At 49.6% G+C, this 1,153,433-nt stretch overlaps 1 protein-coding gene and 1 pseudogene across 6 annotated transcripts; one reads left to right on the forward strand and one right to left on the reverse strand.

Annotated features, from left to right (window-relative positions):
- Positions 1 to 281,465: 281,465 nt before the first annotated feature.
- Positions 281,466 to 927,211, forward strand: gulp1b (GULP PTB domain containing engulfment adaptor 1b). 6 transcript variants are annotated; one of them, XM_072477928.1, is made up of 13 exons: positions 281,466 to 281,595; positions 468,191 to 468,331; positions 645,520 to 645,595; positions 721,364 to 721,425; positions 757,275 to 757,346; positions 806,756 to 806,854; positions 815,875 to 816,012; positions 824,402 to 824,518; positions 857,921 to 858,013; positions 889,394 to 889,618; positions 901,098 to 901,233; positions 901,727 to 901,821; positions 918,121 to 927,211. In XM_072477928.1, exons 3-13 carry the CDS (start codon positions 645,568 to 645,570, stop codon positions 918,190 to 918,192), a joined length of 1,137 nt encoding a protein of 378 aa, XP_072334029.1. In that variant the 5' UTR covers positions 281,466 to 281,595; positions 468,191 to 468,331; positions 645,520 to 645,567; the 3' UTR covers positions 918,193 to 927,211. The 6 variants fall into 6 exon arrangements, with proteins under 6 accessions (XP_072334029.1, XP_072334081.1, XP_072334071.1 ...); XM_072477939.1 differs by lacking the exon at positions 281,466 to 281,595 and adding an exon at positions 281,611 to 282,352; XM_072477980.1 differs by lacking the exon at positions 889,394 to 889,618.
- LOC140407807 (small ribosomal subunit protein eS17-like) lies at positions 558,825 to 559,226 on the reverse strand (annotated as a pseudogene).
- Positions 927,212 to 1,153,433: the final 226,222 nt, after the last annotated feature.

Below are 1,153,433 nucleotides of genomic sequence, written 5' to 3' on the forward strand. Positions count from 1 at the left end.
GGACCCCCCCACAACCCCCAACCTCCACCCCAGCACGGACCACCCCCAACCTCCACCCCGGCACGGCACGGACACCCCCCCAACCTCCACCCCAGCACGGACCCCCCCCAACCCCCAACCTCCACCCCGGCACGGACCCCCCCCAACCTCCACCCCGGCACGGACCCCCCCCCCAACCTCCACCCCGGCAAGGACCCCCCCCAACCCCCAACCTCCACCCCGGCACGGCACGGACCCCCCCAACCTCCACCCCAGCACGGACCCCCCACCAACCTCCACCCCAGCACGGACCCCCCCCAACCCCCAACCTCCACCCCGGCACGGCACGGACCCCCCCAACCTCCACCCCAGCACGGACCCCCCCCCAACCTCCACCCCGGCACGGACCCCCCCCAACCCCCAACCTCCACCCCGGCACAGCACGGACCCCTCCCCCATCTCCACCCCAGCACGGACCCCCGCCAACCTCCACCCCAGCACGGACCCCCCCCAACCTCCACCCCGGCACGGACCCCCCCCCCAACCTCCACCCCGGCACGGACCCCCCCCCAACCTCCACCCCAGCAAGGACCCCCCCACCCTCCAACCCGGCACGGACCCCCCCAACCCCCAACCGCCACCCCGGCACGGCACGGAACCCCCCAACCTCCACCCCAGCACGGACCCCCCCCCCCAACCTCCACCCCAGCACGGACCCCTCCCAACCCCCAACCTCCACCCCGGCACAGACCACCCCCCCACAACCTCCACCCCGGCACGGACCCCCCCCCCCCAACCTCCACCCCGGCACGGCACGGCCCCCCCCCAACCTCCACCCCAGCACGGACCCCCCCACCCCAAACCTCCACCCAGGCATGGACCCCCCCCCCAACCACCACCCCGGCACGGACCCCCCCCCCCCAACCTCCACCCCGGCACGGGCCCCCCCCCACAACCTCCACCCCAGCACGGACCCCCCCCCCAACCACCACCCCGGCACGGACCCCCCCCCCCCAACCTCCACCCCGGCACGGGCCCCCCCCACAACCTCCACCCCAGCACGGACCCCCCCCAACCTCGACCCCGGCACGGAACCCCACCCAACCCCCAACCTCCACCCCGGCACAGCATGGACCCCCCCCTACCTCCACCCCAGCACGGACCCCCACCCCAACCTCCACCCCAGCACGGACCCCCCCAACCCCCAACCTCCACCCTGGCACGGACCCCCCCCCAACCTCCACCCCGGCACGGACCCCCCCCCCAACCTCCACCCCGGCACGGACCCCCCCCCAACCACCACCCCAGCACGGACCCCCCCCCCAACCTCCAACCCGGCACGGACCCCCCCCAACCCCCAACCTCCACCCCGGCACGGCACGGAACCCCCCAACCTCCACCCCAGCACGGACCCCCCCCAAACTCCACCCCGGCACGGACCCCCCCAACCCCCAACCTCCACCCCGGCACGGCACGGACCCCCCCCAACCTCCACCCCAGCACGGACCCCCCCCCAACCTCCACACCAGCACGGACCCCCGCCAACACCCAACCCCCACCCCGGCACGGACCCCCCCCCCCAACCTCCACCCAGTACGGACCCCCCCCCAACCTCCACCCCGGCACGGACCCCCCCACAACCCCCAACCTCCACCCCAGCACGGACCACCCCCAACCCCCAACCTCCACCCCGGCACGGCACGGACACCCCCCCAACCTCCACCCCAGCACGGATCCCCCCCAACCCCCAACCTCCACCCCGGCACGGACCCCCCCCAAACTCCACCCCGGCACGGACCCCCCCCCCAACCTCCACGCCGGCAAGGACCCCCCCAACCTCCTCCCCAGCACGGACCCCCCCCAACCTCCACCCCGGCACGGACCCCCCCAACCTCCACCCCAGCACGGACCCCCCCCAACCCCCAACCTCCACCCCGGCACGGACCCCCCCCCCAACCTCCACCCTGGCACGGACCCCCCCCCCAACCTCCACCCCAGCACGGACCCCCCCCCAACCTCCACTCCGGCATGGACACCCCCAACCTGCACCCCAGCACGGACCCCCCACCAACCTCCACCCCAGCACGGACCCCCCCAACCCCCACCCTCCACCCCGGCACGGCACGGACCCCCCCCAACCTCCACCCCAGCACGGACCCCCCCCCAACCTCCACCCCGGCACGGACCCCCCCCAACCCCCAACCTCCACCCCGGCACAGCACGGACCCCTCCCCCAACCTCCACCCCAGCACGGACCCCCCCCCAACCTCCACCCCAGCACGGACCCCCCCCAATCTCCACCCCGGCACGGACCCCCCCCCCCAACCTCCACCCCGGCACGGACCCCCCCCCAACCTCCACCCCAGCAAGGACCCCCCCCACCCTCCAACCCGGCACGGACCCCCCCAACCCCCAACCGCCACCCCGGCACGGCACGGAACCCCCCAACCTCCACCCCAGCACGGACCCCCCCCCCAACCTCCACCCCGGCACGGACCCCCCCCCCAACCCCCAACCTCCACCCCGGCACGGACCCCCCCCAACCTCCACCCCAGCACGGACCCCTCCCAACCCCCAACCTCCACCCCGGCACGGACCACCCCCCCACAACCTCCACCCCGGCACGGACCCCCCCCCCAACCTCCACCCCGGCACGGACCCCCCCCCAACCCCCAACCTCTACCCCGGCACGGCACGGCCCCCCCCCCAACCTCCACCCCAGCACGGACCCCCGCCACCCCAAACCTCCACCCAGGCATGGACCCCCCCCCAACCTCCACCCCGGCACGGACCCCCCCCCCCCAACCTCCACCCCGGCACAGGCCCCCCCCCCAACCTCCACCCCAGCACGGACCCCCCCCAACCTCGACCCCGGCACGGAACCCCCCCCAACCCCCAACCTCCACCCCGGCACAGCACGGACCCCCCCCTACCTCCACCCCAGCACGGACCCCCACCCCAACCTCCACCCCAGCACGGACCCCCCCCAACCCCCAACCTCCACCCTGGCACGGACCCCCCCCCAAACCTCCACCCCGGCACGGACCCACCCCCAACCTCCACCCCGGCACGGGCCCCCCCCCAACCTCCACCCCAGCACGGACCCCCCCAAACCTCCACCCCGGCACGGACCCCCCACCAACCCCCAACCTCCACCCCGGCACGGCGCGGACCCCCCCCCCAACCTCCACCCCGGCACAGACCCCCCCCCAACCTCCACCCCGGCACGGAACCCCCCCCAACCCCCAACCTCCACCCCGGCATGGACCCCCCCTCAACCCCCAACCTCCACCCCGGCACGGCACGGACCCCCCCCCAACCTCCACCCCGGCACGGACCCCCCATCCCCCCCAACCTCCACCGCGGCACGCACCCCTCCCAACCCCCAACCTCCACCCCAGCACGGACCCCCCCCCCAACCCCCAACCTCCACCCTGGCACGGCACGGACCCCCCCCAACCTCCACCCCAGCACGGACCCCCCCCCAAACTCCACCCCAGCACGGACCCCCCCCCCAACCCCCAACCTCCACCCCGGCACGGCACGGACCCCCCCCAACCTCCACCCCAGCACGGACCCCCCCCAACCTCCACCCCAGCACGGACTCCCCCCCCCCAACCTCCACCCAGTACGGACCCCCCCCAACCTCCACCCCAGCACGGACCCCCCCCCAACCCCCAACCTCCACCCCGGCACGGCACGGACCCCCCCAACCTCCACCCCAGCACGGACCCCCCCCAACCTCCACCCCAGCACGGACCCCCCCCCCAACCCCCAACCCCCAACCTCCACCCCGGCACGGCACGGACCCCCCCCAACCTCCACCCCAGCACGGCCCCCCCCCCCCAACCTCCACCCCAGCACGGACCCCCCCCCAACCCCCAATCTCCACCCCGGCACGGACCCCCCCCTCCCCCCCAACCTCCACCCCGGCACGGACCCCCTCCCGGCACTCCCCCGGAGCCCAGCCTACTCTAACCACCCCCCCCCCCCCGCCGCACACACACACACACAACCCAAGACACACCTCTCCTCACGCAATCAGACTGCGGCCACGCCATTGCCTGCCCAGAGCCAACCCCCCAGGCCGTCACTCACCTCCACGCTGGTCGGCGTGAGCCTGGAGCACCGGGTCACGCCGATGAAAAGGAGGTTTGATTCACGTCGACGTGAACAGTCATCACGTCAACGGGACTTCGGCCCATCCGGAAGGGAGAATATCGGCAGGCCGAAAATCGGCTGCCTTGCGCAGACCCGTGACATTCTCCGCGGCAGCGGCGCCATTAACGCCCCGCCGACTTTTCTCCCTTCGGAGACTTCGGCAACCGGCGGGGGCGGGATTCACGGCGGCCAACGGCCATTCTCCGACCCTCTGGGGGGTCGGAGAATGACGCCCCCTGTGTGCCCTGTCCTTTTATATGGGTTGCCCCCTTGTGGTAGAGTCACCTGTGGGTGTCTTGACTGCCAATTGGCCGTGTCCTATTCTATGTGTTCATTAGCTGTATGTCTGCATGTCATGATGTCTCTGGTGCTCCCGCTGGTGTTTACTCAGTCCTAGTGTATCTACATTAACCCCTTGTGTATTTACAGTGATGCATATCACCACAAGTACATTCAATATAATTTTATGGAGTAGACTGTTGTGAGTTCCTTACTACCGTATTGGCAAATTAAAATAAAATATAATGGCTAGGCACAAGCTACACTCCATTATCTAAAGAAAGACACTTACTGATGTCAGTGTACATACTGATAAATAACAAGATTGATAAGACTTAGAGCTAAATTCTATCCTTCATGCTAAAGGAGGTTGACGGAAGTAATGAGGTAAATAGGAAAATTAAGAAATGGATACATTAAAGTTGTTTCCATTTAAAAGTCAGAAATAAGGGCTGGGATTTTCCCCGCCCAATCGGGGTGGGTGTGCTCAGCGGTGCGATTGGAAAATATCATGAGACAGGCCTTGACAAGTTTCCCGGCAGTGTAAAAGCAGGATGCGATCGTCCCCTCCCCCCATCAGTGGCCCAACACATTTGCTGCTGTCAATTGTCAAGAACATAATTATAATGAATTCATATTTCATTATAGTGGCCAAGTGCCAGAATCATTACCCCACATCAAATTTAAATCTCATGGTGACATGATTGCAGAGCTGCAGATTTACACCTGGATTTCAAAGGTGTGCACACTGCGACCTGAACTTGCAGGTGAGTGCACTCAACCTATCACAGCGTTCTTGAGGATCCCAACGGCAGCCACAGGCAGTGGCTGGAAAAAGTTTGGCCTTTAGCAGACAAATGATGAATGCCGTGTCTCTCTCTTTGATACTGCAGTGGGAAGACTGTCAGGAAGGTGGAGCCTGGTGATCCTCTCGTCCATCTCATTGCTTACAGGCAGTAGAGTAATACAACGCCAGCTCTTGACTCGCCAAAGGCAGGAGCAGACCGCTCAAGCACACGGAACAACAAGACCTCCTCCGCACACAGAGGGAGAAACCCTGAGAGCTGTCGGCCATTGGCGCATCAGTAGACCCAGGGTCTACAAAGAGTGCTTGTCATTCCTGCAGATGACTGAGAACTAGTATCACTGAAGACTGTGCATGTCCAGGGAACTGGTTGGTCACATATGCCACTTACTGCAGGATTTTGCGCCGCAGGGCCTTGGAGGACTTCTACTGTCATTGCCCCTGAAAGCAACTGTGATGCTCAATTTGTATGCCAGTGGCTCCATATTGGTTTCCATAGGTGTCCTCGATGGGATTTTGCAGTTTTCCGCACACAAGTCCATTCAAGTGGTCACAGATGCCATATTTGTGAAGGCACACAACTTTGTGCATTTCAACCGGGATCAGGCAAGCCAGGAAGCAAAAGCACTGGGATTTACCCAGATCTCTGGGTTTCCATAGATGCAAGGTGCCATCGATTGCATTTGTGTGGCATTTAGATCTCCTTGGTGGCAATCAGTGAACAAGCTTGACTGCAAGAGCTTCCAGTCGGTCAGCTGGTATATCACCACACCAAATACCTCCTCCAGGTGTGTGCACGACTCCCAGGGAGTGCCCATGACTCCTAATTTCTCAGATCCTCTCAGAACCCTGTTTTGCAGGGTCCAAAGAGGCTGCACAGTTGATTCCTCATGGACAAGGCTGCCTTCTGAGGGCATGGTTGATGATGCCCATGCAGAGGCCTCAGAGTGCAGCAGAAAAGGTCCAACGAGGTTCATGCTGCAACTCGCATGTTGGTGGAGCAAACCATTGGGATGCTGAAGATGAGGTTCCGGTGCCTGGATCGGTCTGGTGGAGCCCTGTAATGCAGTACATGGACGGTGCCATGCATCGTCATCACCTACAACACTAAGTGCAACCTGGTGCTGCCACGGGCACAAGAAGTGCATGAGAAGGAGGTGGAGGAGCTGCACGTCTCCTCGACATCGACGAGGATCAGGGTGAGCAGGCCATCTAAGCAAAGGATGGTGCCCATGAGGCCATTGCGATGTCCAGATAAGGCAAATGTTCTCTGGACATCCTCATAGCTGCTAGATTTATTGAGGATGAAAACATGCAATGAGGACACTCCATATATCCACACATGGCATCTGTGAACTTTTGACCCACACCTGGCTGGTGGTAGCGCACATACCTTCTGTGATAAGGCTCCTGTCATGGAGATGCAGCTGATGCCCACTGTCCCTGCATTCCAGGAGGATGATTGGACAGCCCATAGATTCTCATAGAGCTTATGTGAATGGCGGATCTTGTCTGATTGATGGCAGCTCGCTTGCGCTCAATGTAGAGTGTCACATCATGGCAGCGTGGAAATTGATGCTTCTCCTTATCCATTGGCGTCCCTCATGAACTGAAGCCTTCAGAACCACAGTGTCATTGAACAAAGATGCTGATGGGATGAGGAGGAGGCAGCCGCATCTCAAAGGTGCAGAGAGCACAGAGGCAGAATGACAGAACCCTGTAACATCAACTCAGCACATTCTGGTAACAATGATAAGTCCCATCGAGATACAGGAAAGACTGATGTATCCAGTGACCATGAAGGCGAACCATCAGTGTGCTGGGGCGGTTGAATACAGAACAGGGGAGGAGGCCCTGGACAGAGAAACCTGTCTTTATCTTGTGCAGGAATCAAACTTTTACTTCGAACTGGCAGGAACATTGCCCATCACAACAAAGAGCCATAGATAGGGTGGCATGCCGGAATTTTATCAACACTAGTTAACATTATGTACAAGTGATTAACACCCATGCCAATGCTGTGCAACTACATCTTGACCTTTTCTAATCCTTCCACTATGTCTTGGTGCATTCCCATTGTCCACAGCGGAGGTGGAGGCACCCTGTTGTCTGTGATGACCAGAGTAGGCGTCCCCTGTAGGGCTGAGACCGTGGAGGCCCCGGCCTTCTTTCAGGGTCCTGCAGTGTGACAATGCCACTCTCTTTGGCTTGTGGATCTGGGGCTAAAGGGGTCACAGATAGGGGATTCAGATAGGCTGGGCTCTCTTGGATTCACCTGGGTGGATGGCCCTGGTGTGTGCACCTGCTGATCTTCCTCCCTTTCCGTGCCTGGGGGCCCCTGACAGCCTCTTTGAGTGGGAGGGACAGCTGGAGTGAGCTTGTGATGCCCCACCACCGCGTTGACATTGACAGTGATTGATGTAAGCAAGTGCCTCAGTCATTGAGTGCCGCTCCCGCAACACTAGGACAGATGTCCTGGACCAACATCTCCACAGCAGCCGCCAACCTACCAGTGTTGACCTCAATGTATTGGCATGCCGACGCTATCACCTCGGCCTGAAGGCCGACGGACTCCTCCATTATGCCTTGCAATCTGAGGAGTGCAGCAGACATCCCTTCCTGATTTTCCTGAGCTTGTCTTTGCAGCTGCAGCAACTGAGGTATGGCCGAGTCCAGAGGCTCCTCACCTGACTCAGACTCAGCAGATTCCTGGCCTCCAGCAATCCTCTGAGTGCCGGCAACCTGGGATGACCCTGCCTCCCCCTGCTGTGGCTCAGACAGTGCAATGTAGTCACCAGAATGTGACCCTAAAGCCGCTCGAGAACTAGGTCCCATCAAGATGTGTGTCTTTAGGCTGGTGGAGGGTGTGGTGGACACTGTGATTGCTCTTCTTGGGCCTGGAGGCCAGGACATAGCTCATGGACCCCCTCAGCTGCTTTCCAGATGTGCCTGTTAAAGAAAGGAGAGTTCATTAGTGCGTGGCAGGAGCCTGAGAAATAGGAGACATCATTCACACTGAATGAAGACAAAGAGAGAGAGAAGGTAAACAGGATGCCTGCCACGCCAGATGGTAAGGATGCCTGACATGTAAGGATAGTGAGTGGGGCAATGGACGGAGTGAGGACATAACCCGCATAGGCAATGAACATCAGTGTGGGAGGGTGAGTGGTGGCACCCATTGAGCATTGAGTGAGATCCCTATGGATGTGTGATGGGTCTGTGAGTGTGTGAGGTGAGAGTGATGAGAAGAGTGACTTACCCTAGTGGAACGGAGGAGATTATTCATCGTCGCTCGAGCAGGAATAGGGGACATCATGGTGTAACTATAACAGCACACTGCTAACTTGGGTACATGCATTACCAGCTAATCTGTGGACCCTGTCCAATTACTATCTGGGTGAGGCACTCAGCACATGGTGAATGTCTGAGTGTCAGGCTCTGAGCTCGGTGCTCTGAGCTGGCTGCTGCTGGAATCCGCGGGAACTGTGGTGTTCCCTGTTTTATAGTGCGTGTGCTCTCACTGGTGATTGGCTGTGATGTTGTGTATGTGTTGGTTGGTCCTACTGCATATCCATCAGTGTGTGTTTGATTGCACCATGATATGCTTATCTAAATATCATGACATGAAGGTCTGAGGTCACAGCATGGCGGGCAAATCAGAGGCCAGTAATTCAATGTAAAATCCATGCCTGTTCATTTTTTAAAAACTAAATGTCGCACAATAGATTGTCGTCAGACCTGAAATTGGACATTGCCAATTTCTAGGATGATTCCGCCCATGGGATCAGACTAACCTCCAGCAATACTCGTAGAAAAATAAACGGTTTGTTATTTATTTTCAATCAATTTGAGGAAGATTGCAATTTCAGATCTCTTTACACCTGGGGAATTATTAAATTCAAGAGCAGGAAGCAAATATTTTTGCTAACTCCAATTCCTTCACCTAAAAATCATTTAGCAGAAGAGCTTTGAGAATTTTCAATAAGGCTTTCATTCGCTTCAAGCTATTCAAAGACATTTTTTCCCCCTAAAGCAGGGACTCAGAAATTCACAAGCATCACAATCATTTTTCTCACTCGGTATAAATAAAATTGTGCTGACAAATTAGTCCTAAGATGTAATTCAATATCCTTGGAAATATTATTACGATACCAGACAAGACTCCAACAGTGGCTAGGATACTCGACCAAAACCCCAATATTTTAGTTTATTTTAAGGCTGTGCGGAAAGAATGATTCGCTCCAGGAATGATTGCATGAAAAAATAGGGATTTCGTATTTTGTGACCATTTTTAATGTTTCCCAGCCAACTCACCAGCCCTAGTTAATCCCTCACTAAAGTTTGACACATAGTCCAACAACATAGTCTCCGAACACTGACTCACCAATTTCCCTTTGATCAATTTAAGTAGTCCTCTCACCTCATGACCACAAATCAATTTGAATGGACTGAATTTAGTTGATTAATTAGGTGCATCCCTGATTGCAAATAGAACAAATGGAATTCCTTTATCCCAATCTTTTGGATAATCCTGACAATAGGCCCTCAACATGGTCTTTAGAGTTTGATGCCATCTTTCTGGATTGGATTGGATTTATTTATTGGTACGTGTACTGAGGTACAGTGAAAAGTATTGTTCTGCGTATGGTTCAGACAGGTCATTCCATACATGAAAAGAAAATACATAGGGCAAACATAGGGGCGGCACGGTAGCACAGTGCTTAGCACTGTTGCTTCACAGCTCCAGGATCCCAGGTTCGATTCCTGGCTTGGGTCACTGTCTGTGCTGAGTCTGCACATTCTCCCTGTGTGCACATGGATGTCCTCCGGGTGCTCCAGTTTCCTCCCACAGTCCAAAGATGTGCAGGTTAGGGGGATTGGTCATGCTAAATTGCCTTCAGTATTCAAAAAGGTTAGGTGGGGTTGCTGGGTTGCAGGGATAGGGTGGAGGCATGGGCTAAGGTAGGGTGCTCTTTCAAGGGCCAGTGCAGACTCAATGGGCCGAATGGCATCATTCTGCCCTGTAAGTTCTATGTTTCTATGACAAAATACACAATGTAAATACATAAACACAGACATCTGTCCCTTGTGATTCTGGATGATACACAGTTGAGTTAAATCACTTTATTCCCAAGCTATCCATAGCTTCCTCAAATACCTTCGACATAAAATTGGAACCTTGATCTAATTGAATTTAGATGTATTGTTTCTTAATGCCTCTGGAAATCTACTGGGCTCATCCATTATGGTCAACAGATACTGATTCCCACTATTTGTTTTCGACTGAGGTTCCAGGCAATCAATTAGGACCCTAGTAAAAGGTTCCTCAGATGCTGGAATGGGTATTAAAGGCTCTGGTGTGATTACTGCCTGAGGTTCCCTATTACCTGACATTTGTGGCATGTACGGCATAATTCAACTACATCCTTATGCAGTTCAGGCCAATAAAAATGTTTTTGTATTTTTTCTTGAGTTTTCCTTACTCCTAAATGACTCCCTACTGGAACCTCTTGCGCTATCAGCAAAACCTCCTTTCTAAAACCCTATAATATCACTTGATGAACTTCTGCCCTTTTCTCATCTGTTTGAATATGTAAAGGCCTCCAAGTCTCAGTAATATAATATTTCTAATGTAATAATACTCTGGTTATACTCAGATTCTATTTCCATATATTTTTTTGACACAACTGCCTTATCTCTGAATCTTTCTGCTGTAATTCAACCAACTTGCTTAAACTAAAGATATCCACTTCATCCACCACCTGCTCTTGTTCTTTACCAACCATCTGATCAAACATGGGGCGGGATTCTCCAATCCCATGGCACAGTGTCTGTCATAATATACACCAGTATATCATGGTGCAGACGCACACTGATGGATACACAGTGGGACCAATCAACACACACAACACCACAGCCAATCACCAGTGAGAGCACACGCACTATAAAGACAGGAGGCATCAGAGTTCCCGCTCATTCGAGTTGCAGCTAGCTAGGAGGACAGAGCTCACAGCCGGCAACACAGACATTCACCATGTGCTGAGTGCATCGACTGGTTAGGATAAGGCAAAGGTCTTTAGTTAAAGCTAGTATCGTATTAAACAGTTAATGATTCATTAAAATAATGTTGCACTATTTCAAGTGTTGGTGACCTGTATGTGATCCAGAACACCCAACACATCAGTGTCAACGCCGTCATAAACAGCACACGTTTTACGACGGCGTGAATGGGCCACTCCCAGGCCTAATTCCGGCCCCTACAGGGGGCCAGTACGGCGCTGGAGCAGTTCGCGCTGCTCACAGGTGCGAACTGTGCGCCGCGAGATCCACGCATGCGCAGTTGCACCGGCGCCAACGAGTACATGCGCAGTGGAGCCGGAGACAATGCGCACATGCGCAGTGGCCTTCTTCAACGAGCCGGCCCCGACGCAACATGGCGCAGGACTACAGGGGCCGGCGGGTAGGAAAGGAGGCCCCCAGCCACAGAGGCCGGCCCGCCGATCGGTGGGCCCCGACCGCTGGCCGGGCCACATTGGAGCCCCCCCCCCCCCTAGTTTGGACCCCCACTGGCCGCCACCCGACCCTTCAGCGCTGACATCCCGCCGGCCCAGAGCAGGTTAGAACGGCGCCGACGGGACTCGGTTCTTCTCTTACGGCCGCTCGGCAAACCTGGGCCGGAGAATCGGCGGGGCGGCCGCGTAGAGTGGCCCGCGACCGGCACTGCGCCAACCATGCCGGCGCCAATGGCTCCGATTCTCCGCTCTGCGGAGAATCGTGTGCCGGCGTCGGGGTGGCGTGGCTCGTTCGTGGGGATTTTCTGGTCCGGCCCAGGGCTGGGTGAATCCCGCCCATGATTTCTGACAACTGAACCTCAGTCTTTCTATCGGCACTCCTCAAGTTCTCTTCCTCCTGTCTCAACCTGCGGTTTTGTGATCTTGTCACCACACAATCAGGAGACACCCAAGGATATGCTTCTTGCAACATCTCAGTTGTTTCATTTTCCACTGGCTTTTAAACCACAGAAGACTGCACTCCTACCTGTGATACAGCCACTTATGTGGCGCTGTGTTGGAGAACTAGGACGGACATCAAGGAAATGCGCTGTCATCTGTCATGATATGCACCCATGCACATCATGAGGTAAAAACAGGCAGTGACAGACACCCAGGTTAGCCAATCATCATACAGGACAGAACACAACCAATCACCAGACAGAACACCAGAGTGGGACTTCTAACTATAAAACACACGAGGCATCAGCACTCCGCCTCTTTCCACTGGTGACAACTGTAGTGACAGTCCGGGTGTATATATCAGTCAGCACCTTCTACACGTGCATCAGAGCTAGCCTTGTCTAGTAAGTTAGAGTTAGTACACTTAGAGTAGTAGAGTGTCAACCCACAGCCAGCTGTGTGCATTGTTACAGAAGTTCAATAAATCGTATTGAACCAACGCCTACATTTGGTGTAAGCTTTACAATTCATCTGCATCCTGTTGCAGTCCATGTTACCCCAGGGTGACTAACACAACATGATACCAGGAGTCTACTTCATCTAAGTAATTTACCTTTAATAATTCAGTGACAACCAGCAAGTGCCTTCCAGCGGCATGGAGAAGATCCAGGCCCCTCCACAGCTCCGGATCTCCGGAAATCTTGGCGCCAACTGGCGGGTCTTCAAGCAGAAATTCAGTCTATACACTGGGGCCTCGGGCCTCGAGGATGCGTCCGATGCCAGAAAAATCGCGCTGCTCTTATCGACTGTGGGGGAACCAGGCCATTCAAATCTTCAATTCGCTTACTTTTACCGACGGCGAGGACAAGACCAAGTTCCAGACCGTGTTAGCCAAATTTGACAGTCACTGTCGAAACGAACAAGAGCTTTGAGCACTATGTCTTCCAGCAACACCTTCAGGGTAAGGATGAGCCTTTCCAATCCTTTCTAACTCATCTCCACATATTAGCGCAATCCTGCAACTACGGTGACACCGCTGATTCCCTCATCAGGGATCAGGGGCGAAATTCTCCTACCCGCCCCGCCACATTTCTGCCCCGACCGGCCGGCGGGAGTCTCCGTAACACCGGCCGGTCAATGGGGTTTCCCATTGTGGGGCAGCCCCATGCCGTCGGGAAACCCCCGGGCGCCGGCAAAACGGAGACTCCCGCCGGCGGAGAATGACGCCACAGATCGTGTTTGGGGTCCACTCCGACGCCCTGTGGGAGCAGCTCCTAAAAATAAAAAACATGACCCTGCCAGTAGCCACCGAGAGGTGTAAAGTGCATGAACAGGCGAAAAGTCGCTACTCCCACCTTAAATCGTCAAAACAGGACCAACTTGCCTCCCACAAGGCAGAGAGTGTACAGGCCATCGCCCAAATGCGGCGCCTTAGCATCGATGAAGGCGGCCATTTCGCGCGCTTTTCCCCGGGTCCCACACATGCGCACCACAGATGGGAGAACAAAGCGGCCGAAGCCTGGCCATTAAATTGTGGGAAGCCTGGCCATTATGCAGCTTTTTACAGGTCTGCACCTCCGATCGTGGGCCAGCGATCCCGGATCCAACGCAAACGCATTCGAAGTGTGCAGCAAGGGCTGCTGGATTCGGAACCTGGTAACACCACGAATCCAGAGGATGACTGCCTGGAGTTCCCATATCATGTGGGCATCATTACCACGTATGACAAGGCCTCCTCAAATTCAGCAACACGCCTACCCATCCTCAACGTGGATTCTGCGGACGAATGGCGTGCTGTCGTACAAGTCAACCAATGCAGCATCCGGTTCAAGCTGGACACTGGTGCTTCAGCCAATCTCATATCTCAAGCAGATCTTGCTCGCATCCAAAGGCAGCCAAAAATTCTTCCGCCGGCCTGCCAGCTACTTGATTATAATGGCAATGCCATTACTGCGTTAGGGTCTTGTCACCTGTATGTCTCCAACAAGGCCATCAAAGCCACACTGCGATTCAAAATCGTCAAGCCTGACAAGGCTTCCCTGCTTGGTGCCCATGCATGCCATCTACTCAATCTCATCCAGCGTGTACATGCCATGTCCTCTGTCAATATGAATCTTCAGGCTGACATTGACAAAATCCTGTCACAATATAAATGTATGGAAAGGCTCAGTAAACCAAGGTCCACCACACTAAGAAAACAAAAAGGGACGGTCAATAGAAAATTAAAGGTGCTATATTTAAATGCGCGCAGTGTACGGAACAAGGTAGATGAGCTTGTGGCCCAGATTGTGACTGGCAGGTATGATGTGGTAGGCATCACAGAGACATGGTTGCAGGGGGTTCAGGACTGGCATTTAAACATCCAGGGATTCACAACCTATCGAAAAGACAGCGAGGTGGGCAGAGGGGGCGGGGTTGCCTTGTTAATTCGGAATGAAATTAAATCAATAGCACTAAACGACATAGGGTCAGATGATGTGGAGTCTGTGTGGGTAGAGTTGAGGAACCACAAAGGCAAAAAATATATAATGGGAGTTATGTACAGGCCTCCTAACAGTGGTCAGGACCAGGGGCACAAAATGCACCACGAAATAGAAAATGCATGTCAGAAAGGCAAGGTCACAGTGATCATGGGGGACTTCAATATGCAGGTGGACTGGGTAAATAATGTTGCCAGTGGACCCAAAGAAAGGGAATTCATTGAATGTTTACAGGAGGGCTTTTTGGACCAGCTTGTGATGGAGCCCACGAGGTAACAGGCCATTCTGGACTTAGTGTTATGTAATGAGCCAGACTTGATAAAAGATCTTAAAGTAAGGGAACACTTAGGAGGCAGTGATCATAATATGGTAGAATTCAGTCTGCAATTTGAAAGAAAGAAGGTAGAATCAGATGTAAAGGTGTTACAGTTAAATAAAGGTAACTACAGGGGCATGAGGGAGGAACTGACGAAAATCGACTGGGAGCAGAGCCACGTGGGAAAGACAGTAGATCAGCAATGGCAGGAGTTTCTGGGAGTAATTGAGGACACAGTACAGAGGTTCATCCCAAAGAAAAGAAAGGTTACCAGAGGGGGGATTAGGCAGCCATGGCTGACAAAGGAAGTCAGGGAATGCATCAAAACAAAAGAGAAAGCCTATAATGTGGCAAAGAGTAGTGGGAAGTCAGAAGATTGGGAAGGCTACAAAAACAAACAGAGGATAACAAAGAGAGAAATAAGGAAAGAGAGGATCAAATATGAAGGTAGGCTAGCCAGTAACATTAGGAATGATAGTAAAAGCTTCTTTAAATACATTAAAAACAATCGGGAGGCAAAAGTAGACATTGGGCCGCTCCAAAATGACGCTGGTAATCTAGTGATGGGAGACAAGGAAATAGCTGAGGAACTAAATAAGTACTTTGCATCAGTCTTCACAGTAGAAGACATGAGTTATATCCCAACAATTCAGGAGAGTCAGGGGGCAGAGTTGAATATGGTAGCCATCACAAAGGAGAAAGTGCTAGAGAAACTAAGAGGTCTAAAAATTGATAAATCTCCGGGCCCAGATGGGCTACATCATAGAGTTCTAAAGGAGATAGCTGAAGAAATAGTGGAGGCGTTAATTATGATCTTTCAAAAGTCACTGGAGTCAGGGAAAGTCCCAGAGGATTGGAAAATCGCTGTTGTAACCCCCCTGTTCAAGAAGGGAACAAGGAAAAAGATGGAAAATTATAGGCCAATTAACCTAACCTCGGTTGTTGGCAAGATTCTAGAATCCATTGTTAAGGATGAGATTTCTAAATTCTTGGAAGTGCAGGGTCGGATTAGGACAAGTCAGCATGGATTTAGTAAAGGGAGGTCGTGCCTGACAATCCTGTTAGAGTTCTTTGAAGAGATAACAAATAGGTTAGACCAAGGAGAGCCAATGGATGTTATCTATCTTGACTTCCAAAAGGCCTTTAATAAGGTGCCTTACGGGAGACTGCTGAGTAAAATAAGGGCCCATGGTATTCAAGGCAAGGTACTAACATGGATTGACGATTGGCTGTCAGGCAGAAGGCAGAGAGTTGGGATAAAAGGTTCTTTTTCGGAATGGCAACCGGTGACGAGTGGTGTCCCGCAGGGTTCAGTGTTGGGGCCACAGCTGTTCTCTTTATATATTAACGATCTAGATGACAGGACTGGGGGTGTTCTGGCTAAGTTTGCCAATGATAGGTGGAGGGGTAGGTAGTATGACGGAGGTGGGGAGGCTGCAGAAAGATTTAGACAGTTTAGGAGAGTGGTCCAAGAAATGGCTGATGAAATTCAACGTGGGTAAGTGAGAGGTCTTGCACTTTGGAAAAAAGAATAGAGGAATGGACTATTTTCTAAACGGTGACAAAATGTATAATGCTGAAGTGCAAAGGGACTTGGGAGTCCTAGTCCAGGATTCTCTAAAGGTAAACTTGCAGGTTGAGTCCGTAATTAAGAAAGCAAATGCAATGTTGTCATTTATCTCAAGAGCCTTGGACTATAAAAGCAAGGATGTACTTCTGAAGCTTTATAAAGCATTAGTTAGGCCCCATTTAGAATACTGTGAGCAATTTTGGGCCCCACACCTCAGGAAGGACATACTGGCACTGGAGCGGGTCCAGCGGAGATTCACACGGATGATCCCAGGAATGGTAGGCCTAACATACGATGAACGTCTGAGGATCCTGGGATTATATTCATAGGAGTTTAGGAGGTTGAGGGGAGATCTAATAGAAACTTACAAGATAATGAATGGCTTAGATAGGGTGGACGTAGGGAAGTTGTTTCCATTAGTAGGGGAGACTAGGACCCGGGGGCACAGCCTTAGAATAAAAGGGAGTCACTTTAGAACAGAGATGAGGAGAAATTTCTTCAGCCAGAGAGTGGTGGGTCTATGGAATTCATTGCCACAGAGGACGGTGGAGGCCGGGACATTGAGTGTCTTCAAGACAGAAGATGATAAATTCTTGATTTCTCGAGGAATTAAGGGCTATGGAGAGAGAGCAGGTAAATGGAGTGGAAATCAGCCATGATTGAATGGTGGAGTGGACTCGATGGGCCGAATGGCCTTACTTCCGCTCCTATGTCTTATGGTCTTATGGTCTAATACCCGGATGTGTTCAGTGGCATGGGCACGCTGCCATACCGCTACAAAATCTTACTCAGGCCTGATGCCACGCCTGTGATCCATGCACCAAGCCGGGTGCCGGCTCCTCTGAAGGACCGTTTAAAGGCGCAGCTGCAGGAGATCCAAGGCCAGGGTATAATCTCCAAAGTGACGGAACCGACTGACTGGGTCAGCTCGATGGTCTGTGTGAAGACGCCCTCTGGAGAACTGCGCATATGTATAGATCCCAAGGATCTTAACCGAAACATAATGCGGGAACACTACCCGATCCCGAAGAGGGAGGAGTTAACCAGTGAGATGGCACATGCCAAATTCTTCACGAAGCTAGATGCATCGTGTGTCTTCTGGCAGATACAACTGGACGAGTCAAGCAGGGAGCTCTGCACGTTTAATACACTTTTCGGAGGGTACTGTTATAACCGCATGAAGTTTGGTATTGTTTCAGCCTCTGAAATCTTTCACAGGATCATGGGACAGATGCTGGAGGGCATTGAGGATGTGCGGGTTTATGTTGATGACGTCATTAAATGGTCCACGACCCCAGAGGAACACATATCTTGTCTCCCACAAGACTTTAGACGCATACATGCCAACGGCCTCAAGTTGAACAAGGCCAAATGCTCCTTTGGCATGTCATCAATCAAGTTTTTGGGTGATCAAATATCCCAGCAGGGCGTGCAACCGGTCTCGGACAAAGTCAAGGCCATCAACACCATGAAGACCCCGGAAGACAAAAGGGCGGTACTCCGCTTCCTGGGTATAGTTAGCTTCTTGGGAAAGTTAATTCCCAACCTCACATCACGCACCACGGCTCTCAGGCATCTGGTGAAGAAGTCCACTGCCTTTCAGTGGCTACCCACACATCAAGCAGAGTGGCTCGAGCTAAAGGCAAAGCTCTCCACTGCTCCGGTACTAGCGTTTTGTGACCCAGAGCGGGAGACAAAAATCTCCACGGACGCCAGCCAGGACGGCATTGGTGCGGTGCTCCTCCAGAAGGATGACTCCTCGTCCTGGGCTCTAGTGGCCTATTTGTCCAGGGCCATGACTCCCACTGAGCAGAGGTATACTCAGATAGAGAAAGAGTGCCTGGGCCTCCGCACCGGTATTGTTGAGTTCCATGATTATGTCTACGGTCTACCAACCTTCACAGTAGAGACTGATCACAGACCCCTAGTCCATATCATTCACAAGGACTTGAATAACATGACGCCCAGGCTTCAGCGCATTCTCCTTCGAATCCGCAGGTATGATTTCGAATTGGTTTACACACTGGGCAAAGAGCTAATCATTGCGGACACCCTGTCTCGAGCCATCACCTCGCCCTGTGAACAGGTCGACTTCATCCGCCAAATTGAGGCACAGGTGCAACTGTGTGCCAGCAACCTCCCGGCCTCAGATGAACGAGTCGTCAACATTCGAGAAGAGACTGCCAAGGACGCTCTTCTGCAGCGGTTCATACATCACCTTGCAAATGGTTGGCAGAAAGGGCAATGCCCTCAGTTCTTTAATGTCAAGGACGACCTAACAGTTGTCGAGGGGATCCTCCTCCAGCTGGATCGCACCGTTATTCCTCGCAGCCTCCAGAGCTTAGTGCTCAATCAGATCCACGAGGGACACCTCGGTATCGAGAAATGTAGGCGCAGGGCCCGGCAGGCTGTCTATTGGCCTGGCATCAACCAGGACATATCCAACATGGTCCTCAATTGTGTGACTTGCCAGCGTATCCAGCCTGTTCAGCCCAAAGAAATACTCCAGCAACACGAGATCGTGACCTCTCCGTGGTCTAAGGTGGGAATCGACCTTTTTCACGCCAATGGGCGTGACTACGTGCTTATAATTGACTACTTCTCGAGTTACCCCGAAGTGGTGAGACTGTCCGACCTCACATCAAGGACTGTCATCAAGGCCTGCAAGGAAATATTTGCCAGGCATGGTATTCCGCTCACGGTCATGAGCGACAACGGTCCCTGCTTCTACAGCCAAGAGTGGTCCAACTTCGCAAAGCTATACCAGTTCAAGCACATTACCTCGAGCCCGCATTACCCGCAATCTAACGGGAAGGTCGAAAAAGGGGTCTATATCATGAAGCAACTGCTCTGCAAGGCTGCGGACTCAGCTTCTGACTTTAACCTTGCGCTCCTGGCTTACAGGGCAACCCCTCTGTCCACCGGTATGTCTCCGGCACAACTCCTTATGAATCGTGATGACTGTTCCGGCCATTCATTTACCAGACCTGGATCACCTCCCAGTAGGCTGCAAAAGGTGCAGCAACTCAGAAACCGGCAAAAGCTGACATACGCTGCTCATGCTACTGATTTGCCTGTGCTATCTCCGGAAGATGCTGTTCGCATCAAGTTGCCTGGTGGAGGCTGGTCAGCTCCAGCTGTTGTTGTTCGACAGGCTGCTCCCAGGTCGTTTATGGTTCGCATGGCTGATGGATCCATTGTCAGGCGCAACAGAAGACACTACGCAAACTTGCCTGCCCACCACCGGATCTCACGTTCCCAGCTGTCGTTATGCCTTTTCCGGACACCTCGCTCTACGAGGCCACTAATCTGGCTGCAATCCCGCCTGTCAACGCGCCTTCATCCCCACCTCCACCTCTCAGGCGGCCGACAAGGATCCGATGCCAGCCCCAAAGATTGGACTTACAAATGTTTCCTTTGTACATATTGTGCTGTATCTGCGCGCTAGACACCTTACATGTACATATGCATTCACTCGCCATTTGCTGTAAATAATTATATCTGTAAGTATGTTGTATATTCTCTAAGCAACCGACAATTCTTTTTTTTAAAGGGCGATGTCATAATCTGCACCCATGCACATCATGAGGCAAAAACAGGCAGTGACAGATACTCAGGTTAGCCAATCAACATACAGGACAGAACACAACCAATCACCAGACAGAACACCAGAGGGGGGCTTCCAACTATAAAACACACGAGGCATCAGCACTCCGCCTCTTTCCACTGGTGACAACTGTGGTGACAGTCAGGGTGTACATATCAGTCAGCACCTTCTACACGTGGATCAGAGCTAGCCTGGTCTAGTAAGTTAGAGTTAGTACACTTAGAGTAGTAGAGTGTCAACCCACAGCCAGCTGTGTGTATTGTTACAGAAGGTCAATAAATCGTATTGAACCAACGCCTACATTTGGTGTATGCTTTACAGTTCATCTGCATCCTGTTGCAGTCCGTGTTACCCCAGGGTGAATAACACGACATGCGCAAGTTTGAATCACTCATTCTTGCTTATATAATTAGATATGATGTTTGACAGACACATGATGGCAAGGTTTTTGTTGGTGTTTTTGTAAGATTGTGACTAAGAGGACAGTGTGATGATATGTCACAGAACACCAGAGAGGTGAGGTATGGTGGAGCAATAGTCACAAAGAAAGTTTGTTTTGCCTAACAATGGCCTCTATATCATAGAATTTACAGTGCAGAAGGAGGCCATTCTGCCCATCGAGTCTGCACCAGCCCCTAGAGCACCCTACTTAAGCCCACATCTGCACCCTATCCCTGTAACCCAGTAACTCCACCTAACCTTTTTTTATGGACGATAAGGGCAATTTATCATGGCCAATCCACCTAACCTGCACATCTTTGGACTCTGGGAGGAAAGCGGAGAACCCGGAGGAAACCCACGCGGAGAACGTGCAGGCTCCGCACAGACAGTGACCCAAGCCGGGAATCGAACCTGGGACCCTGGAGCTGTGAAGCAACAGTGCTACCCACTGCTACCGTGCTGCCCAAGAGATGCCATCTTAAGGGAATCAGAGACTGAGAGGCTTTCGGGGAGGCAGTGGTATAGTGTATTATCACTGGACGAGTAATCCAGAGACCCAGGATAATGCTCTGGGGACCCACCATGGCAGATGGGGAATTTGAATTCAATAAAAAAAACTGGAACAAAAAGTCTGATGGTGAATAGGAAACCATTGTTGTTACCTGTTCTGGCTGACATGTGATTTTTAACTGCTCTCTGAAATGGCAGTAGAGTAATTACAGATGAGCAATAAATGCTGGGGTGGTCTTGAGGCACAGTGGGTAGTGACCCTGAGCCATAAGCTCTGGGTTCGAGTCGCTAATGCACCATTAGCTGTGGGAAGAGAAGAAGAATAAATGCGGCCTAGCCAGCAATGCCTATATCCTATAGATGAATAAAAAGATTCGAGTACATGCGAAGTGACAGGCCATCAGGAGAGAAACCAGTAAGCGTGGCTTTTCCTGCTCTCTTTTTCTCCCTCCATGCTTAACTCCTCTACACCACATCTCCCTGTGCCAGTCCGCTCCCCCCATACCTGTTCAGCCTTTGTTCACAGAACACTGAAAACTCTACCCCTGAAAATATCAGTCAAAATCACCTTTAATTGGATGCCTGGTTATTTAAACAGTGCTAGTTGAGGTTTCATCTTGCAGCTGAACGCATAATCTTTTGTGTGTGAACAGGGCATTGTGTGCAGTGGACTTACACAGGCCAAGTTTCAATGTACTGTCTGAAATCAGATAGAATGGCTTTTTGACATCTCGGCCTTGGAAAGTTTCCACTGTGTGAACTTCACACAGTCACTCGCAGGCTTCCCAGTTTCCATGACACCGTCCCCATTCGCACCTATGTGGCCAAACTTCTAGCCTGAGGAATTTTAGTTGGAGAAAATTTGATATTTGGAAAGAAAATCAGAACATTTCTTGAGGTATTGTGCGAAGCCGATGGTCAGAATGTACTGTCATGATATACATCAGCATATCTTGGTGCAATCACACACACACTGATGGACATACAGTAGGACCAACCAGCATACACAACATCGCAGCCAATCACCAGTGAGAGCACACGCACTATAAAGACAGGGGACACCAGAGTTCCTGCTGATTCTAGCAGCAGCCAGCCCAGAGCACAGAGCTCACAGCCTGCCTCTCAGACATTCACCATGTGCTGAGTGCCTCACCTTGATAGTGACAGGACAGGGTCCACAGATAAGCTGGTAATGCACATACCCAAGCTTACAGTCTGTTATTATAGTTGAGTTGTTAATAAAATAGAGTTACACCATCTCCAGCCATGTTGACTTGTTTGTATACCAGAACACCCAACACGACATGCACAATCACAAGGCAGCAAGATGGTGCAGTGGGTAGCACTGCGGCCTCACGTCGCCAAAGTCCCAGGTTCGATCCTGGCTCTGGGTCACTGTCCATGTGGAGTTTGTACATTCTCCCCGTGTTTACGTGGGTTTTGTCATAATATCCACTCATGTATATAATGAAGTGCAGACAGGCAGTGATTGACACACAGGACGACCAGTGAGCACACGGCACGGTGCAGCCAATCACCAGACAGGACACCACCACTATAAAGCCAGAGGGCACTAGCTTTCCCGCTCTCTCTGGACCCAGCCACTGAGACAGTCAGAGTCCACGAGCTAGCACAGTGCAAACACCATGCGGTAGCTAGTAAGTCTGGTCAGGCTAGTACTAGGTCTCCAGCCAGTTCAGTAGAGTGTCGACCCACAGTTAAAGATGTATGTTAGTTCTATCGTTCAATAAAACTCTGTTGGATCTTCTACAGTGTTAGAGGTCTGTTTCTCGCATCACTGCATCAAGTGCAGTCCACACCGAACAGACCTGCCTAACACATCAGGTTTCACCCCCACAACCCAAAGATGTGCAGGCTAGGTGGATTGGCCATGCTAAATTGCCCCTTAATTGGAAAAATGAATTGGGTATTCTACATTTTTTTTTTTAATTTTTAAAGAATGTACAATCACAAGTTGAGATGCTCCCACTGCCTGATCAGACCTATTATTTGTCGCACAAAATGCACTTTTAACATTGAAAAGGTCAATACAGTGTCACCTACAGGAGTAATGGGCACTGCCAGCACTTTTAATGAGTTTTCAATTAAATGTATGGCCATATATTGAACCTAAAATATTTGAAAGATAGATGATTTTTATGGTTAGCATAAATTACACTTTACACCTCATGCACTCTCCTTTTTTTCATGCTGTTGCTGATCAAGAAATGTTCTATGTTTTTTCCCTCTTTTCAAATGAATACGGTGGCACAAGATGTATGAATTCTTAATGAACCATCACTCAAAGTAAGCCATACTTCTCATTTCCAACTAGAGCTCCAAGTGAACCCATCATTCATTTCAAGAATGGTGAGCAATTACAATTTGTTGCCTCAAAGGGCTTTTCAGTTACATTCTGTTTTTCATAATATAATTTTCATATCCTTATGAAGTAGCTTATCCTCTGGTGTACCAAGAACAGTAGCAAAAGAAAGCACCTTTCCAAAAGTTTCAAACCTATTTTTTAACAATGCCGTGATGTGAAGTTGTTAAAAATCATGGCTATTCTATTAATAAAGGAGACAAAATTATGCAAGGCAGATAACATTGTGAATGAATTAAAACTAGTATTTAAAAATATTCTGGGTATGACTTATTTATGATACACATGTACAAATGTTGTGCAATACTGTAAGAAAATGTACTTGAAAAACCGTATTTTTGGTCAAGTAATGTTTCTATCCTATTTATTGCATGATGTTTTGAGTTAGCCTGTCACGACTGCTGCCATGAAACAGAGTCAACTATCATTACAGTGCTTCGGCTGTTATCATCTACAATTTGATTACCAAAGCTTATGTTGTGAGTACAGAGGAAATGTCCAGTCTCACTGGTTATTAAGGAAAGGCCTGGTGGACACGCATGTTTCAAATTTATTTTGGCAGTATTTGTGTCTTAGCTTCTAGTTTAGTCTTGGGCTCTAAATTCAATGCTTGTTTTTCATTTTTGATCAAATTCTTTGATTATAAATCAGTGTACATTGTTGGGCTTTCCCCTGATCCAAAGACACAGTTGACTTGTTAAACATGTGTGCGTTTAACACAGATGTTTGAATTGTTCCCATCTTACACAGGAGCTCTTGTAAATTAAGATTTTTATTTTGAGATGTATACCCCATCAATTTATTTGAATTCATGTGGAAAGAGTGATTTGATTTGTTGCACTCCTATACTATAATTACAAAATTCCATTTGATATTGATTGACGCTGACTAGAACGGAAATCATCTGAGATTTCCCAGAAGTGATCGGTTCCACACCAACAGAGATAGAAGGAGGAAATCTAGGACAGCAGAAACATTCTGTGCTCTGAAGAGATTATAAACTACTTTTTGATAGGAAGTTAGTTTTGGAATGGAGTCTGGCAGATTTCATGGAGCAATATCAGCTACTTGGACAACATCCTGGCTGGAGTGCTGAAGAATTGTACTCCAGAACTGGGCAATTGTACTCTATCAAAGCTGTTCAGGCAAAGCTACAACAGTGGCATCTATCAGAGAACGTGGAAATGATACGTATATATTCTGTCCACAAAAAGCAAAACAAATGCAATCTGTCCAGTTACTGTCCCACGAATAGATTGTTACAGCCGGGTGAGAAGGGGTGGCCTGCTTCCCCTGCATTCAACCGCCTTGGTCGATCACAACAAAGATTTAAATGTCTTTTTCAAAAGAATATACCTTTTCTTTTTTTTTTAATTTTAGAATACCCAATTCATTTTTTCCAATTACAGGGCGATTTAGAGTGGCCAATCCACCTAACCTGCACATCTTTGGGTTGTGGGGGCAAAACCCACGCAAACACGGGGAGAATGTGCAAACTCCACACGGACAGTGACCTAGAGCCGGGATCGAACCTGGGACCCGGCAGCACTGAGGCAGCAGTGCTAACCACTGCGTCACCGTGTTGCCTCAATATGCCTTTTCTAAATCAGAATGTACTAAACTATTTAAACTGTGAGCAATAAAGGGCCAATCAAACCAAGTCTGATGAGTCAAAGAAACAAATTTATTAACCACTAATCCCGAGAACATTAATAAAAATGTAACATCACACTTTGGCACTCATGCAGTCATTTGAGCACATGCATGCATGCATGCTCGCAACACACACAGCACACACCCACGTTTCAGAAATAAGGGGAGTTAGAGTCCAATACAAAGGGTAAAAGAACATACAATTAAGTGGTCTTTGATTGTCCTTGAGGCATAGATTTAAACACTGCAGCTGATTTAGGTTCAATGGTTTCTTGCATGTGGGCAGATGTAAATTTTGCACTTATTATGAGATCTCCATTCACAGGTAGGTTTCTGGTTGTGCTGGCTTCCTGAACGAGGCAACACATTTATTTCAAAAGAGGGCAGCTTTCAGCTTATTTGCTCTGCTGAAGACTTTTTTAAAAATTGTGGTTACTGGAGGCCCATCATCTTATTGCACACCATTGCAGGAAGTCCTCGGAGTAAATTTGTAGGCCCAACCATCTTCAACTGCTTTGGCAATGACTTTTCCTACATCATAAGCTCAAAGGTGGGGATGTTTGCTGATGACTGCACAATGTTTAGCTTCATTTGCCACTCCTTAAAATCATGAGGAAGTCTGTGGAGAATGACCGAGAAATCATTTAGGCTTAGGCTGTTAAGTTGCAAGTAACATTTGTGCCATGCAAGTGTCAGGTAATGGATATCTCCGACAAGAGTGAGCATAACCACCTCCAACTGGCATTCAATGGCATTACCATTGCTGAATTCTCCATCATCATCAACATATTTAATCATCATTGAATAGAAGCTTAACTAACAATTACATAAATACTTTAGCTGCAGGATAGATCCGCAGCTGGGAATTCTGCAGCAAATATTTCATCTCCTGACTCCCAAAGTCTGCCCATCATCTGCAAATTGGGAGTTTTCATTCTTTCATAGGATAAAGTAAGTAAAGTTGCAATAGTCCCAGATGACCGTAGGCTGCTTTCCCCTTCGAGGGGAAGAGCTGACTGGTGATGATTTAACCTGAGGATCACCACACTGCAGTCTATGGGCAAGGTTGAGAAGGTAGGGCCTTCATGAATAACCACAGCTGGCATGGGAATTGAAGCAACTCAGCATCACGACAAGCTGTCTAGCCAACTGAGCTAAATCAACTTTGTGTTTATGTGTGTTTGTGGGTAGCCTTAATGCCTGTGTATGTTTGGGGAGAGGGGTGTCGCCCAATGCCTTTGTGTGTGTGTGAGTGTGTGGAGGGTGGGGTCACCCCAATGCCTGCATGTTTGTGGGGGATATGGGGGTGCTGACAAGGCCTGCATTTGTCACCCCAATGCTTATATGTCTGTGTGTGTGAGGTAGGGTAGGGTGCCCTGTGCATTTATGCGTGGGTGGGGGGGGGGGGGGGTCACCCTGATACCTGTGTGGGGGGGGTTACCCCAATGTCTATGTGAATGGCGGGAGGTTGGGGGGGAGTCGAGGCGAGGAGTTATGGGGGTGCTGACAAGGCCGGCATTTGTTGCCCTTGCCTATTTTCCCTTGAACTGAGTGACTTATGAGGTCATTATGACACAAACCAGCCTCCCATCCATTGACTCTATCTATAATTCCCGCTGCCTCGGAAAGGCAGCCAGCATAATTAAAAACCCCACGCACCCCGGACATACTCTCTTCCACCTTCTTCCGTCAGGAAAAAGATACCAAAGTTAGAGGTCACGTACCAACCGACTCAAGAACAGCTTCTTCCCTACTGCCAATAGACTTTTGAATGGACCTACCTCGTATTAAGTTGATCTTTTCTCTACACCTTGCTATAACTGTAACATTATATTCTGCAGTCTCTCCTTCCTTCCCTATGTACGGTATGCATTGTTTGTACAGCATGCAAGAAACAATACTTTTCACTGTATACTATTATTGTCACATATACTAATACATGTGACAATAATAAATCAAATCAAATCAAAATTTCAGAGGTAAGTTAAGAGTCAATGGCATTGCTGTGGTTCTGGAGTCACATGTAGGATAGACCAGATAAGGATGACACATAATCTTCCCTAATGGTGAACTTGATAAGCTTTAATAATAATTAACGATTGTTTCATGATCAATATCACTGGGACTAGCTTTTATTACCGTTATTGATTGAATGGTGGGGTTTGACCCATGTCGTCCGAGTTTTAGCATGGGCCTCTGGATTACTAATCCAGTAACCTTGGGCGAGCTTCTCCACCCCCCCTGCCGGATTGGAGAATCACCGGGGGAGGCGGAGTGAATCCCGCCCCCGCCGGCTGCCGAATTCTCCGGCGCCGGGGATTTGGCGGGGCGGGAATCGTGCCGCGCCGGTCAGCGGCCGCTGGCAGCGCCCCCCCCCCGGTGATTCTCCGGCCCGCGATGGGCCGAGTGGCCGCCCGTTTGCGGCTGGACCCACCGGCGTAAATTAGAGTAGGTACTTACTGGCAGGACCTGGTGGCCTCCGGCGTCCTCGGTGGGGTGCAGGGGGATCTGGCCCTGGGAGGTGCCCCCACGGTGGCCTGGCGGGTGGACCTGTGCCGGGGGGGCGCTCTATTCCTCCACGTCGGTTGCTGTGGTCCTCCGCGATGGCCGACGCGGAGATGATTCCCCCCCCCTGCGCATGCGCTGGGATGACGCCAGCACACGCTGGCACTCCTGCGCATGAGCCAACTCGCGTCGTCCGGCAAGGCTCTTCGACGCTGATTGGCGTGGTGCCAAGCCCCTTCCACGCCGGCCGGCGGGGCACAAACCAATCTGTCACCGGCCTAGCCCCTGAAGGTGCGGAGGATTCCGCACCTTCGGGGCGGCCCGACGCCGGAGTGGTTCACGCCACTCCTTCGCGCCGGAGCTGCCCAACCCGCCGGTTCGCGGAGAATCCCGCCCACAGTCTCTATGCCACGATCTCTCCCAGGAGTGTGATGGAATACCCTCCACTTGCTTGGATGAGCACAGGTCCAAGAACACTGAAGAAGCTCAACAATATCCAGGTCAAAACAGATTGCTTGATCGGCATCCCAGCCAACAATTTAAACATTCACTCCCTCCACAACCTGTGCAGAGTGGCTACAGTATGTGAAATCTGTAACAGTTATTCCTAACCAGAGATCAAGATGGCAGCTCACTAACCCCTTCTCAAAAGCAATTGAGGATGGATAATCAATGTTGTTTCTAACAGCAATACGTATAAACCAGAAATAAAATAGAAAAAGTCTTTGTAGGCTGAACTGAACTGAGGATCAAAAATAAGAGTAGGGGTAGATCATATGATCCTGCAAGCTGCTCAGTCATTCGATAAGATCATATCAAATCTTCAGCCACAATTCCATTTTTCCACCCATTTACCATATCCCTTCATCCCCTGAGCGACTGAATATCTGTCCATTTCAACATTCGATACACTCAATCAGGGACTATGCACAATCCTCTGGGGGAGGGAATTCAAATGATTCACAGTCCTATCTGTAATGGAAGATATGGGGTGGGAATGCTTGTCTTTCCCATGCTCCTTGCGGAATATGAGATCCCCTGCTAGGGCCAAGGTATCTCAGTTAACCACTGTATATAAGGTCGGCCAGTAAGGCACAAACCAGAGAGGAACCTGGTAATGATCTACCGAGTCGTGTATATATTGTTCTTGTAGCCAACCCTTTATTGTTTACCCTATCAAGCACTTTCAGAAACTTGCATGCTTCAAGGAGATCACGTCTTATTCTTCAAAGCTTCAGATTATAGGTCCATTCTACTCAATCGTTTGTTTAGGACAACTCTCTCATCCGGGAACCAAGCTTCTGAACATTGATTGTACGGCCTCCAATGCAAGTATATTCTTCCTTATCAATCAGACCAAAATTGCAAACGGTCACTCACGCTGTGCACTCAACAATCTTATAAAACTGGAATAAAATTCCTGTGCTCCAGTCCCCTTAAAATATCATTTTGCACAAATGCACCCAAGTCTCCCTGAGCAATAACATCTGAAAGATTCACAATTTAAAATAAAAATTCTGCCTTACTGTTCTTACCAAAGTGAATAACTTCGCTCTTTGCCTATTATACTCGCTGTGAAGAAAGCTCTGGTGCTTCTCAGGTTCTGCTAAAGTCTAACTCCTGTCTTTCCGCTGACAGTGCACTCACACCCATGGGATCTGCATCGGGGGCTTTAGACTGTGAATTCTCAGTATGCTTTTTTTAAACATCGTACGGCTTCAATTTCCGCCTCTCCCGAATCCGACAGAATTACTCCCTCCCCCTCCAGATTCTTTTATTCCCCCCTGCAAGCTGCCTGAAGCTTCCCTCTACTCACTGCCTCCCCAGATTCCCATATTCCCTCATTCTCACTGCCTCTCCAAATTCCCTCTCTCCCACTCGCCGCCTCTCCATATTCCATTCTCACTGTCTCTCCAGATACCTTTGTCATGATACGCAAACATGCTCACAAGTCTACAACCAAAAGGCACCATCTCCAAGGTCACTGAACCAACCGACTGGGTCAGCTCGATGGTGTGTGTAAAGAAGCCTTCGGGGGGACCTACGCATCTGCATTGACCCCAAAGATCTAAACAAAAACATTATGTGGGAACATTACCTATCCTGAAGAGGGAAGAAATCACGAGTGAGATGGCAGATTCATGAGGGACACCTGGGTGTAGAAAAGTGCAGACGCAGGGCAAGGCAAACTGTCTACTGGCCCGGCATCAACCAGGACACCACGGACATGGTCCTGAACTGCGAAACCTGTCAGAGGTTCCAGCCAGCGCAGAGCAAGGAGACGCTCCAACCACATGACCTAGAGACCTCTCCGTGGTCCAAGGTTGGCATTAACCTATTCCATGCAAATGGTCGCGACTATATCTTAATCATCAATTACGTTTCGAACTATCCTGAGGTGCTGAAGCTGCCAGACCTCACCTCACGGACCGTCATCAAAGCGTGTAAAGAGACATTCTCACGGCATGGCATCCCGAACACGAGCGACAATGGACTGTGCTTCCATAGTCGAGAATGGTCCACGTTTGCCAAGAGCTATAATTTCAGGCATGTCACCTCCAGTCCGCACTATCCGCAGTCCAATGGCAAAGTCGAAAAAGGGGTGCACATCGTTAAGCAGCTCATCCGCAAGGCCTCGGACTCCGCTTCCGACATACACCTTGTACTACTTGCGTACCGGGCGACTCCTTTGTCCACTCGCATGTCGCCAGCTCAACTGCTGATGAACAGGGACCTGCGGACGATGCTTCCAGCCCTACACCTGCCCAACCTTGATCACCTCCTGGTGCTGCGGAAGATCAGCAGCTTTGCGACAGCCAGAAGCAGAGTTATGACGCACATGCCATCGATCTGGACGTGCTATCCCCGGCAGTCACGGTCAGGATCAAGATACCGGATGGTGGGTGGTCTGCTCCGGCTGTCGTTGTTCGACAGGCCGCGCCCAGATCCTATGTCATACGTATGGCTGATGGCTCCATTGTGCGAAGGAATCGAAGTGCACTGCGAAAAGTTGCTTGCCCACAACCACTTTCCCCTCCATTTCCACATGTCGAATTGCCACCTCCAGACACATCGAACCACGAGGCCACCAGTCGTGCCTCTCACTCGCCTGTCAAGACACCGTCATCCCCTCCACCACCTCTCCGGCGGTCGACGAGGATCAGACGCAAGCCTCAGAGATTGGACTTTTGAGCATTTGTTTTGTTTGTTCTGTTCTGTATTCCTCAGTCAGTCACATTAGACAGACACATTCACATGTATATACATCTACAAAAAAAAGGGGAGATGTCATGATATGCAAAGATGCAACCAATGAACACAGAATAGGACACAATCTATGGGCAGTCAGGAACTCAGAGATGGCATCACCACAAGGGGGCATGACATAAACACTATAAAAGGGATGAGGCACTCACACCCTGCCTCTTTCCACAGACAGACATCTAGAGAGTTAGACAGGGTTGATCAGCAGCATCACACCCCAGCACGTGGCTTAGAGCAAGCTGGTACAGTTAGACTGAGTTACTACAGTTAGATTAGCAGAGAGTCAAACTCATTTGAGAATCAATAAACACGTTGAACTCATTTCAGAGTCTGGAGCATCCTTTAGTTAGGACTGCATCAAGTAGCAGCCTGTGTTATCCGAAGCAGCATAACACAGTCATTGCTTTTTGAGTCTTCAGTCATTGCTGCTCACTGCCACGTACTCCGGCGCCTGTTCGGGTACACAGAGGGAGAATTCAGAATGTCCAATTCACCTAACAGCACGTCTTTCGGGACTTGTGGGAGGAAACTGGAGCGCCCGGAGGAACCCCACACAGACACAGGGGGAGAACGTGCAGACTCCGCACAGACAGTGACCCAAGCTAGGAATCGAACCTGGGACCCTGGAGCAGAGAAGCAACTGTGCTAACCACTGTGCTACCATAATGCCCTTTCCGACCTACTCGCTGTCTCACCAGATTCCCTCACTCTCTCCCGCTTACTGCCTCTAAAGATTCCATAATTCCCTCCTTCTCACTGCACTCTAGATACCCTCATTCACTCCTGCTCATTGCTTCTCCAGATTCCCTTGTCCCTTCCACTCTCTGCCCCTCCAGATTTCCTCCCTCCCTCCCGCTCACTGCCTCTCCAGATTCCCTTCCACTGGTGGCCTCCCCTGATTCCCTCATTCCCTTCTGCTCTCTGCCTCTCCAGATTTCCTCCCTCCCTCCCACCACTGCCCCTTCAGATTCCTTCACCACCTCCCGCTCACTGCCACTCCAGATTCCCTCACTCCCTCCTGCTCGCGGCCTCCCCAGATTCCCTCACTCCCTCCGGCTCGCGGCCTCCCCAGATTCCCACACTCCCTCCTGCTCGGGGCCTCCCCAGATTCCCTCACTCCCTCCAGCTCGCGGCCTCCCCAGATTCCCTCACTCCCTCCTGCTCGCGGCCTCCCCAGATTCCCACACTCCCTCCGGCTCGCCGCCTCCCCAGATTCCCTCACTCCCTCTGGCTCGCGGCCTCCCCAGATTCCCACACTCCTTTGCGCTCACTGCGTCTTCAGATTCCCTCACTGCATCCAGCTCATAGATTTGCAAGATTCCCTCATTCTTTCCTACTCACTGCCTCTCCAGATTCCCTCACTCCCTCCCAGCTCACTGCTTCTTCACATTCCCTCACTTCGTAATGAAGTGCTTCGAGAGGTTGATCATGAAGCGCATCACCTCTATACTCCCAGAATGCCTTGATCCACTGCAATTCGCATACCGCTGCAACCGTTCCACATCAGACGCCATTTCCCTGGCTCTACACTCATCGCTAGAGCATCTCGAAAACAAGGACTCCTACATCAGACTCCTATTTATTGACTACAGCTCCGCCTTTAACACCATAATCCCAGCCAAGCTCATATCAAAGCTCCAAAACCTAGGACTTGGCTCCTCACTCTGCAACTGGATCCTCGATTATCTGGCCAACAGACCACAATCAGTAAGAATGAACAACACCTCCTCCACAATGGTCCTCAACACCGCGGCCCCGCAAGGCTGCTTACTTAGCCCCCTACTCTACTCCCTGTACACACACGACTGCGTGACAAAACTTGGTCCCAACTCCATCTACAAGTTTGCTGACGATACGACCATAGTGGGCCGGATCTCGAATAACGACGAGTCAGAATACAGGCGGGAGATAGAGAACCTAGTGGAGTGGTGTAGCGACAACAATCTCTCCCTCAATGCCAGCAAAACTAAAGAGCTGGTCATTGACTTCAGGAAGCAAAGTACTGTACACACCCCTGTCAACATCAACAGGGTCGAGGTGGAGATGGTTAGCAGCTTCAAATTCCTAGGGGTGCACATCTCCAAAAATCTGTCCTGGTCCACCCACGTCGACGCTACCACCAAAAAAAGCACAACAGCGCCTATACTTCCTCAGGAAACTAAGGAAATTCGGCATGTCCACATTAACCCTTACCAACTTTTACAGATGCACCATAGAAAGCATCCTATCGGGCTGCATCACAGCCTGGTATGGCAACTGCTTGGCCCAGGACCGCATGAAACTTCAGAGAGTCGTGAACACTGCCCAGTCCATCACACAAACCTGCTTCCCATCCATTGACTCCATCTACACCTCCCGCTGCCTGGGGAAAGCAGGCAGCATTATCAAAGATCCCTCCCACCCGGCTTACTCACTCTTCCAACTTCTTCCATCGGGCAGGAGATACAGCAGTCTGAGAAAACACACCAACAGACTCAAAAACAGCTTCTTGCCCACTGTCACCAGATTGAATTTAAGAGCCGTGAGGTGATGATGCAGCTGTACAAAACTTTGGTAAGGCCACATTTGGAGTACTGTGTACAGTTCTGGTCACCTCATTTTAGGAAGGATGTGGAAGCTTTGGAAAAGGTGCAAAGAAGATTTACCAGGATGTTACCTGGAATGGAGAGTAGGTCTTACGAGGAAAGGTTGAGGGTGCTAGGCCTTTTCTCATTAGAACGGAGAAGGATGAGGGGCGACTTGATCAAGGTTTATAAGATGATCAGGGGAATAGATAGAGTAGACAGTCAGAGACTTTTTCCCCGGGTGGAACAAACCATTACAAGGGGACATAAATTTAAGGTGAAAGGTGGAAGATATAGGAGGGATGTCAGAGGTAGGTTCTTTACCCAGAGAGTAGTGGGGACATGGAATGCACTGCCTGTGGAAGTAGTTGAGTCGGAAACATTAGGGACCTTCAAGCAGCTATTGGATAGGTACATGGATTACGGTAAAATGATATATTGTAGATTTATTTGTTCTTAAGGGCAGCACGGTAGCATTGTGGATAGTACAATTGCTTCACAGCTCCAGGGTCCCAGGTTCGATTCCGGCTTGGGTCACTGTCTGTGCGGAGTCTGCACGTCCTCCCCGTGTCTGCGTGGGTTTCCTCCGGGTGCTCCGGTTTCCTCCCACAGTCCAAAGATGTGCAGGGTAGGTGGATTGGCCATGATAAATTGCCCTTAGTGTCCAAAATTGCCCTTGTTGTTGGGTGGAGGTGTTGAGTTTGGGTAGGGTGCTCTTTCCAAGAGCCGGTGCAGACTCAGGGGGCCGAATGGCCTCCTTCTGCACTGTAAATTCAATGATAATCTATGATTAATCTAGGACAAAGGTTCGGCACAACATCATGGGCCGAAGGGCCTGTTCTGTGCTGTATTTACTATGTTCTATGTACTCCTAAATGACCCTCTTATGGACTGGCCTCATTAACACTCTACCCTGTATGCTTCATCCAATGTCAGTACTAATGTAGTTACATTGTATATGTTGTGTTGCCCTATTATATATTTCCTTTTATTCCCATTTCTTCCCATGTACTTAATGATCTGTTGAGCTGCTCGCAGAAAAATACTTTTCACTGTACCTCGGTACAGGTGACAATAAACAAATCCAATGCAATCCCTCCCAGCTCAATGCTTCTCAAGATTCCCTCACTCCCTCCCAGCTCACTGCTTCTTCACAATCCCTCACTCCCTCCCAGCTCACTACTCCTTAACATTCCCTCACTCCCTCCCAGCTCACTGCTTCTTCACATTCCCTCACTCCCTCCCAGCTCACTGCTCCTTGACATTCCCTCACTCCCCCCCAGCTCACTGCTTCTTCACATTCCCTCACTCCCTCCCAGCTCACTGCTCCTTCACATTCCCTCACTCCCTCCCAGCTCACTGCTCCTTCACATTCCCTCACTCCCTCCCAGCTCACTGTTTCTTCACATTCCCTCACTCCCTCCCAGCTCACTGTTTCTTCACATTCCCTCACTCCCTCCCGGCTCACTGCTTCTTCACATTCCCTCCCTCCCTCCCAGCTCACTGCTTCTTCACATTCCCTCACTCCCTCCCAGCTTACAGCTCCTTCACATTCCCTGACTCCCTACAAGCTCACTGCTTCTTCACATTCCCTGACTCCCTCCCAGCTCACTGCTTCTCCACACTCCCTGACTCCCTCCCAGCTCACTGCTCCTTCACATTCCCTCACTCCCTCCCAGCTCACTGCTCCTTCACATTCCCTCCATCCCTCCCAGCTCACTGCTCCTTCACATTCCCTCACTCCCTCCCAGCTCACTGCTCCTTCACATTCCCTGACTCCTTCCCAGCTCACTGCTCCTTCACATTCCCTCCATCCCTCCCAGCTCACTGCTCCTTCACATTCCCTCACTCCTCCCAGCTCACTGCTTCTACACATTCCCTCACTCCCTCCCAGCTCACTGCTTCTTCAAATTCCCTGACTCCCTACCAGCCCACTGCTCCTTCACATTCCCTCACTCCCTCCCAGCTCACTGCTTCTTCACATTCCCTGACTCCCTCCCAGCTCACATCTCCTTCACATTCCCTCACTCCCTCCCAGCTGACTGCTTCTTCACATTCCCTCACTCCCTCCCAGCTCACTGCTCCTTCACATTCCCTCACTCCCTCCCAGCTCACTGCTTCTTCACATTCCCTCCCTCCCAGCTCACTGCATCTTCACATTCCCTCACTCCCTCCCAGCTTACAGCTCCTTCACATTCCCTGACTCCCTACCCGCTCACTGCTTCTTCACATTCCCTGACTCCCTCCCAGCTCACTGCTTCTCCACACTCCCTCACTCCCTCCCAGCTCACTGCTCCTTCACATTCCCTCACTCCCTCCCAGCTCACTGCTTCTTCACATTCCCTCCATCCCTCCCAGCTCACTGCTCCTTCACATTCCCTGACTCCCTCCCAGCTCACTGCTTCTTCACATTCCCTCCATCCCTCCCAGCTCACTGCTCCTTCACATTCCCAGGCTCCCTCCCAGCTCACTGCTCCTTCACATTCCCTCACTCCCTCCCAGCTCACTGCTTCTTCACATTCCCTGACTCCCTCCCAGCTCACATCTCCTTCACATTCCCTCACCCTCTCCCAGCTCACTGCTTCTTCACATTCCCTCCATCCCTCCCAGCTCACTGCTCCTTCACATTCCCAGGCTCCCTCCCAGCTCACTGCTCCTTCACATTCCCTCACTCCCTCCCAGCTCACTGCTTCTTCACATTCCCTGACTCCCTCCCAGCTCACATCTCCTTCACATTCCCTCACTCCCTCCCAGCTGACTGCTTCTTCACATTCCCTCCCTCCCTCCCAGCTCACTGCTTCTTCACATTCCCTCACTCCCTCCCAGCTCACTGCTTCTTCACATTCCCTCACTCCCTCCCAGCTCACTGCTCCTTCACATTCCCTCACTCCCTCCCAGCTCACTGCTTCTTCACATTCCCTCACTCCCTCCCAGCTCACTGCTCCTTCACATTCCCTCACTCCCTCCCAGCTCACTGCTTCTTCACATGCCCTCCCTCCCAGCTCACTGCATCTTCACATTCCCTCACTCCCTCCCAGCTCACTGCTTCTTCACATTCCCTCACTCCCTCCCAGCTCACTGCTCCTTCACATTCCCTCCCTCCCAGCTCACTGCTTCTTCACATTCCCTCACTCCCTCCCAGCTCACTGCTTCTTCACATTCCCTCACTCCCTCCCAGCTCACTGTTCCTTCACATTCCCTCACTCCCTCCCAGCTCACTGCTTCTTCACATTCCCTCACTCCCTCCCAGCTCACTGCTCCTTCACATTCCCTCACTCCCTCCCAGCTCACTGCTCCTTCACATTCCCTCCATCCCTCCCAGCTCACTGCTCCTTCACATTCCCTCACTCCCTCCCAGCTCACTGCTCCTTCACATTCCCTCCATCCCTCCCAGCTCACTGCTCCTTCACATTCCCTCACTCCCTCCCAGCTCACTGCTTCTTCACATTCCCTGACTCCCTCCCAGCTCACTGCTCCTTCACATTCCCTCCATCCCTCCCAGCTCACTGCTCCTTCACATTCCCTCACTCCCTCCCAGCTCACTGCTTCTTCACATTCCCTCCCTCCCTCCCAGCTAACTGCTCCTTCACACTCCCTGACTCCCTCCCAGCTCACTGCTCCTTCACATTCCCTGACTCCCTCCCAGCTCACTGCTTCTCCACACTCCCTCCATCCCTCCCAGCTCACTGCTCCTTCACATTCCCTCACTCCCTCCCAGCTCACTGCTCCTTCACATTCCCTCCATCCCTCCCAGCTCACTGCTCCTTCACATTCCCTCACTCCCTCCCAGCTCACTGCTTCTTCACATTCCCTGACTCCCTCCCAGCTCACTGCTCCTTCACATTCCCTCCATCCCTCCCAGCTCACTGCTCCTTCACATTCCCTCACTCCCTCCCAGCTCACTGCTTCTTCACATTCCCTCCCTCCCTCCCAGCTAACTGCTCCTTCACACTCCCTGACTCCCTCCCAGCTCACTGCTCCTTCACATTCCCTGACTCCCTCCCAGCTCACTGCTCCTTCACATTCCCTCACTCCCTCCCAGCTCACTGCTTCTTCACATTCCCTGACTCCCTCCCAGCTCACTGCTTCTTCACATTCCCTGTCTCCTTCCCAGCTCACTGCTTCTTCACATTCCCTCACTCCCTCCCAGCTCACTGCTTCTCCACATTCCCTCACTCCTTCCCAGCTCACTGCTTCTCCACATTCCCTCACTACTTACCAGCTCACTGCTTCTTCACATTCCCTCACTCCCTCCCAGCTCACTGCTTCTTCACATTCCCTCACTCCCAGCTCACTGCTTCTTCACATTCCCTCACTCCCTCCCAGCTCACTGCTTCTTCACATTCCCTGAAACCCTCCCAGCTCACTGCTCCTTCCCATTCCCTCACTCCCTCCCAGCTCACTGCTTCTTCACATTCCCTCACGCCGTAATGAAGTGCTTCGAAAGGTTGATCATGAAGCGCATCACCTCTATACTCCCAGAACGCCTTGATCCACTGCAATTCGCATACCGCTGCAACCGTTCCACATCAGACGCCATTTCCCTGGCTCTACACTCATCGCTAGAGCATCTCGAAAACAAGGACTCCTACATCAGACTCCTATTTATTGACTACAGCTCCACCTTTAACACCATAATCCCAGCCAAGCTCATATCAAAGCTCCAAAACCTAGGACTTGGCTCCTCACTCTGCAACTGGATCCTCGATTATCTGGCCAACAGACCACAATCAGTAAGAATGAACAACAACACCTCCTCCACAATGGTCCTCAACACCGCGGCCCCGCAAGGCTGCTTACTTAGCCCCCTACTCTACTCCCTGTACACACACGACTGCGTGACAAAACTTGGTCCCAACTCCATCTACAAGTTTGCTGACGATACGACCATAGTGGGCCGGATCTCGAATAACGACGAGTCAGAATACAGGCGGGAGATAGAGAACCTAGTGGAGTGGTGTAGCGACAACAATCTCTCCCTCAATGCCAGCAAAACTAAAGAGCTGGTCATTGACTTCAGGAAGCAAAGTACTGTACACACCCCTGTCAACATCAACAGGGTCGAGGTGGAGATGGTTAGCAGCTTCAAATTCCTAGGGGTGCACATCTCCAAAAATCTGTCCTGGTCCACCCACGTCGACGCTACCACCAAAAAAAGCACAACAGCGCCTATACTTCCTCAGGAAACTAAGGAAATTCGGCATGTCCACATTAACCCTTACCAACTTTTACAGATGCACCATAGAAAGCATCCTATTGGGCTGCATCACAGCCTGGTATGGCAACTGCTCGGCCCAGGACCGCAAGAAACTTCAGAGAGTCGTGAACACCGCCCAGTCCATCACACAAACCTGCCTTCCATCCACTGATTCCATCTACACCTCCCGCTGCCTGGGGAAAGCAGGCAGCATAATCAAAGATCCCTCCCACCCGGCTTACTCACTCTTCCAACTTCTTCCATCGGGCAGGAGATACAGCAGTCTGAGAAAACACACCAACAGACTCAAAAACAGCTTCTTGCCCACTGTCACCAGATTGAATTTAAGAGCCGTGAGGTGATGATGCAGCTGTACAAAACTTTGGTAAGGCCACATTTGGAGTACTGTGTACAGTTCTGGTCACCTCATTTTAGGAAGGATGTGGAAGCTTTGGAAAAGGTGCAAAGAAGATTTACCAGGATGTTACCTGGAATGGAGAGTAGGTCTTACGAGGAAAGGTTGAGGGTGCTAGGCCTTTTCTCATTAGAACGGAGAAGGATGAGGGGCGACTTGATCAAGGTTTAAAAGATGATCAGGGGAATAGATAGAGTAGACAGTCAGAGACTTTTTCCCCGGGTGGAACAAACCATTACAAGGGGACATAAATTTAAGGTGAAAGGTGGAAGATATAGGAGGGATGTCAGAGGTAGGTTCTTTACCCAGAGAGTAGTGGGGGCATGGAATGCACTGCCTGTGGAAGTAGTTGAGTCGGAAACATTAGGGACCTTCAAGCAGCTATTGGATAGGTACATGGATTACGGTAAAATGATATATTGTAGATTTATTTGTTCTTAAGGGCAGCACGGTAGCATTGTGGATAGTACAATTGCTTCACAGCTCCAGGGTCCCAGGTTCGATTCCGGCTTGGGTCACTGTCTGTGCGGAGTCTGCACGTCCTCCCCGTGTCTGCGTGGGTTTCCTCCGGGTGCTCCGGTTTCCTCCCACAGTCCAAAGATGTGCAGGGTAGGTGGATTGGCCATGATAAATTGCCCTTAGTGTCCAAAATTGCCCTTGTTGTTGGGTGGAGGTGTTGAGTTTGGGTAGGGTGCTCTTTCCAAGAGCCGGTGCAGACTCAGGGGGCCGAATGGCCTCCTTCTGCACTGTAAATTCAATGATAATCTATGATTAATCTAGGACAAAGGTTCGGCACAACATCATGGGCCGAAGGGCCTGTTCTGTGCTGTATTTTCTATGTTCTATGTACTCCTAAATGACCCTCTTATGGACTGGCCTCATTAACACTCTACCCTGTATGCTTCATCCAATGTCAGTGCTAATGTAGTTACATTGTATATGTTGTGTTGCCCTATTATATATTTCCTTTCATTTCCATTTCTTCCCATGTACTTAATGATCTGTTGAGCTGCTCGCAGAAAAATACTTTTCACTGTACCTCGGTACAGGTGACAATAAACAAATCCAATGCAATCCCTCCCAGCTCAATGCTTCTCAAGATTCCCTCACTCCCTCCCAGCTCACTGCTTCTTCACATTCCCTCCATCCCTCCCAGCTCACTGTTTCTTCACATTCCCTCACTCCCTCCCAGCTCACTGTTTCTTCACATTCCCTCACTCCCTCCCAGCTCACTGCTTCTTCACATTCCCTCACTCCCTCCCAGCTCACTGCTCCTTAACATTCCCTCACTCCCTCCCAGCTCACTGCTCCTTCACATTCCCTCACTCCCTCCCAGCTCACTGCTCCTTCACATTCCCTCACTCCCTCCCAGCTCACTGCTTCTTCACATTCCCTCACTCCCTCCCAGCTCACTGCTTCTTCACATTCCCTCACTCCCTCCCAGCTCACTGCTCCTTCACATTCCCTCACTCCCTCCCAGCTCACTGCTCCTTCACATTCCCTCACTCCCTCCCAGCTCACTGCTTCTTCACATTCCCTCACTCCCTCCCAGCTCACTGCTCCTTCACATTCCCTCACTCCCTCCCAGCTCACTGTTTCTTCACATTCCCTCACTCCCTCCCAGCTCACTGTTTCTTCACATTCCCTCACTCCCTCCCAGCTCACTGCTCCTTCACATTCCCTCACTCCCTCCCAGCTCACTGTTTCTTCACATTCCCTCACTCCCTCCCAGCTCACTGTTTCTTCACATTCCCTCACTCCCTCCCAGCTCACTGCTCCTTCACATTCCCTCACTCCCTCCCAGCTCACTGCTCCTTCACATTCCCTCACTCCCTCCCAGCTTACAGCTCCTTCACATTCCCTGACTCCCTACAAGCTCACAGCTCCTTCACATTCCCTGACTCCCTACAAGCTCACTGTTTCTTCACATTCCCTCACTCTCTCCCAGCTCACTGCTCCTTCACATTCCCTGACTCCCTCCCAGCTCACTGCTCCTTCACATTCCCTCCATCCCTCCCAGCTCACTGCTCCTTCACATTCCCTCACTCCTCCCAGCTCACTGCTTCTACACATTCCATCACTCCCTCCCAGCTCACTGCTTCTTCACATTCCCTGACTCCCTACCAGCCCACTGCTCCTTCACATTCCCTCACTCCCTCCCAGCTCACTGCTTCTTCACATTCCCTGACTCCCTCCCAGCTCACATCTCCTTCACATTCCCTCACTCCCTCCCAGCTGACTGCTTCTTCACATTCCCTCCCTCCCAGCTCACTGCTTCTTCACATTCCCTCACTCCCTCCCAGCTCACTGCTTCTTCACATTCCCTCCCTCCCAGCTCACTGCATCTTCACATTCCCTCACTCCCTCCCAGCTTACAGCTCCTTCACATTCCCTGACTCCCTACCCGCTCACTGCTTCTTCACATTCCCTGACTCCCTCCCAGCTCACTGCTTCTCCACACTCCCTCACTCCCTCCCAGCTCACTGCTCCTTCACATTCCCTCACTCCCTCCCAGCTCACTGCTTCTTCACATTCCCTCCATCCCTCCCAGCTCACTGCTCCTTCACATTCCCTGACTCCCTCCCAGCTCACTGTTTCTTCACATTCCCAGGTTCCCTCCCAGCTCACTGCTCCTTCACATTCCCTCACTCCCTCCCAGCTCACTGCTTCTTCACATTCCCTGACTCCCTCCCAGCTCACATCTCCTTCACATTCCCTCACTCCCTCCCAGCTGACTGCTTCTTCACATTCCCTCACTCCCTCCCAGCTCACTGCTCCTTCACATTCCCTCACTCCCTCCCAGCTCACTGCTTCTTCACATGCCCTCCCTCCCAGCTCACTGCATCTTCACATTCCCTCACTCCCTCCCAGCTCACTGCTTCTTCACATTCCCTCACTCCCTCCCAGCTCACTGCTCCTTCACATTCCCTCCCTCCCAGCTCACTGCTTCTTCACATTCCCTCACTCCCTCCCAGCTCACTGCTCCTTCACATTCCCTCACTCCCTCCCAGCTCACTGCTTCTTCACATTCCCTGACTCCCTCCCAGCTCACTGCTTCTTCACATTCCCTCACTCCCTCCCAGCTCACTGCTCCTTCACATTCCCTCCATCCCTCCCAGCTCACTGCTCCTTCACATTCCCTCACTCCCTCCCAGCTCACTGCTCCTTCACATTCCCTCCATCCCTCCCAGCTCACTGCTCCTTCACATTCCCTCACTCCCTCCCAGCTCACTGCTTCTTCACATTCCCTCCCTCCCTCCCAGCTCACTGCTCCTTCACACTCCCTGACTCCCTCCCAGCTCACTGCTCCTTCACATTCCCTGACTCCCTCCCAGCTCACTGCTTCTCCACACTCCCTGACTCCCTCCCAGCTCACTGCTCCTTCACATTCCCTCACTCCCTCCCAGCTCACTGCTTCTTCACATTCCCTGACTCCCTCCCAGCTCACTGCTTCTTCACATTCCCTGTCTCCTTCCCAGCTCACTGCTTCTTCACATTCCCTCACTCCCTCCCAGCTCACTGCTTCTCCACATTCCCTCACTCCTTCCCAGCTCACTGCTTCTTCACATTCCCTCACTCCCTCCCAGCTCATTGCTTCTTCACATTCCCTCACTCCCAGCTCACTGCTTCTTCACATTCCCTCACTCCCTCCCAGCTCACTGCTTCTTCACATTCCCTGAAACCCTCCCAGCTCACTGCTCCTTCCCATTCCCTCACTCCCTCCCAGCTCACTGCTTCTTCACATTCCCTCACGCCGTAATGAAGTGCTTCGAAAGGTTGATCATGAAGCGCATCACCTCTATACTCCCAGAACGCCTTGATCCACTGCAATTCGCATACCGCTGCAACCGTTCCACATCAGACGCCATTTCCCTGGCTCTACACTCATCGCTAGAGCATCTCGAAAACAAGGACTCCTACATCAGACTCCTATTTATTGACTACAGCTCCACCTTTAACACCATAATCCCAGCCAAGCTCATATCAAAGCTCCAAAACCTAGGACTTGGCTCCTCACTCTGCAACTGGATCCTCGATTATCTGGCCAACAGACCACAATCAGTAAGAATGAACAACAACACCTCCTCCACTATGGTCCTCAACACCGCGGCCCCGCAAGGCTGCTTACTTAGCCCCCTACTCTACTCCCTGTACACACACGACTGCGTGACAAAACTTGGTCCCAACTCCATCTACAAGTTTGCTGACGATACGACCATAGTGGGCCGGATCTCGAATAACGACGAGTCCGAATACAGGCGGGAGATAGAGAACCTAGTGGAGTGGTGCAGCGACAACAATCTATCCCCCAATGCCAGCAAAACTAAAGAGCTGGTCATTGACTTCAGGAAGCAAAGTACTGTACACACCCCTGTCAACATCAACAGGGCCGAGGTGGAGATGGTTAGCAGTTTCAAATTCCTAGGGGTACACATCTCCAAAAATCTGTCCTGGTCCACCCACGTCGACGCTACCACCAAGAAAGCACAACAGCACCTATACTTCCTCAGGAAACTAAGGAAATTCGGCATGTCCACATTAACCCTTACCAACTTTTACAGATGCACCATAGAAAGCATCCTATCGGGCTGCATCACAGCCTGGTATGGCAACTGCTTGGCCCAGGACCGCAAGAAACTTCAGAGAGTCGTGAACACTGCCCAGTCCATCACACAAACCTGCTTCCCATCCATTGACTCCATCTACACCTCCCGCTGCCTGGGGAAAGCAGGCAGCTTAATCAAAGATCCCTCCCACCTGGTTTACTCACTCTTCCAACTTCTTCCATTGGGCAGGAGATACAGCAGTCTGAGAAAACACACCAACAGACTCAAAAACAGCTTCTTGCCCACTGTCACCAGTTTGAATTTAAGAGCCGTGAGGTGATGATGCAGCTGTACAAAACTTTGGTAAGGCCACATTTGGAGTACTGTGTACAGTTCTGGTCACCTCATTTTAGGAAGGATGTGGAAGCTTTGGAAAAGGTGCAAAGAAGATTTACCAGGATGTTACCTGGAATGGAGAGTAGGTCTTACGAGGAAAGGTTGAGGGTGCTAGGCCTTTTCTCATTAGAACGGAGAAGGATGAGGGGCGACTTGATCAAGGTTTATAAGATGATCAGGGGAATAGATAGAGTAGACAGTCAGAGACTTTTTCCCCGGGTGGAACAAACCATTACAAGGGGACATAAATTTAAGGTGAAAGGTGGAAAATATAGGAGGGATATCAGAGGTAGGTTCTTTACCCAGACAGTAGTGGGGGCATGGAATGCACTGCCTGTGGAAGTAGTTGAGTCGGAAACATTAGGGACCTTCAAGCAGCTATTGGATAGGTACATGGATTACGGTAAAATGATATAGTGTAGATTTATTTGTTCTTAAGGGCAGCACGGTAGCATTGTGGATAGAACAATTGCTTCACAGCTCCAGGGTCCCAGGTTCGATTCCGGCTTGGGTCACTGTCTGTGCGGAGTCTGCACGTCCTCCCCGTGTCTGCGTGGGTTTCCTCCGGGTGCTCCGGTTTCCTCCCACAGTCCAAAGATGTGCAGGGTAGGTGGATTGGCCATGATAAATTGCCCTTAGTGTCCAAAATTGCCCTTGTTGTTGGGTGGAGGTGTTGAGTTTGGGTAGGGTGCTCTTTCCAAGAGCCGGTGCAGACTCAGGGGGCCGAATGGCCTCCTTCTGCACTGTAAATTCAATGATAATCTATGATTAATCTAGGACAAAGGTTCGGCACAACATCATGGGCCGAAGGGCCTGTTCTGTGCTGTATTTTCTATGTTCTATGTACTCCTAAATGACCCTCTTATGGACTGGCCTCATTAACACTCTACCCTGTATGCTTCATCCAATGTCAGTGCTAATGTAGTTACATTGTATATGTTGTGTTGCCCTATTATATATTTTCTTTTATTCCCATTTCATCCCATGTACTTAATGATCTGTTGAGCTGCTCGCAGAAAAATACTTTTCACTGCACCTCGGTACAGGTGACAATAAACAAATCCAATGCAATCCCTCCCAGCTCAATGCTTCTCAAGATTCCCTCACTCCCTCCCAGCTCACTGCTTCTTCACAATCCCTCACTCCCTCCCAGCTCACTACTCCTTAACATTCCCTCACTCCCTCCCAGCTCACTGCTTCTTCACATTCCCTCACTCCCTCCCAGCTCACTGCTTCTTCACATTCCCTGACTCCCCCCCAGCTCACTGCTTCTTCACATTCCCTCACTCCCTCCCAGCTCACTGCTTCTTCACATTCCCTCACTCCCTCCCAGCTCACTGCTCTTTCACATTCCCTCACTCCCTCCCAGCTCACTGCTTCTTCACATTCCCTCACTCCCTCCCAGCTCACTGCTCCTTCACATTCGCTCACTCCTCCCAGCTCACTGCTTCTTCACATTCCCTCCCTCCCTCCCAGCTCACTGCTTCTTCACATTCCCTCACTCCCTCACAGCTCACTGCTCCTTCACATTCCCTCACTCCCTCCCAGCTCACTGCTTCTTCATATTCCCTCCCTCCCTCCCAGCTCACTGCATCTTCACATTCCCTGACTCCCTCCCAGCTCACTTCTCCTTCACATTCCCTCACTCCCTCCCAGCTCACTGCTTCTTCACATTCCCTCACTCCCTCCCAGCTCACTGCTCCTTCACATTCCCTCACTCCCTCCCAGCTCACTGCTTCTTCATATTCCCTCCCTCCCTCCCAGCTCACTGCATCTTCACATTCCCTCACTCCCTCCCAGCTCACTGCACCTTCACATTCCCTCCATCCCTCCCAGCTCACTGCTCCTTCACATTCCCTGACTCCCTCCCAGCTCACTGCTTCTTCACATTCCCTGACTCCCTCCCAGCTCACTGCTCCTTCACATTCCCTCCATCCCTCCCAGCTGACTGCTCCTTCACATTCCCTCACTCCCTCCCAGCTCACTGCTCCTTCACATTCCCTCACTCCCTCCCAGCTCACTGCTCCTTCACATTCCCTCACTCCTTCCCAGCTCACTGCTCCTTCACATTCCCTCCATCCCACCCAGCTCACTGCTTCTCCACATTCCCTCACTCCCTCCCAGTTCACCGTTTCTTCACATTCCCTCACTCCCTCCCAGCTCACTGCTTCTTCACATTCCCTCACTCCCTCTCAGCTCACTGCTTCTTCACATTCCCTCACTCCCTCCCAGCTCACTGCTCCTTCACATTCCCTCCATCCCTCCCAGCTCACTGCTCCTTCACATTCCCTCACTCCCTCCCAGCTCACTGCTCCTTCACATTCCCTCACTCCCTCACAGCTCACTGCTCCTTCACATTCCCTCACTCCCTCCCAGCTCACTGCTCCTTCACATTCCCTCCATCCCTCCCAGCTCACTGCTCCTTCACATTCCCTCACTCCCTCCCAGCTCACTGCTTCTTCACATTCCCTCACTCCCTCCCAGCTCACTGCTCCTTCACATTCCCTCATTCCCTCCCAGCTCACTGCTTCTTCACATTCCCTGACTCCCTCCCAGCTCACTGTTTCTTCACATTCCCTCACTCCCTCCCAGCTCACTGCTTCTCCACATTCCCTCACTCCCTCCCAGCTCACTGCTTCTTCACATTACCTCCATCCCTCCCAGCTCACTGCTCCTTCACATTCCCTCATTCCCTCCCAGCTCACTGCTTCTTCACATTCCCTGACTCCCTCCCAGCTCACTGTTTCTTCACATTCCCTCACTCCCTCCCAGCTCACTGCTTCTCCACATTCCCTCACTCCCTCCCAGCTCACTGCTTCTCCACATTCCCGCACTACTTACCAGCTCACTGCTTCTTCACATTCCCGCACTCCCTCCCAGCTCACTGCTTCTTCACATTCCCTCACTCCCAGCTCACTGCTCCTTCACATTCCCTCCCTCCCAGCTCACTGCTCCTTCACATTCCCTCACTCCCTCCCAGCTCACTGCTCCTTCACATTCCCTGACTCCCTCCCAGCTCACTGCTCCTTCACATTCCCTCACTCCCTCCCAGCTCACTGCTCCTTCACATTCCCTCACTCCCTCCCAGCTCACTGCTTCTCCACATTCCCTCACTCCCTCCCAGTTCACTGTTTCTACACATTCCCTCACTCCCTCCCAGCTTACTGCTTCTTCACATTCCCTCACTCCCTCCCAGCTCACTGCTCCTTCACATTCCCTCACTCCCTCCCAGCTCACTGCTTCTTCACATTCCCTCACTCCCTCCCAGCTCACTGTTTCTTCACATTCCCTCACTCCCTCCCAGCTCACTGCTTCTTCACATTCCCTCACTCCCTCCCAGCTCACTGCTCCTTCACATTCCCTCACTCCCTCCCAGCTCACTGCTCCTTCACATTCCCTCACTCCCTCCCAGCTCACTGCTCCTTCACATTCCCTCACTCCCTCCCAGCTCACTGCTCCTTCACATTCCCTCCATCCCTCCCAGCTCACTGCTCCTTCACATTCCCTCACTCCCTCCCAGCTCACTGCTCCTTCACATTCCCTCACTCCCTCCCAGCTCACTGCTCCTTCACATTCCCTGACTCCCTCCCAGCTCACTGCTCCTTCACATTCCCTCACTCCCTCCCAGCTCACTGCTTCTTCACATTCCCTGTCTCCTTCCCAGCTCACTGCTTCTTCACATTCCCTGAAACCCTCCCAGCTCACTGCTCCTTCACATTCCCTCCATCCCTCCCAGCTCACTGCTTCTTCACATTCCCTCACTCCCTCCCAGCTCACTGCTTCTTCACATTCCCTGTCTCCTTCCCAGCTCACTGCTTCTTCACATTCCCTGAAACCCTCCCAGCTCACTGTTCCTTCACATTCCCTCACTCCCTCCCAGCTCACTGATCCTTCACATTCCCTCACTCCCTCCCAGCTCACTGCTTCTTCACATTCCCTCACTCCCTCCCAGCTCACTGCTCCTTCACATTCCCTCACTCCCTCCCAGCTCACTGCTCCTTCACATTCCCTCACTCCCTCCCAGCTCACTGCTCCTTCACATTCCCTCACTCCTTCCCAGCTCACTGCTTCTTCACATTCCCTCCCTCCCTCCCAGCTCACTGTTTCTTCACATTCCCTCACTCCCTCCCAGCTCACTGCTTCTTCACATTCCCTCCCTCCCTCCCAGCTCACTGCTTCTTCACATTCCCTCACTCCCTCCCAGCTTACAGCTCCTTCCCATTGCATGACTCCATCCCAGCTCACTGCTTCTTCACATTCCCTGACTCCCTCCCAACTCACTGCTTCTTCACATTCCCTGATTCCCTCCCAGCTCACTGCTCCTTCACATTCCCTCACTCCCTCCCAGCTCACTGCTTCTTCACATTCCCTCACTCCCTCCCAGCTCACTGCTCCTTCACATTCCCTCACTCCCTCCCAGCTCACTGCTTCTTCACATTCCCTCCCTCCCTCCCAGCTCACTGCTTCTTCACATTCCCTCACTCCCTCCCAGCTTACAGCTCCTTCCCATTGCATGACTCCATCCCAGCTCACTGCTTCTTCACATTCACTGACTCCCTCCCAGCTCACTGTTTCTTCACATTCCATCACTCCCTCCCAGCTCACTGCTTCTCCACATTCCCTCACTCCCTCCCAGCTCACTGCTCCTTCACATTCCCTCACTCCCTCCCAGCTCACTGCTCCTTCACATTCCCTCACTCCCTCCCAGCTCACTGCTTCTCCACATTCCCGCACTACTTACCAGCTCACTGCTTCTTCACATTCCCGCACTCACTCCCAGCTCACTGCTTCTTCACATTCCCTCACTCCCAGCTCACTGCTCCTTCACATTCCCTCACTCCCTCCCAGCTCACTGCTTCTTCACATTCCCTCACTCCCAGCTCACTGCTTCTTCACATTCCCTCACTCCCAGCTCACTGCTTCTTCACATTCCCTCACTCCCTCCCAGCTCACTGCTTCTTCACATTCCCTCACTCCCTCCCAGCTCACTGCTTCTTCACATTCCCTCACTCCCTCCCAGCTCACTGCTCCTTCACATTCCCTCACTCCCTCCCAGCTTACAGCTCCTTCACATTCCCTTACTCCCTCCCAGCTCACTGCTTCTTCACATTCCCTCACTCCCTCCCAGCTCACTGCTCCTTCACATTCCCTCCCTCCCTCCAAGCTCACTGCTCCTTCAAATTCCCTCACTCCCTCCCAGCTCACTGCTCCTTCACATTCCCTCACTCCCTCCCAGCTCACTGCTCCTTCACATTCCCTCACTCCCTCCCAGTTCACTGTTTCTACACATTCCCTCACTCCCTCCCAGCTCACTGCTTCTTCACATTCCCTCACTCCCTCCCAGCTCACTGCTCCTTCACATTCCCTCCATCCCTCCCAGCTCACTGCTCCTTCACATTCCCTCACTCCCTCCCAGTTCACTGCTCCTTCACATTCCCTCACTCCCTCCCAGCTCACTGCTCCTTCACATTCCCTCCATCCCTCCCAGCTCACTGCTCCTTCACATTCCCTCACTCCCTCCCAGCTCACTGCTCCTTCACATTCCCTGACTCCCTCCCAGCTCACTGCTCCTTCACATTCCCTCACTCCCTCCCAGCTCATTGCTTCTTCACATTCCCTCACTCCCTCCCAGCTCACTGCTCCTTCACACTCCCTGTCTCCTTCCCAGCTCACTGCTTCTTCACATTCCCTGAAACCCTCCCAGCTCACTGTTTCTTCACATTCCCTCACTCCCTCCCAGCTCACTGCTTCTTCACATTCCCTCACTCCCTCCCAGCTCACTGCTCCTTCACATTCCCTGACTCCCTCCCAGCTCACTGCTCCTTCACATTCCCTCACTCCCTCCCAGCTCACTGCTCCTTCACATTCCCTGACTCCCTCCCAGCTCACTGCTCCTTCACATTCCCTCACTCCCTCCCAGCTCACTGCTTCTTCACATTCCCTGTCTCCTTCCCAGCTCACTGCTTCTTCACATTCCCTGAAACCCTCCCAGCTCACTGCTCCTTCACATTCCCTCCATCCCTCCCAGCTCACTGCTTCTTCACATTCCCTCCCTCCCTCCCAGCTCACTGTTTCTTCACATTCCCTCACTCCCTCCCAGCTCACTGCTTCTTCACATTCCCTCCCTCCCTCCCAGCTCACTGCTTCTTCACATTCCCTCACTCCCTCCCAGCTTACAGCTCCTTCCCATTGCATGACTCCATCCCAGCTCACTGCTTCTTCACATTCCCTGACTCCCTCCCAACTCACTGCTCCTTCCCATTGCATGACTCCATCCCAGCTCACTGCTTCTTCACATTCCCTGACTCCCTCCCAGCTCACTGTTTCTTCACATTCCCTCACTCCCTCCCAGCTCACTGCTTCTCCACATTCCCTCACTCCCTCCCAGCTCACTGCTCCTTCACATTCCCTCACTCCCTCCCAGCTCACTGCTCCTTCACATTCCCTCACTCCCTCCCAGCTCACTGCTTCTCCACATTCCCGCACTACTTACCAGCTCACTGCTTCTTCACATTCCCGCACTCCCTCCCAGCTCACTGCTTCTTCACATTCCCTCACTCCCAGCTCACTGCTCCTTCACATTCCCTCACTCCCTCCCAGCTCACTGCTTCTTCACATTCCCTCACTCCCAGCTCACTGCTTCTTCACATTCCCTCACTCCCAGCTCACTGCTTCTTCACATTCCCTCACTCCCTCCCAGCTCACTGCTTCTTCACATTCCCTCACTCCCTCCCAGCTCACTGCTTCTTCACATTCCCTCACTCCCTCCCAGCTCACTGCTCCTTCACATTCCCTCACTCCCTCCCAGCTTACAGCTCCTTCACATTCCCTTACTCCCTCCCAGCTCACTGCTTCTTCACATTCCCTCACTCCCTCCCAGCTCACTGCTCCTTCACATTCCCTCCCTCCCTCCCAGCTCACTGCTCCTTCACATTCCCTCACTCCCTCCCAGCTCACTGCTCCTTCACATTCCCTCACTCCCTCCCAGCTCACTGCTCCTTCACATTCCCTCACTCCCTCCCAGTTCACTGTTTCTACACATTCCCTCACTCCCTCCCAGCTCACTGCTTCTTCACATTCCCTCACTCCCTCCCAGCTCACTGCTCCTTCACATTCCCTCCATCCCTCCCAGCTCACTGCTCCTTCACATTCCCTCACTCCCTCCCAGTTCACTGCTCCTTCACATTCCCTCACTCCCTCCCAGCTCACTGCTCCTTCACATTCCCTCCATCCCTCCCAGCTCACTGCTCCTTCACATTCCCTCACTCCCTCCCAGCTCACTGCTCCTTCACATTCCCTGACTCCCTCCCAGCTCACTGCTCCTTCACATTCCCTCACTCCCTCCCAGCTCATTGCTTCTTCACATTCCCTCACTCCCTCCCAGCTCACTGCTCCTTCACACTCCCTGTCTCCTTCCCAGCTCACTGCTTCTTCACATTCCCTGAAACCCTCCCAGCTCACTGTTTCTTCACATTCCCTCACTCCCTCCCAGCTCACTGCTTCTTCACATTCCCTCACTCCCTCCCAGCTCACTGCTTCTTCACATTCCCTCACTCCCTCCCAGCTCACTGCTCCTTCACATTCCCTCACTCCCTCCCAGCTTACAGCTCCTTCACATTCCCTTACTCCCTCCCAGCTCACTGCTTCTTCACATTCCCTCACTCCCTCCCAGCTCACTGCTCCTTCACATTCCCTCCCTCCCTCCCAGCTCACTGCTCCTTCACATTCCCTCACTCCCTCCCAGCTCACTGCTCCTTCACATTCCCTCACTCCCTCCCAGCTCACTGCTCCTTCACATTCCCTCACTCCCTCCCAGTTCACTGTTTCTACACATTCCCTCACTCCCTCCCAGCTCACTGCTTCTTCACATTCCCTCACTCCCTCCCAGCTCACTGCTCCTTCACATTCCCTCCATCCCTCCCAGCTCACTGCTCCTTCACATTCCCTCACTCCCTCCCAGTTCACTGCTCCTTCACATTCCCTCACTCCCTCCCAGCTCACTGCTCCTTCACATTCCCTCCATCCCTCCCAGCTCACTGCTCCTTCACATTCCCTCACTCCCTCCCAGCTCACTGCTCCTTCACATTCCCTGACTCCCTCCCAGCTCACTGCTCCTTCACATTCCCTCACTCCCTCCCAGCTCATTGCTTCTTCACATTCCCTCACTCCCTCCCAGATCACTGCTCCTTCACACTCCCTGTCTCCTTCCCAGCTCACTGCTTCTTCACATTCCCTGAAACCCTCCCAGCTCACTGTTTCTTCACATTCCCTCACTCCCTCCCAGCTCACTGCTTCTTCACATTCCCTCACTCCCTCCCAGCTCACTGCTCCTTCACATTCCCTGACTCCCTCCCAGCTCACTGCTCCTTCACATTCCCTCACTCCCTCCCAGCTCACTGCTCCTTCACATTCCCTGACTCCCTCCCAGCTCACTGCTCCTTCACATTCCCTCACTCCCTCCCAGCTCACTGCTTCTTCACATTCCCTGTCTCCTTCCCAGCTCACTGCTTCTTCACATTCCCTGAAACCCTCCCAGCTCACTGCTCCTTCACATTCCCTCCATCCCTCCCAGCTCACTGCTTCTTCACATTCCCTCCCTCCCTCCCAGCTCACTGTTTCTTCACATTCCCTCACTCCCTCCCAGCTCACTGCTTCTTCACATTCCCTCCCTCCCTCCCAGCTCACTGCTTCTTCACATTCCCTCACTCCCTCCCAGCTTACAGCTCCTTCCCATTGCATGACTCCATCCCAGCTCACTGCTTCTTCACATTCCCTGACTCCCTCCCAACTCACTGCTTCTTCACATTCCCTGATTCCCTCCCAGCTCACTGCTCCTTCACATTCCCTCACTCCCTCCCAGCTCACTGCTTCTTCACATTCCCTCACTCCCTCCCAGCTCACTGCTCCTTCACATTCCCTCACTCCCTCCCAGCTCACTGCTTCTTCACATTCCCTCCCTCCCTCCCAGCTCACTGCTTCTTCACATTCCCTCACTCCCTCCCAGCTTACAGCTCCTTCCCATTGCATGACTCCATCCCAGCTCACTGCTTCTTCACATTCCCTGACTCCCTCCCAGCTCACTGTTTCTTCACATTCCCTCACTCCCTCCCAGCTCACTGCTCCTTCACATTCCCTCACTCCCTCCCAGCTCACTGCTTCTCCACATTCCCTCACTCCCTCCCAGCTCACTGCTCCTTCACATTCCCTCACTCCCTCCCAGCTCACTGCTCCTTCACATTCCCTCACTCCCTCCCAGCTCACTGCTTCTCCACATTCCCGCACTACTTACCAGCTCACTGCTTCTTCACATTCCCGCACTCCCTCCCAGCTCACTGCTTCTTCACATTCCCTCACTCCCAGCTCACTGCTTCTTCACATTCCCTCACTCCCAGCTCACTGCTTCTTCACATTCCCTCACTCCCAGCTCACTGCTTCTTCACATTCCCTCACTCCCTCCCAGCTCACTGCTTCTTCACATTCCCTCACTCCCTCCCAGCTCACTGCTCCTTCACATTCCCTCACTCCCTCCCAGCTTACAGCTCCTTCACATTCCCTTACTCCCTCCCAGCTCACTGCTTCTTCACATTCCCTCACTCCCTCCCAGCTCACTGCTCCTTCACATTCCCTCCCTCCCTCCCAGCTCACTGCTCCTTCACATTCCCTCACTCCCTCCCAGCTCACTGCTCCTTCACATTCCCTCACTCCCTCCCAGCTCACTGCTCCTTCACATTCCCTCACTCCCTCCCAGTTCACTGTTTCTACACATTCCCTCACTCCCTCCCAGCTCACTGCTTCTTCACATTCCCTCACTCCCTCCCAGCTCACTGCTCCTTCACATTCCCTCCATCCCTCCCAGCTCACTGCTCCTTCACATTCCCTCACTCCCTCCCAGTTCACTGCTCCTTCACATTCCCTCACTCCCTCCCAGCTCACTGCTCCTTCACATTCCCTCCATCCCTCCCAGCTCACTGCTCCTTCACATTCCCTCACTCCCTCCCAGCTCACTGCTCCTTCACATTCCCTGACTCCCTCCCAGCTCACTGCTCCTTCACATTCCCTCACTCCCTCCCAGCTCATTGCTTCTTCACATTCCCTCACTCCCTCCCAGCTCACTGCTCCTTCACACTCCCTGTCTCCTTCCCAGCTCACTGCTTCTTCACATTCCCTGAAACCCTCCCAGCTCACTGTTTCTTCACATTCCCTCACTCCCTCCCAGCTCACTGCTTCTTCACATTCCCTCACTCCCTCCCAGCTCACTGCTCCTTCACATTCCCTGACTCCCTCCCAGCTCACTGCTCCTTCACATTCCCTCACTCCCTCCCAGCTCACTGCTCCTTCACATTCCCTGACTCCCTCCCAGCTCACTGCTCCTTCACATTCCCTCACTCCCTCCCAGCTCACTGCTTCTTCACATTCCCTGAAACCCTCCCAGCTCACTGCTCCTTCACATTCCCTCCATCCCTCCCAGCTCACTGCTTCTTCACATTCCCTCACTCCCTCCCAGCTCACTGCTCCTTCACATTCCCTCACTCCCTCCCAGCTCACTGCTTCTTCACATTCCCTCCCTCCCTCCCAGCTCACTGTTTCTTCACATTCCCTCACTCCCTCCCAGCTCACTGCTCCTTCACATTCCCTCACTCCCTCCCAGCTCACTGCTTCTTCACATTCCCTCCCTCCCTCCCAGCTCACTGTTTCTTCACATTCCCTCACTCCCTCCCAGCTCACTGCTCCTTCACATTCCCTCCATCCCTCCCAGCTCACTGCTTCTTCACATTCCCTCACTCCCTCCCAGCTCACTGCTTCTTCACATTCCCTCACTCCCTCCCAGCTTACAGCTCCTTCCCATTGCATGACTCCATCCCAGCTCACTGCTTCTTCACATTCCCTGACTCCCTCCCAACTCACTGCTTCTTCACATTCCCTGATTCCCTCCCAGCTCACTGCTCCTTCACATTCCCTCACTCCCTCCCAGCTCACTGCTTCTTCACATTCCCTCACTCCCTCCCAGCTCACTGCTCCTTCACATTCCCTCACTCCCTCCCAGTTCACTGCTTCTTCACATTCCCTCACTCCCTCCCAGCTCACTGCTCCTTTACATTCCCTCACTCACTCCCAGCACACTGCTCCTTCACATTCCCTCCATCCCTCCCAGCTCACTGCTCCTTCACATTCCCTCACTGCCTCCCAGCTCACTGCTTCTTCACATTCCCTCACTCCCTCCCAGCTCACTGCTCCTTCACATTCCCTCACTCCCTCCCAGTTCACTGCTTCTTCACATTCCCTCACTCCCTCCCAGCTCACTGCTCCTTTACATTCCCTCACTCCCTCCCAGCACACTGCTCCTTTACATTCCCTCCGTCCCTCCCAGCTCACTGCTCCTTCACATTCCCTCACTCCCTCCCAGCTCACTGCTCCTTCACATTCCCTCACTCCCTCCCAGCACACTGCTCCTTCACATTCCCTCCATCCCTCCCAGCTCACTGCTCCTTCACATTCCCTCACTGCCTCCCAGCTCACTGCTTCTTCACATTCCCTCACTCCCTCCCAGCTCACTGCTCCTTCACATTCCCTCACTCCCTCCCAGCTCACTGCTCCTTCACATTCCCTCACTCCCTCCCAGCTCACTGCTCCTTCACAATCCCTCCCTCCCTCCCAGCTCACTGCTTCTTCACATTCCCTGACTCCCTCCCAGCTCACTGCTCCTTCACATTCCCTCACTCCCTCCCAGCTCACTGCTTCTTCACATTCCCTGACTGCCTCCCAGCTCACTGCTCCTTCACATTCCCTCACTCCCTCCCAGCTCACTGCTTCTTCACATTCCCTGACTCCCTCCCAGCTCACTGCTCCTTCACATTCCCTCACTCCCTCCCAGCTCACTGCTTCTTCACATTCCCTCACTCCTTCCCAATTCGCTGTTTCTTCGCAATCCCTGACTCCCTCCCAGTTTGCTAGTTCCCTGATCAATGTCTCTTTTTGCTTTCCACTCGCTGCTCCCCTCCCAACTTTCTGATCCCTCCCATTCGCCACCACCCTGCTGCTTCCCTCTCCCTCCCAGTCACCTCCCTATCTCTGAATCCCATTTTCAACTCCCTCATTGCTTCCCACAGACCTCTTTATATGCCAGCCCTTGACCCAGGAGAGTGGTGGTAAGCAGGAGTAGGTTGGCTCAGGAGAGGCAGGAATCAGCGAGTAGGAGGCAAGTAAAAAGAGTAGCAAGTTAGTAAGAGTAACTAAGAGGATCCTTGAGCCAGCTAGATTCAAGGCAGCCAATAGATTTTAAATATAAAAATTACAAGTCAGGAACACAGCCCATTCTTATGAGATGCTCCTTTATGGGCAAGTGATTTTCATTCATCATGATGGTTTTTGTTGAAAGATATTAGGATTGCTAAATTAGTGTTAGCTCATTGTGGATAGCACAATTGCTTCACAGCTCCAGGGTCCCAGGTTCGATTCTGGCTTGGGTCACTGTCTGTGCGGAGTCTGCACATCCTCCCCGTGTGTGCGTGGGTTTCCTCCGGGTGCTCCGGTTTCCTCCCACAGTCCAAAGATGTGCAGGTTAGGTGGATTGGCCATGATAAATTGCCCTTAGTGTCCAAAATTGCCCTTAGTGTTGGGTGGGGTTACTGGGTTATGGGGATAGGGTGGAGGTGTGGGCCTTGGGTCGGGTGCTCTTTCCAAGAGCCGGTGCAAACTCGATGGGCTGAATGGCCTCCTTCTGCACTGTAAATTCTATGATCTATATTCACAATGGCTCAGAATTTGCTGGCATCTCAAGGCATATCATAGCATGCCCCATTTGTAAGATCTTTTTCCTCACCCTTTAACTTGGGAAACCTAAGTGCCACAAATTGCAGGGATCATATTTGATAATGATGCAGTAAAGTCAACAATGTATCTGAGAGCTTGGTGAATGAAGGAGCCAACTGCGAAACTCCTTAACGAATCTGCTCCATGCCGACTTTGTCTCCAGGTTTGGTGGGGGATGCAAGGGGCTGCTGGTGGGGTTGGCAAATCGTACACAACTCCATAATATTCAGCCTCAAGATTTCAGTTGTTCCCTATTAAGGTCAGAGAGATTGTGGTATTATCAGGTATTGCAGTACCCGAGAGGCTGAAGACCATTGGTTAAACCTAGGAGTTTACCATTGGCTGTTTTGTATGTAGCTCCGCCCTGACAGGCGGGGTATAAGAACCGGTGTCATCCCAGCAGCCCTCATTCTGTACCGGAGCTGCTGGGGAACAGTTCTAGTCTATTAAAGCCTTCAGTTATGTTACTACCTCGTTTTAATAGTAATTGATCGTGCATCAATTTAATAGACTACTACTTAAGCTGAAAGGATGGATCTCCAAATCAAGCCGGAGTGTCTGCAACTCAGCCCCCACGCGGAGAACTCGGCGGCGATCTTCAAGCACTGGCTGGTGTGCTTTAAAGGCTACCTTGAGACAGCCGGAGGCACACCCTCGGGGGAGCAGAAACTGCATCTCCTGCACTCAAGGGTAAGCCCTGGGATCTAAACCCTCTTCGAGGAGGCGGAGGAATTTGATGCAGCGATCGAACTGTTAAAATGACATTATATCCGCCCTGTAAATCAGGTCTACGCACGTCACCTGCTTGCAACAAGACGGCAAAGCCCCGGGGAATCGTTGGAGGAGTTCTACAGCGCGCTACTGGTGCTGGGCAGAAACTGTGGCTGCCCACAAGTTTCGGGGAGCGAGCACACGGAACTCCTAATCAGGGATGCCTTCGTAGCAGGTATGAGCTCCTCAGAGATCTGCCAGCGGCTCTCAGAAAAAGACACCCTGGGACTTCGAGAAGCACGGGCCCTGGCAGGGACCATGGACATTGCCTCCAGAAACGCGCAATCCTATGTTCCCGACCGTGCGGCGGCCCCCTGAGCAGTGTGGCATCCCGCATCGGCAGCCCCACAGACTTTCCCCGTGTCCCCGCAGGCCTGCGCTGTAAGACGGCCTGCTAACTCCGTCGGGCCCCTCTGTTTCTTCTGCGGGCAGACAAAGCACCCCCACCAGCGCTGCCCGGCTGCACCTCCACCTGCAAAGGGTACGGCAAGAAGGGCCATTTTGTGTGGGTCTGCCAGGCACGAGCGGTGGCTGCGGTCTCCAGCGGCGACTCCGGACCGCCGCAGCAATCTTCTCTTCGGGCCCCAGGTGGCCAGCATTCACCGCCACCCCCCTATCCTAGGGCCACGTGCAGCCCACGGATGCGGCCATCTTGTTTCTCGGACACCACGCTGGACGGATGGGCGCCGCCATTTTGTCCATCCCCGACCACCATGTGCGACCCATGGGAGATGCCATCTTGGATGGGGCCCCAGGACCCCACTACATGCTGCCCGATCAAAACCCGCAACTACTTCATCTGGCCTCACTTGTTACCCACCCTGTAAACCAAAGAATCTCCCTGGCCTCCGGTTCACACTCAGTGGAGATAAAGGGGTTCTGCCTAGCAAACCTCACGGTCCAAGGCAGGAAATTCAACAATTTCCGCCTTTATGTCCTGCCGCACCTCTGCACGGCCACACTCCTGGGGTTGGATTTCCAATGTAACTTGCAAAGCCTGACCTTCAAATTCGGCAGCCCTCTACCCCCCCTTACTGTCTGCGGCCTAGCGACACTTAAGGTCGACCCGCCTTCCCTGTTTGCGAACCTCACCCCGGATTGCAAACCCGTCGCCACCAGGAGCAGACGGTACAGTGCCCAGGACCGGACCTTCATTAGGTCAGAGGTCCAAAGGCTACTGAGGGAAGGGGTCATTGAAGCTAGCAACAGTCCCTGGAGAGCTCAAGTAGTGGTGGTAAAGACCGGGGAGAAACATAGGATGGTCATTGACTACAGTCAGACCATCAACAGGTTTACGCAGCTGGACGCGTACCCTCTCCCCCGCATATCCGACCTGGGAAACAGGATCGCGCAATATAAGGTCTTCTCCACGATGGATCTCAAGTCAGCCTACCATCAACTACCCCTCCGTACTAGTGACCGCAAATACACTGCCTTCGAAGCAGATGGGCTGCTCTATCATTTTTTAAGGTTTCCTTTGGTGTCACTAACGGGGTCTCGGTCTTCCAACGCGAGATGGACCGAATGGTTGACCGGTACGGCTTGCGCGCAACATTTCCGTATCTTGATAACGTCACCATCTGTGGCCACGACCAGCAGGACCACGACACTAACCTCCGAAAATTTCTCCAGACCGCTAAAATCCTTAACTTAACGTATAATAAGGATAAATGTGTAATTGGCACCGACCGCTTTGCCATTCTCGGCTACGTTGTGCGAAATGGAGTTATAGGCCTCGACCCTGAACGCATGACCCACTCATGGAGTTCCCCCTCCCTCACTGCCCCCAAGGCCCTGAAGCGCTGCCTCGGGTTTTTCAGTTATTACGCCCAGTGGGTCCCTAACTACGCAGACAAAGCCCGTCCCCTAATCCAGTCCACAACCTTCCCCCTGTCGATGGAGGCCCGCCAGGCCTTCAGCCGCATCAAAGCAGACATTGCAAAGGCCACGATGTGCGCCATCGATGAGTCCCTTCCCTTCCAGTTCGAGAGCGACGCGTCCGACGTAGCTCTGGCCGCCACCCTCAACCAAGCGGGAAGACCCATGGCCTTCTTCTCCCGTCCCCTCCATGCTTCCGAAATTCTCCATTCCTCGGTCGAAAAAGAGGCACAAGCCATAGTAGAAGCTGTGAGACATTGGAGGCATTACCTGGCCGGCAGGAGATTCACTCTCCTCACTGACCAACGGTCGGTGGCGTTCATGTTTGATAATGCACAGCGGGGCAAGATAAAAAACAACAAGATATTGCGATGGAGGATAAAACTCTCCACCTACAACTACGAGATCTTGTATCGTCCCGGGAAGCTAAACTAGCCTCCTGATGCCCTGTCCCGCGGCACATGTGCCACCACACAAGTGGACCGCCTCCGAGCCCTCCATGAGGACCTCTGCCACCCGGGGGTCACTCGCTTTTTCCACTTTATTAAGACCCGCAACCTGCCCTACTCCATCAAGGAGGTCAGGACAGCCACCAGGGACTGCCAAATCTGCGTGGAGTGCAAACCGCACTTCTACCGGCCAGAGAGGGTGCACCTGATAAAGGCTTCCCGTCCCTTTGAAAGCCTCAGCATGGACTTCAAAGGCCCCTCCCTTCCACCGACCGCAACACGTACTTCCTGAATGTGATTGACGAGTATTCCCGGTTCCCATTCGCCATCCCCTGCCCAGATATGACCGCAACCACCACCATCAAGGCCCTCCAGGGTATCTTTACACTGTTCGGTTTCCCCGCGTACATGCACAGTGACAGGGGGTCCTCCTTTATAGGCGACGAACTGCGTCAATTCCTGCTCAACGGGGGCATCGCCTCAAGCAGGACGACCAGTTACAGCCCCCGGGGAAATGGGTAGGTGGAGTGGGAGAACGGAACAGTCTGGAAGACTGTCCTACTGGCCCTATGGTCCAGGGCCCTCCCAGTCTCCCGCTAGCAAGAAGTCCTCCTGGAGGCCCTCCACGCCATCCGGTCACTGCTCTGTACAACCACCAACCAGACACCTCACGAACATCTCCTTGTTTTCCTCAGGAAATCCTCCTCCGGGACGTCGCTCCCGACTTGGCTAGCAACACCCGGACCCATCCTGCTCCGAAAACATGTGCGGGCACACAAGTCGGACCCATTGGTCGAGAGGGTACACCTGATGCACTCTAACCCCCAGTACATGGCGTTCCCTGACGGCCGGCAAGATACGGTCTCCCTGCGGGACCTGGCGCCCGCCGGAATCCCACACGCACCCGAACCACCTCCCCCATCCCCCCACCCCACTCCACAGCACCTCACAAGAGGGTCAGTCCTCCCGCCGCCCCTACCCAGGCCCTCCCACCCACCAATGCCCCCTCCAGGTGCACTCCTCTCGTCAACCGTTTGCCCCACCAGCGCCGTCTAGGGGTGACGAAGCTGCCATGGAGGCGAACCCACGCTCCCGGAGTCGCAGATGCCCGGACTCCCACTGTAATCACCACCGAGGCTCAGACGATCCAGGAGGACAACCAGGCCACCCGACCGACTGATTGCTTCAATATAACCGATCTGTAACTGTAAATGAACACTGAATGTATAAATCTTCCACGATTGTAAATATTCTCGACAACCCTGTAAGGAGGTATCACGATACCTCCGTATCTGATCATACCATGTTAAATGCAATTGTAACCACTGGCCACCACCCCCGCCGGACTCTTTTTTAACAGGGGTTGAATGTGGTATTATCAGTTATTGCAGTACCTGAGAGGCTGAAGACCATTGGTTAAACATAGGAGTTTACCATTGGCTGTTTTGTATGTAGCTCCGCCCTGACAGGTGGGGTATAAGAACCAGTGCCATCCCAGCAGCCCTCATTCTGTACCGAAGCTGCTGGGGAACAGTTCTAGTCTATTAAAGCCTTCAGTTATGTTACTACCTCGTTTTAATAGTAATTGATTGTGCATCAGAGATCGAGTAGCATTTCAGGAAGAGAAATCTCATCATAAAAATGGTCCTAAGGGGAGGCACAGTGGTGCAGTGGTTAGCACTGCAGCCTCACGGTGCCAAGGACCCGGGTTCGATCCCAGCCCCGGGTCACTGCCCGTGTGGAGTTTGCACATTCTCCCCTTGTCTGCGTGGGTCTCACGTAGTGCAGGTTAGTGCACGCTAAAATTGTCCTTCAATTGGAATTTTTTTTTTAATGGTCCTTGTGTTACTAAGTACCAATCTCAACCAACACCAATGGTGAGTTTAGTGAAAATGCAGCAATTTTCGGCATTCATGATGAACCGGCAATTTTGTTGGGGCTTGTGTCCCAAACCGCTGCAAATTGTGCAGTAATCTGTGGTGATTCACAACTCTTGCCATTTCTCTTCCTCACTACAAATTATACATAAAGAACAGCAAGCCTATTCAACCAGAGAGAGTTAAGAAAATTCTTGGTCAATGTTGTGGAACATTCATAACAAGTTGTCATGATGCAACTGACATTTAACTGATGCAGTGAAGAAAGAAATAGCTGTTTTACATTTTAATATCTCAGTGGCGTTCAAGAAAGGACTTCTTGTTGGACAGTTATCCACATGTGTGGAATAAACTCAACATTAACGAGTTAGGGCTTGGTCCCAAGAGCCGAAAGGTAGTATCCCTTCACCATTATTCGCAAACTTAAATAATATATTGGCTGGACATAATTTCAAATGTTAATTATGATATTATTACATATTATACCAAAAGCCTGATGATAACAGTTTTAAACAGTATAACCAAAATGTAAAAAAGCAACTTGAAGAATCTTGAACAAGTTTACAACTGTAAATGAAACAGTATCAAACCTCTTATCTCGTTCTTACTTTCACAGGGGGAACAGTCTCTGCTGACAATCAGTTCATTTAACTTTAAAACGGATTTCTTCCAGATTTACCATTTTTCCATTTTACCCTCCAAATCCTTGCTGTTGTTAATGTTGCAAACAAGGAGCCAAAATAAACATATAAAGTTAAACACTATTATTATCTTTTTTTCCCATGTTTTTCTTGCCCAATATTCCCGCCCTTCAGTTTTGCTTGTGTTTAGTTTTAAGTTTCCTGCCTGATACAAAGTCACATGCGAGCTTGTTAATATTCTGAATGTTGTCTTCTTACAGTTTCGACTTCTCACCAACATTTTACTTGCCAGGAAATACATTTGTCTGTGTATCTGTATACAGGCATGTTTGTGTACACTTATCCCTCGCCACTATTTACTCTTAGAAGCATGAAATTCTTGTCAGGGAATTGTGAAAATGAAGATCTTCAATTTGTGGAATTTCTGAGATGACTATTCTGTGAGCAGTTGTTTAATCGGGAGTGGGGGTAGGAATGCAGCACTTTTGGGGAGGTTTTTCGTTAAATAAAGTGCTCCTGTTTGTGGTAACTCTCTTCATTCAATAACTATAAATATTTGATGTGTAAAATTCACTTCTATTGGCTGCAAATGAGAGGTTTAAATGACAGCAGAAAACGCAGAGCTCTGCTTCCAATATAATGCTTCACTGGACATGAGTCACAGATCGGATGATAGTGTTACATTGCAGTCTGTGGCAAGGTAGAATGTGTTCTGTGTCTGGGCGTTGCACCCCTATCTAATTAGACACTGCAACAAAACTAAAACCTTATAGTTACGATTACTATAGAACTGCAGAAAAACATGATGCATGGTAAGATCAAAGGAAAGAAATGCACCGAGATGCAAAATAATAGAGAAACCAAAAATATTAATTAAACAAGTGGAATAATTTCTTTGTCTGGGTAGCCTTATAACATTCGAGGTGAAAAGGGATCAAAACATTAGGAAGAACGTAACACATACAAAACAAACCTTCACAAACATGTCAAAGCTTCTTAGAAATAAGGACATCTCTATGGAAAGCAGAATGAGGTTACGAAAACTATACGTGGTAAACGTTACTCTATGAATTCAAAAGTGGGAATATGACCAACAAGCAAGACAATGGAAGATAAATTAACAGCAACAGAGATGTGTTCTGAGATGGATGATGAGGTATCAGCAAGAATATGTTTTCAGGCTTCTGGAGCAGCTCCTGAACATACATCTATCTGACTCTGAAGGGAGATTGCACCCTTTAAACCAAGGAGAACACCTAATAGAGCGATATAGGGAATTATGCATAATGCAGGGGACGAATTAAATATTGAGTCAGATGAATATTTGACGTACCAAGCTTTTTGTGTACATCTACAGTCACATTATTGGCCTGGAATTGGAGGTTGAAAAGGCAACTACTGGGATCCACACATGTTCAAATGAACAAGAAAATCCAGAAATAAACATGTATGTAGTTTGGGATAGGTCATTGTGTGTGGATTGGGACAGGTCACTTAGTGTGGATTGGGACAGGTCACTGTGTGTGGATTGGGACAGGTCACTGTGTGTGGATTGGGACAGGTGACTGTGTGGATTGGGACAGGTCACTGTGTGTGGATTAGGACAGGTCACTGTGTGTGGATTGGAACAGGTCACTGTGTGTGGATTGGAACAGGTCACTTAGTGTGGATTGGAACAGGACACTGTGTGTGGATTGGAACAGGTCACTTAGTGTGGATTGGGACAGGTCACGGTGTGTGGATTAGGACAGGTCACTTAGTGTGGATTGGGACAGGTCACTTTGTGTGGATTGGGACAGGTCACTGTGTGTGGATTGGGACAGGTCACTGTGTGGATTAGGACAGGTCACTGTGTGTGGATGAGGACAGGTCACTGTGTGTGGATTTGATGAATGTGATATAACATAGTTACTTTAGAGATATTAGTTAATGTAATCTAGAAATAAGCCACTTTGATTCTGGCAGATGGAGACAAAGGGATTTGAGACCGCATGGAAAAAGCAGGAATAGGTGTGTCTATGAGAGTGATGCTGCATTGATAGGGGCCGGAGAAAGGGATTGGAAGTGAGCCAATCAGAATAGATCAAAAAAGTCAGGTGGGACATAGGATGACCTATGGGCGTCGAGTATGTGAAACTTGATGCCATTTGAATGTATGAGTACTGATCACTTTGTCTGGGACCTTCACTTAGTTCCCGGGATTGCAGACAGCAACATGTTGTCTGTATCACTGTGGACTAGGTAGCTTGCAAGCTGAATAAAATAACTTCTTTTTACGTGCAAATCCATCTCGACTTTTATTGAGGCCAGACAGACGGAGAAAGAAATTTGGGAATCAACAGATTGGGACAGGACACTGTGTGTGGATTGGGATAGGCCACTGTGTGTGGATTGGGACAGGCCACTGTGTGTGGATTGGGACAGGTCACTGTGTGTGGATTGGGACAGGTCACTGTGTGTGGATTGGGACAGGTCACTGTGTGTGGATTGGGACAGGCCACTGTGTGTGGATTGGGACAGGCCACTGTGTGTGGATTGGGACAGGTCACTGTGTGTGGATTGGGACAGGTCACTGTGTGTGGATTGGGACAGGTCACTGTGTGTGGATTGGGACAGGTCACTGTGTGTGGATTAGGACAGGTTACTGTGTGTGGATTAGGACAGGTCACTGTGTGTGGACAAGGACAGGTCACTGTGTGTGGATTGGGCCAGGTCACTGTGTGTGGATTGGGACAGGTCACTGTGTGTGGATTAGGACAGGTCACTGTGTGTGTATTAGGACAGGTCACTGTGTGTGGATTGGGACAGGTCACTGTGTGTGCATTAGGACAGGTCATTGTGTGTGGATTAGGACAGGTCACTGTGTGTGGATTGGACAGGTCACTTTGTGTGGATTGGGACAGGTCGCTGTGTGTGGATTGGGCCAGGTCACTGTGTGTGGATTAGGACAGGTCACTGTGTGTGGATAGGGACAGGTCACTTTGTGTGGATTGGGACAGGTCACTGTGTGTGGATTGGGACAGGCCACTGTGTGTGGATTAGGACAGGTCACTGTGTGTGGATTAGGACAGGTCACTGTGTGTGGATTAGGACAGGTCACTGTGTGTAGATTAGGACAGGTCCCTGTGTGTGGATTAGGACAGGTCACTGTGTGTGGATTGGGACAGGCCACTGTGTGTGGATTAGGACAGGTCACTGTGTGTGGATTAGGACAGGTCACTGTGTGTGGATTAGGACAGGTCACTGTGTGTGGATTGGGACAGGTCACAGTGTGTGGATTGGGTCAGGTCACTGTGTGTGGATTAGGAAAGGTCACTGTGTGTGGATTAGGACAGGCCACTTTGTGTGGATTAGGACAGGTCACTGTGTGTGGATTGGGACAGGTCAATGTGTGTGGATTAGGACAGGTCACTGTGTGGATTGGGACAGGTCACTGTGTGTGGATTGGGACAGGTCACTGTGTGTGGATTAGGACAGGTCACTGTGTGTGGATTGGGACAGGTAACTGTGTGTGGATTAGGACAGGTCACTGTGTGTGGATTAGGACAGGTCGCTGTGTGTGGATTGCGACAGGTCACTATGTGTGGATTGGGGCAGGTCACTGTGTGTGGATTGGGACAGGTCGCTGTGTGTGGAGTGGGACAGGTCCCTGTGTGTGGATTGGGACAGGTCACTGTGTGTGGATTGGGACAGGTCTGTGTGTGTGGATTGGGACAGGTCACAGTGTGTGGATTGGGACACGTCACTGTGTGTGGATTAGGACAGATCACTGTGTGTGGATTGGGACAGGTCACTGTGTGTGGATTAGGACAGGTCACTGTGTGTGGATTAGGACTGCTCACAGTGTGTGGATTGGGACAGGTCACTGTGTGTGGATTGGGACAGGTCTCTGTGTGTGGATTGGGACAGGTCACAGTGTGTGGATTGGGACAGGTCACTGTGTGTGGATTGGGACAGGTCACTGTGTGTGGATTGGGACAGGTCACTGTGTGTGCATTAGGACAGGTCATTGTGTGTGGATTAGGACAGGTCACTGTGTGTGGATTGGGACAGGTCACTTTGTGTGGATTGGGACAGGTCGCTGTGTGTGGATTGGGCCAGGTCACTGTGTGTGGATTAGGACAGGTCACTGTGTGTGGATAGGGACAGGTCACTTTGTGTGGATTGGGACAGGTCACTGTGTGTGGATTGGGACAGGCCACTGTGTGTGGATTAGGACAGGTCACTGTGTGTGGATTAGGACAGGTCACTGTGTGTGGATTAGGACAGGTCACTGTGTGTAGATTAGGACAGGTCCCTGTGTGTGGATTAGGACAGGTCACTGTGTGTGGATTGGGACAGGCCACTGTGTGTGGATTAGGACAGGTCACTGTGTGTGGATTAGGACAGGTCACTGTGTGTGGATTAGGACAGGTCACTGTGTGTGGATTGGGACAGGTCACAGTGTGTGGATTGGGTCAGGTCACTGTGTGTGGATTAGGAAAGGTCACTGTGTGTGGATTAGGACAGGCCACTTTGTGTGGATTAGGACAGGTCACTGTGTGTGGATTGGGACAGGTCAATGTGTGTGGATTAGGACAGGTCACTGTGTGGATTGGGACAGGTCACTGTGTGTGGATTGGGACAGGTCACTGTGTGTGGATTAGGACAGGTCACTGTGTGTGGATTGGGACAGGTAACTGTGTGTGGATTAGGACAGGTCACTGTGTGTGGATTAGGACAGGTCGCTGTGTGTGGATTGCGACAGGTCACTATGTGTGGATTGGGGCAGGTCACTGTGTGTGGATTGGGACAGGTCGCTGTGTGTGGAGTGGGACAGGTCCCTGTGTGTGGATTGGGACAGGTCACTGTGTGTGGATTGGGACAGGTCTGTGTGTGTGGATTGGGACAGGTCACAGTGTGTGGATTGGGAGACGTCACTGTGTGTGGATTAGGACAGATCACTGTGTGTGGATTGGGACAGGTCACTGTGTGTGGATTAGGACAGGTCACTGTGTGTGGATTAGGACTGCTCACAGTGTGTGGATTGGGACAGGTCACTGTGTGTGGATTGGGACAGGTCTCTGTGTGTGGATTGGGACAGGTCACAGTGTGTGGATTGGGACAGGTCACTGTGTGTGGATTGGGACAGGTCACTGTGTGTGGATTGGGACAGGTCACTGTGTGTGGATTAGGACAGGTCACTTTGTGTGGGTTAGGACAGGTCACTGTGTGTGGATTGGGACAGGTCACTGTGTGTGGATTGGGACAGGTCACTGTGTGTTGATTGGGACAGGCCACTGTGTGTGGATTAGGACAGGTCACTGTGTGTGGATTAGGACAGGTCACTGTGTGTGGATTGGGACAGGTCACAGTGTGTGGATTGGGACAGGTCACTGTGTGTGGATTGGGACAGGTTACTGTGTGTGGATTGGGACAGGTCACTGTGTGTGGATTGGGACAGGTCACTGTGTGTGGATTAGGACAGGTCACTGTGTGTGATTTAGGACAGGTCACTGTGTGAGGATTGGGACGGGTCACTGTGTGTGGATTAGGACAGGTCATTGTGCGTGGATTAGGACAGGTCACTGTGTGTGGATTGGGACAGGTCACTGTATGTGGATTGGGACAGGTCACTGTGTGTGGATTGGGACAGTTCACTGTGTGTGGATAAGGACAGGTCACTGTGTGTGGATTGGGACAGGTCACGGTGTATGGATTGGGACAGGTCACTGTGTGTGGATTGGGACAGGTCACTGTGTGTGGATTGGGACAGGTCACTGTGTGTGGATTCGGACCGGTCACTGTGTGTGGATTGGGACAGGTCACTGTGTGTGGATTAGGACAGGTCACTGTGTGTGGATTGGGACAGGTCACTGTGTGTGGATTGGGACAGGTCCCTGTGTGTGGATTAGGACAGGTCACTGTGTGTGGATTAGGACAGGTCACTGTGTGTGGATTTGACGAATGTGATATAACATAGTTACTTTAGAGATATTAGTTAATGTAATCTAGAAATAAGCCACTTTGATTCTGGCAGATGGAGACAAAGGGATTTGAGACCGCATGGAAAAAGCAGGAATAGGTGTGTCTATGAGAGTGATGCTGCATTGATAGGGGCCGGAGAAAGGGATTGGAAGTGAGCCAATCAGAATAGATCAAAAAAGTCAGGTGGGACATAGGATGACCTATGGGCGTCGAGTATGTGAAACTTGATGCCATTTGAATGTATGAGTACTGATCACTTTGTCTGGGACCTTCACTTAGTTCCCGGGATTGCAGACAGCAACATGTTGTCTGTATCACTGTGGACTAGGTAGCTTGCAAGCTGAATAAAATAACTTCTTTTTACGTGCAAATCCATCTCGACTTTTATTGAGGCCAGACAGACGGAGAAAGAAATTTGGGAATCAACAGATTGGGACAGGACACTGTGTGTGGATTGGGATAGGCCACTGTGTGTGGATTGGGACAGGCCACTGTGTGTGGATTGGGACAGGTCACTGTGTGTGGATTAGGACAGGTCACTGTGTGTGGATTGGTACAGGTCACTGTGTGTGGATTGGGACAGGTCACTGTGTGTGGATTGGGACAGGCCACTGTGTGTGGATTGGGACAGGCCACTGTGTGTGGATTGGGACAGGTCACTGTGTGTGGATTGGGACAGGTCACTGTGTGTGGATTGGGACAGGTCACTGTGTGTGGATTGGGACAGGTCACTGTGTGTGGATTAGGACAGGTCACTGTGTGTGGATTAGGACAGGTCACTGTGTGTGGACAAGGACAGGTCACTGTGTGTGGATTGGGCCAGGTCACTGTGTGTGGATTGGGACAGGTCACTGTGTGTGGATTAGGACAGGTCACTGTGTGTGTATTAGGACAGGTCACTGTGTGTGGATTGGGACAGGTCGCTGTGTGTGGATTGGGCCAGGTCACTGTGTGTGGATTGGGACAGGTCACTGTGTGTGGATTGGGACAGGTCACTTTGTGTGGATTGGGACAGGTCACTGTGTGTGGATTGGGACAGGCCACTGTGTGTGGATTAGGACAGGTCACTGTGTGTGGATTAGGACAGGTCACTGTGTGTGGATTAGGACAGGTCACTGTGTGTAGATTAGGACAGGTCCCTGTGTGTGGATTAGGACAGGTCACTGTGTGTGGATTGGGCCAGGTCAGTGTGTCTAGATTGGGACAGGTCACTGTGTGTGGATTAGGACAGGTCACTGTGTGTGGATTAGGACAGGTCACTGTGTGTGGATTGGGCCAGGTCAGTGTGTCTAGATTGGGACAGGTCACTGTGTGTGGATTAGGACAGGTCACTGTGTGTGGATTAGGACAGGTCACTGTGTGTGGATTGGGACAGGTCACTGTGTGTGGATTAGGACAGGTCACTGTGTGTGGATTAGGACAGGTCACTGTGTGTGGATTGGGACAGGTCACTGTGTGTGGATTAGGACAGGTCACTGTGTGTGGACTAGGACAGGTCACTGTGTGTGGATTGGGCCAGGTCAGTGTGTCTAGATTGGGACAGGTCACTGTGTCTAGATTGGGACAGGTCACTGTGTGTGGATTAGGACAGGTCACTGTGTGTGGATTGGGACAGGTCACTGTGTGTGGATTGGGACAGGCCACTGTGTGTGGATTGGGACAGGCCACTGTGTGTGGATTGGGACAGGTCACTGTGTGTGGATTGGGACAGGTCACTGTGTGTGGATTGGGACAGGCCACTGTGTGTGGATTGGGACAGGTCACTGTGTGTGGATTGGGACAGGCCACTGTGTGTGGATTAGGACAGGCCACTGTGTGTGGATTGGGACAGGTCACTGTGTGTGGATTGGAACAGGTCACTGTGTGTGGATTAGGACAGGTCACTGTGTGTGGATTGGGACAGGTCACTGTGTGTGGATTGGGACAGATCACTGTGTGTGGATTAGGACAGGTCACTGTGTGTGGACTAGGACAGGTCACTGTGTGTGGATTGGGCCAGGTCAGTGTGTCTAGATTGGGACAGGTCACTGTGTGTGGATTAGGACAGGTCACTGTGTGTGGATTAGGACAGGTCACTGTGTGTGGATTGGAACAGGTCACTGTGTGTGGACTAGGACAGGTCACTGTGTGTGGATTGGGCCAGGTCAGTGTGTCTGGATTGGGACAGGTCACTGTGTGTGGATTAGGACAGGTCACTGTGTGTGGATTAGGACAGGTCACTGTGTGTGGATTAGGACAGGTCACTGTGTGTGGATTGGGACAGGTCACTGTGTGTGGATTAGGACAGGTCACTGTGTGTGGACTAGGACAGGTCACTGTGTGTGGATTGGGCCAGGTCAGTGTGTCTAGATTGGGACAGGTCACTGTGTCTAGATTGGGACAGGTCACTGTGTGTGGATTAGGACAGGTCACTGTGTGTGGATTGGGACAGGTCACTGTGTGTGGATTGGGACAGGCCACTGTGTGTGGATTGGGACAGGCCACTGTGTATGGATTGGGACAGGTCACTGTGTGGATTGGGACAGGTCACTGTGTGTGGATTGGGACAGGTCACTGTGTGTGGATTGGGACAGGCCACTGTGTGTGGATTGGGACAGGCCACTGTGTGTGGATTGGGACAGGTCACTGTGTGTGGATTGGGACAGGTCACGGTGTGTGGATTAGGACAGGTCACTGTGTGTGGATTGGGACAGGTCACTGTGTGTGGATTGGGACAGGTCACTGTGTGTGGATTAGGACAGGTCACTGTGTGTGGACTAGGACAGGTCACTGTGTGTGGATTGGGCCAGGTCAGTGTGTTTAGATTGGGACAGGTCACTGTGTGTGGATTAGGACAGGTCACTGTGAGTGGATTAGGACAGGTCACTGTGTGTGGATTGGAACAGGTCACTGTGTGTGGACTAGGACAGGTCACTGTGTGTGGATTGGGCCAGGTCAGTGTGTCTGGATTGGGACAGGTCACTGTGTGTGGATTAGGACAGGTCACTGTGTGTGGATTAGGACAGGTCACTGTGTGTGGATTAGGACAGGTCACTGTGTGTGGATTGGGACAGGTCACTGTGTGTGGATTGGGACAGGTCACTGTGTGTGGATTGGGACAGGTCACTGTGTGTGGATTAGGACAGGTCACTGTGTGTGGATTGGGACAGGTCACAGTGTGTGGATTGGGACAGGTCGCTGTGTGTGGATTAGGACAGGTCACTGTGTGTGGATTAGGACAGGTCACTGTGTGTGGATTGGGACAGGTCACTGTGTGTGGATTAGGACAGGTCACTGTGTGTGGATTAGGACAGGTCACTGTGTGTGGATTAGGACAGGTCACTATGTGTGGATTGGGACAGGTCACTGTGTGTGGATTAGGACAGGTCACTGTGTGTGGATTAGGACAGGTCACTGTGTGTGGATTGGGACAGGTCACAGTGTGTGGATTGGGAAAGGTCACTGTGTGTGGATTAGGACAGGTCACTGTGTGTGGATTAGGACAGGTCACTGTGTGTGGATTGGGACAGGTCACTGTGTGTGGATTAGGACAGGTCACTGTGTGTGGATTGGGACAGGTCACTGTGTGTGGATTAGGACAGGTCACTGTGTGTGGATTGGGACAGGTCACAGTGTGTGGATTGGGACAGGTCACTGTGTGTGGATTAGGACAGGTCACTGTGTGTGGATTGGGCCAGGTCACTGTGTGTGGATTAGGACAGGTCACTGTGTGTGGATTAGGACAGGTCACTGTGTGTGGATTGGGACAGGTCACTGTGTGGATTGGGACAGGCCACTGTGTGTGGATTGGGACAGGTCACTGTGTCTGGATTGCGACAGGTCACTGTGTGTGGATTAGGACAGGACACTGTGTGTGGATTGGGACAGGTCACTGTGTGTGGATTAGGACTGGTCACTGTGTGTGGATTGGGACAGGTCACTGTGTGTGGATTAGGATAGGACACTGTGTGTGGATTGGGACAGGTCACTGTGTGTGGATTGGGACAGGTCACTGTGTGTGGATTAGGACAGGTCACTGTGTGTGGATTAGGACAGGTCACTGTGTGTGGATTAGGACAGGTCACTGTGTGTAGATTAGGACAGGTCCCTGTGTGTGGATTAGGACAGGTCACTGTGTGTGGATTGGGCCAGGTCAGTGTGTCTAGATTGGGACAGGTCACTGTGTGTGGATTAGGACAGGTCACTGTGTGTGGATTAGGACAGGTCACTGTGTGTGGATTGGGCAAGGTCAGTGTGTCTAGATTGGGACAGGTCACTGTGTGTGGATTAGGACAGGTCACTGTGTGTGGATTAGGACAGGTCACTGTGTGTGGATTGGGACAGGTCACTGTGTGTGGATTAGGACAGGTCACTGTGTGTGGATTAGGACAGGTCACTGTGTGTGGATTGGGACAGGTCACTGTGTGTGGATTAGGACAGGTCACTGTGTGTGGACTAGGACAGGTCACTGTGTGTGGATTGGGCCAGGTCAGTGTGTCTAGATTGGGACAGGTCACTGTGTCTAGATTGGGACATGTCACTGTGTGTGGATTAGGACAGGTCACTGTGTGTGGATTGGGACAGGTCACTGTGTGTGGATTGGGACAGGCCACTGTGTGTGGATTGGGACAGGTCACTGTGTGTGGATTGGAACAGGTCACTGTGTGTGGACTAGGACAGGTCACTGTGTGTGGATTGGGCCAGGTCAGTGTGTCTGGATTGGGACAGGTCACTGTGTGTGGATTAGGACAGGTCACTGTGTGTGGATTGGAACAGGTCACTGTGTGTGGACTAGGACAGGTCACTGTGTGTGGATTGGGCCAGGTCAGTGTGTCTGGATTGGGACAGGTCACTGTGTGTGGATTAGGACAGGTCACTGTGTGTGGATTAGGACAGGTCACTGTGTGTGGATTAGGACAGGTCACTGTGTGTGGATTGGGACAGGTCACTGTGTGTGGATTAGGACAGGTCACTGTGTGTGGACTAGGACAGGTCACTGTGTGTGGATTGGGCCAGGTCAGTGTGTCTAGATTGGGACAGGTCACTGTGTCTAGATTGGGACAGGTCACTGTGTGTGGATTAGGACAGGTCACTGTGTGTGGATTGGGACAGGTCACTGTGTGTGGATTGGGACAGGCCACTGTGTGTGGATTGGGACAGGCCACTGTGTATGGATTGGGACAGGTCACTGTGTGGATTGGGACAGGTCACTGTGTGTGGATTGGGACAGGTCACTGTGTGTGGATTGGGACAGGCCACTGTGTGTGGATTGGGACAGGCCACTGTGTGTGGATTGGGACAGGTCACTGTGTGTGGATTGGGACAGGTCACGGTGTGTGGATTAGGACAGGTCACTGTGTGTGGATTGGGACAGGTCACTGTGTGTGGATTGGGACAGGTCACTGTGTGTGGATTAGGACAGGTCACTGTGTGTGGACTAGGAGAGGTCACTGTGTGTGGATTGGGCCAGGTCAGTGTGTCTAGATTGGGACAGGTCACTGTGTGTGGATTAGGACAGGTCACTGTGAGTGGATTAGGACAGGTCACTGTGTGTGGATTGGAACAGGTCACTGTGTGTGGACTAGGACAGGTCACTGTGTGTGGATTGGGCCAGGTCAGTGTGTCTGGATTGGGACAGGTCACTGTGTGTGGATTAGGACAGGTCACTGTGTGTGGATTAGGACAGGTCACTGTGTGTGGATTAGGACAGGTCACTGTGTGTGGATTGGGACAGGTCACTGTGTGTGGATTGGGACAGGTCACTGTGTGTGGATTGGGACAGGTCACTGTGTGTGGATTAGGACAGGTCACTGTGTGTGGATTGGGACAGGTCACAGTGTGTGGATTGGGACAGGTCACTGTGTGTGGATTAGGACAGGTCACTGTGTGTGGATTAGGACAGGTCACTGTGTGTGGATTGGGACAGGTCACTGTGTGTGGATTGGGACAGGTCACTGTGTGTGGATTAGGACAGGTCACTGTGTGTGGATTAGGACAGGTCACTATGTGTGGATTGGGACAGGTCACTGTGTGTGGATTAGGACAGGTCACTGTGTGTGGATTAGGACAGGTCACTGTGTGTGGATTGGGACAGGTCACAGTGTGTGGATTGGGAAAGGTCACTGTGTGTGGATTAGGACAGGTCACTGTGTGTGGATTAGGACAGGTCACTGTGTGTGGATTGGGACAGGTCACTGTGTGTGGATTAGGACAGGTCACTGTGTGTGGATTGGGACAGGTCACTGTGTGTGGATTAGGACAGGTCACTGTGTGTGGATTGGGACAGGTCACAGTGTGTGGATTGGGACAGGTCACTGTGTGTGGATTAGGACAGGTCACTGTGTGTGGATTGGGCCAGGTCACTGTGTGTGGATTAGGACAGGTCACTGTGTGTGGATTAGGACAGGTCACTGTGTGTGGATTAGGACAGGTCACTGTGTGTGGATTGGGACAGGTCACTGTGTGGATTGGGACAGGCCACTGTGTGTGGATTGGGACAGGTCACTGTGTCTGGATTGCGACAGGTCACTGTGTGTGGATTAGGACAGGACACTGTGTGTGGATTGGGACAGGTCACTGTGTGTGGATTAGGACTGGTCACTGTGTGTGGATTGGGACAGGTCACTGTGTGTGGATTAGGATAGGACACTGTGTGTGGATTGGGACAGGTCACTGTGTGTGGATTGGGACAGGTCACTGTGTGTGGATTAGGACAGGTCACTGTGTGTGGATTGGGACAGGTCACTGTGTGTGGATTAGGACAGGTCACTGTGTGTGGATTGGGACAGGTCACTGTGTGTGGATTGGGACAGGTCACTGTGTGTGGATTGGGACAGGTCACTGTGTGTGGATTGGGCCAGGTCACTGTGTGTGGATTAGGACAGGTCACTGTGTGTGGATTGGGACAGGTCACTGTGTGTGGATTGGGACAGGTCACTGTGTGTGGATTGGGCCAGGTCACTGTGTGTGGATTAGGATAGGACACTGTGTGTGGATTGGGACAGGTCACTGTGTGTGGATTAGGACAGGTCACTGTGTGTGGATTAGGATAGGACACTGTGTGTGGATTAGGAGAGGACACTGTGTGTGGATTGGGACAGGTCACTGTGTGTGGATTGGGACAGGTCACTGTGTGTGGATTGGGACAGGTCACTGTGTGTGGATTGGGCCAGGTCACTGTGTGTGGATCAGGACAGGTCACTGTGTGTGGATTGGGACAGGTCACTGTGTGTGGATTGGGACAGGTCACTGTGTGTGGATTGGGACAGGTCACTGTGTGTGGATTGGGACAGGTCACTGTGTGTGGATTGGGCCAGGTCACTGTGTGTGGATCAGGACAGGTCACTGTGTGTGGATTGGGCCAGGTCACTGTGTGTGGATCAGGACAGGTCACTGTGTGTGGATTGGGACAGGTCACTGTGTGTGGATTGGGACAGGTCACTGTGTGGATTGGGACAGGTCATTGTGTGTGGATTGGGACAGGCCACTGTGTGTGGATTGGGACAGGTCACTGTGTGTGGATTAGGACAGGTGACTGTGTGTGGATTATGACAGGTCATTGTGTGTGGATTGGGACAGGTCACTGTGTGTGGACAAGGACAGGTCACTGTGTGTGGATTGGGCCAGGTCACTGTGTGTGGATTGGGACAGGTCACTGTGTGTGGACAAGGACAGGTCACTGTGTGTGGATTGGGCCAGGTCACTGTGTGTGGATTGGGACAGGTCACTGTGTGTGGATTGGGACAGGTCACTGTGTGTGGATTGGGACAGGGCACTGTGTGTGGATTAGGACAGGTCACTGTGTGTGGATTGGACAGGTCACTGTGTGTGGATTGGGACAGGTCACTGTGTGTGGATTAGGACAGGTCATTGTGTGTGGATTAGGACAGGTCACTGTGTGTGGATTGGGACAGGTCACTGTGTGTGGATTAGGACAGGTCACTGTGTGTGGATTAGGACAGGTCACTGTGTGTGGATTGGGACAGGTCACTGTGTGTGGATTGGGACAGGTCACTGTGTGTGGATTGGGACAGGTCACTGTGTGTGGATTAGGACAGGTCACTGTGTGTGGATTAGGACAGGTCACTGTGTGTGGATTAGGACAGGTCACTGTGTGTGGATTGGGACAGGTCACTGTGTGTGGATTGGGACAGGTCACTGTGTGTGGATTGGGACAGGTCACTGTGTGTGGATTGGGACAGGTCACTGTGTGTGGATTGGGACAGGTCACTGTGTGTGGATTGGGACAGGTCACTGTGTGAAGATTGGGACAGGTCACTGTGTGTGGATTAGGACAGGTCACTGTGTGTGGATTGGGACAAGTCACTGTGTGTGGATTAGGACAGGTCACTGTGTGTGGATTGGGACAGGTCACTGTGTGTGGATTGGGACAGGTCACTGTGTGTGGATTGGGACAGGTCACTGTGTGTGGATTGGGACAGGTCACTGTGTGTGGATTAGGACAGGTCACTTTGTGTGGATTGGGACAGGTCGCTGTGTGTGGATTGGGCCAGGTCACTGTGTGTGGATTAGGACAGGTCACTGTGTGTGGATTAGGACAGGTCACTGTGTGTGGATTAGGACAGGTCACTGTGTGTGGATTAGGACAGGTCACTGTGTGTGGATTGGGACAGGCCACTGTGTGTGGATTGGGACAGGTCACTGTGTGTGGATTGGGACAGGTCACTGTGTGTGGATTAGGACAGGTCACTGTGTGTGGATTGGGACAGATCACTGTGTGTGGATTAGGATAGGACACTGTGTGTGGATTGGGACAGGTCACTGTGTGTGGATTGGGACAGGTCACTGTGTGTGGATTGGGACAGGTCACTGTGTGTGGATTGGGACAGGTCACTGTGTGTGGATTGGGCCAGGTCACTGTGTGTGGATTAGGACAGGTCACTGTGTGTGGATTAGGACAGGTCACTGTGTGTGGATTGGGACAGGTCACTGTGTGGATTGGGACAGGCCACTGTGTGTGGATTGGGACAGGTCACTGTGTCTGGATTGCGACATGTCACTGTGTGTGGATTAGGACAGGACACTGTGTGTGGATTGGGACAGGTCACTTTGTGTGGATTAGGACTGGTCACTGTGTGTGGATTGGGACAGGTCACTGTGTGTGGATTAGGATAGGACACTGTGTGTGGATTGGGACAGGTCACTGTGTGTGGATTGGGACAGGTCACTGTGTGTGGATTAGGACAGGTCACTGTGTGTGGATTGGGACAGGTCACTGTGTGTGGATTAGGACAGGTCACTGTGTGTGGATTGGGACAGGTCACTGTGTGTGGATTGGGACAGGTCACTGTGTGTGGATTGGGACAGGTCACTGTGTGTGGATTGGGCCAGGTCACTGTGTGTGGATTAGGACAGGTCACTGTGTGTGGATTGGGACAGGTCACTGTGTGTGGATTGGGACAGGTCACTGTGTGTGGATTGGGCCAGGTCACTGTGTGTGGATTAGGATAGGACACTGTGTGTGGATTGAGACAGGTCACTGTGTGTGGATTAGGACAGGTCACTGTGTGTGGATTGGGACAGGTCACTGTGTGTGGATTGGGACAGGTCACTGTGTGTGGATTGGGACAGGTCACTGTGTCTGGATTAGGACAGGTCACTGTGTGTGGATTGGGCCAGGTCACTGTGTGTGGATCAGGACAGGTCACTGTGTGTGGATTTGGACAGGTCACTGTGTGTGGATCAGGACAGGTCACTGTGTGTGGATTGGGACAGGTCACTGTGTGTGGATCAGGACAGGTCACTGTGTGTGGATTGGAACAGGTCACTGTGTGTGGATTGGGACAGGTCACTGTGTGTGGATCAGGACAGGTCACTGTGTGTGGATTGGGACAGGTCACTGTGTGTGGATTGGGCCAGGTCACTGTGTGTGGATCAGGACAGGTCACTGTGTGTGGATTGGGACAGGTCACTGTGTGTGGATCAGGACAGGTCACTGATTGTGGATTGGGACAGGTCACTGTGTGTGGATCAGGACAGGTCACTGTGTGTGGATTGGGACAGGTCACTGTGTGTGGATTGGGACAGGTCACTGTGTGTGGATTGGGACAGGTCACTGTGTGTGGATTGGGACAGGTCACTGTGTGTGGATTGGGACAGGTCACTGTGTGTGGATTGGGACAGGTCACTGTGTGTGGATTGCGACAAGTCACTGTGTGTGGATTGGGACAGGTCACTGGGTGTGGATAGGGACAGGTCACTGTGTGTGGATTAGGACAGGTCACTGTGTGTGGATTGGGCCAGGTAACTGTGTGTGGATTAGGACAGGTCACTGTTTGTGGATTAGGACAGGTCACTGTGTGTGGATTGGGACAGGTCACTGTGTGTGGATTGGGACAGGTCACTGTGTGTGGATTAGGACAGGTCACTGTGTGGATTGGGACAGGTCATTGTGTGTGGATTGGGACAGGCCACTGTGTGTGGATTGGGACAGGTCACTGTGTGTGGATTAGGACAGGTGACTGTGTGTGGATTGCGACAGGTCACTGTGTGTGGACAAGGACAGGTCACTGTGTGTGGATTGGGCCAGATCACTGTGTGTGGATTAGGACAGGTCACTGTGTGTGGATTAGGACAGGTCACTGTGTGTGGATTGGGAAAGGTCACTGTGTGTGGATTATGACAGGTCATTGTGTGTGGATTGGGACAGGTCACTGTGTGTGGACAAGGACAGGTCACTGTGTGTGGATTGGGCCAGGTCACTGTGTGTGGATTGGGACAGGTCACTGTGTGTGGACAACGACAGGTCACTGTGTGTGGATTGGGCCAGGTCACTGTGTGTGGATTGGGACAGGTCACTGTGTGTGGATTGGGACAGGTCACTGTGTGTGGATTGGGACAGGTCACTGTGTGTGGATTAGGACAGGTCACTGTGTGTGGATTGGACAGGTCACTGTGTGTGGATTGGGACAGGTCACTGTGTGTGGATTAGGACAGGTCATTGTGTGTGGATTAGGACAGGTCACTGTGTGTGGATTGGGACAGGTCACTGTGTGTGGATTAGGACAGGTCACTGTGTGTGGATTAGGACAGGTCACTGTGTGTGGATTGGGACAGGTCACTGTGTGTGGATTCGGACAGGTCACTGTGTGTGGATTGGGACAGGTCACTGTGTGTGGATTAGGACAGGTCACTGTGTGTGGATTAGGACAGGTCACTGTGTGTGGATTAGGACAGGTCACTGTGTGTGGATTGGGACAAGTCACTGTGTGTGGATTAGGACAGGTCACTGTGTGTGGATTGGGACAGGTCACTGTGTGTGGATTGGGACAGGTCACTGTGTGTGGATTGGGACAGGTCACTGTGTGTGGATTGGGACAGGTCACTGTGTGTGGATTAGGACAGGTCACTGTGTGTGGATTGGGACAGGTCACTGTGTGTGGATTAGGATAGGACACTGTGTGTGGATTGGGACAGGTCACTGTGTGTGGATTGGGACAGGTCACTGTGTGTGGATTGGGACAGGTCACTGTGTGTGGATTGGGACAGGTCACTGTGTGTGGATTGGGCCAGGTCACTGTGTGTGGATTAGGACAGGTCACTGTGTGTGGATTAGGACAGGTCACTGTGTGTGGATTGGGACAGGTCACTGTGTGGATTGGGACAGGCCACTGTGTGTGGATTGGGACAGGTCACTGTGTCTGGATTGCGACAGGTCACTGTGTGTGGATTAGGACCGGACACTGTGTGTGGATTGGGACAGGTCACTGTGTGTGGATTAGGACTGGTCACTGTGTGTGGATTGGGACAGGTCACTGTGTGTGGATTAGGATAGGACACTGTGTGTGGATTGGGACAGGTCACTGTGTGTGGATTGGGACAGGTCACTGTGTGTGGATTAGGACAGGTCACTGTGTGTGGATTGGGACAGGTCACTGTGTGTGGATTAGGACAGGTCACTGTGTGTGGATTGGGACAGGTCACTGTGTGTGGATTGGGACAGGTCACTGTGTGTGGATTGGGACAGGTCACTGTGTGTGGATTGGGCCAGGTCACTGTGTGTGGATTAGGACAGGTCACTGTGTGTGGATTGGGACAGGTCACTGTGTGTGGATTGGGACAGGTCACTGTGTGTGGATTGGGCCAGGTCACTGTGTGTGGATTAGGATAGGACACTGTGTGTGGATTGGGACAGGTCACTGTGTGTGGATTAGGACAGGTCACTGTGTGTGGATTGGGACAGGTCACTGTGTGTGGATTAGGATAGGACACTGTGTGTGGATTGGGACAGGTCACTGTGTGTGGATTGAGACAGGTCACTGTGTGTGGATTGGGACAGGTCACTGTGTGTGGATTGGGACAGGTCACTGTGTGTGGATTGGGACAGGTCACTGTGTGTGGATTGGGCCAGGTCACTGTGTGTGGATCAGGACAGGTCACTGTGTGTGGATTGGGACAGGTCACTGTGTGTGGATTGGGACAGGTCACTGTGTGTGGATTGGGACAGGTCACTGTGTGTGGATTAGGACAGGTCACTGTGTGTGGATTGGGCCAGGTCAGTGTGTGTGGATCAGGACAGGTCACTGTGTGTGGATTGGGACAGGTCACTGTGTGTGGATCAGGACAGGTCACTGTGTGTGGATTGGGACAGGTCACTGTGTGTGGATCAGGACAGGTCACTGTGTGTGGATTGGAACAGGTCACTGTGTGTTGATTGGGACAGGTCACTGTGTGTGGATCAGGACAGGTCACTGTGTGTGGATTGGGACAGGTCACTGTGTGTGGATTGGGCCAGGTCACTGTGTGTGGATCAGGACAGGTCACTGTGTGTGGATTGGGACAGGTCACTGTGTGTGGATCAGGACAGGTCACTGTGTGTGGATTGGGACAGGTCACTGTGTGTGGATCAGGACAGGTCACTGTGTGTGGATTGGGACAGGTCACTGTGTGTGGATTGGGACAGGTCACTGTGTGTGGATTGGGACAGGTCACTGTGTGTGGATTGGGACAGGTCACTGTGTGTGGATTGGGACAGGTCACTGTGTGTGGATTGGGACAGGCCACTGTGTGTGGATTGGGACAGGTCACTGTGTGTGGATTGCGACAAGTCACTGTGTGTGGATTGGGACAGGTCACTGGGTGTGGATAGGGACAGGTCACTGTGTGTGGATTAGGACAGGTCACTGTGTGTGGATTGGGCCAGGTAACTGTGTGTGGATTAGGACAGGTCACTGTTTGTGGATTAGGACAGGTCACTGTGTGTGGATTGGGACAGGTCACTGTGTGTGGATTGGGACAGGTCACTGTGTGTGGATTAGGACAGGTCACTGTGTGGATTGGGACAGGTCATTGTGTGTGGATTGGGACAGGCCACTGTGTGTGGCCTGGGACAGGTCACTGTGTGTGGATTAGGACAGGTGACTGTGTGTGGATTGCGACAGGTCACTGTGTGTGGACAAGGACAGGTCACTGTGTGTGGATTGGGCCAGATCACTGTGTGTGGATTAGGACAGGTCACTGTGTGTGGATTAGGACAGGTCACTGTGTGTGGATTGGGAAAGGTCACTGTGTGTGGATTATGACAGGTCATTGTGTGTGGATTGGGACAGGTCACTGTGTGTGGACAAGGACAGGTCACTGTGTGTGGATTGGGCCAGGTCACTGTGTGTGGATTGGGACAGGTCACTGTGTGTGGACAAGGACAGGTCACTGTGTGTGGATTGGGCCAGGTCACTGTGTGTGGATTGGGACAGGTCACTGTGTGTGGATTGGGACAGGTCACTGTGTGTGGATTGGGACAGGTCACTGTGTGTGGATTAGGACAGGTCACTGTGTGTGGATTGGACAGGTCACTGTGTGTGGATTGGGACAGGTCACTGTGTGTGGATTAGGACAGGTCATTGTGTGTGGATTAGGACAGGTCACTGTGTGTGGATTGGGACAGGTCGCTGTGTGTGGATTAGGACAGGTCACTGTGTGTGGATTAGGACAGGTCACTGTGTGTGGATTGGGACAGGTCACTGTGTGTGGATTGGGACAGGTCACTGTGTGTGGATTGGGACTGGTCACTGTGTGTGGATTAGGACAGGTCACTGTGTGTGGATTAGGACAGGTCACTGTGTGTGGATTAGGACAGGTCACTGTGTGTGGATTAGGACAGGTCACTGTGTGTGGATTGGGACAGGTCACTGTGTGTGGATTGGGACAGGTCACTGTGTGTGGATTGGGACAGGTCACTGTGTGTGGATTGGGACAGGTCACTGTGTGTGGATTGGGACAGGTCACTGTGTGTGGATTGGGACAGGTCACTGTGTGAAGATTGGGACAGGTCACTGTGTGTGGATTAGGACAGGTCACTGTGTGTGGATTGGGACAAGTCACTGTGTGTGGATTAGGACAGGTCACTGTGTGTGGATTAGGACAGGTCACAGTGTGTGGATTAGGACAGGTCACTGTGTCTGGATTCGGACAGGTCACTGTGTGTTGATTAGGACAGGTCACTGTGTCTGGATTCGGACATGTCACTGTGTGTGGATTGGGACAGGTCACTGTGTGGGAATTGGGACAGGTCACTGTGCTTGGATTAGGATAGTTCACTGTGTGTGGATTAGGACAGGTCACTGTGTGTGGATTGGGACAGGTCACTGTGTGTGGATTGGGACAGGTCACTGTGTGTGGATTGGGACAGGTCACTGTGTGTGGATTATGACAGGTCACTGGATGCGGATTGGGACAGGTCACTGTGTGTGGATTGGGACAGGTCACTGTGTGTGGATTGGGACAGGTCACTGTGTGTGGATTAGGACAGGTCACTGTGTGTTGATTGGGACAGGTCACTGTGTGTGGATTGGGACAGGTCACTGTGTGTGGGTTAGGACAGGTCACTGTGTGTGGATTGGGACAGGTCACTGTGTGTGGATTCGGACAGGTCACTGTGTGTGGATTAGGACTGTTCACTGTGTATGGATTGGGACAGGTCACTGTGTGTGGATTGGGACAGGTCTCTGTGTGTGGACTGGGACAGGTCACTGTGTGTGGATTAGGACAGGTCACTGTATCTGGATTCAGACAGGTCACTGTGTGTGGATTGGGACAGGTCACTGTGTGGGAATTGGGACAGGTCACTTTGTGTGGATTAGGACAGTTCACTGTGTGTGGATTAGGACAGGTCACTGTGTGTGGATTGGGACAGGTCACTGTGTGGGGATTGGGACAGGTCACTGTGTGTGGATTAGGGCAGGTCACTGTGTGTGGATTGCGACAGGTCACTGTGTGTGGACAAGGACAGGTCACTGTGTGTGGATTGAGCCAGGTCACTGTGTGTGGATTAGGACAGGTCACAGTGTGTGGATTAGGACAGGTCACTGTGTGTGGATTGGGACAGGTCACTGTGTGTGTATTATGACAGGTCATTGTGTGTGGATTAGGACAGGTCACTGTGTGTGGATTGGGACAGGTCACTGTGTGTGGATTGGGACAGGTCACTGTGTGTGGATTGGGACAGGTCACTGTGTGTGGATTAGGAGAGGTCCCTGTGTGTGGATAGGTACAGGCCACTGTGTGTGGATTAGGACAGGTCACTGTGTGTGGATTGGGCCAGGTCACTGTGTGTGGATTAGGACAGGTCACTGTGTGTGGATTAGGACAGGTCACTGTGTGTGGATTGGGACAGGTCACTGTGTGTGGATTAGGACAGGTCATTGTGTGTGGATTAGGACAGGTCACTGTGTGTGGATTGGGACAGGTCACTGTGTGTGGATTGGGCCAGGTCACTGTGTGTGGATTGGGACAGGTCACTTTGTGTGGATTAGGACTCGTCACTGTGAGTGGATTAGGACAGGTCACTGTGTGTGGATTGGGACAGGTCACTGTGTGTGGATTAGGACAGGTCATTGTGTGTGGATTAGGACAGGTCACTGTGTGTGGATTGGGACAGGTCACTGTGTGTGGATTGGGACAGGTCACTGTGTGTGGATTGGGACAGGTCACTGTGTGTGGATTGGGACAGGTCACTGTGTGTGGATTAGGACAGGTCACAGTGTGTGGATTAGGACAGGTCACTGTGTGTGGATTGGGACAGGTCACTGTGTGTGGATTGGGCCAGGTCACTGTGTGTGGATTAGGACAGGTCACTGTGTGTGGAATAGGACAGGTCACTGTGTGTGGATTGGGACAGGTCACTGTGTGTGGATTAGGACAGGTCATTGTGTGTGGATTAGGACAGGTCACTGTGTGTGGATTGGGACAGGTCACTGTGTGTGGATTGGGACAGGTCACTGTGTGTGGATTGGGCCAGGTCACTGTGTGTGGATTGGGACAGGTCACTGTGTGTGGATTGGGCCAGGTCACTGTGTGAGGATTAGGACAGTTCACTGTGTCTGGATTGGGACAGGTCACTGTGTGTGGATTGGGCCAGGTCACTGTGTGTGCATTAGGACAAGTCACTGTGTGTGGAATAGGACAGGTCACTGTGTGTGGATTGGGACAGGTCACTGTGTGTGGATTAGGACAGGTCATTGTGTGTGGATTAGGACAGGTCACTGTGTGTGGATTGGGACAGGTCACTGTGTGTGGATTGGGACAGGTCACTGTGTGTGGATTGGGCCAGGTCACTGTGTGTGGATTGGGACAGGTCACTGTGTGTGGATTGGGCCAGGTCACTGTGTGTGGATTGGGACAGGTCACTGTGTGTGGATTAGGACAGGTCACTGTGTGTGGATTAGGACAGGTCACTGTGTGTGGATTGGGACAGGTCACTGTGTGTGGATTAGGACAGGTCATTGTGTGTGGATTAGGACATGTCACTGTGTGTGGATTGGGACAGGTCACTGTGTGTGGATTAGGACAGGTCACTGTGTGTGGATTGGGACAGGTCACTGTGTGTGGATTGGGACAGGTCATTGTGTGTGGATTGGGACAGGTCACTGTGTGTGGATTGGGACAGGTCACTGTGTGTGGATTGGGACAGGTCACTGTGTGTGGATTAGGACACGTCACTGTGTCTGGATTGGGACTGGTCACTGTGTGTGGATTGGGCCAGGTCACTGTGTGTGGATTGCGACAGGTCACTGTGTGTGGATTAGGACAGTTCACTGTGTGTCGATTAGGACAGGTCACTGTGTGTGGATTGGGACAGGTCACTGTTTTGGATTGGGACAGGTCACTGTGTGTGGATTAGGACAGGTCACTGTGTGTGGATTGGGACAGGTCACTGTGTGTGGATTGGGACAGGTCACTGTGTGTGGATTAGGATAGGTCACTGTGTGTGGATTGGGACAGGTCACTGTGTGTGGATTGGGACAGGTCATTGTGTGTGGATTAGGACATGTCACTGTGTGTGGATTGGGACAGGTCACTGTGTGTGGATTAGGACAGGTCACTGTGTGTGGATTGGGACAGGTCACTGTGTGTGGATTGGGACAGGTCATTGTGTGTGGATTGGGACAGGTCACTGTGTGTGGATTGGGACAGGTCACTGTGTGTGGATTGGGACAGGTGACTGTGTGTGGATGGGGACAGGTCACTGTGTGTGGATTAGGACAGGTCACTGGATGCGGATTGGGACAGGTCACTGTGTGTGGATTGGGACAGGTCACTGTGTGTGGTTTGGGACAGGACACTGTGTGTGGATTGGGACAGGTCACTGTGTGTGGATTGGGCCAGGTCACTGTGTGTGGATTGGGACAGGTCACTGTGTGTGGATTAGGACAGGTCACTGTGTGTGGATTGGGACAGGTCACTGTGTGTGGATTCGGACAGGTCACTGTGTGTGGATTAGGACTGTTCACTGTGTGTGGATTGGGACAGGTCACTGTGTGTGGATTGGGACAGGTCACAGTGTGTGGACTGGGACAGGTCACTGTGTGTGGATTGGGACAGGTCACTGTGTGTGGATTGGGACAGGTCACTGTGTGTGGATTAGGACAGGTCACTGTGTGTGGATTAGGACAGGTCACTGTGTGTGGATTGGGACAGGTCACTGTGTGTGGATTGGGACAGGTCACTGTGTGTGGATTAGGAGAGGTCACTGTGTCTGGATTCAGACAGGTCACTGTGTGTGGATTGGGACAGGTCACTGCGTCGAATTGGGACAGGTCACTGTGCGTGGATTAGGACAGTTCACTGTGTGTGGATTAGGACAGGTCACTGTGTGTGGATTGGGACAGGTCACTGTGTGTGGATTGGGACAGGTCACTGTGTGTGGATTGGGACAGGTCACTGTGTGTGGATTGGGCCAGGTCACTGTGTGTGGATTGGGACAGGTCACTGTGTGTGGATTGGGACAGGTCACTGTGTGTAGATTGGGAAAGGTCACTGTGTGTGGATTGGGCCAGGTCACTGTGTGTGGATTAGGACAGGTCACTGTGTGTGGATTGGGACAGGTCACTGTGTGTGGATTAGGACAGGTCATGTGTGTGGATTGGGACAGGTCACTGTGTGTGGATTGGGACAAGTCACTGTGTGAGGATTAGGACAGGTCACTGTGTGTGGATTAGGACAGGTCAGTGTGTGGATTAGGAAAGGTCACTGTGTCTGGATTCGGACAGGTCACTGTGTGTGGATTGGGACAGGTCACTGTGTCTGGATTCAGACAGGTCACTGTGTGTGGATTGGGACAAGTCACTGCGTGGGAATTGGGACAGGTCACTGTGCGTGGATTAGGACAGGTCACTGTGTGTGGATTGGGACAGGTCACTGTGTGTGGATTAGGACTGTTCACTGTGTGTGGATTGGGACAGGTCGCTGTGTGTGGATTGGGACAGGTCACTGTGTGTGGATTGGGACAGGTCACTGTGTGTGGATTGGGACAGGTCACTGTGTGTGGATTAGGACAGGTCACTGTGTGTGGATTGGGACAGGTCACTGTGTGTGGATTAGGACAGGTCACTGTGTGTGGATTGGGACAGGTCACTGTGTGTGGAGTGGGACAGGTCACTGTGTGTGGATTGGGACAGGTCACAGTATGTGGATTGCGACAGGTCACAGTGTGTGGATTAGGACAGGTCACTGTGTCTGGATTCGGACAGGTCACTGTGTGTGGATTAGGTCAGGTCACTGTGTCTGGATTCGGACAGGTCACTGTGTGTGGATTGGGACAGGTCACTCAATGCGGATTGGGACAGGTCACTGTGTGTGGATTGGGACAGGTCACTGTGTGTCGATTAGGACAAGTCACTGTGTGTGGATTGGGACAAGTCACTGTTTTGGATTGGGACAGGTCACTTTGTGTGGATTGGGACAGGTCGCTGTGTGTGGATTGGGCCAGGTCACTGTGTGTGGGTTAGGACAGGTCACTGTGTGTGGATTGGGACAGGTCACTGTGTGTGGATTCGGACAGGTCACTGTGTGTGGATTAGGACAGTTCACTGTGTATGGATTGGGACAGGTCACTGTGTGTGGATTGGGACAGGTCACTGTGTGTGGACTGGGACAGGTCACTGTGTGTGGATTAGGACAGGTCACTGTATCTGGATTCAGACAGGTCACTGTGTGTGGGTTGGGACAGGTCACTGTGTGGGAATTGGGACAGGTCACTTTGTGTGGATTAGGACAGTTCACTGTGTGTGGATTAGGACAGGTCACTGTGTGTGGATTGGGACAGGTCACTGTGTGGGGATTGGGACAGGTCACTGTGTGTGGATTAGGACAGGTCACTGTGTGTGGATTGCGACAGGTCACTGTGTGTGGACAAGGACAGGTCACTGTGTGTGGATTGAGCCAGGTCACTGTGTGTGGATTAGGACAGGTCACAGTGTGTGGATTAGGACAGGTCACTGTGTGTGGATTGGGACAGGTCACTGTGTGTGGATTATGACAGGTCATTGTGTGTGGATTAGGACAGGTCACTGTGTGTGGATTGGGACAGGTCACTGTGTGTGGATTGGGACAGGTCACTGTGTGTGGATTGGGATAGGTCACTGTGTGTGGATTGGGACAGGTCACTGTGTGTGGATTAGGAGAGGTCACTGTGTGTGGATTGGTACAGGCCACTGTGTGTGGATTAGGACAGGTCACTGTGTGTGGATTGGACCAGGTCACTGTGTGTGGATTAGGACAGGTCACTGTGTGTGGATTAGGACAGGTCACTGTGTGTGGATTGGGACAGGTCACTGTGTGTGGATTAGGACAGGTCATTGTGTGTGGATTAGGACAGGTCACTGTGTGTGGATTGGGACAGGTCACTGTGTGTGGATTGGGCCAGGTCACTGTGTGTGGATTGGGACAGGTCACTTTGTGTGGATTAGGACACGTCACTGTGTGTGGATTAGGACAGGTCACTGTGTGTGGATTGGGACAGGTCACTGTGTGTGGATTAGGACAGGTCATTGTGTGTGGATTAGGACAGGTCACTGTGTGTGGATTGGGACAGGTCACTGTGTGTGGATTAGGACAGGTCACTGTGTGTGGATTGGGACAGGTCACTGTGTGTGGATTGGGACAGGTCACTGTGTGTGGATTGGGACAGGTCACTGTGTGTGGATTGGGACAGGTCACTGTGTGTGGATTAGGACAGGTCACTGTGTGTGGATTAGGACAGGTCACTGTGTGTGGATTGGGACAGGTCACTGTGTGTGGATTGGGACAGGTCACTGTGTGTGGATTAGGACAGGTCATTGTGTGTGGATTTGGACATGTCACTGTGTGTGGATTGGGACAGGTCACTGTGTGTGGATTAGGACAGGTCACTGTGTGTGGATTGGGACAGGTCACAGTGTGTGGATTGGGACAGGTCACTGTGTGTGGATTGGGACAGGTCACTGTGTGTGGATTGGGACAGGTCACTGTGTGTGGATTGGGACAGGTCACTGTGTGTGGATTAGGACACGTCACTGTGTCTGGATTGGGACAGGTCACTGTGTGTGGATTGGGCCAGGTCACTGTGTGTGGATTGGGACAGGTCACTGTGTGTGGATTAGGACAGTTCACTGTGTGTGGATTGGGACAGGTCACTGTGTGTGGATTAGGACAGGTCACTGTGTGTGGATTGGGACAGGTCACTGTGTGTGGATTGGGACAGGTCACTGTGTGTGGATTGGGACAGGTCACTGTGTGTAGATTGGGAAAGGTCACTGTGTGTGGATTGGGCCAGGTCACTGTGTGTGGATTAGGACAGGTCACTGTGTGTGGATTGGGACAGGTCACTGTGTGTGGATTAGGACAGGTCATGTGTGTGGATTGGGACAGGTCACTGTGTGTGGATTGGGACAAGTCACTGTGTGAGGATTAGGACAGGTCACTGTGTGTGGATTAGGACAGGTCAGTGTGTGGATTAGGACAGGTCACTGTGTCTGGATTCGGACAGGTCACTGTGTGTGGATTGGGACAGGTCACTGTGTCTGGATTCAGACAGGTCACTGTGTGTGGATTGGGACAAGTCACTGCGTGGGAATTGGGACAGGTCACTGTGCGTGGATTAGGACAGGTCACTGTGTGTGGATTGGGACAGGTCACTGTGTGTGGATTAGGACTGTTCACTGTGTGTGGATTGGGACAGGTCGCTGTGTGTGGATTGGGACAGGTCACTGTGTGTGGATTGGGACAGGTCATTGTGTGTGGATTGGGACAGGTCACTGTGTGTGGATTAGGACAGGTCACTGTGTGTGGATTGGGACAGGTCACTGTGTGTGGATTAGGACAGGTCACTGTGTGTGGATTGGGACAGGTCACTGTGTGTGGAGTGGGACAGGTCACTGTGTGTGGATTGGGACAGGTCACTGTGTGTGGATTGGGACAGGTCACAGTATGTGGATTGCGACAGGTCAAAGTGTGTGGATTAGGACAGGTCACTGTGTCTGGATTCGGACAGGTCACTGTGTGTGGATTAGGTCAGGTCACTGTGTCTGGATTCGGACAGGTCACTGTGTGTGGATTGGGATAGGGCACTGTGTGGGAATTGGGACAGGTCACTGTGCGTGGATTAGGACAGTTCACTGTGTGTCGATTAGGACAAGTCACTGTGTGTGGATTGGGACAAGTCACTGTTTTGGATTGGGACAGGTCACTGTGTGTGGATTGGGACAGGTCACTGTGTGTGGATTGGGACAGGTCACTGTGTGTGGATTAGGACAGGTCACTCAATGCGGATTGGGACAGGTCACTGTGTGTGGATTGGGACAGGTCACTGTGTGTGGATTGGGACAGGTCACTGTGTGTGGATTAGGACAGGACACTGTGTGTGGATTGGGACAGCTCACTGTGTGTGGATTGGGACAGGCCACTGTGTGTGGATTAGGACAGGTCACTGTGTGTGGATTGGGACAGGTCACTGTGTGTGGATTGGGACAGGTCACTGTGTCTGGATTAGGACGGTTCACTGTGTGTGGATTGGGACAGGTCACTGTGTGTGGATTGGGACAGGTCACAGTGTGTGGACTGGGACAGGTCACTGTGTGTGGATTGGGACAGGTCACTGTGTGTGGATTGGGACAGGTCACTGTGTGTGGATTAGGACAGGTCACTGTGTGTGGATTGGGGCAGGTCACTGTGTGTGGATTAGGACAGGTCACTGTGTGTGGATTGGGACAGGTCACTGTGTGTGGATTAGGACAGGTCACTGTGTGTGGATTAGGACAGGTCACTGTGTGTGGATTAGGACAGGTCACTGTGTGTGGATTGGGACAGGTCAATGTGTGTGGATTAGGATAGGTCACTGTGTGTGGATTGGGACAGGTCACTATGTGTGGATTGGGACAGGTCACTGTGTGTGGATTGGGACAGATCTCTGTGTGTGGATTAGGACAGGTCACTCTGTGTGGATTGGGACAGGTCACTGTGTGTGGATTGGGACAGGTCACTGTGTGTGGATTAGGAAAGGTCACTGTGTCTGGATTCAGACAGGTCACTGTGTGTGGATTGGGACAGGTCACTGTGCGTGGATGAGGACAGTTCACTGTGTGTGGATTAGGACAGGTCACTGTGTGTGGATTGGGACAGGTCACTGTGTGTGGATTGGGACAGGTCACTGTGTGTGGATTGGGACAGGTCACTGTGTGTGGATTAGGACATGTCACTGTGTGTGGATTGGGACAGGTCACTGTGTGTGGATTGGGACAGGTCACTGTGTGTGGATTGGGACAGGTCACTGTGTGTGGATTGGGACAGGTCACTGTGTGTGGATTGGGACAGGTCACTGTGTGTGGATTAGGACAGGTCACTGGATGCGGATTGGGACAGGTCACTGTGTGTGGATTGGGACAGGTCACTGTGTGTGGATTGGGACAGGTCACTGTGTGTGGATTAGGACAGGTCACTGTGTGTGGATTGGGACAGGTCACTGTGTGTGGATTGGGACAGGTCACTGTGTGTGGGTTAGGACAGGTCACTGTGTGTGGATTGGGACAGGTCACTGTGTGTGGATTCGGACAGGTCACTGTGTGTGGATTAGGACTGTTCACTGTGTATGGATTGGGACAGGTCACTGTGTGTGGATTGGGACAGGTCACTGTGTGTGGACTGGGACAGGTCACTGTGTGTGGATTAGGACAGGTCACTGTATCTGGATTCAGACAGGTCACTGTGTGTGGATTGGGACAGGTCACTGTGTGGGAATTGGGACAGGTCACTGTGTGTGGATTAGGACAGTTCACTGTGTGTGGATTAGGACAGGTCACTGTGTGTGGATTGGGACAGGTCACTGTGTGGGGATTGGGACAGGTCACTGTGTGTGGATTAGGACAGGTCACTGTGTGTGGATTGCGACAGGTCACTGTGTGTGGACAAGGACAGGTCACTGTGTGTGGATTGAGCCAGGTCACTGTGTGTGGATTAGGACAGGTCACAGTGTGTGGATTAGGACAGGTCACTGTGTGTGGATTGGGACAGGTCACTGTGTGTGGATTATGACAGGTCATTGTGTGTGGATTAGGACAGGTCACTGTGTGTGGATTGGGACAGGTCACTGTGTGTGGATTGGGACAGGTCACTGTGTGTGGATTGGGACAGGTCACTGTGTGTGGATTAGGAGAGGTCACTGTGTGTGGATTGGTACAGGCCACTGTGTGTGGATTAGGACAGGTCACTGTGTGTGGATTGGGCCAGGTCACTGTGTGTGGATTAGGACAGGTCACTGTGTGTGGATTAGGACAGGTCACTGTGTGTGGATTGGGACAGGTCACTGTGTGTGGATTAGGACAGGTCATTGTGTGTGGATTAGGACAGGTCACTGTGTGTGGATTGGGACAGGTCACTGTGTGTGGATTGGGCCAGGTCACTGTGTGTGGATTGGGACAGGTCACTTTGTGTGGATTAGGACACGTCACTGTGTGTGGATTAGGACAGGTCGCTGTGTGTGGATTGGGACAGGTCACTGTGTGTGGATTAGGACAGGTCATTGTGTGTGGATTAGGACAGGTCACTGTGTGTGGATTGGGACAGGTCACTGTGTGTGGATTAGGACAGGTCACTGTGTGTGGATTGGGACAGGTCACTGTGTGTGGATTGGGACAGGTCACTGTGTGTGGATTGGGACAGGTCACTGTGTGTGGATTGGGACAGGTCACTGTGTGTGGATTAGGACAGGTCACTGTGTGTGGATTAGGACAGGTCACTGTGTGTGGATTGGGACAGGTCACTGTGTGTGGATTGGGCCAGGTCACTGTGTGTGGATTAGGACAGGTCACTGTGTGTGCAATAGGACAGGTCACTGTGTGTGGATTGGGACAGGTCGCTGTGTGTGGATTGGGACAGGTCACTGTGTGTGGATTGGGACAGGTCACTGTGTGTGGATTGGGACAGGTCACTGTGTGTGGATTAGGACAGGTCACTGTGTGTGGATTGGGACAGGTCACTGTGTGTGGATTAGGACAGGTCACTGTGTGTGGATTGGGACAGGTCACTGTGTGTGGAGTGGGACAGGTCACTGTGTGTGGATTGGGACAGGTCACTGTGTGTGGATTGGGACAGGTCACAGTATGTGGATTGCGACAGGTCACAGTGTGTGGATTAGGACAGGTCACTGTGTCTGGATTCGGACAGGTCACTGTGTGTGGATTAGGTCAGGTCACTGTGTCTGGATTCGGACAGGTCACTGTGTGTGGATTGGGACAGGTCACTCAATGCGGATTGGGACAGGTCACTGTGTGTGGATTGGGACAGGTCACTGTGTGTCGATTAGGACAAGTCACTGTGTGTGGATTGGGACAAGTCACTGTTTTGGATTGGGACAGGTCACTTTGTGTGGATTGGGACAGGTCGCTGTGTGTGGATTGGGCCAGGTCACTGTGTGTGGGTTAGGACAGGTCACTGTGTGTGGATTGGGACAGGTCACTGTGTGTGGATTCGGACAGGTCACTGTGTGTGGATTAGGACTGTTCACTGTGTATGGAATGGGACAGGTCACTGTGTGTGGATTGGGACAGGTCACTGTGTGTGGACTGGGACAGGTCACTGTGTGTGGATTGGGACAGGTCACTGTGTGGGAATTGGGACAGGTCACTTTGTGTGGATTAGGACAGTTCACTGTGTGTGGATTAGGACAGGTCACTGTGTGTGGATTGGGACAGGTCACTGTGTGGGGATTGGGACAGGTCACTGTGTGTGGATTAGGACAGGTCACTGTGTGTGGATTGCGACAGGTCACTGTGTGTGGACAAGGACAGGTCACTGTGTGTGGATTGAGCCAGGTCACTGTGTGTGGATTAGGACAGGTCACAGTGTGTGGATTAGGACAGGTCACTGTGTGTGGATTGGGACAGGTCACTGTGTGTGGATTATGACAGGTCATTGTGTGTGGATTAGGACAGGTCACTGTGTGTGGATTGGGACAGGTCACTGTGTGTGGATTGGGACAGGTCACTGTGTGTGGATTGGGATAGGTCACTGTGTGTGGATTGGGACAGGTCACTGTGTGTGGATTAGGAGAGGTCACTGTGTGTGGATTGGGACAGGTCACAGTATGTGGATTGCGACAGGTCACAGTGTGTGGATTAGGACAGGTCACTGTGTCTGGATTCGGACAGGTCACTGTGTGTGGATTAGGTCAGGTCACTGTGTCTGGATTCGGACAGGTCACTGTGTGTGGATTGGGACAGGTCACTCAATGCGGATTGGGACAGGTCACTGTGTGTGGATTGGGACAGGTCACTGTGTGTCGATTAGGACAAGTCACTGTGTGTGGATTGGGACAAGTCACTGTTTTGGATTGGGACAGGTCACTTTGTGTGGATTGGGACAGGTAGCTGTGTGTGGATTGGGCCAGGTCACTGTGTGTGGGTTAGGACAGGTCACTGTGTGTGGATTGGGACAGGTCACTGTGTGTGGATTCGGACAGGTCACTGTGTGTGGATTAGGACTGTTCACTGTGTATGGATTGGGACAGGTCACTGTGTGTGGATTGGGACAGGTCACTGTGTGTGGACTGGGACAGGTCACTGTGTGTGGATTAGGACAGGTCACTGTATCTGGATTCAGACAGGTCACTGTGTGTGGATTGGGACAGGTCACTGTGTGGGAATTGGGACAGGTCACTTTGTGTGGATTAGGACAGTTCACTGTGTGTGGATTAGGACAGGTCACTGTGTGTGGATTGGGACAGGTCACTGTGTGGGAATTGGGACAGGTCACTGTGTGTGGATTAGGACAGGTCACTGTGTGTGGATTGCGACAGGTCACTGTGTGTGGACAAGGACAGGTCACTGTGTGTGGATTGAGCCAGGTCACTGTGTGTGGATTAGGACAGGTCACAGTGTGTGGATTAGGACAGGTCACTGTGTGTGGATTGGGACAGGTCACTGTGTGTGGATTATGACAGGTCATTGTGTGTGGATTAGGACAGGTCACTGTGTGTGGATTGGGACAGGTCACTGTGTGTGGATTGGGACAGGTCACTGTGTGTGGATTGGGATAGGTCACTGTGTGTGGATTGGGACAGGTCACTGTGTGTGGATTAGGAGAGGTCACTGTGTGTGGATTGGTACAGGCCACTGTGTGTGGATTAGGACAGGTCACTGTGTGTGGATTGGGCCAGGTCACTGTGTGTGGATTAGGACAGGTCACTGTGTGTGGATTAGGACAGGTCACTGTGTGTGGATTGGGACAGGTCACTGTGTGTGGATTAGGACAGGTCATTGTGTGTGGATTAGGACAGGTCACTGTGTGTGGATTGGGACAGGTCACTGTGTGTGGATTGGGCCAGGTCACTGTGTGTGGATTGGGACAGGTCACTTTGTGTGGATTAGGACACGTCACTGTGTGTGGATTAGGACAGGTCACTGTGTGTGGATTGGGACAGGTCACTGTGTGTGGATTAGGACAGGTCATTGTGTGTGGATTAGGACAGGTCACTGTGTGTGGATTGGGACAGGTCACTGTGTGTGGATTAGGACAGGTCACTGTGTGTGGATTGGGACAGGTCACTGTGTGTGGATTGGGACAGGTCACTGTGTGTGGATTGGGACAGGTCACTGTGTGTGGATTGGGACAGGTCACTGTGTGTGGATTAGGACAGGTCACTGTGTGTGGATTAGGACAGGTCACTGTGTGTGGATTGGGACAGGTCACTGTGTGTGGATTGGGACAGGTCACTGTGTGTGGATTAGGACAGGTCATTGTGTGTGGATTAGGACATGTCACTGTGTGTGGATTGGGACAGGTCACTGTGTGTGGATTAGGACAGGTCACTGTGTGTGGATTGGGACAGGTCACAGTGTGTGGATTGGGACTGGTCACTGTGTGTGGATTGGGACAGGTCACTGTGTGTGGATTGGGACAGGTCACTGTGTGTGGATTGGGACAGGTCACTGTGTGTGGATTAGGACACGTCACTGTGTCTGGATTGGGACAGGTCACTGTGTGTGGATTGGGCCAGGTCACTGTGTGTGGATTGGGACAGGTCACTGTGTGTGGATTAGGACAGTTCACTGTGTGTGGATTGGGACAGGTCACTGTGTGTGGATTAGGACAGGTCACTGTGTGTGGATTGGGACAGGTCACTGTGTGTGGATTGGGCCAGGTCACTGTGTGTGGATTGGGACAGGTCACTGTGTGTGGATTGGGACAGGTCACTGTGTGTAGATTGGGAAAGGTCACTGTGTGTGGATTGGGCCAGGTCACTGTGTGTGGATTAGGACAGGTCACTGTGTGTGGATTGGGACAGGTCACTGTGTGTGGATTAGGACAGGTCATGTGTGTGGATTGGGACAGGTCACTGTGTGTGGATTGGGACAAGTCACTGTGTGAGGATTAGGACAGGTCACTGTGTGTGGATTAGGACAGGTCAGTGTGTGGATTAGGACAGGTCACTGTGTCTGGATTCGGACAGGTCACTGTGTGTGGATTGGGACAGGTCACTGTGTCTGGATTCAGACAGGTCACTGTGTGTGGATTGGGACAAGTCACTGCGTGGGAATTGGGACAGGTCACTGTGCGTGGATTAGGACAGGTCACTGTGTGTGGATTGGGACAGGTCACTGTGTGTGGATTGGGACAGGTCACTGTGTGTGGAGTGGGACAGGTCACTGTGTGTGGATTGGGACAGGTCACTGTGTGTGGATTGGGACAGGTCACAGTATGTGGAATGCGACAGGTCACAGTGTGTGGATTAGGACAGGTCACTGCGTCTGGATTCGGACAGGTCACTGTGTGTGGATTAGGTCAGGTCACTGTGTCTGGATTCGGACAGGTCACTGTGTGTGGATTGGGACAGGGCACTGTGTGGGAATTGGGACAGGTCACTGTGCGTGGATTAGGACAGTTCACTGTGTGTCGATTAGGACAAGTCACTGTGTGTGGATTGGGACAAGTCACTGTTTTGGATTGGGACAGGTCACTGTGTGTGGATTGGGACAGGTCACTGTGTGTGGATTGGGACAGGTCACTGTGTGTGGATTAGGACAGGTCACTCAATGCGGATTGGGACAGGTCACTGTGTGTGGATTGGGACAGGTCACTGTGTGTGGATTGTGACAGGTCACTGTGTGTGGATTAGGACAGGACACTGTGTGTGGATTGGGACAGCTCACTGTGTGTGGATTGGGACAGGCCACTGTGTGTGGATTAGGACAGGTCACTGTGTGTGGATTGGGACAGGTCACTGTGTGTGGATTCGGACAGGTCACTGTGTCTGGATTAGGACGGTTCACTGTGTGTGGATTGGGACAGGTCACTGTGTGTGGATTGGGACAGGTCACAGTGTGTGGACTGGGACAGGTCACTGTGTGTGGATTGGAACAGGTCACTGTGTGTGGATTGGGACAGGTCACTGTGTGTGGATTAGGACAGGTCACTGTGTGTGGATTGGGGCAGGTCACTGTGTGTGGATTAGGACAGGTCACTGTGTGTGGATTGGGACAGGTCACTGTGTGTGGATTAGGACAGGTCACTGTGTGTGGATTAGGACAGGTCACTGTGTGTGGATTAGGACAGGTCACTGTGTGTGGATTGGGACAGGTCAATGTGTGTGGATTAGGATAGGTCACTGTGTGTGGATTGGGACAGGTCACTATGTGTGGATTGGGACAGGTCACTGTGTGTGGATTGGGACAGATCTCTGTGTGTGGATTAGGACAGGTCACTGTGTGTGGATTGGGACAGGTCACTGTGTGTGGATTGGGACAGGTCACTGTGTGTGGATTAGGAAAGGTCACTGTGTCTGGATTCAGACAGGTCACTGTGTGTGGATTGGGACAGGTCACTGTGCGTGGATTAGGACAGTTCACTGTGTGTGGATTAGGACAGGTCACTGTGTGTGGATTGGGACAGGTCACTGTGTGTGGATTGGGACAGGTCACTGTGTGTGGATTGGGACAGGTCACTGTGTGTGGATTAGGACAGGTCACTGTGTGTGGATTGGGACAGGTCACTGTGTGTGGATTGGGACAGGTCACTGTGTGTGGATTGGGACAGGTCACTGTGTGTGGATTGGGACAGGTCACTGTGTGTGGATTGGGACAGGTCACTGTGTGTGGATTAGGACAGGTCACTGGATGCGGATTGGGACAGGTCACTGTGTGTGGATTGGGACAGGTCACTGTGTGTGGATTGGGACAGGTCACTGTGTGTGGATTAGGACAGGTCACTGTGTGTGGATTGGGACAGGTCACTGTGTGTGGATTGGGACAGGTCACTGTGTGTGGGTTAGGACAGGTCACTGTGTGTGGATTGGGACAGGTCACTGTGTGTGGATTCGGACAGTTCACTGTGTGTGGATTAGGACTGTTCACTGTGTATGGATTGGGACAGGTCACTGTGTGTGGATTGGGACAGGTCACTGTGTGTGGACTGGGACAGGTCACTGTGTGTGGATTAGGACAGGTCACTGTATCTGGATTCAGACAGGTCACTGTGTGTGGATTGGGACAGGTCACTGTGTGGGAATTGGGACAGGTCACTGTGTGTGGATTAGGACAGTTCACTGTGTGTGGATTAGGACAGGTCACTGTGTGTGGATTGGGACAGGTCACTGTGTGGGGATTGGGACAGGTCACTGTGTGTGGATTAGGACAGGTCACTGTGTGTGGATTGCGACAGGTCACTGTGTGTGGACAAGGACAGGTCACTGTGTGTGGATTGAGCCAGGTCACTGTGTGTGGATTAGGACAGGTCACAGTGTGTGGATTAGGACAGGTCACTGTGTGTGGATTGGGACAGGTCACTGTGTGTGGATTATGACAGGTCATTGTGTGTGGATTAGGACAGGTCACTGTGTGTGGATTGGGACAGGTCACTGTGTGTGGATTGGGACAGGTCACTGTGTGTGGATTGGGACAGCTCACTGTGTGTGGATTGGGACAGGCCACTGTGTGTGGATTAGGACAGGTCACTGTGTGTGGATTGGGACAGGTCACTGTGTGTGGATTCGGACAGGTCACTGTGTCTGGATTAGGACGGTTCACTGTGTGTGGATTGGGACAGGTCACTGTGTGTGGATTGGGACAGGTCACAGTGTGTGGACTGGGACAGGTCACTGTGTGTGGATTGGAACAGGTCACTGTGTGTGGATTGGGACAGGTCACTGTGTGTGGATTAGGACAGGTCACTGTGTGTGGATTGGGGCAGGTCACTGTGTGTGGATTAGGACAGGTCACTGTGTGTGGATTGGGACAGGTCACTGTGTGTGGATTAGGACAGGTCACTGTGTGTGGATTAGGACAGGTCACTGTGTGTGGATTAGGACAGGTCACTGTGTGTGGATTGGGACAGGTCAATGTGTGTGGATTAGGATAGGTCACTGTGTGTGGATTGGGACAGGTCACTATGTGTGGATTGGGACAGGTCACTGTGTGTGGATTGGGACAGATCTCTGTGTGTGGATTAGGACAGGTCACTGTGTGTGGATTGGGACAGGTCACTGTGTGTGGATTGGGACAGGTCACTGTGTGTGGATTAGGAAAGGTCACTGTGTCTGGATTCAGACAGGTCACTGTGTGTGGATTGGGACAGGTCACTGTGCGTGGATTAGGACAGTTCACTGTGTGTGGATTAGGACAGGTCACTGTGTGTGGATTGGGACAGGTCACTGTGTGTGGATTGGGACAGGTCACTGTGTGTGGATTGGGACAGGTCACTGTGTGTGGATTAGGACAGGTCACTGTGTGTGGATTGGGACAGGTCACTGTGTGTGGATTGGGACAGGTCACTGTGTGTGGATTGGGACAGGTCACTGTGTGTGGATTGGGACAGGTCACTGTGTGTGGATTGGGACAGGTCACTGTGTGTGGATTAGGACAGGTCACTGGATGCGGATTGGGACAGGTCACTGTGTGTGGATTGGGACAGGTCACTGTGTGTGGATTGGGACAGGTCACTGTGTGTGGATTAGGACAGGTCACTGTGTGTGGATTGGGACAGGTCACTGTGTGTGGATTGGGACAGGTCACTGTGTGTGGGTTAGGACAGGTCACTGTGTGTGGATTGGGACAGGTCACTGTGTGTGGATTCGGACAGTTCACTGTGTGTGGATTAGGACTGTTCACTGTGTATGGATTGGGACAGGTCACTGTGTGTGGATTGGGACAGGTCACTGTGTGTGGACTGGGACAGGTCACTGTGTGTGGATTAGGACAGGTCACTGTATCTGGATTCAGACAGGTCACTGTGTGTGGATTGGGACAGGTCACTGTGTGGGAATTGGGACAGGTCACTGTGTGTGGATTAGGACAGTTCACTGTGTGTGGATTAGGACAGGTCACTGTGTGTGGATTGGGACAGGTCACTGTGTGGGGATTGGGACAGGTCACTGTGTGTGGATTAGGACAGGTCACTGTGTGTGGATTGCGACAGGTCACTGTGTGTGGACAAGGACAGGTCACTGTGTGTGGATTGAGCCAGGTCACTGTGTGTGGATTAGGACAGGTCACAGTGTGTGGATTAGGACAGGTCACTGTGTGAGGATTGGGACAGGTCACTGTGTGTGGATTATGACAGGTCATTGTGTGTGGATTAGGACAGGTCACTGTGTGTGGATTGGGACAGGTCACTGTGTGTGGATTGGGACAGGTCACTGTGTGTGGATTGGGACAGGTCACTGTGTGTGGATTAGGAGAGGTCACTGTGTGTGGATTGGTACAGGCCACTGTGTGTGGATTAGGACAGGTCACTGTGTGTGGATTGGGCCAGGTCACTGTGTGTGGATTAGGACAGGTCACTGTGTGTGGATTAGGACAGGTCACTGTGTGTGGATTGGGACAGGTCACTGTGTGTGGATTAGGACAGGTCATTGTGTGTGGATTAGGACAGGTCACTGTGTGTGGATTGGGACAGGTCACTGTGTGTGGATTGGGCCAGGTCACTGTGTGTGGATTGGGACAGGTCACTTTGTGTGGATTAGGACACGTCACTGTGTGTGGATTAGGACAGGTCGCTGTGTGTGGATTGGGACAGGTCACTGTGTGTGGATTAGGACAGGTCATTGTGTGTGGATTAGGACAGGTCACTGTGTGTGGATTGGGACAGGTCACTGTGTGTGGATTAGGACAGGTCACTGTGTGTGGATTGGGACAGGTCACTGTGTGTGGATTGGGACAGGTCACTGTGTGTGGATTGGGACAGGTCACTGTGTGTGGATTGGGACAGGTCACTGTGTGTGGATTAGGACAGGTCACTGTGTGTGGATTAGGACAGGTCACTGTGTGTGGATTGGGACAGGTCACTGTGTGTGGATTGGGCCAGGTCACTGTGTGTGGATTAGGACAGGTCACTGTGTGTGCAATAGGACAGGTCACTGTGTGTGGATTGGGACAGGTCACTGTGTGTGGATTAGGACAGGTCATTGTGTGTGGATTAGGACAGGTCACTGTGTGTGGATTGGGACAGGTCACTGTGTGTGGATTGGGACAGGTCACTGTGTGTGGATTGGGCCAGGTCACTGTGTGTGGATTGGGACAGGTCACTGTGTGTGGATTGGGCCAGGTCACTGTGTCAGGATTAGGACAGTTCACTGTGTGTGGATTGGGACAGGTCACTGTGTGTGGATTGGGCCAGGTCACTGTGTGTGGATTAGGACAAGTCACTGTGTGTGGAATAGGACAGGTCACTGTGTGTGGATTGGGACAGGTCACTGTGTGTGGATTAGGACAGGTCATTGTGTGTGGATTAGGACAGGTCACTGTGTGTGGATTGGGACAGGTCACTGTGTGTGGATTGGGACAGGTCACTGTGTGTGGATTGGGCCAGGTCACTGTGTGTGGATTGGGACAGGTCACTGTGTGTGGATTGGGCCAGGTCACTGTGTGTGGATTGGGACAGGTCACTGTGTGTGGATTAGGACAGGTCACTGTGTGTGGATTAGGACAGGTCACTGTGTGTGGATTGGGACAGGTCACTGTGTGTGAATTAGGACAGGTCATTGTGTGTGGATTAGGACATGTCACTGTGTGTGGATTGGGACAGGTCACTGTGTGTGGATTAGGACAGGTCACTGTGTGTGGATTGGGACAGGTCACTGTGTGTGGATTGGGACAGGTCACTGTGTGTGGATTGGGACAGGTCACTGTGTGTGGATTGGGACAGGTCACTGTGTGTGGATTAGGACACGTCACTGTGTCTGGATTGGGACAGGTCACTGTGTGTGGATTGGGCCAGGTCACTGTGTGTGGATTGGGACAGGTCACTGTGTGTGGATTAGGACAGTTCACTGTGTGTCGATTAGGACAGGTCACTGTGTGTGGATTGGGACAGGTCACTGTTTTGGATTGGGACAGGTCACTGTGTGTGGATTGGGACAGGTCACTGTGTGTGGATTGGGACAGGTCACTGTGTGTGGATTAGGACAGGTCACTGGATGCGGATTGGGACAGGTCACTGTGTGTGGATTGGGACAGGTCACTGTGTGTGGATTGGGACAGGTCACTGTGTGTGGATTAGGACAGGACACTGTGTGTGGATTGGGACAGGTCACTGTGTGTGGATTGGGCCAGGTCACTGTGTGTGGATTGGGACAGGTCACTGTGTGTGGATTAGGACAGGTCACTGTGTGTGGATTGGGACAGGTCACTGTGTGTGGATTCGGACAGGTCACTGTGTGTGGATTAGGACTGTTCACTGTGTGTGGATTGGGACAGGTCACTGTGTGTGGATTGGGACAGGTCACAGTGTGTGGACTGGGACAGGTCACTGTGTGTGGATTGGGACACGTCACTGTGTGTGGATTGGGACAGGTCACTGTGTGTGGATTAGGACAGGTCACTGTGTGTGGATTAGGACAGGTCACTGTGTGTGGATTGGGACAGGTCACTGTGTGTGGATTGGGACAGGTCACTGTGTGTGGATTAGGAGAGGTCACTGTGTCTGGATTCAGACAGGTCACTGTGTGTGGATTGGGACAGGTCACTGCGTGGGAATTGGGACAGGTCACTGTGCGTGGATTAGGACAGTTCACTGTGTGTGGATTAGGACAGGTCACTGTGTGTGGATTAGGACAGGTCACTGTGTGTGGATTGGGACAGGTCACTGTGTGTGGATTGGGCCAGGTCACTGTGTGTGGATTGGGACAGGTCACTGTGTGTGGATTGGGACAGGTCACTGTGTGTAGATTGGGAAAGGTCACTGTGTGTGGATTGGGCCAGGTCACTGTGTGTGGATTAGGACAGGTCACTGTGTGTGGATTGGGACAGGTCACTGTGTGTGGATTAGGACAGGTCATGTGTGTGGATTGGGACAGGTCACTGTGTGTGGATTGGGACAAGTCACTGTGTGAGGATTAGGACAGGTCACTGTGTGTGGATTAGGACAGGTCACAGTGTGTGGATTAGGACAGGTCACTGTGTCTGGATTCGGACAGGTCACTGTGTGTGGATTGGGACAGGTCACTGTGTCTGGATTCAGACAGGTCACTGTGTGTGGATTGGGACAAGTCACTGCGTGGGAATTGGGACAGGTCACTGTGCGTGGATTAGGACAGGTCACTGTGTGTGGATTGGGACAGGTCACTGTGTGTGGATTAGGACTGTTCACTGTGTGTGGATTGGGACAGGTCGCTGTGTGTGGATTGGGACAGGTCACTGTGTGTGGATTGGGACAGGTCACTGTGTGTGGATTGGGACAGGTCACTGTGTGTGGATTAGGACAGGTCTGTGTGTGTGGATTGGGACAGGTCACTGTGTGTGGATTAGGACAGGTCACTGTGTGTGGATTGGGACAGATCACTGTGTGTGGAGTGGGACAGGTCACTGTGTGTGGATTGGGACAGGTCACTGTGTGTGGATTGGGACAGGTCACAGTATGTGGATTGCGACAGGTCACAGTGTGTGGATTAGGACAGGTCACTGTGTCTGGATTCGGACAGGTCACTGTGTGTGGATTAGGTCAGGTCACTGTGTCTGGATTCGGACAGGTCACTGTGTGTGGATTGGGACAGGTCACTGTGTGGGAATTGGGACAGGTCACTGTGCGTGGATTAGGACAGTTCACTGTGTGTCGATTAGGACAAGTCACTGTGTGTGGATTGGGACAAGTCACTGTTTTGGATTGGGACTGGTCACTGTGTGTGGATTGGGACAGGTCACTGTGTGTGGATTGGGACAGGTCACTGTGTGTGGATTAGGACAGGTCACTCAATGCGGATTGGGACAGGTCACTGTGTGTGGATTGGGACAGGTCACTGTGTGTGGATTGGGACAGGTCACTGTGTGTGGATTAGGACAGGACACTGTGTGTGGATTGGGACAGCTCACTGTGTGTGGATTGGGACAGGCCACTGTGTGTGGATTAGGACAGGTCACTGTGTGTGGATTGGGACAGGTCACTGTGTGTGGATTCGGACAGGTCACTGTGTGTGGATTCGGACAGGTCACTGTGTGTGGATTGGGACAGGTCACTGTGTGTGGATTGGGACAGGTCACAGTGTGTGGACTGGGACAGGTCACTGTGTGTGGATTGGGACAGGTCACTGTGTGTGGATTGGGACAGGTCACTGTGTGTGGATTAGGACAGGTCACTGTGTGTGGATTGGGGCAGGTCACTGTGTGTGGATTAGGACAGGTCACTTTGTGTGGATTGGGACAGGTCACTGTGTGTGGATTAGGACAGGTCACTGTGTGTGGATTAGGACAGGTCACTGTGTGTGGATTAGGACAGGTCACTGTGTGTGGATTGGGACAGGTCACTGTGTGTGGATTAGGATAGGTCACTGTGTGTGGATTGGGACAGGTCACTGTGTGTGGATTGGGACAGGTCACTGTGTGTGGATTGGGACAGGTCACTGTGTGTGGATTAGGACAGGTCACTGTGTGTGGATTAGGACAGGTCACTGTGTGTGGATTGGGACAGGTCACTGTGTGTGGATTGGGACAGGTCACTGTGTGTGGATTAGGAGAGGTCACTGTGTCTGGATTCAGACAGGTCACTGTGTGTGGATTGGGACAGGTCACTGCGTGGGAATTGGGACAGGTCACTGTGCGTGGATTAGGACAGTTCACTGTGTGTGGATTAGGACAGGTCACTGTGTGTGGATTGGGACAGGTCACTGTGTGTGGATTAGGACAGGTCACTGTGTGTGGATTGGGACAGGGCACTGTGTGTGGATTGGGCCAGGTCACTGTGTGTGGATTGGGACAGGTCACTGTGTGTGGGTTAGGACAGGTCACTGTGTGTGGATTGGGACAGGTCACTGTGTGTGGATTCGGACAGGTCACTGTGTGTGGATTAGGACTGTTCACTGTGTATGGATTGGGACAGGTCACTGTGTGTGGATTGGGACAGGTCACTGTGTGTGGACTGGGACAGGTCACTGTGTGTGGATTAGGACAGGTCACTGTATCTGGATTCAGACAGGTCACTGTGTGTGGATTGGGACAGGTCACTGTGTGGGAATTGGGACAGGTCACTGTGTGTGGATTAGGACAGTTCACTGTGTGTGGATTAGGACAGGTCACTGTGTGGGGATTGGGACAGGTCACTGTGTGTGGATTAGGACAGGTCACTGTGTGTGGATTGCGACAGGTCACTGTGTGTGGACAAGGACAGGTCACTGTGTGTGGATTGAGCCAGGTCACTGTGTGTGGATTAGGACAGGTCACAGTGTGTGGATTAGGACAGGTCACTGTGTGTGGTTTGGGACAGGTCACTGTGTGTGGATTATGACAGGTCATTGTGTGTGGATTAGGACAGGTCACTGTGTGTGGATTGGGACAGGTCACTGTGTGTGGATTGGGACAGGTCACTGTGTGTGGATTGGGACAGGTCACTGTGTGTGGATTAGGAGAGGTCACTGTGTGTGGATTGGTACAGGCCACTGTGTGTGGATTAGGACAGGTCACTGTGTGTGGATTGGGCCAGGTCACTGTGTGTGGATTAGGACAGGTCACTGTGTGTGGATTAGGACAGGTCACTGTGTGTGGATTGGGACAGGTCACTGTGTGTGGATTAGGACAGGTCATTGTGTGTGGATTAGGACAGGTCACTGTGTGTGGATTGGGACAGGTCACTGTGTGTGGATTGGGCCAGGTCACTGTGTGTGGATTGGGACAGGTCACTTTGTGTGGATTAGGACACGTCACTGTGTGTGGATTAGGACAGGTCGCTGTGTGTGGATTGGGACAGGTCACTGTGTGTGGATTAGGACAGGTCATTGTGTGTGGATTAGGACAGGTCACTGTGTGTGGATTGGGACAGGTCACTGTGTGTGGATTAGGACAGGTCACTGTGTGTGGATTGGGACAGGTCACTGTGTGTGGATTGGGACAGGTCACTGTGTGTGGATTGGGACAGGTCACTGTGTGTGGATTAGGACAGGTCACTGTGTGTGGATTAGGACAGGTCACTGTGTGTGGATTGGGACAGGTCACTGTGTGTGGATTGGGCCAGGTCACTGTGTGTGGATTAGGACAGGTCACTGTGTGTGCAATAGGACAGGTCACTGTGTGTGGATTGGGACAGGTCACTGTGTGTGGATTAGGACAGGTCATTGTGTGTGGATTAGGACAGGTCACTGTGTGTGGATTGGGACAGGTCACTGTGTGTGGATTGGGACAGGTCACTGTGTGTGGATTGGGCCAGGTCACTGTGTGTGGATTGGGACAGGTCACTGTGTGTGGATTGGGCCAGGTCACTGTGTCAGGATTAGGACAGTTCACTGTGTATGGATTGGGACAGGTCACTGTGTGTGGATTGGGCCAGGTCACTGTGTGTGGATTAGGACAAGTCACTGTGTGTGGAATAGGACAGGTCACTGTGTGTGGATTGGGACAGGTCACTGTGTGTGGATTAGGACAGGTCATTGTGTGTGGATTAGGACAGGTCACTGTGTGTGGATTGGGACAGGTCACTGTGTGTGGATTGGGACAGGCCACTGTGTGTGGTTTGGGCCAGGTCACTGTGTGTGGATTGGGACAGGTCACTGTGTGTGGATTGGGCCAGGTCACTGTGTGTGGATTGGGACAGGTCACTGTGTGTGGATTAGGACAGGTCACTGTGTGTGGATTAGGACAGGTCACTGTGTGTGGATTGGGACAGGTCACTGTGTGTGAATTAGGACAGGTCATTGTGTGTGGATTAGGACATGTCACTGTGTGTGGATTGGGACAGGTCACTGTGTGTGGATTAGGACAGGTCACTGTGTGTGGATTGGGACAGGTCACTGTGTGTGGATTGGGACAGGTCACTGTGTGTGGATTGGGACAGGTCACTGTGTGTGGATTGGGACAGGTCACTGTGTGTGGATTAGGACACGGTACTGTGTCTGGATTGGGACAGGTCACTGTGTGTGGATTGGGCCAGGTCACTGTGTGTGGATTGGGACAGGTCACTGTGTGTGGATTAGGACAGTTCACTGTGTGTCGATTAGGACAGGTCACTGTGTGTGGATTGGGACAGGTCACTGTTTTGGATTGGGACAGGTCACTGTGTGTGGATTGGGACAGGTCACTGTGTGTGGATTGGGACAGGTCACTGTGTGTGGATTAGGACAGGTCACTGGATGCGGATTGGGACAGGTCACTGTGTGTGGATTGGGACAGGTCACTGTGTGTGGATTGGGACAGGTCACTGTGTGTGGATTAGGACAGGACACTGTGTGTGGATTGGGACAGGTCACTGTGTGTGGATTGGGCCAGGTCACTGTGTGTGGATTGGGACAGGTCACTGTGTGTGGATTAGGACAGGTCACTGTGTGTGGATTGGGACAGGTCACTGTGTGTGGATTCGGACAGGTCACTGTGTGTGGATTACGACTGTTCACTGTGTGTGGATTGGGACAGGTCACTGTGTGTGGATTGGGACAGGTCACAGTGTGTGGACTGGGACAGGTCACTGTGTGTGGATTGGGACACGTCACTGTGTGTGGATTGGGACAGGTCACTGTGTGTGGATTAGGACAGGTCACTGTGTGTGGATTAGGACAGGTCACTGTGTGTGGATTGGGACAGGTCACTGTGTGTGGATTGGGACAGGTCACTGTGTGTGGATTAGGAGAGGTCACTGTGTCTGGATTCAGACAGGTCACTGTGTGTGGATTGGGACAGGTCACTGTGTGTGGATTAGGAGAGGTCACTGTGTCTGGATTCAGACAGGTCACTGTGTGTGGATTGGGACAGGTCACTGTGTGTGGATTGGGACAGGTCACTGTGTGTAGATTGGGAAAGGTCACTGTGTGTGGATTGGGCCAGGTCACTGTGTGTGGATTAGGACAGGTCACTGTGTGTGGATTGGGACAGGTCACTGTGTGTGGATTAGGACAGGTCATGTGTGTGGATTGGGACAGGTCACTGTGTGTGGATTGGGACAAGTCACTGTGTGAGGATTAGGACAGGTCACTGTGTGTGGATTAGGACAGGTCACAGTGTGTGGATTAGGACAGGTCACTGTGTCTGGATTCGGACAGGTCACTGTGTGTGGATTGGGACAGGTCACTGTGTCTGGATTCAGACAGGTCACTGTGTGTGGATTGGGACAAGTCACTGCATGGGAATTGGGACAGGTCACTGTGCGTGGATTAGGACAGGTCACTGTGTGTGGATTGGGACAGGTCACTGTGTGTGGATTAGGACTGTTCACTGTGTGTGGATTGGGACAGGTCGCTGTGTGTGGATTGGGACAGGTCACTGTGTGTGGATTGGGACAGGTCACTGTGTGTGGATTGGGACAGGTCACTGTGTGTGAATTAGGACAGGTCTGTGTGTGTGGATTGGGACAGGTCACTGTGTGTGGATTAGGACAGTTCACTGTGTGTGGATTGGGACAGGTCACTGTGTGTGGATTAGGACAGGTCACTGTGTCTGGATTCGGACACGTCACTGTGTGTGGATTAGGTCAGGTCACTGTGTCTGGATTCGGACAGGTCACTGTGTGTGGATTGGGACAGGTCACTGTGTGGGAATTGGGACAGGTCACTGTGCGTGGATTAGGACAGTTCACTGTGTGTCGATTAGGACAAGTCACTGTGTGTGGATTGGGACAAGTCACTGTTTTGGATTGGGACTGGTCACTGTGTGTGGATTGGGACAGGTCACTGTGTGTGGATTGGGACAGGTCACTGTGTGTGGATTAGGACAGGTCACTCAATGCGGATTGGGACAGGTCACTGTGTGTGTATTGGGACAGGTCACTGTGTGTGGATTGGGACAGGTCACTGTGTGTGGATTAGGACAGGACACTGTGTGTGGATTGGGACAGCTCACTGTGTGTGGATTGGGACAGGCCACTGTGTGTGGATTAGGACAGGTCACTGTGTGTGGATTGGGACAGGTCACTGTGTGGATTCGGACAGGTCACTGTGTGTGGATTCGGACAGGTCACTGTGTGTGGATTGGGACAGGTCACTGTGTGTGGATTGGGACAGGTCACAGTGTGTGGACTGGGACAGGTCACTGTGTGTGGATTGGGACAGGTCACTGTGTGTGGATTGGGACAGGTCACTGTGTGTGAATTAGGACAGGTCACTGTGTGTGGATTGGGACAGGTCACTGTGTGTGGATTGGGACAGGTCACTGTGTGTGGATTGGGCCAGGTCACTGTGTGTGGATTGGGACAGGTCACTGTGTGTGGATTGGGCCAGGTCACTTTGTCAGGATTAGGACAGTTCACTGTGTGTGGATTGGGACAGGTCACTGTGTGTGGATTGGGCCAGGTCACTGTGTGTGGATTAGGACAAGTCACTGTGTGTGGAATAGGACAGGTCACTGTGTGTGGATTGGGACAGGTCACTGTGTGTGGATTAGGACAGGTCATTGTGTGTGGATTAGGACAGGTCACTGTGTGTGGATTGGGACAGGTCACTGTGTGTGGATTGGGCCAGGTCACTGTGTGTGGATTGGGACAGGTCACTGTGTGTGGATTGGGACAGGTCACTGTGTGTGGATTGGGACAGGTCACTGTGTGTGGATTAGGACAGGTCACTGTGTGTGGATTAGGACAGGTCACTGTGTGTGGATTGTGACAGGTCACTGTGTGTGGATTAGGACAGGTCACTGTGTGTGGATTGGGACAGGTCACTGTGTGTGGATTGGGACAGGTCACTGTGTGTGGATTGGGACAGGTCACTGTGTGTGGATTGGGACAGGTCACTGTGTGTGGATTAGGACAGGTCACTGTGTGTGGATTGGGACAGGTCACTGTGTGTGAATTAGGACAGGTCATTGTGTGTGGATTAGGACATGTCACTGTGTGTGGATTGGGACAGGTCACTGTGTGTGGATTAGGACAGGTCACTGTGTGTGGATTGGGACAGGTCACTGTGTGTGGATTGGGACAGGTCACTGTGTGTGGATTGGGACAGGTCACTGTGTGTGGATTGGGACAGGTCACTGTGTGTGGATTAGGACACGGTACTGTGTCTGGATTGGGACAGGTCACTGTGTGTGGATTGGGACAGGTCACTGTGTGTGGATTGGGACAGGTCACTGTGTGTGGATTAGGAGAGGTCACTGTGTCTGGATTCAGACAGGTCACTGTGTGTGGATTGGGACAGGTCACTGCGTGGGAATTGGGACAGGTCACTGTGCGTGGATTAGGACAGATCACTGTGTGTGGATTAGGACAGGTCACTGTGTGTGGATTGGGACAGGTCACTGTGTGTGGATTAGGACAGGTCACTGTGTGTGGATTGGGACAGGTCACTGTGTGTGGATTGGGCCAGGTCACTGTGTATGGATTGGGACAGGTCACTGTGTGTGGATTGGGACAGGTCACTGTGTGTAGATTGGGAAAGGTCACTGTGTGTGGATTGGGCCAGGTCACTGTGTGTGGATTAGGACAGGTCACTGTGTGTGGATTGGGACAGGTCACTGTGTGTGGATTAGGACAGGTCATGTGTGTGGATTGGGACAGGTCAATGTGTGTGGATTGGAACAAGTCACTGTGTGAGGATTAGGACAGGTCACTGTGTGTGGATTAGGACAGGTCACAGTGTGTGGATTAGGACAGGTCACTGTGTCTGGATTCGGACAGGTCACTGTGTGTGGATTGGGACAGGTCACTGTGTCTGGATTCAGACAGGTCACTGTGTGTGGATTGGGACAAGTCACTGCGTGGGAATTGGGACAGGTCACTGTGCGTGGATTAGGACAGGTCACTGTGTGTGGATTGGGACAGGTCACTGTGTGTGGATTAGGACTGTTCACTGTGCGTGGATTGGGACAGGTCGCTGTGTGTGGATTGGGACAGGTCACTGTGTGTGGATTAGGACAGGTCACTGTGTGTGGATTAGGACAGGTCACTGTGTGTGGATTGGGACAGGTCACTGTGTGTGGATTGAGACAGGTCTCTGTGTGTGGATTAGGACAGGTCACTGTGTGTGGATTGGGACAGGTCACTGTGTGTGGATTGGGCCAGGTCACTGTGTGTGGATTGGGACAGGTCACTTTGTGTGGATTAGGACACGTCACTGTGTGTGGATTAGGACAGGTCGCTGTGTGTGGATTGGGACAGGTCACTGTGTGTGGATTAGGACAGGTCATTGTGTGTGGATTAGGACAGGTCACTGTGTGTGGATTGGGACAGGTCACTGTGTGTGGATTAGGACAGGTCACTGTGTGTGGATTGGGACAGGTCACTGTGTGTGGATTGGGACAGGTCACTGTGTGTGGATTGGGACAGGTCACTGTGTGTGGATTAGGACAGGTCACTGTGTGTGGATTAGGACAGGTCACTGTGTGTGGATTGGGACAGGTCACTGTGTGTGGATTGGGCCAGGTCACTGTGTGTGGATTAGGACAGGTCACTGTGTGTGCAATAGGACAGGTCACTGTGTGTGGATTGGGACAGGTCACTGTGTGTGGATTAGGACAGGTCATTGTGTGTGGATTAGGACAGGTCACTGTGTGTGGATTGGGACAGGTCACTGTGTGTGGATTGGGACAGGTCACTGTGTGTGGATTGGGCCAGGTCACTGTGTGTGGATTGGGACAGGTCACTGTGTGTGGATTGGGCCAGGTCACTGTGTCAGGATTAGGACAGTTCACTGTGTATGGATTGGGACAGGTCACTGTGTGTGGATTGGGCCAGGTCACTGTGTGTGGATTAGGACAAGTCACTGTGTGTGGAATAGGACAGGTCACTGTGTGTGGATTGGGACAGGTCACTGTGTGTGGATTAGGACAGGTCATTGTGTGTGGATTAGGACAGGTCACTGTGTGTGGATTGGGACAGGTCACTGTGTGTGGATTGGGACAGGCCACTGTGTGTGGTTTGGGCCAGGTCACTGTGTGTGGATTGGGACAGGTCACTGTGTGTGGATTGGGCCAGGTCACTGTGTGTGGATTGGGACAGGTCACTGTGTGTGGATTAGGACAGGTCACTGTGTGTGGATTAGGACAGGTCACTGTGTGTGGATTGGGACAGGTCACTGTGTGTGAATTAGGACAGGTCATTGTGTGTGGATTAGGACATGTCACTGTGTGTGGATTGGGACAGGTCACTGTGTGTGGATTAGGACAGGTCACTGTGTGTGGATTGGGACAGGTCACTGTGTGTGGATTGGGACAGGTCACTGTGTGTGGATTGGGACAGGTCACTGTGTGTGGATTGGGACAGGTCACTGTGTGTGGATTAGGACACGGTACTGTGTCTGGATTGGGACAGGTCACTGTGTGTGGATTGGGCCAGGTCACTGTGTGTGGATTGGGACAGGTCACTGTGTGTGGATTAGGACAGTTCACTGTGTGTCGATTAGGACAGGTCACTGTGTGTGGATTGGGACAGGTCACTGTTTTGGATTGGGACAGGTCACTGTGTGTGGATTGGGACAGGTCACTGTGTGTGGATTGGGACAGGTCACTGTGTGTGGATTAGGACAGGTCACTGGATGCGGATTGGGACAGGTCACTGTGTGTGGATTGGGACAGGTCACTGTGTGTGGATTGGGACAGGTCACTGTGTGTGGATTAGGACAGGACACTGTGTGTGGATTGGGACAGGTCACTGTGTGTGGATTGGGCCAGGTCACTGTGTGTGGATTGGGACAGGTCACTGTGTGTGGATTAGGACAGGTCACTGTGTGTGGATTGGGACAGGTCACTGTGTGTGGATTCGGACAGGTCACTGTGTGTGGATTACGACTGTTCACTGTGTGTGGATTGGGACAGGTCACTGTGTGTGGATTGGGACAGGTCACAGTGTGTGGACTGGGACAGGTCACTGTGTGTGGATTGGGACACGTCACTGTGTGTGGATTGGGACAGGTCACTGTGTGTGGATTAGGACAGGTCACTGTGTGTGGATTAGGACAGGTCACTGTGTGTGGATTGGGACAGGTCACTGTGTGTGGATTGGGACAGGTCACTGTGTGTGGATTAGGAGAGGTCACTGTGTCTGGATTCAGACAGGTCACTGTGTGTGGATTGGGACAGGTCACTGTGTGTGGATTAGGAGAGGTCACTGTGTCTGGATTCAGACAGGTCACTGTGTGTGGATTGGGACAGGTCACTGTGTGTGGATTGGGACAGGTCACTGTGTGTAGATTGGGAAAGGTCACTGTGTGTGGATTGGGCCAGGTCACTGTGTGTGGATTAGGACAGGTCACTGTGTGTGGATTGGGACAGGTCACTGTGTGTGGATTAGGACAGGTCATGTGTGTGGATTGGGACAGGTCACTGTGTGTGGATTGGGACAAGTCACTGTGTGAGGATTAGGACAGGTCACTGTGTGTGGATTAGGACAGGTCACAGTGTGTGGATTAGGACAGGTCACTGTGTCTGGATTCGGACAGGTCACTGTGTGTGGATTGGGACAGGTCACTGTGTCTGGATTCAGACAGGTCACTGTGTGTGGATTGGGACAAGTCACTGCATGGGAATTGGGACAGGTCACTGTGCGTGGATTAGGACAGGTCACTGTGTGTGGATTGGGACAGGTCACTGTGTGTGGATTAGGACTGTTCACTGTGTGTGGATTGGGACAGGTCGCTGTGTGTGGATTGGGACAGGTCACTGTGTGTGGATTGGGACAGGTCACTGTGTGTGGATTGGGACAGGTCACTGTGTGTGAATTAGGACAGGTCTGTGTGTGTGGATTGGGACAGGTCACTGTGTGTGGATTAGGACAGTTCACTGTGTGTGGATTGGGACAGGTCACTGTGTGTGGATTAGGACAGGTCACTGTGTCTGGATTCGGACACGTCACTGTGTGTGGATTAGGTCAGGTCACTGTGTCTGGATTCGGACAGGTCACTGTGTGTGGATTGGGACAGGTCACTGTGTGGGAATTGGGACAGGTCACTGTGCGTGGATTAGGACAGTTCACTGTGTGTCGATTAGGACAAGTCACTGTGTGTGGATTGGGACAAGTCACTGTTTTGGATTGGGACTGGTCACTGTGTGTGGATTGGGACAGGTCACTGTGTGTGGATTGGGACAGGTCACTGTGTGTGGATTAGGACAGGTCACTCAATGCGGATTGGGACAGGTCACTGTGTGTGTATTGGGACAGGTCACTGTGTGTGGATTGGGACAGGTCACTGTGTGTGGATTAGGACAGGACACTGTGTGTGGATTGGGACAGCTCACTGTGTGTGGATTGGGACAGGCCACTGTGTGTGGATTAGGACAGGTCACTGTGTGTGGATTGGGACAGGTCACTGTGTGGATTCGGACAGGTCACTGTGTGTGGATTCGGACAGGTCACTGTGTGTGGATTGGGACAGGTCACTGTGTGTGGATTGGGACAGGTCACAGTGTGTGGACTGGGACAGGTCACTGTGTGTGGATTGGGACAGGTCACTGTGTGTGGATTGGGACAGGTCACTGTGTGTGAATTAGGACAGGTCACTGTGTGTGGATTGGGACAGGTCACTGTGTGTGGATTGGGACAGGTCACTGTGTGTGGATTGGGCCAGGTCACTGTGTGTGGATTGGGACAGGTCACTGTGTGTGGATTGGGCCAGGTCACTTTGTCAGGATTAGGACAGTTCACTGTGTGTGGATTGGGACAGGTCACTGTGTGTGGATTGGGCCAGGTCACTGTGTGTGGATTAGGACAAGTCACTGTGTGTGGAATAGGACAGGTCACTGTGTGTGGATTGGGACAGGTCACTGTGTGTGGATTAGGACAGGTCATTGTGTGTGGATTAGGACAGGTCACTGTGTGTGGATTGGGACAGGTCACTGTGTGTGGATTGGGCCAGGTCACTGTGTGTGGATTGGGACAGGTCACTGTGTGTGGATTGGGACAGGTCACTGTGTGTGGATTGGGACAGGTCACTGTGTGTGGATTAGGACAGGTCACTGTGTGTGGATTAGGACAGGTCACTGTGTGTGGATTGTGACAGGTCACTGTGTGTGGATTAGGACAGGTCACTGTGTGTGGATTGGGACAGGTCACTGTGTGTGGATTGGGACAGGTCACTGTGTGTGGATTGGGACAGGTCACTGTGTGTGGATTGGGACAGGTCACTGTGTGTGGATTAGGACAGGTCACTGTGTGTGGATTGGGACAGGTCACTGTGTGTGAATTAGGACAGGTCATTGTGTGTGGATTAGGACATGTCACTGTGTGTGGATTGGGACAGGTCACTGTGTGTGGATTAGGACAGGTCACTGTGTGTGGATTGGGACAGGTCACTGTGTGTGGATTGGGACAGGTCACTGTGTGTGGATTGGGACAGGTCACTGTGTGTGGATTGGGACAGGTCACTGTGTGTGGATTAGGACACGGTACTGTGTCTGGATTGGGACAGGTCACTGTGTGTGGATTGGGACAGGTCACTGTGTGTGGATTGGGACAGGTCACTGTGTGTGGATTAGGAGAGGTCACTGTGTCTGGATTCAGACAGGTCACTGTGTGTGGATTGGGACAGGTCACTGCGTGGGAATTGGGACAGGTCACTGTGCGTGGATTAGGACAGATCACTGTGTGTGGATTAGGACAGGTCACTGTGTGTGGATTGGGACAGGTCACTGTGTGTGGATTAGGACAGGTCACTGTGTGTGGATTGGGACAGGTCACTGTGTGTGGATTGGGCCAGGTCACTGTGTATGGATTGGGACAGGTCACTGTGTGTGGATTGGGACAGGTCACTGTGTGTAGATTGGGAAAGGTCACTGTGTGTGGATTGGGCCAGGTCACTGTGTGTGGATTAGGACAGGTCACTGTGTGTGGATTGGGACAGGTCACTGTGTGTGGATTAGGACAGGTCATGTGTGTGGATTGGGACAGGTCAATGTGTGTGGATTGGAACAAGTCACTGTGTGAGGATTAGGACAGGTCACTGTGTGTGGATTAGGACAGGTCACAGTGTGTGGATTAGGACAGGTCACTGTGTCTGGATTCGGACAGGTCACTGTGTGTGGATTGGGACAGGTCACTGTGTCTGGATTCAGACAGGTCACTGTGTGTGGATTGGGACAAGTCACTGCGTGGGAATTGGGACAGGTCACTGTGCGTGGATTAGGACAGGTCACTGTGTGTGGATTGGGACAGGTCACTGTGTGTGGATTAGGACTGTTCACTGTGCGTGGATTGGGACAGGTCGCTGTGTGTGGATTGGGACAGGTCACTGTGTGTGGATTGGGACAGGTCACTGTGTGTGGATTGGGACAGGTCACTGTGTGTGGATTAGGACAGGTCTGTGTGTGTGGATTGAGACAGGTCTCTGTGTGTGGATTAGGACAGGTCACTGTGTGTGGATTGGGACAGGTCACTGTGTGTGGATTAGGACAGGTCACTGTGTGTGGATTCGGACACGTCACTGTGTGTGGATTAGGTCAGGTCACTGTGTCTGGATTCGGACAGGTCACTGTGTGTGGATTGGGACAGGTCACTGTGTGGGAATTGGGACAGGTCACTGTGCGTGGATTAGGACAGTTCACTGTGTGTCGATTAGGACAAGTCACTGTGTGTGGATTGGGACAAGTCACTGTTTTGGATTGGGACTGGTCACTGTGTGTGGATTGGGACAGGTCACTGTGTGTGGATTGGGACAGGTCACTGTGTGTGGATTAGGACAGGTCACTCAATGCGGATTGGGACAGGTCACTGTGTGTGGATTGGGACAGGTCACTGTGTGTGGATTGGGACAGGTCACTGTGTGTGGATTAGGACAGGACACTGTGTGTGGATTGGGACAGCTCACTGTGTGTGGATTGGGACAGGCCACTGTGTGTGGATTAGGACAGGTCACTGTGTGTGGATTGGGACAGGTCACTGTGTGTGGATTCGGACAGGTCACTGTGTGTGGATTCGGACAGGTCACTGTGTGTGGATTGGGACAGGTCACTGTGTGTGGATTGGGACAGGTCACAGTGTGTGGACTGGGACAGGTCACTGTGTGTGGATTGGGACAGGTCACTGTGTGTGGATTGGGGCAGGTCACTGTGTGTGGATTAGGACAGGTCACTTTGTGTGGATTGGGACAGGTCACTGTGTGTGGATTAGGACAGGTCACTGTGTGTGGATTAGGACAGGTCACTGTGTGTGGATTAGGACAGGTCACTGTGTGTGGATTTGGAAAGGTCACTGTGTGTGGATTAGGATAGGTCACTGTGTGTGGATTGGGACAGGTCACTGTGTGTGGATTGGGACAGGTCACTGTGTGTGGATTGGGACAGGTCACTGTGTGTGGATTAGGACAGGTCACTGTGTGTGGATTAGGACAGGTCACTGTGTGTGGATTGGGACAGGTCACTGTGTGTGGATTGGGACAGGTCACTGTGTGTGGATTAGGAGAGGTCACTGTGTCTGGATTCAGACAGGTCACTGTGTGTGGATTGGGACAGGTCACTGCGTGGGAATTGGGACAGGTCACTGTGCGTGGATTAGGACAGTTCACTGTGTGTGGATTAGGACAGGTCACTGTGTGTGGATTGGGACAGGTCACTGTGTGTGGATTAGGACAGGTCACTGTGTGTGGATTGGGACAGGTCACTGTGTGTGGATTGGGCCAGGTCACTGTGTGTGGATTGGGACAGGTCACTGTGTGTGGATTGGGACAGGTCACTGTGTGTAGATTGGGAAAGGTCACTGTGTGTGGATTGGGCCAGGTCACTGTGTGTGGATTAGGACAGGTCACTGTGTGTGGATTGGGACAGGTCACTGTGTGTGGATTAGGACAGGTCATGTGTGTGGATTGGGACAGGTCACTGTGTGTGGATTGGGACAAGTCACTGTGTGAGGATTAGGACAGGTCACTGTGTGTGGATTAGGACAGGTCACAGTGTGTGGATTAGGACAGGTCACTGTGTCTGGATTCGGACAGGTCACTGTGTGTGGATTGGGACAGGTCACTGTGTGTGGATTGGGACAGGTCACTGTGTGTGGATTGGGACAGGTCACTGTGTGTGGATTAGGACAGGTCACTGTGTGTGGATTGGGACAGGTCACTGTGTGTGGAGTGGGACAGGTCACTGTGTGTGGATTGGGACAGGTCACTGTGTGTGGATTGGGACAGGTCACTGTGTGTGGATTGGGACAGGTCACTGTGTCTGGATTCAGACAGGTCACTGTGTGTGGATTGGGACAAGTCACTGCGTGGGAATTGGGACAGGTCACTGTGCGTGGATTAGGACAGGTCACTGTGTGTGGATTGGGACAGGTCACTGTGTGTGGATTAGGACTGTTCACTGTGTGTGGATTGGGACAGGTCGCTGTGTGTGGATTGGGACAGGTCACTGTGTGTGGATTGGGACAGGTCACTGTGTGTGGATTGGGACAGGTCACTGTGTGTGGATTAGGACAGGTCTGTGTGTGTGGATTGGGACAGGTCACTGTGTGTGGATTAGGACAGGTCACTGTGTGTGGATTGGGACAGGTCACTGTGTGTGGAGTGGGACAGGTCACTGTGTGTGGATTAGGACAGGTCACTGTGTGTGGATTAGGACAGGTCACTGTGTGTGGATTGGGACAGGTCACTGTGTGTGGATTGGGCCAGGTCACTGTGTGTGGATTAGGACAGGTCACTGTGTGTGGAATAGGACAAGTCACTGTGTGTGGACTGGGACAGGTCACTGTGTGTGGATTAGGACAGGTCATTGTGTGTGGATTAGGACAGGTCACTGTGTGTGGATTGGGACAGGTCACTGTGTGTGGATTGGGACAGGTCACTGTGTGTGGATTAGGACAGGTCACTGTGTGTGGATTAGGACAGGTCACTGTGTGTGGATTGGAACAGGTCGCTGTGTGTGGATTAGGACAGGTCATTGTGTGTGGATTAGGACAGGTCACTGTGTGTGGATTGGGACAGGTCACTGTGTGTGGATTAGGACAGGTCACTGTGTGTGGATTGGGACAGGTCACTGTGTGTGGATTGGGACAGGTCACTGTGTGTGGATTGGGACAGGTCACTGTGTGTGGATTGGGACAGGTCACTGTGTGTGGATTAGGACACGTCACTGTGTCTGGATTGGGACAGGTCACTGTGTGTGGATTGGGCAAGGTCACTGTGTGTGGATTAGGACAGGTCACTGTGTGTGGATTAGGACAGGTCACTGTGTGTGGATTGGGACAGGTCACTGTGTGTGGATTGGGACAGGTCACTGTGTGTGGATTAGGAGAGGTCACTGTGTCTGGATTCAGACAGGTCACTGTGTGTGGATTGGGACAGGTCACTGCGTGGGAATTGGGACAGGTCACTGTGCGTGGATTAGGACAGTTCACTGTGTGAGAATTACCACAGGTCACTGTGTGTGGATTGGGACAGGTCACTGTGTGTGGATTAGGACAGGTCACTGTGTGTGGATTGGGACAGGTCACTGTGTGTGGATTGGGCCAGGTCACTGTGTGTGGATTGGGACAGGTCACTGTGTGTGGATTGGGACAGGTCACTGTGTGTAGATTGGGAAAGGTCACTGTGTGTGGATTGGGCCAGGTCACTGTGTGTGGATTAGGACAGGTCACTGTGTGTGGATTGGGACAGGTCACTGTGTGTGGATTAGGACAGGTCATGTGTGTGGATTGGGACAGGTCACTGTGTGTGGATTGGGACAAGTCACTGTGTGAGGATTAGGACAGGTCACTGTGTGTGGATTAGGACAGGTCACAGTGTGTGGATTAGGACAGGTCACTGTGTCTGGATTCGGACAGGTCACTGTGTGTGGATTGGGACAGGTCACTGTGTCTGGATTCAGACAGGTCACTGTGTGTGGATTGGGACAAGTCACTGGGTGGGAATTGGGACAGGTCACTGTGCGTGGATTAGGAGAGGTCACTGTGTGTGGATTGGGACAGGTCACTGTGTGTGGATTAGGACTGTTCACTGTGTGTGGATTGGGACAGGTCGCTGTGTGTGGATTGGGACAGGTCACTGTGTGTGGATTGGGACAGGTCACTGTGTGTGGATTGGGACAGGTCACTGTGTGTGAATTAGGACAGGTCTGTGTGTGTGGATTGGGACAGGTCACTGTGTGTGGATTAGGACAGGTCACTGTGTGTGGATTGGGACAGGTCACTGTGTGTGGATTAGGACAGGTCACTGTGTCTGGATTCGGACACGTCACTGTGTGTGGATTAGGTCAGGTCACTGTGTCTGGATTCGGACAGGTCACTGTGTGTGGATTGGGACAGGTCACTGTGTGGGAATTGGGACAGGTCACTGTGCGTGGATTAGGACAGTTCACTGTGTGTCGATTAGGACAAGTCACTGTGTGTGGATTGGGACTGGTCACTGTGTGTGGATTGGGACAGGTCACTGTGTGTGGATTGGGACAGGTCACTGTGTGTGGATTAGGACAGGTCACTCAATGCGGATTGGGACAGGTCACTGTGTGTGTATTGGGACAGGTCACTGTGTGTGGATTGGGACAGGTCACTGTGTGTGGATTAGGACAGGACACTGTGTGTGGATTGGGACAGCTCACTGTGTGTGGATTGGGACAGGCCACTGTGTGTGGATTAGGACAGGTCACTGTGTGTGGATTGGGACAGGTCACTGTGTGGATTCGGACAGGTCACTGTGTGTGGATTCGGACAGGTCACTGTGTGTGGATTGGGACAGGTCACTGTGTGTGGATTGGGACAGGTCACAGTGTGTGGACTGGGACAGGTCACTGTGTGTGGATTGGGACAGGTCACTGTGTGTGGATTGGGACAGGTCACTGTGTGTGGATTAGGACAGGTCACTGTGTGTGGATTGGGACAGGTCACTGTGTGTGGATTGGGACAGGTCACTGTGTGTGGATTGGGCCAGGTCACTGTGTGTGGATTGGGACAGGTCACTGTGTGTGGATTGGGCCAGGTCACTGTGTCAGGATTAGGACAGTTCACTGTGTGTGGATTGGGACAGGTCACTGTGTGTGGATTGGGCCAGGTCACTGTGTGTGGATTAGGACAAGTCACTGTGTGTGGAATAGGACAGGTCACTGTGTGTGGATTGGGACAGGTCACTGTGTGTGGATTAGGACAGGTCATTGTGTGTGGATTAGGACAGGTCACTGTGTGTGGATTGGGACAGGTCACTGTGTGTGGATTGGGACAGGTCACTGTGTGTGGATTGGGCCAGGTCACTGTGTGTGGATTGGGACAGGTCACTGTGTGTGGATTGGGACAGGTCACTGTGTGTGGATTGGGACAGGTCACTGTGTGTGGATTAGGACAGGTCACTGTGTGTGGATTAGGACAGGTCACTGTGTGTGGATTGGGACAGGTCACTGTGTGTGAATTAGGACAGGTCATTGTGTGTGGATTAGGACATGTCACTGTGTGTGGATTGGGACAGGTCACTGTGTGTGGATTAGGACAGGTCACTGTGTGTGGATTGGGACAGGTCACTGTGTGTGGATTGGGACAGGTCACTGTGTGTGGATTGGGACAGGTCACTGTGTGTGGATTGGGACAGGTCACTGTGTGTGGATTAGGACACGGTACTGTGTCTGGATTGGGACAGGTCACTGTGTGTGGATTGGGACAGGTCACTGTGTGTGGATTGGGACAGGTCACTGTGTGTGGATTAGGAGAGGTCACTGTGTCTGGATTCAGACAGGTCACTGTGTGTGGATTGGGACAGGTCACTGCGTGGGAATTGGGACAGGTCACTGTGCGTGGATTAGGACAGTTCACTGTGTGTGGATTAGGACAGGTCACTGTGTGTGGATTGGGACAGGTCACTGTGTGTGGATTAGGACAGGTCACTGTGTGTGGATTGGGACAGGTCACTGTGTGTGGATTGGGCCAGGTCACTGTGTGTGGATTGGGACAGGTCACTGTGTGTGGATTGGGACAGGTCACTGTGTGTAGATTGGGAAAGGTCACTGTGTGTGGATTGGGCCAGGTCACTGTGTGTGGATTAGGACAGGTCACTGTGTGTGGATTGGGACAGGTCACTGTGTGTGGATTAGGACAGGTCATGTGTGTGGATTGGGACAGGTCACTGTGTGTGGATTGGAACAAGTCACTGTGTGAGGATTAGGACAGGTCACTGTGTGTGGATTAGGACAGGTCACAGTGTGTGGATTAGGACAGGTCACTGTGTCTGGATTCGGACAGGTCACTGTGTGTGGATTGGGACAGGTCACTGTGTCTGGATTCAGACAGGTCACTGTGTGTGGATTGGGACAAGTCACTGCGTGGGAATTGGGACAGGTCACTGTGCGTGGATTAGGACAGGTCACTGTGTGTGGATTGGGACAGGTCACTGTGTGTGGATTAGGACTGTTCACTGTGTGTGGATTGGGACAGGTCGCTGTGTGTGGATTGGGACAGGTCACTGTGTGTGGATTGGGACAGGTCACTGTGTGTGGATTGGGACAGGTCACTGTGTGTGGATTAGGACAGGTCTGTGTGTGTGGATTGGGACAGGTCACTGTGTGTGGATTAGGACAGGTCACTGTGTGTGGATTGGGACAGGTCACTGTGTGTGGATTGGGACAGGTCACTGTGTCTGGATTCGGACAGGTCACTGTGTGTGGATTGGGACAGGTCACTGTGTGGGAATTGGGACAGGTCACTGGGCGTGGATTAGGACAGTTCACTGTGTGTCGATTAGGACAAGTCACTGTGTGTGGATTGGGACAAGTCACTGTTTTGGATTGGGACTGGTCACTGTGTGTGGATTGGGACAGGTCACTGTGTGTGGATTGGGACAGGTCACTGTGTGTGGATTAGGACAGGTCACTCAATGCGGATTGGGACAGGTCACTGTGTGTGGATTGGGACAGGTCACTGTGTGTGGATTGGGACAGGTCACTGTGTGTGGATTAGGACAGGACACTGTGTGTGGATTGGGACAGCTCACTGTGTGTGGATTGGGACAGGCCACTGTGTGTGGATTAGGACAGGTCATTGTGTGTGGATTGGGACAGGTCACTGTGTGTGGATTCGGACAGGTCACTGTGTGTGGATTCGGACAGGTCACTGTGTGTGGATTGGGACAGGTCACTGTGTGTGGATTGGGACAGGTCACAGTGTGTGGACTGGGACAGGTCACTGTGTGTGGATTGGGACAGGTCACTGTGTGTGGATTGGGGCAGGTCACTGTGTGTGGATTAGGACAGGTCACTTTGTGTGGATTGGGACAGGTCACTGTGTGTGGATTAGGACAGGTCACTGTGTGTGGATTAGGACAGGTCACTGTGTGTGGATTAGGACAGGTCACTGTGTGTGGATTTGGACAGGTCACTGTGTGTGGATTAGGATAGGTCACTGTGTGTGGATTGGGACAGGTCACTGTGTGTGGATTGGGACAGGTCACTGTGTGTGGATTGGGACAGGTCACTGTGTGTGGATTAGGACAGGTCACTGTGTGTGGATTAGGACAGGTCACTGTGTGTGGATTGGGACAGGTCACTGTGTGTGGATTGGGACAGGTCACTGTGTGTGGATTAGGAGAGGTCACTGTGTCTGGATTCAGACAGGTCACTGTGTGTGGATTGGGACAGGTCATGCGTGGGAATTGGGACAGGTCACTGTGCGTGGATTAGGACAGTTCACTGTGTGTGGATTAGGACAGGTCACTGTGTGTGGATTGGGACAGGTCACTGTGTGTGGATTAGGACAGGTCACTGTGTGTGGATTGGGACAGGTCACTGTGTGTGGATTGGGCCAGGTCACTGTGTGTGGATTGGGACAGGTCACTGTGTGTGGATTGGGACAGGTCACTGTGTGTAGATTGGGAAAGGTCACTGTGTGTGGATTGGGCCAGGTCACTGTGTGTGGATTAGGACAGGTCACTGTGTGTGGATTGGGACATGTCACTGTGTGTGGATTAGGACAGGTCATGTGTGTGGATTGGGACAGGTCACTGTGTGTGGATTGGGACAAGTCACTGTGTGAGGATTAGGACAGGTCACTGTGTGTGGATTAGGACAGGTCACAGTGTGTGGATTAGGACAGGTCACTGTGTCTGGATTCGGACAGGTCACTGTGTGTGGATTGGGACAGGTCACTGTGTGTGGATTGGGACAGGTCACTGTGTGTGGATTGGGACAGGTCACTGTGTGTGGATTAGGACAGGTCACTGTGTGTGGATTGGGACAGGTCACTGTGTGTGGAGTGGGACAGGTCACTGTGTGTGGATTGGGACAGGTCACTGTGTGTGGATTGGGACAGGTCACTGTGTGTGGATTGGGACAGGTCACTGTGTCTGGATTCAGACAGGTCACTGTGTGTGGATTGGGACAAGTCACTGCGTGGGAATTGGGACAGGTCACTGTGCGTGGATTAGGACAGGTCACTGTGTGTGGATTGGGACAGGTCACTGTGTGTGGATTAGGACTGTTCACTGTGTGTGGATTGGGACAGGTCGCTGTGTGTGGATTGGGACAGGTCACTGTGTGTGGATTGGGACAGGTCACTGTGTGTGGATTGGGACAGGTCACTGTGTGTGGATTAGGACAGGTCTGTGTGTGTGGATTGGGACAGGTCACTGTGTGTGGATTAGGACAGGTCACTGTGTGTGGATTGGGACAGGTCACTGTGTGTGGAGTGGGACAGGTCACTGTGTGTGGATTGGGACAGGTCACTGTGTGTGGATTGGGACAGGTCACAGTACAAAGAACAAAGAACAAAGAAATGTACAGCACAGGAACAGGCCCTTCGGCCCTCCAAGCCCGTGCCGACCATACTGCCCGACTAAACTACAATCTTCTACACTTCCTGGGTCCGTATCCTTCTATTCCCATCCTATTCATATATTTGTCAAGATGCCCCTTAAATGTCCCTATCGTCCCTGCCTCCACTACCTCCTCCGGTAGTGAGTTCCAGGCACCCACTACCCTCTGCGTAAAAAAGGGTATGTGGATTGCGACAGGTCACTGTGTGTGGTCATTGTGTGTGGATTAGGACAGGTCACTGTGTGTGGATTGGGACAGGTCACTGTGTGTGGATTAGGACAGGTCACTGTGTGTGGATTGGGACAGGTCACTGTGTGTGGATTGGGACAGGTCACTGTGTGTGGATTGGGACAGGTCACTGTGTGTGGATTGGGACAGGTCACTGTGTGTGGATTGGGACAGGTCACTGTGTGTGGATTAGGACAGGTCACTGTGTGTGGATTAGGACAGGTCACTGTGTGTGGATTGGGACAGGTCACTGTGTGTGGATTGGGCCAGGTCACTGTGTGTGGATTAGGACAGGTCACTGTGTGTGGAATAGGACAAGTCACTGTGTGTGGACTGGGACAGGTCACTGTGTGTGGATTAGGACAGGTCATTGTGTGTGGATTAGGACAGGTCACTGTGTGTGGATTGGGACAGGTCACTGTGTGTGGATTGGGACAGGTCACTGTGTGTGGATTAGGACAGGTCACTGTGTGTGGATTAGGACAGGTCACTGTGTGTGGATTGGGACAGGTCGCTGTGTGTGGATTAGGACAGGTCATTGTGTGTGGATTAGGACAGGTCACTGTGTGTGGATTGGGACAGGTCACTGTGTGTGGATTAGGACAGGTCACTGTGTGTGGATTGGGACAGGTCACTGTGTGTGGATTGGGACAGGTCACTGTGTGTGGATTGGGACAGGTCACTGTGTGTGGATTGGGACAGGTCACTGTGTGTGGATTAGGACACGTCACTGTGTCTGGATTGGGACAGGTCACTGTGTGTGGATTGGGCAAGGTCACTGTGTGTGGATTGGGACAGGTCACTGTGTGTGGATTAGGACAGTTCACTGTGTGTCGATTAGGACAGGTCACTGTGTGTGGATTGGGACAGGTCACTGTTTTGGATGGGGACAGGTCACTGTGTGTGGATTGGGACAGGTCACTGTGTGTGGATTGGGACAGGTCACTGTGTGTGGATTAGGACAGGTCACTGGATGCGGATTGGGACAGGTCACTGTGTGTGGATTGGGACAGGTCACTGTGTGTGGATTGGGACAGGTCACTGTGTGTGGATTAGGACAGGACACTGTGTGTGGATTGGGACAGGTCACTGTGTGTGGATTGGGCCAGGTCACTGTGTGTGGATTGGGACAGGTCACTGTGTGTGGATTGGGACAGGTCACTGTGTGTGGATTAGGACAGGTCACTGTGTGTGGATTAGGACAGGTCACTGTGTGTGGATTAGGACAGGTCACTGTGTGTGGATTGGGACAGGTCACTTTGTGTGGATTAGGATAGGTCACTGTGTGTGGATTGGGACAGGTCACTGTGTGTGGATTAGGATAGGTCACTGTGTGTGGATTAGGACTGTTCACTGTGTATGGATTGGGACAGGTCACTGTGTGTGGATTGGGACAGGTCACTGTGTGTGGACTGGGACAGGTCACTGTGTGTGGATTAGGACAGGTCACTGTATCTGGATTCAGACAGGTCACTGTGTGTGGATTGGGACAGGTCACTGTGTGGGAATTGGGACAGGTCACTGTGTGTGGATTAGGACAGTTCACTGTGTGTGGATTAGGACAGGTCACTGTGTGTGGATTGGGACAGGTCACTGTGTGGGGATTGGGACAGGTCACTGTGTGTGGATTAGGACAGGTCACTGTGTGTGGATTGCGACAGGTCACTGTGTGTGGACAAGGACAGGTCACTGTGTGTGGATTGAGCCAGGTCACTGTGTGTGGATTAGGACAGGTCACAGTGTGTGGATTAGGACAGGTCACTGTGTGTGGATTGGGACAGGTCACTGTGTGTGGATTATGACAGGTCATTGTGTGTGGATTAGGACAGGTCACTGTGTGTGGATTTGGACAGGTCACTGTGTGTGGATTGGGACAGGTCACTGTGTGTGGATTAGGACAGGTCACTGTGTGTGGATTGCGACAGGTCACTGTGTGTGGACAAGGACAGGTCACTGTGTGTGGATTGAGCCAGGTCACTGTGTGTGGATTAGGACAGGTCACAGTGTGTGGATTAGGACAGGTCACTGTGTGTGGATTGGGACAGGTCACTGTGTGTGGATTATGACAGGTCATTGTGTGTGGATTAGGAGAAGTCACTGTGTGTGGATTGGTACAGGCCACTGTGTGTGGATTAGGACAGGTCACTGTGTGTGGATTGGGCCAGGTCACTGTGTGTGGATTAGGACAGGTCACTGTATCTGGATTCAGACAGGTCACTGTGTGTGGATTGGGACAGGTCACTGTGTGGGAATTGGGACAGGTCACTGTGTGTGGATTAGGACAGTTCACTGTGTGTGGATTAGGACAGGTCACTGTGTGTGGATTGGGACAGGTCACTGTGTGGGGATTGGGAGAGGTCACTGTGTGTGGATTAGGACAGGTCACTGTGTGTGGATTGCGACAGGTCACTGTGTGTGGACAAGGACAGGTCACTGTGTGTGGATTGAGCCAGGTCACTGTGTGTGGATTAGGACAGGTCACAGTGTGTGGATTAGGACAGGTCACTGTGTGTGGATTGGGACAGGTCACTGTGTGTGGATTATGACAGGTCATTGTGTGTGGATTAGGACAGGTCACTGTGTGTGGATTGGGACAGGTCACTGTGTGTGGATTGGGACAGGTCACTGTGTGTGGATTAGGACAGGTCACTGTGTGTGGATTGCGACAGGTCACTGTGTGTGGACAAGGACAGGTCACTGTGTGTGGATTGAGCCAGGTCATTGTGCGTGGATTAGGACAGGTCACAGTGTGTGGATTAGGACAGGTCACTGTGTGTGGATTGGGACAGGTCACTGTGTGTGGATTATGACAGGTCATTGTGTGTGGATTAGGAGAAGTCACTGTGTGTGGATTGGTACAGGCCACTGTGTGTGGATTAGGACAGGTCACTGTGTGTGGATTAGGACAGTTCACTGTGTGTGGATTAGGACAGGTCACTGTGTGTGGATTGGGACAGGTCACTGTGTGTGGATTAGGACAGGTCACTGTGTGTGGATTGGGACAGGTCACTGTGTGTGGATTGGGCCAGGTCACTGTGTGTGGATTGGGACAGGTCACTGTGTGTGGATTGGGACAGGTCACTGTGTGTAGATTGGGAAAGGTCACTGTGTGTGGATTGGGCCAGGTCACTGTGTGTGGATTAGGACAGGTCACTGTGTGTGGATTGGGACAGGTCACTGTGTGTGGATTAGGACAGGTCATGTGTGTGGATTGGGACAGGTCACTGTGTGTGGATTGGAACAAGTCACTGTGTGAGGATTAGGACAGGTCACTGTGTGTGGATTAGGACAGGTCACAGTGTGTGGATTAGGACAGGTCACTGTGTCTGGATTCGGACAGGTCACTGTGTGTGGATTGGGACAGGTCACTGTGTCTGGATTCAGACAGGTCACTGTGTGTGGATTGGGACAAGTCACTGCGTGGGAATTGGGACAGGTCACTGTGCGTGGATTAGGACAGGTCACTGTGTGTGGATTGGGACAGGTCACTGTGTGTGGATTAGGACTGTTCACTGTGTGTGGATTGGGACAGGTCGCTGTGTGTGGATTGGGACAGGTCACTGTGTGTGGATTGGGACAGGTCACTGTGTGTGGATTGGGACAGGTCACTGTGTGTGGATTAGGACAGGTCTGTGTGTGTGGATTGGGACAGGTCACTGTGTGTGGATTAGGACAGGTCACTGTGTGTGGATTGGGACAGGTCACTGTGTGTGGATTGGGACAGGTCACTGTGTCTGGATTCGGACAGGTCACTGTGTGTGGATTGGGACAGGTCACTGTGTGGGAATTGGGACAGGTCACTGGGCGTGGATTAGGACAGTTCACTGTGTGTCGATTAGGACAAGTCACTGTGTGTGGATTGGGACAAGTCACTGTTTTGGATTGGGACTGGTCACTGTGTGTGGATTGGGACAGGTCACTGTGTGTGGATTGGGACAGGTCACTGTGTGTGGATTAGGACAGGTCACTCAATGCGGATTGGGACAGGTCACTGTGTGTGGATTGGGACAGGTCACTGTGTGTGGATTGGGACAGGTCACTGTGTGTGGATTAGGACAGGACACTGTGTGTGGATTGGGACAGCTCACTGTGTGTGGATTGGGACAGGCCACTGTGTGTGGATTAGGACAGGTCATTGTGTGTGGATTGGGACAGGTCACTGTGTGTGGATTCGGACAGGTCACTGTGTGTGGATTCGGACAGGTCACTGTGTGTGGATTGGGACAGGTCACTGTGTGTGGATTGGGACAGGTCACAGTGTGTGGACTGGGACAGGTCACTGTGTGTGGATTGGGACAGGTCACTGTGTGTGGATTGGGGCAGGTCACTGTGTGTGGATTAGGACAGGTCACTTTGTGTGGATTGGGACAGGTCACTGTGTGTGGATTAGGACAGGTCACTGTGTGTGGATTAGGACAGGTCACTGTGTGTGGATTAGGACAGGTCACTGTGTGTGGATTTGGACAGGTCACTGTGTGTGGATTAGGATAGGTCACTGTGTGTGGATTGGGACAGGTCACTGTGTGTGGATTGGGACAGGTCACTGTGTGTGGATTGGGACAGGTCACTGTGTGAGGATTAGGACAGGTCACTGTGTGTGGATTAGGACAGGTCACTGTGTGTGGATTGGGACAGGTCACTGTGTGTGGATTGGGACAGGTCACTGTGTGTGGATTAGGAGAGGTCACTGTGTCTGGATTCAGACAGGTCACTGTGTGTGGATTGGGACAGGTCATGCGTGGGAATTGGGACAGGTCACTGTGCGTGGATTAGGACAGTTCACTGTGTGTGGATTAGGACAGGTCACTGTGTGTGGATTGGGACAGGTCACTGTGTGTGGATTAGGACAGGTCACTGTGTGTGGATTGGGACAGGTCACTGTGTGTGGATTGGGCCAGGTCACTGTGTGTGGATTGGGACAGGTCACTGTGTGTGGATTGGGACAGGTCACTGTGTGTAGATTGGGAAAGGTCACTGTGTGTGGATTGGGCCAGGTCACTGTGTGTGGATTAGGACAGGTCACTGTGTGTGGATTGGGACATGTCACTGTGTGTGGATTAGGACAGGTCATGTGTGTGGATTGGGACAGGTCACTGTGTGTGGATTGGGACAAGTCACTGTGTGAGGATTAGGACAGGTCACTGTGTGTGGATTAGGACAGGTCACAGTGTGTGGATTAGGACAGGTCACTGTGTCTGGATTCGGACAGGTCACTGTGTGTGGATTGGGACAGGTCACTGTGTGTGGATTGGGACAGGTCACTGTGTGTGGATTGGGACAGGTCACTGTGTGTGGATTAGGACAGGTCACTGTGTGTGGATTGGGACAGGTCACTGTGTGTGGAGTGGGACAGGTCACTGTGTGTGGATTGGGACAGGTCACTGTGTGTGGATTGGGACAGGTCACTGTGTGTGGATTGGGACAGGTCACTGTGTCTGGATTCAGACAGGTCACTGTGTGTGGATTGGGACAAGTCACTGCGTGGGAATTGGGACAGGTCACTGTGCGTGGATTAGGACAGGTCACTGTGTGTGGATTGGGACAGGTCACTGTGTGTGGATTAGGACTGTTCACTGTGTGTGGATTGGGACAGGTCGCTGTGTGTGGATTGGGACAGGTCACTGTGTGTGGATTGGGACAGGTCACTGTGTGTGGATTGGGACAGGTCACTGTGTGTGGATTAGGACAGGTCTGTGTGTGTGGATTGGGACAGGTCACTGTGTGTGGATTAGGACAGGTCACTGTGTGTGGATTGGGACAGGTCACTGTGTGTGGAGTGGGACAGGTCACTGTGTGTGGATTGGGACAGGTCACTGTGTGTGGATTGGGACAGGTCACAGTACAAAGAACAAAGAACAAAGAAATGTACAGCACAGGAACAGGCCCTTCGGCCCTCCAAGCCCGTGCCGACCATACTGCCCGACTAAACTACAATCTTCTACACTTCCTGGGTCCGTATCCTTCTATTCCCATCCTATTCATATATTTGTCAAGATGCCCCTTAAATGTCCCTATCGTCCCTGCCTCCACTACCTCCTCCGGTAGTGAGTTCCAGGCACCCACTACCCTCTGCGTAAAAAAGGGTATGTGGATTGCGACAGGTCACTGTGTGTGGTCATTGTGTGTGGATTAGGACAGGTCACTGTGTGTGGATTGGGACAGGTCACTGTGTGTGGATTAGGACAGGTCACTGTGTGTGGATTGGGACAGGTCACTGTGTGTGGATTGGGACAGGTCACTGTGTGTGGATTGGGACAGGTCACTGTGTGTGGATTGGGACAGGTCACTGTGTGTGGATTGGGACAGGTCACTGTGTGTGGATTAGGACAGGTCACTGTGTGTGGATTAGGACAGGTCACTGTGTGTGGATTGGGACAGGTCACTGTGTGTGGATTGGGCCAGGTCACTGTGTGTGGATTAGGACAGGTCACTGTGTGTGGAATAGGACAAGTCACTGTGTGTGGACTGGGACAGGTCACTGTGTGTGGATTAGGACAGGTCATTGTGTGTGGATTAGGACAGGTCACTGTGTGTGGATTGGGACAGGTCACTGTGTGTGGATTGGGACAGGTCACTGTGTGTGGATTAGGACAGGTCACTGTGTGTGGATTAGGACAGGTCACTGTGTGTGGATTGGGACAGGTCGCTGTGTGTGGATTAGGACAGGTCATTGTGTGTGGATTAGGACAGGTCACTGTGTGTGGATTGGGACAGGTCACTGTGTGTGGATTAGGACAGGTCACTGTGTGTGGATTGGGACAGGTCACTGTGTGTGGATTGGGACAGGTCACTGTGTGTGGATTGGGACAGGTCACTGTGTGTGGATTGGGACAGGTCACTGTGTGTGGATTAGGACACGTCACTGTGTCTGGATTGGGACAGGTCACTGTGTGTGGATTGGGCAAGGTCACTGTGTGTGGATTGGGACAGGTCACTGTGTGTGGATTAGGACAGTTCACTGTGTGTCGATTAGGACAGGTCACTGTGTGTGGATTGGGACAGGTCACTGTTTTGGATGGGGACAGGTCACTGTGTGTGGATTGGGACAGGTCACTGTGTGTGGATTGGGACAGGTCACTGTGTGTGGATTAGGACAGGTCACTGGATGCGGATTGGGACAGGTCACTGTGTGTGGATTGGGACAGGTCACTGTGTGTGGATTGGGACAGGTCACTGTGTGTGGATTAGGACAGGACACTGTGTGTGGATTGGGACAGGTCACTGTGTGTGGATTGGGCCAGGTCACTGTGTGTGGATTGGGACAGGTCACTGTGTGTGGATTGGGACAGGTCACTGTGTGTGGATTAGGACAGGTCACTGTGTGTGGATTAGGACAGGTCACTGTGTGTGGATTAGGACAGGTCACTGTGTGTGGATTGGGACAGGTCACTTTGTGTGGATTAGGATAGGTCACTGTGTGTGGATTGGGACAGGTCACTGTGTGTGGATTAGGATAGGTCACTGTGTGTGGATTAGGACTGTTCACTGTGTATGGATTGGGACAGGTCACTGTGTGTGGATTGGGACAGGTCACTGTGTGTGGACTGGGACAGGTCACTGTGTGTGGATTAGGACAGGTCACTGTATCTGGATTCAGACAGGTCACTGTGTGTGGATTGGGACAGGTCACTGTGTGGGAATTGGGACAGGTCACTGTGTGTGGATTAGGACAGTTCACTGTGTGTGGATTAGGACAGGTCACTGTGTGTGGATTGGGACAGGTCACTGTGTGGGGATTGGGACAGGTCACTGTGTGTGGATTAGGACAGGTCACTGTGTGTGGATTGCGACAGGTCACTGTGTGTGGACAAGGACAGGTCACTGTGTGTGGATTGAGCCAGGTCACTGTGTGTGGATTAGGACAGGTCACAGTGTGTGGATTAGGACAGGTCACTGTGTGTGGATTGGGACAGGTCACTGTGTGTGGATTATGACAGGTCATTGTGTGTGGATTAGGACAGGTCACTGTGTGTGGATTTGGACAGGTCACTGTGTGTGGATTGGGACAGGTCACTGTGTGTGGATTAGGACAGGTCACTGTGTGTGGATTGCGACAGGTCACTGTGTGTGGACAAGGACAGGTCACTGTGTGTGGATTGAGCCAGGTCACTGTGTGTGGATTAGGACAGGTCACAGTGTGTGGATTAGGACAGGTCACTGTGTGTGGATTGGGACAGGTCACTGTGTGTGGATTATGACAGGTCATTGTGTGTGGATTAGGAGAAGTCACTGTGTGTGGATTGGTACAGGCCACTGTGTGTGGATTAGGACAGGTCACTGTGTGTGGATTGGGCCAGGTCACTGTGTGTGGATTAGGACAGGTCACTGTATCTGGATTCAGACAGGTCACTGTGTGTGGATTGGGACAGGTCACTGTGTGGGAATTGGGACAGGTCACTGTGTGTGGATTAGGACAGTTCACTGTGTGTGGATTAGGACAGGTCACTGTGTGTGGATTGGGACAGGTCACTGTGTGGGGATTGGGAGAGGTCACTGTGTGTGGATTAGGACAGGTCACTGTGTGTGGATTGCGACAGGTCACTGTGTGTGGACAAGGACAGGTCACTGTGTGTGGATTGAGCCAGGTCACTGTGTGTGGATTAGGACAGGTCACAGTGTGTGGATTAGGACAGGTCACTGTGTGTGGATTGGGACAGGTCACTGTGTGTGGATTATGACAGGTCATTGTGTGTGGATTAGGACAGGTCACTGTGTGTGGATTGGGACAGGTCACTGTGTGTGGATTGGGACAGGTCACTGTGTGTGGATTAGGACAGGTCACTGTGTGTGGATTGCGACAGGTCACTGTGTGTGGACAAGGACAGGTCACTGTGTGTGGATTGAGCCAGGTCATTGTGCGTGGATTAGGACAGGTCACAGTGTGTGGATTAGGACAGGTCACTGTGTGTGGATTGGGACAGGTCACTGTGTGTGGATTATGACAGGTCATTGTGTGTGGATTAGGAGAAGTCACTGTGTGTGGATTGGTACAGGCCACTGTGTGTGGATTAGGACAGGTCACTGTGTGTGGATTGGGCCAGGTCACTGTGTGTGGATTAGGACAGGTCACTGTGTGTGGGTTAGGACAGGTCACTGTGTGTGGATTGGGACAGGTCACTGTGTGTGGATTAGGACAGGTCATTGTGTGTGGATTAGGACAGGTCACTGTGTGTGGATTGGGACAGGTCACTGTGTGTGGATTGGGCCAGGTCACTGTGTGTGGATTGGGACAGGTCACTGTGTGTGGATTAGGACAGGTCACTGTGTGTGGATTAGGACAGGTCACTGTGTGTGGATTAGGACAGGTCACTGTGTGTGGATTGGGACAGGTCACTGTGTGTGGATTAGGACAGGTCACTGTGTGTGGATTGGGACAGGTCACTGTGTGTGGATTAGGACAGGTCACTGTGTGTGGATTAGGACAGGTCACTGTGTGTGGATTGGGACAGGTCACTGTGTGTGGATTGGGCCAGGTCACTGTGTGTGGATTAGGACAGGTCACTGTGTGTGGAATAGGACAAGTCACTGTGTGTGGACTGGGACAGGTCACTGTGTGTGGATTAGGACAGGTCATTGTGTGTGGATTAGGACAGGTCACTGTGTGTGGATTGGGACAGGTCACTGTGTGTGGATTGGGACAGGTCACTGTGTGTGGATTGGGCCAGGTCACTGTGTGTGGATTGGGACAGGTCACTGTGTGTGGATTGGGCCAGGTCACTGTGTGTGGATTAGGACAGGTCACTGTGTGTGGATTGGGACAGGTCACTGTGTGTGGATTGGCCCAGGTCACTGTGTGTGGATTAGGACAGGTCACTGTGTGTGGAATAGGACAGGTCACTGTGTGTGGATTGGGACAGGTCACTGTGTGTGGATTAGGACAGGTCATTGTGTGTGGATTAGGACAGGTCACTGTGTGTGGATTGGGACAGGTCACTGTGTGTGGATTGGGACAGGTCACTGTGTGTGGATTGGGCCAGGTCACTGTGTGTGGATTGGGACAGGTCACTGTGTGTGGATTGGGCCAGGTCACTGTGTGTGGATTGGGACAGGTCACTGTGTGTGGATTAGGACAGGTCACTGTGTGTGGATTAGGACAGGTCACTGTGTGTGGATTGGGACAGGTCGCTGTGTGTGGATTAGGACAGGTCATTGTGTGTGGATTAGGACAGGTCACTGTGTGTGGATTGGGACAGGTCACTGTGTGTGGATTAGGACAGGTCACTGTGTGTGGATTGGGACAGGTCACTGTGTGTGGATTGGGACAGGTCACTGTGTGTGGATTGGGACAGGTCACTGTGTGTGGATTGGGACAGGTCACTGTGTGTGGATTAGGACACGTCACTGTGTCTGGATTGGGACAGGTCACTGTGTGTGGATTGGGCAAGGTCACTGTGTGTGGATTGGGACAGGTCACTGTGTGTGGATTAGGACAGTTCACTGTGTGTCGATTAGGACAGGTCACTGTGTGTGGATTGGGACAGGTCACTGTTTTGGATGGGGACAGGTCACTGTGTGTGGATTGGGACAGGTCATGTGTGTGGATTGGGACAGGTCACTGTGTGTGGATTAGGACAGGTCACTGGATGCGGATTGGGACAGGTCACTGTGTGTGGATTGGGACAGGTCACTGTGTGTGGATTGGGACAGGTCACTGTGTGTGGATTAGGACAGGACACTGTGTGTGGATTGGGACAGGTCACTGTGTGTGGATTGGGCCAGGTCACTGTGTGTGGATTGGGACAGGTCACTGTGTGTGGATTGGGACAGGTCACTGTGTGTGGATTAGGACAGGTCACTGTGTGTGGATTAGGACAGGTCACTGTGTGTGGATTAGGACAGGTCACTGTGTGTGGATTGGGACAGGTCACTGTGTGTGGATTAGGATAGGTCACTGTGTGTGGATTGGGACAGGTCACTGTGTGTGGATTAGGATAGGTCACTGTGTGTGGATTGGGACAGGTCACTATGTGTTGATTGGGACAGGTCACTGTGTGTGGATTGGGACAGATCTCTGTGTGTGGATTAGGACAGGTCACAGTGTGTGGATTAGGAAAGGTCACTGTGTCTGGATTCAGACAGGTCACTGTGTGTGGATTGGGACAGGTCACTGTGCGTGGATTAGGACAGTTCACTGTGTGTGGATTAGGACAGGTCACTGTGTGTGGATTGGGACAGGTCACTGTGTGTGGATTGGGACAGGTCACTGTGTGTGGATTGGGACAGGTCACTGTGTGTGGATTAGGACAGGTCACTGTGTGTGGATTGGGACAGGTCACTGTGTGTGGATTGGGACAGGTCACTGTGTGTGGATTGGGACAGGTCACTGTGTGTGGATTGGGACAGGTCACTGTGTGTGGATTGGGACAGGTCACTGTGTGTGGATTGGGACAGGTCACTGTGTGTGGATTAGGACAGGTCACTGGATGCGGATTGGGACAGGTCACTGTGTGTGGATTGGGACAGGTCACTGTGTGTGGATTGGGACAGGTCACTGTGTGTGGATTAGGACAGGTCACTGTGTGTGGATTGGGACAGGTCACTGTGTGTGGATTGGGACAGGTCACTGTGTGTGGGTTAGGACAGGTCACTGTGTGTGGATTGGGACAGGTCACTGTGTGTGGATTCGGACAGGTCACTGTGTGTGGATTAGGACTGTTCACTGTGTATGGATTGGGACAGGTCACTGTGTGTGGATTGGGACAGGTCACTGTGTGTGGACTGGGACAGGTCACTGTGTGTGGATTAGGACAGGTCACTGTATCTGGATTCAGACAGGTCACTGTGTGTGGATTGGGACAGGTCACTGTGTGGGAATTGGGACAGGTCACTGTGTGTGGATTAGGACAGTTCACTGTGTGTGGATTAGGACAGGTCACTGTGTGTGGATTGGGACAGGTCACTGTGTGGGGATTGGGACAGGTCACTGTGTGTGGATTAGGACAGGTCACTGTGTGTGGATTGCGACAGGTCAATGTGTGTGGACAAGGACAGGTCACTGTGTGTGGATTGAGCCAGGTCACTGTGTGTGGATTAGGACAGGTCACAGTGTGTGGATTAGGACAGGTCACTGTGTGTGAATTGGGACAGGTCACTGTGTGTGGATTATGACAGGTCATTGTGTGTGGATTAGGACAGGTCACTGTGTGTGGATTGGGACAGGTCACTGTGTGTGGATTGGGACAGGTCACTGTGTGTGGATTAGGGCAGGTCACTGTGTGTGGATTGCGACAGGTCACTGTGTGTGGACAAGGACAGGTCACTGTGTGTGGATTGAGCCAGGTCACTGTGTGTGGATTAGGACAGGTCACAGTGTGTGGATTAGGACAGGTCACTGTGTGTGGATTGGGACAGGTCACTGTGTGTGGATTATGACAGGTCATTGTGTGTGGATTAGGAGAGGTCACTGTGTGTGGATTGGTACAGGCCACTGTGTGTGGATTAGGACAGGTCACTGTGTGTGGATTGGGCCAGGTCACTGTGTGTGGATTAGGACAGGTCACTGTGTGTGGATTAGGACAGGTCACTGTGTGTGGATTGGGACAGGTCACTGTGTGTGGATTAGGACAGGTCATTGTGTGTGGATTAGGACAGGTCACTGTGTGTGGATTGGGACAGGTCACTGTGTGTGGATTGGGCCAGGTCACTGTGTGTGGATTGGGACAGGTCACTGTGTGTGGATTAGGACAGGTCACTGTGTGTGGATTAGGACAGGTCACTGTGTGTGGATTGGGACAGGTCACTGTGTGTGGATTAGGACAGGTCATTGTGTGTGGATTAGGACAGGTCACTGTGTGTGGATTGGGACAGGTCACTGTGTGTGGATTAGGACAGGTCACTGTGTGTGGATTGGGACAGGTCACTGTGTGTGGATTGGGACAGGTCACTGTGTGTGGATTGGGACAGGTCACTGTGTGTGGATTGGGACAGGTCACTGTGTGTGGATTGGGTCGGGTCACTGTGTGTGGATTAGGACAGGTCACTGTGTGTGGATTAGGACAGGTCACTGTGTGTGGATTGGGACAGGTCACTGTGTGTGGATTGGGCCAGGTCACTGTGTGTGGATTAGGACAGGTCTCTGTGTGTGGAATAGGACAAGTCACTGTGTGTGGACTGGGACAGGTCACTGTGTGTGGATTAGGACAGGTCATTGTGTGTGGATTAGGACAGGTCACTGTGTGTGGATTGGGACAGGTCACTGTGTGTGGATTGGGACAGGTCACTGTGTGTGGATTGGGCCAGGTCACTGTGTGTGGATTGGGACAGGTCACTGTGTGTGGATTGGGCCAGGTCACTGTGTGTGGATTAGGACAGGTCACTGTGTGTGGATTGGGACAGGTCACTGTGTGTGGATTGGGCCAGGTCACTGTGTGTGGATTAGGACAGGTCACTGTGTGTGGAATAGGACAGGTCACTGTGTGTGGATTGGGACAGGTCACTGTGTGTGGATTAGGACAGGTCATTGTGTGTGGATTAGGACAGGTCACTGTGTGTGGATTGGGACAGGTCACTGTGTGTGGATTGGGACAGGTCACTGTGTGTGGATTGGGCCAGGTCACTGTGTGTGGATTGGGACAGGTCACTGTGTGTGGATTGGGCCAGGTCACCGTGTGTGGATTGGGACAGGTCACTGTGTGTGGATTAGGACAGGTCACTGTGTGTGGATTAGGACAGGTCACTGTGTGTGGATTAGGACAGATCACTGTGTGTGGATTGGGACAGGTCGCTGTGTGTGGATTAGGACAGGTCATTGTGTGTGGATTAGGACAGGTCACTGTGTGTGGATTGGGACAGGTCACTGTGTGTGGATTAGGACAGGTCACTGTGTGTGGATTGGGACAGGTCACTGTGTGTGGATTGGGACAGGTCACTGTGTGTGGATTGGGACAGGTCACTGTGTGTGGATTGGAACAGGTCACTGTGTGTGGATTAGGACACGTCACTGTGTCTGGATTGGGACAGGTCACTGTGTGTGGATTGGGCCAGGTCACTGTGTGTGGATTGGGACAGGTCACTGTGTGTGGATTAGGACAGTTCACTGTGTGTCGATTAGGACAGGTCACTGTGTGTGGATTGGGACAGGTCACTGTTTTGGATGGGGACAGGTCACTGTGTGTGGATTGGGACAGGTCACTGTGTGTGGATTGGGACAGGTCACTGTGTGTGGATTAGGACAGGTCACTGGATGCGGATTGGGACAGGTCACTGTGTGTGGATTGGGACAGGTCACTGTGTGTGGATTGGGACAGGTCACTGTGTGTGGATTAGGACAGGACACTGTGTGTGGATTGGGACAGGTCACTGTGTGTGGATTGGGCCAGGTCACTGTGTGTGGATTGGGACAGGTCACTGTGTGTGGATTGGGACAGGTCACTGTGTGTGGATTAGGACAGGTCACTGTGTGTGGATTAGGACAGGTCACTGTGTGTGGATTAGGACAGGTCACTGTGTGTGGATTGGGACAGGTCACTGTGTGTTGATTAGGATAGGTCACTGTGTGTGGATTGGGACAGGTCACTGTGTGTGGATTGGGACAGATCTCTGTGTGTGGATTAGGACAGGTCACTATGTGTGGATTGGGACAGGTCACTGTGTGTGGATTGGGACAGGTCACTGTGTGTGGATTAGGAGAGGTCACTGTGTCTGGATTCAGACAGGTCACTGTGTGTGGATTGGGACAGGTCACTGCGTGGGAATTGGGACAGGTCACTGTGCGTGGATTAGGACAGTTCACTATGTGTGGATTAGGACAGGTCACTGTGTGTGGATTGGGACAGGTCACTGTGTGTGGATTGGGACAGGTCACTGTGTGTGGATTGGGACAGGTCACTGTGTGTGGATTGGGACAGGTCACTGTGTGTGGATTGGGACAGGTCACTGTGTGTGGATTGGGACAGGTCACTGTGTGTGGATTGGGACAGGTCACTGTGTGTGGATTAGGACAGGTCACTGTGTGTGGATTGGGACAGGTCACTGTGTGTGGATTGGGCCAGGTCACTGTGTGTGGATTGGGACAGGTCACTGTGTGTGGATTAGGACAGGTCACTGTGTGTGGATTAGGACAGGTCACTGTGTGTGGATTGGGACAGGTCACTGTGTGTGGATTAGGACAGGTCATTGTGTGTGGATTAGGACAGGTCACTGTGTGTGGATTGGGACAGGTCACTGTGTGTGGATTAGGACAGGTCACTGTGTGTGGATTGGGACAGGTCACTGTGTGTGGATTGGGACAGGTCACTGTGTGTGGATTGGGACAGGTCACTGTGTGTGGATTGGGACAGGTCACTGTGTGTGGATTGGGTCGGGTCACTGTGTGTGGATTAGGACAGGTCACTGTGTGTGGATTAGGACAGGTCACTGTGTGTGGATTGGGACAGGTCACTGTGTGTGGATTGGGCCAGGTCACTGTGTGTGGATTAGGACAGGTCACTGTGTGTGGAATCGGACAAGTCACTGTGTGTGCACTGGGACAGGTCACTGTGTGTGGATTAGGACAGGTCATTGTGTGTGGATTGGGACAGGTCACTGTGTGTGGATTGGGACAGGTCACTGTGTGTGGATTGGGCCAGGTCACTGTGTGTGGATTGGGACAGGTCACTGTGTGTGGATTGGGCCAGGTCACTGTGTGTGGATTAGGACAGGTCACTGTGTGTGGATTGGGACAGGTCACTGTGTGTGGATTGGGCCAGGTCACTGTGTGTGGATTAGGACAGGTCACTGTGTGTGGAATAGGACAGGTCACTGTGTGTGGATTGGGACAGGTCACTGTGTGTGGATTAGGACAGGTCATTGTGTGTGGATTAGGACAGGTCACTGTGTGTGGATTGGGACAGGTCACTGTGTGTGGATTGGGACAGGTCACTGTGTGTGGATTGGGCCAGGTCACTGTGTGTGGATTGGGACAGGTCACTGTGTGTGGATTGGGCCAGGTCACCGTGTGTGGATTGGGACAGGTCACTGTGTGTGGATTAGGACAGGTCACTGTGTGTGGATTAGGACAGGTCACTGTGTGTGGATTAGGACAGATCACTGTGTGTGGATTGGGACAGGTCGCTGTGTGTGGATTAGGACAGGTCATTGTGTGTGGATTAGGACAGGTCACTGTGTGTGGATTGGGACAGGTCACTGTGTGTGGATTAGGACAGGTCACTGTGTGTGGATTGGGACAGGTCACTGTGTGTGGATTGGGACAGGTCACTGTGTGTGGATTGGGACAGGTCACTGTGTGTGGATTGGAACAGGTCACTGTGTGTGGATTAGGACACGTCACTGTGTCTGGATTGGGACAGGTCACTGTGTGTGGATTGGGCCAGGTCACTGTGTGTGGATTGGGGCAGGTCACTGTGTGTGGATTAGGACAGTTCACTGTGTGTCGATTAGGACAGGTCACTGTGTGTGGATTGGGACAGGTCACTGTTTTGGATGGGGACAGGTCACTGTGTGTGGATTGGGACAGGTCACTGTGTGTGGATTGGGACAGGTCACTGTGTGTGGATTAGGACAGGTCACTGGATGCGGATTGGGACAGGTCACTGTGTGTGGATTGGGACAGGTCACTGTGTGTGGATTGGGACAGGTCACTGTGTGTGGATTAGGACAGGACACTGTGTGTGGATTGGGACAGGTCACTGTGTGTGGATTGGGCCAGGTCACTGTGTGTGGATTGGGACAGGTCACTGTGTGTGGATTGGGACAGGTCACTGTGTGTGGATTAGGACAGGTCACTGTGTGTGGATTAGGACAGGTCACTGTGTGTGGATTAGGACAGGTCACTGTGTGTGGATTGGGACAGGTCACTGTGTGTTGATTAGGATAGGTCACTGTGTGTGGATTGGGACAGATCTCTGTGTGTGGATTAGGACAGGTCACTATGTGTGGATTGGGACAGGTCACTGTGTGTGGATTGGGACAGGTCACTGTGTGTGGATTAGGAGAGGTCACTGTGTCTGGATTCAGACAGGTCACTGTGTGTGGATTGGGACAGGTCACTGCGTGGGAATTGGGACAGGTCACTGTGCGTGGATTAGGACAGTTCACTATGTGTGGATTAGGACAGGTCACTGTGTGTGGATTGGGACAGGTCACTGTGTGTGGATTGGGACAGGTCACTGTGTGTGGATTGGGACAGGTCACTGTGTGTGGATTGGGACAGGTCACTGTGTGTGGATTGGGACAGGTCACTGTGTGTGGATTGGGACAGGTCACTGTGTGTGGATTGGGACAGGTCACTGTGTGTGGATTAGGACAGGTCACTGTGTGTGGATTGGGACAGGTCACTGTGTGTGGATTGGGCCAGGTCACTGTGTGTGGATTGGGACAGGTCACTGTGTGTGGATTGGGACAGGTCACTGTGTGTAGATTGGGAAAGGTCACTGTGTGTGGATTGGGCCAGGTCACTGTGTGTGGATTAGGACAGGTCACTGTGTGTGGATTGGGACAGGTCACTGTGTGTGGATTAGGACAGGTCACTGTGTCTGGATTCGGACAGGTCACTGTGTGTTGATTGGGACAGGTCACTGTGTGGGAATTGAGACAGGTCACTGTGCGTGGATTAGGACAGTTCACTGTGTGTCGATTAGGACAAGTCACTGTGTGTGGATTGGGACAGGTCACTGTGTGTGGATTGGGACAGGTCACTGTGTGTGGATTGGGACAGGTCACTGTGTGTGGATTGGGACAGGTCACTGTGTGTGGATTAGGACTGTTCACTGTGTGTGGATTGGGACAGGTCGCTGTGTGTGGATTGGGACAGGTCACTGTGTGTGGATTGGGACAGGTCACTGTGTGTGGATTGGGACAGGTCACTGTGTGTGGATTAGGACAGGTCACTGTGTGTGGATTGGGACAGGTCACTGTGTGTGGATTAGGACAGGTCACTGTGTGTGGATTGGGACAGGTCACTGTGTGTGGAGTGGGACAGGTCACTGTGTGTGGATTGGGACAGGTCACTGTGTGTGGATTGGGACAGGTCACAGTATGTGGATTGCGACAGGTCACAGTGTGTGGATTAGGACAGGTCACTGTGTGTGGATTGGGACAGGTCACTGTGTGTGGATTAGGACAGGTCACTGTGTGTGGATTGGGACAGGTCACTGTGTGTGGAGTGGGACAGGTCACTGTGTGTGGATTGGGACAGGTCACTGTGTGTGGATTGGGACAGGTCACTGTGTGTGGATTAGGAGAGGTCACTGTGTCTGGATTCAGACAGGTCACTGTGTGTGGATTGGGACAGGTCACTGCGTGGGAATTGGGACAGGTCACTGTGCGTGGATTAGGACAGTTCACTGTGTGTGGATTAGGACAGGTCACTGTGTGTGGATTGGGACAGGTCACTGTGTGTGGATTGGGACAGGTCACTGTGTGTGGATTGGGACAGGTCACTGTGTGTGGATTGGGACAGGTCACTGTGTGTGGATTGGGCCAGGTCACTGTGTGTGGATTGGGACAGGTCACTGTGTGTGGATTGGGACAGGTCACTGTGTGTAGATTGGGAAAGGTCACTGTGTGTGGATTGGGCCAGGTCACTGTGTGTGGATTAGGACAGGTCACTGTGTGTGGATTGGGACAGGTCACTGTGTGTGGATTAGGACAGGTCATGTGTGTGGATTGGGACAGGTCACTGTGTGTGGATTGGGACAAGTCACTGTGTGAGGATTAGGACAGGTCACTGTGTGTGGATTAGGACATGTCACAGTGTGTGGATTAGGACAGGTCACTGTGTCTGGATTCGGACAGGTCACTGTGTGCGGATTGGGACAGGTCACTGTGTGGGAATTGGGACAGGTCACTGTGCGTGGATTAGGACAGTTCACTGTGTGTCGATTAGGACAAGTCACTGTGTGTGGATTGGGACAGGTCACTGTGTGTGGATTGGGACAGGTCACTGTGTGTGGATTGGGACAGGTCACTGTGTGTGGATTGGGACAGGTCACTGTGTGTGGATTGGGACAGGTCACTGTGTGTGGATTAGGACTGTTCACTGTGTGTGGATTGGGACAGGTCGCTGTGTGTGGATTGGGACAGGTCACTGTGTGTGGATTGGGACAGGTCACTGTGTGTGGATTGGGACAGGTCACTGTGTGTGGATTAGGACAGGTCACTGTGTGTGGATTGGGACAGGTCACTGTGTGTGGATTAGGACAGGTCACTGTGTGTGGATTGGGACAGGTCACTGTGTGTGGAGTGGGACAGGTCACTGTGTGTGGATTGGGACAGGTCACTGTGTGTGGATTGGGACAGGTCACAGTATGTGGATTGCGACTGGTCACAGTGTGTGGATTAGGACAGGTCACTGTGTCTGGATTCGGACAGGTCACTGTGTGTGGATTAGGTCAGGTCACTGTGTCTGGATTCGGACAGGTCACTGTGTGTGGATTGGGACAGGTCACTGTGTGGGAATTGGGACAGGTCACTGTGCGTGGATTAGGACAGTTCACTGTGTGTCGATTAGGACAAGTCACTGTGTGTGGATTGGGACAGGTCACTGTTTTGGATTGGGACAGGTCACTGTGTGTGGATTGGGACAGGTCACTGTGTGTGGATTAGGACAGGTCACTGTGTGTGGATTAGGACAGGTCACTGGATGCGGATTGGGACAGGTCACTGTGTGTGGATTGGGACAGGTCACTGTGTGTGGATTGGGACAGGTCACTGTGTGTGGATTAGGACAGGACACTGTGTGTGGATTGGGAAAGGTCACTGTGTGTGGATTGGGACAGGTCACTGTGTGTGGATTAGGACAGGTCACTGTGAGTGGATTGGGACAGGTCACTGTGTGTGGATTCGGACAGGTCACTGTGTGTGGATTAGGACTGTTCACTGTGTGTGGATTGGGACAAGTCACAGTGTGTGGACTGGGACAGGTCACTGTGTGTGGATTGGGACAGGTCACTGTGTGTGGATTGGGACAGGTCACTGTGTGTGGATTAGGACAGGTCACTGTGTGTGGATTGGGACAGGTCACTGTGTGTGGATTAGGACAGGTCACTGTGTGTGGATCGGGACAGGTCACTGTGTGTGGATTAGGACAGGTCACTGTGTGTGGATTAGGCAGGTCACTGTGTGTGGATTAGGACAGGTCACTGTGTGTGGATTGGGACAGGTCACTGTGTGTGGATAAGGATAGGTCACTGTGTGTAGATTGGGACAGGTCACTGTGTGTGGATTGGGACAGGTCACTGTGTGTGGATTGGGACAGATCTCCGTGTGTGGATTAGGACAGGTCACTGTGTGTGGATTGGGACAGGTCACTGTGTGTGGATTGGGACAGGTCACTGTGTGTGGATTCAGACAGGTCACTGTGTGTGGATTGGGACAGGTCACTGTGCGTGGATTAGGACAGTTCACTGTGTGTGGATTAGGACAGGTCACTGTGTGTGGATTGGGACAGGTCACTGTGTGTGGATTGGGACAGGTCACTGTGTGTGGATTGGGACAGGTCACTGTGTGTGGATTGGGACAGGTCACTGTGTGTGGATTAGGACAGGTCACTGTGTGTGGATTGGGACAGGTCACTGTGTGTGGATTGGGACAGGTCACTGTGTGTGGATTAGGACTGTTCACTGTGTGTGGATTGGGACAGGTCACTGTGTGTGGATTGGGACAGGTCACAGTGTGTGGACTGGGACAGGTCACTGTGTGTGGATTGGGACAGGTCACTGTGTGTGGATTGGGACAGGTCACTGTGTGTGGACAAGGACAGGTCACTGTGTGTGGATTGGAAAGGTCACTGTGTGTGGATTAGGACAGGTCACTGTGTGTGGATTAGGACAGGTCACTGTGTGTGGATTGGGACAGGTCACTGTGTGTGGTTTAGGATAGGTCACTGTGTGTGGATTGGGACAGGTCACTGTGTGTGGATTGGGACAGATCTCTGTGTGTTGGTTAGGACAGGTCACTGTGTGTGGATTGGGACAGGTCACTGTGTGTGGATCGGGACAGGTCACTGTGTGTTGGTTAGGACAGGTCACTGTGTGTGGATTGGGACAGGTCACTGTGAGAGGATTAGGAGAGGTCACTGTGTCTGGATTCAGACAGGTCACTGTGTGTGGATTGGGACAGGTCACTGCGTGGGAATTGGGACAGGTAACTGTGCGTGGACTAGGACAGTTCACTGTGTGTGGATTAGGACAGGTCACTGTGTGTGGATTGGGACAGGTCACTGCGTGTGGATTGGGACAGGTCACTGTGTGTGGATTGGGACAGGTCACTGTGTGTGGATTGGGACAGGTCACTGTGTGTGGATTAGGACAGGTCAGTGTGTGTCGATTGGGACAGGTCACTGTGTGTGGATTGGGACAGGTCATTGTGTGTGGATTAGGACAGGTCACTGCGTGTGGATTGGGACAGGTCACTGTGTGTGGATTGGGCCAGGTCACTGTGTGTGGATTGGGACAAGTCACTGTGTGTGGATTAGGACAGGTCACTGTGTGTGGATTAGGACAGGTCACTGTGTGTGGATTGGGACAGGTCACTGTGTGTGGATTAGGACAGGTCACTGTGTGTGGATTAGGACGGGTCATTGTGTGTGGATTGGGACAGGTCACTGTGTGTGGATTAGGACAGGTCACTGTGTGTGGATTGGGACAGGTCACTGTGTGTGGATTAGGACAGGTCACTGTGTGTGGATTGGGACAGGTCACTGTGTGTGGATTGGGACAGGTCACTGTGTGTGGATTGGGACAGGTCACTGTGTGTGTATTGGGACAGGTCACTGTGTGTGGATTAGGACAGGTCACTGTGTGTGGATTAGGACAGGTCACTGTGTGTGGATTGGGACAGGTCACTGTGTGTGGATTAGGACAGGTCACTGTGTGTGGATTGGGACAGGTCACTGTGTGTGGAGTGGGACAGGTCACTGTGTGTGGATTGGGACAGGTCACTGTGTGTGGATTGGGACAGGTCACAGTATGTGGATTGCGACAGGTCACAGTGTGTGGATTAGGACAGGTCACTGTGTGTGGATTGGGACAGGTCACTGTGTGTGGATTAGGACAGGTCACTGTGTGTGGATTGGGACAGGTCACTGTGTGTGGAGTGGGACAGGTCACTGTGTGTGGATTGGGACAGGTCACTGTGTGTGGATTGGGACAGGTCACTGTGTGTGGATTAGGAGAGGTCACTGTGTCTGGATTCAGACAGGTCACTGTGTGTGGATTGGGACAGGTCACTGCGTGGGAATTGGGACAGGTCACTGTGCGTGGATTAGGACAGTTCACTGTGTGTGGATTAGGACAGGTCACTGTGTGTGGATTGGGACAGGTCACTGTGTGTGGATTGGGACAGGTCACTGTGTGTGGATTGGGACAGGTCACTGTGTGTGGATTGGGACAGGTCACTGTGTGTGGATTGGGACAGGTCACTGTGTGTGGATTGGGACAGGTCACTGTGTGTGGATTGGGACAGGTCACTGTGTGTGGATTAGGACAGGTCACTGTGTGTGGATTGGGACAGGTCACTGTGTGTGGATTGGGCCAGGTCACTGTGTGTGGATTGGGACAGGTCACTGTGTGTGGATTGGGACAGGTCACTGTGTGTAGATTGGGAAAGGTCACTGTGTGTGGATTGGGCCAGGTCACTGTGTGTGGATTAGGACAGGTCACTGTGTGTGGATTGGGACAGGTCACTGTGTGTGGATTAGGACAGGTCATGTGTGTGGATTGGGACAGGTCACTGTGTGTGGATTGGGACAAGTCACTGTGTGAGGATTAGGACAGGTCACTGTGTGTGGATTAGGACATGTCACAGTGTGTGGATTAGGACAGGTCACTGTGTCTGGATTCGGACAGGTCACTGTGTGCGGATTGGGACAGGTCACTGTGTGGGAATTGGGACAGGTCACTGTGCGTGGATTAGGACAGTTCACTGTGTGTCGATTAGGACAAGTCACTGTGTGTGGATTGGGACAGGTCACTGTGTGTGGATTGGGACAGGTCACTGTGTGTGGATTGGGACAGGTCACTGTGTGTGGATTGGGACAGGTCACTGTGTGTGGATTGGGACAGGTCACTGTGTGTGGATTAGGACTGTTCACTGTGTGTGGATTGGGACAGGTCGCTGTGTGTGGATTGGGACAGGTCACTGTGTGTGGATTGGGACAGGTCACTGTGTGTGGATTGGGACAGGTCACTGTGTGTGGATTAGGACAGGTCACTGTGTGTGGATTGGGACAGGTCACTGTGTGTGGATTAGGACAGGTCACTGTGTGTGGATTGGGACAGGTCACTGTGTGTGGAGTGGGACAGGTCACTGTGTGTGGATTGGGACAGGTCACTGTGTGTGGATTGGGACAGGTCACAGTATGTGGATTGCGACAGGTCACAGTGTGTGGATTAGGACAGGTCACTGTGTCTGGATTCGGACAGGTCACTGTGTGTGGATTAGGTCAGGTCACTGTGTCTGGATTCGGACAGGTCACTGTGTGTGGATTGGGACAGGTCACTGTGTGGGAATTGGGACAGGTCACTGTGCGTGGATTAGGACAGTTCACTGTGTGTCGATTAGGACAAGTCACTGTGTGTGGATTGGGACAGGTCACTGTTTTGGATTGGGACAGGTCACTGTGTGTGGATTGGGACAGGTCACTGTGTGTGGATTGGGACAGGTCACTGTGTGTGGATTAGGACAGGTCACTGGATGCGGATTGGGACAGGTCACTGTGTGTGGATTGGGACAGGTCACTGTGTGTGGATTGGGACAGGTCACTGTGTGTGGATTAGGACAGGACACTGTGTGTGGATTGGGAAAGGTCACTGTGTGTGGATTGGGACAGGTCACTGTGTGTGGATTAGGACAGGTCACTGTGAGTGGATTGGGACAGGTCACTGTGTGTGGATTCGGACAGGTCACTGTGTGTGGATTAGGACTGTTCACTGTGTGTGGATTGGGACAGGTCACAGTGTGTGGACTGGGACAGGTCACTGTGTGTGGATTGGGACAGGTCACTGTGTGTGGATTGGGACAGGTCACTGTGTGTGGATTAGGACAGGTCACTGTGTGTGGATTGGGACAGGTCACTGTGTGTGGATTAGGACAGGTCACTGTGTGTGGATCGGGACAGGTCACTGTGTGTGGATTAGGACAGGTCACTGTGTGTGGATTAGGCAGGTCACTGTGTGTGGATTAGGACAGGTCACTGTGTGTGGATTGGGACAGGTCACTGTGTGTGGATAAGGATAGGTCACTGTGTGTAGATTGGGACAGGTCACTGTGTGTGGATTGGGACAGGTCACTGTGTGTGGATTGGGACAGATCTCTGTGTGTGGATTAGGACAGGTCGCTGTGTGTGGATTGGGACAGGTCACTGTGTGTGGATTGGGACAGGTCACTGTGTGTGGATTCAGACAGGTCACTGTGTGTGGATTGGGACAGGTCACTGTGCGTGGATTAGGACAGTTCACTGTGTGTGGATTAGGACAGGTCACTGTGTGTGGATTGGGACAGGTCACTGTGTGTGGATTGGGACAGGTCACTGTGTGTGGATTGGGACAGGTCACTGTGTGTGGATTGGGACAGGTCACTGTGTGTGGATTAGGACAGGTCACTGTGTGTGGATTGGGACAGGTCACTGTGTGTGGATTGGGACAGGTCACTGTGTGTGGATTAGGACTGTTCACTGTGTGTGGATTGGGACAGGTCACTGTGTGTGGATTGGGACAGGTCACAGTGTGTGGACTGGGACAGGTCACTGTGTGTGGATTGGGACAGGTCACTGTGTGTGGATTGGGACAGGTCACTGTGTGTGGACAAGGACAGGTCACTGTGTGTGGATTGGAAAGGTCACTGTGTGTGGATTAGGACAGGTCACTGTGTGTGGATTAGGACAGGTCACTGTGTGTGGATTGGGACAGGTCACTGTGTGTGGTTTAGGATAGGTCACTGTGTGTGGATTGGGACAGGTCACTGTGTGTGGATTGGGACAGATCTCTGTGTGTTGGTTAGGACAGGTCACTGTGTGTGGATTGGGACAGGTCACTGTGTGTGGATCGGGACAGGTCACTGTGTGTTGGTTAGGACAGGTCACTGTGTGTGGATTGGGACAGGTCACTGTGAGAGGATTAGGAGAGGTCACTGTGTCTGGATTCAGACAGGTCACTGTGTGTGGATTGGGACAGGTCACTGCGTGGGAATTGGGACAGGTAACTGTGCGTGGACTAGGACAGTTCACTGTGTGTGGATTAGGACAGGTCACTGTGTGTGGATTGGGACAGGTCACTGCGTGTGGATTGGGACAGGTCACTGTGTGTGGATTGGGACAGGTCACTGTGTGTGGATTGGGACAGGTCACTGTGTGTGGATTAGGACAGGTCAGTGTGTGTCGATTGGGACAGGTCACTGTGTGTGGATTAGGACAGGTCACTGTGTGTGGATTAGGACGGGTCATTGTGTGTGGATTGGGACAGGTCACTGTGTGTGGATTAGGACAGGTCACTGTGTGTGGATTGGGACAGGTCACTGTGTGTGGATTAGGACAGGTCACTGTGTGTGGATTGGGACAGGTCACTGTGTGTGGATTGGGACAGGTCACTGTGTGTGGATTGGGACAGGTCACTGTGTGTGTATTGGGACAGGTCACTGTGTGTGGATTAGGACAGGTCACTGTGTGTGGATTAGGACAGGTCACTGTGTGTGGATTAGGACAGGTCACTGTGTGTGGATTGGGCCAGGTCACTGTGTGTGGATTAGGACAGGTCACTGTGTGTGGAATAGGACAGGTCACTGTGTGTGGATTGGGACAGGTCACTGTGTGTGGATTAGGATAGGTCACTGTGTGTGGATTGGGACAGGTCACTGTGTGTGAATTGGGACAGGTCACTGTGTGTGGATTGGGACAGGTCACTGTGTGTGGATTGGGCCAGGTCACTGTGTGTGGATTGGGACAGGTCACTGTGTGTGGATTGGGCCAGGTCACTGTGTGTGGATTGGGACAGGTCACTGTGTGTTGATTAGGACAGGTCACTGTGTTTGGATTAGGACAGGTCACTGTGTGTGGATTGGGACAGGTCACTGTGTGCGGATTAGGACAGTTCATTGTGTGTGGATTAGGACAGGTCACCGTGTGTGGATTGGGACAGGTCACTGTGTGTGGATTAGGACAGGTCACTGTGTGTGGATTGGGACAGGTCACTCTGTGTGGATTGGGACAGGTCACTGTGTGTGGATTGGGACAGGTCACTGTGTGTGGATTGGGACAGGTCACTGTGTGTGGATTAGGACAGGTCACTGTGTCTGGATTGGGACAGGTCACTGTGTGTGGATTGGGCCAGGTCACTGTGTGTGGATTGGGACAGGTCACTGTGTGTGGATTGGGACAGGTCACTGTGTGTGGATTGGGACAGGTCACTGTGTGTGGATTGGGACAGGTCACTGTGTGTAGATTGGGAAAGGTCACTGTGTGTGGATTAGGATAGGTCACTGTGTGTGGATTGGGACAAGTCACTGAGTGAGGATTAGCACAGGTCACTGTGTGTGGATTAGGACAGGTCACAGTGTGTGGATTAGGACAGGTCACTGTGTCTGGATTCGGACAGGTCACTGGGTGTGGATTGGGACAGGTCACTGTGTGTGGATTGGGACAGGTCACTGTGTGTGGATTGGGACAGGTCACTGTGTGTGGATTGGGACAGGTCACTGTGTGTGGATTAGGACTGTTCACTGTGTGTGGATTGGGACAGGTCGCTGTGTGTGGATTGGGACAGGTCACTGTGTGTGGATTGGGACAGGTCACTGTGTGTGGATTGGAACAGGTCACTGTGTGTGGATTAGGACAGCTCACTGTGTGTGGATTGGGACAGGTCACTGTGTGTGGATTAGGACAGGTCACTGTGTGTGGATTGGGACAGGTCACTGTGTGTGGAGTGGGACAGGTCACTGTGTGTGGATTGGGACAGGTCACTGTGTGTGGATTGGGACAGGTCACAGTATGTGGATTGCGACAGGTCACAGTGTGTGGATTAGGACAGGTCACTGTGTCTGGATTCGGACAGGTCACTGTGTGTGGATTAGGTCAGGTCACTGTGTCTGGATTCGGACAGGTCACTGTGTGTGGATTGGGACAGGTCACTGTGTGGGAATTGGGACAGGTCACTGTGCGTGGATTAGGACAGTTCACTGTGTGTCGATTAGGACAAGTCACTGTGTGTGGATTGGGACAGGTCACTGTTTTGGATTGGGACAGGTCACTGTGTGTGGATTGGGACAGGTCACTGTGTGTGGATTGGGACAGGTCACTGTGTGTGGATTAGGACAGGTCACTGGATGCGGATTGGGACAGGTCACTGTGTGTGGATTGGGACAGGTCACTGTGTGTGGATTGGGACAGGTCACTGTGTGTGGATTAGGACAGGACACTGTGTGTGGATTGGGAAAGGTCACTGTGTGTGGATTGGGACAGGTCACTGTGTGTGGATTAGGACAGGTCACTGTGAGTGGATTGGGACAGGTCACTGTGTGTGGATTCGGACAGGTCACTGTGTGTGGATTAGGACTGTTCACTGTGTGTGGATTGGGACAGGTCACAGTGTGTGGACTGGGACAGGTCACTGTGTGTGGATTGGGACAGGTCACTGTGTGTGGATTGGGACAGGTCACTGTGAGTGGATTAGGACAGGTCACTGTGTGTGGATTGGGACAGGTCACTGTGTGTGGATTAGGACAGGTCACTGTGTGTGGATCGGGACAGGTCACTGTGTGTGGATTAGGACAGGTCACTGTGTGTGGATTAGGACAGGTCACTGTGTGTGGATTAGGACAGGTCACTGTGTGTGGATTGGGACAGGTCACTGTGTGTGGATAAGGATAGGTCACTGTGTGTAGATTGGGACAGGTCACTGTGTGTGGATTGGGACAGGTCACTGTGTGTGGATTGGGACAGATCTCTGTGTGTGGATTAGGACAGGTCACTGTGTGTGGATTGGGACAGGTCACTGTGTGTGGATTGGGACAGGTCACTGTGTGTGGATTAGGAAAGGTCACTGTGTCTGGATTCAGACAGGTCACTGTGTGTGGATTGGGACAGGTCACTGTGCGTGGATTAGGACAGTTCACTGTGTGTGGATTAGGACAGGTCACTGTGTGTGGATTGGGACAGGTCACTGTGTGTGGATTGGGACAGGTCACTGTGTGTGGATTGGGACAGGTCACTGTGTGTGGATTAGGACAGGTCACTGTGTGTGGATTGGGACAGGTCACTGTGTGTGGATTGTGACAGGTCACTGTGTGTGGATTAGGACTGTTCACTGTGTGTGGATTGGGACAGGTCACTGTGTGTGGATTGGGACAGGTCACAGTGTGTGGACTGGGACAGGTCACTGTGTGTGGATTGGGACAGGTCACTGTGTGTGGATTGGGACAGGTCACTGTGTGTGGACAAGGACAGGTCACTGTGTGTGGATTGGAAAGGTCACTGTGTGTGGATTAGGACAGGTCACTGTGTGTGGATTAGGACAGGTCACTGTGTGTGGATTGGGACAGGTCACTGTGTGTGGTTTAGGATAGGTCACTGTGTGTGGATTGGGACAGGTCACTGTGTGTGGATTGGGACAGATCTCTGTGTGTTGGTTAGGACAGGTCACTGTGTGTGGATTGGGACAGGTCACTGTGTGTGGATCGGGACAGGTCACTGTGTGTTGGTTAGGACAGGTCACTGTGTGTGGATTGGGACAGGTCACTGTGAGAGGATTAGGAGAGGTCACTGTGTCTGGATTCAGACAGGTCACTGTGTGTGGATTGGGACAGGTCACTGCGTGGGAATTGGGACAGGTAACTGTGCGTGGACTAGGACAGTTCACTGTGTGTGGATTAGGACAGGTCACTGTGTGTGGATTGGGACAGGTCACTGCGTGTGGATTGGGACAGGTCAATGTGTGTGGATTGGGACAGGTCACTGTGTGTGGATTGGGACAGGTCACTGTGTGTGGATTAGGTCAGGTCACTGTGTCTGGATTCGGACAGGTCACTGTGTGTGGATTGGGACAGGTCACTGTGTGGGAATTGGGACAGGTCACTGTGCGTGGATTAGGACAGTTCACTGTGTGTCGATTAGGACAAGTCACTGTGTGTGGATTGGGACAGGTCACTGTTTTGGATTGGGACAGGTCACTGTGTGTGGATTGGGACAGGTCACTGTGTGTGGATTGGGACAGGTCACTGTGTGTGGATTAGGACAGGTCACTGGATGCGGATTGGGACAGGTCACTGTGTGTGGATTGGGACAGGTCACTGTGTGTGGATTGGGACAGGTCACTGTGTGTGGATTAGGACAGGACACTGTGTGTGGATTGGGAAAGGTCACTGTGTGTGGATTGGGACAGGTCACTGTGTGTGGATTAGGACAGGTCACTGTGAGTGGATTGGGACAGGTCACTGTGTGTGGATTCGGACAGGTCACTGTGTGTGGATTAGGACTGTTCACTGTGTGTGGATTGGGACAGGTCACAGTGTGTGGACTGGGACAGGTCACTGTGTGTGGATTGGGACAGGTCACTGTGTGTGGATTGGGACAGGTCACTGTGTGTGGATTAGGACAGGTCACTGTGTGTGGATTGGGACAGGTCACTGTGTGTGGATTAGGACAGGTCACTGTGTGTGGATCGGGACAGGTCACTGTGTGTGGATTAGGACAGGTCACTGTGTGTGGATTAGGACAGGTCACTGTGTGTGGATTAGGACAGGTCACTGTGTGTGGATTGGGACAGGTCACTGTGTGTGGATAAGGATAGGTCACTGTTTGTAGATTGGGACAGGTCACTGTGTGTGGATTGGGACAGGTCACTGTGTGTGGATTGGGACAGATCTCTGTGTGTGGATTAGGACAGGTCACTGTGTGTGGATTGGGACAGGTCACTGTGTGTGGATTGGGACAGGTCACTGTGTGTGGATTAGGAAAGGTCACTGTGTCTGGATTCAGACAGGTCACTGTGTGTGGATTGGGACAGGTCACTGTGCGTGGATTAGGACAGTTCACTGTGTGTGGATTAGGACAGGTCACTGTGTGTGGATTGGGACAGGTCACTGTGTGTGGATTGGGACAGGTCACTGTGTGTGGATTGGGACAGGTCACTGTGTGTGGATTGGGACAGGTCACTGTGTGTGGATTAGGACAGGTCACTGTGTGTGGATTGGGACAGGTCACTGTGTGTGGATTGGGACAGGTCACTGTGTGTGGATTAGGACTGTTCACTGTGTGTGGATTGGGACAGGTCACTGTGTGTGGATTGGGACAGGTCACAGTGTGTGGACTGGGACAGGTCACTGTGTGTGGATTGGGACAGGTCACTGTGTGTGGATTGGGACAGGTCACTGTGTGTGGACAAGGACAGGTCACTGTGTGTGGATTGGAAAGGTCACTGTGTGTGGATTAGGACAGGTCACTGTGTGTGGATTAGGACAGGTCACTGTGTGTGGATTGGGACAGGTCACTGTGTGTGGTTTAGGATAGGTCACTGTGTGTGGATTGGGACAGGTCACTGTGTGTGGATTGGGACAGATCTCTGTGTGTTGGTTAGGACAGGTCACTGTGTGTGGATTGGGACAGGTCACTGTGTGTGGATCGGGACAGGTCACTGTGTGTTGGTTAGGACAGGTCACTGTGTGTGGATTGGGACAGGTCACTGTGAGAGGATTAGGAGAGGTCACTGTGTCTGGATTCAGACAGGTCACTGTGTGTGGATTGGGACAGGTCACTGCGTGGGAATTGGGACAGGTAACTGTGCGTGGACTAGGACAGTTCACTGTGTGTGGATTGGGACAGGTCCCTGTGTGTGGATTGGGACAGGTCACTGTGTGTGGATTAGGACAGGTCACTGTGTGTGGATTGGGACAGGTCACTGTGTGTGGATTGGGACAGGTCACTGTGTGTGGATTAGGACAGGTCACTGTGTGTGGATTGGGACAGGTCACTGTGTGTGGATTGGGACAGGTCACTGTGTGTGGATTAGGACAGGTCACTGTGTGTGGATTGGGACAGGTCACTGCGTGTGGATTGGGACAGGTCAATGTGTGTGGATTGGGACAGGTCACTGTGTGTGGATTGGGACAGGTCACTGTGTGTGGATTAGGACAGGTCAGTGTGTGTCGATTGGGACAGGTCACTGTGTGTGGATTGGGACAGGTCATTGTGTGTGGATTAGGACAGGTCACTGTGTGTGGATTGGGACAGGTCACTGTGTGTGGATTGGGCCAGGTCACTGTGTGTGGATTGGGACAAGTCACTGTGTGTGGATTAGGACAGGTCACTGTGTGTGGATTGGGACAGGTCACTGTGTGTGGATTGGGACAGGTCACTGTGTGTGGATTAGGACAGGTCACTGTGTGTGGATTAGGACGGGTCATTGTGTGTGGATTGGGACAGGTCACTGTGTGTGGATTAGGACAGGTCACTGTGTGTGGATTGGGACAGGTCACTGTGTGTGGATTAGGACAGGTCACTGTGTGTGGATTGGGACAGGTCACTGTGTGTGGATTGGGACAGGTCACTGTGTGTGGATTGGGACAGGTCACTGTGTGTGTATTGGGACAGGTCACTGTGTGTGGATTAGGACAGGTCACTGTGTGTGGATTAGGACAGGTCACTGTGTGTGGATTGGGACAGGTCACTGTGTGTGGATTGGGCCAGGTCACTGTGTGTGGATTAGGACAGGTCACTGTGTGTGGAATAGGACAGGTCACTGTGTGTGGATTGGGACAGGTCACTGTGTGTGGATTAGGATAGGTCACTGTGTGTGGATTGGGACAGGTCACTGTGTGTGAATTGGGACAGGTCACTGTGTGTGGATTGGGACAGGTCACTGTGTGTGGATTGGGCCAGGTCACTGTGTGTGGATTGGGACAGGTCACTGTGTGTGGATTGGGCCAGGTCACTGTGTGTGGATTGGGACAGGTCACTGTGTGTGGATTAGGACAGGTCACTGTCTTTGGATTAGGACAGGTCACTGTGTGTGGATTGGGACAGGTCACTGTGTGCGGATTAGGACAGGTCACTGGATGCGGATTGGGACAGGTCACTGTGTGTGGATTGGGACAGGTCACTGTGTGTGGATTGGGACAGGTCACTGTGTGTGGATTAGGACAGGACACTGTGTGTGGATTGGGAAAGGTCACTGTGTGTGGATTGGGACAGGTCACTGTGTGTGGATTAGGACAGGTCACTGTGAGTGGATTGGGACAGGTCACTGTGTGTGGATTCGGACAGGTCACTGTGTGTGGATTAGGACTGTTCACTGTGTGTGGATTGGGACAGGTCACAGTGTGTGGACTGGGACAGGTCACTGTGTGTGGATTGGGACAGGTCACTGTGTGTGGATTGGGACAGGTCACTGTGTGTGGATTAGGACAGGTCACTGTGTGTGGATTGGGACAGGTCACTGTGTGTGGATTAGGACAGGTCACTGTGTGTGGATCGGGACAGGTCACTGTGTGTGGATTAGGACAGGTCACTGTGTGTGGATTAGGACAGGTCACTGTGTGTGGATTAGGACAGGTCACTGTGTGTGGATTGGGACAGGTCACTGTGTGTGGATAAGGATAGGTCACTGTTTGTAGATTGGGACAGGTCACTGTGTGTGGATTGGGACAGGTCACTGTGTGTGGATTGGGACAGATCTCTGTGTGTGGATTAGGACAGGTCACTGTGTGTGGATTGGGACAGGTCACTGTGTGTGGATTGGGACAGGTCACTGTGTGTGGATTAGGAAAGGTCACTGTGTCTGGATTCAGACAGGTCACTGTGTGTGGATTGGGACAGGTCACTGTGCGTGGATTAGGACAGTTCACTGTGTGTGGATTAGGACAGGTCACTGTGTGTGGATTGGGACAGGTCACTGTGTGTGGATTGGGACAGGTCACTGTGTGTGGATTGGGACAGGTCACTGTGTGTGGATTGGGACAGGTCACTGTGTGTGGATTAGGACAGGTCACTGTGTGTGGATTGGGACAGGTCACTGTGTGTGGATTGGGACAGGTCACTGTGTGTGGATTAGGACTGTTCACTGTGTGTGGATTGGGACAGGTCACTGTGTGTGGATTGGGACAGGTCACAGTGTGTGGACTGGGACAGGTCACTGTGTGTGGATTGGGACAGGTCACTGTGTGTGGATTGGGACAGGTCACTGTGTGTGGACAAGGACAGGTCACTGTGTGTGGATTGGAAAGGTCACTGTGTGTGGATTAGGACAGGTCACTGTGTGTGGATTAGGACAGGTCACTGTGTGTGGATTGGGACAGGTCACTGTGTGTGGTTTAGGATAGGTCACTGTGTGTGGATTGGGACAGGTCACTGTGTGTGGATTGGGACAGATCTCTGTGTGTTGGTTAGGACAGGTCACTGTGTGTGGATTGGGACAGGTCACTGTGTGTGGATCGGGACAGGTCACTGTGTGTTGGTTAGGACAGGTCACTGTGTGTGGATTGGGACAGGTCACTGTGAGAGGATTAGGAGAGGTCACTGTGTCTGGATTCAGACAGGTCACTGTGTGTGGATTGGGACAGGTCACTGCGTGGGAATTGGGACAGGTAACTGTGCGTGGACTAGGACAGTTCACTGTGTGTGGATTGGGACAGGTCCCTGTGTGTGGATTGGGACAGGTCACTGTGTGTGGATTAGGACAGGTCACTGTGTGTGGATTGGGACAGGTCACTGTGTGTGGATTGGGACAGGTCACTGTGTGTGGATTAGGACAGGTCACTGTGTGTGGATTGGGACAGGTCACTGTGTGTGGATTGGGACAGGTCACTGTGTGTGGATTAGGACAGGTCACTGTGTGTGGATTGGGACAGGTCACTGCGTGTGGATTGGGACAGGTCAATGTGTGTGGATTGGGACAGGTCACTGTGTGTGGATTGGGACAGGTCACTGTGTGTGGATTAGGACAGGTCAGTGTGTGTCGATTGGGACAGGTCACTGTGTGTGGATTGGGACAGGTCATTGTGTGTGGATTAGGACAGGTCACTGTGTGTGGATTGGGACAGGTCACTGTGTGTGGATTGGGCCAGGTCACTGTGTGTGGATTGGGACAAGTCACTGTGTGTGGATTAGGACAGGTCACTGTGTGTGGATTAGGACAGGTCACTGTGTGTGGATTGGGACAGGTCACTGTGTGTGGATTAGGACAGGTCACTGTGTGTGGATTAGGACGGGTCATTGTGTGTGGATTGGGACAGGTCACTGTGTGTGGATTAGGACAGGTCACTGTGTGTGGATTGGGACAGGTCACTGTGTGTGGATTAGGACAGGTCACTGTGTGTGGATTGGGACAGGTCACTGTGTGTGGATTGGGACAGGTCACTGTGTGTGGATTGGGACAGGTCACTGTGTGTGTATTGGGACAGGTCACTGTGTGTGGATTAGGACAGGTCACTGTGTGTGGATTAGGACAGGTCACTGTGTGTGGATTGGGACAGGTCACTGTGTGTGGATTGGGCCAGGTCACTGTGTGTGGATTAGGACAGGTCACTGTGTGTGGAATAGGACAGGTCACTGTGTGTGGATTGGGACAGGTCACTGTGTGTGGATTAGGATAGGTCACTGTGTGTGGATTGGGACAGGTCACTGTGTGTGAATTGGGACAGGTCACTGTGTGTGGATTGGGACAGGTCACTGTGTGTGGATTGGGCCAGGTCACTGTGTGTGGATTGGGACAGGTCACTGTGTGTGGATTGGGCCAGGTCACTGTGTGTGGATTGGGACAGGTCACTGTGTGTGGATTAGGACAGGTCACTGTCTTTGGATTAGGACAGGTCACTGTGTGTGGATTGGGACAGGTCACTGTGTGCGGATTAGGACAGTTCATTGTGTGTGGATTAGGACAGGTCACCGTGTGTGGATTGGGACAGGTCACTGTGTGTGGATTAGGACAGGTCACTGTGTGTGGATTGGGACAGGTCACTGTGTGTGGATTGGGACAGGTCACTGTGTGTGGATTGGGACAGGTCACTGTGTGTGGATTGGGACAGGTCACTGTGTGTGGATTAGGACAGGTCACTGTGTCTGGATTGGGACAGGTCACTGTGTGTGGATTGGGCCAGGTCACTGTGTGTGGATTGGGACAGGTCACTGTGTGTGGATTGGGACAGGTCACTGTGTGTGGATTGGGACAGGTCACTGTGTGTGGATTGGGACAGGTCACTGTGTGTAGATTTGGAAAGGTCACTGTGTGTGGATTAGGATAGGTCACTGTGTGTGGATTGGGACAAGTCACTGTGTGAGGATTAGGACAGGTCACTGTGTGTGGATTAGGACAGGTCACAGTGTGTGGATTAGGACAGGTCACTGTGTCTGGATTCGGACAGGTCACTGTGTGTGGATTAGGTCAGGTCACTGTGTCTGGATTCGGACAGGTCACTGTGTGTGGATTGGGACAGGTCAATGTGTGGGAATTGGGACAGGTCACTGTGCGTGGATTAGGACAGTTCACTGTGTGTCGATTAGGACAAGTCACTGTGTGTGGATTGGGACAGGTCACTGTTTTGGATTGGGACAGGTCACTGTGTGTGGATTGGGACAGGTCACTGTGTGTGGATTGGGACAGGTCACTGTGTGTGGATTAGGACAGGTCACTGTGTGTGGATTAGGACAGGTCACTGTGTGTGGATTGCGACAGGTCACTGTGTGTGGATTAGGACAGGTCACTGTGTGTGGATCGGGACAGGTCACTGTGTGTGGATTAGGACAGGTCACTGTGTGTGGATTAGGACAGGTCACTGTGTGTGGATTAGGACAGGTCACTGTGTGTGGATTGGGACAGGTCACTGTGTGTGGATAAGGACAGGTCACTGTGTGTAGATTGGGACAGGTCACTGTGTGTGGATTGGGACAGGTCACTGTGTGTGGATTGGGACAGATCTCTGTGTGGGGATTAGGACAGGTCACTGTGTGTGGATTGGGACAGGTCACTGTGTGTGGATTGGGACAGGTCACTGTGTGTGGATTAGGAAAGGTCACTGTGTCTGGATTCAGACAGGTCACTGTGTGTGGATTGGGACAGGTCACTGTGCGTGGATTAGGACAGTTCACTGTGTGTGGATTAGGACAGGTCACTGTGTGTGGATTGGGACAGGTCACTGTGTGTGGATTGGGACAGGTCACTGTGTGTGGATTGGGACAGGTCACTGTTTGTGGATTGGGACAGGTCACTGTGTGTGGATTAGGACAGGTCACTGTGTGTGGATTGGGACAGGTCACTGTGTGTGGATTGGGACAGGTCACTGTGTGTGGATTGGGACAGGTCACTGTGTGTGGATTAGGACAGGTCACTGTGTGTGGATTGGGACAGGTCACTGTGTGTGGATTGGGACAGGTCACTGTGTGTGGATTAGGACTGTTCACTGTGTGTGGATTGGGACAGGTCACTGTGTGTGGATTGGGACAGGTCACAGTGTGTGGACTGGGACAGGTCACTGTGTGTGGATTGGGACAGGTCACTGTGTGTGGATTGGGACAGGTCACTGTGTGTGGACAAGGACAGGTCACTGTGTGTGGATTGGAAAGGTCACTGTGTGTGGATTAGGACAGGTCACTGTGTGTGGATTAGGACAGGTCACTGTGTGTGGATTAGGACAGGTCACTGTGTGTGGATTGGGACAGGTCACTGTGTGTGGTTTAGGATAGGTCACTGTGTGTGGATTGGGACAGGTCACTGTGTGTGGATTGGGACAGATCTCTGTGTGTTGGTTAGGACAGGTCACTGTGTGTGGATTGGGACAGGTCACTGTGTGTGGATCGGGACAGGTCACTGTGTGTTGGTTAGGACAGGTCACTGTGTGTGGATTGGGACAGGTCACTGTGAGAGGATTAGGAGAGGTCACTGTGTCTGGATTCAGACAGGTCACTGTGTGTGGATTGGGACAGGTCACTGCGTGGGAATTGGGACAGGTAACTGTGCGTGGACTAGGACAGTTCACTGTGTGTGGATTAGGACAGGTCACTGTGTGTGGATTGGGACAGGTCACTGTGTGTGGATTGGGACAGGTCACTGTGTGTGGATTGGGACAGGTCACTGTGTGTGGATTAGGACAGGTCAGTGTGTGTGGATTGGGACAGGTCACTGTGTGTGGATTGGGACAGGTCATTGTGTGTGGATTAGGACAGGTCACTGTGTGTGGATTGGGATAGGTCACTGTGTGTGGATTGGGCCAGGTCACTGTGTGTGGATTGGGACAAGTCACTGTGTGTGGATTAGGACAGGTCACTGTGTGTGGATTAGGACAGGTCACTGTGTGTGGATTGGGACAGGTCACTGTGTGTGGATTAGGACAGGTCAATGTGTGTGGATTGGGACAGGTCACTGTGTGTGGATTAGGACAGGTCACTGTGTGTGGATTGGGACAGGTCACTGTGTGTGGATTAGGACAGGTCACTGTGTGTGGATTGGGACAGGTCACTGTGTGTGGATTGGGACAGGTCACTGTGTGTGGATTGGGACAGGTCACTGTGTGTGTATTGGGACAGGTCACTGTGTGTGGATTAGGACAGGTCACTGTGTGTGGATTAGGACAGGTCACTGTGTGTGGATTGGGACAGGTCACTGTGTGTGGATTGGGCCAGGTCACTGTGTGTGGATTAGGACAGGTCACTGTGTGTGGAATAGGACAGGTCACTGTGTGTGGATTGGGACAGGTCACTGTGTGTGGATTAGGATAGGTCACTGTGTGTGGATTGGGACAGGTCACTGTGTGTGAATTGGGACAGGTCACTGTGTGTGGATTGGGACAGGTCACTGTGTGTGGATTGGGCCAGGTCACTGTGTGTGGATTGGGACAGGTCACTGTGTGTGGATTGGGCCAGGTCACTGTGTGTGGATTGGGACAGGTCACTGTGTGTGGATTAGGACAGGTCACTGTGTTTGGATTAGGACAGGTCTCTGTGTGTGGATTGGGACAGGTCACTGTGTGCGGATTAGGACAGGTCATTGTGTGTGGATTAGGACAGGTCACCGTGTGTGGATTGGGACAGGTCACTGTGTGTGGATTAGGACAGGTCACTGTGTGTGGATTGGGACAGGTCACTGTGTGTGGATTGGGACAGGTCACTGTGTGTGGATTGGGACAGGTCACTGTGTGTGGATTGGGACAGGTCACTGTGTGTGGATTAGGACAGCTCACTGTGTCTGGATTGGGACAGGTCACTGTGTGTGGATTGGGCCAGGTCACTGTGTGTGGATTGGGACAGGTCACTGTGTGTGGATTGGGACAGGTCACTGTGTGTGGATTGGGACAGGTCACTGTGTGTAGATTGGGAAAGGTCACTGTGTGTGGATTAGGATAGGTCACTGTGTGTGGATTGGGACAAGTCACTGTGTGAGGATTAGGACAGGTCACTGTGTGTGGATTAGGACAGGTCACAGTGTGTGGATTAGGACAGGTCACTGTGTCTGGATTCGGACAGGTCACTGTGTGTGGATTAGGTCAGGTCACTGTGTCTGGATTCGGACAGGTCACTGTGTGTGGATTGGGACAGGTCACTGTGTGGGAATTGGGACAGGTCACTGTGCGTGGATTAGGACAGTTCACTGTGTGTCGATTAGGACAAGTCACTGTGTGTGGATTGGGACAGGTCACTGTTTTGGATTGGGACAGGTCACTGTGTGTGGATTGGGACAGGTCACTGTGTGTGGATTGGGACAGGTCACTGTGTGTGGATTAGGACAGGTCACTGGATGCGGATTGGGACAGGTCACTGTGTGTGGATTGGGACAGGTCACTGTGTGTGGATTGGGACAGGTCACTGTGTGTGGATTAGGACAGGTCACTGTGTGTGGATTGGGACAGGTCACTGTGTGTGGATTCGGAGAGGTCACTGTGTGTGGATTAGGACTGTTCACTGTGTGTGGTTTGGGACAGGTCACAGTGTGTGGACTGGGACAGGTCACTGTGTGTGGATTGGGACAGGACACTGTGTGTGGATTGGGACAGGTCACTGTGTGTGGATTAGGACAGTTCACTGTGTGTGGATTAGGACAGGTCACTGTGTGTGGATTAGGACAGGTCACTGTGTGTGGATTAGGACAGGTCACTGTGTGTGGATTGGGACAGGTCACTGTGTGTGGATTAGGATAGGTCACTGTGTGTGGATTGGGACAGGTCACTGTGTGTGGATTGGGACAGGTCACTGTGTGTGGATTGGGACAGATCTCTGTGTGTGGATTAGGACAGGTCACTTTGTGTGGATTGGGACAGGTCACTGTGTGTGGATTGGGACAGGTCACTGTGTGTGGATTAGGAGAGGTCACTGTGTCTGGATTCAGACAGGTCACTGTGTGTGGATTGGGACAAGTCACTGCGTGGGAATTGGGACAGGTCACTGTGTGTGGATTAGGACTGTTCACTGTGTGTGGATTGTGACAGGTCACTGTGTGTGGATTGGGACAGGTCACAGTGTGTGGACTGGGACAGGTCACTGTGTGTGGATTAGGACAGGTCACTGTGTGTGGATTAGGACAGGTCACTGTGTGTGGATTGGGACAGGTCACTGTGTGTGGATTGGGACAGATCTCTGTGTGTTGGTTAGGACAGGTCACTGTGTGTGGATTGGGACAGGTCACTGTGTGTGGATTGGGACAGGTCACTGTGTGTGGATTAGGAGAGGTCACTGTGTCTGGATTCAGACAGGTCATTGTGTGTGGATTGGGACAGGTCACTGCGTGGGAATTGGGACAGGTCACTGTGCGTGGACTAGGACAGTTCACTGTGTGTGGATTAGGACAGGTCACTGTGTGTGGATTGGGACAGGTCACTGTGTGTGGATTGGGACAGGTCACTGTGTGTGGATTGGGACAGGTCACTGTGTGTGGATTGGGACAGATCTCTGTGTGTTGGTTAGAACAGGTCACTGTGTGTGGATTGGGACAGGTCACTGTGTGTGGATTGGGACAGGTCACTGTGTGTGGATTAGGAGAGGTCACTGTGTCTTGATTCAGACAGGTCATTGTGTGTGGATTGGGACAGGTCACTGTGTGGGAATTGGGACAGGTCACTGTGCGTGGGCTAGGACAGTTCACTGTGTGTGGATTAGGACAGGTCACTGTGTGTGGATTGGGACAGGTCACTGTGTGTGGATTGGGACAGGTCACTGTGTGTGGATTGGGACAGGTCAGTGTGTGTGGATTGGGACAGATCACTGTGTGTGGATTGGGACAGGTCACTGTGTGTGGACTGGGACAGGTCACTGTGTGTGGATTAGGACAGGTCACTGTATCTGGATTCAGACAGGTCACTGTGTGTGGATTGGGACAGGTCACTGTGTGGGAATTGGGACAGGTCACTGTGCGTGGATTAGGACAGTTCACTGTGTGTCGATTAGGACAGGTCACTGTGTGTGGATTGGGACAGGTCACTGTGTGTGGATTGCGACAGGTCACTGTGTGTGGACAAGGACAGGTCACTGTGTGTGGATTGAGCCAGGCCACTGTGTGTGGATTAGGACAGGTCACAGTGTGTGGATTGGGACAGGTCACTGTGTGTGGATTATGACAGGTCATTGTGTGTGGATTAGGACAGGACACTGTGTGTGGATTGGGACAGGTCACTGTGTGTGGATTGGGACAGGTCACTGTGTGTGGATTGGGACAGGTCACTGTGTGTGGATTGGGACAGGTCACTGTGTGTGGATTAGGAGAGGTCACTGTGTGTGGATTGGTACAGGCCACTGTGTGTGGATTAGGACAGGTCACTGTGTGTGGATTGGGCCAGGTCACTGTGTGTGGATTAGGACAGGTCACTGTGTGTGGATTAGGACAGGTCACTGTGTGTGGATTGGGACAGGTCACTGTGTGTGGATTAGGACAGGTCATTGTGTGTGGATTAGGACAGGTCACTGTGTGTGAATTGGGACAGGTCACTGTGTGTGGATTGGGCCAGGTCACTGTGTGTGGATTGGGACAGGTCACTGTGTGTGGATTAGGACAGCTCACTGTGTGTGGATTGGGACAGGTCACTGTGTGTGGGTTAGGACAGGTCACTGTGTGTGGATTGGGACAGGTCACTGTGTGTGGATTCGGACACGTCACTGTGTGTGGATTAGGACTGTTCACTGTGTATGGATTGGGACAGGTCACTGTGTGTGGATTGGGACAGGTCACTGTGTGTGGACTGGGACAGGTCACTGTGTGTGGATTAGGACAGGTCACTGTATCTGGATTCAGACAGGTCACTGTGTGTGGATTGGGACAGGTCACTGTGTGGGAATTGGGACAGGTCACTGTGCGTGGATTAGGACAGTTCACTGTGTGTCGATTAGGACAGGTCACTGTGTGTGGATTGGGACAGGTCACTGTGTGTGGATTGCGACAGGTCACTGTGTGTGGACAAGGACAGGTCACTGTGTGTGGATTGAGCCAGGTCACTGTGTGTGGATTAGGACAGGTCACAGTGTGTGGATTGGGACAGGTCACTGTGTGTGGATTATGACAGGTCATTGTGTGTGGATTAGGACAGGTCACTGTGTGTGGATTGGGACAGGTCACTGTGTGTGGATTGGGACAGGTCACTGTGTGTGGATTGGGACAGGTCACTGTGTGTGGATTGGGACAGGTCACTGTGTGTGGATTAGGAGAGGTCACTGTGTGTGGATTGGTACAGGCCACTGTGTGTGGATTAGGACAGGTCACTGTGTGTGGATTGGGCCAGGTCACTGTGTGTGGATTAGGACAGGTCACTGTGTGTGGATTAGGACAGGTCACTGTGTGTGGATTGGGACAGGTCACTGTGTGTGGATTAGGACAGGTCATTGTGTGTGGATTAGGACAGGTCACTGTGTGTGAATTGGGACAGGTCACTGTGTGTGGATTGGGCCAGGTCACTGTGTGTGGATTGGGACAGGTCACTGTGTGTGGATTAGGACAGCTCACTGTGTGTGGATTAGGACAGGTCACTGTGTGTGGATTGGGACAGGTCACTGTGTGTGGATAAGGATAGGTCACTGTGTGTAGATTGGGACAGGTCACTGTGTGTGGATTGGGACAGGTCACTGTGTGTGGATTGGGACAGATCTCTGTGTGTGGATTAGGACAGGTCACTGTGTGTGGATTGGGACAGGTCACTGTGTGTGGATAGGGACAGGTCACTGTGTGTGGATTAGGAAAGGTCACTGTGTCTGGATTCAGACAGGTCACTGTGTGTGGATTGGGACAGGTCACTGTGCGTGGATTAGGACAGTTCACTGTGTGTGGATTAGGACAGGTCACTGTGTGTGGATTGGGACAGGTCACTGTGTGTGGATTGGGACAGGTCACTGTGTGTGGATTGGGACAGGTCACTGTTTGTGGATTGGGACAGGTCACTGTGTGTGGATTAGGACAGGTCACTGTGTGTGGATTGGGACAGGTCACTGTGTGTGGATTGGGACAGGTCACTGTGTGTGGATTGGGACAGGTCACTGTGTGTGGATTAGGACAGGTCACTGTGTGTGGATTGGGACAGGTCACTGTGTGTGGATTCGGACAGGTCACTGTGTGTGGATTAGGACTGTTCACTGTGTGTGGATTGGGACAGGTCACTGTGTGTGGATTGGGACAGGTCACAGTGTGTGGACTGGGACAGGTCACTGTGTGTGGATTGGGACAGGTCACTGTGTGTGGATTGGGACAGGTCACTGTGTGTGGACAAGGACAGGTCACTGTGTGTGGATTGGAAAGGTCACTGTGTGTGGATTAGGACAGGTCACTGTGTGTGGATTAGGACAGGTCACTGTGTGTGGATTAGGACAGGTCACTGTGTGTGGATTGGGACAGGTCACTGTGTGTGGTTTAGGATAGGTCACTGTGTTTGGATTGGGACAGGTCACTGTGTGTGGATTGGGACAGATCTCTGTGTGTTGGTTAGGACAGGTCACTGTGTGTGGATTGGGACAGGTCACTGTGTGTGGATCGGGACAGGTCACTGTGTGTTGGTTAGGACAGGTCACTGTGTGTGGATTGGGACAGGTCACTGTGAGAGGATTAGGAGAGGTCACTGTGTCTGGATTCAGACAGGTCACTGTGTGTGGATTGGGACAGGTCACTGCGTGGGAATTGGGACAGGTAACTGTGCGTGGACTAGGACAGTTCACTGTGTGTGGATTGGGACAGGTCACTGTGTGTGGATTGGGACAGGTCACTGTGTGTGGATTGGGACAGGTCACTGTGTGTGGATTGGGACAGGTCACTGTGTGTGGATTAGGACAGGTCACTGTGTGTGGATTAGGACAGGTCAGTGTGTGTGGATTGGGACAGGTCACTGTGTGTGGATTGGGACAGGTCATTGTGTGTGGATTAGGACAGGTCACTGTGTGTGGATTGGGACAGGTCACTGTGTGTGGATTGGGCCAGGTCACTGTGTGTGGATTGGGACAAGTCACTGTGTGTGGATTAGGACAGGTCACTGTGTGTGGATTAGGACAGGTCACTGTGTGTGGATTGGGACTGGTCACTGTGTGTGGATTAGGACAGCTCACTGTGTGTGGATTAGGACGGGTCATTGTGTGTGGATTGGGACAGGTCACTGTGTGTGGATTAGGACAGGTCACTGTGTGTGGATTGGGACAGGTCACTGTGTGTGGATTAGGACAGGTCACTGTGTGTGGATTGGGACAGGTCACTGTGTGTGGATTGGGACAGGTCACTGTGTGTGGATTGGGACAGGTCACTGTGTGTGTGTTGGGACAGGTCACTGTGTGTGGATTGGGACAGGTCACTGTGTGTGGATTAGGACAGGTCACTGTGTGTGGATTGGGACAGGTCACTGTGTGTGGATTGGGCCAGGTCACTGTGTGTGGATTAGGACAGGTCACTGTGTGTGGAATAGGACAGGTCACTGTGTGTGGATTGGGACAGGTCACTGTGTGTGGATTAGGATAGGTCACTGTGTGTGGATTGGGACAGGTCACTGTGTGTGAATTGGGACAGGTCACTGTGTGTGGATTGGGACAGGTCACTGTGTGTGGATTAGGCCAGGTCACTGTGTGTGGATTGGGACAGGTCACTGTGTGTGGATTGGGCCAGGTCACTGTGTGTGGATTGGGACAGGTCACTGTGTGTGGATTAGGACAGGTCACTGTGTTTGGATTAGGACAGGTCACTGTGTGTGGATTGGGAGAGGTCACTGTGTGCGGATTAGGACAGGTCATTGTGTGTGGATTAGGACAGGTCACCGTGTGTGGATTGGGACAGGTCACTGTGTGTGGATTAGGACAGGTCACTGTGTGTGGATGGGACAGGTCACTGTGTGTGGATTGGGACAGGTCACTGTGTGTGGATTGGGACAGGTCACTGTGTGTGGATTGGGACAGGTCACTGTGTGTGGATTAGGACAGGTCACTGTGTCTGGATTGGGACAGGTCACTGTGTGTGGATTGGGCCAGGTCACTGTGTGTGGATTGGGACAGGTCACTGTGTGTGGATTGGGACAGGTCACTGTGTGTGGATTGGGACAGGTCACTGTGTGTGGATTGGGACAGGTCACTTTGTGTAGATTGGGAAAGGTCACTGTGTGTGGATTAGGATAGGTCACTGTGTGTGGATTGGGACAAGTCACTGTGTGAGGATTAGGACAGGTCACTGTGTGTGGATTAGGACAGGTCACAGTGTGTGGATTAGGACAGGTCACTGTGTCTGGATTCGGACAGGTCACTGTGTGTGGATTAGGTCAGGTCACTGTGTCTGGATTCGGAGAGGTCACTGTGTGTGGATTGGGACAGGTTACTGTGTGGGAATTGGGACAGGTCACTGTGCGCGGATTAGGACAGTTCACTGTGTGTCGATTAGGACAAGTCACTGTGTGTGGATTGGGACAGGTCACTGTTTTGGATTGGGACAGGTCACTGTGTGTGGATTGGGACAGGTCACTGTGTGTGGATTGGGACAGGTCACTGTGTGTGGATTAGGACAGGTCACTGGATGCGGATTGGGACAGGTCACTGTGTGTGGATTGGGACAGGTCACTGTGTGTGGATTGGGACAGGTCACTGTGTGTGGATTAGGACTGTTCACTGTGTGTGGTTTGGGACAGGTCACAGTGTGTGGACTGGGACAGGTCACTGTGTGTGGATTGGGACAGGTCACTGTGTGTGGATTGGGACAGGTCACTGTGTCTGGATTCAGACAGGTCACTGTGTGTGGATTGGGACAAGTCACTGCGTGGGAATTGGGACAGGTCACTGTGTGTGGATTAGGACTGTTCACTGTGTGTGGATTGTGACAGGTCACTGTGTGTGGATTGGGACAGGTCACAGTGTGTGGACTGGGACAGGTCACTGTGTGTGGATTAGGACAGGTCACTGTGTGTGGATTAGGACAGGTCACTGTGTGTGGATTGGGACAGGTCACTGTGTGTGGACAAGGACAGGTCACTGTGTGTGGATTGAGCCAGGTCACTGTGTGTGGATTAGGACAGGTCACAGTGTGTGGATTGGGACAGGTCACTGTGTGTGGATTATGACAGGTCATTGTGTGTGGATTAGGACAGGTCACTGTGTGTGGATTGGGACAGGTCACTGTGTGTGGATTGGGACAGGTCACTGTGTGTGGATTGGGACAGGTCACTGTGTGTGGATTGGGACAGGTCACTGTGTGTGGATTAGGAGAGGTCACTGTGTGTGGATTGGTACAGGCCACTGTGTGTGGATTAGGACAGGTCACTGTGTGTGGATTGGGCCAGGTCACTGTGTGTGGATTAGGACAGGTCACTGTGTGTGGATTAGGACAGGTCACTGTGTGTGGATTGGGACAGGTCACTGTGTGTGGATTAGGACAGGTCATTGTGTGTGGATTAGGACAGGTCACTGTGTGTGAATTGGGACAGGTCACTGTGTGTGGATTGGGCCAGGTCACTGTGTGTGGATTGGGACAGGTCACTGTGTGTGGATTAGGACAGCTCACTGTGTGTGGATTAGGACAGGTCACTGTGTGTGGATTGGGACAGGTCACTGTGTGTGGATAAGGATAGGTCACTGTGTGTAGATTGGGACAGGTCACTGTGTGTGGATTGGGACAGGTCACTGTGTGTGGATTGGGACAGATCTCTGTGTGTGGATTAGGACAGGTCACTGTGTGTGGATTGGGACAGGTCACTGTGTGTGGATAGGGACAGGTCACTGTGTGTGGATTAGGAAAGGTCACTGTGTCTGGATTCAGACAGGTCACTGTGTGTGGATTGGGACAGGTCACTGTGCGTGGATTAGGACAGTTCACTGTGTGTGGATTAGGACAGGTCACTGTGTGTGGATTGGGACAGGTCACTGTGTGTGGATTGGGACAGGTCACTGTGTGTGGATTGGGACAGGTCACTGTTTGTGGATTGGGACAGGTCACTGTGTGTGGATTAGGACAGGTCACTGTGTGTGGATTGGGACAGGTCACTGTGTGTGGATTGGGACAGGTCACTGTGTGTGGATTGGGACAGGTCACTGTGTGTGGATTAGGACAGGTCACTGTGTGTGGATTGGGACAGGTCACTGTGTGTGGATTCGGACAGGTCACTGTGTGTGGATTAGGACTGTTCACTGTGTGTGGATTGGGACAGGTCACTGTGTGTGGATTGGGACAGGTCACAGTGTGTGGACTGGGACAGGTCACTGTGTGTGGATTGGGACAGGTCACTGTGTGTGGATTGGGACAGGTCACTGTGTGTGGACAAGGACAGGTCACTGTGTGTGGATTGGAAAGGTCACTGTGTGTGGATTAGGACAGGTCACTGTGTGTGGATTAGGACAGGTCACTGTGTGTGGATTAGGACAGGTCACTGTGTGTGGATTGGGACAGGTCACTGTGTGTGGTTTAGGATAGGTCACTGTGTTTGGATTGGGACAGGTCACTGTGTGTGGATTGGGACAGATCTCTGTGTGTTGGTTAGGACAGGTCACTGTGTGTGGATTGGGACAGGTCACTGTGTGTGGATCGGGACAGGTCACTGTGTGTTGGTTAGGACAGGTCACTGTGTGTGGATTGGGACAGGTCACTGTGAGAGGATTAGGAGAGGTCACTGTGTCTGGATTCAGACAGGTCACTGTGTGTGGATTGGGACAGGTCACTGCGTGGGAATTGGGACAGGTAACTGTGCGTGGACTAGGACAGTTCACTGTGTGTGGATTAGGACAGGTCACTGTGTGTGGATTGGGACAGGTCACTGTGTGTGGATTGGGACAGGTCACTGTGTGTGGATTGGGACAGGTCACTGTGTGTGGATTGGGACAGGTCACTGTGTGTGGATTAGGACAGGTCACTGTGTGTGGATTAGGACAGGTCAGTGTGTGTGGATTGGGACAGGTCACTGTGTGTGGATTGGGACAGGTCATTGTGTGTGGATTAGGACAGGTCACTGTGTGTGGATTTGGACAGGTCACTGTGTGTGGATTGGGACAGATCTCTGTGTGTGGATTAGGACAGGTCACTGTGTGTGGATTGGGACAGGTCACTGTGTGTGGATAGGGACAGGTCACTGTGTGTGGATTAGGAAAGGTCACTGTGTCTGGATTCAGACAGGTCACTGTGTGTGGATTGGGACAGGTCACTGTGCGTGGATTAGGACAGTTCACTGTGTGTGGATTAGGACAGGTCACTGTGTGTGGATTGGGACAGGTCACTGTGTGTGGATTGGGACAGGTCACTGTGTGTGGATTGGGACAGGTCACTGTTTGTGGATTGGGACAGGTCACTGTGTGTGGATTAGGACAGGTCACTGTGTGTGGATTGGGACAGGTCACTGTGTGTGGATTGGGACAGGTCACTGTGTGTGGATTGGGACAGGTCACTGTGTGTGGATTAGGACAGGTCACTGTGTGTGGATTGGGACAGGTCACTGTGTGTGGATTCGGACAGGTCACTGTGTGTGGATTAGGACTGTTCACTGTGTGTGGATTGGGACAGGTCACTGTGTGTGGATTGGGACAGGTCACAGTGTGTGGACTGGGACAGGTCACTGTGTGTGGATTGGGACAGGTCACTGTGTGTGGATTGGGACAGGTCACTGTGTGTGGACAAGGACAGGTCACTGTGTGTGGATTGGAAAGGTCACTGTGTGTGGATTAGGACAGGTCACTGTGTGTGGATTAGGACAGGTCACTGTGTGTGGATTAGGACAGGTCACTGTGTGTGGATTGGGACAGGTCACTGTGTGTGGTTTAGGATAGGTCACTGTGTTTGGATTGGGACAGGTCACTGTGTGTGGATTGGGACAGATCTCTGTGTGTTGGTTAGGACAGGTCACTGTGTGTGGATTGGGACAGGTCACTGTGTGTGGATCGGGACAGGTCACTGTGTGTTGGTTAGGACAGGTCACTGTGTGTGGATTGGGACAGGTCACTGTGAGAGGATTAGGAGAGGTCACTGTGTCTGGATTCAGACAGGTCACTGTGTGTGGATTGGGACAGGTCACTGCGTGGGAATTGGGACAGGTAACTGTGCGTGGACTAGGACAGTTCACTGTGTGTGGATTAGGACAGGTCACTGTGTGTGGATTGGGACAGGTCACTGTGTGTGGATTGGGACAGGTCACTGTGTGTGGATTGGGACAGGTCACTGTGTGTGGATTGGGACAGGTCACTGTGTGTGGATTAGGACAGGCCACTGTGTGTGGATTAGGACAGGTCAGTGTGTGTGGATTGGGACAGGTCACTGTGTGTGGATTGGGACAGGTCATTGTGTGTGGATTAGGACAGGTCACTGTGTGTGGATTGGGACAGGTCACTGTGTGTGGATTGGGCCAGGTCACTGTGTGTGGATTGGGACAAGTCACTGTGTGTGGATTAGGACAGGTCACTGTGTGTGGATTAGGACAGGTCACTGTGTGTGGATTGGGACAGGTCACTGTGTGTGGATTAGGACAGCTCACTGTGTGTGGATTAGGACGGGTCATTGTGTGTGGATTGGGACAGGTCACTGTGTGTGGATTAGGACAGGTCACTGTGTGTGGATTGGGACAGGTCACTGTGTGTGGATTAGGACAGGTCACTGTGTGTGGATTGGGACAGGTCACTGTGTGTGGATTGGGACAGGTCACTGTGTGTGGATTGGGACAGGTCACTGTGTGTGTATTGGGACAGGTCACTGTGTGTGGATTGGGACAGGTCACTGTGTGTGGATTAGGACAGGTCACTGTGTGTGGATTGGGACAGGTCACTGTGTGTGGATTGGGCCAGGTCACTGTGTGTGGATTAGGACAGGTCACTGTGTGTGGAATAGGACAGGTCACTGTGTGTGGATTGGGACAGGTCACTGTGTGTGGATTAGGATAGGTCACTGTGTGTGGATTGGGACAGGTCACTGTGTGTGAATTGGGACAGGTCACTGTGTGTGGATTGGGACAGGTCACTGTGTGTGGATTAGGCCAGGTCACTGTGTGTGGATTGGGACAGGTCACTGTGTGTGGATTGGGCCAGGTCACTGTGTGTGGATTGGGACAGGTCACTGTGTGTGGATTAGGACAGGTCACTGTGTTTGGATTAGGACAGGTCACTGTGTGTGGATTGGGAGAGGTCACTGTGTGCGGATTAGGACAGGTCATTGTGTGTGGATTAGGACAGGTCACCGTGTGTGGATTGGGACAGGTCACTGTGTGTGGATTAGGACAGGTCACTGTGTGTGGATGGGACAGGTCACTGTGTGTGGATTGGGACAGGTCACTGTGTGTGGATTGGGACAGGTCACTGTGTGTGGATTGGGACAGGTCACTGTGTGTGGATTAGGACAGGTCACTGTGTCTGGATTGGGACAGGTCACTGTGTGTGGATTGGGCCAGGTCACTGTGTGTGGATTGGGACAGGTCACTGTGTGTGGATTGGGACAGGTCACTGTGTGTGGATTGGGACAGGTCACTGTGTGTAGATTGGGAAAGGTCACTGTGTGTGGATTAGGATAGGTCACTGTGTGTGGATTGGGACAAGTCACTGTGTGAGGATTAGGACAGGTCACTGTGTGTGGATTAGGACAGGTCACAGTGTGTGGATTAGGACAGGTCACTGTGTCTGGATTCGGACAGGTCACTGTGTGTGGATTAGGTCAGGTCACTGTGTCTGGATTCGGAGAGGTCACTGTGTGTGGATTGGGACAGGTTACTGTGTGGGAATTGGGACAGGTCACTGTGCGCGGATTAGGACAGTTCACTGTGTGTCGATTAGGACAAGTCACTGTGTGTGGATTGGGACAGGTCACTGTTTTGGATTGGGACAGGTCACTGTGTGTGGATTGGGACAGGTCACTGTGTGTGGATTGGGACAGGTCACTGTGTGTGGATTAGGACAGGTCACTGGATGCGGATTGGGACAGGTCACTGTGTGTGGATTGGGACAGGTCACTGTGTGTGGATTGGGACAGGTCACTGTGTGTGGATTAGGACTGTTCACTGTGTGTGGTTTGGGACAGGTCACAGTGTGTGGACTGGGACAGGTCACTGTGTGTGGATTGGGACAGGTCACTGTGTGTGGATTGGGACAGGTCACTGTGTCTGGATTCAGACAGGTCACTGTGTGTGGATTGGGACAAGTCACTGCGTGGGAATTGGGACAGGTCACTGTGTGTGGATTAGGACTGTTCACTGTGTGTGGATTGTGACAGGTCACTGTGTGTGGATTGGGACAGGTCACAGTGTGTGGACTGGGACAGGTCACTGTGTGTGGATTAGGACAGGTCACTGTGTGTGGATTAGGACAGGTCACTGTGTGTGGATTGGGACAGGTCACTGTGTGTGGACAAGGACAGGTCACTGTGTGTGGATTGAGCCAGGTCACTGTGTGTGGATTAGGACAGGTCACAGTGTGTGGATTGGGACAGGTCACTGTGTGTGGATTATGACAGGTCATTGTGTGTGGATTAGGACAGGTCACTGTGTGTGGATTGGGACAGGTCACTGTGTGTGGATTGGGACAGGTCACTGTGTGTGGATTGGGACAGGTCACTGTGTGTGGATTGGGACAGGTCACTGTGTGTGGATTAGGAGAGGTCACTGTGTGTGGATTGGTACAGGCCACTGTGTGTGGATTAGGACAGGTCACTGTGTGTGGATTGGGCCAGGTCACTGTGTGTGGATTAGGACAGGTCACTGTGTGTGGATTAGGACAGGTCACTGTGTGTGGATTGGGACAGGTCACTGTGTGTGGATTAGGACAGGTCATTGTGTGTGGATTAGGACAGGTCACTGTGTGTGAATTGGGACAGGTCACTGTGTGTGGATTGGGCCAGGTCACTGTGTGTGGATTGGGACAGGTCACTGTGTGTGGATTAGGACAGCTCACTGTGTGTGGATTAGGACAGGTCACTGTGTGTGGATTGGGACAGGTCACTGTGTGTGGATAAGGATAGGTCACTGTGTGTAGATTGGGACAGGTCACTGTGTGTGGATTGGGACAGGTCACTGTGTGTGGATTGGGACAGATCTCTGTGTGTGGATTAGGACAGGTCACTGTGTGTGGATTGGGACAGGTCACTGTGTGTGGATAGGGACAGGTCACTGTGTGTGGATTAGGAAAGGTCACTGTGTCTGGATTCAGACAGGTCACTGTGTGTGGATTGGGACAGGTCACTGTGCGTGGATTAGGACAGTTCACTGTGTGTGGATTAGGACAGGTCACTGTGTGTGGATTGGGACAGGTCACTGTGTGTGGATTGGGACAGGTCACTGTGTGTGGATTGGGACAGGTCACTGTTTGTGGATTGGGACAGGTCACTGTGTGTGGATTAGGACAGGTCACTGTGTGTGGATTGGGACAGGTCACTGTGTGTGGATTGGGACAGGTCACTGTGTGTGGATTGGGACAGGTCACTGTGTGTGGATTAGGACAGGTCACTGTGTGTGGATTGGGACAGGTCACTGTGTGTGGATTCGGACAGGTCACTGTGTGTGGATTAGGACTGTTCACTGTGTGTGGATTGGGACAGGTCACTGTGTGTGGATTGGGACAGGTCACAGTGTGTGGACTGGGACAGGTCACTGTGTGTGGATTGGGACAGGTCACTGTGTGTGGATTGGGACAGGTCACTGTGTGTGGACAAGGACAGGTCACTGTGTGTGGATTGGAAAGGTCACTGTGTGTGGATTAGGACAGGTCACTGTGTGTGGATTAGGACAGGTCACTGTGTGTGGATTAGGACAGGTCACTGTGTGTGGATTGGGACAGGTCACTGTGTGTGGTTTAGGATAGGTCACTGTGTTTGGATTGGGACAGGTCACTGTGTGTGGATTGGGACAGATCTCTGTGTGTTGGTTAGGACAGGTCACTGTGTGTGGATTGGGACAGGTCACTGTGTGTGGATCGGGACAGGTCACTGTGTGTTGGTTAGGACAGGTCACTGTGTGTGGATTGGGACAGGTCACTGTGAGAGGATTAGGAGAGGTCACTGTGTCTGGATTCAGACAGGTCACTGTGTGTGGATTGGGACAGGTCACTGCGTGGGAATTGGGACAGGTAACTGTGTGTGGATTGGGACAGGTCACTGTGTGTGGATTGGGACAGGTCACTGTGTGTGGATTGGGACAGGTCACTGTGTGTGGATTAGGACAGGTCACTGTGTGTGGATTAGGACAGGTCAGTGTGTGTGGATTGGGACAGGTCACTGTGTGTGGATTGGGACAGGTCATTGTGTGTGGATTAGGACAGGTCACTGTGTGTGGATTGGGACAGGTCACTGTGTGTGGATTGGGCCAGGTCACTGTGTGTGGATTGGGACAAGTCACTGTGTGTGGATTAGGACAGGTCACTGTGTGTGGATTAGGACAGGTCACTGTGTGTGGATTGGGACAGGTCACTGTGTGTGGATTAGGACAGCTCACTGTGTGTGGATTAGGACGGGTCATTGTGTGTGGATTGGGACAGGTCACTGTGTGTGGATTAGGACAGGTCACTGTGTGTGGATTGGGACAGGTCACTGTGTGTGGATTAGGACAGGTCACTGTGTGTGGATTGGGACAGGTCACTGTGTGTGGATTGGGACAGGTCACTGTGTGTGGATTGGGACAGGTCACTGTGTGTGGATTGGGACAGGTCACTGTGTGTGGATTAGGACAGGTCACTGTGTGTGGATTAGGACAGGTCAGTGTGTGTGGATTGGGACAGGTCACTGTGTGTGGATTGGGACAGGTCATTGTGTGTGGATTAGGACAGGTCACTGTGTGTGGATTGGGACAGGTCACTGTGTGTGGATTGGGCCAGGTCACTGTGTGTGGATTGGGACAAGTCACTGTGTGTGGATTAGGACAGGTCACTGTGTGTGGATTAGGACAGGTCACTGTGTGTGGATTGGGACAGGTCACTGTGTGTGGATTAGGACAGCTCACTGTGTGTGGATTAGGACGGGTCATTGTGTGTGGATTGGGACAGGTCACTGTGTGTGGATTAGGACAGGTCACTGTGTGTGGATTGGGACAGGTCACTGTGTGTGGATTAGGACAGGTCACTGTGTGTGGATTGGGACAGGTCACTGTGTGTGGATTGGGACAGGTCACTGTGTGTGGATTGGGACAGGTCACTGTGTGTGTATTGGGACAGGTCACTGTGTGTGGATTGGGACAGGTCACTGTGTGTGGATTAGGACAGGTCACTGTGTGTGGATTGGGACAGGTCACTGTGTGTGGATTGGGCCAGGTCACTGTGTGTGGATTAGGACAGGTCACTGTGTGTGGAATAGGACAGGTCACTGTGTGTGGATTGGGACAGGTCACTGTGTGTGGATTAGGATAGGTCACTGTGTGTGGATTGGGACAGGTCACTGTGTGTGAATTGGGACAGGTCACTGTGTGTGGATTGGGACAGGTCACTGTGTGTGGATTGGGCCAGGTCACTGTGTGTGGATTGGGACAGGTCACTGTGTGTGGATTGGGCCAGGTCACTGTGTGTGGATTGGGACAGGTCACTGTGTGTGGATTAGGACAGGTCACTGTGTTTGGATTCGGACAGGTCACTGTGTGTGGATTGGGAGAGGTCACTGTGTGCGGATTAGGACAGGTCATTGTGTGTGGATTAGGACAGGTCACCGTGTGTGGATTGGGACAGGTCACTGTGTGTGGATTAGGACAGGTCACTGTGTGTGGATGGGACAGGTCACTGTGTGTGGATTGGGACAGGTCACTGTGTGTGGATTGGGACAGGTCACTGTGTGTGGATTGGGACAGGTCACTGTGTGTGGATTAGGACAGGTCACTGTGTCTGGATTGGGACAGGTCACTGTGTGTGGATTGGGCCAGGTCACTGTGTGTGGATTGGGACAGGTCACTGTGTGTGGATTGGGACAGGTCACTGTGTGTGGATTGGGACAGGTCACTGTGTGTGGATTGGGACAGGTCACTGTGTGTAGATTGGGAAAGGTCACTGTGTGTGGATTAGGATAGGTCACTGTGTGTGGATTGGGACAAGTCACTGTGTGAGGATTAGGACAGGTCACTGTGTGTGGATTAGGACAGGTCACAGTGTGTGGATTAGGACAGGTCACTGTGTCTGGATTCGGACAGGTCACTGTGTGTGGATTAGGTCAGGTCACTGTGTCTGGATTCGGAGAGGTCACTGTGTGTGGATTGGGACAGGTTACTGTGTGGGAATTGGGACAGGTCACTGTGCGCGGATTAGGACAGTTCACTGTGTGTCGATTAAGACAAGTCACTGTGTGTGGATTGGGACAGGTCACTGTTTTGGATTGGGACAGGTCACTGTGTGTGGATTGGGACAGGTCACTGTGTGTGGATTGGGACAGGTCACTGTGTGTGGATTAGGACAGGTCACTGGATGCGGATTGGGACAGGTCACTGTGTGTGGATTGGGACAGGTCACTGTGTGTGGATTGGGACAGGTCACTGTGTGTGGATTAGGACTGTTCACTGTGTGTGGTTTGGGACAGGTCACAGTGTGTGGACTGGGACAGGTCACTGTGTGTGGATTGGGACAGGTCACTGTGTGTGGATTGGGACAGGTCACTGTGTCTGGATTCAGACAGGTCACTGTGCGTGGATTGGGACAAGTCACTGCGTGGGAATTGGGACAGGTCACTGTGTGTGGATTAGGACTGTTCACTGTGTGTGGATTGTGACAGGTCACTGTGTGTGGATTGGGACAGGTCACAGTGTGTGGACTGGGACAGGTCACTGTGTGTGGATTAGGACAGGTCACTGTGTGTGGATTAGGACAGGTCACTGTGTGTGGATTGGGACAGGTCACTGTGTGTGGATTCGGACAGATCACTGTGTGTGGATTAGGACTGTTCACTGTGTGTGGATTGTGACAGGTCACTGTGTGTGGATTGGGACAGGTCACAGTGTGTGGACTGGGACAGGTCACTGTGTGTGGATTGGGACAGGTCACTGTGTGTGGATTGGAAAGGTCACTGTGTGTGGATTAGGACAGGTCACTGTGTGTGAATTAGGACAGGTCACTGTGTGTGGATTAGGACAGGTCACTGTGTGTGGATTGGGACAGGTCACTGTGTGTGGATTGGGACAGGTCACTGTGTGTGGTTTAGGATAGGTCACTGTGTGTGGATTGGGACAGGTCACTGTGTGTGGATTGGGACAGGTCACTGTGTGTGGATTGGGACAGATCTCTGTGTGTTGGTTAGGACAGGTCACTGTGTGTGGATTGGGACAGGTCACTGTGTGTGGATTGGGACAGGTCACTGTGTGTGGATTAGGAGAGGTCACTGTGTCTGGATTCAGACAGGTCATTGTGTGTGGATTGGGACAGGTCACTGCGTGGGAATTGGGACAGGTCACTGTGCGTGGACTAGGACAGTTCACTGTGTGTGGATTAGGACAGGTCACTGTGTGTGGATTGGGACAGGTCACTGTGTGTGGATTGGGACAGGTCACTGTGTGTGGATTGGGACAGGTCACTGTGTGTGGATTGGGACAGATCTCTGTGTGTTGGTTAGGACAGGTCACTGTGTGTGGATTGGGACAGGTCACTGTGTGTGGATTGGGACAGGTCACTGTGTGTGGATTAGGAGAGGTCACTGTGTCTGGATTCAGACAGATCATTGTGTGTGGATTGGGACAGGTCACTGCGTGGGAATTGGGACAGGTCACTGTGCGTGGACTAGGACAGTTCACTGTGTGTGGATTAGGACAGGTCACTGTGTGTGGATTGGGACAGGTCACTGTGTGTGGATTGGGACAGGTCACTGTGTGTGGATTGGGACAGGTCAGTGTGTGTGGATTGGGACAGGTCACTGTGTGTGGATTGGGACAGGTCACTGTGTGTGGATTAGGACTGTTCACTGTGTGTGGATTGGGACAGGTCGCTGTGTGTGGATTGGGACAGGTCACTGTGTGTGGATTGGGACAGGTCACTGTGTGTGGATTAAAACAGGTCACTGTGTGTGGATTGGGACAGGTCACTGTGGGTGGATTGGGACAGGTCACTGTGTGTGGATTAGGACATGTCACTGTGTGTGGATTGGGACAGGTCACTGTGTGTGGATTGGGACAGGTCACTATGTGTGGATTAGGACAGGTCACTGTGTGTGGATTCGGACAGGTCACTGTGTGTGGATTGGGACAGGTCACTGTGTGTGGATTGGGACAGGTCACTGTGTGTGGATTAGGAAAGGTCACTGTGTGTGGATTAGTACAGGTCACTGTGTGTGGATTGGGACAGTTCACTGTGTGTGGATTGGGACAGGTCACTGTGTGTGGATTGGGAAAGGTCACTGTGTGTGGATTGGGCAGGTCACTGTGTGTGGATTAGGACAGGTCACTGTGTCTGGATTGGGACAGGTCATTGTGTGTGGATTAGCACAGCTCACTGTGTGTGGATTGGGACAGGTCACTGTGTGTGGATTGGGACAGGTCACTGTGTGGGAATTGGGACAGGTCATTGTGTGTGGATTAGCACAGCTCACTGTGTGTGGATTGGGACAGGTCATTGTGTGTGGATTAGGACAGGTCATTGTGTGTGGATTAGGACAGGTCATTGTGTGTGGATTAGCACAGCTCACTGTGTGTGGATTGGGACAGGTCATTGTGTGTGGATTGGGCAGGTCACTGTGTGTGGATTAGGACAGGTCACTGTGTCTGGATTGGGACAGGTCATTGTGTGTGGATTAGCACAGCTCACTGTGTGTGGATTGGGACAGGTCATTGTGTGTGGATTAGGACAGGTCATTGTGTGTGGATTAGGACAGGTCACTGTGTGTGGATTAGGACGGTTCACTGTGTGTGGATTAGGACAGGTCACTGTGTGTGGATTGGGACAGGTCACTGTGTGTGGATTGGGACAGGTCACTGTGTGTGGATTGGGACAGGTCACTGTGTGTGGATTGGGACAGGTCACTGTGTGTGGATTGGGACAGGTCACTGTGTGTGGATTGGGACAGGTCACTGTGTGTGGATTGGGACAGGTCACTGTGTGTGGATTGGGACAGGTCACTGTGTGTGGATTAGGACAGGTCACTGTGTGTGGATTGGGACAGGTCACTGTGTGTGGATTGGGACAGGTCACTGTGTGTGGATTGGAAAGGTCACTGTGTGTGGATTAGGACAGGTCACTGTGTGTGAATTAGGACAGGTCACTGTGTGTGGATTAGGACAGGTCACTGTGTGTGGATTGGGACAGGTCACTGTGTGTGGATTGGGACAGGTCACTGTGTGTGGTTTAGGACAGGTCACTGTGTGTGGATTGGGACAGGTCACTGTGTGTGGATTGGGACAGGTCACTGTGTGTGGATTGGGACAGATCTCTGTGTGTTGGTTAGGACAGGTCACTGTGTGTGGATTGGGACAGGTCACTGTGTGTGGATTGGGACAGATCACTGTGTGTGGATTAGGAGAGGTCACTGTGTCTGGATTCAGACAGGTCATTGTGTGTGGATTGGGACAGGTCACTGCGTGGGAATTGGGACAGGTCACTGTGCGTGGACTAGGACAGTTCACTGTGTGTGGATTAGGACAGGTCACTGTGTGTGGATTGGGACAGGTCACTGTGTGTGGATTGGGACAGGTCACTGTGTGTGGATTGGGACAGGTCACTGTGTGTGGATTGGGACAGATCTCTGTGTGTTGGTTAGGACAGGTCACTGTGTGTGGATTGGGACAGGTCACTGTGTGTGGATTGGGACAGGTCACTGTGTGTGGATTAGGAGAGGTCACTGTGTCTGGATTCAGACAGGTCATTGTGTGTGGATTGGGACAGGTCACTGCGTGGGAATTGGGACAGGTCACTGTGCGTGGACTAGGACAGTTCACTGTGTGTGGATTAGGACAGGTCCCTGTGTGTGGATTGGGACAGGTCACTGTGTGTGGATTGGGACAGGTCACTGTGTGTGGATTGGGACAGGTCAGTGTGTGTGGATTGGGACAGGTCACTGTGTGTGGATTGGGACAGGTCACTGTGTGTGGATTAGGACTGTTCACTGTGTGTGGATTGGGACAGGTCGCTGTGTGTGGATTGGGACAGGTCACTGTGTGTGGATTGGGACAGGTCACTGTGTGTGGATTAAGACAGGTCACTGTGTGTGGATTGGGACAGGTCACTGTGGGTGGATTGGGACAGGTCACTGTGTGTGGATTAGGACATGTCACTCTGTGTGGATTGGGACAGGTCACTGTGTGTGGATTGGGACAGGTCACTATGTGTGGATTAGGACAGGTCACTGTGTGTGGATTGGGACAGGTCACTGTGTGTGGATTGGGACAGGTCACTGTGTGTGGATTGGGACAGGTCACTGTGTGTGGATTAGGAAAGGTCACTGTGTGTGGATTAGTACAGGTCACTGTGTGTGGATTGGGACAGTTCACTGTGTGTGGATTGGGACAGGTCACTGTGTGTGGTTTGGGAAAGGTCACTGTGTGTGGATTGGGCAGGTCACTGTGTGTGGATTAGGACAGGTCACTGTGTCTGTATTGGGACAGGTCATTGTGTGTGGATTAGCACAGCTCACTGTGTGTGGATTGGGACAGGTCACTGTGTGTGGATTGGGACAGGTCACTGTGTGGGAATTGGGACAGGTCATTGTGTGTGGATTAGCACAGCTCACTGTGTGTGGATTGGGACAGGTCATTGTGTGTGGATTAGGACAGGTCATTGTGTGTGGATTAGGACAGGTCATTGTGTGTGGATTAGCACAGCTCACTGTGTGTGGATTGGGACAGGTCATTGTGTGTGGATTGGGCAGGTCACTGTGTGTGGATTAGGACAGGTCACTGTGTCTGGATTGGGACAGGTCATTGTGTGTGGATTAGCACAGCTCACTGTGTGTGGATTGGGACAGGTCATTGTGTGTGGATTAGGACAGGTCATTGTGTGTGGATTAGGACAGGTCACTGTGTGTGGATTAGGACGGTTCACTGTGTGTGGATTAGGACAGGTCACTGTGTGTGGATTGGGACAGGTCACTGTGTGTGGATTGGGACAGGTCACTGTGTGTGGATTGGGACAGGTCACTGTGTGTGGATTGGGACAGGTCACTGTGTGTGGATTGGGACAGGTCACTGTGTGTGGATTAGGACAGGTCACTGTGTGTGGATTGGGACAGGTCACTGTGTGTGGATTGGGACAGGTCACTGTGTGTGGATTGGGACAGGTCACTGTGTGTGGATTAGGACAGGTCACTGTGTGTGGATTGGGACAGGTCACTGTGTGTGGATTAGGACAGGTCACTGTGTGTGGATTGGGACAGGTCACAGTGTGTGGATTGGGACAGGTCACTGTGTGTGGATTGGGACAGGTCACTGTGTGTGGATTGGGACAGGTCAATGTGTGTGGATTAGGACTGTTCACTGTGTGTGGATTGGGACAGGTCACTGTGTCTGGATTCGGACAGGTCACAGTGTGTGGATTGGGACAGGTCACTCTGTGTGTTTTGGGACAGGTCACTGTGTGTGGATTAGGACAGGTCACTGTGTGTGGATTGGGACAGGTCACTGTGTGTGGATTAGGACAGGTCACTGTGTGTGGATTAGGACAGGTCACTGTGTGTGGATTGGGACAGGTCACTGTGTGGGAATTGGGACAGGTCACTCTGCGTGGATTAGGACGGTTCACTGTGTGTGGATTAGGACAGGTCACTGTGTGTGGATTGGGACAGGTCACTGTGTGTGGATTGGGACAGGTCACTGTGTGTGGATTGGGGCAGGTCACTGTGTGTGGATTGGGACAGGTCACTGTGTGCGGATTAGGACAGGTCACTGGATGCGGATTGGGACAGGTCACTGTGTGTGGATTAGGACAGGTCACTGTGTGTGGATTGGGACAGGTCACTGTGTGTGGATTAGGACAGGTCACTGTGTGTGGATTGGGACAGGTCACTGTGTGTGGATTGGGACAGTTCACTGTGTGTGGATTAGGACTGTTCACTGTGTGTGGATTGGGACAGGTCACTGTGTGTGGTATGGGACAGGTCACAGTGTGTGGATTGGGACAGGTCACTGTGTGTGGATTGGGACAGGTCACTGTGTGTGGATTGGGACAGGTCACTGTGTGTGGATTGGGACTGTTCACTGTGTGTGGATTGGGACAGGTCACTGTGTGTGGATTGGGACAGGTCACAGTGTGTGGATTGGGACAGGTCACTGTGTGTGGATTGGGACAGGTGACTGTGTGTGGATTGGGACAGGTCACTGTGTGTGGATTAGGACAGGTCACTGTGTGTGGATTGGGACAGGTCACTGTGTGTGGATTGGGACAGGTCACTGTGTGTGGATTGGGACAGGTCACTGTGTGTAGATTGGGACAGGTCACTGTGTGTGGATTAGGACAGGTCACTGTGTGTGGTTTGGGACAAGTCACTGTGTGTGGATTAGGACAGGTCACTGTGTGTGGATTAGGACAGGTCACAGTGTGTGGATTAGGACAGGTCACTGTGTCTGGATTCGGACAGGTCACTGTGTGTGGATTAGGACAGGTCACTGTGTCTGGATTCGGACTTGTCACTGTGTGTGGATTGGGACAGGTCACTGTGTGGGAATTGGGACAGGTCACTGTGCTTGGATTAGGATAGTTCACTGTGTGTGGATTGGGACAGGTCACTGTGTGTGGATTGGGACAGGTCACTGTGTGTGGATTAGGACAGTTCACTGGATGCGGATTGGGACAGGTCACTGTGTGCGGATCGGGACAGGTCACTGTGAGTGGATCGGGACAGGTCACTGTGTGTGGATTAGGACAGGTCACTGTGTGTGGATTGGGACAGGTCACTGTGTGTGGATTAGGACAGGTCACTGTGTGTGGATTGGGACAGGTCACTGTGTGTGGATTGAGACAGGTCACTATGTGTGGATTAGGACAGGTCACTGTGTGTGGATTGGGACAGGTCACTGTGTGTGGATTCGGACAGGTCACTGTGTGTGGATTAGGACTGTTCACTGTGTGTGGATTGGGACAGGTCACTGTGTGTGGATTGGGACAGGTCACAGTGTGTGGATTGGGACAGGTCACTGTGTGTGGATTGGGACAGGTCACTGTGTGTGGATTGGGACAGGTCACTGTGTGTGGATTTGGACTGTTCACTGTGTGTGGATTGGGACAGGTCACTGTGTGTGGATTGGGACAGGTCACAGTGTGTGGATTGGGACAGGTCACTGTGTGTGGATTGGGACAGGTGACTGTGTGTGGATTGGGACAGGTCACTGTGTGTGGACTGGGACAGGTCACTGTGTGTGGATTAGGACAGGTCACTGTGTGTGGAATAGGACAGGCCACTGTGTGTGGATTGGGACAGGTCACTGTGTGTGGATTGGGCCAGGTCAATGTGTGTGGATTGGGCCAGGTCACTGTGTGTGGATTGGGACAGGTCACTGTGTGTGGATTAGGACAGGTCACTGTGTGTGGACTGGGACAGGTCACTGTGTGTGGATTGGGACAGGTCACTGTGTGTGGATTGGGACAGGTCACTGTGTGTCGATTGGGACAGGTCACTGTGTGTGGATTGGGACAGGTCACTGTGTGTGGATTAGGAGAGGTCACTGTGTCTGGATTCAGACAGGTCATTGTGTGTGGATTGGGACAGGTCACTGCGTGGGAATTGGGACAGGTCACTGTGCGTGGATTAGGACAGTTCACTGTGTGTGGATTAGGACAGGTCACTGTGTGTGGATTGGGACAGGTCACTGTGTGTGGATTGGGACAGTTCACTGTTTGTGGATTGGGACAGGTCACTGTGTGTGGATTGGGACAGGTCACTGTGTGTGGATTAGGACAGGTCACTGTGTGTGGATTGGGACAGGTCACTGTGTGTGGATTAGGACAGGTCACTGTGTGTGGTTTGGGACAAGTGACTGTGTGTGGATTAGGACAGGTCACTGTGTGTGGATTAGGACAGGTCACAGTGTGTGGATTAGGACAGGTCACTGTGTCTGGATTCGGACAGGTCACTGTGTGTGGATTAGGACAGGTCACTGTGTCTGGATTCGGACTTGTCACTGTGTGTGGATTGGGACAGGTCACTGTGTGGGAATTGGGACAGGTCACTGTGCTTGGATTAGGATAGTTCACTGTGTGTGGATTAGGACAGGTCACTGTGTGTGGATTGGGACAGGTCACTGTGTGTGGATTGGGACAGGTCACTGTGTGTGGATTAGGACAGTTCACTGGATGCGGATTGGGACAGGTCACTGTGTGTGGATTGGGACAGGTCACTGTGAGTGGATTGGGACAGGTCACTGTGTGTGGATTAGGACAGGTCACTGTGTGTGGATTGGGACAGGTCACTGTGTGTGGATTGGGACAGGTCACTGTGTGTGGGTTAGGACAGGTCACTGTGTGTGGATTGGGACAGGTCACTGTGTGTGGATTCGGACACGTCACTGTGTGTGGATTAGGACTGTTCACTGTGTATGGATTGGGACAGGTCACTGTGTGTGGATTGGGACAGGTCACTGTGTGTGGACTGGGACAGGTCACTGTGTGTGGATTAGGACAGGTCACTGTATCTGGATTCAGACAGTTCACTGTGTGTCGATTAGGACAGGTCACTGTGTGTGGATTGGGACAGGTCACTGTGTGTGGATTGCGACAGGTCACTGTGTGTGGACAAGGACAGGTCACTGTGTGTGGATTGAGCCAGGTCACTGTGTGTGGATTAGGACAGGTCACAGTGTGTGGATTGGGACAGGTCACTGTGTGTGGATTATGACAGGTCATTGTGTGTGGATTAGGACAGGTCACTGTGTGTGGATTGGGACAGGTCACTGTGTGTGGATTGGGACAGGTCACTGTGTGTGGATTGGGACAGGTCACTGTGTGTGGATTGGGACAGGTCACTGTGTGTGGATTAGGAGAGGTCACTGTGTGTGGATTGGTACAGGCCACTGTGTGTGGATTAGGACAGGTCACTGTGTGTGGATTGGGCCAGGTCACTGTGTGTGGATTAGGACAGGTCACTGTGTGTGGATTAGGACAGGTCACTGTGTGTGGATTAGGACAAGTCACTGTGTGTGGATTAGGACAGGTCACTGTGTGTGGATTAGGACAGGTCACTGTGTGTGGATTGGGACAGGTCACTGTGTGTGGATTAGGACAGGTCATTGTGTGTGGATTAGGACAGGTCACTGTGTGTGGATTGGGACAGGTCACTGTGTGTGGATTAGGACAGGTCACTGTGTGTGGATTGGGACAGGTCACTGTGTGTGGATTGGGACAGGTCACTGTGTGTGGATTGGGACAGGTCACTGTGTGTGGATTGGGACAGGTCACTGTGTGTGGATTGGGACAGGTCACTGTGTGTGGATTGGGACAGTTCACTGTGTGTGGATTAGGACTGTTCACTGTGTGTGGATTGGGACAGGTCACTGTGTGTGGTATGGGACAGGTCACAGTGTGTGGATTGGGACAGGTCACTGTGTGTGGATTGGGACAGGTCACTGTGTGTGGATTGGGACAGGTCACTGTGTGTGGATTGGGACTGTTCACTGTGTGTGGATTGGGACAGGTCACTGTGTGTGGATTGGGACAGGTCACAGTGTGTGGATTGGGACAGGTCACTGTGTGTGGATTGGGACAGGTGACTGTGTGTGGATTGGGACAGGTCACTGTGTGTGGATTAGGACAGGTCACTGTGTGTGGATTGGGACAGGTCACTGTGTGTGGATTGGGACAGGTCACTGTGTGTGGATTGGGACAGGTCACTGTGTGTAGATTGGGACAGGTCACTGTGTGTGGATTAGGACAGGTCACTGTGTGTGGTTTGGGACAAGTCACTGTGTGTGGATTAGGACAGGTCACTGTGTGTGGATTAGGACAGGTCACAGTGTGTGGATTAGGACAGGTCACTGTGTCTGGATTCGGACAGGTCACTGTGTGTGGATTAGGACAGGTCACTGTGTCTGGATTCGGACTTGTCACTGTGTGTGGATTGGGACAGGTCACTGTGTGGGAATTGGGACAGGTCACTGTGCTTGGATTAGGATAGTTCACTGTGTGTGGATTGGGACAGGTCACTGTGTGTGGATTGGGACAGGTCACTGTGTGTGGATTAGGACAGTTCACTGGATGCGGATTGGGACAGGTCACTGTGTGCGGATCGGGACAGGTCACTGTGAGTGGATCGGGACAGGTCACTGTGTGTGGATTAGGACAGGTCACTGTGTGTGGATTGGGACAGGTCACTGTGTGTGGATTAGGACAGGTCACTGTGTGTGGATTGGGACAGGTCACTGTGTGTGGATTGAGACAGGTCACTATGTGTGGATTAGGACAGGTCACTGTGTGTGGATTGGGACAGGTCACTGTGTGTGGATTCGGACAGGTCACTGTGTGTGGATTAGGACTGTTCACTGTGTGTGGATTGGGACAGGTCACTGTGTGTGGATTGGGACAGGTCACAGTGTGTGGATTGGGACAGGTCACTGTGTGTGGATTGGGACAGGTCACTGTGTGTGGATTGGGACAGGTCACTGTGTGTGGATTTGGACTGTTCACTGTGTGTGGATTGGGACAGGTCACTGTGTGTGGATTGGGACAGGTCACAGTGTGTGGATTGGGACAGGTCACTGTGTGTGGATTGGGACAGGTGACTGTGTGTGGATTGGGACAGGTCACTGTGTGTGGACTGGGACAGGTCACTGTGTGTGGATTAGGACAGGTCACTGTGTGTGGAATAGGACAGGCCACTGTGTGTGGATTGGGACAGGTCACTGTGTGTGGATTGGGCCAGGTCAATGTGTGTGGATTGGGCCAGGTCACTGTGTGTGGATTGGGACAGGTCACTGTGTGTGGATTAGGACAGGTCACTGTGTGTGGACTGGGACAGGTCACTGTGTGTGGATTGGGACAGGTCACTGTGTGTGGATTGGGACAGGTCACTGTGTGTCGATTGGGACAGGTCACTGTGTGTGGATTGGGACAGGTCACTGTGTGTGGATTAGGAGAGGTCACTGTGTCTGGATTCAGACAGGTCATTGTGTGTGGATTGGGACAGGTCACTGCGTGGGAATTGGGACAGGTCACTGTGCGTGGATTAGGACAGTTCACTGTGTGTGGATTAGGACAGGTCACTGTGTGTGGATTGGGACAGGTCACTGTGTGTGGATTGGGACAGTTCACTGTTTGTGGATTGGGACAGGTCACTGTGTGTGGATTGGGACAGGTCACTGTGTGTGGATTAGGACAGGTCACTGTGTGTGGATTGGGACAGGTCACTGTGTGTGGATTAGGACAGGTCACTGTGTGTGGTTTGGGACAAGTCACTGTGTGTGGATTAGGACAGGTCACTGTGTGTGGATTAGGACAGGTCACAGTGTGTGGATTAGGACAGGTCACTGTGTCTGGATTCGGACAGGTCACTGTGTGTGGATTAGGACAGGTCACTGTGTCTGGATTCGGACTTGTCACTGTGTGTGGATTGGGACAGGTCACTGTGTGGGAATTGGGACAGGTCACTGTGCTTGGATTAGGATAGTTCACTGTGTGTGGATTAGGACAGGTCACTGTGTGTGGATTGGGACAGGTCACTGTGTGTGGATTGGGACAGGTCACTGTGTGTGGATTAGGACAGTTCACTGGATGCGGATTGGGACAGGTCACTGTGTGTGGATTGGGACAGGTCACTGTGAGTGGATTGGGACAGGTCACTGTGTGTGGATTAGGACAGGTCACTGTGTGTGGATTGGGACAGGTCACTGTGTGTGGATTGGGACAGGTCACTGTGTGTGGGTTAGGACAGGTCACTGTGTGTGGATTGGGACAGGTCACTGTGTGTGGATTCGGACACGTCACTGTGTGTGGATTAGGACTGTTCACTGTGTATGGATTGGGACAGGTCACTGTGTGTGGATTGGGACAGGTCACTGTGTGTGGACTGGGACAGGTCACTGTGTGTGGATTAGGACAGGTCACTGTATCTGGATTCAGACAGGTCACTGTGTGTGGATTGGGACAGGTCACTGTGTGGGAATTGGGACAGGTCACTGTGCGTGGATTAGGACAGTTCACTGTGTGTCGATTAGGACAGGTCACTGTGTGTGGATTGGGACAGGTCACTGTGTGTGGATTGCGACAGGTCACTGTGTGTGGACAAGGACAGGTCACTGTGTGTGGATTGAGCCAGGTCACTGTGTGTGGATTAGGACAGGTCACAGTGTGTGGATTGGGACAGGTCACTGTGTGTGGATTATGACAGGTCATTGTGTGTGGATTAGGACAGGTCACTGTGTGTGGATTGGGACAGGTCACTGTGTGTGGATTGGGACAGGTCACTGTGTGTGGATTGGGACAGGTCACTGTGTGTGGATTGGGACAGGTCACTGTGTGTGGATTAGGAGAGGTCACTGTGTGTGGATTGGTACAGGCCACTGTGTGTGGATTAGGACAGGTCACTGTGTGTGGATTGGGCCAGGTCACTGTGTGTGGATTAGGACAGGTCACTGTGTGTGGATTAGGACAGGTCACTGTGTGTGGATTAGGACAAGTCACTGTGTGTGGATTAGGACAGGTCACTGTGTGTGGATTGGGACAGGTCACTGTGTGTGGATTAGGACAGGTCATTGTGTGTGGATTAGGACAGGTCACTGTGTGTGGATTGGGACAGGTCACTGTGTGTGGATTAGGACAGGTCACTGTGTGTGGATTGGGACAGGTCACTGTGTGTGGATTGGGACAGGTCACTGTGTGTGGATTGGGACAGGTCACTGTGTGTGGATTGGGACAGGTCACTGTGTGTGGATTGGGACAGGTCACTGTGTGTGGATTGGGACAGGTCACTGTGTGTGGATTAGGACAGGTCACTGTGTGTGGATTAGGACAGTTCACTGTGTGTGGATTGGGACAGGTCACTGTGTGTGGATTGGGCCAGGTCACTGTGTGTGGATTAGGACAGGTCACTGTGTGTGGAATAGGACAGGTCACTGTGTGTGGATTGGGACAGGTCACTCTGTGTGGATTAGGACAGGTCACTGTGTGTGGATTGGGACAGGTCACTGTGTGTGGATTAGGACAGGTCACTGTGTGTGGATTGGGCCAGGTCACTGTGTGTGGATTAGGACAGGTCACTGTGTGTGTATTGGGACAGGTCACTGTGTGTGGATTGGGACAGGTCACTGTGTGTGGATTGGGCCAGGTCACTGTGTGTGGATTGGGACAGGTCACTGTGTGTGCATTGGGCCAGGTCACTGTGTGTGGATTGGGACAGGTCACTGTGTGTGGATTAGGACAGGACACTGTGTGTGGATTGGGACAGGTCACTGTGTGTGGATTGGGACAGGTCACTGTGTGTGGATTGGGCCAGGTCACTGTGTGTGGATTAGGACAGGTCACTGTGTGTGGAATAGGACAGGTCACTGTGTGTGGATTGGGACAGGTCACTGTGTGTGGATTAGGACAGGTCATTGTGTGTGGATTAGGACAGGTCACTGTGTGTGGATTGGACAGGTCACTGTGTGTGGATTGGGACAGGTCATTGTGTGTGGATTGGGACAGGTCACTGTGTGTGGATTGGGACAGGTCACTGTGTGTGGATTGGGCCAGATCACTGTGTGTGGATTGGGACAGGTCACTGTGTGTGGATTAGGACAGGTCACTGTGTGTGGATTAGGACAGGTCACTGTGTGTGGATTGGGACAGGTCACTGTGTGTGGATGAGGACAGGTCATTGTGTGTGGATTAGGACAGGTCACTGTGTGTGGATTGGGACAGGTCACTGTGTGTGGATTAGGACAGGTCACTGTGTGTGGATTGGGACAGGTCACTGTGTGTGGATTGGGACAGGTCACTGTGTGTGGATTGGGACAGGTCACTGTGTGTGGATTGGGACAGGTCAGTGTGTGTGGATTGGGACAGGTCACTGAGTCTGGATTGGGACAGGTCACTGTGTGTGGATTGGGACAGGTCACTGTGTGTGGATTGGGACAGGTCACTGTGTGTGGATTGGGACAGGTCACTGTGTGTGGATTAGGACAGGTCACTGTGTGTGGATTGGGACAGGTCACTGTGTGTGGATTCGGACAGGTCACTGTGCGTGGATTAGGACAGTTCACTGTGTGTCGATTAGGACAGGTCACTGTGTGTGGATTGGGACAGGTCACTGTGTGTGGATTGCGGCAGGTCACTGTGTGTGGACGAGGACAGGTCACTGTGTGTGGATTGAGCCAGGTCACTGTGTGTGGATTAGGACAGGTCACAGTGTGTGGATTGGGACAGGTCACTGTGTGTGGATTATGACAGGTCATTGTGTGTGGATTAGGACAGGTCACTGTGTGTGGATTGGGACAGGTCACTGTGTGTGGATTGGGACAGGTCACTGTGTGTGGATTGGGACAGGTCACTGTGTGTGGATTGGGACAGGTCACTGTGTGTGGATTAGGAGAGGTCACTGTGTGTGGATTGGTACAGGCCACTGTGTGTGGATTAGGACAGGTCACTGTGTGTGGATTGGGCCAGGTCACTGTGTGTGGATTAGGACAGGTCACTGTGTGTGGATTAGGACAGGTCACTGTGTGTGGATTGGGACAGGTCACTGTGTGTGGATTAGGACAGGTCATTGTGTGTGGATTAGGACAGGTCACTGTGTGTGAATTGGGACAGGTCACTGTGTGTGGATTGGGCCAGGTCACTGTGTGTGGATTGGGACAGGTCACTGTGTGTGGATTAGGACAGGTCACTGTGTGTGGATTAGGACAGGTCACTGTGTGTGGATTGGGACAGGTCACTGTGTGTGGATTAGGACAGGTCATTGTGTGTGGATTAGGACAGGTCACTGTGTGTGGATTAGGACAGGTCACTGTGTGTGGATTGGGACAGGTCACTGTGTGTGGATTGGGACAGGTCACTGTGTGTGGATTGGGACAGGTCACTGTGTGTGGATTGGGACAGGTCACTGTGTGTGGATTGGGACAGGTCACTGTGTGTGGATTGGGACAGGTCACTGTGTGTGGATTAGGACAGGTCACTGTGTGTGGATTAGGACAGGTCACTGTGTGTGGATTGGGACAGGTCACTGTGTGTGGATTGGGCCAGGTCACTGTGTGTGGATTAGGACAGGTCACTGTGTGTGGAATAGGACAGGTCACTGTGTGTGGATTGGGACAGGTCACTCTGTGTGGATTAGGACAGGTCATTGTGTGTGGATTAGGACAGGTCACTGTGTGTGTATTGGGACAGGTCACTGTGTGTGGATTGGGACAGGTCACTGTGTGTGGATTGGGCCAGGTCACTGTGTGTGGATTGGGACAGGTCACTGTGTGTGCATTGGGCCAGGTCACTGTGTGTGCATTGGGACAGGTCACTGTGTGTGGATTAGGACAGGACACTGTGTGTGGATTGGGACAGGTCACTGTGTGTTGATTGGGACAGGTCACTGTGTGTGGATTGGGCCAGGTCACTGTGTGTGGATTAGGACAGGTCACTGTGTGTGGAATAGGACAGGTCACTGTGTGTGGATTGGGACAGGTCACTGTGTGTGGATTAGGACAGGTCATTGTGTGTGGATTAGGACAGGTCACTGTGTGTGGATTGGACAGGTCACTGTGTGTGGATTGGGACAGGTCATTGTGTGTGGATTGGGACAGGTCACTGTGTGTGGATTGGGACAGGTCACTGTGTGTGGATTGGGCCAGGTCACTGTGTGTGGATTGGGACAGGTCACTGTGTGTGGATTAGGACAGGTCACTGTGTGTGGATTAGGACAGGTCACTGTGTGTGGATTGGGACAGGTCACTGTGTGTGGATGAGGACAGGTCACTGTGTGTGGATTGGGACAGGTCACTGTGTGTGGATTGGGACAGGTCACTGTGTGTGGATTGGGACAGGTCACTGTGTGTGGATTGGGACAGGTCAGTGTGTGTGGATTGGGACAGGTCACTGAGTCTGGATTGGGACAGGTCACTGTGTGTGGATTGGGCCAGGTCACTGTGTGTGGATTGGGACAGGTCACTGTGTGTGGATTAGGACAGTTCACTGTGTGTCGATTAGGACAGGTCACTGTGTGTGGATTGGGACAGGTCACTGTTTTGGATTGGGACAGGTCACTGTGTGTGGATTGGGACAGGTCACTGTGTGTGGATTGGGACAGGTCACTGTGTATGGATTAGGACAGGTCACTGGATGCGGATTGGGACAGGTCACTGTGTGTGGATTGGGACAGGTCACTGTGTGTGGATTGGGACAGGTCACTGTGTGTGGATTAGGACAGGTCACTGTGTGTGGATTCGGACAGGTCACTGTGTGTGGATTCGGACAGGTCACTGTGTGTGGATTAGGACTGTTCACTGTGTGTGGATTTGGACAGGTCACTGTGTGTGGATTGGGACAGGTCACAGTGTGTGGATTGGGACAGGTCACTGTGTGTGGATTAGGACAGGTCACTGTGTGTGGATTAGGACAGGTCACTGTGTGTGGACTGGGACAGGTCACTGTGTGTGGATTGGGAGAGGTCACTGTGTGTGGATTGGGACAGGTCACTGTGTGTGGATTAGGACAGGTCACTGTGTGTGGATTAGGACAGGTCACTGTGTGTGGATTAGGACAGGTCACTGTGTGTGGATTGGGACAGGTCACTGTGTGTGGATTAGGATAGGTCACTGTGTGTGGATTGGGACAGGTCACTATGTGTGGATTGGGACAGGTCACTGTGTGTGGATTGGGACAGATCTCTGTGTGTGGATTAGGACAGGTCACTTTGTGTGGATTGGGACAGGTCACTGTGTGTGGATTGGGACAGGTCACTGTGTGTGGATTAGGAGAGGTCACTGTGTCTGGATTCAGACAGGTCACTGTGTGTGGATTGGGACAGGTCACTGTGTGGGAATTGGGACAGGTCACTGTGCGTGGATTAGGACAGTTCACTGTGTGTGGATTAGGACAGGTGACTGTGTGTGGATTGGGACAGGTCACTGTGTGTGGATTGGGACAGGTCACTGTGTGTGGATTAGGACAGGTCACTGTGTGTGGATTGGGACAGGTCACTGTGTGTGGATTGGGACAGGTCACTGTGTGTGGATTAGGACAGGTCACTGTCTGTGGATTGGGACAGGTCTCTGTGTGTGGATTGGGACAGGTCACAGTGTGTGGACTGGGACAGGTCACTGTGTGTGGATTGGGACAGGTCACTGTGTGTGGATTGGGACAGGTCACTGTGTGTAGATTGGGAAAGGTCACTGTGTGTGGATTGGGCCAGGTCACTGTGTGTGGATTAGGACAGGTCACTGTGTGTGGATTGGGACAGGTCACTGTGTGTGGATTAGGACAGGTCATGTGTGTGGATTGGGACAGGTCACTGTGTGTGGATTGGGACAAGTCAGTGTGTGAGGATTAGGACAGGTCACTGTGTGTGGATTAGGACAGGTCACAGTGTGTGGATTAGGACAGGTCACTGTGTCTGGATTCGGACAGGTCACTGTGTGTGGATTAGGTCAGGTCACTGTGTCTGGATTCGGACAGGTCACTGTGTGTGGATTGGGACAGGTCACTGTGTGGGAATTGGGACAGGTCACTGTGCGTGGATTAGGACAGTTCACTGTGTGTCGATTAGGACAAGTCACTGTGTGTGGATTGGGACAGGTCACTGTGTGTGGATTGGGACAGGTCACTGTGTGTGGATTGGGACAGGTCACTGTGTGTGGATTAGGACTGTTCACTGTGTGTGGATTGGGACAGGTCGCTGTGTGTGGATTGGGACAGGTCACTGTGTGTGGATTGGGACAGGTCACTGTGTGTGGATTGGGACAGGTCACTGTGTGTGGATTAGGACAGGTCACTGTGTGTGGATTGGGACAGGTCACTGTGTGTGGATTAGGACAGGTCACTGTGTGTGGAGTGGGACAGGTCACTGTGTGTGGATTGGGACAGGTCACTGTGTGTGGATTAGGACAGGTCACTGTGTGTGGATTGGGACAGGTCACTGTGTGTGGATTGGGACAGGTCACAGTATGTGGATTGCGACAGGTCACAGTGTGTGGATTAGGACAGGTCACTGTGTCTGGATTCGGACAGGTCACTGTGTGTGGATTAGGTCAGGTCACTGTGTCTGGATTCGGACAGGTCACTGGGTGTGGATTGGGACAGGTCACTGTGTGGGAATTTGGACAGGTCACTGTGCGTGGATTAGGACAGTTCACTGTGTGTCGATTAGGACAAGTCACTGTGTGTGGATTGGGACAGGTCACTGTTTTGGATTGGGACAGGTCACTGTGTGTGGATTGGGACAGGTCACTGTGTGTGGATTGGGACAGGTCACTGTGTGTGGATTAGGACAGGTCACTGGATGCAGATTGGGACAGGTCACTGTGTGTGGATTGGGACAGGTCACTGTGTGTGGATTGGGACAGGTCACTGTGTGTGGATTAGGACAGGTCACTGTGTGTGGATTGGGACAGGTCACTGTGTGTGGATTCGGACAGGTCACTGTGTGTGGATTAGGACTGTTCACTGTGTGTGGATTGGGACAGGTCAGTGTGTGTGGATTGGGACAGGTCACAGTGTGTGGACTGGGACAGGTCACTGTGTGTGGATTGGGACAGGTCACTGTGTGTGGATTGGGACAGGTCACTGTGTGTGGATTAGGATAGGACACTGTGTGTGGATTGGGACAGGTCACTGTGTGTGGATTGGGACAGGTCACTGTGTGTGGATTGGGACAGATCTCTGTGTGTGGATTAGGACAGGTCACTGTGTGTGGATTGTGACAGCTCACTGTGTGTGGATTGGGACAGGTCACTGTGTGTGGATTAGGACAGGTCACTGTGTGTGGATTGGGACAGGTCACTGTGTGTGGATTAGGATAGGACACTGTGTGTGGATTGGGACAGGTCACTGTGTGTGGATTGGGACAGGTCACTGTGTGTGGATTGGGACAGATCTCTGTGTGTGGATTAGGACAGGTCACTGTGTGTGGATTGGGACAGGTCACTGTGTGTGGATTGGGACAGGTCACTGTGTGTGGATTAGGAGAGGTCACTGTGTCTGGATTCAGACAGGTCACTGTGTGTGGATTGGGACAGGTCACTGTGTGTGGATTGGGACAGGTCACTGTGTGTGGATTAGGACAGGTCACTGTGTGTGGATTGGGACAGGTCACTGTGTGTGGATTGGGACAGGTCACTGTGTGTGGATTAGGACAGGTCACTGTGTGTGGATTGGGACAGGTCACTGTGTGTGGATTGGGACAGGTCACTGTGTGTGGATTCGGACAGGTCACTGTGTGTGGATTAGGACTGTTCACTGTGTGTGGATTGGGACAGGTCACTGTGTGTGGATTGGGACAGGTCAAAGTGTGTGGACTGGGACAGGTCACTGTGTGTGGATTGGGACAGGTCACTGTGTGTGGATTGGAAAGGTCACTGTGTGCGGATTAGGACAGGTCACTGTGTGTGGATTAGGACAGGTCACTGTGTGTGGATTAGGACAGGTCACTGTGTGTGGATTGGGACAGGTCACTGTGTGTGGATTGGGACAGGTCACTGTGTGTGGTTTAGGACAGGTCACTGTGTGTGGATTGGGACAGGTCACTGTGTGTGGATTGGGACAGGTCACTGTGTGTGGATTGGGACAGGTCACTGTGTGTGGATTGGAACAGGTCACTGTGTGTGGATTGGGACAGGTTACTGTGTGTGGATTGGGACAGGTCACTGTGTGTGGATTAGGACAGGTCAGTGTGTGTGGAGTGGGACAGGTCACTGTGTGTGGATTGGGACAGGTCATTGTGTGTGGATTAGGACAGGTCACTGTGTGTGGATTGGGACAGGTCACTGTGTGTGGATTGGGCCAGGTCACTGTGTGTGGATTGGGACAGGTCACTGTGTGTGGATTAGGACAGGTCACTGTGTGTGGATTAGGACAGGTCACTGTGTGTGGATTAGGACAGGTCACTGTGTGTGGATTGGGACAGGTCACTGTGTGTGGATTAGGACAGGTCATTGTGTGTGGATTGGGACAGGTCACTGTGTGTGGAATAGGACAGGTCACTGTGCGTGGATTGGGACAGGTCACTGTGTGTGGATTAGGACAGGTCACTGTGTGTGGATTGGGACATATCACTGTGTGTGGATTGGGACAGGTCATTGTGTGCGGATTAGGACAGGTCACTGTGTGTGGATTGGGACAGGTCACTGTGTGTGGATTGGGACAGGTCACTGTGTGGGAATTGGGACAGGTCACTGTGTGTGTATTGGGACAGGTCACTGTGTGTGGATTAGGACAGGTCACTGTGTGTGGATTAGGACAGGTCACTGTGTGTGGATTGGGACAGGTCACTGTGTGTAGATTGGGAAAGGTCACTGTGTGTGGATTGGGCCAGGTCACTGTGTGTGGATTAGGACAGGTCACTGTGTGTGGATTGGGACAGGTCACTGTGTGTGGATTAGGACAGGTCATGTGTGTGGATTGGGACAGGTCACAGTGTGTGGATTGGGACAAGTCACTGTGTGAGGATTAGGACAGGTCAATGTGTGTGGATTAGGACAGGTCACAGTGTGTGGATTAGGACAGGTCACTGTGTCTGGATTCGGACAGGTCACTGGATGTGGATTAGGTCAGGTCACTGTGCCTGGATTCGGACAGGTCACTGTGTGTGGATTGGGACAGGTCACTGTGTGGGAATTGGGACAGGTCACTGTGCGTGGATTAGGACAGTTCACTGTGTGTCGATTAGGACAGGTCACTGTGTGTGGATTGGGACAGGTCACTGTTTTGGATTGGGACAGGTCACTGTGTGTGGATTGGGACAGGTCACTGTTTTGGATTGGGACAGGTCACTGTGTGTGGATTGGGACAGGTCACTGTGTGTGGATTGGGACAGGTCACTGTGTGTGGATTAGGACAGGTCACTGGATGCGGATTGGGACAGGTCACTGTGTGTGGATTGGGACAGGTCACTGTGTGTGGATTGGGACAGGTCACTGTGTGTGGATTAGGACAGGACACTGTGTGTGGATTGGGACAGTTCACTGTGTGTGGATTGGGACAGGTCACTGTGTGTGGATTGGGACAGGTCACTGTGTGTGGACTGGGACAGGCCACTGTGTGTGGATTGGGACAGGTCACTGTGTGTGGATTGGGACAGGTCACTGTGTGTGGATTAGGACAGGTCACTGTGTGTGGATTAGGACAGGTCACTGTGTGTGTATTAGGACAGGTCACAGAGTGTGGATTAGGACAGGTCACTGTGTCTGGATTCGGACAGGTCACTGTGTGTGGATTAGGACATGTCACTGTGTCTGGATTCGGACATGTCACTGTGTGTGGATTGGGACAGGTCACTGTGTGGGAATTGGGACAGGTCACTGTGCTTGGATTAGGATAGTTCACTGTGTGTGGATTAGGACAGGTCACTGTGTGTGGATTGGGACAGGTCACTGTGTGTGGATTGGGACAGGTCACTGTGTGTGGATTGGGACAGGTCACTGTGTGTGGATTAGGACAGGTCACTGGATGCGGATTGGGACAGGTCACTGTGTGTGGATTGGGACAGGTCACTGTGTGTGGATTGGCACAGGTCACTGTGTGTGGATTAGGACAGGTCACTGTGTGTGGATTGGGACAGGTCACTGTGTGTGGATTGGGACAGGTCACTGTGTGTGGGTTAGGACAGGTCACTGTGTGTGGATTGGGACAGGTCACTGTGTGTGGATTCGGACAGGTCACTGTGTGTGGATTAGGACTGTTCACTGAGTATGGATTGGGACAGGTCACTGTGTGTGGATTGGGACAGGTCACTGTGTGTGGACTGGGACAGGTCACTGTGTGTGGATTAGGACAGGTCACTGTGTGTGGATTGGGACAGGTCACTGTATCTGGATTCAGACAGGTCACTGTGTGTGGATTGGGACAGGTCACTGTGTGGGAATTGGGACAGGTCACTGTGCGTGGATTAGGACAGTTCACTGTGTGTGGATTAGGACAGGTCACTGTGTGTGGATTGGGACAGGTCACTGTGTGTGGATTGCGACAGGTCACTGTGTGTGGACAAGGACAGGTCACTGTGTGTGGATTGAGCCAGGTCACTGTGTGTGGATTAGGACAGGTCACAGTGTGTGGATTAGGACAGGTCACTGTGTGTGGATTGGGACAGGTCACTGTGTGTGGATTATGACAGGTCATTGTGTGTGGATTAGGACAGGTCACTGTGTGTGGATTGGGACAGGTCACTGTGTGTGGATTGGGACAGGTCACTGTGTGTGGATTGGGACAGGTCACTGTGTGTGGATTAGGAGAGGTCACTGTGTGTGGATTGGTACAGGCCACTGTGTGTGGATTAGGACAGGTCACTGTGTGTGGATTGGGCCAGGTCACTGTGTGTGGATTAGGACAGGTCACTGTGTGTGGATTAGGACAGGTCACTGTGTGTGGATTGGGACAGGTCACTGTGTGTGGATTAGGACAAGTCATTGTGTGTGGATTAGGACAGGTCACTGTGTGTGGATTGGGACAGGTCACTGTGTGTGGATTAGGACAGGTCATTGTGTGTGGATTAGGACAGGTCACTGTGTGTGGATTGTGACAGGTCACTGTGTGTGGATTAGGACAGGTCACTGTGTGTGGATTAGGACAGGTCACTGTGTGTGGATTAGGACAGGTCACTGTGTGTGGATTGGGACAGGTCACTGTGTGTGGATTAGGACAGGTCATTGTGTGTGGATTAGGACAGGTCACTGTGTGTGGATTGGGACAGGTCACTGTGTGTGGATTAGGACAGGTCACTGTGTGTGGATTGGGACAGGTCACTGTGTGTGGATTGGGACAGGTCACTGTGTGTGGATTGGGACAGGTCACTGTGTGTGGATTAGGACAGGTCACTGTGTGTGGATTAGGACAGGTCACTGTGTGTGGATTGGGACAGGTCATTGTGTGTGGATTGGGCCAGGTCACTGTGTGTGGATTAGGACAGGTCACTGTGTGTGGAATAGGACAGGTCACTGTGTGTGGAATAGGACAGGTCACTGTGTGTGGATTGGGACAGGTCACTGTGTGTGGATTAGGACAGGTCATTGTGTGTGGATTAGGACAGGTCACTGTGTGTGGATTGGGGCAGGTCACTGTGTGTGGATTGGGACAGGTCACTGTGTGTGGATTGGGCCAGGTCACTGTGTGTGGATTGGGACAGGTCACTGTGTGTGGATTGGGCCAGGTCACTGTGTGTGGATTAGGACAGGTCACTGTGTGTAGATTGGGACAGGTCACTGTGTGTGGATTGGGCCAGGTCACTGTGTGTGGATTAGGACAGGTCACTGTGTGTGGAATAGGACAGGTCACGGTGTGTGGATTGGGACAGGTCACTGTGTGTGGATTAGGACAGGTCATTGTGTGTGGATTAGGACAGGTCACTGTGTGTGGATTGGGCAAGGTCACTGTGTGTGGATTGGGACAGGTCACTGTGTGTGGATTGGGCCAGGTCACTGTGTGTGGATTGGGACAGGTCACTGTGTGTGGATTGGGACAGGTCACTGTGTGTGGTTTGGGACAGGTCACTGTGTGTGGATTAGGACACGTCACTGTGTCTGGATTGGGACAGGTCACTGTATGTTGATTAGGACAGTTCACTGTGTGTGGATTGGGCCAGGTCACTGTGTGTGGATTAGGACAGGTCACTGGATGCGGATTGGGACAGGTCACTGTGTGTGGATTGGGACAGGTCACTGTGTGTGGATTGGGACAGGTGACTGTGTGTGGACTAGGACAGGTCACTGTGTGTGGATTGGGCCAGGTCACTGTGTGTGGATTGGGACAGGTCACTGTGTGTGGATTAGGACAGTTCACTGTGTGTCGATTAGGACAGGTCACTGTGTGTGGATTGGGACAGGTCACTGTTTTGGATTGGGACAGGTCACTGTGTGTGGATTGGGACAGTTCACTGTGTGTGGATTGGGACAGGTCACTGTGTGTGGATTAGGACAGGTCACTGGATGCGGATTGGGACAGGTCACTGTGTGTGGATTGGGACAGGTCACTGTGTGTGGATTGGGACAGGTCACTGTGTGTGGATTGGGACAGGTCACTGTGTGTGGATTAGGACAGGACACTGTGTGTGGATTGGGACAGGTCACTGTGTGTGGATTGGGACAGGTCACTGTGTGTGGATTAGGACAGGTCACTGTGTGTGGGTTGGGACAGGTCACTGTGTGTGGATTCGGACAGGTCACTGTGTGTGGATTAGGACTGTTCACTGTGTGTGGATTGGGACAGGTCACTGTGTGTGGATTGGGACAGGTCACAGTGTGTGGACTGGGACAGGTCACTGTGTGTGGATTGGGACAGGTCACTGTGTGTGGATTGGGACAGGTCACTGTGTGTGGATTAGGACAGGTCACTGTGTGTGGATTAGGACAGGTCACTGTGTGTGGATTGGGACAGGTCACTGTGTGTGGATTGGGACAGATCTCTGTGTGTGGATTAGGACAGGTCACTGTGTGTGGATTGGGACAGGTCACTGTGTGTGCATTGGGACAGGTCACTGTGTGTGGATTAGGAGAGGTCACTGTGTCTGGATTCAGACAGGTCACTGTGTGTGGATTGGGACAGGTCACTGCGTGGGAATTGGGACAGGTCACTGTGCGTGGATTAGGACAGTTCACTGTGTGTGCATTAGGACAGGTCACTGTGTGTGGATTGGGACAGGTCACTGTGTGTGGATTGGGACAGGTCACTGTGTGTGGATTGGGACAGGTCACTGTGTGTGGATTGGGACAGGTCACTGTGTGTGGATTGGGACAGGTCACTGTGTGTGGATTAGGACAGGTCACTGTGTGTGGATTGGGCCAGGTCACTGTGTGTGGATTGGGCCAGGTCACTGTGTGTGGATTGGGACAGGTCACTGTGTGTTGATTGGGACAGGTCACTGTGTGTAGATTGGGAAAGGTCACTGTGTGTGGATTGGGCCAGGTCACTGTGTGTGGATTAGGACAGGTCACTATGTGTGGATTGGGACAGGTCACTGTGTGTGGATTAGGACAGGTCATGTGTGTGGATTGGGACAGGTGACTGTGTGTGGATTGGGACAAGTCACTGTGTGAGGATTAGGACAGGTCACTGTGTGTGGATTAGGACAGGTCACAGTGTGTGGATTGGGACAGGTCACTGTGTGTGGATTAGGACAGGTCACTGTGTGTGGAGTGGGACAGGTCACTGTGTGTGGATTGGGACAGGTCACTGTGTGTGGATTGGGACAGGTCACAGTATGTGGATTGCGACAGGTCACAGTGTGTGGATTAGGACAGGTCACTGTGTCTGGATTCGGACAGGTCACTGTGTGTGGATTAGGTCAGGTCACTGTGTCTGGATTCGGACAGGTCACTGTGTGTGGATTGGGGCAGGTCACTGTGTGGGAATTGGGACAGGTCACTGTGCGTGGATTAGGACAGTTCACTGTGTGTCGATTAGGACAAGTCACTGTGTGTGGATTGGGACAGGTCACTGTTTTGGATTGGGACAGGTCACTGTGTGTGGATTGGGACAGGTCACTGTGTGTGGATTGGGACAGGTCACTGTGTGTGGATTAGGACAGGTCACTGGATGCGGATTGGGACAGGTCACTGTGTGTGGATTGGGACAGGTCACTGTGTGTGGATTGGGACAGGTCACTGTGTGTGGATTAGGACAGGTCACTGTGTGTGGATTGGGACAGATCACTGTGTGTGGATTCGGACAGGTCACTGTGTGTGGATTAGGACTGTTCACTGTGTATGGATTGGGACAGGTCACTGTCTGTGCATTGGGACAGGTCACAGTGTGTGGACTGGGACAGGTCACTGTGTGTGGATTGGGACAGGTCACTGTGTGTGGATTGGGACAGGTCACTGTGTGTGGATTAGGACAGGTCACTGTGTGTGGATTAGGACAGGTCACTGTGTGTGGATTAGGACAGGTCACTGTGTGTGGATTAGGATAGGTCACTGTGTGTGGATTGGGACAGGTCACTGTGTGTGGATTGGGACAGGTCACTGTGTGTGGATTGGGACAGATCTCTGTGTGTGGATTAGGACAGGTCACTGGATGCGGATTGGGACAGGTCACTGTGTGTGGATTGGGACAGGTCACTGTGTGTGGATTAGGAGAGGTCACTGTGTCTGGATTCAGACAGGTCACTGTGTGTGGATTGGGACAGGTCACTGTGCGTGGATTAGGACAGTTCACTGTGTGTGGATTAGGACAGGTCACTGTGTGTGGATTAGGACAGGTCACTGTGTGTGGATTGGGACAGGTCACTGTGTGTGGATTCGGACAGGTCACTGTGTGTGGATTAGGACTGTTCACTGTGTGTGGATTGGGACAGGTCACTGTGTGTGGATTGGGACAGGTCACAGTGTGTGGACTGTGACAGGTCACTGTGTGTGGATTGGGACAGGTCACTGTGTGTGGATTGGAAAGGTCATTGTGTGTGGATTAGGACAGGTCACTGTGTGTGGATTAGGACAGGTCACTGTGTGTGGATTAGGACAGGTCACTGTGTGTGGATTGGGACAGGTCACTGTGTGTGGATTGGGACAGGTCACTGTGTGTGGTTTAGGATAGGTCACTGTGTGTGGATTGGGACAGGTCACTGTGTGTGGATTGGGACAGGTCACTGTGTGTGGATTGGGACAGATCTCTGTGTGTTGGTTAGGACAGGTCACTGTGTGTGGATTGGGACAGGTCACTGTGTGTGGATTGAGACAGATCTCTGTGTGTTGGTTAGGACAGGTCACTGTGTGTGGATTGGGACAGGTCACTGTGTGTGGATTGGGACAGGTCACTGTGTGTGGATTAGGAGAGGTCACTGTGTCTGGATTCAGACAGGTCACTGTGTGTGGATTGGGACAGGTCACTGCGTGGGAATTGGGACAGGTCACTGTGCGTGGACTAGGACAGTTCACTGTGTGTGGATTAGGACAGGTCACTGTGTGTGGATTGGGACAGGTCACTGTGTGTGGATTGGGACAGGTCACTGTGTGTGGATTGGGACAGGTCACTGTGTGTGGATTAGGACAGGTCACTGTGTGTGGATTGGGACAGGTCACTGTGTGTGGATTGGGACAGGTCACTGTGTGTGGATTGGGACAGGTCACTGTGTGTGGATTAGGACAGGTCAGTGTGTGTTGATTGGGACAGGTCACTGTGTGTGGATTGGGCCAGGTCATTGTGTGTGGATTAGGACAGGTCACTGTGTGTGGATTAGGACAGGTCACTGTGTGTGGATTGGGACAGGTCACTGCGTGTGGATTAGGACAGGTCACTGTGTGTGGATTAGGACAGGTCACTGTGTGTGGATTGGGACAGGTCACTGTGTGTGGATTGGGCCAGGTCATTGTGTGTGGATTAGGACAGGTCACTGTGTGTGGATTAGGACAGGTCACTGTGTGTGGATTAGGACAGGTCACTGTGTGTGGATTAGGACAGGTCACTGTGTGTGGATTGGGACAGGTCACTGCGTGTGGATTGGGACAGGTCACTGTGTGTGGATTGGGACAGGTCACTGTGTGTGGATTGGGACAGGTCACTGTGTGTGGATTGGGACAGGTCACTGTGTGTGGATTAGGACAGGTCAGTGTGTGTTGATTGGGACAGGTCACTGTGTGTGGATTGGGCCAGGTCATTGTGTGTGGATTAGGACAGGTCACTGTGTGTGGATTAGGACAGGTCACTGTGTGTGGATTAGGACAGGTCATTGTGTGTGGATTGGGACAGGTCACTGTGTGTGGATTAGGACAGGTCACTGTGTGTGGATTGGGACAGGTCACTGTGTGTGGATTAGGACAGGTCACTGTGTGTGGATTGGGACAGGTCACTGTGTGTGGATTGGGACAGGTCACTGTGTGTGGATTGGGACAGGTCACTGTGTGTGTATTGGGACAGGTCACTGTGTATGGATTAGGACAGGTCACTGTGTGTGGATTAGGACAGGTCACTGTGTGTGGATTGGGACAGGTCACTGTGTGTGGATTGGGCCAGGTCACTGTGTGTGGATTAGGACAGGTCACTGTGTGTGGAATAGGACAGGTCACTGTGTGTGGATTGGGACAGGTCACTGTGTGTGGATTAGGACAGGTCACTGTGTGTGGATTGGGACAGGTCACTGTGTGTGGATTGGGACAGGTCACTGTGTGTGGATTGGGACAGGTCACTGTGTGTGGATTGGGACAGGTCACTGTGTGTGAATTGGGACAGGTCACTGTGTGTGGATTAGGACAGGTCACTGTGTGTGGATTAGGACAGGTCACTGTGTGTGGATTAGGACAGGTCACTGTGTGTGGATTGGGTCAGGTCACTGTGTGTGGATTAGGACAGGTCAGTGTGTGTGGATTAGGACAGGTCACTGTGTGTGGATTGGGACAGGTCACTGTGTGTGGATTAGGACAGGTCACTGTGTGTTGATTGGGACAGGTCACTGTGTGTTGATTGGGACAGGTCACTGTGTGTGGATTGGGACAGGTCACTGTGTGTGGATTGGGACAGGTCACTGTGTGTGGATTGGGACAGGTCACTGTGTGTGGGTTAGGACAGGTCACTGTGTCTGGATTGGGACAGGTCACTGTGTGTGGATTAGGACAGGTCAGTGTGTGTGGAGTGGGACAGGTCACTGTGTGTGGATTGGGACAGGTCATTGTGTGTGGATTAGGACAGGTCACTGTGTGTGGATTGGGACAGGTCACTGTGTGTGGATTGGGCCAGGTCACTGTGTGTGGATTGGGACAGGTCACTGTGTGTGGATTAGGACAGGTCACTGTGTGTGGATTAGGACAGGTCACTGTGTGTGGATTAGGACAGGTCACTGTGTGTGGATTGGGACAGGTCACTGTGTGTGGATTAGGACAGGTCATTGTGTGTGGATTGGGACAGGTCACTGTGTGTGGAATAGGACAGGTCACTGTGCGTGGATTGGGACAGGTCACTGTGTGTGGATTAGGACAGGTCACTGTGTGTGGATTGGGACATATCACTGTGTGTGGATTGGGACAGGTCATTGTGTGCGGATTAGGACAGGTCACTGTGTGTGGATTGGGACAGGTCACTGTGTGTGGATTGGGACAGGTCACTGTGTGGGAATTGGGACAGGTCACTGTGTGTGTATTGGGACAGGTCACTGTGTGTGGATTAGGACAGGTCACTGTGTGTGGATTAGGACAGGTCACTGTGTGTGGATTGGGACAGGTCACTGTGTGTAGATTGGGAAAGGTCACTGTGTGTGGATTGGGCCAGGTCACTGTGTGTGGATTAGGACAGGTCACTGTGTGTGGATTGGGACAGGTCACTGTGTGTGGATTAGGACAGGTCATGTGTGTGGATTGGGACAGGTCACAGTGTGTGGATTGGGACAAGTCACTGTGTGAGGATTAGGACAGGTCAATGTGTGTGGATTAGGACAGGTCACAGTGTGTGGATTAGGACAGGTCACTGTGTCTGGATTCGGACAGGTCACTGGATGTGGATTAGGTCAGGTCACTGTGCCTGGATTCGGACAGGTCACTGTGTGTGGATTGGGACAGGTCACTGTGTGGGAATTGGGACAGGTCACTGTGCGTGGATTAGGACAGTTCACTGTGTGTCGATTAGGACAGGTCACTGTGTGTGGATTGGGACAGGTCACTGTTTTGGATTGGGACAGGTCACTGTGTGTGGATTGGGACAGGTCACTGTTTTGGATTGGGACAGGTCACTGTGTGTGGATTGGGACAGGTCACTGTGTGTGGATTGGGACAGGTCACTGTGTGTGGATTAGGACAGGTCACTGGATGCGGATTGGGACAGGTCACTGTGTGTGGATTGGGACAGGTCACTGTGTGTGGATTGGGACAGGTCACTGTGTGTGGATTAGGACAGGACACTGTGTGTGGATTGGGACAGTTCACTGTGTGTGGATTGGGACAGGTCACTGTGTGTGGATTGGGACAGGTCACTGTGTGTGGACTGGGACAGGCCACTGTGTGTGGATTGGGACAGGTCACTGTGTGTGGATTGGGACAGGTCACTGTGTGTGGATTAGGACAGGTCACTGTGTGTGGATTAGGACAGGTCACTGTGTGTGTATTAGGACAGGTCACAGAGTGTGGATTAGGACAGGTCACTGTGTCTGGATTCGGACAGGTCACTGTGTGTGGATTAGGACATGTCACTGTGTCTAGATTCGGACATGTCACTGTGTGTGGATTGGGACAGGTCACTGTGTGGGAATTGGGACAGGTCTCTGTGCTTGGATTAGGATAGTTCACTGTGTGTGGATTAGGACAGGTCACTGTGTGTGGATTGGGACAGGTCACTGTGTGTGGATTGGGACAGGTCACTGTGTGTGGATTGGGACAGGTCACTGTGTGTGGATTAGGACAGGTCACTGGATGCGGATTGGGACAGGTCACTGTGTGTGGATTGGGACAGGTCACTGTGTGTGGATTGGCACAGGTCACTGTGTGTGGATTAGGACAGGTCACTGTGTGTGGATTGGGACAGGTCACTGTGTGTGGATTGGGACAGGTCACTGTGTGTGGGTTAGGACAGGTCACTGTGTGTGGATTGGGACAGGTCACTGTGTGTGGATTCGGACAGGTCACTGTGTGTGGATTAGGACTGTTCACTGAGTATGGATTGGGACAGGTCACTGTGTGTGGATTGGGACAGGTCACTGTGTGTGGACTGGGACAGGTCACTGTGTGTGGATTAGGACAGGTCACTGTGTGTGGATTGGGACAGGTCACTGTATCTGGATTCAGACAGGTCACTGTGTGTGGATTGGGACAGGTCACTGTGTGGGAATTGGGACAGGTCACTGTGCGTGGATTAGGACAGTTCACTGTGTGTGGATTAGGACAGGTCACTGTGTGTGGATTGGGACAGGTCACTGTGTGTGGATTGCGACAGGTCACTGTGTGTGGACAAGGACAGGTCACTGTGTGTGGATTGAGCCAGGTCACTGTGTGTGGATTAGGACAGGTCACAGTGTGTGGATTAGGACAGGTCACTGTGTGTGGATTGGGACAGGTCACTGTGTGTGGATTATGACAGGTCATTGTGTGTGGATTAGGACAGGTCACTGTGTGTGGATTGGGACAGGTCACTGTGTGTGGATTGGGACAGGTCACTGTGTGTGGATTGGGACAGGTCACTGTGTGTGGATTAGGAGAGGTCACTGTGTGTGGATTGGTACAGGCCACTGTGTGTGGATTAGGACAGGTCACTGTGTGTGGATTGGGCCAGGTCAATGTGTGTGGATTAGGACAGGTCACTGTGTGTGGATTAGGACAGGTCACTGTGTGTGGATTGGGACAGGTCACTTTGTGTGGATTAGGACAAGTCATTGTGTGTGGATTAGGACAGGTCACTGTGTGTGGATTGGGACAGGTCACTGTGTGTGGATTAGGACAGGTCATTGTGTGTGGATTAGGACAGGTCACTGTGTGTGGATTGGGACAGGTCACTGTGTGTGGATTAGGACAGGTCACTGTGTGTGGATTAGGACAGGTCACTGTGTGTGGATTAGGACAGGTCACTGTGTGTGGATTGGGACAGGTCACTGTGTGTGGATTAGGACAGGTCATTGTGTGTGGATTAGGACAGGTCACTGTGTGTGGATTGGGACAGGTCACTGTGTGTGGATTAGGACAGGTCACTGTGTGTGGATTGGGACAGGTCACTGTGTGTGGATTGGGACAGGTCACTGTGTGTGGATTGGGACAGGTCACTGTGTGTGGATTAGGACAGGTCACTGTGTGTGGATTAGGACAGGTCACTGTGTGTGGATTGGGACAGGTCACTGTGTGTGGATTGGGCCAGGTCACTGTGTGTGGATTAGGACAGGTCACTGTGTGTGGAATAGGACAGGTCACTGTGTGTGGAATAGGACAGGTCACTGTGTGTGGATTGGGACAGGTCACTGTGTGTGGATTAGGACAGGTCATTGTGTGTGGATTGGGGCAGGTCACTGTGTGTGGATTGGGACAGGTCACTGTGTGTGGATTGGGCCAGGTCACTGTGTGTGGATTGGGACAGGTCACTGTGTGTGGATTGGGCCAGGTCACTGTGTGTGGATTAGGACAGGTCACTGTGTGTAGATTGGGACAGGTCACTGTGTGTGGATTGGGCCAGGTCACTGTGTGTGGATTAGGACAGGTCACTGTGTGTGGAATAGGACAGGTCACGGTGTGTGGATTGGGACAGGTCACTGTGTGTGGATTAGGACAGGTCATTGTGTGTGGATTAGGACAGGTCACTGTGTGTGGATTGGGCAAGGTCACTGTTTGTGGATTGGGACAGGTCACTGTGTGTGGATTGGGCCAGGTCACTGTGTGTGGATTGGGACAGGTCACTGTGTGTGGATTGGGACAGGTCACTGTGTGTGGTTTGGGACAGGTCACTGTGTGTGGATTAGGACACGTCACTGTGTCTGGATTGGGACAGGTCACTGTATGTTGATTAGGACAGTTCACTGTGTGTGGATTGGGCCAGGTCACTGTGTGTGGATTAGGACAGGTCACTGGATGCGGATTGGGACAGGTCACTGTGTGTGGATTGGGACAGGTCACTGTGTGTGGATTGGGACAGGTGACTGTGTGTGGACTAGGACAGGTCACTGTGTGTGGATTGGGCCAGGTCACTGTGTGTGGATTGGGACAGGTCACTGTGTGTGGATTAGGACAGTTCACTGTGTGTCGATTAGGACAGGTCACTGTGTGTGGATTGGGACAGGTCACTGTTTTGGATTGGGACAGGTCACTGTGTGTGGATTGGGACAGGTCACTGTGTGTGGATTGGGACAGGTCACTGTGTGTGGATTAGGACAGGTCACTGGATGCGGATTGGGACAGGTCACTGTGTGTGGATTGGGACAGGTCACTGTGTGTGGATTGGGACAGGTCACTGTGTGTGGATTAGGACAGGACACTGTGTGTGGATTGGGACAGGTCACTGTGTGTGGATTGGGACAGGTCACTGTGTGTGGATTAGGACAGGTCACTGTGTGTGGGTTGGGACAGGTCACTGTGTGTGGATTCGGACAGGTCACTGTGTGTGGATTAGGACTGTTCACTGTGTGTGGATTGGGACAGGTCACTGTGTGTGGATTGGGACAGGTCACAGTGTGTGGACTGGGACAGGTCACTGTGTGTGGATTGGGACAGGTCACTGTGTGTGGATTGGGACAGGTCACTGTGTGTGGATTAGGACAGGTCACTGTGTGTGGATTAGGACAGGTCACTGTGTGTGGATTGGGACAGGTCACTGTGTGTGGATTGGGACAGATCTCTGTGTGTGGATTAGGACAGGTCACTGTGTGTGGATTGGGACAGGTCACTGTGTGTGCATTGGGACAGGTCACTGTGTGTGGATTAGGAGAGGTCACTGTGTCTGGATTCAGACAGGTCACTGTGTGTCGATTGGGACAGGTCACTGCGTGGGAATTGGGACAGGTCACTGTGCGTGGATTAGGACAGTTCACTGTGTGTGCATTAGGACAGGTCACTGTGTGTGGATTGGGACAGGTCACTGTGTGTGGATTGGGACAGGTCACTGTGTGTGGATTGGGACAGGTCACTGTGTGTGGATTAGGACAGGTCACTGTGTGTGGATTGGGACAGGTCACTGTGTGTGGATTGGGACAGGTCACTGTGTGTGGATTAGGACAGGTCACTGTGTGTGGATTGGGCCAGGTCACTGTGTGTGGATTGGGCCAGGTCACTGTGTGTGGATTGGGACAGGTCACTGTGTGTTGATTGGGACAGGTCACTGTGTGTAGATTGGGAAAGGTCACTGTGTGTGGATTGTGCCAGGTCACTGTGTGTGGATTAGGACAGGTCACTATGTGTGGATTGGGACAGGTCACTGTGTGTGGATTAGGACAGGTCATGTGTGTGGATTGGGACAGGTGACTGTGTGTGGATTGGGACAAGTCACTGTGTGAGGATTAGGACAGGTCACTGTGTGTGGATTAGGACAGGTCACAGTGTGTGGATTGGGACAGGTCACTGTGTGTGGATTAGGACAGGTCACTGTGTGTGGAGTGGGACAGGTCACTGTGTGTGGATTGGGACAGGTCACTGTGTGTGGATTGGGACAGGTCACAGTATGTGGATTGCGACAGGTCACAGTGTGTGGATTAGGACAGGTCACTGTGTCTGGATTCGGACAGGTCACTGTGTGTGGATTAGGTCAGGACACTGTGTCTGGATTCGGACAGGTCACTGTGTGTGGATTGGGACAGGTCACTGTGTGGGAATTGGGACAGGTCACTGTGCGTGGATTAGGACAGTTCACTGTGTGTCGATTAGGACAAGTCACTGTGTGTGGATTGGGACAGGTCACTGTTTTGGATTGGGACAGGTCACTGTGTGTGGATTGGGACAGGTCACTGTGTGTGGATTGGGACAGGTCACTGTGTGTGGATTAGGACAGGTCACTGGATGCGGATTGGGACAGGTCACTGTGTGTGGATTGGGACAGGTCACTGTGTGTGGATTGGGACAGGTCACTGTGTGTGGATTAGGACAGGTCACTGTGTGTGGATTGGGACAGATCACTGTGTGTGGATTCGGACAGGTCACTGTGTGTGGATTAGGACTGTTCACTGTGTGTGGATTGGGACAGGTCACTGTCTGTGCATTGGGACAGGTCACAGTGTGTGGACTGGGACAGGTCACTGTGTGTGGATTGGGACAGGTCACTGTGTGTGGATTGGGACAGGTCACTGTGTGTGGATTAGGACAGGTCACTGTGTGTGGATTAGGACAGGTCACTGTGTGTGGATTAGGACAGGTCAATGTGTGTGGATTAGGATAGGTCACTGTGTGTGGATTGGGACAGGTCACTGTGTGTGGATTGGGACAGGTCACTGTGTGTGGATTGGGACAGATCTCTGTGTGTGGATTAGGACAGGTCACTGGATGCGGATTGGGACAGGTCACTGTGTGTGGATTGGGACAGGTCACTGTGTGTGGATTAGGAGAGGTCACTGTGTCTGGATTCAGACAGGTCACTGTGTGTGGATTGGGACAGGTCACTGTGCGTGGATTAGGACAGTTCACTGTGTGTGGATTAGGACAGGTCACTGTGTGTGGATTAGGACAGGTCACTGTGTGTGGATTGGGACAGGTCACTGTGTGTGGATTCGGACAGGTCACTGTGTGTGGATTAGGACTGTTCACTGTGTGTGGATTGGGACAGGTCACTGTGTGTGGATTGGGACAGGTCACAGTGTGTGGACTGTGACAGGTCACTGTGTGTGGATTGGGACAGGTCACTGTGTGTGGATTGGAAAGGTCATTGTGTGTGGATTAGGACAGGTCACTGTGTGTGGATTAGGACAGGTCACTGTGTGTGGATTAGGACAGGTCACTGTGTGTGGATTGGGACAGGTCACTGTGTGTGGATTGGGACAGGTCACTGTGTGTGGTTTAGGATAGGTCACTGTGTGTGGATTGGGACAGGTCACTGTGTGTGGATTGGGACAGGTCACTGTGTGTGGATTGGGACAGATCTCTGTGTGTTGGTTAGGACAGGTCACTGTGTGTGGATTGGGACAGGTCACTGTGTGTGGATTGAGACAGATCTCTGTGTGTTGGTTAGGACAGGTCACTGTGTGTGGATTGGGACAGGTCACTGTGTGTGGATTGGGACAGGTCACTGTGTGTGGATTAGGAGAGGTCACTGTGTCTGGATTCAGACAGGTCACTGTGTGTGGATTGGGACAGGTCACTGCGTGGGAATTGGGACAGGTCACTGTGCGTGGACTAGGACAGTTCACTGTGTGTGGATTAGGACAGGTCACTGTGTGTGGATTGGGACAGGTCACTGTGTGTGGATTGGGACAGGTCACTGTGTGTGGATTGGGACAGGTCACTGTGTGTGGATTAGGACAGGTCAGTGTGTGTTGATTGGGACAGGTCACTGTGTGTGGATTGGGACAGGTCATTGTGTGTGGATTAGGACAGGTCACTGTGTGTGGATTGGGACAGGTCACTGTGTGTGGATTGGGCCAGGTCACTGTGTGTGGATTGGGACAGGTCACTGTGTGTGGATTAGGACAGGTCACTGTGTGTGGATTAGGACAGGTCATTGTGTGTGGATTGGGACAGGTCACTGTGTGTGGATTAGGACAGGTCACTGTGTGTGGATTGGGACAGGTCACTGTGTGTGGATTAGGACAGGTCACTGTGTGTGGATTGGGACAGGTCACTGTGTGTGGATTGGGACAGGTCACTGTGTGTGGATTGGGACAGGTCACTGTGTGTGTATTGGGACAGGTCACTGTGTATGGATTAGGACAGGTCACTGTGTGTGGATTAGGACAGGTCACTGTGTGTGGATTGGGCCAGGTCACTGTGTGTGGATTAGGACAGGTCACTGTGTGTGGAATAGGACAGGTCACTGTGTGTGGATTGGGACAGGTCACTGTGTGTGGATTAGGACAGGTCACTGTGTGTGGATTGGGACAGGTCACTGTGTGTGGATTGGGACAGGTCACTGTGTGTGGATTGGGACAGGTCACTGTGTGTGGATTGGGACAGGTCACTGTGTGTGAATTGGGACAGGTCACTGTGTGTGGATTAGGACAGGTCACTGTGTGTGGATTAGGACAGGTCACTGTGTGTGGATTAGGACAGGTCACTGTGTGTGGATTGGGTCAGGTCACTGTGTGTGGATTAGGACAGGTCAGTGTGTGTGGATTAGGACAGGTCACTGTGTGTGGATTGGGACAGGTCACTGTGTGTGGATTAGGACAGGTCACTGTGTGTGGATTGGGACAGGTCACTGTGTGTGGATTGGGACAGGTCACTGTGTGTGGATTGGGACAGGTCACTGTGTGTGGATTGGGACAGGTCACTGTGTGTGGGTTAGGACAGGTCACTGTGTCTGGATTGGGACAGGTCACTGTGTGTGGATTGGGACAGGTCACTGTGTGTGGATTGGGACAGGTCACTGTGTGTGGATTGGGACAGGTCACTGTGTGTAGATTGGGAAAGGTCACTGTGTGTGGATTGGGCCAGGTCACTGTGTGTGGATTAGGACAGGTCACTGTGTGTGGATTGGGACAGGTCACTGTGTGTGGATTAGGACAGGTCATGTGTGTGGATTGGGACAGGTCACTGTGTGTGGATTGGGACAAGTCACTGTGTGAGGATTAGGACAGGTCACTGTGTGTGGATTAGGACAGGTCACAGTGTGTGGATTAAGACAGGTCACTGTGTCTGTATTCGGACAGGTCACTGTGTGTGGATTAGGTCAGGTCACTGTGTCTGGATTCGGACAGGTCACTGTGTGTGGATTGGGACAGGTCACTGTGTGGGAATTGGGACAGGTCACTGTGCGTGGATTAGGACAGTTCACTGTGTGTCGATTAGGACAAGTCACTGTGTGTGGATTGGGACAGGTCACTGTTTTGGATTGGGACAGGTCACTGTGTGTGGATTGGGACGGGTCACTGTGTGTGGATTGGGACAGGTCACTGTGTGTGGATTAGGACAGGTCACTGGATGCGGATTGGGACAGGTCACTGTGTGTGGATTGGGACAGGTCACTGTGTGTGGATTGGGACAGGTCACTGTGTGTGGATTAGGACAGGTCACTGTGTGTGGATTAGGACTGTTCACTGTGTCTGGATTGGGACAGGTCACTGTGTGTGGATTGGGACAGCTCACTGTGTGTGGACTCGGACAGGTCACTGTGTGTGGATTAGGACAGGTCACAGTGTGTGGATTGGGACAGGTCACTGTGTGTGGATTGGGACAGGTCACTGTATCTGGATTCAGACAGGTCACTGTGTGTGGATTGGGACAGGTCACTGTGTGGGAATTGGGACAGGTCACTGTGCGTGGATTAGGACAGTTCACTGTGTGTGGATTAGGACAGGTCACTGTGTGTGGATTGGGACAGGTCACTGTGTGTGGATTGCGACAGGTCACTGTGTGTGGACAAGGACAGGTCACTGTGTGTGGATTGAGCCAGGTCACTGTGTGTGGATTGGGACAGATCACAGTGTGTGGATTAGGACAGGTCACTGTGTGTGGATTGGGACAGGTCACTGTGTGTGGATTATGACAGGTCATTGTGTGTGGATTAGGACAGGTCACTGTGTGTGGATTGGGACAGGTCACTCTGTGTGGATTGGGACAGGTCACTGTGTGTGGATTGGGACAGGTCACTGTGTGTGGATTAGGAGAGGTCACTGTGTGTGGATTGGTACAGGCCACTGTGTGTGGATTAGGACAGGTCACTGTGTGTGGATTGGGCCAGGTCACTGTGTGTGGATTAGGACAGGTCACTGTGTGTGGATTAGGACAGGTCACTGTGTGTGGATTGGGACAGGTCACTGTGTGTGGATTAGGACAGGTCATTGTGTGTTAATTAGGACAGGTCACTGTGTGTGGATTGGGACAGGTCACTGTGTGTGGATTAGGACAGGTCATTGTGTGTGGATTAGGACAGGTCACTGTGTGTGGATTGGGACAGGTCACTGTGTGTGGATTAGGACAGGTCACTGTGTGTTGATTAGGACAGGTCACTGTGTGTGGATTAGGACAGGTCACTGTGTGTGGATTGGGACAGGTCACTGTGTGTGGATTAGGACAGGTCATTGTGTGTGGATTAGGACAGGTCACTGTGTGTGGATTGGGACAGGTCACTGTGTGTGGATTAGGACAGGTCACTGTGTGTGGATTGGGACAGGTCACTGTGTGTGGATTGGGACAGGTCACTGTGTGTGGATTGGGACAGGTCACTGTGTGTGGATTGGGACAGGTCACTGTGTGTGGATTAGGACAGGTCACTGTGTGTGGATTAGGACAGGTCACTGTGTGTGGATTGGGACAGGTCACTGTGTGTGGATTGGGCCAGGTCACTGTGTGTGGATTAGGACAGGTCACTGTGTGTGGAATAGGACAGGTCACTGTGTGTGGATTGGGACAGGTCACTGTGTGTGGATTAGGACAGGTCACTGTGTGTGGATTAGGACAGGTCACTGTGTGTGGATTGGGACAGGTCACTGTGTGTGGATTAGGACTGGTCATTGTGTGTGGATTAGGACAGGTCACTGTGTGTGGATTGGGACAGGTCACTGTGTGTGGATTGGGACAGGTCACTGTGTGTGGATTTGGACAGGTCACTGTGTGTGGATTAGGACAGGTCACTGTGTGTGGATTGGGACAGGTCACTGTGTGTGGATTGGGACAGGTCACTGTGTGAGGATTAGGACAGGTCACTGTGTGTGGGTTGGGACAGGTCACTGTGTGTGGATTCGGACAGGTCACTGTGTGTGGATTAGGACTGTTCACTGTGTGTGGATTGGGACAGGTCACTGTGTGTGGATTGGGACAGGTCACAGTGTGTGGACTGGGACAGGTCACTGTGTGTGGATTGGGACAGGTCACTGTGTGTGGATTGGGACAGGTCACTGTGTGTGGATTAGGACAGGTCACTGTGTGTGGATTAGGACAGGTCACTGTGTGTGGATTAGGACAGGTCACTGTGTGTGGATTGGGACAGGTCACTGTGTGTGGATTAGGATAGGTCACTGTGTGTGGATTGGGACAGGTCACTGTGTGTGGATTGGGACAGGTCACTGTGTGTGGATTGGGACAGATCTCTGTGTGTGGATTAGGACAGGTCACTGTGTGTGGATTGGGACAGGTCACTGTGTGTGGATTGGGACAGGTCACTGTGTGTGGATTAGGAGAGGTCACTGTGTCTGGATTCAGACAGGTCACTGTGTGTGGATTGGGACAGGTCACTGCGTGGGAAATGGGACAGGTCACTGTGCGTGGATTAGGACAGTTCACTGTGTGTGGATTAGGACAGGTCACTGTGTGTGGATTGGGACTGGTCACTGTGTGTGGATTGGGACAGGTCACTGTGTGTGGATTGGGACAGGTCACTGTGTGTGGATTGGGACAGGTCACTGTGTGTGGATTAGGACAGGTCACTGTGTGTGGATTGGGACAGGTCACTGTGTGTGGATTGGGACAGGTCACTGTGTGTGGATTAGGACAGGTCACTGTGTGTGGATTGGGACAGGTCACTGTGTGTGGATTGGGCCAGGTCACTGTGTGTGGATTGGGACAGGTCACTGTGTGTGGATTGGGACAGGTCACTGTGTGTAGATTGGGAAAGGTCACTGTGTGTGGATTGGGCCAGGTCACTGTGTGTGGATTAGGACAGGTCACTGTGTGTGGATTGGGACAGGTCACTGTGTGTGGATTAGGACAGGTCATGTGTGTGGATTGGGACAGGTCACTGTGTGTGGATTGGGACAAGTCACTGTGTGAGGATTAGGACAGGTCACTGTGTGTGGATTAGGACAGGTCACAGTGTGTGGATTAGGACAGGTCACTGTGTCTGGATTCGGACAGGTCACTGTGTGTGGATTAGGTCAGGTCACTGTGTCTGGATTCGGACAGGTCACTGTGTGTGGATTGGGACAGGTCACTGTGTGGGAATTGGGACAGGTCACTGTGCGTGGATTAGGACAGTTCACTGTGTGTCGATTAGGACAAGTCACTGAGTGTGGATTGGGACAGGTCACTGTGTGTGGATTGGGACTGGTCACTGTGTGTGGATTGGGACAGGTCACTGTGTGTGGATTAGGACTGTTCACTGTGTGTGGATTGGGACAGGTCGCTGTGTGTGGATTGGGACAGGTCACTGTGTGTGGATTGGGACAGGTCACTGTGTGTGGATTGGGAAAGATCACTGTGTGTGGATTAGGACAGGTCACTGTGTGTGGATTGGGACAGGTCACTGTGTGTGGATTAGGACAGGTCACTGTGTGTGGAGTGGGACAGGTCACTGTGTGTGGATTGGGACAGGTCACTGTGTGTGGATTGGGACAGGTCACAGGATGTGGATTGCGACAGGTCACAGTGTCTGGATTAGGACAGGTCACTGTGTCTGGATTCGGACAGGTCACTGTGTGTGGATTAGGACAGGTCACTGTGTGTGGATTGGGACAGGTCACTGTGTGCGGATTGCGACAGGTCACTGTGTGTGGACAAGGACAGGTCACTGTGTGTGGATTGAGCCAGGTCACTGTGTGTGGATTAGGACAGGTCACAGTGTGTGGATTAGGACAGGTCACTGTGTGTGGATTGGGACAGGTCACTGTGTGTGGATTATGACAGGTCATTGTGTGTGGATTAGGACAGGTCACTGTGTGTGGATTGGGACAGGTCACTCTGTGTGGATTGGGACAGGTCACTGTGTGTGGATTGGGACAGGTCACTGTGTGTGGATTAGGAGAGGTCACTGTGTGTGGATTGGTACAGGCCACTGTGTGTGGATTAGGACAGGTCACTGTGTGTGGATTGGGCCAGGTCACTGTGTGTGGATTAGGACAGGTCACTGTGTGTGGATTAGGACAGGTCACTGTGTGTGGATTGGGACAGGTCACTGTGTGTGGATTAGGACAGGTCATTGTGTGTGGATTAGGACAGGTCACTGTGTGTGGATTGGGACAGGTCACTGTGTGTGGATTAGGACAGGTCATTGTGTGTGGATTAGGACAGGTCACTGTGTGTGGATTGGGACAGGTCACTGTGTGTGGATTAGGACAGGTCACTGTGTGTTGATTAGGACAGGTCACTGTGTGTGGATTAGGACAGGTCACTGTGTGTGGATTGGGACAGGTCACTGTGTGTGGATTAGGACAGGTCATTGTGTGTGGATTAGGACAGGTCACTGTGTGTGGATTGGGACAGGTCACTGTGTGTGGATTAGGACAGGTCACTGTGTGTGGATTGGGACAAGTCACTGTGTGTGGATTGGGACAGGTCACTGTGTGTGGATTGGGACAGGTCACTGTGTGTGGATTGGGACAGGTCACTGTGTGTGGATTAGGACAGGTCACTGTGTGTGGATTAGGACAGGTCACTGTGTGTGGATTGGGACAGGTCACTGTGTGTGGATTGGGCCAGGTCACTGTGTGTGGATTAGGACAGGTCACTGTGTGTGGAATAGGACAGGTCACTGTGTGTGGATTGGGACAGGTCACTGTGTGTGGATTAGGACAGGTCACTGTGTGTGGATTAGGACAGGTCACTGTGTGTGGATTGGGACAGGTCACTGTGTGTGGATTAGGACTGGTCATTGTGTGTGGATTAGGACAGGTCACTGTGTGTGGATTGGGACAGGTCACTGTGTGTGGATTGGGCCAGGTCACTATGTGTGGATTTGGACAGGTCACTGTGTGTGGATTAGGACAGGTCACTGTGTGTGGATTGGGACAGGTCACTGTGTGTGGATTGGGACAGGTCACTGTGTGTGGATTGGGACAGGTCACTGTGTGTGGATTGGGCCAGGTCACTGTGTGTGGATTTGGACAGGTCACTGTGTGTGGATTAGGACAGGTCACTGTGTGTGGATTAGGACAGGTCACTGTGTGTGGATTGGGACAGGTCACTGTGTGTGGATTAGGACAGGTCACTGTGTGTGGATTAGGACAGGTCACTGTGTGTGGATTGGGACAGGTCACTGTGTGTGGATTGGGACAGGTCACTGTGTGTGGATTGGGACAGGTCACTGTGTGTGGATTAGGACAGGTCACTGGATGCGGATTGGGACAGGTCACTGTGTGTGGATTGGGACAGGTCACTGTGTGTGGATTGGGACAGGTCACTGTGTGTGGATTAGGACAGGACACTGTGTGTGGATTGGGACAGGTCACTGTGTGTGGATTGGGACAGGTCACTGTGTGTGGATTAGGACAGGTCACTGTGTGTGGGTTGGGACAGGTCACTGTGTGTGGATTCGGACAGGTCACTGTGTGTGGATTAGGACTGTTCACTGTGTGTGGATTGGGACAGGTCACTGTGTGTGGATTGGGACAGGTCACAGTGTGTGGACTGGGACAGGTCACTGTGTGTGGATTGGGACAGGTCACTATGTGTGGATTGGGACAGGTCACTGTGTGTGGATTGGGACAGGTCACTGTGTGTGGATTAGGATAGGTCACTGTGTGTGGATTGGGACAGGTCACTGTGTGTGGATTGGGACAGGTCACTGTGTGTGGATTGGGACAGATCTCTGTGTGTGGATTAGGACAGGTCACTGTGTGTGGATTGGGACAGGTCACTGTGTGTGGATTGGGACAGGTCACTGTGTGTGGATTAGGAGAGGTCACTGTGTCTGGATTCAGACAGGTCACTGTGTGTGGATTGGGACAGGTCACTGCGTGGGAAATGGGACAGGTCACTGTGCGTGGATTAGGACAGTTCACTGTGTGTGGATTAGGACAGGTCACTGTGTGTGGATTGGGACTGGTCACTGTGTGTGGATTGGGACAGGTCACTGTGTGTGGATTGGGACAGGTCACTGTGTGTGGATTGGGACAGGTCACTGTGTGTGGATTAGGACAGGTCACTGTGTGTGGATTGGGACAGGTCACTGTGTGTGGATTGGGACAGGTCACTGTGTGTGGATTAGGACAGGTCACTGTGTGTGGATTGGGACAGGTCACTGTGTGTGGATTGGGCCAGGTCACTGTGTGTGGATTGGGACAGGTCACTGTGTGTGGATTGGGACAGGTCACTGTGTGTAGATTGGGAAAGGTCACTGTGTGTGGATTGGGCCAGGTCACTGTGTGTGGATTAGGACAGGTCACTGTGTGTGGATTGGGACAGGTCACTGTGTGTGGATTAGGACAGGTCATGTGTGTGGATTGGGACAGGTCACTGTGTGTGGATTGGGACAAGTCACTGTGTGAGGATTTGGACAGGTCACTGTGTGTGGATTAGGACAGGTCACAGTGTGTGGATTAGGACAGGTCACTGTGTCTGGATTCGGACAGGTCACTGTGTGTGGATTAGGTCAGGTCACTGTGTCTGGATTCGGACAGGTCACTGTGTGTGGATTGGGACAGGTCACTGTGTGGGAATTGGGACAGGTCACTGTGCGTGGATTAGGACAGTTCACTGTGTGTCGATTAGGACAAGTCACTGAGTGTGGATTGGGACAGGTCACTGTGTGTGGATTGGGACTGGTCACTGTGTGTGGATTGGGACAGGTCACTGTGTGTGGATTAGGACTGTTCACTGTGTGTGGATTGGGACAGGTCGCTGTGTGTGGATTGGGACAGGTCACTGTGTGTGGATTGGGACAGGTCACTGTGTGTGGATTGGGAAAGATCACTGTGTGTGGATTAGGACAGGTCACTGTGTGTGGATTGGGACAGGTCACTGTGTGTGGATTAGGACAGGTCACTGTGTGTGGAGTGGGACAGGTCACTGTGTGTGGATTGGGACAGGTCACTGTGTGTGGATTGGGACAGGTCACAGTATGTGGATTGCGACAGGTCACAGTGTCTGGATTAGGACAGGTCACTGTGTCTGGATTCGGACAGGTCACTGTGTGTGGATTAGGTCAGGTCACTGTGTCTGGATTCGGACAGGTCACTGTGTGTGGATTGGGACAGGTCACTGTGTGGGAATTGGGACAGGTCACTGTGCGTGGATTAGGACAGTTCACTGTGTGTCGATTAGGACAAGTCACTGTGTGTGGATTGGGACAGGTCACTGTTTTGGATTGGGACAGGTCACTGTGTGTGGATTGGGACAGGTCACTGTGTGTGGATTGGGACAGGTCACTGTGTGTTATTTAGGACAGGTCACTGGATGCGGATTGGGACAGGTCACTGTGTGTGGATTGGGACAGGTCACTGTGTGTGGATTGGGACAGGTCACTGTGTGTGGATTGGGACAGGTCACTGTGTGTGGATTAGGACAGGTCACTGTGTGTGGATTGGGACAGATCACTGTGTGTGGATTCGGACAGGTCACTGTGTGTGGATTAGGACTGTTCACTGTGTGTGGATTGGGACAGGTCACTGTGTGTGGATTGGGACAGGTCACAGTGTGTGGACTGGGACAGGTCACTGTGTGTGGATTGGGACAGGTCACTGTGTGTGGATTGGGACAGGTCACTGTGTGTGGATTAGGACAGGTCACTGTGTGTGGATTAGGACAGGTCACTGTGTGTGGATTAGGACAGGTCACTGTGTGTGGATTGGGACAGGTCACTGTGTGTGGATTAGGATAGGTCACTGTGTGTGGATTGGGACAGGTCACTGTGTGTGGATTGGGACAGGTCACTGTGTGTGGATTGGGACAGATCTCTGTGTGTGGATTAGGACAGGTCACTGGATGCGGATTGGGACAGGTCACTGTGTGTGGATTGGGACAGGTCACTGTGTGTGGATTAGGAGAGGTCACTGTGTCTGGATTCAGACAGGTCACTGTGTGTGGATTGGGACAGGTCACTGTGCGTGGATTAGGACAGTTCACTGTGTGTGGATTAGGACAGGTCACTGTGTGTGGATTAGGACAGGTCACTGTGTGTGGATTGGGACAGGTCACTGTGTGTGGATTCGGACATGTCACTGTGTGTGGATTAGGACTGTTCACTGTGTGTGGATTGGGACAGGTCACTGTGTGTGGATTGGGACAGGTCACAGTGTGTGGACTGGGACAGGTCACTGTGTGTGGATTGGGACAGGTCACTGTGCGTGGATTGGAAAGGTCACTGTGTGTGGATTAGGACAGGTCACTGTGTGTGGATTAGGACAGGTCACTGTGTGTGGATTAGGACAGGTCACTGTGTGTGGATTGGGACAGGTCACTGTGTGTGGATTGGGACAGGTCACTGTGTGTGGTTTAGGATAGGTCACTGTGTGTGGATTGGGACTGGTCACTGTGTGTGGATTGGGACAGGTCACTGTGTGTGGATTGGGACAGATCTCTGTGTGTTGGTTAGGACAGGTCACTGTGTGTGGATTGGGACAGGTCACTGTGTGTGGATTGGGACAGATCTCTGTGTGTTGGTTAGGACAGGTCACTGTGTGTGGATTGGGACAGGTCACTGTGTGTGGATTGGGACAGGTCACTATGTGTGGATTAGGAGAGGTCACTGTGTCTGGATTCAGACAGGTCACTGTGTGTGGATTGGGACAGGTCACTGCGTGGGAATTGGGACAGGTCACTGTGCGTGGACTAGGACAGTTCACTGTGTGTGGATTAGGACAGGTCACTGTGTGTGGATTGGGACAGGTCACTGTGTGTGGATTGGGACAGGTCACTGTGTGTGGATTGGGACAGGTCACTGTGTGTGGATTGGGACAGGTCACTGTGTGTGGATTAGGACAGGTCAGTGTGTGTGGATTGGGACAGGTCACTGTGTGTGGATTGGGAAAGGTCATTGTGTGTGGATTAGGACAGGTCACTGTGTGTGGATTGGGACAGGTCACTGTGTGTGGATTGGGCCAGGTCACTGTGTGTGGATTGGGACAGGTCACTGTGTGTGGATTAGGACAGGTCACTGTGTGTGGATTAGGACAGGTCACTGTGTGTGGATTGGGACAGGTCACTGTGTGTGGATTAGGACAGGTCACTGTGTGTGGATTAGGACAGGTCACTGTGTGTGGATTGGGACAGGTCACTGTGTGTGGATTAGGACAGGTCACTGTGTGTGGATTAGGACAGGTCACTGTGTGTGGATTAGGACAGGTCACTGTGTGTGGATTGGGACAGGTCACTGTGTGTGGATTAGGATAGGTCACTGTGTGTGGATTGGGACAGGTCACTGTGTGTGGATTGGGACAGGTCACTGTGTGTGGATTGGGACAGATCTCTGTGTGTGGATTAGGACAGGTCACTGGATGCGGATTGGGACAGGTCACTGTGTGTGGATTGGGACAGGTCACTGTGTGTGGATTAGGAGAGGTCAGTGTGTCTGGATTCAGACAGGTCACTGTGTGTGGATTGGGACAGGTCACTGTGTGTGGATTAGGACAGGTCACTGTGTGCGGATTAGGACAGGTCACTGTGTGTGGATTGGGACAGGTCACTGTGTGTGGATTCGGACAGGTCACTGTGTGTGGATTAGGACTGTTCACTGTGTGTGGATTGGGACAGGTCACTGTGTGTGGATTGGGACTGGTCACAGTGTGTGGACTGGGACAGGTCACTGTGTGTGGATTGGGACAGGTCACTGTGCGTGGATTGGAAAGGTCACTGTGTGTGGATTAGGACAGGTCACTGTGTGTGGATTAGGACAGGTCACTGTGTGTGGATTAGGACAGGTCACTGTGTGTGGATTGGGACAGGTCACTGTGTGTGGATTGGGACAGGTCACTGTGTGTGGTTTAGGATAGGTCACTGTGTGTGGATTGGGACTGGTCACTGTGTGTGGATTGGGACAGGTCACTGTGTGTGGATTGGGACAGATCTCTGTGTGTTGGTTAGGACAGGTCACTGTGTGTGGATTGGGACAGGTCACTGTGTGTGGATTAGGAGAGGTCACTGTGTCTGGATTCAGACAGGTCACTGTGTGTGGATTGGGACAGTTCACTGTGTGTGGATTAGGACAGGTCACTGTGTGTGGATTGGGACAGGTCACTTTGTGTGGATTGGGACAGGTCACTGTGTGTGGATTGGGACAGGTCACTGTGTGTGGATTGGGACAGGTCACTGTGTGTGGATTAGGACAGGTCAGTGTGTGTGGATTGGGACAGGTCACTGTGTGTGGATTGGGAAAGGTCATTGTGTGTGGATTAGGACAGGTCACTGTGTGTGGATTGGGACAGGTCACTGTGTGTGGATTGGGCCAGGTCACTGTGTGTGGATTGGGACAGGTCACTGTGTGTGGATTAGGACAGGTCACTGTGTGTGGATTAGGACAGGTCACTGTGTGTGGATTGGGACAGGTCACTGTGTGTGGATTAGGACAGGTCATTGTGTGTGGATTGGGACAGGTCACTGTGTGTGGATTAGGACAGGTCACTGTGTGTGGATTGGGACAGGTCACTGTGTGTGGATTAGGACAGGTCACTGTGTGTGGATTGGGACAGGTCACTGTGTGTGGATTGGGACAGGTCACTGTGTGTGTATTGGGACAGGTCACTGTGTATGGATTAGGACAGGTCACTGTGTGTGGATTAGGACAGGTCACTGTGTGTGGATTGGGACAGGGCACTGTGTGTGGATTAGGACAGGTCACTGTGTGTGGAATAGGACAGGTCACTGTGTGTGGATTGGGACAGGTCACTGTGTGTGGATTAGGACAGGTCACTGTGTGTGGATTGGGACAGGTCACTGTGTGTGGATTGGGACAGGTCACTGTGTGTGGATTGGGACAGGTCACTGTGTGTGGATTGGGACAGGTCACTCTGTGTGGTTTGGGACAGGTCACTGTGTGTGGATTGGGCCAGGTCACTGTGTGTGGATTGGGACAGGTCACTGTGTGTGGATTAGGACAGGTCACTGTGTGTGGATTAGGACAGGTCACTGTGTGTGGATTGGGTCAGGTCACTGTGTGTGGATTAGGACAGGTCATTGTGTGTGGATTAGGACAGGTCACTGTGTGTGGATTGGGACAGGTCACTGTGTGTGGATTAGGACAGGTCACTGTGTGTGGATTGGGACAGGTCACTGTTTGTGGATTGGGACAGGTCACTGTGTGTGGATTGGGAAAGGTCACTGTGTGTGGATTAGGACAGGTCACTGTGTCTGGATTGGGACAGGTCACTGTGTGTGGATTGGGCCAGGTCACTGTGTGTGGATTGGGACAGGTCACTGTGTGTGGATTGGGACAGGTCACTGTGTGTAGATTGGGAAAGGTCACTGTGTGTGGATTGGGCCAGGTCACTGTGTGTGGATTAGGACAGGTCACTGTGTGTGGATTGGGACAGGTCACTGTGTGTGGATTAGGACAGGTCATGTGTGTGGATTGGGACAGGTCACTGTGTGTGGATTGGGACAAGTCACTGTGTGAGCATTAGGACAGGTCACTGTGTGTGGATTAGGACAGGTCACAGTGTGTGGATTAGGACAGGTCACTGTGTCTGGATTCGGTCAGGTCACTGTGTGTGGATTAGGTCAGGTCACTGTGTCTGGATTCGGACAGGTCACTGTGTGTGGATTGGGACAGGTCACTGTGTGGGAATTGGGACAGGTCACTGTGCGTGGATTAGGACAGTTCACGGTGTCGATTAGGACAAGTCACTGTGTGTGGATTGGGACAGGTCACTGTTTTGGATTGGGACAGGTCACTGTGTGTGGATTGGGACAGGTCACTGTGTGTGGATTGGGACATGTCACTGTGTGTGGATTAGGACAGGTCACTGGATGCGGATTGGGACAGGTCACTGTGTGTGGATTGGGACAGGTCACTGTGTGTGGATTGGGACAGGTCACTGTGTGTGGATTAGGACAGGACACTGTGTGTGGATTGGGACAGGTCACTGTGCGTGGATTGGGACAGGTCACTGTGTGTGGATTGGAACAGGTCACTGTGTGTGGATTGGGACAGGTCACTGTGTGTGCATTAGGACAGGTCACTGTGTGTGGATTGGGACAGGTCACTGTGTGTGGATTCGGAGAGGTCACTGTGTGTGGATTAGGACTGTTCACTGTGTGTGGATCGGGACAGGTCACAGTGTGTGGACTGGGACAGGTCACTGTGTGTGGATTGGGACAGGTCACTGTGTGTGGATTGGGACAGGTCACTGTGTGTGGATTAGGACAGGTCACTGTGTGTGGATTAGGACAGGTCACTGTGTGTGGATTAGGATAGGTCACTGTGTGTGGATTGGGACAGGTCACTGTGTGTGGATTAGGATAGGTCACTGTGTGTGGATTGGGACAGGTCACTGTGTGTGGATTGGGACAGGTCACTGTGTGTGGATTGGGACAGATCTCTGTGTGTGGATTAGGACAGGTCACTGTGTGTGGATTGGGACAGGTCACTGTGTGTGGATTGGGACAGGTCACTGTGTGTGGATTAGGAGATGTCACTGTGTCTGTATTCAGACAGGTCACTGTGTGTGGATTGGGACAAGTCACTGCGTGGGAATTGGGACAGGCCACTGTGCGTGGATTAGGACAGTTCACTGTGCGTGGATTAGGACAGGTCACTGTGTGTGGATTGGGACAGGTCACTGTGTGTGGATTGGGACAGGTCACTGTGTGTGGATTGGGACAGGTCACTGTGTGTGGATTAGGACAGGTCACTGTGTGTGGATTGGGACAGGTCACTGTGTGTGGATTGGGACAGGTCACTGTGTGTGGATTAGGACAGGTCACTGTGTGTGGATTGGGACTGGTCACTGTGTGTGGATTGGGACAGGTCACTGTGTGTGGATTCGGACAGGTCACTGTGTGTGGATTAGGACTGTTCACGGTGTGTGGATTGGGACAGGTCACTGTGTGTGGATTGGGACAGGTCACTGTGTGTGGATTGGAAAGGTCAGTGTGTGTGGATTAGGACAGGTCACTGTGTGTGGATTGGGACAGGTCACTGTTTTGGATTGGGACAGGTCACTGTGTGTGGATTGGGACAGGTCACTGTGTGTGGTTTGGGACAGGTCACTGTGTGTGGATTAGGACAGGTCACTGGATGCGGATTGGGACAGGTCGCTGTGTGGGGATTGGGACAGGTCACTGTGTGTGGATTGGGACAGGTCACTGTGTGTGGATTAGGACAGGTCACTGTGTGTGGAATGGGACAGGTCACTGTGTGTGGATTAGGACATGTCACTCAGTGTGGATTGGGACAGGTCACTGTGTGTGGATTGGGACAGGTCACTATGTGTGGATTAGGACAGGTCACTGTGTGTGGATTGGGACAGGTCACTGTGTGTGGATTGGGACAGGTCACTGTGTGTGGATTGGGCCAGGTCACTGTGTGTGGATTAGGACAGATCACTGTGTGTGGATTGGGACAGGTCACTGTGTGTGGATTAGGACAGGTCACTGTGTGTGGATTTGGACAGGTCACTGTTTGTGGATTAGGATAGGTCACTGTGTGTGGATTGGGACAGGTCACTGTGTGTGGATTGGGACAGGTCACTGTGTGTGGATTGGGACAGATCACTGTGTGTGGATTAGGACAGGTCACTGTGTGTGGATTAGGACAGGTCACTGTGTGTGGATTGGGACAGGTCACTGTGTGTGGATTGGGACAGGTCACTGTGTGTGGATTAGGACAGGTCACTGTGTCTGGATTCAGACAGGTCACTGTGTGTGGATTGGACAGGTCACTGAGTGTGTTTTGGGACAGGTCACTGTGTGTGGATTAGGACAGGTCACTGTGTGTGGATTGGGACAGGTCACTGTGTGTGGATTAGGACAGGTCACTGTGTGTGGATTAGGACAGGTCACTGTGTGTGGATTAGGACAGGTCACTGTGTGTGGATTGGGACAGGTCACTGTGTGGGAATTGGGACAGGTCACTCTGCGTGGATTAGGACGGTTCACTGTGTGTGGATTAGGACAGGTCACTGTGTGTGGATTGGGACAGGTCACTGTGTGTGGATTGGGACAGGTCACTGTGTGTGGATTGGGACAGGTCACTGTGTGTGGATTGGGACAGGTCACTGTGTGTGGATTGGGACAGGTCACTGTGTGTGGATTAGGACAGGTCACTGTGTGTGGATTGGGATAGGTCACTGTGTGTGGATTGGGACAGGTCACTGTGTGTGGATTGGGACAGGTCACTGTGTGTGGATTAGGACAGGTCACTGTGTGTGGATTGGGACAGGTCACTGTGTGTGGATTGGGACAGGTCAATGTGTGTGGATTAGGACAGGTCACTGTGTGTGGATTGGGACAGGTCACAGTGTGTGGATTGGGACAGGTCACTGAGTGTGGATTGGGACAGGTCACTGTGTGTGGATTGGGACAGGTCACTGTGTGTGGATTAGGACTGTTCACTGTGTGTGGATTGGGACAGGTCACTGTGTCTGGATTCGGACAGGTCACAGTGTGTGGATTGGGACAGGTCACTGTGTGTGTTTTGGGACAGGTCACTGTGTGTGGATTAGGACAGGTCACTGTGTGTGGATTGGGACAGGTCACTGTGTGTGGATTAGGACAGGTCACTGTGTGTGGATTAGGACAGGTCACTGTGTGTGGATTGGGACAGGTCACTGTGTGGGAATTGGGACAGGTCACTCTGCGTGGATTAGGACGGTTCACTGTGTGTGGATTGGGACAGGTCACTGTGTGTGGATTGGGACAGGTCACTGTGTGTGGATTGGGACAGGTCACTGTGTGTGGATTGGGACAGGTCACTGTGTGTGGATTGGGACAGGTCACTGTGTGCGGATTAGGACAGGTCACTGGATGCGGATTGGGACAGGTCACTGTGTGTGGATTGGGACAGGTCACTGTGTGTGGATTGGGACAGGTCACTGTGTGTGGATTGGGACAGGTCACTGTGTGTGGATTAGGACAGGTCACTGTGTGTGGATTGGGAGAGGTCACTGTGTGTGGATTGGGACAGGTCACTGTGTGTGGATTAGGACAGGTCACTGTGTGTGGATTGGGACAGGTCACTGTGTGTGGATTGGGACAGGTCACTGTGTGTGGATTGGGACAGGTCGCTGTGTGTGGATTAGGACTGTTCACTGTGTGTGGATTGGGACAGGTCACTGTGTGTGGATTGAGACAGGTCACAGTGTGTGGATTAGGACAGGTCACTGTGTGTGGATTGGGACAGGTCACTGTGTGTGGATTGGGACAGGTCACTGTGTGTGGATTGGGACAGGTCACTGTGTGTGGATTAGGACTGTTCACTGTGTGTGGATTGGGACAGGTCACTGTGTGTGGATTGGGACAGGTCACAGTGTGTGGATTGGGACAGGTCACTGTGTGTGGATTGGGACAGGTCACTGTGTGTGGATTGGGACAGGTCACTGTGTGTGGATTGGGACAGGTCACTGTGTGTGGATTGGGACAGGTCACTGTGTGTGGATTGGGACAGGTCACTGTGTGTGGATTAGGAGAGGTCACTGTGTCTGGATTCAGACAGGTCACTGTGTGTGGATTGGGACAGGTCACTGCGTGGGAATTGGGACAGGTCACTGTGCGTGGATTAGGACAGTTCACTGTGTGTGGATTAGGACAGGTCACTGTGTGTGGATTGGGACAGGTCACTGTGTGTGGATTGGGACAGTTCACTGTGTGTGGATTGGGACAGGTCACTGTGTGTGGATTGGGACAGGTCACTGTGTGTGGATTAGGACAGGTCACTGTGTGTGGATTGGGACAGGTCACTGTGTGTCGATTGGGACAGGTCACTGTGTGTGGATTAGGACAGGTCACTGTGTGTGGATTGGGACAGGTCACTGTGTGTGGATTCGGACAGGTCACTGTGTGTGGATGAGGACTGTTCACTGTGTGTGGATTGGGACAGGTCACTGTGTGTGGATTGGGACAGGTCACAGTGTGTGGACTGGGACAGGTCACTGTGTGTGGATTGGGACAGGTCACTGTGTGTGGATTGGGACAGGTCACTGTGTGTGGATTAGGACAGGTCACTGTGTGTGGATTGGGACAGGTCACTGTGTGTGGATTAGGACAGGTCACTGTGTGTGGATTAGGACAGGTCACTGTGTGTGGATTGGGACAGGTCACTGTGTGGGAATTGGGACAGGTCACTCTGCGTGGATTAGGACGGTTCACTGTGTGTGGATTAGGACAGGTCACTGTGTGTGGATTGGGACAGGTCACTGTGTGTGGATTGGGACAGGTCACTGTGTGTGGATTGGGACAGGTCACTGTGTGTGGATTGGGACAGGTCACTGTGTGTGGATTGGGACAGGTCACTGTGTGCGGATTAGGACAGGTCACTGGATGCGGATTGGGACAGGTCACTGTGTGTGGATTGGGACAGGTCACTGTGTGTGGATTGGGACAGGTCACTGTGTGTGGATTAGGACAGGTCACTGTGTGTGGATTGGGAGAGGTCACTGTGTGTGGATTGGGACAGGTCACTGTGTGTGGATTAGGACAGGTCACTGTGTGTGGATTCGGACAGGTCACTGTGTGTGGATTGGGACAAGTCACTGCGTGGGAATTGGGACAGGCCACTGTGCGTGGATTAGGACAGTTCACTGTGCGTGGATTAGGACAGGTCACTGTGTGTGGATTGGGACAGGTCACTGTGTGTGGATTGGGACAGGTCACTGTGTGTGGATTGGGACAGGTCACTGTGTGTGGATTAGGACAGGTCACTGTGTGTGGATTGGGACAGGTCACTGTGTGTGGATTGGGACAGGTCACTGTGTGTGGATTAGGACAGGTCACTGTGTGTGGATTGGGACTGGTCACTGTGTGTGGATTGGGACAGGTCACTGTGTGTGGATTCGGACAGGTCACTGTGTGTGGATTAGGACTGTTCACGGTGTGTGGATTGGGACAGGTCACTGTGTGTGGATTGGGACAGGTCACTGTGTGTGGATTGGAAAGGTCAGTGTGTGTGGATTAGGACAGGTCACTGTGTGTGGATTGGGACAGGTCACTGTTTTGGATTGGGACAGGTCACTGTGTGTGGATTGGGACAGGTCACTGTGTGTGGTTTGGGACAGGTCACTGTGTGTGGATTAGGACAGGTCACTGGATGCGGATTGGGACAGGTCGCTGTGTGGGGATTGGGACAGGTCACTGTGTGTGGATTGGGACAGGTCACTGTGTGTGGATTAGGACAGGTCACTGTGTGTGGATTGGGACAGGTCACTGTGTGTGGATTAGGACATGTCACTCAGTGTGGATTGGGACAGGTCACTGTGTGTGGATTGGGACAGGTCACTATGTGTGGATTAGGACAGGTCACTGTGTGTGGATTGGGACAGGTCACTGTGTGTGGATTGGGACAGGTCACTGTGTGTGGATTGGGCCAGGTCACTGTGTGTGGATTAGGACAGATCACTGTGTGTGGATTGGGACAGGTCACTGTGTGTGGATTAGGACAGGTCACTGTGTGTGGATTTGGACAGGTCACTGTTTGTGGATTAGGATAGGTCACTGTGTGTGGATTGGGACAGGTCACTGTGTGTGGATTGGGACAGGTCACTGTGTGTGGATTGGGACAGATCACTGTGTGTGGATTAGGACAGGTCACTGTGTGTGGATTAGGACAGGTCACTGTGTGTGGATTGGGACAGGTCACTGTGTGTGGATTGGGACAGGTCACTGTGTGTGGATTAGGACAGGTCACTGTGTCTGGATTCAGACAGGTCACTGTGTGTGGATTGGACAGGTCACTGAGTGTGTTTTGGGACAGGTCACTGTGTGTGGATTAGGACAGGTCACTGTGTGTGGATTGGGACAGGTCACTGTGTGTGGATTAGGACAGGTCACTGTGTGTGGATTAGGACAGGTCACTGTGTGTGGATTAGGACAGGTCACTGTGTGTGGATTGGGACAGGTCACTGTGTGGGAATTGGGACAGGTCACTCTGCGTGGATTAGGACGGTTCACTGTGTGTGGATTAGGACAGGTCACTGTGTGTGGATTGGGACAGGTCACTGTGTGTGGATTGGGACAGGTCACTGTGTGTGGATTGGGACAGGTCACTGTGTGTGGATTGGGACAGGTCACTGTGTGTGGATTAGGACAGGTCACTGTGTGTGGATTGGGATAGGTCACTGTGTGTGGATTGGGACAGGTCACTGTGTGTGGATTGGGACAGGTCACTGTGTGTGGATTAGGACAGGTCACTGTGTGTGGATTGGGACAGGTCACTGTGTGTGGATTGGGACAGGTCAATGTGTGTGGATTAGGACAGGTCACTGTGTGTGGATTGGGACAGGTCACAGTGTGTGGATTGGGACAGGTCACTGAGTGTGGATTGGGACAGGTCACTGTGTGTGGATTGGGACAGGTCACTGTGTGTGGATTAGGACTGTTCACTGTGTGTGGATTGGGACAGGTCACTGTGTCTGGATTCGGACAGGTCACAGTGTGTGGATTGGGACAGGTCACTGTGTGTGTTTTGGGACAGGTCACTGTGTGTGGATTAGGACAGGTCACTGTGTGTGGATTGGGACAGGTCACTGTGTGTGGATTAGGACAGGTCACTGTGTGTGGATTAGGACAGGTCACTGTGTGTGGATTGGGACAGGTCACTGTGTGGGAATTGGGACAGGTCACTCTGCATGGATTAGGACGGTTCACTGTGTGTGGATTGGGACAGGTCACTGTGTGTGGATTGGGACAGGTCACTGTGTGTGGATTGGGACAGGTCACTGTGTGTGGATTGGGACAGGTCACTGTGTGTGGATTGGGACAGGTCACTGTGTGCGGATTAGGACAGGTCACTGGATGCGGATTGGGACAGGTCACTGTGTGTGGATTGGGACAGGTCACTGTGTGTGGATTGGGACAGGTCACTGTGTGTGGATTGGGACAGGTCACTGTGTGTGGATTGGGACAGGTCACTGTGTGTGGATTGGGACAGGTCACTATGTGTGGATTAGGACAGGTCACTGTGTGTGGATTGGGACAGGTCACTGTGTGTGGATTGGGACAGGTCACTGTGTGTGGATTGGGCCAGGTCACTGTGTGTGGATTAGGACAGATCACTGTGTGTGGATTGGGACAGGTCACTGTGTGTGGATTAGGACAGGTCACTGTGTGTGGATTTGGACAGGTCACTGTTTGTGGATTAGGATAGGTCACTGTGTGTGGATTGGGACAGGTCACTGTGTGTGGATTGGGACAGGTCACTGTGTGTGGATTGGGACAGATCACTGTGTGTGGATTAGGACAGGTCACTGTGTGTGGATTAGGACAGGTCACTGTGTGTGGATTGGGACAGGTCACTGTGTGTGGATTGGGACAGGTCACTGTGTGTGGATTAGGACAGGTCACTGTGTCTGGATTCAGACAGGTCACTGTGTGTGGATTGGACAGGTCACTGAGTGTGTTTTGGGACAGGTCACTGTGTGTGGATTAGGACAGGTCACTGTGTGTGGATTGGGACAGGTCACTGTGTGTGGATTAGGACAGGTCACTGTGTGTGGATTAGGACAGGTCACTGTGTGTGGATTAGGACAGGTCACTGTGTGTGGATTGGGACAGGTCACTGTGTGGGAATTGGGACAGGTCACTCTGCGTGGATTAGGACGGTTCACTGTGTGTGGATTAGGACAGGTCACTGTGTGTGGATTGGGACAGGTCACTGTGTGTGGATTGGGACAGGTCACTGTGTGTGGATTGGGACAGGTCACTGTGTGTGGATTGGGACAGGTCACTGTGTGTGGATTGGGACAGGTCACTGTGTGTGGATTAGGACAGGTCACTGTGTGTGGATTGGGATAGGTCACTGTGTGTGGATTGGGACAGGTCACTGTGTGTGGATTGGGACAGGTCACTGTGTGTGGATTAGGACAGGTCACTGTGTGTGGATTGGGACAGGTCACTGTGTGTGGATTGGGACAGGTCAATGTGTGTGGATTAGGACAGGTCACTGTGTGTGGATTGGGACAGGTCACAGTGTGTGGATTGGGACAGGTCACTGAGTGTGGATTGGGACAGGTCACTGTGTGTGGATTGGGACAGGTCACTGTGTGTGGATTAGGACTGTTCACTGTGTGTGGATTGGGACAGGTCACTGTGTCTGGATTCGGACAGGTCACAGTGTATGGATTGGGACAGGTCACTGTGTGTGTTTTGGGACAGGTCACTGTGTGTGGATTAGGACAGGTCACTGTGTGTGGATTGGGACAGGTCACTGTGTGTGGATTAGGACAGGTCACTGTGTGTGGATTAGGACAGGTCACTGTGTGTGGATTGGGACAGGTCACTGTGTGGGAATTGGGACAGGTCACTCTGCGTGGATTAGGACGGTTCACTGTGTGTGGATTGGGACAGGTCACTGTGTGTGGATTGGGACAGGTCACTGTGTGTGGATTGGGACAGGTCACTGTGTGTGGATTGGGACAGGTCACTGTGTGTGGATTGGGACAGGTCACTGTGTGCGGATTAGGACAGGTCACTGGATGCGGATTGGGACAGGTCACTGTGTGTGGATTGGGACAGGTCACTGTGTGTGGATTGGGACAGGTCACTGTGTGTGGATTGGGACAGGTCACTGTGTGTGGATTAGGACAGGTCACTGTGTGTGGATTGGGAGAGGTCACTGTGTGTGGATTGGGACAGGTCACTGTGTGTGGATTAGGACAGGTCACTGTGTGTGGATTGGGACAGGTCACTGTGTGTGGATTGGGACAGGTCACTGTGTGTGGATTGGGACAGGTCGCTGTGTGTGGATTAGGACTGTTCACTGTGTGTGGATTGGGACAGGTCACTGTGTGTGGATTGGGACAGGTCACAGTGTGTGGATTAGGACAGGTCACTGTGTGTGGATTGGGACAGGTCACTGTGTGTGGATTGGGACAGGTCACTGTGTGTGGATTGGGACAGGTCACTGTGTGTGGATTAGGACTGTTCACTGTGTGTGGATTGGGACAGGTCACTGTGTGTGGATTGGGACAGGTCACAGTGTGTGGATTGGGACAGGTCACTGTGTGTGGATTGGGACAGGTCACTGTGTGTGGATTGGGACAGGTCACTGTGTGTGGATTGGGACAGGTCACTGTGTGTGGATTGGGACAGGTCACTGTGTGTGGATTGGGACAGGTCACTGTGTGTGGATTAGGAGAGGTCACTGTGTCTGGATTCAGACAGGTCACTGTGTGTGGATTGGGACAGGTCACTGCGTGGGAATTGGGACAGGTCACTGTGCGTGGATTAGGACAGTTCACTGTGTGTGGATTAGGACAGGTCACTGTGTGTGGATTGGGACAGGTCACTGTGTGTGGATTGGGACAGTTCACTGTGTGTGGATTGGGACAGGTCACTGTGTGTGGATTGGGACAGGTCACTGTGTGTGGATTAGGACAGGTCACTGTGTGTGGATTGGGACAGGTCACTGTGTGTCGATTGGGACAGGTCACTGTGTGTGGATTAGGACAGGTCACTGTGTGTGGATTGGGACAGGTCACTGTGTGTGGATTCGGACAGGTCACTGTGTGTGGATGAGGACTGTTCACTGTGTGTGGTTTGGGACAGGTCACTGTGTGTGGATTGGGACAGGTCACAGTGTGTGGACTGGGACAGGTCACTGTGTGTGGATTGGGACAGGTCACTGTGTGTGGATTGGGACAGGTCACTGTGTGTGGATTAGGACAGGTCACTGTGTGTGGATTGGGACAGGTCACTGTGTGTGGATTAGGACAGGTCACTGTGTGTGGATTAGGACAGGTCACTGTGTGTGGATTGGGACAGGTCACTGTGTGGGAATTGGGACAGGTCACTCTGCGTGGATTAGGACGGTTCACTGTGTGTGGATTAGGACAGGTCACTGTGTGTGGATTGGGACAGGTCACTGTGTGTGGATTGGGACAGGTCACTGTGTGTGGATTGGGACAGGTCACTGTGTGTGGATTGGGACAGGTCACTGTGTGTGGATTGGGACAGGTCACTGTGTGCGGATTAGGACAGGTCACTGGATGCGGATTGGGACAGGTCACTGTGTGTGGATTGGGACAGGTCACTGTGTGTGGATTGGGACAGGACACTGTGTGTGGATTAGGACAGGTCACTGTGTGTGGATTGGGAGAGGTCACTGTGTGTGGATTGGGACAGGTCACTGTGTGTGGATTAGGACAGGTCACTGTGTGTGGATTGGGACAGGTCACTGTGTGTGGATTGGGACAGGTCACTGTGTGTGGATTAGGACTGTTCACTGTGTGTGGATTGGGACAGGTCACTGTGTGTGGATTGGGACAGGTCACAGTGTGTGGATTAGGACAGGTCACTGTGTGTGGATTGGGACAGGTCACTGTGTGTGGATTGGGACAGGTCACTGTGTGTGGATTGGGACAGGTCACTGTGTGTGGATTGGGACAGGTCACTGTGTGTGGATTGGGACAGGTCACTGTGTGTGGATTGGGACAGGTCACAGTGTGTGGATTGGGACAGGTCACTGTGTGTGGATTGGGACAGGTCACTGTGTGTGGATTCGGACAGGTCACTGTGTGTGGATTGGGACAGGTCACTGTGTGTGGATTGGGACAGGTCACTGTGTGTGGATTGGGACAGGTCACTGTGTGTGGATTAGGAGAGGTCACTGTGTCTGGATTCAGACAGGTCACTGTGTGTGGATTGGGACAGGTCACTGCGTGGGAATTGGGACAGGTCACTGTGCGTGGATTAGGACAGTTCACTGTGTGTGGATTAGGACAGGTCACTGTGTGTGGATTGGGACAGGTCACTGTGTGTGGATTGGGACAGTTCACTGTGTGTGGATTGGGACAGGTCACTGTGTGTGGATTGGGACAGGTCACTGTGTGTGGATTAGGACAGGTCACTGTGTGTGGATTGGGACAGGTCACTGTGTGTGGATTAGGACAGGTCACTGTGTGTGGATTGGGACAGGTCACTGTGTGTGGATTCGGACAGGTCACTGTGTGTGAATGAGGACTGTTCACTGTGTGTGGATTGGGACAGGTCACTGTGTGTGGATTGGGACAGGTCACAGTGTGTGGATTGGGACAGGTCACTGTGTGTGGATTAGGACAGGTCACTGTGTGTGGATTGGGACAGGTCACTGTGTGTGGATTCGGACAGGTCACTGTGTGTGAATGAGGACTGTTCACTGTGTGTGGATTGGGACAGGTCACTGTGTGTGGATTGGGACAGGTCACAGTGTGTGGACTGGGACAGGTCACTGTGTGTGGATTGGGACAGGTCACTGTGTGTGGATTGGGACAGGTCACTGTGTGTGGATTAGGACAGGTCACTGTGTGTGGATTAGGATAGGTCACTGTGTGTGGATTAGGACAGGTCACTGTGTGTGGATTGGGACAGGTCACTGTGTGTGGATTAGGATAGGTCACTGTGTGTGGATTGGGACAGGTCACTGTGTGTGGATTGGGACAGGTCACTGTGTGTGGATTGGGACAGATCTCTGTGTGTTGGTTAGGACAGGTCACTGTGTGTGGATTGGGACAGGTCACTGTGTGTGGATTGGGACAGGTCACTGCGTGGGAATTGGGACAGGTCACTGTGCGTGGACTAGGACAGTTCACTGTGTGTGGATTAGGACAGGTCACTGTGTGTGGATTGGGACAGGTCACTGTGTGTGGATTGGGACAGGTCACTGTGTGTGGATTGGGACAGGTCACTGTGCGTGGATTGGGACAGGTCACTGTGTGTGGATTAGGACAGGTCACTGTGTGTGGATTGGGACAGGTCACTGTGTGTGGATTGGGACAGGTCACTGTGTGTAGATTAGGACTGTTCACTGTGTGTGGATTGGGACAGGTCGCTGTGTGTGGATTGGGACAGGTCACTGTGTGTGGATTGGGACAGGTCACTGTGTGTGGATTAGGACAGGTCACTGTGTGTGGATTGGGACAGGTCACTGTGTGTGAATTAGGACAGGTCACTGTGTGTGGATTAGGCAGGTCACTGTGTGTGGATTGGGCAGGTCACTGTGTGTGGATTAGGACAGGTCACTGTGTCTGGATTGGGACAGGTCATTGTGTGTGGATTAGGACAGCTCACTGTGTGTGGATTGGGACAGGTCACTGTGTGTGGATTAGGACAGGTCACTGTGTGTGGATTAGGACAGGTCACTGTGTGTGGATTAGGATAGGTCACTGTGTGTGGATTGGGACAGGTCACAGTGTGTGGATTAGGACAGGTCACTGTGTGTGGATTAGGACAGGTCACTGTGTGTGGATTGGGACAGGTCACTGTGTGTGGATTAGGACAGGTCACTGTGTGTGGATTGGACAGGTCACTGTGTGTGTTTTGGGACAGGTCACTGTGTATGGATTGGGACAGGTCACTGTGTGGGAATTGGGACAGGTCACTCTGCGTGGATTAGGACGGTTCACTGTGTGTGGATTAGGACAGGTCACTGTGTGTGGATTGGGACAGGTCACTGTGTGTGGATTGGGACAGGTCACTGTGTGTGGATTGGGACAGGTCACTGTGTGTGGATTGGGACAGGTCACTGTGTGCGGATTAGGACAGGTCACTGGATGCGGATTGGGACAGGTCACTGTGTGTGGATTGGGACAGGTCACTGTGTGTGGATTGGGACCGGTCACTGTGTGCGGATTAGGACAGGTCACTGGATGCGGATTGGGACAGGTCACTGTGTGTGGATTGGGACAGGTCACTGTGTGGGGATTGGGACAGATCACTGTGTGTGGATTGGGACAGGTCACTGTGTGTGGATTAGGACAGGTCACTGTGTGTGGATTGGGACAGGTCACTGTGTGTGGATTGGGACAGGTCACTGTGTGTGGATTGGGACAGGTCACTGTGTGTGGATTGGGACAGGTCACTGTGTGTGGATTGGGACAGGTCACTGTGTGTGGATTGGGACAGGTCACAGTGTGTGGATTGGGACAGGTCACTGTGTGTGGATTGGGACAGGTCACTGTGTGTGGATTGGGACAGGTCACTGTGTGTGGATTAGGACTGTTCACTGTGTGTGGATTGGGACAGGTCACAGTGTGTGGATTGGGACAGGTCACTGTGTGTGGATTGGGACAGGTCACTGTGTGTGGATTGGGACAGGTCACTGTGTGTGGACTGGGACAGGTCACTGTGTGTGGATTGGGACAGGTCACTGTGTGTGGACTGGGACAGGTCACTGTGTGTGGATTGGGACAGGTCACTGTGTGTGGGCTGGGACAGGTCACTGTGTGTGGATTGGGACAGGTCACTGTGTGTGGATTAGGACTGTTCACTGTGTGTGGATTGGGACAGGTCACTGTGTGTGGACTGGGACAGGTCACTGTGTGTGGATTGGGACAGGTCACTGTGTGTGGACTGGGACAGGTCACTGTGTGTGGATTGGGACAGGTCACTGTGTGTGGATTGGGACAGGTCACTGTGTGTGGATTGGGACAGGTCACTGTGTGTGCATTGGGACAGGTCACTGTGTGTGGATTAGGACAGATCACTTTGTGTGGGTTAGGACAGGTCACTGTGTGTGGATTGGGACAGGTCACTGTGTGTGGATTGGGACAGGTCACTGTGTGTGGATTAGGACAGGTCACTGTGTCTGGATTCGGACAGGTCACTGTGTGTAGATTAGGATAGGATATTGTGTGTGGATTAGGACAGCTCACTGTTTGTGGATTATGATGTGTCACTGTGTGTGGATTGGGACGCTTCTGCGTGAAGATATTACAATTACTTGCTGTCCCATGTTTACGCGCCAATCTTTATTTTTCTTTTCTAGCGAAATTTTAACAGTGAAGGATTTCCTGCACATGACAATTTTTCAATGTGGTTAGCTGCTTCACTTGCTTGATGATATCTTTGTTGATGAATGCCAGTGACCCCTTATTGTTGGCGCCACAATCAAATTATCGCTGGGAAGGGTGAAATCTACACAACACAGATTGCTAAATATTTGTGGACATTGTAATTTGGGGAAGCATGGTAGCCTTGTGGATAGCACAATTGCTTCACAGCTCCAGGGTCGCAGGTTCGATTCCGGTTTGGTTCACTGTCTGTGCGGAGTCTGCACATCCTCCCCGTGTGTGCGTGGGTTTCCTCCGGGTGCTCCGGTTTCCTCCCACAGTCCAAAGATGTGCAGGTTAGGTGGATTGGCCATGATAAATTGCCCTTAGTATCCAAAATTGCCCTTAGTGTTGGGTGGGGTTACTGGGTTATGGGGATAGGGTGGCAGTGTTGATCTTGGGCAGGGTGCTCTTTCCAAGAGCCGGTGCAGACTCGATGGGCCGAATGGCCTCCTTCTGCACTGTAAAAAAAAATTCTCTGATAATTTGGGGTCAGTGGCAAGTGAATCACTTCACCGCCGATTGTAAATTCTGTGCCATTCCATGTTGCATCATAATATACCAGAGGCTAGGAAGCAAAAAGATAGATATTAGTCTTGTTTCACAGGATATTTTTTATCTTTGTTCTGACAAAAACATTTTAAAAAATTATTTGTCTGCACTTACCATAAATTATTTTTATTAATGGACATAATTATAGTTTTGAAGCAACACAATAAGACGGACATAATTTGCACATGATTTACTTCACTGATTGTCAGCTTTTTCAGATTGATAGCAACAATTCCACAATAACTCCGTACTACAAGCCTGGCCCTTAGTTTATGAACTACAACAGTTAAACTGATTGGCATGAACAGAGTACTGGATACGTACATTTTTTATTTTCCCTGACATTTTAATTTTCAACTTTCCAGCTGATCTCAATATTGCACCATGAACTCTAACTATACTACATTTATAAAGCCTTCGACTGAGAAAACATTATCTCCATTTCTATTTATTGACAGTCAATGGATGAAAATTGTTATGATAATTTTGATGAACTGTCCAGGAATTATGAATCTTACAGTATGGAGTATTTATTTTTATATCGAAAGAGATTATTATAATAGCATCTGATGAAATAATAAAACATAAATATTATTCTTTGTCATTACATAACTGGGACTTTGGATCATACCTATCACGGCTTAGCACACAATTGCTGATTGTTCAACCGAAGTTATCTTCCCTAATTAGATTTCCTTGTTCTTTCCTCAAATCCCTTTTTGTACTTCCATTTCAAATACCTATATGATTCATTTTAAATGGTATTATAATACCTGTCTCAATAGCCGCCTTTGTCCTAAAAACCCTGTACGCAAAGAGTAGTGAGGCCGTCTTTACGCAAAGAGTAGTGAGGCCGCCTTTACGCAAAGAGTAGTGAGGCCGTCTTTACGCAAAGAGTAGTGAGGCCATCCTTTACGCAAAGAGTAGTGAGGCCGTGGAATGCCCTACCTGCTACAGTAGTGAACTCGCCAACATTAAGGGCATTTAAAAGTTTATTGGATAAACATATGGATGATAATGGTATAGTGTAGGTTAGATGGCTTTTGTTTCGGTGCAACATCGTGGGCCGAAGGGCCTGTACTGCGCTGTATTGTTCTATGTTCTATGTATTGAAACAATTCCTTCTAGCACCCCTTTTCATTTCCCTTGATGATATTTGTCAGTCTGTGCTTCCTTGTTACTCACTAGTGAATTAAAAGAAACAATCTTAGATTCTTTACATTCTCAACACTTGTGATTAATTTGAAAAACTTAATTTGTTTCTTCTTTCACCTTCACTGTTCTAGTGAGATAAAATCAAGTTTTGAGAATCTTCCTTTATAATTGTAACTTCTCTTTCCGAGTATCATTCCTATAATGGGGGCACCCAAAGCATCATGCATTATTCAAACAGTCGTGTAACCAGTCATTGACATTCAGATATTTCACATGGAAAAGAACGTTCTCCTTCAAATATATTAAATCCCTTAAGTAGTCAATCTGTTACAAAATCATTTATTTCACTATCCATGCCATAGATAATAATGTAATAATCTTTCAAAAATGTGAACACAACTACTGATGAGATACATGATCCTGGAGCTTTTGAAATGCAGTTAAGCTTTCAAAATGGGCTCAGCTGTAATAATAAATCATTGCAGTTCATAAACAACAAAGCCTTTTGAAATTACAAAAAACAAAATCAAATAGCCATGTTTTTTTCCAAGCTACACCAGATGGCCAGCCAATCAAATATGCACTCCTGCAGTGGGTTCCTGTTTTTTTTAACTCTAAGTGAAAACGACTGGCAGCTTTCCTCTTATGTTTGAATATTAGGACTTAAAATCAATTCAGAAGATAGCATCTAGAGTTCCCAAGCAGTGTGTTCTTCCATTTTGAATGCATAATCTTTTATTGTGAAAAATACTCCAACGCAGTTCAACATGTACAAAATGCTGGAGAGCGTAATGGTCAAATTACCTTGGCGGACAGAGCCTGACAATCAATAATGGAAGCAGAAATATAATGACCTTACAATACATGATCTAACTATTGAAAATCGCTTATTGTCACAAGTAGGCTTAAATGAAGTTACTGTGAAAAGCCCCTAGTCGCCACATTCCGACGCCTGTTCGGGGAGGCTGTTACGGGAACTGAACTGACTTTGTTTTGCATCTTAAAGCCTGCCAATGAAAGAATTCAGGAGTAGGTGTCAATTATATTGGTTCCCCAAATGGAATCCAGTACTCCACTCATACTACTGTAGTAATAATGATCTTTATATCAATGAATTAAAGACTTTATGCAAACTCCTCATTCTCATCACTTTGATTTTTCCTATTCACCTTGGGAATAACTTTTGGGTTAATGCCCTGATCAGCCTTTATGAGGCAAACATGGTGTGAATGTGATGGTTAGTTGGTTGACTGTTGGATTGAGGATTGTTGGTGGGACCATGGGTTTCTGATGGACCTCTCAAATGGCTGCTGTTAAGATCCCAGATGAGAACCCAACAATATGCAATTTGTAAAACTGTGAGGAAAGGTGACTGCACCACAAGAGTGATAACACTAACAACTTTAATATAAACACATAATTAACCACATTAGCAACAAAGTAATAGCTTTAGACAGTTAAAACATCTATGAAATGAAAGAATTATATAATCTCTATCGTAAGAATAAAGAATTCTGCTCTCTCCTACTACAAGATATCCCATGACCTGTCATGATATGCAAACCTGCAACCAATGAACACTCAGAATACGACACAACCAATGGGAAGTCAGGACTCTCAAAGATGGCATCACCACAAGGGGGCATTACATAAACACTATAAAAGGGATGAGGCACTCACACCCTGCCTCTTTCCACAGACAGACGTCTAGAGAGTTAGACAGGGTTGATCAGCAGCATCACACCCCAGCACGTGGCTTAGAGCAAACTGGTACAGTTAGACTGAGTTACTACAGTTAGATTAGCAGAGAGTCAAACTCATTTGAGAACTGTGTAAATAGTTCAATAAACATGTTGAACTCATTTCAGAGTCTGGAGCATCCTTTATTTAATACTGCATCAAGTAGCAGCCTGTGTTATCCGAAGCAGCATAACACAACATGACCTGGTTAGTCAGGTACAAAACACAATCCCTCAGAAATTATCTACACCACATGATACTCCAAAACCAAAAACAGTACCCCTTTAGCCCATTATGTGTAAACAAGCAAATGGTTAAAATCAATGATTACCTCACTTTAAAAAAACCTTTAATCACAGTTTCAGCAGACATACAGGCTGTATGCATCTTAAACCTGTTTTAAATAACAATACTGCAACAAATGTCAAACATAAAATGCAACCATTTCTTATATTCATCTAACTGTACATACACATACATATTAAGTGAAGTGTGTCTTATTGAAGCCATTATGGACTTTTCTCACAGCCAACTATAGGCACCATGATCATGTATAGCTCCTCTCCCTCCTCCTCCTCCATGACTGCAGGCTACTCTCTACCTTCACCCTGCTGCAGTTTCACTCCTCTTGTCGCAGACATGTAAAGGTTACAGCAGGCCACAGCAATGCCGGAGAAACTTGAGGGGGCATATTGAATGAAGGCCACCATCAAATCTGTCCAGCCACCTGTCTTATATTACTGGGTCTAGTAATATGTATCGTTACTAGTTGCTGTTGATTCAGATGGTCTGATGGTGTGATCCTGAAGAAACCACGAGTCTTCAACTTAAGCAAACTAATTTATTAAAGTAACGATTGATTATATCTGAGTTCGACACTCTCCAGAACTATCTCTAGAAATCAAGTAATTAAATATGATCGTATTAACTGATTAACAACTATAAATACTAACTATACTGAGAGCTATCTATCATACACTACTGCTTACTAAACACTCCTGGGTTGAAAGAGACCAAGAACCTCTGGGAGCTGATACTTAATAATAAGAATAACTTATTGTCACAAGTAGGCTTCAATGAAGTTACTGTGAAAAGCCCCTAGTCGCCACATTCCAGCGCCTGTTCGGGGAGGCCGGTACGGGAATTGAACCCACACTGCTGGCCTTGTTCTGCATTACAAGCCAGCTGTTTAGCCCACTGTGCTAAACTAGCCCATAGGTGGATCTAGTGGTGCCCTCTAGTGGTAGTGTTGCAGCTATTACATAACATCTAACAATAAGTAGATGTTATGATTAACCCTTTAGTTATACACAAATATACATATCATTCCAACCTGAACTGCAAACTTGAGCAACACAATCATCAGCTCCATTATTGCCCTGGCAATGTTGTTTCTGTGATATCTCTCTTCTGGCTCAGTGGTAGGTTTTCCCTCAGGAGTCATCAGCCAGTACTTCAGTGGATACTCCTTTTCACCCAGCAACCAGTTGCTGAGGCTCTGTGGTAGAGAGAACACCTGTGGCAAATACGATTGGCAAAGAGTAAGGAATCATTGTAGGGTGGCACGGTGGCACAGTGGTTAGCACTGCTGCCTCACACCGTTGAGGACCCTGGTGGGATGCCGGCCCTGGGTTATTGTCCATGTGGAGTTTGCACATTCTCCCCGTGTCTGCGTGGATCTTATCCCCACAATCCAAAGATGTGCAGGGTAGGTGAATTGGCCATGCTAAGTTACCCCTTAATTGGAAAACAAATTATTGGGTACTCTAAATTTTAAAAAAGGATTCATTGTGGCTCCCTGGATACCTGATGCAGATATGCATGATCACCTTGTGGTGGTCACAAAATAGTTGGACATTAAGGGAGTGGAAGTTCTCTTGATGCATGAAGACACCTGATTAATCTGCCAGCACCTTGATTGCAACATAAGTAGAATCAATCATCTCCTGGATTGGTGCAAATTCAACTACTGTAGTGATACCTTCTACATTTGAGTGCCCAAATCCATGGATTCATTGCTATCATTGGTGGGCTTGACAAAGAAGGTATAGGTGACCTGGGTGACACATCTGTGGGCAGCTAGCTATTATGTGATGGAGATGTTTCCTGTAGATCCCTGGAGGAAACTGGAGAAAAATAAATTCAGGACCCATGAGATTCTCCTCAAAGGTGGTTTTGCTCCAGGGGATTATAAATGTCTACAACAACATTGCACGAAAGCCCATGCTTCCTGAAGCACTGTGCTCTGGCCTGTGGAGGAAGCTCACCCTCGGCCTATATAAACATATACCGATGTATTGCCTCCTTGTTATTGCTGCCCATCATGCTGCTGCTGGTGTGATTGATGTGTTGCCCCTCCTCAGCAGTCCAGGCTACTGTTGCAGAGGTTGTTCCCATGCTACATGAAGGCTGACAGCAAGGAAGTTCAGGTGCACATGAGGATACTCCAAGCCCACTTGAAAGTAACACTGAAAAGTTGCAATTGACTCTTCAAAGGAGTGATTTCAGACTGGCAGAAAACATTCTGTAAGCACAAGCCTTTCACTGTAGCAAATCACAAGTTTGCCAAGTTCAGTCTCTGACACCTTCCCACAACATCAATTTCAGTAAGCAATCACTCTGTGATGTCCTTTTGCCTGTTGCACCCTGGCAAGATGCAGAAATGATGAAACCCATGAGTCGGCTATTCAAGGCAGGATTAAAGACACACTTAATTAGCTTTTTAAATATTTTAATTAGTTTCGCAATAGCTGCTTGGGGGCTCCCCATTTGCCTCTGAATCTATAAAAGGTCAAACCCAGCTGATGCTGAATTTCCAAACCAATGCCACTTTTCAGGGATACAACTCTGCCCTTGCATCTGTGGCAATCTCCCTCTGCCTGTTAAATTTTCCCCTAACAGTTCTCTGGTACCTAAATCAAATTAATTTATAATGAGAGAAAAGAAAATGGTCAGATCCCAAATTATTGTGACTCACAAGTACAGCTTTCAATTATTCTTACTTTTCCTTCCTTCCTCCAGTCATCACTCTGTCTGGGCATTTATATTTGTTTTAATACATGCTTTCATTTCCATAATTCATTAGTTCAGCATCTTATCATAAGCCTTATGAAAACCCATTTCATAAAACATCTTTCATAAATACTTTCTGCTTCTTTGTCAAAAATTCAATGAAATAAGTCAAACTCCATTTTCTTTTGTATGGAAAAAGAGATGAAATTTCCCTTTTACAGAACAATGGGAAGATAGAATCAATTATCTCACGACATACCATTCTCAGAATTTAAGCAATATATGTATTTAAAAATTGCCTTTTGCTGTAGCTTCATGAGTGGGCTTTTAATTACATGCAAATATAGGAAACACATTTGCAATAAGGTCAAAATTTCACCCTAGAATGTCGGCAAACATTAATAAAAGATAGCATTATGAAAGAACATGGGTGAAATTTGGTGAATGTGTTCCAGTTTTCCCTGTTAGTAGGCCGGAGTATTCTGCACTATAATGAGCATCACCTCTTACTGCAATTCTAAATACAAAAGGTTGAAGGATCAGTGAGTTTCAGAAAATGCTTTCATTACTCCTTGATTCTGGTGCCTTCGGCCACTCGGCCAGCCTGACAAGTTAATGCTTTCATTACCATCCTTTAATGTCAGTGTGCAATAGGTTTCAATAAGTGATGTAAGTAAGGAATATAACAACGATTCTGCCTTAATAATGTTTCAAAGCAAAGGTCCAAAAGAAGTGTTAGAAATCCTCCTTAATAAGGAAAGAGGATAGTACAATGTGTACTGTTTTGACAATACTGAGGTCTGAATTCCAATATCTATCAGACTGATAAGAAGAACATCTCTACGGTGTAAACATAGCATAGAATTTACAGTGCAGAAGACACATCATTCAATTACTTTGGGTACTCTTAACTGAGGATCATAACAGAAAACTGCAAATATTTTTTAAAGAATTGATATCACATTAATACTCACAATCATGAGGCCACAAAGACTGCCACCATGCTGAATAAAAAAAGTCATAGCGAAGCAGCAGGTGTTACTTTTCTTTATATGGCATAATATTAACTATGGTTCTTGTTATAGAAATGTTAGCATCCACCTTTTCAAAATTAATTTGTTACTGGGACATCAGTGTCCCTAGCAAGGCCAGAATTAATTGCCCACCTTAATTGCTCTTGAGATGGTGATAATGAGCCAACTTCTTCAATCGCTGCCATCCATATCCATGTGCTGCAGATACACCTGTACAGATGTGCTATTATAAAGGAAGTTCCAGGTTATTAACTAAATGACATTGAAACAACAGCTATAAAGCCCCAAGTCAGGGTGGTGTGTAACTTAGAATCATAGAAAAGTTACAGCACAGAAGAAGGCCATTCAGCCCATCTTGTCCATGCCAGCCCAGGGACACCCAGGTGCCCTTTCTAATCCCACGTTCCTGCACCAGGCCCAGAGTCCTGTCGCTTACAGTACTTAATATGCAGATCCAGGTACCTTTTAAAAGAGCTTAGGGTCTCTCATGCCCCCTCTACAGCTTCTGCCACTTATCTTGAATCTATGTCCCCCAGTTCCAGAATTCTCCACCAAGGGAAACAATTTTATTCTGCCCCCCTATCTGTTTCCCTCATAATTTTGTACACCTCAATTAAGTCACACCTCAGCCTTCTTTGGTCCAAGGAAATTAACCCCAACCTATCCAATCTCTCCTCGTTGCTAAACTTTTCTAGCTCTGGCAACATTCTTGTAAACCTCCTCTGCATTCTCGCCAGAGCAATTACACTCTCCCTGCAATGTGGCGACCACAACTGCACACAATATTCCAGTTGTGGCCCCACCAGTGTTTTATATTATATTATAGCCTTACTTTTATATTCTATACCTCTGCCAATGAAGGAGAGCATTCCATATGCTTTCTTAACAACCTTGTCTACTTGAACTGCTGCCTTTAGTGACCTGTGTACCTGTATGCCAAGATCTTTCACTTCATCTATCCTTCTTGGTATATTCCCATTTATTGTGTACTCCCTACCACTGTTCAACCTCCCAAAATGCATGATCTCACACTTCTCTTCTGTGCTAAATTCCATCTGCCACTTTATCGCCCACTCCACCAATCCATCTATGTAATTTTGAAGGTTATACTATCCTCTACACTATACTTCACTCGGCCAATCTTTGTGCCATTTGCAAATTTCTCAATCAAGCTCCCCACATTCGCGTCCAAATCATTAATAAATAACACAAACAGTAAGGTTCCCAACACCGAGCCCTGTGGAAAACCACTTGAAACAACTTTCCAATTACAAGGGTAGCTAGCGACTATTACCCTTTGTTTCCTGTTACTAAGCCAACATTTTACCCACTTTGCCACATTGCCCTGTATTCCATGGGCTTTCACTTTCTTGACCAATCTGCCATGTGGGACTTTGCGAAATGCCGTGCTAAAATCCATGTACACCACATTCACTGCACTACCTTCATCAACCCTTCTTGTCGCTTCCTCAAATAATTCCATCAAATATGTGATTCAAGTCCTTCCTTTAACAAATCCAAGCTTGAAGAGGAACTTGCAAGTGATGGTGTTCCCAAATATTTGCCACCCTATGTGAGTCAGGTTGTGGGTTTGGATGGTTTTGATAAAGGAGTTTTGGCGAGTTGCTGCAGTGAATCATGTAGATTGCAACATCGTGCCTTGTTTTAATGGCATCTTCAACAAAGTAGCAATCCCTCAGTATTACACTGAGGTACAAATCTCCATTGTGTATTCAAGTTATCCTTTAACATCATCAATATTGTTTCATATGCATAATAAAAACTAGCTTTGCTACATTGCAGTGTTACCATTTGAAAATTAGAAGGCGGTGGGGGTGTAGTTATTGTAGGGCAATAGAAGGAAACGGGGAGCAAGGAGAACAATGTAAGTAATGCTGCTGTAGGTGAGAGGCGAAGGGAGAGTAGTTGTGTTGAAAGGTGACACTCTTATCTTGACAACTCTGGTGAAATCATTAAACTGTTTCAAGTATTGCTTGCTTTGACAGCTAAGCTGCTGGCACTGGCATCCTCAGTGACTTATTACCACACTGAAAAGAGATGTTGCCGACAGTGAATCCTACTTCCCCAGTGCAGGATAGATCTCCCTCCTTCTGTCACCGCATGAAGGAGGGCCATGAACACTGCATCAGAGATCCTGATTTCCCTCCTCTAGAACTCTTGAAACTTCTCCTCACTTATCAGTTGTTTTCTGCTGCCTGCAGTTAGACTGTGCCTCTCTCTTAAGAGGTATCGGTTGCCTTTACATGGAGACAGTGAACCTTGGTTCCTTACCTTCCGTCCAAATAATCAGGCAGTCGGTGAACACTGTGTGTAGAGATTGTTACATGCCTGACTCATGAGCAAAGAGTATTGATTTGACAGGGTCAGAAAAATACTGGAAACCCTCAATAGATTTGATAGCATCTGTAGAGCTAGAAACAGAGTTTTAGGTCTGTGATGTTTCAGCATTTTCCTGTTGTTATTTCAGCTTTCCAGCATCTGCCGTATTTGCTTTTGAATTTCTTAAGATCCCTGTGACCATGTGAACAGATATATTGGGCGAGATTCTCCGACCCCCCGCCGGGTCGGAGAATCGCCGGGGGCTGGCGTGAATCCTGCCCCCTCCGGTTGCCGATTTAGTGCCGTAGTGCGGTATGGCACACTGGAGGAGAGTATTGCAGAACTATTTTGATGAAGGGTAAGGGCGTTATCCCATAGTGTCCTGGCCAATATTGATTCCCCAATCAACAAAGCAGGCAAAATCCAATTCCAGCTGCATTTACCACCCATATACTTAAGCATTAATGCAGATAGCCTATCCTAGAGGAGACGATTCAGCTTATTGGGTGGTATATTTTCATTAACTATCCGATTCAAAATGTTGTTGTTTATGAGAAATGAAATATAAGCTGACTTTAGCACAGGGGCGCTGGAATGTGGCGATTAGGAGCTTTTCACAGTAACTTCATTTGAAGCCAACTTGTGACAATAAGCGATTTACATTTACATTTCATTGCAAAAAATAATGGGCGCAATTCTCCCATCGGGAGACTAAGTGCCGACGCCGGAGTGAAAACCGGAGTGTTTCACTCCGGCGTCGGATGCCGTTCCCAGACCACTATTCTCCTGCCCCCGGGGGCTAGGAGCAGCGCCGCATCATTTACGCGCTCCGGGCGTTGGTGCCGCATAAAAGAGGCGCCGCGTAAATGACACGGCCGGCGCCGCGTAAATGACGTCATCCACGCATGCGCAGGTTGACCGGCGCCGACCCGCGAATGCGCAGTTGCCGTCCTCCCCGTGGCCGCCCCGCAAGAATATGTCGGATGGATCTTGTGGGCAGCGGAGGAAAGGAGGTGCTCCTTCAGAGAGGCTGGCCCGCCGATCGGTGGGCACCGATCGCGGGCCAGATCCCGTTTGAGTCCCCCCCCCGGTGCAGGAACCCCCCTCCCCCCCCAACAGGCCACCCCCCCAGCATTCCCGCGTTGTTCCCACCGGCAGCGACCAGGTGTGGACGGCGCCGGTGGGAACCTGTTGTGTTGGGCAGGCCGCTCGGTCCATCCGGGCCGGAGAATCGCCGATCGCCCGTTACAAACAGCGAGCGGCGATTCTCCGAGCGGCCAGCCGTGATTCTCGCCGCGCCGGTTTGGGGGTTGGGGGGAGAATCGCGTGCGGGTGCCGGGGCGCCCCGGCGATTCTCCCACCCGGCGTGGGGGGGGGAGAATTCCGCCCAGTGTTCTGGTCATTATCGTACTGCTGTTTGAGGGGGTTTCCTGAGAGCATATTGACTGCTGTATTCCCGACATTCCAACTGTCATGTTCCAGTTTATTATGAACTTTGTATTTTTACATCACAATAAAAGGCATCAAAAGTTACCTGTCTGAAGTACACCTAACTTCTCTTTTAGATTTAATCCACTCCGCTGTCTCAAGAGGAAACAAAAGGAACCTTCCAGACTGGTCTTGTATCAATGACCTTTCCTGAAAGTAATTCAAAAAGAGTAATTTCAAATCCAATAGGTCAATGCTAACTGTCCCAAATTTTCAAGACGTCAAACGATAACACACAATGATTTGAATAAATGGAAACATCACCCCTTGTTTGAAAAAAGGAATTCAAACTTGTGGAAGACACATGATAAGAAAACCATTTTGGTTGTGTGTTTATGAACCAGAAGAAGCTGAGTCAGAGGGGAAGAATTCTATCAAAAGCCGCCAAAATAGCTGCAAGTCATCCAAGCAGCCACGCAATGATCAGCAATAGCTTGAAAGTGTGAGAAGGGTTCCCTCAACCTGTTCCAACTTCAAGTTCACCTGAGAACCAACCTCCTGAAGATTCAACGACAATGAACCTCGCAGCTTACTGAGAATTTCAGTACAACTTTAAAGTATCAACTTCATCGAAGAAACTGTAGGCCTGCCATGGAATACTGAGATAACTATATGTATTGTTTTACCTTCATCTGTATCTCATCTTTGTGTGTGAGAAAGTGCGTGTGAGGTGAGTGAGATGCCGGGCAGGATTCCCCATTTTGGAGACTATTGTTCACCCTCCAGAGATAAATCATCACTGATTTACACTCGCACTGGGAGTTCAAATCCAGAAGCAATTCACAATCCCTTGCCATGCAAATGTTATGGATGGCAGGGACTGTGAGGGACTCCCTAGTGAATGCAGCTATCGGCAGCCATTTGAGCAGGCAGCCCAAGAGCAAGGGCCAGCAACTGCTCCCCCACCCCCCTACAGCGCAATTCCACTCCCCCTCCCTACCACGGGAATTTCTGGGTCACCTCCCTCCCCACAGTACTACAATAACCCGGGCCCCTACCACCGCCCCTGTCAGACACCCATAAGAGAGACCCCCACCAGAGAACCTCCAATTACAAAGACCCCCATCAGAGATCCTCCCATAAGAGAGACCCCCACCAGCGCCCCTCAAGTTACAGAGACCTCTACCTGCAAGTCCCCCATAAGAGAGACCCTTGCCTGGAAGCTTCCCATAAGGCCCTCATAAAAGAGACCCAGGGGGGTCTATGGTGGGAACCTCTGTAATTGGTGGATCTCAGCTGGGGATCAATCTTATTGGGGGGTCTCTGGTGGGAGTCTCTCGTATTAGGAGGTTTCTGTTGAGGGTCTCTGTAATTCAGGGTTTCTGGTATGGGTGCCTCTTATGGGGGGTTTCTGGTGGGGGTTCTTGTGAGAGTGGAATGGGCTGAATTTGCATTGGGGTGAGGGTGGTCCTCTGGTGAATTTTAAGGGTAACTCCCTTGAAGAGTTACCCCAATGGTCCACTATGATGTCTGCCACATCAGGGGCACATACCTGCACCAATTCTCGCCGATGTGAATCCTGACCTAGAGGATCGGAGAATGATGCGGGCTTGGAAAATTCAGTGCACAGCCAGTTAATAGGATGCAAATTGTACAATTTCACCCTTTTGCCTCCTCTCGCCTGTGCGGGGCGTGAACCTCAAAGCCACTGGCATGGTTGGATCGGACCATTGGATCGGCGACCCATCCCATTTTATGCCTGGCGCTGGATTCCCTGTCACATCTGGAACTCTGCTATTGGCAGTGGGCAGAGGAGAATAAGCCCGTGGTGTTTTTAAATCCCAGCCATTTTGTGATAATAAATATCCTCCTTTAATTTTAAACTCATAAGAAGCTTGCTGCTGGAAATTATTTATTTGAGATTGTTGCTCTGAGGGGAAGAAAACACACCGCTCCTACACGAACATACTGACCATGGATATTGAAAGGAAATAGATCAATTTTGACCATGCCACAACAGTGAATGCACTTCAAAAGCACTTCATTTGTCTTCAAGTGTTTTTGAGATTATCTGTAAAGTGGTTTGAAAGGTGCTATGTGAGTGCAAGACTTCCTCATTTCTTCAATGAGTTTTGAAGCTTAATTATAACTATTAGCTGTTTGTTCAATAGATCTCCTTGATCATATATCCTGAGGGTAGAACAAATTTGCAATCATAGCTAAGGACAGCTGGTGGTATTGGAGATTATAGCCTCAAAATCCCAAAGGGGAACATTTGCATATTAACTGCATCAGTTCAAGATTGCTTGGCTAACTGCCTCAGGATTTTTATGTGTTGCATGCAGGCTGAGTTGGGAAGCAGATAAGCATCGTGATCTGTAATGGCTGACCCGTTGGGAATCCTCTTGAAAGGCAGGCCGCTGTTGACTTAAAAAATAACTTTTATGACATGAAAAGCTGTGTTTCAGATCTGACCTCGTAAATGCCTCGTTGGACAGTCATGGGATTGCAATCCACCTCTCCATCTATTCATAAAATAGAAATATTACATAATTACTGTTTCAAAAGAGCTGAAGACATCTTCAAAGTAGTTGGCTTCTACTTCAAAGGAAACAAGCAGTGTGTTGAAGCAGCAGCCCTAGGTTGTTTAGTTCACTCAGATTAACCTTTCATCTTCCTGTAATGGCACTGAAAGCGAAATCCTTGCGGATCGGTTAGGGTTAGTTAAAAGGCTTGGTTAAAATATGAAAAACAAAGAGGACTCCACCGACTTGAGAATGGAAGAGCATGTCAGCCACAGAGCTGCTGCAGGAGCCTAACACTCCCATGTAGATGGCCTTCACCTAATTCTTTGGAAATCCAAATGGCAACATCCCAGAGTAGTAATGGAAAATACTGCTGGAATATTACACCGTTGACTTGCAGGAAGAGTGGGGAGTGATTGAAGTAGCTTCTATTCAGAATTAAAGAAGAAAGAGCTTTAATTTATATCGCACGTTTCATTACTATGCCCAAAAGATGTTTCTTTTTGCTAATTGTGTACATGTTGTATATGTCCCCGTGGCCGCAGAAAAATACTTTTCACTGTACTTCAATACATGTAACAATAAATCAATCAATCAAACATATGTTCAAGAAGGGAACAAGGAAAAAGATGGAAAATGATAGGCCAATTAGCCTAACCTCGGTTGTTGGCAAGATTCTAGAATCCATTGTTAAGGATGAGATTGAACAAATAGGGTAGACCAAGGAGAGCCAATGGATGTTATCTATCTTGACTTCCAAAAGGCCTTTGATAAGGTGCCTCATGGGAGACTGCTGAGTAAAATAAGGGCCCATGGTATTCGAGGCAAGGTACTAACATGGATTGAGGATTGGCTGTCAGGCAGAAGGCAGAGAGTTGGGATAAAAGGTTCTTTTTCGGAATGGCAACCGGTGACGAGTGGTGTCCCGCAGGGTCCAGTGTTGGGGGCCACAGCTGTTCTCTTTATATATTAACGATCTAGATGACGGGACTGGGGGCATTCTGGCTAAGTTTGCCGATGTTACAAAGATAGGTGGAGGGGCAGGTAGTATGGAGGAGGTGGGGAGGCTGCAGAAAGATTTAGACAGTTTCGGAGAGTGTTCCAAGAAATGGCTGATGAAATTCAACATTGGCAAGTGCGAGGTCTTGCACTTTGGAAAAAAGAATAGAGGCATGGACTATTTTCTAAACGGTGACAAAATTCATAATGCTGAAGTGCAAAGGGACTTGGGAGTCCTAGTCCAGGATTCTCTAAAGGTAAACTTGCAGGTTCAGTCCGTAATTAAGAAAGCAAATGCAATGTTGTCATTCATCTCAAGAGGCTTGGAATATAAAAGCAGGGATGTACTTCTGAAGCTTTATAACGCATTAGTTAGGCCCCATTTAGAATACTGTGAGCAATTTTGGGCCCCACACCTCAGGAAGGACATACTGGCACTGGAGCGGGTCCAGCGGAGATTCACACGGATGATCCCAGGAATGGTAGGCCTAACATACGATGAACGTCTGAGGATCCTGGGATTATATTCATTGGAGTTTAGGAGGTTGAGGGGAGATCTAATAGAAACTTACAAGATAATGAATGGCTTAGATAGGGTGGATGTAGGGAAGTTGTTTCCATTAGCAGGGGAGACTAGGACCCGGGGGCACAGCCTTAGAATAAAAGGGAGTCACTTTAGAACAGAGATGAGGAGAAATTTCTTCAGCCAGAGAGTGGTGGGTCTGTGGAATTCATTGCCACAGAGGGCGGTGGAGGCCGGGACGTTGAGTGTCTTTAAGACAGAAGTTGATAAATTCTTGATTTCTCGAGGAATTAAGGGCTATGGAGAGAGAGCGGGTAAATGGAGTTGAAATCAGCCATGATTGAATGGTGGAGTGGACTCGATGGACCGAATGGCCTTACTTCCGCTCCTATGTCTTATGGGTTTATATGGATTTAAAGTCAAGGTCGCTATTGTTAGGTTGGTCTTTCAGTTGACATGAAGTTTTTAAAATTATGAGTGGTTTGGAAAGGGTAATGTTTCCATTTGTGAAATCATCCAAAAACTAGTTTTGTAAATACAAGATGGTTACAAAGATAGGCAAACAAGACAAAATGTATTTACTATGAGAGTGGTTAGGATATGGAACTCACTGCCACAAAAAGTGGTGAAGCAAATAACGTTCAAAAGGACACTGGATGAGTACATAGAATCATAGAACTTACCGTGCAGAAAGAGGCCATTGGAAAGAGCACCGGCCCTTGGAAAGAGCAGCCAACTTAAGCCCACTCCTCCACCCTATCCCCGTAACCCCACCTAACCTTTTGGACAGGAAGGGGCAATTTAGCATGGCCAATCCACCTAACCTGCAGATATTTGGACTGTGGAAGGAAACGGGAGCACCCGGAGGAAACCCACGCAGACAGGGAGAAAAAGTGCAAACTCCACACAGACAGTCACCCAAGGCCGGAATTGAACCCGGGTCCCTGAAGCTGTGAGGCAGCAGTGCTAACCACTATGTTACCGTGATGCCCCAAATGAAATAAAATGGAATAGACAAAAACATGCTGATCGACTAAGGTGAGTGATGCGACCATCAATTCACTGAGAGACACATTGAGCAGTAAACCATGGTTTTAATCAGCTTACAACTGAGCCTGTCTGTGACGGGCACAACAGTGAATGCGGCCCACAGGTCAGCTGCCTTTATACTTCCTGTAAGGGGTGGAGCCATGGGCGAGCCCGTACATGCCCCGACATATCCCTCTGTGGGTGAAGCCGTACAATGGCCCATAGGTGGAGCCCACAGCGTTGAACACATAACGTAACACGATACAGCAGTAACATGATATCACAGTGCACTGGTGAATTAACAGTAGTTCCATTCACCACATTCACCCTCTGTTTAAAAAAATGAAGTCCGACAGGGGTGATGAGTTTACATATTCAGTCGGCCTGGTGCCCGGATCATACGTTGTGACCGCCGAAGCACTGGTGTTGCAGCCGTTTCGGGTGGCTGTGGAGCTGGCCCGGAGCGGCTCTTCCGGAGCTTCATTCCTGTGGACCGGTGCGGCGGGTGGGAGGGAGCACGAGAACCATATCGGGGTAGGGGCGCTGAACATGGGAGGTTGGATAGAACATGGGAGGTTGGACGGGACCTAGTGTGGGGGATGCAGTAGTGGTCGTGGTGTCGGAGCCTGCGGGCGCCAGGTCCCGGAGGGAGACAGTATCCTGCCGTCAACCCATCGGGTTGTCTGATATACGCATAGTGTGGGTTGGAGTGCAGGAGCTGGACCCTCTCTACCACTGGTGAATTAACAGTAGTTCCATTCACCAGAGTGAGGTAGTTGGAATGGGATGGGGATAGATTAATTGGATAAAATAGCCTAATTGTATGTACTTCATTTTATGTAACTCTACATAAAATTAAAAAAGACATGGGAGCCTTTGCAATTCCTTTGGAATACAGGTTATTGCATCCAGGTACAAATACTACCATGCTCATGGGTTTAACTGCTAAGGAATCAAAAAACAGTTTGATTGTTGAGGAGTCAGATAAGCAATGTATGTTAAGGAGTTTGTGTAATTGTTTTGCAGCTCCTAATACTGGAAGCACAACATTTTAACAGTGTAATGACTAGTGGTTTTCAATGCAGCAGTTCGATAGAATCCATAACAGAGATTTCATAAATCAAAAATATAAACTTATGTAAAGAATTTGATGCTTAACCAAATAATGACAAGGAAACATAGCACGATGAAGTCATGATACATTGATTTTTAAACATCCCTTCCCTACACTATCCAAAAGGGACTCTCAAGAAAAGTCAGATGGACCCAAAATGTTAACTCTGTTTCTCTCACCACAGACACTGCCAAGCCTGCTGAGTTTACACAGTATTCTCTTTTTATTTTAGACTTCTTTTAAAGTTTATATTTTAAAATTTGGAACAAATCTTAAACTTTAGTTACAGATCAAGATTATTTGCCTTTGGCTGAACTTGCTTGTGTGTTTAGCTTTTTTTAAAAATTGTGTAGCAAGTGCAGCAAATGCAGTTGACGTAGTTTATATGGATTTCAGCAAAGACTTTGACAAGGCGAGGAGACTGATTAAGAAGGTAAAAGCAGATAAGCTCCAAGGTAACGTGGCAAGTCGGACCTAAAATTGGCTTTGTGATAGGGGACAGAGGATAGTGGTCGAGGGCTGTTTGTGTGACTGGAGGCCAGTGTCCAGTGGCGTACCACAGGGATCAATACTGTGTCACTTATTGCTTGTGATATGTATAAACGATATAGAAGAAAATGTGGAGCGGATGATAAGTAAGTTTGCAGATGACACGAAGATTGGCCATGTGATTGGCAGTGAAGAAGGACTTAAGTTGCAGGAGGATATAGATGGATTGGTCAGATGGGCAGATCAGTGGCAGATGGAATTTAACTTTGAAAAGTGTGAATTGATGCACTTTGAAGGAATACATGACAAGGGAGTACTCAATGGATGGCAGGGCACCATGAAGCTCAGTGAAACAGAGGGATCTTGGGGTGCTTGTCCACAGATCCCTGAAGGCGGCAAGACAGGTAAATAGGGTAGTTAAGAAGGCATATGAGACACATGCCTTTATTAGTCGTAGCATAGGTTATAAGAGCAGTGATCACATGTTGGAGCTGTACAGGATATTAATTAGGCCACAGCTGGAGTACTGTGTTCAGTTCTGGTCACTGCACGATAAGAGGATGCGACTACACGAGAGAGGGTGCAGGGGAGATTCACCAGGATGTTGCCAGCGATGAAGCATTTTAGCTATGAAGAGAGACTGGGTAACAAAGAACAAAGAACAAAGAAATGTACAGCACAGGAACAGGCCCTTCGGCCCTCCAAGCCCGCGCCGACCATACTGCCCGACTAAACTACAATCTTCTACACTTCCTGGGTCCGTATCCTTCTATTCCCATCCTATTCATATATTTGTCAAGATGCCCCTTAAATGTCCCTATCGTCCCTGCTTCCACTACCTCCTCCGGTAGCGAGTTCCAGGCACCCACTACCCTCTGCGTAAAAAACTTGCCTCGTACATCTACTCTAAACCTTGCCCCTCTCACCTTAAACCTATGCCCCCTAGTAATTGACCCCTCTACCCTGGGGAAAAGCCTCTGACTATCCACTCTGTCTATGCCCCTCATAATTTTGTAGACCTCTATCAGGTCGCCCCTCAACCTCCTTCGTTCCAGAGAGAACAAACCGAGTTTATTCAATCGCTCCTCATAGCTTATGCCCTCCATACCAGGCAACATTCTGGTAAATCTCTTCTGCACCCTCTCTAAAGCCTCCACATCCTTCTGGTAGTGTGGCGACCAGAATTGAACACTATACTCCAAGTGTGGCCTAACTAAGGTTCTATACAGCTGCAACATGACTTGCCAATTCTTATACTCAATGCCCCGGCCAATGAAGGCAAGCATGCCGTATGCCTTCTTGACTACCTTCTCCACCTGTGTTGCCCCTTTCAATGACCTGTGGACCTGTACTCCTAGATCTCTTTGACTTTCAATACTCTTGAGGGTTCTACCATTCACTGTATATTCCCTACCTGCATTAGCCCTTCCAAAATGCATTACCTCACATTTGTCCGGATTAAACTCCATCTGCCATCTCTCCGCCCAAGTCTCCAGACAATCTAAATCCTGCTGTATCCTCAGACAGTCCTCATCGCTATCCGCAATTCCACCAACCTTTGTGTCGTCTGCAAACTTACTAATCAGACCAGTTACATTTTCCTCCAAATCATTTATATATACTACAAACAGCAAAGGTCCCAGCACTGATCCCTGTGGAACACCACTGGTCACAGCCCTCCAATTAGAAAAGCATCCCTCCATTGCTACCCTCTGCCTTCTATGGCCTAGCCAGTTCTGAATCCACCTTGCCAGCTCACCCCTGATCCCGTGTGACTTCACCTTTTGTACTAGTCTACCATGAGGGACCTTACTGAAGTCCATGTAGACAACATCCACTGCCCTACCTGCATCAATCATCTTAGTGACCTCCTCGAAAAACTCTATCAAGTTAGTGAGACACGACCTCCCCTTCACAAAACCGTGCTGCCTCTCACTAATACGTCCATTTGCTTCCAAATGGGAGTAGATCCTGTCTCGAAGAATTCTCTCCAGTAATTTCCCTACCACTGAAGTAAGGCTCACCGGCCTGTAGTTCCCGGGATTATCCTTGCTACCCTTCTTAAACAGAGGAACAACATTGGCTATTCTCCAGTCCTCCGGGACATCCCCTGAAGACAGCGAGGATCCAAAGATTTCTGTCAAGGCCTCAGCAATTTCCTCTCCAGCCTCCTTCAGTATTCTGGGGTAGATCCCATCAGGCCCTGGGGACTTATCTACCTTAATATTTTTTAAGACACCCAACACCTCGTCTTTTTGGATCACAATGTGACCCAGGCTATCTACACCCCCTTCTCCAGACTCAACATCTACCAATTCCTTCTCTTTGGTGAATACTGATGCAAAGTATTCATTTAGTACCTCGCCCATTTCCTCTGGCTCCACACATAGATTCCCTTGCCTATCCTTCAGTGGGCCAACCCTTTCCCTGGCTACCCTCTTGCTTTTTATGTACGTGTAAAAAGCCTTGGGATTTTCCTTAACCCTATTTGCCAATGACTTTTCATGACCCCTTCTAGCCCTCCTGACTCCTTGCTTAAGTTCCTTCCTACTTTCCTTATATGCCACACAGGCTTCGTCTGTTCCCAGCCTTTTAGCCCTGACAAATGCCTCCTTTTTCTTTTTGACGAGGCCTACAATATCACTCGTCATCCAAGGTTCCCGAAGCTCAGGTTGTTTTCTTTGGGGCAGTGAAGGTTGAGAGGGGACCTGATTGTGGTGGATGAGATTTTTGTGAGGGCCACGAAGAATCCAGCACGAGTTTGTAGAACAGAAAGAAAACTTTATTTACAATAACATATATATATAAATACACACACACAACAGCAGCAGTAACTCCCTTGCTCTCACTCCTCCCTAGCTGGTTCCATACTGGCCAGCTTTATTTATGCAGGGACCTGCTAATGATTTCTCTGCCCCCCTCAGTGGGGAAGCTCATACTCACGAAGGATTGTGGGATTGCCATTAGTCCCCAGCCAGTGGTAAGCAGGCAGGTTATAACATCCCTCCCCCCAAAGTCCAAGGAATCCACCGAAGACTCTGGCGAAGGAGGGCGTCGGACTCGTTTTGCCACAGGCCGGACTCCATTTGCACGAGGCGTTGGATCAGGCGGTGTGTAACGAGACGGAGAACGCCGCTTCCATGATGAACGGCGTAATGGTTGTACATCCATGGTGCGTGGGACCGAGGACTCCGCTTCTGAGGCGTCCTGTGTCTCCATCTCGGAGGTTGCGGCAGAAGACAATATAGCTGATGTCTGGACCCCTGCTGTGACGGCCCAACCATCAACTGAAGAGCTGATGCAGGTCATTCAAGAGGGCTTCGCTAGGCAGAAATGGGACTGTCTAGATCTGATAAAGGAATCGATCGATCGGCTGGAGCGCAGGCTGGATTCCCAGGATCGGACAATTCAGAAGCTGGAGAAAGCGCTGGCGGACCAGGAGGAGCACCAAACGGTGGTGGAGCTGGAGGTGGAGATGCTGAAGGATCAGAAATAAGGCTACTGGAGAAGGTAGAGGACCTGGAGAATAGATCTCGCCGGCAGAACTTAAGAATTGTCGGTCTCCCGGAGGGGGCTGAGGGGGCTGATGCTGGCGCGTTTGTGGCAAGTATGTTTCAGAAGCTTCTGGGGGAGGGGGCTTTCCCCCGACCATTGGAGGTGGACACGGCGTAGAGCGCTGGCGAGGACACTGCGGCCGGGGGACCCCCCAAGGACGATGGTCGTCAGGTTCCACAGGTTCCTGGTCAAGGAGTGTGTTCTCCAGTGGGCCAAGCGTACGCAGAGCTGCAAATGGGACAACAGCATTTTGCGTGTTTACCAGGATCTGAGCGTGGAGGTGGCCAGAAGGAGGGCAGGCTTGAACCAAGTTAAGGCGATCCTGTTCAAGAAGCAGGTGAAATTTGGACTGTTATACCCGGCGCATCTTTGGGTTATGCATGAGGACCAGCACCATTATCTTGAGTCGCCCGAAGACGCGATGGACTTTGCCAAGAGCAAAAGGCTGGTGCTGAACTGAGAACTTTTTGAGTGATGTTTATATGTTTCTCTTGTTTTTTTCTCTTCTTTATTTGAGTTCTGTTGAAGAATGGGGAAGTAAAAGTTATTCGGTTTCTGCGGGTTTTCGGTGTTTTGGTGGGGGTGGCTGATGTGGCTTTTTACTTTGTATTACTTTGAATTACACTATTGTGGGGGTTTTCTGTGTGTTTTTCTTTTGGGTTGTCTCTTATTTTAACTGGGCGATTGTTTGGGGTCAGTTTGATGAGGGAAGTGGTTCTGATGGGCGGGGGGAGGGGAGTGAGGGAACAATAGGTGGGAGACTTCATGGCGCCGGAGGCGAGGGCCACCAGGCTAGTTGGGTGAGCTAGTCTGCGGAAGCAAAGTGGGGGTGTGCATATGATTAGTTTATGGCAGGGGTTAGGTTACAAAGTGTTTTTGCTGGGGGGGGGGGGAGGGGGGAGGGAGTTACTCTGCTGACGAGGAATGGACTTAGGTCTTGGGACAGAGAGGAGGTCAGGGGTGGGGGCTGCCAGGAGGCGGACCGATGGAGGCGCAGTGCATGGGCTGGTGGCGGGCCCAGGAAAGGGGATGGTTGATCGGCGGAGGGGGGGGGGCATGGTGCCCCCCGACTAGGCTGAACACCTGGAATGTTAGATGGTTGAATGGGCCAGTCAAGAGGGCACGTGTGTTCTGAAGGTGAACGTTGTAATGTTGCAGGAGGATGTTTCTGATTAGTAAGTTTGCAGACGACACAAAGGTTGGTGGAATTGCGGATAGCGATGAGGACTGTCGGAGGATACAGCAGGATTTAGATTGTTTGGAGACTTGGGCGGAGAGATGGCAGATGGAGTTTAATCCGGACAAATGTGAGGTAATGCATTTTGGAAGGTCTAATGCAGGTAGGGAATATACAGTGAATGGTAGAACCCTCAAGAGTATTGAAAGTCAAAGAGATCTAGGAGTACAGGTCCACAGGTCATTGAAAGGGGCAACACAGGTGGAGAAGGTAGTCAAGAAGGCATACGGCATGCTTGCCTTCATTGGCCAGGGCATTGAGTATAAGAATTGGCAAGTCATGTTGCAGCTGTATAGAACCTTAGTTAGGCCACACTTGGAGTATAGTGTTCAATTCTGGTCGCCACACTACCAGAAGGATGTGGAGGCTTTAGAGAGGGTGCAGAAGAGATTTACCAGAATGTTGCCTGGTATGGAGGGCATTAGCTATGAGGAGCGGTTGAATAAACTCGGTTTGTTCTCACTGGAACGAAGGAGGTTGAGGGGAGACCTGATAGAAGTATACAAAATTATGAGGGGCATAGACAGAGTGGATAGTCAGGGGCTTTTCCCCAGGGTGGAGGGGTCAATTACTAGGGGGCATAGGTTTAAGGTGAGAGGGGCAAGGTTTAGAGTAGATGTACGAGGCAGGTTTTTTACGCAGAGGGTAGTGGGTGACTGGAACTTGCTACCGGAGGAGGTGGTGGAAGCAGGGACGATAGTGATATTTAAGGGGCATCTCGACAAATACATGAATAGGATGGGAATAGAGGGATACGGACCCAGGAAGTGTAGAAGATTGTAGTTTAGTCGGGCAGCATGGTCGGCACGGGCTTGGAGGGCCGAAGGGCCTGTTCCTGTGCTGTACATTTCTTTGTTCTTTGTTGTTCTTTTTTGAGACACACCTGAAAGTGGCGGATCAAGTCAGGCTAAGGAAGGGCTGGGTCAGTCAGGTCTTTAATTCGGGGCTGGACACCAATTCCAGAGGGGTTGCGATTTTGATCAACAAGCGGGTGCAATTTGAGGTGGGCAGTATAGTCTCGGACGGGGGGGGTCGTCATGTCATGGTTAGCGGAAAGCTGGAGGGGAGGAAGGTAGTCTTGGTTAATGTGTACGCGCCAAATTGGGAGGACGTGGAATTTATAAAGAGGTTGCTGGGGAAGATACCTGACCTGGACTCACAAAAGTTGGTTATGGGAGGGGATTTTAATACAGTCATCGATCCCGGCCTGGACCAGTCGTGTTCGAAAACGGGTAGGGTGCCAGCAATGGCAAAGGAACTGATAGGGTTCATGGAGCAGATGGGAGTGGGGGGGTCGACCCATGGAGTTTTAGGCAGCTGACAGGGAAGGAGTTTTCTTTTCATTCGCATGTTCACAAGGTTTATTCCCGGATAGACTTTTTCATTTTGAGCAGGGATTTACTGCCAGGGGTGGTGGACATGGGGTATTCGGCCATCACTATTTTGGATCATGCCCCACACTGGGTGGAACTGCAGGTTAGTGAGGAGAGCTTCCAGCGCCCGCAATGGAGGTTAGAGATGGGGTTGTTTGCGGACGAGGCGGTGTGCGAGAGGCTGAGCAAGTGCATGCAAATGACACGGGGGAAGTCTCAGCAGCGGTGGTTTGGGAAGCGCTGAAGGCAGTAGTGCGAGGGGAGCTGATCTCGATCCGGGCTCATAGGGACAGGACGGATAGGGCAGAAACGGACCGACTGGTAAAGGAGATCTTGCAGATAGACAGGAGGTATGCAGTGACCCCGGGGTTGGATCTCTTAAGGGAACGTCGGAAGCTGCAGGCTGAGTTCGGGGTGTGTCCACAGGTAAGGCAGTGGAGCAGCTTAGAAAGGCGAGGGGTGCGTTTTACGAACATGGGGAGAAGGCCAGCAGAATGCTTGAACAGCAGCTTAGGAAGAGGGAGGCGGCCAGGGAAATAGGAAGATGGTTGATGGGGATGGGAACTTGGTAGGGGACTCGGCAGGGCTAAACAGGGTGTTCAGGGACTTTTACAGTAGGCTTTATAACTCGGAACCCCCTATGGGGCCGGAGGGGATGAGACGCTTTTTGGATGGACTGACCTTCCCAAGAGTGGGTCGGGAGCTGGTAGATTGGCTGGGGGCCCCGATTAGGGCCGAAGAAATATTTGAGGGCTTGAAGGCAATGTAGTCGGGTAAAGCCCCGGGGCCGGATGGGTACCCGGTGGAGTTCTATAAAAAGTTCTCGGGGCTATTAGGGCAGGTACTGGTCAAGATTTTCAATGAGGCAGGGGACAGGGGGGTGCTGCCCCCGACAATGTCACAGGCCACTATTTTGTTGATATTGAAGCGGGACAAGAACCCGGAACTATGCGGGTCATATAGGCCAATCTCCCTGCTTAATGTGGATGCCAAGTTGCTGGCCAAACTTTTGGCCTCCAGGGTTGAAGATTGTGTGCCGGACGTTATTATGGAGGACCAAAACGGGTTTGCCAAGGGCAGGCAGTTGGTGGCCAATGTAAGAAGGCTGCTCAATGCGATTATGATGCCCCCGGAGAGTAGGAAGGTTGAGGTAGTTGTGGCAATGGATGCGGAAAAGGCGTTCGACCGGGTGGAGTGGGACTATTTATGGGAGGTGCTGGGCCGATTTGGGTTCGGTAGGGGCTTTATCGACTGGGTCAGGCGCCAGAGGCTAGTGTAAGGACGAACAGGACGACCTCGGACTATTTTAGACTGTACCGGGGGACAAGACAGGGATGCCCCCTCTCCCCACTGTTGTTCGCGTTAGCTATAGAGCCGCTGGCAATTGCTCTGAGAGCTTCAAGGGACTGGAAGGGGCTGGTTCGGGAGGGGCGGGGGTGGAACATCGAGTCTCGCTGTATGCAGACGACCTACTCTTATACTTATTGGATCCAGGGGCAAGGATGGACAAAATTATGGCGATTTCCAGGGAATTTGGACGGTTTTCGGGGTATAAACTGAATATGGCAAATAGTGAAATGTTTGTAGTTCAGGTGAGGGGTCAGGAGGGTCGGCTGAGGGAGCTGCCTTTTATGTTAGTGGGGGACAGTTTCAGGTACTTAGGAATACAAGTGGCGCGCGACTGGGGCCGGTTACACAAGTTGAACTTGTCCCAGTTGGTTGAACTGATGAGGGGCTAGTTTCGGAGATGGGATGCGCTCCCGCTGTCGTTAGATGGGAGAGTGCAGACGGTCAAAATAACGGTCCTACCGAGAGTTTTGTTCGAATTTCAGTGTCTCCCAATTTTCATTCCACGGTCCTTTTTTAAGAGGGTCAATAAAATCATCCTGGGCTTTGTGTGGGCGGGTAAGTCCCCGCGAGTGAAGAAGGTGATGTTTGAGCGGAACCGGGGGGAGGGGGCGCTTGCGCTGCTGAATTTTAGCAATTATTACTGGGCAGCTAACATAGCATGATAAGGAAGTGGGTGGTGGGGACGGGGTCGGTTTGGGAGCGGATGGAGGCAGCTTGGTGTAGAGGCACCAGTCTGGGGGCATTGGTAATGGCACCTCTGCCATTCCCGCCGGCGCGGTACTCCACCAGCCCTGTAGTGGTGGCGGCCCTGAGAATCTGGGTTCAGTGCAGGAGGTACGCTGGAGCAGTGGGAGCAGCGGTCTGGTCCCCAGTATGTGACAATCACCGGTTTGCCCCGGGGAGCTTGGATGGGGGGTTCTGAGTATGGCGAAGGGTGGGAATTGAGAAGATGGGGGACTTGTTTTTAGAGGGGCGTTTCCCTAGCTTGAGAGCGCTGGAGGAGAAGTTTGGGTTGGCAAGGGGGAACGACATTAGATATTTACAGGTGCGGGACTTTCTGCGTAGGCAGGTATCATCCTTCCCACTCCTGCCACTAAGGTGATCCAGGATAGGGTAGTGTCTAGAGGATGGGTGGGGGAGGGGAGCGTCTCGGACATCTACAAAGAACTCATGGGGGCGGAGGAGACACAGACCGAGGAGCTCAAGCATAAGGAGGAGGAGTTTGGTGGTGAGATGGAGGATGGCTTATGGGCGGACATGTTGAGCAGAATCAACACGACCGCAACATGCGCCAGGCTCAGCCTGATCCAATTCAAGGTGGTCCACCGGGCCCACATGACAGTGGCCCGGATGAGTAGATTCTTTGGGGTAGAGGACAGGTGTGCAAAATGTGCGGGAGAACCAGCGAACCATGGTCCCATGTTCTGGGTGTGTCCAAAACTTAGGGGATATTGGCAGGGATTTGCAGACGTCATGTCCAGAGTATTGAAAACAAGGGTGGCAATGAATCCAGAGGTGGCGATTTTTGGGGTTTCGGAGGACCCGGGAGTCCAGGAGGAGAAAGAGGCAGACGTTTTGGCCTTTGCTTCCCTGGTAGCCCGGAGACGGATACTGCTAGCTTGGAGGGACTCAAAGGCCCCGAAGTTGGAGACCTGGCTAACTGACATGGTGAGCTTTCTCGGCCTAGAGAAGATTAAGTTCGTCTCGAGAGGGTCACTGGTAGGGCTCGCCCGGAGGTGGCAACCATTCATCGACTTCTTCACGGAGAATTAATCGTCAGCAGGGGGGGGTTGGGTAGCGTAGAATAGGGAGTCAATTAGGCGGGTCTTGGCAGGATGGGAGTCGGTGATTGCACTATGTTTATTGTTCTTTGTTTTATACTGTTGTTGTTTGTAATGCCAAAAATACCTCATTAAAATTGTTTATTAAAAAAAAAACATTTTCATTTTGGTCGCACCCGGATGCCCATTGTGCAAGTCCTGTAGTAACAGCTCCTGTCCTTTTTCCGGTACGACCACACACGTCCCCCAGAAGAGGATACCATCTTCCATGCTAAATTCTGACAGCTTGGAGGAAAATGCCCGCAGCGCGCCTGGGAGCTGTCTATGTTGTCCACCATACAGGACCACGTGCCGAACCCTTGACAGGACTGGCTCCGTCTGGGTCCACTCATAGATCTGTGATGCCGTGACAGGCAAGGAGTCCATAAAATTTAGGGTTGCAACCACCTCACCTGTCATGGAGGCCGACATGGGGCCGGTCGATAAAGGCAATCGGCTCAGTGCGTCGGCATTCGCTATCTGGGTTCCTGGTTTATGCTCCAGAGAATACTGGTAGGCAGCGAGCAACAAAGCCCAGCGCTGGATCTGTGCGGAAGTAATGGATGATATTGGCTTATCCTCTTGGAAAAGTCCCAGCAGAGGCTTATGATCAGTCACGATAGTGAAATGGCGGCCATACACATACTGGTGGAAGCGTTTCACCGCAAAGTCCACCGCCAGGCCCTCCTTCTCGATCTGCGCGTACTTATTTTCCGCAGCAGTCAATGTGCGGGAGGCGAAAGTTATCGGTCGCTCGGCCCCGTTCTCCATCTTTTGGGACAGGACGGCCCGAATACCATATGTGGATGCATCATACGTGATGAGCAAAGGCTTTCCAGGATCGTAGTAGGTTAGTAACCCCAACGACGACAATTGCTTTTTTACCCGCCAGAATGCGGTTTCTTGCGGCTGACCCAAACCCAAGTGTGATTCCTCTTTAGCAGAAGGTGCAACGAGGCCAGCATAGTTGCCAGATTGGGGAGGAATTTCCTGTAATAATTTACGAGGACGAGAAATGAACGAAGATGCGAAATGTCAGTCGGGGCGGGGGCCTGTTGAATTGCGCGCCCTCCTCCGCGACGGGGTGCAAACCTTCGCGGTCCACCCGATAACCCAGGCAGACCACTTTCTTCACCTGAAAGACGCACTTTGTACAACGTAAACGGACTCCAGCCTCTGAGAAGCGTCTAAGGACAGCCTCCAAATTTTCCAAATGTTTCTGCTCCGACGTCCCTGTAATCAAAACGTCGTCTGAGTAGACAGCGACACGCGGTAAACCTCTCAAGGTGCCCTCCATGAAGTGTTGAAAGATAGCGCAGGCAGAGGATACCCCAAAGGGCAACCGTGTACATTCATACAGGCTCCAGTGTGTACTAATAGTTACATATGGCCGGGAGGCAGGGCCCCACTCCAACTGTAGGTAGGTGTGACTCACGTCTAATTTTGTGAATGAGAGTCTGCCTGCAAGCTTCGCGTAGAGATCTTCTATGCGGGGCATTGGATATCGGTCGAGCCGGGAAGCCGTATTCACTGTAAGCTTATAGTCGCCGCACAAACGAACTGTGGAATCTGGCTTCATTACAGGTACAATTGGCGCTGCCCAGTCAGCGAAACGGATGGGCCTGATAATACCCAAGGACTCCAAATGAGTGAGCTACCCTTCTACCTTCTCGAGCAAGGCGTAAAGCACCGAGCACGGCCGGAAATAGTGCGGCGTGGCTCCTGGTTCGACCTGGTACTGGCTATGGCCCCTTTTATCTTCCCCAAACAGGGTTGGAATACATCTGGCTACCATCCTAGTATCTCCGTCAACCATCCAGAACCTGTTTGAAGGATGTGCTGCCACTGCAGCCGCAAATAGCACAACTAGTCCTGACCCAACAGGCTGGGCCACGATAAGTGGGAAACGCCCCTCCTGGCGTCCATAAACAACAGGGGTCATCATAGTTCCAGCGATGTCCAATGGTTCCCCTGTGTAGGTGGCCAACCTGGCCTGTGTATCGGTTAATGTAAGGGTCTGTATACCCTGCTTGATGTGGTCGAATGTCCTCTGGGCGATCATGGAGACCGTTGCACCAGTATCCAACACCATCTCAAGTGGGTGGCCATTGACCCGTACTGTCACCTTAATGGGGGCTATACGGGGAGCTGCCACACAATGCAGCTGCAAGCAGTCATCCTCCGTCTCCACGTCCTCGGGAGTAGTCCCCGCAGGTTCATCAAAATGGAAGGTACGGCCCCTGGGCTGGCCCCAGTTTCTGTCGGAACGACGGCGCCTCTGCCGCCCCCAGGACCGGCGTCCGCGACGGGGTCGGCGCCCACAAGTCCGACACTGACATGGCTCCTCATCCATCGGTTCTGGAGAAGGCTCCTTTCGGGAAGGAACGCCCAAGGTACGACAGGTGTGCGGGGAGACGCTTTTGGACGGAAGGGCTTGCGCCCCAAGGTGTGCACCTCCATTCCCTGTGGCTCCTGCACTCTGCGGAGCGTTCTGCGCTCTCCCGGGACAATACTATCCGAATGGCCTGTTGAAAAGTCAATGTTGGCTCAGCTAACATCTTTCTCTGGGTGGCCACATTGTTAATACCGCAAACCAAACGGTCACGTAACATTTCTGACAATGTCTCACCATAGTCACTGTACTCCGCAATCCTACGTAGCCTGCATAGAAACTCTGCAAGGGATTCTCCTGGGGTCCTCTCAGCGGCATTAAACTGGTAACGCTGGACTATCGTGGACGGGGTTGGGTTAAAATGTTGCCCCACTAAGGTCACAAGTTCATCGAACGTTTTGGTGTCTGGCGCAGCTGGGTACGTAAGGCTCCAAATCACTCCAAACGTATGCGGGCCGCAGGCGGTGAGCAATATGACCACCTGGCACTCGTTTTCAGTGATGTTGTTTGCCCGGAAATAGTAACGCATCCGTTGTGCGTACTGGTTCCAACACTCCAGCGCAGCATCAAAAACATCCAAACGTCCGTACAGAGGCATCGTGCAACAGAAAAAAAACTTCCAACCTGTATCCAACAAAAATCCAGGGAGGTGCCTTCAGCAGCATAGACAGCTAACCACTTTAACTCTCGTCGCCAGTTTTGTGAGGGCCATGAAGAATCCAGCATGAGTTTGTAGAACAGAAAGAAAACTTTATTTAAAATATATATATACAAAACAGCAGCAATAACTCCCTTGCTGCTCACTCCTCTCTAGCTGGTTCCATACTGGCCAGTTTACTTTATGCAGGGACCTGCTAATGATTTCTCCGTCTCCCTCATTGGGGAAGCTCATACTCCCTAAGGATTGTGGGATTGCTATTAGTCCCCAGCCAGTGGTAAACAGGCAGGTTACAACAGAGATTATGAGGGTTCTGGACAGGGTGGATAGAAAGCAGCTGCTCCCCTTAGTTGAAAGGTCAATAAAAAGGGGGCATAATTTTTAGATGAAAGACAGGGGACGGGATTCTCCGTCGGCTGACGCCAGAATCGGGAAACGCGGTTGGCGGAGAGTTGGATTTGACGGCGAAATCGTGGCGGGAGCCGATTTCAAGCCAAATCGTAATTCTCCGGTGCCTCGACAGCGATACCAATGCATTCCACACCGCAAATACAGTAAACGGCGTTAGCAAATCATTAGTGGGCCTGACTCAATAATCTTCGGGGCCTCCGTGATTCTCCATCTCCACTGGAGAGAATTCCCGACAGCGAGATTCATTTGTGCTTTTAAAAATCGAGAAACAGGCGCTGTGGCTGATGAGGGAGAGAGAGGAGGTGGGACACAGTGAGGCGCGATCATGGGCTGCCGGTCCTGATACTGGCCGGGCTGGCTGGGGGGTTGGGGGTGGGAAATGCTGTGTGTTGTGTTTAGTCCTTTGTACTTCATAAAGGAACTCACCAAACACTTCGACTTGTCCAAACCGGAATCTTTTATTGAGTCTCGTGTGGTAAGATAGCAATCTGACACAGAGCACGTTGTCATGGAATCTGCTAACTACTCCTCTGGAACTTTTACATGACCATTTACATGTACATATTATAATCCTCTCAATCTTCTTCTGAAGATGGCCGGCTGTGTCTCCCTTTATATCTGTGTCACAGGTCACATGACCTTGGGCAAGACCGCATGGTGTGTCTGTACTGCCACCTGCTGGTTGGAGGTGCACATCATCCAACTATGATATAGCACTTGGCATATCACCACAGTGTCGGCCCGGGGTGAGCCCCACGGGACTGGGGCAGTGTCCATGCACGCACCGCCATTGCCACGGCCTGCAGGGCAGCCATCTTGCTGTGCACCCCACTGACAACTCACCTTGGCACCAGATTCTGCAGTGTGCCACTGGCCGTATGGGTGCTCCCACCCAGCCCCACTCTCCATCCCACCAGCCTCGCACCCCACCATCTACCATACCAACCCCCCTAACTGTCTGCTATCCAACTAAGGGGAATGCCCGCACTAGTCCCTACAGTGGGTTGTCGGACAGGGGCCGCAAAGGGTACTGCTGGCATGGGCAGTGCCAATGGTACCCCTGGCAACAGAGATGAGTGCCAGGGCCAGAAGCCCCCACGGTGCCAGGCACCGATGGGGCCAGGGGTGCGGGGATGGTGGAGGGGGGACGTGCAGGGGCAGAGTCCACAGTGTCGACGAGGACCACTGTGTAGCCTGGTGGACTGGGTTGATCTGGATGGTGTTGCTGATGACACCTACTGCCTCTGACACCTGTGGCCAGACACAGCGAATGGTGGTGGCTGCTGTGACATTATCCCGATAACAAAGGGTTAATGTCATATCATTATTAACCACTAGATGGAGCTAGATGCAGAACTATATAAAGCAGTGACTCACATACTTCTGGGAGAGAGCTGGAGAGGAGAGCTAGAGAGCAGTGATAGAGAGTTCAGTACAGTTATAGAAAGAGTGTTGAGATTAGTGTAGTTGAGTGTAGATTATAGTTTATTAGATTATTGTTTACGAGAGGAGTAATTGGCCGAGCTTTAATAAGTGGTGTAAATAAATGTTAGCTTTGTTTATGAACTTAGCTTCTGTGGACTTTGTGAACACTACAACATCCACCCTGATAACAAAAATCACAAAGAACCCCACAGCTGCTAGCCTCTTTCTGGGCCGGGGTACAGGGCCGCCCGCTTCTCCTACAAGACTTCCAGCAGTGTCTTAAACTCAGCATCCGTGAACCTTGGTGCCACTCTCCTTGCTGCCATCTTGTTGACTGGGATGGTGTGAGTGGGGAGTGAAGTCTGCATATGCACCTGCAGCTTGTCAGCCTCCTGAGTGTCAATCGCGACTCCGGCGAATCCGCCACCATTTCTCATTGGCATCGATTATGTTCCACGTGACGCCGGTGCTAGCCCCTCAACAGTAGCTGAATCGGTCCACGTGCGGCACGAGTTTTGCTATCGTGGAAGTCCGCTAATCCTGCCCTGCTGTCAACAAATAAATTTCACCCAGAGGTTGGTGGGAATCTGGAATGAACTGCCTGGGAGGATAGCTGAGGCAGGAAACTTGGCAACCTTGAAAAAGTACTTGGATGAGCACTTGAAATGTCATAACTTCAAGGTTATGAGCCAAGTGCAGGGAAGTGGGATTAGTGTATATTAGTTTTTAGTTGTCGGTGCCAGCTTGATGGACCAAGTGTACTGTGTGTTTCTAAGTTCTGAAAAGTACAAACTAATAACATCACACTGAGGAAAACAGCAATGTTGTATCCTCTAAATATGTTGAAAGTCTTATTTTTACCTAAGAGAATGAGGAATCTTGGCCACACACATAGCAGATATGGAACATAGTACAGTGCAGAAGCAGGCCATTCGGCCCATCGAGTCTGCACCAACCCACTTAAGGCCTCACTTCCACCCTATCCCCGTAATCCAATAACCCCTCCTAACTTTTTTGGTCACTAAGGGCAATTTATCATGGCCAACCCACCTAACCTGCACATCTTTGGACTGTGGGAGGAAACCGGAGCACCCGGAGAAAACCCACGCAGACACGGGGAGAATGTGCAGACTCCGTACAGACAGTGACCCAGTGGGGAATTGAACCTGGGATCCTGGCGCTGTAAAGCCACAGTGCTATCCACTTGTGCTACCGTGATGCCCATAATTGGTGACTTTGTCTAGTATGATCTTGTTCGTGTAGGCAGTTTAGAAGTCTGTGTAGAGGAATTCAAAGTACTGAGAGGTGGGCATGGAGCTGTGTACTAATCACTTGATCAAGAAATAGAGGGATAGAAGGTTGGAGACAGGGAAATACTTGGGGAGAGGTTTTTGAGAAAAGGTTGATAACAATCATTTTTAAAGGTGCAGAGGACAGAGCCCAAGGAAACATAAGTAATGATAATTTCAGCAAGCTTGGCAAAGGACAAGAAAGGATGAGAAGTTGGAACAGCAGAGACACTAAGGAGGCAAAAGATAGGCCGAATGGAGGTGAGCAACTTGGTGACAGCTGGGGGGAGGACATCAGAGATACAGGAGGAGCTGTGATTTAATTGGAGTTTGAGGAAAAGATCTTTAGGAGCATTATTTTGTTTAGGTGGTAGAGCATGGACTGGTGATAGATAATCAGGCTGGCTCAGCACCAGGTGTATTCCAGTCCTTTATATTTAAGGATAGAGGGGTGGGAATTTTACCAAGGCAGCAATTTGGAGGAGAGACAATGAGAAACTTGGTGACAGCAACGAATTAGAAGGCTTAAGTCTGGGAACTGTTGACTGCACAGTTGTATTGAAATAGCTGGAGAGCCCCAACACAGCAAATTAAAAATAATAGTGGGAAACATACTGGCAGGCCCTATTGTGAACACTCCGACAATACATGTGGCTTTTAACATTTGAATTACATACGGTATCACGTCTCTGGTAAATAACTAATTAAATATGGACATAGATGAGGGTCCTTCATGGCTGCTGAGTGGGAAAGATGCCAACATTGAGCCGTAAGGCACGCTGGGAAAAGAGGACAATGACGAACATTAAACAATCAGCAGGGAAAATTGCAAAATGGATTTTCATGAGAACCAGGAACAATAACATCGCTGATAATGCCCCTGTTTTTGGAACATGGAGAACGGACTCAGATGACGTCAAGTATAACGTCCTGGTTTATGGAACGTGAAGGACAGGCTCGGTGACGTCTGGAGCTGGAAGGATTGTTTAACTTCAACCGTATAAAATAATGTGCTATTGAGATATGACCAATGATAACCTAGGATCAACAATTGTAAGTTCAGAACTGAATTTCAAGGCCCACCATCAGGTACTTCTCGGAGTGAACCTGGCCAAACTCTCTCAAATCGGGTAGTATATTTTGATTAAAGCTGTGAGTCTTTAATGTTATGTAACTGTTTGAATAAACACATAGCTGAATTCTTTGAGGCATAATAAAAGCTGTATTTAAAGGTAAATCAACCTGGCTGTGAATATTCAATTCTGTCTGCATTTGTAGATTGCGGCCAGCAGAAGCACAACACAGCCATTGTGGAACTCATACATCCCTTTGTTTCAGTATGGGCCAACACAAAAGACTATGGGGCTTCCAGATTGACTGTCTCTATGTTTCATACTGGACAAAGAGGAAGATTGAAACTCAATTATGGCAGTCAGAAATGAATGGCCTCCATCAACCTCCCATTGTATCACAATAGTTTGCCTCAACCAAACTAGACTGGATAACTCTCAGATGTGTTAATCCCCAAAACAGGATGTGAAATCAACATGCACATCATGCTTTACTTGGAAAGGACCCTGACACATTTCCAAAATCGCAGTGATGTAAAAAGATAAAGGGCGAGAATATAAGAGCAGTGATGTACTGTTGAAGCTGCATAAGGTTCTGGTCAGACCCCATTTGGAACATTTGAGAAATTTTAGGCCCTGTATCTAAGGAAGGATGTGATGGCCTTGGAGAGGGTTCAGAGGAGATTCACAAGAATGATCCCCGGATTGAAGGGCTTGTCACATGAGGAGCGGTTGAGGACTCTGGGTCTGTACTCGATGGACTTTAGAAGGATGAGGGGGGAACTTAGTGAAACTTACAGAATACTGAGAGGCCTAGATAGAGTGGATGTGGAGAGGATGTTTCTACTAGTAGGAGAAACTAGAATCCGAGGGCACAGCCTCAAACTGAAGGGACGATCCTTTAAAACAGAGATGAGGAGGAATTTATTCAGCCCGAGGGTGGTCAATCTGTGGAACTCTTTGCCGCAGAAGACTGTGGAGGTCAAATCACTGAGTGTCTTTAAGACAGAGATAGATAGGTTCTTGATTAATAAGGGGATCAGGAGTTATGGGGAGAAGGCAGGAGAATGGGATGAGAAACATATCAGCCATGGTTGAATGACGTATCAGAATCAATGGGCCGAGTGGCCTAATTCTGCTCCTATGTCTTATGGTCTTATGATAGCGGGATAGTGTGGGAAAAAGGCATTGAGGTGGATGATCAGACATGCTCATACTGGATGGCGGGGCAGGCTCGATGAGTTGTATGACCTACTCCTAATCCTACGTTCCTAACTTGCAAAAAGCAATATGATGAGAGAGCCCTGTTTTCTTTGTTTGTTTAAAACAGCAGTATGTTGATCAGAGCCATTAGTTCAGCCACACTTGAATTAGACTTGGAAACTAGCTACTAGACACTGAACACCGAAAACTTTCAAAGTTCCAGGTTTCAAAGTTCACCTGGGAATCAACCTCTGAAATATTTGACAAAAAACCACACAACCTGCTGTGAATCCTTCACTTTACAAAACCTTCACCTTAGCAACACTAAATCAGAAACACACTCCAAGGATAACAAGGTGGGGAGCATGTCAAGTCTGTTAACAGGGAGGGGGTCAAAGTCCAGGAAGGGGTTGTGGAAGGTCTGGGGTCCAGGATGGGATAGGGGGTCTCGGGGGTCCAGTTCCGGGATACGTTAGGTCCAGGAGAGAGGTTGGGGATCCGGGTTCAGGAGCGGGGTCAGGGTATGGTTTGGGTGGTGGGTGGGGAGGAGAGGTCCAAGAAGGCGGATGAGGGTCCAGGTTGGGAGGTTGGTCCGATTGTCTGGGTCCAGGAGGGGGGGGGGGGGGGAGGGGGGTCTGAGTCCATAGGGGGCCAAATCTGAAGGAGTGAAGGGCCTGGGTCCAGATCCGGGTGGGTGGACAAGGTTCCAGATCCAGGAGGGGAGGGGTCAGGACTCTGGTCTAGGAGGGAGCTTCGGGGTCTGGGTCTGGGTGCGGGGTCTGGGACCTGCGGGGAGGGGAGTCTGGGGCGAGGGTCCAGCTGGGGTAGGGGTCAGGTCCAATCTGCTCCCTATGGAAGGGGTGTTTAGGGGTCGGGCAATGATTTGGGTCCACACCGGGTGGCCAACCAGCGTGGAGGGTTGAATCATGGGTTGGGGGGAGACTTAAAGTTGGGCCTGCAGGTTGGTTTTGGGTGCTGTGTCCTGTACAGCTAGGGTCAGGGGTAGGGGAAACCAATGGCAAAGGGTGGGGGGGGGGGGTGGGGGGGTTAGAATGTGGCATTAGGAAATACCTTGGGGCTGATTAATTGTAGGGGGTGTGCATGGGTGGATTCAGTTCAGGTGTTAAGAGATTTTATAGCATGGAAAGAGGCCCATCATGTCCACGCCATCCATCAAGCATCTATCTACTCTAATCCCCATTTCTACACTTGACCCGTAGCCTTGCATGCAATGGCACTTCAAGTGCTCATCTAAATACATCTTAAATGTTGTGAGGCTTCCTGCCTCTATCATCCTTCCAGGCAGTGAGTTCCAAATTCCCACCACCCTCTGGGTGAAAAAGGTTTTCCACACAACTCCTCTAAACCTCCTGTCCCTTATCTTAAATCTATGCCCCCTGCTTGTTGCCCCCTCGGTTAATGGAAAAGGTTCCTTCCTATCCACCCTATCTCTCCCCCTCATAATTTTAAACACTTCAGTTAGGTCCCCCCTCAGCATACTCTGCTTCATGGAAAACAACTTCAGCCTTTCCAGTCTCTCTCCATAGCTGAAAAGCTCCAGCCAAGACAACATCCTGGTGAATCCCCTCTGCACCCTCTCCAGTGCAATCACTTCCTTCCTATAATGTGGCACATAATATTCCAGATGTGACCCAACCAGCATTTTATACAGCTCCGTCATACCTCACTGCTCTTATATTCTATGCCTTGGGTTGTCCTGTGTGGGGCTCAGCCTGTGTGTTTCAAATGGTTACGCTTAAGATTGGGAAAAAGGCATTGAGGTTGATGATCAGACATGATCATACTGGATGGCGGGGCAGGTTCGATGAGCTGTATGACCTACTCCTAATTTCTTCTAATTGTTTCAAAGTAACTATTGATCTAAAAGTTAACAATTTAAATTGCTTTGTCCCAGTTCATCACAATTGTCCAGGGGAAGTTAGCTCCACGCAATGCCTTACCCGGGAACTTGCGAAAGAGACTTCCCAGCACATTTTTTGAGGTACTCTACAAATTGGACACTGAGGAGTCAGGAAGTTATGGGCTATAGGTCTGCGACAAAGGCAAATAAATAAGTTGCCCATTGACAGCAAACAATAATGGAAAGATAATTATAAATGAATGAGTAAAAAAAACAAGTAGTAATGAGTGGAAAGGCTGAGTGTGCAGGTCATTCACATTATCCCTTTAATCCACTTCTGATGTAGGAGTGAACACAAAGCAAAATCTTGCAGCTGAATCTAAAACACAAATAGAAAACATTGAAATACTCTACATATGCTGAGAGAGCACACGCTGCCTGCCTTCACACTTGAGGCATTGCATGACTGATGGGCACTGCAGAACACGAAGGACGTGGATAACGAAGTGTATGTTTCTTTTGGTTTATTTGTTATAACTTGTTGTAGTGGTGGTCTAGGGTAGGTCCTCTGCTCATTTCTCCACGTATTATTTGGACCCCTCTGAAACAAGAAACACTTTTGTTTAAATGCTTGGTAACACTTCATTAACCTTAGTGTCTTCTTGCCGTTCAATTTACAAAAGACATCCGCCAAAAGAAAACAGACGCAAATTTCTGTCTCAAGTATGGAACATTCCCTGGATACTGAGGCCAGTGACTCGCAACGCTCAAAATGAATAATTTCAGACTATTGCTTTCACCGTATCACAGTCCTTCAGATAATGTCAAAACAATTCAAGTGCAGAACTTTCGACTGTCACTCCGACCCTGGACGAATAAGCACATTAAAAAAAAATCTAATCGATTTATGAGGTGTTGCGACTCCTTTTTCTGTTTTCCAACAACGTCCACAAATATCCCAATTGTCACAAAGTGTTGGATGGAACGCAGCTCTGCAATATTGTGCAGATTGACACGTTGTAAACATCCTTTTCCCTTGAAATAGAATGCACGCTGGTTTTTGAAGCTGGCGCCTCGCTGCTGGGGACCGTGTACAGCACAGAAGCTGCCCGGCTTTACGTCATTCAACTTTCCAGCGACTGAGATTCCGGAGGGAGGGGAAGAAACCTAGTGATGATAAACCAGACAACCACCAAAAAAAACACCCTGGTGCAACTGCGAATCATCAAAAAGAGCAAGACTGAGACAAAGTAGGCGTTACTTGAAACTTTTTAAAGAAATCATTTAGTAGTTGACTCCTATTAATTACTTGCAAGAGCGTTTTTTTTTTAGTTGGATCCAGTGAAGCTGCTTTTTATGTGTGTGTGAGAGGCAGAGAGAGGCTGCAGTGCAGTCTGCTCCCTGAAACTTGGGTGTAAACACCGACTGGGAAACAAGTGCAGCCATGTAACCAGCAGCAAGGGACTGTGCCGGAGCTCTGTCTGTCCATCTCCGGGGCTGCTCTCTAACCAGGGGTCTGAGGGAAGGCCAGTGGCTGGTGAGGCTGAGAGCGCCTGAAGATGGAAACACTCGGAGAAACTTGTGCCGGAGATGTCGGCTGTGACTCCGGCTCCAGTCCCTTCACTCACGGAGCTCCAGGCACACAGAAAGTTTACCCGGCGCTCTTCTCCTGCTGCCTGCTTTCGACTCCTGAGACTTTAACCCGTTTCAATTCTTTCTGCTTGGTGGCGACGCAAATTTTAAAAAAATAATCTGGGCGAGTACGCGGTGACGAGCGTTCCGCGTGCACGAGCGCGCGCGCGCACCTCCTCGAGCCCGGGAAGGAAGCTTGTCCCGGAGTCTCAGCAGTTCAGCTCAGTGAGTGCTGCTAGCGGTTCCCCACACTCTCTTGTGTATTGTTTAAAGGACCTACAAAAGTGGCTCTGTCATCCTTAAGGACTGGCTCTCTCTGAGGCTGTGTTATTGAGTTCAAAACCTTTTTTAATAGGATTACAGTTTTAATAAGAGGTATTGGAATGCATTTCTGTTTATATCTGGAGTATGTAACATTAAATATCCTTTCTTTTTGCTTCACTGATATGCAATAATGGTTTACATGAGTAAAGTTCTATATATTAAGGCAGCCCAGAGTGACAGCTTGGAGTAATCTGTATGTTCGGATAACAAAAAGCTCAACAGAAGGGTGAGCCCCTTCAAGATTTGTACTTCACCAATGTGTTTGTGTTTGTAATTGATGGACCTCGACTGTTTGTGGTAAGCTGGTGCTTTTGTTCCATGTAAAACATTTGCTTGTGTTGCCTGTTTGTTTCAAAACTCTTCGAAAAAATGGTGGTAACCAGCATAATCTTTTTTTTGCAGCAGGGAAGCTTTTGTTATTGCCTTGGGAATTTCTCTCCTTTGGAAGTTGACCATTTACAGCAATGATTAATCATTATCTGTCAGGGGATTGATTCTGCCTTTATTCTGATTTTTAGCATGCCAGCACCAGGATGTTATAACAGTGCTGGTGTGAGCCTAAGGAGAATAACCTCCAAGTGATAGTTTTGCTCTGCTTTTGTCAGCTTTAAATAGTGTCGAGGTGATTTTAAACTTCTTTGCCATGCAGTAAAAACAGCATTATTGTTTTCCACAGGCTACAGAGGTAAATGAGAATCTTGGTCTCATTAGCTCTATTCAGTGATCATAGCTAGTGTTGTATACAGTACTTGCTGCCTGCATTTCATACCCAATTTACATTGTATTCCTGGATGCAACTGTGCAGCATAAACAGGGCAGCACTTGTTCATTTGGAAATTGCTAATATCTCGTAAAGTAGTTTGATTCCTTGTATCTATGAGCAAATCACTTGTGATGAAAAATGCAAATGATAGCTGTTGATGCCCCTTGTCATGGCGGTTGCTGTCTGTTTTTACTACGTATAGACTAAACCTCAGTTTGATTGTACGTATCCGAAAAGTACCCCCCCTCCTCCCTCCACAAACACGGCAAAACATCTGCAGCCAGAATGTGCACATCATGCACTCAAGTAATCTTGTAGTTGCCAGGCTGTCCTGCAATATAAATGGGGTGAATTTTGAAAACAAATCACATTGTATTGGATGAACACTTCCATTGAAAGTGATTTTGCAGTATTCCTAAGAGCAGGAATTCCTGATCCCATTTATGGAACTTGTCCACCTCCACTGATATCAATGTGCAATGTAGCTTTGATTCAGTTGTATCACTGCTGAAGTACTTTACAAACTGCAATGTGGTTTGCACTGTTGCTTCACAGCGCCAGGGTCCCAGGTTTGATTCCCGGCTTGGGTCACTATCTGTGTGGAGTCTGCACCTTCTCCCTGTGTTTGCGAGGGTTTCCTCCGGGTGCTCCGGTTTCCTCTCACAAGTCCCGAAAGACATGCTGTTAGGTAATTTGAATATTCTGAATTCTCCCTCTGTGTACCCGCACAGGCACTAGGCGACTAGGGTCTGTTCATAGTAACTTCATTGCAGTGTTAATGTAAGCCTACTTGTGACAATAAAGATTATTATTAAAGTGAACAGACGATTCACTAGTAGTCAGCATTGCTTTTTTTTAAAGTTTTCACTGTTAATGGAACAAAGTAATGGTTTAAATATAAATCTTTATTTTGGTGCAGCAAATATGCAGCTGGACTGTACTGTCCCATTATCCAACCAATTTAGATAATACCTTTTAGGAGCCATATGAAAAATGTCAAAGTGAGGAATGTTCTTTCCTCTTCAATCGTAACATTTCCTATTTTTTTTGTTGTGGTGACTAGCAATGATATGTAACAATACAAACCGGAGAACAGATGATGTACTCTGCGAACAAGTTGTCAGGTCTTGGTTTCTTTATGCCTGTTGAATAGATTGCTGAAAGATTTATTTGGGGAACTAATTAAAGCAAAGAGAGTGAAATTTGGAAGGAAGTTTGGTTCAGTTGGTAGCAGGAGACAAAAGTGATTTGTGAAGTGACAAAGACTCTGAGCTGTATCGCCAACAGATGTTATCAGACACTGGGATCATAAGCATACAGGGCTGCGGATGGCTGGGCTGGGCAGCTGGTGGTGGTGGGCATTTGTCAACTCTGTTCTCAGTATTGCTGTGAACAATCGGAGCTGTTTTTCACTTCTGTTTTTTTCTGATTGTGATCCGTGATGGATTGTTACTGCATCTTGTTTGAATAGTTGAACCTAAATTGTTTGTTCAGTGCCAGTTGACATTCAGCACTGTCATTTAGGTATTCTGTGCGATGCAGTTATTGTCCTTCTGCTTTTGCAGAAACAATGCCCTCAGACATCCTTGCACCTGTAATAATTTAACCCTTTTTGCTTGTAATAATTTAACCCTTTTGCCTGAACTGGCATTATTTCAACTTCAAAAAATGTACTTAATAAATTCAATATTTTATCTATATGTTAAGCCAGGATGAAATCAGTCTTGGTAATCTTTATCAGCTACCCAGAGAGGGAAGTGCAGCTGGACCATCTTTCAGTGCCTGAACAATGACATTGTGTATATTGTGTGTTGGTACAGCTTTTGAAACAGTGCAAAGACCCTAGGAGGTCAGTCAGTTGTACTGGCCAGTCCATCAACAAACATTTTAGGCTACATCAAAAACCATTCTCATTCAGTGTTGGTAGCGAGCCATTTTAGAGCAACGGACAACAAACAATTTCACAGCTCACGGTTCTCTAGGTAAGCCTTGGTGATTGACAGTTCAATGGGCTGAGATTTGGAATCTGAGGTTTAGTTGCACACAATTTCTTCTGAGACACAAAAGTTTGTAAGAGCTGAGCTTTGATGGTGAGCGTACACGAAAGGAATTAAACTAAAAAACCAGGTCCTCAAGGGTCATAATCTCTGGATTACTACCCGAGCCACGTGTGACTTGGCGAAGAGATAAGAAAATTAGGGAAGTAAACACGTGACTAAAGGAGTGGTGCAGGGGGGAGGGAAGGGTAACACTATGGGAAGTAAAATGGTTAATGGGAAGCGAAGCAGCAGGCTAGCACGTGGGGAGGTGGGTTCAATTACATTGAAAGTTATGAAAAAAGATAAAGGGAAGAACTCCGGAGATGTTATTAATGAAGGTGTTAGGATTCAAAAAGAAGGTATTAAAATGAGCATAAAGGCACATTACCTGAATTCTTGGAGCATTCGAAACAAGATAAATGAGTTGACGGCACAAATCATTGCAACTGAGTATGATTTAGTGACCAATACAGAGACATGGTTGCAGGATGGTCACGACTGGGAGTTAAATATCCAGGGGTATCAGACTGTTTGGAAGGATAGACAGGAAGGTGAGGGAGGTGGTGTGGCACTGATATTTAAGGATGACATCAGGGTGGAAGTGAGAAATTATATAGGTTCTATGGAGAACAAAATGGTTGAATCCATTTGTGTGGAAATTAGAAATAGTAAGGAGAAAAGTTCACTGATAGGCATAGTCTATAGCAGGCATTGTCAATCTCAGGGCGCGACCCGCGGGTGGGTCGCGGGCGGGTGTCGGCAGGGTCGCGGAGCCGTCCGTCACGGCACTCCCGATCGCGCAAATCTGCACGCAACAGCCGTCTGTTAATAACGCCAGCTGCAAGCGGCCTTCAAAATGGCCGTGAACATGTAAAGAAAATGTGGCCCCACTGTGCAAGCATGCCAGATCATCGGGCACGCATGCGCAGTACGGCCGTTTTTTTTAAAAACGGTCGCAGCTTTTTGTTTTACAAGTTCGGGGGGTGGTTTATTCATTTCATTCATTTATTTTATTCATTTAATTTTTATTTTTTTCATTAATTTCATTCTTTTTTTTTTTACAAGTTCGGTGGGGGGGGGTTATTTGATAAACTTTTACAGGAAAAAAATGCAGAACTTTGGACAGATGGAGACTCCATACTTTCCGACACCGGAAGGCTTCCCTTTCATCCAACAGGTTCCTTTGGAGGAGCGTGTACGAGGGCCAAAGGGACCCAAAACCATTTCCTCCATTTTTGTCAGCACCAAACAAGATAAGAGAAAATGGCGGGTCACGCAGGTCGGCCGGCGTGGGTCGCGAAGGTCGGCCGGCGTGGGTCGCGAAGGTCGGCCGGCATGGGTCGCGAAGGTCGGCCGGCGTGGGTCTGAAAGTTGGCCGGTTGGTAATAATGGGTCCCCGGAAAAAAGTTTGAAGATCCCTGGTCTATCGGCCACCAAATAGTAACATCACAGTGGGACAAGCAATAAACAAAGAATTACTGATGCATGAAAAAATGGTTCGGCAATTATCATGGGGGATTTTAATCTACATGTTGATTGGTCAAACCAGGTTGGTCAGGGCAGCCTTGAGGAAAAGCTCATAGAATGTATCCAAGAGAGCTTCTTCAAACAGAGGGAGCAATGTATCCTAGATCTAGTCTTGTGTAATGAGAAGAAATGCTTAGTGATCTCATAGTTACGGATCCTCTTGGAAGGAGCGATCATAGTATGGTTGAATTTAAAACACAGATGGAGGGTGAGAAGGTAAAATCCAGTACCAGTGTCAGGGAAACTAGAGGATTAGGAAATCTTTAAAGGTCAACAGAAAGCCACGAAAAAAGCGATAAAGAAATGTAAGATAGATTATGAGAGTAAACTAGCTCAGAATATAAAAACAAAACAAATAGTAAAAGTTTCTACAAGTATATAAAAGGAATTATTGCTGTAACCTGTTTTGATAAATGTTTGTAATAAAACACATTTTTAAAAAAAAGTATAAGGAAAAAGAGGAGATAAGGTAAACATTCATCCTTTAGAGGATGAGAAGGGACATTTAATAATGGGGAATGAGGAAATGGTTGAGGCATTGAACAGGTATTTTCTTTCAGTCTTCACAGTGAAAGACGCAAATAACATGCCAATAATTATTGCCAAGGAGGCTATGGCAGGTGAGGACCTTAGAAACGATCATTATCACTAAGTAGGTAGTTTGGGCAAGCTAATGGGGCTAAAGGTAGACAAATCTCCTGGCCCTGATAGAATGCATCCCAGGGTACTAAAAGATGTGGCGGGGAAATAGCAAATGCGCTCGTGGTAATTTACAAAATTCGCTGGACTCTGGGGCGGTTCTGGCAGATTGGAAAACAGCCTATGTGACGCCAAGGTTTACAAAAAGGCGATACCAAAATGGAAGACCTCACATTTAGACCATAAGACATAGCAGCAGAATTAGGCGGGTGGGTAACTATAGGCCGGTTAGCTTAACTTCTGTAGTGGGGAAAATCATCATTAAGGAAGAAATAGCAAGACCCCTGGATAGAAATTGCCCCATTGGGCAGACGCAGCATGGGTTCATGAAAGGCAGGTCAAATCTGACTAATTTAGTGGAATTCTTTGAGGACATTACGACCATGGTGGACAACGGGGAACCGGTGGATGTGGTGTATCTGGATTTCCAGAACGCATTTGACAAGGTGCCACACAAAAGGTTGCTGTATAAGATAAAGGTGCATGACGTTATGGGTAATGTATTCGCATGGATGAAAGATTGGTTAACTGATAGAAAGCAAAGAGTGGGGATAAATGGGTGTTTTTCTGGTTGGCGATCAGTGGCTAGTGGTGTACCTAAGAGATCAGTTTTTGGACCGCCATTGTTTACAATTTACATAGATGATCTGGAGTTGGGGACCAAGTGTACTATGTCAAAGTTCCCAGATGTCACTAAGATGAGTGGTACAGCCAAGTGTGCAAAGGACACTGAAAGTCTGCAGAGGAATGTAGATAATTTAAGTGAGTGGGCAAGGGTCTGGCAGATGGAGTTCAATGTTGATAAATAAGAGGATCAGAGATTATCGGGAGAAAATATCAGCCATGATTGAATGATGGAGCAGACTCGATGGGCCGAGTGGCCTAATTCTGCTGCTATGTCTTATGGTCTAAATGTGAGGTCTTCCATTTTGGTAGGAATAACAGCAAAATGGATTATTATTTAAATAGTGAAAAATTGCAGCATGCTGCTGTGCAGAGGCACCTGGGTGTCCTTGTGCACGAATCACAAAAAGTAGGTTTGCAGGTGCAGCAAGTAATTAAGAACACAAATGGAATTTTGTTCTTCATTGCTAAAGGGATGGAGTTTAAAAGCAGGAAGGTTATGTTGCAGCTGTGTAGGATGCTGGTGAGGCCACACCTGGAGTACTGTGTATAGTTTTGGTCTCCTTACTTGAGAAAGGATGTACGAGCACTGGAGGGGTTGCAGAGGAGATTCACTAGAAGGTTACGGTGAGCAGGCGGGTAAGTGGAGTTGAGTCCACAAAAAGATCAGCCATGATCTTCTTGGTAAGAAATCTTACAAAACCAGGTTAAAGTCCAAAAGGTTGGACTTTAACCTGGTTTTGTAAGACTTCTTACTGTGCTCACCCCAGTCCAATGCCGGCATCTCCATATCATCATCTTCTTGAATGGTGGAGCAGGCTCGAGGGGCCAAATGGCCTACTCCTGCTCCTAGTTCTTATGAATCATCTAGGTTTGTTATAAAATGAAGATATGGCAAGCTGGTTTCCGCTGTGAAATTTAATTCTTCTGTTCGCTCATTGATTTTGGTTTAATATCATGCTTTGTTTAACATCATGCTTTCATACTTGAGTAGGTCTCAATATGTTTCAAGTATGTCTTCTGCAAAAAAAAGTCACTCAAAATATCACAGTGTAAGGTCGTAAGTGACAAAGAACTGGGGCTGGATTCTCTGCAGCCACGGGCCGTAATTGCGGCCGGCGCGGGGACGGAGAATCCACTTTCATGGCAAAATTGGGCCTGGCGCCAGTCCGGCGATTCTCTGGCCCTCGAAAATCGGCGTAACCGCGGAGTATGCCGCGCAGCCGGGGGCCATTGCCAGAAGCCCACCCTGCAATCCTCTGCTCCTGACCAGCCGAGTTCCCGACAGCGTGGAACTAACCAGCTATTGCCCGTCGGGATGCTGGCGTGGGGGCTGCGGACGCAGTCCACGGCAGCCCTGGTCGGGGGCGGGTGGATCGGAGATCATTGGGGGCCTTGTAGACGCCCGGGGATTAACTATGTGGGGGTTGAGGCTTGAGCACAGGGCCGATTGGGGGGATCTCTTTTTTCGGTGTGGCTCCGCGGTCCGAGTCCACCATGGAGCACGGCGCGGCCGCTGGAGGCCGCCGCCGTGTGCATGCGTGGACTCCGAACTGGAGGTGCGGGAGCCCGTCTCCACAGCTAAAGCTGCGAGATTCACTCCGGGTCCCTGCTATTCGTTCAACTTTTTTTTTTAGGAATTTCGGGAGTAAAACTCCACCATTTGTAGGCCGGCGTGGGGACATTGTCTCATTTTGGGAGAATCCAGCCCCCGGAATTTAAAATTCATTCTTTGGATGTGGGCATCATAGGTCGGCATTTATTGGCAGCACGGAGCACAGTGGTTGGCACTGTGGCTTCACATCGCCAGGATCCCAGGTTCAAAACCTGGCTGGGTCACTGTCTGTGTGGAGTCTGCACGTTCCCCCGTGTCTGTGTGGGTTTCCTCCGGGTGCTCTGGATTCCTCCCTCTAGTCCCGAAAGACGTGCTGTTAGGTAATTTGGACATTCTGAATTCTCCCTCTGTGTATCCGAACAGGCGCCTGAATGTGGCGACTTAGGGGCTTTTCACGGTTACTTCATTTCAGTGTTAATGTAAGCCTACTTGTGATAATAAAGATTATTATTGCCCATCCCTAATTTCCCTTGTGAAGGTGAGTGAGCTGTCTTTTTAAACCGTTGCAGTCCACGTGGAGTAGGTACACCCACGGTGCTGTTAGAGAGGGAGTTCCCAGATTTTGTTCCAAGGGATTTCCAAATCATGATGGTGAATATCTTGGAAGAGAACTTCCAGGTGCTGGTGTTCCTATGGGACTGCTGCCCTTATCCTTCCAAACAGTAGTGTTTATCGGGTTGAAAGGTAATGTCTAAAGAGCTTTAGTGAGTTCCTTTTAAGAATATTAGTACGTATAAAATAAGCGAGTTTTAAAGTTTATTGCTGGAACAAATGGTGAAATCAAGGCTTATGGTCTGTGCTACTGTTTAATGAAGTCTTGGGCAGTACTAAATGCTTTCCAGTTTGTAGCCAATGTGGGTCATCTTTGCCAGAATGACCGATGAAGTTGGATGGAAGAGAGTGTTTGTGGCAAAACCCAAAATGTTATCACAGCTTATGCTCTAGTTTTTCTTCCTCCAATAAGAATGTTTCACTTCCTTTCTCAATTCTCATTGTTTCTTGATTGAAGTTCTTTTACTGACCAGTTTTGAATATACGTTATACATTTATGAAATGTACTGAAATGTCTTCAGATAGTTTGCTAGTGTTTCATTGGAGTTGTACTGCTGAACCATAAAGATTTAAGTATGTAAATATACCATTTGGCCTATTTTGTCTGTGCCAGCTCTGTTCGTCCATAACTAATCCCACAGTTATAGTTCTTGCTGCTAACCCAGTATCTTCCAATGTTTCAAATATTTATCGATGTTTTACATAAAAGCAACAGCAGTAGTCTCTCCCTCAATTGTTCCCGGTTGTGCATTCTATGTTCCAGCAGCATTTTTGCCTGAAGACATTTATCCCATCCTTTTTAATTTGGGGTTAATCGATTTAAAACCACCAAGTACCAAGCAGATGGAATATTATTTCACTATTTGCTCCACCAGTAACCTTCAAAACTTAAAAATGTATGTGCTTACATGTGTTACTATTTCAGCTGTTTGTCACTTCTTTACATTTTGATACTTTGAGTAACCGGTCTTTTCTCTTTTACCTTACTCCTTCAATAAATAATTCCATTTGATATTTTTTGCAGATTTAAATTAAATGCATAATTTGACGAGTTTCTCAATGTCTACAAATAACTTGGGATCACCTCCAAGCCACTGGAATGCCTATTTTTTACAAAAAACACAACTTAGTGGCATTCATAAATGTGGGCATTATTTTTAGTACCTTGGAGATAATTAGCATGGAAAAATATATGCCCGGGATTAAAATTCTAGTAAATTGAACAATTGATTGCTGGGCATTTGGAGCTTTGTTTGTTTTTCTATCAAACCAAATAACAATCCAATTGATAATTGATGTTCTATTATATAAACTTGTATTTTAACATTAAATACAGTTAGTATCTATTTGGGTGCAAATGGTTTTGGCCTATTTTTCAGCCTCAAATAGGCAAAGCGCTGGGACCGCACACCAGAAACCAGAGGCTCAAGGCTTGTCCAAATTAGGCCTCATGCTCCCATCATCAGATTGTTGGTGAGCTTTGAACACTGCCCAGATTCCAAGAGACAGTTTGCCAGTTTCAGAGGGATGCAATTGGTTCAGTTGCCTCAGGTCATCAGGAGGAAGGGAGGAACCCAGTCCATGCATTCTTAATTATTCTTTCACCGACATTTCCTGATTATTCAGATTTTCCTTGCTTTTTGTTTTAGCTGTGGGCCAGTTACTTTATTTTTCCTCCATTCAGAATTGAAACTTTTTAATCTGTTCTGCCTTTATTCCTTTCCTTTGGCCTGTCTTGCTCTGCTTTCCACTGGAAATTCAAACATCAACTTGGCAGCATTTACTGTTTATTTTAGTTTACTTCATGACATGTTTATTTTAGTTTACTTCATGACGTATTACTTTCGGTAACCTGTTGAGCAGTATTTGCTTTTCAAGATCTTCGTCTCAAGTAACGAAAGGCAAATTTTGATTTGAAGTATCAACTAGTGTTTGTATAAACACGATAGTCTTGAATTTCCTCCATACTTGCCTCCAGAGGCAAACGTATTATGAGAACAAACAAACCCTGAGGTTTGAAGGATTGTGGAATTTTGGCCCTGGGTTGCACATGTATTTACAATATGCTCAACTCTCCTTGATCCTATACAGCCATCTACTTATCCCTCTGCCTTATATGCAGGTTCCTTGCGATTGCTCAAAAGTGCTGTTAAAACGGTGACCAGAGTTTCAAGCACAGCACAAAACAAACTTTCAAGAGTTTTTTCAAAAACTGTGGTGTATTTTCTGTTTCTTTCAATTACTTTTTTTTGGCATAAGTCCCATTTTAAAAATTGCATTCCTTAATGTGGAGTAGTAAATATGTGTGCCTATTTGGGTTATGAAAAAAAGTAAGCAGTTTGATTGACACATCTGGCTTTCAGTTGTCATGTGACTATGCCATGAGGCTGCCTCTGGAGGCAGACATCATAAGGCAGTTCAGTAAAGACTCCCATTGAGACAAGACATTAATGAAGCTCTGTTTCCCTATACATGAAACATAATGTACAGAAATGGTGAAAAAATGATATTTGAACTCGAAAATGAGACAGAGAAGACACTGAAAACCCAGGAAGACCGGTTGAAAAAGAACTACTGAAACTGCAAAGGAAAAAAAACTGGCTGAAAGTTAATTGCTGTGTGAATAAAATGCTGCAGTAAATCTCCGGTGACATTGAACAGTGCTATGTGGAAAAAACGGCAGTTTCCCACTATCGGTAGAAAAACTGAGATTGCAAATAACTTGATTAACAAGCCTGAACCAATAGGAGAAGCCACACTCATAGCATTGCTGTGGAGGGACTGCTGCAATGTGTATACCACTCTAAATCTAACAGATGAACAAAGAAAAAAGATGACAGAAGGTTTCAAAGCCTTGAACACAAATTTTGAACCCTGAGTGAATGTTACAGATGAACCATATGTACTCCACATGAGGCCATAGAACAGTATGTGGCAGCAATAACACAACTTACAGTGTTATCTGAAATGATCTGATTAAAGATAGATTAGTTTTGGGCTTCCTTCCATTCCCACCCTATTCATATATTTGTCTAGATGTCCCTTAAATGCCACTATCATATCTGCTCCCATCGTCTCCCCAGGCAGCGCGTTCCATATATTTACCACCCTCTGTTTAGAAAAACTTCTACTTCTACCCTCTGCCTTCTGTGCCCAAGCCAGTTCTGTATCTACCTTGCCAGCTCTCCTCTGATCCCATGTGACTTCACCTTTTGTACCAGTCTACCATGAGGTACCTTGTCAAAGGCTTTACTGAAGTCCATGTATACAACATCTACTGCCTTTCCCTCATCTATCATCTTTGTCACTTCCTCGAAAAACTCAATCAAGTTAGTGGTTCCCTTCACGAAACCATGCTGTCCATCACTAATAAGTCCATTTGTTTCCAAATGTGAGTAAATCCCATCTCCTAAGAATCTTTTCCCATAATTTTCCTACCACTGATGTAAGGCTCACCAGCCTATAAATCCCTGGGCTATCCCTGCTACCCTTCTGAAACAATGGAACAGCATTGGCTACTCTCCAGTCCTCTGACAAATAGTTTGTGACTGTTACAGTGGTGACCGTATATGAAGAATATCAAGCGACCAAGAAATGTCAAATAGATATAGGTGTATCATGCAACATAATGGACTTCACAGATCTGTGAAATGGCTCAGCATGATGATCCAAAGATGATACCCTCAAAAGTAGGATTGAGGCTCTGATGAAACAATATTCATGATGAGTGCACAAATTAGACTGACAAGCAAATGCAATGGTGTTCCAGATCAGCGGTAGGACGCAACAGCCATTTATCTCCACTGAAGCAAGTCTAAAACGTGGATTGATTACCCTAAACATGACAACAGAGAGTGGGAAACCGATGACTCCAGAGCAAGAGTGACAGAAGAACCAGAGAGAGGAAGACAATATTCAAGAAAACCAGTTGCCAACTATGTCAGTGTAATGAATTGTACAAACTGAAGGTAAATGAAGCTGTTCTACAGAAAAATGTTCACATCAGGCGGAACTGGCAAATTTGAAGTGCAAGACTCCAGCCGAGTTTAGACTTGTGAAAGTGCTTAATAAACAGAAGCCAGTCAAGGGGCGGGATTCTCCGAAATGGAGGCAGAGTGCTCGCGTCATCGTGAACGCCGTCGAGGTTCACGATGGGGCGAAACGGCCCCTATCCCGACCGATTCAGGGCCCGATAATGGGCTAGGAGCGATGCCGCGTCATTTACGCGCGCCAGGCTTTGGAGACGCGTCAAGGCGGCGCCGCATACATGACGCGGCCGGCGCCGCATAACTGGCGTCACCCGCGCATCCGTGGTTGCCGTCCTCTCCGAGTCCACCCCGCAAGAAGATGTCAGACAGATCTTGCGGGGCTGCGGAAGAAAGGAGGTCCTCCTTCAGAGAGGACGGCCCGACGATCGGTGGGCACCGATCGCGGGCCACACCCATTTGAGGACCCCCCCCAGTGCAGGATTCCCCCCCCCCCCCGGGCAGGCTGCCCCCCCCCCCCCTCCAGTGTTCCCGCGCTGTACCCGCGCTGTTCCCACCGGCAGCGACCAGGTGTGGACGGCGCCGGGGGGAACCCGCCGTTTTAGGCTGGCCGCTTGGCCCATCCGGGCCTGGGATAGCAGGGGTGCTGGAGAATCACCATTTTGGGTGTCTTGGGCGATTCTCCGGCCTGCGTCGCGCGGAACTCGACGGGGCCGTTCTCGCCGCTTGGAAGGGTGTCGGACCGGCGTCGCGGGAAAATTTGGCGACCCAGGCGATTCTCCCAACCGGCGCAGGAGCGGAGAATTGCGCCCAAGGTACTAGCGTTCATCATTCCCAGCCCGAGTCAGCCCGCATGGAAACTTGGGTCAGGCATAGAGAAATTATCTGCATAATCGTACGCAGTGGAAATGAATGAATGTACCAGTGTAATCGCAGGCAAATCGAAACAATTAGCGAAGCTGGTCCGAGAGATGGGATCTCACCAGCTGTACTGAGCACAGATCTGGGGCGAAATTCTCCGTTATCGGCGGAAAGTCCGCCGATCGGCGCAAAAAATGGCGCAAATCCGACTTGCGTCACGTCGGAAAAATGGGTCGAAAGTCTCCGGCCCGAAATGGGCTAGCAGCGACGTAATGGGATCCGCGCTTGCGCAGTGGTTCACGCCGTGCAGCGTCATACGCGCCGCACGGCGTGACGGCTCATAAGGCCGCGCTGCTCTTCCCCCCCCCCCCACCCCCCACCCCACCCGACCGGAACACCCGACTGGATGGCTGGCCGCCGCTCAGCCCCAAGGTTCGAGTCACAGGATGTGGAGGCGCTCCTGGACGCGGTGGAGCAGAGGAGGGACGCCCTGTATCCCGGACACGGCCGCAGAGTTGCCCCACGCCACAGCCGGCGTCTGTGGAGGGAAGTGGCAGAGGCCGTCACCGCTGCGGCCCGGACACCACGGACAGGCACCCACAACGACCTCGTCAGAGCAGGCAGGGTGAGCCTCCCCCATATCCCCCATATCCCCCATATCCCCCATATCCCCCATATCCCCCATATCCCCCCCTTCCCCCATATCCCCCCTCCCCCATATCCCCCCTCCCCCATATCCCCCCTCCCCCATATCCCCCCTCCCCCATATCCCCCCTCCCCCATATCCCCCCTCCCCCATATCCCCCCTCCCCCATATCCCCCCTCCCCCATATCCCCCCTCCCCCATATCCCCCCTCCCCCATATCCCCCCTCCCCCATATCCCCCCTCCCCCATATCCCCCCTCCCCCATATCCCCCCTCCCCCCCGCTCCCCTATATCCCCCCTCCCCCATATCCCCCCCTCCTCCATATCCCCCCCTCCCCCATATCCCCCCCTCCCCCATATCCCCCCTCCCCCATATCCCCCCCTCCCCCATATCCCCCCCTCCCCCATATCCCCCCCTCCCCCATATCCCCCTTCCCCCATATTCATCCCCCTTCCCCCATATTCATCCCCCTCTCCCCCATATTCCCCCCCCATATTCCCCCCCCATATCCCCTCCCTCCCCATATCCCCCCTTCCCCCATATCCCCCCTTCCCCCATATCCCCCCTTCCCCCATATCCCCCCTTCCCCCATATCCCCCCTTCCCCCATATCCCCCCTTCCCCCGCTCCCCCATATCCCCCCCTCCCCCATATCTCCCCCCTCCCCCATATATCCCCCCCTTCCCCCATATATCCCCCCTTCCCCCATATCCCCCCTTCCCCCATATCCCCCATATATCCCCCCTCCCCATATATTCCCCCCTTCCCCATATATTCCCCCCTTCCCCATATATTCCCCCCTTCCCCATATATTCCCCCCTTTCCCATATATTCCCCCCTTCCCCCATATATTCCCCCCTTCCCCCATATATCCCCCATATCCCCAAGTGAATCCAGCCCTTACCTTAACCTCTGCAATGCACGCGCAACCGATGGCGTGCATTCATATACCTGCCTAACAGTGTTGCCTTTTACCCCTGCCACCCCACCCCCCCCCCCAAAGGATAAGCGCGCACACAACAATAGGGAGCATGTGAGGACTGGAGGAGGCCCCGCTGATGAGAGGCCACTGACCGAACACGAGGAAAGGGCCCTGGAATTGGCTTGCGGACCTGACGACCAGGAGGTTGCTGATGCAGAGGTCGGGGGCGTAGTAGCAAGTGAGCCACCGACAGCCCGTCCCCATATCCCCCCTCCCCTATATCCCCCTCCCCCATATCACCTGATCACTGCCTGATGTCTAACCATGCATGCTTCATTGTGTATCGCAGGACCAAACGTCCAGGCACCCATCCCCGCAGATGCAGACCGCCCGGAGGATTCCCCTCTGAGGCCACGGGAGATGGAGAGACACGGACCCTCCAGCATGCGACACCCGCAGGATGCACCTCACACACCACGGGAGACGGAGAGACACGGACCCTCCAGCATGCGACGCCCGCAGGATGCCCCTCGCACACCACGGGAGACGGAGAGACCTGGAGCAACAGGGAGACGACACCCCCGTCACGTGCGGGAGCGACCACCAAGCGACGAGGGGGGCAGCCACAGGCCCCCGTCACATCCGAGCCAGGACACCACTACCCAGGACACCACGACCCGGGACACCACTACCCGGGAAACCACTACCCGGGACAGCACTGCCCAGGACACCCCTACCCGGGACAGCACTACCCAGGAAGACGAAATACCGGACAGTGACTCAGAGTGGGACGAAGAGCACGACACAACGCCACTGCTGTCACCAACACCCTCCACCATCGCAGAAACACTCACCTCGGTTGGGCACTTTAGTGATGAGGCGTCTGCTACACTCACTGGTGTGCACAACACAGCCGTCCCGGTACAGGAGGTAGGAGCAGCAGAGGGGCCGGGCGGTCGGAAGGCAGCCCAGCCCAAGCGAACATCTGCCGCCCAGATGGATCCCGGGTTCCTGGAGTTACCACACCCACACATAGATCCGATGCAACCACCGACCCGGAGACAAGCGAAGAGGGTGACGGCTGGCTTGCGGCGGCTGCAGTCGCAGGTGGAGGAGTCCACCCGCGTCCAGGAGCTGGGAGTGGTGCCGGTCATGCGTGCCACCCAAGCTGACACCGCACGGGTGGCGTCCGCGGTGGAGGCAATGGGTGCGACGGTGTCAGACATGGGGAACGGTTTGCGAGGCCTGGGGCTTTGCGTGCAGGCGGCGGCTGTGGCCCAGGAAATGGCTGCCCTCTCACAGGAGGCCATGAGCCAGTGCCAGCGCCAGATGGCAGAGGCGCTCAACGGCATAGCCCAGTCTCTGCAGGCCATGGCCCAGTCTCTGCAGGCCATCGCTGAGGGCATCGGCGCCAGTGGCCATGTGCGAGCCGGCGTCGCACTGTCACAGACAGGGTTTGCCAACCCCCTGGGCTCCATGGCTGCAAACCTGCAGACCCCTGTCGATACCAGCACGGGCCTCCAGGACTGGCAGCGCCAGATGTCGGGGGGGCGTCGGATGGCCAGTCCGTTCGCATCCCCCACCCATGTAGAGGCATGGGGGCCATCGGGCACCCTGTGCGAGGAGGAGGTGGTGTGGTCCGTCCTGGCTCCCCCTGTAGGGGAGGTCCCGGTACACCGCGACACCTCGGACTCCCCCCCCCCCCCCCCCCCCTTCCATCCCTGGTGCATCGGGTGGGCAACGGGCAGGACAGGCTGGCAGCTCGCCATCCCAGTCGCCCGGGCCGCAGCCTGGCCCATCTAGGCCAGGACGCCCCAGGAAATGGCCGCCAAAGGGATCCAGTGTCAGAGGGCAGGAATCACAGGAGTCCACCTCCAGTTCTGCTGTACCGTCTGGGGAACCACGTAGACGTAGTCAAAGGGCCCGTAAGGCCAAACAATTAGACACTGAGTAAGTTGGCACGGGTGCAGGGCACAGATGAGTTTTAGGGGCTAGGGCACGTGCATGAACTCGTTTGGTTATTAAAGTCAATGTTACACCTACAGAAGCTGCCTTTGTGCACTGTCCAAAGCGTGCGGGGGTGTCATGTACGTTGAGCGCAAGTGTGTGTGTGTGAGGGGTGGTCTTACCTCAGCCCCAGGTGAGTCTGCCCCCTTCCCCCTGGGCCGCCATCAACATCCCCCGGGCAGAGGACGGGACCGTGCGCTGCAGTGTCACAGCCGCATGCAGGGATGGTCCGGGTGGATGGTGGTACTGTGGCCATGGGTCAGACATAGTCCAACGATGTGGAGCCAGGAGCTCACCGCAGGGCGGGTTGTCATCATCCTCCATGGCCTGCAATAGACACGCGTCCACCCGTAACTGTGTGAGCCCGGCCCGTTGTGCCGCAGGTGGATCCGCAATGGGGGGGGGGGGGGTGGTGTGCATGCGGGTGGGGTGGGTGGGGTTGGGGAGGGGGGTGAGGGTGCTCGATGGGTGGATGGGTGGGGGGTGTTGGTGGCCGGCTGTTGCCATGGTGTGCGGTCTGTGGCCATACTACCCGATTCCCACGCCCATCTAGTCAGTGAAGCGGGCGGCTATCAGTCTGTCCTGTGCCCGCTGGGCCAGCCGGTAACGGTGGACAGCCACCCGCCTGTGTCTACCCCGTCTGCCCTGACCATTACCCCCATCCCCTCATCTGGGGAGGACTGCGCCTCTTCCTGCTGCTCCTCCACTCGGCCCTCCTCTGCCTGCGGCACATCACCCCTCTGCTGGGCTATGTTGTGCAGGACGCAGCACACCACAATGATGCGGCCGACCCTATCTGACCGATACTGGAGGGCACCCCCAGAGAGGTCCAGGCACCTGAAACGCATCTGCAGCACGCCAAAGCACCTCTCTATCTCTCCCCTTGTCGCTACATGGGCATCATTGTAGCGGTTCTCCGCCTCATTGCGTGGCCTCCGTATAGGCGTCATCAGCCACGATCGCAATGGGTAGCCCCTGTCGCCCAGCAACCAGCCCCTCAGCCGGGGATGGCGTCCCTCGTACATGCCGGGGATGGATGACCGCGACAACACGTATGAGTCGTGTACACTGCCTGGGTAACGGGCGCAGACGTGCAGGATCATCATGCGGTGGTCGCAGACCACCTGTATGTTCATCGAATAGGTCCCCTTCCTATTAGTGAACACGGCCCTGTTATCTGCAGGTGGCCGCACGGCGACGTGCATCCCATCGATCGCGCCCTGGACCATGGGGAACCCGGCCACGGCAGAGAAGCCCACGGCCCGGGAATCTTGGCTGGCCCGGTCCACAGGGAAGCGGATGTAGCGGTGCGCCATGGCATATAGGGCATCTGTCACTGCCCGGATGCACCGATGCAGCGATGTCTGCGATATGCCGGACAGGTCCCCACTCGGTGCCTGGAATTACCCCGTTGCATAAAAGTTCAGGGCCACCGTAACCTTGACGGACACGGGGTGAGGGTGTCCCCCGCCAGTGCCACGCGGTGACAGGTGTGCCAGCAGGTGGCAGATGTGTGCCACGGTTTCCCGCCTCATCCGGAGTCTCCTCCTGCATTCCCGGTCCGTGAGGTCCTGGTATGACTGCCGGGGCTGGTACACACGGGGCGCCCTCGGGTGCCTCCGTTGCCGTGGGGCCGCGACGTCCTCCTCCCCCTCCTCGTCCTGTCGGTCAGGTGTCCCTCCAGCCTGGGCGGCTGCCGCCTGTCCCTCTGCGGCAGCCTGCGCCGCCTCTCTGGCACGCTCTTCCTCCTCCTCCTCCTCCTCCTCATCCAGGGCAACATAGACATGAGCGGCTGCCGCCACGGCGGCCAACATCGCTGGATGATCGGAAAACATGACGGCCTGGTGGGGGGGAGGGGAACGACGACATGTCATCATTGCCCATATCCCCTCCTCCCCCCAGCCAGGTGGCATGGACCGCATGGGTCCAACTGTTGGAGGCTGGCACCTGGCCAGGTGGACCAACTCACTTGCCCTCGCATCCCCCTCCCCGGCACGGACCCCCCCCCCAACCTCCACCCCGGCACGGACCCCCCATCCCCCTCCCCGGCACGGACCCCCCCCCCCAACCTCCACCCCGGCACGGACCCCCCATCCCCCTCCCCGGTACGGATTACCTCCACCCCGGCACGGGCCCCCCATCTCCCTCCCCGGCACAGACCCCCCCCCCCCAAACCTCCACCCCGGCACGGACCCCCCCCCAACCTCCACCCCGGCACGGACCCTCCCCCCCATCCCCCTCCCCGGCACGGACCCCCTCCCGGCACTCCCCCGGAGCCCAGCCTACTCTTACCACCCCCCCCCCCCCCCCCTGCCGCGCGCACACACACACACACAACCTGAGACACACCTCTCCTCATGCATTCAGACTGCGGCCACGCCATCGCCTGCCCAGAGCCAACCCCCCAAGCCGTCACTCACCTCCACACTGGTCGGCGTGAACCTGGAGCACAGGGTCACGCCGATGAAAAGGAGGTTTAATTTACGTCGACGTGAACGGTCATCACGTCGACGGGACTTCGGCCCATCCGGAAGGGAGAATATCGGCAGGCCGAAAATCGGCTGCCTTGCGCAGACCCGTGACATTCTCCGACGGCAGCGGCGACATTAACGCCCCGCCGACTTTTCTCCCTTCGGAGACTTCGGCAACCGGCGGGGGCGGGATTCACGGCGGCCAACGGCCATTCTCCGACCCGCTGGGGGGTCGGAGAATTACGCCCCTGACATCAACCCCGGTGGTCCAAGAGTCCTCAACAACGGCAAAGCAACAAGAACAATCACCAAGGCAACAAGGGCATTGGGAACAAAACTCTTTCGCTAAGGAACATCACACAGACTAGCAGCCATCAACATGAACGTGTTCCATGAGGCGACCTGCATGGTTTAAAGATAGTGTGTGCAATACATGCGCAATGACTGACTCATAGAATTCTGTTAGGTAATTTGGACATTCTGAATTCTCCCTCCATGTACCCGAACAGTCGCTGGAATGTGGCGACTAGGGTCTTTTCACAGTCACTTCATTGCAGTGTTAATGTAAGCCAACTTGTGAAAAAGATTATTATTATTAAATACTAATTCATGAAAAGAGTGGGTGTATGCTGGGTAACATGCGTAGCTCATGGTCACACAGGATTGTGCGTGCAAATGTGCTTTTGCTTTCTAGGAAAAGGGGGGTGTTTGAACACGAGCTAAAACCTCTTTCTCCACCCCCCCCCCCCCCCCCCCCCTTCTTTTCTGAACAAAAGCTACAATGTGAAAAGGAGGATGTTTGGGTTTGAAGTGTTACCAGTCTTGACACATCTGGCTTTCCATAGTCATGTGACAATATCATCAGGCTGCCTGAGGAGGCTGACATCTTAATGCTCCTCCTAAAGCTCTCATTGAGACCAGGCACGAATAAAGCTCTGCTGACCTTGCACATGAAAACCTATAGTGAATAAATGATAGTTAAATTATTTGAAACTTCAGCTGGATGGGCTAGTTAACGGAAGTGAAGTTGGGGGTCGTCAGGGAAGGGGTTGGTGGGGGGGGGGGGTTGGGGTTGGTTCTTTGTGTAGGGGGGAGGCATTACTGCGATCGGTATGGTTGGCGTGGCGCAGTTGTGAAGGGCGAGATGATGGTGGAGGGAAGGCATGGAGGGGCGAGTGACGTGGACAGGGGCTGGTCCAAGAAGGGTATGGCTGATGGGCAGGGGAGTGGGACGAGCAGTCCCCTGAGCAGACCGGTCACATGGAACGTGGGAGGGTTGAATGAACCAGTTAAACGATTGTGTGTGTTCATGCATCTGAGGGGTTTGAAGGCAGACGTGGTGTTTTTACAGAAGACACACCTGAAGTTGGGGGATCAGACGAGGCTGAGGAGGGGATGGGTGGGGTAAGTGTTTCACTCGGGGCTTGCTATTAAGACGAGGGGAGTTGCGGTGTTGGTCAATAAGAGGGTGGTGTTAGAGGTGGGGAACATTGCGACCAATCCGGACGGTTGGTGGGAAGCTGGAGGGGCTGCCGGAGGCCGGACATGTGGAGGTTTGGGAGGCTGAGGGTGAAGGAGTTTTCATGCTTCTCCCATGTGTATTCCTGGATCGACTTTTTCATATTGGACAAGTCACTACTGACGGGGGTGTCCGACTCTGGGTATTTGGCAATTGTGGTTTCTGGCCATGCGCCACATTGGGTGGATTTGCGGGTGGTTCAGGGGGGAAGCTCAACGGCAGCAGTGAAGGTTAGATGTGGGGGTTGTGAGTGGGTGAGGGCTGCCACACTGGGTGGGTGAGGGCTGCCATACGGGGCAGATGAGGGTGTGTGTGAGCGGGTGAGGGCTACCATACAGGGCAGATGAGGGTGTGTGTTAGTGGGTGAAGGCTGCCATACGGGGCGAATGAGGGTGTGTGTTAGTAGGTGAGGGCTACCATACAGGGAGGATGAGGGTGTGTGTGAGCGGGTGAGAGCTGCCATACGGGGCTGATGAGGGTGAGTGTGAGCGGGTGAGAGCTGCCAAATGGGGCTATGTGGAGGTGAATGATACAGGGGAGGTCACAGCTGCCACATTGTAGGAGGCACTTGGGCTGTAGTTAGAGCGGAGTTTATTTCTTTTGGCTGCACGGGGACAACATGGGGCGAGAGGACAGGGAGGCGAAAGCAAGGCTGGTCGATGAGGTCTTGAGGGTGGATAGGAGGTACTCAATGGCGCCGTTGAAGGGGTTGTTGAAGAAGAGACAGAGGATCCAGATGGATAAGAAGCGGGAGCAGTGTGGGTCGTATCGCCCAATATCGTTGTTGAATGTTGATGTCAAGCTGATGGTGAAAGTGCGAGCATCGCAGTTTGAGGACTGTGTGCCGGCGTTGATTGGGAGGACTAGGCGGGTTTTGTGAAAGGAAGGCAGTTGTCGGCTTCAGCAGAGATTACTTAATGTGATTATGATGACGTCGGTGTGGAGGGGACAGGAGGTTGAGGTAATGGTGGCAATGGATGCGGCGAAGGCTTTTGGTTCACATGGAATGAGCGTATTTGTTCGAGGTGCTGGGGCATTTCGGGTTCTGACAGGGGTTTGTGAATTGGGTCCAGTTGTTGTATAAGGCGCTGGTGGTGTGTGCGGACGAACTTAGTGAGTGCTTTGGGCTACACCATGGGACGAGACAGGGGTGCCAGCTCTCGGATGTTATGTCCGAGGTTCTAGGTGTGGGGGTGGTCCCGAGTCCAGGGGTGGAGACTTTTGGTGTGCTGGAAGACCCGGGGGGGGGGGGGGGGGGGGGGAGGGGGGAAGAGAGGCTGATGTATTAACCTTTGCCTCCATGATTTCCGGAGACGGATTTTATGTTGTCGGAACCCGGAGCCACCGAAGGCAGGGGTGTGGGTGAGCGACCTGGAGAATTTTGAGATTGGAGAAGATCACAGATCACAGAATTTACAGTGCAGAAGGAGGCCATTCGGCCCATCAAGTCTGCACTGGCTCTTGGAAAGAGCACCCTACCTAAGCCCACACCTCCACCCTATCCCCATAACCCAGTAACCCCACCCAACACTAAGGGCAATTTTGGACACTAAGGGCAATTTAGCATGGCCAATCTACCCAACCTGCACATTTTTGGACTGTTGGAGGAAACCGGAGCACCCGGAGGAAACCCACGCACACACGGGGAGAACGTGCAGACTACACACAAACAGTGACCCAAGCCGGGAATCGAGCCTGGGACCCTGGAGCTGTGAAGCAATTGTGCTAACCACCATGCTACCGTGCTGCCCATCAAGTTTGCTCTAATGGGGGTCAGTAGAAGGGTTCACCCGGAGATGGAAACCATTTGTTCATTTCTTCAAGGCGAATTGAGGGGTCAGCAAGTGGTGGTGTGAGGGGAGTGGTAAGGGGGTTATAAAGGGGAAGGCAGGTGTGGCCGGAGGTCAGTGTCAAGCGGCTGGAGGGATGAAATGAAATGAAAAATGAAAATCACTTATTGTCACAAGTAGGCTTCAAATGAAGTTACTGAGAAAAGCCCCTAGTCGCCACATTCCGGCGCCTGTTCGGGGAGGCTGTTACGGGAATTGAACCGTGCTGCTGGCCTGCCTTGGTCTGCTTTCAAAGCCAGTGATTTAGCCCTGTGCTAAACAGCCCATGTTTATGGGCTGTTTGTTGGGTTGATGCAATGGTCTTTTGATCGTTTGTTCTTTTGACATTCTGTATATTTATATTTTTGTTGAAAAACCTTGAATAAAATTATTAAATATACAATTTTTAAAAAATTTGTTGAAACACCCATTTTCATACTTCAGAAAAGAATGCATGGTCTGAATTTGGTGCTTCCCTTGGGCCCTAATTGTTTTATAATCATTTTTATATTTAAGTATATTCTAATTTGACCACAGGAATTGTGTAACTTTGCATTCCAGAGTGGCCAAAGCAATGAAGTACATTTTCAGGTCCAACACTGGGGTAAAGTAGCTCTTGAGTGGTTGGAAAACAGAAAATCAATTAGAGCCACTTATCCTACAAGATCGACTTCTTCTTTGTGTTCAACATTACTCATTTATTGGGAAATTTATCAAACCTTGGGCTGGATTCTCCGCCGATGGGATGCTCCGTTTTGTCGGCAGCCGGAGGTTTCCCGACGGCGTGGGGCTGCCCCACAATGGGAAACCCCATTGACCAGCCGGCGAAACGGAGCGTCCCGCTGGCGTGCTGAAACAGACATATTGTGCGGCGGGGCGGAGAATCCAGCCCCTTATTTTTCTTGTATACACCTCAATTAGAATATTCTATCTTATTTAACCGAGAAAGTATATCATACTATTTTCTTTATTAAAAATGGAAGTCTATTACTGGTGGTGTTTCCAAACTGCATTCTTATTATTCCTGGGAGTAGATCGTTTACTTCTGACATAAATTTAGAATCTCAATGCTCATACCGCAGTTGCTCATAATTATTATGTCATTTGTAATGACTGTGTCTAAGATCATAATCTCCATTTTATGCTTTTTATGGAACTTGTAGCTATACCAGGTATTAGAATTTGAAAATCTCTTCTGGTAGCAATTTTGGGTTAACATTGAAATGCAGAGGAAAGAGAGGAGAAAATTAGCTTCATTTTGCCTTTTTTATTAACAATCCCGAATAAGAACCAGATTAGTAAAATAAGTAATTGATGTTTGTTATATGCTAGGTTGTGATTGTGAGGAGAGCACCTAGGATCATTGCAGAACTGTCAAAATACATTTTATACATACAGTATATATGCATGTGACTATCTGGGTGTGCATTGTGTCAGAAATTCTCTCTGTTAAAGTGGATTCAGGATACTGCTGCCATTCAAGGTAATATCCAAACCCTGTCTAGCCTTTGTCTTTGTTCTGAATTCTTGATTGGCAGGTCTTTTGCTATAGGCTGTCAGAGTCTGGGAATAAAATTGGCAAGCACCCTACGTTCTTTAGTTCCTGCCGTTCTGTCACATACACAGGTCACTGGTGAGGCAGGACTCGGAAGTCAGTAGTATGTGCTGATACTGAATAGATTGCCATGATTTTGCTTTGATATAAATAGGACCATTTAAAACAAAGTTCAAAACTGGATTATTATTTTCTGTTAAAATATTTCAAAATACATTTTATTTTTACTACACAATCATTTTGGCCTGAACTAAGTAAGCTGACAATGTGATTTTCACTGGCCTGACACAATCTGGAACACATAGTGACTTGGCTTTATTGTTTCCAAATGAACATCTCCCATTTGTATCACCCCTTTAATACAGTAAAATAGCCCAAAATGGTTAGTGTAGAAGGGTTTACCTTTGAAACAGTCATTTTTAAACTTGGGGTTGGGTTAGGAGGGTAGCGGAACAATCAGTTGCGGCTTTTCCACTCCGGGAAGAAGTGCCCATCGGCCACGACTGACTTTTAAAAATGCCAGCCGCCCTACGCCTGCGTGACCCCTCAGTTGGATGTAGCAGTACGCAGGCTTGGAGACCAGCGGGGCAGAATGTCTCCTCTGTACGTTAGCGCGCTGTTCCAGGAGCAGATATATTTTTTAAAAATTGATTAGTCTTTGATGAACCGTCAATTACCACGAGACGAGAATGGTGAAACAATCGAGGCTTTATTGCACAAGATGTTGTGCCTCCTGCAGCTGGAACCAGAATGGAATCAGCGCAGGAGAGCACACACTTTCCTACGCTGCCTGCTGGGCGGAGCCAGCAGGCAGGGATTTACCATCGTACCTGTAATATACGGGCAGTGCCGTAATACATACAATATACCACTATTGGTGTCTACCACATTCACCCCCTGTTTAAACAAAAGGTCCGGCGGGGGTGACGAAAACATTACAAATTAAGTCTGTCGGGGGCTTTGACCCTGCGCCGCGATCGCCTCAGTCCTGGTGGTGATGTGGACGCCGATGTGGTCACCTGCGACTCTGAGAGCGTGTTGTCCTCGTCTTTGTCACCCCTGAGTGAATCCAATGGGAGGACGGATCCCGCTGGGGTGGGGGCTGCGGTGAGGTTCGCTGGTGGGTGGGTGGCGCCGGGGTGAATGAGGCAACCGGGAAGGGGGGGGGTCTGGTCGTGGGTGGGGACCCAGCGGGTGCCAGATCCCGGAGGGAGACTGTGTCTTGGCGCCCGTCGGGGTGTACCACGTAGGCGTACTGCGGGTTTGCATGTAGGAGTTGGACTTTCACGACCAAGGGGTCCGATTTATGGCTCCGCACATGTTTCCGGAGAAGGACGGGTCCAGGAACTGTCAGCCATGTTGGGAGTGAGACCCCGGATCGACTTCCTGGGGAAGGCAAACACATGTTCGTGAGGGGTCTCATTAGTGGCGGTGCAGAGGAGCAACCGGATGGTGTGGAGCGCATCGGGGAGGACCTCCTGCCAGCGGGAGACCGGGAGATTTTTAGACCACAGGGCCAGCAGGACGGCCTTCCAGACCATCCCGTTCTCCCTCTCCACCTGCCCGTTTCCCCAGGGGTTGTAGCTGGTCGTCCTTCTCGAGGCGATGCCCCTGCTGAGCAGGAACTGACGCAGCTCATTGCTCATGAATGAGGATCCCCGATTGCTGTGGATGAAGGTGGGGAAACCAAACCGAGTGAAGATGCTGTGCAGGGCTTTGATTACCGTGGCAGAAGTCATGTCGGGGCACGGGATGGCGAAAGGGAACCGGGAGTACTCGTCAATTACGTTGAGGAAGTACACGCTGCAGTCGGTGGAGGGGAGGGGCCCTTTGAAGTCCCTGCTGAGGGAATTCAAAGGGGTGGGGGCCTTCACCAACTCTATCTGGCCGGTAGAAGTGCGGCTTGCACTCTGCACAGAATTGGCAGTCTCTGGTGACGGTCCTGACCTCCTCAATACAGTAGGGCAGGTTGCAGGCCTTTAGAAAATGGAAGAACCGGGTGACCCCCGGGTGGCAGAGGTCATAGTGGAGAGCCCGGAACATGTACCGTGAGATAGGGCATCAGGGGGCTCGTTGAGCTTCCCCGGGCGATACAAGATCTAATAATTATAGATGGAGAGCACGATCCTCCACCTCAAGATCTTGTCATTTTTGATCTTGCCCCGCTGTGAATTATTAAACATGAAGGCAACCGACCGTTGGTCAGTGAGGAGAGTGAATCTCCTGCCGGCCAGGTAATGGCTCCAATGCCGCACAGCTTGCACAATGGCTTGGGCCTCCTTTTCGACAGAGGAGTGCTGAATTTCGGAGGTATGGAGGGTGCGGGAAAATAGGGCCACGGGTCTGCCCGCCTGGTTGAGTGTGGCGGCCAGAGCCACGTCTGATGCATCGCTCTCCACCTGAAAGGGGAGGGACTCATCGACTGCGTGCATCGCGGCCTTGGCGATATCCGCCTTGATGTGGTTGAAGGCCTGGCGGGCCTCAGCCATCAGGGGAAGAACTGTGGACTTGATAAGTGGGCAGGCCTTGTCCGCATAATTAGGAACCCACTGGGCGTAATACGAGAAAAACTTCAGGCATCGTTTCAGGGCCTTGCGGCAGTGGGGTAGGGGGAGTTCCATGAGGGGGCGCATGCGGTTGGGGCCGGGCCCTAGGACTCCATTTTCCACTACGTAGCCAAGGATGGCTAAGCCGTTGGTGCGGAACACTCATTTCTCCTTATTGGATGTGAGTTTAAGGAGTTTGGCGGTCTGGAGGAATTTATGGAGGTTTGCGTCGTGGTCCTGCTGATCGTGGCCGCAGATGGTGACGTTATCTAGGTACAGGAAGGTGGCCCGCAGCCCGTACTGGTTAACCATTCGGTCCATCTCGCGCTGGAAGACCGAGACCCCATTGGTAATGCCGACGAGAACTCTGAGGAAGTGATAGAGGCGGCCATCTGCTTTGCACGCAGTGTATTGGCGGTCCTCCGGGTGGATGGGGAGCTGGTGGTAGACAGACTTCAAATCAACTGTAGAGAAGACTCGATACTGCGCTAACTGATTGACCATGTCAGATATGCGTGGGAGGGGGTACCGTTTGATGATCTGACTGTAGTCCATGACCATCCTGTGCTTCTCCCCAGTCTTCACCACCACTACTTGAGCTCTCCAGGGGCTGTTGCTGGCCTGAATGATCCCCTCCCGCAGAAGCCGTTGGACCTCTGACCTGATGAAGGTCCTGTCCTGGGCACTGTACCGTCTGCTCCTAGTGGCGACGGGTTTGCAGTCCAGGGTGAGGTTCGCAAACAGTGAAGGTGGATTGACCTTGAGGGTCATGAGGCCGCAGACGGTGAGGGGGGGCAGGGGCCCGCCGAATTTCAAGGTAAGGTTTTGGAGATGGCATTGAAAATCCAGGCCGGGTAACAGGGCAGCGCAGAGGTGGGGGAGGACGTAGAGCCTGCAAGTTGCTGAACTCTACGCCCTGGACGGTGAGGGTGGCGATACAGTACCCCCCGGATTTCAACGTAATGTGATCCGGAGGCCAGGGAGATTTTCTGGGTGACTGGGTGTACCAGGAGGGAGCAGCGCCTTACTGTAGTGGGGTGGATGAAACTTTCTGTGCTCCCGGAGTCAAAGAGGCAGGTCGTCTTGTGCCCGTTGATTTTCATCGTCGTCGTAGTGGTCACGAGGTTGCGGGGCCGAGACTGATCCAGGGTGATGGAGGTGAGCTGCGGAAGATGTTGGGAGGTCCCGGGCTGATCAGCGGTGGCGGAGGTAGCAGTAGGCGGCGAACGGCCAGACGAGCCGGGGTTCTGAGGCGCGGTCCAAAATGGCGCCAAAGATGGCGGCGCCCACTGGGCGCACATGGCGGGTGGCATCAAAGGTGGCGGTGCCCACAGGCTGCACGTTGCTTGCGGTGGGGAAGATGGCGGCGCCCATGGGCCATTCGTGTCTTGCGGAGGAGAAGATGGCGGCACCCCTGGGTCGCATGTGGGGGGTGTAGAAATGCTGGGCCTGGAAACAGCGGCGGCCGACTGGGCCTAGCAAACCGAAACAAAGTGTCCTTTCTTCCCACACCCGTTGCAGGTCGCGCTCCGTGCCGGGCATCGCTGCCTTGAATGTTTGCTTTGTCCACAAAAATAACACTTGGGGGACCCCCCCAGAGTTGGCTGACTGCCGTGCGGCGCAGGCTTGCGGTGAGCTGGAGTCGGCAGCTGGTGGGGCCCACGAGGGTGCCGCGTGGTCGGGGTGTAGGACTCCAGGTTGCGGGAGGCCACTTCTAGTGAATTTGCAAGCTGCCTAGTCTCCGCAAGACCGAGCTTACCCCCTTCCAGTAGTCGCTGGCGAACGTACGTAGACTGCATGCCCGTGACATAAGCGAATCTGATTAAAAGTTTGGTGTGCTGGACTGCCAAAACTAGCTGGCAGTCACAGTTCCTACCAAGGATCTGTAGGGCCCGCAAGAAATCATCCAGAGTCTCCCCGGGGAGTTATCGTCTCGTGGCCAGAAGGTGCCTGGCATACACTTGGTTCACTGGTTTAACGTAATGTCCCTTCAGGAGCGTCATCGCTTCTGAGTAGGTGGGTGCATGCCGATGAGGGAGAAAATTTCAGGGCTCACCCGCGAGTAGAGGACTTGGAGCTTCTGTGGGTCCAAGGATTCTTCAGTGGCTGCTCTAAGGTAGCCTTCGAAGCAGGCTAGCCAGTGGTCGAAGGTAGACGTAGCGTTGGCTGCGTGAGGGCTCAGCTGCAGGCGATCAGGCTTGATTAGGAGATCCATCTTTTAAAATCTTGTGCAATAAATTGATGTACCGCCAATTACCACGAGACGAGAATGGTGAAACAATCCAGGCTTTATTGCACAAAATGTTGTGTCTCCCGCAGCTGGAACCAGAATGGAAGCAGCGCAGGAGAGCATACACTTTTATACGCCGCCTGCTGGGCGGAGCCAGCAGGCAGGGATTTACCATCGTACCTGTAATATACGGGCAGTGCCGTAATACATACAATATACCACTAGTGGTGTCTACCATAGTCTTCCCGCCAGAAGTGGTGGCAGAGAGCAGGTCACGCACCCACTGAAGTAACGTACACTGGCTGCAAAATTACTGAGGAGAGCTTTCGCCGTTTTGTAGCTGCTAGTAAGCAAGCAACAGGACTGTGTGAAGAATTGAAGCTCGATTTTTTTTTTTTTTGGGGACTAACGAAGAGGGGACCATAGACACAAACAGGCCAGGATCTCACAACTGAGTCTGCTGGAGAGAGCTTCGCAGGAAAGTCCATGGCAGGAGAAAGCAGTGCTGGTGTGAGCTTCAGGATCTCTGATGCACAACCCATACAGAAATGTAACATTGAATGACAAAGCAAGTGAGATTGTGAGGACCAAACAGGCTCACCTGTCACATTAAAGGTAAGCGAATTTGATGGGTCACGTAGATCGGCTGGCATCCCGAAAGTTGGCCGGTTGGTAAAAATGGGCCCCCGGGAAAAAAGTTTGAAAAAAAGCTGCCTTAAAACAATCCTATTCCACATATTTTACACACTGTTGCAAACCTTGGGCGGGATTCTTCGCCGGCGGGATTCTTCGCTTTGCCGGTTTCCCGGCGGCGTGGGGCTGCCCCACAATGGGAAACCCCATTGACCAGCCGGCATAAGGGAGAAACCCGCCGACGGGTCGAGGCAGAAATGTGGTGCGGCGAGTGGAGAATCCAGCCCCTTGGCTTTCAATAGGATAGGTTTGATTGAGGAATTTTCCTTCACATTTGCAAAGAGCATGTGACGGAGCGTTTGCCTTTCCTCATCCAAATTTGAGTTTATTTTTAAATCAAAAATGAAAATAAAACAAATTACATTTTGAAAGCTTCTCTGACAGACTGGCTAATCAAGAACAGAGGTAACTTAGCCATAGCCAATGAGGGACCGTACACCTCTCTCTCTTTCCGAGAGACACATGTGGTTATGTAGCTGAAGAGGAACCACTCTGCATAAAAGTTCCATCCACCATGAACTATCATGGTCAGTATAGGGATTGAACCTGCACTGTTGGCATCATTCTGCACCACACTCTCTAACCATCAGTTAACTGAGCTCCCAACCCCCATAACAACAGAGACAGATCTATCCAAAGGAAAATCACAAAATATGAATATACTAGGAATTCATTTTTATTGTTTATTCCTTTACAGGATGTGGGAATATTCACAGGATTTGTACTCTCTTCCTTCTATGTGGTAGACGTTGGTGGTTTCATTGAATGTGGAGGGCAGGTGTCACATGCTCTCGCTCTTCTCTCTCGCGCTTCTCTCTCGCTCTTCTCTCTCGCAGGGCGACATGCATTGCTTGGTACGTGTGTAGCCTGTTGTTATCTGCCATGGAGCAGACCAAGTATGGATTTTGTCCAGGCCTTGCTATGATACCTGAAGAGCTGTGAATGGAATTCAATGGCTTCATTCACCTGAAGAAGGAGCTGTGCTTCGAAAGCTAGTGATTTGAAACAAACCTGTTGGACTTTAATCTGGTGTTGTAAGACATCTTAATGTGCTCACCCAAGTTCAATATTGGCATCTCTACATCATGGAATCCAAAATAAGCATTGGTTGACTAAGTCCCATTTGATAACATTGTCAGCAACACCTTCCATTACTTTTCTGGTGATTGAGAGAAGGATGATGGGGTGATAATTGGCTGGATTGGATATGGGTTGCTTTTTGTGGACAGGGCATACCCTGATACTTTTCCATTGGATACAGCAAAGACTTTGGGCACCACCCAATATTTCTTGATAGCTCATCAAGTAAATCAAATTGGCTAATGACTGGCATCTGTGATGGCAGTAACCCCAGGAAAAAATTGTGATGGATTATTTGCCCGCTGCTTTTGGCTGAAAATGGTTGCAAGCCTTTACCTTTTCTTTGCCATCATTAAGGATGGGATGTTCCTGGGGCCTCCACCTCTTGCTCATTTTTAAAATTGTTCAATTGATGGAATACAGTTCTGTTGCTGCTGATGGTCAACTGGGCCTCTTGGATGTCCAAGATCTGTTCTGAATTTATCTAATTTTAACACTGGTCATGTCATGCAGTATGATGGAGAGTCCTCTGTGTAAAGATGGGCTTTGTCTCCTCAGAACCTCATGGTGCACTGTACTGGGAATAGTATCCCACAAATGCCGTCATGTATCAATACGTTTGCAAATAGTCAATATGTGAGGACATGGTCAATTCCATTCTTCCCAATTGGTTCTCTCGCGACTTGCCAAATGGCCACTCTGGCAAATATTATTTGGGGCCCCTTCATTCTGACTGGAAGAGATTTGAATCATTCAGCTCCTAGAACCTGTTAAAGTATTCAGTTAAATTGTTCATCGTGGCTGATCCATATCTTTTCTCCTTTTTGCCACCTTGCATCTGTATCCCTTGATAACCTTGTGTGACAAAATTCTACGCCTCTCTCTTCTGAGCTGTTTAGTTGGCCTAACCTCAGCAGCTCTTTGAGGGAAAGCGATATGTATTTCCACAACCTTTTCGTGCTTAAAAGTGTTTTCTGATGTCACATTTGCAGTTATCTCTTCAAAGCTGTCTTCAAAGCTTGTCAAATTAGTGTTTTAGGTCCATGCCTTACCTCTCTCTCGCTGCAAACAAACCAGGAATTTACCAATAAAAACTGTATCCTGCCAAATGTCACATATCCTTTGCACAGGGTAACCCTTGCCCAGTATTAGCAATTCCAAAATTATTCACCAATGCTACCAAATAAGGTCAGTTCTCTGTCTCTTTTCTGCCAAAAATCAAATGTCTGTTCAACTGTATTCTCAGCTTAAAATGTTAAAGATTAAAACTTCAAAATTGGTCAAGGATTACATAAAAGAGTTTGTAAAAATTCAACGAATTTTTTGTAATAGTAACATCTAAGGTACTGTGTTATATGTATGAATCTCACGTTGGTAGTGGAATGACAGGCAGGCCATTTTGTATAAGCTGGCAGTAAATGAAGTATTCTGACTGGCTCACATCGTGAAATTATACTGCCATCTCTGATGTTATTTGGAATACAATAAAGCACAGTAATGTTTAAGATAATATTTATCTTCAATCGTGTTTATTATACATAATTTAGCCTCCATTTAGACCAGGCACTTATTCTCAGTGGCTCTTCTTCTGATTCCTTTTGAGCAGTAGGGCTTTAGATTACCGTGTTCACTCAAGTTAAGAAATGCTCTCTATAAGTCACTCGGATATTTAAAAAGCTAAAACAAATGTTAATTGAGGAGAGTCGTAAATCAACAAGTCAGAGATGGGAAGATTTAAAAAAGAACACAAAAGTGAGAAAGAAGAACCTTGCAGAAAGAAAGGGAGGAAAATTGGAGACAAATGATGAAACAGCAGGAAGAAGTCTACTTGAGGCATAAAGCAATGAGAGAGAGGAAACATGGAAGACAAACACTCTCTGAGAAGGGAAATTAAATAACTGGTGGAGGAAAACTAGTTTAATTTTTGATGTGAAGAATAAATATGCAGGCATACACAGGAGGTGGCAACATCTGTCCTGATCTTTTGCTCCAGACGGAAATTACGCACCTGTAGTCACAATAGAAAAGGAACCCAGCAAACAAAAGGGAAATTTAATAATGGAGAGTGGATCTCTGGTTCCTCATGAGGTCCCCAGCATCACTTGCCAGTCGACAGCCAATTTGATTCACTCCAAATGACATCAACAAATGGCTGATGGCACCAGATTTGGGAAAGTCTTTGGGCCCTGGCAATATTCCAACAATAGTACTACTAAAGGCTTGTGAACCAGAACTCAAATCCAATCCAGCCAATTACCACCCCATCAGTATCCCGTCAATCATCAGCAAAGATATGGAAGGGCCGTCGACAATACTATGAAGTGGCACTGACACAGCAATAACCTGATGCTCAGTTTGGTTTCGACCATTGCCACTCTGTCCCTGGCCTCATTGCAGGCTTGGTCCCAAACAAGGATAAAAGAGCTGAACTCAAGAGGTGAGTGAGTGTTAAGAAACCCACTGAGGTTAGATGCACAGGCATCCCAAAACCCAGAAGGGCAGCTTGGAACACTGGTTTTGCGATTTTGTATAATGGGAGGAAAGATATGCAAACCAGTGAGGAAAGGTCCAGTCTTGCTGTTGGCACTCAAATAAAATTATACTTATTAACTTAAAAGAAACACACAAGAAAAACACAATATGGGGGGTAGCACAGTGGTTAGCACTGTTGCTTCGCAGCTCCAGGGTCCTAGGTTCGATTCCCAGTTTGGGTCACTGTCTGAGTGGAATCTTCATGTTCTCCCCGTGTCTGCGTGGGTTTCCTCCGGGTGCTCTGGTTTCCTCCCACAGTCCAAAGATGTGCAGGTTAGGTGGATTGGCCATGCTAAATTGCCGTTGGTGTTCAAAAAAGGGTGGGTGGGCTTGTTGGGTTGCAGGGATAGGATGGAGATGTGGGCCTGGGTGGGGTGCTCTTTCTGAGGGCCGTGCAGATTTGATGGGCCAGCTGGCCTTTTTCTGCACTGTAAATTCTGTGATCTATGCATTCACACACACAGTACCTTATGAAATTAACTGCGTTCTCATCCTCCTGTGTTCCTAGAAAAGTCCATTGTCCCAAATCAACATCCCACACAGTATAACTCGATGAGCTAAATCCAGCAAATAGTTACGACCCACCAGTTTTATTTAAGTTTAGGAAGTCTTTCTTCGGTCCCACATAGTGTTTCTGTAAGGTTTTCAAACAGCGGCTTGGAGCCTAGAATTCTGTGCTCTGGGAGAGCTGTTTTCCAGCTGGACATGGCTGTGGTCTTGACTGCTTACCAGTTGTACTTCTGAACTCTGAGAAACTAACCATCTACTAATATACCATGGACGGAATTCTTCACCCCCCACACCAGGTGGGAGAATCGCCGAGGCGCCGCGCGTGTCCCGCCACGCCGCCCCGACACCCGCACGCGATTCTCCCACCCTCCCCAAACCGGCGCGCCGTTTGCAATGGGCGAGCGGCGATTCTCCGGCCCGGATGGGACAAGCGGCCTGCCCAACACGACGGGTTCCCACCAGCGCCGTCCACACCTGGTTGCTGCCGGCGGGAACGCGGGGGGGGGGGGGGGAGCCTGTGGGAGGGGGAGGGGGGTTACTGTACTGGGGGGGCCTCAAATGGGGTCTGGCCCGCGTTCGGTGCCCACCGATCGGCGGGCTGGCCTCTCTGAAGGAGGACCTCCTTTCCTCCGCTGCCCCGCAAGATCCATCCGACATCTTCTTGCGGGACGGCCTCGGGGAGGACGGCAACCGCGCATGCGCGGGTGATGTCGTTTACGCAACGCCGCTCCTAGCCCCCCCGGGGGCGGGAGAATAGGGGGCTGGGAGCGGGCTCCAACGCCGGAGTGAAACACTCCGGTATCCACTCCAGAATCGACACTTCGACTCCCGATGGGAGAATTGCGCCCCATGTTTCCCTTTTGATCTCCGAACTACAATTCACCTTGGATAATTTTGGCATGTGAGGGTAAATTGTATTCTTATGTCTCCACTTTGAACTCCCCACGATACAGTTTTAACACCTAAATTTATATATCCGATTGTTCCCCATGCCACTTAAGTAAACATTTGTTTTCCTGCTGCAAAGCTAATTTGCGTATCAAAACCCCTCCAGACAGCTGTACTCCTCTCGGTTCCCCTTTTATCCAGTTCTTTATTTTATCCAAAACATCTTTAATCTTTATTTTATTAAATTCTTGAGTCCATAAGAACATAAAACGTAGAAGCAGAATTAAGCCACTTGGCCCATTGAGTCTGCTCTGCCAGTCAATCATGGCTGATATTTTCCTCATCTCCATTCTCCTGCCTTCTCCCCATAACCCCTGATCCCCTTATTAATCAAGAGACTTCATTTTATTCAAAGATCTTGACAAGAGTGATTGCCTTTGCCATCAAAGCAACATTTGTCTGAGTTTGAAATCAAGAATCCCGAGTAAAACTTGAAGTCAATGGGAATTACCTCCACTGGTTGAAGTCATAACTAACACCAAGGAAGATGGTTATGGTTGGAGGTCAGTTGTCTCAGTCCTGGAACATCACTGCAGGAGTGTGGTAGTGTCTTCAGCTGCTTCATCAATGACTTTAATTCCATTATAAGGTCAGAAATGGGGATGTCCACTGATGATTGCTCATTACCATCCTCAGATCATAAACCAATGCATGCAAAAATGCAGCATGACCATGACACCATTCGGGCTTGGATTGATAAGGAACTAGTAACATTCATGCTACACAAGTGCCTGGCAATGGCAACATTGTGGCATAGTGGTTAGCACTGTTGCTTCACAGCGCCAGGGACTGGGTTCAATTCCAGCCTTGGGTGACTGTCAGTGTGGAGTTTGCACATTGTGCCCCTGTCTGCCTGGGTTTCCTCCGGGTGTTCCGACAGGTTTCCTCCCACAGCCCAAAGATGTACATGGTTAGGTGGATTGGCCATGCTAAATTGCACTTTAATCCCCAAAGATGTGCGGGTTAGGTGGATTGACCATGATCAATGTATGGGGATAGGGTGGTGGAGTGGGCTTAGGTAGAGTGTTCTTTGTAATAATAATAATTTTTATTGTCGCAAGTAGGCTTACACTAACATTGCAATGAAGTTACTGTGAAAAGCCCCTAATATCCACTTCCGGCGCCTGTTGGGGTGCACAGAGGGAGAATTCAGAATGTCCAATTTACCTAACAGTAAAACTTGTGGGAGGAAACCGGAGCACCTGGAGGAAACCCACGCAGACACGGGTAGAATGTGCAGACTCCGCAGAGACAGTGACCCAAGCTGGGAATCAAACCTGGGACCCTGGCGCTGTGAAACAACAGTGCTACTCGGAGGGTTGATGCAAACTAGATGGACCGAATGGCCTTCTGCACTGTAGGGATTCTATCGATCTCCAAAGAGAGAATCTAACCATCTCTCATGACATTTAATGGCATTGCCATCACTGAACCTTCCATTCTCAGTATCCTGTGGGTTACCATTGACCAGAAACTGAAATAGACCAGCCATAGAAATATTGTGGCTACAACAGCATGTCAGAGGCTTGGAATTTTGTTGTGAGTAACTTACCACCTGACTCCCACAACTGTCTGCCTTATATGAGACAAATATCAGGAATGTGTTGGAATTTGCTCGACCATACTGGTGAGTGTGAATCTAACAACACTCAAGGTTGACACCATCCAGGATAAAGAAGTCCGCTTGACTGGCATCCATTCACCAAGTTAAATTTTCACTCCTCCACTGATTCATAGAATTTACAGTGCAGAAGGAGGCCATTCGGCCCATCGAGTCTGCACCGGCTCTTGGAAAGAGCACCTTACTCAACCGCACACCTCCACCGTGTCCCCATAACCCAGTAACCCCACCCAACACTAAGGGCAGTTTTGGACACTGAGGGCAATTTAGCATGGCCAATCCACTTAATCTGCACATTTTTGGACTGTGGAAGAAAAGCGGAGCACCCGGAGGAAACCCATGCACACACAGGGAGAATGTGCAGACTCCGCACAGACAGTGACCCAAGCCGGGAATCGAACCTGGGACCCTGGAGCTGTGAAGCAATTGTGCTAATCACTATGCTACCGTGCTGCCCTGATGCACAGTGGCAGCATTGTGTACAAGATACCAAATGCACTATCTCAACTCACCAAGGCTCCTTGAACAGCACCTTCCAAACTTGTAAACTCTAACACCTAGAGGACTGTGGGAACACCACAGTTCCCCTCCAAGCCACACTTCATCCTGACTTGGAACTCGATTACCATTCCTTCGCTATTGCGGGGTCAAAATCCTAGAACTTTCTTTTGAACAACACTGCTGGTGTACCTGAACCAGATGGATTGCAACAGTTCAAGAAAGTGGCTCATCACTGCTTCATCAAGAGCAGTTAGCGATGGGCAACAGATGCTGGCCTTTCCAGCAAAACCACATCCCATGAAAGAATAAAAATAACTATCAAATCCCTTCACAATTTTAAAGTCTTTCCCCTGGAGGAGGTTAGCCAGGGGGACCAAATGGGTCCCACCTTATATTGCAAGTTGGTTCATACATGTGGAATTCCACGGAAGATCAATGTCATGATGATATCATTACTTTCTTCCCAAAATGGCTTGTTATTTTGTAATAATTATTTACGTGGCAAACTATTCAACTGGATTAGAAATGAAAATAACAGCTGGAATCGCTTTGAAAGATAGTCAATGTTGTTGAAGTTGCACTGTCCAAAGTTATTTTCTGTATTGATGTATATTGTGAATCAGTATACTTAAATTACTTAAATAAGTCAATGGAAAATATTATTTTAATTACTTGGTCAGATTCTAATGTGTTACCGACATTTCTAATGTGTGTATTTTTTTTACCCTGTTCTCTCTTTGCCTCTGAGCAAGAGAGGAAACGCACGAGCAGAACTTATTTATTTGTACTTTCCAAAAAAATAATCAATTGATGTACTTCAAATCAAGGAAATCATAGACCATGTATGTAAACTTAATTGAGTTGAGTTTATTCTGCTCATGAGGATGAATGATTCCCATTAATTGTTTCTTGACTTTGGACTAATATCAATACATTTGGCCCTTGGCATTGTGTGCAAATTGTTAATGTTCGGCCAAGTAATGGGGAAATAATTTACCTGTTCATGACAATTTGAGCTCCAAGGGATTCTGGCAACTGTAATGTTAATATAGATTGGTTTGGTGCAAGACTTAGCAACTAAAATGATGTGTTGGAATTGTTGTCTTTCTGGTAGGCATGACTGTTTAATCTGACAAATATGCACATTTGGCTCCTGTTGTTAGCTGCAACATTATTTAGAGCTTTGGATTTCTCATGCACCAGAGTATGCAGTTATCTTTGACAATAAAAGGAACTTGTACATGTCATGATATTGTTTTACTTCCAACTCTTCGATTTGACTACACACTAAGTTGAATGATGCAACCATCGTCCATCCCTTTGTTCTTTTGTGGCCAATCAAGAATAAGCATTCAGAACCTGACTCGAGTTTCACATTGTTTGAGGAGTGATTCTCAAATCGTATAATCACTTCTGCTCATTACTTTGGGTTTTCAAACATGGGGCGAGATTTAACTAAATGATAACAAAAGTCCCATAGTGAGTGAGTTTAGCTACACGTCTCCTGGTGCTCGCAGCGCTAAGAAACAACACTATAAAATGGCACCTGGGTTAGATAGGGGCTCTCAGTGGGGAACACGCGGCCGAGGCCGCGCTCAGGCCCGTTTTGTGCACTGAGGAGCTCCTCAGTGTTGAGAGATTGGGATGCAATTTTAAAATCTTTTCAGCCCCTGACCTCTGGAGTCCTCGAAGCTACGCCCTTGCACCCCTGCCCCGATCGTCACTGCCAGGGTGCCAGGCTGGCACCAGCAGTCCTGGGCACCACGCTGCCCAAATAATAATTATCTTTATTAGTGCCATAAGTAAGCATACATTAACACTGCAAATGAAGTTACTGTGAAAATCCCCAGTCACCACACTCTGGCACCTGTTTGGATACACTGAGGGAGAAGTCAGAATGTCCAATTCCCCCAACAGCTTTCAGGACTTGTGGGAGGAAACCGGACGCCTGGAGGAAACCCATGCAGACACTGGAAGAGCGTGCAGATTCTACTCGGACAGTGACCCAAGCCAGGAATCGAACCCGGGTCTCTGAAGCAATAGTGCTAACCACTATGCTACTGAGCCACCCAGTAAAGATATGCCCCTGGGAACGTCCAATCCCTGGGAGACCTCCATGAGTGGCGTTGGGTCTGGTCCCCATTTGTGGAGACCAGTACTGAACGGCGTTTGCCTGCGGTCTCTGAGATGGAGGGAATAGATCCCCTCACTTTAATATGCAAATTTTCCAAAAAGTGATACGACCTACAATGGGCAGGATTTATATCGCAGTGTCTCGTGAGATAATGTTGGGCCTCGTGAGGCATTGTGAGCTGGGTACGGTGCGCCACGGCGAACTGCTTTTCGGGCATGGCATAGCCATTCGATCGCTTCCATGATTAGTTGAGAAATTGTAAATGAATGATATTCTTGAACTTTAATACAAAAGAAAAATGCTGCAAACACTGGATATCTGAAACAGAAACAAAAGATGGAAACACTCAGCTGGTCAAGCAGCATCTGTGCAGAAAAAACAAGTTAACATTTCAGGTCAAGATGACCTTTCATATGAGCATTTTTTGTTTTCTGTGAATTCAATTGCCCTGGTTTCCTGTCACAGTCCAAAAATGTGCAGGTTAAGTGGATTGGCCATACTAAATTGCACCTTAGTGTCCAAAGATTAGGTGGGATTATGGGGATAGGGTGGGGGAGTGGGCCTAGGGCTCTTTCAGAGGGTTGATGCAGACTTGACTGGCTGAGTGGCCTCCTTCTGTACTGTAGGGATTCTTATGTCTCTATAAATATGGACAGATTTTAAGATTAACATGAACTACAAAGTATACTTTAAGCTACAATGATCTCCTCAACACAAAGTCCATCTATGCACTCAGATTGACTGTACTCAAATACACACTCTGCTATTACCCCAAGTTAGTGTCTGTGGACCTCTCCTCAGATACCCCCCACAAATTGTCACAGTGGAGTTTCCAAACTCAACTCTCAAAAGCATGTTTTAAAACCTTCTCTCACAATAATGCTTTCCCTTTGCGGTTTGCATTCAAAAATCCAGTCCGGGTTTTCCAAATGGCACCTTGAAACAAAATTTGCACTCCACTTTTAACAGTGAATCCAGTCCAGGTTTTACACCAATCCCCTTAGGATATCTTTGGCTTGAATATTGTGCAAACGGTTCACAATTGCCTTAAGTCTCAATTCCCAGACTCTAGTAAGATGGCATCAAACATTAATTTACCTCTGAATCTTGCTGTCACACTTTAAATTTAATTACTGCAGTTGTCTCTTTAACTCAAAACACTTTGGTCACTATTCCTTGAATTCTTCCAATAATAATCTTTTATTATTGTCACAGTTCGGCTTTCAACACTGCAATGAAGCTACCGTGAAAAACCCTTACCTTGGTATCTGCTCTCTGCAACTCACTTGTCTTAAACATTCTTTCTGTCTCCATTCCTTGGTTATCTGGGCTATAAATTGTTCCTTAGGAAGCCTGCATGTTTGCAACTCCCTTGTCCCGTCCAGCTTCTGGCAGAATTGAAAGATGTTCACTTCCTAGTGTCCTGTCTCCTAGAGCCAAAAAATTCACACTTCTCTCTGGAAAGTGGTCCCTGTTGCTAAGCAACGACTCATTTCTATTTACTCGTCACACCTAATCCTCTCTAAGCCCAATGGAGACACAGTTGGAACTGAACAAACACCCACCTTTTGTCCAGCATGAATCTGACAAAGTTTTACTTTTCCAGGCACAGAAACATTAAATTAAACATACACAAAACTATACCTTTATTTCTAGTTTTTTACCAGTGCACATATAAATCCCTTTGTTTTCCTAACAAAACCGAACACATCCAAAATCTATACATTTTTTGAGCCTCAGCGACTATTAGCGTGGGAAGTCTAGTTGTTTGTCTGCATTGTTTACCTTGTGATTTTTGTGGTGAATATCTCAAAAGATAACATATCACAGGTACTGAGTATTTATTATTCAGTGATATATCTTACTTTTCTAGCCATTTCATTCACCTTGGACTATAGCTAGACTAGACTGAGGCTGCTTTAATGTAAGTTTATATGAGGTATCTAAATTCCAAACCCCTCTTGGTTTCTGATAAAAGATATTTGATCTGTACTAGGAAATATTCCATTGCATCATTCACATCGAGTTGGGGTTTTGTAAAAATGCCAAGTACTATTATCAGCCACATTAATATAAGTATTGACACCCCTGGCAAGAGGTGCCCATATTCAACAGTATTGGTATGAGGTCTTTGAAGCGGAGTTGGAGAATCAGTCAGCATGAGTGGGGCTGGGGGAGGGTTTCAGGCTTCTGAATTCGAATCCTGGCATGGAAGATTGTAGTCCTTGATCTGTTATCACCTAAGGGAGGGATACTGGAATTTGAGAACATTTAATGAAGGAGTTCTTAGATTTAGGGGAGGTTCTGAGATCAGGAAGCACCCATAATGTCATTTAGGGGATTGTGAATACAGAATGTCATGAGGTATTGAAGTGAGAGGTGGAGAACAGGGTCCCGGGATATGGCAAGTGAGGAAAGAGAGATTTGAAATACTTCAGAGCCTGAATATAACAGATCTAGCATTTATTATGGTAGACTAGGACAAATTCAGAGGGATTCAATTGACTCTTGACCCATTTGCACCTATGCTTTCCCTCAGACTTCTCCCTCTACTCATCTACATCTTTTTTTTTTAACCTTGGGTGACTCTCATCACTTTGTCCATCATGTTAGTTAAAACATTTAAGAGTAAATATGTCTGCTTAATGAATAGTCAGAAACATATGTACTGGATAAATATGGCGAGTCACCTGAAGCAAAGTGTATACCAGAATGGTGCTGGAGGCTTGCTCATGTTATTTAATTGCTCAAGAAAGGAGAGTGGGATAAAGCAGGAAACTGCAAGCCTGTAGGCCTAAGATTGGTGATGGGAGAAATGTACACTTCCATTAGGAAAGACACAGGTTAATTGAGGACAACCAGAATGGATTTGTTGAAGGCAAATTGTGTCTGACAAATTTTAATCATGTTATTGATGACGTTACAGAGAAGGTTGATCAAGGCAATACAACAGATTGCACAGGGCAGCACGGTAGCATTATGGATAGCACAATTGCTTCACAGCTCCAGGGTCCCAGGTTCGATTCCGGCTTGGGTTACTGTCTGTGCGGAGTCTGCACATCCTCCCCTTGTGTGCGTGGGTTTCCTCCGGGTGCTCCGGTTTCCTCCCACAGGCCAAAGATGTGCGGGTTAGGTGGATTGGCCATGATAAATTGCCCTTAATGTCCAAAATTGGCCTTAATGTTGGGTGGGGTTACTGGGTTATGGGGATTGGGTGGAGGTGTGGACCTTGGGTAGGGTGCTCTTTCCAAGAGCCGGTGCAGACTCGATGGGCCGAATGGCCTCCTTCTGCACTGTAAATTCTATGATCAGATGTTGTACTATTATATGGACTTCCTGAGGGCACTTAACAAAGTGCCACAAGGGAGGCCTATTAACAAGATAGATTGTGCCCATAGGCACAAAAGAAGCTGAATACCAGGAAACAACGGGTGGAAAGGTCAGATTCGGAGTTCATTTGCAATTGTCTTCGCAAGGTTCAGTTCCGGGTACAATGCTCCTCAGTTTTTATAAGGGACCTAGATTTTGGTTTATGGAGCAGTATTGTAGAGTTCGGTAAGGTGCAAAGTAGGAGATAGTGATGAAGATGGCTGTAGGCTTCAGGATGGTGACAACTTGTGAATAGACAGAAGCATGGTAGATGGAACTCAATGTGGAGAACTGAAAGTGATACATTTTGGAAAGCTAATGTGGTGTCAATGTTAAACCTGTAAATGAACAAATACATTGATATCTGTTTGCATTAATCCTTAAAAGTGGCAGGGTAAGCGGATTTTAAAGGATCAAAGCTACTTGAGTTTATAAATAGAGGAATAGAATACAAAAGCAAAGCGATCAGTCCTAAATTTTGTAAATCAAAAATTAGACCCCAATTGGGGTGTTGTAAAGAATTCTTGGCACCGCATTTCAGGAAATATGTAAAGATTTTAGAAAGGGTACAGAGGAGGTTGACCAGGTTGTTACCTGCAATGAGGGACTTCAGTAACAAGGATAGGTTGGTAAAGTTACAAACAAGGTGAAGCAATGATGCAAGGTGATGGATTTAAATAATAATAATCTTTATTAGTGGCACGAGTAGGCTTACATTAACACTGCAATGAAGTTACTGTGAAAATCTCTTGTCGCCACACTCTGGCGCCTGTTCGTGTACACTGAGGGATAATTCAGAATGCCCAATTCACTTAACAAGCACGTCTTTCAGGACTTGTGGGAGGTGACCGGAACGAAACCCACGTAGACACGGGAAAATGTGCAGACTCCGCACAGACACTGACCCAACTGGGAATATAGCTGGGTCCCTGACGTTGTGAAGCAACAGTGCCAACCACTGTGTAGAGAAAGATTACTCCTGCTGGCGAGTCGGTCATTAATGACTGATCAAAATATTTAGAGAACAGATGAGGAATTCTTTTTCTGGAGAGTAGTTTTTTAATTTGAACTTATTTAGCCAGTTAAGTCAATTGAGAACTGATTCTCATTGACAATAATGACTTAGCCAAGAGGCTCATGCCACAGCAACAACAACACAATTCTTTTAAACACTTAACAATCAAATACAAAATAGCATTACGGTGAATTTGTTTAAAACGAGACAATCAAATACAAAATAGCATTAAGGTGAATTTGTTTAAAATGAGACAAAAAACAAAACAGCCATGACATACACGACAAGCAAACTAAAGCTGCTCTCTGTTAGTATGCAAAACACTCTGACGGAAAAGTGGTAGAAACTAATTCCATAAAAAATTGAACAACAGATTAAAAGAGGAGCCAGAATAACTTGTTGCTGATCACACCGTTTCAGAGCAGATGTTACCAGTGATGAGCAAATTCAGTTACAAGGATAACATGGAAAAGTTAGGACTGTTCTTGTTACAGAAAAGGAAAACAGGTGACTTAAGGTTGTTCATGGTGCTAAAAGGTTTTGACTCTTTCAGGTATGGTTTATCTCCTAGACATTTAAATAAAATTGTTAATTTTGTGATTTTCATCACTTGCATGAAATGAAAGATTTAAGTGACATTTGGAAGTGGCAAAGTGTCCTAAAGGGTCACCTTTCACCCCTCAATTTAAGGAAATTGTGCAGATGGTATATGGTCGGAATGCATAGATGTGATTTTTAATTGTTAACCTAAATATCTTGAGACAAAACCTAGACTGTTTGAGGCCAGCTGAAACTGAAGTAAAATCTTTAACAGATGTATTAAGATATATAAAAGACAATTCCTAGGATAAATTTAAACATGCTACCGTGCAATACATAATTTCATTCTTTCAAAGGGTCCAGATTTTTTGGAAAACATTTTGAGTTCTTTGTGGAAAGTAGAACACAGCACCACCTATTGATTAGTAGTTGTTACTGGTCAAGTCAGTATTCTGATTTGAGATTGGAACTCCTACTGGAAATGTGTGCCCTGTATAATTGTCAAGATTTTGCACTAATATAAGGGTAAGACTGTCAAAGCCTTTCCTATTGTTATCATGGAGTCAATCAGACGGCAACTTTTGGCATGGATGCTATTCAAAGCAAAAATCCAGAAGTTAATTTCCCAATTAACCAAGCTCCTTCACTGGGTGTGCTGGAACAGTGCCTTGCCCACATGCATGGGTGTGAAGTTATGATAATTGCCTATGAATCATTCAAGAAAAAGCTAGGGTTGGTGTGTTACAAGTAAATTCAATTTTAATGTTATTGATTAGTGATAATTACTTCCAAATAACCTCTCTGGCTCTGAAAATGTAACTTTACAAGTATAGAGACTCATTTTATGTTAAAACTTTGTGTTGGAGATTAAAATTTAAGAAAAAATATTCTCTCTCTTTCCCAATCTTTGTTTTCACCCTGTGAATTATTTATATATAATTTTTATTTCCTGCTTAAAGTTCCTGGCTTAAAGTGCATGGGCAGAATTTTAGCTGCCATAGTGGGGCGGGATGGAGTGCAGGCAAGGGATTACATTTCCAACAAATGCCAGGTACCAGTAGCTCCATGTGACCCCACTCACTGCTGAGTTTAACTGAGATGAATGGGAAGCCTGTGCGGAGCTGTCATTTGCTAAATTCATGTGACAATAAAGGTGACCTCCGATCAACCCGGAGTGGAGTGGAGAAATCTTCACAAGATATTAGGGAGGTGCCAGAGGATTGGAGAATTGCAAATGTGAAACCCCTATTCAAGGGTTTAAGGTTATTCTTAGTAACTACAGGCCACTCCATTTGGCATTTGTAGTGGGTTAAGGTTTTAGGAACAGTAACCTGGGAAAAATAATCCCAACGGATTTTTGGAGAGATTAGGGATAGCCAGCCTGGATCTGTAAAAGACAGTTCATGCTTGATTAATCTAATTGAAATTTTTGATGAAAAACAAAGAAGGTTGATGAAAGGAAAGTAATGGATGTTGTCTCAATGGATTTTAAGAAAGGCTATGACAAAAGTGTCACATTAAAGGCTGGTTTACAAAATTCAGGCTCATGGACTGAAGTTTAGAAGCAATGAATTGTGGTAAATCGTTTTGGGATCGGTGGATGGCAGATAGTTGTGTTTTCCGAGGCTCAGTAATTGGACCACTGCATTTCTTGATAAAATATATTGGGCGCGATTCTCCGCTCCCGCGACTAAGTGCCCACGCCGTCGTGAACGCCGTTGAGGTTCACGGCGGCGCGAAATGGCCCCGATCTCGACCGATTCAGGGCCCGAAAATGGGCTAGGATCGGGGCCGCGAGAAACTCGGGGGCGTGTCGCTAAAGCAGCATCGTCAGCGCGCGCCGGGCATTGGTGGCGCATAAAAGCGCCGCCGCGTCATCCGCCGCATAACTGGCGTCACCCGCGCATGTGCGGTTGCCGTCCTCCCCGAGGCCGCCCCGCAAGGAGATGTCGGATGGATCTTGCGGGGCGGCGGAGGAAAGGAGGTCCTCCTTCAGAGAGGCCAGCTCGCCGATCGGTGGGCACCGATCGTGGGCCAGACCCCTTTTGAGTGCAACCCCGGTGAAAGAACCCCCCTCGCCCCCCCACAGGCCACCCCCCTCCCCCCCCCAGCGTTCCCGCGCTGTTCCCTCCGGCAGCGACCAGGTGTGGATGGTGCCGGCGGGAAAACGTCGTTTTGGGCAGGCCGCTCGGCCCATCTGGGCTGGAGAATAGAGGGTGTAGCGGAGAATCGCCATTTTGGGTGTCCCGGGCGATTCTCCGGCCTGCGCCGCGCAGAACTCGACGGGGCCGTTCCCGCCGTTTGGGTGCATCGCGGGAGGGCGTCGGACCGGTGTCGCGGGCAAGAATGGCGTGCCAGGCGATTCTCCAAACCGGCACGGGGGCGGAGAATCACGCCCCTTATATATAAATATCTTCAATGTTGAAATACGGAATCAAATTTGAAAATGATCCCATGGTTCCAAACTTGGTCTGGCTGACAGCGAGGATGGTATCAACTGATTGCAGTAGGGCCTAGACTCGCAGAATTTCAAAATACCCCCCAAAATGTCAAGGTATTTGTCGAAACCTTGAGTTGAAAATCAGCTTTTCATGCCATTCATCTGCCAGTAACCTTTTGAGCCTTTTCACATACTTTCTGGCCTTTATCATGCACACTTACCTCATCTTTTTCTTACTACATATCAAGTTTGTTTTGTTGACTAGTTTCATCCTCACCAGCAACAAGCTACATAAGTAGCTGACAAGCTAATAAGTTTCATTATTTGTAATTTTAATTTTTTTTTTTCACAGGATGTGGGCATCACTGGCTATGTCATAATTTCTTGCCGATCCCTAATTGTTCTTGAGAAGGTGGTGAGCTGTCTTCTTAAACCACTGCAGCCTATGTCGTGTAATTGCACCTATGGCATTGTTAGGAAGGGAGTTCCAGGATTTTGATCCAGAATCTATTGTGTTTAATCGACTATCAGTTATTTATGTCTAAGGCTGTTTGTTAGACCTATTAACAAGCTGTTCATAATGGCTGGTGTTGTTCACTAAAATTTACTTTATTCTACTTCCAAACACTTAATTAAGCAAGGTTAAATGAAAAGCCTAACACAGCACTGTACTGCAGTTGTTTTGCTTTCAGTACCTAACAATTGTTCTCTCATTATTGCAAGATTGCCTTGTCTGTCCATGGGCCCTTTTTGGGCTAGCTATCATTACCCAAGACTAATTATCCCATTAGCCTGGTTTCTGTGGAAATGAAATGTTAAGCAATTTCCAGTAAAACAATGCTTGCAGTATTAACCTATATACCTTTACCTATTTCATTCTGATTTTATACTAGGTTTATATCAAAATTTTAATCGGTGGCATGAGATGACGTTTTACAATAAATATGATGTTGAGGGCAATTTTGTGCCATGTTCGCTGTGAGTGCAAAAGGTGACGTGGGTGCAAAATCCCATTTCAATCTCCCACACTTTACTCTCCATTACCTCATATTTAGAGACCTATGGAAGCAGCTTAGCTCCTGACCTGAAGGACCTGAAGAAACTGACACCATTCACAGAGGTAGGTGCGTGATGGTAGATTCACCACGGCTGGGGCAGCTATCCTACCAAACCGAGCTGACTGCTCAAATAATGGTCCTGCCACTAAACTATTCAGCCTCTCCACATTTTAAGCTGCAGCTTGTGTTATCTGTGCGATGCATTGCAAGTTACTTGCCAATCTTACTTCAAGTAGTAAGTTTCAGGAGAGTAAGACAAGGCTGAATGGCTTCTACTTTTGATGCTGGGTGTATAAAAATAAAACTGATGATTTAAATTTAAGGTCGAGGGTTGACACGTGGAAATATAATATAGTAGTCATCACGAGACATGGTTGAGGGAGGGGCAGAATTGGCAGCTTAGCATCCAGGGATACAGAATCTTCAGGGGACAGGGGATGGGGCAAGAGAGGGGGAGGCATTACACTGTTAGTTAAGGAGTCAATTACTGCAGTAAGGAGAGATGCTACCTTGGGGGTGGCGTTAAATGAAGCTTTGTGGGTAGAGTTTAGGAATAAAAAATAGACAGCCACATTGCTGGGTGTTTATTGTAGACCCTCAGATAGGCAGTGGGAAATTGAGGAGCAGATGTGTGCGCAATTTGCAGAAGTGTGTAAAAATAATAATAGCGTATTTATAGTGGGTGGTTTCAACTTTCCCAACATTAATTGGGAGTCAATGTGTCAAGGGGTTAGATGGAGCAGAGTTCATGAAATGTACACAAGAGAACTTTTTAGCTCAACATGTGGAAGGTCCAACAAGGGATGGTGCAGTGCTGGACCTAATTCTGGGCAATGAAGTCGGACAGGTGGTTGATGTGATGGTGGGGAGTATTTTAGTGATAGCGACCACAAATGGTGCATTTTAAGTTTGTTATGGACAAGGTAATAGACAAATTGCAGAAAAAGATCTTGGATTGGGGGAGAGCAGACTTTAGTAAGATAAGGCAGAGTCTGGCCAAGGTTAGATTGGAACAAGTTACTGGTGGGGAGATCTACAGAAGAGCAGTGGGGGGTGTTGAAAGAGGAAATGGGGAAGGTACAGTTCCAACATGTTCCCTCTCAGGTAATAGGAAGGAGTAACAAGCTCAGAACCATGGTTGCCCAGAGATATTCAGGATACAATGAGAAGGAAGAGAGAGGCTTTCAATAAGTACAAGGGAAGCAAATCAATAGAGGCATTAGTGGAGTTCAGAAAGTGCAGGATGAGCTTAAGAAAGCAATTAGGAGAGCAAAAAGGGGAAATGAGAAATCTCTAGCTGGTAAAAGTAGGGAAAAATCCCAAGATAGTCTATAAGTATATCAATGGGAAGAGGATAACTGGGGGAAAATGTAGGGCCCTTGAGGAAACAAAGGGGGGAATCTGTGGGTGGAACCAGAGGACATTGGTCGGGTGTTAAATAAATATTTCACATCTGTCTTCACCCAAGAGAATGAGGATGCAGATATGGAACCCGGGGAGAGCGAGACTGTGTGGTTATTGAGCAAGTTGTCATAGGGAGGGATAAGGTATTGGAGGTGTTGGCAGACTTAAAAAGTGGAGAAACCTCCAGGTCCGGACGAACTGTGACCCAGGTTGCTGTGGGAAGCGAGGGAGGAGATTGCAGAAGCCCTGATCAAAATGTTTAATTCTTCTCTGGCCATGGGAGAAATGCCAGAGGACTGGAGAACTGTGGATGTGGTCTCATTGATTAAGAAATGCTATAGGGATAAGCCAGGGAACTACAGGCCAGTGAGTCTCACATCAGTGGTGGGGAGACTAATGGAGAAAATTCTGAAGGAGAGAAATCTATGTCCCCTTGGAGAGGCAAGATTTGATCAGGAATAGTCAGCATGGCATTGTCAGAGGGAGGTCATGCCTAACAAATTTGATTGAATTTTTTGAGCACGTGACCAGATGTGTAGATGGGGGTAGTGTAGTTGATGTAGTTTACATGGATTTCAGCAAAGCATTTGACAAGGTCCCACATGGGAGATTTATAAAGAAGGCAAGAGGGCAGCAAGGTAGCACAGTGGTTAGCACAGTTGTTTCAAAGCTTCAGGGTCCCAGGTTCGATTCCCGGATTGGGTCACTGTCTGAGCGGAATCTGCACGTTCTCCCCACGTGTGCATGGGTTTTCTCTGGGTGCTCCAGTTTCCTCCCACAGTCCAAAGATGTGCAGGTTAGGTAGATTGGCCATGCTAAATTGCTCTTAGTATCCAAAAAGGTTAAGTGGGGTTACTGGGTTACGGGGAGAAAGAGGATAGGGTGGATGCGTGGGGCTTAAGTAGGGTTCTCTTTCCAAGGGCCGGTACAGACTCGATGGGCTGAATGGCCTCCTTCTGCACTGTAAATTCTATGAAATGCACATGGGATACAGGGAAACTTGATAAGTTGGATTCAAAGCTGGCTGAGCTGTTGGAAACCGAGGGTGATGGCAGACGGCTGCTTTAGTGACTGGAAGCCAGTGTCCAGTGGTGTAACACAGGGATCTGAGCTGGGTCCCCTATTATTCGTCATTTATAGAAATTACTTGGATGACCATGTGGGGCTAGGATCAGTAAGTTTGCGGATGACACAAAGATAGGTTGGGTGGTTACAGTGAGGCTGAGAGTCTTGGGTTACAGGAAGATATAGATGGGATGGTCAAATGGGCAGAAAAGTGGCAGATTGAATTTAATCCTGAAAAGTGTGAGGTGTATACTTTGGAAAGAGCAATTTGACAAGGAAATATTCAATGAATAGCACCTCTCTGGGAAGTGATGAAGAACAAAGTGGCTGTGGCATATTTGTAAATAGATTTCTGAAGGCAGAAGGGCAGGTTAATAGGGTGGAGAAAAAGGCATATGATACACTTGCCTTTATTAATCGTGGTGTACATTACAAAAGCAAGCAAGTCATGTTGGAGTTGTATAGAACATTGGTGAGGCCGCAGCTGGAGTACTATGTGCAATTCTCGTCACCACATTACAGGAAGGATGTGATTGCACTGAAGGGGATGCAGAGGTGTTTCACCAGAATGTTGCCTGGGATGGAACATTTTAGTTTTGAAGAGAGGTTGGATAGGCTTGGATTATTTTCGCTGGAGCAGAGAAGACTGAGGGGCGACCTGATCAAAGTGTACAAACTTATGAGGGACATAGACAGGATGGATGGGGAACAGCTGTTCCTCTTCGTTGAAGGGTTAGTTATGAGGGGACACAAGTTCAAGGTGAGGGGTGGGAGGTTCAGGGGGCTTAAAGGAAAAACGTTTTTACCCAGAGGGTGGTGACAGTCTAGAATGCACTGCCCAGGAGGGTGGTAGAGGCGGGTTGCCACACATCCTTCTAAAAAGTACTTGAATGAGCACTTGTCACGTCTTAACATTCAAGGCTATAGGTCAAGTGCTGGCAAGTGGGATTAGGATTGGCAGATTAGGTGCCTTTAATGCAGTGGTACAGACTCGATGGACCAAAGGGCCTTTTCTGCGCTGCCTTTTTCTGTGATTCTGAACATCACCTCACAGTCTCACAAACTCGATGATTGAGAAGAAAAAGGAAGCTTCCACATTTTCCCCCCCTAATCCAGAGATATGTTCCTTCAGTGTTACTGTGCCACTAATGTAGAATGCCACTTGCCTGTTTGATTTTTCATTTACATGGTAAATTACAAGGTTGGTTGGTGGGTTGAACAAAAAGAAAACTGATAGAAATGTAAGTTTACAACCCAGGCACTGTAAATGCGCAACAACAACTGGAAAGAAAGATGATTATTCACATCTGTCACAACCTGTCATTATAACTAGAATCTGAGAGGCAAGCAACTTCACCCTTAACAAAATGAGAAACAATTGAATGTAGAGTTAGAGGAAGGAAAGGACAAACATTATAGGGCAGAGAAAAGCCTATCAACTGGTTCTCTGAAAATCTGTCACTGTGGAGCTTTGAAATGCAGCTCTGAAGTTAGAGAATCAGAATTGGATACAAAGAGCAAAAAAAAACACCATTATGGAGGGTAATTGAGTGGAAAATGGATGTGATGAATGGAGGAGACAGCTAAGCTTTGAAGTTAGAAAAATAATTGTTTTGACAAGAGTACTACAGAAAGACCACAAGGAAGATCCGGAACTGAACTAAGGTTGACGGGGACTTAGTTGTAACGTTATTGAAAGTCAGTAATGAAAATACTGTACCAGGTAAGAGCCATCTCACATTTCTGAAGCTAGAAGATTTGAAAATAAAATTTCAGACTGTCAACTTTTGGCTCTTGTGAGAAATTCATGTACAGGATACATTTGTGGATCAGAAGTGTCTTCACTTGCTGTGTGCATGGGTTATTTAACTTGGTATCGGCAGTAGCTGTCGATCTGTTTATTGGAAAACTCAAGAGTATTTAGTGATCTTTTGTCTTTGGTGGATTTTCTGTGATGTATTACGCTGTCAAAGCTGCCAGAATTTTTTCGAGTTAGCTTATTTTGTTGATGCTTCAGTATTTTCAAATATGTTATTCAATTGTAGGCCGTGGTAGAAGCTATTAATATGGTGCAAACATCTCCAAACTTGCAACTGATTCGACCTTAATCATCCATACCTAGAAATTTCTATTTTTAAGAAGCCTTCAACTGCTATTACGACATTACTGAAAATATTGAAACTGGCTAGATACAGTTTACATGGATGTTGTCCAAATGGCGTGTACCTTGATCAAATATTGATTGTGCTACCTTTCCAAGACCCTTTTCGTTTTTAATTCTGTTATTTTGCAGCTCCAGAATGCTGAGTGGGAGTACAATTACATGTTGTTTGGCTTTGTGGAAATGTTTAACTCTGCATGTGGTATGAAAAATTGTAGTTACATTTTGGACATTCAAGGTTTTATTAGATATCCAGTAGACATGTCACATATGTATTATTGCATTCTCGTTGGTGCAGGAAGCTTATGGACGCCTTGGCATTCTTTAAAGATTTTTATTATTGTGATATTTAAGCAACAATATAGTAAATTACACCATTCTTGATATTTTTTATAAAATGTTTTATTTCATTAGTGAATTAATTATGGACAAATCGATAATTGAGTATGGAGGTCAGTTGATAGAAATATCTGTACCAAAGGAGGACCTTGTCCATAAACACTGGTTTTAAGAAACACTTTTCGAAGTTTGTCCAAGTTGGTATTTAAGAATTTAACTGCTGACATGTTATGATCTTGGTGGGAGACGAGTAACTCAAGAATTTTGAATACCTAGTTATTAACTGAAAGGGTCGCACCACAGGATTTCATGTTTTAAATCAAAACTCTTTTACTGTACTATGCAAAGCAAGTTCTACTAACTTTGCAAGATATTTTGTGAGCATTTACTCGTTAAGCCCAAAAATCTTAAGACATTCCCAGTTATACTTTTATTTTCACCTAAGACTTTTCCTATTCCTTACAGGTTCTTGATGCTTCCTTCACTTCGCCTGGGACTCAAGAATTCTGAATTCCGTTAGCATTTCTGCCATTCCCCAAGGCATGATATTTCTTGGGGTCCTTCCACCAGCATCTGGCTAGGTAAACCTCCAACTCTCTTTAGCCAGTTCACGATAGTAGATTCCCCGGTTCCAGGGCTTCACTGTCTTCTTGCTGAGTGACTTTAAATCAGAACACATCCTGGGTTTCTGATAGCCCTCTGTTGTTGGTCTACAGCTCCTGGTAGATTCTCTCTGTGCTTCTCAAAGCTGCTTTGCAATCCAAATGTCTATTTCTGTGATAAATCATACAAATAAACCCCAAATCAAAAATAAAATATATGGGGAGGCTCCTATATGCAGTCGAGGCCAAGAGGGATGTCAGGTTCCCCTGAGGGTCCTGGACAGGGCAGCCAGTGCCGCCTGGGATGAAGTGGCAGCGGCCGTTAGCTCGGGCAGCGTGACAAAGCGGCCTGGCCTCCAGTGCCGCAAGAAGGTCCATGATGTACACTGGCAGCACGGGTGAGTTGACACCACAAGCCTCCCCCCCTCAAGACCTTCCCATTCCCACACGAGCATTTCCACCACCCCAACCCTCCATGTACCCCCCAGCCCTTCCTTTGCCACATCCCAACCACTGTCAACCACACGTGTGGCTAACAGTGCCCTCTCAGTATCTCCCTCCCCCATGTCGGGAGAGGGCCCAGCCAGACAGAGGGGTGCTGGATATGCAAATCTCCATGACATTCGAGGAACGGCCCTGGAGATGACGGGGGTGACCGAGGACAGAGTGGTCACCAATGTGGAGGTTGGCGCACGCCGCAGAGGTGAGGATCCACCAGGCCCCACCCGGAGGACCTGTCACACTTGAGTTGCTAACGTCCAAAGACTGACCACATGTTCACTCTCCCGCAGGTCCTCCAGCCGATGGCACTGGCCCATCTGGGATGGGTGCCCTTCCCTGCCTCCACGTCTGAGACCATCTCGGAGAGGAGCTCCGTGGATGCCACAATCGATGCGTCACAGCTGTCATCCCCACCCTCCACCAGCACAGATACACACACCTCGATGGGCAACGTTAGTGGTCAGGCTTCTGGGGCACAATCTGGTGAGCACCACGCAGTTGATGATGCATATCAGGTGGAGAAAGAACTCCCAGGCGAGACAGCAGTCGTAGGTCTGCTGGATCCAGGACTCAGCTGGGCCCCAACCAGATCCTTCGCCTATGGACCAGGCTATCCTGGAGCGACATTATGGAGTGGCCGGGACATTCGGAGGGAGATGGCATTAACATTCCAGCAGGTCCATAGGTGATTGGAGAAGTCCCAGAGGCTTCGAGTGCATGTGATGTCACCGACAATGCATGGCACTGAGGCCAACGCTGCTACGGTAGTGATCGCAGTGGAAAGCCTGGGGCACAACGTCAGCAGCATTAGAGAGGTGTCCAAGGTTTGGTGCAGACGGTGAGGGCCTTGGCAGAATGTCCGACTTGCTGGGGGACGTGACCCAGTATAAGGCAGACCTTGATTTTTTTTAACATTTGTTTCTATTCAAAATTTTTCAATAACTTTTACAAACCACCACAAAAAGAAAAACAATGAAAAGAAAACATAGCAATAAAACAGAAAATAACTTAACCATTTAACAAAACAAGGCGGGGTATCTGCCCTTTACCAACAAAATCCATCCACCACCCAAAACACCCCCCCCCCCCCCCCAACCTCTGCCCCTCTGGTTTGCTGCTGCTGCTGACCTCCACCTAACGTTCCGCGAGAAAGTCAAGGAACGGTTGCCACCGCCTGGAGAACCCCTGCAAGGACCCTCGCAAGGCAAACTTTATCCTCTCCAACCTGAGAAACCCCGCCATGTCACTGACCCAAGCCTCTAACCTTGGGTGTTTCGCGTCCCTCCACATTAACAAGAGCCTTCTCCGGGCTACCAAGGAGGCAAAGGTCAGAACTCCGGCCTCTTTCGACTCCTGCACTCCTGGATCGTCTGATACCCCAAATAGCGCTATCCCCCAGCTCGGTTTTACCCGAGTCTCCAAGACCTTGGACATAGCCTTTGTGAAGCCTTTCCAAAATCTTGCAAGTGCCGGGCATGCCCAGAACATATGGACATGATTTTGCTGGGCTCCCTGAGCACCTCACACACCTGTCCTCCACCACAAAGAACTTACTCATTCTCGCCACTGTCATATGCGCCCTGTGCACCACCTTAAACTGAATCAGGCTAAGCCCTCACCCAGCTCCTCCTCCCACTTGCCCTTCAGCTCCTCCACCGAGGCCTCCTGCAGCTCCTGATATATTTCCGATATCTTGCCATCCCCATCCCACACGCCCAAGACCACACTGTCCTGTATCCTCCGGGAAGGCAGCAGCGGGAATTCCCCCACCTGCTTTTTCACGAATGCCCGAGCCTGCATGTACCTAAAGGTATTCCCGGGGGTAGCCCAAATTTCTCCTCCAGCGCCCTCAGACTAGCAAAAGTCCCATCAATGAACAAGTCCCCCATCCTTTTGATACCCGCCCTGTGCCAACTTAGGAACCCCCCGTCTATTCTACCCAGAACGTACCTGTGATTGTTCCGTATCGGGGCCCAGACTGAAGCCCTTGCCTCCCCCCAGTGCCGTCTCCACTGCCCCCAGATCATCAATGTCGCCGCCACCATCGGGCTCGTGGTATACCGCGTCAGCGGAAGCGGCAACGGTGCCGTCATCAGTGCCCCCAGGCTAGTATCTTTACAAGACGCTGCTTCCAACCGTTTCCACGCTGCCCCCTCTCCCTCCATTACCCATTTCTGAATCATGGATATATTCGCTGCCCAGTAATAGCTGCAAAGGTTCGGCCGCGCCAACCCACCCTGCCCCCCGTCTGCGCTGCAAGAACAGTCTCTTAACACGCGGGGTCCTGTTTGCCCACACAAATCCCATAATAATCCTATTTACCCGCTTGAAAAAGGACTTTGGGATGAGAATGGAAGGCACTGGAAGATGAACAAGAACCTGGGGAGGACCGTCATCTTCACGGACTGCACCCTGCCCACCAGGGAAAGCGGCAGCATGTCCCACCTCTTAAAGTCCTTCTCCATCTGATCCACCAGCCGTGCTAAACTGAGCTTGTGCAGGACCCCACAGCTCTTAGCCACCTGAATGCCCAAATAGCGAAAGCTCCTTTCCACCACCTTAAGCGGTAGCTCTCCCAGTTTCTTTTCCTGGCCCCTCGCATGTATCACAAAAAGCTCGCTTTTCCCAACATTCAGCTTATACCCCGAAAAGTCTCCAAAATCCCGAAGAATCTGCATGACCTCCCCCATCCCATCCACCGGATCTGCAATGTACAGGAGCAGGTCATCCGCATACAGTGAAACACGATGCTCTCTCTTCTCCCCCCCCCCGCCCCCCCCCCCCCCCCCCCCCCCCGGCAGCTCCGAGAATGTCCTGTAAAACTCTACGGGATACCCATCCGGTCCCGGGGCCTTGCCCGCCTGCTTACACCCCTAACCCCTTAACCAGTTCCTCCATCTCAATCAGGGCCGCCAATCCGTCTATTCGCCCCTCCTCCACCTGTGGAAATCTCAGTTGGTCCAAGAACTGCCTCATTTCCCCCCCCCCCCTCTCCGGGTGTTCTGACTCATACAATTTGCCATAAAAGTCCTTGAAAACCTTGTTAATCCTTGCCGAGCTCAGCACCGTGTTACCCCCCCCATCTCTAATTTCCCCCAATCTCCCTGGCCGCCTCTCTCTTCCGCAGCTGATACGCCAGCATCCTACTTGCCTTCTCCCCATAATCGTACACTGCTCCCTGTATCTTCCTCAATGGAGCCTCAGCCTTCCCCGTGGTAAGCAAGTCAAACTCTGCCTGCAGGCTCCGGCGCTCCTTCAACAACCCGTCCTCGGGGGATTCCGCATACCTTCTGTCCACCCTAAGTGTGTCCCTCACCAATCTCTCCCTCTCCATCCTATCCCTCGTCTCTCTGTGGGCCCCGACTGAAATTAGCTCCCCTCTGACAACTGCCTTCAGCACCTCCCAGACCACACTCACCGAAACCTCCCCATTGTGGTCTCCACATAGCTTTGGATACACCTCCCAACCCACCCACACACCTCCTCGTCGAATAACAGTTTACCCATGTAATGCACACTTTTTTGTTGATGCTCGATCTTTTAGGCCTCAAAATTATGTCCAATAGCATTGATTGTGTCAGTGCTATGTAAGCCCAAAAGTGCTAAAAATTGTGCCTAATTTCCTGCTGGACAATTCCAACAGTACGGAAGGGCATGAGCATGGACGTGGTGTCTGTGCCTGAAGGGAGTGGACAGATCGCAATGTCATTCACTATCTAATGCTGATGTGGTGCTCAACCTGTCGTTTTGGAACTGTCTGGTCCTGTCAATATTCTCTTTTAAGCATTGTCAGCTGAACCTGCATTCAGCTATATGAAGGACGCCACTCTAACCCTTTCTAAAGGTGTCAGCATGAGACTTTTGATCTGCTTCTGTTGCTGCAGAGTTATTGAAAATACTGTGTTGCTGCAGAAGTTTACATAAGTTGTCTGGTTTGGAAGGGATTTGTGATGGACTTTTACGCATAGGTTCAATAGAAATTGACGCCTCTGAACAGGGGAGCTTTTTCTCCATTATGGGGGCTGTAGTTGCAGTCCCTCTTGGGCTGCAGCAGAGAGGGGAAGCAGTACACGAGGGATTGGATTAGCAGGACTGCTCTCAATAAAACCTAGGCTTTTCAGAGAGCACTTCTACTAACTCCACTTCATCTAGGAGCAGTGCCTGAGGTGGCTACGATTTGTCAAGGAGATGGTTGCTGAACATTTTGTTATGCCTGTGAATTTTTGAAAAACTGGGCACTTGTATGAGCTATCCTTTAACAACTAATTAAATGCCCATTCCCTTAAAAACACCCCTACATCAATGTTGCTCCAGAATTCTCTGCCTTTCCATCCCCTATGGGCCACCTTTACCAAAATCCTGAAATACAAGGTTCCACAAAGAATTGTCCATAACAACTTTATCCAACAAAACGTATACCACAATGAACTAGTTATCCCTGTGCATTCCATTCTTGCCTGTCTTACAGGTGTCTTGCTGTACACTGCTGCTCCAGTGACTGCAGTGTTGTTGGTTGAAGAGTGATTGATTTTCACTGGATGAGACTGCAGATGGCTTTTCAGAACCACCTTGATACCTTCTGGACCTTGAGGACCTGTCTTCTGACTCCAGTGCATTGGTATGGGCAGCAGTAGCCTGGGCTCAAAGAGAAAATGCTGGAAAATCTCAGCAGGTCTGGCAGCATCTGTAGGGAGAGAAAAGAGCTAACTTTTCGAGTCCAGAACGTATCGTAGCCTGGGCTAGCTGGCCGAGTGGCATTTGCGTGTGCAATAGCAGAATGGCAGTGGTGGAAGCATGAATTTGGCTGTCAGGAAAGCCATGATGACAGCAACTTGCGCCTGCATGTCAACAAACCGTGATCTCATGACTTCAGTTTGAAAATCCACTGCAGCATAGAAGTTGGGTGACTTCCACCTGTGTTGAGATGGAAGCTGAGACATCTGCCACCAGGTACTCAAAATGATATTAATAAGGGCCTAAAGAGAGCAGTCAAAATGCTACATGTTCAAAATAATTTACATGTTTATGGGATGTGCCAGCTGAGTCACTCAAATGATGGGAAGCAATAACTGAAAAATTGCTTTTTTGATACAAGCTCCAGAGGCCTGATTGCTTTTTAAAGGAAAAACACTGTCTAAATTCCTGCAGAATGAACTGTCAATTATCCCACTCTAATATTTCTCCTCTTTATTCCCTTGCAATCTATATGCATAATTGCAGGCACATCTGCATTGAAGGACATTCTGTGTCTTGGGCCTCCTTCCCAATCTGTCCAGATCCAATCTATTTCCCCTTATAAATTGCTGGCTCTTGCAACAGTTCCAGACTGTGTACTTAATCCTAACCGTATGTAACTGTGGTGAAGCACCACAGAGTGCAACATGACCGATATATATAGTTCGAACAGAATTGTACTCTCTCCAATGAAAATATTGAAATAGATGGTTCTCGTTGCTGAATTGAAGCTTCTCGGAGTGCATCTTGACTTCTGGAGAAAATGTCAATATCATTGCATTTTTCTGTTATAACAATTTGCAATGTTTTTGGACTGTTTCTTTCAGAGATTTTATGAATAAAATATATTTTTGCAAAAATAAAAATTTGGTCTAATTGGCAAATTTAATTATTATATCACCTGTGTTTCCGTAAGTCCATTGACGAGCAAAAGGGGACACATCACTGAACCCTTGGGTATCTCATTCATTGAAAACTTATCTAATGGGCTGGATTGCACGAGAGAAATAATGGTCAGACTCAGTGTGTTAAATTGAATTGTAATTCGAACAATGTACTTCTGGCAATTGCATACACTTAGTTATCAGAAAGCTGTTCTCTGAGTTTTACTGCTCGTGTAGAAACTGTATGATACCTTCTGAGAGAGCTGGCTTTGTAATACATTAACGAGCATGAAGTTATAGTAACTCCATGACTGATATTCACTAAACCTGTCAGCAAAAAGTTAGGGTTAGTCCATCTGATTGTCTTCTCAATTACTGTCAACCAACCTCCCGTGGCATTGAATATTAACTTTTATCAATGTGGAGCTTCATTTTTTTCAGATGTTAATTATTGTTGGAGATTTTTTAAAATCATTTTCTTTACGCTTTCATTTTCTGTCTAATTTCTCTCTCTCGCGCTCTCTCTCTCTCAAACCCACCTTTCTTTCCCTACACTTTGCTTTCCTTTTTTTGATCTTGAATTAAATATTTTTACACTTCCTGCTTCAGACTGTGTTGCTCAGTAATTATTCTTCAATCTGGTTGGTCAAGAGGACACAGTTACTTGCCCTGTTCTCACAGGTCCTAGATTCCCTGTAGAAGGCACCACAGCAAAGTGGCCTTTAATTCACAGTTACAGTGCGGAATTTTACATAAAGTGCCAAGAATGACCATTACTGTTTCTTCGCTGCTGTGCCCCAAATCTGGTCCTTTGAATTGGTGACTTTATTGCCTGTGTTTTGTTTTATAGCTGCAATGTTCTTCTAGCTTCTCATTTCTGTTCTGATGTATGAATATGAAATCCGAGTCAGTTAGATGAATGTATGGCATGGACTTTGCATCTTGTAAGTGCGACACCTGAGATGAAAAAATAAACAATTTTACAATAAAATTATAAAAATATAAGAAGTAGCCACACAGCCCCTCACATTGCCATTCAGTAAGTCCATAGAGTCATAGAATTTACAGTGCAGAAGGAGGCCATTCTGTCATAGAGTCTGCACCGGCCCTTGGAAAGACGTCCTACCTAAATCCACGCCTCTACCCCATCCCCGCAACGCAGCAACCCCAACTAACCTTTTTGGACACTAAGGGCAATTTTGCACGGCCAATCCACCTAACCTTTTCATGGCCGAGACTCTTTCGCCATATTGATTGACATGCTTAGTGTCCAAAAAATTGATTGATCTTGTCTTCAATATACTCCTGGGGTAGAGAATTCGAAAAAAATCAATACCCTTGAGAATAAAGATTTGTACTTGCCTTAGTTTTAAATGTCTGATTCCTTATCTTGAGACTATGACCCCTAGATCTGGACTCTCCAGAGAGGGAAGACACCTTTTCCGCCAACATTATCAATGTCAGATCTATTAAGATAAGTAAAATACTGCGGATTGTGGAATCTGAAACAAGAACAAACGATGCCGGAAACACTCAGAAGACCTGGCAGCATCTGTAAGGAGAGAAAGCAGAGTGAACGGGTGCGATTCCCGGGGGAAGCGTCAAATGTGAGTTATTGCCTTACTGACTGACCCATCCCTCCTACTGACCACATGTCCATTCTCCTGCAGGTCCTCCAGCTGATGGCGCCAGCCCAGCCCAGGTGGCAGCCTCCCCAGCCACCCAGGTGAACCACCTCGGAGTAGAGCGCCGAGGATGCCACCATAATAGCCGCGTCGCAGCTATCATCCCACCCTCCACCTCCGGTGGGAAATGTTAGTGGTCAGGCTTCTGGGGCACAATCTGGTGGGCACCACACTGCTGATGATGTACATCAGGTGGAGGCAGGAACCCCCAGGCGTGACAGCAGTCAGAGGTCTGCTGGATCCCAGCCTAATGCTGAGCCTGTGGAAGAGGTTTACCCAGAGCTGTTGGAGATGTTGGGGAGCAGCAGGGACATTCAGAGGGAGATGTCAGCGACACTCCAGCAGATCCATTGCCGATTGGAGGAGTCGCAGAGGCTACAGGCGCAGGAGATGTCGCTGATAATGCGTGGCACCGAATCCAATACTGCTAGAGCGGCGACCGCAGGGGAGCTTGTTGCACGACGTCGGTACCATCAGTGAAGGTGTCCAAGGTGTCGCGCAGTCTATGATGGCACAACAGAATGAGGGTGAGGGTCTCAACAGAATGGCCGCCTCACTGGGGGCCCAGTACCAGGCTAACCTTGATGAGGTTCTGCGAGACATGTCCTGCTCTCAGATAGGCATGGCCGTGGTGCTGCAGCGCTTGTCCCAGCCACTGAGGAGCTTCGCCATGGCCATCGATACAATGGTGCAGACCATGGGGAACAAAGGGCTGGCAAAGCCAGATGATGTAGGGGCAGCCGTGCTTGCACCAGCTGCCCCTCCATCCCAAGATGAACCCAGGGCCCTATGGTCACCGAGCGTGAGGAGGGGCGCTGGTCGCCAATCCAGAGCAGTCCCATGGAGTGGTGATGGTGGCCACCAGCTCCCTCGAGTTTCACCCCTCTGATGAGGCTGCTTCTCGCAGCCAGCACAAGGGACAGGGCAGCACGGTTGTGTGCCATGTGAGCCTGGGCCCTCTGGCCTCAAAACCCCCAGAGGACGCTTGCCAGTTGCATTGAAGGCTACGGGACGAGGTAAGCAGCTGGTTGCCTCCACTTTAGATGTGCATCCGGGGGAGACGCCTAGACGTAGAGCTGGGAAGGCCAAGCACATCGAGGATGTTTAAGAAGGGAGGGAGGCAGAAGACGGGAAATTATAGGCCGATTAGTCTGACTTCGGTCATTGGTAAGATTTTAGAGTCCATTATTAAAGATGAAATCGCGGAGTACTTAGAAGTGCATGATAAAATAGGACTGAGTCAGCACGGCTTCGTCAAGGAGTGGTCATGTCTGACAAATCTGTTGGAGTTCTTTGAGGAAGTAACAAGGAAGTTAGACAAAGGAGAAACAGTGGACGTGATTTATTTAGATTTCCAGAAGGCCTTTGTCAAGGTGCCGCATAGGAGACTGTTAAATAAGTTAAGAGCCCATAGTGTTAAGGGTAAGATCTTGGCATGGACAGAGGATTGGCTGACTGGCAGAAGGCCGAGAGTGGTAATAAAGTGGTCTTTTTCAGGATGGCAGTCGGTGACTAGAGGTGTGCCTCAGGGGTTGGTTCTGGGGCCACAACTTTTCACAATATATGTTAATCTGGAAGAAGGAACTGAAGGCACTGTTGCTAAGTTTGCAGATGTTCCAAAGATCTATAGAGGGACAGGTAGTATTGAGGAAGCAGGCAGGCTGCAGAAGGACATGGACAGGCTAGGAGAATGGGTAAAGAAGTGGCAAATGGAATACAATGTGGAAAGTGTGAAGTTATTGCACATTGGAAGTAGAAATAGAGGCATAGACTATTTTCTAAATGGGAAAATGCTTGGAAAATCAGAAGCACAAAGGGACTTGGGAGTCCTTGTTCACAATTCTCTTAAGGTTAACATGCAGGTTCAATTGGCAGTAAGGAAGGCAAATGCAATATTAGCATTCACGTCAAGAGGGCTAGAATACAAGGCCAAGGATGTACTTCTGAGGCTATACAAGGCTCTGGTCAGACCACATTTGGAGTATTGTGAGCAATTTTGGGCCCCGTATCTAAGGAAGGATGTGCTGGCCTTGGAATGGGTCCAGAGGAGGTTCACAAGAATGATCACTGGAATGAAGAGCTTGTCGTATGAGGAACGATTGAGGACTCTGGGTATTTACACGTTGGAGTTTGGAAGGATGAGCGGGATCTTATTGAAACGGACTTGGAGAAATGTTTCCACTTGCAGGAAAAACTAGAAGCAGAGGACACAATCTCAGACTAAAGGGACGATCCTTTAAAACAGAGATCAGGAGGATTTTATTCAGTCAGAGGATGGTGAATCTGTGGAGCTCTTTGCCGCAGAAGGCTGTGGAGGCCAAATCACTTGAGTGTTTTTAAGACCGAGATAGATAGGTTTTTGATCAATAAGGGGATCAGGGGTTATGGGAAGAAGGCAGGAGAATGGGGATGAGAAAAATATCAGCCATGATTGCATGGTGGAGCAGATTCAATGGGCCAAGTGGCCTAATTTTGCTCCTATGTCGTATTGTCTTATGTATCACTGAGGGCACCGGGGAAGCGGGTACGGGCTGGGGGGGCTAGGTAGTGGGTGAGGGGGTGGTGGGGGGGCAGCACCATCGGGAGAGTGTGGAATTGAATTACACATTAAACACCCTTGTGCACAACCAGTATGATATCTCTGCCATGAGAGAACCAAGAGGGAAGAATTGAATTGACCATGTCCTCAAATATTGAGTAATTGCAAACATATCGATAGATGACAGTATTTGTAGGATACTATTCCCTGTACAGTTCTTGAGGAGACAAAGCCCCATCTTTATACAGAGGACTCTCTCTCATACTGCATGACATGACCGGTGTTAAAATTAGATAAATCCAGAACAGATTTTGGACATCTGAGAGGCCCAATTGGCCATCAGCAGCATCAACCTGTCCTGCAGCCTCATGCGAGTCATAGATTATCATAGAATTTACAGTGCAGAAGGAGGCCATTCGGCCCATCGAGTCCGCACCCGCTCCTGGAAAGAGCACCCCACCCAAGGTCAACACCTCCACCCTATCCCCATAACCCAGCAACCCCACCCAACACCAAGGGCAATTTTGGACACTAAGGGCAATTTATCATGACCAATCCACCTAACCTGCGCATCTTTGGACTGTGGGAGGAAACCGGAGCACCTGGAGGAAACCCACGCACACACGGGGAGGGTGTGCAGACTCCGCACAGACAGTGACCCAAGCCGGAATCGAACCTGGGACCCTGGAGCTGTGAAGCATTTGTGCTATCCACAATGCTACCGTGCTGCCCCTAAGGTCCCCTGGTTCCTCCCTGGCCTTGTCCTCCAAACCCTGCTGATCCAGCTCCACCTCATCGTCCTCGTCCATCTCCTCCTCCTCCTCTGAGGTGGCCACATGTTCCTCATCACGAAACTTCAGCTGATCACCATGCTGCTATGCAAGGCTTTGAAGAGCACAGCAGACCACCACAAAGCGGGTGACCCTCCAGGCGGTGTACTGGAGGGCAAAACCTGAACGGTCGAGGCATCGGAACCACATCTTCCGATGCACCGCTCAATCACAGCCCGGTATGGGCCTCGTTGTACCAGGTTTCTGCTTCGGTCACTAGCCTCCATACTGATGTCATTAGTGTGGTCCTCAGTGGGTACCCCTTATCCCCCAGAGCCAACCGCCAATCCTGGGATGGTCCTTGAATAGACCCGGGTAACCGACTGCCCCAGGATGTTGTTGATGTGGACAGTCCTCGGGATGCGCGCACACACGTGCATGATCTTCACCTGGTGGTCGCACACAAGCTGTATGTTGAGAGAGTGGAACCCCTTTCAGTTAATGTAAGGCACCGCCAGATGGCGGAGTGAGTGCACGGCGACATGCGTGACATCAATGACTCCCAGTACCTGGGGCATCCCGTCAATGGCGAACAAACCTGCAGTCTGGGCATCTTGTTGGGCTTGGCCCATGTCAACGATGATGTAGTTTTCTGGCCGGGTATACAGGGCATCCATGACCTGTTGGATACATTGTGGGCTGTGGCCTGTGAGGCCACACAGATCCCCGCTCGAGCCCTGGAATGATCCCGAAGCATAAATGTTCAGGGGTGCACTGACCTTGAAGGCCACCGGGAGTGGGTGTCCCCCTCCTCTCTGTGATGCCAAGCCCACAAGGACATGGCACAGGTGCCGTACCATCTCCGTGTTGAGGTGGAGCTTCCTGCGTCACGCGCTGTCTGTCATCTGTTCGAACGACCAATGATGCCTGCACACCTTGAGCTGTCGTGGGACTTTCCCTCTGGGTCCCTCCCTGGCCTGATGGGCGACCGAGTCCTCAGGGTGTGCGGTAGGTTTGGCACATGGTCTACTGCCTCGAACATCTGCTGACGATGCTCAGGCTGCTGCCATCTCCAGTGTATGGCCGCCCGGCCTAGCAGCAACACCACGAGGGCATGTTCTGCATCCAATATCCCTGCCATAGCGTTCAATATCTGAAGGGAATTGTGAGGGTGTTAGACTGACGAACATCGGTAGCTCCACCCCAGTCTATTAAGAACAGGGGATCTTTTGTTACAAATTTTAAGCTTCTTTATATATTTATATATTATGAGTAATATAGTTAATTGAACTTGGAAAATTATTGAATTTGTCCTTCTCCTTAAGTATTTTAGTAAGAAGTCTTACAACACCAGGTTAAAGTCCAACAGGTTTGTTTCAAATCACTAGCTTTTGGAGCACTGCTCCTTCCTCGGGTGAACCCTGAAGGAGCAGTGCTCCGAAAGCTAGTGATTTGAAACAAACCTGTTGGACTTCAACCTGGTGTTGTTAGACTTCTTACTGTGCTCACCCCAGTCCAATACCGGCATCTCCACATCTTCAGTATTTTAGTCAGTAACTCTATATTTTTCCTTTAAACCATTCTATCAAGTGATCCCTGTCCAAGCGAGCAATCTTGTATTCCATTCTCCTGTTGTTTGCATCAGATTTGTTGTGTTGTGCTAAATTTGTAACGGTACTGCATTGTTGGAGTTGTAAATACAGTACTCAGGTAACCACAGGGGGATGGTCGACTACCAGTACAGTGGAAATTAAACATGTGTTCCAGATTTTTCTGGAGAACTCTGTGATTAGAATGGTACATCTGTGATGTTGGCACCCTTAAATGGTGCTAAAGGCGTTGGTGGCTATGTGTCATTGTTTACACCGTGGCATATTTTCCTGGGGCCTTTGGATTGTTCCTGCCCTAGCCATACACTGTTTCAAAAGTAGTTCATGTACCTCTGTTCTCCATTAAACTCAATGGCAATCATGATTTTTTTCTAGTTTAACATCAGTTTTTATGCTGCTGCCACTTAGATTTATTGAGGTGGATTTTCCATTTGTTTACCCTAGTTATATAGTTATATCCCAAAAGGCTTTACAGCCAATTAAGTATTCCTGAAGTGCAGTCACTTTTGTTATGTGGGAAACAAAGCAGCCAATCTACAGCAAGGTCCCACTAACACCAATTAGATACTGACCAGATAACCTGTTTTGGTGATAGCTAAAAGGTAAATAGAAGACCTGAAACTGGAGAGAATTCTACTATAAGATTGTGCCATGTGCCTCGATCTAAAACCTGCACCTGAAAGTTAGCACCTCCAAAAATGCAACACACTCTCAGTAGTTCAGTAGGAACTGCAGGATCTGGAGAGGGACTTGAACACAATACTTTCCAATTCACTGTGTCTGAAACCTTCAGTGATGTTGATATTAGTAACCTTGTTGTTCTCTACCTCCTCAATCGTGGCGTATTATTTTTACCATTACTTCATGCAGGTATATTTTCAAACATCCATTAGAATATAATTGCATTGCCTATTGTATTGCTTCCCATTTCAGATTGGATTATTGAATATTACATCACAGCCATATGAGTGCTTTTTGAAAGTCAAACTTGGTCCCACAACCCACTTTGCCCATAACTTTACAAATGAGTCTACTTCAAAAATGTCCTATTTCCTGTTTGAAAGTGACTGTGAAATATGCTTCAATCCTTTCAGGTGGTGTGGTCTGCAACTTAACCCTGTCTGTGAAGAATATTCTCTTTGTTCACCTTCTTCTATCAATTATTTTAAATCAATGGCCTCTTGTTACCGATCCACTTAGGAGAGGAAGCAATTTCTCCCTACTTGCTGCTTTGATTAACATCCCCCCCCCCCTTTTACCTTTACGATTCTAAGGGGAACAAATGCAACTTCTCCAATCTCTCCACATTACTGATACCTTTATTTCAGGTATCATCCTGATAAAACTCTTCCATATATCCTTCTTAATTGTGGTTGCCAGAATTGTGCATGATACTTTAGCTTGATTTGCAAAGGTTTAGCATGACTTTGTTGTTTTTGTGTTCAATATCCCTGTTTACAAAGCCAAGTTCTCCACACATATTCTTAATATCCTTATCAACTTGCCCTGTCACCTCCTAAAGATTTGTGAATATGCATCTCCCCTCCCACCCTCTGTTCTTACACTCTGCTCCTATCAGAATAGTATCATTTATATTCTTTCTGTTGTTCCTCCTGAAGTTGGGCAGCACGGTAGCACAAGTGGATACTCAGAGAGGCGGGCACTGGGAGAGGGGCGGGAACTGGGAGAGAGGCGGGCGCCGGGAGAGGTGGGCGCCGGGAGAGGAGGACACCGAGAAAGACATAGAGAAGCACGCAGGGGCAGCATGGTAACACAGTCGTTAGCACAGTTGCTTCACAGCTCCAGGGTGCCAGGTTCAATTCCTGGCTTGGGTCACCGTCTGTGTGGAGTTTGCACATTCTAGCCGTGTCTGCGTGGGTTTCCTCCCGGGTGCTCCGGTTTCTTCCCACAGTCCAAAGACGTGCAGGTTAGGTGGATTGGCCATGATAAATTGCCCTTCATGACCAAAAACGTTAGGAGGAGTTATTGGGTTAGATGATAGGGTGGAAGTGAGGACTTAAGTGGGTCGGTGCAGACTCGATGGGCCGAATTGCCTCCTTCTGCACTGTATGTTCTATGTTGTTCTATGTTTATTACTTATTGTCATTAAGTTCCCCATTCTGTCTGTGCCTCCTGAAGTCTGCTGCTTTCCTGCTCACTATTTACGATGTTGCCAAATTTGTATTGTCTGCAAACGTTAAATTATACTCTGTCATTTATGCATCAGAAAAACAATGGTTTTTGGAGACCACATTGCACATCTCTCCAGTTCAGAATCAAATTAATCATTTTCCTGTTCCACTGACCCAGAAAATAATTTGTCTATTTTTTTTATTTTCCTAAAATCATTAAAAACTGTTTTATTAATTTGTGCTCTTTTGTTTTGGAAAAATAATCCATCTCTGAGCCAGAAAAAAGTTATTTCAAGCAGGTGGCCTAGGCTAAACTTCAGTAATGCAAAGGAGTACTGTGGTTAGTGGTTAGCAGTGGTGCAGTAGTTAGCACAGCTGCCTCACGGAGCCGAGCTCCCAGGTTCGATCCCGGCTCTGGGTCACTGTCCGTGTGGAGTTTGCACGCTCTCCCCGTGTTTGCGTGGGCTTCGCCCACCCAGCCCAAAGATGTGCAGGGTAGGTGGATTGGGCACACTAAATTGCCCCTTATTGGAAAAAATGAATTGGGTATTCTAATTTTTTACAAAAAAAGTGTTATTTATTAATGTTTCAGGATCTAGTTTGTTTATAAAGCAATAACTTTCCAAAAGCAGTTTCTTCCTTGTAAATACTTTGGGAGATCCTGAGGGCCGAAAAAGTGATATTTAAAAGAAAGTTTATGGAGTTGTTTGCAAAAAGGCGTGACGATTAAATATTGAATCTTGCCATTAATCACAAGAAATATTTAGATAAATTTTATTTAACTGTTTCTTTTTATTTCTGTATGTAATTTTTCAAACTTTTTTAATTAAGTGATGTGATCTTGAATGACATTGCAACCACAAGAGTCAAGGCCAAGTATAATCTGCAGGTAATGAGGGATTAAAGGTCAGGGAATAACTAAATCAGGGCACACAGTCATAATTCTGTTCTCATTTTAAAGTTCTCATTTGGTTCTTGTTCTAATGTTGCTATTTTATATGTAATGTTATTAGAAATTCTTCTGCAATTTCCATTTCAAAGGTAGACCTATGTAAATTGTGATGCTGCAGTTACATAATTCTGCCAGAGGCATTGCAGCTCCTTCATTATCTAATCAGTATTACAAGTTTACATTAAATTTTGATTATAAGTATGCACATAGAGATTCATCAAGGAAAAGGTTGACAGGAAGTAAAGGCAGATGAGATATTTAATGTGTCATGTTATTACAAATTTAAACAATCCATATCCTTGGAACCCACAACTGACTAATACACCTAAAATGAATCTGAGAGCTGTATCACACTTTAGTTTCCACTAGATTCCGAAACTTTCCAGCTACTCACTTGCCAGACCTCTGGCATCCACCTGATCACAAAGCTCCACCTCTTTTTGCCGCATCCTGTCCTACTTGTTTATCATTTGTGGCTTTGATGCCACCAGTCCAATGATATGCAGGTTAGGTGGATTGACTATGCTAAATTGTTCCTTAATGTCCAAAGGTTAAATGGGGTTAAGGGGAGAGGGTGGGAGATTGGGCCTCGGTAGGGTGCTCTTTTGGAGGGTCGGTACAGTCCTGATGGGCCGATTGACCTCCTTCTGCACTGTGGGGATTCTATGACTCTGTGATTGACTTACTGTCCTCTGACGTATTTCATTCAAAGTTCTTGTTTATGGATCTCCCCATAGCTAGTGACCCTGCACGATCCTCACCACAACACACACAAACCTCTGCAGCCTCCAGTGGCCATACAGCTGTTATATGTGCTAGTCATTTGATTTTTGTCCCTGTGCAGCTGACCCATTATTCCACCTTTGATTACAGATCCTTAATTCATCTCCTTCCCACTCTCTGGAAGCTCATCCCTTGAACCCTTTTCAGATCACCACTTCGCTCCCTTCAATAAGAAACCATTTTTTCCCCTCACCCCCTCTTTGATCAAAGACTCTTTGATTATTGGCTGGCATTAAGATGCTTTTTCGGTTCTAACAAGGATATTTGATTTTCTTGTCTGGTTTGTTCTCTGAGCAATAAAATATTGTTTTTTCCTAATTTCACTCAGATCCTATCTTAATTTCTTTGAGCTGGGTGGACAGCTTCCGTGTTTTGAGTTTTGCTTTTTTGCTCTAACACCTTAAGTCTACCCTTTAACCCACAAATTAGTTTATCAAAATTATGATTCGAACTGAGGTCAGCGACTCCACGACTTGAGTATGGCTACTCCTTGTGCTGCTTCCGTCCAGGCAGAGCTAATCAATTCAGTGCTAGCTGCCAGTAGGATCACTGAGATCACAATCCTTTCTGTGGTCCATTTTGATTTGAGAATTCAGTAGGAATCTTTTCTCCCTTTCCACTCGGTGGCCTTGGCTTCAGCCCTTCTGGCTACCAAATGGTTTTGGTCAGGCTCTTCGACTAAGTTGGACATCCCCCTTAGCGTGTCTTGACCTGTTTGGGGATTTCCCTGTTAAATGCTGTTCGCTCTGGCTGGGCCAGTTCAATCTTCATGGGTTCTATCACCCCCTGCAGGGCTTCTGTCTGCAGCTATATAGATTCCGGCTGCTGTAATAGTTTAGTTTGCTCAGCCTTTCTGCCTGCTTTTGTGTTTCGTTAGGTAACAGCTTTCAGCCTATCAGGTCAATTCCTAGGAACAGGTAGAACAAGAACAAAGAACAAAGAAACGTACAGCACAGGAACAGGCCCTTCGGCCGTCCAAGCCCGGCCGACCATACTGCCCGACTAAACTACAATCTTCTACACTTCCTGGGTCCGTATCCCTCTATTCCCATCCTATTCATGTATTTGTCAAGATGCCCCTTAAATGTCACTATCGTCCCTGCTTCCACCACCTCCTCCGGTAGCGAGTTCCAGGCACCCACTACCCTCTGTGTAAAAAAACTTGCCTCGTACATCTACTCTAAACCTTGCCCCTCTCACCTTAAACCTATGCCCCCTAGTAATTGACCCCTCTACCCTGGGGAAAAGCCTCTGACTATCCACTCTGTCTATGCCCCATATAATTTTGTAGACCTCTATCAGGTCGCCCCTCAACCTCCGTCGTTCCAGTGAGAACAAACCGAGTTTATTCAACCGCTCCTCATAGCTAATGCCCTCCATTCCAGGCAACATTCTGGTAAATCTCTTCTGCACCCTCTCTAAAGCCTCCACATCCTTCTGGTAGTGTGGCGACCAGAATTGAACACTATACTCCAAGTGTGGCCTAACTAAGGTTCTATACAGCTGCAACATGACTTGCCAATTCTTATACCTAATGCCCCGGCCAATGAAGGCAAGCATGCCGTAGACCTTCTTGACTACCTTCTCCACCTGTGTTGCCCCTTTCAGTAACCTGTGGACCTGTACACCTCGATCTCTCTGACTTTCAATACTCTTGAGGGTTCTACCATTCCCTACCTGCATTAGACCTTCCAAAATGCATTACCTCACATTTGTCTGGATTAAACTCCATCTGCCATCTCTCCGCCCAAGTCTCCAAACAATCTAAATCCTGCTGTATCCTCTGACAGTTCTCATCGCTATCCGCAATTCCACTAACCTTTGTGTCGTCTGCAAACTTACTAATCAGACCAGTTACATTTTCCTCCAAATCATTTATATATACTACAAACAGCAAAGGTCCCAGCACTGATCCCTGCGGAACACCACTGGTCACAGCCCTCCAATTAGAAAAGCATCCTTCCATTGCTACTCTCTGCCTTCTATGACCTAGCCAGTTCTGTATCCACCTTGCCAGCTCACCCCTGATCCCATGTGACTTCACCTTTTGTACTAGTCTACCATGAGGGACCTTGTCAAAGGCCTTACTGAAGTCCATATAGACAATATCCACTGCCCTACCTGCACCAATCATCTTTGTGACCTCCTCGAAAGGTAGACCCCTTGCCTGGGCAAACTTGGGATTAGACCCACCATCGCCAACCCAGATTTTCATGAATGGTACCTCAATACCTTCTCCAGTGAATCCTTTAACTCTCTTCTAGATTTTGTCCTGCTTCAGTGTGTGGATAAATCCTCAATTTTCTCCACTAGCGGTATCTGTAAATAACCTGTATTATTGAAGAATGTTAATCTCCTTTTCCAGTCCTTTGGAATCACTCGGGGTTGTTTCCCCTTTACACACGATACCCTGATCTGTTTCTGTGTCTTCTGTAGCCATCTGGGATGGCCACTTCCAGAATACAAAATGGATGTTTGCAAAGATTCAGGGAACTATGGACAATGCTGAGAAAGCAGGCAGGCACAGAGCCTGTACATGTATTGGAATCGCAGCTCCCAGACGAGACTGAAACTGTAGGTCCATTAGCATATTGATGGCCCATCTCCAGGATCAAAGGGAGATACTCAAGTAACCGATCTGGCTCCAGACCTCGCGGCGCCAGTTCCCCAAACTGAAAGCACAAACAAAGCCAGGCCAACGGCCACCTAGGACACGCCCAGCCATCAGGGCACCCACCCCTTTATTGGTCAAGATCAATACAAGTGATCAAGATACGGCCCAATTGATTGGGACCAAGTTCAAGGCCCGCCCAAAAGCGCGCCAAACCCCTTTGGGTATAAGAAGAAGGCCCCGAGAGAGAATCGCTCTCTTGGAATCAGCTCTCAAAGTGGAGAGACCCTTCCACCAACTACACCAGAAGCAAGTAAGTCCAAGGTCAACGCTCGCTACCAGACGGACGACCTTAGCTGTTCCCCTTCATCACTTCGACCCCAGCAGCCTCAGATCCGAACAATGGCCATTGTTCCTCTGACTGAGTGGGCACCCAAAGCTAAGTATAGGCTTTAGCCGTAGTGATAGTTTAGTCTGTAATATTCCGAGCATGAGTAGATATTGCTGTGTATGTAAATAAATAGTATTGACCTTGAACTAACCAACTGGTGTATCGAGCCTTTGATCAGTATTCGGGTTGGAACCTTGTGGCGGTATCGAAAGATACCTGGCGACTCTAAAGCAAACGTAATTAGAATTAAGGAAGGGGACCATATTGACCGCCATATTTAGAACCAAATAAACAGATCAACGCTTCCTTTGCATTTGCACACAGGGTTAAGATTTTAGTGATAACTGATATGGGTTGTATTGGGATACTGCCTGTGATTTTCTTTACATGCCAAGTGTTCCTTTACCCGACCCTGCCGCAATTTAAAGAGACCGGGTGTGTGGCCCTGCAGATCTGCCTTGTACGTTTCTTCTTTTCAAGATTGGGGAGTGCTTCTCCCATTTACTTCCCTGGTCTTTTCCCTCCTTAGAATCAATTTCTCTTCCTTCTTATCCCTCTTTTATCTTTTCCCTGCTAGTACAAACTTTTGACTCATCCCTACTATGATTCAGAGGTGTGTGAATCAATTGATAATCATTGGCTGCCACGGTAGTTCCCCTTGCTGAGGTAACCTTTTGTTCCTCAAGGTGCATTTTAATATTGTAAGGGAGACAATTTTTGAATTTTAACAATACTTATTCTCTCATTCCATCATAAGTATGCTACATCTTTAAAGCCCATTGGTTGAACACAATCAAATTCCAGATATATTTGCATTTGCTTTCTACAGATATTTTGGAATTGCTGACCATATGCAGCTGACACAATTTCATAAGCACTCTGTATTGCATTCCTGGTCTGTTTGTAATCAGCAATAACTTAAGAGGACAGGGTGGAGAAACTCTCTTGGCCTTTTCCTGTGAGCTGACCCTGGATCATTAATGTCCACATTTCCTGGGATACGTGTAGCTGAAATAGTACTTTTTCGAAAGCAGTAAGGAAGGATTGCTCCCATTAACACATTCTGCTATCTTGCCTTTTGGCACCAGTAGCACTCTTCATCCCTTATTTGCACTATTAGCACTCCCCTTTATCTTATGTCCATGACAAATTTTTCAATATCCCCTTTGTCCTGACCTATCCTGGTCGTCTATTCTCTCGCACCTCCTCTGCCTCCTTTCGAACGAGATTTCTACCTTTCTTCAATTCTGTTGAAGGGTCATGTAGATCTGAAACGTTAACTCTGATTCTCTCCACAGATGCTGCTAAACCTGGACTTGGTTTGAAATGTTCACAGTATTTTCAGGAATTCCTATTTTTCTTCGTCATACTGGGGATCTTAAGCCCTACCTGTTTAGCAATGGCTTTTAGTTGCTCCATGTCTAAAGATGTGAACTTTTGCCAATTCCTGGTCGATAAACTCCTGTGTATCAAAAGTTGCCATCTTAATTTAAGGTTGTTGTAACTTGGTTGTCATTGGCTGAGAAACAATTGGAGAGCTGTAGTTATGTCTGAACAGTAATTAATAATAATAATAACCTTTTATTGTCACAAGTATGAAGTTACTGTGAAACGCCTCTAGTCGCCACATTCTGACACCTGTTCGGGTAAGCTGGTACGGGAATTGAACCCGCGCTGCTGCCCTTGTTCTGCATCACAAACTAGCTGTCTAGCCACTGAGCTAAACCAGCCATGGTTTGTTGGATGAACATAACTACAGATATTCAAGACCACCGATATTACTCCGTCTAAGCCATAAATGTTATTTTCTTGACTCTTGCATCATAATTTACTATTTCTCCCATCCCACGTGTTAATCATTTCAGACTATAATACTACCTTTTTCCTCAAGCCTTGGTCCAAATATCTTTCTTTCACATTTATAATTACATATTATCTCTACTCCCCCACCCCCCCAAGTCTCTGACTTCTTATGTTTATTTGGTTTGGAGGCTTCATGATGCTACCTGATCGTGTCCTTGTGATGTTTGGAAGATCGGTAGTCTCTCTTTGGTTTAACTTGGTTGGTCTTTGGTAAGAGTTGCAATATCTGGTGCATTGTCAGTTTGACTCTCAACATCTGGTGCTCCCAAATGTATAATGGAAGGTTCTCTTCTCGAGTTTAGATTTGATCCTCTTTTTCCTCTCCTTGCTGTTACATCTCTCTCTATCCATTGTTTCTCTCTCAGGATTGGATTTTGTGGGTTTATCCATTTCTTTACATTTACTGTATTCCTTATCTTTGTTTGTTGCCTTGAATTTGATTCCTTTTGGTGGTGTTATGGGCAAGGCGTTTTCAGAACCCCAAAATGTATCATGGAGTTCAACCAACCTGTCCCTTTAATGTATTTGTTGCTTTTCCTAGCACACGGTTTTTTCCCTAGGTGTGGGATTACAATTATGGACACTTGGGTTTTTAAACACAAAACACTGGTTATTCCATGAACATGTAGCCATGTAAAATGGCTGCGTTCCGATTAATCTGGCCAAAACCCAGTTTAAAATGGCTAAACCGAAAGACTGCTGGGAAAAGCAGCCAAGAAGACACAAGCAGGCAGCTGCAGACAGGTTTGCAGCTTCAGCTCTGGGAACGTAGCCCAGATCGATACTCCGGGCTATCAACAGCCCATCAACCCAGGTATCCGCAGTTTCATTCAGGACTGTTTACACCTAATCTACTCAGACATCCACAGTTAAATCGGCTATCCCCGGGAACAATTGCAACATATTAGCAATTGAATACTGGGCCAGACCTGTCGGCGCCTGCAGTGGCCGAAACAAAGACAGGTGAGCGACCACCCCCCGATCGAGGAATCGCCTCACCATTGGACACATCGACCCCAGAGACTGGGGACAGAATCCAATCACTTGGGACTCAGGGTCAAGGGCCACCCCGGGAGGCGGGAAGCCCCTGGGCCCTATAAAAGTAAAGGTCCAAGTTCAGATCTCTCTCTTTCTCTCATCTTCACCTGCTCGAGACCTTCACAAGACCAGCCACCGGCAGCAGTAAGTTTGAATCCAACAATCGCTATCCGGTAGAGACACCTAGCCACCGACCTGTAGCAGCCTTTTGAATCCCGCGGGCCAGATTTGATTGGACAAGCCATTCGTTTCCCTGACCTGGTGGGCTCTTCCTAAGTTAAGTATTGGCCAGTAGTGATAGGTTTATTATATAAATAGTAGTATTAGGGTATTAATATTGCTTGTTGTATATAATAAATGACCGTTGTTTTAATCCTTACTAAGCGGTGTGCTGTGTTATTAATCATAACCTGAACTTGAACCACGTGGCGGTATCATAAAGATACCTGGCGACTCATGAGCAAAGGTGACCTAAACAGAGCAAATAGACTAAAGCTAGAAAGAGCAACAAACTCAACTTAACATCTTAAATAAACATTGGATCTCTTAACACCCCTTACTTCAAAGATAACTCAGAAAATATTGCAACAGTAAATAATTCCTTAAAATGTTCCTTCAAACTTCCAAGAGACTTAACACCTTTGAACAAAATCACATCAGGTTAAATGCTTTACTTTAAATCACCCAAATGATCCAGAGATAGTCTTTCATGGCAGAGATCCAGCTCACTGCAAAACACAGACACACACAAGCTGCTGTTCAAACTGCAAAACAAAACTGCAAAACTAAAAACTGCAAAATGGCTGACCTGACCTCCGCTTCACCAACTCTCTGACATCACTGTTTTCATAAAGGTACATTGCTTAAACATCCATGTCTTAAAGATACTGTCACATGACAGTGATTTCAGTCACCTTTCTTTACTTCTGGAGCGATGACTTGTTGTAGCCTCTGGTTTGTGAAGCCTTGTGGAATCCTGAACTCCTGCATCTGAAAATCAATGTGTAAGGCAAGATAGGAGGCTGAGAGGAAGGCACTTGATCAACATCTTGCTCTCCCTCAAATTTCTGTAGCCCTAGTGTAACAGTGGTCACTGTCTCCTCATGTGGAAAAAGTGGCCATTGACTGCTAAAGTACTGTCTCTGGGTCTGGACCTGTTTGACTGCCTGCATCCTGGACTACCACTTCTGGTGGATGGATAGGTGTGGATGCACTTACCAAGGAATCACCACTGTCAGATGAATGTGGAATTGTACTTGTGTATTCTATTACCTGAGTTTCATCTTTCTCCTTCTCAGTTGACACACGCAGTGATGAAGGATCATGATAGCACTCCGATACCTGTCAGTCCAATTGATTCATTAACACTTCAGTAAGAACACGTTTACTCTCTGCCCCTGGACATCTTATTGGAAAAGGACTGGATTATCAGACTCAGTGGAAAAGAATCAGCACTGAAGACTCAATCAAGGTCATCAGAGAATTTAGATGGTTTTGGGGGCTCTGATTTGGTAGCATTGGCGACTGTCCATTCATAATGAGGTTCAGACGGCTTTTTCAGCTTGAAGAGAAAATTCCTGATTACGAGTAACACAGAATGTTTCTGGTACCTGTTTGTTCCTGTTTTGCCTGTGACTTGTAAAGAGCCTCCTGGACCCTATAACTTGGTTCCAGTTGTCCCAAACCATTGTTTTGCTAGCTACAATGGAGGTGAATAGTAAGGTTTTATAAGCCCTCATCATGGGTGACGAAGCCACCCAGCCATTAGATCTTTTGGTGTGTTTTTCTTCTGTACTTTTGTTATTTTGGGACTGGGAAATCCTTGCTCGTCTCCTATAAAGGCACGGACAGATCACAGAATTTACAATACAGAAGGAGGCCATTCGGCCCATCGGTCTGCACCAGCTCTTGGAAAGAGCACCCGACCGTAGCCCACATCTCCACCCTTTCCCCACAATTCCATCCTATCCCCCTAATCCAACCTTACTTTATATTTTTTTTGGACATTAAGGACAATTTAGCATGGCCAATCCACATACCCCTGCACATCTTTGGACTGTGGGAGGAAACCGGAGCACCCGGAGGAAACCCACGCAGACACGGGGAGAACGTGCATACGCCACACAGAAAGTGATGCAAGTCAGGAATCGAACCTGGGACCCTGGAGCTGTGAAGCCATTGTGCTATCCACAATGCTACCGTGCTGCCCAGATCGTGCATTCTAGAGAAGACTGGGCTTTTTTTGTTTCTGATGCTGGCGCCTCTGGTGCTGTAGAAATGGAGGGGAAATATGTACTGGTGCACGCCCGACTTGGTTTGTTTCAAGATTGATGTGAGTATCCTTGCCCTGTCAGCCCCTATTCCGGTATGTCGTTGATCCTGGTTTGGCTCAATAGGGCAGGAATAACTAAGTTTATCTGGGTCAGATGGAAAATACATTGGGCAGGAAGTAGGTGACCTCCCCCGAGTTGTCCCCTTTTGAGGACTTCTGAACTGCTCTCCTTCTTGTGATTCGGTTTCCCTGGGGATGTAGTGTTTTGTTGGCTGTGAGGCCTGGGTGTGAGTCAGTGTGCTTTGGCTCAGCATTGTTGGAGTTTTTCTTTGGTTAGAGATTGGAATGGATTGAGGAGTAAGTCGCCCCCTTCCCAGTGGCCTTGTATAGGGACTTCAAAACTGTTGTCCTTCTGGGGCTTTGGCTCCCCTGTTTGTTATGAGGCTGTGATATTCTCTTCCTTGTGTCCTTTCTGCGAAAGTGTACATTGCCAGACCATGTTGGATGTCTGTTAGCTAATCCTGGTGTTACTCTTTGGGGTTTCCTATCCTGGTTTAGGTAGGTGAGGTGCTGATGTTGGCTCTGTTTGGGAGAGTTAAAAGGGGGTAGCAGGTTAGCTTGTCATTATCCAGTTGTGCTTATTGCATATTTTATCATCATTCTTGTTATAAATAAACAATAATTGTGTTTCTACTTACAAACCTGGTGACTATAATTACTGGGCAGCCAAGAGCCAAAGGTAGGAATTGTTATGAGAATTACTGGTTAATTCACTTGTATTGTTAGTCTGGGGCATGTGGGGCTGGAATTGGCTGCGCCATTTCCTAGGGTGATATAACAAGACATAGAAACTAGGAGCAGGAGTAGGCCCTTTGGACCTGCTCCAGGTACTCTGGTATTACTCTGACTATGTCATGAGATTTCTCTTCTTGACTCGATCGTCTATCTCTTACATCATTATGTGGGCAATACTGTTTCTCCAGTCCCACATATTCACCCTTCAGCCCTGAATATCCACAACAATCGTTAGTGCTTCTTATAAAATATATCTTGCTGCTGTAGCTCTGGTTTAGATTCCATCAACTTTCCTTCTACTTTCAATTTCTTTGAAGTTCAACATTTGTCTCTTTACACTACAGATTAAATCCCAGTTTTTAGTACAAATTTGACTTTGGCTTGTTTGAAATGATTACAATTTAGACCTGATGCCTGAATAATCATGATCACACAGTTTCCTCAAAGTTCTCCTTGAGCTAAGAATTTGTATATGGGTATGTAGCTATCTTTTTAATTTGAGTCGTTCAATTTGAAAATAACTCCGCAGACAAACTTCCATCTAATTCAAGATAAAATTTAGTTTCCAACAAAACTACAGCTGAAAGTTAGTTAAGAAAAAAGTAATAAAGTTATCAACTACAATACAAATATTAAATTGCAAATAAATGAAAAAATATTTAAAGATGAGATTTCAAATCTGACTCTGAAGTATTATTGTGGGCTCGTTGCTTGAATTCCTTCTTTCTGAAGTGAAGGGGTTGAAAAGACGTGCTGTTTAGCAGCTGCAATGGCATTGACAAGGTGTTTATTTTTGAGGTGGACTCAGTAGGTCTAGCAGCTTTTGGAGTGAGAGAGAAGATTTCTTCCTCACTAGTTCTGCAGTTAAAGCAGTTGAAGATGGCCTGGGCTCTTTTGATACAACAGCAGTTGATTTTTTACTGGTCTCCTGTTTGACTCCCGGTGACATCTGCCTCTGATGTCTCTTGTGTTCTTCTTGGGGGTTTATGTCTGTTTAAGCAGAGAGGTGTGCGCTGCTGCTGTTTCTCACATTGCTACTCAAGATGGTTTCTTACAGCCTTTATGCTATTCAAAAAACACAAAAATGACTACTATGTTAATTTTTAAGGTGTTATTATTTCACCAAACAAAAACATTACATTAAGTTGTGGTCCTTTGATGTCCCATCCTGCCTCACAAAAGCATAGGGGTTTTCACAACTTTTTAGAGGATACAGAGGACATCCTTGGAATAGTCTTTTGCATTTTTATGGCTTTGTAACCAGATCTAATGATAATAGTCGGTCTGAATTAACACAAAAAGTTACCATGTTGTCTGTCCATAATTCCATTTTGAAAAAATACTTTCAAACGCAATGTGAAGGTTGCAAACAGAAATGTACCTTTTAAAACACTTGTTCTTAAACTATGTAATATCATAATTGCACGTTTGTGACCGAAGAAACCGGAGTTAAGCTGCGTTTCTGTAAAAGAAAACTCAGTCATATGCCAGTATTACATGTACTTTTAATGGGTTTGACTTTTGTTTAAAGGACGGTGATTGAACAAGCTGCTTGACTTGGTTGTGAGTGGAATCACTGTATTGAATCATGCAATGATCATAGCATAGGAGGAGATCATTCGACATGTTGAACTCATGCCAACACCCTTTGTTTTTATTCATTCTAAGGGGGATTTGCAGGCGAGGCCAGCATTCATTGCCCATCGCCAATTGCCTTTGAGCAGGTGGTGTTAGCTGCACATAGAAATGTAGTATCCCTAGAGGGCAGAAGGAAGCTATTTGGCTCATTGTGTCTGCACTGACACTCTGAAAGAACCACCCTACCCAGGTCCACTCCCTTGCCCAAGCCCTGTAACCCCATCTAACCTAAGGGACATTAAGGAGCAATTTATCATGGCCAAGCCACATAACCTGCACATCTTTGGACTGTGGAAGGAAAACGGAGCACCCAGAGGAAACCCACGCAGACACGAGATGCGTAAACTCCTCACAGACAGTCACCCAATTCTGGAATTGAACCTGGCTCCCTGGTGCTGAGAGGCAGCAGTGTGAACCACTGTGCTACCATGCCTTGTTGAACCTCTGCAGTCCGGGTGTAGGTACACCCACAGTGCTGTTGGGGAGGGAGTTCCAGGATTGTGACTCAGCGACAGTAAAGAAACAACAATATATTTCCAACTCAGAATGGCTTGGAGCGGAACTTGCAGGTTGGTGGTGTTCCCATGTGACTGCTTCCCTTGTCCTTCCAGGTGGTAGTGGTCGTGGGTTTGGAAAGTGCTATCTAAGGAGCCTTGGCGAGTTGCTGCAGTGCATCTTGTAGATGTATGCACTGCCACCACTGTGTGTCAGTAGTGGAGGGAGTGAATAATTGCTCTCTGCAAAGGCAATTTAGCTAATCTTATTCCCCGGCCCTTTTCTCATAACCCTTCAATTACTTTCTCTTCAGGTGCTTATTTAAATCCTTTTTGAAAGGCAGAATTGAATCTGCCACCACCACACCTTCAGGCAGTGCATTCCAGATTGTAACCACTCATGGTGTAAAGTTTTCTTCTCTTGACTGTCTTTGATTCTTTCGCCAACCATTTTTAATCTGTGTTCTTGAGTTCTCAAGCCTTCCAACAATGGAAGCAGTTTCTCTCCAGACTTCTCATTATTTTGCACACCTCATCTATGAGGATTGTTGCCTGGAAAAGGGGATTTAGGTCTGAGTTACCTGAGCCAAAATCTTTTGGGAAATGTTTGTCGAAGTACTGTTAACTTTGTAAAGGTGTTCTTGTGTCTTTAGTGTTATTTATGTTTTTCATTATTTTAATCAATGTTTAAATATAATACTTAAGCTCTTCACAGATGGTCTGAAATTTACTTCTGACGTCAGATACCTCCTCATAATATACAAATTGCATATCATTGCGGTAGCTTGTTCAAGTTTCCCTTTGAGATATGGGCAGCTGATACTTACCATCTGCCATATCATAACAAAACGTCCATCATAACGTTCTTGCTTTTGTACACTCGGCTTCTATTTCTAAAACCCAGGATAGGGTATATCTTTTTAACAGCTTTCTTAACCTGTGCTGCATATGCCCAAATATCTCTATTTTTTCACGCCATGTAGAATTGTCTCTTTCCATTAAATTGTCTCTCCTTGTTCTTATAACAAAATGTTATTTATTTTTTGAATGGATTAAATTTAATCTGCCGCATATTCATTCATTCCATCAGCGTGTCCATGTCCTAGTGAAATATAACAAAATCCTCAACGCTTCTAAGTTTGGTGTCATCTGCAACTTTTTTAATTATGCCTGTTTGCCCAAGTCATAAATATAGTTCATGAAATGCAGCAGTTCTGGTACTGATCCCAAGGGAACACTATTGTCTACCTTGCTCCAGTCTGAAAAAGCAACCATTCACCACTACTTTTGAGTTTGGTCACTCAGGCAACTTTGTGTCGACAGTGCCACTGTCCCCTTTATTCCATGGGCTTCATCTTTGCCGACAACCCCGTTATGTGGCGCTTTATCAAATGCCTATTGAAAGTCCAGACTTGCCACATTAACAGCATTATTCTCATCAACACTCAGTTATTGTGTGAAATCATACAAATTTCACACAGGACATAATTTCTTCTGTTTGCCTTGTACTCCTTCCTGATCAACCACACCTTCATCTTTTAGTCAGATTTTAACTTCCGACAAGTTGGGTGATTAAATTGATGACGTAACTTTAAGACAATTTGTTTTTCTCTCCCTGATTCTTATCACCTGATTCAATTAGTACTTGTCTAACACGCTGAGAAACATCAGCTTTTGTTAAAGGCCGACAGTAATGTCCTGGCTGGATAAACTGCAGATCAATTGCTTTATCATACTCTATATCAAGTTTAGCCTGAGTACTTTTCATAGAAGGTTTGCTCCACAGCTTGGGTATCTCATTAGATTGCATCAGTACTTATAAAATAGCCTGGTCCAGTTATTTGACATGGAATTATAGCATTTATTCGTAATCTTCTTGTTTTATTGTATTCCTTGTGCTGTTTGATTCTTTAGCCAACCATTTTAAATCTGTGTTCTTGAGTTTTCGAGTCTTCCATCAATGTGAGCAGTTTCTTTCTAACTACTGTCTCGAGACCCTTTGTGATTTTGAACATGTCAATCAAATCTCTCAACCTTTTATCAGGGAATAACACCAGCTTCTACAGTCTGTTCACACAATTGAAGCTCCTCATTCTAAACCTAAAGCAAGCAGTACTTTTATAGCCCTAAACCTTTCATTGATCCTCACTACTTATTGATGCAAAATCATATTTTAACCAGTCTGTCACATACCACTAAAGTACAAGTTCTATCTCGTAATTTAAAGTTCAAGCACTCTGCGACTAACACATTCATCACATGACTAAAATACCTAATGACCAGTATAATATATTTGGATTCATTATTATCTTCATATATGCACAGTACCGTAGAGGAGGAATTCTTTGACTGTATACGGGATGGTTTTATGACCAATACGTTGAGGAACCAACGAGGGAACAGGCCACCCTAGACTGGGTACTGTGCAATGAGAATGGAATCATTGTGACACCCCTTGGTTTTGAGCGTCCACAATATGATAGAATGTTTCATCAAGGTGAGAGTGAAGTAGCTGACTCTGAGACCAGAGTCCTAAATCATAATAAAGGAAACTGCAATGACATGAGGCGTGACTTGGCTATGATCGATTGAGGAATATTGGGTAAAGGGATGACAGTGGATAGGCAATGACAAACATTCAAGGAGCGCATGGGAAAGGTGACCAATCCATGGTCATCCATGGCCCCTATTTTCTATGTTCCTATGCTTGCAGAATTTACGTTGTCATTGTTAAATTTAAGGACCCTACTTCCTCGATTTTGGCTGTTAATATACACTGATAGTTGGTGTTAGAAAAGCAAAGGTAGTTTTGAAGGATTTATATTTGTATTGGTAAACATTAGAAATAAGGTGTCAGGGCAGCACGGTGGCACAGTGGTTAGCATTGCTGCCTCACGGCACCGGGGTCCCAGGTTCAATCCCGGCTCTGGGTCACTGTGTGAGTTTGCACATTCTCCCCGTGTTTGCATGGGTTTCGCCCCCACAACCCAAAGATGTGCAGGGTAGGTGGATTGGCCACGTTAAATTGCCCCTTAATTGGAAAAAATTAATTGGGTACTCTAAATTTATATTTAAAAAAAAGAAATAAAGTGTAGTTTCTAAGTGTATTTAATTTAATGTTTCTGTGTCTGGAAGGGTAAAACCTATAGTTAGATTCATTTTGGACAAAGGTGTTTGTATGTATGGGGGTTGATTAAATTTCAACTGTGTTTCTATTGATTCTGGAGAGGGCTGCGTAGTGAAAAATAAATAGGAGCAGGGGTGTTCCTTAGCAACAGAAGGTCACCTTCTTTTGTTCTTAGTTTTAACTGGAAGCCAGAACAATTGAAGATATGCAGAGAGCGAGAAGTAAATATGTAGAGAGTGAGAAGGCAGCTCTCGCAGCTCTGCTAGAAGCATTTGATTTAGAAGGCTAGAGGGGGAACATCGTTCTCAACTTTGCTATAAGAAAAACCATACCATGGAGTAATGTGAAGCTAGTTATGGAAGTAGAGAAATTAGGAGACGTTTCCAAAAAATCTGAGGTTAAAGATACTAGAACAGAGGTCTGTTCAGTAAAGACAGGCGGATTTGAGGGGAAGGCTGTGATGCTAGAAAGCCATCTGGATGACTCTTCAGATTTTTGAGATTTTTCTACTGTCTGTGGAATGTGAATTAAAATAACTGTGGAAATCAATGGCGAGATCTCCATAGTTTGCGTAGAAGCTTGTAAGACAAATAAATCCTAAAAGGGATGGTTTAAAATCTTGGTCTGGGTTTGGTATGGGTTTGCTGTTAAAAATGGAGCAGAAATGTTTTGAAAGTCTCATTTGTAAAAACGGAACTGGATTTTGGAATGCAAATTGCCAAGCAAAAGATTTATTATGGGAGAATATTTTAAAGCATGTTTCTGAGAATGGAGTTTGGAAACTCCCATGTGACAATCATCTGGGGGGTTACTGAGGAAAAGGCCACAACTTGAGTTGAAAGCGGAGTGCATGTATTTGACATCTTGTGTGCTTAAAAATGACTGTTTGTGTTAATGAGACCATTGTAGCTTAAGGTGTACTTTGTAATGAATGTTAATTTTAAATGTGTGTATTGTGATGAATGTAAGAAATTGTCATATTTTATATTTTTTGCAGTAATACTATCAAAATCTGGGTTTAGATGAATACAAACAGTATGACAGATAGAGCTGTGATTCAGGGGTCATAAACATGAGATAGTCATTGATTTCCTGGAGCAGTATTCTGCTAATAGATCTTGAGAACAATTTACTTGTTTATAGATAGCTAACTAATGGAATATTGTTTACATTAGAAGAATGTAGAGGGCTGGTTTAGCTCAGTGGGCTAGACAGCTGGTTTGTGATGCAGGACAAGGCCAGAAGCGCAGGCTCAATTCCCGTACAAGCTGAGAATTATGAATTCTCCCTCTGTACCCGAACAGGTGCCGGAATGTGGTGACTAGGGGCTTTTCACAGTAACTTCATTGCAGTGTTATGTAAGCCTACTTGTGACAATAAAGGTTATTTATTTATTTTATTTTTTATTACCACTTGGTGTAGATAATTGATGAGGGTTATTGTGTTTCATCCTGACTAAACAAATCAAGGGGTAAGGGATATCTTGTAAGAAGAGACAAAATAATATCTTATGCTTTGAGTACAGATGGAATAGTTAATGGGTGGAAAGTCCATTGGTCCTAGATCTCTCATCTGAAAATATGTGTTTCAATTTGGTCCTGAAAGGTTCTTTCTGCAAAGATTCTGCACAGAGAAAAACAAGTAGAAATCTGGTTGTTAACTTTATTCATGAGTGGTATTTGAAATATATTGGTTTGCTTAATTGTAATACAGTGGTGGTTTTATTTTATTTTATTTTTTATAAATTTAGAGTACCCAATTATTTTTTTCCAATTAAGGGGCAATTTAGTGTGGCCAATCCACCTAACCTACACGTCTTTGGGTTGTGAGGGTGAAACCCAGGCAGACTCGTGGAGAATGTGCAAACTCCACACGGACAGTGACCCAGGGCCGGGATTCAAACCCGGGTCCTCAGCGCCGTGAGGCAGCAATGCTAACTATTGTGCCACGAGCCGCCCCAAGTGGTAGTTTTATTAAGCAAGTTGAGGTTTTCTCTTAAGAATTGGTATAATTGTTAACTGTAAAGCTATTTAATATGGTTAATTCTGTGCTAAATTTAAAAAATATATATTTAGAGTACCCAATTATTATTTCCAATTAAGGGGCAATTTAGTGTGCCCAATCCACCTAACCTGCACAACTTTGGGTTGTGGGAGTGAAACCCACACAGGCACGGGAAGAATGTGCAAACTCCACACAGACAATGACCGGGATCGGACCGGGGTCCAATTCTGTGTTTAAATTAAAGTTTGTTTTAACATAAAAAGATACCTATGATCAGTGTTATCACTCCTGTATTACAGTAAAATTTGCTCAGTTTTACAAATTTGAGATGCAAGTTCTCGTCCGGGATCCTATTCATTAAGCTAAGGAGGCGAGTAAAGGAGTTTTGTATAATAAGCTAACTGTTCATGTTGAATGAGTGTTTTTTTACTTCTTGTTCAACTGATTAGTGGTTCTGGGTTCTTTAAGTATAAGTTACGCTCTTTTGAGCCAGTGTTCCATTCTGGGAACTTCTCATCTGGTTATAAAATCAACTGGGAGTGTAACAGTTGGATATTGGGCATCACAGCTGAAGTATGTGTTAACTGTTCATTGGACATTCCTGGGATTCATTCGCCGATTATTGCTTTTCCAATTTTGTCTTCTGCTATCTACTAAAGTGCTTCCACCCTCATTCTGACTGTCTTTAATTACTTGCACCTGCAACCAGTTTCTGGGCTATTTTACAATATGACAATCATAAATTCTTCTTGTTCTTGTGTCACAGTGTCTCATAGAATTAGAATTCCCACAGTGCAGAAGGAAACCATTCAACCCATCGAATCTGCGCCGACTACCTGAAAGAGCACCCTACCTTGGCTCACTCCCCAGCCCTATCCTTGTAACCCCACCTAACCTGCACATCTTTGGACTATGGAAGGAAACCGGAGCAACCAGAGGAAACCCAGGGGACGCAGACACGGAGAATGTGCAAACTCTGCACAGACAGTGACCCAAGCCGGGAATCGAACCTCGGACCCTGGCGCTGTGAAGCAACAGTGCTTACCACTGTGCTATCGTGCCGCCCAAACTGCAGGGTGACCACCTTTAAAAAGTGGAGTGGGGCGGCACGGTGGCGCAGTGATTTGCATTGCTGCCTCACGGCGCTGAGGACTCGGGTTCGAATCCCGGCCCTGGGTCACTGTCCGTGTGGAGTTTGCACATTCTCCCCGTGTCTGCGTGGGTTTCACCCCCACAACCCAAAGATGTGCAGGTTAGGTGGATTGGCCACTCTAAATTGCCCCTTAATTGGATACTCTAAAAAAAAATGTTTTAAAGGTGGAGCTGTATGGTGGCATAGTGGTTAACCCTGCTGCCTCACAGTCAGGGGACCGGGTTCAATTATGGCCTTGGGGTGACGATGTGGAATTTGCACATTCTCTCTGTGTTTATGTGGATTTCCTCCGGGAGATCTGGTTTCCTCCCACAGTACAAAGTTGTGCAGGTTAGGTGGATTGACCATAATAAATTGCCCTTGGTGTCCAAAAAGGTTAGGTGGGGTTACTGGGTTACGGGGATAGGGTGGAGTTTTGGGCTGAAGTCGGGTGCTCTTTCCAAGAGCCGGTGCAGACTCGATGGGCAGATTGGCCTTCTTTTGCACTGTAAATTGTATGATTCTAATGTACGACAGAACATCTAGTTCAAGACTAGTTATTTAATGATGAATAAACTGTGGGTAAACTAAACTATTGCTAACCAAACTGTGGATCGTTTAACCAGGCTACTAACAGCTTCTGTAACTCTGATCAAGACTGTCTATGTCCGGTTCCAGTGTCCTGTTCCTCTTGCATGACATCTAGTGGTCGGAGGCTGCACTGTAGGCATTCTAAAAACTTATTATCCATGCCTTGTATATGCATAGTACTGGTGCCATCTGCTTATTGCCAAAGTGCAGAGCTCCAGATGTCAAATGTTCCAGCACATGTGGTTGGCCAGGAGTATAATATGTCATTAAGTTCCGATGTGGAACAGGATGTACATTCAATGGGATTAAGGTGCTCTGCCATTTATTAGACAATCAACAAAATGGACAAAAATACAGTTAAGGCTTCAAAACAAAACACTCAGGCTACTTGAGGTTTCAAACAAATTTTTAAAAGGCAGCATTTTCGGCCCCTTTGCACCAAAGCTCTGATTTTAACACTGCTGCAGCACTCAGTTCTGTCATAATTCCCTGATTCCTATTCTCAATAATACTCATTTTTATGTCTCATTTACTGAAGCCTAGAAAACATGTTTAACCTAAGGCAGAGGTTTGTCTGCCATGACGACTTAAATGTTAGTTTATTCATTGTATTGTTACTAAAGCACTTTAATTTTCTTGTATTTCTGTGAGTTGTGACACATATAGTAATTGGTAAAATTTAACTGAATTGTGCTGGCTAACTTCCTATTGTCAACAGCTGCTCAGCCTCAAATGTAATAACAGCTGAATAAGTCATGTAACAACATTATTCCCAATATATTTTCTATCCACTCTCAGATGTTTTGTGAGACTAATATTCCATTCTCATATTTGGAACAGATTTTAATCTTGATGCTGGTGTGTTACTGTAACGCTGGCTTTGGGTCAAATCAAAAGCTGTCAGTGCCAAAGCTCTGCTAGTGTTGATGATGACAACATGAAAATTAATTAATTTAATTGGTTTATGTGTCGTATTAATGTGGACGTTCCTCAAAGGTTGCAAATTCGGCAAGAGATTTGATGTTGGATTGGATTTGTTTTTTGTTTGGATATGTGAACTAAATAGAATTAGAAAATTCAGCTAAATGAAGAGTTGGGTACTGTTACAAATGTTTATGTCTGCACTAGATTTATGGGGTAGCAGCATTCCAGGTTAGGTCCAATCTTAAAAAGTGCTAACAGCTTCAAGGATCATTGTTTCCGAACTGATTATTTTTCCTGAGAGTAAATTGTTGCAGTTATGCCCTGCTGTTCTGCAGCAGGTGGCAACTTTTTTTTTCTCCCCGTAACAATTTATTTAATTAACTGAATTTAAACTCCCAGCTTCCTTGGTAGGTTTCAGTTCCTGACTCCTTATTCCACTGATATGGATGCAACCATGCCCTGCTACTGTACTCTCTCAGCATTAGCGTAGTGGTTATTACTGCACTGCTAATCCAGACGCCTGGACGAATGATCTCGAGGCAGCAGTTCAGATAGTTCTATGGCAGCTGAGAAATTTAAATTCAATTTTTAAAATTTAATTGTGGTATTGATGACTTCTATCTGTATTACTATTAAAAACCACAATGTGTGAATGTGTTCCGTGTATTTGACAAATGACCACACAAGTATTTAGTATAATCACAGTTTACTATTGAACCTAGGATTAGTTCAGTACTTAATAAATTACACACTACTACACATTAGACTATATCTAGCAGTTAAACAACCTTTATTTAACTTCCAAGTGACTTTCTCTGTGCAGGTTAAATAAGGCCTTTATCTGGTTCCCCACATGTGGCGGCTGGAGGTTGTCAGGTTCGCCTAAGCTGAGTATCGTCTTTCAGGTGGAGATCGCGGGTCCTTGGACTTGGCTGGTCCATTTGCTGCAGTTGGATGACAGAAGCCGGTCCCCAAAGAGAGGCAGAATGTTGGTCGCACAGTTCTTATCCTCCAATCTTTCGCGCTCTTTTGGGGGATCCCAGGTAGGGATCCAATGGATCGATAGGAATTCAATCACCCTAATCGATTCTGGCCAATTAGGGCCGGGTACCTTGATGGCTGGGCGGGTCCTAGTTGTTATTGTCCAAGGCATGCAGGCACTCCCAAATAAGGAAAATAGGCACCCCGAGTCTGCCATTTATGATAAGTTTCAATCTGAAGCCCATTGTCCCGGGAAGACCTATGAGTGGCCTCTCGCAGGTGCGAGTTTCTGTATAAGTCTGAGTTGTTTGCAATATACACAAGTTGTGTCCCAACCTGACCACAATTCCCATCATCCCTTGCGGGTGGCCATTTTAGATGGCCACAGTGGTTTGCAGGTACTGGCAGTATTTTTGCCACCGCATTAATTGTTCATGTTTTCAGCGTGGTCTATTTTTTGGTTTACAAATTTAATCTAAGAGAGATGTTTAAACTTTCTGGCTTTGAAATTTATTCTGCTTTGTACAATAATATTTGGTGAATCTTAACCTCTACAATTAACAAGGCAGATCAGGTAAGGTGGGCAGATTACCTTCACAAAAGGGCATTAGTGAATCTGTTGTTTTTTCCAGTAGTTCCATTACTGATCACCATTACTGATTCTAACCTTAATTTCCGAGCTGTCATGGAGGGATCGGGATTGCTGCCTTGAAATCAGTAGTCCAGGTCCCTGGATTAGCAGTACAGTAATATAACTATCATGCTAATGCTGAATGGGTACAGTATGGTCGAATCCGTATTAGTAGAATTAGGAGCCATGTGTTGAAACTTACCATGGCGGCTGGGGAAATTTCAATTCAGTTAATTGAATAGAATAATGAACGACTTGATAAGGTGAAAGAAAATTGCCATCTGCTGTAGAACTAGACATCAATAATTACAATATAATTAGGATAATTTTAAGAATAGAAAATGCGAAGAAAAACTCGCAGATATGGGTGCTAGAGTGTAAAAAAAACCAAGGTTCAGCGAGTTGCGCATGGATCTGTCCCAACTGAACGGAGCAAGAACGTTCATGGACAGTTTAATGAATTAACAGGGAAAATTCTTTGAAATTCTTCTGCTTCGAGACCTAAATACATCCCAGGTGAAAGTGGACTGAATTCAAGAATGGAATTTTGTGCAGGAAGAGAGATTAAAACTTGAAAGAATAAAATTAAGATGGACAAATGAAGAAAGTCATAAGGAATACAAAACAGCTTTAGTAAAGGATACAAAACAGACAAGGAGGTGGAATCAGTGGAAATAGTCAGGATTTTTACAAGCAAATACAAAGAACAAAGAAATGTACAGCACAGGAACAGGCCCTTCGGCCCTCCAAGCCCGTGCCGACCATGCTGCCCGACTAAACTACAATCTTCTACACTTCCTGGGTCCGTATCCCTCTATTCCCATCCTATTCATGTATTTGTCAAGATGCCCCTTAAATGTCACTATCGTCCCTGCTTTCACCACCTCCTCCGGTAGCGAGTTCCAGGCACCCACTACCCTCTGTGTAAAAAAAACTTGCCTCGTACATCTACTCTAAACCTTGCCCCTCTCACCTTAAACCTATGCCCCCTAGTAATTTATCCCTCTACCCTGGGGAAAAGTAAATGAATTATTCGAGGGCATGACTGCTCTGGAATGAAGGAAGGACTCTAATTGCTGGCCGGCCGTATGTCCTGGCAAGGAACATTATAGATATATAGATAAATGGGAGGAGTGAGGGTTGTTCCCTATGGAGCAGAGAAGGGCAGGGTGGAGTTGATCGATGGATTTAAAATCATGTAGGATTAAGTGTCAATTGCCAGAGAGAACAAATTTAGGGAAAAATACTTATTACTTGAGTTAGCATTTGCACTGCACTGACTGTTAGGGTAGTGAATACAGATTGTATAGTGACTTTCAAAAGGTAAATACAGGAAAGAAAAAAGTAGCCATTTGGAAAAACAGCAGTGGTGCAGGACTAACTGGATTGTTCTTTGAAAGAACCAGCACGAGGGGCTGAACAGCCTCCATTTGTGTTGTAAGGTTCTAATTGCAGAATATTAAAGTGTAGAGGAGATATTAAATGTGTCGTGACCTGTACATCTGTACATACATCTGCACATACACCAGGGACTGCAGACAGATGCAACAGCCACAGCATCACTAGAGGGCATCATAGACGGGTATAAAGGGTCCAGCCCAAGGTAGGATCCGCCTCTTTCAGAAGCACAAGGCTAGGGAGCAGCAGCAGACAGAGATAGCTCAGCATAGGCAGCTTACCTTCGCTTCACTGGTCATACCTCTTAGACCATAAGACATAGGAATGGAAGTAAGGCCATTCGGCCCATCGAGTCCACTCCATCATTCAATCATGGCTGATTTCAACTCCATTTACCCGTTCTCTCTCCATAGCCCTTAATTCCTCGAGAAATCAAGAATTTATCAACTTCTGACTTAAAGACACTCAACGTCCCGGCCTCCACCGCCCTCTGTGGCAATGAATTCCACAGACCCACCACTCTCTGGCTGAAGAAATTTCTCATCATCTCTGTTCTAAAGTGACTCCCTTTTATTCTAAGGCTGTGCCCCCAGGTCCTAGTCTCCCCTGCTAATGGAAACCACTTCCCTACATCCACCCTATCTCAGCCATTCATTATCTTGTAAGTTTCTATTAGATCTCTTGACTGTATTACATCTAGTTAAGCTCTAGAAACAGAACAAACCTACTGAATAAAGTATTTGTGTTAACTGGAAGTCTGCAATCTTTATTCAGACTTAGAGAATAATATAAAATGCTTTGCATTTTTTCGACAAATGCTGGTGGAAGTGAAAATGTTAACGTACTATTACGACACCCTGGGCGAGTGCACGGTCAGTTCCAGCCCCACAGACCCCGGAGTCACAACATAAGTGAATTGACCAATAATTTGTGTGTTTTCCTACGATCTTTAACCCGTATCTGGTCCACTGAGTTACAGGCACCGAATTTATAAATAAAACATTAACAAACTGTTTATTTATAACAAGAGTAAAGGATGAACATATAAAGGAAGGGGGTAGAGTAAGAATTGAAGTAATGGGAATTTAAAGGAAAGGTTTGAATTGAATCTTTGCTGCTGCAGTTGTGGTCTCTATAGGCACCGATCTTCTCCGAATGTGACCCTCTGGGGAATGGATTTGTACAAGAGATTCAGATTGGTGCAATTCTGTCCATTGACCACCAGATGGAGCCTTACATAGGAGATTCAGATCAGTGTAATTCTGTCCTTTGATCACGAGATAGAACTTCTGTCTCCCTGAGATATTACTGGAGCTTTAAACCTGAGATATCACAGACTTTTCCATTCGCTTGATCTCTGTGCAGAGACTCCAGGAGTTTAATGAAGCGAGTTCTCAGTTTGGGCTTTTCCTAGCCGTTCACAGAGGATTAAAGTTTACACACCTGGTCAGAAACTGCTTGCAACCTTGCACCCCAGGACATAGAACATATAAAACATAGAACATACAGTGCAGAAGGAGGCCATTTGGCCCATCAAGTCTGCACCAACCCACTTAAGCCCTCCCTTCCACTCTATACCCGTAACCCAATAACCCCTACTAACCTTTTTGGTCACTAAGGGCAATTTATCATGGCCAATCCACCTAACCTGCACATCTTTGGACGTGCTAGATCCTGTCACGGATCTAGCTGCTGCCTGAAGTCTTCCAAATAAGAGTGCCTTCACAATCTGGCTGGGAGCCTATTAAATTGCCTGGCAGAGAGGGCTCCTTTCAGCTGCTTCCTACCTTTTGTCTTCTCACAGAACGCAGGACAAAATGGAGGTCTTCACATGACCAGCCATTCTTCTGGATTATTCTGAATGGCTCCACCAATCACCAGCCACAACAGGAGATGGCTCAGAATTCCAGAACCACTGTTTGGCCGCTTGCCAAGTCTATCAAACTGACACAATGGCTCTGCCACAGAACCTAAAAGAGACTTCCTGGGCTAGTCTATTAGACCAAGGGTGTTTAGGTTTGTCTAAAATCTGTCATTTGAGCAAAATCCAATGCTGCAGCAGCCAGCAAGAACTGTATATTAAAGGCAATCAGCAGCACAGGAATTGAAAAGGAAACACAGAAGGGAAAGGTTTTACAACAGTATCCCCACAACAAAAGAGGAGGATGTGGAACAGTTGTTACAAATAACTGTAGAAAAGGGATTGGTTCGACATTTTGAACCAAAGATCATTAAGTAAATGACCTGAAAGGCATGAGTAGTAAACTGTTGAAAAAAAGAAAGAGAGGAGTTTGCAGTGATTCCAACCACAATATTTATATTTCCTTTGAAAACATAAATTCTATTGGACTGGGTGTGTGGGAGGGTGGGGCAGGGAGGACGCGAAGAGGGGAGACCGGGGGGAGGGGAGCCAATATGACAGTTCGTTGAAGTGAGAGAAGGGATGACCAACTAACATGAACGTCAGTTATAGGCAAATTCTTAGAATGATGAGATCAAATTGGGAAGTGATGGGTTAGCCATGGGCAGTCACCATGGATTTGTTAAAGACAGTCAGCATTGTTATTTTCCCCTTATAGTGGGATTCTTGCCAGTGTGTCCTGATAAGCTCAAGGTGAAAAGTTTTGGCATGCTTCTTTTTTCAGACATCTCGGGTTTAGTTAATATGGAATTAAACAGCCATTCTCAGTAAAGGTGAACATGAACATTTTCAAAATTAAAATCATTCAGTCATAAATAAGATGGTAAGAAGTCTTACAACACCAGGTTAAAGTCCAACAGTTTTGTTTCGAATCACTAGCTTTCAGAGCACTGCTCCTTCCTCAGGTGAGCAGTGCTCCGAAAGCCAGTGATTTGAAACAAACCTGTTGGACTTTAACCTGGTGTTGCGAGACTTCTTACTGTGCTCACCCCAGTCCAAAGCTGGAATCTTCACATCATAAATAAGATGCATTTTAATATAAACTACATTGCAATTAAACTACATTGAAACATAATATGGGATCACTTTTTGTATTAAATTCCAGTGATGGTCCGCTCTGAATCCATTAATACATCAGCCTAGTTCGTAATCAGACATTGTCCAGGCTGTATTAAACTCTCTGTCACATGTTTCAGGGCAGCAGGTAATTGGTAATTCCAGTTTGGAGCAAATGCATGCAAGGAGCAGTTGTAATGACGGTGCCTAGGGCAGACCTCCAAAGACAATGGGAAGCAGTTTTGTGATTGAGCTGATAAAAAATGCTGAGAAGCTGCTTCACGATGATGTTGCTCGTGTAAACATCCGATTCTAGATTAAGTATTAAACACGCATGTATATCGGTGATGGTAAGCCAATCTAGGATTAGAGCTACAGTGTTGTGGCAGCTGTGGAATATTCTTTCTAATTGCAAGAACGTTAACATGGCTATGGTCTGTACCATGGTCAGATCCAGGAATAAGTAATGGATTATCCTTGGATTCGCCAAGCAAATTTATTGTTTCCCATCACTGAACTGATGGACCTTTATGAATAACCATGCTGATGGCCATGACAAATCGGATTCGAATTTCTTTCAAAATTTTCATGAGCCAATTCAATGTTTGTTTGGGACTCTGTGGAATATGCTGAAACATTTTTCAGAATTGCATTGTTTAGAACCATAGCTGATGCCTCAACTTGTAGCAATGCCAATGCTTAGCTACCCGTTTTCAATTTGGCATTTACTGTGCTCCATGTGATATATTTAATCTAAGTCTAAATGACCTGATTGGTCTTCTGCCTAACATGTAAACGTGTAGGACAATGTACTTTTTCTTCACTCAAGACTATCCCAATTGACCTACCATTATCTTTTTTTTGTTTGATAAATTTAGAGTACCCAATTCATTTTTTCCAATTAAGGAGCAATTTAGGGTGGCCAATCTACCTACCCTGCATATCTTTGGGTTGTGGGGACGAAGCCCACGCAAACACTGAGAATGTGCAAACTCCACACGGACAGTCACCCAGAGCTGGGATTGAACCTAAGACCTCAGCGCCGTGAGGCAGCAATGATAACCACTGTGCCACCGTGCTGCCCCTTATCTTTTAACCTTGCAAATGATCTCTGAAAAATAATACTAAAGACTGTGAGCTTTGACTGAGTATAGATTAGCTGTGTTAACTATTGTTTTGCTCAGTGCCTTCAGGAAAGTGATAAGTACTTGGTCAAAGTAGCTATTACTTTTGGTTCTCGGGTGATATCACATGGTAGCACAGTGGTTAGCACTGTTGCCTCACAGTGCTTGGGTCACTGTCTGTGCGGAGTCTGCACGTCTCCCTGTGTCTGGGTGGGATTTCTCCAGCTGCCTCGGCTTCCTCCCAAAAGACGTGATTGTTAGGTGAATTGGACGTTCTGAATTCTCTCTCAGTAGACCCAAACAGGCACCGGAGTGTGGCGACTCGGGGATTTTCACAGTAACGTCAGTGTTAATGTAAGCCTACTTGTCACAATAATAAAGATTATTACTATGAAAAGGATTTCAACATCAGCTTATCCTATTTCTCAATGTCTGAAAGCACTTTGTATTTCCAAATAATTAATTAAATAAAATGGCTGGAGTTTTTTTGACAAACTTTGGAAACACCTTGTGCAAAGAAAGATTCCTCAAAATATAATGAAACGACTGTTGTGAAATCTGCTTTTGTGGTAGTTTTAATTGAGGGAGAAACCTTTACCAGAACATTGGGAGACGTCCTTAGTTCTTTAAATAGTTCCTTGGAATCTTGCACGTTCATCTGAGTCACAATTAAAAGCACATGGAGCATTCCCAGAAGGCTAGGCAGAAGTGCCAGCATAGATTTGACACGCACAAGTCCACAAACTCTGACTCCATAACAAAGGTGTGACCAACTGAGCAAAAGGAAGCATGTACTATTATGATAATTGTCAATTTTTGCTTTCTGTTTATTTTTCCTATTAGCAGTCTGGGCAATTGTATAAATGTAGATGTGCAAACTTAAGTTTCATTTAAATCTCGCATCAGTTTTACTTTAGACTCAGGATCTAATGGATAGAGATAGACAAGTGCATTTCCCTGTATCTGATTGGAACATGTGTTCTGAAACAATAATTCATTACAAGGGGAGGCGGTGGTGTAGTGGTGTTGTCAGTGGACTGGTAATCCATCTCTTTGATGTGGTCAATGTTTACAAACATTGGGGTTTCACCACTTAGGGCACTGAAGCATGAAACTCATTTGCTTTAATTTACATATTTACATCCCCACCCCCCCACTGGCGTGCATTGTGGATTTTGTTCACGCCACCAGTGGGGGGTCGGAGCCTGGCTGTTGGATTGGCGTCAGGTGTCGATCTTGGTTTTCCCTAAAGCCCGACTCATTGGGGAACGCATTCCGGGCATCCTGGGATGTAGAATCCCGCCTGGTATGTGTAAAGGTTCAAAATCCAGAGAATGATGTCCCAAGTGTTTTATGATGATTTAAAAAAAAATGTTTATTGAACAATAAAATAAACAATAAAATAAACTAGAAATACCCTTAATTAAGACAATGGCTATACACAGTTTCTCTGAATTTAAACAGTTCCAAACACCTTTATTTCACTACCTTCAGAGCTAATTCTTCCTGAGCATTCAACTACAGCTTATGGATTTTTAATAACTATTAAAAAAATTGAGTAACAATGACCACACCAGGAAATTATATCTCTTTGGGGTTTGCTTCAGAGGTAAAACAAACACCTGGCTTCCCTAGACAAGCTTCCTTACAGAACCAGTTTTCTGAGAGCTAACAGCGAGGCCTGAAGCAGCTACCCTTTCATGGGTTTGGTCATCTCCTGATGTACAGTACTTTCTTTTTCTTGCTGTGACTGATGTTTAGAGCAGCTACCCTTGCATAGGTTAATAATCTCCTGATGTACAGTGTTTTTCTTTTGACCTTCCCTTATCTGAACTAACCTCTTCAGAAGTCAGATTTAATTACCTTTATTTTGTAAGTCTGCCTTTCAGAGTATACATGCACACTTCGCACCGTGTCTCCGCCTTTGAACCCCTAACCCCTTAATCAAAGCTTACCAGCTTGCCCAAGGTAAACATCTGTTTGCAGTGTATCTGTGCTATCAATATATCAAAAGCACTAGTTCTATTAGCATAACCAAACTCCTTGCCTTTAAGCAGCTTACACTTTCCAATAATGTTTAAGAAAATATAACAGCAGAGAACATTCAAATTTACTGTATTTCACTGGTATGTTCCAGATATTAGTGCATGGACACTGCGTTACAAGTTTCAAGCCATTTAAAAAGATTTTGCTTTTCTATTCTTGTGATCAAAGTTATTCGTGTTGCACATTATACTCTATCTTCCAGCTTGTTTCCCACTCACCTAAGCTGTTTGTAGCCACGTGTCTTCCTCACATCTTGCATTCCCATCTATCTTTGTCTCATCAGCAAATTTAGATACATTGCTCTCCACCTCTTTGAGTAAGTTATTAATATAGATTATTAGCTGAGACCACAGCACTGATCCTTGTGACACTCCATTTGTCAGAGTCTGCCAACTTGAAAATGCTCCATTTATCCATGCTCTCTGCTTCCTGTCCATTAAACAATCCTCTGTCATGTTAATATATACCCTGAACTCCATTAACCTTGATCATATGTATTAACCTTTCATGTGGATCTTTTTTAGAATGCCTTTTGGAAATTCATCTACTTCCGATTTCTCTACCCAACTAATTGCACCCTCAAACAAACTAATACATTTGTCAAATAGGATTTCCCCCGATACAAACATGTTGACTTCTACTAATTATACTTCTTCTAATTATACTGTTGTTATAAAATCCATGTTTTATATTGAAAATGACTACTTATTGAGTGGACTGAAACCACTGGATAAGTAAAAAGATTGAAGAAAAACTTAAACAACTTCTAAGATCGCCAAATGTTAGCATCCTATTTGAGAATGAGATGAGCTTCTGAAACGATGGGTGGGAGAGGGTGTGAAAAATGGCCTTTTTCCCACGGACTGCAATGGCAAGATTTTGTCCACTTCCTGTCTCATTAATTATGTGCGCATATGAAATACATCGGGTCACTGGCAGGTGGCTTCTGATTCGTCCATCCCACCATCAGCTGACTGCATCCTCACTCTGGGTGCCATACTTAACTCGCACCCCTGCTCAATAGTAGGGTTAGGAAAGTTCAAACGGTTACGATGTCAATGGAATGGCACACATTTCACATCTCTTCTTGTGTATGCCTCCTTATTAGGATGATCAGTGTGTCATTAATCGCATGAGATTCCTTTTTTAAAAAAAATATTTTATTGAGGCATTTATATATTAACACAACAACCATAATCTCAAATCAAGCAAACAGGGCTACAAATAACCAACTCGGCAAAATACCCCACCAACCTGCCCCCCCATTTCCCAACTGCCCTACCTCCACATTTTAATCCCCCCCCCCCATTACTAACATTGTAACTTTTTTCAAAGAAGTCGATAAACGGTTGCCATCTCCGGGCAAATCCCTCCACAGAACCCCTCAAGGCGAACTTTATCTTTTCTAACCTGAGAAACTCTGCCAGGTCACTCGCCCTCATCCCTGGTTTCGGGGGCCCCGAGTCCCTCGATTCCAACAATATCCGTCTCTGGGCTACCAAGGAGGCAAAAGGCCAAGACATTGGCCTCTCTCGCCCCCTGGATTCCCGGGTCTTCTGACACACCAAAGATCATCACTTCTGGACTCAAGACCACCTTCACCTTCAGGACCTCCGACATAACATCAGCAAACCCCTGCCAGAATACCCCAAGCTTCGGACAGGCCCAAAACATGTGGATATGATTCGCGGGCCTACCCGCGCACCGCCCACATCTATCCTCCACCCCTTCAAAAAAACCTGCTCATCCTGGACAGTCTAATGTGCCCTGTGGACCACCTTAAACTGGATAAGGTTAAGCCTGGCGCACAACGATGATGCATTCACTCACCTCAGGGCATCCTCCTACAACCCAGCCTCCGACTCCCTACCCAACTTCTCCTCCCACCTGCGCTTCACTACCCCTAGGCTCCCTCCCGGTCCATCAGGTCCTTGTAAATTTTCAACACCTTCCCCTCCCCTACCCCTGTTCTTGATACCGTCTTGTGCTGTAGCCCCTGGGCCAGCAGGTGAGGAAAGGACGGTACCTGCCTCCGAACAAAGTCCCTCATCTGCAAATACCAGAACCCATTCCCCACGGACAGCTCAAATTCCTCCTTCAAATCCTCCAGGCTCGGAAAGCCGCCACCAATGAACAGATCCCCAAACCTCTCAATCCCTGCCCGATGCCACCCCCAAAACCCCCCATCCAGCAGCCTCCCCCAGAACAAACCGGTGATTCTAACATCACATGTGATTCCTTGGTTCCTACCCCCACTTAGTGCAGATGTCGCTCTCATGGACCCTTTGTCTGTGCGAACTGCTTCAATGTCACCACAATGTGTGACCCTTTTCCAGGTTATTCTGCATATTACTGATGCCTCCACCTTAATGGGAAGTGTGCTTGTGGGACAAAGCGCATTCACATGCTTGCCAGGGTTATGTCGTGCTTATTCTTGGTTGTGTAAGGTTGAGGCAGAAGTGTTCCCCTATCCGTTTGCATTTTTGAAAGGTGAATATGTATAGTGTCAAAGAGAGATGTGTTCACACATGAAGAAACTTCATATATCATGCTGTGCCATGTGCTCTCTGTCTCTCAACAGAGTTTTCATTCTGAGAGCCCATACTCAGCATTTGTGTGCATAGCTGTCATCCAACCACATTTTTCACTTCCGGAGTGTGCAACTGCTAAGCTCACTAACAAGGTGATGAAGCTCAGCCCCTCTAGGCCACGTTATCCTGCTGGTGCTCAAATATCCAACCTTGAACATCTCTCACCCTGCAGTTGTGTCTACTGCAGATACAAAGCTCTCGTCACAAACTAGAGATGCATTACTGTGCATCACATCGCCTGAGTGCCTGCCAAATTTACTGATGCTAATTCCAAATGGTGATTTCTGGTGGCCAGTGGAGCTTTTGAGCCTGCTTGGGAAGCACACTTTTGTGAGGGCCACGAAGAATCCAGCACGAGTTTCAAGGATACAAAGAAATAACATTTATTTACAATAACATATATATATATACAACAGCAGCAGCAACTTCGCTTGCTGCTTACTCCTTCCTGCTGGTTCCAAACTGGTCAGCTTTATTTATACAGGTAGTCTGCTAATGATTTCTCCGCCCCCTTGATTGGGGAAGCTCATACTCTCACAGGATTGTGGGATTGTCATTAGTCCCCAGCCAATAGTAAGCAGGCAGGTTAGAATATCCCCCCCCCCCCCCCCCCCCCCCCCAAAGTCCAAGGAATCCACCGAAGACCCTGGCGAAGGAGGGCGTCGGACTCTTTTTGCCGCAGGCCGGACACCATTTGCATGAGGCGCTGGATCGGGCGGCGTGTAACGAGACGGAGACCGTCGCTTCCGCGATGAATCGCGTAACGGTTGTACATCCACGGCCCGTGGGCCCAAGGATTCCCCCTCTGATGCGTCCTGTGTCTCCATCTTGGAGTCAGAGTCTGCTGCCTCTGTCATCTCGGCGTCTCTATCTCCACGGGGTTCTGTAACGACCTGCGCAGGCTTTGAGTGAGGCACCAGAGGAAGATTGTGAGGACTACTTTCCATTGTCTCTGGTCTCTGTGGCTGTAGAAATGATCTCCGGGGGTGGGGAATCTTTGGAAGGGATAGTCTTCTGGACCGAACGTGGTCTACATGTTTGCGCTGGAGACGACCCTGGGCTTGCACCTGGTAAGATATAGGGCCCGTTTGATGAAAGATTACGTCAGGGACCCACTGGGCACCATCAGCAAAATTGCGAACGAACACTGGATCACCGGGCGCAAACTGCTGAATCGGCCAATGCCGAGAAAAGCCCTGTCCCTGCCGTTCTTGTGTGTGGCGTACTTTTGCGCCGATATCCGGGAAAACCATACTAAGGCGGGTGCGAAGTCTCTGGCCCTTTTGGAGTTCTGCAGGGGTTACCCCAGTCACCACATGGGGGGTGGTCCTGTACGGAAACAAAAAGCGAGCCAGTCTCGTGTCCATTGACCCGGAAGACTGCTTCTTTAGGCCTCGTTTGAATGTCTGCACTGCGCGCTCTGCCAACCCATTTGAAGCCGGGTGGTAAGGGGGGCAGTGCGGATATGGCGTCTGCCGTTCACCTTCATGAACCTCGCAAACTCCTCACTGGTGAATGGAGTGCCGTTATCCGTGACCAGCACCTCGGGGAGGCCATGCGTACTAAAAGACAAACGCATCTTCTCAATTGTTGCGCAGGACTTTGTGCCTAGCATCTCATGCACCTCTACCCATTTAGACTGGGCGTCGATTAATGAAAGGAACATGGATCCTTGAAAAGGGCCGGCGAAATCCGCATGCAAGCGTGCCCAAGGCCGCCCTGGCCATTCCCAGTGATGGAGGGGCGTGGCCGGCGGAAGCTTCTGATGCTCCTGGCAAATGGAGCAGTTTTGGGCCACCTTCTCAATGTCGGCGTCGAGGCCTGGCCACCAAACATAACTCTGGGCCAACATTTTCATTTTGGTCACACCTGGATGCCCATTGTGCAAGTCTCTTAGTATCAGCTCCTGTCCTTTTTCCGGGACAATCACACGCGTCCCCCACAAGAAGATGCCGTCTTCCACGCTGAATTCTGACAGCTTGGAGGAAAATGCCTGCAACTCGCCTGGGAGCTGTCTATGCTGCCCACCATACAGGACTATATATTGAACCTATGACGGGACTGGCTCTGTCTGGGTCCACTCACGGATCTGTGATGCCGTGACAGGCAAGGTGTCCATAAAATTTAGGGTTGCAACCACCTCTCCGGTCGTGGGGGTCGACATGGGGCCGATCGATAAAGGCAATCGGCTCAGTGTGTTGGCATTTGCTATCTGCATTCCTGGTTTGTGCTCCAGAGAATACTTGTATGCAGCGAGCAACAAAGCCCAGCGCTGGATCCATGCGGAAGCAATGGGCGGTATTGGCTTATCCTCTCTGAAAAGTCCCAGCAGAAGCTTATGATCAGTCACGATACTGAAGTGGCGGCCATACACATACTGGTGGAAACGTTTCACCGCAAAGACCACTGCCAGGCCCTCCTTCTCGATCTGCACGTACATTTTTCTCTCTGCAGTCCATGTGCGGGAGGCGAAAGCTATCGGCCGCTCGACCCCGTTCTCCATCTTGTGGAACAGGACAGTCCCAATACCATACGGGGATGCATCACGTGTCCATAAAATTTAGGGTTGCAACCACCTCTCCGGTCGTGGGGGTCGACATGGGGCCGATCGATAAAGGCAATCGGCTCAGTGTGTTGGCATTTGCTATCTGCATTCCTGGTTTGTGCTCCAGAGAATACTTGTATGCAGCGAGCAACAAAGCCCAGCGCTGGATCCATGCGGAAGCAATGGGCGGTATTGGCTTATCCTCTCTGAAAAGTCCCAGCAGAAGCTTATGATCAGTCACGATACTGAAGTGGCGGCCATACACATACTGGTGGAAACGTTTCACCGCAAAGACCACTGCCAGGCCCTCCTTCTCGATCTGCACGTACATTTTTCTCTCTGCAGTCCATGTGCGGGAGGCGAAAGCTATCGGCCGCTCGACCCCGTTCTCCATCTTGTGGAACAGGACAGTCCCAATACCATACGGGGATGCATCACGTGACGAGCAAAGGCTTTGCAGGATCATAGTGGGTTAGTAACCCAGACAACTACAATTGTTGTTTTACCCGCCGGAAAGCAGTTTCTTGCAGCTGACCCCAAACCCAGGTGTGATTTTTCGTTAGCAGAAGGTGCAATGGAGCCAGCGTAGTTGCCAGATTGGGGAGGAACTTCCTGTAGCGCACAAATACTCCGTGAGACGAATAGAGTGAAGTCGATGAGGCTTTATTAAGTGTGTCTGTTCCCCCGCAGCTCGATGGTAGAATGGCCTGCGGGGAGGACTCCGGCTTCTTATACTCCGCCTTCAGGGCGGAGCTAGAGGTCAACGGCCAACCAGGACCCGGGATCTGTCAGCCAATGACATTAGGGCTTCCAGTCCCACATGACCCCTAATACATACTACCACATTCAACCCTTGTCAAAAATGAACCCGGCGGGGTGATGCTTCGTATAGTGGTAAGGGTTTACAGGGCTGGTCCTGGGAGGAAAACATTCACATGGCAATACAGTATTGTACAATTTTGTCCTGTTTCAACTATTTACAGAAGGTATCCGGAGAAAAGCAAAATGTTCTTGTGAAAAGTCCATATATTGATTTAGATCGACGCCACGAGTCGGTCGGGCGGTCTGGTCATCCGTGTCGATCGCCTCGGCCCCGGTGGTGGTGGTGGTGCTTGTACCGGTGTTGTCGTCTCTGGGAGCCTTATGGTTTCAGCTTGGGCTTTATTCTTGGTTGGGCCTGAGGGGAGGGGAACCGATCCTCCTGGGAAGGGGGCGGTTGCGGGGTGCGGCAGTGGCAGGAAGGGGGGGGGTTGGGTGAATGGTGTCGGGGGGGGTGTGTGTTGCCGGCGGGCGCCAGATCCCGCAGGGAGACCGTGTCCTGTCGGCCGTCGGGGTACTCCACGTAAGCGTACTGCGGGTTCGCGTGGAGGAGGTGAACCTTTCGACCAACGGGTCCGCCTTATGTGCCCGCACATGCTTTCGGAGCAAGATGGGTCCTGGGGCCGCCAGCCAGGTCGGCAGCGACGTTCCAGAGGAGGACCTCCTAGAGAAGACAAGGAGACGCTCATGAGGCGTTTGATTAATGCTCGTACATAATAGCGACCGGATGGAGTGGAGAGCGTCCGGGAGGATCTCCTGCCACTGTGAAACTGGGAGGTCCCTGGACCGTAGGGCCAGTAGGACGGTCTTCCAGACCGTGCCGTTCTCCCTCTCTACTTGCCCGTTCCCCCGGGGGTTGTAGCTGGTCGTCCTGCTTGAGGTTATGCCCTTGCTGAGCAGGAACTGGCGCAGCTCGTCACTCATGAAAGAGGACCCCCTGTCGCTGTGGACGTATGCGGGGCAACCGAATAGTGTGAAGATGGTGTTCAGGGCTTTAATGACTGTGGCCGCGGTCATGTCAGAGCAGGGAATGGCGAATGGGAAGCGGGAGTATTCGTCCACCACATTAAGAAAGTATGTGTTGCGGTCGGTGGAGGGGAGGGGCCCTTTGAAATCGAGACTAAGGCGTTCAAAGGGGCGGGAAGCCTTAATCAGGTGCGCACCATCCGGCCTGAAAAAGTGCGGTTTGCATTCCGCGCAGATGTGGCAGTCCCTTGTGACTGTACAGACCTCCTCTAAAGAGTATGGGAGATTGCGGGACTTGATAAAGTGGAAAAACCGAGTGACCCCCGGGTGGCAGAGGTCCTCGTGGAAGGTTTGGAGGCGGTTAATTTGTGCGTTGGCACATGTGCCGCGGGATAGGGCATGGGACGGCTCGTTCAGCTTTCCGGGACGATACAAAATCTCGTAGTTGAAGGTGGAGAGCTCGATCCTCCACCTTAAGATCTTGTCGTTTTTGATTTTGCCCCGCAGTGCATTATCGAACATGAAGGCTACCGACCGTTGGTCAGTGAGGAGAGTGAATCTCCTGCCGGCCAGGTAATGCCTCCAATGTCGCACAGCTTCCACTATGGCTTGGGCTTCCTTTTCCACTGAGGAGTGGCGGATTTCTGAGGCGTGGAGGGTCCGGGAGAAAAAGGCCACTGGTCTGCCCGCTTGGTTAAGGGTGGCCTCTAGAGCTACGTCGGAGGCGTCGCTCTCGACCTGGAAGGGGAGGGACTCGTCGATGGCGCGCATCGTGGCCTTTGCGATATCCGCTTTGATGCGGCTGAAGTCCTGGCAAGCCTCTGTCGACAGAGGGAAGGTCGTGGTCTGTATTAGGGGGCGGGCCTTGTCTGCATACTGAGGGACCCACTGGGCGTAGTATGAAAAAAACCCCAGGCAGCGTTTCAGGGCTTTTGGGCAGTGCGGGAGGGGGAATTCCATGAGGGCGCGCATACGTTCGGGGTCGGGGCCTATTATCCCATTGCGCACTACGTAGCCCAGAATGGCTAGCCGATTGGTGCTAAAAACGCACTTGCCCTCGTTGTACGTGAGGTTCAAGGCTTTGGCGGTCTGGAGGAATTTTTGGAGGTTGGCGTCGTGGTCCTGCTGGTCGTGGCCGCAGATGGTTACATTGTCGAGATACGGGAACGTGGCCCGCAACCCATGTTGATCAACCATTCGGTCCATCTCCCGTTGGAAGACCGAGACCCCGTTTGTGACGCCAAATGGGACCCTTAGGAAATGGTATAATCGCCCGTCTGCCTCGAAGGCTGTGTACTTGCGGTCACTTGGGCAGATGGGGAGCTGATGGTAGGCGGACTTGAGGTCCACGGTGGAGAAGACTTTATATTGGGCAATCCGATTGACCATGTCGGATATGCGGGGGAGAGGGTACGCGTCTCGTTGTGTGTACCTGTTGATGGTCTGGCTATAGTCTATGACCATCCTTTGTTTCTCCCCTGTCTTCACTACTATCACCTGCGCTCTCCAGGGACTATTGCTGGCCTGGATTATGCCTTCCTTTAGTAGCCGCTGGACTTCGGACCGAATGAAGGTCCGGTCCTGGGCGCTGTACCGTCTGCTCCTAGTAGCGACGGGTTTGCAATCCGGGGTGAGGTTCGCAAACAAGGACGGGGGTTGCACCTTGAGGGTTGCGAGGCCGCAGATCGTGAGTGGGGGTATTGGGCCGCCGAATTTGAACGCAAGGCTCTGTAGATTGCATTGGAAATCTAATCCCAGTAAGGTGGGGGCGCAGAGTTGGGGAAGGACGTTTAGTTTGTAGTTTTTGAACTCCCTCCCCTGCACCGTTAGGGTAACTATGCAGAATCCTTGGATCTGTACGGAGTGGGATCCTGCAGCTAGGGAAATCTTTTGTGCGCTGGGATAGGTGGTCAAGGAACAGCGTCTTACCATGTCAGGGTGGATAAAGCTCTCCGTGCTCCCGGAGTCGACTAGGCATGGTGTCTCGTGGCCGTTTATTAGCACCGTTGTCGTCGTCGTCTGGAGTGTCCGGGGCCGAGCTTGATCGAGCGTAATTGAAGCAAGACGTGGTTGTAGTAGTGGAGTGGGGTCCGTTGTTGCCGTCCAAGATGGCGTCGGGGATGAACAAAATGGCTGCCCCCATACATCGCACATGGCTGGGGGGTCACAAGATGGCGGCGGGGGTGGACAAAATGGCCGCCCCCACACGTCGTACAGGTTTGGGGTGGTCCAAGATGGCGGCGCCCTTCCTCCCCTCGTGGTGGCCGGGACCCAAAGTGTCGGCGTCTGCGGGTCGCACATGGGGCGCTGGCGGGGTTGGGAGCGTTAGGACCGCGCGGGGCTCCCTCATCTCTGGGGACAGCGGTGGTCAGGACCCAAGTTGGTAGCACCGGCGGGTCAGACGTGGGGCGCGGGGGGGGGGGGGGGGTTTGGGGGGCATCAGAGACGCGCAGAACTCCCTCTTCTCCGGGGAGAGTGGTGGTCGGGACCCAAAGTGGAAGCGCCGGCGGGTCACACGTGGGGACGTGGGGACGGGGGGGGGGGGGGGGGGGGGGGGGGGCGTTGGTGAGCGTAAGCGGCGTGCAGGGCTCCCTGTTCTCCCGGGACCGCGGTGGTCGGGACCCAGAGCGGCTGCGCCTGCGGGTTGTACATGGGGCGCTGGGGGGGTTGGGGAGCGTAAACGGCTTGCAGGGCTCCCTGTTCTCCCGGGACAGCGGCGACCTCGCGGGACCGGCACACAACCGTGAAATGGCCCTTTTTCCCGCAGCTCTTGCAGATTGCTGCACGGGCCGGGCAGCGCTGCCGGGGGTGTTTCGCCTGGCCGCAGAAATAGCAGTGGGCGCCCCCGGTGCGAATTGGCGTTTGGACCGCGCATGCCTGTGGGGTGTCCGGGGGGGGGTGGGTTTGTCGCGACGGGTACGTACGGAGCCCAATGGGCTGCCGGGCAGTCGGGACCGTAGGCGCGGGTATTACGCGCGGCCACGTCTAGGGAGGCTGCTAGGGCCCGTGCCTCAGAGTCCTCGCGACTCTCTTTCTAGAAGTCTTTGGCGGATTTGGGAGGAATTCATACCTGCCACAAAAGCATCGCGCATTAACATGTCCGTGTGTTCATTTGCGTTCACCGAAGGGCAGCTGCAGGCTCGTCCCAAAATCAGCAGCGCGGCGTAGAATTCGTCCATCGATTCTCCGGGACCTTGCCGTCTCGTTGCGAGCTGGTAGCGAGCGTAGATTTGGTTAACTGGGCGGACATAGAGACTTTTCAGTGCTGCGAACGCCGTCTGGAAATCCTCCGCGTCTTCGATGAGGGAGAAAATCTCCTTGCTCACCCTCGAGTGCAGGACCTGTAGTTTTTGGTCTTCTGTGACCCGGCCGGTGGCCGTTCTGAGGTAGGCCTCGAAACAAGTCTGCCAGTGCTTGAAGGCTGCTGCCGCGTTCACTGCGCGGGGGCTGATGCTCAGGCATTCCGGAATGATCCTGAGCTCCATAGTCCTTTTTAGGCACGCTTAATAAATTGTAGTGCACAAAGACTCCTGAGACGAATAGAGTGAAGTCGATGAGGCTTTATTAAGCGTGTCTGTTCCCTCGCAGCTCGATAGTAGAATGGCCTGCGGGGGAGGACTCCGGCTTCTTATACTCCGCCTTCAGGGCGGAGCTAGAGGTCAACGGCCAACCAGGACCCGGGATCTGTCAGCCAATGACATTAGGGCTTCCAGTCCCACATGATCCCTAATACATACTACCACACTTCCCGTAATAGTTTACGAGGCCGAGAAAAGAACGAAGAGGCGAAGTGTCAGCCGGGGCGGGGGCATGTTGAATTGCACGCACCTTCTCTGCGACGGGGTGCAAACCTTTGCGGTCCACCCGATAACCCAGGTAGACTACTTCCTTCGCCTGAAAGACGCACTTTGTGCGACGTAAACAGACTCCAGCCTCCGAAAGGCGTCTAAGGACAGCCTCCAGATTTTCCAAATGTTCCTGCTCCGATGTCCCTGTGATCAAAACGTCATCTAAGTAGACAGCGACACGCGGTAAACCTCTCAAAATGCCCTCCATAACGCGTTGAAAAATAGCGCAGGCAGAGGATACTCCAAAGGGTAAATGTGTATATTCATACAGGCCCCGGTGTGTATTAATCGTTACATATGGTCGGGAGGCAAGGTCCAGCTCCAACTGTAGGTCGGCGTGACTCATATCTAATTTTGTGAACGAGAGTCCACCTGCAAGCTTCGCTTAGAGATCCTCTAAGCGAGGCATTGGATATCGGTCGAGTAGGGAAACCGTATTCACTAAGTTTATAGTCGCCGCACAAGCGAACTGTGGCATCTGGCTTCATTACAGGTACAATTGGTGCTGCCCAGTCAGCAAAACGGACGGGCCTGATAATACCCAAACTCTCCAAACGAGTGAGCTCCCCTTCTACCTTCTCGAGCAAGGCGTAAGGCACCGGGCGCGCCCGGAAATAGCGCGACGTTGCTCCTGGTTTGACTTGGATACGGGCTACGGCCCCTTTTATTTTCCCGAAACCGGGCTGGAATACATCTGGGTATCGTCCTCGCGCCTCAGTCAACCCTCCAGAAACTGTTTGGAGGATGTGCTGCCACTGCAACCGCAAATGGCGCAACCAGTCCCGACCCAGCAGGCTGGGCCCATGGCCGCGCACCACGATAAGTGGGAAACGCCCCTCCTGGCGTCCATAAAATACAGGGGTCATCGTCGTTCCTGCAATGTCCAATGGTTCCCCCGTATAGGTGGCCTACCTGACCTGTGTGTCGGTTAATGCAAGGGGCTGTATACCCTGCTTGATGCGGTCGAATGTCCTCTGGGCGATCACGGAGACGGCTGCGCCAGAGTCCAACTCCATCTTGAGCGAGTGACCATTGACCCATACTGCCACCTTAATGGGGGCCACACGGGGAGCTGCCACACAATGCAGCTGCAGGCAGTCATCCTCCGTCTCCACGTCCTCAGGAGTCGTCGCCGCAGGTTCATCCACATGGAAGGTACGGCCCCTGTCTGGTCCCAGTTTTGGTCGGAACGACAGCGCCTCAGGCGCCCCCAGACCGGCGTCCGCGACGGGGTCGGCGTCTACAAGTCTGACACGGACATGGCTCCTCATCCATTGGTTCTGAAGAAGGCTCCCTTCAGGGAGGAATGTCCGACGGCCACTGGCGTCGATCCGGACGTTGCCTCGTCCAAGGTACCGCAGGAGTGCGGGGTGACGTTTTCGGATGGAAGAGGTTGCGCCCCAAGGCATGCACCTCCATTCCCTGTAGCTCCTACACTCCTCATTCTGCGCTCTCTCGGGACAACACTATTTGAATGGCCTGTTGAAAAGCCAATGTTGGCTCAGCTAACAGCTTTCTCTGGGTGGCCGCATTGTTAATACCGCAAACCAAACGGTCGCGTAACATTTCTGACAAGGTCTCACCATAGTCACAGTACTCCGCAATCCTGCGTAGCCTGGATAGAAAGTCGGCCAGGGATTCTCCTGGGGTCCTTTCAGCAGTATTAAACCGGTAACGTTGGACTATCGTGGACAGGGTTGGGTTAAAATGTTGCCCCATTAAATTCACAATTCGATCAATCGTTTTGGTGTCCGGCGCAGCTGGGTACATAAGGCTCCTAATCACACCAAACGTATGCGGGCCGCAGGCGGTGAGCAATATGACCACCTGGCGCTCGTTTTCGGTGATATTGTTTGCCCGGAAATAGTAATGCATCCGTTCTGTGTACTGGTTCCAGCTTTCCAGCGCAGCATCAACAACATCCAAACGTCCGTACAGAGGCATGGTGTAATAGAAAACAACTTCCAACCTGTATCCAACAAAAATCCAGGGAGGTGGCTTCAGCAGCGTAGACAGCTATTCACGTTAACCCTAGTCGCCAGTTTTGTGAGGGCCACGAAGAATCCAGCACGAGTTTCAACGATACAAAGAAATAACATTTATTTACAATAACATATATATACAACAGCAGCAGCAACTTTGCTTGCTGCTTACTCCTTCCTGCTGGTTCCAAACTGGCCAGCTTTATTTATACAGGGAGTCTGATAATGATTTCTCCAACCCCCTCATTGGGGAAGCTCATACTCCCACAGGATTGTGCGATTGTCATTAGTCCCCAGCCAATGGTAAGCAGGCAGGTTACAACACACACTTGGTTGTTTAGACAAGGTGGAGGGTCGCAATAGGATAGAAGCAAGGATGTGCTGAAGTGTGCTCGTTATTAACAATGAGAAATGCCTATGAGGGCTTCATGGCCTGTGTGTTTTGGGCTTGGCATATTTAACCCCAAGGTGAGCTTCTGGCAATATATTCATTCCATCACCTACTTTCACCAACATGGCCCGACTCCACTTCTGCCTCATTTCATCTGCTGTTGAAATCTTGAATTGTGTTTTTTTTAACCTCTGCACTTGACTATTCTAATCCTTCCCTGGTCAGCCTCCCATCTGCCACCATCCATCATTTTAAAACTCTTCTGATCATATCCTTCCATCTGTTCATTGTCCTCTGGTTACAATTCGCAAATGATTAAATGGTATGAGAAGCACCATGAAAGAGAAATATCAAGCTTGTACTGAAAATGACTTTAAAGTACCAGTTGCACCATTGCTGGGTGATGGACAATGGGATAAACTAACATTTCTTCCATGCCCAGGATACAATTTAGCACAGTTTGCGTTCTATCGCTGGTTCAACAAACCAATGTTGAGGGTGGAAAGAAAAAATGTTTGTATCGAAGAGAAGCTTGTGATCCCCAGAACAATCTAGGGGCTGGTTTAACTCACTGGGCTAAATCGCTGGCTTTTAAAAGCAGACCAAGGCAGGCCAGCAGCACGGTCAATTCCCGTACCAGCCTCCCCGAACAGGTGCCGGAATGTGGCGACTAGGGGCTTTTCACAGTAACTTCATTGAAGCCTACTCGTGACAAGCGATTTTCGTTTTCAATCACTGAAATGTCCCTCGCAAGAGATTGTATCTTGATTAGCCTTTCATTGAATCAATGAAGGGAAGGTGAGAATTTGAAAAAGGTGGGGAACAAAAGATTAAAATCCAGTTACATAAATAGCTACATTGGATTTTGTTTCCTCACTTTATCTACAAGCACATCAGCTCATTTGGAATCTTTCCTGTGATTTAGTGTTGATCACACAAAAGGTAAATGCAAAGGTTATCACTTCTTATCAGAAAAATGTTTCTGTAGTTTCACATTTAAATTTTTTTGAACTAACTTTTGTTGTTCAAATTTAAGAACAAGCCCAGAAGCAAAAGCTTATCGAGAGGCAGTAGCTAATAGTTACAGTGTCACTAATAACGAAGCTTCAATGAGAAAAGTAGGTGTATAAGTGGCACAGAGACTCTTGCTCAAGGGTGGGAAGGGAAACATTATATACAAGCATATGTATAATGGCATGTTGCATGTTCTGGACAAAGGTTAGAAGAGTTCAGTGGAAGTTTGTCAGGGGATGTTAATTGTATATCCATAACGAAGGGCTAGATTTTCATCCTCTAGGTCGGTAACTAGAGTTAGAAAATTTCTCAGATTGGCCCACCCGTCACAGGAGAAAGTGTCCACAAAGACGGGATTTTCATTGTGGGCTAGTTGGGGGAAGGGGAGGCACATAGGTATGTGCTGCAGTTGGGTCAGTTGACCTGCTAGATATTCAAAGGCAGCCATGGTGCTGCTGCGTTTAAGGTGGGATAATTAAACCTTAGTGCTATGCTACTTATGAAAAGTATAAGGCCATCTAGCCTACAGCTCTCACATCCCCTCATTCCATGCACACCATCCTATTCCCCTCACCCATCTCTCATAGCCCCCTATGGCAAGCGACGGTTTCTCATGTTCCCCATGCCAAGCTGTGTAACTTCCATGCCCATGTTTCCTGAGGCTCAGGTTGTTTAGTACTCTAGTGCATGTCTGGGTTGTGAGCCAAGAATATATAATACCAGGAATACATAATGAGACTTGGCTAAAAGTCCAGAAATCCATTTAGCCTGTTGAAAAACATGTGCCTCAGCGAAAGAAAATGCTTGACAGGTCTGGATTTCTGATTGATGTTGTCAATGCCTAGTGATTATTTATACAAGATGAAGAGGTATCAAGTGCTTGTGGTTTCTGCTATTGATACTTAAAAGATGATTGGAGTTTTATAACGAGTAGAAAGTTAGCAACAAATGACATTTTTAAAAGCTTTTCTTTTGCACACTCTCATGTTACTGTAGCATTAACTGGGACTATACAGTGGGTGAATGAGTATGGAAGTTCGATAACTTCCATAGCTTGGAAAGGGGCATGAGAGGTCATTGGGGGTAGGTGGGAAAGCACATGGCATGGAGGGAATGAGGGCCCATACGGATTGGGGGTGGACAGAGATCCTTTGGCATGAAGACATTTTTTGAATTTACTTTTCAAAAGATTCCCCCATGCAGATTATGGTTGACAACACATCTGAGATGCTGTGAAACAAGACTCTTCAAAAGCTGACAAGATTCCATGAAAATGGCAGAGGACTAGGATGTGCCTATCCCTGCAATGAAGCTGCCCTGGTTGGGAATATAGGGTGCAGACTTGTGTCCCAAACCAGCCCTTAAAAGGCCCTGGTGAAAATTGGAAACTCTGGGAATGGGCTTTGGAATACCGGAATTGGGTCCCTCTCCCCATTTTAACAGGTTTATGGAGCCTCTCCAACTCCATGAAAGTCCAGCCCTAACTTTACAGTAAAATGTATCTATGTACTAGCGATGATGCTGCTTTCTATTTTTGGAGAGATGTCGATTCTCTGAAAGCCCATCAAATATTAAAATGAAGTTGAATAATAGAATGTAATAAGGCAAATTAATCATCATTGACAAATATTTGAATCAACGGCTACAACATTAAATTCTATGCTAATCATATTTGCATTACCATGCAATTGAGACTTATTTAAATTAGTATTTCAGTAACATCAATAAATATATCGTGGCTTCATTTTGAATCCAGCTAACCATATCAGTGGAAAACAATCTACCGACAAATTAGATTGAATATCAATCCTTTAATATGATATGGACATTACCATTTATATGATTGTATTTCTTGGCAAGTCTAGGAGCTTACCGCAGCATTAACCTTGGCTCTGTAGTCACCTTGCTGGAAAGAAAGAAAGACATATTTATAGAACACCTTTTATGACCTCAGGAAGTGTAACAGCACTTCACAGCCAGTGAAGTAGTTTTGAAGTGTAGTCGATGTTGTAATGTAAGAAAAAATGGGAGACTATTTACATGCAGCAAGGTTCCACAATACAATAACTAACTAATCTGTTTTTTTTATTATCAGTGATAATTTTTGCCAGGGCATGAGGGAGAACTCCCACGCTCTTCAGATACTGATATGGGGTCATTTAATCTACCTGCCTTGCTAGTGCCACCCGCATCTTGTGAATATTATACGAAATTCTCCTTATATATTTTCAGATTACTTTCAAAACTGCGTCTTGGCGGTCGAGGGTCTCAAGGGCCTCTTTAATGGTTTTGATTTTTAGGTAAATGTTTGATAGCTAGTGCAGGACAACATAGATTCTGAAAATTATTTCAACTACTAGATCGATTGTGTGATTCCGCGTTGCACCTTTCATGCCCTCAAATTGTAGTGAAGTTCTGCATCATTCCTCATTTCATGAGTAATAACCACATTTATTAAGCACCAGGTGAAAAATGAGATACATAGCAACATCTCTATGATACTATTGGGTTCAGGGAGCCATTTCAAAGTCTGCTGTTAAGAATGAGTGCAGGAAGGGCAGCACGGTGGCGTAGTGGGTTAGCGCTGCTGGCTCACGGCACCGAGGTCTCAGGTTCGATCCCGGCTCTGGGTCACTGTCCATGTGGAGTTTGCACATTCTCCCCATGTTTGCGTGGGTTTCGCACCCACTGCCCAAAAGATGTGCAGGCCAGGTGGATTGGCCAAGCTAAAATTACCCCTTAATTGGAAAAGATTAATTGGATACTCTAAGTTTAAAAAAAAAAAGAATGAGTGCAGGTATTGATTTCTGATAACTTCTCACATTTGTTTTATTATAAAATATTTTCATTTTGATGATCTTGGATGTAATTTAGTGATTGTCAGCTTGCTGTAATAGGTTTTTCAAATTTGTTTGCAGTATTATAAATTCTTCTTTTATTATTTGACAAACATTCTCCATTTTCACGTCTGGTGTCTCTTTGTACATATATTTGAGTGTTTTGAGGCAATTTGGGAGCAGATAGAGGGATTGCTGCATTGTCTTTTCAGAACGTGGTAACCAGAATAGCTCATTCAGCTCCTCGAGATTGTTCTCTGCCATTGTATGATAGCTGATCTGTACCTCAACTCCACAACACACCTTTAATCCATATTCCTTGACAGCCTGATTTACAAAATAAACTGAGAGTGGGAGTTTCCTGTCCCGCCCACCCAGGAATTGGAAAATTCACACCGAAGGTTAATGGACCTTTGAACGTCCATTAAATTGTCTGTCCCACCCCCAACAATTCTCGTAGCAGGCGGGATTGGCAAATATACTCTGTGTGCCTCAGTTTGAATTTTTTCACGAGATTAGATTTCGATTTATTGTCACGTGTACTGAGGTACAGTGAAAATATTGTTTTGTGTACAGTCCACTCGGATTGTTCCATACATGAGAAACATAGGACATACGATAAATGCACAATGTAAATACGTAGGTATAGACATTGGGTGAAGCATACGGAGTGTAGTGCTGCTCAGTAGAGAAGATGCATAGAGAGATCAGTTCAGTCCACGAGGGTCATTCAGGAGTTTGGTAACAGTGGGGAAGAAGCTGTTTTTGAATCTGTTAGTGCGCGTTCTCAGACGTTTGTATCTCCTGCCCAATGGGAGAGGTTGGAAGAGAGAATAATCTGGGTTGGAGGGGTCTTTGATTATACTGCCCGCTTTCCCAAGACAACAGGAGTTGTAGATAGAGTCAATGGATCGGAGGCGTTTTCGTGTGATGGACTGGGCCGTGTTCACGACTCTTTGTAGTTTGTTACGGTCTTGGGCCGAGCAGTTGCCATACCAGGCTGTGATGCCTCCAGATAGGATGCTTTCTATGGTGCATCTGTAAAAATTGTAAGAGTCAATGTGGACATGCCGAATTGTCTTAGTTTTTTTCTGAGGAAGTATAGGCGCTGTTGTGCTTTCTTGGTTGTAGCGTCGACGTGGGTGGACCAGGACAGATTGTTGGTGATGTGCACACCTAGGAATTTGAAGCTGTCAACCATCTCCACCTGGGCACCATTGATGCAGACAGGGGTGTGGATGACACTTCGCTTCCTGAAGTTAATGACAGCTCCTTTTGCTGACATTGAGGGCGCGATTCTTACTGTGGAGGCCGGAGAATCGATGGAGGTCGGTGGATGCTGAATATGTTCACAGAAGCCGGTTTAAACCATCATCAACGCGCGCCGTTTGGTCCTGCTCCTTTTGGATGGGATTTGGACTCCCATGCCTCGCGGGACTTGAATGACTTGCCAAGAGGCGTGAAGACTGTTGGGAAGCCCGCGAGAGGGCTCTCCCGGCATTCACCACCCGCACCGCACTCATGGGAGTGCGCAATGTGGCCACTGGATCACGCCTAAACCGGTAAGGCTAAACCGGTAAGAAACTCGCCAGGGTCCAAAAAAGTAACTAAGGGCGCGATTATCTGGAAAACATTCCAAGTGTGGTAGCGAGCTGGAATTGCCCCGAGATTCCCTGAAATCGGACCAGCGAGGCTGGCAATGCAATTCAACGTTAATTAGAGTCATAAGTGTTTACAGCATGGAAACCGGCCCTCTGGCCCACCTTGTCCATGCCGCCCAGTTTCTGTCACTAAGCTAGTCTCACTTGCTCAGATCCCTCTATACCCACCCTACCCATGTAACTGTCTAACTGCTTTTTAAAGGGAAAAAAAATTACTTGCCTCTACCACGGTCTCTGGCAGTCCTTCCCAGATGCTCACCACCCTCTGTGTGAAGAAATTTTCCCTCTGGTCTCTTTTGTATCTCTCCCCTCTCACCTTTAACCTATGCCCTTTAGCTCTATTCTCCTCCACCTTTGGGAAAATATGTTGACCATCTACCTTATCTATGCTACTCATTAATTTATAGACCTCTATAAGTTCACACCTAAACCTCCTATGCTCCAGGGAAAGAAAGTCACAGCCTCTCCTTATAACTCTCCTTATAATTGGTCCTCTTAACGTGGACTCATTGGCTTCTCGCCGCAAATGTAGAATCGCCAACTGATTCGCCGTGCTCGCCAGTCCCCCGCAAACAAGTTCGAGCAGCACTTAAGCAGCACCTGCTCAGACAACCCCAGACAGCTCGTAACAATGGCGCCAAGAAGACCAGCCCCAAGACTCGGGAGGCTCCTCGAAACAGTGGAGGCCAGGAGGGATATCCTGTTTCCCCAAGGGTCTCGGGGAGTGAGCCATAGGGCACACAGTGCCACCAACCAGTGGGACGGGGTGCAGCAGCTGTGAGCTCTGGGAGTGTGACCAGGAGGACTCGCCTTCAGTGCCGAAAAAAGGACCATCGCCGAGGGTGTCAACACTATGGTGCAGACCATGGGGAACTGCCAGGCTGGCAGGGCCAGGTATGGAGGGGCAGACGGGGCTCGAAACAGCTGCCCCTCCGCTCCAAGGTGGACTCCAGAGTCCTATAGGCACCAACCGGGAGGAGAGGACGCTGGGTGCCAACCTGGACCCATCTCATGAAGTGGTGACACTGGTCCCTCGAGTTCCACCCCTCTGATGAGGCCGCGTCTCGAAGTCAGCACACTGGACTGGGCGGCACGTCCGTGCTTTTGCCGCTGACAAGTGAGCCAGGGCCCTCTAGTCCCGGAGCCCCAGAAGACACCGGCATCGAAGGTCACAGGACGAGGTAGGCAGCTAGCTGCCTCCATCTCTGATATGCATCGTGGGGAATGTAGTCATCTGGGATGGCCACTTACAACAAGAAACATGGGCGTTCGCAAAGCCTAAAGGGAAATATGGCCAATGTAAGATTCAGGCAAGCACAGAGCCTGAATGTATATTTGTGAGCAGAGAATCCAGACAGCATCGAAACCCCCAGCCGATTAGCATTTTAATGGCCCATCTCTGTGAGACAAAGGACTGACACTCCGGTATCTGATATGATTCCAGACATTTCGGCACCACTCCCTTTACTAAGGAAGCATGAACAGCAAGGTCAATGACCGCTTAGGACATGCCCAGCCATCAAGGCACCCGCACCTTTATTGGCTCAGATCGAAGGCAGTGATCGAGAATTGCCCAATTAATTGGGTCCCAACCTAAGGACCGCCCAAAAGAGCGCAAAACTCCCCAAGGATAAGGAGAGACACTGCCATGTGTTCCATCTCTTTTGGACCTGGCACTCCGGCAACGTCCATCTCCAACTGCAGCACCATAACCAGAAGCAAGTCCAAGTTCAACGCTCGCAACCAGACGGATGAGCTTAGCTGAACCGCAGTTACTTCTCCAGACCCAACAGATCTAGATTCTAACAAAGTCCACTGTTCCTCTGACCTAAGCCGGGTGCCTGAAGTTAAGTACAGGTTGTCATAATGTTAGGTGTAGTTTAGCTCATAGTTATTATGTTGCATGTATAAGTTAATCTTGTGTGTAAATAAAGTATTCTTGAACTTGAACTAACTAACTGGTTCTTGGGTCTTTAATCGATATCCGGTTGAACCTTGTGGTGGTATCATTTGATACCTGGCGACTCTCAAAGCAATATATCAATATCCAGACAAAAGAAGGGCAACCTTATTGACTTCCATATTTATAGCGAGCAAATATAGCAACAAGAAGCAGCTAGATGTAGTGGTAGAGCGAGGAGGGGCAAGCACATTGAGGATCACTGAGGCCTCTGGGGGAGGGGTGTGATGCAATGGGGTAGGTAGGGGGAGTGGGGGAATGGGAATTAGGGGGATGGGGATTGGGAGGGTGGGGGCTGTCACCATCGCCAGAGTGGGGAATTGTAAAACACATAAAACACCATTGTGCACAAAGTATAAGATGCCTCTGTCACTTTATTCTGTAATGCGGGCTGACCTCCGATCCCTTGGCCCATCTCTTCAGGCACCTCCCCCTCCCCGTGTCACCTACCCAACCTCTGGCCATGGTCACGTTCCTGGAATTGTGTCCCATCCCTTGGGTGTTCGGATGTTGGCTGCTGCGCGTGTGGTGTTGCTTCCCGCAGTGTTCAAACACAGTGTCCATCCATCATGGTGTGATTGGGATGCTCGGCAATGACTGCCACATGCTACAAAGCCTGCCATCCCATGGGAATCCACTTTGGCTATGTGAAGTGCTCACTTAACCATGATAACTAATTCCCGATTAACGATAGCCTTCAGCCGCACAACCAGAGGCCTCAGCAGTTGGCGGAGGTTATGGGTGGTCATTGGGGTGGACGGGTAGGGGCAAGGATTGCATCCAGAATGGAGAAATGATTTGGGTTGGCATGGTGGTGCTGCGAGTGGTTGCCCCCCCCCCCCCCCACCTTTCTATGGTGGCCCCCACCATCCTATGGCGGCCCCCACCCCCCACCGAGCACTGGGGTGGCAAGCCCTGCACCCCCGGGCTCTTTCCCTGTGAGCAAAGATGGCTACTCACCTCCTCGGATCCCAATAGAAGCTTTTCCGCCAGGTTCACGTTTTTCAAAAGGAGCACTAATCGGCGCTAGTGTGACTTGCTGGGGAGGCCACTGAATGGCGGGAGGCCGTTGGATATGGGGTGGCTCTTATTAATTGTATAGAAATGGCGCTTAAGCGGTGATAATTGGTTTCTCACCAAGCAACAGCGAGATCCAGATTTTGCCTACGGGAGTGGGCCAGTTGCATCGCACACTGCTTGGCACCTAGTGCGGTTCTCATTTTTGTCCTCTTCCACTGTTGAACAGCCTCGTTTTGCTTGAGTGAGAGTGCAATGAGGCCGGAGAATCGTGCCCTAAATGTCATAAGTTCATAAGATATAGGAGCAGAATTATGCCATTCGGCCCATCTGGTCTGTTCCGCCAGTCTATCATGGCTGATATGTTCCTCGTCTGCTACCCACAATGTTACAGACCAGGAGCTGGTTTGCAAAAGCAGCCAGAGCATTGAATAGTGGTGGGGAACTCCCTGAAAAACCCGCCACAAATGAACTTAGAAATGTTTTGGGAGAACCGCGCCCTACATCTCAGATTTCAAGGGAGAGAGTGCGGTGATATGCATGAACGCATTAGTGTATACAATTGTGTATCAGGGCGGCATAGTGGGTAGCACTGCAGTCTCACGGCGTCGAGGTCCCAGGTTTGATCCTGCCTTTGGGTCACTGTCCGTGCGGAGTTTGCACATTCTCCCCGTGTTTGCGTGGGTTTCGCTCCCGCAACCCAAAGATGTCCAGGGTCGGTGGATTGGCCACGCTAAATTGCCCCTTAATTGGAAAAAATGAATTGGACACTCTAAATTTATTGTTAAAAATATAGTTGTCTATCAGGGTTCATAGTTATCGGTACAACCTCCGACCAGCAGGTGGCGATAGAGATCCACCATGTGACTTGAGACACTGGCCAGTTGGTAGTGAGATGTACAAGAGGATAGTCACATTTTGAGTAGCTCCAGCAGAATTCACTGAATTTATTCAGTAGCTGTCATCTGTATTATAGTTTCTCAGTTATCTTTCCATGTTGATAAATAATCCTTCTAGTAAACAACTAGATGTTTTGTGTACATCATTACAATGGTCAGAGGATCGGAGGTCAGCACGCATTGCAAGTAAACACTTTCTCAAATAAAAAAATTAATGCAGGGCAATCGATTAACGTGATCAATGATACTAATTTAAATGACACAATTTGATGAAGAAAGTACCAAGTTCTGCACATTCAATACTCCTTTTGGCAGATATTGCTTTCTTCGCATGCTCTTTGGCATTATGTCTGCGTCCGAAATATTCCACAGAGCTATGGAACATATCATTGAGGGGGTCCGGGTCTATGTAGACACTATCGTATGGGGTTCCAGCTTAGAGGAACACAATGAAAGACTGATGAATGCCTTTCAAAGCATCAGGGAGAATGGGCTAAGGCTCAATAAGGCCAAGCCAGCGGATTACATTCCTGAACGACAAGCTTTCTGCTCTCGGAATACATCCAGAAGAAATGAAGATTAATGCCATACTAAACATGCTGACCCATGGATAAAAAAGGAACACGACAAATAATGGGCAAGATCAACTTCATAAAGAAGTTAATTCCTAATTTGTCAGCCAAAACAGCGTGTCTCAGGGACATCCTACAGAAAGTGAATGATTTCCCTTGGGCAGAGCAGCATGAGCAGGAGTGGCTTCAGCTAAAGAAAGTTCTTACAACCACACCCGTGCTGACGTTTTGTGATCCAACAAGGAACACCAAAATAACTACTGATGCATCAAAAGATGGTATAGGTGGAGTGTTGCTGCAATAAGAAGATGGAAACAACTGGAAACCTGTGGCTGATGCTTCACGGTCAATGATGGAGTCTGAGTGCAGATATGCACAGATTGAAAAAGAATGCCTAGGACTGGTAGTTGGATTGGAGAAATTCCATACATATATGCCCTACCCACATTTAACATTGAGACAGATCATTGACCACTGGTTGCAATCATTAAAAAGAATCACAACAAAATGTCTCCACAAGTATAGCGGGCTGGATTCTCCGATTCTGTGGCTATCTGGTCTTCCACTCCTCCGCCCGGTGAGGGGGCTAGCAGTCACGGTGCATAAAGCCCCCGGCTTTACCTGCGGATATGTCCGCAGAATGGGCAGGTCTGTGGCCGCGCATCACATGGCGCCGGCCGCGCGTGGACCAGCCTGCCAAAAATGACCCCCCTGTAAGCTTCCTTGCCACCCCCAGAGCACCCCCCCCCCCCCCACCGCCGAAGCCCCCCTCACCACCTGCCAAAGGAATTCCCTTCCCCGACTGTGGCAGCGCTGGACACTGTCCGCAGCTGCCATGCAAGGTCCCCGAAAGAACACGCGCCCCATGCCGTCGGGGACTCGGTGCATCGCGGGAGGACCTCAGGTGACATCCTCGAGTATACTGTTTTTGAGATGGCAGAGCATCGGAAAAACGGTGCCACCCCCGATTCCAGCATAAATATGAATTCTCCGGTCGATCGCCGAGTGCGATTTTGGCGTCGGAGAATCCAGCCCTACAGCATCTCATGATGAAGCTTCAAAGATCCGACTTTGAGTTGATATACACGCCTGGCAAACATATAGTGGTACAAAGAACAAAGAAATGTACAGCACAGGAACAGGCCCTTCGGCCCTCCAAGCCCGTGCCGACCATGCTGCCCGACTAAACTACAATCTTCTACACTTCCTGGGTCCGTATCCCTCTATTCCCATCCTATTCATGTATTTGTCAAGATGCCCCTTAAATGTCCCTATCGTCCCTGCTTCCACCACCTCCTCCGGTAGCGAGTTCCAGGCACCCACTACCCTCTGCATAAAAAACTTGCCTCGCACATCTACTCTAAACCTTGCCCCTCTCAACTTAAACCTATGTCCCCTAGTAATTGACCCCTCTACCCTGGGGAAAAGCCTCTGACTATCCACTCTGCCTATGCCCCTCATAATTTTGTAGACCTCTATCCGGTCTCCCCTCAACCTCCTTCGTTCCAGTGAGAACAAACCGAGTTTATTCAACCGCTCCTCATAGCTAATGCCCTCCATACCAGGCAACATTCTGGTAAATCTCTTCTGCACCCTCTCTAAAGCCTCCACATCCTTCTGGTAGTGTGGCGACCAGAATTGAACACTATACTCCAAGTGTGGCCTAACTAAGGTTCTGTACAGCTGCAACATGACTTGCCAATTCTTATACTCAATGCCCCGGCCAATGAAGGCAAGCATGCCGTATGCCTTCTTGACTACCTTCTCCACCTGTGTTGCCCCTTTCAATGACCTGTGGACCTGTACTCCTAGATCTCTTTGACTTTCAATACTCTTGAGGGTTCTACCATTCACTGTATATTCCCTACCTGCATTAGACCTTCCAAAATGCATTACCTCACATTTGTCCGGATTAAACTCCACCTGCCATCTCTCCGCCCAAGTCTCCAAACAATCTAAATCCTGCTGTATCCTCCGACAGTCCTCATCGCTATCCGCAATTCCACCAACCTTTGCGTCGTCTGCAAACTTACTAATCAGACCAGTTACATTTTCCTCCAAATCATTTATATATACTACAAAGAGCAAAGGTCCCAGCACTGATCCCTGTGGAACACCACTGGTCACAGCCCTCCAATTAGAAAAGCATCCTTCCATTGCTACTCTCTGCCTTCTATGGCCTAGCCAGTTCTGTATCCACCTTGCCAGCTCACCCCTGATCCCGTGTGACTTCACCTTTTGTACTAGTCTACCATGAGGGACCTTGTCAAAGGCCTTACTGAAGTCCATATAGACAACATCCACTGCCCTACCTGCATCAATCATCTTAGTGACCTCCTCGAAAAACTCTATCAAGTTAGTGAGACACGACCTCCCCTTCACAAAACCGTGCTGCCTCTCACTAATACGTCCATTTGCTTCCAAATGGGAGTAGATCCTGTCTCGAAGAATTCTCTCCAGTAATTTCCCTACCACTGAAGTAAGGCTCACCGGCCTGTAGTTCCCGGGATTATCCTGGCTACCCTTCTTAAACAGAGGAACATTGGCTATTCTCCAGTCCTCCGGGACATCCCCTGAAGACAGCGAGGATCCAAAGATTTCTGTCAAGGCCTCAGCAATTTCCTCTCCAGCCTCCTTCAGTATTCTGGGGTAGATCCCATCAGGCCCCGGGGATTTATCTACCTTAATATTTTTTAAGACACCCAACACCTCGTCTTTTTGGATCTCAATGTGACCCAGGCTATCTACACACCCTTCTCCAGACTCAACATCTACCAATTTCTTCTCTTTGGTGAATACTGATGCAAAGTATTCATTTAGTACCTCGCCCATTTCCTCTGGCTCCACACATAGATTCCCTTGCCTATCCTTCAGTGGGCCAACCCTTTCCCTGGCTACCCTCTTGCTTTATATGTACGTGTAAAAAGCCTTGGGATTTTCCTTAACCCTATTTGCCAATGACTTTTCGTGACCCCTTCTAGCCCTCCTGACTCCTTGCTTAAGTTCCTTCCTACTTTACTTATATTCCACACAGGAACATGCCGGTCCTGAATTCCTTTCAACTGCCACTTGAAAGCCTCCCACATGTCAGATGTTGATTTGCCCTCAAACATCCGCCCCCAATCTATGTTCTTCAGTTCCCGCCTAATATTGTTGTAATTAGCCTTCCCCCAATTTAGCACATTCATCCTAGGACCACTCTTATCCTTGTCCACCAGTACTTTAAAACATACTGAATTGTGGTCACTGTTACCGAAATGCTCCCCTACTGAAACATCTACCACCTGGCCGGGCTCATTCCCCAATACCAGGTCCAGTACCGCCCCTTCCCTAGTTGGACTGTCTACATATTGTTTTAAGAAGCCCTCCTGGATGCTCCTTACAAACTCCGCCCCGTCTAAGCCCCTGGCACTAAGTGAGTCCCAGTCAATATTGGGGAAGTTGAAGTCTCCCATCACCACAACCCTGTTGTTTTTACTCTTTTCCAAAATCTGTCTACCTATCTGCTCCTCTATCTCCCGCTGGCTGTTGGGAGGCCTGTGGTAAACCCCCAACATTGTGACTGCACCCTTCTTATTCCTGATCTCCTGATCATATAGCCTCACTGCTCTCTGAGGTGTCCTCTCGCAGTACAGCTGTGATATTCTCCCGAACCAGTAGCGCAACTCCGCCTCCCCTTTTACATCCCCCTCTATCCCGCCTGAAACATCTAAATCCTGGAATGTTTAGCTGCCAATCCTGCCCTTCCCTCAACCAGGTCTCTGTAATGGCAACAACATCATAGTTCCAAGTACTAATCCAAGCTCTAGGTTCATCTGCCTTACCCGTAATACTTCTTGCATTAAAATATATGCACTTCAGGCCACCAGACCCGCTGTGTTCAGCAACGTCTCCCTGTCTGCTCTGCCTCAGAGCCACACTGTCCCTCTTCCCTAGTTCTCCCTCAAGCTGATGCGTTATCCAGAGCTCCAACATCACATGTCAGCTCTACTGGAGAAGATGTACAGGCTCACATTGACATGATCATCGATGCGCCGCCAGTATCAGACGCAAAGTCGAACGAATTGTCGAAGAGACAGCAAAAAATGAGATGTTGCAGATGGTAATACAAAACCGTAACAATGGTTAGCCTGAAGGGTCATGCACAAAATATCATGAAATCAGGGGCGTCATTCTCCGACCCCCCGCCGGGTCGGAGAATGGGCGTTGGCCGCCGTGAATCCCGCCCCCGCCGAAGTCTCCGCTCCCGGAGATTGGGGGGGGGGCGGGAATCCAGCCGCGCCGGTTGGCGGGACCCCCTGCTGGATTCTCCGGCCCGGATGGGCCGAAGTCCCGCCCAGGAATTGCCTGTCCCGCCGACGTAAATCAAACCTGGTATTTACCGGCGGGACCAGGCGGTGTGGGCGGGCTCCGAGGTCCTGGGGGGGGCGCGGGGCGATCTGACCCCGGGGGGTGCCCCCACGGTGGCCTGGCCCGCGATCGGGGCCCACCGATCCGCGGGCGGGCCTGTGCCGTGGGGGCACTCTTTCCCTTCCGCCTCCGCTACGGCCTCCACCATGGCGGAGGAGGAAGAGACTCTCCCCACTGCGCATGCGCGGGAAACTTTCAGCGGCCGCTGACGCTCCCGCGCATGCGCGGGGAAACTGACAGCGGCCGCTGACGCTCCCGCGCATGCGCCGCATTTCCGCGCCAGCTGGCGGGGCAACAAACGCCATTTCCGCCAGCTGGCGGGGCGGAAATCCCTCCGGCGTCGGCCTTGCCCCTCAATGTTGGGGCTAGGCCGCCAAAGATGCGGAGACTTCCGCACCTTTGGGCCGGCGCGATGCCAGTCTGATTGGCGCCGGCTTTGGCGCCAGTCGGCGGGCATCCCGCCGTTGGGGGAGAATTTCGCCCCAGATCTGAGCTAAGTGTAGTAAATGGGCTACTATTAAGGCAAGAAGGAATTGTGATTCCGCAGTCTCTACACAGTGATTTGCTAAATCAAATTTATGAGGGTGACCTCTGGATTGAGAAGTGTAAACGGAGAGACAGATATCCTGCATTTGGCCTGGGATAAACAAGGATATGCAAGACATGAGTATCAGCACCGGCAAGTGAAAGAACCAATGAATATAGGTAAAATATCATCAGCTCAGTGGCAAAAGGTTGGACTGAATTTATTCTCCCTGAATGGCAAGGAATATCTGACAGATATTCTCCTTGTCTGTGTGGGTTTCCTTCAGGTGCTCTGGTTTCCTCCCACAAGTCCCGAAAGACGTGCTGTGAGGTAATTTGGACATTCTGAATTCTCCCTCTGTGTACCTGAACAGGTACTGGAATATGGCAACTAGGAGATTTTCACAGTAACTTCATTGCAGTGTTAATGTAACCGGACTTGTGACAATAAAGATTATAAAATATAAAAAATAATAAAGCAGCTACTATAAAAAGCTAAGGACAGCAAAACCAATCCGTATCTAGCTCTACTGAGTTATAGAACTTCACCTTTAAGCTGTGGTTTATCACCTGTTATTCCACACAAAGGCAAGGCAAAACGAAAACTTAAGACGTAAGCTGGAATCTCAGAAGCAAAAACAGAAGGCATACTCTGATAGAACAACCAGGAAACTTAAACCTTTGTAACCAAGCGATGTTGGAAGAATTGAGGATTCTGATGGATGGTCTAGAAAAGCTACTGTACTACAAGAGACAGGTCCAAGATCATACATGGTAATGACAGACCAAGGACAGACTTTGAGAAGAAATCATCGGGCACTATTGGAACAAACGAACCTGCTCAAGAACAGCAAGGCGATGGTGTTAGTGAAGACTTCAATCAACCTGAACCAACATAAACATTTTGAAGAGTCAGTCTTGAATATACAGAACAACGTTCAAAACAGTGGCACAACCTTTTCAGATACACCGACATATGTTCAAAGTAGTAACGCAGGTTCACCAAACATACCAAGGTTGAGAAGATCGACAAGGACGATAAAGAAACCAGAGCGGCTGAATCTGTGATTGGACAATAACATTTGTGAATTGTGTAAAGCGCATTGTTACTCATATCATGGGCTGGATTCTCCGTCCTGCCGTGCCATATTTCTGTTTCAGCGCGCCCCACAATGGGAGCCCCCAGTGCTACTGGCAAAACGGAGCATCCTGCCGGCGGAGAATCCAGCCCCGTGTGTATTGTTTACAGAAATGATGTGTAGTAGGAAAGGGATGTAATGATATGTAGTAACAGTGTATATAGCCTGCGACCACTAGATGTCCTGCAAGAGGAGCAGGACCCTGGAACCGGACAGAGCCAGTCTTGATTAGAGTTACAGAAGTTGTTGGTAGCCTGGTTAAAAGATCCACAGTTTGGTTAGCAATAGTTTAGTTTACACACACTTTATTCATCATTAAATAACTAGTCTTGAACTAGATGTTTTGTCATACATTAGAATCATAGAATTTACAGTGCAGAAGGAGGCCATTCGGCCTATCGAGTCTGCACCGGCTCTTGGAAAGAGCAACTGACTTCAGGCCACACCTCCACCCTATCCCCGTAACCCAGTACCCCCACATAACCTTTTTGGACACTGAGGGCAATTTATCATGGCCAATCCACCTAACCTGCACATCTTTGGACTGTGGGAGGAAACCAGAGCACCCGGAGGAAATCCACGCAGACACTGGGAGAACGTGCAGACTCCGCACAGACAGTGACCCAGCCGGGAATTGAACCTGGGACCCTGGAGTTGTGAAGCAACTGTGCTAACCACCGTGCTACCATGCCGCCCACTGTGTTACTGTGCCGGTCACAGATTCATTTATTATCGCAGTACACAAACTTAACACTTACATCATGGAGAGATAGTATAAGGGCTTACTCCACCCTTTGCACAATGCAGAATGTTGATTCCTTACCTGCTACTTTGGGAGCTGCTCGGCAAAGTCCCAGAACTTTCCGAAAGAGGAATTAGCATCAAAAAAAGCTGTAGGTTATATAAGTAAGTACGCAGGAAAGAGGAATACAAGAATATGCACATAGAATTAGATATGGTAGAGTGGGTGGACGCTTGTGTGAAGCATAAACACAGGAGTAAATGAGTTGAGTTAGATTTATTGTGTCAGTGTTATAAATGCTTTATAACATTTAATTCAAACATTGGCATCATTCCACTTTGATTTGTTGAAAATGTCAGCTGACGATGTAGAAAGCAGCAGTAGCTGTTCCATGGACAACACGTGAGTGAACAGGTCACAAGACGTTTTTGCAACCACAAGTACCAGTAAAAGTAGGAATTAATTTGCATTTATATAAATCTTTCACAACCTCAAGATGTCTCAAAGTTCTTCATCGCCAATGAAGTACTTTGTTGAACTACAATGTTGGAAAATATAACATTCAACAAACAACCAGCTTGGGCCCACATCAGCAGTGGGTAACTGATGTGATGAACTATTTGGGTGGTGATGGTTGAAAGATAAATATTCGAGGGAGATGAGGAAAGCTGCCTTGCTTTTGAAATTGAGCTGCACAATCTTTTTGCAGCCATCTGTGGGGGTGGATAGGCTTCAATTTAATTTTTCATCTGAAACATTACATTTTCTAAAGTGCAACACTCCTTCAATGCTGCACTGAAGTGTCAACGTAGATTATGTACTCAAATCTTGAGTGGCGCTTGAAATTATGACCCCAATACTGCCACTAAACCAAAGCTGACAGTGTTGACTGATGTTTGCTACAAAAACATTATTATTTTTTTATTGTTACTGCGACTGCATTTCTTACAAGAGCAATATTAAAAGAATGGTTTAGATTAATCTAATTTCAGTTCTCTTCACTAAATAATCAATGTTCTTGCTCACTGGATTAGTACTTGGATTTCTGGCTGAAAGGTAATGAAAGTTCCTATAGATCCTTGGGTTGGAGAATTCATGAGCAATCTTCATTATTGCTTTTGAGGATTAACAGAAAGACTTGCATTTTTTTGGTGACTTGAAAGACCGACAGACATTCCAAAAAGAGGCAATGCATCCTCAAAATTGTAATGTAAATATAAATGCAGCAGCTAATTTACATAAAATGAACTCCCACAAGAAATATGACGATGAATTCCCAATCTATTTTTGTGATATTGATTGAGGGATAAATATCAAGCGTTAACTCCTCTACTTTTCTTCAAAGTTGTGGTGTTGGGTGTTCTAACACACAGAAGAGCCAACACAGTTGCATATGGTACAACGCTTGTTTATTTAAACTCACTATTTACAACTTGGTCTTTGCACTCTGCACGTGGGGGGCTCCCTGCTTGTGGTGTTTCAACAGCTCTTTCATGCTTCCTTCTCCCCAGACCTACTGACCTCCAGGTGTCGTGCTCGTGCTTTTTATGTGGTTGGTGTTCTTGTCTGTGATTGGTTGTGGTGTTGTGTACTCTGATTTGCCTGTTAGTGTGTCCATCATGATGTGTGTGTTTGAATATCATGACATCCCCCCTTTTTACAAAGATATGTGCCTACGTGGTAATAAATATGATCGTGACGTGAGTGCATCTAAGAGTGTGTGTGTGTCGTGTGCAGCATGTGTCTATGACGGAACTATGTACATGGGGCGATGTCGAGTGCGTCACATGAATCCAGTTGTACCATAACATAACAGAAATGCGAACGAGAGAAGAAGAAAAAAAATTTTGAACAGTTGTCCAGTCAGACGACATCTGGAACGATAAACAACAACAGGTTATCATGTAAAATTGTCCAACTTATTAAACATATGAACTGTATTATAAGTCCATTCTAATGGGTTTGCGACGAATTCGGGTTGACCGCCTTAAGGGTGGATCAAGAACCACCGGCTGCTGTGCAGGCATGGCCATGGGTGGCGATGGAAAGGGCGTGATGTGCGGCAGCTCCACAAAGTCATCCTCGGAAGCCTGTTGAGGATCTGGCGTGTTGTGTGGCTGTGAACGTGGAAGTCGGCGAAGGGCGCGCCGATTGCGGCGACGCACGGAACCATCCGGCATGCGAACCAGGAACGAGCGGGGAGCCACTTGTCGGAGGACTTCGGCCGGTGCTGACCAGCCACCATACGGTTGATGGACGCGTACTTTGTCTCCGGAGGACAGGGGGGGCAGGTCCGTCGCTCGTGTGTCGTACCGACCTTTCTGGCGATCACGCTGCAGTTGCATGTCCCGAAGAACCGCCTCATGGTCTGTTGTCGGTGCCAGGACGGAAGGTACCGTCGTCCTGAGGGAGCGACCCATTAGTAGCTGCGCTGGCGAGAGGCCCGTGGATAACGGGGCCGATCGATAGGCCAGCAAGGCAAGGTTAAAGTCCGATCCGGCATCAGCCGCCTTGCACAGGAGCCGCTTTGCGATGTGGACACCCTTTTCAGCCTTCCCGTTCGATTGTGGATGCAGAGGGCTGGATGTCACATGAGTGAAACCATATGCTGCGGCAAAGGACGACCATTCACGGCTGGCAAAACAAGGTCCATTGTCTGACATGACAGTCCTTGGAATGCCATGGCGAGCAAACGTTTCCTTGCAGGCCCCAATGACTGCGGACGACGTCAGATCATGGAGAGGCATGACTTCCGGGTAGTTTGAGAAGTAGTCTATAATAACAATGTAATCTCTGCCGAGCGCGTGAAATAGGTCAACACCCACCTTCGCCCAGGGGGACGTCACCATCTCGTGTGGTAGAAGTGTTTCCGGAGGTTGCGCCGGCTGAAACCTCTGACAGGTTGTGCAGTTGAGCACCATGTTGGCTATGTCTTCATTAATACCCGGCCAATATACCGCCGCCCGGGCCCTTCGTCTGCATTTTTCGACACCCAAGTGGCCTTCGTGTAGTTGACGAAGAATCATCTGGCGCACACTGTGTGGAATGACGATCCTATGCGATTTCATAAGGACCCCGTCTATATTGGTGAGATCATCTCGCACATTATAAAACTGGGGGCACTGCCCTTTTAGCCACCCTTCCGTCATGTGGCGCATCACTCGCTGCAGCAGAGGGTCAGTCGCCGTCTCTGCGCGTATGTGGGCCAGACAAGGATCATCAGCTGGCATATTTGCTGCTGTCAGAGTCACGTGTGCCTCAATTTGACGCACGAACCCCTCCGCATCTGGTGGTGTGCTCACTGCTCGGGAAAGAGTGTCCGCCACTATGAGTTCCTTCCCCGGAGTGTAGATCAGTTCAAAATCGTACCTCCTGAGTTTGAGTAAGATGCGCTGGAGGCGAGGAGTCATGTCGTTCAGGTCTTTGTTAATGATGTTGACCAGGGGGCGGTGGTCAGTTTCGACCGTGAATCGTGGCAGGCCATACACATAGTCGTGGAACTTGTCCAGTCCAGTTAACAAGCCCAGGCATTCTTTTTCGATTTGCGCGTAGCGCTGTTCGGTAGGGGTCATGGCTCGTGAGGCATACGCAACCGGGGCCCATGATGACGTGCTGTCTTTTTGCAGGAGTACCGCTCCAATACCAGATTGGCTGGCGTCTGTTGAGATCTTTGTAGGGCGAGTCGCGTCAAAGAAGGCCAGCACTGGTGCCGTGACCAGTTTGTGCTTGAGCTCCTCCCATTCCTGCTGATGCGACTGGTGCCAGTTGAATTCCGTCGATTTTTTTACGAGATGGCGCATGTTTGTTGTATGAGAAGCCAGGTTGGGAATGAACTTCCCAAGGAAGTTGACCATGCCCAGGAATCTTAAGACAGCCTTCTTGTCAGCCGGTCGTGGCATGGCTGTGATGGCGCTAACCTTGTCTGCATCGGGACGGACCCCGGACCTTGAGATGTGGTCCCCGAGGAATTTCAGCTCCGTCTGGCCGAAAGCACACTTCGCACGGTTGAGACGCAGGCCATTTTGCCGTATGCGGGTGAAGACACGTCGAAGACGATGCATGTGTTCCTGCGGAGTGGTGGACCAAATGATGATATCGTCCACATATACACGTACCCCTTCGATGCCTTCCATCATCTGCTCCATAATGCGGTGGAATACTTCAGATGCCGAAATGATGCCGAATGGCATCCGGTTGTAGCAGAATCTGCCAAAAGGGGTGTTGAATGTGCATAGTCTTCGGCTGGCCGGGTCCAGTTGGATCTGCCAGAATCCTTTGGACGCATCCAATTTAGTGAATATGTTGGCTCGCGCCATCTCGCTGGTGAGGTCTTCTCGTTTCGGGATGGGATAGTGTTCCCGCATGATGTTGTTGTTCAGATCTTTTGGATCTATACATATACGGAGCTCGCCAGAGGGCTTCTTTACACAGACCATGGAGCTGACCCATGGCGTGGGCTCCGTGACCTTGGATAGGACCCCTTGGTCCTGAAGAATCTGCAGTTGTGCCTTGAGGCGGTCTTTGAGAGGCGCAGGAACCCTGCGAGGTGCGTGAACGACAGGGATGGCGTCCGGTCTGAGTCGAATCTTGTACGTGTGTGGCAATGTCCCCATGCCTTCAAAAACCTCCTGGTTGTGAGCGAGGAGGGAATGGAGATTCGCGTGGAACTCAGCATCCGGGAAGTCGGATATCTCATCTGGAGAGAGAGACATGATGCGCTGTACCAGGTGAAGGACCTTACACGCTTGTGCGCCCAGTAACGAGTCCTTTGATGAGCCCACAACTTCGAAGGGGAGTGTGGCCGTGTACCTCTTGTGAGTCACCTGTAGCTGGCAAGATCCTACGGACGGGATAACGTTCCCGTTATAGTCAACCATCTTAAGCCGGGATGGTGTGATGAGTGGTTTGACCTTCATGGCCTGGACTGCAGAGTAAGCAATCAGGTTGGCGGATGCGCCGGTGTCCAGACGGAAGGCGACGCGCGATCGGTTGACCGTCAGGGTGGCACACCACTCATCGTCTGGATTGATGGCATTGACCTTGTTGACATCAATGACGGCAACTCTGAAGTCATCCTGGTCATCTGCATCACTTAACTGGAAGTCTTGATGCGTGGGCTGGACGGTCCTGACTCGTGTGCGAGGTTGTCGAGGATGCGCCGGATCCATGGGTTGAGCCGCACGACAGCGGGCTGCGTAGTGGCCTATCATGGCACATCTGTTGCACTGTTGGTATTTTGCAGGACATTGCCCTTTTAAGTGTAGACCTCCACACTTGCTGCACGTCATGACGTCACGGCGTTCGTTGCGCCACTGCGCATGCGCAGTGCGATCTTGCGGTGGGCGCGCCTGCGCAGTGCGTCCCTCGTTGTGGCCGTTATTCTTGGCGCGCACCTGCGCGGGAGACCGCGAAAAGCGCGGGAAGCGGCCGCTGTCGTCCGGGCCGTGGGGCGGGAAGAAATCGACGGCCTGGATGCGTTCAACGTCGTGGGCGGCCTGGCTTGCCGATTCGACGGCTGGGGACCCCCTCCGTGCCAACTCGGACGCCTGAAATCGGGCAAAACGGCAGGTAGCATTTTCATGGAGGACACAGGCTTCCACAGCAGACGCTAAGGTGAGGCTCTTTATTTTAAGAAGCTGCTGGCGTAGGCCACTGGAGGCAACGCCAAAAACAATCTGGTCCCTGATCATGGACTCTGTGGTGGTGCCGTAACCGCAGGACTGCGCCAGAATCCGGAGGTGCGTCAAAAAGGGTTGAAAAAGCTCCTCCTTACCTTGCAGGCGTTGCTGAAAGATGTATCTTTCGAAAGTTTCGTTTACTTCAGTTTGAAAGTGCTGGTCCAGTTTGAGGATGACCGTGTCATATTTGGCCTGGTTTTCGCCTTCCTCGAACACCAGTGAATTAAAGACATCATTTGGGTGGGGGCCTGCGTAGAAGAGGAGCATTGCAATCTTCGAATCATCCGAGACATTCTGTTTTTCGGTGGCACGGATGTACAGGTCAAATCGCTGCCTGTAGAGCTTCCAGTTGGTGCCTAGGTTCCCCGTGACTTGCATCGGCTGCGGTTTGCCGGTGTGGTCCATGTCCAGAATGGCAGGTTGGTAGGCAGGTATCGATCCACTCCTGTACCATGTGGTGTTGGGTGTTCTAACACACAGAAGAGCCAACACAGTTGCATATGGTACAACGCTTGTTTATTTAAACTCACTATTTACAACTTGGTCTTTGCACTCTGCACGTGGGGGGCTCCCTGCTTGTGGTGTTTCAACAGCTCTTTCATGCTTCCTTCTCCCCAGACCTACTGACCTCCAGGTGTCGTGCTCGTGCTTTTTATGTGGTTGGTGTTCTTGTCTGTGATTGGTTGTGGTGTTGTGTACTCTGATTTGCCTGTTAGTGTGTCCATCATGATGTGTGTGTTTGAATATCATGACAAAAGTAATGTGATCTTTTCTTTATATCTACTTGAGTGGACCAACAGGGCCCTGCTTAAAGTCTCATTTAAGAGAGAGCTGGGGGTGTGGTGGATGGGGGGTTGGATTTACCACCACCCTATCGGCGGGCGAAAATGACGGCAGGTATGGAGAATCAAGAGGAGTCACAGCGTTTCTCTGACACCGGTGAGAGTTACCCGCATGATTGCCCTAACCTGCCAATGACATAATGGGGATTTCGCCATTAAAGGTTGGTAACCCCATTACCATACACTTAAATATCATAACCGGGCTTCCCCACTGAATTATCCCCCAACGTAAGGATCGTCCCTCCCACCCCAACCCAACCCCCCCCCCCCCAACCGCATGATGTTATGTTGTGGGTTTACAACAAGTCCTGACAAATGGTGACCAGGTGAATGGTTTCCACTGGGGCGCACATATAGGTGCAACCCTGGGGGTGTGGGAGAAGCTCATACCCAGACAGTATCCTGGCACTGCCATGGAGCAGTGCATTAAGGGCTTCTGCTGGGGAGGTTCAGGGTGGGGGTGGTTCCCTGTGGAGAGGTGTGGGTTCCCGCGTCTTTGGGAGGGGCTCGTGAGGTATTTGTCTTTTTTTTACTTTTACTGTTTTCAAATTGTGGCACCTTGATCTGTCAGGGGTCAAGGTTGCTGGTGGGGGTAGCTCATTCAGAGTCCACCCTGGGTGACATTGTGGGACTCGTCTCCAGGATTTTCTCTTTTACAGTGTGTCAAAAAAATATGGCTGGTGAAGTCGGCAGTGGGCCTGGCAAGTTATAAACTCTTTTCCTGTCTGACTTGACACATTGTCAAAAAATGAGAAAATTGGGGAGACAGTGGCATTGTGGTATGGTGTCCAGACCAGTGATCTAGAGACCAAGAGTCATGCTCTGGGGACCTGGGTTTGAATCCCGCCATGGCAGATGGTGATATTTGAATTCAGTAAAAATAAAATCTGGAATTAGCAGTCTAAAGATGACCATGCAACCATTGTCGATTGTCGTAAAAACCCATCTTGTTGGACTTCCGGGTGTGGCGATGACCAGCTGAGTCGCACGTTTCGGCAGCTCCCGGTGAAACGGACTTTTGGGCTCTTGATAGGAGCCCCAACGGCAATTTTGACGGCTAAAAACACTGTGCGGTAAACCAGAAGGGAATCCCCCCTGGATAATGATGAAAAAAGGAGGAGAAAGTGGCCGGATTGCAGTGTATCCTTTAGAACAGCGGCAAGGAAGGCAAGCAAAAACCAAGATGGCGTCGGAAGGTGGCAGTTTAACATGGGGCCCTGAACAACAAGAGTTCTTGAAATGCTGCGTGGAAGAGCTCAAAAAGGAAATGAAGAAAGAGCTGTTGGCCCCGATACTACAGGCGATCGAAGGGCTAAAGGAGGAACAAAAGACCCAGGAGCGGGAGCTTCGGGTCGTGAAGGCAAAGGCAGCCGAGAATGAGGATGACATACAGGGCCTGGTGGTAAAGACGGAGACGCATGAGGCATATCAGAAACGATGTGTGGAAAGGTTGGAGGCACTGGAGAACAACGCAAGGAGGAACAACCTGAGGATTCTTGGTCTTCCTGAAGGTGCGGAGGGAGCGGACGTCGGGGCATATGTGAGCACGATGCTGCACTCGTTAATGGGAGCGGAGGCCCCGGCGGGTCCGTTGGAGGTGGAGGGAGCATACCGAGTGATGGCGCGAGGACCGAGAGCAGGAGAAATTCCCAGAGCCATAGTGGTGAGATTCCTCCGTTTTAAGGATAGGGAAATGGTCCTTAGATGGGCAAAGAAAACTCGGAGCAGTAAATGGGAGAACGCGGTGATCCACGTTTATCAAGACTGGAGTGCGGAGGTGGCGAGAAGGAGGGCGAGCTTTAATCGGGCCAAGGCGGTGCTTCGTAAAAAGAAGATAAAATTTGGAATGCTGCAACCGGCAGGACTGTGGGTCACATATCGAGGGAGGCACCACTACTTTGAGACGGCGGATGAAGCGTGGACTTTTATTGTGGAAGAAAAACTGGAATGAGCGGGTTATTAAAAAGAATGTTTGAATAAAGTGGTGGGGCGAATGTGGGGGGCGAAGAGGGGGGTTAGAAAGGGGGGAAAGAGGAGTTTTATGTACTAATCCTGCGATGTGGTAACAATTCTCTCTTCCACAGGTGGTGATGGGGGGGGGGGGGAGGTGGAGGAGATGGGGCGTTGGCCATTGGGGGCGGGGTCAAGGGAGAAGCGCGGGCTTGGTTCCCGCGCTATGATAATCATGGCGGGAATAGAGAAGCAGGAAGGAGGGGGCGTCGCACGGTGCAAGCCGAGGTCACGGGGGGAAGCCGAGGTCGGCCAGAGTTTGCTGACTTCTGGGAGCAACATGGGGGGAGTAATTACGCTAGCGGGGGATCTAGCGGGGGCGGTGGGAGGGGGGAATTACTGGGTTGCTGCTGCTGGGGAGAGGGGGGAGCTGGTATGGGAGGGGATGGGCGGGGGGGCACCGCCTGGGGGAGATACAGCTGCGTGGGAACCGGGTGAGGAGCTGGAAAAAGGGGATGGCTAATCGACAAGGGGGGGGGGGGGGGGGTAGGAAGCCCCCCAACCCGGCTGATCACGTGGAACGTGAGAGGGCTGAACGGGCCGATAAAGAGGGCACGGGTACTCGCACACCTTAAGAAACTTAAGGCAGATGTGGTTATGTTACAGGAAACGCACCTGAAACTGATCGACCAGGTTAGGCTACGCAAAGGATGGGTGGGGCAGGTGTTCCATTCGGGGCTAGATGCGAAAAACAGGGGGGTGGCTATATTAGTGGGGAAGCGGGTAATGTTCGAGGCAAAGACTATAGTGGCGGATAACGGGGGCAGATACGTGATGGTGAGTGGCAAACTACAGGGGGAGACGGTGGTTTTGGTAAACGTATATGCCCCGAACTGGGATGATGCCAATTTTATGAGGCGGATGCTAGGACGCATTCTGGACCTAGAGATGGGAAAGCTGATAATGGGGGGAGATTTTAATACGGTGTTGGAACCAGGGCTGGATAGGTCGAAGTCCAGGACTGGAAGGAGGCCGGCAGCAGCCAAGGTACTTAAAGATTTTATGGAGCAGATGGGAGGTGTAGACCCGTGGAGATTTAGCAGACCTAGGAGTAAGGAGTTCTCGTTTTTCTCCTATGTCCATAAAGTCTACTCGCGAATAGACTTTTTTGTGCTGGGAAGGGCGTTGATCCCGAAGGTGAGGGGAACGGAGTATACGGCTATAGTCATTTCGGATCACGCTCCACACTGGGTGGTCTTGGAGATAGGGGAGGAAACAGGAGGGCGCCCACCCTGGAGAATGGACATGGGATTAATGGCAGATGAGGGTGTGTGTCTAAGGGTGAGGGGGTGCATTGAAAAGTACTTGGAACTCAATGATAATGGGGAGGTCCAGGTGGGAGTGGTCTGGGAGGCGCTGAAGGCGGTGGTTAGAGGGGAGCTGATATCAATAAGGGCACATAAAGGGAAGCAGGAGAGTAAGGAACGGGAGCGGTTGCTGCAAGAACTTTTGAGGGTGGACAGACAATATGCGGAAGCACCGGAGGAGGGACTGTACAGGGAAAGGCAAAGGCTACATGTAGAATTTGACTTGCTGACTACGGGCACTGCAGAGGCACAATGGAGGAAGGCACAGGGTGTACAGTACGAATATGGGGAGAAGGCGAGCAGGTTGCTGGCACACCAATTGTGGAAAAGGGGAGCAGCGAGGGAAATAGGGGGAGTGAGGGATGAGGAAGGAGAGATGGAGCGGGGAGCGGAGAGAGTGAATGGAGTGTTCAAGACATTTTATAAAAAATTATATGAAGCTCAACCCCCGGATGGGAGGGAGAGAATGATGGGCTTCTTGGATCGGCTGGAATTTCCCAAGGTGGAAGAGCAGGAAAGGGTGGGACTGGGAGCACAGATCGAGGTAGAAGAAGTGGTGAAAGGAATTAGGAGCATGCAGGTGGGAAAGGCCCCGGGACCGGATGGATTCCCAGTCGAATTCTATAGAAAATATGTGGACTTGCTCGCCCCGGTATTGACGAGGACCTTTAATGAGGCAAAGGAAAGGGGACAACTGCCCCCGACTATGTCTGAAGCAACGATATCGCTTCTCTTAAAGAAGGAAAAGGACCCGCTACAATGCAGGTCCTATAGACCTATTTCCCTCCTAAATGTAGATGCCAAGATCCTGGCCAAGGTAATGGCAATGAGAATAGAGGAATGTGTCCCGGGGGTGGTCCACGAGGACCAAACTGGGTTTGTGAAGGGGAGACAGCTGAACACGAATATATGGAGGCTGTTAGGGGTAATGATGATGGCCCCACCAGAGGGGGAAACGGAGATAGTAGTGGCGATGGATGCCGAGAAAGCATTTGATAGAGTGGAGTGGGATTATTTGTGGGAGGTGTTGAGGAGATTTGGTTTTGGAGAGGGGTATGTTAGATGGGTGCAGCTGTTGTATAGGGCCCCGATGGCGAGCGTGGTCACGAATGGACGGGGATCTGCATATTTTCGGCTCCATAGAGGGACAAGGCAGGGATGCCCTCTGTCCCCATTATTGTTTGCACTGGCGATTGAGCCCCTGGCGATAGCATTGAGGGGTTCCAAGAAGTGGAGGGGAGTACTTAGAGGAGGAGAAGAACACCGGGTATCTTTGTATGCGGACGATTTGCTCCTATACGTGGCAGACCCGGCGGAGGGGATGCCAGAAATAATGCGGATACTTGGGGAGTTTGGGGATTTTTCAGGGTATAAATTGAACATGGGGAAAAGTGAGTTGTTTGTGGTGCATCCAGGGGAGCAGAGTAGAGAAATAGAGGACCTACCGTTGAGAAAGGTAACAAGGGACTTTCGTTACCTGGGGATCCAGATAGCCAAGAATTGGGGCACATTGCATAGGTTAAATTTAACGCGGTTGGTGGAACAAATGGAGGAGGATTTCAAGAGATGGGATATGGTATTCCTGTCACTGGCAGAGAGGGTGCAGGCGGTTAAGATGGTGGTCCTCCCGAGATTCCTCTTTGTGTTTCAGTGCCTCCCGGTGGTGATCACGAAGGCTTTTTTTAAAAGGATTGAAAAGAGCATCATGGGTTTTGTGTGGGCCGGGAAGACCCCGAGAGTGAGGAAGGGATTCTTACAGCGTAGCAGGGATAGGGGGGGGGCTGGCACTACAGTGCCTAAGTGAGTATTATTGGGCCGCCAATATTTCAATGGTGAGTAAGTGGATGGGAGAGGAGGAGGGAGCGGCGTGGAAGAGATTAGAGAGGGTGTCCTGTAGGGGGACTAGCCTACAGGCTATGGTGACAGCCCCATTGCCGTTCTCACCGAGGAACTACACCATAAGCCCGGTGGTGGTGGCTACACTGAAGATTTGGGGACAGTGGAGACGGCATAGGGGAAAGACTGGAGCCTTGGGGGGGTCCCCGATAAGAAACAACCATAGGTTTGCCCCGGGGGGAATGGATGGGGGATATGGAATGTGGCAAAGAGCAGGAATAACGCAACTGAAAGATCTGTTTGTGGATGGGAAGTTCGCGAGTCTGGGAGCGCTGACCGAGAAATATGGGTTGCCCCAAAGGAATGCATTCAGGTATATGCAACTGAGGCCTTTTGCGAGGCAACAGGTGAGGGAATTCCCGCAGCTCCCGACACAAGAGGTGCAGGACAGAGTGATCTCAAAGACATGGGTGGGGGATGGTAAGGTGTCAGATATATATAGGGAAATGAGGGACGAGGGGGAGACTATGGTAGATGAACTAAAAGGGAAATGGGAAGAAGAGCTGGGGGAGGAGATCGAGGAGGGGCTGTGGGCAGATGCCCTAAGCAGGGTAAACTCGTCGTCCTCGTGTGCCAGGCTAAGCCTGATTCAGTTTAAGGTATTACACAGGGCGCATATGACTGGAGCACGGCTCAGTAAATTTTTTGGGGTGGAGGATAGGTGTGCGAGGTGCTCGAGAAGCCCAGCGAATCATACCCATATGTTTTGGTCATGCCCGGCACTACAGGGGTTTTGGATGGGGGTGACAAAGGTGCTTTCAAAAGTAGTGGGGGTCCGGGTCGAACCAAGCTGGGGGTTGGCTATATTTGGGGTTGCACAAGAGCCGGGAGTGCAGGAGGCGAGAGAGGCTGATGTTTTGGCCTTTGCGTCCCTAGTAGCCCGGCGCAGGATATTGTTAATGTGGAAAGAAGCCAAGCCCCCGGGGGTGGAGACCTGGAAAAATGACATGGCAGGGTTTATAAAGCTAGAGCGGATTAAGTTCGTTCTCAGGGGGTCGGCTCAAGGGTTCACCAGGCGGTGGCAACCGTTCGTCGAATACCTCGCAGAAAGATAGATGGAATGGAAAAAAGAGGGCAGCAGCAGCAGCCCAGGATCGGGAGGGGGGGGGGGGTGGGGAGGGGGGGGGAGGGGGGTGGGGTGGGGAGGGGGGGGTGGGGAGGGGGGGGAGAGGGGGCGGAGGGGGTGGGGGGGGAGGAACCAGAAGGACTCTCAGGGTTGTTAATACATACCGTATAATATGTATAGGTCGTTGCGACAGATAATTATATATTGGACTGTTAAATTATATTTTTGGAGAGTGTTACTTGTGATAAGGCAGTTGCCAATTAGGGTTAGTTTTCATTTTTGTTATTTATTATTTATTCATTTTTTGTTTATAAAATAGGTCATTGTTATTTGTGTTGTTATAATATTGTGTAAAGGATGCACAATGTACTGTGTTGGTTGACCAAAAATTTTCAAGAAAATATTTATTAAAAAAAAAACCATCTGGTTCACTATTGCCCTTTATGGAAGGAAATCTGCTGCCCTTACCTGGTCTGGCCTATATGTGACTCCAGATCCACAGCAAAGTGGCTGACTCTTAAATGCCCCCTCAAGGGCAATTAAGGATGGGCAATAAATGCTGGCCGAGCCAATGATACCACATCCCATTCATAACTTTAAAACAAAATCTTTGACTCCCTGAGTACTGCTCTGGAGAGCCACACTAGGTTGCTGACCTCAAGTCTTGGAATGGGACCTGAACCCACGGTCTTCTAGCAGCACCCCAATCTGTTTCATTTTTACTTAAACATTCCGATTAGATTTTTTTTACCAGTTCTCCTAGTTTTTCCCAGCTTGGCATCTGTTGGATCCTAAAATTGTAAGCTCAATACAACTGTTAAACTTAGTTAAAATTAAGTTGACAATAATTTGTGTGTGCTGGCCATCGTCAGTAAGCATGTTCCTTAGAATTGGTTTTGCATTGTAAGTTGGAATGATTGTTGTTCTGTTTTAATCTTTACTTTAAAAGATGAGTGGTGTTCCATTTCTGTTTTACTGGAAATAGACCGAGAAAAGAATTAAAGGGACATATTCGCGGGACTGGAAATCACCATCAGTTTGTCCCTGCGGGCCCACCTGTGCCATATTTCTTCAGTGCCGGTCTTGCCCGACCTTCCAATCGGGCCAGGTGAAGTGCGGGCAGCACAGTTATCTCTGAAGCCCACCGAGACATGGTGGGGAAGCTTTGGACACCAGGGCCAGTGGGGCACGCAGGGGGTGTCAGACACTGAGAGGAAGGAGTAGGGCAGAACACGACATGGACCATAGACTGCCCCCTCCAACGGCAATGACCTGAGCGGCTCTCATGACGTTGTCACATTAACAACCTCCCCAGATTATGGAGGCCTGCATTGAGATGCTTTCTCCTTTGTGATGAAACCTCAGCACCAGCGGCTGCTCATGCCAGCATGACAGAGGCGATGGATCTTCGATTAGATAATGCTCCTGTTGATGGTTACTGTTGCAAAATGATTCCCAAGATCCAAGAGCACACTTGCGAGAGGCCAGCTCCTGAATTTGGACCTGATGATGGGACATCAACTTTCTTTTGAAAAATATCAGCCCAGCATTTTGGATTAGAGACCTTTATAGAACCAGGGGCGAGATTCTCCGACCCCCCGCCGGGTCGGAGAATCGCTGGAGGCTGGCACCGGATATTCGGCGGGGGCGGGAATCGCGCCGCGCCGGTTGGCGGCCCACCCCCCCCCCCCCCCCCCCGCGATTCCCCGGCCCGGTTGGGCCGAAGTCCCGCTGCTAAAATGCCTGACCCGCCGGCGTAGATTAAACCACCTACCTTACCGGCAGGACAAGGCGGTGCGGGCGAGCTCCGGGGTCCTGGGGGGGGGGGGGGGGGGGCGCGGGGCGATCTGGCCCCGGGGGGTGCCCCCACGGTGGCCTGGCCCGCGATCGGGGCCCACCGATCCGCGGGCGGGCCTGTGCCGTGGGGGCACTCTTTCCCTTCCGCCTACGCCACGGTCTCCACCATGGCAGAGTCGGAAGAGATTCTCTCCACTGCGCATGCGCGGGAATGCCGTCAGCGGCCGCTAACGCTCCCGCGCATGCGCCGCCCGGAGATGTCATTTCCACGCCAGCTGGCGGGGCACCAAAGGCCTTTTCCGCCAGCCGGTGGGGCGGAAATTCGTCCGGCGCGGGCCTAGCCCCGTAAGGTTGGGGCTCGATGCCCGACTGATTTGCGCCGTTTTGGGCGCCAGTCGGCGGACATCGCGCCGATACCGGAGTATTTCGCCCCAGATCTTTTGTAGTATAGTTTACAGTTTTCAAGGGACAATATTTGCTCACAAGGGGGTTGGTTTAGCTCAGCTGGTTGGACAGATAGTTTGTGGTGTGGAGCGACACCAACAGCGTGGATTCAATTCCCGTACTGGCTGAAGATTTTCTTGCCCCTCGCCTGAGGTGTGGTCATCCTCGGGTTAAATCACCACCAGTCAGCTCTTCCTTCTCGGAGAGGACAACAGCCTATGGTCATCTGGGACTATGGCGACTTAGCTCATAGCATTCCCAGCAACACAAAGCTTTTAAAGCTGAAATACGAGCTGAGCGCCGGAAGAGGTCCTTATATATTTCTCCCTACAGATTCCTGCCTTCAAAATGCTTTCAAAAAATGCTGAAAGTACTCAGCAGTTCAGACAGCACTGGTAGAGAGATAGATGCTCCCTGACATGCTGAGTAGCTCCAGCATAATCTGTGTTTTATGTCCTATTTCCAGCATTGCCAATAATTTGCTTTTGTTTTATAAAATTATTTAATTGGGTTAAGATATATTTGCAAAACTATGGCCAAATATAATGGATCTTTATATCTGGGATTCTGTACAGAAATGTTTCCTGTAATTAAGGTCTGAGGAGGATAAATTACATATTGCTGGTCCATTGATCACCATACAGGCAAGATGAGCAATTGTAGCTGACAGCTATTGCCACAGCGATAGCCACCTGGATCGAATGAACATTATTTTTCAAAATAGAAATGAGTGCACGCAAATAATTTTGGGAGGAGGAAATTGCAAGATAAATCTATTGCAGAGCCTCATCCTGACGTATTTCCCATCTATTGGCGGCTCCTCTTCATTAACTTTGTTGTTTTCATTTTTGAAATCCTACAAAATCATCCCACAGAAATTAACTTGAGTCTGCAAAAAATGTTGCTACCATAGCATATAAATGGATGGATATTAATAATGTATGTCCCACACTTGCTGATTTAGAAGATTACGTGTTGTGCCACTGAAATTAAATGTTTAAAACTTTTCAGCTGAGGAAAGAGATTATAACTTTATAAATATTTTCTGTTTTTTTTAAAAAATAGTTTTTATTAAAGGTTTTCATAAAATATCAATAACAAAATGAGAAAGAAAAAAGAACCCAACAGGGGTAAGTACAAAACACAATCTAAAAAAGCAACCCCCCAAACCCCTCCCCCCCCCCCCCCCCCCGTACCTAAATAATAAATTAACATTAACACCCCGACTTAAGACAACAGGTGTATACACCCCCTCAGACCCTTCCAGTGTAAATAACATAAACAAAAATAAAGTAACCCCCCCCCGCCCGAGCTGCTGCTGCCATTGACCAATGTCTATCGTTCTGCCAGAAAGTCTAAGAACGGTTGCCACCGCCTAAAGAACCCTTGTACCGACCCTCTCAAGGCGAATTTCACCCTCTCCAATTTAATGAACCCTGCCATATCGCTGATTCAGGATTCCACACTTGGGGGCCTCCTATCTTTCCACTGAAGGAGAATCCTTCGCCGGGCTACCAGGGACGCAAAGGCCAGAATTCCAGCCTCTTTCGCCTCCTGCACTCCCGGCTCCTCTGCCACCCCAAATATTGCGAGCCCCCAGCCCGGTTTGACCCTGGATCCTACCACCCTCGACACCGTCCTCGCTACGCCCTTCCAAAATTCCTCCAGCGCTGGGCATGCCCAGAACATATGGGTATGATTTGCTGGGCTCCCTGAGCACCTAACACACCTGTGCTCACCCCCAAAGAACCTGCTCATCCTTGTCCCGGTCATGTGTGCCCTGTGCAGCACCTTAAACTGTATGAGGCTGAGCCTCGCCCATGAAGAGGAAGAGTTCACCCTCCCGAGGGCATCTGCCCACGTCCCCTCTTCGATCTCCTCTCCCAACTCCTCCTCCCACTTACCTTTCAACTCCAACACCGAGGCCTCCTCCTCCTCCTGCATCACCTGGTAAGTTTCCGAGATCTTCCCCAATCCCACCCCCCCCCCCCCCCCCCCCCCCCCGAGAGCACCCTGTCCTGTACTGTGTGTGGCAGTAGCCGTGGGAATTCCAGCACCTGCCGTCTGGCAAACGCCCTTACCTGTAAGTACCTGAAGGTGTTCCCCGGGGGGAGCCCGTACTTCTCCTCCAGCTCACCCAAGCTCGCGAACTTCCCGTCCACAAACAGGTCCCCTAACTTTCGTATGCCTGCCCTGTGCCACCCCGAAAACCCTCCACCTGTTCTTCCTGGGGCGAACCGGTGGTTCCCCCGTAATGGGGTCCACGCCGAGGCCCTAACTTCCCCCCTATGCCGCCTCCACTGCCCCCAAACATTGAGGGCCGCCACCACCACCGGGCTCGTGGTATACCTCCTTGGAGGGAGCGGCAGCGGCGCCGTTGCCAGCGCCCCCAGACTCGTACCCACACAGTACGCCGTCTCCAGCCTCTTCCATGCAGCCCCCTCCCCCTCCATCACTCACTTGCGCACCATTGTCGCATTGGCGGCCCAGTAGTATCCACAGAGGTTGGGCAGCGCCAGCCCCCCCCCATCTCTACTCCGCTCCAGGAACACCCTTCTCTCCCTCTGAGTCACTCGCGCCCACACAAACCCCATTATACTCCTGTTAACCCGTCTGAAAAAAGCCTTCGGGATAAACACGGGGAGGCACTGGAACAGGAACAAAAACCTTGGGAGCACCGTCATTTTGATTGACTGCACCCTACCCGCCAGGGACAGCGGCAACACGTCCCACCTCTTGAACTCCTCCTCCATTTGCTCCACCAGCCTTGTAAAGTTAAGCCTATGCAGGGCCCCCCAGCTCCTGGCCACCTGGACCCCCAAATATCTGAAACTCCTCTCCGCCCTTTTTAGTGGGAGCTCGCCAATCCCCCTCTCCTGGTCCCCTAGCTGAACTACGAACAGCTCGCTCTTCCCCATATTGAGCTTGTACCCCGAAAAGTCCCCGAATTCCCTAAGCATCCTCATTACCTCTGGCATTCCTCCCACCGGGTCCGCCACATACAGCAGCAGGTCGTCCGCATAAAGCGACACCCTGTGCTCCTCCCCACCCCGCGCCAACCCCCTCCAGTTCCTCGACTCTCTCAGTGCCATAGCCAGGGGTTCAATCGCCAGTGCGAAGAGCAGGGGGAACAGGGGACACCCCTGTCTCATCCCTCGGTGCAACCGAAAGTACTCGGACCTCCTCCTATTTGTGGCCACACTTGCCATCGGGACCTCGTACAACAGCCTAACCCACCTGACAAACCCCTCCCCAAACCCGAACCTCTTCAGCACCTCCCACAGGCACCCCCCTCTACCCTATCGAAGGCTTTCTCAGCGTCCATCGCCACCACTATCTCCGCCTCCCCCTCCCTCACCGGCATCATGATAACGTTCAAAAGCCTCCGCACATTCGCGTTCAACTGTCTCCCCTTCACAAACCCCGTCTGGTCTTCATGGATGATCTGCGGCACACAATCCTCAATCCTTGTGGCTAAGACCTTCGCCAGCACATTGGCATCTACATTTAGCAAGGAAATCGGTCTGTAAGACCCACATTGCAGGGGATCCTTGTCCCGCTTCAGGATCAAGGAGATCAGTGTCCGGGACATCGTCGGGGGTAAAGCCCCCCCCCTCCCTTGCCTCATTAAAGGTCCTAACTAACAGCGGGCCCAACAGGTCCATATATTTTTTATAGAACTCAACCGGGAAACCGTCCGGCCCCGGTGCCTTCCCCGCCTGCATGCTTCCTATCCCTTTGATCAGCTCCTCCAGCCCAATCGGGGCCCCCAGTCCCGCCACCAGTCCCTCTTCCACCTTTGGAAACCTCATTTGGTCCAGGAAACGGCCCATCCCTCCCTCCTCCCGTGGGGGCTCGGATCGGTACAATTCCTCGTAAAAGTCCCTGAAGACCCCATTGATGCCAACCCCACTCCGCACCACGCTCCCTCCCCTGTCCTTAACTCCCCCGATCTCCCTAGCTGCGTCCCGCTTCCGAAGCTGATGCGCCAGCAACCGGCTTGCCTTTTCCCCATACTCGTAGACCGCCCCCTGGGCCTTCCTCCACTGCACCTCCGCCTTCCTGGTGGTCACCAGGTCGAATTCGGCCTGGAGGCTGCGCCTCTTCCTCAACAATCCTTCCTCAGGTTCTTCCGCATACCTCCTGTCTACCCTCACCATCTCCCCCACCAGCCTCTCCCTCTCCCCCCGCTCCCTCCGCTCCTTGTGGGCCCTGATGGAGATCAGCTCTCCCCTCACCACCGCCTTCAGTGCCTCCCATACCATCCCCACTCGGACCTCCCCGTTGTCGTTGGTCTCCAAGTACCTCTCTATACTTCCTCGGACCCGCTCGCTCACCTCCTCGTCCGCCAACAGCCCCACCTCCAAGCGCCACAGCGGGCGCTGGTCCCTCTCCTCCCCCATCTCCAAGTCCACCCAATGAGGGGCGTGGTCCGAAATGGCTATTGCTGAATACTCGGTATCCTCTACTCTCGCTATCAGCGCCCTACTCAAAATGAAAAAGTCGATTCGAGAATAAGCCTTATGGACATGTGAGAAGAATGAAAATTCCCTAGCCCCCGGCCTTGCAAATCTCCAAGGGTCCACCCCTCCCATTTGGTCCATAAATCCCCTCAGCACTCTAGCCGCCGCGGCTTCCTACCCGTCCTAGACCTGGAGCGATCCAGTGCAGGATCCAACACCGTGTTAAAGTCTCCCCCCATTATCAGGCCCCCCACTTCCAAGTCTGGGATCCAACCCAACGTACGCCGCATAAAACCCGCATCGTCCAGTTCGGAGCATACACATTGACCAGTACCACCCTCTCTCCCTGCAACTTACCACTTACCATTATGTACCTACATAAATATTTTCTGTTGAACAACATTTGCATGTTGTCAGATTTGCATCGCAATTTAGTTGCTTTCTGAAAGATGTGCTTTTATCAATATTGCTCACGTGAAAACATCTGAAAACTTCAGCAACTTTGTACCAAAATTACTGCTCTCAATTTTTCTTTTATCTTTTACACCCCCGCCCTTCCCAATTTTTGAAAACTTTAACTCTACGTTGGCCCACATGACCATAAATATTATATGCTCTCTAGTTCATTAACTCCACCACTATCTTTGCTCAAGCTTTGCAAGCAAGTTTCTTCAGGTTATTGGATTTCTGACATCAACCCAACCTTCACTTCGTAGGTTTCTACCTCCAGAAGGTGCTGCTGGACTGCAACCAGAAGAGTGAATCCTGGCCAGTATCCCTCTTCCTGATTCCTTGTGATGAGTTATGGCACTTATGCCATGGCTCAGATTGAGGTCAGACGTCTTGCAGCAGTCTGGGAATTATATCTGTAACATTCTGGTATGTCTCGGGCAGGATTCTCCCCTACCCGGCGGGGCGGGGGGTCCCGGCAGGATGGAGTGGCGTGAACCACTCCGGCATCGGGCCGCCCCAAAGGTGCGGATTTCTTCGCATGTTTAGGGGCCAAGCCCTCACCTTGACGGGCTAGGCCCGCGCAGGAGTGGTTGCCGTCCCGCCGGCTGGCGTGGAAGGCCTTTGGCACCACGCAAGCCAGGGCCGAAGGGTCCCCGGCGGACGGCGGAAATCCGCACATGCGCGGGAGCATCAGCGGCTGCTGACGTCATCCCCGCGCATGTGCAAAGGGAGGGGTCAACTCCGCATCGGCCATTGCGGAGGCTATGGCCGACGCGGAGGGGAAAGAGTGCCCCCAGGGCACAGGCCCGCCCGCGGATCGGTGGGCCCCGATCGCGGGCCTGGTAACTGTGGGGGCACCCCCTGGGGCCAGATCACCCCGTGCCCTCCCAGGACCCCGGAGCCCGCTCGCACCGCCTGGTCCCGCCGGTAAAGGTCGCGGTTTAATTCACGCCGGCGGGACCAGCATTACAGCAGCGGGACTTCGGCCCATCGCGGGCGGAGAATCGCCGAGGAAGGCCCGCCGACCGGCGCGGCACGATTCCCGCCCCCGCCGAATCTCTGCTGCTGGAGAATTCGGCGGCACCGGGGATGGGATTCACGTTGCCCCCCCGGCGATTCTCCGACCCAGCGGGGGGTCGGAGAATCCCGCCCCTCATTCCTTTAATCACTGAAGAGACTAAAATATAATCCACCAAAGCAAAATCTACCAGAAATCTCGATTAACATTATAATTTGCCAAATTATGTCAAACATATCTGCATTCATTGGATAATAGATTGTTGAATCTTTTTTTTGCATTCAGTCTACACATAATTATTGTCGCATAGCATCTTCATTTTACTTCACATCACACAGTCTCGATCCTTGAGCAAGATGTAAGTAATGCATTCCCAAGGCTAGAATAAATTAGTGAAGTTTTTGCCAAGATCAGGAACTGAAAACACATTTTGAAGTATTTGTTCATTTGTGTCACAAGAGCTAAGCATCTGTAGTTCCTTTTGATGAAGGAAACGGCCAGTAGGGATGAATGGTGAACAAAATTCCAAACACAAAGTTTTGTGAATTGAGCCACTTGAGTTTGTTTGAACAGATTTGAACTTTGTCCAAATTTGAGTCCTGTGTAACTTTTATGTTGAAATGAATGGATTTACTGAGCAGCAAATATCACAAAAGACAATAACGGAACACAGAACATGGTGCTGAAATACATGATTGTTTTGTCATTTGTTTCCTGCTGATTTCTTTGATGGGGTTGATTTTTAATGGCTGTTGTCTGCAGCTTAAACTCAAAAGCAAAATTGTTTGGTGATGAGTATGCAGTAGCTTTAACTATCGCTGTTGACTGATCAGGATTTTTAATGTGAGATGGGGCAGGATGGGGAATGGGTGCATATTTGATAGTCTTGAGGTGGATTTGTGTCAACATTGATTGAAATATATTATGCCTAAATAAAATTATGCCCAGATCTGCTGGATTCTGCTGTCCCCTTTTCATTCCACGATTGTAGCTGTGAAAGGAAATCTCGGTTGGATCACATTTTTTATTAATTTATGGAATGTGGGCGTCGCTGGCTAGACCAGCATTTATTGCACAAATCTAATTGCCCTTGAGAAGGTGGTGGTGAGCTGCCTTCTTCAATCCTTGCATTCACTGAGGTATAAGTATATCCACAATGCTGTTCGGGAGGGAGTTCCAGGATTTTGAAGGAATGGCAATATATTTCCAAGTCAGGATGCTGAGTGATTTAGAGGGGAACCTTCAGGCAGTGGTGTTCCCAGATGAGTTACTCGCTGCAGGATTCCTAGCCTTTGACCAGCCCTGGTAGCCACAGTATTACTATGGCTGGTCCAGTTCAGTTCCTAGTCAGTTGTAATCCCCAGGATGTTGATAGTGGGGGATTTAGTGGTAGTAATGCAATTGAATGTTAAGGGGCAATGTTTAGATCCTCTGTTGTTGGAGATGATTGTTGCCTGGCACTTGTGTGACGCGAATGTTACTTGACTCTTGTCAGCCCAAGCCTGGATACTGTCCATGTCTTTCTGCATTTGAAGCAGCTATTATTTCCAGCACTCAAAATATCTTCTAAAGTATAAATTTTTTTTCTTCAAAATATAAATTGTCCTTTTATAGGTTTATATACAGTTCAACTAAGAATATAAAACCATGATATAATAATCCTCGTGTTGAAGTTACCCATTTTTAATGCAGTATGTTTCATCTTGCAAAAGAAAAGTAAACATGTTTACGTTTATCAGTAATTTACAGTGCAGAAGGAGGCCATTCAGCCCATCGAGTCTGCACCGGCTTTTGGAAAGAGCACCCTACCCAAGGTCAACACCTCCACCCTATCCACACAACCCAGCAACCCCACCCAACACGTAAGGGCAATTTTGGACACTAAGGACAATTTATCATGGCCAATCCACCTAACCTGCACATCTTTGGACTGTGGGAGGAAACCGGAGCACCCGGAGGAAACCCACGCACACACGGGGAGGATGTGCAGACTCCGCACAGACAGTGACCCAAGCCGGAATCGAACCTGGGACCCTGGAGCTGTGAAGCAATTGTGCTATCCACAATGACCGAAGAATCAGCCTCAACCTCAAGAAGACTCGAGTCCTTTACCAACCCGCCCCAGGGCAAGATCTGGTCTCTCCCTCCATCAGGAGCAATGGAGAAACACGATCAAATGTCGAACATTTCCCCTCACAATGGGAGCCATCTCTCATCTGAGCCTGACATCGATGTTGGGAACCAACATTGTATCCAATCCACGAGTACCTCCTTTGGACACCTAAGGACGAGAGTCTTTGATGACTGCAACATCCATGCTGACACCAAGATCCTCATCCAGCCAATTCTTCTATATAACTCAGAAAAGTGGACTATGTACAACTCAGAAAAGTGGACTATGTACAGACACCACCTCAAGGCCCTGGAGAGGTACCATCAATGTGGCCTGAGATGGATTCTCAGCATTAGCTTGGAGGATAGGTGTACTCGCATCAGTATCCTTGAAGGAGCTAAGAGAATCAGCGTCGAGGCCATGATCAAATGATACCAACTTAACTGGACCAGCCATGTGCTTAGGATGTCAGAGTCCTGACAACCAAAACAAATCATCTATGCCCAGCTCAAGGCAGGCTCCTAAAAAAGATGAGGACAAAGGAAACACTTCAAAGACACCTTGAAGACTTACCTCAAGAAATACAACATAGACGTCAATGCCTGGGAGACCTTACTCCAAAGAGACCTACTTGGAGAAACCTCTTGATTGAAGGGACACAATTCTTCGAGGCAAGAGGCATCCTGGAAAATGAGCCCGAGAAAGGAATACCAGTGATCTAGATTCCAAGTACCGATCCCACTTCCTGGAAAGACCTGCCAAGTGTGCAGTAAAGGATGTGGCTCTATGATTGGGCTCATCAGTCAGGCAAGGACACGTATGAAGTATCTTAGATGGACAATCATACTTGTTAGTGACTGATCGCCGAAGAAGAAGGCAACAATAATCTCTCTTCTGAGATAGCATTTTGTTACATTGGTAACTCCTGTACCTGACATTGGCAGGAATTCTCTGGCCGTTCAATAGTGGCGGGATTCTCTGGTCCTGCCGGCAGCAGATCCCCGCCTTCGGGTTTCCCGGTGGCTTGGGGTGGCTTCAGTGGCAACTTGCATTGACAGTGGCGGGAGCAGAGAAACCCGCCGCTAGCGAATGGCAAGCCTCCTCCCACCGCCGAGAAACACGCAGCAGGAAGGCCAAAGAATCCTTCCCATTGTCTCTTGTGGGGTTTAATGCTTCAGAATTTGTCCTCCAAATTGTACTTGGGTGTTTTTAATTTTGTGTTTTAGAACAGTTCACATTTCCAAATGCTCACCGTGTCCAACCCACCCACATCTCTAAAACACAGTCTTAATGATGCATAATACGATATTAAGTACATTCAACATAGTAAATATTTGATTGATTGATCGATTTATTGTCACATGTACCGAAGTACAGGGAATGTACACAGTACGTACACAGTTGGCAAAAAGAATAATCGACAAAGTACATTGACAAATAGTGATTGGTTACAGTGCAGGAGAAGGGCCATGCAAAAAAAATACATGAGCAAGAGCAGCATAGGGGGTCATGAATAGTGTTCTTACAGGGGACAGATCAGTCTGAGGGAGAGTCGTTGAGGAGTCTAGTAGCTGTAGGGAAGAAACTGTTCCAATGTCAGGATAGGGGCTGGTTTAGCACAGGGTTAAATCGCTGGCTTTTAAAGCAGACCAAGGCAGACTAGCAACATGGTTCAATTCCCGTACCAGCCTCCCCGAACAGGCGCCGGAATGTGGCGATGAGGGGCTTTTCACAGTAACTTAATTTGAAGCCTACTTGTGACAATAAGCCATTTTCACTTCATTTCATTTCATGTGCGGGTCTTCAGACTCCTGTATCTTCTGCCTGATGGAAGGGTCTGGCAGAAGGCAATGCCTGGGTGTAAGGGTCTCTGACATTGCTGGCTGCCTTCCTGAGGCAGCGGGAGGTGTATACAGAATCAATGGGAGGATGGCAAGTTTGTGTGATGCATTGGGCTGAGTTCATCACACTCTGCAGTTTCTTATAATCTTGTGCCGAGCAGATGCCATACCAAGCTGTGATGCAGCCGGATAGAATGCTCTCTGTGCACATCTGTAGAAGTTTGTGAGACTCAATGCAGACAATGCTTTCTTGACTGTTGCATTAACATGAGTGGACCAGGACAGACTGTTGGTGATGGTGAACACAAGGAACTTAAAGCTATCGACCATCTCCACTTCGGAGCCATTGATGTAGATGTGTGTGTGTGTGGGGGGGGGGGGGCTGTGTCGTGCAACGCTTCCTGAAGTCGATGATCAGTTCCTTGGTTTTGCTGACATTTGGAGAGAGGTTGTTTTCACCACGCAACCAAGTGACCTATCTCCCTTCAGTAGTGTGATTCGTCAGAGTTTGAGATACGACCCACCACAGTCGTGTCATCCGCAAAATTATTTCAAATTGGAGTTCAGTCTTGTCACACAGCCGTCTGTGCAGGGCCATGTTGTTGATGACTGTTGTGGAGGAGGTACTAATAAGAACATAAGAACTAGGAACAGGAGTAGTCCATCTGGCCCCTCAAGCCAGATGGAGCAGGAGTAGGCCATCTAGCCCCTCGAACCTGCTCCGCCATTCAATGAGATCATGGCTGATCTTTTGTGGACCCAGCTCCACTTTCCGGCCCGAACACCATAACCCTTAATCCCTTTATTCTTCAAAAAACTATCTATCTTTATCTTAAAAACATTCAATGAAGGAGCCTCAACTGCTTCACTGGGCAAGGAATTCCATAGATTCACAACCCTTTGGGTGAAGAAGTTCCTCCTAAACTCAGTCCTAAATCTACTTTCCCTTATTTTGAGGCTATGCCCCCTAGTTCTGTTTTCACCCGCCAGTGGAAACAACCTGCCCGCATCTATCCTATCTGTTCCCTTCATAATTTTATATGTTTCTATAAAATCCCCCCTCATCTTTCTAAATTCCAGTGAGTACAATCCCAGTCTACTCAACCTCTCCTCGTAATCCAACCCCTTCAGCTCTGGGATTAACCTAGTGAATGTCCTCTGCACACCCTCCAGCGCCAGTACGTCCTTTCTCGGGTAAGGAGACCAAAACTGAACACAATACTCCAGGTGTGGTCTCACTAACACCTTATACAATTGCAGTATAACCTCCCTAGTCTTAAACTCCATCCCTCTAGCAATGAAGGACAAAAATTCCATTCGCCTTCTTAATCACCTGTTGCACCTGTAAACCAACATTTTGCGACTCATGCACTAGCACATCCAGTTCTCTCTGCACAGAAGCATGTTTTAATATTTTATCATTTCAATAATCCCTTTTGCTGTTATTCCTACCAAAATGGATAATCTCACATTTGTCAACATTGTATTTCATCTGCCAGACCCTAGCCCATTCACTTAACCTATCCAAATCCCTCTGCCGACTTCCGGTATCCTGTGCACTTTTTGCTTTACCACTCATCTTAGTGTCGTCTGCAAACTTGGACACATTGCCCTTGGTCCCCAACTCCAAATCATCTATGTAAATTGTGAACAATTGTGGGCCCAACACTGATCCCTGAGGGACACCACTAGCTACTGATTGCCAACCAGAGAAACACCCATTAGTCCCCACTCTTTGCTTTCTATTAATTAACCAATCCTCTATCCATGCTACTACTTTACACTTAATGCCATGCATCTTTATCTTATGCAGCAACCTTTTGTGTGGCACCTTGTCAAAGGCTTTCTGGAAATCCTGATATACCACATCCATTGGCTCCCCGTTATCTACCGCTCTGGTAATGTCCTAAAAGAATTCCACTAAATTAGTTAGGCAAGACTTGCCCTTTATGAACCCATGCTGCGGCTGCCCAATGGGACAATTTCCATCCAGATGCCTCGCTATTTCTTCCTTGATGATAGAGTCCAGCATCTTCCCTACTACCGTAGTTAATCTAACTGGCCTATAATTACCCGCTTTCTGCCTACCTCCTTTTTTAAACAGTGCTGTCATGCTTGCTAATTTCCAATCCGCCGGGACCACCCCAGAGTCTAGTGAATTTTGGTAAATTATCACTAGTGCATTTGCAATTTCCCTAGCCATCTCTTTTAGCACTCTGGGATGCATTCCATCAGGGCCAGGAGATTTGTCTACCTTTAGCCCCATTAGCTTGCCCATCACTACCTCCTTAGTGATAACAATCATCTCAAGGTCCTCACCTGTCATAGCCTAATTTCTATCAGTCACTGGCATGTTATTTGTGTCTTCCACTGTGAAGACCGACCCAAAAAACCTGTTCAGTTCCTCAGCCATTTCCTCATCTCCCAAGATTAAATCTCCCTTCTCATCCTCTAAAGGACCAATATTTACGTTAGCCACTCTTTTTTGTTTTATATATTTGTAGAAACTTTTACGATCTGTTTTTATATTCTGAGCAAGTTTACTCTAATAATCTATCCTACTCTTCTTTATAGCTTTTTTAGTAGCTTTCTGTTGCCCCCTAAAGATTTCCCAGTCCTCTAGTCTCCCACTAATCTTTGCCACTTTGTATGCTTTTTCCTTCAATTTGATACTCTCCCTTATTTCCTTAGATAGCCACGGTCGTTTTTCCCCCTTTCTACCATCCATCCTTTTTGTTGGTATAAACCTTTGCTGAGCGCTGTGAAAAATCGCTTGGAAGGTTCTCCACTGTTCCTCAACTGTTTCACCATAAAGTCTTTGCTCCCAGTCTACCTGAGCTAGCTCTTCTCTCATCCCGTTGTAAACTCCTTTGTTTAAGCACAAAACACTAGTGTTTGATTTTACCTTCTCACCCTCCATCTGTATTTTAAATTCCACAATATTGTAATCGCTCCTTCCGAGAGGATCCCTAACTATGAGATCATGAATCAATCCTGTCTCATTACACAGGACCAGATCTAGGACCGCTTGTTCCTCATAGGTTCCATTGCATACTGTTCTAGGAAACTATCGCGGATACATTCTGTAAACTCCTCCTCAAGGCTGCCTTGACCGACCTGGTTAAACCAATCAACATGTAGATTAAAATCCCCCATGACAACTGCTATACCATTTTGAGATGCATCAGTTATTTCTTTGTTTATTGCCTGCTCCACCATAATGTTACTATTTGGTGGCCTATCGACTACTCCTATCAGTGACTTTTTCGCCTGATTTCCACCCAAATGGATTCAACCTTATCCTCCATAGCACCGATGCCATCCCTTACTATTGCCCGGCTGTCATCCTTAAATAACAGAGCTACACCACCTCCCTTACCATCCACTCTGTCCTTCCGAATAGTTTAATACCCTCGGATATTTAACTCCCAGTCTTGACAATCCTTTAACCATGTTTCAGTAATGGCCACAAAATCATAGTCATTCACGATGATTTGCGGCATCAACTCATTTACCTTATTCCAAATACTACGAGCATTCAGGTAAAGTACACTTATGTTGGCTTTTATACCTCTGTTTTGAATCTTAACACCTTGATCAGTAACCTCGCCTAAGTTATATTTCCTCTTAACCTTTCTCCTAATTTTCCTTGTCGTTGAACCCATATCTTCATGTAACAACCTGCCGCATCGCTTACCATTTATGTTTTTACTTCCCGTTTTATTTCTTTTAGTATTACTGGGCCTATTCACTGATCTCCCCTCAGTCACTGTACCTTGTACTGTCACCCTTTTTGATTTTTGACTATTGCTTCTCTGCCTTACACTTTCTCCCTTACTGCCTTTTGTTTCTGTCCCTATTTTACTACCTTCCGACTGCTTGCATTGGTTCCCATCCCCCTGCCACATTAGTTTAATGGTACTGTTACCTATCCTGACAGATTGTGGTCTGTTGGTGAGGAAGTCAAGGATCCAGCTGCACAGGGAGGGGTCAAGTCCAAGATTGCAGAGTTTGATGATTAGTTTTGTTGGGATCATGCTGTTGAAAGCAGAGCTGTAGTTTATAACAGCAGTCTGACGTAGGTGGCCTTGTTGTCGAGGTGTTGATTGTAGAGCCAGGGAGACAGCATCTGCTGTGGACCGGTTGCAGCGAGAGGTGAACTGCAATAGATCGAGACCGTCTTGGAGGCTGACGTTGATCCGTCTCATGACTGGTCACTGAATGCTATTCATGATAACAGTGTGAGGGCCACCGGTCGGTAGTCGTTGAGGCATGCTTCCTTATTCTTCTTTGGTACTGGTATTATGTTGGTCTCTTGAAGGAGGTGGGAACTTCAGAGCGGAGAATTGAGATGGTGAAGATATCTGCAATTATCTCGCCAGCTGGTCTGCGCAGGATTCTGTGCTTGCCCAGGGACTCTGTCGGGGCCCGTCGCTTTTTCCGCGGGTTCACTTTCAAGAAGCCTCTGAGGCTGTGATATTGGGTATACGTGTGTCCAGGGCTGTTGGGGCAAGTGGCACTGATGTATTAGCTATCTGTTCAAAGCAGGCATAGAACGTGTTCAGTTCATTGGGGAGAGATGCTCCAGCCCCAGATATTCTGCCTGGCCTTGCTTTGTCATCTATAATCTCGTGTGAGCCCTGCCTTAGATGTCTTGGGTTTGTGTCGTTGGCCTGAGACTCTAGTTTGATCCGGTATTGTCTTTTGGCGTCCCTGATGGCTTTCCATACGTCGTACCTGGATTTCTTACATAAGTCAGGGTCGTCAGACTTGAACGCCTCCGCCCGGGACTTTAGCAGGGGATGGACCTTTTGGTTGAGCCAGGGTTTCCAATTGGGGAACACCCGTATTGTCTTCTTTGGTATGCAGTCCTCGACACACTTAGATGAAGTCTGTGATGGTGGTTGTGTACTTGTCCAGGTTAGCTGCTGCGGCCTTGAATATGGACCAGTGCACAGACTCCGGTCACTCGCAAAGGATGTCCTCCGATGCCTCGAACCAGCACCGCATGATTTTCTTGACTGGCTCAGCAGGCTTGAGTTGCTGTTTGTAAGCCGGAAGTAGGAGTACCGACTTGTGGTTGGATTTGCCAAAGTGTGGTCGGGGAATGGAGCAGTAGGCACCTTTGATGCTCGTGTAGCAGTGGTCCAGCGTGTTTGCACCTCTGGTGAGGCAGGAGATATGTTGATGGAGTTTGGGTAGAACCTTCCTGAGTTTGGCCTGGTTGAAGTCTCCAGCCATGATTGTCAGGGCTTCGGGGTGATTTGTTTCTTGGTTGTTAATGGTGGTATGCAGTTCGTCAAGTGTTTTCTTCACTTCCGCCTGGGGTGGGATGTAGACTGCTGTGATGAGTATAGAGGTGAATTATGTGGAAGGTAGATAGGGCGACACGTCATGGTTAGGTATTCTAGGTCTGGGGAGCAGTGGCACGCTCGGGACGCCACATCCGAGCAGCAGGAGGTGTTGATGAGGAGGCAAACACCCCCGCCTTTCGACTTGCCTGAGGCCATCGTGCAGTCCATCCGGTGAATCGCGAAGCCTTCAGTCTGGTGTGGCCGGAGTCGGCCATTTCTATGGGAAGCAGAGCACGCAGCAGTTTCTCACTTCTCATTGGGCGGTAGGTCTCGCGTTGAGGTCATCCATTTTGTTCCCAATCGCTTGGATGTTCGCCAGGAGTACGCTGGGGAGAGGACTCTTGAAGCTGCGTAATTTAAGTTTCCCCTGCTTCCTGGGGCGGCGGTTGCTCTTGGATGGGAGGGCTGGCTTTGCTCAAGGAAAGTGGTTACGTTTGGAGGGGTCGTGGATGATGGCGGTGGTTTCAAGCTCACTAGAGGGCCGGTCTGGTCTTGTGGGGCGGCGAGGTCGGGCTCACCTTCCGGTGTGGTTGGGTGGGTAACCTGTCGCTCTGGGGGTGGGCAAGATAGATGCTAACTTGTGGGATGCCTGTTCATGATATAATGTATGGTATCAGACAGCAGGTGATAAATGTTTTATCCTGTTTTGCTGTCCATGAAAATGAGTCATACTGCATAGTTATACTTATTTATATGATTTTGCCAATTTGATAGCTACACAAGGTAGAGAATGATCTATAGTCTACTTTGATTTATTTTCCACAGAATATTTTCATTATAGCTGGAAAATGTGTCAGTCCCAAGAGCTGCTGCTGTTTTCAGAATACTAAAATGAATAACCATAATGTTGAATATATCAAATGCAGTTTATAATAAAATGATTCATCTTTATTGGTAATATACAATGCCTTCGGTCCCCTTGGAATTTACAATGGATAAAATGTAGTCATAGGGAAAACTGAGTTGTAAGACCGGACTGCACCGATGAGGTGAACCACTCAGTGTGATTTCAATGTAGCATATACGATCAATGAAAATCTGTCAAACTTTCAAGAAATTGTTCTCTGAAAAAATGTCAAATTAATATTGTAAAATATGTGTTGTATGAACATATCTATTTACTGTTACAGATCAAATGGGAGGAGGTGGGATGGCTGTGAATGTGGGGCTGTTTTGAGGTTGGGAACCTGGTGGTTCCCAAAATGGATGACCTCAACGCGAGACCTACCGCCCATTTCCCTTGGGTTCGACTAAATGTAATGGCACGAGCTTTTGAATATTCCCTTGCCTCCATTTCCAACCAGATTGAGACATTTGCTGGTGGGCAAGAGGAATTTGGCATCAGACCACAGCCACGGAATTGAGAAGAGGAAGGGAGTGATTTTAGGCTCTGGTTGGGGAGGGATTGTTGCAGTGGGGTGTAGCCACCTGGGTTGGCCAACTCACGACGCAAAATGGAGAACAGCAAAGGCTGCAGGGAAATTCAGCTAACAGAGGCAGAAACTAGCAGGTGCAAGTTACTGTGTATTAAACTCTGCAAAAGCCCAGACAGCATCGATACAAGCAGCCATCTGCATAGTAATGTAGCAGCCATCTACATACTAATGAGCGATCCCCGGGTACAATCAAAACATTTGGGATAAACAGAGCCAAGCCAAACTCCCCAGCGCCAGCAGGAGCCAACACAAAAGAGGTGACCGGACACCACAGGACCGCCCATCGATCAGGGAACTGCTTCAGTATTGGAGAAATCGAACCAAGCGATTGGAACGAAGTCCAATCACTTGGAACCAGGTACAGGGTCCGCCCCGAAAGGCGGGAAGCCCCTGGGGACTATAAAGTTAAGCCCCCAAGTTCAAATCGTTCTTCTTGACCGGGTCACTCAGCAACGCGAACCAACCCTTGACGGTGACCGGTGCAGCTGCCGCCGAGATCCAGGAAGTCTTAAGTCAATGCTCGCTACGAGATAGGCGCTCCTAGCTACCAGTCCGTACCAACTTCGAATCCCGCAGACTCAGAACCCGAACGAAAGGCCATTTGTTCCCCTGACCTGGTGGGCCAGTCCGAAGCTAAGTATAGGCCTGTTCGTTGTAGAAGTAGAATTTATACATGAGTAGCGATTACTGTGTATAAAATGTGCTTTGATTTGAATCTTACTAATTGGTGTATTGAGTTATTGATCATTACTTGAACCTCGTAGCGGTATCATAAAGATACCTAGCGACTCGAGAGCAAAGGTTATAAAACAGAGCCAATTGAACCAACCAAAAGTTAGCAACAGGGGGAAGCAGGGGTGGTGAGGAGAGGTTGGAACAGTCAATGATAGAGGAGATTTGAGGTTGGCAGAGAAGCGATTAGAAAGTCTGCTGATGGGAAGAGATCAAATTTGCCTCAAAGAGGAGGAGATAGAAAGGTTGATCTTGGCAAGACATTAGGAAGAAGGAATTGGAAGGGTCTGATAAGTGGGGGAAGATCTGTGAGGCTGGTGTCTGATTGCATGGGGTGTGTGATGTAGGGAAACTGGATTTACCAGGCAAGTGGAAAGGCACTTACCTCCTGGATCCAGCAGTCAGAACCTCTTTGCAGTCGACCTGTTTCCAAAGGCCTGGGAAACCTGTTAGACCAGGGTTAATTTTAAAAACCATGGAGCTTCACAAAATATTTAAATAAGAAGAGATTGCTGGACCTTTGGCTTTGATTTTTATGTCATCATTGGCTACAGGAATAGTGCCAGAGGACTGGAGGACAGCAAATGTGGTCCCTTTGTTCAAAAAGGGGAGCAGAGACAACCCCGGCAACTATAGACCGGTGAGCCTCACGTCTGTAGTGGGTAAAGTCTTGGAGGGGATTATCAGAGACAAGATTTATAATCATCTAGATAGGAATAATATGATCAGGGATAGTCAGCATGGCTTTGTGAAGGGTAGGTCATGCCTCACAAACCTTATTGAGTTCTTTGAGAAGGTGACTGAACAGGTAGATGAGGGTAGAGCAGTTGATGTGGTGTATATGGATTTCAGCAAAGCGTTTGATAAGGTTCCCCACGGTAGGCTATTGCAGAAAATACGGAGGCTGGGGATTGAGGGTGATTTAGAGATGTGGATCAGAAATTGGCTAGCTGAAAGAAGACAGAGGGTGGTGGTTGATGGGAAATGTTCAGAATGGAGTACAGTCACAAGTGGAGTACCACAAGGATCTGTTCTGGGGCCGTTGCTGTTTGTCATTTTTATCAATGACCTAGAGGAAGGCGCAGAAGGGTGGGTGAGTAAATTTGCAGACGATACTAAAGTCGGTGGTGTTGTCAATAGTGTGGAAGGATGTAGCAGGTTACAGAGGGATATAGATAAGCTGCAGAGCTGGGCTGAGAGGTGGCAAATGGAGTTTAATGTAGAGAAGTGTGAGGTGATTCACTTTGGAAGGAATAACAGGAATGCGGAATATTTGGCTAATGGTAAAGTTCTTGAAAGTGTGGATGAGCAGAGAGATCTCGGTGTCCATGTACATAGATCCCTGAAAGTTGCCACCCAGGTTGATAGGGTTGTGAAGAAGGCCTATGGCGTGTTGGCCTTTATTGGTAGAGGGATTGAGTTCCGGAGTCGGGAGGTCATGTTGCAGTTGTACAGAACTCTGGTACGGCCGCATTTGGAGTATTGCGTACAGTTCTGGTCACCGCATTATAGGAAGGACGTGGAGGCTTTGGAGCGGGTGCAGAGGAGATTTACCAGGATGTTGCCTGGTATGGAGGGAAAATCTTATGAGGAAAGGCTGATGGACTTGAGGTTGTTTTCGTTGGAGAGAAGAAGGTTAAGAGGAGACTTAATAGAGGCATACAAAATGATCAGGGGGTTGGATAGGGTGGACAGTGAGAGCCTTCTCCCGCGGATGGAAATGGCTGGCACGAGGGGACATAACTTTAAACTGAGGGGTAATAGATATAGGACAGAGGTCAGAGGTAGGTTCTTTACGCAAAGAGTAGTGAGGCCGTGGAATGCCCTACCTGCTACAGTAGTGAACTCGCCAACATTGAGGGCATTTAAAAGTTTATTGGATAAACGTATGGATGATAATGGCATAGTGTAGGTTAGATGGCTTTTGTTTCGGTGCAACATCGTGGGCCGAAGGGCCTGTACTGCGCTATATTGTTCTATGTTCTATGTTCCTCCTGCGAGTATTTGGGCAGCTAAGCATTGCATTGTGGATCTTGTGTGGTTTGCAGCTCAAAGCATGGCCCTAGCAGCTGTTTGGGATTGCTGGGGCTCAGAGAAGTCTAAACATGCTGAGAAGGTGGTGGAAGGTCATTGTTTCCATGTTGGAGACAGTTAGTGCTTAGAAGAAGCCTTGGGGACCATTTGTAATTTAGAGACTAGTGATGGAGAAACCCAGAGACTGTGCCAGCTTTGTGAATCCAGCAGTCTGCAAAAGAACTGTAGGCGTGTTGGTAATTAGAGGATGTATTGCAGCTTTGTGAATCCAATGGAACGCAAACTCAGGCAAAGAGATTGAATGATCAGGAGGTGAGCAATCATCGAGGAAGTCCGAATTGGAATGGCTTTTGAGGGAATTCAGAGGCTTGATCTTCAAACATGAAGAGTTAAAATCCCCTGTAAGGGAGACAGAGTTTTAATGTGATATTGATATGCCCAATGACCATTAATATCTGGGTGGGTTGCTGAGAAACCCATAGGATCCATCATGGTAGCATCTGTCATTTAGCGTGATATGATCCACTACAATTTGCTTGTTAATTCATATTTACCTCCTTTTAATTCTGAATGTTAAAATTGTAAGCTAGGTATTGTAAGCTAGCGTTGTATAGTAAACTTGTATGGGCAACTGGGATTTCAAAGTTTGTCTGCTTTAAGCAAAATGTGGTCCCTAACTGAATTGTATGAATCCATGATTTTTCTGAAAAGCTTTTTTGGAGTTGCTTCCATTGTTCTTTCTGGTTATGTATTCTGACTTTCCTTTCCTTCCCCTCTGCTTCTTAATCGGGCACAATGTTCCAACCGTGCTATCAGCAGTTTATATAGCTTCAGGATTGGCTGGATTTTTCAGATTTATCAGCCTATTATTCACTTTTAATCCCAAAGATGTTTATAAATATGGAAAGAGCAAAAGGATAAGGACCAATTCAAGACCAAATAGAGAACCTGTGGGATTTAATCCTTAAAACATAGAACATAGAAAATACAGCACAGAACAGGCCCTTCAGCCCACGATGTTGTGCCGAACCTTTGTCAAAGAACAAAGAACAAAGAACAAAGAAATGTACAGCACAGGAACAGGCCCTTCGGCCCTCCAAGCCCGTGCCGACCATACTGCCCGACTAAACTACAATCTTCTACACTTCCTGGGTCCGTATCCTTCTATTCCCATCCTATTCATATATTTGTCAAGATGCCCCTTAAATGTCCCTATCGTCCCTGCCTCCACTACCTCCTCCGGTAGTGAGTTCCAGGCACCCACTACCCTCTGCGTAAAAAACTTGCCTCGTACATCTACTCTAAACTTTGCCCCTCTCACCTTAAACCTATGCCCCCTAGATTAATCATAGATTATCATTGAATTTATAGTGCAGAAGGAGGCCATTCGGCCCTTTGAGTCTGCACCGGCTCCTGGAAAGAGCACCCTACCCAAACTCAACACCTCCACCCAACACCAAGGGCAATTTTGGACATTAAGGGCAATTTATCATTGGCCAATTCACCTAACCTGCACATCTTTGGACTGTGGGAGGAAACCGGAGCACCCGGAGGAAACCCACGCAGACACGGGGAGGACGTGCAGACTCCGCACAGACAGTGACCCAAGCCGGAATCGAACCTGGGACCCTGGAGCTGTGAAGCATTGTGCTATCCACAATGCTACCGTGCTGCCCTTAAGAACAAATAAATCTAATCTATATCATTTTACCGTAATCCATGTACCTATCCAATAGCTGCTTGAAGGTCCCTAATGTTTCCGACTCAACTACTTCCACAGGCAGTGCATTCCATGCCCCCACTACTCTCTGGGTAACGAACCTACCTCTGATATCCCTCCTATATCTTCCACCTTTCACCTTAAATTTATGTCCCCTTGTAATGGTTTGTTCCACCCGGGGAAAAAGTCTCTGACTGTCTACTCTATCTATTCCCCTGATCATCTTATAAACCTCTATCAAGTCGCCCCTCATCCTTCTCCGTTCTAATGAGAAAAGGCCTAGCACCCTCAACCTTTCCTCGTAAGACCTACTCTCCATTCCAGGCAACATCCTGGTAAATCTCCTTTGCACCTTTTCCAAAGCTTCCACATCCTTCCTAAAATGAGGCGACCAGAACTGTACACAGTACTCCAAATGTGGCCTTACCAAAGTTTTGTACAGCTGCATCATCACCTCACGGCTCTTAAATTCAATCCCTCTGTTAATGAACGCGAGCACACCATAGGCCTTCTTCACAGCTCTATCCACTTGAGTGGCAACTTTCAAAGATGTATGAACGTAGACCCCAAGATCTCTCTGCTCCTCCACATTGCCAAGAACTCTACCGTTAACCCTGTATTCCGCATTCATATTTGTCCTTCCAAAATGGACAACCTCACACTTTTCAGGGTTAAACTCCATCTGCCACTTCTCAGCCCAGCTCTGCATCCTATCTATGTCTCTTTGCAGCCGACAACAGCCCTCCTCACTATCCACAACTCCACCAATCTTCGGATCGTCTGCAAATTTACTGACCCACCCTTCAACTCCCTCATCCAAGTCATTAATGAAAATCACAAACAGCAGAGGACCCAGAACTGATCCCTGCGGTACGCCACTGGTAACTGGGATCCAGGCTGAATATTTACCATCCACCACCACTCTCTGACTTCTATCGGTTAGCCAGTTTGTTATCCAACTGGCCAAATTTCCCACTATCCCATGCCTCCTTACTTTCTGCATAAGCCTACCATGGGGAACCTTATCAAATGCCTTACTAAAATCCATGTACACTACATCCACTGCTTGACCTTCATCCACATGCTTGGTCACCTCCTCAAAGAATTCAATAAGACTTGTAAGGCAAGACCTACCCCTCACAAATCCGTGCTGACTATCCCTAATCAAGCAGTGTCTTTCCAGATGCTCAGAAATCCTATCCTTCAGTACCCTTTCCATTACTTTGCCTACCACCGAAGTAAGACTAACTGGCCTGTAATTCCCAGGGTTATCCCTAGTCCCTTTTTTGAACAGGGGCACAACATTCGCTACTCTCCAATCCCCTGGTACCACCCCTGTTGACAGTGAGGACGAAAAGATCATTGCCAACGGCTCTGCTATTTCATCTCTTGCTTCCCATAGAATCCTTGGATATATCCCGTCAGGCCCGGGGGACTTGTCTATCCTCAAGTTTTTCAAAATGCCCAACACATCTTCCTTCCTAACAAGTATTTCCTCGAGCTTACCAATCTGTTTCACACTGTCCTCTCCAACAATATCTCCCCTCTCATTTGTAAATACAGAAGCAAAGTACTCGTTCAAGACCTCTCCTATCTCTTCAGACTCAATACACAATCTCCCGCTACTGTCCTTGATCGGACCTACCCTCGCTCTAGTCATTCTCATATTTCTCACATGTGTAAAAGGCCTTGGGATTTTCCTTGATCCTACCCGCCAAAGATTGTTCATGCCCTCTCTTAGCTCTCCTAATCCCTTTCTTCAGTTCCCTCCTGGCTATCTTGTATCCCTCCAATGCCCTGTCTGAACCTTGTTTCCTCAGCCTTACATAAGTCTCCTTTTTCCTCTTAACAAGACATTCAACCTCTCTTGTCAACCATGGTTCCCTCACTCGACCATCTCTTCCCTGCCTGACAGGGACATACATATCAAGGACACGTAGCACCTGTTCCTTGAACAAGTTCCACATTTCACTTGTGTCCTTCCCTGACAGCCTATGTTCCCAACTTATGCACTTCAATTCTTGTCTGACAGCATCGTATTTACCCTTCCCCCAATTGTAAACCTTGCCCTGTTGCACGTACCTATCCCTCTCCATTACTAAAGGGAAAGTCACAGAATTGTGGTCACTATCTCCAAAATGCTCCCCCACTAATAAATCTATCACTTGCCCTGGTTCATTACCCAGTACTAAATCCAATATTGCCCCTCCTCTGGTCGGACAATCTACATACTGTGTTAGAAAAGCTTCCTGGACACACTGCACAAACACCACCCCATCCAAACTATTTGATCTAAAGAGTTTCCACTCAATATTTGGGAAGTTAAAGTCGCCCATGACTACTACCCTACGACTTCTGCACCTTTCCAAAACCTGTTTCCCAATCTGTTCCTCCACATCTCTGCTACTATTGGGGGGCCTATAGAAAACTCCTAACAAGGTGACTGCTCCTTTCCTATTTCTGACTTCAACCCATACTACCTCAATAGGGTGATACTCCTCGAACTGCTTTTCTGCAGCTGTTATACTATCTCTAATTAATAATGCCACCCCCCACCTCTTTTACCACCCTCCCTAATCTTATTGAAACATCTATAACCAGGGACCTCCAACAACCATTTCTGCCCCTCTTCTATCCAAGTTTCCGTGATGGCCACCACATCGTAGTCCCAAGTACCGATCCATGCCTTAAGTTCACCCACCTTATTCCTGATGCTTCTTGCGTTGAAGTATACACACTTCAACCCATCTCCGTGCCTGCAAGTACTCTCCCTTGTCAGTGTTCCCTTTCCCACTGCCTCACTACATGCTTTGGCGTCCTGAATATCGGCTACCTTAGTTGCTGGACTACAAATCCGGTTCCCATTCCCCTGCCAAATTAGTTTAAACCCTCCCGAAGAGTACTAGAAAACCTCCCTCCCAGGATATTGGTGCCCCTCTGGTTCAGATGCAACCCGTCCTGCTTGTACAGGTCCCACCTTCCCCAGAATGCGCTCCAATTATCCAAATACCTGAAGCCCTCCCTCCTACACCATTCCTGCAGCCACGTGTTCAACTGCACTCTCTCCCTATTCCTAGCCTCGCTATCACGTGGCACCGGCAACAAACCAGAGATGACAACTCTGTTTGTCCTGGCTTTTAACTTCCAGCCTAACTCCCTAAACTTGTTTATTACCTCCATACCCCTTTTCCTACCTATGTCGTTGGTACCAATGTGCACCACGACTTCTGGCTGCTCACCCTCCCCCTTAAGGATCCTGAAGACACGATCCGAGACATCCCTGGCCCTGGCACCCGGGAGGCAACATACCTTCCGGGAGTCTCGCTCGCGACCACAAAATCTCCTATCTATTCCCCTAACCATTGAATCTCCTACAACTATTGCTTTTCTATTCTCCCCCCTTCCCTTCTGAGCCCCAGAGCCAGACTCAGTGCCAGAGACCTGGCCGCTAGGGCCTTCCCCCAGTAGGTCATCCCCCCCAAACAGCATCCAAAACGGTATACTTGTTTTGAAGGGGAACGGCCACGAGGGATCCCTGCACTGTCTGCCTGTTTGTTTTTTCCCCCCTGACTGTAACCCAGCTATTCTTGTCCTGTACCTTGGGTGTGGTTACCTCCTTATAACTCTTCTCAATCACCCCCTCTGCCTCCCGGATGATCCGAAGTTCATCCAGCTTCAGCTCCAGTTCCCTAACACGGTCTTTGAGGAGCTGAAGTTGGGTGCACTTCCCGCAGGTATAGTCAGCGGGGACACCGGTGGTATCCCTCACCACCCACATCCTACAGGAGGAGCATGCAACTGGCCTAGCCTCCATCCCTTCTTACCTGACAGAATATAGCTGCCCTGTGGACGAACTAGATCTCCGCCCTCCGACTCTGCTCCCAGTCAGCTACACTTTCTGTAAACTCCTGGCTCTCTTCTCACTCTTTGCGGAAATGTCGGAAACAAAATGAAAGGAGCACCTTACTCCCTCCTCACCTAACTCCCTCGGTCACCAAACTCTTACTATAGCACTCAAAAAGCACCAAATTCAGCACTCAGTGCAAACAAAGTCTGCACTGTCGGGGATCACTTTTATACTGTGAATCTAGCCTCTGAAAACTGGCCTAATCCTTGTTCCAGCTGAGGTAGACGTAGGCAATGCCTCCCCACCCCCATAGAAAAATCAAGACATAAGCCATGGTACCATGATCCGCAAATAATCAAAGAGGCATAGAGTGAGTGGAAATGTCAATGTGTTTGAAATCGATAAATCACCAGACCCAAATGAATTTCATCCCAGAGTGCATAAAGAAGCAAGGAAAGAAATAATGGAAGTTCTGACCATTATCTGCAATCCCTTCTGGCAACAGATATGATGCTCGGGGACTGGCGGACTGCTGACATTGAACTATTGTTTAAAAAGGAAGGCAAGGATAACAAGAGTGTATACAGATATGTCATCCTAGCCTCAGCGGTGGCAAAGCTATTGGAAAACATTCTTAGTATAAATCGTCATTTAGAAACACAGATTAATCATGGAATCCCTACAGTGCAGAAGGAGGCTATTCGACCCATCGAGTCTGCACTGACACTCCAAAAGAGCACTCCACACAGCTCCACTGCTTTGTTCACCCTGCCCTATCCTAAGGGCGGCATGGTGGTGCAGTGGTTAGCACTCCTGCCTCACGGCGCTAGCGACCCGGGTTCAATTTTGGCCGTGGGTCTCTGTGAGGAGATTCCACGTTCTCCCCGTGTCTGTGTGGATTTCCTCCCACAGTCCAAAGATGTGCAGATCAGGCTGATTGGCCATGCTAAATTGCCCCTTAGTGTCCAAAGATGTTCAGGTTAAATGAGGTTCGGGGGCAGGTCAGGGGACTGGGCCTGGGTAGGGTGCTCTTTCAGAAGGCCAGTTCAGACTCGATGAGCTGAACAGCTTCCTTTTGCACTGTAGTGGTTCTATGGTTCTGTAACCCGTAACCTAACCTGCACATCCCTGGACATCAAGGGGCAATTTAGCAAGGCCAATCCATCTAACCTGCACATCTTTGGACGATGGGAGGGAGCCAGAGTACCCAAAGGAAATCCACACAGACACTGGGAGAATGTGCAAACTCCACACGGTCACCCAAGGCCGGAATTGAACGCGGGTCCCTGGCACTGTGAGCCAGCCATGCTAACCATTCTGCCACCGTGTCCCCTCAGTCACGGAACGACACACAGATTAAAATCACAGGTTAATCAAGAGAGCTAGAACAGATCAGATCTCACTGGAAGAAATCACACCCTGAAAACTTTATTCTGGTTTTAGCCTTGTAAATCCTTTTAACACAAATCCACATATTTTACTTATGTGACGAAGCTGGTTGTCTGGTTTCTCAAAATAAATTCCAAATCCCCTTCAGCTATTTAATTTCCTTTTGTTTTGCTTCTCTTTTTGGATTATCCACAGGTTTATTGGCAGCCACCAAAACTTCATAATCCAGATGAATTCTACTTCTGGTTTTGTTGCAAGATAGTTCGGTATCCGTGTCTAATCTAAACTGGGGCCCCTGCTTGCACTTTGTCCCTTCGAATTGCTACTGCACAATCTCCCTCTTGCTCTATTGGAGGATCTTTGTAATGTTGAAGTCATTTCCAGACTAAAAATCAGTCCATATATTCGCCACACTTTTACCCCATTTGCCAACCCATGGCAATCCCTCGCTTCTTGGGCGTCATCCTGAATAATTGACAATTATTTAAACATGTCAGTAGCTTTTCCCCTATGTCCCATGTTGTTGCATCCTTCCAATCGCTCAATCTGTCAACTGAGTACTCATTCTGGGTAATTGGCATTTAGACCTATTACTTTAAAATAATCTTTTTATCAGTGTCACAGGTAGGCTTACATTAACACTGCAATGAAGTTACTGTGAAAATCCCCTAGTCGCCACACTCCTGTGCCTTTTCAGGTATACTGAGGGAGAATTCAGAATGTCCAATTCACCTAACAAGCATGTCTTTCAGAACTTGTGGGAGGAAAGGGAGCATCCGGAGGTAACCCACTCAGACACTGGGAGAACGTGCAGACTTCGCACAGACAGTGACCCAAGCCGGAAATCAAATCCCGGGCCCCTGGTGCTGTGAAGAAACTGTGCTGACCATTGTGATACCATGCTGCCGTACCAGGGTCTTTCCATGCCCTGTGACCCTTTTATAATATGTTACATCTTGTGAAGCCAGTTCTGCCTCATATAGTCTTATACAATGTTCTCTAAATTTTCTCTGTGACTTTCAGCCTTGATGAAAGCGTGTCTCTCTGCAATGACAGCATTCAGATGTGCAGTAACAATGGAACTAATTGTATCTTCTGGAACAGGAAGACTAGCACAAGGAACATGATACAACTTGAGATTTCACACACAGACTAATTGTTGTGGCCTCTAACCTCCAAGCATCTACAGCGAATTATGTCCATGAAAGGGCCATACAAGGGCTGTTGCCAGCTTGCCGCCTGGTTGATCAGCTAGGATTTTCAGCACCATTTCATCGATCACCATGTGATTATTTGCACAGTAACTTGTTGCAAGGATTTCTAGCTGCAGTATTCATGACCATTATGCAGTCAGGTGAGGAGCAGTTCAATGGCTCTTCTCTCTCCCTGTATCTCTTTTGACCACAACAAATCTTTTCAATGAGCATTTAACAGTTTATGTGTTGTGACACATAAATTGGAGCAAGTGGACAGATTAAGCAATTGAAAGTCCAATCAAGTTAAAGGGATATACTGGGTGGGATTCTCTCAGGCCGGAGCCGGGCCGGAGAATCCCCATGACCGGCGCGAATCGCGCCACGCCGCCCTGATGCCGGCACGCGATTCTACGCCGAGTGGAGAATCGGCGCCAGTGGCGCCAGCGTGGTTGGCATGGCGCCAGTCGGGTTGCCGCTCCCTGCGGCCGGACCGCTGATTCTCGGCCCGGGACGGTCGTCGTGAAAACGGCGAGTCCCGCCGGCGCCGTCCACACCTGCTCTCAGCCGGTGGGAACTCGGCATTGAAGGGTCGGGGGCCTGTGGGCGGGGAGGGGGGGTCCGACCTCGGATAGGGCCTCCAAAGTGGCCTGGCCCACGATCCGGGCCCACCGATCGGCGGGCCGGCCTCTGGCTAGGGGCATCCTTTCCTACGCGCCGGCCCCTGGAGTCCTGCGCCTTGTGTCGGGGCCGGCGCATTGAAGGGAGCCACTGCGCATGTGCGTGTTGGTGCCACTGCGCATGGGCGGATCGAAAAAGAAAGGGACTCCAAATCAGACAGCGAAGTGATTTGACCACTTCTTGGGTCCTGTGGCACAGGGACATTGATGACGTTCATAACCAAGAGCGACATTTGACATTTTGATGATTGATGGTTTTTGGACTCTCACGAATGATTTGGACTTATTATTTAATCACTGTTCCCATGACTTGTATATACCTTACCTTATCTACCTGTTCTTTGTTCAATTTTCTCAAAGTGTACAGAAAATATGTAACATATAAAAAAGGGGGGGGATGTGGTGATGTGTATCAATGTAAATGCATGTAGGCTATCTGGACACTAGAGGGAGCATCAGAAACATCTCACACACACACACAACCAATAGATCAGGTAGATAGGACACGATCAATGGACATTCACGATACACACAGGTGACACGACCACAGGAGAGCATTACACCAACCCATATATAAAGGACACCACACACATGATCTACCTCTTTCCAGTGGAGACAGTCGGTGAGTAGAGACACAGTGTTGATTCAATATTACACCCACCACGTGGATTGCAGCAACTGGTTAGTCAGTCTGGGTAGCTATAGTGGGATTAGCAGTAGTGTCGAACCCGAGTAATAGAAGTGTAAATAGTTTAATAAACGTGTTGGCGTTATCTCCACGTCTGAACCTTCCTTTGTCAAGTGCACCACAAGGGAGCCGCTTATGTTACACCTACAACATAACAAATCAGGGTCGGCACGTTCATGCAGTCGTAAAATGCAACGGTGATTACGACGGCGTGGACACTCTGCCGCCCACTGATTCTGGAGATTCGTGACTTTGCTGGTTTCAGGCTGAACCTGCCGACCCTTCTTGGGTCAGTATTGAGACGGTGAATAAGTTGACAGTCGGTTTATAGCTTGTGATGGAGACTGCAGCTGCTGTGTTGAGTTATTTTTAAAATCTCTCTCTGCAGCACATGGATTATCAAGCAACAGACAGGGTTTTAGTTTGGACAGTAAGAAGTCTTACAACACCAGGTTGACGTCCAACAGGTTTGTTACAAATCACTAGCTTTCGGAGCACTGCTCCTTCCTCAGCTGAAAGAAGAGGTAGATTCCAGAAACCTATATATAGTCAAAGTCATAGATGCAGGACGATACTTTGAATGCAAGCATTTGCCGGTAATTAAGTCTTTACAGATCCAGAGAGAAGGATAATCCCAGTTTAAAGAGATGTGAATTGTCTCAAGCCAGGACAGCTGGTAGGACCTAGGCAAGCCCAGGTCAGATGGTGGGGGGGTGAGTGTAATGCAACATGAATCCAAGGTCCCGGTTGAGGCCGTACTCATGTGTGCGGAACTTGGCTATAGGTTTCTGTTTGTCGATTCTGCGTCGTCGCACGCCCTGAAGGCTGCCTTGAAGAACGCTTACCCGGAGATCAGCGGCTGAATGCCCTTGACTGCTGAAGTGTTCCACGACTGGAAGGGAACATTCCTGCCTGGTGATTGTCGCGCGATGTCTGTTCATCCGTTGTCGCAGCGCCTGCATGGTCTCGCCAATGTACCATGTTTCGGGACATCCTTTCCTGCAGCGTATGAGGTAGACAACATTGGACGAGTTGCCCACATACCTAGTGTGTGGTGTTCTCAAGTGTAATACTGGTATCCATGTCGATGATCTGGCACGTCTTGCAGAGATTGCCATGGCAGGGTTGTGTGGTGTCGTCGTCGCTCTTCTGAGGGCAGTATAGTTTGCTGCAAACAATGGTTTGTTTGAGGTTGCATGGTTGTTTGAAGGCAAGTTGTGGGGATGATCTTGGCAAGATGTTCTGTGGTGAGCCACGTATGGCTATTGTATATACTCACTGTTGTTCTATTATTACTATTGTCATCGACATCCACTATTGTATATACTTACTGTTGTTGCTGTTACTGTTGCTGTTGAATTGTTGTGTTGATGCTGCTGTTGGCTCTGCCTGTGGCTCCGCCCCTCTGAGGAGGTATACAACCAGCGGATCTGAGACAGGCTCTCAGTGCAGGAGAAGCTACAGGTTGGCACACATCTTGTTGATTAAAGCCACTGTTCTTTGGTACAAACTGTCTCGACTGAATTGATGGTCTTCATCGATGACGTGTTGAAGGCTGCGAAGAAGATGTCGTAATTTATCTGCTTCGGGGAAGTACTGGACGATGAAGGATACTCTGTTGGTTGTGTCCCGTGTCTGTCATCTGAGGAGGTCGGTGCGGTTTTTTGCTGTGGCACGTTGGAATTGTCGATCGATGAGTCGAGTGCCATATCCCGTTCGTACGAGGGCATCTTTCAGCGTCTGCAGATGTCTGTTTTGCTCCTCCTCATCTGAGCAGATCCTGTGTATACGGAGGGCTTGTCCATAGAGGATGGCTTCTTTAATGTGTTTAGGGTGGAAGCAGGAAGTCTTGTGAATGCGACTGATGAATCTGACATTGACGCGACTCCTGACGGCTTGAGATTACATGTCGAGTCTAGTGCAGGGGCCTTCCGGTAGGTTCCAATTCGACTCTTTCCTCTTCGGTTGCTGCACCTTAAATCTCTCGGTCTGTTGTTCCGGTTCACTGGTTGTCTCATTGGGTTCGCTGTCGGCCTCTTGTGGTCTGTAGAAGAACTCCCGGAGCCTCATTCGCCTGATGAATTCCTCCGTGTCTGCCGCGAGGCTGATGAGGTCAATTTTGGTGGTGGTGCAGAAATTGAGCCCTCTGCTGAGGACTTCGATTTCGCCTGGTTTAAATTTGTAGAAATAGGTGGAGAGAATGTGTCACAAAGGGATCTTGCTTCTTCAGCATCACATTTGCTTGTACTCTGCAAAGAAGTGCTTAAACATAAAGGGTTAGTTGACTTGTCATGTAACCATATCTCTCCAACTGCCAGGTGACCCAAATGTGGTCATGGCTGGTGGATTCCAGTTGCCTGGCTTAGATAATTAGATTATGTCTGGAAATTTCCTATCACAGTCAAAGGCTCATTATTCATGTGGTGATGTTTTTTCTCCAGCTGGTTGAATATCCAGGTGATTTTCTGAATGTTTCCCCAATGGAGTCGGAGATGCCCCAGATTCATACTCTTTTAAGGCAATAGTTTCTACTGGGGCTTTGTAGACAGGTTGTCTCTATTTCAATGTTTTTTTAACATAGAAAATATTAATTACGCAGAAGTCCATCTTTGACCATAATTTCATATCATTAGAAAATTACATTTTTAAAATTCTATTAATAGTTTCCAGCCTGAAGTTCAGAAAGTAATTTTTTAAATAAAGCATAGCTTCATAAAACCATGATCATACTTTTGTCACTGTTTTAAAACTCATGTTGGGCACATTCCCCTCCACTATCAATCACCATCTGTCCTGGCGTCCCATGTCTGGTCCCTATCGATTTTCTCCATGGTTTTATCTAGAATAACTCTTTTCCCTTGCTCGGTATTTCTGTGGAAAGTTTCAATTTGGTTGCTAGATCTATAAAATGTAGAATGAAATATTTTTGTCTTTGTCTTGTACCATTAGATCCATAGCAACATTCTTGTCCAAGGCATGTGCCTACAGAAGGCTTATGACACGATGTGACACCGTTCTCTGATACTTTATATAAATTTTGTACTTCTATTTTATTTCTTTATTTGTTCATGAATGTGGACTTCGCTAGCTGGACCAACATTTATGTCCATCCCTGACGGCACTTAAAGAGCCAACCACATTTCTGTGGGTCAGGAGTCGTATGTAGGCCAGACCAGGTAACCACCTACACCTGCATTTTCTTAGCAGGATTTTAAATCTTTGACAAGAAGGATGAACAAATTTTCTGTGTAAATCAAGACAAGTTTTTTTTCTCAATAATTCTTATCACATGATATCATTAATACATCAAGTTTTGTTAAGGTGATATAATAATTTCCTTAGTGGGTGAACTCCAGATTCTGACTTTCCAAAAAGTTATTATATTCCATGTCAAATTCGGGCCTTTTTCCTAGAAGGTTTACTCAACAGTATAGGCAACTGGAGACTAGATCAGATTATGAAATAGCTATAGACAGATGTACATCCTCGAGACTACATCAATACTTTATAAAATGGCTTAATGCAACAATTTTACATTGAATTAGTGTCACACGTAGGCTTACATTAACACTGCAATGGCATTACTGTGAAAATCCCCTAGTCGCCACACTCCAATGCCTGTTCGGGTACATGGAGGGAGAATTTTTTAGACGGTCCAATTTCCCTAATTGCACGTCTTTCGGGACTTAGCATTTTAGCCCAATCCAGCAATTTAAATGCCAATACTGATCTCTGGATTCCCCAAATTAATTTTTTGTCAAACATTTATACAATCTGTTAAAACCCAGGACTTAGTCTTTCATGTTTTCCAAAAGCTGGCCAAGCCTCATAAAGATTCAACAAAAATAGACATTCTTGATCATCTAAGAACTTATAATAGAAGTTCCAAACCTCTGTCACTAGCAAACTCACCAGTAACCAACTCACAAAATATTTTACTCTTAAGTAAATGATATTGCAAAACAAGGCCATACCTTGTTTTCTGTTTGGGAGGTATGTGACCCATGTCCACACTTTATTCATGCACCGCTGATCATATGATTCAGAGTCCGAGTACTTTTGAGGGTAGTCATATCCCAACAATGCGCACTCACCTTCCATTTTCCACAACAGCCACTAGAGTTTGTACTTTTCTGATTTTTTGTTCTTGGGTTCCAAGCATCACCTTTTAGGCAACTCTCCTCATCTACCATGTTATTTTCCGAGAACACCAGTGGATGAAGAATAGAACTTGCAGTCATTTTTTAATGTACTTTTATTATCATTTATTTATTTTGTTGCACATTATGAGCATATACCTCTTTAAGCATCAAACACAGTTTTGATTTACATAGGAGCACAAGCAAAATTCCAGTTAATACCCAGCACTTGAATACAATTAAATAGTACATTGAATTACACTATTACTAAATTGCTATCAATTTAACATTCAATGGGTTTTTGCAAGTTTCAGTACTGGGTTTCTTGCTGTTTGTTGTGTATAATCAAATGATTTAGAGACAAACATGGAAAATGAATAAACATTAAATGGTAAGGTTGTGATACGCGTTGTGGAACAGAGGGACCTTGGCATACATGTCCGCAGATCCCTATAAGTTACAAGTCAGGCAGGTAAGGTGGCCGAGAAGGCATGGGATACGTTCATTTATTGGCTAAGATCTGGTATTAAGAGTCGGGAGATTATATTGGAACTGTATAAAACACTAATCAGACTGCAGCTTGACTTTTGTGTACGGTTCTAGTCACCACATCATAGGAACGATGTGATCAGATAAGAGACAGTACAAAGGAGATGTTTAACAATGTTAGCAGGAATGGGAAATTTAACTATGAGGAAGAAATGGATGGGCTGGGGTTGTTTTCTTTGGAACAAAAGAGGCTGAGAGTAAATGTAATTGAGGTTTATTAAATGATGCATGTCGCATGTCGAGTGGAAAGGAAGGGCCTATCTCTGTTAGCAGGAGGGTAAATAACCTGGGTATAGATTTAAAGTAATTGATAGAATGATGAAAGGGGTGTTGAGGCGTGATTTTCTTTCACAGACTGTAATGGGAGTCCAGAACCCGCTGCCTGAAAGGGGACAATTAAAAAACACTTGGATAGGCACATGAGAGCTGTCACCTACAGAACAATAGACCAAGAGCTGGAATGTGATTCGCTAGTTCTTTTTCAGCCGGCAAGAACATGATGGGCTGAATAGCCTCCTTCTGTGGCAGAAATCATTCTATGTTCCGATGTTTGAAATGTAGAATACGAAACACATATGTCTTTCTGCTCCTTTCTCGATTTAAAGCTTTTACCATTGAATAAACATTTCTCTTTTTGATAACATATTCCGTCACAATATTTTCACTTTAAATATCACCTAATATCTATTTGCTTAACCTGCAAACCCATCGTTCTCCTCCTCGGGTTGAGCACTGTCCTCTTTGTAGCTAACTGTGCTACTTTTTGACGTGTTTTCTGCAAATGTTACTCATGTGTTACCGTGGTCATAAATAGAGAGAGTGAAAATGGTCTCCACATTGATGCCTACTGGATACTGGTGACGACAGATCAACAACAAATCTGTTGTTTATTCTTGTAACATCCATGCCAAGAGAATAAGCAGGAACAGCAAGTAGGATAAAAAATGATACTCTTTTATTACAATACACAAATCTCGTCTTCGATAGGTTGGTCATGAGACACATCAATTCCATTCTCCCAGAATGCCTTGATCCACTGGAATTTGCATACCGCCACAACCGGTCCACAGTAGGCACCATCGCCCTGGCCCTACATTTATTCCTGGAGTATCTCGACAACAAGGACTCCTATGTCAGACTCCTATTCATTGACTACAGCTCTGCCTTCATCACGATAAATCTAGCCAACCTCATATCCAAACTTGGACTTGGCTCCTCCCTCTGCAACTGGATCCTCGACTTCCTGACACATAGACTACAATCAGTAAGGTGTCATGGGAGTGTCCCTTTAAGAAATGTTTTTGTCTTATCACATGGATTCAGTGATGTCATTGTGTGGGTGGAGCTGGGCTGTGGCCCTGGGAGTTGGTTTTTACCTTCGCTTTGCGTTTGCAGCTGGTTTGTGGCTCTGAGTTTTACTTTCGTTTTGAGTTTTGGACTGGTTTTGAACTGCACAGGTTGAAAGAAGTGTTTCTCTACATTTTAAAAGCTGTTTCCAGACTACGTGATAACTTAAAAGAGATAATTGCTTTCTGGAAGAAATTCAAACCTCCTGTTGGAAAGGGGAACAAGAGTATCAATAACAAGTCTTATACCCCTAAGAGTGCCATGTGCTAGGCCACACTTTTGAAAAGGGGGTTCTGGTCTTACTTGGATTTTGTTACTGAATTGGAACAGTTAAGGGGGAACTTTATTAAGAGTTATGCATAGATTACTATAGCTGTGTGGGGTCTTTATGTTTGCAGTTGATAATAATTCTTACTGTGTGTGTTTACACAAATGTTAAATAAATTTGTAGAATAAAGCTTGTTTTTTTGATTAAAATCACCTCAGAACACTGTTGAATAACACCTGAAAGGCAGACTCTTGTACTCATTGTAACTAAAATCAATGAACAGTTGTAGGTCAGGTGACCTCCATGATATACTTCGGGGTTTTCTAAACCATGGCCCATAACAAAGGACAAACAGCAACACCTCCTCCATGATAGTCCTCAACACCGGGGCCTGCAAGACTGCGTAGTTAGCCCCCTACTATGCACACACGACTGTGTGGCATAGTTCTGCTCCAACTCCATCAACATGTTTGCTGGTGACACGACTGGCTTTCAAACAATGATGAGTTAGGGTACAGGAGGGAGAGAGAACCTAGTGGCATGGTGTAATGACAACAATTCTCCCTCAATGTCAGCAAAACTAAAGAGCTTGTCATCAACTTCAGGAAGCAAAGTGTAGTCCACACCCTTGTCTGCATCAATGGTTCTGAGATGTGCACATCACCAACAATCTGCCCTGGTCCACCCACATCGACGATACGACCAAGAAAGCACAACAGCGCCTATATACATCCTCAGAAAACGAAGGAAATTCAGCATGTTCACATTTACTCTTTTTAAAAATAAATTTAGAGTACCCAATTATTTCTTTTCCCAATTAAGGGGCAATTTAATGTGGCCAATCCACCTAACCTGCACATCTTTGGGTTGTGTGGATGAAACCCACGCAGACACGGGGAAAATGTGAAAACTCCACATGGACAGTGAGCCAGGGCCGGGTTTCGAACCCAGGTCCTCAGTGCTGCAGCCCCAGTGCAAACCACTGCACCACGTGCCGCCCCCCACATTGACTCTGAACAATTTTTACAGATGCACCATGGAAAACGTCCGATCTGGCTGCATCACAGCTTGGCATAGCAACTGCTGGGCCCAAGATCGTAAGAAACTACAGAGAGTCGTGAAGACAGCCCAGTCCATCACACAAACTCGCCTCCCATCCATTGAGGCTGGCTACACCTCTTGTTGTCTTGGGAAAGCGGGCAGCTTAATGAAAGACCCCTCCCACTTGAGTTATTCTTTTCCAACCTCTTGCATTGGGCAGAAGATACTAAAGTCTGAGAACATAGAATCTACAGTGCAGAAGGAGGCCATTCGGCCTATCGAGTCTGCACCGGCACTTGGAAAGAGTACCCTACCTAAGCCCACACCTCCACCCTAACCTCGTAACCCTGTAACCCAGTAACCCCACCTCACCTTTTTGGACACTAAGGGCAATTTATCATGGCAATCCACCTAACCTGCACATCTTTGGACTGTGAGGGGAAACCGGAGCACCCGGAGGAAACCCACGCACACACTGGGAGAACGTACAGACTCTGCACAGACAGTGACCCAAGCCAGGAATCAAACTTGGGACCCTGGAGCTGTGAAGCAGCTGTGCTAACCACTATGCTTCATGCCTTGGGGAATGGCAGAAATACTAACGGAATTCAGAATTCTTGAGTCCCAGGCGAAGTGAAGGAAACATCAAGACCCTGGAAGGAATAGGAAAACTCTCAGGTGAAAATAAAAGTATAACTGGGAATGTCTTATTGATATTTTTGGGCTTAACGAGTAAATGTTCACAAAATATCTTGCAAATTTAGTAGAACTTGCTTTGCATAGTACACTAACAGATTTAAAAACAGCTTCTTTCCCACTGTTACCAGACTCCTGAATGACCCTCTTATGGACTGAACTGATATCTCTATGCATCTTCTCTACTGTACTCCTGTACTCCGTATGCTTCAACCGATGTCTAGGTCTCTGTATTTAGATTGTGTATTTATCATATGTACTATGCTTTTCATGTATGGAACCATCTTCCTGGACTGTAGTCAGACTGTGGACGGCATGGTAGCACAGTGGTTAGCACTGTAGCTTCACAGCACCAGGAACCCAGGTTCGATTCTTGGCTTGGGTCACCGTCTGTGTGGAGTCTGCACGTTCTCCCTGCGTCTGCGTGGGTTTCCTCCGGGTCCTCCTGTTTCCTCCCACAAGTCCCAAAAGACGTGCTGCTAGGTAATTTGTATCATCTGAATTCTCCCTGTATACCTGAACAGGCACCGTAGTGTGGTGACAAGGGGATTTTCACAGTAACTTAATTGCAGCGTTAATGTAAGCCTACTTGTGATACTAATAAAGAAGAAGATGATTGCAATACTTTTCACTGTACCTCGGTACACGTGACAAATACAAATCTAAATCTCTCCTCGAAGGAACTCTCTCCCCACCTGCACCCAAGCTGGGTTTTTTATATTGTGAGGGCTCCCCTCGTTAAAGGGGAAGACTTGGCCTATTACCGCTGAAGTTTCTATTCATTGGTGGTCACGGGAAACAAATGGTACACACCCCATGGCTTCTGCGGGGGCTATATCAATTCTTTCACAAACATCCTGTATGTATCGCCACAAATCCCTTTACCAATGCCTCTGCATCATTTTTATAATATGGCGTCCAGTACTGCATGCAGGTTCAGCAGCATTTCCCTCGTTTATTTCTCGAGGGATAATATTGAAAAGCCTATTGCTTGTTTTTATTTAAAGACCTTGTTAACCCATTGCATAACCTTTACTTATTGATGTATTTGTAGTCCGAGAAGCCTGTGTTCTTCTACCTCACCTGGACTTGCACCTCCCAAGTGATAAGTGCCCTCCCTGTTCATACCAAAATGTATAAACTTACATTTATGTGTTGAACTTCATTTTCTCCCACTCTGCAAGTTTGTTAATTTCCTCCTGTAATTAGTTGCAGTCAATCCTCCTCTGTATTGACTATCCCTTGCGGTGCATGCCCCCGCCTCCAAATTTGGTTTCATCCACCAAGATTTCAAACATTTAATATAAATTGCGAAAAGCAGTGGTCCCAGCATGGTGCTTGTGGAATACCATTTTCCACTTGGGCCACTCTGAATAACTACACTTGACTCAACCCACAGTTTTCTGTCTTGAAGTCAACGAGTAATCCCTTTTACCACTTGGGAACTGCCTCCACATTCTCTAACCGTATTTATTAGTCTATAACACTATCGAAGGCACCTTATCGAAGTCCTTTTGAAAATACCTGTTAAATAATCTACAATTATTTTTTGATTCATCAATTGGACTGTCTGAAGTGGGGAAAAAAAATACATAATACTTTAGATAAAAAACAATAGATCCCTTAGAGGTGAATGTAAGAGCTTCCCTCTTTACAGCAAAGTGCTTCAAAGGCAGTGACTGACTATTGATGATCATTTGTTTCAGCAGTATTGGTTAAGGGAGAAAAGTTGGCTCAGGCACTATTAGAATGTCCCCGCTCACGATGGGATCTCTTACATCCACTTGAGAAGACAGATGGGGCCTTGTCTTAGCGTCTTCTCTGAATGCTATCACACTTGAAAGTTCAGCAATCCCTCTACTGCACTAGAGTGTTGTAGCGCACAATGACTTACGAGAGAGACGAGTAGTGATGACGTCGATGAGGCTTTATTAAGCGAGACTTGTCCCCATCAGTTCAGCAACAGAATGAAGCAGCGGGGAGAAGCTCGGGTTCTTATACTCCGCCTTCAGGGCGGAGCCAGGAGTCAACAGCCAACCAGGACCCGGGATCTATCAGCCAACAGCATCACGGCTTCACAGTCCCACATGACCCCTAATACATACCACCACAAGTGTCAATCAGGATTATGTACTCGGGTCTCCAGAATAGGACTTGAACCCACAACCATCTGAATCAGTGCTGCGACCGAGACGAGACTGAACCTTGGTTTTAGCCAATGACAGATGAACTGAAGTTGAATGCAATGGAGCGCACTTGCTGCATTTTGACCTGGATTAGATGCGATCACCGTCGATATATGATGTTGAAAACTCATCTCATCAAGATCTGTTGTCAAACTTCTTGATGAACTGAACTTTACTAACTCTAGGTTTGAGACTTCATCACTTCAGTGATGCATGCCATTGAAAAATATTAAACAAATAAAAACATTGGAGGATATAGGAATGAGGCTGGAAAACCATTGTCAGTAGAGACTAGACAGTCATCTACTAGGCAATCAACTCTGTGCAAAACGAATATTTCTATTTATATAGACCCGTAACACACCTCTGAGAAATGTTTCAAGAATTTAGGCAACTTTTAAATAAATACAACCACTGTTCTTTAGGGAAATTTTGCATCTAATTTGCACACAGTAAAGTGATGAATGACTGGTTAAAACAAAAGCTAATTACTGCAGATGTTGCAAATCAGCAATTAAAACAAAATTGTGGAATTGCTCAGCAGTCAACAGCATCTCTGGAGAGAAACAGAGATAATGATTCAGGTCAATGACCTTTCATCAGAACAGGGTGACTAGGTGATGTGTTTCCGACAATTTAATTGAGGGAAGAATGTTGGCAAAGGTACAAGGAGAGCTTGCTTCTGTTTTTGAAAAACGGCCATGAGATATTTCACTCCTGTGTTGAGTACTGGAGTGGACTCTATAATATTAACCATGTGGTATGATAAGTTTGAATTGAAGTAAATAGTTTCTTTCCTTTCGGATCTTTGTATATCGCTATTTATGTTAAATTTGGTGATGTTCCATTGTTGAATGGGAAGAAAAGCTGATCCTGGAAATTAAATTTAATTCACTTTAAAAGTTTTGAAGTACTGGGGTTGACATTTGTCCTTCCCAAATTCTTGCAAACAAAAATCATGCAAACATTTTTATTTCGCTCCGCAGATGCTTGAAATAATGACAATGTTATATTGGCTGTGGGCAATTTCCCAGTAGCTAGGGCAATTGCCTTAAACAGACATTAGGATCCTTGCCCATACTATTGATCAGTCTATAATTGTTTAATAACCCTTCAGCAACATTGTCTAGCAGTGAGTGCAACAGTGATGCCTTAAAAAATAGGTTTTTGGTATTTTATCATCCCTTTTCTCTCGTCCTTTTCCTTTTTTCTCTCTACATTCTTTCTCTCTCTGCACTTTTGTTTTCTTGCTGGGATTAAGGGATCTCACACCTGAAATGCAGTGAATTTCAACTTGTTGACTAAAGTTACAACAAAGGACAAAGAAATGTACAGCACAGGAACAGGCCCTTCGGCCCTCCAAGCCGGTGCCGACCATGCTGCCCGACTAAACTACAATCTTCTACACTTCCTGGGTCCGTATCCCTGTATTCCCATCCTATTCATGTATTTGAAGATGCCCCTTAAATGTCACTATCGTCCCTGCTTCCACCACCTCCTCCGGTAGCGAGTTCCAGGCACCCACTACCCTCTGTGTAAAAAAACTTGCCTCGTACATCTACTGTAAACATTGCCCCTCTCACCTTAAACCTATGCCCCCTAGTAATTTACCCCTCTACCCTGGGGAAAAGCCTCTGACTATCCACTCTGTCGATGCCCCTCATAATTTTGTAGACCTCTATCAGGTCGCCCCTCAACCTCCGTCGTTCCAGTGAGAACAAACCGAGTTTATTCAACCGCTCCTCATAACTAATGCCCTCCATACCAGGCAACATTCTGGTAAATCTCTTCTGCACCCTCTCTAAAGCCTCCACATCCTTCTGGTAGTGTGGCGACCAGAATTGAACACTATACTCCAAGTGTGGCCTAACTAAGGTTCTATACAGCTGCAACATGACTTGCCAATTCTTATACTTCAATGCCCCGGCCAATGAAGGCAAGCATGCCGTATGCCTTCTTGACTACCTTCTCCACCTGTGTTGCCCCTTTCAGTGACCTGTGAACCTGTACTCCTACATCTCTCTGACTTTCACTACTTCAGTATTCTGGGGTAGATCCCATCAGGCCCTGGGGACTTATCTACCATAATATTTTTTAAGACACCCAACACCTCGTCTTTTTGGATCTCAATGTGACCCAGGCTATCTACACACCCTTCTCCAGACTCAACATCTACCAATTCCTTCTCTTTGGTGAATACTGATGTAAAGTATTCATTTAGTACCTCGCCCATTTCCTCTGGCTCCACACATAGATTCCCTTGCCTATCCTTCAGTGGGCCAACCCTTTCCCTGGCTACCCTCTTGCTTTTTATGTACGTGTAAAAAGCCTTGGGATTTTCCTTAACCCTATTTGCCAATTACTTTTCGTGACCCCTTCTAGCCCTCCTGACTCCTTGCTTAAGTTCCTTCCTACTTTCCTTATATTCCACACAGGCTTCGTCTGTTGCCAGCCTTTTAGCCCTGACAAATGCCTCCTTTTTCTTTTTGACGAGGCCTACAATATCTCTCGTTATCCCAGGTTCCTGAAAATTGCCGTATTTATCCTTCTTCTTCACGGGAACATGCCGGTCCTGAATTCCTTTCAACTGCCACTTGAAAGCCTCCCACATGTCAGATGTTGATTTGCCCTCAAACATCCGCCCCCAATCTATGTTCTTCAGTTCCCGCCTAATATTGTTATAATTAGCCTTCCCCCAATTTAGCACATTCATCCTAGGACCACTCTTATCCTTGTCCACCAGCACTTTAAAACTTACTGAATTGTGGTCACTGTTCCCGAAATGCTCCCCTACTGAAACTTCTACCACCTGGCCGGGCTCATTCCCCAATACCAGGTCCAGTACCGCCCCTTCCGTAGTTGGACTGTCTACATATTGTTTTAAGAAGCCCTCCTGGATGCTCCTTACAAACTCTGCCCCGCCTAAGCCCCTGGCACTAAGTGAGTCCCAGTCAATATTGGGGAAGTTGAAGTCTCCCATCACCACAACCCTGTTTTTACTCTTTTCCAAAATCTGTCCACCTATCTGCTCCTCTATCTCCCGCTGGCTGTTTGGGGGCCTGTAGTAAACCCCCAACATTGTGACTGCACCCTTCTTATTCCTGATCTCTACCCATATAGCCTCACTGCCCTCTGAGGTGTCCTCCCGTAGTACAGCTGTGATATTCTCCCGAACCAGTAGCGCAACTCCGCCACCCCTTTTACATCCTCCTCTATCTCGCCTGAAACATCTAAATCCTGGAACGTTTAGCTGCCAATCCTGCCCCTCCCTCAACCAGGTCTCTGTAATGGCAACAACATCATAGTTCCAAGTACTAATCCAAGCTCTAAGTTCATCTGCCTTACCCGTAATACTTCTTGCATTAAAACATATGCACTTCAGGCCATCAGACCCGCTGTGTTCAGCAACTTCTCCCTGTCTGCTCTGCCTCAGAGCCACACTGTTCCTATTCCCTAGTTCTCCCTCAACGCTCTCACCTTCTGACCTATTGCTCCCGTGCCCACCCCCCTGCCATACTAGTTTAAACCCTCCCATGTGACACTAGCAAACCTCGCGGCCAGGATATTTATGCCTCTCCAGTTTAGATGCAACCCGTCCTTATATAGGTCACACCTGCCCCGGAAGAGCTCCCAGTGGTCCAGATAATGGAAACCCTCCCTCCTCCACCAGCTGTTTAGCCACGTGTTTAGCTGCTCTATCTTCCTATTTCTAGCCTCACTGGCACGTGGCACAGGGAGTAATCCCAAGATTACAACCCTCGAGGTCCTGTCTTTTAACTTTCTGCCTAGCTCCCTGACCTCCTGCTGCAGGACCTCATGCCCCTTCCTGCCTATGTCGTTAGTACCAATATGTACAACGACCTCTGCCTGTTTGCCCTCCCCCTTCAGGATGTCCTTTACCCGTTCGGAGACATCCTGGACCCTGGCACCAGGGAGGCAACATACCATCCTGGAGTCTCTTTCACGTCCACAGAAGCGCCTATCTGTGCCCCTTACAAGAAGAAGAGACTAGCACATGCTTAACAGATGTATTGTGGCCATCTTTGGGAGCTATCATTGATAGTATTTCTCGGCTTAAGGGGCCGAGTCACTAGACAAAAGGAAATAAATGGAATAAATTACAGTGATGTCCGCTATTATGTACTGAGGTACACACAAAGCTGAGCTGCACTGGGCAGTTTCATTTAATGTTTTACTGCAAAAATCTTCAGTGAAGTTTTTCTTATCATAAAATTTACAGTGCAGAAGGAGGCTATTCGCCCTATCGAGTCGGCATCGGCCCCTACAAAGAGCACCCTACTCAAGCCCACATATCTACTCTATCCTCATAATCCAGTGACCCCCACTTAACCTTTTTGGACCTAAGGGCAATTTAGCATGGCCAATCCACCTAACCTGCACAATCTTTGGATTGTGGGCGAAACCGGAGCACCCGGAGGAAATCCACGCAGACACGGGGCGAACGTGCAGACTCTGCATAGCCAGTGACCCAAGGAATCGAACCTTGGACCCTGGAGCTGTGATGCAACTGTACTAACCACTATGCTGCCGTGCTGCCCCGTATGGGCGCATGTCAGCTGCCTGTTTTGATGGCTGAATTTGTGAAATATTATTTGTGATTGCACGCTCAGTGGCCAGTGTGCAAAACTAATTCTCATCATAATTTGCAACTCAGGCCATTGGTCACTGAACTTCTTTATTGTATTTATTCTAGCTGCTGCTGATGTCCAGATAAATGATGGACAGTCGATCACTCCAAAGGCAAGGGATTGTTGTGGAATGAGAATCTCCTTTCTTCAGCTGAACAGTGGGTGGCTCAAAAAAAAAAATCAAAGGTTGCTTCTAATAAAATAAGGTGAGACTTTCTGAAACGATGGAGGCAAGATGATGTAGGAGGTATGTCTGTTCTGCTACGTGGCCGGACACACTTGAGTTCTGAAGAAAAGTGACATTTACGAAAGCTTTATCTAACTTAACTGACTGTTGGTTTCAGGATTATTTTGTTTTGACCCAAAGCTACAATGAGATTAGAATCTTTGGTATTTCAAAATTACTTTCCACTGTTCGGGGAACATTGAACGGATTGCACAATTTGTTTCATATTAACAATAAATAACCATTTACGTTCGGTACAGTGAAATAATTTTTGAGATCAAGTGTACTTTATTTTTAGATATTAACTCAATAAAATGAAGGAATAAAGGTGTATTTCCACCCAGGCAGATTGGTCTCCACTCAAGCTGGTGGGATATTTTATTTCCTGTATAGATGTGTGGAAAGCAAAAAAATTGCAAGTTGTGAGCAGAACAAAGAGAAAAATGAATATATAAGTCTTGGCAAATTTAGTTGCTTGTACCTATCGGCATTTGTTGAATTGAAGCTCTACTCTTATTTCTCTTCAGTCCTCAGTCTTTGGACTAAACCAGAATTTACCACCTTACCCTGACAGTTTCAGTGAGAAAATGAATGCAATTGCAAAAAATAATTTATTGTAGTACAGTGGTGCAAGAAGAACATAAAAACTTACACAATGTAAGATGAGTGGTAAATCCAGTGACATCCATATTGAGTTTGTACTCTTGTTGAATTGTGGTGGTAAAGCCTTGACAGTCAATCTTATTGCAGATGGCACTATGGTCTGTAAGATTACTCATGTAATTTAGCAGCTTGGCTTCAACATGTAGCATTCACCATTTGTTAATGGTTTTATTATCTGCACCTGAATTGTAGTCTTAATTAACCTAGGGAACACTGGATTGTAATAAAATGGGTGATCATGTGAAAGCATGTTCCTAGCTTCAAGTGATCTTTCTTGTGGATGAAATCAACTAAATGACTATCGGAATAACCTTAATCTTAGTACTTTCTATAGGATATTGTGAAGATGCACTTTCACAGACATAATTAATGAACACAAAAGGTATTTATTAATAAGAATTGCACAGCAGCCTCATGGCTATATCTAGCTCCCAACATGTCTTTGCCATTCTGCCTCTCTCACCATGGAGTGATTTCACACACTGATTCCCGATTGACCATGTCACCCTTACTCTGCTATGTTGCCCATAAAGGGGCAATCACCACATCTCTCACTCTTTATATACAGTGAATGGTAGAACCCTCAAGATTATTGACAGTCAGAGAGATCTAGGTGTACAGGTCCACAGGTCACTGAAAGGAGCAACACAGGTGGAAAAGGTAGTCAAGAAGGCATATGGCATGTTTGCCTTCATTGGCCGGGGCATTGAGTATAAGAATTGGCAAGTCATGTTGCAGCTGTATAGAACCTTAGTTAGGCCACACTTGGAGTATAGTGTTCAATTCTGGTCACCACACTACCAGAAGGATGTGGATGCTTTAGAGAGGGTGCAGAAGAGATTTACCAGGATGTTGCCTGGTATGGAGGGCATTAGCTATGAGGAGCGGTTGAATAAACTCGGTTTGTTCCCACTGGAACGACGGAGGTTGAGGGGCGACCTGATAGAGGTCTACAAAATTAAGAGGGGCATAGACAGAGTGGATAGTCAGAGGCTTTTTCCCAGGGCAGAGGGGTCAATTACTAGGGGGTCTTGGTTTAAGGTGCGAGGGGCAAGGTTTACAGGAGATGTACAAGGCAAGTTTTTTTTATACAGAGGGTAGTGGGTGCCTGGAACTCGCTGCCGGAGGAGGTGGTGGAAGCAGGGACAATAGTGACATTTAAGGGGCATCTTGACAAATACATGAATAGAATGGGAAAAGAGGGATAGGGACCCAGGAAGTGTAGAAGGATTTTAGTTTAGATGGGCAGCATGGTCGTCACAGGCTTGGAGGGTCGAAGGGCCTGCTCCTATGCTGTACTTTTCTTTGTTCTTTAAGTCCTTTATACAATCTTCAATGACTAATTCACTCAGCACTAAATATTAACGAAATAATAATCTTTATTGTCACAAGTAGGCATACATTAACACTGCAACAAAGTTAATGTGGAAAGGCCCTAGTCGCCATATTCTGGCGCCTTTTCGAGTACATGGAGGGAGAATTCAGAATGTCCAAATTACCGAACAGCACGTCTTTCGGGACTTGTGGGAGGAAACCGGGGCAGTATGTACATGAGTTGGATAATTAGAACTTGAGTCTTTGAGGGGGTTTTCTGTTCCTTGTAAAGTGCTACAATTCTGTTGACTGAGATACTTCCACAGGATCGCTGTTAACAGGAACTGCAATAACAGGTACATCTTCTTTAACAGGCGATTCATCTCTCTTTGCTTCCACGGGGACATCAGTTATGTTGATAACAGTTCAATCAGGTACTTTGATGCTCAAAAGTTCAAAAACATTTCTTAATGGCAACACTGAATGCTGCAGTGTCTCTCTACTCAAGTGATCCAGATGGTTATGAATGGTGTGTCCCGCCACATCCACGTCATATGAAAGTGGTCCGGTCTTAAGACCATAAGACATAGGAGCGGAAGGCCATTCGGCCCATCGAGTCCACGCCACCATTCAATCATGGCTGATTTCAACTCCATTTACCCGCTCTCTCGCCATAGCCCTTAATTCCTCGAGAAATCAAGAATTTATCAACTTCTGTCTTAAAGACACTCAGCGTCCCGGCCTCCACCGCCCTCTGTGGCAATGAATTCCACAGACCCACCACTCTCTGGCTGAAGAAATTTCTCCTTATCTCTGTTCTAAAGTGACTCCCTTTTATTCTAAGGCTGTGCCCCCGGGTCCTAGTCGCCCCTGCTAATGGAAACAACTTCCCTACGTCCACCCTATCTAAGCCATTCATTATCTTGTAAGTTTCTATTAGATCTCCCCTCAACCTCCTAAACTCCAATGAATATAATCCCAGGACCCTCAGACGTTCATCGTATGTTAGGCCTACCATTCCTAGGATCATCCGTGTGAATCTCCGCTGGACCCGCTCCAGTTCCAGTATGTCCCTCCTGAGGTGTGGGGCCCAAAATTGCTCACAGTATTCTAAATGGGGCCTAACTAATGTTTCATAAAGCTTCAGAAGTACATCCCTGCTTTTATATTCCAAGCCTCTTGAGATAAATGACAACATTGCATTTGCTTTCTTAATTACGGACTCAACCTGCAAGTTTACCTTTAGAGAATCCTGGACTAGGACTCCCAAGTCCCTTTGTACTTCAGCATTATGAATTTTGTCACCGTTTGGAAAATAGTCCATGCCTCTATTCTTTTTTCCAAAGTGCAAGACCTCGCACTTGCCCACGTTGAATTTCATCAGCCATTTCTTGGACCACTCTCCTAAACTGTCTAAATCTTTCTGCAGCCTCCCCACCTCCTCCATACTACCTGCCCCTCCACCTATCTTTATATCATCGGCAAACTTAGCCAGAATGCCCCCAGTCCCGTCATCTAGATCGTTAATATATAAAGAGAACAGCTGTGGCCCCAACACTGAACCCTGCGGGACACCACTCGTCACCGGTTGCCATTCCGAAAAAGAACCTTTTATCCCAACTCTCTGCCTTCTGCCTGACAGCCAATCGTCAATCCATGTTAGTACCTTGCCTCGAATACCATGGGCCCTTACTTTACTCAGCAGTCTCCCGTGAGGCACCTTATCAAAGGCCTTTTGGAAGTCAAGATAGATAACATCCATTGGCTCTCCTCGGTCTAACCTATTTGTTATCACTTCAAAGAACTCTAACTCTTAGAGGCAATAATTCCGGGGATCTAATTTGATCCACTACTGATGTATACGGCTTCATTTACCATAAATTATCCTGCTGTACTATGTGAATCATGGCTTGCTTTTAGATTATTTTGGCTGGCTTCCATCCTATCTGGCAAATTTGGAAACATGAGGCTTCGTCTCGTTCTGAGATGATGTTTCATTAGCAGTTCTGCTGGTGGAATTCCCGTTGTCTCATGTGGAGTGGTATAATAGCTAAGGAGGAATTGTGAGATTTTGGTCTCCATGGGTTCTCCTGACAATTTCTTTAGGTCAGACTTGGCAGGTTGGGTGGCTTTCTAGGCTAATCCGTTTGATGCTGGGTGGTAAGACACAGTTCTAATGTGTTTAATACCATTATGGGCGGTGACGTTTTGAAACTCAGCGATTGTGAATATGGTTCCATTGTCTGATACCAAGACTTCCAGGTAATCTGTGCGCTGAAAAACATTGGTGTAATCTTCAACGATCGCATGCGATGTAGGTGACTCCACATCAAAAATGCCCATCCAGTTAGAGTGACGAACAGAAACATTTTGCCCAGGAATGGACCAACATAGCTGATATGGATTCGTACCCATGGTCAACTCAACTCTGCTTAATGATGCTGTGGGGCTGTAGCAGGCATCCGTTATTGCAGTTGGTACTGCTGACGGTGCTTAACAAGCTTTTCGATATCAACATCAATACCAGGCCTTCACACCAAACTCCTGGCAAACATCTTCAGCTTAGAGCTGCCAGGATGAATGCTGAGTAATTTAGTTACAAGCAGCTTTCTGCCTGGTACAGCAACAAATGTATCAGAGTATGATGCCATACTCTGGTCTTCTACTCCTTGCGAAGGATTTCACCAAACACCTTACTTGTCCAAACCAGGAGCTTTGTTGAATCACACGTGGTAAGATAGCAATCTTTTACAGAGCAAGTTATCATGGAGTTTATTTGTACTCCTATGGAACTGCACCTAGCACGACTGTTCACCTGTGTGTCTTACTACCGAACAAAGAATAAAGAAAAGTATAGCACAGGAACAGGTCCTTTGGCCCTCCAGGCCAGCACCGACCATCTAAACTGAAATCTTCTGCACTTCCGGGGTCCATATCCCTCTATTCCCATCCTATTCATGTATTTGTCAAGATGCCCCTTAAATGTCACTATCGTCCCTGCTTCCACCACCTCCTCCGGCAGCGAGTTCCAGGCACCCACTACCCTCTGTGTAAAAAAACTTACCTCGTACATCTCCTCTAAACCTTGCCCCTCACACCTTAAACCTATGCCCCCTAGTAATTGACCCCTCTACAATGGGAAAAAGTCTCTGACTATCCACTCTGTCTGTGCCCCTCATAATTTTGTAGACCTCTATCAGGTCGCCCCTCAACCTCCTTCTTTCTAGTGAGAACAAACCACGTTTATTCAACCTCTCCTCTATTCATCTTCTGGTAATAGCCGGATGTGTCTCCACTTATATGGGAGTCCTTGGTCACATGACCATGGTCTGGCGACTGCATGGTGTGCCTGCACTGCCACCTACTATTGGAAGTGGCACACCCTCCATCTATGATATTGCTCGCAGGCATATCCCAACCCTGACAACTCGCTTTATTCCTGCAGGTCAAGCATGGTTTCATTTCCTCATAAAGTGGCACATTTACCCATCCTATAAGTATTTTGCATCTCAATTTTCTTATGATGCCAGACGAGATCCCAACAGCTAGGATACTGGACTGAAACTCCAATATTCTAGTTTATTTCTAGGACTGTGCGGAAGGAATGATTCTCCCCAGGAATGATTGCATGAAGTAATAGGTATTTTTTAAAAACAAAAAATTATTACAAATACAATCTTGAACTGTTTAACTTTACATTCAAAAGGAACAGCTTACAATTACCACATAAACACTACTGCTCAATTTCCTATTTAACAACAAGAAAATAAACATACAGCTCTCAATCTATCTTAAAATCAGTATGGCATAGAGTAATACTTGCTTTATAAAACAGATTTGGCTCTGTTTAGAACCCCTTCAGACTCTGGCTGATTATCTTCAAAAGTTGGTTCACCTGGCATGTTTCATTATCTTCCTTGCCCCAGACAAAACTGCTTTGCTTTAAATATTATTATTCTTTCATAATTATCCTGTGTGAGAATTGTGGACAGATTAGAGCTCACCTCTTCTCTCTCCCAAGCCTTCTCCACAAACCGACTCTGCATTCCTTGGCTTCACCCAGAAATGACATCATCTTCCCAAACACATTAACTCCCCAGGGATCTTCCCCAGTCAAACCAGAGTGCATTAGTCCAGAATGAAAACCATATTCCTTGGTCAATTTCACCGTGTGGCTTCTAGAAGCTCCCAAGCCTTTACAAAACAAAAGATTTTTTTAAACCATGATCACTGCAGTCAAGCACACTATAACCCTAGGCTTTTAACACTTAAATTGTCCCAATATTTAGAAGCCAATTTTCCTAAAATACTTCACTAATCAACACTTTGGACAGTTCCTGATCTGCATCACCCAGAGTGGCAAAATATCAAAAATTGTAATGCCATGATGATTTCTTGTGATACTGGAGCACATGTGATATTTCCTTGCAAGGGGAGGCATCTAGGCATTAGCGATGTGCACGCCAGGTCAACGCTTGAAAGTATATTCATAGGTGGACAGAATTAATGCCCATCATTGAATTCTTGCCCAATTGACCGTGGAGATGGCCTAGCCTTGTCCTCTTTCAAGAATCCCAAGAGCGGTTTGTGGTCAGAAACGATGGTAAAATGTCTACAATTTAAGCACTAGTAGAATATCTTGATGCCAAAGACTATTGATGGTTCTTCCTTCTCGATTTTTGAGTAGCCTTTTTTTGGACTCTGAGAGGGTTCTTGACTCACACGCTATCAACCTTTCAGAGCTGCCATCCATCTCCTGGGACAGCACCACACCAGCACCATATGGAGAGGCATTGCAGGTCAATATCAGTTGTTTAGAAGGGCTGAAGTGTACTAACAGGTCTGAGGAATGCAGCGATTGCTCTACTCTGTTGAATACTTCCTCTTGGAGAGCCTATCAAGACCAACAATGACATTTCTTTAGCAGAATATGCAAGGGGGTTAATTCTATTGCTAGGTTTGGTGAAATATGTACATAGTAGTTTATCACCCCCCCCCCCAAAAAAAAAACGATTTAAGGTCAGTTTTGTTTGTGGGGAAGACACCTCATTTATCCCTTTGACCTCGTCTTCCACAGGGTGTAATCCTTGTGCTCTTACATCATGTCCCAGGTAGGGTCACCTCAATGGCTTGAAAGGTGCACTTTTTCTTGTGGTGAACTCCAACCTCCGGAAGGATCTCTTTAACATCTCTTCTGTGTTTGCTAGTTGCTCGCTTCTGCCGATCCAGTTATAAGGATACTACAACCCACAGTAGCCCCTGTAGCAGACTCACCATTGTCCTTTAGAATATTGCGCATACTGGTTTAACACAGGGCTAAATCGCTGGCTTTGAAAGCAGACCAAGGCAGGCCAGCAGCGCGGGTTCAATTCCCGTACCAGCCTCCCCGAACAGGCGCCGGAATGTGGCGACTAGGGGCTGGTCACAGTAACTTCATTTGAAGCCTACTTGTGACAATAAACTATTTTCATTTCATTTCATTTCATGCGGAAGACATGCCAAAAGATAGGTGCATGTACTGGAATGGGCTTTTGTGTGTGCTTATCGAGATATAACCCCGGGAAGCATAATCTAATTTGAGTTAGAATTGCGGACAATTCTGGTCGCCGGGCTACCAGAAGGTTGTGGAGGCTTTGGAGAGGGTGCAGAGGAGGTTTACCGGGATGTTGCCTGGTATGGAGGGTGTTAGCTATGCGGAGGGGCTGAATAGACTTGGGCTGTTTTCTTTAGAAAGACGGAGGTTGAGGGGTGACCTGATAGAGTTCTCCAAAATAATGAGGGGCATGAATAGAGTGGGTGGGCAGGCACTCTTTCCCAGGGTGGAGGGGTCAGTCACCAGGAGGCATAGGTTTAAGGTCCGTGGGGGTCTGTGAAAGTTACTTGCAATCTCTCTGCTGAATATTAACTTCTGCAATTATCTGGGTCTGTACTGTTTTCTTCATACTACTAAATTGTTAATCCAGTGATGTGAACCAATAATGTAGAACAAATCAGAAAATTTAAACTGGTATCGATGAAAAAAAGAAATGACTGAACCTTGAGATTGATGTGAAAGCCAAACAGATTTTCTCCTGTCCTTTCATGGCAGGAAACCTGTTGGCCTTGGGTTTGGCCTATATGTGACTCCAGGTCGAAAACTGTGTGGTTGCTTCTTAGCTGCATTCTGAAGAGACCGGCAAATCATGCTATTATATCAGACTGAGGGTAAGCAGTAAATTAGAGTGACATTCCAATCCTGAGAGTGAATCAAAAGACTACAGATATTTTTTCCTATCTTTCTGTAAGTTTCTTTATTCAGATTCCAAGCTTTTTACCTTGATATTTTACTTGCCTGCACACGTTCACCAATGTTCTCCTGTATTCCACCCCAGTGACATCATCATTTGATTCCTCTGCGGCACAACTGGTGTGGAAACTGCCCCTCCCATCTTGATTCCATCCTAGCCTCCAAGGTATGTGCTGTCCCAGCATCTGTGCAGGTTCCTGTGAGTCTTTAGGTTGAGTGATGATGCATCTTCTTGCAGGCTATTTTCCTCCTCTTGTCCCTTGACTTGCTTGCAGATCCTAACTATCTGCAAGCAGAAAAGCATAAGGGGATTGTAGGGGTTAAGGAAGGCAGGTGATGAGGAAATCAGGAGGACAGCGATCATTAACTCTGCAGAGGTTAGTGGAGATGGGGCATAAGGCAGCAACTTACTGTCACCCAGGATGGCTTCTGCTGCACCAGATGCCACTGACTCTGTAGCACTCCTGTTGATTATTCCAAGGACTATGCTGAATATACATGACTTGATCCTCTGGATTCCTTGCCTTTAGTGGATGATATTTTCCCAAAAGGGAGTGGGCAGAAGTCATTGATTGTGGCAGGGTGTATTGAACTGTTTTATCTGTATAGCTGGAGGTATGTGGGAACTTTGAAAGATGCATTTGCGGCTGGCTACTTTGAAAGTATATCTGCATGAGATGTAGTGTCAGGATGTTAGGAAAGAGTCCTGTGTCTTGGGCTATGCTGCTGTGTGGGTGATGGTGGTCTGATGCATTAAGCAGCATGAGATATGGGTGTGAGATGTGATGTGTGGATACGGTCACTCACTTGACCACTCAAGTGAGATCATTTGAGCATTGCCACCAGGACCATGGTGCCACACTGGGCATTCACTACCCTCCCCACATGCTCGCACACCCTCCTTAAAATTGTTCTGGAAGACTTAGCTTGCTCCAAATGGCCATCTTCCTGGCCCAGCCTCCTGCCAGAGTGCGCCCAGAGTAACATCACTGAAGCTGGGAGGCCTATCCTTCCCTTTGGATTTCATGTTTTTTTTTGTGATCGTCCAAATACAATTAGCCAGCAAACTGCAGTGCATTTCTGCAACTGCATTTATACAGGGACTGCACCTTTAAAAAGGATGGCTGTCTGGAGTATGTGGCTTATAAAAGACACTACTCAGTCCCTTAGTGAGTGTGCAGAAGCCATGTGCACAGAAATGGTGACCACATCTTTCTACACAACCATGGAAATGAGGTAAGTAGACACATTTCCTGTCTTATCCACCTCATTTCAAATGAACACCTGCACATCACGAAACATGGACTCGTGTCCAAATGTCAGGCTTAATAGATTTAGTGTTCATAAGGTTCTGAGAGGCTGTGGTGGCGTAGAAGTGGAGAGGTTGTTTTCTCTGGCTGGAGAGTCTGGAATGGGTGGTATAGTCAAGGTAAGGAGTCAGCGTCAGGTGAGTGAGGTGAGGAGAAAGTTCTTGGATGGGATGCTCCCGCGATCGGCGGGGCAGCCCGTACTGGTGCCAAAGAGTGGCGTGAACCACTCTGGCGTCGGGGCCTGTTCCGGAACCCCATTCTGCGGCCCACAGGGGGCTAGAATGGCGCTGGAGCGGCCTCCGCCACCCCAGCTGCCAATCCTGGCCTGAAACCGGAGGTGCGGGGTCTGCGCATGTGCAGTTGGGCCGGCACTCGCCTTCCCCGTGCCGGCCCCGACGCCAAATGACGCAGGGCTACAGGAGCCAGCGCGGAGGAAAGGAGGCTGGGGGTCAGAGAGGCCCGCCCGCTGATCGGTGGGCCCCGATCGCGGGCCAGGCCACTACGGAGGCCTCCCCCGCGGCCCCCCCCCCCACAGGCCGCACCCGGACCCTTCAACGCCGAGGTCCCGCCGGCTCAGAGGATGTTAGTACGGCGCCAGCGGGACTCGGCTTTTTGTTGACGGCCGCTCAGCCCATCCAGCCCAGAGAATCGGCAGGCCAGCTCATGCCGGAGAGTTGGCGCATACCCTGACCGGCGCTGCACTGACCACGCCAGCGGCGATTCTCCGCATTGTGGAGAATTGTGTCGGGGCGGTGTGGCGCGCCAATTCTCCTGTCCTGTCTCAGAAGGTTATCAATCTTTGGAATTCTCTGCGCCAGATGTCCAGTCACTGAGCATTCAAAACCGAGATCAGTAAATATTTCCATTCAAGGGATTTGGGGTGGGATTTGATGCCGTCCATTGTGTCATGTTTGGTGGCGTGAGCATTTAATTTGTTAGGAGGGTGGTGGGTGAGGGCTCGACCACCTTTCTGCCTCTTTCTCCTTTAAGTTTGGAGCGCAAAGGCTCATGCCGAGTCTTCCTGACACTTGAGGCCATTAAATAAGCAATCTTTAGCCACTTAAGGTCCTCATCCCGCTGCCCTGCTTTTCACTCAGTGTCATGTGAGAAGCCTGAAAAACAGAACTTTTCATGGTTGCTTGTGGGTTTCAGGGGTGATGTCCCTTGTTTAAAATCACTAAGTGCCAGATCGAGGGTGCTGGCAGAGGGAAGGTGTGTCTGCTAAGAGGCACCCCACTGACCTTGCTCCCAAACGCCTGGCCCTGCAACATGCCCGCCCTGCAATCCCATTCCTGCCAACATTTCACTGTGGCTTCGATCCTCACGATCCTGGGCCTCAGAGTAACCAGCAGCTCTCGGTGCTACACTCAGGGTCGTTGTTTCTGGAGAAGGCCTGCTTCTGCCCAGTGAAGTGCCCGAGTGGCACTTAACGCAGCAGGTCTTCCCGAAAATAGGGAAGAACACAGAGCTCTCGCTGGCTCTGCAGCAGGCAGGAGATACTCCCATTTCCCATATTAAATTCTGCCCATGGGATCAGATGGGACAGTGGGGTCAAGTTTGACGATCAGCTCTGGTCCAATCGAATGGCAAAGCAGCATTTAGGAGCCATGGTGTGAAAATAGATAAGTCACCTGGGCTGGATGGGATTTATCTTAGGATTCTCTGGGAAGCTAGGGAGGAGATTGCTGAGCCTTTGGCCTTGATCTTTAAGTCATATTTGTCTGCAGGAATAGTGCCAGAAGACTGGAGGATAGCAAATGTTGTCCCCATGTTCAAGAAGGGGAGTCGAGATAACCCCGGTAACTATAGACCAGTGAGCCTTACTTCTGTTGTGGGAAAAATCTTGGAAAGGTTTATAAGAGATAGGATGTATAATCATCTGGAAAGGAATAATTTGATTAGAGATAGTCAACACAGTTTTGTGAAGGGTAGGTCGTGCTTCACAAACCTTATAGAGTTCTTTGAGAAGGTGACCAAACAGGTGGATGAGGGTAAAGCAGCTGATGTGCTGTATATGGATTTCAATAAAGCATTTGATAAGGTTCCCCATGGTAGGCTACTGCAGAAAATACGGAGGCATGGGATTCAGGGTGATTTAGCAGTTTGGATCAGAAATTGGCTAGCTGGAAGAAGACAAAGGGTGGTGGTTGATGGGGAATGTTCAGACTGGACTCCAGTTACTAGTGGTGTACCACAAGGATCTGTTTTGGGGCCACTGCTGTTTGTCATTTTTATAAATGACCTAGAGGAGGGTGCAGAAGGATGGGTGAGTAAATTTGCAGATGACACTAAAGTAGGTGGAGTTGTGGACAGTGCGGAAGGATGTTACAAGTTACAGAGGGACATAGATAAGCTGCAGCGCTGAGCTGAGAGGTGGCAAATGGAGTTTAATGCAGAAAAGTGTGAGGTGATTCATTTTGGAAGGAATAACAGGAAGACAGAGTACTGGGCTAATGGTAAGATTCTTGGCAGTGTGGATGAGCAGAGAGATCTCGGTGTCCATGTACATAGATCCCTGAAAGTTGCCACCCAGATTGAGAGGGTTGTTAAGAAGGCGTACGGTGTGTTAGCTTTTATTGGTAGAGGGATTGAGTTTAAGAGCCATGAGGTCATGTTTCAGCTCTACAACACTCTGGTGTGGCCGCATTTGGATATTGCGTGCAATTCTGTTCGCCGCATTATAGGAAGGATGTGGAAGCATTGGAAAGGGTGCAGAGGAGATTTACCAGAATGTTGCCTGGTATGGAGGGAAGATCTTCTGAGGAAAGGCTGAGGGATTTGAGGCTGTTTTCATTAGAGAGAAGAAGGTTAAGAGGTGACTTAATTGAGGCATACAAGATGATCAGAGGATTGGATAGGGTGGACAGTGAGAGCCTTTTTCCTCGGATGGTGATGTCTAGCACGAGGGGACATAGCTTTAAATTGAGGGGAGATAGATATAGGACAGATGTCAGAGGTAGGTTCTTTACTCAGAGAGTAATAAGGGCGTGGAATGCCCTGCCTGCAACAGTAGTGGACTCGCCAACACTAAGGACATTCAAATGGTCATTGGATAGACATATGGACAATAAGGGAATAGTGTAGATGGGCTTTAGAGTGGTTTCACAGGTCAGTGCAACATCGAGGGCCGAAGGGCCTGTACTGCGCTGTTATGTTCTATGGTGGGCTACTCCTGTTCCTATTTCTTATGCTTCTGATGATTCTTTTTTTTCTCTCTTTTTTTTAAATAGAAATTTAGAGTACCCAATTCATTTTTTCCAATAAGGGGCAATTTAGTGTTGCCAACCTACCTACCCTGCACAGTTTTGGGTTGTGGGGCGAAACCCACGCAAACACGGGGAGAACGTGCACACTCCACACGGACAGTGACCCAGATCCGGGATCGAACCTGGGACCTCGGCACCGTGAGGCATTAATGCTATCCACTGTGCCACCATGCTGCCCCTGATGATTCTTTTTTGTGATTGCATTTGTGCCTTTGCATTACCATCTCATCAATCAGTAAGAACAACCTGTCACTATTTCCATGTAACCTTTAAGAATTTGAAGACCTTTATCAGATTACCTGTTAACCTTCCAAGCAGTCATGAAAAATGCCCTAATTTCACCTGTCTCTTTATATTATAACTCCCCATCTGGCTTTGTTCACTTGCACATCCAGGTTTTTCTGTTCCATTCAAAATAGATTCAAATAAGGTATATTTCAATGCTTTCAAGATCTACAAACTCGTATATTATGTGAGTTGCACGTCCATTCTGGAAAGCATTTTATACATTTCTGTGAAATCATCATTATAATTTTCTAAAATTCCTAATTTTAATATCAGCAACTTTCAACTTTGGCAGTGTGGGTTGGTAGCGGCAAGGCTGGGTGGGAGGAGCTCCTTCAACAGAACATTCCATCGAGGACTTGCTGGGATTGCCTGCAGACCCAGCAGTGACTGGTGCTCCCAATGAACATCCACCTCGTGTCCATCCATTCCACCCGCCTGTTTATGTCCTCTTCAAGTCTGTTGTTATTCTCCACACAGTTCACTATATTTGTACGTTTAATGTCATCTGCACAATTTTGAAGTTGTGTGCTGTACACCCAAGTCCAAGTCATGAATGTTGATAAGAAACTTAGCGATTCTAGTGCTTATCCCTGGGGAACACACCGTACACATTATTCCAGTTTGAAAAACAATTCTTCACCATTATTCTCTTGTTTCCTGTCATTTACCAATTTTGTATTTATGCTGCAACTTAGCTTCTCCAAAGCTTGTTGTATAATAAATCCAAGAATTTCCTTTTGTAGAAAATCAGAATTTAATTCACCTTCTTCATCCCTCCTCACAATTTTTAATGTGAAAGAAAATCTGAATGATTCAGTCGATAGCAGCAGTGCATCATGGGTTTGCAGCAACTCAGCAGCTGGTATTTATTCACCATGCCCAATCGTCAGTCCACTAAAGTTCACAGAAGAAAGAACTCTTTTTTTTTTGAGTAATTTCTTCACCTGACTGTCATTGTCACTTGGTTTGAAATTAAAAATCTTAGCCACATTTTCCAAGTCAAATGGAAAATACAACAGGCTTGGTGATGACTCAGCAGTTACTTCACACTGCTGTTGCAGACAAATTTCACCCTGTTGACTTTAAGGATTTACGGAAATGGTGCATCTTTTAGCAGCAGGTCAATGGGACTACTATTTCACTGTACCGTGAAACTATTACTCCTATAGAGCCAGTATTTTGATTTCAGAACTTTCTCCTACATTTTTATTTTAGAACTGCTTCCTCTTTTTGAAGATAAGAATGTGGCGACTCGGGGCTTTTCACAGTAACTTCATTGAAGCCTACTTGTGACAATAAGCAATTATTATTATTATTATTATATTGTTCTTCTTTCACCTGTGCAGGTGAGCTTGCAGTGCATATGTAACCTACAATATTTACCCTTGTACCAGAAACATAAGCATTATGGTTCTGCACTGAGTAGGTTAGGTTTACTGATTGCTAGTTGAAGAACATCTGAAATCTCCATTCAAGCCAATGAATTGTTTTACTATTGCTGTCCTTTATAAGCCTCCCATATCAGTAGGAAAGAAACTGGATATTTCATCACACAAATGGGGAGATGGTGGTGTAGTGCTAAATGTTACTGGACTAGTAATTCAAAGGCCCAGGTGAACATTCTCTGACCATGGGTTCAAATCCCACTGTGGCATTTGGTGGAGTTCAAAATTCAATTAATAAAATCTGGAATTGAAAGCTAGCTCAGTAATGGTGAGCATGAAACCAATTGATTGTTGTAAAATCCCAACAGGTTCACTGATGTCCTTTTGGAAAGGAAATCTGCCATCCTTGCGTCACCTGGCCTACATGGTACTCCAGGCACACGGCAATGTGGTTGACTCTGAACTCTCCTCTAAAATGGCGTAACCAGCCACTCCATTCAAGGGCACTTCTCTAGGGATGGGCAACAAATGGTGGCCTTGCCAGTGTCATGATATTCAGATGAACATCACAGCACATACATACACACATAATGATGGACAGATCAACGTACCAATCAACACACAAAACACGACAGCCAATCACAGACAAGAGTGTCATGATATTCAAATGAACATCACAGCACATACACACATACATAGTGATGGACAGATCAACGGACCAATTAGCACACACAACATGACAGCCAATCACAGACAAGTGCATACACAGTACAAAACAAGGAACACAACACTTCCTGGGCACTCGAGCAGGAGAGGGCTCAGGGCACAGACCTCATTGCCAGCCACTCAGAGGTTCACCATGTGCTGAATACCAGAGTTTAATATGTTAATAGTTCATTGAAATAAAACTGCGTTGTACCATTCACAATCGTGTTGGTTCGTCTGTGTATCAGAGTACCCAACACTTCATGATACCAGGAGTGATTTGACACCTACCCACAAATCTGCCATCCTGCGCCATGGACACCGTCAACACACCACAGCCGCTGCAAATCGCTGGGAACCTCGGTGTAAATTGGAAGCTGTTCAAGCAGCGCTTCCAGCTCTTTCTGGAAGCCAACGAAAGAGAGAGCGCCTCGGACACCAGAAAGATCGCCATCCTCCTCGCCACCGCAGGGCAGCACGCCATCCATGTCTACAACTCCCTGGTGTTCGCGGCAGGCGAGGACAAATCCAAATACAAGACGGTCCTTCTCAAGCTTGACCAACACTTCAACATCAAGGTCAACGAAAGCTTCGAGAGATATGTCTTCCAGCAGCGCCTGCAAGATAAGGAGGAGCTCTTTCAGTCATTCCTTACCCATCTCCGCATCCTCGCACAGTCCTTTTTTTTAATAAATATTTTATTGAAAATTTTTGGTCAACCAACACAGTACATTGTGCATCCTTTACACAATATTATAACAACACAATAACAATGACCTATTTTATAAACAAAAAATGAATAAATAATAAATAACAAAAATGAAAATTAACCCTAATTGGCAACTGCCTTATCACAAGTAACACTCTCCAAAAATATAATTTAACAGTCCAATATATAATTATCTGTCGCAACGACCTATACATATACGGTATGTATTAACAACCCTGAGAGTCCTTCTGGTTCCTCCCCCCCTCCCCCCCCCCCCCCCCACCCCCGATCCTGGGCTGCTGCTGCTGCCTTCTTTTTTCCATTCCATCTATCTTTCTGCGAGGTATTCGACGAACGGTTGCCACCGCCTGGTGAACCCTTGAGCCGACCCCCTTAGAATGAACTTAATCCGCTCTAGCTTTATAAACCCTGCCATGTCATTTATCCAGGTCTCCACCCCCGGGGGCTTGGCTTCTTTCCACATTAACAATATCCTGCGCCGGGCTACTAGGGACGCAAAGGCCAAAAAATCGGCCTCTCTCGCCTCCTGCACTCCCGGCTCTTGTGCAACCCCAAATATAGCCAACCCCCAGCTTGGTTCGACCCGGACCCCCACTACTTTTGAAAGCACCTTTGTCACCCCCATCCAAAACCCCTGTAGTGCCGGGCATGACCAAATCATATGGGTATGATTCGCTGGGCTTCTCGAGCACCTCGCACACCTATCCTCCACCCCAAAAAATTTACTGAGCCGTGCTCCAGTCATATGCGCCCTGTGTAATACCTTAAACTGAATCAGGCTTAGCCTGGCACACGAGGACGACGAGTTTACCCTGCTTAGGGCATCTGCCCACAGCCCCTCCTCAATCTCCTCCCCCAGCTCTTCTTCCCATTTCCCTTTTAGTTCATCTACCATAGTCTCCCCTTCGTCCCTCATTTCCCTATATATATCTGACACCTTACCATCCCCCACCCATGTCTTTGAGATCACTCTGTCCTGCACCTCTTGTGTTGGGAGCTGCGGGAATTCCCTCACCTGTTGCCTCGCAAAAGCCCTCAGTTGCATATACCTGAATGCATTCCCTTGGGGCAACCCATATTTCTCGGTCAGCGCTCCCAGACTCGCGAACTTCCCATCCACAAACAGATCTTTCAGTTGCGTTATTCCTGCTCTTTGCCACATTCTATTTCCCCCATCCATTCCCCCCGGGGCAAACCTATGGTTGATTCTTATCGGGGACCCCCCCAAGGCTCCAGTCTTTCCCCTATGCCGTCTCCACTGTCCCCAAACCTTCAGTGCAGCCACCACCACCGGGCTTGTGATGTAGTTCCTCGGTGAGAACGGCAATGGGGCTGTCACCATAGCCTGTAGGCTAGTCCCCCTACAGGACGCCCTCTCTAATCTCTTCCACGCCGCTCCCTCCTCCTCTCCCATCCACTTACTCACCATTGAAATATTAGCGGCCCAATAATACTCACTTAGGCTCGGTAGTGCCAGCCCCCCCCCTATCCCTGCTATGCTGTAAGAATCCCTTCCTCACTCTCGGGGTCTTCCCGGCCCACACAAAACCCATGATGCTCTTTTCAATCCTTTTAAAAAAAGCTTTCGTGATCACCACCGGGAGGCACTGAAACACAAAGAGGAATCTCGGGAGGACCACCATCTTAACCGCCTGCACCCTCCCTGCCAGTGACAGGGATACCATATCCCATCTCTTGAAATCCTCCTCCATTTGTTCCACCAACCGCGTTAAATTTAACCTATGCAATGTGCCCCAATTCTTGGCTATCTGGATCCCCAGCTAACGAAAGTCCCTTGTTACCTTCCTCAACGGTAGGTCCTCTATTTCTCTACTCTGCTCCCCTGGATGCACCACAAACAACTCACTTTTCCCCATGTTCAATTTATACCCTGAAAAATCCCCAAACTCCCCAAGTATCCGCATTATTTCTGGCATCCCCTCCGCCGGGTCTGCCACGTATAGTAGCAAATCGTCTGCATACAAAGATACCCGGTGTTCTTCTCCTCCTCTAAGTACTCCCCTCCACTTCTTGGAACCCCTCAACGCTATCGCCAGGGGCTCAATCGCCAGTGCAAACAATAATGGGGACAGAGGGCATCCCTGCCTTGTCCCTCTATGGAGCCGAAAATATGCAGATCCCCGTCCATTCGTGACCACGCTCGCCATCGGGGCCCTATACAACAGCTGCACCCATCTAACATACCCCTCTCCAAAACCAAATCTCCTCAACACCTCCCACAAATAATCCCACTCCACTCTATCAAATGCTTTCTCGGCATCCATCGCCACTACTATCTCCGTTTCCCCCTCTGGTGGGGCCATCATCATTACCCCTCACAGCCTCCGTATATTCGTGTTCAGCTGTCTCCCCTTCACAAACCCAGTTTGGTCCTCGTGGACCACCCCCGGGACACATTCCTCTATTCTCATTGCCATTACCTTGGCCAGGATCTTGGCATCTACATTTAGGAGGGAAATAGGTCTATCGGACCCGCATTGTAGCGGGTCCTTTTCCTTCTTTAAGAGAAGCGATATCGTTGCTTCAGACATAGTCGGGGGCAGTTGTCCCCTTTCCTTTGCCTCATTAAAGGTCCTCGTCAATACCGGGGCGAGCAAGTCCACATATTTTCTATAGAACTCGACTGGGAATCCATCCGGTCCCGGGGCCTTTCCCGCCTGCATGCTCCTAATTCCTTTCACCACTTCTTCTACCTCGATCTGTGCTCCCAGTCCCACCCTTTCCTGCTCTTCCACCTTGGGAAATTCCAGCCGATCCAAGAAGCCCATCATTCTCTCCCTCCCATCCGGGGGTTGAGCTTCATAAAATTTTTTATAAAATGTCTTGAACACTCCATTCACTCTCTCCGCTCCCCGCTCCATCTCTCCTTCCTCATCCCTCACTCACCCTATTTCCCTCGCTGCTCCCCTTTTCCTCAATTGGTGTGCCAGCAACCTGCTCGCCTTCTCCCCATATTCGTACTGTACACCCTGTGCCTTCCTCCATTGTGCCTCTGCAGTGCCCGTAGTCAGCAAGTCAAATTCTACATGTAGCCTTTGCCTTTCCCTGTACAGTCCCTCCTCCGGTGCTTCCGCATATTGTCTGTCCACCCTCAAAAGTTCTTGCAGCAACCGCTCCCGTTCCTTACTCTCCTGCTTCCCTTTATGTGCCCTTATTGATATCAGCTCCCCTCTAACCACCGCCTTCAGCGCCTCCCAGACCACTCCCACCTGGACCTCCCCATTATCATTGAGTTCCAAGTACTTTTCAATGCACCCCCTCACCCTTAGACACACACCCTCATCTGCCATTAGTCCCATGTCCATTCTCCAGGGTGGGCGCCCTCCTGTTTCCTCCCCTATCTCCAAGTCTACCCAGTGTGGAGCGTGATCCGAAATGGCTATAGCCGTATACTCCGTTCCCCTCACCTTCGGGATCAACGCCCTTCCCAGCACAAAAAAGTCTATTCGCGAGTAGACTTTATGGACAGAGGAGAAAAACGAGAACTCCTTACTCCTAGGTCTGCTAAATCTCCACGGGTCTACACCTCCCATCTGCTCCATAAAATCTTTAAGTACCTTGGCTGCTGCCGGCCTCCTTCCAGTCCTGGACTTCGACCTATCCAGCCCTGGTTCCAACACCGTATTAAAATCTCCCCCCATTATCAGCTTTCCCATCTCTAGGTCCGGAATGCGTCCTAGCATCCGCCTCATAAAATTAGCACCATCCCAGTTCGGGGCATATACGTTTACCAAAACCACCTTCTCCTCCTGTAGTTTGCCACTCACCATCACGTATCTGCCCCCGTTATCCGCCACTATAGTCTTTGCCTCGAACATTACCCGCTTCCCCACTAATATAGCCACCCCCCTGTTTTTCGCATCTAGCCCCGAATGGAACACCTGCCCCACCCATCCTTTGCGTAGCCTAATCTGGTCGATCAGTTTCAGGTGCGTTTCCTGTAACATAACCACATCTGCCTTAAGTTTCTTAAGGTGTGCGAGTACCCGTGCCCTCTTTATCGGCCCGTTCAGCCCTCTCACGTTCCACGTGATCAGCCGGGTTGGGGGGCTTCCTAATCCCTCCCCTTGTCGATTAGCCATCCCCTTTTTCCAGCTCCTCACCCGGTTCCCACGCAGCTGTATCTCCCCCAGGCGGTGCCCCCCCGCCCATCCCCTCCCATACCAGCTCCCCCCTCTCCCCAGCAGCAGCAACCCAGTAATTCCCCCCTCCCACCCCCCCCCCCCCGCTCGATCCCCCGCTAGCGTAATTACTCCCCCCATGTTGCTCCCAGAAGTCAGCAAACTCTGGCCGACCTCGGCTTCCCCCCGTGACCTCGGCTCGCACCGTGCAACGCCCCCTCCTTCCTGCTTCTCTATTCCCGCCATGATTATCATAGCGCGGGAACCAAGCCCGCGCTTCTCCCTTGGCCCCGCCCCCAATGGCCAACGCCCCATCTCCTCCACCTCCCCTCCTCCCCCCATCACCACCTGTGGAAGAGAGAAAAGTTACCACATCGCCAGATTAGTACATAAAACTCCTCTTTCCCCCCTTTTTAACCCCCCTCTTTGCCCCCCACATTCGCCCCACCACTTTGTTCAAACGTTCTTTTTAATATCCCGCTCATTCCAGTTTTTCTTCCACAATAAAAGTCCACGCTTCATCCGCCGTCTCAAAGTAGTGGTGCCTCCCTCGATATGTGACCCACAGTCTTGCCGGTTGCAGCATTCCAAATTTTATCTTCTTTTTATGAAGCACCGCCTTGGCCCGATTAAAGCTCGCCCTCCTTCTCGCCACCTCCGCACTCCAGTCTTGATAAACGCGGATCACCGCGTTCTCCCATTTACTGCTCCGAGTTTTCTTTGCCCATCTAAGGACCATTTCTCTATCCTTAAAACGGAGGAATCTCACCACTATGGCTCTGGGAATTTCTCCTGCTCTCGGTCCTCGCGCCATCACTCGGTATGCTCCCTCCACCTCCAACGGACCCGCCGGGGCCTCCGCTCCCATTAACGAGTGCAGCATCGTGCTCACATATGCCCCGACGTCCGCTCCCTCCGCACCTTCAGGAAGACCAAGAATCCTCAGGTTGTTCCTCCTTGCGTTGTTCTCCAGTGCCTCCAACCTTTCCACACATCGTTTCTGATGTGCCTCATGCGTCTCCGTCTTCACCACCAGGCCCTGTATGTCGTCCTCATTCTCGGCTGCCTTTGCCTTCACGACCCGAAGCTCCCGCTCCTGGGTCTTTTGTTCCTCCTTTAGCCCTTCGATCGCCTGTAGTATCGGGGCCAACAGCTCTTTCTTCATTTCCTTTTTGAGCTCTTCCACACAGCATTTCAAGAACTCTTGTTGTTCAGGGCCCCATGTTAAACTGCCACCTTCCGACGCCATCTTGGTTTTTGCTTGCCTTCCTTGCCGCTGTTCTAAAGGATACACTGCAATCCGGCCACTTTCTCCTCCTTTTTTCATCCGTATCCAGGGGGGATTCTCTTCTGGTTTACCGCACAGTGTTTTTAGCCGTCAAAATTGCCGTTGGGGCTCCTATCAAGAGCCCAAAAGTCCATTTCACCGGGAGCTGCCGAAACGTGCGACTCAGCTGGTCATCGCCGCACCCGGAAGTCCATCCTCGCGCAGTCCTGCGGTTACGACACCACCTCAGACTCCATGATTCGGGACCAGATCGTTTTTTGGGGCCGCCTCGGGCACCCTATGCCAGCAGCTTTTAAAAATAAAAGGCCTCACCTTCGCCTCCGCAATCGAAGCCAGTGTCCTGCACGAAAACGCGACTAGCCGCTATGCACAATTTCAGGCGACCGAATCGGCGCGGCGGGGGTCCGACGCGGCCGGATCGGTGAGCCAGGTGCCCCACGAGGCCAAACGGGTCCAGGCGATCGAGTTCCTCCCGGCCCGCGGCCCGGACGACGTCAGCCATTTTGCGCGCTTTTCGGGGCCTCCCGCGCTTGTGTGTGCCAAAACCTACGGCAACACTGAGGGACGTGATGCGCTGGCGCGCCCGACGCAAGACCGAACTGCGCAAGCGCAGTGGCGCAACGAACGTCATGACTTCACGACATGCGGCAACTGTGGAGCTGCTCATTTAAAGCGGCAATGTCCCGCAAGAACCCGACAATGCCTACGCTGTGGCAAAGTGGGCCACTATGCTGCTTACTGTCGAGCAGCTCAACCTGTCAATCTTCCACAACTCCGGCAACCTCGCAGGGACGTGCGGACCAGTCAGCCTCCCCATTACGAATCTTGCCCAGACGACATACAGACCGGTGACACAGATGACCGAGATGCCTTCCGTGTTGCGGTCATTGATGGAAACCGAGTTAACACGATCAATCCGGGTGATGAATGGCGTGCCACCCTGACGGTCAACCTATCGCTGATAAATTTTCGCCTGGACACTGGCGCCTCCGCCAACCTCATAGCATGGTCAGCCTTCTACGCCATGAAGGTCAGACCACCAATTCGGCTGTCCCAGTGCAGGATGGTCGACTACAACTGGAACGTTATCCCGGCTATGGGATCCTGCCAGCTCCAGGTGACACACAACACACACACGGCCACACTCTCATTCGAGATAGTGGGCTCATCGAAGGACTCCCTGCTAGGCGCACAGGCATGCAAGGCTCTCCACCTCGTGCAACGAGTCCACTCTCTCTCTCCAGATGGAATGTCTGACTTCCCGGATGCAGAGTTTAACGCACAGCTCCAATCGCTCCTCGCCCACAACCAGGGGGCATTCGAGGGCATGGGAACACTGCCATACACCTATAGAATTCGGCTCAAACCAGACGCCACCCCGGTCATTCACGCACCTCGCAGGGTCCCTGCGCCACTCAAAGACCGCCTCAAGCAGCAGCTGCAGGATCTCCAGGACCAAGGGGTCCTATCCAGGGTCACGGAGCCCACGCCGTGGGTCAGCTCCATGGTGTGTGTCAAGAAGCCCTCCGGCGAGCTCCGGATCTGTATTGACCCAAAAGACCTCAATAACAATATTACCCCATACCCAAACAGGAAGAGATCACAAGTGAAATGGCCCAGGCGAAAATATTTACCAAACTGGATTCCTCAAGGCTTTTGGCAGATCCAACTCGATCCGCCCAGCCGAAAGCTGTGCACTTTCAACACCCCTTTCGGCAGGTTCTGCTACAACCGAATGCCATTTGCCATCATCTCGGCATCCGAGGTCTTTCATAGGATCATGGAGCAGATGATGGAAGGCATCGAAGAGGTGCGCGTCTACGTGGACGACGTCATCATCTGGTCCACCACACCACAGGAGCACATCTATCGTCTCCAGCGCGTCTTTGCACGCATACGGGAAAACGGCCTGCGCCTCAATCGAGCCAAGTGTTCTTTCGGCCAAACCACGCTGAAGTTCCTGGGGGACCACATTTCCCGGTCAGGGGGCCGTCCGGATGCAGACAAGGTGAGCGCCATCACAGCCATGTTGCAGCCGGCAGACAAGAAAGCAGTACTACGCTTCCTAGGGATGGTCAAGTTCCTGGGGAAATTCATTCCCAACCTTGCCTCCCACACGACAGCTCTGCGCCACCTCGGCAAAAAGTCCACGGAGTTCCAGTGGCAGCACACATACCAGCAGGAATGGGAGGAACTCAAACTCAAGCTCACCACTGCACCGATACTGGCGTTTTTTGACACGTCTCTTGCCACTAAAATCTCGACTGATGCCAGCCAGTCCGGCATTGGGGCTGTGCTCCTGCAGCAGGATGACACTGCGTCATGGGCCCCGGTCGCCTATGCCTCGCGGACCATGACCCCCACAGAGCAGCGCTACGCGCAGATCGAAAAGGAGTGCCTGGGCTTGCTAACCGGTTTAGACAAGTTCCATGATTATGTGTATGGTCTTCCCCAGTTCACTGTTGAAACTGACGATCGCTCCCTGGTCAGCATCATAAATAAGGACCTGAACGAGATGACCCCTCGCCTCCAGCGCATCCTACTTAAACTCAGGAGGTATGACTTCCAACTGGTCTACACCCCAGGGAAAGACTTTATCATTGCGGATGCCCTATTGAGAGCAGTGAGCACGCCGCCAGATTTGGAGGGGTTCGTATGTCAGGTCGAGGCGCAGGTGGTGGCCTTCACATCGGCACATCTGCCAGCTGACGACTCCAGTCTGGCCCGTATTCGCAGAGAGACTGCGGCCGACCCCCTTCTACAAGGTGTGATGCGTCACATGACGGGAGGGTGGCTCAAAGGGCAGTGCCCGCAGTTCTACAATGTCCGAGACGACTTGGCCGTCATTGATGGTGTCCTTCTGAAGCTGGACCAGATTGTGATTCCGCACAGCATGCACAAGCTGGTTCTCGACCAACTACACGAAGGCCACCTGGGGGTCGAGAAGTGCAGAAGGAGGGCCCGAGAGGCGGTATACTGGCCGGGCATCAGTGACGATATTGCCAATATGGTGCTCAACTGCCCAACCTGCCAAAGGTTTCAGCCGGCGCAACCTCCTGAAACGCTTCTGCCCCATGAGCTGGTGACGTCCCCCTGGGCGAAGGTGGGTGTGGACCTCTTTCATGCGCTCGGCAGGGACTATGTCATCGTTGTTGACTACTTCTCCAACTACCCGGAGGTCATACGCCTACACGATTTGACGTCGTCCGCTGTCATAAGGGCCTGCAAAGACACCTTCGCTCGCCACGGCATTCCGATGACGGTCATGTCGGACAATGGGCCCTGTTTCGCCAGCCAGGAATGGTCATCGTTTGCTGCCCCGTATAACTTCACACACGTGACGTCTAGCCATCTGCACCCCCAGTCCAACAGAAAGTCGGAGAAGGGCGTTCACATTGTCAAGCGGCTCCTCTGTAAGGCTGCTGCTGCTGGATCGGATTTCTGCCTCGCCCTGCTGGCCTATCGCTCGGCCCCACTAGCCCAGCTGTTGATGGATCGCTCCCTCAGGACTACTGTGCCTTCCATTCTGGCGCCCACAATCGCCCATGCTCCGGTACTGCACAGGATGCAACTGCAGCGCGGTCGCCAGAAGAGGGCATATGACACACGGGCAACTGATTTTCCCGCCCTGGCCCCTGGAGACGAAGTTCGCATTCATCTACCAGAAGGTGGCTGGTCTGCACCTGCCGAAGTTCTCAGACGCGTGGCTCCCCGCTCGTTCCCGGTTCGCATACCTGATGGATCCGTTCGTAGGCGCAATCGCCGGGCTCTTCGCCTGCTTCCACGCTCACTACGAGACCTTACACCGCCACCGTTCCCTCCTGTTGTTCCTGATTTCGACTTCGTGGAGCTGCCTGCTACCATGCCCCTTCCATCATCGCCCGTGGCCAGGCCCATTCCTCAGTCGATGGTTCCAGACCTACCCTTGAGGCGGTCAACCCAAATTCGGCGCCCACCTACTAGACTGGACTTATGAGACTGTTTATACATTGAACTCATGCAACAACTTTGTTAATATGTTTATGTTCTTATCGTTACAGGAATTTGTTTTATCGTTCAACATTTCCCTGTTCTTTGTTTATGGTACAACCTTGTTGTTATGTCACACCCAACATCGCACCTTGTATGTAGTTAAGCCCCATGTACATGCTGTAAATATTGCACACACACACATTTAGCTACACTCAGTACACATCTCTATTTATAAACATGTAGGCACATAATCCTGTAAAAAAGGGGGGATGTCATGATATTCAGATGAACATCACAGCACATACATACACACATAATGATGGACAGATCAACGGACCAATCAACACACAAAACACGACAGCCAATCACGGACAAGAGCATACACCGTACAAAGCAGGGAACATGACACTTCCTGGGCACTCGAGCAGGAGATGGCTCAGGGCACAGACCTCATTGCCAGCCACTCAGAGGTTCACCATGTGCTGAATATCAGAGATTAATATGTTAATAGTTCATTGAAATACAACTGCGTTGTACCATTCGCAACCATGTTGGTTCGTCTGTGTATCAGAGTACCCAACACTTCAGCCAGCAATACCTATATCCCTTGAAAGTTAAAAAAAAAAATTGAATGGATGATCCTTCCACATGCCTCCTTGTAAGGCCCCCAAATCATTTTGCATAAACTTGGCAACTGCCATAATAGAGACTCGAGAGCAAGTATTGCAAGGTTTTAGTTTTATTGCAGTGCCTTATTAGATAGGGATGCTCCAGAAACAGAACTACGTTCTGGCTTGCCAAAGACTGCAGTGTAACACTTGTCATTCTATCTTTGACTTATGTCCAGTGAAGCACGCGATTGGCAGCAGAGTTTGTGGTTTCTGCTGTCATTTAAACCTCTCATTTGTAGCTAACAGAAATGAATTTTACACATCAATTATTTACAGTTATTGAATGAGCAGAAATATCTCAAACAGGAGCACTTCATTTTGCAAAAACCTCTACAAAAGTGCCCCCCCCCCCCGATTAAACAAATGCTCGCAGAATTGTACTTTCAGAAATTACACAAATTGAAGACCTGCATTTTGACACTTCCCGAACAAGAATTGCATGCTTCTAACAGTAAATAGTGGAGAGGGAGAAGTGTTCACAAAGACCTTACACAGGTAAACATACAAACTTATTTCCTGGCAAATAAAATGTTGGTGAGAAGTTGAAACTTTTATCAGGCAGGAAACCTAAAACTAAACACTAGCAAAACTGAAGGGCGGGACAATGGGTTTTGGTTGCAGGAATGTTGGACGCGATCAAATGGCCTCGTCGGGCCCGACTCGCCTCACTGGCTGAGATCCAGATTTACATACTCAAGTGAGCCATTAGGCTCTTTTAAATATGTTCGTGCCAGAATCTCCTGATTACCGGGAACGAACGCCCGTGCCTGGAAGACCTCGGCATTGCGCTGTTTAGCACTGGTCCACACAAACGTTGACCAAGTGTTACGGCGCCTGGGCGAAAGGGCGGAGGGGGAGGGGGGGGGGGAGTCTCCCAGGCCATCACAAGCTCTCGGTTGGCCGTGCTCTGGGCAGGGTGGTAGCCTGGCACTCCTGCTGTCACCCAGGCACATTGGTACTGGCAGCCTGTCACTTTGGCACTGCATTCCAGTCACCTCTGGCACTGCCAGGCTGGCAAGGACACTTCCAGGGTGCCAAGCTGGCATTGCTAAGGTGCCTGTGTACCAGGTTGAATGTGTCCTGCCTTTAAGAGTTGAGGTGAGGGGCGGCTCAAGGACCCCCAAGAGGTAAATTGCGGAGTACGGAAGCCGCGGTGGAGAGTTCGAGGGAGATCGAGAAATCAGGGTGGCATTTAAAAATGGCATTAAATTGCACTACTTGCCTTTCCACTTGATACTTGGAATAATTTGGACACAGTGGATGAAGAAAGAGTTTTGTAACTTCTCATGCCTTGTTTTATTTTATCCCGATGGCTGGGGAAGCAGTTTGATGTCCAGGTTAACAATCTATTCAGCTTCAGCTAATGCAGTGTGAATGGTTGTGATGCCAGCAGAAATGGATCACCCAGGGCAGGAGTTCATAGTATGTGGTCTGACTTGAATGGCCGCAGTCCTAATTTGAGCTGTTCCCATGTTCCACTTGTGGAACAAGGAGTAACGCCTTCCCTGGCCCCTCCTCAAGTGGATGAGGGCTGTCCAGATTTTGCAGAAGGTTCAAACCTGGGACTTCACCACGTGGTTCCGTACCAGATTGGCGTTGGTGATGTAGTCAACCTGGAGGTGCACCATTGAGAGGTGGGGCTGTTTGTACAGTGTGGCGTGCATTTCAGTTGGGACTACAGGATTTCAGACGAGCTCATGGGCGTTATTGTGGACTTGTATCAGTGGCTGTGATTTGTTAGCTGTCAGCTAGTGGTATTCTTTGAGGAGGATTTTTTCACTGTGGGCATCAGGACATTGAATATATGCTAACAGAAGGAGCCACTCAAGTTGTGTTGGTCTTAACATTCCAGAAATAATCCCCCTGGTTCCGTTGTGGGGGATATCTACCATGTTTGTGTGGTGGCTCCTGAGTAATGCTGAGTAGCAGTGCTCTGCTGCGGTAGGGTAGGGAAGTGCCTTGTGTTTTGGGTCTGCTTCCCCAGATGATACCTGCTGGTTTCCATATGAGAATTGGTGTTCAATCACTAAAACACAAACAAAATATTGTGGATGCTGGTAATGGGAAACAAAAAGAAAATATGTTGGAAGCCCTCAGCAGGAAGGCAGCATCTATTCGATCTTACATCAGAAACAGACGAAGTTAGAAATTTTAACGTCAAAAGATTGGTGCAAGGCAAACGGGGGATGGTAATGAGAAATTAACAAAAAGAATAGATCTAGCGGAGATGGGAATGGGATTATCAGAACCATTAACACCAGCTGTTGTCTGACAAAATGGGAGCAATGATTGCAATCTTGAATTTTTGAAATTGATTTGAGCGAGGAAGGCTGTAAAGTGCTCAATTAAAAGAAGAGGTGTTCTTTCTCGAGCTGACATTGAGCAGCAAGTGGGGTGCGGAGGCCGGGGGGGGGGGGGGGGGGGGGGGGGAGCGAGGACAGAGAGGTTGGAGCTAATGGAAAATAAAGTGGCAATTGACTCGAAGGCGAGAATTATGCTTATGGACTGAAAGGCTCTGTTTAGTAAAATGACCACCTAATCTGCGTTTGAGCTGTAGAGGAGCCTGCATCATAAGCTGCAAATATATTACAGTAAATTGAAAGATGTACAAGTAGATCACTGTTTTGCCTGGAAAGAGTGTCTTCTGGCCCCTGCCAATGGGAAGGGAGGAGGTAAAAAGGCAGATGTTGCACCTTCTGCAGTTTCACCGGGAAGGGTGAGATCGATCTGAGTATTCAGTATTTTTGCATACAGGCTGAGTCAATTGGCCGAAAAAGCCTCTACCTTTCCAGTATGTGATTATAATTCATTATCTAATGCCATAATGCATTTTCTTGTGTATCAGAGAAACACAGATTTGGTAACCACATAACTGAATTTCTCAAGTTATAAGCCTAACCACCCTGTACGTTATCAGTTTAATCCCCTTCTATTATTTCTCTGACCTTTGTTTAGAGTATCGTTCACTGTTCTAACAAAGCTCAACGCATACCTCAAGAACAGTGCGTGGAATTCTCTGATAATGGGGCTATGTCCCCACGCCCGCGGGAAAACGGGTGCGAATCACTCTGGACTTTCCTCGAGAAAGCCAAGAGTGATTCTCCATTTTGAAGGGGGCTTGCAGGACCCTGGAGTAGTCCACGCGGCTCCGCCTGCCGATACGGGGTCCTGCATTTACTGCCGCGGATCCCCGCCTGTGGCGGCAACCCCGCGCAACATGGTGGACCCACACAGTGGGCCGGCCCCGACAATCTAGGCCCCCCCCCAGATCGCCCGCGCCCGCTGATCGGTGGCCCCCGATTGCAAGCCTGGCTGTCCTGGAAGCCCCCCCTCCGGTGACGGATTACCTCCGCCCCCCACCAGGGAGGCCATGGACTGTGTCCGCAGCCACCACTCCGAGTGCCCGCTGGGTGGAACCATGAGTGAACTGCGCCGACGGGAACTCGGCCAGTTTCCGGTGGCGAATCGCCGCGGGGGCCTCTTTCAATGGCCCCCGACCGGCGCCGCGTTGACCGTGCACACGATTGGCGGTGATTCTCCGGTCCCTGGAGAATCCCGGGAAGATCGTGGGTCTGACGCCCCATTCTCCGCCCCTGCGCCGAGTGCGATGGAGGCTCGGAGAATCCCGCCCACTATTTCTTGTTTCTGATTAGCACGCTGACCTGAACACTGACTTCAGCAAATTTAGCCTTTCTCACCATTTTTTAAGTTTCTAGAGAAAAAAAGTGTTGCATCTGGGGAACAAGCAGCCGCATGGTGATAAACTCATAATGTGGACCTGTTATTAAAATGGCAACTTATCTTTCAAAATTCATCTGTGATGTAGGGTACAAACCCAAAATTTCATAACCTGTCTTTCCCAGGTGCCGAATGTGATACATTCTCCAGGACTATATGTTTTTGTTTAGCAATGAAAGTGTGTTGCATCAAACTTCAGGTTATTGCAGATGGGAGGAGCAGCCAGATTGAACTGGGTAATGTTGGCATACATGTAAAAGCTGAGCACATGCTTTTGGATAATGTTGCCAAGGGCTGGCATGTAGATAATAAATCTTTGCCATTGAAATCACTTGGGCACTTAAATTAGCTTTCAGCTGAAATGTGCTTCTCAACAGTTTATTTGTGCCAAGGTGAGGCAGTCATTTATCAATTCTGATTGGCTCTGGAAAGGCAGCCAAACATGTATTCAAAAGGTTATTTTAATATCTTTCTGTTGTAATTACAGACTTAGTTTTTTCTTTCAATGCCCAAGGGCAACAGACAATTTCCAAAGAGGAGATTGCCAGAGACAAATAGGGAGATTTTGAGCTGTGTCTAATACAGTCTCAGCAAATGTGCAATGAGACCAGAGGAGCAGGAGTTAGGCCGTTTAGCTCTTAAGTGCCATTCAAGGAGATCATGGCTGATCTGTGACCTGACTCCATTTATCCTCGTATGCTCCATGTACCTTTAGTTAACTTTAAATCTGAGTGGATAGATTATTGTTAACAGTGGACCCAGCATCAGTTGTCATGTGTGGGAGAATTCCACTATCGCTGGTGTAAAGGTGTTGTTACCTAATTTCACTCCTCAGAGTCCCAATGTCACCCATCTTAATGTCATCCACAAGCGTGGGTATGTAGTCCTCTAACTCATCGTTTGTCATTCCTAAACATGATGAATAGCTGAGGTCCCAACATGGAACGCTGTGGAACATCATTCAGCACATTGAATGACTGTACATTATAAGAGTAACTGTCCATTATCCCTTTGCCATTTACCGTTTTTGCCAATTTACTAACCAGGTCAATAATTTGTTTCAAATACAAGTAGGTTTGATGATGCACAGCCTGTAATAACATTGTGACAGGAAACTATTGACATGCAGTTTTATCATAGATGTTTACAGAGGTCGCTCTCAATAAACATTTTGATAGAAATTATTACCAAAACCTGTACAATAAGTAATATTTCTATACAGTCAACATGTGTCACAGGCAAGACTCTTAAAATGTGAATGAACAAGTGCTTACTCTGATCCCACTACACAACAGTCAACCTACAGCTCCTTCGTATTTTCATCATTCGACTTGTCCTGTGCAAGTGATTAGATGCATTAGTTACAATAGACCTCTTAACTGTGGCAGGATTAATTGAATAAAAATTCTTCTATTATTGCTTAACTTGAAAGGTGTTTTTGAAGCTGCTTCAATTTTGATGTAATTGCCATGAGCGACTTCCTCTGTCTAATGTTATACACGCTGGAAACTATCTGCATGTTTTGCCCCCATCTATCAATTAATCTGTTTGTTTGTTTGTGCAAATACTCCTGTATTTTAAAAACAGCAATGAATCAACATTAAAGTGATGAGGAGCACTTGAATCAGATATGAGGAAGGCAAATAGATGAACATGTAATATGAAATTTCGAATGACATATAAAAACAGTGAATCAAACTTGCAGTCAGAAAAAGAGAAACAGATCACTTTCTGTCATTATCTTCCTTACTCCAGAGTACTTAAGGTGTGCACAAAGTTACAATTTACATCCAAATAACTAAATTTACCTATCGACTTTTCAGACTGTTCAAATGTGAGTTTTTGTTTGGTGGCCTTTGAGGACCTTGAGACATGAGTTATTCAGGTATCCAGGTAGTTAGATGAAGATTGAAGCCAGGTGGAACTGAGCTTATAAGGCTGGCAGCAAGGCTAGTCATTTGCTGGACCAACATTTGCTTTTTTTTGGTTATTAATTTTGTTCAAGAGGTCTTCTAGATTACGTCATATGTGGCAGAATTAATTGAAACAGACTGGTCAATTGATGAGTGAGATGGACTTCACTGCAGGTGCTTTTTAATATGTTTATAGTGAAATTGTGAAAGAAACTATGCTTCATATATGTGGAAAAATCTGCCATTATTGAAGTTTGGAGGGAATCTTTAATAATTATTCATTGTAGAAGGTGCACCCATGTATATAATGCTTTCATAATAAATGGCATCTATAGTCAAAGTGGTAATGATGAGGAATCAAATTGGGAAATGCACTCATCAGGTCAGGTAGTATCTGTGGAGGAAGGGAAGAAGGGTTAATGTTTCAGTTCAATGACCTTTGATGAGAATGGGGAGATGTCATAGATTAACAGTTCATAGAGAGGACCAGAATTGAGGAGGAAATAAAAAAATGTCTGTGAAGAGGTGGCAGACAGAATTACATGACTGAAGCAGTGTGATAATAGAATGGAATTAATGAAAAAACCTACATTTTCTTATATTGTATATAGTTTGTTGGCTTTAAGTTGCTTATTGGTGTGTTGAGACAAAGAAAGGCTCTATAGACATGCAGATTATTTACTGAATCAATACTGCATTGATGGAGGTGGTATGATGCTGATGGAATATTAAAAGCCTGCGCGTGATAGGGCAGCACGGTGGCGCAGTGGTTAACACTGCTGCCTCACGGCGCCGAGGTCCCAGGTTCAATCCCGGTTCTGGGTCACTGTCCGTGTGGAGTTTGCACATTCTCCCCGTGTTTTTGTGGGTTTCGCCCCCACAATCCAAAGATATGCAGGGTAGGTGGATTGGCCATGCTAAATTATCCCTTAATTGCAAAAAATGAATTGGTACTCTAAATTTATTTTAAAAAAGAAAGGGGAAAAAAAACCTGCATGTGATAATGGATGTAAAAACTACACTGCATGTTTCTGGTTTAATATTCCAATATCCAATATTTACGGCTGCACAATTACAGTTAATCATCAAAAAGAAAGCTTTCATGCAACACAAGGGAACACAACTTTCTCTGTATATGCAGCATGGAGAGGCTAGAGAAACTGGAAACATTATCCTGAGAGCAGAAAAGATCTGGAGAGATTTGATGGTGTGCTCAAAATTGTGAAGAATTTCGGAAGAGCAATTAAAGAAAAACATTTTCAGCGGCATAAGGTTCAATAATGAGAGGATAGAGATTGAAGGTAATTGATAAAAGAACTGGTGGGAACATGAGGAAACTTTCTTATTTTAAACACTGAGCTGTCGTGTTCTGGAACACTGCCTAAAACGGTGGGAGAAGCAGATTTAGTGGCAGAGCAGATTTAGTAGCAACTTTCAAAAGGGAATTGGATAGATTCTTAGAGGCAAATGCACGGTTATGGGGAAAGCATGGAAGATAGCACTTTCAGAAAGTTGCCATGGGAACTTCATGAGTCCATTCTATAATGTAGTCAAATCCCTGTCACATTTGCAAATCTATGAGATGACATGTCATTTTATAGAATCCTCGATCGACAATCTTAATAAACTCCAAAAATTAGTCGAAGTCAACATTGCTTAGTAGGCTTAATGTAGGAGACTGAACACCAAGGGAACTCCCTACTCTTCTTGAAGTAATGCAGTGAACGGCAAATTATGTTTAACTAACTTATTAGAGTTCTTTGAAGGAAACCATGTTCTGTGGAAAAAGGGGAACCTGTAGATGTACTGTGCTAGGTTATCCAGAAGGCATTTGATAAGGTGATAGCTCAAAGTTTGTTGCAGCAAATAAAAGCTCATAGTTTAGGAGGTAACATATTATCAGGGATAGAAGATTGGCCAAAAACAGACTATGCATAAATGGGTTGTTTTCTGATTAGCAGGATGCGGCTAGTGAAGTCCCTCAGGGAGCTCAAATTTTTACAATTTACATCAATGACTTAGATGAGGTGAGTGAAGGCATGGTAGTTAAATTTGCGGATGACACTGAGATAAGTAGGAAAATGGGTTGCAAAGAAGACAAAAGGAGGTTGCAGATGTTTATAGAAAGGTTGAGTGAGTGGGCATAAAATATGCCAGACAGAGTACAATGAAGTTGTTCACTTTGGCAGGGAGAATAAAAAGAGTAGAGTAATACTAAATGGAGAACAACTGCAGAATTCCGAGATGCGGAGGGATCTAGTTGTTCTAGTGCATGAGTCACAAAAAGCTTGTATGCAGTTGCAGCATATAATCAAAGAAGGCTAATTGAATGCTATCCGTTAGTATGAGAGGAATTGAACATAAAAGTATTGATGTTAGGCTGGATTCTGCATTCCTGAGACTAAGTGTTGATGCCAGTGCAGAATTTGTGAAGTTCCATGACAGCAAAACTGGTGTCGCACCTGGACCGATTCAGCAACTGTTGAGGGGCTAGCAATGGCCCCAAGCGGAGTAGAATCAATTCCAGTGAGAAACTGCGGGATTTGCCGGATTCGCAATTGACACTCAGGAAGCTGACAAGCTGCAGCCGCATATGCACACTTCACTCCCGACACACACCATCCCAGCCAACAAGATGATTTATGGACACCGATCTGGAGACCCTCCTGTATGTGGTGGAGGAGAGGCGGTTGACCTTGTATCTCGGTCTGAAAAGGAGGCTGCCAGCCGCCGCCATTTGCTGTGCCTGGGCGCAGGTGGCAGAAGCCATCAGCGCCTCCAGCAACACCATCCGGACTGCAGAGAAAACTGCACAACCTCCTCAGGATGGCCAGAGTGAGTAGGCAATACTGTGCCTCTGTCACTAACCCCCATCTTACACACCCATAACCCGATCCCCCACCCCGCACCACATGCTGGTACCCATACCACCGCCATGACCAGGTGTCCAGGAAAATGAGGCCACCAGCTACCCACTGGGCTGCATGTGTTGGGATGTCTAACACTGTCTTGTCTGTTAGAAGGCCACACATAACTGCTGGAAGTGGGAGAGAACTGGAGGGGCAGTGCCGGACCTTCATCCCCTCACCGTGGGTTTCGGGCTTCTGGAACGAACAATTCAATCGATTGGGAGATGCAGTCGCAGAGCCAGGGTCTACATGAGGGTTTGTCAGCAAGCATCCAGCAGGTGCAGGTGGAGGAGCCATTGGGGACGAGGGTTGCAACTATGGGTCAGCATATCGAAAGCCTGGGGCGTCCTGTGCGGGTGCTGGCCGAGGCCCAGGACAGGGTTGCCACCTCGCAGGCAGCCATGTGTGAGAGCCACCTGGAAATCGCAGCGGCACTTTTAGGCGTGGCCCAGTCACAGCGGGCGATGGCTGAGATCGTCAGTGGAATTGCCCAGGCGTTGGCCCACATGGCACAGCCAGAGGGACTTTGCCAAGTCTCAGAGGGAGATGGCGCAGTCATTGGCTCATGTGACACAGACCCGGAAGGTGGTGGCACAATCAATGTGTGATGTGGCGCAGTCCCAGATGGCAATGGTCCACTCCCTGTGCTCCATGGCTGCCAGCATGCGGACCCTGGTCGAGACCAGAGCGGGCCTCCAGGACTGGCAGCGCCAGGTGGCTGAGGAGCCTCGGGCGACAGTTCCTTTTGCACCCCTGTCCCATGGAGTAGCCCGGGGGCCATTGGGAAACCTGAGGGAAGAGAAGGTGTGGTGCCCATCCCGGTGACTCCGGTGGTGCCGGAACACCTAGCATTTCGGACTTTGGGGAGCAATCAAGCAGGATGTTTTGTCCTGGATAGTGTTGAGCTTCTTGAGTGTTGTGGGAGCTGCACTCATCCAGGCAAGTGGAGAGTTTCCATTACACCCCTGACTTGTGCCTTGTAGATAGTGGACAGTCTTTGGGGGGGGTCAAGAGCAGAGTTACTCGCCATAGGATTCCTAACCTTTTACCTGCCCTGGTAGTCACAGTATTAATGTGACTAGTCCAGTTAAACACCTGTTAACATTGTTACAACCTGCCTTGCTGCTCTCAGATGGGTGTGAGGGTGGGCTGTCTGGGCTGGCCACATTGGCACATTGTGCAACACGTCGTGTGGCCTCCCATGCCTGCCTGGGCTCCCATGTCCTGCCCATCCTCGCCCTCCCGCATCCTCCTCGTGGAACAATGACTGGTGTTCACCCTCCTCCTCCAGCATGTCACCCCTCTGCTGTGTGATTTTGTGGAGGATACAACAGGCCGCCACGATGTGGGTGACCCTCTCAGCGTCACACTGGAGGGCCCCTCCACATTGGTCCAGGCACCTAAACTGAATCTTCAGGAGGCCGAAGCATCGCTCGATCACGCCCCTGGTCACTGCATGGGCATCATTGTAGAGGGTCTACGCGTCGGTCTGTGGCCTCCAGATGGGTATCATGGGTATCATCAGCCACGGCTGCAGTGGATAACCCTTGCTGTCCAGGAGCCATCCTCCCAGCGGGGGGGGGGGGGGGGGGGGGGGGGGGGGGGGGGAATTTCGAACATGTTGAGTGTGCCAGGATGAAGGCGTGTGCACACTGCCCGGGTATTGGGTACAGACGTGAATGATGAGCAGCTGATGGTCACATATCAGCTGCATGTTCATCGAATGGAACCCCTTTAGGTTTGTGTAGACTGGCCTGTCATCTGCAGGTGCTCATAGGGGGTCATGCATCCCGACAATCACCCCCATGTCGGCGATGGCAGTGAACCCTGTTGCCCTGACATCCTGGTCGGCTTGGTCCACATAGAAATGAATGTATTGTGGCGACTGGGCATAAAGGGCCTCTGTGACGGTGCGGATGCACCTGTGCACTGAAGTCTGTGAGATCCCAGACAGGTCCCCACTCAGCGCTTGGAAGAACCCTATGGCGTAAAAGTTCAGGACAACCGTCATCTTGAAGGCCACCGGGAGCGGGTGTCCTCCCCCATTCTCCCACGGTGCCTGGTGTGCCATCATCTGGCAGATGTGGCGCACTCTCTCCCTGCTCAGCCGGAGTCTTTGACAGCATGCGCATCCGGCAGGTCTTCGCATGACAGGCGGTGCCGGTACACACGAGGCCTCATGCGGCGCCTCCTTGGCACCTCCTCCTCCACGGCCTGGTGGGTGACTAGCTCTCCATCATTGGCAGCTGCCCCCTATCCTTCTGGGGCAGGCTCCGCTGCTGCAGCTCCCTTCTCCTCAAGCAGCGACAGCTCATACAGCCGCAGGGCATCCCCCAGGGCTGCGGTGACTAGCAGGAAGGCCACTATTGCTAGTTGAATTCCAATATCTGTGGTCTGCAGGGGATGAAAGGCCGACATGTTCGCATGGTACGTTCCCATATGCCCAACCAGATCCATCGGGCTTCTTGGTGGCCTCGGTGGGCACTGCGGGCTCTGCCCCCGCTTGTCCCCCCCCCCCTTCCCCCTGCCCCGTCTCCGCACCCCTGGCCCGGTCGGTGCCCAGCACCGTGAAGCCTCTGGCCCTGGCTCCTTCCCTGATGCCAGGGCTACCGTCGGCTGGCGCTGCCCTTGCTCGTGGTATGCTTGGCGCCCCCATAGCGGCTACAGTGGGTTGTGCCTTGAGTGGGCCACATGATGGCGGCCGGTGTTTACTGTACGTACGTTCCGGAATGCATTGGCGCTGCTGTCATACGCTGGATAATCGTGGTTTAGTGTCATATTGACGCCCGCCATGATTTCGGCATCGGAATTGATCCTCCACCAAACCCGTTTCAAGATTTCACCATCGGCCGACGGAGAATCCCGCCCGTTATATTTCAGTTAATCAGGGAATTGGTGAGACTGCACCTTGAATACTGAGTGCTGTTTTTGCCTCCTTATTGAAGGAAAGATGTAAATACGTTTGAGATGATCCGGAGGAGGTTTACTAGATTGATACCTGCAATGAGCAAGCCGGTTATCGTATGAGGCAGGTTGGACAGGCTGGGCTTCTTTCCGCTGGAGTTTAGAAGTGTGAGGGGCCACTTGATTGAAGTATAAAAGACCCTGAATGATCCTGACAAAGTGAACATGTAAAGTATGTTCTTCTTGAATCCAGTGAATCCAGAATTACGGGGCACTGTTTTAAAATGAGGTTTAGGACAGAGATGGAGAGGAATGTTTTCTGAGGGTTTGGACTCTGAGAAGGCTGTAGAAACGGGGTCATTGAATATTTTGATGGCAGAGGGAGATAGATTCTTGTTAGGCAAAGGAATCAAAGATTCTTGTTAGGCAAAGGAATCAAAGATTCTTGTTAGGCAAAGGAATCAAAGGTTATCGGGGGCAGATGGGAATGTGGAACTCGAAACACAAACAAACTGATCAGCCGCAATCTTATTGAATAGCGGAGCAGGCTCGATGGAACAAATGGCCTGTACCTCTCCTATTTCGTACATTTGAGATTGGAGGTCCCTAGCTGCATGCGCTTTGGGCAAGGCATCCAGGTGGCATTGCTAGTTGCCATGGGCACTGCCAGGGTGCGAAACTGATTTTCCTGCGTGCGCACGATTGCGCTGGGGGTGCCCTGCGTGGGTGTTGGGCGTGCGGGGGGAGGGAGGGGGAAGAACACCTTCCATACTGCACTTGGGCTGGGGGGATAGTGGTCGGGGGTCGCTTTAGGGGCCTCCGAGATCGGGACACCATTTAAAAATGGCATCCTGATCTTTTGCTACACTGGGGAGTTTTGGAGAGTGGAGCTCCCCACTGTACAAAACGGGGCTATGTGCAGCGTCAGCCACACGGTCCCCATTGCGGCTCCCAATACAACATGAGTCGTGTTGAATAGCCTTGTGTTTCCCGCCACTTCAAGCACCGGGAAACATGCGGCTAAACGTGCTCGCTATGGGACTTTGTTCCCATTTGGTTGAATCGAACTCAGTATTTGCAGATGTAATTTGGTGTTTTTTTCCTTAATTAATTAATAATAATCTTTATTGTCACAAGTAGGCTTACATTAACACTGCAATGACGATACTGTGAAAAGCCCCTAGTCGCCACATTCAGGTGCCTGTTCGGGAACACAGAGGGAAAATTCAGAATGTCCAAATTACCAAACCTTTCGGGACTCGCGGGAAGAAACCGGAGCACCCGGAGGAAACCCACGCAGACACGGGGAGAACATGCAGTCTCCACACAGACAGTAAACCAAGCCGGGAATCGAACCTAGGACCCTGGAGCTGTGAAGCTACAGTGCTACCCACTGTGCTACTGTACTATAGGTAAATAATTAGCCACCTTCAGCATCTCCCTCCATTAGAGAGAGATATTGATAATTTAGCTTGAGGGGCACCAATCCACATCAAGTGTAGGGTAAGCAAGGAGACAAGTCTCCATGAACTATCAGAGCTGGTGCGGGGAATGAACCCATAGTGTGGCATTACTCTGCACCACACTCCATGTCATCTAGTCAAGTGATCTAACTGAACTGGTTGAAGTCCGTGAATTTATCCTCAAGTGCCGCATGCCAAATAATACATTGTTCAATACACCACACTTGCATCACGCGCCTACAAACTATCAATTACAGCTCTCATTCAGATGTTCTACCTCACACACCTAGCACTAGTGCAAGCCTCACATCCACAGCATGTGCACACTATCAGCTATTCAAATGTAACAGCGGAACGTCGCACCACATGCACTGCCACACTTTCCCCTCTCTTGCAGGAAAAGCTGGTGCAGAACCACAGGCAACAGTGGCTAACTGGAGGAATGATTCATAATAATTGATGTCAGAATCTGCGCACATTTTATGCTTTTGCTGTATACGCACTAGCCCAGCACAAATTACCTCACCAACATGGCACCATGGCACATGGAGGTGAGCATGTGTGACATGGGCACCATTTCCAATATAAAATCACATCTATATTCTTGAAAAATCAGTTGCTGCAGAGTTGAATCTGCCGGCCTTTGAGTTTGTGTATGCAGGTAATACAACCTGTCATTGGAATACAAGATTAAAAAGAAAGAGGATAATGCCCTACCATACTGTATAGTGCATCCAATTTGGAAATCATCAGTAAGTTTTTTTTGTAGATTGCAGATGTTCGACTGACTTTGTTTTTACTGATTGTGGTAGCTATTAAGATTGAGTTGATTTTCAATCAGTGTAACTAGGAATTGATGTTTGGCTGTGGTTTAGAATACTTATCCATAGTATAGCATGCACACAGCAATTTCTTAAAATAGGGGCTGGTTTAGCACAATGAGCTAAATAGCTGGCTTGCAACACAGAACAATGCCAGCAGCTCGGGTTCAATTCCCGTACCAGCCTCCCCGAACAGGCGCCAGCGTGTGGCGACTAGGGGCTTTTCACAGTAGCTTCATTGAAGCGATTATTTTTAAAAGTACCATGTTATCTAAGTGAGGTATCTTTTATTACATTTTAGTACTTATGATACATGTATGCATGATTTTTAGTTCCAATTTACTCATCTTTCTTTCTGTCTGATATTTTTTATGGAGCAGTGTAAGAGGAAGTCTTGTTACTAATCTGAATCAGCAATAAAACATGTTACAACATAAACTATTGGATTCACTATCATTCCTTGCTATAATTTCATTAAAAGTACACAAATTAGTTTGGTACATAAAAGGTATACTTCACCCAATACAATTCTTCACCTTTCTTCCCTTTTTATTATTTTTATCTCCAATTTTCTATCCAGGTACCAAAATAAAAACTGCCTTTTAATTTAATCCATAATCTTTCCAAAATGTTAAAATCAAATCAGAATTTTCATTGTTGATCACCCCAAATACTTATCCATTGGCTATAGAGCTTCAGAATATTTTCTGCCCATTTTTTCCCCACTCACACCAGCGCTGGGTGAATTTTTTTGCTCCCAATCTCCCTAACTTCTCCTCACAGTTTTGGACATGAAAACTTTTAGGCTTATTGCTTTGCTCAACAGAATTATCAGGTCAGACTGTCCGATCTTCTGAGGAGATTTGTTTGTCATTAATGCGGTGAACTGTCTGGTATGATAGTCTGCCAAGAAGCTGTTAGCTTGAAGAGTGTTTTACTGTCAATTTGACCCTGGAGATATTGTTTTTACAAAAAATGTAACCCAAAGAACCCCTAAATATTTGTTTGCTTCTCAAAAACCAAGCTAAATTTTTTCTCTAATAATCAACAATAATTGAAAAATAAATCTGATGGAATCAGAAATGACAATACTGAATGTGGTGAGCAGTAGTAATATTTAGTGCGCAAACACTTGAAAAAAGTTTAAATTTATTGAGTAAATATGACAGCACAATTTCTATTTAATCTCTCTTTCCAGAGGTCAAGCAACTTTACATCCCATAGGGATATGATTGTGATAGTATTTCAAAGTACAAAAACTGTTAACTTTGTGCAGACAGATTAATAATTGACATTGTCCATTGATAAGTTATTGCATCGATTGATATATAATTTGTAACATGTAAACAGGCTGCTTTCTTATTGCTCGAAATGAGCTTCCTATCATTCTTTTTACTTAATCTTATCCCATCAATCAGCACCAATTCAAAAATAGTCGCAGTCCCATCTATCTCAAAGTTTTCCCCTTCCAATGGGTCATTTTAGTCCTCTGCCATTCCTATCCCTCTTTCTGGAGTTAGCACTCTTCTCCTGCAAAAGGGAGGGAGAGTGGTATGATTGCCTAGTGAGAATGTATGTTTCCTCTGAATTTGAACTCGGAGAATCAGACAGTCACCACAGGATACAGGATGCCATGCTTTTTTAAAAATTCATTCATGGCATGCGGGCTTTGCTGGCTGGGCCATCATTCATTGCCCATCCCTAATTGCCTTTGAGAAGGTGATGGCGAGTTCCCTTTTTGAAACGCTGCAGTCCGCGTTGTGTAGGTGCACCCACAGTGCTGTTAAAGATGGAGTTGCAGGATTTTGACCCAGCAACAGTGAAGGAACCGTGATATATATTTCTAAGTCAGGATGATGAGTGACTTGGAGGGGAACTACCAGTTGATGGCGTTCCCAAGTATCTGCTGCCCTTGTCCTTCCGTTACAGATGATGATCACAGTGTGGTAATAGATAGTGATAACAATGTTAACGGATAGGGATTACAGTATGAATTGAGGAAGTTTGCCATGAGTAGGTGCAGATGGAGAAACTTGCGTGGGATATGGATGAGGTCATTAGAAACAAGTAACGAGGAAGCAATTGGTGCTGAAAACAAATGAAGAGTAATGTGAAAGGCATGAATGCAGAAATGGGAATGAAAATAGGTGCATTGCAGGAAGGAAAAAGGACATTTGCTGACCTTTCCAGAGTTAAGTGAACCATTCTCTGCACTGTATCCAGGAGTTTGAATGGAGATGGAACATGTCCAGGCAACTATATCCTAGTCTTTAATATTTAATAATCTTTATCGTCACAAGTAAGCTTACATTAACACGACAATGGAGTTACTGTGAAGCTAAACATCAGCAATATAAAAGATAATATAATCTATTGGAGTGAATAGAAAGAGATCTAGAATGCTAAAATATAGAAACAAATTCCTCGCATGGATTTCAAATGGGAATGTAAGCCACGAGGATGACACAAAGAGGCTGCAGAGAGATAGAGACAGGTTTGGTAAGTGGGCAACAAAGTGGCAGATGGAGTATAATGTGGGAAAATATGAGCCTATTCACTTTGGTAGTAAGACTAGAAAAGCAGAATACATTTTTAACGTGTGTAACATTTAAATGTGAGGGAGACTTGGGTGTATTCATATAAAGAACACAAAGTTAACATGCCGGTACGGCAACCAATTATCATAGTATCATAGAATTTACAGTGCAGAAGGAGGCCATTCGGCCCATCAAGTCTGTACCGGCGCTTGGAAAGAGCACCCTACCCAAGCCCACACCTCCCCCCTATCCCCATAACCCAGTAACCCCACCCAACACTAATTGTAATTAAAGAGGTGTGAATTGTACCAAGCCAGGACAGTTGGTAGGATTTCGCAGGCCAGATGGTGGGGGATGAATGTAATGCGACATGAATCCCAGGTCCCGGTTGAGGCCGCACTCATGTGTGCGGAACTTGGCTATAAGTTTCTGCTCGGCGATTCTGCGTTGTCGCGGGTCCTGAAGGCCGCCTTGGAGAACGCTTACCCGGAGATCAGAGGTTGAATGCCCTTGACTGCTGAAGTGTTCCCCGATTGGAAGGGAACATTCCTGCCTGGTGATTGTTGCGCGATGTCCGTTCATTCGTTGTAAATGATAGGTGGTGGGGATGGGGCGGTTGGACAAAAAACTAAAGAGAATGTCTGCGATCAGGTAGAAGGAACATTGAAGGTGTTAGTGGCAGAATAATGAACAGCTGTTGTCCGAGAGCAAAGACTGGAGAAAAATCAGGTGAATACTGAAATACGCGAAGAAAATAAACTGAAATGGGGGCAAAGATTCTGGTTTGAAATTGTTTGATTTAATGTTGAGTCTGGAAGTGTTGAATCCAAAGATGTGATGGTGTTTCCCGAGATTGCTTTAAGCTTCATTGAACCACTACAGTAGGCCGAGGACAAAAATGCCAGAGTGAGAGCAAGGTCGGCAATTAAAATGGTAGGCCACTGGAAACGTTATGACTGAATGCAGGTGTTTTGCAAAACAAGTCACCCAATCAACAACGTTTTGTTTCCCTATCTAAAGCAAACCTCATTGTAAGCAGAGAATACGGTGTACTAAATCAAAAGACGGAAATGTCAATTGCTGCTGTGCCTGGAAGGAGTAATAGAACATTACAGCGCGGTACAGGCCCTTCGGCCCTCGATGTTGCGCCGACCTGTGAAACCAATCTAAAGCCCATCTACACTATTCCCTTATCGTCCATATGTCTATCCAATGACTATTTAAATGCCCTTAATGTTGGCGAGTCCACTACAGTTGCAGGCAGGGCATTCCATGCCCGTATTACTCTCTGAGTAATGAACCTACCTCTGACATCTGTCCTATATATATCTCCCCTCAATTTAAAGCTATGTCCCCTCGTGCTCGCCATCACCATCCGAGGAAAAAGGCTCTCACTGTCCACCCTATCTAATCCTCTGATCATCTTGTATGCCCCTATTAAGTCACCTCTTAACCTTCTCTCTAACGAAAACAGCCTCAAGTCCCTCAGCCTGTCCTCATAAGATCTTCCCTCCATACCAGGCAACATCCTGGTAAATCTCCTCTGCACCCTTTCCAATGCTTCCACATCCTTCCTATTATGCGGCAACCAGAACAACACGCAGTACTTCAAATGCGGCCGCACCAGAGTTTTGTACAGCTGCAACATGACCTCATGGCTCCTAAACTCAATCCCTCTACCAATAGAAGCTAACACTCCATAGGCCTTCTTAACAACCCTATCAACCTGGGTGGCACTTTCAGGGATTTATGTACATGGACACCGAGATCTCTCTGCTGATCCACACTACCAAGAATCTTACCATTAGCCCAGCATTCTGTATTCCTGTTACTCCGTCCAAAATTAATCACCTCACATTTTTCTGCATTAAACGCCATTTGCCACTTCTCAGCCCAGCTCTGCAGTTTATCAGTGTCCCTCTGTAACCTGCAACATCCTTCCGCACTGTCCACAACTCCACCGACTTTACTGTCATCCGCAAATTTACTCACCCATCCTTCTACGCCTTCCTCCAGGTCATTTATAAAAATAACAAACAGCAGTGGCCCCAAAACAGATCCTTGTGGTACACCACTAGGAACTGAACTCCAGACTGAACATTTCCCATCAACCACCACCCTCTGTCTTCTTACAGCTAGCCAATTTCTGATCCAAACTGCTAAATCACCCTCAATCCCATGCCTCTGTATTTTCTGCAATAGCCTACCGTGGGGAACCTTATCAAACGCTTTACTGAAATCCATATATACCACACCAACTGCGTTACTCGTCCACCTGTTTGGTCACCTTCTCAAAGAACTCAATAAGGTTTGTGAGGCACGACCTATGCTTCACAAAACTGTATTGACTATCCATAACCAAATTATTCCTTTCTTGGTGATTATAAATCCTATCTCTTATAATCCTTTCCAAGTCTTTGCCCACAACAGAAGTAAGGCTCACTGGTCTATAGTTACTGGGGTTGTCTCTACTCCCCTTCTTGAACAAGGGGACAACATTTGCTATCCTCCAGTCTTCTGGCACTATTCCTGTAGACAATGATAACATAAAGATCAAAGCCAAAGGCTCTGCAATATCCTCCCTAGCTTCCCAGAGAATCCTAGGATAAATCCCATCCGGCCCAGGGGACTTATCTATGTTCACACTTTCCAGAATTGCTAACACCTCCACTTTATGAACCTCAATCCCATCTAGTTTAGTAGCCTGTATCTCAGTATTCTCCTCGACAACATTGTCTTTTTCCTGTGTGAATATTGATGAAAAATATTCATTTAGCACCTCTCCTATCTCCTTGGACTCCACGCACAACTTCCCACTACTGTCCTTGACTAGCCCTACTCTTACCCTAGTCATTCTTTTAATCCTGACATACCTATAGAAAGCTTAGGGTTTTCCTTGATCCTACCTGCCAAGGACTTCTCATGTCCCCTCTTGGCTCTTCTTAGCTCTCTCTTTAGGTCCTTCCTGGCTAACTTGTAACTCTCAAGCACCCTAACTGAACCTTCACATTTCATCTTTACATAAGCCTCCTTCTTCCTCTTGACAAGTGATTCAACTACTTTAGTAAACCACGGTTCCCTCGCTCGACCACTTCCTCCCTGCCTGACAGGTACATACTTGCCAAGGACATGCAGTAGCTGTTCCTTGAACAAGCTCCACATTTCAATTGTGCCCAGCCCCTGCAGTTTCCTTTCCCATCCTATGCATCCTAAGTTTTGCCTAATTGCATCGTAATTGCCTTTCCCCCAGCTATAACTCTTGCCCTGCGGTATATACCTATCCCTTTCCATCGCTAAAGTAAACGTAACCGAATTGTGGTCACTATCACCAAAGTGCTCACCTACCTCCAAATCTAACACCCAGGCCTGGTTCATTTCCCAGTACCAAATCCAATGTGACCTCGCCTCTTGTTGGCCTATCTACATACTGTGTCAGGAAACCCTCCTCCACACATTGGACAAAAATGGACCCATCTAAAGTACTCGAACTATAGCGTTTCCAGTCAATATTTTGAAAGTTAATGTCCCCCATAACAACTACCCTGTTACTTTAGCTCCTATCCAGAATCATCTTTGCAATCCAATCCTCTACATCTCTGAAACTTTTCGGAGGCCTGTGGAAAACTCCCAACTGGGTGACCTCTCCTTTCCTGTTTCTAACCTCAGCCCATACTAACTCAGTAGACGAGTCCTCATCAAACATACTTTTTGCCACCGTAATACTGTCCTTGACTAACAATGCCACACCTCCCCCTCTTTTACCACCTTCCCTGAGCTTACTGAAACATCTAAACCCCGGAACCTGCAACAACCATTCCTGTCCCTGCTCTATCCAAGTCGCCGAAATGGCCACAACATCGAAGTCCCAGGTACCAACCCATGCTGCAAGTTCACCCACCTTATTCTGGATGCTCCTGGCGTTGAAGTAGACACACCTCAGACCACCTTCCTGCCTGCTGGTACACTCTTGCGACCTTGAGACCTTACTCATGACCTCACTACTCTCAACCTCCTGTACACTGGAGCTACAATTCAGGTTCCCAGCCCCCTGCTGAATTAGTTTTGGGGCCTTAGATGGTTGAAAAGATTGGAGGTTAAAAGGCAGGTATTACACCTCTTGTTCTCACATGGGATGACATTGTGGAAAGGGGACAGGATGTTGAGGATGAGGGAAAAATGTTCTGGGGTGTTGAAGGAAAAACAGTCCTTTTGTAATGCTGGAAGGGAGGGGAAGAAGTGCTCTCTGGCAGCATTGTGTTGGAGATGGTAGAAGATGATTTGCTGGTGGGTGGAATGTAAGGATAAGGGGAGCCTTATCATAGTTCTGGAAGGTAGGGGGAGGGGCAAGAACAGACATGTGGGACATGGTTCCGACGTTGTCAAGGGTTATGTCAAGCACATTGGGTTGCATCATCAAACCAGATATGATGGGAGAAACTGAGAGAATGAAACAGAACCGTTAAAGGAAGCAGGGTGTGAGCAGTGTAGTTGAGAAAACTGAGAGTGAGTAGGCTTATACTGAATGCTTGGTGATAGTCTAACCCCAGAAATTACACTGGAGAGGGTCCAGAGGAGATTCATCAGGATGGTGCTTAGGCTGGATTATTTCAGCAATCAAGAGAGATTGGAGAGGTTGGGGTTGTTTTACATTGAAGGCTGAGTGGGGACCTGATTGAGGTGTATACATTTATGAGGGATTTAGATAGGGTGGATAGGAACGTACTTTTCCCCTTAGCGGAGGGGTCAATAACGTTGAAGAGGTAAGATGAATTTAAGGGGAACTTGTTCAATTTACATGCAGTTAACAATAACAACTTGCATTTAATAGTGTCACCAATGTAGTGAAACATCTCGAGGCCCTTCACAGAAGCATTATCAAACCAAAGCACACAAGGAGTTCGTGACCAGAATTTTGAAGCTGTAATGATGGTGAAATTGTCTGTGGTTGCCACTGTTTTTCTCTGAAACTGACAACAACATCTGGTGGCTGTACATTTGCAGTAAACTGCAGAAATCCAGATGTTGCTGTCAATATTCCTCCAGCATCATAGGTACAGTGTTGAAGACAGCAATCATCCAGAAAAATATGATCTGATGAGAACTTTCCTGTTCATTGTAATATCTTTGGCTGTAATATCATTGTTAAAAATCCACTAAACCGTTATGACTTGCAACTGCGTATTTGGCAGTAAACTAAATTATAAATACTTTGAGCAATGCCACTCTCTGACTGTGGAAAAATTAAGTGTAATACCATTTTTTCTATTGTAATTCCACAGTCTCTTAATGTAAATATTTTAAAAGTTTGTTTCTTGATATTTTCATCTCCAATGCATTTGTGTCAACCTTTATTTTGCACTTCTGAAACTTATAAAAAGCGACGGATCTTGCTTCCTGCTTTGCTGTCTCTGAGAATTCTTCAGTGTGATAGGTTGCTTACCCTTCTTGATGATCTCACTGCATGTGATGTCCCCTTGATTTGGCACCAGATTCAAATTACTGTTGGGAAAGATGATATCCATGCCACAGAGACCACTACTTCCTTTTGGGTAACTTTCTTTGAGATCGGTAGTGATTGCTGCCATTTTGCTGTTGACTGTAAAATATCGACCATCAAGTCGATGGTCAAGTCAAGGCTGACCAAAATCTATGTTTAAAAAATATAGATTTTAATGCACATATTAAAGGAGGGCAGAGGCAGAGTAGTTTGGGGGGAGAACTGTGAGTGCTTGAAGACACAGCCAAAGTTTGGAGTGATTAAAATTCAGGATGCAGAAGAGAACCGAATTGTAGGAGCACACACCTTTTGAAGGCTTGTAGGGCCAGAGGTAGATACAGAGATGGGGAGGAGGGAGGCCATGGAAGGATTTGAAAGAAAGGATAAAAAATTTAAAATTGGGGCATTGTCAGACCAGGAGCCAGTGTAGATTAGTGAACACAGGACTGGTGAGTGGACAGGACTTGATACGACTTAGGATATATACAACAGAGTTTTGGATGGAAATCAGGTTTATTGTGAGTGGAAAACTGGCCAGAAGTAACTTTGAATAGTTCAGCCAAAACATAACAAAAGGCATAGATGAAGATTTCAGCAGTAGATGAATTGAAGCAGGGATGGGGTCAGGTAATATTATACCGTTGGAGACATAGGTCGACGTTTTGACTCTATGGATCAGAGTTGGCTGGGAACATGAATAAAGTCTGTTTTGATCAACAGATTTCTAGTTGTTCATTTCTATAAATTATTTTGATATAGGCACAAGGTGAATGATGCTGGTATTTGCTGCTAAACAGCTTGTTGGCAAATGTGCTTCATTACAGCAAATTATGGAGTTATCATAGAATCTACAGTGCAGAAGGAGGCCATTCGGCCCATCGAGTCTGCACCGGCTCTCTGAAAGAGCACCCTACCCAAGCCCACACCTCCACCCTATCCCCATAACCCAGTAACCCCACCCAACACTAAGGGCAATTTTGGACACTAAGGGCAATTTAGCATGGCCAATCCACCTAACCTGCACATCTTTGGACTGTGGGAGGAAACCGGAGCACCCGGAGGAAACCCATGCACACACGGGGAGAAGGTGCAGACTCCGCACAGACAGTGACCCAAGCTGGGAATCGAACTTGGGCTCCTGGAGCTGTGAAGCAATTGTGCTAACCACCATGCTACCATGCTGTAGATTATTTGAGGAAGAATGATGCAAGCATATCTTAAAATAGTAATTAACCAATGAATAACTTAGAAATTTTGAGAGTGCTGTTACATGGGTGGTTAAAGGTAGGAGTACAGTAGAAAAAAAATTGAAAGGGGCAAATGGGATTTTCAGTATTGTACAGTGGAGCATTCATTGTAAAGGAGAAACGAGCAGATAGGAGAGGCTAATGTAAAGGAGAGTGGTGATCACAACATAATAAGGTGCACAATTAGAAATGAGAGTGGCATAAGGAAAATGAAGACTAAGGCAATAGATTGGAAAAGAGCAAATTATGAGGAAATGAGGGTGATACTCAACAAAGTAAACCGGGAACAAATCTTGAATAAAGAAAGAAACAGCAAAACTGTGAGACCTCTTTAAAAAGTAGTGAATAAATGACATGAGAAATGTATTCCACTAAAAGCCAAAAACAGGCAAGCGAATTATGGCACCTTGGATGAATGAAAAGGAAAAATTGAATCAAAAGAAAAGTGTATCTGAAGAACTACTTAGACACTAAAGGAGGACAAATGGGAATACAAATAACTTCAGAGAAGTTTAAACAAGCATCAGGAAGAAAGATCAAATCAAGTTACCAAGGAATCTAAAAGGGGATAATAGTGTTCTATAGGTGCATAAATAATTAAAGAAAAATTGATGTGAGGATAGGACCATTCAAGGATGATTAAAACAAATTCACAATTAATGACGTACAATTAATGTCGTAGAAATGGTAGAATTATTGAATAAGTACTTTACCTCTTTATGTACTAAATATAACAAAGTAGACAGTTCACCAGACTTAATGCTAAGAATATTAATATAGTTGGGATTGTCATGTGAAAGTACCTTTAAGAAATGGGTGTTTATCAAATATCTGTAGTGGATGTATGTTTAAGAAGTGGGTGTTTATCAAATAGCTGCAGTGATGTCAGAGTGGGGGTGGAGCTGGGCTGTCTGTCTGTTTTACTTTAGTTTTTGAGCCAGCAGCTAATGTGCGTGTTTAGTTTCGTTTTCAGAGTTGGAGCTGCATCCAGCCAAACAAGGTGTAATTTTGATCTCTTTGCATGTAAAGAAAGTCTTCAGATCACTTGCTAATTTAAAAGTGATAACTGCTCTCAGTAGAGAATTTAAAACCTGCTATATTTGTTAAAGAGGGTATTTGTCTTATGGATGTTGCTGGGAAAGATTAAGGGTTACTTATAGAAGACTGTATTCTTTGGGGGGGGGTGGGGGGTATTTGAGTTAATAGTTGCTAAGATGTTTACTGTGTGTTTATAAACTGTTAACTGGATTCATGGAATAAACATTGTTTTGTTTTAAAAGTACTTTAGATCTCTGTTGCATCACACCTGTAGAGTGGGCCCTTGTGCTCCCCATAACCAAAATCTATTAAAAGTTGTGGGTCAGGTGAACTCCATGATACACTTTGGTGTTCTCTAAACCCTGGCCCATCACAGGATAGCGAAGGAGAAAATAGTTAACTATTTAATGAAACTAAAAGGATAAAACCCCAGGTCTGAATGGTATGTACTCATGCATTATCCAGCTAACCATGGAGGAGATCACCGAGTTCTGTAGAAGACGGAGTAACGCCAGAGGACAGATGGACATGGCTATTGGACTGAATTTTCTCAGTTCTTCAGTATAAAAAAAAGAAACAAAAGCATCTGCAGTTACCTTTTATCAATTTGCCATACACAAAAAAAGTTAAAAAACCTAAATGCACAATGGTTTGAGTTTAAATCATTTAACATTTATGAGCACGACTCACTTTAAATAGTTCACAGAATTTAAATACCAAGTTTATTCCTGTTGCTCACATTTCACCTGTGACACAGGCACCTGATGCACAGTGCCAAACCAAACCCTTTCCAAAACCCAGCTAAGAAGGCTCTCCACAGCTTCTGTTCAGAAACATCATTTATAGTACATAATTATATCTCCGTTGACTTTTCTGTATTATACTAAACATTTAAGCAGTTATAATAGTTTAGATTAGGTCGCATGTTCTTCAGTCCCAGCTTTATAAACATCCTGAAAGTGTAATCTTTGAAATGCCGTTATTACATATTGTTCCTACACATTAAACAGCACATTTTTCTGGGGTTTCACAACTAATACAAGTTCCTAAAGTCGGGAGAAATCAAAATTGACTTGAAATTATTGGGTTAACTTCTGTATTTCTGCCACTGTCCTCCTGCCAAGCAGGAGTCCAAACCATGGAAAGAGGCTGTGAAGGTGAATTTTAAGTCCATAATGCAGAATAATTATTGACAACAATATGAGAACATTTATTTAAAGTTGTATTTCATTTAACCTATATTTTCTGTTTGTAGCTGCATCTGTTGATTTTTCAAACACTTCAGGCGGGATTCTCTGACCCCCCGCCGGGTCAGAGAATCCCCAGGGGGCAGCGCGAATTCCGCTCCGACGCCGGCTGCCATATTCTCCGGCGCCATTTTTGGGACAGGGGCGGGATTCATGCCACACCGGTCGGGGACCATTGGCAGCGGCCATCCGACAATCCTGATGGGCCGAACGGCTGTCCGTTTTTGGCCAGTCCCACCGGCGTGGGTTACGCATGGTCCCACACTAGCAGGTAAGTTGGCGGGGGCGGTCCTCGCCAGGGTGCGGGGGGATCTGACCCTTGGGGCGGGGCTCCCACGGTGGCCTGGCCCGCAATCAGGGCCCACCGATCTGCGGGCGGGCCTGTTCCGTGGGGGCACTTTTTCCTTCCGCGCCGGCTCCTGTTGGACTGCGCCATGGCCGGCGCGGAGAAGAGAACCCCCTGCGCATGCGCCAAAATACACCGGCCGGTCTGCGCATGCACGAGATCACGGCGACCCTTCGGCGCAAACTCGCGCAGTCCCTTCGGCGCCGTCTGAAGCGGCGCCAACCCCTCCGCCGTCCACCTAGCCCCCGAAAGTGCAGAGAATTCCGCACTTTCGGGGGCTGGTGACGCTGGAGTGGTTGCCGACGGTTCTCCCGCCGGCGTGGGGACTTAGTCCCCCAGAAGGGATAATCCCGCTGTTTATTGGGAACTGTGTAGAGGAAATTAATGATTTGGGCAGAGTAACAGTGACCTGAATTTTAAAAAAAGGTGTACTTCATGAAAAATATTTCACAAGTTGTTTGAAAAGGCCAGAAAAAAACCCTGAAGGTTTTTTCATAGATATGCATTGCAATGTATTTTTACAAGATTTATGTTATGAGCTTGCAAGCAGAGTTTGTAAACAGCTTTCATGAAGACCAAATTCCTTTAATGGACACTACTAATATTCCAATGCCGAAAACCCTTGGGTTAACATCTCCCTTTTCAGTTTCTTCACAACTGCCTTGTTGACCTCCAAACTACTTTTCCCAAAGAACCAAAATTTACCAAAAAGAATTAATAAGGTAAAAACATTAATTTTGTTTCTTTATAACTGTGCTTTAAGGCTCTACCAAGTCTTTTATTATGTAATTTTGCAAGGTTCTGAAAAACAAAATGGTCATTTAGTTCACAAAATAGATATAGGGCGGGATTCTCTGATCCCCCAGCCGCATGTTTCTTAACAGCGCCATTCACTGGCAGCAGGATTCTCTCTTCCCACCGCTTGTCAATGGGATTTCCCATTGAAGCCACCCCATGCTATTGGGAAACCTACTGGCAAGAATGCGCTGCCAGCAGGAAAAGAGAATCCCAACGGCCAGAAATTCTGGCCATAGATTGTCACAAAGGAGAATATCAAAACTTTGATCATTTCATCCCAATGCTTTCTTCATAAGATTCTGTTAACACGTGTTGTGCCTATGGTACAACCATAGACCTCCGATTTGTTGGACATTATTAGAAAAATGCTCCTTGTACCAAAAAGAATGAGTGCAATACATTGAATAACAAAAACTAATAAGAAACATTCGTGCTAAAATAGAAACTATCGGGCAGTAAATCATTTACTCCAATAAGTAATAGCTAAAGTCAGATCTTAAAGATTTTTCTAATTATACAGAACATAATGACTTAGCTATGTGCCTGTGTTGCACAGTTATACTCTGTACTATGTGGAACACATACAAGTTTGTTAAATAAAATTGAATTATGTTTCATTTTATGGTATGCTTTTGTTTTTCAGCTTCATAATACAGTAAACTCAGAAGTACAAGTTACAGCTTCAGTTATGTATTTAACTCCATTAATGCAGGGTAATGATTTAGATGCAGGAAAAGGACTTTGTCTTTAACCCAAACATCAATATTGCTAAGGTCTAAGCTATAATTTATGATACTGATGGAGTCGATACTTAAAGTTTATCAAAATAACAATATCCGATGCCACCTGGGTGATAAGCACTTATTGTTCAGGTATATTTTGGCATTTTTCTTAATTATGTACATTAATGGAATGAAGCTGAGCTCAAAATAAATGCTTTCTCGTTATTCATGGTTTAATGTTGCTTGTTTTGGATTGGCCAGTTGTTTAAATATTTTGATTTGGATTTTGCAGTCAGTGGCAAAGAAATGGTACTCGCTGTTGACTTCAAGGATAACTGCTTACAAAGATCTAGTGAACTCTATGTGGTAGATTTCACTTTTACTTATGTTACTTTGATTCCAGTGTTGGCTCAAAATGATCTTAGGTGTCCAGCAAAAGTGAGGTGATAAATCAGGCTAAACTGCCAATCATGTTGGTGATTTCACATAGACAAAAAACTTGAAATAAAGATACTAACTAATCATTAGGCACATTAAAACATTTTTTTCTTAGAGTACCCAATTCATTTATTCCAGTTAAAGGGCAATTTATCGTGGCCAATTGAGCTACCCTGCACATCTTTAGGTTGTGGGGCGAAACTCACGCAAACACGGGAAGAATGTGCAAACTCCACACGGCCAAGTGACCCAGAGTCGGGATCGAACCTGGGACCTCGGCAACGTGAGGCAGCTGTGCTAACCACTGTACCACCGTGCTGCCCCTATTAGGCACATTTTAATCATTTTGCAGACAGCAAAATAAAGATTTGGATATCCTCATGCGATTAAGGTAGAAGCGGAATTAGAAATAAAATAGTTATTTTAAATCTGTGGAGTTTTTAAAATCATTGTAATGACCAAAATGGGAAGAGTGTGCAGTTTATCTAACCCCAGCACGCCACAGGTCGCATCATACGTGAAAAAATTTAATTCACTCACCAAAATGGCCAACTGTTTGTCTTCACTATCGCTAGACCTACAATAAAAAAGACTTTCACCAAGCTTCTTTCAAAAAAACTCAGAATAATGGCTTTATTACACAACAAAACTATTTTTAAAAACAAGTTGTAAAACTGGTTAAACTACAATTTGTAATCCAGAAGTGTAACAATTTACTTCTTTAGAAATTCCCCCCCAAAATTGTAAAATGAAACAAAGGGCAATACAAACGCAGAGGTTGGCGTAAGGGAGTAGTTTACGAAAAGGGATAAAGTTCAAAAATGTCTTGGCACTGTCGATATGACAAAATGCTGATCAGAGTAATTATTTAGATGTCCTTTCCAAAGGATCTTCAGTGAAACACCACCTTTGTTAACTCTCGCTTGTTATACTGAGATGGGAATTTTCTGGTTGAAGGTGAATACCCATTTGGACTGTTACCAATATAGGGAGAGAGGGCAGTGCAATCTCTCTCCACAGATCGCTCCCAAGACACACAGTTCAAAAAAACCTGTTCAGACACAACTTCTCACAGGCCCAGGAGTGTTTGATCCAATCAACAGGAGCTTGGCAATAATGTTTTTTTTATTCAAGTAAACAAAGTAACTCCTATCTCCCCAAGTATCTTGCTGAGCAGTTAGCTGAAGTCATGTGATTTCTTAGAAGAAGCAACTTGCCAAAGTGGACTTGTAACCTTTGAGTGTTCGATGCCCTTCCAATTAAAAGAAAATATAGTTCTTGGAGACATGGATCCCAAACATTGTAATAGAAAAATTTGACATTTAACAAATGTAAAATTAGTTTTTCAGGGCATGAGAGGATGCTGAGCAGTAATTATGAACGAAGTATGGTATTAAATACCCAGTTAAGACTAATTCCACAAGGCTCAGCTTTTTCGAGGATTTTTACAGCGAGACCAATATTGTAAAAGTAAAAGTGCATGTTAATTCAGGTTATTTTTCAAGCTTTTAATCTGTGGGACCCTCAAAATGAACCTTGTGAAGGAGGAAGGAATCACTGACAGAAACCTCTTGATTTTCACCTTTTAACATCTGTATTAACTAACAGTGGTGTTAAATGGGAATTGGATCTTGAAGGAATGTTAGTTTCAGGATGGCATGTTATTTGGATTGTTGATGCCTCCATGACATTGCTACATTTATCTTTCTTGATGCTATATATTACTGGGCTGGCAAGTGTTGAAGTCAATTTGATAAGTTTCTGCAGTGTTTTCATGTAGATAGAACGTATGGCAGGCACAGCATGCTGCTGAGCGTGGGGGTTTATTGTGTTGAGTGTCAGGATTGTCAATCACGAAGACCGTTTGACTGATGGTTTTGTGCTTCCTTTGTGGGCAAGAGAATGGTTCAGGACCCGTTTCTTTTTCTTCTTATGCTGCTCTATAGTCAGCTGTAGTAGAAATATAACTACGTCCTGATTATAACTGTCAGCATGTGTTGAGGTTTGGCTGTTTTCTGTACCTCCCCACTGCAGCTCAAATGCCTTCTACTCCATTTAGCATGTCTGGTTACCTGAACAGACATAACTGTGCATTTTGGACACTCGGTTTGAAGTATTTCAAAGAAAAAATAGTATTTCTTTTGCTCCAGTTCTTTTTTTGGTTCACCACCTTCAAATCAGTAAATCATTTTAGAACTTAATTGCATGAGCATTGGCCAGAAAACTGAAGTTGAGTTGGATTTCTGCCACCTCATTGTCATTCTTCCCTGGTCACAAAAGACTTTGAATGGAATCCATAATTTGGGATTGATCCAGTTTACTTGAAGCTTCGGCTAATTGCTTCCCTCTGTCAGGTGTTTAGCCTAACCCAAATGAAAACAGTAAAAATTATACCACTCCCCAAAAGAAGGAAAAGCTTTCTTTCTGTCAAGTTTAACTGAGAACTTTGTATATAATACTTTATTCCTCATTAGAAATCACTGTGAGGATAAATTGTGATTCATGCAACTTGCTGACTACCCAAGTTTATGTTGTGGACCTTTTCTTCATGGTTTTTACTGTTTTCCATACAGAGAACATCTGCACTGCATGGTTGTAAGCAATTGTGTTGATGATTAAATATAGGTGTCTGAGAAATTATAGTGTATGTTAGATTGAAAGGATACTTGAATATTTAAATAATGGCAAGGTTTAGAATATGGGAGTCACATACAACAGATGGTTCTCGAAACTCTGTAAAAGACAGACTTCAGCTAAACAATTGAGTGGGGTTTAAGTGCATTTAAAAAAAATAGTTTGGTGATTCTCGTGGCCAAGGGAAACAAAGTCTGTGATGAAGAAATGAACACTGAAGACATATTGTTAAGAAAATTAACTGTGTAATGGAAATGTATTGCATCAGATGTTGATTTAAAAATTACTTCACTATTAATCCAAGCAAAATGATGAGCTGTACCTTGCATATGTATTGGCTCGTTGTATCATTTAGAGCATGGTAGCAGTGGTTAGCACTGTGGCTGTACAGAGCCAGGGTTCCAGGTTCGATTTCCCACTGGGTCACTGTCTGTGCAGAGTCTGCATGTTCTCCCCATGTTTGCGTGGGTTTCCTCTGGGTGCTCCGGTTTCCTCCCACAGTCCAAAAGATGTGCAGGTTAGGTGGATTGGGCATGCTAAATTGCCCTTAGTGTCCAAAAAGGTTAGGAGGGGTTATTGGGTTATGGGGATAGGGTGAAAATGAGGGCTTAAGTGGGTCGGTGCAGACTTGATCGGCCGAATGGCCTCCTTCTGCACTGTATGTTTTATGCCATGTTGTCATATATTAAAGTTATTGAATATTAAAAGTATGTATACTCCGCATTCCATTTCCTGGTGAGTAATGTTTTTGTTTTGATGGCATGGATGTAGACATCTTGCACGTTTGTGTCACATTTAAAAGAATATTGTAGTTTCACACTCTGCATTTTGAGCGTTATGAAATCCAGTTAAGTAGTGTGCAATTCACTGTCTCTCTCTGACTGTGGAAGGGAATATTATTGCATTCAGAGTGAAATTGAGTTTTATTGATCATTGCCCTTGGCATCAATATGAAAATAACCATATAACTCTCTCGTGAAAGAGCTTATTTGTCCAGCCATCTCAAAATCATTTTGGTAGGTAATTTGATTTCTTTTAAAAACCTTTACAAAAGTATCACCCTCTTCTTCTCTAATGTATGATTTATTTCTTAGCTGTGTTCTGTATCACATTTATCATAGAATTTAGATTATCATAGAATTTACAGTGCAGAAGGAGGCCATTCAGCCCATCGAGTCTGCACCGGCTCTTGGAAAGAGCACGCCACCCAAGGTCAACACCTCTATCCTATCCCCATAACCCAGTAACCCCACCCAACACTAAGGGCAATTTTGGACACTAAGGGCAATTTAGCATGGCCAATCCACCTAACCTGCACGTCTTTGGACTGTGGGAGGAAACCGGAGCACCCGGAGTAAACCCACGCACACACGGGGTGGATGTGCAGACTCCGCACAGACAGTGACCCAAGTCGGAATCGAACCTGGGACCCTGGAGCTGTGAAGCAATTGTGCTATCCACAATGCTACCGTGCTGCCCGGTATCATACACTGACATGGATGAAATAAAATCTGAATCTTTACTGAAGCTTAAATCATTCATTGCCTGTTTAGCTGATTCTTTTGTTTGAATATGTCTACTGTTCAGTTGGATGGCATACTTTTGGTAATAGAATGAATTGTAAAAGAATCATACAACATGTTGGCATTCGGTGACAGAGTAGAAGGTAAGTTCAAAACATACTCAACCCAGATTTCAGGTTCTGTGTATTTTAACTCCTGGATCTTATTTGACTTTGACTGCCGTGCTTCCCGCTCCACCATGTCTCATGGAGCAGGCGATCCATCCACTTTTTATATGTAATTCTCAGTGAGCCTCTAGTCGTCTATTTAAATCAGGAATGGTGGAGGCCGGGACGTTGAGTGTGTTTAAGACAGAAGTTGATAAATTCTTGATTTCTCGAGGAATTAAGGGCTATGGAGAGAGAGCGGGTAAATGGAGTTGAAATCAGCCAGGATTGAATGGTGGAGTGGACTTGATGGGCCGAATGGCATTACTTCCGCTCCTATGTCTTATGGTCTTATGAATGCACTCCCTGAACAGATATTGCATTAACTACGCTGAAAGCGGTATATTGTGTGCTGAAAAGTGCATGTTAAGTTGGCCTGAAGATTGTCTTAAGTCTCCTAGGAGGTCCTTCTTGAACAAATCAAAACAAAGTTCTGTTTCCCAGCAATGGAAGGAAGAATCCCAAATTTGACTTTCATCAGACCTGGTGACTTCAGATAGTCTTCAGGCACATTACCCCTAGTATCTAAAAACAGTGCAGGAAATGTTTCAGTGTCCCGTCAAAAGCAGGAAGAGCAGATATTGTTCTTCTTTTCTCCATTTCTCTCCCTGACTGGTAATAGTACTCTTTTCCCTTCCCAGTATCCCACAAACATTCTGAATGATATCCTCTCCTGTGTCAAATCCTGCAACACCCATCACATAGACATACTCTAACACCTTTTATTCTCAGTCCACGCTGACTCTTGTTGCTTTCAAAGCCTCTGCTAGCAGCATTCTTCTCACGATGCAGCTGTTGGAGAATACTCTCTTATTAAAAGCAAAGTATTGTATATATATTGGAAATATGAATTAAAAAAAAAAAGAAAATGCTGAAAATACTTAGCAAGTCAGACAGCATCTGAGAAGAGAAACAGCAGTTTGGCATAATTTTCCCTTTATCAGCAGAGTGGCGTAGCTGGTGGAAAAATGGCCGGCGACTTTCTCTGTCATATTGTTCAGCTGATAGTCAAAAAATTTGAAAGGAGGGTGACACAGTGGCGCAGTGGTTAGCACTGCTTCCTCACCGCACTGATAATCGGGTTCGATCCCTGTCACTATCTGTGAAGTTTGCACATTCTCCCCCCCACAACCCAAAGACCATCTGGGGCTCTTCAGATGCATGCCTGGGAGACCTATCATAAGTCACGTTGACATGCACCAATGTGAATGGATTATGTAATGGAGGGGATGGGGAATTATCCGATGTAGAAGTCTGATATTTAGATGTAAATTTATTGTAACGGGGCTCCTGACAGGGAACGTTGGAATTTCCGTTATGTCACTGATGGGACAATTGTGTCATGCCTTTCTGTTGGCATGAAATGCGATTTGAGCCTTCCACCGCACTTTCTGCTTCCGTTGCCAATCTTGACAAACAAAAACAGGAGTGGATAATCCCCCTCAATGTTTCAGGTTGTGATAACCCTTCATTAGGAGATTTCCATTGGAGGTTAAGACCTCCAATCTAATGCAGAGGACAGATAGGTGTACTTCAGGGGCCCAGCTATGACAATGAATACTTCCCTCATGAGGGTAATAACACCAAGCTGGAAGGCCTGCCAAAGAATTTCCGCATTATGGCTGAATTTAGGGATAAGTCATTTTTTTATTTGTTTGGGGTCAACTTTCACTCTGCACTTTATATTAGAGCATATAAACCAGATCGAAGTGTGCTTAAGATGTCAATGTTACCAGCCTTTGTGAAAGCACAAATGACTGACACCAAAACTAACTCCATTTAAGAGACTGATTTACTGAATAGATATAGGGCCGGATTCTCCGTTCCTGAGACTAAGTGTTGACGCCGTGGCAGGATTCATGGACTTCTACGACAGCAAAACTGGCGCTGCACCTGGACCAATTCAGCGACCTTTGAGCGGCTAGCACTGGAGAAACGGCACCTGATTCGCTGGGTCCGTGATTGGCGCTCAGGAGGCTGACGAGCTGCACACTTCACTCCCCACAAACACCATCCCAGCCAACAAGGTGACATATAGCCGTGCGGCACGGAGGTTCATCGACGCGGAACTGAAGACACTGCGAAATGCCGTGCAGGATAGTTGGGCAACCCTGTACCCAGGCTGTTTGCCGGGTCTGGATGCAGGTTGTAGAGGTTGTCAGCGGCATGGGCAGCACCATCCGGACCGGCCTGCAATGCCGGGAAAAACTGCACGACCACCTCAGGGCAGACAGGGTGAGTAGGCAACACTGTGCCCCTGTCACTAAGCATCCCCCCCTCCACCCACACGCCTGTATCCCCTTCCCCCCCCTACCCAGAGGGCAGCCGAATCCCCACCCTGCACATATGCTGGCACCCGTATTGGCCCCCATGCCTAGGTGCCCTGGTCATTGAAGCCACCAGCTAACCACCCCATGGGCTGCATGCGTTGAACTGTCTAAAACTGTGTGTTTTCTGTTCTTTCTCCCCCCCGCCCCTCCCCCCTGCCCCCCCCTCCCCCCTGCCCCCCCCCCCCACCCCCACCCCCACCCCCCACCCCCCAAAAACCCCCACAGGAGAAGGCTGTTCATAACCGCTGGGAGCTGGAGAAGACTGGAAGGGGACCGCCAAACCCGCGGCCCCTCACAGCAACAGAGCAGTGGGCACTGGACATGGTCAGCGGGCCCATCCAGCTTGTCATGAGACCACTTGGAGGAGACCTCTGAGGATGTCACCATAATAGTTGCGCCATCCCCACCGTCCACCAGCACACGCACACCTCGTTGGGAAATGTTAGGGGTCAGGCTTCTGGGTCACAATCTGCTGAGCACCACACAGCTGATGATGGACATCAGGTGGAGGCAGGAACCCCCCAGGCAAGACAGCAGTCAGAGATCTGCTGAATCCCAGGTCCCAGCCGGGACATTTCAGAGGGAGATATCAGTGACATTCCGGCGGATCCATAGCTGTTCGGGAAAGTGGGAAATCGTTACGCACAATAAACACCTTTGTGCACAACAAATATGATGTCTCTGTCACTTTCTTCCACAATGCAGGCCGACCTGTTGCTAACTTTTGCCTTAGTTTAATTGCTCTGTTTTATCACCTTTGCTCGTGAGTTGCCAGGTATCTTTCTGATACCGCCACGTGGTTCAAGTCCGAGTAATGATCAATAATCCAACACACCGCTTAGTAAGATTTAAATCAAAGCACATTTATTATACACAGCAATCACTACTCATGTATAAATTCTACGTCTAAGCTACTTCTACAACTAACAGGCCTATACTTAACTTGGAACTGGCCCACCAGGTCAGGGAAACAAATGGCCTTTCGTTCGGGTTTTGAGCCTGCGGGATCCGAAGTTGGTACAGATTGGTAGCTAGGAGCGCCTATCTCGTAGCGAGTGTTGAAGCAAGTCTTACTAGATTTCAGCGATGGCTGGACCGGTCACTTTCAAGGGTTGGTTCGCGTTGCTGAGTGACCCGGTCCAGAAGAGAAGCAGAGGGCAGAGGGCCGATTTGAACTTTGGGCTTGATTCTTATAGTCCCCAGGGGCTTCCCGCCTTTCGGGGTGGACCCTGTACCTGGTTCCAAGTGATTGGACTTTGTCCCAATCACTTGGTTCGATTTTCTCCAATGCTGGAGCGGTTCCCTGATCGATTAGTGGTCCTGAGGTGGTCGTTCACCTCCCATTCTGTAGACTTCTGCTGGCGCCAAAGAGTCTGGTTTGGCTTTATGTGTCTAAATGTTGCTCATTGTTCCCGGGGATTGCTCATTAATATGCAGATGGCTGGTGTTTTGTTATGCTGATGGTTGCCGGTATCGATCTTGTCTGGCCTTTCCAGAGGTAAATACACACTCAACCCGCAGCTGCTTGTTTGTGTCCTGTTGGCTGACTTTCCCATCAGCCTTTGCCGTTCGCCATTCTAAATCGGGAGTTAGCCATTTTAACTGGCTACAGACCTCCGAACCCTTGACACATCACTCCAGGCATCTCCCCCTCCCCATTGCACTCATGTCGCTGGAGCTGTGTTCCATCCCCTGGGTGTTCGGATATTGGCTGCTGCGTGTGTGGTGTTGCCTCCCGCAGTGTTGAGGCACAGTGTCCAGGCATCAAAGTGTGATTGGGTTGCTAGGCAATGACTCCCACATGCTACATAGCCCATCGCCCCTACGGGAATCCACTTGGATTGTGTGAAGTGCTCACCTAACCACGAATGCCAATTCCCCATTAGCCTTCAGCCGCACAGCCAGAGGCCTTGGCAGTTGGTGGTGGTTATGAGTGGTCAGTGGAGCAGATGAGCAGGGGCAAGGGTCGTCTCCGGAACGAGTACGGGTGCTATGCGCAGTCGCCCCTTGGTTGCTCCCCCCCCCCCCCCCCCCCCCGCCCCCGTGCCTCCCCCACCCCCCTCACACATACTCCCATGGCAGGCCACCCCTGCTGAGCATTGGGGTGGCAAGCCCAACACCCCAGGGCTCTTTGCCTGTGAGCAAAGCTGGCTACTTACTTCCTCGGCTCCCGAGAGAAGCCCTTCCGCCAGGTTCACGTTTTTCAAAAGGAATTGTAATTGGCGGCAGCGTGAGCACTTGCTGGGGAGGCCGCTGAATGCTGGGAGGCCGTTGTTATGGGGTGGCTCTTGTTAGTTATATGGAAATAGGGCTTAAGTGGTGATAATTGGTTTCTCGCCACGAAATGGGTAGATCCCGATTTCACCTACAGGAGCAGGCGGGTTGCATTGCAAACTGTTTGGCGCCTGGCGCGTTTTTCATTTTCTGCCTTTCTCGTTATTCACCGGCCTCGTTTCGCTCAAGTGAGAGCGCAATGAGGCTGGAGAATCATGCCCTTGGACTTTCACTCATTTTCTGCTGTTAGTTCTCCTGCCGATAATTGGGACTGATGCACATTTGCCACTTCCACAAAACGGAAGCTGAATGAGAAAGGCACATGTTTCCTTCCGTCAGGATGTTGGTTTGCTTACTCCTTTGCCACCCCTCAGCCAATAATTGCCAGGATAATTGAAGTGCAGGTATTGTTCAGCTGGGCCCTCGTGGCTTTGAGAATCCTGAACTCACAGGCTATGGGCAACTGCTGCCCTCCACTGACTCTCCTGAAATCACTGACCAAAGGAACTTGTAGTGAAAAAGAAAAAAAGTTTGATGGATTTAGAAAAAACAAAGTGCTGCAAAAACTCAGCAGGTCTGACGGTATCTGTGGAGAGAGTAAAACAGAGTTAATGTTTGAGTCCAATATGCCTCTTCACCTTGAGCTTCGATGAAGAGTCATATTCGACTTGAAATGTTAACCCGCTTTCTCTTTCCATAGATCGTGCCAAACTGGTTGGGTTTTTCTGGCGGTTTGTTTTTGGGCGCAATCTAACCAAAAAAAAATCAGAATCCGCTCTGGGCGGAACTCTCTAACAGCATCTTTTTTTTTCAGCCCTCAATGGGGAACACCCTGCAGAGGCCGCACTCGGTCACATTTCCAGACAGCGTAGGAACAGGAAGAGTTTGGGGTGACATACGGGCCTCATACAGGCAGGACCCCAAGACCCAATGCCTGGCATGGTCAGAATGCCACCTGGGTACCTTACAACTGTCAGCCTGGCACTTAAGCTGTACCCCTGCCATCATGGCAATATCATAGGGGCACGTTGGCAGCACCAGGCTGGCACCCATATGGCACTGCAAGGGTGACAGGTTGGCAGTGCCAAGATGCCTGTGTTTTATCAGTAGTGCCCCCCCCCCCCCCCACCACCCAAACTGCCGTTCTGCCTGGTCCCCTTTTGTGTGGACCAATGGTAAACAGTGTTCAGCTGGTGTCTTCTCGGCAAGGCCGATAGCTCCCGGGAGCTGTTTCCATCTGGCATTGATGGAGTTAACTGAGCTTTTAAACTCATTTAGCTCTGCAAGTCTGGGTCCCGGCCATTGTGGATGTGATCCAGATCGCAACGTCTCGGGTGATCTCATTAGATCTCGCAAGATGTAATGACCGTCGAGAATCCTGGAAGTGGCCTCTTCCAGGATCTACCACCTGTCCCGATTCCAGCAGGCCAGTAATTCGCACCCTGAATTTCAAATCTCCAGCATCTGCAGTATTTTGCTTATATATCCATGGATGCATACTTTATTGAGAGATCAATTCAAGGCAATTATTGTGTATGGTATTAAAATAATCATCTTTATTACTTTAAACTACAGTGTCTTTTCGTAGCAGCTTTTGCATTACAGTATGTTATTCGTATAAAAGTTGGTTAATTAATTTTAATGTTCTTTAATGCAAGTTCAAGGATGTCTTGAACTGGGTGAGAACAGGCTGTTGCTGCAGAGGGCTGGTCTGTAACCTTTCAGGGATCGAAAGAAGTATTGTACTATTAAGTGATCCCTGGACCCTGGCTGCACAGTGATGTGTTTGCTCTCGTCTTCATTCAATTAATCCTTGTCGGATGATGACACTGATGATGCATCATCCAGCTGCAATCCACACTGAATGCCATGTTGTGCAACATGCAGCAACAACTACAATGATTCCATAGACTTTGTGTGAGGGCATATTGCGGGAAGTCTCCAGTTCTATCCTTTGCTTTAATAGCTCCGTAATATGTCTAGTGATGCCCTGGCAGTGTCATGGCTGTGTCTATCGCTGTGCTCTTCAAACATATTAGGTTTGCAGAAGAGTTTGCATTAGACATGTTTGAAATAGGAAAGATGCCTCTTGGTGCAATGCTCCTCAGTCAATTGAAGGAACATGATTCTTGCCATGTAGACTGGGTGTAAAGCCTTTCATAGGCAGGCTCCCTCGCCTGAGTTCTCATGAGCCCATGTAGTGCATCCTGAATGCTGAGGCAACTGCTGCCATTCCACTTCCTCCAAAGGATCGTCCATCCAAAGCAATAAGTAAACTCTGAACCATGATTCACCATGATTCAACTTGAATGAATAGGGGAGAACAAGTCTGATGTGTTGGGTGCTCTGGATCCGTGGAACACATACAGGCCACCAACACTTAAAATAGTGCAACACTATTTTATTAAGTTAGAAACTGTTGAACATACTTTCACTGTGGGTTAACACGATGTTAGATTAAACTAAAGACCTATGCCTTGTCCTAACCAGTCTATGCACTCAGCACATGGTGAAGATCTGTGCTGCAAGCTGTAAGCTCTGTCCTACTCGGAGGCTGCATCGGAGGTTAGCATTAGAGATAGTTTAGTTTGTAGTACTGTTGTGCATGAGTAGATCTTACTGTGTATGTAAATAAATAGTATTGACTTTGAACTAACTAACTGGTGTATTGGCTCTTTGATCAGTATTCGAGTTTGAACCTTGTGGCGGTATCGAGAGATACCTGGCGACTCTAAAGTAAACATAATTAGGATTAAGGAAGGTGACCATATTGACCGCCATATTTATAACCAGATAAACAGAGCAACAACCTAAATACTTGAAATTGTGCACAAACTGTTCAATGTTCAAACCTGATCTCTCTCATATAAAAGAGGTGGGTTGCTTCATTCACAAAACACCCGAATACTGAAAATCATGGTATTTCTCTGTCATTCTCTTACACAGTAACATGGCATTGAAAACCCGAGTGATGTAGCCAGCCTTTAGTTTAAAAACATGTATATGTCAGTGTTGGAATTATATGTTCATATGTCAGGAATGTATTGTGAAGAAAGGGATGTTTTTAAAAAATGTTTTGGGGTTGTTTGTGTCATGCTGTGAAGCAAGCTTATGGATGTGTGTGTGTGTGTGTGACCAATGTAATTAAGCTGAGGATTGGGTGAGGTCATCAAAGGGTCTACATGTGAAAGGGGTACACTTGGAGTAAATATTGCAAGGTTGAATTTTCAACAAGTAAATATGACATGGATAGAAATTTGCATCAGGAGGTAAAGAAGGTTTGTTGTATTCAGTTGTTGAATTTGAAAGGGAATTAAAAAGGGTTTGCAACTTGGAAATGGTCAGAAATAAGGCATAGATATTACGTTTTATTTAACCCGAAAGTGGAGGCAATAAGGAGAACATAAAAGATGTTACATTCTGAGAAGGTAAATTTCAAAGAAGGGTTAAGAACAATGGACTCAAACATGAAAGAGGCAAAAATATACTTCAAGCAAGATATGGGGGCTGTGTTTGTGGGTCACCATGCAAGACCTCCCGGAATGTGTCCTGTGCTGGGACAAAACTGTGAAGAGCAAAGCGAGGCAGTTTCCGGCTAACCCAGAAAAGTGCCCTTTTTTCAGAAAGCAGGGTTTGTTTTAAAGTTTTTTTTTGAATTTCCACAACAGAGTCGGGGCAATGCACTGTGACATATCTCCCCCACAACACCAGTGGGGTTGTCTTGTGGTAATATTACTGGATTTTCTTAATAGATTAAATATCTATAATGGATTGTTGCCGAAAGGGATGTTCATTTGTGAGTCTAACCAAGGCGAAAATTATTTAGGAGGAGCATGTTAACAGTGTGAATGTAATCTTGTGTGTTTAAGTTTACTTTTCTTTTGTTAATATATGTTTTAATTTAATATTTTAAATCTCAGTAAGTGTTAATGGAATTTATGGCTTTTGACTTTTGTACACATATCCTTTTGTGGTACAATACAACAATAAAATGATAGTAATTGCTTGCCAAGGTTCCCTTTTGGAATTTGGTTTACAGGGCACTTCACCTACCCGATCATAACAATATATAGAGTAGTTGCTATTTTTTGCTGGTCTTTGTCAATAACTTTACACTGCATTTACACAATCCATATTAATGAGTCAAGTGGTACAAATTCAAAAAGAAATTGGCATCCAACTTAAGTGACAGAGCACCTTTGGTGGTAGTTATCAAAACCTTTATACCATATGCCCAACTTTAAGAACAAGGCAGCAAGCAAATCTTAAAACAGAACCATGAACAAACGTAACATTAAAAAAATTCTAGCCTCATTCTAACTGTCCCTTTATAGCTGGACAATTAGAGATTTTATAGTGATATCAGATCTTGTGATGACTGTTGCAGTACAAAACACTGTTTATGTGATGCTCATAAATTATCTTGATAAATTGAGATGCTGCCCTTGTTTATTTGAAGTAAGCTGTCAACAAATGCAGCCCTTTCATAACTCAGTTCAATTCTAGTCTTGATCATCATCCTCACTCATAAAGCTGTTGTGCAATAATGTTCAACAACTTACATTGTTAAATTTTAGTGCAGCATGAAATTTCACTTGTGCTTTTGCACGAGCGTCATTCAACCAGATTTAGCAAAGATAGCAATGTTCACACTTTATTTTATTGAATATTGGGTAAGAGAGAGATATAAAATAATGCTGACCGCCTTTCAATAAAACAATCTTAATTACTGGTTGAATTTTAATTTATCATTTTTGCAGACTTTTTTTTACATTGTAAATATAATGGGTGAGAATTTGTTCATGTAGCATTTACATTTTTTTTAATGGGATGTGGGTATCGCTGGCTGGATCAGCATCTAATTGCCCTTGAAAATGTGTTGGTGAGCTGTCTTCTTGAACTACTGCAGCACATGTGTAGATGCACCCACAGTGCTGTAACAAATGGAATTCCAGAACTTTGACCCAAAGACAGTGAAGGAACGGCGATGTATTTCCAAATCAGGACAGTGTGTGACTTGGAGGGAAAGTTACAGATGATAGCGTTCCCATCTGCTGCCCTTGTCCGTCTTGGTAATAGAGATCACAGGTTTGGAAGGTGCTGTCTAAGGAGGCTGGATGAGTTATTGCAGTGCAGTTTATAGATGGTACACACTGCTACCACTCTCCGTTGGTGGTGGAGGATGTGAATATTGAAGATGGTGGGCGGGCAGCCAATCAAGCAGGCTGCTTTGTGCTGCACGGTGTCGATGTTTTTGAGTGTTTGTAGAGCTGCACTCATCCAGGCAAGTGGAGAGTATTTCATCACACTGCTGACTTGTGCCATGTAGATGGCAGACGGGTTTTGGGGAGTCGGGTGATGAGTTACTCACCGTAGAACTGCCAGCCTGTGACTTGCTCTTGTAGCCACAGTATTTATGGGAGCAATCTAACGGCTTTGTCGCGGCTGACTCTGGACGAGGTCGGTAAATCTCGCAGGATGCCATCGTGAGATTTATGACGTTCATTATGCTTTGTGAAATCTAACGGGATTTTGCGAGGCATCGCTATCTGGATTTCGCCCTCACTTGATGTGAACCAGATTTGCATATTCAAATGAGTCGTTAGACTCACTTGAATATGTCAACATCGGAGTTATCCAAGGTGCAGGATCGAATTGCCTCATCTCTGAGACCTCGTCTGAGTGCCATTTAGCACTGATCTCCACAAACGTGGACCAGGCATAGCAGCACTTGGGTGGAAGGGGTGGGGGGGGGGGTCTCCCAGGCGATCGAGGGGGTTTCTTCCAGGCGATCGGGGACCCCAGGTGGTTGGGCTCTGGGTAGGTTGGTACCCTGGCACCCAATGCCACTTGGGAATCCTGACAGTGCCACCCAGGCCCATGTGGCACTGCCAGACTGGCTGGGGCACTGCCGAGGTGTCAGGCTGGCAGTACCAAGCTGCCTGGGTGGCATCTTGCCCATGCTGGGGATCAGGCCTGCGGGATGCCCTGCCCTTATGAGATGGAGAGCGGGGGGAGCTCGAAGACCCCCTAATTGATAAGTTGGGAGTTTACGGGGTCCGGAGGCAGGGGTGGGGGGTCGAGAGATCAGTGGCACCATGATCCCTTCCTGCACTGGTGAGCTGAGTTCATTAGTGTAGGAAATGGGTCTAAGTGCGGCCTGGCGGTTTGTTCCTCGCCGAGGCCAGATAAAGAAGAAATATCCCATTTAATAACGGGGTAGTTCTCGTCGCTGCAAGCATGGGAAAACACCCCATTAATGTGCTCAAAACTGGCCCTGTTGGGCCGGCATGTGGCGCAGTGGATAACACTGGGACTGCAGCGCTGAGGACCCGGGTTCGAATCCCGGCCCTGGGTCACTGTCCGTGTGGAGTTTGCACATTTTCCCCATGTCTGCGTGGGTTTCACCCACACAACCCAAAGATGTGCAGGTTTGGTGGATTGGCCACGTTAAATTGCCCCTTTAATTGGAAAAAAAATAATTGGGTACTCTAAATTTTTTTTTTTTAAACTGGCTCTGGCACTTTTCCATTAAATTGTGCGCTATATGGGTGATAAGTTCAGTTACTGGTCAGTGGTAAGCTCCAGAATGTTGATAGGGGGGGATTCAGCAACAATAATATCAAGAGGAGGTGATTGGATTCTCTCTTGTTGGAGATGGTCATTGCCTGGCACTTATGTGGCACGGATATTACTTGCTAGCTATCAACCCAAGCCTGGATATTGTCCAGGTCTTGCTGCATATTGGTGTGGATTGCTTCAAAACTGCGCTGCATCGACCTAAATAGATTTCCTGGGAGCAGTAAGCACCTCAAATCGCTAACTGTGCAGTCATTATATCATTGCAGAAACCTGCTCGGACTACTCAGATAGATGCCCGCAACTCTATGTGCCTCCAGGGATTTAATGTAGTTTACGTAGCACCACTTTGAACACATTTTTCCTCTATATAACATAGTATATTTTTCTCCTTCATTCATACGAGCTATATTGGAAGAGATTCATTAAATATTTATATTCTATTCATTGAAATAGTTGACATTTTGAGGTTTGGCTAGTTGTTGCTGGCTTGTTACGTTGCTCGATGTTTAATCCATTGAATATCAGTTCTAGACAGAATAAGGAGTCACTCGATAATTAAGAAAGCAATTAAAGCATATATACTAGTCTTTCGTTTATATTTTGGATAGTTTGCATACTTGGGGAAAATGTTTCTCAAACTCTGGCTTTTTGAATGTGACATTTTAAGATGATTCAAGGACATTTAATATTTGTGTAATTACCTCAGTATTCGGTATACTATTAGATTGCAGTATATTGTCATAGCCTATTGCCTCTCTCTCTCTTGCCAGACTGCTTGTCCAGCCCTCATGGACACCCCTCAATTTCCTCCAAATAAAGAATAGGACGATCAAAACCTTTGTCTTTAGACTCTGCAACTAACTCCATTCCCTCACTACTGATTTCATCCCCCTTCCTGGCCACTATCTGAGGCTTAATCGGGCTGCTTAACCGGGCTTCATACAATCTTGCCATCCTACTTGACCCTGAGCTGAACATCCAAGTCCATATCCTCCATCATGAAGGTCACTTACAGGGCAGCACGGCGGCGCAGTGGGTTAGCCCTGCAGCCTCACGGCGGTGAGGTCACAGGTTCGATCCCGGCTCTGGGTCACTGTCCGTGTGGAGTTTGCACATTCGCCCCGTGTTTGCGTGTGTTTCGCCCCCACAACCCAAAGATGTGCAGGCTAGGTGGATTGGCCACGCTAAATTGCCCCTTAATCAGAAAAAATTAATTGGGTACTCTAAATTTAAAAAGAAAAAAAAATGAACGTCACTTCAACAAAGGAATATGACTCCTCTCCACCCGCTTTAATTTAACTGCTGCTGAAACCCTCATCCTTGCTTTAATTACCTCCAAAATTGATTATCCCATTGATCTACTAGCCAGCCTCCAGTTCCCACCTTCATAACCTTGAACAGATCCAAAACCCAGTGCCACTATCCTAACATGCATCACGTCTCATGCACTCATTGCCCCTGTGTTCACTGGCCTAGACTGCTAGCTCTCTGTCCACGAATGCCTCTGTATAATACGATAACAGGAAATACTTTACTTTTTAGTATCAAATAAATAATTTTGTATTATGGCTTGTTTCCACTTGTACAAAATTATTCGCTTGGATTAGCAGTGACTGCTTCATTTAGTATACAGTGGGAGAAAAGACTAAAATCATCAACAAATATTGTATCGTTAAACTTCTTTTGAAGTTGCACAGTTTGCATTTTAAAGCTGCTGAAATACTCAAAACATAAATAATTTTCAGTAAACAAAGTAATATTTTCTGACAATTTTTTTCAATAATTCATTTTGCTTCAAGGACAATGTTTTCTTCAAGTTTGTGTTTTTATCGCTAAGCATTTATGAATGTTGTCTAAAAGTGCAAGACTACTTATAGTTTGTGAGGAATTTAGGGAAAAAAGTTTGAACATTCATGATATGGTTATAAGCCCCACAGTACGTAGCAACATCTGCCTTGCAGCTGCAAGTCATTAAGCTGAGCTAGAACTTCCTCTTCAAAATTCCAGGCTTTTCCGAGACCAGTAAGTTGTTTCAGTTTTATATCAGTATATTTCCAAGTCAACGTGAGGTGCTCAATCTTCTTACTTAAGGCACCGGTAGTAAACAATTGGGACTGAGATTAGATTTTAGATTAACAGATAGATTTGCACGCCTGCTTGAGACGGATTCAAAAATAGGTCGATGCTTGGCTTCATGTTGCTGTAAGTAGACGACAGTCAGCTCTCCTTTGTGTTGCGTGCTATGGAAAGGAAAGAACCAAACGATTCTGAGATTTATTGATGGCAATGTTAAGATGATCAGACAGAACGTCAAAGCAAAGTACAACACAAACAATTTAGTCAATAAAGCAAAGATTTAAATGATGAACTATTGCGTGTTCCTGTGCCATCTTTGTGTTCTCCTAGAGGAATGTGATGCAGCTAAATTATCCATAAGGTTTACATTAGTAAGCTGGGGAATGGTTCTTTTGAATCAGATACTTCTTGGTCATCGTTGATAACTCTGCACTGTTTACATTTTTATGAAGAATTTCTATTTCTGGTGACGCTATGAAATTTTAAAACACACATGCCATAAAAAGAGATTCTAATATTTTTAATAATTGAATACATTTAGTAATATGGTATAACTTACAGCAGTCTAAAACAGCTTAAAGTTTTCAATCTCAGGGCACTGCAGTTACAGGAGGTTGTAAAATCATAATTCGGATGGTTTGGAGGTGCGGAGGACACAGGTCTTCCCTAATTCAGTTAATTACATAGGAACCTGTGGACTTCAATTTACACTTTTTATTATATATACAACCGTAGCAACAACCCTTTCTGGCAGTTATCAATTATTATGTGTGGTGATTCAACTCCGATCATATAATAAACTTAATGAACGGTAGATTTTGTGATCTCGGTATTTCTTGGAGTCAGATGGTTTATTTTTGAAAGTTTTATAAAATGATTTATAATATTTTAGATTGTATGCAGACTGAAGATTTGATGTTGTACCGTGTTTAAAAATATGCTAAATCAGAATTTTTTTCAAGTTCACAATGAAAACCTAATATGATTACAAAATTGGTGCAAGTCTTTCTCTGCAGCTAGTGGTAACACTCTTACCTTCATGTCAGAAGGTTGCGGTTTCATGTCCAATTCCATAGACTTGAGGATAAAATTTACACTGACAATCCAGTGCCAGCCTGAGGTAGCATTGCACTATCTGAAATGCTGTTGAGGGGTGTGGTGGTTGACAAGGTAAATAGAGGAAAAACTGTATCCACTGGAGAGATGGCCAGTAATCAGGAAAAACAGAATTAAGTTAATTGGCAAAAGGGGAGTTGAAGACTTTTTTTGTTTGTTTGCAACAAGTTGTTATGATTGTTAACACTCAGCCTCAATAAGTGATGGAAATGGATTCAGTTGTGACTTTCAAAAGGAATTGGATAACTATTTGTCAGGTAAATATTAATCCAGATTTATTTTCTGAGAATAAACAAACGTAATGGGTATAGATTTTGTTTGTGTTCAAAACTTAGGTGGCGCAGTGGGTTAGCACTGCGGCCTCACGGTGCCGAGGTCCCAGGTTCGATCCCGGCTCTGGGTCACTGTCCGTGTGGAGTTTGCACATTCTCCCCGTGTTTGCATGGGTTTCGCCCCACAAGCCAAAAATGTGCAAGCTAGGTGGATTGGCGAAGATAAATTGCCCCTTAATTGGAAAAAATGAATTGGGTACTCTAAGTTTAAAAAGAAAACTTAGTTTGTGTTCATGATAAAAGTGATTTCCATACATAGGATGGAACGCTATGTTCCTCCTGGGAGTGGGCTAGCGGTGCTGTAGAATTGTGTGCCTTGATGGTGGCACAGAGTCCATCACCTACTTGTCCCCGCTGCCATTTTACCAGAGACAGGGAGCCATCAGGCAAATTGCCTGTCCTTGGGCAAATTATGACCATTAACTAGCCAGTTAATGTCCACTTAAGGCCCTTCTCCTGTCACCACTGGTATTTTATCAGTGAGGGTGGGGGGGGGGGGTGGTGCACAAGCAGCATGAAGACATCTGACTGCCTTTTTTCAAGATTAGGGAGTTGTCCTTACTGTTAAGGCACCCTTGTCCAAAGTAGGCTCTTCCTCTCCCATTACTCACACCCTCCTCCTCCTCTACCCCCCACCCTCTCCAGCATGACTTCCCCTCCCCCGCGTACCTACACAAACTGAACACTCCACCTCCTTCACTGGGGTCAGTCAGACTGACCTGACCAATCAGAAACTTTTAAACCAGGGAGCAGGGTCACTGCCTCTGTGTAAAATCCAGCATGTAGACTTCGCCACCTAGTCATTTAAAATCTATATAGGCTTTCTATTTTAATGTTATCAGTCTTCATAGTTAAATTCTAATTGCACATATTGTTCACTCAAGATCATGGACTAATTTTCCCCATGGAGGTGGGAAACCGGATAGGGACCATTTTGCGGGTCTCAAAACCACCACTGGTTGGAAATTACATAGATTACATAGAACATACAGTGCAGAAGGAGGCCATTCGGCCCATCGAGTCTGCACCGACCCACATTAATCCCTCACTTCCACCCAATAACCCCTCCCAACCCTTATGGACACTACGGGTAATTTAGCATGGCCAATCCACCTAACCTGCACGTCTTTGGACTGTGGGAGGAAACCGGAGCACCCGGAGGAAACCCACGCGGACACGGGGAGAACGTGCAAACTCCGCACAGACAGTGACCCAGCGGGGAATCGAACCTGGGACCCTGGCGCTGTGAAGCCACAGTGCTAATCACTTGTGCTACCGTGCTGCCCATTGATTGAATCCAAGAATTTCAAATGTTGAGCCCTGAATTGGCATGGAGACAGGTTCCCTGTCCAATTAAGGGCAGTGGTTAGGCTCTCCATGCTGGGCCAATTGGAAACCTTAGAGCTTCAAAGAAACACCCAGCTGCTGTACAAGGTAAGTAACAGTGGAGGATAGTTCAACAAGAGAACGCCCTTTCATCCACTTTTGAAAAAAACATTTTTAAAAATTCAAAAAATAGCCAAGTCACCACTGTCGGGGGTGGGGGCCTCTGTAAACTCTGCTTAACAAAGTTCCTAATTGGTCTGAAAACAGAAAATACTGGAAATACTTAGCAACTTGGGCAGCATCTGAGAAAGAGTTCACCGACCTGAATGTCATCTCCCTGCCTGTCTTCGCAGATGCTACCTGATCTGTGAGTATTTCTAGTGTTTTCTTTTTCGTTTCAGATTTCCAGCGTCTGTAGTATGTTGCTTCTGCCTTAAAGAACCTAATGGCTTGCCTCTCTCATGGGATGGGCAGCTCTCCCAGCCCTGAACCCATGGTGGCCAAAAAACCCGATGTTGGGAATAGCATCAGGAAGCCAACATGCCGGTTGGACTGGTAATTTTAAGGCCCTATTTGCCTCTGTTCCTCCAGAGTTCAGACTCATGTGAAATGTCCATTATGTTTAATTTCTCTTTGTCTTAATGATATGGCATGTTCCAGTGCATAAAGGATAAATGCGCTCCATCAAATTTATTTATGATGTGGAGATGCCGGCGTTGGACTGGGGTGAGCACAGTAAGAAATCTTACAACACCAGGTTAAAGTCCAACAGGTTTGTTTCGATGTCACTAGCTTTCGGACCTTCCTCAGGTGAATGAAGAGGTATGTTCCAGAAACATATATATAGACAGATTCAAAGATGCCAGACAATGCTAGGAATACGAGCATTAGCAGGTGATTAAATCTTTACAGATCCAGAGATGGGGTAACCCCTGGTTAAAGAGGTGTGAATTGTGTCAAGCCAGGACAGTTGGTAGGATTTTGCAGGTCAGGTGGTGGGGGATGAATGTAATGCGACATGAATCCCAGGTCCCGGTTGAGGCCGCACTCATGTGTGCGGAACTTGGCTATAAATTCCTGCTTGGCAATTCTGCGTTGTTGCGCATCCTGAAGGCCGCCTTGGAGAACGCTTACCCGGAGATCAGAGGGTGAATGCCCTTGACTGCTGAAGTGTTCCCCGACTGGAAGGGAACATTCCTGCCTGGTGATTGTCGCGCGATGTCCGTTCATTCGTTGTCGCAGCGTCTGCATGGTCTCGCCAATGTACCACGCTTCGGGACATCCTTTCCTGCAGCGTATGAGGTAGACAACGTTGGCCGAGTCACACGATTATGTACCGCGTACCTGGTGGGTGGTGTTCTCACGTGTAATGGTGGTATCCATGTCGATGATCTGGCACGTCTTGCAGAGATTGCCATGGCAGGGTTGTGTGGTGTCGTGGTCACTGTTCTGAAGGCTGGGTAGTTTGCTGCAAACAATGGTTTGTTTGAGGTTGCGCAGTTGTTTGAAAGCAAGTAGTGGGGGTGTGGGGATGACCTTGGCAAGATGTTCATCTTCATCGATGACGTGTTGAAGGCTGTGAAGAAGGTGTTGTAGTTTCTCTGCTCCGGGAAAGTACTGGACGACGAAGGGTATTCTGTCGGATGTGTCCCATGTTTGTCTTCTGAGGAGGTCGGTGCGGTTTTTTGCTGTGGCACGTTGGAACTGTCGATCGATGAGTCGAGCGCCATATCCCGTTCGTACGAGGGCATCTTTCAACGTCTGTAGATGTCTGTTATGCTCCTCCTCGTCTGCGCAGATCCTGTGTATACGGAGAGCTTGTCCATAGGGGATGGCAGTCCCCTAAAAATAAAAAAAATTATTTATAGTTGTAAAGATGCAGTAAGACATTGAACATGCAGCTTGCATATCAAGAGTGCAAAAATAAATTTGCGTTTTAAGATTGTTATATCATTCATGTAATCCTAGTCAATGATATGAAGTAGAATTTCTTCTGGTCTCCCACCATGATGCGAGGTATAGAAACATAAAAGGTCTGTTTGCGTTATTCTGTATTTCAAAGAGCTATGCAATTAGTCCCATCCTGTGCTCTTTCCCCAATGCCCTGCAAGTTTACCTATCTAGTACTTACTTAATTTCCTTTTGAAAATTACAACTGACTCCATCACCTATTCAGATGATGCATTACAGATCGTAACAATTGACTGCAAAAAAAAATCTCATTTCCCACCTAATTCACTCGGCAATTACTTTAGTTATATGACCCCTGGTTATACTAGCCACCTTACCAGTGGAATTATTCCTCTGTATTTACTGTATCAATAATTCCTCATTTTTGAAGATTTTTATGAAATCACTCGTTCATCTTCACTGCTCTCAGGAGAACAATTCAGAGTTGTCTAATCTATCCAGACAACTGAATCCGCTCAACCCCTGGTTCAGTTCTAATAAGTCTCTCTGCCCTTCCCCAACTCCTTAATGTCCTTCCTAAAGTGTGGTTTCATGGATTGGATATATTACTGAAGCTAAGGCCTAACTAGTGATTATATATATATATGTTATCAGTTTTTATCCTCTTGCACCAGTTTTTTAACTTATATGTCACAGGGCCAACCAGCCTCAGTTGGGCAACAGTAGAGGCTGGTGGGACCGGATTCCCACCCCCATTCCTGTCACCAGTAATTTTGATTGGTGCAGGGTATGGGGGAAGGTCATGAACCTGCATCTATCTGTTCTTCTGTTACCGGTTCCGTTGCGAGAGTGTGCATTTCAGGCATCCCAGAGTTTTCATGAGGAAAGACCAGCTTTTGAAGGCATTGTGGATCATGCCAGCCAGAGTGGCGTCGGGAACCATTATTTGAAGTTGGAAAACATATGATAGATAAGTACAAAAGATGTTTCCAAATTAATTTTTAATAATGAAGTGCTATATGATAAATTATATATATTTTTAATATAGTGCTTGATGATCAGATAAGTGACCATTAAAGGCGGCATGTGGCACAGTGTTTAGCACTGGGACTATGCCGCTGAGGACCCAGGTTCGAATCCCGGCCCTGGGTCACTCTCTGTGTGGAGTTTGCACATTCTACCCATGTCTGCATGTGTTTCACCCCCACAACCCAAAGATGTGCTGGTGAGGTGGATTGGCCACACTAAATTGCCCCTTAATTGGAATAGAAAAATAATTGGCTATTCAAAATTTATAAAAAGAAAAGATAAGTGACCATTAAATTGAACAGCATTATGAAAGTGGGAAAGTTTTCAGATGATTTAGGGTACATTATCCACTTGATAAAGTGCTATTTTGCATTGCACAATAGTGAAATTCAGACTTCACTGCCAATTGTTCCCTTTGCACTCATGTTTTCCATAAACTTTAAATCAGCTATCCATCTATTTGGCTGTTTCAGTGCTTTGGCAGATGGCTGCAATTCTTGCTGACATTAACACCTTTAATGTATTCGGCTCTGGAGGTTTTGCTGACACAGTTGTTCGATGTAATGTCCCCATGAATGCTTGGCTGAGTTCCAAACGCACTGTGGATTCAGGTGACCAGGTGGTGTTGACACAGCTGTGAGCGTGGTTATTTTGGCAAATTTCAGTTATTTTTACAGATTTGATTAGTTCAGTGAATATGTTTTTAAAGTGGATTTTAAAGTACCGTTTGTTTAACTTGACAGATTTATAAGTTTTTTCAAAGACTTGCTGATGTTGGTAGAGGGCTTGAGAGTTCCATATATAGTGGATACTGGGTGAGTGGATGTGGGCCGATGACCCAGTGAATGGAAGCAGGCCATTTAACTTGGCTGCCTGGGCACCTTCCAACTTCCGTCTCTGCCTTGAGCTTGCTACTGGAGATGGCAGCATTCACTCTGCACCATCCCTGCCACTCCATCGTGAAAAGAGGGTGGGCACTCACTGCTGATCAGGGAGTAGGATTGTGATGTGGAACATCCCCATATTCCCTATTTACACTTCTGAAGTTGAACATCCAGCCCTTTGTCCCTATTATAAAGCCAAGGATCATTTGTTTTGTTTTTTAGCAACCTTCTCAATTTCTCTTGTCACAGTCTTGTAAGAACCGTCCTGGTCTTTCCGTTCCAGCATACATTTTAAACTTGTATAATTTAGTTTATATTGTCTTTCCCGATGTCTGCAAATTAGCTTGTTAGTGGCATAGAGTCTCTGAAATTAGATTCACACTAAAAATGGTAATTTGCGGATAATTTATGATCTTTGTAAAATAGTTATTTTTCTGCTTTTCAAATTATTGTGGGTTTGTTTCATGAGTAAAGAATACTCCATGATCAGGTTGTAAAATTGAAATTTGTGTTTATAACATAACTTCCTCCCTCTTTGTGTATCATGTTGGAAGACGGTCTTAGCAACCATGGACTTAGATTGGGTTGATCCATGGTTCTGCTTGGCAAAGAACTACAGTAGTTTGACCAGGAATCTCTTCTGCTCTTACTGCCTGCCATTACGGGTATTGGAAGGATCTGCAGTTTGATAATCTACCTATTTGGCCAAATTATAAATGCACCTTCTGAAATGAGACTTGAACCCAGAGCTTCTGGCCCAGAGGCAGGGATGCGGTGCATGTGCCCATTATATGACCGTAACCGACAACTTTGGTTAGAATTGGCCCCAATGAGTATTCCACGCATTAACCATGGAATATTGTCAGCAGAAGGATTCCTCTTTGTACTGGGCGGCCAGGGTTCAGACAAAGTGACTTTAGTTCATGAGAGAAATATGACTCCTATACTAACTGCTGAAGCCCCATTCCTCCAATGAATGAGGCAAAACACAATTGTGGAATAGTGGCAATAGATGGCATTCTTTATATTCTGGGTGGTGATGATGGTGAAAAGGAGCTATTATCAATGGAGGCCTATGATATTCACACTAAGACATGGACCAAGCAACCTAATATGACTATATGGGTCGAAAGATTGGCTGCTATGCAGCGACTCATGAAAAACACCTGACCTGTCTACCTAATCCCATTTGCCAGCACTTGGCTCATAGCCTTGAATGTTATGACGTGCCAAGTGCTCATCCAGGTATTTTATAAAGGATGTGAGGCAACCCACCTCTACCACCCTCCCAGGCAGTGCATTCCAGACTGTCACCACTCTCTGGGTAAAAAGGTTTTTCCTCAAATCCCCCCTGTACCTCCCGGCCCTCACCTCGAATTTGTGTCCCCTTGTAACTGCCCCTTCAATTAAGGGAACAGCTGCTCCCTATTCACCCTGTTCATAATATCCCACACCTCAACCAGGTTGCCCCTCAAGTCTTCTCTGTTCCAGCGAAAACAATCCAAGCCTGTCCGACCTCTCTTCATAACTTAAATGTTCCATCCCAGGCAATATCCTGATGAAACGCCTCTGCACACGCTCCAGTGCAATCACATCCATCTTATAGTTTGGCGACCAGAAATGCACACAGTACTCTAGCTGTGGACTCAGCAAAGTTCTATACAGCTCCAACACGACTTCCCTGCTTTTGTAATCTATGCCTCGATTGACAAAGGCAAATGTCTTGTATGCCTTTTTCACCACCCTATTAACCTGCCCTCTGCCTTCGAGCTCGATGGGCATCACGCCAAGGTCCCTTTGTTCCTCAGAACTTCCTAGTGTCGTGCCATTCATTGATTATTTCCTTATCAAATTACTCCTTCCAAAGTGTATCACCTCACACTTTTCAGGTAAATTCTATCTGCCCCTTTTCTGCCCATTTGACCATCACGTCATTATCGTCCTGTGACCCAAGACACTCAATCTCACTGTTAATGACGACTTCCGGTTGCGGCTATGTGGAGCTAAGCCGCACGTTCGGCAGCTCCAGTTTGGAACGGACTTTTGGACTCTTTTCAGGGCCCCCAACGGATTTTTTTCGACATTTCCCGGTGTGGGAAGAAGACTGCAACATTCCCCCGACAGTGTATGGCTTGGACCAGGAGCGGGGGGACTAAAAAAAGTGGTGGTGAAGCCAAAGATAGTGCGAGGGACGAAGAGCAAGATGGCAGCGGGCGGGGACCAGGCAGCATGGATGCAGTGGGCGCAGGAGCAGCAGGAGGTTATCCAGCGCTGTTTCAGGGAGCTCAAGACGGACCTGCTGGAGCTGATGAAGGCTTCTATTGATAAGCTGCTGGAGACCCAGACGGCCCAGGGGGTGGCGATCCGCAAGGTCCGTCAAAGATCTCCAATAACGAGGACGAGATCTTGGGCCTAGCGGTAAAGGTGGAGGCGCACGAGGCGCTCCGCAAGAAATGGCAGGAACGGTTCGAGGAGATGGAGAATCGGTCGAGGTGGATGAATCTGCGGATCCTGGGCCTCCCGGAGGGGCTGGAGGGGTCGGACGTGAGGCCTATGTGGTCACCCTGTAAAACTCGCTGATGGGAGCGGGGTCATTCCAGGGCCCCTGGAGCTGGAAGGGGCCCATAGAGTGCTGGCGAGGAGGCCCAAGGCTAAAGAGCCGTCGCGGGCGGTGCTGGTGCGGTTTCATCGGTTCGCTGATCGGGTGTGTGTACTCAGGTGGGCCAAGAAAGAGAGGAGCAGCAGGTGGGAGAACGCGGTGGTTCGAATATATCAGGACTGGAGCGCGGAGGTGGCGAAGAAGAGGGCCGGGTACAACCGGGTGAAGGCAGTGCTGCACAGGAAGGGGGTGAAGTTTGGCATGTTGCAGCCGGCGCGTCTGTGGGTCACCTACAAGGACCGGCACCGTTATTTTGAGTTCCGGGAGGAGGCGTGGGCCTTTGTTCAGGCCGAGAAGCTGGACACAAACTTGAGGGTCGGGATGGGGGATCGGGTGTGGGGATGGTTGGGGATTGTTGTTGTTGTGTTACATTTTGAGGGGGGTGAAGTGTTGGGTACTCTGCTACACAGACGAACCAACCCGGTTGCGAATGGTACAACTTAGTTTTATTTCAAACATTTATTTACACTGGTAAACTGTTTACTGAGGTTCGATCATGACCCTTGAATCTGTGGACCTATTCCTAATTCTATCTTTTAGAGGCACTCAGCACATGGTGGATGTCTGAGTGGCTTGTAATGAGCTCTGTGCCCTGAGCTGTCTCCTTGCTCGAGTGCTCAGGAATTGTCGTGTTCCCTGTTTTGTGCTGTGTATGCTCTTGCCTGTGATTGGCTGTCGTGTTGTGTGTGTGTTGATTGGTCCGTTGATCTGTCCATCAGTATGTATGTGCTATGATGTTTACCTGAATATCATGACAGGTGGGTTCTTTGTTCTTGTTTATTTTTGGTTCGGTGTGGGTGGTTAGGGTGGGTTGGGCACTGTTTTGGTTGGGTCTGTCGGTTGGGCTCTTGGAGGGGGGCAAGTAAACGGAGTAGGGGGTGGATGGCCGGTAGGGGGGATGGGGCCCCGCGGGGGAGGGGGAGGCCCGAGTCGGGGGTGAGAGGACTGGGCCTGTAAAAGGAGCTGCGCCAGAGGAGACGGGGCCGGTCAGGTGGAAAGCGCGGGCTTTTTCCCGCGCTGAAGGCTGGAGGAGGCGGGGCGGGGAAGCGCAGGTTTTTTCCCGCGCTTGGGATGGAAGCAGGAGGCGGAGAGCCTGTGGATGGGTAATGGAGGGGGAGGGGAAGTCCCACAATGAGAGGAGCCGAAGGAGAGGTGGGAGCGGCCAGGGTCAGCAGGAGTCTGATGACTTGCGGGAGTGCAATGGGGGGAGCAATTCAGCTAGGAGGGGTCCTAGCTGGGGGGAAGGGGTGGGGGGAGAACCGGGTTGCTGCTGGTATGGTCAAGGGGGAGCTGGAGCGAGTAGAGGGGGTTGGGACGGGGATCTGCCGCCGTGGGTAACGGGCAGGGCGTGGGGCGCGGGCGCGTGGCTGGCCGAGGAGGGGTGATGGCTAGTCGGCGGGGGAGGGGGGGGGGCGGGTAGCCGCTGATCCGGCTGATAACCTGGATTGTAAGGTGACTGAATGGGCCGGTCAAGCGGGCCCGGGTGTTCGCGCACCTGAAGGGGCTGAAGGCGGATGTGGTCATGCTCCAGGGACACACCTGAAGGTGGCAGACCAGGTAAGATTGAGGAAGGGTGGGTAGGTCAGGTGTTTCATTTGGGGCTGGATGCCAAAAATCGGGGGGGTGGCTATCTTGGTGGGAGAGGGTGTCGTTCGAGGCGTCGAGCATTGTGACAGACAATGGCGGCAGGTACGTAATGGTAAGTGGTAAGCTGCAAGGGGACAGGGTGGTGCTGGTCAACGTGTACGCCCTGAACTGGGACGATGCGGGTTTTATGCGGCGCATGTTGGGTCGGATCCCGGACTTGGAAGTGGGGGGCCTGATAATGGGGGGGGGGGGGGACTTTAACACGGTGTTGGATCCGGCACTGGATCGCTCCAGGTCTAGGGCGGGTAGGAGGCCGGCGGCGGCTAAAGTGCTGAGTGGGTTTATGGACCAGGTGGGAGGGGTGGACCCTTGGAGATTTGCAAGGCCGGGAGCTAGGGAATTTTCATTCTTCTTGCACGTTCATAAGGCTTATTCCCGGATCGACTTTTTTGTTATGAGCAGGGCGCTGATTGCGAGAGTAGAGGATACCGAGTACTCGGCGATATCCATTTCGGATCACGCCCCGCATTGGGTAGACCTAGAGCTGGGGGAGGAGAGGGACCAGCGCCCGTTGTGGCGCTTGGCGGTGGGGCTGTTGGCGGACAAGGAGGTGAGCGAGCGGGTCCGTGGAAGCATAGAGAGATACCTGGAGGCCAACGATAACGGGGAGGTCCGAGTGGGGATGGTCTGGGAGGCGCTGAAGGCGGTGGTTAGGGGAGAGCTGATCTCCATTAGGGCCCACAAGGAGAGGAGTGAGCAGAGGGAGAGGCTGGTGGGGGAGATGGTGAGGGTAGACAGGAAGTATGCAGAGGTGCCGGAGGGGAGACTGTTGAGGGAGAGGCGTAGCCTCCAGGCTGAATTCGACCTGGTGACCACCAGGAAAGCGGAGGTGCAGTGGAGGAAGGCCCAGGGGGCGGTCTACGAGTATGGGGAAAAGGCAAGCCGGATGCTGGAGCATCAGCTTCGGAAGCGGGACGCAGCTAGGGAGATCGGGGGAGTTAAGGATAGGGGAGGGAGTGTGGTGCGGAGTGGGGTTGGCATCAATGGGGTCTTCAGGGACTTTTATGAGGAACTATCGGTCCGAGCCCCAACTGGAGGAGGGAGGGATGGGCCGCTTTCTGGACCAACTGAGGTTCCCGAAGGTGGAGGAGGGACTGGTGGCGGGATTAGGGGCCCCAATTGGGCTGGAGGAGCAGGCCAAAGGAACAGGGATCATGCAGGCGGGGAAGGCACCGGGGCTGGACGGTTTCCCGGATGAATTTTACAAGAGATCTGTGGACCTGTTGGGCCCGTTGCTGGTCAGGACCTTCAATGAGGCAAGGGAGGGGGGGGGCTTTGCCCCCAATGATGTCCCGGGCACTGATCTCCTTGATCCTGAAGCTGGACAAGGATCCCCTGCAGTGTGGGTCTTACAGGCCGATTTCGTTGTTAAATCTAGATTCCAAGGTGCTGGCGAAGGTCTTAGCCACGACAATTGAGGATTGTGTGTTGCAGGTCATCCATGATGACCAGACGGGGTTCGTGAAGGGGAGGCAGTTGAATGCGAATGTGCGGAGGCTCCTGAACGTTATTATGATGCCAGTGAGGGAGGGGGAGGTGGAGATAGTGGCGGCGATGGACGCTGAGAAGGCCTTCGATAGGGTAGAGTGGGGGTACTTGTGGGAGGTGCTGAAGAGGTTCGGGTTTGGGGAGGGGTTCGTCAGGTGGGTTAGGCTGTTGTATGAGGTCCCGATGGTGAGTGTGGCCACGAACAAGAGGAGGTCTGTGTACTTTCGGTTGCATCGAGGGACGAGGCAGGGGTATCCCCTGTCCCCCATGCTCTTCGCACTGGCGATTGAACTCCTGGCTATGGTACTGAGGGAGTCGAGGAACTGGAGGGGGCTGGTGTGGGGTGGGGAGGAGCATAGGGTGTCGCTCTATGCGGACGACTTGCTGCTATATGTGGCGGACCCGATGGGGGGATTGCCGGAGGTAATGAGGATCCTCAGGGAGTTCGGGGATTTCTCAGGGTACAAGCTCAACATGGGGAAGAGCGAGTTGTTCGTGGTTCACCCAGAGGATCAGGAGAGGGGGATTGGCGAGCTCCCACTAAAAAGGGCGGAGAGGAGCTTCAGGTATTTGGGGGTTTAGGTGGCCAGGAGCTGGGGGGCCCTGCATAGACTTAATTTCACGAGGCTGGTGGAGCAATTGGAGGAGGAGTTTAAGAGGTGGGACGCGTTGCCGCTGTCCCTGGTGGGTAGGGTGCAGTCAGTCAAGATGCTCCCAAGGTTTTTGTTCCTGTTCCAGTGCCTCCCCATTCGTATCCCGAAGGCCTTCTTTCGGCGGGTCAACAGGAGCATAACGGGATTTATGTGGGCGCGAGGGACTCCGAGGGTGAGAAGGGTGTTCCTGGAGAGGAGTAGGGATGGGTGTGGGGCTGGCACTGCCCAACCTCTGCGGGTACTACTGGGCCGCCAATGCGGCGATGGTGCGCAAGTGGGTGATGGAGGGGGAGGGGGCGGCATGGAAGAGGCTGGAGACGGCGTCTTGTGAGGGTACGAGTCTGGAGGCGCTGGCAACGGCACCGCTGCCGCTCCCTCCAATGAGGTATACCACGAGCCCTTTGGTGGCGGCTACCCTCAAAATTTGGGGGGCAATGGAGGCGGCACAGGGGGGAAGTGGGGGCCTCGGTGTGGACCCCGATACGGGGGAACCACCGGTTTGTCCCAGGGAGAATAGATGGAGGGTTTTCAGGGTGGCACAGGGCAGGGATAAGAAGGTTGGGGGACCTGTTTGTGGATGGGAAGTTCGCGAGTCTGGGCGAGCTGGAGGAGAAGTACGGGCTCCCCCAGAGAAACACCTTTAGGTATCTACAGGTAAGGGCGTTTGCCAGGCGGCAAGTGGTGGAATTCCCGCTGCTGCCGCCCCGCAAGGTACAGGACAGGGTGCTCTCGGGGGTGTGGGTTGGAGAAGGGAAGATCTTGGCAACGTACCAGGTGATGCAGGAGGAGGAGGAGGCCTCAGTGGTGGAGGTGAAGGGCAAGTGGGAGGAGGAGTTGGGGGAGATGATCGAGGAAGGGATGTGGGCAGATGCCCTAGGGAGGGTGAATTCTTCCTCATCGTGCGCGAGGCTCAGCCTCATACAGTTTAAGGTGCTGCACAGGGCACACATGACCGGGACAAGGATGAGCCGGTTCTTTGGGGGAGAGGACAGCTGTGTTAGGTGCTCAGGGAGCCCAGCAAATCACACACACATGTTCTGGGCATGCCCAGCGCTGGAGGAATTTTGGAAGGGCGTAGCGAGGACGGTGTCGAGGGTGGTAGGTTCCAGGGTCAAGCCGGGCTGGGGGCTCGCAATATTTGGGGTTGCACAGGAGCCGGGAGTGCAGGAGGCGAAAGAGGCCGGTATTCTGACCTTTGCGTCTCTGGTAGCCCGGCGAAGGATTCTTCTTCAGTGGAAAGATGCGAGGCCCCCAAGCGTGGAATCCTGGATCAGCGATATGGCAGGGTTTATTAAATTGGAGAGGGTGAAATTTGCCTTAAGGGGATACCGGTGCAAGGGTTTTTCAGGCGGTGGCAACCGTTCTTAGACTTCCTGACAGAACGTTAGACAATGGTCAGCACGGTTGGGGGGGGGGGGTTCTATTTTAATTTTGTTTGCCTATACTGGGGGATCTGAGGGGGTGTATATACTTGCGGGTGTTAATTTATTATTTATGTATGGGGGGAGGGGCCACTGGGTTGTTTTGTTTTGTTTGGTATTTAATTCTTTTGGGTTCCTTTTACATTTTGTTGTTCGTATTTTGTGAAAACTTTAATAAAACATTTGTTTTTTTTAAAAACCTCACTGTTAACCATCCGGCCAATCTTTGTGTCATCCGCAAACTTGCTGATCCTACCCCCCACATGGCCATCTATGTAATTTATATAAATGGCAAACAATAGGGGACCCAGCACAGATCCCTATGGTACGGCTTCTAGTCATTAAAAAAGCTTTTATTATTAATAATAATGATAATAATAATGTTTATTATTGTCACAAGTAGGCTTACATTAATACTGCAATGAAGTTACTGTGAAAAGCCCCTAGTTGCCACATTCCGGAGCCTGTTCAGGTACACAGAGGGAGACTTCAGAATGTCCAAATTACCTAATAGCGCGTCTTTCAGGAGTTGTGAGAGGAAACCGGAGCACCCGGAGGAAACCTACGCAGACACAGGGAGAACGTACAGACTGCACACAGACAGTGGCCCAAGTTGGGAATCGAACCTGGGACCCTGGAGCTGTGAAGAAACAGTGCTACCCACTTCCGTGCCGCCCAGTTGTCATCACCCTCTATCTACTACAGCCAAGCCAATTTTGAATCCATCTTATCAAGTTCCCCTGTATCCCATGTGCATTCGCCTTCTTTATAAGTCTCCCATGTGGTACCTTGTTGAAGACTTTGCTGAAACCCATATAAACTACATCAACTGCACTATCCTCATCTGCACACCTGGTCACATGCTCAAAAAATTAAATCTAATTTGTTCGGCATGATCTCCCTCTGACAAAGCCATGCTGACTATTCCTGATCAAACCTTGCCTCTCCAAGTGGAGATAGATTTTCTCCTTCCGAATGTTCTCAAATAGTTTCCCTACCACTGACTTGACACTCATGGTCTGTAGTTCCCTGGCTTATCTTTCTTAAATATTGGGACCACATTAACTGTTTTCCAGTTCTCTAGCACCTCCCCTGAGGCCAGAGAGGAATAAAAAATTTGGGTCAGAGTCCCTGAAATCTCCTCCCTCGCTTCCCACAGCATCCTGGGACACAATTCATCTGGACCTGGAAATTTGTCTAATTTTCAGCCTGCCAACACCCCAATCGCCTTGTCACTCCCTTTGACAATTTTCCCAAGAAACTCAATGTCTCTCTCCCCATTCTATAATCTAGCTCCTCAGTCTCTTGGGTGAAGACAGATATGAAGTATTTATCCCAACACCCTACCAATGTCCTCTGGTTCCATCCACATATTTCTCTGTTGGATCCTAATGGGTCCTGCTCTTTCCCTGGTTATCCTCTTCCCATTGAAATACTTATAGAATATCTTGGGATTTTCCCTACTTTTATCAGCCAGAACTTTCTCATATCTCCTCTTTGCTCTCCTAATTGCTTTGTTAAACTCCATCCTGCACTTTCTGTACTCCACTAATATCTCCGTTAATTTGCTCCCTTTGCACTTGCTAAAAATCTCTTTTCCTTTTCATTGTATCCTGAATGTCTCTGGTCATTCATGGTTCTCTGGGCTTGTACCCTCCCCATTTCCTTTTTGTTATCCCTCACTGCTCTTCTGTACATTTCTTCACAAGTAACTTTTTCCAGTCTACCTTGGCCAGATCCTACCCGTATTTTACTAAAATCTGCTCTTCCCCTAATCCACACCTTTTTTTTTACAACTTGTCATTTCTTTGTCCACAACAAACTTAAATTGTAGCATTTTGTGTTCGCTATCACCAAAATGCTCCCCCACCAATATATCAAACTGGCTTAATTTCCCAGAATTAGGTCCAACGCTACACTGTCCCTTGTTGGACCCAGGGGCTGGTTTAGCACAGGGCTAAATAGCTGGCTTTTAAAGCAGACCAAGGCAGGCCAGCAGCGCGGGTTCAATTCCCGTACCAGCCTCCCCGAACAGGCACCGGAATGTGGCGACTAGGGGCTTTTCACAGTAACTTCATTTGAAGTCTACTTGTGACAATAAGCGATTTTCATTTCATTTTCATTTCATTTCATTTGGACCCTCTACGTATTCAGCTAAAACATTCTCCTGTATACATTTCAAGAACTCTACTCCATCTAAGCCCTTAAAATAATGACTATCCCAATTAATGTTGGGAAAGTTGAAATCACTTAATACAATTACCCTATTACTTTTACACACCTCCGCAAATTGACCACATATTTGCTCCTCAATTTTCCACTGACCGTCTGTAGGTCTATAACAAACACCTAGCAATGTGAAGCCCACAAAGCTTCATTTAATGTCCCCTCAAAGATATCATCTCTCCTCACTGTGATAACTGACTCCTTTACTAATAATGCAATGCCTCCTCCTCTTTTACCCACTCCTCTGTCTCGCCTGTAGATTCCATATTCCAGGATGCTGAGATGCTAATGCTGTCCCTCCCTCAACCATATCTCTGTGATGACCAGTATCTCCAAAACTTTTGTTGCTATTTGGCTCTCATTCTGTTATTCTTCACTTCTTTGCTTCACACTGTTCCGATATGTGAACCCTGTGTCTTATATCACGGCTGCATTTTTACTTGTGCTCATATTTTTTTAAAAAAATATATTTTTATTAGGGTTTTTTAACAACACAATTTTTTCCCCTTACAAACAATAACCCCCCCCCCCCCCCCCCCCCCCCGTAACAAAATAACGCAAATTCTCCCTGAGCAAGATATATACAAGGCAAGATGGTATATTTACATAGCTTTATACACTGGCTCTTGGCCACGCATACCGTTTCCCCCCACCCACCATGCTATCTCCCGCTCGTCCATCCCCTCAAACAGTCTCTCGTTCCCCCCCCCCCCCCCCCCCCAGGGTTGCTGCTGCTGCTGATCGACCTCCTTCTAACTCTCCGCGAGATAATCTAGGAACGGTTGCCACCGCCTGTAGAACCCCTGTGCAGACCCTCTCAAAGCAAACTTAATTCTCTCCAATTTTATGAACCCCACCATGTCATTAATCCAGGCCTCCAGGCTAGGGGGCTTCGCCTCCTTCCGCAATAGCAAGACCCTTCGCCGGGCTACTAGGGACGCAAAGGCCAGAATTCCGGCCTCTTTCGCCTCCTGAACTCCCGGCTCATCCACTACTCCAAATATTGCTAGCCCCCAGCTTGGCTTGACCCGGACTTTCACCACCTGGGATATTACTCCCGCCACTCCTCTCCAGAACCCCTCCAATGCCGGGCATGACCAAAACATATGGACATGGTTCGCCGGGCTCCCTGAACATCTTTCACATCTACCCTCTACCCCAAAGAACCTACTCAGCCTCGCCCTCGTCAAATGCGCTCTGTGAACCACCTTAAATTGTATCAGACTGAGCCTGGCACACGAGGAAGAGGTATTAACCCTACCCAGGGCGTCGGCCCATAGCCCTTCCTCAATCTCCTCCCCCAGCTCCTCCTCCCATTTACCTTTCAGTTCTTCTACTAGCGCTTCCCCCTCTTCTTTCATCTCTTGGTATATTTCCGATACCTTGCCCTCCCCGACCCATACCCCCGAGATCACCCTATCTTGAACTTCTTGTGCCGGGAGCAACGGAAATTCCCTCACCTGTCGCCTCACAAAAGCCCTCACCTGCATGTATCTAAATGCATTTCCCGGGGGTAACTCAAATTTCTCCTCCAGTGCCCCTAGACTCGCAAATGTCCCGTCAATGAACAGGTCCCCCATTCTTCTTATCCCCGCCCGATGCCAGCCTTGGAACCCCCCGTCCATCTTCCCCGGGACAAACCGGTGGTTACCCCTGATCGGGGACCACACCGATGCTCCCATTGCACCCCTGTGTCTTCTCCACTGGCCCCAGATCTTTAATGTTGCCGCCACCACCGGGCTTGTGGTGTATTTTGTCGGCGAGAGCGGCAGCGGTGCCGTTACCAACGCCCCCAGGCTCGTTCCTTTGCAGGACGCCATCTCCATCCTCTTCCATGCCGCCCCCTCTCCCTCCATAACCCACTTACGGATCATCGCCACATTTGCTGCCCAGTAGTAACTCTCTAGGTTTGGCAAAGCCAACCCTCCTCGGTCCCTGCTGCGTTCCAAGAACCCTCTCCTAACCCTTGGGGTCTTATTTGCCCACACATACCCCATAATACTCCTACCTACTCTCTTGAAAAAGCTCTTGGTGATCACGATGGGGAGGCACTGAAACACGAACAAAAACCTCGGAAGGACCACCATTTTTACTGACTGCACCCTACCCGCCAACGAGAGCGGGAGCATGTCCCATCTTTTAAAATCCTCCTCCATTTGCTCCACCACCCTCTCTTGTGCTCATATTTACTTAAGAATATCATAGCATTACAAGGATACTAGGTACGGAGTCTGTTTAGTTCATTTATGTCTTTTGTCCCAAGATTTCCTGGGATCTCGCTTGCCTTTAAGAGCAGGTAAAATAACACTGTACAGGACCATTTCTTTTGTTGAACCACCAAAGAAATCTATTAAACAAAAATGGAACAGAATAATATCAGAAAGGTAACCTACATTTGCAGCAATGATATAGTAGAAAATAGTGAATGGCTTGCAAGTTTAAGGCTATAGTAAATGTTATGTCAGTTTTTTTTTGCTTTTGTCTTTTTTAATGATAGAGTATTGTAGTACAAATAATTTTAGATTCTTGGAGTCCTGAAGGCCATTCCTACCAAAGGCTGTGTCACCTGGAGATTGGACAAGCTGCCAAAGTCGAGAAGCTTCAGCATCTCCTTGGTATCTGGGTCCACGTCAATCAGCTCCTCATCCAGAGCGGGAACCTCTGGGACATAGTTATCCCTCCTCTCGCACCCTTCTTCCTGCAGCTTGATGGAGTTGCCTCAGACAGGCCCACACTGAATGCACTTCATTAAATGTGGCACACACCCTGCAATTTTCCTGCAAAGTTTCTTGCTGGGGATGTTGGCAATCTCCTCACAGACCTTCTTATTGGTGTAGAAGTCATTGCTAAGGCGGCTGAAATACTTTTTGATGATCATTCGGGCGGTTTTCTTGACCTTCTTAGTCCCGACGTGACCCATCTTGGATCCCAACTGAGAGAAGAGCATTACATCACTGAAAAAATTCCTTTCCACAACAACTACAGAAGATGTCTGGTTCATGTAATTTTCTTCAGAGATTTCAGATGAGGTTTAGTACTTTAAAGACAGAGATACACCTGAAAACATTATTTGGAGCAAATAATTATTTAACTGAATTCAGAAAAAGCTAGTGTGTGATAGTCAGTCTTTTCATGCTTAATAAATGTTTTATTCTTTTGTTAAAAGTTAACCAGCAGTCATGTGACTCTGTTCATCCACATCTCTAAATGAAAAATAAATGCAAATTACAATCTATCAAACTAGGGTTTCGCTCCGGGACCTGGCTGTCCAATCGTAACACCAGTTCTGACAGCTTCCCTGCTGAATTATTAGTTTAAATTTATGTCTCCATTTTGAGGCGCCGCCGTGTTCTCAGATCTGCCTTAGCAGCATCCACCTCTCTGACTGGGGCTCCCCAGACTCTAGAGCTATGGCCCTTTTAAGGGACTGGCATCATTGTGGGTCTTTCCACTGCCCTAAATAAGATTGCAAGCATGTAAGCAGCCAACGAAGGGACCATCCTTGGGAAAATTTCTCCACTGCAAATATAGCTCAGGATCTCCATTTGGTCCTGATGTCTGAGTCCCACAACATATACACCAGCATATCATGGTGCAGACACACACTGATGGACAGACAGTGGGACCAATCAACACACACAACACCGCAGCCAATCACCAGTGAGAGCACATGCACTATAAAGACAGGGGGCATCAGAGCTCCCGCTCATTCCAGTTGCAGCTAGCTAGGAGGACAGAGCTCACAGCCTGCAACACAGACATTCACCATGTGCTGAGTGCATCGACTGGTTAGGACAAGGCAAAGGTCTTTAGTTAAAGCTAGTATCGTATTAACCCACAGTCTAAGTAAGTTTAAACAGTTAATGATTCAATAAAATAGTGTTGCACTATTTCAAGTGTTGGTGACCTGTATGTGATCCAGAACACCCAACACATCAACTGCCCGTGGGAAAATCCTGCCCATTTCATCACCATAAACTTCTGGGAGCAGGTGTTTTGTCTCTGTATGTACCTGAACAAGTAAATAAACCTATATTAACTGATATCTTAGATTTTTAAAAAGCTTCACTTTTGCCAAACTGTCACTACTGGATTTAAAATGCCAACATGTAGTGGGGAGAGGTGTTTTTGACAGCATAATGATACACTGTTGTTACTTCATTAGTTCAGTGTCCAGCACAGTTTAGCAAATTTTATTTTACATTTTTAGTGGCTTTTGATAGTCAATTGTTGTAAATTAAGGGTTCGCCACTTATGCTATAATATATTGCAGCTTCAAATTATCTATTTTTTTCAAATGGTCAACTTCACAATTTTAATTTGCTTTCTAAATCAGCATTGATTTCCTTGTAATCAGGTATGTCTATATAAAATGTAACTGTGAGCTGGGACATATTTAGATAATATTAAGGTTACATCAACAAACAACCGAAATTTCAATAAAATAAACCTGACCTTAACAATAGCAAATACTTTTTTTTTCCATTATTGACTTTGGAAATAACTGAGATTAAAACTAATATTAAAGCAAATTATGTTTATCCTAATTGTTCAAGTTTACAGTAAAGTTTGACGAACATTTTATCATTTTGGATTGCATTTTAAATAATTTTCACAATCAATTTCATTTTTAACCTTCACGTGGACTGTATTCGAAGCTTCTTCGTGGAGAGGATGTTTCAACTTGTAGGAAAAACTAGAACCAGAGGAAACAACCTTAGACTAAAGGGACAATCCTTTAAAACAGAGCTGAGGAGGAATTTCTTCAGCCAGAGGGTGGTGAATCTGTGGAACTCTTTGCCGCAGAAGGCTGTGGAGGCCAAATCACTGAGTGTTTGTAATACAGAGATAGATAGGTTTTTGATTAATAAAAGAATCAGGTTATGGGGAGAAGGCAGGAGAATGGGGATGAGAAAAATATCAGGCATCGATCAGCAGGCTCGATGGGCCGAGTGGCCTAATTCTGCTCCTATGTCTTATGGTCTTATGATTCAGGACAAAAATACAAAAATATCTGTTGGAATTCACCAGTGACAAATGGAAAACCTTATGCGCGTAACTTTAAATCCAATGTACTTTTTACAAAATTCTGCAAGAAAGATTACTACTTTAAAAGAGGGAATTCAATACAATGCCTTGATAATCTGCTCAATCTGTAACTGTGTTTTACACACCAAATCCAGTCATCAGGTTTTTACATCCATCTCGGCAATATTGCTCGACTCCATTCCTGTTGTTACGAACATACCATCTACACATAAATTTGAGTACTCCAAGGCTCTCTGCCAACATTCCAGCTTCCACACACAATACTCTTGGACTTGGGTTTGTTGTACACAATGTGTGCAACCATAAGTTTGGCGAGCTCCTCTTGCTAGCTCCTTGTCCCCCAGCTATTAAATTAACAATCTCTTGGTAGTACAAAACTTGAATATTGCTGAAACGAGAGACATGCTGCTCAAACTGTTCATGCGGCATTCATCAGGATAAGTGCAAAAAATTACAAATTTTAAACATTCGCAACAATGCCTACTGCAGCATAATTTATTGTGTATTTGAAATTTGGCATTCTTGTGTTTGAGCCAATGGGGCCAGCCTTCTGCAGACTCCCCTCTTCTGATTCCAGACTTTGGATCTCCTCAGATTAGCCTGAGATGGGAGGATAATTAGCCACCTTGGTCTTCCTTCTGGGACTCATTTTCTAAACCTTTATTTGCCTCCCCACATTTTAAAAGCACGTCACAACTCATCTATGAAACCTAGTTTTTTGTCATGTTTCCCCAGCTCCCTTCTTCCTGGCTCCTATCGGCTTATTTGTGAGGTATCTGGTTGAAACATTTCTTTGAGAGTGCTACCTGAATGCGAGTTCCAATTTTTGTAGTTGTATCTTTTTAGTGTTGGACAGTCAAATCTGAAAAGTCAGCCAGCTACCTACAAATGCACAAGATAAAATCTAAGAAAGGGAATGTTTCCAGGTCGAGATGACCCTTCATCTCAAACCAGCAGGGGCTGGTTTAGCACACTGGGCTAAATCGCTGGCTTTGAAAGCAGATCAAGGCAGGGTAGCAGCACAGTTCAATTCCTGTACCAGCCTCCCCGAACAGGCGCCGGAATGTGGCAACTAGGGGCTTTTCACAGTAACTTTGTTTGAAGCTTACTTGTGACAATAAGCGATTTTCATTTCATTTCATCAGAACTGAAGATAGAAATGTATTTGGTTTTGAGCCAGTGGAAAGTAAGAAGGGATAGAAAGAACAAAATGGGAAGGTCTATGATGGGGGGGTTTGGCAGGAGAAATTAAATAACAACAGCCAATGTGAATGGTGATGGGTATTGTCAAGAAGCAAAAGATATGTCCAGCTTTAGTGTGAATAATTACAGAGCAGTCATTTGAATGTAACATGAAGGAATAAAGAAAGAAATAAGACAAGACTGTCCCAGCAAATTAAATAAAACATATAGAACACGATGAAGCAGAGGTTATTATCTAAAACAGTTGAACTTTATGTTCAGTCCAGAAGTCTGTAGAGTGCCGAGTTGAAAGATGAGGTACTGCTCCTCGAGCTTGAACTTCACTGAAACACCGCAGCAGACCAAGGACAGAAAGGTCAAAATGGTGCCAAGATAGAGGACTAAAATGACAAGTGACCGGAAGCTTGGGGTAAATTTTGGGCAGAGTGACCAATGCATAGGATTGTGGAGTTAAAACCTTAGAATGATCTTGGATGTACGACCACGGGAAAGAGGAACAGGAAAGGCCATTTGGCCCCTGGAGCTTACTATGCCATTCAATAAGATCACGGTTGCTCCGACATTCCTCATGTCCACTTTCCTGCCCTTTCCAGGTTACATTTAATTCCCTTACTGATCAAGAATCTACCTATCTCAGCCTTAAATCTATACAGGGACCCTGCTCTCACAGCTCTCTCTGGCAAAGAGTTCCATAGACTCTTAACCCTCTGATGACTTGCTCATAAAATTCTTTCTTGTGAATGTTCTGATACCAGTTGTAGAATAGGAAATGTTATAACCTGCCTGCTTACCATTGGCTGGGGACTAATGACAATCCCGCAATCCTTAGGGAGTATGAGCTTCCCCAATAAGGGGGGCGGAGAAATCATTAGCAGACTCCCTGCATAAATCGAGCTGGCCAGTTTGGAACCAGCTGGAGAGGAGTGAGCAACAAGGGATTTGCTGCTGCTGATATATAAATTATATGTATGTATGTATATATATATATATATGTATATAAAAATAATATATATATATATATATATGTTATAGTAAATGTAATTTCTTTCTATCCTTCAACTCGTGCTGGATTCTTCGTGGCCCTCACAAAAATGGCGATGAGGGTTAAAGTGGATAGCTGTCTACGTTGCTGAAGCCACCTCCCTGGATTTTTGTTGGATACAGGTTGGAAGTTTTTTTTCTGTTACACCACGCCTCTGTACGGACGTTTGGATGTTTTTGATGCTGCGGTGGAAAGTTGGAACCAGTACGCACAACGGATACGTTACTATTTCCAGGCAAACAACATGAAATGAAATGAAATGAAAATCACTTATTGTCACGAGTAGGCTTCAATGAACTTACTGTGAAAAGCCCCGAGTCGCCACATTCCGGCGCCTGTTCGGGGAGGCTGGTACGGGAATTGAACCCACGCTGCTGGCCTGCCTTGGTCTGCTTTAAAAGCCAACGATTTAGCCCAGTGAGCTAAACCAGCCCCTGACAACATCACCGAAAACGAGCGGCAGGTGGTCATTTTGCTCATCGCCTGCGGCCCGCATACGTTTGGGCTGATTAGGAGCCTTATGTACCCAGCTGCGCTGGACACCAAGGCATTTGATGAACTTGTGAACTTAGTGGGACAACATTTTAAACCAACCCCGTCCACGATAGTCCAGCGTTACTGGTTTCATACCGCTGAGAGGACCCCAGGAGAATCCCTTGCAGAGTTTCTGTCCAGGCTACGCAGGATTGTGGAGTATTGTGACTATGGTGAGACCTTGTCAGAAATGTTACACGACCATCGAGTTTGCGGTATTAACAAATGCGGCCACCCAGAGAAAGTTGTTAGCTGAGCCAACATTGACTTTTCAACAGACCATTCAAATAGTATTGTCCCGAGAGAGCGCAGAACGAGGAGTGTAGGAGCTACAAGGAATGGAGGTGCACGCCTTGGGGCACATCCCCTTCCATCCAAAAGCGTCTCCCCGCACCTCTGCAGGACCTTGGGCGGGGTGGCGTCTGGATCGGTGCCAGTGGCTGCCAGACGTTCCTCCCCGAGGGGAGCCTTCTCCAGAACCAATGGATGAGGAGCCATGTCAATGTCGGACTTGTGGGCGCTGATCCCATCGCGGACGCCGGTCCTGGGGGTGCCAGAGGCACCGTTGTTCCCACAGAAACTGGGGCCAGCCCAGGGGCCGTACCTTCCATGTGATCAACCTGTGGCGACTACTCCTGAGGACGTGGAGACGGAGGACGACTGCCTGCAGCTGCATTATATGGCAGCTCCCTGTGTGGCCCCCATTAAGGTGACGTACCGGTCAGTGGTCACCCGCTTGAGATTGAGTTGGACACTGGTGCAGCGGTCTCCGTGATCGTCCAGAGGACATTCGACCGTATCAAGCAGGGTATACAGACCCTTACATTAACCGACTCACAGGCCAGGTTGGCCAACTACACGGGGTTGGACATTGTAGGAACTACGATGACCCCTGTTGTTTATGGACATCAGGAGGGGCGTTTCCCACTTATCGTGGTGCGCAGCCATAGGCCCAGCCTGTTGGATCGGGACTGGTTGTGCCATTTGCGGCTGCAGTGGCAGCACATCCTCCAAACAGGTTCTGGAGGATTGACGGAGGCATTTGGATGGTACCCAGATGTATTCCAGCCTGGTTTGGGGAAAATAAAAGGGGCCTTAGCCCGTATCCAAGTCGAACCAGGAGCCACGCCATGCTATTTACGGGCGCGCCCGGTGCCTTACGCCTTGCTCGAGAAGTTAGAAGGAGAGCTCACTCGTTTGGAGTCCTTGGGTATTATCAGGCCCGTCTTTTTCGCTGACTGAGCAGCACGAATTGTACCTGTATTGAAGCCAGATGCAACAAGATGCTTGTGCGACGACGATAAACATACAGTGAATACGGCTTCCCGGCTCGACCGCTATCCAATGCCTCGCATAGAGGATCTCTACACGAAGCTTGCAGGCGGACTCTCGTTCACGAAATTAGATATGAGTCATGCCTACCTACAGTTGGAGCTGGACCCTGCCGCCCAGCCAAATGTAACTATTAATACACACCGCCTGTACGAATATACACGGTTGCCCTTTGGGGTATCCTCTGCCTGTGCTATTTTTTAACGTGTCATGGAGGGCATCTTGAGAAGTTTACCTCGTGTCGCTGTCTACTTAGACGACGTTTTGATTACGTCGGAGCAGGAACATTTGGAAAATTTGGAGGCTGTCCTTAGACGCTGTTCAGAGGCCGGAGTCTGTTTATGTCGTACAAAGTGCGTCTTTAAGGCGAAGGAAATAGTCTACCTGAGTTATCGGGTGGACCGCGAAGGTTTGCACCCCGTCGCAGAGAAATGCGTGCAATTCAACAGGTCCCCACCCCGACTGACACTTCGCATCTTCGTTCTTTTCTCGGCCTCGTAAACTATTACGGGAAGTTCCTCCCCAATATGGCAACTATGCTGGCCCCGTTGCACCTTCTGCAAAAGAAGAATCATACCTGGGTTTAGGGTCAGCCGCAAGAAACCGCTTTCCGGTGGGTAAAACAACAATTGTCGTCGTCTGGGTTACCAACCCACTATGATCCTGGAAAGCCTTTGCTCATAACGTGTGATGCATCCCCATATGGTATTGGGGCCGTCCTGCGCTGGGCTTTGTTGCTCGCTGCCTACGCGTATTCTCTGGAGCACAAACCAGGAACGCAGATAGGGAATGCCGACCTACTGAGCCGGTTGCCTTTATCGACCGGCCCCATGTCGACCCCCACGACCGGTGAGGTGGTTGCAACCCTAAATTTTATGGACTCCTTGCCTGTCACGGCATCACAGATCCGTGAGTGGACCCAGATGGAGCCAGTCCTATCAAAGGTTCGGCACATAGTCCTGTATGGTGGGCAGCATAGACAGCTCCCAGGCGAGTTGCGGGCATTTTCCTCCAACCTGTCAGAATTTAGCATGGGAGACGATCTCCTCTTTTGGGGGACTTGTGTGATTGTCCCGGAAAAAGGACAGGAGCTGATACTAAGGGACTTGCACAATGGGCATCCGGGTGTGACCAAAATGAAAATGATGGCCCGGAGTTATGTTTGGTGGCCAGGCCTCGACACCGACATTGAGAAGGTGGCCCAAAACTGCTCAATTTGCCAGGAGCATCAGAAGCTTCCGCTGGCCGTGCCCCTACATCACTGGGACTGGCCAGGGCGACCATGAGCGCGCTTGCATGTGGATTTCACTTGCCCTTTTCAAGGATCCATGTTCCTTCTATTAATTGATGCCCAGTCTAAATGGTTAGAGGTGCATAAGATGGTAGGCACAACGTCCTGCGCAACAATCGAGAAAATGTGATTGTCTTTCAGTACGCATGGCCTCCCCGAGGTGCTGGTCACGGACAACGGCACTCCGTTCACAAGTGAGGAGTTTGCGAGGTCCATTAAGATGAACAGCATACACCATATCTGCACCGCTCCATACCACCCGGCTTCCAATTGGTTGGCGAAGCGCGCTGTGCAGACTTTCAAACGGGCCTAAAGAAGCAGTCTTCCAGGTCTATGGACACTAGACTTTCTTGTTTTTTGTTTTCATACAGGACCACTCCACATGCGGTGACTGGGGTAGCTCCCACGGAACTGCTAATGGGCTGGCGACTTCGCACCTGCCTTAGCATGGTTTTCCCGGACATTGGCGCGAATGTACGCCACACTCAATAACGGCAGGGACATGGTTTTTCTCGGCATCGGCCGATTCGGCAGTTTGCGCCCGGTGACCCAGTGTTCGTTCAAAATTTTGCTGGTGGTGCCCAGTGTGCCCCTGGCGTTATCTTTCGCCGAACGGGCCCTATCTCTTACCAGGCGCAAGCCCAGGATCGTCTCCAGTGCAAGCATGTAGACCATGTTCAGTCCAGAAAACCATTTCTTCCAAAGATTCCCTGCCGCGGAGCTCATTTCTACAGCCACAGAGACCAGGCACAGTGGAGAGTATTCCTCACAATCTTTCTCTGGTGCCGCACTCAAAGCCTGCGGATGTCATTGCAGAACCGCGTGGAGATAGAGACGCCGGGATGACGGAGGTAGCGGACTCTGACTCCGAGATGGAAACACAGGATGCCTCAGAGGGGGAGTCCTCAGGCCCATGGGCCGTGGATGTACAACCATTACACCATTCATCACGGAATCGTCGTTCCCCGTCTCGTTACACACCGCCCGATCCAGCGCCTCGTGCAAATGGTGTCCAGCCGGCGGCAAAATGAGTCCGACGCCCTCTTTCGCCAGGGTCTTTGGTGGATTCCTTGGACTTTGAGGGGGGGGGATGTTATAACCTGCCTGCTTACCATTGGACGGGGACTAATGACGATCCCACAATCCTTAGGGAGTATTAGCTTCCCCAATAAGGGGGTTCCCCCAGTTTGGAACCAGCTGGAGAGGAGTGAGCAGCAAGGAAGTTGCTGCTGCTGCTGTTGTGTATATATATATGTTATTGTAAATAAATGTTATTTCTTTCTATCCTTCAACTTGTGCTGAATTCTTCGTGGCCCTCATAAAAGAAAAGTAGTGGAGTCGGTGACATAGTAATATTGTCATTGGACTAGTAATCCAGAGACCCAGGGTAATGCCCTAGGGACCCAGTTTTGAATTGCACCAGGAAAGATGGTGAAATTTGAATTCCATACAAAAATCAGGAATGAGAAGTCTACTGGTGGTCATCAAACCATTGTTGACTGCCATAAAAACCCATCTGGTTCACTTTACGGAAGGAAATCTGCCATCCTTACTTAGTCTGAGTCTATATGTGACTTCAAACCCACAGCAATGCCCTCTGAAATGGCCTAGAAAACCACTCCGTAAAAGAGCATTAAGGCTGGGCAACGAGTGCTGGCTGAGCCATTGATGCCCGCACCCCCTGAACAACTATTAAAGATATATAATTTAAGTACAATTGATGGCATATTTCACATTATATTGCCATTATGAAATGGAAACTAGATTTTGTGGGTAAATTCCTTTTATTCTTTTCCTGTTCTTTTCCGCTAATGTTTCCTTTAGGCTTCCTACTCACCAAGTTCAGGAAAGGACAGATGGACCTTCTGTTATTAAACCTGCATCAGTGCCATGCCAAAGTCCACCAAACTGGTCTAGCACTGCACTCACATTGATGTACCTACATCTCATCTACAGGAAAGCCCTTGGTCTTTGCTCAAAACCTTATCCAGCTTGTGACCAAAATTCTTTCCTACTCTTCACATTGCGACTCCAATAATAGAGACATTTTGAATAATTATAAATGTTACAACACCCGGACAATTCTAAGTGCAATGAATGACTAGTACTGCACATTTGCTGATGATGGCAAAACCTGGCCAATAGAATTTGGATGCATTCTCAACATCAGCATGGTTTTAAGCTTGGGCAGCATTGCACAGGTAGTAAAGACAACTCTTTTCCTTTGGTTAATATTCCAGGGTTAACAGAAGAAATAGATGCAAGTACCTGCTAGAATGGTAGAGATTCAGATACTCCCAAGATCCCTGCCCTGCCAAGCAGCATCATTGCACCTGATTGTCAATGTTCACATGGCCTCTTTCAATCCATTACAGTTCAAAAGGAATGTTTTCATTGCTTGTTGGGAATTTCACATTTTTGAAAAATATCCCTGCAAATTTGTAAAAGATTTGACATAATGTTTTCTGTCATAGACAGCAGCTACAAAGCTGACATCCATGTGTGACAAATGATAATGCACAGAATGTCCACGCAGAGGGACTTCTGTCCAGTTCTTACCAAGTACTTAAACTATACATGTGGATTTCATTATTTGAAAGACATAAAAACTTACCATAGTGAAGCATACCTTTAGTAAGTGTAATTACTGTGTCATTGTAAAAATGTAAAATCTGGCTGACAGATGTAAAATAATTTATTATACCTTTTTTCTGCTCAATCACAGATCTATTCAGATGAGAGACTCTTTGTTTGATTGTTTGGAAACCTGATCCAGTACATGAGCTGTGCAGACATAAAAGGGTGTTAATAAAAGAGCTGAAGTAGTGTGGCAATTTGAATGTCAAAGTCTAATGGCTGAGCAAATATTTGTGGATTTGTACCTCATGCAATTGATATTCAATTTAAAAAATACTTAAGTGAGCAATTAAGTTTTATTAGATCTGTAACTTGAGTTGTTGCTTCATTGTTGTATTTCGGCTCAGTGGTTAACACTGCTGCTTCACAGCGCCAGGGACCCAGGTTCAATTCCAGCCTTGAGTTACTGTCTGCGTGGGTTTCCTCCGGGTGCTCCAGTTGCCTCCCACAGTCAAAATAAGTGCAGGTTCGGTGGATTGGCCATGCTAAATTGTCCCCTGAGTATCACAAAGATGTGAAGGTTAGGTGGGTTTACGGGGATAGGGCAAAGAAATGGGCCTAACTAGGATGCTCTTTCACAGGGTCGGTGCAGATTCGATGGGAGAATGGCCTCCTTCTGCATTGTATGAATTCTATGGTTCTTTGCAGGATCCTCCAATTGCAAGGTGAATCTAGGTCATTTGCCAACCCCAGTAAATGGCGTGAAAATATAATTGTTACTTATTTATTTCATCATCACAAATGAGTAAATAAGAACATAATCCTTCAACAACAGGGGGCAAAGACTTCCCATCCATGTAGAGTTGTTGGCACCAATTGCAAAATATCATCCTCGTTAAATGTGTTTTGTGAGCTGCACTATTATTCTTTCTCGAATGTGTTTGGCTGGACTCCTGGAAATTGCTTTGTATGTATGCGCAGGGGAGGTTTTAAATGAAACTGGTATCTCATTAAGCTGACTGGGTAGAATTCATTATTGACCAAGGTTTCGCAAATCAGCAAACTTCCAAATAGGTTTGCCTTCGCCAGATGACTCAAATATTCTTTAGCAAGTGAGGTTGCCTAGCAACAGATTTTATAGTACACTTTCAGAACAAAACATTCAGTTGTAAGAACCAAAACAGCTCAGTGTTTTTTAAATTTGGGCCATGCTGTACACTGCAAAATATGTTTGACTAGCATGATAATACGCTAGTCATCTGGATTTTTAAATCTGTTTTGTAGAAAAGATGGGTTGAGAAACAAATTATTGACTGGGATGAACTGTGCCAGGTCAAGAAATCAGAACACAGCAATCAAACATGTGCAAGCGGTAAGAATTAAAGATTTCAAGTTACATGAGTTTGTGCAGGGTCCATTCTGCAGGCTTAGTTCAAGTCCTTGTAAAGTTAAAAATGTAACACAATACTATTTTCAAATTTAACGTGATCGACCCATATGGAGAAAGACCACATTAGTAGTTACCTTGCTATTCAAACACAGGCATTTGGAAAAAAATGTTTATTGCCTTATGATTAATTGTGTTGCCAATATACCTTGGGTAGTTGACATTGTAACATGCAGAAGTTTTACCACTAGACAGATAGAAAATATCTTCCATGAAATTGAGGTTGCTTTCTGTGATGGCTCGCGACAAACACTGGAGACTTCCAATTGTTAACAAAGGGAAGTAACAGGCACAGAACACTTGGCCGTAATCTTCCGGCTTCATTGCGCGCTCGCTCAAGCGAAACGAGGCCGGTAAATAGCGGGAGAAGCCAAAAATGAGAACCACGCCAGGCGGCAAACAGTTTGCATGCAACCACCCCCTCCCGTAGGCAAAATCGGGATTTCACCATCGTGAGGTGAGAAACCAATTATCACCAGTTAAGCCCAATTTCCATACAATTAACGGGAGCCACCCCATATCCAACAGCCTCCCATCATTCAGCAGCCTCCCCAGCAAGTGCTCACACTGGTGCTGATCAATACTCCTTTTGAAAAACGTGAACCTGGTGGAAGGGCTTCTGTGGGAGCCGAGGAGGTGGGTAGGTCACAGGCAAACAGCCTGGAGGCGCTAGGATTGCCACACCAGTGCTCGGTGGTGGGTGAGGGAACCTTAGCTGGGGGTGGGGGACACTCTGCAGGGGTGAGCTGTCATAGGAGAGTGGGGAGGGATGCTGGGGGGCAACTGGGCGGCAATCGCTCATGGCACCACCATGCTAACCCCTGGATGGTTTACCCATTCTGGGAGCAACCCTTGTCCCTGCCCGTCTGCCAAAACGCCCACCCACAACCCACCACTCCCCAACTGCCAAGGCCTCTGGCCGTGCGGCTGAAGGCTCTTGCTGATAGGCAATCGTGTTTAAGTGAGCACTTCACACAACCCAAGTGGATCCCCGTGGGTGGGCCATGTAGCATGTGGGAGTCATTGCCTAGAATCCCAATCAGACCTTGATGCATGGACTTTAAACTAGCAAGTTGGGGGGAAGGGAAGTGTAAAGCTATGGACAGTATAATGGATAATGGAGATCAGGGCAGCAGGTTACGTGACAGGTTATTATGTAGAGATATGGGTTCAAAGACAAGGAAAATTAGGAGAAAGCGTGAGAGGAAAAATAAATTGCGAAAAGTTACTGATCAAGGTGTTAGGATTCATAACAAAGACATGAAAAACAGCATAAGTGTACTTTACCTGAATGCTCGTAGTATACGAAATAAGGTAAATAAGTTGGTGGCGCAAATCATCGTGAATGACTATGATTTAGTGGCCATTACTGAAACATGGTTAAAAGATGGTCACGACTGGGAGTTAAATATCCAAGGTTATCAGAGTATACGAAAGGATAGAATGGACGGTAAGGGCGGTGGTGTAGCTTTGTTGTTTAAGGATGGCATCCGGGCAATAGTAAGGGATGATATTGGTGCTATGGAGGACAAGGTTGAATCAATTTGGGTGGAAATCAGGAATAGTAAGGCGAAAAGGTCACTGATAGGAGTAGTCTATAGGCCACCAAATAGTAACAGGATGGTAGGGCAAGCAATAAGCAAAGAAATAACGGATGCATGTAGAAATGGTACAGCGGTTATCATGGGAGATTTAAATCTGCATATCGATTGGTTTAACCAGGTTGGTAAAGGCAGCCTTGAGGAGGAGTTTATAGAATGTGCCCGGGATAATTTCCTGGAACAGTATGTAATGGAACCTACAAGGGAACAAGCGGTCCTAGATCTGGTCCTGTGTAATGAGGCAGGATTGATTAATGATCTCATAGTTTGGGATCCTCTTGGAAGGAGCGACCACAATATGGTGGAATTTAAAATACAGTTGGAGGATGACAAGGTAAAATCAAACACTAGTGTTTTGTGCTTAAACAAAGTCGATTACAATGGGATGAGAGAAGAACTAGCTAAGGTAGACTGGGAGCAAAGACTTCATGGTGAAGCAGTTGAGGAACAGTGGAGAACCTTCCAAGCGATCTTTCACAGTGTTCAGAAAAGGTTCATACCGACAAAAAAGAAAGACGGTAGAAAGGGGAAAAATCAACCATGGATATCTAAGGAGGTGAGGGAGAGTATCAAATTGAAGGAAAAAACATACAAAGTGGCAAAAAATTAGTGGGAGACTAGAGGACTGGGAAGTCTTTAGGGGACAACAGAAAGCTACTAAAAAAGCTATAAAGAAGAGTAAGGTTGACGATGAAAGTAAACTGGCTCAGAACATAAAAGCAGTTAGTAAAAGCTTCTACAAATATATAAGACAAAAAAGAGTGGCTAAGGTAAATATTGGTCCTTTGGAAGATGAGAAGGGAGATTTAATAATAGGAGACGGGGAAATGGCTGAGGAGCTGAACAGGTTTTTTGGGTCAGTCTTCACAGTGGAGGACACAAATAACATGCCAGTGACTGATGGAAATAAGGATATGATAGGTGAGGACCTTGAGATGATTGTAATCACTAAGGAGGCAGTATTGGGCAAGCTAATGGGGCTAAAGGTAGACAAGTCTCCTGGCCCTGATGGGATGCATCCCAGAGTGTCAAAAGAGATGGCTAGGGAAATTGTAAACGCACTAGTGATAATTTATCAAAATTCACTAGACTCTGGGGTGGTCCCAGAGGATTGGAAAGTAGCAAACGTGACACCACTGTTTAAAAAAGGAGGTCGGCAGAAAGCGGGTAATTTTCGGCCGGTAAGCTTAACTTCGGTTGTAGGGAAAATGCTGGAATCTATCATTAAGGAGGAAATAGCGGGACACCTGGAGGGAAATTGTCCCATTGGGCAGACGCAGCATGGGTTCACAAAGGGTAGGTCGTGTCTGACTAATTTGGTAGAATTTTTTGAGGCCGTTACCACTGCAGTAGATAACGGGGAGCCAATGGATGTGGTATATCTGGATTTCCAGAAAGCTTTTGACAAGGTGCCACACAAAAGGTTGCTGCATAAACTAAAGATGCATGGCATTGATGTTAAAGTGGTAGCATGGGTAGAGGATTGGTTAACTAACAGAAAGCAGAGAGTGGGCATAAATGGGTGTTTCTCTGGTTGGCAACCTGTAACTAGTGGGGTCCCTCAAGGATCAGTGTTGGGCCCGCAGTTGTTCACAATTTACATAGACGATTTGGAGTTGGGGACCAAGTGCAATGTGTCAAAGTTTGCAGACGACACTAAGATGAGTGGTAAATCAAAAAGGGCAGAGGATACCGGAAGTCTGCAGAAGGATTTGGATAGGTTAGGTGAATGGGCTAGGGTCTGGCAGATGGAATTCAATGTTGCCAAGTGTGAGGCTATCCATTTTGGGAGGAATAACAGCAGAATGGATTATTATTTAAACGGTAAGATGTTAAAACATGCTGCTGTGCAGAGGGACCTGGGTGTGCTGGTGCACGAGTCGCAAAAAGTTGGTGTGCAGGTGCAACAGGTGATTAAGAAGGCTAATCGAGTTTTGTCTTTCATTGCTAGAGGGATGGAGTTCAAGACTAGGGAGGTTATGCTGCAATTGTGTAGGGTGTTGGTGAGGCCGCATCTGGAGTATTGTGTTCAGTTTTGGTCTCCTTACCTGAGAAAGGACATATTGGCACTGGAGGGAGTGCAGAGGAGATTCACTAGGTTGATCCCAGAGTTGAGGGGATTAGATTATGACGAGAGGTTGAGTAGACTGGGACTGTACTCATTGGAGTTTAGAAGGATGCGGGGTATCTTATTGAGACATATAAAATTATGAAGGGAATAGTTAGGATAGATGCGGGCAGGTTGTTTCCACTGGTGGGTGAAAGCAGAACTAGGGGGCATAGCCACAAAATAAGGGGAAGTAGATTTAGGACTGAGTTTAGGAGGAACTTCTTCACCCAAAGGGTTGTGAATCTCTGGAATTCCTTGCCCAGTGAAGCAGTTGAGGCTCCTTCTTTAAACGTTTTTAAGAAAAAGATAGATGCCTTTCTAAAGAATAAAGGGATTCGGGGATATGGTGTACGGGCCGGAGAGTGGAGCTAAGTCCACAAAGATCAGCCATGATCTCATTAAATGGCGGAGCAGGCTCGAGGGGCCAGATGGCCTACTCCTGTTCTTAGTTCTTATGTTCTTATGTAAGCTGTGCTTGAACACTGCGGGAGGCAACATGACACACGCAGCAGCCAACATCCAAACACTGAGGGAATGGGACACAGCTCCAGAGACATGACCAAGGCCGGAGAGTGTGTGTGTGACCTGGGTGAGGGGGGAAGCCTGGAGAGATGGGCAAAGAGTTCGGAGGTCAGCCTGCATTGTGGCAGGAAGTGACAGATGCATCATAATGGTTATGCACCAAGGTGTTTAATGTGTTTTACAATCCCCCACTCTCTCTCACTTGTAAGCGGCAGATGCACAAGCATCTCGCCTTGTCCCGTGTGCTGACTTCAACACCTAATCAGATGGGTGGAAGTCGGGGGAGCGAGTGGCTACAGTCCGCACTCCATGCGATAGGTCCGGATTGGCACCGAGAGTGCCCTCCTCCCGGTCTGTGCCCATAGGGCCCTGTGGTTCCCCTTGGGATGGGGGGAGGGGGCGGGCGATGGGGACGGGGACAGCAGCTGTTTCGAGCCCTGGCAGCCCCAGCATCATCTGGCTCTGCCAGTCCTGGCAGTTCTCCATGGTCCACACAATCATGTCCATGCCCTCGGCAATGCTCCTCAATGACTGGGCCATGCTCTGCAGCACCTCGGAAATGCCCAACTGCTACTGGGACAAGCTCCACAGTGCCTTGATCATTCCCATCTGAGAGCAGGACATGTCCCTCAGAATCTCATCAAGGTCAGCCTGGTATTGGGTGACATCCCCCAGTGAGGTGGACATTCTGCCGAGGCCATCGGCCATGGCCGGGACCGGCTGCGCGATGCCTTGGGCACCTTCACTCATGATGCTGACGTTGTGGACTCGCTGCTATGCATTACTGCGGTCATCTCCTGCGCCCATAGCCTCTGGCACTCCTCCAATCGGCTATAGAACTGCAGGTGTGATACTGACATCTTTCCCTGAATGTCCTGGCTGCTCCCAATTGTCCCAATCAGCTCCCAGTACCTGTGTTCCACAGGCTTACCATCAAGCTGGAACCCAGCTGGGTCCTGGGATCCAGCAGCCCTCCGACTGCTGTCTCGCCTGGGGATCCCTGTCTCCTCCTGATGTGCATTGTCAGCACTGTTATGTTCACCAGATTGCGCCCCAGGTGCCTGTCCACTAACATGTCCCACTGAGGTGTGTGTATGTACACTGGTGGAGGGTTGGGATGACTGCTGTGCCGTGCCTATGGTTGCATCCTCGAAGCTCTCCTTCAGGTGTTGTCCTCGGAGTCAGGAGAGGGTTCCTCCCAGCATGGGCCGGTGCCATCAGTTGTCATCAGGCTAGTCATGAGACGGATCAAAGCCAGCCTCCAACAGTCTCAATCCACTGTAGTTTGCCTATCACCGCAACCGCCCACAGCAGATGCTACCTCCCTGGCTCTACAATCAACACTCGAACACCTCAACAGCAAGGACACCCACGTAAGACTGCTGTTTATAGACTACAGCTCCACCTTCAACACGATTATCCCGACAAAACTAATAACCAAACTCTGCAATCTTGGACTTGACCCCTCCCTGTGCAGCTGGATCCTCGACTTCCTCACCAACAGACCGCAATCTGTCGGGATAGGCACCAGCACCTCCTCCACATTAGTCCTCAACACTGGGCCCCCGCAAGGATGTGTGCTCAGTCCTCCACTGTACTCCCTATATACACATGACTGTGTGGCAAGATTTAACCCCAACTCGATCTATGCGGATGACACGACTGTGGTGGGCCGTATCTCAAACAGCAACGAATCAGACTACAGAAGGGAGATAAATCACTTGCTTCCATGGTGTACCGAAAACTACCTCTCCCTAAATATCGGAAAGATCAAGGAACTGATCATCGACTTCAGGAAGCGTAGCAACGCCGCACCCCCCGTCTGCATCAATGGCTCCGAAGTGGAGATGGTCAATAGCTTTAAGTTCCTGGGGGTCACCATCACCAACAGTCTGTCCTGGTCCACTGGCATTGATGCAACAGTCAAGAAAGCCCAACAACATCTCTACTTCCTACGGAAGCTGAAGAAATTTGGCATGTCTGCATCGACTCTCACAAACATCTACAGATGTGCCATAGAGAGCATCCTAACCAGCTGCTTCACAGCTTGGTATGGCAACTGCTTGGGGTCCAAGGTCACAAGAAATTGCAGAGTGTGGTGAACTCAGCTCAACGCATCACACAAGCTTGCCACACCCCCATTGATTCTGTATACACCCCTCGCTGCCTCAGGAAGGCAGACAGTATTATCAGAGATCCCTCCCACCTAGGTGTTGCCTTCTTCCAAACCCTTCCATCAGGCAGAAGGTACAGAAGTCTGAAGACCCGTACATCCAGACATAGGAACAGTTTCTTCCCCACAGCTACAAGACTCCTCAACGACTCTCCCGCGGACTGATCTGTTCCCTGTAAGAACACTATTCATGACGCCCTATGCTGCTCTTGCTCATGTACTGCTTGTTTGGCCCTTGTTCTGCACTGTAACCAATCACTGACAAATGGTACATCGACAATGTGCTCTGTTGATTATTCTTTTGTCTGCTATGTACGTACTGTGTACGTTCCCTCGGCCACAGAAAAATACTTTTCACTGTACTTTGGTACATGTGACAATAAATCAAATCAAATCAAAGTTGATGGACCTGCGGGAGAATGAACATGTGGTCAGTGGGAGGGATGGGTCAATCAGTCAGTAAAGCAATAACAACTCCCGTTTGACAGGTCCTTCGGGTGGAGCCCGGTGGTTCCTCACCTCTGTGGCGTCCGCCAGCCTCTGCGTGCCTGACTGATCTGTCCTTGGCCACCCCAGTCACTGCCAGGGCACGCTCCTCGAAGTAGGTGAAGTTCCTTAAGTCTGGAACCCCGCAGCCAGTTGGGCTCTCACCCAACGATTATGGGAGAGCTTTTCCTGAAGAGATACAGAGGGGCATCGTTAGCCACGCACGTGGTTCAACGTGGGAGGGGTGTGTGAAGGGAGGGTTGGGGTGATTGAAGGGGGATGAGGTGGAGGGAGGGTTGGTGGTTGCATGGGGAGTTGGGGGTTGGATGCTCCCGTGGGGGTGGGGGGGTTTGGTGTCTACTCACTCGTGCTGCCCTGTGTAAGTTGTTGATCTTGTTATGGCACTGGAGGCCAGCCCCCGGTCACATTCCCCGAGCTGACAGATGCCGACACCTCACCCCAGGAAGTATTGGCTTCCTTTTTTAAAAAATATATTTATTAAAGTTTTTTAACACAATTTTTCTCCCTTACAAACAATAACCCTCCCCCCCCCCACCCCCCCGTAACAAAAAAAAACGAGAAATCGCGCAGAGCAAGATATATACATGGCAAAATGATATATTTACATAGCTTTGTACACTGGCCCTCACCCGTACGTGCCAGTTTCCCCAACCCTCCATGTTATCTCTTGCTCATCCACCCTCCCAGGCAGTCCCCCCTCTCCCCCCCCCTCCCAGGACGTCTCCCCCCCCCCCCCCCCCCCCCCAAGGTTGCTGCTGCTGACCGACGTTCCTCTAATGCTCCGCGAGATAGTCTAGGAACGGTTGCCACCGCCTGTAGAACCCCTGCGCAGACCCTCTCAAGGCAAACTTAATCCTCTCCAACTTTATGAACACAGCCATATCATTTATCCAGGCCTCCAGGCTGGGGGGCTTCGCCTCCTTCCACATTAGCAAGATCCTTCGCCGGGCTACAAGGGACTCAAAGGCCAGAATGCCGGCCTCTTTCGCCTCCTGCACTCCCGGTTCGTCCACTACTCCAAATATTGCTAGCCCCCAGCTTGGCTTGACCCGGACTTTCACCACCTGAGATATTGCTCCCGCCACTCCTCTCCAGAACCCCTCCAGTGCCGGGCATGACCAAAACATGTGGACAAGGTTCGCCGGGCGCCCTGAGCACCTTCCACATCTGTCCTCTACCCCAAAGAACTTACTCAACCTCGCCCCCGTCAAGTGCGCTCTGTGAACCACCTTAAATTGTATCAGGCTGAGCCTGGCACACGAGGAGGAGGAATTAACCCTACCTAGGGCATCAGCCCACAGACCTTCCTCGATCTTCTCCCCCAGCTCCTCCTCCCATTTACCCTTCAACTCTTCTACCAGCGCTTCCCCCTCTTCTTTCAACTCCTGGTGTATTTCCGACACCTTGCCCTCCCCGACCCATACACCCGAGATCACCCTATCTTGAACTTTTTGTGCCGGGAGCAACGGGAATTCCCTCACCTGTCGCCTCACAAAAGCCCTCACCTGCATATATCTGTAGCGCACAAAGACTCCGAGAGACGAATAGAGTGAAGTCGATGAGGCTTTATTAAGCGTGGCTGTTCCCCCGCAATTCAGTAGTAGACTGGCCTGCGGGGGAGGACTCCTGGTTCTTATACTCCGCCTTCAGGGCGGAGCTAGAGGTCAACGGCCAACCAGGACCCGGGATCTGTCAGCCAATGACATCACGGCTTCACAGTCCCACATGACCCCTAATGCATACTACCACATTCACCCCTTGTTAAAAATGAACCCGGCGGGGTGATGCTTCGCATGGTGGTAAGGGTTTACAAGGCTGGTCCTGGGAGGAAAACTTTTGCATGTTATTACAGTATGTACAAGGTTTTTTTTGTTTCCAACTATTTACAGTAATCGTCAGGAGAAAAAAGACAAAATGTTCTTGTTAAAAGTCCACATATTGTAGTGTTAGATCGACGCCACGAGTCGGTCGGGCGGTCTGGTGGTCCGTGTCGATCGCCTTGGCACCGGTGGTGGTGGTGGTGCTTGTTCCGGTGTTGTCGTCTCCGGGAGCCTTACGGTTTCAGCTTGGGCTTCACTCCTCGTCGGGCCTGGGAGGAGGACCGATCCTCCTGGGAAGGGGGCGGTCACGGGGTGCGGCGGTGGCAGGGAGGGGGTGATTGGTCTCGGGGGGGTGTGTGTGTTGCCGGCTGGCGCCAGATCTCGCAGGGAGACCGTGTCCTGTCGGCCGTTGGGGTACTCCACGTAAGCGTACTGAGGGTTCGCGTGAAGGAGGTGAACCCTTTCGACCAACGGGTCCGACTTGTGTGGCCGCACATGTTTTCGGAGCAAGATGGGTCCTGGGGCCGCCAGCCAGGTCGGCAGCGATGTTCCAGAGGAGGACTTCCTGGGGAAGACAAGGAGGCGCTCATGAGGCGTTTGGTTAGTGCTAGTACACAGTAGTGACCGGATGGAGTGGAGGGCGTCCGGGAGGACCTCCTGCCACCGTGAAACTGGGAGGTCCCTGGACTGTAGGGCCAGTAGGACGGTCTTCCAGACCGTGCCGTTCTCCCGTTCTCCCGGGGGTTGTAGCTGGTCGTCCTGCTCGAGGCTATACCGTTGCTGAGCAGGAACTGGCGCAGCTCGTCACTCATGAAGGAGGACCCCCTGTCGCTGTGGACGTATGCGGGGCAACCGAACAGTGTGAATATGGTGTTCAGGGCTTGAATGACTGTGGCCGCGGTCATGTCAGGGCAGGGGATGGCGAATGGGAAGCGGGAGTACTCGTCCACCACATTAAGGAAGTATGTGTTGCGGTCGGTGGAGGGGAGGGGTCCTTTGAAATCCAGACTAAGGCGTTCAAAGGGGCGGGAAGCCTTAATCAGGTGCGCACCATCCGGCCTGAAAAAATGCGGCTTGCATTCCGCGCAGATGTGGCAGTCCCTTGTGACTGTACGGACCTCCTCCAAAGAGTATGGGAGGTTGCGGGACTTTATAAAGTGGTAGAACCGAGTGACCCCCGGGTGGCAGAGGTCCTCGTGGAGGGTTTGGAGGCGGTTAATTTGTGCGTTGGCACATGTGCCGCGGGATAGGGCATCGGACGGCTCGTTCAGCTTTCCGGGACGATACAACATCTCGTAGTTGAAGGTGGAGAGCTCGATCCTCCACCTTAAGATCTTGTCGTTTTTGATTTTGCCCCGCTGTGCATTATCGAACATGAAGGCTACCGACCGTTGGTCGGTGAGGAGAGTGAATCTCCTGCCGGCCAGGTAATGCCTCCAATGTCGCACCGCTTCCACTATGGCTTGGGCTTCCTTTTCCACTGAGGAGTGGCGGATTTCTGAAGCGTGGAGGATTCGGGAGAAAAAGGCCACGGGTCTGCCCGCTTGGTTAAGGGTGGCCGCTAGAGCTACGTCGGAGGCGTCGCTCTCGGCCTGGAAGGGGAGGGACACGTCGATGGCGCGCATCGTGGCCTTTGCGATATCCGCTTTGATGCGGCTGAAGGCCTGGCAAGCCTCTGTCGACAGAGGGAAGGTCGTGGTCTGTATTAGGGGGCGGGCCTTGTCTGCATACTGGGGGACCCACTGGGCGTAATATGAAAAGAACCCCAGGCAGCGTTTTAGGGCTTTTGAGCAGTGCGGGAGGGGAAATTCCATGAGGGGGCGCATACGTTCGGGGTCGGGGCCTATTATCCCATTGCGCACTATGTAGCCCAGGATGGCTAGCCGGTTTGTGCTAAAAACGCACTTGTCCTCGTTGTACGTGAGGTTCAAGGCTTTAGCGGTCTGGAGGAATTTTTGGAGGTTGGCATCGTGGTCCTGCTGATCGTGGCCGCAGATGGTTACATTGTCGAGATACGGGAACGTGGCCCGCAACCCGTGTTGATCAACCATTCGGTCCATCTCTCGTTGGAAGACCGAGACCCCGTTTGTGACGCCAAATGTGACCCTTAGGAAGTGGTATAATCGCCCGTCTGCCTCGAAGGCTGTGTACTTGCGGTCACTTGGGTGGATGGGGAGCTGGTGGTAGGCGGACTTGAGGTCCACGGTGGGGAAGACCTTATATTGGGCAATCCGATTGACCATGTTGGATATGCGGGGGAGAGGGTACGCGTCTAGTTGTGTGTACCTGTTGATGGTCTGGCTCTAGTCTATGACCATCCTTTGCTTCGCCCCTGTCTTTACTACTACCACCTGTGCTCTCCAGGGACTATTGCTGGCCTGGATTATGCTTTCCTTCAGTAGCCGCTGGACTTCGGACCGAATGAAGGTCCGGTCCTGGGCGCTGTACCGTCTGCTCCTAGTGGCGACGGGTTTGCAATCCGGGGTGAGGTTTGCAAACAAGGATGGGGGTTGAACTTTGAGGGTTGCGAGGCCACAGATAGTGAGTGGGGGTATTGGGCCGCCGAATTTGAAGGTTAGGCTCTGTAGATTGCACTGGAAGTCTAATCCCAGTAATGTGGGGGCGCAGAGTTGGGGAAGGACGTAGAGCCTGTAGTTTTTGAACTCCCTCCCTTGCACCGTTAGGGTAACTATGCAGAAGCCTTTGAGCTGTACGGAGTGGGATCCTGCAGCTAGGGAAATCTTTTGTGCGCTGGGACGGATGGTCAAAGAACAGCGTCTTACCGTGTCGGGGTGGATAAAGCTCTCCGTGCTCCCGGAGTCGTCCAGGCATGGTGTCTCGTGCCCGTTTATCAGCACCGTTGTCGTCGTCGTCTGGAGCGTCCGGGGCCGTGCTTGGTCCAGCGTCATTTAAGCCAGACGTGGTCATAATGGTTGAGCGTCTTCTTCGAACCCCGTGGAGCCGTCGACACTGGGGTCCGTTGTTGCCGTCCAAGATGGCTGCCCCCATGCATCGCACATGGCTGGGGGGTCACAAGATGGCGGCGAGGGTGGACAAAATGGCCGCCCCATGCGTCGCACAGGTCTGGGGTGGTCCAAGATGGCGGCGCCCCTCCTCCCCTCGTGGTGGCCGGGACACAAAATGGCGGCGCCTGCGGGTCGCACATGGGGCGCTGGGGGGGTTGGGGAGCGTTAGGAACACGCAGGACTCCCTCTTCTCTGGGGACAGCAGTGGCCGGGACCCAAAGTAGTAGCGCCGGCGGGTCATACATGGGGCGCGGGGGTGGGGGGGGGGGGTTTGGGGAGCGTTCGAGACGCGCAGAACTCCCTCTTCTCCGGGGAGAGCGGTGGTCGGGACCCAAAGTGGTTGCGCCTGTGGGTCGTACATGGGGCGCTGGGGGGGGTTGGGGAGCGTAAAAGGCGTGCAGGGCTCCCTGTTCTCCTGGGACAGCGGCGACCTCCCGGGACCGGCACACAGCCGCGAAATGGCCCTTTTTCCCGCAGCTCTTACAGATCGCTGCGCGGACCGGGCAGCGCTGCCGGGGGTGTTTCGTCTGGCCGCAGAAATAGCAGCGGGCTCCCCCGGTGCGACTTGGCGTTTGAACCGCGCAAGCCTGTGGGGTGTCCGGTGGGGGGGGGTGGGTTTGTCGCGACGGGTACGTACGGAGCCCAATGGGCTGCCGCGCGGTCGGGGCCGTAGGCGCGGGCGTTTCACGCGGCCACGTCCAGGGAGGCTGCTAGGGCCCGTGCCTCTGAGAGTCCTAGCGACTCTTTTTCTAAAAGTCTTTGGCGGATTTGGGAGGAGTTCATACCTGCCACAAAAGCTTTGAGCATTAACATGTCCGTGTGTTCATTTGCGTTCACCGGCGGGCAGCTGCAGGCCCGTCCCAAAATTAGTAGCGCGGCGTAGAATTCATCTATGGATTCTCCGGGACTTTGCCGTCTCGTTGCGAGTTGATAGCGAGCGTAGATCTGGTTTACTGGGCGAACATAGAGACTTTTCAGTGCTGCGAACGCCGTCTGGAAATCCTCTGCGTCTTCGATGAGAGAGAAAATCTCCGTGCTTACCCTCGAGGGCAGGACCTGTAGTTTTTGGTCTTCTGTGACCCGGCCGGGGGCCGTTCTGAGGTAGGCCTCGAAACAAGTCTGCCAGTGCTTGAAAGCTGCTGCTGCGTTCACTGCGTGGGGGCAGATCCTCAGGCATTCCGGAATGATCCTGAGCTCCATAGTCCTTTAGTCACGCTTAATAAATTGTAGCGCACAAAGACTCCGAGAGACGAATAGAGTGAAGTCGATGAGGCTTTATTAAGCGTGACTGTTCCCCCGCAGTTCAGTAGTAGACTGGCCTGCGGGGGAGGACTCCTGGTTATTATACTCCGCCTTCAGGGCGGAGCTAGAGGTCAACGGCCAACCAGGACCCGGGATCTGTCAGCCAATGACATCACGGCTTCACAGTCCCACATGACCCCTAATGCATACTACCACAATATCTAAAGGCATTTCCCGGGGGTATTTCGAACTTCTCCTAGGCTCGCAAACGTCCCGTCGATGAACAGATCCCCCATTCTTCCTATCCCCGCCCGATGCCAGCTCTGGAACCCCCCGTCTATCTTCCCCAGGACAAACCGGTGGTTACCCCTGATCGGGGACCACACCGATGCTCCCATTGCACCCCGGTGCCGTCTCCACTAGCCCCAGATCCTTAGCGTTGCGGCCACCACCGGGCTCGTGGTATACTTTGTCGGCGAGAGCGGCAGCGGTGCCATCACCAACGCCCCCAGGCTCGTTCCTTTACAGGACGCCATCTCCATCCTCTTCCATGCCGCCCCCTCTCCCTCCATAACCCACTTGCGGATCATCGCCACATTTGCTGCCCAGTAGTAGCTCCCCAGGTTTGGCAGCGCCAACCCTCCTCGGTCCCTACTGCGTTCCAGGAACCCTCTCCTTACTCTCGGGGTCTTATTCGCCCACACAAACCCCATAATACTCCTGCCTACTCTCTTAAAAAAGGCCTTAGTGATCGCGATGGGAAGGGACTGAAACACAAACAGAAACCTCGGAAGGACCACCATTTTGACCGACTGCACTCTACCCACCAGCGAGAGCAGTAACATGTCCCATCTTTTGAAATCCTCCTCCATTTGCTCCACCAACCTCGTCAGATTCAGTTTGTGTAGGGTCCCCCAACTCCTGGCTATCTGGATCCCCAGATACCGAAAGCTCCCCTCCGCCCTCCACAGCGGTAGGTCCCCTATCCCTCTTTCTTGGTCCCCCGCCTGTAAGACAAAGAGCTCACTCTTCCCTACATTGAGCTGAAAGCCCGAAAACTCCCCAAACTCCCTTAGAGTCTGCATGACCTCCACCATCCCCTCCATTGGGTCCGCCACGTACAGCAACAGGGCAGCCGCATATAGTGACACCCAATGCTCTTCTCCCCCTCGGACCACCCCCTTCCATTTATTAGACTCCCTCAATGACATGGCCAATGGTTCGATCGCCAATGCGAACAACAGGGGGGACAGGGGGCACCCCTGCCTCATCCCTCGGTACAGTCGAAAGTACTCCGACCTCCGCCGGTTCGTCACTACACTTGCCATCGGGGCTCTGTAAAGGAGCTTAACCCAATTGATAAACCCTCCCCCGAACCCAAACCTACGCAGCACCTCCCAGAGGTACTCCCACTCTACTCGGTCAAAGGCCTTCTCCGCGTCCATAGCTGCCACTATCTCCGCCTCTCCCTCCCCCGATGGCATCATTATGACGTTTAAGAGCCGCCGCACATTAGTGTTTAGTTGCCTGCCCTTTACAAATCCTGTCTGGTCCTCGTGGATTACCCCCGGGACACAGTCCTCGATCCTCGTGGCCAGCACTTTTGCCAGCAACTTTGCATCCACATTGAGGAGCGAGATCTGCCTGTACGATCCACATTGCCCCGCTTTAGGATCAAATAAATTGTCGCTTCCGACATTGTCGGGGGCAGGGTCCCCTCCTCTCTTGCCTCATTAAAGGTCCTCACCAGTAGCGGGGCCAACAGGTCTGCGTACTTCCTGTAGAACTCCACCGGGAATCCGTCCGGTCCCGGGGCCTTCCCCGCCTGCATGCTCCCCAAACCCTTGCTCAGCTCCTCCAACCCAATAGGTGCCCCCAAACCAGCCACCTCTTGCTCCTCCACCCTCGGGAATCTCAGCTGATCTAGGAATCGTCTCATCCCCTCTTCCCCCGCTGGGGGCTGGGATCTGTACAGCTCTTCATAAAAGGCCTTGAATACCTCGTTTATTTTCGTCGCACTCCGAACCGTGGCTCCCCTTCCATCTTTGACTCCCCCTATTTCCCTCGCTGCCGTCCTCTTACGGAGCTGGTGTGCCAGCATCCGACTAGCCTTTTCCCATACTCGTAGGTCGCCCCCTGCGCTTTCCTCCACTGTGCCTCCGCCTTCCCTGTGGTCAACAGGTCAAACTCCGTCTGGAGCCGTTGTCTTTCCCCAAGTAATGTTTCCTCCGGGGCCTCTGCGTATCTCCTGTCCACTCTCAAAATCTCCCCCACTAACCTCTCCCTTTCCATACCCTCTGTCTTCTCCCTATGAGCCCTAATGGAAATTAGCTCTCCCCTGATCACCGTCTTCAACACCTCCCATACCACCCCCACCCGCACCTCCCCGTTGTCGTTGGCCTCCAAGTACCTTTCGATACACCCCCTCACCTTCCCACACACCACCTCGTCCGCCAGCAGTCCCACATCCAGCCGCCACAACGGGCGTTGGTCCCTCTCCTCTCCCAGCTCTAGTTCCACCCAGTGTGGGGCATGGTCCGAAACGGCTATCGCCGAATACTCCGCCCCCTCCACCCTCGGGATGAGCGCCCTGCCCAGAACAAAGAAATCTATCCGGGAGTAGGCTTTGTGTACATGGGAGAAGAAAGAAAATTCCCTGGCCTGCGGCCTTGCAAACCGCCATGGGTCATCTCCCCCCATCTGATCCATAAACCCCCTAAGTACCTTGGCCGCCGCCGGCCTCTTTCCAGTCCTTGATTTGGAGCGGTCTAGTGCAGGATCCAACACTGTATTGAAGTCCCCTCCCATTATCAGGCCTCCTATCTCCAGGTCCGGAATGTGCCCCAACATGCGCTTCATGAATCCTGCATCATCCCAGTTTGGGGCGTATACGTTTACAAACATCACCCACATCCCTTGCAGCCTACCGCTCACCATTACATATCGCCCTCCATTGTCCGCTACAATAGTCTTGGCCTCAAATGACACCCGCTTTCCCACCAATATTGCCACCCCTCTATTCTTCGCGTCCAGTCCCGAGTGGAATACCTGTCCTACCCATCCCTTTCTTAGCCTGCCCTGGTCCACCACCTTCAGGTGTGTCTCTTGGAGCATGGCCACGTCCGCCTTCAGTCCCTTTAAGTGCGCGAACACTCGAGCCCTCTTCACCGGCCCATTCAGGCCCCTCACATTCCACGTTATCAGCCGGATTGGAGGGGCTCTCACCCCCCCCACGCCCCACCGACTAGCCATCTCCTTTTCTGGGCCAATCCCGTGTCCACGCCTCCCTCACCCTTCAGTCCCCCAGAGGGGGGATCCCCGTCCCGACCACCTCTTCTGTGTCCCATTCCCTTTCGGCCAGTGCAGCAGCAACCCTTTCCCCCCCCCCCCTTCCCCCCCCCCCTCCCCTCCCCCCCCCGCTAGACCCCTGTTTAGCTTTTTTGCTCACCCCATGTCACTCCCGTAAGTCAGCTGAGGCCTGCTGACCCCGGCTTCCCCCGCTGTCCCTTTGACCTCCCCGCGTGGGAGTCTCCCAATCCATATGCATTCCTTTGTTCCCCTTCCCGCGCGCGGAAAACACCCCGCGCTTTCCAAAGCCCGCACCGCCCCCTCTGGCGCAGCTCCTGTCGCGGCCTTGTCTCTCTCCCCCAGCACATTTCCTGCGCGTGATTGACCCCCTATATACAACAACCATCACACATCAAACCTCAAACATCCCCCCTACCCTCACAAACCCTCAGTTAGAGTCCAACTTTTCGGCTTGTACAAAGGTCCACGCCTCTTCAGGCGTTTCGAAGTAATAGTGTTGGCCCTTGTATGTGACCCACAGTCGCGCTGGCTGCAGCATTCCGAATTTCACTTCTTTCCGGTACAACGCCGCTTTGGCCCGGTTGAAACCCGCTCTCTGCTTTGCAACCTCCGTGCTCCAGTCCGGGTATATTCGGATCTCTGCATTGTCCCACTTACTGCTCCGCTCCTTCTTGGCCCATCTCAGGACCCACTCTCTGTAAATGAACCGGTGGAACCTCACCACCATCGCCCTTGGCGGCTCATTTGCCTGGGGCTTCTTCGCCAGCACCCGATTTGCCCCGTCCAACTCCAGCGGCCTCGAAGGGGCCTTCGTGCCCATCATCGCCTCGAGCATCGTGCTTGCGTATGCCCCGGCATCAGCCCCTCCACTCCCTCAGGGAGACCCAGGATTCGCAGATTCTTTCTCCTCGACCTGTTACAAAATGATCAGGGGGTTGGATAGGGTGGACAGTGAGAGCCTTCTCCCGCGGATGGATATGGCTGGCACGAGGGGACATAACTTTAAACTGAGGGGTAATAGATATAGGACAGAGGTCAGAGGTAGGTTCTTTACGCAAAGAGTAGTGAGGCCGTGGAATGCCCTACCTGCTACAGTAGTGAACTCGCCAACATTGAGGGCATTTAAAAGTTTATTGGATAAACATATGGATGATAATGGCATAGTGTAGGTTGGATGGCTTTTGTTTCGGTGCAACATCGTGGGCCGAAGGGCCTGTACTGCGCTGTATTGTTCTATGTTCTATGTTCTATGTTCTCCAGGTCTTAGAGTCTTCCCGCCCACCTCTTGTGTAGCGCCTCGTTCTGCTCCACTCTCACCGCCAGGACCACGAGCTCGTCCTCGTTCTGACTGACTCTTTTCTGTACCTCCTGGATCTTAGCTTCGTGGACCTTCTGGGTGATCCCGAGTCCTTCAATTGCCGAAAGCATAGGCGCCAACATCTCCTTGCGCATCTCCTTGCGCTGCTCCTCGAAGCAGCGCTTGATGAACTCCTGCAGCTCCCCTTTGTCCCTGGCCGCCGCCATTTTGTTTTCTTTCCCTCGCTTCTCCCGTTGCTCCAGTGCCGCTCCTTTGGCCGTTACACTTCTGGTCCGTTTAAAAAGTCTATGGAAACTCCTGAAAAAGGTCTGAGAGTCAGTTCCAGACGGGAGCTGCCGAATGCGCGACCTACTCCTCCATGCCCGCCACCGGAAGCCTCGTCCCTGCTTCTTCAATGGCCTTGGTAGATCTTTTCACAGTTGTTCCCTCTGCTGCTAGAATTCACCTTTGATAGAGTCAAGCCAGATTGCAGCTTTAAGTTTGCCCTTCCCCCGCCTGCATGCTGGAAGAGGTTTTTGTCTAAAACTGCTGCCAAATCTTTTACTGTCTCTGCCGGGTCTGGTAGCCAAAAGACACAACATTCCTGGGGGACACTGTCAGGGGAATTCTGCAGTCTTCTTGCCACACCGGGAAATGTCAAACAAATGCCATGGGGGCCCTGTAAAAGAGCCCAAAATTCCGTTCCAAGCGGGAGCTACCGAATATGCGACCTAGCTCTGCATAGCCGCACCCGAAAGTCAGCATTGGCTTCCTTATGACTTACCCACCGGGACTCTTGGGGGAGCAGGGCATCCCTCCTGATCTCCACGGCATCTAGCATCCTCCCCAGATCAGTGTCTCCAAGTCTTGGGGCGGGTCTCCTTGGCGCCATTATTGCGAGCTGGCTGGGCTTGGCTGAGGAAGTGTTGCTGAACCTTGCTGGTGGAGGGCTGGCGAGCGTGGTCCCGGTGAATCAGCTGGCGTGCCTTCATTTGCAGCGTGAAGCCCATGAGGCATCATTAAGGGGTTTAATTAACATTGAATTGCGTTGCCGGCCTCGCTGGATCGAGTGCCAGGAAAATCGCGGCAATTCCCGCTCGCTACCACAGGTAGAAATGTTTCCAGAGAATTGCGCCCTGTACAACAGATCTTTTTGCTTCGGCTCCAGATTCCATATTTCCCAGGGTCTTGATCATCGGGCCCCATGCAAACCCCCTAATGGCCGGAGTTCACAAGCTCTCATGCAATTGGCCAAAAAGCTGGTCAGTGGTCTGTGGAGCCACGCTAACACACTGTCCTTGTTAAGGAATGCGCATCAGCAAAACAAATGGATGCTTTTATCACAAACAAGAATGACACAATTGTTCTGCTAATTATGTACATTGTTATTTCAATGAATTGTGCTGGTTGAATCAGTATTGCACAAGCAGCAATTAAGAACAAGTCTGTAATAGTTTTCACCAATTTAGTGGCTATTCATGTATTATTTTATTAAAATTAGTTCTTAATCCCGTAGAAAACAAGGGAAGATTCCACAGAAGACAAGGGAAGTAAAAATTCTAAGTAATGTAGGAATCATCTTTTTCTGCCTGTATGCTCTCTCACCAAGTATTTTGTAAGGTTGGCTCCCTCCAACTCCTCTGCCCACCTGTGGCTGAAACTTCATCCTTGCTTTTGTTACCAACAGATTTGACTATTCCGGTGGTGTCCTGACTAGCCTCCCTTGATAAACTACAGTTCTTTCAAAACTCAGGTGCTTATTCTAACTCTCAACGTCCCATTTGTCCATCACCTCTGAGCTTTGTCATAATTGGGAGATATTAGGAACTTGGGTCCAGAAATGGTCTCCACAGTGTAGGAGTCAATTTTGGGGTTAAACAGACTGCTAACAGCAGAGTCAGCCTGAGTGACTTTATCGCATTCAGACTTAATCTCGTTAGTGGGAATGCACAGGATGCCCCAATTCAACCAAGATGATCCACTCAAGATCCATTATCATTCAGGTCAGTCATGTTTGACCAGCTATTATCCCATCACAGAATCTGATGGCCTAATTGTCTGTCAATGGAAGGCTAGTTGCACATGAATGGCATAGCTCTCTTCTTTTGTATTAACAAGAGGGGGAAATCAGACAGGTAAGATAACAATAATGGATTTAAGTCTGGTCACCTCGGGTGAACCTTGGTTTATAGCGGTGGGCGGAGCTTAGAGACAGAGTGAGTGACTGACTGACACACACACAAGCATGCACACACAAATTCGACCACAGAGGTCACAAAGTCTGCCACCAAGGCAGGCTGTGGAAAGGGATTCTGAACAAATGTCCGAACAGAATAAAAGTTGCTTCATAAATGCAACAATTGCTTTGGCCTGTCTGTGTAAGTGGCAAGGTTATTGAAAGTGATGTTTAATTGTAATTCTTCTTCTTGGGCAGTCCCTCCGCATCGAGTATGATTTGTTTCCACTCCGGGTGGGGGGTTCTGCAGTAGCTGAATAATCCAATCCTGGATCTGCAGACTCTGCCACAGGTTGGACAGGTGGTGTTTGATGAGGTGGGTGGTTGGGACGCTCTGGATATGCGCTCTCTTTCCACTGTTTGTACTTGGCTTCCACGTGCTCCACCATCTGACACTTGAGGTGATTGGTGTCTTTGCGGATGGTTTTTCTCCAGTTTGTGCGTTCCAAGGCAAGTGACTCCGTGTCGATGGGGATTTTGCTTTTACTTAGGGAGGCTTTAAAATAAAAAAAAATAATAAAAAAATGCATGGCACGGTGGCGCAGTGGTTAGCACTGCTGCCTCACGGTGCTGACGATGCGGGTTTGATCCCAGCCCCGGATCGCTGTCCGTGTGAAGTTTGCACCTTCTCCCAATGTTGGCGTGGGTCTCAAAGATGTGCAGGGTAGGTGGATTGGCCGCGCTAAATTGCCCCTTAATTGGAATGTTTTTTTAAAGTAATAAAATAATTTAGGGAGGCTTTCAGAGTGTCCTTGTCGTGTTTCCTCTGCCCACCTAGTGATCACTTCCATTGCGGAATTCGGAGCAGAGCAATTGTTTTGGGAGTCTTGTGTGTAGGCAATGTGGCTCGCCCATCGCAGCAGGCCGAGCATGGCCAGTTACTTGATACTGGAGATATTGGCCTGGGAGAGGACTCTCACCTTGGTATGCCTATCCTGTCAGTGGATTTGCAGAATTTTGCAGAGGCAATGTTGCTGATATCTCTCCAGGGATTTGAGGTGACTGTTTCACATTTCCCATGTTTCTGATGCATACAGGAGGATGAGCGACAACTGTTCTGTAAACCATAAGCTTGGTGCTGGATTTGAGGTCTCAGTCGAGTACTCTGTTCCTCAGGCATCCGAAGACCGCACTTGCGCATTGGAATTGAAACGAAAATGAAATGAAAATCGCTTATTGTCACAAGTAGGCTTCAAATGAAGTTACTGTGAAAAGCTCCTAGTCACCATATTTCGGCACCTGTTCGGGAAGGCTGGTACAGGAATTGAACCGTGCTGCTGGCCTGCCTTGGTCTGCTTTAAAAGCCAGCAATTTAGCCCTGTGCTAAACCAGCCCCTTGATGTTGGTGTTGGATTTTGGATGTTGGATTGATGTTGGATTTTGTCGTCAATGCCTACTCGCACTGGGAGGATGCTCCCGCTGTAGTGGAAATGATCCACATTGTCCAAGGGCTCACCATGGATCTTGATGGTTGGAGGGCAATTTTGAGTGGCAGGAGCGGTTTGGGTGAGAATCTTTGTTTTCCAGATGTTTAGTCTGAGACCCATTCTCTCGTATGCCTTGGTGAATGCGTTGACGATGGTTTATAGCTCGACCTCTGAATGTACACACACGCAGGTGTCATCTGCGTACTGCAGGTAGATGAGAGAGGTTGGGGTGGTCTTGATTCTGGCCTGGAGGCATCGGAGGTTGAACGGTTTCCCACTTGTCTAGTCGATTAGCTCCACTGCAGCGGGCAGCTTCAGGATGGAGTGTTGCTATGAGGAAGGTGGAGAAGAGCGTTGGCGCAATGACGCAGTCCTGTTTGACTTCAATTTGAACACGCATTGTGTCTGTGGTGGTTCCGTTGGTCAGGAACCTGGCAGGCATGTCATTGTGAAGCGGGTGGAGAATGGTGACGAATTTCTGCGGGAAGCCAAATTTCAGGAGGATGCTCCACAATCCTTCATGGTTGACAGAGTCGAACGCCTTTGTGAGATCGAAGAAGGCCATGTACAGAGGTTGATACGGCTCCCTATATCTTTCCTGGATTTGTCCTGCACTGAGGATCATGTCCAGTGAGCCTCTTGATGAGCAGTGCTGCACTGACACTCAGACAGGAACTCTTCAGCCATTGGGAGGAGTCAGTTGAAGAGTATTCTCGTGATGACCTTTCCCATGGCGGAGAGTATGGAAATCCCTCTGTAATTTTCACAGTTGGATCTGTCTCCTTCCTTGAAGATGGTCGCAATTAAGGCGTCTCTGAGATCATCCATCATACTCTCTTCCTCCCAAACAGCTTGTGGATTCTTGTCAAGAGTGCCTCTCTGCCACATTTTAGAACTTCTGTGGAGACCCCATCTGCACCAGAGGCCTTGTTCTTCAGCTGCTGGAAACTAGTGTGTTAAAGTTAAGAAACTGCATGTCATCAGGTAGTTTTAGAGCTGAAGTAAAAGTTTAAATATTTCCTATTTTATTTTAATAAAGTTTGTTCTTATTTCATCACTCCTGGAATGAATCGGTCTTTAGGCTCCGTCTTAAAACTTTAAAAAGTTATTGCATCCGGTCCAGTCTCTTGGCCGTTGTTGAGAGCTGACCAGGTGTCCGTATCAAATTGGGGGCCCGTGGCCAGGATTTTTACTCATAATTTCTTATTTGGCTTGGGTTATCGAACTTAAAAACAGTGAGTGTGTGTGGATCGATTGCATTCTTTCCGGTTTGAAATATTGAATAGAGAGTGACTGGAAATGGCCCTTACAGTTGCAAAAGGTATCCGGGGGGTGGAGGAATTCACTCGGGAGAATTTAAAAGGGGAATTGAAAGCAAAGCTGTTGCGTTTGGCAGAGAAACTGCAGTTAGCCCTTCCAAAAGGAGGCAAAGAAGGCAGAGATAAGACAAACCATAGCTTAATATTTAAACTTACCAGTAACACCGGGCACAATTCTCTGGAAAAATTTCTAAGTTCATTTCATATCATAGAATCATAGAATTTACAGTGCAGAAGGAGGCCATTCAGCCCATCGAGTCTACACCGGCTCTTGGAAAGAGCACCCTACTTAAGCCTACGCCTCCACCCTATCTCCGTAACCCCACCTAATCTTTTGGATACTAAGGGGCAATTTAGCATGGTCAATCCACCTAAAATCTTTGGACTGTGGGAGAAAACCTGAGCACCCGGAGGAAACTCATGCAGGCACTGGGAGAAAGTGCAAACTCCACACAGACAATCACATAGGGCTGGAATTAAACCCGGGACCCTGGACGTGTGAGGCAGCAGTGCTAACCACTGTGCCAACGTACTGCCCCAATTTGTGCGGGTTTTTCTGGGAGTTTTCCAGCGGCTCTGCCGCGATTCAATGACACTTAGTCATTTTTGGGGGGCCTGTGGAGTTTCTCACTGGTTTAGCTCACACTTAGAATTTGTTTTAGCACTGGGGAGCTGAACTCCACCATGGGACGGTGCCGTTGGCTGGAGGACCTGCGGAAGAATGGACATGTGGTCAGTGGGAAGGATGGGTCAGTATGTATGGCATTAACAACTCAAATTTTCACAGGTCTCCCGGGTGGAGCCAGGTGGTTCCTCACCTCTGCGGTGTCCTCCAGCCTCCGCATTGGTGACCACCCTGACAGCCATAGCAGTCAAGTCCAGGACACGCTCCTTGAAGGTGGTGAGGGTTGTTATATCTGGCACACCACCGCCAGTCTGAGCCCTCTCCCGGTAATTGTGGGAGAGCTTTTCATGAGCTACACACGTGCTTCACAGGAGGGGGGATGTGAATGAAGGTTGGAGGGATTGAAGGGGGAGGGGGTGGACGGAGGGTTTGGGGTCGCATGGAGAGTTGGGGGCTGAAGGCATCCATGAGGGCGGAAGGTCTCCTTGCTCATACTGCCTGGTGTAGGTCATTGACCTTTTCTGGCACTGGACGCCAGTCCTTCTGGTCACATACCCGGCACTCACAACCTTACAGTTGGTCTCCTGGATGCCATTGTTGTGAGATGGATAGGGTTGGCTGAGCAAGTGCTGCTCAACCGTCTTAACGGGGGGCTGGCGAGCGCGATGCCAACAAATTGGTTGGCAAGACTTCATTCGCGGTGAGAAGCCTGCGAGGACTCGTTAAGTGGACCAATTAATGTTGAATAATGTTGCCGGCCTTACCAGGCCGAGCACCGGGAAGGTTGTAATAGTTCCTGCTCTCTACGACACTTAGATTCCGGAGAATCGCGCTCTCTGTCTCTGTGTCAGTTTTTCGGCCTTTAAGATGTTACTTAAACCCCACTTTGACCAAGTTTTTGGTCATCTACCCTAATATCATCTGATCATCAATATTGAAAGTGATATTATAATCTTCAAATGCTACAAATAGCACATGATATCTGACAATGATGAGATTGGTTTCAGTGTCAAACCACTGAGTCTGCAGGTAGCAGACACAGAAGTGGACACATGGGCGGCACGGTAGCACAGTGGTTAGCACTGTTGCTTCACAGCGCTGGGGTCCAGGTTCGATACACGGCTTGGGTCACTGTCTGTGTGGAGTCTGCACGTTCTCCCCGTGTCTGCGTGCGTTTCCTTCGGGTACTCCAGTTTCCTCCCACAAGTCCCGAAAGATGTGCTTGTTAAGTGAATTGGACATTCTGAATTCTCCCTCAGTATATCCGAACGGGTGATGAAGTGTAGCGACTAGGGGATTTTCACAGTGTTAATGCAAGCCTACTTGTGACGCTAATAAAGATTAAAGATAGTAGACTAGAAAGATTGCAAATAAAAGCTCATTGAGCACTATAGCAGGCATTGTCCGTGCAGAGAGGAGAGGTCTGGAGTTTTGTGAGAGTGGAGAGAAGGCTTCTGCATGAACAAATAATTAAGTGCGATCCTATGGTCAGAAAGCACAGGCAGAAATTCTGAAAAAAATATGCATACCTTCAGCGGGAGATCCTTCTATTTGGCAGTGGGAAAACACACTGGGGAGTGAATCCTTTGGTCCTGCTGGGACTTGGAAGAGGGTTTTTAGAAAGAGGTGTGATGAATATAGAAATTGTTATATATTATGGGCACAATCCTACGCTCCCACTGTGCCCGAAAGGCTGTGAACCATGGCACAACATGGCTGATAGATGCTGGGAGATTCCGCTTCCAGGATCTGCCTGGCTCGCAATGTCTCACAAGATCTAACGTGATCTCAAAGGATGTTGCGATGTAAATCCCACCCGTTTTGGGCGGGTTCGCATTTTGGCAAATCTTCATATTAGAGCGAGACAGCTAGTTTCTCTATAATATGCAATTTCCCGAGGCACCAGAGGTATTGAGATCTATCCCTTCACCTCGGAGACCTCTGGCGACTGACGTTCAGCACTGGTCTCCACAAAATGGTGACCAGATGAAATGCCGCTCGTGGGGTTCTCCCAGGAGATCGGAGGCCCCCCAGATGTATGCCCTTCGGGCACGGTGGTACCTTGGCACTGCTGGTGCTATGCGGGCACCCTGGCATTGACAGACTGGCACTGCCGAGGTGCCCAAGTGGCACTGCTAGTGGTTGGAGCACTGTTAGGATACCAGGTTGGCACTGCAATTTTCCAGGTGGCGGCAATTGGCTGGGAGGGCACTGTGCAGGTGTTGGAGGGGTGGGGGGCCCTGTGGACCCCTCATAGTAAGTTTGGACTTGGGGGGGTGTCCGGAGTTGCATCAGCAGCTCCATTTAAAAATGGCATTCCAATCTCTCGCTACACTGAGGTGTTTCGGCGAGTGTAGCTCCTCAGTGCAGAAAACGGCACTTTGTTCAGCTTCAGTCGTGCGTTTCCCACTCAGGCCCCTATCTAACCCGAGTGACGTTTAACAGCGTTGTGTTTCTCGGCGCTGTGAGCACCGGGAAACAAGCGGGTAAACGTGCTCGCTATGGGAATTTGTTCCCATTTAGTTAAATCATACGCTATATCTTTTATTTGTAGCAGTAATGTTATTAAAAACCCTGGTTTAAAATACTTACAGGCAGTGAGTGTATCTACTAAGGCTATAATTAAGAGTTGTAAATGTTGAGGTGATTACTCATTCCAACCACTTGTTGCAGATAAAGTGCTAGTGTTTTGTTGGAAATTCCCGGGAGTGTAGATAATTTATGAGGGATTGTATTTGAACTGAGTGGAATACAGATGATGTAACTAATGGGAGGAGATAGGTCGGTTTGTAGTTTTGCAGTCCATTCTAGGATTTTAAGTTGAACAGCAGTTTTACCAAATGCTGTTAGTGCAATAAACTGGCTCACTGTGTGGGACTCATCCAGCTGGGGATGATTGTTTCCCCGTGCTCATTGGACTGTCAGTTAACCCTTCACGAAGGCCGGTCACTGTGGAATCAGCTAAAAAGGAAAGAGGACTCGGTGAAGTGCAACCGGGCCCTGTGTAAATAATGATGTTGCTAAATAAACGTCTTTCTTTGAACTCGTCTGACTCTCCTTGCTCTTTATTAAAGTTAGGTTGGGCAGAAGTGGAACTGCTCTTGAAAGGAACTCTCTCAAAATGTCTGTACAGCTGAGCAAGTAACCTGTTTTGTTAACTTTATTTATAAGTGGTATTTGAACTCTGCTGGGTTGCTTAATTGGAATTAGTGGCAGGCGTAAATAGTACGTTGAAGTTTTTCCTTTTATTTAAGAACCGTTCAACTGATGATTGTAAAGTGGTTAATTCTGTGTTTAAATGAAAGTTTGTTTTAACATAAAAGATACCTCTTGGTCAGGGTCGGCACTCCTGGGGTAAAGTATCCTTTCCTCACAGTTTTACAAATTGAAACATTTTTGGGTTTCTGGTCCGGCTCGTCCAGTATTCTACCAAAAGCTGGGGCCTGGTCCGATATCCTAAAGCGGGGGCGGGGGGGGGGGGGGATGATGGGAATGGTGGTTCGAGGGGAGAGGGGGTAGACAGGGTCTGTGACTACTGTGGAAGCGAGAATACAGAATGGAAATGGCATTGGCCACTTTCAGACCATGAGGCTACTAACTGTGACCCTGTCTTGTCAGATTTCTCCTCCAGCCTGTCTGCAATTCTTTCTGTTTAGTCAGCCACCAGTCACCAACTTATTATTGTCAGCTGTTCCCTTTCTTCTAAGGTCTTGCCTCAAAACCAAGCTGCTCAATGCTGGCATAAATTGGGCCTCGAGCCTCATTGACATTTTATGCGTTAGCTTGTTTCGCTGGCAGCAGCTTATAGCTGAGTCCCAGGAGGAGAGTCAGAGTGAGCAAAATGGGGGAGTGTGCCTGTTGCAGTGATTGTGGAGTTGAAGACACACACCTGCTCCTCTGAGCCCTTTTGAAATCATATTAAAATTGAAATGAAATGTATAACACACCCCAGCCACAGGTGTTTGAGGAATTATGAGCAGAACAGACAATATACTTGCTATGTATATTGTAAACTAATTTTCCCAGGGGACCATTGAACATGCATGAGGCCCTTATTTAAATGTGCAAGTCTTGACGCCGAGAGACTGAAGCTGACTAATTTAGTCATGTGCAGATTAGGCGCAGGCCATTCCACTGCTAAATTTGACCATGCTGCACATGTTTTATCCTTGGAAAAAATTTTATTTTCAAATAAAGAACAAATCATTGAGCATTCCAAGCTTATTGCAATTTAATTTTTAAGATAAAGCTCAAAAATAATTAGCATGATATTTTTTATGTATTATGTCAAATTGAAGAGTTGAGGGCTTATTTTGTTTGACAAGGCCAGTTGTTAACATGAAGAATCTGGTTCTTCAAATTCAACTTTCGGATAGGTTTAAATAATATGGTGGAATGCACTGATCTCCTTGTTGACTTCTCCACTATATAAACAATAATTATTTTATGTTACAAATATCAAGAAAATAAAGCATTGCTACAGCTAATTATGAATGCTATCTAATTGTAAAGCAGAAATTGAGAAGCTTGTAATGGAATAAAATAGTTGTCAAGATTTTTACCTTGGATTTTGCCTGAAATAAAACCCTGATGGGGAAAAGCCTGTTCATGAAGCAGCGTTGTGTTGATTCCCCAAAGACATTATTGAGGAATGTAGTCGATGGACCCTGACGCTGTCTGCCCCCGGGGAACCAAGTGAATCTGTGTAATGCCACTGTCAGCGGCACTAAGGAACAAATTTCCCCCGCTGAGAATTTAACCTTTTGATTCAACATCTTTTTTTCGAAAATGCAAATAAACTTGAATCCTCACAGGATTTTTTTTTTTGTCAGGTATACCTTCTGCTGGAAACCTCTGAAAAGTATACATACTTAGAATGTAGAAACGCGTTCGGCAATTTGCTTCAACTGTACGATGGTTAAAATAAATCCAGCCATAGTTCAGGATTTTGGGACATGTTGGAGGGCTCTAACGCAAAAATGATAATGAATGCATTAAAATGGTATTTTTCTTCAAATATTTAGAATGACTATTCCAGGGTTTCACTTTTAAATCTGAAATGTAATTGTTATTTTAAAAAATTCCAAACTGTATGCAGGACACTGGAAATATCGATCTATTACTGGCATGTCCTCTCATTGGTTTGTTCGGATGAATACTATTCCCCTGTTTTTAGCAATTCCCATTTCTGGTTTTTTAGTAATTTCTCATTGCTGATTTACAAGCTGCTTTCCTCTCTTCTGGGAGTTTCTGGCAAAAATGTGACTTCAAATAGACGAGGAAGTGACAATTAAAGGAAGCAAGTATTACATAACAGGAAGTCGATCCAGATGCAAGACTTTTGATATAAAATTAGCCATGCTCCCAAAGCAATTCCCTTGAGGAGTCACAGCATGTATGGTGTTGTAATATTTTATTTATTTTGTCCCTAAAAATACTTTGACAATTCTTCCAAAAATAGCAGTCAGCCGAACCTGGTAATATAATAAACTTAAGATTTAAAATCTATGCAAACTGGAGATTATTTTCAGCTCCATATCTACTTCGCATGCCCTTGTCTTCTTACTTCACTCATTCCTTTCACTCATTCCTTTTTAAATCTCTAATATAAACACTTCTACCAATATTCATGGCCACCCTCTGGAACTTGCTGTCTCCCATAACTTTTACTCCCACAGTTTCAATCACTGACAAGACCATTTCTGACCATTATCTTGTATCCCTCACCCCCCACTTTTCCTCTTTCCAACCCCACATAACCGCACTTCCTTCTCTGTCCTTCCCAGGAATAAAGAAATACAATCAACTCTCAGTGTTCGTGGGGGTTCTGTCGAAAGGTAAACCTGCATATGCTCAGAGACAGTGCATGCGCAGTGCGCACTTTCTACATGGGAAAGATTTGAGAAAGGTAGTCTGAACAGTTTAACATGAGAGTCTAAATCGCAGATGAGCAAAGCTTGGGAGCCAAAAACCACGATTTGGTATCTATGTCCATTCACACCGGTTTAACAAATTCGTGACAGAGGGGGTCGCAAATGAGTTGACTGTCCCTGGACTTTCTCCACTACCAACCATTTGCTTAAATTCATCTCCACTACTCTCAGCCCCAATAATATGGGCGGCACGGTAGCACAGTGGTTAGCACTGTTGCTTCACAGTGCCAGGGTTCCAGGTTCGATTCCCGGCTTGGGTCATTGTCTGTGCAGAGTCGGCACATTCTCCCTGTGTCTGCGTGGGTTTCCTCCCACAAGTCCTGAAAGACGTGCAGTTAGGTAATTTGGACATTCTGAATTGTCCCTCAGTGTACCCGAACAGGAGCTGGAGTGTAGCGACTAGGGGATTTTTACAGTAACTTCATAGTTAATGTAAGCCTACTTGTGACAATGATAACGATTATTATCACAACAGCAGGATGGCTTATATGCAATTGCGATTGAGGCTATTTGAGTGACTTTCTCAAGTTTTCCCTTGGTTATCAAGCCAAAGCACCACCCAGACTCCCCACTCCCCTGCCCTAGCCCTGAACCCCCATCTCTCCCGTTTCTCTTCCATCTCTCCATATATTCTGCTCAAGCTCAGATTGACCGCAAAGCCTACCTCCTGCTACCATGACCAGCGCTCCAATAAATTGCTGACACCCGATTTCTCGCCTTGGCTCACGTGCTATCTGACATTGTAAATGATTCCCTCTGCTCAGGTACTGTCTCTTCCCTTTCAAAACTGGCAATAGAACCCTACTCTCAAACAGCTCACCTTTTACCTCTTTGTCCAGAAGGCAAATGGAATTTTGTCCTTTATTGCTAGAGGGATGGAGTTTAAGACTAGGGAGGTTATGCTGCAACTGTATAAGGTGTTAGTGAGGCCACACCTGGAGTATCGTGTTCAGTTTTGGTCTCCTTACCTGAGAAAGGACGTACCGTCGCTGGAGGGTGTGCAGAGGAGTTTCACTAGGTTAATCCCAGAGCTGAAGGGGTTGGATTACAAGGAGAGGTTGAGTAGACTGGGACTGTACTCGTTGGAATTTAGAAGGATGCGGGGGGGATCTTACAGAAACATATAAAATTATGAAGGGAATAGATAGGATAGATGCGGGCAGATTATTTCCACTGGCGGGTGAAAGCAGAACTAGGGGGCATAGCCTCAAAATAAGGGGAAGTAGATTTAGGACTGAGTTTAGGAGATACTTCTTCGCCCAAAGGGTTGTGAATCTATGGAATTCCTTGCCCAGTGAAGCAGTTGGGGCTCCTTCATTAAATGTTTTTAAGATAAAGATAGATAGTTTTTTAAAGAATAAAGGGATTAAGGGTTATGGTGTTCGGGCAGGAAAGTGGAGCTGAGTCCACAAAAGATCTGCCATGATCTCGTTGAATGGCGGAGCAGGCTCGAGGGGCCTGATGGCCTACTCCTGCTCCTAGTTCTTATGTTCTTATGTTCCATGCAAATTATTGCTCTGTTTCCAATTCTCTTACATCTCAAATCTTTGAATGTATTATCTCTAAAATCCATGCTCATCTTTCCCTGGTTTGGATTTTTCTGCTCAGGTTTCCACCCCTGTCACAGCACTGCCATGGCCCTATCAGATACACACTGACATCTTTTTTTGACATTTAGAGTACCCAATTAATTTTTTCCAATCAAAGGGCAATTTAGCGTGGTCAATCCGCCTACCCTGCACATCTTTTGGATTGTGGGGGCGAAACGCACATAAACACTGGGAGAATGTGCAAACTCCACACGGACGGTGACCCAGAGCCGGGATTGAACCTGGGACCTCGGCGCCATGCGGCAGCAGTGCTAACCCACTGCGCCACCATGCTGCCCCACTGATATCCCCTTTGACTGTTGCCTTGCCCACTGGTCCCTCTTTGAGTTCAACAATCTCACTATAGCCTTTAACATGATTGACTGGCATTTCATCAGGGTCCCTTACTCAAGAATGTGATGCGATGGGAAAGCTGGGATTGGAGGGAGGGCTAACCTTTCCCTTTGGCATTTGGAGTAGTAGTTCCCTGACCAAACTAGCCTAACAAAAACACTTCACTTTTTTGGCATTTATGAGGGAATATCTACTTAGCATCCCACTTGTCCTGGCCTGGTCTGTTGGAAAACCACTTGGCCTTCTCCATCCAGCCCTGAAAAAAATTTGCACTTGAATCCTGATGGCATTATTGGAACCTGACATACACATTTAAAGAAGGCCCTTATTGGGTTTGGATTAGTATCCTTGCCATCTATAGGTCTACTCAGCACAGCAGTTAAAAGAGTGGATAATGGGACCCTGGTTGCTCCAGGCAGCATGAACGTGACACATTGTAACTCCCTACCTGCTCTGTTTCTGCCAAAAACGCAAGACTGAAATCACAACCATGGAGTTAGTTTGCACATGGACTGCCTTTTTGACATCCACTGTTTTTATTGGCCTTAGTTTTGCCCAAATACCACCATTGCGAAGTCCAAAGACATCGGGTGGAATTCTCCGTAGCCCAACACCAAAAGCGAGAACGGCGATTGGGCGGACAATGGCTTCCGACACTGGAATCGCAGCAGGCGCCTGTTTGACGCCAGTTTGCGATGCTCCGCTCCCTCCAAATCGCCGTCAGCTGGCCCATCCTCGATGCTCCGCCTCCAATGGGCCGGGTTCCCGACGGCACAGGCCACATGTCCCAGCGGTCATGACCCTGGCTTGCCGGCTGCGGACAGTGTCCAATGCTGTCACACTCGGCCGGGACCCGTGCTGCTGACCGGGGGCTTCTGCCAGGGGATGGGCTGTGGGGTCGGGGTGCGCGGGTACACGGTCCAGCACAGCTGGCGCCATGTTTTCCGGCGCGGCTGGTGGGGGTGTAGACTTGCGTGGCTGCAGCTTGCCAGCCCGGCACATGTGCGGCCCGTGACCCAGGGATTCTCCTGCTGTTCTCCGCTTGATCTGCAGGTGTATCACGCGGTGCCGGTGCGAGCCCCTCACCGTTACCAGAATCGGTGAGGGGTTTGTGACGTATTTCCTGACATGAAACACCACGGGCCCTCCGTTGGTGTCAGCACTTAGCCGCAAGAACGGAGAATCCAGCCCATCAACATTGGTCTCCATTCCAAATGCTGTCTCTTTCTTGAGCCACGGTCTCAGGCTGAGCCAGACTCTTTGTAATCTTGTCATCTTATCCCACCCCCAACTGAGTTTCTAACCCTATATTCTCACGATCAGAAAAGCTACCTAGCTTGTGAAACATTGCCTGTCTGCCCAAGAGGCTGCTGAAAACCTGATCCATGCTGTTTTCACTTCCAGACTGTTGTACTGTCATGTTCTCTTGACCAGCCACACACACACCTCTATAAACTCAGCTCATCCAAAACACTGCTGACTGTCCACTATCCTGTTCCAAGTCCTGCTGATTGCACACCTGTCCTTGCTGACTTAGGTTGGCTCTCAGTCCACCAAGCTGTTAAAATAATTACCTTATGCTTAAAACCCTCTGTGACCTTGCCTGTCTCGATTGGTGTGATCGCCTCCAGAAACTAGTCTTCACCTCCCATACCCCATCCATACCACCCAAATTCACTGACACTCGATTCTGACTTTGACCTTCTGTGCACCTTCTCCTCCCTCCAAGCAATCGCTGACAATCATTTATTGAGCCACCTAATTCCCTCCCAAAGCCACTTCTCACTCTCCTTTAAGTTGAATTATAAAACCTCCTCTTTGACTTATCTTTTATCTACCCCAAATAATATTTCTTTCTTTGACTTAGTGGGCAGCACGGTAGCATTGTGGATAGCACAAATGCTTCACAGCTCCAGGGTCCCAGGTTCGATTTCGGCTTGGGTCACTGTCTGTGCGGAGTCTGCACGTTCTCCCCGTGCGTGCGTGGGTTTCCTCCGGGTGCTCCGGTTTCCTCCCACAGTCCAAAGATGTGCGGGTTAGGTGGATTGGCCATGCTAAATTGCCTATAGTGTCCAAAATTGCCCTTTGTGTAGGGTGGGGTTACTGGGTTATGGGGATAGGGTGGAGGTGTGGATCTTGGGTGGGGTGCTCTTTCCAGGAGCAGGTGCAGACTCGATGGGCCGAATGGCCTCCTTCTGCACTGTAAATTCTATGATCTATGATAGACTCAGCACTCACTTCCTGGATTAGATTTTTGTGCAGTTCCTTCAGATGATTTTCTACGTTGATGAGGCTGCACAAATGTAACTTGATTCTTTTTCATTGAGGGAAAAATTTTAACAACTGATCAGTAAGAGCTGAAGGAGTTTTTACTGACTAAACGGCAAGTACATAAACAATGGACGGGATTCTCTCAGCCCGGGGCCGGGCCGGAGAATCCCCGCTACCGGCGCGAATCGTGCCACGCCAACCCGACGCCGGCGTGCAGAGCAGAGAATCGGCGCCGTTGATGCCGGGGTCGTTGGCACGGCGCCAGTCACGGGCTGCTCTATGCGGCCGGCCCGCCGATTCTCGGCCGGGGATGGGCCGAGCGGCCGTCGTAAAAACGGCAAGTCTCGCCGGCGCCGTCCACACCTGCTCTCAGCCGGTGGGAACTCGCCGTTGAAGGGTCGGGGGGGCGGCCTGTGGGGAGGTGGGGGGGCGGCCTGTGGGGGGAGGCCCGACCCCAGGGGCGGGCCTCCAATGTGGCCTGGCCCGCGATCAGGGCCCACCGATCGGCGGGCTGGCCCCTCTGGCTGGGGGCCTCCTTTCCTATGTGCCAGCACCTGTAGTCCTGCGCCATGTTGCGTCGAGGCCAGCGCATTGCCCATGTGCGCGTTGGCACCACTGCGCATGCGCAAATCCTGCAGCGCCAGCTCGCGCCGGGATCGGCAGCTGGAGCGGCGTGAACCACTCCAGTGTCGTGCTGGCCCCCTATGGGGACCAGAATTAGTCCTTGGCTCGTTCACACCGTCATAAAACGCAATAGCGTTTACGACGGAATAGACGCTCTGCCGCGGGATTAGAGAATCCCACCCCATTTGTTCTCAGATGTGGGTGCAATAGTTGCCATTTCCCTTGGAATACAGTGCGACTTGGAAACTGAGCAGAGGTTATGTAAAGCTGAATAGGTTATTGGAAGTGGGAGGGTAGGGCTAACAACAGGAATCTGCACTCACTTGGTATTTAGGGAGCAATTCCACAACTGAAACTCATGGGGAACAATGTGAGTGATGCCTGTGCATCAGTAAGGATATCCTCACTGAAAGCTGCCATACATCTACAGCAGATCCAGCTAGAGTAGATACAGCTACAGCCTTGGCAGGGCGAGACCACATTGCTGGTGAGAAGCAAGAAGAGTGAGCACAAAACATTGCCACAAATCTGGGTCCCCCTTCATGTTGCCGGGTCAAATTTATTTCACACGCATTGCTGTGTGGGTACCGCATAGGCTGAACCTTATACCACAACTGAGAGGGCCTCCACACCCTCAACCACAGGCAGAGTATGTCCTGGCAGCGGTCACAATGCCTTCATTCTGTGGCACTTATTTTGCCAGCTGAATTCGAGCCACAGCATCAAACCAAAGGGTGGCGATTGAGTGATGAGGACGATTTGCTAATGGTCATTGTTCATGCCCCACAGCTCTGATGCACAACCAACACTGAAGTGGGCAGCATGTGTAAAGTAACAGCCATGCTACCGCATGCAATGTGATGGAGCAAACCAGTAGAGTGATAAAACTATGCTGCAACTTCCTCGACCACTCCAGAGGAGTCCTGCAGTGCACAGCAGAATGAGTGGTGTCCAGAATTGTCACGACTTGCTGTACTTTACACGGTTCGTCATCATGAGAGCACAGCTCTTACCATCAGATGTACAACAAGCAGAAACATGAGGAAGAGGGGAGGACACAACCTGGACAGTCCCTTTCTGACTGGACTACCCAAGAAGAACTCCATCAGAGTGCAAAACCAGTAACCACACCCAAATTCTCCATTTATCAACTTTTCCACTTGGCCACAATGCAAAAGTAAAATCCACCACAAATTAAACATACTGCATACAAACTTAATAAATCAACCTTATGCACTCCCTTTGTTTCTGTTTTTCACGCATCTTTGTTTGTCCTACTGCTGCAATGAAGTGCTAACCCAGTGGCTGCTGCACTGGAGGAAGGATGCTGACTTTGTAGGAAACTGCATACTCCTGGAGGATGACCACAAGAAGCTTTGACCCTGGGAGGCTCAGCTGCAGACTGCACTGTCTAGACAGAGGCAGCAGCTTTCGGGGCAGGCTGCCTGAAAGGCAACACCATGGGTACTGATAGAGTGATGGGGATGTGAGGAAATATGCTCTCATCCTGAGAGAACTCAGCACATTTGTGTTCCACGGTGTTACTGGCATTTCCCTGAGTTGGGTACTAAGCAATCCTAGTAATCTGTTGGGGGACAGATTGCTGGGCTGCTGAAACATCCAGCAAGCCCCTGTAGCGCACAAAGACTCCGTGAGACGAATAGAGTGAAGTCGATGAGGCTTTATTAAGCGTTTCTGTTCCCCCGCAGCTCGATAGTAGAATGGCCTGCGGGGGAGGACTCCGGCTTCTTATACTCCGCCTTCAGGGCGGAGCTAGAGGTCAACGGCCAACCAGGACCCGGGATCTGTCAGCCAATGACATTAGGGCTTCCAGTCCCACATGACCCCTAATACATACTACCACATTCACCCCTTGTCAAAAATGAACCCGGCGGGGTGATGCTTCGCATGGTGGTAAGGGTTTACAGGGCTGGTCCTGGGAGGGAAAAACATTCGTATGGCAATACAGTATGTACAATTTTGTCCTGTTTCAACTATTTACAGAAGGTATCGGGAGAAAAGCAAAATGTTCTTGTGAAAAGTCCATATATTGGTTTAGATCGACGCCACGAGTCGGTCGGGCGGTCTGGTCGTCCGTGTCGATCGCCTCGGCCCCGGTGGTGGTGGTGGTGCTTGTACCGGTGTTGTCGTCTCCGGGAGCCTTACGGTTTCAGCTTGGGCTTCATCCTTGGTCGGGCCTGAGGGGAGGGGAACCGATCCTCCTGGGAAGGGGGCGGTCGCGGGGTGCGGCGGTGGCAGGAAGGGGGGGGGTTGGGTGAATGGTGTCGGGGGTGTGTGTGTGTTGCCGGCGGGCGCCAGATCCCGCAGGGAGACCGTGTCCTGTCGGCCGTCGGGGTACTCCACGTAAGCGTACTGCGGGTTCGCGTGGAGGAGGTGAACCCTTTCGACCAACGGGTCCGCCTTGTGTGCCCGCACATGCTTACGGAGCAAGATGGGTCCTGGGGCCGCCAGCCAGGTCGGCAGCGACGTTCCAGAGGAGGACCTCCTAGGGAAGACAAGGAGACGCTCGTGAGGCGTTTGATTAGTGCTCGTACATAATAGCGACCGGATGGCGTGGAGGGCATCCGGGAGGACCTCCTGCCACCGTGAAACTGGGAGGTCCCTGGACCGTAGGGCCAGTAGGCCGGTCTTCCAGACCGTGCCGTTCTCCCTCTCTACTTGCCCGTTCCCCCGGGGGTTGTAGCTGGTCGTCCTGCTTGAGGCTATGCCCTTGCTGAGCAGGAACTGGCGCAGCTCGTCACTCATGAAAGAGGACCCCTGTCGCTGTGGACGTATGCGGGGCAACCGAACAGTGTGAAGATGGTGTTCAGGGCTTTAATGACTGTGGCCGCAGTCATATCAGAGCAGGGGATGGCGAATGGGAAGCGGGAGTATTCGTCCACCACATTAAGAAAGTATGTGTTGCGGTCGGTGGAGGGGAGGGGCCCTCTGAAATCGAGACTGAGGCGTTCAAAGGGGCGGGAAGCCTTAATCAGGTGCGCACCATCCGGCCTGAAAAAATGCGGTTTGCATTCCGTGCAGATTTGGCAGTCTCTTGTGACTGTACGGACCTCCTCTAAAGAGTATGGGAGGTTGCGGGACTTGATAAAGTGGAAAAACCGAGTGACCCCGGGTGGCAGAGGTCCTAGTGGAGGGTTTAGAGGCGGTCAATTTGTGCGTTGGCACATGTGCCGCGGGATAGGGCATCGGACGGCTCGTTCAGCTTTCCGGGACGATACAAAATCTCGTAGTTGAAGGTGGAGAGCTCGATCCTCCACCTTAAGATCTTGTCGTTTTTGATTTTGCCCCGCTGTGCATTATCGAACATGAAGGCTACCGACCGTTGGTCGGTGAGGAGAGTGAATCTCCTGCCGGCCAGGTAATGCCTCCAATGTCGCACAGCTTCCACTATGGCTTGGGCTTCCTTTTCCACTGAGGAGTGGCGGATTTCTGAAGCATGGAGGGTTCGAGAGAAAAAGGCCACGGGTCTTCCCGCTTGGTTAAGGGTGGCTGCTAGAGCTACGTCAGAGGCGTCGCTCTCGACCTGGAAGGGGAGGGACTCGTCGATGGCGCGCATTGTGGCCTTTGCGATATCCGCTTTGATGCGGCTGGAGGCCTGGCGAGCCTCTGTCGACAGAGGGAAGGCCGTGGTCTGTATTAGGGGGCGGGCCTTGTCTGCGTACTGGGGGACCCACTGGGCGTAGTATGAAAAAAACCCCAGGCAGCGTTTCAGGGCTTTTGGGCAGTGAGGGAGGGGAAATTCCATGAGGGTGCGCATACGTTCGGGGTCGGGGCCTATTATCCCATTGCGCACTACGTAGCCCAGAATGGCTAGCCGGTTGGTGCTAAAAACGCACTTGTCCTCGTTGTACGTGAGGTTCAAGGCTTTGGCGGTCTGGAGGAATTTTTGGAGGTTGGCGTCGTGGTCCTGCTGGTCGTGGCCGCAGATGGTTACATTGTCGAGATACGGGAACGTGGCCCGCAACCCATGTTGATCAACCATTCGGTCCATCTCCCGTTGGAAGACCGAGACCCCGTTTGTGACGCCAAATGGGACCCTTAGGAAATGGTATAATCGCCCGTCTGCCTCGAAGGCTGTGTACTTGCGGTCACTTGGGCGGATGGGGAGCTGATGGTAGGCGGACATGAGGTCCACGGTGGAGAAGACTTTATATTGGGCAATCTGATTGACCATGTCGAATATGCGGGGGAGAGGGTACGCGTCTAGTTGTGTGTACCTGTTGATGGTCTGGCTATAGTCGATGACCATCCTTTGTTTCTCCCCTGTCTTCACTACTACCACCTGTGCTCTCCATGGACTATTGCTGGCCCGGATTATGCCTTCCTTTAGTAGCCGCTGGACTTCGGACCGAATGAAGGTCCGGTCCTGGGCGCTGTACCGTCTGCTCCTAGTGGCGATGGGTTTGCAATCCGGGGTGAGGTTCGCAAACAAGGACGGGGGTTGCACCTTGAGGGTTGCGAGGCCGCAGATAGTGAGTGGGGGTATTGGGCCGCCGAATTTGAATGTAAGGCTCTGTAGATTGCACTGGAAATCTAATCCCAGTAAGGTGGGGGCGCAGAGTTGGGGAAGGACGTGTAGTTTGTAGTTTTTGAACTCCCTCCCCTGCACCGTTAGGGTAACTATGCAGAAACCTTGGATCTGTACGGAGTGGGATCCTGCAGCTAGGGAAATCTTTTGTGCGCTGGGATAGGTGGTCAAGGAACAGCGTCTTACTGTGTCGGGGTGGATAAAGCTCTCCATGCTCCCGGAGTCGACTAGGCATGGTGTCTCGTGGCCGTTTATTAGCACCGTTGTCGTCGTCGTCTGGAGTGTCTGGGGCCGAGCTTGATCGAGCGTAATTGAAGCGAGACGTGGTTGTAGTAGTGGAGTGGGGTCCGTTGTTGCCGTCCAAGATGGCGTCGGGGATGAACAAAATGGCTGCCCCCATACATCGCACATGGCTGGGGGGTCACAAGATGGCGGCGGGGGTGGACAAAATGGCCGCCCCCACGCGTCGTACAGGGCTGGGGTGGTCCAAGATGGCGGTGCCCTTCCTCCCCTCGTGGTGGCCGGGACCCGAAATGGCGGCGTCTGCGGGTCGCACATGGGGCGCTGGGGGGGTTGGGGAGCGTTAGGACCGCGCGGAGCTCCCTCATCTCCGGGGACAGCGGTGGTCGGGACCCAAGTTGGTAGCGCAGGCGGGTCAGACGTGGAGCGCGGGGGGGGGGGGTTAGGGGGGCGTTGGAGACGTGCAGAACTCCCTCTTCTCCGTGGAGAGTGGTGGTCGGGACCCAAAGCGGTAGCGCCGGCGGGTCATACATGGGGTGCGTGGGGGGGGGTTGGGGAGCGTAAGCGGCGTGCAGGGCTCCCTGTTCTCCCGGGACCGCGGTGGTCGGGACCCAGAGCGGCTGCGCCTGCGGGTCGTACATGGTGCGCTGGGGGGGTTGGGGAGCGTAAACGGCTTGCAGGGCTCCCTGTTCTCCCGGGACAGCGGCGACCTCGCGGGACCGGCACACAACCGCGAAATGGCCCTTTTTCCCGCAGCTCTTGCAGATAGCTGCGCGGGCTGGGCAGCGCCGTCGGGGGTGTTTCGCCTGGCCGCAGAAATAGCAGCGGGCGCCCCCGGTGCGACTTGGCGTTTGGACCGCGCAAGCCTGTGGGGTGTCCGGGGGGGGTGGGTTTGTCGCGCCGGGTACGTACGGAGCCCAATGGGCTGCCGCGCGGTCGGGGCCGTAGGCACGGGTATTACGCGCGGCCACGTCTAGGGAGGCTGCTAGGGCCCGGGCCTCTGAGAGTCCTAGCGACTCTCTTTCTAGAAGTCTTTGGCGGATTTGGGAGGAATTCATACCTGCCACAAAAGCATCGCGCATTAACATGTCCGTGTGTTCATTTGCGTTCACCGAAGGGCAGCTGCAGGCTCGTCCCAAAATCAGCAACGCGGCGTAGAATTCGTCCATCGATTCTCCGGGACCTTGCCGTCTCGTCGCGAGCTGGTAGCGAGCGTAGATTTGGTTAACTGGGCAGACATAGAGACTTTTCAGTGCTGCGAACGCCGTCTGGAAATCCTCCGAGTCTTCGATGAGGGAGAAAATCTCCGTGCTGACCCTTGAGTGCAGGACCTGTAGTTTTTGGTCTTCTGTGACCCAGCCGGTGGCCGTTCTGAGGTAGGCCTCGAAACAAGTCTGCCAGTGCTTGAAGGCTGCTGCCGCGTTCACTGCGTGGGGGCTGATCCTCAGGCATTCCGGGATGATCCTGAGCTCCATAGTCCTTTTTAGGCACGCTTAATAAATTGTAGCGCACAAAGACTCCGTGAGACGAATAGAGTGAAGTCGATGAGGCTTTATTAAGCGTGTCTGTTCCCCTGCAGCTCGATAGTAGAATGGCCTGCGGGGGAGGACGCCGGCTTCTTATACTCCGCCTTCAGGGCGGAGCTAGAGATCAACGGCCAACCAGGACCCGGGATCTGTCAGCCAATGACATTAGGGCTTCCAGACCCACATGACCCCTAATACATACTACCACAGCCCCTTTGAACATTAATGCACAGGCATGATGATGGAAGTCTGAGCTTGATTTATCACAAGCTGGCCTTAGAATACATAGAATCCCAAAAGTGCAGAAAAAGGCCAATCAGCCTGTCGATCCGCACCGACCCTCTAAAAGAGCACTGTACCTAGGCCCCCTCCCCTCTGTATCCCTGTAACCTCATGTATTGGTCGTGGCCAATGCACCTAACCTGTACATCTTTGAACTGTGGGAGAAAAACAGAGCACCCAAAAGAAACCCACGCAGACCTTGCCTGACAGCTGTCTGAGCTTCCACTCCAACACTGAGCCTTCTGGTGGATGTAGGATGTAGGGTGTGCTGCAGCAGAAGCTGTGACATCAGCCATTAAACGATGCATGCTGCAGAAAATATTGGATCCCCTCTTGTATTGATTGGAGTTGCCCACCATTTCCATGTAGACAGGATGTCTCCAACATCTCCAAACCCTTGTGCAAAGCTGATGCTGGACTCCTCCTTCCTCCTTGACACTAACTTCAGGATTTCTTTCAGACTTCCAATGCACCAAACATTTCAGTAGAAGTAACAAACAGCCTTCTTGTGTGGGTCGCAAAATTGAAATGCTCAGCTAAATCATTTGCAGCAGAATCCATGTATAACCTCACTCTCTGCTGAACTGGCAACTATGCTATGTTTGCCCAGGGGTGAAGGAAAGTTTGGTTTTGCGAAGGAGAATTAGGTGAAATGATACCATCATTTTGATGATTTCTCCATCTTTTCCGTGGTGGGGGTGGGACTCCTGTTGTGTGTCTCTTTGACCTGCGAGAGAAAAGGAAATGTGCCACAGAGTGTCCTGAGATCTGTCTAGTTGATATGGCCATCATGGTTGAATAGTTGGCAGTGAGTGGAAGCTGTGAGACGTCTGTGTTTGAGAGTGTGGTGGATCATATGAATGTTAGGTATGAATTGTGCAGGACGGCACGGTGGCGCAGTGGTTAGCACTGCAGCCTCACGACACCGAGGACCCGGGTTTGATCCCGGCCCCGTTCACTGTCTGTGTGGAGTTTGCACATTCTCCCCGTGTCTGTGTGGGTCTCACCCCCACAACCCAAAGATGAGTAGGGTAGGTGGATACGCTATGCTAAATTGCCCCTTAATTGGAAATAATTAATTGGGTACTTGAATTGTGATTGATAGAGATTGTTGGTAGGTGGGAGACTGGGTTTTCATCGTTTGATCAATGGGGCATTGACAGAGTGGATAGTCATAAGCTTTTCCCCAGGGTGGGGTTTTCCCTAGGGGTCTTGGTTTAGGGTGCAAGGGGCAAGGTTTTAAGGAGATGTACGAAGTAAGTTTTTTTACAGAAGGTGGTGGGAGCCTGGAACTCGCTGCCAAGGGAGGTTGTGGAAGCAGATACGATAATGACTAAAGGGATTCTTGACAAATATATGTATAGGATGGGAATAGAGGGATATGGTCCCCGGCAAGGTAGGGGATTTTAGTTCAGATGGGCATCATGGTCAGTGCAGGCTTGGCCTTTCTAGCCGCTTTGGAGTCTACAACGCAGATAATGTTCAACCTCACTCTCTTCCATGTTTTGCCATTAATCACTGTTTCCCAGGTCAGGTTGAGCTTGCAAAACACACTGGGACATCTGCTGAAGTGACAGTGCACCTCTCCTTTAAGAGGTGCAGGCTAACTTTAAGCAATAAAGACTAGTGCTAGCTACTCGTAATATCGTCTCCAGTTCAGCTATCTAGCCAATCAACAGTATGGGTAATACTGGCTGGCCACTGTAATCGTTTAAAACAACAGGCGTCTTGAGTCTGTTTTGTCAGTCAGCGGGATCATGACTGATAGTGCATGATGTTTGTGTGCTACCTGCGTTGCAGTCAATGGGAGCAAGGCTAATTGTGCATCAGGAACCACCACCCTGTTATGGGGTTTATTGAAATGGGAACATCACAGCTTCTTCCCCGCTGTTACCAGTCTCCTAAACAACCCTCTTATGGACTGACCTCATCAACACGACACCCCTGTATGCTTCACCCGATGTCTGTGTTGTGTAGTTACATTGTGTACCTTGTATTGCCCTATTATATATTTTCTTTTATTTCCTTTTCTTTTCATGTACTTAATGATCTGTTGAGCTGCTCGCAGAAAAATACTTTTCACTGTACTTTGGTACATGTGACAATAAACAAAATCCAAATCCTCTGTATCAGAAGCTGTGCAAAATCAGGAGCCTAGCAGGTTTCTGCTCAAAAGCCTGGGAAGATAAAAGCAAATTGCTGCGGATGCTCGAATCTGAAAGAAAAACAGAAAATGCTGGAAAATCTCAGCGGGTTTGACAGTATCTGTGGAGAGAGAAGAGAACTAACATTTTGAGTCTGGATGACTCTTCATCCAAGCGAAAGAGGACTGGAAATGAAGTGCGATATATACTGTTGCAGGGGAGGGGGTTTTGTGGGGTAGAGCAGTAGGGCTGGATAGATGGGCAGCGATGGGTGGAGGCAGGTGAGAAATTGACAAAGATGTCATGGACAAAAAAAACAAAGAGAATGTAAATGGTGGTGGTAAAGGTCAAGAAAGATGCTGATGGTGGCACATTAGGAAATTAGAATGTGTTAAGGGCAGAGCAAAGGTAAGCAGTGTGTCAAAGGACAACCTGAACCAGGGAACAGATGGCCCCAGTCGGGTGGAGTGGTGGGAGAGGAGAAAGTGGTGAGGAGAAAACAGATGGATAGAAGAAATTTAAATAAATTGATAGAATCAAAAATGGGGTGAAGGTGAAGGAGAGAGTGAACAGTCTGAAGCTGTTGAACTCAATGTTATGTCCGGAAATTTTTAATGTGCCGAATCGGAAGATGAGGTGCTGGTCCTCCAGTTTGCGTTGGATTTCAACAGAATATTGCAGCATGCCAAGATGGACATGTGGAAATGAGAACAGGATGGTGTGTTGAAATGGCAAGCGACAGGACGGTTTGGGTCCTGCTTGCCGATAGATCGAATGTGTTCTACAAAGTAGAAAAGATTGTTTAGGCCCTTGGGTGGTGAACAGGGAGGAGGTGAAAGGGGCAGGTGTTGCACCTTCTGCAATTGCATGGAAAGGTGCTGAAGGAAGAGGGTGAGGTGATGGAGGAGTGGACCAGGGTATCCTGGAGGGAACGATGCCTGCGAATTGCTGATGGGGTGTGAGGGGATTATGTGTTTAGTGGTAGCACCATGCTGGAGTTGGCGGAACTGGCAGAGGATCCTTTGAATGCGGAGACTGCTGGCATGAAAAGTATGGACAAGGGGACCCTATCCTGGTACTGGGAGGAAGGGGAAGGGGTGGGAAATTACCAACGCTGTAAACAATTAGCATTATTTTGTCACAGCTGCCCACAGAGTCTTTGCTCAGCTCATTACATTGTAGTTTAGCTTCCCAGCAAACCATTGCAAAGTAGTGCTGATTTCCCATGAACAATCACAGAAGAAATTTAAAATATTATATGACATCATAAATATTTAAGCCTCTGTATTTATGATTTTGTTTGTGAAACATCTCACTTAATGATTACTGTTAAACTGAAGTAATAAATCATACTGTACATTTTCTTTTTTTTATTTATTAAAGTTTTTTAACAAATTTTTCTCCCTTACAAACAATAACCCCCCCCCGTAACAAAAAAAAAAGAGAAATCGTGCAGAGGAAGATATATACATGGCAACATACTGTACATTTTCAATATATCCTTGAACATAGCTACTTTTTTTGCCAATCGGTCATTTTCCTGTCAAAGAAAATTTTTAACAGTAAATGATGCAGGTGATCCTCCTCCGGATTGGAAGTGAGCACATTATCGAGAAAGGCTACAGAACAAACTTGGTATTCACAGGAATACCATTGCATGGGAAGAATACCTTGTATTGGCAAGTGCCAAATTAATGAAATGATCATTAGGAATTATGTATATGAACTTACCTGGAAGGGGAGTATCAATGATCAGGAAGGTTGAGATCGTTTCTTGGTTTTTTGGTTGAGATCATAGGACCAAGCCTGGGATCAGACATAATTCCTGTTCTTGTCATCTTGCGTCTAGTATGGTCTCTCTTGTGGGGACCGTGAATTGGTTTATGGAGCAAGCAAGAAGATGGATTCATTTTTAAAAATATTTTTATTAAAGCATTTGTATAAACAGTAAATACAAACATAAAACAAGAGCAAGAACAAACTGGAACATCATAATAAATAACGAGCTAACAAACACCCTAGACCCCCCGCCATTTCCCTCCTCTATCTTGCCTTCCCTGTTCTCACCCCTTTATCTCCTCCCCCTCCCCTAACAGAATAAAATTTAAGTCTGGAAACAGCCTTGGAGACAGCCGATTTGATGGAACTTGCTGCTCAGGAGGCTTCTCAGCTCAGATCAGGCATGAGGGCCCATAAACTGGCTGCCGCCCAGAGAAAGGCTACCCAGCAACAGGCATGTCATCACTGTGCAAAAACAAGTCATTCACAGGCTGATTGCTGGGGCAAGGATAGCCAATGCAAAACTTGTGGCAGAAATGGCTGCACAGCAAGAGCTTGCTGCAGTAAAACAGTATCTCCAGAGAAGAACGTTCAAAGAAAAACACAGAATACACCTAAAGAAAGACACAAAACAAATTCCAGCAAGAAAATTCAGTGTGGAAGAAAAAAAGAATAACAAAAATGAAGACACAGCGCAGCAAACTGATGAGGAATTGAAGTTAAAAGTATTATCAGTGCAAGATGAATCACACCGGTTCTTTGTAGTTCCAAAATTAAATGTACAACCTATAAAAATGGAGGTCGAAACGGGGGCTGCCACCTCCCTTATTCCCAGACCAGCAATGAACAAAAATTGAATCGCTTACCATTAAAGCCAGCAGATTTAATCCTCAGGACATACACAGAAGGATACATCGGAGTCAAAGTTGAAGTGGGCAAATTGTGGAGCTGCTGCTACATGTTATCCAAGGATGTTTTTCAGCTCTCTTTGCTCTAGGCTGGAAAAGATAAAGTTGAACTGGAGCGCAGTAAACAGCTTAGTTGATTATAAGATTGATTTACAAAGCATCTTGGAGAAATACAGCAGTGTATTTGAGGACACACTGGGGTCCACAAAAGGAGTACACATGTAATTAAAGATCAAACAAAACAGCCTAAAGGCCTCAAAGTTAGATCAGTACCCTAAACTGTACGTCCAAAGGTAGAATCTGAACTAATGAGACTTGTGGATTCAGGAGTCTAGAACTAATGACTGGGCAACCCCGATTGTGCCTATAATGAAGCAGGATGGAACAGTACGTATAATTTTTAAAAAAAAATTTAGAGTACCCAATTAATTTTTTCCAATTAAGGGGCAATTTAGCATGTTCAATCGACCTACCTTGCACATCTTTGGGTTGTGGGGGCGAAACCCACGCAAACACGGGGAGAATGTGCAAACTCCACAAGGACAGTGACCCAGAGCCGGGATCGAACCTGGGACCTTGGCGCCGTGAGACTGCAGTGCTACCACTGCGCCACCGTGCTGCCCTCGAACAGTACGTATAATAAACCTCTGTTGATTATTGCATTCAACCTTCCATGCTTTTGTCTACCATTCTTTTATCCTGAAAATACAATACACAACAATGTTCTTCAGGACTAGGTCAATAGTATTGCGACCAAACCACTCTCGATGATCAATATTGATGTTTCATACCTATTCTGTACCTCTACTTCCCTTAATGCTCTTTCAAGCCGTGTTCAAAACGGAGTACACATTCATCAGCTGAGGGAGGGCAGCAGATGCAAATCAGCAGAAGCCTTCCTTGCCCTTGTTTGACTTGATGCCAGTGGACTCCATAGAGTCTGGAGTCAATGTTGAAGACTCCCATAGCTACTTTTGTCCAATGTGTCATAATCTCTTGCGAATGTGTCCTGCTGGCAGACGATTAAGTTGTCTGGGATATTGACTGCATGATTCAATGACTATGGCCAAGCCAGGCTGTTGCTTGACTAGTCTGTGGGCCAATCTCCAAATGTTGGTGAGGAAGACTTTGGCTAACTGGGAAAGGTGCGCTTTTGTTGTTTCCAGTGGCTAGGTTGATGAATGGTCCACCTGGTGTTATTGCTAATCTCTCAAGGGATTCTATGAAGTGGCCCTACACGATACTCAGTTGTATCAAAGCACTACAGGAAAGTCAAATAGTAATAAAACTGGATGGACCACTCAACACCAACCTAGACATTGGAAACAACTAAAGCACATCTTTCCCACTTCAGAGAACAGTTAAGAATCAACCACAGCTCTCTGGGTCCACAGTCACATCAAGGTCTGACCAGGTAAGGGCCACATAGGTTTTTAGCAGCAGATGACGAGTTTACCAAGCTACGTGTCCAGTAACATTACAATTACACTATCATTTCAACTTTACAAAATTATTAGAGGAAAATGAGAAATTTTAAGATGTTTGATCAGATGAGAGATATATTGCACAAAAGCCTGACTGTATTGACTATGCACTTGCATATTTTGTTTTGTATTCTGTAAACATTAGAAAATCTATTAATCTTGGAGTGAGAGAGAGAAATAACCTTTCTTCAGGCTAGATTTGATTTTAAATAATGCTGCCGGTTGAATTTTGAAGAAAATGGGTTACCTCTTGCACTTTACTGACCAAATAATTTACCAAATAATTGTGTTGGATAAAATATACTTGTCTAAAGATGCACTGAATGCCTAGCTTTGTTTGTTTGTTTGAGCTTTCCAAAATCAAGTGGTCCAAATTCTCTTGTGGTTATGTTATCAGCATCCTGTTAGTATACAAGTCAGCCAGTGAGTGCCAAAGTTATAAAATAAAACAGCAGACTCTGAAATTGTGAGCTAATATTACTATGTTAACACTGATATTGGAGTTAGCTATATCTTTAATATTAAACAGTACAAGTGCTCAAGATATAGCATCTAAGTATCTGTGAAAACAGAAGCACAGAGTTAATGGCCAGGATTTTTCAGAGATATCACGGGTTCCACCGCTGGAGCAAAAACGGACAAGGTCCACACTTCAGCAGGTGGCAGGTTCATGGGCCATTTTACAGGCAGATGCCAATTAAGTGGCTGACAACTTATTGAGGATGGAGACCCCAGCCCCCAAGAACAGTGAACCCAATTAGAGGGCCAACAGCTTAGCCTAAGCAGCACCATTGCTGAAAGTTGCCAGTATTGGGGCTTGGTGTGCTACTCCAACACACCAGCTCGGTGTGTTACTCCTATACACAACAGCTCGGTGTGTTACTCCCACACACAACAGCTCGGTGTGCTACTCCTACACGCAACAGCTCGGTGTGTTACTCCCACACACAACAGCTCGGTGTGTTACTCCTATACACAACAGCTCGGTGTGTTACTCCCACACACAACAGCTCAGTGTGTTACTCCCACACACAACAGCTCGGTGTGCTACTCCCACACACAACAGCTCGGTGTGTTACTCCCACACACAACAGCTCGGTGTGCTACTCCCACACACAACAGCTCGGTGTGCTACTCCCACACACAACAGCTTGGTGTGTTACTCCCACGCACAACAGCTTGGTGTGTTACTCCCACACACAACAGCTCGGTGTGTTACTCCTATACACAACAGCTCGGTGTGCTACTCCCACACACAACAGTTCGGTGTGCTACTCCCACACACAACAGCTCGGTGTGTTACTCCTATACACAACAGCTCGGTGTGCTACTCCGGCACACAACAGCTCGGTGTGTTACTCCCACACACAACAGCTCGGTGTGCTACTCCGACACACAACAGCTCGGTGTGCTACTCCCACACACATCGGCTCGGTGTGCTACTCCCACACACAACAGCTCGGTGTGTTACTCCCACACACAACAGCTCGGTGTGCTACTCCGGCACACAACAGCTCAGTGTGTTACTCCCACACACAACAGCTCGGTGCGCTACTCCGACACACAACAGCTCGGTGTGTTACTCCCACACACAACAGCTCGGTGTGCTACTCTCACACACAACAGCTCGGTGTGCTACTCCAACACACAACAGCTCGGTGTGCTACTCCAACACACAACAGCTCGGTGTGCTACTCCAACACACAACAGCTCGGTGTGCTACTCCCACACACATCGGCTCGGTGTGCTACTCCCACACACAACAGCTCGGTGTGTTACTCCCACACACAACAGCTCGGTGTGCTACTCCGGCACACAACAGCTCAGTGTGTTACTCCCACACACAACAGCTCGGTGCGCTACTCCGACACACAACAGCTCGGTGTGTTACTCCCACACACAACAGCTCGGTGTGCTACTCTCACACACAACAGCTCGGTGTGCTACTCCAACACACAACAGCTCGGTGTGCTACTCCAACACACAACAGCTCGGTGTGCTACTCCAACACACAACAGCTCGGTGTGCTACTCTCACACACAACAGCTCGGTGTGCTACTCCAACACACAACAGCTCGGTGTGCTGCTCCAACACACAACAGCTCGGTGTGCTACTCCAACACACAACAGCTCGGTGTGTTATTCCGACACACAACAGCTCGGTGTATTACTTCCACACAACAGCTCGGTGTGTTACTTCTATACACAACACCTAGGTGCGCTACTCCGATACAAAACAGCTCGGTGTGTTACTCCGATACACAACAGCTCTGTGTGCTACTCCCACACACAACAGCTCGGTGTGTTACTCCCACACACAACAGCTCGGTGTGCTACTCCCACAGACAACAGCTCGGTGTGCTACTCCCACACACATCAGCTCGGTGTATTACTCCAAAACACGTCTGCTCGGTGTGTTACTCCGACACACAACAGCTCGGTGTGCTACTCCTATACACATCAGCTCGGTGTGTTACTCCGACACACAACAGCTCGGTGTGTTACTCCTATACGCATCAGCTCGGTGTGTTACTCCGACACACAACAGCTCGGTATGTTACTCCGACACACAACAGCTCAGTGTGTTACTCCTATACACAACAGCTCGATGTGCTACTCCGACACACAACAGCTCTGTGTGTTACTCCCACACACAACAGCTCGGTGTGTTACTCCGACACACAACAGCTCGGTGTGTTATTCCGACACACACAGCTCGGTGTGTTACTCCCACACACAACAGCTCGGTGTGTTACTCCTGCACAACAGCTCGGTGTGTTTCTCCCACTCACAACAGCTCGGTGTGCTACTCCCACACACAATAGCTCGGTGTGTTACTCCGACACACAATAGCTCGGTGTGTTACTCCGACACACAACAGCTCCGTGTGTTACTCCGACACACAACAGCTCGGTGTGCTACTCCTATACACATCAGCTCGGTGTGTTACTCCGACACACAACAGCTCGGTGTGTTACTCCTATACGCATCAGCTCGGTGTGTTACTCCGACACACAACAGCTCGGTATGTTACTCCGACACACAACAGCTCAGTGTGTTACTCCTATACACAACAGCTCGATGTGCTACTCCGACACACAACAGCTCTGTGTGTTACTCCCACACACAACAGCTCGGTGTGTTACTCCGACACACAACAGCTCGGTGTGTTATTCCGACACACACAGCTCGGTGTGTTACTCCCACACACAACAGCTCGGTGTGTTACTCCTGCACAACAGCTCGGTGTGTTTCTCCCACTCACAACAGCTCGGTGTGCTACTCCCACACACAACAACTCCGTGTGTTACTCCCACACACAACAGCTCGGTGTGTTACTCCTGCACAACAGCTCGGTGTGTTTCTCCCACTCACAACAGCTCGGTGTGCTACTCCCACACACAATAGCTCGGTGTGTTACTCCCACACACAACAGCTCGGTGTGCTACTCCCACACACAACAGCTCGGTGTGCTACTCCCACACACAACAGCTCGGTGTGTTACTCCTACACGCAGCAGCTCAGTGTGTTACTCCCACACACAACAGCTTGGTGTGCTACTCCCACACACAACAGCTCGGTGTGTTACTCCTACACACAGCAGCTCAGTGTGTTACTCCCACACACAGCTCGGTGTGCTACTCCCACACACAACAGCTCGGTGTGTTACTCCTACACACAACAGCTCGGTGTGTTACTCCTACACACAACAGCTCGGTGTGCTACTCTCACACACAACAGCTCGGTGTGCTACTCTCACACACAACAGCTCGGTGTGCTACTCCAACACACAACAGCTCGGTGTGCTACTCCAACACACAACAGCTCGGTGTGCTACTCCAACACACAACAGCTCGGTGTGCTACTCTCACACACAACAGCTCGGTGTGCTACTCCAACACACAACAGCTCGGTGTGTTACTCCGACACACAACAGCTCGGTGTGCTACTCCGGCACACAACAGCTCGGTGTGTTACTCCCACACACAACAGCTCGGTGCGCTACTCCGACACACAACAGCTCGGTGTGTTACTCCCACACACAACAGCTCGGTGTGCTACTCTCACACACAACAGCTCGGTGTGCTACTCCAACACACAACAGCTCGGTGTGCTACTCCAACACACAACAGCTCGGTGTGCTACTCCAACACACAACAGCTCGGTGTGCTACTCTCACACACAACAGCTCGGTGTGCTGCTCCAACACACAACAGCTCGGTGTGCTACTCCAACACACAACAGCTCGGTGTGTTATTCCGACACACAACAGCTCGGTGTGTTGCTTCCACACAACAGCTCGGTGTGTTACTTCTATACACAACACCTAGGTGCGCTACTCCGATACAAAACAGCTCGGTGTGTTACTCCGATACACAACAGCTCTGTGTGCTACTCCCACACACAACAGCTCGGTGTGTTACTCCCACACACAACAGCTCGGTGTGCTACTCCCACAGACAACAGCTCGGTGTGCTACTCCCACACACATCAGCTCGGTGTATTACTCCAAAACACGTCTGCTCGGTGTGTTACTCCGACACACAACAGCTCGGTGTGTTACTCCTATACGCATCAGCTCGGTGTGTTACTCCGACACACAACAGCTCGGTATGTTACTCCGACACACAACAGCTCAGTGTGTTACTCCTATACACAACAGCTCGATGTGCTACTCCGACACACAACAGCTCTGTGTGTTACTCCCACACACAACAGCTCGGTGTGTTACTCCGACACACAACAGCTCGGTGTGTTATTCCGACACACACAGCTCGGTGTGTTACTCCCACACACAACAGCTCGGTGTGTTACTCCTGCACAACAGCTCGGTGTGTTTCTCCCACTCACAACAGCTCGGTGTGCTACTCCCACACACAATAGCTCGGTGTGTTACTCCGACACACAATAGCTCGGTGTGTTACTCCGACACACAACAGCTCCGTGTGTTACTCCGACACACAACAGCTCGGTGTGCTACTCCTATACACATCAGCTCGGTGTGTTACTCCGACACACAACAGCTCGGTGTGTTACTCCTATACGCATCAGCTCGGTGTGTTACTCCGACACACAACAGCTCGGTATGTTACCCCGACACACAACAGCTCAGTGTGTTACTCCTATACACAACAGCTCGATGTGCTACTCCGACACACAACAGCTCTGTGTGTTACTCCCACACACAACAGCTCGGTGTGTTACTCCGACACACAACAGCTCGGTGTGTTATTCCGACACACAACAGCTCGGTGTGTTACTCCCACACACAACAGCTCGGTGTGTTACTCCTGCACAACAGCTCGGTGTGTTTCTCCCACTCACAACAGCTCGGTGTGCTACTCCCACACACAACAACTCCGTGTGTTACTCCCACACACAACAGCTCGGTGTGTTACTCCTGCACAACAGCTCGGTGTGTTTCTCCCACTCACAACAGCTCGGTGTGCTACTCCCACACACAATAGCTCGGTGTGTTACTCCCACACACAACAGCTCGGTGTGCTACTCCCACACACAACAGCTCGGTGTGCTACTCCCACACACAACAGCTCGGTGTGTTACTCCTACACGCAGCAGCTCAGTGTGTTACTCCCACACACAACAGCTTGGTGTGCTACTCCCACACACAACAGCTCGGTGTGTTACTCCTACACACAGCATCTCAGTGTGTTACTCCCACACACAGCTCGGTGTGCTACTCCCACACACAACAGCTCGGTGTGTTACTCCTACACACAACAGCTCGGTGTGTTACTCCTACACACAACAGCTCGGTGTGCTACTCTCACACACAACAGCTCGGTGTGCTACTCTCACACACAACAGCTCGGTGTGCTACTCCAACACACAACAGCTCGGTGTGCTACTCCAACACACAACAGCTCGGTGTGCTACTCCAACACACAACAGCTCGGTGTGCTACTCTCACACACAACAGCTCGGTGTGCTACTCCAACACACAACAGCTCGGTGTGTTACTCCCACACACAACAGCTCGGTGTGCTACTCCGGCACACAACAGCTCAGTGTGTTACTCCCACACACAACAGCTCGGTGCGCTACTCCGACACACAACAGCTCGGTGTGTTACTCCCACACACAACAGCTCGGTGTGCTACTCTCACACACAACAGCTCGGTGTGCTACTCCAACACACAACAGCTCGGTGTGCTACTCCAACACACAACAGCTCGGTGTGCTACTCCAACACACAACAGCTCGGTGTGCTACTCTCACACACAACAGCTCGGTGTGCTACTCCAACACACAACAGCTCGGTGTGCTGCTCCAACACACAACAGCTCGGTGTGCTACTCCAACACACAACAGCTCGGTGTGTTATTCCGACACACAACAGCTCGGTGTGTTACTTCCACACAACAGCTCGGTGTGTTACTTCTATACACAACACCTAGGTGCGCTACTCCGATACAAAACAGCTCGGTGTGTTACTCCGATACACAACAGCTCTGTGTGCTACTCCCACACACAACAGCTCGGTGTGTTACTCCCACACACAACAGCTCGGTGTGCTACTCCCACAGACAACAGCTCGGTGTGCTACTCCCACACACATCAGCTCGGTGTATTACTCCAAAACACGTCTGCTCGGTGTGTTACTCCGACACACAACAGCTCGGTGTGCTACTCCTATACACATCAGCTCGGTGTGTTACTCCGACACACAACAGCTCGGTGTGTTACTCCTATACGCATCAGCTCGGTGTGTTACTCCGACACACAACAGCTCGGTATGTTACTCCGACACACAACAGCTCAGTGTGTTACTCCTATACACAACAGCTCGATGTGCTACTCCGACACACAACAGCTCTGTGTGTTACTCCCACACACAACAGCTCGGTGTGTTACTCCGACACACAACAGCTCGGTGTGTTATTCCGACACACACAGCTCGGTGTGTTACTCCCACACACAACAGCTCGGTGTGTTACTCCTGCACAACAGCTCGGTGTGTTTCTCCCACTCACAACAGCTCGGTGTGCTACTCCCACACACAATAGCTCGGTGTGTTACTCCGACACACAATAGCTCGGTGTGTTACTCCGACACACAACAGCTCCGTGTGTTACTCCGACACACAACAGCTCGGTGTGCTACTCCTATACACATCAGCTCGGTGTGTTACTCCGACACACAACAGCTCGGTGTGTTACTCCTATACGCATCAGCTCGGTGTGTTACTCCGACACACAACAGCTCGGTATGTTACTCCGACACACAACAGCTCAGTGTGTTACTCCTATACACAACAGCTCGATGTGCTACTCCGACACACAACAGCTCTGTGTGTTACTCCCACACACAACAGCTCGGTGTGTTACTTCGACACACAACAGCTCGGTGTGTTATTCCGACACACACAGCTCGGTGTGTTACTCCCACACACAACAGCTCGGTGTGTTACTCCTGCACAACAGCTCGGTGTGTTTCTCCCACTCACAACAGCTCGGTGTGCTACTCCCACACACAACAACTCCGTGTGTTACTCCCACACACAACAGCTCGGTGTGTTACTCCTGCACAACAGCTCGGTGTGTTTCTCCCACTCACAACAGCTCGGTGTGCTACTCCCACACACAATAGCTCGGTGTGTTACTCCCACACACAACAGCTCGGTGTGCTACTCCCACACACAACAGCTCGGTGTGCTACTCCCACACACAACAGCTCGGTGTGTTACTCCTACACGCAGCAGCTCAGTGTGTTACTCCCACACACAACAGCTTGGTGTGCTACTCCCACACACAACAGCTCGGTGTGTTACTCCTACACACAGCAGCTCAGTGTGTTACTCCCACACACAGCTCGGTGTGCTACTCCCACACACAACAGCTCGGTGTGTTACTCCTACACACAACAGCTCGGTGTGTTACTCCTACACACAACAGCTCGGTGTGCTACTCTCACACACAACAGCTCGGTGTGCTACTCTCACACACAACAGCTTGGTGTGCTACTCCAACACACAACAGCTCGGTGTGCTACTCCAACACACAACAGCTCGGTGTGCTACTCCAACACACAACAGCTCGGTGTGCTACTCTCACACACAACAGCTCGGTGTGCTGCTCCAACACACAACAGCTCGGTGTGTTATTCCGACACACACAGCTCGGTGTGTTACTCCCACACACAACAGCTCGGTGTGCTACTCCCACACACAACAACTCCGTGTGTTACTCCCACACACAACAGCTCGGTGTGTTACTCCTGCACAACAGCTCGGTGTGTTTCTCCCACTCACAACAGCTCGGTGTGCTACTCCCACACACAATAGCTCGGTGTGTTACTCCCACACACAACAGCTTGGTGTGCTACTCCCACACACAACAGCTCGGTGTGCTACTCCCACACACAACAGCTCGGTGTGTTACTCCTACACGCAGCAGCTCGGTGTGTTACTCCCACACACAACAGCTCGGTGTGCTACTCCCACACACAACAGCTCGGTGTGCTACTCCCACACACAACAGCTCGGTGTGTTACTCCTACACGCAGCAGCTCAGTGTGTTACTCCCACACACAACAGCTTGGTGTGCTACTCCCACACACAACAGCTCGGTGTGTTACTCCTACACACAGCAGCTCAGTGTGTTACTCCCACACACAGCTCGGTGTGCTACTCCCACACACAACAGCTCGGTGTGTTACTCCTACACACAACAGCTCGGTGTGCTACTCTCACACACAACAGCTCGGTGTGTTACTCCTACACACAACAGCTCGGTGTGCTACTCCAACACACAACAGCTCGGTGTGCTGCTCCAACACACAACAGCTCGGTGTGCTACTCCAACACACAACAGCTCGGTGTGTTATTCCGACACACAACAGCTCGGTGTGTTACTTCCACACAACAGCTCGGTGTGTTACTTCTATACACAACACCTAGGTGCGCTACTCCGATACACAACAGCTCGGTGTGTTACTCCGATACACAACAGCTCGGTGTGCTACTCCCACACACAACAGCTCGGTGTGTTACTCCCACACACAACAGCTCGGTGTGCTACTCCCACACACAACAGCTCGGTGTGCTACTCCAACACACATCAGCTCGGTGTATTACTCCAAAACACGTCTGCTCGGTGTGTTACTCCGACACACAACAGCTCGGTGTGTTACTCCGACACACAACAGCTCCGTGTGTTACTCCGACACACAACAGCTCGGTGTGCTACTCCTATACACATCAGCTCGGTGTGTTACTCCGACACACAACAGCTCGGTGTGTTACTCCTATACGCATCAGCTCGGTGTGTTACTCCGACACACAACAGCTCGGTATGTTACTCCGACACACAACAGCTCAGTGTGTTACTCCTATACACAACAGCTCGATGTGCTACTCCGACACACAACAGCTCTGTGTGTTACTCCCACACACAACAGCTCGGTGTGTTACTCCGACACACAACAGCTCGGTGTGTTATTCCGACACACACAGCTCGGTGTGTTACTCCCACACACAACAGCTCGGTGTGCTACTCCCACACACAACAACTCCGTGTGTTACTCCCACACACAACAGCTCGGTGTGTTACTCCTGCACAACAGCTCGGTGTGTTTCTCCCACTCACAACAGCTCGGTGTGCTACTCCCACACACAATAGCTCGGTGTGTTACTCCCACACACAACAGCTCGGTGTGCTACTCCCACACACAACAGCTCGGTGTGCTACTCCCACACACAACAGCTCGGTGTGTTACTCCTACACGCAGCAGCTCAGTGTGTTACTCTCACACACAACAGCTTGGTGTGCTACTCCCACACACAACAGCTCGGTGTGTTACTCCTACACACAGCAGCTCAGTGTGTTACTCCCACACACAGCTCGGTGTGCTACTCCCACACACAACAGCTCGGTGTGTTACTCCTACACACAACAGCTCGGTGTGTTACTCCTACACACAACAGCTCGGTGTGTTACTCCCACACACAGCTCGGTGTGCTACTCCCACACACAACAGCTCGGTGTGCTATTCCCACACACAACAGCTCGGTGTGTTACTCCCACACACAGCTCGGTGTGCTACTCCCACACACAACAGCTCGGTGTGCTACTCCCACACACAACAGCTTATAGGCCAGATTTTGGCAATAATCAAGTCCCAAAGGCAGGATACTAAATAAGTGACACGGCAAGGGGCAGAGGTGAGGAAGCATTATTGTTTGGCTGTCCAATCACCAAATGACAGATGGAGGAGTTGCCAAGTAAGGAACGAGGGTGGACCTTATTACACTGCTGGTCCAATCTGAGGACTGGCAACTCTACAACCTTGGTGGCAGCACCAGGAGACGTGGTTGTGGCTGAGGCGGCAAGGACAATGTGAGAGCACCTCCATTTTGAGTAGTTCTCAAATGGGTGACAGAGATTTTAGTTTTGCGCGGGCAGCAAACAGAGGAGAAAAACGTCCAGTGGTGGAGTCAGTGCTGTGAAAGGCACTTTGTCAATGATGGACCCCACCTGAAGTCATAGAGCCCATGGCTCCAATGGATCCCCACTTCCATGCCTCCATGCATTTAATGCCCTTCTCCACACAATCAGGACAGCTTTGCGGTGGGTAAAATGCCAGCCGCCAGGGAAGATGGCATATTGTTGGCCCACCTCCAGTCGTCAGGTAACTCGACCACTGCCATTCCAGCCGCCAGGAAACATCTCCAGTGGCATGAATGCATCGTAGTAGCTGCACTGACATTGCTCCCTGTCAGTTTACTAGTCAACCAGCTTCCCAGCACAATGCATCAGTGTGAGTAAAAGTGTAACTAATCTTTAAGGTCGATCGCCTTTCATCTGGACAGAAATTCCACTTTTCTCTCCACAAATGCTGTTGTGTATTTCCAACCTTTTCCAGTCAACTGTTTCCCTTCCTTATTCCCAGAATTTGAGCACAATTTTTGGAAATGCCATTTTTAAGGCATCTCTGGGGAAGATGAGCAGTGCAAAAATGTAACTACACCAAAGGGGCATTAGAGATTTGGGGAGGAATGACATGCTCAAGACTGTTTTCTTGCAAACTGCTGTTCCTCATTGACTTCCTATTTTGCACCCCTCGTCTTGGCTTGCTTTCAGGATTGTTGCTTTTAGAGCTTTCTTTCTTTTTGTTGCTGGCCACCTTCCCTCCTTTCATAGCCTACTTCCAAACTCGCTGATGTTGTTGGTGGCACATTGGTTAGCACTGCTGCCTCACTGCACCAGGGTTTGATTCTGGCACTGGGTGACTGTGTGGAGTTTGCACTTTCTCCCCATGTCTGTGTGGCTTTCCTCTGGGTGCTCCATTTCCTCCCGCAATCCAAAGATATGAAGGGTAGATGGATTGGCCATGCTAAAATTGCCCCTTAGTGTCCAAAGATGTGCAGGCTGGGTGGAGATATGCGGATAGTGTGGGGGAGAGGGCCTACGTGTTGTGCTCTTTTGTTGGGTTGGTGCAGACTCAATGGGCTGAATGGCCTCCTTCTGCACTGTAGGAATTCTATGGATCCACTATCCACCCTGTTCACGGGAATAAGGTTGGTGACTCAGAGAAAAGAGGCTTGACAATCATGAAGAGATCAATAATGGATGGATACAATGAAGGGAGGCACGGAAAACAGGTGAGAGCAAAGTCAGGTTGGGAAAATATAAATTGCCTGAGTGACTGAATAGTAATATAGGTATGAATGGAACAAGGAGAGATGTGGGTATTGAATGGAGGATGTTGGATGCACTAAAAAGCAATAGAGTTTGAATTAATTAAATATGTCACTAAACAGTTGCAGTGTAGTGGAGGGAATAAGATGAGGTGCTGGTTAGAGAATGCATTGTGACAATGAATTCAGGGTGAAATGGAGAGGAGATTACATGGATTACGTAGGTATCACAACAGATGGGCAGATAGTGGATGGTAGAAAGTGAATGATCAAGAAAAAGTAGTTATAACAAAATTAAAAATTGATTGAAGAATGGGAGCTACAGCAAGTGTTCTAATGGGTTACCTGGGTTACTGGATTGCTGCAACCTCCTTCAATACTTAGCTGTCTAGAAACAACCTTATAATGTCCGTGGTTGCTTCCCTCAATCTATTTAATACCGCCCAAAGCCTCCCAGCACAGCACCTTCCAGCTGTCCTTAAATAGCTTCTGGCAGGATAGAAATTTGGGTGTCTCTGTTTGTGCTCTTAAACCTTTAAACAAGGACAAGTTGATTTTTTGCCAGGAAATGGAAGAAAACGATACCAATCCTTTTCAGTTTGAAGAGGCATAATTGAGTACCATTAGTGTTGAACTTATAGAGGAACTGAAAGGGACCAAAATCAGAGAAGGCTCATTTTATCAGTTACTTGATCTACCTTTTCATATTCTTTCCGTCTCTTTCATACACTGCAACACCATCGTGCTATTTTTGTGTAAGTATTGTTTGAAAAGATTTCATGTAGCCCATGTTGTAATATGTTACATTTCCATTATTTGCATAGACATTGAATGACAGCCAGTACTTTGAGTGCCAGAACAATCTGTGCTACATAACACTATGTACCATTCTTGCCAACAGTTGCAGGCATCGGTAACCTGACCCTTCCCAAACCACATCTTCACCAAGAATTTAGATAATGAATTTGACAAACTGGAACTGGGGGCACTGTTTAAAAATAAGGGATCTCAAATATGACTGAGATGAGAAGAATTTTCTTTTCCCTGAGTCATTAGCCTTTGGAATGTTCTGTCCGGAAGTAGTGGAGGCAATGGGGCATTGAATATATTCAATGCTGAGTTAGACAGATATTTGATTGACAAGAGCGTTAAGGGTTATGGGGGTGATGTGTTAAAGGATTGATATCACTTCAAGTCTGTAAGTTGCAGTAACAGAGACAGGCATGATTGGGCAAGACAATCTGTTCCTGCAACTGTGTAACATATTTCTATCTTTGGGTTACCATATTTCACTAAATGAGCAGAATTGTACATGTTGCAGGTTTGCTCCTTATCTAATTGGGAGGACCGCTGATTGAGAAGCTTGTGCTTCTTATCAAGAACAAATGGTGATGTATGTTATATATTATCCACAGGATCTCCCTGCAGCAGTTGATATTTCATTATAACTGCCAGTAAAGATTAGGAAGGGTTTTTACTGACAATGAAGCATTGGGCTAGGAGACTGGTTGACTGGTAAATCTTTGATGCCTGTAAAGGCAGTACTCCTCTGTTATTCTCAGACATCTGGGCCTGTAGATCTGGTCACTGGGATAATGATGAGTTCAATCACTCCATTAATTGTACCATCTGAGGTCCCCACACTCTTCTTTCCATCCTTCTATTAAATCTTGTGATAGGAAAACAGGGAAAGGAATCTTGAGTCTGCTGACCCAGGTTGTGCTCGCGAAATCACTTTCATCAACAAGAGAATCTACCCTGTTTTCATTCGGCATGTTTAACATTCTGGCCTGTCTGGATTTCTAAGCTGCGTGTTTGCTTATGTCTAGCATTCAAAGGCACAGATTGATTCTGAGATATACCAGTGGTCAAGACAATATTGTGACTCGTTCCTCTGGTTAGCATAGTGGGACCATAGCTGGCTAGCTATTCAAATAGATAAAGGTAGAAATACAGGAACAAACTGAATGGAATAATGGTTACTCTGTGAGAGTCAGTGGTGCTGTACTTCAAAGGTTAATTGTACTCCGCTTCAATACTGTTTATAGATCATTTTAAAAATCCTCCAAAATTCTTCTCATCTTGCCTTCTTTCTACTTGCTGCACAACCAGTTTCTCCAGTATGTGCATGATCAACTCACAGAAAATGTCTTTTGATGCTGATGACACATACGTACTGTTTTTCCAAACAGACGTTACCCATTTTACCTCAGCTTGCTATTGTCTCAGCCAGGTTTAACAACAGAATTGTTACATTTACGTTTTTAATAAGATTTTAATGTTTTGGAACTGTCTTTAATTTAAGGTAAAATGGAGGGTGTTGTGATCTGTTCTGAAGTATGTTAACAGCAATCCTGAGTGGTTTAGTAGTTAGAGATTAAAGGAGGCCCAGATTGTTGTTGGGAAGAAAAGGCAAGATGTTTACATTTGGAGACCATGGGAGTAGCCTGTGTGCTAACAGTGGATAGACTGTGAGTCTCCAAACTCCAGAAAATGTGCGAAGAATATTGGGTTGTAAACAATTGAACTTTAAACAATATATTTGCTTACTAGTTAGAAGAGAGTTGGAATCTTAAGGTTAGCAGATCAGCATTTCAACTTGGATACAAGGCCCATGTTATTCATGTTGTCATGGGGATGGACTTTGAGAGGGGAACTGTCTAAAATATCACTGAAAACATTTAGACAAGATTTTTCGGCCAGGATCCAGGAGACGGAGGACACCTCATGGCAGCAGGACAGTGTGCTTCACCACACAGGGATGTGGATGGGAGCCTGCATTTGGATTACATAGACTGAATTCATGAGGAGTTAAAATGCGGCTGAGCCTTGCACTAGAGGAAGAATCTATGGGGGAGGGATGGGGCACATGGGGATTAAAGCTCCTGGGGTATGAAAGGAAATGTACAGGAGTAAATTCTCAGGAGAATTAAATATCTCTTAAAGTACAGTGTAAAATAAAATTTGGTTTTGGTTGTACTAAAATAAAAAGGGGATGTTCTGTTTTGGGAGGTTAAATATAAGTTTCCTACATAGATAATGTTCAGTCTATAATGCTTTAGATCTTTTGTCACAATAAAAGTATTTAAGTGTGAAATCTGGGGCGTCATTCTCCGACCCCCCAGCGTGTCGGAGAATGGCCGTTGGCCGCCGTGAATCCCACCCCCGCCGGTTGCCGAAGTCTCTGAAGGGATAAAAGTCGGCGGGGCGTTAAAGGCGCCGCAGACGTCGGAGAATGGCATGGGTGGGCGCAAGGCAGCCGATTTTGGGCCTGCCGATATTCTCCCGTCCGGATGGGCCGAAGTCCCGTCGACGTGATGACTGGTCACGTCGACGTAAATCAAACCTCCTTTTATTTGGCGTCAACCTGTGCTCCAGGTTCACGCCGACCAGCATGGAGGTGGGTGACGGCCTGGGGAGTTGGCCGCTGGGCAGGTGATGGCGTGGCCGCAGTCTGAATGTGTGGGGATAGGTGTGTGTAGGGTTGTGTGTGTGTGTGTGTGGCGGGGGGGGGGGTGGTTAGAGTGGGCTGGGCTCCGGGGGAGTGCCGGGAGGGGGGGTCAGTGCCGGGGAGGGGGATGGGGGGAGTCCGTGCCGGGGAGGAGGATGGGGGGGGTCCGTGCCAGGGAGGGGGATGAGGGGTCCGTGCCGGGGAGGGGGATGGCGGGGGGGGTCCGTGCCGGGGAGGAGGATGGGGGGGGTCCGTGCCGGGGAGGGGGATGGGGGGGTCCGTGCCGGGGAGGAGGATGGGGGGGGTCCGTGCCGGGGAGGAGGATGGGGGGCCCGTGCCGGGGAGGGGGAGGGGGATGGGGATGGGGTTGGGTCCGTGCCGGGAGGAGGATGGGGGGGTCCGTGCCGGGGAGGAGGATGGGGGGGTCCATGCCGGGGAGGAGGATGGGGTCCGTGCTGGGGAGGGGGGGTGCGAGGGCAAGTGAGTTGGTCCACCTGGCCAGGTGCCAGCCTCCAACAGTTGGACCCATGCGGTCCATGCCACCTGGCTGGGGGAGGAGGGGTGTATGGGCAATGATGACATGTCATCGTGTCTCCCCCCCCCCCCCCCCCCCCCCCCAGGCCGTCATGTTTTCCGATCATCCAACGATGTTGGCCGCCGCAGCCGCTAATGTCTATGTTGCCCTGGATGATGATGAGGAGGAGGAGCGTGCCAGAGAGGCGGCGCAGGCTGCCGCAGAGGGGCTGGAGGGACACCTGACCGACAGGACGAGGAGGGGGAGGAGGACGTCGCGGCCCCACGGCAACGGAGGCACCCGAGGGCGCCCCGTATGTACCGGCCCCGGCAGTCATACCAGGACCTCACGGACCGGGAATGCAGGAGGAGACTCCGGATGAGGCGGGAAACCGTGGCACACATCTGCCACCTGCTGGCACACCTGTCACCGCACGGCACTGGCGGGGGACACCCTCTCCCCGTGTCCGTCAAGGTTACGGTGGCCCTGAACCTTTATGCAACGGGGTCAATCCAGGCACCGAGTGGGGACCTGTCCGGCATATCGCAGACATCGGTACACCGGTGCATCCGGGCAGTGACAGACGCCCTATATGCCATGGCGCACCGCTACATCCGCTTCCCTGTGGACCAGGCCAGCCAAGATGCCCGGGCCGTGGGCTTCTCTGCCGTGGCCGGGTTCCCCATGGTCCAGGGCGCGATTGATGGGATGCACGTCGCCTTGCGGCCACCTGCAGACAATAGGGCCGTGTTCACCAATAGGAAGGGGACCTATTTGATGAACATACAGGTGGTCTGCGACCACCGTATGGTGATCCTGCACGTCTGCACCCGTTACCCGTGCAGTGTACACGACTCATAGGTGTTGTCGCGGTCATCCATCACCGGCATGTACGAGGGACGCCATCCCCGGCTGAGGGGCTGGTTGCTGGGCGACAGGGGCTACCCATTGCGATCGTGGCTGATGACGCCTATACGGAGGCCACGCAATGAGGCGGAGAACCGCTACAATGATGCCCATGTAGCGATTGGGGAGTGATAGAGAGGTGCTTTGGCGTGCTGAAGATGCATTTCAGGTGCCTGGACCTCTCTGGGGGCGCCCTCCAGTATCGGTCAGATAGGGTCGGCCTCATCATTGTGGTGTGCTGCGTCCTGCACAACATAGCCCAGCAGAGGGGCGATGTGCCGCAGGCAGAGGAGGGCGGAGTGGAGGAGCAGCAGGAAGAGGCGCAGTCCTCCCCAGATGAGGGGGATGGGGGCAATGGTCAGGGCAGACGGGCTAGACACAGGCGGGTGGCTGTCCACCGTTACCGGCTGGCCCAGCGGGCACGGGACAGGCTGATAGCTGCCCGCTTCACTGACTAGATGGGCGTGGGAATCGGGTAGTATGGCCACAGACCGCACACCATGGCAACAGCCGACCACCCACACCCCCCACTCATCCACCCACCCAGCACCCTCACCCCCCTCCCCAACCCCACCCACCCCACCCGCATGCACACCACCCCCCCCCATTGCCGATCCACCTGCGGCACAACGGCCGGGCTGACACAGTTGCCGGTGGACACGTGTCTATTGCAGGCCATGGAGGATGATGACAACCCGCCCTGCGATGAGCTCCTGGCTCCACATCGTCGGACTATGTCTGACCCATGGCCACAGTACCATCATCCACCCGGACCATCCCTGCATGCGGCTGTGACACTGCAGCGCACGGTCCCGTCCTCTGCCCGGGGGATGTTGATGGCGGCCCAGGGGGAAGGGGCAGACTCACCTGGGGCTGAGGTAAGACCACCCCTCACACACACACACTTGCGCTCAACGTACATGACACCCCCGCACGCTTTGGACAGAGCACAAAGGCAGCTTCTGTAGGTGTAACATTGACTTTAATAACCAAAAGAGTTCATGCACGTGCCCTAGCCCCTAAAACTCATCTGTGCCCTGCACCCGTGCCAACTTACTCAGTGTCTAATTGTTTGGCCTTACGGGCCCTTTGACTCCGTCTACGTGGTTCCCCAGACGGTACAGCAGAACTGGAGGTGGACTTCTGTGATTCCTGCCCTCTGACACTGGATCCCTTTGGCGGCCGTTTCCTGGGGCGTCCTGGCCTAGATGGGCCAGGCTGCGGCCCGGGCAACTGGGATGGCGAGCTGCCAGCCTGTCCTGCCCGTTGCACACCCGATGCACCTGGGGCGGAAGGGGGGGGGGGGGGGAGTCCGAGGTGTCGCGGTGTACCGGGACCTCCCCTACAGGGGGACCCGGGACGGACCACAGCACCTCCTCCTCCCTTGGGGTGCCTGATGGCCCCCAGGCCTCGACATGGGTGGGGGATGCAAACGGACTGGCCATCCGACGCCCCCCCGACATCTGGCGCTGCCAGTCCTGGAGGCCCGTGCTGGTATCGACAGGGGTCTGCAGGTTTGCAGCCATGGAGCCCAGGGGATTGGCAAACCCTGTCTGTGACTGTGCGACGCCGGCTCCCACATGGCCAATGGCGCTGATGCCCTCAGCGATGGCCTGCTGAGACTGGGCCATGGACTGCTGAGACTGGGCTATGGCCTGCTGAGACTGGGCTATGGCCTACTGAGACTGGGCCATGGCCTGCAGAGACTGGGCTATGGACTGCTGAGACTGGGCCATGGCGTTGAGCGCCTCTGCCATCTGCCGCTGGCACTGGCTCATGGCCTCCTGTGAGAGGGCAGCCATGTCCTGGGCCACAGACGCCGCCTGCACGGAAAGTCCCAGGCCTCGCAAACCGTTCCCCATGTCTGACACCGTCGCACCCATTGCCTCCACCGCGGACGCCACCCGTGCGGTGTCGGCCTGGGTGGCACGCATGACCGGCACCACTCCCAGCTCCTGGACGCGGGTGGACTCCTCCACCTGTGACTGCAGCCGCCGCAAGCCGGCCGTCACCCTCTTCGCTCGTCTCCGGTTCGGTGGTTGCATCGGATCTATGGGTGGGTGTGGTAACTCCAGGAACCCGGGATCCATCTGGGCGGCAAATGTTCGCTTGGGCTGGGCTGCCCTCCGACCGCCCGGCCCCTCTGCTGCTCCTACCTCCACCTGCTGTACCGGGACGGCTGTGTTGTGCGCACCAGTGAGTGTACCAGGCGCCTCATCACTAAAGTGCCCAACCCAGGTGAGTGTTTCTGCGATGGTGGAGGGTGTTGGTGACAGCAGTGGCGTTGTGTCGTGCTCTTCGTCCCACTCTGAGTCCATGGCACTTTGGGGTGGGGGTTCGTCTCCACCTATCCACTCTGTGTCACTGTCCGGTATTTCCTCTTCCTGGGTAGTGCTATCCCGGGTAAGGTTGTCTTGGGTAGTGGTGTCCTGGGTAGTGGTGTCTTGGCTCGGCTGTGACGGGGGCCTGTGGCTGCCCCCCTCGTCGTTGGGTGGCACACGCCTGCGTCGTCGCACCCGCACGAGATGGGGGCGTCGTCTCCCTGTTGCTCCAGGTCTCTCCGTCTCCCATGGTGTGCGATGGGCATCCTGCGGGCGTCGCATGGCGGAGGGTCCGGGTCTCTCCGTCTCCCGTGGTGTGCGAGGGGCATCCTGCGGGCGTCGCATGCCGGAGGGTCTGGGTCTCTCCGTCTCCCGTGGTGTGCAAGGCGCATTCTGCGGGCGTCGCATGGCGGAGGGTCCCGGTCTCTCCATCTCCCGTGGTGTGCGAGGGGCATCCTGCGGGCGTCGCATGCCGGAGGGTCCGGGTCTCTCTGTCTCCCGTGGCCTCCGAGGGGCATCCTGCGGGCGGTCTGCATCTGCGGCGATGGGTGCCTCGACGTTTGCTCCTGCGATACACAATGAAGCATGCACATGGTTAGACACGCAGGCAGTGATCAGGTGATATGGGGGAGGGGGGATATGGGGACGGGCTGTCGGTGGCTCACTTGCTGGTGGGCCCCCGACCTCTGCATCAGCAACCTCCCGGTCCTCAGGTCCGCCAGCCAGTTCCAGGGCCCTTTCCTCGTGTTCGGTCAGTGGCCTCTCGTCAGCGGGGCCTCCTCCAGTCCTCACATGCTCCCTGGTGTTGTGTGCGCGTTTCTCCTGTGGCGGGGTGGTGGTGGCAGGGGTAAAAGGCAACAGTGTTAGGCAGGTATATGATTGCACGCCATCGGTTGTGCGTGTATTGCAGAGGTTAAGGTTAGGGCTGGATTTACTTGGGGATATGGGGGAGGGGGGATATGGGGGAGGGGGGATATGGGGGAGGGGGGATATGGGGAGGGGGTTATGGGGGAGGGGGGATATGGGGGAGGGGGGGAGGGGGGATATGGGGGAGGGGGGGGAGGGGGGATATGGGGGAGGGGGGATATGGGGAGGGGGGATATGAATAGCGGGGGGGGGGATCACCCTGCCTGCTCTGACGAGGTCGTTCACCTTCTTGTGGCACTGGGTGCCTGTCCGTGGTGTCAGGGCCACAACGGTGACGGCCTCTGCCACCTCCCTCCACAGACGCCGGCTGTGGTGTGGGGCAACTCTGTGGCTGTGCCCTCCTCTGCTCCACTGCATCCAGGAGCGCCTCCACATTCCGTGACTGGAATCTCGGGGCTGAGCGGCGGCCGGCCATCCGGTCGGGTGTTCCGGTCGGGTGGGGGGGAGCAGCGCGTCCTTATGAGCCGTCACGCCGTGCGGCGTGTATGACGCTGCACGGCGTGAACCACGTGAGCAAGCGCGGATCGCGTCACGTCGCTGCTAGCCCATTTCGTCCGGAGACTTCGCGACGATTTTTGCGGCGTGACGCAGGTCAGATTTGCGCCGTTTTTTGCACCGATCGGCGGACTTTGCGACGTTGACGGAGAATTTCGCCCCTGGTCTCATCCTTTTAGCTATTAACCAAAAGCTCTGATTATTTTTTCACAGTAATAGGTGGCTACGGTGATTGTAACAGCATGTACAGGCGGCGCAGTGGGTTAGCCCTGCTACCTCACGGCGGCGCGGTCCCAGGTTCGATCCCGGCTCTGGGTCACTGTCCGTGTGGAGTTTGCACATTCTCCCCGTGTTTGCGTGGGTTTCGTTCCCACAACCCAAAGATGTGCAGGCTAGGTGGATTGGCCATGCTAAATTGCCCCTTAATTCGAAAAAATTAATTGGGTACTCTAAATTTTAAAAAAAGTAACAGCATGTACATTCTAGGTTGGACAATATATTAACTACACTGCTAACTGAGTTGTTGACTCAGCACATATCAAAGACTGAATTTGAGACTTTCCTGAAAATCGTGTTTTAATGTTGTCAATAAAATTATTACATGGACTTTTTGTTTTTTGTTATTGGTGATGGCTCATTACAAGATCATTAAAGTTGGAAGAGAAAGGTTAGCTGAGCCAAAAGATCTCAACTTGCCCTTGAGACATCTAGCGAGCTCATGCAAAAATATAGCTGTGGCAAAGCTCCAGATGGCAGCAGTTATCACTTAGTATAATTTGTTTTTGGCTGTTCTAATTGTGGATTTACTGAGACTACTAACAGAAATGTTTCTGGATCAAGATGCTGGGTGTGATGAGCAATATGGCATGAGACTGAAAATGGCAGTCACGATTGGAGAGAAAGAGTAAGATATGTAACATTTCTTGTTGGCTAAACTAGTAAACTAGTAACATTACTGCTATAAATAAAACAGTGTGCGCATCCATCAGATTCAAGAACACAAAATGGAGTTTCTCTAAAACATCCCAGTTGATAGGAAGGAATAGAAGTATGTTTGGACTTCAAATAAAACACCTTCCAGGTCACATATCAGGAACTTGAGCAAATGCACAGATTCCTGATATGCATTCCTTGCAAGTGAAGTTTCAAGCAATGAGTGGGGAACTGATTAAATTACCATAAAAAGACAGAAAAACTTAGTGTTTGAATTGTTGCTTTTTGTTCAGCAAAGAAGCAACTGTTACGAAGAGCAGAGAGGTGAGGAAGTAGGTACATGGTGCCAGATTACATTAGGTCAGTCCATCTTCTCGTGTGCCCCATTAGTTGGACTTGTTTCAACACATCTAGGTTTTACTTTTCTTTCCCCTATAAAGTTGCTGCAAGTGTAGCTGATGACAGCACATTATGGGCAACAGAGCATCTGGGAGCTTAGTGAAAAAAAGAGCATCTCTTTAATCAATGAAGCACCGAGAGGTAAACAGAGGATGAGCTGTGGATCAATTTAGCATCAAATTAGGTGCAATAAAAAGAAAGAGAAATATGGGACTACTCAGCAGGTCAGGCAGCAGCTGTAAAGAGAGAAGCAGTAAGCATTTCAGGCTGTTTGCTCTTGTACTTTGTCAGGACTAACAGATTTTTCAAATACACTTAGAAGCTTTCTGAATACTGAGAGAGTGTCTCCACTTGTAGTCACTTACATTTAGGTACAAACATCCCTTTAAATTGTATTTGCTGGCCACATTTTCTGTGTGCCATACGTGACTGGCTCCCAGCAGATAAAACTTTGATTTAATATTCCAATGAGTTAATTATCATATTATCATAGAATTTACAGTGCAGAAGGAGGCCATTCGGCCCATCGAGTCTGCACCGGCTCCTGGAAAGAGCACCCCACCCAAGGTCAACACCTCCACCCTATCCCCACAACCCAGCAACCCCACCCAACACCAAGGGCAATTTTGGACTCTAAGGGCAATTTATCATGGCCAATCCACCTAACCTGCATATCTTTGGACTGTGGGATAACACTGAAGAGTTAGGTACAGTCAGCTCACTGCACGTTTGACCAAATGTGTACCAGCAATTGACAGGAAGCAGAAAATTGGCATTTTTCCATGAAATGCATATTTGCTGTATTATCTTAACATTTTTGATTGATTTATTTGCCCTTGTTGATTTCAGGCATTAATGCCTAGATGCTTCATGCCACCTTTTGTTACAAGTATAGTACTGCTGTCAGTCTCAGTTCTGTCCCATGTATATATAAAAACACGTGAGCCACAACTTTTTCAATCTATGTTCTCTTTGTTTTTTCAGCAGATCCCTATGACCCCTCATAACTTTGCCAACCAGTCCCACTCTCTATGGCCCCTTATTTCCTGCTTGTTGGCCTATGCTTCCCTAGCCATCCTCGTGTCCCTTCATAGCCCCTGTGCCAACTTAGTGCCATCTCATGCCAATGTATGCCCTCCAGTCACCACACTTTGACCTGACATCCTCCATGCCAACGCACCCACTCTCCACATTGGGCAGACCTGAGGATCTAGGCTGAAATAAAATAAAGTTCTAAGTATTTATTAATGAACATTCTCTGACAAGCATTCCTATTTATAAAAATTCATTCACTACATTTACATTCCTGTAAGTGCTTAATCACTTACAAAACAATTATTTATTTCAAGTGTTTTATCCCTTATAAAAACAAGCATTTATTTTTGTAGCTCCACATCAAAGACTTTTTAACCACTTGGAGTGGTCAATCAAACTGAGCTGACAGACGTCCCACTGTGTGGATAGTTTGTGGAATGAGGAATTTGGCACAAATCTTATGATGATCCTCCGGCTTATGTCAACAGCAGAGTGAAATAGCAAGCTATGATTTTGTTTTGCTTTTTCAAAAAAAAAATATTGGCCAGGTGATTTTAATGCCTTGATATCTTGGCAGTTCCCTTGACAACTCCCGTGAGCTTGACAGTTCAATGATTTTATCCACTTGTTGCATGCATTCATGTCTACACTAAACAGTACCAAAGCACACTTGAAATCATTCAAATGTGTCCCTGGACCTCTCCAAAAGGGTACTCTACCGCTCCAAATAACTCAGCAGCTCCAGACCTTCTCCTGAAAAATGGAAAATCCATACAGGGTGTTTTGGACATTCCACTGGCAGAAATTGCACCCGTTTGAAGGTAGTTGCACTTCAACATGTGCAGCTGAAATGAAATGAAATGAAAATCGCTTATTGTCACAAGTAGGCTTCAAATGAAGTTACTGTGAAAAGCCCCTAGTCGCCACATTCCGGCGCCTTCTCGGGGAGGCTGTTACGGGAATTGAACCGTGCTGCTGGCCTGCCTTGGTCTGCTTTCAAAGCCAGCAATTTAGCCCTGTGCCTTGGTGAACCAAGGATGTGCAAATTGCCTCCCCCCCCCAGCAAAAATGATGTGTGCTGGGTTCAGGGGCGGGGCTTTTGTAATCTGGGCTCTGGCACTATTTCGGCTAAGCTGGAAACTGTCTCAGTCTTTATGAAAATTCAGCTCAATATGTTCAATTCTTGCTGTAGATATCATAGATCATAGAATTTACAGTGCAGAAGGAGGCCATTCGGCCGATTGAGTCTGCACTGGCTCTTGGAAAGAGCACCCCACTCAAGTCCACACCTCCACCCTATCTCCATAACCCAGTAACCCCACGCAACTTTTTCGGACACTAAGGGCAATTTATCATGGCCAATCCACCTAACTTGCACATCTTTGGACTGAGGGAGGAAACCAAAGCACCCGGAGGAAACCCACGCACACACGGGGAGGATGTGCAGCCTCCACACAGACAGTGACCCAAGCTGGGAATCAATCCTGGGACCCTGGAACTGTGAAGCAACTGTGCTAACCACTGTGCTACCATGCTGCCCGTAACTAATATAATAATATAAAAGTAATATATAACTAATAATATACCATTTAACTAGCTAAGAAATATTGATGATGTGGTGCAAGTGATAGTTGGGAGTTATTTGGTGACACGTTGCTGTAAAGGTGGTGAGGGTGATTGCCCTTGACCTCAAGACAGGGTTTGACTAAGAGTGGAATCAAGGTGTCCTAACAAAATTGAAGTAAATGATAATTGAGGGGGGGGGGGGGGGTGACATTCTCCACTGGCTGGAGTCATAGCTAGAACAAAAGAGGATGTTTGTGGTTGATGGAGTCTAATCACCTCAACCCCGGGACATTACTGCAGGAGTTCCTCAGAGTAGCCGAACCACATTCGTCAATTACCCTGCCTTCCATCATCAGGTCAACGTGGAGAGGTTTGCCAATGCTTGCACCGTGTTAGTACCATTTGCAATTCCTCAGATACTGATTGAATATGTGCCTACCTGCAGCAATGCCTGGACAAATTCAGGGTTGGCTAGATTAGTGGAAGTGAAATTCATGCCATAGTAGTTCCAAGTAATGACGATCTCCAACCATCTCCCCATGACAGTCAATAGTATTACCATAACTGAATCTCCTACCATCTATATCCTGGGGAATTACCATTGACAAGAAACTTAACCAAGCCAACCATAAGATACTTTGGCCACAAGAGCAGTCAAAGCCGGGTAATTCTGTGGAGAGTAACTTACCACATGACTCTCCAAAGTCTGTCCACTGTATACACAGTACGAGTCAGGAGTGTGATGGAATAATCTCCACTTGCCTGGATGAATGCAACTCCAACAACAGTCAAAAAACTTGATGCATCGAGGACAAAGCAACCCACTTGATTAAACATTTACATCCCCTGCCAACAGCATATCGATAGTAGCAGTGTGTGCCATATACAAGGTGCACTGCAGCAACTCACCCTACACCTTGCACCTCGAAGGACAAGAGCAACAGAAACATAGGAATACCACCACCTTTAAGTTCAAATCACAAACCATCCTGACATGGAGCCATATCATTGTTCTGCCACTGACTCAAAATTCTGGAAGCCCCTTCCGTTTCTTTTTGAAAAATATTTTATTGAGGCATTTATATATTCACACAACAAACATAATCACAAATCAAAACAAACCAACAGGGCTTCAAATAACAAACTCAACAACCCCCCCCCCCCCCCCCACTTACCAACTCACCTGCCCTCCATTTTAACCCCCCCCCCCCACTGCTGACATCTTTAACTTGTCTCAAAGAAGTCGACAAACGGTTGCCACCTCCGGGCAAACCCCTCCACAGAACCCCTCAAGGCGAACTTTATCTTTTCTAACCTGAGAAACTCTGCCAGGTCACTCACCCACACCCCTGGTTTTGGGGGCCCCGAGTCCCTCGATTCCAACAATATACGTCTCTGGGCTACCAAGGCGACAAAGGCCAAGACATCGGCTTCTCTCGCCCCTGGACTCACGGGTCTTCTGACACTCCGAAGATCACTACTTCTGGACTTGGGACCACCTTCACCTTCAGGACCTCCGACATAACATCGGAAAACCACTGTCAGAATCCCCCGACCTTTGGGCATTCCCAAAACATGTGGACATGATTCGCGGACCCACCCGCACACCACTGACACCTATCCTCCACCCTTTCAAAAACATGCTCATCCTGGCCTTAGTCATATGTGCCCTGTGGACCACCTTCAACTGGATAAGGCTAAGCCTAGCGCACAACGAGGATACATTCACTCTCCTCAGGGTCTCCTCCCACAACCCAGCCTCCAGCTCAACACCCCAACTCTTCCTCCCACTTGCGCTTCACTACTCCTATCGGGATTCCCTCCTTGTAAATTTTCATATATCAGCTCCTTGTAAATTTTCAACACCTTCCCCTCCCCTACCCCTGTTCTTGACACCATCTTGTCCTGCAGCCCTTGGGGTGAGGAAATGATGGTACCTGCCTCCGAACAAAGTACCTCACCTGCAAATACCAGAACCCATTCCCGACGTTCCTAACCATAGCTATGTTCGCCACCCAGTAATAATTCATGACGTTCAGGAGAGCCAAACGCCCCCACCCTCCCCCGACCCCGCTCCAGCAGTACCACCTTCACCCGCGGGGCTTTACCCACCCAAACAAACCCTGAAATCATCGCATTAACCCTCCTATACTGGAAGCCCCTTCCGAACAGCATTATAAGTGTGCCTGCGCCCTATGGACTCGAGTGGTGCATGAAGCTGGCTCACCACCTTCTTCTCGTGGGCAATTAGGGATGAGCAATAAATGCTAGTTTTGTACTACCAGGCCCTGCCCCATGAGCTTGACCTGCCCCGATCCATTATTAACATCGAACCCCCTCCACCCTTCCCAGAGTTCGAGACTTTGCCAGAAAGGAGATACAGAGCTTCCCAGTAGAGGCGGCTTCCACATTGCTGGAGGAGATGCTGACGACAGGGGGACTGGAGAAAGGGGTAGTGTTGGCGGTTTACGGGGCTATTATGGAAGAGGAGAAGGCACCGCTGGATGGGATCAAGACAAAGTGGGAGGAAGAGTTTGAAGAGGGTATGGAGGAAGGGTTCTGGTGTGAGGTGCTCTGGAGGGTGAACGCCTCCACCTCGTGTGCGAGGTTGGGGCTGATACAGCTGAAGGAGGAATATAGAGCACACCTCACAAGGACCAGGATGAGCTGGCTCTTTGAGGGGGTAAAAGATGTGTGTGAACGTTGCGGGGGGAGGCCCCCACTAATCACGTTCATATGTTTTGGTCCTGTCCAAAGCTGGAGGATTACGAGAAGGTGGTTTTTAGGGTAATCTTTAAAGTGGTGAATGTGAAACTGGACCCGCCGTCGGGAAGCCATATTCGGGGTGTTGGACCAGCTGGAGTTGGAAACGGGTGCGGAGGCAGATGTTGTAGCCTTCACCTCATTGATCGCCCGAAGGCGGATCCTGTTGGGATGGAGAGTAACCTCTCCACCCTGTGCCCTGGCGTGGCGGGGGGGGGGCCTGCTGGAATTCTTGACTCTTGAGAAGGTCAAATTTGAACTGAGGGGAAGGATGGAGGCTTTCATGGGTGTTATTCATTATGCACTTTCGAGAATTGGATTACATCGAACATTATGGGGTGGGGGGGGGGGGGGGGGGGGAGAGAATTGGGGGGGAGGGGGACTGTATGCGTTAATGGTGACTATGGGTGATTCCTGATTCCTTTTTGTTATTTGTTTTTGTTAACATGCAGTCTAATGTTTGGGGGTTTGGTGGGATTGTTGTTATTGATATGGGGATTGACATTACATTTGTTACTGATTATTGTTTATTGTTGGGTGTAAATTTGGGAGAAAATGTGAAAAAGGAGAATTAAAATATTTTTAAAAATAAATAAATGCCAGTTTTGTCAGCAAGCACACATCCCAAGAATGAAAGAAAAATTAACCTAAGCTTTTTTCAAATCTGCATGAATCTTACATGAACATTTTTGGAGAACTATTTTGCCAAGTCTTTAACATTAAAAATCATTAGCTTGGAAACATAATTAATTAGTAAGCTGATGGTTTGTTACAGAGGGGAAAATAATTACAGTGCTTATCAAATTATCTGCTCGAAGCTTGTAAGCGTCACAGAAAAGAATTATGAACTTCTGCATGTTTGTTATTTTCAGATAAAGACACTTCAGTGCTGCTGGCATTTCAGCTGAACACTTACCAACATGAATCGTGCTTTTAATAGGAAAAAAGGTAGGTGGTCTTGTTGGCTTTTTTGCTATTCCTAAATTGACTCCCGAAAAAATGTCTTAATTTCCTGAGATTACAAATAATTTCTGTGAGTGTTAGTCAATCATTTTAAATAAAGAACTAATGATATTTGAATTCAATAAAAATCTGGAATTAAAAGTCCAATGATGACCATGAAACCATTGTTGATTATCAGAAAAACTCATCTGGTTCGCTAATGTCCTTTCGGGAAGAAAATCTGCCATCCTTACCTGGTGCAACATGTGACTCCAGACCCACAGCAATGTGGTTGACGCTTAACTGTTGCCTCAAGGGCAATTAGGGATGGGCAAGTAATGCTGGCAGTGCATGTGACACACACGTCCCATGAACAAATAAAAAAAAAATTGCCAACAGGTTTATTTGAAGAATATCTGGTAATTTCCGCTTTAAAGTGCTTTATTCTTTGGGGGTGTTACTTAGCTTGATATATTTGAGGAAATCATATTGCGTACTAATAGGAACATGTCATGACAATACCATGATGCATGCCACACTCCTGGACCACCATTGTTGTTTAGCTTTCCCTAACCAGTGATTCTTTTGCTCCTATGTGGGTTAAAACCTCACTCTGGCACCAGAATACTGTTAAAGTACCATTGTTTGGATAAAACGTTAAATTAGAACATACAACTAAGGAGCTGGAGTAGGCCATTCAGTCCCTCGAGCCTGCTCTGCCATTAATAAGACCATTGCTGATCTGATAGTAATCTTAAATCTGCATCCCGCCTGCCCCTGATATCCATCACCCCCTTGTTTACCAATAATTTATCCACCTCTGTCTTAAAGACATTAACGATTCTGTTTCCACCACATTTCAGAAGAGAGTCCCAAAGGCTCACGACCCTCTGAGAGAAAAACATTTGCCTCATCTCCGTTTTAAATGGGAGATCTCTTATTTTTAAACAGTGACCCCTAGTTCTAGATTATCCCACAAGAGGAAACCCCCTCTCCACATCCAACCTGTCAAGACCCTTGAGGATCTTCATGGTCTCATTCAAGTCACCTCTTACTCTAAACTTCAATAGATACAAGCCTAACCTGTCCAACCTGTCCTCATAAGGAAACCCAACCATTCCAGGTATCAGTCTGGTGAATCTTTTCTGAACTGTTTCCAATGCATTTACCTCCTTCCTTAAATAAGGTGGCCAATACTGCACACAGTATTCCAAATGTGATCTCACTAGTGCTCTGTACAACTGAAGCATAACATTCCTACTTTTGTATTCAGTTCCCCTCGCAATAAATGATAACGTACTATTAGCATTCATAATTACTTGCTGTACCTGTATACTAGCCCTTTGTGATTACTGCACTAGGACACCCTGATCCCTCTGCACCTCGGAGCACTGCACTCTCTCACTATTTAGATAATATACTTCTTTGTTATTTTTCCTGCCAAAATGGGCAATTTCCCATTTATCCACATATTACTCTATTTGCCAGATCTTTATGTCATGAGTAAATTTGGTAACCATCCATTCAATCTTTTCATCCAAGTCATTTCCATAACTAGCAAACTGTTGACATCCCAGCACTGGTTCCTGTGGCTGACCACTCGTCACATCTTACGAATCTGAAAAAGACTCATTTCTACCTACTCTTTGCTTCCTGTTAGCCAACCAATCTTCCATCCTCACCAGTATGTTCACTCGTGAGCTTTTATTTTCCGCAACAGCCTTTGAAGTGCCACTTTATCAAAAGCTTTCTGGAAATTTAAGTATAGTACATCCAGCGGTTCATCCTTATCCACAGTATGTTATTTCCTCAAAGAACTTCCCTTAATTGCTGCTCAATGATATGTAAGTGATCCATGCCACAATCTGAAGAGAAGGATGTGCTGTTGTTATTCTGACAAAACGGTCCTCCCTGAACCAAAACCCAAACCACTAACAATTGAGTAATCCTGATATCTATTTTGTTGGTGGTAGAATTTTGCACGTATTAAAATTGCCTGCTGAATCTGGTATGTAATGAATCACAACATGTCAAAAGTAAATTATTGACTACAAGTTAAGGATGGAAAAGACCCTGTTCAAATAGAAATTCCTGTCTTTCTTTGCATCACACTTCTTGCAATCAAAGGTTTCAAACAAAATCTCCAGTTTCTATATAGCAGTAGGGTAAATCAATCAAACATAAAATCATCAGCTAGTCTGCTCGTGATGTAGCCTGTCCAGCTTTTTGTGTTTTGCTTTTTTGTACCACACTAAGAATGCATGAACGCCGGAATATGGCGACTAGGGGCTTTTCACAGTAACTTCATTGCAGTGTTAATGTAAGCCTACTTGTGACAATGAAGATTACTAATGTGTTTACATTTCCAATCATTTTCCCTTGATCGGCTGAATATTTTAGTGGTCGGTTCAAGTGGGATCTGTGGTGGGCAAGTCTTGGGATGTGTGGAGTAGTGTCCATGTGTGTGGGGGGTGACATTGCCCATGGCTGTGGGGTATGAGGAACCTACAAGATCACTTAGAGATTGGGGCATCCTTTCAAAATGGCAGCCCGATCTCAGAGTTCAGCTCCGCAGTGCTAAAAAATAATTCTGGGCTGGATTCTCTGATTGGCGACGCCGAAATCGCGTTCGGCGATCAGCCAGAGAATTCCCGTTTAGGCTGAAATCGGGGGGCGACACCGTTTTTGCGATGTTCCGCCCCATCAATAATGGCGTACTCCATGAGTATGCCATATGGACGACCTCAGGACGCCACCTGAGGCCCTCCGCCGATGCTCCGCCCCGATGGGCCGAGTCCCTGATGGTGTGGCAAACGTGTGTTCACATCGTTCGGAGACCTGGCGTGATGGCTTTGAGCTGAGTCCAGCACCACCACAATCGGGGACGGAGCCATTCCGCTGGTAGGCATGGCTTCGGCAGCAGCTGGGGGCACTTGTGGGGGGTGGTCCATGGGTGATGAGGCTGGCTACAGTGGGGCAATGTTTGGCCATGTTCCACGGCGCAGCCGGCACAGGCCGCCGCTGCATGCATGGCCATGGACCCGGCCATTCTGTGGCCATATCTGCAGGTAAAGCCGGGGGCTTTACGCTACGCAGCTGCTAGCCCCGCACCAGACGGAGGATCGGTAAGGTGTCGCCGCCGACTTTCTGGTCATAAGACCAGATGGTTCTTGTGGATATAACCGCAGGATCGGAGAATCCAGCCCTCTAAACGTGAACTAATCCAGTGAGAAAATCCCCAGGGCCCCAAGTGTCCTGAAATAGTGGTGGGGAACTCGCTGGCACAGCTGGCGGGAATTTAACTGCAATACCCACCACAAATTAACTTAGAACTTTTTCCGGAGAATTGCACCCTAAGTTTCCCCATAGAATCATAGAATTTACAGTGCAGAAGGGGGCTATTCGGTCAATCGAATCTGCACCGGCCCTTGGAAAGAGCACCCTACTCAAGCCCACGCCTCCACCCTATCCCCGTAACGCAATAACTGCATTTAACCTTTTTTTTGGACACTAAGGGCAATTTAGCATGGCCAATCCACATAACCCGCACATCTTTGGACTGCGGAAGGAAACCGGAGCACCGGGAGGAATCCCACACAGACACGGGGAGAACATGCAGACTCCTCACTGGTAGTGACCCAAGCCGGGAATCGGACCTTGGACCCTGGAGCTGTGAAGCAACTGTGCTATCCGCTGTGCTACCGTGCTGCCCATGGAACTGATTCGTGTGAAATTAGCGTTCCCGTTGGGGGCGCTGTTTGTTCCGAGATTCAGAGCATGCAAGTGGGCCAGCACTCTGCCGGCATGAATTGGAAGCAATTCTGCTGGTGGCGGAACCCTGGGGCCGGAATTATCTTAAAGAGTCTGGCAAGCTGGAGCTGCTTATAAGCGCTCCACTCACCACACACTCTCATTCCAGTCACAAGGATGGCTCAGAGACAACCTGCCCACTACTCCCCCCAGCCCAGGCAGTCACCCCCCACCAATCCTGACATGTTTTGAGAGTTTCGAGAGTTTGTTTTACCTTCTCATTCCCCCTCAATAGCCATGGCGCCCAGGCCCCGCTTGTAAATACTTGCACCAATTTACGTTCGCGTGACTCCCACCTGAGATGTGTGGAGCATCACAGAGGGGTGAAGCATACTTGTGTCCAACCCACTAATCCATGCAAATGACGCCCGGTGTGGGGTGTGAAGATCATCAATGCCGCCAGCGGGGGACCGGAGCAGGGTATTGGAATTGGCACCATGCCTAAATCGCGATTTTTGCATTACCCGCTATTCTCCACTCAATTGCAATTCTAGCTCCTGGCATCACGAGGCGGAGAATCCAGCCCTTCATCTTTCTGCAACAGAAATTAGTTTAGTTTCCTCATGAGGAAAGTTCACCAATTGTGTCTACTTATCCATTTCAGAAGCCACTATTTTCAGAATTATAATCTGTCATTTGGATCATTAATTTTTGATATTTTCTTTCAAAACTGACATTTTCTATAGAGTTGTAATAATTTGTAATTTATGTACTCCTCTCTGCTGCCTGTTATATTTTAACAGTCTTGTGTGTGGCATGCACAGCATGCCCGTGTTACCCTTACGTCTTGTGCCATGATATTTGTCAACATTTTGCTGTCGCATTTCCACTGATTTAAAGTAAGACATTAGAAGATTAGAGCCCAAGAATTAGAAAAAATAAACCAAAAGCAGTTTCAACATGAGAAAATGGCCATTGGCACACCAACAAACTAGACAATCGAGTAATCAAGAAAACCTACCAATTAAAAAAGAGCAAAATTATAACGAACCAAGCAAGTCAATAAAAATAACTTTTAGAAAGTTTTGTCTTTTCTCACTGCATGACATTTTATATATTCAAAAGAAGACTCGACCAAAGATACATTTTATAAATCACATATTTCACAACAATATGATTGATGTTGCTCATTGAATTGTTTTTCTTTCTTTCAATGTCTACCTTGAAGTTTTTATTTGACAGTCTCGGCCTGTCTCGGAAGCCTGGTCATCAGATTTGTTTTTCTGGATATTCTTTACCGAACAGGTGATGGGTCAATTCAGAGTACATGAAGTTTTCAGCATTTCCTGACATGTATCAATAGGTTCCTCGACGTTGAAGTGGAAATGTGCTTGAATTGAGTTTTAATGCTCGGTTTAAAATACTTGAAAGGAAATCGGTGACCGTATTTCTTGAAAATGTTATTTCATAACGAATGAGAAGAGAAATAGATTTACAATTTTGGGCAAAGGGAGCAGAAAGGACTTTTTTTTAAGGCAACGATGGGAATGACCTCACTGCTCAGGAGGGTAGTGGAAGTGGAAAGCAATCCGTTGATTCCGCAGGAAATTGGATGGTATTTGAAAGAAATAAACTTGCAGGGCTACAGGGAGCGAGGGGGGGTTTGGGATTGATTAGGTAGCTCTATGGATAGTCGCCATGGACTTGATGGTTCAAATGGCCTCCTTTCATGCCATAAGTGTTGGATAGCTGGGATTTTCTGCCATTGCTTTCACACACCACTATGACCTTGCAGTAAAAATGAACATTTACCTGAACCTCTGAGAGACAACCAGTTTAAAGATTTTTCTTTCCCCTTTAAAATTTATAAACTGCATAAGTAATCAATTTTAACGCGTCAGTAAAAATGTATATTTCATGAAGCCCTGTAAGTTTGCAAAAAGTACTGTAAGGTGAGAGACACAGGCAGCTAACACTGGCAGCTGACACTGGGAAACGCATTGATGTGAAAGAGTAGAGTTTCCAAAAGGATTAATGGTATTTGGGGCTGGCATGAATAGACATAACGGAAAGTAGTATTTGATTATTCAACAGGTCAAAAAGTCCACTTTAGTTTTATTTCCTGGATCATTGCTACAAGATAAGGCCCTCTATTCGTCGCGGAAGCTTCTGCGCAATTCTCCTGGACTCTCCCAACTGCCACCTTCTTGCCTCACTTCAGGTCTGCTGCTGATCTTTCCGGGAACACTTCCTGAATACTTTCCAACACCTTGATAACTTTTGAGTTCTTTATAATAAAGTTTCAAGGTCCTCGTACTCCGAAACTAAGTATCTCTCACCACAGCATTGCTCTCAATGACAGAGAAATCTCTACCCAGCTATTAGGTCCTTGGAAAGGTCCTCTTTCCCTGCAATCCCAGATTCCCAAAACACCCCTATTCACTTAGATTCTTGCTTGCTGCCCCTTAAAATACTGTTAAATCATAAGATAACACCCAAAATTCAGGATTCCAGATCTCCTTCCCAGACCCCAGAGTCAGTCTGAATATTGATGAATTACTGTCTGTGATAATACAACCTGGCCTTAAGAATATCTTCAACTGGTCAAGTAGTGTTATGGTTTGTGTGTACATAAACTGTAGACTGGGTGACCATGTGGACGCTGGAATGACATAGGTACAAATGAGGTCATGTTACAGGGAGGTTGGTGAGCAAGGGAGAGTTCTCCCTGGTGCAACGGCAGCAACCCAGCATGTAGCTGCACGGTAGCACAATGGTTAGCATTGTTGCTTCACAGCACCAGGGTTCCAGGTTCAATTCCCGGCTTGGGTCACTATCTGGGCGGAGTCTGCACGTTCTCCCTGTGTCTGCGTGGGTTTCCTCCCACAAGTCCCAAAAGATGCACTTGTTAGGTGAATTGGACATTCTGAATTCTCCCTCAGTGTAACCAAACAGGTACCGGAATGTGGTGACTCGGGGATTTTCCCCATAACTTCATGCAGTATAATGTAAGCCTACTTGTGACACAAATAAAGATTATTCTTATTCTTAAGAGCTGCTCAGTGTTATCAATAAACCTTTATTGTAGCTAATCCCTGTTCCCCAGCTATTGGAACTGAATACTTCTTCAGGATTACATTGATACATAGAAGATAGGAGCCGGAGGAGGCCTTTTGGCTCTTCGAGCCTGCTCTGCCATTTATCAGCATCATGGCTGATCATCCAGCTCAATAGCCTAATCCTGCTTTCTCCCCATAACCTTTGATCCCATTCGCCCCAAGTGCTATATCTAGCCGCCTCTTGAATATACTCAATGTTTTAGCATCAACTACTTCCTATGATAATGAATTCCACAGGCTCACCACTCTTTGGGTGAAGAAATGTCTCCTTATCTCTGTCCGAAATTAGTAAGGCCACTCTTGGAAGACTGTGTACAGTTCTGGTCACCCATAAGGATATTATTAAACTAAAGTGCAGGAAAGATTTACTGGGATGCTACAGGTGTGATGCTTCTTGTATTGTTCTCCAAGATAGGTAAAAGTCGTAGTGTTTACAAAGAACATCAAACGATGTATTTAAAACAAAGCTAGTTTATTTTAAACTACTTTAAATGGTTCACACACTCTGCTAAGTAATAGCTAACAAAATAATAGTATTTAATCTATGTTACAGTAATCTATTGTCTCTCTAATACAACCTCACACTATCCTTCTCCATAAGCTTCTCCCAGGATGCTCAGAGACGCTATAATTTATAAGACTACTCAGTGATGCCAACTACTGTTGAGATACATAAACATCATCTTGTTAACCCTTTACTCTCCTTAGATTATGCATATCATTACAACCAGGACTTGATGGTTTGAGTTATAAGGAGAGGCTGGATAGACTGTGACTTTTTTCCCTGGGGTGTAGGAGCCTTAGGGGTGAACTTATAGAGGTCTATAAAATAATGAGTGTCATAGATGAGGTGGATATGCAACATCTTTTCCCAAAGGTAGGGGTCTAAAACTTAGAGGGCACAGGTTTAAGGTGAGAGATACAAAAGGGTACAGAGGGGTAATTTTTTCTCACAGAGGGTGGTGAGCATCTGGAACGAGCTGCCAGAGGCAGTGGTAGAGGTGAGTACAATTTTGTCTTTTAAAAAGCATTTAGACACTTATATGGGTATAGAAGGATGTGGGCCAAATGCGGGCTGTTGGGACTAGCTTAGTGGTAAAAGCTGGGCGGCGTAGACGAGTTGGGCCGAAGGGCCTGTTTCCATGCTGTAAACCTCTATGACTCTGTCAGGAGGTGGTAGAATGGCACAGGGACTTCACCGCTCATGTTTGACGAAAACTTTGCAGAAAATTGGACAAATTCATAAAAGAGTGGTGTTTCCTCAGTGCCAGTCTATCAGACAACTCAAAGAAGGTACAGGCATACGGCCTCTTAAATTCAGCAGGCCTTGAAGCAGTTGAGAAATTTTAGTCTTTTGTTTTTCAAGTGGAGGATGAGGAGGAGGATTTTGAGATACTGCCCAAAAAAACTTTGAGCACATATGTATGCCAATAAAGAGAATTCTATTGGACAGACATTTAATAATACCAACCAAAAGTTTGTTGAATATATTTAGTCCTACACCACGACTCTAAAAATCCTAGCAAAAAAATACGCATTTGACACCCTCACTGTTGAACTTGTGAGAGGTTGCACTGTGTATGAGAACCAGAGTGAGATTGCCCACAAGAACCTTCGTTGTGAGAGACATTTCACGCTGGAATCTGCGATCACCATCTGTATGTTTTGTTTCAAAGTACCCAATTATTTTTTTCCAATGAAGGGGCAATTTAGTGTGGCCAATCCACCTACCCTTCACATCTAAGCATCGGTATGTTGAATGAGCAGTCAGAAAAACAAAGCAAAGAGTTAAGGGATAAATCAAAGTTTTCACAGGACAGAGCACCCTCGGCTGCGGCAGCCATCACCCACAGAACAAAACTGCATGTGTGGCATTTGGTAAACGATGTAACCAGTAACGATCGACACTGGAAGAAAGTGCAACGTCCTTCCTAGGCAGTTGTTGCAGGAAATCGGCACATACGCTAAACCTGATCCAATACTCAGGTGGACCTTGTGCACATGGCAGACAAACTATGCGCAAATAAGGCGTGGCCACTCTCCATTACACACAGGGCGGTTCCCAGTTTCAAGTCATTAATCAAAACATAAAGCTGCTGTTAGGTATTTAGGACAGCATCACATTGGGGCTAATGCACCTTGGCCCAGATTTACACACTCTGCAGTGCCAGGCTACAGAAAAGATAGAATATAAAGACCTATTCAACTGTGATGTAGCTACCTGTAATCTATCAAATTAGACAAATCAGACCATGCCACCATGGTCTGTGCTTCAAGAAGAGTACCCCTAGCGATGAAACAGAAAGTCGTCCATGAGCTAGATCGGATGACAGCCCCCATAGACAAGGCCACAGAGTGAGTTTCAGCTAGTGGCTGCTGTCAAGAAAGGTGACATGGTCAGGATCTGCATCGAACCAGTTCATTGATGCACGATCAATTGCACAGAGACGAGAGTTGAATACAACTGAGGCTTTATTATTCGAAGATGTGTGGCCTCCTACAGCAGCTGGTGAAATGGCTGCTGTATAGGGAGCACACATATTTATATATGGGCGGAGCCAGCAGGCAGGGACTACCCCCGTACCTGTAGTACAGGGCCTTACCACACATCTTCTAATATATACAATAGTGGTGATTACCAAATTCACCCCCTGTTAAAATTGAGTCCGGCGGGGGTGGTGGAGAACTATATACAGAGCAAGTTTAATATACAGAAGCGAAAAAAAATATTTCTTTCTGAAGTCCAGTACAAGGTGGTTTGATAGTCCCGAACCAATTATAGATTTAGCCGGTCCGGGCCTTGATGTGGCGTTGGGAGCAACGCAGTGGTGGCGGCGATTCCGGTGTTGGTCTGGTCCTCGGTGACTCCGGGAGCGTGCCGAAATCCTCTTCATCCTCGGGCGTGGGCAGGGGGAGGACGGATGGTCCTGGGGGGGTTGCTGCTGGGTGTGCCGGGGGAGGGGGGGGTGGAGCCGGGTCGGAGGGGTGTGTGTGTGGGGAACCTGCTGGTGCCAGGTCCCTGAGGCATACTGGGGTTAGCGTGGAGTAACTGCACCCTTTCAACCAACGGGTCCGCCTTGTGGAGTCTGACGTGACTACGGAGGAGTACGGGTCCTGGAGCTGCGAGCCAAGTCGGGAGCGACACCCCGGATGTGGGCTACCTGGGGAAGGCAAAGAGACGTTCATGAGGTGTGTCGTTAGTGGCGGTGCATAGTAGCGACCAAATGGAGTGCAGTGCATCGGGGGGGACATCCTGCCAGCTGGAGAACGGAATATTTCTGGACCGTAGGGCCAGTTGGACGGCCCTCCAGACCATCCTGTTCTCCCTCTCCACCTTCCCGTTTCCCCGGGGGTTATAGCTGGTTGTCCTGCTGGAGGCGATACCCCAGCTGAGCAGGAACTGACACAGCTCATCACTCATTAATGAGGATCCCCTGTCACTGTGGATGTAAGCGGGGAAGCCGAACAGCGCAAAGATTGTGTTGAGGGCTTTGATGACGGTGGCAGACGTCATATCGGGGCATAGGATAGCGAAGGGGAATCTGGAGTATTCATCGACCACACTGAGAATGTACGTGTTATGGTCGGTGGAGGGGAGAGCCCTTTGAAATCCACGCTGAGGCGTTCAAAGGGGCGGAAGGTCTTCGCCAGGCGCGCGCGGTCCAGCTGGTAGAAGTGCGGTTTGCACTCCGCACAGACCTGGCAGTCCTTAGTGATTGCCCTGACTTCCTCGACGGAGTAGGGCAGATTGCGGGCATTTATGAAATGGTACAACCATGTGACTCCTGGGTGACAAAGGTTATCGTGCAGGGTCCGGAGTCGGGCCACCTGTGCGCTGGCACATGTACCTCGGGATAGGGCATCTGGGGGCTCATTGAGCTTGCCGGGGTGATACAAAATCTCGTAGTTGTAGGTGGAGAGCTCGATCCTCCACCTCAAGATTTTATCATTTTAATCTTACCCCGCTGTGTGTTATTGAACATGAAGGCTACCGACCATTGGTCAGTGAGGAGAGTGAATCTCCTGCCGGCCAGGTAATGCCTCCAATGCCGCACAGCTTCAACGATGGTTGGGCCTCTTTTTCAACGGAGGAGTGCCGAATTTCGGAGGCATGAATGGTGCGAGAAAAGAATGCCATGGGCCTGCCTGCCTGGTTGAGCGTGGCGGCTAGGGCGACGTCTCATGCGTCGCTCTCCACTTGAAAGGGCAGCGTCTTGTCTACTGCGAGGATCGCGGCCTTGGCGATATCGGCTCGAATACGGTTGAAGGCATGTTGAGCCTCGGCCGTCAGGGGGAAAAGGGTGGTCTGGATGAGTGGGCGGGCCTTGTCCACGTAGTTTGGGACCCACTGGGCGTAGTATGAAAATATACCACAGACAGCGTTTAAGGGCCGTGGGAAAGGGGGGGCTCCATGAGGGGGCGCATGCGGTCGGGATCGGGCCCCAGAACTCCGTTCTGGTCCACATAGCTGAGGATGGCTAAGCGGTTTGTGCTGAATACGCATTTCTCCTTATTATAGGTGAGGTTTAGGAGAGTGGCGGTGTGGAGAAATTTGGCAAGGTTGGCATTGTGGTCCTGCTGATCGTGGCCACAGATGGTGACATTGTCTAGGTACGTGAAGGTGGCCCACAACCTGTACTGGTCGACCATTCGGTCCATCTCCCTTTGGAAGACCGAGACCCCGTTGGTGACACCGAAGGGAACCCTGAGAAAATGGTAGAGGCGGCCATCTGCCTCAAAGGCAGTGTGTGGGCGGTCCGCCTTATGGATGGGGAGCTGGTGGTAGGCGGATTTGAGGTCTGCAGTTGAGAAGAGCCGGTACTGTGTAATCTGATTGACCATATCAGATATGCGTGGGAGGGGGTACGCGTCGAGCTGCATGTACCTACTGATAGTCTGGCTGTAGTCCACGACCATTCGGTGTTTCTCCCCAGTTTTCACCACTACCACTTGAGCTCTCCAGGGGCTGTTGCTGGCCTCGATGATGCCTTCCCGAAGCAGCCGCTGGACCTCTGACCTGATGAAGGTCCTGTCCTGGGTGCTGTACTGTCTGCTCCTGGTGGCGACGGGTTTGCAATCCGGGGTTAGTTTTGCGAATAGGGAAGATGGGTCGACCTTTAGGGTCGCGAGGCTGCACACAGTAAGGGGTGGTAGGGGACCACCGAATTTCAAGGTTAGGCTCTGAAGGTTACACTGGAAGTCCAAGCCGAGTAGCAGGGCAGCGCAGAGGTTGGGGAGTACGTAGACGTGGAAGCCGTTGAATTCTATGCCGTGTACCGTGAGTTTGACTATACGGTACCCCGGGATAGCCACGGAGTGTGATCCGGAGGCCAGGGAGATTCTTTGATTGGCGGGGTGTACCGCAAGGGAGCAGCGCCTTACCGTATCTGGATGGATGAAGCTTTCGGTGCTCCCGGAGTCCAGCAGGCAAAAGGTCTCGTGCCCATCGATCTTCATGCTTGTCGAGGCAGTGGCTGGGTTGTGCGGGCGAGACTGGTCGATCGGGACCGAGGCGAGTCGTGGCTGGTCGTCGCTGGTGTCGAACGATGGGGTGCCAGGGGGGCATGGGTCCTGGAACAATGGTGGTGCCCACGTGCCTTGGGGAAAACAAGATGGCGGTGCCTGATGATCTTGGGGTGGACAAGATGGCGAGGCCCAGGGTGGGGGTTGAAAAAGATGGCGCCGTCCATGGGCCGCACGTGGTCCGAGAAGGGGAAGATGGCGGCGCCCATTGTCCATCCGCGAGGGGGGTGGGGGCAATAGTGGCAACTGAGCGGGCCTGGCACACCGCAGCGAAGTGCCCCTTCTTGCCGCAGGACTTGCAAAGGGCGGTGCGGGCCGGGTAGCCTGTTGCCAGCAGAAGTAACATCGGGGGGCCCCCGGGGTTGGCTGGCTGGCGCGTGGCACAGGCGTATTGACTGGGTGAGGCCCCCGGTGGGGCGGCCGTCTGCGGAGTCCACGATGTGTAGGAGGGGTGGGCGGCGCAGCTGGGGGTGTAGTCCTGAATATTGCGCAAGGCGACCCTCATCGATAGCGCCAGTTTTTTTGTTGCTGCGAGGTCGAGCGTGGCCCCCTCTAAAAGCCGCTGGCGTATGAGGTCTGACCCTATCCCCGTAACGAAGGCGTCCCGCATGAGGAGGTTTGAATGTTCCGTGGCCGTGACGGCCTGACAGTCGCAGTCTCTGGCCAGAGGAATTAAAGCACATCAGAAATCTTCTACGGGCTCACCAGGGAGTTGACTGCGAGTAGACAGTACCTGTTTGGCGAAGAGCGTGTTCGTCTGCTGGGCGTAATTCTCTTTCAGAAGCGCCATGGCTTCGGCGTAGTTCGGCGCGTCCTGGATAAGAGGAAAGACGTTGGAGCTCAGCCGCGTGTAGAGTATCTGGATCTTCTGAGCTTCTGGGATTGGGTCTGGTGCAGACCTGATGTAAGCTTCGTAACAAGCCCGCCAATGTTGAACTTCCTTTTTGGCGTCGCTTGATTGCGGATCCAGCTGCAGACGATCCTGCTTGAGGCGGAGATCCATCTTCTGAAAATCTTAGAGTAATAAATTGATGCACGATCAATTGCACAGAGACGAGAGTTGAATACAACTGAGGCTTTATTACTCTAAGATGTGTGGCCTCCTACAGCAGCTGGTGAAATGGCTGCTGTATAGGGAGCACACATATTTATACTCCACCTACTGGGCGGAGCCAGCAGGTAGGGACTACTCCCGTACCTGCAGTATAGGGCCTTGCCACACATCTCCTCATATATACAACAGTGGTGATTACCACATTCACCAAAAAAAGGCACTGCTCAGACTCATTACCCATGAAGTTGGTTAAACGGATGATAACTGACTGGCCAATACCAAGGTTTTCAGCATCTTGGAAGTAAAATGTGGGTTCTGGAAAATCCCATGTGACCCAAGAAGTTGGTTTACACATGTAACAGGTGGTTAAGAAGGCAAATGGAATTTTGTCCTCCATTGCTAGAGTGATGGAGTTTAAGACCAGGGAGGTTCTGCTGCAATTGTATAAGGTGTTAGTGAGGCCACACCTGGAGTATTGTGTTCAGTTTTGGTCTCCTTACTTGAGAAAGGACGTACTGGCACTGGAGGGTGTGCAGAGGAGATTCACTAGGTTAATCCCAGAGCTGAAGGGGTTGGATTACGAGGAGAGGTTGAGTAGACTGGGACTGTACTCGTTGGAATTTAGAAGGATGAGGGGGGATCTTATAGAAACATATAAGATTATGAAGGGAATAGATAGGATAGATGCGGGCAGGTTGTTTCCACTGGCGAGTGAAAGCAGAAATAGGGGGCATAGCCTCAAAATAAGGGGAAGTAGATTTAGGACTGAGTTTAGGATAAACTTCTTCACACAAAGGGTTGTGAATCTATGGAATTCCTTCCCAGTGAAGCAGTAGAGGCTCCTTCATTAAATGTTTTTAAGATAAAGATAGATAGTTTTTTGAAGAATAAAGGGATTAAGGGTTATGGTGTTTGGGCTGGAAAGTGGAGCTGAGTCCACAAAAGATCAGCCATGATCTCATTGAATGGTGGAGCAGGCTCGAGGGGCCAGATGGCCTACTCCTGCTCCTAGTTCTTATGTTCTTATGTTGGGCGGATTCCGGACCTGGAGGCAGGGAGCTTGATAATGGGGGGTGACTTCAACACGGTACTGGATCCAGCATTGGACCGCTCCAGGTCCAGGACGGGTAACAGGCCGGCGGCGGCCAAGGTGCTGAGGGGGTTTATGGACCAGATGGGAGGAGTGGACCCATGGAGGTTTGTCAGGCCGGGGGCCAGGGAATTTTCTTTTTTTTCCCCATGTCCATAAAGCCTACTCCCGGATAGACTTCTTCGTTATGAGCAGGGCACTAATTCCGAGGGTGGAGGGCACGGAGTATTCGGCCATAGCCATCTCAGACCATGCCCCGCATTGGGTGGAGCTGGAGCTAGGGGAGGAGAGGGACCAGCGCCCGCTGTGGCGCCTGGATGTGGGCTTGCTGGCGGATGAGGAGGTGAGCGGGCTGATCCGGGGCTGTATTGAAAGCTATCTAGAGGCTAACGTTAATGGGGAGGTGCAGGTGGGGGTGGTCTGGGAGGCACTGAAGGCGGTGATTCGGGGAGAGCACATCTCCACTAGGGCCCACAAGGAGAAGAAGGAGAGGAGAGAGAGGGAGAGATAGGTGGTGGAGATTTTTAGGGTGGATATTAGGTATGCAGAGGTCCCCGAGGAGGGACTACTCAAGGAGCGACAAAGCCTCCAGGCCGGGTTCGACCTGTTGACCACCAAGAAGGCAGAGGTGCAGTGGAGGAAAGCGCAAGGGGCGGTGTACGAGTACGGGGAGAAGGCTAGCCGGATGTTGGCACACCAGCTTCGGAAGCGGGAGGCAGCGAGGGAGATTGGGGGAGTTAGGGATAAAGGGGGGAACACGGTGCAGAGTGCGGTGGGAATAAATGGGGTATTTAGAGACTTTTATGAGGGGCTGTATAGGTCTGAGCCCCCGACAGTGGTGGGGGGAATGTGTCGATTTTCGGATCGACTGAGGTTCCCAAGGGTGGAGGAGAAGCAGGTGGCTGGGCTTGGGGCACCGGTAGGGCTGGAGGAGCTGACTAAGGGGCTGGGGAGTATGCAGGCGGGGAAGGCACCGGGGCCAGATGTGTTCCCAATGGAATTTTACCGGAAGTACATGGACCTGCTGGGCCCTCTATTAGTGAAGACTTTCAATAAGGCGAGGGACGGGGGGGAAGGGGGGGGTGGGGGTGGGGGGGGGGGCTACCCCCGACGATGTCCAGGGCGCTGATCTCGCTGATCTTGAAGCGGGACAAGGACCCATTACAGTGCAGGTCGTATAGGCCAATCTCTCTCCTCAACGTGGATGCGAAGCTGTTAGCGAAGGTGTTGGCTACCAGAATTGAGGACTGTGTCCGGGGGGTGATTCACGAGGACCAGACAGGTTTTGTTACGGGAAGGCAGCTGAATACCAATGTGAGGAGGCTCCTTAACGTAATCATGATGCCTGCAGTGAAGGGGAAGCGGAGATTGTGGCGGCAATGGACGCGGAGAAGGCCTTCGATAGGGTGGAGTGGGGGTACCTCTGGGAAGTGTTGAGGATGTTTGGGTTCGGGGAGGGGTTCATTAGTTGGGTTAGGCTACTTTACGAAGCCCCGGTGGCGAGTGTGGCCACGAATTGGAGGAGGTCGGAAGACTTTCGGCTGTACCGGGGGACGAGGCAGGGGTGCCCCCTATCCCCCTTGCTATTTGCATTGCCAATTGAGCCTTTGGCGATGGCTCTAAGGGAGTCCAGGAACTGGAGGGGGATGATCCCCGGGGTGGGTGGGGAGGAACACCGGGTTTCGTTGTATGCCGATGACCTGTTACTGTATGTGGCGGACCCAGTGGGGGGGATGCCGGAGGTAATGCGGATCCTCAGGGAGTTTGGGGACTTTTCCAGGTATAAGCTCAACGTGGGGAAGAGTAAGCTCTTTGTGGTACACCCAGGGGACAAGGGAAGGGGGATAGACGAGCTTCCACTGAAGAGGCTGGAAAGGAGTTTTCGGTACCTGGGGATCCAGGTGGCCAGGAGCTGGGGGGCCCTACACAAGCTCAACTTGACGAGGCTGGTGGAGCAGATGGAGGAGGAGTTTAAAAGGTGGGATATGCTGCCACTCTCCTTGGCGGGTAGGGTACAGTCGGTGAAGATGACGGTGCTCCCGAGGTTCCTTTTTATATTCCAATGCTTCCCCATCCTGATCCCTAAGGCCTTTTTTAAGCGGGTCAGTAGGAGCATCATGGGATTCGTGGGGGCGAAAAAGACCCCGAGGGTGAGAAGGGTGTTTCTGGAGCGGAGTAGGGACAGAGGAGGGTTAGCGTTACCTAATCTGTGTGGGTATTACTGGGCTGCCAATGTGGCGATGATACGCAAGTGGGTAATGGAGGGGGAGGGGGCGGCGTGGAAGACGCTGGAAATGGCATCATGTGTGGGCACGAGCCTGGGAGCACTAGTGATAGCACCACTGCCGCTCCCGCCGACTAGGTACACCACGAGTCCAGTGGTGGCGGCGACTTTGAAAATTTGGGGGCAGTGGAGGTGCCACAGGGGTGAGGTAGAGGCTTTGGTTTGGTCCCCGATCCGGGAGAACCATCGGTTCGTCCCGGGGAGAATGGATGGAGGGTTCCTGAGCTGGCACAGGGCAGGAATTAGAATGATGGGGGACCTGTTTTTAGATGGGATGTTTGCGATTCTTGGGGTGCTGGAGGAAAGATTTGCGCTTCCCCCCGGAAATGCTTTCAGGTACATGCAGGTAAGAGCGTTTGTAAGACGGCAGGTGAGGGAGTTCCCGCTTCTTCCAGCACTCAGGATCCAGGATAGGGTGCTCTCGGGGGTGTGGGTTGGAGAGGGCAGGGTCTCTGCGATCTACCAGGAGATGCAGGAGGAGGAGGAGACCTCGGTGGAGGAGCTAAAGGGTAAATGGGAGCAGGAGCTTGGGGAGGAGATAGATGAGGGTACGTGGGCGGACGCCCTGAGTCGGGTTAATTCTTCCTCCTTTTGCGCCAGGCTTAGCCTGATACAATTTAAGGTTCTTCACAGAGCGCATATGACAGGGGCGAGGCTGAGCAGGTTCTTTGGGGTGGAAGACAGGTTGGGAGGTGCTCGGGGAGCCCAGCAAATTATACCCATATGTTCTGGGCGTGCCCGGCGCTGGATGGGTTCTGGAGAGGTATTGCGAGGACGATGTCTAAGGTGGTGAACACTCAGGTTAAGCCGAGCTGGGGGTTAGCACTATTTGGGGTATCGGACGAGCCGGGAGTGCAGGAGGCGAAAGAGGCCGGCATTCTGGCCTTTGCGTCCCTGGTAGCCCAGCGGAGGATTCTGCTACAGTGGAAAGATGCGAGGCCCCCGAGCGTGGAAGCCTGGATCAGTGACATGGCAGGGTTCATTAAATTGGAGAGGGTAAAATTTGCCCTGAGAGGGTCTGTGCAAGGGTTCTTCAGGCGGTGGCAACCGTTCCTAGACTTTCTAGCGGAGCGTTAGGAGGTGGTCAGCAGCAGCAACCCTGAGAAGGGTGGGGGGGGGGGGGGGTGTACTTTGTGTTCTCTACTGTGTTTATTATTGCTTAATGGGGGGTTTGTATATTGGGTGAATTTGTGATGTAGTTGTAAGTTGTTTATTTATGTGTTCTTTGCTTTTCTTTTTTCTGTAAGTTTGTTGAAAATATGTAAAAATTTGAATAAAAATATTTCTAAAAAAAATAGAATGGGTTCGCACGATCCAAGGGTTGGCACTGTGGTGTCACATGTGGATGCCCACTGGTTGCCTCACAATGCCCGCTCCATCCTCCTATGATGGCTCTACCCTACAGAGGGCCCCCAACCCCAGCCGAGGGTCCCTCAACCCCCACCGAGCACTGGGCTGGCATTTCCAATGCCCCTAAAATGGATACTCAACTCCTTGGCTCCCCACGGAAGCCCTTCTCCCTGGTTCATGTTTTTCAAAAGGAGTACTAATCGGTGCCAGCGTGAGCACTTGCTGGGGAGACCGCTGAGTGACAGGAGCCCGTTGGATATGGGGTGGCTCCCGTTAATTGTATGGAAATTGGGCTTAACTGGTAACAATTGGTTTCTCACCACGCGACGGCGAGATCCCGATTTTGCGGACAGGAGTGGGATTGTTGCATCACAAACTGCCTGGCACGATTTTCATTTTTGGCCTCTCCTGCTATTCACCCTCCTTGATTTGCTTGAGCGAGAGCGTAACAAGGCTGGAGAATCAGGCTCTGAATGTTCTCTTACACTGTTACACTTCAGTACTACTGGTTGTCCCAACTGAAACGGAGAAGATGTAGACTGGGTGGTCACATAGATGCTGGGATGACTCTGGTACAAAAGGAATCACATGTCAGGGGCAGGGGAATTCTCCCTGGGTGCAGGCAGACACACACATGTAAAAGCTGCTCATTGTTCTCAATAAACCTTTATTGTTGTTTGTCCCTGGTCACTAGATTTGGAACCCAGTACTTCTGCATACATAATTTGTATGTGAGGTGTTAGTGCCGTGGGAGATCAATTATTGCATACAAAATTCTTACAAGTAGTTAGGTTCAATATTATTTTCATGATACAAATTGCAATTTCTGATTGTAATCTAGGAATAATGAAAACCCCTCGAGAAACCGTTTGTGTTTATTTTGTGTAAAACAAAAAGCAAGGTAAAAAGTGACTTCATCGCTTTCGTCAGAGTCAAATTTGAAAGGAAATATACATGCACAATATGTTAAATTATCTGCAACTCTATTAAACAGGTGCATTAAGCAGCTGAACATTGATTTAATTGAAAAGAAAACATGGGAGTGGGAAGCATATTGGAGCAGTTTTTGCTACTTTGTAACATATTTTAAATGGCCGGCCAGCTACATTTCTTTTATATATGTTTAAACTGGGAACTGAAAAATGCAGTTATTCACATAAACACTAGCAGGGTTTTGGAACAATCGTGCATTATTCAAGTTTGGAGCGAGGGTCTCAGGACAATTCTGAAAAATACTTATTCTATTTTTGGTGACAATAGGAAAAGAAAGTAATATGTAAATTCGTTAAATATTTTCTTGAGTCTCATATTTCCTGATATCTAAAACAGAAACTGACACGTTAAACTGATGGACAGTAAAGACAGACTGCACCATATTGCATGCAGAGGTTTAGGTGCTGATAATGTTCGGATATGCGAGGTAATATTATTTATCTACTGATTAGCCATACATTAGGGCAGCACGGTAGCATTGTGGATAGCACAATTGTTTCACAGCTCCAGGATCCCAGGTTCGATTCCTGGCTTGGGTCACTATCTATGCGGAGTCTGCACATCCTCCCCGTGTGTGCGTGGGTTTCCTCCAAGTGCTCCGGTTTCCTCCCACAGTCCAAAGATGTGCAGGTTAGGTGGATTGGCCATGATAAATTGCCCTTAGTGTCCAAAATTGCCCTTTGTGTTGGGTGGGGATACTGGGTTATGGGGATAGGGTGGAAGTGTTGACCTTGGGTAGGGTGCTCTTTCCAAGAGCTGGTGCAGACTCGATGGGCCAAATGGCCTCCTTCTGCACTGTAAATTCTATAATTCTCAGCGCCAAATTAATCGATAAATCCTTTTCTTCAGTTCGGATCTACTACTTCTGGTGCCAAACCAACCATCTTAAAATATTAACCGTGTTCCAGTCTTCATTTTGTGTTTCTCTTTTGCCAAGTTGCTTCAATATTGATATACAGCTGTTCAGCTGCTGCATTTGCTTAGCTGTGCCCTAATCCTTTGTGACTAATCTGTCATGTTGTCGCTTTTAGAGGCTAATTCTGTCACAATTTCTGCTTCATAGATGTCTTCCTCACCCCCACCCCCATTCAGGTAGTTTCCTCTCAGAATTCAGCCCTTTCAGTGGTTTACCACAATATATATATATAATACAGTAACAGTGGTTTACCACATGCTTTATCACTTATCCTTGAGACTATAAAAATTTGTTGTTGTCAAATTTAATGTTATTTATAATACTGTCAGTATTCATTCTCATTACTAAGTTAAATCTGTAAAATATTTTAAGTTGTGATTCACATTTCCCTGTATTGAGCATTGCTGATTATTTCTAACTTGTTAGAAAAGCATTAAAAAAAATAATTATTGGCCAGGGCACCAGGAATAACAACCCTGATGTTCTTTGAAATAGTGTTATAGGATCTTGTGCATCCACACAGAAGACAGGTGGAACCTCAGTTTAAATCCAAAAGATGAAATTTTGTTAGTGTAGTACTCCCTCTATACTCCATTAGAGTGCCAGCCTTGATTATTGTGCCCAAGCCCTGGACTGGGACTTGAACCTGGAACTTTGTGATTCAGAGGCAGAAGTGTTACCACAAGTGTTAACACTAAAGAAAAAAGATAGAGACTATATTACTTTGAGTTGTGTTCAAAACCATCCCCCCACCCATCACCCTGCCCTCTCTCCTGGTAGTCGATGGTACACAGCTCCTTGAAATGTAGTATAAACAAGCCCCAGCTCTTGTAGAACCCCTTACTCGCCCCCTCAAAGCAAATTTCACCTTTTCCAAGTACAAGAACTCCATTAAATGCCCTAGTCACACCGAGGAGGAAGGTTTGGAGACTGACCACCACCCAAAACCGGACCCGCCTGCGAGCGATCAACGAGGCGAAGGCCAAAACATCTGCCCCCGCTCCTATCTGCAACTCTGGTAAGTCTGACACACTGAATATGGCCCCCAGGGGACTGGGCGCTAAATCCACATGCAAGATCGCCGACATGGTGATCTTCAAAATTTCTCCAACTTCAGGCTGGACCCAAACATATGTGCTTGATAAGCTAGGCCCCTCCCACACAGCTCACAAATATCCTCCACCTCTTAAACAGATGGCTCATCTTCGATTACGTCAGGTGAGCTCTGTGCACTACCTTTAGCTGTATCAACCCCAGTCGCGTACATGTGGTTCAAGCATTCACCCTCCGCAGCACCTCACATCACACTCCCTCCTCTAGCGCCATTCCAGGCTCCTCTTCCCACTTGGCCTTAACCCCCTCCAGAGACATCATATCCGCCTCCAAAATCCTTCCATAGATTGCCGGGACGACCCCCCCTCCCAATCCCATCACTGACCACACCCTGTCCAGCAACGAGGAGGGCAGAACTACCAGAAATGGCGGAAAAACCTTTTTTTTGAGAAATCCCACACCTGCATATACCTGATAACATCCCCTTGTGGGATCCCAACCTTCTCCCCCAATTCCGAAACCCCGACCCCTTACAAGAGGCTGCTTCCATCCTCACCCACAAAGCATCCGTCTTCCTATTCCAGGCCTGCACCTTCTCAGCGTTCGCTGCCCAATAATAGTATAACAAGTTCAGAAGGCCATGCCCCCCATCTGTTGTCCTCTCTAAAGAACCGTCCTCCCCATCCTTGCCACCTTACCGGCCCCGCAAATGACAAAACCAACCTATCTACCCCCATAAAAAAATGATTTTGGCAAAAAAAACGGTAGGCGTTGAAATAAAAGTAAAAACTGCGGCAACATATCCATCTTAATCGCCCACACCTGGCGTGCAAACAATAGGGGAAGGCTATCCCACCTCAATAAATCCGCCTTGACCCTGCCCACCAGACCTGTGAAGTCCAATTTACGTAGCCGGGCCCAATCCCAAGCTACCTACACTCCCAGATCCCTAAAGTGGGTTGTTGCCACTCGAAATGGCAACCCTCCCACCCCTGGAGAAGATACCACAAAACACTCACCTTTTTTCCAAATTTAACTTGTAGTCTGAAAAAGCCCCAAATCTCCTCAGCAGTCCATTATATCACCCACTGAAGAGCCTGGGTTGGAGATATACAGCAACAGGTCATCAGCATACAGGAACATATTATGCTCCACCTCCCTCCCGCCCCCTCACTATTTCCCTCCATTTATCTGAGCAGCTCAGCGCAATGGCAAAGAGCTCTATTGCCAGTGCAAAAAGAAGGGGGACCCCTATACAATGGAAAGTACCCTGAATTCATCTCATTTGTACAATTGTACAATAATTTCCACCCATGCCACAAACCTGGACCCAATCCCAAACCTCTCCAACACTGCAAACAAATAGCTTTAATCCACACGGTCAAACGCCTTTTCCGCATCAAGGGCCACATCTCCTACAACTCCCTCCCCTCTGCTTGAGAAAGCATCACATTCAACAGATGTCACACATTTGATGGCAACTGCCTGCCCTTTATGAATCACGTCTGTATAGAACCTTAGTTAGGCCACACTTGGAGTATAGTGTTCAATTCTGGTCGCCACACTACCAGAAGGATGTGGAGGCTTTAGAGAGGGTGCAGAAGAGATTTACCAGAATGTTGCCTGGTATGGAGGGCATAAGCTATGAGGAGCGATTGAATAAACTCGGTTTGTTCTCACTGGAACGAAGGAGGTTGAGGGGCGACCTGATAGAGGTATACAAAATTATGAGGGGCATAGACAGAGTGGATAGTCAGAGGCTTTTCCCCAGGGTAGAGGGGTCAATTACTAGGGGGCATAGGTTTAAGGTGAGAGGGGCAAAGTTTAGAGTAGATGTACGAGGCAAGTTTTTTACGCAGAGGGTAGTGGGTGCCTGGAACTCACTACCGGAGGAGGTAGTGGAGGCAGGGACGATAGGGACATTTAAGGGGCATCTTGACAAATATATGAATAGGATGGGAATAGAAGGATACGGACCCAGGAAGTGTAGAAGATTGTAGTTTAGTCGGGCAGTATGGTCGGCACGGGCTTGGAGGGCCGAAGGGCCTGTTCCTGTGCTGTACATTTCTTTGTTCTTTGTTCTTTGTCTGGTCCTCCCCAATCACCTTCAGGCAGCACTCCTCCAACCTGAGCGCCAACACATTCGACAGAATCTTGGCATAAAAAAGATATTGGCCAAACGACCCACACTTCACCTTGTCTTGTTTAAGCAACAATGATATGGATGCCTGTCCCATTGTCTCTGGCAGTGCCTCCTTAGCCACCACGTCTTCAAACATCACAGTGGGCTAAACAGCTGGCTTGTAATAGAGAACAATGCCAGCAGCGTGGGTTCAATTCCCGTGCTGGCCTCCCCGAACAGGTGCCGGAATGTGGCGACTAGGGGCCTTTCACAGTAACTTCATTGAAGCCTACTTGTGACAATAAGCGATTATTATTGTTATCTCCACCAACAACAGCGCCAGCTTATCCCAAAACTCTTTATAAAACTCCACCGGGAAACGGCCCGGCCAACATTTTACACGCCTGCATCTTCCTTATCGCCGCCCGCACTTCTTTCATCCCCACTGGCTCCTCCAACCCTGCCCTCCTCTCCTCTACTTTGGGACTCTCCAACTACTCCAGAAACTCCTCATTTCTTTTTTGTTAAATTTAGAGTACCCAATTCATTTTTTTCCAATTAAATGGCAATTTCGCATGTTCAATCCACCTATCTTGCACATCTTTGTGTTGTGGGGGCAAAACCCATGCAAACACGGGGAGAATGTGCAAACTCCACACGGACAGTGACCCAGAGCCAGGATCGAACCTGGGACCTCGGCGCCGTGAGACTGCAGTGCTACGACTGCGCCACCGTGCTGCCTATCAGAAACTCCTCATTTCTGACTCATCCTCCGGAGGCTCTGACTTATACAAATTTTTATAGAACTCCTCAAATATCTTGTTCACCTGCTCCGGTGCCACCACCAACTCCCCTGCCCCATCCCAGACCCAAACAATCTCTCTCGCAGCTGACCCGCCAAAATTGGCTAGCCTTCTCCCCATACTCGTACACAGCCCCCTTCGCTCGCCTGAACTCCACATCTCTCCTATCTATCCAGGAGTAGTACCCACTACTCCTGGCCCTGCCCATCAGGTGGGACCCAGTCCCACCCCTCGTCACCGTTAGCCATCTATCCCTTTTCACAGGGAAAGGGGCTTTTCACAGTAACTTCATTGAAGCCTACTTGTGACAATAAGCGATTTTCATTTCATTTCATTTCCCAGAAACCCCCAGTCACTTCCTCTCAAAACCACTTCTCCCAGTATCGTCCCCATCTCCCCATCATTCACACCTCCCAGGCTCACTGAAACCTGTCCATACAGGTTCCAAAGACTGCGAACACCTCTGCCTCCTCTACCATCTCAAAGTAGTAGTCCTTAGAGTTTTGTGTGCTTCGCCGGGTAGACACCCCAAACCTCACGTTGCTTTTATACAACGCCACCTTCGCCCGACCAAAAGCCGCCTGCCTTCTCGACAGCTCCACCGTGAGAAATTTCCCACCTCGCCTCTCGGTTCAGCTTTGCCCATCTCAGCATCTTTTCCTTCACCTGGCAGCTATGGAAGCATACTATCACAATAATCAGTGAGCTCCATCCAGCCCGTAAAGGGAAGGATTTTCTTCCTCCCAAACAACTTGATGAACATCTCCGCAAAGCATTCCATCGGCCTCCAGCCCCTCTGGCAGTCCCATGATCCTTCGATTCTGCCTGCGTGACCTGTTCTCCAGGTCCTCCACTTTGGCTCTCAGCCTTTTGTTACTCTCCACCACCCTCCGCAGCTTCTCTCCCATCGAGGTGAACTGGTCGCTGCACTGCGACACTGTCTCCTCCACCCCCTTCAACACCTCTACTTGCTCCTGGACTGCAGTTGACATCGTTGCCAGAGCCTCCTTCATCGGGGCAATAGTCTCATGCACCCACTCCTTGAGCAAAGCCATTATCTCCTTACTGTGCCTGTCAGAGTGTTTGGAAAACAGCCATTCAAACTCTCCCACCATCACCTGAGCCAGCTTATCCACTATAATGTGTGCCGCCCCAATTGGCGAGCCTGCTCCCACCATCTTTCCTCCCGCTGAACTCCCCACCAAACTTGCCGGTGGACTTTCGCTTGCCCCATTTTTCCCTGGGTTCTTTTTCTGGGTTTTCGACATCCTTTCGTTGCCTTCGACGTTCCAACAAATAATCATACAAAATTCTCCCCAAAAACCCAGTGCGAAGGACCAAAAAACAAAAAGCTCCAGCAGGAGCCACCCAATGTTCGACCTTCACCTACATGACATCACGGGAAGCCCCCCATAGTCTCCATCTTTGATGCACAGTTTGACATGCTCCATCGATAAAGCAATCTAAAATTATTTATTTTCAAAGGTAGGCCCTTCTTCAGCTCACCATTTTAAAACTGCCTCATTTATTTAATTTAAAACTCAGTCGTATGTTTTGCCTTTAACATTTATAACGTAATAATTTCATCATATCAATGCCTTTAACGACAATCTAAATTGACTCTGACAATTTAACCACCACATAAAAATCCCCCTTGTGTAACTATATTTCCTCAATAACGTTGAAGGCGAGACTGCGTCTTGCATGTTTGTGCCTACTCTGCTGAACATTTTAACTGCTTCTTCGGTGATCACTCACTAACAAGTATGATTGTCCACCTAAGAAACTCTGTGTTACTGGTCATGGGTTCTGTGGGTCCTTGCGTGGCTGACAAGCCCGATCCTACAGCCACATCTTTGACCGCATATTTGGCAGGTGTTTCCGGGATGTGGGATCGATCCTTGGACTATAGTTCACTGGTATTCTTTTCTCAGGCTCTTTTTCTGGGCCTCCTCTTGCCATCGGGTGTCCTTGAAGAATTGTGTCCCTTCAATCAGGAGGTTCCTCCAAGTAGGTCTCTCCGGCGTTAACATCCATGTTGCGTTTCTTGAGATAAACCTTCAGAGTGTCTTGTTTCGAAACCATTCTTGAGCTGGCGAAAAAGATTTGCTTTGGCAATCGGGATTCTGACATCCTAAACACATGATCGGCCCAGCGCAATTGGTTTTAGATGATCATGGCCTTGATACTGGTGCTCTCTACTCCTTCTAGGATGTTGATGTTAGTACATCTCTCCTACCAGCTGATGCGGATAATCCATTTCAGACAGCATTGACTGTACCCCTCCAAGGTCTTGAGGTGGCATTTTTACATAGTACAAGTTTCTGAGCAGTATAGAAGAATTGGGAGAACTTCTGTCTTGTACATGAGGACCTCGGTGTCAGCACGAATTTTGCAGTCATCAAAGACTCTTGTCCCTAGGCGCCCGAAGGAGGAGCTCATGGATTGGATATGATGTTGGATCTCAACATCGATGTCAACGTTCGATAAAAGGTGGCTTCCTGTGTGGGGTACACTTTCCACGTTTGATAGGGTTTCTCCATTGATCTTGATGGAGGGAGAAACCGTATCTTGCCCTTGTGTGGGTTGGCAAAGGACGCGAGTCTTCGTGAGGTTGAGGCTGAGACCGATTTATGGTATGCTCCCGTGAAGGTACCAAAATTGGCTAGGAGATTCTCTTCTAAGAGAGTGGAGATAGCAGTGTCATCTGTATACTGAAGTTCCACGAGTGATGCCAGTGTTGTTTTCTTCTTGGATTTCAACTGGTTGAGGTTGAAACATTTTCTGTCCATCCTGTTGATGTTGTCCACTCTACTGGAAATCTTATTCTTGACAAGGTGAAATATGGTGGCAATGAAGATGGAAAAAAGGATGGGGATGATGACACATCCCTGCTTGACTCTAGCCTTGGCCTTGAAGGTTTTTATTGTTGTGGGCCAGGGTTTAGAGAACCGCAAAGTGTATCATGGAGTTCACCTGACCCCACAACAATTAATAGATTGTGGTATGGGGAGCACACGGCCCACTCTACAGGTGTGGTACTGCAGAAATGGAAAAATATTTTTTAAAGCAAAACAATGTTTATTCTATGAACTCAAGTTAACCTTTTTAAAACATACAGTGAACATCTTAGCAACCATTAATTCAAATACAACCCCCAAAGAATACAACACTAAGTAATCCTTTAAGCTTGCCTTTTAACATCCATAAGACTTAAAAACACCTTTTTACAGAAAGACATCAGGCTTAACTTCACTACTGAGAACCATTACCACGTTTAAATCAACAAATGGACACTCATAACGTTACAGAGATTCACACACATCCTGCTGTGATTGCAACTTCTCCAGAACTAAAATGAAACCAAACCCACCCTGCAGCAAAAAGCCGAAAGCAAAAGTAAAAAGCTGACAGACAGCCCAGCCCCACCCACTCTCTGACTTCACTGCAGTAATAACCACCCATTTCTTTTTAAAAAAAATATATTTTATTAAAGTTTTCAAACACAATTTTTCCCCTTACAAATCAAAGAAATAAAAATACAAGTAACATGATAACTGCAATATAACATTGTGTAACTAACATGGTAAACTAACCAAATAACACAAAATAATACTCCCCCCCCCACCCCCTCTCTCCCTCCAAAAAAAACAACAAAAAAAACCAAAACAATTTACCCCCCCCCTCCCTCCCCCTGGGTTGCTGCTGCTGGTCATCTATCTTCCCTCTAACGTTCCGCTAGGTAGTCGAGGAACGGTTGCCACCGCCTGGTGAACCCTTGAGCCGATCCTCTCAGCGCAAACTTCATCTGCTCCAGTTTTATGATCCCCGCCATATCGTTTATCCAGGCCTCCAGTCCGGGGGGTTTCGCTTCCTTCCACATGAGTAAAATCCTACGCCGGGCTACTAGGGACGCAAAGGCCACGACATCGGCCTCTTTCGCCTCCTGCACTCCCGGCTCATCCGCAGCTCCAAATAAAGCTAACCCCCAGCCTGGCTTGACCCGGACCTTCACCACCTTCGAGATCACTCCCGTCACTCCCCTCCAATACCCCTCCAGTGCCGGACACAACCAAAACATATGTGTGTGGTTCGCCGGGCTTCCCCCGCACCTCCCACACTTGTCCTCCACTTCGAAGAACCTGCTCAACCTTGCTCCCGTTATGTGTGCTCTATGCTGCACCTTAAATTGGATCAGGCTAAGCCTGGCACACGAGGAAGAGAAATTTACCCTGCTTAGGGCATCAGCCCACAAACCCTCCTCAATCTCCTCCCCGAGCTCTTCTTCCCATTTTCCCTTCAGTTCGCCCACCAACTCCTCCCCCTCTTCTCTCATCTCCCGGTATATCTTTGACACTTTGCCCTCCCCGACCCACACCCCCGAAAGCACCCTGTCCTGGATCCCTTGTGTTGGGAGCAGCAGAAATTCCCTCACCAGTTGTTTCGTGAACGCTCTCACCTGCATATATCTAAAGAAATTTCCCCGGGGCAGCTTATATTTTTCCTCAAGCGCTCCCAAGCTCGCAAACGTCCCGTCTATAAATAAATCTCCCACTCTCCTGATTCCTACCCGGTGCCAGCTCTGGAATCCTCCATCCAGCCTCCCTGGGGCAAACCTATGGTTGTTCCTGATCGGGGACCACACCGAGGCTCCCAGCACACCCCTCTGTCGCCTCCATTGCCCCCAGATACTTAATGTTGCCGCCACCACTGGGTTCGTGGTAAATTTTTTTGGTGAGAGCGGTAGTGGCGCCGTCACCAGCGCTTTTAAACTCGTCCCTTTGCAGGACTTCATCTCCAATCTTTTCCACGCCGCTCCCTCTCCCTCTATCATCCATTTACGAATCATCGCCACATTGGCGGCTCAGTAGTAGTCGCCCAAATTCGGCAACGCCAGTCCCCCTCTGAGTCTACTACGTTGTAGGAACCCCCTCCTTACCCTCGGGACCTTCCCTGCCCACACGAAGCTCGTGATGCTCCTATCTATTTTTTTTAAAAAGGCCTCAGTGATCAGTATAGGGAGACATTGAAACACAAATAGGAACCTCGGGAGGACCATCTTCTTAATCGCCTGCACTCTGCCCGCCATTGACAGCGGCTGCATGTCCCACCTTTTGAAATCCTCTTCCATTTGTTCCACCAGTCGTGTCAGATTAAGTCTGTGTAAGGTTCCCCAGCTCCTGGCTATCTGAATCCCCAGGTATCGGAAGTTTCTTTCCACTCTCCTTAGTGGTAGGCCATCTATCCCTCTACTCTGGTCCCCAGGGTGTATCACGAAAAGCTCACTCTATCCCATGTTAAGCCTACATCCCGAGAAATATCCAAGCTCCCTCAATATCTGCATGACCTCTGTCATCCCCCCCACTGGGTCCGTCACATACAGCAGTAGGTCATCCGCGTAGAGTGACACTCGGTGTTCCTCTCCCCCTGTAATCACCCCTCTCCATTTTCTGGAGTCTCTCAGCGCTATGGCCAGTGGTTCAATTGCCAACGCAAACAGTAATGGGGACAACGGGCATCCCTGTCTTGTTCCCCTGTATAGTCGAAAATACTCCGACCTTTGCCGACCTGTGACCATACTTGCCGTTGGGGCCCCATAGAGGAGTTTAACCCAGCTGACAAATGTGTCCCTGAACCCGAACCTCCTCAGCACCTCCCATAGATACTCCCACTCCACCCTATCAAATGCCTTCTCTGCATCCATTGCCGCCACTATCTCTGCCTCCCCCTCTACTGGGGGCATCATTATCACCCCTAATAGCCGTCGCACGTTGACATTTAGTTGTCTCCCCTTTACGAACCCTGTCTGGTCTTCGTGCACCACCCCTGGGACACAATCCTTTATCCTCGTTGCCAGCACCTTTGCTAGCAATTTGGCGTCCACATTTAGCAGTGAGATAGGCCTATAGGACCCGCACTGCAGCGGATCTTTATCCCGCTTCAAGATTAGCGATATCGTCGCCTCCGACATTGTCGGGGGTAGGGTCCCCCCTTCTCTGGCCTCGTTAAAGGTCCTTACCAGCAGCGGGGCCAACAAGTCCACATATTTTCTGTAAAATTCCACCGGGAACCCATCTGGTCCCGGGGCCTTCCCTGCCTGCATGTTCCCCAGCCCCTTGGTAACCTCGTCCACACCAATCGGCGCCCCCAGGCCTTCCACCTCCTGCTCCTCCACCCTTGGGAACCTTAATTGGTCCAAAAACTGCCGCATCTCCTCTTTTCCCTCCGGGGGTTGGGACCTATAAAGTCTCTCATAAAAGGTCTTAAGCACCTCGTTTATCTTCCCTGCTCTCCGCACCGTAGCTCCCTTTTCATCCCTAATTCCCCCTATCTCCCTCGTCGCTGTCCTCTTTCGCAGCTGATGGGCCAACAGGCGACTCGCCTTTTCCCCATATTCATATCTCATCCCCTGTGCCTTCCTCCACTGTGCCTCCGCCCTCCTTGTGGTCAACAGGTCGAACTCCGTCTGGAGTCGTCGCCTCTCCCTGTATAGTCCTTCCTCCGGGGCCTCCGCGTATTCTTTATCTACCCTCAAAATTTCCCCCAGTAGTCTTTCCCTTTCCTTGGCCTCTATTTTCCCCTTGTGGGCCCTGATGGAGATCAGCTCTCCTCTGACCACCGCCTTTAGTGCTTCCCATACTACTCCCACTCGGATCTCCCCGTCGTCATTGGCCTCCAGGTATCTTTCGATACATCCCCGCACCCTTCCGCAGACTCCCTCATCTGCCAGTAATCCCACATCCAGTCGCCAGAGTGAACGCTGCTCCCTCTCCTCTCCTAGTTCCAGGTCCACCCAGTGTGGGGCATGATCTGAAACAGCTATGGCTGAGTACTCAGTTCCTTCCACCCTCGAGATCAGTGACCTTCTATCTGGGAATACACCTTGTGAACATGGGAGAAGAAGGAGAACTCTTTGGCCTTCGGCCTAACAAATCGTCACGGATCCACTCCCCCCATTTGGTCCATAAACCCCCTAAGCACCTTGGCCGCTGTCGGCCTTCTTCCGGTCCTAGATCTAGATCTATCTAACCCTGGGTCCAACACGGTGTTGAAGTCCCCCCCCCCATTATCAGGTTTCCTACCTCCAGGTCCGGGATACGTCCCAGCATCCGCTTCATAAATCCCGCATCATCCCAATTCGGGGCATATACGTTAACCAACACGACCTCCATTCCCTCCAGTCTGCCACTCACCATCACATATCTGCCTCCGCTGTCTGCTACAATGTTCCTAGCTTCGAATGACACCCGTTTCCCCACCAGTATGGCCACCCCTCTGTTCTTTGCATCCAGCCCTGAGTGGAACACCTGTCCCACCCATCCTTTCCTTAACCTAACTTGGTCCGCCACCTTCAGGTGCGTCTCCTGAAGCATGACCACGTCTGCCCTCAGTCCTTTCAAGTGCGCGAACACTCGGGCCCTTTTAATCAGCCCATTTAGGCCTCTCACGTTCCACGTGATCAGCCGAACCGGGGGGGCTGCCTGCCCCCCTCCCCTGTCGACTAGCCATCACCCTCTCTAGGCCAGTCCCACGTCCCAGTTCCGCGCACCCACCCGTTCCCCAGGCGGCGCATTCCCGCCCCGACCACCCTTTCTTTTACCAGTTCCTCTTCGATCTCTGCAGCAGCAACCCAGTTATCCTCCCCCCCCCCCCCTCCCCCCCAGCTAGATCCCCATCTAGCATGATTGCTCCCCCCATATTGCTTCCAAAAGTCAGCTGACTTCAACTGACCCCGGCTTCTCCCGCTCTCTCCTTGACCCCCCCGTGTGGGGAACTCCCATCTACCTTGCGCCTATCTTCCCGCCATCATCTTTCTGGCGCGGGAACAAGAACAGTAAGCCCCGTGTTCTCTATAGCTGTCCCGCCCCTTGTGGCGCAGCTCCCTCTGCCGCCCCACTCCCATTCCCCATCCCCCGCCTATGTCTCTTCTTCCCCCCCCACCGGCGCCCACATTTCTTAGTGTCCCCCCCTCCCCAATTTACATCTCTATATACATCAGCATTGTCATTTCCCCTCTAACATCAGTCCCTCAGTTCTGATCCAGTTTCTCATTTTTAATGAAGGTCCATGCTTCTTCCGCCGTTTCGAAGTAGTGATGCCTCTCCTGGTGCGTGACCCACAGTCGCGCCGGCTGCAACATCCCGAACTTCACTTTCTTCTTGTGCAGCACCTCGTTGGCTCGATTAAAACTCGCCCTCCTTCTCGCCACCTCCGCACTCCAATCCTGGTACAGCCGTACCACCGCATTCTCCCATCTACTACTTCGTACCTTTTTGGCCCATCTCAGAACCACCTCTCTGTCATTGAAGCGATGAAATTGCACGATCGTCGCCCTAGGTGGTTCTCCCACCTTTGGTCTCCTCGCAGGGACCCGATGAGCCCCTTCCACTTCCAAGGGGCCCGAGGGGGCCTCAGCTCCCATTAGCGAGCGTAGCATCGTGCTCACGTAAGCCCCGCCGTCCGCTCCTTCCACTCCCTCGGGGAGACCCAGGATCCGAAGATTCTTTCTCCATGATCTGTTTTCTAGGACTTCAATCGTTTCAATGCACTTTTTGTGGAGCGCCTCGTGCGTCTGCGTTTTGACCGCCAGGCCCAGGATCTCATCTTCATTGTCCGTCACCTTCTGCTCCACCACGCGGAGCTCCATCTCCTGGGTCTTTTGTGCCTCCTTAAGCCCCTCCATTGCTTGTAGCATCGGGGCCAGCACCTCCTTCTTAAGCAGCTCCACACACCGTCTCAAAAATTCGTCTTGGTCCGGCCCCCATGTCGCCTGGGCTCTCTCCGCCGCCATCTTGCTCCTTTTTCCTTCTGCCCCTGTTCTCGAGGATTCTTCGCGATCTGGCCGCCGCCGCCGATATTTTTCTTTTTCGTTGGGGGGGACTCCCTGTTGTCTCACCCCACACCGGGTTTCGTCCCGAAAAAATTCCCCGTTGGGGCTCTTAAAAGAGACCGAAGGTCTGTTCGAGCTGGAGCCGCCGAAACGTGCGGCTTAGCTGGTCATCGCCGCAACCGGAAGTCTAACCACCCATTTCTTAAAGGTACTCTCACTACAGATATTTATATACACACCCATTTATAAACACTCATTTCTTAAAGGTACTCTCACATGACACTATCTAATTGCCATTGATGAGGCAGGCGGCATGGTTGCGCAGCGGTGGGCACTGCTGTCTCAGGTTCGATCCCAGCCCCCGGTTGCTGTCCGTGTGGAGTTTGCACATTCTCCCCATGTCTGCGTGAGTCTCACATCCTCAGCCTAAAGCTGTGCAGGATAGGTGGATTGGCCACGCTAAATTGGCCCTTAATTGGTAAAAAATGATTGGGTGCTTTAAATTTATATTAAAAAAAACAATTTCCGTTGATGAGGACTGTTGCTGACATCTTGTCATGGAGGATGTTGAGGAATTTCTCTGGACAGCTGGCTTCTGACTGGGCCTTCCGTAGCACTGACTGAGGCAAATGCCTTAGTCAGATCAATAAAGGCCATGTAGAGTGATTGATGTTGCTTCTGGCAATTCTTTTGAAGTTGCTGAGCAGTGAACATTTTAACACATGCTATTTGATTATCTTGGCTCTTCCAAGATTGCATCCAAAATTGCATTCAAGTCTCATTTACGCCAGGCATGGCAATCTTTTAAAATTGGAACCAGTAAATTATTCCTGATGCCTTAATCAGGAGACCCCAAAAGAAATATGAATTTTGTGGCCTCAACTGAAGGTCCCAAAAGGGTAACGGGGTGAGGGGGGTGGTGAGTGGCTGATGTTGATTCGAGCAATAATAAACAGTTAAGTTGATGATCAAGGTTCTGCCCATTTCTTGGGTGTAAAACAGACGCAACACCTACTAATTTCCACCCACCATTCCACCACGTTTTGCATTGGCATTAAAATGGCCAAACTTGCACCTCATATTGGCCGGCTGCCTAAATCAATAGGAATGTTTTCACACAGGAAACTTTCTCAAAAATATCTGGCCATACCAAAATAATTTGGTTTCCTGGGCAGATGTAAAAGTCTTTATTCAGCATTCTTGTTTTATAACTCAGTTGAAATATAGGTTTCATTTCAGAGGTACAGCAAACTTCAGAAAATACACTGTCTAAGTCTTTAGAAAGGCATGAAGCAGAGTTTAAAACTCCCATCATGTTTTTGCAGAACTTAGGGACAGCGTGCTGCCAGAAATTCTTTCTTAAAGAAAATAAAATAAAATATTTCTCCACCTAAACCATCCAAACAATCAAAATAATCAATCTGTTCCTTTTAAAAATTCTGAATATTTGTGAGTGGGAAAGGCTAAAAGGTGGCTTTATTTTCTTAAATATTTAAAACAAAATCTTGCCTAACCAGCTGAACACCGACTTTATATTTATTTATTTTCAGTAGAAGCTTTTTCCTTATTTTTACTTATTTTCTCTATGAGAACATAGATTAACCTTGTGTAATAAAATTGTTAGTGATCCTGTTCTTTACTCTTTCATTAGCCCAGAATGTTTAAGGCTTCAGTTAACACATGAAGAAAGAAGTTTGAGACACATGTCAAGTGTTTGTAAGATAACCAAAATTTCAAAAGACGTAAACCCTTCTTCCAGAGTATCTTAATTTAGTTACGTCATTCAAAGAAGGCAGCCCTCAAATAGCAGGTCTCTGAATTTTATCTGGCTGTTTATGTCCTTGAGATGTAGCAAGGCATGAACTCAGGGTAATAAATTGACCAATAGTTGACCCATTTGTGGATTTCTGTTATAATCTGCCTTGTGCATGTACCTTGTACAATACCGAAACAAGAATGAACCATTTAAACTCTTGACCCTGCGATACCATCCACTGAGATCAAAACTGAGCTGCATTCCACCTCAACCCACCTGCCTTGGCTCCATATTCCTCAATACTTTTGACTCATAAAAGTATATTGATCTCAGGTTTAAAAATATTAATTGCGCTTTTTTTTGAAGATGGATCCACACTTTTACCTTTCTTTGAACAAAGGAGTGCATCGTAACTGCTCTCTTGAGTACCCTGGGTCCGAATTTTAAGTTCAGGTCCCCATGTCCTAGATGCCCCTAGAGGAAAAACGGTTTATTTCAATCTACCCTAAAAATTCCTTTCAAAATCCTAAAACAATCAATTAAACCCCCCCCCCCTTCTTAAACTGGACTTGTATTATCAGGAATATGGAAGGTTATGTAATCTCATCTCATAGTCTCACCCTCGGATCCCTGGTAACATTTTAGTGAATTTGCACTCCTTCCAAAGGCCATTATGTTCTTTATGAAATCCATTTCCAAAAGCTGTATAAAATACAATTGATGTAGTCCAACCAGGGATTTGTATAGCTAAACTTCCTCTCTCTTGCATTCCATTTTTCTAATTATAAAGGTTAACACTCAATTACTTCTTGATTTTTCTTCTGGACCTGATTGTTAGATATTAATGATCTATGTGTTTCTGCCTCTGAATCTCTCTGCACTCCACAGTTCCTACCTTTCCGTTTCCTGAACAAATACCATCTACTTGTGTTCGAAAATGGATGACCGCACACGTATCCATCTGCTCCAGCTTTCTCCACTTAACCAATCAATGTGTTTTTGTAATCTTATACTCCCATCCACACTATTTATTGTGCAAATAATCTTCGTGCCATCAGCAAACTTGGATTTATTGCTCTCTGTTGTATTATCTAAGGCAATAATAAATATGCTCAATATTTAGACCTAAGCACAGACTTTAACTTCTATTTCAAATGTACACCCATGGTCACTACTTTCCATATTCTTTCACTGTACCAATCCCCCAACAAGATCAATAATTTTTAAATCCCATGACTTAATTTGAGCTGTGGAATCTTATTAAATGTCTTCTGGAAGTCTATGTAAACTGAACCACAGCCATTATGCTGCTGCTAGTTTAGTGTTCCCTCAAAAACTTGACATAGGCCTGTTAAACATAACCCATTATAAATTCATAATGAAAGCAAAATATGGAGGAGGATGGAAATTTGAAATAAAAACAGAGAATGCTGGAAAAACTCAGCAGGTTGGCAGCATCTGTGGAGAGGGAACAGAGTTAACGTTTCAAGCCTTTATGACTTCTCCTCCGAAGACCTGGGGCGGAATTCTCTCCCCCCACGCCAGGTGGCAGAATCGCCAGGGCGCCGCGCGTGTCCCGCCACGCCGCCCCGACACCACGCGACTCTCCCAACCCCCCCCCAAACCGGCGCGGCGAGAATCACGGCTGGCCGCTGGGAGAATCGCCACTCGCCGTTTGCAACGGGCGAGCGGCGATTCTCCGGCCCGGATGGGCCGAGCAGCCTGCACAACACGACGGGTTCCCGCCGGCGCCTTCCACACCTGGTCGCTGCCGGCGGGAACAGCGTGGGAATGCTGGGGAGGCGGCCTGTGGGGGAGGGCGGTTCTGGCACGGGGGGGGGCCTCAAATGGTGTCTGGCCCGTGATCAGTGCCCACCGATCGGCGGGCCGGCCTCTCTGAAGAAGGACCTCCTTTCCTCCGTCGCCCCGCAAGATCCATCCGACATCTTCTTGCGGGGCGGCCTCGGGGAGGACGGCAACCGCGCACGCCAAGGCCCGGCGCGCGTAAATGACGAGACGCCGCTCCTAGCCCCCTGGGGGCGGGAGAATAGGGGGCTGGGAGCGGGCTCCGACGCCGGTGTGAAACACTCCGGTTTTCGCTCTGGCGTCGGCACTTAGACTCCCGATGGGAGAATTGCGCCCCTGACCTGCAGAGCTTTTACTGCATTTTCTGTTTTTACTTAATAAATCCATGTTTGGTTTCTTTGATCAGCTCTGATTTTTCCAAATGTTCGATTGCTCCGTCCTGAATTGTAGATTGCAATAATTTCTCCACAACTGTTTGTCTCTCTCACTTCCCTTAGTAATGGAATTACCTTTAACAATATTCCAGTCTAAAGGGACAATTCTGAAATCGGGAAATTCTTGGGAAGATTATGGATAAAGTATCTGCTACTGCCTTTAAAATGCTGTAGTGGTAGACATCAGGGGCGCGATTCTCTGCAATCGGAACGATGTCCGCCGACCGGCGGCAAAAACGGCGCGAATCAGTCTGGCATTGCGCCGCCCCAAAGGTGCGGAATTCTCCGCATCTTGAGGGGCTGAGCCCTCACCTTGAGGGGCTGAGCCCTCACCTTGAGGGGCTGGGCCCGCGCCGGACTGATTTCCGCCCCGCCAGCTGGCGGGAAAGGCCTTTGGTGCCCCGCCAGCTGGCGCGGAAATGACTTTGCCGTGCGGCGCATGCGCGGGAGCTTCAGCGGCCACTCACGGCATCCCCGCGCATGCGCAGTGGAGGGGGTCTCTTCAGCCTCCGCCATAGTGGAGACCATGGCGAAGGCGGAAGGAAAAGAGTGCCCCCACGGCACAGGCCTGCCCGCGGATCGGTGGGCCCCAATCGCGGGCCAGGCCACCGTGGGGGCACCACCCGGGGCCAGATCGCCCCGCGCCCCCCCCAGGACCCCGGAGCCCGCCTGCGCCGCCTTGTCCCGCCGTTCAAAAGGTGGTTTGATTTTCGCCGGCGGGACAGGCATTCCAGCAGCGGGACTTCGGCCCATCGCGGGCCGGAGAATCCCCGGGGGGGGCCTGCCAACCGGCGCGGCACGATTCCCACCCAAGCCGAATATCTGGTGCCGGAAATTTGGGCAACCGGAGGGGGCGGGATTCCCCCGGCGGGGGGTCGGAGAATCCCGCCCCAGTTCTCGGGGATTTGGAAGTGATTTAGTGCTATTATTTTACTTCTCTGTTTTTGTTTAGATCAGCTTTGGCGGGTTTCAGTTGTTGATTCATTATTCATTTCCATGAAGGTATCTGCTCCCTCTATTGTGAAGACTGCAACAAAATATTCGACAAGTTTATTATTTCCTCATTTTCATTTGCAATATTATCCATATTTTCTAAAGGACCCACATTAACATTGACTATCCATTTTCCTTTTAATATTATGATAAATTTCTTTGTTAATCCTGAAATATTTTAAGCTTCCTTTTGTATTCCTTCAAGTTCTTACTTTATTTTGCCTTCCTTTGCTATTCTTAACATTGCTTTGAGTCCATCGGTCTCTAAATATTCTTTTATGCTCATTTCTTTTGGGATACATTTTCCTGTCCCACCCTCCATGGAAATAGTCACGGGCGGAATGGACAATTTGACAGACGATGAAAGGTTGGTTGACCATGAGAGGGAATTTCCTATCCCGGGTGAGCAGGACTGGAAAAGCCCACCCTGTGTCTCTCGCATCTTTTGTTTACTGTGGCTGTTTTATTTGTTAAGTAGTACTTGTGCCCCTTGGGGAATGTACTGGCCCAGTATTACCTTTAAATTGCCTTTTGAACACATCCCACCTTTATCTGTCATTCACCAGATAACAGTTTTGAACAATTTCAGCAGTCTGTTTCTTATCCCAATCAAGTTAGCTGCACCAAAACCTTGCTTCTCAGTAAATCTGTTCAGCTTCTTCTTTTCAAACCTAATACTGAATTCAATCATTTAACTATCATTGTCAGCTAAATGTTCCCTTAATTTTACATCATTAACTGAGTCTGGTTAATTGTTCATTATTAAATCTAATATGCCCTTAGATGTTTCTGAGCACAAATTCTGTTCCGATTGCAAACAGCTTTAGGCCTTCAGTATCGGTTTTGTTAAATTTGTTTTTGGGATGTGGGCATTGTCATGATATTCAGATAAACATCATGGTGCAAACACAAATACACACTGATGGACAGATCAACGGACCAATCAACACACGCGCAACATCACAGCCAATCACCAGTGAGAGCACACGCACTATAAAACGGGGAACACCACAGTTCCCGCTGGTTCCAGCAGGAGACAGCTCAGGGCACAGAGCTCACAGCTCGCCACTCAGACATACACCATGTGCTGAGTGCCTCTCTCAGATAGTGTTAGGGCTGGGTCCACAGGTTAAAGGGTAAAGAACGAACCACGGTCATAAGTTTACAGATGTTGTTATCACGAGTAACAAAACAGAGTTGTACCATCTACAACCGTGTTGGTTCATTTGTATAGCGGAACACCCAACACGACAGGCATCGCTGGCATGTAAAGGCCCAATTGCTCTTGAGAAGCATAACAACAAGATATCGTCCTTCAAAATGACCTGTTATCTTTAGTATGAGAAAGATTTGTAAATTATGTACCTTGGCTGCTCACTTCTCTAATTTGATATCCTTCAGATTTGTTAGTGTTCAGTCCTGTGCTACATCATTCTGACAGTTTCTCGGTTTTTTTGCCTCATTTTAAAACAGAAAATACTTTCATTTTCACTGATCTGTAGCATATAGTATTTCCCAGAAAACAGAGCAATTTGTTCCCAGGCCTCTGCTGTCATATTTGACATTTTCAAGTGGAGGCCTTTGGAAAACATATTGGCCTAAATTTTGCAGTCAGTGGCAAAGGAACTGTGCTCACTGTTCCTCCGGCTTTCAACAGGCCCCAGACCTTTTGAACAGCAAATTATGGTTACAAGTGTTCATTCTTAGTACATCACCCTCTACAGAGAATCTGTGGTGTGTGTAAGCAAGGCAAGCAATAATGTGTCTTTTCAATCAGTTCAGAGTGAAAAATCCTCACCCAGACACAGGAAAATAAATTAGTTTGTGAGTTTCTAGTGAGGCTGTGCAGACTTACGGCAATTCACTATGGGGCAGGCAGAGGTATCCTGCATTGTTCACTCTTTAAAATGAAAGAAGCAGTAAGATGGGTCCACAGTGGTGTTATTTAAAGGGCCACACATCCTGATTGCAGGTAAATAAAATATATTGAACTTTGAATGTTGCAAAGTTTCTGATGGTACTCAGGAGTGATTTTGGTGATGTTTTCATGTTTTTAGTGAAGAGTATTGTCACATAGCAGATGGCAGTAGGTGACCTATGAGCACAAAGGTTGCAGTCGATTTGGGGGCCCCAGTGGAGTGCCTCTGGGTCTGCTGCCTCACAGCACCAAGTGCCAGGGTTCAAGTCTGGCCTTGGGTGACTGTCTGTGTGGAGTTTGCATGTTTTCCCTGTGATGAGTGGGTTTCCTCCGGGTGCTCCCGTGTCCTCCCACAGTCCAAAGATGTGTAGGTTAGGTGGGGTTATGAGGATAGGGCAGATGAGTGCCTAGGCAGATTGCTCGTTCAGAGCATCGGTGCAGAATTGATGGGCCGAATGACCTCCTTCTGCACTGTAGGAATCTACCATGTCTTTTGCTAAATTAGGTGGATCCGTCTACGCTATTCAACAGTGTCAGGATTTGGTCTGCTAGGCTAATTAATGTACCTAGCATCTCAGTCTGCATGCAAATTCAGCACCCTTTCTGTGTGCCACCCTGTAAATGATCTCCTCTGAAGCTTCAGTGGCAGGACTCACCTGCAACCTTGCTGTGCAAAGAGCTGGTAAACAAAACAGCCAATCACACTTCGATTACTCAACAAGTACGCATTCCACCTCTACGATAAGATGCAAGGTACATGTAGTGCCAGTGTTTGAGGTAGGGGCTATACATGTCAGAGCAGTGATATGAAGCATCTGCATAAATGCCGTGCTGCTGCCCGCTCGCTCTCTCTCTCCCTCCTTGGGCTATTGTGGCTGGGCAGGCAGGCAGCAGTTCTTGAAACAAGAAAATAAGAAGGGGAGAGCCCAATGCTCATACCATCCACACCTTGCTCAACAAATCAGAAGCAGCATGCGGCAGGAAAATGTCAGAATCTGCAATATTCTCAACAACTTTGATGCTGCAGGTCCCATTTCAGTTGATATGATTCATGGAAAGCCATCTCCTCCATACGGCTCAGGAGATGCACTTGACCTTATTCCCAGGCAGTTTTGTTATGCTCCTTCGACTATATGCTCCCTTTGTCCTGCAAGGGAGAGAGTTGGGTGTCACGGTGGCACAGTGGTTAGCACTGTTGCCTCACGGCGTCGAGGACCTGGGATCTACGTGGGTCTCACCCCCACAACCCAAAAGGATGTGCAGGGTAGGTGAATTGGCCATGCTAAATTGTCTCTTAATTGGGGAAAAGAAGAATTGGGTACTCTAAATTTATTTTTAAAAGCTGATTGCCAGTGGTTATGTCAGACTGTTTGGGCGGCGTGACTACCATAACTGAATAACTGGATGTATGTGAGAGCACGAAAGGGTAACATGAGACTGGCAGCATTAGTACATGTTTTGGGTGAGGTAGAGGAGTTTGATGCTGAATGTGAGAGCTTCCTGGTGACTGATGAAGGTGTGTCACATTGAGCAGAGTTTGTGTTGTGCTGAGCAAGAGAAGTCATGTGAGGATACGCTCACAGGCATTGGCCACCTGAGTGAGGTCACGTCTTGTACATACATGGTTGCCAGGTACTTGAATCCACACTGAGAGACCATTCTGGCCACCTGCTAATTGCCTTTGAAGGTGTCCGGGCCCTCTGCAGCACAATAGCTACTTCACACATGTCCAACTGCAACAGCAACGCCTCCAGTGCTGCAACCATCAGTCTGCAACCTGCTCTGTGACCTGCTGTTAATTTTTTCAGGTATTTCCACTGCTACAATCTTTATTTTTCTCACCTTCCTTTTAAGAGGCAGCCGACCTTTAAGAAAAAGCAGGTGCTATGCCAGAAACTATGGGGAAATTAAGACAATTCCTTGGCCAGAATGGGCAGTATGGTGACACAGTGGTTAGCACTGTTGCTTCACAGCTTCAGGGTCCCAGGTTCGATTCCAACCTCGGGTCACTGTCTGTGTGGAGTTTGCATATTCTCCCCATGTCTACGTGGGTTTCCTCCGGGTTCTCCGCTTTCCTCCCACAGTTAAAAGATCTGCAGGTTAGGTGGATTGGCCACGCTAAATTGCACCTTAGTGTCCAAAAGTTAGGTGGGGTTACGGGGATCGAGCCTAGGTAGGTTGCTCTTTTGAAGGGTTAGAATGGCCGCCTTCTGCACTGTAGGGATTTATGATTCTATGAGAATGGGCTGCCCACTGAAATCCAGCAGGATCAAGGCTCAACATTCATTCCCCGAATATTCCAGGAAGTCATGGGTAACCTGGACATGGCTGGGATTTTCACAGTAACTTCATTGCAAAGTTAATGGAAGCCTACTTGTGACAATAAAGATTATTATTCTAACTAATTGACATCCCGACCTCCGGGGGGGAAAAAGCAAAGACTGCGTCATGTCTATCTGATAAAACAAAATTGCAGCTGAGAAGTGGGTGGCATGGGTTAGCACTGCTGCCGATCAGTGCCAGGGACCGGGGTTCGATTCCAACATTGGGTAAATGTGTGGAGTTTGCACGTTCTCCCCGTGTTTGCATGGGTTTCGTCTGGGTGCTCCGGTTTCCTCCCACTGTCCAAAGATTTGCAGGTTAAGTGGATTGACCACCATGCTAAATTTCCCCTTAGTGTCCAGGGATGTGCAGTTAGGTGGGATTATGGGGATGGAGTTAGCCTATGTAAGGTGCCCTTTCAGAGGGACTGTGCAGACTTGATGGGCCAAATGGCCTCCTTCTGCACTTTAGGTATTCTATGACAAGGCAGCAACCCTACCATCTAGGTCCAGAAAAGCTGGCTCAGCTCTGGGAAGAGAGTAATTATGTGCTGGAGCACCAACTACTGTGCCTAACAGCAGTAGCTGGAGCACCCCCGTTGTGTTTGTGCCTAAGCCATACAGTCCACAAGGTTTCACATTTACCACTGCAGGATTAATGCAGTGACCAGAGCTGAGTCCTACCTGATTCTCCACCTGCAGGTCTGCATAGATAGGGCAGGTAACGCATCGCAAAGAAATATTTTCTGAAGGGACACTGGTCGGTTCCTTTGGCCTCCCGTGCAATGGAAATCTCTGCCTTCATGGTGCCTCATGTGTTAAAGCAGTGATGATTCATGCCATCTGTCTTAGAAATGCCCAGCCACCTTTTAAAGGCTGATGAATTGGTGGCGGGCTTATCCAATTGTGTCGTTTACCAAGACAACCACTTAATGTAAAGTAAAACCTGTGAAACTTGCTTAGAACAACTGGAAACACTCTTCCAGAAATTATCCTTAGCAAACCTAATTGCCTCACGAAAAGCAAGTTCACGGAGGCAATAATGACCTACCAAGGATATGTGGTGAGTCAAAGACAAATACTGCCCAGAGCTGCAAATAAGTTACAAGCAGTAATAGTTTCCCATTTCCACAACAACATAGGAAATCAAGAGGTTTTTGGGCCTGTATGGGTTATGCCACAATTTTGTTCCAGCCTTGAACCCTTGCTGACAGGCCTACTACAGAAAAAAATCGGTGCAGCTATTGTGCTGTTTTCTCTGCCATAAAACGCCACTGTTCTCACGCCAGCCCCTGGATTCTCATCTTTCAGCTGACTGGAAATTTTGCAATTTGAACTGAGACAGAGTAAACCGCTTAGAAAATGCAAGGCCACATTCCACAGTGAAGGTGTGAAACTATAAAATCACCCTTGGGAGTGTGAAGAGAGCGATATTTCCTGTAATCCAGATGCCATCAAAACACATAACAATCTAAGGGAGAGACATTAAAATGCAAAGTACTGGACATTGATACAATGGCTATCACAGACAGACCCAAAACTTCTTGGAAATAATCAATGTGTGAAGTGCTTCAAGGCAAAACTGGCAGCCATCTGAGAAAGATTGCAAGTCACACAGTCAGTGTTAAGAAAATCTTCAGCAGAGAAAATGCGTTTGAAGGCTTGTTCTCTTTCCATCTCTCTCTTCCCCCTCTGTCTTTTGGAATATATATGTTGCTTGGTTTGAGACACCAACTCAAATAGAAACCTAACTGTGAACCGAGATCTTGTAATAATTTCAATATCTTCTACATCTGACCAAATCCAAGAAACCAGCTAGCTTAACTCAGCTGCCACGTTTAAAATCTATGCCTCAAGTACAATCGAAGGGCACCTAACTGTATAGTCATTTACCTTTTTTAAGTTCCATTCACTGCTATCTAGACTATCCCATCAGTTCCAACAAGGTATTTAGGTTCTGGACACGGCATCCACACAATCACATTGGATTTTCCTAATTTCATTGGACTCTAACTCCCCTAACCTTTGATACCTGTGTGCATGCGTGTGTGTATGGGGGAGCCCTAATGACCGCATGAGGGCTGAATGATTGACATCATGTTGTTATTACTTTTCTTGAGTAAAGTGATTAATAAATGTGACTCACGAAAACCTTGCTTGATTTTCTCCTTATTGTTCACAGCTTAAATAGTAAAATACATTCTGATTTGGAAAAAGAATCTTAAACCTTTGTTGTGACCAATAGCCGGGAGCCAGTTCATCCTTCTCACCTGGTGATAACAATCGCAAGCAATGATGTTCGGATACCGGACGAGACCCCAACATTTGTTAGGATACCAGACAAGAACACCAACCATTTGTTTCAATTTTTAAAATTGTAAGGAAAAGATACTTCACCCCAGGAGTGATGACTCAGACCAATAGGTATCTTTTATGATAAACAAACTTTAATGAAACACAGAATTAACCACATTGACATCAAAGAAAATCGCCTTACAATTATTAGTTAAACAGTTCATAAACAGAAGGAAAACCTTAAACTCACGATCTATATCTGCTACTAACTCCAATTAAGCAATCCAATGCAGTTCAAATGCCACTTGTACATACATTTCACAAACAGATTACTTGCTTAGTTGAGTAGACTTTGGAGAGTTCCTTTCAAGAGCAAATTCAATCAACTTCTGCTCAACCTAGCTGCATTTGACAAAACTATTGTTCAATTTAAAATCCTTCTGCCTTGTCATAATCAAATCCTATCGTCAGCTGCAAAACTACAGACAGATCTGGCTCCTCCCATTAGTTTACATAATCTGTATGCCACTAAGATGTCACGTTACCTGTTTAGTTAGGACTAAATGCAACTCTCTATAAATGATCCACTCTCCAGGGAATCTCCAGCAATCATAACACAATTCCATTAGTCGTTTATCTGTAACCAAGTAAGTGGTTGGAATCAATCATGACCTCACCTTTTATGACTTCTTAATTACAGCTTTAGCAGGCATACGGCTTGTATATATTTTAAACTAGGGGTTTTTAATAGCAGTACTGTCACAAATATGAAATATATATATATATATATACTGGCACTCCCAAAGAATGGTTCAGAGTCAAAAGGGGCAATATGCATGGGTGTGTCCTCTCACCATATTCCCAAATAATCCTTACAGAAAGGATTATGAGAGAGGCACTTGAACAGGTTGATAACTTTTGCTCTCTTGGGTCACTCATCGCACAAGTTACAGAGTCTACCAGGGGAATTCCAGATGGACTTAACAAGGGTTAATGTGCACTCACTTCAAGGAGTGTGGAGTAGTCACAGCACCTCAATCACAACAAAATCCATCTTCTAAAAGCCCTTGTGTAGCCGGTGGCAGTGTATGGCTGTGAAAACTGGACCACCAAGAAGAGTGACAAGGCTTGAATAAGAGCATTTGAAATGAAAGAATTCGGACAGATGTCAAGTGTTTCAGAGACTGCCAAGCGGAGAAACAAGTGGGTGCTGGAGAAAGCTGGTGTGAAGAGGCAGTGATATCAAGGAAGCTCACAAATGTTGGACTTGTGATGTAAACAGGATGGGAGTGTTTGGAAAAAGAGGTGATGCAAGGAATAACACCTCAATAACATGCACAAGGAAAACCCAAGATGGCAGAGATGGATAATATCAGAATATGGACTGACCTGTCTATAGGACAGGCAGTGAGGGCAGTGGGGAAAATGTGGAGAAATATTGTTCATAGTGTGGCCAATGCTAGGAACAAGAGCAAGCCAATAAAAGCCAAGAGACCTCCTCCGAAGACACCCCAAATTTGCAGTCATGTCTTGACCATGCCATGCAGGAATCATTTTCCATAATCTCATTGAACTGGTTGATAAAATAAAGGATATGCTTAACCTTATAAATTCATGGTAAATATTCTTATATTTGCCTATTGCTTGCTTTAATATTTGGAAATGTACTCTTTAGATCATAGATATTTATAACATAATTTAACCTACAATGAAAAACTCAAGAATCTTTCAAGTTACAAACCGAATATGTTACTTATCTGGAATTTCCTAGTGGAAGGAGCTTAAGACTGCTTCTGTTTTTCTTACTTCCTTACACAATGAGCTTATTGCTTGTGACAAGTATGCCCCCAAACTTACCAAGGAACTCACCCACTCACTTTCTGAGTAGTTAAAAGTGACTGGGGCCGGTTTAGCTCAGTTCACTGGACAGTTGGTTTGTGATGCAGAGCAGATGCAGTGCAAGGCCAGCAGCACGGGTCCAATTCCCTACCAGCTGAGGTTATTCATGAAGGCCCCGCTTTCTCAACCTTGCCCTCGCCTGAAGTGTGATTTAATCTCCACCAGTCAGCTCTCCTCCTGAAAGGGGAAAGCACCCGATGGTGATCTGGGACTATGGTGACTTTCCTTTAGTTACAAGTATTTTGTCTTCTGGAACTTTCACTTTCCCACAGCTTAGATCATTCAGCTAGGCATATTGCTTGATATTTTTGAGCTTTTGAACATGTATAAAATTACTTTTCTTGTTTTTTTTACTGTGCGCTGTTTATGTTTAAAATTTCTGTTCTCTCAGTGCCAGAACAGCCACAGCAACTTCCGGCTCCAGCTGAAATGGAATGTTTTTCAATGGTGAAAAGGCTTTCGGAATGGCAGCCTGACCTTACAGCTTGCATGCAATATTGATTTATGGCTTTTCAATAACTCAGTTGAAATTTAATTCTTATTATCTTTAAAATGTTTCCAGCGTCTTTTGTCTCTTGATCTTAGTTACATTTTTTTTGCCTGGTGTTTGCTTTCTGCTTTCAGGAAACTTTTAGGTCTCGCATTGTTTGCAACTGTATTGCTTATATCCCTTGACACTGAGTGCACTGAATAAAGGTCATGTTTTATATGGATTAAAGCTGGAAAACAGATTCATGTTTATACTATTGAAAAGTATAGGCCATGATAACTAGTAAGAAAATGTAGATTTTTAAAAAATATAATGTTAGCTGTCCATCTCATCTTTGTTCAAAGCAAACCCAAATAATTTGCTTATTGTGAATAGTCATTATGCATTCCTCAAGATATATGATTCTGTCACATCAGGGGAGGTGGTGGCATTGTGATATTGTCACTGACCAATAATCCAGAGATCCAGGGTATTGCTCTGGGGCCTACGTTCGGTGAAATTTGAATTCAATAAAAATCTAGAATTCCAGGTTTACTGATGACTGTTACATCCTTGTTAATTGTCGTTAAAGACCCATTTGATTCACAAATGCCCTTCAGGGAAGGAAATCTGTCGTCCTTACCTGGCCTGGCCTACATGATTCCTGGCTTGGGTCACTGTCTGTGTGTTCTCCCCTGTCTGTGTGGGTTTCCTCCGGGTACTCCGGTTTCCGCCCACAAGTCCCGAAAGACGTGCTTGTTGTATGAATTGGGCATTCTGAATTTTCCCTCAGTGTACCCGAACAGGCGCCGGAGTGTGACAACGAGGGCATTTTTACTGTAACTACGTTGCAATGTTAATGTAAGCTGACTTGTGACACTAAGAAAGATTATTATTATTATGTGACTCCAGATCCACAACACTGTGATTGACTCTTATGTGCCCTGTGAAATGGTCTAGCAAGCCACTTTGTTCAAGAGAAATAAGGGTTACAATCAGTGCTGACCCAGCCAGCCAGACCCACATACCATGAATCAATTTTTAAAAATGCAATTAGTTTTTATTAGCATTTATTTCATTTTGTATTCAAAAATTTAGCATTGGAAATTTACAGCGGGATTCTCCCTTCTGGGGGACTAAGTTCCCACGCCGGCGGGAGGACCGGTGCCAACCACTCGGGCATCAACAGCCCCCGAAAGTGCAGAGAATTCTGTGTTAATTTATATCTGTTCCTCAGGTATTTGGTGTTCTGAAGTTGTCACAATTGTAGCAGTTGATTTTTTGTCGGCCTACAATCATCTCAGCGATTCTTCTAAATAATGACGATTAATTGGGATAATGGTAGTGGCATGGTCTCGCCATCACTATGTTGTTGAACTTGCTGGGCTTCATTAGGATTTGGATCTGTTACAGTGCTAACATTTGATCATCTTCATTATTTTGTTGGTGGCTTCTTTGCCATTCCTATTCACCCATGCATCGATATCGCTAGTATCTAATTCAGCTTCTAATATGGAACTGACATTCTTTATATCAAAGACAATTAATCCATCCTAGTCGACAACTCTCCTCTTGCTTTCCAGTATTTCTTCTTCAGTGAAGCTTTCTAAATTCCCCATGTTGTTGTTGGTGGTTTTTGTCTCGATTGCAGTACCCAGGACATATCGGCAGGAGTTTGTATACAGTTAGCACTTCTTGCCAGGCACATTCTATTATCTGGATTCCTTCTTTTACATTGAGTTTCTTCAGGCAAGTTTCACATGCCAAGTAAAGAGATGGTGTTGGGCATCTTAAAAAGCATTGAAGTAGATAAGTCTCCAGGGCCTGATGGGATCTACCCCAGAATACTGAGGGAGGCAAGGGAGGAAATTGCTGGGGCCTTGACAGTAATCTTTGTATCCTCATTGGCTACAGGTGAAGTTCCAGAGGACTGGAGAGTAGTCAATATTGTTCCATTGTGTAAGACGGGCAGCAGGGATAATCCAGGAAATTATATGTCGGTGAGCCTTATGTCAGTGGTAGGGAAATTATTGTAAAAGATTCTTAGAGATGGGATTTACTCACATTTGGAAACAAATGGACTTATTAGTGATAGACAGCATGGTTTTGTGAAGGCAAGGGCGAAGTCATGTCTCACTAATTTGATCGAGATTTTCGAGGAAGAGACAAAGGTGATAGATGAGGGAAAGGTAGTAGATGTTGTATACATGGACTTCAGTTAAGCTTTTGACAAGGTACCTCAGGTAGATGTGTTGCTCTGTTTATCTGGTTATAAATATGGCGGTCAATATGGTCGCCTTTCTTAATCCTAATTATGTTTCTACTTTCAGAGTCGGCAGGTATCTCTCGATACCGCCACAAGGTTCAACCCGAATACCGATCAAAGATCCAATACACCAGTTAGTTAGTTCAAAGTCAATACTATTTGTTTACACACACAGTAAGATCTACTCATGCACAACAGTACTACAAACTAAACTATCTCTAACGCTAACGCCAATACTTAACTTTGGGTGCCCACTTAGTCAGAGGAACAATGGACGTTGTTCGGATCTGAGCCTGTTGGCTTCGAAGAGATACAGGAGAACAGCTAAGGTCGTCCGTCTGGTAGCGAGCGTTGACCTTGAACTTACTTGCTTCTGGTGATGCTGGTGGATGGGTCTCTCCGCCTGTGAGCCAAATCCAAGAGAGCGAATCTCTCGTGGGTGTTCCTTCTTATACTTGGAGGGGCTTCGCGCGGTTTTCGGCGGGCCATAAACCCGGTCCCAATTAATTGGGCAGCTTCTCGATCATTGTTATCGATCTTAACCAATAAAAGGGGTGGGTGCCCTGATGGCTGGGCATGTCTTAGGTGGCCGTTGGCCTTGCTTTGTTTGTGTCTTTCTGGCGCCGGGATGTCTGTAACAGTATCAACTACCTGAGTGTTAGTCCTTTGTTCCTCGAAGACGGGCCATCAATCTGCTGATCGACCCAGAGTTTCGATTCCATAAGAACATAAGAACTAGAAGCAGGAGTAGGCCATCTGGCCCCTCGAGCCTGCTCCACCATTCAATGAGATCATGGCTGAATCCGGCCCGAACACCATAACCCTTAATCCCTTTATTCTTCAAAAAACTATCAATCTTTATCTTAAAAACATTTAATGAAGGAGCCTCTACTGCTTCACTGGGCAAGGAATTCCATAGATTCACAACCCTTTAGGTGAAGAAGTTCCTCCTAAACTCAGTCCTAAATCTACTTCCCCTTATTTTGTGGCTATGCCCCCTAGTTCTGCTTTGACCCACCAGTGGAAACAACCTGCCCGCATCTATCCTAACTATTCCCTTCATAATTTTATATGTTTCTATAAGATCCCCCCTCATCCTTCTAAATTCCAACGAGTACAGTCCCAGTCTACTCAACCTCTCCTCGTAATCCAACCCCTTCAGCTCTGGGATTAACCTCGTGAATCTCCTCTGCACACCCTCCAGTGCCAGTACGTCCTTTCTCAAGTAAGGAGACCAAAACTGAACACAATACTCCAGGTGTGGCCTCACTAACACCTTATACAATTGCAGCAGAACCTCCCTGGTCTTAAACTCTATCCCTCTAGCAATGAAGGACAACATTCCATTTGCCTTCTTAACCACCTGTTACACGTGTAAACCAACTTTTTGTGACTCATGCACTAGCACACCCAGTTCTCTCTGCACAGCAGCATGTTTTAATATTTTATCATTTAAATAATAATCCCTTTTGCTGTTATTCCTACCAAAATGGATAACCTCACATTTGTCAACATTGTATTCCATCTGCCAGACCCTAGCCCATTCACTTAGCCTATCCAAATCCCTCTGCAGACTTCCAGTATCCTCTGCACTTTTTGCTTTACCACTTATCTTAGTGTCGTCTGCAAACTTGGACACATTGCCCTTGGTCCCCAACTCCAAATCATCTATGTAAATTGTGAACAGTTCTGGGCCCAACACTGATCCCTGAGGGACACCACTAGCTACTGATTGCCAACCAGAGAAACATCCATTAATCCCCACTCTTTGCTTTCTATTAATTAACCAATCCTCTATCCATGCTTCTACTTTCCCCTTAATGCCATGCATCTTTATCTTATGCAGCAACCTTTTGTGTGGCACTTTGTTAAAGGCTTTCTGGAAATCCAGATATACCACATCCATTGGCTCCACGTTATCTACCGCACTGGTAATGTCCTCAAAACATTCCACTAAATTAGTTAGGCACGACCTCCCCTTTATGAACCCATGCTGCGTCTGCCCAATGGGACAATTTCCATCCAGATGCCTCGCTATTTCTTCCTTGATGATAGATTCCAGCATCTTCCCTACTACCGAAGTTAAGCTCACTGGCCTATAATTACCCACTTTCTGCCTACCGCCTTTTTTAAACAGTGGTGTCACGTTTGCTCATTTCCAATCCGCCGGGACCACCCCAGAGTCTAGTGAATTTTGGTAAATTATCACTAGTGCATTTGCAATTTCCCTAGCCATCTCTTTTAGCACTCTGGGATGCATTCCATCAGGTCCAGGAGACTTGTCTACCTTTAGCCCCATTAGCTTGCCCATCACTACCTCCTTGGTGATAACAATCCTCTCAAGGTCCTCACCTGTCATAGCCTCATTTCCATCAGTCACTGGCATGTTATTTGTGTCTTCCACTGTGAAGACCGACCCAAAAAACCTGTTCAGTTCCTCAGCCATTTCCTCATCTCCCATTATTAAATCTCCCTTCTCATCCTCTAAAGGACCAATATTTACCTTAGCCACTCTTTTTTGTTTTATATATTTGAAGAAACTTTTACTATCTGTTTTTATATTCTGAGCAAGTTTACTCTCATGATCTATCTTACTCTTTATAGCTTTTTTAGTAGCTTTCTGTTGCCCCCTAAAGATTTAAAATTGACCAGTCCTCTAGTCTCCCACTGATCTTTGCTACTTTGTATGCTTTTTCCTTCAATTTGATACTCTCCCTCATTTCCTTAGATAGCCATGGTCGATTTTCCCTCTTTCTACCGTCCTTCCTTTTTGTTGGTATAAACCTTTGCTGAGCACTGTGAAAAATCGCTTGGAAGATTCTCCACTGTTCCTCAACTGTTTCACCATAAAGTCTTTGCTCCCAGTCTACCTTAGCTAGTTCTTCTCTCATCCCATTGTAATCTCCTTTGTTTAAGCACAAAACACTAGTGCTTGATTTTACCTTCTCACCCTCCATCTGTATTTTCAATTCCACCATATTGTGATTGCTCCTTCCGAGAGGATCCCTAACTATGAGATCCTGAATCAATCCTGTCTCATTACACAGGACCAGATCTAGGACCGCTTGTTCCCTCGTAGGTTCCATTACATACTGTTCTAGGAAACTATCGCGGATACATTCTATAAACTCCTCCTCAAGGCTGCCTTGACCGACCTGGTTAAACCAATCGACATGTAGATTAAAATCCCCCATGATAGCTGCTGTACCATTTCTACATGCATCAATTATTTCTTTGTTTATTGCCTGCCCCACCATAATGTTACTATTTGGTGACCTATAGACTACTCCTATCGGTGACTTTTTCGCCTTACTATTCCTGATTTCCACCCAAATGGATTCAACCTTATCCTCCATAGCACCGATGTCATCCCTTACTATTGCCCGGATGTCATCCTTAAATAACAGAGCTACACCACCTCCCTTACCATCCACTCTGTCGTTCCGAAAAGTTTGATACCCTTGGATATTTAAGTCCCAGTCGTAACCATCCTTTAGCCATGTTTCAGTAATGGCCACTAAATCATAGTCATTCACGATGATTTGCGCCATCAACTCATTTATCTTATTCCGAATACTACGAGCATTCAGGTAAAGTACACTTATGTTGGCTTTTTTTACCTCTGTTCTAAATCTTAACACCTCGATCAGTAACCTCTCCTAAGTTAGATTTCCTCTTAACCTTTCTCCTAATTTTCCTTGTCGTTGAACCCATATCTTCATGTAACAACCTGCCGCGTCGCTTACCATTAATGTTTTCACTTCCCGTTTTATTCCTTTTAGTATTCCTGGTCCTATTCACTGAGCTCCCCTCAGTCACTGTACCTTGTACTGTCGCCCTTTTTGATTTTTGACTATGGCTTCTCTGCCTTACACTTTCCACCTTACTGCCTTATGTTTCTGTCCCTGTTTTACTACCTTCCAACTTCCTGCATCGGTTCCCATCCCCCTACCACATTCGTTTAAACTTTCCCCAACAGCTCGAGTCACTGAAAGGGGCAACACAGGTGGAGAAGGTAGTCAAGAAGGCATACGGCAAGACCATAAGACATAGGAGTGGAAGTAAGGCCATTCGGCCCATCGAGTCCACTCCACCATTCAATCATGGCTGATTTCAGCTCCATTTAACCGCTCTCGCTCCATAGCCCTTAATTCCTCGAGTAATCAAGAATTTATCAACTTCTGTCTTAAAGACACTCAACGTCCCGGCCTCCACCGCCCTCTGTGGCAATGAATTCCACAGACCCACCACTCTCTGGCTGAAGACATTTCTCCTCATCTCTGTTCTAAAGTGACTCCCTTTTATTCTAAGGCTGTGCCCCCGGGTCCTAGTCTCCCCTGCTAATGGAAACAACTTCCCTACATCCACCCTATCTAAGCCATTCATTATCTTGTAAGTTTCTATTAGATCTCCCCTCAACCTCCTAAACTCCAATGAATATAATCCCAGGATCCTCAGATGTTCATCGTATGTTAGGCCTACCATTCCTGGGATCATCCGTGTGAATCTCCGCTGGACCCGCTCCAGTGCCAGTATGTCCTTCCTGAGGTGTGGGGCCCAAAATTGCTCACAGTATTCTAAATGGGGCCTAACTAATGCGTTATAAAGCTTCAGAAGTACATCCCTGCTTTTATATTCCAAGCCTCTTGAGATAAATGACAACATTGCATTTGCTTTCTTAATTACGGACTCAACCTGCAGGTTTACCTTTAGAGAATCCTGGACTAGGACTCCCAAGTCCCTTTGCACTTCAGCATTATGAATTTTGTCACCGTTTAGAAAATAGTCCATGCCTCTATTTTTTCCAAAGTGCAAGACCTCGCACTTGCCCACGTTGAATTTCATCAGCCATTTCTTGGACCACTCTCCTAAACTGTCTAAATCTTTCTGCAGCCTCCCCACCTCCTCCATACTACCTGCCCCTCCACCTATCTTTGTATCATCGGCAAACTTAGCCAGAATGCCCCCAGTCCTGTCATCTAGTTCGTTAATATATAAAGAGAACAGCTGTGGCCCCAACACTGAACCCTGCGGGACACCACTCGTCACCGGTTGCCATTCCGAAAAAGAACCTTTTATCCCAACTCTCTGCCTTCTACCTGACAGCCAATCGTCAATCCATGTTAGTACCTTGCCTCGAATACCATGGGCCCTTATTTTACTCAGCAGTCTCCCGTGTGGCACCTTATCAAAGGCCTTTTGGAAGTCAAGATAGATAACATCCATTGGCTCTCCTTGGTCTAACCTATTTGTTATCTCCTCAAAGAACTCTAACAGGTTTGTCAGGCACGACCTCCCCATACTAAATCCATGCTGACTTGTCCTAATCCGACCCTGCACTTCCAAGAATTTAGAAATTTCATCCTTAACAATGGATTCTAGAATCTTGCCAACAACCGAGGTTAGGCTAATTGGCCTATAATTTTCCATCTTTTTCCTTGTTCCCTTCTTGAACAGGGGGGTTACAACAGCGATTTTCCAATCCTCTGGGACTTTCCCTGACTCCAGTGACTTTTGAAAGATCATAACTAACGCCTCCACTATTTCTTCAGCTATCTCCTTTAGAACTCTAGGATGTAGCCCATCTGGGCCCGGAGATTTATCAATTTTTAGACCTCTTAGTTTCTCTAGCACTTTCTCCTTTGTGATGGCTACCATATTCAACTCTGCCCCCTGACTCTCCGGAATTGTTGGGATATTACTCATGTCTTCTACTGTGAAGACTGACGCAAAGTACTTATTTAGTTCCTCAGCTATTTCCTTGTCTCCCATCACAAAATTACCAGCGTCATTTTGGAGCGGCCCAATGTCAACTTTTGCCTCCCGTTTGTTTTTAATGTATTTAAAGAAACTTTTACTATCATTCCTAATGTTACTGGCTAGCCTACCTTCATATTTGCTCCTCTCTTTCCTTATTTCTCTCTTTGTTATCCTCTGTTTGTTTTTGTAGCCTTCCCAATCTTCTGACTTCCCACTACTCTTTGCCACATTATAGGCTTTCTCTTTTGCTTTGATGCATTCCCTAATTTCCTTTGTCAGCCATGGCTGCCTAATCCCCCCTCTGATAACCTTACTTTTCTTTGGGATGAACCTCTGTACTGTGTCCTCAATTACTCCCAGAAACTCCTGCCATTGCTGTTCTACTGTCTTTCCCACTAGGCTCTGCTCCCAGTCGATTTTCGTCAGTTCCTCAATCATGCCCATGTAGTTACCTTTATTCAACTGTAACACCTTTACATCTGATTCTACCTCCTTTCTTTCAAATTGGAGATTGAATTTGACCATATTATGATCACTGCCTCCTACGTGCTCCCTTACTTTAAGATCTTTAATCAAGTCTGGCTCATTACATAACACTAAGTCCAGAATGGCCTGTTCCCTCGTGGGCTCCATCACAAGCTGTTCCAAAAAGCCCTCCTGTAAACATTCAATGAATTCCCTTTCCTTGGGTCCACTGGCAGCATTATTTACCCAGTCCACCTGCATATTGAAGTCCCCCATGATCACTGTGACCTTGCCTTTCTGACATGCTCTTTCTATTTCGTGGTGCATTTTGTGCCCCCGGTCCTGACCACTGTTAGGAGGCCTGTACATAACTCCCATTATGTTTTTTTTGCCTTTGTGGTTCCTCAACTCTACCCACACAGACTCCACATCATCTGACCCTATGTCGTTTAGTGCTATTGATTTAATTTCATTCCTAATTAACAAGGCAACCCCGCCCCCTCTGCCCACCTCTCTGTCTTCTCGATTGGTTGTGAATCCCTGGATGTTTAAATGCCAGTCCTGAACCCCCTGTAACCATGTCTCTGTGATGCCTACCACATCATACCTGCCAGTCACAATCTGGGCCACATACTCATCTACCTTGTTCCGTACACTGCGCGCATTTAAATATAGCACCTTTAATTCTCCATTGACCGTCCCTTTTTGTTTTCTTAGTGTGGTGGACCTTGATTTACTGAGCCTTTCCATACACCGTGTCATATTTTGTGGGATGGGGACTATCGTAACCTCTCCTGAGTTTTGTCTTTTCGTGTTTTTTTGTATTCCTAAGCAGCTACGCTCCCCACTGATTACTTCACCTCTTGGCTACCTGACTTTCCCTTCCCCCCCAATCTTTAGTTTAAAGTCCTATTGACCACCCTATTTACTCTTTTCGCCAGAACACTGGTCCCAGCTCAGTTCAGGTGGAGACCATCCCAACGGTATATGTCCCCCCTGTCCCAAAACTGATGCCAGTGTCCCATGAAAAGGAACCCCTCATTCCCACACCACTCTTTCAGCCACGTGTTAACTTCCCTTATTCTTGCCTCCCTATACCAATTTGCACGTGGCTCGGGCAGTAATCCAGAGATTATGACCCTTGAGGACCTGTTTTTTAATTTGAATCCTAGCTCTTTATAATCTCTAGACAGGTCCTCTTTCCTAGACTTGCCTATGTTGTTGGTACCGACATGGACCACAACAACTGGATCCTCCCCCTCCCTCTCCAGTATCCTTTCAAGCCGGTCAGAGATGTCCCGCACCCTAGCACCTGGCAGGCAACATACCATGCGGGACTCTTTATCCGGCTCACAAAGGATACTATCTATCCCCCTGATAATAGAATCCCCTACAACTACAACTTGCCTATTTACTCCCTCCCCTTGAATGGCCTGCTGAACCATGGTGCCTTGGTCAGCTGACTCATCCTTCCTGCAACCCTGTTCGCCATCCACACAGGGGTCAAGGGCTGAGGCTCCTGAGCTCCTGACTGCTGGTTCCCTTTACCTGCCTGACTTGCAGTCACACCTGGCTGTCCCTGGCCACTGGCAGGATTTAAACTACTTACTCTGACAGGTGTGACTGCCTCCTGAAACACAGTGTCCAGGTAAGTCTCCCCCTCCCGGATGTGCCTCAGTGTTTGAAGCTCAGACTCCAGCTCATCAACTCTGAGCTGGAGCTCTTCGAGCAGCCAACACTTACTGCAGATGTGGTCGCTGCAGCTCGCAATGGGATCTGCCAGCTCCCACATCAAGCAGCTCAAGCACATCACCTGACCAGCCATCACTAATTAATTAATTAGTTTAATTTAAGTTTATGGTGGGGGCAGCTTCATCCAATCAGACACTAATCTACACTGCACTTTTAACTGAAAAACAGCACAATTAGATTAACCACTTACCTTTCCTGGTTACCTCACTGCACCAACTACCAAATTCTCCCTGTCTGTATCTCTCTCACTCAGGCTGTGTCTCCTTGACCTGCGCAATGCTAATAATATAATATAATAATGCTAATAATAATATAATATGGCACTTACCTCACACCAATGGATCTTATTATTAGGTTAGAGGAGGAGGGTGGGTGGGAGACACTACACGTGTAGTGTCTCGGGTTACCTCTCCACCAGAATTTGAAGGCAAGCTTGCCTTCATTGGCCGGGGCATTGAGTATAAGAATTGGACATATAAGTCATGTTACAACTGTATAGAACCTTAGTTAGGCCACACTTGGAGTATTGTGTTCAATTCTGGTCGCCACACTACCAGAAGGATGTGGAGGCTTTAGAGAGGGGGCAGAAGATATTTACCAGAATGTTGCCTGGTATGGAGGGCATTAGCTATGAGGAGCGGTTGAATAAACTCGGTTTGTTCTCACTGGAACGAAGGAGGTTGAGGGGCGACCTGATAGAGGTCTACAAAGTTATGAGGGGCATAGACAGAGTGGCTAGTCAGAGGCTTTTCCCCGGGGTAGAGGGGTCAATTACTAGGGGGCATAGGTTTAAGGTGAGAGGGGCAAGGTTTAGAGTAGATGTACGAGGCAAGTTTTTTACACAGAGGGTAGTGGGTGCCTGGAACTCGCTACCGAAGGAGGTGGTGGAAGCAGGGACGATAGTGACATTTAAGGGGCATCTTGACAAATACATGAATAGGATGGGAATAGAGGGATACGGACCCAGGAAGTGTAGAAGATTGTAGTTTAGTCGGGCAGCATGGTCGGCACGGGCTTGGAGGGCCGAAGGGCCTGTTCCTGTGCTGTACATTTCTTTGTTCTTTGTTCTTGATCTTTGCTTCCCAAATATACATTCAGGCTCTGTGCCTGCTTGTTGTCTAGCATTGTTCACATTTCCCTACATTTTTTGTGAGCGTCCATTTTGTATTCTGGAAGTGGCCATCCCAGATGGTACAAAAGGTGAAGTCACTTGGGATCAGAGAGCTGGCAAGTTGGATACAGAACTGGCTTGGGCACAGAAGACCAAGGGTAGCAGTAGAAGGGAGCTTTGCTGAATGGAAGGTTGTGAGTAGCGGCGTTCCACAGGGATCAGTTCTGGGGCCTTTGTTCGTGGTGTATATAAATGATTTGGAAGCAAATGTAGCTGGTATGATTAGTAAGTTCGCAGACGACAAAAAAATTGGTGGCGTTGCGGATAGTGAAGAGGATTGTCAGAGGATACAACAGGATATAAACTGGTTGGAGTTTTGGGCGGAGAAATGGCAGATGGAGTTTAATCCGGACAAGTGTGAGGTAATGCACTTTGGAAGGTTCAATGCATGTAGGAATTTCACAATAAATGATAGAACTCTTGCGAGTACTGGCAGGCAGAGGGATCTGGGCGTGCATGTCCACCGATCACTGAAAGTGGCAACGTATGTGGATAAGGTGGTCAAGAAGGCATACGGCACGCTGGCTTTCATCGGTCGGGGCATTGAATATAAAAATGGGCAAGTCATGTTGCAGCTGTACAGGACCTTAGTTAGGCCTCATTTGGAATATTGTGTACAATTCTGGTCGCCACACTACCAGAAGGATGTGGATGCTTTGGAGAGGGTACAGAAGTGGTTTACTAGGATGTTGTCTGGTATGGAGGGCATTAGCAGCTATGAGGAGAGGTTAGATAAACTTGGTCTGTTCTCACTCGAACAACGGGGTTGGAAGGTGACCTGATAGAGGTCTACAAGATTATGAGTGGCATGCTCTTTCCTAAGGTAGGAGAGTCAAGTACTAGGGGGACATGGGTTTAAAGCACGTGGGGAAAAGTTTAGAACTGATGTGCGAGGCAAGTTTTTTACATAGAGGGTGGTAAATATATGGAACGCGCTGCCGGGGAGGTGGTGGGAACAGCTAAGATAGTGGCATTTAAGGGGCACCTGGACAAATATATAAATAGGGTGGGAATGGAAGGATACGGACTCTGTAAGTGCATACGGTTTTGGTTTGGGCAGGTACCATGGTCGGCGTAGGCTTGGGGGGCCGAAGGGCCTGTTCCTGTGCTGTATTGTTCTTTGTTCTTTGTACAGTTCAGTATTCTTCTTGATCTCCTGTTGTTATGTTTGATGTCATCGGCCAGGGTTTGGATTTTTGATGTGTTTTTTAGTAATGGATGCATTTGTTCCCATCTCGTGTTACCAGGTTTTCTGAGGTGGTGTATGCAGGACAGTTCTAAAGCAGCAATATGGCCTTTGGTAGTTTGTTCTGACTGAGATATTTTCTGACATTTGACATAAAGTCACAGTGGAGCCCCCATTCGAAAATTGGCGAATTCAGTCCATGGCACTATTTGAGTTATTTTAGGTTGTCTTTATCTGTTTAAATCCAAACATTTCTTTGTGTTGTTCCTTGTTGCTACTGTGTTCCCTTTGCAGTCTGGAGCTGCCTCATTGTTGACGACTTCTTCAGTGTATCCTCCATTGTGAAACATCTTTAATGGGAAATAATGTTGTACCTAAATCACCCACGGCCCATTGTCCCCCTTTTACAGCAACTTGCGAATTGCCCTGTCGGTTCTTGAATCTTGCTAATCATCTTTTGCTGGCTCCAAAATCTACTGGGACATTGGTATTTCTATTAATTTACTGGCCAAACTTTGTGGCCTGATCTCAAATTTTTTCTCTGAGATTTGTGAGTCTTTGGAACTCTCTTCCTTAAAAGCCAGTGGAAGCAGCGTCTTTGAGTATTTTTTAGGCAGAGCTAGATAGATTCTTGATTAACAAGGGGATGAAAGATTGTGGGGGTAGGCAGGAATGTGGAGTTGAGGTTACAATCAGATCAGCCATGATCTTACTGAATGGCAGAGCAGGAATGGCAGAGCAGGCTTGAGGGGCCAAGTGGCCTACTCCAAATTCGTCCCTTCATCTGAATAACAGGACCAGATATGGGTACAGCTTCGACTCTCTGCTGGGTTGACCACATATGTTATGCCTTGTTGAGAGGCATGTTAACTTTTCAGGCTTTTATTCATGCTTGGTCACTTTCATCCAGCTCCCCCGGAACCATTGCAACTCCGCTTCATCTCTAACCCAGCGAACCCCATTCTTTATGAAATGGATGCTTACATAGCTCCAGTGGGGTATCCTTCTGGGAGCTGAATGATTGTTCAGCTGGGAGTGATTAACAGAGAACAACACTAACAGGATCTGTGAGATCCAAGGTGTAATGCTGTGTGCAAAATCAGTATTGGGCACTCAGCGACATCACCATTTACCCACTGCACATGTCACACTGGTCTAGTACCCATCTAGGCATGGCAGACCAGGCTGGATCGGAATCAATGGCCATTACCAGCACTACGCCTACCTGTAACCACGACGTAACTTTGTGACCCTTATCTCACAGACTAGTCAGTTTAATGTCAGTCACGGGGAAGCATCCAGAATCAGTAGTTCAGGACAAAATTAAAACATACTTGGACAAATGTGGATTCATTCAAGGAAGCCAGCATAGATTTGATAAGGGCAAATTGTGTTTAACCTAACTTGCTGTAAGTTTTTTTTTGCAGAGGTAATGCTGTTCATGTGGTGTACATGGACTTCCAAAAGACATTTATTATTGTGCTGAGCAGCAGACTTGTGGACAAGAGCAACATAGCTACAAAATCAGCTGAGTGGCAAAAAATAGGGTAATCGTTAATGAATGTTTTTTGAACGGCAGGAAGGTTTGTAATGGAGTTCCCCCAAGGGTTGGTATTGGGATTCTTACTCATCCTGATGCTTATTAATGATATATTTAAATGATATTGACTTTGGTGTACAGGGCACAATTCAAAAATTTGCAGATGTGCAAAACTTAGCAACATTGTGAGCTGTGAAGTGAGTAGTTTTGATCATTTCCGACATTTTTCTGTCTACTCCCGTAACCCTTTATGTCCTTGTCAATAAAGGATCTATCTCAGCCTATTTAAAATATTCAATAACCCAGCCTCCAGTGCTCTCTGGGAAAGGGAATTCCACAGATTAATGGCCCTTTGAGAGAAAAGAAATCCGAATCTCCATTTTAAATGAATAATCTCTTATTTTTACAGTTCTAGCCTCTCACAGAAGTGGAAACATCCTCTCAGTCTCCACTCTGTGAAATCCCTTCAGGGTCTTAAATGTTTCATAGGAACATAGTAAGGTCCTTCAAGCCTGCACCACCAGTCATTATGATCAGGGCTGATCACCCAACTCAATAGCCCAATCCTGCCTTCCCTCCCCATATCCTTTGATCCCTTGTGCCCCAAGTGCTAAATCTAGCTGCGTCTTGAAAACAAACTCGGTGGATTCTCCGTTTCTGAAACCAAGTGATGACACCAACGCATGATTCGTGGACTTTCACGACAGAAAAGCTGGCGCCACACCTGGACCGATTCCGCGACCATTGAGGGGCTAGGACCCACGGCGCATGGAACACAATCGATTCCAATGGAAAACGGTGCGGGATTTGCCGGGTCCATGATTGACACTCGGGAGGCTGACGAGCTGCAGAAGCACAAACACATTACACTCCCCACACACACTCATCCCAGCCAACAAGATGGCACTGGTTCTGCTGAAGAGCGCCCATACAGCTGATGGGTCGGCTGGGGCCAGAGAGCACCTAGACGGGCTGTCTTGGAGATGCGATCCATGGCCCAAAATTCACAGTGGGCTGTCAGCAGCATGCGCAGCTGCATGGCTGCCTTGCCGGCTGCGAAAATATGTTCCATGTCCGTCCACCCCAACCTCACAGCCCACCTCCTGACCACCCCCCGCGACTCCCCCCAGTCCTGGCAGAGGCCCCTCGGCCAGTGGCACAACAGTAAGCAAACCATGGCGATGTTGGACACTTCTGTAACCTCTCTCTCTCCAATAGCAGCCACAAAGCCGCTTTCACGATTTTTAAAAACACAAGCGAACAGTGCCATCGGGAACTCGGCCCATCGGAGGAGGAGAATCACGGATCCGGGAGAATACCAGGTCGGGCCCACTAATGATATGCCAACGGTGTCCACTGTATGTGTGTTCTGGAACGCATTGACGCCGCTGTCGAGGTGACGGAAAATCCCGATTTGGCATCAAATCGACGCCCTCTGCGATTTTGCCGTCGGAACCTATTCTCACTCCAATCGCATTTCCTGAGTTTGGTGTCAGCAAACAGAGAATCCCACCCACAATGTTTTGGGCTCATCTACTTTGAGTAGCGAATAAGATCACCTCTAATTCTTTTCAACCCCAGTGTATACAGGCCCAAGCTTTCTTCCTTTACATTCAATTCAATTTGCAATAAAATATAACATTACATTTGTCTCTTTAATCACTTATTGTAGGTGCAATTAAAACAAATCAGAGTCGATTGTAGGCCAGATTAGTGGGGTCATTCGCAGCATTTGTAGCACTGGGAACGACCCGCTATCCCCACCCCACAAGGCCACACTAAGCGAAATACCCTGCACCGCCGGAGCTCCTCAGTGCAGGTATGGTGCCGCAATTTCTCGACCCTCAACACGACCCCGAACACGCCCCAAAACCCCAACTCGCATATAAGGAGATCCTCGAGGTACCCCGCCCATCCCCCACCTCACAAGGTCAGGGCACCCTTGGCACCGATTCACAGTGTGGGCAAAATGCCTGCCTGGCACCTTGGCACTGCCAGGCTGGCACCCTGGAAGTGCCCCTGCCAGCCTGCTATGCCACCTGGGCACCCTGGCAATGCCAGGGTTGCACTCAGGTGGCACTTCCAGGGTGTTCCTGTCAGGTTGCCAACCAGGCAGTGTCAAGGTACCCAGGTGGCACCAGTGCCAGGCTAACACCCTGCCTGGAGGTCCACCACCTGGGATCCTCCTGTCGACTTGGAGACCTCTTTCCCAAGTGACATTCAGCCTTGTCCCTGCTTGTGGGGACCAGTGCTCAATGGTGCTCAGCTGGGGTCTCCTCGGCGAGGCAGATAGATGCTGGGTGGCCATTCGATCCAGAGTCAACGCAATTAATAGGTTTCTAAACTTACTTAACTGTGCGAGACTGGGTCCCACCTATTGTGGGAAGGGTCCAGATCACGACATCACGCGAGATCTGGTTAGGTCTTGCGAGGTGTAATAACCATCGGGAATCCTGGGAGAGGCCTCACCCAGGATCTACTGGCCATGTCCCGTCCCGATTCCAATAGTACGCTGCCGGTAGATCACGTCCTGTATCGGCATGCTAACGTCTTGTGATTAATGTGCCAGGGCATGCAGATCCTCTGTGTGGCAGACTCTGCAATCTTCACCATTTAAGTAATATATTGCTTTTCTATTCGTCCTGTCAAAATGTACAAGTTCACAGTTTCTCATGTTACATTCCACGTGCCAAATTTTTGCCTACTCACTTAGCCTGTCTATATCCATTTGAAGACTCCGGGGGCGGGATTCTCCCTTCTGGGGACGAAGTCCCCACGCCTGCCAGAAAACGGGGCGAGAATCACTCCGGATTCTTCGGTCGCCGGAGAATTGCGTGCCGGCGTGGGAGCCTATTTTGGGTAATTCTCCGCCCCCACGCCGAGTGCGATTTTGGCGCGGAGGGTCGGAGAATCCCGTCCCCTATGTCCTATTTGCAGCTCTCTATCTATCTTTGTGTCATCAGCAAATTTAGCTTCCATGCATTTGGTCCCTCCACCCAAGTCATTGATATAGATTGTGAATATCTATATCCCTGCAGCATTTTCCCTGTGGAACTCAATAATTACAGCTTACCAGCCCGCAAAAGACCCATTTAATCTTACCCTCTGTTTCCTGTTAGCTAAACAATCATCACTCATGCTAATATATTACCCCACAACTATGATTTTATTTTGTGTGGTAACCTTTGATGTGGCACCTTATCAAATGCCTTTTGGAAATCTGATTACACCACATCTATAGGTCTCCCTTTATCCACATTGTTTGTTACTTAAAGAGCACTATTAAATTAGTCAAACAAGATTTACTGCTCTGAAAACACAATTGACTACATGATTATATTAAGAATTTCTAAATACCCTTCTATTATTCCCTCTGTGGTTCTGCCTTTTAATTTAGCCCTCAGCTGCTCATAATCCTTAAGCAGAACCTCTCTCTCAGTCTTATCTATGTCAAGGGATGATCAACTTTGGTTGCATGGATAGATTGAAGAAGCTGGAACTACTTTCCTCGGAAAAACAATGGTTGAGTGGAGGTTTGATAGAGCTATTCAAAATCATGAGGGACAGAGACAGAATAGATAGAGAAATACTGACCCTACTGGTGGAAGGATCGAGAACAAGAGGACCAAGATTTAAGCTAATTGACCGGAGAGGCAACAGAGATATGAGAGACATTTTTACTTAGTAAGTAAAGATCTGAAATGCACTGCCTGAGACTGTGGTGGAGGCAGGTTCAATCGGGGTATTCAAGAGGGAACTGGATTATTATCTGGAGAGGGAAATCATATAGGGTTACGGGGAGAAGGCAGGGAATGACATTAGGTGAATTGCTCTTTCAAAAAGCCAGCCTAGACACATCAGGCTAAATGGCCTCCTGCACTGTAACAATTCTTGGATTGGGTTGAAGGCAGATTTTTCTGAGTACATTTTGTAAATACATATTTGCCCGGTTTGCACAGTCTGTGTGGAAGGTCTTGGTCTCATTGTATTGTTGCTAGCTTTTCGTTGGCTCTTAATTCGTAATTTGCTCTGTTTGTTTAACCTTTGCTCTAGAGTCGCCAGGTATCTTTATGATACCGCCACAAGGTTCAAGTTCATGTAATAATCAATAACCCAACACACCAATTAGTAAGATTCAAATCAAAACACATTTATTATACACAGTATATCACTACTCATGCATAAACTCTACTTTCTAGGCTATTCCTATCACTAAAAGGCCTATACATAGCTTCGGACTAGCCCACCAGGTCAGGGGAACAAATGGCCTTTCGTTCAGGTCCTGAGTCTGCAGGATTCAAAAGCTGGTATGGACTGGTAGCTAGGAGTGCTTATCTCGTAGCGAGCGTTGACTTGAGACTTACTTGGTTGATGGCAGCGAGGCAGGTCACTGTCACAGGTTGATTCAAGTTGCTGAGTGACCCTGCCAAAGAAGGATGATTTGAACTTGAGGGCTTTACTTTATAGTCCCCAGGGGCTCCCCGCCCTTCGGGGCGAACCTCGTACCTGGTTCCAAGTGATTGGACTACTTTCCGATCACTTGGATCGATTTCTCCAATGCTGGAGCAGCTCCCTGATCGCTGGGCGGTCCCTAAGTGTCCGTTGGCCTTCCTTTGTCTTGGCTCCTGCTGGCGCCGAGGGGTCTGGCTTGGCTTTGTTTACCTTAACTGTTGCCATTGTGCCTGGGAATCGCACATTACTATGTAGATGGCTGCTGCATTACTATGCAGATGGCTGCTGGTTTCAGTGCTGTCTGGTTCCTTACAGGTCTCAATACACATGATTTCTGTATTTGCTAGTCTTTGCCTGTGTTGGCTGAATTTCCCTTCAGCCTTTGCGGTTCTCCATTTTAAGTCGGGAAGTGGCCAACTCAAGTGGCTACAGTATACTCTGTTAATAACTGCCAACAGAGCTTTTGCGGGCTTTAGTGTGGAGTTTGCTGTCAATTGGAGCCAGAATTTCAAGGTTCCATCAGGCATTAAATGGAAGTGGGAGTGGAAAATAATGGCTGCGGAACCCACGGATTCTGCCTCTGTTTCCACCGCTCGCTATGAGATTCGTCAGCTTATATTAAAGAAACAGTCGGCAGTGTTTTGGGCACATTGAGACCCTGTCTCCAAAAAACTTTTCTAATTTTCAGCAAAGCAGCCAGACTTCATAGCTGTTGGGTTTTACCCCAGATGCATGGAGATGTGAACTATGATTGGAGGCATGAAGAATTTAAAAGGTTTTGTCTTCTTTACAATTCATCATGAAATTCTGTAACATGAGTTGTATCGCTGTTCATCAACTTGCGTCATGACAGCTTAGAGCATCGAACATACAGTGCAGAAGGAGGCCATTCGGCCCATCGAGTCTGCACCGACCCACTTAAGCCCTCACTTCCACCCTATCCCCGTAACCCAATAACCCTACTAACCTCTTTTTTGGACACTAAGGGCAATTGAGCATGACCAATCCACCTAACCTGCACGTCTTTGGACTGTGGGAGGAAACCGGAGCACCCGGAGGAAACCCAGGCAGACACGGGGAGAACGTGCAGACTCTGCACAGACACTGTGTTTGGATGATGTAACTACTGTCAAGAAAATGTGCTTTATGCCAAATAATGATTTTTATCCCATTGGCTGGAAAATTGAACTGAACTTTTAAAAATAAGAGATTTTTTAAGTCCAAAAGTGTAACTTGAGCTCACAACAAATATGGCGGCCCAATTTGCATCACTGTACTCTCCACATTGCAACCAACTGCAATGGAAACTGCACCTCTGCAAAGATCCATGTAGGATAATTGCTTCAGGAGAATATAAGTGAGCAACATATCTTGTCCCCATTAGCACAGGATCAAGGCCTGGGATATACAGTTTATGAACTCATCAAGCGACAATCGAAATATACCTAACCCAATCACGTGATTGATGGTACACTGGCTGAGAGGAAGCCCAGACATGAACTGATTAATTTAAAAGAGAAAATACCATAGTCACAATCATATTTGAATCACGATGCGATGGTCATTTTGACAGCCCATCCTTTTTCGAGTTTAAACTTTTGCTTTCTGCGCTGTAAGAGGATAAGCAATTGACATGCTGAAGAGAGAAGACCCGAGTGGTGTCCTGCCATCTTTCCTCACTCTCCAACTCACCTTGCAAACTTGGGACCCTCTTTGCTGACTGTGACCATCCAGGGATGCCCTGCTGCAGACAGCAATTTCTTAAAATAATTCAACCCAGCACTACCATCCCCAGAAAAACAGGCATATCAACTGTATACAGCTTTAAATCAGAAGCATCGGGACCACAAAAAGAAAGTTGAAAAACCCTAAATTCAGCCTGAAGCCAGAAGAGTCAAACGACGGACTGCATATCCCTTTTATTTCTCTGGACTCTACGTTGGCAAATCTATCCATCACACCCTCTGTAATCCTATGGTGCGCATGTGTGAGCTTTGAGCGTTTGTTTATGAAAGTTAGAATGCATTATTATTTTACTTAGATCAGTTTAAGTACAATAAAGCTAATCTCAAGAATACCTGTCTGATTTGTTATTTTATAATCACAGCTTGTAAACAGTTCAACACTCACTGAATTGGCAAGTATATATTTTTCAAAAAGAAAATCAGTTGTGGTTAAATGAGGAGAGGGAAAATAGGTGAGCAATTTGTTCCCTCCTCACCTGATCGTAATACTGCCCATTGAACAGTGTGCTTGTTATTTCTGCTAACTGGCAAACTGTCAAGTAAAAGTTCAACATTGTAAATGTGGAGAAGTTTTCTAATATGTTCATTTAATGAATTAAAAAAGTCAGGTACATTTCACACTGTTGAAAGGGTAGCCTACTATGGTAACACTTTGCAACTATTGAATCTTCTCCCATTGTTTTGATGTTTCCATCTCATATATCTGCTGAGATAGCTGAGGTCAGTTTGTTGACTTGACAAGGTTTATGGGCTTCTGGCTCAGACAACTTCCTAATTGTTTTATAAATGCTTGACTAAAGGGCGGCATGTGGCGCAGTGTTAGCACTGGGACTACGGCGCTGAGGACCTGGGTTCGAATCCCAGCCCTGGGTCACTGTCCGTGTGGAGTTTGCACATTCTCCCCGTGTCTGCGTGGGTTTTGCCCCCACAACCCAAAGATGTGCAGGTTTGGTGGATTGGCCACGCTAAATTGCCCCTTAATTGGAAAAAAATAATAATTGGGTACTCTAAAAAAATTTTTTAAATAAAAGCTTGGCTATTTATACAGATGGTTCAAAGAGTCTGTTTGTTAATTGGGGGAATTTTATAGGCTCTTCAAGGGATTCCAAATGTTATAATAGGGCGCGTGTGTGTGTTCTGTTCATAAAGTACATAATGGATGAGTTGACTGAGCTGGGTATGGGGTAGGGTGAGGGGTTGAATTGATCAGAATTCTGTAGATTGTGTGGCCTTCCTGAGAAAGCTTAAACTCCACCAGTGATACCATTAGGTGAACTGGGAAATGGAAGGGGACCTTTTAGCTTGACTGCTCTAGCTTCATCCTGCTTCTGTCCCTGCATAATGGCAAGATCATCTCCAGGGCAATTAAGGCTGCTGAAAAATTGCATTTCCAAGCAGTCTGGCGGCTGTGGAATTAGTCCAGCCTCCCAATTTCCACCTCCCAAAATGAAAATCCATCCCCTGGGGCGAAATTCTCCGTTATCAGCGGAAAGTCCGCTGATCGGAGCGAAAAACGGCGCAAATCCGACTTGCGTCACGTCGGAAAAATGGGTCGAAAGCCTCCGGCCCGAAATGGGCTAGCAGCGACGTAACGGGATCCGCGCTTGCGCAGTGGTTCACGCTGTGCAGCGTCATACGCGCTGCACGGCGTGACGGCTCATAAGGCCGCGCTGCTGCCCCCCACCCGACCGGAACACCCGACCGGAACACCCGACTGGATGGCTGGCCGCCGCTCAGCCCCGAGGTTCGAGTCACGCGATGTGGAGGCGCTCCTGGACGCAGTGGAGCAGAGGAGGGATGCCCTGTATCCCAGGCACGGCCGCAGAGTTGCCCCACGCCACAGCCGGCGTCTGTGGAGGGAAGTGGCAGAGGCCGTCAGCGCTGCGGCCCTGACACCATGGACAGGCACCCAGTGCCAGAAGAAGGTGAACGACCTCGTCAGAGCAGGCAGGGTGAGCCTCCCCCATATCCCCCCCTCCCCCATATCCCCCATATCCCCCCTCCCCCATATCCCCCCTCCCCCATATCCCCCCTCCCCCATATCCCCCCTCCCCCATATCCCCCCCTCCCCATATCCCCCCTCCTCATATCCCCCCTCCCCCATTTCCCCCCTCCCCATATCCCCCATATCCCCCCTTCCCCCATATCCCCCCTCCCCCATTTCCCCCCTCCCCATATCCCCCATATCCCCCCTTCCCCCATATCCCCCCTCCCCCATATCCCCCCTCCCCATATCCCCCTCCCCATATCCCCCCTCCCACATATCCCCCCCTCCCCCATATCCCCCCCTCCCCCATATCCCCAAGTGAATCCAGCCCCAACCTTAACCTCTGCAATGCACGCGCAACCGATGGCGTGCATTCATATACCTGCCTAACAGTGTTGCCTTTTACCCCTGCCACCCCCCCCCCCCACCACAGGATAAGCACGCACACAACAATAGGGAGCATGTGAGGACTGGAGGAGGCCCCGCTGATGAGAGACCACTGACCGAACACCAGGAAAGGGCCCTGGAACTGGCTGGCGGACCTGACGACCGGGAGGTTGCTGATGCAGAGGTCAGGGGCGTAGTAGCAAGTGAGCCACCGACAGCCCGTCCCCATATCCCCCCTCCCCTATATCCCCCTCCCCCATATCACCTGATCACTGCCTGATGTCTAACCATGCATGCTTCATTGTGTATCGCAGGACCAAACGTCCAGGCACCCATCCCCGCAGATGCAGACCGCCCGCAGGATGCCCCTCGGAGGCCACGGGAGACGGAGAGACCCGGACCCTCCAGCATGCGACGCCCGCAGGATGCCCCTCGGAAGCCACGGGAGACGGACAGACCCGGACCCTCCAGCATGCGACGCCTGCAGGATGCCCCTCGCACACCACGGGAGACGGAGAGACCCGCACCCTCCAGCATGCGACGCCCGCAGGATGCTCCTCGCACACCACGAGAGACGGAGAGACCTGGAGCAACAGGGAGACGACACCCCCGTCACGTGCGGGAGCGACCACCCAGCGACGAGGGGGGCAGCCACAGGCCCCCGTCACATCCGAGCCAGGACACCCCTACCCGGGACACCACTACCCGGGACACCACTACCCGGGACAGCATTGCCCACGACACCCCTACCCGGGACACCACTACCCAAGAAGACGAAATACCGGACAGTGACTCAGAGTGGATGGGTAGAGACGAACCCCCACCCCAAAGTGCCATGGACTCAGAGTGGGACGAAGAGCACGACACAACGCCACTGCTGTCACCAACACCCTCCACCATCGCAGAAACACTCACCTCGGTTAGGCACTTTAGTGATGAGGCGTCTGGTACACTCACTGGTGCGCACAACACAGCCGTCCCGGTACAGCAGGTGGATGTAGGAGCAGCAGAGGGGCCGGGCGGTCAGAGGGCAGCCCAGCCCAAGCGAACATCTGCCGCCCAGATGGATCCCGGGTTCCTGGAGTTACCACACCCACACATAGATCCGATGCAACCACCGACCCGGAGATGAGCGAAGAGGGTGACGGGCGGCTTGCGGCGGCTGCAGTCGCAGGTGGAGGAGTCCACCCGCGTCCAGGAGCTGGGAGTGGTGCCGGTCATGCGTGCCACCCAAGCTGACACCGCACGGGTGGCGTCCGCGGTGGAGGCAATGGGTGCGACGGTGTCAGACATGGAGAACGGTTTGCGAGGCCTGGGGCTTTCCGTGCAGGCGGCGTCTGTGGCCCAGGAAATGGCTGCCATCTCACAGGAGGCCATGAGCCAGTGCCAGTGCCAGATGGCAGAGGCGCTCAACGCCATAGCCCAGTCTTTGCAGGCCATGGCCCAGTCTCAGCAGGCCATGGCCCAGTCTCAGCAGGCCATGGCCCAGTCTCTGCAGGCCATGGCCCAGTCTCTGCAGGCCATCGCTGAGGGCATCGGCGCCAGTGGCCATGTGCGAGCCGGCGTCGCACTGTCACAGACAGGGTTTGCCAACCCCCTGGGCTCCATGGCTGCAAACCTGCAGACCCCTGTCGATACCAGCACGGGCCTCCAGGACTGGCAGCGCCAGATGTCGGGGGGGCGTCGGATGGCCAATCCATTTGCATCCCCCACCCATGTAGAGGCCTGGGGGCCATCGGGCACCCCGAGGGAGGAGGAGGTGGTGTGGTCCGTCCCGGCTCCCCCTGTAGGGGAGGTCCCGGTACACCGCGACACCTCGGACTCCCCCCCCCCCCCCCCCTTCCGTCCCAGGTGCATCGGGTGGGCAACGGGCAGGACAGTCTGGCAGCTCGCCATCCCAGTCGCCCGGGCCGCAGCCTGGCCCATCTAGGCCAGGACGCCCCAGGAAACGGCCGCCTAAGGGATCCAGTGTCAGAGGGCAGGAATCACAGGAGTCCACCTCCAGTTCTGCTGTACCTTCTGGGGAACCACGTAGACGTAGTCAAAGGGTCCGTAAGGCCAAACAATTAGACACTGAGTAAGTTGGCACGGGTGCAGGGCACAGATGAGTTTTAGGGGCTAGGGCACGTGCATGAACTCCTTTGGTTATTAAAGTCAATGTTACACCTACAGAAGCTGCCTTTGTGCTCTGTCCAAAGCGTGCGGGGGTGTCATGTACGTTGAGCGCAAGTGTGTGTGTGAGGGGTGGTCTTACCTCAGCCCCAGGTGAGTCTGCCCCCTTCCCCCTGGGCCGCCATCAACATCCCCCGGGCAAAGGACTGGACCGTGCGCTGCAGTGTCACAGTCGCATGCAGGGATGGTCCGGGTGGATGGTGGTACTGTGGCCATGGGTCAGACACAGTCCAACGATGTAGAGCCAGGAGCTCACTGCAGGGCGGGTTGTCATCATCCTCCATGGCCTGCAATAGACACGCGTCCACCCGCAACTGTGTGAGCCCGGCCCGTTGTGCCGCAGGTGGATCGGCAATGGGGGCGGGGGTGGTGTGCATGCGGGTGGGGTGAGGGTGCTGGGTGGGTGGAACGGTGGGGGGTGGGGGTGGTCGGCTGTTGCCATGGTGTGCGGTCTGTGGCCATACTACCCGATTCCCACGCCCATCTAGTCAGTGAAGCGGGCGGCTATCAGTCTGTCCCGTGCCCGCTGGGCCAGCCGGTAACGGTGGACAGCCACCCGCCTGTTTCTATCCCGTCTGCCCTGACCATTACCCCCATCCCCCTCATCTGGGGAGGACTGCTGCTCCTCCACTCCGCCCTCCTCTGCCTGCGGCACATCGTCCCTCTGCTGGGCTATGTTGTGCAGGACGCAGCACACCACAATGATGCGGCCGACCCTATCTGACCGATACTGGAGGGCGCCCCCAGAGAGGTCCAGGCACCTGAAACGCATCTTCAGCATGCCAAAGCACCTCTCTATCACTCCCCTTGTCGCTACATGGGCATCATTGTAGCGGTTCTCCGCCTCATTGCGTGGCCTCCGTATCGGCGTCATCAGCCACGATCGCAATGGGTAGCCCCTGTCGCCCAGCAACCAGCCCCTCAGCCGGGGATGGCGTCCCTCGTACATGCCGGGGATGGATGACCGTGACAACACGTATGAGTCGTGTACAATGCCTGGGTAACGGGCGCAGACGTGCAGGATCATCATGCGGTGGTCGCAGACCACCTGTATGTTCATCGAATAGGTCCCCTTCCTATTGGTGAACACGGCCCTGTTATCTGCAGGTGGCCGCACGGCGACGTGCATCCCATCGATCGGGCCCTGGACCATGGGGAACCAGGCCACGGCAGAGAAGCCCACGGCCCGGGCATCTTGGCTGGCCCGGTCCACGGGGAAGAGGATGTAGCGGTGCGCCATGGCATATAGGGCATCTGTCACTGCCCGGATGCACCGATGTCTGCGATATGCCGGACAGGTCCCCACTCGGTGCCTGGAATGACCCCGTTGCATAAAGGTTCAGGGCCACCGTAACCTTGACGGACACGGGGAGAGGGTGTCCCCCGGCAGTGCCACGCGGTGACAGGTGTGCCAGCAGGTGGCAGATGTGTGCCACGGTTTCCCGCCTCATCCGGAGTCTCCTCCTGCATTCCTGGTCCGTGAGGTCCTGGTATGACTGCCGGGGCCGGTACACACGGAGCGCCCTCGGGTGCCTCCGTTGCCGTGGGGCCGCGACGTCCTCCTCCCCCTCCTCGTCCTGTCGGTCAGGTGTCCCTCCAGCCTGGGCAGCTGCCGCCTGTCCCTCTGCGGCAGCCTGCGCCTCCTCTCTGGCACGCTCCTCCTCCTCCTCCTCCTCATCCAGGGCAACATAGACATGAGCGGCTGCCGCCACGGCGGCCAATATCACTGGATGATCGGAAAACATGACGGCCTGATGGGGGGGAGGGGAACGACGACATGTCATCATTGCCCATATCCCCTCCTCCCCCCAGCCAGGTGGCATGGACCGCATGGGTCCAACTGTTGGAGGCTGGCACCTGGCCAGGTGGACCAGCACACTTGCCCTCGCATCCCCCTCCCCGGCACGGACCCCCCCCCATCCCCCTCCCCGGCACGGACCCCCCCCATCCCCCTCCCCGGCACGGACCCCCCCCACAACCTCCACCCCGGCACGGACCCCCCATCCCCCTCCCCGGCACGGACCCCCCCATCCCCCTCCCCAGCACGGACCCCCCCCCCATCCCCCTCCCCGGCACGGACCCCCCCCATCCCCCTCCCCGGCACGGACCCCCCCCCCCAACCTCCACCCCGGCACGGACCCCCCATCCCCCTCCCCAGCACGGACCCCCCCCCCCCCAACCTCCACCCCGGCACGGACCCTCTCCCGGCACTCCCCTGGAGCCCAGCCTACTCTAACCACCCCCCCCCCCGCCGCACACACACACACACAACCCGAGACACACCTCTCCTCACACATTCAGACTGCGGCCACGCCATCGCCTGCCCAGAGCCAACCCCCCAGGCCGTCACTCACCTCCACGCTGGTCGGCGTGACCCTGGAGCACAGGGTCACGCCGATGAAAAGGAGGTTTAATTTACGTCGACGTGAATGGTCATCACGTCGACGGGACTTCGGCCCATCCGGAAGGGAGAATATCGGCAGGCCGAAAATCGGCTGCCTTGCCAAGACCCGTGACATTCTCCGACGGCGGCGGCGACATTTACGCCCCGCCGACTTTTCTCCCTTCGGAGACTTCGGCAACCGGCGGGGGCGGGATTCACGGCTGCCAACGGCCATTCTCCGACCCTCTGGGGGGTCGGAGAATGACACCCCTGGTGTCTGATCAAGAACACCGCCCTCTACAGGGGATACGTTGACACTGCAAAGATTGTTACTTGCCTCAAACATTTTCCTGTGTCCTCCGTTAGGATTCTGTTGCACATGAGATCAACACAGAATATACTCTGGATTGAAAAATGATGAAATGCAAATCAGATGTGGGGGCTTTAAATCTGACCATCACAGTTAACTGCTTTTGCTTTCGTCTCACAGAACAGGAATGGAGGAGATTTCCTCTCTGTTATGCAGCAAAAATTACAAATTCTTTATTAATTCATTTAAAGTTTCAATTTCATCACAGTAATCTTGAAGATACACTCTAAATGTGAAATAAATTCAAACATCAACAATGCTCATTAGACTAAAACATAGCCAATGTAACCAACAATCTTTAATCTTTTTCAATATTTACCCATACGTTTGTCTCTTGTATGAAATGATTGCACATTGAAGTGCTGCTTCCCCTCCAAAAGGTATGATTTAATTAAAGTTAATAACCCAAGTACAGGAAGTCAAAACTAAAGGCAGCTGACCAGTGCCATAGATTTGCCATAACTAAGACCATCGTCGCTGCTGATCATCAAGACTGGAATAAAATAGTTTGATCTGCAATCATTAGGATCAAACGCTATGGACTGGATTTTCACTTCGGGTCATTTTTCCACGACCCGAACTTACCCCTGGGGAGAGGCAATAATCAGACGATTTTAGTCCGTTCCTGTTTGTGGTCCCCACTCCATGAAATAACATTGTTTGAAGGTCAGCAAAGCACTATTAGGTAAACCTAAGAAAAATCTTTGTGAGTGAGGCTGAGAGGAGACCCACAGGGAAGAACAGGGCTCTGTTGCCTCAGGCTCCTTCTCTTCCAACTGTGGGACTGTTAAAATCCCCTTATTGTGCACCGCTCCCCCCCCCCCCCATTCTGCACCCACCAACAACCCTCCATGGCTGTTTACCTGAAACTGAAATAATCAACAAGCATCATTCCAATTGGCGGCTGTTATAATCTGCTGGGTCTCTGACAAAGAAACTTTGGCACAGATTGGCATCGGTTCCTATTGCTAGCAACCATTTTCAGAATTTTAGTGACTTTTTAAATTTGAGATTGCATGACTTATTGCTTGCAGTCCTTGTTTTGACAACACTAACTAATAACATATTAAATAAACTTTGTTTCATCTGCCCTGACGCCCAATCACCCAAGCACTTAACAACAACCTAAACTTGATGTACTTTTAAGTTAGCAAATCTGTCTAAATCATGAGTGTTGAAGCGGTAATCTATAACCTTGAATTAGAGGAACACTTGTGATCTTGCCTAAATATTCGTAATTCTCAGTTTATGCTCAATTTATAATTTTCAAACATTCTAAGCGTTTTAATTCAATTGAATAACTGTATTGTGTGCCAGTGCCTTATTACCTACATTGCTGTGTCATTTATTTTTATTTCAGACAAGACTTGGATGCATTCACCTGAAGCGCTATCAAAACATTTTATACCCTACACTGTAAAGGTATGTAATGAGATATAATGATCACAGGAAAGTTTAATCAATAAGTTAAGATGATAAGGCTGCAACAGATTGCTGAGAACAAATATAAACTTTTGGTTAATATAACTGAATGTAGTTTGAAGTTTTGCTGTTTGCATTTACATTGATTTCTGGCAGAACATACCAAATCTTGAAAATACATCCTGTTAATTCAATCTGTTTAGCAATATGAACAAATGATTAGACTTGTCACACAGCAGCTATTGTGAATAACACTTTTAAGAATGATCTTGGTATTATTATTATGCGTGAGTCATTCTGGTAATTAGAATTATAGATTTGATACATTGAGAATTAACAGCCAGAAATCCACACAAGGCACAACTTTGCTTAAAACTTGAAAACTGCAGAATTGGGGAACTGACTGAGCTGGCAATACTGGGCTTTGACTCCTAAAATTTGTATTGAAACCTAGTCGATGCTGCTAGAGTTGAGGGACCGGATTTTCTGGTCATGTGTACGAAACATGAGGCAGACCCTTTCCTGACTTCCAAAAGGCTCATCTGACTCCAACTCATGTCTGATGTTGCCTGAGATTTTCATCTTTTCACAAAGTGATCAGGATCGTGGTGCAGTTTGTGAGCCACGATGGAGTGCAGGCTTCGGGAAATGCTGACTTGGAAGGCCCTGCTCAGTTCTCGGAGACCGTGACCCAGTGCCCAATAACACTTATGTGCCCCTTGAAACTCACCCATCATCACCTCATCACCCCAACACCCATGTCCTCTCCATGCCGTCGCAACTCCCCCATGCTAGCCCATTCCTTATAAGAGCCACTTCAGATACCTCATGCCATCGTCGTGCGTCTTCAGTTCTCCATTGCCCCCTCCACACTCTCAGATCCCTGATGTCTCTTCATGCGCTCCCATATCTCCCATGCCACCCCAGGCCCCTCCATGCCCCCACCCGCAAGTATCCTCTTTAACTGTTTATCCACATAGCACCATGCACACGTCTCAGCAGCCATGCAATAGTACAGAGAATCCTGTATTGGGGAATATTGTGTGTGTGTTTTTACTGCATGGGTTCTTTTGGGGATGTTTCACAAGACTGTTTTAACTGTATGACTTCAATCTTGTGTGCTTAAGTTTTCCTTTTCTTCGTGTTCATAAATGTTCTAATTTTTTAAATCCCAAGAGTGTGACTAGAATTCTATATTTCAAGAATCAGTACACCTTTCCTCATATTCAGAATACAAAAAAGAGTTATGATCACTAAGGCAATTTTCCTTCTGGGATTTGACTTGCTCAGCAAGTAACATTTGCTGCGGTTCTAACAACCTCGGGGCTCTTTGCGGATTATTAATATTTCTTAATTGAACTGGAGTTTGTAAATCTAAAGGATAAGAGTACGAGGAAAATACTGAACTCGGGCCTTTTGGTTGGGGGATTTTGAAGTGGTTGAATTGCAAAATGGTTTTGGCAATTACTAAGAATTGTCTGAGCATAGATGTGACTTTGGGGTATTTGAAATCTTTCACAAAGACTCAGCTGAGGAAGGAGCTGATAAAGTGCAGGTGGGAATAAAAGCAGAATGTATAAGTCTGATATGATTAAAGTACTTGCCCAGCATTTAAAGTTGTAAGGGACACCTGGAACTCGTGTGTAGCAGCTAGAGATAGTATGACTTTATACATAGAAATTAGAAGTAGGAGGCCATTCAAACCTGCTCCACCATTCATTATGATCATGGCTGATCATCAACTTTAATACCTTGATTTGACTCTGTTTGAAGTGGCCCAGGACCTGTCAATCAAAGCTTGATGTTTATAAACATTGGGTTCGAGCACTTAAAAGTTACTCAACCGGAAAGGAAGATGAATGGAACAATGCTGTGTGTGTGTGTGTGTGTGTTTGGAAGCTGTCAATCGCAGTTTAGTAAAATCAATATCAACGGTAAATGAATGACTGGGTTGCAGCTCAAAGATTTGAGGGAGTTTAAACCACAGCTGACTGGTTTTCCCTTTCCAGAAATTGACACGTGGTGCTTCCTCTGTTTGAGTCAGCAGGTAATTGCCCAGCTGAATGTTACAGTAGTAGTTTATTTCATTGCCTCCATCTGGCCTGCTCTCCAGCTTGCTGACAGGGGTCTCAGTTATGCAAAGCTTCCTGACCGGGATCTCTTTTCTGGAGGGCTTCCTGAAAGGGTTCTCGCTTCTTGGGGGGTATGTGAGAGGGGTCTCTTTTTTGGGGGCGTCTCTGTGGGGGTCCCTTTATTTAGGGGGTCTCGGGGTCACAGTAACTTCATTACAATGTAAGCCTACGTGTGACAATAAAGATTATGCGAGGGGAGATTGAATCGGTTAGGATTGTATTCGCCGAAGTTCAGAAGATTGAGGGGGCTCTCTTAGAAACCTATAAAGTTCTAACAGGACTAGATGGTGTAGATGCAGGAAGGATGTTCCCGATGGTGGGTGTATCCAGAACCAAGGGCCACAGTCTGAGGATTGGGGTAGACCATTTAAGACAGAAATGAGGAGAAATTTCTTCACCCAGAGACTGGTGAGTCATAGAATCATAGTGTACAGTGCAGAAGGAAGCCATTTGACCCGTCACGTTTGCACCTGTAAACCACTGTGTTCTGATATTAGGGGTTGTACGGTAGAACCTGCACAACAGGTTCACCTGTGGCCCCTGCATGCTGGCTCCGTCCAGGAAGCGGGTTATAAATATGCGTGGCCTCCAGCTCGCAGCCATTTCGCCAGCTGCTGTGGGAGGCCACACATCTGATACTAATAAAGGCTCAGTTTGGATTCAACGTCGTCTCCAGTCAAATTGATCGTGCCTCAATTTATTAGTATCAGGTTCAGAAGATGGACCTCCGGATTAAACCAGATTGCCTGCAGCTGGATCCACACGCAAGCGACGCCAGAAAGGACTTCCAGCACTGGCTAGCTTGTTTTGAAGTGTATATCAACGCGGCGCCAACCCCTGTTCCAGAGGCTCAGAAGATCCAAATATTGTACTCCAGACTCAGCTCCAAATTCTTCCCGCTGATCCAGGATGTGCCCAATTACGCTGATGCCAGGACTCGACTCAAAGAAAATTACGAACAGAAGACGAACACGCATACCAATGGCTTTCCAGGACCTCAACTCAACGGCCGCCTCACTACCCGACGATCAACCACGTCTTGCCTCCATGACCAGACTCGACCACATAATCTGACCAACGCATCCACCAGCGTGAAAGTCAACAGCCATGTGACCTCCTGCCTACTGGACTCCGGGAGCACTGAGAGCTTTGTACACCCAAAAACGGTAAGGTGCTGCTCCCTTAAGGTACACCCTACCAATCAAAGTATCTCCCTGGCCTCCGGATCCCATCGCGTAGCAATCCGGGGCTACTGCACGGTCACGCTCACAGTCCAAAGCGTAGAGTTCCACGGCTTTCGCCTCTACATCCTCCCTAACCGCTGCGCTGCATTTATCCTTGGCCTGGACTTCCACTGCAACCTCCAGAGCCTGACCCTTAAATTCGGCGGACCCTTACCACCCCTCACTGTGTGCGGCCTCGCTACCCTAAAGGTCCATCCTCTTTCCCTCTTTGCAAATCTAACTCCAGATTGCAAACGCGTCGCCACCAGGAGCAGATGGTACAGCACCCAGGATAAGGCCTTCATCAGGTCCGAGGTCCAGCGGTTGCTTCAGGAGGGAGTCATCGAGGCCAGCAACAGCCCCTGGAGAGCTCAAGTGGTAGTGGTTAAGTCTGGGGAAAAGAAGAGAATGGTCGTGGACTACAGTCAGACCATCAACAGGTACATGCAGCTCGACGCGTACCCCCTCCCACGCATATCTGACATGGTTAACCAGATTGCACAGTACCGGGTCTTCTCAACGGTGGACTTGAAATCCACTTACCAGCAGCTCCCCATCCGTAAATCGAACCGGGCATACACAGCCTTCGAGGCAGATGGCCGGCTATATCACTTCCTTAGGGTCCCCTTCGGCGTCACCAATGGGGTTTCGGTCTTCCAAAGGGAGATGGACCGAATGGTCGACCGGTACGGCTTGCGGCCCATGTTTCCGTACCTAGACAATGTGACCATCTGCGGCCATGATCAGCAGGACCACGACACCAACCTCGCTAACTTTCTCCGCACCGCCACTCTCCTCAACCTCGCGTATAACAAGGAGAAGTGTGTGTTCCGCACAAATCGCTTAGCCATCCTCAGCTACGTGGTCCAGAACGGAGTTCTGGGGCCCGATCCCGACCGCATGCACCCATCATGGAGGTCCCGCTCCCCCTCTGCCCCAAGGCCCTCAAAAGCTGCCTGGGGTTCTTTTCATATTACGCGCAGTGGGTCCCAAACTATGCGGACATGGCCCGCCCACTCATACAGTCCACTCATTTCCCCCTGACGGCCGAGGCCTAACGGGCTTTCGCCCGGATCAGAGCTGATATTGCCAAAGCTGGAATGCACGCTTCCTTTCCAAGTAGAAAGCGACGCATTGGACGTCGCCCTAGCCGCCACCCTCCACCAGGCAGGCAGGCCCGTGGCATTTTTTTCCCGCACCCTCCACGCCTCCGAAATTCGGCACTCATCCGTTGAAAAGGAGGCCCAGGGTACTGTTGAGGCTGTGCGACATTGGAGGCATGACCTGGCCGGCAGGAGATTCACTCTCCTCACTGACCAACGGTCAGTTGCCTTCATGTTCAACAACACACAGCGGGGCAAGATCAAAAATGATAAAATCTTGAGGTGGAGTATTGAGCTCTCCACCAACAATTACGAGATTAAGTATTGCCCTGGCAAACTCAACGAGCCCCCAGACGCCCTATCTAGAGGTACAAGTGCCAGCACACAAGTAGACCGACTCCGGACCCTGCACGACAGCCTTTGTCACCCAATGTCACTCGGTTGTACCATTTCATTAAGGCACAAAATTTGCCCTACTCCATCGAGGAAGTAAGGACAATCACCAGGGACTGCCAGGTCTGTGCGGAGTGCAAGCCGCACTTCTACCGGCCGGACCACGCGCACCTGGTGTAGGCCTCCCGCCCCTTAGAACAGCTCAGCGTTGATTTCAAAGGCCCCCTCCCCTCCGACCGACACACACATTTCCTCAGTGTGATCGATGAATACTCCCGGTTCCCCTTCGCCATCCCATGCCCCGACATGACGTCTGCCACCGTCATTAAAGCCCTTAATTCTATCTTCACTCTGTTCGGCTTCCCCCCTACATCCACAGTGACAGGGGATCCTCATTCATGAGTGATGAGCTACGTCAGTTCCTGCTCAGAAGGGGTATCGCCTCCAGCAGAACGACGAGCTACAACCCCCGGGGAAACGGACAGGTAGAAAGGGCGAATGGGATGGTATGGAGGGCCATCCAGCTGGCCCTGCGGTCCAGGAATCTCCTGGCCTCCCGCTGGTAAGAGGTCCTCCCTGATGCACTACATTCCATTCGTTCATTACTCTGCACTGCTACTAACAGTACATCACATGAACGGCTTTTTGCCTTCCCCAGGAAGTCCACATCTGGGGTATCGCTCCCAACTTGGCTTACCGCTCCGGGAACCGTGCATCTCCGTAAACATGTGCGGCTCCACATGGCGGACCCGTTGGTGGAAAGGGTGCACCTGCTCCACGCAAACCCACAGTAGGCCTACGTGGCGTTCCCAGACGGCCGCCAGGATACCGTCTCCCTCAGGGACCTGGCACCAACAGGCTCCACCTCCACACCACCCCCGTCGTTCCCGGCGCCACCCTCCCCTCCTCCGCCGTCCCCATCACCCCCTCTATGACCGTCCGTCCTCCCCCTGCCCACCCCCGTTGATGAAGAGGATTTCGGCACACTCCCGGAGTCAACTTCGACCATGTCAGCGCCAACATCGCCGTCACCACTTCGTCAATCTCTAAAGAACCATCAAGGCACCGGTCCGGCTGAACCTCTGACCAGCCCGCCGGATGCCAAGAAACATTTTTTTACGGCTCTGTAAATATTAAAAATTGGTAATTGTATATAGTTATCCACCACCCCCGCCGGACCCGATTTTAATGGGGGGTGAATGTGGTAAACACTGTTCTGATATTAGGGGTTGCACGGTAGAACCTGCACTGCAGATTCACCTGTGGCCCCTGCATGCTAGCTCCGCCCAGGAGGCAGGTTATAAATATACTTGGCCTCCAGCTCGCAGCCATTTCGTCAGCTGCTGTGGGAGGCCACACATCTGATACTAATAAAGCCTCTGTTTGGATTCAACTTCGTCTTCAGTCAAATTGATCGTGCCTTAACGCCCCACCCAACTCACTAAGGGGCAATTTAGTATGGCCAATCCACCTAACCTGCACATCTTTGGACTGTGGGACAAAACCGGAATATCCGGAGTAAACCCATGCAGACACAGAGAAAGTGCAAACTCCACATAGACAGTCCCCCGAGTCCGGAATTGAACCCGGGACCCTTGAGCTATGAGGCAGCAGGAACCTGTGAAATACGTTACCACAGGAAGTAGTTGAGGCCAAACCATTGTGGGCGCGATTCTGCTTCCCGCCAGCTCCGCTTTCTGGCATGAAGGGCCCCCACTGGCAGTGTTCCCGCAGCTGGCCATGGGGGTTTCCCGTTGTGGGCCACCCCATGCCAATGGAAAATGCGCAGGCATGGGTGCGCTGCCAGCGGGGCGGAGGGTCCCGCCAACGGAGAATCCCGCGGTGTATGTTTCCAAGAAGCAGTTCGATAGAGCACTTAAAGGCGAAGAGGATCAAAGGATATTGGAGGAAAGTGGGATCAGTCTAATGTGTTGGATAATTGACCTTCATCATAATGAATGGCAGAGCAGGCTCGATAGCTGAATGACCTCCTTCTGGGTGGCAAAGTAGCACAGTGATTAGCATTTTTGCTTCACTGCTCCAGGGTCCCAGGTTCGATTCCCGGCTTGGGTCACAGTCTGTGTGGAGTCTGCTTGTTCTCCCCGTGTCTGCGTGTGTTTCCTCTGGGTGCTCCGGTTTCCTCCCACAAGTTCCGAAAGACGTGCTGTTAGGTGAATTGGATAGTCAGAATTCTCCCTCAGTGTACCTGAATGTGGCGACTAGGGGCTTTTCACAGTTACTTCATTGCAGTGTTAATTTACAGTGTCAACTACTTGTGACAATAAAGATTATTATTATTATTATTATTCTGTTCCGAATTTCTATGTTTCTGTGCCACACATGTTATGCGCCAGGAAAACGCCAAGCAGCAATCCTTTAATTCTAATTCCATAATTTGAGGAACCTTTTCACAAGTTTCTGATTGATTGTGTCGGACTGCTCCCTCAGCCTAAAAGTGGAAATCAGTATTTACTGACGACCATGGATATGACCGTGCGATTTTCAGAAGCAATAGCTTTAAAGAAATTATAGCAAAGGAGAGTACAGAAGAGTTGGCCAAGGTCGCGATCTACCTGCCACGCTGCACTTGAAAGGCAGCGTGACCGGTAGTTACCGGGACATCCTTCTTCCGGAATTCGGAATCTACCTGATTCGCCATGCCTCATGAGATGTAACACGATTTTGCGAGATGTCGCAATCTAAATCCCGTCCATTTGATCACCATCTGGCAAATTTGCATATTAGAGCGAGACAGCTAGCCTCACTCTAATTGTGCACTCAGAGGATCTACCGAGGCCCTGGGATCTAGCCCTTCGCCTCGGAGACCTCTGCCGAGGACCGTTCAGTGCCGGTCTCTAGAAATGGGGACAAGCTGGAAGAGCGCTTAGGGTGGTGGGGGGGCGTCTCCCAGTGGATTGGAGGCCCACAGGTGGCTTCCCGCTGGGCAGGGTGGTGCCTTGGCACTGCGGGTGCCAGCAGGATAGCCTGGAACTCTGGCAGCACTTCCTAGGTGCCATCCTGAGTTCACGCCACTCCATCCCACCAGGACCCCCCGCCCCGCCGGGTAGGGGAGAATTCCGGCCCATTACTTTTGCAAAGTAGACTGGTAGATGGGGCTGGTGAGGTATATGCATCATTGTTGGAAGAGATATCTGCAGATTCCGTTGTGGTAAATAAATAAATCCTTAGTGCATATGAACTGCTTCTTGAGGCATACAGACAAAAAAATTCAAAATGTGAGAGAACAACCAGGGGAAACTCGTATTGAATTCAAAATATCGAAGCAAAATACTTTTGACCATTGGATACATGTGTTAAAGATAGAGAGAACATATGAAGCCCTTAGAGAGGTGAATCTTTTGAAAGAATTTAAATATTCACTTCTTTTGGCCATTAGGACGCATGTTGAGGAACAATATGTTAAAACTGCTAGAGAGGCAGCAGAGCTAGCTGATGAATACAAATTGAACCTTTTTTCGATAAACCTTGTAACCATGACATGGATAGAAAATGGGAAGTAGAAAAGAAAACGAAATAGTCAAGAAAGAAATGGAACAATGGGATGGTCATGAAATTTTGGGATGATCAAAAAGGAAGGTTCTGAGGGTGTAACTGACATTCGGAGGCCTAAGTATTTCGATTGTAACAAAGTGGGACATATTTGTAGAAATTGTCGGAAATTAAATGGAAGAACAGTTGCAATAGTAGGAAAGGAAGCCTCTGATAAAGAAATGGCTGTTAAAACTTTGGCAGTGGTGCAAGTGAAACATGCTCCTTTAGAATCAATGAGAAAGGGGGATAGAACACAAGATAGTTCAGAGAATTATTTGAGCACTGGTGAAGTAAGCCAGGCTTTTGGAGGTTATGGATGTCTTGTTTCAAAGGGAGAAGTTTGGCCTTACTTGCCTAACATGTGCAGCATTTAAAGTAACTACTTGATCAACTACAGGAATCTCTAGCCTCTTACGGTCTCTTTTATCTCCTTTTATTTCTGTAACCTGACCTTTAAGCCTGATCGGGTAAGGGATGAGGGTGAGTCATTCACCTAATCTAATCCCTCCCCCAATATCCTGTTGGCAGGTTGCGAATGTTCCTGGGCTGCCAATTGCACTCCCAGTAGTTGCAACAAATTATTGCCAGCCAAGAATTGGTAGCCCTGGTGAAGGTCACAGGACTTCACAGCAAAAGATAATTGAGCGATGGAGCATTTCACAATTTTGCCTAGGCCTTTCAATGCCTCTAATTATACCTGAGATTGGCACGGTGTTGCTCTACTTTTGTTTCTTCTCCTTGAAACAAATGTAGTTGAAAAGCCCCTGTATCGACAGGTGCCTTAACTCAATTATTTAATAATTGTTAAGAATCCTGCTGAAGTTAACTGCAAAGGTATCCCAAATCTCAGAATGATAACTTGGAACTCCGGTTGTTAATGTTGTATATTTTCAATTTGGTGTACCGTGAGAAAAGATATCCGAACCAAGCAGGAATAGTCCAGTCATTGTGTGATCAATTAATAAAGAATGTTTTTTTACCCTAAAAAAAAAACATGACAAGAAGGTCTATAATACACTACAACACATGATTACAGTGATGGCTCTATACACACAATACTACATGAATTACCTCTTGGTTTCCAACAATCTATGTTTCCTGAGTTCTGAGACGCCCCTTTGTTCTCAAACAACATCCAATATTCTGTAACTCTGAGCTAAATCCAGCAGCTAATTATCACACACAGATTAGCAAAGATGAAATCTTCTCGGTTTGAGTTTTGGATCTTAACCGGCTGCCCATTTAGCAATTAATTTGTTTTTATGAGACTGTTTCTGCATCTGGGTGTGGCTGTGATGGTCCCTGCTACACTGTCTCTTTCTTCTGTTATTGTACTATGGATTCATTTCCTTTGATTTCACCCACCCTGTCAATCCGGCTTTCACCATATCTGTGTCAATTTCCTTACCTATCCACTTTGAAGTTATCTATTCTATACCCATTGTTTTCCCCTAGTCACATAGGGAAACACTTGCTTTCCTCATTGGTATGCTAATTTGCAGATCAAAATCCCTTCAGATAGATGTCATTATCAACTCTATTTCTAATTTAATTTTATCCCAATTTCATTTCTTAATCCTAATTTTCCCCAATTCTTAACAATAATTTCATCCCAGTAATTTGGGATTTGGTTTGTGGCCACAACCATGGCCCGGACCTCTGCTGGTGTGTGAAACTTCGAGAATTTGGAGGTTTAGGTATATCACTATGCCAAGTTCTTTTCAGGACCGATGAAAAACAGTTGCAAATTCCATTAAAATGCCTTTTAAAAGGCTAACTTTTTGTGAATAATTATAATATTACATAGTAAAAATCCTTGAACTCGATCCTTTCAGGTGAACTCAACTTTTCACTTTGAATTTCAATAAAGGAAGATTCGGAAAGTCTTGGCACTTCAGTATTGTGGTCATGAGAAATATATTTATTTGCAGTTCATGCCAGTCAAAATATATTACTTCACCCAACAAAATTTTAGTTAAAGAATGGTTAGATAGTGTAGTGGCACAGCATGTTTGTTGGAATCAGTTGAACTCATGCAGAGATTGCATATCGTTACTGTTTTATTAGATTAAGTTCTGGTCACTAATGGGAATCATTGTAAGCATATTTTGTAATTTTGTACCCTCAGTTAATGATGACCTGGCAGTTTCACTTGCAAAATGAAAGGGATAATTTTTTCTCAAGTCAGTAGCACAGAGTCCTGAAAATCCCCGATTTGCAAACCCAACTCTGGAGAAAGTACTCCAAGCGATCAGACTTTCATTCTGGGGCAGCGGGTGCTAACTGGAATCAGGCCCGATGCCTGGGAAAGAGTGCAAAGATATCCACCAGAGCTGACGGGTGCCAAGGAAGGCTGGTTTGTACTTTGGGTCTTTATCTCAGTTGTGAAAAATGCAGTAAAACTAAAAACATCCCTCAAGCCCTCACTCCCCCTGCCTCATCCATGCCAACTCCTGCTTCCCACCCACTTCCATGGCCCCTCAAATGCTTCATGCCAATCTATGACCTGCTTCCCACCCCATGGTGCCATATAACCTCTGCACCAGCTGAGTACTAACTTGGGCCAACCCATGAGCCCCACCTACTACCTTTAGCCCTTACACACTATGTGCCAACTCATGAAAGATCCACCTTGGGCAGACCTCCAGGGTCCTGGTACGATGAAGTAAATAAAGTCCTAAGTATTTATTACACACTTCACTGTATAAAAAAGTATCCTTGATAAAAGTCCATTCAATACATTTAATGCTTTCAAGTACTTAATTCCATATTAAAATCAATATATAATTTAAGAACTTAATCCATTATGAAACAGACATATGTATTCATAACCCCACATCAAAGAAGATAAATCTAATTTTAACCACTAGGAGCTGTTAATCAAACTGTTAAATTACAGGCCCCCTCCTGTAATCACAATAGATTGTAGAAGCAATCAAACAGAAATAATCCTACAATGATAGTTTCAGGTTTATGTCAACAAACATAGAGTGGCATTGCATGCACCAATTTCGTTTGAATTACTAGTTTACTTATTTTTTCAAAATTTAAAGGACAGGAGATTTAAATGGCTTGATAGTTCCACAGAGTTTGATCCATTTTCTATGCACTTTCATGTCTACTCTGAATAATCCCAAGGCCTTTCCTGAAGGGTACTGACCTGAACTCTCCCAAAAGGGCACTTTACCCTTACAAGAACTTCAGTAGGCTCAGACCTTTTCAGCAATGTCTAAAACCCATGGTTTCTGAAACTGACCAAAGTTGCTTCTATTTGAAATCAGCAGCACTTGTTATATGACATGTCTCTCGCTCCTGTTTTGACCAGGCCAAAAGTGGTGGAGGCCATTTTTAGGCCTTGATTTCCAGAATCAGGGGCTGGATTCTGCATTTTTGGGACTATATCCCCACGCCATCGGGAAAACTGTGGTCTTTTACGCCAGGACAACTGGCGTCAAAAGACCCCAGATTCCCCGATTTGCTGGGGGTTAACAGGCAGCCGTCGTAGAGCTCCCAGCTCTAGCTGCCGATACAGCCGCCCGCGCTTCCGGGTCAAAGACGGCGCATACACATGGCGGCAGCCTCCAGTGGCCGCGCTGTGCTCCATGGCTGACTCAGCCTGCAGACCTGGACTGGTGCCCCCTGGTGAGCCGAGCAGTGTCACGGAGAGCAGCCCGGACACCAGCCCTCCACCCGAGACTCCTGAGACCCCAGAGCCCGGGTCGGAGGATGACACTCACTTCCCGTCACAGCTGTGGCCAACACCCTCCACCATCCCAGAGACACTCACCTCGGTTGGGCACTTTAGTGAAGAGGTTCCTGGGACAATATCTGGTGCACACCACACAGCTGATCTGATACAGCAGATGGAGGTATGAACATCCAAGGGGCCGGATGGTCGGAGGGCAGGCCGACCCCAGGAACTAGCTGCTGTCCAGACCGGTTTGGGGCTTCTGGAACATCCAGTCCCACCCACAATGCAGATGCAGTCAGAGAGCCAGGGACCATGTGAGGGGATGTCGGCGAGCATCCGGCACCTGCGAGCGCAGGTGGAGGAGTGCAAATGTGTGGAGGAGCAGGAGCTGGTGCCGACAATGCGTGCCACCCAGACCAACACAGCACGGGTGGAGGCATTGAGGGCGATGGATTTGGCTATGGATCCGTATGTCCAAGGCCTGGGGCATTCTGTGCTGGCAATGGCCGAGGCCCAGGACAGGGCTGCCCTCTCACAGGCAACCATGTGCCAGAGCCAGCTGAACATTACAGCGGCGCTCCTCAGCGTGGCCCAGTCACAGCGAGCCATGGCTCAGAATATCGGCGGCATTGCCCAGCCGCTGGTCGATGTGGAGCAGGCCCTGAGGGAGGTGACCCAGTCCCAGAGGGGGATGGCGCAGCCCCAGATGGAGATGATCCACTCCCTGTGCTCCATTGTCATGAGCATGTAGACCCTGGCCAAGACCAGAGCGGGCCTTCAGGACAGACAGCGCAAGGTGGCGTAGATGCTTCGGGATGACTTCACTCGGAGCTCCGTCCCATAGAGCTGCCCGGAGGCCATCGGGCATCCCAAGGGAGGGGGAGTTGATGAGGTCCGTTTCAGTGACTCCCGCAGGGGAGGTGCCGGAACACTACAGCACCTCGGGCTCCCCCCTCCCCCTTTGTGTCCCTGGTGCATCTGGTGGGTATTGGGCAGAACAATGCGGCACCATGGTTCAGACCCTATGGATGGCCTGGGCTCTCCCCCCCCCCCCCCCCCCTACCCCCCCCGCACTCCCCACCACCACTCGGGGGATTCGGTGCGACCATGTGATGGACTGGCCAGCTCGCATGCAGGGACCATCCTGGCGGAAAGTTTTACCGTGGGCAGGAGTCAAACATTGTCACACAATGTCAAGCTCATCGCAGAGCGGGCTGTCATCACTCTCCACCCCATGGACCAGGCCCACTGTTACTGCCAACCCAGGGCTCCCACCCCTTAGTGCTGCAGGTATGTAAAACGGAGGGGTGGAGGGGTGGTACGTGAGGGGGTTTGGGGTTGGGATGTGGTGTCCATGTCCCTGGCGATCCCCCCCTTCCTTGCTTGCCTTCATTGGCCGGGGCATTGAGTATAAGAATTGGCAAGTCATGTTGCAGCTGTATAGAACCTTAGTTAGGCCACACTTGGAGTATAGTGTTCAATTCTGGTCGCCACACTACCAGAAGGATGTGGAGGCTTTAGAGAGGGTGCAGAAGTGATTTACCAGAATGTTGCCTGGTATGGAGGGCATTAGCTATGAGGAGCGGTTGAATAAACTCGGTTTGTTCTCACTGGAACGAAGGAGGTTGAGGGAAGACCTGATAGAGGTCTACAAAATTATGAGTGGCATAGACAGAGTGGATAGTCAGAGGCTTTTCCCCAGGGTAGAGCGGTCAATTACTAGGGGGCATAGGTTTAAGGTGAGAGGGGCAAGGTTTAGAGTAGATGTACGAGGCAAGTTTTTTACGCAGAGGGTAGTGGGTGCCTGGAACCCGCTACCGGAGGAGGTGGTGGAAGCAGGGACGATAGTGACATTTAAGGGGCATCTTGACAAATACATGAATAGGATGGGAATAGAGGGATACGGACCCAGGAAGTGTAGAAGATTGTAGTTTAGTCGGGCAGCATGGTCGGCACGGGCTTGGAGGGCCGAAGGGCCTGTTCCTGTGCTGCACATTTCTTTGTTCTTTGTTCTTTTGTTCCCCCCCCCCCCAGTCAGTGAACCTGTAGGCGATCATTCACTTGGGGGGGGGGGGGGGGGGGGGTGAATTGTGTTCCCGGAGAATCGCCGTGAAATGCACGCGCGCAGTCTATGTGGCGCGGGCAGGTGATTCTCCAAGTGTAACTGACCATGTTCCCGGTGGCGTGGGGCCCTCATGGTCTCACCCGCCGGGAACTCGGCGTGGTGGCTGCGGACTCAGTCTGGTGCTGCTTCGCGGTGTGGGTCCGCCATGTCCCACGGGGCAGCTGCCGTGCTCATGCGCGGACTCCCGACCGGAAGTGCAGGGCCCTGTGTCCGCAGCCAGAGCTTTGGGAAGCACTCTGGGGCCCTGCTCGCCCGCTGCAAATTGGACGTTTTGACGCTGGCGTGGGGATATAGCCACATTATTAGAGAATCCAGCCCCTAATTTTTGACTTTGTTGCAGCTTATTCACTGAGGCACAAACTTGCTTTTTGAAAACATTTGTTTACAGTGCCGGCTGTTCATCTCTGTATTAGTCAATATCCTCGGTTTTACTGTGAGCGAAAGATAACTAGTGCTCCATTATATTGATTATTATGATCACAGAATGACTTAATGTGAGTTCAAATTTGCATTGACACACTTGTATAAAGATGTGATTCTATTATCTGCCGTAGTAAAGAGAGTAACTGCAGATTGATTAAATATGTTATTCAGTTTGAAAGAATGCCGTTATGTAGAATCAGGTTTTTGATCACTGGCTTTTATGTCACCTTAAGGATTATCCGGCAGTTTAGCAAAACCAGTTTCATGTATGCAGTTATTTGAGGTGTGCTACTATCAATAGCCAATTTAAAAACGCCTGGCCTTTAATATTGATAGATAAATTGGTAAGCTTGTGAGGCAAATCTATATTGCAATGCAATAATACTGGAGCGCGGGGAAGAAAAGCTGAAAGTTCACAGAGGACGCTTCATAGCAATAACAAAATACTCTCTCTGCTGGAAATCTGTAAATGAAAGCAATAAAGCTCAAATTACTTTGCAGGGCAGGCAGCTTCCATGGAGTAAGTGGAATCAATTGCCTGACCTGCTGAGTATTTTCAGCTTTTCCTGTTTTTCAATCACCTAAAGGAGGAAGCTAGATTAACCTTATCTACAGATGAGTTCTGATAAAAGATTATTTCCAAAACTTTGCCTGTCTTTGTTCTTTTTGAAATCTGGTTAACTTTTCATGTATATAACAATTTCTGGGGGTGTTTTTTACTTTAAATTTCCAGCATTTATGTCTTAAATCTCTGTCTGATTTAAAGTTCTGGCCCACTCATCTCCCAACTTCTGTTTACATTTAATTTTCCTTTCATACATATTTATGCAGCTTAGGGTTTGTCCCTTTTTTCCATCTGTAGCGCCAGCAATTCGAAACTTCATAGCTTACAGTCTCCTGTTGCTGTGCCAACATTGAGGTATTTTGCTTTGAACAAAGGTCCATTCATTGCAGTGTCATGGAATCGTGCCCTGACAATCCATATGATTTCTTTCTTTCTCTTGTCTTGTGCTTTTCCGTCCCTTCTTTAAAATTTGCAATTCAATTTTCGCCATCTATTCTCATTGGTTTCTCTTCTTGCTTTCTGATTGCTAACATTTCTAAAAGTCACTTGATGTTGTAGGAGGGGACCTGGGTTCGAGGTGTGGGTGAGGCCATTTCTCACAGAGTTGGGCTAACTCTGGACACCTTTAAAATGGTGGCCAACAATGAAATGTGAAGTCCTGCCCCATTTTTGACAGATCCAATTACCGCTGACAGAGGCAAGGGAGCAGGCATGAATCACGCAGCTGGGAAACCAAACTCGGCAGGGCCACTTGAAATTAGTGCAGAGTTCAAATGGGCATTATCCTAGCTGTTGCAAGGGCCTTAACCAAGAGTGTGGGAGTCCCAAATCAATGGAGTAAATGTGAACTTTGTGAAGGGTGGATGAGACCAGCTCATGCATTGAGAGTCTTTTAAATATTCCGTTGCTGTTTATACTTGTAAAACTGTCAGGGAGAGTTAAGCTAACTGGATCTGCTGGATTGCTTTGATTGAAAGGCACCCTCACATAGGTAAGAAAAAAAATGACTGCCAGTACCACATTTTCATAAAGAGGCTTTTCAACACATTTCCTACGAGCTCTGGTCACTGTAAATGCTTGGCTGAGTTTCAAAAGCTACAAATAATATCTCAGCAGGGGCCTAAGTTCACAGTTTGATTGGCACTTTGAAAAGGGTATCAGAAGATTAGTTGTATCTGTGGGGGTTGAATAGAAGTTTGTTTGTTTCTGTAACAGATTGAGCACTTGAAATTTAAAAGCTTTTAATGGGTTTCATAAATGGGAGTTTTTCAGTGTATCCATGAGAACTGTACAAAGTCTTACAACACCAGGTTAAAGTCCAACAGGTTTGTTTCGAATCACTAGCTTTCGGAGGGCAGCTCCTTCACCAGGTGAGTGAAGAGGTGGGTTCCACAAACTCGGATATAGACAAAGTCAATGATGCAAGACAATACTTTGAATGCGAGTCTTTGCAGGTGATTAAGTCTTTACAGGTCCAGATGGTGCAACTGGAGAGAGGGATAATCACAGGTTAAAGAGGTGTGAATTGTCTCAAGCCAGGACATAGCCATTTTTGGGGGCCTTGGGGAGTTTCACCCCAGTCCAGTCCACACTTAGAAATTTATTCAGCAGTGGGAAGCTGTGTTTGCTGGCAAGACCGGTCCCTCAGAGGCTGGGCCGCCATTTTGAAAGGGTACTCCAATCTTGAAGTGAGCTTGAAGGTCCCCGACACCCCCCACCCACTGACAATGTCATCCTATGCACACATGGGGATTAGCCCCCTCCCCAAGTGAGGATACTCCACTATGTGGTCGCTGAAGCCCTCCCTTTTCATGCCTGCCCAGCCCCCTATTTTAGGACCCCACCCTTCACCCCCCAACCTTTGAGGCCCCTTTATACCCCCCTTTACCCCCACCATTCGTGCTGCCTCCCCCAACCACCCTTTCATGGACATGGCCTCCCTCAGACCCTGACACTTGACAGTGCCACTCTTGCCCTGGGCACCCTTGCCCTGGCAGTGCCCTGGCAGTGTGACAGAGCTACCTGCGGAGTTTGATAGTTCCATAGTGGTAGTACCAAGGTGCCAGGCTGGCAGTGCCAGGGTGCGAGAGAGAGAGCCAGGGCGCCATGTTGCCCTGTCTCCGACCATCCAGAGATCTCCAATTGGCTAGGAGACCCCCCCTTGTGTTGTCGCCTGTTCCACATTTGTGTGGGCCAGTACTAAATGGCCTCGCTAGGAAGGCCCTTAGTTCTCGGGCGCCGGAAGAAAGTAAAGCAGTGCATGCATATTTAAATGAGCAATATGCTAATCTGGAGCTCGCCCAGCACGGGTAAGATCCAGATCGCAACATCTCGCGAGGATCGGTTGAATCTCACGAAATGTCTCTAGCGTCGTGAATCTGAGTCTTAACGATTCACTTCACATGATAAGAATAAATGGCGAAGGCACTAAATACTGCAAGAGGCGATGGACTCTGATAATATTCCAGCATCCGTATTGAAGATTTGTGCTCCAAAAATAGTTGCACCTCTAGCCAAGCTATTCCAGTACATGTAAAACATTTGCATCTCCAGGCAATGTGGATCTACTGGTCTGACCTGTCCACAAAAAGCAGTAAAAATCCAACCCGGCCAATTACTGCCCCTTCAGTGCCCTCACAATCATCAGAAAAGTAATTGAACGTGGCATCAACCATGCTATCAAGTGGCACTTATTCGGCAATGACCTGCTCACTCACGCTCAGTTTAGTTTCTGCCAGGGACACTCAGATCCTGACCTCATTACATCCTTGGTCCAAACATGGACAAAAGCTGAATTCAAAAAGGAAGGTCAGAGTTCATACAATTCGTAGAATCCCTACTGCCAGTGCCTGTTCTTGACAACAATGCATCATTTGCCGAAGTGTGGCTTCAAGGAGCCCGAGAAAACTGGTGTCCATGGGAATCGGGGAGAGGGTAGGGCCTGTTGAGGATAAACCAGGTCATCTATGTGCAGATCCACGTGGATGCGAGAGGTCCTAAATGAATATTTCTCGTCAGTATTTACTGTTGAGAAAGGCACAAACGTTAGGGAAATTGGTGAAATAAAAAGTGACGTCTTGAGTAGTGTACATATTACAGAGAAAGAGGTGCTGGAGATATTAAAGCACATCAAGATAGATAAATCCCTTGGATCTGATGAAATGTATCGCAGGACGTTGTGGGAGGATAGGGAGGAAATTGCCGGCCCCCTAGCTGAGATTTTTAAATCATCGACAGTGTCAAGGCAGGTGTCTGAAGATTGGAGGGTAGCAAATGTTGTGCCCTTGTTTAAGAAGGACTGTAGGGATAAGCCTGGGAACTACATGCCGATTCTTCTAAAGTGGGTAAGTTGTTAGAAGGTATTCTGAGGGACAGGATCTACAGGCATTTAGACAGGCAAGGGCTAATTAGGGAAAGTCAGCATGGCTTTGTAAGGGAAAAGTCATGTCTAACAAATTTGATTGAGTTTTTTGAAGAAGTAACCAAGAAGGTAGATGAGGGCAGTGCAGTTGACGTTGTCACTGTCGATGCGGAAACTGCACATTCTCCCGTGTCTGCGTGGGTTTCCTCCGGGTGCTCCGGTTTCCTCCCACAAGTCCCGAAGGACGTGCTTGTTAGGTGAATTGGACATTCTGAATTCTCCCTCCGTGTACCCCAACAGGTGCCGAAGTGTGGCGACTAGGGGCTTTTCACATTAACTTCATTGCAGTGTTAATGTGAGCCTACTTTTGACGCTCATAAAGATTATATTATTATTAAATCAGTACTTGGAACATCTAAGTAGTTTTAGTTGTTAAATGTGATCTGTGTGTTCTTTTTAAAAATATATTTTTATTCTCCTTTTTCACATTTTCATCCAAATTTACATCCACCAACAAACAATCAATGGCAACAAATACACGGTCAATCCCCTGGCCAACAATTCCTCCCTCCCACCAACCCCCAAACAACCCCCAACATTTTAAATACAAACATGAAGAAAAGGAATCAGGAATCCACCATCACCACATCATAGTCACCAACAACATATACAGTCCAACATCCCCCCCCCTCCTCCCCAATGTTTGATGTCATCCAATTCTTGAAAGTGTATAACAAACAAAGCCCATGAATTGTAGAACCCTTCCATCCTTTCCCTCGACACAAACTTCGCTTTCTCGAGTGTTAAAAACTCCAACCGATCCCGCCCCTCCTCCCCGCCATGCCAGGGCACAGGGTGGATAAACTGATCTCACCGCAATGTGTGGTCTAGTGGGACTTTTCTAAACCATGACGCCTACAAATTTTTGAGGATGTACTTAACAGCAATCTGTTTATGAGGCTGTTTATCACAGGGCTAAATCGCTGGCTTTGAAAGCAGACCAAGGCAGGCCAGCAGCACGGTTCAATTCCCGTAACAGCCTCCCCGAACAGGTGCCGGAATGTGGCGACTAGGGGCTTTTCACAGTAACTTCATTGAAGCCTACTTGTGACAATAAGCGATTTTCATTTCATTTCATTTCATTCTTGGAATTTACCTAATAAGTTTGAAGAAAAAGGCTAACAAAATTCATTAATCTGTCAATAAATATACCTAAGTCACAATTTTTTTAAGTGTTCTCCTTATACCAATGGTTTAATGAAGTTTAGTGAGGGCGTCACCCTTGCTTCACCCTCCAGGCAGCCAGAAACATTGCTTCTACCTCAATGTGAACTGTTTGCAGAGAATAGAAGTTGGTCACAGAATATGAAAAAGGAACAATGGCAAAATGTGGCCAAATGTGATAATAGGAGGTAGACAATTTCTGAAAGGTTAAGGACCCAACAGAATATACATATAGTTGAGAAAATATGATTTGAGTGCTGAGTCTGAAAAAATAGAAATCTGTGTGTTCCTAATCATTTTCAGCTATTACATTATGTGACCTAGTTATTAATTCTTATATATTCGCAGCAGTTATAGAAATGATAAACCAGTTAGAAATGCACTACTGTATTATGTTGATTCCATTTATACATCTTGAGATGTATTCATGAGCAAAGATCAAAACCTGGCTGCAAAATTGAATGAAAATGTTTTGTTTTGCTTTCCTGCTGATTTCAGCTTTTTCTTGTTTGTGCCTCTGCGGGACCTGACTGATTGTATTTGAGAATAAGTGAAGTTCCACCATGCTGCAATGATGATTTAGTGACCTAGAGATTTGATGGTGCTGCAATTGTATTTCAGGCACTGCCTACCCAAAATGCTCAAAGTCTATCAGCAATAATTTAACATCAAATGTTCTGATTTGGAGTGAGTTTGATTGCGGATCAACAGTTTACCATCTTTGAAATCAAATGGCAGAAGGCACTCAGAGACATCAAATGCACTTAAGGCTATACAGGAGGCTCAAAGTTGTATAGTATGCTCAAAGCTATCTAGTGCACTCAGCAACCTGCATTTAAAAGTGCAAGAAAATTTATTATTTAAACAATATCTTAATTTATTCAGTTTTTCCATTGACACCAAAACATCTTTCCATTATGCCGCATAAGATTGAGACAACCACCAGATTTCCATCAGTTCCTGATTAGTTTTAGTTTAAGGGTCGATACATTTCACCCACCCAACCCCAGTCTCAGGAGCTCCAATCTCCCTACCGTCCCTGTCCCCCCACTCCAATGCCCCCCCCCCCCCACATCTCCGTGTGTAAATACTCATCCCGTACCCTTTCCTCCCACCCGGGGTCTTTATTCTTCTCTCCAACCCCCCCCACCCCCATCCCTCCCCAGTCTCGGAGTCGAGTATTTCTCTTTATATCCTCTTCCTCCAGTCTCCAGACTTTCCTCATCCAACTCCACTCCCCTCCAATTTACAAACACTATATTCCCCCACCCCCTCACTTTCTAGTCTCCAAGCACTCCTCTCGCCCCACTCCGGTCTCCAAACTTAACCCCCACCAACTCCGCCCCTCGAGCAAGACGGAGGGAGGGATGGCAGGGAGAGAGTGAGTGGATGCGGGAGAGAGAGGTCAGAGAGGGAGGGAGGGGAGCGAGAGATGAGAGGGGGAGGAGACTGGGAGAGAGAGATCGGAGAGGGAGTCGATGGGAAAGAGAGGGATGGGGAGAGAGGTGGGAGTTTGGCAGTCAGGAGATGGAATGAGAGGAGGGTTGGAAGGGGGAGTGGGAGAGCAAGAGGATGAGGAGAGTGCAGTGTGGGGGAGCATGAGGAGGAGGGGATAGGGAGAGCAAAATGTGAGGGAGTAGAGGAGAAAGGGGAAGAGCAAGGTGGTGTAGGGGGGACAGGAGGGAGAGCTAGGGGGGAGAGAGAGAGGTGAAGGGGGCAGTGGGAGAGAGATGGGGAAGGAGGTGGGTGGAGGTGTGAGGGAGAGGTTGATAGGATGCCATAGAGGAGAGAGAGGTGCAAAGGATGCTGTACGGGAGAGAGAGATGGAAGAGGAGGAGGGAGGGAGGGGAAAAAAGCGGCATACAATTTTGGGGTCATGGAGTTCAGGGACAGAAGAAAATTGCTTCGCGGCAGTATGGGTGACAGAGATGTCAGTCACATTACTTGCAATGTTAGATTATTGCTCAATGTTTGGCTGAATAATCACCTTTCTGAGCAACTGAGGTTTAATGATAGTAAAATTATTAATTTTGATTGTAATTGAAGTGAAATGACTGCAAAATAATGTCTTTGAACACAAATGGAGCTGGATTCTCCAGTCCCCAGCCGCATATTACGCAGCGGTGTGCCATTCGCTGGTGGCGGGATTCGCTCTTCCTGCCGCTTGTCGATGGGATTTCCCATTGAAGCCACCCCACTGCGCTGGGAAACCCACAAAGCGGGGTGTGCTGTCAGCAGGAAAATAGAATCCGAACGGCCGGAGAATTCTGGCTATGTGTCAAACTTTACAGGTAAGGCTGAATGGTTCCTGTGATATGGCAGCAGGAAGTGAATGCTGAATAGGAACTGGGTGTGCTCCAGCTGCCAAATTTTTGTAGGCAAAAAATAAACATAGATGACTTGGCTTGAAACCAGTGTTGGGACCTTTTTTATGCAAATAAGGGATCTTACACCTCTTTGAGACTTCAGTAGAAAAAGGAAGCAGCTATAAATGCAGCCCATTATAGGCCTGGTGCACTCAGGAATTCCACATCTACATGTTGCTTAATTAAAGGACTGCACATGCTGTCATTAAAAGGACTCTACCTTTGTGGTAGTACCAGGTATTGCGGTACCTGAGAGGCCACGCCATTGGTTGAGACCCTAGAGTCTACCATTGGCTGTATGGCGTAGCTCCGCCCTGAAGGCGGGGTATAAGAGATGGTGCCGTCCCAGCAGCCTTCACTTGCTATACCGAAGCTGCTGGGGTAAAGTCCTAGTGCATTAAAGCCTCAGTTACTTATTACCTTCGCCTCGAGAGTCATTGATTGTGCATCAACCTTAAAATCGTGGTCTCCTGTCAGGCACTGCTCGCCTCCACCCTTCTCGATCTCCATAACCACCCTGATTCTGGCCTGATTTCCTTCCCCAGGATCCCATGCCCCCTTGACCCCTGTGACTCAAGGACACCGACGCAGATTCCCATCTCATAGGTTACTGCTGGCTGCCCTGACCCTCAAGCCAAGCCATTGATTGCCCCCCCCCCCAACACTCCCCCTTTTCATTTACCCGATGGCCACTGCGGCACTCGAAGCAGCCCGGTCTATGGTGTTCTTTGTGTTTCTTATTTAGGATGGTTGGCGTAGCGTTCCACAAAGACCACGGTATAGCTTTTGCTGAAACAAAGCTATGATTTTATTTACACTACTAAACTGGGTTTCGACACTTAGTCCTTTTAGAGTACAGAATTGATCAATAACATCTAACTACACTCATCTACTGCTAATCTCACTACTGGTATAAACTATAATCTAACCTTCTCACCCTAACTGCTCTTATGACCTTCCCTAGCTGTCTCCTGCTTACACTCCTCCCCCAAGGTCTAGCATCACTGCTTTATGTAGTAGCATCTACAGCTCCCGCTAGTGACTATTCATGATACCACATTAACCCATGTACTGCTGATAGTTATAATAATACCACACAGTCTTCATTCAGTCTTCTCCAGTGGGGTTCATGATAATGGTAATGACTTCGCAGGCCCAATATCCTGGTCTTTCTTCCAGGCTGTCATGTTTGAGAGGAGCGACTGCACAATTGGCCGGAAATATAATTTGCATGTAAATCTCTGATATCTTCACTAGTTACATTGGTAACCAACAATATCTGGAACAGATTTCCAGCAATTGTCAGTAATGAAGTATCAATTAATGAGTTTGAAAAAAGGTTGAATGAGTGCAGACATGGATAATAAAATGTTCCTGGAAGTGAGGAATTACATTTATAGAAAGCTGACAAATGGAGTAAAAGTCTTGTGCTTAGACATTCTGGGTTTTTGTTTCATTATCTTCAACAATTTTAGCAGAAAGTTTGAAGAACTTTTCCTGAAAATAAAACAAGTCCATTAGAATCTCTGATAGGGGTGAATGCACTTGATCTGTGGAAGTAGCCAACTTGATGGAGTAAATCACATTTTCTCATTCTACACAAGTTTTAAAAGCCATACATAAAAAGGACATTCCTCTCATACGCCAGGATATATTAGTCAACATTTGTAGAATAGTAGGGTAATAATTACTTTGGGCAGATGCAAAACCAACCATTTCTTTGATAACCATCAGTAAGATTGATTAAGAATGTTACTCTATATGTGCAATTTTTGCAATTCAAATACTAGCTAGTCTTTTTATAGTTATATTAGTAGCATAGTTCAACAAAATATGCCCATATTTATAGTATCATTGACTTCATTTAAGCAGCTCTGGATCAAATATATTCTATCGAGCAATAATTCATCGCTGACCGAATTGTTTACAATCTGAACCCAATGCGTGTCAGGTAGCTGCTGTTTTGAAAATAAATTGAGGTATTATTTACTGTTTTATCGCGATGCCTATTCCATATGACTGGTGGGAGATTGTGAATCTATCTAAATCTTTGCCATATAGAAGATTAGAAGTTCTATACTTCAGTCCTCTTTCCACTTCTAATCCAAGTTAAATATCCAGTTTACATTATCTATGCCTCTCAGCATTCTGAAAACCTGGATGGTTTCCTTCAGATAAGCCTGCTTGATGCTGCCTATCTGAACTACTATTCATAAAGGAGCATCGTGTCCTCCCAATGTTCTGGTCAACATTCTTTCCTCAACCAAAGCATGAAAAACAAATTAATTGACACTTCATCTCATTGACTTTTCTGAGACAAAATGCTCTGGAACAGCTCACACAACAATGGATACTTCACTTCAAACATTTTTCCTAATTATGAGGTGTTGTAAGATGTTTCTGAAAACGCGATATAACCGAGTGGCTGTCCCTTTTTCCTGTCTCCCTCACTACTTAATTTTCTTGTTTGAAAAAATAAATCCAAAACTTTTTTTCTCACAGCTTAAAAGTTCTAGAATAATCCTGTCACTCTGCTCAATGATCTAACTTCTGGTGTTTGACGTTGATGTTTGGAAAGTCATAGAGAATTAAACCAAGTAAGGATATTTGATAGAGTGAGGTCACAGAGTAACAGAACGGTTATAGCACAAGAGGAGGTATGCCATTTTGTAGTAAAATTGATGAACATTTATGGTTGCAATGTATTATATGATTGCTTTTTGCAGTGCCTCAGTTCAATAGCTAGACAGTTGTAAAAATATCACTTTAAGTGTTTAATATTCAGAAAAAAAGCTTTGTTGAAGATTCTATTTTGTATTATCAACATGAAGTACGTGTTCGCTAGTAAACCTACCAGTAAATCATCAAAGGTTTACAATAATTGTTGAACTTTTCTTGCACCAACATACAAATAATTGGAATATGCAGCACAGAAACAGATCACTCAGCCCACGAGCCCATTCCGACGTTTATGCTGTACTCAAGCTTCCTTCCTCATCTATCAATGTGATCTACACAGCCTTTCTCACCTCACTCTAGCATAGTCCCTGATTCCCTACTCCTTCATCTAGCCTCCTGTAATACCATGCAACGCAACTATTCCCTATGGTAACCAGTTACACATTCTCACCACTTTCTGGCTAAGGATATTTCTTCAGAATTACCTACTTGATTTCTTTTGTATTCATGGCCTCTGGTTTTGCAACTTCCTCACAAACCGAACCCCCCTCTCCCTGTCTACCCTCTTAAAACCTAAGTTTAAAGACCCCTCTTCTGCCTTCATTTTTTTTCAAGAGAAGAGCGCCTCAGTTTGTTTTTTGTTCCTCAAAGATATTCTTTATTGATAAAAATTAGGAAATTACATTCCATGGCAGTTCAATTTGAAATTGGCTAATATGCAATACAATTGAAGGTCTTTCCATACAGCATGTAACAGCCTGAGGTGCTTCAATATAATTGCAATTCTATGTGATATTTAAAATGTACATTCCATGAGGGAGGATACTGTCACCTGTCCCTTGGTATATGAAGGCAAGTGGACTTTGGGCAGTCTTTTCCCCATTGAAGTTACTGCCTCAATTTGGTAGCTTCAGGCAATACTGCAGAGGTTTCTTGTATAACCAAAAAGGGTTTACTGAGAACAAGGAAAAGGATAACTGTATCCAGGCAAAGAGGTCTCTGAAACAGGTCTTCACTCCATGATTCAGGGTCTCCAGTAGCGGAATCGGTGCGGGTGTGGCGCCGATTTTTCCATCATGAAACTCCACGTATCCACCGTTGGCATCAACAGTTCGACGCAGGAACGGAGAATCCAGCCCAAGATCTAAGCGAATCCAGAGGTGACAACACATTAGGAGCTCTGCTGGCATAGCTCCAGTGGTGGTATGGGCGTCAGGGTAATATATAAGAAGGAGGTTCAATATGGTGTCTCGACACAATCCTGTGGAGGCTTCTTTTATAGCCAAAAAGGGGTTTTTGAGAACAGTCTGTTGGGCTGTTTGCTCATTTCAAACTTGAAATTCTAAACTGCTCTCTCTGTTAATTCGTTAAGAGTCCGGGTGGTAAGGGGCTGTTCAAATATAGTGGATGCCGTCTGTTTTGACGAAGTGCTAAAACTTCTCTCCAGTAAATGCAGTGCCAGTGTAAGACACCAATACCTCGAGCAGGCCATGGATAGCGAGGATGCGGCGCAGAGTGTCAATGGTGGCTGCTGCGGTTGCCATCGCCACCTCCTGAACATCCAACCATCACAGTCAGCACTCGGAACAGGGCGGCATGGCTGTGCATGTGCTTGTGACAAGTGCGCCAGACCCCTTTGATCACAGAACCATGATGACGCCCACCAGGGGCATTGAAGGACACGAGACGAGGAAAGCAACTGGCTGCCTCCACCTCTGATGTGCATCCTGGGGAAGCACCTAGACATAGCAGTAGAGCTAGAAGACAAAGGACATTGAGGAGCACCGGGGGGGGGGGGGGGGGGGGGGGGAGGTGGCAGGTAGGGGGCAAGAGGGGGGTGAGGGGGAGGGTGGCACCATTGGGGGGGGGGGAATTGTCAAATACAATATACATTCTTGTGCACAACCAGTATGATGCCTCTGTCAGTTTCTTCCGCAATGCGTGCTGACCTCCGAACTCTTGACCTATCTCTCCAGGCATTCCCCCCCTCCCCGGGCACACCGTGTGAAGGTGGTGGGTGTGAGCGAGCACTCAGCAGGCAGGCAGGAGTCAGACTATGGCATTGATTGAGGAGCACTAGCGCTCATCTTCCTGCGGGTTATCATCCCCCCCGACCCGCTGATGGTGGTGACAATCCCAGCACCCTGGGGTGACGTAACACGTATCCTGGGAGGGTGAAAGACAGGTAATGTAGCGAGGACGAACCAGGCCGTGTCCTAAGTGAATCAGGCGCATATGAGGGCCTCCTTGGCCTTCCGGGCTTGCCGGACCCTTACCGTTGCCGCCTGTCCTGCAGCCTCAGCTGATCCTCCAGTTCCTCCCTGGGCTCATGGTCCGGTACCGCCTCATCATCCTCATCCTCCTCCTTGGAGGTGGCCACATGTTCCTCACCACCAACTCCAGCACATCACCCTGCTGCTATGCCAGGTTGTAGAGGTCACAGCAGACCACCACAAAGAGGGCAACACTCTGGGCGGTGTACTGGAGTGTGCCATTAGAGCGATCAAGGCATCAGAACCGCATCCTGAGGAGTCCGATGCAGCGCTCAATCATAGCCCAGGTGGCCACATGGGCCTCATTGTACCGGGTCTCCGGTCTCCAGACTGGTGTCATTAGCCAGATCCCTAGCAGGTTCCCCTTATTCCCCCAAGAGCCAATTACCCATCCTGGGGTGGTCCTCGAAGAGGCCGGAGATGACCAACTGCCCCAGGATGTAGCTGTCATCGACTCTCCCCGAGAAGCGTTCGCACACATGCATTATCTTCATGTGGTGGTCATACACAAGCTCTATGTTCAGGAAGTGGAACCCCTTTCGGTTAACATAGAGCATCCTCAGATGGCCCAGCGAGCGTAGGGTGATATGTGTGCCATCTATTACCTCCTGAATCTGGGGCATCCCGGCAATGGCAGAGAAACCTGCTGCCTGGGCATCTTGCTGGACTTGGTCCATGTCAAGGTTGATGCAGATTTCAACCCGGGCAAACAGGGCATCCGTGACTTGTCGGATGCACCTGTGGGCTCTGGCCTGCTCGAGCCCTGGAATGATCCCGAGTTGTAAACGTTCAGACCTGCGGTGGCCGTGGCGGGTGTGCTCCTCCTCGATGTGGTGCCATGTCCGTGAGGACATCACCTGGATGTCACCTGGACCAGATGCTGGTCCCCTCCCCGCTGCACTCACCCACCCTCCAGCTGTGGCCCAACCCATGGGTGTTCGGATGTTGGCTGCTGCGTGTGTGGTATTGCCTTCTGCTGTGTTCAGGCACAGTGTCCAGGCATCGTGGTCTGATTTGGATGCTAGGCAATGACTCCCACATGCCACATGGTCCTCCCACCCATTTGGGTTGTGTGAAGTGCTCACTTAACCGTGATTGCCAATTCCCTATCAGCGATAGCCTTCAGCCGCATGGCCAGAGTCCTTGTGGTCGGTGGGGCAGACAGGCAAGAACAAGGCTCCCCCTCCCCGGAATGGATACACATGATCCAGGGGTTGGCATGGTGGTGCCGCATGTGGTTGCCCCCCCAGCGCCGCCCCCCCCCCACCCTCCGATAGCAGCTCACCCTTGCGGAGGGACTCCCATCCCCAGCCGAGGGTCCCCCACAACCACTGAGGAAGCCCAGCGTCCCTCCAGGATCTTTGCCTGTCAGCAGAGTTGGCTACTCCTCTCCTCGGCTTCCCGCAGAAGCCCTATCACTAGGTTCCACTTTTTAAAAGGGAGTACCAATCGGCGCCAGCGTGACTGCTTGCTGGGTAGGCTGATGAATGACAGGAGGCCATTGGATATGCGGGGGCTCCCATTAATTGTATGGAAATAGGGATTAAGTGGTGATAATTGGTTTCTCGCCACGCTAAGGCAGGATCCCAGTTTTGCCTACGCGAGCAGGCCGGTTGCATCGCAAAATTCGGCGGCTGGCGCACTTCTCGTTTTCGGCCTCTCCCACTATTCACCGGTCTCGAGCAAGAGCACAACAAGGCTGGAGAATCTTGCCCTTTGACAGTCTGCTCACAGAGCCATTCAATAGGATCTATTATCTCCTTTCCCTGCGGGACTTCAAGGACGTTTCATGTCGACCACTGATGGACTTGTGGTCAAAGGTTATTTTTCTGCATGAATCTCTGAGGGACAGATGGTAAGGCACATTGCAAGTAATTGCAGCATTCCGTGCCATTGTGACCAGACCCATCCTTCGCATTACAAATAGTGGGGCCAGATGGAACCTCAGCACGTAGTGACACTTGCTATTTGTGCACTGATGGTCTATGCACAGCCTGATAGTGCCACAAATAAAGGTGGTCATCACAATGAGGGCTACTTTAGGTTATTTTGTTCCCCCCTCTTGTGTACATTTACAGACATTTTCTGTCCATTTTTGATCTCCAACAAAATGAAAGATAGCTCAGGTGATCACCAAGGCATAGCAATGGATAGGGCCGATGTCTGTGTCATAAAGACCAATACTGAGAGTGACTCACACCTTATGACAAGGCCCTGTATAATTGCATCAAGACATCCCTGCTCGTGTACTCTAATCCTCTCACAATGAAGGACAGCATGCCATTTGCCGCCTTTACCACCTGCTGTACCTGCATACTTATCTTCAGTGACTGGCATACAAAGACACCCAGGTCTCGTTGCACATTCCCCTGTCCTAATTTATGGCCATTCAGATAATAGTCTGCCTTCTCGTTTTTGCGACCAAAGTGGATAACCTCGCATTTCTCCAAATTATACAGTATCTGTCATTCATTTGGCCACTCACTCAACTTGTCCAAATAGCATGAAGGATCGCTGCATCAAACTCACTGCTCACCCTCTCACCCAATTTGGTGTCACCTGTAAATTTGGAGATATTACATTTTATTCATATATATATCATGAATAGCTGGAGTCCTAGAACCGATCCCTGCAGTACCATATTCACTGCCTGCCAATTATTCAATAATAAAGGGAACAGACAGGCATATCTGCAGCTGTATTCATAAATCCAGGATGGTATGTTGTCTCCCTGGTGTCACGGTCAATGATGTCACTGAACAGCTTCAAAGCAGTCTGAATGGGGAGGGTGAACAACCAGCAGTCATGGTCTACATCAATATCAGCGACAAAGGTAGAATGAGGAATATGGTCCTGCAGTCCGAATTTAAGGAACTAGGTAGGAAATTAGCAAAGAGGACCTCAAAAGTAGTAGTCTCTGGATTACGTCCAGTACCACATACAAGTGAATATAGGAATAGGAGGGTAAAATAGATAAATTCATGGCTGGGAGGATGGTGCAGGAGGGAAAGTTTTAGATTCCAGGGACATTGCAATACATTCTGGGACCTGTACAATCGAGATAAGCTGCATCTAAACAGAGCAGGGACCAATTCCCTTGCCGGATGATTTCCTAATGCTCTTGGGGAGGGTTTAAACTAACTTGTTGGGATATTGGAATCAAAAAGTAATATTGGCGAGGAATACCAAGGTGCACAGAGTAATGGGGAACACAGATAGCACTTAGAGTAGGAAATATTAAGTTATTAGTTGGGGAGAAAGTAATAAAGTATAAATTAGGATTACTGTGCATGTATTTGAATGCAAGAGTGTGGTAAATAAGGTTGGTGAATTGCAGATAGCCATGTGGAAATATGTTATGGTTATAACAGAGACCTGTCGCAAAGTGCAGAACTGGGTATTAAACATTCTTGAAGGCAATGGATACATAAATGATAGGAAAGGAAGGAAAGACGGGGTGGCAGTATTTATTGAGGCAAGAGTTGCAGTGCTGGAGAGAGATGATTGGCGGGATTCTCCATTGACCGACGCCGGAATCAGGAAACGCGGTTGGGCGGGGAATAGGTTCTGACACCAAAATAGCGGTGGGCACTGATTTGACCCCAAATCGCAATTCTCCGTCACCTCGCCAGCGTCACTGCGTTCCAGATCGCATGTACAGTAAACACCATTTGCATATCATTAACGGGCCCGACCCAGTATTCTCTGCGGCCACACCAATTCTCCGCCTCCAATGGGCCGACTTCCCTGAAGGTGCAGTTGGAGGAGTCCAACCACGTGCAGCAGCAGAAGGTGGTGCCGACAATGTGTGGCACCCAGGCCAACATGGGTGGCATCCGCGCTGCAGACATTGGGGGCGATGGATTCAGCATGTCCAAGGCCCAGGACAGAGTTGCTGACTCACAGGCAAACATGTACCAGAGCCACAGGACATAGCCTCCTGAGTGCGGCCTAGTCACATCAGGCCATGGCTGGGAACGTCGCCAGCATTGCCCAGGCACTGGACGACGGGGCACAGACACAGAGGGAGATGGTGCAGTCACTGGCTGATGTGGCACAGACCCAGAAGGTGCTGGCACAGTCAATGGGTGATGTGGTGCAATCCCAGATGGAGATGGTTCACTCTCTGTGCTCCATGGCCGCGAGCGTGCAGACCCTGGTCGAGACCAGAGCGAGCCTCCAGGACTGGCGGCGGCAGGTGGTGGGAGAGCCTCAGGAGTTACCTCGGCTCCCACCCTCATCCCATGGAGTATCCCGGGGGCCATCGGGCGCTCTGAGAGGGGAGGAAATGATGGGGCCCGTGCCGATGATTCCGACAGGGGAGGTGCCGGAACACCGCAGCACCTCGGACTTCCCCCCTCCTGTCCCTGATGCAGCTGGTGGACAGCAGGCAGAACAGGGCAGCACCATGCCACTTAGGACATCCGAGCAGCAGCCAGGCCCATCCAGGCACGGTCGCCCCAGAAGACGCCCGTCAACAGAGGCCCAGGTCACAGGGCGGGAATCACAGTAGGCCGTCTCGACTCCTGCTGTACCATCTGGGGAATCACCTAGAGGTAGCGTTAGGGCCTGTAAGGCAAGAAAATTAGACGCTAGTTAAGTTGGCACGGGTGCAGGGCACAGATTAGTTTCAAGGCTTGGGCATAAATCTGTAAATATTTTTTGACATTAATCACCTGTTACCACTGTTACAATCTGTCTTGGTGCTCTGTCAGATATATGTGAGGAGTGGGCGGGTCTAAGCTGGCCAGGGGGGATGGGGGCGGGGGAGAGGGGGGAATGGGCGGACGTTGTGGATTCCCATTCTCCCCAACCATCCCCACCACTGTCACCCCAGGGATTTGATGGCACCATGTGATGGAATGGGCAGCTCGCAGGAAGGGATCTCCCAGGTGGACGGTGGAAAGTCAAAAGTGCTACTGTGGGCAGGTGTCAGGCATTGTCCGACGATGCAGAGCATCAGAGCTCATCACAGAGCAGGTCGTCAACATCCTTCATCCCATGGACCAGACCCGCTGCCAACACAGGGCCCACACCCCTTAGTGAGGCAGATATGTATTACGGAGGGAGTTGCTGATGGAAGGGGGGGGAAGAGGTAGGGGGTGTGGGGTTGGGATGAGGTGTCCCTGGCCCAGGCCATTCCCCCCAACACCCTGCCCCCCCCCCCCCCCCCACACCCCAGTTGCACAACCTGGAGGCAATCAGAGCATCCTGTACGCGGTGGCCCTGGTGCACATGTCATGCGGCCTCCCTTGCCTGCCTGGGCCCCATGGCTTGCCCTCTCCCGCATCCTCCTAATCGGATGAGGCCTTGATTTCCACCCCCTCCTCCAGCACATTGCTCCTCTGCTGCGCTATGTTGTGGAGGACGCAAAAGGATGCCACGATGTAGGTGACCCTCTCAGCATCATACTGGAGGGACCCTCCAGAGTTATCCAGGCACCTGAACCGCATAGTCAGGAGGCTGAAGCACCACTCGATCATGCTCCTGGTCAATGTATGGGCATGGTTGTAGTGGGTCTCCGCATCGGTCTGTGGCCTCCAGATCGGTGTCATCAGCTACGACCGAAGTGGATAGCCCCCTTTGCCCAGGAGCCACCCTCCAACCGGGGGGCCGGTCCTCTTGAACATGTCCGGAATCGTCAAGTGTGCCAGGAAGAAGGCGTCATGCACACTGCCCGGGTATCGGGCGCAGACGTGCATGATGTGGAGCTGATGGTCACATATCAGCTGCACGTTCATCGAGTGGAACCCCTTTCGGTTTGTGTAGAGCGGCTTGTTGGGGAACATGCATCCCATCGATCATCCCCTGGACCCGGGGCATTGCAGCGATGGCAGCAAACGCCACTGCCCGGGCCGCCTGGTGGGCTCGGACCATATTGAAATAGATGTATTGTGCCACCTGGGCATATAGGGCTTCCGTGACGGCGCTGATGCATCTGCGCGCCGAGGTCTGTGAGATACCTGCCAGGTTCCCACTCGGCGCCTGGAAGGTGATCATCGGATAAAAGTTCAGGGCGTCCGAAACTTTGACGACCACTGGGAGCTGGTGTCCTCCCCCATACCCCCATGGTGCCAGGTATGCCACCATTTGGCAGATATGTTGCACTGTCTCTCTGCTCAGCCAGAGTCTTCGACGGCATGGCCGGTCCAGCAGGTCCTCGAATGACAGGCGGTACCGGTATACATGAGGCCTCATACGGTGCCTCCTTGCCACCTCCTCCTCCTCGGCCTGTTGGGCGGCTCGCTCTCCATCCTGGATGGCTGCCTCCTGTTCCTCTGTGGCACACTCCACTGCTGCACACTCTGATGCTGCAGCATTCTCTTCCTCCTCGAGCAGTGCTAGCTCGGACAGCTGCAGGGAATTCCGCAGGGCAGCGGCGACCAGCAGGAATGGCACCATTGCTGGTTGAATTCCAATATCCATTGTCTGCAGGGGGTGAAAGGCCGACATGTTAGCATGGTGTATTCCCCCTTGTCCAACGAGGTCCACAGGACTATATGGTGGCTCCGGTTGGCACTGCGGGCTCCATACCCGCATGTTCCCCTCCCTCCACCTCCATCCCTGCTCCCCTGTCTCCGTCGGTGACTGGCACCATGGGGGCCTCTGGCCTTGATGGGACCGTCCATTCCAGAAGCCCAAAAACCATTTGGACGGCAGCTAGTTCCTGGGGTCGGCCTGCCTTCCGACCATACGCCCCCTCTGGTGTTCCCACCTCCACCTGCTCTACTGGACCAGCTGTGTGGTGCGGAGCAGAGAGTGTCCCAGGAGCCTCTTCACTAAAGTGCCAACCGAGGTGAATGTCTATGGGATGATGGAGGGTGACAGAAAATCATTTGTCATCCTCCGGCCCAAACTCCTGAGTCTCGGGCAGAGGGCTGGTGACCGAGCTACTCCCATCTCATTGTTGTAGCTGGGGGCGGGGGATGTCAGATGGACCTATCCCATCACCAGCAGGTCCTGTAAGGCACAAAGTGAGACGCCTAAATGGACCACGGACTGGGGGGAGTGGGGGTGGGTGGGGGTGAGGTTGGGGGGTGAGGGCGTTTTGGGGGTGAAGGTGGTTGACACACGTGGCATGGGGAACCACAAATAAGCGGGGATTCACTTCCTTGCCTGCACCGAGCTCCACCTTGGCACCCTCCCTTTCCTCCAGGCTGCCGACCATGTCCAGGACCCTCTGCTCTGCCACAGTGAGGGGTCGCAGATCCGGCGGTCCCCCTTCTGTCTTTTCCCGCTCCTGGCAGCTGTGCTGGGTTTGGGCGGGAAACAGAAAACGACGTGTTAGACAGTCCGACGCATGCAGCCCAGGGTGTGGGTAGATGGTGGCCTCAGCGGCCAGGACACCCGGCTATGGCAGCCAATATGGGTGCCGGCATGTGGTGCAGGATGGGGGCTCTGCCGTTCTATGGGTGGGGGAGATGTAGGGTTATGGGATTTTGGGACGGGGGTTAGTGCCAGGGGCACAGTGCTGCCTACTCACCCTGGCCAGGAGGTCGTGCAGTTTTTTACAGCACTGCTGGCCAGCCCAGATGCTGATGGCTTCTGCCACCTGCTCCCAGACATGACAAATGGCGGTGGTTGGCGGCCTCCTTCCCGGGCTGGTGTACAGGGTCATCCTCCTCTCCTCGACAGCGTCCTGGAGGATCTCCAGCTCTACATCCGCGAAACGTGGGACACGCGTTTTACTGCCATCTTGTTGGCTGGAATGGTGTGGGGACTGAAGTGTGTATATGCGGCTTCAGCTTGTCAGCCTCCTGAGTGTCAATCGTGAAACCGGCAAATCCGACACCGATTGTGTCCCACCTGGTGCCGCTGCTAGCCGCTTAACAGTAGCTGAATCGATCCAGGTGCGGCACCAGTTTTGCTGTCACGAAAGTCCATGGATCCTGCGTTGGCGTCAACACTTAGTCTCAGAAACGGCGAATCCCACCCAATGTCTGAGAGAGTCAAGAGCAGATCTATTGGTCTAGAGCTAAGGAACAAAAAAATGCATCGCTCGGTGTGGCCTATAAGCTACTTACTAGTGGGAAAGACGCAGAGGAAGCTAGAGGTGGAAGGATTATAGGGCAGGACTCTTTCCACTCCATCACCCAACCAATTGATGGGGAATGTATCCCCACCAACATTGGCTACCTCACAGCCATTAATGCTCCATGGAGCCTTCATTGGCTGGAGACGAGACTTCTACCCCTATCTCGGGAAGAAGGACTGCCCTATAATCGTTGCCAGACAATCTGACTGACCGTCAGCTCTGCAGACCCAGATTTAAATGGTGGCCACTGTTGGAACTGTAGGCCGTCCTCAAAGAGAAGCTATTGGAGGCGTGACTTCAGGTAAGTCTGGGGTATCGGTGAGACTTGGCTGGCAGGCCCCAGTAAAGGAGGTATGGAGCTGGATTTGAGAGGCCAATGGGGAGTGTTAAAGGGAAGATATACCTTGTGAGTGGCACCAGCTCACCCAGTAAACGCAACCAGCCTAACCACCTGGTATGGGCATTTAAATAGATAACAGCAGGAACAGAATGAGGCACTTATATAGCCACTAATCATACATTATAAACAGGTTAATTGTTTACAATCAAATCCCCTATTCTGAGTGCCGAATTGATGTTAAATTCTTTTTTGCTACATGTGTCATTCCAGTCGGATTCTAAACTGCCCTGCACAGTCAGAATTGTAACCAAATGATTTAACGTTGTGCACGCATTTGTTCAATAATTACAATTATATCTTTCAGTTCCTTGGCAATGCTGAAGTTGAACAACCAAAGGGTACAGAAATTGTGAAGGATGCTGTTCGTAAACTCAAGGTATAAGTTTCCACAGTTTTAACTTGGTTTTATTCCTCTTTGGAATCGTTTTAGTTCATTTCTCAACTGAGAGGCTAAAAGTAACATCTCCCTAAGCTTCAGGTGCTCCTAATTTGCTCGTGATTTGGGATGAAAGCAAAATTATTTTCAATCTATTGGGGGTAGTGCTCCTTGCTTACATGTCAGTGCACAAATGTGCTAAGATGTTAAATGTGTGCAATCCTCAAAGAAATAATTTAGAGTTAGATTCGCACTACTGAACAATAAATCAGGAAAGCAATTTAGCTATAGATGTTATTGGTCCACTCTTCGATTTTTAAAAAATTCTATTCCCCAACCACCCAAATCAATCTAATCGCATTACTCACTGTTCAAGAAAGGTACAGCATTCAGTGCATTTCTTTTCTTTTTATTAATTGTCGCTTTGTTGGAATTAGATGTTCATTTGAGAATTTGCGAAGGAACAAGTCAGAAACTTGTCAGAATTGTGCATATTTGAACTCAGTACCAATAATCTATACTTTACTCAGTACCTAACAACGGCAACAAATAAGCTATTTTCCCCTCAATAACTGATATTTTTAACACTCGAAAGAGCACCTCATCTGATTTAAAGCCTCGGCCACTTTCATGGTGTCATAATTGCATGTGTCTGTTGGACTGTCTTTCAGTACCTTTGTTAAGGATTATATTTGATTTCTCTCAGAAGCCCTTGATAAGGGCTAGTTCTGTGACCTGAATTTAGATTGTGCAGTCTGAGGATCAGCAGTTTTCATACTTTCTTTGGCTGCATCAATGTTTAGATTTTCCAGGATTGTTTCCACAAATTGGTTTTAATCCAGCTCTTCACCTCTCTGAGGAAATTACATGGCTTTCAGTAGGAGAGGGAAGAGATACGGAGCATATATATTGTGGTGCAAGATTGTGTATCAGGCTGAATGGAAGAGAAGGTCCTTTCCTGTCCACCATTGTTTGTATGTTCATTATCAGCCGCACTGATGGACTGTTTTCCATTGCTTTACCATTTCTACATAGGTTTGCAAAATTATTTGAACAAAAGCTAGAAAACAAATTTCAACGGTCCTAATTATGTTTATTGTCGATGTTGTATTCAACAGGAGCAGCAGCTACTTGCAATTTTATAGTAACGTATCCCATTCACAGGAAGCTTATCAAACATTTTTTTTGATGCTGAGTTACATAAAGAGGTATTAGGGACAGGTAGCCAAAAGCTCAATTGTAGGGGTAGGGTTTATAGAATGTATTAAAGGAGGAGAGTGAGGTGGAGAGTTTCAGCGAATGTAATTCTAAAGTTTACTCCTGAAGCAGGTGAAGGCATGGTTACCAGTGAAGAATTGACCAATGTCAGGGAGGTGTAAGAAACCGGAATTGGGTGGGTTTGTCGAGTTGGAGCAGGTGACCAAGTAGGAAAACTGAGGCTATATATGGTTCTGAAAACAAGGATGAGTATTTTTAAACTGAACCTTTGCCGGACTAGGAGTCAATAGAGGTCAACAAGAAATAGGATGAACCGGACTTGGTGCAAATTAGGATATGGTCACCAATGTTTGGATGGGGTCAAGTGTACGTAAAGTGGAAGTTGGAAGTCTGGTCAAAGCAGCATCAGAATAGTCGAGACATAACATGGATGATGGTTTCTGTAATGAGTTGAGGCAGCTGCATTCATAACAGGAAAACAATGGCTAATTTCATACATTGTAAATTATTTATTTTGTTCTATAATCTTAAGTATGTTTTAAACTGAGGTCAGTAGTAAAAAGGCATGTGTGAGAGGGAGAAAAACTATATTCCCTGATTTGCTTTGTAAACCCTCGAGGAGGTAAAGAAGTATCTTGGTGGAATTCGAATTCAATAAAAATCTGGAATTAAAAAGCTATTGGTGACCGTGAAACCACTGCCGTAAACCCCAGCTATTTCCCCAATGTCCTTCAGGAAAGGAAATCTGCCATCCTTACCCGGTCTGGCCTACATGTGACTCCAGATCCACAGAGATGGCCTAGCAAGTCACTCAGTTCAAGTGCAATTCGGGATGGGTAATAAATGCTGGCCGAGCCAGCAATGACCACATCCCATGAGTAAAAAATCTTAACTGTCAAGAAGTAACAAGAGGAAAAGCATTTCCTTCAACAAATCGCTCTTCACTAAGTGCCGATAGAATTGATTCCTTCCTTATTACCCATGAAGCCCATTACCTTAGAATTATGTGTGTGTATTTGTAGGTAAGACGATAAGATGTTAGAGCAGGAGTCCATTTGGCCCATTGAGTCTGCACTGCCTTTCAATGAGATCATGATTGATCTGATATGAAAATCCCTTAGTGTCACAAGTAGGCTTCAATGAAGTTACTGTGAAAAGCCCCTAGTCGCCACATTCCGGCGCCTGTTCGGGGAGGCCGATACGCGAATTGAACCTGTGCTGTTGGCCTTGTTCTGCATTACAATCCAGCTGTTCAGCCCACTGTGCTAAACCAGCCCCTCAACAAGAAATAGGATGAACCGGACTTGCTGCAAATTAGGATATGGTCACCAAAGGATATAATCCTCAACTCCACGTTCCTGCCTTATCCCCATAACCCTTGATTCCTTTACTGATTACAAATATGTCAGCCTTGACCATATTTAACAACACAGGCTCTACAGCCTTCTGCAACAAAGAATTTCACAGATTCACTACCCTCTGAGAGAAGAAATTCTTCCCCATCTGTCTTAAATGGACAATCCCTTACTCTGAGATTATGCCCTCTGGTGCTTGACTCTCCCACAAGGGGAAACAACCTCCCAGCATCTGCACTGTAAAGCTCCCTGAGAATCCTATATGTCTCAATAAGATCACCTCTCATTCTTCTAAACAGGCCCAACCTACTCAACCTCTCCTCATAAGAAAATCCCTCTGTATCCAGTATCAATGTAGTGAAGCTTCTCTGGACTGCCTTCAATGCCAGTGTATTAGTTGATCATAACACTTGGAATGCATGAGGTGCAAGATTTACATTGGCAGTTTTCCATTATATGTGTGAACATAGGAAGCTATAATGGGGAAGGTTGCCACAAGGAAGGGACACAACTTGTATTTATATGTGTAAAATATCCACGGTGCTTCCCGGAGGCATTATAAAACAAAAAAATGGCACAAAGCCACTTAAGGAAGGAAAGTAGTACCTTAAAGGAAGAAAGTGAGTTGGAAGAGTTTTAGATGTTAAGGGAGGGAATTCTGGAGGTTGGGTCCTAGCTACTGATGGTGAAGTGTTTAAATTCAGGATGTTCAAATGTTAGATGAACACCTATATCTCAAAAGGATTGTGGGGCTGGAAATGATTACAGAAATAGAGAGGGGTGATTATTTTAAAATCATAGCATTGTTTAACTGGGAGTTAGTGTGGGCCAAAAGATGAAGAGCATCAACATCAAAATTCTGGAAGACCTCACGTCTACAGATGGTAGATTGGGAGAGGCTGGTCCAAGTCTCGGATTAACAAAGGTAAGGATCAGGGTTTCAACAGCAGAAGAGCTGAGGCATGGGCAGAGATGGATGTTGTTACAGAGGTGGAAATAGGCATTATTAATACAGCAAAGATAAATTGTTTGAAGCTCGTTTTGGAGTCAAATTTGACACCAAGGCTGTGAACAGTCTGTTTCAGCCTCATAAAGTTGCCTGGGATAGGGATGGAGTCAGTAGAAAGGAAGCGGAGTTTATAGTAGCAAACGCAATTGCTTCCACCTTTCCAATATTTAAATGGAGGAAATCTTTGCTCACCTAGAACTGGATGTTGGAGTAAGCAGTCTGACAATTTAGAAACAGTCGAGGGGTCGAGAGGGGTGGTGCTGAGAAAAGAACTGGGTGTCTTGAATGTACTTGTGGAAACTAGTTGTGTTTTGGGCTGTTGGTTCTGGGGACAGCATGTAGATCAGAAATAGGAGACATCTTAGGATAGATCTTTGGAGGACACCAGAGGCAACTGTTTGGGAATGGGAAGAGAAACCATTTGTGGATTAGGCTGTGCGATCTGACCCAGCTGAATGACAGTGGAGCAGTGATGGAGGAGGATGGTATGGTCAACCGCATCAAGACAAAGGGTCATCTGGACTCAAAACATTAGCTCTTTTCTCTCCTACAGATACTGCCAGATCTACTGAAATTTTCCAGCATTTTCTCTTTGGTTTCAGATTTTGCTTTTAGTAAGTGGACAGGTCAGCATGAGTTTTCATTGTGAAGCCAGCCCACTACTGCAATGATCTAGGAAAGGCAAGTGGCTAAAGATGAAGCAGGAAGGCTTCAATTAGATGTAGGGTATCATCACTCTGCAGTCAAGTTTCTGTCAAGGCCATTATACTGAAGCAATCTTCCATAATAAGATAATCAATTGTGGAAACAAGAATTTATATAGCATCTTTAATGTATGAACATGTGGTGGGTTGGGAAAGAATACAGGATGCTAGTTAAGAGTGAATTTTAGTCAAGTCTAGAGGTAACAAAGACATGAAGGAGGGTTTCAGCAGCAAATGAGCTGAATCGGGGGTGAAATCAGATGATGTTACAGAAGTGAAAATAGATTGTACTAGTGACTAGTGTTGGCATGAATATGAGGTTTTAAGGTCATTGGGGTCAAATATGACATGAAGATTGTGAGCAGACTGGCTTCATCTCAGACAGTTACCAGGGAGACGAATGGAGATGGTCGCGAGGGAAGCAGTTTGGAACGTAGATCACATTGCACAGAATGCAACCTGGTTACCCATAGTGCATGACAACCAAGCAGAAAAGGGTTTTTCAATCCTCTATCAACAAACTATGTTAAAGAGAAATCCATTATGACTGGTTTAGTTTTCACTAAAACACTATATTGCTCAGATTGCACTGTGAAAATCAGAACATGATAGAAAGTTTGCAAGTAATTGTGAACTGTAAGTGGGAAAAAAAACAAGAAAACACAGAAGGGTTATTTTATGAGTATTATTTGTAAGGATGGCCTTTGTGAGGCCTGGGGCAATACTGGGGCCACGGCTGAAAATCTTAGATGTTGCTCCATTGCATTGGCTGTTTCAAAGCAATTCTACCAACATCAACATAACTGGCGTAAGCACAAATTACATTCAGCCCAACTCGTGTCCAAAATCAATTGTGCTAGTTTTAAAAATATTGTTAGAAGCAATAGATCCACTCACAAAATGAGCGATGCCACAAGAGTGATTTAATCACAATTGGGAGTCTCTAATGCACTTGTTTGCAGGCTTCCGAGGGGACTCCAAGAATTCAGTTGGACTCGTTAGGCACATGGACACGAGTAGGTCAGTTTTCAAAGATTTTGTACGTCTTGAACTTATAAAGGTACTGACGATTTTCTGATTGGAGCGCTGTGATTAGTGGTGTTCCGCAGGGATCAGTGCTGGGACCTTTGCTGTTTGTAGTATATGTAAATGATTTGGAGGAAAATGTAACTGGTCTGATTAGTAAGTTTGCATACGACACAAAGGTTGGTGGAATTGCGGATAGCGATGAGGACTGTCAGAGGATACAGCAGGATTTAGATCGTTTGGAGACTTGGGCGGCGAGATGGCAGATGGAGTTTAATCCGGACAAATGTGAGGTGATGCATTTTGGAAGGTCTAATAACGGTAGGGAATATACAGTGAATGGTAGAACCCTCAAGAGTATTGACAGTCAGAGAGATCTTGGTGTACAGGTCCACAGGGCACTGAAAGGGGCAACACAGGTGGCGAAGGTAGTCAAGAAAGCATACAGCATGCTTGCCTTCATTTTCCGGGGCATTGAGTATAAAAATTGGCAAGTCATGGTGCAGCTGTATAGAACATTAGTTAGGCCACACTTGGGAGTATAGTGTTCAATTCTGGTCACCACACGAGAGAATGTGGAGGCTTTAGAGAAGGTGCAGAAGAGATTTACCAGGATGTTGCCTGGTATGGAGGGCATTAGCTATGAGGAGAGGTTGAATAAACTTGGTTTGTTCTCACTGGAACGAAGAAGGTTGAGGGGCGACCTGATAGAGGTCTACAAAATTATGAGGGGCATAGACAGAGTAGATAGTCAGAGACTTTTTCGCAGGGTAGAGGGGTCAATTACTAGGGGCATAGGTTTAAGATGCGAGTGGCAAGGTTTAGAGGAGATGTGCGTGGCAAGTTTTTTTTACAGAGGGTAGTGGGTGCCTGGAACCCGCTGCCGGAGGAGGTGGTGGAAGCAGGGACGATAGTGACGTTTAAGGGGCATCTTGACAAATACATGAATAGGATGGGAATAGAGGGATACGGACCCCGGAAGTGTAGACGATTTTAGTTTAGACGGGCGGCGTGGTCAGCGCAGGCTTGGAGGGCCGAAGGGCCTGTTTTGTACTGTACTTTTCTTTGCTCTTTGATTGTACCCCAATCTAATTAGCAATTAGTTTTGTCTATTTTTTAAAAAGTCATCTTCAGTCATTTAAAATTGGGTCACTCACAGAGAATGATCCTTTTTGTGATAAATTCCTTTCCAGCTTTAGTAATCATCATGAATATAGCAAGGAGTATTTTTAAAGCAAAATTATTTTTCCAAAAATAATGTTCCAAAACACTGCCTGATTGCTCTGAGTCATGGCAGATTTTGTATTTGGTGATATGTAAATGGACACTTTTCAAATTGGATGCAATTTTCGCCAAAATCAAGACTGCAACCAACGCGGAACTCTACTTATTATGATTGAAGTCAGTCAATAAACCAACAGGCCTGGATGACAGTGAATGATCATCTGCTCAATATCTTGAAGATTAGATGTTCAGCAGTGGAAGGAGAAGCCTAATTGATTCTGTGCTACACAAGCAGCAGCCCAGGGTTTGGCAAGCACCTCAAAAGGAGATAGAGGAAGGGAGGCAGTCAGCACGTCCATGTTCTAAATGAACTGTTCACAAGCACATCATCAGGTTCTGTTGCCTAGATCCCCGTTGTTCAATAGTTCCATACCTTATGACCTCTCTGTGACAGACTATCATAGCATCCTTTCGGCCGCAATATCAAAATAATTCAGCACAATAAAAAGCATATGCAACTTTATCCAACAAAATGACCAATACTCCATTCAATACACAACCTATCATGCTTACGCATCTCCTTGCAGGTACCTTTCCAAAAGCAAAACAAAAACAGGAAATGCTGGAAACACTCAACAGGTCAAACAGCATCTATGGAGAGAGAAACAGTTAACGTTTCAGGTCGATAACCTTTCATCAGAACTGAGGAAAGATAGAAATGTAATGGCTTTAGAGCATTAAAATAGGGTGGGGAGGGATGAACGAAAGGTGAGGTCCGTGATAGGGTGGACGATTGGAGATATTAAATGACAAAAGATCCCGTGGTACAAAAGCCAAAGGGAGTTGTAATGGGACAGGTAAAGTAAAAAAAGATGTGTGTTGAAGAGGTGTAAATGGCAAAATAGCAGCCAGCTGAATGAAAATTGAAGGAACAAAAAAAGAAATGAAAAACAAAACAAATGAAAGAACACATAGGGAGGTTATGATTCCATAAAACCATAAGACATAGGAGCAGAATTAGGCCACTCGGCCCATCGGGTCTGCTCCGCCATTCAATCATGGCTGATATTTTCTCATCCCCATTCTCCTGCCTTCTCCCCATAACCCCTGATCCCCTTACTAATCAAGAACCTATCCATTACTGTTTTAAAGACACTCAGTGATTTGGCCTCCACAGCCTTCTGCGGCAAAGAGTACCACACATTCACCATCCTCTGGCTGAAGAAATTCCTCCTCATCTCTGTTTTAAAGGATCGTCCCTTTAGTCTGACGTTGTGTCCTCTGGTTCTAGTTTTTCCTACAAGTGGAAACATCCTCTCCACGTCCACTCTATCCAGGCCACGCAGTAACCTGTAAGTTTCAATAAGATCCTCCCTTATCCTTCTAAACTCCAACGAGTACTGACCAAGAGTCCTCAACTGTTCCTCATACGACAAGCTCTTCATTTCAGGGATCATTCTTGTGAACCTCCTCTGGACCCTTTCCAAGGCCAGCACTTCCTTCCTTAGATACGGGGCCCAAAACTGCTCACAATACTCCAAATGGAGTCTGACCAGAGCCTTGTACAGCCTCAGAAGTACATCTCTGTTCTTGTATTCTAGCCCTCTTGACATGAATGCTAACATTGCATTTGCCTTCTTAACTGCCGACTGAACCTCCACATTAACCTTAAGAGAATCGTGAACAAGGATACCCAAGTCTCTTTGTGTTTCTGATTTCCGAAGCATTTCCCCATTTAGAAAATAGTCTATGCCTAAATTCCTCTTCCAAAGTGCATAACCCCACACTTTTCCACATTGTATTTCATTTGCCCACTCTCCTAGCTTGGCCAAATCCTTCTGCAGCCCCTTGCTTCCTCAATACTACCTGTCCCTCTTCAGATCTTTGTAGCACCTGAAAACATAGCAACAGTGCCTTCAGTTCCATCTTCCAGATCATTAATGTATATTGTGAAAAATTGTGGTCCCAGCACAGACCCCTGAGGCACACCACTAGTCACCGGCTGCCATCCTGAAAAAGATCCCTTTATCCCCACTCTCGGCCTTCTGCCAGTCAGCCAATCCTCTATCCATGCCAGGATCTTACCCTGAACACCATGGGCTTTTAACTTATTTAACAGTCTCCTATGCGGCATCTTGTCAAAGGCCTTCTGGAAATCTAAATAAATCACGTCCACTGGTTCTCCTTTGTCTAACTTCTTTGTTACCTCCTCAAAGAGCTCTAACATATTTGTCAGGCATGACCTCCCTTTGACAAAACCGTGCTGACTCAGTCCTATTTTACCATGCACTTCCAAGTACTTCACAATCTCATCTTTAATAACAAACTCTAAAATTCAAAATTGTTGAGCTCAGTGTCTTACAGACAGATGGCTGTAGAACACTAAATCAAGCCTCGAGGTGCTGCTCCTCGAGCTTGCATTGAGCTTCATAGGAACACTGTAGCAGGCCAAGGACTGAAAGTTCAGAGAGGAAACAAGGTGGAGAATTGAAATAGCAATCGACAAGAACTTTCAGGGTCATGCTTGGGAACTGAATGTTCCACAAAGTGGTCACCCAGTCTGTGTTTAGACCACATCATGAACAATGAATACAGCATACTAATTGACAGAAGCACAAGTAATTCACTGTCTCACCTGTAAAGAATATTTGGGGCCTATGGAGAGAACGGAGAGGTAAAAGGTCAGGTGTGGCATCTCCTGCGCTTTCATGGAAAGGTGTCATAGAAAAGGGAGGGACGTTGGTGCGACTAAGGTGTGGACTAGGGTGTTGCAGCTGAACAAATAAAAGGAGGGCAGGGGAGGGTGTATTCTAAACAACTAATAAACAGCTGAGGCCCAGAGGCACTCACATTTATCTTGACTAAACTTCCTTGCATCCTAATTTTGGATTTTTCTGAAAAGGATTCTATTCCATTCTCTAAAATTCTACACCTCTCTGCATCTATTTAGACGATGTAACCTTCTAGATGGCGTTTCTGATATGGCTTCCTTTTCCTCAATCCAGAATTCTCTGCAACCTCCACCCAAACACCCCACTCATCATAGTTTACAGGGCCCTCCACTGTTTACAATCAATTTGATGGCTTCTGCTCTTAACCTTTCACCTCCGTCTTAGAACCATTATATGATTTATTTTATTCTCACCTTCCACCCCGCCAGCTTCCAGAGACAACTGGTAAACCTCCCATCATTGCCAGTCCCAACAGTGTGATGATTTCACTCCTCCTTGAGCATTCCAAACATTCCCTCCATGACACCTGGTTCACTCCTCAGTCCCCCCTGATATTCCTCGCTTTCTGATGGCATTCTTCCATGTAAGGTCAGGAGATATACCACCTAGCCTTTTACCGCCTCCCTTCTCACCATCCGAAAAAGAGCAAACACAGATTGGGTGACCACTGTGGGACACATCCTTAGTGCACAAGCATAACTCTGAGTTTCCTGGTATTTGTTATTTCAAGTATCCATTTTGTTCCCACTCTGACGTTTCTGTCCTTCACCTGCAACAAGGTTCGAGTGAAGCTGGAGGAACAGCACCTCACCTTTCGATTCAGCACTTTAAACTTTCTGGACTCATTCCTCCGTTCAACAATTTTATGTTGTTTGTTTCTTTATTCCTTCACCTTACAGTTGGCTGGCTGCTATCCAGCCATTCACGCCATGTTCCGACAGCTATTGCTTCTTAACCTATCACATTACCAAATGCAGATCCTGCTTCCTATGCTACCCTTTAGGTTTTGTGCAGTGCCTGTACCTGGTAAAGACAATTCAGATCAAGTGACAGTGGGCACGATTCTCCGGCCTCGTTATGCTCTCACTCAAGCGAAACAGGGCCGGTGAATAGAGGGAGAGGCCAAAAACGAGAACCACGCCAGGCACCAAACAATTTGCGATTCAACTGGCCCGCTCCCTTGGATGAAATCGGGATCTCGCCGTAGCGTAGTGAGAAACCAATTATGACCAGTTAAGCCCTATTCCCATACAATTAACGGGAGACACCTCATATCGAGCGGCTTCCTGTCATTCAGCGGCCTTCCCAGCAAGTGTTCACCCTGGTTCCAATTAGTACTCCTTTTAAAAAAACGTGAACCTGGTGGAGGGGCTTCTGTGGGGAGCCGAGGAGGTGAGTAGCCATCTTTGCTCACAGGCAAAGAGCCCGGGGGCACTGGACTTGCTGCCCCTGTACTCAGTGGGTGTTGGGGGACCCCCCGCAGGGGGGAGCTGCCATAGGAGGGTGGGGGGTAGGCACTGGGGTGGCATCCCCTGGGGGCAATCTCTCACAGCACCACCATGCCAACTCCTAGATCCTGTGGACCCGATCCGGGGGCAAACGTCCCTGCAAGTCTGCCCCATCAAACCCCCATAACCCCCACCGACTGCTGAGGCCTCTGGCCATGCAGCTGAAGGCTATTGGTAATAAGGAATTGGCAATCATGGTGAAGTGGATTCCCTTGTTTGGGCAGGCCATGTAGCATGTGGGAGTCATTGCCTAGCAACCCAATCACACCTTGATGCCGGGACACTGTGCCTGAACATTGCGGGACGCAGCAGCCAACATTCAAACACCCAGAGGATGGGACACAACTCCGGGGACATGTCCACAGCCGGAGGATGGGTGGGTGCCACGGGGAGGGGGAAATGCCTGAAGAGATGGTTCAAGAGTTCGGAAGTCAGCCCGCATTGAGGAAGAAAGTGGCAGAGGTGTTATAATGGTGATGTACAAGCTTGTTTAATGTGTAATACAATTCCCCATTCTTCTGATGTTGCTGCCCCATACCCTCCCACTAGTCTCCACCCACTCTCCAACTCCCTCAACCTCTACCTACCACCTTACCACCCTCCCCCTCCCTTCCCTGTTGCCCTCAGTTATCCTCGATATGCTTAGTCTTCTCAGCTCTACGTCTAGGTGTCTACCTAGGATGCACATCAGAAGTGGAGGCAGCCAGCTGCTGACCATGTCCCGTGGCCTTCCGTGCCCATGGAGGGTGTCCTCACAGCCTTTCTTCCCTGTCCCTTTTGCTGATGTGGAGATGCTGCCATTGGACTGGGGTGATCACAGTAAGAAGTCTTACAACACCAGGTTAAAGTCCAACAGGTTTGTTTTGAATCACTAGCGTTCGAAGCACAGCTCCTTCACAGCACAACTTTCATCCGAGGAAGGAGCAGTGCTCCAAAAGCTAGTGATTCGAAACACACCTGTTGGACTTTAACCTCTAGCTTTCGTAGCACTGCTCCTTCCTCAGGTGAATGAAGAGGTAGGTTCCAGAAACATATATATATAGACAAAGTCAAAAATGCAAGACGATACTTTGAATGCGAGTCTTTGCAGGTAATTAAGTCTTTACAGGTCCAGATGGAGCAGGTTAAAGAGGTGTGAATTGTCTCAAGCCAGGACAGTTGGTAGGACTTCGTAAGCCCAGGCCAGATGGTAGGGGGTGAATGTAATGCAACATGAATCCAAGGTCCCGGTTGAGGCCGTACTCGTGAGCGGAACTTGGCTATAAGTTTCTGCTCGGCGATTCTGCGTTGGCGTGTGTCCTGAAGGCTGTCTTGGAGAACGCTTGCCCGAAGATCAGAGGCTGAATGCCCTTGACTGCTTAAGTGTTCCCCGACTGGAAGGGAACATTCCTGCCTGGCGAATGTTGCGCAATGTCCGTTCATCCGTTGTCGCAGCGTCTGCATGGTCTCGCCAATGTACCACGTTTTGGGACATCCTTTCCTGCAACGTATGAGGTAGACAATGTTGGCCGAGTTGCACGAGTATGTACCACGTACCACGTGGGTGGTGTTCTCGTGTGTAATGGTGGTACCTATGTAATTATCTGGCACGTCTTGCAGAGATTGCCATCGCAGGGTTGTATGGTGTCGTGGTCGCTGTTCTGAAGAACAAAGGACAAAGAAAAGTACAGCACAGGAACAGGTCCTTCGGCCCTCCAAGTCTGTGCCGATCATGCTGCCCGTCTAAACTAAAATCTTCTACACTTCTGAGGTCCGTATCCCTCTATTCCCATCCTATTCATGTATTTGTCAAGATGCCCCTTAAACGTCACTGTCGTCCCTGCTTCCACCACCTCCTCTGGCAGCGGGTTCCAGGCACCCACTACCCTCTGTGTAAAAAAAATCTTACCTCGTACATCTCCTCTTGCTCCTTGCATCTTGCACCTTAAACCTATGCCCTCTATTAATTGACCCCTCTACCCTGGGAAAAGGTCTCTGACTATCCACTCTGTCTATGCCCCTCATAGTTTTGTAGCGCTCTATCAGGTCGCCCCTCAACCTCCTTCGTTCCAGTGAGAACAAACCGAGTTTATTCAACCGCTTCTCATAGCTAATACCCTCCATACCAGACAACATCCTGGTAAATCCCTTCTGCACCCTCTCTAAAGCTTCCACATCCTTCTGGTATGTGGCGACCAGAATTGAACCCAATTGAATCCAAGTGTGGCCTAACTAAGGTTCTATACAGCTGCAACATGACTTGCCAATTTTTATACTCAACGCCCCGGCCAATGAAGGCAAGCATGCCGTATGCCTTCTTGACTACCTTCTCCACCTGTGTTGCCCCTTTCAGTGACCTGTGGACCTGTACACCAAGATCTCTCTGACTGTCAATATTCACTGTATATTCCCCAGCTCTATTAGACCTTCCAAAATGCATTACCTCACATTTGTCCGGATTAAACTCCATCTGCCATTTCGCCGCCCAAGTCTCCAAACTATCTAAATCCTGCTGTATCCTCTGACAGTCCTCATCTCTATCTGCTGTTCCACCAAACGTTGTGTCGCCCTCAAACTTACTAATCAGACCAGTTACATTTTCCTCCAAATCATTTATATATACGATGAAGAGCTAAGGTCACAGCACTGATCCCTGCTGAATACCACTCGGCACAGCCCTCCAATCAGCAAAGCACCCTTCCATTGCTACTCTCTGCCTTCTGTGACCTAGCCAGTTCTGTATCCATCTTGCCAGCTCACCTCTGATCCTGTGTGACTTCACCTTTTGTACCAGAAGGCTGGGTGGTTTGCTGCAAACATTGGTTTGTTTGAGGTTGCCCGGTTGTTTCACCTTGGGACGGAGGGACAGCTGGTTCGAGCCCCAGCTGCCCCTGCATCATTTGGCTCTGCCATTTTCCAGGGTTTCCCCATGATTTGCACCATCGTGTCAACACCCTCTTCGATGCTCCTCAGTAACTGGGACATGCTCCGCAACGCCCCGGCAATGCCCACCTGCGACTGAGACAAGCTCCGCAGTGCCTCGGCCCCTCTCATCTGAGAGCGGGACATGTCCCATAGACCTCATCAAGGTCAACCTGGTACTGGGTAACATATCCCAGTGAGGTGGTTATTCTGCCGAGGCCCTCAGCCATGGCTATCGCCAACTGCGCAATGCCTTGGACACCTTTACTAATGGTGCCGATGTCGTGCACCAGGCTTTCCACTGCAGTCACCACGCGAGCAGTGTTGGCCTTGATGCCACGCATTGCCGGTGACATCTTGTACCTGTAGCCTCTGGGGCTCCTCCTCGCGGCTGTGGGTCTGCTGGTGTGATACTGACATCTTCCTCTGAATGTTCCGGCTGCTCCCTATTGTCTCCATCAGCTCTGGGTAACTTTGTTCCACAGGCACAGCATCAGGCTGGGACCCATCTGGGTCCTGGGATCCAGCAGACCTCCGACTGCTGTCTCGTCTGGGGGTTCCTGCCTCCACCTGAAGTGCATTATCAGCAGTGTGGTGCTCACCAGATTGTTCCTCCGAAGCCTGTCCACTAACGTTTCTCACCGAGGTGCGTGTATCTGCGCTGGTGGAGGGTGGGAATGACTGCTGTGCCGCGACTATTAAAGTGGCATCCTCGGAGCTTTCCTCCGAGGTGGTCTCGTGGGAGGCAAGTGAGTGGGCCACTCAAGATGGGCCGGCGCCGTCAGATTGGGGACCTAGAGGAGAATGGATATGTAATCAGTGGGAGGGATGGGTCAGTCAGTAAGGCAATAACAACTCACATTTGACAGGTCCTCCTGGTGGAGCCAGGTGGTTCGCTCTGTCCTCGGCCACACCGGCCACGCTTCTCAAAGGTGGTGAGGATTCTTAGGTCTGGCACATCTCCGCCAGTCTGGGCCCTCTCCCAGCGATGATGTGAGAGCTTTTTTTGAGGAGACACCGAGGGGGCATTGTTAGCCACAAGCGTGGTTCACAATGGTGGGAGGGGTGTGTGTGAAGGGAGTGTTGGGGGAGGGTTGAAGGTAGGGGCATGGAGGGAGGGTTGGGGGGGTCACATGGATAGTTGGGGGAGTAGATGCTCTCATGGGGGCAGACAGGTCTCAGGGGCAGGGCGGAACATTCTCGGAGGTGGGGAGCTCAGGGGGGAGGGGGTGTTGGTGTCTACTCACTCGTGCTGCCGAGTGGAGGTCGTCGACCGTTTTTTCGGCACTGGAGGCCAGTCCTCCTGGTCACACTCCCGGCGCTCACATACAGTGCAGAAGGAGGCCATTCTGCCCATCAAGTCTGCACCGACCCCATAGGCCCTCACTTGCACCCTATCCCCGTAACCCAATAACCCCTCCTAACCTTCTTTTGGGCACTGAGGGCAATTTAGCATGACCAATCCATCTAACCTGCACGTCTTTGGACTGTGGGAGGGAACCGGGGATCCCGGAGGAAACCCATGTAGACACGGGGAGAATGCGCAGACTCCACACAGATAGTGACCCAGCGGGGAATCGAACCTAGGACCCTGGCCCTGTGATGCCACAGTGCTAGCCAATGTGCTACCGTGCTGCCCTAATTTAGGGACCTATCACTGCTCAGCTATTGGAGCAGGTCGTGAATTGGTTCATCCCCAAAGCGTATGGGAGCAGGCCATTATTTGGTTAACCATTTAGCTCCACATTGGAGCAGGCCAAAAGTATAGTTGATAAGGCATGACTATGTTAGTGCCTGCGAGTATAATAATATAGGATGCTGACGGACTTCCGGTGACGGCGGGCGGGAGGCGGCCGCACAATGGAGGGCTCCCATTCGGCAACGGCATTTTCGGGGCTTTAAGCCCGGTCCCAGGGTCCGCGGAGGTGGCAGAAGAAGGGAGAAGGCACGGAGGAGGCACAGTGAAGACACAGGAGGAAAAAAGGAACAAAGAAAAATGTCGAGGGTGAGCAAGAAAACGGCCAGAAAAAAAACAGCTTAAGGTCCGTCGGGGAGTGGAAAGGTCACCGCGGGGTCACCAGGAAAAATGGAGGCTGGAGCACTAGGGAAGGCCGCACTGCTTACGGCTGAAGAAATAACTAAGGTGATGGCTGCGGAATTTGAAAAGCAATCGGCGCAGATTGCGAAATGCATGGAGATGGTGAGGAAGGAGATGAGGGAGGTTTTGAGTGTGCTGGTGGAGGAGGTGGTTTCCCCGGTGAGGACGGAGGTGGCGAGTGCAGTGGCGGAGGTGCGAGAGCAAGGGGAGGTGCTGAAGGAAGTGGAGGAGACGGCATTGCAGCACGGTGATCAACTTGCCTCGATGGGGAAAGAGATGCGGAAGGTGATGGATACTAACAAGGATCTGCGAGGAAAAATGGAAGACCTGGAAAACAGATCCATGCGACAGAATTTGAGGATTGTGGGGCTGCCCGAAGGAGTTGAAGGACCGAAGCCGACTGAGTATTTTGCCGCAATGCTGGCAAAATTATTGGGGGAGGGGGAGGATCCCTCCCGATATGAACTGGATTGGGCTCATCGGTCGTGGAGGCCTGTACCAAAGGCGAGTGAGCCGTCAAGGGCAGTGACTCTGTGCTTCCGTAGGTACAGTGTGAAAGAGAAGGTCCTGAGCTGGGCCAAGCAGAAGCGGGTGGTGCAGTGGGCTGGAGCTGGTATACGTGTATACCAGGACGTTACGGTGGAGCTGGCGAGGAGGCGGGCTGCCTTCAACCGGGTGAAGAGGGCACTGTACATTAGCAAGGTGCGGTGCGGCATTGTATATCCAGCGAAGCTGGGGGTGACTTACAAGCTCAGGGACTTTTATTTTGGAACGGCGGAAGCAGCGGAGGAGTTTGCGAAAGCAGAAGGACTGTGGCAGAACTGACAAATTGGGGAATGGCCATGTGCCGATGTAACCTCATGACTGTATTTTCTTCTTTTTTTGTATCACTGCGCGCGGATGTAGAGATTAAAGGAGCCAATGGGGTATATATTTGGACAAGGGAAGGGACGGGACTTTCACTCAAAATGAGGGTTCTTTGGGGTGTAGGTGGATATGCGGGGTTTGTGTGCTAAAAGGGGATCTTTGGGCTTTCCTGGGGCCGGGCAAGTGGGAAAGGGACCCGGGCGGGGGCCTCCATGCTGGCCAGTTTAAGCCGGCCAGTGAATGGGAGTGAGGTGGGGGGAGGGGCTGCGGCCATCGGAGCCTGGCAGAACAGGGTCCGAGTGGTCTAGCCGGGGTGGAAAGTTAGGGGGGAAGGAACCGAGGTTGGGAGGAGGAGTTTTACAAGAGGCAGTGGACGGGAGGAGCTGGAGACCTGCGGTGGGGGGTGGGGAGGGAGGAGGGGAGCTGTGTAAGATTAAGGGTGACTACGGGTAATCCCTGATTCCTTTTTGTCATTTGTTTATGTAAACATGCGGGTTGAGGTTTGGGGGTTTGTGGGTAGATGGGATCGTTGTTATTATGGGGACTGACATATCTTGCTGATTATTGTTTATTGTTGATGGATGTAAATGTGGGAGAAAATGTGAAAAAGGAGGAGAATAAAAAAATAAAAAATATAGGATGCTGACCAATAATGCACCAATATTTACTGTAGCCATCCAGAAAATGATGCTCACTATTCAGTAGGCATTTTGTTGCAATTTCTAGACCTTATCACTGAAGATTGTTGTAGGCTAAAGGACCAAATAGCACAGGATCCTCTGCATGGCATCGGGGACAAGTGTGAACAGAGCAAACACCTGTGTCTCTACTTTAATAATGCCTCAATCTGATTGTTTATGAAGAGTACAATGTTTGAACCAGGAAGTGTTACGTTAGAATATTGAATTCAATGTCAATCAAGTACAGAAAATGAAATAAAAAGGAAAAGAAAGAATGGATTGACACAAAGAATATATTTAAAACAATGTTTTACTTAGATCTCCAACAAGAATGAAAACTCGAGGAATAATGCTCCAAATTCGTAAAAGTTAATTATCAGTATCAGACCGTGATTAAAACTTCTTACACTGTTAAAAGGGTACTTAGATTAACATTTTTTTAAAGAAATGAAACAGATAAACCTTAATTGTCTGTGGTGGGTTTAGCCCATATCTACCACACAAATACAAGAATATCACACCATAAGCTGCACTAGTTTTAGACAGCATTGTTATTATACCTGACTGATGCCAGTCTTGTTAGTTCTCATCTGACTTTGCTTATTACTGAAATTCTGTGTAAAATGAACTGCTCACATCAATAATTAAAAAGCGTAATCTCAGAGTTTTATTCAATTTGATCATTTTTTTTTTCAAATAGAATCTTTCTGGGAATAGAGTATTAACGTAATCACAGTGAAGTGAACCAGTCTGTGTTTATGATTGCTATAAAAGATATCCAAGTGCCTCACAGCTGCTCTGTACCCTTTCCAAGTTGAATAACCAGTCTACCAAGACAACACAATATGTCATCTCAGACATGCCATGTAATTATCATGTCATTGAGAAAAACAAGAGCTTGATTGTTAAAGTAATTTATTCATCTGTTTGTTGAAGTATAGCACATATGTTATTAAAAATAAGACAACTTTATTCTTTGCCAATAGATTCATGATATAATTATGAACGTTTTATTTGCGTGCGTGACCTCTACATTTTTGAAACATTGTGAAGAAGAGAAATCATTACTGTAGAGCCCTTGGGCTGGATTCTCCGCCGATGGGATGCTCCGTTTTGCCGGCAGCCCGGGGGTTTCCAGACGGCGTGGGGCTGCCCCACAATGGGAAACCCCATTGACCAGTCGGTGTAACGGAGCATCCGGCCGGCGTGTTGAAACAGAAATGTGGCGGGGCGGGGCAGAGAATCCAGCCCCTTAACTTTGAGCAATTAGGTAATGGTGGAATCAAATAATCACACTGAACGTATCCAGGATGAAACAAAGTTATGTGGGAAAGTGAGTAGTGAGGAAGTACAAACAAGGCTGCAGAAACACACAGACAGTTGAGTGAATGGGCAAGACCATGGCAGATGGAATTCAATGTACCAAAATGTGAAGTTATCCTATTTGATTGGAAAAATGAAAAAAAAAACAATGTTTTTGAAGAGTGCAAGACCTAGAAATGTTTGCATTCAAAAGGACCAGGTATTCGCTGTGTATTAATCACAGAAAGTTCATGTTGTTGTGTTGGGTGCTCTGGGTCCGTGGAACACATACAGGCCACCAACACTTAAAATAGTACAACACTATTTTATTAAGTTAGAAACTGTTGAACATACTTTCACTGTGGGTTAACACGATGTTAGATTAAACTAGAGACCTATGCCTGACCTAACCAGTCTATGCACTCAGCACATGGTGAAGATCTGTGCTGTAAGCTGTAAGTTCTGTCCTTCTAAGAGGCTGCATCCCGAATGAGCGGGAACTCTGATGCCCCCTGTCTATATAGTGAGTGTGCTCTGACTGGTGATTGGCTGCGGTGTTGTGTGTGTTGATTGGTCTTGCTGTGTGTCCATCAGTGTGTGTGTCTGCACCATGATATACTGGTGTATATTATGCCACGTGAAGTTGCAGCAAGGAATAGGGAAGGCAAATGGTATGTTCGTTTTTGATATAAAGAGATTGGAACATGTACCAAGAGAATACCTACAACAATTATATGGTGCATTGATGAGGCCTCACCTGGAGTTATTTGGTGCCATTTTGACCTCCTTACCTAAAGAATGATGAACATGGACATGTGCAACAAAGGTTTATTAGACTGGTTCCTGGATTGAGAGGATTGTCCTATGAATAAAAACTGAATAGATGAAGCATATATTCTCTGAAGTTTGGAAAAACCCAGATCTGATGTCACCTTCGCAAATGGTGCTTCTGACATGTCTGCCTTTAACCAAGGTTTCCCCCACCTCCATGGTTGACAGGGCACTCAACCTGGCTCTACCCATTTCTCGCAGCTCCGCCCTCATCCCTTCCACTCCCTCCCAGAACTATCATATGGTCTCCCTTATCCTGACTTTCAACCCCCTCATTCAAAGGAGCATCCTCTGCTAATTCCATCAACTCCAGCATGATGCTACCACAAAACACATCTTCTTTTCATGTCCCCTGCCCCACCCCTACCTGCACCCCCCCCCCTCTACATTCAGGAGACTAGAAGAAAAGTTGCCATAGTCCCAGATGACCATAGGCTGCCTTCCCCTCTGAGGGGGAGAACTGACTCGGGTGATTTAACCTGAGGGTCACCACACCTCAGGCAAGGGGCAAGGTTGAGAAGGAGGGCCTTCATGAATACCCTCCTAATTATAATCAATAGCCTTCCTGAATAACCTTCCAACCTCATGAATAACAACCTAATTAGGAGACTAAACGCAGGTCCGGTGACCGCTTTGCAGAATACCATCTCTCAGTCCACAAGTATGACTGCAATCTTCCTGTTGTTTGTTATTTTAACTCAGTACCTTGCTCGCATGCCCACACGTCTGTCCTTGGCCTCCTGTGAAGCCTCAGTTGCCCAGCACAAGCTGGAGAAGCAGCATCTCATCTTCCGATTAGGTACGTTACAGCACTTAGGACTCAACATTGAGTTCAACTACTTTAGAATATGACCTTTTTCCTTCACCATAAACCACTTTTCTGATGAAGAGTCAGATGGACTCAAAGGGTTAACTCTGTTTTCTCTCCCTACAGAGGCTACCAGACCTTCTAAATGTTTTCATAATTCCCTGCTCTTGTTTCCCAGAACATTAGCCTGGTTTACTTGTATGAGATTACCACTATGCCGCTGTCTCCCCTAAACATATTCAAGAGATAGGTCCAGAGATTTCTAGCTATTAAGGGAATTAAAATTTACGAGGATAGTGCAGGAAGGTGGAGCTGGAGTAGAAGATCAACCATGGTCTTGTTGAATGGTGAACTGAACTAGACTACCATATAACCACTATGGGATGGATTCTTCCGCCCTGCCCACCGCAAGAACGCCACGGGCAAGACGCAGACAATAGAGAAGTTCATTGACCTTGGGCGAGATTCTCCGGTTGCCCAGGTGGATGCAGCCGGAGAATCCGCTCGTTGGATATAAGAGCAGGCCAGAGGCTGAGAATTCTATGGCGAGTAACTCATCCCCTGACACCCCCAAAATCTGTTCATAATCTCCAAGGCACAAGTCAAGAGTGTAATGGAATACTTTCCACTTGCATGGATGATTGCAGCTTCAACACACTCAAGAAGCTTGACAGCATCCAGAACAAAGCTGCTGTCTTGATTGACACCCCATCCACAAACATTCTCTCCCTTCACCGCCAATGCACAGTAGCAGCTGTGTGTACCATCTACAAGATGCACTGCAGGAACTCATCAATATTCTTTAGAAAATACCTGCCAATCCCACAGCCGCGACCATCTAGAAGGACAACGGCAGCAGATACGTGGAAAAAGCATCATTTGGAACTTTCCCTCTAAGCCACTTATCGTCCTGATGTGGAAATATATCGCCGTTCCTTCACTGTTGCTGGGTCAAATTCTTGGAACTCCCTCCCTAACAGCACTGTGGTTGTGCCCATGCCACATGAACTGTAGCGGTTCAAGAAGGCAGCTCACCACCACCTTCTCAAGGGCAATTAGGGATGAGCAATAAATGCTCATTCACTAAATAATGTCCCTTCACTAAATAAAAAAAGATACATGATACTGAGGAGACTTGATAGGGTGGATACCAGGAGTTTGTTTCCACTTGTGGGAGCGACTAGAACTACAGGATGCAATTTATAAATAAAAGGTCTACTGTTTAAGACCGAGTGAGGAGAGTTTGTAAATCTAGTATAAGGATATGGCATACACAGGGTTAATGTGTGACTGAGTTTTGTCCAACCAATAAATAATGTAAGAAGGCACGTGACCCAGACCCAGGGGTCAGTGTGGTGTTGAGCAGAGACAGATAAAGATCAAAGCATGCAGAAAGCTCCTAACCTGTACCCTTTAGTGTACATGTGCAAATAGTTCCAGTGTTAATATAGACAATGAAGACTCCTTTAAGACACAGTTCTGTCCCAATATCTTCCGAACAGTTATTATGTGGAATTCTCTTTCCTAGAGCGCAATGGAGGCTGGTTCATTGAATGTATTCAAGGCAACGGAGGGTATATTTTTTTGACAGACAAGGAAGTCAAGGGTCATGGGATATGCGGCATATGACCCGAATGGATTTGAATCAACAAGCAGGTCAGTCATACTATTATTGTCCGCCAACTCAACAGACTGATCAAGACCTTGGATCCAGACCTTCAGAGCACCCTACGTGCGCTCATCCCACGTACTCCCGCATTGGAGATCTCTACTGCCTCCCGAAAATACACAAGGCCAACACACCAGGCCGTCCTATCATTTCAGGCAATGGGACCCTGTGTGAGAACCTCTCTGGCTACATCGAGGGCATCTTGAAACCCATCGTACAAGGTACGCCCAGCTTCTGTCGCAACACGACGGACTTCCTACAGAAACTCAGCACCCATGGACCAGTTGAACCAGGAACATTCCTCGTCACAATGGACGTCTCGGCACTCTACACCAGCATCCCCCATGACGACGGCATTGCTGCAACAGACTCAATACTTAACACCGACAACTGCCAATCTCCAGACGCAATTTTGCAACTCATCCGCTTCATTCTGGATCACAACGTCTTCACCTTCGACAACAAGTTCTTCATCCAAATGCACAGAACAGCCATGGGGACCAAATTTGCACCTCAATATGCCAACATCTTCATGCACAAGTTTGAACAAGACCTCCTCACCGTACAGGACCATCAACCGACGTTATACACCAGATACATTGATGACATTTTTTTCCTTTGGACCCACGGCGAAGAATCACTGAAACGACTACACAATGACATCAATATGTTCCATCCCACCATCAGACTCACCATGGACTACTCTCCAAAATCAGTTGCATTCTTGGACACACTCATCTCCATCAAGGATGGTCACCAAAGCACGTTGCTTTACCCCAAACCCACGGATAACCTCACGATGCTCCACTTCTGCAGATTCCATGCTAAACACATTAAAGAAGCTATCCCCTATGGACAAGCCCTCCGTATACACAGGATATGCTCATATGAGGAGGAGCATAACAGACATCTACAGACGCTGAAAGATGCCCTCGTACGAACGGGATATGGCGCTCGACTCATCGATCGACAGTTCCAACTCGCCACAGCAAAAAACCGCACCGACCTCCTCAGAAGACAAACACGGGACACAACCGACAGAATACCCTTCGTCGTCCAGTACTTCCCCGGAGCAGAGAAATTACGACATCTTCTTCGCAGCCTTCAACACGTCATCGATGAAGATGAACATCTTGCTAAGGTCATCCCCACACCCCCACTACTTGCCTTCAAACAACCGTGCAACCTCAAACAAACAATTGTTTGCAGCAAACTACTCAGCCTTCAGAACAGCGACCACGGCACCACACAATCCTGCCATGGCAATCTCTGCAAGACGTGCCAGATCATCGACATGGGTACAGCCATTACACGTGAGAACAGCACCCACTAGGGACGCGGTACATACTCGTGCGACTCGGCCAACGTTGTCTACCTCATACGCTACAGGAAAGGATGTCCCGAAGTGTGGTACATTGGGGAGACCATGCAGATGCTGCGACAACGAATGAACGGACGTCGCGCGACAATCACCAGGCAGGAATGTTCCCTTCCAGTCGGGGAACACTTCAGCAGTCAAGGGCATTCAGCCTCTGATCTCCGGGTAAGCGTTCTCCAAGGCGGCCTTCAGGACGCGCAACAACGCAGAATCGGCGAGCAGATATTATAGCCAAGTTCCGCACACGTGAGTGCGGCCTCAACCGGGACCTGGGATTCATGTTGCATTACATTCACCCCCCACCATCTGGCCTGGGCTTACAAAATTCTACCAACTGTCCTGGCTTGAGACAATTCACACCTCTTTAACCTGGGGCTACCCCTATCTCTGGATCTGTAAAGACTTAATTACCTGCAAATGCTCGCATTCTAAGCATTGTTTTGCATCTTTGAATTTGTCTATACATATGTTTCTCGAACCTACCTCTTCATTCACCTGAGGAAGGAGCAGTGCTCCAAAAGCTAGTGTTTGAAACAAACCTGTTGGACTTTAACCTGGTGTTGTAAGACTTCTTACTGCGCTCACCACAGTCCAACGCCGACATCTCCACATCATAATATTATTGAATGGTGGAACATGCTTGAAAGGCTGAATGGCCAAGTCCTGTTCCCAAGTCCTATATTCCTATCTTCCTAAAGCTGCCATTGAAAAAAACATACTTTTGCTGTTTTCTGTTATTAAGAGGGAAAAATAAAATTAAGCTCTTGCCTGTTTGTTCTGATGATTTTGAACTTAATCTCCTTTGTCTGATTATTGTAGACCAGTATTGTGGAAGTACTCAGGTGGTATCTGTAGATCTTTACTACAGGCTTTTTGCAAAGGATTTTGAAATTCGGAATTTGTGAGACAACTCCTGCCTATTTGTAACGTCTGTGCCGGTCTTCTAGCTAACTTGAGCATTCCAGTTTGTATGGAACTCCCATCTTAAAATTTGCTCTTCTTGATCACAAAAGGGTGAAAACGAAATCCTCTGCTCGGGTTTTCTGCTTTGCTTTTCCAGAGATATTGGCGGGATTCTCCCATCTGGCGGCTAAGTGTCCGGCCCACAGGGGGCTAGCACAGCGCTGGAGCGGCCCACGCTGCTCCAGCTGCTGATCCCGGCGCCACGGGATCTGCGCATGCGCAGTTGGGCCAGTGCCAACTAGCGCATGCACAGTGGCCTTCCCCGCGCTGGCCCCGACGCCAAATGGCGCAGGCCTACAGGAGCCGGCGTGGAGGAAAGGAGACCCCCAGCCAGAGAGGCCGGCAAATTCTTGCCATTTTTCTCTTAAATGTCATATCTTGCCCTGTCATCATTACCATTGGGACAGGGAGTTAAATTAGGCAAATCGCTTAACAACAGTGAGAGCCAAAAGTTAAAACCTGCAGGAAACTGGAAGTTGACATGCCATTTGCAGTTCATTGCCTTCAGTCTTGATAATTACCCCACAGTAAGAATGATCTTCAGGCAAATGGCCAGTGTGCATTATTTCACCTATTGAACTAGACTTATTCATTGAAGGGCAGCCAAGTGTTGAGCCATTCTTTCAAAATTAATCAGGGAGTCATTTGCATTGCTTCCGCATTTATTAAACATGTCTGTTGTTCATTGAAATATGAGGAGGTGCTGTGAATGCTGACATTCACATTTGACTGGGACTCACATTGCAGTCACGTTGGTTTCAAACCAATATTCAGTATAAATACAACACACATCAACCACCAAGAGGACTTGTCAAAAGTGGTTGACCTACTGAACTGGTTGGCTTCGAGCGACTGCTATTCCATCATTGCGATCACTAGAGAGGAATACATGTATCCTAGCTTGTTTTTAACTTGAAGTCAAAAATTTAAAACACATCTACAGTACATTACATTCATTGCTCCTTTCTATTCCTGTTCCTATCTTCCTATGTTCCTTGGATATATTAGCAGAAAAGGAAGAAGATTAAAGGAGGAATGCTAAGGCATTCTACTTGCAGTAGAGGTAAACTATTCAGAAATTCCAATACCCTAGGACAAAAAGTTATAGTCCATTGAAAGCTCAGAGAATTCCTAAAGTGCAGAAGGAGGACATTCAGCCCATTGAGTCTGCACCGGCCCTCTGAAAAAGCACTCTATCTAGGCCCACTCCCCCGCCCTATTCCTGCAACCCCACCTAACCTCCACACATTTGGACACTAAGGTGCAATTTAGCATGGCCAATCCACCTAAACTGCGCGTCTTTGCACTAAGAGAGGAAACTGGAGTGCCCAGAGGAAACCCTTGCAGAGAGGGGGAGAACGTGCAAACTCCACACAGTCACCCAAAGCAGAACTGCACCCGAGCCCTGGCTCTGTGAGGCAGCAGTGCTAAGCAACTGTGCTATCTGATAATATCAGTGAATGCTCAGATTCAAAGAGGGTGGCAATATTACCATTTGCTTCTGACTGCTTCCTCTGAAAAGATACATTGCTGATGATAAAAAAAGAATTACAACCTTAACTATATGGCTCAGTGGCACTACTTTAGTCTTTGGGTCATAAAGTTGTGCGATCAAGCCACACTCCAATGCCATGAGCACAAAATCTTGGCTGACGCATCAGTGCAGTACTGAGTGAGTATTTATTAAGCATGTCTGTTGTTAATTTTTCTGTGTAAAGGTTGTGTGAATGACATCCACATTTGACAAGGACCCACACTGAAGTCAACAGTCTTAAGTATAAATTTAATATAAGTCAACTACCAACAGGATATGTGAAAAGTGATTGATTACTGAATAGGTTGGCTGAGAGGGACTGCTAATCCATTGTTACTATCATGGATTTGAGTTCATGAATACTAGCCTGTCTTTTAACTGTAATTTAAACTGAAGGTTTTGGATGAAAATTAAACAAGGGTCCAGTGAAAAGAAGAACAAAAGTCAATGCTCAGTGAAAGTAAAACTTAAGAACAAGTAACAGATGGCCCGGAGGGGGAGGGGGTTTTGTGTTGGAACAAAAATGTTGCCGAAAGGAAAAACGGGCCAAGATGGAGAAGAAAGGTACCCATCTAAAGTTGTTCAACACAGTGCTGAGTCCCGAGGGCTGTAACATTCCTAATCGGAAGAGCAGGTGCTGCTCCTTGTTTGTGTTGGGCTTCACAGGAACATTGCAGTAGGCCAAGGACGGACATGTGGGCATGAGAGCAAGATGGTGAGTTAAAATCGCAAGCAAAAGGAAGGTTGTGGCCATGCTTGCGGACTGTGCGAAGGTGTTTCACAAAGCACTCACCCAGTCTGCATTTAGTCTCCCAGTGTAGAGGAGACCACATTGGAAGCTGCGAATGCACTGACTTGTGTTCTATTAACACATTCTGCTTTCTTACCTTTATGCCATTATCAGCACCTTCCAAAGCTCTTCACACTGCCATTCTTCTTCCTCTGTCTTATGATCTACACATCTTTGTTGCAATGTCTCCTAGCTCCCACAAATCTCTAGTGTTCTACTCTGCCCCACCCCCTCTTGTACAGTTTATAATTGTTATGGGTGAGGCGTTTTCAGAACCCCAAAATGTATCATGGAGTTCAACCAACCTCCCCCTTTATTGCTATTGTTGCTTTTCCGAGCACACGGCTTGTTCCCTAGGTGTGATATTATAATTATGGACACATGGGTTTTTAAACACAAAACAATGTTTATTCTATGAACTCATCTTAACCTTTGAAATAAACTTTGGATCTCTTACCACCACTTACTTCAAAGATAACCCCGAAAATAATACAACACTAAATAATCCTTCAGTTATTCCTTTCAACATCCATGAGACTTAACACCTTTAAACAGAAACACATCAGGTTAAAGGCTTTACTATTATGAGTTTAAATCACCCAAATGATCCAGAGATAGTCTTTCATGGCAGAGATCACAGCAGATCCAGCTCACTGCAAACACAGGCACGCTCCAACCTCTCTTCAAACTGAAACTCCACTGCAAAATGGCTGAACTAAAGCCCAGCTCCACCCACACTCTGACATCACTGCATTTCTTAAAGGTACATTGCTTAAACATCCATTTCTTAAAGGCACTATCACATGACATAATCCATCACATTTCTCTCCCTCTTTAGCTCTGAAAAAGTCATATTTGTCTTGAAGTGTTAACTCTGTTTTTATGCCTATAGATGCTGCCAGACCTGCTGCATTTTTCCACCAGTTTCTGTTTATATTTGAGTAAGCGTGCCACTACTTGCTCCTCACTCAAGCTCAGCAATTAATCCTGTGTCCCCCTCATCGAACGCACTTGCTAAATCTCTTTGGTTGGATATGCCAGCACAGATGCTTGTAACGGTTAATGTGAGTGATGCTATGAGGGGCTAGTTTCTGCATGGCCATAATGATTTCTGGCTTGGTCAGGGGATGCCTACACTATAGGAAAAGAACAAGAGGTCATATTCTGTTCTAACCTGCCCAGGATGAGCAATGTGGGCAGGTAGTTAAATAGAGAGTGTGGTAGAGGTGATATTATGGCTCGAATGTAGAGTGCAAATATGCTGAAAATAAAAAAAAACTTTACAAAACCTAGTTATACTTCTTTCAATCTTCACAATGAACAAACTTGGCTGTTAGTTGAGCAACTAAATGGCAGTTTAGAATCAAGAAATGCAAAATGATATTGTTGGGGAGGGGGTGGGGGGGGGGGGGGGGGGGCGGTGGAGGAGACCTAAATTAGAGAATAGCCAAATTATACTTCACTCAGCAGAAAACCAGCAGCAGCAGCATTACAGTTTGCTGCTGCTAAATGTGAACGGGAAGATTAATGCCCTAATTTTTAACAGCATAAATCTACATTCTCCACTCAAGTGAGTTAGGAACAGGGAATACAGAGAATAATTATTTTAATGAAATGAAAATGTACCCTATCTTATCCTGCAGAGGATAAGAAAGTGAGTTGCCGACTGGACTTCTGGATCAGCTAGTCCTGCCTCTGTTCAAACCGACAGGAAGGCAAGATGTGATCACCAACTAATAATGTCACCCTAGAAACACTGTTTCAGTCAGTTTGACAAGATGAGTGACAGATGATGCACGATCAATTACACAAAGACGAGAGTTGGATACAATCGAGGCTTTATTACACTAAGACGTGTGGCCTCCGACAGCATCTGGCGAAATGGCTGCTGTACGAGGAGCACACACATTTATACTCCGCCTACTGAGCGGAGCCAGCAGCCAGGGAACTATCCCCGTACCTGTAGTACAGGGCCTTACCACAAAGCACCGAATATGTACACCAGTGGTGACTACCACATTCACCCCGTTAAAATTGAGTCCGGCAGGGGTGGCGGAGAACTATATACAAGTAGATGTTTTAAAGTACAGAAAGCAAATTGAGTCCAGCGGAGGTGGAGGAGAGTTATACAGAAGGATTATGTTTTTTTTTTAATGAGTCCCGATCAAGTTACACATTCAGTCGGTCCGGAGCCTTGATCTGCTGTTGGGAGCGCCGCAGTGATGGCGGCGATTCCGGTGTCGGCCTGGTCTTCGGTGACTACGGGAGCGTGCCAAAATCCTCTTCATTCTCGGGCGTGGGCATGGGGAGGACGGATTGTCCTAGGGCAGGGGTTGCGGCTGGGTGCGCCAGGGGAGGGGAGGATGGCGCCGGGCCAGAGGGGTGTGAGTGTGTGCGTGTGGAACCAGCTGGTGCCAGGTCCCTGAGGGAGACAGTATCTTGGCGGCCGTCACAGTATCTAGTACTGTGGGTTGGCGTGGAGTAGCTGTACCCTCTCAACGAACAGGTCTGCCTTGTGGAGTCGTACGTGCTTACGGAGGAGTACGGGTCCTGGGGCTGCGAGCCAAGTCGGGAGCGACACCCCGGAGGTGGACTTCCTGGGGAAGGCAAAGAGACGTTCATGGGTGTGTCATTAGTCGCAGTGCATCGGAGCGACCGAATGGAGTGCAGTGCGTCTGGGAGGACCTCCTGCCAGCGGGAGGCTGGGAGATTTCTGGACCGTAGGGCCAGCTGGACGGCCTTCCAGACCGTCCTATTCTCCCTCTCCACCTGCCCGTTTCCCCGGGGATTATAGCTGGTCGTCCTGCTCGAGGCGATACCCTTGTTGAGCAGGAACTGACGCAGCTCATCGCTCATGAATGAGGATCCCTGTCGCTGTGGACGTAGGCGGGGAAACCGAACAGAGCAAAGATGGTGTTGAGGGCTTTGATGACGGTGGCAGACGTCATGTCGGGGCATGGGATGGCGAAGGGAAATCTGGAATATTCATCACCACACTGAGGAAGTACGCGTTACGGTCGGTGGAGGGGAGGGGCCCTTTGAAGTCCATGCTGAGCCGTTCAAAGGGGCGGGAGGCCTTCAGGCGCGCATGGTCTGGCTGGTAGAAGTGCGGTTTGCACTCCGTGCAGACCTAGCAGTCTCTGGTGATTGCCCTGACTTCCTCAACGGAGTAGGGCAGATTGTGGGCCTTGATGAAGTGGTAAAAACGTGTGACTCCCGGGTGACAAAGGTTGTCCTGCAGAGTCCGGAGTCGGTCGATCTGTGCGCTGGCACATGTACCTCGGAATAGGGCATCGGGGGGTTCGTTGAGCTTACCGGGGCGATACAAAATCTCGTAATTGTAGATGGAGAGCTTGATCCTCCACCTCAAGGTTTTATCGTTCTTCATCTTGCCCTGTTGGCTACTGACCGTTGGTCAGTGAGGAGAGTGAATCTCTTGCCGGCCAGGTAATGCCTCCAATGCCGCACAGCTTCAACAATGGCTTGGGCCTCTTTTTCGACGGAGGAATGCTGAATTTCGGACGCATTAAGCGTTCGTGAAAAGAATGCCACGGGTGGCGGCTAGCGCAACGTCTGATGTGTCGTTCTCGACTTGAAATGGTAACGTCACGTTGACTGCGTGCATCGCGGCCTTGGCGATTTCAGCCTTAATGCGGTTGAAGGCCTGGTGAGCCTCGGCCGTTGGGGGAAAAAGTGTGGATTGAATGAGTGGGCGGGCCTTGTCCGCATAATTTGGGATCCACTGGGCGTGGTAAGAAAAGAACCCCAGGCAATGTTTGAGGGCCTTGGGGCAGTGGGGGAGGGGGAGTTCCATGAGGGGGCGCATGCGGTCGGGATCAGGCCCCAGAGCTCCGTTCTGGACCACATAGCGAGGATGGCTAAGCGGTTCGTGCTGAACACGCACTTCTCCTTGTTATAAATTAGGTTGAGGAGAGTGGTGGTGTGGAGAAATTTGGCACGGTTGGCGTCATGGTCCTGATGGTGACATTGTCTCGGCCCGCAGCCCGTATTCGGTCCATTTCCCGTTGGAAAACCAAGACACCGTTGGTGACGCCAAAGGGAACCCTCAGAAAGTGGTAAAGGCAGCCATCTGCCTCGAAGGCAGTGTATGGGCGGTCCGCCTTACGGATGGGGAGCAGGTGGTAGGCGGATTTAAGGTCGACAGTTGAGAAGACCCGGCACAGAGCAATCTGATTGACCATATCAGATATGCGTGGGAGGGGGTACGCGTCGAGCTGCGTGTACCGACTGATGGTCTGACTATAGTCCACGACCATGCTGTGTTTCTCCCCAGTTTTCACAACTACCATTTGGGCTCTCCAGGGCTGTTGCTGGCCTCGATGATGCCTTCCCGAAGCAGTCGCTGGACTTCGGACCTGATGAAGGTCCTGTCCTGGGTGCTGTACTGTACTGTCTGTTCCTGGTGGTGATGGGTTTGCAATCTGGGGTTAAGTTTGCAAATAGGGAAGGTGGGTCGACCTTTATGGTAGTGAGGCCGCACACAGTAAGGGGTGGTAGGGGCCTGCCGAATTTCAGGGTTAGTCTCTGGAGGTTGCACTGGAAGTCCAGGCCGAGTAGTAAGGCAGCGCAGAGGTTGGGGAGGATGTAGAGGCGGAAGCCGCTGAACTCCACACCCTGGACAGTGAGAGTGGCTATGCAGTACCCCCGGATCGCCACGGAGTGGGACCCGGAGGCCAGGGAGATTCTCTGGTTGGCGGGGTATACCACGAGGGAGCAGCGCCTTACCATATCTGGATGGATGAAGCTATCGGTGCTCCCGGAGTCCAGCCGGCAGGAGATCTCATGCCCATCGATTTTCACGTTGGTAGAGGCCGTTGCTAGGTTGGGTGGGAGCGTGGACTGGTCAATCGTGACCGAGATGAGACGCGGCTGGTCGTCGATGGTGGCAGACGATGGGGTGCCCAGGGGCATGGTACGATGGCGGCACCCATGGGCCGCAAGAGTCGTGGGGGAAACAAGATGGCGGCGCCTGATGATCCTGGGGAGGACAAGATGGCGATGCCCACGGGCCGCAAGTGGCGGGGGTCGAACAAGGTGGCAGCACCCACGGGCCGCAAGTGGTGGCGTTCGAACAAGATGGCGGCGCCCACAGGCCGTACGTGGGGGTGATCGGAACAATAGGGGCGACTGCGCGGGCCTGGCACACCGCAGCAAAGTGTCCCTTCTTGCCGCAGGCCTTGCAAAGGATGCTCCGGGCCGGGCAGCATTGTCGGGAGTGTTTTGGCTGCCCATAGAAGTAACATTTGGGGCCCCCGGAATTGGTCAGCTGCCACGCGGCATAGGCGTAGGGTTGGCTGAGTGGGGTCCCCGATGGGGCGGCTGTATGCGGAGTCCACGATGCGTAGGAGCGGCCGTGGTTGTAGGCCTGGATGTTGCGCGAGGCGACCGTCAGCGAGAGCGCTAGCTTTTAGGTTGCCGCGAGGTTGAGCGTGGCCCCTTCTAAGAGGTGTTGGCGGATGTAATCTGACCCTATCCCTGTAACAAAAGTGTCTCTCATGAGCAAGTTCGAGTGTTCCGTGGCCGTGACGGCCTGACAGTCACAGTCTCTGACTAGGGGAATTAGTGCACGCCAGAAATCTTCCACTGACTGACCAGGAAGTTGACTACGAGTGGAGAGGATGTGTCTGGCATAGAGTGTGTTAGTCCGCTGAGCGTAGTCTTACTTCAGTAGCGCCATGGCGTCTTCGTAGGTCGGCACATCCAGGACAAGTGGAAAGACGTTGGAGCTCAGCCGCGTGTAGAGGATCTGAATCTTCTGAGCTTCCGGAATTGGGTCTGATGCAGACCTGATGTAAACTTCGAAACAGGCTAGCCAATGTTCAAAATCCTTTTTGGCGTTGCCTGATTGCGGATCTAGCTGCAGGCGATCCGGCTTGATGCGGAGGTCCATCTTCTGAAAACTTTAGTGTAATAAATTGATGCACGATCGATTACACAAAGACGAGAGTTGAATGCAACTGAGGCTTTATTACACTAAGATGTGTGGCCTCCTACAGCAGCTGGCGAAATGGCTGCTGTACGAGGAGCACACACATTTATACTCCGCCTACTGGATGGAGCCAGCAGGCAGGGAACTGCCCCCGTACCTGTAGTACAGGGCCTTACCACAAAGCACCTAATATATACATCAGTGGTGACTACCACAACGGGTTTCTCCACCAGCAATACCAGAATCACAAAACGCAATTGGGCGGAGAATTGCGCATGAGCTGAAAATGAAGGCAAACTCCTGGTGCCCTACAGAATGACATGCTCCAGTGTCTGGGGCAGGGGGTGGGGGTGGGGGGGGGGGGGGGGGGTTCAATATGGGAGCAGGGCTGCAGTGCAGGCCTGGGCCACCATGTTGCCCGCTGAATCTGTTTGGGAATGGGGGTGCTCGCCATGCTAACGTGTCTGCCCTTTATCCCCTGCAGAGAATGGATTTGGGTATCCAACCAGGAGTGGTTGGCATCTGGCTGGCCGCCTCAGTCCGGCGGACGTCATGAGGCTGTATGAGTTGCTCAGGGAGGTCCCTGCAGCAGGGGAGCCCGCCTCACAGGAACAAGAGCCAGCCAATGAGGATGGAGATCCGGCCCTCAGCAGGCCGAGGAAGAGGTGGGAAGGCAGCGCCACATCAGGCTCCCTGTGTACCGGCAGCGCCTGTCATTCATGGACTGAACGTGTTGTCGAAGACTCTGGCGGACCAGGGAGACCAAGCGGCGTATCTGCCATATGGAGGTCACCCGCACCCAGCAGCCATCAAAGTGATGGATGCCTGACCCTCTATGCCAGTTTCCTTCCAGGCATCGAGTGGCGACCTGTCTGGGAACTCCCAGACCTCTGTGCACAGGTGCATCCGCGCCGTCACAGACGCCCTGTTTGTCCGGTCCAAGAGGAGGATGCGGAGTAGGGCCAGGATATGGGGCTCAGGCAGCCGCAGGAGGCTGAACAATGTGTGCGCCAGTGCCAACATGCATGGGACAATCTAATTGCCACAAGTCAGCCCGGCCGGCGGCAGCTGCAACGTCCCTCCCCGCCATCCACCAGTCAATCACCCATCCCTGGCTACGCTGCCAGAACCCTCCTCCTCCGTACTTCCTACTTGCTTCACTACAAGGTGGTGGCCCTGGGTTGGCAGTATCAGTGGGTCTGGTCCATGGGATTGAAGATGATGACAACCCGCTCCACAAAGAGCCCTGGTTCTCTGCATTATTTGATAAAGTCTGACTCCTACATTCGGTAGCACTTTCTACTGTTCGCCCGGGTGATCACTGCATGCATGCTGGCCATTCCATCTCACGGTCCCCTGGGTTCCGGGGTGGGGTGGAGGGGGGGGGGTCACTCACTGGATAGGCACTGCCACCCCAGGATCGACACAAGTGGTGGTCCCAGACCACCCTAGGGGCCCTGAGCCTGCGCCTCACACCAGCGGTCTCATCCCCCTACCCCCCCCCCCCAACCTGACACACTCTCTGCCCCCATCCCTCACACCTTTCAGACAGAGCACTGAGGGGTATAAAAACATTGATGGTATGGGGAGCACATGGCTCACTCTACAGGTATGGTACAGCAGAAATGGACCAGTATTTTTTTAAACAGCACAATGTTTCTATGAACTCAAGTTCACCTTTTTAAAACAAATAGTGAATATCTTGGCAACCATTAATTCAAAGATAACCCCCAAAGAATACAACACTAAGTAATCTGTATGCTGTCCTTTTCACACAAAAGACTGAACAAACCTTTAAACAGAAGCACATCAGGGTTTACATTCAATACTGAAAACATTCATAATTCTGAATTCACCAAATGATTAAGAGATAGTCCTTCATGGCAGAGATCAACAGTACAGCTGCTTTGTCTGACTTCAGCTGCAACACACTGAAAAACAAAACAAAAAAGACAGACACACCCAAGCTTTTCTCAAAGTGAAACTAAAAAGCAGAACCAGAGCTCAGCTCCACCCACACTCTGACATCACTGCAGTAACATGAGCAGCTAATCATTTCTTAAAGCGACATTCTCATGACACCTCCCAGCCTTTAGTGTTCTAACTCTCTGTCTAGGTGGATCCCCAGGTGGTACAGCAGAAGTGGAGGCAGCCTGCTGCAATTCCAGCTCTGTGACCACTGTCCCCTTTGGCGGCCATCTTCTGGAGCGACCAAGCCCAAATAGACCCGGCAATCTTCCCGATGTCACAGGTGGCATGGTGCCGCCCAGTTCTGTCTGCTGCCCATCAGATGTGAAAGGGACAGGTGTCACCAATTGCCACCAGCGATCTCTGGAGGCTCCCCCAGCAGCTTGCACTACATGTCCTGGAGTCCCACTATCGCCTTCACCTGGGTCTCCATGCTCGCAGTCATGGAGCACAGAAACTGGGCCACGACCCTCTGGGACTGTACCACATCACTCAGTAGCTGTGCCCCGTCAGCCAGTGACTGTGCCAGGTCCCTTTGTGTCTAGTTCAAATCAGATCAGCCAGCGCCTGGCCAATGCTTTTGATGCCCACAGTCATGATCCGTTGTGACTGGGCCAAGCTCTGAAGCGCAATAACCATGTGGCCCTGGTACATGACTGCCTGTGACAGAAACGCCCTGTCCTGTGCCTCGGCACCTAACATACTGCTGTGTGGTGCGCACCAGATAGTGCCCCAGGAGCCTTTCACTAACATGTCCAATCGAGGTGAATGTCACTGGGATGGTGAAGGGTGCCCGTGACAGCAGTGCCGAGAGGTCTGAGTCGTCCCCGGACGTGTGCTCCGAGGTATCGCCAGGCTGGGGCGGGGGACCCAAAATGCATGGTTAGATCGCAGGTGGTGGGGGATGCCACACATGCCATAGGGATAACGCTATTCACTGCGGGCTCACTTGGTTCCCTAATGTCGACCTCCACCTCAGCGACTGCCCGCTATCTGACCTCTCCGTCCAGGTCCAATCCCACCTGCTCTGCGACGGTGAGGGGCCGCAGGTCTGGCGGGCCCCTTCCAGTCTTTTCTCTCTCCCAATAGTTGTGGATCACCTTCTCTGGGGGGGACTCATAATGCACAGTGTGACCCCCCCCCCCTCCAATCCTGGCATCCCGTAGCATCTCTATTTCAGTGTCAGTGAACCTCTGTGCCGCCCTTTAGGGTGGCATCTTCTTGACTGGAATGAGAGTGTTTGGGAAGTGGAGTGCTTAAAGGCGGCTGCAGTTTGTCAGACTCTCGAATGCCAATCCGAACCCGGCAAATCCCACGCCAGCATTCGTTGGAATTGCAGTAATTCCACGTGGCGCCTGTGCTACCCCATCAGGATAATGAATCGCTCTTGAATCGCTCTGGGACCAGTGCTACTTTCGGGGCCATAGAACTCATGCGATTCAGTCCCGGCGTCAGCACCTAGTCTCCGAAACGGAGAATCCAGCAAAAGTTTTTATTAATTTTGTCACAGCCCTCCTGTATCTGACTATATGCTTAAATAAAATAAGCTACATTTAGCTTTTCACAGCACCCAAGAGCATTTTTTTTAGCAAAAGACTAATCAATTTAGAGCCTGCCTCTGAGATATCAGAGATTATATTTGCTTTATTTTAGAGATAAATAGGTTCCGAGGCAGAAAGGAGCAGAGAATCCAGCAGCCGGCAAAAAAGTCAGGTACCCGGCAGTAGTTTGCGATGGCGGATTGGTGGCAGGTCAGTTATCCCTCTGCCTAGTGGAGTCAACGCCATTGCAAGGGGGGTCAAAGGGATATGCAAACTCTGGAATAGCAAGGGTGGGGGCATTGTTAGAATATCACAAAAGATGGGCAGCACGGTGGCGCAAGTGGTTAGCACTGCAGTCTCACGGCGCCAAGGTCCCAGGTTCGATCCCGGCTCTGGGTCATTGTCCGTGTGGAGTTCACACATTCTCCCAGTGTTTGTGTGGGTTTCGCCCCCACAACCCAAAGATGTACAGGGTAAGGGGATTGGCCACACTAAATTGCCCCTTAATTGGAAAAAATGAATTGGGTACTCTAAATTTATTTTAAAAAATGAAAAAAAAAGAATATCACAAAAGGGATGGGTCACACACAGACACAAGGTGGGGGTCAGTGTTTTGGGAGGGGAAAGTGTAGTCCTCGAGGCAACGAGGAATAAAGTTCAAGTCCTTGATTTGGAGATTGCAGTCAGGTGTCACAGAGTTTATAGATTCCTGTAGAAAGGAGTCAGGGAGCACCGACAGTCAAGGGACTTTGTGAACCTTATAGTCAGACGTCAGAGACAGGAAAGGATCCAGAAGTGCGATGGGCATGCAGCAAGAGCAATCAGTGGGAGTGTGCTGTACTCCAGTTGCAAGGAGGGGCAATGCCCATGTGCACCAGAAGGAAAAAGCTACATGTCGCTCGGTGCACAGGGTTGTCTCCCAATCGCTGTCTCACAATCGCTGTCCCCAAGTTTGGCTGGTCTACAGATGGAATGGTGATAATGACCGGAGGCATCTGCACACTGTAGATTGATAGTACATAACAAATGAGGGAATTTATGAAGCTCTCCTGGGGGCAGAGGGGGAGGTGAGTTTTCACCTCGATAATGGACTGTAGCCCGTGCACACAACCTCCAGGTAGGGTCCACCTGAGGCATTAGTGATGGGCTCGGGGAGAAGGGTAGGAATGTCCACCACAACAACTATTAAGTCCAGTATTATTCAGGGAAGCTCTATGTTCACATCATAAGAATCGGCTATATATCTTGACACATGGACAGTAGGGGAGGGTGTGCTGAATTGCATTCTGAAGTAATACTGGAAAATCACAATCTTGCTTTACCACCGTATTGGCTTTTGCTCAAATCAAAAATAACAATGAATCTGATCGAGAGGGGTCTGTGCATGCTGGGAGCAGTGCATATTGGGCTAAGACACCATTTCTGGGAGTGCTCATTACCTTGTGCCGCAAGAGTGAACAGGAGGCAGCGTAATGAGAAAGAAGGAAGACCTTGTTGTGAAGAAAGTCACTAAAAGTCAATGCCTTCGTTAGCGCTGTTAACAGGGTACTCAGAACTCAATGGCTTCACATCAAAGTGGCTGCATCTCAAGAGTAATACAGAGTACTTTGGAGTTTGAGACTGCAGATCACTATATGAATTCTATATGAATTCTATCAGTGAAGGCTAATCACATGCTCAGCAGATTTGGTATAATAACAGGCCACTCATTGACCATGAACAACTAATTGGCCATTACTGTGCCACGTCATAGATTGGAGCACAGAACTAGGTTGGGCCACTCATCTCATTTACACCTTATCATCCCACGGAGGGCTCCAGATGTCACATATCCTGGTTACTTCAATGTGTGTTCAATGTCTGCATCAACCACCATGCAAATAGGGCAGGGCAAAATACAAACCTTTACTTTATTTTATTTTTATAATCTTTATTGTCACAAGTAGGCTTACATTAACATTGCAATGAAGTTACTGTGAAAATCCCCGAGTCGCCACACTCGGCCGTCAGTTTGGGTACACAGAGGGAGAATTCAGAATGTCCAATTCACCGAAGAAGCATGTCTTTCGGGACTTGTGGGAGGAAACCGGAGCACCCGGAGGAAATTTATGCACGGTACCCTGAGAGTTGCCATGACTCCTACACCTTCAGTCACTCCTAGGTGCCTGAGAAGTTTGAGGGGTTACTCCATCTGCAGGGATAGCTGTTTGGGGAATAAGAATTACCCACTGAAACACTGGCTGATGACTGGTGCATCATCTTTAGCATCAACACTGCTCATTGCTCCACACTTTCGCTTATACAGCAAACAAAAGGGCTTCTGACGATATGCTTCAGGTGCTTGGACCATTTAGTTGGTTCATTATAATACACTCTGGATAGATTTTCACACTTCATCACGCCCTTCACAATGTGGCTAGACAAAGAGGTGAGTGCTTTCCAGAGGGTGAACTGGAGGAGGTTGAGAGCTTATTGGAAGATGAAGATCCAGAGGCCCAGGAATCTCAGGAAACTGCTGATAGTCAGTACGAATGCGATGATGCCAAGGAGGAAGGAAAACGTGGGAGATGTGCCCATGATGCATTAATTATTGACAGGTTCCAAGAAGAGTAAAGTTAAGTCAGGGCATATGGCCACATTCTCCTCCCCCTCAATGCCATTCCCTTTCATCTCAGAGGATGCCCAACCATTCGCAGCGAGAATGTGTTGTGCATTTGCACTTGCATGCTCTGCACTCATGAACCACCAGGCCTTAATCTCTGCTTTGGTCCGTGGTGCCTGTGAATGCGCTCACAGGGAACTGAGAGTTTACTGAGGAGCAAAAGCAATGTGAGAGAAGATTTGAAGCTAATGTGCTTGTCTTCTGCCACCAACACTGAAGGGACACAAATACAGCTAAAATATCTATGCTGATGAACTGCCCTCACTCAAGGTGTTCCTTGTGGAAGAAGGGTTAAAAATGCTTATGTCAGACACTTCAAAGATTTAAAGACATCTCCCTGACATCATATAAGAGCACGGAGACTAGTTCAACTGAGATTAACATCACATGAATGCTAATCGCACAGTGGGACAATACCACTGAGTGGGAGATTGACTAAACCTTGACATAAGAGGATTCCACGCTTTCAGTTGATCAAAATATTCACATAACTATCAAATGTATTCACCACAGTGCAATTTCTTCACATGACCCAAAAGTGCCATCAATTTGTTAACTTTCCTAAACCTACCGCTACGCCCAGAGCAGACTCGACATCCACAGCAGAGGTGGAGGCAGTCTGCTGACTGCCACATCCTGATGTCTCTGATGATCTTTGTGAACGTCCTTTGGTGGCCCGAGGTCTGGTGGGCACCATCTTGTTTAGGGTCTCTTGTTCCGGGACAGATGTGCCCTCAGCAGTCTGAGAAGCTGGAGGGATGGGGTAAAAGGTAGAGGGAACTGTGAGGAACTGTACACCCTTGGAGTGTCCTGAGAGGAGGACCCGGGGTGTCTGCTTGATGTTCATCCTCCCTGTAGGAGCCTCAGGGCCTCAACATGACTTCTCGAGATGGTACATCTGGAGGGAGGTCAAGGTTCCTTATTCTCATGTCACCTACATCGTGATGGTGCTCACCAGGGTGTGTGGCCATGCAGTTCATGGTTGAATGCAAATCTAACAACACCTGAACCAAGTTATCCATGGTGCTCGCCAATTTTCCTATGGTGGCCTCAAGATGTCCACATGTCGGAGCCACAACATCAGACAGAAGACAGTGTCATTATCATAGAATTTACAGAGCAGAAGCAGGCCATTCAGCCCATCGAGTCTGCACCGGCTCTTGGAAAGAGCACCCTACCCAAGGTCAACACCGCCACCCTATCCCCATAACCCAGTAACCCCACCCAACACTAAGGGCAATTTTGGACACTAAGGGCAATTTAGCATGGCCAATCCACCTAACCCGCACATCTTTGGACTGTGGGAGGAAACCGGAGCACCCGGAGGAAACCCACGCACACACGGGGAGGATGTGCAGACTCCGCACAGACAGTGACCTAAGCCAGAATCGAACCTGAGACCGTGGAGCTGTGAAGCAATTGTGCTATCCACAAGGCTACCGTGCTGCCACTCATGCGAGAGTGCCTTTAAGAACTGGATCTTTAAGCAATGTACTTTTCAGAAAACAGTTATGTCATAGAGTGGGTGGAGCTCAGCTCAGTGCAGCCATTTTGCAGGGTGGGTTTGCTGTTTGAAAGTGCCTGACTGGTTTTGCTGAGAGCAGTTTAAAAGTAGAAAGCCAGTTTGAGACAGCATGAGAAGTTCTGGTTTACTGTGACCTGCTTAGAAGGGAGAAAGCCAGGTTTGGAAAGCAGCGTGGGTGTGTCTGTGGGTTTCCAGAGAGCTGCATGAAGAAAGCAAGGTGCTGGAGCTGAAGTCACCCAAGCTAATATATCGCTGCCATTCTACAGAAAATATATATATCCTTTCACCTGATGTGATACTGTTTCTTGGAAGTTTGAAGGAACATTTTAAGGAGTTATTTACTGTTGCAATATTTTCTGAGTTATCTTTGAAGTAAGGGGTTAAGAGAGCCAATATTTATTTAAGATGTTAAGTTGAGTTCATGGAATAAACAGTGTTTTGTGTTCAAAAACCCACGTGTCCATAATTGTAATCCCACACCTAGGGAAAAAGCCGTGTGCTCGGAAAAGCAACAAATTCATTAAAGGGAGAGATTGGTTGAACTCCATGATACATTTTGGGGTTCTGAAAACGTATCGCCCATAACAACAGACAGACTCATCTATTGCCTGATCCACTGCGTGGCTTCCAAAACTTTGCCTGATGTTCCGCCACCTGTCAGTGTCATCTCCAGCTTTGAATTGGCAGCCGCTTGAAGAGATTCATCTCCTGACTGCGACTGAACGGGTGACTGTTTTCCAGCAGCCCTCTGGGTGGCGGAGACCTGGGCTCTCCATGTCTCTGACTCCTGCAGGGACCTGTCAGTGAGCTGTCGTCCATAAAGTGACCCCGAACCTAGAGCTGAGCCGCACAGAATTGTCTGGCCTGGTGGAGGATGCAGATGAACACAATGATGGTCTTCCTGAGTTTCCTGTTTGGACATTGGCCAGGATTTTCTAGCCCTGTCATGGATGGATCCACCACGGGAAATTTCGAGTCCCAGCCTAAATCCCATTGACTTTGGGTGGGACTGGATGGTCCTGGCAACTGGTGGAGCTGGACAATCCCTCCCGTGTTCTGGGCTGCCTTCCCAGAAGGAAAAATCAGTAAAGCAGAGAAACGAGAATACTGGTCCAAACTGATTTTTTCTTCCGGGTTGCAGGCCTCGACTTGCTGCTGCCTAGAGAGAATAGTGTTTGCGTTAATGAGCATAAGCAATATAAGATTGCATGTGACTGTGATTGCTAGAATGTAATAAAGGATGGAGTTATGATCCAAACTAGGTTGGTGGGAAAAATTGATCTCCCCTTCACCACAGGAATGATCCCTCTTCTCCTCAGACAACTCAGCTGCAGCCTCCTTGAACTCAGTGAGCACAATGATGTTGGTTGTCCCTACCCCAGTATGTGATCTTTCCCTTCTGTCGTGTGCCAGCGTGCCCTGTATGAAGACAAAAGAAAGACATTTGATGAGAAGGGCTGGAGTAGGGGCTGGGTAAGACTGTTTGCTCCTGTACATGGTGAGCCTTCCCCAGAAGGAGAGAGAATGAGATGTATGTGTTCAGCTGACATTTAAATATGGCTCCTGGATGATGGGAAGATGAATCAGTTCCCAACTCGCCAGTTGATTTGGGCCGATACTCACCTGTGCATAGTTATTGAGCTTCCAAGCATGGAATCGGGCGTGAGTTCCCACCATTCCAAGCAGTGGGATGCACACCCTCGAAACTGCTTGCCACCACATTTAGTCACTCAATGGAGAATTCCGGCCATTGACTCAGATCAGGCATCAGATTGAGCTTTGTTTGTGATGAACTCTTACTCTAATCGTGTATTGAGCACAAAGAGGCCTTCAGGACCCTTAGCTGAATTTATTAATGTATCCAAATCTAATTTTTCCCATTTTTGGGGAAAGGTGAAAACAAAAGAATTCGGAGCCAATTTTGGCATTCTGTGGCAAAAATTATTTTTATTATCCCCCCAATGGCAATCAACCAAGGTCAAGAAAGCCTCAGGGTAATATTTCCCTTTCAACTGCAACAGTGCATAGGTTCCCATTCAGGGCATGCACAACTTGGGCCCTTACCTCGAGGCCAAATTTAAAAAAAATTAAAATGGGTGCACTTAAGAAAATCGACCCAAATCTGTAATCCAAAGATGTGCTGCATGACAATGTATGAATCAGTATGGGAAATACACCAGTATCACATCCTTGATCAAAGATTTAGAATGGGACTCACTACAGCAAAGGAGGGAGAAAAATAGACTGACCATGTTCTATAAAATATGGAATGGACCGGTGGGAATTAACAAGCATAAATAAGTGCCTCCAGCAATGACAAAATGTGAGTTAGCCATCCACACAAATTATAAGAACCATTGTTTCCAGGACACTATCAACAAACTTTCTTCCCAATTCTACATTGAAACAAATTGCCAAAGGAAATAGTCACAGCTCCCTTGCTCATTTAAAGACTCATCTTTAAATTATTTCCATTTAAAAGTTTTCTGTATCAGGACTACCATCTCAGCAGGTCCCACCTGGTCTAGCCCTACCTATATAAATGTTGGCAGAATAAAGATATTCGTCTGTGATGACAATACAACTGAAGCAGAAGCAGCAGATCCATTAGTTATTACGCATAAATAATTTACCCTTCTCTTCCATTTGTCAGAAATTCATTTAATCAGTTCATGAGGGGCAAGGAATGAGTGTCCATTATTCTACCTGCAGGTAGTTCATCCTCTGCGAGCTTCCAGACACCTCATTGTACTGTTAATTATTCAGTTATTTCAAGCTTTTTCTTTAAGAAGGCATTCTCACGATTAAAGTTACTTTTTTGAAACAACTTAAGGGAAAGAGTCCATTTCATTGTGCAGAATAGTACCAAAATTGAATGGAATAGGAGATTCAGCAATTAATGTCTCATTCTATGGTCTTTATGAATTCCGTGATGGTGCTACCTGCAACTTGATGGTCGATGATGATCTTCAGTATTGTTGAAAAAACTTGTTGCTGTGGAAACAGTCTCATTCCTACTGCGTATTGTAAGGGTTCTTCTTGGTGATTCCCTTATCTCCCCTTTCTTTATTTTTGTTGTTATCATTTTGATCCACGAATGCTAAATGGACATGTGTATTTAAGTCAAGCAGCAGACAGGAGGAATTCAAGACGATTCTGCATAGTATATGGTGCTTCTAGTTTTGGACAACAAGACCCAGACTTTTTGGCAACCGAGAGATGGGTGGGACTCAGTTCAATTGAGTGGTTGGTGGGCAATGAATTGGCGAAAAGGCCATATCCTGCCTGGTAAAAGATGGTGATTGGGTCTCCTTGAGTGGAATCATTTTCAGAGACCCAAGGAACTGAATTTGAATCCTGGATACTGAGGGGAAGGACCCGCACTATTCTCTCTCTCTGTCTCTTTCTCCAGAAAAGCTGTCAGTTGATATATTTCTGAACTTACAGAGAACCTGAATGAATGAATCTACAATGAAATCATTACAGGCTGCAAACAGAGACCTGGATCTGAAAGCTTACTTTGAAGGAAGTCTGTTTAAAGACAGCTATCTTAAACAAAGACTATTTTTTCTTTAACTTATTATTTTCACCCCTCCCCTCTGTTCGTCTGTCTAGTGTATGCATTTAGAGGGTGGCCAAAGGGGGCAAGTTAAAGATGGGGATTAGGAATTTGATAATAGTTAACCAGTTGTATTGGCTGCATACTTCATTATAGTTCCTATAAATAAAAAGTAATTTCTGTTTAAATTTACAAACCTAGTGACTGTAATTATTGAGCAGCCAAGGGCCAAAGACTTTGGGTATTTTTGTAAGAATTATTCATTAATTCAATTGTGTTGCGACTCAAGGTCAAGTGGGCTGGAATTGACTACACATTAGCCCAGGGTGTCGTAACAGTATATATTCCTATTGTGTTTAGGGCATGTAAGATGGCACATTTGAATTTTAAGAGGAACAAGAGAGCCTTTACGTTGTTTTAAAAATTATAGATAAAGGATACTCCCATCAGGGTTCACTTCTTAAACAAAGTTTAAGGGGGGGAGATTTGTTAGTGCTCTTTGGGGGGGGTTTAAACTAATGCAGCAGGGGCATGGGAACCTGGATTGTAGTTTTAGGGTAAGGGAGAATGAGAGTATAGAGGTCAGGAGCTCAGATTTGACGTCGGAGGAGGGGGCCAGTGTTCAGGTAGGTGGTTTGAAGTGTGTCTACTTCAATGCCAGGAGTATACGAAATAAGGTAGGGGAACTGGCAGCATGGGTTGGTACCTGGGACTTCGATGTTGTGGCCATTTCGGAGACGTGGATAGAGCAGGGACAGGAATGGATGTTGCAGGTTCCGGGGTTTAGGTGTTTTAGTAAGCTCAGGGAAGGAGGCAAAAGAGGGGGAGGTGTGGCGCTGCTAGTCAAGAGCAGTATTACGGTGGCGGAGAGGATGCTAGATGGGGACTCATCTTCCGAGGTAGTATGGGCTGAGGTTAGAAACAGGAAGGGAGAGGTCACCCTGTTGGGAGTTTTCTATAGGCCTCCAAATAGTTCTAGGGATGTAGAGGAAAGGATGGCGAAGATGATCCTGGATATGAGCGAAAGTAACAGGGTAGTTATTATGGGAGACTTTAACTTTACAAATATTGACTGGAAAAGATATAGTTCGAGTACATTAGATGGGTCGTTTTTTGTTCAGTGTGTGCAGGAGGGTTTCCTGACACAGTTTGTTGACAGGCCAACAAGAGGTGAGGCCACATTGGATTTGGTTTTGGGTAATGAACCAGGCCAGGTGTTGGATTTGGAGGTAGGTGAGCACTTTGGGGACAGTGACCACAATTCGGTGACGTTTACGTTAAGGATGGAAAGGGATAAGTATACACCGCAGGGCAAGAGTTATAGCTGGGGGAAGGGAAATTATGATGCCATTAGACGTGACTTGGGGGGGATAAGGTGGATAAGTAGGCTGCAAGTTTTGGACACACTGGATAAGTGGAGCTTGTTCAAGGACCAGATATTGCGTGTTCTTGATAAGTATGTACCGGTCAGGCAGGGAGGAAGGTGCCGAGCGAGGGAACCGTGGTTTACCAAAGAAGTGGAATCTCTTGTTAAGAGGAAGAAGGAGGCCTATGTGAAGATGAGGTGTGAAGTTTCAGTTGGGGCGATGGATAGTTACAAGGTAGCGAGGAAGGATCTAAAGAGAGAGCTAAGACGAGCAAGGAGGGGACATGAGAAGTATTTGGCAGGAAGGATCAAGGAAAACCCAAAAGCTTTCTATAGGTATGTCAGGAATAAGCGAATGACTAGGGACAGAGTAGGACCAGTCAAGGACAGGGATGGGAAGTTGTGTGTAGAGTCTGAAGAGATAGGCGAGATACTAAATGAATATTTTTCGTCAGTATTCACTCAGGAAAAAGATAATGTTGTGGAGGAGAATGCTGAGCTCCAGGTAAATAGATTAGATGGCATTGAGGTAAGTAGGGAAGAGGTGTTGGCAATTCTGGACAGGCTGAAAATAGATAAGTCCCCGGGGCCTGATGGGATTTATCCTAGGATTCTCTGGGAGGCCAGGGAAGAGATTGCTGGACCATTGGCTTTGATTTTTATGTCATCATTGGATACAGGAATAGTGCCAGAGGACTGGAGGATAGCAAATGTGGTCCCTTTGTTCAAAAAGGGGAGCAGAGACAACCCCGGCAACTATAGACCGGTGAGCCTCACGTCTGTAGTGGGTAAAGTCTTGGAGGGCATTATAAGAGACAAGATTTATAATCATCTAGATAGGAATAATATGATCAGGGATAGTCAGCATGGCTTTGTGAAGGGTAGGTCATGCCTCACAAACCTTATCGAGTTCTTTGAGAAGGTGACTGAACAGGTAGACGAGGGTAGAGCAGTTGATGTGGTGTATATGGATTTCAGCAAAGCGTTTGATAAGGTTCCCCACGGTAGGCTATTGCAGAAAATACGGAGGCTGGGGATTGAGGGTGATTTAGAGACGTGGATCAGAAATTGGCTAGCTGAAAGAAGACAGAGGGTGGTGGTTGATGGGAAATGTTCAGAATGGAGTTCTGTCACAAGTGGAGTACCACAAGGATCTGTTCTGGGGCCGTTGCTGTTTGTCATTTTTATCAATGACCTAGAGGAAGGCGCAGAAGGGTGGGTGAGTAAATTTGCAGACGATACTAAAGTCGGTGGTGTTGTCGATAGTGAGGAAGGAAGTAGCAGGTTACAGAGGGATATAGATAAGCTGCAGTGCTGGGCTGAGAGGTGGCAAATGGAGTTTAATGTAGAGAAGTGTGAGGTGATTCACTTTGGAAGGAAAAACAGGAATGTGGAATATGTGGCTAATGGAAAAGTTCTTGAAAGTGTGGATGAGCAGAGGGATCTAGGTGTCCATGTACATAGATCCCTGAAAGTTGCCACCCAGGTTGATAGGGTGGTGAAGAAGGCCTATGGAGTGTTGGCCTTTATTGGTAGAGGGATTGAGTTCCGGAGTCAGGAGGTCATGTTGCAGCTGTACAGAACTCTGGTACGGCCGCATTTGGAGTATTGCGTACAGTTCTGGTCACCGCATTATAGGAAGGACGTGGAGGCTTTGGAACGGGTGCAGAGGAGATTTACCAGGATGTTGCCTGGTATGGAGGGAAAATCTTATGAGGAAAGGCTGATGGACTTGAGGTTGTTTTCGTTAGAGAGAAGAAGGTTAAGAGGAGACTTAATAGAGGCATACAAAATGATCAGAGGGTTAGATAGGGTGGACAGTGAGAGCCTTCTCCCGCGGATGGAAATGGCTAGCACGAGGGGACATAGCCTTAAACTGAGGGGTAATAGATATAGGACAGAGGTCAGGGGTAGGTTCTTTACGCAAAGAGTAGTGAGGCCGTGGAATGCCCTACCTGCTACAGTAGTGAACTCGCCAACATTAAGGGCATTTAAAAGTTTATTGGATAAACATATGGATGATAATGGTATAGTGTAGGTTAGATGGCTTTTGTTTCGGTGCAACATCGTGGGCCGAAGGGCCTGTACTGCGCTGTATTGTTCTATGTTCTATGTTCTAAAGTATTGCAATCATTATGTCATTGTATCATTACTTGACAACTGGCAAGTGGTAGAATTTTGGTCGCAAAAGAAATTCTACAGTCTTTCTTTCTTACCTCAGAAAAAAATGTTCTACTCTTGTGTTCAGCATGTGTACAGCAGAAGTGGATTTGTAGTTAGTTATGGCCTACAGTTCTACTTCTGGGAACACATTGCTGGGGCTGCTGGGGCTGATGAAGATAAATGGTTATTTTTCGCTGACAATTTCCCTAGCACTGATCTTCAAGATCGAGTTCATGTAATCTTGAGGTGAGGAGACGTTTCTTCATCCAAAGAGTGGTGAGCTGTGGAATTCATTACCACAGGAAGTAGTTGATGCCAAAACATTGAATATATTCAAGACGGGGCTAGATATAGCACTTGGGGAGAATGGGATCAAAGGTTATGGAGAGAAAGCAGGATTGGGATATTGAGTTGGATGATCAGCCATGATCGTGATAAATGGCGGAGCAGGTTCAAAGAGCCAAAAGGCCTCCTCTTGCTCCTATCTTCTATGTATCGCATGCTTCACTGTATTATAATAGAGAACAACTTTTACTGGATTAATGCAACAAAATAAATGGAGTATAAAGTACATTTACATGGAAAACATCTGGGGCGAGATTCTTCGACCCCCCCGCCGGGTCGGAAAATCGGCGGGGGCTGGCGTGAATCCTGCCCCCACCGGTTGCCGAATTCTCCGGCACCGGATATTCGTCAGGGGTGGGAACAGCGCCGGTTGGCGCCGCCCCCCCCCCCCCCCCCGCGATTCTCCGGCCCGGATGGGCCGAAGTCCCGCTGCTAGAATGCCTGTCCCGCCGGCGTAGATTAAACCACCTACCTTACCGGCGGGGCAAGGCGGCGCGGGCGGGCTCCGTGGTCCTGGGGGCGGCGCGGGGCGATCTGGCCCCGGGGGGTGCCCCCAAGGTGGCCTGGCCCGCGATTGGGGCCCACCGATCCGCGGGCGGGCCTGTGCCGTGGGGGCACTCTTTTCCTTCCGCCTTCGCCACGGTCTCCACCATGGTGGAGGCGGAAGAGACTCCCTCCACAGCGCATACGCGGGGATGTCGTGAGCGGTGGCTGATGCTCCCGCGTATGCGCCGCCCGGAGATGTCATTTCCGCGCCAGTTGGCGGGGCACCAAAGGCCTTTTCCGCCAGCTGGCGGGGCGGAAATTAGTCCTGCGAGGGGCTAGCCCCTGAAGGTTGGGGCTCGGCCCCCCAAGATGCGGAGGATTCCGCACCTTTGGGGCGGCGCGATGCCCGACTGATTTGCGCCCTTTGGGGCGCCGGTCGGCGGACATCGCGCCGATACCGGAGAATTTCGCTCCTGATCCATTGTGTAAGCAAAAGGGAAATTTCGCTCCTGATCCATTGTGTAAGCAAAAGGGAAATAAAAAAAATAATTTTCAATATTTTGGTTCTGCTGGCCATGCCATCCCTAATAAATGTAAAACAACGTTATTTTCCTCCATGAATAGTTTGAGAAGCTCAGAGGTTATTGAATAGAACGCATGGCTATCCTGAAGCAACACCAACTCAATTTATGTTGCTTCCAAAGCTATCACGGAACTGCCTGTTTGAGTGAACTTCAGATCACATTAATTTTATTTCATTGACAGTAGAGCTGTTCTCAGTGGCAGTGTCGTGGAGTGAACATGTATTAATGAGTCAACTGAAAATTGTCGTGGTCATTGAAACACATATTAATAATGATCAGGAGGGACTGATCATGAGAAATGGCAGGGCCAGGTCAAAAATAATTAAACAAATTGCTCTCATTAAGCCAGTTTGATCATCTGAACCTTGTGAAGCAGACAAACCTCACCAAAGTGAGATGTTGAAAGTCACAGTTGTTGATTGGTTTTGTCACCAATCGAACTTTCCACAAAATCAAATTCAATACTTGCGTATTTATTTCAGGATTTTACTAGGTGTTGAATAATTTAAATACCGTTTTTTTTTTTCCTGTAATTATAATTTAAGGAACATTTTTTTCATATTGATGTAACTTATTCTTGAAATTGCTGTTCGAGCAAAAGAAAAACTGGGGAATATGGCAGAGGTACAATTTTGATAGCTGCTTTATTTATGTTTTTTATAGTTTGCAAGGCATATAAAGAAATCTGAGGGTCAGAAGACTCCCAAGGTTGAATTGCAAATCTCCATCTATGGTGTCAAAATCTTAGACTCCAAAACAAAAGTAAGTAATTCTGTTATTTTTGGGTAGTTATTAATGATCAAAAATGATATATTGTGAATATACTTTTCTACAATCTTTTAATCAGAACTGAACTTGTGAAAAGTCAACTAAAATGAACCCATATTTTTTGTCTGGATACAGCAATGTAAATGCATTTATGTCGGATTTATGAGACATATGTATCGGGCAAACTTTAACTAATTTGCACAATAGAGAGTTCTGTAGAGTGGGATGCGAGATGATTTAGGTGGGGCCTTGAAGGAGGGGGTCGTGGTTGGAGGCCTCTGGGAGAGGGGGAGGGATTGAGGAGGTGGAGAAGTTTGGAGGCCTGGGGTGATTGAAGCTCTGGGGGAGGGGATGCAGAGGACGGCGAGAGAAAGAGATTGGGGAAGTTCAGGGGTGGGAGAGTGGTTGCTCTGATTACAATGGTTGCCTCGACAGGCATGCTGGGTCTAGCTGGTAGGTGTAGTACTACCTCCAGGGTCCGACCGCCTTTGCTTGGACATGGTTGCCAGGATTCCTGAAGCTCAGGAAATCCGTCTGTACCTATCTAGATTTGACAAACTGCATAACAGTGAGGCTTGGAGCATCATTATGATATTTAATGAGCCAATCCACCTCCTTAGAGTGGGTTGGCCGCCCACAAATCTTCTCGCCTTAGTTAAAGCCAGACATCTTGCCAAAACCGACACATGTCTTTTCACAGTCTTTCCCTTGTATTTTCCTTTTCTTTGCTATCTGTATCACTCTTTGTTTATCCCTGCTTTAGAGACCCTCTCATCTCTTGCCATACTCTGCACTGCCTATCAGTATCAATTACATTGCAGCTGGTTCTGCTTTTAACATTTTGGAATATAAAATCCTCCTTCGTTGACTGCTGTTATAAGTGTGCTGGTGGCATTGACAGTCATCTGATGCCAGTAGCATGGAACTCAAAACAAATTGTGTGTTTATTGTATGCCATCCAGCTGAAGCCTGCAGCTCATTAATCTTTAGCTATCCTGCAGCTGTTTCTTAGTGGCACTGTAAGTCATGCAATGCCACTGGTGTCCCCCACTCACTACTGTTACCACAATACGTAGCCCCAACTAAAACAGAACTCCCTGGCTGAGAAGTCTAATTTCAGGCTCTCTACTTCCCTTTGCTTTACAGTTATTGCTATTCTACATAGGAAGGAAATCTCCTCCTCCAGACAACTAATAATTCTCCTCCATACATCACCAGCTATTTGCTCTCAATTCATGAACAGACGATTTCCGGGGCTGGATTTATGTGTCGCTGGGGAAACCGCATGCCCATCTCATGACTGACTTTTTGTCTTATCACGGGTTCTCAGTGCAGTTTTCAAGCCGCGATGGAGTAAGGGAGGAGTATGGGTGTGGAGGCAGGCTAGCTGGAAGGTCTGCTTCATTTACTGCTGAATGCAGTACAGATCCCAATTTCATCTATATGCCCCCTAAACCTTGCCTTTCAACCCTCTCTCAAGCTCATCCACCCTATGGCCTCTCCATGCCCCCTCAATTCCCCTGCCCTCAGATCTCCCACTGCCCCGATTATGCACTTCAGATTCCCCATATCCCTTCCACACCATCTCAGATCCTACATCCTACTTCATACCGCCATACATCTTCCATAGCCACTCACTCATATGGATAGTCCTCAGGAGCCATGCAGTCATAATAGGGATTATTTTAAATTCAGGTGTAAATGAATTAAATCTGAACCCATCATTTAAAAACTCAAATTAAAACTTCTGTCATTAACACTGCAATCCTGTTTAAAAATGTTCAATTCCTTAAGTGGCCAATAACTTGCATAAACAAGCAATCATTCAGTCAGAAACCACATAAAGGCAGGTTAAGTCACCGCAATTTCCTTAAACAATCAACCACTCCCTTGAGCCGTTGTGTCAAAAGAACACTGACAGAGTTAAGTATGCCATAGTTTTTGGAACTCAGCCAGGCATCCATAAATTGCTGCAGCTATGAATTGCAGCTCCATTGAAATTGAAGGAATGAATGGTGTTATATTTCCATTTAAAAGCAAATGCCTGTCAATCAAAGGAGGGCAGCAGCTGCTTAAATATTTTTAACTTTCAACAGGAGGGAATTTTTTTTCAAAGCCCTCGCTGTCCTTCAATTTCATAGTAGCAAACATGACAAGAGGGTTTACCAACATATTTTTCTACGTGTTTGAATGCATTTTTGAACTCTCATCAATGGAAAATATACTGTTATGCATGCCAATGCTTGTATAATCCTTGGGCATGATTTAATTAAATGAGAACAAAATCCCATAGCGAGCACGTTTAACCACATGTTTCCTGGTTCTCGCAGTGCCAAGAAGCACAACACTGTCAAACGCCACTCACCACACTTCGGGCGAGAGGCCAGGTTGAGAAGGGGGGCCTTCATGAATAACCTCAGCTGGTACAGGAACTGAACCCACACCGCTTGCCCCGCTTTGCATCATGAAACAGCTGTCTAGCCAAGTGATCTAGACTGGCCGTAAGGTACGAAATGGTTGGAAAGCCACTGTTGGACTTCTCCCTCAATCATCTCTCTCCCTGACATTTTTCATTGAAGCGGAGTGTTAAATCCTGTTTAAGTTCCCTTCAGCTCTTAGTGCCTTTGTATGTGACAAGGTTGATAACCCATCCACGTGGTCTTGGAGTCTCCAAACATGAAGATTCATCCCGCACCCATGGCTGTGGACAACCCTGGAGAAAATAGGGATCACACGTCCTGCCCGTGAATTAGTACATGAAGTATGCACAGTATCGGCCGCAGTCTGCCTGCCTCTCTCAATGTTTAGGGATGGACAATACAACAGTGAACAACCCACCGCTCCCATCCTCCACACTTCCTCAACAATGTGGGTGCAGTAGCTCAAACTTTCAAAGAGACTACATAATCCTAAAATTAATACATTGATGTTAAACACAAAAACAAGCCAGTCATGCATAATATATTTTCTGTGCATCATATAACAGCAATAAGTTGATCCTGAAAAATACCATTTCTAACAATCCATCGTACAATTACAACTTGACCCTCACAGTGAGGCTGAGGCAACTTGTATGTTCTGAAGAGGACAATAATTGGAACCAACTCATTTACTTTCATTGCTTATTCTTTCTGGGTTTGAAGAACTGCTGCCTGTAGGAACAGCATGCACATTAATCAAGTCAGGTTGCAATCAAAAATGTAATTTTCCTGACTGACTGATTGGCATAATTTTTCTTCAGAAGTTGCTTTTTCAAGCCCAGACAATAAATACCCTAGAATTGTTTTTCCTATTGAACTAAATGTGTACAACAGCATTGAGCCAAATGTATTTTTTTCAAAATTGAACAATATATCTGAATGTCTTTTTCCAAGTGGTGAGCACTATAAAGAGATTCACTGCTGGTTTTCTTGCATGTGTTTTAACTAGCTTTATTTTAATAAGGAGCTACATCTGAGCAAACACATGAATATAAGTGAACCTTGACTAAATCCTGATTCTTACATTAAATGTGCTGGATTTTATTCCTGGTTTCCGTTTGTTAAGTGAAAGTATCATAAAAACAATGACTGCAATGCTGTAAATCTCAAACATAAACAGAAAATGTTAAAAATATGCATGTCATTTGTGTGTTAAGGAACTTTTATTCCAGTGAAAACACGGGCCATTGTTGCTGCCTTTTCTAGCTGCTAATGGGGCAGCGATGACCTCAAAAAAGGGGTTGATGGGTCATAGCATCCCATCAATGTCATCATGCATCTGGCACAATTTTCAAAGGGGCCTAATGCAAAGTGTCTAAAGCACGCACCTCTTTCAAGTGATGGGCACCTTTCAATATGGTAATTAAGGGCCCTATAAAGTAAATAGGGCCTCAGTTGTTACTTTAGTTTGGATTCTGCACAATGACATTTTGAACAGTTCCATTGGTGGTGAACCCAAAGAGGTCCACTAAAGAGAAGTGCCAAATTATTGTTTGAGACACCAGAGACACAGTTTTTCGGCCTTAGGGCTCACAAAATTGCGATCCCAGAATCTCCACCCTCTGAAATCGCTATACTCCACTACTCCTGCAGCATTACTTGCTGACAATCCTGCAGTACAGAGCTGTTGCTAATAGCCTCAAGCTTACTGCTAGACACCATCTCAAGGGTCACCCGGGGGGGGGGGGGGAGTTGACCAAGGTCACAGGAGAAATACAGGCTGTTGATTCACTTTTGACGCAGACCATTTGCTTCCTGCATCTAAAACATCCCAACAGTAGATGCAAGAGCAGCTCCTTCTGCTCAACCAACCCCTTATGGGACAAATGAGCTAAAGTCAGGAACATGCGCCGAAAGTAACACAAAAAGTTGAGGAACAATCCCTTAGAATAATGAAAAAGGGCCTCCAACCTTTTTTACTATAAATAAATGTAGAAAGTGTTTCCCTCCACACAGCAGAATAGGTCACTTTCAGCCACCCATGCAGACAACACGCTTCATCCCAAGCACCCACTGGGTCAAGGGAAAATCCCAGATTAAAGGCTTTCCACTGGGGATGCTCGCCTCTGCCGGCTGACAAGACATTTCACCATAATATGTCTGGATGAAAGACGAGGACAAGGAAGTGGGGAGTCTGCAACAATAGTGTCACAGGAAATCTCTCCTTGTAGATTTGAATAACACAAATATATTTTGTCAGGGTTTGAGGAGACATTTCCAAGAGGCGTTTTGAACAAATCCAGATGAATGGCGGTGAGATTGGATAGAATCATTCTATATGATTGTCTACTTCCAGTCCTCTTTAGATATGTGGTTTCAGAGGAATGATGCATTATAAATGCTACAACCCCATTCAATAAAGGGGAAGTTATACACCTAGCAGTCATACTGCAATTAGCTAAACATCAGTAGTGGAGAAACATTTTAGAGACATTAATCCGGGAAACTATTAATTGACCCTATGCGTCAATATGGGTTAATAATTGAAAGCTAACATGGATTTTTTTCAAAGGCAAGTTGTGTTTTACGAACTTGATTTGATTTCCTCGATGAAGTAATGGATATGGTTAATGAGAGTTTTATGTGGATGTGGACTTTCAAATGGCATTTGATAGATTGCCATTGAGAATCATAGAATTTACAGTGCAGAAGGAAGCCGTTCGGCCCATTGGACCCTGGAGCTGTGAAGCAACTGTGCTAACCCCTGTGCTACCGTGCTGCACGCTTAATAGCAAAAATGCTATTTGGCTTAATAGTGAAAATGAAGCCCATGGGATTAAAGGGGCAGGGCGTGCATGTGTACAAAATTGGCTAAATTATAGAAAGCAGAGTCTCAAAGTGAACAATTGTTGTTCAGACGGGAGGTTCGTGTATTGTGGCATTCCCTCAGCGTCAATGTTGAGACCAGAGCTCATTTAGATTTAAATGACCTGAACTTGAGAAAATGGAGCAGAATTTCAAAGTCTGTGGATAACACAAAACCAGAAATTCTGTAAACAGTGGGAAGGATGATAACAAACTTCAAGAGGACATAGTTTGGTGAAATGACCAGATACATTGCTGAACAAATTTAGTGGAGAAAATTGTGAAGTGATTTATTTTGGGAGCAAGAGAGAGGCAATGGTACATATGTAAAGCGTATCCAGGAACAGACTCCTTGGCGTACAAGTAAACAATTCTTTGATTTCTATCCCATATCCCTGCCCATACGCTGCGCAGTCGCTCCCACCCTAACAGTTGTGCTGGAGATGTGCGCAAGGCCAAAATAAAAATCTGGGGCCCCAATGTCCCTGCAAACCCACAGTGGCTGCTAGTGTACAAATGAGAGAAAAACATTCAATAAGCTACATTTGTGAATCAGTATTTTAGCTCATTGGAAACTAAATGCAAAGTACAGCCACTGTTTTGATTTAATTAGTCGATCCTGTGGCGTACTACCCTCAGCTTACGGAACAGTCTCTGTACTTTGTGATGAATCAACCCAAAATTGGACAAACCAGCATAATCGATTGAGAAATTTTAAGTGCAAGTTACATCCAGCATAAACTAAGCTTGTGTTGAAAAAAAAAAACTTTGTATGGGAAACTAGCTCCACCCAAAAAACTGACCTGGTTTGTTGCTTTTTGGAAAGTTAGCAATTTCCAGATAATTAATAAAAATACAGCCCTCGTTGAGTCTTCAAATTCCCGAACCAAGAAAACAATCCCCAATAACTTTGGCATGAATTAACTGTCTTCCTTTTCTTTGAATGTTTTTGACATTTTGAAGCATGTAACATTCTCAAACCCAGACAGGTATAAAGAGTGGAATATTTAAAAAGAACCAGGGAGAGAAGAATCCAGCAAGAGGATAGTTCATCTGCTTTTGACAAGTACAATTACCACACATTGTTTCCTACCCCCCACATCCTCAAAAATCAAGTTTTATTCTTATGGAAATTGAGAAATAAGTGGCTGTTTGTTATCATTTGTTTTTATGCCATTGTGTTGCATTTCTCTTTGATTAAATTTTTTCCTTGTATAACTGATATTTTTAAAAATCTTCTTTATTGGCTACCATTAAATGGAGCTAAGACCCCAGCAGTCTGGAATAACTTATTGCAACATGAATTGAGGAATGATAGGTTACATTGTCATTGGCAGGAAATCACACATGTAAAACATATGTAAAGTGATGTGCCTCAGATCTGGGGCGGGATTCTCCAACCCCATGCCGGGTCGGAGAATCGCCAGGGGCTGGCGTGAATCCCGCCCCCGCCGTGTCCCGAAGTCTCCGCCACCAGAGATTCGCCGGGGGCGGGAATCGCACCGCGCCGATTCTCTGGCCCGCGATGGACCGAAGTCCCGCTGCTGGAATGCCTGTCCCACCAGCGTGGATTAAACCACCTTTTGAACGGCGGGACAAGGCGGCGCGGGCAGGCCCTGGGGTCCTGGGGCCGCGCGGGGGGGGGGGGGGGGGCGGGAGGGATCTGACCCCAGGGGATGCCCCCGCGGTGGCCTGGCCCGCGATCGGGGCCCACCGATCCACGGGCGGGCCTGTGCCATGGGGGCACTCTTTTTCTTCCGCCTTCGCCATGATCTTCACTATGGCAGAGGCGGAAGAGATCCCCTCCCCTGCGTATGCACAGGGATGACGTCAGCAGCCGCTGACGCTCCCGCGCATGCGCCGACCCGCGTTGCCCGGCGAAGACCTTTCGGCCCCGGCTGGCGTGGAGCCAAAGGCCTTTCCCGCCAGCCGGTGGAGTGCAAACCACTCCGGCGCGTGTCAAGGTGAGGGCTTGGCCCCTAAAGGTGCGGAGACTTCCGCACCTTTGGGGCGGGCCGACGCCGGAGTGGTTCCCGCCACTCCATTACACTGGAACCCCCCAACCCGTTGGGTTGGGGAGAATCCCGCCCCTGATTCTTAGGTTTAGTTAGTCTTTAGCAATGTTTTCCTTATTCACCACAGACCATGTTATTTTCCTGAATGATATAGAAATGTTAATATATCACTGTTATTAACTTATGCCATCGTTCATTGACACATTGTTGGACAGTGTGTGCTATTACAGCAACCATTTGTTTGAAAAAAGACCCAAAGTTGAAAATGAATGTAACCTCCATGAATTTTGCCGTGCATGTTAGGGAAAATATGTTTGAGTCCTTTCAAGGCTGTAATCACACTTTAGGTGGCACAGTGGCACATTGGTTATCACTGCTGCCTCACAGCTCCAGGGACGCGGGTTCAATACCAACCTCGGGTTACTGTCTGTGTGGAGTTTGTACTTTCTCTTCGTGTCTGCGTGGGTTTCCTCCAAGTGCTCCGGTTTCCTCCCACAGTCCAAAGATATGCAGGTTAGGTGGATTGAGCATGATAAATTGCCCCTTAGTGTCCAAATATGTGCAGGTTAGATGGGGTTGCAGGGATGGGGTGGGGTAGTGGGCCTGGGTGGCTGCTCTTTCGGAGGGTCGGTGCAGACTCAATGGACTGAATGACCTCCTTCTGCACTGTAGGAATTCTATGGGTTACTGGTGATGAATATGGACTATGTTAGCCATTTTTGTAAGTCTTAATGTCTTCTAGTGGTTCACTGGGCAGCTATCCATTATTATCTGCTTGTGTTTGGAGTCTGGGAAGATTTAAATCAATTTACGGAAAGAGTGTGACAAAACTACACGCCTTTTATATCATGGTTAAATATTTTATTTTCATTTTGGGGATATGGGCACAAAACACAGCCAGCTACTACAGAGGACTTTCCAATCTATGTGAAATCTTCCCCTTAATTTCATTCCACCTCATCTGTCTGGTTCCCCTGTCATCTGTCTGCTTCCCCTGTCTTATACAGTACTTCCATCGTGGGGATCCCATAGACATAATGGGGAGAAAACATATCAAGAGACCTGGATGCAGAATTTTGATGGACAAAGGCTAAGGGCAGGGGAGATTTTTCCATTAAATATGGAAGAGTAATCTCAGAAAATGAGACTGGGGTTTCTTCAAGAAGATCAGAGGAAAAGAAAGACCTTGGTTGCAGGAAGAAGAGGGAGAATAATTGCCCTAACTTTTTTTCTGATTCCAGATCACTTTCAAAATTGAGGACAACCTTCCACAGTGTCTTTGTAGCCAAGCAGTTGATGGTTGCCTGCAAATCCAATCAATAAAACATTGTCCCAGGAAGAATAATGTGCTACCAGGAAATATATATTGCTATTTGTAATGTTACTGTGAGTTTCGCAAAGTCTTGCAGGCTTTATGTGAGAGACGGCGGAGCTGCATGATAGAGATAGGAGAAGAATTATGGAGCAAGATGGTGTGGTTTAGGTTGATTAGGGTTCATGCAGATCAAAATGAGGCATGTTAATTCGAGCAAACGAGGCATGTTAATTCGAGCAAACGAGGCATGTTAATTAGAACAAATGAACCTGTTTGAAATGCTTCCTCCATCCCGAATCTAAGACATGGCCAGTTTAGAAATGTTACACTGACTTGATTTCTTTTCCATTATTTACCATTCTACATGATTAAAAGATGCAATTTTTGTTTACATTGTAGGAAGTTCTGCATAATTGCCAATTACATCGAATATCTTTCTGTGCTGATGACAAAACTGACAAGAAGATATTTACTTTTATTTGCAAGGATGCTGAGTCAAATAAACACATGTGTTATGTGTTTGACAGTGAAAAGTGTGTAAGTATGCAACACGATGAACTATTACAGGGACAAAGTTCCTTCATTAGAATCTGTGCATGTAATACGATTCATAAGTGTGAAGGAACAACTGTTCATTTACCATGTGTTTGTATTTTTTGTAAAATGCCTGTGTTAATCCAGCAAGCTCCGGCTTGGTGTTCAAATTTAATTCCCTGAATATTCAACCAAAAACGTTTGACGGGGGTATCGTTTGGTGATGAATCCTTTCTTTTTACTGCAACTACCTTGGAAATCCTTGCACATTATTACTGAATTAGTCTCAGAGGAGGCCTGCTGCTTACATTGGACTAACATAATTTGAGCCAGATATTCTGATCAGGAATTAAGTGTTGTTAATTGCCTATTCATGCTGGAAACATACCTGGTTTTACTTCCCCAGGCCAATATTTTTAATGTTGATTTAAGTATACTTTGCTCTGGAAACTAGCACTGCCTTCTGGCATGGTTTGCTGCTTTTCTCAAAGGTTGACAATTTTCCATGTTTATAAAATCACAGCTCTTGGTGAATGTGCACATTTCCTTACCAACAAAAATTAATCTGCAATAACTTAGGCATGAAATTATGGGGGCGATTTAATGAAAAGGTTTCCAAGCTTCCCAATGCTCAGCATTGGTAAGGTCGTCACTGCTGTAAAATGTTAATTTGCCCACATTCCGAGGCCCCACAGGCATCACGCCACAAAGACTATTCCGCCAGCTGATGCACCAGGACTGTGCTTGCGAAGCCCTGCTAACAAGGGAGAGCAGCAATTGAATCAGCAGAGCAGACCCCACACGGCTCGCAGCCATGCCACCGAGGAGACCAGCCCCACAATTCAGGGATGCCGACTGGCCAGATTGTTGGACCCGGTCGAAATCATATGGGATTCCCTGTTCCCCTGAGGGGCCGGAGGGTCAGCCCCAGGGCAGACAGGGCTGCTTGGGAGGAAGTAGCAGTGGCCGTCAGCTCAAAGAGTGTCACCAGTGGATTGGAACCCAGTGCCCTAAGAAAGTCAACTACCTCTACTGGGCTGCAATGACCCCCATCCCCTCCCACTGGCTCCACCCCACCACCACCGATGATGGGACACCCGACTAAACAGGACCCCATGGGCTCTTGCACCCCACCCCCCACCCTCCCGCCGCCACCTCCGATCACCAGGGCAGGAACCCCAGTGTCCCAGGCTCATTGCCCGAGAGCAAAGTTGGCTACCAACCTCCTTGGATCTCCAGGGCAGCCCTTCTGCCAGCTTCGTATTTTAAAAAAGGTGTACTAATCGGTCCCTGCTTGACCATTTGCTGGAGAGGCGGTTAGATCACGGGAGGCCTGTAGCGTGGCAAGAAACCAATAATCACCACTTAAAGCCAATCTCTATACAATTAACAGGAGCTTCCACCTGTGCAGACTCGATGGTCCGAATGGCCTCCTTCTGCACTGTAAATTCTATGATAAGATGGATACAGGACTGGCTAGGTCGCAGAAGGCAAAGGGTTGCAGTAGAAGGGTGTCTTTCTGAATGGAAGGTTGTGACTAGTGGTGTTCCACAGGGATCTGTGCTGGGACTTCTGTTAGTAGTATACAGAAACAATTTGGAGGAAATGTAGCTGGTCTAATTAGTAAGTTCGCGGATGACACCAAGGTTGGTGAAATGGCAGATAGCGTTGAGGATTGTCAGAGGATACAGCAGGACATAGATAGGTTGGAGGCTTGGGCAGAGAAATGGCAAATGGAGTTTAATCCAGACAAATGTGAGGTTATGGATTTTGGTAGGTCTAACATCGAGGGGAAATATACAGTAAATGGCAAAACTCTTAGGAATATAGAAAGTCAGAGAGATCTGGGCATGCAGGTCCACTGATCGTTGAAAGTAGCAACAGAAGTGGACACGGTAGTCAAGAAAGCATAAGGAATGCTTGCCTTCATCGGATGGGGCATCGAATATAAATACTTGCAGCCATGCTACAGTTGTATAGAACCGTGGTAAGGCCGCACTTGGAATGTTGTGCACAATTCTGGTCGCCACACTACCAGAAGGATGTGGAGGCTTTGGAGAGGGTGCAGAGGAGGTTTAGAACATAGAAAATACAGCACAGAACAGGCCCTTCGGCCCACGATGTTGTGCCGAACCTTTGTCCTAGATTAATCATAGATTATCATTGAATCTACAGTGCAGAAGGAGGCCATTCGGCCCCCTGAGTCTGCACCAGCTCTTGGAAAGAGCACCCTACCCAAACTCAACACCTCCACCCAACACCAAGGGCAATTTGGACATTAAGGGCAATTTATCATTGGCCAATTCACCTAACCCGCACATCTTTGGACTGTGGGAGGAAACCGGAGCACCCGGAGGAAACCCACGCAGACACGGGGAGGACGTGCAGACTCCGCACAGACAATGACCCAAGCCGAAATCGAACCTGGGACCATGGATCTGTGAAGCAATTGTGCTATCCACAATGCTACCGTGCTGCCCTTAAGAACAAATAAATCTACACTATATAATTTTCCCGTAATCCATGTACCTATCCAACAGCTGCTTGAAGGTCACTAATGTTTCCGACTCAACTACTTCCACAGGCAGTGCATTCCATGCCCCCACTACTCTCTGGGTAAAGAACCGACCTCTGATATCCCTCCTATATCTTCCACCTTTCACCTTAAATTTATGTCCCCTTGTAATGGTGTGTTCCACCTGGGGAAAAAGTCTCTGACTGTCTACTCTATCTATTCCCCTGATCATCTTATAAACCTCTATCAAGTCGCCCCTCATCCTTCTCCGCTCTAATGAGAAAAGGCCTAGCACCCTCAACCTTTCCTCGTAAGACCTACTCTCCATTCCAGGCAACATCCTGGTAAATCTTCTTTGCACCTTTTCCAGAGCTTCCACATCCTTCCTAAAATGAGGCGACCAGAACTGTACACAGTACTCCAAATGTGGCCTTACCAAAGTTTTGTACAGCTGCATCATCACCTCACGGCTCTTAAATTCAATCCCTCTGTTAATGAACGCGAGCACACCATAGGCCTTCTTCACAGCTCTATCCACTTGAGTGGCAACTTTCAAAGATGTATGAACATAGACCCCAAGGTCTCTCTGCTCCTCCACAATGCCAAGAACTCTACCGTTAACCCTGTATTCCGCATTCATATTTGTCCTTCCAAAATGGACAACCTCACACTTTTCAGGGTTAAACTCCATCTGCCACTTCTCAGCCCAGCTCTGCATCCTATCTATGTCTCTTTGCAGCCGAAAACAGCCCTCCTTACTATCCACAACTCCACCAATCTTCGTATCGTCTGCAAATTTACTGACCCACCCTTCAACTCCCTCATCCAAGTCATTAATGAAAATCACAAACAGCAGAGGACCCAGAACTGATCCCTGCGGTACACCACTGGTAACTGGGATCCAGGCTGAATATTTGCCATCCACCACCACTCTCTGACTTCTATCGGTTAGCCAGTTCGTTATCCAACTGGCCAAATTTCCCACTATCCCATGCCTCCTTACTTTGTGCAGAAGCCTACCATGGGGAACTTTATCAAATGCCTTACTAAAATCCATGTACACTACATCCACTGCTTTACCTTCATCCACATGCTTGGTCACCTCCTCAAAGAATTCAATAAGATTTGTAAGGCAAGACCTACCCCTCACAAATCCGTGCTGACTATCCCTAATCAAGCAGTGTCTTTCCAGATGCTCAGAAATCCTATCCTTCAGTACCCTTTCCATTACTTTGCCTACCACCGAAGTAAGACTAACTGGCCTGTAATTCCCAGGGTTATCCCTAGTTCCTTTTTTGAACAGGGGCACGACATTCGCCACTCTCCAATCCCCTGGTACCACCCCTGTTGACAGTGAGGACGAAAAGATAATTGCCAACGGCTCTGCAATTTCATCTCTTGCTTCCCATAGAATCCTTGGATATAACCCATCAGGCCCGGGGGACTTGTCTATCCTCAAGTTTTTCAAAATGCCCAACACATCTTCCTTCCTAACAAGTATTTCCTCGAGCTTACCAATCTGTTTCACACTGTCCTCTCCAACAATATCGCCCCTCTCATTTGTAAATACAGAAGAAAAGTACTCATTCAAGACCTCGCCTATCTCTTCAGACTCAATACACAATCTCCCGCTACTGTCCTTGATCGGACCTACCCTCGCTCTAGTCATTCTCATATTTCTCACATATGTGTAAAAGGCCTTGGGGTTTTCCTTGATCCTACCCGCCAAAGATTGTTCATGCCCTCTCTTAGCTCTCCTAATCCCTTTCTTCAGTTCCCTCCTGGCTATCTTGTATCCCTCCAATGCCCTGTCTGAACCTTGTTTCCTCAGCCTTACATAAGTCACCTTTTTCCTCTTAACAAGACATTCAACCTCTCTTGTCAACCATGGTTCCCTCACTCGACCATCTCTTCCCTGCCTGACAGGGACATACATATCAAGGACACGTAGCACCTGTTCCTTGAACAAGTTCCACATTTCACTTGTGTCCTTCCCTGCCAGCCTATGTTCCCAACTTATGCACTTCAATTCTTGTCTGACAACATCGTATTTACCCTTCCCCCAATTGTAAACCTTGCCCTGTTGCACGTACCTATCCCTCTCCATTACTAAAGTGAAAGTCACAGAATTGTGGTCACTATCTCCAAAATGCTCCCCCACTAACAAATCTATCACTTGCCCTGGTTCATTACCCAGTACTAAATCCAATATTGCCCCTCCTCTGGTTGGACAATCTACATACTGTGTTAGAAAAGCTTCCTGGACACACTGCACAAACACCACCCCATCCAAACTATTTGATCTAAAGAGTTTCCACTCAATATTTGGGAAGTTAAAGTCGCCCATGACTACCACCCTATGACTTCTGCACCTTTCCAAAATCGGTTTCCCAATCTGTTCCTCCACATCTCTGCTACTATTGGGGGGCCTATAGAAAACTCCTAACAAGGTGACTGCTCCTTTCCTATTTCTGACTTCAACCCATACTACCTCAATAGGGTGATACTCCTCGAACTGCCTTTCTGCAGTTGTTATACTATCTCTAATTAATAATGCCACCCCCCCACCTCTTTTACCACCCTCCCTAATCTTATTGAAACATCTATAACCAGGGACCTCCAACAACCATTTCTGCCCCTCTTCTATCCAAGTTTCCGTGATGGCCACCACATCGTAGTCCCAAGTACCGATCCATGCCTTAAGTTCACCCACCTTATTCCTGATGCTTCTTGCGTTGAAGTATACACACTTCAACCCATCTCCGTGCCTGCAAATACTCTCCTTTGTCAGTGTTCCCTTCCCCACTGCCTCATTACATGCTTTGGCGTCCTGAATATCGGCTACCTTAGTTGCTGGACTACAAATCCGGTTCCCATTCCCCTGCCAAATTAGTTTAAACCCTCCCGAAGAGTACTAGCAAACCTCCCTCCCAGGATATTGGTGCCCCTCTGGTTCAGATGCAACCCGTCCTGCTTGTACAGGTCCCACCTTCCCCAGAATGCGCTCCAATTATCCAAATACCTGAAGCCCTCCCTCCTACACCATTCCTGCAGCCACGTGTTCAACTGCACTCTCTCCCTATTCCTAGCCTCACTATCACGTGGCACCGGCAACAAACCAGAGATGACAACTCTGTCTGTCCTGACTTTCAACTTCCAGCCTAACTCCCTAAACTTGTTTATTACCTCCACACCCCTTTTCCTACCTATGTCGTTGGTACCAATGTGCACCACGACTTCTGGCTGCTCCCCCTCCCCCTTAAGGATCCTGAAGACACGATCCGAGACATCCCTGGCCCTGGCACCCGGGAGGCAACATACCTTCCGGGAGTCTCGCTCGCGACCACAGAATCTCCTATCTATTCCCCTAACCATTGAATCTCCTACAACTATTGCTTTTGTATTCTCCCCCCTTCCCTTCTGAGCCCCAGAGCCAGACTCAGTGCCAGAGACCTGGCCGCTAGGGCCTTCCCCCGGTAGGTCATCCCCCCCAACAGCATCCAAAACGGTATACTTGTTTTGAAGGGGAACGGCCACGAAGGATCCCTGCACTGTCTGCCTGTTTGTTTTTTTCCCCCTGACTGTAACCCAGCTATTCTTGTCCTGTACCTTGGGTGTGGTTACCTCCCTGTAACTCTTCTCAATCACCCCCTCTGCCTCCCGGATGATCCGAAGTTCATCCAGCTTCAGCTCCAGTTCCCTAACACGGTCTTTGAGGAGCTGAAGTTGGGTGCACTTCCCGCAGGTATAGTCAGTGGGGACACCGGTGGTATCCCTCACCACCCACATCCTACAGGAGGAGCATGTAACTGGCCTAGCCTCCATCCCCTCTTACCTTAAAGAATATAGCTGCTGTGTGGACTAACTAGATCTCCGCCCTCCGACTCTGCTCCCAGTCAGCTACACTTCCTGTAAACACCTGGCTCTCTTTGCACTCTTTGCGGAAATGTCGGAAACAAAATGAAAGGAGCACCTTACTCCCTCCTCACCTAACTCCCTCGGTCACCAAACTCTCACTATCGCACTCAAAAAGCACCAAATTCAGCACTCCCTCGGTCACCAAACTCTCACTATCGCACTCAAAAAGCACCAAATTCAGCACTCCCTCGGTCACCAAACTCTCACTATCGCACTCAAAAAGCACCAAATTCAGCACTCAGTGCAAACAAAGTCTGCACTGTAGGGGATCACTTTTATACTGTGAATCTAGCCTCTGAAAAACTGGCCTAATCCAATTAACTAATTAACAAGCTCCAGCTGCAAGTGCCTAGAAGTAGAAGGCTGTTTAAAGCTGATTGAAAATTCACCTTCTTCTAAACCAAACAGCAACTTTTAAGTTAATTAACTAAATAAAAGAAAGACTAAACTTTAGATAAAAATGAAGCCTTATACTCCCTCGGTCACCAAACTCTCACTATCGCACTCAAAAAGCACCAAATTCAGCACTCAGTGCAAACCTGGGATGTTGCGTGGTCTGGAGGATGATAGCTATGTGGAGAGGCTGAATAGAAGTGGACTGTTTTCCTTAGAACGACGGAGGTTGAGTGGTAATTTTATAGAGGTCTACAAGATTATGAGGGGCATGGATAGAGTGGATGGGCAAGCACTCTTTCCCAGGGTGGAGGGTCAGTCACCAGGAAGCATAGGTTTAAGGCCCATGGGACAAAGTTTAGAGGAGATGTGCGAGGCAGGTGTTTTACGCAGAGGGTGGTAAGTGCCTGCGTTGCCAGGGGAGGTTGTGGAAGCAAATACATTAACTGCATTCAAAAGGCATCTTGACAAATACATGGAAGGATGAGTATAGCGGGATATGGAACAAGGAATTGCTGAGGGTTTTGGCCAAGGTTGGTGACCTGTACAGGTTTGGACGGCCGAAGGTTCCTGTGCTGTATAGTTCTTTGTTCTTTCATGGCACTTTTCACAAAATCCATCCAAAAATCATGCCATAAAGACACACACATAGTGAGGTCCAATAGGATCTTTGTGGGCATTCTCAGGGCGAACCTAATTGTGATTTAAAATAATTAATATTAACCAATGAAGAGCAATATAACATACAAGAGTGGTTGTTAGAGGCTGGATGTTTCGAAGTATAAAGTACTGAACATAAAAGAAGCAAAAACTGTTAAAAATAGAATTATAATCAAAGTGCACTTGCAATTATGTTTCATCATTGTCTCCTGTGGTTTTCATTTTTAAGCACTAAATGTGCCAGAAAATGTCAGAAAAAGTTTTTAAAAAGATACTTTATCTATTGAATGAGTAAGGTTTTCTGGTGATTATCGATGTGTCTTAAAAGAAAAATCAACCAATTTTAGCCAAATATAAGAGTTAAATTAATATGTTTTTCCCAATATTGGGAGTATCACAAATGTGTAATTTGCTTTTGTAGTAGTTGAATCCCCAAATTTTTAGACTCTGATATACACTCAGTGCACATTAATTGATTGTTTGAATCAAATAGAATATGCAATCACTTACGATATTTCCAATTCCAATAAATATTCATCCACCATCTCTTCTGCACCTGCAGGCACTTGAGACACACAGAGCATATACACATGTCCTCATGTCTGTTCCCATAGATAGAATTTCATGGGGCAGGTTACTAGTCTGCCATCGCCTTGGCCATCAAGTCCAGGGTCGGACTCAAACTCGGAGCTAGCGGTTCAGAGGCAGAAACGCTACCCACTGAGCCACTAGACCTCCCCGTCTTTGATAAATATGCTTATCATGAAATTTCTGTCAAAGTAGAAAATAAACAGCCTGAGGTGATTCCAAAGCAATTTACAGCCAATAACGTACTTTAAAGTATAGTCACTGTTATAAGTATGAAACTTTTAGACACTGCTTAAGATTTCTTTAAATCTGTTTTAGGCTGAAGAAATAACATTAACTATTGGCCAAGCTTTTGACTTGGCATACAAGAAGTTTCTGGAAACAGGAGGAAAAGATGTTGAGACAAGGAAACAGATTGCCAATTTGCAGAAACGAGTGAGTTTTAAACAGTTATGGTGTCAAATGTTGAAAAAGATTCCACTTTAAATTGATAAATCCAGAGTACTGTAAATTGTGAACAGCTTCCAACACTTTTCTTCTCAAAGTCTTTGCATATATTTGAAAATTAAATTATTACAAAATTGCAATGTTGTTTATGTCTACACATCTGTAAGGAATATTATGGTGCAATCTATCCACCTTTGTATACCAACAAAAAGTCTTTATTTGGAAAAAAAACACTGGGCAAGAAGACCATCTGCTTCTATTGGTACTACACAGATTTACCTGGGTTGCCCCAGGAAAGAGAGGCAGCATCTTAGGCCGCATCACCCTGGGGGTGCCAGAGCCACTGAAAACGTCACTATCCTGACATCAATTGGCGCAGCAAGATGGTGTGACGCCAGGATACCAAAATTGGGCAGTGAAAGTCCTGGCTGCATTGTCCAGAATTGTTTTTAAAAAGGAATGTAGTAGATACTTCCTGCTATTATTTAAAGCTCCAAGCACGCACATTGGATTTTGTTTATTGTCACGTGTACCGAGGTACAGTGAAAAGTATTTTTCTGCGAGCAGCTCAACAGATCATTACGTACATGAAAAAGAAATAAAAGAGAATACATGAGGGGCAATTCTCCGATATGGAGGCCAAGTGTTCGCGCCGTCGTGAACGCCATCGCGTTTCACGACAGCGCGAACAGGGCCCGGGCACAACCTATTCTGGTTCCCACAGGGGACCAGCACGGCGCTGGCGCGGTTCACGTCGCTCCAGCGTCCTTAAATGGCACCAAATGGGCGCGGCGCCAACCCGCGCATGCGCAGTTGGGGCAGCCCAATCCTGCGCATGCGCGGGGGGGGGGAACGTCTTACGCACGCCGGCCCCTCACCAACATGGTGCGGTGTTCTGGGGCCGCGCGTGGAAGGAGGTAGGCCCGGGGGGGAGGGGGGGAGGCTGGCCCGCCGATCGGTGGGCTCCGATCGCAGGCCAGACCCCATCGGAGGCCACCCCGGTGAAGGAGCCCCCTCCCTACCCCACAGGCTGGCCCCCCCCTCCAAACCAGCGTTCCCGCAAAGTTCCCGCCGGCAGCAACCAGGGGTGGACGGCGCCGTCAGGAACCTGTCGTGTCGTAGCGGCGGCTCGGCCCATCACCGCTCGCCGGTTCTCCGAGCAGCCCGATGCGCATCGCGCGCCGCTGGCTTCCAGAGGGTGGGAGAATCATGTGCGGGGGTCAGGGCGACGTGGCGCGTTTCGCATGGCGCCCCAGCGATTCTCCCACCCGGCGTGGGGGGGGGAGAGAATAGCGCCCATAATAGGGCAACACAAGGTACACAATGTAATTACATAACACCAGCATCGGGTGAAGCATACAGGGGTGTAGCGTTAATGAGGTCAGTCTATTAACACTAACTACATTGCAGGTAGGTAAGATTTATGCAACTTTTTTTTATCAGTGCAAAGTGCTTGAAAGCACGCAGGAGTATTTTTGGAGGTGTTTTGATATATTTGCCAGCGTGTTGCCACATCCTCAAAGGGTATGGCACTTACCTTTCGGAGGAGAGAGCACCGGACCTGTGAGGGACACCTTGTTCAGCAGGGGCTTGGAAACCTGAATTGTAGCTCCAGTATACAGGAGGTTGAGAGTAGTGAGGTCATGAGTAAGGTTTCAAAGTTGCAGGAGTGTACCAGCAGGCAGGAAGGTGGTTTAAAGTGAGTCTTCTTCAATGCCAGGAGCATCCGGAATAAGGTGGGTGAACTTGCGGCATGGGTTGGTACCTGGGACTTCGATGTTGTGGCCATTTCGGAGACATGGATAGAGCAGGGACAGGAATGGTTGTTGCAGGTGCCTGGGTTTAGATATTTCAGTAAGCTCAGGGAAGGTGGCAAAAGAGGGGGAGGTGTGGCATTATTAGTCAAGGACAGTATTACGGTGGCAGAAAGGACATTTGATGACGACTCGTCGACTGAGGTAATATGGGCTGAGGTTAGAAACAGGAAAGGACAGGTCACCCTGTTAGGGGTTTTCTATAGGCCTCTGAAAAGTTCCAGAGATGTAGAGGAAAGGATTGCAAAGATGATTCTGGATAGGAGTGAAAGCAACAGGGTAGTTGTTATGGGAGACTTTAACTTTGCAAATATTGACTGGAAACGCTATAGTTCGAGTACTTTAGATGGGTCTGTTTTTGTCCAATGTGTGCAGGAGGGTTTCCTGGCACAGTATGTAGATAGGCGAACGAGAGGCGAGGCCATATTGGATTTGGTACTGGGTAATGAACCAGGACAGGTGTTAGATTTGGAGGTAGGTGAGCACGTCCGTGATAGTGACCACAATTCGATTAAGTTTACTTTAGTGATGGAAAGGGATAGGTATGTACCGCAGGGCAAGAGTTATATCTGGGGGAAAGGCAATTATGATGCGATGATGCAAGACTTAGGATGCATCGGATGGAGAGGAAAACTGCAGGGGATGGGCACAATGGAAATGTGAAGCTTGTTTAAGGAACAGCTACTGCGTGTCCTTGATAAGTATGTACCTGTCAGGCAGGGAGGCAGTGGTCGAGCAAGGGAACCATGGTTTACAAAAGCAGTCGAAACACTTGTCAAGTGGAAGAAGGAGGCTTATGTAAAGATGAGACATGAAGGTTCAGTTAGGGCGCTCGAGAGTTACAAGTTAGCTAGGAAGGACCTAAAGAGAGAGCTAAGAAGAGCCAGGAGGGGACATGAGAAGTCTTTGGCAGGTAGGATCAAGGATAACCCTAAAGCTTTCTGTAGATATGTCAGGAATAAACGAATGACTAGGGTAAGTGTAGGGCCAGTCAAGGGCAGTAGTGGGAAGTTGTGCTTGGAGTCCGAGGAGATCGGAGAGGTGCTAAATAAAAATTTTCCGTCAGTATTCACACAGGAAAAAGACAATGTTGTCGAGGAGAGTACTGAGATTCAGGCTACTAGACTAGAAGGGCTTGAGGTTCATAAGGAGGAGGTGTTAGCAATTCTGGAAAGTGTGAAAATAGATAAGTCCCCTGGGCCAGATGGGATTTATCCTAGGATTTTCTGGGAAGCAAGGGAGGAGATTGCTGAGCCTTTGGCTTTGATCTTTAAGTCATCTTTGTCTACAGGAATAGTGCCAGAAGACTGGAGGATAACAAATGTTGTCCCCTTGTTCAAGAAGGGGAGTAGAGACAACCCCGGTAACTATAGACCAGTGAGCCTTACTTCTGTTGTGGGCAAAATCTTGGAAATATTTAGAAGAGATAGGATGTATAATCATCTGGAAAGGAATAATTTGATTAGAGATAGTCAACACGGTTTTGTGAAGGGTAGATCGTGCCTCACAAACCTTATTGAGTTCTTTGAGAAGGTGAGCAAACAGGTGGATGAGGGTAAAGCAGTTGATGTGGTGTATATGGATTTCAGTAAAGCGTTTGTTAAGGTTCCCCACGGTAGGCTACTGCAGAAAATATGGATGCATGGGATTCAGGCTGATTTAGCAGTTTGGATCAGAAATTGGCTAGCTGGAAGAAGACAGAGGGTGGTGGTTGATGGGAAATGTTCAGACTGGAGTCCAGTTACGAGTGGTGTACCACAAGGATCTGTTTTGTGGCCACTGCTGTTTGTCATTTTTATAAATGACCTGGAGGAGGGCGTAGAAGGATGGGTGAGTAAATTTGCAGATGACACTGAAGTCGGTGGAGTTGTTGACAGTGCGGAAGGATGATACAAGTTACAGAGGGACATAGATAAGCTGCAGCGCTGGGCTGAGAGGTGGCAAATGGAGTTTAATGCAGAAAAGTGTGAGGTGATTCATTTTGGAAGGAATAACAGGAAGACAGAGTACTGGGCTAATGGTAAGATTCTTGGCAGTGTGGATGAGCAGAGAGATCTCGGTGTCCATGTACATAGATCCCTGAAAGCTGCCACCCAGGTTGAGAGGGTTGTTAAGAAGGCGTAGGGTGTGTTAGCTTTTATTGGTAGAGGGATTGAGTTTCGGAGCCACGAGGTCATGTTGCAGCTGTACAAAACTCTGGTGCGGCCGCATTTGGAGTATTGTGTGCAATTCTGGTTGCCGCATTATAGGAAGGATGTGGAAGCATTGGAAAGGGTGCAGAGGAGATTTACCAGAATGTTGCCTGGTGTGGAGGGAAGATCTTATGAGGACAGGCTGAGGGACTTGAGGCTGTTTTCGTTAGAGAGAAGAAGGTTAATAGGTGACTTAATTGAGGCATACAAGATGATCAGAGGATTGGATAGGGTGGACAGTGAGAGCCTTTTTCCTCGGATGGTGATGTCTAGCACGAGGGGACATAGCTTTAAACTGAGGGAAGATAGATATAGGACAGATGTCAGAGGTAGGTTCTTTACTCAGAGAGTAGTAAGAGCATGGAATGCCCTGCCTGCAACAGTAGTGGACTCGCCAACACTAAGGGCATTCAAATGGTCATTGGATAGACATATGGACAACAAGGGAATAGTGTAGATGGACTTTAGAGTGGTTTCACAGGTCGGCGCAACATCGAGGGCCAAAGGGCCTGTACTGCGCTGTTATGTTCTATGTTGTGCTACGGACAATATAAAGACAGCCCGAGGCGCAGGGACATCACCGGACCTGCGAGGGGTACCTTGTACTGCAGGGAATATAAATACAGCTCAAGGCTCAGGGACAGTACCGGACCTGCGAGGGACATCTTGTACTGCGGAGAATATGAAGATAGCTCGAGGTTCAGGGACAGCCTTCTCAGGAGCGGTTCAAATAGCCCTCTGGGATTCAAGCCAAAAATCAGTGACATCACAGGAGAGCGGTAAGCTGATGGGTTGGTGAGTAGCTGATATTAAGGACTGTGTCAAAGTAACTGTAACTGAAAAAGGTAACAGTTTGGGAACCATGGTTAAATAATAAAGTGAGTCATTTATGAAATCTAGTGCTGGGATGTATACAGTTAACTTATTTTAATTGAGTAAGTATTTATTTTTAAATTTATTAATTTGTTCTGGAAATGGCAGTTAGAAGGGTAAAATGCTTCATTTGTGAGATGTGGGAGGTCCGTGAAGCTTCCAGTATTCCGGGCAGCTACATCTGCAGGAAGTGCACCCAGTTGCAGCTCCTCACAGACCACATGGATCAGTTGGAGCAGTAGTTGGATGCATTTAGGAGCATTCAGTGGCAGAAAGCGTCATAGACGGGAGTTTCAGAGACATGGTCACACCCAAGGTGCAGGAAAATCAATGGGTGACCACTAGAAGGGGCAGGCAGTCAGTGCAGGAATCCCCTGTTACTGTCCCCTTCTCTAACAAGTAAACAGTTTTGGATACTGTTGGAGGGGTGGGGGGGGGGGGGGGGGGGGGTGGATTGGCTATCAGGGGAAAACAGCAGCAGTCGCCAGATCAGTGATACCGGCTGGCTTTATTGTTAAGCAGGGAGGGACAAAGCGCAGAGGACCAATCGTTATAGGGGACTCTATAATCAGAGGCACAGATAGACACTTGTGTGCAAGTGAAAGAGACTCCAGGGCTAGGGAGGTTATGCTGCAATTGTACAAAGTGTGGAGATGCCGGCGTTGGACTGGGGTGAGCACAGTACAAAGTCTTACAACACCAGGTTAAAGTCCAACAGGTTTGTTTCGATGTCACTAGCTTTCGGAGCGCTGCTCCTTCCTCAGGTGAATGAAGAGGTCTGTTCCAGAAACACATATATAGACAAATTCAAAGATGCCAAACAATGCTTGGAATGCGAGCATTAGCAGGTGATTAAATCTTTACAGATCCAGAGATGGGGTAACCCCAGGTTAAAGAGGTGTGAATTGTACCAAGCCAGGACAGTTGGTAGGATTTCGCAAGCCAGATGGTGGGGGATGAATGTAATGCGACATAAATCCCAGGTCCCGGTTGAGGCCGCACTCATGTGTGCGGAACTTGGCTATAAGTTTCTGCTCGGCGATTCTGCGTTGTCGCGGGTCCTGAAGGCCGCCTTGGAGAGCGCTTACCCGGAGATCAGAGGCTGAATGCCCTTGACGCTGAAGTGTTCCCCGACTGGAAGGGAACATTCCTGCCTGGTGATTGTTGCACGATGTCCGTTCATTCGTTGTCGCAGCGTCTGCATGGTCTCGTCAATGTAACATGCTTCGGGACATCCTTTCCTGCAGCGTATGAGGTCGACAACGTTGGCTGAGTCGCACGAGTATGTACCGCGTACCTGGTGGGTGGTGTTCTCACGTGTAATAGTGGTATCCATGTCGATGATCTGGCACGTCTTGCGGAGATTGCCATGACAGGGTTGTGTGGTGTCGAGGTTGTTTGCAGCAAACTACCCAGTCTTCAGAACAGTGACCTCGACACCATACAACTCTGTCATGGCAATCTCTGCAAGACGTGCCAGATCATCGACATGGATACCACTATTACACGTGAGAACACCACCCACCAGGTACGCGGTACATACTCGTGCGACTCGGCCAACGTTGTCTATCTCATACGCTGCAGGAAAGGATGTCCCGAAGCGTGGTACATTGGCGAGACCATGCAGACGCTGCGACAACGAATGAACGGACATCGCGCAACAATCACCAGGCAGGAATGTTCCCTTCCAGTCGGGGAACACTTCAGCAATCAAGGGCATTCAGCCTCTGATCTCCGGGTAAGCGTTCTCCAAGGCGGCCTTCAGGACCCGCGACAACGCAGAATCGCCGAGCAGAAACTTATAGCCAAGTTCCGCACACATGAGTGCGGCCTCAACCGGGACCTGGGATTCATGTCGCATTACATTCATCCCCCACCATCTGGCCTGCGAAATCCTACCAACTGTCCTGGCTTGAGACAATTCACACCTCTTTAACCTGGGGTTACCCCATCTCTGGATCTGTAAAGATTTAATCACCTGCTAATGCTCGCATTCCAAGCATTGTTTGGCATCTTTGAATTTGTCTATATATGTGTTTCTGGATCAGACCTCTTCATTCACCTGAGGAAGGAGCAGCGCTCCGAAAGCTAGTGACATCGAAACAAACCTGTTGGACTTTAACCTGGTGTTGTAAGACTTCGTATTGTACAAAGTGTTAGTGAGGCCACACCTGGAGTATTGTGTTCAGTTTTGGTCTCCTTACTTGAGAAAGGACGTACTGGCACTGGAGGGTGTGCAGAGGAGATTCGCTAGGTTAATCACAGAGCTGAAGGGGTTTGATTACGAGGAGAGGTTGAGTAGACTGGGACTGTACTCGTTGGAATTTAGAAGGATGAGGGGGGATCTTATAGAAACATATAAGATTATGAAGGGAATCGATAGGATAGATGCGGGCAAGTTGTTTCCACTGGCGGGTGGTAGCAGAACTAGGGGGCATAGCCTCAAAATAAGGGGAAGTAGATTGAGGACTGAGTTTAGGAGGAACTTCTTCACCCAAAGGGTTGTGAATCTATGGAATTCCTTGCCCAGTGAAGCAGTAGAGGCTCCTTCATTAAATGTTTTTAAGATAAAGATAGATAGTTTTTTGAAGAATAAAGGGATTAAGGGTTATGGTGTTCGGGCCGGAAAGTGGAGCTGAGTCCACAAAAGATCAGCCATGATCTCATTGAATGGTGGAGCATGCTCGAGGGGCCAGATGGCCTACTCCTGCTCCTAGTTCTTATGTTCTTATGTTGCCTCCCTGGTGCCAGGGTCCAAGATGTCTCTGAATGGGCAGGGGTATTCTGAAGGGGGAGGGTGAATTTCCAGTGGTCGTGGTACATATTGGTACTAACGGCATAGGTAGGAGGAGTGACGAAGTCCTGCAGCAGGAGTTCAGGGAGTTAGGCAGAAAGTTAAAAGACAGGGGGCGCGATTCTCCACCCCCACGCCGAAGTGGCCGCGCCGTCGAGGTTCACGACGGCGCGGAACGGCCCCGGTCCCGACCGATTCAGGCCCTGACAATGGGCCAGTATCGGGGCCGCGTCATCTACCCGCGCCAGGCCTGATCACCCGCATAAAAGCGGTGCCGAATAGATGACGCGGCCGGCGCTGCATAACGGACGTCATCCGCGCATGCGCGGGTTGGCCGGCGCCAACCCGCGCATGGGTGGTTGCCGTCCTGTCCAAATCCGCCCCGCAAGAAGATGGACGGATCTTGCGGGGCCACGGAAGGAAGGAGGTCCTCCTTCAGAGAGGATGGCCCGACGATCGGTGGCCGCCGATCGCGGGCCACCCCACATTCAAGGTACCCCCCAGTGCAGGATCCCCCCTCGCCCCCCCACAGGCTGCCCCCCCAGTGTTCACGCACCGCCCACGACTGTAGCGACCAGGTGTGGACGGCGCCGGGGGGAACCCGCCATTTTGGCCTCGGCCCATCCGGGCCTCAGAATCGCGGGGGTGCCGGAGAATCGCCATTTTGGGTATCTCCGGCGATTCTCCGGCCTGTGGCCCGCGAAACCCGACCGGCCTGTTCCCGCCGCTTGGGAGAATCGCGGGAGGGCGTCGGACCGGCGTCCCCGGAAATTTCAGCGGCCCAGGCGATTCTCCCAACCGGCGTGGGAGTGTAACCTCGGGATTACTCCCTGTGCCACCTGCCAGTGAGGCTAGAAATAGGAAGATAATACAGCTGAATAGGTGGTTAAACAGCTGGTGTAAGAAGGAGAGTTTCAGATATCTGGACCATTGGGATCTCTTTTGGCAAAGTTGGGACCTGTACAAGAAGGACGGATTGCATCTAAACTGAAGGGGCATAAATATCCTGACTGCAAGGTTTGCTAATGTCACATTAGTGACATTAAATTAGTGTGGCAGGGGTGGGAACAGAAGCAATTGATCAGAAGGTGAAATAACTGAGGGGAACGAGAGAATAGAGCCAGTAAGACTCCGAGGAAGAGCAGGCAGAGAGATGTTGCTGAACTTATTGGCCGATTAGCTTGACTTCGGTCATTGGTAATATTTTAGAGTCCATTATTAAAGATGAGAGTAATTGGAAGTGCATGATAAAATAGGACTAAGTCAGCAGGCTTCGTCAAGGGGAGGTCATGTCTGACAAATCTGTTAGAGTTCTTTAAGGAGGTAACAAGGAAGTTAGACAAAGGAGAACCAGTGGACGTGATTTATTTAGATTTCAAGAAGGCCTTTGACAAGGTGCCGCATAAGAGACTGTTAAATAAGTTAAGAGCCCGTGGTGTTAAGGATAAGATCCTGGCATGGATAGAGGATTGGCTGACTGGCATAAGGCAGAGTGGGGATAAAGGGGTCTTTTTCAGGATGGCAGCCTGTGACTAGTAATGTGCCACATAGGTCTGTGCTGGGACCACAACCTTTTCACAATATACATTAACATCCTGATCTGGAAGAAGGATCTGAAGGCACTGTGTTGCTATGTTTGCAGATTATACAAAGATCTGTAGAGGGACAGGTAGTATTGAGGAAACAGGGGGGCTGCAGAAGGACTTGGACAGGCTAGGAGAGTGGGCAAAGAAGTGGCAGATGGAATACAATGTGGAAAAGTGTGAGGTTATGCACTTTGGAAGGAGGAATGGAGGCATAGACTATTTTCTAAAAGGGAAAATGCTTAGGAAATCAGAAGCACAAAAGGACTTGGGAGTCCTTGTTCAAGATTCTCTTAAGGTTAACGTGCAGGTTGAATTGGATTGGATTTGTTGATTGTCACGTGTACCGAGGTACAGTGAAAAGTATTTTTCTGCGAGCAGCTCAACAGATCATTACGTACATGGGAAGAAAAGGGAATAAAAGAAAATACATAATAGGGCAACACAGAAAAATACTTTTCACTGTGCCTCGGTACACGTGACAATAAACAAATCCAATCCAATTTGTTTCAATGTCAGAAGTAGAGCAGGTAGAGCTTGGATTACTACTTGGAACTATGATGCTGTTGCCCTTACAGAGAATTGGTTGAGGGAGGGAAAGAATTGGCAGCTAAATGTTCTAGGATTTAGGGCCGGGATTCTCCCTTCTGGCGACTAAGTCCCCACGCTGGCGGGAGAACTGGCGCCAACCACGCCGGCATCAACAGCTCCTGAAAGTGCGGAATTCTCGACACTTTCAGTGGCTAGGTGGACGCCGGACGGTTTGGCGTCGCTCCAGCCGGCGCCGAAGGGACGGCATGATCTCGCGTGTGTTCTCTTCTCCGCGCCGGCCATGGCGGAGCCCTACAGAAGGAAGAAGTGCTCCCACGGAACAGGCCCGCCCGCAGATCGGTGGGCCCCGATTGCGGGCCGGGCCACCGTAGGGCCCCCCACCCCAGGGTTGGATCCCCCCGCAGCCCTCCGAGGACCGCCCCGCCGACTTACCTGCCAGGTCCCGCCGGTATGTGAGTTGAGTGATTCATGCCGGCGGAACTGGCCAAAAACGGGGGGCCGCTCAGCCCACTGGGGCCCGGAGAATTGCCAGGGGGGCTGCTGCCAACGGCCCCCGAGCGGCGTGGCGTGAATCCCGGTGAGGGGGTCAGAGAATCCCGCCCTAGATGTTTCAAGCAGGATAGAGGGGGATGTAAAAGCATTTTGGGCCCCTATGTTTGAGGGTAAATCAACATCTGGCACGTGGGAGGATTTCAAATGTCAGTTGATAGGATGTAAAAGTCTTATGGTCTTATGGCTGGGGGAGTTGCACTACTGGTTAAGGAGAATATCACTACTGTACTGCGGGTGGGCTCATACAATGAGGCAACATGGGTAAAGCGCAGGAATAGGAAGGTTGCAGTCACAGTGTTGGGGTTTACTGCAGGGCTCCCAACAGCCAGCAGGAGATAGAGGATCAAATATGGAGGCAGATTTTGGAAAGGTGTAAAAGATTGTTGTGGTGGGTGATTTCAACTTCCCCTATGTTGACTGGGACTCATTTAATGCTAGGGTCTTGGATGGGGCATAGTTTGTAAGGAGCATCTTTGAGGGCTTCATGAAAGAATATATAGATAGAATATATAGGGAAGGGGCATACTGGATCTGGTATTCGGGAATGAGCCCAGCAAAGTTTCAGGAGGGGAGCATTTTCGGAACAGTGACCATAATTCAGTAAGTTTTAAGGTACTGTTGGATAAAGATAAGAGTCGTCCTCGGGTGAAGGTGCTAAATTGGGGGAAATCTAATTATAACAATATAGGGCAGGAACTGAAGAATCTAGATTGGGGGCGGATGTTTGAGGGTAGTGCTCCTGTGAAGAAGAAGGATAAATATGGCAAGTTTCTGGAACTTTGGATCTCAAGGGATATTGTGAGCCTTTCAAAAATAAAATAAAAGCATTTGTAAGGAGTCGAGGGCTGGAAACAGAAGAAGCCCGTGAGGAATATAAGGAAAGTAGGAGGGCAAAAAACGGATAAAATATAATTGACAAACAGGATTAAGGAAAATCCCAAGGCTTTTTATATAAAGAGCAAGAGGGTAGCCAGGGAAAGAGTTGGCCCACTCAAGGTCAGGGAAGTGAATCTATGCGTGGAGCCAGAGCAAATGGGCAAGGTATTAATGAGTACTTTGCATCAGTATTCACAAAAGGGAGAACATGGTGGATGATGAGTCTGAGGAAGGATGTGTAAAAAAGTCTAGGTCACATTGCGATCAAAAAGGAGGAGGTATTGGACGTCTTGACAAACATTAAGGTAGATAAGTCCCCAGGGCGTGATCGGATCGACACCAAAATACTAGGGAGGCAAGGCAGGAAATTGCTGGGGCCTTGTAAGGAATTCTTGGGCGGAATTCTCGCCCCCCCCCCCCCCCCCTGCCACGCTGGGTGGGAGAATCGCCGGGGCGCCGCGCGTGTCCCACCACGCCGCCCCGACACCCGCACGTGATTCTCCCAAACCCCCCAAACCGGCGCGGCGAGAATCACGGCTAGCCGCTGGGAGAATCGCCGCTCGCCGTTTGCAATGGGCGAGCGGCGATTCTCTGGCCCAGATGGGCCGAGCGGCCTGCCCAACACGACGGGTGCCCGCAGTCGCCGCCCACACCTGGTCGCTGCCGGCAGGAACAGCGCGGGAACGCTGGGAGGGTGGCCTGTGGGGGGGAGGGGGGTTCCTGCACCGGCGGGGGGGCCTCAAATGGGGTCTGGCCCGCGATCGGTGCCCACCGATCGGCGGGCAGGCCTTTCTGAAGGAGGACCTCCTTTCCTCTGCCGTCCCGCGAGATCCATCCGGCATGTTCTTGCGGGGCAGCCTCGGGAAGGATGGCAACCGTGCATGCACGGGTGATGCCATTTACGCGGCGCCGGCCGTGTCATTTATGCGACGCTGCTTTTACGCAGCGCCAAGGCCCGGCGTGCGTAAATGACGCGATGCCACTCCTAGCCCCCAGTGGGTGGGAGAATAGGGGGCTGGGAGCGGGCTGCGACGCCGGAGTGAAACACTCCGGTTTTCAGTCCAGCGTCGGCACTTCGACTCCCGATGGGAGAATTGCACCCCTTGTATCCTCACTGGTGAGGTCCCAGAGGACTGGAGAATAGCTAATGTTGTTCCTTTGTTTAAGAAGGGTAGCAAGGATAATCCAGGACATTACAGGCCGGTGAGCCTTATGTCAGTGGTAGGGAAATAATTGGCAAGGATTCTTCAAGACAGGATTTACCCCCATTTGGAAGCCTGGACGTATAAGTGAGAGGGAGCATGGTTTGTGAAGAGGAGGTTGCATCTCACTAAAGTGATGAAGACAGAGGGTAGCAATGGAATGGTGCTTTTCTCAATGGAGGGATGTGACTTGTGGTGTTCCACGGGGATCAATGTTGTTTGTAGTATATATAAATGATTTGGAGGTAAATGTAACTGGTCTGATTAGTAAATTTGCGGACGACACAAGTGTTATTGGAACTGCGGATAGTGATGAGGACTGTCAGAGGATACAGCAGGATTTAGATTAGATAGAGACTTGGAAGAAGAGATGGCAGATGGAGTTAAATCCGGCCAAATGTGAGGTAATGCATTTTGGAAGGTCTAATTCAAGTTGGAAATATACAGTAAATGGCAAATCCCTTCAGAGTAGACAGGCAGTGGGACCTGGGTGTACAGCCCCACAGATCACAGAAAGTGGCAACGCAGGTGGAGAAGGGAGTCAAGAAGGCATATGGCATACTTGCCTTCATAGGACGTGGCATTGACCACTAAAATTGCCAAGTCATGCTGCAGCTGTATCGAACTTTAGTTAGGCCGCACTTGGAATATAGGGCGGGATTCTCCGACCCACCGCCGGGTTGGAGAATCGCCGGGGGTCAGCGTGAATCCCGCCCCCACTGTCCTCATAATTCTCCAGCCCCCCAAAAATCGGCCAGGCGTGAGTCGAGCCGCCCACCTCGGAGAATAGCGGGGTCCAGCGCGACTCAATGGGCGCCGGGGCTGCCCATATTCTCCGGCCCGCGATGGGCCAAAGTTCTGCCCTTTTGCCAGTCCCGCCGGCGTAAATTGGAGTAGGTCCCTTACTGGCGGGACCTGGTGACGCAGGGGGGCGCAGGGGATCTGGCCCCGGGAGGTGCCCCCACGGTGGCCTGGCCCACGATCGGGGCCCACCGATCTGCGGGCGGACCTGTGCCGTGGGGGCACTCTATCCTGACGCACCGGGGGCTATAACGGTCCGCCATTCCCGGTGCGGAAACGAAGCCCTCTGCGCATGCGCGGGGATGACGCCAGCACGCGCTGGCGCCCCCGCGCATGCTCCAAGCCCCTTTCCCGCTGGCCGACGAGGCGCAAACCACTCCGGGGCGGGCCTAGCCCCTGAAGGTGCGGAGGATTCCGCACCTTTGGGGCAGCCCGACGCCGGAGTGGTTCACGCCACTCCGTCCCGCCGAGACCCCCCCGCCCCGCCGGGTAGGGGAGAATCCCGCCCATAGCCTTCAATTCTCCATAGCCTTCAATTCTCGAGCGGAATTCTCCGCAATCGGCGCGATGTCCGCCGACCGGCGACAAAAACGGCGCACATCAGTCCGGCATCGCGCCGCCCCAAAGGTGCGGAAGTCTCCGCATCTTGAGCGGCCGAGCCCTAACCTTGAGGGGCTAGGCCCGCGCCGGACTGATTTCCGCCCCGCCAGCTAGCGGGAAAGGCCTTTGGTGCCCCGCCAGCTGGTGCGAAGCTGATTTTGCCGGGCGGCGCATGCGCGGGAGCGTCAGCGGCCGCTCACGGCATCCCCGCACATGCGCAGTGGAAGGGGTCTCTTCCGCCTCCGCCATGGTGGAGACCATGGCGAAGGCGGAAGGAAAAGAGTGCCCCCACGGCACAGGCCCGCCCACAGATCGGTGGGCCCCGATCGCGGTCCAGGCCACCATGGAGGCACCCCCCGGGGCCAGATCGCTCCGCGCCCCCCCCCAGGACCCCGGAGCCCGCCCGCGCCGCCTTGTCCCGCCGGTAAGAGAGGTGGTTTAATCCACGCCGGGGGGGGCAGGCATTCCAGCAGCGGGACTTCGGCCCATCCTGGCCGGAGAATCGCCGGGCGGGGGGCCCGCCAACTGGCGCGGCACGATTCCCGCCCCTGCCGAATATCCGGTGCCGGAGAATTCGGAAACCGGCAGGGGCGGGATTCACGCCAGCCCCCAGCGATTCTCCGACCCGGCGGAGGGTCGGAGAATCCCGCCCCTGGTCACAATTCTACCAGATGGCAGAATGGTAGCACAGTGGTTAGCACTATGGCTTCACAGCACCAGGGTCCCAGGTTCGATTCGCCGCTGGGTCACTGTCTGTGTGGAGTCTGCACATTCTCCCCGTGTCTGTTTGGGTTTCCTCCGGGTGCTCCGGTTTCCTCCCACTAGTCCTGAAAGAGGTACTATTAGGTAATTTGGACATTCTGAATTCTCCCTCTGTGTAATCGAACAGGCGCCGGAATGTGGTGACTAGGGGCTTTTCACAGTAACCTCATTGCAGTGTAAATGTAAGTCTACTTGTGACACTAATAAAGATTATTATTAGTGGATGTGGAGGCTTTGAAGAGGGTGGAGAATATGTTTACCAGGATGTTGCCTGGTATAAAAGGCATTAGCTATGAGAAGAGGTTGGATAAACTCGGTTTGTTCTCACTGGAACGACGGAGGTTGAGGGCGGACTGACAAAAGTTCACAAAATTATGAAGCGCATGGACAGAGTGGATAGTCAGAAGCTTTTTATCACGGTGGAAGAGTCAATTACCAGAGGACATAGGTTTAAGGTGCAAGGGGCAAAGTTTAGAGGAGATGTGGGAAGGAGCTTTTTTTCACAGAGGTGCCTGGAACTCGCTGCCAGTGAAGGTGGTGGAAGCAGGTACGATAGTGACGTTGAAGGGACATCTTGACAAATACATGAATAGGATGGGAATAGAGGGACACGGGCCCCAGAAGTGTAAAAGGTTTTAGTTTAGACAGGCAGCATGGTCGGCGCAGGCTTGGTGGGCTGAAGGGCCTGTTCCTGTGCTGTACTTTTCTGTGTTCTTTTTTCTTTGGATGACAGAGCATTGCTGCACTGTCCACACAGAGGTATGAGGACAACAGTAAAAGTGCCTCTGAGTCTGCAGCGCCACAGGGACATTGAGCAGGAGCTACAGAAAGGGCAAGTTCTACACTATGCCTTCTGCCAATGGAGCCAGACTTAGAGGACTGCTCACAGGCAAGCCAATACATACTGTGCATGCCATCGGCTTTCTGCTCTATGTCTCCCCCATCAAAGCTCTCATCTAAATCCTCTGAAGCAGAACCCGTCAAGACCTCACCACCACCATCACTCCCTCACCGAGAGCTGATACATAAATCATCCTTTACTGTTGCCCTGGCTGCAGGTCACACATGCCCAGATGTTTCAGCACATGCTGGTTCCAACTCTATACCAGCCTCCACGGTATATGCAGTGCCAGCACCTGAGCTGCTGGCTGTAGATGTCAGACCAGATGATGTAGCCTTTTCATTAGTGCTTTATTGTTTCACTCTCCTTCCACCTGGGCTTCTGCAGTTGAGAAGGTGCCAGTTCTCGGTGTGCCAAGACAGAAAATCAGAGGGGGTAGAGGAAGGTTGGGGTGTGGAAAGTGTGGTGGTGGGAAAAGAAACAAGAGTTCCATTTTCACACCATCTGAAACTTGATCAACATGTAAGATAGCATGATGAGGGTGAGCAGAGTATTGAGAAGCCGAAACATAGCATCATCCTCAATGTCCTCTGATGTCTGATGCAACAAGGCTCTTCACAGCCGGCCGCATGACACTGAGGCCTATCTCCTCCATGGACGTAGGAGATGGAGGCAGCCACGCCCCCGGCTGGTTCTGTTCTACTCTCTTCTGTTGAGTTCCACTTTGTAGTGCAGAAGATAGGTCAAAATAATTTCACGATCATTACAGGACGTGTGTGAAACTGCTTCTGTGACTGATGTTGAAAATGAAGCAGGGCTCACTTTATTAATGTACTTGAAATTCAATTCCAAGTGATAATTGTGGCCATTTGTGGGAAATCTAACATTGACTTTTCACCCATTCCATGAATTACCCTCCCTAACTCAAGTTTATAAATCAGGCGTTATGATTATAGTTTGAATTCCTTTAAATCCAAATGAAAGCCAAAATGTAAAGAACATGCAGATGGAATGGTTTTTGGAGGAGGGGAAAGTGGAGTGGGGAAGGCAAGCAGCAATTAAACTGCATTTTAACCTTGGCTAAGCAAGTTTGATATGATTCCTAAAATGGGATGAGAAAATACTTCACAAAAGGGCAAAATGCTGGAATACTCTAAATAAAATTGGGAGCAAAAAGGCACATTAATAATTTGGGTGGAAGCCTTGCACCAGAACTGGTATGCATCCAAAATATTAATCTGTGTTTACTTCCTTGCATCCTGGGAAGGATTGGTCTGTCTTAATTCCTTTCATTTCAGATTTTTAGCATTTCTATTTTTTAAGTGTTATTTCTAACTTGAGTAGAATTTGGGGAAAATCTATGCACTGGTGTAAATTAGTTCCAAACAGTTGAGAACAAGTAATACAAACAGAAAATGTTAGAAATACTCACCATCTGTGGAAAGAGAAAGAGGGTGCCGGATTTTCCAGGCCTTCCCATCGGTAGGATTTTCCAGGCCTTCCAATCCTGCCGCAGTAAATAGACTTTTGTATGGCTCACCGCATTTTCCAGCCCCGCTCATGCCGTAACAGGAGCGTAATATTCCATCCCAGTTAAACGTCTCAGATCAGTTTCATCGTTAGAATAAAAATATGCTAATAGATTAGCCGATATTTTACAGTACCGGTACTGACAACATATTTAACCTTTGCCAGTACTGAAAATCAGAGCAGCCCCATAGCTTCTGATGTGTGCAGTCTATACTGTGCGAATCCAAAAGTTGCAGTGGACTAACCATTTACTCCCAAGAGTTCGCTATTTCAAATGACATGTAAAAAACCAGCATAAATTTGAACATAAATTTGGTCAAGTTTCCCACTAATTACAGAGTGATTATACTTTTGAATTTATCACCTTTCGGGTGTATAGAGCATTTCATCAATTCCAAACACATAATGAGGAGGCCCGCGACATCTTGAAATTCTAAAACACTGATGTCTTTTTAACTTCCCTCTCCATAGAACCTTTTTAAATAAATCTTGTTAAAAAGTGAAACCTACAACTTTTTCACAAGATTCATCAAACATTGAAAATATCACTTTTCAAAAATATTTGATTAAAATGATTGCACTTTTTCAAAATAGGTTTACATTTTTAGTTTTGTAAAAGTATTCATATCTTCTAAAATGCGATTTTCAAACCTGGTTTTAATATAGTTTATCAATGTTCTTTTCCTTTTGCCTGTTTACTGCAGTAACCTATTTTCAGATTTTTTACGTGCAGCTGAAAGCTATGCCCACAACCGGCTGTTTTTACTTTTGTCAAAACCAGCCTGCGCTGCTGGGGCCTCACACCAACCCACACAGGGAGAGAATCCTCCCTCATGCAGTCAAAATTCTAGCCACGGATCTAGGTTTATGTGGAAATTTATTCAATGTCATTGGTGCAATGGTGATGCTCACTGCTGACCGTAAAATCCAGGCCATTATTTGTAAGTCAAGTATTTACATATTATTCAAATTGTGATTGTGGTGGTGGAGACAAACTGAATAATCCGCCAGTGGGGATGAAGACTCATGAAAACCCAGGGGTCAGCAGGGAAAAAGAACACAACAGAAATAGCCTGAGGACTGTTGATTCATTCCACTTCCTTGTGATTTGCAATAATGCACAACCCAGTCACAAATGCTTGCTTTGAGAAAAATGTTGCAGAGACATGGGGTGGGATTTTCTAGCCCTGACACCAGCGGGCATCGTTGCAGGCAGACCTTGCCAGAGTCAGGGCTAGAAAATCCTGCCCACCATGTGAGTCTGTGTCCTTTTATGTGTTATTTTCTCTGTGGACTGGCATCGAAACATACTAACAGCACAATAATGGCTGCACTCCCTGTCCGTTTTACCTTATACAGCTATCTCAATGATCGTTGAGCCACCTCTTCTGCATGCCAGAATTTTTAATATTGTAGCACAACAGAGGAAGGGAGTTCAACTTTTGTCAGACGTGATTATGCAGATATATGTCCTTTAAACTCAAGCAGGGCAAAAGGACAGTTCTAAGACATCACGTGTGTTTGCGAGTTGTTAGGCTATGTTTCGTCCTTGAAGTAACCTAATGCAAAACCGCCGTTTTATAGCCACTATAGGCTCGAATGAACGTTCATGCTTCAGCATGTAATTTTATAATGCAATTTTCATAGGAGTTAACTTTATAGGTTTTTTACATGCTGATAATCAATGATGCAGTTGAATGCATTATTATATAATGATACATTATTAATGTTGCTGTGTGTAAACACAAAAGGGTTACTAAAGACATTGATCTTTGTTGATATCCCTTCAATTTGATCTGAATGCAAAGGACTTGATAAACCCAGTTCACTTTTCACCTCACAACTCAATCATCAAGACTTGATGCAGCTTCTATTAGCTTCGGCAATAGAATAAATTGAAACAAGCGATAGTTTGAAAATACATTAATACAGGAGTTCCCAACGTCTGCCTCTAAGACCACACAGCATTGTATGTTTGCAGTGCATCCCTCAAAACCAAGACAACTTGGTCAAATTTGCACTTATATTGGTTTTCTTTATTCGTTCATGGGATGTGGGCGTCGCATCTTGGGCCAGCATTTATTGCCCATTCCTAATTGCTCTTGAGAGGGCACAGTTAAGAGTCAACCATGTTGCTGTGGGTTTGGAGTCACATGTAGGCCAGATCAGGTAAGGGTGGCAGATTTCCTTCCTCAAAGGAACCAGATGGAATTTTTTCGACAATGATTTCATCCAGATTTTTATTGAATTCAAATTTCATCACCTGTAGTGGTGGAATTTGAACCTGGGACCCCAGAGCATTACTCTGGGTCTCTGCTTTACTAGTCTATTGACAATACCACTATGCTACATATTTCTCTGTTTAGAAATTTAGAATTGATTGATTTTAGCACAGTTATATAATTGGTGAACAAGACACTTGTATTAGAACCTTGTTAAAGTTCCTATGTCAGTGCACATTAGTACTTCCAAATTGAAATGTATGCAGCTTGATGTTGACATTGACGTAAACATTAAATATGACACCTAAAGCTTCATGGTGTATACCCATGGGACAGATCCATTGTGACAAAAGGCTAAACGGGCATGTTTAAAATTCTGCAAAAGTAGTCAAAACATTTTGACCTGGATATTAACCGTGCCCCACCCCACTGAAAAAGTAGCATGAATGTGGCAAGAATTGTTGGAAAGTGCCGTGAGATTATGAATCTTCACCCATGCATCACATGATTTTTCTACCTATTCTGTAATTCCCTAAGAGGAGCACAGTGCACGCCAGCCACTCGATCAGTGTAGGCCATACAAGTGAGGGGGATGACATCAACAGACAGAGTTTCAGTTATCTACCCTCCTTGCATCAGACCAATTCAGAATAGGAGGACCCAAGGCTCAGTGAATGAAGAGCGTTGAATCACCTGTACTGATGTCAAGGTATTTGTTTGTCTGGGACAAGAAACATTAAAATCCTCATGCAATAGTTGCCATCTCCTGAGAAGGAATGTTCTGATTTATTTAGTTTTTTTGTGGGAAAACCAGTCCTTTATATTCATGGCAGCTTCTTTCTGCAATATTGAAGAATGCTTCTTCTCCGTCACCCAGTGTAAAAATGTACTTTCATAGATTTCATTAAGGAACACAAAATGTATTTATTTTTAAAGAATTGGACAGCAGTCTCATGGCTGTAGCTAGCTTCCGAAATGTCCCTGCCTAGGTGCCTCTCTCACCATGGGGTGATTCCACATTCTGACTCCCGATTGGTCACACGGGTCATGTGACTCTTTCTCTGCTGTATTGCCCTTAAAGGGACCTTTAAATCACCCTTTAAGCCCTTTATATATAATCTTCAAAACTAATTCACTTGGTCGTAAGTATTAACTAAACATAATGTACATGAGTTGGATAATTTGAAATCGAGTCTTTGAGGCGTTTTCTGTTCCTTGGAGAGTGGTATAATTCTGTTCTCTGAGCTGATCAACGTTAACAGGAACTGCAATAATGGGTACCTCTTCCGGCACAAGCGATTCATCAATATTTGTTTCCATGGAGACATCAGTTATGTCGATAACAGGTCGATCAGATCGGTTCTTACGGGTTCGAAAACATTTCCTGATGGTAACGCTGATAGTAGGAGCATCTCTCTGCTCCTCAAGTAATCCTCATTTTTATGACCTATCCGTCCTGCCATATCCACTTGATATGAAAGTGGTCCGATCTTGAGACAATAATTCCGGGAATCTAATTTGATCCACTGCCGAAGTTTCTTACGTACAAGGCTTCATCTGCCATATATGATCATGCTGTACTATGCGAATCATGGCTTGCTTTCAGATTATTTTGTCTGGCTTCTACCCTCCCAGGCAAATTTGGAAACACGAGACCCAGTCTCACTCTGAGATGACATTTTATTAGCAGTTGTGCTGGTGGAACTCCCATTGTTGTATGTGGAATGGTACGGTGACACAGTGGGTAGCACTGTTGCCTCACAGCGCCAAGGACCCGGGTTCAAATCCAGCCTCGGGTGACTGTCTGTGTCAAAGACAAACCAAAAGGCAGGTCCATGTACTAGAATGGGCCTTTGTGTGTGTGTTTACCGTGATACACCCCCAGGGAAGTATCATCTAATTGGACTTGCTGGTACATGTGACTCATATCCAGCTCTGTGGAAGATTGACCTCCAGCCAGCTTTGCGTACAAGTCTTCAATTCTTGGTATTCGACATTTCTCCAACTTGGTGGCCTGATCAACTGTTTGCTTATAATTGCCGCAAAGGGAGCTGGTATCGTCCGATTTCAATATGGGGACTATAAGTGCTGCCCATTCTGAGGATGGAATTAACTGGATAATGTCTAGTTCTTCCAACCTATTTAACTCCTTATTCACTTTCTCTCGTAAGGCATATGGTACCATCTTGCCCTAAGGAATTGGGGAGTTGCCTTTGAATCCACATAAATCTTAGCTTATAGCCCTTTGATTTTGCCTAATTCATCACAGCTCTCGTATTTTCTTATCCGTGTGGGCAGTCCCTCTTCCCGCACTTGAAAAATCTCGGCCTAATTGGACTTGATTTCATACAGTCAATCACGGCCGAGAAGGCTTGGTCTTTCACCAATCACGATTATTGCTGGGAGGGGGTAGACTGTTGTTCACAGTTTACAGGTGCCATTGTTGTGTCTTTTATTTTTTATTGCTTTTCCTGAATAAGTTTTCAACTTGGCAGAAGTGCTCACCATGTTCAATGGTGAAATCCCTCTCTTAGGCATTGAAATGAATGCTTGGCCATCACAGTGGTGATGCCTACTTGCATCTTAAGACATTTCCCATTTACCCAGTGTATTACTGTAATAGGGTCTATCTTGCCTGCTTTACATTTAACTGAATGAATACCACAATCACAGATGCCAGGCTATTCCACGTTGTATACTTGTAACAGCTTAGTGGATTGATTGCTGGGAGATCTTGATTTAGCTCCACTCTGCTTGATCAAATGCTCTCTTTTGTGATAATAAAATCACTGAACCTCCTTAAAAGGACATGATTCAGGAGTGTGGTCTCCGCCACATCGGTAAAATTCCACTTTAAGCATTATTGACTGATTGCCGATTCTGTACCTTTTTGATTTGTTGGTGGCTGAAATGGTTTCCCGCTTCAAGGCTACTTCAGCGGTCTTGGCACCACAGCTGGCTGCAGTTTCCGTCCCTAACTGGTGAATGGGGCCATTCTGTGTGCTCTACATCCCTTGTATAGTTTTTCAGCACTTTCCATGGTCGCACTATCTCTATTGCCCATTTAAAATTCATGTCAACTCCTGCAAGCAATCTACATTGAATAATGTCGTTCTTCATGCCTCAGACCAACATATCCTGTAACATCTTATTTAGAGTGGCTCCAAAATCACAGTGATCCTGATAATTGCTTCAGTTTAGCAATGTAAGTTACAATCGATTCGCCTGAGGCTTTCACCTTCAAATTAGATTAGAATATCTGGAATATGACTGATGGTTGAGGTTGCAATTGAGCCTTCATTAAATCCAGAAGCTTACTAACTGATCAGTAGTCGGGCACACTTGGATTCTAAGAAGAGACAGTGTCAGGATAATTTACCATCATTGCCAGGTACAGAGATGCACTTTCACAGACTTCATTAGTAAACACAAAAGGTATTTATAAATAAGAATTGTGCACCACCCTGTAGCTAACTCCTAAAATGTCTCTGCTTCAGAGCCTCTCATATCCAGCCAAGCTCATATCAAAGCTCCAAAACCTAGGACTTGGCTCCTCACTCTGCAACTGGACCCTCAACTATCTGACCATAGACCACAACCAGTAAGGATAAACAACAGCACCTCCTCCACGATAGTCCTCAGTACCGGGGCCCCGCAACGCTGTGTACTTAGCCCCCTACTATACTCCCTATGCACACACGACTGCGTGGCAAAATTAGGTTCCAACTCCATCTATACGTTTACTGATGACACGACCAAAGTGGGTCGGATCTCAAACAACGATGAGTCAGAATACAGGAGGGAGATAAAGAACCTAGTGGAGTGGTGTACCGACAACAATATCTCCCTCAATGTCGGCAAAACTAAAGAGCAGATCATTGACTTCAGGGAGCAAAGTATCGTGTACAACCCTGTCTGCATCAACGGGGCCGAGGTGGAGATTGTTGACAGCTTCAAATTCCTGGATATTCACATCACCAACAATCTGTCCTGGTCCACCCACGTCAACGCTACCACCAAGAAAGCACAACAGCGCCAATACTTCCTCAGGAAACTAAGGAAATTCGGCATATCCTGTCTGGCTACATCACAGCCTAGTATGGCAACTGCTTGGCCCAAGACTGTAAGAAACTACAGAGAGTCATGAACACCGCCCAGCCCATCACACAAACTCGCATCCCATCCATTGACTCTGTGTACACCTCCCGCTGCCTTGGGAAAGTGGGCAGCATAATCAAAGATCCATCCCACCCGGCTTTTTCACTCTTCCAACTTCTTCCATCGGGTAGGAGATTCAAAAGTCTGAGAACATGCACTAACAAGTTTAAAAACAGCTTCTTCCCTGTTGTTATCAGTGTTATGGGCCAGGGTTTAGAGAACCCCAAAGTGTATCATGGAGTTCACCTGACCCACAACTTTTAATAGATTGTGGTTATGGGGAACACACGGGCCTACTCTGCAGGTGTGAGGCAACAGAACCTTACAGTACTTTTAAATTAAAACAATGTTTATTTATGAAACCAGTTAACACTTTATAAACCCACAGTAAACATCTTAACAACTATCAACACCAATAAATCCCCCAAAGAATACAGTACTCTCTAAGTAACTCTTAATCTTTCCTTGCAACATCCATAAGACAAAAAGAACCCTTTGTACAGAAAGACATCAGGTTTAACTTCACTACTGAGAACGGTTACCACGTTGAAATCACCAAATGAGCATTCATAAGCTTGCAGAGATTCATACACATCTTGCTGTGACTGCAGCTTCTCCAAAACTAAAACGAAACTAAACACACCCTGTAGCTGCGAGCCCAGAGCGAAAGTAAAAGCTGACAGCCATTCCAGCTCCACCCACACTCTGACATCACTGCAGCAATAAACACCCATTTCTTAAAGGTACACCCACTACAGTTATTCTATAAAAAACACCCATTTCTTAAAGGTACCCTCACATGACTTCAGACTCCTAAATGACCCTCTTATGGACTGACCTGATCCCTTCACACATCTAATCTACCGAGTAGTACTACACTCCTATATGCTTCACCTGATGCCCGTGTCTATGTATTTACATTGTGTATTTTATGTTTGCCCTGATATGTATTTTTTTTCATGTATGGAATGATCTGTCTGAGCTGCATGCAGAACAATACTTTTCACTGTACCTCGGTGTACGTGACAATAAACAAATCCAATCCAATCTCTCACTATGGGGTGATTCCACACTTTGCCGATTGGTCATGCAGTCCATGTGACTCTAACTCGGCTGTGCTGCCCTTAAAAGAGACAGTCACCACACCCAACAGCCAAACACACCTTATTTATTCACAAGTTTAATATGAATGAAAACAGAAAAATGGAGTCTCTCCAATTCCTACAAAGTCTACTCCATAATCATCACACCCTTTTGAGGATTGAAGCATTTGTTAATCGCAGCCTTTGAGTATTATGTGAGTGTCCAATAGACAAATGACTGTTTCCTGTGTAGGACCTCAGAAAATTTAAATGGATGGAGTCATTAACAGTTACTTGCCTGAGAGGGATGAGCTGTAAGTTGCATCTCCCAACTTAAGGACGGACCGCCAGGTCTGCTGCTGCAAACTAACATGTCGAGCATTTGCAGACTTTTTAATTTTATTTATTCACAGTGTGTAACTGTTGCTGACAAGGACGTTTATTGTCCATTCTTATTTGCTCTTGGGAAGGTGGTGGTGAATTTCCCTCTTGAAATGCTGCAGCCTATGTGGTGAAGATACTTTGACAGTGCTGTTTGGGAAGGTGTTCCAGGATTTTGACCCAGGGACAATGAAAGAAAAGCAATCTCTGTCATAACAGTGTGTGACTTGGAGGAGAACTTGGAGGTTTTGTTACGAATCAACGGGCGCTTCCTGTTGATTCCCTTTCTCCCCTTTCTTTATTTCTGTTGTTATCATTTTAATCCATGAATGCTGAATGGACATATATACCGTTAAGTCGAGCAAGGGAGTGAGGATTTCAAAAGTTACAAAAGAGATCACTGTGCTGGCTTTACCAGCTCAAACTTTTCAACACCTGAGAGATTGGCGGGACTCTGTTCCATTGGTTGGCTGATGGCCAGTGAATTGGCCTAAAAGGCTGTATTCTGCCCTGTAATGGGTGGTGATTGGATCCTGCCTGAGTGGGATGATTTTTAGAGAGCCAGGGGAAGTTCATGGAACCAACAACGTCCTATCCTCTGATTCTGATAATGATGTGAAAAGTAGTTTCTGGCCACCACCACTTAAAGGAACAATGTCTCTTCAATTCAACACATCCACCATGGACACTCCTAGCTACAGGTTTCACCTTGGTATATTTGAAAGTAAATAACAAAAGTTGATATTGGAAAGCACAAATTGTATAAGTTTGTGTTACTAAATGGAGATAAATGCTGTGATTACGAAGACTCTGATAAGAGTAAAAACTGTAAAACAAAGAATGGTGCATATGACGCCAACCAGCTCTAGAAGATTGAACCCTCAGCATTACGTGTTACTGAAAGTAACCATAGAAAGGAAAAGAAAGAATGTAAAGCTGGAGGGTTGAAAAGTGTTTATTGATTAAAAGTAAACCAGATATTTCCCTCAGCATTGACATTGCTGCTTGTAGTTTCGCTGCAGGAGGTCCTCGAAATTTGGATAAACATTTATTGGACAATCAGAAAAGACTGGCTGCATTACATGAGAGACAGAAAGAGACAAATTTGGACAGTCAGAAACCTGACAATGGGAAGCATGATGTCTTTCATTTTGATCAAGAGAGTGAAAACAAGGCACTGTTTGAAAAATATTCGATGGAATTCTAAAACCAAAGATGCAAACCTATAGAGCAGCAGACGAACAGAGAGAATATCTGATGAAGATACTGAAAAGTATAGTCAAATTTGTAGAGACTCACCAGGGTCAACACCGTAACCAATGTTGTTAAATGTGTATTTCTTTCGTTGGCTCTGAATATGGCGGACAATATGGTCGCCTTCGTTAATTCTAATTACATTTGCTCTAGAGTCGCCAGGTATCTTTCGATACCGCCACAAGGTTCAAACCGAATACTGATCAAAGACTTGATACACCAGTTAGTTAGTTCAAAGTCAAATGCTTATTTATTTACACACACAATTAAATATACTCATGCACAAATACTACAGACTAAACTTTCACTTCTGGGACCTGTTTCGTCATTGACAAAGGATTCACTCCAAAGGGGCCATCCTTTCCCTTTGAGATATTTTCTGATCTCTTCTTCCCATACGGGACACTGTCCTACTCTACTGGTCGCTGCGACCTCGAATTCTTGGGGGTTCATAAGGCGTTCCATTGCCTTCATTGCCATTTTCTCTCTATCTCTGGGTTCTCTACTGAATTTGGCACAGTGGGTGATAAAGTGGTGATGTAAACACGGGTACGGCTTACGCTAATTTCCGGCCTACAAAACTCCCGACAGTTTTACGCAACAAAATCTCTCAGGTTTACCTTATATCCCTGTTAGTACGCATGCATTAACACACTTCCGAATCTCAGAGGTTTGACCAGTATCGTTCTCACACTTGTGGTTTTTCTGTTTCCAATTGGATTCCAATTCTAGGTCGAGTCCCGTCAGAGGTCGCCAGTAAATGTTGCTAAATGTATATTTCTTTTGTTGGCTCTGAATATGGCGGTCAATATGATCTCCTTCCTTAATTCTAATTACGTTTGCTCTAGAGTTCCCAGGTATCTTTCAATACCGCCACAAGGTTCAAACCGAATACTGATCAAAGACTCGATACAAGAGTTAGTTAGTTCAAAGACAAATGCTTATTTATTTACACACACAGTTAAATATACTCCTGCACAAATACTACAGACTAAACTATCACTACTGCTAAAGCCTACACTTAGCTTCGGGCGCCCATTCAGTCAGAGGAGCAATGGCCGTTGTTCGGTTCTGAGGCTGCTGGGGTGGAACTGGTACGGGACAACAGCTAAGGTCGTCTGTCTGATAGCGTGCGTTGACCTTGGACTTACTCGTTTCTGGTGCAGCTGTTGGACAGGTCTCTCCTCGGTGAGAGCCGGATCCAAGAGAACGATTCTCTCTTGGGGGCTCCTTCTTATACCCAAAGGGGCTTCGCGCTCTTTTGGGCGGGCCTTGAACTTGGCCCCAATCAATTGGCCCGTTTCTTGATCGTTCCGGTCGATTTCATCCAATAATGGGGTGGGTGCCCTGATGGCTGGGTGTGCCCTAGGTGGCCGTTGGCCTGCTTTGTTCGGGTCTCCTCTGGCGCCGGAGTGTCTGCCTTAGTATCAGTTACTCAAATGTTCCTCTTTTGTTTCCGGAGATGGGCCATTAGTATGCTAATGGGTCTACAGTTTTGGTCTTGTCTGGGAGCTGCGGCTCCAATATGCAGACAAACCCTGAACCTGCTTGTTTTCTCAGTATTGTCCAATCTTTGCAAAGTGTCCATTTTGAAATCGGGAAGTGGCCATCCCAGATGGCTACACCAATCATGATGTGGGCGCAGGAATCTTGGAATCAAATATACATTTCAACTAAAGCCATGGAGACTGGCTCAGTTAAAGACTGAATTACAATGCATGTTGGATATGTTGCGGAAACGAGCAAAAATGCTGCGGTCCACAGAATGCCAAGTAGAGTTTGACAGATTGAGTGGGCGAACTGGTGCTGTACTCCCCGGACCTTTTCCAGACCACTTAAAATGACTACAGATGGCAGTGACCTGGGGGGTAGGGGCAGTGACACTACAAGACACTGATGCAGGAATAGAGAGGTCAGTGGGATATTTTTCAAAAAAACAATTCCGTGCCAAAGAAAGTATTGTACCGTTGAAAAGGAAGCCTTAATGTTGCTCGTAGCCTTTCAGTATTTTGAAGTATATGTCCAGCATGACAATAAATAAAGCTTAGTTTAAACCATAATCCACTTGCGATGGAAAAGTTTAAAACCCAGAACGCAAAATTATTCCATTGGCGTTTATTCAATGTTAAAATTGTACACATCACATTATATAATGGGGATGGATGAATGGACATATATTTGAGATTTATGTCTTGCATACCTCAATGGGATCCGTGCCCTGATCTTTCATGCCTTCAGCGAGGGAGATATATAAGGGTCCTTCCTGTTCATTCCCTTTTTTCGCCATTCCTTATTTTTACTGAATTATTTTGATCTATGGATGCTTAATGGACATATATCTTTAAGTTAAGTAGGCGAGTGAGGAATTCAAAAGTCACAAAAGTGAACACAGTGCTAGCTTTGCACAGCAGAACTCAGACTTTTTGATACCCGAGAGATCAGTGGGGCTCGGTTCGATTGGTTGGCTGGTGGCCAACGAATTGGCCAAAAGGCAGTGTTTTGCCCGGTAACTATAAGACCATAAGACATAGGAGCAGAATTAGGCCACCCGGCCCATCGAGCCTGCTCTGCCTTTCAATTAAGGCTGATATTTTTCTCATTCCCATTCTCCTGCCTTCTCCCCATATCCCCTGATCCCCTTATTGATCAAAAACCCATCTATCTCTGTTTTAAAGACACTCAGTGATTTGGCCTCCACAGCCTTCTGCGGCAAAGAGTTCCACAGATTCACCACCCTCTAGCTGAAGAAATTTGTCCTCATCTCTGTTTTAAAAGATCGTCCCTTTAGTCTAAGATTATGTCCTCTGCTTCTAGTTTTTCCTGCAAGTGGAAACATTCTCTCCACGTCCACTCTATCCAGGCCACGCAGCATCCTGTAAGTTTCAGTAAGATCCCCCCCTCATCCTTCTAAACTCCAATGAGTACAGACCCAGAGTCCTCAACCGTTCCTCATACGACAAGCTCTTCATTCCAGGGATCATTCTTGTGAACCTCCTCTGGACCCTTTCCAAGGCCAGCATATCCTTCCTTAGATACGGGGTCCCAAACTGCGCACAATACTCCAAATGGGATCTAACCAGAGCTTTATATAGCCTCAGAAGTACATCCTTGGTCCTGTATTCTAGCCCTCTCAACATGAATGCTAACATTGCATTTGCCTTCCTAACTGCCAACTGAACCTGCACGTTAACCTTAAGAGGATCATGAACAAGTACTCCCAAATCCCTTTGTGCTCCTGATTTCCTAAGCATCTTTCCATTTAGAAAATAGGCTATGCCTCCATTTCTCCTTTCAAAGTGCATAACCTCACACTTTTCCACATTGTATTCCATCTGCCACTTCTTTGCCCATTTTTCTAGCCTGTCCAAGTCCTTCTGCAGCCTGCCTGCTTCCTCAATACGACCTGCCCCTCTACAGATCTTTGTATCATCTGCAAACTTAGCAACCGTGCCTTCAGTTCCTTCCTCCAGATCATTAATGTATATTGTGAAAAGCTGTGGTCCCAGCACCAACCCCTGAGGTACACCACTAGTCACCGGCTGCCACCCTGAAAAAGACCCCTTTATCCCCACTCCCAGACTCCTTGATGCCACACTCAGTCAAGTGATGTTTTGACATCAATTACAGTTATTCTCGCCTCATATCTGGAGCTCTTGTTTAGATTGAGTCTGTAATGACATCAGGAGCCAAGTGATCCTGATCATCAGTGAGCAAGATATTTTTGTGTAAATGCTACTTGTCAGTACTGTCAATGACATCTTCCACCAGTTTGCTGGTTTTTGAGATTCGGCTGATGGAAATGTAATTGGCTAGATTGGAATAGTTCTGCTTTTCGAGGACAGGACATAATGGAGCAATTCTCCATTTTGTCAAGTAGATGACAGTGCTGTCACTGAAATAGCTTAGCTATAGATACCTGGCTGGTTCTGGAGCACAAGTTCTTCACACACAGCCACAATATTTTATGGCTGAGTAACATTTGCAATATCTAGTGTGCTTTGCTATTATTTGATATCACGTGAAGTGAATTCGCTTAGTTGAAGACTGACGTCTGTGGTCCTGGGGACAGCCGGCAAATGGATCATATGCTTGACACTGCTAGTTGAAGACAGATGCAAACACTTGAGCCTTGTGTTTTGCACTTGCTGGGTTCTGAAATCATGGAGGATGGAAATTATTGTGGAACAACCTACCGCCGTTAGTTCGATCATGACTGAAAATGGCAGGGCTGCAGAATTTGATTTGACCAATTGGTTGTGGAACTGTTTACCCTTTCTGTCGCATGCTTCTTCTACTCTTCAGTGCACATCTAGTCTTGTGATGTAGCTTCAGCAGGTTGGCACCTCATTTTTAATTATGCCTGGTGCTGTTACACCTCCTACACTCTTTCTTTGAACCAAACTTGCTTTGCCTGGTTTCTGACCTCATATTATTGCCATCACAAAGACTACCTATCTGTAATATTGCCTAACATTGCCCCTGCCTCAGCTCATCAACTGCTGAAACCCAATTCTTCATGTCTTAGTTACCTTGGTTACCTCTAGACTTGACCATTTTCAATGCATTTCTGGCTCGTCTCCCACATTCTACCTTCCATAAACTTGAGGTAATTCACACCTCGTACAAATTCCCTTTCCCTAACCACCCCTGTCTTCACTGACCTTCACCAGCTCCTGATTAAGCAACATCTTGATTTTAAAATTCCCATACTTGTTTTCAAATCCCGCCATGGTCTCACGTCTCCCTATCTGTTTAATCGCCTCCATCCCCACAACCCAGAAGCTCTTTTAATTCGGGCCTCTTGAGCATCCCTGATTTGAACCTGTGCTATTTTTTCAAAGGATAGGCTTGAAAACTACAATGGCACAAACAAACAAAAGCTTTATTGTAAAGATATTTATTTAATAGGCTGTTAGAATAGGCTGACTGTTAGCCCACCCAAACTGCCGATGAAGTCATCAATACATCAAATGATCGGACTCTTAAAGTGACCTGGGGCGAGATTCTCCGACCCCCCCGCCGGGTCGGAGAATCGACGGGGGCTGGCGTAAATCCCGCCCACGCCGGTTGCCGAAGTCTCCGGCACCGGAGATTCGGCAGGGGCGGGAATCGCGCCGCGCCGGTTGGCGGGCCCCCCGCGCGATTCTCTGGCCCGTATGGGCCGAAGTCCCGCCACTAAAATGCCTGTCCTGCCGGCGTAAATTAAACCACCTACCTTACCTGCGGGACAAGGCGGCGCGGGCGGGCTCCGGGGTCCTGGGGGGGGGGGGGGGGGGGGGGCGCGGGGCGATCTGGCCACGGGGGGTGCCCCCATGGTGGCCTGGCCCGCGTTCGGGGCCCACCGATCCGCGAGCGGCCCTGTGCCGTGGGGGCACTCTTTCCCTTCCGCCTCTTCCACGGTCTCCACCATGGCGGAGGCAGAAGAGACTCCCTCCACTGCGCATGCGTGGGAAGCTGTCAGCGGCCGCTGACGCTCCCGCGCATGCGCTGCCCGGAGATGCCATTTCCGCGCCAGCTGGCGGGGCACCAAAGGCCTTTTCCGCCAGCTGGCAGGGCGGAAATTCGTCCGGCGCCGACCTCGCCCCTCAAGGTTGGGGCTCGGCCCCCAAAGATGCAGAGCATTCCGCACCTTTGGGGCGGCGCGATGCCCGTCTGATTTGCGCCGTTTTGGGGGCCAGTCGGCGGACATCGCGCCGTTTCCGGAGAATTTCGCCCCTAGTTCCAACTTTCCTCCCTATTTGCATTAGAGGCTCCTGCAATGAAACACAGCATAATGTTCACAGTCAAAATTTACAATATGAACAATTTATAAATGCAACAGTCAATAAATTAGACATTTTGGAGGATGTTGATTTCTAAGTGGTTGTTGGCGAACCTCAGGCATCTGTATTTTCATGTTGACTGCAACCTCTGGTGTTTTTGGTTTAGTTTAGATGTCGTTCGTAGTTATCTCAGCTGGAGTCAATGTCATGTTTGCAGATTGATTCAGTGTTGAAGTGTCCTCAACTGGGCTACTTTCTTGCGCAGTTGTTTTGGTAGTGTCAGGTTCTCAGGAACGTCTAGGCCTTCACTTGGCACAATTTGTCGCTGACTCTCGGGTCTCTGGTAAAGTACTTCCAGTTGCTGAAAGTTGATCAGTGTAGGAGACTGGTCTGTGCTAAACAATGGCAGGTATCCACTTCTCACTGGTGGTATAATTCCTTGCCAATACTTCCTGATCTTTCTGAAAACAGCATTTAGCCCTGTTCTCACGTTGCAAAACCTGACTTTGCTGTTTCCTCTCAACAATTTAACTCGTCTTAGGCAGCTTCAGTAGATCAAAAGCTGTGCATAACTGACATTTTATTTTGCCATGAATAATGTTGGAGAACTTGGGTTGTCGAATCCGGCATGTCATCAGGAATTCACTTAGTCATTTAGACATTGATCTTTGCTCATTATTTCCTTCAATGAATGCTTCATTATTTGAATAAAACTTTCAGCCAGCCCATTTGAGGCAGGATGTTAAGGAGTGGATCGGATGTGTTGGATTCCATTCCCCTTTAGATAATTGGTCAGTTTTTGCAAAATAAACTGTGGCCCATTGTCGCTAAAAAGTGGTTCAATGTAATCAAATCTTGCAAAAATCTCATCCAGTCTTTCTTTTGTTCTCTCCGAGGACATAGTCTTCATAATGCCGACTTCAGGCCATTCGAGTGCACACCAACCAAAATGAAAATGTTGCTCCTTCGAATGGTCTACATAATCTATATGAACTCTTTACCCTTCTGGCCATTCTCATGGGCGATCCATGGCAATAGTGGCGGCAGGTTTCACAACTTTACACAAGCCATACACGTGCCCACCTTCTCGATTTCACTATTGAGCCCTAATTATCAAAAATAGCCACTGGCTATTTTCAGCATTCTTACTATCCCACAATATCCTTCATGAATTTGGTTTAGGACACGCTCCCTTAACAATGGAGGAGACAACCAGCCTGTACGGATGGCTCAAACCTTCAGGTAATATATGGCTTCAACTTGGTTTGGTCTCCGCGGTCTTGCCACAGTTCGCCAAGTCCATATCTTCTGACAGTAGTGTATTATTTCTGGTATTGGTTACAGTAGTGTTATTGACTTATTTGAAATAGAAAACACTGGTCTTTTCATTATTATTGATTATCATGGCGTATCCCAGTCCTTCAAGTATATTGAGTCTCCTCCAATGCAAGTTCAGACAGTTATAGTTCTACAGTCTGTTTTGTACACACGGGCATGTGTACATTGTAACATTTTTGAGACCATGGTTGTACAGTTTCAAGAATAAAGTTATTTTGCAGATTCAGGAATTGGAAACCGAGAATATTGAATTGAAAAAGAAAGTTCAGGAGATGGAAATTAATGTCAAGGTAACTCAAGGTTCATCATCACCAGTAAGTACAAAGAAATGTGGTTACTTATCCCTTTTCTTTTTCATTGAAGTATTTAATAAATGATAGTATAAAAAGTCTTGCAACATAAAGATGTTCATTCTAATAGAGAATGCTTTCTTGCAGTGGACTTACACAAACCTTTTGGCCCTTTCAGAATCTTTTGCAAAACCTGTAATCAATGTTTTTTTTTAACGATGCAACACTCTGTTCCTACAGTTATTGTTGAACTGTAGGTTACTAAAATAATGAATTGGTTTATATTTACCATTTTGCTGTGGTGCTATTTTGATGCAGTTTATCAAGGAAGAGCTTTAAAAAAAATGTCTTGTTCATAGTTAACCTTACACTACAGGGCCTAAAATATTGGTTTACTGGTTGCAGGTCTTTTGTAAAATATTTGACCTGATCTGGCAGTTCATTTGAATGTTTTCACCATCTTTTTAAATAATGCGAACTCCTTTTAAAGTGATGAGTCAATTTCAGAGCCAATTACAAGTGTTAGCTCAAGAGTAATGATTCGATAAACCTAATACCTTGTGTGAGACAAGATATTTCATGAAAACGCTTTAAAATTTCAATCCTGCTTTTGAGCATGTTTTGTTATTTTTAAAAAAATGTTTGCTCTGAACTGATTTGTACCATTCAACAGATTGTCCTCTGCTATTTTCACCACCTCTTGTGTGATGCCATATAGACCTCTACACAGCTAGTATTGCCCATGTCTTGGAAAGTAGTTTGCAAAGACTTCAATGAAGCCAATAGCCTTTGCATTTCCTTTGTTTTTATTTTCTCAATTTGATGGCATGGATTTGAGAGCATGTTGGTGCATCATCTTGGGTGCTTAGAGCTTTTCATTTGGATGGGTGTGCTAATCAAAATACTAAATGAATATTTAGACTTAAATCGAATTGCATCTTTCGAGTAATGTATGTATCGAAGGAATCTTTCCATGCTGGTGTATCTCTGCAGATTGAAATTAAGAAAACATAGCACTTATTAGGCTACCTTGGGTTCCTTTTTGAACTCTGTATCTGAACCCTCAAGTATCTCTGCCTTCTGCTCCACTTAAAGTTTGACCATTTCCTCTTATATTTATTTCCTCTCATTTTTCTCCCAAAATATGTCTACTTGGATCTCCCTGCACTTCAGTTTCATTTGCACCATCTATTTGCTTACTGTATGACCTTTTTACCCTCCTGTTGTTTACCATCCTCTTAACAGTTATATTCTTGGCCACCATTTTGTGTCATCTGATATTGTATCCTCAGTTCTTGAGTCCAACTCATTTATTTACACACACATGCATACAGTATTCTCATGGGTGTCCACTTGTTTTCAATGTTGTCCTTTATAAATTCTCATTTCCACAATTATAATGGCACTGCAAGCCTCCAGCGGCTGGAGAGTGAAATTACATCCTGATGAGTTTGCATTGGCATTCTCTATTTTCAATGAGAATGCAAGAATTCATCATACGAAAGCAAAATATTGCAAATGCTGGAAATATGAAATACAAACCTCAATCTCAAAAAATTGTGAGTGTGTTGATTGTTAAGTATCCACCACTAAAACATCCACTTTTAAAATTGGCAATCGTTTCTGTTGATCAAAAAGTTATAACCATTATCCATTAGCATTGAAGTCACTTTTAAGGTTGTTGGTCAAAGCATTTTAAGTTTGTCGTCAGTTTAATAAATTCCAGTTAATAATTGTTTTCAGCTGCAGCAAATGCAAAATATGCAACATGCCTGGAATTAGTAGTGGAAGCTCTACCTTCTGTTGAAAGTAATGTGATTTGGCTGTGATTTTTTTTCTGAGATATGTACATTGTATTATATGTTTAGTTCCTGATGAACTTGCATCAGAGATAGTCAGGAAACTCTCCGGCCAGATCAAAGGCAATTTTGAAAATATCTGTAATAAAGGGAAGAGGCACAAAAAGTATTGTGAGGGGGATAAAGCGAAGTTCAACCTGAAATTTCTGAGAGGGAATAGCAAAAAAGAGCTTGGATTTGCATAATGCCTTTCACAATTTCAGCAGGTTGCAAAGTGCCTTATAGCGAATTAAATAAAGTGTAACCATTGTTGGTATATATGTAACTCAGCAGTCAATTTACACACAGCAAAGCCCCACAGGTAACTGTGCATTTGATGAACCGATACATGTGTTCTGGTCAAATTGAGGAATAAATGTTGTCAGACACCCTGTACATTTTCAAAAGGTACCATGGGATCTTTTATATCCACCTCAAGAGGGCAGGCAAGGCCTCAGCTTAATATCCAAAAGATGGCACAACTGATGGTGCAAATGTCCTCAGTACTGCGCTGAAGTGTCAAACTAGATTATATGATTATATATCTGGAGTGGGGATTGAATCCTCAACCTGCTGAATCAGAGACGAGAGTGCTACATCTGTACCAGGGCTCACACCTGAAAGGAGAGTGAGTGAAAATGTATTGAACAGAATTCCTATATGAGTCAGGGGATTTTGCTGAATAGTTGACTTGCTACTGTTGATATTATCTCGATGTTGGATGCGTTTTAACGGAGGTGAAACAGAGTCCTGTCTTGAAGGCGTTTAGCTGGGTGTCCCTCGGTGCTCGCTATCTAACGGGACTCTTGTTTCTTTTTGGGGCCTCAGCAGGGAACGCTCCATCGAGGCCACACTTAGTCCTATTTCCTGCACTGAGCAGCTCCACTCGCCAGTGTAGGAAGAGATCAATCTCAAGACCCTCCCCCCTTCTACTAACACCTCAGCTCAGCTATAAGGGGTCATTAACCCCCAACCTAATAAGGGCAGGGCACCCTGGGGCCAGTTCCCCTGGGAAACCAGTCAAGTACCAGGACACCTGGTCCCCATTTGAGGAGACCAGTAGTAACCGACGCCCACTCGGGGTCTCTGAGGCATAGGGGTTAGATTCTGGCGAGTGTACAACAAAGTGATGCTTACTGCAGTACTTTAATATGCAGATTAGCTGGATCTGGGCCCCACCCATGGTGGGCAGGATCCAGATCCCGTTAGATCTCGCGAGGCGTGGCGACCTGCGTAAATCCCGCAAGAGGCCTCTCGCAAGATTTACCGGCCTCATCGCACCCCGGTTCTGGCATGGCCTTCAGATTTCACCTGTTATTTTTAAGTGCATGTGGAACTGGCTGGCTGAGGAAAGAGAGGGGATCATTTTCACCTTCTGCATTTGGGTGGCAAAACTATGGGAAGATTACTCACCCATGATAGAAACAACCTGATTTTTACTTGCATTGATAGAAATTGTCCAAATCATCCGCTTATTGTTCAAATAGTGATGGCAAAAATTACTCTGGTAAGGGCAGCACAGTGGTGCAGTGGTTACCACTGCTGCCTCATGGCGCAGAGGACCCAGATTCGATCCCATCCCCGGGTCACTGTCCGTGTGGAGTTTGCACATTCACCCCATCTCTGTGTGGGTCTCACCTCCACAACCCAAAGATTTGCAGGGTATGTGAATTGTCCACGCTAACTTGCTCGGTATGTCTGCTCAAAGAAATCAGGGGCGGGGTTCTCCGCAATTGGCGCGGTGTCCGCCGACCGGCGCCCAAAACGGCGCGAATTAGTCCGGCATCACGCCGCCCCATCTGCATCTTACCTTGAGGGGCTAGGAGTGATTTCCGCCCCGCCGGCTGGCGGGAAAGGCCTTTGGCGCCCCGCCAGCTGGAGCGGAAATGACTTTGCCGTGCAACGCATGCGCGGGAGCGTCAGCGGCTGCTCACGGCATCCCCGCGCATGCGCAGTGGAGGGGGTCTCTTCCGCCTCCGCCATAGTGACGACCATGGCGAAGGCGGAAGGAAAAGGGTGCCCCCAAGGCACAGGCCCGCCCGCGGATCGGTGGGCCCCGATCGCGGACCAGGCCACCGTGGAGGCACCCCCCGGGGCCAGATCGCCCTGCGCCCCCCCAGGACCCCGGAGCCCGCCCGCGCCGCCTTGTTCCGCCTTTCGAAAGGTGGTTCAATCCACGCCGGCTGGCGTGGGTTGACAGCGGCAGGACTTTGGCCCATCGTGGACCGGAGAATCGCCGGGGGTGGTCCCGCCGACCGCCGTGATTTCCGCCGACCGGCGCGGCGTGATTCCCACCCCCGCCGAATCTCAGGGTGCGGGATTCACGCCGGCCCCCCGGCGATTCTCCGACCCGGTGGGGGGTCGGAGAATCGCGCCCCGGGTGTGGGGTGGGGGGACAGAATGACTAAGTGACATGATTAGTTTTGAAGATGTATTCTTGTTACCACTTGGGAGCTAGAAAAGATTGGATTGATTTGATTAATTTCTCTTATAAGGGCTGATGCTTTGTGATTTACAATTAGATGAATAAATAATCTGAATTTGCCACCACCCAGATAGTGAGAAAGTGGGAGCAGTGCAGCCAATGGATAGTTAAACATTTATTTATTCACTTGTTTTTGGTGGGAATTTCAACACAACGTATTCGTTCCTTTCGTAACATGGAGCAGAAAATTGGTAAAAGCTATCAATACCGCGCTGAAGCTGGGTACTGCTGATTTTAAGACGACTGCAATACTTTTCCCCTGATTGACATCAGAAAATATATTTTGGAACCAACGCAGAAAACAGTCACCCCAATTTCACAATGTTTCAAGGATTACCCAAGTTTTTTTTAACCGACTACAGGATTTAACAATGCAAGAAATAAATAGAAAGAACATCATATTTGCAAAAATTGTGAGCTTTGATCAATATGATCCAGAAGATTTATAATTTGCATAACAATTGTTTTAAAGTACAGTGTTGCATCTTTTAAGTGTATTCCTGTTTAAAATTCCTGTATACTTAGTCCACACATGCAATTTTGCAATAATCAAATATTTGGAGCAGTAATCTTAGGCTTTTATTCAGTAAATTCAACATCGTTGTTCACTTTATTGATGACACAGCTGTAATAATTCTTTTATTCAACTGTTTCAGCAAAGGAAACAGTGGCGTGTCTAAGTAATAGTGGAATTTACTTATCCCACAAATTTCTGCGACTTGAGTGCCCTAAGTCGGCCTGTGCACAGATACATTATAATAACAGATTTCTGAGAAATTCTTGATCAAGCTTAATTGGAGAAACAGTTCAAATATTTTTTCACACCGTGGGGGCATTTCAAAAGTGAAACACACATTCCAGCATATGGCATTTGCTATTTGTAAAACAATCAATGAACAGGGAATTATAAATTTTTGCACTCAAGATAAACTTGACTATTATTTCAATCCGGAAAATAGTTGTTGCCAAATAGATGGTTATAGTTGTGCTTGTTTGTGCTCTCAAGGTCTTGATCCTACCTTCTTGTCCCTTCGAACGTCACAAGCTCCAATTTCTACAGCACTGTAAATCATGAGACTGATCAGCCAGGAGCCAGGACCAGTTGTACATTTATACCCGGCTCGCGCTGCACCCATCGGTGCAAACAGAGTTTCTCAGGACGCTGATCAATGCACCACTGTGACCAGGATTAGGTGCCAATTTGTGCCTGAGAATTATGTGCAGCCTGATCAAATTTCAATGCCCCTTGTCTTCAGCGCTGTTGAATATAACACTTCATTTTAAAGCATCTCTCGAGTGTAATTTTGAATAAGCAGTTTTCCTATATTGGGGAGTGCTTGAGTGATTGCTTGAAGGCAGAAATGACCCTTAAGGCACATATTTGTGCATTAAATGCTCGTGATTTCCAGTGTGCTATAGTGCACAATTAATTCTTGTCTTTCATGGGCAAAGTAGGTTTATTAACGGCACTTCGTTAAGTTGTAATTTACTATTATAGCTCCTTTCTAACAAATACTTAAGCAGTATTTATGTGGCGCAGAGCAGCAGACAGCAGTTAATGCAAATGGACAATGCATATGGAAGGACAAATGTTCGATTGAGACTCCGTCCCTCTGACTTCATTAGACCTGTGCCATGGTTGATGCAGGTTGCAGGAAATGTGCCCTTTGCAGTTGCAGAATCACCAAACTCAACCTTTCTATAATAATGCCTCCTTTGTTGTCCTGCTTATGCCTGACAGGGTGCAGTGCTATCTAAATTCTCCCTGTTGTATCTGTTGAATTTTCAGGAAAGTTTTCTCTTGACCAAACATACTATATTCAATGTTTTCTATTTAAAAATAACTTGCATTTGGACTTTAGTTACGCCACCCCCACCTCAGGTAAGAGACCCTAACTTAAATCACTTTGTTTAGTCACTTCGGCTCGTCTCCAAATTCCTTTGAGTAGATTTTCTGAAATCAGCATCATACCATTTATATCTAGTTGCACAGAACACTGGTCTATTTGCATTTTTAAAATCTGATCTTGAGGCATCCGTGAAAATTGGAATTTTGAATACAATTTATAGACGGCCCATCCGAGAAGTGCAGTCTTTAAAATGTCATCTTTTATTTTGTGTACAGCCACAAGGCGTCACTGTAACTTCCTAATAGCATCATGTGATTGTATGAGTCTGTTCTGAATAGTTTGCATTCATTTTCAATTGATCTGAAGTAAAAATATTATTGGGCCTGAGCTTCTGAGTGACAATCTGAGTAATGGCCGTAAATCAGGTGAGTTTAAAGGTCCCGCCAGCTACAAGCCAGGGAGAAGGCAGGTTTGTCAGGAAAGTGGTTAGAATTTGTGGTGGCAAGTCGGGGTAGTGGTGAACGTCAGCCAGTTTGAGGGGAGGTGGGGGGTTGGCCAGTCGGGAGGAGGGCAGGTGAGTGGCCAGTCGGTCGGAGGGAGGGGGAGTTGGGGGGCGGGGGGTGAGGGTGATGGAGGAGGGTCGGCTAGTCAGGGCTCAGGTCACACCAGGCCTGGTGGGGGGATGGGACAAGAGTTTGGGGGAAATCCCATGGAGGGGGTGTTAGGGAAAGCCCTGTGGACAGGTTTAGGCAAAGCCCGATGGACGGGGTTAGGGGAATCCATCTTTGTGAGCCACTGCAGTCCATTTGTTGTAGGTACACTCACAGTGCTGTTAGGAAATGAGTTCCAGGATTTTGACCCATCAGTAATGAAGAAACTTCATAGATACTTCAAAGTCAGGATGGTGTTTGACCTTTCGGGGAACGGAAAGGTGATGCTGTTCCCATGCATCTGCTGCCTTTGTCCTTCAAATGGTAGAAGTTGCACATTTGTAAGGTGCTGTCAAAGGAGTAATGAAGCATTTACAAAGGAGTAATGAAGCATTTACAAAGTTTAATAGAGAATATGACCAATTAATCCACAATTATGATGCATCGACCTAAAATTAAAAGCATAATTGTTTTCACTCTGCAGCAAATTCACTTATTTAATGCGTAAAATAAAGTGTTTCTAAAATAATAAATCATATTTCCAAAACTGCTTTTGGAAACTATTCAGGAGTTACATTAACCTGAGGTTAATGTTGAAATAGTGATGTTCTTTACCAAGCCATGACGCAGTGCACAGTGTGGGTATCAGAGCAGACATCAGTATGAGAAACTAGAAGCCAACAAGGCTGAGAGGAGCTATGATGTAGAGTACAACAGGACTGAAGAACAGGATATGAAATTTTAACATTACAATGACTAGAACTCCAGAATCATAGATCATCGATCATAGAATTTACAGTGCAGAGGGAGGCCACACGGCCCATCGAGTCTGCACCGGCCCTTACAAAGAGCACCCCACTCAAGCCCACGTATCTACCCGATTCCCGTAACCCCTACTTATCCTTTATGGACACTAAGGGCAATGTAGCATGGCCAATCCACCTAATCCGCACATCTTTGGACTGTGGGAGGAAACCGGAGCACCCGGAGGAAACCCATGCAGACACGGGGAGAACAGGCAGACTCCACACAGACAGTGACCTAGCAAGGAATCGAACCTGGGACTCTGGAGCTGTGAAGCAACTGTGCTAACCACTATGCTACCGTGCTGCCCTAATAATAGCTGCTCTCTATTTTAATCTTACGACACCAGGTTAAAGTCCAACAGGTTTGTTTCGATGTCACTAGCTTTCGGAGCGCTGCTCCTTCCTCAGGTGAATGCTGAGGTGAATGCTGAGGCCATTCACCTGAGGAAGGAGCAGCGCTCCGAAAGCTAGTGACATCGAAACAAACCTGTTGGACTTTAACCTGGTGTCGTAAGACTTCGTACTGTGCTCACCCCAGTCCAACGCCGGCATCTCCACATCATCTCTATTTTAATAGCACTGGACCTTGACAAGCTGTGTTGGCAGAGCCTGAACTATTGTACAATCAGTTTTCATTCTGGACCCGATAATCAATCAGAAGATACAACTGGGATAACCGCGCTTGGGAGACCTCAAGGCGCCATTTAGTAATGGTCCACACCAAGGGGTCAGGTCGAGGGGGGCCTTGCCAATTTGAGGAGGGGTGAGGGATGTTCCCAGAGGCCGCAACAATGTTGGGAATGAGGTGGGTGATCTTGAAAAGGAGGTGGAAAGATCGGGGCTGCTGATCAAAATGACCTCAGCAGGAAATCTCTAAAGTGTGGCCTCGGCGGGATCTGAGGGGGTGATTAGTCATCTGTGCTCACAGGCGAAGAACCCGGGAGCGTTGGGCTTGCTGCCCCAGTTCTCGGCGGGGTTGGGGGACCCTCAGCTAGTGGGGGGGGGGGGTAGGGGGGGGAGACGCACTGTAGGGGTGAGAATGGAGATGGGGAAAGGCGCTGGGGAGGCAACTGCATGTGGCACCACTGTGCCATCCCCTGGATTGTATGTACCCATTCCTGGGCAACCCTAGGCCCTGCCCGTCTGCCCCACTGATAATCCATAGCCCCCACCAACTGCCGAGGCCTCTGGCCGTGCGGCTGAAAGCGACTGCTAATAGAGAATTGGCACAACCCAAGTGGATTCCCATGAGTGGGCGTGCCATGGAGCATGTGGGAGTCATGTGGGAAACATTGCCTAGCATCCTGTGGCACAATCAATTACTCACGAGACGAGAAGTGATGAAGTCAATCGCAGGCTTTATTAAGCAAGACTTGTTCCCCAGCAACTCAGTTACAGAATGCGGCTGCTGGGAGAACCCGGGCTCTTATACTCCGCCTTACTGGGTGGAGCCAGCAGGCGGCAGATCCAATCAGGACCCAGTATCTGTCTACCAATAGCCTCTCGGCATCACAGGTACCGTACTACCCCTAATACATACCACCACATTCACCCCTTGTTAAAAAGGAACCCGGCGGGTGGTGGGTCGCATGGATCTTGTCGTTCTTGATTTTGCCCCGCTGTGCATTATCGAACATAAAGGCTACCGACCGTTGGTCAGTGAGGAGAGTGAATCTCCTGCCGGTCAGGTAATGCCTCCAATGTCGCACAGCTTCCACTATGGCTTGGGCTTCCTTTTCCACTGAGGAGTGGCGGATTTCTGAAGCGTGGAGGGTACTGGAGAAAAAGGCCACGGGTATGCCCGCTTGGTTGAGAGTGGCCGCCAGAGCTACGTCGGATGCGTCACTCTAGACTTGGAAGAGGGGGAGGGACTCGTCGATTGCGTGCATCGTGGCCTTTGCGATATTCGCTTTGATGCGGCTGAAGGCCTGGCGGGCCTCTGTCGACAGGGGGAAGGTCGTGGACTGAATTAACGGGCGGGCCTTGTCTGCGTAGTGGGGAACCTACTGGGCGTAATACGAGAAGAAGCCCAGGCAGCATTTCAGGGCTTTGGAGCAGTGGGGGAGGGGAAATCCCATAAGGGGGCACATGCATTCAGGGTCGGGGCCTATCACTCCATTACGCACTACGTAGCCGAGGATGGCTAGACGGTTTGTGCTAAACACGCATTTTTCCTCATTTTCGGTGAGGTTCTGGGCGTTAGCGGTCTGGAGGAATTTGCGGAGGTTGGCGTCGTGGTCCTGCTGGTCATGGCTGCAGATGGTTACATTGTCGAGGTATGGGAACGTGGCTCGCAAACCGTGCTGGTCAACCATTTGGTCCATCTCCCGTTGGAAGACCGAGACTCCATTAGTCACGCCAAATGGGACCCTTAAAAAGTGGTAGAGCCGCCCGTCTGCCTCGAAGGCCGTGTACTTGCTGTCACTCGGGTGGATGGGGAGATGGTAGTATGCGGACTTGAGGTCCACGGTGGAAAAGACCTTGTACTGTGCAATCCGATTGACCATGTCAGATATGCGGGGGAGAGGGTACGCATCTAGCTGCGTGTACCTATTGATGGTTTGACTATAGTCTACGACCATCCTCTGCTTCTCCTCGGTCTTTACAACTACCACCTGGGCTCTCCAGGGACTATTGCTGGCCTGGATTATGCCTTCCTTCAGCAGCCGCTGGAATTCAGACCGGATAAACGTTCAATCCTGGACGCTGTATCGTCTGCTCCTAGTGGCGACAGGTTTGCAATCCGGGGTGAGGTTCGCAAACAAGGAAGGCGGTTCAACCTTGAGGGTCGCGAGGCTGCAGATAGTGAGTGAGGGTATAGGGCCGCCGAATTGGAACGTTAGGCTCTGAAGGTTACATTGGAAATCTAACCCTAGGAGAGTGGGAGCGCAGAGTTGGGGAAGGACATAAAGCCGATAATTCTTAAACTCCCTCCCTTGCACTGTTAGGTTCGCGATGCAGAACCCGTTGATTTCTACGGAATGGGATCCCGCTGCCAGGAAAATCTTTTGGGTGCTCGGATCGTGGCAATTGAAAGAAAACAGCGTCTTACCGTATCCGGATGGATAAAACTTTCCGTGCTCCCAGAGTCGATCAGACATGACGTTTCGTACCCGTTGACCAGCACCGTTGTTGTTGCCGTTTGGAGCGTCCGGGGCCGCGACTGGTCCAGGGTCACCGAAGCCAGTCGTGGTTGTTGCATCGGGGTGTTTTCTTCAGACCCCGTGGAGCCGTCTATGCGGGGGTCCATGGCTATCAGCCAAGATGGCGGCGTCCATGGATCGCACGTGGTCGGGGGTGGACAAAATGGCCGCGCCCATGGATCGCACGTGGCCGGGGGGTCACAAGATGGCACCGTCCATCCTCCCCGCGTGGCGTCCGGGACCCAAAATGGCGGCGCCCGTTGGCCACACATGGATCGTTGGGGGGGTTGAGTCTGCTGTCCCCGTTCTCCCCCGGAGATTGCGCTGACCCCCCGGGACTGGCACACCGCTGAGTAGTGCCCCTTTTTGCCGCAACTCTTACAGATGGCCGAGCGGGCCGGGCAGGACTGCCGGGGGTGTTTCGCCTGCCTGCAAATATAGCAGCGGGGCCCCCCCGGGTGGTCTGGTGCTCTGGCCACGCAGGCTTGCGGAGGGGTGGGGGGGTGCCGGGGAGTCAGTCGCAACGGGGGTCCACGGAGCCCAAGGGGCTGCCGCGTGGTCGGGGCCGTGGCGCGGGCATTTTGGGAGGCCACGTCAAGGGAGGCCGCAAGGGCCCGTGCCTCTGTGAGCCCTAGTGAGTCTCTCTCTCGCAGTCGCTGGCGAATTTGGGATGAGGTCATACCTGCCACAAAAGCATCCCTGATTAGGAGCTCCGTATGTTCGTTTGCGCTCACCAATGGGCAGTTGCAGTTCCTTCCCAATATCAGCAGCGCTGTAGAACTCGCCCAGCGATTCTCCGGGGACTTGCCATCTCATCGCGTGTTGGTGGTGTGCGTAGACTTGGTTTACGGGCCGAATGTAGACCCCTTTCAGCATGGTGAGCGCTGTCGGGAAATCCTCCGCGTCTTCGATGAGCGTGCAGATCTCCGGGCTCACCCTGGAATGCAGGACCTGCATTTTCTGGTCTTCTGTGGTCTGGCCGGGGGCCGTTCGGAGGTATCCCTCGAAGCACGCTAGCCAGTGTTTAAAGACGGCCGCTGAGTTTGCTGCATGGGGGCTGATTCGCAGACACTCTGGGGCGATCCGGAGCTCCATAGTCTTTTTAAGTCTGCTTAATAAATTGTGGCACAATCAATTACTCACGAGACGAGAAGAGATGAAGTCAATCGAAGGCTTTATTAAGCAAGACTTGTTCCCCAGCAGCTCAGTTACAGAATGCGGCTACTGGGAGAACCCGGGCTCTTATAGTCCGCCTTAGTGGGCGGAGCCAGCAGGTGGCAGATCCAATCAGGACCCAGTGTCTGTCTACCAAAAGCCTCTCGGCATCACAGGTACCGTACTACCCCTAATACATACCACCACACATGATGCCAGGCACTGTGCTCGAACATTGCGGGAGGCAGCACCACACACGCAGCAGCCAACATCCGATCACCCAGAGAATGCATCACAGCTCCGGGGACAGCCAGAGGTGAGCGCTACAGGGAGGGGGATGCCTGGAGTAATGGTTCAAGGGTTCGGAGTTCGGGCCTCATTGTGGAAAAAAGTGACAGAGGCGTCATACTGCTTATGGGTTTGTAATGTGTCACAGGTGTCCAACAATGCCCCACCCTGCCTATCTCCACTCCCCTCTCCTCCCTCCCCCAGTGATGCTCAACATGCTTAACCGTCCTAGCTCTACCACTACATCTAGATGTGTCCCCAGGATGCACATCTGAGATGGAGGCAGCCAGCTGCTTCCCATGGCCTTCACTGCCCCTGGAACACTTGTCGATAGCACATGCATATCCGTACCTCCATGGTACAGGTTTACCCGGAAGTGTGCTGACTTCGCGACACAGCTCATTAGAGGGGTGCAACGCGGGGGAACTGGTGGCCACCATCCCCACTCTATAGGACAGGTCCGGGTTGATATCCAGCACCCTCTCCTCCTGCTTGATGCCCATGGGTTTACCTTGGGATGGAGGGGCAGCTGGTTTGAGCCCTGGCTGCCCTTGCATCATCTGGCTCTGCCAGCCCTGATGGCTCCCCGATGCCTGCACCACGGTGTCGACACCCTCGCTGATGCTCCTCAGTGATTGGGCCATGCTCTGCAGCGCCTTGGCAATGCCCACCTGTGACTGGGACAAGCTCTGTAGCACCTCGACCATTCTCATTTGAGATCGGGTCATGTCCTGCAGCAACTCATCAAGGTCAGCCTGGTACTGGGTAACATCCCCCAGAGAGTTGGACATTCTGCCGAGGCCCTCAGCCACGGCCGTCACCAACTACGCCACGCCTTGGGCATCTTCACTCATGCTGCTGACATTGTGCATCAGGATCTCCACAGCGGTCGCTATACTAGCAATGTTGGCCTCGGTGCCACGCATTGCCAGCAACATCTCCTGCACCCGTCGCCTCTGGGTCTCCTCCAGTCAGCTATGGAACTGCTGGAGTGTCGCTGACATCACGCTCTGAATGTTCCGGCAGCACCATAACATCTCCATCAGCTCCGGGTAAACCTGTACCAGAGGCTCAGCATCAGGCTGGGACCTAGAATCCAGCAGACCTCCGACTGCTGCCCCGCCTGCGTGTTCAAGTCGCTACTAGATGTACATCTGCAGCTGTGTGGTGCTCACCAGATTGTGCCCCAGAAGCCTGTCCACTAACGTTTCACACCAAGGTGTGTGTATCTGCGCTAGTGGAGGCTGGGGATGACAGCTGTGATGCTTCGATCGTGGCATCCAGGGAGCTATCCTCTGACATATTCTCCTGGGAGGCAGGAGAGGGGCCACCCGGGATGGGCTGGTACCGTCAGCTGGGGGACCTGCAGGAGAATGGACACGTGGTCAGGAGAAGGGATGGGTCAGTCAGTAAGTCAATAACAACTCGTGTGACAGGTCCTCCAGGTTGGGCGGACGGTTCCTCACCTCTGTGGCGTCCGCCAACCTCTGCATTGGTGACTGATCTGTCCTCTGTCACCTCCAGGTCTCGTTCCTCGAAGTTGGTGAGGATTCGTATGTCCAGCACCCCTCCACTGGTCTGGGCACTCTCCCGGTGATTGTGGGAGAGCTTCTCCTGCGGAGACACAGAGAGGGCATCGATAGCTGCACACACAGTTCACGGGGGTTGGGGGGGGGGGGTGAAGGAAGTATTGGAGAGGGGTTTAAACGAGAGGGAGGTTAAAGGGAGGGTTGTGGGCCGTTGGAGGGTTGGGGTTGTGGATGCTCGAAAGGTCTCGGGGGGGGGGGGGGGGGGGAGGTTTGGTGTCAACCCACCCGTGCTGCACGGTGTCGGTCATTGACCTTCTTACGACACTGGAGGCCAGTCCCCCTGGTCACACTCCCCAAGCTCTCAGCCACTCCCACATCATCCCAGATGGCACTGGATGCCCTGTGGCTCACCCCTCCTGGACCATTGGGGGGAACAGCACGGTAGCACAAGTGATTAGCACTGTGGCTTCACAGCGCCAGGGTCCCAGGTTCGATTCCCCGCTGGGTCACTGTCTGTGCGGAGTTTGCACGTTCTCCCCGTGTCCGCGTGGGTTTCCTCCGGGTGCTCCGGTTTCCTCCCACAGTCCAAAGACGTGCAGGTTAGGTGGATTGGCCATGCTAAATTACCTGTAGTGTCCATAAGGGTTGGGAGGGGTTATTGGGTTGCGGGGATAAGGTGGAAGTGAGGGATTAATGTGGGTCGGTGCAGACTCGATGGGCCGAATGGCCTCCTTCTGCACTGTATGTTCTACGTAATCTATGTTCTATGTAATCCCTCCTGGCCTCCACTGCATCACGGAGCCTCCCCAGGTCTGCATTCCTGAATCTTGGGGCCGGTCTTCTCTGCACCATGGCTACGAGCTGAATGGGGCTGGATGTGCAACTGCTGTTTAAGTGCTGCTCGACCTTGTTAGCGAGAGTGGGCGCTGGCCTGTTTGGTCCTGGCGAATCGGCTGGCGAGCCTTCATTTGTGGCAAGAAGCCCGTGGGGCCTCGTTTAGTGGAGCAATTAAAGTTGAATAGTGTTGCCGGCCTCACCGGGCCGAGCACCTGGAAGCTTGTGGCAGTTCTCGCTCGCTACCACATTTCGAGCTTGATTCTCCGGAAAGGTTTCTAAGTGTCATTTTAGGCTAGTTTGGCGGGGTGTTTCCCACCGGCTTTTTGGGTGAGGTCCACATCGGTATCCACGTACACGTGTCATGTTTTTGAGCCTTGGGAAGTTTCTTCCCGGTCTAGCCCACACTTAGAAATCTTTTCAGTAGTGTGGGGAACTGAACTTGCCGGCAAGACCGGCTCCTCCGGAATCGAGGCACCATTTTGAAAGAGTGCCCCAGTTTCTAAGTCGGGTTACTCACACGCGTTTTCCCGATTTGGACCTCTTCCACGATTCACCCCTCAGCCAATTGCGCCTGAGATAAATGACGAAATGCTGGTAAGTCAATGGTATTCTAAAAAGCTTAAAAATGTAGTTAAACAACATGAATTATGGGGTAAATAAGATATTCATTCTACAGAATCCTTTACATGCTCAAAGAACTAACCCAGGAAATTTACAACTATTTTCTTGCTACTTCATGTTGAAACCTTAACATAGTGGTTACTACTCATGAATACTATTATTATTGACTTGTATATGTTTGCAAGTTAATACGATAGTATAATCATCTTAATTTCTGAAATGCTTACAATAATCTTATTGTTAAGAGCCTGAAAGATAGTCATCCAGCAAGACAGTGAATTCTGTCAGAATGCAATATTTAAAAATGTCACTGGCCTATCACCTTACCACCTTTTGGCTCATAGCTTTAATTTTCATGACTGTTGCTAATGACTCTCCTGTTGGCCTTCATCTTCTATCTTCCCTAAACTTGAACTCATCTAAAGCTCTGCTGCCAGGATCCTAACTCACGCCAAATTCTGTTCAATTGTCACCCATATGCTCTTTGATCCCATTGGCCTCGGGCCTGACAACGCCTTGATTTTAAAATTCTCATCCTTGTTTTCAAATCCCTTCATGTTTTTGTCCTACCTGTCTCTGTATCCTCTTTTAGCTCTACAGACCTCTGAGAAGTCCGTGTTCCTCCAATTCTGGTTCTTGTATATCCCCAATTTATATTGTTCCACCATTGGTGGCCATCCTTCAGCTGCCCAAGCCCTAAGCTCGAGGGTTCTTACCCTAGACCTTTCTCTCTCTTCAAGATGATTCTTTAAACTTAACTTTTCGACCAAGCTTTTGGTCACTTCCTCTTATAAATAATCTTTATTGTCACAAGTAAGCTTACATTAACATTGCAATGATGTTACTGTGAAATCCCCTAGTCGCCACATTCCGGCGCCTGTTCGGGTACACAGATGGAGAATTCAGAATGTCCAATTCACCTTACAAGCATGTCTTTCGGGACTTGTAGGAGGAAACCGGAGCACTCGAAGGAAACCCACTCAGACACAGGGAGAATGTGCAGATTCCACACAGACAGTGACCCAAGCCGGAATTGAAACTGGAACCCTGGAGCTGTGAAGCAACAGCGCTAACCACTGTGCTACTGAATATCTCCTTATGTGGCTCAGCATCAAATTATCTTCGATATTCCACCTGTGAAGCACTTTGGGATGTTAAAAGCACTATCTAAATGCAAATTTGTGTTATTACATTTGAAAAATAGTGTTCACGAATTGACACAGCATATTAAGTCATCAATGTGTGGCCTTTACACCGAAGAAATAAGTGTTTCCACCTATGATCTTTGCATTGCCGAGCTGTGGATTTGAACCCTTATTACAGGATACAGTATGGTCCCATTTTTTCAACAGATCAACTATCAATCTTTGATGTTTGAACCCAAGGGCACTGTGGAAAATAGAAATTCAATAAATTATTCAATCCAAAATGATGTGTTCCCTCAAACAGCCAAGAAAAATTACATTTTACAAGTTCTAAATTACCCATAGTTGTAGTACTACTGAGTGCCTCCCAGTGGTGCTAGTGAACCAACAGAGGCTCATGTGTTCACTAGCGCGAGCAGCAGGAACATGCAGGTACAACATTCCGAATGTACAAACTGCGTAATTCAAAAATATTAAGATTTTTGATTTTAATTACACTTGCAGCCATTCTTAAAAATGAGATGTAAAAATATTAGTGTCCACAGTTTATCTATAAATGAAAAAATTAAATGAAAATCGCTTATTGTCACAGGTAGGCTTCAAATGAAGTTACTGTGAATAACCCCTAGTCGCCACATTCCGGCGCCTGTTCGGGGAAGCTTGTACGGGAATAATTGCCAGATGCTTCTGTCAGTCCACCTGTCATTCCCAAGACTGAACTAGTTCTCAGGTGCTACTTGGACAAGTAAAGGAATCGAGAGAGGTGTAGCTACTCTTGGCTGAACACCTCTGTCCAATCCACAACTCTGGTCCCAAGCTTCTGGTCACTTGCCTAATTAATCCTCCTTTCCACACCATGCCCTCAGTCTGACCTCACTGAGCCATAGAATTCCTACTTTGAGGGGTGGCATGGAGGTGCTGTGGTTAGCACTGCAGCCTCACGGCGCTGAGGACCAGGGTTCGATCCCGGCCCCGGGTCACTGTCTCCACCCTCACAAGCCAAAAGATGTGCAGGGTAGGTGGACTGGCCACACTAAAATTGCCCCTTAATTGGGAAAAAAGGAATTGCGTACTCTAAATTTATTTTAAAAAAATGAATTCCTACTTTCCAGAAGGAGGCCATTTGAGCACCAGCCCTCTGAAAGAGCACCCTATCTAGGTCCACTTCTCTACCCTATCCCTGTCACCCCACCTAACCTGCACATCTTTGGACTGTGGGAGGAAATCGGAGCACCTGGAGGAAACCCACGCAGACAGTGGGAGAACGTGTAAACTCCACACAGTTACCCAAGGCCAGAATCGAACCTGTGTCCTTACCACTGAGAGGCAGTAGTGCTGACCACTGTGCTACGCTGCCGCCCATTGCTCATGGCCTCCTACACTGTTCTAATGTAGCTCAACAGAAGCTCAAGAAATTGCATTTCATCTTTCAGTTACGCACTTTGAAACAGTGCAAGCTCAACGTTGAGTTCAGCAATTAGAGATCACGACTACTGCTCCCCATTTCTTTGGACAGCAGGTGGTGGTAATGTTCTGCTGTTGCCATACCCCTTTAGACCAAAGATTGTTTCCTAATTTGTACCATTACCTCCCCTTTTTGACTCGTACCATTGTCCCTTTTACCCTTTAATCTCTTCTTCCTTTCATCCTGAGTTTTTCCAACATTCGCTGTTCTCTTTATCTCTGATCATAATATTTTCTTGAGAATCTTTACAGTGAGGCCATTTGGCCCATTGAGTCTACACTGGCTGTACTGAACTTGAAGTTTTACTGGTTTTATTTGTTTAAACAGAGTTCTTATTTCAGTACCTGAAACTAATCTGTTGTGATCAGAAAAGAATACTAAACTGTCGAGAGGACTCACCATGCATGACAGTGAATAGATTACCTTGTCAAAGTTCAGTGAATTAAATAGTTAGTCTATTACTGAAATCTCTTCTCAAAGTTCATTCAAAACATTACCATACATAATATTCTATAATGAATGATCTTCAAATGTAATTTATGTAACAGGCTGCACAGCTAAAGTATGTGTCTTCTCTACCTTGCTTTCCTCCTTAAGACACACCTTAAAACTTACTTCTTTGACCAAACTTTTGATCATCTGACCCCCCCCCCCCCCCCCACACACACACACACACACACATCCATCCTTATGTGGCACCTAGAGTACAGTGTGTAGTTTTCTTTACTAAAGGAAAAACATACCTGCATTAGCGACCATTCAGAGAAGATTCACTGGGCTAATTTCTGGATGAACGAATTGTCTGATGACACGAGCAGATTGCACCAATACTAAGGTTCTGATGGACAAGTCAGGGTTGAGTCTCAGAGGATGTTTTCCTTCATCAGGGAATCTAGGGGAAGCACGGTGGCACAGTGGTCAGCACTGCTGCCTCACGGCGCCGAGGTCCCAGATTCAATCCCGGCCCTGGGCCATTGTCCGTGTAGAGTTTGCACATTCTCCCCATGTTTGCATGGGTTTCACCCCCACAACCCAAAGATGTGCAGGATAGGTGGATTGGCCACGCTAAATTGCCCCTTAATTGGAAAAAATTAGTTTTGTACTTTAAGTCATGGAATCTAGAACTAAGGGGCGCCATTTCAAAATAAGGGGCCGGCCATTTAAGATCGAGGTGAGGAGGAATTTGTTTCTCTCAGAAGTTCAATTAGTGTTTGGGATTTTCTGTCCCAGCCAGTAAGGAAAATTGGTCGTTGAAAATATTCAAGACCGAGTTATCCAGATTTTTGATTGATCAAGGGAGTGAAGAAAAATGAGGCAAAGGCAAGAAAGTGGAGTTAAGGCCATAATCAGATCAGCAATGGTCTTATTGACTGGTGGGGAATGTTCAAGGGACCAAATGGCCTACTCCCACCCCCCTCCTATTCGTTATATTAGCGCTCCAGCAGGTTTGAAAACTAGTAGTCACCACAGATCGAAATGTGGGATTGGTAGTGACATGTTGTCAATAGTGGCCTCTAAGAAGGATAATAATGGCAAAAGGGTTAGACAACTTGGCATCACCAAAGAAGCTAGTGATCTACATCTTACAGACTACGGGCGCTATTCTCCACCCCCCCACGCCGGGTGGGAGAATCGGCGAGGCGTTGCGCGAATTGCGCCACGCCGCCCCGACCCCCGCACGCGATTCTCCCACCCCCCCGGAAACCAGCGGCGTGCGATTCGCACCGGGCCGCTCGGAGAACCGGCGAGCGGCGATTCACTGATGGGCCGAGCGGCTGCTTCGACACGACAGGTTCCCGCCGGCGCCGTCCATCCCTGGTTGCTGCCAGCGGGAACTCTGCGGGAACGCTGGGGGGACGGCCTGTGGGGGAGGGAGGGGGGCTTCGTCACTGGGTTGGCCTCCGATTGGTTCTGGCCTGCGATCGGGGCCCACCGATTGGCGGGCCGGCCTCTACCCCCCCCCCAGGCCTACTTCCTTCCGCACGCGGCCCCAGAACACCGGCACCATGTTGGTGAGGGGCCGGCGTGCGTAAGACGTTCCCCGCGCATGCGCGGGTTGGTGCGGCGCCCATTTGGCGCCGCATAAGGACGCTGGAGCGGCGTGAACCGCTCCAGCGCCCTGCTGGCCAGGGGCCAGAATAGGTCGTGTCCAGGCCCTGTTCGCGCCGTCGTGAAACGCAATGGCGTTCACGACGGTGCGAACACTTGGCCTCCATATCGGAGAATCGCCCCCTACGTATTTAAATGAAGGAACATGCATCCTGTGTTACTGCAGCATTGGTGAGCTTGGATAGAGGAATGTACGTCCAAAATGTGAAGTACATTAGAGGGTCTTTTAGTCGTACAGCAGTTCACCATGTGTGTGTTTATGCATAAGTGATCTCTGAGTATTGGGAGGAGCAGCTGTGGTGCCCCAAGGTGGTGTTAGATATTGCAGCCCCATTGAAATACAATAGTTGGCCTCATCTAGAGTACTGCATCCAGTTCTGGCCGCTATACTTGAGGAAGGACGTGAAGACATTGGAGAGAGTGCAAAGGAGATTCGCAAGAATAATTCCTGGAATAAACAAATGCAACTAAGAGTATAGATTGGAGATGTCGGATCTGTTTTCCTTGGAGAAAAAAAGGCTGAGAGAATACTTGATAGTTCCTGAGGGGTATGGACAGAGTAAACTCCAGTTTATATCAAGAACTAGAGGGAACTGATTCAACGGAGTGAGTAAACTGAATAGAAATGATGTGAGAAAAAAGATTTTCAACCAGAAGGTGGTTGGAGTCTGGAACAAACCTCCCAAGAGGGTGGTGGAGGCTGGTGCAGTCGAGGTATTCGAAAGGTAATTGGATTGCTATCTGAAAAGAAAGAATGTACAAGATAAGGGTAGAAGGCTGGAGAGTAGGATTAAGGAGAATGTTCAGTCAGTGAGCCAGTGCAGACTCAATAGGCCAAATAGCCTCCTAAATTGTCAAGATTCTGTGATATGTAGAAACAGTCCAACAACTAGCTCAACAGCAATATTCACAGAAATCTGGGGCGCAATTCAGCGGACTTGAGTTAAAGACTCGTTATTCAACAACACTTTGCTGTTTCTTTGGGCTTTGGGGAGATTCTTAGAATGATTTCCTTCCAGGGTGGATGCTGGCATTGCCCAGGTGCCAGGGGGAGTGGCAGCCCTGCCATGTCCTCGACCACCCGGGGGACTCCAATGGCCTGGGTGACCCCCCCAGGTTCCCAGCAAGACCGAGATCCAGATCGCGATATCTCAGGAGATTCCATGAAATCTCACAAGACATTTCAGGCTTCATGAATATCACGAGACGCTTCTCGTGAGATTCAACGGCCTTGTCCCGACACCAGGTTGGGCGCAGCGATGCTGCTGAATTGCACCCCTGATAACTGGTAAACAGTTGGTTGAAGGTATCTTGAATTGAAAAGCCCTAAGGAACCAACTATTCAAAGAAACCTCAATTGAAGTCTTTTACGCAGAATATTGAATCTCAGCAGAGAGAAGAGAATGACACTGATTGTGCTTGGCTAGATTGGGCATGAAGAAAGGAAACAGCAAAACCAGGTCATTAACTCACTTTTTACACTCCAAAGGAAGTAATACGTTCAAAAAGTAATGATCTAGTAAAATAATTACACAAATTCTCCTCAGCATATCCTTTGGGGGAGCAGGGCGGCACTGCTGCCTCACAGCGCCAGGGACCCGGGTTCAATTCCTGCCTTGGGTGACTGCCTGTGTGGAGTTTGCACTTTCTCCCCGTGTCTGCATGGGTTTCCTCCAGGTGCTCCTGTTTCACCCACAGTTCAAAAGTGGATTTGCCCATACTAAAATTGGCCCTTAGTGTCCAAAGCTTGGGGAGTGTTACGGGGATTGGACGTGGGCCTTGGTAGGGTACTCTTTCAGAGGACTGGTGCGGGCTTGATGGACCGAATGGCCTCCTTCTGTACTGTAGGGATTCTATGATTCAATATTAAAAACTCAACACAGTATAAATATTACATTGATCGTATTTATAAATGCCATACTGAAAGGGGAAAATGTGTTTTTATATTTTAGTTTCTAGCAGCTGATATTAATAGAGTTGCCACTTGTTGACTATAGATCTGCAGAGAATGTATCCCACAATCACTAATCCGGGTATCTTTAGTGATCACGCCATCTCTGTTTTTACTTTTTTAAGTTCATTCATGGGATTTGGGCATTGCTGTCAAAGCCATCATTTAATGCCCAAGTGTAATTTCCCTTAAGAAGGTAATAGTGAACTCACTTCTTGAACTGTGCAGCACATTTGATGAAAATGCACCCACAGGATTGTTAAGGAACGAGTTCCAGAATCTTGATCTAACAACCTTGTATTGCTGGGTGGAGTAACTACTCTAGGTCCACTAGTTTCCCTCATGTCATTGTAGTTAGTATTTAATCTTTAAACAGACCTTTAAAATAACTCCCTAGCAGTAATGTGGATTCAAGAAGGCGACTCACCACTACCATCACAACAGCAATTCAGAATGGCACCAGACACTGGCCTTGTCATTGATGCTTGCACCCCATGAAAGATAAAAAGAAAACCAAAAAGATAAATACACAGGGACGTTTGTGTGAATGTAATTTTAATGCAACTATGTGCAGCCACTGAAACTACCCTGATTCAATGCTCATGATGTAAATCAGAAAGCTGGATTATTCTGCTGATCACAGCCTCACTTTTGGTTATTTGTCCCTGGCACAATGTGATCGGGTACCGAATACACATTCAAGTCCCCTGCTTCAAAAGAGTAGGTTTAGATAAACCCTAAAAAGGTGGCACTAATATTTGGGTTGTCGAACTATAAAGCAAAACTGACAGAATGGAACAAATTTTAATTTGACATGGTATGGGCAGGTTGTCTTATGAGGAAAGGTTAGATAGGCAAGGCTGTATCTGCTGGAATTCAGAAGAGTAAGAGGTGATGAAATTGAAACATATAAGATCATGAGGGGTCTTGACAAGGGGATATGGAAAGGTTGTATCATCTTGTGGGAGAATCTAGTACTGGGGTCACTGTTTTAAATTAAGGGGTTGCCCATTTAAAATAGCGATGAGGTACAATTTTTTCTCTCTGATGATCGTGAGCCTTTTTGAGACTCTTCCTGAAAAGAGTCTGGAAGCAGGCCTTTGAATATTTTTAAGGCAGAGGTGGATAGATTCTTGGTAAACAAAGGGGGTGATAGGTTATCATGGGTAGGCAGGATGCAGATTTGAGGTTATTATCAGATCAGCCATGATCTTCTCAAATCAGGCTCAAGGGATAAATGGCCTACTCCTGCTCATTTTTTGTATGTATGTGCAAAACGGGTTGGCCGATTCAAATATAAGCAGATTTTTGATGTTGGTTTAATATTGTATAACCAAAAGTTATGTCATGTCCACAATTTTTGCAGACACAGATCGATATTTTCCAGTCCCAACAGACATTTGCCACTATTGAGAGTCGCAAGAGAATTAAAAGTGCTGGAGAGCCCATTTAAACTTCCAGTTCGCAAGCTTCCTTTTTGTGAATACATTTGATGAATAATTGTAAAACATTAATAAATTAGTTTCAGAACTGTACAAACAGATGTATCGTGGCAAAAATGATCATTCAAAGCAGGTTTTGTTTATTGTTAATTTAATCGGTAAAGGAATCAATCAGAGGCAATCAGGAAATAGTACTGGCCCAATTTTATGATCAGCGGCAAGGAAATGCATTCACTATGTGGCAGCAACCCTCATAGTATCTACAGACTATTCATTAGAGATTTGCTGTTATTGAGCATTTGATCCAGTGTAGCAATCTTAACAGGGGACGTGTTCTATCTGTGAGCCAGACAAACAACAGCATGGCTTTTCAACAAACCAGGGCCGGAATTCTCCAGCCATTGGGATTCTATTTTCGAGGATTTCCCAGTGGTCTGGGATGGCTTCAATGGGAAATCCCATTGTCAGGCGGAGAGAATCCCACCACCAGCGAACGGCGCGCTGCCGAGAACACATGACTGGGGGTCCGGAGAATCCCGCCCAGATTAAAGAATCCTCATTGAAATGTACAGAATCTAAACCAGGAAGAATAAGTTAGATTTAAATCATGTACAGAAAGTAAAATAAAGTTTGGGAAAGAGTTCATGGGATTAAAAACAGGAGATCAAGGATACAGATAAAGTTTTTAAAATTATTATTTAAAAATCGCCAACATTAATTGAATAGTGAAGGAATGAAAGTTCACACTTATTAAATTGAATTTTCATGACCAGTGAGGCTGTTTGACATCAATTATTACTTAATGCAGCACTAAAAATGCATCTACTTCTGAATCTATCAACTCTAGGTTTTCCTGGTATATTTTGTTGCTAACTAATTGATAAATAACTGAAAGTCGATCTATTGCATTGATGTCAATGCAAATCTGGTGAGGGTTGTTACAACACAATCTCTGAAGAAGTTCGGAATCTCTGACACCAACCTCTGGATTGCTCATGCAAAAGCAGAAGTTACTGTTGGATTTACTCTCTAATAAGAGTGAATGCCTTTAGCCTCAGCATTATCAACACAAAATTTGGCCAGTTGAAAATATTATCCTTATGGTACACTTCAATATTAAAGCTTGTAAGATTGATTGATTGATTTATTGTCACACATACCGAAGTACAGTGAAAAGTATTTTTCTGCAGCCTAGGGAATGTACACAGTATGTACATAGTAGACAAAAAGAATAATCAACAAAGTACATTGACAATAGTGATTGGTCACAGTGCAGAAAAGGGCCAAACAAAGCAAATACATGAGCAAGAGCAGCATAGGGCGTCGTGAATAGTGTTCTTATAGGGAGCAGATCAGTCCGAAGGAGAGTCGTTGTGGAGATTAGTAGCTGTGGGCATCTTCCATTTCTGGTGTTATTTACAGTGTTAAATTACTGGCTCTATTCATTTATTTATGAACATGAATTTGCTTTCCCAAGAACTTAAAAGCTCTCTCGAAAAAACAAATTGTGATCAATGTGCAGTGTTGATTTGCCCTATTCATATTATGGTCTTCAAAGCATTTTAATGAGCACTTCGAACAATTTAAATATAATTTTAATAGGACACTGCAATAATTCCCATTTCTATATATTTCTCCTTAACACAGCACATTTTGCAATTATTCAAGAACAGTTGTTTTTTTTTCTACTTAAAACTTTTATTTCCTGCAGTCTTGACATGGTTAAAAGTGAAAAGAGTGGAAAAAACAGCTGTACTCAATTTAAAGCTGGGGAATTAGAGTGGGCTGAAAGTTGGAAAAATAATAGGACTTGAATTTTTCAGCAACATTAATATTCCCAAGTTCGATTATGGTAAGTAAATTACAAATTAGAGTGAATTTAGCAACCTTGGAAGGCAAGCTGCATGTCCAAATGTTCACCCTGACCTTTTCAATAGCTATGTGCAAAGTTTGATATCTCAAGGGGTGTTGTTGCTCAAGACAGCATTAAGCAACTGGAGCCTAAGAAACTACATGTCTACTCTTAGTAGCTTCAGTGCAGACAATTCTGGTTGAAGTCAGTTGGCTGCTGTATCGTAGTTTTTGTTCACTTTCTATTGAATTTATGCAATGTATTTTGAAAGGGAGAGACACGAGACGGTCCAGTGAGGATATTTGAGAGCTGATTTTCCCCTGCTTTGATTTATAGGTGACAAATCAGGGGACAAACGAGTGCCCTGCACCAGGGAAGATTAAACCTATTTGTTGAAGTGCTGGCTTCCAATAATTGGCAACCAAGGAATTAGAGCAACAATAGTTTATTCGCTAGACTGAGCAGCTCTACATGCTTATACTCTGAACACACTCCAGGGAGAACTCCTGAGCTCCCATCACATGACCCTTTAAAAAGTCACGGCAACACTAAATGACTGCAACATATATATGCACGCATGTTCAGGTCCAAGAGGTTACCACCAAATAACGATTAGCCTGAAGTCCTCAGTCGAGTTGGAAAAGGGTAATCAGTCCCTGAGTGCTGTTAGTTTTTATTAATATTACTTCTGCACCTACTGGTTTGATTGCTGTTTTCCAATACGCAGTAGGAAATGTGTATCAAAGCTTCCTGTTTGGCACCCAAATGGCTTAGCTGATCCAGTTATATTTGATTTATTGGGTGATCACTTCACCAACTCACCATACTGGACCATGACTGAAGTTTTACACTGGTGATCTCAGGTTAAAGTTTAATGGGAAGAATCACTTACAAGCAATGCTTGTGGAATTTATCAATATCATTGACATACAAACATATGAAACCAGAGTAAAAGTAGGCCATTCGGCCCTTGAGCCTTCTCCGCCATACGATAAGATCATGGTTAATTTGTTTATGTTTCAAGTTTCATATTCCGGCTTACATCCAGTAACCTTTGAGTCCCTTGTCTGACAAGAATCTATCTACCTCTGTCTTAAAAATAGTCTATGACCCCCATCTCCACCATCTTCTGAGGCAGAGAGTTTCAAAATTATACAACCTTCTGAGAGAAATAAATTCTCCTCTCCGTCCCTTTCTGGGGACCCTTAATTTTGAAACAGTTCCTCCTAATTCAGGACTTACCCACAAGAAGAAACATCCTTTCCTCATCCACCCTGTCAAGACCATTCAGGATCTTGTATATTCCAATCAACTCACCCCTCACACTTCTAAACTCCAGTGGAAACACGTCCAGTCTGTCCAACCTTTCCTGATATGGCAACCCGCTCATTCCAGGTATCAATCTAGTGAACCTCCTCTGATCGGCCTCCAATGTATTTACATCGTTCCTTAAATAAGGAGACTGAAGCTGTACACAATATTCAAGATGTGGAGCTGGATTCTCTGGTCTCCCAGCCATGTGTTTCTGGGCAGCGGGAGGCGGCTCGCCGTTCCCTGGCAGCGGGATTCTCTATTCCCACTGCTGTCAATTGAGATTCCCATTGAAACCACCCCATGCTGCAGGGAAACCCGTGGGCAGGGGTCGTGCTGCATGCAGCAACAGACAATCCTGCCGCCAACTAACAGCCGGAGAATTCCAGCCCGTGGTCTCACCAATGCCATGTATAACTGAAGCATAACATTGTCACTTTTATGTTCAATTCTTCTTTAAGGAGGGATAGCATTCCTTTAGTCTTCTTAATAACTTGCTATACCTGCAGACTAACATTTTGTGACTCATGCACTAGCACACCAAGATTCTTCTGCACCTCAGAATTCTGCAGTCGTTCTCTGTTTAAGTTATTCTTCCTGCCAAAGTGAACAACACATTTTCCCCCATATGGGCATGATGCGGGCAGCATATGCATTGTGTACCTTCAACTTCTAATATTGCATTATGTACTTCAGCTGTTGGGAGGAACAGGTTTTTCTCTTTGTAGCACCGTCAATATGACGTGAGGCAGGTTGAGGTAATGTCAATTGAAGGCTTTATTAAGCAGAACTTTATCCCCAGCAGCGTGGTTACAGAATGCAGCTGCTGAAGGAAATGGAGGGAAAAGCTGGGTTCTTATACCGGCATTTCTGGGTGGAGTCCAGTAGGTGGCAGATCCTATCAGGACCTGGCATCCCTCCACCAATAGCCTGTCGACACTGAGGCGTTCAAAGGGTCGAGAGGCCTTAACCAGGTGCGCTCTATCTGGCCTGAAAAAGTGCGGTTTGCACTCAGCGCAGATCTGGCAGTTTCTGGTGACTGTTCGGACGTCCTCGACGGAGTAAGGGAGGTTGCGGGCCTTAAGGAAGTGGTAGAAACGAGTGACCCCCGGGTGGCAGAGGTCCTCGTGGAGGGTTGTAGACGGTCCACTTGTACATTGGCACATGTGCCGCGAGATAGGGCATCAGATGGCTCGTTCAGCTTTCCGGGACGATACAAGATCTCATAATTGAAGGTGGAGAGTTCGATCCTCCACAGCAAGATCTTGTCGTTCTTGATCTTGCCCCGCTGTGCATTATCGAACATGAAGGCAACCGACCGTTGGTCAGTGAGGAGAGTGAATCTCCTACCGGCCAGGTAATGCCTCCAGTGCCGCACAGCTTCCACTATTGCTTGTGCCCCCTTTTCCACTGAGGAGTGGCGGATTTCTGAAGCGTGGAGGGTTCGGGAGAAGAAGGCCACGGGTCTGCCTGCTTGGTTGAGGGTGGCCGCCAGAGCTACATCCGATGCGTCGCTCTCGACCTGGAAGGAGAAGGACTCGTCGATGGCGCGCATCGTGGCCTTTGCGATATCCGCTTTGATGCGGCTAAAGGCCTGGCATGCCTCTGTCGACAGGGGAAAAGTAGTGGACAGGATTAGCGCACGGGCCTTGTCGGCGTATTGTGGAACCCACTGGGCGTAATAAAAAAAGAAGCCCAGGCAACGTTTCAGGGCTTTGGCACAGTGGGGGAGAGGGAACTCCATGAGGGGGCGCATGCATTTAGGGTCGGGGCCTCTCACTCCATTACGCACTACGTAGCCCAGGATGGCTAGACGATCAGTGCGGAACACGCATTTTTCTTTGTTGTAAGTGAGGTTCAGGGCGTGAGCCGTCTGGAGGAATTTTTGGAGATTGGCGTCGTGGTCCTGCTGGTCGTGGCCGCAGATGGTGACGTTGTCGAGATACGGGAACGTGGCCCGTAAACCGTGCTGGTCAACCATTCGGTCCATCTCTCGTTGGAAGAGCGAGACTCCGTTCGTGACGCCGAATGGAACCCTTAAAAAGTGGTATAACCGCCCGTCTGCTTCGAAGGCAGTATAGTTGCGGTCACCGGGATGGATGGGGAGCTGGTGGTAGGCGGACTTGAGGTCCACGGTAGAAAAGACCTTGTACTGTGCAATCCGATTGACCGTGTCGGATATGCGGGGGAGAGGGTACGCATCTAGCTGAGTGTACCTGTTGATGGTCTGACTATAGTTGATGACCATCCTCTGTTTCTCCCTGGTCTTAACGACTACCACCTGGGCTCTCCAGGGACTGTTGCTAGCCTGAATGATGCCTTCCATCAGCAGCCTCTGGACTTTGGACCGGATAAATGCTCGGTCCTGCGCGCTGTACCGTCTGCTCCTTGTGGCGACGGGTTTGCAATCCGGGGTGAGGTTCGCAAACAAGGAAGGCGGTTCAAACTTGAGGGTCGCGAGGCCGCAGACAGTCAGTGGAGGTATAGGGCCGCCAAATTTAAATGTTAAACTCTGGAGGTTGCATTGGAAGTCCAACCCTAGAAGTGTGGGCGCACAGAGATGGGGGAGGACATATAGCCGGTAATTTCGGAACTCCCTCCCCTGCACCGTTAGGTTAGCGATGCAGAACCCCGTGATCTGAACGGAGTGGGATCCCGCCGCCAGGAAAATTTCTGGGTGCTTGGCCGAATTACGAGGGAACAGCGCCTTACCGTGTCCGGATGAATGAAGCTCTCCGTGCTCCCAGAGTCGATAAGACACGGCGTCTCGTAGCCATTCACTAGGACTGTAGTGGTTGCAGTCTGGAGCGTCCGGGGTCGCGACTGGACGAGGGTCGCGAAGCCAGACGTGGTTGTTGAAGTTGAGCATCGTAATCAGGCAGTTTGTGGCCGTCTGTGTCAGGGTCCTTCAGCCAAGATGGCGGCGTCCACGGATCGAGTGCAGTCGGGGGGTGGACAAAATGGCGGCGCCCATCTCTCCCTCGTGGCGTCCGGGGTCCAAAATGGCGGCGTTCGTTGGTCACACGTGGATCGCTGGGGGGGCTGGGTCTGTGGTCCCGTTTCTTCCCCGGAGATAGCGGCGACCCCGCGGGACTTGCACACTGTCGCGTAGTGGCCCTTCTTCCCGCAGCTTTTGCAGGTAACCGCGCGGGCCAGGCAGCACTGCCGAGGGTGTATCAGCTGGCCACAAAAATAGCAGCGGGGCCCCCCTGGTTGGTCTGGTGTTTTGGCCGCGCAGGTTTGCGGGGGTGGGGGGGTGTCGGAGAGTCGACCGCAGCGGGGGTCCACGGAGCCCAAGGGGCTGTAGTGCGATCGTGGCGTAGGCGCGGGCGTTACGCGAGGCCATATCGAGGGATGCCGCCAGGGCCCGAGCTTCTGTAAGTCCCAGAGATTCTTTCTCCAGAAGCCTCTGGCAGATCTGGGAAGCGGCCAAACCTGCCACATACGCATCGCGGACCAGGAGCTCTGTGTGTTAACTCGCTGTTACCGCCGGGTAGTTGCAGTTTCGACCCAGGATCTGCAGGGCATTATAAAACTCGTCCAGCGATTCCCCCGGAAATTGCCGTCGTGTGGCGAGCTGGTAGCGAGCAAAAACCTGGTTGGCGGGCCGGATATAGATATCCTTCAGCGCGGCGATGGCACCGGTGAAACCGTCTTCGTCCTCGATGAGGGAGTAGACGTCAGGACTCACCCTGGAATAGAGGACCTGCATCTTTTGTTCGTCTGTCGGTGTGCTGGGGGCCGTTCGGAGGTAGCCCTCAAAGCATGACAGCCAGTGCTTGAAAATAGATGTCGAGTTAGCTGCTTGGGGTGCGATGCGCAGGCACTCCGGGGTGATTCGGAGCTCCATGTTACCACGTTGTTTTCTTCAATTTAAATTCTGCTTAATAAATTGTAGCACCGTCAATATGGCGCGAGGCAGGTTGAGGTAATGTCAATTGAAGGCTTTATTAAGCAGAACTGTATCCCCAGCAGCGTGGTTACAGAATGCAGCTGCTGAGGGAAATGGAGGGAAAAGCTGGGTTCTTATACCGGCATTTCTGGGTGGAGTCCAGTAGGTGGCAGATCCTATCAGGACCTGGCATCCCTCCACCAATAGCCTGTCGACACGTGCTGTACCGTATTACCCCTAATACATACCACCACACTCTTGCTGCTTGCTAGCACAACCATTAATGATACATTCTTTATACTTTGGATATTATGGGAAGTAGGCATCACTGTTTTCTTAATTGCCCTTGAACTGAGTGGCTTGCTGAACCATTTCAGAGGGCAGTTGCTGTGGGTCCAGAGTCACATGTATGCCTGACCGAGTAAGGATTGTTTCTTTACAAAGATCAATGATTATATTATATTCAAAGTTTTTATTAATTGATTCTATCAGCTCCCTGATGGGATGTGAACCCATGTCCCCAGAGTTTGAGCCTGGCCCTCTGAATTACTATTTCAGTGTCAACACCACTACACCAGTGCGCCTGTTATTCTAATAGCAGAAGATAAATGTGCTTTAGTCCCCGTTTAAAATGATACCAAGAGGAATCAAATTATTTACCTTTTGAGGTCCAGCAATTTCTCTTGGGAACAGGATTTAGAATTGGATATAATAATTAACCTTACTAGCTTACTCCCTCGATAGGATAACAAAGTTTCTCTCAACCTTTCTACAGGGTGGATCTGGAATGAGTGGATCAGGGTACGTAAACCATTGGAGAAAGAATTATTAACATTTTTCTGCAAGACATCGCTATGTTTCTTATTTTATTGAACCAATTAAAGTTGATCAAGTTTTTTCACCAACTATCTAATGCATGTTTAAATAGAGCATAAAACTGCAATGAACAGAGCTTGAAAACTGTACCAAGTGAAAAAGTAAATGTTAATGTCACACAATCAACAGTTCCTTCTCTTTCTGTCACTTTCTTCACAGCTGTTGCACATCAGTTCCAGCAGCCAACTGCAGTTATGTCAGAGATCATCAACTTTCTTCTGGTCCCATAATATGGAAAACATGACATTTCCTGAAATAGCCTCTTTTACACTTACCCCGACAAGTCCTTCTTGCTCCAGCTTAACAGAGAGCTTACTAACACCACCTTCGCCAAAAAACATCCATCAACGAGCAATGAATGGATTTAGTATTCCACGACCTCGTGTAATTTTAACATGCATGTTTTCTACTAGTTAAAATAAGCAATGCTATAGAATTGTAATGCATGCGTCATGAAGTCAATTGTAAGGCAAAAGAAATGTAGAGTTGCTAGTTTACTGACTTATTTTATACAGTTTCCTAATAGCTTGACATTTTTGATTTGAGTCTGTGCATGTAGTGCGGTTCATCTTTTGATGAGAGGAATGCTAACCAGTAATGCAATGTAAATATGTGGGCTTGCAAACACACAGTTGAATAATTCCAAAGTCAGTATACAGACTCGTTTGCACCCCTTTTACACACCTTCACTGCACAGAAGCTAACACACCCAATTGTGCATGATGGCAAGAGGTGCTGTGCATCAGGGATTGCAATATCCAGCTTTGCACAGCTAGTTGATTCAAAATACAAGAAAATCTTTTCAATAGACCAATTAAATCACTATCTTTACAATAGGCTGTTTAGCAAAGTTATTTTTAAAAGCAAATGACAGTTTTATTTTTTTTAAGACACTGGTTAGCATTTTTAAATATTTTGTCTGTCGCTCATTACAGTTCTTAAAAGAGGAATAGTGGTGTAATTGGTTACAAAATTGTCTTTAATTCTGTTCAAACCCAAGTCAAACAGCTGCAATATGCCAAATAGTGCTTTATTCACAGCACTCATACTCCCACACAATGTGGCTCAACATTTCAACAGCTTGGAAAATAGAAAATTACTATAAGATGTTCATGGGAACTGACTTGAGGCATATCCTCGGAGGAGTGTCTGGGGATTGTACATGGTCATCTTGATCATTAAAGTTGCGCAGTTTTGCAATTTTAATATTTTTCGCTACAATTAATTTCCAACCAAGACTAACAGCTTATGTAAGTGTTTACAGTAATGTGTCCAAGCATGTAGGCACACATTAAGTACGTGCACAACCTTGGATAGTGTACAATTTTTTACTACTTTTAAGTACTTTAATGTTTTCCTTTTAAGCTTGAGATTGTGATTTCCATGAAACAATAAACGACGCAGTGGTGTAGTAATTGAAACTCTTTTAAGCACTACCAGTAACTTTTTATATTTTTATATTTCCATATCAATGTGTTTCTAGTTATTGAAGACATTTTATTTCAGTATCATATTGTGTACAAACATGTGTTTGGGTTCATTCACAATTATGAGGTTCAGATTACATAAGACAATAATAATAACAAAAATAGTCACATAATGACAATAATAAAACAAAGTATGGAAAACAAAGGTAGTTTAAAGGGATTTGTATTGTGTTGGTAAACATTAGAAATAAGGGTACGGATTTTCCTGCCGTTCCTTCTGGTCATGCTGGCGACAAACCTCCACTGTGGCTTTCCCGGCGGTGGTTGGGGAGGGAGGGGGGTGGATTCAATGGGAAATCCCATTGATAGTGGCGGGATCAGAAGTTCCTGCCACCGGCCAATATCGGGCTGCTTCCCAATACCGAGAAACACGCTGCGGAAGGTGCAGGAAACTCCCTGCTCCAAGGTATAGTTTTAAGGTGTTAATTTAATGTTTCTATGAAAGGAAGGGTGAAACCGATAGTTGGATTTGTGCTGGACAAAGATGTCCGTATGCGTGGAGGTTGGTTCAGTTCCAACTGTGCTTCTAGTATGTTTAGAGAGAGTTAGAGCGTGAAGATTAATAGAGATTGGCAAATGTAGCAGTAGTTGTTTCACAACTTAGGGCCTTGTAAGGTAAGAAAGCTTTTGAGTTTTAGTTTTTAGCTGAATTTGTTGGCAGCTGAAGGACACAAAGGGGTGAACATCTCAACTCTTCCAGGAGAAGCTGGACAGGCCAAGGGAGCTGCAACGAGGCAGATATTCCAAAGAACCAGAGACAGTCCAAATAACTAGGGGTTGGGACAGAAAGAATGTCTTAAGAAGACTGAAGTTAAGAGAACAGAGACCAAAGTAATGTTTAGGAGTGTTCAAGGAAGAAGCAGACAAAGTGTAAGTGAAAGAGGCAGCTGCAGTAAGCAAAGCTAAAGTGAGTGCTGTAACCCACAAGGATCTATGGGGCCAGACTGATCAGGCTCCCCGTGAGTCTCGTGAAGTGTGAGCTTCCTCGCTGAGTAACGGAGCCCCCAATCAGCAGGCGAGGAAATCAGAGTTTTTAAACTCAGCCCAAATGTGAGCCAGCACGGTAGTCCCACCTGAGGCCTGTGTACATAATCTTTTTGTATCTCTGTAAATAAACCTTTTGTTCCCAACGCTTCCCGTGTGGCTGCATTTGTGAACCCAATACTCGTGACGAGCATCACTGGAGCTGCCGATGGTACAGTTTTCGCTGTGCCCTCTCCACGGGCCTTTGGAGGACGGTTCGCCCGCTGTTATGATGACACACATCGGGAAGCTTGACACATTCGATGCAGGTATAAATGATCAATCCCAATATACCGAGCAGATGTGCTATTTCTTTCAGGCCAACACCATTGTTGGGGATGCGTGCCAGACTGTGATCCTCTTGACAGCCTCTGGGGCACACACTTTTAGTGTGATCAAGAGCCTGACATAATCCGCCACCCAGATTCAAAATCCTTTGCAGGTCTGGTAGCGCTAGTGGCAGAGAACTACAACTCCAAGCCATCGACCATCGTCCAGCGCTACTGTTTCAATACAACCGAAAGCATTCCTGGGGAGTCTGTAATGGAATTCCGGGTGCACGGTGGTCGGAGCCTTCGTCCGGGTCGGGGTAGGGGGTCGGAGGGGCAGGGGGAATAGCTGGAGGTAGTGGCGCCGGCGCCGGCGGGGAGTGTGGAGGGGGTTGGGGGGGTGCCCGGCCGGTGTCTACCGGCGGTGTGGGGGCCCAGGGGGAGGCATCAGTGGGGGGAACCAGCGGGTGCCAGATCCCGTAGGGAAACCGCGAGGTGGGGGGCGTCAGTGGAGGAACCAGCGGGTGCCAGATCCTGGAGGGAAACCGGGTCTTGCCTTGCGTCGGGGTGCGCGACGTAGTCATATCGGGGGTTCACATGTAGCAGTTGGACCCTCTCGACCAGGGGGTCCGTCTTATGGCTCCTCACGTGCCTCCAGAGAAGAACAGGTCCCGGAGTCGTCAACCAAGGTGGAAGCGAGACCCCAGAGGTGGTCTTCCTGGGGAAGCCAAACATGCGGTTGTGAGGGGTCTCATTCGTGGCCGTGCAGAGGAGCGACCTAATGGAGTGGAGAGCATCGGATAGGACCTCCTGCCAGCGGGTAGTTGGGAGACTTCTCGACTGTAGAGCCAGAAGGACAGCCTTCCAAACTGTCGCGTTCCCCCTCTCCACCTGCCCATTTCCCCGTGGTTTATAACTGGTCATTCTGCTCGAGGCGATGCCCTTGCTGAGCAGATACTGACGCAGCTCATCGCTCATGAACGATGTACCCCGGTCGCCGGGGTCATGTCGGGACAGGGAACGGCGAATGGAAAGCGGGAGAACTCATCGATGATGGTTAGGAAGTAGATATTGCGATTGGTGGACGGGAGGGGGCCTTTGAAGTCCATGCTTAGTCGCTCAAAGGGCCCCGAGGCCTTTACAAGGCGAGCCTTGCCTGGCTGGTAGAAATGCGGTTTGCACTCCGCGCAGATCTGGCAAGCCCTGATCATGGCCTTGACCTCCTTGGTGGAATAAGGTAGGTTGTGGGACTTGATAAAAGTGGGCGAGCCTGTAACCCCCAGGTTACAGAGGTCATCGTGGATAGCCCGCAGGCGATCCTCATGCGTGTTGGCGCGCGTGCGCGGGACAGGGCATCTGGGGACTCGTTGAGCTCCCCTGGACGATACTTAATTTCGTACGCATAGGTGGAGAGTTCGATCCTCCACCTCAAGATTTTATCATTTTTAATTTTGCCCTGTTGTGCGTTATCAAACATGAAGGCTACCGACCGTTGGTCGGTAATGAGGGTGAACCTCCTGCCGGCTAGGTAGTGCCTCCAGTGCCGCACAGCCTCCACAATGGCTTGTGCCTCCTTTTCGACTGAAGAGTGCCGAATCTCGGAGGCGGTGAGGATCCGCGAGAAGAATTCTACTGGCCTGGCTGCCTGGTTGAGGGTAGCAGCCAGGGCGATGTCTGACGCATCGCGCTCTACCTGGAAAGGGATGGTTTCGTCCACCGTCTGCATAGTGGCCTTGATGATGTCGGCCTTGATGCGACTGAAGGCCGACCGGGCCTCAGCCGTCAGGGGAAATGTCGTGGTCATTGAATGGGCGGGCTTTGTCCGCATATCTGGGGACCCACTGGGCATAATAGGAGAAAAGCCCCAAGCACCATTTGAGGGCCTTGAGGCTATGGGGGAGGGGGAGTTCCTTAAGGGGCCGCATGCGGTCGGGGTCGGGACCTAGGACCCCGTTTTCCACGACATAACCAAGGATGGCTAGTCGGGTTGTGTGGAAAACGCATTTTTCCTTCTTGTAGGTCAGGTCGAGGGCGCGGGCGGCCTGGAGGAACTTCTCAAGGTTTGCGTCATGGTCCTGCTGATCATGGCTGCAGATGGTGACATTGTCCAAGTACGGGTAAGTAGCCCACAGGCCGTACTGGTCCACCATTTGGTCCATCGCCCTCTGGAAGACGGAGACCCCATTTGTGACGCCGAAGAGGACCCTGAGGAAGTGGAAAAGCCGGCCGGCTGCTTCGAAAGCAGTACAGAGGCGGTCTTCCGGTCGGATAGGGAGCTGGTGGTAGGCAGATTTTAGGTCGACAGTGGAGAATACGTGGTATTAAGCGATCCGATTGACCATCTCTGCAATGCGGGGAAGTGGGTACGCATCGAGCTGCGTGAAGCGGTTTATGGCCTGGCTGTAGTCCACGACCATCCGTTTCTTTTCCCTGGACCGTACTACGACCACTTGTGCTCTCCAGGAGCTGTTGCCAGCCTCGAGGACCCCCTCTCCCAGTAAACGCTGGACCTCTGACTTGATAAAAGTCATATCTTGGGCACTGTACCGCCGGCTCCTGGTGGCAAAGGGCTTACAGTCAGAGGTGAGGTTCGCGAATAGTGAGGGGGGTGCAACTTTCAGTGTTGCAAGGCTGCATACCGTGAGGGGGGGCAAGGGTCCGCCGAACTTCAGGGTCAGGCTTCGGTGGCTGCATTGGAAATTCAGACCGAGCAGCAGGGGGGCGCTGAGGTGAGGGAGGATATAGAGCTTGAAACGAGCGTATTCGGCGCCCTGGATCGCAAGATTCGCAATACAATACCCCTTGATTTGGACCAAGTGGGACCCAGAGGCGAGGGCTATGGTTTGGGAAGCGGGATAGGTGCGCAAGGAGCAGCGCCTTACCGTTTCTGGACGGACAAAGCTCTCCGTGCTCCCGGAGTCGAAGAGGCAGGGAGTGTTGCGCCCGTTGATCTGGACCTGCATCATGGAGTTCCGCAGGTGCTTTGGCCGCGATTGGTATAGGGTGCTCGCTCTCAGTTGCGGGTAGTCTGAGTCCTCAGCCGAGTCGTATTCACAAAATGACCGCTGCCGTCGGTCGCACGTGTCGGGTCTAGAAGCTGTCCGCCGCCAAGATGGCCACCCCCATGACTTGCACGTGGCCGATGACGCATCAGAAAGGGGCGTGTCCGGCCAGTGCGCCGCCGCGTTGTGGGGCGTGCGGGCCTGTGAGCTCGATTTTCGGGCCTAGTGAGCTTTTTGTTTCTGGGCCTTGGGCCTGGCCAGGCGGACCCTCGCGAAATGCCCCTTCTTTCCACAGTCGCTGCAGATGGCAGAGCGGGCTGGGCAGCGTTGACGTGGATGCTGGCCCTGCCCACAGAAATAGCACGGTGTGCCCCCGGTCTGGGCGGGTCGCCTCGCGACACAGGTCCGTAGCGTGGCCGATTCTGGGGAAGTCCGAGGTGGGCTCGCAGGGTCCGCGGGATACGTGCCTAGGTTGTGGCGGGCCACTTCCAGTGAGGTGGCGTGCGTTACCGTGTCCTGAAGGTCTTTAGCTCCATTTTCGAGGATGCTCTGCCTGATATAGGTCGAACGGATGCCGGACAGGAAGGCGTCTCGGATGTGCAGGTTCATGAGGACGTCCCCCGTCACATCCTGATGGTTGCAGTTCCTGGCAAGCGCGGTGAGCTTTTCCACATACTCGTCCAGCGTTTCCCCTGAGCGCTGCCGGCAGGTAGGAGCAGGTGCCGTGCATGTACCTCATTTATGGGTCTAACGAAACGCTTTCGCAGGATCTCGATTGTCTCGTCGTAAGTGGTCGCCTTCTCGATCATGGCAGAGATTCTATGGCTCACCCAGGCGTGGAGTAGACGCAGCTTGTGAGGCCTTTCGACGGGAGTTTCCGAGGATTCCAGGTAGGCCTCGAAGCAGCAGAGCCAGTACTTAAAAACGTCTTTGGCCTCCGGTGTCCGTGCTTCCAGGTTGAGCTTTTCAGGCTTGAGACCGGTGTCCATCCTAACGTAATCTGCTGATTAAATTGTAGTACCCTCAATAACGACACAAATATGTGGAATGGTAAATGAAGGCTTTAATAAGCAGAGAACTAGCCAGCTACGGAGATGAGTGCTCACTGAGTGCCGCCTACAGAGCGTCAGCTTATATACGGCTCCTTGGTGGGCAGAGCCGGAGGCGGAGTCCTCCAGGGTTCCAAACCCGGTCTTAAAGGGGCATCACCTACATGGTGTTAAGGGTACAGTAACCATTCATCACAATGCAGGTATAAATGATCAATCCCAATATACCGAGCAGATGTGCTATTTCTTTCAGGCCAACACCATAGTTGGGGATGAGTGCCAGACTGTGATCCTCTTGACAGCCTCTGGGGCACACACTTTTAGTGTGATCAAGAGCCTGGCATATTCCGCCACCCAGATTCAAAATCCTGTGCAGGTCTGGTAGCGCTAGTGGCAGAGAACTACAACTCCAAGCCATCGATCATCGTCCAGCGCTACTGTTTCAATACAAACGAAAGCATTCCTGGGGAGCCTGTAACGGAATTCTTGGCGTGCCTCAGGAAGCTTGCAGAGTTCTGCAAATATGGCGCCGGCTTCTCCAAAATGTTGCAGGTTAGATTGGTCTGCGCCGTGAATAACAGGGCCACTCAGCGAAAGTTGCTCTCTCAGCTACAGCTGGACCTCAAAAGGGCCATGGAAATCACCCTGTCATGAGGAAGAGCAGGGCATATAGGAATTGCAAAGGAGGGAAATCCTCAGCTTGGGACGTGATACTCCCCGGTACACAGCAGCCCCTCACCTGAGTAGCTCTGGTTCTCTGCCCAAGACAGCAGTTGCCGGGGGTCAGGCCGGTGGCTTAGTACCCTGATGATCAGGTGGTACTCCTCCCCCAATCCTTAAGCGTAAGACCCCAGGAGTTGTGGGACGGCGGTCGGAAAGGCCACAAGCAGTAGTGACCTCGGGATGGTCGGTCCGCCCACTGCTCCGCCAGTCCTGGCTGCCTGCCCTGGTTTCACACATTTTGTGGTAGAGCCCACGATGATTGCCTGCAGTTGAACTGCATTGCATCGCCCAAGGCAGCCCCCATTAGATCATAGTTCAGGTCAATGGCCACCCATTGCTAGTGGAGTTAGATACAGGTGCCGCCTTCTCAGTTGTCAGAAGGCACACTTTTTGTCATGATATCCACATCAGCATATCATGGTGCAATCACACACACACTGATGGACAGGCAGTTGGACCAACCAACACACACACACATCGCAGCCAATCACCAGTGAGAGCACACGCACTATAAAACAGGGAACACCACAGTTCCCACTCATTCTACCAGGAGATAGCTCAAAGCACAGAGCTCACAGCGTGCCCCTCAGACATAGTCCATGTGCTGAGTGCCTCACCAAGATAGTGATAGGGCTGGGTCCACAGGTTAGCTGTGGACCCAGTTGTCGTTGTTTAAGACACTAAAACAGAGTTGTACCATCTACAGCCGTGTTGGATCATTTGTGCATCGGAACATCCAACGCAACACTTTTAAGAGGGTCAGGATGAGAATGCACCCCCTGCCATTTTGGGACAACGAGGCTCGGTTGACCATGTACAACTGAGAACCGCTGGTCAGAGCGGGGACCACGGTGACCCCAGTGGTCTATGGGCAGCAGTCTGCTTGTTTGCCCCTGATTGTGGTGGTGGCCCCAATTTCCTGGGCCACGACTGGATACAACAGCTCCTTCGTGGCAGCCTTGTTTCCATCACATGCCTCAACATACTTCCATTCTCTCTCCGTAACAGATAGTCATGCTATTTCAATCTCACCTTGGCTATTTTCTTTGATGCTCCCACAGTCTTCACAGATTCTCAGTCCCCGATGTACTCGTTACTTGATCTTCATTCTACACATCCATCTGAGCACCTTCAGATCATTAGCATTCAGTCTTTGTTCCTCTTGATGTTTCGCAAGTTTCTGCATTACTTGACCAGGGTAATCTAATAATAATAATAATTTTATTGTCACAATTGGGCTTACATTAACACTGCAATGACGTTACTGTGAAAATCCCCTAGTCGCCACATTACAATTACCGAGTTCGGTACACTGAGGGAGAATTCAGAATGTCCAATTCAACGTCTTTGGGGACTTGTGGGAGCAAACCGGAGAGCCCGGAGGAAACCCACGCAGACACAGGAGAACATGCTGACTCCACACAGACAGCGACCAAAGCCAGGACTCGAACCTGGGACCCTGGCGCTGTGAAGCAACAGTGCTAACCACTGTGCTACCATGCCACCCATTCTCAGAACTGTTTGTTGATTCTTCCTTTCAGTTTCAGAGATTCTGTTCTATCTCGCAACACCACTGCATCTTTTCCACTTATTCCAAACAGCTAATTCTGCAACCTCGACCCATGTACTTGAAATTACTTACTTTCTTGAAGTCTTTACACAAATCTTTACATCTTGCCTGTTTCTCTTCCCTGGACTCAAACTCACTGCCCATATATATTAGATCTGCTGATCTTCATCCCTCTGCCTTTGAGTGTTTTCTCCAGTTTGCAGATACTCAGTTATGTTCTCATCATTCTGACCACATCATGTAATCTGGAAGCATCATTGACTGTGCCACTTGTCTAACTTGCTAAAGTAGAACATCCATGGTGATCAGAAAGATGTGGGTGTTAAGTGGCCAATTTTGGCACAATCCAACTTAGGCTTTAAACCTCTCACTCTTCCACACATTGCTATTTGCTCTTGTCTGGCATTCCTTATACATGTCCTGTAATAGTCACACATACTCCTCAGGAACTCCACCAATTCTGGCATATCTCCAGGTTCTCTTCCTAGGCAACCAGTCATAAGCCTTCTCTAAATCTATGAAAACAGTCTTCATGTTGTAATGGCCTTCCTGATATTTCTCCATCACTTGAAATTAAAATGAGAAATGTTCGATTATTGTTTTTTAAAATTCAGCCTTCTAGAAGTACATCTCTTGTAAATCAATGGTTAAAGCAACAATAACAGTAACCACCTCACTCTCGTACCTGAGAGTCATCTGCATTGCAAACTGTTGCTGCTCTTGGAAATTGCGGAATTGAATAAAAATGAAATCATGATTGTATATGGAGATATATTCTGTAAAACTACAATAATATGGAACGATATTGAGGTTAAATATCTTCTATTTCTCAAAAGTCTTTCCCTGAATACGGAACCTTGCTGAGGGTTTTTTTTCTCCCTATAATCTTGTGCTTGCTTTCACAAAGATCATTATTGATATATATTTGGATTTGGGTTTATTGTTACATGTGAAGTGTATTGCAATGCATACAGTCCAGACAGATTATCCCATACGTGAGAAAACATAGGACATAAAATAAATACATGGACACAGGCATTGGGTGAAGCATACGGAGTGCAGTACTACTCAGTGGAGAAGATGTGTGGAGAGATCAGTTCAATCCATAAGAGGTCATTCAGGAGTCTGGTAACAGCGGGGAAGAAGCTGTTTTTGAATATGTTAGCGCGTGTTCTCAGACTTTTATATCTCCTGCCCGATGGCAGAGGTTGGAAGAGAGAATGACCCGGGTGGAAGGGGCAGCATGGTAGCATTGTGGATAGCACAATTGCTTCACAGCTCCAGCGTTCCAGGTTCGATTCCGGCTTGGGTCACTGTCTGTGCGGAGTCTGCACATCCTCTCCGTGTGTGCGTGGGTTTCCTCCGGGTGCTCCGGTTTCCTCCCCCAGTCCAAAGATGTGCAGGTTAGGTGGATTGGCCATGATAAATTGCCCTTAGTGTCCAAAAATTGGCCTTAGCGTTGGGTGGGGTTACTGGGTTATGGGGAAAGGGTGGAGAGGTGTTGACCTTGGGTAGGGTGCTCTTTCCAAGAGCCGGTGCAGACTCGATGGGCCGAATGGCCTCCTTCTGCACTGTAAATTCTATGATCTATGATTATGCTGCCCGCTTTCCCAAGGTAGCGGGAGGTGTAGTCAGAGTGAATGGATGGGAGGTGGTTTTGCGTGATGGACTGGGCTGTGACCACAACTCTCTGAAGTTTCTTACAGTCTTGGGCTGAGCAGTTTCCATACCAGGCTGTGATGCAGTCAAATAGGATGCTTTCTATGGTGCATCTGTAAAAATTGTTAAGAGTCTGTGTGGACATACCTCAACACTATTTACCCATTTTTATCATTTACGTGCTTTCCTTAAAATAACCATGCATCTTTCAGTTTTGAATCTGCCTCAACGTCCACAGCCATTTGAGGAGAGTTCCAGATTGATAATGCTCTATGTGTGAACAAGTACGACCTGATTTCACTGGTATCGCTCCAAATTTAATATTCAATCCTCGTGTTCTGAATTTGCCATCAGAACTGCAAGCTGCTGCTCCTTCGGTTCTGGAGAGCCACCTATTGATCCTCCAGTGTTGAACGCCTGCCCATTGTCCTTGATCTGACAGTGTTATGTCTGATGGTTACTAATTGACCAATTCAGGGAAAATCACTGCTGGGTGACTGGTCCTCACATAGTGCAGGCCTCTGACCCACATGACCCTGAGGTTAGGGTTTTGAAAGCCGTTGGGAAAAATGCTACCTTCAACCTTCCCATGGACCTTCAACACATAATTAATCAAAGAAAAAGCTATTGTGAGCCTTACACAGAGTGGCATGGAAAAGCTAAACTCGATTGACTGTTTTAGGAATATAAGGCGATAAATTCAATCTTTCTTTATAAAGAAGGAAGCTATACTGATTAATTTAGATTCACAAATAAGAACTTAGAGTCTTCCTCAGGATATTTCTGAAATACAAAATGAAAACAACTTTAAGTGAAAATTTCTATCATTTTTACTCTATACCCACACAATGCTGCATCACTCCTGTGCATTTTATTTCATCCATCAAGGTGAAGAATATTTTAAGTTTTTATTGGAGTTGTGTTTTGTGTTTAGTACTGCTATAACAAAAGCTTACAGCATGCTCTTTTTGTCATAAAGTATTAAATATTAATTACATATTTACCCAAAATAAAATCCGCGATATTGGTAGTGATCATTATTTTACATCTCTGCTTTTGTCTTGCTTCACTTGCATTGTAGAGCGGAATCGCACCTCAGTCTCCAAGCACAGATCTATTTGACATGGTTCCGTTTTCACCAGCATCGTCTCTTTTACCTACACCATCCAGTAATGGCACAGAGCTTCCTCCTTTACCTGTTAGATCTTCTGAGACCAGTGAGTTTTTCTTTAAAACTGCATTAACATCCAGTCCTCCTTTTGTACTTTTCAATTATTTGAAATACTTCTTTTCGTCTCATCAGCCTGAATGGTTTTGGAATGATGTATATGTTTGCAGTAAAATATACAAGTTATTGGATTATGATAATTGACATAAATTGCTGAGATTTTTAATGGAACAAAGTTTCTTTCTGGACTTGTTGCATATACTGAGTGTTTAAGTGAATTATACATCTTCCATGGTTGAGTCAAATTAGACTTCAAAAGTAATTTAGTTTTGAACATTTTGCATAGAAAAACCAGCAGAAGGATTTCCAAAGGTGGTGTCAGCAGTTAGTCCAAAATATTCATTGTTTACGACAGAACAAATTAGTAAGTTTGATCAGCAAATGTAATGGTAATTATGGTAATTATGAATTTTTCCATGTTATATGATGACTTCATTTGGTTTTGCAAGGACTGAAATTATTTTTTATTATATCCTTTCCAGGAAGAGATATTTTTGGTGCTGAGCCATTTGACCCTTTCATCTCGGGTGGGGGAGACTTTCCACCGGACATTCAATCCAAACTGGATGAAATGCAGGTAACTGATCTAGTCATGCATTGAACAATTCATATTTTTATTTTAGTCATTTAGAGTATAATTTTGCAAGTTAAAATTCAGATCTGGAGTCAAAACTACCAAGAGGACCTTTTTATGTGCTGCAGCTCTTAAATGTGACAAGTTCAAATACTCCAGAGTGTGGACGGTTATGAGTATATGTCAACACTTATCACAAATCCATGATAGACTGCATGCACATCATCAATTCAACCTTGAACCTTTTTTTGTAAAAAGAATCGGTCCAGTACCTGGAGCAGAGAAATAAAACGTGCACATATTTCATAATAATAACAATGGACATGTGACCTTTAAGATGTAAATTGTGAGAAAGTGAATGAATGTTCTGAATTTTTAAGAAGCATGCAGTCTTACTAAAAGGGAGTTGCAGCATCTAGTATGTGATTGCAAAATGCATTTGTCTTCACACCTACATAAAATATAGACTGTATTTCATGGTTAAGTAATTAGTGCCGGAGAGTAAAATTTGAAAGGTTCCTTTCCAATTGTATTCTCTCCGATGGCTCAGAGTCTGCGATCAGTGGCGAAGTCTGGAGGCTCACTGCTTATTTCCAGCCATCTCTCTGGTGAGAATTTCACCTCTATCACTGTGCAGTGATACTCCAACTGACTGTAGCACTCAGCATTCACAACATGAAGCTGCAGTAATGTCATCAGGTCGTCCAAGCTGCCAACTATGTTCAAAGATTTTCATTGGAACCCAACCAGCAAACAAAAAGCCCTAAAATGAAATTATGTTTAAAAAATGTTCACATGACATAAATACATTTTTGAACATACTCATGCAGTGAAGGTAAAAGGTAAAATATTGAGAAAAAAATGTTAAAGTTTAAAAACAAAATTTAGAAACCTGGGCCGGGGTTCTCCCTTACCCAGCGGGGGCGGGATTCATGCCGCCCCCCCCCCCCCCCCCCCCCCCAGCGATTCTCCGACCTGGCGGGGGGGTCGGAGAATCCCACCCCTGTTAATGAATCACTTGGTATCAATCCCACGAATGTAAGAATTATTTTTCATGGCCAGTTCTGTTCTTCATCAACTTTTCATTTTTATAGGGTTTGGAATATCAATGTAGGGCAGGAAAGTTGTCATTTTCATTGATTTCAATAAATACTGACTCCAGGGAGGGAAGTGCAGCCTGCGTTAAAAGCCTGGGTGAAAGCCTATGGGCGTGATTCAGTGACCGTGTTGCACAAACATGGATCAGGCATAGTAATAATAACCTTTTATTGTGACAAATATGAAGTTACTGTGAAAAGCCCCGAGTCGCCACATTCTGGTGCCTGTTTGGTAGCTGGCAGAGGAATTGAGCCCGTGCTGCTGGCCTTGTTCTGCATCATAAACCAGCTGTCTAGCCCACTGAGGTATAATGGCGCACAGGGGGGTCTTCCAGGCCATTGGAGACCCCATGGTGATCGGGGGCAGGGCACAGTGGCAACCTGGCACACTCCCTGCCAACTGGGCACTGCCAGCCTGGCACTCTGGCAGTGCCACCCTGACGGTGCCTTATTAGGAATGCCAGGGTGCCAGGATGGCAGTTACAGGGTGAGAAGGTGCCAGGTTGGCACTGCCAGGGGCCGGTCTGGGGTGGAGGCCTTGCAAGGTAGAAGGGATGGTCCTGGGGGCCGCCCCGTAGTTGGCGAGTGGGAAGGGGGTCAGAATTGGGGGGGGGGGGGGGGGGGCTGGGATCAAAAAAGCAGGGGGCCTCAAAGGGCAGGGGGGGGGGGTGGGGGGAAGATTGGGGCTGCTGGACAAAATGGTGTCCCAATCTGCAAGGAGCCTTTCCTACAAGAAATCACTCTAAGTGAAAAAACAACAGCAAAATGCCGCTGGATGGCAGGATGTTTCTCGCTGCTGCAGCCTCCTAGAAAATCCCGCTAAATGCACCGTTGAACGGACTCTAACTTCAGTCTACTGAATCGCGGGTTTCTGTGCTAATCCGCGCATGCCTGACATCCTGAGGTTGCAGTCACTTTCAGTGGCAATATGATGGGGAACACTGACATTTTGCTATTAAGCTCCACATCCCCAAATAAAGTCTAGTCATAGTGTGACAGCAATAAAACTCTGGTCTATTGGTTCGTAATTGCTCCCCATTGGTCTAGAGTGGTACCTACAGAATATTTATGCCACAGAATCATACTTCTTTAAACATAGTTACAATATAATAATTTCAAATATGAATACCATGTTATGTTTAACAGTGATTTGGAGACACTGAGATGGATTCCAGCATCCAAAGGTAGGTGGGTTGAGATAGGATCAGAGATTAAATGTTTTCAAAATCCTAATCCCAACTTCAGCCCACTGACTTCTGAGTTTCATGGAGGTGGCACAAAGAGCAGCAAAATTTTACTTCAATTGTATAGAACCGTGGTTAGACTGGCAATTGGAGCATTGTGTTCAGTTTTGGTTTCCTCATCGTAGGAAGCAATTTATTGCCTTGGGAAGGGATGCAGTGAAGGTTCACCAGACTTCTTCCCAGGATGGTAGCACTGTCCTATGAAGAGAGATTTCGGAGTATTCTCGGGAGTTTTGAAGAATGTGAAGTGATCTCATTGAAGCCTACAAAATACTTAAAGGGATAAACAAGGTAGATGCAGGTATGATCTTCCCCCTAGCTGGAGTTTATAACCAGTGGGCACAATTTCAAAATAAGAGGGAATTCACTTAGAACCGAGATGAAGAGAAATGTTCCTACTCGAGAGGGTTGTGAATCTTTAGAATTTTTTACCTTAGAGGAAGAGCAGCCATTGGATATGTTTAAGACAGAGATTGACATTTTAAAATCACAATGATATAAAGGGATATGGGTATAGTGTGGGGTCACGACATTGAAGTAGATGATTAGTCATGATTGTATTGAATAGCGGAGCAGGCTTGAGGGGCTGAATGGCTTACTCCTGCTTTCGAGCAGCTGACCAGCTACCCAAAGAGAAGTTGAGATTTTGAATATTTTAATGCAGCTACCAGGCTCTGATTTGATTATTTTACAGGGTTATCTGTGGTCAGACAGGTTTCTTAAGCCTTGGGAAAACCACATAGGTGATGGCATGCCATCAGAAAGAAAGTAAGTGCCTTAACAGCACTGCTTGAGGGTCAGGAGGAGTAGGGGAGCCCCTCCTCCCTTCCTGCCCAAATACAAAGACCACTGGGTTAGGGATCAGATCCACCTGGGCCTGTGGCCTACCCTGGAGTCCTCTCAATCGTGCTGAATTCCAGACATGGATAGTGTCGAGGCCAAATGCCGTACACTTTAGAATTTAAACTTCACAGTATGTGGGAACCTGTTGGAAACAAGTAATTATGTCGATCAATATATTACAGCTTCTTGCAATTAAACGTTGAATCTTTTGGATCGCACCCGATGACCAAAACAGACAACAGCTGCCATTTTCCAATGTTGTTTTGCATTTTAAAGTCTTTAATCTTCTTGAAATTCAGCACAAAATGTGCAACCACTTGTATTCTCTTTGTTGCTATTGTGGCAAAAAGGATGCAAAAACTCACTACCCCAATCACCACAGAGGGACAATTTTCATACTCACTTAGAACTTGAGCACTGATGAGAATGTCACCCAAAGTGTCCGGATATCAGCAAAACTGAATTTTATGTCTCAGCTAGTCTGCATAATTATTCACAGCACCACATGCAATCTTAGGTAGATACCAATTTTGGGAGACGAAAATTGTCTGTAGGTCTAATTTAAAGGACTAAGAAAAGTAAAGGTCAGTGTCACAAGTTTCAGAACACACTGTCTCTGCTTGCCCAGTGCACCGTTGTAGTTGGAGGTGTCCTTCCAGTAGATGGTTCTGCTGATTCACCCTGAGAGGATGGATCCTGTGATCATTGGGAGGCTGATGTAGGTAATAGATTCCCACTCGCTTTCAAACATAGTCCACAGCTAAGCATGAAATACCTACCGGTGCAAATCAGGCACCTATTTTCACAGTCCTTTATACCCTGAATTAGGGCACACAGGGGTGTGATGGACATAAAAATGAGCCCTCTTATATTGCGTTTAGCGCTGAAGCTCAACTTTCTGTTTAGTTTGGCAACTAAGTATTCGCAGGAAATATTTGCAGACACATCCCCCATAATATAATACTGGCCAAACTGCAATCTCTGCTTGCTGGCATGTTTGGAGAAAGTATTATCTTTATTTTTAGAGTACCCAATTAATTTTTTATCCAATTAAAGGGCAATTTAGCGTGGCCAATCCACCTACCCTGCTCATGTTGTGGGGAGAGGGAGAAAGTGCAGGGATAGGGAGAAAGTATTATCTAAAGCAAAGTGTAAACATTTTTCAGTCCCAAGTAGGATCACCTACGAGGAGAAGTTTGATTTCACTCTACTCTTGCAGAGGCTGGTACATGGGCTGAATATAAGCTCAATTCCTCTCAAGGTTATTCGCAAATTAGCTGCCTGAATGAATTTGCATGCTTATTTGTTTTGACAGCTAAGAATAATAACTGGTAGCTCAGCTTTGTTACAGCTGTGTTATAATAATTGTCACACCATTAGTTTCTACACCACATTATTTCTGCTTCCCTGTATATGTGTATGTTGATGTTTAATTAATAAGGAAAAGTGTTATATACCCCTGTAAGTATAATATTTCTCATTCTTTTAAAAGTACATTTCACTTGTGCACACACAACTCCCTCATGCTCATTTTCTTTCTCTGCTTCTGGTCTAATGTGGCTTGAAACTATTTTTTTTAAACTATATTTGTTTCAATAATCTTACCTGTTGTTTAAATTCTCGTTAAGCAGAACTCTAAAATTGTTTCCTTACGTGCTTATGTAATATTTTGGACAGATAATGATTTTACTTTGGACGGAGACATGGATAGGAAAGGTTTAGAGGGAAATGGGCCAAATGCAGGCAAATGGGGTTAGCTTAGATGGGCTTTTTGACATGAAGTCAATTAAAAGGTGCATTCTGAATAAGGCTGGGATTTTCAGGTCCCGACAAAAGTTAATGGACCTTCGGCTGGTCCACTGCAACCCCCACGGCAGGTCCCACCATGGCACGACCAGAAAATTTCAGTCTAAATCTATTTTTGAGCAGCGGGATCCTGGAGATTGCTTTAGCGCATATGGTATAAATTTCTTAATGATGCACTGTTCCTGGGTGATTTTTGCAAATAGTATGTCCGAAATCCCACTTTTGTTTGGCAGAGGTACATAGAAAGCATGTCTGGTTTTAAGAAATGCACTGATGATGAGGACTGCACTTAAAGCTGTGCAGGTTTATATTATTCTTTCATAATTAGGTATCAGGAAACCTCCTCAAAGGCAAGCTCTTTATTTGTAAACTGAAGTATTATGATAAGTTGTGATTATTTTCAATTAGCTAAAAGTGTAGTTTTATTTCTGTAGTATTAATATTTTACAGTCTTTGCAGACTTGTGCTGTAATAATTGTTTATCCTTTTCTCATGCCTGCCTTTCTGCCTAGCAGCGTCAGCGATGGTTGGTACATTGTATTTTGAATTATTACTCATTTACCTGTATACTGGTTGTGATTTTGCATATGATTAATTATACTTATACTGTTTATAATGCCTCTGACAAGAAACAAAGAATTATCACTAAAGCCCCTAATATAGGCTCAGAGAACCAAGACCCTTTGGTCTATTTCACTTCAGTTTGCTCCAAAAACAACCCATTACAGCATCCAGCTATTTCCTAAATGATTCCTGTTCATCCTCTTCATAGAATCATAGAATTTACAGTGCAGAAGGAGGCCATTCGGCCCATTGGGTCTGGACTGGCCCTTGGAACGAGCACCCTACTCAAGCCCACGCCTCCACCCTATCCCTGTATCCTAATAACCCCATCTAACCTTTTCGAAACTAAGGGGCAATTTAGCATGGCCAATCCACCTAACCTGCACATCTTTGGAATGTGGGAGGAAACCGGAGCACCCGGAGGAAACCCACACAGACATGGGGAGAAAGGGCAAACTCCACACAGTCACCCGAGACCGGAATTGAACCTGGGACCCTGGAGATGTGAGGCAGCAGTGCTAACCACTGTGCCGCCTTTGAAGAACCATTTCCTAATGAAGAACTATTTAATTTCACCATTTCACCTCTACTAAGTGTGTCCTTCAGTTATTTTGACAGCAGTTCACAGTTAATTGCAACTTCGGTGCTTTGGCGATATTGTTGTTTGAAACTTCCACAACATAATTATCTTTTTTGGGTAGCATCCGTGTTTCTCTCCAGCCTATGTTTGCACTGAATACAATATCCCACATGCAAAATTGTTCCTGCTCATTAACATGTAAGATATGAGTGTTGACTTTTTCTTTATATTGTTGCAGTATTAATTAATATTTGAAAAACATATTTGGAAGCAATTTTGCAGAGCAGTTAAATTAGGTGATGCACATGATGTTAAATGACGTGACATGATTTTGAGAATCATTTCCTCCCCTTCCTGTTTCTTTGGACTTCCTCCTGCCACACACCATTCCATAGACAATCTGCTGGACTGCCAATGTTGCTGTAAAATTAGCTGCCAAGAACTCTGTAAGAATAAGAACATAAGAACATAAGAACTAGAAGCAGGAGTAGGCCATCTGGCCCCTCGAGCCTGCTCCACCATTCAATGAGATCATGGCTGATCTTTTGTGGACTCAGCTCCACTTTCCGGCCCGAACACCATAACCCTTAATCCCTTTATTCTTCAAAAAATTATCTATCTTTATCTTAAAAACATTTAATGAAGGAGCCTCTACTGCTTCACTGGGCAAGGAATTCCATAGATTCACAACCCTTTGTGTGAAGAAGTTCCTCCTAAACTCAGTCCTAAATCTACTTCCCCTTATATTGAGGCTATGCCCCCTAGTACTGCTTTCACCCACCAGTGGAAACAACCTGCCCACTTCTATCCTATCTATTCCCTTCATAATTTTATATATTTCTATAAGATCCTCCCTCATCCTTCTAAATTCCAACGAGTACAGTCCCAGTCTACTCAACCTCTCCTCGTAATCCAACCCCTTCAGCTCTGGGATTAACCTAGTAAATCTCCTCTGCACACCCTCCAGTGCCACTATGTCCTTTCTCAAGTAAGGAGACGAAAACTGAACACAATACTCCAGGTGTGGCCTCACTATCACCTTATACAATTGCAGCATAACCTCCCTAGTCTGAAACTCCATCCCTCTAGCAATGAAGGACAAAATTCCATTTGCCTTCTTAATCACCTGTTGCACCTGTAAAACAACTTTTTGTGACTCATGCACTAGCACACCCAGGTCTCTATGCACAGCAGCATGTTTTAATATTTTATCATTTAAATAATAATCCCTTTTGCTGTTATTCCTACCAAAATGGATAACCTCACATTTGTCAACATTGTATTCCATCTGCCAGACCCTAGCCCATTCACTTAGCCTATCCAAATCCCTCTGCAGACTTCCAGTATCCTCTGCACTTTTTGCTTTACCACTTATCTTACTGTCGTCTGCAAACTTGGACGCATTGCCCTTGGTCCCCAACTCCAAATCATCTATGTAAATTGTGAAAAGTTGTGGGCCCAAAACTGATCCCTGAGGGACACCACTAGTTACTGATTGCCAACCAGGGAAACACCCATTAATCCCCACTCTTTGCTTTCTATTAATTAACCAATCCTCGATCCATGCTACTACTTTCCCCTTGATGCCATGCATCTTTATCAGCAACCTTTTGTGTGGTACCTTGTCAAAGGCTTTCTGGAAATCCAGATATACCACATCCATTGGCTCCCCGTTATCTACCGCACTGGTAATGTCCTCAAAAATTTCCACTAAATTAGTTAGGCATGACCTGCCTTTTATGAACCCACGCTGCGTCTGCCCAAGGGGACAATTTCCATCCAGATGCCTCGCTATTTCTTCCTTGATGATAGATTCCAGCATCTTCCCTACAACCGAAGTTAAGCTCACTGGCCTATAATTACCCGCTTTCTGCCTACCTCCTTTTTTAAACAGTGGTGTCACGTTTGCTAATTTCCAATCCGCCGGGACCACCCCAGAGTCTAGTGCATTTTGGTAAATTATCACTAGTGCATTTGCAATTTCCCTAGCCATCTCTTTTAGCACTCTGGGATGCATTCCATCAGGGCCAGGAGACTTGTCTACCTTTAGCCCCATTAGCTTGCCCATCACTACCTCCTTGATGATAACAATCCTCTCAAGGTCCTCACCTGTCATAGCCTCATTTCCATCAGTCACTGGCATGTTATTTGTGTCTTCCACTGTGAAGACCGACCCAAAAAACCTGTTCAGTTCCTCAGCCATTTCCTCATCTCCCATTATTAAATCTCCCTTCTCATCCTCTAAAGGACCAATATTTACCTCAGCCACTCTTTTTTGTTTTATATATTTGTAGAAACTTTTACTATCTGTTTTTATATTCTGAGCAAGTTTACTCTCATAATCTATCTTACTCTTCTTTATAGCTTTTTTAGTAGCTTTCTGTTGCCCCCTAAAGATTTCCCAGTCCTCTAGTCTCCCACTAATCTTTGCTACTTTGTATGCTTTTTCCTTCAATTTCATACTCTCCCTTATTTCCTTAGATATCCACGGTCGATTTTCCCTCTTTCTACCGTCCTTCCTTTTTGTTGGTATAAACCTTTGCTGAGCACTGTGAAAAATCGCTTGGAAGGTTCTCCACTGTTCCTCAACTGTTTCACCATAAAGTCTTTGCTCCCAGTCTACTTTAGCTAGTTATTCTCTCATCCCATTGTAATCTCCTTTGTTTAAGCACAAAACACGAGTGTTTGATTTTACCTTCTCACCCTCCATCTGTATTTTCAATTCCACCATATTGTGATCGCTCCTTCCGAGAGGATCCCTAACTATGAGATTCTGAATCAATCCTGTCTCATTACACAGGACCAGACCTAGGACCGCTTGTTCCCTCGTAGGTTCCAGTACATACTGTTCCAGGAAACTATCGCGGATACATTCTATAAACTCCTCCTCAAGGCTACCTTGACCGACCTGGTTAAACCAATCGACATGTAGATTAAAATCCCCCATGATAACTGCTGTACCATTTCTACATGCATCAGTTATTTCTTTGTTTATTGCCTGCCCCACCATAATGTAACTATTTGGTGGCCTGTAGACTACTCCTATCAGTGACTTTTTCGCCTTACTGTTCCTGATTTCCACCCAAATGGATTCAACCTTATCCTCCATAGCACCGATGTCATCCCTTACTGTTGCCCGGATGTCATCCTTAAATAACAGAGCTACACCACCCCCCTTACCATCCACCCTGTCCTTCCGAATAGTTTGATACCCTCGGATATTTAACTCCCAGTCGTGACCATCCTTTAACCATGTTTCAGTAATGGCCACTAAATCATAGTCATTCACGATGATTTGCGCCATCAACTCATTTACCTTATTCCGAATACTATGAGCATTTAGGTAAAGTACACTTATGTTGGCTTTTTTACCTCTGTTCTGAATCTTAACACCTCGATCAGTAACCTCTCCTAAGTTAGATTTCCTCTTAACCTTTCTCCTAATTTTCCTTGTCGTTGAACCCATATCTTCATGTAACAACCTGCCGCGTCGCTTACCATTAATGTTTTCACTTCCCGTTTTATTCCTTTTAGTATTCCTGGTCCTATTCACTGAGCTCCCCTCAGTCACTGTACCTTGTACTGTCGCCCTTTTTGATTTTTGACTATGGCTTCCCTGCCTTACACTTTCCCCCTTACTGCCTTTTGTTTCTGTCCCTGTTTTACTACCTTCCAACTTCCTGCATCGGTTCCCATCCCCCTGCCACATTAGTTTAAACTCTCCCCAACAGCTCTAGCAAACACCGCCCCTAGGACATCGGTTCCAGTCCTGCCCAGGTGCAGACCGTCCGGTTTGTACTGGTCCCACCTCCCCCAGAACCAGTTCCAATGCCCCAGGAATTTGAATCCCTCCCTCTTGCACCATCTCTCGAGCCACGCATTCATCCTATCTATCCTGACATTCCTACTCTGACTAGCTCGTGGCACTGGTAGCAATCCTGAGATTACTACCTTTGAGGTCCTACTTTTTAGTTTAACTCCTAACTCCCTGAATTCAGCTTGTAGGACCTCGTCCCGTTTTTTACCTATATCGTTGGTGCCTATGTGCACCACGACAGCTGGCTGTTCACCCCCCCCCCCCAGAATGTCCTGCAGCCGCTCCGAGACACCCTTGACCCTTGCACCAGGGAGGCAATATACCATCCTGGAGTCTCGATTGCGTCCGCAGAACCGCCTGTCTATTCCCCTTACAATTGAGTCCCCTCTCACGTTAGCCCTGCCATTCTTCTTCCTGCCCAACCGCGCAGCAGAGCCAGCCACAGTGCCATGAACCTGGCTGCTGCTGCCTTCCCCTGGTGAGCCATCTCCCTCAACAGTATCCAAAGTGGTATATCTGTTTTGCAGGGAGTTAACCGCAGAGGACACCTGCACTGCCTTCCTGCTCTTGCTCTGTCTTTTGGTCACCCATTTTCTATCTCTGTCAGTACCTTTCACCTGCGGTGTGACCAACTCTCTAAACGTGCTATCCACGACGTCCTCAGCATCGCGGATGCTCCAAAGTGAGTCCATCCGCAGCTCCAGAGCCGTCAACCAGCCTAACAGGAGCTGCAACTGGACACACTTCTTGCACGTGATGGAGCCAGGGACAGTGGACGTGCACCTGAGCTCCCACATCGCACACGAGGAGCATGACATGGGTCTGAGATCTCCTGCCATGTCTTAAACCTTCGGTTAACTTCAAGAATTACAATTTCCCCCAAAAATTAAATAAATAAACAAACAAATAAACAACAAAGAAAAAAATAAATAAATATACCAATGAAAAGAAAAAGAAAACAGAACCACTACTTACCAGTCACTTACCAGGGATGAAAAGCACTTCCTCCCCACCCAGCTTCGAATTCCCACCTAGATTCAAATTCCCAAACTCACTCTTGGTTCTGTCTCACTCTTGGCTGTGTCTTCTCTGGCTCACTGGGAGTGAGTTTACAAGTTGCTCTTTTTAAACTGTCCTGAATTGACTCCCCTCCCCCACCTGCTTTTAGATCAAGGTAGATTTAAGTGACTGACACTTAACTGCCAACCAGTTATGTGAGTGGGTGGGGCAGCCCTTGTTAACCTACACTGCACAATTCTAGCTTAATTTAAATTAATTTAAACTCCTGAAATTTAAAAGGAGCTGCCTTACTGATTTGATTCAATTCCCACCTAGATTCAAATTCCCAAACTCACTCTTGGTTCTGTCTCACTCTGGTTGATTCCAGAGTGAGACAGAATAGGCTGAATGATTCTACTTCCACTTATTCCTCTGTACATGATCAAGTGATGAATAAACTCCAGCACAAAAGGCATCAAAGCTTAACAAACATGTAAAACTAGTGCTCTGTGAGATGAATCTTTTAAAGAGCAAACAGCAGGTCTACAAACACTTCAGTTTACACCATTAATATCCTACCTTAGTAAGCATAGGCCAATGAGGCAGAAAGAATATGGGGCAGGTATTCACAGAACAAATTTGGCAGGAAAAGCAAGTGTTCGAGACCTGAATCAGGCCAGACTGGAGGCAATCAGCTAGGAAAAATGGTGCCGACGGTGTGCCTGCCAATGTCTCGCCTCCATTTCCGGCATTGCCGACCTTCATGAAGACGGGGTAGCGTGTGAACCTGCTCCTGCTCCTCATCAGTCCAATTAACATTGTTAAGGGCTTAGGGCAGCACGGTGGCGCAATGGTTAGCTCTGCTGCCTCACAGCACCGAGGTCCCCTGTCCGTGTGGAGTTTGTACATTCTCCCCATGTTTGCTTGGGTTTCACCCCCACAACTCAAAGATGTGCAGGCCAGGTGGATTAGCCACGTCAAAATTGCCCCTTAATTGGAAAAAAATAATTGGGTACTCTAAATTTTTTAAAAACTTATGTTATGAGCTTGTTAGAAGCCTGTCTCTGGAACGGCTTTGGATCTTCCTGGGAGCGCGTCCATTATTCAGCAGTTGTCTGCCTCAGCCCAACTGAAGGCCAGGGGGGGCCATATTCAGGGTGAGACATGGAGGCCAGAAACGTTTCAAAAGATTAAGTGTAACGTGCTTATCATTGGTTAAAGGACATTTCACTTTGAAGTCAAAGTTGCAGCAGCCCACAGTGGAGACAAAGAGTCAGGTTTAAGAACTTTGCCAGTTCAGGGAGTTGTCACCCTCTAGGGAACACATGGGCATGGTCCAGTGGACAATATTGGACTCCACCTGAGCAGCAGGAAGGTGCAGAAATTGAGGCAATTGGAGGTAAGGAGCAGTAGCCTGCACAGCAAGGTATGATCGGCAGGCATCAGAAGGCCAGAGGAGAGAGCCCAGGGGTACAAAGGAACAGGAGACACTCTCCTGAGCATGGAATCTACAGTCAGAAGGAACGGTACTGGCATATGATTGGGAACCAGTGCCGAAGGAGATTGCAACTCTCTAGCCGGATGGTCACAGATATCTGTGCCCGTGAGAGTGGGGACCTCCATCGCATCTCACAGGTGGCTGCACACCGGTGTATCACCCAGGTGACTGATGCCCTCCTGACCAAGACTGGACAACACATCAGACTCACTCGACTCAGAGGGCATTGGGCACGGTGCTCTCCAATACATTTCTGCAGGGACCTCAGTCATTGTCGTGATCTGCTGCAAGCTCCATAACATGGGACTCTAGGGAGTGCTGAAGTCCTGGAAGGGCAGCTCATTCGGGGAGAAGCAGGAGACAAGAGAGGAAGAGGAATTGGAGACAGAGGGACGTGATTCTAGACAAAGAGGTGCCCCTGCTGCATACAATTCTCTGGGAAGAGGACGTCCCTCATCTCTTTCATGAGTTCCCATCTTCATCAGGCCCACCTGCATTCATGTTGCCACCTGCTTTCCATACCAATTAAGGGACCACCCCCACGAAAATCTGAATTGCAGTCAGTTCCCCATCAGAGGTGGGTTTTGGAAACTGGAACAGACCAGATGCTGTTTCCAGCCTTGGTGATACAAATCCAGCCCTAAGTCTGTCAACATTTATCTTGACGATGGCAGATTAATTGATTTTTCTGCTCCCAAAGTAGGAAGTCTTGTCATTCAATGGAACCTAGGAGGCTCCTGCCAATTGGCAAATTAGTCACATCTATGTACATAATTGCAAAATAAACTGACTGATATTACTAATGTCCCCACTGGCCCAGTGGAAATATTCACAGAGAAACAGATATTCAAGGGTTTGCTGCCTTCACTGCCACAGGCACAACTATGTACACCCTGCAGATCAGCTGGAGGTCCGCTTGCAGCATGTTACAGAACTTCCTCACCAATTCACTCAGGAATTGCTTATCAATCCAACGGAAACCACTCCCTACTGCCCAAAAGCCAAGTCTCACACAAAACCGCAAAGTTGCTGTCCAAAAGGTATGAAAAAATGAATAGAAACCCTGTTAATTCTTGTGCTTGTCATTGTATCCACATTAGCATATTATGGTGCAATCACACACACACCGATGGACAGGTAGTTGGACCAACCAACACACACACATCGCAGCCAATCACCAGTGAGAGCACACGCACTATAAAACAGGGAACACCACAGTTCCCGCTCATTCTACCAGGAGATAGCTCAGAGCTCACAGCGTGCCACTCAGACATACACCATGTGCTGAGTGCCTCACCAAGATAGTGAAAGGGCTGGGTCCACAGGTTAGTTGGTGAAGCAAGAACCTCCGCCAGCAGTTATTAGTTAATATTGTACAAGACAATAAAACAGAGTTGTACCATCTACAACCGTGTTGGTTCATTTGTGTATCGGAACACCCAACACGACATGATACCAGGACTGGAAACTAGCCAGCGACTGTGAGACCTACCTGCACCTCTTCAGAAATCCGCCATTATGCGCCATGGAAAACATCAGCCTGCCGCAGCCGCTCCAAATCGCTGGAAATCTTGGCTTCAACAGGAAGCTGTTTAAACAGCGCTTCCAGCTCTTCCTAGAAGCCACAGACAGGGAGAATGCATCGGACACCAGGAAGATCGCCCTCCTCCTCTCCACGGCGGGGCAACACACCATCCACATCTACAACTCCCTGGCATTCGCGGAAGGCGAGGACAAGACAAAATACAAGACGGTCCTTCTAAAGTTTGAGGAACACTTCAGCGTGGAAGTTAATGAGAGCTTCGAGAGGTACCTCTTCCAGCAGCGCCTGCAGGGTAAGGATGAGCCTTTTCAATCTTATTTGACACATCTCCGTATCCTCGCGCAGTCCTGCGGCTATGAGGCCACCTCCGACTCCATGATTCGGGATCAGATAGTTTTTGGGGTCACCTCGGACACCCTACGCCAGCAGCTCCTCAAAATAAAGCGCCTCACCCTAGCGGCTGCCATCGAGATCTGCTTCCTCCACGAAAACTCGACCAGCCGGTACTCCCAAATCCAGGCGGCCGAATCGGCGCGGCAGGGGTCCTACGATGCCAAGCAGGTCCAGTCGATCGAGTTCCTCCCGGCCCGCGGCCCGGACGAGGGTGGCCATTTTGCGCACTTTCTGAGGCCTCCCGCGCTTGTAAGCGGCAAAAGAGGGGACGTCGATGCAGAGGGACGGGATGCGCACGTGTGCTCTACGCAGGACCGAACCGCGCATGCGCGGTGGCGCAACGAACGCCATGACATCACGACGTGCAGCAACTGTGGATCCGCACACTTAAAGCGGCAATGGCCGGCCAAAGCGCGACAATGCCTCCGCTGTGGCAGGATGGGCCACTACGCTGCCTGCTGTCGAGCAGCTCAACCTGCCAACTCTCCGCAGTTCCGCCAGCCTCGCAGGGACGTGCGGGCCATTCAGCCCCCATACACTGAGTCACATCCTGACAACATGCAGACCTGTGATACCAACGACCGGGATCCCTTCCGCGTTGCGGTAATAAACAAGAACCGGATGTCCCCAAGTCGGAACCACCAGCTGATGCCAGTGCACAGCATTGATCCGGGCGATGAGTGGTGTGCCACCCTAACGGTCAACCCAAATTCGTCGCCCACTTAATAGACTTGACTTATGAGCCTGTTAGCACATTGGACTCACTGAATTGTTTTACAGTACTGGTAACGTGTTTCTTTCTTGACGCTCCAGAAGTTCTCTCTCGTCGTTTGCTGATTGCACTTGTTTTGTTATTGGTACAACCTCGTTGCTCTGTTGCACCCGACACCTTCCTCTGTATATAGTTTAGCCTCATGTACATGTTATAAATATTGCACACACATACTCAGATACACTCAGTACACACTAATATTTATTAGCATGTCGGCACATATCCTTGTGAAAAGGGGGGATGTCATGATATCCACATCAGCATATCATGGTGCAATCACACACACACTGATGGACAGGCAGTTGGACCAACCAACACACACACAACATCGCAGCCAATCACCAGTGAGAGCACACACACTATAAAACAGGGAACACCACAGTTCCCGCTCATTCTACCAGGAGATAGCTCAGAGCTCACAGCGTGCCACTCAGACATACACCATGTGCTGAGTGCCTCACCAAGATAGTGAAAGGGCTGGGTCCACAGGTTAGCTGGTGAAGCACGAACCTCAGCCAGCAGTTATTAGTTAATATTGTACAAGACAATAAAACAGAGTTGTACCATCTACAACCGTGTTGGTTCATTTGTGTATCAGAACACCCAACACGACAGTGCTAACCTGGAAAGATTGATTCAATAGTCCCAAAACACCCACCACTAATTAATCTTTAATTATCAGAATCTATTAGATAACACTTTCACTGATCGAAACAGCTGGACCAGGCTCAGATCCCAGAAAACACAGGAACAGTTTGGTCTTAGTAACCTTTTATGCATGATGATCTCTCATAATGCACTTTGTTTGTGCCCACCTCTAATTTCAAGAAGTCTAAATCCCTGAGAAGTTATCATTTGTTTTGCACATCAGTGTTACAAAGCTCTTGTGTAAATTCCTAGGCTCCTACACATAAGTGATTGATGCTATGGTTACTGTGTTATATCTTCCTTTTTCTCTTTGAAGTAGATCCGTTCTCAGCTTGCCAAGTAAATCTGACAAATTGCAAAACAATCCAATCATGGCTCAGAATGATGTGGGTTATTTTTGGAGACTTGACTGTGGTTAATTTATTAAAATGGTGCCTGTCTATTGCTCAAAGCAAGTATCTGCTGTAATTATAAACCATTTCCTTTTTGATTTTCTAGGAGGGGTTCAAAATGGGACTAACTCTCGAAGGCACTGTGTTCTCTCTTGATCCTCTGGACAGTAGATGCTGACATGAAGGAACTAATTCTTTTCGCAGTTGGATCGTAAACATATAGTGCCATTGAAGTGCCAAAAAAGCTTTTTCTCTTCCACAATATTTGATAATATCTCTCTTGTGTGGATTTTTAACTTGATTCTGCTTGCATTCTCTTTTCATCTCTTTTTTAAGTCTGCTGAGAAAATAGCATAGAAAAATTGCCCATGATTAATGTTCACCCAAAATCTGAATTCTGCTTGACATTTTATGGAACCATCCCAACATTTTTCCAAGAAATTAAAATCTCTTTTTAAAATTAGAATCAGCACTGAACTGTGAAGGTCCAATTTTGAAAAAGATTTTTATTCAGAAAGGAATTTCTACTTGTTGTTCTTCCCATCTGTACCTTCAAATGGAATGGTTAATGTTGCAAGCTGCATCTAGTAGCATTGGAGAAAATGGCCTAGATTTTCTCTGAATTGGGCCAACTCTGGAGCTCTTTAAAGGTGGAAGGCATGGCCCAATGCTAATGTTCTCACTCCTGTTCCATCTTGCAGAAGATTTATGCCAGTGCTGAGTAAGGCTGTGAATAGCCAGTCCACAGGCAACACTCTTGCCCGTACCTGCTCCATTGCAGGACTGAGCAGTTCAAATCATACCCCAGCAATGTGGGCAGTCAGGACCCTGCCATAAATAGACATGGTTGACAGCACCCCAAGAGATTTGTGAACCAAGGGTGAAACCCAATCCCAAGTGGGAAACTGAAAAGGAAACAGCCACCTGCTTCTGAAATTCTTGATTGACAGGATATGTGTCCATCAATAAAAAAAAAAAATCTGCTCTTCCAGTTTCTGGAGGCTCCATTGGAGCTGTGATGATTTTGACAGCTAAGCCCATTATGAATGTTTGGCTGAGTTTTAAAAGCCGATGAAACATAGCAGGAGGTTAAAAAAGAATTAAGGGTGGGATTTTCCTACCAACCCGCCGCATGTTTTTCAGCGGCAGAGGTGGCCCGCCAGTGGGATCACCGGTCCTGGGATTTCCTGTTGAAAACCCCCCACATCACCGGAAGACCCATGCGCAGGCATGGGACCAGCATGAAAAGCCAGTAATTACCGTCCTAAACCCCGCCAGGTGGTCATTCAGTTGTAAAAGTAAATATACATCTTGAGTATATCTGAAAAGAGAGACATGTTACCAAAACATTTCATCTTGCCCTCATCAGGACAAATGTAAAAATGCCAAATTTCTAACACTCACCACAGAAGAAAAGGGATGCAGATCTCTGATTCACTGAGGCACTGCCATGGAGAATCCAACAGGAAGCTGTAAACTACCATGCTTCTAAATAATGCAAAAATGTGCAAGACTTAAACATATTCCCTTTGTTTGCAGGGAACAGGTCCCTGCATGTGGCTAGATGTTGCTTCTAGCAAGCGTAAATAAGCTATGTTAAAAGCTTGACTGATTATTTTAAACCATACTTTAGCTATGGTGCACTCATGATTGTTCAGCAAGTGCTGCCCAATTGCAAAATCGTATCTAACAGTACACATTTTGTTTTGGGTTCTGCAAGCACGAGCTGCTGGAGTGCATAGAACATAGAACATCGCAGTACAGGCCCTTCGGCCCTCGATGTTGCGACGACCTGTGAAACCACTCTAAATCCCATCTACACTATTCCCTTATTGTCCATATGTCTATCCAATGACCATTTGAATGCCCTTAGTGTTGGCAAGTCCACTACTGTTGCAGGCAGGGCATTCCACACCCTTACTACTCCCTGAGTAAAGAACCTACCTCTGACATTTGTCTTATATCTATCTCCCCTCAATTTAAAGCTATGTCCCCTCGTGCTAGACATCACCATCTGAGGAAAAAGGCTCTCACTGTCCACCCTGTCCAATCCTCTGATCATCTTGTATGCCTCAATTAAGTCACCTCTTAACCTTCTTCTCTCTAACGAAAACAGCCTCAAGTCCCTCAGCCTTTCCTCATAGGATCTTCCCTCCATACCAGGCAACATTCTGGTAAATCTCCTCTGCACCCTTTCCAATGCTTCCACATCCTTCCTATAATGCAGCGACCAGAATTGCACGCAATACTCCAAATGCGGCCGCACCAGAGTTTTGTACAGCTGCAACATGACCTCATGGCTCCAAAACTCAATCCCTCTACCAATAAACGCTAACACACTGTACGCCTTCTTAACAACCCTCTCAACCTGGGTGGCAACTTTCAAAGATCTATGCACATGGACACCGAGATCTCTCTGCTCATCCACACTGCCAAAAATCTTACCATTAGCCCAGTGCTCTGTCTTCCTGTTATTCCTTCCAAAATGAATCATCTCACACTTTTCTGCATTAAACTCCATTTGCCACCTCTCAGCCCAGCGCTGCAGCTTATCTATGTCCCTCTGTAACTTGTAACATCCTTCCGCACTGTCCACAACTCCACCGACTTTAGTGTCATCTGCACATTTACTCACCCATCCTTCTACGCCCTCCTCCAGGTCATTTATAAAAATGACAAACAGCAGTGTCCTCAAAACAGATCCTTGTGGTACACTACTAGTAACTGGACTCTAGTCTGAACATTTCCCATCAACCACCACCCTTTGTCTTCTTCCAGCTAGCCAATTTCTGATCCAAACTGCTAAATCACCCTGAATCCCATGCCTCCGTATTTTCTGTAGTAGCCTACCGTGGGGAACCTTATCAAACGCTTTACTGAAATCCATATGCACCACATCAACTGCTTTACCCTCATCCACCTGTTTGGTCACCTTCTCAAAGAACTCAATAAAGTTTGTGAGGCACGACCTACCCTTCACAAAACCCTGTTGACTATCTCTAATCAAATTATTCCTTTCCAGATGATTATAAATCCTATCTCTTATAAACCTTTCCAAGATTTTGCCCACAACAGAAGTAAGGCTCACTTGAACAAGGAGACAACATTTGCTATCCACCAGTCTTCTGGCACTATTCCTGTAGACAAAGATGACTTAAAGTTCAAAGCCAAAGGCTCAGCAATCTCCTCCCTAGCTTCCCAGAGAATCCTAGGATAAATCCCATCTGGCCCTGGGACTTATCTATTTTCACACTTTCTAGAATTGCTATTACCTCCTCCTTATGAACCTCAAGCCCTTCTAGTCTAGTAGCCTGAATCTCAGTATTCTCCTCAACAACAGTGTCTTTTTCCTGTGTGAATACTGACGGAAAATATTCATTTAGCACCTTTCCTATCTCCTCGGACTCCAAGCACAACTTCCCACTACTGTCCTTGACTGGCCCTACTCTTACCCTAGTCATTCGTTTATTCCTGACATATCTATAGAAAGCTTTAGGGTTATCCTTGATCCTACCTGCCAAAGACTTCTCATGTCCCCTCCTGGCTCTTCTTAGCTCTCTCTTTAGGTCCTTCCTAGCTAACTTGTAACTCTCAAGCGCCGTAACTCTCGAGCGCCCTAACTGAACCTTCATGTCTCATCTTTACATAAGCCTCCTTCTTCCTCTTGACAAGTGTTTCGACTGCTTTAGTAAATCACGGTTCCCTTACTCGACCACTTCCTCCCTGCCTGACAGGTACATACTTATCAAGGACATGCAGTAGCTGTTCCTTGAACAAGCTCCACATTTCCATTGTGTCCATCCCCTGCAGTTTTCCTCTCCATCCGATGCATCCTAAGTCTTGCCTCATCGCATCATAATTGCCTTTCCCCCAGATATAACTCTTGCCCTGCGGTATATACCTATCCCTTTCCATCGCTAAAGTAAACGTAATCGAATTGTGGTCAAGGGGAACGACCACAGGGGATCCCTGTACTGACTGCTTCCTCCCAGCCCCTCTCACCGTCACCCATCTATCTTTATTCTTCGGAGTAACTACATCCCTGAAGCTTCTATCTATGACCACCTCTGCCTCCCGAATGATCCGAAGTTCATCCAGCTCCAGTTCCCTCATGCGGTTTCTGAGGAGCTGGAGATGGGTGCACTTCCCACAGATGAAATCAGCAGGGACACTGCACTCTATACTCTGTCTATAACCAACAGCGGGAGGAACGTGCTGTTTGATTTGATCAGCGAATTGTTGAGATTTATGACCTACGTATCTGGAATATGTGCTTGTACGACATTTGTGGCCGATTTATAAACCTGCCACAGAAGGAGGCCATTGGCACTTAAGCCACATGGCTGTATCGCGGCAATCTTATTTTCTGAATCTGTAAGTTAAAGGTGTAAGTCCAATTTCTTTCACAAATTTAAACCACTGTGCACATTTAAATAATTTCAGGTCCCAAGCACTGTTTTCTTCACTTTTGAATAATTAATAGTAGAACTTTTCCAATGTGAAAAGTACTCTAACGCAACTCTACATTGATTGGAATTTTTGCAAGTGTTATAATATAGTATCTCATAATGGCATTTGAAGTTGTCAAAACATTCACCACTTGGCTGACAAAATGTTCCTGACTCCTCAACAGGCTTCTCTCAAGGTTCCTGAACTCTCAAACAAGGCGGATTTTCAGAACCCTGCCAAAGGCCGCTCTACCCATTGCAAATACTGGGATACATGAAAAACAAACTTCCTTAGGTCCATCAGTAGCGATCCTAAAATCACAGGCCATCTGCGCAAACTCACAATCTGACCCTAACCCAAGCCTCTTTCCATCAATGGGAATATTGCATGAGCAACTTTTCCTAGAGGAGATTCAAAATTGCAGAGCCAAAGACCTGGGGCTGGATTCTCTGTTTTTGGGACTATGCCCCCACGCCATCGTAAAAACTGTGGCCTTACATGGAAGAAAAACTGGTGTGAAAAGGCCATCTATTCATAGCCCTGCAGTGGGCTAGCAGGGACCTGTCGTGAATCTAGCAGCTTTAGCTGCAGATACGGGCCCCCGCACTTCTGGGTCAGAGGCCACGCGTGCGCACAGCGGCGGCCTCCAGCGGCCGTGCCGTGCTCCATGGCGGACTCAGTCCGCAGAGCTGGACCTCCTAAATAGTGCCCCCGATTGGCCGCCTGTCCGGCCCTGACTGCCCACCGAAAAATAGTCCGGTCCCATATGTTGCCCCTCCTGCCCTCCGATCGGCCCACCCCAGACCATGGTGGCCGTGGATTGAGTCCGCAGCCGCCACGCAAGTATCCCGAACGGCAGGACCACATTAGATCCATGCCATCGGACGGTCGGGGGTAGAGAATGGCGGGTGGGCCTCCAGCAATGGCCGCAGGTAGGGGATACGCGGCGCGACATACTCTCTGAGTATACCGCATTTCGGGGCCCGGAGAATCCGGGAGCTGGAGCCAGTCCCGATTCCATGCGCGGAAGTGGATTCTCCACCCCGGCGCCGGACGCGATTTTGACGTTGGGGTGCAGAGAATCCAGCCTCTTTTTTGCAAATAACCTAAAGGAATAACCTGCCCATTGTTATTCACTTAACAATTCCTGTACTTTCCCTTTTATGCTATTATGTTTACCTAGCCTTGGAAGAGTGTATTTTTATATATGTTTATTTTTCAGTAATATTGATATAAGGCAAATTTTTTGTTGGTACTTTTTTAACGTTTGCCTAGGAGGATGATGTAATAACTGGATTATATGTTGCCCAAACCTTGCTGCTAAGACAACTAAATTGTATTAAAGTTAAATTCAAATTTGATATCATTTAGACATTTTGTATGTCAGAAGTGATATATAGATATAAGTTGCTTGTCAAATTAACTTCTGAAATCACATCAGTATTTAAAAGATTTATTATTTCTTAATAGAATATTGTATCTTAATGGTTACTGATTATTTATCTTTTACAACATTTAATTTTGTGAAACAATACTGAAGGCTGACATCCCAATTTTAATGCATGAGCATTGATGGGCACTGATGCAGGTGCCAAACCATCCCACCTCAGCAACTAGAGGCCGTGGATATTTTAACTTCCAGCATCATCTGCATAGGATCCATCTGTCTCCCACCCAAAATCAACAGGAAGTAGGAGCTGGTCAGTAGGTGGAAGCAGATGCCAGATGACAGGAGTCAATGAAGGGCCTCTTCCTGTTGTGTCATTCTGTTAGGAACACTAAAACAACTTCACGTGCTGACCTCTTGTTAAAACAGACATCAGAGCCCGATCATCTCATTTAAAGAAGCCTGTGACCAGCGAGTGTCCTTCCCATCGCCTCAAATGTGTTAGTTAAAATTGTAGTTTTCAGAAGGAGAGTGGAACCTCAGAAGTTGGGTCCCGATAGATAATGTTAACTGCCCACCTAGCATTGGCCAGATAGGCAAAGTTAGAATTGTTCCGTTCGAGCTAGTTTTAAATTAGAGATATGGAGAGATGAGGGAAGCTATATAGTTCATCCAACTCTTTCTTCCACAAGTACCTGTGGTGTCACTACCACAGTGTTTTTGCCTAATCTAGAAGACCATTTTAGGTAACAATTACTGTTTGCATAAAGAAGTGCATTGTAACATCAAACCTTTTACTACAGTGTTTTTCAAACTTATTTTCTGGGGACCCATTTTTACCAACCGGCCAACCTTCGGGACCCACGCCAGCTGACCGTCACGACCCACGCCAGTCCACTTTCTCAACCCACACCGCCTGATCTTCGTGACCCACCATTTCCGCTTACCTTTAATGTGACAGGTGCGTCTGCTTGGTCCTCGCAATCTTACTTGTTCTGTCATTTAATGTTACATTTCTGTATGGGTTATTCACCAGAGGTCCTGGAGCTCACACCAGCACTGCTTTGTCCTGTTATGGACTGTCCTGAACTGTTCACACCACCGCTGCTTTGTCCTGTTGTGGATTCTCCTGAGCCACTCACTCCAGCAGGTTTGGTTCTGAAATCCTGGCCTGTTTGTGTGTCTGGCCCTCTCTTTTTTATTACAAAATGATTCATTTAAAATTTTTCTGTACTGTTGCTTGTTTGCTACTGACAAAATGGAGGAATCGCAATCGCGCCTAGAGCTCAGTGTTCGAGGCGCATGACCTTTTCTCTGCATTGCTTCAGGCAGGACGATTGATTCAATTTTTAAAAAGTCTTCTCCTGTGTCATGGCGCTGACATCTGCTTCTCGCTTGGCTCCGGGCATGCGCACTGATGAGCGGGCATGCATTCTTAAAGCAGGTTGCGGCCGTCATTTTTGAAGCCGCTCGCAGCCAGTATATTTAAAAGCTGGCTGCTGTGGCTGTTGTGTGTTAATTCCCACGATCGGGAACACCGCTATGGATGCTCCGTGACCCTCCTGACACCCCCCTGCGACCAATCCGCGGGTTGCGACCCCGACTTTGAAAATGACTGCAAAGTTATGGTTTACTTTGACACCACTTTACTACTCCAGCTAATATTGTGTATGCCCATGTAAAACCATCTCTTACTCTGTCCATTTGAAACTGAAAAATCCAACATTTTTCTTATAATTCATTCTCCTAATGCAAGCGGATGAGCTGAGGATAGAACACATTTGGAATAATGTCTTCGGATTTCTCCACTGATTTGACAATGTGGCTTAGTCTTCTGTTTGCCACTCTACAATAACTGGATATGCTAACTATTCAATGCCATATCATTTACAACTCTTTTTCAAACTTTTCTCTAATCTGTTTAATGTCAGAGAACAGTTAGTCGCTTTTCCTTTCTTCTCATGTTAAAATTTTGTACTTGTGTTGAATTTCACTTGCCTTAGTTCTGCACAATTCCAAAATTGTCTAGGTTCTTCCACAGTTAACTTCATTGCAGTGTTAATGTAAGCCTACTTCTGACAAACGATCAGTATTATATCAGATTAGACTGGAAGCTACGCAATATTAAGTTGTATCTACAAGCTTGATTAACTTGCATTAAGTTTCTGAATCCAGCTTATTTATGTAGATCTTAAATAATAAGGGCCCAGTAGCAATCCCACTCAGTACAACAACTCACCTTGTCAACACGTCTGTAACTAGATGCTAGATTACTTCCTCTATTTAAGACAATTGCTTATCCATCCCCAAATATTACCTAGGGCATTTATTTTTTTACAATCTTAAATGTTTGATTGAAGTAATATTAGATTTTCTTTTCTCGTTTACTGGTTCTTTAAACAAAACTAGTGTGGACTTTATTTCCAACTTTATCTCCAACTGTAATTGTAGTTGTTTATTATCCTCCCAGGTTATGTAGATATGTTTGATGTGTATCATCTGAAGTGTAATATTAGTCAATTACTTGAACATTGCACAAGATGATTGTTTGTCTGGAATGAAGGGTAGATCATTTAAACCTGGCATAATCTTTTCAGAATTAATGTATTTCTACAAATTATAACAGACAAGTATCTGCATGCTTTGCCAGTATTTCAAATAACTATTTTGTTTGTAATATGCAGAATCTAATAAGTCTTCCTATTTCTATCTGCACCTGTATCAAATGACATTTTCAGTTGAAGATTAGTCACATTGGGATACATCTTAATGCTTTAAAACATATTTATCAATAATCTGAGTATATTTGCCAATATTCATCTTATGCATTTTATATTGTGAGGGTGGTAGAGTGTACCGCTGATCTATGTTATCAATGTGGTTTTTTTTTTGAATATCAAACTGCATCTCTCAAGTAACTGTTAAAGTCACGGATTTTAACAATATAGAGTTGATTTTACATGTGTATAATTGTGTTCCTTTAAAACCATTTCTGATTCCTAAACTTACAATGGTAATTTACAGCGTAGAAATGGTGACAATGTTTGTTTAATTTTACATATCTGTTGAGGGTGCTTGCTAATGAATTAACAAAATTTTGATTTTGTCAAATGGCTAAGGAAAAAGTATAATTTAGATTCATAATTATATCAGTGTTATACCAGTATCTGGTACTATTGAATATACATAAAGATTGTGCTGAACCAAAAAAGTTAAGATTGCTTCATAGATGCATATGTTGTATTTGCGATCAGTTTGAAAGTTGGAGGTAGACCGAGTTCATAACACCGTTGTATCTTTATAATGTCTATTAGTTGTAAAAGTCTCCTTCAATTGCCAATAATAAACTTTTTTAAATGTAGATTGACTTATTCACACATTAATTTCTCTTCAGATATTTTTCATGAAAACTATACTTAGAAACGGAAATGTTTGATAAAATGCAGTTATTTTTCTAATGTCGTATAGCAATTGATTTGGTTTGCCATAGAGATCCAATTAAAGGAACAGTAGCCAGACAAAGGATATTGTAAAACAAAATGCCCACCCCTATTAAAAACTTGCCACACTATAGATTCAGCAGTGGAACACAGACATGATGCTACACACAGCATGCCATTTCAAAATGTAATTGCCAAGTCAAATATAGACGTGTATCACAAATGCCATATTTCCAAGTGGTTCTTTTTGATGGGGTTTCTCTACTAAGTGTAGTATAAGGGTGTTCTTCATAGCAAGGGTAAATGTGGGGCTATCATAGAAAACAGTACCACACAGATGGAGAGAGTCACATGATCATGGACTGAGGATAATAACAGCCTAGCAGAAGTCAGCATGGATTTGTACCTAGCCAGGGCAATAACTTGGAGATATATACAATTATATGTTACAAATGGACACTTAATATTCAACTGTACACACCCAGACCACTTCGTGAGCCCGTACAAAATTAAGGGTATGTTGACATCTGGACTGGTACGGATTCATGGATGCTGGCAACCATTTGGTACATCTCTGAAATGAAAGTCTTTGTGTGACTCTAGAGGGTCATGCACTGCCAAGCCTAATGCTTCCCTGACCCAACATCAGTGCACACACATCCATATCCAGCAGGAGCCACTGAGAATAATTCAGGAGCGGGAATCAAGGTTGTGGTTTCCTTCACCAAATGCATATTGGAACCAACTGCAGGCTTCTCGTCACAATCCAACTGAGACTGGCTAACAGCAGTGAGAAAAAAATAAATTGAGTCTGTGGGGTCACTGCATTCTATTGTGCTGAGTAATGTGTTATTCCCACATATAAACTCAATTTAAGCAAAGCTCAGATATCACAGCTTAGTCTTCAAGAAAATAACTTTATTTATAATCTCATGCTGGTAATATCAGAAATGCAGGCCCTGAATTTTTTTCAGGTTTATCCCAGATCTCTTGCCATAACCATTTGCAACTATTTATATCACTTCTCTGAGGGACCACTGATCTCCAACCATTGTAACAGTGATGCATAACTCAAGTGACACTTGAATAGTATTTGGAAAGAAGCACTAAGTTACATGAGTGTCTAATTCCCATCCTAAGGGTCAAACATAGCCTGCTTCCCAACTAGAACTGTCGCTCAAGAATTCTGCCATCTGATCCGACTCTCTGGAGAAACAACTAATTGACTCGGTGCTGACGGGGTTGCTGAAGCTTTAAGAATCCCCTTACTTTCTGCTAACTTCCCCTGCATGACTACAGCAGCCTGACAGGTACCTACCACTTGGAGTATTGGGGCTCTCGTCTTGTCGGAAACTGCCTCAGGAATCTACTACAAAGTCTAAAATACTGTCTAAGCAAGGAGCTGAGATGTTTGAAATAATTAAGTATTTAGATTGATGCACTGCCAAAGTTCCCCATTAATTCAAGTGAGAGTTGATTTTTAAGTACAGAATTGATTCTTAAAATTAAGACTATCCCAATGTCATAGCTCGCACATTCCCCAGTTCTGGGGCCAGTGCTCCATGAATCAAAACCCATTTCTCCCACACTAATTTTTGAGCCATGTATCCAACTCTCTAATCTTATTTACGCTAAGTCAATTTGCTCGTGGCTCAGGTAATAATCCAGATGATTTTCTTACCTTTGTGGTTCTGATTTTAATTTGTCCTCTAGCTGCTTGAAGCAGAACCTGTTTCCTATTCCTATCTGTATCATTCGTACCCACGTGGAGAACAACTGGATCCTTCCCCACCCACTGAAAGCCCCTCTCCAGCCAAGGGCAAGTGTCCTGAACCCTGACATCGAGCAGGCAACACAGCTGCCTGGACTCGTACTCTTGGCTGCAGAGAACTGTGTCTTTCCTCTTGACTATACGGTCCCCTACTGCTATTTCATTTCTATTTAATGCCCCACTTGAAAGACTCCCTGTACCATGGTCAGTTCACTCACCACCGCCCCCCCCCCCCGCCTCCCCCCACAAACCTCACAGTCCCCGCTCTCATCCATACAAGCTGCAAGGACCTTGAACTTGATGGACAATTGTAAGTGCTGAGACTCTTCCAATTCTTCATTCTCGATCCCCAGACCTTCCTCATTCACAGTCACACCCTTTAGTCCTTCTCAACTATCTTACCACCACTTTCTTACCACCACTGTTCATAAATACAAGCCTCTCAATACCAACTATGAGAACACTGTACCATTGGTTGGGCAGCTGAATATGAATTTCCATTTCTTAAATGTGTTCAACATCACATCCATTAACATTCATGGCTTTCCACTGTGTTCACAACGGCTGCACTCAGATGTGTCCCAGATGCTCCGGCTGGGATTTTCCGCTCCTATTCACGGCGGGTGGGTTTTGTGATACTAGCGGAAGATATCACAAGAAGGTCTTAAATGCTCTTCCTGGTGGCGTAAATGAAGGTCGCACTTATCCCTTGCCCCGTCAGTGGTGGGTCACATTTCCCACCATTCTACATCAGGAACGTCATTGTAATACATCAGCATATTATTATCAGGCCTGGATTGATAGCCCCCGAGTGTCTCCGCGTCTTCCAGGTTGGCGGGGGTGGGATGAAGTCACAGGCAAGTCTGAACAGCAGCATATTTGATGCTGTTTTCTGGTACAGGGCCATGGGCTTCTGTGAAGGGCTGGAAAGAGGGAAGAAGCCAGGGACACGGGCTTCAGTGCATTAAGGGGAGGGGCGTGTGGAAGGGGGATTAGGGAGTAAGCACAGACCAAAGTTTCCATGCAATCACAGGAGTGGAGGTGCTTGTTGAAGTAGAATGTAAACAAGGGCAAGGACAATGGAAAAACATGTTAATAATCATTACCCCCTTGTAGCTAAGACTGTTTGGCCTGATCTCAATTGGCGTGCCTGGAGTCAGACTAGTCACACAATTGTGCCCACTCAAGCAGCACTTATGTGTGTGAGTCCAATGATTGCTGCTCATCATTTAAACCTAGATGCACAGGCTGTCAAATTCAATGACTGCCATGGTGTGGCTATACCATTGCTCGATTGTATAAGTAGCTATGTCCCCTTACAAAGATGGCCAAGGCACACTGCCTGAGGAGAGCACTCCTAATCCTTGGCTCTGTGCAGAAGTGCCTATTGCAAAGTGCTTCCCATGGGCTAAGAAGGGAGGGAGGCAGAAGACGGTAAATTATAGGCGGGTTAGCCTGACTTTGGTCATTGGTAAGATTTTAGAGTTTGTTATTAAAGATGAGATCGCGAAGTACTTGGAAGTGCATGGTAAAATAGGACTGAGTCAGCACGGCTTTGTCAAAGGGAGGTCGTGTCTGACAAATCTGTTCGAGTTCTTTGAGGAGGTAAAAGGAAGTTAGACAAAGGAGAACCAGTGGACGCGATATATTTAGATTTCCAGACGGCCTTTGACAAGGTGCCGCATAGGAGACTGTTAAATAAGTTAAGAGCCCATGGTGTTAAGGGTAAGATCCTGGCATGGATAGAGGATTGGCTGACTGGCAGAAGGCATAGAGTGGGGATAAAGAGATCTTTTCAGGATGGCAGCTGGTGACTAGAGGTGTGCCTTGTGTCTGTGCTGGGACCACAACTTTTTACAATATACATTAATGATCTGGAAGAAGGAACTGAAGGCACTGTTGATAAGTTTGCAGATGATACAAAGATCTGTAGAGGGACAGGTAGTATTGAGGAAGCAAGGGGGCTGCAGAAGGATTTGGACAGTGGGCAATGAAGTGACAAATCATAGAATTTACAGTGCAAAAGGAGGCCATTTGGCCCATCGAGTCAGCACAGGCCCTTGGAAAGAGCACCCTACTTAAGCACACACCTCCCAGTAACCCCACCTAACCTTTTTGGACACGAAGGACAATTTACCATGGCCAATCCACCTAACCTGCACAACTTTAGACTGTGGGAAGAAACTGGAGCACCTGGAGGAAACCCATGCACGCATGGGGGGAACGTGCAGACTCCACACAGACAGTGACCCAAGCCGGGAATCGAACCTGGGACTCTGGAGCTGTGAAGGAACTGTGCTAACCACTATGCTACCATGCTGCCCTGAAATACATAGTGAAAAAGTGTGAGGTTATGCACTTTGGAAGGAGGAATTTAGGCACTGACTATTTTCTAAATGGGGAAATGCTTAGGAAATCAGAAGCACAAAGGGACTTGGGAGTCCTTGTTCACGATTCTCTTAAGGTTAACGTGCAGGTTCAATCGGCAGTAAGGAAGGCAAATGCAATGTTAGCATTCACGTCAAGAGGGCTAGAATACAAGACCAGGGATGTACTTCTGAGGTTGTATAAAGCTCTGGTCAGGCCCTATTTGGAGTATTGTGAGCAATTTGGGCCCCGTATAAGGAAGGATGTGCTGGCCTTGGAAAGGGTCCAGAGGAGGTTCACAAGAATGATCCCTGGAATGAAGAACTTGTCGTATGAGGAACGGTTGAGGATCAGGAGTTATGGGGAGAAGGCAGGAGAATGGGGATGAGAAAATATCAGCCATGATTGAATGGCGGAGCCGACTCGATGGGCCGAGTGGCCTAATTCTGCTCCTATGTCTTATGGTCTTACTACAGTGTGGAAACTGTCAGGAATGTGGAGCTTGGTCATCTCGCTGTCATTATTTTTGCTCTTCAGCAGAAGAGAAGAAGACATCACGTCAGTGCCTGGCCCACTAAACACAGGGATGAGGTTGGATGGCCTATTCTATATGCAGAGGGTCAAACCCAGTGAGCCGTCACTTGGCGGTACCTCGCTAGACCAGGGTCTACAGATGGTCCTTGCCATACCTGCAGATGTTCAGGAACCAGTGCTGCTGAAGACTATGCATACGCAGGGAACTGGTTGGTCATGTGTTGAAGGTTTGATGCCATAAAGACTTGGAGGGCATTTACTGCCAGTGTTGTGGAAAGTGCGACACTCAATTTTTATGTCTAGCTCCTTTCAGGGCTCCTGGTGTGCATTTCTTCTCGCATGTAAAATGAATTATATCATACTTTAATAGTCCATCTAAATGCTGGGTTGATTGTACACCACAAGTTGGAATGTTTGGCATACATCACCTGCCACTTGGAAGGACTCCATGAAACATACAAATTAGGAGTAGGATTGGCCATTCGTCCCTTTGGGCCTGCTCCGCCATTCATTATGATCATGGCCGATTATCCAACTCAGTAGCCTAATCCCGCTTTCCCCCCCATATCCTTTGACCTCTTTAGTCCCAAGTGCTGCATCTAACTCCTTCTTGAAAACCATGGAAGTGGTGCTGGTCCCGAGCAATTCGGGATCCGTTAATGGGCCAGCCCTGGTGTCATGTGAACAAGAGCAATTCCAATCAAAAACGGTCTCCCATTCGCCAGGGTGGGGATTGGCACTCGAGAGGCTGACAAGCTGCAGATAAAAGCACTCCACTCCCCACCCACACACATTCCAGCTAACAAAATGGCAGCCAAAGAGCAGCCCTGTTTCGCAGATGCAGAGCTCGAGACCCTGTTGAAAGCCATGGAAGAGATGGGGGTCACCATGTACCCTGGGGGCGGGGGGGGGGGGGAAGCAGGCTGCCACTCACCTCCGTACACCAGGCCTGGGCACAAGTGGCAGAGGAAGGGAGCATTATGAGCCCCACCGCCAGGACCAAGCAGAGGTATCGTAAAATGCTGGATGACTTCCTCAGGGTGGCCAGGGTAGCCAGCACCATGTCCCTGGCACCAACCCCTGTCCCACACACCCATAACCCATCCCCCACACGTAGTGGAACCGAACCTCACCAGCGGCAGTCTGCTCGTACCCCACCCTGCACCACATGCCAACATCTATACCGCCCGCAAGGGCCGGGTGGCAGGCTCAGAAAAGTTACCAGCTGCCCACTCCTTGTGCTGCCCATGAGCGGCTGCCTAACACTGCATTTTCTGTTTTTTCCCCTACCCAAGGAGATGGTGGCACATAAGCACAGGGAGAGAGAATAGACTGGAGGGGGCCTGCAGCCCCTCACCATTACGGAATGGCGAGCACTGGACCCGATCGATAAGCCTGGGGAGGGCGCAGTCACAGGTGGAGGTTGGCATCAGGGACCTAGTGAGCCCCCACTGCATTGAGGTGCTCATGTGACATGTATGGCACAACCCTATACCTCGTACAGGACACTCCACCACCCCAACACCCCAACATCCACCTCCCTATACCACCCCAAACGCAGCATCCCACCTCCCCCACACCACCACAACATCCACCTCCCCCACACCGCCCCAACATCCACCTCCCCACACCGCCCCAACATCCACCTCCCCACACCACCCCAACATCCACCTCCCCCACACCACCCCAACATCCACCTCCCCCACACCACCCCAACATCCACCTCCCTCACACCACCCCAACATTCACCTCCCCATAATACCCCAACCGCAGCATCCCACCTCCCCACACCACCCCAACATCCACCTCCCCACACCACCCCAACGGCACCATCCCACCTCCCCCACACCACCCCACACCACCCCAACATCCACCTCCGCCACACCACCCCAACATCCACCTCCCCCACACCACCCCAACATCCACCGTCCCACACCACCCCAACATCCAGCTCCCCCAAAACACCCCAACATCCGCCTCCCCACACCACCCCAACATCCACCTCCCCCACCACCCCAACATCCACCTCCCCCACACCACTCCGACGTCCACCTCCCCCACACCACCCCAACATCCACCTCCCCCACAGCACCCCAACATCCACCTCCCCACACCACCCCAACATCCACCTCCCACACCACCCCAACATCCACCGACTACCACACCACCCCAACATCCACCACCCCAACATCCACCTCCCCACACCACCCCAACATCCACCTGCCCACACCACCCCAACATCCACCTCCCCCACACCACCCCAACATCCACCTCCCCCAAACCCCCCAACATCCACCTCCCCCACACCACCCCAACATTCACCTCCCCCACACCACCCCAACATCCACCTCCCCCAAACCCCCCAACATCCACCTCCCCCAAACACCCCAACATCCACCTCCCCCACACCACCCCAACATCCACCTCCCCAAACACCCCAACATCCACCTCCCCCACTGCACCCCAACATCCACCTCCCCCACACCGCCCCAACATCCACCTACCCCACACCACCCCAACATCCACCTCCCTCACACCACCCCAACATCCACCTCCCCCACACCACCCCAACATCCACCTCCGCATAATACCCCAACCGCAGCATCCCAACTCCCCCACACCACCCCAACCGCACCATCCCACCACCCCCACACCACCCCAACATCCACCACCCCACACCACCCCAACATCCTCCTCCCCCACACCACCCCAATATCGACCTCCCTCACACCACCCCAACATCCACCTCCCCCCACCGCCCCAACATCCACCTCCCCCACACCACCCCAACATCCACCTCCCCCACACCACCCCAACATCCACCTCCCCCACACCACCCCAACATCCACCTCCCCATAATACCCCAACCGCAGCATCCCACCTCCCCACACCACCCCAACATCCACCTCCCCCACACCACCCCAACCGCACCATCCCACCACCCCCACACCACCCCAACATCCACCACCCCACACCACCCAAACATCCTCCTCCCCCACACCACCCCAATATCGACCTCCCTCACACCACCCCAACATCCACCTCCCCCCACCACCCCAACATCCAGCTCCCCACAACACCCCAACATCCACCACCCCAACATCCACCTCCCCACACCACCCCAACATCCACCTCCCCAAAATACCCAACCGCAGCATCCCACCTCCCCCACAGCACCCCAACATCCACCTCCCCCACACCAGACCAACATCCACCTCCCCCACACCACTCCAACATCCACGTCCCCCACACCACCCCAACATCCACCTCCCCCACACCATCCAACATCCAGCTCCCCACACCACCCCAACATCCACCTCCCCATAATGCCCCAACCGCAGCATCCCACCTCCCCACACCACCCCAACATCCACCTCCCCCACACCGCCCCAACATCCACCTCCCCCACACCACTCCAACATCCACGTCCCCCACACCACCCCAACATCCACCTCCCCCACACCATCCAACATCCAGCTCCCCACACCACCCCAACATCCACCTCCCCCACACCACCCCAACATCCACCACACACACACCACCTCAACATCCACCTCCCCACACCACCCCAACGTCCACCTCCCCCACACCACCCCAACATCCACCTACCCCACAACACCCCAACATCCAGCTCCCCCACACCACCCCAACATCCACCACACCCACACCAGCCCAACATCCACCTCCCCACACCACCCCAACTTCCACCTCCCCCACACCACTCCAGCATCCACGTCCCCCACACCACCCCAACATCCACCTCCCCCACACCACCCCAACATCCAGCTCCCCCAGCCCACCCCAACAACCACCTTCCCCACACCACCCCAACGTCCACCTCCCCAGACCAGCCCAACGTTCACCTCCCCCACACCACCCCAACGTCCACCTCCCCCACACCACCCCAACATCCACCTCCCCCACACCACCCCAACGTCCACCTCCCCCACACCACCCCAACATCCACCTCCCACACCACCCCAACGTCCAGCTCCCCCACACCACTCCAACATCCACCTCCCCCACAGCACCCCAACATCCACCTCACCCAAACCACCCCAACATCCACCTCCCCCAAACCCCCCAACATCCACCTCCCCCACACCACCCCAAGATTCACCTCCCCCACACCACCCCAACATCCACCTCCCCCAAACACCCCAACATCCACCTCCCCCACAGCACCCCAACATCCACCTCCCCCACACCGCCCCAACATCCACCTCCCCCACACCACCCCAACATCCACCTCCCCCACACCACCCCAACATCCACCTCCCCACATCACCCCAACATCCACCTCCCCATAATACCCCAACCGCAGCATCCCAGCTCCCCACACCACCCCAACATCCACCTCCCCATAATACCCCAACCGCACCATCCCACCACCCCCACACCACCCCAACATCCACGACCCCACACCACCCCAACATCCTCCTCCCACACACCACCCCAATATCGACCTCCCCCCACCACCCCAACATCCAGCTCCCCACAACACCCCAACATCCACCACCCCAACATCCACCACCCCAACATCCACCTCCCCACACCACCCCAACATCCACCTCCCCATAATACCCCAACCGCAGCATCCCACCTCCCCCACAGCACCCCAACATCCACCTCCCCCACACCGCCCCAACATCCACCTCCCCACACCACCCCACACCACCCCAACATCCACCTCCCCCACAACACCCCAACGTCCACCTCCCCCACACCACCCCAACATCCAGCTCCCCCACACCACCCCAACATCCACCTCCCCCACACCACCCCAACATCCACCTCCCCCACACCACCCCAATGTCCACCTCCCCGACACCACCCCAACGTCCAGCTCCCCCACACCACCCCAACATCCACCTTCCCACACCACCCCAACGTCCACCTCCCCACACCACCCCAACGTCCAGCTCCCCCACACCACACCAACATCCACCTCCCCCTCACCACTCCAACATCCACCTCCCCCAAACCACCCCAACATCCACCTCCCCCACACCACCACAACATCCACCTCCCCCACACCACCCCAACATCCACCTCCCCCAAACCACCCCAACATCCACCTCCCCCAAACCCCCCAACATTCACCACCCCACACCACCCCAACATCCACCTCCCCACAACACCCCAACGTCCACCTCCCCCACACCAGCCCAACATCCACCGCGCCACACCACCCCAACATCCACCTCCCCCACACCACCCCAACATCCACCTCCCCATAATACCCCAACCACAGCACCGCAAAATCCACCTCCCCACACCGCCCCAACATCCACCTCCCCCACACCGCCCCAACATCCACCTCCCCCTCACCACCCCAACATCCACCTCCCCCACACCACCCCAACATCCACCTCCCCCACACCACCCCAACATCCACCTCCCCACACCACCCCAACCGCACCATCCCACCTCCCCCACACCACCCCAACATCGACCACCCCACACCACCCCAACATCCACCTCCCCCACACCACTCCAACATCCACCTCCCCCACACCACCCCAACGTCCACCTCCCCCACACGACTCCAACATCCACGTCCCTCACACCACCCCAACATCCACCTACCCCCTCACCACCCCAACGTCCAGCTCCCCCACACCACCCCAACGGCCAGCTCCCTCACACCACACCAACATCCACCTCCCCCACACCACCCCAACATCCACCTACACCCTCACCACCCCAACGTCCAGCTCCCCCACACCCCCCCAACATCCACCTACCCCACACCACCCCAACATCCAGCTCCCCACACCACCCCAACATCCACCACACCCACACCACCCCCAACATCCACCTTCCCCAAACCACCCCAACATCCACCTCCCCCACACCACCCCAACATCCACCTCCCCCACCCCACCCCAACATCCACCTTCCCCACACCACCCCAGGATCCACCACACCCACACCACCCCAACATCCACCTCCCCACACCACCCCAACATCCACCTCCCCCACCCCACCCCAACATCCACCTTCCCCAAACCACCCCAACATCCACCTCCCCCACCCCACCCCAACATCCACGTCCCCACACCACCCCAACATGCACCTACCCCACACCACCCCAAAATCCACCTTCCCCAAACCACCCCAACATCCACCGCACCCACACCAGCCCAACATCCACCTCCCACACCACCCCAACATCCACCTCCCCCACACCACCCCAACATCCACCTCCCCCACCCCACCCCAACATCCACCTCCCCCACCCCAACCCAACATCCACCTTCCCCACACCACCCCAACATCCACCTCCCCATAATACCCCAAACGCAGCATCCCACCTCCCCCACAGCACCCCAACATCCACGTCCCCCACACCACCCCAACATCCACCTCCCCACACCACCCCAACATCCACCTCCCCCACACCACCCCAACGTCCACCTTCCCAGACCAGCCCAACGTCCACCTCCCCCACACCAGCCCAACATCCACCTCCCCCACACCAACCCAACATCCACCTCCCCCACACCACCCCAATGTCCACCTCCCCCACACCACCCCAACGTCCACCTCCCCCACACCACCCCAACATCCACCTCCCCCACACCACCCCAACGTCCACCTCCCCCACACCACCCCAACATCCACCTCCCCCACACCACCCCAACGTCCAGCTCCCCCACACCACCACAACATCCACCTCCCCATAATACCCCAAATGCAGCATCCCACCTCCCCCACAGCACCCCAACATCCACGTCCCCCACACCACCCCAACATCCACCTCCCCACACCACCCCAACATCCACCTCCCCCACACCACCCCAACATCCACCTCCCCCACACCACCACAAAATCCACCTCCCCACACCACCCCAACATCCACCTCCCCCACACCACCCCAACATCCACCTCCCCCACACCACCCCAACATCCACCTCCCCCACACCACCACAAAATCCACCTCCCCACACCACCCCAACGTCCAGCTCCCCCACACCACCCCAACATCGACCTCCCCATAATACCCCAAACGCAGCATCCCACCTCCCCCACAGCACCCCAACATCCACGTCCCCCACACCGCCCCAACATCCACCTCCCCACACCACCCCAACATCCACCTCCCCCACACCACCCCAACATCCACCTCCCCCACACCACCACAAAATCCACCTCCCCACACCACCCCAACATCCACCTCCCCCACACCACCCCAACATCCACCTCCCCACACCACCCCAACATCCACCTCCCCCACACCACCACAAAATCCACCTCCCCACACCACCCCAACATCCACCTCCCCCACACCACCACAAAATCCACCTCCCCCACACCACCCCAACATCCACCTCCCCATAATACCCCAAACGCAGCATCCCACCTCCCCCACAGCACCCCAACATCCACGTCCCCCACACCGCCCCAACATCCACCTCCCCACACCACCCAACATCCACCTACCCCACACCACCCCAAGATTAACATCCCCCACACCACCCCAACGTCCAGCTCCCCATAATACCCCAACCGCAGCATCCCAGCTCCCCCAAAGCATCCCAACATCCACCTCCCCCACACCGCCCCAACATCCACCTCCCCCACACCACCCCATCATCCACCTCCCCCACACCACCCCAACATCCACCTCCCCCACACCACTCCAACATCCACCTCCCCCACACCACCCCAACATCCACCTCCCTCACACTACCCCAACATCCACCTCCCCACACCACCCCAACATCCACCTCCCTCACACCACACCAACATCCACCTCCCCCAAACCCCCCAAGATCCACCTTCCCCACACCACTCCAACGTCCACCTCCCCCACAACACCCCAACGTCCACCTCCCCCACACCACCCCAACGTGCAGCTCCCCCACACCACCCCAACGTCCACCTCTCCCACACCACCCCAACATCCAACTTCCCCACACCACCCGAACATCCACCTCCCCACACCACCCCAACATCGATCTCCCCCCCCACTAACCCAACATCCACCTCGCCACACCAACCCAACACCCCTCTCCCCCCCACCACGCCAACATCCACCTCCCTCACACAATCTCAACATCCATCTCCCCCCACCACCCCAAGATCCACCTTTCCCACACAATCTCAACATCCATCTCCCCCACACCAACCCAACGTCCACCTCCCCCACACCACCCCAAGATCCACCTCCCCACACCACCCCAACATCCACCTCCCCCACACCATCCCAACATCCCCCACACCACTCCAACATCCACCTCCCCACACCACCCCAACGTCCACCTCCCCCACACCACCCCAACATCCACCTTCCCCCACCCCACCCCAACGTCCACCTCCCCACTCCACCCCAACATCCACCTCCCCCACACCACCCCAACATCCAGCTCCCCCACACCACCCCAACATCCAGCTCCCCCACACCACCCCAACATCCACCTCCCCCACACCACCCCAACATCCACCTCCCCACACCACTCCAACATCCACATGCCCCACACCACCCCAACATCCAGCTCCCCCACACCACCTCAACGTCCACCTCCCCCACACCACTCCAATGTCCACCTCCCCCACACCACTCCAACATCCACCTCCCCCAAACCACTCCAACAGCCACCTCCCCCACACCACCCCAACATCCACCTCCCCCACACCACCCCAACATCCACTTTCCCCACACCACCCCAACATCCACCTCCCCACACCACCCCAACGTCGATCTCCCCCCCACTAACCCAACATCCACCTCCCCCACACCAACCCAACACCCCCTCCCCCCCACCACCCCAACATCCACCTCCCCCACACTACCCCAACATCCACCTCCCCCACACCACCCCAACATCCACCTCCCCATAATACCCCAACCGCAGCATCCCACCTCCCCCACAGCACCCCAACATCCACCTCCCCCACACAGCCCCAACATCAACCTCCCCCACACCACCCCAACATCCACCTCCCCCACACCACCCCAACGTCCACTTTCCCCACACCACCCCAACATCCACCTCCCCACACCACCCCAACATCGATCTCCCCCCCACTAACCCAACATCCACCTCCCCCACACCAACCCAACACCCCCTCCCCCACACCACCCCAATATCCACCTGCCCCACACCACGCCAACGTCCAGCTCCCCCACACCACCCCAACATCCACCACACCCACACCATCTCAACATCCACCTCCCCCACCCCACCCCAAAATCCACCTCCACACACCACCCCAACATCCACCTACCCCACACCAGCCCAACATCCACCTCCCCACACCACCCCAACATCCACCTACCCCACACCAGCCCAACATCCACCTCCCCACACCAGCCCAACATCCACCTCCCCCACACCACCCCAACGTCCTCCTCCCCCACACCACCCCAACATCCACCTCCCCCACCCGACCCCAACATCCACCTTCCCCACACCAGCCCAACATCCACCTCCCCACACCACCCCAACATCCACCTACCCCACACCAGCCCAACATCCACCTTCCCCACACCACCCCAACATCCACCTCCTCACACCACCCCAACATCCATCTTCCCCACACCAGCCCAACATCCACCTCCCCACACCACCCCAACATCCACCTACCCCACACCACCCCAACATCCACCTCCCCCACCCCACCCCAACATCCACCTCCCCACACCACCCCAACATCCACCTCCCCCACACCACCCCAACATCCACCTCCCCACACCACCCCAATGTCCACCTCCCCCACACCACCCCAACGTCCAGCTCCCCCACACCACCCCAACATCCACCTCCCCCACACCACCCCAACATCCACCTCCCCCACACCACCCCAACGTCCAGCTCCCCCACACCACCCCAACATCCACTTCCCCCACACCACCCCAACGTCCACCTCCCCCACACCACCCCAACGTCCACCTTCCCCACACCACCCCAACATCCACCTCCCCCACACCACCCCAACATCCACCTCCCCCACACCACCCCAACATCCACCTCCCCCACACCACCCCAACATCCACCTCCCCCACACCACCCCAACATCCAGCTCCCCACACCACCCCAACATCCACCTCCCCCACACCACCCCAACATCCACCTCCCCCACACCACCACAACGTCCACCTCCCCCACACCACCCCAACATCCACCTCCCCCACACCACCCCAACATCCAGCTCCCCACACCACCCCAACATACACCTCCCCCACACCACCCCAACATCCACCTCCCCACACCACCCCAACATCCACCTCCCCCACACCACCCCAACATCCACCTCCCCCACACCACCCCAACATCCACCTCCCCATAATACCCCAAACGCAGCATCCCACCTCCCCCACAGCACCCCAACATCCACATCCCCCACACCGCCCCAACATCCACCTCCCCACACCACCCAACATCCACCTACCCCACACCACCCCAACATCCACCTCTCCCACACCACCCCAACTTCCAACTCCACCACACCACCCCAAGATTAACCTCCCCCACACCACCCCAACGTCCAGCTCCCCATAATACCCCAACCGCAGCATCCCAGCTCCCCCACAGCACCCCAACATCAACCTCCCCCACACCACTCCAACATCCACCTACCCCACACCACCCCAACATCCACCTTCCCCACACCACCCCAACGTCCACCTCCCCACTCCCCCCCAACATCCACCTCCCCCACACCACCCCAACATCCAGCTCCCCACACCACCCCAACATCCACCTCCCCACACCACTCCAACATCCACCTGCCCCACACCACCCCAACATCCAGCTCCCCCACACCACTCCAATGTCCACCTCCCCCACACCACTCCAACATCCACCTCCCCCAAACCACTCCAACAGCCACGTCCCCCACACCACTCCAACGTCCACCTCCCCCACACCACCCCAACATCCACCTCCCCCACACCACCCCAACATCCACTTTCCCCACACCACCCCAACATCCACCTCCCCACACCACCCCAACATCGATCTCCCCCCCACTAACCCAACATCCACCTCCCCCACACCAACCCAACACCCCCTCCCCCCACCACCCCAACATCCACCTCCCCCACACTACCCCAACATCCACCTCCCCCACACCACCCCAACATCCACCTCCCCATAATACCCCAACCGCAGCATCCCACCTCCCCCACAGCACCCCAACATCCACCTCCCCCACACCGCCCCAACATCAACCTCCCCCACACCACTCCAACATCCACCTACCCCACAGCACCCCACATCCACCTCCCCACACCACCCCAATATCCACCTGCCCCACACCACGCCAACGTCCAGCTCCACCACACCACCCCAAGATTAACCTCCCCCACACCACCCCATCGTCCACCTCCCCCACACCACATCAACATCCAGCTCCCCCACACCACCCCAAGATCCACCTCCCCACACCACCCCAACATCCACCTCCCCCACACCACCCCAACATCCAGCTCCCCCACACCACCCCAAGATCCAACTCCCCACACCACCCCAACATCCACCTTCCCCACACCACCCCAACATCCACCTCCCCCAAACCCCCAACATCCACCTTCCCCACACCACCCCAACATCCACCTCCCCCACACCACTCCAACATCCACCTCCCCCAAACCCCCCAATATCCACCTCCCCACACCACCCCAACGTCCACCTCCCCCACACCACCCCAACGTCCACCTCCCCCACACCACCCCAACGTCCACCTCCCCCACACCACCCCAACGTCCAGCTCCCCCACACCACCCCAACATCCACCTCCCCCACACCACCACAAAATCCACCTCCCCCACACCACCCCAACATCCACCTCCCCATAATACCCCAAACGCAGCATCCCACCTCCCCCACAGCACCCCAACATCCACGTCCCCCACACCGCCCCAACATCCACCTCCCCACACCACCCAACATCCACCTACCCCACACCACCCCAAGATTAACATCCCCCACACCACCCCAACGTCCAGCTCCCCATAATACCCCAACCGCAGCATCCCAGCTCCCCCAAAGCATCCCAACATCCACCTCCCCCACACCGCCCCAACATCCACCTCCCCCACACCACCCCATCATCCACCTCCCCCACACCACCCCAACATCCACCTCCCCCACACCACTCCAACATCCACCTCCCCCACACCACCCCAACATCCACCTCCCTCACACTACCCCAACATCCACCTCCCCACACCACCCCAACATCCACCTCCCTCACACCACCCCAACATCCACCTCCCCCAAACCCCCCAAGATCCACCTTCCCCACACCACTCCAACGTCCACCTCCCCCACAACACCCCAACGTCCACCTCCCCCACACCACCCCAACGTGCAGCTCCCCCACACCACCCCAACGTCCACCTCTCCCACACCACCCCAACATCCAACTTCCCCACACCACCCGAACATCCACCTCCCCACACCACCCCAACATCGATCTCCCCCCCCACTAACCCAACATCCACCTCGCCACACCAACCCAACACCCCTCTCCCCCCCACCACGCCAACATCCACCTCCCTCACACAATCTCAACATCCATCTCCCCCCACCACCCCAAGATCCACCTTTCCCACACAATCTCAACATCCATCTCCCCCACACCAACCCAACGTCCACCTCCCCCACACCACCCCAAGATCCACCTCCCCACACCACCCCAACATCCACCTCCCCCACACCATCCCAACATCCCCCACACCACTCCAACATCCACCTCCCCACACCACCCCAACGTCCACCTCCCCCACACCACCCCAACATCCACCTTCCCCCACCCCACCCCAACGTCCACCTCCCCACTCCACCCCAACATCCACCTCCCCCACACCACCCCAACATCCAGCTCCCCCACACCACCCCAACATCCAGCTCCCCCACACCACCCCAACATCCACCTCCCCCACACCACCCCAACATCCACCTCCCCACACCACTCCAACATCCACATGCCCCACACCACCCCAACATCCAGCTCCCCCACACCACCTCAACGTCCACCTCCCCCACACCACTCCAATGTCCACCTCCCCCACACCACTCCAACATCCACCTCCCCCAAACCACTCCAACAGCCACCTCCCCCACACCACCCCAACATCCACCTCCCCCACACCACCCCAACATCCACTTTCCCCACACCACCCCAACATCCACCTCCCCACACCACCCCAACGTCGATCTCCCCCCCACTAACCCAACATCCACCTCCCCCACACCAACCCAACACCCCCTCCCCCCCACCACCCCAACATCCACCTCCCCCACACTACCCCAACATCCACCTCCCCCACACCACCCCAACATCCACCTCCCCATAATACCCCAACCGCAGCATCCCACCTCCCCCACAGCACCCCAACATCCACCTCCCCCACACAGCCCCAACATCAACCTCCCCCACACCACCCCAACATCCACCTCCCCCACACCACCCCAAAGTCCACTTTCCCCACACCACCCCAACATCCACCTCCCCACACCACCCCAACATCGATCTCCCCCCCACTAACCCAACATCCACCTCCCCCACACCAACCCAACACCCCCTCCCCCACACCACCCCAATATCCACCTGCCCCACACCACGCCAACGTCCAGCTCCCCCACACCACCCCAACATCCACCACACCCACACCATCTCAACATCCACCTCCCCCACCCCACCCCAAAATCCACCTCCACACACCACCCCAACATCCACCTACCCCACACCAGCCCAACATCCACCTCCCCACACCACCCCAACATCCACCTACCCCACACCAGCCCAACATCCACCTCCCCACACCAGCCCAACATCCACCTCCCCCACACCACCCCAACGTCCTCCTCCCCCACACCACCCCAACATCCACCTCCCCCACCCGACCCCAACATCCACCTTCCCCACACCAGCCCAACATCCACCTCCCCACACCACCCCAACATCCACCTACCCCACACCAGCCCAACATCCACCTTCCCCACACCACCCCAACATCCACCTCCTCACACCACCCCAACATCCATCTTCCCCACACCAGCCCAACATCCACCTCCCCACACCACCCCAACATCCACCTACCCCACACCACCCCAACATCCACCTCCCCCACCCCACCCCAACATCCACCTCCCCACACCACCCCAACATCCACCTCCCCCACACCACCCCAACATCCACCTCCCCACACCACCCCAATGTCCACCTCCCCCACACCACCCCAACGTCCAGCTCCCCCACACCACCCCAACATCCACCTCCCCCACACCACCCCAACATCCACCTCCCCCACACCACCCCAACGTCCAGCTCCCCCACACCACCCCAACATCCACTTCCCCCACACCACCCCAACGTCCACCTCCCCCACACCACCCCAACGTCCACCTTCCCCACACCACCCCAACATCCACCTCCCCCACACCACCCCAACATCCACCTCCCCCACACCACCCCAACATCCACCTCCCCCACACCACCCCAACATCCACCTCCCCCACACCACCCCAACATCCAGCTCCCCACACCACCCCAACATCCACCTCCCCCACACCACCACAACGTCCACCTCCCCCACACCACCCCAACATCCACCTCCCCCACACCACCCCAACATCCAGCTCCCCACACCACCCCAACATACACCTCCCCCACACCACCCCAACATCCACCTCCCCACACCACCCCAACATCCACCTCCCCCACACCACCCCAACATCCACCTCCCCCACACCACCCCAACATCCACCTCCCCATAATACCCCAAACGCAGCATCCCACCTCCCCCACAGCACCCCAACATCCACGTCCCCCACACCGCCCCAACATCCACCTCCCCACACCACCCAACATCCACCTACCCCACACCACCCCAACATCCACCTCTCCCACACCACCCCAACTTCCAACTCCACCACACCACCCCAAGATTAACCTCCCCCACACCACCCCAACGTCCAGCTCCCCATAATACCCCAACCGCAGCATCCCAGCTCCCCCACAGCACCCCAACATCAACCTCCCCCACACCACTCCAACATCCACCTACCCCACACCACCCCAACATCCACCTTCCCCACACCACCCCAACGTCCACCTCCCCACTCCCCCCCAACATCCACCTCCCCCACACCACCCCAACATCCAGCTCCCCACACCACCCCAACATCCACCTCCCCACACCACTCCAACATCCACCTGCCCCACACCACCCCAACATCCAGCTCCCCCACACCACTCCAATGTCCACCTCCCCCACACCACTCCAACATCCACCTCCCCCAAACCACTCCAACAGCCACGTCCCCCACACCACTCCAACGTCCACCTCCCCCACACCACCCCAACATCCACCTCCCCCACACCACCCCAACATCCACTTTCCCCACACCACCCCAACATCCACCTCCCCACACCACCCCAACATCGATCTCCCCCCCACTAACCCAACATCCACCTCCCCCACACCAACCCAACACCCCCTCCCCCCACCACCCCAACATCCACCTCCCCCACACTACCCCAACATCCACCTCCCCCACACCACCCCAACATCCACCTCCCCATAATACCCCAACCGCAGCATCCCACCTCCCCCACAGCACCCCAACATCCACCTCCCCCACACCGCCCCAACATCAACCTCCCCCACACCACTCCAACATCCACCTACCCCACAGCACCCCACATCCACCTCCCCACACCACCCCAATATCCACCTGCCCCACACCACGCCAACGTCCAGCTCCACCACACCACCCCAAGATTAACCTCCCCCACACCACCCCATCGTCCACCTCCCCCACACCACATCAACATCCAGCTCCCCCACACCACCCCAAGATCCACCTCCCCACACCACCCCAACATCCACCTCCCCCACACCACCCCAACATCCAGCTCCCCCACACCACCCCAAGATCCAACTCCCCACACCACCCCAACATCCACCTTCCCCACACCACCCCAACATCCACCTCCCCCAAACCCCCAACATCCACCTTCCCCACACCACCCCAACATCCACCTCCCCCACACCACTCCAACATCCACCTCCCCCAAACCCCCCAATATCCACCTCCCCACACCACCCCAACGTCCACCTCCCCCACACCACCCCAACGTCCACCTCCCCCACACCACCCCAACGTCCACCTCCCCCACACCACCCCAACGTCCAGCTCCCCCACACCACCCCAACATCCACCTCTCCCACACCACCCCAACATCTACCTTCCCCACACCACCCGAACATCCACCTCCCCACACCACCCCAACATCGATCTCCCCCCCACTAACCCAACATCCACCTCCCCCACACCAACCCAACACCCCCCTCACCCCACCGCGCCAACATCCACCTCGCTCAAACAATCTCAACATCCATCTCCCCCACACCACCCCAACGTCCAGCTCCACCACACCACCCCAAGATCCACCTCCCCACACCACCCCAACGTCCACCTCCCCCACACCACCCCAACATCCACCACCCCACATCACCCCAACATCCACTTTCCCCACACCACCCCAACATCCACCTTCCCCACACCACCCCAACATCCAACTTCCCCACACCACCCCAACGTCCACCTCCCCCACACCACCCCAACATCCACCTCCCCCACCCCACCCCAACATCCAACTTCCCCACACCACCCCAACGTCCACCTCCCCCACACCACCCCAACATCCACCTCCCCCACCCCACCCCAACATCCACCTCCCCCACACCACCCCAACATCCTCCTCCCCCACACCACCCCAACAGCCACCTTCCCCACACCACCCCAACATCCAACTCCCCCACACCACCTTAACATCCACCTGCCCCACACCACCCCAACATTCACGTCCCCCACACCACCCCAACATCCACCTCCCCACTCCACCCCAACATCCACCTCCCCACACCACCCCAACATCCACCTCCCCCACACCACCCCAACATCAAGCTCCCCCACACCACCCCAACATCCAGCTCCCCACACCACCCCAACATCCACCTCCTCACACCACTCCAACATCCACCTGCCCCACACGACCCCAACATCCACCTCCCCCACACCACCTCAACGTCCACCTCCCCCACACCACTCCAAAGGCCACCTCCCCCACACCACTCCAACATCCACCTGCCCCAAACCACTCCAACATCCACGTCCCCCACACCACCCCAACGTCCACCTCCTCCACACCACCCCAACCTCCACCTTCCCCACACCACCCCAACATCCACCTCCCCCACACCACCCCAACGTCCACCTCCCCACACCACCCCAACATCCACCTTCCCCACACCACCCCAACATCCACCTCCCCCAAACCCCCCAACATCCACCTTCCCCACACCACCCCAACATCCACCTCTCCCACACCACCCCAACGTCCACCTCCCCACACCACCCCAACGTCCACCTCCCCCACACCACCCCAACATCCACCTCCCCCAAACCGCCCAACATCCACCTCCCCCACACTACCCCAACATCCACCTCCCCACACCACCTCAACATCCACCTCCCCCACACCACCCCAACATCCACCTTCCCCACACCACCCCAACATCCATCTCCCCCACACCACCCCAACATCCAGCTCCCCCACACCACCCCAACATCCAGCTCCCCACACCACCCCAACATCCACCTCCCCCACACCACCCCAACATCCACCTCCCCACACCACTCCAACATCCACCTGCCCCACACCACCCCAACATCCAGCTCACCCACACCACCTCAACATCCACCTCCCCCACACCACTCCAAAGTCCACCTCCCCCACACCACTCCAACATCCACCTCCCCCAAACCACTCCAACATCCACGTCCCCCACACCACCCCAACATCCACCTCCCCCACACCACCCCAACATCCACCTTCCCCACACCACCCCAACATCCACCTCCCCCACACCACCCCAACGTCCACCTCCCCACACCACCCCAACATCCACCTTCCCCACACCACCCCAACATCGACCTCCCCCAAACCCCCAACATCCACCTTCCCCACACCACCCCAACATCCACCTCCCCCACACCACTCCAACATCCACCTCCCCCAAACCCCCCAATATCCACCTCCCCACACCACCCCAACGGCCACCTCCCCCACACCACCCCAACGTCCACCTCCCCCACACCACCCCAACGTCCACCTCCCCCACACCACCCCAACGTCCAGCTCCCCCACACCACCCCAACATCCACCTCTCCCACACCACCCCAACATCTACCTTCCCCACACCACCCGAACATCCACCTCCCCACACCACCCCAACATCGATCTCCCCCCCACTAACCCAACATCCACCTCCCCCACACCAACCCAACACCCCCCTCACCCCACCGCGCCAACATCCAACTCGCTCAAACAATCTCAACATCCATCTCCCCCCACCACCCCAACATCCACCTCTCTCACACAATCTCAACATCCATCTCCCCCACACCACCCCAACGTCCAGCTCCACCACACCACCCCAAGATCCACCTCCCCACACTACCCCAACGTCCACCTCCCCACACCACCCCAACATCGACCTCCCCACATCACCCCAACATCCACTTTCCCCACACCACCCCAACATCCACCTTCCCCACACCACCCCAACGTCCACCTCCCCCACACCACCCCAACATCCACCTCCCCCACCCCACCCCAACATCCAACTTCCCCACACCACCCCAACATCCACCTCCCCCACACCACCCCAACATCCTCCTCCCCCACACCACCCCAACAGCCACCTTCCCCACACCACCCCAACATCCAACTCCCCCACACCACCTTAACATCCACCTGCCCCACACCACCCCAACATTCACGTCCCCCACACCACCCCAACATCCACCTCCCCACTCCACCCCAACATCCACCTCCCCACACCACCCCAACATCCACCTCCCCCACACCACCCCAACATCAAGCTCCCCCACACCACCCCAACATCCAGCTCCCCACACCACCCCAACATCCACCTCCTCACACCACTCCAACATCCACCTGCCCCACACGACCCCAACATCCACCTCCCCCACACCACTCCAAAGTCCACCTCCCCCACACCACTCCAACATCCACCTCCCCCAAACCACTCCAACATCCACGTCCCCCACACCACCCCAACGTCCACCTCCTCCACACCACCCCAACATCCACTTCCCAAAACCACCCAACATCCACATTCCCCACACCAACCCAACATCCACCTCCCCCAAACCACTCCAACATCCACGTCCCCCACACCACCCCAACATCCACCTCCCCCACACCACCCCAACATCCACCTCCCCCACACCACCCCAACGTCCACCTCCCCACACCACCCCAACGTCCACCTCCCCCACACCAACCCAACATCCACCTCCCCCAAACCACTCCAACATCCACGTCCCCCACACCACCCCAACATCCACCTCCCCCACACCACCCCAACATCCACCTCCCCCACACCACCCCAACGTCCACCTCCCCACACCACCCCAACATCCACCTCCCCCACACTACCCCAACATCCACCTCCCCACACCACCCCAACGTCCACCTCCCCCACACCACCCCAACGTCCACCTCCCCCACACCACCCCAAAGTCCAGCACCCCCACACCACCCCAACATCCACCTCTCCCACACCACCCCAACATCCACCTCTCCCACACCACCCCAACATCCACCTTCCCCACACACCCCCAACATCTACCTCCCCACACCACCCCAACATCGATCTCCCCCCCACTAACCCAACATCCACCTCCCCCACACCAACCCAGCACCCCCTCCCCCCCACCACCCCAACATCCACCTCCCCCACACCACCCCAACATCCACCTCCTCCACACCACCCCAACATCCACCTCCCCATAATACCCCAACCGCAGCATCCCACCTCCCCACAGCACCCCAACATCCACCTCCCCCACACCGCCCCAACATCCAACTCCCCCACACCACCCCAACATCCACCTACCCCACACCACCCCAACATCCACCTAACCCACACCACCCCAACATCCACCTCCCCCACACCACCCCAACGTCCAGCTCCACCACACCACCCCAAGATTAACCTCCCCCACACCACCCCAACGTCCAGCTCCCCCACACCACCCCAACATCCACCTCCCCCACACCACCCCAACATCCACCTCCCCCACACCACCCCAACATCCACCTCCCCCACACCACCCCAACGTCCAGCTCCCCCACACCACCCCAACATCCACCTCCCCACACCACCCCAACATCCACCTCCCCCACACCACCCCAACGTCCAGCTCCACCACACCACCCCAACGTCCACCTCCCCCACACCACCCCAACATCCACCTCCCCCACACCACCCCAACGTCCACCTCCCCCACACCACCACAACGTCCACCTCCCCCACACCACCCCAACGTCCACCTCCCCCACACCACCCCAACATCCACCTCCCCCACACCACCCCAACATCCACTTCCCCAAACCACCCAACATCCACATTCCCCACACCACCCCAACATCCACCTCCCCGACACTACCCCAACGTCCACCTTCCCCACACCACCCGAACATCCACCTCCCAACAACACCCCAACATCGATCTCCCCCCCCACTAACCCAACATGCACCTCCCCCACACCAACCCAACACCCCCCTCCCCCCCACCACGCCAACATCCACCTCCCCCAAACCGCCCAACATCCACCTCCCCCACACTACCCCAACATCCACCTCCCCCACACCACCCCAACATCCACCTCCCCCACACCACTCCAACATCCACCTCCCCCAAACCCCCCAACATCCACCTCCCCCACACCACCCCAACATCCACCTCCCCCACACCACCCCAATGTACACCTCCCCCACACCACCCCAACGTGCACCTCCCCACACCACCCCAACGTCCACCTCCCCCACACCACCCCAACGTCCAGCTCTCCCACTCCACCCCAACGTCCACCTCGCCCACACCACCCCAACATCTACCTTCCCCACACCACCCGAACATCCACCTCCCCACAACACCCCAACATCGATCTCCCCCCCACTAACCCAACATCCACCTCCCCCACACCAACCCAACACCCCCCTCCCCCCCACCACGCCAACATCCACCTCCCTCACACAATCTCAACATCCATCTCCCCCCACCACCCCAACATCCACCTCTCCCACACAATCTCAACATCCATCTCCCCCACACCACCCCAACGTCCAGCTCCACCACACCACCCCAAGATCCACCTCCCCACACCACCCCAAAATCCACCTCCCCCACACCACCCCAACATCCCCCACACCACTCCAACATCCACCTCCCCCACACCACCCCATCGTCCACCTCCCCCACACCACCCCAACATCGACCTCCCCACATCACCCCAACATCCACCTTCCCCACACCACCCCAACATCCACCTTCCCCACACCACCCCAACATCCACCTCCCCCACACCACCCCAACATCCACCTTCCCCAGACCACCCCAACATCCACCTCCCCCACACCACCCCAACATCCTCCTCCCCACACCACTCCAACATCCACATTCCCCACACCACCCCAACATCCACCACCCCCACACCACCTCAACATCCACCTCCCCCACACCACCCCAACATCCACCTTCCCCACACCACCCCAACATCCACCTCCCCCACACCACCCCAACATCCACCTCCCCCACACCACCCCATCATCCACCTCCCACACACCACCCCAACATCCACGTCCCCCACACCACCCCAACATCCACCTCCCCACTCCACCCCAACATCCACCTCCCCCACACCACCCCAACATCCATCTCCCCCACACCACCCCAACATCCAGCTCCCCCACACCACCCCAACATCCAGCTCCCCACACCACCCCAACATCCACCTCCCCCACACCACCCCAACATCCACCTCCCCACACCACTCCAACATATACCTGCCCCACACCACCCCAACATCCAGCTCACCCACACCACCTCAACGTCCACCTCCCCCACACCACTCCAAAGTCCACCTCCCCCACACCACTCCAACATCCACCTCCCCCAAACCACTCCAACATCCACGTCCCCCACACCACCCCAACGTCCACCTCCCCCACACCACCCCAACATCCACCTTCCCCACACCAGCCCAACATCCACCTTCCCCACACCACCCCAACATCCACCTCCCCCACACCACCCCAACGTCCACCTCCCCCACACCACCCCAACATCCACCTCCCCCAAACCCCCAACATCCACCTTCCCCACACCACCCCAACATCCACCTCCCCCACACCACTCCAACATCCACCTCCCCCAAACCCCCCAATATCCACCTCCCCACACCACCCCAACGTCCACCTCCCCCACACCACCCCAACGTCCACCTCCCCCACACCACCCCAACGTCCACCTCCCCCACACCACCCCAACGTCCAGCTCCCCCACACCACCCCAACATCCACCTCTCCCACACCACCCCAACATCTACCTTCCCCACACCACCCGAACATCCACCTCCCCACACCACCCCAACATCCATCTCCCCCACACCACCCCAACATCCAGCTCCCCCACACCACCCCAACATCCAGCTCCCCACACCACCCCAACATCCACCTCCCCCACACCACCCCAACATCCACCTCCCCACACCACTCCAACATCCACCTGCCCCACACCACCCCAACATCCAGCTCACCCACACCACCTCAACGTCCACCTCCCCCACACCACTCCAAAGTCCACCTCCCCCACACCACTCCAACATCCACCTCCCCCAAACCACTCCAACATCCACGTCCCCCACACCACCCCAACATCCACCTCCCCCACACCACCCCAACATCCACCTTCCCCACACCACCCCAACATCCACCTACCCCACACCACCCCAACGTCCACATCCCCACACCACCCCAACATCCACCTTCCCCACACCACCCCAACATCGACCTCACCCAAACCCCCAACATCCACCTTCCCCACACCACCCCAACATCCACCTCCCCCACACCACTCCAACATCCACCTCCCCCAAACCCCCCAATATCCACCTCCCCACACCACCCCAACGGCCACCTCCCCCACACCACCCCAACGTCCACCTCCCCCACACCACCCCAACGTCCACCTCCCCCACACCACCCCAACGTACAGCTCCCCCACACCACCCCAACATCCACCTCTCCCACACCACCCCAACATCTACCTTCCCCACACCACCCCAACATCCACCTCTCCCACACCACCCCAACATCTACCTTCCCCACACCACCCCAACATCGATCTCCCCCCCACTAACCCAACATCCACCTCCCCCACACCAACCCAACACCCCCTCACCCCACCGCGCCAACATCCACCTCGCTCAAACAATCTCAACATCCATCTCCCCCCACCACCCCAACATCCACCTCTCTCACACAATCTCAACATCCATCTCCCCCACACCACCCCAACGTCCAGCTCCACCACACCACCCCAAGATCCACCTCCCCACACCACCCCAACGTCCACCTCCCCACACCACCCCAACATCGACCTCCCCACATCACCCCAACATCCACTTTCCCCACACCACCCCAACGTCCACCTCCCCCACACCACCCCAACATCCACCTCCCCCACCCCACCCCAACATCCAACTTCCCCACACCACCCCAACATCCACCTCCCCCACACCACCCCAACATCCTCCTCCCCCACACCACCCCAACAGCCACCTTACCCACACCACCCCAACATCCAACTCCCCCACACCACCTTAACATCCACCTGCCCCACACCACCCCAACATTCACGTCCCCCACACCACCTCAACGTCCACCTCCCCCACACCACTCCAAAGTCCACCTCCCCCACACCACTCCAACATCCACCTCCCCCAAACCACTCCAACATCCACGTCCCCCACACCACCCCAACGTCCACCTCCCCCACACCACCCCAACATCCACCTTCCCCACACCAGCCCAACATCCACCTTCCCCACACCACCCCAACATCCACCTCCCCCACACCACCCCAACGTCCACCTCCCCCACACCACCCCAACATCCACCTCCCCCAAACCCCCAACATCCACCTTCCCCACACCACCCCAACATCCACCTCCCCCACACCACTCCAACATCCACCTCCCCCAAACCCCCCAATATCCACCTCCCCACACCACCCCAACGTCCACCTCCCCCACACCACCCCAACGTCCACCTCCCCCACACCACCCCAACGTCCACCTCCCCCACACCACCCCAACGTCCAGCTCCCCCACACCACCCCAACATCCACCTCTCCCACACCACCCCAACATCTACCTTCCCCACACCACCCGAACATCCACCTCCCCACACCACCCCAACATCCATCTCCCCCACACCACCCCAACATCCAGCTCCCCCACACCACCCCAACATCCAGCTCCCCACACCACCCCAACATCCACCTCCCCCACACCACCCCAACATCCACCTCCCCACACCACTCCAACATCCACCTGCCCCACACCACCCCAACATCCAGCTCACCCACACCACCTCAACGTCCACCTCCCCCACACCACTCCAAAGTCCACCTCCCCCACACCACTCCAACATCCACCTCCCCCAAACCACTCCAACATCCACGTCCCCCACACCACCCCAACATCCACCTCCCCCACACCACCCCAACATCCACCTTCCCCACACCACCCCAACATCCACCTCCCCCACACCACCCCAACGTCCACATCCCCACACCACCCCAACATCCACCTTCCCCACACCACCCCAACATCGACCTCCCCCAAACCCCCAACATCCACCTTCCCCACACCACCCCAACATCCACCTCCCCCACACCACTCCAACATCCACCTCCCCCAAACCCCCCAATATCCACCTCCCCACACCACCCCAACGGCCACCTCCCCCACACCACCCCAACGTCCACCTCCCCCACACCACCCCAACGTCCACCTCCCCCACACCACCCCAACGTCCAGCTCCCCCACACCACCCCAACATCCACCTCTCCCACACCACCCCAACATCTACCTTCCCCACACCACCCCAACATCCACCTCTCCCACACCACCCCAACATCTACCTTCCCCACACCACCCCAACATCGATCTCCCCCCCACTAACCCAACATCCACCTCCCCCACACCAACCCAACACCCCCTCACCCCACCGCGCCAACATCCACCTCGCTCAAACAATCTCAACATCCATCTCCCCCCACCACCCCAACATCCACCTCTCTCACACAATCTCAACATCCATCTCCCCCACACCACCCCAACGTCCAGCTCCACCACACCACCCCAAGATCCACCTCCCCACACCACCCCAACGTCCACCTCCCCACACCACCCCAACATCGACCTCCCCACATCACCCCAACATCCACTTTCCCCACACCACCCCAACGTCCACCTCCCCCACACCACCCCAACATCCACCTCCCCCACCCCACCCCAACATCCAACTTCCCCACACCACCCCAACATCCACCTCCCCCACACCACCCCAACATCCTCCTCCCCCACACCACCCCAACAGCCACCTTCCCCACACCACCCCAACATCCAACTCCCCCACACCACCTTAACATCCACCTGCCCCACACCACCCCAACATTCACGTCCCCCACACCACCCCAACATCCACCTCCCCACTCCACCCCAACATCCACCTCCCCACACCACCCCAACATCCACCTCCCCCACACCACCCCAACATCAAGCTCCCCCACACCACCCCAACATCCAGCTCCCCACACCACCCCAACATCCACCTCCTCACACCACTCCAACATCCACCTGCCCCACACGACCCCAACATCCACCTCCCCCACACCACTCCAAAGTCCACCTCCCCCACACCACTCCAACATCCACCTCCCCCAAACCACTCCAACATCCACGTCCCCCACACCACCCCAACGTCCACCTCCTCCACACCACCCCAACATCCACTTCCCAAAACCACCCAACATCCACATTCCCCACACCAACCCAACATCCACCTCCCCCAAACCACTCCAACATCCACGTCCCCCACACCACCCCAACATCCACCTCCCCCACACCACCCCAACATCCACCTCCCCCACACCACCCCAACGTCCACCTCCCCACACCACCCCAACGTCCACCTCCCCCACACCAACCCAACATCCACCTCCCCCAAACCACTCCAACATCCACGTCCCCCACACCACCCCAACATCCACCTCCCCCACACCACCCCAACATCCACCTCCCCCACACCACCCCAACGTCCACCTCCCCACACCACCCCAACATCCACCTCCCCCACACTACCCCAACATCCACCTCCCCACACCACCCCAACGTCCACCTCCCCCACACCACCCCAACGTCCACCTCCCCCACACCACCCCAAAGTCCAGCACCCCCACACCACCCCAACATCCACCTCTCCCACACCACCCCAACATCCACCTCTCCCACACCACCCCAACATCCACCTTCCCCACACCCCCCCAACATCTACCTCCCCACACCACCCCAACATCGATCTCCCCCCCACTAACCCAACATCCACCTCCCCCACACCAACCCAGCACCCCCTCCCCCCCACCACCCCAACATCCACCTCCCCCACACCACCCCAACATCCACCTCCTCCACACCACCCCAACATCCACCTCCCCATAATACCCCAACCGCAGCATCCCACCTCCCCACAGCACCCCAACATCCACCTCCCCCACACCGCCCCAACATCCACCTCCCCACACCACCCCAACATCCACCTACCCCACACCACCCCAACATCCACCTACCCCACACCACCCCAACATCCACCTCCCCCACACCACCCCAACGTCCAGCTCCACCACACCACCCCAAGATTAACCTCCCCCACACCACCCCAACATCCAGCTCCCCCACACCACCCCAACATCCACCTCCCCCACACCACCCCAACATCCACCTCCCCCACACCACCCCAACATCCACCTCCCCCACACCACCCCAACGTCCAGCTCCCCACACCACCCCAACATCCACCTCCCCACACCACCCCAACATCCACCTCCCCCACACCACCCCAACGTCCAGCTCCACCACACCACCCCAACGTCCACCTCCCCCACACCACCCCAACATCCACCTCCCCCACACCACCCCAACGTCCACCTCCCCCACACCACCACAACGTCCACCTCCCCCACACCACCCCAACGTCCACCTCCCCCACACCACCCCAACATCCAGCTCCCCCACACCACCCCAACATCCACTTCCCCAAACCACCCAACATCCACATTCCCCACACCACCCCAACATCCACCTCCCCGACACTACCCCAACGTCCACCTTCCCCACACCACCCGAACATCCACCTCCCAACAACACCCCAACATCGATCTCCCCCCCCACTAACCCAACATGCACCTCCCCCACACCAACCCAACACCCCCCTCCCCCCCACCACGCCAACATCCACCTCCCTCACACAATCTCAACATCCATCTCGCCCCACCACCCCAAGATCTACCTCTCCCACACAATCTCAACATCCATCTCCCCCACACCACCCCAACGTCCAGCTCCACCACACCACCCCAAGATCCACCTCCGCCACACCACCCCAACATCCACCTCCCCCACACCACCCCAACATCCCCCACACCACTCCAACATCCACCTCCCCACACCACCCCAACGTCCACCTCCCCCACACCACCCCAACATCCACCTCCCCACATCACCCCAACATCCACCTTCCTCACACCACCCCAACATCCACCTCCCCCACACTACCCCAACATCCACCTCCCCCACACCACCCCATCATCCACCTCCCCCACACCACCCCAAAGTCCAGCTCCCCACACCAACCCAACATCCACCTGCCCCACACCACCCCAACATCCACGGACCCCACACCAGTCCAACATCCACCTCCCCCACACCACCCCAACATCCACCTCCCCAAACCCCCCAACATCCACCTCCCCCACACCACCCCATCATCCACCTCCCCCACAGCACCCCAAAATCCAGCTCCCCACACCACCCCAACATCCACGGACCCCACACCACTCCAACATCCACCTCCCCCAAACCGCCCAACATCCACCTCCCCCACACTACCCCAACATCCACCTCCCCCACACCACCCCAACATCCACCTCCCCCACACCACTCCAACATCCACCTCCCCCAAACCCCCCAACATCCACCTCCCCCACACCACCCCAACATCCACCTCCCCCACACCACCCCAATGTACACCTCCCCCACACCACCCCAACGTGCACCTCCCCACACCACCCCAACGTCCACCTCCCCCACACCACCCCAACGTCCAGCTCTCCCACTCCACCCCAACGTCCACCTCGCCCACACCACCCCAACATCTACCTTCCCCACACCACCCGAACATCCACCTCCCCACACCACCCCAACATCGATCTCCCCCCCACTAACCCAACATCCACCTCCCCCACACCAACCCAACACCCCACTCCCCCCCACCACGCCAACATCCACCTCCCTCACACAATCTCAACATCCATCTCCCCCCACCACCCCAACATCCACCTCTCCCACACAATCTCAACATCCATCTCCCCCACACCACCCCAACATCCACCTCCCCAAACCCCCCAACATCCACCTCCCCCACACCACCCCATCATCCACCTCCCCCACAGCACCCCAAAATCCAGCTCCCCACACCACCCCAACATCCACGGACCCCACACCACTCCAACATCCACCTCCCCCAAACCGCCCAACATCCACCTCCCCCACACTACCCCAACATCCACCTCCCCCACACCACCCCAACATCCACCTCCCCCACACCACTCCAACATCCACCTCCCCCAAACCCCCCAACATCCACCTCCCCCACACCACCCCAACATCCACCTCCCCCACACCACCCCAATGTACACCTCCCCCACACCACCCCAACGTGCACCTCCCCACACCACCCCAACGTCCACCTCCCCCACACCACCCCAACGTCCAGCTCTCCCACTCCACCCCAACGTCCACCTCGCCCACACCACCCCAACATCTACCTTCCCCACACCACCCGAACATCCACCTCCCCACACCACCCCAACATCGATCTCCCCCCCACTAACCCAACATCCACCTCCCCCACACCAACCCAACACCCCACTCCCCCCCACCACGCCAACATCCACCTCCCTCACACAATCTCAACATCCATCTCCCCCCACCACCCCAACATCCACCTCTCCCACACAATCTCAACATCCATCTCCCCCACACCACCCCAACGTCCAGCTCCACCACACCACCCCAAGATCCACCTCCCCACACCACCCCAAAATCCACCTCCCCCACACCACCCCAACATCCCCCACACCACTCCAACATCCACCTCCCCCACACCACCCCATCGTCCACCTCCCCCACACCACCCCAACATCGACCTCCCCACATCACCCCAACATCCACCTTCCCCACACCACCCCAACATCCACCTTCCCCACACCACCCCAACGTCCACCTCCCCCACACCACCCCAACATCCACCTTCCCCAGACCACCCCAACATCCACCTCCCCCACACCACCCCAACATCCACCTCCCCACACCACTCCAACATCTACCTTCCCCACACCACCCCAACATCCACCACCCCCACACCACCTCAACATCCACCTCCCCCACACCACCCCAACATCCACCTTCCCCACACCACCCCAACATCCACCTCCCCAACACCACCCCAACATCCACCTCCCCCACACCACCCCATCATCCACCTCCCACACACCACCCCAACATCCACGTCCCCCACACCACCCCAACATCCACCTCCCCACTCCACCCCAACATCCACCTCCCCCACACCACCCCAACATCCATCTCCCCCACACCACCCCAACATCCAGCTCCCCCACACCACCCCAACATCCAGCTCCCCACACCACCCCAACATCCACCTCCCCCACACCACCCCAACATCCACCTCCCCACACCACTCCAACATATACCTGCCCCACACCACCCCAACATCCAGCTCACCCACACCACCTCAACGTCCACCTCCCCCACACCACTCCAAAGTCCACCTCCCCCACACCACTCCAACATCCACCTCCCCCAAACCACTCCAACATCCACGTCCCCCACACCACCCCAACGTCCACCTCCCCCACACCACCCCAACATCCACCTTCCCCACACCAGCCCAACATCCACCTTCCCCACACCACCCCAACATCCACCTCCCCCACACCACCCCAACGTCCACCTCCCCCACACCACCCCAACATCCACCTCCCCCAAACCCCCAACATCCACCTTCCCCACACCACCCCAACATCCACCTCCCCCACACCACTCCAACATCCACCTCCCCCAAACCCCCCAATATCCACCTCCCCACACCACCCCAACGTCCACCTCCCCCACACCACCCCAACGTCCACCTCCCCCACACCACCCCAACGTCCACCTCCCCCACACCACCCCAACGTCCAGCTCCCCCACACCACCCCAACATCCACCTCTCCCACACCACCCCAACATCTACCTTCCCCACACCACCCGAACATCCACCTCCCCACACCACCCCAACATCGATCTCCCCCCCACTAACCCAACATCCACCTCCCCCACACCAACCCAACACCCCCCTCACCCCACCGCGCCAACATCCACCTCGCTCAAACAATCTCAACATCCATCTCTCCCCACCACCCCAACATCCACCTCTCCCACACAATCTCAACATCCATCTCCCCCACACCACCCCAACGTCCAGCTCCACCACACCACCCCAAGATCCACCTCCCCACACCACCCCAACGTCCACCTCCCCACACCACCCCAACATCGACCTCCCCACATCACCCCAACATCCACTTTCCCCACACCACCACAACATCCACCTTCCCCACACCACCCCAACGTCCACCTCCCCCACACCACCCCAACATCCACCTCCCCCACCCCACCCCAACATCCAACTTCCCCACACCACCCCAACATCCACCTCCCCCACACCACCCCAACATCCTCCTCCCCCACCACACCCCAACAGCCACCTTCCCCACACCACCCCAACATCCAACTCCCCCACACCACCTTAACATCCACCTGCCCCACACCACCCCAACATTCACGTCCCCCACACCACCCCAACATCCACCTCCCCACTCCACCCCAACATCCACCTCCCCACACCACCCCAACATCCAGCTCCCCACACCACCCCAACATCCACCTCCTCACACCACTCCAACATCCACCTGCCCCACACCACCCCAACATCCAGCTCCCCCACACCACCTCAACGTCCACCTCCCCAACACCACTCCAACATCCACCTCCCCCAAACCACTCCAACATCCACGTCCCCCACACCACCCCAACGTCCACCTCCTCCACACCACCCCAACATCCACCTTCCCCACACCACCCCAACATCCACCTCCCCCACACCACCCCAACGTCCACCTCCCCACACCACCCCAACATCCACCTTCCCCACACCACCCCAACATCCACCTCCCCCAAACCCCCCAACATCCACCTTCCCCACACCACCCCAACATCCACCTCCCCCACACCACCCCAACGTCCACCTCCCCCACACCACCACAACATCCACCTCCCCACACCACTCCAAAATCCACCTCCCCCACACCACCCCAACATCCACCTCCCCCAAACCCCCCAACATCCACCTTCCCCACACCACCTCAACGTCCACCTCCCCCACACCACTCCAAAGTCCACCTCCCCCACACCACTCCAACATCCACCTCCCCCAAACCACTCCAACATCCACGTCCCCCACACCACCCCAACGTCCACCTCCCCCACACCACCCCAACATCCACCTTCCCCACACCAGCCCAACATCCACCTTCCCCACACCAGCCCAACATCCACCTCCCCCACACCACCCCAACGTCCACCTCCCCCACACCACCCCAACATCCACCTCCCCCAAACCCCCAACATCCACCTTCCCCACACCACCCCAACATCCACCTCCCCCACACCACTCCAACATCCACCTCCCCCAAACCCCCCAATATCCACCTCCCCACACCACCCCAACGTCCACCTCCCCCACACCACCCCAACGTCCACCTCCCCCACACCACCCCAACGTCCACCTCCCCACACCACCCCAACGTCCAGCTCCCCCACACCACCCCAACATCCACCTCTCCCACACCACCCCAACATCTACCTTCCCCACACCACCCGAACATCCACCTCCCCACACCACCCCAACATCGATCTCCCCCCCACTAACCCAACATCCACCTCCCCCACACCAACCCAACACCCCCCTCACCCCACCGCGCCAACATCCACCTCGCTCAAACAATCTCAACATCCATCTCTCCCCACCACCCCAACATCCACCTCTCCCACACAATCTCAACATCCATCTCCCCCACACCACCCCAACGTCCAGCTCCACCACACCACCCCAAGATCCACCTCCCCACACCACCCCAACGTCCACCTCCCCACACCACCCCAACATCGACCTCCCCACATCACCCCAACATCCACTTTCCCCACACCACCCCAACATCCACCTTCCCCACACCACCCCAACGTCCACCTCCCCCACACCACCCCAACATCCACCTCCCCCACCCCACCCCAACATCCAACTTCCCCACACCACCCCAACATCCACCTCCCCCACACCACCCCAACATCCTCCTCCCCCACCACACCCCAACAGCCACCTTCCCCACACCACCCCAACATCCAACTCCCCCACACCACCTTAACATCCACCTGCCCCACACCACCCCAACATTCACGTCCCCCACACCACCCCAACATCCACCTCCCCACTCCACCCCAACATCCACCTCCCCACACCACCCCAACATCCAGCTCCCCACACCACCCCAACATCCACCTCCTCACACCACTCCAACATCCACCTGCCCCACACCACCCCAACATCCAGCTCCCCCACACCACCTCAACGTCCACCTCCCCAACACCACTCCAACATCCACCTCCCCCAAACCACTCCAACATCCACGTCCCCCACACCACCCCAACGTCCACCTCCTCCACACCACCCCAACATCCACCTTCCCCACACCACCCCAACATCCACCTCCCCCACACCACCCCAACGTCCACCTCCCCACACCACCCCAACATCCACCTTCCCCACACCACCCCAACATCCACCTCCCCCAAACCCCCCAACATCCACCTTCCCCACACCACCCCAACATCCACCTCCCCCACACCACCCCAACGTCCACCTCCCCCACACCACCACAACATCCACCTCCCCACACCACTCCAACATCCACCTCCCCCACACCACCCCAACATCCACCTCCCCCAAACCCCCCAACATCCACCTTCCCCACACCACCCCAACATCCACCTCCCCCACACCACCCCAACGTCCACCTCCCCCACACCACCACAACATCCACCTCCCCACACCACCCCAACATCCAGCTCCCCCAAACCCCCCAACATCCACCTTCCCCACACCACCCCAACATCCACCTCCCCCACACCACCCCAACGTCCACCTCCCCCACACCACCACAACATCCACCTCCCCCACACCACCCCAACATCCACCTCCCACACACCACCCCAACATCCACCTCCCCCACACCACTCCAACGTCTACCTCCTCCACACCACCCCAACATCCACCTCCCCCACACCACCCCAACGTCCACCTCCCCACACCACCCCAACAGCCACCTTCCCCACACCACCCCAACATCCACCTCCCCCAAACCCCCCAACATCCACCTCCCCACACCACCCCAACATCCACTTTCCCCACACCACCCCAACATCCACCTCCCCACACCACCCCAACATCCACCTCTCCCACACCACCCCAACATCCACCTCCCCCACACCACCCCAACATCCACCTCCCCACACCACCCCAACGTCCACCTCCCCACACCACCCCAACATCCACCTCCCCCACACCACCCCAACATCCACCTTCCCCACACCACCCCAACATCCACCTCCCCCACACCACCCCAACGTCCACCTCCCCCACACCACTCCAACATCCACCTCCCCCAAACCGCCCAACATCCACCTCCCCCACACTACCCCAACATCCACCTCCCCCACACCACCCCAACGTCCACCTCCCCACACCACTCCAACATCCACCTCCCCCACACCACCCCAACGTCCACCTCCCCCACACCACCCCAAAGTCCACCTCCCCCACACCACCCCAACGTCCACCTCCCCCACACCACCCCAACATCCACCTTCCCCACACCCCCCCAACATCGACCTCCCCACACCAGCCCAACATCGATCTCCCCCCCCACCACCCCAACATCCACCTCCCCCACACCACCCCAACATCCACCTCCCCCACACCACCCCAACATCCACCTCCCCCACACCACCCCAACGTCCACCTCCCCACACCACCCCAACATCCACCTTCCCCACACCCCCCCAAAATCGACCTCCCCACACCACCCCAACATCGATCTCCCCCCCCACCACCCCAACATCCACCTCCCCCACACCACCCCAACATCCACCTCCCCCACACCACCCCAACATCCACCTCCCCCACACTACCCCAACATCCACCTCCCCCACACCACCCCAACGTCCACCTCCCCACACCACTCCAACATCCACCTCCCCCACACCACCCCAACGTCCACCTCCCCCACACCACCCCAACGTCCACCTCCCGCACACCACCCCAAAGTCCACCTCCCCCACACCACCCCAACGTCCACCTCCCCCACACCACCCCAACATCCACCTTCCCCACACCCCCCCAACATCGACCTCCCCACACCACCCCAACATCGATCTCCCCCCCCACCACCCCAACATCCACCTCCCCCACACCACCCCAACATCCACCTCCCCCACACCACCCCAATATCCACCTACCCCACACCACCCCAACATCCACCTCCCCCACACCACCCCAACGTCCAGCTCCACCACACCACCCCAAGATTAACCTCCCCCACACCACCACAACGTCCAGCTCCCCCACACCACCCCAACGTCCACCTCCCCACACCACCCCAACGTCCACCTCCCCCACACCACCCCAACATCCACCTCCCCCACACCACCCCAACGTCCACCTCCCCCACACCACACCAACATCCAGGTTCCCCACACCACCCCAAGATCCACCTCCCCACACCACCCCAAGATCCACCTCCCCACACCACCCCAAGATCCACCTCCCCACACCACCCCAACATCCACATCCCCCACACCACCCCAACATCCACCTCCCCCACACCACTCCAACATCCACCTCCCCCACACCACCCCAACATCCACCTCCCACACACCACCCCAACATCCAGCTCCCCCACACCACCCCAACATCCACCTTCCCCACACCACCCGAACATCCACCTCCCAACAACACCCCAACATCGATCTCCCCCCCACTAACCCAACATGCACCTCCCCCACACCAACCCAACACCCCCCTCACCCCCACCACCCCAACATCCACCTCCCTCCCACAATCTCAACATCGATCTCGCCCCACCACCCCAAGATCTACCTCTCCCACACAATCTCAACATCCATCTCCCCCACACCACCCCAACGTCCAGCTCCACCACACCACCGCAAGATCCACCTCCGCCACACCACCCCAACATCCACCTCCCCCACACCACCCCAACATCCCCCACACCACTCCAACATCCACCTCCCCACACCACCCCAACGTCCACCTCCCCCACACCACCCCAACATCCACCTCCCCACATCACCCCAACATCCACCTTCCCCACACCACCCCAACATCCACCTCCCCCACACCACCCCAACGTCCACCTCCCCCACACCACCCAACATCCACCTCCCCCACACCACCCCAACATCCAACTTCCCCACACCACCCCAACATCCACCTCCCCCACACCACCCCAACATCCACCTCCCCCACACCACCCAAACATCCACCTCCCCCACACCACCCCATCATGCACCTCCCCCACACCACCCCAAAATCCAGCTCCCCACACCACCCCAACATCCACCTGCCCCACCCCACCCCAAAATCCACGGACCCCACACCACCCCAACATCCACCTCCCCCACACCACCCCAACGTCCACCTCCCCCACACCACCCCAACATCCACCTTTTCCACACCACCCCAACATCCACCTCTCCCACACCACCCCAACATCCACCTTCCCCACACCACCCCAACATCGACCTCCCCACACCACCCCAACATCGATCTCCCCCCCACTAACCCAACATCCACCTCCCCACACCAACCAACACCCCCTCCCCCCCACCACCCCAACATCCACCTCCCCCACACAATCTCAACATCCATCTCCCATACACCACCCCAACATCCACCTCCCCACACCACCCCAACATCCACCTCCCCACACCACCCCAACATCCACCTCCCCCACACCACCCCAACATCGACCTCCCCACACCACCCCAACATCCACATCCGCACACCACCCCAACATCCACCTCCCCCACACCACCCCAACATCCACCTCCCCCACACCACCCCAACGTCCACCTCCCCCAAACCCCCCAACATCCACCTCCCCCACACCACCCCAACATCCACCTCCCCATAATACCCCAACCGCAGCATCCCACCTCCCCCACAGCACCCCAACATCCACCTCCCCCACACCACCCCAACATCCACCTCCCCCACACCACCCCAACGTCCACCTCCCCCAAACCCCCCAACATCCACCTCCCCCACACCACCCCAACATCCACCTCCCCATAATACCCCAACCGCAGCATCCCACCTCCCCCACAGCACCCCAACATCCACCTCCCCCACACCACCCCAACATCCACCTCCCCCACACCGCCCCAACATCCACCTCCCCACACCACCCCAACATCCACCTCCCCCACACCACCCCAACGTCCAGCTCCACCACACCACTCCAAGATTAACCTCCCCACACCACCCCAACGTCCAGCTCCCCCACACCACCACAACATCCACCTCCCCGACACCACCCCATCATCCACCTCCCCCACACCACCCCAACGTCCAGCTCCACCACACCACTCCAAGATTAACCTCCCCACACCAACCCAACGTCCAGCTCCCCCACACCACTCCAACATCCACCTCCCCCACACCACCCCAACATCCACCTCCCACATCACCCCAACATCCACCTCCCCCACACCACCCCAACATCCACCTCCCCCACACCACCCCAAAATCCACCTTCCCCACACCACCCCAACATCCACATTCCCCACACCACCCCAACATCCACCTCCCCACACCACCCCAACATCCACCTCCCCCACACCACCCCAACATCCACCTCCCCACACCACCCCAACATCCACCTCCCCGACACCACCCCAACATCCGCCTCCCCACACCACCCCAACATCCACGGACCCCACACCACTCCAACATCCACCTCCCCCAAACCGCCCAACATCCACCTCCCCCACACTACCCCAACATCCACCTCCCCCACACCACCCCAACATCCACCTCCCCCACACCACTCCAACATCCACCTCCCCCAAACCCCCCAACATCCACCTCCCCCACACCACCCCAACATCCACCTCCCCCACACCACCCCAATGTACACCTCCCCCACACCACCCCAACGTGCACCTCCCCACACCACCCCAACGTCCACCTCCCCCACACCACCCCAACGTCCAGCTCTCCCACTCCACCCCAACGTCCACCTCGCCCACACCACCCCAACATCTACCTTCCCCACACCACCCGAACATCCACCTCCCCACACCACCCCAACATCGATCTCCCCCCCACTAACCCAACATCCACCTCCCCCACACCAACCCAACACCCCACTCCCCCCCACCACGCCAACATCCACCTCCCTCACACAATCTCAACATCCATCTCCCCCCACCACCCCAACATCCACCTCTCCCACACAATCTCAACATCCATCTCCCCCACACCACCCCAACGTCCAGCTCCACCACACCACCCCAAGATCCACCTCCCCACACCACCCCAAAATCCACCTCCCCCACACCACCCCAACATCCCCCACACCACTCCAACATCCACCTCCCCCACACCACCCCATCGTCCACCTCCCCCACACCACCCCAACATCGACCTCCCCACATCACCCCAACATCCACCTTCCCCACACCACCCCAACATCCACCTTCCCCACACCACCCCAACGTCCACCTCCCCCACACCACCCCAACATCCACCTTCCCCAGACCACCCCAACATCCACCTCCCCCACACCACCCCAACATCCACCTCCCCACACCACTCCAACATCTACCTTCCCCACACCACCCCAACATCCACCACCCCCACACCACCTCAACATCCACCTCCCCCACACCACCCCAACATCCACCTTCCCCACACCACCCCAACATCCACCTCCCCAACACCACCCCAACATCCACCTCCCCCACACCACCCCATCATCCACCTCCCACACACCACCCCAACATCCACGTCCCCCACACCACCCCAACATCCACCTCCCCACTCCACCCCAACATCCACCTCCCCCACACCACCCCAACATCCATCTCCCCCACACCACCCCAACATCCAGCTCCCCCACACCACCCCAACATCCAGCTCCCCACACCACCCCAACATCCACCTCCCCCACACCACCCCAACATCCACCTCCCCACACCACTCCAACATATACCTGCCCCACACCACCCCAACATCCAGCTCACCCACACCACCTCAACGTCCACCTCCCCCACACCACTCCAAAGTCCACCTCCCCCACACCACTCCAACATCCACCTCCCCCAAACCACTCCAACATCCACGTCCCCCACACCACCCCAACGTCCACCTCCCCCACACCACCCCAACATCCACCTTCCCCACACCAGCCCAACATCCACCTTCCCCACACCACCCCAACATCCACCTCCCCCACACCACCCCAACGTCCACCTCCCCCACACCACCCCAACATCCACCTCCCCCAAACCCCCAACATCCACCTTCCCCACACCACCCCAACATCCACCTCCCCCACACCACTCCAACATCCACCTCCCCCAAACCCCCCAATATCCACCTCCCCACACCACCCCAACGTCCACCTCCCCCACACCACCCCAACGTCCACCTCCCCCACACCACCCCAACGTCCACCTCCCCCACACCACCCCAACGTCCAGCTCCCCCACACCACCCCAACATCCACCTCTCCCACACCACCCCAACATCTACCTTCCCCACACCACCCGAACATCCACCTCCCCACACCACCCCAACATCGATCTCCCCCCCACTAACCCAACATCCACCTCCCCCACACCAACCCAACACCCCCCTCACCCCACCGCGCCAACATCCACCTCGCTCAAACAATCTCAACATCCATCTCTCCCCACCACCCCAACATCCACCTCTCCCACACAATCTCAACATCCATCTCCCCCACACCACCCCAACGTCCAGCTCCACCACACCACCCCAAGATCCACCTCCCCACACCACCCCAACGTCCACCTCCCCACACCACCCCAACATCGACCTCCCCACATCACCCCAACATCCACTTTCCCCACACCACCACAACATCCACCTTCCCCACACCACCCCAACGTCCACCTCCCCCACACCACCCCAACATCCACCTCCCCCACCCCACCCCAACATCCAACTTCCCCACACCACCCCAACATCCACCTCCCCCACACCACCCCAACATCCTCCTCCCCCACCACACCCCAACAGCCACCTTCCCCACACCACCCCAACATCCAACTCCCCCACACCACCTTAACATCCACCTGCCCCACACCACCCCAACATTCACGTCCCCCACACCACCCCAACATCCACCTCCCCACTCCACCCCAACATCCACCTCCCCACACCACCCCAACATCCAGCTCCCCACACCACCCCAACATCCACCTCCTCACACCACTCCAACATCCACCTGCCCCACACCACCCCAACATCCAGCTCCCCCACACCACCTCAACGTCCACCTCCCCAACACCACTCCAACATCCACCTCCCCCAAACCACTCCAACATCCACGTCCCCCACACCACCCCAACGTCCACCTCCTCCACACCACCCCAACATCCACCTTCCCCACACCACCCCAACATCCACCTCCCCCACACCACCCCAACGTCCACCTCCCCACACCACCCCAACATCCACCTTCCCCACACCACCCCAACATCCACCTCCCCCAAACCCCCCAACATCCACCTTCCCCACACCACCCCAACATCCACCTCCCCCACACCACCCCAACGTCCACCTCCCCCACACCACCACAACATCCACCTCCCCACACCACTCCAAAATCCACCTCCCCCACACCACCCCAACATCCACCTCCCCCAAACCCCCCAACATCCACCTTCCCCACACCACCTCAACGTCCACCTCCCCCACACCACTCCAAAGTCCACCTCCCCCACACCACTCCAACATCCACCTCCCCCAAACCACTCCAACATCCACGTCCCCCACACCACCCCAACGTCCACCTCCCCCACACCACCCCAACATCCACCTTCCCCACACCAGCCCAACATCCACCTTCCCCACACCAGCCCAACATCCACCTCCCCCACACCACCCCAACGTCCACCTCCCCCACACCACCCCAACATCCACCTCCCCCAAACCCCCAACATCCACCTTCCCCACACCACCCCAACATCCACCTCCCCCACACCACTCCAACATCCACCTCCCCCAAACCCCCCAATATCCACCTCCCCACACCACCCCAACGTCCACCTCCCCCACACCACCCCAACGTCCACCTCCCCCACACCACCCCAACGTCCACCTCCCCACACCACCCCAACGTCCAGCTCCCCCACACCACCCCAACATCCACCTCTCCCACACCACCCCAACATCTACCTTCCCCACACCACCCGAACATCCACCTCCCCACACCACCCCAACATCGATCTCCCCCCCACTAACCCAACATCCACCTCCCCCACACCAACCCAACACCCCCCTCACCCCACCGCGCCAACATCCACCTCGCTCAAACAATCTCAACATCCATCTCTCCCCACCACCCCAACATCCACCTCTCCCACACAATCTCAACATCCATCTCCCCCACACCACCCCAACGTCCAGCTCCACCACACCACCCCAAGATCCACCTCCCCACACCACCCCAACGTCCACCTCCCCACACCACCCCAACATCGACCTCCCCACATCACCCCAACATCCACTTTCCCCACACCACCCCAACATCCACCTTCCCCACACCACCCCAACGTCCACCTCCCCCACACCACCCCAACATCCACCTCCCCCACCCCACCCCAACATCCAACTTCCCCACACCACCCCAACATCCACCTCCCCCACACCACCCCAACATCCTCCTCCCCCACCACACCCCAACAGCCACCTTCCCCACACCACCCCAACATCCAACTCCCCCACACCACCTTAACATCCACCTGCCCCACACCACCCCAACATTCACGTCCCCCACACCACCCCAACATCCACCTCCCCACTCCACCCCAACATCCACCTCCCCACACCACCCCAACATCCAGCTCCCCACACCACCCCAACATCCACCTCCTCACACCACTCCAACATCCACCTGCCCCACACCACCCCAACATCCAGCTCCCCCACACCACCTCAACGTCCACCTCCCCAACACCACTCCAACATCCACCTCCCCCAAACCACTCCAACATCCACGTCCCCCACACCACCCCAACGTCCACCTCCTCCACACCACCCCAACATCCACCTTCCCCACACCACCCCAACATCCACCTCCCCCACACCACCCCAACGTCCACCTCCCCACACCACCCCAACATCCACCTTCCCCACACCACCCCAACATCCACCTCCCCCAAACCCCCCAACATCCACCTTCCCCACACCACCCCAACATCCACCTCCCCCACACCACCCCAACGTCCACCTCCCCCACACCACCACAACATCCACCTCCCCACACCACTCCAACATCCACCTCCCCCACACCACCCCAACATCCACCTCCCCCAAACCCCCCAACATCCACCTTCCCCACACCACCCCAACATCCACCTCCCCCACACCACCCCAACGTCCACCTCCCCCACACCACCACAACATCCACCTCCCCACACCACCCCAACATCCAGCTCCCCCAAACCCCCCAACATCCACCTTCCCCACACCACCCCAACATCCACCTCCCCCACACCACCCCAACGTCCACCTCCCCCACACCACCACAACATCCACCTCCCCCACACCACCCCAACATCCACCTCCCACACACCACCCCAACATCCACCTCCCCCACACCACTCCAACGTCTACCTCCTCCACACCACCCCAACATCCACCTCCCCCACACCACCCCAACGTCCACCTCCCCACACCACCCCAACAGCCACCTTCCCCACACCACCCCAACATCCACCTCCCCCAAACCCCCCAACATCCACCTCCCCACACCACCCCAACATCCACTTTCCCCACACCACCCCAACATCCACCTCCCCACACCACCCCAACATCCACCTCTCCCACACCACCCCAACATCCACCTCCCCCACACCACCCCAACATCCACCTCCCCACACCACCCCAACGTCCACCTCCCCACACCACCCCAACATCCACCTCCCCCACACCACCCCAACATCCACCTTCCCCACACCACCCCAACATCCACCTCCCCCACACCACCCCAACGTCCACCTCCCCCACACCACTCCAACATCCACCTCCCCCAAACCGCCCAACATCCACCTCCCCCACACTACCCCAACATCCACCTCCCCCACACCACCCCAACGTCCACCTCCCCACACCACTCCAACATCCACCTCCCCCACACCACCCCAACGTCCACCTCCCCCACACCACCCCAAAGTCCACCTCCCCCACACCACCCCAACGTCCACCTCCCCCACACCACCCCAACATCCACCTTCCCCACACCCCCCCAACATCGACCTCCCCACACCAGCCCAACATCGATCTCCCCCCCCACCACCCCAACATCCACCTCCCCCACACCACCCCAACATCCACCTCCCCCACACCACCCCAACATCCACCTCCCCCACACCACCCCAACGTCCACCTCCCCACACCACCCCAACATCCACCTTCCCCACACCCCCCCAAAATCGACCTCCCCACACCACCCCAACATCGATCTCCCCCCCCACCACCCCAACATCCACCTCCCCCACACCACCCCAACATCCACCTCCCCCACACCACCCCAACATCCACCTCCCCCACACTACCCCAACATCCACCTCCCCCACACCACCCCAACGTCCACCTCCCCACACCACTCCAACATCCACCTCCCCCACACCACCCCAACGTCCACCTCCCCCACACCACCCCAACGTCCACCTCCCGCACACCACCCCAAAGTCCACCTCCCCCACACCACCCCAACGTCCACCTCCCCCACACCACCCCAACATCCACCTTCCCCACACCCCCCCAACATCGACCTCCCCACACCACCCCAACATCGATCTCCCCCCCCACCACCCCAACATCCACCTCCCCCACACCACCCCAACATCCACCTCCCCCACACCACCCCAATATCCACCTACCCCACACCACCCCAACATCCACCTCCCCCACACCACCCCAACGTCCAGCTCCACCACACCACCCCAAGATTAACCTCCCCCACACCACCACAACGTCCAGCTCCCCCACACCACCCCAACGTCCACCTCCCCACACCACCCCAACGTCCACCTCCCCCACACCACCCCAACATCCACCTCCCCCACACCACCCCAACGTCCACCTCCCCCACACCACACCAACATCCAGGTTCCCCACACCACCCCAAGATCCACCTCCCCACACCACCCCAAGATCCACCTCCCCACACCACCCCAAGATCCACCTCCCCACACCACCCCAACATCCACATCCCCCACACCACCCCAACATCCACCTCCCCCACACCACTCCAACATCCACCTCCCCCACACCACCCCAACATCCACCTCCCACACACCACCCCAACATCCAGCTCCCCCACACCACCCCAACATCCACCTTCCCCACACCACCCGAACATCCACCTCCCAACAACACCCCAACATCGATCTCCCCCCCACTAACCCAACATGCACCTCCCCCACACCAACCCAACACCCCCCTCACCCCCACCACCCCAACATCCACCTCCCTCCCACAATCTCAACATCGATCTCGCCCCACCACCCCAAGATCTACCTCTCCCACACAATCTCAACATCCATCTCCCCCACACCACCCCAACGTCCAGCTCCACCACACCACCGCAAGATCCACCTCCGCCACACCACCCCAACATCCACCTCCCCCACACCACCCCAACATCCCCCACACCACTCCAACATCCACCTCCCCACACCACCCCAACGTCCACCTCCCCCACACCACCCCAACATCCACCTCCCCACATCACCCCAACATCCACCTTCCCCACACCACCCCAACATCCACCTCCCCCACACCACCCCAACGTCCACCTCCCCCACACCACCCAACATCCACCTCCCCCACACCACCCCAACATCCAACTTCCCCACACCACCCCAACATCCACCTCCCCCACACCACCCCAACATCCACCTCCCCCACACCACCCAAACATCCACCTCCCCCACACCACCCCATCATGCACCTCCCCCACACCACCCCAAAATCCAGCTCCCCACACCACCCCAACATCCACCTGCCCCACCCCACCCCAAAATCCACGGACCCCACACCACCCCAACATCCACCTCCCCCACACCACCCCAACGTCCACCTCCCCCACACCACCCCAACATCCACCTTTTCCACACCACCCCAACATCCACCTCTCCCACACCACCCCAACATCCACCTTCCCCACACCACCCCAACATCGACCTCCCCACACCACCCCAACATCGATCTCCCCCCCACTAACCCAACATCCACCTCCCCACACCAACCAACACCCCCTCCCCCCCACCACCCCAACATCCACCTCCCCCACACAATCTCAACATCCATCTCCCATACACCACCCCAACATCCACCTCCCCACACCACCCCAACATCCACCTCCCCACACCACCCCAACATCCACCTCCCCCACACCACCCCAACATCGACCTCCCCACACCACCCCAACATCCACATCCGCACACCACCCCAACATCCACCTCCCCCACACCACCCCAACATCCACCTCCCCCACACCACCCCAACGTCCACCTCCCCCAAACCCCCCAACATCCACCTCCCCCACACCACCCCAACATCCACCTCCCCATAATACCCCAACCGCAGCATCCCACCTCCCCCACAGCACCCCAACATCCACCTCCCCCACACCACCCCAACATCCACCTCCCCCACACCACCCCAACGTCCACCTCCCCCAAACCCCCCAACATCCACCTCCCCCACACCACCCCAACATCCACCTCCCCATAATACCCCAACCGCAGCATCCCACCTCCCCCACAGCACCCCAACATCCACCTCCCCCACACCACCCCAACATCCACCTCCCCCACACCGCCCCAACATCCACCTCCCCACACCACCCCAACATCCACCTCCCCCACACCACCCCAACGTCCAGCTCCACCACACCACTCCAAGATTAACCTCCCCACACCACCCCAACGTCCAGCTCCCCCACACCACCACAACATCCACCTCCCCGACACCACCCCATCATCCACCTCCCCCACACCACCCCAACGTCCAGCTCCACCACACCACTCCAAGATTAACCTCCCCACACCAACCCAACGTCCAGCTCCCCCACACCACTCCAACATCCACCTCCCCCACACCACCCCAACATCCACCTCCCACATCACCCCAACATCCACCTCCCCCACACCACCCCAACATCCACCTCCCCCACACCACCCCAAAATCCACCTTCCCCACACCACCCCAACATCCACATTCCCCACACCACCCCAACATCCACCTCCCCACACCACCCCAACATCCACCTCCCCCACACCACCCCAACATCCACCTCCCCACACCACCCCAACATCCACCTCCCCGACACCACCCCAACATCCGCCTCCCCACACCACCCCAACATCCACATTCCCCACACCACCCCAACATCCGCCTCCCCACACCACCCCAACATCCACATTCCCCACACCACCCCAACATCCGCCTCCCCACACCACCCCAACATCCACATTCCCCACACCAACCCAACGTCCAGCTCCCCCACACCACCCCAACATCCACATTCCCCACACCACCCCAACATCCACCTCCCCACACCACCCCAACATCCACCTCCCCACACCACCCCAACATCCACCTCCCCACACCAACCCAACGTCCAGCTCCCCCACACCACCCCAACATCCACCTCCCACATCACCCCAACATCCACCTCCCCCACACCACCCCAACATCCACCTCCCCACACCACCCGAACGTCCACCTCCCCCAAACCCCCCAACATCCACCTCCCCCACACCACCCCAACATCGACCTCCCCACACCACCCCAACATCCACCTCCCCCACACCACCCCAACGTCCACCTCCCCCACACCACCCCAACATCCATCTCCCCCAAACCCCCCAACATCCACCTCCCCACACCACCCCAACATCGACCTCCCCACACGACCCCAACACCCCCACCCCCCCACCACCCCAACATCCACCTCCCCCACACCACCCTAACATCCACCTACCCCACACCACCCCAACATCCACCTCCCCCACACCACACCAACATCCACCTCCCCCACACCACCCCAACGTCCAGCTCCACCACACCACCCCAAGATTAACCTCCCCCACACCACCCCAACGTCCAGCTCCCCCACACCACCCCAACATCCACCTCCCCCACACCACCCCAACATCCACCTACCCCACACCACACCAACATCCACCTCCCCCACACCACCCCAACGTCCAGCTCCACCACACCACCCCAAGATTAACCTCCCCCACACCACCCCAACGTCCAGCTCCCCCACACCACCCCAACATCCACCTCCCCCACACCACCCCAACATCCCCCTACCCCACACCACCCCAACGTCCACCTCCCCAAACCCCCCAACATCCACCTCCCCCACACCACCCCAACATCGACCTTCCCACACCACCCCAACATCCACCTCCCCCACACCACCCCAACATCCATCTCCCCCAAACCCCCCAACATCCACCTCCCCACACCACCCCAACATCGACCTCCCCACACGACCCCAACACCCCCACCCCCCCACCACCCCAACATCCACCTCCCCCACACCACCCCAACATCCAACTACCCCACACCACCCCAACATCCACCTCCCCACACCACCCCAACATCCACCTCCCCCACACCACCCCAACGTCCAGCTCCACCACACCACCCCAAGATTAACCTCCCCACACCACCCCAACGTCCAGCTCCCCCACACCACCCCAACATCCACCTCCCCCACACCACCCCAACATCCACCTACCCCACACCAACCCAACGTCCAGCTCCCCCACACCACCCCAACATCCACCTCCCCCACACCACCCCAACATCCCCCTACCCCACACCACCCCAACGTCCACCTCCCCAAACCCCCCAACATCCACCTTCCCCACACCACCCCAACATCCACCTCCCCCAAACCCCCCAACATCCACCTCCCCCACACCTCCCCAACATCCACCTCCCCCACACCACCCCAACGTCCACCTCCCCCACACCACCCCAACGTCCACCTCCCCCACACCACCCCAACGTCCACCTCTTCCACACCACCCCAACATCCACCTTCCCCACACCACCCCAACATCGACCTCCCCACACCACCCCAACATCGATCTCCCCCCCACTAACCCAACATCCACCTCCCCCACACCAAACAACACCCCCTCCCCCCCACCACCCCAACATCCACCTCCCCCACACAATCTCAACATCCATCTCCCATACACCACCCCAAAATCCACCTCCCCACAACGCCCCAACATCCACCTCCCCACACCACCCCAACATCCACCTCCCCCAAAGGATCTCAACATCCATCTCCCCACACCACCCCAACATCCACCTCCCCCACACCACCCCAACATCCACCTCCCCCACACGATCTCAACATCCATCTCCCGCACACCACCCCAACATCCACCTTCCCCACACCACCCCAACATCCACCTTCCCCACACCACCCCAACGTCCAGCTCCACCACACCACCCCAAGATTAACCTCCCCCACACCACCCCAACGTCCAGCTCCCCCACACCACCCCAACATCCACCTCCCCACACCACCCCAACACCACCTACCCCACACCAACCCAACGTCCAGCTCCCCCACACCACCCCAACGTCCACCTCCCCAAACCCCCCAACATCCACCTTCCCCACACCACCCCAACATCCACCTCCCCCAAACCCCCCAACATCCACCTCCCCCACACCTCCCCAACATCCACCTCCCCCACACCACCCCAACATCCACCTTCCCCACACCACCCCAACATCCACCTCCCCCAAACCCCCCAACATCCACCTCCCCCACACCTCCCCAACATCCACCTCCCCCACACCACCCCAACGTCCACCTCCCCCACACCACCCCAACGTCCACCTCCCCCACACCACCCCAACGTCCACCTCCCCCACACCACCCCAACATCCACCTCTTCCACACCACCCCAATATCCACCTTCCCCACACCACCCCAACATCGACCTCCCCACACCACCCCAACATCGATCTCCCCCCCACTAACCCAACATCCACCTCCCCCACACCAACCAACACCCCCTCCCCCCCACCACCCCAACATCCACCTCCCCCACACAATCTCAACATCCATCTCCCATACACCACCCCAACATCCACCTCCCCCACAACACCCCAACATCCACCTCCCCACACCACCCCAACATCCACCTCCCCCACAGGATCTCAACATCCATCTCCCCCACACCACCCCAACATCCACCTCCCCCACACCACCCCAACATCCACCTCCCACACCACCCCAACATCCACCTCCCCCACACGATCTCAACATCCATCTCCCCCACACGACCCCAACATCCACCTTCCCCACACCACCCCAACATCCACCTTCCCCACACCACCCCAACATCCACCTCCCCACACCACCCCAACATCCACCTTCCCCACACCACCCCAACATCCACCTCCCCACACCACCCCAACATCCACTTCCCCACACCACCCCAACATCGACCTCCCCACACCACCCCAACATCCACATCCGCACACCACCCCAACATCCACCTCCCCCACACCACCCCAACATCCACCTCCCCCACACCACCCCAACGTCCACCTCCCCCAAACCCCCCAACATCCACCTCCCCCACACCACCCCATCATCCACCTCCCCATAATACCCCAACCGCAGCATCCCACCTCCCCCACAGCACCCCAACATCCACCTCCCCCACACCGCCCCAACATCCACCTCCCCCACACCACCCCAACATCCACCTCCCCCACACCGCCCCAACATCCACCTCCCCCACACCACCCCAACATCCACCTCCCCCACACCACCCCAACGTCCAGCTCCACCACACCACCCCAAGATTAACCTCCCCACACCACCCCAACGTCCAGCTCCCCCACACCACCCCATCATCCACCTACCCCACACCAACCCAACGTCCAGCTCCCCCACACCACTCCAACATCCACCTCCCCCACACCACCCCAACATCCACCTCCCCCACACGATCTCAACATCCATCTCCCCCACACCACCCCAACATCCACCTTCCCCACACCACCCCAACATCCACCTCACCCACACCACCCCAACGTCCACCTCCCCCACACCACCCCAACATCCACCTCCCCCACACCACCCCAACGTCCACCTCCCCCACACCACCCCAACATCCACCTTTTCCACACCACCCCAACATCCACCTCTCCCACACCACCCCAACATCCACCTTCCCCACACCACCCCAACATCGACCTCCCCACACCACCCCAACATCGATCTCCCCCCCACTAACCCAACATCCACCTCCCCCACACCAACCAACACCCCCTCCCCCCCACCACCCCAACATCCACCTCCCCCACACAATCTCAACATCCATCTCCCATACACCACCCCAACATCCACCTCCCCACACCACCCCAACATCCACCTCCCCACACCACCCCAACATCCACCTCCCCCACACCACCCCAACATCGACCTCCCCACACCACCCCAACATCCACATCCGCACACCACCCCAACATCCACCTCCCCCACACCACCCCAACATCCACCTCCCCCACACTACCCCAACGTCCACCTCCCCCAAACCCCCCAACATCCACCTCCCCCACACCACCCCAACATCCACCTCCCCATAATACCCCAACCGCAGCATCCCACCTCCCCCACAGCACCCCAACATCCACCTCCCCCACACCGCCCCAACATCCACCTCCCCACACCACCCCAACATCCACCTCCCCCACACCACCCCAACGTCCAGCTCCACCACACCACTCCAAGATTAACCTCCCCACACCACCCCAACGTCCAGCTCCCCCACACCACCCCAACATCCACCTCCCCGACACCACCCCATCATCCACCTACCCCACACCAACCCAACGTCCAGCTCCCCCACACCACTCCAACATCCACCTCCCCCACACCACCCCAACATCCACCTCCCACATCACCCCAACATCCACCTCCCCCACACCACCCCAACATCCACCTCCCCCACACCACCCCAACATCCACCTTCCCCACACCACCCCAACATCCACATTCCCCACACCACCCCAACATCCACCTCCCCACACCACCCCAACATCCACCTCCCCCACACCACCCCAACATCCACCTCCCCACACCACCCCAACATCCACCTCCCCGACACCACCCCAACATCCGCCTCCCCACACCACCCCAACATCCACATTCCCCACACCACCCCAACATCCACCTCCCCACACCACCCCAACATCCACCTCCCCACACCACCCCAACATCCGCCTCCCCACACCACCCCAACATCCACATTCCCCACACCACCCCAACATCCACCTCCCCACACCACCCCAACATCCACCTCCCCACACCACCCCATCATCCACCTACCCCACACCACCCCAACATCCATCTCCCCCAAACCCCCCAACATCCACCTCCCCACACCACCCCAACATCGACCTCCCCACACGACCCCAACACCCCCACCCCCCCACCACCCCAACATCCACCTCCCCCACACCACCCCAACATCCACCTACCCCACACCACCCCAACATCCACCTCCCCCACACCACACCAACATCCACCTCCCCCACACCACCCCAACGTCCAGCTCCACCACACCACCCCAAGATTAACCTCCCCCACACCACCCCAACGTCCAGCTCCCCCACACCACCCCAACATCCACCTCCCCCACACCACCCCAACATCCACCTACCCCACACCAACCCAACGTCCAGCTCCCCCACACCACCCCAACATCCACCTCCCCCACACCACCCCAACATCCCCCTACCCCACACCACCCCAACGTCCACCTCCCCAAACCCCCCAACATCCACCTCCCCCACACCACCCCAACATCGACCTTCCCACACCACCCCAACATCCACCTCCCCCACACCACCCCAACGTCCACCTCCCCCACACCACCCCAACATCCATCTCCCCCAAACCCCCCAACATCCACCTCCCCACACCACCCCAACATCGACCTCCCCACACGACCCCAACACCCCCACCCCCCCACCACCCCAACATCCACCTCCCCCACACCACCCCAACATCCACCTACCCCACACCACCCCAACATCCACCTCCCCACACCACCCCAACATCCACCTCCCCCACACCACCCCAACGTCCAGCTCCACCACACCACCCCAAGATTAACCTCCCCCACACCACCCCAACGTCCAGCTCCCCCACACCACCCCAACATCCACCTCCCCCACACCACCCCAACATCCACCTACCCCACACCAACCCAACGTCCAGCTCCCCCACACCACCCCAACATCCACCTCCCCCACACCACCCCAACATCCCCCTACCCCACACCACCCCAACGTCCACCTCCCCAAACCCCCCAACATCCACCTTCCCCACACCACCCCAACATCCACCTCCCCCAAACCCCCCAACATCCACCTCCCCCACACCTCCCCAACATCCACCTCCCCCACACCACCCCAACGTCCACCTCCCCCACACCACCCCAACGTCCACCTCCCCCACACCACCCCAACGTCCACCTCTTCCACACCACCCCAACATCCACCTTCCCCACACCAACCCAACATCGACCTCCCCACACCACCCCAACATCGATCTCCCCCCCACTAACCCAACATCCACCTCCCCCACACCAAACAACACCCCCTCCCCCCCACCACCCCAACATCCACCTCCCCCACACAATCTCAACATCCATCTCCCATACACCACCCCAAAATCCACCTCCCCCACAACGCCCCAACATCCACCTCCCCACACCACCCCAACATACACCTCCCCCACACCACCCCAACATCCACCTCCCCCACACGATCTCAACATCCATCTCCCGCACACCACCTCAACATCCACCTTCCCCACACCCCCCCAACATCCACCTTCCCCACACCACCCCAACGTCCAGCTCCACCACACCACCCCAAGATTAACCTCCCCCACACCACCCCAACGTCCAGCTCCCCCACACCACCCAAACATCCACCTCCCCACACCACCCCAACACCACCTACCCCACACCAACCCAACGTCCAGCTCCCCCACACCACCCCAACGTCCACCTCCCCAAACCCCCCAACATCCACCTTCCCCACACCACCCCAACATCCACCTCCCCCAAACCCCCCAACATCCACCTCCCCCACACCTCCCCAACATCCACCTCCCCCACACCACCCCAACATCCACCTTCCCCACACCACCCCAACATCCACCTCCCCCAAACCCCCCAACATCCACCTCCCCCACACCTCCCCAACATCCACCTCCCCCACACCACCCCAACGTCCACCTCCCCCACACCACCCCAACGTCCACCTCCCCCACACCACCCCAACGTCCACCTCCCCCACACCACCCCAACATCCACCTCTTCCACACCACCCCAACATCCACCTTCCCCACACCACCCCAACATCGACCTCCCCACACCACCCCAACATCGATCTCCCCCCCACTAACCCAACATCCACCTCCCCCACACCAACCAACACCCCCTCCCCCCCACCACCCCAACATCCACCTCCCCCACACCAACCAACACCCCCTCCCCCCCACCACCCCAACATCCACCTCCCCCACACAATCTCAACATCCATCTCCCATACACCACCCCAACATCCACCTCCCCCACAACACCCCAACATCCATCTCCCCACACCACCCCAACATCCACCTCCCCCACAGGATCTCAACATCCATCTCCCCCACACCACCCCAACATCCACCTCCCCCACACCACCCCAACATCCACCTCCCACACCACCCCAACATCCACCTCCCCCACACGATCTCAACATCCATCTCCCCCACACGACCCCAACATCCACCTTCCCCACACCACCCCAACATCCACCTTCCCCACACCACCCCAACATCCACCTCCCCACACCACCCCAACATCCACCTTCCCCACACCACCCCAACATCCACCTCCCCACACCACCCCAACATCCACCTCCCCCACACCACCCCAACATCGACCTCCCCACACCACCCCAACATCCACATCCGCACACCACCCCAACATCCACCTCCCCCACACCACCCCAACATCCACCTCCCCACACCACCCCAACGTCCACCTCCCCCAAACCCCCCAACATCCACCTCCCCCACACCACCCCAACATCCACCTCCCCATAATACCACAACCGCAGCATCCCACCTCCCCCACAGCACCCCAACATCCACCTCCCCCACACCGCCCCAACATCCACCTCCCCCACACCACCCCAACATCCACCTCCCCCACACCGCCCCAACATCCACCTCCCCCACACCACCCCAACATCCACCTCCCCCACACCACCCCAACGTCCAGCTCCACCACACCACCCCAAGATTAACCTCCCCCACACCACCCCAACGTCCAGCTCCCCCACACCACCCCATCATCCACCTACCCCACACCAACCCAACGTCCAGCTCCCCCACACCACTCCAACATCCACCTCCCCCACACCACCCCAACATCCACCTCCCCCACACGATCTCAACATCCATCTCCCCCACACCACCCCAACATCCACCTTCCCCACACCACCCCAACATCCACCTCCCCCACACCACCCCAACATCGACCTCCCCACACCACCCCAACATCCACCTCCCCCACACCACCCCAACATCCACCTCCCCCACACCGCCCCAACATCCACCTCCCCACACCACCCCAACGTCCACCTCCCCCAAACCCCCCAACGTCCACCTCCCCCACACCACCCCAACATCCACCTCCCCCACACCACCCCAACGTCCACCTCCCCCACACCACCCCAACATCCACCTCCCCCAAACCCCCCAAAACATCCACCTCCCCACACCACCCCAACATCGACCTCCCCACACCACCCCTACACCCCCTCCCCCCACACCACCCCAACATCCACCTCCCCATAATAGCCCAACCGCAGCATCCCACCTCCCCCACACCACCCCAACATCCACCTCCCGCACACCACCCCAACGTCCAGCTCCCCCACACCACCCCAACGTCCAGCTCCCCCACACCACCCCAACATCCACCTCCCCCACACCACCCCAACATCCACCTACCCCACACCAAACCAACGTCCAGCTCCCCCACACCACTCCAACATCCACCTCACCCACACCACCCCAACGTCCACCTCCCCCACACCACCCCAACATCCACCTCCCCCACACCACCCCAACGTCCACCTCCCCCACACCACCACAACGTCCACCTCCCCACACCACCCCAACATCCACCTCCCCCACACCACCCCAACATCCACCTCCCCCACACCACCCCAACATCCACCTCCCCCACACCACCCCAACATCCACCTCCCCCACACCACCCCAACATCCACCTCCCCACACCACCCCAACATCCACCTCCCGCACACCACCCCAACGTCCAGCTCCCCCACACCACCCCAACGTCCAGCTCCCCCACACCACCCCAACATCCACCTCCCCCACACCACCCCAACATCCACCTACCCCACACCACCACAACGTCCACCTCCCCACACCACCCCAACATCCACCTCCCCCACACCACCCCAACATCCACCTCCCCCACACCACCCCAACATCCACCTCCCCCACACCACCCCAACATCCACCTCCCCCACACCACCCCAACATCCACCTTCCCCACACCACTCTAACATCCGCCTCCCTCACACCACCCCAACATCCTCCTCCCCACACCACCCCAACATCCACCTCCCCCACACCACCCCAACATCCACCTCCCCAAACCCCCCAACATCCACCTTCCCCACACCACCCCAACGTCCACCTCCCCCACACCACCCCAACGTCCACCTCCCCCACACCACCCCAACATCCACCTCCCGCACACCACCCCAACGTCCAGCTCCCCCACACCACCCCAACATCCACCTCCCCCACACCACCCCAACGTCCACCTCCACCACACCACCCCAACATCCACCTCTCCCACACCACCCCAACATCCACCTTCCCCACACCACCCGAACATCCACCTCCCCACACCACCCCAACATCGATCTCCCCCCCACTAACCCAACATCCACCTCCCCCACACCAACCCAACACCCCCCTCCCCCCCACCACGCCAACATCCACCTCTCTCACACAATCTCAACATCCATCTCCCCCCACCACCCCAAGATCTACCTCTCCCACACAATCTCAACATCCATCTCCCCCACACCACCCCAACATCCACCTCCCCCACACCACCCCAACATCCCCCACACCACTCCAACATCCTCCTCCCCACACCACCCCAACGTCCACCTCCCCACATCACCCCAACATCCACCTCCCCCACACCACCCCAACGTCCACCTCCCCCACACCACCCAACATCCACCTCCCCCACACCACCCCAACATCCACCTCCCCCACACCACCCCATCATCCACCTCCCCCACACCACCCCAACATCCAGCTCCCCCACACCACCCCAACATCCACCTGCCCCACACCACCCCAACATCCACAGCCCCCACACCACCCCAACATCCACCTCCCCCACACCACCCCATCATCCACCTCCCCACACCACCCCAACATCCACCTCCCCCACACCACCCCAACATCCACCTTTCCCACACCACTCTAACATCCGCCTCCCTCACACCACCCCAACATCCTCCTCCCCACACCACCCCAACATCCACCTCCCCCACACCACCCCAACATCCACCTCCCCAAACCCCCCAACATCCACCTTCCCCACACCACCCCAACGTCCACCTCCCCCACACCACCCCAACGTCCACCTCCCCCACACCACCCCAACATCCACCTTCCCCACACCACCCCAACATCCAGCTCCCCCACACCACCCCAACATCCACCTCCCCCACACCCCCCCAACGTCCACCTCCACCACACCACCCCAACATCCACCTCCTCCACACCACCCCAACGTCCACCTCCCCCACACCACCCCAACGTCCACCTCCCCCACACCACCCCAACGTCCACCTCCCCCACACCACCCCAACATCCAGCTCCCCCACACCACCCCAACATCCACCTCCCCCACACCACCCCAACATCCACCTCTCCCACACCACCCCAACATCCACCTTCCCCACACCACCCGAACATCCACCTCCCCACACCACCCCAACATCGATCTCCCCCCCACTAACCCAACATCCACCTCCCCCACACCAACCCAACACCCCCCTCCCCCCCACCACGCCAACATCCACCTCTCTCACACAATCTCAACATCCATCTCCCCCCACCACCCCAAGATCTACCTCTCCCACACAATCTCAACATCCATCTCCCCCACACCACCCCAACATCCACCTCCCCCACACCACCCCAACATCCCCCACACCACTCCAACATCCTCCTCCCCACACCACCCCAACGTCCACCTCCCCACATCACCCCAACATCCACCTTCCCCACACCACCCCAACATCCACCTCCCCACACCACCCCAACGTCCACCTCCCCCACACCACCCAACATCCACCTCCCCCACACCACCCCAACATCCACCTCCCCCACACCACCCCATCATCCACCTCCCCCACACCACCCCAACATCCAGCTCCCCCACACCACCCCAACATCCACCTGCCCCACACCACCCCAACATCCACAGCCCCCACACCACCCCAACATCCACCTCCCCACTCCACCCCAACATCCACCTCCCCCACACCACCCCAACATCCACATCCCCCACACCACCCCAACATCCAGCTCCCCCACACCACCCCAACATCTAGCTCCCCCACACCACCCCAACATCCACCTGCCCCACACCACCCCAACATCCAGCTCCCCCACACCACCTCAATGTCCACCTCCCCCACACCACTCCAATGTCCACCTCCCCAACACCACTCCAACATCCACGTCCCCCACACCACCCCAACGTCCACCTCCCCCACACCACCCCAACATCCACCTCCCCCACACCACCCCAACGTCCACCTCCCCCACACCACCCCAACATCCACCTTCCCCACACCACCCCAACATCCACCTTCCACACACCACCCCAACATCCACCTCCCCCAAACCCCCCAACATCCACCTCCCCCACACCACCCCAACATCCACCTTCCCCACACCACGCCAACATCGACCTCCCCACACCACCCCAACATCGATCTCCCCCCCACTAACCCAACATCCACCTCCCCCACACCAACCCAACACCCCCTCCCCCCACCACCCCAACATCCACCTCACCCACACAATCTCAACATCCATCTCCCCACACCACCCCAACATCCACCTCCCCCACACCACCCCAACATCCACCTCCCCACACCACCCCAACATCCACCTCCCCACACCACCCCAACATCCACCTCCCCACACCACCCCAACATCCACCTCCCCCACACGATCTCAACATCCATCTCCCCCACACCACCCCAACATCCACCTCCCCACACCACCCCAACATCCACCTCCCACACCACCGCAACATCCACCTCCCCACACCACCCCAACGTCCACCTCCCCCACACCACCCCAACGTCCACCTCCCCCAAACCCCCCAACATCCACCTCCCCCACACCACCCCAACATCCACCTCCCCCACACCACCCCAACATCCACCTCCCCACACCACCCCAACATCCACCTCCCCACACCACCCCAACGTCCACCTCCCCCACACCACCCCAACATCCACCTCCCCCAAACCCCCCAACAACCACCTCCCCACACCACCCCAACATCGACCTCCCCACATCACCCCAACGTCCACCTCCCCCACACCACCCCAACATCCACCTCCCCCACACCACCCCAACATCCACCTCCCCCACACCACCCCAACATCCACCTCCCCACACCACCCCAACATCCACCTTCCCCACACCACCCCAACGTCCGCCTCCCCCACACCACCCCAACATCCACCTCCCCCACACCACCCCAACATCCACCTCCCCCACACCACCCCAACATCCACCTCCCCTCACCACCCCAACGTCCACCTCCCCCACACCACCCCAACATCCACCTCCCCCAAACCCCCCAACATCCACCTCCCCACACCACCCCAACATCCACCTCCCCACACCACCCCAACATCCACCTCCCCACACCACCCCAACGTCCACCTCCCCACACCACCCCAACATCCACCTCCCCCAAACCCCCCAACATCCATCTCCCCACACCACCCCAACATCGACCTCCCCACACCACCCCAACGTCCACCTCCCCCACACCACCCCAACATCCACCTCCCCCACACCACCCCAACATCCACCTCCCCCACACCACCCCAACATCCACCTCCCCACACCACCCCAACATCCACCTCCCCCACACCACCCCAACGTCCACCTCCCCTACACCACCCCAACATCCACCTCCCCACACCACTCCAACATCCACCTCCCCCACACCACCCCAACAACCACCTCCCCCACACCACCCCAACATCCACCTCCCCACACCTCCCCAACATCCACCTCCCCACACCACCCCAACATCCACCTCCCCCAAACCCCCCAACATCCACCTCCCCACACCACCCCAACGTCCACCTCCCCCACAACTCCCCAACATCCACCTCCCCCAAAATCCACCTCCCCACACCACCCCAACATCCACCTCCCCCAAACCCCCCAACATCCACCTCCCCACACCACCCCAACGTCCACCTCCCCACACCACCCCAACATCCACCTCCCCACACCACCCCAACATCGACCTCCCCACACCACCCCAACATCCACCTCCCCCACTCCACCCCAACATCCAGAGAAGATCAGGGAATTAGAATCTAGAGTAAGGGAACTGGAGAAACACAAGCACGTGTTGAGAGAACGACAAGGGAGCGGGGAAACTGATCCCCTACCCTCTTACGAGCCCACACAGCAGGGGCCAACCGGTTAGAATACAATTTAGCGCCAGTAACCCAAGGGGGAACAGATGCGCAACCAAAAGCGAATTATAAACCCTTTGCCCCAGATGAGAGACAGCAGATAATGGCTTCCCTGGGCAAAAACCTAGAAGCGCAAAAACCAAAATCTGGGAAGAATTAGACACAATCTGGGTAGGACACCAGTTACACCTAAGAGACGTATACCAGCTGGTCAGGGCAGCCTGTCCAGCAGATAAGTGGAGGCAGGTAGCTGGCGGACTCGCCACTCCTGCAGCCCAGGATTATAATAGGGGATGGTGGGCACATGCCGTCGCTTTAACAGCAGAGATAGATGCAAAGCAGGACCCCTTAGCCCAATTTAAAATGGAAATCCAGAGAGTGTTAGGGAACACTCCCACTAACTGGAGCAAGATCACTACCACAAGACAGCAGAAAGGGGAAGGAGCTTCTGAATATGGGGAACGATTGTTCCACGTGTACTAAGAGTGCTCAGGGCAAGGGAACCCATGCCGTGGGGATCGGGCGTTCATCCAAGCTTTTAAAGATGGCTTCTCTAGTGCCCACCAGGCTATCCTAAAAATGGGAGTGATTATGTCCCAGGATTACGACGAGTTGGTAGAGTGGGCTAGGGTTGCACAGGTAGAGGAGACATCCCAGGTCAGAGCAAGACCAGAAAGAGTAGCAACCCCCAGTAACGGGAACTGGGCCAAGCCAAAACTGACCTGCCACAATTGTGGCCGGCAAGGGCACTATGCGAGGGATTGCGGGGCCCCACAGAAAGGAGACAGACCAGGAGGCAGTGGGAAGCATTGCAGCCACTGTAATAAGTATGGACACTCAGAGGCAGTGTGTTGGGAGAAGTATGGGAGACCCCCGACCCGATCCAGGACCACCACAGAACCGGAGGGATTACGGAACCTCCGAGGTCAGCAGGGCTGACTGTCTGCAGCCCCCACTCACAAGGGTAAAAAGGAGGGAAGAATTTATGTGTCTGCACTAGTAGGGGGCAGACAATGTGAGATGCTAGTGGACACAGGAGCGTCCATATCTGTTACCAACCTACCCTTACCCCATGCAAACAAAATGATTCACCTAACCGGGATAGGAGGGAACAAAACACCCGCCTACCTGAGCGAAACCACATTAGTAGAAATAAATAATTTGTATATACCCATGAGATTCTATGTATGCCAAAATAATGAAGGTACAATAATGGGAAATGATTTCATGAAGGAATATAAAGTTTCAATAGATTGTGGAAAGGGAGAATTGATTTGGCCAAAACAGGACAGTCGGAAAACTAAAATAGGGAAACTTACAAATCACTTGGAAACCATGAGGTCAGGAAGGATTGACGGAGGTCAATCAGCGCAAGTAGCTGAACTAGTGGCGCTCACACAGGCACTAGAGTTATCTGAGAGAAAAACCGTGAACATATACACGGATAGCCGATATGCATTTGGAATTATACATGATTACGTGACAACATGGGGAAGGAGAGGGTTCATAACCACTGGCGGAACCCCTATCAAACATCAGCAAAGAATTAAGGCGCTACTAAAAGCCAGTGAGAAACCCCGAGAAGCCGCAGTATTCAAAATTTAAGCGTACCAGAAGGAGCCAGGAAGAGACAACCCGGATTGGTTGAATTTCAAACGGAAACCAAGCAGCTGATGCAGCAGCACAACTGGCTCTAGAACAAAAAACAATTAGCGAGCGACCAATAGCAGCTACAGAACCAGTAGAAGAAGATATAGATATTAGGGAATTACAGGAGAACACCCCAAGTGAGGAGAGAGAGAGATGGGAACCGCAGGGTGCAGCCAAAGGGGCTGATAATGTTTGCAGACGAGAGGATAAGGTGATAGCACCGGAATGCATACAGAACACCCTATTGGAATTACACCATGGGCTCTCGCATGTGGGTAGAGAGGCCATGATAACCAGCTTAGGAAGAGAATGGTGGTGGAAAGGGCTGGGAAGAGACGTAGCCCGACACTGCCACCGATGCGTGATATGTGCACAATACAACCCTGGTAAACCCATAAAAATTAAAATGGGACACCAACCCAGACCCAAGGGACTCTGGGAACACCTGCAAATGGATTTCACAGGGCCACTACCACAATCCCATGGAAAAACCTATTGCCTGGTCATCATAGACCAATTCACCCGGTGGGTAGAAGCATTCCCTATCAGAAATTGTACTGCTACCACGGTAGCCAGAATATTGGCAGAGGAAGTAATCCCTAGATGGGGAATGCCCCTACAAATTGATTCGGACCAGGGGACACACTTCACCGGGAAAGTGATGAAAACAGTATGCAAGCTGATGGGGAATAAAACAAAAATTCCATATCCCCTATCATCCACAGAGTTCTGGGATGGTGGAACGTATGAATAGAACACTGAAGAATACATTAGCTAAAGCCATGCAAACATTGGGAAAAATGTGGACAGAGGTATTGCCCACTATACTAATGAGGCTAAGAGCTACCACAAACCGGACAACCGGATTAACCCCTTATGAGCTAATGACAGGACGGGTGATGCAATTACCAGAAAGCATCAGGTGGGACCGATGTAGGTCCGCTAAAAGACAGAATCAGGAGATATGTTTCGGAACTGAGCACCCAGCTAAAAGGGATGCGCAAATTCGTAAAAGACAATCAGGAACAAAAAAGACGCACAAAGGGAGCTTGAAATATTCCCTGATGTTCCAGCAGCGGGTAGTTGCGTCCTAATAAAAACACAACCTGTTAAGCCAGGATTTGCCCCAAAATGGAATGGCCCATATGAAGTCATAATTAGTGGAGACCTGTGCCTGTATTGACATAAGAGGGAAGGGAACATGGAAACATTGGATCCAGCTAAAATTGTATAAACCTGAACATGAATGAACTAATCCGATTGCTTTCCCCCAAACACAGGAGACCGCGAGCGAAGGACCAGTGTACTCGGAAAGTGTAGAACAGTTCTGCAACCAAGCAAACAGACAGATTATAAACTATAGTGTTAGAATTGATACTTGCTCGTTGTAAAAATATGTGTAACCACGGATGTGATTATTGGGGCAGCACGGTAGCCTTGTGGATAGCACAATTGCTTCAAAGCTCCAGGGTCCCAGGTTCGATTCCAGCTTGGGTCACTGTCTGTGCGGAGTCTGCACATCCTCCCCGTGTGTGCGTGGGTTTCCTCCGGGTGCTCCGGTTTCCTCCCACAGTCCAAAGATGTGCAGGTTAGGTGGATTGGTAATGATAAATTGCCCTTAGTGTCCAAAATTGCCCTTACGTGTTGGGTGGGGTTACTGGGTTATGGGGATAGGGTGGCGGTGTTGACCTTGGGTAGGGTGCTCTTTCCAAGAGCCGGTGCAGACTCGATGGGCCGAATGGCCTCCTTCTGCACTGTAAATTCTATGATACTTTGCGTTGTCGCGACTGTAAATTTGACTGGGCTAGAGGATAATCTATTTTACAAAGCCCACATAAACTTACACGGGAATCGAACTGTATGCTACCCATTAGCACAGTCGGCAGTAGCCACCCATGGGTGGATCCTGAGCAATTTATATATAGTTGATACATCAGGTGCACCCTGTAAGGGAGAAATCGGAAAGTATAAAAAGGGGATTCAGGGGAGATGTGTGAAACTTGTAAATCCCACCGACTCTGGGGGCGGGGAGCTCCAAAAGGAGGGAGGGAAAGCTGGTCAAGATACAGCAAGCTATCCGCTTTGTTTCACAGGGCAGGGATGGGGATGTGCCTATGCCCTGGTCCCCACAAATAATTCCTGCATACAGACGCAGTGCATCCGACAGCATTGTCGGGTTAATAAAGGACAGTTTACTTGCACCTACAATGAACTAAAATGCATGAACATAACCGCAGGAAGACAGCTCATGTGTGGGCAGTGCAATGGGACTCACGTAAGCTCAGCCACATGGACATACCCGTTTGATACTTACCAGGTGGTGGAATCAAACGGGGAGTCAGGGGACCGAGAAATTGGGAATACAGGCAGACTCATAATCAGGACACTACATGCTACCGGGCAAAGGAGGGATACGTCTTCCTCCTCAATGGAACGTACGCGACAGAAACACTAAATCTTCCAGGCCTTTTTGCAGTGGGAACCATAGGACCACTCACCGTACCATGCCCTCAGAAGGGACATATTCAGAGAAGGATAGTGACCCGGGCTATCAGCAAGGAATTCTGCGCTGATTGGGAAACCCCGGGCACATTAGGATCATCCCTGGGGTACGGGTCCCTCAGGACTCTATCTCTGGGGGGAGCAGCAGGAGTAATTAGTGCTAAGAACAGAAATGTAATTGTTTGTAGATTAACAATCTTGGGAAACAGTACCTCAAAAGCGCTAGAGGCTGTCAACCAAGAAATGACTGAACTCAGATTATATGGTATGCAGTAGACTACCAGTTAGCCCAACATTTTGGTCATGGCCTCAATTTCCCGAGTCATCCAGAGTTCCCTACTTCTACCAGCCTTACCCTTCACTTTAAGAGGAATGTGCTCACCCTGAATTCTAATTAACACCCTTTTGAAAGACTCCCACCTGCCAGCTGTCCCCTTGCCTGTAAACAGGCTCCCCCAATCAACTTTTAAAAGTTACCACCTAATACCATCAAATTTGGCCTGCCCCAATTGGAATTTTAACTTTTGGGCCAGGATTATCACTCTCCATAGCTATCATAAAACTAATGGAATTATGGTCACTGGTCCCAAAGTAATCTCTCAATATCATTTCCATCACCTGTCCTTCCTTATTCCCCAAGGGGAGGTCACGTTTTACCCTCTCTCTAGTCGGGCCATCCACATATTGAATGAGGCATCTCAACTACCCTTGCTGAAATTCTCCACTCCCGTGCTGGTTGGGAGAATCGCCTGGGCCACCAAAATTTCCCGCGACGCTGGTCCGATGCCCTCCCGTGATTCTCCCAAGCGGCGGGAATGACCCCGTCGAGTTCCGTGGGCCGCAGGCCGGAGAATCGCCGGAGACACCCAAAATGGCGATTCTCCGGCACCCCCGCTATTCTCAGGCCCGGATGGGCTGAGCGGCCAGGCCAAAATGGCGGGTTCCCCCCGGCGCCGTCCACACCTGGTCGCTGCCGTCGGGAACAGCGCGGGAACGCTGGGGGGGGGGCGGCCTGCGGGGGGGCGGAGGGGGGATCCTGCACCAGGGGGTACCTCAAATGTGGGATGGCCTGCGATCGGTGCCCACCGATCGTCGGGCCGTCCTCTCTGAAGGAGGACCTCCTTCCTTCCACGGCCCCGCAAGATCCGTCCACCATCTTCTTGTGGGGCGGACTCGGAGAGGACGGCAACCACGCATGCGCGGGTGACGCCAGTTATGCGGCGTTGGCCGCGTCATGTATGCGGCGCCGCCTTTACGCGGCGACAAGGCCTGTCGTAAGGCGCGTGTAGATGACGCGGCCCCACTCCTAGCCCATTATCGGGCCATGAATTGGTCGGGATAAGGGCCGTTCCGTGCCGTCGTGATCCTCAACGCCGTTCACGACGGTGTGGGCACTTCGGCGCGGGAGTGGAGAATCCTGCCCACAGTTTTGAACCTAACCACAATGTCTATGAACATCTAGGAGTTGTGGTCAGGAGCTGTCAATGATAGCCAGATGTTTATGAACAATATGGTTAGGTTCAAAGTATGCTACTTGAGATGTATGCATGCATGAAGGGAAATTAAATTAAACAAGCCAATCCCCTGGCTGTCTGGAAGCTTTTTTTCTCTTTTAAAGTGAATAGAATCCTTGCAGATCAAAAGATCTGAGGGGGCTTAAAGCCTTGCATTGTGGTTTTGGCTTTCTATGAAGTAACAGTTGTTACTTTCTACACTTCCGCCTGAGGCAACAGGTGTAAGGGACAAGGGAGTGAAGAAGCTGCGATTTTTCACTATTTCTGCCTGGACAGCTCTTTAGCTTCCAGGAATGGCTAATTGATAAGGGGGAGGGAGGCCTCTGACACTGGAGGGAAGATCTGATATGGGTCTCTGATGGGGTTTCTGGTGTGGGTCTCAGGTAAGGATCTCTGATGGAGCTCTCTGATGCGGGGGTCTGAAGTGGGAGTCTCTGGTGGGGGATCTGATGGAAGGGTCTCATGGAGGGTTCTGGCAGGGATTCAGTCGGGAGTAGGGGATCGGTGGGGGAGCGTTGGGTGACCCTCACCCGTGCATGCTACACTGGGGGTGATCCAGCAGTTCCTGTGCTGGCGAGGGGTGGGTGGGAGGACGCCCCTCCTTTCCAGCCGGGGAAGGAGAAGGATTTGTGGGGGTCGAGGGGCCGAGCCCCCGGACCTCTTTATCGGGCAATCTGCTCACAATGGCGGCCCAATAGCGGAATTTGGAACAGAATCCCTTGTACACCCCAACAAGCATAAATCTGTATGGCAAGGGAGAAGGAATCACATTTGGGTGCCACTCCTAGTGCCAGCACAACCCCGAAATGGTTCTGTTCCAGGAGCAGAACATGGGGTGGGAATCTCCATTTCCCAATGCCAAAATCGTATTCGGTGATCGGGCGGAGAATCCCCGTTTGTGACCGAATCTTTTTTGGCGTGTTTTTTGGATGCTCCGCCTCCTCCAAATCGGCATTATCGAGGCGAGCGGCGCATGCCGTTGCAACGATGTCAGCGCGTTGCTTTGAGGCTCACCACTGATGCTCCGCCCTGAAGGGCCAAGTTCCCGACTGCACGGGTCACATGTGGTCAGAGGTTTCATAAATCCGGTGTGGCGGCTGCAGACTGTGTCCAGCACTGCCACAGTTGGGTCGGAGCCTGCTGCTGGCAGGGGGGGCTTCGGCGAGGGCTGGAGGCACTGGTGTAGGGTGTCCAGGGGGTAGGGAGGGGGTGTCCAGGGGTACACTATTTGGCTCGCTGAGTCCGCGCACGGCCAGCGCTATGTTGTGGATCCCCTCCCTCCACCCCACTTACCTCCCCCCCCACCTACTGGTGGGGCATCATATGGCCCACTCAAGGACAATGACATGGTATCCCCTATAGGAGGGCACCAGATGGGGGCAGCAGAGGAACCACTGACATGGCTAGTGACAGACACAGATACCCCTACCGACGGGGCCAAGTGTGCAGTGCAGAGGGCAGAGTGCCAGGGGGAATAGCCTGGGGTGGGGGAGGATGAGGGTGACATGCAGGGTCAGGGTGCAGGTAGGATCCACCGTGTAGCCCGTTGGACCTGGCTGGGCACGGGGGTATGCACTATACTAATATTTCCACTGCAGCCAATGGATTTCAGAATCCAACCAGGAATGGTAGCCATCATCCCAGCCACCGCAGCCCTGGGGCATGCACTGAGGCTGTACAGGAAGGAGCTGCTCCCGGTGGCTATCAAGGTGATGGTCGTCTTGAACTTTTACACACCCAGGGTCCGTCCAAGTGCCAGGTTGGGACCTGCCTGGGATCTCGCAGATCAAGGAGGCCCTAAATGCCTGGTCGACACAATACATCAAATTCAATGTGGACCGAGCCCAGCAGGATGTATAGCCACCTGGGTTGGCCACTTCCTGACTTAAAATGGAGATCTGCAAATAATGCAGGGAAATTCAGTCAAGCCAGGAAAAACTAGCAGGTGCAAAGTTTCCTGTGTATTAGAACTTGCAGAAACCCAGACAGCACTGAAACTAGCAACCATCCGGATATTAATGAGCGATCCCCGGGAACAATTGAAACATTTAAGGTGAATAAGGCCAAGCCAGACTCCTCGATGCAACGGACACTCAGGAACCGCCCAGCGATCAGGGAACGGCTCCAGTATTGGAGAAATCGATCCAAGTGATCGGAACGTAGTCCAATCACTTGGAACCAGATAGCGGATCCGCCCCGAACAGCGCGAAGCCCCTGGGGACTATAAAGTAGAGTCCCCAAGTTCAATTCGTCCTTCTTGGCAGGCTCACTCAGCAGCTCGAACCAACCCTTGAGAGTGAACTGTCTAAGCTGCCGCATCAACCAAGTAAGTCTCCAGTCAACGCACGCTACGGGATAGGCGCTCCTAGCTACCAGTCTATACCAGCTTTGAGTCCTGCAGACTCAGAATCGAACGAAAGGCCATTTGTTCCCCTGACCTGGTGGGCCAGTTCCAAAGCTAAGTATAGGCCTTTTAGTGTGAGAGATAGTCTAGTAAGTAGAGTTTTATGCATGAGTAGTGATTGACTGTGTGTAATAAATGTGTTTTGATTTGAAACTTACTAACTGGTGTATTGAGTTATTGATCAGCACTTGAACTTGAACCTCGTGGCGGTATCATAAAGATACCTGGCGACTCTAGAGCAAAGGTTATAAAACAGAGCAAATTAAATAAAGACACAACGAGCAACGAATTAAGAGCCAACCAAAGTTAGCAACAGATGCCCAGGCAGCGGAGTCCGTTGCCATCGCCAGGATGCCCCAGGTTCAGGGGGTGATTGATGGGACGCATGGCCCTTAGGAGCACCAGCGCATGACAAACTGAAAGGAGTTCCACTCTATGATTTCTGCAGCTGGTGTACGGCCATCAGATGCTCATCATGCACGTCTTGGCCAGATACCTGGGCAGTATTTACAATGCCTTTGACAGTTCCCGACACCTTCGAAGTGCTCGCCCCAGGTGAGCGGTTGGCTCTTGGGCGCCAGGGCTATCCACTACGGTCATGGTTGATGACACCTATCGGAGACCACAGAGTAATGTGGAGACTTGCTTAGGTGATGCCCATGCCACATCCAGGGCCGCAATCGAGCTGTACATCGGCCTCCTGAAGATGTGTGTCAAGTGCCTGGAGCGCTCTGGAGGGGGCCTCCAGTATAGCGTGTGGTAGGCTATATTAGGGGTACCGCGGTACGTACGTGGGATGTACCTTATACTGTACTATGAGTGGTAGAACCCGCACAGAATGCCCCAGGCCTTGGACATCTTTACCCATGGCCAGTACCTTTGCCCCCAAGGCCTCCACTGCAGATGCCACCCATACACTGTTGGCCTGGGTGGCATGCATGGTTGGCACTGCCTCCTGCCCCTGCAGATGGTTGGGCTCCTCCAAATGCATCTGTAGGTGCCGGATGGTTCCAGATAACCGCTCATGTAGTCCTCGGCTATGTATCTGCATCTCCAACATCAATGGGACCACCATTTTCAGAAGCCTGGGACCAGCTATGGGGTCGGGCTGCCATCCGACCGTCTGCCACCTTGGGCCTTCCTACCGCCACTTGATGTACCACTGCAAGTTTGTGGTGCACACCAGATAGTGTCCTAGGAGCCTCTTCACTAAATTGGACAACCGAGGTACATGTCTCTGGGATGGTGGAGGGTGTTGGAGACAGCTGCGATGGCACATTGGTGTCGTCCCATGATTGGTGCTCCAGGGTGTAACAGGCTGCCGTTTTGGGGTTCGCATCGCTATTGTTGCCTCCTCACTGTCTTTGGATTGTGAGGGACACCAGAAGGGCTCGCCTCGTCGCCAGATGATCCTCCAAGACACAAGACATGACGCATGGTTGGATTGTGGGTTTGGGTGGTGGTATGGGGGAGGTGGGATGGTGGGGTGCTGGGCTTGGGGTGGCATGGGGGAGATGGGGGTTTGGAGTGGTGAGGTGGTGGAGGGGATGTGGGGTGCTGGAGTTGGGGTAGCGGGGAGTGGTATAAGGTTTGTGCCACACATGCCATAGGGACACACCAGGGGCTCCTTTGGTTTCCCAATGCCAACCTTTGACTCTGCAACTGTCCTCTCTCTGGGCCCACTGACCATGTGCAGTGCCTACCACTCCGCCATGATGAGGGGCCACAGCTCCATCGTGCGCCCTCCAGCCTTCTCCCTCCCTGTGGTTTTGCACCGTCTTCTACTGTGGTTGAATAGAAAATACAGTGTTAATAATAATAATAATCGCTTATTGTCACAAGTAGGCTTCAATGAAGTTACTGTGAAAAGCCCCCAGTCGCTACATTCCGGCGCCTGTTCGGGGAGGCCGGTACGGGAATTGAACCCGTGCTGCTAGTCTTGTTCTGCATTATAAGCCAGCTGTCTTAGCCCGCTGTGCTAAACCAACCCCTGTTCGGCTGTCGGACACGGGCAGCACAGGGAGTAGACAGCAAGTGGCCTTTGTGAACCGGGCACCTGACCATGGCGGGCGGTATGGGTGCTGGCATGTGGTGCAGGGTGAGGTGTGAGCAGATGCCGGCGGGTGGGGTTCGGTGGTCCTCTGGAAGTGGGGATTAAGGGTGTTTGGGACAAGGGTTGGTGCTGGCTATTCACCCTGGCAGCCTGAGCAGGTGATGCAGCTTTTTCTGGCACTACAGGCCAAATAGGGCCCACCGCATTTACGATCTCTGCCACCTGCCCCCAGGCCCAGTGTAGGATGGTGGGTGGCAGCCTCCTTCCCACCCTGGGGAACAGGGTGCCCCTCCTCCACGGCATTCAGCAGGGTCTCCGGCTCTGCATCTGTGAACTGGGGTGCCGCCCTTCAGGCTGCCATCTTGTTGGTTGGGATGACTGTGTGTGGGGAGTGGTGTGCTTATAAGTGGCTGCAGTTTGTCAGCCTCTCGTGTGCCAACCCTGTGAGGTAGACACTGTTTTTCATTGGAATTGCTTTAGTTCCGGTGCTAGCCCATTAACAAATCCTTACTTGCTCTTGGACCGGCGCCGCTTCATGGTCATAGAACACCACCGATTCAGTCCTGGCTTGCATTTAGTCTCTGAAATGGAGAATCCTGCCCCTAATATATCTATAAACAGAAAATGCTACCAGTCAATATGTATGAAGGTCGTTACTGGCTCCACAAACATCATGCTCTATGTCAACATTCATTTTCCTGGTAGCACCCAATACTCACAGGCTGCAAAATACAGCTCCACAGTGTCCCCTTAGGGTGGCACAGTAGCACAGTGGTTAGCACTGTTGCTTCTCAGCGCCATGGTCCTGAGTTCAATTCCCACTTGGGTCACTGTCTGTGTGGGGTTTGCACGTTCTCCGTGTCTGCGTGGGTTTCCTCCGGGTGCTCTGGTTTTCTCCCACAAGTCCCGAAAGACGTGCTGTTAGGTGAATTGGACATTCTGAATTCTCCCTCTGTGTACCCGAACAGGCGCCGGAGTGTGGCGACTTGGGGCTTTTCACAGTAACTTCATTGCAGTGTTAATGTAAGCCTACTTGGTGATAATACTAAAGATTATTATGATTATTATTAGATTCAGGGCTAAGGTTCTCCCCTCACAGCATTGGGACTGCAGAAACTACATAACCAGTATTTCATAGTCCTCTGCATATCGATAAATTCCTGCTACTGTACCGCAGTGATGTCTGAGGTAGATTGCTGTATATTGTTTAACAGCTGCTCTGGATTGCTCAAAATAGATTGCAAATGGGTTTGTTCCCCCAGACTGTTTTTCCTAATCTAATGAATAGAATACGGTGCTTTGTATAACAAACCTGCATACCTGGCAATACTATACCTCCACTTCTTTTCCAAGTTTGGACTTGTGCCTTGAAACTCCATTTCCAGGATTGTTCAAAAAGTAGAACCAGGAGACATTCACAGCAGGTGTGGAATCAGGTACTTTACACAATCAACCACCCACATTACAAATCAGCAGAACGATGTACTTGTTGGCAGTTGAAAAAATAATGAAGTACGTGTGGTAGAAATAACAACCGTCACTTAATCCAGAAAGCATTCTATTTAACAAAACCCTATGCAATTCAGCTGCAATTTGAAATGGGAACCTCGACAATTATTCCAGGGCTACACTCCTGGGACAGTAAGCCAGCAATTCTAAGGTTCTGGGCGGCACAATGGCGCAGTGGTTAGCACTGCTGCCTCACTGCGCTGAGGACCCGGGTTCGATCCCAGCCCCAGGTCATTGTCCGTGTGTAGTTTGCACATTCTCCCCTTGTCTGCGTGGGTCTCACCCCCACAACCCAAAAGATATGCAGACTAGGTGGATTGGTTAGATAGATTGGCCATGATAAATTGCCCTTAGTGTCCAAAATTGCCACTTGTATTGGATGGGGTTACTGGGTTATGGGGATAGGGTGGAGGTGTGGACCTTGGGTAGGGTGCTCTTTCCAAGAGCCGGTGCAGACTCGATGGGCCGAATGGCCTCCTTCTGGACTGTAAATTCTATGAAATTCTATGGTTCGCTTAATTGCCTCTGAATTGAAAAACAAAATTGGATACTCTAAATTTATATATTTTTTAAATTCTAATGTTCTACTGAAGAATATAATGCCAGTGTAATGTGTCAGATGTCCAAGCTACCAAAAGAGGTATTGGCATGGTGGGTTGTCTGTGGTGTCTGGTATAAAGAGTTAATAGTTATTATGCAAATAGCTAATATACACCATCAGTGGTGTCAGATCATATGTCCCTGGAACTCAGAAAATGTCTCCAGAGGTTCCTCATGCTTATTGGTACCTGTACATGAATGTACATAGTTAAGAAACATTTGGAAGTTCCTGGATGCCAAGTTTCCAGTGGCCAAACAGACCCTGGGACCGTGTCTGATATTACATCACATTGGCAGCAATACACTAAACAGGCCAAAAGAATCCCTGATAAAACTGCCAGTGCAGGGGAGGAAATAGTAGTGAGGGAACGACTGCAACAAGGAATAAAAAAAGAAAATGGCCCACCGGGTCCCAAGTATGTGATTAAAAGAACAGACAACATGAAACAAACTTTATCTCAATCTGACTTCTTTGAGCATGTTGAAGGCCTCGACCATCAGTACACTGGAAAAACTGGTGTTGCAGATTTAAGAGGTATAGAACTGATTCAGGGTTAATAGCCTGCTTGATGAAGAGCAAGTTAGCACACTCCTCTGTTCCATTGGCAGCAGAACAGAACATATCCTAATAAGGCAGGGTGTTAATGAGGATACCTATGAAAGTTTTTAAGGCCTTCAATTTGTATTTCAGTTTTTGTAGGATCATTGGGGTGGATTCTCCATCCAGCGATGCCAGAATTGCGAATCGCAATTGGGCAGAGAATTAGACTCCAGCCTAAAATTAAGCTCAGCGCCCAACGAAGCTCTGGTGTCTTCATGATGGCATGAATACTCTCCACGTTCTGCACCAGCGTGAGGATGCAAAATGTACATTAGCGTTCCTTAACATATCATTAATGGGCCCGACCGATGCTCCGCCTCCGCCAGGCGGAAGTGACGCCGGGCGGTTCACTTGTGTTATTTAAAAACGGGGATCGGGTGCCATGGCTGCTGAGGGAGAGAGAGGGGGTAAGAAAAGTTTTCAAAGGTGCACCGATGCGCTGATACCTGTGCTGCTGGCTGGGGGGCCTCCTTCTGGACTGTAAATTCTATGAAATTCTATGGTTCGCTTAATTGCCTCTGAATTGAAAAACAAAATTGGATACTCTAAATTTATATTTTTTTAAATTCTAATGTTCTACTGAAGAATATAATGTCATTGTAATGTGTCAGATGTCCAAGCTACCAAAAGAGGTATTGGCATGGTGGGTTGTCTGTGGTGTCCACTACCCCAGCCAGAAAGACCCTGCTCAAAATCAATCCGGGAGTACACTTTATGCACGTGTGAGTAGCAGGAGAACTCCTTCACCCTCGGCTGCCCAAACCTCCATGGATCCACCCCCCCCCCATCAGCTCCATGAACCCTCTTAGTTCCTTTGCCATTGCTGGCAGCCTGCCCATTTTCGAGCTTGACCAGTCTAAGCCCGGGTCCATAACTGTGTTGAAGTCCCCTCCCATGACCAACCTGTGCGTGTCCAGGTGCAGTATCTTCCCCAGCATCCTCTTTATAACTCCACATCGTCCCACTTTGGCGCATATACATTCACTAATATCACCTGCACCCCCTCCTGTTTTCCACCGACAATAATATACCGACCTCACACGTCCGGGACTATTCTACCCGACCTCAAACGCCACCCGCTTATTGATCAGGATCGCGACCCCTCTAGTCTTTGAATCTTGTCCTCACCTGACTGACCCAGCCTTTCCTCAGTCTAACCTGGTCCGTTACCTTCAGGTGCATCTCCTGCAACATTACCACGTCCGCCTTCAATCCCCTAAGATGCGCGATCACACGTCCCCTTTTCACTGGCCCATTTAACCCTCGAACATTCCAGGCGATCAGCCTAGTTGGGGGGCTCATTCCCCCCCCCCCTCCGCCGATCAGTCATCCCCCTTTTTTAGGCCCACCTCCAGCCCGTAATCCGCGCCTCCACCGGTCCATCCCCAGGCAGCCCCCGCCGCCAACCTCCTCTCTGTCCCTCAGCCCAAGTCCCTCCCTCGTCCTGGATTCAGTATTCTGACCAATAAAACCTAGCATACTGAATGCCTTCTTCATCACCCTGTCCACCTGCGACTCCACCATCAAGGAGGTATGAACCTATATTCCTAGATCTCTTTGTTCTGTAACTCTCCCCAACTCCCTACCATTAACTGAGTAGGTCCTGCCCTGATTTGACCTACCAACATGCATCACTTCAATTTATCTAATTAAATCCATCTGCCATTCATCGGCCCACTGGCCCAATTGATCCCATCGCAATCCTAGATAACCTTCTTCACTGTCCATTATGCCACCAATTTTGGTGTCATCTGCAAACTTACTAACCATGCCTCGTAAATTCTCATCCAAATCATAAATATAAATAACGAATAACAGTGGACCCAGCTCAGATCCCTGAGGCACACCGCTGATCACAGGCCTCCAGTTTGAAAAACAACACTCTACAACCACCCTTTGTCTTCTGTCGCCAAGCAAATTTTGTATCCAATTGGCTACCTTACTCTGAATTCCGTGAGATTTCATCTTATGCAACAACATACCATGTCTTGCTAAGGTCTATGTAGACAACGTTGACTACACTGTCCTTATCTACCTTCATGGTTTCCACCTTCAAAAACTCAATCAAATTTGTGAGACATGATTTTCCACTCACAAAGCTATGCTGACTGTCCCTAATCAGTCCTCGCCTCTCTAAATGCCTGTAGATCCTGTCTCTTAGAATCCCTTCTAACAACCTAACCACCACAGGCATTAGGCTCACTGGTCTGTAGAGTTCCCAGGCTCTTCCCTGCAATCCTTCTTTAACAAAGGCCCTCTCCCTTTTTACTTTTTGCCCTTTATGTATTTGTAGAAGCTCTTTGGATTCTCCTTTGCCTTATCTGTCAAAGCAATTTCATGTCCCCTGTTTGCCTTCCTGATTTCTCTCTTAACTCTCCTGCAACAACCTCTATACTCTGCAAGGGATCCATTTGATCCCAGCTACCTATGCATGTCATATACCTCCTTCTTCTTTTTGGCCAGGACCTCAATATAACAAAGAACAAAGAAATGTACAGCACAGGAACAGGCCCTTCGGCCCTCCAAGCCCGTGCCGACCATGCTGCCCGACTAAACTACAATCTTCTACACTTCCTGGGTCCGTATCACTCTATTCCCATCCTATTCATGTATTTGTCAAGATGCCCCTTAAATGTCACTATCGTCCCTGCTTCCACCACCTTCTCCGGTAGCGAGTTCCAGGCACCCACTACCCTCTGCGTAAAAAACTTGCCTTGTACATCTACTCTAAACCTTGCCCCTCTCACCTTAAACCTATGCCCCCGAGTAATTGACCCCTCTACCCTGGGGAAAAGCCTCTGACTATCCACTCTGTCTATGCCCCTCATAATTTTGTATACCTCTATCAGGTCTCCCCTCAACCTCCTTCGTTCCAGTGAGAACAAACCGAGTTTATTCAACCGCTCCTCATAGCTAATGCCCTCCATACCAGGCAATATTCTGATAAATCTCTTCTGCACCCTCTCTAAAGTCTCCACATCCTTCTGGTAGTGTGGCGACCAGAATTGAACACTATACTCCAAGTGTGGCCTAACTAAGGTTCTATACAGCTGCAACATGACTTGCCAATTCTTATACTCAATGCCCCGGCCAATGAAAGCAAGCATGCCGTATGCCTTCTTGACTACCTTCTCCACCTGTGTTGCCCCTTTCAATGACCTGTGGACCTGTACTCCTAGATCTCTTTGACTTTCAATACTCTTGAGGGTTCTACCATTCACTGTATATTCCCTACCTGCATTAGACCTTCCAAAATGCATTACCTCACATTTGTCCGGATTAAACTCCATCTGCCATCTCTCCGCCCAAGTCTCCAAACAATCTAAATCCTGCTGTATCCTCCGACAGTCCTCATCGCTATCCGCAATTCCACCAACCTTTGTGTCGTCTGCAAACTTACTAATCAGACCAGTTACATTTTCCTCCAAATCATTTATATATACTACAAAGAGCAAAGGTCCCAGCACTGATCCCTGTGGAACACCACTGGTCACAGCACTCCAATTAGAAAAGCATCCTTCCATTGCTACTCTCTGCCTTCTATGGCCTAGCCAGTTCTGTATCCACCTTGCCAGCTCACCCCTGATCCCGTGTGACTTCACCTTTTGTACTAGTCTACCATGAGGGACCTTGTCAAAGGCCTTACTGAAGTCCATATAGACAACATCCACTGCCCTACCTGCATCAATTATCTTAGTGACCTCCTCGAAAAACTCTATCAGGTTAGTGAGACACGACCTTCACTTCACAAAACCGTGCTGCCTCTCACTAATACGTCCATTTGCTTCCAAATGGGAGTAGATCCTGTCTCGAAGAATTCTCTCCAGTAATTTCCCTACCACTGAAGTAAGGCTCACCGGCCTGTAGTTTCCGGGATTATCCTTGCTACCCTTCTTAAACAGTGGAACAACATTGGCTATTCTCCAGTCCTCCGGGACATCCCCTGAAGACAGCGAGGATCCAAAGATTTCTGTCAAGGCCTCAGCAATTTCCTCTCCAGCCTCCTTCAGTATTCTGGGGTAGATCCCATCAGGCCCTGGGGACTTATCTACCTTAATATTTTTTAAGACACCCAACACCTCGTCTTTTTGGATCTCAATGTGACCCAGGCTATCTACACACCCTTCTCCAGACTCAACATCTACCAATTTCTTCTCTTTGGTGAATACTGATGCAAAGTATTCATTTAGTACCTCGCCCATTTCCTCTGGCTCCACACATAGATTCCCTTGCCTATCCTTCAGTGGGCCAACCCTTTCCCTGGCTACCCTCTTGCTTTTTATGTACGTGTATAAAGCCTTGGGATTTTCCTTCACCCTATTTGCCAATGACTTTTCGTGACCCCTTCTAGCCCTCCTGACTCCTTGCTTAAGTTCCTTCCTACTTTCCTTATATTCCACGCAGGCTTCGTCTGTTGCCAGCCTTTTAGCCCTGACAAATGCCTCCTTTTTCTTTTTGACGAGGCCTACAATATCTCTCGTCATCCAAGGTTCCCGAAAATTGCCGTATTTATCCTTCTTCCTCACAGGAACGTGCCGGTCCTGAATTTCTTTCAACTGCCACTTGAAAGCCTCCCACATGTCAGATGTTGATTTGCCCTCAAACATCCGCCCCCAATCTATGTTCTTCAGTTCCCGCCTAATATTGTTATAATTAGCCTTCCCCCAATTTAGCACATTCATCCTAGGACCACTCGTATCCTTGTCCACCAGTACTTTAAAACTTACTGAATTGTGGTCACTGTTACCGAAATGCTCCCCTACTGAAACGTCTACCACCTGGCCAGGCTCATTCCCCAATACCAGGTCCAGTACCGCCCCTTCCCTAGTTGGCCTGTCTACATATTGTTTTAAGAAGCCCTCCTGGATGATCCTTACAAACTCCGCCCCGTTTAAGCCTCTGGCACTAAGTGAGTCCCAGTCAATATTGGGGAAGTTGAAGTCTCCCATCACCACAACCCTGTTGTTTTTACTCTTTTCCAAAACCTGTCTACCTATCTGCTCCTCTATCTCCTCGCTTACTACAGGAGGCCTGTAGTAAACCCCCAACATTGTGACTGCACACTTCTTATTCCTGATCTCTACCCATATAGCCTCACTGCACTCTGAAGTGTCCTCCCACAGTACAGCTGTGATATTCTCCCGAACCAGTAGCGCAACTCCGCCTCCCCTTTTACATCCCCCTCTATCCCGCCTGAAACATCTAAATCCTGGAACGTTTATCTGCCAATCCTGCCCTTCCCTCAACCAGGTCTCTGTAATGGCAACAACATCATAGTTCCAAGTACTAATCCAAGCTCTAAGTTCATCTGCCTTACCCGTAATATCCTGAGTCATCCAGGGTTCCCCACTTCTACCAGCCTTGCCCTTCACTTTAAAAGGAATGTGTTTATCCTGAACCCTGGTTAACACTCTTTTGAAAGCCTCCCACTTACCAGCTGTCCCTTTGCCTGCCAACAGATTCCCCCAATCAATTTTTGAAAGTTCCTGTCTAATGCCATCAAAATTTGCCTTGCCCCAATTTTGAATTTTAACTTTTGGTCCAGACCTGTCATTCTCCGTAGCTATCTTAAAACTAATAGAATTATGGTCACTGGTCCCAACGTGATCTATCACTAACACTTCTGTCACCTGCCCTTCCTTATTTCCCAAGAGGAGGTTAAGTTTTGCCCCTCTCTGGTCAAGCCATCCACATGCTGAATGAGAAATTCCTCCTGAACACACTCAACAAATGTCTCTCCATCAAAGCCCCTAATGCTATGGCTGTCCCAGTCAATGCTGGGAAAGTTAAAGTTGCTAACTATTATCACCCTATTTTTCTTGCAGCTTTCTGTAATCTCCTTACATCTTTTCTCCTCAATTTCCAGCTGACTATTTGGGGGCCTGTAGTACAATCCTATCTTTCCCTTCTTATTTTTCAGCTCTAGCCATATAGACTCAGTGGCCGAACCCTCGGATATATCTCCTTCCAGTACTACCGTGATATTCTCTCTCATCAAAAACGCAACTCTCCCGCCTCTCTTACCTCCTGTTCTATCTTTCTTGTCGCAGCTGTACCCTGGACCATTGCGCTGCCAGTGTAGCCCCTCCCTTAACCATGTTTCAGTAATACCTATAATATCCCAGTCCCATGTACCCACCCATGCCCTGAGTTCATCTGCCTTGCCCTTATCATAGAATTTCATAGAATTTAAAGTGCAGAAGGAGGCCATTCAGCCCATCGAGTCTGCACCGGCTCTTAGAAAGAGCACCCCACTCAAGCCCACACCTCCACCCTGTCCCCGTAAACCAGTAACCCCACCTAACCTAAGGGCAATTTAGCATGGCCAATCCACCTAACCTGCACATTTTTGGATTCAGGCCTCTTGAATTGAAATAAATGCAGTTTAATCTAAACTTCCCTTGCCTTCTGCTCTGCTTTCTCAGACCGTCTCTCCTGTCATGTTTTGTACACTCTCCCTGCGTTATATTTCTCTTAGCCTTCCTGGATCCATTCGCTGAGGTATCCCCAGTCTCTGCACTCTGTACTGTGGCCCTTTTAGATTTCTGACTTTGGTTTCTCTGCCTTTCATTTTGCCCCTTACTGCCTTTTGTCTCTGCCCCTCTTTACTTCCCTTCGACTTCCCATCCCCCTGCCACATTAGTTTAACCCTCCCCAACAGCATTAGCAAACACTCCCCCTAGGAATTTTTTCCAGCCCTGCCCAGTTGCAGACCGCCCAGTTTGTACTGGTCCCACCTCCTTCAGAACCGGTTCCAATGTCCCAGGAATTTGAATCCCCCCCTCTTGCACCATCTCTCAAGCCACATATTCATCTTATCTATCCTGACATTCCTACTCTGACTAGCATGTTGCACTGGTAGCAATCCTGAGATTACTACCTTTGATGTCCTACTTTTTAGTTTAACTCCTGATTCCTTAAATTCAGCTTGTAGGACATCATCACATTTTTTAGCAGTGAGGAAGCCTTGTCTGGTAAATCAAAATACTCAAACGGGTGTATCAAGGATCCACCGCTTAGTCTGTAGATGCTCATTTATGGCAAAATAAAATTGGTCTCATTAATCATCAATGCAGGAAATGAGATATTCTTGCTGCTTTCATCAATGTGAAAGGATGAATGATTGCTTCAATTAGAGGCTTCTGAGCACAAAGTCAAAGTGGACAACGAAGCGTCGTGCTGAGAGTGCTGCGCTATTGAAGATGCTGTGTTTTGAATGAGATGTTCAGTTGATGCACAGGCCTCTGCCTCAAGTGAATGTAAAAGGTCATATGGCACTATGTGAAGATGAGCAGGGAAGTGCTCGCTGGCGTTTTGACCAGTATTTATCCATCAATCAACATCATTCAACAGGATGATCTGACCTTTTTCACATTGGTGTTTGTGAGAGTTCGCTGGACGCTAAATAGTTGCTGTACAACACTTTATAATGCACTTGTTACAAAATGGCCCATAACATCCGTTACTTTTTTTTGTTTACGGAGATTCTCCGTTGCACATGCGCGTTGGGTCGATGCAGAAGTCCCAACACAGGATTATCATAGAATATACAGTGCAGAAGGAGGCCATTCGGCCCATCGAGTCTGCACCGGCTCTTGGAAAGAGCACCCTACCCAAGGTCAACACCTCCACCCTACCCCCATAACCCAGTAACCCCACCCAACACGAAGGGCAATTTTGGACACTAAGGGCAATTTATCATGGCCAATCCACCTAACCCGCACATCTTTGGACTGTGGGAGGAAACCGGAGCTCCCGGAGGAAACCCACGCACACACAGGGAGGATGTGCAGACTCCACACAGACAGTGACCCAAGCCGGAATTGAACCTGGGACCCTGGAGCTGTGAAGCAATTGTGCTATCCACAATGCTACCGTGCTGCCCAATATGCGTGTTGTAAGCGCACCATGCTTAAACTACCAGTCCAGTTTGTTTTAACCTGTTTCTCTTCATGCGCTGTGCTGAACTGGCTGAATAAAAACTCAAGGGACTGCGCTAACTTGGCTGGCTTGCCCCAATGTTACGTAAGGTTTCACACTTTCTTATTTGCACTTTTGTTTTGGTCCAGAGTCATCGAGAAGAGGCAGTAAATCTCAGAGTTCTGTTTTTAGTTGGTTAGTTTGTTTATAATATTCGTGTTTAGTGTTTATAAATATGTTTATAATGTACATAAAGTGAAAGACAGATATATTTTAAATTTATTTTTAATTTTAGTTTGTTATGAGGCTAATTCCATTACTTTAATGTATAAAGTGAGTTTGGAGTCACAGAAACTGAAAGAAAGATGTTTTTTTAAATTTGGTTTGTCATTAGGATATTTAGTTCCATTAAAGGAACTATAATGGGCAGAATGGGTTTGGAGTATATGCAATCACTGGCGATCACTCGCTAACAAGTATGATTGTCCACCTAAGGAACTCCTTGTTACTCGTTATGCATTCTGTGGATTCTTGCATGGTTGATGAGCCCGACCCTAGAGTCGCATATTCGACCGCACACTTGACAGGTGTTTCCAGGAGGTGGGATCGGCCCTTGGACCCTAGCTCTCGGGTATCCCTTTCTCAGGCTTCTTTTGCGGGCCTCCTCTTGCCATTGGGTGCACTCGAAGAATTGTGTCCCTTCAATAAGGAAGCTCCTCTAAGTAGGTCTCATCTGAGCAAGGGTCTCCCAGACATTCACATCTATGTTGTATTACTTGAGATAAGTCTTCAAGGTGTCTTGGATGAGCTTCCATTGTCCTCCTCTTGTTCGTGATCCTTCCTTGAGTTGGGCAAAAAAGATTTGCTTTGGCAATCGAAACTCTGACATTCTAAGCACATGGCTGGCCCAGCTGAGTTGGTTTCAGATGATCATGGCCTCGATACTGATCCTCTTGACTCCTTCAAGGGCAATAATGTTAGCATGCCTATCCTCCCAGTTGATGCGGAACGAAAGTACATTTGGAATTTTCAATGTATTTTAAGCTGTGTTATTTAAGCATCTCCTTGGTGAATTATTGATTTTTACAAGACTCAGTGATTACTTCAAATGCTTCAACAAAGTTTAATACCTTAGTTGACATTTGGAAGCCTCCTGTATGATAATGTGAACTATCTCTCTGACAGGTATTGCAGACCAGTGCAGATTCTGTAGTCATGCTCCACCTCTGCTGGGCATCACGCTTACAGCTTGGCTTCTTAAAGTTACTGAAGTTCTTTTGAGGCTCCGATATATGCACAGAGGTCATAAGGGAAGAGTCAGGCTACATCTCCGACTGGTTAGGAAGCAAATCAATTACCCACCCCTAAGAGTATACAGACAAAGGACATCATATGAAAAGATGTCAGAGGAGATGTGTGCCAGGAGACTGTGTTTTAGCAAGGAAGCAATGGGACGCCTTTGTGAAATGTTGAAGGAAGACCTGGTGAAGCTGATTCTCAATTGCTGCACTGCCTTAACAGTGAAGATGAAACTCATGACGGTGCAGAATATTTTTGCATCTGGGTCCCTTCAACGTGACATTAGTGACTTATGTAACATTTCACAAAATGCTGCGAGAACCTGCATTCACCAGGGAATGAATGCAATTTAACGTAGAGCTTCGGATCTTATTATTTTTGACAAATCCCCAGAGAAGATAGAGGGGACCATCACATTCTAGAGGGTTTCTGGTTTCCCAAAAGTAATTGGGACCGTCGATGTAACACTTGTTGCATTGAAGGCACCAAGAAATGACACTGTTTCATTCGGCAACAGGATGGGGTTTCATTCTTTAGATGTGATGATGATGTGATGCACAAATGAGAATCCTCACTGTGAATGCAAACAACCGGGGAAGTGCCCCTGACTCATTTGTCCTTGAAAGCTCAATGTTACACCGGCCCATGACAACAACACCAGGAATTAAAGGTTGATTGCTGGGTGATAAGGAATACCCTTTGAGACCATGGCTTATGACACCATTCTGGAGGACCAACAATGAAGCACAGGAATGATACAACCATGGCACATGTAGCAACATGTCAGGTAGTAGAGAGGACAATTGGTGTTTTGAAATCATGTTTTCAATGTGTGGGAAGGTCAGGGGGCACGTCACAGTATGCACTGGAGATAGTCACAAAGATTGTTGTAGTGTGTTATGCATTGTACAATTTTGCACTTCAGCATGAATTGGGCATTCACCCATGAAATGTCTTGCCACCAGAAATGGATGAGCTGGCATAAGGTAATATGGAGAGTGCATGGCAACTGCTGCTTTCGGACATTAAGCTTGTAAAATTAACAATTGATATATCAAAATCCTCCCTCCTCCTCGTCTCGCTCCCTCACCGCTCCACATCCCCCTCTTCCCTCCTCTCCCCTTTCTTTCCTCCCTCCCCTCCCTCCTCTCCCCTTCCCCTCTCCCTTTTACAAAGAGACAGAATGATTGAGTTTGTGTGGAAAAAATATTTTATTGACTGTTGTGTTTAAGTGAGAAAATATATTTTAATCCAAGAAATTTGGAAAAGTTGAGTTAGTTATTAAACAAAATGTCGCTGCTGTTGCTAAATTTAAATGTTAAGTTAAATGTTAACTGGTTTGGTTTCAAAGTTTGATATTTATCAAATTATTTTTGTTACTAAATGTTTGCCATTAAACATTTGGACTAAGGGCAGCACGGTAGCAAGGAGCAGCATGGTAGCACAGTGGTTAGCACAGTTGCTTCACAGCTCTAGGGTCCCAGATTCGATTCCCGACTTGGTCACTGTCCGTGCGGAGTCTGCACGTTCTCTCCGTGTCTGTGAGCGTTTCCTCCGGGTGCTCCGGATTCCTCCCACAGTCCAAAGATGTGCAGATTAGGTGGATTGGCCATGCTAAATTGCCCTCAGTGTCGAAAAAAAAAAGTTTGGGTTACGGGGATAGGGTGGAGGTGTGGGCTCGGGTAGGGTGCTCTTTCCAACGGCTGGTGCAGACTTGATGGGCTGAATGGCCTCCTTCAGCACTGTAAATTCTATGACTCTATGATTCTATGATTAAACCTTACAAACTTCTACAAATGAATTATTCAAATGTCAAAGCGAAACATTTAAATATCAGATAATTTCAACTTCGTAACATAATTGAGATAGACAGGGTCGAAACTTAAAAATGATAAACACAAATCAAAAACAAATCAGCGGTTGGATTCTCCGTTTCTGAGACTAAGAGCAAGATTCTCCGATTTTCAGGGTATTTATCTAGGCTTACGATGAAAAAGTCAGCCCGATGCTCCGCCCAGTGGGGGGCTAGCAGCCGTGCCATGTGAAACCCCCTGTGTTCCTGACAGAAATGGCTGGAGAATTACCAGGTCCGTGGCCGCGTATGCGCACGGCGATGACATGCAGCGATGACATGCCGGCCGTGCGTGGACCCCGCCTGCTAGATAGTGCCCACCTGTAAACCCCCTCGTCACCCCCCCGACCAGCTCCCACAAGTCCCCCAGCCCCCACTAAAGCCCCCCGGCAATGGAATGGCTCCCGCCCCCACCCCCGACTATGGCGGCGCTGGACACAGTCCGCAGTCACCATGCGAGGTTGCGATCCACGCCGTTGGGATGTTGGCCCATCAGGAGAGGAGCATCGGGGGAGGGCCTTTAGATGATGTCCTGAAGCCATCCCAAAGGCGTGAGGCGTACACACTGATGATGCTGTTTTGGAGGGGGCGGAGCATCCGAAAACAGGCACCACCCCTGATTTTGGCGTCAAAAGGGATTCTCCGCCCGATCGCCGAATCCCCACACACACTCATACCAGCCAACAAGATGACACTGGTTGCGCTGGAGAGGGCTCATCCTGCTGATGTGTCGGCTGGGGCCAGAGGGCCACAAGGGGGGTGCCCTGGGCAGACATCCATATGACCTGTCGCCTTAAGTTCAGAGTGGGCAGTCAGCAGTGTGTGCAACTGCATGGCTGCCTTGCAGGCCATGGCAATGATCTTCCATGCCCACCCACCCCGACCTCATAGCCCACTTCCTGGCCATCCCCTGCTACTCACCCTGGCCGAATTCCCCCAGCCTGCGGCCCAACTGTCAGCAAACTATGACAATGTTGGACACTTCCCGTACCCCGTCTCTCCCCATCAGCAGCCACTGCGCCTGTTTCATGATTTTTAAAAGCACAAATGAACAGCGCGTTGGGAATTCACCCAGTGGAGGTGGAGAATCACGGAGGCCCCAATGAATACCTTGTCATGATATTCAAGTGAACATCACAGCACATACACACATACATAACGATAGACAGAGCAACGGACCAATTAGCACACTTAACACGACAGCCAATCACAGACAAGAGCATACACAGTACAAAACAAGAAACACGACACTTCCTGGGCAGTCCAGCAGGAGACGGCTCAGGGCCGTCAAGGGCCTCCAAGCCAGACACTCAGACAGTCACCATGTGCTGAGTACCAGAGTTTGTTATATAAATAGTTAAAAGAAATAAAACTGTGTTGTACCAATCGCAACCGTGTTGGTTCGTCTGTATCTCAGAGCACCCTAACACTTCATGGTACCAGAAGTGAATCAAAACCTACCCACAAATCTGCCATCCTGCGCCATGGACACCGTCAACACACCGCAGCCGTTGCAAGTCGCTGGGAACCTTGGCATAAATTGGACAGTGTTCAAGCAGCGCTTCGAGCTCTTTATGGAAGCCAACGAAAAACAGGGCGCCTCGGACAAAAGGAAGATGCCATCCTCCTGACCACCGCAGGTCAGCACACCATCCATGTATACAACTTCCTGGTGTTCGCGGAAGGCGAGGACAAATCTAAGTATGACACGGTCCTCCTCAAGCTCGACCAAAACTTCAACATTGAGGTCAACGAAAGCTTTGAGAGGTATGTCTTCCAGCAGCGCTTGCAAGGTAAGGATGAACTCTTTCAGTCCTTCCTGTGACTAGTCGCTATGCCCAATTTCAGGCAACCGAATCGGCACGGAGGGGGTCCTACGCGACCGGATCGGTGAGCTAGGTGCCCAGCGAGGCCGAACGGGTCCAGGCAATCGAGTTTCTCCCGGCCCCCGGCCCGGACGAGGGCGGCCGTTTTGCGTACTTTTCGAGACCTCCCGCGCTTGTGCGCGCCAAAACCTACGGCAACACTGAGGGACGTGATGCGCAGGCGCGCTCGACGCAAGACCGAACTGCGCATGCGCAGTGGCGTAACGAACGCCATGACGTCACGACGTGCGGCAACTGTGGAGCTGCACATTTAAAAGGGCAATGTCCCGCAAAAACCCGACAATGCCTACGCTGTGGCAAGATGGGCCACTACGCTGCCTATTGTCAAGCGGCTCAACCTGTTGATCTTCCGTATCTCCGACAACCTCGCAGGAACGTGCGGACCATTCAGCCTCCACATCACGACATCCAAACCGATGACACAGATGACCAAGACGCCTTCCGGGTTGCGGTCATTGATGGGAACCGGGTCAACACCATCAATCCGGGTGATGAATGGTGTGCCACCCTGACGGTCAACCTGGATTCGTCGCCCACCTACTAGACTGGACTTATGAGACTGTTTACACGTTGAACTCACGCAACCACTGTTTTAACATGTCTATGTTCTTCTCGTTACAGGCATTCATTTTATCGTTCCACATTTCCACGTTTTTTTTGTTATGGTACAACCTCGTTAGTATGTCACACCTGACATCGCCCCTTGTATATAGTTAAGCCCCATGTACATGCTGTAGATATTACACACACACACATTTAGCTGCACTCAGTACACATTTCTATTTATAACCACGTAGGCACATAATCTTGTAAAAAAGGAGGGATGTCATGATATTCAAGTGAACATCACAGCACATACACACATACATAATGATAGACAGAGCAACGGACAAATTAGCACACATAACACGACAGCCAATCACAGACAAGAGCATACACAGTACAAAACAAGAAACATGACACTTCCTGGGCAGTCCATCAGGAGACGGCACAGGGCAAGGACCTCAAAGCCAGGCACTCACACAGTCACCACGTGCTGAGTACCAAGTTTGTTATATAAATAGTTTAAAGGAATAAAACTGCGTTGTACCAATTGCAACCGTGTTGATTCGTCTGTATCTCAGAGCCCCCAAAACTTCATACCTGTCAGGCCCACTAATGATATGCAAAAGGTGTTTACTGTACATGCGTTCCGGAATGCATTGGCGCCCCTGTCGAGGCGATGGAGAATTGCGATTTGATGTCAAATCGGCGTCTGCCGCGATTTCGGTGTCGGAACCGATTCTCTGTCCAATTGTGTTTCCCAATTTCGACCTCTGCCGACGGAGAATCCCGCCCCTTATGTTCCAAGGACAGTGACAGTTAAAAATAAAAAGCCCTGCAAGACACTTTTAAAATCTTATGACCAGGTCAGAGCCATCTTGTAACAGCATTTTATGACCCCCCTTCCGCACGATTGAAGTAGACGGTGTTATTTACAGTTTCTCCTGCTTCAAGAATCTCCATTGCTCGTGGTCCGAGAAGCTCTGACTTCTCTTCTTCCCAACTAAATTTTCAGTTGCCATATTCTAAATTAAAACAAATGAACACTTTTAAGCATGCCACACGTAAAGTTATATAATAATGAAGTGCAGATCGAAATAGTTCCACAAATTTAAAACAAATAACAAAACCTATGTACACTGATAAATATTAAATAATAATCACCTTTAATAATAAAACATAAAATTAAAATTGCTTTTAATGGACCTACAACAATAGCATTACCTGTACAAAAGAAAGCGCAATAAAAAACTGTTAAAAAAACTTCAACATATCTTTAAAACACTTGCAGAATTTGTTGCTTGTTATCTTAAATATAAACCTGCAGATTAATTGCCCAACCTCAATGGCCGTTCCTGTAGCTTCTGCGTCATTATGAGGGAAGGCTACATTCTAACTGCACGGCGTTGGAGCCTGTGCAAACTGTCCTGCTGGAGACCCAAGGCTGCTGCAGGAGCCAGAAATCGCTGCGATTTCTGGGCGCAGGTAAGTGTGCACTTTTCTCTCTCAGTATCGGCGGGTCATGGCTTCCTGCCGATACTCGGCAGGTACGGGCCAAAATGGTTTTGGATGTCCTGAGATCCTGGAAATCAACGCAGCAATGCACGACTATCTTTCTTTTCTTGGGATTGAAGTCAATAGGAAGTTGGAAAAAGTGGAGTTATTTGATTCTGATAATTAAGTTGGAAAAACTGGTCTGAAATCAACAATCAGAATGCCAGACCATTACTCAGATTTTCCAGTAAATTGAACAGGAAATAAAATTCTGTGACCAATGTAAATGATCTCAAAATTGCTGTGTGAACCACACTGAAGACTAAATTTCCAGAGATGGAGGACTGGATTTTCCGTTTCAGTGGCTAAGTGCTGGCTGAAACTTGGGCATTTTATGATGCCACAATCGGCGCCGAACAATCACCGATCCCGGTGAGGCACGATCAATTTGGCTGGAGACGAAGTTGAATTCAAACTGAGGCTTTATTAGTATCTGAAGTGTGGCCTCCTACAGCAACTGACGAAATGGCTGCTGCTGAAGGCCACGCATATTTATAACCCGGCTCCTGGTCGGAGCTAGCATGCAGGGGCCCAGGTGAACCTGTAGTGAACCGTACAACCCTTAATATAGGAACACAGTGGTTTACCACACCCAGGACAAGTGAGGGGCTAGCAGCGGCGCCAGGTGAAACTACCGGCTCCCGTGCTAAAAAGGGCCGGAGAATGGCCGGATCCCTGGCCGAGCATGCACATGGCGCCGACCTGCAGCGGTCGGGCCGTACAACATGGCACCGGCTGTGCGCGGACCCAACCCGCCACCCGGGACCCCATAGGACACCCCCTGACCATCCCCCACCAGTACTCCCAGCCCTCGCCGGGGTGCCCCCCCGGCCAACGGCATGGATCCCGGCCGAGTGTGGCGGCACTGGGACTCAGTCTGCAGCCACCACGCTGGGTTCCCGATTGCTCAGACCACATTTCAACCACGCGGTTGGGAACTCGGCCCATCGGGGGAGGAGCATCATGGGAGTGCCTGCCGATGACGCACCAACGCCGTTGCAACAGCATGCGGTGCGCAAAGTGATGATGCCATTTTGGAGCAGGCGGAGACTCGCAAACTGACGCCGGCCCCGATTTGGGAATTTGAACCAATCAGAGAATATAACTAGCTGCTTGCTCCTTTGGCCTTTATTTGGATCACTCACCAAGATCCACCTGGATATCATTGGCATTGCTTCTAAAGTAAAACGAGGATAGATGTTCAAGTAGAAATGGCCGAGTAAACATATACGATACAAAGAGTTCCAAACTAGCTCTGGGAAGGCGTGTGGGCTGATAAAATGCCAGGGGGCTGTATCACGATGGCTCCCAATGCAGTTACTGCAGTTTGAAGGCTGTGTGCTGGAATGCAAGCATTCAATTTGTATAATAAAAGGGCTAATTAAGAGCCACTTGCAAGGCTGTTGCTACTTTTCTGTCAGCAGAGCAGCAAACCCCACCCCCCCATTGTGTGGAAAGGCTGCGAGCTACATGGGGGTGACTTCCCAGCAAATTTCCAGAGGTGCATTGGAGCCAGAGGCACAGGCAGAAAATGCCACTAAAGATGCAGCTAGAGGGATATTTCATCCATCCAATCAGTGCAGTCTACTGCGTCAACCAGCTGATTTTTAAATTCAAGTTACCTTCTCGAGGGCACCTCCCTGTTGAGGCATCTTTGTTGGAATTAACCTGCTTCAGCAGTACCCACCGCTCCCAGTGGAGCTATGGAAGCTCCAGAATTGCCAGCCTCCTGATTGGGCCGACCAACCATCCTTAATCGGATGGTGGACCTGGTGGTAGACTAGTAAGAGACTACCTTTGGGAAAATTACCGATGTGGTCCCGCTGTCACCCATATGGACTCAGGACCCAGATATAGTCATGTATAGACTGGCACACTGCTGAGTAACCTACCCAACAATGTACCTACACTGGGAAGCCATCTCAATATGGTTCCATGATATTTTATCAGCTCACCCCCCTCCCAGCCCATTGTCCAGGGGGTGGAGAGAGGTTAATAAACCAAAATCTCCAGCCACATTTTGGAATTGATCTCTGCCAAGTTTCAGCAGACTTTATGCCGCCGCCCCCCACCTCCTCCCCAATCCCCCCACCTTCCGATAAAATCCCAGCCTGTGTTTCACCCTGGTAAATTGGATTTCATTCAAACATGCCTTTGTTGACACTAATCTCTTATAGATTGCTTATCTTTCCAGTCAGGAAACAAGCAGCAATCTAGCCAACACATGCAGATATTAATAGAACTAGACCGAGAGTGAGTTTCAGAATGTTCTGTATATGTTGAAAAGATTGTGCCATTAGCTCTGCCAAGAGACGTGAATTGAAATATTGCCCACCCTGTTCACTGCCTTCCATTGTATCCTAATCACATGAAATGAAATGAGTCACAAGTAGGCTTCAAATGAAGTTACTGTGAAAAGCCCCTAGTCGCCACATTCCGGCGCCTGTTCGGGAAGGCTGTTACAGGAATCGAACCGTGCTGCTGGCCTGCCTTGGTCTGCTTTCAAAGCCAGCGAATTAGCCCTGTGCTACATCAATGTTTACATTGGGCCAAACATGTGGTAAGAGGTTAGATACTGTCCAGAAGAATGGGGATCTTGAAGTAGATTGTTAACTTCAATATTCGATTAACATGTGACTGCCCAGAAATAGAAGTTTGCAGCACATTTTAGAACCTTCACTTTCCTTTCTGGATCCTGAATGAACAAAGACATGGAGACCAGTGAGCTTGATGAGGATAGTCAGGTCCATGATGTGATAAATGCTCTCCAGGGGCAATCAGATGTAGTCAGGCTAGAAAAACATCAACACATTTTGATTTCAGCAACACAGTCCTAGATTTAAGCCAAACTTTGTTTATGCCAGCAACACAAAAGCTCCATGTTATGTTATATCGATCTTAAAGGCTCCAATATATACCAACACTGAGGCTTTACATATGTTTGTTCTATTTCCTTTGTGGCGTTCTCTCGCATACAATCCCATCGTTTGAAATTTAGTTCCCGAAATCTCCAAAGCTCTATGAGCAGAAGAGCCTGGTGTATTTCATATTGCGGATAGACTGACAATCCTTCTATAAGCTGTATAAAATTCTTCCAGATTTTGCAGGCCTTGAGCATACTTTATGAGTAAAAAGACACACCATGCAAAATATAATTTTATTGAATCAGAAATATATTTATATCCCTTCCTTTAGATCACCTTAATTTTGTCAAAAAATCATGGCTAATTAAATTAAAGTTTTAAGAAGTGTTCTGTCGCTACTGTGTTATACGAAGGGCTAAGAAAGTAGAGTTTTGGTTTCAGTTTAATGTAAATTGGAGTTTGTGCACTTTGGGGCTGGTGTAGGATGCCCGTGCATGTTTACAAACCAGGGGCGAAATTCTCCGACCCCCTGCCGGGTCAGAGAATCGCCAGAGGCTGGCGTGAATCCCGCCCCTGCCGGTTGCCGAAGTCTCCGGCACCGGATATTCGGCAGGGGCAGGAATCGCGCCGCGCCGGTTGTCGGGCCCCCCCGCTCGATTCTCCGGCCCGGATGGGCCGAAGTCCCGCCGCTAAAATGCCTGTCCCGCCGCCTAAATTAAATCACCTACCTTACTGGCGGGACAAGGCGGCGCGGGCGGGCTCCGGGGTCCTGGGGGGGTCACGGGGCGATCTGGCCCCGGGGGATGCCCCCACGGTGGCCTGGCACGCGATCGGGGCCCACCGATCCGCGGGCGGGCCTGTGCCGTGGGGGCACTTTTTCCCTTCCGCCTCCGCCATGGTCTCCACCATGGCGGAGGCGGAAGAGACTCCCTCCAATGCGCATGCGCGGGAATGCTGTCAGCGGTCGCTGACGCTCCCACGCATGCGCCGCCCAGAGATGTCATTTCCGCGCCAGCTGGCGGGGCACCAAAGGCCTTTTCCGCCAGCTGGCGGGGGCGGAAATTCGTCCGGCGCCGGCCTAGCCCCTCAATGTTGGGGCTCGGCCCCCAAAGATGCGGAGCATTCCGCACCTTTGGGGCGGCGCGATGCCCGTCTGATTTGCACCGTTTTGGGCGCCAGTCGGCGGACATCGCGTCGTTTCCAGAGAATTTTGCCCCATGGGCGAGATTCCCCGACCCCCCAGCGGGCCGGAGAATGGCCGTTGGCCGCCGTGAATTCCGCCCCCGCCGCCCGCCGAAGTCTCCGAAGGGCGTCAATGGCGCCGCACACCTCGGAGAATGGCACGGGTGGGCGCAAGGCAATGGATTTCGGGGTTGCCGATACTCTCCCGTCCGGATGGGCCGAAGTCCCACCGACGTGATCACGGGTCAGGTCGGCGTAAATCAAACCACCTTTCAATCGGCGTCAACCAGTGCTCAAGGTTGACGCCGACCAGCGTGGAGGTGGGTGACGGCCTGGGGGGTTGGCCGCTGGAGAGGCGATGGCGTGGCCGCAGTCTGAATGTGTGGGGGAGAGGTGTGTGTAGGGTTTTGTGTGTGTGTGTGCGGCGGGGGGAGGGGGGGTGGTTAGAGTGGGCTGGGCTCCGGGGGAGTGCCGGGAGGGGGGGTGAGTGCCGGGGATGAGGATGGGGGCCGTGCCGGGGAGGGGGATGGGGTCCGTGCCGGGGAGGGGGATGGGGGGGGGTCCGTGCCGGGGAGGGGGATGGGGGGGGTCCGTGCCGGGGAGGGGATGGGGTCCGTGCCGGGGAGGGGGATGGGGTCCGTGCCGGGGAAGGGGATGGGGTCCGTGCCGGGGAGAGGGATGGGGTCCATGCCGGGGAGGAGGATGGGGACCCGTGCCGGGGAGGAGGATGGGGTCCGTGCCGGGGAGGAGGATGGGTTCCATGCCGGGGAGGGGGATGGGGGGGTGTCCGTGCCGGGGAGGGGGATGGGGCCGTGCCGGGGAGGAGGATGGGGTCCATGCCGGGGAGGGGGATGGGGTCCGTGCCGGGAAGGAGGATGGGGTCCGTGCCGGGGAGGGGGATGGGGTCCGTGCCGGGGAGGGGGATGGGGGGGGTCCGTGCCGGGGAGGGGGATGGGGGGGGTCCGTGCCGGGGAGGGGATGGGGTCCGTGCCGGGGAGGGGGATGGGGTCCGTGCCGGGGAAGGGGATGGGGTCCGTGCCGGGGAGAGGGATGGGGTCCATGCCGGGGAGGAGGATGGGGACCCGTGCCGGGGAGGAGGATGGGGTCCGTGCCGGGGAGGAGGATGGGTTCCATGCCGGGGAGGGGGATGGGGGGGTGTCCGTGCCGGGGAGGGGGATGGGGCCGTGCCGGGGAGGAGGATGGGGTCCATGCCGGGGAGGGGGATGGGGTCCGTGCCGGGAAGGAGGATGGGGTCCGTGCCGGGGAGGGGGATGGGGACCCGTGCCGGGGAGGAGGATGGGGTCCGTGCCGGGGAGGAGGATGGGTTCCATGCCGGAGAGGGGGATGGGGCCGTGCCGGGGAGGAGGATGGGGTCCATGCCGGGGAGGGGGATGGGGTCCGTGCCGGGAAGGAGGATGGGGTCCGTGCCGGGGAGGGGGATGGGGGGGGGGTCCGTGCCGGGGAGGGGGATGGGGTCCGTGCCGGGGAGGGGGATGGGGTCCGTGCCGGGGAGGAGGATGGGGTCCGTGCCGGGGAGGAGGATGGGGTCCGTGCCGGGGGGAAGGATGGAGTCCGTGCCGGGGAGGGATGTTGGGGGGGGGGGGGGGTGGCCAAGTGAGTTGGTCCACCTGGCCAGGTGCCAGCCTCCAACAGTCGGACCCATGCGGTCCATGCCATCTGCCTGGGGGGAGGAGGGGGTATGGGCAATGATGACATGTCCCCCCCCCCCCCCCCCCCCCCCCACAGGCCGTCATGTTTTCCGATCAGCCAGCGATGTTGGCCGCCGTGGCGGCAGCCGCTAATGTCCATATTGCCCTGGATGAGGGGGAGGAGGAGGAGCGTGCCAGAGAGGCGGCGCAGGCTGCCGCAGAGGGGCAGGCAACAGCCGACCAGGCTGGAGGGACACCTGACCGACAGGGGGAGGAGGGGGAGGAGGACGTCACGGCCCCACGGCAACGGAGGCACCCGAGGGCGCCCCGTGTGTACCGGCCCCGGCAGTCATACCAGGACCCCACGGACCGAGAATGCAGGAGGAGATAACCGGATGAGCCGGGAAACCGTGGCACACATCTGCCACCTGCTAGCACACCTGTCACCGCGTGGCACTGGCGGGGTACACCCTCTCCCCGTGTCCGTCAAGGTTACGGTGGCCCTGAACTTTTATGCAATGGGGTCATTCCAGGCACCGAGTGGGGACCTGTCCGGCATATCGCAGACATCGGTGCACTGGTGCATCCGGGCAGTGACAGATGCCCTATATGCCATGGCGCACCGCTACATCCTCTTCCCTGTGGACCGGGCCAGCCAAGATGCCCGGGCCGTGGGCTTGTCTGCCGTGGCCGGGTTCCCCATGGTCCAGGGCGCGATCGATGGGATGCACGTCGCCGTGCGGCCACCTGCAGATAACAGGGCCGTGTTCACCAATAGGAAGGGGACCTATTTGATGAACATACAGGTGGTCTGCGACCACCGCATGATGATCCTGCACGTCTGCGCCCGTTACCCGGGCAGTGTACACGACTCATACGTGTTGTCGCGGTCACACATCACCGGCATGTACGAGGGACGCCATCCCCGGCTGAGGGGCTGGTTGCTGGGCGACAGGGGCTACCCATTGCGATCGTGGCTGATGACGCCTATACGGAGGCCACACAATGAGGCGGAGAACCGCTACAATGATGCCCATGTAGCAACAAGGGGAGTGATAGAGAGGTGCTTTGGCGTGCTGAAGATGCGTTTCAGGTGCCTGGACCTCTCTGGGGGCGCCCTCCAGTATCGGTCAGATAGGGTCGGCCGCATCATTGTGGTGTACTGCGTCCTGCACAACATAGCCCAGCAGAGGGGCGATGTGCCGCAGGCAGAGGAGGGCGGAGTGGAGGAGCAGCAGGAAGAGGCGCAGTCCTCCCCAGATGAGTGGGATGGGGGCAATGGTCAGGGCAGACCGGCTAGACATGGGCGGGTGGCTATCCACCGTTACCGGCTGGGCCAGCGGGCACGGGACAGGCTGATAGCCGCCCGCTTCACTGACTAGATGGGCGTGGGAATCGGGTAGTATGGCCACAGACCACACACCATGGCAACAGCCGACCACCCACACCCCCCACTCATCCACCCACCCAGCACCCTCACCCCCCCTCCCCAACCCCACCCACCCCACCCGCATGCACACCACCCCCCCATTGCCGATCCACCTGCGGCACAACGGCCGGGCTCACACAGTTGCGGGTGGACGCGTGTCTATCGCAGGCCATGGAGGATGATGACAACCCGCCCTGCGATGAGCTCCTGGCTCCACATCGTTGGACTATGTCTGACCCATGGCCACAGTACCACCATCCACCCGGACCATCCCTGCATGCGGCTGTGACACTGCAGCGCACGGTCCCGTCCTCTGCCCGGGGGGATCTTGATGGCGGCCCAGGGGGAAGGGGGCAGACTCACCTGGGGCTGAGGTAAGACCACCACTCACACACACACTTGCGCTCAACGTACATGACACCCCCGCACGCTTTGGACAGAGCACAAAGGCAGCTTCTGTAGGTGTAACATTGACTTTAATAACCAAAGGAGTTCATGCACGTGCCCTAGCCCCTAAAACTCATCTGTGCCCTGCACCCGTGCCAACTTACTCAGTGTCTAATTGTTTGGCCTTACGGACCCTATGACTACGTCTACGTGGTTCCCCAGACGGTACAGCAGAACTGGAGGTGGACTCCTGTGATTCCTGCCCTCTGACACGGGATCCCTTTGGCGGACGTTTCCTGGGGCGTCCTGGCCTAGATGGGCCAGGCTGCGGCCCGGGCGACTGGGATGGCGAGCTGCCAGCCTGTCCTGCCCGTTGCCCACCCGATGCACCTGGGACGGAAGGGGAGGGAGTCCGAGGTGGTGAGGTGTTCTGGGACCTCCCCTACAATGGGACCCGGAACAGGCCCCAGCACCTTCTCCTCCCTCGAGGTGCCCGATGCCCCCCAGGCCTCTACATGGGTGGGGGATGCGAACGGATTGGCCATCCGACGCCCCCCCGACATCTGGCGCTGCCAGTCCTGGAGGCCCATGCTGGTATCGACAGGGGTCTGCAGGTTTGCAGCCATGGAGCTCAGGGGATTGGCAAACCCTGTCTGTGACTGTGCGACGCCGGCTCGCACATGGCCACTGGCACCGATGCCCTCAACGATGTCCTGCAGAGACTGGGCTATGGCCTGCTGAGACTGGGCTATGGACTGCTGAGACTGGGCCATGGTGTTGAGCGCCTCTGCCATCTGCCGCTGACGCTGGCTCATGGCCTCCTGTGAGAGGGCAGCCATGTCCTGGGCCACAGACGCCGCCTGCACGGAAAGCCCCAGGCCTCGCAAACCGTTCCCCATGTCTGACACCGTCGCACCCATTACCTCCACCACGGACGCCACCCATGCGGTGTAGGCCTGGGTGGCACGCATGACCGGCACCACTCCCAGCTCCTGGACACGGGTGGACTCCTCCACCTGCGACTGCAGCCGCCGCAAGCCGGCCGTCACCCTCTTCGCTCGTCTCAGGTTCGGTGGTTGCATCGGATCTATGGGTGGGTGTGGTAACTCCACCAACCCGGTGTTGGTGACAGCAGTGGCGTTGTGTCGTGCGCATCGTCCCACTCTGAGTCCATGTCACTTTGGGGTGGCAATTCGTCTCCGCCCATCCAATCTGTGTCACTGTCCTGTATTTCGTTTTCCTGGGTAGTGCTGTCCCGGGTAGGGGTGTCCTGGGTAATGGTGTCCTGGCTCGGCTGTGACGGGGGCCTGTGGCTGCCCCTCTCATCGCTGGGTGGCACATGCCTGCGTCGTCGTACCCGCACGAGACGGGGGCGTCGTCTCCCTGTTTCTCCAGGTCTCTCCATCTCCAGTGGTCTCCCAGGGACATTGTGCGGGCGTCGCATGCCAGAGGGTCCGGGTCTCTCCATCTCCAGTGGTCTCCAAGGGGCATCCTGCGGGCGTCGCATGCCAGAGCGTCCGGGTCTCTCCATCTCCAGTGGTCTCCAAGGGGCATCCTGCGGGCGTCGCATGCCAGAGTGTCCGGGTCTCTCCGTCCCCCGTGGTCTCCGAGGGGCATCATGCGGGCGGTCTGCATCTGCGGGGATGGGTGCCTCGACGTTTGCTCCTGCGATACACAATGAAGCATGCATGGTTAGACACGCAGGCAGTGATCAGGTGATATGGGGGAAGAGGATATAGGGCAGGGGTGATATGGGGGAGGGGGATATGGGGGAGGGGGGATATGGGGACGGGCTGTCGGTGGCTCACTTGCTGGTGGGCCCCCGACCTCTTCATCAGCAACTTCCCGGTCCTCAGGTCCGCCAGCCAGTTCCAGGGCCCTTTCCTCGTGTTCGGTCAGTGGCCTCTCATCAGCGGGGCCTCCTCCAGTCCTCACATGCTCCCTGGTGTTGTGTGCGCGCTTCTCCTGTGGGGGGGGGGGGGGTGTGTCAGGGGTAAAAGGCAACAGTGTTAGACAGGTATATGACTGCACGCCATCGGTTGCGCGTCTATTGCAGAGGTTAATGTTAGGGCTGAATTCACTTGGGGAAATGGGGGAAGGCGGATATGGGGGGAGGGGGATATGGGGGGGGATATGGAGATATGGGGAAGGGGGGATATGGGGGAGGGGGATATGGGGATATGGGGAGGGGGGATATGGGGATATGGGGGAGGGGGGATATGGGGGATATGGGGGAGGGGGGATATGGGGGAGGGGGGATATGGGGGATATGGGGGATATGGATATCGGGCAGGGGAGGGAGGCTCACCCTGGCTGCTCTGACGAGGCCGTTCACCTTCTTGTGGCACTGGGTGCCTGTCCGTGGTGTCAGGGCCACAGCGGTGACGGCCTCTGCCACCTCCCTCCACAGACGTCGGCTGTGGCGTGGGGCAACTCTGCGGCCGTGCCCGGGACACCGGGCCTCCCTCCTCTGCTCCACTGCGTCCAGGAGCGCGTCAATGTCACGAGACTGGAACCTCGGGGCTGAGCGGCGGGCGGCCATCCGGTCGGGTTTTCTGGTCGGGTGGGGGGAGCAGCGCGTCCTTAATGAGCCGTCACGCTGAGCGGCATGTATGACGCCGCACGGCGTGAACCGCGTCAGCCAGCGCGGATAGCGTCATGTCGCTGCTAGCCCATTCCGGGCCGAAGGCTTTGCGACGTTTGGGGCGGCGTGATGCAGGTGGGATTGGCGCCGTTTTTGCTGCCGGTCGGCGGACTTTGCGCCGATAACGGAGATTTTCGCCCCATGTTTGAGCTTTTGACCTAGCTGAGAGGCTTTCAGAAGCAAGAAAGCCTTGAGGTTGCCATGGAGAAAATTGCTGATGATGGAACTATGGTCGAAAAGGAAAACTGGCGGGTTTTGTTTCCTTCTAAGGACAAACTGTAAGTATAAGGGAGGCTGACCTGGAGACAGTAGATATCCAGTCTGTTGTGTTTAACCAGAGGACTCAGTTCTGAATTTTAAGAGAGCAGAAATCCAGCTACAGAATAGACACTGAGAGTGTCAATATGTGTGTGTGGTGAACGTTTTGCAGTAACCATTCACCATGAATATAACTGTATCATGTTGTTGCCCATGTGGTCTCCACCTATGGACCATTGTAAGGTATTACCTGCAATGTATCATGATGGTGCCTTGTGGGCTCCGCCCCTGGCTCCACCCCTTGAGGGGAGGTATAAAGAGCAGTAGCCCTGTAGGCGGCTCTCACTAGCAGACCAGTCGCAGGCAGGCACTGTTCTGGTTGATTAAAGCCACAGTTTACTTCTACTCCTGGTTTCGTGTGAATTGATGGTCCTGGGAAGCTCAGCGAGCCCCCAGATGCCCTGTCCCGCGGCACATGCGCCAGCACGCAAAATGACTGACTACGGGCCATCCGCGTTGACCTCTGCCACCCGGGGGTCACCCGGCTTCTCCACTACATCAAGGCCTGCAACCTGCCCTACTCCACTGAGGAGGTCAGAGCCATGACGCGGAGTGTAAGCCGCACTTCTATCGACCGGATAAAGCCCACCTGGTAAAGGCATCCTGGCACTTTGAGCGCCTCAGTATCGATTTCAAAGTGCCCCTCCCCTCCACCAGCCGCAACACATATTTCCTCAACATCATCTACGAGTTCTCCCACTTCCCATTTGCAATCCCTTGCCCCGACATGACCGAGGCCACCACCATTAAAGCCCTACATAGTGCCTTCACCCTGTTTGGTTTCCCCACATATATTCACAGTGACCGGGGCTCGTCGTTCATGAGCGACGAACTGCGTCAGTACCTGCTGAGTAAGGGCATCGCTGCGAGCAGGTCTACCAGTTATAACCCCCGGGGAAACAGGCAGGTGGAGAGCGTCCTCCTGGCCCTACGGTCTAGGAATCTCCCAGTCCCCCACTGGCAGGAGGTCCTCCCTGTCGCGCTCCACTCTATTAGGTCCCTCCTTTGCACGGCCACAAACGAGACACCTCATGACCGCCTATTTGTTTTCCCCAGGAAATCCACCTCCAGGGCCTCGCTTCCATCCTGGCTGAAGACACCGGGGCCCATCCTGCTCCGCAAACACGTCAGGAGCCATAAGCCCGACCCCCTGGTCGAGAGGGGCCTGCTCCTACACACCAACCCCCAGTACGCATACATTGAATACCCCGACGGCCGACAGGATACGGTCTCCCTCCGAGACCTGGCACCCGTGGGTTCCACTACCACCGCCACCCCAACTTACCCCGCCCGACCTACGCTGACCAGCGCCCCCACCCCTACATGGCACCCACACCCCCTCCCATCCTCCATTCCCCCTTCACCGACCACAGGAATGAAGCCCCAGAAGACACGCTCCCGGAATCCACGTCTATGCCCGCATCGGCGACTTCACTACGCACGCCAGCACGGATGAGTTCGACACCAGGGCCAGTTGCGATACCAGAGCTTCGCCGATCACAGAGCATGATCCGTGCACCGGACAGGCTGAACGTATAAACCCTTCTCCCCCGCCGGACTTCATTTTTTAACAGGGGGTGAATGTGGCAAATGTTTTGCAGTATCCATTCACCATGTATATAACTGTGTCACACTGTTGCCCATGTGGGCTCCACCTATGGACCGTTGTAAGGTATTACCTGTAATGTATCATGTTGGTGCCTTGTGGGCTCCTCCCCTGGCTCTACCCCTTGAGGGGAGGTGTAAAGATCAGCTCCCACCAGCAGACCAGTCGCAGGCAAGCACTGTTCTAGTTGATTAAAGCCACAGTTTACTTCTCCTCCTGGTTTCGTGTGAATTAATGGTTGCATCAGTGTGTCTGATGGGTTGTGGCATGTGACTATCAATGAAGCTTCTACTTAGACCAGAAAATTTCATGGTAGAAAGCTACCATGGCCGGAATTCTCCGCCGGCGTGATTCTCCGTTATGCCGACTCCCGGGGGTTTCCCGACGGCATGGGGCTGCAAATTGGGGTTTCAATGGGAAACCCCATTGACCGGCTGGCGTAACGGAAAATCCCGCCAGCCAGTCAGGGCAGAAATATGGCGCGGTAGGGTGGAGAATCCCGCCCCATAGCTCTGAGCTGTGACCTGCGTAGTGTCATATGAGAGTACCTTTAAGAAAGGGATGTTTAAGCAATGTACCTTTAAGAAAACAGTGATGTCAGAGAGTGGGTGGAGCTGAGCTCAGTTCAGCCATTTTGAAGTTTCAGTTTTGAGGAAAAGAGCTTGGTCTGTGTTTTGCAGTGAGCTGGATCTGCTGTGATCTCTGCGATGAAAGACTATCTTTGGATCATTTGGGTGATTTAAACTCATAAAAGTAATGCCTTTAACATGATGTGTTGCTGTTTAAAGGTGTTAAGTCTCTCTTGGATGTTGAAAGGAATAACTGAAGGATTATTTAGTTTTGTAATATTTTCGGGGTTATCTTTGAAGTAAGGGGTGTTAAGAGATCCAATGCTTATTTAAGAGGTTAAGTTGAGTTCATGGAATAAACATTGTTTTGTGTTTAAAAACCCACGTGTCCATAATTGTAATATCACACCTGGGGAACAAGCCGCGTGCTCGGAAAAGCAACAATCTATTAAAGGGGGAGGTTGGGAGAACTCCATGATACATTTTGGGGTTCTGAAAACACCTCCCCATAACAGTAGCCAGACCCACAGGAAAATGAACTCCCTTCCAGAGTACGAGTATGTTTATTAACCTATCAGAGTGGAAGCCACACTAAAAAGATTAATCTGTTGCAGCAGGACAGATAATCCCGCCCCATTTCTCCTATTTATACCATCAAAACCCTTCATAATTTTGAACACTTGTATTAACTCTCCCTGAACTATCTCTGTTATAAGAGGAACAAACGAAGATTCTCTTCCCCCTGCCCCCACTCCCCCCCCCCCCTCCACAACAACAAACAATAACTGGAGATCCTCAACCCTATTCTTCTAAATCATTGCAAAATGTTTTATGGAACTATTTGGTGAAAGTGTGTGTCACTAATTCTGTGCACCTAATCTTCACTTTGGCTGATTTTTCAGAATAAATGTGTGAGAGAAGGAATATGAATGGTGATTAAAAATATATCTATGACTGCGATTGAACTGGAATGTATCATTAATCATAAACCAAGAGATGAAAGCAGCCAAGATAAACAGTTCTTCCTGCATGCTGTTTGGTGATCAAAGGGGTATGAGAAAGAAATTTATGTTGTATGAAAGTAAGCAGAGGGCTATATCATGAATGCTTGACTCCAAGGGTCAGAAATAGGGGGCTGGATTCTCCAATAATGGGGCTATGTCCCCACGCCAGTGTAAAGACGCTGGCGTTTCACTCTGGACTTTCCTTAAGAAAGTCCTGAGTGACTCTGCCATCTGCAGGGGGCTAACAGGACCCCGGAGTGCTTATCGCAGCTCTGGATGTGGATACGGGGCCCCCACTTCCAGTCGTGAGTCCGAGCATGCCCACGGCAGCCATCAGCCGACTTTCCTGACGGCCTACAGGTGGTTAGAACCACGCCGTCGGGAACTCGGCCGATTTCGCTCGGAGAATCGCCGGGGCGGGGGGGAGCTCTGTCAATGGCCCCCTATCCGCACTGCATAGTTCGGGGACCGGAGAACCGCGGGAGCGGCACCGGTCCGAATTTCCGGTTTGCCAACTATTCTCCGCCCCCTGCGCCGGGAGGATTTCGGCGCGGAGGATCGGAGAATCCGGCTCAGGATGGTTTTGCTGAAATATCGCCTGAAAATATAAAGGTTCTCTTTAATATCCTGAAACACCAGCAGTAATTGTCGTTTATTGACAAGAAAAGTCAGGAGATATTCAAGTTGGGGCCCAAAACAGACATGATATCGGTGATGTGCCCACGTTGCAGAGTAAATCCAGTGCCACAGGCGAAGGGCCGAACACATTTTCAGCTACAGGCTTTGAGTTTTATTTAAATTTTACTGTTAAGCAGCAGATGCCAAAAATTTGCTCTATATCAGTTTGTCAAGTTGGTGCGGCTTAGAATCGTCAACTCTCTGCGCTGAGCCTGGCAAGTAGGCCCACTGGAGGGGAAGAGAGGAGCAGATTCTTGGGGAATGGGATGGGGATGAGACATAATTTGAATATTTCCCCATGACCTGGAGGAGCATGAAGGTTTTTGGCCCCTTAAAAATGCTGGAAAAACCGAGAATAGAATGCATGCATGCTTTATGTTCTGCTAATTTCTCCATAAAAAAATCAATCAGGTCCTACAGGTGTCCAAGGACCATCCCAGGGAACATTCTGGTGAATCTTCTTTCTACCCACTCTGGTGCAATTGCATCCTCCCTGTAGTGTGGTCACCAGAATTGCACACAATACTCCAGCTGTGGCCTCACTAACGTTCTATACAACTCCATCCTTGCTTTTGTAATCTATGCCCCGGTTGATAAAAGCGAGTGTCTCATATGCATTTTTCACCACCCTATTCACCTGTCCTTCTGCATTCAGAGATCTATGGACAAACACGCCAAGGTCCCTTAGTTCTTCGGAACTTCCCAGTGTCAGACATTTCATAGTATACTTCCTCGTTATAGTGCTCCTTCCAAAGTGTATCACCTCACACTTTTAAGGATTAAATTCCATTTGTCACTTGTCCGCCCATCTGACCATCTCGTCTATCTCTCCCTGTAACCCAAGATACTCATCCTCTGTTAACCACCCGGCCAATTTTTGTGTCCGCAAACTTACTGACCGTACCCTCCACATAGTCATCTATGTCATTTATATAAATGACGAACCATAGGGGGCCCAGCACAGATCCCTGTGGTATGCCACTGGACACTGACTTCCAGACAGTAAAGCAGCCGTCTGCCATCATCCTCTGTCTCCTACTGCTAAGCCAATTATGGATCCACCTTATCAAACACCCTATATCCCATGTGCATTTGCCTTCTTAATAAGGAGTGGCACGGTAGCACAGTGGTTAGCACAGTTGCTTCACAGCTCCAGGGTCCCAGGTTCGAATCCCAATTTGGGTCAATGTCTGGGCGGAGTTTGCAAGTTCTCCCTGTGTCTGCGTGGGTTTCCTTCGGGTGCTCCGGTTTCCTCCCACAGTCCAAAGATGTGCAGGTTTGGTGGATTGGCCATGCCAAATTGCCCTTAGTGTCCAAAAACAAAGGTTAGGTGGGGTTACTTGGTTATGGGAATAGGGTGGAAGTGTGGGCTTAGGTAGGATGATATTCTGGGGGAGCATAATCGTGTTAGTCACACTTCCCCTCTCTCCTCATGTCACTGTATTTTGTTCTGTTTGAAGACTGGGGTTGCGATTCTCCGGAAAGATTCCCAAGTGTGATAGCGATAGAGAATTGCCGCGAGCTTCCCGCGCTCGGCTCAATGAGACCAGCAACATTATTCAACGTTAATTGGTTGACTTAACAAGGCCACATGGGCTTCTCGCCTCAAATGAAGGCTCACCAGCCAATTCGCGGGACTACACTCGCCAGTCCCCTGCTAACAAGGTCGAGCAGCACTTAAGTTGCACTTGCTCAGCTAACCCCAGCCAGCACGCAATAGTGGCATTGAGAAGATCGGTCCCAAGACTCAGTGATGCATACATGGCTAGCCTCTGAGACATGGTCTAGGTACCATGGGGGCCAGGAGAGTTGTCCCGCACTACTACCCCCCCCCCCCCCCACTGAGGGTCCCGGCCGGTGTGGCACAGGGCAGTCAGTGCTGCCCTGGGACGTGGTGGTGGCGGCTGTAAGCTCTGGGAGCGGGCTAAGGAGGACTGACCTCTAGTGCCGGAAAAAGGTCAATGCCCTACACCAGGCAGCAGGGGTGAGTAGACACCAATGCCCCCCACCCTCGAGACATTTCCACCCCCACTTGAGCAACCACCCGCCCCGCCCCACCAACTTTCCATGTAGCCCCCAACCCTCCCTTCACCTCCTCCTCCCTTCACCTTCCCCTCCTTTCAATCCCCCTCCCTTCAACCCCCAACCCTTCCTTCGCATACCCCCTCCCACCAATGTGAACCACACATGCGACAAATGGTTCCCTCTCTGTGTCTCCGCAGGAGAATCTGTTGCACAACCATCGGAAGAGGGCCCAGAATGGCAGTGGGGTGCCAGGCCTAAGAATCCTCACCTCCTTCAAGGAATGGCTCTGGAGGTGACTTGTGTGGCTGAGGACAGAGCGGCCACCAATGCGATGGTTGCCGGAAGCCCCAGCAGTGAGAAACCACTGGGCCCCACACGGGGGACCTGTCAAACGTGAGTTGTTATTGCCTTACTGACTGACCATCTCTCCCACTCCCAAAATGTCCATTCTCCCGCATGTCCTCCAGCTGATGGCTCCAGCCCACCCTGGGTGGCACCCTCTCCAGCCTCCCAGGAGAACACCTCAGAGGGGAACTCCGAGGAAGACACGACCAATGCATCGCACCTGTCATCCCTACCCTTCTCCAGCACTGGTACACACTCCTCGGTGGAAAATGTTAGTGCTCAGGCCTCTGGGGCACATCCTGTTGAGCACCACACAGCTGCTCATGCACACCAGGTGGAGGCAGGATCTTCCAGGCGAGACAGCAGTCGGAGGTCTGCTGAGCTTCTGGTACAGGGTTACCAGGAGCTGATGGAGATGATTTGGTGTGGCCGGGACTTTCAGAGGGAGATGTCAGCAACACTCCAGCAGGTCCATGGCTGCTTGGAGGAGTTCCAGAGGCTACAGGTGCAGGAGATGTCGCCGGCAATGCTTGGCACCAAGGCCAACACTACTATGGTGGCAACTGCACTGGAGAGCCTGGTGCACGTTGGCTGCACCATTAATGAGGGTGTGGCTGAGGCATGGCACAGTCAGTGACGGCCATGGCTAAGGGGATGTGACCCAGAACAAGGCCGACTTTGATGAGGTTCTGCAGGACATGTTCTGCTCTCAGATGGGAATGGCCGAGGTGCCGCGGAGCTTGTCCCAGTTGCAGGTGGGCATTGCCAAGGCGCTGCAGAGCATGGCCCGGCCACTGAGGAGCATCATTGAGGGTGTCGACACGATGGTGCAGACCATGGGAAACCGCCAGGGCTGGCAGGGCCAGATGATGCAGGGGCAGCCGGGGCTCGAACCAGCTACCCCGCTGTCTCAAGGTGAACCCCAAGGCACTATAGGTGCTGAGCAGGAGAACAGGATTCTGAGTGTCAACCCATAGTCGCCCTATGGAGTGGAAATGGTGGCCAACAGCTCCCTTGAGTTCCACCCTTCTGATGAGGCTGTGTCTCACACTCAGCACACGCAACAAGGCGGCATGCCTGCGCATATGCCACCGACAAGTGCGCCGGCCCTTCAGCCCCAGAGGATGCCGGTCAGGGGAATCTAAGGCCATAGGATGAGGTAAACAGTGGCTGCCTCAGGCTCAGAAGTGCATCATGGGGACACACCTGGACACAGCAGCAGAACTAGGAAAGTGAAGCACGTTGAGGATCACTGAGGGCACAGGGCGAGGTGGAGGGGGAGGAGAGCGGAGGTGTAGGTAGGGGATGGGTGGCGAGGGAGTGGGTAGAGTGGGGCGGAACCATCAGAAAATGGGGAAACGTGTTCCACATTAATCACCCTTGAGCACAACCAGTCTAGAGGGATACAGCACAAGGAAGTGCTGAAGATTTTGACCAAGGTTGGTATCATGACCGGTACAGGCCTGGAGAGCCGAAGGGCCTGCTCTTTGTTCTTTGTTGAACAACGGCTCCTACGTCCCTCTGTGCTTCTGATTTCCAAAGCATTCTCCCATTTAGAAAATAGTCTATGTCTCCATTCTTCCTTCCAAAGTGCATAACCTCACACTTGTCCACAATGTATTCCATCTGGCACTTTTTTGCCTACTCTCCTAACCTGTCCAAGTCCTTCTGCAGTCCCCGCTTCCTCAATACCACCTGTCAAGAACAAAGAACAATACAGCACAGGAACATACCCTTCGGCCCTCCAAACCTGTAAAGGTCATGATATCAACCTTAGCCAAAACCCTCAGTACTTCCTTCTTCCGTATTCCTCTGTATCCATCCCATCCATGTATTTGTCAAGATGCCTTTCAAATGCTGTTAATGTATCTATAGGAACGATTTCAAGACCTGTGTATTGAGTCAGCTTCCACATGGTGTTATTCCCTGTGGCTCAGCTCAGTACAGAGAAGAACAAACACGACCACCTGGACAAGATGGCTTATTTGATCAAGCTTTTTATGTGTACATGGAGAACAGACTGGATATCTGCTAAGACCTGTTCTGCCGAACAAAGACCAGAACGCAGTACTTATACAACATTGAAAAATCAATAGCCCACCCCAGTTGGATGCGATCCAATCCCTGAAGATGCTACTTTTAAACTTATCCAATAGAATTGCAAGCAGTGTTTAAACTTCACCCAATAGAATTGCAAGCAGCGTATGATTGTTCCTCATCCTGACAGCTGTGTACAATCCCAGCAGCTTGCTGACTGTTTGTGAGAAGCAGAACAACAGAACCAGCACCCTGAATTGTATCACAAAGACAAGGGGCGGGATTCTCCCATGCCGCGCCGTATGGGAGAATCGCCGTTCGCGCCATTTTTCCGCGCGGCCCCGGTCTGATGCCGGCAGCCGATTCCCCGAGAAGCAGAGAATCAGCGGCATTTGCACTGGCGCATTTGACGCGGCACGGTCGCGGGCCGCTGTCCACGGCCGGGCCGCCGATTCTCCGGCCTTGATGGGCCGAGCGGCCGCGCGGACACGGCAGAGTCCCGCCGGTGCCATCCACACCTGCTCGCAGCCGGCGAGATCTCTGCGCGTAGGGTCGGGGAGTGGCCTGTGGGGGGGGGGGGGGAGGAGCTCCATCACCGAGTGGGGGGGGGAGCCTCCGATGGGGTCTGGCCCGCGATCGGGGCCCACCGATTGGCGGGCCGGCCTCTCCAGCCCCAGTCCTATTTTATTATGCAGCCGGCCCCTGAACCCCCACGCCATGTTGCGTCGGGGCCGGCGAGTTGAAGAAGTCCCCCGCACATTCACGGGTTGGTGCGGCACCACTGCGCATGCGCGGGTTGGTGCCGCCCCCTGTGTGCGCCAGGAAGTACCGCTCCAGTGCCCCCTGTGGGGGCCAGAATCGCTAGTGCCCATGCCGTTTCGTGCCATCGTAAAATGCAACGGCGCTCTTGACGGCGCGGACACTCCGTCCATGACGTTAGAAGTAATGTCCTTTTGGTCAAGTGAGCTATCCTAAATCCCATTTGATTACTTATTACTGCTATGTCCTAAAAATACATGTTTAATGGTTAATAATGATTACTCAGTCCTATAATTCATCTCAATCCTTAATAAAACAACTTATGTAAAACTACTCTAGTGGCATGCTAATGATTCAGTTTTAAGAGGCATCATTGCTGAACCCCCCCCTTCAATCCCCCCAGTTGGCCCTTGGCTCGCCCAAGAATAGGCCATTAAAGAGACATACTGAATTTACTGGAGTCCGGCTGATGTGTGGAATATTCAACAGGTAAGAGCTGCAACAGTTCCTCTTTAACTAGGGGGCGACAGTCTGTCTGCCATTTCCTAATATGGCGTCTGAGGCAACAGAGGTAATAAAAAAGACGAACAATATAAACAGCCGCAAAAGTACAACGTGCAAAATAATACGTATCCATGGATGGATATTGGCATTCAGTCCCCAATTCCATGTTGTAGAGAAAAAGTTCTGTGGCTGAAACAGTTCCGCAGCCTTCTCAGCGTGAGTCTGGATGAGCTCCCGCTCCTTGTTGCAGAGGTGGTCAATTTGCGTTGCCTCCTCCCGAAGTCCTTCCCAATCAGCCTGCAAGCGTGGGGTGCGTGGAAGTCCCTTCTGGACATATTGGTGAATCCGCTGGTCATCGTCAGGTCGCTCGAGGTCATCCGCGTCCACGATAGACACATCCCTGTCAGGAGTCAGTTCATGTCGGCCAATGGTACTAGAGTCAGATAAATTGGTTAGAACAACATTATGCCCAGGCAATTCACACACAATGCCTCGCTTGGTATAGTTGTTATACAACGTAACTCATTAATTGTTGTCTGATATGGCTCCAAATTTGTAAGTGCCTTCCACACAAGCTGACTGACTTGCTGGCTAAGATCCATAGCCATTTCGGCATCCTGGTATATATCCTGAACCGCAGCTCTCAATTGCCCTTCCATAACCTCAATTCCTTCGCTTATCTCCGCAATGTCAAGGGTGTTCAGTTCCACTATGTCTCTCTGTTGTCGCTTACGTATTTTCCTTCAACTCACGTCCAAAATCCCCCTCTCCCAAGGCTACAAACAATCCTAGACCACAGCAATAGACTTGTAAGTGTAGATTGGCGACATCAATCATAACTCTTACATGTCCATATCCTGATACTATCGTCACTGATTCATCATCGTCACTGATTCATCAGTGAGGGTCAGAACTAACCCGTGTCCCACAGTGTGGCTAGTGATATGCTCATCACATTCGTGCTTGGGGGTTGTCGTTGGACCCGTGGTTGTAATCGAGCCAGAGCTCACCATGTCATAGTGGTGGTGGTAGGCCATGGCCTGGTCCCCACCCATACACCGTGGAGTCCTTGCTTCCTGCAATATCCCACCCGATTCTCGGACTCCTGCGCTGACTGGCTGCCTACCTCACTTCCCCGATACAAAGCTGTGAATCTATCACATATCATCTCATGATTGTCAGTACGGTTAGGTGCCTGGCAGGGATCCATACAGTGAAGTACCTGACGGTCCCGCATAATTTATTAGTTCACAATCGGGTGATTTGGGCCATCGATGGCATGTAGCGTTCCTTGATCGGTCATTTTAAAAACAATGTCATCCTGCCTGGGGGCAAAGGTTCTGCGTCTCAGCTTTCCATATCACCTGTAACTCCCATGATCCTGGTTCCCAACTGATATAGGGCCCAGGTTTTTCGGAATTGCATGTAATTCGTATAAGCCGCCCCGCAGGGACATATAGGGCGCGATTCTCCGATATTGAGGCCAAGTGTTCGTGCCGTCATGAACGCCGTCGCATTTCACGACGGCGCGAACAAGGCCCGGGTACGACCTATTCCTGCCCCCACAGGCTGCCAGCACGGCTCTGTAGCGGTTCATGCCACTCAAGCCTCCTTACACGGCACCAAATGGGCGCCGTGCCAACCCGCACATGCGCAGTTGGGGCAGCTCAATCCTGCACATGCTCAGTTGGGCTGCGCCATCCTGCGCATGCACGGGGAACTTAGGCGCGCCGGCCCCGACCCAACATGTTCAGCGGCCAGCCGCGCCAGGAAGTAGGCTGGGGGGGGAGAGGCCAGCCCGCTGATTGGTGGGCCCCGATCGCGGGCCAGACCCCATCGGAGGCCACCCCCCCCGGTGAAGGAGCCCCCTCCCCCTCCACAGGCCGCCCCCCCGAGCGTTCCCGCAGAGTTCCCGCCGGCAGCGACCAGGGGTTAACGGCGCCGGCGTGACTCTGTCGTGTCGGAGCGGCTGCTCGGCCCATCCGGGCTGGAGAATCGGCGGCCTCGCTGATTCCAGCGGCCCGCGGCCGGGGCCAAACGCGCCGGCGCAAATGGTGGCGATTCCCCGCACCTCGGAGAATCGCGCGCCGGCGTCGGGGTGTTGGGACGCGATTGCGCCGATTCTCCAGCCCGGCGCGGAGCTCGGAGAATCGCGCCCATGGAATCCCATCATAATAAAAACCTATACTGCTCCTCCCCTTTGCATCTCTCATAACATTAATAGCATCCCGACGCACCCGCGTGACATCAGTACACATGCGATCACTGGACTTGACTTCAGCAATGTCTGGCTCCTTCCGCGTCCCTGGCGAGGTGGTCGATGTTGATGGCTGCAACCAGAGATGAGATGGGATCCAGAGGTGTGCTAGCACTAGAATCCTGTAGGAATAAACAAAGACCTTCCGGTGCTCAATTAGTATTATATCATTCACATCATCGCCACTCCTTCCTCGTATACATCCTCTCCGTGCCTTAGTCCCATATCCTGAGCCACTCTGGTGGCCCATCTACAAATCCAGATAAGTCCCAGTATACGTGCTGAAGCTGGCAATGCCATGGCTACCCCCGCTCCCTGGGTTCACCGCCCCACCAGAGGGTTCTCTCAATCCTTGTGACTATGGGATGACTCATGGGGTATGATTTCAACTGCGTCCAGTGCAGCCACCGGGTTTCTCATGTATTAAGGCACATATTTGTCCAGCGATGATTACTGCACAGGGTCCCTCCCATCAAATCCCTGATCCCTTTTTACCTGTCATGAGTTTGACCATGACCCTATCCCCTGGTGTCGGTAGTCCTGGGGTTTCCTTTCCAGTCAGTTTGGTCCAATCTCTATGCTGTTGCTGTGCAATTACCTGACCCTCAAGGGCATGCAGGCGGTTCACCAGATCTTGCATGCATTGGAGTAGGTTGCCTTTGCTTATCTCAAGGTCCGCTCCTCCAGTTATCACCTCCTCCGGGAGGCGCATTGCTCTTCCCGTCATTCACTCAAAAGGGTTAGATCCGTTCCCCGGACGGGAATGGCTCTTGTCGCAACAATTTGCCATGCAGGGCCCTTACCCAATTATTCCCTTCCTGCAATATAGCTTTGGCTAGGCTATTTTCAAGGATTGGTTCATCCGCTCTACCATTCCCAAGCTTTGAGGATGGTGTGGGATGTGGAATCTTTGCTGGATGCCAAAAACCCCACAAGCCTCCCTCATGACTTTCCCCGTTAAATGGGCCCCTTGGTCAGAATCCAGTTGAAGTGGAACCCCCCACCTTGGTATTATTTAATTAGCCAATATCAAAGCCACGGTACTAGCAGTGGCATCCTTACACCGGAATGCTTCCACAAACCGGGTGAATTGATCTACAATCACCAAACAGTATGTTCTACCCTGTACCTGAGGCAAAGGCCCAGTAAAATCTAGTTGCAAATTTCCCCCTGGTCCCTTGGGCCAGGGGCTGACTTCCCATTTATCTTGCAGGGACAGCCTGGTTCCACCAGGGTGCACTGTCTGCATCGCTGGCAGAATTTGGCCACATCCCTGTCCATTCCCTTCCACCACCAACATTCCTTTAATAGTTTGATCATATTGTCTCTCCCTGTGTGCGCTTGTCCATGGTATATGTCCCACGGGGATTGTTGCATGGCCTCGGAGGCTATTATAGAACATAGAACTTACAGTGCAGAAGGAGGCCATTCAGCCCATCGAATCTGCACCGAACCACTTAAGCCCTCACTTCCACCCTATCCCCGTAACCCAATAATCCCTCCTAACCTTTTTGGACACTAGGGCAATTTAGCATGGCCAATCCACCTAACCTGCACATCTTTGGACTATGGCAGGAAACCAGAGCACCCGGAGGAAACCCACGCAGACACGGGGAGAATGTGCAGACTCCGCACAGACAGTGACCCAGCGGGGAATCGAACCTGGGGCCCTGGCGCTGTGAAGCCACAGTGCTATCCACTTGTGCTACTGTGCTGCCCGAATTATCGTTCCTTCTCTTCTCCATATTCCATCATGGCCTATCCGTCCCCCGCTATTTCTCCACTCCCCCTTTTCCTCCACTAGTGCTTGTTCTTGCACCTGCCTTACATCAATATCAGCATTGCCTGTGGCCTTCACAGCTGCTATTCCTGGAGCCTGGATTCCTCGGAATCTCCTCCGAACAAACAAAAGGTGCACAGCAAATTTTGTTCTTGCTGCACCGCAAGTTGACACTCTTTCAGTTAAAGTAATGAACAAGGTTCACTACACTTTTTCATTATAAAACTTAAACTGTTTGTTTGATTAATTGATCTTTCTTTTTCCCATTTAATCCAATCCTCAACACCTGATTTCATAGGCATCACCTATTCTCGAGTAAATTTAAATCTCAAAGGCATTTCACTCAAACACATTATGAGTGACCAAACCTTTGTTCCCTCACAGGGGTGATGCATGCTTAGAATTTCTACGTTTAACTGACGGAATTGAATTTCTGTACATCCATAATTTAATCTTGTATCAAGTAATTTACACACATGTTTCGGGGCAATTTAAAAACCAATCAGTAGCATGCTAAAACAGTTAACGTTTGTGCTCCAATTCATGTTTCTTTGTGGGCTTTTTTTTACCTCCCTTTTCTCCACAGCTGCCCTAAGCAGTGGGGTTTCAAATCCTGTTATACATACAACCTCAGAATAATGACACCAGCTTTGTCTGACTGGTCACTTACTCTGAGCCCCTCTGGGGTTCCCTGTTTTGGCCTCCATCGAATGTCGTGCGGCCCTAACCCTTTCCAATCTTTTTAACGCGCGGCAGTTTATCCCGCTCCGCTCTTTGGCGTGGCACAAAACTCCGTCTTTTCCCCCCCAACATTAGCACTTTTTCAGTGTTGCGTGTGCCCACCGCTACCTACCCGCAACGTTCGCACAACTGATGGATCCGACCGCCTGATCCGTAACACCTCATCTATTGGGTGGAAAATTAAAATATACGCACCCGTACTTAGGAGGCGGATCATTCTGCCAGAATCCTGTGTACGCCTGAGCTCTCTGTGCCAAATGATGTAGGAGCGGTTTCAAGACCTGTGTATTGAGTCAGCTTTCATGTGGGGTTATTCCCTATGGCTCAGCTCAGTGCAGAGAGGAACAAACATGACAACCTGGACAAGATGGCTTATTTAATCAAGCTTGTTACGTGTACGCAGAGAACAGACTGGATATCGGCCAAGACCTGTTCTGCCGAACAAAGACCAGAACACAGTACTTATACAACGTTGAAAAATCAATAGCCACCCCAGTTGGACACGATCCATCCCTGAAGCTGCTACACTTAAACTTATCCAATAGAATTGCAAGCAGCGCATGATTGATCCTCATCCTGACAGCTGTGTACAATTCCAGAAGCTTGCTGACTGTTTGTGAGAAACAGAACAACAGAACCAGCACCCTGAATTGTTTCACAAAGAAAAGGGGCGGGATTCTCCGACCCCCCGCCGGGTCGGAGAATCGGCGGGGGGGGGGGGGGCGGCATAAGTCCCGCCCCGCCGCCGCCCACGATATTCTCCGGCCCCCCAAAAATTCCGTCAATGTGAATCGCGCCACGCACCTCGCAGAATGGCAAGGATCGGCGCAAGGCAATGGGCCCTGGGACTGCCCCAATACTCCGGGACGGGTGGGCCGAAGTCCGCCGACGTGACCATGGGTCACGTCTGCGTAAATCGAACCACCTATTTAATAGCGTCAACCAGTCGTGCTGGGGCGTGGGACGGCTGCCGGAGAGGGTACGGCACGACCGCAGTTGGTGCAGGGGGTCACAGGAGCCGTTGGAGTGTGCGTGCTGGGGGGGGAGGGTCTGGGGAGGGAGGGGAGGGGCTGGGGAGGGGTGGAGGGGGTATGCATTGGGGAGGGTGCATGCCAGGGAGGAGAGATGGAGGGTTGGGGAGGGTGCATGCCGAGGAGGAGAGATGGGGGGTTGGGGAGGGTGCATGGCGGGGAGAAGGGGGGGGGGTTGGGGAGGGTGTGTGCTGGGGAGAAGTGGGGGGGGGTTTGGGGATGGTGCGTGCCGGGGATGGTGGGGGGGTGTTCGCCTGATCAGTTGCCAGCTGGCAACAGTCGCGACCATGCAGCCCATGGCACCTGGCTGCGGGGGTATGGGGGGGGGGGGGGGGGGGGGGGGGGGGCGTATGGGCAATGATGACATGTCATTTATCCGTCCTCCCCCGCCGGTCCGCATCACCGGCAACCTCGGTGCGAATTGGAAAATCTTTAAACAACGATTCCAGCTATACCTCGAAGCTACAGACCTAGAAGCTGCTTCAGACGCCAGGAAGATTGCTCTCTTTCTTTCCACGGCCAGGGACCACGCCATCCATATCTTCAACTATCTCACTTTCGCTGAAGGTGAAGACAAGTCCAAGTTCAAGACAGTCCTGCTCAAATTCGACAGTCACTGTGACGTTGAGGTAAATGAAAGTTTTGAGCCCTATGTCTTATCAACAGCGTCTGCAGGGTAAGAATGAACCTTTTCAATCTTTCCTCACCCAGCTTTGCATCCTCGCGCAGTCCTGCAATTACGGGTCCACCTCCGACTCGATGATCCGTGACCAAATCATTTTTGGTGTGCAATCGGACCCCCTATGCCAGCAGCTCCTCAAGGTTAAATAGTTCACCCTTGCGATAGCCATCAAGACCTGTGTTCTGCATGAACACGCCACGAACCGATACTCGCACATTCAAGCGGCTGAAACAGCGCAGCAAGGTCCCCACGAGGCAGAGCGGGTGCAAGCCATTAAACAACTCCAGGGCCTAAGCCTGAATGAGGGCGGCCATTTTGCGCGCTTTTCGCGGGCTCCCGCACATGCGTGCACTGACCGAGGGGACGGCAAGGCCGAAGACCGCACTGCGCAGGCACGTGCTACGTATGACCGCACCGCGCATGCGCGATGGCGTACCGAACGTTCTGACGTCACGATGTGCGGCAGCTGTGGCTCCGCTCGCTTAAAGCGGCAATGTCCTGCAAAATCCCGACGCAGTCTCCAATGTGGCAAGCTTGGCCACTATGCAGCCCTATGCAGGTCTGCTCAACCTATTACCTCTCGACACTCCAACCAACCACGCAGGGATGTCCGAACCATCCAGCCGCCGGTCACCGATTCCGACTTGATTCCGGACCTTGACACCAAGGACCCTAAAGCACCATTTCGGGTGGGCATCATCACCAAACACAAGATGCTCCAGAAGACAAAAGCCAAGTCTCTCCCATTATTCAGCATTGATCCGGACGACGAGTGGTGTGCCACCCTCACGGTCAACCAATCCCGCATCCGATTCCGCCTGGACACTGGCGCTTCAGCCAACCTCATTGCGCGGTCTGACCTCGAAATCCACCATGTCAAGCCTACCACCCTGCCATCTGTCTGGACTATATTGGTAATGCCATTGCTGCCAGTGGCTCTTGCCAGCTTGAAGTGTCGCATGGGTCATTAAAGGCTAACCTGCCATTCGAAATAGTGGGATCCACTAAAGCCTCCCTGCTTGGTGCTCAGGTGTGCAAACTTCTAAACCCTGTCCAAAAGATTCACTCCCTGACACCCGCTGACGCTTCCGCACCTCAGGACACTGACCATCGGACACAGCTGAACGCCATCATCACCCGATACCACGGTGTATTCAAGGGCAAGGGCACACTCCCATACACTTAAAAAATCTTGTTAAAATCAAATGCCACGCCTGTGGTGCACGCACCTCGCAGGGTACCAGCACCCCTCAAGGACCGCCTCAAGCAGCAGCTGCAGGACCTCCAGGACCAGGGCGTAATTTTGAAAGTGACAGAACCTACTGACTGGGTCAGCTCTATGGTGTGCGTGAAAAAACCATCCGGCAAATTACGCATATGTATTGATCCCAAGGACCTCAACCGCAATATTATGAGAGAACACTATCACATTCCAAAGCGCAAAGAACTCACCTGCGAGATGGCTCGCGCCAAATTTTTCACCAAGCTAGACGCATCCAAGGGGTTCTGGCAGATCCAACTCGATGCATCCAGTCGGAAGCTCTGCACCTTTAACACCCCATTTGGCCGGTATTGCTACAACCGGATGCCGTTTGGCATCATCTCTGCATCGGAAGTGTTCCACAGAATAATGGAGCAGATGATGGAAGGTATCGAAGGGGTTCGCGTATATGTGGACGACATCATCGTCTGGTCTACCAGCCCGCACGAGCACATTGATCGCCTCCAACGCGTCATCCGACGAATCCATGAGCATGGCCTCCGCCTCAACAGGGCCAAATGCTCCTTTGGTCAAACAGAACTTAAATTCCTCGGAAACCACATTTCACAGTTTGGCGTGCAGCCGGATGCTGACAAGGTATCTGTCATTAAGACCATGAAAACACCGGAGGACAAGAAGGCAGTCCTTCGCTTCCTGGGCATGGTCAATTTCCTGGGGAAATTCATCCCTAACCTCGCTTCCCACACCACGGCTCTCAGGAACCTGGTTAAGAAGACAACCGGGTTCCAATGGCTCCCCGCCCACGAACAAGAATGGCGGGAACTCAGGGCGAAGCTGACCAAGGCCCCGGTGTTGGCATTTTTCGATCCGGCCAAAGAAACAAAGGTCTCCACGGATGCCAGTCAGTCCAGCATTGGAGCAGTGCTCCTTCAACATGACGACGCCTCCTCATGGGCTCCTGTCGCATACGCGTCACGTGCAATGACGCCTACCGAACAGCGCTATGAGCAAATTGAAAAAGAGTGCCTGGGCCTTCTTACCGGAGTCGTCAAATTCCATAACTATATCTATGGACTCCCAAAGTTCACAGTCACAGTTCACAGACCACAGGCCATTGGTCAATATCATTCAAAAAGACCTTAACGACATGACGCCGTGCCTGCAGCTCATTCTCCTTAAACTCAGGCAGTACGACTTCGAACTCATAAGGTAAGGAGCTCATCGTCGCCAATGCACTCTCCCGATCTGTCACCACACGCTGCGACCCAGCGGGCTTCGTGTGCCAAATTGATGCTCAGGTGGCATTCGCCGCATCCAATCTGCCCGCCACAGATGAACGACTCATCCAGATTCGTTGTGACACAGCCAACGATCCCCTGCTCCAACATGTCATGCACCACCTGACAGGCAGGTGGCTCAAGGGCCAATGCCCTCAATTCTATAACATTAAAGATGACCTGGCAGTGGTCGATGGAATTCTACTAAAGCTGGACAGGACCGTCATTCCGCACAGCATGCGGAACCTCGTCCTTGACCAGCTCCATGAGGGCCACCTGGGAGTGGAGAAATGCCGCCGACAGGCCCGTGAGGCAGTGTACTGGCCTGGAATCAGCGTGGACATTGCCAACGACGTTCTTAACTGCCCAACATGCCAGCGTTTCCAGCCTGCTCAGCCAAGGGAGACCTTGCAACCCCATGAGTTGGTCATGTCCCCCTGGACCAAAGTGGGCATCGACCTGTTCCATGCACTTGGCCGGGACTACGTCCTCATAGTGGACTATTTCTCAAACTACCCGGAGGCAGTTAGGCTACACGATCTCGCCTCAACTGCGGTCATCCGTGCGTGCAAGGAAACCTTCGCTCGCCATGGCATCCCGCTCACGGTCATGTCCGACAATGGCCCGTGTTTTGCCAGTCAGGAGAGGTCCAATTTTGCCAAACGATACAACTTCACACATGTCACGTCCAGTCCCCATTACCCCCAATCCAATGGCAAAGCTGAAAACGGGGTGCACATTGTCAAACGACTCCTGTGCAAGGCGGCCGATGCAGGATCCGATTTTTACCTCGCCCTGCTTCCTTACAGATCAGCTCCATTGTCCACTGGCCTGTCACCGGCTCAATTGCTGATGAATCGCACGGTGCCGGCCATTCATGTCCCGGACTTGGACAACCTTCCGGTCCTTCGTCGAATGCAGTTGTCTCGGGTCCAACACAAATCGGCATATGACGCCCGTGCCACGGATCTCCCTGCTCTGGCTCCTGATGACGAGGTCCGTGTCCAACTTCCCGATGGTGGTTGTTCCGCCACCGCTGTGGTGATCAGACAAGTGGCCCCCAGGTCATTTTTGGTTCGTCTACAAGACGGCTCTCTTCTTCGCCGAAATAGGCGGGCACTACGACTCCTTCCTCGCTCGCCACCCGATCAGCATGTCCTGCCTCGCCGTCACGACGAACCCGTCACGGCCTTTCCAGATCTCCCTTTCGCTCTGCCACCCTCTGAGTCTGACACAGTCCCGCCATTCCAGAACAGACGGCCCCTGACCCACACTTGAGGCGGTCAACCAGAGTTCGTCGCCCACCTCAGAGACTGAATTTATGAACTGCCTGAATTCATGGACTCTTTGAACTCATGAACTGATTGTTTCGTTACCCTGTTTGATTAACTCACTGGTTTGTACATACTGTTGTTCTAGTTATATTTTGTGTTACATACTGTCCATCTGCACTAGACACCTTCCAATGTAAATATCTTAGAGTTTCTGTACATAGTCCTGTAAATATGCTCGCATGTGCCACACATAGTTAGGAACATTCGTATACTACATTATTTATTGCCACGAACACACATTTTTTTTAGAAAAGGGGGGATGTCATAATATACACATCAGTATATGTTGGTGCAGAGACACACACTGACTGACACATGCAAGACCAATCAACACACACAACACAATAGCCAATCACCAGTTAGGACACGGTCACTATGAAGACAGAGGGCACGAGTTTTCCCGCTCATTCGGGATGCAGCCTCTGAGACAGACACAGCCCGCAGTCAGTAGCACAAACATCCACCATGTGCTAGCAGGAGAGGCTGGTCAGGTTAGGCATAGGTCTTCAGTCAATGTAACTGTGGTAGTATGCATTAGGGGTCATGTGGGACTGTGAAGCCGTGGTGTCATTGGCTGACAGATTCCGGGTCCTGGTTGGCTGTTGACCTCTAGCTCCGCCCTGAAGGCGGAGTATAAGAACCAGGAGTTCTCCCCCGCAGGCCAGTCTGTTACTGAACTGCGGGGAACAAGTCACGCTTAATAAAGCCTCATCGACTTCATCTCTATTCGTCTCTCGTGAGTCTTTGTGCGCTACAATTTATTAAGCGTGCTTAAAGGACTATGGAGCTCAGGATCATCCCGGAATGCCTGAGGATCAGCCCCCACGCAGTTAACTCAGCAGCAGTTTTTAAACGCTGGCAGACTTGTTTCGAAGCATACCTCCGAACGGCCCCCGGCCGGGTCACAGAAGACCAGAAACTACAGGTCCTGCACTCGAGGGTAAGCCCAGAAATTTTCCCTCTCATCGAAGACGCAGAGGATTTCCAGACGGCGTTCGCAGCACTAAAGAGCATCTATGTTCGCCCAGTGAACCAGATCTACGCACGCTACCAACTCGCAATGAGACGGCAAAGTCCCGGAGAATCGCTGGACGAATTCTACGCCGCGCTGCTAATTTTGGGACGGGCCTGCAGCTGCCCGCCGGTAAACGCGATTGAACACACGGACATGTTGATTTGCGATGCTTTTGTGGCAGGTATGAACTCTCCCCAAATCCGCCAAAGACTTTTGGAAAAAGAGTCGCTGGGACTCTCAGAGGCACGGACCCTTGCAGCCTCCCTGGATGTGGCCGCGCGAAACGCCCGCGCATACGGCCCCGACCGCGCGGCAGCCCCTTGGTCTCCGTGGACCCCCGTCGTGACAAACCTCCCCCCCCCCACCCCACAGGCTTGCGCGGTTCAGTCTCCAAGTCGTCCCGGGGGGGCCCGCTGCTATTTCTGCGGCCAGGCGAAACACCCCCGGCAGCGCTGCACGGCCCGCGCAGCGATTTGCAAGAGCTGCGGGAAAAAGGGCCATTTCGCGGCTGTGTGCCGGTCCCGGGAGGTCGCCGCTGTCCCAGGAGAAGAAGGAGTCCTGCGCGTTTCTAACGCTCCCCAACCCCCCCAGCGCCCTATGTACGACCCGCAGGCACAGCCATTTTGGGTCCCGGCCACCGCTGTCCCCGGAGAACAAGGAGTCCTGCGCATTTCAAACGCTCCCCAACCCCCCCAGCGCCCCATGTGCGACCCGCAGGCGCCGCCATTTTGGGTCCCGGCTACCACGAGGGGAGGAGGGGCGCCGCCATCTTGGGACCCCCAGCCCTGTGCGACGCAGGGGGGCGGCTATTTTGTCCACCCCCGCCGCCATCTTGTGACCCCCCCAGCCATGTGCGATGCATGGGGGCGGCCATTTTGTTCACCCCCGCCGCCATCTTGGACGGCAACAATGGACCCCAGCATCGACGGCTCAACGGGGTTCGAGGAAGACGCTGAAGCACTACGACCACGTCTTGCCTCATTGACGCTGGACCAAGCACGGCCCCGGACGCTCCAGACGACGACAACAATGGCGCTGATCAACGGGCACGAGACACCATGCCTGGTCGACTCCAGGAGCACAGAAAGCTTCATCCACCCCGACACGGTAAGACGCTGTTTTTTGACCATCCGTCCCAGTGCGCAAAAGATTTCCCTAGCTGCAGGATCCCACTCCGTACAGATCAAAGGCTACTGCATAGTGACCCTAAAGGTGCAAGGGAGGGAGTTTAAAAACTACAGGCTCTACGTCCTTCCCCAACTCTGCGCGCCCACATTACTGGGATTAGACTTCCAGTGCAACCTGCAGAGCCTAACTTTCAAATTCGGCGGCCCAATACCCCCACTCACTATCTGCGGCCTCGCAACCCTCAAGTTTGAGCCCCCATCCTTGTTTGCAAACCTCACCCCGGATTGCAAACCCGTCGCCACTAGGAGCAGACGGTACAGCGCCCAGGACCGGACATTCATTCGGTCCGATGTCCAGCGGCTACTGAAGGAAGGCATAATCCAGGCCAGCAATAGTCCCTGGAGAGCACAGGTGGTAGTAGTAAAGACAGGGGAGAAGCAAAGGACGGTCATAGACTATAGCCAGACCATCAACAGGTACACACAGCTAGATGCGTACCCTCTCCCCCGCATATCCGACATGGTCAATCGGATTGCCCAATATAAGGTCTTCTCCACCGTGGACCTCAAGTCCGCCTACCATCAGCTCCCCATCCGCCCAAGTGACCGCAAGTACACAGCCTTCGAGGCAGACGGGCGATTATACCACTTCCTAAGGGTCCCATTTGGCGTCACAAAGGGGGTCTCGGTCTTCCAACGAGAGATGGACCGAATGGTTGATCAACACGGGTTGCAGGCCACGTTCCCGTATCTCGACAATGTAACCATCTGCGGCCACGATCAGCAGGACCACGACGCCAACCTCCAAAAATTCCTCCAGACCGCTAAAGCCTTGAACCTCACATACAACGAGGACAAGTGCGTTTTTAGCACAAACCGGCTAGCCATTTTGGGATATGTAGTGCGCAGTGGGATAATAGGCCCCGACCCCGAACGTACGCGCCCCCTCATGGAATTTCCCCTCCCTCACTGCTCAAAAGCCCTAAAACGCTGCCTGGGGTCTTTTCATATTACGCCCAGTGGGTCCCCCAGTACGCAGACAAGGCCCGCCCCCTAATACAGACCACGACCTTCCCTCTGTCGACAGAGGCTTGCCAGGCCTTCAGCCGCATCAAAGCGGATATCGCAAAGGCCACGATGCGCGCCATCGACGAGTCCCTCCCCTTCCAGGTCGAGAGCGACGCCTCCGATGTAGCTCTAGCGGCCACCCTTAACCAAGCGGGCAGACCCGTGGCCTTTTTATCCCGGACCCTCCACGCCTCAGAAATCCACCACTCATCAGTGGAAAAGGAAGCCCAAGCCATAGTGGAAGCTGTGCGACATTGGAGGCATTATCTGGCCGGCAGGACATTCACTCTCCTCACTGACCAACGGTCGGTAGCTTTCATGTTCGATAATGCACAGCGGGGCAAAATTAAAAATGACAAGATCTTAAGGTGGAGGATCGAGCTCTCCACCTTCAACTACGAGATCTTGTACCGTCCCAGAAAGCTGAACGAGCCGTCCGATGCCCTATCCCGCGGCACATGTGCCAACACACAAATAGACCGTCTCCAAGCCCTCCACGAGGACCTCTGCTACCCGGGGGTCACTCGGTTCTACCATTTTATAAAGTCCCGCAACCTCCCCTACTCTGTGAAGGAGGTCCGTACAGTCACCAGGAACTGCCTTATCTGCGCAGTGCACTTTTTCAGGCCAGATAGAGCGCACCTGATCAAGGCTTCCCGTCCCTTTGAACGCCTCAGTCTGGATTTCAAAGGGCCCCTCCCCTCCACCGACCGCAACACATACTTCCTGAACGTGGTGGACGAGTACTCCCGTTTCCCCTTCGCCATCCCCTGCTCTGACATGACAGCGGCCACAGTCATTAAAGCCCTTAACACCATATTCACACTGTTCGGTTGCCCCGCATACGTCCATAGCGACAGGGGGTCCTCCTTCATGAGTGACGAGCTGCGCCAGTTCCTGCTCAGCAAGGGTATAGCCTCGAGCAGGACGACCAGCTACAACCCCCGGGGGAACGGGCAAGTAGAGAGGGAGAACGGCATGGTCTGGAAGACCATCCTACTGGCCCTACGGTCCAGGGATCTCCCAGTTTCACGGTGGCAGGAGGTCCTTCCGGACGCCCTCCACTCCATCCGGTCGCTACTGTGTACCACTACTAACCAAACGCCTCATGAGCGCCTCCTTGTCTTCCCCAGGAAGTCCTCCTCTGGAACGTCGCTGCCGACCTGGCTGGCGGCCCCAGGACCCATCTTGCTCCAGAAACATGTGCGGGCGCACAAGTCGGACCCGTTGGTCGAGAGGGTTCACCTCCTCCACGCGAACCCGCAGTACGCCTACGTGGAGTACCCCGACGGCCGACAGGACACGGTCTCCTTGCGAGATCTGGCGCCCGCCGGCAACACGCACACCCCCCCGACACCTATCACCCCCTCCCTGCCACCGGCGCACCCCGTGACAGCCCCCTTTCCGGGAGGATCAGTCCTCCCCTTTGGATTTCGGCGGCAGCGGTGCGCAGGGGCCTTCTGGGAGGTAAGTAGTGAATTTAAAAACCCTTACCTGGTCCCGTGTCTGTTCTTCTTTTCTGTTTTATTTGTTTTTATATAAGGCGGGAACCGGAAGTTCGACCCGCGGACCTCTGGGAAGTCCCCCCCCCCCCCAACCAATAAATTCTGGTGGAGAGGAAACCCGAGACACTACACGTGTAGTGTCTCCCACCCGCTCTCCTCCTCTAACCTAATAATAAGACCCATTGGTGTAAGGTAAGTGCCATATTATATTATTATTATATTATTAGCATTGTGCAGGTCAAGGTTCGGAGGTGGAGGAGCAGTCTCTGTCAGCGAGAGAACCTGAGAACATCTAAGACACTCAGAAGGTAAGAAGGTAAGTAAGTGATTTTAACTTATTTTTACTTTTATACCTTTTTTCAAATTGTGTGTGTCGGGGGGAAACTGAAGTGACATCACAGAAAAGCTGTGGCCAGAGTGGCTGGTTGGGATTCTACCCTAAATTAAAAAAAAAAATTGAGTATTTGGTAACTAATTAAACATAATAACTTAATTATAATTTAGAGGGATATCTAAGCCAGAGATCGGAGAGTACTATAGTTAGCTATCGCATTTCTATTAGAAATCTAGTGCTAGGAAACAGATAGTTGACAGTAACTTTGAAATTAAAAAATATATATTTTTTTTAAAAAAGACAAATTTTAATTTTAATTAATTGACGCAATGTCAGTTAGAGGGGTGCTGTGCTCTTACTGTGAGATGTGGCAGGTCCGGGAGGCTTCCAGCGTCCCGGATGGCTTCATCTGCAGAAAGTGCACCCAACTGGAGCTCTTCACAGACCGCATGGTTCGGTTGGAGCAGCAATTGGATGCACTTAGGAGCATGCAGGTGGCGGAAAGCATCATAGATTGCAGTTATGTAAATGTGGTCACACCCAAGGTGCAGGCAGAGAAATGGGTGACCACCAGAAAGGGCAGGCAGTCAGTGCAGGAATCCCCTGTGGTTGTCCCCCTCTTGAACAGATATACCCCTTTGGATACTGTCGGGGGGGGGGGGTAGCCTATCAGGGGAAAACAGCAGCAGCCAGAGCAGTGGCACCACGGTTGGCTCTGATGTTCAGAAGGGAGGGTCAAAGCGCAGAAGAGTAATAGTAATAGGGGACTCTATAGTCAGCGGCACAGATAGGCGCTTCTGTGGACGTGAAAGAGACTCCAGGATGGTATGTTGCCTCCCTGGTGCCAGGGTCCAGGATGTCTCCGAACGGGTAGAGGGCATCCTGAAGGGGAGGGCAAACAGGCAGAGGTCGTTGTACATATTGGTACTAACGACATAGGCAGGAAGGGGCATGAGGTCCTGCAGCAGGAGTTCAGGGAGCTAGGCAGAAAGTTAAAAGACAGGACCTCGACGGTTGTAATCTCGGGATTACTCCCTGTGCCACGTGCCAGTGAGACTAGAAATAGGAAGATAGAGCAGATAAACACGTGGCTAAACAGCTGGTGTAGGAGGGAGGGTTTCCATTATCTGGACCACTGGGAGCTCTTCCGGGGCAGGTGTGACCTGTATAAGAAGGACGGGTTGCATCTAAACCGGAGAGGCATAAATATCCTGGCCGCGAGGTTTGCTAGTGTCACACGGGAGGGTTTAAACTAGTATGTCAGGGGGGTGGGCACGGGAGCAATAGGTCAGAAGGTGAGAGCATTGAGGGAGAACTAGGGAATAGGGACAGTGTGGCTCTGAGGCAGAGCAGACAGGGAGAAGTTGCTGAACACAGCGGGTCTGGTGGCCTGAAGTGCATATGTTTTAATGCAAGGAGCATTACGGGTAAGGCAGATGAACTTAGAGCTTGGATTAGTACTTGGAACTATGATGTTGTTGCCATTACAGAGACCTGGTTGAGGGAAGGGCAGGATTGGCAGATAAACGTTCCAGGATTTAGATGTTTCAGGCGGGATAGAGGGGGATGTAAAAGGGGAGGTGGAGTTGCGCTACTTGTTCGGGAGAATATCACAGCTGTACTGCGAGAGGACACCTCAGAGGGCAGTGAGGCTATATGGGTAGAGATCAGGAATAAGAAGGGTGCAGTCACAATGTTGGAGGTATACTACAGGCCTCCCAACAGCCAGCGGGAGATAGAAGAGCAGATAGGTAGACAGATTTTGGAAAAGAGTAAAAACAACAGGGTTGTTGTGATGGGAGACTTCAACTTCCCCAATATTGACTGGGACTCACTTAGTGCCAGTGGCTTAGACGGGGCGGAGTTTGTAAGGAGCATCCAGGAGGGCTTCTTAAAATAATATGTAGACAGTCCAACTAGGGAAGGGGCGGTACTGGACCTGGTATTGGGGAATGAGCCCGGCCAGGTGGTAGATGTTTCAGTAGGGGAGCATTTCGGTAACAGTGACCACAATTCAGTAAGTTTTAAAGTACTGGTGGACAAGGATACGAGTGGTCCGAGGATGAATGTGCTAAATTGGGGGAAGGCTAATTATAACAAGATTACGCGGGAACTGAAGAACATAGATTGGGGACGGATGTTTGAGGGCAAATCAACATCTGACATGTGGGAGGCTTTCAAGTGGCAGTTGAAAGGAATACAGGACCGGCATGTTCCTGTGAGGAAGAAAGATAAATACGGCAATTTTCGGGAACCTTGGATGACGAGTGATATTGTAGGCCTCGTCAAAAAGAAAAAGGAGGCATTTGTCAGGGCTAAAAGGCTGGGAACAGACGAAGCCTGCGTGGAATATAAGGAAAGTAGGAAGGAACTTAAGCAAGGAGTCAGGAGGGCTAGAAGGGGTCACGAAAAGTCATTGGCAAATAGGCTTAAGGAAAATCCCAAGGCTTTTTACACGTACATAAAAAGCAAGAGGGTAGCCAGGGAAAGGGTTGGCCCACTGAAGGATAGGCAAGGGAATTATGTGTGGAGCCAGTGGAAATGGGCGAGGTACTAAATGAATACTTTGCATCAGTATTCACCAAAGAGAAGGAATTGGTAGATGTTGAGTCTGGAGAAGGGGGTGTAGATAGCCTGGGTCACATTGTGATCCAAAAAGACGAGGTGTTGGGTGTCTTAAAAAATATTAAGGTAGATAAGTCCCCAGGGCCTGATGGGATCTACCCCAGAATACTGAAGGAGGCTGGAGAGCAAATTGCTGAGGCCTTGACAGAAATCTTTGGATCCTCTCTGTCTTCAGGGGATGTCCCGGAGGACTGGAGAATAGCCAATGTTGTTCCTCTGTTTAAGAAGGGTAGCAAGGATAATCCCGGGAACTACAGGCCGGTGAGCCTTACTTCAGTGGTAGGGAAATTACTGGAGAGAATTCTTCGAGACCGGATCTACTCCCATTTGGAAGCAAATGGACGTATTAGTGAGAGGCAGCACGGTTTTGTGAAGGGGAGGTCGTGTCTCACTAACTTGATAGAGTTTTTCGAGGAGGTCACTAAGATGATTGATGCAGGTAGGGCAGTAGATGTTGTCTATATGGACTTCAGTAAGGCCTTTGACAAGGTCCCTCATGGTAGACTAGTACAAAAGGTGAAGTCACACGGGATCAGGGGTGAGCTGGCAAGGTGGATACAGAACTGGCTAGGCCATAGAAGGCAGAGAGTAGCAATGGAGGGATGCTTTTCTAATTGTAGGGCTGTGACCAGTGGTGTTCCACAGGCATCAGTGCTGGGACCTTTGCTCTTTGTAGTATATATAAATGATTTGGAGGAAAATGTAACTGGTCTGATTAGTAAGTTTGCAGACGACACAAAGGTTGGTGGAATTGCGGATAGCGATGAGGACTGTCGGAGGATACAGCAGGATTTAGATTGTCTGGAGACTTGGGAGGAGAGATGGCAGATGGAGTTTAATCCGGACAAATGTGAGGTAATGCATTTTGGAAGGTCTAATGCAGGTAGGGAATATACAGTGAATGGTAGAACCCTCAAGAGTATTGAAAGTCAAAGAGATCTAGGAGTACAGGTCCACAGGTCATTGAAAGGGGCAACACAGGTGGAGAAGGTAGTCAAGAAGGCATACGGCATGCTTGCCTTCATTGGCCGGGGCATTGAGTATAAGAATTGGCAAGTCATGTTGCAGCTGTAGACCTTGTCAAGACACTCAGAAGGTAAGAAGGTAAGTAAGTGATTTTTACTTATTTTCACTTTTATACCTTTTTTCAAATTGTGTGTGTCGGGGGGAAACTGAAGTGACATCACAGAAAAGCTGTGGCCAGAGTGGCTGGTTGGGATTCTACCCTAAATTTAAAAAAAATTTTGAGTATTTGGTAACTAATTAAACATAATAACTTAATTATAATTTAGAGGGATATCTAAGCCAGAGATCGGAGAGTATTATAGTTAGCTATCGCATTTCTATTAGAAATCTAGTGCTAGGAAACAGATAGCTGACAGTAACTTTGAAATTTAAAAAAAAATATTTTTAAAAAAAAAAGACAAATTTTAATTTTAATTTTAATTAATTGACGCAATGTCATTTAGAGGGGTGCTGTGCTCTGACTGTGAGATGTGGCAGGTCCGGGAGGCTTCCAGCGTCCCGGATGGCTTCATCTGCAGAAAGTGCACCCAACTGGAGCTCCTCACAGACCGCATGGTTCGGTTGGAGCAGCAATTGGATGCACTTAGGAGCATGCAGGTGGCGGAAAGCATCATAGATCGCAGTTATGTAAATGTGGTCACACCCAAGGTGCAGGCAGAGAAATGGGTGACCACCAGAAAGGGCAGGCAGTCAGTGCAGGAATCCCCTGTGGTTGTCCCCCTCTCGAACAGATATACCCCTTTGGATACTGTCAGGGGGGATAGCCTATCAGGGGAAAACAGCAGCAGCCAGAGCAGTGGCACCACGGCTGGCTCTGATGTTCAGAAGGGAGGGTCAAAGCGCAGAAGAGTAATAGTAATAGGGGACTCTATAGTCAGGGGCACAGATAGGCGCTTCTGTGGACGTGAAAGAGACTCCAGGATGGTATGTTGCCTCCCTGGTGCCAGGGTCCAGGATGTCTCCGAACGGGTAGAGGGAATCCTGAAGGGGGAGGGCAAACAGGCAGAGGTCGTTGTATATATTGGTACTAACGACATAGGCAGGAAGGGGCATGAGGTCCTGCAGCAGGAGTTCAGGGAGCTAGGCAGAAAGTTAAAAGACAGGACCTCGAGGGTTGTAATCTTGGGATTACTCCCTGTGCCACGTGCCAGTGAGGCTAGAAATAGGAAGATAGAGCAGATAAACACGTGGCTAAACAGCTGGTGAAGGAGGGAGGGTTTCCATTATCTGGACCACTGGGAGCTCTTCCGGGGCAGGTGTGACCTGTATAAGAAGGACGGGTTGCATCTAAACCGGAGAGGCATAAATATCCTGGCCGCGAGGTTTGCTAGTGTCACACGGGAGGGTTTAAACTAGTATGTCAGGGGGGTGGGCACGGGAGCAATAGGTCAGAAGGTGAGAGCATTGAGGGAGAACTAGGGAATAGGGACAGTGTGGCTCTGAGGCAGAGCAGACGGGAGTAGTTGCTGAACACAGCGGGTCTGGTGGCCTGAAGTGCATATGTTTTAATGCAAGGAGCATTACGGGTAAGGCAGATGAACTTAGAGCTTGGATTAGTACTTGGAACTATGATGTTGTTGCCATTACAGAGACCTGGTTGAGGGAAGGGCAGGATTGGCAGCTAAACGTTCCAGGATTTAGATGTTTCAGGCGGGATAGAGGGGGATGTAAAAGGGGAGGCGGAGGTGCGCTACTTGTTCGGGAGAATATCACAGCTGTACTGCGAGAGGACACCTCAGAGGGCAGTGAGGCTATATGGGTAGAGATCAGGAATAAGAAGGGTGCAGTCACAATGTTGGGGGTATACTACAGGCCTCCCAACAGCCAGCGGGAGATAGAGGAGCAGATAGGTAGACAGATTTTGGAAAAGAGTAAAAACAACAGGTTTGTGGTGATGGGAGACTTCAACTTCCCCAATATTGACTGGGACTCACTTAGTGCCAGGGGCTTAGACGGGGCGGAGTTTGTAAGGAGCATCCAGGAGGGCTTCTTAAAACAATATGTCGACAGTCCAACTAGGGAAGGGGCGGTACTGGACCTGGTATTGGGGAATGAGCCCGGCCAGGTGGTAGATGTTTCAGTAGGGGAGCATTTCGGTAACAGTGACCACAATTCAGTAAGTTTTAAAGTACTGGTGGACAAGGATAAGAGTGGTCCGAGGATGAATGTGCTAAATTGGGGGAAGGCTAATTATAACAATATTACGCGGGAACTGAAGAACCTAGATTGGGGGCGGATGTTTGAGGGCAAATCAACATCTGACATGTGGGAGGCTTTCAAGTGGCAGTTGAAAGGAATACAGGACCGGCATGTTCCTGTGAGGAAGAAAGATAAATACGGCAATTTTCGGGAACCTTGGATGACGAGTGATATTGTAGGCCTCGTCAAAAAGAAAAAGGAGGCATTTGTCAGGGCTAAAAGGCTGGGAACAGACGAAGCCTGCGTGGAATATAAGGAAAGCAGGAAGGAACTTAAGCAAGGAGTCAGGAGGGCTAGAAGGGGTCACGAAAAGTCATTGGCAAATAGGCTTAAGGAAAATCCCAAGGCTTTTTACACGTACATAAAAAGCAAGAGGGTAGCCAGGGAAAGGGTTGGCCCACTGAAGGATAGGCAAGGGAATCTATGTGTGGAGCCAGAGGAAATGGGCGAGGTACTAAATGAATACTTTGCATCAGTATTCACCAAAGAGAAGGAATTGGTAGATGTTGAGCCTGGAGAAGGGGGTGTAGATAGCCTGGGTCACATTGTGATCCAAAAAGACGAGGTGTTGGGTGACTTAAAAAATATTAAGGTAGATAAGTCCCCAGGGCCTGATGAGATCTACCCCAGAATACTGAAGGAGGCTGGAGAGGAAATTGCTGAGGCCTTGACAGAAATCTTTGATCCTCGCTGTCTTCAGGGGATGTCCCGGAGGACTGGAGAATAGCCAATGTTGTTCCTCTGTTTAAGAAGGGTAGCAAGGATAATCCCGGGAACTACAGGCCGGTGAGCCTTACTTCAGTGGTAGGGAAATTACTGGAGAGAATTCTTCGAGACAGGATCTACTCCCATTTGGAAGCAAATGGACGTATTAGTGAGAGGCAGCACGGTTTTGTGAAGGGGAGGTCGTGTCTCACTAACTTGATAGAGTTTTTCGAGGAGGTCACTAAGATGATTGATGCAGGTAGGGCAGTAGATGTTGTCTATATGGACTTCAGTAAGGCCTTTGACAAGGTCCCTCATGGTAGACTAGTACAAAAGGTGAAGTCACACGGGATCAGGGGTGAGCTGGCAAGGTGGATACAGAACTGGCTAGACCATAGAAGGCAGAGAGTAGCAATGGAGGGATGCTTTTCTAATTGTAGGGCTGTGACCAGTGGTGTTCCACAGGCATCAGTGCTGGGACCTTTGCTCTTTGTAGTATATATAAATGAGTCGATTTCGGCGGCGTGAGAGCAGCTGGTTAGTCAGTTTCAGCGGGAGCATTGCGGAAGGAGGTTGCTGGGAGGTAAGTCAACCTTTAAAAGCACTTCTCTTTGCAGGGGCAGGCCAGTCGATTTCGGCGGCGTGAGAGCAGCTGGTTAGTCAGTTTCAGCGGGAGCATTGCGGAAGGAGGTTGCTGGGAGGTAAGTCAACCTTTAAAAGCACTTCTCTTTGCAGGGGCAGGCCAGTCGATTTCGGCGGCGTGAGAGCAGCTGGTTAGTCAGTTTCAGCGGGAGCATTGCGGAAGGAGGTTGCTGGGAGGTAAGTCAACCTTTAAAAGCACTTCTCTTTGCAGGGGCAGGCCAGTCGATTTCGGCGGCGTGAGAGCAGCTGGTTAGTCAGTTTCAGCGGGAGCATTGCGGAAGGAGGTTGCTGGGAGGTAAGTCAACCTTTAAAAGCACTTCTCTTTGCAGGGGCAGGCCAGTCGATTTCGGCGGGAGTGGAGCTGGCTGGTTAGTCAATTTCAGCAGGAGCTGAGAATTTTTCTTTTTTTTTAAATTAGTTTTTTAGGCGGGAACAGGAAGTCAACCCGCGGACGTCTGGGAAGACCCTCACCAATAAATTCTGGTGGAGAGGAAACCCGAGACACTACACGTGTAGTGTCTCCCACCCGCCCTCCTCCTCTAACCTAATAATAAAACCCTTTGGTCTGAGGTAAGTACCATATTTTTATTATATTATTATTATTTTTTATAAAAATTTAATTTAGTTGTTAGCCAGATCTTGGTAGAAAGTTAGAGGAATGGCAGGGAAGGGAGTGCAATGTTCCTCCTGCAGGATGTTTGAGGTGAGGGATGCAGTTAGTGTCCCTGCTGATTTTACCTGCAGGAAGTGCTGCCATCTCCAGCTCCTCCAAGACCGAGTTAGGGAACTGGAGCTGGAGTTGGAAGAACTTCGGATCATTCGGGAGGCAGAAGGGGTCATAGATAGCAGCTTCAGGGAATTAGTTACACCAAAGATTGGAGATAGGTGGGTAACTGTAAGAGGGACTGGGAAAAAACAGTCAGTGCAGGGATCCCCTGCGGTCGTTCCCCTGAGAAACAAGTATACCGCTTTGGATACTTGTGGGGGGGACGACTTACCAGGGGTAAGCCATGGGGTACGGGCCTCTGGCACGGAGTCTGTCCCTGTTGCTCAGAAGGGAAGGGGGGAGAGGAGCAGAGCATTAGTAATTGGGGACTCTATAGTCAGGGGCACAGATAGGAGATTTTGTGGGAGCGTGAGAGACTCACGTTTGGTATGTTGCCTCCCAGGTGCAAGGGTACGTGATGTCTCGGATCGTGTTTTCCGGGTCCTTAGGGGGGAGGGGGAGCAGCCCCAAGTCGTGGTCCACATTGGCACCAACGACATAGGTAGGAAAGGGGACAAGGATGTCAGGCAGGCTTTCAGGGAGCTAGGATGGAAGCTCAGAACTAGAACAAACAGAGTTGTTATCTCTGGGTTGTTGCCCGTGCCACGTGATAGTGAGATGAGGAATAGGGAGAGAGAGCATTTAAACACGTGGCTACAGGGATGGTGCAGGCGGGAGGGTTTCAGATTTTTGGATAACTGGGGCTCTTTCTGGGGAAGGTGGGACCTCTACAGACAGGATGGTCTACATCTGAACCTGAGGGGCACAAATATCCTGGGGGGGAGATTTGTTAGTGCTCTTTGGGGGGGTTTAAACTAATGCAGCAGGGGCATGGGAACCTGTATTGTAGTTTTAGGGTAAGGGAGAATGAGAGTATAGAGGTCAGGAGCACAGATTTGACGTCGCAGGAGGGGGCCAGCGTTCAGGTAGGTGGTTTGAAGTGTGTCTACTTCAATGCCAGGAGTATACGAAACAAGGTAGGGGAACTGGCAGCGTGGGTTGGTACCTGGGACTTCGATGTTGTGGCCATTTCGGAGACATGGATAGAGCAGGGACAGGAATGGATGTTGCAGGTTCCGGGGTTTAGGTGTTTTAGTAAGCTCAGAGAAGGAGGCAAAAGAGGGGGAGGTGTGGCGCTGCTAGTCAAGAGCAGTATTACGGTGGCGGAGAGGATGCTAGATGGGGACTCTTCCGAGGTAGTATTGGCTGAAGTTAGAAACAGGAAAGGAGAGGTCACCCTGTTGGGAGTTTTTTATAGGCCTCCTAATAGTTCTAGGGATGTAGAGGAAAGGATGGCGAAGATGATTCTGGATATGAGCGAAAGTAACAGGGTAGTTATTATGGGAGACTTTAACTTTCCAAATATTGACTGGAAAATATATAGTTCGAGTACAATAGATGGGTCGTTTTTTGTACAGTGTGTGCAGGAGGGTTTCCTGAAACAATATGTTGACAGGCCAACAAGAGGCGAGGCCACGTTGGATTTGGTTTTGGGTAATGAACCAGGCCAGGTGTTGGATTTGGAGGTAGGAGAGCACTTTGGGGACAGTGACCACAATTCGGTGACGTTTACGTTAATGATGGAAAGGGATAAGTATACACCGCAGGGCAAGAGTTATAGCTGGGGGAAGGGCAATTATGATGCGATTAGACGTGACTTGGGGGGGATAAGGTGGAGAAGTAGGCTGCAAGTGTTGGGCACACTGGATAAGTGGGGCTTGTTCAAGGATCAGCTACTGCGTGTTCTTGATAAGTATGTACCGGTCAGACAGGGAGGAAGGCGTCGAGCGAGGGAACCGTGGTTTACCAAGGAAGTGGAATCTCTTGTTAAGAGGAAGAAGAAGGCCTATGTGAAGATGAAGTGTGAAGTTTCGGTTGGGGCGATGGATAGTTACAAGGTAGCGAGGAAGGATCTAAAGAGAGAGCTAAGACGAGCAAGGAGGGGACATGAGAAGTATTTGGCAGGAAGGATCAAGGAAAACCCAAAAGCTTTCTATAGGTATGTCAGGAATAAGCGAATGACTAGGGAAAGAGTAGGACCAGTCAAGGACAGGGATGGGAAATTGTGTGTGGAGTCTGAAGAGATAGGCGAGATACTAAATGAATATTTTTCGTCAGTATTCACTCAGGAAAAAGATAATGTTGTGGAGGAGAATGCTGAGCCCCAGGCTAATAGAATAGATGGCATTGAGGTACGTAGGGAAGAGGTGTTGGCAATTCTGGACAGGCTGAAAATAGATAAGTCCCCGGGACCTGATGGGATTTATCCTAGGATTCTATGGGAGGCCAGGGAAGAGATTGCTGGACCTTTGGCTTTGATTTTTATGTCATCATTGGCTACAGGAATAGTGCCAGAGGACTGGAGGACAGCAAATGTGGTCCCTTTGTTCAAAAAGGGGAGCAGAGACAACCCCGGCAACTATAGACCGGTGAGCCTCACGTCTGTAGTGGGTAAAGTCTTGGAGGGGATTATAAGGGACAAGATTTATAATCATCTAGATAGGAATAATATGATCAGGGATAGTCAGCATGGCTTTGTGAAGGGTAGGTCATGCCTCACAAACCTTATTGAGTTCTTTGAGAAGGTGACTGAACAGGTAGACGAGGGTAGAGCAGTTGATGTGGTGTATATGGATTTCAGCAAAGCGTTTGATAAGGTTCCCCACGGTAGGCTATTGCAAAAAATACGGAGGCTGGGGATTGAGGGTGATTTAGAGATGTGGATCAGAAATTGGCTAGCTGAAAGAAGACAGAGGGTGGTGGTTGATGGGAAATGTTCAGAATGGAGTACAGTCACAAGTGGAGTACCACAAGGATCTGTTCTGGGGCCGTTGCTGTTTGTCATTTTTATCAATGACCTAGAGGAAGGCGCAGAAGGGTGGGTGAGTAAATTTGCAGACGATACTAAAGTCGGTGGTGTTGTCGATAGTGTGGAAGGATGTAGCAGGTTACAGAGGGATATAGATAAGCTGCAGAGCTGGGCTGAGAGGTGGCAAATGGAGTTTAATGTAGAGAAGTGTGAGGTGATTCACTTTGGAAGGAATAACAGGAATGCGGAATATTTGGCTAATGGTAAAGTTCTTGAAAGTGTGGATGAGCAGAGGGATCTAGGTGTCCATGTACATAGATCCCTGAAAGTTGCCACCCAGGTTGATAGGGTTGTGAAGAAGGCCTATGGAGTGTTGGCCTTTATTGGTAGAGGGATTGAGTTCCGGAGTCGGGAGGTCATGTTGCAGCTGTACAGAACTCTGGTACGGCCGCATTTGGAGTATTGCGTACAGTTCTGGTCACCGCATTATAGGAAGGACGTGGAGGCTTTGGAGCGGGTGCAGAGGAGATTTACCAGGATGTTGCCTGGTATGGAGGGAAAATCTTATGAGGAAAGGCTGACGGACTTGAGGTTGTTTTCGTTGGAGAGAAGAAGGTTAAGAGGAGACTTAATAGAGGCATACAAAATGATCAGGGGGTTGGATAGGGTGGACAGTGAGAGCCTTCTCCCGCGGATGGATATGGCTGGCACGAGGGGACATAACTTTAAACTGAGGGGTAATAGATATAGGACAGAGGTCAGAGGTAGGTTCTTTACGCAAAGAGTAGTGAGGCCGTGGAATGCCCTACCTGCTACAGTAGTGAACTCGCCAACATTGAGGGCATTTAAAAGTTTATTGGATAAACATATGGATGATAATGGCATAGTGTAGGTTAGATGGCTTTTGTTTCGGTGCAACATCGTGGGCCGAAGGGCCTGTACTGCGCTGTATTGTTCTATGTTCTATGATTTGGAGGAAAATGTAACTGGTCTGATTAGTAAGTTTGCAGACGACACAAAGGTTGGTGGAATTGCGGATAGCGATGAGGACTGTCGGAGGATACAGCAGGATTTAGATTGTCTGGAGACTTGGGCGGAGAGATGGCAGATGGAGTTTAATCCGGACAAATGTGAGGTAATGCATTTTGGAAGGTCTAATGCAGGTAGGGAATATACAGTGAATGGTAGAACCCTCAAGAGTATTGAAAGTCAAAGAGATCTAGGAGTACAGGTCCACAGGTCATTGAAAGGGGCAACACAGGTGGAGAAGGTAGTCAAGAAGGCATACGGCATGCTTGCCTTCATTGGCCGGGGCATTGAGTATAAGAATTGGCAAGTCATGTTGCAGCAGTATAGAACCTTAGTTAGGCCACACTTGGAGTATAGTGTTCAATTCTGGTCGCCACACTACCAGAAGGATGTGGAGGCTTTAGAGAGGGTGCAGAGGAGATTTACCAGAATGTTGCCTGGTATGGAGGGCATTAGCTATGAGGAGCGATTGAATAAACTCGGTTTGTTCTCACTGGAATGAAGGAGGTTGAGGGGAGACCTGATAGAGGTATACAAAATTATGAGGGGCATAGACAGAGTGGATAGTCAGAGGCTTTTCCCCAGGGTAGAGGGGTCAATTACTAGGGGGCATAGGTTTAAGGTGAGAAGGGCAAGGTTTAGTGTAGATGTACGAGGCAAGTTTTTTACGCAGAGGGTAGTGGGTGCCTGGAACTCGCTACCGGAGGAGGTAGTGGAAGCAGGGACGATAGGGACATTTAAGGGGCATCTCGACAAATATATGAATAGGATGGGAATAGAAGGATACGGACCCAGGAAGTGTAGAAGATTGTAGTTTAGTCGGGCAGCATGGTCGGCACGGGCTTGGAGGGCCGAAGGGCCTGTTCCTGTGCTGTACATTTCTTTGTTCTTTGTTCTTTGTTCTTTGTTCCTCCCAGGTCCGACCAGAAGTGAAGCTGAAGCAGAAACCGTAAAGCTTCCGGAGGCGACAACACTGGAACAAGCACCACCACCACCAGGGCTGAGGCGATCGACAAGGACGACCAGACCGCCCGACCGACTTGTGGCATCGGTGTAACACTAGAATGTTGTGGACTTTATCGAGAATTTTTTTCCCTTTTTCCCTCTTACGAATACTGTAAATGGTTCAAAATAAAAAAATACCCTGTACATATTGTGATGACATGCAAAAGTTTTTCCTCCCAGGACCAGCCTTGTAAACCTCTACCACCATGCGAAGCACCACCCCGCCGGGTTCAATTTTAACAAGGGGTGAATGTGGTAATATGCATTAGGGGTCATGTGGGACTGTGAAGCCGTGGTGTCATTGGCTGACAGATCCCGGGTCCTGGTTGGCTGATGACCTCTAGCTCCGCCCTGAAGGCAGAGTATAAGAACCAGGAGTTCTCCCCCGCAGGCCAGTCTGCTACTGAACTGCGGGGAACAAGTCACGCTTAATAAAGCCTCATCGACTTCATCTCTATTCATCTCTCGTGAGTCTTTGTGCGCTACAGTAACATAGTGTCGACCCACAGTGCAAGTATGTTTAACAGCTCTTAGTTAAATAAAATAGAGTTGTACTATTACAATGGTTGGTAGCCTGTCTACGTTACTGCTAAGGTAAACGCAGTCTCCACAGATCCAGAGTACTCAACACATCAGGTGTCATTCCAGGCGCCGAGTGGGGACCTGGCTGGCATCTCGCTGGCATCCATGCACCGGTGCATCCGGGCAGTGACAGACGCCCTATATGCCATTGCGGACCGCTACATCCAGTTCCCTGTGGACCGGGCCAGCCAGGATGCCCGGGCAGCGGGCTTCGCTGCCGTGGCAGGATGCCCATGGTCCACGGGGCGATCGATGGGTCGCAGGTAACCGTGTGGCCACCTGCGGATAACAGGGCCGGGTTCACGAATAAGAAGGGGACCTATTCCATCAACGTGCAGGTGGTCTGTGACCACCGCATGAGGATCCTGCATGTCTGTGCCCGGTACCTGGGCAGTGTACATGACTCATTCGTATTGGCGCAATGTTTCATCCCCACCGTGTTCGAGGGACACCTCCCCCCCCCCCCGGCTGAGGGGCTGGTTGCTGGGTGACAGGGGTTACCCGTTGCGGTCGTGGCTGATGACGCCTATACGGAGTCCACAGACTGACGTGGAGAACCGCTACAATGATGCCCATGCAGCGACCAGGGGTGTGATTGAGAGGTGCTTTGGGCTGCTGAAGATGCGCTTCAGGTGCCTGGACGGCTCTGGAGGGGCCCTCCGGTACCCGTCAGATAGGGCCGGCCGCATCGTTGTGGTCTGCTGCAGAGGGGCGATGTGCTGCAGGCAGAGGAGGGGGAAGGGGAGGTGCAGCAAGACGAAGCGCAGACCTCCCCTGATGAGGAGCATGGGGGCAATGTTCAGGACAGACGGGCTGGACATGGACGAGAGGCTGCCCACTGTTACCGGCTGGGCGAGCGGGCATGGGACAGGCCTTTAGCCGTCCAGTTCACGGACTAGGGGAGCATGGGAATCGCCGGGTATGAGCACAGACTGCACACTGCGGCACCAGCCTACCACCCTCACCCCACGCACCCACGACCAACCACCCTCAACCCACCCACCCAACACCAACCACCCTCACCCCACCCACCCAACACCAACCACCCTCACCCCACCCACCCAACACCAACCACCCTCACCCCACCCACCCACCGCCAACCACCCTCACCCCACCCACATGCACACCACCCCTCCATTGCACACCCACCTGCGCCACAACGGGCCGGGCTCACACGGTGGAAGCGTGTCTATTGGAGGCCATGGAGGATGATGACAACCCGCTCTGCGATGGGCTCTGGGCTCTACATCGTTAGACAATGTCTGACCCATGGTCACAGTACCACCCTCCACCCGGACCATCCCTGCATGCGGCCGTGTCACTGCAGCTCACGTTCCCGTCTGCCCAGGGGCGGGATGGTGAGGGTGACCCAGGGAGGGGGGATGGACACTCACCTGAGGCCGACGTTCTATCACCCCTCACACACACACTGGCACTCACCTCACACCACACTCCCGCACGCATAAGTCAGAGCACAGTGGCAGTTTCTGTAGGTGTGAAAATGTTTTTAATAATAAACATTTGATACACGTGCCCTAGCCCCTATAACTAATCTGTGCCCTGCACCCGTGCCAACTTACTCAGTGTCTACATTTTTGGCCTTACGGGCCCTATGACTATGTCTAGGTGGTTCCCCAGACGGTGCAACAGAACTGGAGGCGGACTCCTGTGATTCCTGCCCTGTGACTGGGGGCCCGTTTGGCGGCCATTTCCTGGAGCAGCCCAGCCTGGCTGCTGCCCGGGCAACTGGGATGGTGAGCTGCCAGCCTGTCCTGCCCGTTGCCCACCAGATGCACCTGGGACGGAAGGTAGGAGGGGGGGGGGGGAGTCCGAGGTGTCGTGGTGTTCCAGGACCGCCTCTGCAGGGGGACCCGGAACGGGCCCCAGCACCTCCACCTCCTCCCTCAGGTTGCCCGATGGCCCCCAGGCCTCTCCATGGGTCGGGGATGCGAACGGACCAAGCATCCGACGCCACCCCGACACCTGGCGCTGCCAGTCCTGGAGGCCCGCCCTGGTATCAACAAGGGTCTGCAGGTTTGCAGCCATGGAGCTCAGGGAGTTGACCATCCCCGTGTCTAGGCGATGCCGGCCAGCACCTGGGCAATGGCGCCGATACCCTCAGCGATGGCCTGCTGAGACTGGGCCATGGCCTGCTGAGACTGGGCCATGGCCTGCTGAGACTGGGTCACGGTGTTGAGCGACTCTGCGATCTGCTGCTGGTTCTGTCTCATGGCTGCCTGTGAGAGGGCAGCCATGTCCTGGGCCACGGACGCCGCCTGCACGGGAAGCCCCAGGCCTTGCATACTGCGACCCATGTCTGACACCGTCGCACCCATTGCCTCCACCGCGGATGTCACCCGTGCGGTTTCGGCTTGGGTGGCATACATGACCGGCACCACTCCCTGCTCCTGGACGTCGGTGTCCTGGGCGTCGGTGTCCTGGGCGTCAGTGTCCTGGGCGTCAGTGTCCTGGGCGTTGGTGTCCTGGGCGTCGGTGTCCTGGGCGTCGCTGTCCTGGGCGTCAGTGTCCTGGGCGTCAGTGTCCTGGGCGTCGGTGTCCTGTGTGTCGGTGTCCTTGGCATTGGTGTCCTGGGCGTCAGTGTCCTGGGCGTCAGTGTCCTGGGCGTCAGTGTCCTGGGTGTCGGTGTCCTGGGCGTCAGTGTCCTGGGTGTCGGTGTCCTGGATGGGTGTGTCCTGGGTGTCGGTGTCCTGGGCGTCAGTGTCCTGGGCGTCAGTGTCCTGGGCGTCAGTGTCCTGGGTGTCGGTGTCCTGGATGGGTGTGTCCTGGTGTCGGTGTCCTGGATGGGTGTGTCCTGGGTGTCGGTGTCCTGGGTGGGTTTGTCCCGGGTGTCGGTGTCCTGGGTGGGTGTGTCCTGGGTGGGTTTGTCCTGGTGGGTGCATCCTGGGTGTCGGAGTCCTGGGTGGGTTTGTCCCAGGTGTCGGTGTCCTGGGTGGGTGTGTCCTGGGTGGGTTTGTCCTGGGTAGGTGTGTCCTGTATGTGGGTCTCCTGGGTGCTTGTGTCCCGTGCGTCAGTGTCCTGGGTCGACTGCAACGGGGGCCTGTTGCTGTGGCTGCCCTCCTCGTCGCTGGGTGTGGCTCGCCGGGGTCACTGCACTCGCACTAGGTGGGGGCGGCGGCCGCCTGGTGCTCCGGGTCTGTCCCTGGCTCGTGGGCACCTGCGCACGTCCTGGGGACAGTCAGCATCCGCGGGGACGGGTGGGTCGACTTTGGTCGTGCAATATACAATACAGCATGCATGGTTAGACACGCAGACGGGGATCGGGGAAGGGGGGATGGGGAAAGGGGGGATATGGGGAAAGAAGTGATATGGGGGAAGGGGGGATATGGGGATGGGGATATGGGCGTTGGGGGAAAGGGGGATATGGTGGAAGGGGGGATATGGGGGAAGGGGGGATATGGGGGAAGGGGGATATGGGGGACGGGGGCATATGGGGAAAGGGGGGATATGGGGAAAGGGGGGATGGGGATATGGGGGAAGGGGGGATATGGGGGAAGGGGGATTATGGGTGAAGGGGGATATGGGGAAAGGGGGGATATGTGGGAAAGAAGGGATATGGGGGAAGGGGGGATATGGGGATGGGGATATGGGCATTGGGGGAAAGGGGGATATGGTGGAAGGGGGGATATGGGGGAAGGGGGGATATGGGGGAAGGGGGATATGGGGGACGGGGGCATATGGGGAAAGGGGGATATGGGGAAAGGGGGGATGGGGATATGGGGGAAGGGGGGATATGGGGGAAGGGGGATTATGGGTGAAGGGGGATATGGGGAAAGGGGGGATATGTGGGAAATGGGGGATGGGAGAAGGGGGGATATGGGGGAAGGGGGGATATGGGGGCAGGGGATATGGGGAAAGGGGGGATATGGGGAAGGGGGATATGGGGGATGGGGGAAAGGGGGGATGGGGAAAGGGGGAATATGGGGAAAGGGGATATGGGGGAAGGGAGGATATGGGGGATGGGGAAAGGGGGAATATGGGGGAAGGGGGATATGGGGGGAAGGAGGGATGGGGAAAGGGGGGATATGGGGGAAAGGGGAATATGGGGGAATGGGGATATGGGGAAAGGGGGGATATGGGGGAAGGGGGATATGGGGGAAGGGTGGATATGGGGAAAGAGGGGACATGGGTAAGGGGGATATGGGGGATGGGGAAAGGGGGGATATGGGAGAAGGGGGGATAAGGGGGAAGGGGATGGGGAAAGGTGAGATATGGGGAAGGGGATATATAGGGAAGGGGGATATGGGGGATGGGGGGATATGGGGGATGAGGAAAGGGGGAATATGGGGGAATGGGGATATGGGGAAAGGGGGGTATGGGGGAAGGGGGAATATGGGGGAATGGGTATATGGGGAAGGGGGGTATGGGAGAAGGGGGAAAGAGGGGATATGGGTAAGGGGGATATGGGGGAAAGGGGGGATATGGGGGGATGGGGGAAAGGTGAGATATGGGGGAAGGGGTTATATACGGAAAGGGGGATATGGGGAAAAGGGGGATATGGGGAAGGGGGGATATGGGGAAGGGGATATGGGGAAAAGGGGGATGTGGGGGAAAGGGGGGCAGGCAGTGGGAGGTCTCACTTGGTGGTGCGCCCCCGACCTCTGCATCCGCAACTTGCCAGTCCTCGGGTGCGCCTGCAAGGTCCAGGGCGCTCTCTTCATGGATGGTGAGTAGTCGCAGTTCGGGTGGACCCCCTCCGGTCTTCTCACGCTCCCGGTGTTTTTGAGTGCGCTTCGCCTGTGGGGGGGGGGGGGGGGGGGGAGGGTGGAGGGGGGGGCAGTGATAAAGGGCAACCGTGTTAGGCAGACATATACATGCGGACCAGCGGTTGTGTGTATGTTGGCAGAGGTTCACAACCCATCCTGCCAATGCAGCCAGCATGGGTGGGTGCAGCCATGTCGGTTTCGCCTATGGCTGGGCCGCCCAACGGGGGTGGGGTTACTCACCCTGGCTGCCTTGACAAGGTCATTGACCATCTTGTGGCACTGGACAACTGTCCTGGTTGTTACGGCCACGGCGCTGACGGCCTCTGCCACCTCCCTCCACAGGCGTCGGCTGAGACGTGTTGTGACCCTGCAGCCGAGTCCGGGGTACAGGGCATCCCTCCTCTGCTCCACTGCATCCAGGCGCGCTTCGATGACGCGCTCCTGGAACCTCAGAGCTGTGCGGCAGGCGGCCATTTTGCCGGGTCTCCAGGGAGGGGCCGTCTTTTCTGCTGTGACGCCGTGCAGCATCAATGACGGCACGCGCATCAGTGACGGGTGACGCCGTCGCAAATGGCGTCACGCTGCTGCTAGCCCATTCCCGCCCGGAGAATTCGCGACGTTCCGGGGTCCCGACGTCGGAGTGTTTCGCGCCGTCTCTGGCGCCGGCGTCGGGCCATTGTGCTGATTCCCGGAGAACCCCACCCAAGATGTCACAAATAATGTCCTTTGGTCAAGTTAGCTATCTAAATCCCATTTGATTACTTTGAAGCCTACTTGTGACAATAAAAGATTATTATTACTGATATGTCCTAAAAATACATGTTTAATGGTTAATAATGATTACTCAGTCCTATAATTCATCTCAATCCTTAATAAAATAACTTAGGTAAAACTACTCTAGTGGCATGCTGACTGTTCAGTTTTAAGAGGTATCAACGCTGAACCCCCCCCCACTTCGGTATCTGCTTCCACCCTGGGAAAGAGTGCTTGCCCGTACACTCTATCCATGCCCCAGATAATCTTGTAGACCTCTATCAGGTCACCCCTCAATCTCCGTCTTTCTAATGAAAACAGTCTGAGTCTATTCAGCTTCTCCACATAGCTAACACCCTCCAGACCAGGCAACATCTTGGTAAACTTCCTCTGCACCCTCTCCAAAGCCTTCACATCCTTATGGTTGTGTGGCGACCACAATTGTGCGCAATATTCTAAGTGCGGCCTTACCGAGGTTCTATACAACTGTAGCATGACGTGCCACTTTTTATACTCGATGCCCGTCCAATGAAGGCAAGCATTCCATATGCTTCTCAACCACCTTGTCCAATTGTTTTGCCACTTTCAAAGATCTTTGGACCTGCACGGCGCGATCTCTCACACTTTCTATATTCCTAAGAGTTTTGACATTTCCGGTCCATTTCCCCTCTATGTTAGACCTATCAAAATGTATTACCTCACATTTGTCTGGATTAAACTCCATCTGCCATTTCTCTGCCCAAGTTGATTTGTTATGTTGTAGGTGTAACATAAGCGCCTTCCTTGTGGTGCACTTGACAAAGGAAGGTTCAGACGTGGAGATAACTTCAACACGTTTATTAAACTATTTACACTTCTATTACTCGGGTTCGACACTACTGCTAATCCTACTATAGCTACCCAGACTGACTAACCAGCTGCTGCAATCCACGTGGTGGGTGTAATATTGAATCAACCCTGTGTCTGTACTCACTGACTGTCTCCAGTGGAAAGAGGCAGATCATGTGTGTGGTGTCCTTTATATATGGGTTGGTGTAATGCCCCCCTGTGGTCGTGTCACCTCCTTGTGTATTGTGAATGTCTATTGGTCATGTCCTATCTACTTCATCTATTGGTTGAGTGTGTGTGTGTGTTGTCTCTTGTGCTCCCTCTAGTGTCTAGCTAGCCTACATGTATTTACATTGATGCACATCACCACAGAAGTCTCCAACCTATCTATGTCCTGCAGTATATTCTGACAATCCTCAACACTATCTGCTACTCCACCAACCTTGGTGTCATCCACAAACTTACTCATCAGACCAGCTACATTTCCCTCCAAATCGTTTATGTATACTACAAAAACAGAGGCCCCAGCACAGATCCCTGTGGAACACCACTAGTCACAACCTTCCATTTAGAAAAAACGCCCTTCTATTGCTACCCTTTGCCTTCTGTGACTGAGCCAGTTCTGTATCCATCTTCCCACCTCACCTCAGGGTCTTTTTTCCTTTGTGCTTCCTCAAGTCTACCCACAGAGATTCTATGCTTTCTGATCCCATATCACTTTTGCTATCGATTTAACTTCATACCTTACTGACAATGCAACCCCGACACCTTTGCCCATCTGCCTGTCCTTTCGATAGGACTCGTATCCTGAGATATTTAGATCCCAGCCCTGATCCCCTTGCAGCTACGTCTCAGTGATGCCCACAACATTGTACCAGCCAATTTCAATGTGCGCAACAAGCTCTTTTATCTTATTCCGTATGCTCCGCGTATTTAGGAATTTCACCCTCAGTCCTGCATTGACCACCTTTTAACATAGGGCATCTCAGATGGCCCAGTGAGCACAGAGCAACATGCGTGCCATCCACTATCCCCTGGACCTGAGTCATCCCGGCGCTGGCAGAGAATGCTGATGACTGGGCATTCTGTTGGGCTTGGTCCATGTCAAAGTTGATGTCATTTTCTCCCTGGGCAAACAGGGCACCCGTGACCTGTTGGATGCACCTGTAGGCTGTGGCTTGCGAGATGCCACACAGGTCCCCGCTTAAGCCCTGGAAGGATCCTGAGGCGTAAAGGTTCAGGGCTGTGATGTTCTTAACGACCACAGAGAACGGGTGTCCTCCTCCTCCACGTGGGGCCACGTCCGCAAGGATATGGCACAGGTGCAGTACCATCTCCTTTGTTGAGGCGGAGCCTCCTCCAGCACCCGCTGTCCTGTTCGTCATTTGTTTGAATGACCAGCGACACTAGTACACCCTGGGACAATCGCAGGGCTTTCCTTCTGGGTCCCTCCCAGGCCTGATGGGCAGCCGGGTCCTCAGCGTGTGGGCTGGGCCTTGGCACGTGGGCCGCCACCTCGAGCATCAGCAGATGCTGCTGCTGCAGCCGTCTCCGGCATCTAGCCGCCCAGCCTACCAGCTGCACCATTAGGGCAAGTACTGCTGGTTCCAAAATCCCGTCCATACCGTTCAATATCTGTAAGGAATTGGGAGAGGGTGTTAAACCGACAAACAGCGGTGGCTCCCAACCCAGGATTCTCCATTCCCCCATTGATTCTCCCCTACCCGAATGTTCTGCCCACACCCGGCCGCAGCTGGCTCCCCTCACTGGACTCCAGACTCTGAACCCCAGACGAGCACTTTTAACATGACCTGGACCGGGCGCTAGTCCCCTCCCTGTCGCACGTACCCACCCTCCAGCTGTGGGCATGTCCCCGGGGCTGAGGCCCATCCCTTAGGCGCTCTGATCTCGGTTGCTGCATGTGTGGTGTTGCCTCCCGCAGTGTTCAGGCATCGTATCCAGGCATCGCAGTCTGATTGGGATGCTAGGCAATGACTCCTATATGCTGCATAGCCCGACCACCCACGGGAATCCACTTGGGTTGTGTGAAATGTTCACTTAACCACGATTGCCAATTACCTATGAGCAATAGCCTTCAGCCGCACGGCCAGAGGCCTCAGCAGTTGGTGGGACTTATGGGTGGCCCCCGTAATGGATACACACCATCCAGGGGTTGACATGATGTTGCCGTGCGCGGTTGCCCCCCAGCTAACATCTCCCCCCCCCCCCCCCACTCACATGGCAGTCGACCCCTGCGGAGGGTTTCCTCCACCCCCTACCGAGTGCTGGGGCAGCAAGTCCAGCACCCCCGGGTTCTTTGCCTGTGGGCAAAGATGGCTACCCACCTCCTCAGCTCCCCACAGAAGTCCTTCCGCCAGGTTCACATTTTTAAGAAGGAGTACTAATCGGCGACAGCGTGACCATTCACTGGGGAAGCCAATAAATCACAGGAGGGAGTTGGATAAGGGATGGCTCCCGTTAGTTGTATGGAAGGGCTTAAGTGGTGATAATTGGTTTCTTGCACGCTACTGCGACATCCCGGTTTCGCCTCCGGGAGCGAGCCAGTTGCATTGCAAACTGTTTGGTGCCTGGCACGGTTCTCATCTTCGGCATCTCCTGCTAGTCACTGGCCTCTTTTCGCTCAAGCAAGTGTGCAATGGGACCGGAGAATTGTGTCCTTTAGCTTTCAAAGGCTGTACCCACCAATCTGCTACTTATTACAAATCCTAAATGCTCACTGAAGAGATAAAAAGCTTTTCACCATCTCTTCCATGGTTATTTTATTAAATCACCTTAAATCTGTGCTCTCTGGTTATCAACAGTTCTGTCATTAGAAACGCTTTTGGTGGGATTTTCCACACAACCCTGTGTGAAACGGTGGCATGCCATTGGCCAGTGGTGGTATCTTTTCGTCCTGCTGTTGTTAACAGGGTTTCCCATTGAATGCACCCCCTCACTGCCGATTAACCCAAGGCAGGGGTTGGCGGACGAATGAGCGGCTGGAAAATTCTGGCCTTTTTCTTTACTTACTCCATTTAAGCCTTTCATTATTTGAAACATCTCTATCAAACCTCCTCTTAGCCTTCTCTGCTCGAAGGATAATAATCCCAGCTTCATCATTCTATCCAACAAATTGTAATCTCGCAACTCAGGGACCATTCTAATAAATCTTTTCTGTACCCTCTCCAAAGCCTTCACATTCTCCCCAAGTGCAGTGAACTTAATTGGACCCAGCACTTCAGCTTCAAATGAGCATTTTATATCGGTTTTTACATTACATGAACTCACTTTAATGCAACACTCTGAATAATCCGCTGTTTGGAATTCAGCCAGCAGCACCATGGTGTTCCTTCTCCGCCAGCAGTAATTGCGAAATCCTTCAACATTTCTTGATCTCTTTGTAGCATTTTAAGCCTCCTCTATGTAAAATAAACAAGTCCATTAGCCTGGAGTTAAATACATACTCTCACTTTTCTCTCTCCTTTCTCCCTTTTACAATTAATATATCTGTCAAATCAAGACTATCGAAACCAGTTGCCAAACTATCCACTATTCAAAGAAAAGCAGGGGAGATCTTCTTTGTTTTGGATAATATGTGTCTCTCAATCAATATCACTAATTAGATTATCCATCAATTTAATTTAGTACTGTTTATAATACTGCAGAGAGAGTGTTACACAATCTTCTTGTGCCTCCTGCAAGATAATTTGAAAATGACATCAAATATGGAATGCAACTTAATTCTTTTTGTGTTTGAACAAGTAATACTCACACAGAAATAAATGATTATCGTTCTTTTCACTGTTTGGTAGAGATGTCGGGCCGGACTTTCATTTGGAAGCAGAACTGATCCTCCAGCAAGGCCAGAAGCGGAGATGGAAGAAGGATGCTGCCAGAATGGGCGAAGCCTGCTCCTATTCACAATGGCCCAGTTTTTTCAATAAAATCAACAACAAATATTTAAGCTGTACAATGAAAGCCTCATAATCTGCACAAACTTAAACCTTCTGATCAATTTAAAAAACCCTCGCACTAACGCCAACCCTTTCACCCCCTTCATCCATTATCCACTTTATGAACATAACTTACAAGCCCTATTCTTACAGTGGACACTGTTGAATAGCCCATAAAGTTCCTCAAGTGAATAAACATAGAGTTAAGTATTTGTCAACCAATTAGTCAATTTGATTGCAGCAAAGATTCCATAACATTCTCAAGCAAACAAACCGGCTTCAGAACTGCTTTCTGAGCAAATGTTTGAGGTGAAAACATAAAACAAATGCACATTTTACATATTGTTATCATGTGGTGCTACCCTTTCAATAATGAGAAATGTTCTCTATCATTTTATCAATTAGATAACATTTTTATGAAATAACTCATCAGCAGACTGTTCCACATTTATAATGTTGATCTTTTATTTCACAGCTTGCCAGTTGGCAGAAGTAAGCATCTGGCAAACACATTGGGCTCAATTTTCCTCTCCCAAAGTTGAGCAAACTGTCAGAAAGTCAAAACTGGAGGCATGCGGGGCCTCAATTTTAATCTTGTCAGGCCATTCCTGTTTGATGCCGTTTTGAATAAGGCCGGCAAAGTGGCAGGTTGCAACCCAAAATGCAATTGAAGTAACATCAGGATCTCTATTTAAATATCTGCTCCAAATCTAATTTTCTATGAGGTCGGTATTTTCCTCAAGCTGGGTGCGATCCTGAAGTCGGTATGAACCATGCCAGTTAGATTTGTTTGTGAACCTAGAGTTTAAAAAATCTTGATAACTTCAACTGTCATAATTGGATATAGTTTAAAAAGGTAAATAGGTTTTTTAATGCAGTGATTAGTCATAGGACACTGACGTTAAAAGTGACCATTAAAATGATAATTATTCTGTTCAGTATTCAGATGGACTTGAACACAAGAACACACAAGAAATAGGTGCAGAAGTAAACAGTAAGGTTTATCGAGCCTGCTCTGCCATTCAATATAATCATGGCTGAACTTGTGCTTCAGCCCCACTTTTCCACCCATCCCCCAAATTCTTTTCTTTTCTCAGAAACTAAAAAAGTGTCTATGACAGCCTCAACTGGAGGGCCGAATGTTCTGTGGAGTGGGAGTCACTTTCGGATGGTTGGGGGCTGGCTGCTGGTTAAGGGATTGGGGGTGCTATAGTTCCCAGGATTTAGAAGTAGTTTTAACCCTTGTAACATTTCCTGGGTAACTAGTCTGCCAAGAGAGTCAGAACTGCCCAAAGTCTATAATTTAAATCTGAGTTTTATATAGCTCCAGGTGCAGGACAAATCTCCAATGGAAGTTGGCAATTCCTGGGCAGCCCCAGCAAATGTGGATATATTACTCTCTCTATTCATCGATATCATTAATATGGATTGTAAGTAACCAAGGCACCAGCTATCCAATCAGCACTCAATTAATCACAGCCTGACAACTTGAAAATGCCCCATTTAAGCCTACTTTTTCATTAACCTGTCCTCCATCCAGGCAAAATTTCTACCCACATTAGTCCTTTAACCTTTTGTGTGGCACCTAATTGAATTATTTCTTATCTCTTGTGCAACTGTAAGATATAGGCACCAGGTCCTTGTCAGGCCATTCCTTTGGATGCTATTTTGAATAAGGCAGGTAAAGTTTTTCCAGGATGTTCTCTCTGCTGATATTAATTCCCTTAATTTTGTTCACTATTTTTAGTTTCTTTACTCTTTATTTCAAGTATGCAATTTGTATCTTCTACTGCGAAGACAGACATAAAATATTTGTTCTATGTCTCGGCTATTTCCTCATTCTCCGCAATAATTTCACCTGTTTCTACTTCTAAGAAACCAATGTTTACTTCACCTACTCCCTTCCCTGTTATAAACTTGTGAAAGCTCTTAAAATCTGTTTCTATTGTCATGTGAGAGTACTTTTAAGACATGGATGTTTAAGCAATGTACCTTTAAGAAAACAGTGATGTCAGAGAGTGGGTAGGGCTGAGGTCAGGTCAGCCATTTTGCAGTTTAGTTTTGCAGGTTTTTTTAGTTTCAGTTTAAAATGCAGTGCATGTGTCTGTGTGTTTCCAGAGAGCTGCAAGTTTTGAAAAGAGCTGGGTATGTGTCTGTGTTTTGCAGTGAGCTGGATCTCTACCATGAAAGACTATCTCTGGATCATTTGGGTGATTTAAAGTAAAGCCTTTAACCTGATGTGATTTTGTTTAAAGGTGTTAAGTCTCTTGGAAATTTGAAGGAACATAGAACATAGAACATAGAAAATACAGCACAGAACAGGCCCTTCGGCCCACGATGTTGTGCCGAACCTTTGTCCTAGATTAATCATAGATTATCATTGAATTTACAGTGCAGAAGGAGGCAATTCGGCCCTTTGAGTCTGCACCAGCTCTTGGAAAGAGCCCCCTACCCAAACTCAACACCTCCACCCAACACCAAGGGCAATTTTGGACACTAAGGGCAATTTATCATGGCCAATCCACCTAACCTGCACATCTTTGGACTGTGGGAGGAAACCGGAGCACCCGGAGGAAACCCACGCACACACGGGGAGAACATTTTAAGGAATGATTTACTGTTGCAATATTTTCTGAGTTATCTTTGAAGTAAGGGCTGTTAAGAGATCCAATGTTTATTTAAGATGTTAAGTTGAGTTCATGGAATAAACATTGTTTTGTGTTTAAAAACCCACGTGTCCATAATTGTAATCCCACACCTAGGGAAAAAGCCGTGTTCTAGGAAAAGCAACAAATACATTAAAGGGGGAGGTTGGTTGAACTCCATGATACATTTTGGGGTTCTGAAAACGCCTCGCCCATCACACTATATTCCGCACTAGTTTACTCTCATGTTCTATTTTTTTCTCTTTTTTAAAATCAGCAATTTAGAAACATTTTGCTTGATTTCTAAAATGCTCCCTGCCCTCAGACGTCCACTATTCCTTTCCAAATTGTAGAACTCATTTTTTGATACAATGCCCGGCAGAATGATCCCCAAAACAGCCAAGTGTTAGATTCAGTCAGTAAACCAGTGTGTGTGTCTCCCCAGAGAAACAGACAGGATTCCCAATGCGATCATCCCACACTTTGCCATTTTTTAAAAACGGGGAGTGATTTGCGCTGTCATTGTGAGGCGTGGGGTCTAACCACACTGGCAGGCGTGCAGGAATTTCACCCCCCACTCTCATTAATATTGAGTAAATGACAGATGGATTTTTCTCACTGAGTTTTTGCTTTCCAATAGAATGTATTTTTGTTGAACATTTTAAATTGTTTCTTTACATGCTATTCACTGTTTATTTACTGCTATAGCTTTTAGTCTATTTTTCCAATTAGTCTTGACTAATTCTCCTCTTAAATGTAAAGAAAAACAAATTTAGATAAGATATATCCTTGTTTGTGATTAGGAGTATCTTGCTTTCAAACCTAACATGGAATTCAATAATATTATAATGACTAGTTCCCAATGAATTTTTCACAATGAGATTACTAATTAATCCTGCCTCATTGCATAGATCTAAGTGCCTTTCTCCAGACTTAGTTTCCTGGGCAATATGTTATGGAACTGTCATGAAAACATACTACAAACTCATCTTTCAGGCCAATATGATTGGTCTGGTCGATATGAAGATTTAAGTTCCTCACAATAAATACATTGCATTTGTTACATGCTCCAAAAAATTCTTCTGTAATGGTATAACTGTTAGTGGGCCTATAAACTACTTCCACCAGTATTTTCTAACTCTTGCTTTTGTTAATCTCCACCCATATGGATTCTAATTCTTGATTTTCTGAGCCAAGATCCTTCCTCATTAATGCCCTTGTGTAATCGTTCAAAATCAGGGCTACTGCTCCTTCCTTGTCATTCTCGCATTACAGTATGTAGATTGTCCGACCAGAGGTGAGGCAATATTGGATTTGGTACTTGGTAATGAACCAGGGCAAATGATAGATTTGTTAGTGGGGGAACATTTTGGAGATAGTGACCACAATTATGTGACTTTCACTTTAGTAATGGAGAGGGATAGGTGCGTGAAACAGGGCAAGGTTTACAATTGGGGGAAGGGTAAATACGATGTTGTCAGACAAGAATTGAAGTGCATAAGTTGGGAACATAGGCTGTCAGGGAAGGACACAAGTGAAATGTGGAACTTGTTCAAGGAACAGGTACTACGTGACTTGATCTGTATGTCCCTGTCAGGCAGGGAAGAGATGGTCGAGTGAGGGAACCATGGTTGACAAGAGAGGTTGAATGTCTTGTTAAGAGGAAAAAGGAGACTTATGTAAGGCTGAGGAAACAAGGTTCAGATAGGGCATTGGAGGGATACAAGATAGCCAGGAGGGAACTGAAGAAAGGGATTAGGAGAGCTAAGAGAGGGCATGAACAATCTTTGGCGGGTAGGATCAAGGAAAACCCCAAGGCCTTTTACACATATGTGAGAAATATGAGAATGACTAGAGCGAGGGTAGGTCCGATCAAGGACAGTAGCGGGAGATTGTGTATTGAGTCTGAAGAGATAGGAGAGGTCTTGAACAAGTACTTTTCTTCTGTATTTACAAATGATAGGGGCCATATTGTTGGAGAGGACAGTGTGAAACAGACTGGTAAGCTCAAGGAAATACTTGTTAGGAAGGAAGATGTGTTGGGTATTTTGAAAAACTTGAGGATAGACAAGTCCCCCGGGCCTGACGGGATATATCCAATGATTCTATGGGAAGCAAGAGATGAAATTGCAGAGCCGTTGCCAATATTCTTTTCGTCCTCACTGTCAACAGGGGTGGTACCAGGGGATTGGAGAATGGCGAATGTCGTGCCCCTGTTCAAAAAAGGGACTAGGGATAACCCTGGGAATTACAGGCCAGTTAGTCTTACTTCGGCGGTAGGCAAAGTAATGGAAAGGGTACTGAAGGATAGGATTTCTGAGCATCTGGAAAGACACTGCTTGATTAGGGATAGTCAGCACAGATTTGTATGGGGTAGGTCTTGCCTTACAAGTCTTATTGAATTCTTTGAGGAGGTAACCAAGCATGTGGATGAAGGTAAAGCAGTGGTTGTAGTGTACATGGATTTTAGTAAGGCACTTGATAAGGTTCCCCATGGTAGGCTTCTGCAGAAAGTAAGGAGGAATGGGATAGTGGGAAATTTGTCCAGTTGGATAACGAACTGGCTAACCGATAGAAGTCAGAGAGTGGTGGTGGGTGGCAAATATTCAGCCTGGAGCCCAGTTATCAGTGGCGTAACGCAGGGATCAGTTCTGGGTCCTCTGCTGTTTGTGATTTTCATTAATGACTTGGATGAGGGAGTTGAAGGGTGGGTCAGTAAATTTGCAGACGATACAAAGATTGGTGGAGTTGTGGATAGTGAGGAGGGCTGTTGTCGGCTGCAAAGAGACATAGATAGGATGCAGAGCTGGGCTTAGAAGTGGCAGATGGAGTTTAACCCTGAAAAGTGTGACGTTGTCCATTTTGGAAGGACAAATATGAATGCGGAATACAGGGTTAACGGTAGAGTTCTTGGCAATGTGGAGGAGCAGAGAGATCTTGGGGTCTATGTTCATACATCTTTGAAAGTTGCCACTCAAGTGGATAGAGCTGTGAAGAAGGCTTATGGTGTGCTAGCGTTCATTAACAGAGGGATTGAATTTAAGAGCCGTGAGGTGATGATGCAGCTGTACAAAACTTTGGTAAGGACACATTTGGAGTACTTTGTATAGTTCTGGTCGCCTCATTTTAGGAAGGATGTGGAAACTTTGGAAAAGGTGCAAAGGAGATTTACCAGGATGTTGCCTGGAATGGAGAGTAGGTCTTACGAGGAAAGGTTGAGGGTGCTCGGCCTTTTCTCATTAGAACAGAGAAGGATGAGGGGCGACTTGATAGAGGTTTATAAGATGATCAGGGGAATAGATAGAGTAGACAGTCAGAGACATTTTCCCCGGGTGGAACAAACCATTACAAGAGGACATAAATTTAAGGTGAATGGTGGAAGATATAGGGGGGATGTCAGAGGTAGGTTCTTTACCCAGAGAGTAGTGGGGGCATGGAATGCACTGCCTGTGGAAGTAGTTGAGTCGGAAACATTCGGGACCTTCAAACAGCTATTGGATAGGTACATGCATTACGGTAAAATGATATAGTGTAGATTTATTTGTTCTTAAGGGCAGCACGGTAGCATTATGGATAGCACAATTGCTTCACAGCTCCAGGGTCCCAGGTTTGATTCCGGCTTGGGTCACTGTCTGTGCGGAGTCTGCACGTTCTCCCCGTGTGTGCGTGGGTTTCATCCGTGTGCTACGGTTTCCTCCCACAGTCCAAAGATGTGCAGGTTAGGTGGATTGGCCATGCCAAATTGCCCTTAGTGTCCAAAATTGCCCTTAGTGTTGGGTGGAGGTGTTGACCTTGGGTAGGGTGCTCTTTCCAAGAGCCAGTGCAGACTCAGTGGGCTGAATGGCCTCCTTCTGCACTGTAAATGCAATGATAATCTATGATTAATCTAGGGCAAAGGTTCGGCACAACATCGTGGGCCGAAGGGCCTGTGCTGTGCTGTATTTTTCTATGTTCTATGTTCTACACTTGCTTCACAGCGCCAGGGTCCCAGGTTTGATTCCTGGCTTGGGTCACTATCTGTGCGGAGTCTGCATGTTCTCCCCGTGTCTGCGTGGGTTTACTCCAGATGCTCAGTTTCCTCCCACAAGTTCCGAAAGATGTGCTTGTTAGCTGAATTGGACATTCTGAATTCTCCCTCAATGTACCCAAACAGACGGCGGAGTGTGGCGACAAGGGGATTTTCACAGTAACTTAATTGCAGTGTTAATGTAAGCCTACTTGTAACACTAATAACGATTATTATTTTGAAATATTAGCAAAACTGATGTCTGATTTTTTTACTGGCAGGTTAGGCACCTCTTCAGCCTACTTGAAGGTTTCAGTTCTAGATCCTTTTTTTACACAGCTGTGAGATCAAATCTCATTATGAATGCTTGGGTGAACTCCCGAAATCCACTAATGAATTCAACCCTGCCCCCACAGCTGTGAAGCTTTGGTTGAATTACTATTTTATGACCATTCAATTGGTTTATCTTTCTCTGATATTGTTTTTGAAGTGACTGTTTATTTTGACATGCTTGTGAGTAACAAGTTTTTCAAGGAAAGTATGAATTGCCATGTGGATTGATAGTTTTATGAGCTTGCCAGAAAAGCAAATTTTTCAAGCGGATTTTGAATCGATGATTGTTTAATTTGACAATTTCATCTGCATTTCAAAGACCTGCCAGTGTTATGTGACTCACAAGTTCTGTACTTTGAAGAATCAGTATGGAAGAAGTATGGGGTTATGGAGGATGCATCAAGAGTAAAGGAGGGGTGTGGGGCACGCAGGGTTCATGGGAGCATGAGACTCGGTGAGGGTTGAGTGCTAGCGAGCATAACAATTGTCTGGTAAAATGGACCGATGTTCGAGCGAATAGGGGCAGACTATATAAACTGAGTACCTCTGCATCCACCTGCCTCGATTGCCACTCAAGAGGAAATGGCACCAATTCCAGCCTGTACCCACCTTTTTGTAATGGAAATTTCCTTTGAATGAGTTGACTGTCAAATAGCAGAATGCATCATCTGGAAATGCACTAACTCATTGATCCCAACACTGAGGGGAAATGTCAGCCCATTGATTGTGGATCATCTTCCAATTACAGCATTGTCGCCCTTCCCCTTAATGAACATTATTACAGCTCATGTAACAGCATTTCATTTTGAACTACACGATTGGTGCATAGTGGATAGTGAAGAAGGTTATATAAGGGCCAGGATTCTCCTGTCCCACGCTGGGTCGGAGAATCGCCGGGGAGGCGTGTGAATCCCGCCACGCCATTCCGCCGCTGGGCCGCCGATTGAAAGCGGCCCCACCAGTTCTCCATGCTCGACAGGCCGAGTGCTCGCCGGCTTCCGCCGAGTCCCGCCAGCGTCGTTTGCGTATGGTGCTACCCAGCGGGACCTTGGCGTTCTGGCTACAGGGGCCGTCCTGGTTGGGGGGGGGGGGGGGGAGCCGATTCCAGGGGGGGGGCCTCCACGGTGGCCAGGCCCGTGATCGGGGGCAACCGATCGGCGGGCGGGCTCATTCGGGGGGGGGGGGGGGGGGGGCTATGTTCGTCTGCACCGGGCCTGGCCACCGTGGAGGGCTCTGCCATGTTGCCTGGGGGCCAGTGCGGAGATGGCCGTGGCGCGCATGCGCAGACCTGCGCCAGCTGTGGCAGGACGGCTTTCGGTGCTGGAGCAGCGCACAGCACTCCGGCGCCGTTCTAGCCCCCTAGGAAGGGGTGAATGCCAGGGCCTGGAGGCCCGTTAATGCCGGCGGCGGTTTTGACTCTGGCGTCAACAGTTGGTCGGGATTTCGGAGAATCCCGGCCAAGATTTCAGCAGGATCATGACAATTTGGGGCAGTGGACCGATGAATGGCAGATGGAGTTTAAGTTGGATAAATGTGATGTGATGCATTTGGTAGATCAAATCAGGGCAGGACCTACTCAGTTAATGGTAGGGAGTTGGGGAGAGTTACAGAACAAAGAGATCTAGGAATACAGGTTCATGGCTCCTTGAAGGTAGAGTTGCAGCTGGACAGGGTGATGAAGAAGGCATTCAGCATTCTAGGTTTTGTTGGTCAGAATATTGAATACAGGAGTTGGGATGTCTTGTTGAAGTTGTACAAGACATTGGTAAGACCACACATCGAATACTGTGTTCAGTCCTGGTCACCCTATTATCAGAAGGATATTGTTAAACTAGAAAGAGTGCAGAAGAGATTTACGAGGACGCTACCAGGACTTGATAGTCTGAATTATAAGGAGAGTCTGGATAGGCTGAGACTTTTTTTCCCTGGAGCATAGGAAGCTTAGGGGTGATCTTCTAGAGGTCTATAATATAATGAGGAGGACCGATAAGGTAGATAGTCGACATCTTTTCCCAAAGGTAGAGGAGTCTAGAACTAGAGGACATAGGTTTAAGATGAGAGGAGAGAGATACAAAAGAGACCAGAGGTGAAATCTCTTCACACAGCGGGTGGTGAGCATCTGGAACAGGCTGCCAGAGGCAATGGTAGAGGGGGGTCCAAATTTTTCCTTTAAAAAGCAGTTAGACAGTTACATGGGCAGGGTGGGTATAGAGGGATATGGGCCAAATGCAGACAAGTGGGACTAGCTTAGTGATAGAAACTGGGCAGCATGGACCAGCTGGGCCGATGGGCCTGTTTCCATGCTGTAAACATCTTTGACTCTATGATTCTACAAACGAGGCAAAACCATTTTACTCACATTTTAAACTCTATCTCTAATCCCTGGTTCATGCCTCCAAGCAGCTCGTGTAAAACCAGACAGCTGCTTAAGTCTGGGTGCGTCGCTGAAAATTTAGAAAAATACATACTGGATATAAATATTTCAATGGGCCCATAACACTTTCAATTGCCTCTTTGATAGGAGAAGGCCAGTTTTGGATCCTGCACCCTCTCCTGTGAGATGTTAATAGAATCCATGCCAGTTGGTGAATTCAAAAACTAAGACACAGAGCTTTTCCTGTCTGAGAGAGTTGAGTGACTTTGTTCAATGTCAACACTCATCACATATAGGCAGTGGCCCAGCTGTCCCCTCTTTATATGTGTTCAAATACCCATCATCTGTTTCCCTTAACAATGTAAATTGTCATTACAAACTTTAATGTAACTGAAAAGACATTGACAGATTCCCCTCTTTCCTTTTAAATTAAAAAAACTTTTGAGAAGACAAGAACAATTTTTCAAATGATTAAAAAAAAGTTGTATAATTTTTCATCTTCTGCAACTAGCATTTTAATGCAGCTAGCCATTAATAGAACGCATGTTCCTGATTTTTTTTCTACCAAAAATGTTTTTCTTCTTCCCCATTCATAAATAATTGCAAAGCAATCAAAGAAATAGTGGTCTTCCATGTTCTCATAACACAAGGCATCTCTCTTCCAGTACATCTAAGAATTTCTTGGAGCAAGCACTTCTCTTTAATAAACAGTCTTGTATCCATCCATTTTAGTGTGGAAAGCTCTCTTTTCAACATTTCTTTCTTGCTAGGATGGTCAATCCTGAACCTTTTTTTCAGTCATAACCTTTGCTGAATGAACATTGTTCCAAAGAGAAAGGTTATCCACATATTATTCTATGGGAAACCTTTCTCCGATTGTCCTTGCATAGGATTTTATTCAGTATATTAGATAAGTGCACCGCAACATATCTATTGCTTCCACTAATATGAGGGTTTGAGCAACCAAGGCACTTTTAGTTATCCTTTTTATTTTCTTCGCTTCCCAGGCCAATGGACAACATTTCTAATTCTTTCCCATCAAGAATATGATAAACCCTACTGTGCTTGAAAATCCCCCTGCAAGATTGGCATGTGAAGCATCACTAAAAATTACTAACAAATGGACAGCACGATGGCGCAGTGGGTTAGTCCTGCTGCCTCATGGCACCGAGGTCCCAGGTTCGATCCCGGATCTGGGTCACTATCCGCCTGTCCGTGTGGAGTTTGCACATTCTCCCCGTGTTTGCGTAGGTTTCACCCCCACAACCCAAAAGATGTGCAGGCTATGTGGATTGGCCACGCTAAATTGCCCCTTAATTGGAAATATATTTGGGTCACCCAAGGCTGGAAATGTGAGTGGGCATTTCTCTGAATTTAATGTGTTTAATGTTTTATTTGCTCTCAGAACTTCCTCAACTCGATTGTGTTTCATCAACTGTAGTATGTTTCCTGATTAATTTCCAATATGTCATAACTGGCATCAGGTTTCGTCTGAGTGCTTGACCAGTTCAACTGTCCGAAGAAACTTATTAACCGGTCTGTTTCGTCCTTGGATGCAGAATCCTCTTTCTGTGAGGAACTCATCTGATTTATTGGAATCCGATTGACATTTATTAAGTAAAATTGTTGATTTGGGGACACTAACGACCAATCTGCTTAATACCTAACCTTATATGTTTAAAGGCCCCCAAAGCCTGACTTCAAGCTTTAATTTCCTTTTTTATTTTATGTTATCCATTGTTCAAATTTAGCATAACTTCTCCACAGGAAATCATCAATATGCATTATAAAGGTGCTTGCCAGTTTCTTCTTGTGATAGCACTGGAACACCCCTGGGGCTGCCTTTAACTTAATACAACCCATTTTCAGCATGCTGGATCTAACTGAGAAATCCCATACCCTTGATGTATTATTCAAGACATAAACACAGTTTTAATTTCCACAGATTCACTTCCACATTGGCAGCTTCTTTAGTTGGTTTCAACCCTTTGAAATTTCTCACGCTGCAAAAGTGCATTTCTATATAAATTGATTTACAATCCCAGGAATATATTGCTGAAAGCGCTAAGAAAATCTTCAAGCTCACTCTTCCTGAAGAAAGGGAGTCCACACTGACATCTTGATCACAAAGTCTTTCTTTGAAACTCCGTGCCGCTAATTTAGTTTTCGTCTTATACGTGTCATCGGGGATTAGGTTTCCTGTACATATCTACCTGGGTGATCAGGCTGTCTGTTGTCTGGTATTTCAGTGTATACACCAAATTCTTTCCAACTTTCAAACTATCTCTTTCTGGATTACTGCTACACGATCTCTCCCTCCTAACATCAGAGCCCCTTTGATTGATTGATTGATTTATTGTCACATGTACCGAAGTACAGTGAAAAGTATTTTTCTGCGGCCAAGGGAACGTTCAGTACATACAGACTAGACAAAAGGAATAATTGACAGCGTATTGTCATGTGAGAGTACCTTTAAGAAATGGATGTTTAAGCAATGTACCATTAAGAAATGGAGCTGATCATATTTTTGAAGTGATGTCAGAGGGTGAGGGGAGCTGAGCTCACTTCTGAGAGCTGCTGGAAGAACAAATAGCTGGTCTGTTGATTTCTGAAATCCAAAGACTATAAATATATTGAATGTAACCTAAGGTTTGTTTTTGAAGGTTTGAAGGCTTTTGGATGTTTAAAGGAACAGTTTGAAGGAATATTTAGTGTTGTAGTCTTTTGGGGTTATCTTTGAAGTAATGGATGTTAAGATATTGAATGTTTGTTTTTAAAAGGTTAACTTGAGTTCACAGAATAAACACTGTTTTGTTTTAAAAATCATTTGTCTAACTCTGCTGTATCACACCTGGAGAGTACGCCGTGTGCTTCCCACACCACAATCTATTAAAAGTTGTGGGTCGGTTGAACTCCATGAAACACTTTGGGGTTCTGTAAACCCGGACCCATAACAATTGGGGGCTCATCCGGGATAAAAGTCTATCTATTGGATTAGCTTAACGAACTTAAAGACAGTGAGGGGTGAGCATATTCTGGTTGCTTTTCAGGTGTGGTATTTTAGTTCAAGTTGGAAGTGTGTGGTGGACAATGGCTCTTTTAGAGGCTCAGATGTTTTTGGGGGTTGACACGGTAACAAGCAATACCTTACGGACAGAGACTAAAAGCAGACTGTTAGATTTGGCAAAAGCATTGCCGTTAACATTGCCTGGCAAAATGCAAAAAGATGAGGTACTTACCGCAGTAGCTGAGCATTTAAATTTGCCTGAGATACATTCTGACTCATTAGAAATGGCAAAGCTCCAGTTGCAGATTAAGTAATTTGAACATGAAAAAGAATTAAAACAGCTTGAATATGCAATGAGAGAAAAAGAAAAGGAGAGCGGAGAAAGAAGCAAAGAGAGAGAAAGAGATAGAGAGGAAAGGGAAAAAGAGAGAGAGTTTGAACTTCATAAAATGGCTATGAAACATGAAAATCAGTTAAAATTGGCAGACACAAAGGGAAACATACAGTTGGATGAGATTGATGAGCGTCATAGTCGAAGACGTGGTGGGGATATATTTAAATATGTCCAAGCATTGCCAAGATTTGACGAGAAGGAGGTGGAAGCCTTTTTCATTTCATTTGAGAAGGTAGCTAAACAAATGAAATGGCCACAGGACATGTGGGTGTTACTGATTCAAACAAAGCTGGTAGGTAGAGCTAGCGAAGTGTTTGCATCACTACCGGAGGAGGTATCTGGAACGTATGAGGAGGTGAAGAAATCCATCTTAAGTGCATATGAGCTAGTGCCTGAAGCTTACAGACAAAGGTTTAGAAATTTAGGGAAAGAATTTGGTCAAACATACATGGAGTTTGAAAGGCTCAAACAGAGTAATTTTGATAGGTGGATAAGGGCTTTGAAAATAGACAAAACGTATGAAGCCCTCGGAGAAATTATACTTTTGGAGGAGTTTAAAAATTCAATTGCTGATGTACTGAGAACTCATGTGGAAGAGTAGAGGGTTAAAACTGCGAGATTAGCAGCAGAAATGGCAGATGATTATGAATTAGTTCATAAATCAAAGATTGGTTTCTGACATCAGTTTCAGCCTGTGAGGGATAGAAACTGGGGACATGAGAAATACACAAGTGGTAAAGGTAAAGGTGAGCTGATGGGAGACAATAAAGAGAGTGTACCTCAGATTAAAAAAGAAATCCAGGAGGGTGGAAGAGAAATGAAAAGTTTCAAATGTTTTCACTGTAATAAACTAGGCCATATAACGTCACAGTGTTGGTGGTTGAAGAAAAGCACCGGGAAGGTTGATGTGGTAAAACAGGATAAGACAGTGGGATTTGTTAGAGTGGTAAAGGAAAGCCCAAGAGAAGCAAATGAGGTGCAAACGATTGTCCAGCCTGTTCAAGGAGTAATTGATAACAAGGTGCCAGATGTCTTTAAAGAATTTACTTGTGTGGGTAAAGTTTACTCATGTGTATCAGGAGGAGCAGGTAAAGAATTCACAATTTTAAGAGATACAGGAACTAGTCAATCTTTAATGGTAAGAGATGTGGAATTTGTAGTTTGGGAAGAATGTTGCCAGAAAAGGTGGTGATATGTGGAATTCAGGGTGAGAGGAATCGCGTTCCAGTATATAAGGTAAGGTTTGAAAGTCCAGTGAAGAATAGTGAAGTGGTAGTAGGAGTAATAGAGAAACTATCTTGTCCAGGAATACAGTTTATCTTGGGTAATGATATAGCTGGATCGCAGGTGGGAGTGATGCCTACTGTGGTTGATAAGCCAGTGGAAAATCAGACAACTGAAGTGTTGAAGGACGAGTATCCTGGGATTTTTCCGGATTGTGTAATAACAAGGTCGCAAAGTCACAGGTTAAAACAAAAGGAGAAATCAGAGTGAAGATGAAGTGGAAGTGCAATTATCAGAAACGATTTTTGATCAGATGGTTGAAAAAGAACAAGAACAGATGGACGATGAGGCAGATATATTTAGTTCAGGAAAATTGGCGGAGTTACAACAGAAAGATGTAGAAATAAAACGGATATATCAGAAAGTATATATGGAAGAGGAATCTGAGTGTATACCAGAGTGTTATTACCGTAAAAGTGATGTCTTGATGAGAAAATGGAGACCTGTACACATGCAGGTCGATGAAAAGTGGGCAAAAGTTCATCAAGTAGTATTTCTGGTAGGGTATAGAAAGGAGGTGTTGCGAGTTGCACATGAGGTACCAGTGGGAGGTCATTTGGCGATAAGGAAAAATCAAGCTAAAATCCAGAAACATTTTTATTGGCATGGACTACACAAAGATGTAGTTAAATTTTGTCAATCATGTCACACATGTCAAGTGATAGCGAAACCTCAAGCAGTGATAAAACCAGCACCCTTAATACCCATTCCAGCATTTGAGGAACCTTTTACAAGTGTCCTAATTGATTGCGTAGGACCGCTTCCTAAAATAAAAAGTGGGAATCAATATCTTTTGATTATAATGGATGTGTCTACTAGGTTTCCAGTGGCCATTCCAGTACGTAATATTACAGCTGAAAAGGATTGTGGAAGAGTTATTTAAATTCTTTACTAGCAATGGACTACCCACAGAAATTCAATCGGATCATGGATCAAATTTTACCTCAAAGTTATTCAAAGAAGTTATGGATAGCTTAGGAATAAAACAATTTAAATCAACTGCGTACCATCCAGAATCGCAGGGAGCGTTAGAAAGGTGGCATCAGACATTAAAGACAATGTTGAGAGCTCATTGTCAAGATTATCCAGAGGATTGAGATAAAGGGATTCCATTCGTACTCTTTGCAATTAGAGATGCACCTAATGAATCAACCAAATTTAGTCCTTTTGAACTGAATTTTGGTCATCAGGTAAGAGGACCACTTAAATTGATTCAAGAAAAATTGGTGAGTGAGAAATCGGAAATTACACTATTGGATTACGTGTCAAATTTTAGGGAACGATTAAATAGAGCAGGTGAATTGGCTAGACAACATTTGAAAGTTGCACAAAATGTAATGAACCGGGTAGCGGACAAGAAATCCAACGTTTGTAGTTTTACCAGTGGAGATAAAGTTTTATTGTTGTTACCAGTGGTAGGTGAGCCTTTAAAAGCTAGGTTTTGTGGACCATATCAGATTGAAAGGAAATTAAGTGAGGTGAATTATGTGGTAAAAACACCAGATAGAAGGAAGACTCACCGAGTGTGTCGTAAATATGCTTAAAAGGTACTTTGAAAGGGAAGGAGAGAAAAAGGAGGTTTTAATGATTCTAACTCAAAGTGACGAACCAAATCCAGATGTCTGTGAATTTGACATACCTCAAATTAAATTAAATTAAATTGGAAAATGAGGATGTTCTTAAAAATTGGGATGAATTGTTAAGTTACCTGCCAGAGGAAAAACAAACTAACCTGAAAGAGTTATTGATATCACATGGGCAAGTTTGTAGAGATACATTGGGAAGTACTAAAATGGCTGTTCATGATGTAGATGTGGGAAATGCTGTTCCGATCAAACAACATCCATATAGACTTAATCCTTTAAAATTGGCACAGGTTAACAAAGAGATTGAGAGTATGCTTAAAAATGGCATAATTGAAGTGGGTTGCAGCCAATGGAGCTCACCCATAGTGATGGTACCTAAACCAGATGGTACCCAATGGTTGTGCGTGAACTATAGAAAGGTGAATGCAGTTACAAGAACTGACTCTTATCCTATCCCACGTTTGGAGGATTGCATTGAGAAAGTGGGACAATCCGCTTTTATTTCCAAATTGGATTTACTTAAAGGTTACTGGCAGGTAAGGGTGAAGGAGATTTCAGCTTTTGTGACTCCAGATGGTATATACCAATTCAAAGTTATGCCATTTAGCATGAAAAACGTCTCAGCCACATTTCAGCGGTTAACTAATACCGTCGTTTCGGGATTAGCCAATTGTGCGGAATATATCGACGATCTGGTAGTTTTCAGCCGGACATGGAAAGAATATTTAAAACATCTTATGGAGTTATTCGATCGACTTCAGGAGGCGGGTTTGGTGATAAACTTAGCCAGAAGTGAATTTGGAAAAGCCCAAATCACTTTCCTTGAGGAGTTTACGATACCCTCAAGACGAAGGGAAATAATGCGATTTCTTGGCATGAGTGGATTTGATCGAACCTTTGTGCAAAGGATTTGTAGCGTGGTTGCTCCACTGAGGGACTTGCTGATGAAACGTCAAAAATTTCAATGGACAGCGGACTTTCAACATGTATTTGACTGCCTGAAAGCTGTGGTAACCGATGCTCTGTATTGGAGAACTGCAAGGGACTCTGTTGTCAGATTAAACTGACGTATCTAACTTTAAAGAGAAATGCCGAAGCGTAGAGGAATGGATGGATCGTGCAGAGACTTTCTTGTTCAAAGAGACTGTCAATCGAGAAGGATTTCGGTTGGAGGAAGAAAATGGGCTATATTATTATATCTGTTTGCGTGTGTTGCTTTTTTTGAACCAGTAAAGTGTTTTTACTGTGTGCATTTCTTAATTGATGGTGCAAAGGTGAAAAATGAAACCATCTTGAAGTTGATTTTTTTTTTCTTGGGGGGAGGTGTCATGTGAGAGTACCTTTAAGAAATGGATGTTTAAGCAATGTACCTTTAAGAAATGGAGCTGATCACATTACTGAAGTTACATCAGAGGGTGGGGGGAGCTGAGCTCACTTCTGCTTTTTTGATTTTCAGTTTGAGAAGGCAGCTGGGAGTGTCTGTGTGTTTTGCTGAGAGCTGCAGGAAGAAACACAGAGCTGGTCTGTTGATTTCTGAAATCCAAAGACTATAAATATATTGAATGTAACCTGTTTTTGAAGGTTTGAAGTCTTTTGGATGTTTAAAGGAACAGTTTAAAGGATTATTTAGTGTTGTTTTGGGGTTATCTTTGAAGTAATGGGTGTTAAGATATTCCATGTTTGTTTTCAAAAGGTTAACTTCAGTTCATAGAATAAACATTGTTTTGTTTTAAAAACCATTTGTCCATCTCTGCAGAATCACACCTAGAGAGTACGTTGTGTGCTTCCCACACCACAATCTATTAAAAGTTGTGGGTCGGTTGAACTCCATGAAACACTTTGGGGTTCTGTAAACCTGGACCCATAACAGTATATTGACAAATAGTATATCAACAAATTGTTGAACAAACATGACCAAGAGCAGCATAGGGCATTGTGATAAATGTTCTTACAGGGAACAGATCAGTCCGAGGTAGAATCGTTGATGAGTCTAGTAGCTGTGGGGAAGAAGCTGTTCCTATGTCTGGATGTGTGGGTCTTCAGACTTCTATATCTTCTGCCTGATGGGAGGGTCTGGAAGAAGGCAAAGCCTGGGTATGAGGGATCTCTGACAATGCTGTCCGCCTTCCTGAGGCAGCAGGATTTGTAGACAGAATCTTTGGAAGGGTGGCAAGCTTGTGTGATGCGTTGGGCTGAGTTCACCACACTCTGCAGTTCCTTGCGATCTTTGGCCGAGCAGTTGCCATACCAAGCTGCGATGCAGCCGGATAGGATGCTCTCTATCGCACATCTGTAGAAATTTGTGAGCGTTGATGCAGACATGATAATTTCTTCAGCTTCCGTAGGAAGTAGAGACGTTGTTGGGCTTTCTTGACTGTTGCATCAATATCAGTGGACCAGGACAGACTATTGGTGATGGTGACCCCCCAGGAACTTAAAGCTATCGACCATCTCCACTTCGGAGCCATTGATGCAGACGGGAGTATTTGTCGTGGTATGCTTCCTGAAGTCAATGATCAGTTCTTGGTCTTCCCAGCATTTAGAGAGAGTTTGTTTTCGGTGCACCATGCAACCAAGTGATTTATCTCCCTTCTGTAGTCTGATTCATTGTTGTTTGACATACGACCCACCACAGTCGTACCATCCGCAAATGTATAGATTGAATTGGAGTTGAATCTCGCCACATAGTCGTGTGTGTACAGCGAGTACAGTAGAGGACTGAGCACACATCCTTGCGGGGCCCCAGTGTTGAGGACTATTCTGGAGGAGGTGTTGTCACCTATCCTGACAGATTGCTGTCTGTTGGTGAGGAAGTCAAGGATCCAGCTGCACAGGGAGGGGTCATGTCCAAGGTTGCAGAGTTTGGTATAATGGTGTTGAAGATGGAGTTGTAGCTATGAACAGCAGTCTGATGTAGGTGTCCTTGTTGTTGGGTTGTTTGAGTGTTGATTGTAGGGCCAGGGAGATAGCATCTGCTGTGGACCGGTTGCAGCGATAGGTGAACTGCAGTGGACCGAGACCCTCTGGGAGGCTGGCAGTGATCCGTCTCATGACTAGCCGCTCTAAGCATTTCATGATAACAGACATCGGGGCCACCAGTCGGTAGCCGTTGAGGCACTCTACCTTGTTCTTCTTTGGTACTGGTATTATGGAGGTCTTCTTGAAGCAGGTGGGGACCTCGGAGCAGAGAAGTGAGGTGTTGAAGATGTCTGCGATTACACTCGCCAGCTGGTCTGCACAGGCTCTGAGTGCTCGCCCAGGGACTCTGTCGGGTCTCTGTCGCTTTCAAGAAGGCAGTTATTAGCTCTGAGGCTGTAATAGTGGGTATGAGTGTGTCCAGGGCTGTTTGGGCGGGTGGCACAGATGTATGGGCAGACTGTTCAAAGTGGGCATAGGACTTGTTCAGTTCATCGGGGAGGAATGCTCCAGCCCCCGAGAATCCGCTTGGCCTTGTTTTGTAGCCTGTAATCTTGTGTAAGCCCTGCCATAGGCGTTGTGGGTTTGTGTCATTGACCTGAGAAGTATGCGATCATCTCCTAGGTCATGGTCACTTCCTGGTCTACTTTCAGAACTCAGCCTGCATTTTCCGTTCTTCCACATCTCTACCTCATTCTGCCAATCTATGGATCTTCCAGCATCGTGAAATCATGAATCCAGCCTCTGCTTACCATTCCTTGGCTAGTCCTGAGATTCATTCTCCTGCCGTACTTACCTTGCTGTCATTAGAGCTACCAAAAGGGTCTCTTTCCTTATTTCCTTTGCTTGTGATTCCTCTTTCATATTGATACTTCATAGAATTTACAGTGCAGAAGGAGGCCATTTGGCCCATCAAGTCTGCACCAGCCCTTGGTAAGAGCACCCTACCCAAGCCCACACCTCCACCCTATCCCCATAACCCAGTAACCCCACCCAACACTAAGGGCAATTTTGGACACTAAGGGCAATTTAGCATGGCCAATCCACCTAACCTGCACATCTTTGGACTGTGGGAGGAAACCGGAGCACCCGGAGGAAACCCACGCACACACGGGGAGAACGTGCAGACTCCGCACAGACAGTGACCCAAGCCGGAATCAAACCTGGGACCCTGGAGCTGTGAAGCAACTGATACTTGCACCCCATATCTAAATGGTATTGAAATGCTGTCAGCATTGAACCCTCCAACCTTCGTGTTACTGTTCAATGTCAAATTGGCACCAAGAAAGTGGCTGGAAATGGATGTTGCCTCAGAATCTTTTTAAAGCTTCAGCCATCCATTCCAAAAACTTATCTCTCGCTGATAATCCAACTCCAGTCAAGACCAGGAGCCTGTTCATGTTCAATATACAACACAAATTTAGGCCCAAACCCAAATCGTTCCAACTCTGCAAACAAATAACTCCTCCCAACCCGATCAAACGCTTTCTCCGCATCCAGCACCACCACCATCTCCTGCTCCCTCCTTCTGATGGGGAGAGCACCATGTTCAGCAAGCACCGCACATTTGAGCACAACTGCCTACCCTTTGCCAACCCTGTCTGATCCTCTCCAACCACTTGTGGGAGGCACTCCTCCAACCTAAGCGGCAACATATCGACAAGAATCTTGGCATCCACATTTAACAGGGTTATTGGCCGATAAGACCCACACTCCACTGGGTCCTTACCTTTTCTTAACAAAAGCAAAATAGATGAATAGATGCCTGTCTCATTGTCTCCGGGAGTGCCCCCCTAGCTACCGTGTCCTCAGACATCTCCACCAACAGTACTGCCAACCTGTCCGAAAACTTCTTATAAAATTCCACCAGGAACCCATCCGGCCCCAGTGCTTTATCCATTTGCATTTTCTCTATCGCGGTCTGAACCTTTTCGATCCCAACTGGCTCCTCCAACCCTGGCCTATTACCCTCTTCCACTGTGGGACACTCAAGCCCCTCCAAAAACTCCCCCACATCCGACTCGTCCCCCAGGGGCTCTGACCTATACAACCTCTTATAAGATTCCTCAAATGCCCTATTCACCTGCTCCGGTGCAGTCACCAGCCCCCTCACCCCATCCCGGACCGGAACAATCTCCTGGGATCATCTATTGGCGGAGCTGTGCCACCAGCAAGCGACTGGCCTTCTCCCTGTACTCGTACACCAAACCCTTCACCCTCCTCAACTGGCCCACCGCTTTCCCTGTGGACAAAAGGTCAAACTGCGTCTGCTATTCCTTTCTACTGGCCAAATGTCCCGGAGAGGGATCTTCAGCATACTTCCCATCAACTTCCAAAATTTCATCTACCAGCTGCTGCTGCTCCTGTCTTGCCTCTCTATCCACCTGCGCTTTATACAAGATGATCTCACCCCTTAAAACCATCTTCAATGCCTCCCAGACCACTGACAGAGAAACCGCCACATTTTTATTAAGACCCACATAATCATCAATCATCATTGCCGCCCTCAAACAATAAGCTGGATCCACAAGCAGCTCACATCCATCCTCCACGCCGGCCTCTGTGATCACCCCTTCTCCAAGATCACATCTACCAAGTGCAGAGCGTGATCTGAAATAACGATTGACACGTATTCCGCTTTCCTCACCCCGACAACGACCGCCAATAATCAAGAAATAAAGCTTCAAATATACATTATACACTGATGAAAAAAAGGTATACTCTCTGCCCCTTGGATGGAAGAACCTCCACGGGTCTCATCTCCTTCATGAATGCTGCCAACACCTTCACTCCCCACGAAGGGGTCAACGAGTGTGACTTAGATCGATCCATCTTCGGATGCAACACTGGTTAAATCCCCACCTAAAATTAACTCATGCATGTCCATGTCTGGGATGGCTGCCAACATCTTCATAAACCCTACATCATCCCAATTTGGGGCATACAGACTAACCAACACCACCAACCTCCCCTTCAAAGCATCCGTTACTATAATGCATCTGCCCCCCTGATCTGCCACCACCGTCTCCATCTGAACCTAACTCTCTTACCCACTAATACCACTACCCCGGCCCAGCTATCAAAGCCCGAGTTTAACACCTGACTCACCCAACCCTTCAGAAGCCTTACCTGGTCCTTCACCCTCAGATGGGTCTACTGCAACAGCACCACATTGACTCTCAAGCGCTTCAAATGCGAGAAAACTCTTGCCCGCTTCACCGATCCACCCAACCTCTGCACGTTCCACATTACCATTCGGACCGCGGGGTCTCTCACCCCTGTCTCCCTCCTAACAGCCATGACCATCCCCCTGGGCACACCTGCCCCCCACCAGCTACTTAGGCCAACCGCCCACCCACAATGGCCCCTGGCCCCGCTCCACGAACGCGACCAAGCCATGTCCCTAGTCACTGTCAACCTGCACTCCCACTATCACAGAAACCCGCAAACCACATCCTCTTGAAACCACTCCTCTGCGTGCTCCCCATCCCCCCACCATGCACACCCCCAAGGTCAGTTGAAACCTGTCCACACAGGCTTGGCCATCTGCAGCCCATCCTCCCACCACATTCCCGTTCACTAGCCAAGTCAAGTTTGCTAGCGAGGTAGCCCCCACCAGGGACCCATCCCCAACACAAAAGCCCACAGAACACCCCCCCACCCCCCACCACCCAACCCTTATAAATAACCAAACATGTTAAACACAAAACAAAGGAGGGGGGGGGAAACAACATATGACACAACTATCCCTAAACAACCCCTCCCAACCACAACATGAGAGATCAGATTCCAAACTCAGTTCAGCCCCAGTCCTTCAGCCCTCACGACCGCCTCCACCTCTTCCGCCGTTTCAAAGAAATGGTCCTTGGAGTTATACGTAACCGAACTTTGCCGGGTAGACCACCCCAGACTGCACATCATTCTTGCAAAGCGCCGCCTCCGCCCTGTTAAAGGCTGTCCACCTTCTCGCCAGCTCCACCATGACATCCTGGTAGAAATGAATACCATTACCTTTCCACCTCACCTCCCATTTTTGCTTGGCCCATCTCAAGACCTTCTCCTTCATCTGATAGCTGTGAAAACAGACTATCACAGCTCTTGGTGGATCATTCACCTTTGGCTTCGTCCGGAGCGACAGATGAGCCCTATCCAACTTAAAGAGGAAGGTGTTCTCCTCCATCCCCCAGTAATTTGGCGAACATCTCTGAAAAATACTCCGTTGGCCTTGAGCACTCCAGACCTTCGGGTAGCCCCATGATCCGAACATTCTGCCACCATGATCTGTTCTCCAGGTCCTCCACTTTGGTTAACAGCCCTTTATTACTTTCCTCCACCCTCAGAAACTCCATTCCCATCGAGGTGAGCTGATCATTGTGCCACAATATTGCCTCCGCCACCCCCTTCAGAACCTCGCCAACTCCTGCACTGTCTCTGATGTCTTTCCAAGAGCCTCCTTTATCGGGGCCAGCATATCTTCCACCGACTGTTTGAGCATTCCCATCATCTCCTTCCTATGCCGCACAAAATGCTGAGCAAACTGCCGCTCAAACTCCATCACCATTCCCTCAGCCAGCATATCCACTATGGGTGAGGTCCTGCCCGGCAAGCTTGCTCCCACCATCTTTCCTCCCACAGAACTCCACACCGTACTCGGGCCTGTTCGTTCTCCTTTTCATGCTGCATTATTTTGTTGAGTTTTCAACATCCTCTAATGCTCATGAATTTACTGAAGACAGTTCACATAAAACCTCCTCCAAATCTGGGACAAGGGACAAAAAAACATGGGGCAGGATTCTCTTTTGAGCGATGCCGCAGTCAGGAAAAGCGATTGGGCGGAGAATCGGTTTTGACGCCAAAATCGTGGCAGGCGCCAGTTCACACCAAATCGCAATTCTCCAATGTCATGCATTCGAGAACACACAGACAGTAAATGCCATTGGCATATCATTAGCAGGCCTGACCCGGCATTCTCCGGGGCCTACACGATCCTCTGCCTCCACTGGGCAAATTCTCAATGGCGGGGTTCACTTGTGCTTTTAAAAATCGTGAAACAGGTGCCGTGGATGCTGAGGGAGAGAGAGGGTGTATGGAAAGTGTCCAACATCGCAATAGTTTACTGACAATCATGCTGCTGGATGGGGGATTTCTAGGGCCAGGGGGAGTAGCATGGGGTGGCCAGGAGGTGAGCTATGGGGTCGGAGTGGATGGGGGCATGGAGCACCATTGCAGTCACCTGCAAGGCAGCCATGCAGCTGCGCACGCCGGTGACTGCGCAGTGTGAATTTAGGGCCACAGGTCATATGGGTGTCTCCCCAGGCCACCCCACCCCCAGGTTCCCTCTGGTCCCAGCCGACTCATCAGCAGGATGGGCACGCTCCAGCGCAAAGAGTGCCATCTTGTTGGCTGGGATGAGTGTGTGTGGGGAGAGTAATGTGCACATGCGGATGCAGCTTGTCAGCCTCCCGAGTGTCAATCGTGGACCTGGCGAATCCTGCATCATTTCTCATTGGAATCGATTTTGTTCCTTGTGGCGCTGGTGCTCGCCCATTCATGGTCGCTGAATCAGTTCAAGTGGGGCGCCAGTTTTGCTGTCGTGGAAATCCATGAATCCTGCCCTGGCTTCAAAACTTAGTTTGAGGAATGAATTCCCGTACCAGCCTCCCCGAACAGGAGCCGGAATATGGCGACTAGGGGCTTTTCACAGTAACTTCATTTGAAGCCTACTTGTGACAATAAGCGATTTTCATTTCATTTCATTTCATGTTGCCACCGGAAGTCCCAGTTGGATTCTCTCGTGATGGAGATGGTCATTGTCTGGCACTCGTGGGGCGCAGATATTACAGGCTACTTGTCAGGGCCTAAGCTCGAATGGTATCCAGGTCTTGCTGCTTATTAGCACAAATTACTTCAGTATCTAAGGAGTCTCAAATAGTGCTGAATATTGTGCAATTATCAGCAAAATTCCCACTTCGACCTTATTGTGGAAGGAAATTCATTAATGATGCAATGAAAATATTTGGGCCTAGGACAGTAACCTGAAGAATTCCTGCAGTGATGTCCAGGGACTGAGATGATTGACCTCCAACAACCACAACCACCTTCCAACCAGTGGAGTGTTTTCCCTTGATTCCTGTCGTGTTAGGTACACTGGTATAACACTGGCTGCAACTGGATGCAGCTTAGATCAAAAGGGTACTCCAGACCTTGAAGTTAGTTCAATCAGGTTTATTGAACTAATAGCACAGTTAGCACAGTTCTCTGTGAGTTCGACTCTCTGCTAACTTACTCTGTCTGACTGAACCAGACTAGCTCTTAGCCACGTAGTGGAGGTGTGAGATTGTAACAACACCCTTGATTGACTCTCTAGATGTTCATCAGTGGAAAGAGGCGGCGTGTGAGTGCCTCGTGTCTTTTATAGTCAGATCCCACCCCTGAGTGTCCTTATTGGTCATGTCGTGTTCTCTGTGTCCATTAGCTGCTTGTCTGTGCCTGCCTGTATATCATTATGTATGTGTCTGCATAGCAAGACATCTGCCCTTTTTATATGTTTGGATGACATATGCGAACGTATTTACAAGAATAGGCCAATATTAACAGACATACATGCAGTGGATGTGAACATATGTACATGTGAAAACAGCTGTCTAATGTGAGAACACAGAACAAAGCAAACAGAACAAATGTTCAGAAGTCCAGTCTATGTGGCTTGCGTCTGATCCTGGTCGACCGCCGGAGAGGTGGTGGTGGGGACGACAGCGCCTTGATGGGCGGGATTGAAGCCTGACTGGTGGCCTCATGAGTCGAGGTATCAGGAGGTGGCAAAACAACAGAAGGAAACGGAGAATGATGTGTTGGGTGCTCTCGATCCGTGGAACACATACAGGCCACCAACACGTAAAATAGTGCAACACTATTTTATTAAGTCAGAAACTGCTGAACATACTTTCACTGTGGGTTAACACAATATTAGATTGAACTAAAGACCTATGCCTTGTCCTAACCAGTCAATGCACTCAGCACATGGTGAAGATCTGTTCTGCAGGCTGTGAGCTCTGTCCTACTAGGAGGCTGCAGCTCGAATGAGCGGGAACTCTGATGCTCCCTGTCGTTATAGTGCGTGCGCTCTAACTGGTGATTGCCTGCGGTGTTGTGTGTGTTGATTGGTCCCGCTCTGTGTCCATCAGTGTGTGTGTATCTGCACCATGATATACTGGTGTATAAAAGAATGTATATGTATGGCAATAAATAGTGTATGGTGAGAATGTTCCTAACTACGTGTGGGGTGCGAAGACATATTTACAGGACTACGTACATGAGAACTAAATTATTTACATGGGAAGGTGCCTAGTGCAGAGAAGCAGTATGCAACAAGAATAACGAGATGAACACTATATACAAACCAGGTAAACGATCAAACAAAGCAACGAAACAATTCAGAAAGTCGATAAGTCCGCAAAGTTCATAAATTAAGTATCTGAGGTGGGCGACGAATTCTGGTTGACCGCCTCAAGGGTGGGTCGAGAGCCGCCGGTTCAGGAGCGGGCTGGACTGCGTCAGAGTCAGGGGGATGCAGAGTGACAGGGATTTCTGCATAGTCCGTGGCAGGTAGATTGGAGGCCGCGAATGCCACATGGGTGTCAACCTGGCAGACAAATCCTGCTGGGTCACATGGAGTGTTGACTGTCCTGGAGAGAGCGTCAGCAATGATGAGGTCTTTGCCTGGGGTGTATACCAACTGGAAGTCATACCGCCGGAACTTGAGAAGAATACGCTGGAGACGAGGCGTCATGTCGTTCATGTCTTTCTGTATTATATTGACCAGCGGGCAATGGTCGGTCTCGACGGTGAATTCAGGAAGTCCGTATACATAATCGTGAAACTTAACCACACCGGTCAGAAGGCCCAGGCACTCCTTTTCTATCTGTGCATAGTTCTGCTCCGTGGGGGTCATGGCGCATGACGCATATGCAACAGGGGCCCATGATGAGGCCTCAGGAGCACTGCCCCAATGCCGGATTGGCTGGCATCGGTCGAAATTTTGGTCTCCTTCGCTGGATCAAAGAAAGCTAAGACCGGGGCCGTGGTGAGTTTTGTTTTGAGTTCTCTCCATTCGCGCCCGTGGGCAGGGAGCCATTGGAAGTCTGTCGTCTTCCTGACCAGGTTCCTGAGAGCCGTGGTATGAGAGGCGAGGTAAGGGATGAACTTCCCTAAAAAATTGGCCATGCCCAGAAATCGGAGGACCGCTTTCTTGTCTTCTGGTGTTTTCATAGCTGTGATGGCAGCTACCTTGTTCGCATCCGGCTGCACACCCAACTGGGAGATGTGGTCCCCGAGGAACTTGAGTTCCGTCTGACCAAAAGAGCATTTGGCCCTGTTGAGGCGGAGGCCATGCTCACGTATACGTTTGAATAGGCGCTGGAGGCGACTAACATGCTCCTGCGGTGTGGTGGACCAAATGCCTTCCATCATTTGTTCCATAATCTTATGGAACACTTCTGAAGCAGATACGATCCCAAACGGCATCCTGTTGTAACAATATCTGCCAAAGGGGTTAAATGTGGAAAGTACCCTGCTGGATTTGTCGAGCTGGATTTGCCAGAATCCTTTTGAGGCGTTGTGTTTGGTGAAGAGCCATCTCACATGTGAGCTCTTCGTGCTTGGGAAATGGATAATGCTCCCTCATGATATTGTGATTTAGATCCTTGGGATCAATGCAAATTCTCAATTCGCCGGAAGGCTTTTTTACACATACTATGGAACTGACCCTGTCGATCGGTTCCGTGATTTTGGAAATCACTCCTTGGTTCTGGAGGTCCTGCAGCTTCTGCTTAAGGCGGTCCTTAAGGGGTGCTGGGACCCTGTGAGGTGCGTGCACCACAGGCATGGCATTCGGTTTTAATAAAATCTTGTAGGTGTATGGGAGCGTGCCCTTGCCCTCGAAGACATCGTGGTGCTGGTTGATAATGGAGTTGAGTTGCACCCTGAAGTCGGTGCCCTGAAAGGCAGACGTGTCATCAGGAGATAGAGAGTGAACTCTCTGAACTATGTTCAACAGCTTGCATGCCCCACGATTTCAAAGGGAAGGATGGCTTTGCGTGACCTGTGCGTCACTTCAAGTTGGCACGAGCCGCTGGCATCAATGGCATTGCCATTGTAATCTAATAGCTGGCAGGCTGGTGAACGGATGGCTGGTTTGACACGAAGGCTTTGGAGGTCAGACCGCGCAATGAGATTGGCGGAGGCACCAGTGTCCAGGTGGAATCGCATTTGGGACCGGTTGACAGTCAGGGTGGCACAACACTCATCGTCTGGATCGATGCTGTATACCGATAGAGGCTGGATTCTTTGCTTTGGGGACACACTGGTTTATGTCACGATACAGACTCGAAAGGGCACCTTCAGGTCCTCGGTGTCAATATCGGGTAGTAGGTCCGCGTTGGACTCGGTGACCGTGGGTTGAATGGCCCGGACATTCCTGCAAGGCTGGCTGGAGCGATACGAATTGGCAAGCTGAGCTGCTCTGCATAAGGCAGCATAGTGGCCAAGTTTGCCACATCTCAGGCATTGTCGGGATTTGGCAGGGCATTGCCGCTTTAAATGGGTGGAGCCACAGTTGCCGCACGTCATAGCGTCAGTATGTTCACTGCACCACCGCGCATGCACGGTCGTACGTGGTGCGCGCCTGCGCATTACGTTCGTCGACGTCGCCGTCCCCTCGTTCGGTGCGCACAAGCGCGGGAGTCCGTGAAAAGCACGCAAAATGGCCGCCCTCATCCAGGCTGAGGCCCTGGAGTTGCTCAATTGCTTGGACCCGTTCTGCCTAGTGGGGACCTTGCCACGCCGTTTCAGCCGCTTGGATGTGGGAATACCGACTCGTGGCGTTTTCGTGCAGCTGCAGATCGCGATGGCAGTCGCGAGGGTGAGCTGCTTTACCTTGAGGAGCTGCTGGCGTAGGGGGTCCGACTGAACACCGAAAACTATCTGTTATCATGGAGTCGGAGGTGGGCCCGTAGCTACAGGACTGCGCAAGGATGCGGAAGTGGGTGAGAAAGGACTGGAAAGGTTCATCCTTACCCTGCAAACGCTGTTGGAACACGTAGCGCTCGAAACTTTCATTCACCTCTATGCTGCAGTGAGTGTCAAACTTGAGGAGGGCCATCTTGAACTTTGTTTTATCTTCATCACCCGCAAAGGTGAGAGAATTGAAAATGTGGATGACATGGTCCCCGGCCGTGTATAGGAAGAGACCGATCATCCTGGTGTCCGAGGCATCCTCCCGGTCTGTGGCCTCAAGCTAGAGCTGGAAGCGTTGTTTGAATATCTTGCAGTTAGCCCCTAGGTTACCGGTGATGCGGAGCAGCGGCGGCGGGCAGACGCTGTCCATTTTGCAGGATGACGGAATGCTGGTGGAAGGCAGATCACTTGCAGGTAGGTCTAAGAAGTTCTAATATCCCTCAACGCCTGGTATCATGATGTGTTGGGTCCGTGGAACACATACAGGCCACCAACACTTAAAATAGTGCAACACTATTTTATTAAGTCAGAAACTGTTGAACATACTTTCACTGTGGGTTATCACGATATTAGATTGAACTAAAGACCTTTGCCTTGTCTTAACCAGTCGATGCACTCAGCACATGGTGAATGTCTGTGTTGCAGGCTGTGAGCTCTGTCCTCCTCGCTAGCTGCTACTCGAATGAGCGGGAACTCTGATGCCCCCTGTCTTTATGGTGAGTGTGCTCCAACTGGTGATTGGCTGCGGTGTTGTGTGTGTTGATTGGTCTTGCTGTGTGTCCATCAGTGTGTGTGTGGCTGCACCATGATATACTGGTGTATATTATGACAGAGAAGAATGTGGTTGTGGGCAGGCAACTTTGTGCAGTGCCCGTCTGTTTCGTCGCACAGCAGAACCATCAGCCAGACGCACAACATACGAGCGGAAAACAGCCAGTCAAACAACGACAGCTGGAGCTGACCAGCCTCCATCAGGGATCTTGACCCGAACAGTCTCTGATGGGGATAAACGGGCAAATCGGTAGCATGAGCATCATAGCCCTGTTTTTGCCGGTCTCGGGGTTGCTGCACCTTCTTCCGCACCGGGAGGTGATCCACGTTGGGCAAGTGTATGGCTGGAAGTGTCGTTTGCAAGTCCCTGTTCATCAGGAGTTGAGCCGGCGACATGCCAGTGGACAGTAGGGTCGCCCTGTACGGAAGCAGCGCAAGGTGAATGTCAGGCGCAGAATTCGCTGCCTTGCAGGTGAGCTGCTTCACTATGTGCACCCCTTTCTCATCCTTTCCGTTTGACTGCGGATAGTGTGGGCTGGAAGTGACGTGTTTGAACTGATACGACTGGGCAAACAGAGACCATTCATAGCTGCTGAAGCACGAGCCATTGTCACTCATGACAGTGAGTGGGATACCATGCCTGGAGAACGTCTCCTTACAGGCCTTGATGACGGTCCGATATGTGAGGTCTGAGAGCTTCACGACTTCAGGGTAATTGGAAAAATAATCAATGATTAACATGTAATCATGACCATTTGCATGAAAGAGGTCGGTGCTGAAGTGTATCCTTACTCTGCGCTGGCTGGAAGCGTTGACAGGTCGCACAGTTAAGGACCATGTTCACGGTGTCCTGGCTAATCCCAGGCCAGTAGACAGCCTGACTGGCTCTGCGTCTGCACTTTTCCACACCCAGGTGGCCCTTATAGACTTGACGGAGCACCAAGCTCTGGAGACAGTGTGGAATTACAATCCAGTCCAATTTGAGGAGGATACCATCAACCGCCATCAGGTCATCCTTTACATTGCAAAATTGAGGGCACTGCCCTTTTAGCCAGCCATTGGCTAGGTGTTTCATAACACGCTGCAAGAGGGGGTCCTTGGCTGTCTCCTCACGGATACGAATCACCTTCTCATCAGATGCCGGGAGGGTGCTAGCACACAGCTGTACTTGTGACTCAACCTGTGACTCAATGTGCCGGGTGACGTTCAGTGGTTCACTGGGCATGGTGATGGAGCGGGACAGTGTATCGGCAATGATGAGCCCCTTGCCAGGCATGTAGACCAGGTCAAAGTCGTACCTTCTTTTTTTTTTTTTAAATAATATTTTATTGAAAATTTTTGGTCAACCAACACAGTACATTGTGCATCCTTTACACAACATTGTAACAATACAGATAATAATGACCTTTTTAAATTTAAACAAAAACAACAACAAATAAATAAATATTAAATAAAAAATAAAAACTAACCCTAATTGGCAACTGCCTTGTCTCAGGCCACCCCCCCCCCCCCCCCATCCCCCCCCCATCCCTCCCCCCAAGTCCTGGGCCGCTGCTGCTGCCTTCTTTGTTCTCCCCTATCTATCTTTCCGCAAGATATTCGACGAACGGTTGCCACCGCCTAGTAAACCCTTGAGCCGACCCCCTTAGGACGAACTTAATCCGCTCTAACTTTATGAACCCCGCCATATCATTTATCCAGGTCTCCACCCCCGGGGGCTTGGCTTCTTTCCACATTAGCAATATTCTGCGCCGGGCTACTAGGGACGCAAAGGCCAAAACATCGGCCTCTTTCGCCTCCTGCACTCCCGGCTCTTGTGCAACCCCAAATATAGCCAACCCCCAGCTTGGTTCGACCCGGACTCCTACTACTTTCGAAAGCACCTTTGTCACCCCCATCCAAAACCCCTGTAGTGCCGGGCATGACCAAAACATATGGGTATGATTCGCTGGGCTTCTCGAGCACCTCGCACACCTATCCTCCACCCCAAAAAATTTACTGAGCCGTGTTCCAGTCATATGTGCCCTGTGTAATACCTTAAACTGAATCAGGCTTAGCCTGGCGCACGAGGACGACGAGTTTACCCTGTTTAGGGCATCTGCCCACATCCCCTCCTCAATCTCCTCCCCTAGCTCTTCTTCCCATTTCCCTTTTAGTTCGTCCATCATAGTCTCCCCTTCGTCTCTCATTTCCCTATATATATCCGACACCTTACCGTCCCCCACCCATTTCTTTGAGATGACTCTGTCCTGCACCTCTTGTGTCGGGAGCTGCGGGAATTCCCTCACCTGTTGCCTCGCAAAAGCCCTCAATTGCATGTACCTGAATGCATTCCCTTGGGGCAACCCATATTTCTCGGTCAGCGCTCCCAGACTCGCAAACTTCCCATCCACAAATAGATCTTTCAATTGCGTTATACCTGCTCTTTGCCACATTCCATATCCCCCATCCATTCCCCCCGGGGCAAACCTATGGTTGTTTCTTATCGGGGACCCCCCCAGTGCTCCGGTCTTTCCCCTATGTCGTCTCCACTGTCCCCAAATCTTCAGTGTAGCTACCACCACCGGACTCGTGGTATAGTTCCTTGGTGAGAACGGCAATGGGGCTGTCACCATAGCCTGCAGGCTGGTCCCCCTACAGGACGCCCTCTCTAATCTCTTCCACGCCGCTCCTTCCTCCTCTCCCATCCACTTACTCACCATTGAAATATTAGCGGCCCAATAATACTCACTTAGGCTCGGTAGTGCCAGCCCCCCCCTATCCCTACTACGCTGTAAGAATCCCTTCCTCACTCTCGGAGTCTTCCCGGCCCAAACAAAACCCATGATACTCTTTTCTATCCTTTTGAAAAAAGCCTTCGTGATCACCACCGGGAGACACTGAAACACAAAGAGGAATCTCGGGAGGACCACCATCTTAACCGCCTGCACCCTCCCTGCCATTGACAATGCTACCATATCCCATCTCGTGAAATCTTCCTCCATCTGTTCCACCAACCGCGTCAAATTTAGCCTGTGCAATGTGCCCCAATTCTTAGCTATCTGGATCCCCAGGTAACGAAAGTCTCTTGTTACCTTCCTCAACGGTAGGTCTTCTATTTCTCTACTCTGCTCCCCTGGATGCACCACAAACAGCTCACTCTTCCCCATGTTCAATTTATACCCTGAAAAATCCCCAAACTCCCCAAGTATCCGCATTATTTCTGGCATCCCCTCCGCTGGATCCGCCACATATAGTAGCAGATCATCCGCATATAAAGTTACCCGGTGTTCTTCTCCTCCCCTAAGTATTCCCCTCCATCCCTTGGAACCTCTCAGCGCTATCGCCAGGGGCTCAATCGCCAGTGCAAACAGTAATGGGGACAGAGGACATCCCTGCCTTGTCCCTCTATGGAGCCGAAAATATGCCGATCCCCGTCCATTCGTGACCACACTCGCCACTGGGGCCCTATACAACAGCTGCACCCATCTAACATACCCCTCTCCGAACCCAAATCTCCTCAACACCTCCCACAGATAATCCCACTCCACTCTATCAAATGCTTTCTCGGCATCCATCGCCACTACTATCTCCGTTTCACCCTCTGGTGGGGCCATCATCATTACCCCTAACAACCTCCGTATGTTCGTGTTCAGCTGTCTCCCCTTCACAAACCCAGTTTGGTCCTCATGAACCACCCCCGGGGCACATTCCTCTATTCTCATTGCCATTACCTTGGCCAAGACCTTGGCATCTACATTGAGGAGGGAGATTGGTCTGTAGGACCCGCATTGTAGCGGATCCTTTTCCTTCTTTAAAAGAAGCGATATCGTTGCTTCTGACATAGTCGGGGGCAGTTGTCCCCTTTCCTTTGCCTCGTTAAAGGTCCTCGTCAGTAGCGGGGCGAACAAGTCCAAATATTTTCTGTAAAATTCAACTGGGAATCCGTCCGGTCCCGGGGCCTTTCCCGTCTGCATGTTCCTAATTCCTTTCACCACTTCTTCTATCATGATCTGTGCTCCCAATCCCATCCTTTCCTGCTCTTCCACCTTGGGAATTTCCAGCCGATCCAAAAACTCCATCATTCTCTCCCTCCCATCCGGGGGTTGAGCTTCATACAATTTTTTATAAAATGTCTTAAACACTTCATTCACTCTCTCCGCTCCCCGCTCCGTCTCTCCATCTTCGTCTCTCACCCCCCCTATTTCCCTCGCTGCTCCCCTTTTCCTCAATTGGTGTGCCAGCAATCTGCTCGCCTTCTCTCCATATTCATACTGTACACCCTGCGCCTTCCTCCATTGTGCCTCTGCAGTGCCTGTGGTCAGCAAGTCAAATTCCACATGCAGCCTTTGCCTTTCCCTATACAGTCCCTCCTCCGGTGCTTCCGCATACTGTCTGTCCACCCTCAAAAGTTCTTGCAACAACCGCTCCCGTTCCTTACTCTCCTGCTTCCCTTTATGTGTCCTTATTGATATCAGCTCCCCCCTAACCACCGCCTTCAACGCCTCCCAGACCACTCCCACCTGAACCTCCCCATTGTCATTGAGTTCCAAGTACTTTTCAATGCATAAAGTCGTACCTTCTGAGATTGAGGAGGATGCGCTGCAACCGAGGCGTCATGTCATTAAGGTCCTTGTGGATAATGTGGACCAGGGGCCTGTGATCCGTCTCGACTGTGAATATCGGCAGGCCGTAGACATAGTCGTGAAACTTGGGAATGCCAGTGAAAAGGCCTAGGCATTCCTTCTCTATTTGTGCATACCTTTGTTTGGTGGGTGTCATTGCCCTTGATGTGAATAAACCGGTGCCAAGGATGAGGTGTCATCGCGTTGCAGCAGAACCTCATCGATGCCATCCTGGCTCGCACCTGTCGAGATTTTTGTTTCCCTGTCTGGGTCGAAAAATGCCAATACGGGTGCAGTGGTGAGCTTGGCTTTCAGCTCCAATCACTCTGCTTGATGGGCTGCCTTCCACTCGAAGGCAGTAGACTTCTTCACTAGGTTTTGTAGGGCCGTGGTGTGTGAGGCCATGTTTGGGATGAACTTGCCCAGAAAGTTGACCGTGCCCAGGAAGCACAATACCGCCTTCTTGTCTTCCGGGACCTTCATGGCTGAGATGGCCTTGTCCGTGTCTGTGTTGGGACACACTCCCTGCTGAGAGATCTGGTCTCCTAGGAACATGAGTGTCGACATGCCAAAGCAACATTTGGCCTTGTTCAGATTCAGGCCATTGGCATGGACACGGCGGTATACCTGCTGGAGATGGGAAATATACTTCTCAGGGGTCGTGGACCATATGATGACGTCTTCCACGTCCACATGAACCCCTTCGATGCCCTCCATCATTTCCTCCATGATGCGATGAAATATCTCCGATGCCGAGACGATGCCGAACGGCATACAGTTATAGCAGTGTGGTGGTATGTATTAGGGGTAGTACGGTACCTGTGAAGCCGAGAGGCTGTTGGCTGACAGGTCCCGCCCGGGTCCTGGTTGGATCTGCCGCCTGCTGGCTCCGCCCTGAAGGCAGAATATAAGAGCTCGAGTTCTCCCAGCAGCCGCATTCTGTAACTGAGCTGCTGGGGAAAAAGTCTTGCTTAATAAAGCATCGATTGACTTCATTACTTCTCGACTTGAGTGAGTAATTGTTGCGCTACAATTTATTAAGCAAGCTTAAAAGACTATGGAGCTCCGGATCGCCCCGGAGTGTCTGCGGATCAGCCCCCATGCAGCAAACCCGGCGGCCATGTTTAAACACAGGCTAGCATGCTTCGAAAGGTACCTTCGAACGGCCCCCGGCTGGACCACGGAAGATCAGAAAATGCAGGTCCTGCATTACAGGGTGAGCCCAGAGATCTACACGCTCATCGAAGACGTGGAGGCTTTCCCGACGGCGCTCGCCATGCTGAAAGGAGACTACATTCGGCCCATAAACCAGGTCTACGCACGCCACCAACTCGTGACGAGACGGCAAATCCCCGGAGAATCGCTCGACGAGTTCTACAGCGCTGTTGATTTTGGGGAGGAACTGCAACTGCCCGGTGAGCGCAAACGAGCACACGGAGCTCCTAATCAGGGATGCTTTTGTGGCAGGTATGACTTCTTCTCAAATTCGCCAAAGACTGTGAGAGAGAGACTCATTAGGGCTCACAGAGGCACGGGCACTTGCGGCCTCCCTCGACATGGCCTCACAAAATGCCCGCGCCTATGGCCCCGACCACGCGGCAGCCCCTTGGGCTCCGTGGACCCCCGTTGTGACCGACTCCCCAGCACCCCCCACCCCCCCGCAAGCCTGCGCGGCTAGAGCACCAGACCATCCGGGGGGCCCCGCTGCTATTTTTGCGGGCAGGCGAAACACCCCCGGCAGCGCTGCCCGGCTATTTGTAAAATTGCAGCAAAATGGGGCATTACGCAGCGGTGTGCCAGTCCCAGGGGGTCGCCACAAACTCCGGGGGAGAACGGGGACAGCAGACTCAACCCCCCCAGCAATCCATGTGCGGCCCACGGGCACCGCCATTTTGGGTCCCGGACACCACGCGGGGAGGATGGGCGCCGCCATCTTGTGACCCCCGGCCACGTGCGATCCATGGGGGCGGTCATTTTGTCCACCCCCGACCGCGTGCGATCCATGGACGCCGCCATCTTGGCTGATAGCCAAGGACTCCAGCATAGACGGCTCCACGGGGTCGGAAGAAAGCGCCACGATGCAGCAACCAAGGCTGGCTTTGGTGACCCTGGACCAATCGCGGCCCCGGATGCTCCAAACGGCAACGACAACGGTGCTGGTCAACGGGTACGAGACGCCATGACTAATCGACTCTGGGAACACGGAAAGTTTTATCCACCCGGATACGGTAAGACGCTGTTTTCTTTCTATTCGTCCGAGCAGATTTTCCTGGCAGCGGGATCCCATTCCGTAGAGATCAAAGGGTTCTGCATCGCGAACCTAACGGTGCAAGGGAGGGAGTTTAAGAATTGTAAGCTTTATGTCCTTCCCCAACTCTGCGCTCCCACTCTCTTGGGGTTAGATTTCCAGTGTAACCTCCAGAGCCTAACGTTCCAATTCGGCGGCCCAATACCCCCACTCACTATCTGCAGCCTCGCGACCCTCAAGGTCGAACCGCCTTCCTTGTTTGCGAACCTCACCCCGGATTGCAAACCCGTCGCCACTAGGAGCAGCCGATACAGCGCCCAGGATCGAACGTTTATCCGGTCTGAAGTCCAGCGGCTGCTGAAGGAAGACATAATCCAGGCCAGCAATAGTCCCTGGAGAGCCCAGGTGGTAGTTGAGACGAACGGGGAGAAGCAGAGGATGGTCGTAGACTATAGTCAGACCATCAATAGGTACACGCAGCTCGATGCGTACCCTCTTCACCGTATATCCGACATGGTCAATCGGATTGCACAGTACAAGGTCTTTTCCACCGTGGACCTCAAGTCCGCATACCACCAGCTCCCCATCCACCCACGTGACAGCAAGTATACGGCCTTCGAGGCAGACGGGCGGCTCTACCACTTTTTAAGGGTCCCTTTCGGCGTCACGAACGGAGTCTCGGTCTTCCAACGGGAGATGGACTGAATGGTTGACCAGCACGGGTTGCGGGCCACGTTCCCGTACCTCGACAACGTCACCATCTGCGGCCATGACCAGCAGGACCACGAAGCCAACCTCCGCAAATTCCTCCAGACCGCTAACGCCCGAAACCTCACCTATAACGAGGAAAAATGCGTTTTTAGCACCAACCGTCTGGCTATCCTGGGATACGTAGTGCGCAATGGAGTGATAGGCCCCGACCCCGAACGCATGCGCCCCCTGATGGAATTCCCCTCCCCCACTGCTCCAAAGCCCTGAAACGCTGCCTGGGCTTCTTTCCGTATTACGCCCAGTGGGCTCCCCAGTATGCAGTCAAGGCCCGCCCGTTAATCCAGTCCACCCTGTCGACAGAGGCCCGCCAGGCCTTCAGCCGCATCAAAGCGGATATCGCAAAGGCCACGATGCATGCAATCGATGAGACCCTCCCCTTCCAGGTCGAGAGCGATGCATCCGATGTAGCTCTGGCGGCCACTCTCAACCAAGCGGGCAGACCCTTGGCCTTTTTCTCCCGGACCCTCCACGCCTCAGAAATCCGCCACTCCTCAGTGGAAAAGGAAGCCCAAGCCATAGTGGAAGCTGTGCGACATTGGAGGCATTACCTGGCCGGCAGGAGATTCACTCTCCTCACTGACCAATGGTCGGTAGCCTTTATGTTCGATAATGCACAGCGGGGCAAAATCAAGAATGACAAGATCTTGAGGTGGAGGAGTGAGCTCTCCACCTATAACTATGAGATCTTGTATCGTCCCGGAAAGCTGAACGAGCCATCCGCTGCCCTATCCCGCGGCACATGTGCCAACGCACAAGTAGACCGCCTCCAAGCCCTCCACGAGGAGCACTGCCACCCGGGGGTCACTCGATTCTACCATTTCGTGAAGTCCCGCAACCTCCCCATCTCTGTTGAGGAGGTCCGTACAGCCACCAAGAACTGCCAAATCTGCGCAGAGTGCAAACCGCACTTTTTCAGGCCAGATAGAGTGCACCTGATAAAGGCTTCCCGTCCCTTTGAACGCCTCAGGTTGGATTTCAAAGGCCCCCTCCCCTCCACCGACCGCAACGCATACTTCCTAAACGTGGTGGACGAGTACTCCCGTTTCCCCTTCGCCATCCCCTGCCCCGACATGACAGCGGCCACAGTCATTAAAGACCTCGGCACCATCTTTACACTGTTCGGTTTACCCGCATACATCCATAGCGACAGGGGGTCCTCCTTCATGAGCGACGAACTGCGCCAGTTCCTGCTCAGCAAGGGCATTGCCTCGAGCAGGATGACCGGTTACAACCCCCGGGGGAACGGTCAGGTAAAGAGGGAGAACGGTACGGTCTGGAAGACCGCCCTACTGGCCCTACGGTCCAGAAATCTCCCAGTTTCTCGTTGGCAGGAAGTCCTCCCGGATGCCCTCCACTCCATCCGGTCGCTGCTGTGTACCACCACTAACCAAACGCCTCACGAGCGCATCCTTGTCTTCCCTAGAAGTCCTCCTCCGGAACGTTGCTGCCGACCTGGCTGGCAGCCCCAGGATCCATCTTGCTCCGAAAGCATGTGCGGGTGCACAAATCGGACCTTTTCAACGCAAACCCTCACGTACCCCGACGGCCGACAGCACACGGTCTCCCTGCGGGACCTGTCGCCCGCCGGAAACACACACACACTCCCAACACCAGTCACCCCCTCCCTGCCACCGGCGCACCCCACGACCGCTCCCTTCCCGGGTGGATCGGTCCTTCTCCCGTGCCCGCCCAGGAGTAAAGAAACAGGGACGAACAGCGCAATGCTCCCAGAGACGACAGTGCCCGAGCCAGCACCTGCACCACCACCGGGGCTGAGGCGATCAACAAGGACGACCAGGGCACCCACTCGACTCATGGAATCCGCGTGACACAAAAAAACCTTGTAAATAATTCTGACAAACCTGTACATAGTTAACTGTTGGGCTAAATGCATAGCCACTGTACAAAATTTGTTCCAGGACCAGCCTTGTAAACCCCTACCACCATGCGAACCACCACCCCGCCGGGTTCTTTTTTAACAAGGGGTGAATGTGGTGGTATGTATTAGGGGTAGTACAGTACCTGTGAAGCCGAGAGGCTATTGGCTGACAGGTCCCGGGTCCTGGTTGGATCTGCCGCCTGCTGGCTCCGCCCTGAAGATGGAGTATAAGTGCTTGAGTTCTCCCAGCAGCCGCATTCTGTAACTGAGCTGCTGGGGAACAAGTCTTGCTTAATAAAGCCTCAATTGACTTCATCACTTCTCGACTTGAGTGAATAATTGTTGCGCTACAAGCAATATCTGTCAAACGGTGTGTTGAAGGTGCAGCTCCTTCTGCTGGACTCATCCAGCTGAATTTGCCAGAATCTATGTGACGCATCTAACTTTGTGAAAAACCTTGCATGTGCCATCTCACTGGTGTGTTCCTCCCGCTTTGGAATGGGGTAGTGTTCACGCATTTATATTCTGGTTGAGATCCTTGGGATCAATGCAGATGTGCAGGTCTCCAGAGGGTTTTGAAATCGGCTGACCCAGTCAGTCAATTTGGTTACCCTGGAAATGATCCCCTGCTGCTGCAGCTCCTTGAGCTGTTCCTTCAGGCGCTCCTTCAGCGGAGCCGGGACCCGGCGTGGTGCATACCACTGGCTTGGCATCAGGTCACAGTAGGATCTTGTACCGATATGGCAAAGTGCCTATCCCATCAAACACATCTGGATACTGAGCGAGGATGGTGTCAATGCCAGCTTGAAGATCCACGTTGGAGGAAGTCGTTGAATAAACCCGCTGCACCAGGTTTAGCTTTTTGCAGGCATGCGCGCCCAGTAGGGATGCCCTATCCGGCTTGACAATTTCAAACCTTAGCCGTGCATGGGTGCTCCGGTTGGAGACGAGTTAATGCAAGGACCCCAGTGCCGTGATGGCATTACCGTTATAGTCCAGGAGCTGGCAGGCTGCTGGAGGGACCTTGGGGGGCCTCTTGATGCGGTCAAAGTCTGCCTGTGAGTGGAGGTTGGCAGAAGCACCTGTGTCATGCTTGAACTGGATGGAGCAGCGGTTGACCTGCATCACCGCACGCCATTCGTCCTCCGAATCCACAGCGAGGATGAACTGAATGCGAGATAAGTTAGGTGTGGCATCTTCACGTGTGGTAATGATGCCCACTCGGTAGGCGGACTCCAGGCACTCGTCCTCTGGATCTGTTGTACTGCCAGTATCAGAATCCTGTAATCGTCGTTGCACATTCTGGACGCGCCGTCGTTGGAATTGGGAGCGCTGGCCTCTGATTGGTGATGCAGACCAGCACCAGGCTATATAGTGTCTAGGCTTCCCGCAGTTTAAACATCGCCTGCCTCTTGCAGGGCAGTGTCCCTTTAAGTGGGCATTGCCCAGGCGTCGTGATGTTGTGTACATCGTCGCACATGCGCAGTGCGGTCGGCAGACATGTACACCTGCGCAGTGTGGGTATCGGCCGCTTCATTATCCCGTTCGCATCGCGCATGCGTGGGGCTCCGAGAAAAATGCGTGAGATGGCTGCTGTCTCCAATGTTGAGGCGCTGCATTCGGGAGATGGCCTGCACACTCTCTGCCTCATGGGAGGCAAGTTTCTAATTTTCAGCCGATTTCAATCGCGACTGGCAGGGTCATATGTTTGATTTTTAAGAGCTGCTTTCTCAGAGGATCAGAGTGAACTCCAAACACGATTTGGTCTCTGATCATGGAGTCAGCAATATCACCAAAGTTGCAGGACAGTGCTAGCAGGCGGAGGCTAGTTAAGAATGCCTGAAAGATTCATCTTGACCTTGAAGACGTTGTTTGAATATGTAGCGCCCGAAGATTTCATTGGTGTCCAATTCACAGTGATTATCGAATTTGGCCAGGATGGTCTGACACTTTGTCTTGTCCTGGCCTTCGGTGAAGTTAAACAAGTTGAAGAGTTGGATGGCTTGATCCCCCTGCAGTTGAGAGGAGAAGCGCGATCTTTCTTGCGTCAGACGCACCCGCGAGGTCTGAGGCTGCGATGTACAGCAGAAACCTTTGCTTGATTGTCCACCAGTTGGCACTGAGATTGCCGGAGGTCCTGAGCTGGTGAGGAGCCTGAGTCTTCTCCATGGTGCTGGGGTACAGTTTCTGGTCGTCACAGAACGGATTGAGGTAAGCCACCTTAAATTAGTAGCTCCTGGTTTCATGTCGTGTTAGGTATACTGGTATAACACTGGCTGCAACTGGATGCAGCTTAGATCAAAAAGATACTCCAGACCTTGAAGTTAGTTCAATCAGGTTTATTGAACTAATAGCACAGTGAGAACAGTTCTCTGTGAGTTCAACTCTCTGCTAACTTAAGTGTGGTTACTCTGTCTGACTGAACCAGACTAGCTCTTAGCCACGTGGCGGAGGTGTGAGATTGTAACAACACCCTTGATTGACTCTCCAGATGTTCATCAGTGGAAAGACGCGGAGTATCAGTGCCTCGTGTCTTTTATAGTCAGATCCTACCCCTGGGTTTCCTGCCTGCTTCTTGGTCATGTCGTGTTCTCTGTGTCCATTAGCTGCTTGTCTGTGCCTGCCTGTATATCATTATGTGTGTGTCTGCATATCATGACAATTCCCAATGACTCCAGTTCTTCTCGGGTTCTCTGGTGCCCCATTCCATCAAATCTGGCCTTGACATCAAGGGGAGTCACTTTCACCTCACCTCTTGAGTTCAACTCCTTTGTTCATATTTGGGCTGATTCTGTAATGAGGTCAGGAGCTGAGTGCCCCTAATTGTTTCTGAGTAAGTGTTGCTAGATAGCACTGTTGATGACCCCGTCCATCACATTGTTGATGATGGACTGATAGGGCAATAATTGCTGAGTTAGATGTGTCCTGTTTCTTATGTACAGGGCATAACTAGGAAATTGACCTTTGCAGTATCCAGTGCCCTCAGCCACTTCGTGATATCACAGGGAGTGAATGACTATGGGAAAAGACTGACATCTGTGATGTTAGCGATCTCAGGAGGAGGCCGGGATCTATCATCCACTAGGCACTTCTGACTGAAGATTGTTGCAAATGCTTTAGCATTGATGTGTTAGGCTCTCACATTGTTGAGGATGGGGATATTTGTGGGTCTTCTTCCTCCAGTCAATTGGTTCATCATCCACTACCATTCAGGACTGGATATGGCAAGTCTGCAGAGCTCAGATCTAATCCGTTGGTTGTGGAATCACGGAATCTGCCGATTGCATGCTGCTGCTGCATTTTGGCATACAAGTAGTCCTGGGTTATAGCTTCGCCAGGTTGACATCTGCTTTTTCGGTATGCCTGATGCTGCTCCTGGCATGCCCTCCTGCACTCTTCATTGAACTTCATCTGATTTGATGATAATAGTAGAAGGAGAGGTATGCCAGACCATGAGATTTACGGTTGTGTACAAATCGCCTGATGTTGATGTCCCACAGTGCCTCATATGTGCACAGTTTTGTTTGCTAGATCTGTTTGACGTCTTTTAGCACTATGGTAATGCAACACAACATGATGCGGGGTATCCTCAATGTGAAGAGAGGACCTCAAATGAGGAAAAGGGAGTGTAAATAGGAGGGAAGTGGACGTTAGGAGGTGGAGGATTTCAGAAAGAGGAATGGAAAAGTTGGCTCTAATCAGCTTAGTGATGGAAAAGATATGCTAAGGTGAGGAGGCCTCATTCTAGTCAACATAATGATAAACAATATGCGAGTAAGGGGAAGGAGCAAGAAGTGGGATGTACATCTTTGGGATCCAGTCACTAAAATTAGGATTGTTGTGGTTAGTTGGGGGTTAAGTCTTCAGATGATTTCTTCTGGGAGGTGTGTTCTTCTGATGTACCAGGAAATAGAGGAGGAAGGGGGAGCCCTGATTTATTTTTCACTCAGCTGTTTCTGGTTGGAATAAAAAAAAAGTTGCCAAAGTTTCTTTCTGGTAGTGGGCAGTTTATCAGCGAGTAATAAACTTCACGTGATTGGCTGGAGTCATATGCTAGTTGAGTGGGTGGGGGGCGGTGGATTATTTGCAGTGGGGGGTCTTTCCAAGACTCAGTTTACTGAAATGTGGACACGTAACAGCAAAGGCATTGTTCCCACTTCATTGATTTGGACAGTGGAATTTTTGTGTAAGTTCCCACAGTATAATTTTAAAGGAATGTCACAACGGCTTTCCATTTGGCAGAAACTTTAGCAGCCAGTTGCGTTTAATAATAAATGAAGAATCACTCGTTCCCACTAGATTGTGCATTGTTTTGATTCTAGCATAATAGCACTCTTCGAGAATTGTCTCTTGTAAAGCATTGTTATCAAGTTTTAAGATTTTATTTTGCAGAGTAACAGTAATAAATTAAAGCAGCCTTGTCAAAGAGGGAACACAAGTTGATAAACTGTGAAAAAAGATAAATGCTATATTTTACAAGTGTTTTTGTTTTCCTGAGTCATAACAACCTGGCACAGCTATAACACTGGCAGGCGGGACCTGGATGCAGTGGCCACCCCACCATTTGCAACAGATCCAATTCATGCTGCTGGGGAAAGGGATGATGTGATGGGGAAAACCCACACACAGCGAGGTCATTTGAATCCAGTGCTGATTTCAAACAGGTCCCATTTTAGATGGTCCAGGAGCCTTAAACTGCAGCGTTCGACTCTAGAATTTATGCAATAGATGTAAATGCTCTTGAAGGGTGAATAATGTCCATATAACTGCAATGATTAGAAGTTTAAACACGAGGTAAACACTGGGCTATCAGTATCAGTGAGAGTTTAAAAAAATCTCTGTTCTAGTAGTTTCAGCAGCTGTTTGCTAATATTTCCGTGCGGCTCTAAATTCACAATTTCATTGACAGCTCAAAGAGGTTATTAAAATATCATGGATACAAATAGAATTTTCATGTTTTATAAGAGATTAACCAATTGAGATTTAAAAGGTTTGAATAAGCTTTCAAGAATGTAAGTTTTTTTATAATGGTAAAGGTTGTATCAAATATTCAGAACTTTATTTTTAATCTCAACATGGCCCCTGATGTTTGTCCATGGTCGATACTGGGTAAACATGGAGGATATAAGGCACCAAGGGGGTAAGGGGGTTGACTCTCTGTGGAGACTGTTTTCTCATAAGGTCCCTCACAATTACAGCAATAATATGAAATGAAGAATTGTGTTGGACTGCTGGCTATGATGAACAATTATTCAAAATGATAATTTTAACAGTTTCTTATTTAAAATGTTCTTGGCGTGCGGATGACATTGGCAAAAGATATTCAAGATGCTATTGGTGAAGACAGAAGGGCCTAAAATATCATAATACAACTGGGACAAAGTCTCAGAGAACCGAGGCGGGCCTTGTAACCAGGTTGGCTTAGCACTTAACTGCCACCGTGGCCACCTACGTTCTGCTTCTCTGAGGCAGCAGGCCCAGCTCTATCCATAGACCATAGACCATAGAAAATACAGCACAGAACAGGCCCTTCGGCCCATGATGTTGTGCCGAACTTTTGTCCTAGATTAAGAACAAATCAATCTACACACCAGCATTCTACCGTAATCCATGTTCCTATCCAATAGCTGCTTGAAGGTCCCTAATGTTTCCGACTCAACTACTTCCACAGACAGTGCATTCCATGCCCCCACTACTCTTTGGGTAAAGAACCTCCCTCTGACATCCCCCCTATATCTTCCACCATTCACCTTAAATTTATGTCCCCTTGTAATGGTTTGTTCCACCCAGGGAAAAAGTCTCTGTCTACACTTTCTATTCCCCTGATCATCTTATAAACCTCTATCAAGTTGCCCCTCATCCTTCTCCGTTCTAATGAGAAAAGGCCTAGCACCCTCAACCTTTCCTCGTAAGACCTACTCTCCATTCCAGGCAAAATCCTGGTAAATCTCCTTTGCACCTTTTCCAAAGTTTCCACATCCTTCCTAAAATGAGGCGACCAGAACTGCACACAGTAATCCAAATGTGGCTAAACCAAGGTTTTGTACAGCTGCATCATCACCTCACGGCTCTTAAATTCAATCCCTCTGCTAATGAATGCTAGCACACCATAGGCCTTCTGCACAGCTCTATCCACTTGAGTGGCAACTTTCAAAGATCGATGAACATAGATCCCAAGATCTCTCTGCTCCTCCACATTGCCAAGAACCCTACCGTTAACCCTGTATTCCGCACTCATATTTGTCCTTCCAAAATGGACAGCCTCACATTTTTCAGGGTTAAACTCCATCTGTCACTTCTCAGCCCAGCTCTGCATCCTAGCTATGTCTCTTTGCAGCCGACAACAGCCCTCCTCACTATCCACAACTCCACCAATCTTTGTATCGTCTGCAAATTTACTGACCCACCCTTCAACTCCCTCATCCAAGTCATTAATGAAAATCACAAACAGCAGAAGACCCAGAACAGATCCCTGCGGTACGCCACTGGTAACTGGGATCCAAGCTGAATATTTGCCACCCACCACCACTCTCTGACTTCTATCGGTTAGCCAGTTCATTATCCAACTGGCCAAATTCCCGCTATCCCATGCCTCCTTACTTTCTGCATAAGCCTACCATGGGGAACCTTATCAAATGCCTTACTAAAATTCATGTACACTACATCCACTGCTTTACCTTCATCCACGTGCTTGGTCACCTCCTCAAAGAATTCAATAAGACTTGTGAGGCAAGACCTACCCCTCACAAATCCGTGTTGACTATCCCTAATCAAGCAGTGTCTTTCCAGATGCTCAGAAATCCTATCCCTCAGTACCTCTTCCATTACTTTGCCGACCACCGAAGTAAGACTAACTGGCCTGTAATTCCCTATTCCCTTTTTTGAACAGGGGCATGACATTTGCCACTCTCCAATCCCCTGGTACCACCCCTGTTGACAGTGAGGACGAAAAGATCATTGCCAATGGATCTGCAATTTCATCTCTTGCTTCCCATAGAATCCTTGGATATATCCCGTCAGGCCCGGGGGACTTGTCTATCCTCAAGTTTTCCAAAATGCCCAACACATCTTCCTTCCTAACAAGTATCTCCTCGAGCTTACCAGTCTGTTTCACACTGTCCTCTCCAACAATATGGCCTCTCTCATTCGTAAATGCTGAAGAAAAGTACTCGTTCAAGACCTCTCCTATCTCTTCAGACTCAATACACAATCTCCCTCTACTGTCCTTGATCGGACCTACCCTCACTCTAGTCATTCTCATATTACTCACATATGTGTAAAAGGTCTTGGGGTTTTCCTTGATCCTACCCGCCAAAGATTTTTCATGCCCTCTCTTAGCTTTCCGAATCCCTTTCTTCAGTTCCCTCCTGGTTATCTTGTATCCCTCCAGTGCCCTGTCTGAACCTTGTTTCCTCAGCCTTACATAAGTATCCTTCTTCCTCTTAACAAGACATTCAACCTCTCTTGTCAACCATGGTTCCGTCACTCGACCATCTCTTCCCTGCCTGACAGGGACATACATATCAAGGACACATAGTAACTGTTCCTTGAACATATTCCACATTTCAATTGTGCCCTTCCCTGACAGCCTATGTTCCCAACTTATGCACTTCAGTTCTATTCTGACAGCATTGTATTTATCCTTCCCCCAATTGTAAACCTTGCCCTGTTGCACACACCTATCCCTCTCCATTATTAAAGTGAAAGTCACAGAATTGTGGTCACTATCTACAAAATGCTCCCCCACTAACAAATCTATCACTTGCCCTGGTTCATTACCAAGTACCAAATCCAATATTGCCTCCCCTCTGGTCGGACTATCTACATACTGTGTTAGAAAAGCTTCCAGGACACACTGCACAAACACCACCCCATCCAAACTATTTGATCTAAAGAGTTTCCACTCAATATTTAGGAAGTTGAAGTCACGCATGACTACTACCCTGTGACTTCTGCACCTTTCCAAAATCTGTTTCCCAATCTGTTCCTCCAAATCTCTGCTGCTATTGGGGGGCCTATAGAAAACTCCCAACAAGGTGACTGCTCCTTTCCTATTTCTGACTTCAACCCATACTACCTCAGTAGGCAGATCCTCCTCGAACTGCCTTTCTGCAGCTGTTATACTATCTCTAATGAACAATGCCGCCCCCCCCCCCACCTCTTTTACCACCCTCCCTAATCTTATTGAAACATCTATAACCAGGAACCTCCAACAACCATTTCTGCCCCTCTTTAATCCAAGTTTCCGTGATGGCCACCACATCGTAGTCCCAAGTACCGATCCATGCCTTAAGTTCACCCACCTTATTCCTGATGCTTCTTGCATTGAAGTATACACACTTCAACCCATCTCCATGCCTGTAAGTACTCTCCTTTGTCAGTGTTACCTTCCCCAGTGCCTCACTACATGCTTTGGCATCCTGAACATCGGCTACCTTAGTTGCTGGACTACAAATCCGGTTCCCATTCCCCTGCCAAATTAGTTTAAACCCTCCCGAAGAGTACTAGAAAACCTCCCTCCCAGGCTATTGGTGCCCCTCTGGTTCAGATGCAACCCGTCCTGCTTGTATAGGTCCCACCTCCCCCAGAATGCGCTCCAATTATCCAAATACCTGAAGCCCTCCCTCCCACACCATTCCTGCAGCAACGAGTTCAACTGCACTCTCTCCCTATTCCTAGCCTCGTTAACACGTGGCATCGGCAACATACCAGAGATGACAACTCTGTCTGTCCTGGCTTTTAACTTCGAGCCTAACTCCCTAAATTTGTTTATTACCTCCACACCCTTTTTCCTACCTACGTCGTTGGTACCAATGTGCGCCACCACTTCTGGCTGCTCACCCTACCCCTTAAGGATCCTGAAGACATGAACCGAGACATCATGGACCCTGGCACCTGGGAGGCAACAAACCATCCGAGAGTCTCGCCCGTGCCCACAGAACCGCCTGTCTGTACCTCTAACTATTGAGTCCCCTATAACTAGTGCTCTCCTAATCTCCCCCTTCCCTTCTGAGCCCCAGAGCTGGACCTCGTGCCAGAGACCCGGTCACTGCAGCCTCCCTGCTAGGTAATCCCCCCAACAGTAACCAAAGCGGTATACTTATTGTTGAGAGGAACAACCACAGGGGATCCCTGCACTGACTGCTTCCTCCTCTTCCCACCTCTAACTATTACCCAGCTACCTTTGTTCTCAGGTGTAACTATGCCCCTGTAGCTTCTATCTATCACTCCCTCAGCTTCCCTCAGTGCATCCAGCTCCAGTTCCCTAACACGGTCTGTGAGGAGCTGGAGATGGCTGTACTTTCCGCAGGTGAAGTCAGCAAGGACACCGGTGGTCTCCCTTACCTCAAACATTCTGGAGGAGGAACATTCCACTGCCCTAGCTGCCATTACCTCTACTTAGTCTCCCAGTAAAAAAGAAAAAAAAAAGTAACTGAGTCTTTTTTTTTTAGGTTAGAGGAAGAGGGAGGGTGGGAGACACTACACGTGTAGTTTCTCGGGTTTCCTCACCGTTCAAATTTATCGGGTAATACAACCTTCCCAGGTCTCCCCATGGCCGACTTCCGGCTTCCTGCTCCGAAGAAGTAAGTTAAAAATCAAAAACTCAGCTTACCTTCCAGCTTTCCCCTCCAAAAATCACTCCCCTCTCTGCCCACTCCGCTGGAAGAATGAGGCCGAAACCTTGGAGGTAAGTGCCTTTTTAAAGAAAATACAAACCTTCCCAGGTCTCCCCACGGCTGACTTCCAGTTTCCTGCTCCGAAAAACTAAGTTGAAAATCAAAAACTCAGCTTACCTTCTCGCTCCCCCCTCCAAAAACCACTCCCCTCTCTGCCCGCTCCGCTGGAAGAATGAGAATCCCATCCCCAACTCCCCAGAGTGAAAATTGGGACTGACAGATCACTATGTCAAGCTGGGCCTGCCAAGTTGGAAAATTTCCCAACTCGAGATATCTGCCTCTGGCCATAGAATACAGAGTCAAGGAGAAATGTCAAGTCTGTACAATTGCAGTTCGAATGTTATGCCTGATATTGATTACTTCAGTAGATTAGCAGGACAGTGAAGGTAAAGAAAGAATTCAGCATTATATCAGGGATGAGAGGCTTTCGTTTTGAAGGCGGATTAGGGAATAAAGGTCTCTTTTTAATAGAACCGATGTAAAGAGATCTACCAGAGATTTTCAAAATTTGAAAGGATTTTGCTGAAGTAAATCAGGAAGAACTATTGGCACCGGATGATGAGTTGGTGACCATAGGGCATAAAATTAGCACCATCACCAAAGGAATGAAGGGACAGGTTAATGATGAAGCCTGTTAGGATATGAAATGCCAAAACCAAATAGTGCAAGTAGAATCTCTGTTGGCTGTGATTTTCCCGATTGGGCTCTGAGCCAGCACAAAACCACACGTGAGTCACCCAGATAATGATATTTAAATAAGCCATGAGGCTTATTTAACTATCCCAGTGCCATATTCACCCAGTGCCTGGGAGTCAACGGCTGCACCCGCAAGGCCTCAACCTGCTGCTGTTTAGCACTGGTTTCCACAATCGTGGATCAGGTGCAATAGCACCTCAGAGGTCTCACAGGCCATTAGAGCACCTAGGTGGTCAGGGCAGGGCAGGATAGTCACCTGGCACTCCCTTTGGCACCTATGCACCTTAGTAGTGCCACCTAGGCACCTTGGCAGCACCAGCTAGGCACACTGGCAGTGCTAACCTGGCAGGGTGTCAGGCTGGCAGTGCCAAGGATCAAGGCCTGGGGCCATGCACATGAAAGGGGATTTGAGGGTGGCATGGAAAGGTTGGAGGGTGAAGGGAGGTCCTGAAAGGGGGGTGTAGAGATTGGGGCAACCTTTGATATTGGTGCCCCGATCTGTGAGGAGCCGGTCCTGCTGGCGACTTCAGCTCCCCAGTGCATGAAAACTTTGTAATTGTGCGCTTGACGAGGCAAAACTCCCCAAGGCCCCAAAAAATGGCTAAGTGCTGTTGAGTAGAGGTGTTAGTCTCGGTACTGCTACCGTCACAAAATACCCCACTAAATGTGCCCGAAACCAGACTTGGAAATTTTTCCGGTGAATTGCGCCCACCGTGTACCTGAAGATGCAAAGAATTAAGGTCATGATCTCCCAGCCCTGCCATGGCAGGACCCACCTATAGGGAATGCAGCAGGCCAGCCACCTGGATGGGGTGGATGGGCCCAGAAATTCCCGGCCTAAGAGTCTGGGGAAATGGCAGGGGAACAGGACTCAGTTGTCAACTCTTTCCAAAAACTGTCAAAGATTGAATGGGTTGAATGGACATGTCTGTACAGTAGCATCCACATTCTATCTTAGATATTATAGAAAAAAAAATTGTTTATCAAACATCTGACTTGGTATACTGATCCTTAATAGTAGAAAACAAGAAGGATAATGAGATTTTGAAAACTTCAAGAATGATGCATACTGAATAACAGGATGTAATGGGAAAAGGTAGGTGAAAAATGAAACATTTGTCAAGTTGTTTCTATATGAACCTTCCCTGCTACTCTCCAGAATTTGTAAATCAAAACGTACAACAATCTCTGATTTTGCTCTTCTCCTTATGAATTTTTCCTCCAGCCCGTAGAACATTGTAGTTTTGGATCACAGCTGGAGGAAAACTTCATTCCTTCTGGCTGCATCTGCACTTTCCAACTTAATTTAAATGCAAATTGTGACTTACTAAAGGGCTAATAGAAAATCTCTGCGACCTACTGATGTCACATGGGAATCTATCACAGTGCTCATTTTGGGTCATGCAGTACAGCATTGGGGAGCATCTACAATGCAAAGGAAAATCCCATTTGTGTTTTCAGCCCGGTCATGAAAATACATTCCATTTGAGTTTGTTACAGCCTCTGTCAATTGCTGGAGCTGAGAATTATATTTCTTTTACATAGGTGGCTAAGAGGTCACATTTATTTATCAAACAAAAATACTGCGAGCCTGGGAACAAGCCTGAAGAACCCATAGACTATCTGTTGAAACAATAATGATCGGTTTTACTGTCACAGCATTAGAACTTAAAATACATGAGAAATCACCACTCCCTGCTTAACCTTCCTAAACAGCCATTCTCCTTCCCATCACAATACACTCAGTTCATTACGGATTTTTTGGAAGCCGCTCAGGTTCCGCAGCATCTAGTGAAGTTAGTGTAACTCATAGTTCTCCCCACAAAATACAGAGGTTCCATTTTACATTCAGAGTAGATTGGGACCTAGATCAGGTAGCTTTCCCGTGAAATTTTACAAACTTGCTTCTACCGCTTTGGACTTATGATTGACATGTTCAGTAAATCTCTGGAGGATGGAATAGTTTGAACACTCCGATCCTTTTACCTTTCATTTGACCTTGAAGAAATACAAAGGTCAGGCACATTGTTCCTCATGCAAACCAGTTTCATTATTAAATACAGTTTTAAAAATAGAAATTAAATGTTGCTAAAAATGGAGAATTGGCTGATTTGGATCAGGTTTACTTGTTACTTTGAAGATAGTTTTGGGTGGGCAGGAGAACACAAGAACTTCTTCATTTTCAGCGATCACTCGTTAACGAGCATGATTGTCCACATAAGAAACTCCGTGTTACTGGTCATGAGTTCTGTGGATCTATGCAAGGCTGATGAGTCCGATCTTCGAGTTGCATCTTTGACTGCACGCTTGCCAGATGCTTTTGGGAGGTGGGATCGGTCCTTGGACTCAATCGCTGGTATTCCTTTCTCAGGCTCCTTTTTCGGGCCTCCTCTTGCTGTTGGGTGCCCTCCAAGAATTGTGTCCCTTCAGTCAGGAGCTTCCTCAAAGTAGGTCTCTTCTGAGCAAGGGTCTCCCTTGCTCAGAAGAGGCATTTGTCATGGCTAGAAGGCTAGGAACAGACGAAGCCTGTGTGGAATATAAGGAAAGTAGGAAGGAACTTAAGCAAGGAGGCAGGAGGGCTAGAAGGGGGTCACAAAAAGTCATTGCCAAATAGGGTTAAGGAAAATCACAAGGCTTTTTACACGTACATAAAAAGCAAGAGGGTAGCCAGGGAAAGGGTTGACCCACTGATGGACAGGGGAAGGTATCTATGTGTGGAGCCAGAGGAAATCGGCGAGGTACTAAATGAATACTTTGCATCAGTATTCACCAAAGAGAAGGAATTGGTGGATGTTGAGTCTGGAGAAGGGTGTAGAGATAGCCTGAGTCTGGAGAAGGGTGTCTGGGTCATATTGAGATCCAAAAAGACGAGGTGCTGGGATTAAGGTGGATAAGTCTCCAGGGCCTGATGGGATCAACCCCAGAATACTGAAGGAGGTAAGAGAGGAAATTGCTGAGGCCTTGACAGAAATCTTTGGATCCTCACTGTCTTCAGGTGATGTCTCGGAGGACTGGAGAATAGCCAATGTTGTTCCTTTGTTTAAGAAGGGTAGCAAGGATAATCCAGGGAACTACAGGCCAGTGAGCCTTACGTCAGTGGTAGGGAAATCACTGGAAAGAATGCTTCGAGACAGGATCTACTCCCATTTGGAAGCAGGTGGACGTATTAGCGAGAGGCAGCACGGTTTTGTGAAGGGGAGGGCGTGTCTCACTAACTTGATAGAGTTTTTCAAGCAGGTCACAAAGATGATTGATGCAGGTAGGGCAGTGGATGTTATCTATATGGACTTCAGTAAGGCCTTTGACAAGGTCCCTCATGACAGACTGGTACAAAAGGTGAAGTCACACGGGATCAGAGGTGAGCTGGCAAGATGGATACAGAACTGGCAAGGTCATAGAAGGCAGAGAGTAGCAATGGAAGGGTGCTTTTCCGATTGGAGGGCTGTGACTAGTGGTGTTCCGCAGGGTTCAGTGCTTGGACCTTTGCTGTTCGTAGTATATTAACATAGAATTTACAGTGCAGAAGGAGGCCATTCGGCCCATCGAGACTGCACCGGCTCTTGGAAAGAGCACCCTACCCAAGCCCACACCTCCACCTGTTCCCCATAACCCAGTAACCCCACCCAACATTAAGGGCAATTTTGGACAATAAGGGCAATTTATCATGTCCAATCCACCTAACCTGCACATCTTTCGACTGTGGGAGGAAACCGGAGCACCCGGAGGAAACCCACGCACACACGGGGAGGATGTGCAGACTCCGCACAGACAGTGACCCAAGCCAGAATCAAACCTGGGACCCTGGAGCTGTGAAGCAATTGTGCTATCCACAATGATACCGTGCTGCCCAATATATAAATGATTTGAATGAAAAATAAAAATTGCGTATTGTCACAAGTAGGCTTCAAATGAAGTTACTGTGAAAAGCCCCTAGTCGCCACATTCCAGCACCTGTTCAGGGAGGCTGTTATGGGAATCGAACCGTGCTGCTGGCCTGCCTTGGTTTGCTTTCAAAGACAGAGATTTAGCCCTGTGCTAAAAAGCCCCATTTGGAGGAAAATGTAACTGGTCTGATTAGTAACTTTGCGGATGACACAAAGGTTGGTGGAATTGCAGATAGCAATGAGGACTGTCAGAGGATACAGCAGGATTTAGATCGTTTGGAGATTTGGGCGGAGAGGTGGCAGATGGAGTTTAATCCAGACAAATGTGAGGTAATGCATTTTGGAAGGTCTAATACTGGTAGGGAATATACAGTGAATGGTAGAACCCTCAAGAGTATTGACAGTCAGAAAGATCTAGGTGTACAGGTCCACAGGTCAATGAAAGGGGCAACACACGTGGAGAAGGTAGTCAAGAAGGCATACGGCATGCTTGCCTTCATTGGCCGGGGCATTGAGTATAAAAATTGGCAAGTCATGTTACAGCTGTATAGAACCTTAGTTAGGCCACACTTGGATTATAGTGTTCAATTCTGGTCACCACACTACCAGAATGATGTGGAGGCTTTAGAGAGGGTGCAGAAGAGATTTACCAGAATGTTGCCTGGAATGGATGGCATTAGCTTTGAGGAGAGATTGAACAAACTTGATTTGTTCTCACTGGAACAAAGGAGGCTGAGGGGCGACCTGATTGAGGTCTACAAAATTATATGGGGCATAGACAGAGTGGATAGTCAGATACTTTTTCCCATGGTAGAGGGGTCAATTACTAGGGGGCATAGGTTTAAGGTGCGAGGGGCAAGATTTGGACGAGATGTACGAGGCAAGTCTTTTTACACAGAGGGTAGTGGGTGCCTGGAACTCACTGCCGGAGGAGGTGGTGGAAGCAGGGATGATAGTGACGTTTAAGGGGCATCTTGACAAATACATGAATAGGATGGGAATAGAGGGATATGGACACCGGAAGTGTAGAAGATTTTAGCTTAGACGAGCAGCATGGTCGGTGCAGGCTTGGAGGGCCGAAGGGCCTGTTCCTGTGCTGTACTTTTCTATGTTTGTTCTTTGTTCTCCCAGGTGTTGACATCTATGTTGATTTCATGACTTCAGAGTGTCTTTGAAGCACTTTCTTTGTCCTCCTCTTATTCGTGATCCTTACTTGAGCTGGGCAAATAATATTTACTTTGACAGTCGGGACATCCTGAGCACATGGCCAGCCCAGTGGAGTTGGTTTCGGTGCCGGTGCCTCTTGGCTCCTTCAAGGACACTCATATTAGTATATCTGTCCTCCCAGCTGATGCGGAGAATCCGTATCAGACAGCTTTGATGGTACCTCTCCAGGTTGTTATAGTGGCGTCCATATGTAGTCCAAGTTTCTGAGCAGTACAGAAGAGTTGTGAGGACAACCACTTGTACATAAGGATCTTGGTGTCAGCACAGATGTCACGGTTGTCAAATACTCTCTTCCTTAAGCATCCAAAGTAGGCTCTCACGGACTGGAAACAATGCTGGATCTCCACATCTATATCAGCCTTAGAGGAGGGCTGGCTCTCCAGATATGGGAAATGTTCCACATTTGGTAGAGTTTGTCTGCTGATCTTGACGGACATGATGTGGAGATGCCGGTGTTGGATTGGGGTGAGCACAGTAATAAGTCTTACAACACCAGGTTAAAGTCCAACAGGTTTGTTTCGAATCAATCCTGTTGGACTTTAACCTGGTGTTGTAAGACTTCTTTACTGATCTTGATGGAAGGAGAGACTGGATCTTGTCCTGGGGCAGGTTGGTAAAGGACTTGAGTTTTCTTGAGTTTTCGGCAGAGACTTTGTCTGTGGTATGCTTCCACAAAGGTGTCAAGCATGCCCTGAGGATTCTCTTCTGAGAGAGTGGACATGGCGATGCCATTCACACACTGAAGTTCCATGAGCGATGTTAGTGTCCTTTTCTTCTTGGATTTCAACTGGTTTTGGTTGAAAGGTTTTCCGTCCAACCTGCAGACAGTGTACACTCACTGGGAAACATGATCTTGACACGGTGAAGGATGATGGCGATGAAGATGGAGAAAAGAGTGGCAGTGATGACACAACCCTGCTTGACTCCAGCCTTGAACTTGAAGATTTCCGTCTTATTTCTGTCAGTGAGAACTGTCGCTGACATCTTGTCATGGAGGGGGCGGAGGACGTTGATGAATTTCTCTGGATAGCAGGCCTTTGACAGGGTCTTCCATGGCACTTCCCGATTGACTGAGTCAAAAGCCTTGATCACATCGATAAAGACGATGTTGAGTGCTTGATGTTGCTGCTGGCATTTCTCTTGAAGTTGCCAAGCAGTGAAAATCATGTCCACTGTTTCAAGTTTGGTCGGAACCAACACTGGCTTTCCGGGAGGATTTAATCAGAGACTGGGAAAAGGCAGCTAGCAAGAATTTGGGCAATGATCTTGCCAGTGTTGGAGTGCAGGGACATTCTTCGGTAGTTCCCACAGTCCACTTTGTTTCCTTTCTTGAAGATGGTGGCGATGACACCATCCCTGGGGTCAGCTGGAATTTCTTCTCTGTCCCAGATTTTCAGTAACAGCTAATGGAGATGACAGGTGACCTCTTCTCCTCCAAGTTCGAAAATTTTCACTGAGATCCCATCCACTCCTGCAGATTTTCCATTCTTCGTGTGTTTAATGGCGGCTTTGACTTCATCCATACTTGGTGGCACTACAAGATAATCGTTTATGGAGAATTGGGGATTTCCTCAAACAGGTCCTCATCTATGGTTGTATCTATGGTTTAGACTTTTTTGAACCTTTCTCTCCATCAAAGGCCGCTGTTTTCTCAGCCTCTCAAGAGTGTTCAATCCTTACTCTGTACAGGTTTGAGGCCTAGTGTGTTGGGTCCATATATTGTCTTTGTTGGCGAGGAGTTGCAGCACCTTAGCTTTCTCAGTCCATCATTGGTTCTTGATTTCCCTAGTTCTTCTCAGCTAATTGTTGAGCTCTTCTCTTTGCCTTGCTGGTTATGTTGTTTTTCCAGGTGTGAGGAGCTTCTTCATCTTGTTGACGAGGTCTTGGATGGTGTGGTCATTCTCGTCGAACCAGTCTTGGTGTTTTCTGGTCTTTTAGCCAACGGTTTCTTCACAGTTTGAGATGATGGCTTTCTTCAACTCTTTCCAGTTTTCCTCCACTCCATTAGAATTGACACTGGAGATTTTGAAGAAGATATTCTTGGAAGTTCACTAACGTGCTTGACTCTTGAAGCCGCTCAACGTTGATATTTTTTTCTCAGCTGTTCCTTCATCTTCCGTTGCTTCTGGTGGAGTTAGGTGGACATAGAGGAGTGGATAAGCCGGTGGTCTGTCCAGCATCATCTGCGCCAGTCATCAATTTGGTGATGAGGGCATCTCTTTGGTCTCAGGATCGGACAATGGTGAATTTGATTATGTGCCAGGACTTTGATCGTGGATGTCTCCAGGAAGTCTTGAACTTGTCTTTTTGGTGGAACAGTGTATTAGTGATGGCAAGCTGGTGTTCCGCGCATTTGGCAAGCAGGAGAACCCCATTGGGGTTGCAATTCCCTACTCCTTCCTTCCCGATGGTTCCTTTCCAGATTTGTGAGTTCTTTCCAACCCTGGCATTGAAGCCCGCGAGGAATATGATCTTATCTTCCTGAGGAATGTTGGACATATGGCATCCAGGGTGGATTAGAAACCTTCTTTCGACTTATCATTGGCATGAAGGGTTGGGGAATAGGCAAACTGATGCACGATCAATTAAACTCAGAGACAAGGTTGTATCATAACTGAAGGCTTTAATAGACTAGATCTGTTCCCCAGCAGCTTCGGTACAGAATGAGGGCTGCTGGGACGGCACCTTTTCTTATACCCCGCCTGTCAGGGTGGAGCCACATACCAAACAGCCAATGGTAAGCTGCTAGGCTTACCCAATGGTCTACAGCCTCTCGGGTACTGCAATACCTGGTACTACCACATTCATCCCCTGTTAAAAAAGAGTCTGGCGGGGGTGGTGGCCAGTGGTTACAATTGCATTGAACATGGTATGATCAGATATGGAGCTACCGTGAGTATTTACAAGCGTGGAAGATATATACAGTCAGTGTTCATTTACAGTTACATTTACAGTGTAGCAATCAGTCGGTCGGGTGGCCAGGTCGTCCTCCTGGATCGTCTGAGCCTCTGTGGTGGTTCTGGTGGGGGTCCGGGCGTCTGCGACTCCGGGAGCGTAGCTTCGTCGTCCATGGCAGCTTCGTCACCCCTAGACGGCGCTGGTGGGGCAAACGGTTGACACGAGAGGGGGGCGCCTGTAGGGGGTGTCGGTGGGTGGGATGGCCTAGGTAGGAGCGGTGGGAGGACCGACCCCCCCCAGTGAGGTGCTGTGGGGGGAGGGGTGGGGTGGGGTAATGGTTCGGGTGCGCATGGGGTTCCGGCGGGCGCCAGGTCCCGGAGGGAGACTGTATCTTGCCGGCCTTCAGGGAACGGCACGTAGGCGTACTGGGGGTTAGTGTGCAGCAGGTGGACCCTCTCGACCAACGGGTCCGACTTGTGCGCCTGCACGTGCTTACGAAGTAGGATGGGTCCGGGTGTCGCTAGCCAGGTTGGGAGCGAGGTCCCAGAGGAGGACTTCCTGGGGAAGACAAGGAGACGTTCATGAGGTGTCTGATTGGTAGTTGTACAGAGCAGCGACCGAATGGCGTGGAGGGCCTCCTGGAGGACTTCTTGCCAGCGGGAGATGGGGAGAGTCCTGGGCCGCAGGGCCAGTAGGACAATCTTCCAGACCGTTCCGTTCTCCCTCTCTTCCGACCCGTTTCCCTGGGGGTTGTAACTGGTCGTCCTGCTTGAAGCGATGCCCTTGCTGAACAGGAATTGACGCAGTTCGTTGCTCATAAAGGAGGACCCCCTATCACTGTGCATGTACGCGGGGAACCCGAACAGTGTAAAGATACCCTGGAGGACCTTGATGACAGTGGTTGTGGTCCTGTTGGGGCAGGGGATGGCGAACGGGAACCGGGAGTACTCGTCAATCACGTTCAGGAAATACGTGTTGCGGTCGGTGGAGGGGAGGGGGTCTTTGAAGTCCATACTGAGGCGCTCAAAGGGACGGGAAGCCTTTATCAGGTGCTCCCTCTCTGGCCGGTAGAAGTGCGGTTTGCACTCCGCGCAGAATTGGCAGACCCTGGTGACTGTCCTGACCTGTTCGATGAAGTAGGGCAGGTTGCGGGCCTTAATGAAGTGGAAAAAGTGAGTGACCTCCGGGTGGCAGAGGTCCTCGTGGAGGGCTCGGAGGCGGTCCACTTGTGCGGTGGCACACGTGCCGCGGGACAGGGCATCGGAAGGCTTGTTTATCTTCCCAGGATAGTACAAGATCTCGTAGTTGTAGGTGGAGAGTTCTATCCTCCACCGTAAGATCTTGTCGTTCTTTATCTTGCCCCGCTGTGCATTATCGAACATGAACGCCACCGACCGTTGGTCAGTGAATCTCCTGCCGGTCAGGTAATGCCTCCAGTGTCGCACAGCTTCTACTATGGCTTGTGCCTCTTTTTCGACCGAGGAATGGCGAATTTCTGAAGCGTGGAGGGTTCGGGAGAAGAAGGCCACGGGTCTGCCTGCTTGGTTGAGGGTGGCAGCCAGAGCTACGTCGGACACATCGCTCTCGACCTGGAAGGGGAGGGACTCGTCGATGGCGCGCATCGTGGCCTTTGCAATGTCTGCTTTGATGCGGCAGAAGGCCTGGCGGGCCTCCGTCGACAGGGGGAAGGTTGTGGACTGGATTAGGGGTCTGGCTTTGTCTGCGTAGTTAGGGACCCACTGCGAGTAATAACTGAAAAACCCGAGGCAGCGCTTCAGGGCCTTGGGGCAGTGAGGGAGGGGGAATTCCATAAAGGGGCGCATGCATTCAGGGTCGGGGCCTATAACTCCATTTCGCACTACGTAGCTGAGAATGGCTAGGCGGTCGGTGCTAAAGACGCATTTATCCTTTTTGTACGTTATGTTAAGGATTTTCGCAGTCTGGAGAAATTTTCGGAGGTTGGTGTTGTGGTCCTGCTGGTCATGGCCGCAGATGGTGACGTTATCAAGATACGGGAACGTTGCACGTAAGCTGTACCGGTCAACCATTCGGTCCATCTCGCGTTGGAAGACCGAGACCCCGTTAGTGACACCAAAGGGAACCCTTAAAAATTGGTAGAGCCGCTTCGAAGGCAGTGTACTTGCAGTCACTAGTGCGGCGGGGTAGCTGATGGTAGGCGGACTTGAGATCCACCGTGGAGAAGACCTTGTATTGCGCGATCCTGTTCACCAGGTCGGATATGCGGGGGAGAGGGTACGCGTCCAGCTGCGTAAACCTGTTGATGGTCTGACTGTAGTCAATGACCATCCTATGTTGCTCCCCGGTCTTCACCACCACTACTTGAGCTCTCCAGGGACTGTTGCTAGCTTCAATGACCCTTTCCCTCAGTAGCCTTTAGACCTCTGACCTGATGAAGGTCCGGTCCTGGGCACTGTACCGTCTGCTCCTGGTGGCGACGGGTTTGCAATCCGGGGTGAGGTTCGCAAACAGGGAAGGCGGGTCGACCTGAAGGGTCGCGAGGCCGCAAACAGTAAGGGGGGCTATAGGGCCGCCGAATTTGAAAGTGAGGCTTTGCAAGTTACATTGGAAGTCCAACCCCAGGAGTGTAACCTCGCAGAGGTGCGGCAGGACATAAAGGCGGAAATTGTTGAATTCCCTGCCTTGGACAGTGAGGTTCGCTGGGCAGACCCCTTTTATCTCCACTGGGTGTGACCCGGAGGCCAGGGAGATCCTTTGGTTTACAGGGTGGGTAACAAGTGAACAGCGCCTTACCGTGTCGGGGTGTATAAAGCTCTCTGTGCTCTGAGTCGATCAGGCAAGACGTCTCATGGCCGTTGATGAAGATCGTCGTCATTGCTGTTGCGAGTGTCCGAGGTCGATTTTGGTCCCAGGGGGCCGCTGCGCGGTCGGGCGCATAGGACTGCACGTTTCTGGAGGCAACATCCATGGACCCTGCCAGGGCCCGTGCTTCTCTCAGTCCAAGGGTGTCCTTTTCTAAAAGTCTTTGGCGGATCTCTGAAGAGCTCATACCTGCTACAAAGGCATACCGGATTAGAAGTTCCGTGTGCTTGCGGGCAGCCACAGTTTCTGCCCAGCACCAGTAGCGCACGGTAGAAGTCCTCCAGCGATTCCCCGGGGCTTTGCCGTCTAGTTGCAAGCAGGTGACATGCGTAGACCTGGTTTACAGGGCGTATATAATGTCCCTTTAACAGTTCGATCGCATCATCATAGTCCTCCGCCTCCTTGATGAGGGAGAAGATTCCAGGGCTTACTTTCGAGTGCAGGAGATGCAGTTTCTGTTCTCCTGAGGGCTGCCTCCGGCCGTCTCGAGGTAGCCTTTAAAACACGCCAGCCAGTGCTTAAAAATCGCAGCCGAGTTCTCCGCGTGGGGGCTGAGTTGTAGACACTCCAGCTTGATTCGGAGATCCATTCTTTCAGCTTAAGAGTAGTCTATTAAATTGATGCATGATCAATTAAACTCAGAGACGAGGTTGTATCATAACTGAAGGCTTTAATAGACTAGATCTGTTCCCCAGCAGCTTTGGTACAGAATGAGGGCTGCTGGGACGGCACCTGTTCTTATACCCCGCCTGTCAGGGCGGAGCCACATACCAAACAGCCAATGGTAAGCTGCTAGGCTTACCCAATGGTCTACAGCCTCTCGGGTACTGCAATACCTGATACTACCTGTAGAAGGAACTTTAGTTGGTGGATTAGTTGCCTTAATACCCTGTATTCCTTCTTAACTGGCTGCTTGACTATATTTCATGGCAATAGGCACTTGGCAAAGCATGATGGATATATTAGCATTATTTCAGTCAAGAAGTTCTGCATGTAATAGACAGAAGGTCAGACTATGTAAACAAGTGCACAGCTGCACATTTTGCTGAGAGTAGACAATTATTATTGTTCTTAGGCTGGGAATTCAAGGCCTGTTGTTTAATCTGCTCGCTTTTCTGTGTCTGGGATTATCAAAGGAATGCCTCGTTTTTTCTAAATATTGCTTATTAAACCATATAAAGTACTGCTGTACTCTTGTAAGGTGGGGACAATTAGAAGGACGGTGGTCACTCTAACTCCCTCCACGAACTTTGTGTTATAACAAAAGACCTTTGCGAAACCTCGAAGTTTTGGCTAGTTTTTTCCACAACACTACCACACAAACACAACCATTGCCTTATGGTTCTTGGGAAGTTGTAGACAGAAGGCCATGAGGTGCTTGTTGATTCCGACAGGGAGCTCCGAGAGTCAATTGACAAGTTCTTTCTTGATGGTGAAACTCATGTAAACCAGTTTCATTATTAAAAAGCATTTTAAAAATAGCAATTAAATGTACCTAAGAATGGAGAATTGGCTGATTTGAATCAGATTAACTTGTTACTTTGAAGATAGTTTTTGGTGGGTCCAAGAAGGTGGGGATCTAGATACTTGATAATGAACCAAACATCAGAGAAACAGTGATGATGCCTCAGTTGGACAAAAAAGAAAATCAGTGATCTTCTGTTCACAAGCCCTTTACTGGATCCTAATAGAAATCTAAACCTCAATATCAAGTTTCAGCAACATTTTTGTTTTTCATGATGGTGAAACCATTTGCACAGAGATACTGGAACAATACAAAAGCAAAGTACGGCAGATTCTGAAAATCTGAATTAAAAACAGAAAATTCTGGAAATGTTCAGCAGGCCACGTAGCATTGGCGGACAAAGAAACAGAGCTAGCAGGCTGAATTTTTCAGTGGACATTTAATCACTGCCACTGGGACCGAACGCATGAGGTGACCTGGCAGGCTGCAGGACCCTGGGGCTGGCCAATAAAGAAGTCGTTATTCATTTATTTATTTATTTTTGAGTAAAGAAGTCACTTTTGGGACTGGATCCAATTAGGAATGACAGCTCGACCCCAAGAGCTGTTGGCCCAATCAGAGGGCAGGCAGCTCAGTGGCGCCACCACCAGCAGTGGCAATTGCTGAAGCTGCATGGCCAGTGAGAGAGACAGTGAGCTGAAAAGCTTGGTCAGGCACAGTGGGCAGAACCCATCCCTAAAAGCGATTGTCCTTCCGATTCCCATCTCCCACTGCCCTGTCCAAGAACACAATATAAAATGACAACTGTGCAAAGTCAGTTTGGAAGGCAGGCTTCCTGAACCTGAGGCCCAAAGGATGTGAGCATTCCACCCAATCAGTGTTGGGGGCCAGGATGTCCGAGGTTGTTGGCCATGACCCAGAAGGAGGTCACAGCCACTCATTTAAAGGACCACCAGGCATGAGGTAGTGTCAGGTGATCCAGAAAATGTGTGCATAATACACTGGTTTGCAGAATTCATTGAGACGATATGGTATCAGGCTTGGTTTCAGGTAAGTGTGAAGGTTTTTAAGATTTCTCTGACAAGTTTGTAGTCCAGGTTTTTTTTTTTGACTGACCACAGGTAACATTCAATTTGAACATGAATCTTGTTTTCAAGATCTCAAATGTTTAACTCCATAGATGGCCGAGGCAAGGAAGTGAGGGTTTAGGCAGGGAAGATGGGCCAAAGCAACCCTGAGATTCGATGATTAATCTTTCTGTGTCCTCCTCTGAGCTGTATCACCAGACATGAGCAACTAATGCCGAGGCCAGGAAGAAGAAAACTTCCTCAGCCAGACATGTAGGCTGGGAGGAGTTTGCAGTGGAGATCAGCAGCATAGGGCCAGTGCATTGCCCTTGTACGCAATACCAGAAGGAGCTCAATGATCTCTTCATATTAGCTAAAGTGCATTCTTCGGTATGCGTATTCTTTTACCAGGAAGCTGGAGGGTAGCATTGCAAATGTTGGTGGTTTGTGGGATTTTTGGAGGTCCAAGGTGGCATTATTCAGCAATGGGATTAGCCTTAGTGCCGATGTCTGTGTGCCCTTTGCATTTTAGTCCAGTGGGAGGTAGGGGAGCCTATACAGATGAGGAAGGTGGGGAGCATCATGGCTGACAAGCCTTATCATGACCATGGATAGACAGAATTACACCAGTTAACCTAGCAGTGTTAGTCATTGCAATGTTACACCGACTGACAGGAGAAGTGTGTCCGCAATGCCAGGGAGAGAGGAAGAACTGGAGGTGGTGTCGCTAAGCTTGCAATCATAATGCTACAGGAAAAGGAGATTCTCCTGCTCCCCTCAGATGATTCCTCAAAGTCAATTGGCAGAGGCGAGATTGGAGGAAGGCATGGGTCTGATGAGGTAGCAAATGGCTGAAACTGGGACACGGCGGGACAAGGCGTGGAGGAAATAGATTGATGCTTGGCATGATTCAATAATAGTTAAAATTCACATCTCGGTGCTCAAAGCCAGGCAAAAGTCCTGGTAGAAAGCTTCTAATGTTGCTGTAAAGTAGAGGGCGGAATCGTTCCAGAATTTGGCAAAGTGTCAGGCTCAGACTGAAAACTGGGGCGAAATTCTCCCCAAACGGCGTGATGTCCGCCGACTGGCGCCCAAAACGGCGCCAATCAGACGGGCATCGCGCCGCTCCAAAGGAGCGGAATGCTCCGCATCTTTCGGGGCCGAGCCCCAACATTGAGGGGCTAGGCTGGCGCCGGAGGGATTTCCGCCCCGCCAGCTGGCGGAAACGGCCTTTGTTGCCCCGCCAGCTGGCGCGGAAATGACATGTCGGGGCGGCGCATGCGCGGGAGCGTCAGTGGCCGCTGACCGTTTCCCGCGCATGCGCAGTGGGGAGAGTCTCTTCCGCCTCCGCCATGGTGGAGACCGTGGCGGAGGCGGAAGGGAAAGAGTGCCCCCACGGCACAGGCCCGCCCGCGAATCGGTGGGCCCCGATCGCGGGCCAGGCCACTGTGGGGGCACCCCCCCCAGGGTCAGATCGCCCCGCCCCCCCCCCAGGACCCTGGAGCCCGCCCACGCCGCCTTGTCCCGCTGTTCAAAAGGTGGTTTAATCCACGCCAGCGGGACAGGCAATTTATCGGCGGGACTTCGGCCGAAGAATCGAGCGGGGGGGCCCGCCAACCGGCGCGGCCTGATTCCCGCCCCCGCTGAATATCCGGTACCGGAGACTTCGGCAACCGGTGGGGGCGGGATTCACGGCAGTCAACGGCCATTCTCCGACCCGCTGGGGGGTCAGAGAATGACGCCCCTGGTGTGTAACTCTCCAATTGCACAGACCTCTTCTCTGATCTTGAGCCTCTTGGAACAAAAGAAATGAGTGGGCATGGTTTACTGCATCACTCTGATGAGGTGGGATCTTGTAGAGTCTGCAATTGGCTACACAGAAAGCCACCGTCTTTAAAGGGCGCCCTGATCATCATGGCAGCCAAAAGACCCCCAGCCCCCATCACGGAGATTTCAGGGGCTCTCCCCACACCCCCAACAATTCTGCTGATATTCCATGGTCCTCGTCCCCAGTCGCCACCTGGCATTTCCCCCCCACCCCCCACCCTCCGATAATCCTCACCTGCTATCCCCCACCTCCAGCTGACAATCCTCACTGGCAGTGCCAACTTGGCAGTGCCAACCTATGCCAGGGGGCATGGCCCTCTAATCCCGGGATCTACACTTACCTCTACACCCCCGGCGGGATCCCCTCCATTGGTTCCCATCTGGCCAAACCTGGTGTAAACTCGCCAAGATAACGTTACATCGGCAAGGTATGAATATTTAGTGAGGGGAGAGCATCTGGCGGGGAACCCACTAATAATATTAAAATTGGTGCAAAAACTTTGGTTTACACCCTTTCAGGGTTTGAACCTTGTGACGACACTGGAAAGTGCTGGGAAAAATTGGGAACGCGATCCTGAAAATCAGGAATCCCGGGCGAAATTCTCCCCCAACGGCGCGATGTCCGCCGACTGGCGCCAAAAATGGCGCCAATCAGACGGGCATCGCGCCGGCCCAAAGGTGCGGAATGCTCCGCATCTTTGGCGGCCTAGCCCCAACATTGAGGGGCTAGGCCGACGCCGGAGGGATTTCCGCTCCGCCAGCTGGCGGAAATGGCGTTTGTTGCCCCGCCAGCTGGCGCGGAAATGCGGCGCATGCGCGGGAGCATCAGCGGCCGCTGTCAGTTTCCCGGTGCATGCGCGGGAGCATCAGCGGCCGCTGTCAGTTTCCCGCGCATGCGCAGTGGGGAGAGTCTCTTCCACCTCCGCCATGGTGGAGGCCGTGGCGGAGGCGGAAGGGAAAGAGTGCCCCACGGCACCGATCGCGGGCCAGGCCACCGTGGGGGCACCCCCTGGGGTCAGATCGCCCCGCGCCCCCCCCCCCCAGGACCCCGGAGCCCGCCGGTAAATACCAGCTTTGATTTACGCCGGCGGGACAGGCAATTTCTGGGCGGGACTTTGGCCCATCCGGGCCGGAGAATCCAGCGGGGGGTCCCGCCAACCGGCGCGGCCCGATTCCCGCCCCGCCCAATCTCCGGTACCGGAGACTTCGGCGGGGGCGGGATTCACGGCGGCCAACGGCCATTCTCCGACCCGGCGGGGGGTCGGAGAATGACGCCCCCCGTTCGGGAAACACAGCTCAAAATTGGCCCCATTGTGTTTGCATTGAGTCACATCTTATATTGTATATGGCTGTAATGGTGCAGAGCATTGTGACCAAGCACAGCCACTCAAAGGTTTGGACTAATGCCCTTTTCTCTGTCCCCCTTGCACAGGTGAAGCCTCTTCCATGGACCATGATATTAAAAGCAGTCCGACATTTCCCTCCGAGGTTGAGAAAGAACCCTCGGAGGAATCTTCATCACATATTCTCTCTGCTCCTAGCACCAGCACAGATACTGACACCTTGGCAGGGACGACTGCGTCAGGGCAAGGTAGGTCCAATCCGCTGAGGCCACTTCATATTCGCACGTACAGCTGCTGGAGAGTGTGGTAGAGCTGCCATTGGGCCGGTGGAAGAGTGTCCGAGATGATCTGGAGACTGATTCTTAGACCATGTGCACTGCACTCACTAACGCTTTGGAGCACCAAGCTTCCTCCATAAACAGATTAGCGACTGCCCTGGAGGGGCAAACCAAATGTGTTGTGGATGCAATTGTGTGTGTGCATTCTGACCAGTACATCAGAGCCAAGGCAACAGGGGTTTGGGAGCATGGACACTGAGCCAGTAAATGGACCTCAGCAGAAGGCAGGGAGGACCAAGCAGACCTAATGGCCAAGGAGAAGCAGCTGTCCCCTTCATCTGGACCATCTCTCAGGGCATTTCTGATGGGAGCAGCCTCTCCTCCATCCATCCACCCTTTTCACATCGACTGCCATGGCAACAGAAGCTCTGCCTATCACTCAGTAGGTCTAATATGGTGGATTCCCAAGGCCTCAGCCGCATGGCGGACGCCTGCCAAAGGCATCCAGAGCTGGAGGAGTAGCAGATCAGGAGGCTCTCTCCAGTCTAGCAGCAAGTGGGAAGGGAGCACTGTGTCAGAGCAGAGGAAACATTCCATGAAAAAAACGCAGTAGTTATCATGCAGATTACACAAATGCATTTACTGTGGTTGTTAATGATATGTCACATCTTACTTATGTGGATAAACCCGAACTTTACTGCCGTCTCACAGAGGTTATTTCAATATGTCATTGCTGTTGAACTTCATTTAGGAGATATACTTGAGCTTTAATAGTTGGAAATGGAGCCAAATGCACTGCATGTCAAGGACTGGATAAGGGTTGTGTGCTAACACGATGATGACCTGCATTTCACATTCCACATGGAACAACGATGAGACACATGCCGTGCACAATCACTGAGGCCGAGACTTCATAATCTATTGGAATCTCTGCCTTATCAAGGCAGCCTTTATGTCACAGCCATGCATGTGATCACATCCAGGGCCTTCTGTTCTCTCACCTTGCTTTCACACTCACCCTCCGATGAATGGCCGCTATCTGCTGTTCCCTCTTCCTCAATAGTGTCCCCTCTCTGAATGGCGAGGTGTTGGAGGGTGCAGCATATGATGGCCATAAGTGACATATGTGATGGAGTGTACTGCATTGCTCCTTCGGGTCTGAACCTCATCTTCAGTGGCCCAATTGACTGTTCTATGATGACCATGGTGCTTCCATGGCTGTCATTGCAGTTCCTCTCTGTGCTTGTTTTTGAGGCCTCACTGGAGCCATGAGCCATCTTTTCAAAGATTGACCCTTGTCAGCTTGGAGTGAATCATCCAGAGCATTAGGCCAGCTCGTTGAACAGGTGCGGCATGTGAAAGTTACGTCGAATGTACGAATCATGGCCGCTGCTCAGGTACCTCGTGCATACCTGCATCATCCATCGATTGTGGTCACAGACCAGCTGGGTGTTCAATGAATGAAATCCCTTCCAGTTAAAGAAGGTACAGGACAAACCAAACGGAAGCTTTAGGTCACCTACGTAAATCAATTGCTACCTTGGTAAACTGTGATTTCCACAATACCTCTGGCTCTTCCCAGGGTACAGGAGTACAGGTCCACAGGTCACTGAAAGGGGCAACACAGGTGGAGAAGGTAGTCAGGAAGGCATACGGCATGCTTGCCTTCATTGGCCAGGGCATTGAGTATAAGAATTGGCAAGTCATGTTGCAGCTGTATAGAACCTTAGTTAGGCCACACTTGGAGTATAGTGTTCAATTCTGGTCGCCACACTACCAGAAGGATGTGGAGGCTTTAGAGAGGATGCAGAAGAGATTTACCAGAATGTTGCCTGGTATGGAGGGCATTAGCTATGAGGAGCGGTTGAATAAACTCGGTTTGTTCTCACTGGAACGAAGGAGGTTGAGGGACGACCTGATAAAGGTCTACAACATTATGAGGGGCATAGACAGAGTGGATAGTCAGAGGCTTTTCCCCAGGGTAGAGGGTTCAATTACTAGGGGGCATAGGTTTAAGGTGAGAGGGGCAAGGTTTAGAGTAGATGTACGAGCCAAGTATTTTACGCAGAGGGTAGTGGGTGCCTGGAACTCGCTACCGGAGGAGGTGGTGGAAGCAGGGACGATAGTGACATTTAAGGGGCATCTTGACAAATACATGAATAGGATGGGAATAGAGGGATACGGACCCAGGAAGTGTAGAAGATTGTAGTTTAGTCGGGCAGCATGGTCGGCACGGGCTTGGAGGGCCGAAGGGCCTGTTCCTGTGCTGTACATTTCTTTGTTCTTTGTTCTTTGTTCCCAGTTGACCTTGGCAGTCCATTGAGAAAGAAATGTAATTTCCTGCCCTTCTGAACATAACATCAGTAAAGATCTTAATGCAGTGGTGTACAGAAGGCTGAATAATGTCACTGAGATCTCCACATGCTGCTAAAAATACCCTGACAGCGACAGGCATTGGGTGACCCCTAACATGGTTGGACAAGATCTTCCTTGCCAACATGTCACAAAGAGATGTGACTGTGGCTCTTGAGGGCCTGATCCTTCTCTTGGATTGATTCTCAGACATCTGAAGGTAGCTCAGTCTCTGCCTGTGTACTCAAGGGGACATGAATCCTTCTGTACTTCCATTGGGGATTCATGATGGCTTTCTCATGTTGTTGATTTGGCACAGCCCTGCCACCCTCATGCACCATCCTGGACCTGCCAATGTATTTTTCTTCCTCTCACTCTTCTCCTCCCTGATTCTCCTCCTCCCCACTGGAGGATGTGAATCCCACAGATACAACTATTCCCATGTTTGACCTAGTTAGAAGGCTCATGTGATGGTGGGGGTCAAAAGGGATATCTCTGCAGGAAGATTAAGGTCTCTAAGAAACTTGAAATGCAAACTCTGCTTCTTGTATGAAACACATCTAGCAGTCACAGCAGCCTGAATTGCTGAATTCAAACTCAGGGCTTAGTGGAGACTTTAAACTACCATAACTGAGGAGAAACACACCGAGTGTGAAACCTACTCTCCAGTGGCTGGATTCTCTGAACCTCAATTGGGCTCGGCGCGTGGGCGGAGAATGGGGCGTCAGACCCGCGATCGGGTCCGACGCCTTCCTGCGATTCAACGGGGATCGGAGAATCACTGCCAATCGACGCGCCGCCAGTTGGGGGCCATTGAAAGAAGCCCCCGTGGCGATCTTCTGCTGTCAACTGGCAGAGCTCCCGTCGGTCTGGTTCACTCATGGTTCCACCCTGGTGGGGGGACAGGGGGATCCGTCACCAGGGGGGGGCCTCCAGGACAGCTAGGCTCGCAATCGGGGGCCACCAATCGGTGGGCGCGCGCGATCTGGGGGGGCCTATATTGTCGGAACCGGCCCGCTGTGTGAATCCGCCATGTTGCGTGGACCCGCGGCCAGAGGTGCAGGGCCCCATATCGGCAGCCTGCAGCTGCAAGGACTACTCTGGGCCCTGCAAGCCCCCTTCAAAACGGAGAATCACATGGACTTTGTTTTCTCGCAGGCGTGGGGACATAGCCCCATTATCAGAGAATTCTGCCCCAAGTGTTTTATTGCTCGTACTGTGTAATTTTGCAGTCAACGGGGACTTTACCAAGCTTAACTATACCATTTAATATAACTTGGACAAGCAAGAGGGTTCCTGAATTCTAGCCCTGGCAGCCTAACATTATCCGGACCGGGTTGGTCACATCGGGAACGCGACCTGACATCATTGCGCTCAATAGTCCATCGACACGGGGCATAATGCTCCCGTTTTCACAATGTATTATTCAGTCCACTGTCTCAGTTGTAGCCTGCACTCCAGGGTGTTGATCTCTGATCCGATCCCTCAACCATGGCAACAGCGGCTCAATTTCCCTTCGCTTTTCTCCTCTCCGTGCTGACTTAACAATGATTGGCTGGATTCTCAGGTCCCCTATCCGCGTGCTTCGCGGCAGCGCACCATTTTGAGACCGGAGGGCAGCACGGTAGCACAGTGGTTAGCACTGTGGCTTCACAGCACCAAGGTTCCCAGTTGATTCCCTGCTGGGTCACTGTCTGCGGAGTCTGCACGTTCTCCCCGTGTCTGCGTGGGTTTCCTCCGGGTGCTCCGGTTTCCTCCCACAGTCCAAAGACGTGCAGGTTAGGTGGATTGGACATGCTAAATTGCCCTTAGTGTCCAAAAAGGTTAGGAGGGGTTATTGGGTTACAGGGATAGGGTGGAAGTGAGGGCTTAAGTGGGTCGGTGCAGACTCGATGGGCCAAATGGCCTCCTTCTGCACTATATGTTCTATGTTCGCTGGTGCTGGGATTCTCTACTCCTGCCACTTGTCAATGGGATTTCCCATTGAAGGCACCCTATGCCACTGGGAAACATGTGGGCGGGGTGGACTGCCAGTGGGAAAAGAGAATTCTGGACGATGTCTGAAGAGGAATTTCAGGAGTGTCTAAAATATCACCATTTTGATCCAGTATATTTACAGGCATTCGGTAATAGATATTGTTAGGATTTCTCTTTGCCCAATATTCTCAATACAAGGACTCAATTCCTTACTTTATTTTTTAGAAAGTCATTTATCGTTTTTATGCATGGTATATTTACAGATGTACACGCAAAGAAACCGAAAAGAAATAAAAACATTACAAAACTAAAAACCCAAGGGGTGATAAAATACCAACAGGGGAAGTGTAAGTATGAAGAAGCAAAGAGGAGAGAATTTCAGTATGTGGTGTTGGGTGCTCTGGTGCACAGATGAGCCAACACAGTTGTATGTGGTACAACTCTATTTTATTATAACTCTTATAATACAGTTCGTTCTGGATACTCTGCACGTGCTGTCTCCCTGAGTGTGTTTGGCAACAGATGTGTCCTGGTTCTCCTCTGCAGCTAATACTGACCACCGGGGGTCGTGTCTGTGCTTTTATATCTTTCTGTCATTGGTTGTGGTGTTGTGTGTTCTGATTTGTCTGTTGGTGTGTCTATCATGATGTGTGTGTTTGAATATCATGACATCCCCCCTTTTTACAAAGATATGTGCCTACGTGGTTATAAATATAATTGTGTCGTGAGTGCATCGAAGAGTGTGTGTGTGTGTTATGTACAGCGTGTGTATATGACGTAACTATTTACATGGGGCGATGTCGGGTGCGTCACACTAACAAGGTTGTACCATAACAAAACTTGGATGCGAGAGAAAAAAAAAACTTGAACATTGGTCTGGTCAGACGATATCTGGAACAATAAACAACAACAGGTTATAATACAGAAGTGTTTGACTTTTTGAACGTATGAACAGCGTTATAAGTCCAGTCTAATGGGTGACCGCCTCAAGAATGGGCTGGTCCTCAAGCCGGTTCAGCTGTGGAGATTTGGTTCTGGTGGCGATGGAAGGGGCATGATCCGTGGCATCTCCACGAAGTCATCCTTGGGAACCAGTGGAGGATCCGGCGTGTGCGTACGGTTCAGTTGCGAGCGTGGAAGGCGGCGCAAAGCTCGCTGATTGCGCCTACGCACCAATCCATCCGCCCTGCATGCCAGGAACAAGGTGGAGTCTTTTTCTTTTTATGTTTGTGGTGGACGGCATCTTGTAGCCGATGGGTCGTTGCCATCGAAGTAGCACCATCACTAATATCATGCAAGGCGATGACTGTGCCAGATGTGGAAGTTGGCCGAGACCGTGTACGCTGGTTCCGGCCACCTGCTGTGCCGGAAGGGCGACTCCGCAGAGAAACGTCGAAGCATGTCGCCTTGGAGAGAGAATTGTTGCTCGCATCAACGTCTGGCGATGGCGCGAATTGGTGTGTCCATCTTGGACCGCCGGTGCTGGTTGCCACTGCCGACCCAGTGGGACTGCCACGCGATCCATTCCCTGTCGCCGTGGCATCCGCCGTCACCCTGAGCGTGCCATCACCGAGGCCGCGACACCGCCCGTCCGGAGCAAGGTCTGGCGTGCGCGAATCAGAGTCGGCGCTTGGCTGCTCCCCATCTGGAGTCCGGTCTGCCTTCCGTCGATGCCCCCCGTCCGGAGTCCCAACAGGTTCACTGGAGGCAGCCGAGATTCCCTGAAGCTGCACTTCTGGAGTCGGAACATGCAGGAATGCACCAACCAGTGGAGAGGGTCGAGCCATCGAGGGTGGAAGCGGTGCGCTGCCACCGCAGTCATCAGTGGTCCCACCGTGATCGTCGAGTGCCTCGGTACGCACTAGGCGAGGTCTGTCACCTTGCACCTTTTGCATGGGAAGTGGGATGCTGTCGTCACTCGTCTCACATCCCGTGGATAGATCCTCATTAGCAGCTTGCTGTTCACTAGGGTTGGGTAAATTGTCAGAGTTTTCATCTGGTGGTGCACACCATGTCGGTGGACTGTCATTGTCTTGCCGTTGTCCTTCATTTGGGCTTTTCTTCTTTGGAATTTTAAATCTGCCCCCAGACATTGCAGAACCTTGTTTATTACCCCCAAATTCTCCCATAGGTATGGTCTCGAATATAGGATCCAATGTTTCTATCGACATTGTACTATTTTCCAAAGAACATTCCGTTTCACTTTTCTTCTCAGGTGCCTCATGTGTATCTTTGTCTAATGTACATGCCTTCATGGTCTCTGGGTCTGATTTTGCTGGGACTGGCATGGTCACAGTCTTTCTTTTACTGTTCTCAATTGCCCACCTTATACTCCCCATACATAACTGCTTAATCACTGGGGTTAGTGTGGTACAATGGATAATCGGGTCGACCTTATCTGCATCTTCACCATTAGTGGAAAGCACACTTGGTTCACTTGACACTGCTGTGGGTTTTAAATTCGTTATCTGGCTACTCGATGCCGGTGTCCTCAGGATTCTTGCTCCAATGTTCTGCTCAATAATCAGTGGAGCGTGTATAGGTTCAATGCAATTAATGTTCCCCTCAAGGTTTGAAGAGTCATTACTGACTAACTGCTGGTCTCCGAAGTTGGGATTTTGCGGTGTTGTGTTGAAGGGAGACATTTGTCCCTGCTGTAGGTATGATTCAGGTTGTGTTATTTCCATTACCTGAGGATCAATGTCTTGTCCATTTTTTCGATCCGTACTAAAACACTGGCAATTCTCAGTCTGCTCCTTGCAAGTTAAACATTCAATTAATTTCGTTAGCAAATCCTCAGCATCCTTCTGTGGCCGTGCAGCATTATTAATCTCTGTTCGGCTATAATGATCCTGAAGGTCAGCGCATAAACCTTTTTTCTTCGGGCTTGGACGAGGCGATTCCTTTGGCTTGTCTTCAGTTGGGCTTGAACAGTCTTCAGCGCTGTGCCCTTCATTGTAGCATGAGAGACCGTCATGTTCATGCTGCTGTGTAGTGGAGCATGGTAGGCTGTTATAGCCTTCTTGCTGTTCACGTGAGCATGGCAGACTTGCATCGTCTGCCGCTGGTTGGTCAGGAGAGGTTGCTAGACCCTCATGGTCTTGTTCCTGCAAGGACTGCGCTCTGGAGTCTTGTGTTCCTTCCATCGTGGAGTCCGTCCACGAGCTCTCTGTGGAGGCTTGTGACACTGGAGTCACTTCTTGTTCGTGCAAGGACTGCGCTCTGGAGTCTTGCGTTGCTTCTATCGTGGAGGCTGTCCACGAGCTCTCTGTGGAGGCTTGTGACACTGGAGTCACTTCTTGTTCGTGCAAGGACTGCGCTCTGGAGTCTTGCATTTCTGCAATTGTGGAGTCTGTCCACGAGCTTGCTGTGGAAGCTTGTGACACTGGAGTCACTTCTGGTTCATGCGAGGACTGCACTCTGGAGTCTTGCATGTCTTCTTTCATAGAGTCGGGAACGTTGAGCGGGACGTGGACCACGCTCTGTGTGGCAGCAGGGCACTCTCCGTGTGCTTGCACCGCTCCCTGTCTGTTAATGTCAGGCTGCAGCATCATCCGGTACTGATAAGTTGGAACGTCATATCTGCTGGATTGAAGATCCTCAAATCCGAAAAATGAATCCGCATCTGCGTCGGATTCAATGTGGGGGCCGCCAATGTGCAACACGAAAGGTTCGTCCGAGTCATAGTCATATAGGACCACGGAGCTATCATTGGGCTCGCGAGGTCCGGAAACACTGTAAAGATCGTCATCGAAGTATTCAAGGTCGGAATCATCGGCTTGTGCGTAGGTAACTGCTTGTCGGAGGGTTCTTCGGAGGTCAAATTCATCTCCTGGGTCAATTTGCGGCACTGTGCTGTCATTCCAGGTGAGGGAAGGTGGTTTTACAGCTTTAACAGATTTTTGTTTTTTTGATTTGGGACGTTTCCCTTTTAAATTGGATTTGGGACATTTCCCTTTTAAATTGGTGCAGTCTGGGGCCTCTGACATCCTGACGCTCGGTATGTAGCACGTAGGAAGCGACTGCGCATGCTCAGATCGCTGTTCCTTTACCGATGGCCGTTTTCTTGACTTGACGAAACTTCCGGTTCTGCGCACTTCTCGCGCAACTGTGCTAGCGTTATACCTTTAGCAAGATGGCCGCCGACCTCGACCCAGCCTTCTCTCAGGCCCGGGATTTCGGCCTCTGGGAATTCGGGCTCCGGGATCCCAGCCACGAGGTGAGTACTGCAGCTTTTCTTACCTTTATGTGCCGATTGGATTGCGTTTTCTTCACAGTACTTGGAGAATTTGCCCAGGACTGCCTGGTAATCGTACCTTTGCTGCCTCCTGAAGAACCTGAACCTTCTGAATATTTCTCTTGCCCTTGCACCGGCGATGGTGAGGAGAAATTCAATTTTTTCCCTATCATCCAGGTCTTTGAGTTCAGCTGCCACCAGGAACAATTCGAACATTTGCCGGAATCGCCGCCAGTTTTCGCGGAGGTCGCCGTGGCACTGGAGCGCCTGCGGAACCGGGAGCTCGTACATCATGCCTGGGCACTGCTGGTTGTCTGTGTACACTGAGGTATGCCGGCAGGTATCGATCCACTCCTGTACCATGTGGTGTTGGGTGCTCTGGTGCACAGATGGGCCAAC

Source organism: Scyliorhinus torazame, chromosome 2, assembly GCF_047496885.1.
Source record: "Scyliorhinus torazame isolate Kashiwa2021f chromosome 2, sScyTor2.1, whole genome shotgun sequence".
Taxonomy (NCBI): Eukaryota; Metazoa; Chordata; class Chondrichthyes; order Carcharhiniformes; family Scyliorhinidae; genus Scyliorhinus; species Scyliorhinus torazame.

What these genes read in the sequence shown, in the direction of transcription:
- gulp1b (XM_072477928.1), top strand. Translation starts at nt 645,568, where the DNA reads ATGAATCGTGCTTTTAATAGGAAAAAAG. An exon ending in TCTTAGACTCCAAAACAAAA is followed by an intron (nt 806,855 to 815,874) that starts GTAAGTAATTCT and finishes TTTACATTGTAG; the next exon opens with GAAGTTCTGCATAATTGCCA. An exon ending in TGTTTGACAGTGAAAAGTGT is followed by an intron (nt 816,013 to 824,401) that starts GTAAGTATGCAA and finishes AATCTGTTTTAG; the next exon opens with GCTGAAGAAATAACATTAAC.